The 1,153,433-nt window shown below is 34.9% G+C and overlaps 3 protein-coding genes and 1 pseudogene across 3 annotated transcripts; 2 read left to right on the forward strand and 2 right to left on the reverse strand.

Moving 5' to 3' along the window:
• Window positions 1-175,305: 175,305 nt before the first annotated feature.
• On the forward strand, window positions 175,306-196,082 carry LOC109434889 (UPF0711 protein C18orf21 homolog; annotated as a pseudogene).
• A 366,601-nt stretch (window positions 196,083-562,683) lies between these two features.
• TRIML1 (tripartite motif family like 1) lies at window positions 562,684-568,114 on the reverse strand. Its single transcript, XM_019712309.2, has 6 exons — window positions 567,689-568,114; window positions 567,347-567,442; window positions 566,122-566,352; window positions 565,068-565,090; window positions 564,785-564,882; window positions 562,684-563,234 (listed from the first exon to the last, which is right to left on the reverse strand). The coding sequence occupies exons 1-6, from the start codon at window positions 568,112-568,114 to the stop codon at window positions 562,684-562,686; spliced, it is 1,425 nt and encodes a 474-aa protein (XP_019567868.2).
• Window positions 568,115-594,097: 25,983 nt separating this feature from the next.
• Window positions 594,098-604,020, forward strand: TRIML2 (tripartite motif family like 2). The gene is made up of 7 exons (XM_019712308.2): window positions 594,098-594,286; window positions 594,553-594,648; window positions 596,633-596,824; window positions 597,932-598,072; window positions 599,143-599,165; window positions 599,335-599,435; window positions 603,040-604,020. Exons 1-7 carry the CDS (start codon window positions 594,098-594,100, stop codon window positions 603,624-603,626), a joined length of 1,329 nt encoding a protein of 442 aa, XP_019567867.2. The 3' UTR covers window positions 603,627-604,020.
• Window positions 604,021-685,893: 81,873 nt separating this feature from the next.
• Window positions 685,894-686,811, reverse strand: ZFP42 (ZFP42 zinc finger protein). Its single transcript, XM_019712310.2, has one exon. The coding sequence runs from the start codon at window positions 686,809-686,811 to the stop codon at window positions 685,894-685,896; it is 918 nt and encodes a 305-aa protein (XP_019567869.2).
• Between the last annotated feature and the right edge of the window lie 466,622 nt (window positions 686,812-1,153,433).

Consider the following 1,153,433-nt stretch of genomic DNA (forward strand, 5'->3'; position numbering starts at 1 on the left):
TCTCCATGAGTTGATTCCTTGTATATCACAAAATAATCTTGAATTTTAAATAGTGAAAATGATTTATTGAGTTTTGCCTGTATTATTATTGAGTATCGTGCATAAACCACTATTGACAATCCATTTAGAAACAAACAAAAAAACAAATATAAAAAGTTTTTAATTTTAACAAATGAATAATTCCGTTAAACACATATTATTTCATTTCTCATTTTGTTCAGAGGTATTGCTGTAAGTGCAGCTTTCTCAGATTGTGATAAAATAGTTATTTGAATTATTTCATTTCACTTTTCTAATTTACAATTAAGCCACATTGAAAGAATGTCTGGTAGAGTGGGTAGGCTGCTCAGATAAGCACTTTCTAGTGAACTATAAATTTTTGTTCTGTTAAAAGATTTTCCCATTTATCCTTCCCACTTCAAAGTGGCTACCAAATATACCTTAGAAAATCTATAGAGGAAAGAAGTTAGTTTCTATGTCTCCTAGTCTCAGAAGAGGGAGAAATAAAACCAAAACCCCTTAGAATTCCATTCAAAGTGACATTCTATGTTACCATTACATGTTAAAATTCCTCTTGCTAATATTGCTGAGAAAATCCTACTTTTTGCGTTGAATTTATAACTTCCTCTCAAAGAACACTATTTTATCACCTTAATTTTCTTCTCTAGGCCTTACTACTCTCTAACATTGCTAAAGTCAGCTCAGTTTATCTTACGGTGTTGGTGAATCCAAATACTACAGACTTTTTCTTCTACTTTTGAGGGAGGGGGACAAAGAAACAGTAGACACATATAATGGCTTCTTTAGCTCCCAGCTTAATATTACCTTCCCTGAACTACCTCTGTCCCTCAAGATAAGCCCTATGGAGCAATAACTTTATTGCAATGTTTTAACATATTAACTGTCCCCATAGACAGAAGAGTCCCAATAAAATGGTTATGACTATAATGAAGTATAGTCATGCTGAAAATCTGTGCTTCTTTGCTTCACACTATTAACATTTCCACTATCTATTGTTTTTTCTGATCCTGGATTTTATTCTGGCAATCCTGTACTTAATTTATAAAGAACTCATACAACTCAACACCAAAACAACAAACAATTCAATTGAAAAATGAGCAGAGGTCCTGAATAAACATTTCTCTAAAGAGGACATACAGATGGTCAATAGACACATGAAAAGATGCTCAATTCACTAGTCATCAGAGAAATGAAAATTAAAACCATAACGACATATTACCTTACACCTGTCAGAATGGCTATCATAAATAAATCAACAAACAACAAATGTTGGTGAGGATGTGAAGAAAAAGGAATTCTTGTGCACTATTGATGGGATTGCAAATTGGTGCAGCTACTGTGAAAAATGGTTTGGAGGTTCCTCAAAAAATTAAAAATAGAACACTAATTCAAAAAGAAGTATGGACTTCTATGTTCATTGCAGCATTATTTACAATAGCTAAGCTATGGAAGCAACCTAAGTGCCATCAATAGATAATTGGTTAAAGAAGAATTGGTACATATATACAATGGAATATTACTTGACCATGGAAAAGAATGAAATTTTACCATTTACTAAATAAAATAAGTCAGGCAGAAAAAGACAAATACCATATGAATTCACTTACATGGATTGTATACTGACAATCCTGTGCTTAATTTAAATGCAAAATATACTAAAATTAAATTTATGTCAAAACATGTTGTGATTATTTTATAAAATAATTCAATTATACTTTCCCAAATAAGCTAAAATGCACATTCATTTCCAAAAATATCTATTCTATGTCACCTAATTTTTTTCAATTTCAAATATTGAAAAACTATGTTAGATTTTTTTTTTTAAATAACAAGAATTTATAGCTCATCTGACTGTGTGGTCCTGGTAAAACTGAAATGATATGTCTAAGACTTGAGTTCTTCTATCTCTAATGTCTTGTCCTGTATTTGCTCTATTATCAGAGATCTTCCTCCTGTGATTCAGAGGCATTAGAATACATAGAAAAAAGAGAACAAAATTAATAATCGCTATAGTTAGGATTGCCAGGTAAAATACAGGATGTCCAACTAAACATCAATTTCAATTCCCCCAAATAATTTTTGGTATAAGTATGACCCAAATATTAGATGGTACATACTTATTCTAAACAATGTTTATATTTATATGAAATTCAAATTTAGCAGGCATCTTATATTTTATTTGCTAAATCTGACAACCCTATCTAAAGTAGAAAATTCAAATCAGTAGGCTGTTTGTTTGTTTTTAATGATTCTGAAACAGTTGATAAACTATGTAATAAAAAGTGTAACTTTTAATTTTAAACTATATACTAAAATAAATTTTACATGGATTACTAAGTTAAATGTAACAAATAAGACTATAATTAGAAAAATATATATGGGGAAATATATCTGACCTTGTACAGAGAAGAGCTTTACAGGAGCAAATCCATAAGAAATAAAATGCTTTATAAAGTGTAATAGAGAAATTAAAACAAAATCTCAATATAACAACCTAGCTCCTTCTTATATTAGTATAGGTTTATAATCATAATCTTTTCCTTGGGCCCAGGGGATCTTTTGAATGGTACGTCTTACTTTGCAAACAGGAAAAACATCAATCTTCAGTTTCTTTATGTCAACCTTGATACATTTCTACAATGCATGATTCAGTCAGAATTTTTATGCTTGTTTTATATTATTTTATAAGTATGTATTATTTATAATATGGTAAATAGTTTCCACCCTAGGATTAAAGATCCTTTGTTTAATGGAATTTAATTTTAAGATAAGAGTTACTGAGTCAGAATACACATTTGTCATACTTTAAGCACATCTCATTATAAATATATATACATATATAGTGATACTGCTACTATCTGATACTGATACTGATACTATATATGATATATATATCATATATACGGTCTAGATATGTATGATGTATATGACATATATATGATATATATATATAGAGAGAGAGAAATTAGATAGATAGATGATAGATAGATAGATAGGTAGATAGATAGATAGATAGATAGATAGATAGATAGATAGATAGATAGATAAACTGGGTAAAAAATGGGGATGGACTAGCTGGTAGGCAACACTTCCTTTAAATAGTAGTCTTCCCTGGTTCTCAAAAATAACTTATTTTGGAATTTGTTTTGAAATTGGTAAGCTAAATTTTAGTAAATACTACATTAAAATAATAATTATTGGGAATTCTCTTAGGGAAAGCTTTGGTGAGGATTGGGGAGAGAACAACAACAACAAAAAAACACCTTTGTGGGTAAATATGCATGGGAGTGGAGATATGAACGTTTCAGAAAGTTTTGCAAAGTTGTTTTGCCTAAGAAAATTTAAAATAAGTTATATTTATTCTGTATTCACCAAGCTCTATTTTCTATAAATGCTGTAAATTTAATGAACGTCCCTAAGGCTTCTCAAAGTCAGTTTTGACAATAGCTTGTATTATATAGTGTAAAGGCAGGCAGCAGTTGGGATAATATTATACCAAAAAATTAAATGTCAGTGAACACTAGCATTACAACATCAAAGCAGTAAGCCGAAAAACAATTGATGTGTTGCATACTAAGAAAGTGTATTTGCATCTTTTTTGTGTTTGTTAATATTTATCTTCCATGCAACCAAAGATAAAGTATTCTCCATGGAAAGTCCAATATATTTGTTTTTAATGTTCAATAAACCTTATTTATTTAGAATTCTGAGCTTTACGTGTTTTGGTTCCCCTAAGGCTTTATTATTCAGCCTCCAAGTTGTTTCATTATAATCCAAGGGCCGGTAGAAACAGGAAGTAGGGAACTTCCATCAAAATGATATATACTTAAGTATATATTACACATGCAGTTACACCAAAGCAAGTTAGTCACATATACCGTATATCCTCAATAATCTGAAGGATAATTAAGAAAGAAAGAAAGAAAGAAAGAAAGAAAGAAAGAAAGAAAGAAAGAAAGAAAGAAAGAAAGAAAGAAAGAAAGAAAGAGAGAGACAGAGAGAGAGAGAGAGAGAGAGAGAGAGAAAGGGAGAAAGGGAAACAGGATGCCAAATATTTACTATGTATCAATTGCTGTCTAGATATTTGCACTTTTCATACTTTTTCTCTAAGCTCTGTACTATCTTGCAAATTACATAGCGATAACTTTATTTAAAAAAGAAAAGTAGTTTTGAATAGTGATTTTCCCAATAAAGTGAGTGAAATAACTGAAATTTGATCCAGATAAAAGAAGAAAACTAATCAAAAGGAAAAAGAAGAGATAGAAGGAATCCTAAAGGTAAGAAAGATATCATTACTAGCTTCATAATTTGCTTCTACATCAATGCAGTAAATATATAAATGATGTATCAGCTATAAAATGGGAGGACAGGGATTCAATCAGTAGTCTTTATTGGGGGCACTGTATCCCCTGTAGGACAGGGGAGATTTTTAAAAATATAGATGTTTGTGGCTTCATAACAGGTTCCCTGTACCTGAGTGTGTGGGAGTAGCTGATGGACGTACACACTGTAAAACAGATAAATATTTTACTGATGTGTGACTCATACATAATAGCTCATAATGAAAAACACTGTATTCCATAATCTCTGCAGCCCTAGTTTTTCTCTAAAATGCATGTGAAATCTTGGTATTCCCAGACTTCACCACCTGTCTTAGGCAGATTTCCTAGAAGCAGAACCTGAGGTGGGGACTTATTTTAAACATATTACCTCGGGTGAGGTATGATGAAGATAGAGACAGCTCAAGAAAGAAAAACTGGAAAGAGTCTTACAGTTTTGTTTTCTTCACAGTTCCCTGGGGAGAACACAGCCATGCACGGCCTTGGGGGAAGCACCGGGGTCAGTCCTGAGGTAGGTAGAGAGCGAGTTGCAGTAGACAAGAGACTTGACTGTAGTATCTAGGAGAAGGAAAGGGCAAGGCAGGGTACGCCTACTTAGTGCTGACTAGTTTGACTAATTTCAGCTCAATCTGGGCAGGGATAGCAATCTCTAGTTGTCTGGTACCTGACTCTGGGGCAATTAGAGTGGGTGCATTGAGGTTTCGAGTTTCAGACCCCAGTGAAGGAGGTAGTGGGGATGTGGACTTAATCAGCTGCTCAAGAAGGGAAACTGACTGGCCTGTAGCCAGGGATTCAAAACTGTGTCAAGATAGCATTGAAAAAAAAAAAAAAAGCCTATAAAGCAAGGGGAGTGAAAGAAGTAGCATAAGGCAGGAGGATAAAAGCCAAACAAGAGCGTGGTCTCAGCTCACACCTAACTCCAGCTTGAACCCCCTAAGAAACTGAAGCACAGATTGAAGCAAGAGCGCTGGTCTTTCATACCCCATTGCAATCAGTTATTGGCCAAGGTTGACCACACCAGGTAACAGCAAGGTGGGTGTGTGGGTAAAGCATTAGTAGGTGAGATGGATCCCTTTGGGAAAATGGCAGATTTCTGGAGAAAGGACAGCTCTAAATTACCAGCCAACACTCACAGCAGATGGCACTAAAGAGCTTGGCCTGGCCCCCATAGTATGCACTAGCTAACCCTATTAATATAAAATTAGGTGACAATGTCTTCCAAATCCTAAATTGCAATATTAGTAGGAGGTGGACTTTGAGACTCGCTCTGCCTCTTCTCCCATTTTAAAACATCTCAGAGGCATTTATCCAGTCCAAACGTCTATAGATATCAGACACCTTAGGTTATTATGCCCTCCTAGCTATCAATCAATCTTCTAAGTTAGCCTTTTAGAGAGTAGCTTTTCCAACTTATATTATATCCCTCCTGAATAGCCCTCCCCCAAGTGCCTGGTATATGAATCTGTCACCTTCAGTACTAGTATCTTAGAGTCATAATGAGTCTGACACCTGTAGAAACTTTCTAATTCCTTCCAATATGCCTTTAAAATAATTTTGACTGCACAGTCTAATGAACATTTGATTATTCATATACTTATCTACCTCCTTTCACTCACAGATAACACTTTCTCTAATAAGATTCTATCGACTGTTTCTTCTGACTTATTTTGCTTAGCATAATAATCTCAAGTCAAGAACAATAAGATTTCACTCAGATGTGATATATAAAACTTAAAACAACAAAGGACCAAGACAAACAAATGAAGAAACAAAACCTCATAGACACAGACAATAGTTTAGTGCTTACCAGAGGGTAAGGGGGGAGGCGGGTAGTAGATGAGGGTAAGAGGGGTCAAATATATGGTGATAAAAGGAAAACTGACTCTGGGTAATGAACACACAATGTGATATATATAGATGATGTGTTACAGAATTGTACACCTGAAACCGATGTAACTTTACTAACAATTGTCATCCCAATAAACTTTAATTAAAAAAAAAAGATTCTATCTATCATGTATCTATCTGTCTGTCTGTCTGTCTGTCTGTCTGTCTGTCTGATCTCTAACTCTCCTCTCTTCCCTGTCTCACTCTCTCCACATATGCTCTTACAATCTTCCTATGGAAAATTAGGTGGATGTTCAACCTATATTTAAATGATCAATAGGAAGCTGTCAGCTTCTTTCTTGAAAATTCAGGAAAACTAAATCGTTAACTGACCAGGCACATCTGGAAACTAAAAATTAATAGTTTACTTTTAAATGGTAGTTCCTCAGTTTCTAATAGATATATGATAGATTAGATATATAGATATAAATAAATAGATTGATCTAATAGGTATTGCACTGTATCTGAGTTTACACATGTCTATGTAGTTATAAAATAGAGACTGTGAGTATTTCCCTACACAATGATGACTGGAAAAAAATAGTTATAACAGTAATACCACCATTACCTGAACATTCGTATAATTTATCTTTTTAGAAATGTTTTCACACTTAATTTATAAGTCATGCAAAAAAGTCAATCTCACTAATATATAAACATAAATGTTATTTCTTTTAATTATAAAGGAAATCATACAATGTAAATGAATAGAAATCTTGTCTCCTCCATTATTAATTTTCTTGGCATAGGAAATACTATTTTTATCACTGTATGATTTTGATTAAAGATGAGACTACCCCTTGTCTTAGATTACATAAAGCAAAAACTAGCAAAACTTGCCATTATATTGGTGAGTTTGTCAAGCTCTCATTGTGACATTGACATGTGTATCATGAAGAAATAAATCAAGCAGAGAAATATTAGTAAAGACAAAGAAAAATTGAAATTAAAATTTGCAAGCATGATCCACTTGATAGTTATCAACTCTTATGCAAAAAGAAAGGAAAGCTTTTTTCTTTTCTTGAAAACATGAAACATTTACTAAATATTAAGCAGAGATTTGGTCATAACAGAAGTCAACACATTTAATAGAATTTCTATAACACAGATCCCATTCTCAATTCTAAATCCAATTACTGCATTAAAATTCAGAAATTATATTAAAAATCAATAATTTAAAAATATGCATCTACATTTTTAGAAATTTAAAATGCACTCAAATGGATGTCATAAAGAAAATGTCGAAATAGAGATTGCAAGAAATTTTAACTGAAGTACCATGTAAATCCTAAATAATAAAGTGTATGGTTACAGTCAAATCTGTACTTGGAGGTAAATTTAATTTTTAGTTAAAAGAGTTAAATGACCAACTCAAAATATTAGAAAAACCATGGCAGAGTAAATCCAAGAATATTGAAAACAGGATATCATAGAAATAAGATAAAATTTAAAAAGGAAAAAGGAGTTAACTTTGTATCTTTAGAATTGCTTAAAAAATAGACAAACTTATAGAAAGACTGATCAAGAAAATAACGAAAAAAACATATCTTACATAGGATATAATATTATAAAAAGCATATTTATAAGCTATAAGAAAATGTGAAAGTAAGTGCCAATAAACTTGAAAACTTTTCTTGACAAAAACATTTTGTAGAAAACATCAATTTCTCTAATTGATTAAAAATGGGAAAAAATCCTATTAAGATGAATTAATGCTTAATATCCTATGCCATTGCAACTTTATAATAGAGATTTACATCAGTTAAAGAAACTATGATCTCTATATCTGAAAAACAGTGAAAAGATAGAGAATATTAAAGAGCAGAACTTATGAGACTAAAACAAACTCTCTGTTAAAACTGGGAGAAAACAATTTTTAAAAAGTTTACAAGTCTCATTTTACAGGTAAAATAATAAAATCACACTTAAATTACTAGAAAATATAATTCAGTAATGCATTAAAATACTTTGGTTAAGTAAATTATATCTCAGGAACATGGGAATGATACAACATCAGAAAAAAATATCGAAGAAATACTCCATATTAAACATTTGAATGAGGAAGAAAATCATATGATCATTTCAAAAGATGGAAATATACTTAGCTAACTAGGAAACAAAGGAAATTTCTAGGAAAGCTTTCCTATTTAATGCTGAAAAAGACTATCTCTTCTATTCAACATTGTTCAAGAGGTACTAGCCAATGTAATGTATGGATAGGGGAAGCATAATTATTGCAAAGGGAAAAACACCACTCTTTTGCAGATGATTTGATTTTTTTATACACATAATCAAATGAAATTTCCTATGTAGAAAAGTCAAATAGTTAAATAATTCTATATAAAATAATTAAATACGGAATAATTAAATCAAATAGACAAACTACTAAAAATCATAAAAATATATTGATAGATGTAAGATCAATATATGGGAATTAATAATTTTTCTATATACCACTAGAATATGATTAGAAAATGTATTGAGAAAACAACCTATTCATTATTAAAACAAATATTATAATATACCTCGGAATAAATCTAACACAAATGAACAAGATCTTAATGGAAATATTCCAAAGTATTATTGAGAACAATGAATAAGATCTGAAAAAGGTACAGATATATCGCTCTAAAGAACATAAGGGCTAAGATTGTAAAAATATCAGTCTTTATAATGTAATATAAAATTATACACACACAGACTCACACACATCAAGTTGATCTTAAAATCATACAAGGGTAGATGCTAAAACATAATCAAGGAAGTTTTTAGTATGTTCATTTTTCTACCCTAATGTTAAGACATTGAAATGCAGTGGTAATTACTTTAGGATGGTATTAGTACAAAGATAAGCAGCAAATGACCAATGGAACAAAAAGAACATTTATAGAAATATGACACAATAGAGATGGCATTGAAAATTGAGGAGGCAATTACTTTAGCATATTTAGATATGCTGAGAAAAATGAAATAAAACCAGGTTCTTATTTGTACTCTAAAAGTCAAACCAATTCCAGGTGGGTTAAAGACCCAAATGTGATATGTGACTTTACAAAAATTTTAGAAGAAAACATGGGATAATATCTTTGTAATCTTGGGTAGAAACTGATACTCCTAAAAAGATCTAGAAACTAAAAATCATGAGTAAAATTTGAAAGTTATTTTTTTAAAGAAAAATAAATATACTAAGATTAAAGCAACATTATTCCTCAGAAGATATTTGCAATTTTTACAGATAGTAAGTAATAGTACCCAGATAGAAAAATCTATGAAAACAGAAATCTGAAATGACATTTTACTTCATATCCCACAGGTAGGCAAATGTTGGTAATAAGAAATGATGGCAAGAATATGGAGAAATAGAAAATCTCAAAATGTTCGTAGGGTTATAAACTGGTACAAAACCTTAGAAGAGCAATTTGGTAACTTCTAGTAAAGGGAAGATGTCCATAATTTATAACCCAGTAGTTATCCAACAATTATATTTCCAGAATTATTCCTTAGAGGAACTCTAAATATTTCCAGAAGAACATTTATTGTAACATTGTAAAATTAAAAGTATCTTAATATACGTAACAGGAGAATGGGTAAATTGTGGATTGAATACAGTTAAGTGTTAAGACCAAAGTTGAAGAAAAACAATAAAAAAATTCCTTGAGTATTGATACATGTAGTAAAAATTTCTACTTTTTTTATGGATACAAATATACAAATTTAAAAAATAAGAATATGCATTGGAAAGGAGAACAAACCACCTTAGGTTATTAATTATTTATGAGGAAGGAGGAAATGTCATGTCATTCCCTTTTGTTATATAGCAATCATATGAGATATAGAATTAAGTTACTTGTGATCTTACTAATTCATTTATAGAAAGAATAATATCATATCTGCTTGAATGTAGAATGAATCAAGCCCTCTGATAAGTAATCAGGTTGATTTTTGGACATTTGATGGTCTGTGAAGATTTGGGGGGAGAGAAAATCCTATCATTCTACAGAGAAAATGTGTCTTTTTCAAGAAGGCAGGGCAAAGATTGTATTCTCTCCTTGCTTTCATAAGCATTAACAACAACAACAAAAATTATCTGGGTACCACTAAAGAACTCAAAAGACATTTACTTAGAACCTAATAGCACAATAAAAGTCATGGTAAAAGTTATATAAAACTTTTTTGAAGAAATTCATAAGTTATATTCTTCTCTTTACTCACTCTTCTAATAAGTCAATAGGATTTTTATCTATTATTGATTAGTAGCTTCAAAATGAGCAGTAATATGCCTTCCCATATTTTATTAATTCATTTCTTAAAGCAATCTTTTACCTCTTTGATCAAATTCTAGGAAATGGAGATGATGAATACATTTGCCATGCATCATCAGCAACTCAATTTTTACATTGTCAGGAACAAGCACCAACAATTACCTACATTTTCCAAAGTCCAAGGAACTGCATATAGACTTTTATAAAGATCGACAGAATGATCATGTTGTAAACCACTAGAGTGTAAAAGTACCCTTCAGTTTGGAGGAAAAATATTAAACTGCCCTTACTGGAGATTTTAAAAGCTATCTATAGTAAATCAAATGTCCATAGGATTGAAAGTACAAAATTTAGCTTTCAGGTTGACTTTTAGAGAAAAGAAAAGCATTAAATACCATTTGAGTGTAAATATTTTGCCCTTCATGTAATCTAAATGTGTTGAGGTAATGTACGTTTTGAGAAGAATATTTTATGTTTTATACTTTAGTGAACTGCATCTAATTTTCACATTGCAGGGACCAACTCACAGAAATCCAATACAGGACTTAAAACAAATAAGCAAAGTGTGTTGAGTCCAGCACGACCAGGGTTGTGCAGAGGGAGGAGGGCGGTGCAGGGTTAAGAAAAGACAATAATCATAAATAGAGTTAAGCGGGGCCAGGGGACTGGCAGCCTCATGGTCTGGGCTGGGGTGCCTAATCGGGCCTGCACATTAGCTTTTATTAGTTAGGTGGGAAAGCAAAGGAGATAAAACTTGTCAATCTCAAGATCTGTGAATTCCATACACCATAATAGGAAACTGATTCAAGACAATCACCCTTGCCTGCAGGCAACTGAACCATAAATCTCAGGATGTATGTACTTCCCCAAGGGACAAAACCTTTATGCATATGAATAGATGGAGAGCACATCATTGAATCACTTCCCTTGCTGGTTTTGGGAAGGAATGCAGCTTCTGAGGCAGAGGCTTTCCTTAGCCTGGGGAAGGTCCGGGGCTGTGCCCTCCTCTATGATCCCCAGGGGTTCTCCTGTTAGTCCCCATGTGACTGTGCCTGGCTTGAGTTGTTCCTTCCATGAGGAATCTCACTGGTCATTGGCTGACCAGCCATCTTTCTGGGACCGAACAGGGAGGCATAAGTGCAAACACAAAGGTTTAGCAAAGTCCCTGAAAGGATCCGTTTTACAGACTCTCCTTTCTTTGGGGGCAAGTACAAGGAAACAAATGGTTAGGCTGCTGCGTGGCGACAAAAGTGGTTTGTAATATTCTGTTTTAAAGAATGAAAGAGTCAGGGTAATTTGCTATTTCCAATTTCACCTCAAATATCAATTCTTCAGAGAAGCCTTTCCTACAATGATCGCTAGTCGCATGCTATACTTCTCCACTGTTGTATTTTTCACTGTAGCATTTTTCACACTAACCCCTTTGCTTCATATTTGTAGTGACAGTGTCTGTATTTACTTACCCTTGAAGTTTCAATTATTGCCTCCTACAAAGCTTGAAAAGGGCCAGACATTTTCTAAGCAATTTGCAAACATTAACTCATTTAATCATCATTAGAATCCTGTCAAGTAAGAATTATTATTTGTCTTCTTTTACAAATGAAGAAACAGAGGCAAAAGTGAAATAATTTCTCCCAGGTCATATATCCACTAAGTGGCAAACTCAGTATTTAAATTTAGGAAGAAACAACCAGTACAGAACTTACTCCCCTTGAGTAAAAAATAAACAAAAACAAATAGACAATAAAACCACTGACAACAACAACAAAAAAACAGACAACTTGACAAAATATATACAACAGTGTTTAGACATTGGACAATGAGCAATCCAGGGCTACTATCCCAAATAGAAGGAAAGCAAGCAAGGGTATCACAACCATCAACCAAGCTTTTATGTCAGGAAGCTATTTCCAGATTGTAGGACAGGAAAAGTCAATACAAAAAGAGTTCAGCAGTTTTGCTAAATTAAAGAGGCAAAGATCAGTGCTTAGAAGTCCCAGGTGGCTAAAAACTATGGGGCCTATTAACAGGAAAAAAAAAAAAAAAGAAGAAGGAAGCAAAGAGAGGAAGAGCTCCAGTTTTCTTGTGTGTGTCTTCCCAAGTGTTTGGTTGAATATCAGAATACCAATGTGTACTGGCATAGGATGAAACTATGAAGTTTGAAAAGAAATTCTAGCAGGAGAAAGTACAATTGCCAGGAAGTTAAAATTGAACCACTACAAAAACTCACAGAAGACTGGGAATCATTCAATTTTTTTATTTGTTTGTTTGTTTGTTTGTTTGTTTTTTAGTCTACTGGGATAGAGACACCTTGATGAATACCTCGGGCAGTAAATGGAGATGGAAGAGGCATCACATTTAAGCTGTGGAGTAAGTAGCCCTAGAGTAAAGGCTACTCCAACCTCACCCTTATATATAAAGGAGCACTAACACTCACACACACAAACCTAGAAAGAATCAAGTGTGAAAAACACATGATATACACATACTTTAACATAAGAAAAGAAATAATATTCTCAGATGAAATAGAAAAGATGGAAATGAAATAAAGAAAACTTTATTCATACTGTGTTCATACAAAATAAAAGAGCTCTCCACATTAAACATGAAAAAGATAAATGAATGAAATGGCAGGTAGCCATAACTATTAAAATAAATTTAAAAAGAAAAAGAAGAAGATAGTCAAAGAAAGAGAAAAAATCCATTCTGGGAAAGAGAGAAAATCAAGAGGAGGCATAAAAAATTCTTCTGTTGAGTGTTTTTTTTTTCCAGTTTAGATGAAATATAGGCAGATATAAATTCAGCCGAAAAAGGTATCAATGATATGATGATTAAAAAAAAAAAAGGTGAAAAGGGATGATTATAATGCGATGAAATGAGGAAGAAGAATAACATTATTACATTAACAATAAATACATAAGAATGAAGAGATAAATGTTTAAACAAAAAAATAGGAGTGGTTTGAGATAATGACAGTAAAAGTAAAGAACCAAGGTAGATAACAGACAATAGATAATGATGACAAAATAAAGTTTATTATAAAGCAATTAAAAGTTAATCCTAGAAAACAAATATATAGATAGTTAAAAATAGCCTTCAGAAAAATGCATTTTAAATGTATCATTTCAGATTGATTGAGGATCACAGATTATTTAGTGATTAATGAATGGGACTGGGATAATTGACTACCCATTTGGGAGAAAAAATAAAACTGAACTCTACCTCATTTTAACACAAATTAAAATATAGGTAATTCACTTAACTGAAACAATTGAAAATATGACAAACACACTGTTAATCTCCTTTATTTAAACAAATCCAAAATTATAAAAAGAAAACCTAAGAAAAATCAGAAACAAGCAGTTCTTAGGTAAATAGCATTTTTGTATACCATAACAGCAACAGTGTTTGCAAGTATGAAAGGAAACATCCAGGATCATTAATTTTGTGTATAGATTAGTTGGTGCAACTCTTTGGAGAGCATTTAGCAATATCCCTCAAAATTCTTTCCCATTGCCTTACCAATTACACCACTAGGAATTTATACTACAACATACCTAAAAGCTAAAATGTATATTCAGCAATGTTGATTTCAAGAATTTTCCATAGCACAAAGAAAAATCAAAGTAAGTTGGCAAAAGCAACATGATGGGCCATGCTCTAAACCGAGCTTCCACTTTGCTATTATGATCTGCCTCTGAATTACCTGCCTCTGGGAGTTAAGGGAGGTAGGAAACAGGGAAATGACATGGATGCGGAAAGAACTGTCATTAGTGCCCTGTGATGTTTGCAGCTGTGGTAATTGTTTCCATATAAAGACAGTTCTGCAGACTAGTTCTGAACACTTCTAATGGAAGCAGAGCCTCCAATCTGTTTAAGTCCTCCCACTGATGGTAGGAGCTATCTAAAATTCTTTAATGGATTACTATTTGACATAAAGTAATAAAATTGAATTCTGTTATTTGCCAACTAAGAACCTTGTGTGATACAGAAGATTATGCTTCATTTTGTTTGCGACTTTAAATTTTTATGTATTTTAAAAACCTACCATTATTATATTAACATTCAGTGGAACCCAAAGTTCAAAGCAAGTGGAGCATGAGCTTGCAGAAAGTGCTTAGAAAGACAGTGTCCCAAAAGAGTATCCTGGTGAGTAGCCTGCTTGGAGGAACTGAAAGATCCAAGATAAATCTCAAGTCCTTGAGATTCATATTGTTCAAATAGATGGGGAAAGAGATACTAGATATAGCATATTATCTACTATCGTAACACATAAGAGCTGTATATGTAGTAGACATGTGCATTCGGAACATTATTAGAGAAAGTGCACCTACTGTTCTAGGAAGACATCCATGAATTAATTTTGCTTTTTATTATACAATAAATGAATCTGATTAAGGTAAGATTAACCAAATTTAAAACTCCAGACATCTCCTAATTCTTGACTATTATTGAATGTTTCATGTAATATTGTTTTTGTTCTAATAAGTAGCATTTAATAATTGTAGATTATTTTGTTATATAAAAGCTTTCCAGAATTTCAGTGAGACATGTGAGAATTTTATTAGTTTAACTTAATGCTTTGTGATACAAAATGAGTGGTTCTGTATTTTTATAGAAAAAGTAACTTAAACTACTGGGGGTTTAAAACTTTATAATTGATATAGTCTGAAAGATACATAAGTTGAAAGTATTTTTGGAGCTAGACAATAATATTATTCTAGTTTCTATCTGCTATGATAGTAAGGAATCAATATTTCATCATGACCGGTTGAGCTAGCATCAATGATCCATAAATAGTTTAATCTGTAACCACTGCATATTTACTATACTACAGCTGTTTTTATTGAATTGCATTTCAGTAGCACCTCAGGTCAAAGATCATATAAATAAATGGTTAAAATATTTTTTTAAGGTCTATTATTTAACTTCCATATTATCAGTCTAACTAAATCAAACAGTAGATACCAAACATTCAGGACAATGTTTCTATTAATAAAAAAAAATTATAAACAGACCGGTGCTCAAGCATACATCAACAAACATTAAGAGTTCAATGTATTATTTGGAGAAAAGAAGTGAAACGATTTAATATGTATGAATTTTTGGCAAAACACAGAATCAATCTGGCCTGGGAATAATTAGAATCTCATTCTGAGAGACAATGAAGGACTATCATAAAGTATTTCTCTGATTTATAGCCATTTGCTCTGATGTGGGTAAAAGACATGACATAGAATATAACTATTTTTTAATACATTTTGAAATAAAGGCTCTTACTATCAAAATGTTGATTTTTTTATTCACTAGGTAATTACACCAAATTTCAACTTAAGATAACCTTAATTTTTTTAACTAAATTGTAAATTTGTTATAAGACAATTTCACTTTGCCTATATCTGTATCACTTTGATGTATTACTTTCTTACTTTAAGAAAGTAGGGAAAATTATTGGCCCTTTAACTAATGTTGCATTCAGGGTATTTGTATGAGTAATTAGGTTTTATTCTAGGGTCATAAAATTGAATAAAATAAAACCCTTGCTCCAAATTATTTTATTTCTAGCTATTAAAGCATTAAAAAGAATAAGCTTTTTTATTAAAAAGGAAATAAACTCTTGCACATAGTCATGAAATAACAAGTATGAAAAGGGTATAATGGGGTTGAAAGGAAATGAGTTCTAAATTCTACCAGAGAATAAGGGGTTGGGGATCAGAGGTGATGACCTTAAAGAAGTGACAGTAGAGTAATCTAAACTAAGAAGAAATAAACATACATATAAATTGAAACAGTGTTTTAAATACATAAGTCAGAAAAATGACTTTAAAAACCAGAAGAAAGATAAATCTGATTGACAATTTTTGACCATTTATAATATGCATATATATTGAAATTGCCTCACATGTCTAAATTCATGCACTTCTCATAATAGGCTTATAAAATAAGCAATATTATTATCCTTTTTTTTTTTTATTAGAGAACTGTGATAGAGAAAGATTAAGGAACTATGCAAGGTCATATAGCTAACAATTGATGGTGCTGCATTTCAAATTCAGATTCACTCCAATACTCCTTATAACCTCACTATATAACATATACAAAAATGCATGTATGCATACATACATACAAAAATAAATAAAACAAGTTAGAAAAGAGAAAAAAAGAAATGAAAAGAATTTGTTGCTTGTGGAAAAATTAATAATAAAATACATCTATCTAGAAAATAAAGAAAAGCACAATCATCCAACATTAAATAAAAGGAAAAAAAGATAAATCTGAAGCACTACTTTAAATTTTTAAAGAATACTATGTACAATAAAACTATTTTAAAATGTTAATGAAATAAATGAATTTATGTGCAATATAAATTGTTAAAAATAATTCAAGAAGCTTTAGAACACCTGAATAGATCAAAGACAAGGACGTAAACGGAAATGTGAATCAACGTATTACCTGAAAAGTTTCTGGGCTGAGCATTCTTTTAGGGATAATGAATTTTAAACTATTAAAAAACAAACACCTGCATTTTATAAACTATTCAAAACTAGAAAAGAAAGGAAATATTCTCAATTTAGTGTTTAAAACTAGTGTAATTTTGATAATGAAGCATGACAAGGAAGTGCACATGATAACATGTGATAAAGTAGGATTCATCTCATATCTTTCAGAATGGTTCCAAATTAAGATATCTTTTAACACAAACCATCTCAAGAGTAGGTCAAATGAGAGAAACTATGATTAGATAGATGACAAAAAAGCTTTTTTTAAGGGAAAAATGAACAATATTATGATTTAAATAATTTATAAACAAGTTATCAAAAGCATTTTTTAAATGATGAAGACTACCTCAAAACAAAAGCAAACATGAAACTTAGTAGTAAGCTAAAAGACATTTTTTTCAATGTCTGAAACAAGATCAGAATCTCCACCACCATCGTTGCAATTTAAAACAAGTCTAGAATTTCCAGCCAAATTTTTAAAATAAAAGTTAGAAGTTAAAATTGTAAATATTGGCCAGTGTTATAATGGCATAGTTGGAAAAACTAAGGAACCAACAATGAGAAACTGTTTATAACTCATAAGAAAGTGAAAAAGGTAAACACTTAAAAAAAATATGCAAAAAATTTAATCATTCCTTTCAACACAAGCAGATATTTGTTAAAGAAATGTAATAAAAAGGGATACTATGCAAATAATGACAAATATAAATACATATTTCTCTTTATTTTTCTTTTTAAAATATTGTTTAGTAGCAACTACAATGTTTCCCCAAAAATAAGACCTAGCCAGACAATCAGCTCTAATGCATGTTTTGGAGCAAAAATTAAGACCCAATCTTATAGTATATATTATTATATTATATTATATTATATTATATTATATTATATTATATTATATTATATTATATCGAATCTTATAGTAAACTAAGACCGGGTCTTATATTAATTTTTTCTCCAGAAAGATGCATTAGATCTGATTGTCCGGCTGGGTCTTATTTTGGGGGAAGCACGGTATGTTCGAAGCACTGTTATAGCTACAGCAACAGATATGAAGGGTAAAGTTCCTACCGTCAAGTAGTATATATTCTAGAACATGTTTGGGAAAGATAGTTAATATATGTATAAATATGCAATCTAATTTTAGGCAATACATATTACTTAGAAGAAAATCAAAGCAGATAATAGGGTGAAAAATAATAGCAGTAAGTTGTGTAGAGTTGGAGAAGTATTTATCTAGATTGGTCATGGAAGACCTCCTAAGGTGATGATATTATTTGTGCAGAAAAGAGAAGATCAGTTTTTTGTCTCAGTTTAAACTTAGATGAATATTTGATATCAAAGTAATAATGTTAGGTAAACTAATGAATATGGATCAGCAATTCAGTGGAAAGATTGAAACATCTTCAAAATGTAAATATTATATAAAACCATGGACAGGATAAACTTACTTAACTTGTACTTAAACATAATCTAAATAAAGAACATTAATGAATTGCAAGACAAATTGAAAAAAAAACTACTATAACATTAAGACATATCAGATTAGAATAATTAGAGATTAATTTGCTGTCCTAGATTTAAAAGTTGAAAACATATAGCTATTAAATTCCAGCAAAATAGTGAATATGTTACATACCACTGAAATTCCAATGAATTATTTTCAATATTATAAAATGTTTCTAAATTCACATGAAACAGCAGTGGACTAGAAAAAAAAGTTGAGTATACAGAATGAAGACAAATATCCTGTATGATATTTTAAATTATGATAGTTATAAAAGCATGTTCATGATGTAAAAATTAACATATTTGAAACACAGCAAAAAGTTGAGGAAGCGATCCAAGCAGGCATCGGTCATTTTGTATAAATGTGGTATTTTAAATGTATGTGTATATGATGAATCAACCAATAAACTGTTCTGGACAAATATCTTCATATTGCCCAATTAGTCAATATAATTTCAGATGGTTTTGCAAGTTAAATGTAAAAGCAAAACAATAAAAGTACTGAAAAAGATATGCCTAAGTGAACGTTTATTTGATCTTGGAAATGGAAAAGATTTCCCCTAAACATAAAAACAAAAGAAAGGAACAATCAAAATAAATACTGATGAATTTGCAAATCACACTTGAAATATTCTTTAAAGTACACAGTTAATTGGAAAAAAATTTCAATAGGTACTTCAGGAGTTTGACGAGCTTATAAAGAAAAACGCAAATGCACCAAAGAAAAATGATCAAAGGACATGAACAAACAATGCATAAAAATAGCCATGTGACCAATAAATGTTTAAAAATAAGCGTTTGATCTCTAAGACCGTTAAAGATGTAGAAATTTAAACAATTTATGGTTATTTATCTATCTAATTAGTAAAGATTTTAAACAATGAAGACATCCAAAGTTGGCAACATGAGAAGTGACAGGCATTTTCATACAGTTGTAAAGGAGTGTTATTTTTTCAATCTTTATAAGGGTAATTAATGTCAAGACTCTTGCTATTACATGTGCAGACCTTTTAATCCACTATTTCTACTTTCTGAAAGATATTAGGAAGAAATAGTCATAATTAAGAACAAAGATATTGCTGCAACAAGTTAGTTAAAAATAGATTGCTTGAATTAAGTAAGGGTACTTAGCAACTATTAAATATTAAGTTCTCAAAATTGAGTTTGAATTACAGAAATTGCTCAAGGTACATTACTGGGTGAATAAAATATACAACCCCTAGTTCATAATTAGATGTATAAATTTATAAAGGCATGAAAATATTTACTATATATCTCTTGTTGAGCTAATTAAGGAAGTCTTTATTTTATTCTTTTCAAAATTATTTTTCTAATACTTTACAATGACCATGCAATAATTTTATAATCATAAAAACGTTCTTTAAAAAAAAGTAAACCAAGGCTCACTTTATGTAAGATTACAACTGGCAATAGGGTTTTAAAATCCGCGTCAATAAAATAGTAATCTGCCTCCTGATTCTTATGGGGTTATTGTGAGAAACAAGAGAGATATAAAATATACATTCTTTTTTTATATACATTCTTTTAGGATACTAACTTGCCACTTAGGCATTTTATCAGTTGTTTTAAATCTTTCATGTGGGCACCATTATTGCACCAATTATAATTGGTGACCTGAAGAAATTAAAACACTTTCTTAAATAAGTAGTTTACTCCCAGAAGAAGCTGGCTCTCCATAGAGCTTTGGCGCTGTTTTAACTGCACATGTCAGCAAGACCACCCGTTTGTTTAAGGATTCAACAAGCAGGGCTTGGCAAGAAAGGTTCTGGTCTTCTTATTGAACTCAAGAGATACAAAACACTAGTGTTTATTATCATGGTCCACTAGACAAGAAAGTATTTTAGAGGCTCTCAGAGGCAACAGTGGGCCCAACTTGGTGCTCGAACACAGGGAAGAAGCAAAAGAGAATGAAACATTGGAGTTGTTTAGCAATGGACTGGTTTACTGAAGTTAGACTCAATAAAATTCTTTGGACCTGCTTTGGTGGGCAGACAAATTGTAGAACAGAGATTTGGTCTACTTTTGGTTACTAAAACAATTGCAAAGTGTTGCTTCTAGTGTCTGGCTACTTTCCAACAGGAACATGTGACATTTCTCATTACTCTAGAGGTTCAGATTGTTTCATGTAGGTTCTGTCCTGAACTGGACTGTAATGTTCATATAAAGTGTACAAGAGATGATGTATTTGCTCCACAAACAGAATTATTTGAGAACCATCATAAATGTTTCATTATGCTCAGTTTGCACATTAACAGCAGTAACTGTACTTTGCCCTGAAGGTTTCAGCAAAAAACAGAACTAGGAGTTTTGATGTATCCCTTCTATTGTAGTGAGTAACCTATTTGATTTACTGATCCACTGCTTGGGTTAATTTCTTTTCAAGTAAAATGTGCATAACAAAGACCATTCAAGATAAAAAGTAATGAAATACAGGAGCTTATTGTAAGAAAACCCAATATGAAAAAATAATTAAGAAATCACTATATTTCATTCACAAAATAGAGTTCGTTTAAAAAAATTAATGACATACATAATTAAGCACTCAGTTTTTCAGAACTGCTCATTCATTAATTCATTCATTCAACTAATATATGTCTTCCCTATTATGTCCCTATTTTCTGGACATTGTTCAGTGAAAGTTAATTTAGTAGCAAGTTAATTTGGGTGGTTCAATCTTAGCTCTCAAGAGCAAGTATTAGTTTTTTAAGATTCTTATTAAAATATAGCTAACATACAATATTATATTAGTTTCAGGTGTACACAATATTCAACATTTACATTCCTATAGAAGTGATCACCATGAGAAATCCAGCAACCGTCTGACACTGTACCATGCTATAACAATATTACTAACTATATTCTCTATGCTGGACATTACATTCCCATGACTTATTTGTTTTACACCTGGGAATTTGAACCTCTTATTGCCTTCATCGTTTTTCCTGACTACTCTAGTACCCAGCTGGTAGTATACATAGTTACTACCATATTATTGACTATATTCTCTACGCTTTACTTTACATCCCCGTGATTGTTTTATAACTACCAATTTGTAATTCTTCATCCTTTCACCTTTCTAACCCTGCCCCCAAGCCCTCACCCATCTATTATCCCAACAAATCTAGTACCCATCTGATACCTATGTATTAACTAGATTAATGCATAGTTAATAAAATGTTATTGATTATATTCCTTATGCTGTACCCTACATCACCATGACTATATTGTAACAACCAATTTGTATTTCTCAATCCCTTCCCCTTTTTCACCCACCCCGAATCCCCCTCCTATCTGGCAACCATCAAATTGTTCTCTGTATATAGATACACTATGAGTTTGTTTCTGTTTTGTTTGTTTATTTTGTCCTTTAGATTCCACTTAAAAGTGAAATCATATGACATTTGTCCTTCTCTGTCTGACTTACTGCACTGAGCTACAATACCTTCCAGGCCATCTATATTGCTGCAGATGGTAAAATTTCATTCTTTTTTTGTGGCTGAGTAATACTCCAATGTATATACATATCACCTCTTCTTTATCCATTCATCCATTCAGGGACAACCAGGTTACCTTAATATCTTTTCTATTGTAAATAATGCTACAATGCACATAGGGATGCACACTTCCCCTCAAAGTAGAGTTTTTGGTTTCTTTGGGTAAATACCCAGAAGTGGGATTACTGTGTCCTTTTTTTCTTGTAATATCCATTGTTTAAAAATCTATTTTGTGTGGTATAAGTATTGCTACCCTAGTTTTTTTGTTTGTTTGTTTCTTTGTTTCCAATTTTATAAAATATCTTTCATCCATTTACTTTCAGTCTGCCTATCTTTCGATCTGGAGTCTCCTGTGGGCAGTATATGTATGGGTCTTGATTTTTTATTCATTCAGCCCCCCTATATCTTTTGATAGGAGAAGTTAATCCATTTACATTGAAATTAATTGTTGAAAGATATGTAGTTATTGCCATTTTATTATACACATTTTTCAACTGTTTTTCCTTCTTAATGAAGTCCCTCTAACATTCCTTGTAATACTAGTTTGGTGATTATGAACTCCTTTAGATTTTTCTTGTCTGGAAATTTCCTTACATATCCTTCAATTCTACATGATAGCTTTGCTGCGTACAGTCATCTTGGTTGCAGGCCCTAGCTTTTCACGCTTTCAATACTTTGTGCCAATCCCTCCTGGCATGCAGACTTTCTGCTGAGACATCAGCCGAAAGTCTTATTGGGAGCTCCTTTGTAGGTAACTAACTGCTTTTTTCATGCTGCTTTTAAGAGTCTCTCTTTGTCTTTAACTTTTGGCATTTTAATTATGATGTGTCTTGTTGTGGGCCTCTGGTTTTGTTTGTGAGTTTCCTCACTCCCTGGGCTTGAATATCCATTTCATTCACCAGGTTAGGGAAGTTTTCCATCATTATTTCTTCAAATAGGTTTTCAATTTTTTGCTCTCTTTTCTTCTTCTGGTTCCCCTATGTTGTGAAGGTTGGTACTCTTGATATTGTCCCAAAGGGTCTTTAAACTTTCCTCTTTTTTTTTTATTCATTTTTCTTTTTGCTGTTCTGATTGGGTATTTTCTTCTACCTTTTCTTATAAATCACCAATTCAGTCCTCTGCTTCATCTACTCTACTGTTGATACCCTCTAATGTACTCTTCATTTCATTATTGTGTTATTTCTGACTGGTTCTTTTTTATATTTCCTACCTCAATTTTTATCTTTCCTATCTCTTTATTAAAGTTTTCCCTGAGATCATTGAGCAGCCTTATAATCAGTGTTTTGAACTCTGCATCTGGTAGATTGTTTGTCTCCATTTTGTTGAGGTTTTGTTGTTGTTTTGGGTTTTTGTTTTTTTTTTAGCTTTGTTCTGTTCTTTTATTTAGGACATGTTTCTTTGTCTCCCCATTTTGACTGCCTCCCTGTGTTTGTTTTAACATATTAGGTAGGTCTGCTATGTCTACCAGTCTTAGTGGCCTTATGTAGTAGGTGTCCTGTGGAGCCCAGTAACACAGTCTCCGTGATCACCAGAGCTGGGTGCTCCACGTGTGTCTGTTGTGTGGGTTGTGTGCCCTCCTGTTGTAGCTGAGTCTTGGTTGCTGTTTGCATGTCAATAGGAGGGATTGACCCTCAGGCTCATTTGTTGTGAGGACTGGCCATAACTATAGGGGAGGACTTGTGGGGCAGGTGCGATTTGCTTTAGCAGGGATCTGTTGTCTTCCCAGTCTGCTTTTTGGGTTTGTCATCCTTGGCATTGACCAGCTAGGTCTGTAGCAGCCACTGGGTGTGCCAGACCTAAGGCCTCCTGGGAGGGGACCCAGGGCACACCAAGTTCAGCCACACACTGCGCTGTGCCTGGGGCCATCTGGAATGAGCCACAAAGCAATCTGTGGATGGCCAATACCTATGCTGTGCTTAGAGGTTACTTGAGAGGCCCAGCCATGAACCAAGGCCTGCTGTTGCTAGTGCTGGGCTTAGGACTGTTCAGCCAGAGGTACAGGACATGCTGAAGCCAGATGATGCATGTTTGGGTTTTGTGAACCCTTGAGAGGTTAGATGAAAGTCTGCAGCATGAGCCAAGGCAGGAAGTTTATATGGAAAAGCCACTGAAAGTAGTTTGAGTGTGCATGAAAGTTGTGTGGGGTGGGGTCTCAGAATCACCAGGGTGGGCTGAATGAATGGTGTTAGCCAGGTTGCTGGATACTCAGATCGGTGTCCACCTGCATCTGCACGCTGAGAAGATAGAGCTCAACAAAGAAACAATGTCTCCTGCCATCTCTGTTCTGGAGAAAGCTGCCCCTCCAACCCTCAATCTGAAGCCAGACAACTCAATTCCTCCCTGTATGTCTCTGGTGCCTTTCGAGATTTCTGCCACAGCACTGGGACTCAGAAGAGTGAGTCAATCAGCAAGTAAGTGTATATGTAATCCCTTTAAGAGGAATGCCTGGAATTCCAGTAGCACTCCGTCTCAGTCTGCCACAATCTCCACTGCTTTGCACAACCAGAAATTATGGGCACTTTCTCTCCAGTCCTGGAACCCTGGGCTGGAGACCCTAGTGTGGGGCTAGGACCCCTCGCTTCTCCAGGGGGGACCTCCACAGCTGAAATATCCCTCCCAATTTTTAATGGTTACATGTCAGTGTGGGACCAGACTGTTCTGCATCTCCACCCCTCCTACCAGTCTCAAGGTGACTTCTTCTGTATGTTCTTTGTTGTAAGGTTTTAGTCCAATTAGACTTCAGATGATTCTCAATGATGGTTGTTCTGTAGATTAATTATAATTTTGATGTGGTTGTGAGAGGGTGCAAATCCCCTGTTTATCTACTCTACCATCTTTACTGGAAACACAAGAGCAAGTATCTCTTGGAGCAAGCAGTTAATTTTTCTGTTTGTTTGTTTTTGTTTTCAGTAAATTTTAGCATATGGCCAAGGAAGTATGTTTGTTTAATATTCAAAGTCATGAGTTTAAGGGAACATTTCAGAATTAGGCTACCAATTTGAATTTTTAAGAACTAAATGATCTGAAATAACTATAAGGAAAGTGAAGATAATAGCAATCAAAATGCTGGTAGCAACCTCCCTGCAGAATCAAATTTGTATATGCACACATATATAATATGATCATATCCATCAACGTTATGCATATTTGCAAGCTACGAATACTACATATTTATAAAATAAGTTAATGGTTTGCAAAAGCTTTATGATATGATGTGATATGTTACATATTTTTTAATATCAGAAATTTGTTTCTAAAGAAATATATTATCTGGTTCAAAATTTCAAAGATGAAGTCACAGAAGAGTTTCCCGGAGGTGAGTTTTTATAAAACATTTATATGACTTTATCTTTGTTTCATAAGTGCCTTTTAAGTTATTACTTAGAAAATCAAGTTTGAATATTTTCTATTCACTACTTAGTCCTATGCAACAGAGAAACTATTAGAAACAACTTGAAGGGTTAAATAGCAATATTTTAAAGAAATATCTACATGCCATTTCTCCACTGCTGTCATTTTTTTCTTTTACTTATTGCTCATTTTTGTTTAATGTTCCCTATTACACTATTTATTTTTTGAGATATGACTGACCTACACAAAAGGTTTACATCTTTAATGTATACATATTGATGAGTTTGAAGATAATATACACCCATGAAACTGTCACCATAAACAGTGCCATAAACATAATTATCATTTTAAATCATGCTTTTTTTGAGAATAAATACTGCTACTTTCAGACATCTGTCATTAATGAAACATATTTAAAAGTAGAATTTTGTTTAGGAGTTTCAAAATGTCATTGCAAAGACATGGGGCTTGAAATCAGGAAAGTCTGAATTTGGTTCTTGGATCTGTACAACTCTTGATAATTTACTTAACCTATTGAAGTCTCTGTTTTCTCTACTTTAAAGTGGGAACAATGACACCTCTCATGAGGTTGGTGTGGGGATTAAATGAAGTGATGAAAGGCAAATACTTAACATGTAATAAAGGTTATAGTTGAATTGAGTCCTCAATAATCCATATGTTGAAGTTCTAATCCCCAATACCTCAGAATTCGATCTTATTTGGTAATAAGGTCATTGCAGGTATAATAGTAAATTTAAGGTGAGGCCTTTAGGTTGGGCCTCATCCAATATGACTGGTGTTCTTACAATGGGAGAAATATCTATATAGAACACACATAGGAAGAATGCAATCTGAAGAAGAAGGCATGTGAAGATCAAAGTCATGCTTCCTGTAAACAAAGGAATGCCAAAGATTGCCAGTAAGCCACCAGAATCTCTTTCACAGCCCTCTGAAAAAACTAACCCTGTTGAAACCTTGACCTTGGACTTCCAGCCTCCAAAACTGTGAGACAATAAATTTCTGCTATTTAAGTGACCCAATCTTTGTTAGAGTAGTCCAACAAATTATATGTTGAAGTATCAGCAAATCTTCACCTCTTGTAGTAGTTTCACTACTGATCAGCAAATGATTCAAACTTTTGAGCTTCATAAAATATTATAGAATATCATTTAAATATTATTTCATGAAATCATTAGGGTAATTTATTACTAAACAATAAAATTTCTAATTGCTCCATGTTTCAACATTCACATATTAGTATGTCATTTATGTGTTATTCATAGATCAGAAGAGATGTCCTCATCATCAAATTTATGTAAAATGGCAAAGCTTTATTATTATGTTCTAATGGAAACTGAAATGATATTTTGTATTTTAAAAACAACTCATTAATTTAAATGAATATTTATAAAACAAAAGTTAATTGAATTAGTTTTATAAATATCTTGCAAAGTATAGATTTAAATATAAACATTTTTAAGTGATTACTGAGTAATTTCAAGACATATTCTTTGCTTGTTTTCTGTACATTCCTTTTGGAAAAATGTAATTTAAAAAGAGTGCATTCTATTTATTTTGCTAACCTTGAAACTGAAAAAACTCACATTTAAATTGCTGTATTGTGAAAACTAGAGGCCTTGGGGCTAGAGAAAGATCCCCCCCCAAAAAAAAATTAGAAAAAATTCAAGTACATATTGGCTATGCCAGCTGGGAAGTTTTCTTAATTGAATGGTGTTAGGCTATTTGGAAAGCGGCAGGGACATACTGTTAAATATATAAAAATCAACATCTTTCCAAGAGGGTAAAAATAAGAAAAGATACTGATTTTTTTTATTATATATTTTACTATAAGATGTTTTAAAGTAGCTGGAACATAGCATTTGTATGACCTGAATGCAGGGTAGAATGATAATTTTCTAGAGGACTCCTGATTGAAAATAACTTCTAAGAGTGAAATCAAGTCAGAACCTCAGCATTTTCTGCCATTACTACCTAATAGCATGAAAAACAAAACTCTCTCTCTCTCTCTCTCTCTCTCTCTCTCTCTCTCTCAATCCCTCAGGAGTTTAACACCTACCAAGAAATTCTCTCAGCCTTCATTTGAGTCAATGATGCAATCAGAAAGGATATTTGTAAGGATTTTCGTTGCTTTGGGGGGTACAGGAAGTAGCATTAAGAAAAGAAGCCCTCAGTGATGTAGTGATATAGTGATTTATAATGTGTACATATACACACACATTTGGTCATATATATATATATACATACACACATTTGGTCTTCATCCTCATTTCTGGCGCAGAGCTACTAAAACCTTTGGAATTTCCTATGTGATGAGAATGGCAATGGTGTCTTTTGTCATATCAATGAGGTGACTTTTGGAATACCCCTAGGTTACCTAAGAATGTAGATAGTCACCAGAGGAACCATCCCTGTTATTAGAGTGTTGGAACTTTCAGTCCCACCTTCACCCCACCTCAACATCCACAGAGGGGAGAGGGGTTAGAGATTGAATTAATTGCCAATGACCATGATTTCATCAATCTGACCTACAGAATGAAGCCTCCATAAAAACCCAAAAGGGAAGGGTGTGGAGAGTTCTGGGTTGATGAACCTGTGGAAGGGCTGGGAAAGTAGCTCTCCTGGAGAGTACATAGACGCTCTGCCCCCTTTCCTCATGCCTTACCCTATGCATCTCTTTCATCTGGCTGTTTCTGAATTATATGCTTTAAAATAAAAAAACAAATAAAGTAAATTAATTAAATAATTTAAAAAACACAGGTATTTCCAGTAAGTGAAATATTTCTCTGAGTTTTGTGAGCAGCTCTAGCAAATTAATTAAGCCAAAGAAGTGGATTGTGGGAAACTCTGATTTGCAGCTAGTTGGTCGGAAGCACAGATGACAACCTGGACTTATGACTAGCATCTGAGATTGGGGGTGACAGGGGGAGAGGTGCAGCAGTCTTATAAGATTGTGCCCTTAACCTATGGAACCTGATGTATCTCCAGCTAAATAGTGTCAGAATTGAGATAAATTCTCTGGCATCCTTTTGGTGTCCCAGAGTTGTTTGGTGGCATGGGGAAAGGCCCATAATTGGTTCCAGGAACCCCAAAAGACCCTCTTTCCTTTGAAAAATAAATACGAGGACACCAGAGACCCAATAACCATTCATTTATTCATTTAACAATATGCACTGAGACCTGATAGATGAAAGGCAAATAGTGAGATGCAGAGCACACTGTTATGAATAAATCAAATAAAGAGCTGCCTTCATGCCATTCATTATCTATTATGGGAGACAAGTATTAAAAATATTTATGTACTGCAAATTCTGAAATTCTCTGAAGGAAACAAAGCAGGTGCATTAATAGAGAATACTATTGAAGGAAGGGAAAGAGTTGTTTTGATTCTTGGTCAAGACTCTCAAAGGAAGAATAATTGAGATTGAGACTTGTCAGACAAAGAGAGATAAGATTTGCAAACAGCATGTGAACAACATTCTAAATCACTAATGAACATGTGCAGAAGCCCTAAAATGGGAAACCACTTTCTATATATTCTGGAAGAGAGCAATAGGTTGATGCTAGAGATATCGCAGGAACAGATCACAGAAGGCATTATGGGTCATAGTGAGAAGTCCTGGTTTTAATTTTGAAAAGCTTTGGAATGGTAATGGAAGTTTAGATTTATAGCAGGGAGAGTTTCAAGTATTTTTTGTTTGTTTGTTTGTTTTGTTTTTGTTCCTGTTTGGAGACTCTGTTAAAAGAAGATTTGAGATTCAATGGGAGACTAGTGAGCAGTCCACCACAGAATTGGAAGATAGATGATAATGGTTTAAACCAGGATGGTGAGGTAAAAATAAAAGAAATTGGTTACATTTAAGGTGTTATTGGAGGTGGAATCCACAGTACTTGAATTTGAACTGGTGGTTTGGAACTGGATATATATATATATATATATATATATATATATATATATATATATATCAGGAAGGAACATGAGTTAATATGAATGTTTTCACCTTACTAGTGTGTGTTCTCTACTTTTTAAAAATATATGATTAAAATGCTAGGGTGTTTCAGCTGGAATCTGAGTTGTGGTAGTCAGATAATGAAAGAATTTAAACCATTCCATTTGTCAATCAGCCACTGTGCTTGGAGCAAATACTTACAGTTTTTGTCTCTTCTCATTTTCACTACAATTTCTCACCAGAATTAAAAAAACTGAACTAATACAAAAGTGAAGTTGTAATCATTACCACCTTTGGTCTTGACAATTTTCAACTGCTTGTTAAAATTGTTAATTGTGTTTATACATCTTTGTTATTTTTATTTAGATGCATTTGAAATGTGTAAGAACAAGTCTTTTAAGCAAATTTAGTTATAAAAATAAATTTACCAAACTGTGCTTTGTAGAGCTTTAGTTCTTGAATCAAAATGTGAATAAAGGTTCAGTGGCCAAGTACCTATGTTTTTTTTTTTAATCATATGTAGAAAATTCATATCTTTCTTATATGGTTTATAACGCAGTTTAAAATTTTGTAAACTTAAGTAAAACAATCATAGCTAATAAAAATAAAAACAAAGCCATTATTGACAACCCTAAGTCCTGTTTTTCTGTGTTTAACCCAGAGTAGTGCTAATCTAGCTGCAAATGACCACCTGGGCTTCATTCTTTTTAATAGTTATGCCCTTTAAAAATGTATATTTTCACCTGTTATGTGGATGTTTGTTGGTTCCATCAGCAAGTTCTCTTTATTTGATCAGTTTATCAAGATATGAAATCTGCTTCTTACAACAAAAACCCTAACCCAATGCTTCCATCCTTTTTCGGGTTTTAGCCCTCACGGAAAATAACATAATTTCTTCATCATTCTGGTATATATAAATGAAGCTGGTCATATCTGTCTCTAGCTTCACAGTGTCTTACTCAGGCATCCCAAGGGCTAAATTATTCCAGTTCTCCTCACTCTCTTATAATCCATGGCATAATGTTACGAAGTATGGAAGCTCTGCCCTGATGAGTAGAATATTTCCTTGATTTACTCCAACAACAGTCCTGTATTAAATCTTTTAAATACTAATACATACAACATGGGACTAATATCCCAAGTGAGACCATTGCAAATACAGGTACAGGGATCCTGGGAAACAGCATAGGAGAAGCTCAGTGAACATAGAATCATCAATTTCCTCTTTGGTTTACTTGGACTCAAACAGACTTTGACCATTATCTATAACGGATTTATACAAAATATTGTGCAAAATAAATTTAAAATTTAAGGTGACTCATATGATACTCTACTTTGTTGAGAATGTAAGTACAAATGAAGATAGTGTTTTATGATTTGTGTTCTCACATTGACTTTCTGACGGCCTCGATTTTAAAATTTTCGTCAACCAGTGTTTAGGATATCTTTGCTTTCTATTTGTTTGTTTGTTTGTTTATTTTTCTATTTTTAAAAACTACTTTTCATCCACAAAATTGCTCTTGTGATTTTTTCACAGATATTTTAGATGAAAAGTTAAATCCTTCATTGATTACTTGGCAAATGCTTTTTCTTCTCTTTATTTCATTAATCAGAAGTTAGTAGGGCTCTGATGAGCTCATAGTAAAGATATTTGATCTTCATCAACTGTTTACCAAGAGTTAATTTCAAAGTAGCACAGGCTTTCTTTGGGATTCTGGCTCTGGCATGTACTACATGTGTGGTGATACGGATATATAAGTCAGAATTATTGTGACAATTACATAGAATAATATGTGTTAGAAGGCTGATTTAACACAAGTCATTCAACAAAACATAATGTAGAAAAACTACACCTACTACGTGCCTACTCTGGTGGTAACAATATTACAAAGATTAAAAAAAATAATAATAACCCCTTTGGTGACAAGGAAAAAATAGATTAAAGGAGAAAAAAGTCTAAAAGAGTATTGGACAAGAGATAATCAAGTCCAATAGAGAAATTTTTGTGGAATGGGAAGATAGGATTTACAAAATGGTATGAATGACTGGATGGTATGAGATAAAGAAACGGGATACAAAACAAATGATCCCAGAGTATGTCCAGAGGAACTTGGTGGGTGGTAATACCCCTTCTATGGTGAGTTGGAAACACCAGCTTTCATCACATTGTAGATAAGTTTTTACGGGAGCGTATATAATGATTTAATTCTGGACAGCAAGCAGCCATCTATAAATATCTGTCATTCACTGACCTTTATTAAAGCCCAAGTCCTACAAAACTATAACATCTTTTAGGTACCTGTATTTTTTGTTTTGTTCATGTTTATATATGAATTTGCTTATACTAGTTAGTAATATTAAGTGATCATATCAAGTGTGTGATGATGATCTATGTTTGAAGAATTAGAAAAATAATCCGTGATTTTATGGGGGAAGAAAGAGGAAAGAGAAGCATTTATTGACTATCTTATAAACTTGGAACTGTTGTCTACTCTTCAAGTAAAAAAAAAAATTCAATCATACAATCTTTATATTTAAAAACATAATATTGAAGAAAGTAGGATTTTAACTAGAGCTATTTTTTTGTGAAAGCTGGTGTGTATAAATATGCTAATACAAGTTAAAGGCATATTATTAGTCAAGAGTAAGTTGATTTCCATAAATATGTTTTTTATTATTGTTTCCAGATGATATAAGTAGATTTTCTTCTTTGAAATAATGTCTTATAAGACTAACTAACCAATAAGATTCAGTTTATTTTCTACTGTAGAAATTAGCAAAGAAATATCATTTAAATTATGTCCTACTCCTTCTGTTAATTCTAAGTCCATATTTCCTCTCATTTCTCTCTCTCTCTCTCTCTCTCTCTCTCTCTCTCTCTGTCTATCTCTTTCTATCTCTCCCTCTTTCTGTAAACTTCCCGCCAAAGTTCAGATAAAACAACTTAAATACAAAGAAAATACATCTCCTTTAATAAAGATAAGCCAAGATCACATACACAATTCCATTTCTCTCTAATACCTAGCCTTTCTTGTAACTTTTCCACTTAGAAAGGCATGTTCATTACTTTGAGATACTAAGGTAGCAATTAGTGCATCCTTGTAACACCTAAAATATTGTTGCAGAATAGTCCACCAAATAATAAGCATAAGAGATAATATAATGTGTTTTGCTCACTCTATTCCATGCACTATTCTAAGAACATGCTTTTTACTTTTGTTTTTGTCAGTCAGAACTTCCTTTTTTGAGAATCCAATCCACTATGGCAAGATAAGAAGAAAAAGATTTATTGTAGGTATTAAAGGATTGCAGAATTGTTAAAAGGACTGAAAGCACAGACATTAGGTTTGACTTTTGGGAACTCCCTAAACTTACCCCAGATCGGTATCTCCATAGGAACTGCTGCTCCTTCCCCTCTCAGAAGCCCCCTGCTGAACTCAGAACCTACTGCTTTAGTTGCCTGTGTTATCATCGGGCTGTATCTGACAGAATTTGTACCTGCAAAACGTGTAATCTGCAACCTACCTCTTTTCCCACATAGCTCAGTTTCAAATTCACATCCCACAAAATTCTATCTTGCGGTGCAAGAAGGATCACTAGGATGTCATTGGAATTGACGAAAAATGAACAACTTCTCAGTATCTGCTACGTGTTTATAAAATCACTTAATTATCATAACTACCGTAAGAGATAGATTCTAGTGGTATCCCCATTTTACAAATGAGGACAATGAGGTCAGACAGGTACACATCCTCGTGCAGGGTCTCACAACTAAAAGGAAGCAGAACCAGAATTTGAACCCAGACATACATATTGGCGCCTGAGTCTTTTCTCTGACCATCTTACTTTGCTGCCTTTCTAAGAGCTCACAAGGACATATGCCCTGTGCAACATAACTGCAGTATCTAAGGGGGTTTTATGTTTTGAAAGCTATTTCTAGGTTGTTTGTTTTTCCATGACTTTTGGCTATAATAACAGAGAGCACGTGGTAATGGAAGGAGAAGTGACAGTGAGTCTAGAAATCTGGATTTTAGTGCTAGATCTCTTCTGGCTATGACCTGGATTAGGTTAAATAAAATGTCTTGGCCTTACTTTCTCTATTAGGCAGTTGGGATAGACCAACATATTTCAAAGGGTTTTCTGTAAAATACTATTTTTGAAGGTACTACTCAGAAATTGGTTCTATGATCACATATAGGTGCGAAGGCTACACAAGAGACTATGTTCTTAGACATTCACAATGCATGAGCATTTTAAAGACTCTGAGAGTATAGCAAAAAAAAAAAAAAAATCAGTAGGTTACATGAATATCAGATGAAAATAAAGGGAGGGATGCAGCAGAGATTGAGGAATAAAATAAACCCAGGCAGTAGAATAAGAATGAGCTTCTATCTTCATCTTATACCTCTGATTTCTTCTGCATTCCTAGGCCTAGCATAATCTCTTATCTTAGTCCACATAGTTGAAAGCATGATTATTACATGTTCTTGTTCAATCTTCTGGAGAAACCCTCCACAAAATTTTTCTTGGCTCCAATGTAACATTTTTAGGGAGAAAACGAATTTGCCCAGCTTAAGTGAAGTATTCGTCACTGGGTATACTGTCTGTTACAAGATAAAATGCATTCATCTTATAAAAACATAGTGACTCCCATTGTAACATGTAAATGCAGCAAGAAAAAGCAAGGTGATTCCTGAAATGGGGGAATGAATTAAGCACAGAAAACTATTGCTATACGTATTTGGTGAATATAGGATTTTATTGACTGAATAGTCATATTTTAGTCATTGGAAGCAACTGTTAAGCCAATTCTGATCCAAATTCAAATTTGGGCCCAGGGATTTTTATATTTATAGTGAAGTTTAAATATGTAATCTTCATATTTAAAACATTTACCATGAACCAGTCTTGGAAACATTTACCATGAACCAGAGAAATAATGACTGGTCCACCTCTAGGTGTTGTTGTATAGCTTCCTTGATTGATCCCAAACCACGCTGTATGTAACAGAATGTTTGAGAAGTGCTTAACTCTAAAGATAATTAATTCTTTCCTCATGTCCTTATGTAAGTTTTGGGAACATTTGATCTAAAATTTTAACTTGATTTTCAAGGGAAGAGACAAAAATCTAATGGGTGTTTTATGAATCTATTGGAGACCAGTCGACCACTGTAGTGCCAATCTATTTTATCATTGATTTACCAGCAGGTTGGCTATCACAGAGGAAAACAAGATTTAACATAGGTCTTTCTTAAGGACAATAATTCAATGTTAGGCCAGTATATGTACTGAAATGATTTTTTTTTTTTTTTTCAGAAATACATTTTTTTCACATTCATATTATTTGTACTTACTCTAGGAAAGGAAAGAGTTTTCTTTAAAATTCAACTTGGTACCAATAATTCCATTAAGGGCATTTAATTAATTTCAGGTGACAGCTAAATTTGTCACATTACTAAAATAGCTAATGTTGCCATATTACACACATATTGTGCTTTCTGGGCAAGAAAATAAGAGCCATTCTGGAATGTTCAAGAGTGCCAATCCTCATTTCTCAGCTTTCCTGCAAGGATGATTTAGTGTAACACCAATATCCTGTGGATATGTGGGATTTCCTAGAAGACAAATGCTATCAAGCACATGTGTTATAGAGATTATCAAGGATTGCTTATTTCATAGCTTCTATAGCTCTTCTTAACCCACAACTGAAACATCTACTCCCCTTCACTCAAGCTTTACTCCTTACATTCCTCAAATTATCATGGCAATTTCAAAGGCACTAGATCAGGGACTTAGGACCAGGTAAACCTGATTAATATTCTGGTTTTGTTTTTAATTCAAGTGGGAATAGCTGGACTTTGGCTTTGCTTCTGAAACAAAACCTCCATTTAAAGTTATAGTTTTCAGTAAATAAATTCAATGGGCATTTGAGAAAAAATAATAAATAAAACAAAATTATAGTTTTCATAATCACTATAATAATAACACCAATGCATTCTTCCTATTTGCTAGATTTCATGTGTTTGTGTATACATTGTCTATATACAAATATTTTTAAAATTTAATCATCATAACCAGTGAGATATATGTTATTATTTCTACTTTAACACCCAGGAAATTGAGTTATAAAGTTAAATAACTTAGGCGGGGTGACTTGACGTAAGTGGCAAAGACAGATTGACACAAAATTCCATATTAAGGAATTGAAGGAGATAATACTCTTAAGCAGCTTTCAATAAATATTAGTGCTTGTTTTGTTATTTTTACTATGTAGGCTGTCTTCCTTTCTGGGTATTGTGCTTTGTTTCTGACCAAATAGATTTCCTAGAAGTCTACCTTTTATGAAACCTGTTTCTTCCTTACTTTTGCTAGCTGACCTTGTTTTAATGTATAAACTACAGTCCTGTCTCAGAGCCCCACCTACAGTTCCTGGGGTAACTACTTTCTTACATGATATTGTGTAAGAGCCAGACCTCTGAATTGATTAGTGTGGGGGCAGAGACCCAGAAAGTAGTTTCCAGGCTCTCGGCCTCACATAGACAGGTGCTGGCTCAGGTAGTAAATGGCCATCAACTGTGATTGCATGGCCATCAGCTGTGGCTAGTTGGCCGTCAGCTGTAACCAGTGAGCCATTGGCCACTAATATAACTGCTGTGGCTACGCTAGAAGGAGAAGAGAGAAAAAATAGGAGCTAGCAAGAAGATGGTGGCTGGGCTGGCAAGCGCAGATTGCAGTTAGGATGGCTGGTTGCGGACAGTGTGGATACAGCCTCCAGTGAGAGCACAGTGCCGCCAGCGAGAATATACTAGTATGACTCCCCTACCTATGGCTCCGTGGGTGTTCCTTTTTGGCCTCACCATGTCCTGCGTTCTTGTATGGGGAGCGGGAGCAGAGACCCCGCAGGCCTCCCTGCGTGACAATTAGTCTTCTTCCAAGGCTCACTTTACCTGTGAACACATCACTATTTACTCCTGCTTAGATTTCCATGAAGGTAAATACTTATTCTCTTTCTTGTCAGATTCCCTGGATACCTCCTCTAACACTACTCTCCTTGAGTCTGTCCACTAGGAGTAGAGCAAACTTCAAATTTACCATTTAAACTTTGAAACTTGACAGTGAAAGGGTGTGTTATTAATTAATTATTGTACAAGGTCTACAGACATATATTGGATCTGTCTTGAGAAAAATAGGATGCATGTTTATTCAACTTTTTCACTTTCTAACCCCCCAGAGTAGGGCTAAGTATAGGTCCTAGCTACTGACTCATTGACCGTTTTTAATAATCATTTTAAATTTTATAATACTAATTATAATAACTGCATTTACTTTCCTATATAAGACATATAAAGCATTATGCAAAGTCCTTTGTAAATAATTGATTTATCCTCACATAAATATCGGTGAGCACTCTAATTGTGACCAACTTTTTACATGTGAAAAAGTATTGCTTAGAGGTTATTTCTTTGGTTACAAGCTGTATGCCTACAATTTTTAGTGTCAATATTTAACAGATTTTGACAAAATTGACAATATTTTAGGTCTTGCTTATCTTATGAGACATATTTTCTCCATTTAGTGGAATGAATAAGATAGTCCCCATCTTACAGGACAATTGTACAACTTGCTTGCATAGACAGGAAAGTAGTCAAGTGTCCCCGAGTGTGTAGTAAATTCAGGTGGCAGACATTGTTTCCAAGAAAGAAGATTCAATAGACAATTTTATCCAGGATAGCAAAGAATGCCGTCGACCAGGAGGTCAGAGCCAGAAAAAAATTATGCTTGCTGTACCATAGGTAAACATCCCCAGAAAATATTTGGAGCCTGAGGGAAAAAGGAACAGGAACAACAGAAACCAAAAGAAAAAAAAGAAAAAAACAAACAAACAAAAAACTAATTCAATTGGGAAGCCCAGAAATATTAGCCAGAGCAGGAAAATTTTCCTTGATCATTATGCTAAATCAGACGTTTTGCTGCTCACCCCTAAGACCCATGGCCCAGAGCTCATTCCACAAATCTTACCACATAGCTTACTTGTCTTGGTCACACAAAAGCCTTCCTTTTTGACTACTTATGGATTCACACCTGCCAAAATATGACGCATAGATATTTACATGTAATTTCCTTTTCCTCTTAACATAGATGTTCATTTTTAAATATATTTACAAAAAGGAATGTGTTTAAAATAGTCTGACAATTGTGTTGCCAAGCATCATTAATGTGAGTCACCTCAATGCCATTTTATTATTCAGATTTGAGTAGTGTCCTGACCATTATATGGGAATGAGATTTATTTTTGCCATCACAATATATCCAGAGGGGTTTTCCACAGACAGTTTATATGACTAAACTCAACTCTTAAAACATGCCATAGCAAAATACATGCTTAAGTAAGAACATCAATATACCATGCATTCATTATTGAATGAGTATTCAGTGATAAATAAAAAAGATGGAAAATAAAGAGTTAGAGATAACATCTATTGTTATTTGGGCCAGTTTTCAAATGTCAGAGAATACCTACACCCTTCATCTTTTTGAAAAGCGTTAGACTTAATCCAGTACTTTCAAGCTGTCTTTCAGCATTTTTTTTTTTAAATCCATTTATGTCACTGCAAATTTTTTTTATCAATATATGTCATTTTTTTACTTTGGGAGTCCCTATCAACACTGTTTAAGAACTAAGTCTAAATAATAATTCATATTTCTGGAAGGTATATGAGAGCTGAAGCCTTGTATTATTTATGAAGGAAGTTTTCCTGGATAAATGCATATGATTCATGGTAAGTAGAGACTATTTTGATTATTAGTCAAAACAAACATGCTCACTAGAGAGCAGGGACTGTATCTTTAATTAGCTTTATACTTTATATATACAGCATCGGGAATAAATGGTACCAAAAATAATTTAAATCCTGAAGAAAATGTTTAGTACTTAATTATTGCCACTTGTGACTATACCAAAATACCTAAGCCCATTTCTAAGAAAATCTTCCCCCAGCCCCAGATGCGTTATTGTCCTCAGTTTCATTGACTGACTCTGGAGATGAGAAATGCAAAAGACTTTGCCCATAGTTGTACAATAACTAAATCCAGTTTTGTTTCAATGCATGTACAATGTTGTTCCTAAAATCTTCTTTTAAGTCAGTAAATGTTATGTGTTATCTATAAACAATTTATACTGTCAATTTTCCATTTTTAAAGTATGTTATTTTATTTCTCAACAAGATTCTAAGTTCCTGGAGAGAAAGCACTGCCTCCTTCTCATTTCAATATAGCTCCCTTAATACTTAGCACATCTTGAAAAAAAATAGATATTGATAATTGTAACATTTTATTTACTTATCAAATATTTATTGAGCACTTACCATGTGCCCACGCATGTTTCAGGTACTAGGAATGCAGCAGAGAATAAAATATGTTTTTGTGGAACTTACGATTGACAAATTTATTCATTTATTCAAAGATATTGAACACTGATTAGATACCAGGAACTGTGATACCACTGGGAATATAAGAGTGAAAATTTAGTCCATTTTCTACCTCAAGGAGCTTTTAGCATAGTTGGAGAATTAAAAATAGACCATTATACTTCAATTCTATATAGAAATAAACATAAGGGTTTAGAAAATACATGTGATAAGGACTGAATTCACATTTGGGCAGAGAGAGAGCATTAAAGAAATGCTTCCTGGAGGATATGTATTTAAGCAGACATAGGAAGTACTAGGTTGCTTTGAAGGTGGGGGCATTAGAGAGGGGGGAGGTGTGAGTTGAGAGTGGTGGGTAAGTCCAAGCTGATCCAATTGTGCAAAAGAGAATACTGAGAAATGGCATGACCCATTACTAGAAGTAAAAGTATTAAATATGGCTGGATAATAGAAAAAATACAAGCCCAGTGCAAATAAGATGCAGAAAGGAATGTGGAGGCCAGATCTCAAAGAGCTTTGTCTACCTGTGAAATACAGTGGTCGTTTTCTAGAGGTCAATTGGGAGCCATTACGATCAGTGTAAACTAAACTTTAGTAAACTGTAGTTTTAGGCTTAAATAAAAGTATAAGTTTTCTTGAATTCTATAAATATTTTTGAACAACACTTGTGTTTAAGGCATTATGCTCGACCTGTAGAGAACAGAAAAATAATATTATAAATCTTGTCCTCAGGAAATTTGCAGTTTCAAAACACCAAGAAAAAGACAAGTTCTCAAGGACAGGAAGAAATCATTATTTTGATGAAAAGAGGAACTTCAGGGTTATATTTGAATCAGGACTTGAAGGATGGGTTTTATTTCAACAAGGAGTATTAGAGTAGAGGAATAATCATGAACAATGGCAATAATGTGGAAAATTGTACAGGCAAGGTAATGAATCAGCCAGAAGTCAAGTGTTGGCTTGAGTGTATGAAGTATGATGAGGTTTGCTAGCTTTGAGGTTTTGTTTTTGCCGATCTTCTATCAAGAAGGCTCGGGCCTCAGACCTTCTCATAGTTGGTTTCTGGCTGTTATTCAGATCTTAGTTCAAATATATGCTCCAAAAAGAAGCTTTCCCAGGTAATCTATCTAAAATGGAAATATCTCTCCTCATTTATTCTCTATCACATCACCTTGTTTTGTTTATATTTGTTAACTTTTCTTTTATCAACCTCTCTTGTTTATAGTGTAAGGGGAATGAAAGTAGGAACCTGTACATATTTCTCTATTATAAGCTAAGCACATGTAATAGACCCTCCAGATCTATTTTCTGAATGAATTAAACAAATGACTAAGTTGATAAGATCAGAAAACAGTTTGGAGCAATAACATAGAAACCGTTCATGCCAGGCAGAGATGACTGCTAGGCAGTACCCATGGAGAGGTTTTTGCTGGGGGAATGGCTTGGCTGTTTCTGTTTCTCAACACTTGGAATCCATAAAGAGGTTGGCTTCAAGACTGGAAAAAGCAGGGAAAGAAAACATCCAGGAGCTACTGCAATAGCTGTGGCAAAAGAGAACAAGCTTCAGAGTGAGGGCCATGGCAGTAGAATTAGGAAGGAAGAGGCACAAGGCAGCTAAAATGACAAGATTTGGTAACTGAGTCAACATGCAGGCAAGGAAGAGTTCGAGAGGACTCTCCACTTTCTGGAGGGAATAAATGAGAATTAAATGATTCCAGGCCTATTTTGAGCTCATATAATGTTGGCAAAACATTCAGAACATAATATCCATTTGGAAAATCCACTGTTGAGTCCAGAAGAGAAATAGGGCTACAGACTAACATCTGACAACTGATTTATGGAGGTGTGTCTGCCAGGCTTCTCACCCATAGCCATTTTCCAGTATGACAGCCTCTCAAGAGTGGCCAAGGATTCCGCACAACTCATGAGTTTATTGCACTCATTATTATCTTCCTTATATCTTTTTTGCAACTGACACAAACATTTAAGCTACTTAAGCTCAAGATACATAATCTGATATCATGCTTTATAACCCCCTTTCCCTAGCAGCTCATTTTTCCTGATACACAGTCACGCTCAGCCTGGCACATTCCTATACAATTTCCCTCAGATCTCTCCTTGACACTGATGTATTTTGGTTCAGTTGTACTGCCTGAGATTTTATCTGACTTCTCCTTCTCACTGAAGACATTTCAATCTTCCCCTACTATAAAGCTTTTTCTGTCTTGTACTCCTTTCTACCCAAATATACTTCCTTTATCCCAAAATGTGTTATTTATTTATTTCTCTGTTCAAGCTGGATAATGGATTTATCTTTAAAAAAATAATAATAATCTTCTGCTATTTTGAAGAAAAAGATTAGTGTGGAAAACTAGTGGGACTTCAATGATATTTGTGGTCTGCAGTACCAGGAATTGAGAAGTGATCAAGTAGAATTATCTTAGCAGAGCATGTAGGATACAATCTCATTGCTGTGGATGAGAAGTTAAAATAATGTCTGCCTATTTTTAATGAGAGTTCATAATTTAATTATTTGGGATGTTTGGGATGGATGATATTTTTGTGAGACTCAGAAATATCTTCTGTGAAAAATTAGCAAGTCCATGATTAGAAATGGGTTAAGTTCATAAATTAGGATATGGAAACAGAAATGGAGGCGGCACAGAGATAGGAATAGAACCAGAATAGAATGGTGTCAGTGAATAAGGATAATGATGATAGATAATATTTATCATCCTTTACCATGGACCCGGCATAGATCTAACCATTTTATAGATATTATCCTATTTAAGACTCACTAACATCCCATTATTTTAATGTCCATCGGATAGTAAGAGGGTCAAAATGAGAGAGGTGAAATAACTTGTTCAATGTTACACGATTAGTACATAGATATGACTATTGGTCTGTAGGACTTCCAATTTCTAAGCCAGTAGGCTAAAGCAAAGGGGGAAAAATGTTTCAAGAAGGAATGGCAGGCAACTATTTTAAATGATGCAGATAATCAATGAAAATAACAATAGGAGAAAAGACCACTAGGCTTGATAATTGAAATGTCATTATTAATCTTTAAGAGAGCAATATTTTTGTATTCTACAAAAAGAAAATTATTTTTTTCTATAAATGAGACATTTTAGGAAAGTTAAAAAACAAAGTAATAGTGATCCAAGCAGTCAATTCAAATTCTCAATTGATTTTTTAACTCCAAATTTTCATTTATATATGAGTATGCAATATGCAAAAAAAATTACACATTGGTAAAGCTGTAGTTCATGAAAATCTTTTAGAGTACTTTGTTCTAATCTTAATGAAGAAAGAGAGAGAATGATTATATGGACTAGCCAATTTGAGTGGCATGCTAAAGGTTCAGTGTTCTGTGTAGAACAAAGTTTAAAAAGAATAAAAAGAATTTCTTTAAAAATACAAGTTAACACTGTGCAGAGGGTCCACCACTTTTCTCATTTCTAAGGTCAGAAGCTAAATTCAATTGTAATTTCAGATTCGGCAACAGGCTGACATTTAAGGTGAGCTGATATGGTCTCTGACTTGTCCTTTTATGTTTCTTAGTCTAAATGCTAATGCTTTAAATAATAAGAACTTGTCTTTTTTGTTAGAATTTTGTTACAATAGTTGTTTCTCAAAATGTGTGTGTGTGTGTTTGTGTGTTTGATCATGGATAACTTTTAAAAAGTAATATCTGTGTTTGACTTTAGTTTATATTTTTATAGCACATAGAGTAAGCTTATGTGTCACTGGATATATGTTTACATAAAATTCAATCTTATTTCTTTGGAGAAATGTGAGAGATTCATTGGGTCTTGAATATGCAAAATATGCTGGTTCCCCAAGAGAACAGTAATGGCAGGCAAATTGGGTTTTCTACTCTGGAATTCCCTACAGGCTCCTTCTATAATACACACAGTAAAATGGCTGCCTTAGAAAATTTTCTTGCTAAAATGCTTATTTCCACACTTAGTCACTTGTATGAAAGTCTGTCGTGAATTACGGAATATAGAAATGTAAAAGAATAGTCTAACCTGTAACTTTATATTTTGAAGATTTAGCCACATATATAAATGAATGTAGAAAGAGAAAATTGTTTTACCTGAGAATTAAAGTCATTGAAAAAGACAAGTGTGTGATAGTTTAAATATGGATATGTGCTTAGAATATTTTTAAGAAAATTCACTTTTTAGTGGCAACAAATAAGTTTTATTTAACTTGTATGAAACCCCGAAGAGCTAATGTGCATACCTTAAAACAACCCAGGACTCAATGGAATCAGAGGTAGGAGAATAAATAATAATTTTTTGTTTCTTTGTTCTTGATTGGTAGGTCAGGAGAGAAACAACACAATTGATTTTAAATGAGTATTGGCTTACATTATAGTCTAATCAATTGTACTAATAAATACAACTGAACTTCACATTGTATTCCATTGGGGCTCAATGTCAAATTTTTGAAAATATAGTAGTGCTCCCCCTCTTCCCCGCTCCTTATCTGCAGCTTTGCTTTCTGTGGTTTCAGTTACCCATGGGCAACCATGGTCCAAAAATATTAAATGGAAAATTCTACAAATAAACAATGAATATACTTTCAATTACATGCTGTTCTGAGGAGTTTGATGATATCTTGTGCCTTTCCACTGTGTCTTCCCCAAGATGTGATTCATGCCTTTGCCTGCTATGTCCCCGCTGTAGACTGTTACTGCCTGTTAGACATTTAGTAGTCATCTGGGTTATCAGATCCACTGTCACGGTATCTCAGTGCTTGTGTTCAAGTAGCCCTGATTTTACTTAATAAGGGCTCCCAAGTGCAAGTGTACTGATGCTGGCAGTTCAGATATGCCAAAGAGAAGCTGTAAATGTTACCATAGGTATGTATGCATAGGGAAAAAACATATATGTATAGAGTATATACATATAGAGTATATACATATAGAGTTCACTGTCTGAGGTTTCAGGCATACACTGGGGGTCCTTGAAAATGTCCCCCACGGATAAGGGGAGAGTAATGAATCCCTTGAATAGTCAGGAAGTGTGGATAACTGAAAGTACCATTTTAATGATTATTGTAAAATATTCATGTTTAGTTCCTATTTATTAACACCTCCAGGTTGCTTAGCTCAATGTTACATGATCAGCCTCAAAAGGAGAGGTGCTGCTTTACTTTAAATTATTTCTGTCTTTAAAAAAAGGAAAATATATTAATGATAATGGTATTATAATGGATTCTTCCTCAAGTTTAACTTTTACAAGTTATTATCCTATTTATTTTTCCAGGCATTTAATTCTTTTGTGCTTTTCCTTCCTGTCCCCTTTTTCCACAATATATATTTTCTTGCATTAATGTAGTCTGCAGCTTATCTACTGCAGCTTATCTAAAATAGCTTGCCCTTTATACCAATAAACCATAGATTCACAATCATAATATTTATTGTTCAGCAAGTTTATTCTGAAAAGTAATTTTATCATTAACTTGCATCAAATTCTGTACTTGATTTATGTTCTCTAAATGTTTTTACTTCAAAATTTCAAGAAGGTTTTCTCATGGTATTTTAATTGTTTCAGTTGAGTCCGGATCTCACCATTATCTCCTATAAATACTAAAAGTTTATCTTTAACAGTCAATCCAGCCACTGTGATTTCAGTTTGTATGATAAGAGTCAACAGACTTCGCTCTGTCTCTTTCATCTCTCCTGTAGTTTAGGCATAATGTTGTGTGCAGAACAACTATGTTTTTAAAGTTGTTGCATGCTAAACAAAGAAATTATTTTCAAACCCATGAGTTATTAACCAACTGCTCACTCTGTCCTTTTGGTACCCCAGTTCTGCTTAAACCACTTTCCTCTCAAAAATTCTGCTATAGAGTATGATGGTTTTAATTTCCCCTTCCAGGAATGTTATTGCAGTTTCTGTTTCTATGGCTTAACTAAAATGAATTTTGAAAGACTCATCCCATAAATGTCCTTTTCTAAATACTCTGGTTTTTATAACAGACATTGAGAAAGATAGGTAGTCAAGCCAAAGGGAATTGTCACTTGGATAAACACATGAGCTATGGTCTAAAACATTTCTCTGTTTAGAGATATTTGTGGTTTGTTCAGCCAATAAAAATTACTTATTACTATGAACTCAGAATATACATCACATTTGAAACTTTGAAAGTACTAATCATCCTTTAATCTGCTTCATCTAATATCCATGTCATAGCCAAGGAAGCTCAGTGCAGTCACCTTTGGGGAGAAGGGGCTCATTTTCAAAGTAGCGGAGTAAGATGATTTGGAGAGATAAGACATAATAGAGAATCTGATACTTTGTAAAATTCTATCTGGAACCAAATATTTTGAGATTTGTCTCTATATGGCAACACCTTTATTGGTTGTTGGATGTTATTAGGACAACACCATGGTCTGGAAAGAAAACTACACATTGCTAAGGAGCTGACGTTAGGGTGTGCAAGGGGGCACAATATGGAATAGTAGTAGCAGATCTTTCCACAAGATGGCGTTCATGATTTAATAGTTGGTTTTAATTAGCATGTTCAAAATTTGCAACGTCAACACTACCAAACACAGATACATGAATGCTGCATATATAAATACGATTACATTTTCTACCATACTTCTAATTTAGTATATTCTGAACAGACATACACATTTCTTCACCTCTATGACACTAAAACATTATGTTACAATATTTAGCAAGTATGTCATGAAGGCAGTATATATACACTCCTGCAGTTTCTTCTTCTTGGCTCCACACTATGTTTGGCAGGAACCACCAGCCCAACAAGAGAAATACAATGAATGGAAAATGGGTCACTGATTATAATTTTGAATGTGGAATGGGGAAAAAAAGAGACTAGATCCCCTAGCAATCAGAATATGAATCAAAGCAAGCCTAGGCAGGAGCCAGGCCCTTAGAATAGCGGGTGGTCTGTGTTGGGGGCTAAAAGTTGCTAAAGCTCACTTCTGAGCTCAGAGTCCTGGCTCTGACTATTAGTAAATAAGACTTGGAAGATGAAACATACAGTCAGCTGTTGAGGCCCTGCTCTTAGATCCTGAGTCTGGAATCACCAATGGTTTATTCCAAGTTGTCCTATAGTCTACCTCTGAATGACCAGACTGACACAAATATAGAAACAACTTGTGCCTACCAGTTGACATAAATCATCAGATCGGGTTGATCACTGAAGAAATTAATCAGGAGCTGATAGCAAATCTGAATACAATTGATTGGAATCCTGAATAAAATAAAAATATGGATCTAAATGATGTTCTATTGTGACAAATTAAGTAAATACTATGAAATTGTATCTCTGAATTTGACAAAATTTGGATATTTTCATATGTATTATTTCTTGAACTGTTATAAATTTTCTTTCAAATAAAATAATGGGACTGTATTAAATGACAGTATTCTTACAGCTTGAAATTCTCATTTGTATGTAGAAAAATGATGTTTTAAGAAATTTTATGTATGTTAGAATATAACCATCCTAATAAGTACTGTTTCACAGGTTGTGGATAGTTAATGTTGATGTTAATAATTTACATCGTTTACTCATAGTTCCAATCTCTAAAAGGGATTGGTTTTAGTAAATGTATATATTGCATATGTATATAAAAATGTAATCTATACAGCACCTTAAAACTGAAAATGGACTATTTTCTTTTGGAAAATTCCTCAAGAGATCGAGAAATTCATTGATCATAACTCTTTTGTACTTAATACTTGGCAGAGCCTATATGTTATATATCTATAAGATAACGCAATTACAAGGTATTTTCTTATCCTTATTAATTTGAATCAGAGAATCTCTCATGTTGAACAAAACTTACATCTCTTTTGCTGAAATTTAGGACCACTCCTTCTGAATTTTACATTCTAAACAAAACTACTTGTTGTCCTCCTTTCGCTTTAGTCTCTTGACTGAGCTCAGGCTTACTGACAGGATTTTATCCTAATCAGAGCTAAATAACATTAACCTTTGTATTCTAGTTCTTTAACATGTATGCCTGTTTGTTTAACGCTTCTCTGAGTCTCCTTATATTAGTATTTTTAATATAGAAGCATACACATATTAATACGGTTCTGACCAAAGCCAAAGGCAATAAAATGAATATATCACTTTTTATATAAATGGCCTAAACAGTCCTCTTTCCATAAACAGTCCTCTCCCATAAACACTCCTCTTTCCCTTCAAGTTCAGAATCATGAAAAGAATATCATCATTCACCTTAGAAAAATGCCTTAAATTCCCTCTTACCAACACTCAGATCTTTGGCTGCAATACTTTTTCATGCTATCTATATTCCCTTAATGTTTTTAAAATTATTCCCTTTTTCCCATTTTCACTATCACTGCCTTAATCAAGTCCCTCAACATCTCTTTCTGAATTTTTACAATAATCTTTCAAGTGTTTACAATAAGGTTTTCATTGTTAATCTTGGCCTAATCAGCTCCATTTTCTACAGAGGTACCAAAGTATCCTTTTTTTTCCAAAATAAAAATATGATCATATTACATTAAAATTCTTCAATAGAACCTGACTTATTTTTTATGTAAACTCCAAATGCTTTAGTGTGGAGTACAAGGCTATTCAATCATTTTAGAGCTTAATCCATCAACAATCATGCGCCCTCTGAGAAAGAAATGTCTGCAGTGCATTGACAATTCTACACCTCCAAGACTTTTTACAATAGGTGGTCTCATTTTTCACTGTGTGATTCTCTGTCAAACCAATAAACTAAATTAGTGTACACTAAACATCATTTGTGCTCATACTACCTGAACAATTATTTCATTTTATATGAGAAACACCTACATTCTTATTTACTTAATACTTTTGTTTGAATAGATTCACTCTTTTAAATTTAGTCTTACTCCAAACAGAATAAACTGAAACTATGCTTAAAATGGAATAGAAACTTCTTCTGGTCACGTTGAAGAAACTGGTACTGCACTGGATATACCTTTCTACCATAAACAACTGCAAAACTACACAAACTACTATGTGAACAAGTTTACTCCATACAGCCAACTGGCAAATCTGTGATCCCAGAGAGACAAATTTCAAATGAAATGAGACATACAATCACCCCCAGTTTCTGCCTAAAGACACTTTTTAGACCATAGTGCTGGGAGGGGAACCTCAAGCAGAGGAGAGCGATCCCACTGAATGAAAAAGACAGAGCTATGATTTCAGGGAGGCTGAGTCAGCTGCAATTTATAGGAAACTGTTGTGGAAAGGAAAAACATAAACAGCACAATTCCCAGAGTTCAAACGATGCCCCAGACTTGATATCTGACAAGCCATTTAGAGAAAACATGAATGCAACCGTTATGCCATACTGATATGTTTAAACTAAATCTTGAGAAAGGGTACTCTCAATGGACTATTGGATAATTAAAAAATTATCCTCGAAAGGACAAAACTGATCTTTCAGTTGCTTAACTAGAAACCAAACAGAGTTCAGAAGTATTTAAAGAATACAAAAACACAGATACTCAACAAGATAGTATTTATAATATCCAGAATCCAATTTCTTTTAAAAAAGTAACTAAATAGTCAAAGAAGCAGAAAAATGTGACTCAGAACTGATAGAAAAACAATTGATAGAAACATGGCATGCAATTAATTATAGAGAAGATAAAATTAGCAGCAAGGACTTTAAAACAGTTGTCATAAATATACTTAAAACTTCCCTCCTGCAATTACATACATAAGAGAGAAAAATCTTCAATTAACCATTAACTGATTTCTTCCTGAATACCACTTCTGGAGAAATTTTGATCCGCTCCTCTTGTGTTTGCCTCTGAAGACTAAGTGATAGCCAGTAGCTTCCTGGATAATTGCCAGGCAATGCAGCAGAGTTGGGGGTAAAAAGAGGGTCAGAATAGAGGAAAATAAAAGTTGAAACTCAATCAATGCTTTGTGGGGATACTGCCATGATTAGAACTCCCTGAGTATAAAAACACCTTTGAGAATAAAGAGAGGCCAAAACAAACAAACAAACAAACAAACAAACAAATCCCATAAATTTAATATGAAGAAAAAATAAGAAACAAATGAGTATCATATTTACAAATGAAAGAGTGTGTGTTTGGGAAACGAAGTAGATTTAAATCATTTTACTCTAGTAAAAAATATGTGATGTCATTGAAGTACAAAGTTTCTGCCTCCCCTATGATGTTTTCCTATTTTGGTACTTAGATATCTATTCATCTATAATTAACATATTCAAAAATAACAATAAATCATTACAGTTCTCTTTATCTTCCTGCTAGTACAAGTTTCCTTCTCTTAAAAAACTGCTACTGTATATATTTTAAATATTCCATAAGTTGAAAAATGTGTCATTATGTGTAATAGACTTAGGTATAACAACTGTAAAATATATTCTTCCTTTCTTAATATTGTACTCTTTTAAAAACTATTTATTGAGTGCTTAATATTGTCTAACACTGTTACAATTATTTGGGAAAGATTGGCAAAACTAATTATCTTACTGTGAAATAAAATTTGTTCTTATTGCCGTCTACTAGTATTTTAACATTCTTGAACACTTTTACATTATTTAATACAATGAGTTTCTATTATACTATAGACATAACCATATTTTTTGAAACAAATCTGAAAAGATGTATTTTTTATATAAAATTCTTATATGAATATCTCTCGAAGTCATTGACTAGGGAAATAGCAATATTTCCTCCTATGATTTTCCTAATATCAAAATAGAAATTTATTATGTGAATGCACTATTTGAAAAAGAAAAAAATATGTACTGATGCTAATTAATATTAATCTACAAAGGAAATGACTGATCTCTGAATCATTTTAATTGATTTTGTTTTTCATTGAAAGCCCTATAATGAAAAATACATATTTTTGCAGTCTGTACTGTAATTTCCCTAATTCAAAATTTCATTTTCTTAACATGAATAATTAATTTTAAGCACTCAATAAATTATTATTATATTATGAGGAGCATTTTTTCCAGTGAATCCTAAGCTTATTTAAAATTCTTCTCTGCCCAGACTTCTATATACTGAACTACTAGGGACATTTAAGGTCAAATCTAACACTTTGGGCATATTTTTATATCAAAACTGTCCAAAAAGTATAAATACTTATAAAGTAGAAGACATAAAAAGTAGAATCTTGGGGAGCAGAACAGAGTAGGTGAAAATTCTGAGAAGCAAAATACTTCTGCTTTTAGGTAAGCACCAAGAAATGTCAGTTAAGATAATTAAAGCAATAAAATTTCATTAAACTTCAAAGACCATCTTTTTGTAACCAATATTGTAAAGATAGCCATGTTTTGTTTTGTTTTTAGCAAACAGAAGCGTCTATTAAAAAAGGCCTGATGGGTTTTTGTCGTTTTGTTGTTGTGATGGTAAGATGCCTTAATAAATCTGTATACATTATCATTTTTGAAAAATGACCTAATTTCAAACTGAAAGGAACCATAAAACTCAAAGATTTAAGGAAAAAATGGATATTTAGAAAACATTGCTATGGTTTTCATTGAAGGCAAATACATAAAATAAATTGTTATATGTTCCCTATCTTGATTATAGTGGTGATTTCATGGGTGTATAAATATATTCAAATTTATCAAATTGTATACTTTAAATACATGTGATTTTTTTTATGTCAATTATATCTCAATAAAGGTACTAAAAAACAAAAAAGTAGGCACACTGGAGTCTACTTTGATATAAAACTGTCCTGAAGTCTTGTCCTTTGAATAGACCCTTTGGTGACTTTCAAATATAGAGACAAATATAATAAATAGATATTTACTAGAATAGGTAAAGGGGTTATTATATTATGAAAACAATTAAAAAGTAATTTCCATTAATGATCATGAAACACAGTCATTAATACTTACAGAACATAATTATCCCAATAGCTAACTTGTGCACTCCTAGTTATATTTGTTAGAATTTCATAATTTATCTTAGTAAACATACATTAGTGTCAAATCCAGTCTCATGAGTAGACCTCATAAAGTGAGGTGCTTTCTATTGGAACATTTTAATTAGAAACATGATGGACTACTTTTCCTTATGCCTGGTAGATGAAATAGAACTACAGTGTGTTAGGCTTTCTTTCTTTCTTTTTTCCTCTAGAGATTTTTAATATGAGTTTTTGAAAAAAAGTTTCTCATTTATTAAAGTTTAAAGCATGGCAATTGAAATAAATGAGTTTAAGAGTCTTACATTATCATTTCAATGAGAAGTGAAACAAACACTTAAAATTCTAGAGAATCAAACACATTTTGCTTTTTCCTCCCCCAGTAGGAGAAACAGTGGGTAACTGACTTAAAATAGCAGCTTTTTTTGTTACTTAAGATTATTAGTGCAGATAGACAGTAGACATTATCATGCTGCTAACATAATTACAGGTTGTATTCAATTTTAACTTGTCACTGATAACAGCCTTTTATTACATGGGTCAGTATTGAAAGGTATAAAAGATTTTCTCTCTCTGCTTTCAAAATTGTCAAATATGAGCTCCCTCCCCTCTGTCGGAACCAGTTGGGCTGTGAATCTGTGTCTGCAGTCCACAGTTCTCAGAACAGCAAATATTCTGTTCTTTTGATCTGACACTGCTACTGTTCCGCTTCTAGCACCAGGCAGGTGGGGGCAGGGTGAGCTCTGGGAGGTTAGGGAGGGGGCGGCTAGTCTCAGTGCCTAAGGCTTCTGTTCTCTGCTCAGCAGTGAGGGCTTAAACCACCATTTTCAGCCTTCTTCCCTCAGTCTTTTCTCCGAGGTCTCTTCCTTGATCGTTGGGTTCAGCTGTGTTATATGCTGACCCTCAGCCCTGTGGCCCATAAGTGGAGCCCTAGCAGTCCAAGCTCTTCCCTCTCCCGCAGCTGCGGTAGTTCCGGGATGCAGCAAGCTCGGAGCACTGAGCTAGGTCTGCATCCTGCACCCGTGCATGGCTCCATCTCTGTACTTCTCCCTTCCCTCCTCTCCCACTCGCGTGATTCGCCCACCTTTAGGTGAATTCAGTAGTGGGCCTCTTCGATTTGCCTGTCTGCTGTGCAGGGAGTCCTTTGTGGAGTTACAGTTAAAAAAAACACACAAAAAACAAAAACATAAAATTGTCAAATATATACACACAAAAAATACCAAGTGGGAAAAAATTATATTTATTGCTTTCTTTATATTTTCTCCCTTCCACCCCCGTCCCTCCCCAAACATTGAGAGCACACAAAAAAATATTATAGCTGTAAAAAATTTCTCAGAAAACTGGGAATAGAATTTCTCAGAATTAACCTTCCATGTAAAATGAAGGAGCGTAGTTATTTCAGGAAAATTATTTTAAGATTTTAAATTATCATTTTGATGATTTCCTACTTGGAAATTTAATGAGTTTGATGGATTGAGAATAATAGTGATTTTGTCCTGTAAGTAAAATAATAGATTTTTCAAGTTTAGGTTGAACTTGCTTTTGGTGGAGGGGTTCTGTGAGCATAGCCCTGATCTAAAAGAAGGAAACATACATTAATCTTGTGTATTTGCCCCAAGTATTTTTTCCCATTACTAAGATCAAATAAGAACTCAAGCACACAGCTTGTGACTTTGGATGGACTTGCTCTATTACCCAAATTAGTTCTCTTCATTTCCTTTGGTTCCATAGTTTAGATTAGCTCTAAGCACCACTGGAAACTTCTGTCAGCCTTGTGTTAATGTATTCTTCATAAGCAATTGAATAAGCCTGGCTCATATACTCCTAACAGGATCTCATTTTAGTGACCTTTGGAAACTAGAAAAGGTTTCCCAGGCCTAAGATAATTAGGAAACTTTCTTAAAATTGACTCAGAGTTTTGGCTTGCTCTGATCCAGACCCACCTTGGGGTGCTTCTTAGGCTGTAAAGAAAATCAGGATTCAATAATCAGAGCTACTATGTCACTTCCAATGAGAACACTTTAGATACTTGGCTTAGAAATGATGATGTCACTAATACTAGTATGATAAACAAGCTAAGAAGATGGTGGTTTTGTCATTCCTCTTATTTCCCTACCCATACTAAAGTGTTAAAATTAGCTTTTATGTTTTATTCAATTAAAAAAATACTAGCAGTAGGGCTCTTATTAAATGAAAGCCATAGTCATAACAGGTGAGAATATTTAATGTGTTTGTGAATGTAATTCACTGGATGAATTAGTAACAGAAACTAGCCTTAACATTACCTGAATCTCAACATATCCAAAATCCACTTTTATCTCAATTTGTCCCAAGACAACTCTGTTCTAATATTAGAAATGTCAACCCTCCGCATATCTTTAATTCAAACTCCAAGTCCTATATATTCTTTCTTGGTAACGTCATCTTCTGGGTAAAATAGTTAGGCATATAGCAATATCCCATAAGTATGAAAAAGTCTATATAAATAAAAAAGAAAAGTAGAGTTTTGGGGTAACAGAGTATCATATAAAACAACATTTGGTTAATTTGTTAAGGTTTATATTTTTCTCAGGATATGAAATCCTTAGAAGCCATGATGATAGCCAAAATTTTACCAACCAGCTGGTGCAACAAGGGCACTAAGAAAATCAGACTGGATTGATATGGCCCCATATCAGTGGTATGGTCAGCCAGGTTGGCTGAGTATCATTCCAACTTATTAATTAAATAATATATCACACCCTCCAATGAGGTTTTTAGTTTTTTTTTAAGTAGGCTACTAAATGTAAGCATCTTTCCTACTCCTGTTAATTGTAGTTAGTTTAATTAAATTATGTATTCAGTATACATTTTATATATTACATGATTAAGGCAAATAGAGGTGGCTTTCCTAAAGTCTTACAGGAATATGAGTGTATGTATGTACAAATGTATGTATATGTGTTAAGACAGGTGTGGTAATTGTCAGAATTCAGCATGGTGATAGGTTAATGAAGGAGATGTTGACAGGTAGGGTCTTCAAGTAAATACTTACAATATTTGCCACTACCTACTTCTCTAGTACATAACTATAAGTAAAGTATTTGAGCTTTGGTGATTCTGAGATTAAAACAATAACAATGATAACAGCTGTGAACGCTTTTTTTTTTATTCCATAATTGATTGCATGAGTAGATATGCAAAATGTAACACAGGGCAGCCACATTAGATTCTTTCAAACAAGGTGGAATATTAATAAATATATCAATAACAATAAATAAAATAGCTAAGAACTTGTTTACAAATAATTTTTATTACTACACTTTTTTTTCTATTTCCCTTAATTCATAAAAATCTACATTTCTCCTTTATAGCATTTGTTGGATTGAGAGTAAAAAATGTGCTAAAAAGAAAACAGGCGTATTTGTGGAAACATAAGATGAAACTTGTCAAGTGATTTTTTTTTTTTTTCAAAGAAATGTGAGTCACTTTTCAAGTGGCTAAGAAAATATAGGAGCAGATGCTGAAATAATAAACATCTTGTGTTATTTCACTTAGAGGAAGTCGTATAAATACCATCATAAAATAAAGAACTTGATGCACTCTGAGAAATATGCCATCGTCAAACAAATGCCTTTTTTATTGCTAGCAGGAAGAACACAGATGGCTCAGTCTGCTCATTTTAGTATTTATTAAAATAAATTTACTAAAGATCAGGTAGGTGCCTCATTATTTTCAAGATGCATTCAATGCTGTAGAAATATACTGATATCTCTTTTAGAAAAGCTGTCCGGGACCTATTTGACATTGTCATCTATTATGAAGATACTTGATGGAAAAATTATTTTTTCTCCAAGTAATCCTAATGATCAGTATGGTTAAAATAGTTTGACATTTTCAAATGGCACCAAGGTGAGAAGCAACAGAACAGGTTTAAGGAATAAGTCACCTCATCCATTCCTATTTTTATTATAAAAAAAGACAGGCATATATCTTACAATTTTCATCCCCACACTTCACTTTAAACTGAGTCACAGGCTGAAAGAGAATTGTTTTCAGTTTTTACAATAAAAACAGCTCTACGTAGAAAAGACACTTCCATGCTTTTCTAGCTTGTCATTGTTTCAGGATTTCTGTGACTAATTTTCTTTGTTAAAAAATTAAGACTCTGTTTATTTCCCTCATATTTTGTCAGTATGTTTCTCTCAATATTACATTATGTGATCTCATCTTTGATTTTGAATAAGTTATTATACTATATTTAAACTCTTGTCCTTCCTTATTTTTTAAAAATAAAAGGTGATGCCACTTTTAAAAATAAATATCTAAAAAAAATATATATATATATATATATATAAGCTGCATTGCTTCAAAGCTTTAATCCATAAACTTACCTACTTCTATCCTGGGAAAAAAATGCAGCTATAGTTTATACAACTATAGTTTATGCACTGTTGAATATAAGAATAGTTGAGTAAATAAATCACAAATGTATTTTGACTTGACGTTTTAGATAATTGCCTCTCTCCCCTATTTCCCTGAAGTGAATGTACATCAAAAGTAGATGCTGCATTTGATGCTCATGGGATTTGAAATGCAGTCGTCATCAAGAGAAAAAAATAAATTTCAAGTGCATATTAGTGAACATTTGCAATACAAATAATTCTGTATAATTAATTATCATTGGTTTAGTGGTTATTTTCTCAAGCCAAGAATTATATTTAGTCACTTGTACATTAATACCTACCTCAGATGTGTCTAAATTCAATTTCTTCTGGTCTATGAACTAGAAAAACCATTCTTAAACATGATTCTGAATATATGTAGTTTTTCTCTTCATTTCGTATATATACACACACACACATATATATATATACATACATACATGTATATACATTTTAAGAAAGGAAAAAACTATTAAAATTGTAATTCTTAATATTACTGATAACAACAGGTGAATACCAGTCACATTTGACTTCTGCAATTACATGAGGTGCTCAAAATGGTTACCATCAGCATCCAGACACTTCTGATTACGGTGAACTACTGCTTGAGCAACATTGACCAAAGTGTCCACTTGTATATGTTTTTTTGGCATCCCTGGTACATATGCACACACATATATACATACATGTATATGTGTGTGTATATATACACACACACACACATATATATATATATACACACACATATATACATATACATACATGTATATACATTTTAACAAAGGAAAAAACTATTAAAATTGTAATTCTTAATATTACTGATAACAACAGGTGAATACCAGTCACATTTGACTTCTGCAATTACATGAGGTGCTCAAAATGGTTACCATCAGCATCCAGACACTTCTGATTACGGCGAACTACTGCTTGAGCAACATTGACCAAAGTGTCCACTTGTATATTTTTTTTTGGCATCCCTGGTACATATGCACACACATATATACATACATGTATATGTGTGTGTATATATACACACACACACACACATATATATATATATATATATATATACACACATATATACATATATATGTATATATACTGAGCAATAGCACAATTTTGAAAGAATTATGATATAGAGTGGTGCTTATGATTACTAATATTATTTTAATCTGAAAGAACTTCACCACTAGCCTCAAGAACTTCTGAGATCAGTTCTTTTCCCTGTTGATAATACTATCAGATATATATTTGATGAATAACCCATAATATCTTTCCAATGGTGGTAGCACAGCTTTTGATGACAGAATGTATATTTAAAAAACATCTGTTCTAAGGTAGAATTTACGTTTTACAGAGCAAAGTTTTAATCCATTGTTAATTCAGAAACTCCCTATATAGCCTCTAGATTTAGAAATGCATGGCCATTAAAAAAGATTTAATGTAGCTTTGATATCTGCCCACTCTGGTCTTTATGTAGCTGCAGCTCCAATAGTATAATCTGTATAATGTAGCAGTATAAAGCTCATATTTGTTTTATAAAATAGTAATGTCATCCATTAGAGTTAAAAATAAAGACTTATTAAATTTACCTTCTCTAATTTTAAGTTCAAAAAGAAAACATAAGAAAGGCTCTTCTCTGGAAGACAAGGGTGGTATCCTTTTGAGGTCCCAAAAGTTTCTCTACAAGGAAAATGTCTTCATTGAATAGACAATTAAATGGTAATTTTCTTGTTCATTTGTATCCTACTAAGAGTTAAGATAATTATTTATAGAAGAAAATACTTTACTAAATTTATTTAACCAATAAATCAACAGATAACCAAGAGTGCTTAATAGTTAATAACAAAGTAGACCTAATTGTTTCAATGTACTGTACAACTCATTTCATTAAAATAAAGGTAGAAAGGGAAGTTTTACTCATAGTGTGCTTATTATTTTTAAAATAAGTTTCCAAATTTAAATAATTATAAAAGGAAGCATAAAAGCATTAAATAAAACTGAGAAAATAAAGACAAAAATTATCACCCAGATCTTATTTCCCTAAATGCCAAATAACATATGGCTAGGACTCTACAAGTTTGCATTGATATTAATTTTCAATTAGACTTGGACAATACATCTTTATTAGCACTGAGAACCACTTCTTTTTAAATTATCAATTTAATGGGTGTAATAAACAATCTTATCACATTTTCATTTATTTAGCAATGACTATGAGTGTGAGACACAGAGGATATGTAAGTTGAACACTTATTCTCATGAATCTTTAAATGTCCTTTACTCAAACTTAATTTTTCTTGATAAAAATTACTGCAAATGTTGTTATTTCGCTTGTTAAAAGTAATTCTTCATTTTGAGATAACTGTAAATTCACATAAGATTGTAAGAAATGAGATGGGCATCCAATCCACCCTATATCCAGTTTTCCCCAATGATAGCATCCTGCAAAACCAGATAATAGACATCCAGAATTTAAAATTGTGTTAATCTTTTCAAAGGACTAAGTTAGTTTTCATTGATTCTCTGTATTGTTTTATGAGTCTTTATTTCATTTATCTCTTCTATTTGTAATAGATCAAATCTGAAGTTAAGCCAGATAGATGTCTTACAGGAGTGAATGCTTAAACAAACATTAGTACAGCTATACAATAGAATACAAGTGCTGAAAGTCTAAAAACAAAAAAAAACAATCTGGATGGATATGAACAGAATTACTATTTTTTTTTAACCAATGAATAACAGATAACCAAGAGTACTTAACAACAAATAACAAAGAGGACCTAATAGTCTAGATAAAAAACAATTCCATCACCACCATAAGAATCCCTTATAATGCCCTTAAATAGCCACACCCACTTCCCTCCCACACCAACTCCCTTGCTAGTCTGTAGGAAATATTAATCTGTTCTATATTTCTATACTTTTGTTGTTCCAAGAATATGGTGTAAATGGAATCATATATTATGGAACATTTTGGGATTGGCTTTCTACCAAATATTTAAAGAAGAGTTAACAACAATCCTTCTCAAACTCCTCCAAAAAATTAAAAAGAAGGAAACAGTTTCCATTCACATTCTAACAGGTCAGCATTACCCTGATACCAAAGCCAGACAAAGACATCAGAAGAAAATTACAATATCCCTAATGAATACTGATGCAAAATTCCTCAACAAATTAAAAAAGAATTATACACGAGGGCCAAATGGGATTTATTATAGAAAAGCAATGTTAGTAAAGCATGCAAAAATCGATCAGTGTAATATGCAACATTTACAGAATGAAGGAATTGAAGTAAAATAGTGATTGTCATGCAGGGCAGCCTGCGGGGTCTCTGCTCCCGCTCCCCACATAAGAACGCAGGATGTAGCTAGGCCAAAAAGGAACACCCACGGAGCCATACCACTATAGTGATAGGGAGTCATACCACTATAGTCTCACTGGAGGCTGGATTCACACGACATGCAACCTGCTGACCACTTTTCTGTCAACCGACCGTCTACTCTCCTCGACTCCCCTCCCCAGCACAGCCGCGGCAGTTATATTAGAGGCCAATGGCTCAAGGGTTACAGCTGACGGCCATCTACTACCTGAGCCAGCACATTTCCACTTGAGTCCGAGAGCCTGGAAACTGCTCTCTGGGGCTCTGTCCCCACACTACACCCCTACAGGGTCTCGCCTCACAATCTACGAGACAGGCATCTTCCGCGAGGTTCCCTGTGCCATATTAGCCTATTGGCAGTTACGGAGGAAAAGAAACAGCAGTCTTAGGAACCAACAATGTCAAATCCCTTCCATCTGGGAGGATACATGCTAGCATTTGTCCTGGGAAAGGAGGGTCGCTGCCACTGGCACCTTTCCCGGTTTGTGGTACCAGACCTTTATGGCAGTGCTTGGAGTCCCTTGCATAGTTTCAACAGGTAACAGAACAGGGAACCCCATAATAGGCCATAGTGAGAGCACATAGGTTCCCCGCAAAATCATCCCGGTATCGGGACCTCCATATACTACAGTCACTTGCAGTGGCCACTCAACCACCACCCCTGGCATCACCTGCAAATCATGAGTCAAACTGGCCCCCCATGGGGCTATCAGACCCAACCACCGACAGTGGGAACTTTTGACCTGCCAGGGCCAAGTCCATTGCTATTGTTCCCCTGCTTTCAAGCATGTGGGTGCTGGCAACAAAATGTTTCCATTTCTGCCATAGCCTGGCTTTAACAGAGTCTCACGGGTGGTTAAACTTACAATTGAATGGGTGAGGCCGTTCGACGTAGCAGAGCTTCTACTGGTGCGGGCCCTCCCTTCCGTGGTCTCTCATTCAGGACTCTCAGGACGTCCCATAGACGTGAGGCCCAGTCACGCATCATGGGAGGGTGTTTTGACACCCAGAGACTTTGCTTTAAAAGACCATTATAGCGTTCAATCAGGCCAGCTGCTTGTGGGTTATACGGAGTATGAAACAGCTATTGCACGTCCATCCTGGCAGCCCAGCACTCCACTTCTTGCCCCGTAAAATGGGTACCCCTGTCACTTTCAATGACTTGGGGGTGACCATAGAGGGCGCACAGCTGTGTAAGAGTGACCACTGTATACAGCTGATCCACAGCCAGACAGGGCCAAGCAAACATCAACCCTGTAGCAGTGTCCACTGCTGAAAACGTGTATATCACATTGCGGGCCTTCGGCAGGGGTCCAATGTAATCCACTTGCCAGTGAGTGAGGGGCACCCTCCCTTGCGTAATCTGCTGTGTCTCCCAGGGGAGCCTCCGCCCTTGGGAGCTGTCCTGGGCACAGACGGCACAGTCATAGCAGGCATCTACTATCTCCTGCCATTTCAAAGGCAGACCCCAGCAACTGCTCACCTACCACATGGTTCGGCTTCCAGCGTGCTGCAATTTCCTATGCAGCCAATGGGCCACATCAGTGGCAGGAGCCCGTTCTAACCATCGGACCTGTGCTAGGGCATCTGCTTCATCATTACCCGGGGACACTAAGGGGGAGTGACCTGTGACATGCATTAGGGTCACCTCCTTTCTCTGCCCTAGATCCCAGAGGTCCTGCCACATGGCTTGACCCCACAGTGGACGCTGTCCTACCAACCAGTTTTGGTGTTTCCATGTAGGGAGCCACAACATTAGGCCCTAGAACACCACACAGCCACCAGCGAGACTATAGTGGTATGACTTCCCTATCTACGGCTCCGTGGATGTTCCTTTTTGGCCTCACCATGTTCTGCATTCTTATGTAGGGAGCGGGACCAGAGACCCTGCAAGTCGCCCCACACGACAGTGATAAAATATCAAAGTTATGTTATTGAAAATGTATGTAATTCCCTCAACTAAATGATACTAATGTCACGTCTCTGAACTGAATATATGGCCTCTAGAAACGTATAAAATTGCTTTACGTCTTTTTCCTAAATAAATAATTTTAAATAGAGGAAATAACGTATGCATATGTAACTATTTTATCATTTGAATATATATTTTCTCATAATATCAATCTTCTCTTCAAAAATAAAAATAATAATTTTAAATCAAATTGACAAATCATCTTTGTCCAAACTTTCATTTATCAATTATTAGCTAAGGGAGTTGTCTACAACTGGGTGGGCTTCTCAAGGTTAGCTGAGGAGTTTGGTTCTCAGGGCCACAAAGGACAGAGTATAAACAAATTTGTTAGCAAATTTACAGAAGAGGAGAGTAGGAAAAATCGAGAGGCAGAGCGAGAGGTGGTTTCTTAGCTTCTACCTATAGCATTGTGTAAGAACCATTGCAAACTTTGTAAACTAACTTCCAAAATAGAATATATAACATTTAACTGAAGGAATAGGTTATATGGCCTTTACCCTCAGATGCCTAAGAATTTGGTCTTTGATCAAATCCTTACTGCTAGACTAACTTGAGGAAAATTAAAGGAGAACACCCCATGCAAGATAAGTGACAATGCAGACAAGATCACCTATACCTAATCGCTGTGATTATTTCTCAAATAACAATTAACTGCAAGTTAATAGTCCTGCTGAGAATGTAGCTTCACCAGATAATAGAGTTCTTCACATACCCAGAGCTAATAGCCTCCTTGAACGGAAGTGTTCCACCCCTTTGTAATCTTATCTCCCATCGCCACACTTTTTCTAATGTGGAATTACTAAGATATTTAGAAGTTATGTCTGAGACCTCTGTTATGATATTTTCATTCATATTGTGTTTCCAGTCTTATATTCCTTTTTTATAGCTAAGTAAACTAGTGCTGGCTGGAGCCTATATTGTCTCATGACTTTCAGTGTCCATCTCTGCTCAAGACTTATCGCTTCTCTGCCCTCTGGCTAAAATCGTGTAAACCCAAGATCATGTCTACTGTGGGGACAGAACCCCAGAGAGCAGTTTCCAGGCTCTCCACCTCGCGTAGAAAGGTGCTGGCTCAGATAGTGGATGTCCATCAGCTGTAACCAGTTAGCCATTAGCCACTGATATAACTGCCGGAGCTAAACTAGCAAGTGCGGATTGCAGTTAGCAAGTGGGGTAGGTTGGTTGGCAGAGAAGCGATGTCAGATTGCAGATCGTGTGGCTCCTGCTTCCTGTGTCTCCAACCCAGCTGCCAGCGAGAATATAAAGGTATGACTGCCCTATCTGTGGCTCCGTTGAGTTGTATGAGTTCCTTATGTATTTTGGATATCAGCCCCTTATCAGAGGCACTGTTTGCAAAAATCTTCTCCCATTCAGTTGGTTGCCTCTTTATTTTGTCGATAGTGTGTTTTGCTGTGCAGAAGCTTTTAAGTTTGATATGGTCCCATTCATTTATTTTATCTGTTACTTCCCTAGCATTTGGAGTCAATTTCATAAAATGCTCTTTGAACCCAAGGTCCATAAGTTTAGTACCTATGTTTTCTTCTCTGCAGTTTATTGTTTCAGATCTTATGCTTAAGTCTTTGATCCATTTAGAATTAATTTTGGTACATGGTGACACATAGCAGTCTAGTTTCATTCTTTTGCATGTGGCTTTCCAATTCTGCCAGCACCATTTATTGAAGAGGCTGTCTTTTCTCCATTGTATGTTTTTTTCTTCTTTGTCAGAAGCTATCTGTCCATATTTATGTGGTTTTATTTCTGGGTTCTCAATTCTATTCCATTTGTCTCTGTGTCTGTCCTTCTGCCAATACCGTGCTGTTTTGATTATTGTTGCTTTGTAGTACAAGCTAAAGTCAGGGAGTATGATACCTCCATCATTGTTCTTTTTTCTTAGGATTGCTTTGGCTATTCAGGGTCTTTTGTGGTTCCAAACAAATCTGATGATTTTTTGTTCTATGTCTTTAAAGTATGCCCTTAGGATTTTGATGGGGATTGCGTTAAATCTGTATATTGTTTTGGGTAATATGGCCATTTTAACTATGTTGATTCTTTCAATCCTGAGCATGGAATGTCTTTCCATTTCTTTTTGTCTTCTTCAATTTCTTTTTAAAATGTCTTGTAGTTTTCAGAATATACGTCTTTCACATCCTTGGTTAGGTTTATTTCTAGGTATTTTATTCTTTTCGTTGCAATTGCAAAAGGAATGTTTTTTATTATTATTATTGTTTCTTTTTCTCAGATTTCATTGTTAGTATATAGAAATGCAATGGACTTTTGTACGTTGACTTTGTAGCCAGCAACTTTACTGTATTCGTTGATTGTTTCTAATAGCTTTTTGGTGGAGTCTTTAGGGGTTTCTATATATAGCATTATGTCATCTGCAAAGAGTGACAATTTAACTTCTTCATTTCCAATTTGGATGCATTTTGTTTCTTTGTCTTGCCTGATTGCTCCAGCGAGGACTTCTAACACTATGTTGAAAAGCAGAGGTGACAGGGGACAGCCCTGTCATATTCCTGAATGTAGAGCAAAGGGCTTCACTTTTCACCGTCAATTACGAGATTAGCTGAGGGTTTGTCATATATGGCCTTTATTATGTTAAACTATTTTCCTTCCATACCTATTTTATTAAGTGTTTTAATCATAAATGGATGTTGTATCTTTTCAAATGCTTTTTCTGCATTAATTGACGTAAACATATGATTTTTGTTCTTTATTTTGTTAATGTGATGTATCACATTGATGGATTTGCATATGTTGAACCATCCTTGTGCCCCTGGGATAAACTCCACTTGGTTGTAATGAATAACCTTTTTAATGCATTGTATTCGATTTGCTAGAATTTTGTTTAGGATTTTTGCATCTTTATTCATCAGAGATATTGGTCTGTAGTTTTCTCTTTTTGTGTTATCCTTGCCAGGTTTTGGTATCAGGGTAATGTGGCCCCATAAAATGAGGTCTGTCTCTTCAATTTTTTGGAAGAGTTTGAGGAGGACTGGTAGTAGATCCTCTTTGAAGGTTTGGTAGAATTCACTAGTGATGCCATCTGGTCCCGGATTTTTGCTTTTGGGAAGGTTTTGAATGACTGAGTCAATTTCGTTATTGGTGATCGGTCTATTTAGATTTTCCAATTCCTTGTGATTCAGCGTAGGAAGGCTATATGTTTCTAAGAACTTGTCTGTTTCTTCTAGGTTACTGAATTTGGTGGCATATAGTCCTTCATAGTATTCTTGGATGAGCCTTTGTATGTCTGTGGCATCTGTGATAACTTCCTCTTTTTCATTTCTGATTTTGTTTATTAGTGTCTTCTCTCTTTTTATCTTAGTGAGCCTAGCCAAGCGTTTGTCAATTTTTTTAATCTTTTCAAAGAACCAGCTCTTTGTCACATTAATTTTTCTATTGTCTTTTTGTTCTCTATTTCATTTAGTTCTGCTCTGATTTTTATTATTTCCTTTCTTCTGTTGACTTTGGGTTTCATTTGTTCTTCTTTTCTAGTTCTTTAAAGTGTAACATGAGGTTATGTATTTGGGATTTTTTCTGTTGCTTGAGATAGACCTGTAATGATATAAATTTCCCTCTTAAAACTGCTATCACTGCATCCCCAAAATCTTGGTAGGATGTATTTTCATTCTCATTTGTTTCTTTTGATCTCTCCTCTTATTTCTTCTTGGACACATTCTTTCTTTAAAAGTATGCTGTTTAATCTTCACGTATTTGTGGTTTTCCTGCTTTCTTTTTGCAGTTGATATCCAATTTTAAAGCTTTGTGATCAGAGAATATGCTTAGTATTTCAATCTTCTTAAATTTGTCGAGGCTAGTTTTATGTCCCAATATATCGTCTATCCTTGAGAATGTTCTATGTACACTAGAAAAAAATGTATAGTCTGATATTTTAGGGTGAAATGCTCTATAAATGTCAATTGTTTCTATTTCAGCCAATGTGTCACTTAGGGCTGCTATTTCTTTATTTATTTTCTGTTTGGATGATCTATCCATAGCTGTCAATGATGTGTTTAGGTCCCCTAGTATAATTGTATTTTGGTCAATTTCTCCCTTTAGTTCTGTTAGTAGTTGCTTGGTATATTTCGGTGCTCCCTTATTGGGGGCACAGATATTGATGACTGTTATGTCTTCTTATTGTGTAGTCCCTTTTACTATTATGAAATGTCCATCTTTGTCTCTTGTACCTTTTTTACCCTGAAGTCTGTTTCATCCGAGATCTTTATTGCCACACCTGATTTTCTCTGCATACCATTTGCTTGGAGTGTCAATTTTCACCCTTTACTTTGAGTCTATGTTTGTCCTTGTAGCTGACATGTGTCTCTTGGAGACAACATGTGGTTGGGTTTAGTTTTTTTTTATCCAATCTGCTACTCTGTGCCTTTTTATTGGTCAGTTCAGTCCATTTACATTCAAGGTGATTATTGATATGTGAGGATTTCCTGTCATTCTATCTTTAGTTTTCCGGTAAGGCTGTGTCTCCATTGTTTCTTTGTCTTTTTGTTGTTGTCTATTATTTCTGTATGGTGGTATTCTATGATTTTTCCCTGTTTCTTCTTTTATTACAGTACATATTTCAATTCAGGAATTTTTTTTTCTTTTTTTTGAGTGGTTACCATTAAGTTTATGTCAAAGAAAGTTTGAAATTTAGAGTATTCCATTTTCTTCAACAAGCTTACTTTCTCCATTCCCATATTCCAGTTCAGTATAGGCAATATTCTTTAAAAATAACTAAAATGTCTTTGGGAATCATTAAGATAGTATGAGGCATTGTTATTGAAATTAAAAAAGTCTATATTTTTGTAAATTCTTATTTTAAGGCCATTAATGTTATTTAAAGAAAAAAATAAATTTTAAAAATATTAATGTCATATGTAAACAAAGATAGTAAATTTTAGTCATAAATTTAGACTGTAAAAAAGGACAGTCTCTATTAGTGAAACTACTGAATGACGAGTTCTTCTTTAAAAAAATTAAATGGTTAAGACTTTTTAACATACATGTGGCATGAAACTACTTTAACAGATTGCTCTCCATTTCAAATTTAGGAATTATGCTTTACTAAACAAATAGAAGGATTTTTATTGAGGTATTGGTTGATTTTGTCATATATGAAAACTTTACACTACATAAGACAGGTTCTAAGAGATTATTATTGTAAATTTATAATTTAGAGAGAAATTTTAATAAAAAAATTAAATGTCAACCATAAACTAACATCTATTTAAATATTCATAATCAACAAATAGGACCTCAGAAACCAAAACGTTTTCTTAAGGGATTAATATGACTTTAGTAAACTGAAAAAATTAAAACTTTTTGCCTGTTTACCTTAAACTATGTTTACATAAGTATGGCATCATGAAAACCAAAGAGTAAGTATTTCAAACAATGTTGCCCCTGATGAACTTAATATTTAGCCTGCTACATGCATTCTAATTCTTTTTCCTGGAAAATAGCTGCAAGGTAAGTTAATTTTCATGCTGCTTTGAAGTTGGCAGGACCCCTTATTGTTACGTCAGAGTTGACAAGGAAGCCAATCAGAGCTTCAATTATAACATATTTTGTTATATTTAAAGTCTGACGCATAAATCAAAATATAGCTCATATATTTTGGATGTCAAAGTGTTGTAATATAAACCATTCTTTTTTTTATATATATAAGATTTTATTGGGGAAGGGGAACAGCACTTTATTGGGGAACAGTGTGTACTTCCAGGACTTTTTTCCAAGTCAAGTTGTTGTCCTTTCAATCTTAGTTGTGGAGGGTGCCGTTCAGCTTCAAGTTGTTGTCCTTTCAGTCTTAGTTGTGGAGGATGCAGCTCAGCTCCAGGTCTAGTTGCCGTTGCTAGTTGCAAGGGGCACAGCCCACCCTTCCTTGCGGTAGTCAAACAGGCAGCTTTGTGGTTGAGAAGACGTGCTCCAACCAACTGAGCCATCAGGGAGCTCAGCGGCAGCTCAGCTCAAGGTGCCGTGTTCGATCTTAGTTGCAGGGGGTGCTGCCCACCATCCCTTGCGGGACTTGAGGAATCGAAGTGGCAACCTTGTGGTTGAGAGCACACTGGCCCATGTGAGAATTGAACTGGCAGCCTTCGGAGTTAGGAGCACGGAGCTCCAACTGCCTGAGCCACAGGGCCGGCTCCTAAACGATTCTTAATAATCACAAATGTATTTTGGTCTTGTTAACAAAAATAGTCATTAATATATTAAAAACCCAAATAGACAGTTATCTATTTATAATTACAGAGAGCATCTAGGTACATATTGCTTGGATTTACTGTCTGAGGTATTTGGAATAGCTTCCCAAATTCTCAGCCTCTATGAACTCAGTTCTGTCTAATGTGTACAGTTCATCTTCTGTGTAACTGGGACACAGAAGAATAGAGGAGGGAGGCTTCTGTTTAAGACTAAACTTCTTATAGCTAAGGATGAAGAACTAAAAAAAGAGTTCCTTCAACCAATTATAACAAAGTGCTTTAGTTGAGCTTTATATTAGCATTTAAAGACTGGCTGTTTCCTGAGCTTGTGGCCAGTACCAATGCAATGTGTATACTTCCTTGTATTGGTATACATGGGGGTGGGGTGGGATAAGAAAACAGATATAATTTTGTTCAGGGATTATTGAAGGTATGAATAAAGTAAATATCAAGATGGTGATAGATCTGTTGCCCTGCATGGCCTAATATACTAACTTTGTGCTCCAGTAGAAAGAAGAGTTAGGACTGTATCTGACAGAACAGTTTTCATAAGAGCCATTGTGAAAATCTAACACATACAGTATAATGCTGCACTATTGTCTCACTGTTACACAGACCATGATGCCCTAGGCATTGGGTGTCAGCTTTGGCTGGGACAGCTGGATAGCATTTTTATTTAATGGATTGACATGCTATCTTTACAGAGAAGCATGAGCAAGCAAAAATAATTGTGGACGACTTTAAGGTAATGTGAAGTTTATCCATCATAAAAGGGCCAAGAAAAAATGTCTTACTGTGATCTCATTTGTACCCACTCTGGTAAAGATCAAGGACATTCAAGTTGCCCTTCTCTAACTGGCAACTTCTAATTGGACTTGAGGTGAAAATAGAATAGTTTTGTCTTTTCAGATTTTCCATTCACAATGTTTTGGGCTTCATACTTCCAAAACCAACTTGTGATCTTTCTCTCCAAACCTGCTCTTCTACTCTTCCCATCTTGATTTTAAAATGTTAACTCCAGCTTCCAAGTTGTTCAGACAAAAAAAAAAATTGTAGTCATCCTTGACCCCATACTTTTAAACTCCATATTCAATCCATTCTGTGAGCTATACAGTCTAAATACATGCAGAATCTGGTACCTTCTCAATAGACCAGAGTTGTCCACTGAAAATAAAATCCAAGCCATATATGCAATTTAAAATTTTCTAGTAGCCACATTAAAAAGAGAAAATAAATTGGTGAAATTAATTTTGATAATATATTTAATGTAAGTGAAAGTTACACTTTTTCGTGGAAGTTATTAATTTTTAAATGTTTTCATCGGCTTAGTTTTCTATGTACCTATCACTATTCATCTCGGAACTACTTTCACATCAAACCATTCTGAAATTTTAATTTCCATATCACAAATCTATTTTTTATTACCTGGTGACCTACTTTCTGCACACCCTGCTCTAATATAGACTAATTTACTATTCTAGTCTTCAGGCATGTTTCTCTGTTGGAGTTTCTCTTTCCTATAATCATTCTGAAGCATAGTCTATAATAGCATAGAGTTCTATGTATTTTAGCCATAGGATATTTGAAAATATTTCTACTCTATCAGCACTTTTAAATGATAGATAGTATGGGTATGGGATTTTACTTTAAAAAATACTTTTCCCTAGGTAATTAATGTTGGCTCCACCATTTTCTAGAATCTAATTATGCTGAGCAGAATTCTGATTCCACCGTGCATCCCATTCTTTTATGTGCTCCCCACCCATTCACCCTTTGTAAGCCTGTAGGACCTTAAATTTGTCTTAAATATTTTGAAATTTCATGATTTGTTTATGTGACAGTTTTTCTTTTATTGTCCTGGATGGACACTCTTTTGACCCTTTCAATCTGAAGATTTTCAGTTAACGGGAAATTTGATTATGTAGTTTCTTTGATAATTTCTATACACATTTCTTCCCTTTTTCTGTAACACATATCAGACAGATATTGCATCACTTGGATACTGATTTTCTTTAAAATAAAAATTGTTCATATCTTCATTTAAAAACACTTTATTGTTCTCTTTCCCTTTTTCTTGTCTTTCTATCCTCTTTTGTTTTGATGTTTTCTTCATCTTCTCTCTCTAGTTCCCTTTGTCTCTCTGTTTACAATTTGCACTGTCCATGCTGCCAACCTTCCTGAGCATCCAGGGCTTCTACGGAGTAGAAGGGCTCAGTCATTCTCAGTTCCATCCTTCAAAAAACAAACAAACAAATAAACAAACAAAAATGCTGTGACTTTTTGTCCTGTGCCAAAGAAGGAACGATTTTCCATATTCTGCCATTAGCTGTTTCCATATTCTGCCATTTTAATGAAACAGCTTCTTTGCTCTATCTCCTCTCATGTTACACGGCGTAGGTTAATAACTTTTTCTTCTTTTTCACTTATTTTCTAGAGATAGAGGCTATAAAATCACATTTATCTAAAAGTTCATTTTCAAAGTTTAGAGTTTATAACAAAAAACTAAGAAAAATATTATCTAATTTAATTTTTTAGAACATGAAAATAAACCAAGTGTTAAACTTTTCCTAAATAGACAAATATGCTAAGGATACACAAAGAACTTCACATTTTTATTTATATTTCTCAGGACAATTTTCACTGTATGGTGTTGTCATTTCTTGATACTACTTTTTATCCAACAGTCATCATAATTTTACCACAATTTTGTACATGTATGAATTCACATCAAAAGTTTAGGGACTTTTTAAATCATGACAGTCAGCAATATCTACCTGTTTTGACATACTCCTTTACCTACAGTTACCCCTTCCACTTTATCTAAGCCCTACTAACCTGTGGTAATAGATGATAAATATCTTTTAACAGACCATTGTATGCAAGGTAATGTACAAAAAGCTAATTACTTTTTAGGCACTTACAGTGTTCTTGGAAGTCATCATAATATGAAACAGCAGAGATTAGTGCAGAATATATAGTGTTAGAGCCAAACAAACCTAGGTTCTAAACTCTGCTAGAAATTAGACAAGACTGAAATCTCAGTTTTCTAATTTGTAAAGTAAGCATAGTAATTCCTACCTGACGAGACTGTACATGGATTAAATGAAATGACACATGGAAAATGCAGAGCATAATATATCCATTGTGTTTAACTATATTTACAGAAAATAAAAAATATCATTGGCATTATTTGATACAAGTGTATGGCTCTCTCACACAAAGTACAGATATAAGCATCCAGGGCATGATGGCTTTAAGAAGTTTCTAGGGACTCAGGCCTCTTTGTACTCACAGTCTGCCATCCTACATACAACTGTGAGGGTCATGGGTCAAGTTAGCAGCTCCAGCTTTTAAATCCACATTACTTAGATATATAAAGAGTGCACACCTGCTACATTTTGTTGAAGTTTTCCATAAGCTATCACCCAATACTTGAACATTTCATTGACCTGAGCTTAAATACATGATCACAACACAGGACAAGTAAGGGTGGGAAGTATACACTTTGTATGACTAGCTATATGCTTTAAAAATGAACAAACAAGATAAAAAGTCAGGAATCCATTAATTGGAAAAAGGGGAAGAATGGATGGACTATTAAGTAGAACAGTAGTCTCCACCACACACAGTGAATGACATATAATAACCAATCAATCAATGGCATTTTTACTGCTAAAGTGTCACAGGTTGCTTTTATGACCTCCTGGGAAATACTCTTTGGGGTTTTAGGGGTTACAAAAGAATACAGACAGCAATGGAAGAGCATACATAATATATACTATTATAGGGATCTAGTATCATTAGAGGTTTGAAATTGTTTTTTGTTATGTGTGTAAGCTGTATCTATAAAATTACATATGTAGTATGACATTATTACTTAATTCCAAATAGCATTAATAATGTTTTAATTATCATTTAATTCAAAATATAATTTCTACAATAATTTTTCCTTTGAAAGATAAGTTATTTAAAAGTGTTTTTCTTATTTCTAGACATACAGATATTTTTTACTTATTTTTTTAATTGATTTCTGTCTTAATATAAGGATTTCAAATACTAAAATCATCAAGACTTCCTTTGTTGCCCAGTGTATGATCAAACTTTGTAAATGTTCTCCATGAGCTTGCAAACATGTATTCTTTAATAATTATGTGCAATATTTTATACATATTAAGTTAACATTTTTGGTAATTTCTACAAATTCTCTTAGTGAATTTCTATATTTTTTGGTGATTTATTTTTGTCTATTTATTGTAACATTTACTAAGAGAGCCATATTAAAGTATTTCTTTCTGTATATTAGACTCTCATTTCAGTTTTTAATTTTTCACATGCGTTGCTCTGTTAAGTGCTTAAATTAAGTTGATAAAACTTAATGGTGAATTCAACCATGTAGCATTGTGAAATTTTTGTTGATTTTTGTAATACCTTTTCCTTAAAGTCTATATTGCCTGATGATATATTAACATTTCTACCAGTTTGATTTAGTAAGAATTTTACAAGTATATAGTTTCCATTTTTATAATCCCTTCTGTATCTTCCAATTTTAAATTTGACTCATAAAATATGCAATGTTGGATTATGGCTTATTTTTCTGTTTTGTTTTTAACATCACCTGGAAATATTATTCTTTTTGTTGAATTTGATACATTTAGATTTTATGTAGGTCGCTATGTATTTGGATTTCTATTTACCAATCTTTTTATTTCTATTTTTCATGCTTATTCTTTATTGCTTAGTTTTTCTTCCTTACCTTTTTTTGGGGTATGTTTTAGATTTTTTTTTTTGGGGGGGGCGTAGGGTCTTAAATTAGCTCAAGTATATAAAGCACTTAAACAAATGGAAGTGTTTTCTCATTATCATTAATGATTATCATTGATTATTTCTATATCCTATTCAGTATTTTCCCTCTACAAGTTTAGAAGTTAATTCCTCTATTTTTCAGACTCTTAGTGTCATACAAATAATTATAATTTGTCCACTTAATAAATTGTCAAGGTAATCAACATTTGCACTATTGTCCTAAACTTTAAAAAGCTTTTTAATGTTTTGAATTTATTCAACCTCTTCCCCATTAATATTCTATTGTTGACAAGTACTGTAATTCTGTTTTTTTCAATCCCACAAAACATTATTGTTTTGATTGTTGTTATCTATAGTCTAAAAATTTACCATATATTTTTCTGATTTTTCCCCACATGTTAAACATTTCTTTGTTCCTGAATATGAATAACATATTTATATTTTATCTTATCAATAAAGACATAAAGATAAAATGTAGAAAGAGATTATAGTTTGCTTAAAACTATTCTAGTGGTCTTTATTATGAGGCCCGCCGTACTAGAAAGCTGCGATACAGTGTGTGTCCTCAGGTACATTCTGTCTCTAGATTTGATTAAAACAAATATGATTTATTGCTTAACACAATGGTACTCTCAAGTTGGAATTTCTCTAAGAACCCACAAATCTATAAAGTCTGTTGCCTACCTGGACAACTTCAGCTGCATATCAAAATCATTGATTAGTTTCCATAGATTTGGTACCTCACTGTCATACATTTTAAGCTTTATTTTTATCCAAACTTGAAAAATATACTTCAAGGGCTAGTTGAAAATAAATGTTTTCATACATAGAGAACAAGTAATCATAATTATCATATGTCCTAAGTTATATGCACATTGTTAATTATATGTAAGAGCAATACAATTATCATATTCTAGAAATCGGTCTCTCTAGAATGATGATAAAATGTTGCTTAGTAGTAGCTAAAGAGGAACCCTCCTGGTCATGATTGGGTTAGTCTTACATCATTCTGCTTTTTATGCTATAATCTCTAAACTTTACTGTGAGTTATGAATATTTTTATCAAACTTACTTCCGTGAATCAGAATGAATTACTAATTGTTAACAGTTCTGTCCTCTGTCAAGAGTTCATCAAAGTTCATAATTTACATTAAGATGATCTATCTCAGATAATCTTAATCAACCTTATGAGTGCCCTATCCATGTGCATTTTTATCATTACACAACTCTGTATAGTACAGAGTATAGTAGTGAGAATGAGCATATGAAGAGGACATATAAATGTGCTCTAACTTGCAAATGTCTGTGAATAATGTCTTAAGTTTCAGAAAGAAATTTTGTAAAATTCTATAATTCAATGTGTAATAAAGAATATTTTCCATAGATCAGTAAGAACATTATTGGATAGGATCATATCTCAAAGAGGAGTGATAACTGGGTTATGGGTATGGACAGACTCATACCCATAATTATTAATTAAAGAGCCCATTGGGTAAATTCTAAAGGCAAAGTGTGATCCTGATGGGTTTATGGTCTGAGTTGTGGAACTATTAGCCAAGAAAAAAACATTTAATTCCAAATTTCTCAATCCAAAGACGTGGGTGATATTGGAGTCACTGGATCTGATGGAAAAGCATAACCTTAGTATAAGAATCCAAAGAAAGATAGATGGTGAGATCTACAACAGCATAAAGAGACTGTGTACACTGGACCATGTGAGAGGGAGAAAAGTGTGCAGTAGACATCAGACTTGTAGTAATGAACTGAACTATGCCCCTCTTTTTTTTTTTTTTTTTTTTTTTAAGAGGAACAAAGATTTTTATTAAAGCAAAAGTACAGCTCTCTTATGAGAGGGGACACCAAAACTGGGATGCCCCTATGACCCTCTTTTTATACACTACCCACAACTTCAGGTAGAGGGATACCCTAAATATTTGTGTACAGGCAATCTTCAGATTGAAACACTTATACTTTCTAAAGTAACCTTTGATTCTTTTGCCTGGATGTTTTGTCATGTCCTGCCCTAATAGAACTTAGCATAAATATGGTACAGTAGGGTGCAATGCATTTTTAAGAAAATAGACTTAAACCACTGGTTCAAATGTTAGCTCCACTATATGTCTGTGTGACCTTAGACACATTATTTAAACTCTCCAAGCTTTAGTTTTCCCATCCTGAAGATACTGATAACAATAGTATCTCTGACATAGGACTGTTGAAAGAAAAAATAATAATAATTCCAAAGAACAGTTTACAGAAATGCTTAGTAACTTATGCAAAGCATTTTAGCTACGTATTTTTCATGGTGGGAAATAATTTCCAGTCCTGCCTATTCTGGAGACATAGCATCTTCACCGTCTTTATCTCAAAAAGGGGAACAGAATCATTTGATATCATGATACTTCTTTGCATTTAAAATGTAATGAAATTATGATTATCAAATTTTTAAACTGATCAAGAGATGAGTCCAGTATTTCTTTAGTCTAAGATTTACAATTTAAACACTGGGTAAACTATACTTTATTACAGGGCAATTCAGAAATCTCACATAAATTAGATAATATTCAACATTTTGGATCTGTGATAATAAATGTTGGTTTTAATGTATAATCAAATCATAGAAAAAGTATTTTATTTATACTATATTTACTGTTAAGAGTATCTCCTATAGAAAACATTTTGAAAAAGCTCACTATTGTTTATCTTTCCATTTTATTATACTTTTATTATACAATATTTATCATCATAAATAATTATAACTCTAAAATTGATATTTTCTTTACATTTTACTTGCATGGATTGTTCTATAAATTTGTATATATGTGTATATATACAATATAATATTACAAATTAAGACACTTTTATGATTCATAATCCAGTTTATCAATGTTTTACTAAATGCTCCTGTTACAAATAATTAAAGTATTTTTCACTTTTGTTAGATCTTTTGAGAAGTTATCCATGCCCACAGATTTTCCTATCAAAAGAGAAATGCATAATAACCTGAAACAGTAAAAGTTGAAAGTTGAGTAAGTAATTCTGTACAGTCTGTTTAATGAAACAACAGTGAATTTTGAAAGTGAGATCATAGTTGTATCAGTTTTCTTTACTATTTTAAGCATGATTTAAATTATGGATTTGTGAATAAATTTTAAAGAAACCAAATCTATATAAATTATTAGATAATATGAAATTATATTGGTTGAATTCATAAACTTCACAGACCGAGACAAATATCCTTAAACCATTTATTTTAACAAGCATTGAATGTAGCAGGTCTGTACCATAACATGATACTCCAAATTAAACTTTTGCATCTCAAGTGACCTTTATAGCACTTTTACAGTTCATAAACTCTGTACAGTATTGCTCTGTGGAATCATTTTAATAAATCTTGATTCTGCTCTAAACATTAGCACACCTACTTGAAATGGTATTTTCAGTCCTAACAAATAAAAATGCAGGAATGCATCTCCTTTGCCATATGGGGTATTTGCCATAGAGTTCATGAAATACTAGACATAATTTCAGTAATGAGAAAAAGCACTACAAATTATCATTGCCATAAGGAAAACAATAAAACATGTGCTCATTATTTACGTATATTTAAAACAGGTTTAAGAGTAATAAAGGTTTGGCTACCATAAGGAAAAATGCATTTGTTAATGTTATGAAGATTTGAAATTACATGATAGAGAAAGAGAAGAATTTGTTAAGATATGAAAGTCTTTAACCCTTGTATCTTGTAAACTTTCTGTATTCGGAACATTAAAGTGTTCAGCATATTGGTTATGTTTGATTGGTGGGGTCTCGTTAAATCTATTCCTTCTGTCATTATCTGGCCCTCCTGGAATTTTAAGTTTGTGATTATATTTGGAGAAAATTTATGGAAATCTCTATGTTGGTCAAGTAGAGCATATTCTTTTATTTCTGAGCTCCTTGAAACCAGAAGAGCATTGATTGAAGGCAAATGAAAACGATGAAATTTAATTAACATAAATATTAGTTTTACCACTGTATTCATTATTACATTTTACAAGAATGTTAAAAAAAAGAAAAGTTGAAAAAAATTGAATTTTTAAAAAATCAAGAATATCAATAAATATTACTTGATCTTTTCAAACTATGCTGAAATTATCAACATGGAGAAAATAATGTTTAGAATGGACAAAAAGGGAAAAACAAAGAACTTGGATTATATATTTCCTTATCATTTCTTTTAGGCAGACCCTCTCCAATCCTTCCTATTTTCTTTCCCAAATCAATTAGAGAAAGTTTTGAACTTCTGCATATAGCTTCCATGTTCCTTAACCCATCCCATTTGCCCCTGTTCCTTCACCTTTTGACTGATATTCTAAGAAAATTCATAAAAATATAATAATTTTACTTGATTAATTTTCTCTTCAGGATTATCCATTCTGCTATTCACTCCATGTCTACTTGATGAGCTTTAAAAAAAAACAAAAATTTTAATTCCCAAAACATGGTTTTGTAGATTCTTTATTATAAGGCGATATATCCTGCTGCATATCTCTGGGGATACATGACACATTTGTATTTTTTCTCAAATATCTGTTGGCTTTATTTATTTCAATGTACATTAGTTCTTCTGTTAAGACTTGTATCTTATCTATATGGTATTGATTTTCTTCCAATGTTGGTGATTTGGGGTTCTCTGTTCATATTTGTATTTGAGATTCTTATTCACCTTCCTTTTATGTTTACTTATGTCTGAACTGGTAACTGAAAAATGCTACTAGGCTCCTATGTGAGACCCATCCTTTCCAGGATCAGCAATTACCTGGGAATTTTCCTGAATCTCTGGTCCAGTACCTGCATTTTTATTTTAACTTGGAGATAATTGCATCATTGTTTGGTACTTAGCATGAATGTTCTTGTAGGTGTCCACTTGTGTAAATTCCCATGTTTGTCAAAAGTCCTAGATGCTCTTAATTTAGCCTCCACTTAGTCATGATGAATTTCTCAGGGCACATGATACTTCTTTCATCTATTGACTCTGGACCTTAATCTTCCACATATCATCCCCATCTATAAAAACAGCCTTTTCCCACGTTTGTTGTAGACATTTATTTCTTTTGACTTTATTTCTCCGTAGATTAGATCCTTGTGTTTTTTTCTACCTTTCAAGTATCCTATAAATTTTTATGCTTTGGGACATGATGTCTTTTCTTCCCCACTTAGCATTGTATTTGTCACATTAAATGTTATTTTTTCTGCCACACCATGGAATTTGGGGCTGGGGGATTTATGTGCTGTCTTAGTCCAATGTATTGATTAGTTTATAAGCTATCTACTCAGGATGGTGATCTTCATATCACAAATTAGTATAACAACCTCTATCATGAAGTTTTATGATCAATGTGTCTTATCATTTACTCAATACCCTGGAAACCATGAAAAAGAAAATCAAAGCTCTTTGAGCACTGTGAGGAATGTTTAATATTGGACATTTTAATATCAGATCAAAAAGAAATCCCTACAGAAAAGGATATGTCCATTAAATACCATTCAGAATAACTTGCTTTTATTTTAAATTTATTTTTATTCATTCACAATCATCTGTCTGTATATTAGTCTTTAAGAAGTAGGCTTTTCTAAGAGGACATTGGGAACAGTTTCATTAGATAATATATTTTTTTGTTAGTGCCATTTAAAATGTTCTCCCAATGAAAGTGTATTGGACTCATTAAAATGTTACACCATCAAATTTGTAAGATTTACTGTGTCAAAATTAAAGTCTGCAGTGTTAAATTATTTAAATTCCTTTTCACTGTTAATCCAAGTGCTAGGTATAGCTAAAGATTGACTTCTGTCATGTAGAAATAGAAAGTTCAATGAAGTATGTGATTGTTTTAAGGATGGTTTTTGCCCTATGAGTAAAAGGTAAGCCTGATGATAGCCAAAATCAAAGTGGAGCAAATTATACTGGAACTGCTTCCAGTGAAACAATTCCTTTATTTATGTTGGTACAATGTCTGATCTTCCTTATTAGGCCACTACAAATCTAGGAAGATTTTTGAGACAGAACCACACATAATGTAGATTCATATTTTCTGTCTTTACTTCTAGAGACCCTGATTAATGGTACACAGTAACAGTATTGAAGCCTCTGCCTTCTCATTTCTGGACCCGTGTTCTCTAAGAAGGTGAAGGGCCAGAGCATAGATCATTTTAGCCATGCTTCCTTGTTCCAGATTAAGGGAGCATGGCGTGTCCACTCTTCTGAGATCCAGTTGGAAATTTTCTAATGAGTGAATATTTGTATAGTTGTGATAATGATGCCTGTTTCTTGAACATAGTACCTGGTTACATGATTTTCAGTTACTCTTCATGATCCAAGAATGAGAAGGAGACATATGGGCTGAGGTTTCTTGGATAACTGATAGCTAGCAATCAAGAGTGGGGTCCTGGGAGATACACCCTTATCCCCCAGTTTACATCATAAAAGGAAAGGTGTCTTGGTTCTCTGCACTCATCAAAGATTTTATTAGTATGTGAAGCTCGTAGATAGTTTTATTATATTGATTCACAGCTTTTCTGTTTCCATCTTCAATGTACAAAAGGTGTTCAGAGTTTCTTCATTTGATTTAATATCCAAATCAAAAAGAGAGAAGTTTCTATTCATTGTAACAGGAATAAACGCATAAGCCATAAACAAGTGAGCTAAAAATAGAATCAAGGTTTTTAAAGGTCAGTGCCTTAGGTGACTAACCTATTACTTCAGCTTGATGTAGGGCCAAAAATGTGATGACTGCATATTATATAAAGATCTGTTTCTAACTACACATGGAATGAAAAATCAAAATGGAGGGCAAATCACTTTTTAAACACTGCTGGTAGCTGATGTCCGAAGGAAAAGATAGCAAGATTATCTGTGAATGCACTTGCGTACTGTAGAGGATAAAACACTAAAGTAGTTCCGAATAATTGCAGTGCAACTACTGCTGAAATTAGTGGCTCCCAAACCTTGCTGCATGCTGCAATCACCTGGGCTCTTTAAAATATACTGATACCTGTAACCCACTCTACTACAATCTATTACAATCAGCTATTCTGATTTTTTTGGTATAGGATGTGATCTGAGCCTTAAGAATTTTAAATTCTAATGTGCAGCAAAGGTTGAGGATTACTGACTTAAGCCACTATTAACAAGTGAATTTTCAGCAATTCCACTTTCTCATTGGTAGACTACTAACAAAATTCTTCCCTTGTAGGGTTGTTGGGATGATTAAACAAAGAAACAATGTGAAAGCATTTTGGAAAGGGTTAAAGTGATATTTAAAGGTAAAGAAGCAGTTAGTGGTTTAAGAAGTTCTGGAAGGATTATTTACATTTTCTAGATAAGTTTGCAACTCTGGTGATGGTCAAATATTGTTCGCTTTAGGTTCCTTAAAAATTCAGAGTTCTGCCTATGCTTCAAAATGTGTTTCTCTTTATGTTACACTCATATGCTGACATTGAGTTATCACCTTATGATTAACACAGCATGGCACACCAGTACACAAGCAGGCTGGCAGTGAGAGGTTGGTCCACTTCTCTGTGAATCACTTTGAAGTCATTTAACTATGCTTCACTCATCTATAAAATAGAGAGAGTGATATGTGCCCTAACAATTTCCCAAGTATATGGGCAGAACCAAATGTGCTAATGGATGAAAGTCCTTGAAGAAGTAAACTCATATTAACCTTTTACAAAAATAAAAATAAGCAATAATTCCAATCAGAGATATAGGGAGCAGAGTGTTGTGAACAGAATATTAAAGAGGAAAATCAGTACCTTTCTCTTTCTGTTTTCTTTTCTTCTTAGAGATAGAGATCTAAAATAAATATGGCAAAATCTTACCATCGGTTAAACACACCAGCTATTTGTATAAGGCAGTTTTTATATTATTTCCTAAATTATTATGTCTTTAAAGTATCTTATAATTAAATTTTGAAAATTAAATTAAGTTGAAAATTAAAATATAAATTTCAGTATTATAATTGTTTGGTCTTTGACAAGTCACATAATCTTTCTAGATTTTTGCTTGTCATTTTATGAACAGATGTTCTTTACTGTCCCTTCTAAACTATAATGTTCAGATTCAAGTGACTAGTTGATAACCTGATGTGTAATAAAAAAATATTAAATAATTATGGTGATTGTAATAGATATATTTACACATTTTGATAAAAGAAAAATAGAGAATTTATCATGCAAGCCAGTTGAGAAATGAACTCAGAGGCATGGTAATCCATGATGAAATGGTCATATGCAATGGTCAGTCCTTTAGAAAACAGACATGATTCTAAAGGTAATGACAAGAGACAAATGACAAGAGACATTGAGCAATGTTTTATACATATATATAATATGATATATTATAGAATATAATATATAGGTAATGACAAGAGACATTCCCAATGTCTCTTGTCATTACCTATATATTATAATACATTATATAATATATATATTACAAATATATATAAATATATGTATATAATATCTCTGGGAAACCAAGGGTTAGTTAACAACCTCAGTCCCAAAAAGACCCTGGAGGCCATCAGTTACAATCCAGGATCGGTGGACTTCTAGTTCTCTGTGGGTGGGCATGTATAGTTAAAGGTAAAACATGCGTATGATAATAAGCATAAATATCTGTATGGTATATAATTTGGATATAAAAATCATTGATATATTCAGTCCCATTCTGTTCAACAGTGTTGCACATTCATGGCCTCAGTGTAAAGCCAAATCTCCTCATACAATGTCAAATTGTCAACATTTCTAAAGTTTAGCTTGTTTTTTTTTATTTTTTTCTAGACTTAATTCATAGATTTTATCTTTTAATAAGTGTTTCACTGTAATTGCCCCTGTTTGATTTCAATAAAGTAGAGGTCAAATTCTTCAACTAAGGATTTCTGATTTCATTTGCTATTTTAATTAATAATTCAATTAATTACTTTCAACTACTAACCGGGCCTGACCCTGCTTAGCTCTCAAGATCAGGTGAAATTGCGAAAGTTCAGGGTAGTATAGTATGGCTTTAGACATTTTTTTTTTTTTTTCTGGTAGGGAGTATGGAGGCCTGAAGGCATTTCATTTGTTATAATTTCTCCTTTTCTAGCACATGCCCAGAAAGCTTGACAGAGATGTGTTTATGTATGTACACACACACACACACACACACACACACACACACACACACACAAATATCCCAGTTTTTACATTAACAAAGCAAAAAAAAAAAAAAATGGTTTTAAAGTGCTTTGTTAATGTAAGGGCTGCATTTCTGTCTCATGCAAAAATGAATTCCGCTATTTCTGCCGATTTTAGTGGCATAATTTGGGTAGGACTCGGAAAAGCAATTCTTCTTTGTCACATGGTTGACAGAGGTCACTTGGGGATATTTTGCTGGTGCATATACTCTTCTGGAGGGTCCAGTACAACTTGGTTCACTTGTCAGCAATCAGGGTAGGCACTTGGAGGGCTGGGATCAGCTGGATTATTAGCCAGAGTAAGTACAGGTGACCCTTCCGAATGGCATTCCTTTGTCAGACTTACATGGAAGTTCAGGGTTCCCATGAGAAGTATTCCATGAGTTTCGTGTTTCTGTGTTTTACCAATAAATTTTGTACTTTCCCTGTTACTTTTATGATACATGTATTTTTAATTTTACTTTTCTTTGCATATGGTCTTAAGACTAAAATTTAATTTTTCCAGGTCATTTCAATTATAATTTTTCTTGACTTTCTACCTCTTTTACTCTCAAATATAGGCAAAAGAAAAATATTTGCTAAACAAATGTGGATTGTTCTTGAAACTTTCATTCACAGATGTGTTTTGTGAAATGTGTTTAAGCAGATATAAACTTCTATAATTGCCCTATTTGCATTCAGTGCCTAAGGTAGGCCTCCATTCAACAAACATTTTTAGGCTTAACCATACACGTAATTGATTGTGCAGTTAGGGGAATTCAAAGTGATGGAAGAAATGGTCTCTATACTTTGCAATTTATAATCTATTGTAAAAAGTCAGACAAATATGAAAAAAAAATAACAGAGGAAGTTTCCAGTAATAAAGAAAAATGTATAATCCATTTATAAGTGCTATAAAATACAAAACCAAATGATTAGTTTGTGTAGCAAGAGAGCAGGCAGGAATTTTTTGTGAGGCAGAGGACCATGAGCCAGTTATTGAAGTAATACTGGCTGTGAGTCATCAGGGAGGAGGATGTGGACAATTCCACAAGGAGCTGAAGGGAAAAGGGGATGTTTGGATTATGGCCAGAAATAGTATGATAATCATGATAAAAATAATGTGTCTAGAAGTGATAAGAATGAATAGCAGGAGGTTAGGGGGCTTATAAAGCAAAATATAAATGTTTGCTTCATTTTCATGGAAAATAAAATCATTTATTACCCATTCTTCCACCTTTACTTCAAAGATGAAACCACATCTATATTTATCTATCTATCTATCTATCTATCATCTATCTATCTATCTATCTATCTATCTATCTATCTATCTATCTGTCATCATCTATCTATGATCTATTTATTATCTGTCTATCATCTAAAGTTTAATTTTGCCTGTTTATTATTGCACTTGTGTTAATACTGATTTGACAATGGAGTTTGGTATGAAAGGTTTTATAACTGGGGGAAGTTGGAAGAGAGGTACAAAGGAACACTATACTATTTCTACAATTTATTGTGGGTCCAAAAGTACTTTAAAAAGTCATGCTTATTTTTTTTTTTTAATTTGCCTTTTTCTTGGGTATGGATATAGGTAACCAAAATACATGGGAAAGAAAATGAGAATAAAGATTATTCACTTACATAACAGTTCATAATTGAGAAGAATTTAATAAAAAGTTTGTTTTTGTGTTTTGTTTTGTTTTGAGGAAAAGGTTATAGTTTGTAAATATATTATCATGCCAGATAGATAACTAACTGCCTAAAGAATGCGCTGAAAATCTGTTAGTCTTGAAAAAGGCAATCCAAATCCATGTAGAAGAGAAATTTAAGTCAATGCAATATTTTACTAATATGATAAAAACATAGACTAGTATATTTTACCCATTGTTATTATTTTCTTTTTTCAGTATTTCATACAAAATCAGTATCTCCTATGTTGTTTGGTACCTAAAGGCTATACTGCAATATTTGGGAGATGCAATGTGTTTCATGATTTTATTTTTATGATTCTATAACTACACTTTGTGTTTTTATGAAACATGCTTATTTCTGCTTTCTTTGGCACTTTTTTATTTACATCATTACACAGTAACCAATCTTACTACATTTTAAATTTAGGGAACAGAATTTGATTTTTAGCAAAGGTGACATGTTTGTGACTTGCTTATTTGTTTTCTACCCAACTTGGCATTTTTTCAAGTCCTCAAATAATCACTTAGATTTTAAGAACTGAATTGAAGCAGTTCTTTAAGCACTTCTTATAATTAAACTTCTCTTGTGAGTGGCTATTAGAGTGTTTCACTAAAATTCTTATCATCTTTGCATCTCACAGCAACTTTTATCTGGAAATCTGCTAGTATTTTAGAAATCATTATTTCATTATCCACCATCATCAAAGCCTTTCTGAAGTGTTAGACAAATATTTCTCTCTTAAATCTTTCTTCATGTCCCAAGTGAAAAATTAAGACACAAAAATGAAAAGTGACTTCTCTGGAATAATTCTCACTTTTTGCAGGAGTATGCTGTTATGAGAGCATGATGGCCCTGTTAATCTATTTAAAAGAGAGAAAAAGGTATATAATGAATTTTGTGTGTCTTCTATCCAAAGACAACGATCATGAAAGAGTGTTTCAGGTGAAGAATAGTATTCTGTAGATGATCTGAGTAAACTTAATGTCCAAGAACAGTGAGCACTTTTTCTGTAAGCATCAAAGCAAAGGCATATATAGCTGGTCCTTACTGCATTTAATTAATGAATATTTATTTGAGCTAAGTATTGCTTTCTACCCTTGAGTTCTGCCCATTGTAGTTCTTGAATAATGTCTTTATTATAATGTCCATTTAGGATAAAACACACTTCTGAGAGTTTATTCATTCTTTAAACAACATTTACAGACTGTGTATTGTGTGCCAATCACTGTGTATCAGGGATACAACATCAAATACTTTAGAAGTTAAAAGTGTGAGATCTGGAATCTCATTTCTAGTGTTTAAATTCCACCTCTGCCACATACTCACAGTGTGGCCTTTGTTAATTTTTAAATTGTCTTTCAATTTATTCATCTGTAAAGAAGGTATAATAATAAGGATACTGTATTTACATGTGTGGATTAAATAAGGTTATACATGCTAACTAGTATCATTAACACACAATCTCACACTGAAGGTGACATTGTTAGTCTGGAGATAGAGAAAAATCAGTACTGTGATAATGTTATATACTAATGTTATACACACGATACAATGCTTATAAAAAGCATAGGTAAGTTCAGGCTGCAGAACAGAGAAGTCTTTGAGCTAACTGGACAGTAGAGCTGATTCGGAGAAAGGTAAGAGTTAGGTGAAATGATTCAAGAGCAAATGCAAGTGAATGCCAGGATCAGTATCTGTGAACACAGAAGGATGGAATCCTGCCAAAATTGTAAAGTTCCAGGTAGTTCTTTTATTGGAGAAAGCATATATATGGATGGAGTGGAAAAAAGATAGCACAAGAAAGGTATAACCAAATTGAGGCTGCTTTAGAAAGCAGGAAGATTATAAAGCAGGAAATGGACTGATACAAACTGTGATTTAGAAAAGTCAGTCTGTCAGCAGTACAGAGAATGGAAGGAGGGGAGACGCCACAGTGGATGAAGGACAACCTGTGGGTAGAATTTAGCAATGGTTTAGATCAGGGGTGTCAAAACTGCGGCCCGCAATCCATTGTTAATTGGCCCGCAGCAAATTCCAAAAATATATTTAGTTTACTTAAATAAACCAGGTGAGGCAATACGTACTTCACCTGAGTGAGTCGCCCATCTGTTTGTGTGTTTTACCGCATATGGCCCTTGGTAAAAAACGTTGAAAAAAGTTTGGACACTCCTGGTTTAGATGAATGGTTACAGTAATGGTTGCGTGGAAAGAACTTTCTGAAAGTTGCTAATATAGATGGGATGTGTGGAATTGAATATGTGATGATGGAGTCAAGAAAGGACTTGAAATATTGAACGTGAGAAATCTGTGAGATATGCAAATGAAGATGGCCTGGGGACAATTAGGTAAGGAGATCTAGAGTTCAGAAGAATATAGTATGCTAGAGGTAGAGATTTTGGAAATCTTAAGCAATTAAGTGGTAGTTGTGGTCAAGTGAAACCATAAGAAGGTTAAAGATAGAGCTCTGGTGAGCATTGATATTTCTAGGTAGAATTGAGAAGTCCAGTGATGTAAGAAGGGTCCAGAAAATATCAGCATCAGAATAGTTTGAAAGACATGATAAAAGTCATCAGTATTACATAAAGCCAAGAAGGTAACTATTCATTGTATTTGCCAATTTTGATGTGATTGACTATTAAGAGTAGTTCTCCTGATACGAGAAGGTAATTAGCAAACATATATTTTCTGTCAATGGATTAGTTCTAAAGCTTAATGTTTGTTCAAGGTTTGTTTGTTTTTTTAACCATGTATCTAGCCTACTTTACTGTTGTGTTTTCTAAAAAAAAAAAATGATTAATCCTCCTTCCCTAATGTGAAGTAAATCTCTTCTATAGTCTCAGCTTTGACTTATCACTGACCAGCAATGGCTCAAACAAAGTAGAATCTCTTGGATAAAAGTATGATTGAAATAAATTATAAAACATAAAATTTATGTACAAAATATGATAATAAGCTAGCACTTGGTCTTGGTTAATTTTGAAAAGCTACCTATTTCTCTGTTCTAGAATCCAGACCACAAGTTCAAGCTTTCTTATGCTACACCCAACAAAGATATAATTGTGAGTTTATTTCTTTCCCATGGAATGGAAGACTATGCGAAATTCTTAATTCTACACATCAGATTTATTCAAACTTGAATTGTTACTATGTTCAGTAGAATAATATTCTAATTCTTCCACCAAATATCCCTGAAATAAAGAACTCACCAGAGTGACATGAAAACATAGTGTTCTTTGAAAGATGATTGGCCCCATAGTGTAATGGTTAGCACTCTGGACTTTGAAAGATGATTGGATAAATGGAATAATACTCTGCCATAAGAAAAGATGAAATACTGGCATTTGCCACAACATGGATAGATCTTGAGATTATTATGCTAAGCAAACTGTCAGACAGAAAAAGTCAAGAACCGTATGACTTTACTCATATGTGGTATATAAAAACTGAAAGCAACAAAAAACTAAGACAAAGAAAAAAACAAAAACTCATAGACAGAGACAAGAGTTTAGTGGTTACCAGAGGGTGAGGGGGAAGGAAAGGTGGTAGAGGAGGGTAAAGGGCATCAAATACACAGTGATGGAAGGAGAACTGACTCTGGGTGGTGAGCACACAATGTGATATATAGATGATGTATTATAAAAATGTACACTTGAAACCTATGTCATTTTGCTATTGTCACCCCAAGAAATTTAATAAAAAATGTGTAAATAAACTACTGTCCACATATAGTGGACAAGATTAAAAAATAATAATAATTCCAACAAATACACCCTATCATTTATAATCTAAGGGCTGTTTTCCTAAATAGTGAAATTTAAATTTGAGTATAGAATTATTTTTAAAGGAAACCATTTGAATGCAGTTTTAGATATACAAACATTAAGAAAAAAATCTTTTAAAATAAAATATTGGAGAATTATTGCTCATAACAGCTTAATTTTTTTTTTTAAATCATGTGTTTTGTAGGAGGCAAAAACATGTCTTAACTGTAAGCGAGACGAAATATAACCAGCACCTTGATATGAGCATCTATGTTTCAGAGGTGAGGACAAGAAGTTAATGGAACTTTCATGTAGTAGGAGGTGTATTTTGAGGCTAGCATGAGGAACAAACACACATGCAACTCTTTTCACGAAACCTTGTGAGACTCCACGTATAGGCCTAGCTACTTTGGGGCCCAGCCACTCTCTGGCTGACCCAAAATTGGAAGTTAAGAGATGCTGCTTGGCATTCAACAAAGGGCATCCTAAGCGAGGTTCCCTCCTTGAGCTTCATGGTCAATTGTAGTATCAAAGGAATGAGGAGAGTAAGATAAGATAATGAAGTTTATCCAAACAAGAAAACACCACACCAAATGGGGAAGAGAATCAAGGCTCTTGGCCTTTTGATCTACTGAAATTTTGCAAGGAATAATTCTGTCCCTGAGGGTTAAGTTACAACAGTGTGGCAGTGACAACGGCCCTTATCTTGACTCACTCACCCCCTTCCTATATACCCCCACCCCGATAAAAGACCCCCTTTCACATGATCACAATGACTCATATCAGAGTTGACCTACAGATCTTGTCTCTTTCAATTCAATGCAGGTTTATTTGAGGGTTTTCTTGGCCTTTACCATCTACAGTGAGACCACATATCTTGGTCAACTCACAGTAAGGGTCCTCGATTTCTGCAGCAAGCAAGCAGGGCTGGGGTTCCATTGGAAGTCTGCTGGATTCCTTATGCCAACTGGCTTACCTCTAGCCAAAAATTCTGTATAATTAGTTAGATAAGCTATTACTAAATCCAAGGAAAGCTGCTGTTCACCCTCTTCCTCTAGAATACTTTGTCTTCTATTTTATATTACTAGGAGGAACACTGCACCACAGATACAATTTAAAAGCAAACAAACACCGACAAAATTCCAAAATACCATTGAGCTGTGTTGCTCCTCATGCAACGTTGGAGTACCAGGAAAACCAAACAGATGAAATCAAATTAATGAAATTGTCTTTGTCCTATATGAATATTGGTGACTTAGTCCTGGGAACACATACAAGGTAGCAGTTTTATATATGTATGCAAAAATTCATAGAGTATTCCAAAATATGTTTATGAACAAAAACGATTTTTAAAGAGATTTGTTTCTCTACCTGTCTTTAGATGACTGAGCATTGTGAATGGAATAATATGTGTACTGTTTGAACAGTCGCTAAGTGTCCCAAAAAGTTCTGAAATGATTTGGAGTAGGTGAAAAAAGTTTATTATAGAAATCCATTTGGGCTACTCTCCCCAAGAAGTGGCCCGTGGAAACTCAGAGAGACCAAAATTCTCCTGATAAATTATCCTATTATCAAAAATTCCCCCATTTGTAAAAATTCGTTTTGTTTTGTTTTTAAATAACAACATAAAGAAAATGTGAAGAGGGGACAAATAAGCAATATAAAATGCTGGAGTATTTGCTTCTTAAAGTGTTCATTAAGACTGCTTAATAGAAGTGCACCAGCTCACTTTTGAAGTTATTTAAGATGATACATTAGCAATGATTTATAGCAAATGTTTCATCCAATAAATTCTAAGTAATTGTGAAAAGATTTAATGAAGTGCCTGTTGGATATTAGAGTGCTCTGTGGGTTGTTTCAGTTTGCAACTCATGTTCTTATTTTAAAAGTGTTCAGTTCTCTCTACAGGTAAATGTAAGGCATCAATGATTGTCTATTTATAATTTCAATTAGTCGCTTTAAGCAAAGTCAAATTCACTAAAAATGTGCTAAAACTCAGCATGTATATTGAACCAGAATCCAGAAACTGAAAGTGGAATAAAATACATTTTTAAGAGATCCTTTGTTCTGTGATAATTCTACATGTCAATTCTCAAAAGAGAATCATATATATATTTTTTCCCAAAAATGTAATAATGATTTTTTTTTCTAGCAAAGATCAAGAAATCATCAATAAATACTAAAATGTAATAAATTTTAAATATATATAAGTATAAATAATGTACTGGGGGTGCCAAAGAAATGTATGCTAGTGGACACTGGTCAACGTTGCTCAAGCAGTAGTTCGCCATAATCAGAAGTGTCTGGACGCTGATGGTAACCACTTCGAGCACTTCTTGCAATTGTAGAAGTGAAACGTGACTTGTATTTCTTTTGTTATCGGTATATATTGAGTATTGCAATTTTAATACAGTTTTCCTTTCTTAAAATGTGTATACATTTTTTTGGCACCCTCTGTATATATACAATGTTCTTCATTCCTTGTATAAAGAGGTAGTTACTAAGATCCTCCATTTGATAGAAATGAGAGATATTGCTCTCCTTTAATATTTTATAATTTAATATTTAATCTTTTCTTTACTAATATTCTCCCTTATGATAGCAGTGATTGCTGGAGGATAGACCAGGTGAGTGAGCCTATTCTGTACTTTTCAAGAGCAGACTATGACATAGAGAAAATCCTGTTCTCCTTTTAAGATGAACAAATTAATATAAACCAATCATTTGAGTTCACTAACAGTTTTTTCAGCTCACTTCACACCTCTGGAACTCAAATGACCTCCATGTTTTACATGTGTTTTCCAGTATCAACGCTTGAGATAATTAGACACTTTATTTCCTGAAGAAGTAGCATGTCTTCATTTGAACCTGATGATTTTAGTCCACAAAATTCAGTCCCGCACCTCCCAAAAGACTTAGAGTATCATGTAAAGTGGAAGGATTTTGCTTGTAATTATTTGGAGAAAGCATATTTAGATTTTCAGCCATGTTAGGCTGATTTTCAGGCTAAAATATAACTTCTAAATATACTTTGAATTCTTTCCGCCTTTAGTTTACCTTTAGTTTTGGAATCATCTTTTGCCTCAACTTGCATTTCTATGACATTGAGTGCTAAACAACAAAATCTCCAACTCAGTGATAAACATGTAGTCCTAGGTTTATTCATAAACATAATTTAAGTACATTATTTCTTCTTACAAAATATTCTACATCTGGACTATGCTGAAAATTGTAACACAAATTTAATTATTTTTAGTGGAGACCAGTATGAAATTTCACTTTCATTTGGAAATTAATATGATATACTCTACTTTGTTGTTTACTTGTGTTAGATAATGTACAAAATCAGTTAATAAAAAGGTCCTTCATTCTAGTTGCAAACATCCAACTTAAATGCATAGTAATTATGCAAAAGATCATATATGAAGTTTAGCTGATCAGAAAAACAGTGAACACGTATTCACTTTTAATAGGTATAAAACCACAAGGATGTAGTTTTTGGCCTACAATTTAACAGCCAGTCACATTTCAAGATCGCGTAAAACTTGTTTGGAAGAATACATTCATTGAGTTTAAAAATATATTTAAACTAGTATGTTTTATTCCCCTAGGACACTCTCTCCCTATTTGTAGAACAGACACAAAGAGAACATTATTTTCTGTGGACTGCTAGCCTCTAGTTCAAGCTCTCTCAGTCTCAGGACTATTGAAATTTTGGACCAGATAATTCTTTGTTATGAGGGGATGTCCTGCATTGTAGGATGTTCAACATTATCCCTGTCCTCTATCTACTAGGGTCCAGTGACATCCTTCCCAAGTTCTGACAATCAAAAATATCTGCAGGTATTGACAAATGTACTCAGGTGAAGAAGGGGTCAAAGTAGTCTCAGTTGAGAATTACTCTTGCTTTACAGTTTTATATATACTCCCTTGAATATTTGCATTAAGATATTCCCAGCTACCTCTTCAATGTTGAATAGATATGTCTCTATCCTCCTCCCTCTGTCTATTTTAACTATATCAATTCTAGACTCAAGAAAGTTTATAGTCATCAGCCATGTTTGTAAAATTTTAAGGTATCCTGCTGAATTCATACCATGTGACTTCACAAGTTTGAGCCTTAACCATAAATGGTCTTCTATTTCTATTTATTTATTCATGTATTCATATGCCTACATAAATGTTTGAGTATTATATAAAGTGATAACATTAGCCCTTAATGGCTTATAAAACTCATTAATTTCTAGTTACATAGTTACGTTATTTTCTAATTGTAGAACTGTTTTTGTGGCAATATTTTATTTATTCAGGAAACTTGTATCAAACGTACTTTTTATCAATAATAGGTGATTTTTTTGGAAATGGATGAAAAATACATAGTTTCTGCCCTTATGGAACTCACTAACTCATGTTGGATACAATCATAAAAATGTCTTTATAGTTTTGTAATAAATTCCATTAAAAAATATTTGCAAGATGTTAATATTTACCATGCTGAATAAAGAAAACAAGCCCCAAATTTTAAAAATAGATTTTAATGGTCAATAGTAATTTCTAAATACTTAAGCTGAGAAATTCAAGCATAAATTTGCTTCTTTATCCTAAGCCAGGGGTGTCCAAACTGCGGCCCACGGGCCAACTGCGGCCCATGATCCATTGTTAATTGGCCCGCAGCAAATTCCAAGAATATATTTAGTTTACTTAAATAAACCAGATGAGGCAATACGTACTTCATCTCGAGTGAGTGGCCCGGCTGTTTGTGTATTTTACCGCATATGGCCCTTGGTGAAAAACGTTGAAAAAAGTTTGGACAACCCTGTGGACCTAAGCTATCATATTTGTGCTGCCTAGTAGTCCTCTAAAGAACCTGGCTAAAGGAAAGAAAGAAAAAAAAAGGTTTGTTATTATGGAACTCCTGAAAAACATTCCTGATTACATCAATGATAGTTCTGGGAGAAATGTCTCATGAAGTCACAGCAGGTTAAGTAACAGTTTATGCATAACATTTTTAAATTATTCTTCCTAAATAAGTATTTAAAATGTGTATATCTGTTTCCAGAGGTCCTCTTTCATTACTTTGTTATCTATTTTAAAGTACGTCAGACAGGAATTGTTTAAAGTGTAACAGAAAGGAGCACCGTTGTTGAATTAATGGTCAAGTTCAATGCATTAGACATAAATGCTAGCTCCATTAATTTCTTATGATGTTTTAACAAACAATTTTTATTACTTAGATTATCTGAATTATTACTTTACTATCACCTATCAAGTCATAAAAAGAACACTAAGAAGGACTTTATAGTGTAAAACCCCCCTCTTCTCTCTCCCTCCCCTCATCACGATGCTATTTATGACCTGAGGCTGAGCATTCATGTGGGCTGAAATGCCATCCACACACCAAGCCATCTGATTAAGCCGTCTTTGTCCCTTTTGTTATCACCCCTCATGTTATACCAACTCCAACAAACACAGTAAGATTTATAGTATATCTATATCATTTGCAATAATATGTATTTTATTTTTAAAGAACTGTCTTAAGCTTAAAAAAACTTTCCATTTTATTATTTAATAATGTGTAACTATAATTCTACTTGAAGTCTAAATTGGGTGAACATGATCAGCATTATAAAACATTGAAGCCGGATTCTTTGGGATTTCAAAAAATTAGCAAAATCTTGTTCAATGATAATATTTTTTCAATTGGAAAAACAGTCAATGTCACATTTAATCCTAAATCTGCAATATTACATTGATAAGAGTAAATTCAAAAGTAGTCTCAATTTCTTAAGAGAGAAGTGAGAGGGAGGTTGGATACAGGGAGACAAAAGAAGTATGTTCAGATTAAAAGTGATAATAGGTCAGTCTGACTGAGTTGCTGAACTCTGAAAGCAGAACGAGAGGCCAGAAGACAGTTCTTTGGCTATCAGAATATGGAACTATTTTTTATCTCATAGATAACAATTTTAAATTCCTCCAGTATCCTAGACATTCAAAAGGAGAGACATAATACGTACATCTAAAACTCTTTCAGATTATATAGTCTATTCTCAAAAGAACTTCAAGAATTAGGACAGAATTTTTAAAATGAGGTCATATGACTACATCTAAAGAAAAACTGCACAGGAAAATAAAATTTTTGTTGTCATTCTTTTCCCCTGAAGATGGTAGCTTACAAAATTCCCATTTATACTTACTCTGGGATTTTGTTTTTCATGTATATGTGCACGCATGCATGCATGTATATTTGTTAAATGAAACTAATTCATAGTAGATAAATCTTAAGAAGTAACAAAACTTTTATATCAATAGATTCTAAACAATGAGAGCCCACACAAGTTTGAATTTGATGCCTCATTAACAATATCCTGTAAGAAAGACTTATTTGGGGATGAGAAGGAGTCAGAAATATACTCACTCAACCAATATTTGAATGGGGATTATGTACCTTCTATGGATGCTCAAGGAATTGATCACCCAACAATACATATGATCACCATCCAGGGGTTGAAAGAAATGCATAGCTCTAGTGAATTCTAGTCATTAGCAAAAACTGGACAACTTTTATAATATTGCAAGAAGTAACCCATGGATGCACAGTAAATACTATTGTGTCCCATGTATGTCTTTTAAGTGCTAGACATACATTAATTGAGCCATATTAATGAATATGCTGGAAGAAATTTTGCAATTCATATCAAGGAAATATGAAAAAGCTGTTCTATATTCAATGTGATTTTTTAAAGATTTTTGAACATTATAAAAAGTAGTTTGAAAGCGTTCTAATTTTTGCTTTGAAAATCATTCTTAAGTGGGCAATGAGGACTAGGCAATTGAGGCAAAATAATAATCCCCCCAAATGTCCTAATGGCTGGAACGCTGGAATACATTACCTTACATGGACAAAATGTCTTTGCAGATGTGATTCATTTAAGGATTGGCGGTAGAAGATTCTTGGTTAATCAGGGTTGGTCCAATGTAATCCAAGGGTCCTTCAAAAGGAAGAGGAATGCAGAGGAGTCAGAAAAGTTGTGATAACTGAAGCAGAGATTATAGTAATGGGGGGGGCAGGAAGCAAGGAATGTGGGTAGCCTCTAAAAGCAGGATAAAACAAGGAAATGTACTCTCCTAAAGCTTCTAGAAGGAACGCAGCCCTGATGATCGACTTAGATATTGATCTCTACAGTGGTAAGATAATAAATTTGGATCCTTTTAAGCCACTACATTTATGGTAATTGGTTATAGTATCAATATGAAATTAATACAATGTAAAGACATTTATAGTATTTTAAAATTTTATCTATCTATGGAATAGTAAGGATGCATAGTTTTTGGACAGATTTTATAGGTGTTGGAGAGTATAATACAATATTAAGCATAGTTGAAAAAAATGCTAACAATTCATTTAAAAGTAAACCACTTTATTGTATGAACATGTTCAGTTATGAAAATAGAGAATTTTTTTTTTCTTTTTTAGTCTAGAGGTAAAAATTCTAAAATCTTAATTCAGTTGTTCTAAAATATTGAGACTACATCTCAAGAAGTATATAAATTAATATTCCTTTCAGGTTGATTTTCTGATAATTCATAGCAATGTAAAGATAATATGGACATCAAATGTTGACATACAACTAAGAAAATTAGATTTTTAACAGCAGACTTGCAAAACAGCAAAAGAAAATGTCAGGGATTTATCACTGTATCATGATATACATCGTACAATTATGTCATTTTAAAAGTGTGAGATAACTTTTTAATTAAATGAATCAAAATGAAAGCAAAGAAAAGACCAGAAAATATCTGGACAGTACTATTAAGTTATGTCTAAAGAGTTTGTAATATCTTGTGTAAATCACTTTCTGCTAATTGTATGTTATATTTCCCTCAGACCCATAAGTAACATTTCATCTCTGATGGCTTTGAGCTGCCTCACATTAATAGTCTTTTATTTTTTTGTCTTTGTGTTTTAAAGCTCTTGGCTGTTTTATATGGCTCCGAACAACAAATCCTTCCTTTGCTTCTTAAGTGTGAGAAGATAGTTAAATTGTTTCTTTAGGAGATAGTGGAAAAAGCTAAGGGTAATATTTAAGAGTCCTCTCTATCTCACAAATGTGTCTTATGGATCCTAAATTAAAAAAAAAAAAAATTATGCTCAAACACTATTTATGTATAAGTCACCAAAGAATCATTAACTTTTTCTCTTATTTTCTCCCTACTTTCCTCCCTTAACACACACTCAAAATACCTGGGCATCTGGAAATTCTAGGTAACCAAAAAAAAAAAAAAAAAAAGGAAGAAAAAAAAAATGGTTCTGCAGTGCAACCTAGGATACCAATGAAGATTGCGAAAAGCAGGGATTCTCAAACCTAAGAAGGTGACAAAAATGAACAAGAAAGAGAGAATAAGGAAAATATTCAAAACGGGTAAATGGGGATGGAAGAAATTATTATAAGCGGCTTGAATTTTAATTATCTGCTTTACCAGAAATATTCTAAAATTCCCTTCATCCTAATTTTTTTGTGGGGATTTTGTAAGAAACTGCTAACTGTAAAATCTACCCTAGTTTGCTTCCACCTGCCTAGAGACTATAGATTTTTTTCCTGTATATACAGATCATGTTTATCTGACACTTCCCAGCATCTTTTTCCAACAACACCCCCTGTCCTGAATTGTAAATAACAAAATGTGACCTTAAGTGGAGGAAAGTGTGTGGTTCCACATGCTTTGAGTTTAACATACACAACATCGGCAATACTTATCCAGGTACTGGCCTGACAGTGGATGTTCTGACTACTGAATTTCAAATATTTAGGTTGCTAATGATAAGACTAAAGCTAAGATAAATGTAGATACTCTGTGATAGTATTTTGTTTGTGTGAGAGTTACAGCTCCCACTAGGTATTAATCAATTGGCCTTAGTTCTCACTGTTCATTAATCAAGAGTCTGCTTTAGTTTCTTGAATTAGGAAGTGTTAGTCTTTCCGAGAAATTGCCCCATCAGCCTCAAGAGAGAGGCAGACAGAACCAGTTTTCCTCCCACTTATGTCTCTTGTAGGCCACACATTCTTAAAACCATTGCTGGGAAAATCTCTTAAACTTGTATTAAGAATCATATATATATATATATATATATATATATATATATATATATACACACACACACACACACACACACATATATATGTGTGTATATATATGTATATATATATATATATAATATTTATATCAAAAGTATGTCTTCAAATATAAAGAAGAATGAGTTCTTTTTCACAGAGGTACTATGCTGTTACCTTTTGCAAAGGGACAATCTGAGTAAAAACAGAGCGATGTTTCTGTAAGTTGCCTGGTTGCAATGGCATCTCTAGGACACATAACAATTAACTCTGCATTTCTTATGGAGCTGATTGTCTTATTGCTTTTTTAATAAGCCCTAATGATATTATCTTTCAAAAACATTTTTATAATACTTGAAAATCCCCCCCCTCAAAAAAAAGGTAATTTTTATGAATGTGTCATTTGGTTGAATTTTTATGTTTTTATAACTTCCAGAGTCAACAACTAAAAATTTTCTTCAATTATGCTTAAACTATTTTTAACTCTTACATTTTTAAATATCCTGCTGTAGTACAGGACTGAATATAAAAAGCCATAATAAACAATTACAGTTGTATTTGTAAAACATTCTTCACTCAGCAGGAAATTATTTAATCTAGTTTCATATACAAAATACTAACTTTAAAATGTTACTGATGAAAACAGTAACAGTTCTCTTATAGAGAAAATAATATATTTGTAAAGGTAATAATTCTGATACTGAAAGATAAAATTTCCAATAATTAGTATTTAATTAAATACTATTATAAATTAACTGTAAATTGGAAAAAAAATAATAGTATGTATAATACTGGTCACAAGTATGTTATTAATTACAAGTCACTGTTACTTTTAGTACAGTTTAGACATTCAGTACTCAAGATTTTGCTCTAATTGGGATTATCCAAAGGGTTCTTGCCTGAATGCAGTATGTGACTGAAGCATCCGTATGGAAGCCAGTTATGCAGTCATGCTGCCGTAGGGAGTTTTTGAAGGAACAGCAGGACTCTGGCAAGGAGCTGGAAGATACAAATTAAAAGCATAAAAGTATGTTAGGGAATTGAAACTCGATGTTCATAAGGCAGAGGTTAGGCAAACACTCACTGGCAAAGTTACAATAAGAGTTAAACACAAAAACACATTCTACAAATCTTGGTAATCAAAACCAGATCTGCACCTCTGCCATTTATTTGACCCCAATTCCACAGCACCTATAATTGAGCCCTTGTAAACTAGACATATGAAAGCTGCTAATTTATCCAAGGAATTTGAACTAAATGATGTTAACATTGTTGACAGGACTCTGTGGTTTCTGACCAAATGGAGAATATATTTGTTGTTTTATTTCTGTAAATTTTAAGTAGACATTTTTTTTCTTCACTGCTTTTCTTTATAGAAATTGGTAAAGGAATGATGATTTCTTAACCCTCATTACTGGGATTCAAAGGAGAGAAGTTTCCAGTAATTTGCATGAGTTTGAATCCTTCCTATAAATGCCTGTTTGCCCCATCTTCATCCCTGGGGAATAATTCTAAAATGTGAACCAGAAGACGGGTCTGTGGAGGCTATAGTAGACATAACCTCAGATTTTGACTAAACCTTCACAAAGCTGCACTTGCTAAAGAGCTTTGCCCTCTGAGGTTGTCAGAAAAATCTTACTTTAGCGCCTTAAAATGTCCTTGAGTCTAAGGCATCAGCTGGGCCTTCACGCAGGCTTCTTAAACTTGGATTTTGAATCTTCCTTAGCTCTGATAATGATGGAAAAGTATCCGTTGAAGGAAGAGTTATCTGTTTTTACCTCTGGATGGTCCTCAGTGGCTTTCCTAGGACCTGTCAGAAGAAAAAACTCAATGAATCTAAATGCAAGGCACTATCTGTGGAGGAGGACTAGCTATTGGAGATTTGAAGACATGGATCCTGAGAAAGCTGCAGGCTATGAAGTTAAAACTCAGTCTACACAAAGGAACTGAGCTTCAAATTTAATTCAGGAGCAATTTACAATTACATTGCTTCCTTATATCCTAACTTACCAACCAGGAAGTGTCTTAGTCAGCTCAGCTTCCTATATCTATAATAACACATTTATTTCTCTTAGTTTTGGAGACTGGGAAGTCCAAGACCAAGGAGCTGTCAGTTTCAGTTTCTTGTGAGGGCTCTCTTCCTGGCTCACAGATGGCTGCCTCTTCACTGTGCCCTCACATGGCAGGACAAGTGTACGCAAGTTCTCTGGTGTCTGTATAAGAGCACTAATTCCATCATGAAGGCCTCACCCTTATGACCTCTTCCAACTCGAATTATCTCCCAAAGATTACATCTCCAATACCATCACGTTGGGACTTTGGGCTTAAATAAGTTTAGGAAGAACACACTTAAGTTCTTAGCAAGAAGGCAGCTCAGATTTTAAAATTATGATGTCTAATTTCCATGGTGTTTTACTTACCAAACAGTCCAATACAGAGTTGAAAAAGAGAAGTGTGAACAGTTATATCAGGGAGAATCCCAAATGTAGCTCATGCCAGGGCATAATTTTAGTTAAAAGTTATGCGATGTTTAATAAAAACTGGTTTCAGTAAGCACAAAAAAGAATCAGGACTGGGGTTACTGTAACTCATTTTGACCTAGCCTATGAATAGAAAAACCCAGTCTATTTTTCATCAAGACAGCCCTTTAAAGAAAATACTTTGTGCTTATCACAAATTCCCATTAAGAGGGAAAAAGTGAAGATGCTTTGTATCATAGTCGTTCTCCACCTATCTTCAGAACAAGGGTCTTTAAAATTTAGGCTCTGCTATTTTTATAAAAACAGTCTGAAATTTATTTTGAAGTTTTACTATAATTGTTTTTAGCTCTCTGTGAGCCTTACAGGAAATGGGGGAATTTGCCACCTATATAACCAGACTAAACAACCAAGAAAGTTTCAGTCCAGACACTGTCCAGGCTACATGTTGGGGAAGCTGCAAAGATGAGTAAGAGGCAAGCAAACCCTGCCTTGTGCTCCCTCCTATAAGGAAAAAACAAAAAAGAAGAACAAAAAACAGAGAAGTACCCTCCCCCCCCCCCCCACACACACACACACTTTAGGAAGAGGACACCACAGGAGCCGGGATAGGATGTGGAAGTGTGTCAGTGCACTGTGTTTGAAAATGGTGATCAGACACTGTAGTTTTTAGCAGCTTCCTTTCCTGGACTAGTGGGAAAAAGAAATATAAAATATGAACAGGTTTCTAATATGTCTTTTTATTACATTTATTAGGGTGACATTGGTTAATAAAAATTGCATAGGGTTCAAGTGTACGATTCTATAATACATCATCTACATACTGTACTGTGTGTTCACTACCCAAAGTCATATCTTCTTCTGTCACAATACACTTCACCCTGCCTCTTACCCTCTGATAACCACTAAATTGTTGTCTGTGTCTATGAGTTTTTGATTGTTTGTTTGTCTTGCTTGGTTGTTGCTTTCAGTAATAATATATTTGAATAAATCCAAAGACACTTTAATAAGAAATTATTCCTTATAAAGTGTGTTAATTAAAGCAAGACATTTAAAATATATTTTTTTCTTTCAGTTAATCAGAATAAACACAACAGAGAACAGCCTACTTCAGGACTGGTAGATTATGTTGTTATTCAAAACAATAAGAAAAATATTTAAAAGAAAAGCTTTGTCTCTATCCCACAAGAAGCATATTGGGATATATATATATATATATATATATATATATATATATATATATATTTTCTTTTCAAATATCACTTACTACTTTATTAGCTATGAAACGTTGAAATATTTCAGAAATTTTGTAGGTGAAATGCCTAGCATGGTATTAGCACATAGTAGATAATCAGTTATTTTTATTTTTCCGTTATTGGGAAAACTATGAGGAGGGGGCAGGAAGGGAGACAAAGGAGGAAGAAAACGGTGGAAAAGGAGGTCAAGGTTCTTTATTACTACAACTATTTTCCCAGGCTGGCCCTTGCCTTGGAGTCAGGAGCTGACTCACAACTCTTATTTATCAGTTATAGCAGCCATGTCACTTACACAGCTGAGGCCTCGCCTTGAGAGACAGACACTCTAAATAAAAGTTTGAAACATAGACTTAAGGCTAATGAACTTATAACAACTCTAGAGGATGGATACACACACACACCAATCTACATCAATATGTCCATTTTATAATATCCAACCACTCAATAAATGTTGTATCTTTTGTACTTTTCATATAACTTTAAAAAAAAAAATTAGTAGGTCTATAGACTTCTTGGGAAAGAGAATCTAATTTTTCAATAGGCATCATAATTCGCTAAATCATTTTTCAAATTCATGTTGTTATTTAAATATGCATAGGAATTAGAGAGAGTTTCCATTCTGATGGTGAGGGGTAAACACATAAACTCACCATTCTAATCAATATTAGAATTTTTAATTCTTAAAATGCAAATGTATTATAGACCTTTTTGTTTTGATGGTATAATATTAATGCCACAAGAATTTTTGTGTTCTTTACTGAATGTAAACAATAAACTTAAAAATATAATAGCCCTCGCTGATAGCACAAAAAAGCATACTGTAGTACACTTTGTCTTTGACCTATGGATTACCACAATATTATGACCTTAGCTGAATAGTTATATCTGACTGTTCAGCAGAATAAACATATTTATTCTTAATAATATATATATACACACACACACACATATATGTATAATACATTTAATAATTACATTTTTCAGGGAGCTATAAACCAAACAAACATTTTCTTTGAAAACTTCTTTAAATAGAGGTGTGTGTCTATGTGAATGGGCATGCTTTTACAAGTTAAAAAATATATAACTGTATGGAATTTCTTTTCTTTATTATAGAGATAAAAGCATCCTAGATTTATTAGAGTCTCACCGTTATCCTGAAAAAAATTGAGCTTTTGAAATAAAAATGAATACCCAATAGACCTCAAATATGAAATTTTCTTTTAAAAATATATCACCCCTGATAAGGGGCTAATATCTAAAATATATAAAGAACTCGTATAATTCAACAACAACAAAAAATAGAATCCAGTGAAAAAATGTGTAGAAGACCTGAGCAGACACTTCTCCCAGGAAGACACATACACGGCCAACAGATAGATGAAAAGAAGTCCAACTTCACTAGCTATTACGGAAATTCAAATCAAAACCACAATGAGATACCACCACACATGTTAGAATGGCTGTTATCAACAAGAGAAATAGCAACAAGTGTTGGAGATGCTGTGGAGAAAAAGGAACCCTCATACACTGCTGGTAGGAATATCAATTGGAACAGCCACTATGGAAAAGAGTATAGAGGTTGCTCAAAAAAATTAAAAATAGAATTACCATACAACCTAGCAATCCATCTTCTGGATATCTACTCAAAAAATCTGAAAACGTTTATCTGTTCAGATGTATGTACCCCTATGTTTATTGCAGCATTGTTCACAGTGGCCTAAATATGGAAATAACTAAAGTGTCCTTTTATAGATGATTGTATAAAGATGTAGTACATATATACAATGGAATATTACTCTGCCATAAGAATAAATGAAATGCTGCCATTTTCAACAACATGGATGGATCTTGAGATTATTATACTAAGCAAAATAAGTCAGATAGAAAAAGTCGAGAACCACATGATTTTACTCGTATTGGGATATAAAACTGAAAAAAAACAAATGAGAAATACAAACAGACAAACAGAAACTCACAGGCACAGACAATAGTTTAGTGGTTACCAGAGAGTAAGGAGGGAAGGGAAAAAGTAAAAGAGAGTAAAAGGGGTCAAATATATGGTAATGGAAGGAGATTTGACTTTGGGTGGTGAGCACACAATACAATATATAGATGATGAATTATAAACTTGAAACCTATATAATTTTATTAACCAGTGTCACCCCAATAAATTTAATTAAAAAATGGAAAATGTATTCAATTTCTTTACTATTGAAGTTTAATAGCTATAACTAATATGCTCCCTTCTAAAGGACTATTTTCCCCAAAACATTTTGGTGTCATGTTACATTCTAAGTGAAAGGGCCCACCTAATTTACAGATGGACCAGATAGTATGTGAAGAAAATATGCGCTTCCCTTAAATTTAACATTTACTGTATAAAAGAACATGTCTGTTTATCAGACATTATAAGATGTGATTTGGTTCAAACTATGAGGAAAATCTTGAAATTCTGTTAAAATCAACATTAAAGTTTGTAAAGCAATTTGTGGTCTGCAGTAAAAAGTCCTGGGTTGATCTTCAAATAAGTAAGATGTTGCTCCTGAGGGCAAGAAATACAGGCTAATGTACAAATAATGTTGTTTTTCTTTATATTTCCCACAGGGTGCAAGTTTCAATAAATTACCTAGCCACTAGTATGAATCACAGGTACTGCAGAACTTGTATTTCTAATTTTTATTCATTAACTCATCTCTTTCTTAGCTTTGTTTTTCCAATACATGGATAGCTGGGGCAAGATATTATTTTAGTTTTTTGAAATGTGTATGGTTCTAGTCCATTCTCATAAGATGGAAGACTTGTACTCCCTCAGTTAGTCTCCCGGTTCAGCCAACACACTCCCTACTTAGTGTGTGCAATACTCAGAGAGCATGCTGGGGCTAGCATGGCTCATTATTGAGTTGTCCTATTAACTGCTTCTTTAAAATTGCTCCTGACTTTCTGAATAACAATCCTTTGACAGTTAGCATTTATTTTCCATGTGTAGTGCTTGCTTGTGCTACTATAAATTTTCTTTCATTCTTTCTTCATTTATTCACAAAGCTACACATCACCTAAAATAACATTAACAGACAAAGACTTAAGAGTGAACATCTCTGTATGTGATATGATAGCTGACAAGCTGGCTGACTAGATTTCTTCAGAGGCATGAACATCTCACTCTAATTCTAAAAATTTGTTTTAGCTAAACTACATAATGATGAGTTTAGGTTGAAAAAAACTTACTGATACTTCAAATCTATATTTCCTTATGTGGATTACTCACATTAAGACAAATAAGATGCCATTTGCCATTTTTAAAGAAAATAAGTGATGACATAATTCAAGTGGTTCTTTTAAATTTATATTTGTGAAATTTTAATCAATTGCTACTAAAAAGTAATGTTAAGATTTCAGTCTCATGAGGGATTTATTCATTGCATGAAGAAACCAGCTTTTACTGCGTCCTGATTAATTTCACCAATAGAATTTGAGGAATCCAGGTTTAAGAATTTTGATCATAATTCTCTATTGAATGAATCTGTTTGAGCTGTTTCTACTTTTTCAGGGCTCAGTTTCACATTCTTTAGCAAATAGCCCACTCTTATAGATGTGTCAGTTGGAACGTAAAAATGGTGTCCATTATCTTTTTTGCTAACATGTTATTACAGCATTTGAAACATTTGAAATAAGTCTCAGGCAACACACACACACTGTAGTTTACCCTCCCAGGAGCAGTGAGGCCACCTTTACAAAACATGAAGTCATGGATGATGTATGTACATAGATAATATACTATCTATACCCTGAAGGTTTGTACCCCAGAGTACCTGTCCATAGCACATGCTATATATATATATTGTTTGTTTGTTTGTTTGTTTTTCCCCCAGATGTAAGTAGCCTCTAGTAGTGGCTCCAAGTACTGCTTATTTGCAAGCCCCTCAATAGCATTCATACCTCTTGGAATTTTTATTTTTTTTTACTGAAGTGTTGGGAAATAGCATTCAACTAATCCCATTAAGTCTGACATTGATCTAGCTACCTAGGAAGCATGCTGGTTTCTTAGGAAATATGACGGTATAGCTGTACAGTATGGTGGATAAGAGTAAGGATATGGAACCAGATTCCCAGGTTTGAATCCTGACACCAATACTTGATGCTTAATTATGGAACAATAACTTAACCTCTCTGCGCCTTAGTTTTCTTACCTGTGAAATGGAGCTAGTACTGTTGCCTACACCAAAGAATTATTGAAGATATTAAATAAAATGCTCAAGCAGTGCATGGCACAGAGAAAGCATGCAATGTTAGATGCTATTGTTGCTATTTATATTATTTTGTTATTTTAATTATTATTAAAGGTAAAGTGACTTTCATTTCACAAATCCCTACAGTTTCATTTAAGCATCTTCATTTCAGTGCATGCTGACTCCCAAACCATGAAATCACAAGAGAAATTGGAATTCTGATACTAGCATTGATTTTGTGGTTATATTCTCAGACCTACAATGGCCTCTATCTATTCAAATTTTATTATTTCTAGCATATTTCCAAGGATGAGATCCTCATGTTTGAGGTATGTTCCTGGCTTAGTCTAAGGCAAAGCTTTTAATATGAGGTACAGCTGAATACTGTAGCTTAAACCTCAAATCCTAGATACTTGCCCCCCTAATGCAATCTTAATAAAACTAGCAGCTCACATGAACCAAACTTTGCAAAGCATTCATAAAGCATCACAGTCCAGTCAGTAAAAATGTGTTTGAAGAGGCATTCCAATACTTAAATTATACTTCTAGTAAAAGGTCAATAAGACTCTAAGTCAAAAGTCACAATAACATTTCTCAAAGTATTTTAGTTTTCTTCTAGCTATTCTTTCCCATTATGAACCTCCTACTCTTCACTTTCTCATTCCTTTCTAATATAGATCGACTTAGGTTCTCTTCCTAAGGAACCAGATTGATAACAATCTCCTCAATGAGAGAGAGAGAGAGAGAGAGAGAGAGAGAGAGAGAGAGAGAGAGAGAGAGAGAGAGATTTGTGCATATGAGAGCAAGCAGAGGGGATGAGAGGACAGGCATAGGACAGTCACAAATATGTTAATAAACTTGGTCTTGAAATAAACTTGGAAAATCATTAAACATAAAATATAAAACCAGAGAGCTTATGAATTGTAAATATCCATAAAATTGTTATTTTGAAACATAGGAAAGACTCAGTTATTCAAGATGTTTTGAGCATTTGTTATGTGTTAGAAATTAGAAAGATTTGGTCCCTTTTTTTCAATTAGGTCATAATACAATGGCATAAACACATAAGTAAAGCGACCTTATCATAATAGTAGAATTATGCATAGTGTGATATGAGAGTGTGAGCCTAATGAATGGCATTTAGAAGGGTCTGTTTATTTTAGTTAGAATGGCAGACAAGAGAGGCAAGTTTCCTTGAGGATGTAACTCTGAACGTAACCATCTTTGTTATCATTTCAGATTTTTATTACCTCGTGTTCTTAAATATACTATTTATTCCTACATGTTTGTTTGATTTGGTTTTTGTTGTTCTATTTCAGCTTTGGTGGTTTTTTTTTTTTTTTTTTTGGCATTAAATCTGTCATAGTATATTGATTGCTCACATGTTATTTTAAATTGTAATGAAATTATCTGAAAGAAGTGTCTCTTTCATAAGCATTATTTACATGATTGTCCAAATATATGATACTCTAGCACAAAATCATCACAAAAGTCATAATATAGACTAAATTGGCTTCTCTGGTTTGACATATACATCAAGTCATTATGTATGGCACTGTTTCTAATGACATTCAAAAACCTTCAACTTAGAAGAGAGTGGGTGAGACTCTAAATTTAGAATTATTTCTTAATGTCATGTTGCAAAATGCTAATTCCTCTGTATATGAAGCCTGTGTTTGCTTTACTTTCTGTTAAGTTTCTAACTTGCTAGTTTCATCCAAAATAAATGGTTGCATATTTTTTTTATATCTCCCATTTAATGGACTGAATTTTTTTTTTTAAGTATTTTATTCACTTGCTGGCTATTACTTAGTTGGATGCTGGATTTATTTTGTCCTCTATACCCTAAGTTGTCTCTTACACTGGTTTTAAGTTTATTTACTTACTCTGAACTGTGGATGGTGAGAGAAATGAATTGCTGCAGGTGAAATCTAATCACAGATAATACAACAACTGGTGCTAATAAAAATGGCCAAATAAGCCTCAAGCAAAATAAGACTCTAACCCCAGCAAAAATGGAACTTTAAAACATTCTTACTTTAATAGAAAAAAACTGATATAAATTCATTCAAAAAATATAGCAAAGAAAACCTGAAATATTTTCTAGAGAACTCAAAACAGGTAAAAGCAAATTCTTCAGCCAATATTTATGGTGTGATTCTTTAAAAAGTAACCAACTGAGCTTGCAAAGCAAGTATTGTAGTTTATAAAATTATTGCGATTTTTACACTTTTCCAAATTTTTAAAAATAAATATATAAGTAAATATGTAATTTCAAATTGTGATTAACATGAAAATTAAAAAAAAAAAAAAAAGTCCTTTAAAAAGTGTCATCTCATAAAGGTCTTCTCTGCCCACCCAGACAAAAATTTCATTTTTTTTGTCATGATCTCTCATATCAGTCTTTGTTTTTCATTTTGTAGTACATGTAACATTTATATTTATATGTTTGGAATTATGTGCATTTTATTCAGCTTTCAATGAATACCACCTAGAAAATGCCTAGCTCATACTAGGGGATCAATCAAAATTTACTGAAAGAATGAATAAATGTGTTACTAAATGAACATTGGGAACACTCAAAAGGTTGCATTATAGGGTCATATAAAAGATGAAAAATGAATATAGTGATTTTGGATTCTGAAAGGTTGGAGGAAATCAGTCAGAGGGCCTAGATTTCATAACACAGACATAGAGGGAATGGTAGACTTCAGTATTAGAAGACAAATCCTCAGTAAAACACATGAAATAACATGATTTGCAGATGAAGCAAAAGTATTTACTCTATGGAAATGAGTTTAGTACCACTGAGTAGTTGACAAGTCTTCTAGAGAAGAAAGGAAATTTTACTTGTATTAGGTATGCACTGTAAAACCTATAGCTTGATTTTAGGGATGACAATAAGCCTCACTTCAGGAGTAATTCCATAAAGAAATAAATAAATTCAATACCCAAAGTACTGAGAAATGCATATTTTTCTAAAGTTTTCATGTTGAAAAAAAAAATAAGAATGAAGCATATTGCACATATAACCACAAAACATCCCAAACCTGCCAAGTAGCCTTTTCTCTTATTTGTAAAATCTCACACTTTTAGAGCTGCCACAAATTTCTTTATCCTCTCTTCTGTATAAAAATATTTTTTTCTTCTTTGACCCTCACTCGAATCCTTTTATACTCTTCCTCTACTCTAATTTTCACTGTCAGACCTCTCTAATCCTTTTCTTCCTTTATTTTTTCTTTTCTTAAGGTGGAAAACATCAGCCATATTTTTACTGCTCTAATTTTCATCTGCACCCAACACCTGACTTAGAAAAAGTTTTCCTCAGAATTTATCTTTCTTAAAATACATCAGAAAAGGAAAAGGGAATTACAAATGGCTAGTAAAATACATGCTTTACCCCCACATTAGAAAATCATGTATACTAAACATAGTATCCTAGAGGGAATATCAGCAAGCTCACCCTGGAATCTCCAGTGGCTTAAAGTTCCATTGTGGGAAAATAAGGCACACGGATTCTTTGCATAAGGACCTCTATGCCTTCTTGGAGAATTTATAAAGAGAATGGTAGATGTGTGCCTAAGGTACACACACACACACACACACACACACACACACACACACAATAAAAAAAGCAAAAAGCTACCCTAACTTCTTGGAGAAAAATATGATTTGGTTAGGATAATTGTGGTTAGTTATTAGTTGGTTGTTAAAAAGGAGGATGAGTTTCGATTGTGACACTGAGTAGAGTCAAAAAGGTAAAAGAGAAACTGAACTGGCCATGCATTCTTGAGAAAGTTGGTTTAAATACTAGAAGGACCATGATACTCTTCAAGATCTTAATAAAGAACTGTATTCAATGCTGAGGAGACCCCACTCACTTGCATTAATGAGAATATGGAAAACTGCTAGAGGGGAGAAAGAACAGAAACTGTCTTAGTCCATTCAGGCTGCTCTACCAGAATATCACAGAATGAGTAGCTTATAAACAATAGGAACTTATTGCTTACAGTTCTGGGAGCTAGATGTTTGAGATCAGAGTGTCAGCATAGCTCGGTGAGGGCCCTCTCCCAGGTGGCAAACTTCTTGTTGTATCCTTATGTGCAGAAGGGGGTAAGGATCTCTCGGGAGCCTCTTTTATCAGGGTACTGATCCCATTCATGAGAGTGGGACTATCCTGCTAATAGCCCCATCTCCTAACCCATTACCTTGAGGGGTTAGGATTTCAACATAGGAATCTGGGGTGGAGACATAAACATTCAGACCATAGCAGCAGTTCACTGAAGGCACCACAGCTGGAAATTGGCAAAGCTGTCACCTGCGCCAACCAGGTAAGTCTGACAAAGTGTAAAAGACAGGCTCATTTTCATAACCCTTGAGATTTTTCCTTAATCTGGATTACTTTTTCCAAGGTCAATCTGATTTCTCAGTCAACAAGAGATCTCCTTTTCAAAAATTCTTAAGATCTGGCATAGCCAAGAATGTGGTATTTAGGGTGGTGGAAATCTCTCACAGCACTGTCAAAATTCACTAAATAAAATGTACATTGTTATTCAAATCCATTATACTAACATTATTTCCATACAGTGTTGCATTATTATTATTGAATTGAAAATAAAAGGATCCAAACATATTTTTTTATTTCTCCAAACATATCTGATTTTTCAAAGATCTTTAATTTTTCAGATTGTGTGAAAATGTATATAGTTTATATAGTCTTCTTCTGAAGTGGGCTTTTAAATTCATTGCAGACTGGGCATCATTTTTACTACCCCTATTTGAAATTATTTTAAAATAATAAATATGATTTAAATGGAAACCAAATGTACTTTTACAATTAAAAAGCTTTCAATGCAAACAGTTTGTGAAGTAAATTTTGCTTAAAAGTTCTCCTTCTATATAGTTCACCATCCCATATAAGGCAGAAGTTTAGAAAGCCGTAATAGGAATGAATTTTAAATATGATTTTCACATCAAAGGGATATGCTTAGGTCATTTTAAAAATTCACTAAAGCAGGTACTATCATTCCCTGAATATTTTGGTCATTCCTATATGCTCTTATTCATTTAATAAATATTTACTGCACACTGGTTATGAACCAGCTACTATTCAAGTAACTTGAGAAGCAGAACTTAATAATCAAAGCATTCTTGGGTATGAAATTTTAATTCATTATTTTCTCAAAACTCAAATTACATATAAGCATTAACTTTTATTCTATTATATTTAAAACATAGGTCAATTCATTTAAAAATACGTACATTTCTTCCAGAAGACTTATATTACATGAAATGTTATTCTCCTGTATTTGACTACCTTGTTAATTTTAATAAACTTTTAATTTGATGTCCATTAAGACATCAGGTGATCATTTTATGTATTAATGAAACTTGAGAGATACACAAACACACACACACACACACACACAAACACACACACACACAGGCGGGGCCAAAAAATGTATATTTTAGGAAAAAAAATAACTGGACTGGTGATGTCATAAAAATGGTGGCATGAGGTGAGCCTCTGGAAATTACCCCTGGAATTTACAACAAATTGAAAAACTGTAACTCCACAAAGGATTCCCTGCACAGCAGATAGGCAAGACTAGGAGGCACACTACTGAAAACACCTAAAGGTGGGCAAATTGCATGAGGGGGTGGAGGGGTGGGGAGTGGAGGGGATGAGGAGGGAAGTGAGAAGTGCAGAGAAGGAGCCTCTTGGGGGCAGGACGCAGACAGCTCAGTTCTCCAGAGCTTGTGGCATCCCGGTACTACCGCAGCTGTGGGAGAGGGAAGGACTTGGACTGCTCGGGCTCCATTTATGGCCCACAGGGCTGAGGGGACAGCATATAACATGGCTGAACCCAACGCTCATGGCAGAAACCTCGGAGAAAAGACTGAGGGAAGAAGGCTGAAAACAGTGGTTTAAGCCCTCACTGCCGAGTAGAGAACGGAAGCCTTAGGCACTGAGACAAGCCACACCCTCCCTTCCCTCCCAGAAGTTGCCCTGCCTCAATCTGCCCAGTGCTAGAAGCAGAACAGTAGCAGTGTCAGATCAAAAGAACAGAATATTTGCAGTTCTGAGAACTGTGGTCCACAGACATGGACTCGCCGCACAACTAGTTCCAGCAAAGGGGAGGGAGCTGTGGAAGCAGGACTGGCTGTGGTGGTGGTTGCCGCCATTAATCTGGCCACCTCTCACAACCCACCTGGCCCCTGTCCCCACATACCTGGGCAGATGTCTGCAGGAATAAACAGCTGCTGAATCACACAGGCTCTGAATCTGGGGAAGGAAGAGCTTTGGAACCTCAGAAGCTCCTCAAACCCCCCCACGGAGGTGGTGCCATATGACCAAGGCCAACTGTTCACAGAGGAGAAGTTCTGGGATTCCAGGGAATCCCCCCATTGTGTGAGAAACCGGAACAGTGCAGAGAAAACATAACACTACACTGTGAGAGAGAATAAAAGGCTTCATTCAGAGAGAAAATAAAACATTCTACCAACACCTACTGGAAAACAAAAGAAAGACCTTTTTCTATCAACCTGTAGCAGAACCCACTCTTGTAGACGTCTAAGAAGAGAAATAATAAATTATTAATGGCCATGAATAACAAAGGAAAAGAGACAACTCAGAAAGAAAATGAAAAGTCTCCAGAAAATGAACGTAAAGATATGGAAATATGTGACTTAAATAACAGAACTCAATATTGCAGTTCTCAAAAAAAACACAACGAGATGCAAGAAAACACAGATAGTTTAATGAACTCAGACAAAATAAAAGAACAAAATGAACATTTTACCAAAGAGATTGAAATTAAAAAAAAAAAAAAAAGAATTTCTAGAGATAAAGAACTCTATAAAAGAAATTAAGATTGAAATAGCCAACTTAGGTAGTAGAGTTGACCAGATGGAGGAAAGAATCAGTGACATCGAAGATAGAAACCTGGAAATGACATGGATGGAAGAAAAAAGAGACTTGAGACTTAAAAGAAATGAAAGAACTCTCCACAACTTTCTGACTCCATCAGAAAGAGCAATATAAGAATAATGGGCATACCAGAAGGAGAAGAAAGAGAGAAGGGAACAGAGAATATATTCAAACAAATTGTTGATGAGAACTTCCCAAACTTGTGGACAGAACTGGATCCTCAAATCCAAGAAGCGAATAGAACACCTAATTACCTCAATCCCAACAGGCCTTCTCCAAGGCATATTGTATTGAAGCTGTCTAAAATCAACGATGAAGAAAGAATCCTCACTGCAGCCAGGGAAAAGAAGATGGTAACCTACAAAGGAAAGCCCATTAGATTATCATCAGATTTTTCAGTAGAAACTCTACAAGCCAGGAGGGAGTGGAACCAAATATTCAAACTATCGAAAGAGAGAAGTTATGAGCCAAGAATAATATATCCAGCAAAGATATCCTTTAGATATGAAGGAGGAATAAAGACCTTTCCAGACATACAGAAGTTGAGGGGATTTTCTAACACACATTCTGCATTACAAGAAATACTAAAGGAGGCTATTTGACCACCATCAACAGGGACAATTTGTGGCACCCAAAACATAAAAAAAGGGGAGAGTAAAGGCCTGAACCAGAATATGGGAATGGAGAAAGTAAGCATGCTGAAGAAAATGGAATACTCTAAATATCAAACTTTCTTTTACATGAACTTAATGGTAACCACTCAAAAAAAATAAAAAAATCCAGAACTGAAATATATACTGTTATAAAAGAAGAAACAGACGGAAACATCATAGAATAACACCACACAGAAATAATAGACAACAACAAAAAGGCAAAGAAACCATGGAGACACAGCCGTACCAGAAAACTAAAGATAGAATGACAGGAAATCCTCACATATCAATAATCACCCTAAATGTAAATGGACTGAACTCACCAATAAAAAGGCACAGAGTAGCAGATTGGATCAAAAAACTAAACCCAACCATATGCTGTCTCCAAGAGACACATCTCAGCTACAAGGACAAGCAACTGAACTCACCAATAAAAAGGCACAGAGTAGCAGATTGGATCAAAAAACTAAACCCAACCATATGCTGTCTCCAAGAGACAATCTCAGCTACAAGGACAAGCATAGACTCAAAGTGAAAGGGTGGAAATTGACACTCCAAGCAAACGGTACCCAGAGAAAATCAGGTGTAGCCATACTGATATCAGATGAAACAGACTTCAGGGTGAAAAAGATAACAAGAGACAAAGATGGACATTTTCATAATGGTGAAGGGGACTATACAACAAGAAGACATAACAGTCATCAATATTTATGCCCCCAATCAGGGAGCACTGAAATATATCAAGCAACTACTAACAGAACTAAAGGGAGAAATTGACTAGAACACATTTATACTAGGGGACCTAAATACATCATTGACAGCTATGGATAGATCATCCAAACAGAAAATAAATAAAGAAATAGCAACTCTAAATGACACATTAGATGAAATGGACATAATTGACATTTATAGAGCACTTCACCCTAATACATCAGATGATACATTTTTTTCTAGTGTACATGGAACGTTCTCAAGGATAGACCATATATTGGGACATAAAACTAGCCTCAGCAAATTTAAGAAGATTGAAATCATACCAAGCATATTCTCTGATCACAAGTCTTTGAAATTGGATATCAACTGCAAAAAGAAAGCAGGAAAAACCACAAATATGTGGGGATTAAACAGCATACTTTTAAAGAAAGATGGGTCAAACAAGAAATAAGGGGAAAAAAATCAAGATACATAGAAACAAATGAGAATGAAAATACATCCTACCAAAATTTTGGAGATGCAGCAAAAGCAGTTGTAAGAGGGAAATTTATATCATTACAGGCCTATCTCAAGAAACAAGAATAATCCCAAATAAGTTACCTTACGTTACACCTTAAAGAACTAGAAAAAGAAGAACAAATGAAACCCAAGGTCAGCAGAAGAAAGGAAATAATAAAAAATCAAAGCAGAACTAAATGAAATAGAAAACAAAAATACAATAGAAAAAATTAACTTGACAAAGAGCGGGTTCTTTGAAAAGATTAACACGATTGACAAACCCTTGGCTAACTCACTAAGATAAAAAGAGAAAAGACACTAATAAACAAAATCAGAAATGAAAGAGGGGAAGTTATCACAGATGCCACAGAAATACAAAGGCTCATCCAAGAATACTATGAAGGAGTATATACCACCAAATTCAATAACCTAGAAGAAATGGACAAGTTCTTAGAAATATATACTCTTCTTAGGCTGAACCATGAAGAATTGGAAAATCTAAATAGACCGATCACCAGTAAGGAAATTGATTCAGTCATCCAAAACCTTCCAAAAAGCAAAAGTCCAGGACCAGATGGCTTCACTGGTAAAGTCTACCAAACCTTCAAAGAGGAACTAATACCTGTCTTCCTCAAACTCTTCCAAAAAACTGAAGAAGAGACAGTACTCCCTAACTCATTTTATGGGGCCAACATTACCCTGATACCAAAACCTGGTAAGGATAACACAAAAAAAGAAAACTACAGACCAATATCTCTGATGAATACAGATGCAAAAATCCTAAACAAAATTATAGCAAATCGAATGCAACAATACATTAAAAAGATTACTCATCACAACCAAGTGGGGTTTATCCCAGGGGCACAAAGATGGTTCAACATATGCAAATCCATCAATGCGATACATCACATAAACAAAATAAAAGACAAAAATCATATAATTATACCAATTGATGCATAAAAAGCATTTGGCAAGATACAACATCAATTTATGATTAAAATACTTAATTAAATAGGTATAGAAGGAAAATACCTTAACATAACAAAAAACATATATGAGAAACACTCAACTAATCTCATAATTAATGGTGAAAAACTGAAGCCCTTTGCTGTATGTTCAGGAACACGAGAGGGCTGTCCCCTGTCACCTCTGCTTTTCAACATAGTGTTAGAAGTGTTCACCAGAGCCATCAGGAAAGCCAAAAATATAAAAGGCATCCAAATTGGGAATGAAGAAGTTAAATTGTCACTCTTTGCAGATGACATTATACTATATATAGAAAATCCTAAAGACTCCACCAAAAGTCTATTAGAAACAATCAACAAATACACTATAGTTGCTGGCTACAAAATCAATGTAAAAAAGTCCATTCCATTCTTATATACTAACAATGAAATCTCAGAAAAATAAATACAAAAAAAAAAAAATTCCTTTTGCAATTGTAGCAAAAGAATAAAATACTTAGGAATAAACCTAACCAAGGATGTGAAAGACCTATATGCTGAAATCTATAAGATATTATTTAAAAGAAATTGAAGAAGACAAAGAAATGGAAAAACATTCCGTGCTCATGGATTGGAAGAATCGACATAGTTAAAATGGCCATATTACCCAAAGCGACATACAGATTTAATACAATCCCTTCAAAATCCCAATGGCGTTTTTTAAAGAAATAGAACAAAAAGTCATCAGATTTGTTTGGAACCACAAAAGACCCCGAATAGCCAAAGCAATCTTAAGAAAAAAGAACAATACTGGAGGTATCATACTCCCTTACTTTAGCTTGTACTACAGGGCTACAATAATCAAAACAACTTGGTATTGGCAGAAAACAGACACATAGACCAATGGAATAGAACTGAGAACCTAGACATAAAACCACATAAATATGGACAGATAATTTTTGACAAAGAAGCAAAAAACACACAATGGAGAAAAGGCAGCCTCTTCAATAAATGGTGCTGACAGAATTAAAAAGCCACAAGCAAAAGAATGAAACTGGACTGCTATCTGTCACCATGTACCAAAATTAATTCAAAATGAATCAAAGACTTAAACATAGGACCTGAAACAATAAACTGCATAGAAGAAAACATAAGTACCAAACTTATGGACCTTGGGTTAAAAGGGCATTTTATGAATTTAACTCCAAAGGCAAGGGAAGTAAAAGCTAAAATAAATGAATGGGACTATATCAAACTTAAAAGATTCTGCACAGCAAAAGAAACCATCGATAAAATAAAGAGGCAACCAACTGAACGGGAGAAGATTTTTGCAAACTTCTTCCATTCCGTTGGTTCGGAGAAGATTAGTCCCTCCATAAGGGGCTAACATCTAATATATACAAGGAACTCTTAAAACTCAACAACAACAAAAAAAGAAAAACACCCAATTGAAAAATGGGCAGAGGACCTGAAGAGACATTTCTCCAAAGAGGACAAACAAATGGCAAATAGACATATGAAAAAATGCTCAACATCACTAATCATCAGAGAAATGCAAATAAAAACCACAATGATATATCACCTCACCCTGGTTAGAATGGCTATCATCAACAAGACAAATATGAAAAAGTGTTGGAGAGGCTGTGGAGTAAAAGGAACCCTCATACACTGTTGGTGGGAATGCAGATTGGTGCAGCTGCTATTGAAAGCAGTGTGGAAGTTCCTCAAATAATTATGAATAGAATTACCATATGACCCAGCAATCCCTCTCCAGGGTATCTACCAAAAAAATCTGAGAAAATTTATCCATAATGTTCATTGCAGCTTTATTTACGGTGGCCAAGCCATGGAAACAACAAAAATGTCCTTCAATAGATGAATAGATAAAGAAGTTGTGGTATATATACACAATGGAATACTATTCAGCGGTAAGGAAAGATGAAATAGGACCATTTGTGACTAAATAAATGGGTCTTGAGATTATAATGCTAAGTTAAAAAAGTCAGACAGAAAAAGTAGAGAGCCATATGATTTCACTGATATGTTGTATATAAACCAAAAACAACAAAAGAACAAGACAAGCAAATGAGACACAAAAACTCATGGACACAGACAATGGTTTAGTGGTTACCATAGGGTAAGGGGGGAGGGGAGTGGTAAATGACGGTAAAGGGGATCAAATATATGGTGAAGGAAGGAGAACTGACTCTGGGTGGTGAACACACAATGTGATTTATAGAGGATGTAATACAGAATTGTATACCTGAAATTTATGTAACTTTACTAACAATTGTCACCCCAATAAACTTTAATTGAAAAAAAAAAACTGTATTAAAATTGTAATAATCAATATATGTACCGATAACTAAAGATGAATACGAGTCACATTTGACTTCTGGAATTACAAGAGGTGCTCAAATTGGTTACCATCAGTATAATTTTAATACAATTTCTTCCTTTCTTAAAATATGTACATATTTTTTGGCACCCTCTGTATGTAGTGTGTGTGTGTGTGTGTGTGTGTGTGTATATATATATATATATATATATATGGTAATACCTATGGTAATATATACATAATGCTATCATCCTAGTGGGTCACTCAATAAACAAACATTGTGGATGAGTTGTTTACATGATTACAAAACAACTACTTTAGTTAAATGCACCCAATTTGTATACAGCTTATATAATGTTTGTCAATATATTATTTTCTATAAACTTAACAAATCAGAATTTGATATATATTTATTTCAGAACTTTTTTATTTAGTTAAAATAACATTTATCTGTTTTAGTTTAATTTAATGTAAAAATCCATGAAAAACATTTCTGTTTTTCAAAAGTCAAATCACTCATTATTAATTGAAGTCAGATGCTTACTTGCTAAAATTATACTTTCAGTATATGAATGTAGAAGAAATTATAAAGTTTGAAGCTACATGGTTAGAAGTTCTCTAAAGTAACACTATGTGTAGTGTCAGATGTGTACTAGACTTACTGGGGTCAATACTTTGTAAGATATGTAAATGTATAATCACATTTTGTATACCTGAAACTAATATAATATTGTATGTCAACTGTAATTGAAAAATAAATACATAAAGATTCAAAAAAATTCTGTTTTTAAAAATAAATTATATGTAATCATATTAGCTCATTTACTTGGACTTTTACCATTACTCTAGAGAGAGATAAATAGCTTTTTATGAAATTCATTTTATTCTTTGCAATTTCAGGAATTTAGCAGTTAATGGAGTTTTAAAAGTATGTAGAGCCTGAGGTAAAACAGAAAGAATTTGTAGGTTAACCTTATTAGTAAAATTTTGATATAAGGTACTGTTTTCCAAAGTTACTCTTTCTTGTCATCATTATAGATGACTTTGCATATGATAACTTCTGAGTTTATTGTAATTACACATGTGCACAAAAATCATCTGTACATGGAGATTTAAATCATTTTTCAGCTATAAAAATGTTTAGGCTATATTTAAAAACAGAAAATTACTTGTGTAAATAATTCATTTTTTAATATTTCTTAAACTGTAATTTCATTACAGACTAGTTCATTTTTCACAAATATTTACATTTCAAGGAAAAACATGCAATTTTTATCTATTGTAATAATTAATATTTGAATAAGCAAAAATGTTTTTTTCTGTATGCTACCGTCTTTCTTACATGAGTCTAAATGATATTAAAATAAATGTCCCCAATGAGATTAAGCTATTGACCCTGGATTCTCACTAGTTGTCTTTCCATAACATAATATTTTTTTGTGTTTTTCAAAATTTATTGCCATGTACTTTAAAATTTAACTTTTGTGCTTTTATAATTCTAGTAATATGTCAAAGCAACTAGATGTCTGTCATCCAAAACGTGTTTGTATATACAGAATAAATTTATAAAGTTGCATGACATCTTTTGGATATTTTATTTAGATGACAAATGTGAAACTTGATATTTTTTAAGACTATTTTCCTTTCACAATTTAGTTGCTATGATATTTGGAGAAGTTGGCAGAGCATTCTCCATTGCAGGGAATATTATTCATGGTTTTTACTTTACATCCTAATTTGTAACCCTGCTCAATCAATCTGATTAAATTGATTCTATGTAAAGTTGTCTGTTAAAAGAACATCAAGCTAATTCTCCCTGGTGTCTAAGTAGTGGCAATTTAGATGTGTAAAGAAGTACATAATATCTTTCAAAGAAATAACTTACCACCAAGGAATGGCTTAAGGACAAAGAGTAGCAATGTGTAGTGACATTATATAACGAATAATTTACCCCTATTTACATACATATATGGTTAAAATAGAAATAGTTCACCAAATGGGAAAATTAATTGCCTGCATTCAAAGAACAAATTTAGATGATACTCCTTCGTGTTCAAAAATGTTCTTACCTAAATTGCCTTTATCATTGTGTATTATAGGTCCACCTGGCATTTATGGGCCAGAATATTCACATGCGATGAGGATATACACATTCAGCATTTGAACAGATATTGATTCCTAATATCCGGAGATACAAAGGCAATGGTGATGCCTCCTGAATTGCCAGCCTCAATAAGTCAACAACATGCTGTTCGTGTTATTAAAAGCACAACGGGACACTGTTGCCAAGACAGCATTCTCTTAACTCTTTCACCTCAGCTCAGCCTTACATTATTTCATTTGATCCTCATGCAACTTTGAGTTAAAGAAAAGCAAACTCCTTTTTAGAAAACACATTTTCTTCCTTGTTCTAAAATCTTTTTAAATCAAATTTATTATGGTGACATTGGTAAATAAAATTATATAGGTGTCAAATGTACAATTGTATATATGTCATCTATATATTGCATTGTATGTTTACCACCCAAGGTCAAACCTCCTTCTGTCATCTTATATTTGACCTTCTTTACCCTCTTTCACCACCCCTTCTTACTTTCTGTTAAGCACTAAACTGTTGTCTGTGTCTATGAATTTTTGTTAGTAAACACATTTTGACATAATCAAATTTTCAAGTCTTTCTTCACTGAGCAGCGTTAAAAAGTACTTTCCCTTAAAGGTTAATCTTTTCTTCATCAAGCCTCATTGAAAATAATTTACCTGAAAGGGTAAAATTTTAAGTTACACCTATCTAATCAGATTTTTACAAATAATCAGTTTTGCATGAAAACAGGCATATTGATTTTTCACAAATCTAGGACACTGCAATTCACCAAACAATATATTTTTAAAATGTTTCTTAACCATATTAAGAGACTTAAATGTCAGAATTGGCTCTTATTTTATTAATAATCCTTTACTGATTTTCTTTGATGAAGACTATGAGTTTTTTGCCCTTACTTTTGAACCATGTTATAGGAACACAGAACCTGACTTATTAGTTTACTCTTCTCAGAAGCAAATACCCAGCAGGGTGAGACTTGTAAGTAATTTATTGGGGGAAAGGTGTGAAAGATAAAGGAAGAGGGAGCAGGAGCAGGCAGAGAGAGCCATAGGACCAAGAAGTAGGTCTGGTACTTAGGGGAGTGAGAGGGGATGACTAATTAGGAATAGCCTCAACTGCAGAGTATTTCTAAAAAAAGTCACAACCAGACCAACAAGGGTTCCCCCAGCAAGGCCCATTGGAGAGCCGGTCCAGACCTGTCTGCGGTAGTACCCTCACTGTTTCAGTTGCTGCCAGGAGCAACCTGGGGAAAACATGGTTTCTAGGTGAAGGCAGTGATGGACCCAGAGAGGAAGCACTGGGGTTGCCAGCTGTACATCCTCCAGCAGGTTCTCTTGAAGGAGATTTGAAAGGCATACTTTCATGACTGTAATTCTTGAAAACAATATCAATGATATGCTATGTTAAGCATAATATCCCACTTCATTTGAGGTATTATATTGAATGTAGTAGCTATGGATATTGATTCTCACCAATGAGGTTTTTGCTGCTATTTGCTTGTGTATTTGTTTAGCAACATGACTAGACTATTTTAATGATGTCTATTTCATCAGCAGTGTGAACCCTCTGGTGTAAATCCTCAGAGAGCACAGCCTTATGCACGGTCACCCTGTGTAATGTGGGGGTCTCTTGTCCCGCTCCCCACATAAGAAGGCAGGATATGGTGAGGCCGAAAAGGAACACCAATGAAGCCATGGATAGGGGGTTCATACCATTATAGTCTCGCTGACGGCTGGGTTGGAGACACAGGAAGCAGGATCCACACGGTGAGCAATCTGCCATCCACGCTTGCTAACTGCACTTGCTAGCTACAATCCCCAGCCCACTTCTCTGCCAAACAACCAACCCCCTAGTATAGCCATGGCAGTTATATTAGTGGCTAATTGCTAACCAGTAACAGCTGATGGCCACCCAGCCACAGCGGATAACCATCTGATTACAGCTGATGGCCATCTAAGAACCGAGCCAGCACCTTTCCACGTGAGGCCGAGAGCCTAGAAACTGCTCTCTGGGACTCTGTCCCCACACCCTGGTATTACAGTGGTTTTAACAGGGTTCTTTTTGACTGTCTCTTTCCCTGATCTCTCTGTTTAGCCCTCTGCCTCTGTTAGTATCACACCCAGCCCTTAGGTTCCACTAATTTACGGCTGATGGCTCTGTTACTTTCCACAATGCTTTAGAGCATCCATTTTCCACCATCTGATTCTAATAAATTTGAGCCTATTTGCTAAGGCATTTTCTGAGATCAGCTTTGGAGGTTTGTTCTGACCCCAGGAGGGCTGGTTTTAGCAGTCTCATTCCATGGTACTCTACAGTAAACTTGCAGGTGAATTGTTTGTTTATTTGTTGGTTTATTTTGTTCTCATGGAGCTGCCAGATTTTTCTTAACTGCTTCCAGCCGAAATCTCTATTGTTTGCTCCAGCAAATTTAGGCTTGCATTTACCCACAGTATGTTCCACATAAAGCAAGTTTCTTAAAGGAGAGCTCCAGAGCTCTGTTTTATAGGCTGCCTCTTTCGTAGGGCAAAATCTTTCGATTCACTGTTCTGAAGCTGGGGTCAGGACAGTAATCTGCTTCTCTTGTAATAATACTTCTGCTGTTTGAGTGGGGCAAGCTTGCCTCTCCCAAAATTAAAATTCCATCCTATAACGGATAAGGGGCTAAAGCACTTGGGGCCCTAAAATTCTTGCCCTGCCAATACTGGAGTAGACTTTGCATCCTATGAATGGGGGTTAAGAGGAGGATGGGAATTGTGGGGACAGACCCCAGAGAGTAGTTTACAGGCTCTTGGCCTCACGTGGAAAAGTGCTGGCTTGGCTGTAGCTGATTGGCTCGGCTGTGGCCAGTTAGCCGATTGGCCGCTGGTATAACTGCTGTGGCTACGGAGGAGAGCCGAGGACTGCCGAGGACTGCCGAAGACTGCCGAGGACTGCCGAGGACTGCCGAGGACTGCCGAGGACTGCCGAGGACTGCCGAGGAGCTGAGCAGAGCCGAGGAGAGCGGAAGAGGAGAGCCGAGGAGAGCGGAAGAGAGGAGAGGAACAGAGTTGAGAGAGTGGAGGAGAGTCGTTGGTCGGTCGGTTGGCGGAGAGGCAGACGGCAGGTCGTGCATCCGGTGGGCCCAGCCTCCAGTGAGACTACTGTGGTATGACTCCCCTACCTATGGCTCCGTGGGTGTTCCTTTTCAGCCTCACCATATTCTGCGTTCTTGTGTGGGGAGCGGGAGCAGAGACCCCGCAGGCCGCCCCACCTGAAAAATGGCGCGGTGAGCAGGCCTCCGCGCATGACAAATGGTGCAGCGAGCAGGGTCTCCCGCACGACAGGAATCACTGCCATTTTGACTGCACTTATGTGGAATTTAGTTTCTGCACATAGAGCTGGGTAGGGTGTGGGGGTAGAAATGCTGGTGGCCTGCTCCTTCTGGGGAGATTCCAAAACCATAGGCTGAGAGCTAAGGGGAAAGGGAGCCCCACCTTTCCAGAGTAGATCTTCCATCATCTTGTTTTAAGAATGGGGTATGAAGAGGGAGAAGATCATGATTCAAATATAACAACCTCTGGCTGTTTTTACTGAGATTTAGTAGGTTTTTCTTGAGTAAATATTTCTTTTTAATTTGTTATATTATGTCTTTAGTACAATATTCAAAGGCTTTAAGTTCTTGATTTTTTTCCTAATAATTTGCACAAGTTATGGTTGTTTTCCTGCAGAGCAGTTCTCTGAAGCAACTCATGTTGCCATTTCAAAAGTCCTAGACATTCAGTGTCTTAAAACAACTTCCCAATGTAAGAAATTAAAAGGAGGAAAGTTTGCACAATGACTTTGGAAAGCAACAAGAATTTTGCCCACTGTCCAAGGGTATGATAGAGGGGATAAACTCAAAGAAATTAGTAAGTGACCCAAAATTCATCAAAATCTCACTCTTGTAGTGACTTCAGTGCTTCCTGTATAAGCAAAAACATCTGAGTTGTGTACAATACTTTGACCACCTAGACTCATGTAATTGCCACAAAACAAAAAATCAAGATGAATTTAAGATCATAACTTAAAAATTAAAATACCCTAGAGAGCTACATAAGAAACTAAGTTATTAAAACAATCTGAAAGAAAGATTTAAAACATGAGAAAGCAGAGAAATGTGATCACGGAGGAATAAAAGAGGATTTGAACTATATCTAATTTGTTTATTAAAAAATAACTGAAGCAAATATGTAAATGTTCACATTTGGTGAAATGTCTTGCTATGTGTGTCCTATACTCTCTATTTTTCTATTTGAAACATTTCATTTAAAAAAAGTTTCACAAACAATACACATGTCATTCTGATTTGCAACATTATTGTTTCTAAGTGTTTTATGCATAACTCATACATCTAACTATAGCCATTGGGTTAGAGGAAAAATATTTTTAATATGGAGAAAATAATTGGTCAGTTTCAATATTAACCTGCTAAGGACAAAAGAATGTGTAATACTATTCACTTTTTTCTCTGGAGAAAAAAACAATCACTTTAACTTTCTCTGGACAGATTTTAGATAATCTGAAAGCAGCCTTAACAATTCCCAGAAGATCTGACATTCTGTGACTTGGTATGATGAATATTGCCTTGATGCTAAATTCCTGGCAAAGTTATTGAGACAACACCTCAAATAAAACTCTCTTGCAGACAGCTGAAGACTTAATAAAATCACATAATGTATTCTGAGTTTAAAAAACAAAACCATGATTATGATTATAATAAATCTCAGTGGGGGAATTTGTGTTTAGCTATCCAAGATTTTTATTTCTGCTAGAATATTGCTTTTGAAAGAAGAATCCTGTTGCAATTGATATTACATTGAAAACTAGAGAAAGTGTTTCACTCAAAAATGCAACTCTAAAAAGATATCTCTGGACTTTTAGGATCTTGGTGATTTTATTCCTTCAGGAATACCTAAGCTCTTATTACTGAATTTCTGTAGCTTTTTGGGGATTGAGTTACTTTTGACTCAGTTGTGAAGGGTATGTTTAACCTTTGTAAAGTGGGAAGATTCGTTACCTAATTCACTCAATAGTCCCCAAGAAGAGTTTCGTTTTGAAGTTAAGATGTGATCTAATTTTCAAAGATAAACACTCACTTAAGACCATTCTCTCATCAAGTCAAATGAAGCATTCTCACAACATTCATTTCTAAGAGTAGAATGCTTATCTATCTAAGAATAGAAATTTAGATTCTAGATACAGGTCCTATGATATTAATACTTCTTCAAAGCCAGTCTACTAATACTAAAATCCAAGTTGACTAAAGTTCTATTAAATCCTACCTTAAATGACATGCCTAAAATGACAATGTTCTAATCCAGTCTTTTAAAAACTACATTTGAAATGACTTAAGACATCTACTAATTAAATTCCTGTATTTGGACATAGCATACAAGGAAAAAGCATCTTTTACCATGTTGTTGACATTGTTTTATTGTTTTTAAATAGGAACAAAATGAAGAAACCTCTGAAACATTTGAATAATTGCTGTCAGAAACAATTTATTGTCACTAAAATGAAATCATAACATTTTGTAAATATGCTCCCATAGTAATATATTAAGTAAGTCTATTAAAATTTTTTTCTATTGAACATATTGAAGCCATATTGTAGCATTAAAATCAGGCCTGTGTTCCATATCTGGCCTTTTCACTAACTATATGATTTTACTTAAACTACTCCCTTTTATATCCCTCAGTTTCCTGAACTGTAAAGTGTAAGTGGTAAAGGCATAGAATGAAGTGACATAGAGGAAGATTTTGAAATGTAGGCGATATTCCGTAAATAGCTACTATTTTTATTTAATTCACAGTTGACCTGATGCAAAATCCATCTTTAAAAAAATCTATATACAATATATAATATTAAATGTTTACTTTACATTAAGTTCCAGAAAAAGTAAATAGATGAAGGTTGTTTTATTTGTTTGATAAAATCATTTGAAGTCCTTTTTGGTAAGAAACTGGTTTTCAGTCACAGTTGTATCAACCCATCAAAAAAAAAGACAAATTCACTTATTCTTTTCTTTTCAGAGACAGTTTTGGAAACATGGAGGAAAAACTGAGGGTTGCTAGAGGGGCGGGGGGGTGGGGATAAGGGGAAGGTGAGAGGTTTAGAAAATAGTCGGTAACCACAAGATGGTCATGGGGTTTTGAAAATTAATTTGGGGAACGTACAGAGGGATAGTGGATGGGGGGAGGGAGGTTCACACAGTGTGAGGGATATAAATGATAAACGTCTAAGTTTTCCTTTGTCTTATGCACCTGAAACTAATAAAAAAAAAAAAAAAAGACAAATCTGCAGAAACTCAGTGATGCTTTTTTGATTAAATTTAAAACTATTTTAGGCTAACTATGCCAATATTATATTAAATGACAATGTTTTCCATGATTTCAAGCAAATTCTCACCTCAATTGTTTGACCATGGTTTTTATGTTTTTCCAAAGATACGTTTTGATCTATTTTAGGCTTCATCTAGGAAGAAGTGGATTGATCCAGAGTATTGCACAAGTCTCGATCTAAAATTTTTACAACATAAAGGGAAATTCTGCCAAAGGCTATTTCAAACATATGATATTTGAGAATCTGTCAAATAAACATTTTAATTAGCATTTTATGCATTCCCTGAGGTCTAGTCTTGTATTAAGACATCATGAACCGAAATATATGAATTATATTATGGTCAAAAAATTATGGTGCTCAAAAAATAGTGCCTTTACTGAGTTAAATTTAGAGTAATACCCAACACACAAATATTAGTGAAAGTGGCAATAAGAATGTTCAAGCGAACCATTTACTTTTAAATCCATAACATGTCAAGACTGTTTACTCTTTCCCGATATCTCAAATGTAAGTCCCTTCTTTACTATAAATTTCTCTTTAAATTCAATGGCAGTATAAAATGTTTGTTTCTTGCAATAAATTAATGTTTTCCCTCCTCTTTCTTCTTCTAACTCAAATTGTTTTTCCTTGTGTTGTAGGTTCCAGGAAAATGAGAGCTAATATCAATACCTGAAGTCCTCAACTCCATGCAGACTTCCAGGTAATAGTCATTTCTCTATTATTTTCCTTTTCTTTTTCCTAATTACTCTGTTTTCAATATTCCAATGTGTGCAGGTTGCCTTAAGACTTCTAAAGTAACATACGACATACCATCCACTAAAATTAATTGCAAAATTAAAAGTTCTTTCTACATAATGCGATTCTAGAAATGTTTCATTTCCTTCCTTCTTCTCAGTAACTTCTACTATGGTAGTCCAAGATAAATTTCTCTGCAATGTAGTTACAAATTTGCTTCACTGCAATCTAAAATTCTTTTCTCTCCCTGCTGTCATTACTTGATTTCACCTCATCACTTGAAAATACCTTTTCCCCTGGTTTTAATTTCTCCCATTTCTTATTACATGTCTGGTGATTCTAAAATAGCAAGTCTATGATTTCCAAAACTTTACAAATAGCTCTTTAGCTGAATGGTCTTTCCATGTATTTTCCTAAGAAATAGACAGATCTACCTACATTTGGAATCAAATCTCCTCCCTTTCCTTTCATTTAATTAAGGAATGCTAATATCAGAAACTAGTTTCCCCTCTTGTTCCCATCCCCTCATCTTCTATAAGACCTTGTGACAGTAGTTATCCCCTATGTGTCCAAATATGGCTTTCTTTGCTGTATAATTTTTACTCCCAGACATTCATTCAACAAATATTTTATGATAACCTACTTTATTCCAGACACTCTTAAAAGCAGTGGGAATACAACATGGAACCATGAAGAAAAGTTCCTTCTGCACCAAAAACCTTCATTCCAGTTGAGAGATGTAGATAACAAACAAATAAATGAATAGCAAGCTAATAAACAAAACCACGTGTACTCTGTTAAGTAATAATGCACACTACAGAGAAAAATAAAGCAGAGAATAGCGATAACGAGTGTCTGGAGTAGTTTGAAAATTTAAATAGTATAAACAGGAAAAGTCCTTCCCTGATAAAGTATTATTTGTGCAAACACCTGAAAGATGACAGGAAAGCACATACCAAGTAGAGAAAACAGCAAATGGGTAAACTTGCTATTTGTGTTTGAGGGGGAAAAAGGGAAGTCTGGTTTGGCTGGTACAAAGTTAATTAGGGAAATTAGTAGGAGACAGAGAAGCAGAGAGCCAGAATGGGCAGGGCCATGAAAGATAATATCATGACTTAGATTCATTCTCTGAATATGATGAAAATACATAGAAGAGTTTTGAACACAGAAGTGATGTGATTCACATTACATTTTAACAGGATCATCCTGTTTGTTCTACTGAGTATTAACTGAGGTGGAAAAAGGTAGGCATTAAATAAATATTCGTGAATATATCAAAAGTGACTGAATGAGTCTCTTATAACACTAACAGGAACATTACTGACATTGATGAGCAAATAGTATAGTGAAATTTTAATTAAACCATTACTGAGTTATAAGTTTTATCACACAGTAATGGTTGTCAGCATTAATCAGCATATCCAACATGTGTTATTAAGTTTCTCACAGTAATGTATAGAGATACTGGAATTTTAAAATATTTATTTTATTTATGTTATTTATAGCCATTTGCTTAATTTTAAGGTCTTTAAAATTATACTTTTTCCCTCTTCTACCACCCCCTCACCCTCTGGTAACCACTCAACTGTTGTCTGTGTCTATGAGTTTTTGTTTCTTCATTTGTTGCTTTCAGATTTATATCTCACATAAGATGAAATCATGTAGTTCTTGACTTTTTCTGTCTGACTTATTTCACTTAGCACTTTTTCCTTTAATTTTCTCCTTTAGCATATTCTCAAGATCTATCCATGTTGTCACAAGTGGCAGTATTGCATCTTTTCTTATGGCCGAGTAATAGTCCATTGTATATATGTAACGCATCTTCTTTATCTAATCATCTATCAAAAGACACTTTGTTGTTTCTAAGTCTTGTATACCATGAATTATATTGCAATAAACATAGGGGTACATATATCTTTACGGCTAAATGTCTTCAGATTTTTGTGGTAGATACCCAGAAAAGAGACTGCTGAGTTATATGATACTTGTACTCTTAATTTTTTGAGAAACCTCCACACTGTTTTCCATAGTGGTTGTACCAATTTACATTCCCACCAGCAGTGTATGAGGGTAAAATTTTCTATATTTAATAGTTGGTGGTCTACTATAAAAAGTAGTTTCCCCTTATTTGCCATTTACTTGTTTATTTATTCATTTATTTATATAAGCATGGACTGTGGATTCATATTTTATTTAAATGGTTACATTCCATTACTATTATTATTTATTTTTGTGTTCAACTTGTCAGATTCAGCCTGTGTAAGTCTTTAATCTGTGTAATTTTGACAGGCTCCTGTCATTTTTTGAATACGTCCTTACATTCTAGAATAATAAAATGTCCCTGGGTTATTTTGTACTTTCCTGCCCTATGCTTGGAATCAGCCCTTTCTTCAGGGATCCCAGATTTCTCTTGATAGAGAATATTCTTTATAAATAAAAATTTGAACAATAGGAGGGTTCACGTGTCTAAGCCCTCTGAGAGGAGAGAACTAGGAAATATATTTCTATATGCAACTTATGTATTTATTATTCTATCTATTAATCATCTATACAAACATATTGGAATATACATATCTATATATGTGAGTGTATAAATATATGTATATACAGAAAGTTCACAAATATATATATGTATAAAATATACTGTGCGTTTATATGTAAACATTGTATAATTTGAATTTTCTATTAATCAGTCCCTTTTATAACAGTGAAATATCTGATTCTCTTTATTCTTAGTGAATTTATTGACTTTTATAAGCCTGAATACATAGAAAGTAATTTCAGATATGCTAATAAAGACCACCATCAAAAGCAAACTTACTAACTAGAATCAACATTTGTTTAGAAGGTTTTTTGTTTTTTTTAAGTAAAATGCATCCAAAGTGAAAAGCAAAAGCCACAAATTTTAAGTGAACAATTCAATGACTTTTGGTGAAAAGTCAACATACCCATGTCAAGATACAGAATATTCTATCATCCAGATATTTCCCTCATGCCATTTCCCAGGCACACGCGCATGCATACGTATGTGTATATATATGTAATTACCTTCTAAGAGGTGGCATTTCCAGGGTTGCTGTTGAATATCCTGGGTGTTCAATGATGTCTTATACTTTGGCTGGTAAAAAACATGAGTATCTAAAGCCATGATTGCATAATTTATAAATTCAATATTTTTCAAGTTTAAGTTGAATTTTTATAATCAAATAGTACATAATGTTGAATTTTTATTCAGTTATTCTATAGAAGGCCAAGTTTCAGAATGTTCAAGTAAGCCAAGAAGATTATTTCTTAAGCTGGTTTGCAATGGTATTTAAACATACCTGGTTACATGAAGATATCTCACTATTTGCCAAAATGTAATTTCAATGGATGTAATTCTTTTACTTATTGCCTGAAGAAGAGTCTCTCTATAAAGCCGAGTTATAGAGCATGCTCTATGTTCTGCCTGTTATGCGAGATTGAAAACTATTGTATGTATATACCAATCCCTAATTTGGCTCCTGTGCCTTTGAGTACTGTAGGTGGTCTTAGAGTACTTGTCATTTTTCTTTTCATCAGACCCAAACCTAGAGTGTTGGTATGTAAGCATTGTTTTCAGTATCTGTCACTTTTTTAAGCACTTACGTTTCCTCCTTGACCCGCTGTCTTCTATTTGCCTAGTATGTTAATTCTGTAGCTGCTGTGAAGCCTCTTTTCTTCCCTGTTCAAAATGGTCCCACCCACATAAAACTTCACAGATCCATTTTTTGGGGAACATACTTAAAGTTACCGGTCAAATTATACAATTGGTCACTCAGGATAATGTGCTAATGTGTGGCCACCAAAGCTTTTTTGTTTTTTTTTTAAAAAGGTATTTTAAATATTTGGAATAAAAATTTTAATACAGGGTTATAGAAATTTTCAGAAACTGTTGGAAATGCATAGGGAAAAAAGTCACAAAGTCAGTCCTGGAAAATTCCAAACTGCTAGCCCTAAGGCACTAAAGTGGGTAATTCAGTCAGGGTGCTTGAAAGTCAGAGACAAGACCCTACGTCTGTCATCTGCTAATGTTCACTCATGTACCTGCAGATATCACCAAAAGTACTGATTTTGTTTTTTCGTTTCAGTTATCATATCCTAACCCACATGGCTGTGATCTAGATCTAATGGCACCACTCTTGGGAACAGAGTGTGAAAAGTGTAGTTGCAAAGCTTTCCTCTCTGTTGGCTATTCGAGGAGAGCTTAGAGGGCACAGATGCTACTGAGCAGCAGCAAGTATACCTCACCTGGTGGACTTTTCAGTACTTCTTCTCAAATAATATTCTCATTTGAAAGTAGTCTATTATTTTAATCCATGGAGATTCAGTCACGTAGTCTTGTAAACTCAGGAAATAATTGCCAAATATTGTCTCCTTAATGACTCAGATTGATAATTAACTAGGTTTTATCCTCCTTATCAAAACTCTGATTTCAAGGCACCTGTAGGACTTGCTGCCTTTATTTTGTATCAAAAGCTTGGTGGGCAGGTCTATTATTTAAATTTTGAATAATGAAAAATAATATTCCAAACTCTAAATGCTGTCTTTTCGGATGAATACTTGTTAGCAAAATTAGAGTAGAAAACACAAAATAACATTTTAAAAAGAGCTTCAAATTTAGGTGATTGCCATGGTTTAATTAAAGATGAGGCACATAAGGGTAAATTTACAAAATGTGCTAAGTGAAGAGATTGGTATATGAGTGGGAAAGACAGTGATGGACTCAGAATCATTACCATAATTTGTCTAAGTCCACGATGCAGTTTCTACTAAAGCAGTGGCACAATTAATGGATCTCCACAAGACCAGCAATCGGCCAAAGGACCAAGGTCAGTGTCATGTGGGAGACCCTGCTCTCTGCGTCATTTGTCATGAGGGAGACTGGTGGTACCCTAAGAAGCCCAGGATGTCTGGCTGTGCCCAGGACTGGTGGTGCCCTTAGAAACCCTCTGTGGGGACAGAGCCAGGAGTGCAATTTCCAGGTTCTCGGCCTCACATAGAAAGGTGCTGGCTCAGGAAGTAAATGGCCATCAACTGTGATTGGATGGCCATTAGCTGTGGCTAGTTGGCTGTCAGCTGTAACCAGTGAGCCATTGGCTACTAATATAACTGCTGTGGCTACGCTAACAGCAAAACTGGGGTTAGCAAGAAGATGGTCGCTGAGCTAGCAAGCGGATTGCAGAGTGGCAGAGTGAGGGTTGCAGATCATGTGGATCCTGCTTCCCATGTCTCCAAACCAGCCACCAGCGAGACTATAGTGGTGTGACTCCCCTCTTTATGTCTCCATGGGTGTTCCTTTTTGGCCTCACCCTATCCTGCGTTCTTATGTGGGGAGCGGGAGCAGAGACCCTGCATGACACCCTGCATGACAGTCAGTGATTCAGATGCTGGGAGATTTGTCAGCAAACTTTACAGATACTTTCACTAAATTGTAGAAGATCAGGGGTTCAGGAGCAGAAGTAACAAGTCTCTGGGTGAAGAGACGGAAGTTGCAGAATGAAAGACCTTGATATGATATATGGGAGAAGAAATGGGTGTTGGAAAATTCAAAAAAGAAACCTGAAATAAGTGATGAATTGGAGTAAATGCACCCATCTTATTTCTGAGAAAAGACATTATCAAAAACACCTTCAAGGGATGAAAATGAGACACAGCATGGCCTCAGCTGCAGAGAAATTGCATTTCTAAAGTCAGAGCAGGTTAGGAGGAAAGCTCCCTTGATGCGTAATCACTGAGCTGCAAATTCAGTCTCTGCTTAACAAAAGGATGGACTCCTCTCAAAATCCCATATGGGACGTGTAGAACTCTTGTTCAAAGAGCAATGATGGTGAGTGTGAGAGGCAGATGATTAGTACACATAATCCACACACAGGAGGAAAACTAAGATGTTAATTGTATAATGACAAAAAGCATGAAATTTAGGGGCAGATAGACCTGGATTCACAGCTGGTGTGTCTTAAGCAAGTAAATTAAACTTTTTGAGCTTCCGGATTATAACATCATTCACAGTTTTATTAAATTAAAAATGGCATGATATATGTGAAGCATTTACTGCAGTGCCTGGCACTCAGACAAAATTTAATAATTGTTAGCTTTTAATAACAATAACAGTATAATGACTTAGCTAAAATAATTGTTGAATCATTGAAATTATCATTTAGAATGAAAAATAGTTCATTTTTTAAATAAGTGAAACAAGAATGCATTGGTGAAGTTAATTATGAACAGTTGTTACCAATTATGGTTACTTTAAGCAGAAGAGTATTTATTAAAGGATATTAATGAGTTTTCATTAGAGTGAGCAATGCTAGCTGCTACAACAAACCCCATATCTAAAAGCAATAAAAAGTAAGTTTTCGCTAATATGAGTCTAATAGGGCCCTCGAGCTTATCTTATACCTTGCAGCTAAACCCTCTAGGACATGTGACCTGTTTGGCCACCACAAGGAAAATAAAGAATGCTGCAGGATTATTCTGGGTGCTCTGAAGTACCAGGCCTGTGAAGGGACTACATCAATTGGTCACACATTCCATTAGTCAGAATTGAATCTCATATCCACAACTGAAAACCAACGGAGATTGGGACATCTAGTCTTCTAGGATGAGGGAGGTATATTATAAATATGAGAGCCGCTGTTGTAGAATATCTGTGAGGGCAAGAGAGTGATACTGAGACTGAAACAATTTCTCATGGATAACTTTCTCATGGATTGACAATGTTGCCAGTGTTACTAAGCACTAATGATGCTAGGAACTTTGCACTCCTGAGAAACCAGTTGCCAATGCTACCTTATCTCCATAAAGATAAATTTCCACTCCCTTGTCTGCTCACTTACATTGGTCTCCTTCAAATCTAGATTTTTTTTTTTCCAGATGTAACAAAGTGACAGAAGTTAATTTCCATGACTAGATCACAGGCCCCAGTGAATCTGTGGATATGACTGGTATGGCTTTAACTTAGGAAGGTTGAATTTACAATGTGTAAAATTGTCGCATATTGCAAGGATGTTCAAAGATTTAAGTAGTTGCAAATTACAAATACCCACTAAAAATTGTTAAAGGGAATATTTTCTTACTCCTAAATGTTTCAATGTGTGCTTCCTTAAAAAAAGGGGGACATTCTATTACCTAAGCACAATACAATTACCGAAATGAGTAATTAACTTTGATACAATAGCATGATTTAATCTAAAGGCCTTATTTTGGTCTCTTCGATTTTCCCAGAAGTGTTCGTTTATAACAAAAGGAAATCCAATGTCATGTGTCGTCATGCCTCCATAGTCTCCCTTAATCTGAAATGATTCCTCAGCCCTCCTTTATGTTTATGACAATGATGTTTTGAAGAATAAAGACTAGGTATTTTGTAAAGTGTCCCTCAATGTTTCTAATAAAATGTATTGAGGTGGCTTTGGTTTGTATAATTATATAGGTGTGAAGTCTACATTTCTATAACATATCATCGATATATTGTACTATGTGTTCACCACCCAGTCAGTTCTCCTTCCATCACCATATATTTGACCCCCTTTTCCCTCTTCTATGATCCTTCTTTTCCCTTTACCCTCTGGTAACCACTAAACTGTTGTCTATGTTTATGAGTTTTTGTTTCTTTCTTTCTTTGTCTTGTTCCTTTGGTGCTTTCAGTTTTATATCCCACGTATGAGTGAAGTTATATGGTTCTTGATTTTTTCTGTCTGGCTTATTTTACTTAGCGTGACAATCTCAAGATCCATCCATGTTGTCACAAATGGCAGTATTTCATCTTTTCTTATGGCTGAGTAATATTCCATTGTATATACGTACCACATCTTCTTTATCCAATCATCTGTCAAAGAACACTTGGGCTGTTTCCATGTCTTGGACACCGTGAATAATGCTGCAATGAACATAGGGGTACATGTGTCTTTATGGATAAATGTTTTTTAGATTTTGGGGGTAGATACACAGAAGAGGGACTGTTGGGTTGTATGGTACTTCTAATCTTAATTTTTTGAGCAGCCTCCATACTGTTTTCTATGGTGGCTGTACTAATTTACATTTCTACCAGCAGTGTATAAGGGTTCCTTTTTCTCCACAGCCTCTCCAACACTTGTTATAACCTGTCTTGTTGAGAATAGCCATTCTAACAGGCATGAGGTGGTATATCTCACTGTGGTTTTGATTTTCATTTTCATAACAGCTAGTGATGTTGAGCATGTTTTCATATATCTGTTGGCTGTTTGTCAATTTGGGCTTACTTTATGTTTCTTCATGATTAGAAGTACAATATGCATGTTTGGGGGACAGGAATATCATTGAGTGATATAGTGCTTTTCTCAGTGCATCATATCAAGAGGCATATGGTATTTATTTGTCCCATTACTCATGATGTAAACTTTGATCACTTCATTAAGGTCATAGATATCTACGCGGTCTCATCACTGTAGTTACCGTTTTTGTTTTTTTTCCTTTGATGCTAGCAAGTATCTTGTGAGGAGATACTCTAAAATAATGTTAGAATTCTGTTATTCCTCAACCTTTCACCTGCTAGTTTCAGCATCCTTTGATGATTCTGGCATGAATCAATTTTTATTATGATAGTGGTCAAATGGTGATTTTCTAAAACCATCAATCCAAAATATGAAAAGACTTCAGGTGTTTGTGTGTCATTTCTGTGCCTGGGTCATATCAATCTTTTCTGTGTTGTTCTAGTTTTAGTATATGGACTTGTCACCAAAGCAAGTTCACTAAGAAACATATTTCAAAAAGAGAGAGGGAGTAGAATTCATAATCTCATAATCCTTACACAATTTTCATTTCCTTTCATGTTCTTCCAGTCTTCGTGTGCACATATACATAAATTATATGATCTGAGAACGTAAAATGCATACATTTTTCACTTCAGGATATTATCATATTTTTTTACAGAATTTTCAACATAGTTCTTCTATAATATTTTAAATATCTATTAGCATTCATTCTTCACCCTGTATTTCACAAGCTTTTCTTCTTTTAGATTCTTCAAAAATAATCCTCTCTCATGTATGTCTCATGGGCTACTCCTTGACCATGAAATGAACCCTAGCCCCCAAACTCTTAGTCTATATTTTAATGTAAACGATACTTTAATGAAACTTAAACTAAAACCATACCCTCCATTATGTCTTTCTGTACTTCTTCTTCAAGTAATTATCATAATTTACAAGTATATATTTCTTTAAATTATTTAAAAAAAAAAAAAAAAAAAAGTCTCTGACTAGACTGTATGTTCCCTGAAACAAAGGACGCTGGCACCGAAGACAATACGAACATCATTCCTCGATCCTGGTGAACACAGATGGAATGAGTGAGTGCCTTGCTGCTGAACATTTCAACTATAGAAGTCTATTTTGTATTGTATGTACTGATAAACATAGTCATGCATATTGCTCTTTTCAGTAATAACTTATTTCAAAACTTTAATTGAATCAATCTTAATGGGCCAATGCAATGGTACATTCACTTTGATCTTTGGTGCAATTTTGAGTTGCAACCAACACTTTAATAGTCATGATGCATGACAATTGTTAGTAAAATTAGTCTCCTTCCATCAGCTTATGCAACTTTATTAACAACTGTCACCCCAATAAACTTTAGTTTAAAAAAAAAAGAAAGAAAGAAAACCACACACACAAAAAAATAGTCATCCATGAAGGGCTTCTCGGCAGCATTGATTTCAACAAACCTCACTTTTATCTTGGATGCAAGCTCTTCTAATAGGATGATCAAATTAAACTCTCCTTTAGTTTAACTAATTAAAGATGCTGCCTCCCTAAATTCCTGTTCTTTATCATCTTTACAATCCTAGTTGCCATTATTTTTATCAGAAATAATCCACCTCTTATCAACCAACTGTCATTTTATTGTAGATTCTAGAACCTTGTTATGTTTCATCCTCAAAAATGACTGAGATCTAGAGCTATCTCCTCAGGAAATCTCTTTACAGTTAAGTATCTTCACAGCTATTCAGTCTTAGTGATGTTACAATTGTGACTCAGACAAATCAAGCAAACCTAAGATACCTGACTGAGAAGCCCACCCTCTTATTTCTCTTTAGAGGTTGCATAACTTGACTTCCCAAAACTATTTTCATTGAAATTAGCCTTCAGTGCATAATGTCCTTCAGCACTTTCACTCCAGATATATTTTTGTCTTCTGTGTTTTTTTTTACGTTGCCTCTTGGTGAATGTCATTTCTCTTATGGCACCTCCCAACACTGTGCACCAAAACTAGCATTCCTAAAGCCAAAAACCTTTAGGTACAAAACACCTACGTTTTCATTTACATGCTGAACCATAACTAAGGATTCTTCTACAACAGTGTCTTCTCTGCTAGTATTTTGCATGTGCAACTTCATTTGTAATAAAGACTAATATGTAACTAGTACTTATGGCTTCTCTCATCTCTTGAGCATAAACGATAAGGAATTTACTCAGATTCAAGCTTTACACATCAATTATTTTTTTCACAATGTTGTTCAGGGCACCCAAAATATAGCTTTAATTTTTTAAAGATGGCCACAACCTGTTTCATTGACTTATGATTGCTGTAACTATGTTAGATGAAGGAAAGGTACCCTGAAGAGAAGCTGTATTTTACTTATCTCTGTGTGGCTACACTAATCAAAGGGAGAAGGATTAACAGGAGCTTTTCTTAATGATTTTGAATTACTTAAGTCATAATTACATGATTTAAATATCTTGTGAACATTTTTATAAACTATTCTACCATCTCCATAGTATGGCTCCTGAAATACTTGAGTATGAGATTCACTGATTATGAACAAACACTCTGAAGATTTTATGTTAATTTGATTGTGTCATTTAATCCCATTGATTAGGGTTTTCTCCATTAATGTTTCTCCAAATCCATATCACTGAAAAGTGAAATTCAGTTTTACCAATACAAAAACATCATTTTTATTAATCAGTGATTTTAATTCTTACTTATAGTTATCATGAATCTTTAAATGATCTTATGTTTGCTGTAACTAGCAATATTTACAGGACTACCTTATGTAATTAATTTACATTTTTATTTTTTTTATTAAAGTTTATTGGGGTGACAGTTGTTAGTAAAGTTACATAGGTTTAAGGTGTACAATTCTGTAATACATCATCTATATAGCACATTGTGTACTCACCACCCAGAGTCAGTTCTCCTTCCGTCACCATATATTTGATCCCATTTACCCTCATCTATAACCCCACTGTCCCTTACCCTCTGGTAACTACTAACCTATTGTCTGTGTCTATGAGTTTTTGTTTCTTCATTTGTTTGTCTTGTTCCTTTGTTTACAGTTTTATATACCACATATCAATGAAATCACATGGTTCTCGACTTTTTCTGTTTGACTTATTTCGCTTAGCGTAATAATCTCAAGATCCATCTTTGTTGTCGCAAATAACACTATTTCATCTTATGGCAGAATATCTTTTTCAAGCTGAGAAGAATGATGTGATATTTCATTTCACAGTTACTCATTTTTTAAAAAATTACTTTAAATATTCTATTGTGGGCTAAAAACCGACTCCAAATATGGTAATAAATGAGCCTCAACACAATTAACTCAGTGTCTCTTTGAGCAGTCCACAAGTATATTGCTGCATGTTTACTTTATTTGTACATAGCAACACTATCTAGATTTTGTTTAAAAATTTATTTGAGCTTAGGTCTCTTGAAAGTTTTAAAAGCAAAGTTTTGGATGTGTAAGAAAAAGAGTAGCTTTGAACCAAGACATTTAATATTAATAACAACAGATCATTTCACTAATTAAGTATTCAAAATCATTTGAAGCTTTTTAGTTTCTGATGTTTATGTCATCTTTATTAATGCTCTGAAATAATTTCTTGAAACATAAACCTGGCAATTAATTAAGCAGCATAGTTTTCTTTAGGTTTTTTATTTTCTTATAAAACAAAACAAATACAATCAAAAGCTAAAACATTGATAACACTGTTTCAACAATAACAATAAACAATCATTGCTATGATTACAAATAATGAATAAGCTTTTAACGGAGAAGGAACTGTCATTATGTCGATATCATAAAAATCAAGTTCAGACTTTAGGTGACCGTCCATCTTTAATGTGTGTGTATTTTCTTATTAGGTTGAAAGTTGCAACTTAAGGAATAAGGCAGTTGCATAATTCAATTCTTTTATTTCCTTTAAAGGAAGTATTATGAGTATTAGTTTACATTTAGCAGACAGTCATAGAATATATGAAGTATAAAAATTTCTCTTTTTAGAACATAAGCATAATACAAAGATTCCTTACGCATGCTTTAATTTCAGACATTTATCTTTATTTCCCAAATTTGAAAGTCATTTTCTAAAGCATGAAAGCCTAAAAACATCTTTACTGAAGGATTTTTTAAAAGTTTTCAGGAATGTCTACAATAATTTTTTATCTACATTCATAAACCACTTGAGGATGTTTGGTTACTTGGGATTGTTTAATTTAAACTAGAGCACACAGCTAATCTCTTCAGGACATCTTGATGACCGTGTTGCAGAGGCCCTTGAATTAAAGCCAGTGTAAAATAGGATTGAGGCTAGGGATGGTGGCAGGGAAATCAAAGATATCACCTTGAGAATTTCTAATTGCTGTGTAAGCATCAAGGCAGAATAAAGTGTGCGTTAGGTAAAGTAGGGCCAAGATACACAATTGTATTTGTAGTGAGTGAAATGCAACTGTGAAGGCAAATCTGTTGATGCCTGAAAGACCACACATGGAGAGGTGGTGAACTTTTCAGAAGGCTTTGTTATTCCAGCTGTGCACTAAGAATAGTATAAACCCTTGCATGTATCAATTTACTTCATTAAGCCTGAAATTTCTAAACCATTAAATAGTTGATCTTCTTAATCCAGCAACTATGAGAGATCACTGTTCAGAAATCACTTGGATTATGCAATGCTGGTCTTAAACTGTATTAGGATCTATAAGGTTTTTGTTGACTAAGACAGTAAATGCGACATTAATTGTCTGAGTCACAACTGCCAGACTAAGGCAAACTGAAAGAGAGTTAGACCTTGTAAGTCACTAAAGTCAACCCAACTGTATAAAATCCTAGGTATCCTGGAAATGTGTACAATAGCTTATTCTTTAAAAGTAAAATTGCTTTTGAACACTTTCTTTCAATGAATCTCATATTAAAGCAAAAGGACATTGATTTTCTTCTTGTAGAAATAAATCTTGCAAATCTGAAGTTGGATAGACTCTGGTTTGCTTAACTAAGGTTGTTAGTACAAGCTCAGAATTCTTTATCCAATACCCTAGACATCAATGTCTTTTAGATTTCAGAGGTTTTCATATTTTAGGAAGGTATATATGATATATTAATACTTTGTATATATGATATATTAAGTTAAAAGGGTGTCTGAGACAACACCCTTTATTCAAATACATTAATATTTATACAGTGAAATGTATGAATATTCATAGTATGTGGGATAAAGACCAAAACTAGCTTAATGTTAGATTGGAATAGGTTTTGCTGCCACAATTTGCCACAAATTTATTAAGATATGTATGATTTAGAGAGTTTTTAGATATTGTAATTAGGTGCCTGTGATGGTTCACTTAGTCACTTAAGGGTCCAAAGTTTCTCCACTACCTATTTCTAAAGCAACACAGAGGGAATGTAATGTAACTTCATGAACATTGGAAAGATTCTTTGCAAAAGAAAATTCTTACCCTTGAGTGACAATGGAGATGGCTTAAAAAAATCAGTCATCTTTGGGAAAGATATAAGATTGATCTAAATTCTCTCCACAGTATAATTAACTAATACAAGATCATTTTGTGGAATGTTTTGATAATAGGGTCAGATGCTGTAAGGATACTAGAATGAAAAAAAAGTAAAGAAAAGTTTTCTTTAAAATTTAGAATACCCTAAGTTCCCCATCTCCTAGTCTGAACACATTCTCATATTTCTCCCTCCAATTTTTGCTTTATAAGTCCTGTCAAGGAATTTGAATTTTATCCTACTTGTAATGGAAATTCATGAAAAGCTTAAGCAGGAAAATGATCATATCATATTCACATTATACAAAATGCCCTGGCATCACCGTAGAGAAAAGAGGAAGACAAAGATTGGAGGGCGGGAAGCTAATTAAAAAAAAAAAATTGCAAAAACGTAAGTTTCAATGTTCTAAAATCACCAAATATCAAAATTCAAAAAAATATCTATGAAGCAAAACCGATACAATATAATGCTTGTTTGGATGTGGGGAATAACAGAGAGCCAAAAATTGCTCCAAGATTTCTCTTTGAATGATGATATTTTTCATTGAAATAGACCATAAAAGTGGAATAGTTCTATGTGTGGAGGGTTTAAGGGCAGAACTGACATAATGAGCTCATACTAACTTTGAGGTTTCTATGTGATACCCGAATGGAAATATCTAGACAGGTAGTGTTATGCTTGAAAGTTCAGGGGACATGTATAGGCTTAGTGATTTAAATATTTCTTAAGAATATATCGATGTTGAAGATAGCACAGAGGTCTATGAAGTGAGAAGTGAATCCTAAGACCACCATTAACTACAATTTTGTTTCAGGAAGAGACACCCGCAAAGCAGACTGGGGAAAAAAGTCAGATTTTTAGGAGGAAAACCAAAAATTCAGAGAAACTTGTATCCTAAAGTAACAGAATATTTCAAAAAGATCATATTGTTAGATGAAGAAATCAGTTGTTTGTAGAAAAGAGAAACAAACTTGTTTACTAGGTGTAATGGCAAGGAGGTCGCTAACAGCCACCATGTAGCGACAGCTTCATGGAGTCACAGAGCAGAAGACAGACTGCACAGGGTTGTGGAAGAGAGAATAAAACAATTTTGGTGTGAGGAGAAGAGAGGTAGAGTTGTAGCTATTTCAAAAAAGAAAACGTAACATGGAGAGACTTGAGCCTGTTATTAAAAAAAAAAAAAAAAAGATATATGGAGGAATATTGAAAACATTGGAGAGACAACGAGTAAAGTTGAACAAGGGAGGGAAGGCATTTAGGAAACTTTATAGGTTTGATTGCAAAGAGTTGTCAGTTTACAGCTTCTATTTTCCCCAAGAAATAGGAGCTGAGAGAAAAAGTGGTGGATGTATGAAGTTTGAGGTGACAAGAGGACATTTGAAATAGCAAAAGTGAAAAATAAGAGTGAATTGACTACAGAAACACAGGAAAATCTCAATATTACATTTTCAATGGAAGTTGCAGCTGAATTTATGGTGGCCTAGCATATCAATCTGCACAATTAATTTTTATTTAGCAGTACCACGAGAAAAGAATAAAGGTAATTGCTGTATGGGGGAGATGACAAGAGATGCCCAATATTCAAAACAAAAAAGTATATAGTGGAGAAATTTATATTGATTTTTATTGTTTTAAAATCCAGAAAATCTATTTGAAAAAATAATTTTATGGAAGTTAAGAATTGAGTAAGAATACATCATATTAAACTAACCTCTCTCTAGTAGGATTAGCAAACTGGTGGACGAGATAAATGCTCTAGATGCAACGTGTTCTGTAGGTGACAAGGCATTTATTTGCTAACCTTATATAAACTCCACAAGTAATTAGTCTGTTTTTTTGTTTGTTTGTTTGTTTTTATTGCTACAAAAACAACTGTGACCACTGTTGTCAGAGAGTAGGTCCAAAGTAAATATCTGTTGAATGAATTAGTGGATGACCTTGTGATCAAAGATGTGACTTAGACAATCATACAGCTTAATTCATACTAGGAGTGTTGACGATGGGATGAATGTTAAGCTGAAGCAAAATATCCAGTTGTGTGTCCTTTTTTATCTTGTCTAATACAATCTGGATGAGAAAAAGACAGCATGGTTATAAAGTTTTTATTTGATATATTATACAAATAAGATGACCTTACATGAGAATAAATAGAAAATGCTGCACTACCATTTAAATTTAACTACACAAGTATAGGGTGTAGGAGGTTAACAAACAAACAAACAAAAAATATTGTGATGTCAAAGGCATACCTGCAAAAAAAAATCCAATTATGATTTTATGCCAAAAAAAAAAATGATGCTCTAATGTGGCAATACTGTCCTGTGCATTGGTTGAGCACATTTGGAACACTATTCTCAGTTTTGTGTGACATTCTGGGAAATTAAATAGAGATTATCTTGAAGATGGTAACTAAAATCTCCAAACCTCTGAGGGAAATAGAGATGGTGAGCATGAAGAATGAGAGGCGTAGGGAGAAAATTATAGCATTGTCAAATATAACAAAAGAAAAGATCATTTTCTGGTGGATTGTAGAACTTCCCACTTATGGAGGAGGTTGGACTCACTGACCTTTAAGATACTGTCATATTCAGATTCTCTGCATCACTTGTCCTAAAGGAAACCTAGAGGGTTTTAAAGAAAAGATACAAGACTTAAAATAAACGTTTTTTGTTCTTTCTCACTAATAGGGTTATCACAAAAGCAATCAGTTCCTCTTCAATTGAGTCTTTTCAATAGAATATTTTAGTCCCTCAATCTTGTTGAGCCAATCTTTTTTCTTCTTATAAATATTTGTCTGCCTTGCAATTGAAAAAGCGTCACAGTTAACAGATCCAAATTCACTATGCATAATCTTGTCTTCCCTAGATTTATGGGATATGGATATTTTTCCAGAAGATAAATTTGCTTTCAACCACAGTATTTGATGAGGCACTATATTCTAGATTCTTCAGATATCTAAAATGAAAATGTAAGCTATATTTCTATCTGAATAAATTTGAAACTGTGACTAATTTATATATACAAACACACATACACACATGCACACACACACGCATAGATGGTGCCAAAAAAAAATGTATACACATTTTTAAAAAGGAAAAATCTATATTAATTGTAATACTCCATATATACTGATAACAAAAGATAAATACAAGTCATGTATTTGCACTGACTTCTGCAATTACAAGAGGTGCTCAACGTGGTTACCATCAATGTCCAGACACTTCTGATTACAGTGAACTACTTCTTGAGCACAAATAACATCTCTTAAAATGTATACATATTACTTGTATCCATCTTTTGTTATTGGTATGTATTGAGTATTACAATTTTAATATAGATTTTTTCCTTTCTTAAAATGCGTATATATATTTTTGTCTCTCTCTCTCTTTCTCTCTCTCTCTCTCTCTCTCTCTCTCTCTCTATATATATATATATATATCAATTCAACTCACAAAAATGGTGCAGATATTCAAGTTAGAATGAATATTATACTATCTGCCTGTGAAGCAAAATTATTGTGTTTATTTTAAATACTGTTTTATGGGTTTTTTTCATGTAAGTATATAACACAAAAATGAAATTAAGCCAGAGTTTATGCTTATGTCTGACAAGCATTTCTTTTTGATACCTATAATTTCATTAATAATATTAATATCAAATAAAATCCCCATAGATTCTTTGATACAGCATTCTGTCTAGCAAATTTTGGAAATGCTACATGCCTGAGCCCTGATGTCTGAAGAAGAAATGTCAATACTCCTTATGGTGTATGGTTTCCTAATGAGTTACTACAGTCCTTCATGCTGAATTCCAACACTCTTGATGTTTTTCCAAACAAATTATATAGTTTATACCTTTAAAGAGAAGATTCAGCTAACTAGAATTAATGTAAGAAAAATGGGTAATGTTATATTTACATATTTATAAGTATATGTTAATTTTTAAATGATTTTTATGATTCCCGGTGAGATTCTGATTATAGAATTGTGTCCTAAACCACTTAATCTGTTTGCACTATTTTAAGCTTAACTGTAAATACAATATGTATCTGACAACTACTGTCACATACCTGAATTCTGATATCTTAGATATAATATCAAGTAAAAATCCAGACTTAAATCTACTCTCAATATATACTGACTGCCTTAGTGTTTACACAACACTAAAATAACGTGGGCTTAGACCACTAAAATTAAATAAATTGCTGTTTTAAAATATTTCAAGTTAAATTGCATATATATATGTATATATACATATATATATACATACATACATATAGATACAATATATATATATATATATATATATATATATATATATATATATATATATATATATATATATATACAAGATTTCTAGATTGGTTTCTTCACTTTATGTTTGATTAGGCAAAACTTTTGACCTGTAATTTTCTTGGATCAGACAGAAAACTTTATGTTAGGACATTTGAAATTATCCATGAGAGGAAAACATTTTCTTAGTTTCATTACATATATATATATATATATATATATATATATTTCGGTCTGAAAAATTGAGAACCAAACACAAAATGAGTTTGGATGAACTTAAGAAGGGAAAATATAAACCATCATTGGAAAATAGTCTTATGGATTAATTTTACATATTATTTAACTTTCTAATGTCATTAAATTTGTCTTTTATATTTTAATTTCTCCTAAATGTATAATTACATAAGGACAGTAGCAAGTAAAATAAAAATTCACATAGAAAAATCAATGTAGTATTTTTCTCTAAATTTAGCTAGAAAAATTGTTCTGATTTCAAATATATTAGGTGGGTGCAAAACTAATTGTGGTTTTTGCATTTATTTTTAACCCTTTAAACCACAATTGCTGTTGCACCAACCTAGTAATTAACTGGGTAAATGTTGGTATTGTGAGAAGGAAAGCACTATAGCAGAAATAGGATTGGCTTAAAAGTCAAAACCGTTGAGCTCTCCTATGCCCTCCATTTTCTAGCTATAGTATCCTCAGTTAGTCTCTTACTTTAAGACTAAGACTCTTTCATCTCTATTGTGGACAATAGTATGTTCTTAGTTTATTTTTCAGGTTCTGTTATAGTAAAGTGGACTTATAAGACAACTACAATGCAAATAAAACATGTAGTGGAAATAAATGCTATTATGCTAAGCACCATCTTTCTGTGTATTTTTCGCCATTCTCTGTACTCTTAAAGAATGTTTTCTGAGAATATTTTGCTCCAGATTCCCTTTCTGTGTCAAAGGAAGTTTTTATAATATCTCTATAATATTCTTCTAAAATAATGCAGATAATAGAATGGAATTGCATAAAGCCCATAGATACAATATAATTTGGACAGCATTATAATTATTGAGTGTATTTTAAAATAAAGATTAAAATTAATTGCTTGTGGAAAGACATTTTTGTCTCTTCACTACTTTGTGTATCGTTAATGAATGACTGTGGTGTTGTTTGTGGAGCGACTTGTGCCAAGGCTAGTTGGATTTTGATAGAGCATTTTGTCTAGTAAACTTTGGCAGTGCTACAGTCCTGGGCCCTGGTGTTTGAGGGCGAAATGTCGGTACTTCTTATGCTGTGTGGTCTCCTACTGAGCTATTGCAGTCCTTCATGCTGAATTTCAATACTCTTGCTAACAGTCGGTTTTAACTTTTAGACAAAATTCATATTCTCTGCAACTCAATGGAATTATATACAAAAAATACGAGTAAGTCATAAAAAAATTTCTATGAATACTGGTTGGAGTGAAGGCTGAGGCTTCTGATTTCACTGAACCTCTTTGGAATCAACATTTACTAACTAATACACAGTATGGTCTAGTGGAAAATGTGCTGGATTTGGAGTTCAAACTTAGGTTTGGGGTAAACATTGTATATGTGCCATTTCAAGTAAGTCACATCTCTGCACCTCAAGCTTCTAATTTTAATGAGCATGTAGAACTCTATAATTTATAGGTTTCTTCTAAGACTATTGCTTCCATAATTCAAATATTCTAGATAAATCTTATCTTTGGAAAACATTTTGTTGAAATCAATGCAAGAAAATTTTTAAATATGCCAATTTCAACACATATGTTACAGGTTCTAGAATTGGCATTGAGTCACTGTTGGAAAGTGCTATTGTTTAGGTAGCCTCCTAAATTGAAATATGACTCTTTTATTACAATGTGTCATGCCAAAAAAAAGAAGAGTTATGCAAGGCTCTAGGCTGTATGATTATCACAGCTGTTGTTATAAGCATCTTAGAGGAAAATAGAGACTACGTAGATTTTGGTTTTCATGAAAAAAGAGTAATTTACTACTTGACTTACATACTTAATCATCGTGCTCAGCATGTAGCTTAAAATTTCACTATTCAGATCAATAAATGCTATAAAGTATTTACACAGAATTTAATATATTGCATTTTCAGTGTTTTGGAGTGAATATATATTTGTAAATATGGGGGTGCCAAAAAAGTGTATACAAGTGGACACTTTGGTCAGTGTTGCTCAAGCAGTAGTTCGCCATAATTAGAAGTGTCTGGGCACTGATGGTAACCACTTTGAGCACCTCTTGTAATTGTAGAAGTAAAACATGACTTATATTTATCTTTTGTTTTCAGTATATATTGACTATTACAATTTTAATAGAGTTTTCCTTTCTTTAAATGTTATACATTTTTCCCTCTGTATGTTCCTATGTAAACTGTTTAAAAAACAATTTCACGATATAAGAATATTCCCAAATTACTATTCTTTCATTAAATAAGAGCAGAAGAATATTTGATTGTCACTTTGATCATGATGCTATTTTTCTTTTTTTCTTTTTCCTTCATGGCTCTTTACACCTACCACACCATCTAAAGCAGGGGTGTCCAAACTGCGGCCCGCGGGCCAACTGCAGCCCATGATTCATTGTTAATTGGCCTGCAGCAAGTTCCAAAATTACATTTAGTTTACTTAAATAAACCAGGTGAGGCAATACATACTTTACCTCAAGTGAGTGGCCTAGCTATTTGTGTATTTTACCTCATATGGCCGTTGGTGAAAAACGTTGAAAAAAGTTTGGACACCCCTGATCTAAAGTCTTTGTTGATCTTTCTAGCTTTCAATTGTCTGGGCCTATTTAATCTACACAGTCTTTTTCTTACTGCCTACCTACCTCTACCTGTTCTTCTAGTCAATACTGTCTTCTCTTTTCTTTAGTTCTTTTCTAATTCTCATTTCCATCTTTTTGTCAAGAAAGAGCTTCCACTGCCTAAAATTACCTCCATCTTCTCTATTCCCACACAAACCACATTTATCTTTTTTCAGAGTAATCACTTTATTGTTGTTTTTTAATTACACATGCCCATTACAAAAAATTCAGGCAAATATGCAAGCACTAAAAATGCGATAAATTACTCTAGATCTTACCATTCACAAGTAATGAGTATCGACTTCCTGTGAACATTATGTTAGACATCTCTCTATGCATGCATATGTATATGCCAGCTGGATAAAAATGTCCTCAATAAAGATTCCACTGCAATTTAAAAAACTTACTAAAAGATTGACTCATTAGTTTTTCAGCCACATAGTTCAACTTTAGATATTACAGACTGTGTCAGTGTCTTTTAAGAAGCATGCTACACCTCCTCCAACCCACTCTAACCTTCCTTTCCTTCAAACTCTCATTGCTCTACAACAATGTCTACATGTTAGAACTTGTTGGGCTCTCATTTTTATGTTATTTATTTATTTATTTGTTTATTTTGAAATCAAACTAAATTCAAGCTCTCTTAAAGAGAGGGGCTTTGTCACATTTCTTTGTATATCTCTCAGTCTTTGCCTTGTTCTTGGCTGACAGTAATTTAGACACTCAATAAATATTTGTTTGCTGAGTAATTAATACAATTAAAAAGTATTTGTAATTTTTTTATTATATATTGATTTTTGTCTTCTCTACATCCCTTCTTCTCCTTTCCTTTGAGAATAGCCATTCAGTCCTTAATGGCCTAATTTGTTAGTATAATATAATCTCTCATGCCCAATAGTTGGTTCCAGAATGGGTATGTGAACTCAGCTGGTCTAATCATACTAATACTTAGGACCACCTTTGGTGATTAAAGAAAAGGAAGCTTGCTCTTCTCCTGAATGCCCTGGTATATGGGGATGAGGCTTGAAAGTACTACAGCCTTTTGTCACCACTAGGTAGGTCAGATTGAAGAAGATGCCAAACGAAAAATGTTTGGAACAAGAGAAAAGAGAAACTGAGCCACTGGAGAGCAGATTAATCCACACAGGAAGAGGAAATCCACACTATATTTGAATGAGTCAGTAAATTGTCTATGTTCTTATTAAGTCACATTGAGTTAATTCTTCATGTATTTGAAAATGGTTTCATCCTAATTCATACATGCAAATTAATATTTAGCAACAACATTGCATTAGATAATTCCTAGGAAGTATAATATAGGAAGCGCACATGCTGTAATTTATATTTGTTTAAGTATAAATTCTGACGGCCATACTAAGAAAGTACTATATAACTTATTCTAGTGGAAGTTTACCATGGTGCAATGACTTCAGAAAACTCAGTTTCGTAAAAAGTTAAATATGTATCTACTCTATGATCCTGCAATTCTGTACCTAGATACTGACTCCAAAGAAATTAAAACATAGGTCACCAAAAAGACTTGTTCAAGACTGTTTATAGCAGCCATATATATACATATATATATATGTTTTCTTTGAATGGAACTGACCAAATATCTAAATATCTAAAAATAATACAATAACTCTGAGAAATGACACAAGAATGCCTTTCAAAATATTTTGTTAAATTCATAATGTTAATTGAATGAAGGTAAAGATAAGCAAAACAAACATAAGGTGACAGAAATCAAAACCGGTTGCCTTTGGGTCATGAGAGTTGAAGACAGGGAATATAAAGGAACTTTTTGGGTGTTTTTTTAATCTTGATTGGAATGGTGGCTATGTGAGTTTATGTATTTATCAAAATTTGTTGAAAAGCACACTCAGGATCTATACATACAAGATGCACAAATTTTACCTTAATAAAAAAGATTTAAACAACTAACCTGTAAATGTAATGTTACTCTTTTCCCTAAAATGTATATGTACTGGCAATACTAATATGCTAAGTTTAGAAATAAAAGTATTCACTTTCATGAATCCAAAATTTTTTGTTCTTTAGCCTAAAATTTCAAATTAAAATAATATCATTACATGTCAATGTGCATTTTATTGTATCATTACTGGATTTAACATTTTTTTTCAGAAGTAGTGTTTTCAAAGGTATCAAAATATATTCAATTTAATAGGGCTTTTTATAAATATTATTATAAATGTAGAATAATAAAGTATCATTAAATATAATTATAAATATTATAACTACCATGAATATTATAAATGCTATAACAAACATTACTCATTTTTTTACTTAAATTATTATTTATATTGAAGTAGAACAGCACATATTATAATCTTTATATTTCTATGATTTTAAAATATTAATCTGACTAATAAAATGTACCTCACAATTACATTCCCTTTCAATAATGGTGTCATTATATTTTTTTTCAGTTTTATTTAAAGCCATCCACACTCTCAAATTGGTCCTCATTGTAATTTTGGCCAATACTTTAAATTTCAGGATACCTGATTGGGATAAAAGACAATGTTCCTTAAACTTATGAAACAAATTATTTTTTAGCAAAAAGAAAAATAATAATTTCACTTTACCAGCACCATGTTCTCATACATACTTTGCAGTTGCCCACAAATGAAATTTGGTTCGTAGAAATATTTATTGGGAAATACTGATTAACAGTTTGTAAATACAGCATAAGGTTTCAAGACATTTTTCATTCAATAAGCATAATTCTCATATCAACACATGTATAATTTGAGAGAGGAAGAACATTTATGGAATCATTTTGAGTATTATGATAATAAAATTACGATATTTATTTTATTGAAATTTCTTAATATATCATTATTTTAATTACACAGGTAATTTTAGCTGCACAATTCTGTATATACATACTATATAAATAAACTAAATTGTTAGGAGTGAAAATAACCCTTAAAAGCAGGTTATGATTGCAGTTGCAGTCTCTAAAAATTTATTAAGGTTTTTATTTAAATTTATTATTAAATAATAATCTGAGTTCTATGCCCTAGGATATTATGATCATTCTAAATTTCTTGTTTTTTACAAAGCATATCATAAATTGTCATAATTTCAAATAGATTCATTGTCATAACCATGAAAGTAAGCCATTTAACTTGAAGCAATAGATTTTGTCGTTTTTAAAGAAAATTCTCTTTAGCCTTAATACTGATATTACTATCCATTTTTCTTAACTAAAGAGCACTCAAAATTAATGCTAAAAAGCCTCCCAAAGTCAAATGTTTCAATGATTTCAGTATTGCCATATTTGGTGTGTTTTCTTTAATCTAAGTGACATGTTTTGCATAAGGTCTGTATTCGTGGACAGGACCAAAGTATGTTCCCTGTTTACATGTAAATTGCATATACATTTGATTTTCTACAGTTCTAGAAACCATTAACAACTTTTAATCCAGAGTATTGTATCTTGTTAGAAACTGACATTTCCAGTGAATAACTTTGTCTGAGAATTCAGTTTCTCATACTTTACCATGAAATAGCCCCAATCTGTATAAAATAACACTGACTCTTTGGAGAACATTATGCACTGTTAACTGAAAATATCTTCCCATTTTATTCTCACATCAAGTAATGTATGAAGGAAAGAAAACTGAAAATAAGGTATTAGGCATGAAATTCACATTTATTTGCAAATTTTTAATTTGCTTTTTAGTGTCAATGTGAATTAAATGATATGACTCTTATTACAGATATTACATTACCATTTGAGTGCACAGTTTTCCTGATAAACATTTAAAAGTATTACTAACGTTGATTAGTGGCTGAATGGGCTTCTTTAATGAACACAGGTTGTTGAGAGTTCAATCACAAATCTCATACAAGAGACAGCTCCTCAGGTGGCCAATGACCCACCCTTGAAACTCAGAGGGTCTGTTTCAGTATTTCCAAATATTTTTTTTAATTAAAATTTATTGGGCTGACAATGGTTAGTAAAATTACATAGGTTTCAAGTGTACAATTCCGTAATACAACATCTATATATCACATTGTGTGTTCACCACCCAGAATCAGTTCTCCTTCCATCACCATATACTTGATCCCCTTTACCTTCATCTACCATATCCCTCCCCCCTTAACCTCTGGTAACCACTAAACTATTGTCTGTGTCTATGAGTTTTTGTTTCTTTATTTGTTTGTCTTTTTCCTTTGTTGCTTTCAGTTTTATATCCCACATATCAGTGAAATCATATGGTTCTCGACTTTTTCTGTCTGACTTATTTCGCTCAGCATAATAATCTCAAGATCCATTCATGTTGTTACAAATGACACTATTTCATCTTATAGCAGAGCAGTATTCCATTGTGTATATATATATACCACAGCTTCTTTATCCAATCATCTTTCGAAAGACACTTGGTTGTTTCCACATCATGGCCACCGTAAATAAAGATGCAATGCCAAACATTTTATTCAAGGTGGTGGTGTCTTTAATGATGCTGTGTTTGTGACACACAGACACACACACACACGTAGACATACACACACAAAAGTGCCTTTCCAAATATCAGTGAAAGTTTTAACTTAATGATTTTTTTTCACTTGTATGCATACTGTAAAAAAGATGCTGAAAAACAAAAAAAGACACAGAGAGAAAGATTTCAATCAGTCTGTCCTTCAAGCCTCTCCTGAAAAATTAAAGGGATTGTGTCACATTAGTGGACGTTTGAATTTGACATCGTTCACTTTTCTAAGGATATTAATGTAAGATATGGTATTTTTATTTTTCCATAATTTGGGGGAAATTATTATTGTTTGAAAGTTCAATTATATTGTAGTTAATAGTGTTATTATAGCTGAATCATTGAAAGATTTCTAAGCAATGTAATATCTTGGAAATGAAAAAATATTAATGTTATGTAAATGTAGTGCTCATCAGGTAATAACTGTTATTAACTAACAGACCACTGACCATGAATATGCACAACTGTTTTCAGATATATTATGATATACAGGGAAACTATGGAGAATTTGGTTAAGAACATGAACTTTAAAATAAAACTGTCTAATTTTATGTTCTAAAAGTAATAATTCTTAGCTATGTAACTTTGATCAAGCACCTTATGCTCTCTGTGTCTCAATGTGTTCATCTATAAAATAAATAATTGTAGCCACCTCTTAAGGTTCTTATGAAGACTAAATCAAATGATAGGGGAATTATGACATAAAGTGCAGCACCCAGTGGATATAAATAAGTATTAAATAAATAGCATGTATTCTTATTCCTTGATACTTTAAAAGAGTAAACTTCTTATCCATTTATCTTGAAGGTTTTAGACATGTATTAAATAAATGGTTTGCATATTTTTATTCCTTAATACTTGAAAACAATAAATTTTATATCCATTCATCATTATAGTTTTTAGACAGATATATAGCTTAGATTAACTCTAATAACTTAGTCTAATAATTTATGTTCTTAAAAATTAAATTATGTTTTAGGAAGGAAACATTTATCCTTCTAAGATTCCTGGAAACATCTGTATAAGAAAAGTAAGACTAACTGTACCCTTTTTCTTTCTAATTTCTTCTTTCCCAGGACTACTGCTACACCATAAGTTATATATAAACTTAACTGTGTACCACTGCACTTTATCAGTATGTAAACATGTAGATGGATATTTAGGTGCTGTTTTGCTTAAAATATGAATTGAATTATTCAATTTATTTAATTTAATTTAAGTATTTAAAATAATCATTTATTTTATTTAATATTCACATTATTAAAAACATGAATTAAATTTTCTACATGTTTATGCAAATGCTGATAAAGTACAATGGTGTTAACTTTCTCTGTGTATACAGTCAAGTACTGAGAAGGACCAGTATCTTTAATAGATGATTTTTACGTTACATAGATTTATGTACCTTGAATGAATTTACTAAAATTTAGGTTTCCAAATATTTTGACTAAATGGAAGGTTATCATCATGAAAAGTGGTCCCAGAAGAGGTACCTCCAGAAGGAATTCTGTCCCTGAGGAAAATGACAGGTATCCTTCTTGGCATATCACCTGAGCTTGAAAGTGCTTGATAATAAAGGGTTTGCAGACCTTTAACAGTTCATTCTTCTGATGTTCCAATTAATCCTTCTTCCTTCCCTGAGGTCTGATTTCTGTTCAGCCAGTTGATAATTTAGTGCACTTGTCAAACATATTTTGCTGATTCTTAACATTCATCTTTACTTGAGGTTTCTCATCTTTTCCTCTGACCTTCATATTGACTACATAAGGCCCGATTTAGAACTAAAGACATCATTTCTCTGTGCTTCTCATCTTCAGTGGCTATATTTCTCAACTCTCTCAGCTATCAGCTCAATATTGTCTTTGCTGAAACAGACTTTATCAATGGTCATTACATATAATTCTTTCATTTCCTATACTCTGATCCCCCACGGACACTTTAAGGGTACCACCAGCATTACCATCAAAGGTGATTTCAATCTGAGGAATGCCATGTGGCTCCTAAGAAATGCCTGGGATGTCAAACTTTCCAAGTAAGTTTTTCCTGCATTGTTAACTCCCCATCTTTATAAACTCAAATTGTCATTAGAATGAGAAGTGAAAGCCTGAATCTCCTGTGTGGAAAGGGGGCATTATGCTTAATAAGAACACTTAGGTCTTTCTTACCAATTTTAATACCAAAGAAAAGATGAGTGACATTCAGAGACAAAAACCAAAAATCCTAACATTTTCTGATCTGTCTCCAGGCAATTTGGTTTCTTGGGCAGCTGCTCTATCAACAACAATTTTATTGGGGTGTATGCTTTTATTTAATTAATTGCCATTGAAGAAGTCCTGCAAAATTTTCTGAGACTTAGAAATACACATAAGGCTTTGACTATGACTTGTCAAACATAAAGCTTTTTTACTGGGACCAGGGTGACAGGTTTTATGTCTGCCTTCAAATCTTTAAAATGTGCATGAGTTATGTTGATTTTCTCATGCAAAAAATCTATCCCAGTACTGATCTGAGCATTAGTTGAATACTTTAGCATGTTTAAAGCTATACAGAAGAAAGAAGCAGTATTTTTGTCTCAGTGGTGTCCATTTACACTTGCCCTTGAACTTGGTAATGAAATAGTTAACCATTTGGTTGTATACTCACAAGTGTATGTAGTTGTAATCCTGATCTTAAATTTTCAGCCTTAACAGTAAGGGTGAACACATCAAGGTGTCACTTCCAGGTCAAAGATCAACACACTTTTTAGGCCTCAATATCTTGTCCAAACCATAAGTGACAGCAGTGACAGTTGGCTCATTGATGATTTCAGTCAAAATGAAACCAGAAACTATGCAGAGATCTTCATAATATTGGGACTCATTGAAGCAAGTGATTCTGCAATAATGATGATAGTCCACTGAAGTTTTCTTTATCTTTGTCAAAACTATGGAAGTTATCTCCTCTGGGGAAGTGCTTTAGTTCTTTCCTTGTCCTACACCTGGAATTGGTTATATTGCATATCATTCACCACCACAGATGACTAATGCTTTTTATTTGAATGGCAAATTACCTAAGCAAATCTATGCAGACCCGATCATATGCTTGATATCAGAATCTCTGTTGGTGGAGTCATTGCAACATGATTCCTTTCAGCAACACCAATAAATCATTCTGTGCCAGTGAGTCAATATGACTTAGAATTATCTTGTTTCCCTGCTCATTGGCAATGATATTCACTTTTCCATGTTGGAAAACAGCTCTCTGGAAATAGATGGTTCAAGATTGTTGTCAACAGCCAACATCTTTGACATATTTTCTAGGGAGGATAGATTTGGCTCACAGGAGAAAGATGTAGAGAAGACATTGAAGCTAATGTCATGTTCAATCCATTGAAGATATTTTTAAATACAAAATGGAAAAGAAATTCAAGAACAGTCTTTTCAAACTGTCATCAGATTCTTGAATCATACTGAACCCTACTTCATAGAAGATGCTAAGTGGAAAGAGCTGTTGTTTCTACTAGGCAGGGGAAGGAGACAGAGGTAAGAGTGCCAGCTACCCATACAGCCGGGGTGCAAAGAATCTAGGGGAAAGTCAAAAGTCAAGTCCCAATAGAACTTCAGGTCAAAATAAGAGGAGAAGAATACAAACATATCTTAAGTAAAATGAAACAAGCCAAGGGACAATGCTTGGTTACATTGGAAATGGGGAATCAAGGAATAAAAAGAGCAGGTCAAAAGCAGTAAAGGAAGAAACAGTGTGGACAAGTTTTATAAATGTGGAATTGTCATCTCTATGTGATTTTATATGCACCTGGAGTATAGTTGAATCTATGAATTGGACTCAATGACAGAGTTGTCATTCAATTGATAATTAGAAAAATCCGTTCCTGGCAATCAGTTTCCCTTTGAGGCATCCTATTCCATCCCACAACATTTCTCAAAGGACATGGATTAAATACCCTCATCAACCAGCTTGTAATTTTATAAATTTGAGTCTTTTTCTCAATATCCTTATATTGGAGAACCCAGAATTAAGCTACTGTAGAAATTTTCTGTCCAATGCATAGATAACCAGTCTCAACTAATTTCTGATTAACTTCTAATAAATTGTAACAAATATCAGGTATTTTATCAGTTACTTCACAACCTAGTACTCATGTTGAATTTCCTATCAATTCTGTGCTTATCTTTTTCATTTCTGATAAACTGTATATACTTAGTAGTTATAATCATAGTAGTAGTTGTAATCATGATATTATTTTTAATTTCTCTCTAGTTTTTTAGTTTTAATTTTACAAAATATATTTGGCATGCTCATTCCCTAGTGAATGAATAATTTTATGAAAGCACCTTCATGGTCATAAAAAAATAAAGTGGAAACCATTTTCATACTTCAAATTTAACAGATTCTTTGCTATTCTCCAAAAGCTGAGAGTGATATTTCCAAATGTATTGAATATGGAAACCTATATTATGAGAGCATCCAGTTGTACAAGTATATTTAGGAGGACATTCTGAGAAATTCTGTTCTATCCTATCAAGTATACTTTGAATTTGGATTATATCATTCAACATCTTTACATTCCACTCTAAATTTGTGTCAATGACTCATAAGCTTTCAATGCCTCTGGAACTCCTTCTGAATTGACAATAATTCTTGGGGAACTTGTTACTAATCTACCTGTTACTAACCTACTAATATCCACCTCATGTATTTTCCACAGGGTTATTATTAGTGACTCTATCAAATATCTTACATAAGCCCTGTGGATTATTCTAATATCCCTATCAGATAAAGAAATGCCACTGGTTTGATCAAATAATTCTCAGAATTATTCCAGAGGTTGAAGCTACCTAGGTTTTTATTCATTGAAATTACTTACAATCCTATCTTTTTCTAAAAATTCTTTGGTGCTGCATCTAATACTTAACTCTGAGTATTTAATTTATTTAGTTGATGCTTTGTGAGGATAGTGTGTGTTGGGGGGAAAAAAGCCACATATTCATTGACACCTTTCCCATTGAGAGGTTGGGAATCTATGCCTCCTGCCCTTGAATCTGAGTGGGCTGGCAATTGCTTTCACCAACAGAATAGAGCAGAAGTCAAATTAGGTCACTTCTGAGGGTGCTTTTAAAAGCCATGCAATTTCCTCCTGCTTCCCTTGGAATGCTCACTGTGAGGCAAATCAGTTGCTATATAACAAGTTCAACTGCCCTGAGATCAACAAGCTGGAGAGAACACATGTAAGTGGTTTGATTGAGACTCTCCATCTGGAATCAATATTCCAGCCACCTCACCAAGGCAGCAGACCTTTGAGTAAAGCCATCTTGGACATTCTAGACCAGTACATCCACCAGCTAAATACTGCTGAGTGGCCTCAGTTGAGGACATAGCAAAAGAAGCACCCCAGTCCGTGATGTACATAACCCATGTGAGATTATTAAAATGCTTGTTGTTTTAAGCTACTAAGTCTTGGAGTAATTTGGTATGTAGGAATAGTAACTGGAAGAAGGAAGATGTCATTATTCTCTTGTTTTAAAGTAGTGAATGTAGCAGTGAGTGCTCCATTTGGAAGCAGAATAGAAGTACTATTAATTGAAAAATGCTTTCCTTCCATCTAAATTCTTGTCTTTGTATACGATGTCACCATAGCAATTCTTCACTTTTATTTTGGTATATAATTTAGAAACTGAAAAATTCAATCAAACTGAATTTTTAAATTTCATGTATTTATTTACATTGCAAAGCATTATACCAAGAAACAATATTTTCAATTTTACAAATTTAATGAATCAAATATTAATACATTCTAGCATGGCTATCCTGTGTGAAAATAATAAAGTATTAACTGGCATATTACAGTTCTGAATATTTTAATTATTAATATTTATCAATCTTATAAAGTTGATTAAACTGAGATTTGAGAGGTTTGTTGTTTCTTCTTTTTTTCTTGTCAAGAAATTGGAACTTTACCCTAAACACTGCTTAAGTGAGTCACCTTGAAACGTAATTGAGTCACCTAGTCAAATACTCAGAGCTATTGCCTGGCAACTGAGATGTTTGTAACATGCGAGTATAAATGCAATCTGACAGCCTGATCCTCTTTTATGTCTATTGATAAACTTCATAGGCCATTGGGATATCAGAGCAGTATGTACACCAGTTAGGAGTTGAATTTAAAGCAAATATATTTAGATATATGTAGTAATTTGTAATTTGCAAAAAAAAAAAAGCGTATTTTTTCCTCCCTCAAAGTTTGGTTACTGGCCAGAAGGAAACAAGATAGCTCTACATATTAGTTACAAACTCAGAATGCTCAATATGACCTTATCCCAGACAACTTTTTCAAATTATCTGTTAGATTCATAAATTCTCACCTACTTGAAAGACTTGTTCCAGCAATTGTTCCTTCTCTTGAAATATAATCTTCCCCCTTTCTCCTGAATCGTTCTAACTAAGAATACAATGCAAGAAAATTCTCCCATTATAAAAATAAACACTCTCCTTTCCACATGTTCACTTGGCTACTTTCCATTCTTCTACTTCCCTTTAAAGCAACACTCTCTGCCTCAAACTCCTCTTGTTTTCTCTGAAGACTGCAATCAGCTGAGTATGTTCTCCACTCCACTGAAACTGCCATCAAGATCACCAATGACCTTCACATTGCCAAAGTCAGCTATCAGTTTTGTCTTCATCTTACTCTTCCTATCAGCGACATTTGATACAGTCAATTGCTTTTTCCTATTCTTTCTTTCCTTCTTTCTTTCCTTTTTTCTTTCTTTCTTTCTTTCTTTCTTTCTTTCTTTCTTTCTTTCTTTCTTTCTTTCTTTCTTTCTTTCTTTCTTTCTTTCTTTCTTTCTTTTCTTTCTTTCTTTCTTTCGCTCATATTTTTCTTCTTCTTTTTTTTGTTTTAACTTGCTTTTATAGAATCTACAACCTCTTGGTTTTCTTCCCACCTCTTTGACTACTTGTTTTCAGTCTCCTTTGCTGATTCATCTTCCCTCCCCTAAATTCTAACAGCTATATTTCTGTCCTCCAACATCTCCCCTTCTATATTGGCACTCACTTTTTAGGTGGTCCTGTGGCTTCTAATGTGACTTATGTATTGATGAATCCCCAATTTTATACTTTCAAACTGAATTTTTCCTATGAACTCCACAGTTGTATATCCAGTACATATTCAACATTTTAACTGGATGTCCTAAAGAATCTCAATCATTAACATGTCCAAAACTTAACTCTTGACTCTCTTGCCTTTGTTTTCTCCAATTTCTATACATCAGTAACTTGCATTTTATTAGAGAATGTTTATGTCAGAGTGCTATTCATGGAGTTGGAAAAATGTGAAGAACTGATGACATTTATCCTCTAAATGTCAATGTTCTATTCTATCAACAATTACCTGTTTGTATTGTAATTTCTAGTTTTCCTCTGTCTATAAGAAAAAAAAATACTCTAGTCTAAAAGACATTGCATGAATATACTATTTTATGAATTGTGGAAGACTTTTACATTTTATTTGATCCTCCCTAAAATATTAAAGTTTAGGAAAAAACAGATTTTTAAATTATTCTTATTTTTCAAAAATACTAGGAGACTAAGTAGTTACATTACTTACCCAGGGTCACTAGTATTGTGTCAGTGGAAAGACTAGAACCATTTTTCTTTAAATTCTAGTTCTATGCTTTTCCAATAATAAACAATTTTATCTATTTGACTTTTGAATTACCAATGCATAGGAATTTCAGGAGTTTTACAAAATTCTCATAAACTTTTGAATACCACATTCTCAAGTAGGTATTTCTCTACTTTTTAATTCTGTTGTGTAGATCTAGTTCTTGTATCTAAGCTGACTGCTTCAATTATTGGAGTATTATCTAATAACATGTAGAGTCATTACTCACTCACTGGATTGCTTTAAAAATTATTGGTTCTTGCTGAACATTTTCTTTTCTGAGTAAATGTTAGAATTAGCTTGTCAAGTTTCATAAAAAGTCCTGTTGGGACTCCAACTGGGTTTTTCACTGAATTTATGTTTTAATTTGTAGATATTTGACAGCTTCTTCGCAACCCGAAAATGGTCTGTTTCTCCATTTATTGAAGACTTTGGGTATGTCTTTTAGTAGTTTTTATAATTTTTGTAGTCTTTGTGGTATTTATGCTTTTCTTCAAATTGTCTGGCATATTTTATGTTAAGCTTAGTACCCCTTCCTTTTTTGGAGGGTGGGGGGAATTTTGATTGCTGAGGTGAATGGGGTTTTGTTTTATCACATTTTCCAATTAGTTTTGCTCTACCAGCAGAAATTATTAATTTGTACATGTTGATCTAATATCTGACCACTTTCCTAAACTGAAGTCTTAAAAGTTTTGTTAGTTAATTACCTTAAAAATTTTAGGTAAGCAATTTTAACACTACAAATATGGTTTTACCTCCTCCCTTGCTTTAATTTTTTATTTGTCTTATTGAATTGTCTTTATTGTCTAGTCCAGTGATATAGTACTAAGAGCATCTTTGTCTATCCCAAACTTTAATCGAAAACTTTAAAATATTTCATCATTATGTGTGATAGTCTGTGGGTTTCTGGTAGATAAAATTTATCAAGTTAAATACAATCCCTCTATGTCTTTCAATCTTTCTCTCATAATTTTCATGGCATTTTCATTATTATTTCATTCTAGGAGAATGCTTCAGCTCAATTTTGTAGCATATTAATTTCATTTTTCAAGTGTGTTTAATCTCCTCTTCTGCCCTGCTAATTTTGGTTTTAATTTTATAAATAATGGCTTTATCCAAGAAATCTTTATTCTTTTTTTAATAGCAATCTAATTTAATTTAAAATATGTATATTTCCTAGAATCTCAGCATGAATTCTAATTATACTTATACTAATAGCTTCATTTATGTGTGTTTTTTTCCTAATATTTTCTTTTGCTTTGGGTTCTTACTTTATACGAGTTTGGTGCTTTTATTTTGACAATTTCAGTTGTTGATAATTTCAGTTGTTTGATAATTTCAGTTGTTTGATAATTTCAGTTGTTTGATAATTTCAGTTGTTTGATAATTTCAGTTGTTGTTGTCTTTATCATTAAGTGCCTAAATGATAAATATTATTTCCTCCAATGAAATAAAATGTCTCTATGAGAGTGAATGCAGCTTTTTATGATGAGAGCATCCTTGATTGATTCTCTCAATATCAGTAGTGCATGCCCTCTCTGCTCTTTGTTTTGCTGAGTCAGCACAACTTCTCTGTGCTTTGTTGTTTTTCTTACTGAGAAAATGAAAAGAACACATATCTATTAATAAATATCTACTAACAAATAAGCAAAATAATGGAATATAATTAAGCACCCAATATATGAAAGAACAAGGAAAAGCTGAATTCTAGTCTTTTAAAACACAGGATCAACTGCATTATTGGGATAAATATTGAAAGTGTTTCTTCCATTTATAAAGTAGCATGAGTGCTATGACCGTGTGTGATACTGTGAAACAGCTTTCCAAACAGTCTCAGCTTTTCACACTATGGTCTTAAGGCTTACCATACAATAGCACTAGAGAAATTATGTGGTTTTGGTTATTAATTTGCTTTATTATGTTTTATTTTGGTGAACATCTATTACATGCTTACACTGTATCAAGCATTGTTTTAAATACCTTAACTTATTAACTTTTTTAATTTGTAAAATAACCATATAATGTAGGAACTATTATTGACTGTATCTTACAAATGAAGAAACTGAGGCAAAGAGGGATTATGTAACTTAACCACAGTCACATTTTTGTTAGTGACAGTATGGTGTTAGCCACTATATCATCTTATTTAGTTATTTTGTTACATGTATGTCTTCCCCCAAGACTCTGCCATATTTCAATGCATGATAGTAAATATTCTTTGAAAAAATGGCTACTTAGATGAGGAAACTGTGATAAAGATAATAGATTGATTGTGCACATTACCTTTGAACTCTCAGTGTCCCATTAAAATTATATGTAAGATGTAAAAACAAACAAAAACCTTATGAACAGAGAGAATGAGAGAATAGAAAATAAAATGTAAAAGATAAACATAACAGTTGCAAACAGTTAACTTTTTTGGCATGCCAGAAAAAGTTAGAAGCTGACATCCTGCAAGTGGGGAAAAGAGAAAGGGGAGATAGAAAATCAGGAAGCCAGCTAATGTCCATCACAGATCCCAAGTATATCTCAGGAAACAGAAGAACCAGCATCTTGGACACAGGATGGTTGATAGTTTGAAAAAATTGAATATATTGAAAACTTCTAGAAGTTAAACTTCTAGATTTCTAAGCCACCCTCACACTCAAAAAAACTAGCACTGAACAACATCTAGAGATGATTGGATAGTTATTCTCTTAAGGGTTTGAACCAGAGATATTTGAGATTGGGGGAGGATGTAGATAAATTCTCCCTGTGGTAAGTGAGTATCGGAAGACAGACTACCATCCCATCCTGGAGAAAAAGGATTTTCCTTTGGTAAATTAATCTGTCCAAGAGACAAAACAAAGAGATACTACCAGCGGTGGTCCCTCAAAAGTAATGGTTTAAACTTTGTCCAACTACTCTATAGGGAAGACAATCATTCTATGAGTCTCTCCTTTAGATAAATCCAGAAGTTCATATTTTATTTTTGTTATCTCATTCTTGAATATAAAGTGAGAACCAAGAAATGCCAGATTTTAAGGAAAGTTTCAAACATGAAAGATAGCGATCAAACCAAAACAAACAGAAAGCACTCGGTGAAAATTGTGATATTTCAAGGAGAAGCAATAAACTTAAAAATAGATAACTAATATATTCAGAGGCACTGAAAGAAAATATTGTGCCATGAAATTAAAACAAGAATTGGACTTTGTAAAAAAAGCATTTGTATAATTAGTTGTATATATTTTATATAGATTGTGCTAGCAGAAATATCAATAGAAGATTTAGATGATAAATTTAAGCAAAACTCACCAGAGTTGAACAGAAAGAAAATGAAATTTAAAAGTTTATTGAAGAGATAGGTAAATGGGAAGATCCATCCAAAGCATCAATACCCTAAAGCAGGAATTACCACAAGAAAGAATGGATTTTTAAAAAAGAAAGGTGATCTAACAGTGTGCTGCCTACAAGAAACATACTTTAGATTCAAAGAGACACATTGATTTAAAGTTAAAAAATGCAAAAATGTATAGCATGTAGACTGTATCCAAAAGAGATCTATTGTGATTATACTAATATAGACAAAATAACTTTAAAACAAAAATAATTACTAGAAATAAGAAAACCATATCAAATAGGAGGCAATCTATTGGATAACGTAATAATTAGAAATATAAACTTAACAATAGAGCCCCAAAGTATACAAATCCAAAATGACAGAATTGAAAGGAGAAATAGATAATTCAACAATAATAGAGGCTTCGATACTGCATTTTCAACAATGGATGGGACAGTTAGTTAGGACTTAAACCAGGAAATAGAAGTCATAAAAATAGTACAAACCAAATAAAGCTAACAGATATCTGTAGGAGACTATCTCTCAAAATAGCAGGACATCTATTTCTCTCAAGTGTTCAGGAAACATTCTGCAGTATAGGTTATATATTAGGCTGCTAAATAAGCTTCAATAAATTGAAAACATTTAAATCATACAGATATTGTTTTTTGACCATAATGTAATTTAATTAGAAATCAAACAGAAAAAAAAAATCAGGAAATTCACAAATATGTGGAAATTAAATAAGACATTTCTAATTAAACAATGGACCAAAGAAGAAATCACAAGAAAATTGCAAAATACTTTGGAATGACTAAAAGGGAAAACATACAATTCAAAACACATAGAATGCAGCAAAAATCATGCTTAGAGGGAAAGTAATAGTTAACACTTATGCTAAAAAGAAGAAACCCCTCAAATCAATCATCTAACCCTTCACTTTAAGAAACTAGAAGAAAAAAGAAAAAAAGTTAAATACAAAGCAAGCAGAAGAAAGGAAATAATAAATATTTGGAAATAAATTTAATAGAGAACAGAAAAACAACAGAGAAAAACAAAACCAAAATTGGGTCTTTGAAAAGATTGACAAGTTAACATAATTTGGGGTAGACTGATTAAGAGAATAAGAGAGAAGGCTCAAATTTCTAAATTCGGGAACGAAAAAGGAGACATTACTACTGACGTTACAAAAATGAAAAGGATCCTAAGGGAATAAAATAAACAACTGTGTATTAACCAAATAGACAATTTACATGAAATGGACAAATTCCTAGGAACATGCAAGCTACTGAAACTGAGTCAAGAAGAAATAGGTAATTTGAACAGACCTACAAACAAGTGATTGAATTAATAATTTAGGAATGTCCCACAAAAGTAAATACAGGACTGAATGGCTTCATTGATGAATTCTACAAAGCATTAAAAAAAAAATACGAATCCTCCACAAACTCTACCAAAATATAGAAGAGGAGGGAACACTTTCAAGTTATTTTCTGATGCTAGTATCACCCTAATACCAAAATTAGATAAAGACATCATAACAGAATAGAATTATAGAAAAATGTCCCTTATTAATATAGACACAAACTCCTCAACATAATACTAGCAAACTTATCAACAACATATATAATGACTACATAGATTATCCCAGTAATGTGACATTGGTTGAAGATTACATATTATCCAATGTAATGAACCATACTAATATTAATAAGAGAAGAGACACAAATGACATGGTTATCTCACTAGAGACAGGGCAGGTTTTGCAAAATGAGTGTTAATGGGTATGGGATTTCTTTTTTGGATAATGAAAATATTCTAAAATCAGATTATGCTGATAGTTGCACAACTCTTAAAAATTCATTCAGTTATATACATTACATAGGTAAAATTTATATTTGTAAATTACATCTCAATAAAGCTGTTTGTTTTAAATTTCAGGGGGAAAGTAAACTATGCTCTTATTTCACTGCTCATAAATTACTTTTATATTGTGGCACTTCTAGCTGATATGGCTATCAAGTTGCTATCAGCATTAACAGTTACATAAAGAGCCACACCTTCTCATAATAGAATGTTAACACCTTTTTTAAACATGAAATAAAATAGACTACTTCTTTATCACATTAGTGCTCTACATTAGTAATAGCACAGCCTTCTCAAAAATCATTTTCAGCATAGAATGGCTCACTGAGTGGTTACTGATTCAAATGGCTGTCTTTGATTTAACATACAAGCTTCCCTTTAAAATCCACTTTCAGATGTTTACAAGGCGTGAAATGTCTTTCACATTATCGTATTCTCCTTCATTAGGTGCAATTGAGAAAATGCAACACAGCATGCTAAATCATCAGGTTGTGCTGCATTTTCCTGGGTGACAATCCATGCTGTTGCCTTTGCTTATCGAAAGTCACTGAATGTGATGAAGAAAATCCTATTTCTTTTCCCCACGTAAAGCACAATTTGAAGAAGACTGAAATGTTGATACATAATGAATCATAATGCTGATTTGAGAAACTCTATCCTCACTATTGACCATTTGATACATCATAATATCAGCACATATTTATTGAGTGCTTACTACATACCAGGCACTACTCTAAATGTTTTAGGTATATTAACTGAATTATTTCTCACACAAAGTATGACTCAGTATTGTTGTCACCATTTTAGACGTGAGGAATTAGTGGCAGAGAGAGGTTGAGTAATTAGCTAAAAAAAGTTTGAAAATTGGATAATTATAGATGACATAGACATAGACATAGATACAGACATAGACAGACACAGCTATAGGTACAAATACAGCCATATTTTAAGCACCATACTAGTATAATTTCTGTTATGGTTGAAAATAATGTGTTTATTCCAAAACCCTGTTGCTTTTTGTACATTTATTCTACTATTGAACTTCCAGCTTTTTCTACATATGTTCAAGTCAATAGTTGTAAGTGTGTAAAGTTAAATTTTTCAAATGAAAAGATTCATTCGGCCATAAGAAAAGACGAAATACTGCCATTTGTGACAATTTGGATGGATCTTGATATTGTTATGCTATGCGAAAAAAAAATAAGACAGAAAAAGCTGAGAAACATGATTTCACTCAAACATGGAATATAAAACTGAAAGCAACAAATGAACAAGATAAACAAAGAAACAAAATTTCATAGACACAGACAACAGTTGAGTGGTTACCAGAGGGTAGGAGATGGTAGAAGATGGAAAAGGGGGTCAAATATATGGTGATGGAAGGAGAACTGACTCTGGGTGGTGAGCACACAATATGATATATAGATGATGTATTATAGAATTATACACTTGGAACCTTTAGAATTTTACTAACCAATGTCCCACCAATAAATTTAATAAAAACAAACAAACAAACTAATACTTATACATTTATTAGCATGTAAATGTGTTTTGGGGGTTTTGCAAACTACTAAACTACCTGAACTAAATTTCAATATGATTCTACAAACTAAAATACTATTCAAAAATGAAGATTAGACTTCATCTGAGCTACAAGAATTAACAAATAATTTGTTTTAAAAAGAAGTACTTATTCATGTTAATATTAATAAGGGACCAACTGTCAAATCACCATCCCTCAGAACTAAAAAGGAAAGTTTTCAAACAGCATAAGGAACTCCAATGCACTTTTTGTTATGTTTACATCTTCAATTTCATATTTTTAAAAAGATTTTCCTTTCAAGTCTAAAGGAATTCATTTTATCATAAAAATTATTACTTTAGAAAGAAAACTAAAAACTGTTAATGATAAATAATGTTGTAGTGGTAATTTGAATAATAAATAGTAATTGTGAAAACTGCATATGGATTTTAATATTTATCTTAATGTTTATTTTTTCTAAATCAATCCTTACATTTTTATTTTATACATAAATAGTTTTTTGCTATTGTTTACCCATTTCAGTAAAATCTAGCACTTTTATATAATTTATACCAAAGCAAAGCTCTATTCTCTAAGATCAGCTATGGAAAAAAAAAAATAGACACGCACATACAGAAGAAAGATTAGTGGCAATACTCTAAGAAGTGATATATATTATATATAATAAATATTATATGCATATATATCAAGTACTACAGAAGTTGTTGGATTTGTAAGATAGCAAGAGATAATAATTCAGGAAGAGGACAATATTGATTATGGTCCTGTAGACATAGACAAAAATAAGAGTCTGAAACACAATGTCTCGGAGTTCATTGATCTTAACGCATTAGTAAAAAAAAGACTTAAAAAAGAATTCCCACAACTGAAATGTCAACTTCCATATTATTCCTCAGTTTAAAATTAATAAGAAAATATTATTCCATTATCTGAATAAGGGTCTTAAAAGACTCTTTGTATGAATAACATCTCCCAAAACAATTTTTCAAGAACACAAACAGCAACAACAACAAATGAGTTATCCATTTCACAAAGACTGTACATCAGATAAGGGTAAGACTGATGATTTTGTGAATGCTTTCGGTTCACCCTGTTATTGGGACAAGTTTTATTTCAAAGAAAAGTGTGCTTTTGTTTTTCACCATCTGTCAAGAAAAAGTAAAGCTTTTCCTGTCTTATCTCTGAAATTCTTTTCATTAGCAGCAACTTTCAAACCTAAGCACTAGAATTCCATTTGTTCCACAGTAGACCTAAGAAGGTAGGAGCTTAAAATATGAAAAATATAAACAACATAAGATAATTCTAACAAATGAGATTTGAAGTTTTGTTTTGAAATAATCCATTTTAACCAAGTCATCTACATTTTTTCTCAAGTCAACCCACCATTTCTGAAATTAAAACTTTTCTCCTGATTATTTATGAGGTTGATATTAATTGATTTATTAGTTATTGGGAATTTGTACTTAAATAATTTTTAAGTGGTGATTGTCTTTACTTTAAGTCATTCCACTAATATCACACATCTTAGTAGTAAATTTTTGACCTTTCTGATCTGATGTAGGACATCTCAAATCACAACCCCTTCCCCGGTTCAGCTCCCCAGACATGATGGTTTGTGCTAAGGGGACTCGTTTTACCCAAAGGAAAACTCCCAGAGCACCTCTGAGATGTTAGGATTTGATGCCCAGTGTTTTATACTAGTCTTGTAATATCTTTTAAAACCACAATATCCAATACTCATCGGCTATGGTCACTGATATTTGGGCTATGTACAAAAAGTTAATCAAAAGGAAGAGACAAGAATGAAGCCAAAGAATGGAGAGTAGCAGAGAGCCCCTGGCTCCTCTGGTTCCTGATATCCAGCAACATCAACACTGTTCGTATACTTTGTTCCTTCTTCAAATTTGCTTATTATTTTACCAATAAAATTTCATTTTGTGTAAGCAAATGAAAGTTATCACATGTAAATAATTTTATTATAGAATCAGTAAATAGTTAGTTTACATGTAGAAAACTGTTATACTTTTGTGGTTTTAAAACTTTGAGGGATTATATTATCCGTCTAATATAAGTATTAAAGCATTGAAGTGTTTCCCTCTTATTTTCAATACAATTAACTTTAAGAATGGGATGCATTTTCAGAGAATCCACTCAATGATTAATTTAGATTGTGATTAATTCAGGTTAACAGGTAGTTACTTATCAGAGTAATTATTATATTCAATTTAATTACAGATAAAAATAAATGTAAACTTAGAAAGCTCTATCTTGTGTAAGCTATATGATATAATGAGCAACATGGAGAAATGGAGTGTAAAAATAATCATTCCATTAATAATAAAAATAGTCATTCTATTAATAATCAGACAATTCTATTATCAAAGTTAACTCATGGCTTCAGTATTTCAGAGAATGTGTTGTTTAATTTGCTAGGCTCAGTTGTAAATCAGCATAATCTGGGACTACGTAGATAGAGGAAGTTGCTTCTTGCCCTGATTTGATTTTTAATAGTGGAGCACATTGGCCAAGTTACTTAATCTTTTGTGTATCAGTATCCATATCTCTTAATCAAAAAGATTCTCTGGAGTAATTTCTAGAATATTTATCAAGTAACTTTGAGTATATTTAGAAAAAAATACTTTTCACTAGTTTTATATTAGCTGATTATCAGCTAAAATATTTTGGGATATGTCATTTGCTCACCACTGAGTGTATATCCAACTTTTTCTTTCTGGTTTTATTTTCCTTTGGACTTCTCTTTCTATCTTCAATGATATAAGCATCTGTAAAATGTCATGTCTTCACAAAGATGAATATATCTTTTAGAATTATCACTAGATTCGTTAATAAATAACTTAATCTATGGCTTCAGACAAGGGAATTATCAGTAAAAAACAAAATTAATAAAGTAATGTAAAGTGGAAAGATAATTATATATATATTAATATATATAATTTATATACATAAGTATAAATTATATATATATAACCCATTTAAATTAATATTGGTTATCTTGATCACAAAGTTCACTTTATGAGTTGGGCTCAGTAAATATCTTACTTAAGGTTGGGAACTTAAATGGACAAGTTCAAATGACATTCTGCCTTGGCTTCTTGGGGCTTTCTTTTGTGGTTTCTATACCTCTGGGAGAATATACTGAGCTGAAAGTTATCAAACCCAGTGCAATAAGATCTGGCTATAAAATGTTTGAAATTAACTTCTTTTGAGTTCTAAAGGACCAGGTCGGTAAAAAAGATTAAGATGTAGGAATAATAATCAATAGATTTTTAAATTTTATTTTACAGATACTTTCAAGCTTCCCAAAAATGGCTAAAATAGCTAAACCTAGAAAAATAAACCTAATCATACCCTAAAAACTACATTTCATGACATATTTCAAGTATTGCCTTATTAAGTGAGGTTAATTTTGAAAATTGCATCACAAAAATAACATTTATTGTATTTTGTTTATTTAGTATTAATCTGTTCTGCATTGACTTTTTAAAAATGACAGACTGTAAATTGTGTTATTATTTCTACAAGGGGCTTAGTAAGCTATGCTGTGATCTATGATGTTTTTAATAAGTCCTATTTAAACCTGTTAAAGTGTTTCAACATAAATAGTTTTAAAATATACAATATGGAAAATGACAATTTAACCTCAGATTAATAATGTAAATAAAACTCCTTTTATCTTTGTAAATACCTCAATCCTCAGTATCAAATACATCCTATGCAATAAAAAAATACATTACTTGAATAAATCTTTCAAAAATCAAGAATATTCTGCAACTTTGTAAGAATATAGCATCTGTGATACTCAATTCCAAAAGCTGGAGTACATTATGAGGGGAAGACAAATAAATGAAGAGGATATTCTGAAAACAGCTGATGTAATATAATACCTAAAATTGAACAGTTAAGACAATAAAATCCAGAGATGTAAAGGATCATGCATTAGCAGTGATGTGAAGACAGGAACATGAACTATGAAAGTCCAAAATAGCAAACCTGGGCTACAATGTAGTAGTGATTTCTCAAACAGCTTCAGTGAGATTGTAACATTTGGGTACAGCTCTTCTCTCCCAGCCTTGCCTTCTATGTAATTTGGTATATGATGCTTAGTAGCTAGAAGTTAATTTGGCTTGCCCTTCTTAGTTCGTTTAATAAAATGATGAGACAATTTGTTCATTTATTCATTCAATAAATATTTATTGAGAAACTACTAGGTTATACACACTTTAGTGGCGTTGGATATAACAAACTTCCTGCAGAAAAATAGAACATTTGTCAAAAGTGGAAAAAATTGCCTGATCCTAGGAGCCCTAAATAGTAGACAAATGCTAGAAAAAAAACAAAAAAATCACACAGTCTTTATAGATGAAGTGATTTCCTTTTTTCCCCCAAAATTAATTCAAAGAGGGTCTCTTTCCATAAATGTACAGTACCCTAACCAATCACAAATCGGGGATTATGAAGTGGAAGACTGGGCTAAATGACTGTTACCATTTTAAGAGCATATTTCTTCAGAAATGTATAGGTGTCATGGATTTATTATAGATGTGAGAGATCTTTACGTCAGTCTATACCAATGAACTCTAACCTCTTTTAAGACACTGAGGATCATTGAGGCAGAATTTGTTGCCTGGAATTGAAAATGATTTCTGACTTGCATGACTTTCTCACATAGCTACTATAAAATGGTCTCCAAAGCCATCTCTATATAAGTCAATGATTCTACGAGTATAGCATGAACAATGTTTAAAGGGTCAAATTTTCCCAACTATATATATGGCCTCTGTACTGCCTTTTGGCACTAAGGTCGCTGCAAAAGTGATCAAATTTTCCTCTTCAGTGTGCTAGGATACATTTCAGTACATTTTATCTCCAAGAATTCAATCAAGCAACAAGCCTTAGCTCTAGGTTTGGAGGAAAGGAAGGAAGGGAGGGAGGAAGGAAGGAAGGAAGGAAGGAAGGAAGGAAGGAAGGAAGGAAGGATTGAAGAGAATAGCACATAAGATCTAAGTTTTCCTGTTAAATAATGTGGAAGATGGTTCTAGAATTGAAATTTTATTAAAAATGTTAACTCATTATATCCAGGAATATAAGGAAAACAGTTTAGAAAATTTCTTAGCATTTACTCCAGTTTTAGGGCTTTATTTTGGATAACCTTGATTTATTTCCATAATTTTTAAGCCATGGTTTCCACATCTTCATTCATAGTGCACTACTAACAATGTTATATAAAAAACTTTTTTCCAATTTCTTCCTACCTAAAGTGTAGTTCCAAAAAAAATGCAGGATTTTCAGATAAACAATGGAAATTTAATCACCAGGCTATGTATGCTTTCATCGAGTGTATCAATTTTATCTGCTGGGAAATATAAGACATTAAAGTAAAATATTTATTCAAAATATTTTATATTAAAATAGAGAATAATATATTATCAATTATAATAAAAAAGCCATAATTCTATAGGAAAGTAAGCAAATGATATAAATATCAATTAAAAAGAAAAAAGTCTAATTTGTGTTACATTTTAAAAGGATATTCAAGTATAATTGTAAGTATCATCCTTATCTATTAAATTAGGCAACATTGAATAGAAAAATATCATCACCTACTTCTAATGAGGACAAAAAGCAGATTCTCTTTCCTGAGGAATGTGCATCATACCAGCTATTTTGGGATTCAATGAGGTAATGTCTACTAAAATTTAAAATACATATATCTTTTGATTTAACATCTTCACTCCTGGGAATCTATAACATAGGAATAAAGCACCATGTTTTAAGGATATGTGTACAAAAATACTTAATGCAGCATACTTTGTAGTGTTTTATATATTACATATTACATACATACATACATATATATTACATATATATATATATATATCATGAAATATTATACAACCACAAAAAGAATGAGTTACAGCTACACTAGTTGACAAAGAAGACTTTCCATAATGCATTGTCAAGTGAGAAGAACAAGAAGCAGAGAAGTCAGTAAAAAAAGCATGATCCCTTTTAAAAAGCAAATAGTGACAGTAAGTGTGTGTGTGTGTGTGTGTGTGTGTGTGTGTGTGTGTGTGTGTGTTTTGCTTTGCATTTGATTATACTGGAATGAAGAAAGACATAAACCGATCAGGTTAAGTTGGGAGCACTGGCTACCTGATAAATTTACTGCCTGAAGAGAAAAAGAAGAGAAAGAAAATGGGTATATAAAAAAGAATTTTAAAAAGGTAACACTGTTTACAAAGATAAATAAATGTACATGGAAGCAACACTATATATAATGTTATCTTCTGTGTCTAAAGTTTGCATTTATATGAATATTTTTGAAAAAAATAAAAATTAAGTAGTTTTAAGAATGAATAGCCACCAAAATGTTATCATTGACTTTAGATTATTTGTATTTCCTTACTTATTAAAAAAAAAAGAGACTTAATCTATAATTACATCAGAAATTGGAGATGATAAAATGAATTAAAATAATTACTTTTAAATTATAAAGAGGAGGGGAAGTTTAAACCCCATTGCTTTAGCTTCAGTAATTTTCAGATATCACTAAATCACCACAGAAAAATTAATTTTAAAATATGTGATGCATTTTAAATATACGTGCTATTTTTTTATAGCCTGGAGGTATTAAAAAATGGAGCCAAGGTAAGACATCTCAGATGCAAAAGCTTTGAATAGCTGGCTTAAATTTCTAGTCTCATAATATACTTCAGAAAAACACTCGGTGAAAGTATATAACTATAAAAGCTAAATAATGAGGCAATTTCTAAATTTACAAATACATTATGAAGGTTTCCTCACCCAATTTTTTTTTTTTTTTTATATCAGATATTTGAGGCTTGGGTGACACATAAAAACAAAACAAAACAAATAAACAAACAAGCAAACAAAAAGGGAAATCTTAATGGAAAAACTAAGACAAGAATCTTAATAGAAAAACTAGGAAACTATTGATCTCTATTAATTTCTTGATGGCTGTATATATTAAGAAAGGATCTTTTTAGATTGCATCCAACAAAATGTGGGTGCCACCTCATTTTAAGAAACTATTGTTGAACAGGAAGACTCTCCTCTTACTTTCAGTGTCACCATGTGCATTCTGGTGAACATACCCACATACCAGAAGGTGAAGCACCCCAAGTCTACAGGGACAGAAACTCCTACTTGCAAGACCCTTCCAGATCTTGCACTCTGTATCTCTTCATCTGGCTGTTCATGTGTATTCTTTATTATATCATAAAAAATGATGGCTAGAACGTGAGTCATTCTATCAAATTATCAAACTCAAGGTGAAGGTCATGGGAACCCTGGTGTATAGTTGGTCGGTCAGAAGTACAGGTGACAACGTGGGACTTGCGATTGGTATCTGAAGTGGGGGCAGTCTTTTAGGACTGACTGAACCCTGAACCTGTAGGATCTGATACAAACTACAAGTAGATAGTGTCAGCAATGAATTGAATTGTAGGACACCCAGCGGCTGTTGCAGGGTTGCTTGATGTGAGGAAAACCCACACATCTGGTGTCAGAAGAGTTGTGAGTGTGGTAGCAATAGGAGAGTAAAAGAAACACAAAGAGAGTTTTTTTGTTTGTTTTGTTTTCTTTTCTTTAATGGCATTACCAGTGTCCCCACCTCTGTGAAGGGTAAAAAGCAACTGTGTATCACATTTATTACTAATCATATGTGTAACTGCTATGCTATGCATGAGAGACTTGCTCTGAAGTCACTGAACTAACACCCCGAGTTGAAACCTGTGATGTGACCAGGTTGCCACTTTCTTGCTCCATGTAGAACAAAGGATAACAGAGGAAAGTAGGTTGACACAGCATACCATGGTGTCCTGAATATGAGCAACAATATGAAGTGACAAATAATTAGTCACTAATAATATTTAAAATGCCAAAATCTTCAAAAGCTTTGCTTTTAAAAACTATTCATTAAATACTTAAAAACAAGTCTCCCAGATGCTAATACCATATTTTATGCATGATTGAGGTAAAAAAAAAAAAAAAAAAAAAAGTGAGAATTGCTGATCCAGAGGAAAATAGATTCCATAACTTTTAAAACTGGCTTCTATGTAAGGCTTCTATTCTAAGTTGAGTTCTTCCCTCTGTTGTATATTGTGGTGGATGATAAAAGGAGCTCCTTTAAGAGGGACGAGGGGGGTCATGAGTATAATTTCTGTGCACCTGGGTACTGTCAAAAGGCTTCCCAGATAACACCAGACAGCGGCAGAATTCAGTGTGTGGCACTCTGGTTGTCCCGCTGATCAAACCCCGAAAGCTAATGGAGTGGAGTCCCTCGCGGAGGGGAACTAAGGGCAGGAAAGCAATTCTTAGGAGATGGACCCGCATGTGAAACGGTATGAAAGTGTAATTTCACATCATGTACTTAGAGAACTAGAAGCAATGAATACTTTGAATTGCGAGAGAATAAATGATGACAAAATGAGTTTTAAATGAGTACAGGAAGTAAAGAGGCATTTCCAACTGCATAGTAATAGACAGATGTTATACTTTTCTATTCCCACCCTTTTCTAAGAGCTACTGTGAAGAACAAATAAAAGAACAGATATAGATTACTTTGTAAACTTAAAATGTATTGTACCAATTATAATTATCATAACATACCTTGCACTTAGATTGTTTTAAACCAGAGAGAACTATAAAATGATAACCACATGATAATTTTCTTTCAATCCATATTATTGGAACTGTGTCTTTTTTGTTGAGATTATGTGTGAGTTCCTTTTTTACAGTAAATACAGTAAAACACATTTTAATGCCTATTAAAAACATTGTCTATTACTTGGCCATTGCCAATTAGACCATTGGTTTCCAACTAGGCTGAACAAAAATTATCTGGGAAGCTTTCTAAAATACAAATTTCTAAGCTTATCCCAAATGAGTAAATCAAAATATCTATGGTTAGTGCCTGGATATCTCTGAGTTTTTGCCAACTGCTCAGTTGAATTTGAGGATGTCCTCTTTGCACTGAGCTGGGGATTGTGTTTGTGAACCGATGAATAACAACATAGTGCAGGGTATATTATAGAGCTATTTGGGGCAGGAGGCAGTATTGCTGATATTTTCTGAAAACATGTGTTTCCATATCCTTAGGTATCTTCCTAGTTCTTGTCATTATCGCATAATATCTACTCTCTCCAGAAATAGTGCCATTGGCTCTGATGCTACATTTTTAAAATTCAAATCATCCTTTTCCTAACTGTTCAAGGTATTAAGCTCTTTTCATCATTATAAATAACTTACTTTAAGACTTGCATTATAAGCAAGGTTATAAAATAGTAACAGAGTAGAAAATAAGTAAAACAATTAGAAAAAGGGAAGTATGGCATCCATATTTAATATTATTTGAAGATAATATTGTTGTTTACTTTGAAAAACAAGCAAAAGCATTAATGGAAATGCTATCTGTAACTAAGAGAGAATATATTTTCTCTTAACATGACCCTGGACACCAAAACTGGATTTTATCACTATTTTACTTTTAAAACTTAGATTTTGGGATGTTCTAACATAAGGGAGAAATTGAGTAAAAATAAACACTTTTATCTGGCAAGCACTATGCCAACCGCTTGAGACTTGAGGAAATCAAACCTGAGATAGGTTAAGCAGTTTGCCAAAGGTCACCAAAGTAAGGGAGTGGCGGAGTCATGATTTGAACCCAGGTCTGACTGACTCCAAGGTCACACGGGAAGCAATTAATTACAAAAATTTGAGCTTTGTAGAAAGTAAGTTTTCATTTTTCAACTGCTTTTCTTATTAGTTTCAATTTTTTACAATGTGCTATTCAAACTAATATAATAGCTATTGTAAGGCCTAGTAAAAAATGAACAAAAATTTTATAAAACTGGGAAAATTCTTGTAATGCAAGTATAATCCCTGTCTCTGTCTAAAATTATAACCCAAGTGTCTGTCAATGGATGAATGAATAAAGAAATGTTAAATGACACTGGGTGGAGAACTCACAATTGGACATATAGCTGATGTATCACAGAATTGTACACCTGAAGCCTATGTAACTTTACTAACAATTGGCACCCCAACAAACTTTAATTTTTTGAAAAAAGGAAAGTAATGTTGTATATATACACAATGGAATATTATTCAGCCATGAGAAAGAAAGAATCCCTGCCATTTGCAACAACATGTATGAGACTTGAGAGCATTATGCTAAGTGAAATAATTCAGGCAGAGAAAGACAAATGCTATATGATCTCACTTAGAATCTAAAAAAGCAGAACTTGTAAAAAAAAAAAAGAGAGAGAGAGAGTGATGGTTTCTGGGTTGGGAGGGTGAGGGTTAATTGTGGAAATGTTTTAAGGGTACACTGCAACTAGTAGATAAATAAGTCCTGGAGATATAATACACAGCATAGTGATTATAGTAAATAGTACTGAGGGTTATCACTTTGTCAGGGGTGATGTCTGATCATTATGTTGTTTTGTACACTTGAAACTAATATAAAAAAACTAAATTAAATTTTAAAATAATATTGTATCACAAACTTCAAAGTTGTTAAGAGACAAGCTCTTCATTGTTCTTATTACAAAAAAGAAATAAGCACATGACATGATAGAGGTATTAGCTAACCCTACAGTGGTAAACACATTACAATATGAAAATGTATCAAATCAATACATTTTATACCTTAAATATACACAATGTTTTATTTCAATTATAGCACAGTTTAACAATTAAGGTGATTGCTATACTCCTTTTATTTTTAAAAAGGGAGTTTATTTTTCTCTTTATGGGAATAAGAAAGCAAATGAAAAGTGAGGCAATGACAGGCAACAGATAAATAGAGTGGGAGAAAAGAGAAATCAGAATGTTGAATTATATACAATACAATTCTATATTCCCCAAATAATACTTTTCAAAAAGTACACTAATTTCACTGAATGCTTGTTGAAAGTGGATTTTTTAATCAGTCAACATAAAACATTCTCATTAGTGTTGGATGGGATATAACAGAAGCAGCTACCCACAGACACAGGAGTTCAGTGAAATGGACCATAACAGCGTAAGTTCACGATAAATCACATAAATCAGGATGAGGGATAGGGTTTACACAGGGCTGTGGAATTGGATGTTTCAAGCTAAATTTACCTCTTCTCCAAAGGGCAGGGATTTAGCAGCTGACTGCTAGATTATATCCAAACAAATCAGAAAAAGATTCGCTTGATTGCTTTGTGATCAAATCTCAAACAACTGATTCAGTTAAACAAGAGGTTGTAACTTCAATTTCCTTTTTGAGTTAAATTTATGATTGCTCTTATTAGAAAACAAATGTTATAAACTGTCGGGACCACAGAAGATCATCAGTATTTTGCCCTTCTCAGTTAGCCAGAACTGAAAATAAAGTTGCAGCGTGGAAAACAATTCAACTTGAAAACCTTCAGAAGACCAGATGCAAGCGTTTAACATTTATGCTGCTGGAATTTGTGGTTGTCATTGTCACTCAGACAGGTCTCACTCACTGGCTGACACTGAGTTACAGAGCAATGAGGCTTGTAGCAAAAGGCAAATACAAGTTGTATTGGTACAAAGGGACTAACACTGAAAACTAATGACTTCTGTCCCTTTAAATTATGGCTGGCAAGCATTTGATATCGCAAGGTGGTCTCTGTCGAATTACCAGCCCATCAGCATCACCTCAGTTGCCATAGCATCAGCACTTTGTACTCTGCCCTTTAGCTTGGCCATTCTCTCTAGAGGTCTTTGAATCAAAACTAAGTTATAACTTCAAAATATTACACACAAGGTTTACAATGGATTGGAGATATCCTATCTTTTTCTGTTGGATTTTGTTTTTAGGTAAAATTTATGAAAATTTCTCAAAACCCATGGTAAATGTAAATTCCAGACTGGTCAGAGACCAAAATGGTATAAATGAAAGTTATACTTAGTACAGCTTCTGTCCCCATCCTCTGCCTTCTTCTTTCCAGGCATCCTATTTCTCACAATGATCTTCAGTGGTGACATGAAGTGACCACTGGATTACCTTGATTTCCATTCTCTTATGTTTTCCTGCTTCGTCCCCTAAGTTCCTTAACTTCCAATATAATTTGTTATTATATCCGTTATTGGGAGTTCTCATAGGTTACAGCTCTGCTAAACTGTTAAATATTTTTAAACGATATAGTCATGGCTAATGTTGATGTGATATCAATTTCTTTAAATAAACTAATTTAACTCAGCACTTAACCTTGACACGACTTTCACATTTAAAAGAAACCTTCCAAGTATTTACTCAAATGAACAAGGAAGCGGGAACTCTACCTTCATCCACATAGGAAAATAAAAAAAGTCCCATTTATATTAATGTCTATCTTATGACACCTGCCAGCAATCCTTCAGCTGCCCTCACTGGAATTTCTGAGCGTGCCCTTGCCTGTCATGTGTTCTCCGCAGAAGCCCCTTATGTCACTCTCCTGCTCTGGCTTTCTCTTTATGCTATCCACTTTTTGTGAAGGTGTTCAACAGACACAGCCTCAGGGATGTTTCTGTCTGCAGCGATCCTTGTGGGAATGCCGTGTGGATGCCCAGGGGACTACCTTCGGTGGCCATGATGCTGCCCCTCCCTGGACCTATCACTCCTCACCAGGGCCTGACCCAGCGCCACGTATAATGGTCTCGCAGTCGCCCACGAAAAGAGAGCCTTCTTCTTTAAGCCCTCAGCTCCCAGCTGCTTAAAAGCAACTGAAGTTAACAACAACAACAACAACAACAACAACAAACCAGCACATCTCCTCCTCAAAAACAAGCAAAGGTTTCAGACACCAAACAATCCCAATTCTAATGAGAAAATAAAAATTCTCTGAAGGAAACGAAATAAAAAGCAGTTCAACATAATACACAGATGCCACTTTCCCTTATTAGGTAGAACAGTTTTTTCCTTGGAACCTGAGTGTTTGGAAAGAAGCCTTTTGTGTTGTGGTCTGTAAAGCGTATTTGCATAACTGGAGATCTGCCCAGGGTGCAACTTTCCTCCACTGTATCAAAGACAGTCTTCAAACTGTACTGAACCCTTTGCTTCCAGTAAGACAGGACTCTGAATTTTTTTTTTTAACTTCCATTTTAATGTTTCAAAAGTGTTAATGTTGTTAAAGGATAAACTGAGGCATAGCAAACATTTTAAGTGTTCATTTAAACAAAACTCAATTTGAATCAGGAAGTGCCAAACCAGAAATTGTTTAGGAGCACACCACTGAAAGATTTGGGAGAGACATTTGTAGAGAAAAGGCAAAAGCAAAGTAAGGAAATTATTAATTGGCCACAGCTTAAAGCCTAGTTGGCTGTTTGTAGTCAGCTGTCCTTAGCATTTTGACTTCATAATCTTGAGAGATTTATTTACAAACCCAGATTTTGGATTCCTTGCTTAGCAACGTGGTGATGCACCCACCACGTCATGAAAGCCACATCAGTCTAATAGCCTCCAAGTTCAATTCATTTAACAAGGCCAAGTTTCGGTCAGGACTCAAGCTCAATGAACTAGGAGTGAACTTCTTTCACTTTTGGCAAAACCGGCAAGGATGAAACAGGTTGCCTAGAGATGAAGACCCAGTCTTGAGAGAACAGTGCAATGTATCGCATTAGGAGGACTCATTGCATGCTTTTGAGTCTACCCAACAAATGTGAAAGGCACATTCTGGACCACAGCTTGCTGATGAGAGCTGAGAACAGAGTTAGCTTTAACAATTTGAAAACAGAGGTCATTAGAGAATGTGCAATCTTTTTCCCTCTTCACATCCAAAAACAACCTTAGCATCCCTCCCTCCTTCTACCAGCTTCTCTCCGGCTGTTGCATAGGCTTTGGCAGCTCTAATACCTCCGTACTACTCTGTGGAGCCAAGAAAGCAGTGATACACACACACACACACACACACACACACACACACACACACACACACACGTAGCTCTAGAATTATTTTTTATTTTCCCTCAATACAGAATTAGTATTGTACAGATTACCGTCACTACAGACATGCTTGTTTTGATTTAATTCAGACCAATCTTGCCAAGAGATAACACATCCTACGGGCATGAAAACCTTGAAGGAATACAAAGTCTTAGCAAGTGAAAACATGGTGTCTGATACTAGAAGTCTAATAGGGTGGGGAGGTGCTATTAACAAAAATCGAAAGCAGCTGTTCCCTGAAAACTCTCTGGGACACTTGCCCCATAGACATCCTTCTTTGGGACCAATTTGACAGTGGAGAACAGGAAGAACGGCAGTGTCCTCCTCCACCATTCCTAAATACAAGGACACGTCACACCTTAAGCAGTTTGAGTCATGACTGAATTAGGCAATAGTAGTGTCTGTAAAAGGAAATGGTGGTGTTTGGTGCCGAATGGATGACTAGATGGGAGAAAAATACTGTATATCATGCGATCACTCACGTGACAGCTGGCCACACTTGCTTGAAGCATTCACCAAAACTCCCCAAACTGTGATTTCAAGGAAATGAAATCCAGTAATTGCCATGATTTCAATCCCATTGAATACCCACAGGCTGATGACTTCTTGGGAAGCTTACTCCATACGATTTTATGTGAAGTCTACATCCACATACTTCCCTATAAAAAAAAGCAAACCATCACTGCAATCAAGAGACAAACTCAAAATAACCATATAAAATAGAGGTAAATTTTCTTAAAACACTTTTTTACATTCATAAACACAAAGGCCTCAAGCAGAATAGAAAATCAATGTAAAGCTAGGAGGAGAATGCAAGTCTTCTGTTTTTGCAATCAAATAGTCTGCCCAGAGAACACTGCTTTAGGGAACATAAATAAAAAACAATGAAAACTATTCATCACACAGACACCGTTCCTCCATTACTCCTTATCAACAAAACTACATTGAACAGTGAACACAGGATTGTTTTCTCTGTCAGTAATCACACCAAAACCCACTAAGAAGAAAGAAGAAAATGTCATTAGATTTTAATCACATACCTGTGGCAAAGCTTCCAGAAAAATCTTTCCTAGTCTAAGATTCTTTGGGAAATGGAAAAAAAAAAGGAACATTGGAGAAAGAGAGATGATATCAAGTTAGGTAGGTTTGGCAAATATAAGAGTTTATCTGAGGAGGGAAAAAAGGAAAAAGTAGAAAAGAAGATCATAAGGAAAGAAATTGATCATGGCCTTACATTCATCAAATTGATTTTAAGTCATATTCTATCTAAACTGTCTATTGCAAACAAACAAATTTTAAAAAAGGAAAAACACCCAAAAGTTTTGATAAGAAAATGCTTCTCAGTATAGCAGAATGATATTTTTAATTGTCTCATTAAAACATAATGAACTAATGGGGTGGCCAGATGATGGCTCAGTTGGTTAGAACGTGAGCTCTTAACAACCGAGTTGCCAGTTCTATTCCCACATGAGCCAGTGAGCTGCGCTCTCCACACCTAGATTGAAGACAACGAGCTGCCGTTGAGCTGTCGGATGGGCAGCCAGATGGCTTAGTTGATTAGAGAGCGAGCTCTTAACAACAAGGTTGCCATTTCAATTTCTTCATGGGATGGTAGGTTGCGCCCCCTGCAACTAAAGATTGAAAACAGTGACTGGACTTGGAGCTGAGCTGCGCCCTCCACAACTAAACTTGACTTGGAGTTGATGGGACCTGGAGAAACACACCGTATCCCAACATTCCCCATGAAAAATTAATTAATTAGTTAATTAATTAATTACTTAATTAAAAATAAATGAACTAGTGAGGCAAGAGTTTGGGTTGTCTCCTGCCAGAGTCATCTGGATTTATAAAAGAGCAAAAGGTCTTTAAGTTTCTCCAGTGATCAACCAAGCACACATCTAATCACACCTCTATATAATTATAAATGAAATGGGTATTTTTTTGTGTGATAAAAACGTAACTCAAAACCTATTTACTCAGAAGCCCTAACTTATGAAAAAATAATGTTATTTTTCCTTAGAAGCTAAGCTTTAAAAGATATCTATAAAGAAATGTGCTGAAATTATTTGACTAAAATTGTATATGACATCAGTTTTGTGATGGACTGTTTTACCACGAAGATACCCTAATCCAATGGCAGGTTTACATGAACTTGACATGTACCCTTGTGTTGTTTATGCAAAGATGCTGAGCTCATCTAGTACTTGTCTGATATGCTCATCTAGTACTTGTCTGTTATACTCACCTAGTAATCATCTGATACAATGCAGTTCCTGGCCATTACTGATGACAAACATTTAAGGAGAAGATGAGTCCACTAAACACACTTGTTGTCCAGCATGAACACACCCTCAATCCTGGGGCTCTTCATCACTGACTCTCATTCCTCTGAACAGCTTTCACAGCACTTTAATACTGACTTCTTTTTTATACTATCAAAGTCTCTTTTATCTAAGGGAAAAAAAAGCCCACTTCCTTCTCCACTGGGAAAAATAAGGTCAGTAGGCAAGGCGCTCTCCCCTTAAGCTTCTTGGGGTTTCCGTACTTCCCCATTCCCACTCTATCTACAGAGGGGTTCATATTGTACCTTTCTCTCTGACATTTCTCTTCAGCCCTGGGAAACTGCTGTCAGCCATTTTCTGTTACACAAAATGGCAAACAAAGAAAATTATTAGTTCACCATTAGGGAGAAAAATGAAGCAGAGGTAAATAAATGAGCAGAAATGAGAAAAGAAAAAGAGTTCCCCAGTTCCTGATAACATTGCCTTTGTTCACAATGTCCAACTCATCTGTGGGATATTCTAGAATCCTTCCCTAAACATTTCATCTTTTGCTTACTTGGATTTCTGATGCATGACACAAAATGTCTTAACAAAGCCACCAGAAAAAAAAAAAAAAAATATTCTAAGTTTAGGAGATGGTATGGGTTGAATTTTGTTCCCTAAGAAGATACACTCAAGTCCTAATCTCCAGTAACTGTGCATGTGTTCTTATTTGGAAATAGGGTTTTTTCAGATGTTATGATGAGGTCGGGCCTAATCCAATGGCAGGTATCAGTCTAAGATGAGGGAAATTAGAACATAGACACACAGAGAGGAGAATGGCATGTAAAGACATAGGAAAGAGTCTCAGAGGGAAGATGGCAATGTGAAGACAGAGGCAGAGGTTGGAGGGATGCATCTACAAGCCAAGGATATCAGGCATCTGATAATGGCCAGCCATTATCCGAAACTGGGAGAGACGCCTGGAGCAGATTCCTCTCAGAGCCTCCAGAAGGAACTGACAGCACTGACACCCTGATTTTGGACATCTAGCCTCCAAAATGTGAGAGAATACATTTCTGCAGTTTAGCTACTCAATTTGTGGAACTCTGTTATAACAGTCAAAGGAAACTAATACAGGACAATATTATTCTGGGTTTAGAGCTGAAGATACTGAGGCTGAAAGTCAAAGTGACTGGCTTAAAACAAAGTCAAATATTTGTCAAGTAGAAGGCTATGTTCTGTGATATTTCTTTCATGCCATGCAACTATCACAACAGAAAAACTCTAATTGAATTTAAATATCTTATAGTATTCTATGATTGACCTCTTGCTTCTAGTAATGACTAGTATATCTTTATTTTAATTAATTGGTTTATAAAGAATCAGAGATAAAACACTATTAAAAGCAAAAATGTTAAGCAAAAAAAGCTGTAATGTAAAATGCTGTCACCATTACCTATGACATTTTGTGAAATCTCAAGTTAGTTCTTTGCAGTAACATTAAATGCACAATTGCCTAAGTTGTCACATTGTTAAGCCACTTAAAAAATATAACAGTTCTCACTGAATCTTTAAGGTTTTTGCACTCTGGCTGTCTGATAGATTTTGGATTTTATTAAAGAATCAAAGTTTTACTTTTTCATAAGAATACAGACACAGTGATAGCCATTATGAGGGATGCAAAGGGAGAGAACAATCATTTCGTGCATGTAGGTTATGTGCCAATCATTGTGATACACATTTTTTAAAATATCTTTACATCTTCTCTATGTAGTACATATTATTAGTCCTGCTTTAAAAAAGAAACTATGTCTCAGACAGCATGTATAATTGACCTTAAGTCTTTTGGTCATAAATGGAAGAGCTACGTGGGATATCTGTGATCATAACCAATATCCATTCCATTCTACTGAGTTAGCTTTGCACTTGCAATCAAGATGAGAACTTAAAAAAGGAAATCAAAGAAAATACAGGTTTAAGAAGAAAGAAGACATACCAGTGCAGAAACACAAGGAGGTGTCCTAGGAGTCTATTTTTTAAAGTTCCAGGAACATAGCAGATGAGGCAGGATTGATATTTAAAGAAAGGTGATGCCACAGCACAAGACCAGAGGAAAATCTGGGTCCTTCCCGATTGTGGAGTAAATCAATGAAAGAAACGTTATAGGGACAAGGAGGTGATTGCAAGATGATTTAATAAAGAGTTTTCTGCGACAGTTGTCTCCTTTCTCTCTGACAAAGGAATGGGTTGTAGCCATTGCTTTTGATCTCAAAAAGAAGACTATGACCTTCTCTCTAAAGAAATTAGGCTACCTGTCTAGGTAGCCTAATAGTATAGATAGTGGGACCCAGAAAGAAGCAGAGCCTGATAGAAAGAGCTCGCTCAAGTAGAAAGAGAGGGAAAAGCAAAAATTCCACCCCAGAACAAAGCTTCCTTACTTTGCAATATGGAAGTCCCCATATTGTCTACATGCTGTTGTCACCATGTGGTAACACAATCCCTTTTGGATTGAAGGACTCAGTCCCCCAGTGCTGGGAGTGTTACCCAAGGGTAGGCTTCAGTAATCTACACTTTTGGGGAATCACTTTAGGCTGAAGAAAGCTGCTCACCAAGGACATGTCCTTCTTCTTCCAGGAGCCTATCTCCTCAGAAGACTGGTCCATGAAAACATATAAAGACTCAACCTGTTGGGTCACCTCAGGACAATTGTGAAGGGCTTGTCCATTTTTAGAACACCTGTACGATTGGTAGAAGCTTTGTGTTGACTGCATTATGCCCCAACTTCTCTCTCTACTTCAACCTGTTTTCTTTTATTCCCAACAGGAGTTATTTTGAGAGCAATACCCAATAAACTTTGTCATGCTTACTTATGTCAACACTGTTCTCTGAGAAACCCAATAAATACCACTCTCTATCTACATGCCTTCCAGAAGATCTTCTGTGTCAATGTGTTCAATTTCCCTGGGTTTCCTGGCCATTTCTCACTCAAGGGAGAGGCCTATTAGAGAATTAAGGCTTCTCAAAGTGGAGGAAAGAAATATGAGAAACGTCACACTAACCATTTTCATTCATAGATGTACATGTACAACTATGAAAATTAACATATTTTTAGAGTTGCTTGCAAAAAAGCAACTCTATAAAACAATTATGAGAAACCACCAAACATTTAAAATATAATTCCTGATATTATAAAAGACATTTTGAATTTAAAGACTGAATTTTAAAAAGGAAACTTGACAAACCAAGCCTAGAAAAATAAAACCACAAATAACTGGAAAATATAGAAATATTGAGTTGTGGAAGTACAGGAAGTTGTCAAAGAGAAAATACACACAATGGAAGGAACAGACAACTAAAAGTTATAGACAAAATATTTTCCAAGCTGAAGAAAGACACACGTTTTCACTGAAGAAAAAAAAAAAAAAAGCCTCTAAAAAGACAAGAATGACTCCAGGAAATATCATGAACTTTCAATATTCTGATATGAAACAGAAAAGCATTAAGTCTTCAAAGAGAAAAAAAAGCTCTCCAGAAGAGCTGTCTGCTAGAAAGACTGGACAACAATGTGAGTAAGGAATGAACTTTTATTGCGTTAAGCCTCTGAGATTTGGGGTTTGTCTCTAATAACAGATAGTTAATAATAGCTAGTATTATCTTAACATAGTAAAGCTAGTAGCTGCTTTACTCAAATTTGATAAGTAAAGCAGTAGAGATTTAAGTAGGTTATTTAAAATAATAAAAACAAACAACTGTACAAATGTTACTACTAATAAAAACAGTGGTGATGATGATGATGATGATGATGATGATGATGATGATAATGGCAATACAATCCAAAGGCAGAGGAGAAGGACTGGGAGGTCCTACAAATGTGTTAAATTCCTCATCATCATAGTGGGGGGGATTGAAGGTGAAGAAATACTATATACATTTGACAAACTAGGAAACAGATTAAAAGATATAATTGATTCCATTACAGTAGTAACTACCATAAAATCTAAAAACTTAATACTATAGTCTATGAAGAGTACAACTGGCAGTAAAAGATAATTGCTTTCCATTTTACTCTCTTTTGTAAAGCCTAATATCCTTTTTACCACGTGCATGAATTACTTTTAAAATACAAACATGTTTATTCTATTTCTTTTAAAAAGTAAATTATGTACATCCTTTCAATGGAACACTATCCTGCATCCTGTAGATAAACTAAATGAAATAACACAGCATTTACGGCAATAGAAAGATAAACTTAATATATTGTTAAGAGTGAATTAAATAAACTGCCCAATGGGGTATATAAAATGAACCCAACTGAGTAAATAAATCTGTGCAAATAAACATACACACATATCAAAGAAGAGTAGAAAAGGAGAGAAGAAATGAAGAGAACGACAGAGAGAATGAGAGAGACTTCTTCATGGGAAGTAGCCTAGAAAGCACCAGCATCTCCCAGGAGAGAATGTTCCTGAAAGAAAGGGCAAGCTCAGCTGGCTCCCAGACAGCCACTAAAGATGGAAACCGTCAATGACTGCAATAGAGCAGGATTGTTGATTGTCTAAGGTTTCTAGAATAATGATCATTTAATCCTTGGGCTTGAAATTTCCTGGATGTGGGATTTAGTGTTAAATAAGTAAATTTCAAGTTTCCTGAAAGAAAATCATAAATTACTATTACACACTGACTAATTGAGTTAATCCAAAACACCATATGTTGTGGATCTCAAGGAAATGGCTTGCTGATATTTTCTGCAAGAGAAAAGCTGTATTTCAATGTACACCTTATTTTTAAATATGGTTGTTTGGAGTTTTATTTGAAATAGCATAACACAAGAATGTTTTTTAAATTCAATTTAAGTGGCCATATTGTAATTCAATTTTAAATTAATCATATCCAAATATTTTACCAAAAATATTCATTTTACTCTTCTGAATGCAATCTGGTTTCAGTTAGCCAAATTTCTCATCTTTCACCAAAAAGCATCCGACCTAGAATCTGGCAGCTACAACCAGATTGTGTTTTTCTTGTTGTTGTTGTTGTTGCTTTGTTTTATTTTGATATTTCCCCCCAGGGAAATTCTGAAAAGATGTGATGACGTTGTTCTTCAAAACATAATTGATATAGTTCTGACCAGTACATTGAAGCCAGATATACAATAGATCTAGTTTTATTTTCCTCTTACAGGCAACTAAAGGTTACTGACAAAAAGAAAAAAAATAGTGAGTGTTGAATAATGCTTTTTACTCAAGTGAGTCAATGTTTTAGGCTGTGAAATAGACTGTTTTTCAGCAGTAGTTCAGGAAAGCGTGCTGGGCAAGGACTGTGTATTCAGTGCACTCAGCAAGCAATTTTGAATCACTTAGCAGAGAAGATCATGCTTGGGACAATCATAAACCTGCAGAAGCCTGAGGTCATGTAGCAATTTCTAGTACGCAAATCCTCCATTACTCCAACATATGTCCACTGCCAGAAGGGTGGCAAAAGCTGTCATCAGCTTCTGTTATCATAGGGACACGCTGTCTACTAATTCACTGATTGAAAAATGAAGCAATAAACCAGATTAAAGGCAGTGTGTTGTTTGGGAGATGAACATAATGGGGTGCCAGTGTGGCCACAGTGTGTCTTGTACGGAGATGACACTGACAGCTGTGTGGTGAGCTGTGCTGCAAATGTCACATTTGTCATTTTGAGCAGTTCCATCCTGTCATTTCTGAGTCAGCCTTAACATCAAACAACAAAGCAGAGTCACCAACGAAGTTGTTCTGGAAGCCTGCTAATTCCCTGGCAATGGAATGATGCTGAGTGAAATTGATCCTGCTCAGCTCTGTGTGTGTCTGTGAGAGAAGACACGGTGTCATAGGTAGCTGACAAAAGTTTGAAAACAGAAGAGAATATGCAGCAGTGCTTCTGTGATAAAGTAGAACATCTACAATGACAAAAGGAGAAGAAATGGGAAACAGACACTAAGCACAGGCTCAGGAATGTGCAGTGACAGCTTTGGCTTCTGGAAAACGAAAGGGCAGATAGGTAAGCCTGGAGTGCAGAAATCAGAGGAGGAGATTTTTTAGGAATTTCAGCCCATTTATTCAGTTCTGGGGTTGACGTTCAGTAGATTCTTCCCCCCACTCCAATATATTTAACGTAGTTGATACCAAAGCCCTTCTCCCACTTTCTCACTCTTCAATAAAGAAATTTAAACTTATTTTAACTCAGCATTTGTCACATGCTTGCATTATATGCCTGACAATATGCAGGGGAGCATGAGAATGCAAAATAAGACTGACATGCTTTCTTTCTTAGGGACTCTAGTAATTTTGGAATGACATGATCCATGAAATATTTGGAGAAAGATAGAAGACAGAATATAATCAAGTGTCACCGAATGTATTAGAGGAAACAAGTGCCATGGCAGGTCAGGAAAGGTGAAGATCAGATCTTGGACCAGGTACAAAAGAGGGGATGAGGCAGGAAATGTACCATGAAAGAAGGAAAACATCTGGACAGAAAGGAAAGGCACACAATACATTTAGTAGGTGGGTGTTTTCATAGAAACTAGGATGTCCTGTATACCCCAGAGAGACAGAAAAATAGATGCTGCCCCTGCATACCTGGTCTCTGTGAATGATAATTGCAGTTCTTAAGGCTTGATGTACAGGGATCTGGCCACTGAAAAGTCTGCTGATCCCAAAGAATGTGGAATAGTGTAGAATGTGTAGTATGGAATGGTTTATCTTACAGATGAAAGAGCTGAGACAAAAATTCTGTAAATGGACCAACACTGTTTCGCCTTTCTCCCAATTTTAGGTACTAAGATTGTTGGTGAGAAATTGGGTGTCTTCCCTTAAATCCTGAATGAAATATTTTTTGGGACATTAGAAACCCAAAGAAAATATTGGTTGTGGAAAATTGAATCCAAAATTTATAATAAAATAGGGACAGCTTAATAAAAAAAAAGTTATCTTAATTATAAGCTCAGGCTTAAATAGCAGCAAGAAGGTTGTACAAACAAATATGACACCTCCCTCTACCTTAATTACAAGTAAGTGTGCACATCGTATCCCACAGCTGACACTTCTGTGCACCCTAAGATTAGCAAGCAATCAAAATCAGTCACCCTGTCTATTTCTAGTCCACAAAATTAATGAGGCCTTGAACCATCATTCCTATAAATATTTACCCTATAAAGAAAATGGTTTTATTGCTGATTTTTGAAATATTGGTTATATTATGACACTTGCTGATATGATAATGTAAGACAACTGTTGTTTTCCCACCATGAATAAAGTAGCTACAACTTCAAAAACCTTGGCAGTTTTCTTCTTTAACCTTTTGACTAGTTAACACATTAGCATGTAGAGATGAAACAACTGTAGATTCCAACCTTACAACAACCAAAACAAAAAAAGAAAAAAAAAAGCAGATAAACATCAAGTTAATAACTTTTCTGAACCCCACCAGAGAATTGAGCAGGGCAACCAACTGGATCAAAATCTGAGAAACAGTTGCCAGCAAGAATAGGTGAAATGCCAACATTACCTTACCAGGGCAAGATGCAGCCAGTAAGAAAAGTTCAGCTAAGGTGATTGACAAATTGATGAACAGAGGTTGAGACCCTGAGGGGGTCATATACAGTTCTTTGTAGAATTTTTCTACGTGAATCCTACTGGGCACTCAGAAATGTTGGGAGAATTCTGAGAAAGTTTCCCTTGTGTAGAACTGGGGAAAATAGTAGCTCAGGCAGGAGAAGTAAGGAATATTACCAAGATCTTTATCTCCTAGTTTCTTGGTGGAACAAAATCCTTAATCTGTGTATGGAGTGAGGGATGGGAGTGGGAGAAGGGCAGGATACATGAACACCCAGGCATATAGCTATGGGAGGAGCAGTGCACTGAGAAAGCCCCTTCCCTAGGGACCCAGGGGTATGCTGCCTGCCTAAGGCTGAGGATTATTCAGAACAACCCCCCCCCCCACACACACACACACACACACACGATGCCTAGGCAAGACACAGACTCTCTCTTAGGCTTAGCTCACAGGGAAAACCAAAAGCAGAAAAATGGAAAAGACATTGAAAAAAAGCCTTCTGTTAAACCAGCTCCCAACCTAAACACAATATATTTCTAGAGGAAGTTTAAATCTGTGGTGCCCTGAGGGTAACTACAGCACAACATCAAACCCAGATCAACTCTTAGTTAGATTAACTCAACTCTCCACACTAAAAGCCTACCAGAAGAAAAGGCATGCTCACTTCCACATGTAAAAAATATCTGCCTCAGTCTCTACATCCTAAAGGAGATGTCTGGCTTTTAACAACAAAAATTAGGAAGTATGCAAAAAGGCAAGATGAAACCACTCCCAGGGAAGTAAGCAATCATGAAACCAGACGCAGATATGCCCCAAGTGTTGGATATCTGACATGGAATTTAATAACCATGATTAATATATTAAAGGCACTAAAGGAAAAAGTATACAATATGCAAGACCAGATGGCAGTCTTAGCAGAGAAAAGAAAACTTTAATTTAAAATCAAATGGGAATACTAGAAATGAAAACCGTAATAACAGGGATAAAGAGTGAGAGGATTGTTAGTAGACTCCATATAGCTGAAGAAAATATTAGTGAACTTGAAAAGTCTATAGAAAATTCCCCAAACTTAAAAAGTATCCAAGGGCTGTGGAACAACACCAGTCTCGCTATGTGCAACTGAAAACACAGGAGAAATGAGAACCGGGCATGACAAATATTTGAAAAACTAAATATCTGTTGAAATTAAGTTGCAAGCCACTCCTTCTAAAGGCTGAATCTTCGTAGAAAACTTCTCTCCAAGTACATTATGTTGTAAATGATCTTATCTCTGTATATTCCTTTGACAAGTTATAAATAACATACAGACTAAACTACAGCTCTGGTTTTGGGGTTGCTACTCATCTCTCTCCATGCAGAACTTTTCATGGTGTTTGTCCAAGAACTTTAGTCCTGGGAAATAATCTATGAGAGAAATTATCAAAGACAAGGATGATAAACTTAAAAAAAAAAAGAAAAAGAAAAGCTCTACAGTAAAGTTCTACAATAAAGAAACATGCTTAATGTTTTTTAACCCAGTATTCTTAAAATTGTTTGACCAGATACCTCTTCTTTACACATAGTATTTATTGAAATTGTGTAAAATTAATATTAAAATGAATCAATTTGGGGTAATTTTAAACAAGAGCTTGGTTCTTCTCTATTTCCCCCATTTTCTTCAGGTTTTGGCCTATAAAGCCTTGTATGAACGGACCCTTAGCTCTTTCTCAAACTGCCATCTTCTATCGTTCTCCACCTCACTCACTGTATTTTAGTCACAGGCCTCTATTGGCCCTTAACGTTCTGAGTTCATTTTCTCCTTAAGGCTTTTGTACTTTCTGTTCTTTCTGCCCCAGATGCTTTTCTGTTACATATTTGTATGACTTAGTCTCTCATTTTATTCAAGTCTCTGGGAAACATCACCCATTTCAACATATGCTCATTAGCAACTTTTTCTAAATTAATATCTCCCTCCATCATTCCTTATCCCTTATTCTGCTTTATTGTTCTTCATAGCATTTATTACAATGTAACATGTTTTGCAGTCTTTGTTTCTCATTTGACTTCTGTAGAAGAATGTAGATTTAATAAGGTCAAAGACTTTGCCTCCTATTTTAATCACCACATCCTCATTGCCTGGAATGGTACCTGGTATGATTCTAGAATGGCAGGCACTCATAAAAATGTTTAAAAGAGTGAAAGATTAATGAATCAGCCTGAACCACCTCTATTAGGTTGCATTCTTCCTTGACCCATTCCTGATTATCCTAGCTAGCCTATAACATATCACAGGAGATACACTAATTGGGAAACGTTCTCTTAGCCTTAATTATTAAAAGATCAGTCATTATAGTGCAAAGACTCTCTGGCTTCAACAACTATAGTTTCTGTTACTCTAATTCGTTACTTCTTAACTGATCTTGCGTTCATTTGTGCAATGTAAGGCTATCTGAAATTATGTTCTGCTGATATCTTCCATAAAAGATCGAATGAGACTGATGTCAATGATGTTGTGTAGCTTTCCCTAACTTTCCCTAACTTTAAAAAAAAAAAAAAAAAAAGATTTCTAGTTATTCGTTCTCAAATTCCCAAGAGTGAGCAGCTGGAATAAATTTAGTCTGGTACCTTGCAACAAAATGCAAACTAACCGTAATGTTGCTATTAATTTATGTTGTTTTTATAACTACTACACGCAGAGGTAGACTCTGTCAGTTCCATTCAATGGTAGATATGAAAACACCAGAGAGCTCAAAGAAAATAAACACATACACACAAGCACACACCCAAGCCTCACTTCCAGGGATTTTGATTTAATTAGTGGGGGTGAATTTGGGATGGCCATTTTTAAAGCTCCATCCATTGATTCTAATGTGCAGCCAAGAATCCGGACCAATGGTCTAGCTCACGAACAAATTAAGACCATGTATCAGGAGGCTGAACTCAGGGAAGATGTGGATCAGGGAAGGCTGCAACTATGAAGACAAGCTGGAATGGGAGAGGAAGGTTTTAGGCAAGGCCAGGCAATAAAACAGTTGCCTATGAAGAGAATACTGACACACTAGTCAATTCTATATTGCTTTGGGTTATAGTTCTAAGACTCTGGGAAAACTGTTTCTTCTCAGGCTAGCAGACAGTGAACTATGGATGGGTCTCTTTAAGTCCTGAACACATTCAGTTTTTACCGCTGATTCTTAAATGAAAGCCTTGGTTTCTATGAGGATGCTGGCATCCTTCTCTTTCTTTGGAAAGCTTTCCATGGCTGTTTTGACATGGAGTTTCACAGTATGTTTATGACTTCAGGGACCTACGTGGCACCCCCAAGGGTGCTTCATATTGCACATCTGCTTGATCTCTAGGTTCCTCTATCTCTGGTGTTGGAGCAGACGGGTGATTCATGCTTCAGTTCCTGGCCTGTTCTGATCTCTAAGTTGTCTCAGCCCTAAACCATCTTGACTATAAATAATTTTAAGCTACCAGTAGAAATGCCTTCTTGTACATTTAAAACCTATGAACTTTTTTCTTTTTATTTAACTATACTATATATATTAGAATGTTTAATGTATATTAGATTATATATGCATATTATATGTAACCTAATACATATACTAAAATATATTAAAATATTTCTTCCCAAAAGTAAGGACCATATTTAATATATTATAGTATTGATGGAATCTAAAGTTATTGGCATGAATAAAAAATTAAATGTTTGTAAATACTTACATCTTATTAGCAAATTTCTATTAGGATACTACATTCTAACATGAATTCTCTGACACCAAATGGATGTTGTGCATTTCAATCCACTTGTTTATTTCTTCCTGATTCAAAATAAATTCATGTGTTGCATAGGTTTAAAGAAGGTAAATCTCTTAAGCTTTTATGAATTATTTATATTTTCTACAACTTAAGACAATTGGAAAACTAAATTTTTAAATGTTTTGATCTTATTTTTACATTTTCTCTTATTTAAGCAGTTGAATGATAATTTTGCATTCAAATTTTTCACATTTTATTATCAAGTTTTAGGGCAACATCTTATAATAAATAACTGTATACTACTCTTTAAAATAAAATATAAAAAGTAATATTGGAAAATTGGAAAAATTAAATGCATTAAACATGAACTCTCATTCTTGTATTCATTATTTTCCTCTTAAATTTTCTTCTTTTTACTGTGACTTCTGCACAAGAAATATTTGGTACAGATGGAAAAATAATGCAGAGCCAGAGATATAGAGAGAAAGATTTGTGACTAGGAGTGAGGGGGTAAAGCTAAAAATTACCATTTCAAATGGAATGATTATGAACTGGCTATTTAAAAAAATAGGGGGCAAAAAGGAGCTAATAGCCCTTTTTATTTTATTTTTTATTTTTATATATATTTTTTATTTTTTTGTTTGTTTTATTTGGGTGGGGATGGATGATTGTCAGGATCAGGTACAGGATTTGTTATAAACTGGAAGGTGGGATCTCATTTAAGACCACTTTATATCCATTGTATCTAGCATACAACCCAGCACATAATGCTTCATAAATGTTTGCTGAAGGAATAAACACAATGGAATGTATACATAAAGTATATAGAATAACCCATTAGCCTATTCTTTTAAATAAGCACACATAAACACTTGAGATACTAAGGAAGAATGCGCACACACACACACACACACACACCGTGGAGAAGTAAATGAAAACATTTGTTAGTGAATTTGAGCTGAGGATTAGAAACATTTTGAAATAGATTCTTTCCCAAATTACAAAATTGGGCTTTTAGAATAATGAGAGGCATCGTAGTGTGGTTTTAAATGTGAGTTTTGAAATCAAATATTCTGAGCATCTTAGCTGTGTGCCTCTGGGCAAGTTACATTTCTCAGCCTTAGTTAACCCATCTGTAAAACAATGTGGTATTGTGATAACCAGCATGAGGATTACTGATAATATAAAATGTATAGTTCATCCCTGGTACCTGTGAATGACAGCTAATTTGCTCTGAACGAATCTAGACCTCACAGTCTGGGGTATAAATGAGGAAGTAAAAGAAATGTTTAAGGAGAAGAAGATAGATTTTTACAAAGATTGCTATGGACTATGAATTGGACACCCTTTCATCTTTCTAAGCATGAAAACAAAGAATGGAGTTCATTTAAAATGATTTTTTACCTGTTAACCTTCTCTTTCTGAACCCCATGCCTTTGAGCCTGAACCACATAGGTTCTTGCTTCTCCAGGGTTACACAAGAAGATGCTAAAAAAGCACTCTGCTTTATAATCATCATGAATAAAAGGAAACTCCTTTATACTTCTGATTTTGTAGGGGAATCATGTCAAAATTATATAGGAGAGGTAGGAGGAAAATTCCCATGTCTAATCTACCATTTTCTGTACACTTTAATCCATGCAATAAAGAACATTTGAAACCATTTCTTTGTGTTTGTAATAGAAACATGAAATTATAGCCACCCATTTTTGCGGTTCAATAGTTCATTACCTATTTGTCTTTGCACTGAGCTACAAGGAACCTGGGATCCGTGAAATAGGTATATAGCTAAGTGGAATTTAAATAAGAGTGTTTGAAACAATATCTTTTGGCATTTCTTAAACTGTCAGATAATGTAACAAAGCAAATGAAAACATCCCTATAAATAGTCACAACCACTCATTTCAGGGGAAATGTCTGAAGGAGTAATTGTGGCTACTGATTTAATTTATTAATTAAAATAATCAATTAGTTCTTGAAATTATTTTTCAAAACAAACAAAATGTTTGGTTCTTGCTTTTAAAGTTAAATTTGTTCATAGCCTGACTCTTTGTAAAATATCTCAAAATTAAACAAAACATTTCTTAGGTTGAGTCCTTTTTTCCCAATCCTAGAAAGACTTAGTCTAGAGAAGCTTATGTGATTTAGCTTCCATGGTATTTGCCAAGTTAAGCTAATCTAAATGTAAAAGTTAGTAAGTATTCTAAGAAGCAAAGTGAACAAATCTGGGCTCAGACAGCCTATTAATTACTTTGCAGTTTATTCTCTTAGTTGTATTCAGCTAAAACCACCACGATCTTTGGCAGCACAAAAAGTGAAATTTCCTTTCCTTGACATAATCTTTCTTAAACTATTCTAACAACACGGTGTCATAGTCGGGGTGTTTTGGACAGTCTTCATGGATGTATAAGGTACATCTTCTCGGCTCAGATCAACAGCTTTGCACCTGCATTTATCCTTCTAAAGCTTAATAGTCACTTTCTATCTGTATGAATGGAAGGCACTGTGACTTTAGAAAGCAATAGCATAAAAAATATTAGCAAACTAAGTTCACTATGAAATTTAAATTTCAAAGTGCACAAAACTCTTGATGAGAATTTTAATTTCCTCCAAGAAGTATTAAAAAAAAAAAATGGTGCCATGTCTTCTGATTTCTTTTTTCTTTCTTCCTTCCTTCTTTTCTTTCTCTTTCTTTCTTTTTCTTTCTTTCTTTCTTTCTTTCTTTCTTTCTTTCTTTCTTTCTTTCTTTCTTTCTTTCTTTCTTTCTTTCTTTCTTTCTTCCTTCCTTCCTTCCTTCCTTCCTTCCTTCCTTCCTTCCTTCCTTCCTTCCTTCCTTCCTTCCTTTCTTTAAAATGTTGATATTTTTACATTGACATGAGTCTAATAAAATAATCTGCTGGAAAACTGGAATAAATTAGAAGTTGCTTGGATTTTGCCTTTCACTAAGAGAGATTTAACTCTGGCTAGATTGCAGACTATACTACTAGAAATGTTGAGACAAATTGACATAAGCGTCTTGCTCTAACTCTCGCACACCTTGCCACCTCACTTCTGGTTTCTTTTTCTTCAATGTTATAATTTTCTGACTTTCTGTACATTTTACTCACAATAAAATACAATGAGATAAATCAGGACTACAAAATGAGGCAGGAGAGGCCCGGGCGCTTTAATCACATATGGGGCAGGCTGATCTGGCAGAAACTGCTTGAGAATGGATTCGATCTTGGTTCTGTCATGTATCAGCTGCAAGGCTTTAAGCTAGTGACTTGAGTGCTTTTGTGGTCTCCTCTTCTGCCAACATGTGTAATAAGAATATAGAAATCAAATAGTTGCTCTGAAGATTAAATAGGATTTTAGCAATATTAACTATCATTTTTTTAATTGTTTGCCTAGGAACTGTATAAATCATTACATCAATTAATTTTCACAACATCCATGTGAGGTGAGTGTTATAATTACCCCAGTTTTACAGATAAAGCATTTGAGGCCTAGGGACCTTAAGAAACTAGACCAATATTACACAGCAAAGAAGAAACAGGGAACTGGCCATATTGGGAAGCCGGCTTTGGGAGGAATCTCCTTTCTCATGAGGTCTTAGCTGCACGGAAGGGACTCCAAGAGGCAGAAGCACTACCTGTGGCTGTCACCAGAAAACTAGAAGACAGCTTCCAGAGCCAGGCCTGCTATCACCTCTGAGCCTACAGTTCCTCACAAGATGATAACAGCACTTTTGAAGAAAGGCATCCATACTGTTTCCATTTGCTGATTTGGCATAACTTTTGAGTGTGCTTCAAATCCAAGCCCAAACTGACACCCAAAATAAGAAACCTCTTCATTGAGAAAGAAGAAATTATACACTCAGATTTAAAGCAAAAAAAAGTTGTGAAAAAGTACAAAGACTCCAAAAGTGTATTGTTGATTACTTGTGAAACATGTTACAGAACAATTAAACATCATGGTGACAGTAGAGGCTTTCTATCAGCATTAAAGAGCAAACTTACCACTCCTACAAGGAAACAAACTCAAGACACTAAGTTTTTAAATCTGTCTGGTGACAAAGGCAAGAGTCCAGCATTGATTTTCAGGACAATGTCTGAACAGTCAACACCCACTTGCTTCTCAAAGAATGTGAGCAAAACAAAAGAAACCCTTCTCTCAACTGAAAAGATTGCTTAGAGTGAATTCCAAAAGAATCAAAAGGCAGACTTGAATAATTTCTTATCTTCTCTTTAAAGGATGAACTATGGAAATTATACATATATATGTATATACATATATGTGTGTGTGTATATATATATATATGTGTGTATATATATATATTGCAATTTCTGAAACTAAAGTTAGAAGAAAAAAAGCTTTTCTTAAAACTTTTATTTATCCATTAAATACATGGAAACAAGAGCAACCTTTCTTGGCATCTTACAGTGTTTATGGAGAAACCACTTTATTAGAATGAAGTATTTATTCCATACTAAATAACTAAAATCTGCCTACCTCACAGGGTGGTTGTGAGGATCAAAAACACGTGAAATCTTCTTGTAAATAGCAAAGATATACGTGGACATTGAAAAAAGTAAAATTTAAGTTCTCTGACTTCATTACTGACACCTAGTCACATTCTGATCATCTCTCAGAATGAATGTAAATGAACCTGGATCAAAACTGATGTGAAATGCTTGTTTTCTTTTTTCTTGCACACCAGAATGCTTATAAATAGTTCTGGGAACTTTAGGATTTAACATAAGATTATTGTGGTCCCCACTCTCCTGGACCCAGCTCAATTCTAACTCCCTTTATTTTCCAGCTAAGGTGTTTTCAAGCTGCCCTAGGGGAGATAGTCATTCAAGAAAGGGATTTCATCAACTAATCCCCATTAAATTGTTAAAGGAGATCACTTTCAGGAAAATTTCCATTTTAAGAGGATGTAAGGATAGGGAAATGATAAGCCCAAGGGAAATAATTACAAATGCAATTTCAAAGTTCCCTTGAATTCCTTGGGAGGAAATGAGTAGCTTCTAAACATTCCTGAAAACAAAGTGTTTACCTGATCATCAGATGTACCCTGGGAGAGCCATGAGGTAGCTGCACTGTTTGTGAGTGAACTGGCCTCTTCAACTCTGGTTACTGGGTCTTCAGGCCATTGTGTGTTTACTTTTTAAGATGAAGCAAAAATTTGATCCATCCATGGAAAATGTAAAAAAAACAGGCACAAACCAACATAATTTTTTAAATAGTGTTTTTTTTTTCCCGTCTGTAACACAAATATCTCAAGTTACAAATAATATAAAACACATCTCTCTGCAAAAACTTGACAGTTTTAAAGGCTGCAATCATTTTTATACAAACCAGAGACCTGAGAATTTATGTAACGTGTCAGAATCGTGGCATTTTTAGTATTGTTTTTGTCTCTGAGTTAAGTACAGAGGGATATGTTATCAAAGACACTGCTTCCCTCTTGGATGACAATTTTAAAGACCAAACTATAAACCCTCATGAAACTTCATTTTCATTTTAACTTATTATTTATTGTTTCATTTTCAACCAAACTATTTTCAGGTTTTATTATTTAAATAATAATAATAATAATAATAACTTTACTGAAGTATAACTGATTCATAAAGAACTGCATGTTTCTTGTGTACCATTTGATGAATCTGGACTTATGCAAACACAATCAAGAGAATAGACACACAACACATCCCAAAGTTTCCTGTGCTCCTTTGTTTCTAATTTTTCTTCTTTGTGGTAACAACACTTAACATGAGATCTACCCTCAGCCAAAATCATTAGCTCTCAAAGATCAACTTTGTCACTTTGCACTGAGATCAGTACATGTTCAGCATAGTGTGGCTTTCACACATGCCTTCCTAGCTGCCATCATAAACCTCTGTGGTTAACCTGTGGCCATTTCCCAACCTAAATGCGACATACTTAAACTTAATTTGGAGCTTAAATTATACACTTCCACTCCCTCAGGCTTGACAGTCCCATCTCTTGGCTTTGAAGCAATTCACTCTTCTGGTGTGGTTTTTACCACAGTTTATAACCACTTTCCTTTGTTGACTTTAAAGCCTCTTCTCCTCTGCCCTAAAGCTTACTGTGTCCCGTAAATCTGTCCTAGCATTATTTTCTAATCATCTATTTTGGTCACATGTGGAGATAAGAAATAATTTTTGTTTATTCCTAAAGCTTCAATTACTATATATACATATATATATATATATATATATATATATATATGAGAATATATATATATATATGGGAATATATATATATATATGAGAAGTTCTTAACTTGATGTTTAGGGATGCCTTCATAAATCTGATAAAAATTAAGGGCTTTCCTCCAACAGCAAAAGCACATTGACACACAATTTTGAACTCAAAATCGGAAGGTTCTTAGACTTAATGAAATGCAAGACCACAAGGATAAGAACCTTTTATCTACATATTGATGAGAGAAAAATCTATATTTATAACTATCCTCAGATCTCTTCTCTGAGCTTTAATATAGTCATTTAGAGCTAGAAATTTTCCTATGAGCATTGCTTTAGCTAAAGCCCTTAATAAATTTTGTATTTGTTTTCATTCATCCAATGTATATTCTAATTTTATTTTTTTTAAATTTTTGTTGTACTTCTTCCTTAACTCATTGGTCATTTAGGAAGGTGTTGCTTAATTTCCACTCATGGGTGAATTTAAAAAAAATTTCTTTCTGTATTGATTTCTAATTAAATCGTATTACATTCCTGTTGGAGAACATACACTGTATGATTTCAATCTTTTTAAAATTACTGAAGCTTGGGCGGCTGGATTTCTCAGTGGTTAGAGTACAGTGCTCATAACACCAAGGTTGCTGTTTCGATTCCCACATGGGCTAGTGAGCTGTGCCCTCCACAACTAAATTGAAAACAACGATTTGACATGGAGCTGATGGGTCCCGGAAAAACACACTGTTCCCTAATATTCCCCCAATAAAAATTAAAAGAAGAAAGATTACTGAAGCTTGTTATATGGCCTAACAGATGGTCTGTCCTAGAGAATGTTCGACTTGCACTGTTTGAGAAGAATTTGTATTCTTCTGCTGTTGAGTGGAGTCTTTTATGGATGTCTGTTAGGTCTAATTAGTGTGCAGTGTTGTTCAAGTCTTCTATTTCCTTTTTGATATTTTTCCTAATTGTCTCATCCATTACTGAAATATGTATTAAAATCTCCCACTGTTTTTTTTTTTTTTTTTTCAATTCTGTCAGCTTTTGATTTATGTGTTCTGGGACAGGAATGTAAATTTACCATACTCACATTTGTGTTTTCCTAATGGATTGGCCTTTTATCATTGTAAAATGTCCTTTGTAATTTCTAGTTATAATTTATGCCTTAATGTCTATTTTGTGTAATATTAATATAGGCATTTCAGCTCTATTTTGGTTACTATTTGTATGGTATGTATTTTTTTACCCTTTTTCTTTCTATCTATTTTGGGTCTTTGATCTAAAGTATGTCTCTTGTAGACAGCACAATTGGATTTTTTTCCCCCCATTCTGCCAATGATTGCCTTTGAATTACAGTTTCTAATCCCTTTACAATAATATAATTCCTGATAAAGATTTATGTCTGCTATTTTACTATTTGTTTCCTATATGTCTTATGTCTTCCTTGAGCTTTAAGTCCTATACTTTGTGGCCCATAGGTCAGATTCACTTACATATCCCATAGAAAACATAAACCTGTTCAAAACTGAATCTATATGGGTCTTCATTAAATTCTATCTTCTGTGTTTTGTATCTCAAGGAAGACTAACAGCCAAGCCAAGTCATTATTCAATTATTTGAAATCTAATTATGTAATCTAATTGCTAATGATTACATTTCTATGTTCACTCACCTCATCTAATGACTCACAAATACCTACAAATCCTATTCCTTAAATGACCCTGAATTCATGTACTTTCTTGACCCCTATCCACACTCTATCCATCCAGGCCACCACCATAGCATACTGCTTGGTGTTCCTGTCTCTACCTTCCAGAATTCTCAATTCTGTAGCTAGACTGATATTGCTAAAAAGCAAATATTAATATAATCATATTAGCTTAAAAATTTCAGTGACTGCCATCATTCTAAATTTTACAGTCATTAGCATTTTTTACAAGACCCCCCCTCACTTAGTCCCTTCCTACCCCTCTATTGCCATCTCCCACACCTTAAACACCTAGCCCTTGAAAAGTCAGTCTTCTTTTCCATGATCTGATCACTTACGACTTTGTTAGAAACACATTTCTTTCCATTCTTTCCTTTAACTAACCAGTTCCTACCAGTGCTTAAAATCTATATCTAATAATTGCTCTGCACACACACAAAAAAAACAACAACAAAAAAACATTTTCTGATACCTCTATCTGAAATACCTTCTTCTATTTTGGATTATAGTATTCTTTGGAATCTCAGGTAGGTGCTGGGTTAGCCATCAATCTCTTTGCAAATAAAACTATCACACTAACAAAAATTATCTCCTCTGATCAAACTTTAGTAAGGTTTCTCTGATCTTTATACTCCACGAGACCCAACTTCAGGCTTCAGTCCCTGTCCTTGTACAGACCAGTTTCAGCAAGAACCCTGTAAAATCCATTTAGAGAGAATCCCAATCCTTGATACCTGGTCGTCTTGAATACCTGAACACATACATCATTTCCCACCACCCCCGGGATAATATCTGATTACCTAGGCCTGCCTTCAGTAAAAATCCTATTAGCCTACCCTCGTAGTAATTTTTTAATGAATTAGCCTGCCCTCTTAGTAATTTTTCATCCACTACCCACCCTCTCCCTGCCTCTCCTTAACTATAAATCCTCACATTTCCTTGTTGTACGTAGAGTTGAGCCCAATCTCTCTCTCCTAATATAGAACCCCATTGTAGCAATCCTTTTGAAAGAAGTCTTCCTTGCTATCTTTAACAAGAGTCAGAGTAATTATTTTTTTCTTTAACAGCATCTAATTAGCTTTATCATAAAATTACTAGAAAGTCAATATAGTCCATGAAAATCCCCTTAGGATTTAGACAGCAGACTAATTAATCTTTTATCACTCTAAATTTTATCAGCAACCTGATTCTTAAGATGAAATGGACAGCAAAAAACGATTTTATTATGAGACTAAATGAGAACTTGATGGTAAAACCCTGCCTTCCAATTGAAGTAGAAAGAACAATAAAGAACTTCCATATATTAGCAAGCTAATTAATAAACTGCTCTCTTTTGAAAATCTGCTTCTGACATTAATTACTTGAAAAGCCTTCTTTTAAGTTATTCAAATACAATGTATATGTATGGGAATCATTGCTAGTGAGGGGGAAGGGACATGATCAATCCTTTTGGGATTTGAACAAGACTGTCTCCTACACAGTGTGCAAAGTTAGTCTCTCTAAGGGAAAGAGGGTAAATTTGTTTGGAAAAGGGACCTCAAATTATGAGAGAGATTGTGACCTCTACTTTGTTTCCTTTTGAGATTCAATGAACTTCTCATTGAAGTCATGCCTGGGTTTGCCAAACTCTCTGCTTCTACTTGACACTTTTACCCAGGCAGAAAGCATGTATGGAACTATGTAGAGCTGGACTTTATTAGTGACCCCATGTAGTTGTTTCAGAAACATCATCAATAGTAGAGTGATAAGACACTAATGTTTGGAGACTTACAAGTCTGATTTCTTTCGGCTAAGTAAGCCCTAAAGATGTGGTGGTAAACGGGTAATATTCAAGGGAGGGAGGTAATTGGTCTATATTGCTATCTCCTTCTCTATCTTTACTTACATCTGAAATCATGTATAATATAATTCAGAAGGGTTTTAACTGATTAATTAGAAAAAAATAAAATTAAAATTTGCTGGGATGGTGAGATTACAAGTAATATGTTTGTGGCATTTTATTTTCTATAGTTCCCAAATATTCTACAGTGCGTGACTTCTGTATTTAGTATAAGATTGATTGAGCTAAAGAAAAAAAATACCATAAAATATTTAAACAACGAAATTAGCTAGCATGATCAAATAGATATCACACCCAATGGTTGCATTGTTTAATCACTCATGGATCACTTAAGAAACTTGACAAAAGATATTGTATAAACAAATTTTGCCAGAAGTCAATCAATTTCTATCTCTAACAACCAATGAAATTAGGTTAAGTTCTATAACAAAAAGATAATAACGTAGCCCACAAATTAAAAAAAAAAAAAAAATCATAATGAAAATTAGAAAATTAAAACTAGGTAATATATACAGTTATGTAAATATGTAATTCTAAATATAAAAACTCATGGCATGCAGCTAAAACTGTCCACAGAGAAATTTATGGCATCAATTGCATATTATCAAAGAAGAAATGCTGATAATTAATCAGCTAAACATGCAATTTAAGAAACATCAAAATAAGAGGATGGAAAAATATAACAAAAATCAATTAATAGGGGGGTGGGGAGTGGGAGATGAGGGTAAGGGGGATCAAATATATGGTGATGGAAGGAGAACTGACTCTGGGTGGTGAACACACAATGGGATTTATAGATGATGTAATACAGAAGTGTACAACTGAAATTTATGTAATTTTATTAACAATTGTCACCCCAATAAATTTAAAAAAAAATCAATTAATAATAATAATAATTGGTTCTATGCATAGATTAAAATATTAATATTTGTTGAAAGAACAAATAATTCATATTAGGAAAGACAAAGAGAAATTATTACATGTATGATATCATAATCAACTGACATCACCGATTTTATCCGAATAAATATGAGATTCTGATGAAATATACGTATATTTTTACAACAGATGACTTAAGAAGAATAAGATCTCTTGCCACTGATGGTTATACTAGTGAGTTATATCAGACACTTGAGGAACAGTATCTAGTCTTTAACCAATAAAGTATGAAAGATTGAAAAGAAATAGTCCTTCTTTAAATATGACATAACTGTCTGTGTAGAAAATCCAAAGGACACTATAGTAAACTTATTAAAGTGATAAGAATATTTAGAAAGGCTAATGAAAATAAATCAATATAAAAATGTATATTTATAAAGCAGTGAATAATATAGTCTTAAAAGATTTCATTTATGATAACATAAAAATATGTATTTAAAAACATCATGTGTACTACCTATAAAAATTTTAAACTTTTTAAAACATACTGAGAAGATCTATTCTAAATAAATGAGAATATATACCAGGTTCATGGTTTGAAAGATTAAATAAATAAATTTCAAATTTTCCAAAATGTTTCTATATATGTAGAATCAAAATCCAATTAGTTTTCAATGTAACTTGATAAGCAGAATGGATAAAGAATACAGAAATATAAACCTTCAAGAACATTCAAGACCCTATTGAAGAATGATAACAAGTTGGAAGGAATTGCTTTATTACATATTGATTTATTCTAAAGCAATAATAATATGGTAATGAAAAGTTAATAGTAGAAAAATGAAAGAAAATAAAAATAATTAATTGATACGGGCAAAATTTAGGACTGATATAGTTGTATAGATCCATAGACAAAGGATGGACTTTTCAATAAATGACAATGGGTTAATTAGTGAAGCACATAATTAGTGAGATAAAAGAAAAGGAAAGAAGGATAAGAGAGAGGAAGGGAAAAAGTGGGAGAGGAAGAGGGAAAAAGAAAACAGGACAGCAAGAAAGAGAGGAAGGAGGGAAAGAGGGTGAGAGGCAAGGAGGGAAGCAAGAAGGAAAGAGAAAGAGAGAGAGGGAGAATAGGAAAAAAAACGAAGTTGGATTTCTGCCTCATGCTACACACAAAAATCAACTTGAACTAGACTAAAGGAATAAAGGTGAAAATGTCTTTTGATCTTGAAGTAGAAAATGCTGTTAAGCATGACACAGCCATAAAGTAAATGATTGCATTTATTGTATTGTAGTAAGACTTTGTTTATTAAAGAATATCATAATATAAATTAAAAAACAATATGAAATTGGAAATATTATATTTATATTTGATATAATGCACAGGATTAATAGTAAAAATATAAAAAAGAAACTCAATCTAGAAGGAAAAGACAAAAAATATTAAAATGTGCAAAAGAAAAGAATATGAACAACACAGTGGAGAAAATAAAAGGATTATAAAAACAAAACAATGCCAACTCTTTAAGAAACTGGAAAATGTGAAATAAAACCACCATTACATAATCAATTAACTCATACTAGATGGCTCATAATCAATCTGAAGTAATTAGTTTGGCCATGTGCTTGAGGCAGAGAAAAGAAGAGGACCTTCCTCAAACACACATTCTCCCCAACAAGACAGCCTGTAAAATTTTAAAGCTGCATGAGTGAAAAGCTCAAGAGCTGAGTGAAAAATACCAACAAAGGCAATAATGAATATTCTGAAATCTTAGGGGACAGATAACTGCCAGGCTCTAAATAAAAAATTCATGAGGGCCACATTTAAAGAGTAGGAACAAACTAGAAATAGACTGACTAGTACTGAAATTGCAACCCAGTTCAGATTCAGCTCAATTTCTAATTATATTGTAGTGATCAACTTCTCACACTATCTGCATAACAAAGAAAAAGGAAGACCACTATGGGGAACATAAAATAATCTACATTTTTTTGTATACATGCTGTAAATATGAAATAAAAAACTACCAGTTACCATACATGTGAAGAGGTAAGAGAATATGACCAATAATTAAAAAACATAAATTGATATAAGCAATAGTCCCACAAGGGATTTTAATATTGGAGTTGCAACAAGGTATTTAAAATAACTATTTTAAATATGTTAAATAAAGTGGAGAAAATGAAATAAAGAAAGCAATCATAAATAATTATAATATATTAGTGAAACTGTAAGGAAGAAACAAACAGATATGCTAGATCCAAAAAATATATAAATAACTAATAGAAAGACAGTAAACCAGGTACAGAGATTGAATGCATTTAACAGCAGACTGAACATAGCAGAAGATTGAGATTAATAAATTCAAAAGCAGGTCAGTAGAAAATATCCAAACTAGGGTAGAGATCCAAGATGGCAGATTAGATAAATAATGTGCCAGCTTCCTTCTTCCATGAATACATTAAAATTACAACTAAATTATAAAACAATTAACCTGGAGAACCATCTGACATCTAGGTGAACAGAAGTTTTATTACTAAGGGTATAAAGAAGAAGCCACATCAAGACTGGTAGTAGGGGTGGAAACACAAAATAGGCTGGCCCCAAACCTCCATGTGGTAGTGGAGAGTCAGGAGGGATATCTCAGCTGCACAGGTTTCTTCCAGAGGATCAAAGGACCCCAGCCCCCTACTGGCCTCACTAGCCCAGATTAATGGTACTGGGAAGAGGAGCTCCCACAATATTTGGCTATGAAAAACGATGGGGATTCCAACCATCCGGGTGAAATGGAAGGCAGCAGGAAACCCAGACATCGTCTTAAATGGCCCACACATAGACTCTCTCACTTGCAGGCACTCATCTTGGGCTCCGGCGGAGGGACAATGACTCAGAGGTGGGGTGTGGGAGGCATGTGTGTGTGGGGAGTCAGACTGAGGTGTGTGGCTTTGAAGTGAAGGCTAGAAGACTGCTGCTATTTTCCCTGTGTGAGGTCCTTCTCCCATGAAGCTGGCAAGCAGGAGCCATCTATCCTGTGTTGAGCCCTTCCCCACAGGGACAAATCTGAATCTGATTGACCTGTGAGCTCCGCTCCTCCACCCTGGTGACTCCCCAAGATGCCACTCCACCCAACTCTCCCAATACCAGAGGCACTTTCTCTGTGAGCATCCAGCTCCACCCATATTGAACTCTTTATTGAAAAACTATCAGTCTCCAGAACCCAGGCAAGTGGCAGCTGGCCCCAGTGTGCTCTGAAACTTTTGATGAGTAGCTCCAGGCTTAGCACTGGCACCAAACATGAGTCTATATTAACCTGTTGACCCCAATTCTTCCCACTATAGTGACTCCCTGAGACCCTGCCTCACCTAGCACTATACCATATGAGGCTTTTTCAGGGGCTGAACTTTAAGGGAGTTGACAGGTGGCAGAAGGCCTCAGGGTGTCCTAGCTTTTGTGGAGCTACTCCAGGCTGGGTGCTAGTGGAAGCCATCCTCAATTCAGTGTGGCTTCTTGCATGTACCTCCAGGGTTAACAGAGGTAGCAAACAACCATAGATTGTTTCATAGCATCTACCAGGTAGTCCCTGGCTGGTCACAGGCAGTGGGTGATCTGGGCCTGAACTGAGGCCCCTCACGAGAGGCCCTAGAAACAATATAATTGGAGGTTAGCTTCAGAATACAGCAGATCACCACCCAATTAGCCCCACAGGTGGCACCCCGAAAGGGTGGTCTCAATAAGCACCAGAGCTCACTGGGGTAAATGGGGCAAGCCTCCTGCACAACAGCCTGCAAACTGTGGACATGGCCAAACACACAGTTAATCAGCCTGAGGGTCAATACCACCCACTGACATGCCAATAGCAATCAAGATTTAATTATAACAGGAGGGTACACACAACCCACACAAAGGACACTCCTGAAACATCCAGAGCAGGTAACCAGGAAGACTGTGCCAGGGCCCCAAAGGGTACCTACAACATAACTTCATCTGCCCAAGACTGGGACACATAGCACATCTTTCTAATACTTAGAAACACAAAGAGGCAACCAAAATGAGGAAACAAAGAAATGCGTCCCAAGTGAAAGAACAGAGAAGACTACAGAAACAGAACTGAACAAAATGGAGGCAAGCAATCTACCAGATACAGAGTTCAAAATAATGGTTATAGGGACATTCAAGGAACTTAGTGAGAACTTCAATAAAGAGATAGCAAGCATAAAAAAGGACACATAAATCATAAAAAAAGAACCAATCAGGAATGAAGAATACAATAACTGAAAAGAAGAATGCACTAGAAGGAATCACCAGCAGACTAGATGAAGCAGAGGATTGAATCAGCAATTTGGAAGACAAGGTAGCAGAAAACACCCAATCAGAACAGCAAAAAGAAAAAAACAAAACAAAAAAACAGAAATCCAAAAAAAATTAGGATAGTTTAAGAACCCTCTGGGACAACATCAAGCATAATAACATACACATCATAGGGGTACCAGAAGAAGAATAGAGAAAGCAAGGGATTGAGAACCTATTTGCAGAAATAATGACTGAAAACTTTCCTAACTCAATGAAGGAAATAAACATACAAGTCCAGGAAGTGCAGAGAGTCTCAAACAAGATGAACCCAAACAGGCCTACACCAAGACACATTATAATTAGAATGACATAGGTTAAAGACAAAGAGAGAATCCTAAAAGCAGCAAGAGAAAGACAATTAATTTCCTACAAGGGAGCCCCTATAAGACTGTCAGCTGATTTTTCCACAGAAATTTTGCAGGCCGGAAGGGATTGGCATAAAATATTTACAGTGATGAAAAGCAAGGGCCTCCAACCAAGATGACTAACCAGCAAAGCTGTCATTTAGAATCAAAAGACATATAAAGAGCTTCCAGAAAAGAAAAAGCTAAAGAAGTTTATCACCACTAAACCAGTATTACAAGGAATTTTAGAGGGACTTCTTTAAGATGGGAAAAAAATAAAATAAAAATTATGAATAATAAAATGGCAACAGATACGAATCTATCAACAATTACTTTTATTGTAAATGGATTAAATGCTCCACTCAACAGACATAGGGTGGCTGAATGGAAAAGAAAACAAAGCTCCTACATATGCTGCCCACAAGAAAATCACTTCAGATTGGAAGACACACTCAGATGAAATATAAAAGGATGGAAAAAGATACTTCATGAAAATAGAAACAAACAAACAAAAAACAAAAACAACAGCAACAAAAACGCTGAAGTAGCAATACTTATACCAGACAAAGTAGACTTTAAAACAAAGGCTATAACAAGAGACAAAAAAGGACTCAGTAATCCCACTTCAGGGTATTTATGTAAAAAAATCCAAATGTTATTTCCAGGGGACATGTGCCTCCATATGTTCATTGCAGCATTGTTTACAGTGGGCAAGAGGTGGAGGCAGATGGCGTCTATCAATTGAAGAACGGATAAAGAGGAGGTTACGTTATATATATATACACACAACCCACACAATGGAATATTACTTGGCTGTGGAAAAGAATGAGTTCTTGCCATCTGTGGCAGCATGGATGGATCTGAAGTGTAGCATGCTCAGTGGAGTGTAAGACAGAAAGATGGATGCAATGTGATTTCATTTATATGTGCAATCTAAAGAACAAAATAAACAAACAAAACAGAAACAAACTCATAGATACAGAGAACATATTGATGGTTGCCAGATGGAAGAGGGTTAGGGGGTGTAGGTGAAAAAAAGGGGAAGGAATTAAGAAGTACAAATAGATTTTTACACAGTAATCATGGGGATGTAGGGTATAGCCTAAGGAATATAGTCAATAATAATGTAATAACTATGTATGGTGTCAGATGGGTACTAGATTTGTTAGGGTAATAGATGGGAGGGTTGGGTGAAAAAGGTGAGGGGGTTAAGAAATAAAAACTGGTAGTTACAAAATAGTCATGAGGATGTAAAGTAAAGCATAGGGAATATAGTCAATGATATGGTAACAACTAAGTGTAGTGCCAGGTGAGTACTAGACTAGGCAGGGGAATCACTTCTTAAATTATATAAATATCTAAACATTATGCTGTACATCTGAAATTAATGTAAAATAATATTGAATGTCAACTGCAATTGGAAAAAAATTAAAGGGGAAAAAGGAGAAGGGGAATAAGAGGTCCAAATTTCTAGGTATAAAACAAATACAGCATGGTAATGTAATTTACAGCATAGGGAATATAGTCAATAATATTGTGATAGCATGGTACAGTGTCAGATAGTTATCTTGGTGGACTTATCATGGTGATCACTTTTTTAGGTATATAAATGTTGAATAACTATAGAGTACACATGAAATTAATATAATGTTGTATGTTTGCTATAGTTTAATAAAAATCTTAAAATTAACACAAGAAAATATCCCAACTAAATACAAAAAAAAAAAAAAAAGAAAGAAAGAAAAATAACTGAAAGGACAAAACCGAGCATAAGACATACTAGAACACATAGTTGAAATGTCTGATGCACTTATAATGGGAATTCTAAGAATGGAGGAGAAAGAAAATGAAAGAGACTGGGAGAGAAAGAAAATCAAAGTATTTGTAGATATAAAAGACTTAAAACTGAGGAAATAAATCAGTACATGAAGTTCAGCAACTCCCGAACAAGATAAATACAAATACAACCATACATGGGAATGTGAGAGTCAAACTGCAGTAATTCAAAAATAAAGAGAAATATGTTAAGGACATTCAAAGGAAAAAAGAAACATCATCATTAAAGGGGCAACAGTAAGATTGACAGCTGACTTTCAACAAATTATATAAGCCAGAAAGTAATGAAATGTACTGGCGGGGGAAATACACACACACACACACACACACACACACACACACACACACACACACACACACACACCTGGTTAAAATACCCATCAAAAACGAAGGCTTAATGAATTAGAAATTAAAAGTTGAGAGACTTTTACGATTAGAGCTAAATTTCTGAGAAATATTATAGAAAGTATGCCATACTAAAGGAAAATGATCCCAGATGGAAAGACACAACTCCAGAAATGAATGAAGAACACTCTAAGTAGGTGACTTTAAAAGAATATTGACTATAAATTGAGTTAAAGTGTTGTAAGATTCTTACATTCTTTGAGAATTGGTCAAAGTACATATTGTAGAGTAAACTATAAGTCAAAGATTCATGCTGTAAAGACCAATCACTAAACTTATAATGTGAAAAAAAAAATAACAAAACTAATAGAGATAAAATGGAATATTAAGTTGAATAGTTCAAAAACGGCAAGAACACTAGAATAAAGTAACAAGTAGTGGTTCAAATAAAAAATAAACAGAAATAATTTTCGTTTTCATAAAACCAACTCTATCAGCAATTGCATAAAGTATAAGGGGTCAAACATTCTAGTTGGAAGACAAACGTTTGTAAGATCGGATACAAAATATACCAATTATATGAGACATACTATAAACATATGGACACAAATTGAAAGCAAATTGTATAGAAAAAAGATGTTCTAACCAAATGAAAGCAGGTAACACTTAACATCATTTGGAGTAGGCTGTGAGGCAAAAAGTTTTAATAGAGACAAAGAGAGACATTTCATAATGAAGAGTAAAATGGATAAACTGTCGTACATTCATGGAATACTATGCAGTAATTAAAAAACAACAAGAACAACAAAAACTACTGCTTGAATGAATCTGATGCACATATTAAGTGAAAAAAATCCAGTTAAAAAGATTATATATTATACATAATATTATGTATAATAAGTTCAAGAATAGGCAAAACTTATTTATTCTGTATTAGAACAATTCCACAACTTTACCTGGGTGCTAGACCATAGCAGTGCATCTATGTATGTAAAGTTATTCTAACGGTTTTAGAATATGTCCATAAATTCTGACACCTCTTCTTTCTAGAGTTAGAGCCTAATTCCCTTCTTGAAGGTGGGCTGGACTTAGTGACTCACTTCTAATAAACAGAATAGAGGAAGTGACAGCGTGCAACTATGGGGATGAAGTCATAAAAAGGCTTTCTCCTCTCTTTTCCTCTCCATGGGTTTCCCAGTCAGGGAAAATGTACATTCTATGTGGTGAGAACACTCAAGCAGCTTTCTGGAGAAGACTACATAGCCAGGAACAGAGTTCTCCATTATATAGCCATGTGAGTGTCTTCTTGGAAGTGGTTAGTTCAGCCCCAGTCAAGCTATCAGGTAACTGCAGCCTGTGACAACCACCTGATTGCAAACCACAAAGGAGACCCTGAATCATAACCACCCAGCTGAGTTACTCTGAATCCCTGATCTAGAGAACTGTGGGATAATAAATGTTGTTTATTTTAAGTCATTAAGTTTTGAACTATCTTTTTTGTACAGATACGTGTAACTAATATAGTCATGGAGATATGTACCTAATATTTGTGCACTATTATGTATTATGTACCTTATATCTTACATATTAGTAAATAATTAAAATCAGCTGAAAACATAACCAGGAAGTTGACAAGGAAAATGAGTAATAAATATATGGAAAAATAGCCATCATTAGAAAAATTTTAAAATGCCATTCAAATATATTACACATTATTTCACATACATTTTTGGTAAATTATTAAAAAGGATAATAATATTCAGTGTTGTCATGGGTTGAAGAAAAATTTTATTTGTAAAACCTTCTGTAAGAGAATTTTGTATAAAAATTTTAAATAGATGTGCTCTTTAATTCAGTAATTACACTTCTATGCAAATAATCTAAGAAAATAATTTTACAAAGATATACATACAAGGAAACATTCTCATAGTGTTATTTATAATAGTAAAAACATAAAGCAATTTAAATGTCTAGTAGAGATGTATAGGTAAAATAAATTGTGACAATCCATAATATTTAGTCCTATATAACTATTATAAATGATGGGAGGAAATGCATCTAACTTAGAAAAATAGTTTTCTTAATAATACTGCTGTTCTTTTGTCTAGCTTTTAGTTGATTTACAGACAGAAACAGAAGGATTCTAAGAGAATTTCATGCAATTTTTTTTAAAGACAAGACAACCAAAGACCAAAGGTGAAGTTCCCATTCAGTACCGTAGGGCTTGTGAGGGAGTGAGCTGAGCCTGGAACCCGAGGCTGCTGGCTGTTGGTGTGGAGTTCTTTTCAGCACATCAAATTAGTGTTAACAGCAAACATTCTGGAAATTTGTTTTTAATGAAAATGGCCAGTTCGAGCTGCCAGATTGAAAACTACCTATTTGCTGTGTCTTAGGTGACAAAGGAAATACAATGGATAAGAAGAGCTATAGCTTGGTTATATTATCAGATAAACCATGTTCAAATTCTATTTTTGCCATTTACTACTTTTGTGACTTTGGCCAAATACCTTAATCTCTCTGAGGCTGTTTCCTTCACCTGTAAAAATAAGATAATAATAGACTCTTCTCAAAATTTGAGGAAGAAATAAAATGATTAACATGATATTTATAATGACCAGGCACCTACCAGATGATGAATCATTGCTAATTCCATTAATCATCATCGTGGATATGTTTTAAACAACTATTAACATTTCTCCAAGTTGCACAGCGTTATGTTGCTCAATAAATGTTGATTGAGAGGTCCCTCTAGGGTAATTATTATTTACTAATAGTTGCTTAATGATAGTTAGTTTTGAGAGTGTGCCTATTCTATTCAATTTTGGGCTTCCTTAGAGAAAATATGACAAAAACTTCTTTGGTACAAATTTATTTTTAGCTTTTCTGTATATGTATATTATGAAGATATACAGAGTTTGATATATTATTTGAAAAGCTTTCTATAGTTTTTAGGATAAAATTATATTGGTAATTTTAGGGGATAAAATAATCATTTTACTTTCAAAATGCAGCTGCCAATCACAACTCATAATGTTGTTTCTGGTAACAAACGAGTATATGCTTGAAGGGAATTGTACACATAATATGGCTTTTTTCTTCTCCTCCAGGATGTGGTTTTGCAAGTTGCAACAACCGTCTATAGAACCGAGTTTAGGCAGAGTCTATCTGTACTAAATTGAAATGATATGGAATTACTTTCAGCTGGTCAAGTCATTTTCAGTACACAAAACATCATTTCCAACTGGAAAGAAGTAGTAAATGAGCACCTTGCAAATGTTTGTAAACACAATCAACAATTCATTATGATATCAAATATCACAAAGTAGACAGGATCAAAAATAGACACAGGAGGTAATTACAGAAGTGAGCATCAGTTTGTTAAGTCCAAACTTATCTTCCCTCATGCCAATCTCCTTCCTGTTGCTTTTATCAAGAGTAAGTAAAAGGCACCATTCTTTCCTTTCTTCCTTTTCTTTCTAAATTGGATTACCAGTCACAGGATGCTGTCATGGAAAATAGAAAATGTTTGTTTATTTCCATGCTCGCATTCTTTACCTTCCTTTTGTATTTTGGTAAGAACAATAGAAGGGAAGTAAATAATTTTACTTTATCATGAGATTATAATTTTATATCATATTTCACTTATTTTATAAATTGAGCTTTTTCTGTATTGATTTTGAATACAAAATTACAATGTGCTCTTGTCTGCATTGAGTTTCTCAATTGTGTTGGTGTATTTTGTTTGCTTTTCATGAGGATTGGGAAGGAAGGGGGCATACATCTGTCCAGATATTTAAAGAGTTATTATTCCTTCTATGATTCCTCCCTGAATTATCAGGAAGTGTGTAAAACTTTTATTTATTTATTTTTTTGTCTTAGCTTAGCTTGGTCTATTTTTCCTATCTTCCCATGAATCCACTTATTGGTGATCTGGTCCTTTTTGTTAAACTAAGAGCTCTCATTGCTGGTTTCTCTGCATTGTAGATACATAATACATATCTATGCATGCTTCTGCTTATGTTGAAAAGGGGAAACTTAGTGGAACATTTTACCCACTAACTTAGAAATTGGCAATGTTAAAAAAAAATTGACGTATTTTTTTCTTTTATAAGATACCATTTATTTCCTTATTAAAATTATCAAAATTACTTAGGTCTTGTTTAATTTATCCCAAATTATTTCATGTTTCTGATGCTAGTATAAAAGTTCTTTTTAAATTCCAATTTTAACTTTTGTTTGCTAATATATATATATATATATATATATATATATATATATATATATATATTTATGAACTGACCTTATATCACATAACTTGCTAAAGTTACTTATTAGTTCTGGAGTTCTGGGTAGTTTATTTTTTTGTTTGTTTGTTTTTACTCCTTAGGATATTTTTAAACTTAATCACATAGTCTACAAATAAAAGTGACGTTTATTCTTTCCTTTCTGATGTGAGCACTTCATTTTTCTTTCTTGCTTTAACGCAGTGGCTAAAACATTCACTATAATGTTGAAAGAAATGGTAATGGCAAACATGCTTGCCTTGTTTCTGAACTGCAAGAGTTCTGTAGGTCCCATTTATCAGACTGAAAAAAATTCCATCTATGACTCATTTGCAGAGTTTTTAACTCAAAAATATTTAATTTTGTCATTCCATTTTCGGTAAGTGTTAAGATAGCCATATGATTTTGTGTTAATTTGCTAATATTTTGTGTATTATCTATTGCTGCATAATAATATTACCACAAATTTAGCAGCTAAAAGATAATGTACATAACTTCCAATTTCTGGTTCAGCATGTGAAGAGCTTAGAAGTCATCACTCCATCCTAACAAGTAAAAAAATAACCTGAAAGCAAACTGAAAATCAAGAACTCTTATTAGGTCTTACAGATAATTGAGGCCACAGGCAAACCACTAACCCCCAAATTGCAGAGATTGACAGGCTGATGTAGAGCATTCCAACCTACTGAGCAGAAACTCATGAGCAGGAATTCTGCAAGACTCAGGATGGGGTAAGGAAACCTAAACTATAATTGAAGTATTGCTAGAGGCTTGATGTGGACAATCTTAAAGTTAAAAACTCCAAGGATGGTGGAAGTCATAATGGGACCCCCACATTTTTGTGAGTTTTATCTCTAGAAGCTATACCATGTTCTGACAATGAAGATTGGAAATCATTCCCTCATGTTTCCAACAGCAAGAAGGAAAAAGTAACCATTTTGAAATAAACAAGAGCATTCTGTGATTCCTAACAAGGCCTGAACTCAAGAGACACTATTTTATCAGAGCCTAACCTATTGGGGTTTCATCAGAGCATAACCAACCTAGAATAAGAGAAATGCCCAACTCCAGCATCCTCTGGCCTGTCCCACTTAGGTAGGGAAAGCTGAGAAGCACTTGTGAAGCTCACCACCCAGGAAAATAGGCTCACTAAAAGACTGAGACCTAATCATAGGACTGTAGAATGCTTCCCCTGCCTCCATACCTTACCGCTACACCACTAAACTCCTATGGAGACAATCTATCAGATACAGAGTTCAAAACACTGGTTATAAGGATGCTCAATGATCTCAGGCAAAACTTCAACAAAGAGATAAGAAAAATAAAAATAGAGATAGAAAACATAAAAAAGAACGAGTCAGAAATAAAGAATACAATAACTAAAGTGAAGAATACATTAGAAGGAATCAACAGTAGATTAGATGAAGCAGAGGATCAAATCAGAGATTTAGAAAACACAGTAGCAGAAAACACCCACAAATAACAGCAAAAAGAAAAAATAATCCAAATAAATGAGGATAATTTAAGGCTCCTCTGAGACAACGTCAAGCATATGAACATCTGCATCATAGGGGTACAAAAAGGAGAAGATAGAGAGCAAGGAATTGAAAACTTATTTAAAACTTATAAATAATGATGGAGAACCTCTGTAACCTGGTGAAGCAAGTAAATATTCAAGCCCAGGAAGCACAGAGAGTCACAAACAAGATGAACCCAAAGACGCCCACACCAAGACACATCATAGGCCAACATCATATTTAAAATGCCAAAAGTTAAAGTCAAATAAATAATCTTGAAAACAGAAAGAGAAAAGCAGTTAGTTACCTATAAGGGAGCTCCCGTAGGACTAAGCTGATTTCTCAACAGAAACTTTGCAGGCCAGAAGGGATTAGCAGTAAATATTCAAAGTGATGAAAAGTAAGCACCTACAACCAAGATTATTGTACCCAGCAAAGATATCATTTAGAATGGAAGGACAAATAACAAGCTTCACAGATAAGAAAAAGCTAAAGGAGTTCATTACAATCAAATCAGTATTACAAGCAATCTTAGAGAAACCGCTTTAAGATGAAATATATATATATATATATATATATATATATATATATATATATAATATATATATATTTAAGATGAAATATATATAAATAATAAGATGGCAATAACTACATATCTATCAATAATTACTTTAAATGTAAATGGATTAAATGCTCTAATCAAAAGACATAGGGTGGCAGAAAGGATAGGAAAACAAGACCATACATATGCTACCTACAAGAGATTCACTTCAGATGAAAAGACACACAGAGACAGAAAATAAAGAAATGGGAAAAGATATTTCATGAAAATGGAAACAAACAAACAAACAATTAAAAAAAGCTGGAGTAGCGATACTTATACCAGACAAAATAGATTTTAAAGCAAAGCTTATAGCAAGAGACCAAAAAGGACGCCACAATCCCACTTCTAAGTATTTATCCAAAGAAATAAAAAAATACTACTTTGAAGGGATATTTGTATCCATACATTCATCATAGCATTATTTATGATAGCCAAGATATGAAGTCAACTTGTGTGTTCCTGAATGGATGCATGGATAAAGGGGAGGTGGCTCATATATACAATGGACTATTACTCAGCAATAAAAAAGAGTTAAATCTTGCCATCTTCACCAACATGGATGGACCTAACGGGTACTGTGCTGAGTGTAGTAAGTCAGACAAAGGAGAACAAATATCATATAATGTTACTTATACATGGAATCTAAATAACAACAACACCACCCCAACAACTACAACAAAAAATAAAACAGAAACATACAAATAGATATAGAGAACATTTTCATGGTTGCAAGATGGGAGGGGGTTGGAGTGGGTGAAAAGAGGGAAGGGATTAAGAAGTACAAATTGATTGTTACATAGTAGTCACAGGATGTAGGGTATAACATAAGGAGTATAGTCAATAATGATATAATATCTATGCATGGTGTCACATGGGTACTAGATTTATCAGGGTGATTGATGGGAGGGGATTGGGGGCAGGTGTAAAAGGTGAAAGGATTAAAAAGTACAAACTGGTAGTTACAAAATAGTCATGGAGATATAAAGTAAAGCATAAGGAATATAGGCAATGTTATGGTAATAACTACTCATATGTATTGTGCCAGGTGCATACTAGACTAGTCAGGGGATCACTACTTAAATTATATAAATGTTTATCCACTATGTTAGGCACCTGAAATTAATATAAAATAATATTGAATGTCAACTGTAATTGAAAATTTAAAAAGGGGTGGAAAGTATAGAGGGATAAGAATTCAAATATCCAGGTATAAAACAAGTAAGTCATGAGTATGTAATATACAGCAAAGGGAATATTGTCAATAATATTGTGATAATGTGGTACAGTGTCAGATGATTGCTGGACTTATTATGGTGATCACTTCTTTAGATATATAAATGTTGAATAACTATGTGTACACCTAAAACTAATATAATATTGTATGTTAGTTATATATTAATGAAAATATTAAAAAATTACAGGTAGATTTTGGCTCTACATAATAATAAGCAAATAATACAAGTTTTAGAAGATAATATGGAAGAATATCTTCATGACTTTGAAGTAGGGAAAGTCTTCTTAGGCAGGGCACAAAAAATAAACTGATAAATTTGATCACAACAATATTAAAATATTGTTACTCCTAAGCAACCATTAAAAGGATGAAAGTGAAGACAATAGAGGAGTGGTGATATTTCTAGGGGTGAGGTAGAAATCTTAGACAAGTGAGGTAAACGCAATTTCATATATTCTTTCCATGTTTCTAGTCATTTTTTCACAGAGAGCAATTCCCATAGTTTTTAATCCTTCATGGGCAGAAGTGGAAATCTCCACAATGTGTTTAGTTAATTCCAATATAATCTTATTTAATTTGTTTGCTTTGATATTTTCTGATGTGTTTGATTGCTTTTCCTCTAAATTGCTGCTTAGCATTCTTTTCAAAAGGTGGGAGTGTTTAGCAGAAAATACAGAACATGAAGTTTAGGTTCAAAATAGCATTTGGAAATAGCTGCCTGTGTGATCCACTTAAATTATTTAGCTAAATCGTTTCTCACTTTTCTGATAAAGATACTAATATCCCTTTTGCAGTTTTGCTGTCTGGATTGGAAATAATATTTTTTTAATACCTAAGGCTCAATAGTAAATGATATTTATTATTACTTACAAATTTTAACCAGTATTATATGCTTTTTTCAGTGTTGAACATTATGATGATAATAATGCAGCTTCTGCATATATATACGTGTATATATGTATATATATACGCATATATGTATATTTATATGTCTATATATATATGCAGAAGCTGCATTATTATCATCACCATGTTCAATACATATATGAACATTGAAATATATATATGTATGTGTGTATATCAACATATATCCATATCTAGAAGCTGCATTGTTATCATCTATATATAGATATATACAGATATATCTCTATATCTATCTATATATACATAATTTCAATGGGAACAAATTTAATAAGCTGAATATATAAAAAGGTGAATTTTACCACAAGATTCTTACAGAAAACATGGTAAGCCACTAACTGCTTTCAACATTATAATAATCAAAAAACTAATTTATATATAAATCTAAATTTTAAGGGGCAAAACGCTTATACTCTGGAATAGGGCAATGTCACTGGGCATTATAATCTTGCAATTTTAAACAATGAAGAAAGCTGTTTTAACAATCATCATGATGAGACAGTTTGTTTTGCTTATGAGAAAATATTTAGCATTTTCTTTCTCTCTTTCCCCTGTTAAGGTTGAGATGACAAAGTAATGCATCAGCATAATGTGTCAGTATAAATTAGATATGTTCCCAAATCTATTTATGTATTGTATTTATTATTATAACTGTATAATTATTATATAAATTAATGAGATATGAGTGTGAACATGGATATTTGTATTCATGACATTAATTGCCTTGTAAATACTACAAAGGTAAAACAAATATGATTGAATTCCGATAGGCCAGATTGAAGAATTAGTGTGGATAGAAATCATAAAAAAGTAAAGAAATGTTTTCTTCATCCAAACTGTGCTTTTAAGTTCTCACTGCTTTATTAAAAACCGGAAAAATTCTGGATGATACACTGTGCCTACCATTTATACAATAAAAATCGCACAGCCCCCTTTTCAGCAAACTCACACAAGAAAATTCTTGGCCCTAAAGTGAAAATTAAGGAATAAAAGTACTATCATACATCTTAAATTCCAATCAAATATCTAAGCTACATATATGTATATGCATATATATATATTTAAATTTTCACTTAAATTAAGCTTTTTAACAAAGCAATCAATTGTGGGGTGACTGGTTAGCTCAACTGGTTGGAACATGGTGCTAGTAATACCAAGGTTGGTGGTTCGATTCCTGCATGGGACACCGTGAGCTGTGCCCTCCCTAAAAAAAAAACAAAAAAAGCAATCAATTGCTCATTCTCACTGCATCAGACTGATGTTTTATACTGCAATGCTTTTAATGAAACATTCAACATATTTCTCTGTCCCTTCTTCATTTCTTACCCATTTTCTTGTTTTGTTATTGTACAGGTTTACATTCCTAACCTTCAATTCCCTTGGAGGGAAGCAACTCTCTTATCAAATTAGAGCTTTTACAGAATTTTGCATTTAAAAGATATCCAATAAATGATAAGTAAGTAGTAACTACTTGTAAGATGTCAGTCTCTTTAGTTAAGAAGAAGAAAAACAGAACTGTGAACATCCATTGTCCAATCCAAGTTTCTTAGAGTGTCGCAATCAATGAGTACACAAGGGCTCTCAAATGATATTCTAAGCATTAAAATAGATGTTTAAAGACACAACAAGTGATTCACACTACAGAAAGGATATGGGCAAATAGATCAATAATTATATAGTATGAACTTGGTGATTGAAAAACATATAGGTTGAAATGTACTACACTCATAAGCAAGACCTTTGATTAATTCATGTGAGGATCAGGGGAGATTTCCTAGCAGAATTAATGTGTAATCATATTTTGGGACAAATGATTTAAAGACATGGAATGTAAGGTATGGACACAGAAACAAGAGAGAAACAAGACATGGAAAAAAATAGAGCTGGAAAACAAGTGCATGTCATACTCGAAGAATTAAAAGTAGTTTAGTAAAATTATATCATGCACTACTTATCAAAACAACATCAGAAGCTAGATCAAGAATCACAAGATCTAGAGTTTTTAGATTATCCTAAAATAAAAATCCTTCTAAAAGTTTCAACAAATTTTTGTTTAAGAAAGATCACTTTATTCGGTAATTACAGGCTATGAGACTACAGTGCAGCATTGATATATGATACCCCATACCAGCTTTAATTGTCCTAGTTTAACACCACTCATTATGTTATTTTTGTGTGTATGTGTTTATAATGAAGTCGTGAAAGATAACCCTGCATCTTGTGCTACCTGAGAAGCTTTTTTCCCCAAGCGTATAGATATTCAAAGGAAATCTTTTATTTTTTTTTCTGGAAAAAACATTATATTTTAAAGTCAAAAATGAAGGAATTAGGAAAAGAAAAACAATAAATAACTTGTTTTACCCATTATGTAACAGGTATGGACCACATGCCCAAATGTAAAAATGTCAAACTATAAAACTCATGGAACATAACATTGAAGAAAGCCTACATGACATAGGTATGGTGATGACTTTTTAGATACAACAACAAAGTCATCACCCATAAAAGACATAACTGATAAGCTGGTCTTCATTAAAATTTAAAATTTCTGCACCTCAAAAGACAATGTCAGAAGAATTAAAAGACAAGCCACAGACTGGGTGGGAATATTTTCAAGACACATCTGACAAAGGACTGTTATTCAAAAACATACAAAGAACTCCTAACATTCAACAATAAGGAAACAAACAACCTTATTTAAAAAATGGGCCAAATACCTTAATAGACATCTCATGGAAGAAGATATACAGATGACAGCAAATATGCATATGAAATGAATATGCAAGTATGCATATGAAATATGCGATCTGGGACATGCAAATTAAAATAACAATGAGATACCTCTACACACCTATTAGAATACCCAAACCCAGAACACTGATAACACCAGTGCTGATGAGGATATAGGGCAACAGGAACTCATTCATTGTTGATAGGAATGCAAAACGGTACAGCCCCTTTGGAAGGCAGTTTGGTGATTTCTCAAAAAAAACATACTTTCATCATCTGACCCAATAATAGTACTCCTTGGTATTTACCCAAAGGAGTCAAAAATTTATTTTCACTAAATACCTGCACATGGATATTTAAAACAGCTTTATTCGCCTCAAAAAATTATGAATAGAATTACCATATCACCCAGCGATCCCTCTCCTGGGTACCCACCCAAAAAATCTGAAAACATTTATCCATAAAGACAAGTGTGCTCCAATGTTCATTGCAGTTTTATTTACTGTGGCCAGGACATGGAAACAACCAAAATGTCCTTTGATAGATGAATGAATAAAGAAGTCGTGGTATATATACACAATGGAATACTGTTTGGCGGTAAGAAAAGATGGAATAGGACCATTTGTGACAACATGGATGGATCTTGAGATTATAATGCTAAGCGAAATAAGTCAGACTGAAAAAGCAGAGAATCATATGATTTCACTAATATGTGGCATATAAACCAAAAACAACAAAAGAACAAGACAAACAAATGAGAAACAAAAAAACCTCATAGACACAGACAATAGTCTAGTGGTTACCAGAGGGTAAGAGAGGAGGTGGGTGGTAGATGAGGGCAAGGGGGATCAAATATATGGTGAAGGAAGGAGAGCTGACTCTGGGTGGTGAACACACAATGTGATTTATAGATGATGCATTACAGAATTGTACACCTGAAATTTATGTAACTTTACTAACAATTGTCACCCCAATAAACTTTAATTAAAAAAGAATACCAAAAACAAAACAAAACAAAACAGCTTTATTCATAATCACCCAAAGTTGGAAGCAACAAAGATGTCCTTCAGTAGGAGAATGAATAAATAAACTGTGGTATATCCAGACAACACAATATTATTTTAATGTTAAATATAGCATTTAATATTAAAATGCTGAAAAGACATGAGCTATTAAGCCATGAAAAGACATGAAGGAAACAAATGCGTACCACAAAGTGAAAGAAGCCAATCTGAAAAGGTTACATACTATATGATTTCAACTATATGACATTGTGGAAAAGGCAAAATTATGGAGATACTGAAAAATCAATAGTTGCCAGGGGTTGTGGCAGGAAGGATTGAATAGGTGGGGCAGAGTGGAATTTTAGAATAGTGCAAATACTCTGTATGACAGTATAATGATGAATATAGGTTATGATACTTTTGTGCAAACCCATGGAATGTACAACACCAAGTGTGAACCCTAGAGTAAACTATAGACTTTGGGTGATTATGATGTGTCAGTGTGGGCTCATCAGTTGTAACAAATATATCACTCTGGTGGGGTAATGATGGTAATGGGGGAAGTTACTTTAATTCCATTGTTATATGCAGCCTTAAAAGTCCATAGTCACATATTTGTGTTGCACTCTGTTCATACTTCATCCAGTCAATACACTTCTTTTTAATTCATCTATTGAGGTAATTATTTTTCTCATCTTTGGAAGACAAAACTTAACATATTACTTAAAATTTTTGAATTTTGGTGAAGTTCACTGAAAATGTCATGGCCCCACTCCCTCTTTGGTTTTATTTATTTTTGGCTATTTTTTATTTCAGATAGTTTAATTTGCTATTGAAAAAAAATACATATATCCAAAGTTAGATGTTTAACTTGATTCAATGTAAGTCAAGCATTTGATTTCAGCCTTAGGTCAAAAACTTGAGGAATGTAATCTAAGCAAGGCAGTCCTTTCTAGAGATCCTGATTCTTACCCAGAGACAACGAGTGACTTCAGAAAACTACATAAATCATAGATATCTCAAAAGTGAGATTTTTTCCTCAGCTAATATTACAGGTTGGAGAGAAATCTTGAATTGATCTCAATAATAAGATGCAAATTCCCAGAATTATCTTTCTTCAATTGTAAAATTTTGCTAGAGCATACCTATGGAATTGAATTATTCCATCTCAAGGTTTAATGTTCTAGCCACATAGTGAGGTTATGCATTCTCTGTTTATCCTTTCTTTGTAATCCATCCAATCTTATTATCACCTGTCTTTGTTTTGCCTCATGACTTGCTGTCTTAATTGATCCTTGGTTATTTTCTTTTAATAATTTATTTCTTCCCTTTCTCTGAACTCCAGTTCGCTTTAATCATGCTTAACAAGTAAATGAAATAACTTAATCAAAACTCTCATTTAGAATATTATATCTCAATTCATCTTTAATCAATTTTAAAAGGAAATTATAAATACCCTTGGATTCTTTAGTAAATTGTCCCAAGGTGGTATCTTCATTAGTCTATAATTTCAATTTCTCTTTAGTCATAACGGTTATTTTGTATATGAGAGGGAATTGTAAATCTGGTTACACTTAGGGGATTTCCGTACTCTGTGAAATTTGGATTAAACTTTATTTTGGCCCCAACTGTTATTTCAGCATAAATCAAATTCAAACAACTTGACCAAATCATTAAGACTGTTTATGCCCAGTGAAAAGGAACAACAAACTTACAAAAAAACTTAACCCAAATCACAATTATTTTCTTCAGTTGATATTAATGATTAAAATATTTTCCGGATTATGCAACTAATTGCTTTGATTTCTTCCTCACATGTTTCAGACCATATATATATACATACACACACACACACATATATATACATATATATATTTTTGAATTTTGGTGAAGTTCACTGAAAATGTCATGGCCCCACTCCCTCTTTCTTTATATATACATATATATATATATATATATATATATGTGTGTGTGTGTGTGTGTATGTATATATATATGGAAAATTAAAATGGATAAAAACTCTCTGGAAATGTTTTTTTATATCTCAGGCATTCCACAAATAGTGGCTTTAGATATTAAAGATAAAAGCTGTAGAGACTTTCAAAATTAATTCTTATTGTAGATAAACATCTGGTTATATTTATGTACTCAGAAGTGAATTTGTTTATTTGTAAATATAACCTGCCTCCTAAAATAAAATTACAATGAATAAAAAAATTGTATTCAAAATTTTACTTTTATATATTAGTACATCAAGGGTTAAACACAGAACAAAATAATAGCAAATAATAGAATCCACCTGGATTGACACTTCCTATTATAATCTAAATATACAGCATCATCAGGTGGTTGATAAGTCCACTTGTTCATGAGTCCGTGGGATACACATAAGTGATCCATGGTACATGTGATGAAAGGTACATCTTAATCTTAAATAAGATTCATCAGGAAACCACCACTGTTCTTATTTTATCAAATATTTTATTGATATTTTATAAAAATATTATTATTTTATCTAGTGTCTCTAAAATAATTGCATTTTGTTGTTTTGTTTGTAAGAAATATGTTTATAAACAGACATGCTTCAGTTAAAAAGGGGGAAAACCTAATACCAGTATATTTCACACTTCAGATCACACATAACCTATAATACTTGAGTGAATTGTGACCAACAATAAAATTAAATAGAATAGATTAGCAAAGGAAAGGAAATATCAAAGTACTTCATACGTGCTATTATCTTGTAACTCTTTCTCTTGAATTGTATATGTCTGTTTTTATGTGTCAGGATGTAAAATGTATCTCTTACTGTAGGTTGTGGTCAAAAAATTTGAAAGCCACTGCACTGCCTGAGGCAGCAAAATGGCTGAGACTAAAATAACAGTGTGATCACAAAATCTGTTGATGATAGGCAGACTTGACAAGCTTATGCTCTGGTGAGTGACTGTTACTATCTATAAACATTCATAAGTTAAAAGTTCTTAAGCAGAAGAATTTGTGCAACCCCAATGAGCCAGACTTCAACCGCTCTAATATGTGTCAGCAGAATTCTAACCCCTCTCTGGTATTTCAGCTTGTCCTCAATGTAAGAAACACAACAATCTGGTTGGGAATTTGAGAGACACTTTTATGAGATTCTTTTTCATCCTGTTTTATAACATGGATTTCCTTTTTCCCTCTCACTGACTCAGCAAGAAAATAATAGCCACTTTACTTTCTGTCTTCCTTGTTCCTCAAATAAAATTTCAGCCTCCATTAAGCCACCTTCCCATCATTGTCTGTTTTGACTTTTGATTTCCACTCTTACTGACCATCTATTTTCTAATAACATGGTCTCAAAAAAATGCATATCAGAGAGAGGCTTGATGGAAATGTACCTTTTAGCCACTCATCCCTTATGTCTAGTAGTGTATGCAGTATACTGCTTATTTAACTGCAACTAAAGCAATATCTTGTTGTGATCTTTGTATGCACAACTGTCAGCAGTTTAATTATTTTACTTGTGATCAGTGGTATTTATTATTGGTAATGGTGGGCCCAATTGAAAGTCTAATGTGGGCTTTAATGTGGATGACAAATGGGTTCCCCTCCTTTATTCTGAAAGCTGAGAGCGAATTTGCTTAAGTTTGGATGATGTAAGACTCTTAAGAAGTTTGTATAGTGAGAAGTTTCCCCATCTCCCTACCTGCCTTAATAGGAGCATCTTGTCAAAAATAGTGACAACATGTTTCCATCAATGCCTCATAAAACTGTGATACTGAGCTCATGCTTATTTGACTGTTACATAGGACATTAAATCCTGGTGAGTAATTGGTTTGGGTGACCAACGAGTCTGTCCTACCCTCTCCCTCCCTTCCCCTTGAATTTTGTTCTACTCAATCTTTCCCAACACCCCTTTTCCAGGTGTGATCATCAATGGACTAATAGATAATTCTATTTATATACAACAGAATTTTCACTTTTGGTCAAGTGGCTTTTCAACCTTTTATAGCTACATGGGCCGTTCATATCCATGTGTCCCCAACACTTTAATTTTTCTGCTGCTTGGGACTCACGGAGTCTGAAACATAGTCTCCCAGTTTGGAGATACTAAAATTTCTTAGGATGGCATTTTACAGCATCATCCCTTTATTATTAATCATCCAATATTGTCTACTCTTAACAACAGGTTTTTAAAGGCATTACTGGTTTATTAGATCTAAAAGTAGCCTGACTAATTTATACCCTTTAATACATAATAGGTATGCTTTAAACTTTCCATTTTTATAAGTAAGAAAATGTTGAGTATCAATATTTTCTACCTTTTTTCATAATTTCTTCACCTCCATGAAAAGATTTATGAAAGAGCCTACACACTGTGATAGATTAAATTGAAAAAAAATTAATTAAAATACACCCATTCTCACCAGTCTGCAAGAAACTATCATTTGAAATGGTATTCTTCCAGATCAGAGTGGCTACTGTCCTAATTTTAGACATAAGACAAATCTAATATTTTACCCACATCTATTGTTTTGGAAATCCAATAACTCACCCTGTCAAAACCACATCTAGTGTAATGTCATAATTATATTTTTGAAAGTTCAGAAGAAACCAGCAAAAAAAGAAAGAATCAAATGATTTCAGAATGCTTATTGATTTTCAAGGAATATTCATACTCTATATGACACATATCAATCACAAAATAATATTAGGCATAAAGTATAAATTATTTTTAAAATATTTTGTAAAATTAAAATACACTTTCCTACCAAGTAAATATTGCTAATATCTATTTCATGATTTATTTTATTAATTTACATACTAAAAATAACAATTGAACATAATAATATTATGTGCTTTTCTCATTTTACTTTATTTTATTGTGTGCAAGGTGCTAGTAATAAAAGAAATAATTATGACATGATTATTGTCTTTCTGGAGCTCACACCATCCTGCTGAAAGACACATTGGGGGGAGGGAACTAAATGGAAATAAGTGATTATTTTTCACACTAGAGAGACAAATGAAGTAGTATATACTTTAAGACAAAACTTCAATAGATCCAAGCTCCTCAATTCTTCTTCCACCCCAGGTTTTACCTCTGAAAATAGTTCTAGAACTACCTGGCTATATTTATAGTGGAGCTAGGCAATTACAAATGTTGTCCACATCAGGCCTGACCTCCATTATACAGGGTTGGGGGTTGGAGGTTGGGTGTTGGGGATCATATCAATGGGAGATTCATATTGCTAACCTCACTTTTATTCTGTTGATAACAAACAACTGCTCCCAGATGTTAAAACTTTCAATGTTCTGGCTTCCTTGGTTCACAGACATGCATGTTCCCCTAGGCACACTTCACTGTCTAGTCATGATGTGCCAAGGCTAGCAGTCACCTCTGCCTGTGTGCAGGGCTGGCTCACTGGCCTGGATTTGTTCAACTCACCCTGTGTGGTGAGTAATCTCGCATGGGCCTTCCTTCATTGAAAAACCATACAGTGATGAATTTAGAGTATATTGTCTAATACATGATAAAGGAAGGCAATGAGAAAAGGTACGGAATAACCGACTTTTCCTTCACTCTTTTTCTGCCATCCCTCTTGTACCATTGCAAAAGTTGTCTTTGGCATTTCCTCCAGAGGTACACAGGGGTTGAGATATAACACAGTAGTTAGAAATGGGGTCCTACTGGCTGTGGTGATGGTCACCGCCATTGCTCTGGGCCACCTCTCAAATCTCACCCCACACCTGGTCCCACCTATCTGGGCGGACCCCTGCAGGAGTAAACAGAACTACTGAAACATACAGGTTCTGAATCTGGTGCAGGAAAAGCTTTAGAACTTCAAAAACTCTCTGCATACCCACACGAACTATTAACAGAGGAGAAACCCCTCTCCCAGGGAATCCCCCCATTGTGTGAGAAGCTGGAATAGTGCAGAGAAAACATAGCATTACCGTGTGAGAGAGAAAAAAGGCGGCAGTAGGAGAGAAAATAAAACATTCTACCAACAAGTACTGGAGAACAAAAGGAAGACCTCTTCTTATTAACCTGTTGCAGAAGCCACTCCCATAGATGTTTAGGAAGACAAATAATAAATCAGTAATTGCTATGAATAACCAAGGCAACAAGGTAGCTCAGAAAGAAAGTGAAAAGTCTCCAGAAAAGGAACTTAAAGATATGGAAGTATGTGACTTAAATGACAGAGAATTCAAGATTGTAGTTCTGAAAAAACTCAACGAGAGGCAAGAAAATACAGACAGGCAGTTTAATGAACTCAGAAACACAATCAAAGAACAACATGAGCATTTTATGAAAAAGATTGAAATTTTAAAAAGAACCAAATAGAATTTCTGGAGATTAAGAACTCAATAGAAGAAATTAAGAATGAAATAACCAGCTTAGGTAGTAGAGTTGACCAGATGGAGGAAAGAATCAGTGACATCGAAGATAGAAACCTGGAAATGACACAGATGGAAGAAGAAAGAGACTTGAGACTTAAAAGAAATGAAAGAACTCTACAAGAACTTTCTGACTCCATCAGAAAGAGCAATATAAGAATAATGGGCATACCAGAAGAAGAAAGAGAGAAGGAACAGAGAATATATTCAAACAAATTGTCGATGAGAACTTCCCAAACTTGTGGACAGAACTGGATCCTCGAATCCAAGAAGCAAATAGAACACCTAATTACCTCAATCCCAACAGGCCTTCTCCAAGGCACATTGTATTGAAGCTGTCTAAAATCAACGACAAAGAAAGAATCCTCAAGGCAGCCAGGGAAAAGAAGACGGTAACCTACAAAGGAAAGCCCATTAGATTATCATCAGATTTTTCAGCAGAAACTCTACAAGCCAGGAGGAGGTGGAACCAAATATTCAAACTATTGAAAGAGAGAAATTATGAGCCAAGAATAATATATCCAGCAAAGATATCCTTTAGATATGAAGGAGGAATAAAGACCTTTCCAGACATACAGAAGCTGAGGGAATTTTCTAATACACGACCTGCACTACAAGAAATACTAAAGGAGGCTATTCGACCACCATCAACAGGGACAATTTGTGGCAACCAAAACATAAAAAGGGGGAGAGTAAAGGCCTGAACCGGAATATGGGAATGGAGAAAGTAAGCGTGCTGAAGAAAATGGAATACTCTAAATATCAAACTTTCTTTTACATAAACTTAAGGGTAACCACTAAAAAAAAAAAATCCAGAACTGAAATATATACTGTAATAAAAGAAGAAACAGAGGGAAACATCATAGAATACCACCACACAGAAATAATAGACAACAACAAAAAGGCAAAGAAACAATGGAGACACAGCCTTACCAGAAAACTAAAGATAGAATGACAGGAAATCCTCACATATCAATAATCACCCTAAATGTAAATGGACTGAACTCACCAATAAAAAGGCACAGAGTAGCAGATTGGATCAAAAAATTAACCCAACCATATGCTGTCTCCAAGAGACACATCTCAGCTACAAGGACAAGCACAGACTCAAAGTGAAAGGGTGGAAATTGACACTCCAAGCAAATGGTACCCAGAGAAAATCAGGTGTAGCCATAATGATATCAGATGAAACAGACTTCAGATGAAAGGGTGAAAAAGATAACAAGACACAAAGATGGACATTTCATAATGGTAAAGGGGACTATACAACAAGACGACATAACAGTCATCAATATTTATTCCCCGATCAAGGAGCACCGAAATATACCAAGCAACTACTAACAGAACTAAAGGGAGAAATTGACCAAAACACAATTATACTAGGGGACTTAAATACATCATTGACAGCTATGGATAGATCATCCAAACAGAAAATAAATAACGAAATAGCAGCCCTAAATGACACATTAGATGAAATGGACATAATTGACATATATAGAGCACTTCATCCTAAAACATCAGACTATACATTCTTTTCTAGTGTACATGGAACATTCTCAAGGATAGACCATATATTGGGACATAAAATCAGCCTCAGCAAATTTAAGAAGATTGAAATCATACCAAGCATATTCTCTGATCACAAGGCTTTGAAATTGGATATCAACTGCAAAAAGAAAGCAGGAAAAAACACAAATACATGGAGATTAAACAACATACTTTTAAAGAACGACTGGGTCAAAGAAGAAATTAGAGGAGAGATCAAAAGATATATAGAAACAAATGACAATGAAAATACATCCAACCAAAATTTTGGGATGCAGCAAAAGCAGTTTTAAGAGGAAATTTATATCATTACAGGCCTATCTCAAGAAACAAGAAAAATCCCAAATAAATAACCTCATGTTACACCTTAAAGAACTAGAAAAAGAAGAACAAGTGAAACCCAAGGTCAGCAGAAGAAAGGAAATAACAAAAATCAGAGCAGAACTAAATGAAATAGAGAACAAAAAGACAATAGAAAAAATTAATGTGACAAAGAACTGGTTCTTTGAAAAGATTAACAAAATTGACAAACCCTTGGCTAGACTCACTAAGATAAAAAGAGAGAAGACACTAATTAACAAAATCAGAAATGAAAAAGGGGAAGTTATCACGGACACCACAGAAATACAAAGGATCATCCAAGAATACTATGAAGGACTATATGCCACCAACTTCAATAACCTAGAAGAAATGGACAAGATCTTAGAAACTCATAGCCTTCCAAGGCTGAACCATGAAGAACTGGAAAATCTAAACATACTGATCACCAGTAATGTAATTGAATCAGTCATCCAAAACCTTCCCAAAAGCAAAAATCTGGGACCAGACGGCTTCACTAGTGAATTCTTCCAAACCTTCAAAGAGGATCTAATACCAATCCTGCTCAAACTCTTCCAAAAAATTGAAGAAGAGACAGTGCTCCCTAACTCATTTTATGAGGCCAACATTACCCTGATACCCAAACCTGGTAAGGACAACACAAAATAATAAAACTACAGACCGATATCTCTGATGAATACAGATGCAAAAATCCTAAATAAAATTCTAGCAAATCGAATACAACAATGCATTAAAAAGATTATTCATCACGACCAAGTGGGGTTTATCCCGGGGCTCAAGGAAGGCTCAACATCTGCAAATCCATCAATGTGATACATCACATAAACAAAATAAAGGACAAAAATCATATGATCATATCAATTGGTACAGAAAAAGCATTTGACAAGATCCAACATCCATTTATGATTAAAACACTTAATAAAATAGGTATAGAAGGAAAATACCTTAGTATAATAATGGTCATATATGACAAGCCCTCAGCTAATCTCATAATTAATGGTGAAAAACTGAAGCCTTTTGCTCTACATTCAGGAACACGACAGGGCTGTCCTCTATCACCTCTGCTTTTCAACATAGTGTTGGAAGTCCTTGCCAAAGCAAGCAGGCAAGAGCAAGAAAGAAAAGGCATCCAAATTGGGAGTGAAGAAGTTAAATTATCACTCTTTGCAGATGACATAATGCTATATATAGAAAACCCTAAAGACTCCACCAAAAAGCTGTTAGAAACAATCAATGAGTACAGTAACGTTGCTGGCTACAAAATCAACGTACAAAAGTCCATTGCATTCCTATATACTAACAATGAAATCTCAGAAAAAGAGCTACAAAAAACAATTCCTTTTGCAATTGCAGCAAAAAGAATAAAATACCTAGGAATAAACTTAACCAAGGATGTGAAAGACCTATATGCTGAAAACTATAAGACATTTTTGAAAGAAATTGAAGAAGACACAAAGAAATGGAAAGACATTCCGTGCTCATGGATTGGAAGAATCAACATAGTTAAAATGGCCATATTACCCAAAGCAATATACAGATTTAATGCAATCCCCATCAAAATCCCAATGGCATTTTTTAAAGAAATAGAACAAAAAATCATCAGATTTGTTTGGAACCACAAAAGACCCCGAATAGCCAAAGCAATCTTAAGAAAAAAGAACAATACTGGAGGTATCACATTCCCTGACTTTAGCTTGTACTACAGGGCTACAATAATCAAAACAGCATGGTATTGGCAGAAAAACAGACACATAGACCAATGGAATAGAATTGAGAACCCAGAAATAAAACCACATAAATATGGACAGATAATTTTTGACAAAGAAGGTAAAAACATACAATGGAGGAAAGACAGCTTCTTCAATAAATTGTGCTGGGAGATTTGGAATGCCACAGACAAAAGAATGAAACTGGACTGCTACTGCTATCTGTCACCATGTACCAAAATTAATTCAAAATGGATCAAAGACTTAAACATAAGACCTGACACAATAAACTGCATAGATGAAAACATAGATACTAAAGTTATGAACCTTGGGTTCAAAGAGCATTTTATGAATTTGACTCCAAAGGCAATCGAAGTAAAAGCTAAACAAATGGGACTATATGAAACTAAAAAGTTTCTGCACAGCAAAAGAAGTCATCGACAAAATAAAGAGGCAACCAACTGAATGGGAGAAGATTTTTGCAAACTGTGCCTCCGATAAGGGGCTAATATCCAAAATATACAATGAACTCATGAAACTCAACAACAACAAAACAAACAACCCTATTGAAAAATGGGCAGAGGACCTGAAGAGACATCTCTCCAAAGAGGACATACAAATAGACATATGAAAAACTGCTGAGCATCACTAATCATCTGAGAAATGCAAACAAAAACCACAATGATATATCACCTCACCCCAGTCAGAATGGCTATCATCAACAAGACAAATAGTAACAAGTGTTGGAGAAGCTGTGGAGAAAAAGGAACCCTCATACACTGTTGGTGGGAATGCAGACTGGTGCAGCCATTATGGAAGGCAGTGTGGAGGTTCCTCAAAAAACTACGAATAGAATTGCCATATGACCCAGCAATCCCTCTCCTGGGTATCTATCCAAAAAATCTGAAAACATTTATACATAAAGACACGTGTGCTCCAATTTTCATTGCAGCTTTGTTTACGGTGGCCAAGACATGGAAACAACAAAAATGCCCTTTGATAGATGAATGGATAAAGAAGTTGTGGTATATATACACAATGAAATACTATTCGGCAGTAAGGAAAAATGATATAGGAACATTTGTGACCACATAGATGGATCTTGAGAGTATGATGCTAAGTGAAATGAGTCAGACAGAAAAAGCAGAGAACCATATGATTTCATTGATATGTGATATATAAACCAAAAACAATAAAAGGACATGACAAACAAATGAGAAACAAAAAGTCATAGACACAGACAATAGTTTAGTGGTTACCAGAGGGTAAGGGGGCTGGGGGTAGGAGATGAGGGTAAGGGGGATCAAATATATGGTGATGGAAGGAGAACTGACTCTGGGTGGTGAACACACAATGAGATTTATAGGTTACGTAACACAGAATTGTACACCTGAAACCTATGTAATTTTACTAACAATTGTCACCCCAGTAAATTAAAAAAAAAAGAAAAAAGAAGTGGGGTTCTAGTTCAGATTTCACATATTAAAACCCTTAGCAAGTCTCTATTCTTCTATCGTGAGCCTGAAGCTGGGGACTTTCAAAACAAGATGTTCATTAGAAATCCTCTAACATTTCTACTTAAATCTGAGAAGATTCCAGATGCTATCTTAATACAACATTATTATCTTCCTTTCCAAGAGAATCAGGATAGACTTCAAACATACTATAAACCCAGAGTAAGACAATTTTCCTGTAAAGAACAAGTCAAATATTTTTATAAATGATAAAATATTTAATAAGATTCTATTTCCTAGGGAATTTTTTTGTTATTTCACTGTGAGTACTACATATCAAATATCTTAAGCAAACATACTGTCAGACTGTATAATAAAATATATATAATAAAATTATATTAATCTAAAATATTCTTATGCAAAGCCTGATAACTAACTTTTATAATTATGCACTGTAATACATTTAGCTATATTTTGAGTTCATTAAACAAAGTGAATCATTGTAACACTTTCATATGTAGGCACAGCAAATTGCATTATGTTGATAATACATGTATTTGGATAACTGATCTCTCATTGAAATTGAGTCATTTCAGTGGGGAGTTTCACCATAAATTTGGTATCAGTGACACTACGTCAATTGTATTGGGATGTATTATTCATAAACATTAAAGTTGAATACAACAGCTTCAACTTTTTGTCTTGTAGAAATGTTATCTAAGTATATTTTGCTGTATATAGAGAGACAAGTATCTTGCTGATTATTTTAAATGGCTGTCATTCTAAGAGCTACTCACAGAAGCTATTTATACTTTTGGACTGGGAATCATATCAGTCTTTGAACATATGGTTAACCTTAAAGTCTGCTTAGCATCTCTAAAAATAAAAGTTATTTGATAATTTATCATTTAAATTATAATTTATCAAAAATGTATGATCAAATAGAAGTACACATGTATATCAGCATACCTTTAAACAGCAGGCTTAGATCCAGCCAAGACATTATAAGAATCTGGATATTTCATGTTTGTTTTCCTAGTTCATCTTTCACTCAAACATCTTAAGTCTTATAGGAAATTTATAGAAATCGAAAATTCTGTATTCTTTTCCCATTACAAAAACATTTTCTGAAAGTGGACAACAGGAAAAAAATGCCCAGGAATCCATATTTTACTATAGATTTTAATCATATTTATTTTTTCCTTACTGTGCCCTAGATAGATATTGTTGAAATTTAGTGCAGAAATTCTACAAGTATTAAATACTCTTCTTTCCTTTCACTCTCCCTCTTTTCCGCTCTCCCTTCCTTTCTTCCTTTCTCTTCTTTTCCTTCCTTTCTTTTTTTTAAATACTATATATTCTAGCACATTATTAAATATTTTTAACCCTTAAGCTAGGAAATTTAAAGCCCTCACTTGACAAATTTCTAGCCCAAAGCAACAACTTTCTCTTGAGTTGAAAGTTTTATTTGTGACCATCTAAGGCAGTGTTTCCAAAAACTCCAGATTATAAAAATTACCTAGGGATATCATCAATACAGAGATATCCTGGATCAAAAAAAAGAAACTTTAAATAAACTCCCTAGATGATTTTTTTTATTACAAAATTTTGAGAAACACTAATCTAAACCCATCTCTCACTGGATGCTATTTCTTCTCATTGCAATTCTGACACATGGTCTTACAACAAACACCATCTACAGTACAGTAATAAATACTTAAGAAAAAGCCTATTTCACTGTTTGACAATGCTAATTATAAAAATACAGTCTTCTTGTATTATTCTTAAATATGTTTCCTGTTCTATAGGTTACAGTTTTATCATGGATACATATTGCTGTCATAAAAAAAATAGATGAATTACAGGAAAAATAACAAGTGCTCTAATATATATGATTTGACATGAGCAGGTTCCTGCCAGCAGGAAAGCAATGGAAATGGGATCAAGTCTTCCCAGCAAAAGAAATTAACCAACAGGAGCCTGACAACTGCAGGCTTATTCTAAGTGTGTAGTGGTATGTTTTGAAGGTTATTAAGAAGTAATGTCTTATTCATCTAGAAACTTAAATGTTTCTCCTTGAGAAAAATCTTTAAGAAAGTTACAAATTGTTGTTACAAGCAACAGGTGAATTGACAGAGAATGTTGCTACTATCATATGTTTTTAATCAGAAAACTTAGATTTAAATTCCAATTAAGACACACATTAATTTTTGTTACTTAAGGTAGATGATTTATCCCCTGTGAGAATTAGTTTTTCATGTATGATATATAATAAGGAAATTCTGACATGATTATAATAAAAATTAAAGGGGAAAATGATCCTAAATTGTGTAGTTCTATAAATATATAAAATATTAAGAAATTTCACTAAACTGGTAAATGAACTCTGACTCTGGTAGAATTCTGTCTTCAATTAATTGAAAGAAAAAAAAAGCTCAACAATTCATTGCCCCGCCTGTATCTAAAATTACATGTCTCTGGAATTCACTCCTAGAACACTTGAAATGTTATTTCACCATCAGCAGATTTATCTTTTGTTCCTGATTAGGTTTTACATATTAATTGGGATGTAAGAATAGAGATAAGGAAACCAGAGTGAGAAAAGACTGTCTTTTAAAAGCCAAGTCAGACATCCCTTCTTCACACTAGCCATTCAAGACAATGGAACTATAAGGAAAATGAATGCTTTTTGAATTTAAAAGGCAATGTAGGAAACTGAATGAATTAATGAAGCATCAGAAGTCAATCTTAAGTAGATTCTACTAAAGGTAATGTAATCAGGACACCTGTTTTATTATTTTATTGTACTTTTTGTGCTTTTATTGTATTGAACAAATCTTTTTTAGGAGACAAATTGAATGTTTAATTTCCTCTTTATGCACAATATATCTATGTATATATTCAGGACTGTACTTCAGTGTTTAAGTTTTTAATGGAAGAAAAAAGAAATGGGAACTACAAAAAAATTAAGCACTAGTTCTGACATCATTTAAGTGTTGATTCCTGATGAAGATACAACATCCAAGCATCTTTTAGCTTATCTTAAAATGAGGAAGTAGAGTCAATGATCACTGAAAGATGCATCTAGTTTCAACCTTGAAATGATTTGTATATGCAATTTTATCTAAGGAAAATATTTTAAAATATAAACAATTTGAACACTAAAGTAAAACCAAAGAAAGACACAAAATAAATATGGATATGAGTTCTTATGCTAAATATTCATTCAAGAAAATGGCAGAACAATAGCTTAGATAAAAGTTTTAATTTAATATTAGAAAAAAATGACATTAAATTTTTAAAAATGTTATTTCATTACCATTGTTCCAGATTAAATGTTTTTACTTTTGACCTAATCTCAACATTTTAAATTTAGTAAAATAGATAAATCGGATGGTGTTTTGAATCAATTTGGGCTTTTAAAATATTTTTAATATATATAAAAGAGAAGTTTAAACTCTACATTATGTATCTTATTTTTAAACATGTTATTTAATATTGGTGAGGGACCTGAAAAATATGAAGAGACTCAAATTAATTTTCCGAGCACTTTCTAGTTAAGGTTCCAGGAAAGGAAGAAGTGTGATTCAAAATTTAATGTACTTATTCAACAAATACTGAATGAGTTGCTCATACATTCCAGAGAAGAGTAATCCATAGCAGAATGTCTATGTAAGTGTTGTAAAAGAGATATGAAAATTTACTTCTGTAAGAAAATGGAATCAGATTAATTCCAACTATAAATTTCTGGAAAAGTTTTGAAAGGAAGTGACTTATGTATTTGTTCATCCCTGGGGAACTCAACAAAATCATACTCAACTGAGAATGTAAATGAAGAAATACAATGAGTTCATAGAGATATAGATCCTTTAGAGATCCTTAATTTTAGAGTCTATATGAATAATATAATTGAAATTTTCCAAATCAACTAGCTTACTAGAGATTCATTTCACAGCAACTCTGTATGTTTCAAAACTATTTCAATGTTTTGGTTAGAATGTAATATAAATGAAATTTTCGCAAGGAAAGTTTTGTGGAAGGGGTGGCAATTTTCTTAGTTATGAAATTATTATATTTTTATATTATTGATTAGGTTGGCTTTTCTGATTGTTTTTAAATTATCCACAAATGCCTTTATAAACATATAAACATATAAACTTCAAATTTTACTGAGCTATATGCTGTCCTGAATAAGTAAAATGGTGTATTTAACATTCAAACAATGGTTTTACAATGTCACTCCTCGTTATGTTAATTAAAGGCATTTTCCAACAAATTTGCCTCTATACTCTGTGAGAATGAGCTGATTGAAAGATATTGGAAGATTCATACTTGTAATTAATTTCTACGTCATTCAAAATTTTAATTCCATGAAATAAACTAAGAGTGTTTTTATTTTTAGCCTTCTTTTGCTCATAATTCAGCTACTACAGAAAATGGACGAAGACAAGATTTCATTTCTGTTTTCTTGTCACTGAACAGATATTGTTTCATTTTGGAGCTTTCCTAAATGAACTCTAGTTCTTCCAATCTATGTTTAGGTAATTTGCGGAGGCAGTATTTTACCTGTTATATAAAAAAAAAAGTTAGATGGGGTACTTATTTATATTTCAGTATATCACCTTTTAAGTTGATTGTGTCAATCTCCTTTCTTAAATTTCTGAGGCAGTCTCTGGTGACATTTCACTACTTAAAATCTCTATTTTTTTTTTTTTTTCTTGACTTCATGATTCATATAGCTCAAGTGTGACAACCCTAGATCCAAAAGTTAATTTCTGAAAGAGGGATTTACTTTTATATTCAGTGATTTAAAGATTTAATTTATTTGTGAACATTTATTGAGCACTTAATATACAGTGTAATTTTAACATGTTTCATCTCATTGTACTTTTCAGAAAATGATAGTCATATTTCTTCTTAAGTGTTTAAACTATTCTCACTTGTTGCTTAAATAGCAGGTCATAAAGAATTAATGGAAAATACAAGGAGATGAAAAGTATAATGAGTACAAAGAGAAAAGTAATTTTTGATCCTTTCCATTTTGAAATTCCCTAGGGGTAGTCTGTCACTGTGTTCAGTCATTTTTCTTCTAAAATGTCTCTCTGATATATCTTTTCTTCTCAATTCTGGCTAGTAAGACTGAAGCCTAGACAGATTTTCATCACTTTGTGCTTGAAATACTGCAACAGCTCTTTAACTGAGTAGCCTGCCTCTATTCATTCTTTCTTTAATTCACCCTTTCACTGTAATAATCTTTCTGAAATACCACTATTGTTATGTCACTCTTCTGCTCAGGAAACTCCTAGAATCTATTGCCTTCTTTATGAAGACCAAATTCTCCTACCTGGCATTAAAGGTCACTCATAATTTTGTGCTTTTCTACTAATGAGGCTTTATTTCCTACTTTTCCCCAGTCCACGTGCTCTGTTCCTGTCAGACTGGTGAATTCACTTCCATCCCAACACTCTCTGCTTCTTGTCAAGTAAGCTTTATGAATATAATCACCTGTTTCAGAATGTTTCTTTCCTCCCCGCGCCTATCCAACCATTGACCTGTTCTGCAAAGTCAAACTGAAACCCACTTCCTCTCACAGTTCTGACACATCCTGATGTCCTTTCGTTTTCTGAATTCCAATAACATTATTAATCAGAATCTAATGGTTTGTTACTCAATTTCTCATGAAGGGGCTCTAGAATCAAATTCAGATAACCTGATTACTTGTTTACAGTTCAGTGCTGAAACCATTTTCAACCTGCCCGTACTCACTCTATATTTAACTGGTATCAATCACAGTAATGGTTTGTGTTTCTTATTTTCTGTGCTACTCTGGAAGCCCCTGGGAAGCAAACAACTTGTTTTTGCCTCCTGTCCTCAGTGCAGCTGGAATCACAACTGACACACAGTGGCTTCTTTGTGCATGTTTACAGACTGAATGTCTGCCATGAAAACCTTCTGACCCAGGGATCATCTGTAAAATAGAAATAATTATACCTGCCCTGCTTAGCTCACAAGATCTTCTCGAGTAGAGAAAAAGGTGGGAAAATGCTTTGCAATTTCAAGCAGTACAGAAACGTTGTATGACTATATAATTCGGTACATAGTAATACTTTCCTCACTACACTCTTTGAATCTATCTAGAAACAGTCTTACTCATTTTGACACTTACATGCACACACTCAGCTGCTAACATACTTTTCAGTTATGACACAGTTTCAGTAAAATTTGCATATATTTGTTGGTTGATTATAAATAATATAATGTTAAAAGTCACCTGTTTTTATATTGTTAGTCTATCTAACTAGTTGTTTCCTATATTTGATGGTGTCTAAAAACCTTCATGGTGGCTGGAGAAATGTTGGAAGCTGTGTGTTGAGGATGGCAGAATCACCCACCAGCCCTGGACTGCTCCTCTCTGAATGTTCCATGAGAGGGAAATGCATTTTCCTTATATATTTTGTCTCTCTTCCTCACTGCAATTTAGCCTCCTCTAACCAAGTTTACTCTTACAAACAAAACCCTACTCCTGCCTTTCCTTAAAACAAAAGATTTTAGTTTGGGTGTTAGGGTAGATAATTCACTCAAGCTGTGCTTCAATAGGAACAATTAAGATTCTGTTTTTTTGCATCTTATCCAATGTGGAGAAATATATAAGTATCCAAAACCTTTGAAACAGAGGATAGCTAGTTAATGCTACTCCTTTTGTTGCTCCACACAGCTAACAATTATGCCTTTTTTATGCCTGATGTTAAGTGCCAAATTGAATTGCACAATATAAATTGATTATAATGGATTAAGGTAGCCTGACTTTAATTTCTCTGAGATGCAATCTATCTTCAACTGTAACCATCACCATGAAAGTTTTTCTTCAAAATTGACAATTTATGCTATATATCCCTTTGTGTATAAAAAATATTATGCAGAAAATACCATAATAATTGTTGGAAACCAAGGAATGAGAGGAGTCCTGAGCTTTGCATTTAGCTGAGTTTCCATGCATATGTAGTTCAGCCCTCTCCATGGGAAGAAAACCTTCTATGGCCATTGATGGCCTTATTGTCTTTTCTTCTATCTTTTTATCCTAAATACTGTTGTCCTCCAAGACCTTTCTATCTCTTAGTTTTCCAAAGGTACATTTTAGTTTACATTGATTCACATAGTATATACAACTGAGTGAATATTGAAGCAATTCATCCCTCCTTTCAGCCTCCTAGCAAAGTCTAACATACCTATGAGGGAATATTGCAGTATGTGAGAGTAGCTTCCACACACCTAGGTCTACACAATCCAACCAGAATGTTTTATAGATGTAGATACAAGTATAAAAATAAACACATACATAGGCAGGTAAATAGACAAGGAAAGAAATAAATGTATACTCCTTCATGTTACTTAAATGTATCACTAATATTGACTTGGGACTGGGATGCCTAAAATTTCAGATTTACCATGACTGTTGGGAATAAAATAATAGTTCATCTGGCAAAGTCTCATGCACTTAATTATTTGTAGAAATGTATTACATAGATTTTTTTTTTACATACATAATACTAATTTTAAGTCAGTACATTTACTTAGATATCTCATTTCTCAAACATTCTGGATCAATAAGAGCTTACTCTTTCACTCACTATGTGTCCTCGGTCAATAGTATTGATTTTAAACTCTGAAATTTCCCTCTCTGGCAGAACTAACTTACTTTCCACCCGTTCTATACCTTCATTAGCAACTAACTTGAACTTTGTTTTCACTGCGAGGTCTAATCCCTTGAACCGTCCTTATATTTGTGGTTCATCCACCTCTGTCTAACTTCATTTTTCTCCTTAACATGGATTATGAGACCATATATAGCCTCCTCAGTGGTTTTCTCATTAATATTGTAAAATCTCTCACCTGTTTGGCTTTTGCTACCTGCGTTCTAATAAACCCAACTCTGAGTGGTCCTTATAGTATTCCTTCACTCTTCTAGACTATTTCAGCCTTACTAGAGAAAGTAGGTAAACAGTGCTAGTTTCACTACAGATCCCTACTTCCCAATCCTACTTCTCTCCCACTACTGCTCAGGAGTGGTATTTGTTTCCTGATTCGATATTGCATCATCTTAAAAAGGGATTTCAACCCTTTCTTTATATTCTAACGTATTCCCTCCTTCTCAGGTTAAAGTCCTCATCTCCCACTTAACTGTGTTTATTAATACCACAGCAAATGATGTGTGGAGACTCTCCTGTATATAAAGACCTCACATCTATACCTGGCATCTTACTCTGCATTTCTGTCTCAAACAAAATAATAAAACAACCTAAATTCCTCCATTGTTTTAGTGCTGAACCATCTATCTAGGCTTTGACATTAATCTTTTCTTCCTTTCTTGAAAATACACTCCATTAAACACCATTTTCTATGCGCTTCCTTTTTTCCCCTTACATTTCCTCTGCCTACTAATATACTTAAATTTTTCCTTCTTTGAAAAGCTTTTACTCACACTGACAGTCTCTCAAGGTGTCACTTTGTCTTGTCCTCTTGCTACCAAACCTTTTGAAAGAGTAGCGGCAGTATTTGTCCTACAATTCCATATTTTTTTTCACTCCGGCAGAGGAACTTGCACTATAGATACTTGATAACCAACCCTTAAGACTTCTCCCAGCCTTCACATTCAGTGACTTATCTTTAGTAACCATCCCTTGTTTCATAAAACTTACCCTTGTTTCTGCATCGGACTTTTAACTCTGATCATCCTACTGATTGTTTCTACACAGAAAATGATAACTACAGTAAATGATATTCAATTTACAAGTTTAAAAGCTATTTTGGTTTAGATATTTTAATATGTTCTCTAACAACCATTATCTTCACTTAGTTCCCAACAGTAACCATTCTCCACTGGTTACCTCCTATGTTCTTTATTGTTGGGGGCTGCCACTAGGTGAAATGATCTTATTTTTTCATAATCCCAGGGGCCTATTTCTTAGCCTCCAAAAACCACATATTCACTTACTTGCTCATTACCTTTACTTAAATATTCTAAAATGACCAGCATAACTAAGGCTGTAAATGGCCCTTGTCTCCAAATTAGTTTCTTCTTCTTCTTCTTACTCTTTATTTTTAATTTTTATTTTTATTACTTTTTTTAGTTTTTATTCATAGTATAATATTCGCTATGTAATCACAATTTGAAATCTAAGCGAACTCCTTGATGCCGCTCTCTTCCTACTTTCCAACATTGGGTTTTAAATTCTCTGTTTTATTTTTTTGGTGACTTCCTTTTAAGCTTTCCCCTTTCCCATTCTCATTGTCATTTTATTTGATTTAATTATTATATTCCTTTACTTGGACTGTGGCTAAACTTCCTAACCAGTGTCCCTGCATTTAGCCATTCTCTTCTTCATGTATAACTTAAAAGTTCTTCTGTGGATTCCATATGGAGAACAAGCTATTTTTAAGATATGTTTAATTTTCTTAAAATCTGGAAGAAATTCAACATTCTACTTTGTTTCCTGTTATTTGTCTAAAGCATGCTGTAAATCTACAGCCTGTTACTCATTTTCTTTACATAAGTAACTGTGTCTATGGATATTTTATGCTACTGTTTGTTCTGCCTGAAATGCCCTCCTCTAAAACATCTATCTTTCAAAATCTTATGCATCCTTTACAATATATTTATACGCTAGCCTTTCAATAATGCTTACACTCAGTCAAAAGTTCTCTTTTGTTTTTTTAAAAAAAACTTGAAACATAATTGACATATAATATTGTATAAATTTAACATGTGCAATGTGTTGACTTAATACATTTATATGTTACAGTCTGATTACCACCATAGTCTTAGTTAACACCTCTACCAAATCACATAATTTAATTTATTTTTTGAGGTGAAAACAATGAAGATCTAGTCTCTTAGCAACTTTGAAGTTTATAGTACAGTATTGCTGTCTATAATCACTGTACTATGTATTAGACTTGCAAGACTTATTCATCTGTTAATTATAAGTCTGTAGCCTTAAATAACTTCTCCCCAATTCCCCCAGCCCCCAGCCCCTGGTAACCACCACTCTACTCTCTGTTTCTATGAGTTCAGCTTCTGTAGATTCCATATATAAGTGAGATCATATAGTATTGGTCTTTGTCTGTGTAATTTATTTCACTTAGAATAATGCCCTCAAGGTCCATTCATGTTGTTGTAAATGGCAGGATTTCCGTCTTTCTCATGGCTGAATGATATTCCATTGTGCATATATAACATCTTCTTTTATCCATACATTTCATGATGGACACTTAGCTTGTTTCTATATCTTCACTATTAAAAATAAAGCTGCAATAAACATGGGAATGCCTATATCCCTTTGATATCTTGTTTTCACTTCCTTTGGTTATAAACTCAGAAGTGGAATTACTGGATCATGTGGTAACACTATTTTTAATTTTTTGAGGAACCTTCATAGTGTTTCCATAGTGGTTGAATTTATATTCCCACCAATAGTACACAAGAGTTTCTTTTTCACCCCATCTTTGCCAACACTAGTTATTGCTTGCTTTTTTGATAGTAGCCATTCTAACAGGTATGAGGTGGTATCTCATTATGGTTCTGATTTGTGTTTCCCTGATGATTAGTGATGTTGAACATCTTTTCATATAACCATTGGCCATTTGAATGTCTTCTTTAGAAAAATGTCTATTTAGTGTCTCTGCCCATGATTTAATTAGATTTTGTTGTTGTTATTATTAAAAAGTTCCCTCTTCCTTCTGTAAACATCTATGTTAAATTTTTCATAATATTCTGCCTTATAATGATGCTTGTTTTATACAGGACTTGACTGCTATATCTTAAACTTGAATATAGAACCCTTGCCTCTTCATTATTGTATCCTCTGTTACTCCTAAAACACAAATGTAATCGGTATTTTTTCTCTATCTGTTCATGATACTTGTGGATGAATGATAAAAAAATACTTCAAGTTTTTGAAAATTGTTTAGAATGACCTTCTCATAGTATATTAAAATGTTCCTGTTTCACATTATTTGATGGTTTTTATCAAGAATAATCATCTCACAAAAACAAGTAAACAAAATAAAACTGCATAAATATATGAGTTGATGAATGTGTCAACTAGGTAGGGAAATGTTTTCATAATGTAAATGCATATCAAAGCACCACAATGTACACTTTAAATATCTTGCACTTTCCTATTTGTGTTATACCTTAATTAAGCTGATTTTTTAAAAAAGGATAATCATCAACATTCTATGTTTCTATTCCATTATATATATTTTTTAATTTATGCATAATTTTATAATTTGGTTTGCTTCTTTTCCAAAAAGAAAAATATTTGTAAGCCTATAAGACTTCTAAAATTTCTGTGATTCATTTACATTGCTTATATATTCTAAGGCATCTATACTATTTGATTCCAAAATATGTAGTGCCTTCTGGGTGAATTTTCATGAAAGAATTCAGGCAGCTGCATTTCTGTTTCCTCTCTGTGATGTAACTGTTTTTTGCCCATATTTTCCTTTTTTTCAAGAGAAACTCTATAGTATAACTCTTAATTTAAATAAAAATGATAAATATATATAGAAAGCATGGATAACATTATCATTTTCTTCCTCAGGAAAATACAAGTGTGAATAATTAAAGATGAATCTCTGTTAGTATCAGAACAACAGACCTACTTATTCAGGTTTTGGATAAAGTGAATCCCCATATTCTTACTATTGGGATCTCCCAAAATGAGTATAAATTACCTCTTGTAGAGGACTGCCACATATCTCCTGTTAAAACAATTTTTCTGAGCCTCAAGCCCTGTTGTGGGATTTCTTTAGTCCCTTTTGTCTTCTTTCTTATTTACTCACAAGGAGATTAGAAGCCAAAGGACTTGGTTTCTACCTGCACCTCCCTGCAGATATGTGATGAACTGAAGCTGACCTTCAAGCATAGCACACTCTTAATGAAAGTATCTACTTCTATTCAGTGTCAAGGATTGGCTTAAAAGGTTTTCTGGGCTAATAGATTGAATTATTCTTTAAGGCCAGAGGCCTGTGGTATGAGATTATACCTGATGAAAGGAAGAAATAAATTATTAAGAGGATATGAAGGTAATAAATCTTCCTTTATAAGGAATGCACACAGTGCTGTTTTATTGCTGAGAGTGAAACATTAATAGCAAGTTTTCTTAAAGGGGCACCCATATCTAACCGAGAACTCTCCATAATTATAAAAATGTGACAGTTAATGTTCATTGGTCTAATACTGCACATTTTGGTTAAATATTCCTTATGGTGCACCTCTTGGTGTTTTTTTATCAGGGACTTAATAACTTCAATGAGTATAAGAAAAACAATTGGGTATAGTCAAGAGTTTCAAAGTCAGTCCTTTAGAGTGTCTAACTTAATGAAAAATGCAATATCTTAAAATAGCTCTTTTATAGAGCTTAGCTTGATGTTGGAGAAGAAAATCAAGTCTATAAGATTCCCAAGAATAGAAACTTGTCCTTGTTGACAATGGTATTTCTAGCCCCTTGTTGGAATATAGTAGGTATGGCTAGAGATTTATTGAATAAATTGAGCTAAAAAAATCAATTCATAGTCAACTTTCATAAGTTGGATAAGTATCAGAAGTTGGATATGCTAGACATTACTGCAGTGTTTCCTAAACTGATTCACATGTCTAAACTCAGGGTAAGCTTTTATTGAAAGAGATTGATTTGTGTCCCTCTGATAAAGCTGTAAAAACACTGCTTTGGATTTCTATTTTTTTCAGTGAAATCCGAAGAGGTATGGCTTGTTTAAAGCTTACCGAACAGTCTGTGGAATCATACTTTCAACTCTTCATTTTATTTTATTAATGAGTGTACTGATACCAAGGAGTCTGAGATGGAAACAGTTGACCAAGAGGCCAAAAAGGCTTATAGAGACTGTAAGAGCAGAAACATGGTGTTGCTCCATACCCAAATTTTTAAATAAGATAAACCACTCTAAAACAAGTGTAATATATTTAATCAGCTCTGTATTGCTCATTTTTTCTCATAATGACTACTTAAGTGATATCAAGCATCGATTTACTTGTTAAATCTATAGCACCATCCTTTGTATCTGTATCTATAACTATACCTATGCATATGTCTATATTGCTTTGATAGTACCCGCAGAGTGTGTTTAGTTGAATAATCATGCACTGATACAACTTCAAACACAAGAGAAAGTAACTAATTCTGATTTAGATATGTACATCGTGTTCTTCCAAAAAAAGGCATTTGTAGAACCAAGAAGAGAATTGAGTGGGAAATCTGCTTTTAGTCAAAAGTCAAATAACTTCTTAATAACAATAAAAAAATAAATACAAAAACAATCTTTCAGGGTTTCTGAGCAATAGATGTTCATTACTTAAAATTCTAAATCACGTATTGGTAGGAGGTCTTGCAATATCTTTGCAGAAAACATTTATTTCTATATACATAACAAATGACAATGATTTAGAATCTATGAATTGAAAATATTTTAAAATTCTTTATATTTATTGACAATTTGGAGATATTAAATGCAGTAAAAATATTGTGACTAATCAAAAAGGGACAAATTTCCTTTCTCTTACTCATTATAAAATAAACTCACACATGAAATCAATTATAGTAATCACTAAAGATCTATGTCAAATAAATAAAATCTAAAATAAATAATAGTAGAGATGAAAATTAAGTTTAAATTCAACCTAGTCTGAGTAGGTATTAATTTTTATTTCTTTTTTGATTAAATAGGTTCATCCAAAGGTAGAAATCAGTCTGAAATTTCATTAATTTTATTGTCATAATCAGGCAAAACTTACATATATTCTAGGAAAAATATGTATGTTTGGATATTTTAATTTATAAATTCCAGTATTTTCTTTAATTTTGGATTTCTTTTTTATAAATTAATTATGTTTTTAAAGCAATGGACACTATACAGTAAGGCAAATTAGAAATCACATTATTAGCCCATCATTTTCGTAAAGCAACAAAACATTAAATTGTCAGTACTTTCAGATATGTTAAAAATCAAAATAATTCAATTTTCTGAAGAAAGTATTTGTTATTACACAGTACTATGAAATATGTTTGTATTTAGTCTAACTGTGATATTTTGAACTTTTAGGAGTGATTCATATAATGTGTGTAAGGGCATGAATAATTTTTAAGTTTCTTTGGGTTAGATTCAAAATACCAAGTGAATTAAAGCTCCTTCTTGAATATCCACAAAACTATTTTCTTCTGCTCTAGACTCTCATACAATGAGATCTAAAAGCCTTTCTGCATGACAGTTTCACTTCTAAAAAAAATCAGGAAGAAGTTCTACAGTTTGGATAATATTTTGGTAAATCAGAAAACTCTAGATGTCATAAATAGAGAGGGTGCCAAAAAGTGTATACACATTTTAAGAGACAAAAAAACTGTGTTAAAATTACTTTGATGGTAACCACTTTGAGCAACTTCTGCAATTGCAGAAGTCAAATGTGACTTGTATTCATCGTTTGTTATCGGTATATACTGAGCGTTACAATTTTAATACAGTTTTTTCCTTTCTTAAAACATGTATACATTTTTTGGCACCATCTGTATGTGACACAGATTCAGTAGTCCCAAAATACCAATGTAAAGGCTGGCTACTTCCAAATTACCTGAAAAGTTTTAAAAAACATTAGTTCATGAGCCCCACATTCTGAAAATAATCATCGTAAGGCCCAAGAATCCATATTTTAAAACAATATACAGGATGATTCTTATGTACTGCTAAAATTTGAAGTCCATGTTATATTTTCTAATTTGACAGGAATCAGGTGTAATAAATGTAGGAATGTAAAAAAAAAATAATAATAATCACCAAACAACTGTTCACCAACCCCTGGCCTCAATCATTCACACTTGATTCTTAGTAATCACTTTCTATGCTGACATCTCAAAAATATATTCACCATTATCATTTCTCATTGCACAACAGAAGCAGAGGCCTAGTCCCTAGATAAGCTCAATGAAAATACACCTAGAAAATACAAGGTCAGACAATTAAGTTCACAAACTCATCCTAAAATGAGTACTACATACCTCATTGCTGAATATCACTACAGTCACCTTCGAAGTATTCCCCCTGACACCAACACCTAGTCTACCCTTCAAAGAAATTTTGGAACTCTTTTTCTGGAATGACCATCAGAGCTGTTGTCGCATTACACTTGATGTCCTGAATGTCATAAAAATGTCTTCCTTCCAATATTTCCTTTATTTTCGAGTAAAGAAAGAAGTCATTGGGGTCCATATCAGGTGAGTAGGGAGGGTGATCCAATACAGTTATTTGTTTACTGGCTAAAAACTCCCTCATAGACATTGCCATGTGAGTTGGTGCATTGTCGTGATGCAAGAGACATAAATTGTTGGCGAAAAGTTCAGGCCATCTAACTTTTTCATGCAGCCTTTTCAGCATTTCTAAATAGTAAACTTGGTTAACTATTTGTCCATTTGGTACAAATTCATAATGAATAATCTCTCTGATATCAAAAAATGTTAGCAACATCATTGCAACAAGTTTGCAAACTTAATTTTCAGACCTCGCATATTAGAAGGAATATAATTTCTATAAGTCAATACCCCAGTGTGTCTCAATATTATATAGTTTCTGGCAAAGGGACATTTTCCTTTTTGTATTCCATTTGTACAGTTTAGTCTTGGATTGAAAGTTAATAAAAATTGCATTTCAAAAGGTGGATGCTGGCACTGACCAGCCTGGTTGACAGAATTAGAACTTTCTCAGTGATAGATTCCTGAGGAAAAGGTTTTTGGAGTGGATTGGAAATACTTGGGGGTTGGAGGGAAGGAAAAGGAAAAGGAAAAGAAGCAGGATCTTAAAGATGCATGCCATTGTGACATGAGCCAAATGTCCCTATTGGCTCCGATGGAATTTTGCTTTTTATTATTTCTATATGAATCTATCTTCTCTATTATTACAAATGAAGAAATTTATAGTATAACATTTATTTGAAAATTCAACTTAACCCCCCTAATTTATTGACTAGATAGTTACAGTAGAAAGACAAGCACATATTCAACTAATTAAAATACAAGGAAGGGTGTAATCTTCTAAAGGCTGCAATTCTGATGTATGTGATTGAAGATTTTATGTAGGAAGAAGCATTTGAGCTGAATGGGTGAAATTTTAATAGTTTGAATTAGGAAAAGGACAAAAAGCAGAGAAGTGGGGAAATGGGGTGTTTTAAGACTAAGTTGTTTTATATGCCAAAAACTGAATCGTAGTTTAGTAAGATCATGATGTGAAAAATGAGACCAGAAAGAGAATTATAGATCAACCAAAAGTTTGCATTTCATTCTGTAGGTCATGTTGAACCATGTGAACTGTCTACAGACTTGTGCTTTAGGAAAACTTGAGAGAGAACAGGAGTAACAGGAGTTAGAAAACCATTTAAAAATCAAATGCAGTAGTCTACTTAAGACTGCATACAACAAACCAACTAGAATCAACCATGAAATACATGTCAGTATCTATCAGTAAGTGTTTGAAAAAGAGCTGAGGAGGGTTTGAACTAAGACAGAAATAATGAGTGGAAAGAATGGAACATAGCTGTAAAGCATTGCAGAGATAGAGAAAAGAATAACATATTCAAAACTACCTTAATCTATCTTGTTTTAAAAAAGAAAAAAAAAAGAAAGTCTCCATCACCTTTCTTCACCTTCCCTCTTTTAACAGCTATGTTGAGATATAATTTACATACCATGAAGTTCACTCACATAAAGTATGCAATTCAATGCCTTTTAGTATACATACAGAGTTGTGCATTCATCACCATAATCTAATTTTAGAACATTTGTACCATCTTCCTCCCAAAAACTTGTAATCATTAGTAGACACTTCCTTTCCTCCTTCCCTTCTCCCAGACATAGGCGACCACACTAACATATTAATCATATTTCCTGCTGTATTTTCTATTGAGCTCTTAGTTACTAAGGGAAAGAGTCTTTTAATTAATAGATAATGCATAACGACAAACACTTGTTTATGTAAAACATTATTTTTAATTCATTATTTCTCAATTTCCAACCTCCCTCTCCTACTTTTCAACCCTGCCCCCCCTACACACACACACACTGGCTCACACACACACCACAACTATTTCCAGGGAAAAACATTCTTACATTTACTTCTGTTGTTCTTGTACAGACCAGAGAGCCCTGAATGTTTATGCCAATAAAGCGAACAATCTATGCTTTTAGGAATAAAATGATGCCACAAGCAGAAAGTTCCTCTTTCTCCATTTCTCTCCTTGGGGGTTGCAACCTCGAGTTCTGTAAGGAAGCAATAAAACACTACATGAATATGGCCAGTGCTGGTTCTGGGGGCCCTTGGTCCACACTATACTATGACACATACTAGAAATAGGCCTAGATGATTCAATCCAGACTAAGCCAAGCCTGGAATAAAGTACAAGTCTGCCTTCAAGAGTGTGATAGTGTTTCCACTCAAAATGACGGAGTAGGTAAATGCTGTCTTTGCCTCCTCCCATGACCAAATCAAAATTAAAACTAAACTACAGAACAACCATCATTGAGAATCCCTGAAGTCTAGCTGAACAGAAGTCCTACAACTAAGGATATACAGAAGTAGTCATGTCAAGACTGGTAGGAGGGGTGGAGACTTGGAGCAAGCTGGTCCCACATCTACATGTGGTGGTTAAACATCAGAAGGAATATCTTTGCTGCAGAGGTTCTCCCCCAGAGAATCAAGGGATCCCAGCAGCATACCAGGCTTACCAGCCATTCCATTGCTGGAAAGAGAAGACCCCATAATTTCTGGCTATGTAAACCAGAGGAGATTGTAGCTGAGTAAGATGAGAATGGCTGGAATCCCAAACATTCCTTTTAAAGGACGCTTACATGGCCTTACTCACTGACAGACTCACGTACTCTAAGCTCCAGTGCTGGGGCAGCAGTGCAAAAGGCACCAGGGACATATGGGGAGGAACTGAATTATCTGGCTTCAGTGCGAGGGCTGGAGGAGCAGCTTTCTCCCAGACAGAAGTCCTGTCAGAAGCCATTGCTCCTTTGCACTCCCGTCATCCAGCCCGCAAGTATCATATCTGAGTCTCCATCAAACTAGCTAACACATTTTGCCCCACCCTTGAGATTTCCTAAGACCCTGCCCCACCCAACCTACATGCCCACCCAACCCCTTTCCAGTGGCTTTTCCATACAAATGGGCTCTCTGGGTTCATGCTTCAGACTATCCTAAAACTTCTCAAAGGTTCACAAACCCCAAACAAGCAGTATCTGGCCTTGGCATAGCCCTTACCCCTTTGCTAAGCAGTCTTAAGACCTCCACTAATGGCAGCCAGCCAAGTTTGCAATGGATAGCCTCTTCCATCCACCTCCAAGATCATTGCAAGTGGCAACCATCTGTAGATCACTTTGTAGCTCATATCAAGTGACCTTCAGTAGGGCACGGGAAACAGCTGACCATAGTCTGCACCAGAGCTCCTCCCAAAGGTGCCAGAACCAACACACCTGGTGGCCAGCATCAGATCACACCACAGCACCACCTGAGGACTTCCACAAATAACACACTTGAAGGGTAGACTGGGCAGACACCATCGCCCTGCTAAAGCGAACCCTGTTCCATAAAGGTAGCTCCTGTACAATAGCTCCTCTACTAAAGTCAGAGCCAGTCATTACAACCAATCAGCCTGAGGGTCAATCCCTCCTACTGATGTGCCAACACAACCAAGGCTGAACTTCAACAGGAGGGTACACACAACCTACACAAGGGACATGCATAGAGCACACGGCTCAGGTGACCACTGAGATCATTTACAACATAAGTCCACTCTATCAAGACTGGGGGTCACAGCAGCTCTACCTAATACATAGATATAAACAGAGGAGTCAGTCCACAAGTCATTTACATGTTTCTTTGTCTCCTCATTTGAACTGACTCAACAAGTCATTTACAACATAAGTCCATTCTATCAAGACTGGGAGGCATAGCAGCTCTACTTAATATGTAGATATAAACGCAGGAGTCAGTCCAAATGAGGAGACAAAGAAACATTGCCCAAATAGAAGAACAGAACAAATCTCCATAAAAAGAACTAAACAAATGGAGACAAGTAATCTACTAGAAGTAGAGTTCAAAACACTTATAAGAATGCTTAATGATTTCCATGAGAAGTTCAACAAAGAGAAAGGAAACATAAAAATGGAGATAGAAAACAAAAAAGAACCACTCAGAAATTAAGAATACAGTAATTGAAATGAAAAATAGATTAGAGGAAATCAACAGTAGACTAAACAAAGCAGAGGTTCAAATCAGTGATTTAGAAGATAAAGTAGCAGGAGAAAAAACAATCAAAACAGCAAAAAGAAAAAAAAAAAGAATGAAAAAAATGATGATAGTTTAAGGGGCCTCTGCAAAAACAAGTATACTAGCATTTACATCATAGGGGTACCAGAAGGAGAAGAGAGAGAGCAAGGAATTGAAAACTTATTTGAAGAAGCAGTGACGGAAAACTTTCTTAACCAGGCAAGCAAAAAAAACATACAAGCCCATGAAGTTCAGAGTCCCAAACAAGATAACCCCAAAGAGGCCCACATCAAGACACATCATAATTAAAATATCAAAAGATAAAGACAGAATCTTAAAAGCAGCAAGAGGAAAGCAGTTAGTTACATACAAGGGAGCTCCCATAAAACTGTCAGCTGATTTCTCACAACACAACTTTCCAGGCAGAAGGCATTGGCATGAAACATTCAGAGTGATGAAAAACAAGGACCTACAACCAAGATTCCTCTAGCTAGTAAAGCTGTCATTTAGAATGGAAGGACAGATAAACAGCTTCCCAGACAAGAAAACTAAAGGAGTTCATCACCGCCAACCAGTATTACAAGAAATATTAAGGGACTTCTTGAAGAAGGAGGAGGAGGAAGAGGAGGAGGAGGAGGAGGAGGAGGAGGAGGAGGAGGGGAGGAGGAGGAGGAGGAGGAGGAGGAGGGGAGGAGGAGGGGAGGAGGAGGAGGAGGAGGAGGGAGGAGGAGGAGGAGGAGGGGGAGGGGGAGGAGGAGGAGGAGGAGGAGGAGGAGGAGGAGGAGGAGGAGGAGGAGGAGGAGGAGGAGGAGGAGGAGGAGGAGGAGGAGGAGGAGGAGGAGGAGGAGGAGGAGAAGGAGGAGGAGGAGGAGGAGGAGGAGGAGGAGGAGGAGGAGGAGGAGGAGGAGGAGGAGGAGGAGGAGGAGGAGGAGGAGGAGGAGGAGGAGGAGGAGGAGGAGGAGGAGGAGGAGGAGGAGGAGGAGGAGAAGAAGAAGAAGAAGAAGAAGAAGAAGAGGAGGAGGAGGAGGAGGAGGGGGAGGAGGAGGAAGGGCAAAAATACGAAAAGAAAATGCCAATAACTACATATCTCTCAATAATTACATTAAATATAAATACTTCAATCAAAGAACATAGGGTGGCTGGTTGGATAAGAAGACAACATACTCTGCCTACAAGAGACTCACTTCAGATCAAAAGACACACACAGACTGAAAATAAAGGGATGGAAAAAAGATATTTAATGAAAATGGAAACAGAAAAAAAATAAAGCTGGGATAGCAATAATTATACCTGACAAAATAGGCTTTAAAATACAGGCTATAACAAGAGACAAAGAAAGAACCAGTAATGCCACTTCTGGGTATTTATCCAAATAAACCCAAAACACTAATTCGAAAAGACATGCATCTATATGTTCATTGCAAAGTAATTTATAATAGCCAAGGTAAGTGTCTATCAATAGATGAAAAGATAAAGAAGTGGTATATATATATACATATATATATATATATATATACATATATATATATATATATATATATATATACCACTTCTTTATCTTTTCATCTATTGATAGACACTTACATATTCCATTACATATATATATATATATATATATACATATATATATATGTATATATATATATTCCATTACATATATATATATACATATATATATATGTATATATATATATGTAATGGAATATTATTCATTTATAAATATAGAATGAAATCTTGCCATCTGCAACAACATGGATGGACCTAAATGATATTTTCCTGAATGGAGTAAGTCAGATAGAGAAAGACAAATTCCATATGATCTCACTTATGTGTGGCACGTAAAGAATAAAAGCAAACAAACAAACAAAACCAGAAATAAGCTCAGATGCAGAGAATATTTTGATGGTTGCCAGATGAGAAGGGGGTTGAGGGGGTGGGTCTAAAAGATGAAGCCATTAAGGAGTACAGATTCGCAGTTACAAAATAGTCATGGGGTTGTAAAGTACAGCGTAGGGAATATAGTCAATACCATTGTAATAACTGTGCATGGTGTCAGATGGGTACTGGATTTATCAGGTCATCACTTCATAAATTATATAAATGTCTAGTCACTGTGTTGTACACCTGAAACTAACATAATATTGCATGTCAAATGTAATTGAAAAAAAAATTAAAGTGTGCTAACTTTTTTATAAGACTCTATCAAAACTCTCAGTTGAAATGGAGCATCCAAAGTTTTCATGCCAATTTTCCTCTCTTCTAAAGAAGATAAAAACTTCCAGGGGCTTTCTTACCTTTTCTAGCTACTACTTAATCATCAAATTTTATGGAGCTCAATAAATCTGGAAACATCTGTACTTATTTTATGATCATGATTGTGAGATAGAAAGATGATATTATAGACACCATTTTTAAAAATGAGAAAATCTCATAAGTGAGTCACTCAGCAACTTAGCAATAATTCTCTGCCATTTTCCATATGAATTTATCTGGTGACTTAAACTTTTCTCAATGCCCAAAGATTAGCTCTCAGGATTGTTTTGAGGATTAAGAAGGACAATGAATAGGGACATAATTTGTAAATGATAAAATGATACTTTGCGGAAATGTGGTATTTCTACATTAACTAGTCCAGACTGCCTTGGACTAACAGAAGAATTCATATTTAGTTCTTTGAATTTTCCTAGCGTCTATGAAGCTTTCTATTACACAGACCATTACATATCTGACTGGGCCAGTGGGCGGTTATTAGTCCTGGATGGTTTCTTCTGAGTCACACCACCAGCAAATTATAGTCATTACAGTCATTTGACACTTGGTTCCAGATTCTCTCCAGTTGAAGAAGTCACATGGCCCCAATGCTACTCACCCTTATTCTCTGTGTATGTATACGGTGAGCTGTCCCCACATGTGACCATCCTCTTATCTGTATTTCAGGGCTGAAGGATATTGAAGAAGATATTTTTATATTTCCTTGCTTTACTACATGGTTTCTTACAGGCCTCAAAATAAATGACTTAGTATTCACCCATCGTTTGTAATTATTAGTTGGTTAAAACACCTCTTTTGATGTTTAGCTTGCTTGCAAGTGAGGCACAGAACCATAGCAACTCCTTACATTAGCAATTTCAGGCCTCTCCAAAAATGTTTATCCAATAGTTGAATTGATTTAACTTCTTCCCAGGGTTTTAAAGCTGTGCTGTCAAGAAAATTTAGTCATATTCTCAAATGAATAAACTATCTGCAGAACTTCAGGTTTATAAGATGATGATATTTCATTTTGTAAAATGAATGTTTTTTGTTCTCTTAAAAAATAAGCTGGAAACTGTGCAAACTCTGTTACTTTTCTTCAACGATGGGAAAGATAAGTAATTTCTTTTATGAAAATAGAATCCATTAGATACAGAGCAAACCATAATTAAAAGCTTTTATAGATTTCACATATAAAGAAAAATTTTAAAAGCATCAATTGTATTGTAAACACAATTGCTTGATTTTAAGCCTACTCAAAGTCTCTAATATAATATTATTATATTAGAAGTTAAACAGTTGACTTACATTAATTAGTGTTTCTGTAAAGTTTTCTGAGGGAAAATAAAGGTAAATATAGCACCATAAGATTAAAGAAGCAGAGAAAAAATAATTTTTATGTTTATATTTGAATATGTGTCCAATTTGTGGTCATTATAAAATAATTAATCATTATCAAGAGAACCTATACACATATTTTACAAAACCTGTCTACCAGTTATATTCAATAGAACTCAGCTGCTCAGTCAACACCTATAGCTCATGAATATTAAAACTTTAAGCTGATCTACTGTAGTTTCTATTTTCCCCAGTAGATCTATGGTCTTCTTAGTATAGACACTACAAAAATTGTGGGGTTGAATACCATTTCCATTTAGGTTCATTAAGTCTGAAGAAGCATTTTCTCCCTAGGCATCACAGATAGGCAAAGGCAATCCTGTAAACACAAAGTGGATATGACTTTTGATAAATTGATTGCCTCTGTGAAAGTCAGGCCATCTGATTGAGCCCTTTAAACAAAGGTGGTCACTTCAAATGGAGGGATTTTTGAGATTGATTCCCAGCAACTTTCTCTCATGTTTTTAGGTGAAGGTGGAGAGGCAGGTAATCTTGCAGTTTACTGATAGCACAGGCAGCACACAGTTTCAAAATATTATGGACACTGTCTTATTTTGAGATTGTTGCCTCTTCGGGAATAAGAATGTTTTCTCTCGGTCTGCAATGCTATGTTTCCCAATGTCTATATTTTATAAAACAATTCATATTTCTTTGAATTCAGGTATATTGATAATATTCCTTACTGATTCTGCATTTTGGGAGTATATTGTCATATAATACCGGCTTCTTGTTGTGTTTTGAATTGATTAAACCATTTTTACCCTTGTTAATCTTGTATGCTTATTGTCTTTGAAATGTTTCTATGACTCCCTATCTATTTGATTTTGTTTTTGGATTGCCTCCTCTATATGGCTTCTTTGTAAGGCTGTGTGTGTTCTTATTTTTTTTTTTTTTTCCTATGGATTTATTCACCTATTTCTTTGATACCTGAAATTCCCTTTCCATTTACTTTGCCAATACAAATCTGCTCTCTTCAGGTCTACATCAGAATGCATGAGAGAAGTTCCCTTCTGCTAACCATATGCCATATTCAAAGTATTGGTTTTGTTTTGAAGCTCCTTTCAAGAAATCAGGATTTTAGAAATCAAGATTTGAACATTTATTTTCTTTCATAAACTAGAGCAGCACTGATGTAATCATGTGTCTCAAAACTTAGGTGAAATAGCACAGGTTTTTATTTCCTAAAGTTGATTAGAGAGAAATATTGAAAGAAATTATAGTTTACATTTTTCAATTATCCATGAATATTTACATTTTAGGTAATTTTTTAAAGAACTAATGAACAAAATTTACTAATTAGAAAGGAGTAATATGCAAGCCACTCATTTTATAATGAGCAAGTAAGCATATATTTATTCCAAATCTAATCTTTAGTCCTTGCTTACTCACAGAATAAAAACTCAAGCTTAATAGCATGTGTTTAGGAATAAACCAATCACCAGGAATACATCCAAAGGAAAGAGAGACATTAACTGTAGTGTCCCCAGCTTAAAGGGAAATTTTTGCTCTCTGTTTCTAATCCCAGATGATCTAGCCAACCTTCATTTCCAGGAAGAGATGGAAATAGCACTTGAAATAAGAAGAAATAAGAAACATCCTAATGCATTTATTGAAACACTGAAATTGTCAAAATTTGGTGATGATGACTTCGCAGGGACAGAGTCTGCTTGACAATAAAATCAGATATTATCTAGAAGACAAGTTTTCTTACAGTCATATTTTTATACTCATTCAACAGTAATTCACAAACAGCAGAGAATCTGCTTACATATTTCAAAATGTAACTATTTGCTGGTTGTTTTCTCTCTCTCTCTCTCTCTGTCTCTCTCTCTCTCTCTCTCTCTCTCTCTCACACACACACACACACACACACACACACACACACACACACAAACAGCAAGGTGAGGTCCTTATTTTCCAAAGGTTTACAGCTAAGGTATAATATCTATATGAATGTATGTGACCTGCTTTGATCAAAACTTATAAATTGTTAATCATGTAATAAAATCACAACTATTTTTAATACATTGTTTAAAAATACATTAACACTGCTTTCTTTCCTATCTTAACATCATTATGTAATTTTTTTTGGCATCTTGAGTTTTCTTAGTCTCTTTTTACAAAGAATTAAACCTATTGCAACTGGTTAGGTAACCCAACTCTCAGAAATATCTATCAAAGAATCAATGTCAACCTGGCAGGGAAATGCACAGAGGGTCTGTCCTTGACCCTCTCTGGTTGAATGTCTTTATTCAGGGCCCAGGTAAAGATAACAATGGTAAGATTGGGGCATTTGTAGTTGACAGAAATATGGAAATGTTGAGAAATGTCATCGATAGAATCAATATTCAAAAGATTCTCAAACTTAATATGTCAGATGTAACTAGGTAGAAAATATAACAGGGGTAAAATATTTGGTATTATTCTTACATCCAAAATATCAAGTTCAAGAGTTCAGCATAAAGGAATCCAGACTCAGCAAAAATACTCTATAAAGTGTTTTGATTATACATACATAAGCTCAATATGAGTGAATATTGTCATGTGGCTTTCCTAAAATACTGTGAGTGAGAAAGGAGAGGTGAAAGTATCTACTGGAATATTACTTTTTTAGTTTTCACTCTAAGCACCATCCTGGAAGAGTGGCATCAAGAAATTTTAAAAATTTAGGGTTAGTGTTAATGATGGAACGAGGACTTGAAACACATTTATATAAGGAATTTATAGTATTTAACATTGAGGAGAGGTGGCTAAAGAAAATAATGAATATTGTCTTAAAAATATTTTATAGATCCGTCAGGTAGAACAGTATAATTCTATTTGGAATTCTAAATCAAGATGGGGAGGTCCCAGGAATATTGATTTTAATGAGAGAGAGAGAGAGAGAGAGAGGAGAGAGAGAAAGAAAAAGAGAGAGAGAGAAAGATAATTCTTAGCTATGGAATTATGAAATGGACAACCTTGAGAGGTAAAATTTCACAGAAACTGTAGGAAGTCATGCAGAAGCTAATGTCCTCTAAAAAGGAGTGGTCAGAAAAAATTCAAGCATTAAATAGTGCTGAACTAGATAAAATGTAAACTCCAATCTAACACCGTGAAAAGTTGAAGTGGCTGACTGAGCAATAGCATCGGGGTAGGATGGTAGTGAGGGTGGTATTAAATAACATGCATTTAACACCATCTATTCCATTATTTTCCTCACATTTCCATAATCACTTTTAATAAAAGCAACAAAAAAAAGTTGTTGAAAACATCAATTGAGAAAAATAAACATTTTACTTTCAGATTTTTTCCAAGCCTTTCAGCTTACTTCAAAATATGTTGTCTATTACTTCTTAGATTTTGTTGATTTTTTTCAGTTGTTCAAACTGTAACTTCAAACAAATCTATAGTGTTTCATGTAAATTCAGAACTAGGCCACATAAAATGCATTATTGTTATCTATTTCTAGAACTTTCAGTGCAGCAACAGTGAAGTAGTGAATGCAAAGAACTAAACAGTTTACCTCCATACTGTTTTTGAAAACCCAATTTTAAAAATTTTATTCTGATTTCTAACAGAAACTGGACAAGTTTTGCAAAGTAACAAGGGAGTTAGGAAATTGCTTTCTGTGTAGTTAAAATAACAAAGTCATAAATGAGGAAAATTTACTAGCCAAATTATCTCTAGTCTATTACACTTTCTGCACATTAATTATCTATATATTTTTTATCCAATAAACTGAGTTATACCCCATTTTTCCTCCTGATTTCACTCAGTAATATATGATATTGTTTCTCTTCTGGCATTCATATTAATCTATTTAGGATGAGTGGTAAATAGATGGATGATAAATAGAATGTATGATTGACAGAATTAGACACACAGGCATCTAGACACTCCAATTGGAAAATATCTATCAGTTAGAGGTGTTTAAATTCTACCATTAGAAACTTATTTTGTGGTTTGAATAGGTTTCTGGATTTGGGAGCAATCTATCAAAATTTAAATACCTTTGGGGGCTGCTAGCATGTTAAGCTCTTATAAATTTAAACCCCAGGGAATATTATGAAGTCAGTAACATCAGTGAATCTCAGGGAACGGACAAAACACTGGTCATGAGAAGAGGGTAGGTGTCAGCTCAAGGTTCCTTGGTGTATGGAAAGCCTGGGCAACTAGAGGCTGAGGGTGAGTTGAAACCTACTACCCACAGCCAGTACTGAGGGAGATAATGGCTTCAACAGTTTAAAAGCAGAAAAACACCAGTAACAATGAGACATGCACGTAGGGAAGATAATTCAGAGAGTTCTGACTACAAGTGATGAGGATATTTTCCTTGGAAAGGAACTGGCTGGTAACAGGGATCAGAATAAAATCCCAATCTCATCAGGAGAAAATGAGACCTGGGTTATCCTTTGGGATGGAAGAAGCATACCGAAAATAAGGTGGAAGGGGGCCTAACCAAATTTGGCTCACTTCTGCAGAAAGTGGATTTCTTATTATCTATTGCAGTAATTGCACGAGAATCCCTATCTTCAGACCAACATCTAGTATGCTGTGATCCTCGATGAAATTCATTGTTCCCACTGACAGGCAAATTTTAATGATAGAGTTAAGGTCAAAATATCGTAATAACAAGGCTAAATATCTGTTCAGAGATTTAGACAAGCATATTTAAAAATTTTTGCCTGTTTTATCACTTTCATTATTTTGAACTTTTGTCAAAGGGGCATATTTTCCATAAGCAAATATAAAACTAATGTCTCCCAAATGTAATACTACTTTAAAATAAGTGAATGGTAAGGAATTCTTAAAGATGTCATTGATACATGAGTAAGAGTTGTCTGTTTCAATTACAATATTAATCACGTTATGAAATTATCCACGTACTGATATGTAACTTTGAAATAGGAGATGAAACATAAGGGGGAAACCTAGAAAGTGCAGATTTGTAGGTACACAAATTGGCATTTTGGCTGGTTACTGTGATTTGAATTCATTCCATTCAAATTCATGGGATCGTTGCTATATAATTAGGAAAGAATGATAACAGTACTGGGGAAGAGAAGGATAAAGTGGTATATGATGAGTTGTGTTTCCTTTGGGATGCTAATTGATAAACCAAAGAGAACATGTGTGAGAACTTGAGCACACAAAGACATCCTTCTGGGCCTGATGGGCAAAATGTGATGTATAGTTTGAATGGAAGCTTTCCTCTACAGCTCTGATTGCAAAACCCACTTGATGTTTAGTCTTTACTAGAGTAGCAGCTTCAGAAGTCATGCCTTTGAACCAGGACCCTAGAAGTCTATGCTGCAACTCTTATATTTGGAAGTATCAGACACTCCACACAACCTCGTTATCTATTATACACAACATCTAGCACCATCGGATTTTCTGGATCTTGTGGCACAAAAAGCAGAGTAGATTGTGCTAGAGAACGCTTTGTTTCTCTAGACCCCACTTAAAACTGCTAGCCTTTCAAGTTACACAAAATACAAAGAGCCCATCAAGATCTGGGTTTCTTTTTTAGTAATAGAAGGTGCAACATGCAATTTCTACCTCTTGGCATGCCCCAGTTCACTGGACCTCTAAAACCACCAGCAATTTGGCAAATCTCTGATACTCCATGAAGTTTAGCAGCCACCCTCCAGGATGCATGTATCTTAGTAGGGTATTTTGGTTATTCACACTCCATTTTATCAAGTCTAATTAAGATGATGTCATCATTCAGTGAACCAGCATCATGCTCTGACTAACACCCACATAACCAAAGTCTCTACAGGTTTTATTTGCTAGAGGACAGAATAGTTAACATAGTCCAGGAGCAAGACAGTGAATTTGTACTTCTCTCCTTATCATATAAAGGAAATTTGACTTTGAACCTCCTTGTCGATGTAAACACCCCTTTATTGAAACAGCTCTAGAGACTACTCGACCAAACAGTCCCTTCTATCCCTCGGAAATTTCCCCCATCATCAGTTCCAGAGCTTTTGCTTCCCACCTGATAAACTTCCTTAGCTTCTTTTTTCCATCTTCATGAAGTTCTACCTCTAAACTCATCTTCATCCCCAAACCACATTATCTTCTCCTTCTTTTAATTTCATATTGTATACTTAAAACTTATTCAATTCAGAGTTCAAGTCATTAAAAACAACATTTGTTTTGCTCTATCCTCTTTCTTTGAGAGAAGGGAAACATTAATTTTAAAACACTGCAAGGTTTTTTTCTAATGTAGTGAAGAAAATAAAGAAAAAAAGATGAATTTCCATATTATACATATTGAGCATTCCTATGCTGTCATTGTTGTTTAGACATTTTCTTTGAGGATGGGAAATTTTATAGACTAAGCATGTTCTAGGCTTTGGACTCAGCCTGGATTTGGATTAGAGCTCTTTTACAAACTTCCTAATAGCAAGTTATGTTACATAATATCCCTGTTGGGTTATTACAAAAATAAATGAGGTATATATGGACATGTATCACATGGTAATATTCCATGAATTAAGCTTCCATCCACTTATATATAAGATGATGCCATCATTCAGTGAACCGTCCCTAATGTATATTAGAACTAATGTCCAAAGTCATGCTGTTGTATATTTTTATAATAGAAAATACTATATTTTAGGGAAAAAAAGACTCATTTAATTCTTATATAACTACACATGCTATAAAGTTTAGTAATTTCAATCTGAAGTAGAGTCATAATCCACAATGTCTAGAAATGGCACCAAAGGATATATCTAGTGAATGTGCCTCCTGGGAGATCACCATATTGAGTATAGCTGTCACAATTTGGTAAAAAAAAAAAAAAATTAAAAATAAAAATAAAGAAAAAAATGAAAACACAGAAACCCTTTACTGTTCTTGAACAAGGAGAATTTAATCCTGGGAATTGGGTGCAAGGGTGATGGAAGAGCTGAGAAGCCAATCATGTGAGCATAAGGAGACCCAGAGGTCAGGAGCATCAGCAAGGCATTCTATTCCCTTCACTGGAGTCTCAAATGGAAGAGGCATTTTCCAGAGTCTAGGGCCAGGGATCATCTGATAGAAACTGAAACCACAGTAGACCTTTCTGGAGGAAGTCATAAACATGTAGCCACTATCAGAGCCTCTCCTTGAGGAAAGAGGAGAGGGGCAAATACCGGGAGTTCTTCCTTCAATCTCACTTCTCAGTGGTTGAAATTATATTTGAAGTCAACTGATATGATAGCCTGGGCAATGTGGCCTACAGGGGAAGGCATGAAACTAAACATGCTCCCAACCACAATCAAGAAATTCAAATCAGGTGGCAATTGTATAGAGAGTAGGTAAGTAGTTTCATGTCTACATGATGGATTTGGAAATGTACATGTGTGAAGACAGTGAAAATGTAGACCTAAAATCAATGACTAAATAGATACCTGAGATTAAAGTTGGGAGCTTGGGTGTAGCTAATGTTACGGTTTATGGTTTATTTATGTTTGTGTTATGTTTTGTTTTCTCAGAAATAAATACTAACATTCTTGAAATGTCACTATGTCCTAAATCACAGGGAAAATCAAATCAATCATTTTATATTTGAAAGTTGGCAGCTGGGGCACACACACACACACACACACACACACACACACAAGAAGCCTTCATTACCTACTTTATGAAATGGAGATCAAGCCTAAAAAGTATTTGGAACCATTGTGCTGTCATGAATGGCCACTGGAATAGATGGCATGGGTACATTTTTATTTTATATTTGCATATAACAAATATATCACACATTTATAAATATAATATTTCAGAATATTATTGATGGTTTTTTATTAAAAGTGAAAGCTAAGACCAAGGTACATATAGGGTGTTTTTTTATACCAGAGAATTTTTTTTAGGACTTCTTGTCTGGCATGGAAAGATCCATGCTTGTCCTTCCCCAGACAATTGAAGATTACAACAACACCTTTACATGTATGCAAAGTATTTATAGACACTACCTGACCTTTATTAAAATAATAAACTCTCAGCAGGCTTTGCTGAAATCTTTTAAACATTCTTTATTATCAATAATACCTTAGTTCATTTGGCCTCATCTTTTTTCACATTAAGTATTCAAAATATCAGTAATGACTACAGAGATTTAAAAATTTGCAAAAGCCAAAACTAAAACGTAGACAGTAAATTGGTGGAAAATACATTGGCTTGGCTGTGAAGGACATTGCCTGATTAAAAAAAAATGTGTGTCAAATAACAAGCATAAATATTACAAGTCATTTCCAAAGGACTCCTCTAGTTGTAAATAAAAGTTGATTTTGAGAAAGCCATCAATTCCATATTCATTCTGTTTAACGAAAAACAATGACAAACTACAAAAGGAAGAAAAGGAGTGGAAGACAAATGTAGGAATACAGAATAATGGTAACAAATAGAAAGAGGTAAAAAATATGACAGCTATTAATTCAACTATTTCAATAATCACTTTGAACATCAATGGTCCAGATGTACCAATAAGAAAACAGAGGTTGTCAGAGTGGATCAAAAACTAAGCCTCACTTATATGTTGTCTATAAGAAAATCACTTTAAATACAAAGATGTATGTGTGTGTATATGTATATGGAAAGTAAAGGAATGGAGGAAGACATCCCATGCTAACAACCGTCAGAAGAAAATAAATAAAGAAGCTATATTAACTTCAGACTGAGCTGACTTCAGAGACTTCAGAGCAAGAAAAGTTATTAGGGATAACGAGAAGCCTTTCGTGAAGACAAAGGGGTCAATTCTCCAGGAAGACATAATCCTAGCATGTGTGCAACTAACTTCAGAGCATCTAATATGTGATCAGGAACAAAGCAAGGGTGCCCCGTTTGACCTCTCCTTTTCAACATTACTCTGGACATCCTACCTAGGGCAATAAAATAATAAAATAAAATATATACTAGTTGGAAAGGAAGAAATAAACTATCTCTGTTCACAGACGGCATGATAGTCCACGTAGAAAATCCAAAGGAAGAGGAAAAAAGAGAGAGAGAAAAAAAAAGAAAAACTCCTGGAACTAATGAGTTATTATAAGCAAAGTTGTAAGATACAAAGTTTATGTACAAAATCAATGTCTAGTTTTATTCCCTTAAGTTCCTATTTACACAGCTATCATGATCTTTGTCACCAGTGATCTGTCACATCCCTCCTATGTTAAAGCCTCCTAATGGCTCAGCACTGCACAAATAAGACCGTCTACACCCGTAGGCATGGAAGTCAAGATCCTTTAGGTCTGGCTGTTACCTACAATTCCAATCTCCAACCTGTCACACAAATGAATTCTTCAACAAAACCAAACTACTGGAAATTTTCTTCACGTTCCCACTGTTTCAAACCTCTATTCTTTGCACGTGCTGTTTCTGACATTTGGAATGACTCATCCCTTTACATATCCTGCAGTGTCTCTGCAAAATTCATTCTTAAGAACCTAGTTTTGGTGTCAGTATTTTTGGCAACACTGCTCTTGAATACTCAAACTTTCTGTATCCACCACACACCACCGCTACCACTTGACTTCTCATTGCCTCTGTCCTTCTGCTGTATCTTGGACATAAAATAATTCTAGAACTATGGTTTCCCCCTGTTAATGTCCCTTATAATAATATTATGCCTGTACCTCAAGCAATATGTAATGAGGAGCCTACAGAGTTTATGCCTGAATAATACAACTACCAATCATAATAAAAAATGTTAGACATACAGGAATTTAAAGATCACTAATGTGATACCTTCATACTACAAATGAAGAAACTGATAACCACAAAGGTTAATGAGCCAAAGCTATCACAGCTAGTTTTTTTTGTGTGTGTGTGTTTTTGTTTTGTTTTGTTTTTTTATGGAGCTTTTGATAACCTCAACTCTCTCAACTATAGAGCTTTAGCCTGGGGTTCTGTGCAACGTTGGGAACTGCTTGCTTCATCTCCCATATTTACTCTCATGGATGATGACTTACACGGATAACTGATGGGTAGCTATGGATTCATTTATTTTATTTATACTAAGCACTCTATCGATATTTGTGAATGAATGAAACAATAGGCTTGAGTTTATAATTATCTAATTGATACTGTCAACAACTGTCCCTACACGTTTCATTCACTTACTGCTTCACTCATGAATTCTTTTGTCAAACACTTACTAACCACTTGTAATATGCCAAATACTATACTTTGCATTGAGAATGAAAAGACAAATAGAGAATATGGTCTTTGAATTCCAGAAAATCTCTAAGAAATAAAACACATAATCAGAATATTAAAGCAAGTTTAGAAAAACTATATTAAAAATGTGACTTAATTAAGAAAATGCATGATTTTGCTAGGAAAGAGCCACCATCTTTTTTAGAGAAAATTACATTTGAGCTATAGATTCATTCATTTATTCATTTATTGCCAAACACTAAGCTTGCTAATAACAATAAAAAAAGAGGAAGACAAAGGAATACATCATAAAATGCTCAATCAGTGTTATTCTAGTGACAATCAATCTCATTGATAATACTACTTTGTTTAGCATACTATAAATTAGAGTCAAGATAAATAAGTCAAAAATATTCTTATGCCCATAAAATTTACAATTATTTTAATTCTTAAAATATTGTCGGTGAACACACAATGGGATTTATAGATGATGTAATACAGAATTGTACACCTGAAATCTATGTAACTTTACTAACAATTGTCACCCCAATAAACTTTAATTTAAAAATATATATTGTCATGTCAGTGTAATCTTGAGAGTTTCAGCTTTAAAGTTTAATTTTAATTTTCTTTTGGTGATCTCTGAAATTGGAATAAGTCAAGAATTTATTTCTGATTCCCCCTCTATTGATATGAACAGCGCATTGATTTTACTTGCCTCAAGAATGTTGCTGTGATGAGTTTCTACAAAGAATAGTTTGGCACATTGAAATAAAATAAAAATTTTCTTCTGCTTTTATAATGGGACTATATTCTATTTCACAGTTTAACACATCTTAACAAACTTTTATTTCATTTGGCTTTTCATATTTGTTTTCTTGGTCTTTGTCTAAAGGTAAACATATACATGCGCAAGCACATTTTTATTGTTTATCCTAGTCCTCCAAACCCATGGATTTCTGGAAGTTTAAAAAAGAAATGATTATTGAATGTTGCCAGCTTGATTTCCAAATATAAAAGTTTACAGTGTGTTACATAAACATCTTAAAGTTCTGGCCATGCATTTTAATTTATCTTGTTTATGGTGAAGATCCTCCTATCACTTTCAATATTTTTCAACGGCCACTTTTAACATTTTGAACAAATCTGTCTCTTGTTTTTACTCCTGGAAGGGAAGCTTCTGTGGGATTTTTCTTTCTTTGATTTGAGGAGTATTTTTAAAAATTATGAAACATGTGTTTAATATGGAAATAAGAAAGTATAACCATCATTAGTTATACAAATAATTCACATCTATACACACACACATACACACATACACACGCACACAAACATGATTTCTTATAAATATTCCTTACAATGTTTAAAATATTGTATCATGGACTTGATTTATTACTTTTATTAGTATTGAATATATGCCTCACTATACCCTCACAAATCAGTTATTTATAAGAGGACACTGACATTAAATGAGTTACCCAAGGTCACATAGCTAGGTTAAACTAAAGTCACATAGCTAAACTAAATGACTTACCCAATGTCACATAGCATAGTTTGCTAAACTGAGTTGTAATAAAACAACATTTAGGCCATGTTATAGATTGTTTTTATATATGCAAATTTACTCCTTAGGCATGATCTTCTATTTTGTGATTAAATTTCCAAAGGGCATTTTTGACATTTACATTAGCTTAGTTCAAGTGGAAATTAATTTTCTCTTGACAAGTGTTGTGAGTTTAAAAATATCCCCTGTGCACAGAGTTGCTGAAAAGGTTATTTTTATTACAAATGTTCATGGCAGAGATAGCTAAGCTTTTAGTGTGCATACATCTCTTTATAGACATAGCACTCATGATAAACTAATGAGATCAGTTTTCTGTAGTGACTTTTGAAAACTAGTCTACAACTTTATGATTATGATCTTTGTCTCATAATTTATTTAAATATTATTTTGGCCTTTAACTTTTAACCTTGCTAGTGTCGTTACTGTGTTATACAATTTCATCTGAATAACCATACAAAATAAAATTAGAACTATTCAACTCTGAATTCATGTAACTAAAAGTAACTCTTCTCGTCTTTGTTACTATGATCAGTATTTTAAAACTCAAGCCAAGGTTTTTGATCAGCAGAGATCCAGTGGGCATGAACTGCACACTATTCCACAGCTGGAGGAAACCATCAGAATGCAGGAGACAGCACTTCTGCAGAATAAGTAAGTGTGGGACAAACAAAAAAAACTGAAGCATCTGGCAGGATATGTGACAGCTGGAAAATCCCCTAACCACACATTTTAAAGCCCTTAAGATGCTTTTGGTTTAATGCATACATATCAGTATTCTAATATTCACTAAAATAAAATGCAATTATGCATTACTGAATATAATTGATTTTATATCAGGATAATTTTGATTTATTTCTCTCAAAGAATTTCCTAGAACTCACATATATGCTAGTAGGAAGCTGGAAAATAATTTACATTTTTCTTTTTGGTGAAGATTTAAATGAATAAAACTTAAGAAAAATAACCCAAGGTCATCAAGAACTAATCGTTCCCCTTATTTTAACCTGAATTCTTCTCTCATTAAAACAAAAAAAAAGAACTTAATATTTAAGGAGTATTTCATCCTCATTCACAAAATAAATGTACGTCATTTTTTTCTTTATTTCTAGGGCACATTTGAATTTAGAAGGAGAAAAATATTTTAACTAAGTAATTAAATATGAGAATACACACACACACACACACACACACACACACACACACATATATATATATATATATATATATACATATATTTATATGTGTATACATGGACATATATGCATGTGCTTTTCTTCACTAAGTTAATTTATAGCTATTTTTTTAACAAGGAAAAAGAAATGATGTGTATATGTCTGTTAACCTTTTCAACAATTTGACAAATAAAAGGCTCCAAACACTAGCCTTTCACTTAAAAATTGTATTCATCATTTGCCCACCCAGATAAGAAAATTTCCATAAAAAAAGAAAAGAAAAATATCTTAGCAGATCCAACGTAATGCTTTGTTTGACATTAGGTGTTATATAAATCTGTACAAATGTGTGCAGCTGTTTTCCTTCAATAAATGGTAATATTTATTAGGGCACCTCCTGCAATTTCATGGCTACTGACTCCTGTTGCCATAAACCATTCAGAGAGAAAATGAAGGTCCAATAAGTGAGCACTACACGCTGGAAAGGTCATTCTAAAACTAAGGTAGCATAGACAATGGCCTTAGAGTTGAACTCTTAAGACCCAAACCAGCTCTAGTGAACCTGATTCCTACATTTTGTTACTCAACTTTGGTGACATTTTATGCTAGTTGAGTCATTTAATTTTGTTTTAAATTGTGTGCCTTTAGTATAACATGAAATACTAGTTCAGTATTGTTAATTCTATGATTTTCTTATTCTATTTCCCGTTTAGTGTCTATACAATCGCTATTATAGTCAGTTCTCTAAGATGCCGTGTTTTCTTCATTTTTATTAGGATAGGGTTATAAACTTGAGACTTCACTGAAAGAAATTCTTAAAACTTTTGTATTTTAAAGTTAAAAATAAGTAACTAAATAATGGGTAGCATACCAAGATAAAAAGAAAATAAAGGGATAATCATTGATACATAAATAACGTGTGTATACACCTATATGGGTAGATAATAGATGATAAAATGATATAGATAGATAGATAGATAGATAGATAGATAGATAGATAGATAGATAGATAGATAGATAGATATAGCCATAATATTACTAACACACCATTTTCTAGCCTGGGGTATATTTTCATAAGAAAATAGAACATATGAACCTAATTTTACTTATATAGCAATTTTTCACTTCATATTAGCCAAAGGTAGTGGGGTTTTTGGTAAAGATTTATCAATAGAAATTCATTAAACCAGTGTCAAGACATCTCCTTTCTTCATATGAGGAACTGAAATAATCCTTATACTTGAGATTTCTGTAGCCAAATCATTCCGTCTTCTATTTATGTATTAAATCAATATAACAGTTAGCTCGGTTCTATTTTATCTCACACAAAGCATTGGGAGAAAGGGTTTTTTCCTTAGATAAGATGGATCAGATTGATAATAATTTTTTAAAAATTTTATTATTAAACAATTGAGAGAAACATCTATTCTCTGTATTTAAATCATAAAAAAAGATCTCAGAAGATGATTACTCTCCAAGGTAGTGTATGCTTACAAAGCTTTTCAGAAGCATATGGACTGTCCCTTCATTCTCTGTAACTCCCAGATCTCTCAGTTCAGGTTCATGTATATAAAGAGATTAAAATGAAAGTGAGTACAAAATCCAAAACCAGACCAACAACATATTCAGTCACTTGGTTTGTAACGCAGGTAACACTATAGTTGAAAAGAGTCTTTTAAATAAGTAGTGCCAGTTAAATTACATATGAAAAAACAATGATTCTTGACCTCTATTTCACACACACAAAATAATTGTAGCTGGATTGCAGATCTAAATTTGAAATATAAAATAATAAAAATTCTGCTAGCAGTTTGTATGTCTTGGGAAAAATGTCTGTTCAGGTCCTTTGCGCTTTTTAAAATTGGATTATTTTTTGTTGTTGTTGAGTTGTATGAGTGCTATATATATATTGGATATTAGCTCCTTATTGAAGGTGTTGTTTGCAAATATCTTCTCCCATTTGGTTGGTTGACTTTTTGGTTTGTTGATGGTTTCTTCTGTTGTGCAGAAGCTTTTCAGTTTGATATAGTCCCATTCATTTATTTTAGCTTTTACTTCCTTTTCTTTGAGGTGAAATTCATAAAATCCTCTCTGAACTCCAGGTCCATTAGTTTAGTACCTATGTGTTCTTCTGTGTAATTTATTGTTTCAGGTCTTATATTTGGGTCTTTGGTCCATTTTGAGTTGATTTTGGTATATGGTGACAGAGAGCAGTCTAGTTTCATTTGGCCAAGAAATGTATGGAAAAAATGCTCAACTGCTCTAGCTATTAATATTAGGGAAATGCAAATCAAAACTACAATGAGATACCATCTCACACTTGTTTGAATGGCTATTATCAATAAGACAAGTAATAACAAGTGTTGGAGAGGGTGTGGAGAAAAAGGAACCCTCATACACTGCTGGTGGGGCTGTATATTGGACTAGCCACTTTGGAAAACAATATGGAGTTTCCTCAAAAAAATGAAGAATAGAATTATCATAAAACTCAGCAATCCCTCTCCTGGGTATCTACCCCCAAAATTAGAAAACATTTATCTGTAAAGATATATGTACCACTATGTTCATTACAACATTATTCACAGTGGCCAAGACATGAAAACAACCAAAGTATCCTTCGATAGATGATTGCATAAAGAGGATGTGGTGCATATACACAATGGAATATTACTCAGCCATAAGAAAAAATGAAATACTGCCATTTGCGACAACATGGATGGATCTTGAGATTATCACGCTAAGCAAAATAAATCAGACAAAAAAATGTCGAGAACCATATGACTTCGCTCATATGTGGGATATAAAACTGAAAACAACAAACAAATAAGACAAACAAACAAAAACTCATAGACACAGACAACAGTTTAGTCATTACCAGAGGGAAAGGGGAGCAGGGGGCTAGGAGGGGTCAAGGGGGTCAAATATATGGTGATGGAAGAACTGACTCTGGGTGGTGAACACACAATGCAATAGATAGATGAGGTATTATAGAACTGTACACTTGAAACCTATACAACTTTACTAACCATTGACACCCGAACAAATTTAATAAAAATTAAAAATTCTGGAAGAAAACATAGGAAAATATCTTCAGGGTCATGGATTTGCAACTATATAATTTGTGTAATCAACAGATAAATGGATCAATGTTTTCTTAAACCAAACTTCATTCACGTTGAAAGATATCAGAGACCAGCTACAGAATTTGGAAGAAAAAAAAAATTCCCACTTCATGGTGCACTCATAGCTAGATACCATATTTTCAATGTTACTTATAGATGGAAGAACTCTCTATGCCCATGAAAAAAGAATGATGAGCTAGAACAGATTAATGGGAGTAAGAAAGTCTTTTGGAAAACAGTAAATAAATAAGACTCTCTTTAATTATAAAGTGTCAATCCAATAACAAAGGCATCTTTATTGCTTTCAAAAAGACTAACATTACAGTAGGGCAAATTCTAGATCAGTTAAAGACAATGATAACAAACAAAACAAAACAAAACAAACAACCAAAAAAACCCACAGCAGAATGAGAATATCCTGTGTATCATATGGAGGAAATTGAAAACTAAATGTAGGGCACAAAAGAGGAGTGACCCCATTAGAGACTCCCTCAGGAGGGAAGGGGAAGCTGTCAGGAAGACACAGAATATCATGATAGTATCCATGGGGTGTCCCAGTACATGTGTGATATGTGAGACTTACTGTTTGAAAAATATTCTGCTGAAAAGGTCTGCATGCAAAGTCAAGTTTTGAAAGCACAATGAAATGATCTACGTGTTCAGAACTTAAAGGGTCATTTCAATTCATGAAAATGTGTTTCAACCTACCAAAAGGAAGGAAATATATCATTGATGTATTTAAGTGTCTTTAGAGATTAACTTCTTTAAATGCCAATAAAAAAATGGGTAGAGGATCCTGAGATTATAATGTTAAGTGAAATAAGTCAGACAGAAAAAGTTGAGAACCATATGATTTCAATGATATGTGGTATATAAAACTGAAAACAACAAAGGAACAAGACAAACAAATGAAGAAACAAAAACTTATAGACACAGACAATAGTTTAGTGATTATCAGAGGGTAGTGGGGGAGGGACGTTGGTAGATGAGGGCAAATGGGGTGAAATACATGGTGATGGAAGGAGAACTAACTCTGGGTGGTGAACACACAATGTGATATATAGATGATATATTACTGAATTGTACACCTGAAACCAATGTAACTTTACTAACAATTGTCATCCCAATAAGCTTTAATTTAAAAATACATTAATTAAATTAAAATAAATAAACTGAATAAGAAAAAAATAGGTAAAATAAATTTAGGCCACTGTGACCATTGAAATAAGTTTAATATAAATTTCTGAATACATTTTAGAAACTGGCAGAATAAAATTTAAAATAATTAAAATAGATATTATTTTACCTAATTTTTTTGTTTGTTTCATTTCTTTTTGTTGGGTAAAATATTAGACACTAACTGGATGGATTTAATAAGATTTTCTTACTCTAAACAACAGAGAAACTATAAGGAAAACAAATTACATACAGGCTCTTCATGTTTTGTGGATAAAGCATCTTCAAAATTTTATCTAAATTCAGTTTCTGGAAATACTTGAAATAGGGGAAAGTTTGCTTACTTCCAAAAATTACTAGATTTTTTTCTTCTTGACATTATTAGCAATAACTGCCCATTTACAATCCCCAACTTCTTTTTTTTCCCCCTTCAGGACTTCTTTTGCTCTAGTTTTATAATGTTACTCTTAAAATCTTTGTGTATCAACTAACATAGTTCTTGGCCTGGTAGTGAATTTATTTTCCTAATACAGTTGGCATGATTTGGGTAAGACACTACTTAAGTCTCCAACTGTGTTTTGAGTTGCACAGGAGTGTTGTCTTGTTTCTCCTGGTGTCCTAGCTCTGCTCACAAGGTAATATCCAGAGATACACTTTTTTTCTGAATACTTTAAAGCCAAGGGGATGACTGTTATCTAGCTCTCATTTGGTTGGAGGTCTAGTGTAGAACAAGGCTGAGCTTGTCACTGAATGAGTCAATGGGGCTGGAGCCCAGCATGAATCTTTGGATGGATATCCATGGAACATCCTTTCATATGCAATGCTCCACTTTCACTGGATAAAAATCCCTTGAGGGTTATGTAAGAATGAATGGAAAAAAAAATACACATTTCATCTTTATCAATCTTATCACACTAAATTTCAGATTCATCATTCTTTTCTGTTCCTAGTTCTCCTAAACATTAGTGACTATGAAAGTCAATTTGTTTTGCTTCTCTATTTACCAATGGAGGACAGTCCTTGGTGCCTCTTTTAAGAGTACATTAAATGGAATTATCTAGTTTCAAGTGAGGAAGACCTTAATTACTTTAGAAAGAAGATTCCTGAACGATATACCTTGAACCTACATCCAATTTGTTTTACTCAGACAACAACCCAGGAAAACATTCAGTGACAGAAATACAATGCATAATCTAATTTGGTATGCAATGAATATTTTCAGCGAGGCCAATTCCAACCTCCTAGAGAAAAGACTAATCTTCTTTTGTCACTGACACAGTAGGTCAATAACTATATTTACATTTCTCATGCGGTACCTGCCATGTTCTCCAAAAACAAAATTACCAGTACATATTTAATACTTATCATGCTTAAGATAGTAATATTACATTTCATTTATCTATTTCTGAAAGCTAGCACATAAGCTAAAGTATTTCTGTTATTTTCATTAATTAATTAAATTAGGCACAGAGAATTCAGGAATTAATCTCAACACAATATAAATTACAACCTGTGCTAAGACTAAGAAAATTTTATTGCAGCAATGCTTCAATAAAATTTGCAATTTAATGTGAAACTGTGATCTATACCCAAGTTTGCTATATGATATAAATGGAATTTGTTTTGTTTTGTTTGGTTTGGTTTGTTTTTCTGGCCATTATTACCATGCTTGTAGTTTTTGGTAAGAAGTTAAAATATTATATTTCTTTTTTATCTTTTATTTTTTCTATTAATTTTATTTACTCTTTCTGATTTAGTCTTATAAGCTGACTGGGATGATAGATAGCAATCGTGGTGTGTGTCTATGTGATTGCCAATGAGTGATTTTTCCTTCCTATGGGTGTTCAGCTTATTGTGTTTTATTTTAGGTTTTCTTTCTCCCTCGGGTAACATGCTGAGTGCACACTCTGACTCAGTCACTTTGAAGTCTACACATTCTCTTACAAAACTACATGTGTCTTCTTTCTGATTGAATCTTCCCTTCCCCAGTCTCCCAAAGATAATTTCACACATTTAATCAGAAGTCATAAACTGGCAGTCCATGAGCCAAATTCATTCAACAGATGTATTTCTATTACAATGACAGTTGTGTATTGTATTGTTTTGTTTTTACCTCTATTAATTTTATAAACTATTAACTGTGAAAATTTTTTCCATTCACATAGCTCTATCACCACATTTAATTATTAAAATACATGTTCTTGGGAACATATAAAACAGATTGCAATACATAAAAAAAGACAGTTATCCCAAAGTCACACAGAAAGGCATCCCTCTTATTTTAGACAGTCACAGTTTTTAAAAAGAAGTAGTTATGTTCACTTTCAAATTGCATATAATAAACTTCTTAGAGAAACTTACTACTTTTGCATTTTCTTTCTGTTTCTTCTAGGCAACCTCTTCTTTTCACTGGTTATCCACCTATTCTCTAGTGAGTATTTTTGTTTATTACCAATGGCTCACTTATTTGATCCCAAAGAAAGATTAAATTTAGTTGGGAAATTGAGTAGAGTTAAAAGCATGGCTACTAGCCACACCTTTAGAGACTTGACAGGCCTTGTGCTTACAAAACACTTATGGCCAAGAAGCAGGTAAACTACTCCATGGTCATCAGCTAAGAAAATACTACCTGATAAGACTCTTCTGTACTAGTAGTTAACCATCTTGATGTGGAGCTGAGGTAGAGTATCTATTAATGTAAGTGAATGTTACACTATAGTCTGTAATGTTACAGTGAAGCTCCGTAATATTTACAGTATTTAATCCTACACTGGGATATGAGATGAAATTGTAGATGCCACCCCCACTTCTCTCCCCCCTATCCCCCACACACACTTCACTCTCGTCCACCATCCTGCTGCCATGCTCCTGGGTTCCCCACCTCTGTTGGAAAGTCCTACCCAATAACTCTGATAAGCAATGCTATTTGCAATTACCCCTCAGTATTCAATATTTTTTCTAAATTATTTGGTTTTATTCTTTTTGTTGTTTAAATCTTATCTCTATTTGTAATAATAAAAATAAAAATACACAGTTTTCTGCATCTCTATTTAAGTGTCTCTAACATTTGGAATTTGTTTCATTCAAAACAATTAATTATATCAAAAGACATATAAAATATTTTTAGTGTCTTCTATGTTACTCCATGTGGAATAAATGTTCTAATTTTCCATTAACTTTCCACATTGTTTCAGGGACATCAGTGAAATTGAAATCTTAATTAAAAGTACCTCATTTAAGTAAATTGTAGGGATTAGTTTACCTTTTGGGTAGAATTACACATTGTAAGTAGCTTAATACAATTGATACAGACAGATAAATTAGACAACTAAATTAAAATTGTAAAATCTGCTTACTTTGCATATATAAATTCTGCTCCTTTTATTCTATGTTGAGAATTATTGATATGCTTCGACATGCTCTAAAGATTCATATTATGTCCTTGAACTTTAAATTATTGTTCATTTTTTACTAATTCATCTTCCAAGAGAACCACACTGCAAGAATATGTTGGGGTCTATACCGAAAGAGTTCTCCAAACTTTCCCAAATGTTCTTCCTCTGATTTAACTACAGAGATAGAGTTTCCTTAGAAGAAATGTGAGTATAGTGTACTTTTCTTTTAAAAAGAGAAAAGCTGTTGTCACAAAATAACAAAACCATGAATCTTTAGAATACCCCTTCAAAATATTACTGTTGGATATTTCTCATAGTACTTTTTAGATTAAATTTATGTATCATTAACATCTTATTAAAAAAGCATGCAGATCTTCATGCTGATATTCCCTAACAAATCACCCATATATACAGTTTAATGTCAACAGGAACATACATAAGACTTTTTAAAACATATGATATTTAATTATGAGGCTTTGAGTCCAAGGATGGAAATCATCTACCAGAAAACTGTATGATCTTAGTAAAGATAGGAGACCACAAATTTTTTTACACCATCTACTTTGTGATACTGCAGCCAGAATAAATATAAGAAAAGTATTTGAACAAATAGCATTCTAATTCTAAACCATGGTCAAAGGGATGTAACCTACATCTCCTACATCTTAACTATAGTTGGATCCTTAAGGGTAAGTAACTGTTTGATGACTTGGATGCTATCATTTTCTATCCTTCTTTATGTCAAAGACATGGCTTTATCATTCAGAACCAGGAATAGCCTTAGATGCAGTTAGGCCTGTTTTCCAATGCCTGTGCAGTTGAATATCAACCACGCAAAAAAGTAACATGGAATTTCTTAGATTACCTTGAAAATTTACATAGGAGATACTAAGTATTCCAAAAGGACAATTCATTCATCTGCTTGATAATACATTTTATGTATAACATACTATTAATTGACTTACAAGCTCAACTCAAAATATAATGCTATACTGAAGTTATACCTAGCCAGTAAAAAATAGCTATCGACAAACTTTCTAAAAACATACATTTTTAGGCAAAATTTTTTTTCATATTTTGGTAATCAAACAAAGCATTTGTTCAAAAACATTCACTTAATCGTTGAGAAAGTACCGAAGACAGGTCTATAGCCAACTCTGCAGAAATAGTATTACTCTCTTTGAGGAAGAGTATGTCAAGATTTTACATCTTAAATTACCAACAAACATTATAGACTCTTTGAACTTTATCACAATTCCATATTTGATATTTTTGCATTTTTTAATTGAAAGTGTAAAGGAGGCATTATCTTTTTAATAGTAAGTGACATAGCTAGATGATGCTACCTTGTCCCCCGAAGAAATATGTTTATTGATGCATTTTTCACTGTTTATTTTTCAACTTATATATAGGAGAAACATAAAAAATTACCCATTTGGAGATATTTATGAAAATTTAATTTTTAGAAGAAGTTAACTTATGCTATTTGTCATCCCTTATGTGGGTCCCACATCCTACTTAGAATTAATTGCTATGAAATCAATTTCTTTCATCTTAAAATAATGCTTATATATTTAAACATATTTCCTTTTCTGCTATAGCTCTTAGAAACTTTGAAGTTAAATGACATTAAGCTATAATAACTAAACCAAAAATAATAAACCTTCTGTTTCTCTTCTGATTAAAAATGGATTTTCCTATTTTTATTCATAAGATACATATTATTTCATGTATATTCTAACCTACCTTAACGTTTTTGAGAAGTGAGCCAAAAGAATGTAATTACATTTTGGTGTAATTCAATCCCCAAACATTTTGATATATTTTGATCAGAAAGTTTATGTGGTATAAACACCATAAATATGTACAAACATACATACATAAATAAATATAATTGTTTTCTGTAAGGGATATTTTTAAAAGAAGAGTTCAAATATTAGACTGATAATATATAGAAAGAAGGAAAAGTAGAGAGAGGGGAATTATGATGTAATTTTGTTAATCAGTAAAATATTGTTAATATGTTAATATGTGGAAATTTATTATACAATGATTATACATTTCAAGTCAATGGGGGAAGCTGGTTTACTTTATAAGATGGATTATAATAAATGAATAACCATCTGAAAAATAAAGTGAGATACAAATCACACAGTTTACACCAAAATAACTTACAGATATTAAATACAAAATATTAAACTAAATGGAACTGTGAAAAAACTTTCTACAGTGTTGGGTTGGTGAAGGCTTTTTTAAATGACAAAATGCTCAAAAATACATAACAAAAGATAAAATAAAACTTGGCAAAAATTATAATTCCTTTAACAGTTAAGGAGTCTGTATTCTTAAGATGTCTAGCATTCATGTGAGTCAGTTGGAAAAAGACCAATAGTCCAAATGAACAATTAGGAAGACGAGATGTATGTGGGGAACATCACAACCTCAGTTATACAAATTAAAACTCAGCTATATAACATATTATACCTATCACATTAGCATAGTTAAAATTTTTTTAATGATACAATGTGTTGGTGGAGGTTTGAGGATAACATGTATCCTCATGCACTGTTGGTAGAAATATATATTTATACAACCAGTACTAGAGGCCACTTGTCCATATTTCTCAAAATTGAAAACTCAATAAACTTTAATTTAAAAAAAAAGAAAGAAAATATATAATATATTTTACCTAATAATTCTACGTCTAGGAATTTATCCAATGTTACATACACTATCTAAAGAATGTGGACACAAGAATATTCATTTGGAAATAAATGTCCAACTGATCAAATCAATTATGATACGTTCCTACAGCCATTAAAATGAGTAAGATAAATCCTTCTGTGATGATGTGGAATGAAGAATGTGTGTGTGTGTGTGTGTGTGTGTGTGTGTGTGTGTGTGTGTGTAAACAAACTAGTCTTTGTGTGTGTGGCTAAGGGATGAGAAAGGTTGAACTTAGTATGTATAGGAGGTAATCATTTGTCTTAAAAAAGAGAAGACAGGAAAATGAAAAGAAATTGTTCTTGAACATCCTAGGAACATGTAATTATTTCACTGGGATTCTTCAGATGGAAGCAAAGACAAATGGGAGATACACTTTTCAATTTCTGCACTTGTGTAGCTTAAAATTTGTGCTATGTGTGTGTGTCTGTGTGTGTGTGTTTGTGTATGTGTGTTAACTTTAATAGTATTTTTATTTTTAGATATTTACTAAATGTTGTCTTTAGGAGTTTGAATTACATTATTCTTATTCTTCCAAATCTATTTTGTTTTGCACTAAAAGAAAATTTGAAAAATGCCCATGCTAACGAATCCTATATATCAAAAGGTATCAAAATGTTTTTACAGGATAGTAAAGCAGTTTTTTTTTTCTATAACATGATACCATGATTAACTCAGTAAAACACAAGATACAGGCTTCATGACCCCATTCTTCAATATAGGTCACATGACACCATTCTCCAACTTACTGCATGCATAACTATGCTGGGTCACTTAAGTACCATTTCCTCATTGTTAAATAGCCAACACTTGTTCTAACATGCAATATTGCAAGAGTTCAATGAGATAGTATATGTACAATTGTTTTGTAATCTTAAAAGGAATACAAATGAAAATTACTATAGAAAATAATTTTTTTTCCAGAGGAAACTTTAATAAAGCATGCATTTAGGTTAGATCATCAGCAAAATTATTGCAAATTTTCTTATTTTCTTACTTCTGCCTCTAGATACAGGTGTCCTCATGCTAGCCTTGTGGCAGTTGAAAGCTTTACTGTACCTACTTCTCTCCCTGTGTGGATCCTGAGAACTCTGCTAATGAATTAATTATGCCTTTGTTTTCTTTCAAATCACTCTAGACTGCCTCCTTCTGTATTAGTAAAAACATAATAGTTAATTTCTATACCTAAAGGAAATGCATATTTACATATTAATGATAGTGAACTTAAATCCCTTAATAAGACATTTATGGCTCTTTCTCTAATTATGTATGTCAGACTTTCAGGTCATCTATTTCAGGGCACAGTGGTATTAAGAAATAAAAAAAAGAGATGTGTGATTACCTTAGATAGCTTAAGAGGAACACTACTTGCATGAAAAAGTAGTTAAATTCTGGAATTGAAACAAATGTAGTTTTTTTTTTTTTTTGATAAAAATATTCTATATGAATGTCAAAATTTTTAAATGGAAATGCCCTAGCCTGATGAAAGATTGAAATAGTATCACTATTTAAATGCAACATAATTTTTAATTTCTTTATGAAAATCTCATTTTACTAGAAAAGGCACTGGAGCTATGAGAAAGCCACACACAGTCTTTAAATAAAATGATATCTAAATGATCTTGTATTACCCATTAGGAAAAGTTTTACATAAATTATGCTTTTTTTTAATGGAGCATATTATCAATTCCTCTCTACTTAATCACAAATTCTGCCATTTTCAAGCATTTTCTCATAATAATAGATCTTTCTGAGTAGAAGCAAGCATGTAATTGAAATGACAAAAGTAGAACTTTCTTTTGGTAGAAAGAAAAAAAATAATAGATCTAAAAACTGCTTACGTATGATTATTCAGGCACATTAATATTGGGGAATACTAAAACAAGTTTCCAATTTTCACTTTCCATGATTGGTAGCATTTATCTGATGAATGGATTTAAATTGGGCAGAATGATACTTGGTGAGGAGGTAGGTGACGATATTCAAAGGCAGGGCAACTTATCCTGGAGTGGGATCAATCCAAACTGGCTTCGAAGAACTGAAAGGCAGGAATGTTAAAATTCATAGTCCATCTCCTTCATATCCTCCTATGACATAAGTCGCATCCTAGTTATAGTCACTTATTTCTTTCATTCTTATATAGGCAATCCAACTACTTTTTATAATATCACATCAGAAAGTTCTAGAGAGCAGATGTAGTTAATGTGATTTCATTTCAGCAATTTGGAGACATAGCTATCGTTGCTCCTTGATGGACCCCAGGAATTAGAGGCAATGGAAGTTTAGTCATTATTTTTTCACTTATATGATGCTACATTGGAAGTATAATTTTACCCCAAAGGAAATGGATTGGGTCCTACAATAATGGCTGATCACTGCAGTTTAGATTATTGATTTCTGAGTCACAGATGGCTTGCTTACAAGACCACTGGGTCTTATTTTCTGTTATTTTTATCTTATCTAGTGTCTCAGGTTAGTCTAATCAACTCTGATCATCCATTTTCTGGTGATCCTTAGACTCATCAGCCATCTCATCATTAACGGCTTTTACATCTCTTAAACATAACATGAAAAATCAATAGTCACGTTGCTGTTCAACAAAATCAAACCATGCTATCTTTATTTTTGTTGTAATCTTTTGCTCTTCATGAAAGATGTCTTCAATTTGTAAATATCATTATTTCAGAGACCAGATCCTGAGTCACTAGGAGCCTGGCAAGATTCACCAATATAATGAGTTCCTTCCACAGACCAGCCCTGTTGGACACATACATGTTGTGAATTTAGATGCATAACATCAAGAAACTTGTACAACAATCCTATGCAGTATATATTATTAATACTATCAATTTACTCTGTGTCATAGACCTCAGTGTTGACTGTGAGAAGTACAAAAGGAATTTTAAATCCTAAAATCAAAGTGTCTATTATAAGTTCAGTACTTATTGTATATTGTTCTGTCTAAAGCAGTTATTCATCTTTTTTGAGTCATGAACCTTGAGAAGTTGATGAACTAACATTATCAGACTTCTAGTATCAGTGCTCATTACCTCAAGACTATAAAAATTGATAAATGTTCCCAAATATTTGAGGTTGATATTTGTATAACATTTCAGGGTTCCTAAGGTGGCCCTAGGTCCTTTTTCTTTCACTATGTATAAGCCTGAGTCCTATCAAAGCACTGAACTTTTACTTGTGTCTGTTTTTCTTATCAAGAGAACTATGCCTCGAACATCCTTTTGGCTCTAAAATTCTATGATGCCATGTGCATTTTCTTATTTGACCCAGTATCTTCCTGTCAATCGCGTCTCTCACTACCACTACTATTACTATAAACCTTACAAACAATAATTATTTTGCTATCTACATTTGACTTATGCTCTGTAATTTATAAATGATGACCCAGAAGCAAGCACTCATACAATTAGCATATTCAAACACATGCATGGCCAGGCTTACATACTGAGTGGTCACTTACCTTATTTAATTTAATAAACACATTTATCACCCCGGTAACCTTAAAGTTTAGTAATTTTTTTTTTCTTATTAAGTCTTGAATCCTGCTAAACTTTTATAAAATCGTTATTTAGCTACTGAATAAACCTAGCTATCACATCAGTATTCCTGTATCCACTATTTAATGTGTGTATATTCTGTATATGAATAGTAAAAAAATGATTTAAAAAACCTGAAAACTAAATTTATATTTAATTGTGAAAAATATACATCAGGTGAAAAATAAATCCTAACCCATAAAAAACTAAACAACTGCCAAAGAAACATAACAATACAGATAAAGGTAAAATATTCGTTATTCACTACTTCTAATCCCTGTCCACCCTAATGACAAGTAACAATTTGTTACTTGCAACCTCTAGAACTTCTTTTATGAATGTTCCTTTATAGTTTGAAGTAATTAGGAATATACAACGCTGTTTTCTGTGTAAATGTATGTAAGAGAATGTGGGTTTTAACATAAATAACATCAAATTATCCATGTTTTGCATCTGGATTTTTGCAATTATTATCACTCCATGTCAGTATCTGCCCCACCCCATCTAAATAGTATCCTATAGTACAGTTGATTGCAAGTTATTTGCTATCCTCCTACGAATGGCATATAGGGCACTCCGGGTCTACCTATGTGCAGTTGTAATGCACTTTTCTCTGGTGTACATACTGACAAATGGAATCCTGAGTCATTGAGCATATGTACATTGAATTTTCCTAAATTTAATTTCCTTTCTAAGAGGTGTACCAATTTTCATTTTTATCCCCAGTTTAGGGGTACCCATTTCTCCATACTCTCACTTGCATTTAAAATTATCAAACAATAATATTGGTCATTAGAGAGGGGAAACAAAAAAAAAGAAACTCTTGCTATTTTAACATGCTATTTCATAAAATTTTTTTCATAATTTTATATCCCATTGGATAAGTTTTTCTGTGAATTTGCTATTTGTATCTTTATCCATTTTCCCTTATTCAATATTTTGTCATTTTCTATGTGTATAAAAACCTATACACATTTTAAGAAAGAAAAAAGCTGTATTAAAATTGTAATACTCAATATATTGATAATGAAAGATGAATACAAGTCACTTTTTAAATTAGTTTCAGGTGCACAAAACAATGTAATAGTTAGACATTTATCATTTATATCCCTCACACAGTGTCAATGCCCCTCCCTCCACCACTATCCCTCTGACATCACACACAGCCATTACATTTGCACTGTTTCTATTCCTAATGCTGTACTCCACTCAATACAAGTCACTTTTGACTTCCACAATTACAAGAAGTTTTCAAAATGGGTACCATCAGCATAATTGTAATACAGTTTTTCCCTTTCTTAGAACGTATATACATTTTTTTGGCACTCTCTGTATGTGTGTGTATATATATGATATATATGTATATGATATATATATATATATATGTGTGTGTGTGTGTGTGTGTGTATGTATATACATATATATGTATATATGATCATGTATATATTACATATAAATTAGATATAGATATAGATGACATAGACATAGATAGACAGAGAGATTTTCTCCCAGTCTGAGTCTGTTACTTGTTAGTTTTCTTTATGCTATCATTTGTCATGCAGAAGATTGTACACTGATGGTGGGAATACAATTTGGTACATCCACTATGGAAACACAGTATAAAGTTTCTTCAAACAATTAAGAATGGAATTATCATACAACCCAGTAATCCCTTTTCTAGGTATCTACCCCAAAAATCTGAAAACATTTATCTGTAAAGATATATGTACCCCTGTGTTCATTGCAACATTATACATGACGACCAAGACATGGAAACAACAAAAGTATCCTTCTATAGATGATTGGATAAAGATGTCTTACATACAAACAATGAAATATTACTCAGCCATAAGAAAAAAAATGAAATACTGCCATTTACAACAACATGGATAGATCTTGAGATTATCATGCTAAGCAAAATGACTCAGAAATAGTTGAGAACTGTATGATTTTACTCATATGTGGCATATAAAACTGAAAGCAACAAATTATAAGACAAACAAACAAACAAAACCTCATAGACACAATGGTTTGGTGGTTACTAGAATGTAAGGGGGGAGATACGGTGGTAAAAGAAGGTAAAGGAGGTCAAATATATGGTAATGGAAGGAGAACTGATTCTGGTTGGTGAGCACACAATGCAATAGATAGATGGTGTATTATAGAAATGTACACTTGAAACCTATATAATTTTACTAACCAATGGCACCCCAATAAATTTAATTAAGATAAAAAAGAAGATTGTAAAAATGTTGAAAAGGCAGTTAACTTGTAGTGTGAGGACATGCAGTGAAACATAATTCTTGATAAAAATACAACATATGAAAAATCCAAGTGCCTGTCAAAACATTTCTTTAGCCTCAATATTGGTGATACTAGAAAGTTTCAGAAGGTAACTCCCATATATACCGCGGGTTGCCAAAAAAATGTATACAAGTGGACACTTTGATTAAAGTTGCTCAAGCAGTAGTTCACCATAATCAGAAGTGTCTGGACATTGATGGTAACCATTTTGAGCACCTCTTGTAATTGCAGAAGTCAAATGTGACTTGTATTCATCTTTTGTTATCGATATATATTGAGTATTACAGTTGCAATACAGTTTTCCTTTCTTAAAATGTGTATACATTTTTTTGGCACCCTCTGTATAAAAGTTACATACACATATTCTACTTTCTAAAGTTGTAATTTTTACAACCGCCTTCTTAAGTAGGTATTAACATTAACCCTATCTGAATAAAAACAAAAGAGGTTTGAACAATGTTGAATAATCAACACAGGGTCACATTTTAAAAAACTTTGTCCTCTACCTTTCATCAAGTCTCTGATTCCCCAACATTTTTCATTAAATAGTCATAGTCACATTCTGTTATTTTTAACTTAAAAAATCCTAAATGCAGGTGAATAGATTTTGACGGAAATACCGATTTCAAGAATTAATGGTAAGAGGGAATTTAAGTCTCGGGATGAGCATAACAGGTGGACAGACACAGGGTGTACATGAGAGCTTATGGTCACAGCTGGTGATTATTAGAAAAGTCCAGGAGAATGCAGAAAATGACTTTGGAGTGTTCACAGTGGTGTCTAAAACATAAGCAAGGATATAATTGTCAACAGAGGAAAGTTTGGATCAAAAGATGGAGGATGCAAATTGACAAGTGGGCCAGGTGAGAAGTGATGAGAACTTGAATTCAGATTGAAACAGTAGATGTACGAGGAGAGAATAGTTTCACTTATTAAGGCTGTACTTAGGTAACTAGAGGAATCTCCCTCTGCTCCTCCAGAGAGAGAGTGGGAGGGCAATGGGCCTTGGACAAGATGAAAAGAATAAGCAGGTGAGGTGGGGGATATTTCCATCAGCGTTCTTCATAAATGGGACACTGTAGCCTTTAAGAGGTTTGTTCATGTTTTGTTCATGTTGGACTCCTTTCCAAATCTCAAATTGGGAGGTGGTGGTGGTGGTGGTGGTGGTGGGCGGACACAAGACTTGAAGAAGAGAAAAACACACTGTTCTACAGGCATTAACTCAGGGACAGAAAGAGAACTTTGCAAATTATAAAGCAGTTAGTTTGGCACATGTTTTCCTACTTTTTTATTTGTTTAGACCAAAAGTCACAAAATTCATCATCATTACTAAATCCTCCTCAAAGAAATTTTTTGTTTGGCCTGCACAAGATTTAACATTTTTGAGCCAACATATAAGAAATTGTACATATGGCTTCCTGGCTTCTCTGTAAGAAGTGGAAGCTCTGGAAACCCCAATTCTCATTCACAAATAAGCAGCAAGCAGAGGAGAGGAAGGGTAGTGGCTCATTCTTGGATGTTTAGCTTTCAGGCCCTAACACTCCACCACACAGCTTGCTTCATACACATGGCCACTTTACTGAGATTTTCTTGTGTCTGTTTGCTTGTTTTTCATCTGTCTAACCTTGATTAACATCTGAGCTTGGGGACTCCTGGATAAGACAAAGACCAACATTCATCTTTGGGATATATACACACATATACAAAATAAATAAATAAATAAGTGAATAAATAAATAAATAAATTTCTGATTCAACAGTTACCAGTGAATAGACGATAAAGAAAAGAGTCTGCAACTTATCGTTACAGTGAAAGAAAAGCAGGCTTTAATTGCCTTTAATACCAACTGTAGATGCTTCTGTATGATTAGGGGTATCAAAGTCTTCTCCCCACACCACAAGTATTTGTAGAGACATGAAGGACGTAAGGTAACCCACCAGATGACCTATTAGAAGCCTTCCCCCACCGTCACCACCAGAAGCCTCCTAGAATAGTAACTCAAGCTGAGAGATACATGCTAAAGAAGTGAGGGATTTGTGTCTAAGTAAGTGTAGCCTTGATAGTAGGTAGGAGCTTGCCCAGATAGTGGCTGGAGATTCTGAAGCAGAAGTTAGAAAAAGGCACACCGGAAGGCAGGGGTCTGAGGATAGGAGCTGAGTGCATTCACCAGAAGAATCTGGAAGACTTTGATTTTGAGGTAGAAATATGAGGCACTGTGATAGCGAAGAGTGTCAGCCAGTGAGAACAGACATTCATTTGACTACGGAAAGCCTTCCCATACTCTATAAAAATTAACCCCAACTGATAATGTTTCTGGTCTTGCTGGCTCTCACTTTTGTCAGCATCTTGACCCAGTATTGTGGAGAGAAAACCAGTACTATTGTTACACACTGCATGCTATGCCAACTAATACGTTTTCAAGGGCACATTTTCCAATCTCTGAATTATGCTGGCACTTTATCACCCCTAATTCTCATTGAGTTTTTAACATTTTGTTTTTAATTACTATTTAGACAAAGGATAAACAGGAATTAAAGCACAATGCTGTAAACATTGCATCTAACAGCAACTCAAAGAAACAGTCAGTAACAGGAGGGTAGATTAAAACATCTATATATTTTTATTATTTGCATTTTAAACTATACATGTGATCTAAACCTTCCATTTGGATAATTCAGAATTATTTACATTTGGCTCTTGGAGTATTAAATATAATTTTTTTTGTGGCCCAAATGGTGTTAAGATGTGTATGAGGTATTAAAGCAGTAATATAATAAATTTAGGTAATTTGTATATTCAAAAAAGCTAGAATTACCAGTGAAAATTACAATGTAATCACAAGAATGTGTTACCAATGTGTGAGGCCAAATTTTATTGACAGACCTAGAAAATAGTTACAATAACAATGTAAATGTATACAATGAAAACATTGACCTTGTCTGAAAAATAGGGAGCATGTGTGGAACATATGTGTATGGGAAATGTGTAAGAAATATTAAGGGAGTTATTCTGACTACAAAACTTTAAAATATATAATTTTATGGATTCCTGTAGTTTATAGAAGCTCCATGGGTTCAGATAAAGTATTCATATAAAATTTGTTCTTTCTGTGATCATAAAAGCCTACTATTCCAGAATTTTTTTTGCTCATTTAGTTGGAATGAATTTTTTTAAGAATATGTGACTCCTAAAAAAGGTCACTCCTTACAATGAGTCATTATAGACTGTTTTGCACATTTTTTTCTAAAACACTTTGAAACTATTATTTTACTTTTATACATTTACACATGAGATACATAGTAGGATACGTATTATAATTTTACAGATATGAAAATCTGCCCTAAGAGGTTATGTGTCTTGCCAGAAGCACTGAAATCAGTATTAGAACCTCATTTTTCTCTTTACTAACCAAATAAATTTACTACTAGTTTACATTGCTTTCTGGAATAACAATCCCATCATACATAATGATTATGATATGATCATATTTCAGTTTAGGAAGGAAAATATATGTAATATGAATCATATGATGGTATTGTTATGAGTAGGCAATAGTTAGAATGGTTTAGGTTTTTATTTAATCACCTCTCTGTTCTTGCATTTCTGATGCGTGCCTCTTATACCTGTATGTCTCTTAAACAATCCATTTTTCAGATAACATGTCTGTTCTCACAAAACACATTTTAGAATTTCTTAGTCTCTATTTACCTCTCCCTTTGCTTTATCACTTTTGACATCAGCAAATTCAAATAGGTAAGTCTTTGTTTTTATTTATCTTTCAGCACAAAAAATGTAAATGTTTACATAAGTATGGACTATTATGTAAATTTGATTGGAAATAAATTTAGTCACAATTTGGAAGATAAAAATAAATGTTTTATCGGATCAAACAACCTAGGAACTTGTGATCTACAAGACGTATGTGCTTAAATGATAAATATGATATTGTTACAAATAATATAGCTATCAGTAGATGACCCCTCAGAATCAAAGACTATTTTAAAAGTAACATATGTAAACTCTATTAGAAAACAATAGTCATAACAGAATAGTTGATATATAAATGTATATTATGTGTATTTTTTTTTTCTATTCCACCACTACCACAGTGTAGGACTGTATCATTTCTTACCTGAACTGGTCTAACTCATTATTATTTCTCTCTAAAACGTTTGTATACTTGCGCCAAGATGGTCTTTCTAAATGAAATGTTACTATTTCACCTTCAGTTACATATCTCAACATCAGGATGAAGGCTAAACTCCATATTACATGCTGTGATATGACTTGTAAAGAATATGGCAGCCATCTTCAACCTATGGTTCCTTCTGACTGGAGCACCTTCTCTCTCCCAAGAACTTATGCTTCGTTAGCTCCTAGTTGGACGTCGCTTGATCTTCATCACCTTCCCTGAAAAATACAGCTGGATAAGGTGTGCCAGTGACATCCTGAATAAATCTCTGACAGTTGATCTCAATAATTGGAATGACGTGCTTAACTTTGTTGCCACTTGGCTGTAGTCTCCTAATGTGTACACGGTGACATTCATTCATAAATATATCCTAGGATCTGACAATTGTTTGTTAATAAATATAAGGTTAATGAATGAATGTCTGAAGTTAACATTTTATCTCACCTAAGCTATGAATAATGACTGTTCAGCATTGTGGATATTGCATATAGTAAATGTATGTCATTTCTGTCCAGTTAAATTTGTACATATTTGCACAAATCAAGTTGTAGCTTTATTGTGATTCTAAACTTTAGATCTATGCATATACTTTATATTTCCAGAGCTATTTCTGTTTGATTATGACATAGAAGATACTAAAACCAAAGGAAATATTATGTGAATTAATGATATAATACAGTATAACATAAGGCAATGTATTTTGAAACAGGCATTTATGGCTTAATAATAGCAGTTGTGATCAGCTGTGTGTCAGAGCTAATGTGAAGCTAGTATAATAATAGGCCCACTTCATAAAGAAGAATTGATAAAGAATTTTCATGAGTGATGATAAATTTGAGCTGGTTTTGTGTATACAAAACAAATTATTCAGGTGCACAGTGACTTTCCCAAAGAACACATTTCATGATCTTCAAGTTCACTGCTGGAGAGACTAAATAATAATCAGGTCATAAAGCCAGAGAAAGGCATTTAGATTGCCACATAGTTTGCCCTGAGAACTTGGAGAATTACAATAGAGGCTGAGCCTCTGTAATCCCTCTTGGATAATAATGGAAATAATTAGGAACGCTTCGCACAGTCGGTCTCTGTAAAAGTTTAGTGTCCTAAATGTGAAACAGCAAGAACATTGAAAGTTGTTTAATGGCTTTGTTGAACAGATTTAATCAAGCAAGTTTTACCCTCTGACACAAATCGGGTCTTGACTCATGAAAATTAAAGCTACTGTTGCAAAGAACATTCAAATTCTTGAGTACTTTTTACCTGCTTGAACAAACTGTATGGGAAAGTAATGATATACCTGCCTTAAGTTACTTGGTCTTTCAAATTTCATATTAATTTAGAAGCTAAGTGGAAATATTTTTAAAGTGAGCAAAAGGAAAATATTTCAAATGTGTATATTAATTTTATAACTTTTCCATAAATCAGTTATATAGTTGAGGCAAAATTTTAATTATATTTTTTAAAAACTAGGTAATCATAAAGTCAGAGGAAATTTGAACTGAAAGTCTGAATTTCTGAGACCTACCTCCACCGAATTAGAGCAGATCTTTAGGATTTTTTCAACTAAACATGCTTATAGAATTTCCATTTTATTATTCTACTCCAAAATAATTTTAAAGAACAAATAATTTGGAAGAACAAAATCAATCTGAGTTAATGTAGGGAAACCATCCATCTCAAAATTATGCTATCTGCTTTTTTTTAACAGTACTGGCAACTTTCAAAATGTATCTTGGTTTGTGAGCAAGACAGCAATAAAATCAATACCAACTAGTTCTTGAATAACTCAGACCAAATCAAGAAATCTTACAAAGTAAGAGCATCATATAACTGAAGCAGGGCCAGCTGTTAAGGGATCATTTCTGGGCAGCCTAGTTATTCTGGAACCTACTCAATTAGTATTTTGAAAAGGGTTAATATTTATGCTTCATTTTACACATTTAGGAGTTCAGATCTACCAAAAGAAAAAATTGTTAAAGCCTTAAGAGAACTACTCATTCAAACTAAACTATGCTAAAGACTTGATTACTAAAATTGGAGCTCTCTAATAAAATTGGATGATATGCAGTACATTCAGATTTATTAAAAATATTAAAAAGCTGTAGACATCAGTCACAAGAATTAACTTAAAATGGATTAAAGACCTGAAACAATAAAACCCTTAATAGAAAACAAAGGAAAAGAGCTCCTTAAAATGGGTCCTGGTGATTAGTATTCTTTTTTTATGATAACAAAGTCACAAGCAATCAAATAAAAAATAAGCAAGTGGGACTACATCAAAGTAAAAAGCTTCTGCACAGCAAAAAACCAAGATCAATAAAATGAAAAGGCAGTCTATGGAATGGAAGAAAATATTTCCAAATCATATATCTGATAAGGGGTTAGCCTCTAAAATACATAAAGAATTCATACAATCAATAGCAACTACTACTACTACTAATAATAATAATGATAATAATCCAATAAAAATAAGTTATGAACCCGAATAGACATTTTTCAGAAAAGATGTACAAATGGCCAACAGATACATGAGAAGATGTTCAATATCACTAATCATTATGAAAATGCAAATCAAAACCATAGTGAGATATCACCTCATGCCTGTCAGAAAGGCTATTATCAAAAAGACAAGAGAGAACAAGTACTGGTGAAGATGTGGAGAAAAGGCAACCCTTGTGCACTGTTGGTGGGATTCTAAATTGGTGTAGCCACTGGAAAACAGGTTCATCAAAAAATTAAAAATAGAACTACCACATGATCCAACAATCCCACTTCTGGGTATATGACCAAAAGAAATGCAATCACTATGTCAAAGAGATATCTGCACCCTCATGCTCATTGCAGCATTATTCATAATGGCCAACACATAGAAACAACCTAAGTGTCCATTAATGGAACAATGGATAAAGAAAATGTGGTATACTGTACACACATAGTGAAATATTACTCAGTCATAAAAAAAGAAATCTTGTCATTTAAGATAACATGGATGGATCTTGAGGGCATTATTCTCAGTGAAATAAGTCAGACAGAGAAAGACGAGTACTGTTATGATCTCACTTATATGTGGAACTTAAAAAAAACAGAAAAAAAACTCATAGAAAAATAGATCAGATTTGTGGTTACCAGAGGTGGGGGGGGGGAAGGTTGGGGGGAGAATTGGATGAAGGTGGTCAAAAGGTACAAATGTCTAGTTATAAGGTAAATACAGTACTAGGGATGTATCATAAAATATTATGGCTATAATTAACGCTGCTGTATGGGATATTGGAAAGATGCTAAAAGAATAGATACTAAAAGTTCTTGTCACAAGGGAAAAGCACTTTTTTCTTTTGTTTTTTCATCTTTATGAGATGATGGATGTTAACTACATTTATTGTGGTAATCATTTCACAATACTTGTAAGTCAAGTCATTATGCTGAACATCTTAAGCATATGCAGTGATGTATGTCAATTATATATTGATAAAACTAAATGAAAAAATAAGTTGTGAAAAATGATCTTTATATGTTCTCTAAAATAAGATGTCAATTTTGTAGAACCACAGCCGTAATTTTTCGCAAGGCACTGATTTAAAATATGGACATTGAGAATTATGTCTATGCTTTTCTGATAAAGAATAGCTTCTGGTCCATGAGCACATCCTTCTTTTCTTCTGAAAACTATACATAAAAAGATGAATAGCTGATCCTTAATGAACTGTGTGTGTGTGTGTGTGTGTGTGTGTGCACGTGCGCACATGCACACAAGTAAATTTTAGTAGCATCTATTGATGTTAGTTCCTAGGAGTAAGCAAACGCTGTAGGAATCAATAAGTGATACAATGGTGCCCCTGTCTGACATGGGACATCAATAGAAAGCTTATTGGATTAAGCAACTCTTTATGGAAATGCAAACACATATGATTGTAAATCTGCTGAGGGAAAGAAGAGTGAGAGTAGATATTGTTTTTGTCATATTTTCTGTATAAATTAATCAGTTCTCACTTTATATTTATAATGTTGCTAATGGTTTGGAGTAATATAGGTATTAAAATTCAAATAAAATATTTATTTCTTTTTTCCATTTGTTATTTTAACCAAGTAGCCCATTTATAGTGGTACCTTACTTTGCTGCCATTTGTTTGTTTATTTATTTATTGGGTGTTTACTTTGTACATGTTGCAGCCTATATATTTTACATGTACAACTGATTTAATCCACCAAAATCCCCAAAAAGGTGGATATGGTACTCCCTTACTTTATTGGTGAGGAAACTGAGGCACAGAGAAACTGAATAATTTCCCAAGGTCATAGAGCCGGTAGGTAGTAGCACTGGGTTTGAAATCCAGGAGTCCAGTTCTGCAGCACACTGGAACACTAAAGCTTTGATTAGTTTTCTTATGTCATTTTCCAGCAACTACAAATCAAATAAATTGGTGTGCTATCTAGGCAAACAATTTTGTTTTAATTAATTCCCTTAAATGTTGAAGCCTTGCAAAAATACAAGACCTTCAGTGGTTCACCTTGAAAACAGTTCAGTGTGTGCCGCTATCGCCTTCTGTTCTTTCAAGTACTGCTCCCAAGATCAGGTGTCCTGTGCATCTGCTGATGGGACGTGACTCAAAGCAGCTGCACCTTCCCTGGGCTTCTTTTCTTCTTCAGCTTGCTCTCACTGACAGGCTCACTGGCTTTGTGCTCCACCGCTGGGGCAGCAGCTCAAAAGGTGTGAGGGATATAAGGAGAGGAACTGAATTCTCAGGCTTCAGGGTGAGGAGGGCTGCAGGGACAGCTTTCTCCCACAGAAGTGCTGGCAGAAGCCATTGTGCCTTTGTCGAGCCCTCCTGACCCTGCCAGTGTGTGCAGACCGGCACCCTATCTCACTTTGCGGACTTCTTCGTGGCCTTTGTATAAATTTTATGTATTTCAGATATGCGGGTAACTAACTTTCAAGTGATACTTGATTAAAGTCTCTATGCTTGAATGTCTCTAGCAATAATTATTGTACTTATATTTTCGATAATATGTGATCCAGGAAATCCTAGTTATTGCGTTTCTCCAACATTATGAATAGATTTGTTTGAGATTGTCTTTCAGTCCCTTTTTAGAAATTGTCAATGTTTTATATTCCCTTCTTTTCTGATGCTATTAACTTTCAGAACAAGTTCAAATGTGTTTTTTTTTGTTTGTTTGTTTTTTGCTTTTGGATTGGAATCACTTGAACAAAAAGCAACACAAAGGAATTTCAGAAGCATGAAAAGACACCTTGAGGTCAAAATTATTCCTATCCCTGTGTTGTTTGACGCTACAGTAAACTTTCTTAACAGAGTTAAACTTTTACCATTGGGATGACTCTTTTGAACAAATAGGAGGTATTATCTCTAGAACTCTAATTTAAGAATTTAAGTATAATAGATAATATATGTAGGAATATCTGTATGAACCCTCAAACAAGATAGCCCGGTCCAATTGTGGGCAAGTCTAAGAATTAGAAAGCTTTTTGATATTTTGAACATACTCTTAAACTTTTCATTTTTCTTTCAGAAAACTCTTTTTCTCTATCTTTCTCCTCATTCTTCCTTCCCTTCTATCTTCTAATATCTTCGATTTTCATCTGCCCTTACTATTTTGATTGTCATTCAATGTCCTTTATAACACTCTCAACTGTTTTGAAACTTTGTGCTCTATGCACAGCCATCATTTTTCACTCACCAGTATTCATCCTCGTAAAATCTGGCTTGTTCTCCCCCTGATCTCCAAACACTATCCTCCAGAATCAGACTAAACTTCACATCTTACACAAAAATTAATTCAAAATAAATCATAGATCTACATGTAACATGTAAAACTATAAATGTTTTAGAAGAAAACCATTTTTAGAAGGAGACAATTTGTCGGGTTAAAATTAGACAAAGAGTTCTTCTTAAACATGACACCAAAGGCATGACCCATAAATGACAAAAAATATAGACCATCAAACTTAATTTTTTTACTCTGTGATTATAAGAGGATGAAAAGCTAGCCATTGGCTAGTAGAAATATTTTCATGTAAGTACCACACACTACTTACGCTACTGGAGCTCTAAAGGTGTGTCAGAAGTGGTATATGCACACAATGGAATACTACTCTGCCATAAGAAAAGGTTAAATAGTACCATTTGCAACAACATGGATGGATCTTGAGATTATGCTAAGCAAAACAACTCAAACAGGAAGAGTCGAGACCCATATGACTTCACTGATTTGTAGGATATAAAACTGAAAGCAACAAAGGAACAAGACAAAGAAAGAAACAAAAGTTCATAGAAACAGACAATAGTTTAGTGGTTACCAGAGGGTAAGTGGTGAGGGAGGTGGTAGATGAAGATAAAGGGGTCAAATACATGGTAATGGAAGGAGAACTGACTCTGGGTGATGAACACACAATGTGACATATAGATGATGTATTACAGAATTGTACACTTGAAACCAATGTAATTTTACTAACCATTGTCACTCCAATACACTTTAATTAAAAAAAAGAAGTGTTTTCAAGTCCTATATTTGAAAAAGAATCTGTATCCAGAATAGATAAAGAATTCTCTAAACTCAACAATAAAAACAACCAGAACAATTCAATTAGAAAATATGTAAAACATTTTAACCAAAGAGGGCATACAAGTGGCAAGTAAGCACATGAAAAAAAGATGTTTACCATCATTAGCCATTAGGGCAATGCAAATTAAGTCTACAATGAGATACCAATGCATACCTATTAAAAGGGCTAAAATTAAAATAATAAAAAAATACTAGAAAAGTATAGATAAATATACAGAGCAACTGGATTTCTCACACATTGTTGATGGAAATGTAAACTATCGTTGCCATTCTGAAAAGCAGTTTGGTGACAGTTGACAACAAACACAGTACAACCCAGTCCTCCTGGGTATTTATCCTAAAGACATGAAAACATGGTCACAGGGGAACACGCACACAAACATTCCCAGCCAGTTTATTTGTCGTAGCTAAAAGCTGGAAACCACCCCAAAGTCCTACAACTGGCAATAGATAAACAAACTGTGGTGCAATAAATACAAAGAAGCATACTATTGATATACACAGTGATTTACAAGGATTTCAAGGGCTTTATGCTGACTGCTAAAAGCCAATCTCAAAATGCTTCATACAATATGATTTCATTTACACAACATTCTTGAAATGACAAAATTATGCTATGGACAGCTAGCCAGTTGTAGCCAGAGGTTAGAGTTGGGGAGAAGGTGTGAATTAAGGGCCTAACACAAGGGAGTGTCTTTGTGATAATGAAACTGTTCTGTACCTTAATTATAATATAGACTGTGTAGTGATGGTTAAACACATTTATACTTGTGATAAAATTTCAAAGAACTGTATGCATAAAACTGAAAAGAGGGAAAAAAAGAAGAGTTTATTTAAAAGCTGTTGAAATCTATGCAAATCTGTATGTGATTAAGAAGCTTTCACAAATGTCAAATTCCTGGTTTTGACTATGTAGCGTAGTTCTGAAAGATGTGATTATTGGGTGGGTTAAATACACTGAAAGTTTACTATTTTGTAACTTCTAGAAGGCATTATATTTCAATATAAAAAAGTTGCAATTTAGAAAAGAAGAGGGCAATGGGTATTTAAGGACAATTAGGAGTCTGCCACACTCAATAAAGGATTTTAAGTGTCTTGAGGGACAGGGTCACACTTTTTTATTTTCATATTTCCATAACGCTTAGTACAGTAGCTCTTGGGAAATTACATTTAATAATATGTAAATCTAAGGGAAAAAACAGGTTATTTAAAATTAAATTGCCAACTAAATATCTTAGTAGGCTGCTAAATAGTCATTGTCATGTTATCATTTTTTCATTACTTTTTAGATTTAGGTCTTAAAATTATTAAAATTGACTAAAGCCAATATATTATATTGTTTTCGTTTCTGAATGAACTAATCCTTCTTTAAAGAATCAGTTCAAAACTTCAATATATATTAATTACTTGGATAATAAGACATCAAAATTTGAGCGGAATATTTTAGTTTCTAATTTATCATATTAGTGTGTACCGAGATTTTCAAAGAAAGACAGAAAAAAAAAATCCTTAATTTATATTTAATTCCATGTAAATTAATCTATGTAAACTTCTCTGAAATGAAGTATTTTTTCTTTTTTTATTTCCAGACCATCTGAACAATTGGGTGAATTTGGATATTAAATCCTGACCTTTGGTCCTTAGACATACTTCACATGCTTCAAATATGATTGATTGCTTGTTGAGTTCAATTATTCCTCCAATGCCTGTGGGATTCTTAAAAACCCTAACATTTGCAGGAAGTGACCTTTATCCTATTCCATCATGCAACTGCTGTCAGAGATGCTTCTGCTGCCCATTCTCTGTCATGCAGAGAGAGTTTATCCAGTTAAACCTCTGTTACTGGGCCAGTAAAATTGCAGAGCTTCATTTTTTAAGACCCTCATTGTGACATTGATGAAGATACTAGGTGACAATAACAAAGATAAATGTTAATGATTACCACATGAGATTTATAGATGCTCCAAGGCTTGCAGCAATGGAGACAGTTGGAAGCTATGTAAATACTACAAATCCTAAATTTCTGCCATGTTAAGAATAGACATTTGGATTGAAACCAGGAAAACTTTTAGTTGTCACACGTTTGGCATTAGACTGAAAATTCCTCCTGGTCATAAACTCTTTCAAATCCAGTGAATTGCTCCAGGAAGCTGGCACCTAGTTTGGGGGTTTGAATAGAATTAAACTGGTAAATCAGAATAATCAGAGAATTCTTAAGAGAAAAGGGGTTCACTGAGTTGTTGTTGTTGCCCAGATTATAAATTCTTCTTTTAGATAAAACTACTCAGTTCCAGTCAAGGTTAAAAAAAAAAAAAAAAAGAAAAGAAAAGAAAAAATAGCCCATGTGAATATGTACTGTATGTATGTATGTATGCATGTATTTATTTATTTTTAATCTCGATGCTTCTCTTTTCTGCTGCTGTTTTTCCTCAAGCATTTGTTGTTTGCTGGCTGGTTGTTCAGATTTACTCCTGAGCAATTAAAATGTGTAGTGTATGTAACTGGCATGGGTTTCCTTGGCAACTCTAGGTTGGCTTCCTCAAAGGACTTTCCCAGAAGGAGGCCTGGGCAGCAGCTCTCCTAAAATGAGCAGGGATAATCTCAGGGATCTCGCCTGTAAGGTGATTGAGTAAAGAGCAGACAGTCAGAATGCTGGGAGTCCATATAGTTTCTAATTTAAGGAAGATTTTCCTCTGAGGTAAAAGGCTTTAGTGTTTTTCATCTTTGAAAAGAGTTGCTTTTCACATTTTCCATTTGTTGTTGTTTTTTCACTCCCTGACTTTTGAGGAGGTGCAGCATCACCTAAAGCTCTCCTCTGGCTTTCTCTAGGAGCCTAATATTCACAGGCGTAACTTTGTCAGGTAGAGGATGTACTTTAGAAGACAATTCTCCAGACTTAATTCTGGGGAAAAAACCATTGAAGCACAGTGCTATTCTGAATCACTACCAACCTATTCTGTAATTTCTTTTCACAAATTATAATTATATTGTTTACAAACTATGAATATATCCCCATGCCATTGACTGTATTTTCTAAAAACCAGTTTAATAGTTTCATGGTGTTCTATTTAATGTAACTATCAAAAATTATTTGGTCAAGCACCTGTTAGTCAGGATTTAATTATTTGCAATTTTGTCATATATAGCATTGTAATGAATATTTTTATATAGAAGTAGTTGTGCATCTATAATTATTTCCCAGAAGTGGAATTGTGGTTACAAAGTGAGGGAACATTTTTAAATTATTTAATACATATTGACAAATTGTATCCTAGATAGTTTACACAGTGTTGCCCTCCCTTCAGCAGTATATGAAGTTCCCTCTTCTCCCTTCTCGCATATACTTTATTTTGGTTTTGATCTCTGCCAACTATATCTGTAAAAAAATAATATCACTTTATCTAGACTTTTTTAATTACTTATACAGTTGAGTTTGTTGTTTGTTTTTTTTGCATTTTTTAAATTTATTTTTTAAATTTATTGGGGTGACAACTGTTAGTAAAATTACATAGATTTCACGTGTATAATTCTGTATTACATCATCTATAAATCCCATTGTGTGTTCACCACCCAGAGTCAGTTCTCCTTCCATCACCATATATTCGATCCCCCTTACCCTCATCTCCCACCCCCACCCCCCTTACAAACAAATGAGAAACAGAAACTCATAGACACAGACAATAGTCTAGTGGTTCCCAAAGGGTAATTGGTTCCCAGAGGGTAAGAGTATTTTTGAAATTTAGATCACTAATAAATAATTAATAAATTGGCAATTACATTCTGTTTTTTCAATAGAGAAATTGTCTTTTTTATATTGATTTACAAGAGCTATTTAATGGTTAAGAATATTGACACTCTTGGTTTAGTTTATAGTAAATTTGTTTAGTCAAATCTATCTATTCTTTCCATTATGTTTAAAAAGACTAACCTTTAGTGATATAAGCTTAATATTATCTGATATTATACTTTATTTAAATATATTTAACTAGGTAAGCAATTCAGATTTTATTTCAGTTTAGTGTGTTGCATGTAGAAGAAAATATGATCTGTTTCTCTCTATCTACTTATCTCTATTTCTATTTTTAACTCTTTGGTCCAATTTCCTCTCACAGTTTATTAAATTTTCCATCATTTTTTCCACCTGTCAGAAATTTCACCTCTAGTAAAATCTATATTATACACTATACACAGAACACACATATATTTAAGTCTGTTTCTAGACTATGTCCTATGTTCCACTGAGCCACTTATTCTCCTACTAATGTCATATATTAAATGTTGTAGGTTTTAACCTGTTTTAATATCTGGCTGTACATTTTTCATTAATCATCTTTCTTACATTTTTCCTCTATAATTTTTAAACTGTTTTGACAACTTAAAAATTTAGTGTACACATTCATTAGAATAGCATAAATGTTTATTAATTAATTTGGTAATAATTGACATCTTTAAAATATTGCCTTACCACTTAGTATACTGTTATGTCTCTCAATTTCTTCACTCTTGTTTTCATATTTCCTGAGTGAGTTGAGTTAGGTTTTCAGTTTAAGTATATTCAGAAATGAGTTCATAGAATCAAACTGCTCTATTCATTCCCAACCAGCAGGGTAGCTAGAGCTGTAGGGCGTGGGTGACCACTCTCCTCAGCCTGAGGGCTGGGTTTTATTGTATTGGTACAGACTGACGATTATTTATCTGTTCTATTCCAAAGATATTTCCATAAATTACATTAAAGGAAACAACAAAAATAAACAAAAAAAACTAAACCACAAGGATAAAGAGACTTAGTTTTGAATGTTAACTTTTTATAGTGAGTTACGGCACCAGATTTAAGAAAATAGTAATTTTTATTTCTATTAGTGTGAATAAATGGTGAAATGTTCTTTAGATTAAAAATATAAAACCTAACCTAATATTTGATCACAAAACTTACTGCTTCATTTGAACTTCAATAAAGGAGGAGGTAGAAACAATTTGCAAATCTGGTTTTCCAATCATTAATAGGAAAACATACTATGGACATTTTATTTGGGAGGAATAACAACTGTGCATGGACTTGTCTTCACAAGGTATTTTCTGGAGAGAGTTCAGTTAGGTTTTCAGTTTAAGTATATTCAGCAATGAGTTCATAGAACCAAACCGCTCTCTTCATTCCCAATCAACAGAATAGCTACAGTTGTAGGGCATTAGCAACCTCTCTGCTCAGCATGAGTGCTTGGTTTAAATCCTTATTTTTATTATAATGGTACAGACTGTTACTTATCTGTTCTATTCCAAAGATGATTCCACTATTTCTTATAAACTATAAAATGCATCTAAAAACATGTTTAACTGTGGGGATACTATTCAGTGAAATAGGTTGTTTCTTTATTCACATTTAAACCATACACACTTTATTTTTTACAAAATGAAATAAAGTCTGAGAGCACTGGCTGTCGTAACTACCCATGGTCTAGTCAGAATTAACACTGGATGAAAATGCCAACACGTTATTCAATGGCATGTAGAATAAGACATATTACAAATTTATTTTACTTTGATGTAATCTATGATATACATTAGTGGATTTTAAAGTGGTTTCTTTGTTTTCAGTAGATAATTTTACATTTTTATAATGTCAGTAAAGCTCACGTAATTTTCACTGTCAAGAGGGTTTCACATAATTACCACTCAAGTGTTTCCAAATAAGCTCTTTTCATATATGTCGTAAGTTCTATATATACATTAGACTCTTCAAATTATTTGTTAAAATGACCTGTCCAATAATTTTTTTTTTAATTTAAATTATAATTAAAAAGCAAAGTGAGCTTCAGTAAAGGATACGCATTTTACTGGCCAGTGTTAAAAAAAAGAGGTGATGTAAGTTGCTGACCCTGTCCTATTAGTTAAATATAAAGAGATGTTAAGTAGCATCAAAAGGTAAAACCATCTCAGAGAAAGCCAAGGAAGATTTCTGATTTTCAGATGTGCTGTGTATTGGGATTCACACTGTGAGGAGTGTAATGAAATGACAGGAGTAGAGAATGATCCCTTTGTTTCTCTGCTGAAACGGTGTGTTCTTTATCATCATATAGGCTAAACTAATCAGTCATTTATTACATGGAAACCTATGATTTCTCATAGCTCCTTAAGTGTATTGAGAAATGCTCAACTGAATTTATTTAATTTATGGAAACCATCAACAACAGGGTTTTCACCCCCAGTGGTAAAAGGTAGCAAGAGAAATTGGAAAGTCAATGTGCAATGAGATTGTTGTGCCTTCAAAAGCGGTCAACACACATAAGAAAATATAGGGATGATGACATACTAGGAAAAAGGAATCGGTCACAGTGAAAAAAAACTTAGTCAAATTTCTCTTAAATTGCTCCTCCCTCTTTGCCCTTCCCCCACCCCAAACATAGGAAGAGGATCACATGGAATTAGCTCCACACACATCCTGCAGCCCCCACAGAGAAGGAGGGCAGACCAGCTAAAATTTTTGTGAATTTTTTGCACCTGTCCTAATTTCTCTTCTAAAGAATAATCTTCATTTCCTTTGCCATTGAAAGGTTAAAAGAAATTTAGCTTTAACAGCAAGCAAAAGTAGCGTTGAAAATGGGATTTGTGGTAAAGAAAAAGGGTGAAAAACCAGAAGGGATCTGGGGAGAGTGGGGAAGAATGAAACAGAATAAGAATGTACAAACCTTAAAATAAGAAAAACTCAAAATATAACAACTTTAATGTTAATGTCTGTTTAACAGTTCTCATGTTTTTTGTTATTTTATTTATTTGTACATTGTTGGCTTGCATTTGAATTCACTCTTAATTTCGGCTTCTAGCTCTTCTCAATTATACTTAGAGAGTCTTGTGGTTGGCAAACCACCTACCCTTACGTACTCCCACACATGTGTGGCCCACCTATGTGTCTACACAAATACTCAGAGGAAGAGAAAGAAGAACAACTGATGAAAAAAACAACAAGAACAACAATGAAACAGAAAATAGTAATTAGCAAAGTAGAAGTAAATAAAGAAGAAAAATGAAGTCTGTATGGAAGACAGACTGGATGGAGAGAATTACATGGGAGATTTATGGTGCCAATTCATCTTCCAATGACTGAACCATGGATTTGAACTCAGATTTCTGTCATTAAAGCCTATGCTCTATTAGTTGTAGTGCTCTGGTTTTACATTTAATGTTTGTCTCTTTATTTAGTAACTTTTATGCATGAAGTGCTCTTATGTTCTTTGAGAAAAGGAAAATTAATTAGGACCTATCCATGACTTCCAAGAGCTCAACTTGCTCTTCCTTGCAGACTGAACTTTATATAAAAGTGTTAAGGATGTGTTAATATCACTTTGCAAACATTTATTGAGTGCATTTTGTGTACTAGGTACTGTGTAGGAGAGTAGAAATTCAAAGTAGATGATAAATGATAGATAGATAGATAGATAGATAGATAGATAGATAGATAGATAGATACATACATACATACATACATACATAGATACATACATAGATACATACATAGATACATACATAGATACATACATAGATACATAGACAGATAGAATATAATTCTTGTCCTCAGATAATGTACAGTGCGTCTGAAGACTAGATCAGACAGTACGGCGAGGAATGAAAACTCATGGGGGTGAACCTAACTCAAACTGGGGTGGAGGGTGGGGAAACAGATGGGGTATAGCTATGGCTTTTTTTAGAGAAGTTTATCTGAGTTGATTCTGACAAGGTCAGTAGGGTGGTAACAGCATTGTGGTAAAAGAGGATGGAAATGACAAAATCATACAGAAAATACAGTACACTAGAGGCACTGAAAGGGATTTGGCACTGCTCGAGATAGTTCCACAAATGATTTGAGAAAGGAAAAGCCTTCTGGAAATGCAGGCAGGGGCCCTTGTAAGACATGCAAAGGGTTTGAGACTTAACTTCTAATTAATTAGGGAGCCAGTGAGGGCTTTTAAAAAGTTTAATTGTATGATCAGTGTTTACTGAAATTTACATCAAGCATCACTCTGACAGTAGTGAGACAGTGTCTGTCCAAAGGCTAAGACCAATTAGGAAGGCATGAGGAAAAGTTATAAACATCATCAGAGGCTGGGCAGGAGGTGATGAATACCTAAGTGTCTACCTTCTCTCACTTTATTTAATTTAATAGTCTGGCTGCAGACATCTTTTTTTTTTTAATTAAAATTTATCAGTGTGACAATGGTGAGTGAAATTATATAGGTTGCATGTATACAAGTGTGGGGACAGAGCCCCAGAGAGTAGTTTACAGGCTCTCGGCCTCATGTGGAAGGGTACTGGCTCGGGTGGTGAATGGCCGTCGGCTGTGGCTGATTGGCCGTCGGCTGTGGCCGGTTAGCCAATTGGCCGCTGGTATAACTGCTGCGGCTACAAAGGATTGCCGAGGATTGCCGAGGAGCCGAGCAGAGCGGAAGAGAGCGGAAGAGGAGGGCCGAGAGAGAGGAACAGAGGAGAGAGTGGAGGAGAGTCGTCGGTCGGTCGGTTGGCGGAAAGGGGACGGTAGGTCGGCGTCCAGTGGGCCCAGCCTCCAGTGAGACCATTGTGGTATGACTCCCCTACCTATGGCTCCGTGGGTGTTCCTTTTCGGCCTCACCATATCCTGCGTTCTTGTGTGGGGAGCGGGAGCAGAGACCCCGCAGGCCGCCCCGCCTGAAAGATGGCGCGGCGAGAAGGCCTCCGCGCACGACAAATGGCGCAGCGAGCAGTGTCTCCCGCACGACACAAGTCTGTAATACATCACCTATATATCACATTGTATAAACAGTTCACGTTCACAGAGCTACAGATAAGTATATGTTCAAAATCCAGTTGAGAAGTACCCCCCTTTTTTTTCTATTATCTCCTATGTAGTTTCTACATCTTTCCTCAGACCTTTGAATTGGCACTTGTCTGCCATGGGTTCCCAGTTTTGGCTTTGCCCTAGAGTCATTATCTTTTTTTTAATGAGTTATAGATGTACATAATCTCCAGCTAGTCCTTTCTTATACCATGTACCAGATTAGGAAGGAAACTATACGGGTAATTGAAGGAAGACAATATAAAATGATTTATTTAAAAAAGTTAGTTATTTGGATATAGATAGAGGGCTTGGTGAATGAAAGACAGGAATATTTATATGCAGTAAATAAGGAGTGATTTTGGAGAGTGGATTTTTCTGTAAATGAACTAGAGTTAGATTAAAAGAGAAATGAGGAAAGGAGGCATTGGGGCCTATTCTCTAGATTAGGTTGGCTGTACTGGTATGATACACAGACTGAAAGAGAAAATTTTTATAATTAATAGGAGACAATATCATTTACTGATTCAGAAAATATAGGAAGATGAGGAAGCATCATAAACCATTTTTCAATTTTGTATATGTTGAGATAGAAGTACCTTTGAGATACCTGATGGCAATTCCCCAAAAAGCAGTTAAATATCTGAAGCTATGGAAAGAGAGTTGGGAGTAATGAACACGTTAGCAATAGCTGAAACAGTAGCAATGGAGGAAATCGTTCAGATGAATTGCATAGAATAAGTAGAGGAAAAATTCCACACATGGACATCAAACTGTGAAAGTATGGGCAAAGGAAAGGGAGTATAGAAAATACTTTGAGAAGTCAAATAAGATGCAAGTATTCAAAGGGAAGAGTGACAAATAGGCCCAAATGCTGGTAGCATATAAACTGCTACATGTTCACTGGAATAGGTAGAAGTTATGAGGTTTGACAATTATGTTCTCAAGCTTGTTGCAACTTTTTTGAGATCAGAGAGATTACTCATTATGAATTTGTACCAACTGGACAAACAGTTAACCAGGTTTACTATTTGGAAGCACTGAAAAGGCTGCATGAAAAGTTAGATGACCTGAACTTTTCACCAACAATTCATGGCTCTTGCATCACGACAATGCAGCAGCTCACACGGCACTGTCTGTGAGGGAGTTTTTAGCCAGTAAACAAATAACTGTATTGGAACACCCTCCCTACTCACCTGATCTATCCCCAGTGACTTCTTTCTTTACCTGAAGATAAAGGAAATATTGAAAGAAAAACATTTTGATTCCATTTAGGATATCAAGGGTAATGTGACGACAGCTCTGATGGCCATTCCAGAAAAAGAGTTCGAAAATTGCTTTGAAGGGTGGAAGACGCTGGTGTCAGTGCATAGCTTCCCAAGAGGAGTACTTTGAAGGTGACCGTAGTGATATTCAGCAACGAGGTATGTAGCACTTTTTCTAGAATGAGTTCCCAAACTTAATTGCCCTACCTCATATACTGGTGATTTTGGAGAGGGGATTTTTCTGTAAGTGAACTGGAGTTAGATTAAAAGAGAAATGAGGAAAGGAGGCATTGCATGTTATTCTCTAGATTAGGTTGGCTGTATTGGTATGATACAAAGTCTGAAACAGAACATTTTTATAATTAAAGAATTATCTTGTTTCAAAATTGAGTAGACAAATCTAGCGAAGAGGGAGAAATTGAAGATTTAGAAGAAAGAGAAAAGAATGAAGGAGGCAATTTTACCGAGAAAGCAGGATAAACTATCCAGATTACAGGAATTGGGACTGACTGAGAATGAAGGGAAGAATGGCAACCTCTCTCAGGCCAGAGGAGAAATGTGACATTGATATATGGGAGAATGGAGGTAGAGTCTTACAGGACAAGGATTAACTATTTAGCAACATTGGGTGTCAGAACAAATGTTTTATCAGTTTTAAACATAAAATAAGTGGTAGTGATGAGAGGCATAACTTTAAAACATTTACTCATTCATACATTCATTCATTCATTCATTCAAGTAAATTCATTGAGTATCTACCATGTGCTAGACACTGTCCCAACCACTTGGATATAACAATTAAAAAGTTATCTATAAAATTAATGAGGAATTAATATTGAGGAGGAATACAACTTTTCAACAAGAAACAATTTGGTGTGATGATTATTCCAAAAGTGTGTTAAATCAGTCTCTATAACAATTTTAACAATAATTCACATATAATAAATTTGTCTTATATTGTTGCCAAAAGGAGAAGAGTTGGACACATACATTTCTACCTGCACTGAAGAAGCCCTGTGCATCAAATTCTCAAGTGCCATGTATAGTTACATACAGAGATATCTGAAATCATAGAAATATCTGAAATAACTGTTGGCCAAAAACTACTTTGATGAGAGAACAGATGGGTGGCAGCATGAAATTTCTATAAGCAGTTAGAAAAAACAGTCAATGTTAGCAAACAACGTCCCTGGTAACAAGTCTCAAATCCCCAAGAGGATATTTCCATTATGGGAGGGTAAACATTTGCCAGGAGTTGTGATTAGAGAAGCTTCTTCTAACTTCGTGGTACTCATTCTCTAGAGTATCTTCCAAAAAGCTTTTCACTTAGCTCATTGTTCGTATAAAACATTTCCTCTAGTCAGCCTTTATCAAAAAGTAAATGGCACTTACCTTACGGGTTGTTCATTTAGGGTATGTGTCCCAAATCACATACTATTCTTTCCAGATTCCTGAGGGAGGTAAGGGTGGGGAGGGAAATCCCTTACCTCCCTCAGGAATCTTTCCAAATTCCTGAGGGAGGTAAGGGATTTCCCTCCCCACCCTTACCTCCCTCAGGGAGGGAATTCTTAGAATATCCCTGAAAAATCAAACACTCTTTTTGTTTAGAAGTAAAATTTGAGTAATACATAATACAAAAGAGTAACACATAATTATTCCTGCATGTATTATATTTTCCTGTATGTAATTTGATCTATGTTAATGATCCCTGTATCAGTTTTCTATTGCTACCATAACAAATCACCATAACCTTGGTGGATTGAACCAACAAAATTTATTATCTTATATTCTGTAAATTAGAAGTCCAGAAAGGATTTCAGGGGGCTAAAATCAGTGTTAGTTGGGCTGAGTTCCCTTCTGGAGGCAATAAGAGAGGGTGCATTTCCTTGAGTTTTTCTAGCTTCTAGAAGTCCACCACCTTGGCTCCTGGCTCCTTTTCTCCACCTTCAAAGCCAGCCACATTGTATCTGTCTGACAATTCTCAAGTCATCACGAATCTCTTCGGGCCTCTGTATTCTGCCTTCTTATACTTTTTCAGGACTTTTGTGGTTGCATTGGGCCCACCTAAATAATCCAGGATAATGTCCCTATCTCAAGGTCTTTAACTTTAATTACATCTGAAAGTCCCTTCTGCCATGTAGCGTAACATATTCACAGGTTCCAGGGATTAGGATGTGGACATCTTTGGGGGACCATTATTCTACCTAGCACACACCCACTGCTTAATAAAAAGCTGATGACAGGAAAAATGCAAAAAAAGATAAAAATAATTCAGATAATTTTGATGATTTTAATGGAGTTTTAAATGCAGATGTATTTCAGTGAGATGAAACTGAATTTTATAGTCCATATGGCCGCAGCAGTACTCTGTTACCCTCATAGCAATAATAGGAACTAAAAACTTATAGAAAGACAATGTAGGAAATAGTGAGACACACCAGACGAAAAATTGAAAAATTTTTGAGATGATAGTGGCTCATTTTTACACGCTGAAATCTAGGAAAAGTCATAATTGTAAAAGGTATTTTTTTATATGGAAAATGGGAATATCAGGTACCATTATTGGCATGTACATAGATACTTTGTAAATACAATTTTTCACTCTGCTTACCTCAAAACATTATTGCAAAAATAAAAATTTCATGAGAAATCTGCATATGCAAGTTTTTGTAAATTATACAACACCATAAAACTATGAGGGATTTTTACAGGATTTTCAAAGCACTTCACATATATTACCATCAAATTAAAAACGTGTAATATATTGTTCATTTGTTGTTATTGTTTTTTGTTATTATCATAAGACCTTTTATTATTCTCTTTTTATTTTTCTTAGTCTTTAAATAAGAAGTGGGTTTTATTTTATAATTTTTTAAAACATTTTTTTAAAATTTTCAATTACAGTTGACATACAATATTATATTAGTTTCAGGTGTACAACATAGTGATTAAACATATTACTTGCGAAGTGATCAATCCCATAAATCTAGTACCCATCTGACACCACACATAGTTATTATAATACTATTGACTATATTCTCTATGCTTTACTTTACATCTCTGTGACTATTTTGTTAAGTACCAATTTGTACTTCTTAATCCCTTCACCTTTTTTATTCAGCCCTCACTCCCCTGTTATCTGGCAACCATCAGTTTGTTCTCTGTGTCTATGAGTCTGTCTCTGTTTTGTTTGTTTATTTTGTTCTTTAGTTCCACATACAAGTGAAATTATATGGCATTTGTCTTGCTCTGTCTGACTTACTCCACTCGGCACAATACCGTCTAGGTCCATCCATGTTGTTGCAGTTGGCAAGATTTCATTCTTTTTTATGGCTGAGTAATATTCCATTGCATACATGTACCACCTGTTCTTTATTTATTCATCCATTCATGGACATCCAGGTTGCCTCCAATCTTGGCTATTGTAAAAATGCTGCAATGAACATATGTCCCTTCATGCACACATCCCTTCAAAGTAGCATTTTGGGTTTCTTCAGATAAATACCCAGAAGTGGGATATTGGGTTCTTCTTTGTCTCTTGATTATGCCCTATATGCTCTGTATTACACCAGAGAAAAGATAATGGGTGCAGTGATTAGTATTCAGTAGTCACTGGAATTGGTCATCACAGCTTGCACAGTTGAAATGCTTGCATTATGACAGCATTTCCTCCTCTCTCTGCCCGCTAACATGGGGTTGGAAGGAGGAGGGAAACCTGCTGCATTAAGAAAGTGAAAACATTTACTGAAGCAGAGATTTTACCACACCCCACAAAGAAAAGTTGGTAGATTGAAAACAGACGACAGTGTCCACCTATGAGTTAGTATAGACCACCCCAATTAAATAGAGAAATATTTTAATGGCTATCCAAAATATACATATTATATCTAATGTGTCTATATGAATTTTGAGCAGTCTGCTACCCAGAAAACACTAAGGACTGCTTTGCACAGCACTGGAAATGACCCTGAATGCCAAAAATTTCCTTTAAACACCACAAGGCTATTTGATAAACAGTTCACCTGGAAAAAAAAATTCCCACAAGGTATCATAAATTGACTTTCTTAAACACACTACCCACAGATGAAGCAAAATAGTGGTTTAAGCCAGAGCTATTTATGCATTCCTTCACATAAAATTACATTCAAAAGTAGAATCTTGGGAATTAAATATTTATATAAAAATATGCAATTGTAAGTTGAAGTTTCTTTTCATTAAGTGAAAAATATGCATGTATTCAGAGAAAAAAGTGCATGAGAACCCCCAAAAAATGGCTGACATAGCATCCTAAATTTTTAAATTGAGTGTGGACAAACCAGTTAGGACAACTTTAAAATGGTAAATTTAAAATAAGTCCCACATTTAAAATGTAAGACTTGGAAATTTAGGGTCCTTCAAAAGAGCGGAAAAATGGATTTATTTAATCAGCATATTGGCTGCATTTGACTATTTTACAAAAATTCCTCAATCTTAGTAAGAACTGAGGTTGTCTTAAAACTAATTCTTTTAAATGTGTGTACAATTGTAATACTAACTAATATACAAAGATAGTTCGGGATTACTATTATTCTTCCACAGGTTCTAGTGCTGCATCAAAAGGATAACAATGTAGTACAGATTCTTTTACAATAATATTCTCTGAGTGACAGGATGAATATATGCATTTGTGGAATGGAAATATGAAAAGGCTCTGCCTAGAATTGTGAATGTGAAGGAACCTGCTTTCCCTGGGATATCCTCCAAAAAACTGGCTTAATGCTTGCAACAATGACACCCAAGTCTCAGCAAATATTCAGTAAATACTAAATGTATCAGCCACATTGGTCATTATGCCTTCCCAAAAGTTACCTGATTAATTTTTCTGAAATACACTTCAATATCAGTGTCATCTCTTGTCTTCAAAAGTGTGTGTATAAATTCATGGTATGCAAGAGGAACAAATATTTAGAGGTCCCAAGCAGGTTTATAAGTAAGCATGAGCTCTGGAAAGCTAAGACACAAAGTGTAAAGTCAATAAGATGTTGTGGTACAGACCAGAACAATTTAATGGGAAACATTCAATGCATCTTAGGTGCATACTGATTGTCAAATTCTCCTGTATGAAGTTTTATTATTTGTTATATAAAAACCAAGCTACACATTACATAGTAAGATAGCCCTCTAAGATTGAAATCATTATGGAAGGATATTTGATAATTTCAACGAACTGGATGTGTATTGATAGGCATGGAACACGTCGTGAAAGAAACAAAAATACGATTTTTAAGAACGATGGATTAAAAGAGTCCCTTTCCTTCAACAGCAATTTATGTCACCCAAAGGAAAATTTAAACTTAGCAGAATCTGCAATAGTACAGACCCAAGTCCTCGGGCATACATATGCAAAGTGTCTACCTTTGGAGACAAAAGAACTATGAAAGAAAGATGGAGTGGAGAATAAGAGAACTGAGGAGAGGTCCTGTCATGATTTTTTTATATTGGTCGATTGTCTTGTTTTATTTTGTTTTGTTTTAAAATAACTTCACAATAAATAACAGGGGAAATTTATATAACTTAGGATAAAACAGATAAAAATAATTTTTAAAATTAAATTTTGATGACAAATAGGTTTCCCATTTAATAGCAATGTATCCAATGTATTTTTTATATTCCATACATAAAAAAACAAGTATGCTTTATCCCTTAGAGGCAGAATTAATTTCTCTAATAATCACACCTACTTATAACTGGCATATATGACATAAAAGGATATAAGTAAAATTCACTCTTCACCATTAATGTGAATAGCTAAAGGGAAATACATTTAATATAAAAATACTTCCTTGTCATGATTTTTAAAAGCTTATCTCGTTAACTTGAGCACTAAAGAACAAAACAAAGAAACAAACAAAAAACTAAGTTTCAAATATGACATTAAATTCCAAGGAGAGTGAGATACCCCAAGATCTATTTTTGCGAATAGAATCTTTTAAGGCCTATTTCTATAACCTTTTCAATATGATTGATGATGTTTTAGAAAGAAACGTGTTATATAAATTTACTGAGAAAAATTATTCATATAAAAGTTATTTCATTCACACAATCCTTGATTCTGAAAACTGAAGTTACCTTTGAATAAAATAGAACCTTTGCCCTGGAACTACAGTTTTGCTACATTAACTTTGCATCATTACATTTTTCAAAATATTTAACCAGCAAAAATTAGAACTGACATTTTAGGAATTTAGATATAAAAATCATCTCATCACAAATGATTGGTGAGAGGGTCTCAGGATGGCCAAGTGTTCTAAGGAGCCAGACTCAAGCACCACCTCCCAAATTAGTGAGAATATAACTTATGTTATTTACTCCACAAGGTGATAGTCAGATATATGTGCAATTATATTTTAATGAGCATAATGGCTTATGACCCTGAGCATGTTTATGGCACAGAGCACAAACTATATAATGTAGCAGACCCAAATTCTTTTTCAGGCTATGTCCCTAATGAATCACACAGAATAAGTACTTCACCACTTCCACTTATTTTAAAGAACTTTACTTCTGTTCTTCTGCAGCAACCCAAGCCCAAAGTCACATTTAGATCATTTTATCACTTGCCGCGGTTTTGTCTCCTGTTACATTTGCCTTCAACTTTCATATGCCCATTTGTTCTCCACAGATTCACTTGGTCCTCCAGCCTCTTGCCTCCCTCCATTTTCTATCAAGCTGTAAAGCTTCTTTTGGATTCATCTGTTTCTCTAATCTACCAAGACTAATGAACCAGGTAGTATTTCATCCAAGCACAAACTAGAACTCTTCATCCTTAGTCCTTCACTGTACTTCTGAAATTCCCAGTTCTGGAGCCACCAAAGTTAAAAATGAGTATTATTTGAGTCATTCAGACCAGGATAATACCTGCCCTATTATTTATCAAAGTATTTTGCTGCCATTATCCTCAATTGATTCCATCATAGAATGGTGACTATAATTTACAGATTGCAAGAGATGTTGCAGAGATTAACTTTGATGCGATTGAGATTGCATAACAGTCTACAGTCTCTGACATACTGCAATTGCTCAATAAATGTTAGCACTTTCCTCTCTCTCTCTCTCTCTCTCTCTCTCTCTCTCTCTCTTTAATTCCCTGGATGGTAAACACCAGAAGAGCAAAGCACATATGCTATGACTAACATTGCTACTACAAATGCATTGCAGTTAGTCACAGCACCATTCTTGACATTGTTCAAAATAGGATGTTTATTTGATTAGCTACCTTCTCTGATGACCTTCTGATATCATAACAAAGCTCTTCTTTTTCCTATCTCTTACCCTTTGTCAGCATTCTGTACCCTCAGCAGACGATGATTCAGTTTCAATGCACTTATGCCTTTGAAAATGGCATTTTAAGGACCTATTTCATAAGGATACCTATTTCATAAGGATTATCAGGAGAATCTTCAATGCATCATGGTCTCTTCCTGCTCCCACACAAGGCCTTAGATTAACCATACAACGTTCTGGTGCTGGTGTCTTCTGAGGTCATAGGAAAGTGCCAACATTAAGGAATCTGTGTTTATTGAGACATATATTTTCATTTCTAATGATTGTGACAGTTCCTTTTTCAAATCAAAACAATTGAGTGTCTACGGTATTAGGAATTAGGCATCACATCTGAAGTTTAGATAATTTACAGAGTACTTACATATCCACGGTAGGTATGAATATAAATCTGCAGTGAGTCCTATATTTATATCTACAAGGTTTATTTATGGGTGTTAGAAACAAAGAACATTATATACATTTTTGGTCCTTAAAATGCCATTTTCAAAGGCATAAGTGCATTGAAACTGAATTTTGATTATAGACAAAAATTCTAGATTTTTGTTCCTTTAGAAGTTCATGTATGGTTGCATACCAACTGGAAACATTATGCAGAACTGGTACTGTAAATATAGCCTGGGGCCTGCTTATGGTCTTTTGACATGCTACCTTCTGTTATTCTGCTTAATTCATGATGCTGGAAGCTAACAGTGTTCAAAATGCACTTTTGAGGAATTAATGATCATGATGAAAAATTCAGCCCTTATTTTCAGCTGCATGGGTTGATATAAGCATGCATGGCTAAATGTAACAGAGCTGGGAGGAAAAATAATGCTTTGCCCTTAGGAATTTGACCCTCTTTGAACTTGACTCATGTTTTAGAGGGCTATGGACTTTTCCACCCCTGAAAGAGAAAGAAAGAATTCCAAATGATGGCTTCAGATGAAAAAACAGAAAAGCAGGCACTACTTGGGTCAACATTTTGAACGAGCACCTGTTTTCTTTTTTGATTTTGGAGAAACTCAGCATGTAATAAATTTACAAGCATAAGTTTTGTCATAATAATACATGAAGTGTGTATAACCAATTACCCAGTACATTCTATGTATGTCTCCTGCTATGGTTTCCTGTATCATCTAATCACAAAAAGACCAAGACTACGATGATTAAATAAGTAAATTACTGATGGCAGTGTTAGAAAATAAATCAACTATTTATTTATTATTATAAGTAATCATAAATCATGTCATTATTTTTCCTTTATATATACACACACATGCACATGAAAGTCAGACAATTAAGTTCTCAAACTTTCCACTATGTATGTGCAGGGCGGAAAGTTCATGAACTTAATTGTCTGACCTTTGTGTGTTTGTATGTGTGTGTGTACATCTCCTGGAAGAATAAGATATTGTTATTTATGCCGTCTCTCTGATATCCCCTATGTATGTAAAAACAATAAAAACAAGTACCAAACTATTTAGAAAACAACCTAGGAAACACAATGAAGAACACCTTCCAAATACAGGGATATCTGAGTCAAATTGAAGTACAAAGAGCAAAAACATTACCTTCCAGACCCTGAACATAGTATCAATTTTTCTGAGAATTACAATTTCCTGAGAACCTAAAGAAAAACACTCTAATTGGAAGAGCGAGATCAAGGAGCTTTTAGAATGCCATGGGAGAAGTGGAGAACATTTATTTTGAAAACTCACTTTAGATAGATGATAGATGATAGATAGATAGATAGATAGATAGATAGATAGATAGATAGATAGATAGATAGATAGATAGATAGATAGATAGATAGATAGATAGATAGATAGATAGATAGATGATAGATAGATAGATAGATAGATAGATAGATAGATAGATAGATAGATAGATAGATAGATAGATAGATAGATAGATAGATAGATAGATAGATAGAGAGAGAGAGAGAGAGAGAGAGAGAGAGAGAGAGAGAGAGAGAGCGCATTAGGATTTTAGGATTTCAGGGGAGACTCCATAGATCAGTATCATTATTTCCTTCAATAGAGTCCAACTGTAGAAGTCAAACACAGAGTATGAAAATTGCCTAGAAGTAAGATACAGAAAACATAAAAAAAAAAGTGCAACCATCTTTGCACTGACCACTGACCAGAAACAATTGAGCTGAGAAATTAAAAAAGAGAAAGAAAGAAAAGACAATTAAAGAGCTTCATTGAGAGCATACATACAACCTCTCTGAGAGTGATCTCCTGAGACTAAAGAAGGACACAAAACTCTGCAGTGAGAAACGTTCTGAGAAAACATACACAAATTGAAATGTCCTAAGTTACACCCACTTCCTACTAAAGTATCTGTATAGCAACAAAAAAAATTAAAGAATGTTTAAAAGTGTTAAATTGAAGAAAATGTGTATAACACATATGAACAAGACTGATATCCTGTATATACAAATTTCATGAAATTCAATAAGAAAAAAAATCAATTTTAAGCCTGACAAAGGACATAATAAGGCAAGACATAAATGGAAATAGAATATGAATATGAAACGATGAAAATTCCCATTCATAAATTGAGGTATGTTGATTTTAAAATTGTGATTAGCTTATTTAAGCGAACATTGGCGAAGAGTCAGAATTACGCTATATGACAATATTAAGAATGTTGCAGTAAAATGGATACTTCTGTATTATCCTATTGATGTTATTGTGTGGAAATGTAAATTGAAACAATGCCTTTGGTAAACAATTTGGTTATATCTTTTATCCAATGATTCATACCTAGTGGAACCTGGAGTTATCCTTGCAAAGAGACTTATTTTAAAAATTATGACGCATTCATACAATAATACATATAATGTATAAATTCATTGCAACAGAATATGCTTATATACTGTGAATAATTATTGATATCACCATGCCAAATGCATACAAAATAAAAATATGTACAATTTTAATGTAATTTTCTCACAAAGGAAACATTTAAGGAACATATTATTTTAAAAACTTACTTGTTCTTTTCTAGTTATCAGAAGTAACTAGCACAATCTGCTTTAATAAAGTAAGAGTTAATACCTCTCTTGAAATGTGTATAAAGTGATTCAGTGTAAATAAAGCACATAGTGTATATATAATATTGACTATTGAGCTAGATATATTATCAACATGATTTCTGAATGATTTTATTATTAGATCACTTCAATATCATTAAAGAGAATAATTAAAAAATAATGGAATTTATCTCAGTATCATTAAAGAGAGTTTTCCAGTTTAAATGACAGTCAATCTGGGGGCTCTGCCCATTTAATTTGTATTTTATTATATTTGCTTGATGGTCTTACAGTCTTCTCTATCTCATACTTAAATAATTTTATAAGTTGAAATACATCACGACTTTAGAGCAAATCTAAATATAAAAATATCTCATAGAGATATATAAGTTTAATTATTTTCCAAAGCAACTCAACATATTTTTTAGCAATTGGGTTTCTTCATTTTCAAAATATGTTGTGAATACATTTTTACTTTTAAAACTCCTAGAACTGCATACTTTAATTGTCTTTTTTCATCTACTTTGCTAATCATACCTTTAAAACAGAAATCATTTTTCTTCCTTCCCTAAGCTGCTTTACCATCTAGCCTGTTAGACCATTACAGTGGGCTTCTGCTGTCCAATTAATATAACTCATCAGACTCTCCATTTGGTTTCTGTTTTGTCAATTTTTGCACAATGAAGGGTCACTTAGTTTGGATTTCCTTATTTTAAATCATTAAATATCCACTTCAATATTTAAAGTCAGAATATTTTATGAATATTCATCAGAATGTTAACACACTTGAAAATTTAGACTAATTTTATGGAGTAGATTCATATTTGTCATAACAATAATTACAACATTTTCCTTCAAAATTAGAACTATATTTAAAAATCTCCATTGGGCAAATGTAGAAATTCAGGTAGGGAGCATTTAAATGCTCTGCTCAAGAATAGTTGGATAAGAGCAGAACTAATCCTGGAACACACAACGGAAAACCTGTTCTCCTGATTATCATCCAAAATTTCTTTCCATTATGTTATATTGCCGAAGATTCTGCAGTTGTGTTAATTATACCAGGAAAATTTAAGTTTGTTAAATTCTTTTCCCAAGACACACTTTTTCAGTGTTAAATTTGACCATTTGAATGAATTTTTATAAAAACACGATCAGGACACAACATTAAAAATTTAAATTGCTATATAAATGATATGAAGAGGATACATAAAGAACCAAGCTTCAATTGCAGTATTTCAGATCAACAGTTTTTACCATTTTAGTTCAACAAATGTTTAGTGAGTGCCTAATATGTACAAGGTTTTGATATATGGGCTATAGAGTGAGTCTGAAAGACATAAAATATAATCCCTGACTTCAAGGTACTAATCATCCAGATAAGCAAATAGGTTTCTATCGTTTTTTAAAACCTTGGGAAGAAAACTATTCTTCCCAAGGTGTGGTTTCATATAGGGATTAGATATTTTCTTTTCTTTTCTAGTTGTATAATGTAGATAGCATTGTATTTACAGTAGGAAAATACTGAGTTGAATAATGGCAATCTGTGATCTTAAGAAAATCATGTAACCTCTTTCATTTTCAGATCACCAATTGGTAGAACACTGATAATGCCTACCTTGAAAGGTTATGAAAATAAAATATTACATATAATCCCTGTGCAAACCACAATATGCTGCAAAAATGTATTAGCTCATGTAAGTTAGTGATATTTGCTTTTAAATTATAGAGACCTATTTGTAGTCAATTACAGCATGCTATTACCTGGGGCAAATGGGAAGGAATAATCATTACTGCACATCTATCAAGGGCCAGGTGGTGTGCCAGTGACTGTAAATACATAATCTCAATTACTCCTTATCATATCCTTACAAGGTAGCCATACTATAATATGAGAAACCCTAGTGTCAAAGTGACTAAGTGACATCCCTAAATGAACAACACTAGAAGCTAACAGAATCATTTTAATCATTGGTTCTTCCTAGCTTAAAAGGCTTCATTCTTTTCATAGCACCATACTGTCTCATCAATTTGTGTTTGCTAAATTTCTGAAAGTTAATAATTTAAAAAACTAAAATTGTGGTAAAATATGCATAACAAAAGTTATAAAAGTTAAGATCTTAACCATTTTTAAATGTACAGTTATGTTAAGTGCATTAACATTGTGGGCACCCATCACCAGCATCCCGTTACCAGAACTTTTTCATCATGCCAAATAGAAACTGTACTCATTAAACTCTCCATTTCCCCTTCCCACTAGGCCCCTGGAAAACACCATTCTACTTTCTGTTTCTATGAATTTATCTATTCTAGGTACATCATGTAAGTGGAATCATACAATATTGGTCCTTTTGTGATTGTTTTATTTCACTTAGCTTAATGTCCTCAAGGCTCATCTATGTTGTAGCATGTGTCAGAATTTCCTTCCTCCTGCAGGATGAATAATATTCCATTGTATGTGTACACCACATTTTGTTTATTCATTCATCAATCCAGTGAGATACCACCTCACACCCATTAGGGTGGTTACTATTAAAAAAAAAAGATAATAACAAGTGTTAGTGAGGATGTAGATAGATTGGAACTCTCATTTACTCTTGGTGGGAATGTAAAGTATAGCTATAAATGGTGGTTCCTCAAAATATTAAAATTAGAATTACCATATGATCCAGCTTTTCCACTTCTGAGTATATACCTAAAATAATGGAAAGCAGGGACTCAAAGAGATACTTGTGCACCCATGTTCATAGCAGCATTATTCACAATTGCGGAAAGGGAGGAGAAGCCCAAGTATCAATGGACTAATGAATAAATCAACAAAGTAAAACTATTTTTTTTCAAGATTTTTTGGTTATTTGAGGTCCTTTGAGTTTCTGTATACATTTGAGGATTAATTTTTATATTTCTTCAAAAAATCATTGAGATTTTGATATGAATTTCATTGAATCTGTGGGTGACTTTACATAGTATTAACATCCTTAGTATTAAGTATGCCAGTCCATAAACATGGGATGTCTTTCCATTTACTGGTGTCTTCTTTAATTTCTTTCAACATTTGGTAGTTTCAGTGTATAAGTCTGACCATTTTGGTTAGGTTTATTCCTGAGTATTTTTTTATGCTATCGTAAATGGAATTGTTTTGTTTTGTTTTTCTTTTCAAATACTTTATTTTTAAAGTAGAGAAATGCAACTGATTTTTGAGTGCTCATTTTGTATTCTGTAACTTTGCTTGAATTTATTCATTAGCTGTAACAGTGTTATCGTTACTGTACTTTTTAGAGTTTTCTACATATAAGATTATGTCACGTGTAAACAGAAATAAAATTACTCTTTCCTTCCAATTGAGATGACTTTATTTCTTTTTGTTGAATTAATTGCTGTGGCTAGGATTCCAATGCTGTGTTGAATAGAAGTGGTGAAAGAGACATCTTTGTCTTGTTTCTGATCTTTGTGGAAGAGCTTCTCTCTTTCACTTTGGATTGTGATGTTAGTTGTGGGTTTTTCATAGCTGACATTTATTATGTTGAAGTAGTTCTCTTCTATTCCATTTTTATTATGAAAGCATGTTGAATTTTGTCAAATGCTTTGTTTGCATCAATGAAAATGATGCTTTTTTTTGTTTGTTTGTTTGTTTGTTTCTCTTCACTCTGTGAATGTTGATTTTCGTATGTTGAACCATTCTTGGATTCCAGGAATAAAACTAAATTTGTTGTGGTGTATACATTTTTAAATGTGCTGTGGAATTCTGTTTGACAATATTTTGAGGGGAAAAATTTTACATTAACATTAATCATGGATATTGGTCCATAATTTTCTTTTCTTGTAGTGTCTTTGACTTTGCTGTTAGACATTTTTGAGACTAATATAATGAATTTGGTTGTATTCACTTCTGTTTAATTTTTTAGGAGAGTTTGAGGAGGACTGGTGTTAATTCTTCCTTAAATGTTTGGTAGAATTCAACAGTAAAGTCATCTGGACCTGGGCTTTTCTATGTCTGGAACTTTTTTTTAAAATCAGATTTAATCTCCTTATTGGTTATAAGTCTATACAGATTTTCTCTTTCTTTATGATTCAGTCTTGGTAGGTTTGTCCGTTTTATCTAGGTTGTCCAATTACTTGACGTACAACATACAATTTTTCATAGTACTCTCTTGTAATCCTTTTTATTTCTGTAAAATTAGTAGTAATGCTTCTCTTTTATTTCTCATTTTAGTTGTCTGAGTCTTCCTTATCTTTTTTTTAAATCAATCTACCTAAATGTTTGTCAATTTTGTTGATTTTTTTCAAAGAACCAACTTGTAATTTGACAGGTTCATTAATAATTACTTAAGTTTATTATTCTGTGTCTTTTATTTAAATCTGTTGTTTAAAATACATCAGTATAACAAAATTAAAATAAAAAGAAAGAATGGTGAAATAGATCTAATCACACCTCTAGTAAGTCACACACCCAGGAAGTAATACATGTTTTCTTGACTTAAATACTATTCTGTAACCCAATATGTAGTATATACTGTTTTCTAAACCTATTTTTTAATCTTCAACATAATACTGAATATAATTGCTGGCATGGTATGGTATAGCTGGGGCAAAAAGGAATTACCAAATAACCTTGATATGTAGATTTCAGAAAAGAGGAGGATCCCACAAGTTGGAAAGGAGTTCAGTGAAAGGCTGTTCCTAAATAAAAACTGAAATGTACACAAATGCATACACGGGAGGATGGGAAGGAGTGTTGATGGAACTAAGCTTGCTTCTGCCATTTTGAGGCTCAATTCTCAATAGCACTTTTTCTCAGCAATAACTGACTTATTTTTCTATAAAGCCAATTTGCTCTCCAGGTAAATTTCTCTTCAGGATTTTATAGACAACATTATCCAGGATAAAATGAGCAGTTACAGATTACATATTATATGGCAAAATCTGCAAAATACCTTTTAAAAATCAGGCAAGCCTCCATCTATCTGTGCCAAACCTGTCATTTACATAAGTATTTGTCAAAGGATTTCCAGACTGTTAGCATAGTTGGCAATAGTTTAATTAACACTGAAGCTTGTAAATCAAAGTGAAAACTTGCATATATCCTGTGAGACTTATGTTCCTCACTGCTAAGAATAATTGTCTCTGGAGAGGCCTGAAAATTGGAAACTAAGAGTGCAAATTTGGCTAATTTGACAATAGTTGTTACATCTAGTAATTATCTTTTTCTAAAAAAATATAACATATTTTATTATCTATAATTAGTTGACATAAATTTTATAGAATTGGAAATATTGATACTTTTCATTTCAAATCCTCCATGTTTAGACCATACTTATATTACCAGCAATTCTATTTAAAAATAAAACTTTTTTTCTGCTTTTTTATTCTCTCATAAAATTATATAATCATTTAATTAGGAGAGAGCTTAGTGGTCTCTTTTTTGCTTTAAGGAGATCTACTCTTTTTAATATTATCTCATTTAAAATGCTCTTTAGAAAAATGAAGGAAATATTCTAATATACATATATATGTATAAAATCTAATATACATGTAATGCAAAAATATAATATAATATATATATATATATATATATATATATATATATATATATATATATATTGAGAGAGAGAGAGAGAGCGCTCTTCAGTCAAAAAAATTGCAGTCTCTTTTTATTCTTTTTTTCTTTTTCAACCAGTGTTAAGCTACTCTAAGATCAGTTTTGTACATTGCTTCCTAGGCAGATATTTTTCCTTCCTACTATTTGAAATCATTTCTCTCTAGTTCTTTGATATTTACACAATATATGAGTGTACAGGCCCCATGTCACTTCTTTGTACCAACAGAGGGCACCAGTGCACATGATCTAGGGGTGTTCAGTCAATCCCAGAGCATGAAGTTAAATGCACTGGTGGAGCATATGAGGGAAATGGGCCTGTTCAAAGATCATCTTCCTCTTTAGTCCTGCTCTTTCTTTGGGTTCAGTAGGGCAACTGATGGTACCGCCATTCTCCCATTCACCAAAACTCAAGTTCAGTGTCACCTCTTCTCTCTTGGGCTGATAATCTGAATCTCAATGACTTGGATTTATCTAATATGGACTTCCTCTTTTGTATTCATGTGACCATTATCCTCAGCAGCCCTTGCTTGGCCTATTACAGACCTTAACAGTCCTCCTTGCTTAGGCTCCTGTGTCTAATGAATTCTTCACATCCTTAGTGTGGGCGCCACCTGTCCCTCAGTTGTTTGCCTTTATTCGTTTGCCTTGTTTCTTCTCCTTGGGGTGACATAGTATATTTATATTTTCAAATTAATTACCAACAGTTAAAAATCAAGAGGTTTGCATGAAATTCTAGATTTTTAACTTCTCAAAATAGAGAAGAACTGGCCATTGAAAGTAGACCTTTCTAGGTTGCAGATCTAAGAGACAGAAATAAAATTTTAGCTTTATTTTGAAAATCCCAGCTTGCCTGGAGACTAGAATCAGGCATCCTACCCCTTTTTAACCTGAATTAAACTTACCCCAAATTTAAGGCCACACCTCACTCTGAGATACAGCCTCTCAGGGGCAAGAGATACCTGTGTAGCTTATTGCATAGAGGAAGCAGGAGAGAAAAACTATTACATGAACATCAGGAAGATTGTGCCAAAGAAAAACAGGAAGGGGTTAAGGCAATATGTTATTTTCTCTATATAATCAATAATTTAAGTCATTCTTACTCCACAAGGTAAAGTAAGTAGGAAAGAAGATAATAATAGCCAGAAGAATTATTTTAGTGGACATTTCCTCACAGATCCATAACACTAAGCCCCTGCTAATAATCACCTAATAATCATCTCCTAATCACCTCTAATCACCTCCTAATAATCACCTTCTCCAAAGGCCTTCCTGAACCACTGTGTTGCCTCTGATCCCACCCAGTCCTCTCATGTAACCACTATAATTATCGTGCTCCTTTTATGTATTGATTGTCTCCTTCCATAGAATGAAAGAAGCAAATATATCTCACTTCTTAGAAAAGTGCCTGGTCCCTAAATTACTCATCAAAAAAAATGGTAGTGGAAAGAGTAAATTAGATAATCTGGAGAAAAAAGAAAGCCATGTCTGTCTTCCTAAACACACACGTACATACTGATATAAATTTGTTAAATTAGCCCTTCTGACGTGGAGCACAGGATGCAGGATGGTGAGCATGGCTCAACAAGGGACCACAAGAGGAGGTTATTACTCACAGGTTGTGGAGGAACCACAAGGGGCCACATGAGGAGTGAGCAGAGTGCAGACAGAGAGAGAAAGGCGGGACTTAGGGAACATGCCTTTATTAGGGTCAGTGGGTAGAGTGCTTTGAGGTTCCCGGGATAAGGCCAGATTGGTCAATTCAAACCAAAAGAGCAAGGTTTTGGTAAGTCACAAGGGGGTCTTATCTAAGGGGTGCATAAGGAATACAGGGGATGAGAGACAGGAGAGATGGTTGATCACAAGGGCAGTTAAGGAAGTCACATCAGGAACTTATATTTGCTTGTGACCCTGAGGGCTGCTAGGTAAGACATGTGATTGAGGAGCTAGTGTCAGTTTAAAATCCCTGCAGGCTGCTTGGACAAACAAAATGAATGCTGAGGCAGGAACACCATGGAGTAGCTTAGCTAAACTTCCAACACACACAGACACACAAAACTTACAGTTGCTTTGTATTATCTGTAGTATAACACTGAAAGTTCTAGCCTTATTTTCAATGCCTTGAAGTTTTATACGATCTGATTCAAATTTACCTCTCTAAGTTTCTTTTCAAATCATTCTGTTTACATACTCTGTGCTCCAGACACGAGAGTACTTTGTGAGATTACTTTCATTCCCTGAACTTATTTTCTTAAAATGCTCAAACAATCCACAAGTCATCCTTTGCTCATGCTCTCCCTGGCTCTATCTTTAGCTCCTTTTTTCCACATCACCTTGCAAGATCTATCTCAGGTGGCATGTTCTCTCTGAAGTTTCTGCCATCTGCCTTAGTCAGAATTAACCTCCCTCCTTTGATCTCCCAGGGCATAGTGCTCTGCCAGTATCATAGCATACATTTTAATCTTTGTTTCTTATACTTACTGCCTTACATTGCTCTTTCCTCTGCCTATTTGAAAACTCATTGAAGACAGAGACAGATTTTCATATCCATCATCCTCCTGATTTGTCTAAATGTCTTCCATATGGTGGCAGCATGCTAAACATTGGCTGCACTCAGGAACTACCATCTCTCACAGATACCCTTTGTGGCATGCTTCCCTGAGGGCTGATACAGCCAGGACCTCTGGAACAGGCTAAGCCTTTTACTTTTCCTCAAGACTCTTCATTCTGTTGTTCAAGTACTGAAGATAAACAGAGTCAGTTGGAGGCAATGCTGTTGTATGACTTTGTTATTCCCTCTTCTTCTGTATCCACTTTGGTCCGGGTTGGGGTGGGAGACAGAGTCTGAGATCACAGTTCACTTTCCATCTCAACTTTCATAAACCACAGGTCCCAGTGCCCAAAGAGTCTCCTCCTTTTCCCCACTAATTATTAACCAAGGTTTCACAGCAGAGTCTTCAGGGGGTGCCATCTGGACAGCTATAATTTTTCAGAGTTCCACTTTAACTGCACTTCTCTGAGTATCCAAATTCTCCTCCCAATGAGCATATTGTCCATCCTCTTTCCACCGGAACAAAGCCATCTACCTTGTGACACAGTGGCTGCCAGTCCTTTGGCACTAGGGAGGGGAGCAGGGAACTCCTGAGGGTGCTGCTCCACAATCCTCGGGTGTTGAGAGTGGTGGTGAATGAGATCACTGTGGAGACATGGGGGCAAGTTGGCGGATGAGAGACCTGCAGCTCTGGAATTTTACTTCTGGGCAATTGCAAGCAAGATGCGTGTGTGTGTGTGTGTGTGTGTGTGTGTGTGTGTGTGTTTGAAATAAAAGAAAAACAGAAAAATTAAATTATACTAGTGTCTCCAGCTGATTCTGAGACTGTGACTAGCCCAGTGATTATAAACAGAGTGTATCTAGCATGCATCTATTTATCAAACACACATGTATTGAATATCTATCCTCATGCAGCTCAGAGGCTTAAAGGCAGAAAAGCTGTATACTAAATAAATATAAATTGTGTTACAAGGACATGAAGAACCACCATGGGAACATTCATAGGAAGATACTGGTCTGCTCTGGGAGGGGGCACCTCTCCCAAAAAGGTGATGTTTAAGGTGAAACTTGCGGATAAGTTACTGTTAGTTCTATGGCAGTGAGGGTTAGAGGAGAGAATGACAGTGTACATCAAATCCCTGAGACAAGGGACAGTGTGAGGAAGCAGTAGAATTTCCTTATGACTGGAGCAGAAAATAAGAAGACTGATAAGATCAAAGTAGTGAGTAGGACCAGAACGTGGCAGCAGTTCTAGCATGAACTCAGTCTATACCCTCAGGGAGAATGAAGAGCGGATTTGCATTTTTAAATCTCAATCATTATGGCAAGGCAAGAAGACAAAACTGAAAATTATGGTCTGGGTGTTGCATAACAATGTAATGGCAGCATCTATGTGAACTGAGTACCATCCAAGTCTACTTTACCATGTTGTAACAATTATATGAGTACTTATAGTATCTGATGAACAGTACACTTATTTGACTGCAATACTATATTCTGCAAATGTGTGCTCAGTCTGCATACTAAATATAGCATGATATTAATAAAACTAGATGCGGATTATATTTTTCCAATTTTTTTCTCGTTTCCTCTAAAGATTATGATGCAGCTTCCCTTACCTGATTTATCTGCTCCTTTCATACAGATGAGAAATCCCTATTAACTACTTTGAGCCTATACATTATAATTATTTATAAACTTAAGGATCTCGTCCAAGTAACTCTTCTGGTCAGTTTAAGAGTCAAATAACAGCTATGGAAGAATTACTGATTGTAAAAAGAAATTATTTGACGCTCAAGAGAAAAGGAATGGTGGTCTCAACTCATTCTCATGATACAACATTTAAGAAAAAGTTGAGTGACTTTTCTGTTCAGTAAATTTCCATTTCTTCTCAATAGCTTACTATCAATAGCTAGCTGTCCACTTTCTACGGCCAAAGTTAATTTTGTCTGAGTTTTTCAATTAGGCAGAACAGACTTTAAGTCTAGAATAATTTAGTAGCAAGATCACTAATCCTCCCTTTAATGATAAGTAATATGAAGAAGATCAATTTATAGAAAGGAACACTTCAAACATTATGTGACAAATATCAAGGACTGATCTATATGATTTTTTAAGGAAGTCACTCTTGTTTTATTTTGCCTTGTAAATTGAAAGCCACTTTCAGGTCAGATTTTGTTAATAGAATTTTAAAGAGCACAAGTTTTATAGTAAATAGAAATTTCAGAAGAGGGAACAGAAACTTGCAATTATAAATAAATGTTCAGTAGTTCAATACCATCTGATATTTGAATTTTCTCAAGAGTAGTACATGAATTAATGGTTTATCCTGTGTTTAGACATTTGAAGTGTCAGGGGTCCCAGTAATTTCAGAAAAGGCCTCATGGAGATGACTACTATCTCCTCAGTTACCCTTGGGATCAAGTTGAACAAGGCCATTTCCTCTCTACTGAACAGTCTCATAACAAATGTTCCCCATTCTCCACCTGGTCTACATTTGACATGGTTCCTTGTATTTATTTCATCCTGGTTGTGCTCTTTTGAGTGAAAACTTCATCTTTTCCCTTCAGTTTCCTTGATTTTGCCAGGCTTGACTTTTAACTGTACACACAATTAACAAGATTTGAAAGGTCAATGGAAAACAGATCTTAGAGCACACTCTAAATGCCAGCACCCCAGGAAACCAGGTTTGGAATGTGCAGGGTCATCCCTGTAGCCTCTCTGACCTCAGTCAATTATTAGATGGCTTCCAAGAGTCCAAATGGCATTAATCAAACTGACAATAAGAAAATCCTGAATTTGTGTATACTGTTTTAAAAAATATATTTAAACATAAGACGTTTTGCTTTTGAAAACTTGACAATGTGAAAGCACCAATTTATTTTTCTGCTTTGTCAGGATATATAGTGATCACCAAGGAGACACTTGTTACAAAAGCTTTCCCAGAGCCCCACTTCCTCCTGGTCCTCTTCTCACCCTTACTCTTAAATCAATTAAAAATATAGGAAAGGGACCCAATGGAGGAGTAGATAAACACTGTTCCTGCTTCTGTGTGTGAACACATTAAACTGACAATTAAATTATAGGACAATCAACCTAGAGAACCATCTGAATGTAGCTGAACAGAAGTTTTATAACTAAGGATATAAAGAAGAAGCCACATCAAGACTGGTAGGAGGGGCGGACATGTGAAACAGACTGACCCCAAACCTCTGTGTGGTGGTTGAGAATCAGGAAGAATATCTTGGCTGCAGAGGTTCCCCCCAGAGGAGCAAGGAACACCGGCCCCATACCATATTCCCCAGCCTGGAGTACTGGTGCCAGGAAGTAGAGTCCCCACAAGATCTGGCTATGAAAAACAGTGGGGATTCCAACCATCTGGGTGGAATGGAAGGCTAGGAGATACCCAGACATGCTCTTAAAGATCCCTTAAGTTATGCACAGACTCACTCACTTGCAGGCACTTACCCTGGGCTCTGGCAGAGGGACAGTGACTCAAGGGGTGTCGGAGGCATACAGTGGGTAGATTGAGGTCTGTGGCTTTGGTGTAAGGGCCAGAGAACAGTTTTCATTTTCCCTGTGAGGGGGTCTACTCTTGTGCAGTCAGCAGGCAGGTGCCATCTTTCCTGTGTTAAGCCCTCCCCCACTTGGCCAAATCTGAATCTGATTGGTCTGGTGAGCTCTGCTGCTTTGTTGCCACAGACTTACTGGGACATCGCCCCACCCAATTTGCCCAACGCTGGAGGCCCTTTCTCCAACAGCAGCCAGTCCCGCCTCCTGGAAAACTATTCGTGACCACAGACCCCAGGCAGGCGGTAACTGGCCTCAGTGTAATTTGAGAGTTTTTCTGAGTAGCTACAGGTTCAGCACTGGCACCAAACCAGAATCTACATTAACCTGGTGACTAAAATTTTTCCCAATCTAGTGACTCCCTGAGGCCCTGCCTAACCCAACTTGCATACCCCAAAAGGCTTATCAGTGGCTAAACCTTAAGGGAGCTGGCAGGTGGGAAGAGGCCTTGGGGTGTGCTGGCTTTCTGTGGAGCTAGCCCAGGCACAGTACTGTCAGCATAAGTCCTCAGTTTGCAGTATGGCCTCTCCCAGACACCTCCAGGTTTAGCACAGGCAGTGAACAACCACAGAGTACATTGTAGCTCCTACTAGGTAGTCCCCGGCTGGTCACAGGCAGTGGGTGACTGGGCCCTGCACCAGAGCCCCTCCCAAGTGACTCTGGAACCAACATACTTGGAGATTGGCTTTAGACCACAGCAAAGCACCACCCAATTAGCCCCACAAGCAGCCCACCAAAAGGTCATCTCAATAAGCACCAGAGTCTGCTGGGGGTGGATCCTACTCAGTAGGAGAATCCCCCTGCACAGCAGCCTGTAAGCTAGAGACATGGCAAAGCCCCACAGCCAATCAGCCTGAGGGTCAATCCTATCCACTGACATGCCAATAGCAATCAAAGCTCACATATAACAGGAGGGCACATATAATTCGCACAAGGGACACTCCTGGAAGCACCGAGCAAAAGTAACCAGGAAGACTATGCCAGGCTCCACAGGGCACTTACTTCATAAGGCCACCTGGCCAAGACTGAGAGACATAGCAAATCTACCAAATACATAGAAACAAACACAGGTAGACAAGAGGAGGAAACAAAGAAATATAACCAAATAAAAGAACAGGAAAAACAGGATAAAAAATAAATGAAATGGAAGCAAGCAACCTACCAGATACAGAGTTCAGAACAATGGTTATAATAATGTTCAAGGAACTTAGTGAGAACTCAACATAGAGATAGGAAGCATAAAAAAGGACATAAAAAAAGAACCAGTCAGAAGTGAAGAATATAATAACTGAAATGAAGAATACATTACAGGGAATCAACAGTAGATTAGATGAAACAGAGAATCAAATCAATGATTTGGAAGACAAGATAATAGAAAACCCTCAATCAGAACTGCAGAAAGAAAAAAGAATCCAAAAACAAAGATAATTTAAAACAACATGAAGCATGACAACATTCACATCATTGGGGTACCAGAAGGAGGAGAGACAAAGCAAGGGATTGAGAACCTATCTGAAGAAACAATTACTAAAAACTTTCCTAACCTGGTGAAGGAAATAGACATCAAGCCCAGGAAGTGCAGAGAGTCCCAAACAAGATGAACCCAAGCACGCTGACACCAAGACACATTAAAATTAGAATGGCAAAGGCTGAAGACAAAGAGAGAATCCTAAAAGCAGCAACAGAGGGCAACTAATAAATTGTAAGGGAGCCTCCATAAAATTGTCAGATGACTTCTCAACAGAAACTTTGCAGGCCAGATGGGATTGTCACAAAATATTCAATATGATAAAAAGCAAGTGCCTACAACCAATGGTGCTCTACCCAGCAAGGACATCATTCAAGGTTGAAGGACAGATAAAGAGGTTTCCAGACAAGAAAAAGTTAAAAGAGTTCATCACCACCAAACCAGTATTACAAGAAATCTTAGAGGCAATTCTTTAAGATAGAAAAAAAAAAAAAAATCAAAATTATAAATAATAAAATTGCAATAGCTCCATATCGATCAACAATTAGTTTCAAAGAAATGGATTAATTGGTCCAACCAAAAGATATAGGAGGGCTGAATGAATAAGAAAACAAAACACTTACATATGCTGCCTACAAGGGACTCACTTCAGATTGTAAGATACACACAGATGGAAAGTACAGGGATGGAAAAAGTTATCTCATGAAAATTGAAAATGAAAAAAAAACAAAAAAAAAAAAAACTGGAGTAGCAATATTTATACCAGAATACCGGACAAAATAGACTTTAAAACGAAGCCTTTATCAAGAAATAAAGAAGGACTCAGCAATCTTACTTCTGAGAGTTTATCTGAAGAAACTCAAAATGCTACTTCCAGGGGATATATGCATCCATAGGTTCATTGCAGCATTGCTTACAATGGCCAAGATGTGGAGGCAGCCTGGGAGTCTGTTGATGGAAGAATGGATAAAGAGGAGGTGGTACATATATAAAGTGTAATATTGCTCAGCCATGGAAGAGAATGGGTTCTTGCCGTCTGTGGCAGCATGGAAGAACCTGGAGGGTATTATGCTGAGTGAATTGTGAAACAGAGAAAGACAGATGCAATGTGATTTCACTTACATATGGAATCTGGAGAACAAAATGAACAAACAAATAATACAGAAAGAAGCTCATAGATACAGAGAACATTTTAATGGTTGCCAGATAGGAAGGGGTCTTGGGGTGTGGGTGAAAAAGGTAAAGGGATTAAAATGTACAAATTGGTAGTTACAAAATAGTCATGGGGATATAAAATAAAGTACAGAGAATGTAGTCAATGATATGGTGATATCCATGCATAGTGCAGGATGATACTAGATTTGTCAGGGGGATCACTTTATAAATTATATAAACGTCTAACCACCACTCTGTACACCTTAAATTAATGTAAAATAATATTGAATGTCAACTGTAACTGAAAAATTTAACAAGGGAAGAAAAGGTTGAATTAAATAAGAAGTCTAAATTTCCAGGTATAAAACAAATAAGTCATGGGGATGTAATGTACAGCATGGGGAATATAGTCAGTAATATTGTGATAGCGTGGTACAGGGTCAGATGGTTGCTGGATTTATGGTGATTACTTCTTTAGGTATATAAATGTTGAATAACTATGGTGTACCCCTGAAACTAATATACTATTGTATGTTAGCTATATTTTAATTCAATGCTTCTAAAAAAATAACAAAGATAGGTAAGCTCTAGGCAAATGGTCTCTCAGATGAAGGCAAAGATTTCAAGGAGGCAGAGAAATAGTTGGATAACACTGTTACAAGAAGGTAGAATATATAGTGGGTGTTTTCTTGTACTGTGACTCCCAAGGGACACTTGATGTGTCCCTTGGGGCTTAAAACTACTAGTATCGATTAAATTCATCCTTCATACACCACAGTATCTTTAGCCTTATGTTGCTTCAAATTATACCTGAAAGTGGGAGGCATTCTACAGACATGTCTTTCTCTTTTTTAGAATCATGTAATGATTTAATGAGGCTCACTGAGTTACAAATGGGATGGAATATGTTCTTGTATACCCTTTTTATCTTTGATAAAATGATCTCATGAGGGTGTTGCTGTCAGTTTCATTTCCTTTGGGGAAATATAATGTCTTTCCATTGATCAGAATAGTTAATTTCAACCTTACTTTCTTTTTACTACTTTTCAAATTTATAACTTTACTGTTTTTTACTACTGGTTTTGGGCATTTTCTCAATATCCCCTTAAGCTAGTCTAATCCATTATAAATCCGGTACCATCAGTTCACTTATTAACTGTGATAAGTTTAATAGAAGCAATGTCTAATCTCAAAATCTGTTTAGCATTTTATGTTCAATGTATTCTACTACTCATGAAGTTACCAAGAAATAAGATTTTAAAAATCATTGTGAGATGACAGATACTCATCAAATATTTGATCATTGTTAAGGAGAAACAGAGGATTGATTTTTTTTCTCGTTTGAAAGCATTGACTTCAGGCTCATTTGTAATAAAATTATTTATCAAAGCAGGAAATTGCTTTTCTAAAATAATAACACTTATTTTCTAAAAATAGACGTATATAGTAGCACATAAGACACTAAGAATTTCCACTGCCATCCTAATTCTCCCTCTCCATTCTCCAAATCAGCTATTTCCCTGAAAGTTTTAAAATCAGCAAGCTGGATTTGACTGTCCTAGACTTATTTTTCTGTCTTTTCTGTAATTTCCTGAGGTTACTCTATATGTACCTAAACACCAATAATTGTCTTGAATAGACTGAAGCAAAATAAATGAGATGGCTAAAATTCATTTTTATCTCATAAATGTTACACCTTGTCGATTAAAATAAATATTTCTTTTCTGTGCCAAGAAAACATTTTCTGTTACATTCACAATCTGCTTCAACTGCCATTGGGTACAAGAAAAACCTCTAACAGATGGGAATCAGTAAATAGCAATTGCAAGTAGAACTGACTATCTGAATAACAAATGGAAGACATATTCTGTGAGTTACCTTGGCAGGCATACACGATTATGCAGACTTTTTGAGATCTTGTACTACTGATTTTGAGAATAAGATTGGGGCCTACACACACACACACACACACACACACACACACACCCTGTATGTAGATAGATAGATAGATAGATAGATAGATAGATAGATAGATAGATAGACAGATAGCTATAGATGATATAGATATAGATATAGATATATAAATATATGTTACACATGTCTTCATTCTTTATCTCACATGTCACACAGAACCAAGGTCGTCAAGACCTTTCTGTTCTCCCTAGAAATATTTGGGAGTAGTGAAATAGAGAAGTGAAAAGTGCTGACAAAAGAGGCATGAAATTGTTCATCCACAGGTGGGAGGCCAACACAGTCACCCTGGAGTTAAGGGTCACGATACCCTTCATTAACCTTTAACCTTACTTTGAATGAGATACAGAGAGACGTATTATTCAAGTGGGTAAATACGGTGATTATTCTCTTTCTAGAAGCACAAACTGCCATAGAATACCATGCCTAGAGAAAAGCTGAGATCACGGCCAGTGTAGAGAGGAAGTTGGCTCTCTTCACACCTGAAGCCGGAAAAGACCCACTTAAGTGAAGTCTCTGACCTCTTCCAAGGCAAAACAAACACAACTGCCTGTCTCTGCTTTCCACTTCCCACCCACACCTGCTTCTCACGTTGCTCCTTTGAAATGTCTCTTTCAAATCTGCCCAGCAGTTGTATAAAAATGTTAATGGTAAGAGCAGTGCGTGCCACCAAGACAGGTCTCAGGTGTGTGCTGGGATGGTAGGGAAAGAAGGAAACACATCTGTGGGTATGCTCTGTGACCTTTGTTTTTTCCCCCACTCAGTTTATGCTTGTGTATGAAAGACTGAAAGTTTTAGGAACAAAGCAAGCTTGTTATCCCTGCATGCACTAGTAACAACCTGAATTCATTCCTATCCTTTCAATTAGAGAGATACAGATCTGGGAGAAGGAACTTGGCAGGAGAAAGCAGGCTTAGAGGAAGGAGCATGTGTGGGCAGTTAAAATAAGCGTCTCTAGCTTCTGAAATGTCCCTCTGTTTCCCATGCCACAGATCACCTTATACCTTTCCTTCACCTTGCCTCCCACACGGTCCTGGAACAATGCAGCAGCTCAAAACATACTGTCAAGTTTACTTTTCTCCCAGAACCTCTTGCCTGTTCTCAGAAATAATACTATTAAACACACTGATATAAAACATATATATTCAAGTTACGCGTCTCCCATTATTTTCATTAGTATCTGAAACTCATTTAATATATTCCTATGAAGAATGGAATACAAGTTGAGATGAAATTTTCTCCAAGTGAGATCTGAAATATTATTATGGCTGTGAAAGATTTAAAAATTAGGCTTTATACTGATTGCTCTTCAATCGTTCAATCAACAAAAAGGTAAACTGGGGAGTATACTGAGTTTTCTTAACGTCAAATTAATGAAGCACATCAGAGTTTTTCTTTTTTTTTTTTTGCAACAGAATCTTTGAGTAATTATAATCATGACATGTGTGCATTCAAAATCATCATTAACATCACCATTATCATCATCATCAACACCAAAAAATAACTTTGTCATATTTTTCCAAGCACACTTGCCTATGCTAAGAGTTACACACATGAACGGAACAGGGCCCCTGATTTTCCCCACCAGCACCTTTGTGTTTTTCTTTAGGTTCTTTCTTTCATAAGTTTCCATTCATCCTTTCTAGGTTCCCACTCTCAGTGTTGTTTCCTGCCTCCCCAAATGACTTCTGTGTGCCTCTTACTGTCTTTCTGTGTCCCTCAATAGATAAAGCTAAACCACTCTGTGCCCCATATATTGTACTAAATGTAGAACCATGTTCAATTTCAGTCTACATATGGGCCAAGCAAACAGTTTTATGAATCTACTTATGTTCATATGGTATATTACTGCCAGCCACCTGGAAATCATCTGCTATCCTGATATACATATATATATATATATATATATATATATATATATACATAATATCCTCCCCACGTGCGTCATATGTACACACGCTCACATACCTCGTAAGCACACTTAATTGTAATCTCTAGGAAAAGCCTTAATTAGTGGAAATACAGACGTATTATGAAGACTGCATGTGTTGATTACACATAGACATGTACAGTTTTGTGATCTAACAGCATCCCTTTAATCAGTCAAGTGACAGAGCCTCTCCCCTCCCTTTTTCTTTCCTGAGTTTGCTGTTCAAGACCCAGTTGGCCCTGTTTCTAGTTGCAATCTGCCCAAAACCATTTTAGCTGAAAATTTCTTATGTATAAATTGATAAAGACAATGTGTTATTCCCCCATAAAAAATCCTGTTATATTTTAATGTGGGATTTCATTAAAAAACAAAACAAAACAAACAAAAAAAAAAAAACACAAAAAAAAACTTGAAACACCAAGGAGTGTCATTATGGTGGGGATCTTAGGTATCATTTTAACTTTCATCACGCCCGTCTCCAGTGAGGCCATGTGTCTGATCCTCCCCTGCCCCATTTGACAGTTACATCCCCTGAAACTTTACCTACCGAGTTCTCCTTCACTGAAATTTTCTTCATCCCTTTTCATCACAGGCAAAACTTGTTCTCTCGTTACCATAATACTTAGTAAAGATAAAACCTACTTATTACCATGTAATGTTGTTATAGTTTAATAAACATTTTACAACAATTTTTAAAGTACTATGTAAATATATAATATATAGATATAATTTAATAGTGAATATATATATTGTTAAATTATATATATTATTAAATTTTATATATATATATATATATATATATTTCCCTAGTGAATACACACCTAATAAATCTAACTGATTTGGGGGTGGATAGATACTTTCACACCTTCAAATCACACTACATAGTGTGATTACACCTATATGTGTAAGTTCTACACAGAAAGAACTAGCACTAAGAAGATAACACAATAAGTTCTAAGATGAAAATGCATAGCTACTTAATTATAATAGTGATATTCATATTCACTATATAATCTAAGAAAATTGGCATAACATAAATATAAGCCAGCAGATTCCAGGGCCCCACACTAGTTTTTATATATTGTCACCCTCCTGGAAACAGCGGAACATTTTATGAATAATGTAAAACTTTACCGTATTATTTTTAAGAGCAGGACATAGGAGTATCACACATTGCTGTGTCTACTTATGTCCAGTTAGGGAAATGAAAATAACTAGTTATTTCAAACGATTGGATTAAAACATTGGTTATAAAAGTGACAAAAATAGTAGCAAAAAAATAAATAAATAAAACAGAGGAGTGAAAACAAAGGACTGAGGGTCCCAGAGACTGGTAACTGCAGAACTTACTGTCATTAGCAACTCAGGATGACACTGCCATGACTGGGGCAGAAGAAACAGTAGGGAAATGGAATGAACCCAGTTCCAAATGGCTGTGCTGCTGCAGGTGTTGGATTCCTCCCACAGCCATAGCTGCAGGAAGCTGGGAGCCCACACTGCTGACACTGCAGGTGTCAGGACCCACGAGTACTGGGCTGATGAAGCTGCTGGAGCATCCACTGCTACTTATGTTGTTGGAACTGTGATGCTTCAGTAGGAACCCAGGCTTACACTTGCTTGTCCCTTGCCAAAGGCACTGTTACGAGTGGAACATTAGTGAAAAATACTGGTTTGTCCTTCCTTCTGCTATCCAGTCTCCTGTCACTGCCTCCCATTGTCAGCAACTTTCTAGAAATTTGCCCCAAGGGAGTCTGAAAAATGTAGTTTAAAGATATCCTGCTCACATGATGTAGAATAAAAGAGTTAACAATATCATAAAGTGTAAAATTAAGAACAATCAAAATTTAAAATTAAAGAAGGCCATAACACAAGAATGGAAGGAAAACAAAATAAGCAGATTTGGTTTACTTTATTTCTTGGCTTATGGCTACACATTTCTGTACACATGGTTAATCGCACTCTTTTTCCTCTTGATAGCAGTGAATAGTTAGATAAAATATGTCAGTCAAGGGAGTTAAAGAAATAAAATTAAGACTACTAGAAAGAGTATTAATATTTATTTGTATATGAAAATAAAGTGTTAAAACTAATTTTCATATTTGATTTGAACAAAAACAGCTTATTTGCAAGACACTGCAACATATTTCCAGATCTTGTCCAGGATTTGTAACATCTGTTTTACTGTTTAGAGATTTTATTTTGGTCATAGCATAAACCAACACCTAAAAAAAACTTTATATTGGAAAGCATAATAAAATAAATGCCCATTTTCTAAGTGTTCAAAGGCCTTAGATGTTTTTAGCAAAAATACAAAGAAGGAAAACTATAATAACAGAAATATGCTCATTTCACATATTTTGACGTCCACCTGTTTAAATGTTTTCAAAGCCATTAAATGCATCTGTTACTTTTTTTATCTGTGATAAACAAATTACATGAAAAAATAAATATATGTAAGTAAGCATGGACTTTCAGATACAAAATTGGGAAGATTCAAAAGATATCTAAGATTCAATAGTCAGTCCCTGTTTAAGAATTTGAAAGAAGTGGGTGGGCACAGCTGTGTAATCTTGGGTATTTTATCTCTCTATAAGCTTCATTTATATCATCTATACAATTCAGTTTTATCATTTAACTCTTATGAGTCTTGGGAGAAATTCCTAAGCCCAAGTAAAATAAGGGCAAGGCATATAAGTCATCCCTCAGTTAATAATGGCTAGTATCATAAGAAAAAATGCGTGAGTGTAGTTCTACATGCCTGCATCCACATATATTCCTTCTTTTGGTACATTTCATCTTGTGGATTTTCAATGGAGTGCAGTTTCTCTCACTAGGATGTTCAAAAGAGCACTAGGCATCAGACCTGTCTGTCAGGTATGTGGGTCAGAACTGGCTACTAGTTCTGGCCCAGTGACTGCCATCTACATCACCTTGAGCAAGTCAGATACACTTTGTCATTTCTCATATTCATAGTTAAGAGATGGTAGTAAGTGGTCAGAAAAGTGCCTTGTAGCTTTAAGGTCCTGGGAATCTTTGAAGCTGAATCCTAGACACCGTTATTTGCTTTATTTCTGTATGATTATTGTCTGCCTTCTACCTTGCAGGATATTTCACAATCAGGAACACGTAATTTCTTTTAAGGTGTAAAGCAAGACTCCTAAATGACATAATCACATCCTCAGCATTGATAAGCACCACCTTGATTCTCATGGTTTTACTTACGTGAGGAACTTACTATCACTGCATAGCCTACATGCAACTCTATGCTGTGGGAAGCTTCTATTCTTCACCTATGACATTCCTGAATGGTTCTCATCATTTCACTTTATCCCTTCTCCCCAAAATAACAACCTACGTCACTGAACATTAGTGAGAAATGGATGTTTTACTGAATATCTCTTGAAGAAACATGAGTAAGGGAAGGGCATGTCACAAATGGCACAGCAATTCACCTCCCTTCAAAAATAAAAATATCCATTAGATATTACATTAGTCTGCATCCTCTGAGAAGCAGACACTGGCACAGGATTAAACATGCAAAGATTTTATTAGGAAAAATTCCTGTGATAGAAAATAGTAAAGGAACCAGAGAAGTCTGAGAGGAAGCATCTTAAATGACTACCCAATCTATGAACGGTTCAGCAAGGCCATCGGGCAGTCCCCAAGCTAAAGTCAGCCCTGAGGAGCTCATGTGTACCAGGAACAAGTTACCTTAGTATCCCTGCTTCCCTCAGCCATTGGCTGGCAGCAGCCCAGGGGCATTGAGGCCACTGCACAAATAAGATGGAATTCAGAGCTCACCAGCCAGGCTCTAGGTCTGTAACCCTCTCTGTAGTTGGAGATCTGTGATCCATAGCCTCTTGGCCACTGCAGATATCTCTTCCCAGTCTCTTTGCTCCGGTATCCACTGCAAGGTCCCACTCACTGCCCAATGAACCTCACTTTGATCTAGTCTTTCAAACTTCCCTCACTTGAGAGCTCTCCACCTTCAGAGATTCCCCCCCCACCCCGTGTCTTCTACATGCTCATCTAAATTTGTAACTTTTCTATTCTACAGGCTTATCCAAATTTGCATCATCCATCACTATTTTCAGGTATGTTAAAAAACACGACTTTGTTTGCATTCAGGAAATTAAATATCCACTAGTTACCAGGACTCACCATCCATAAAAGGCAGTGAGTACAAAGATAACACAGAGCACAGAGAATGTTTCCTGCCACATTACAGCAGAGCTGTGCTGTCATCAGCCCCTCCTGTTTCATTTATTCTGCAGCACTCCATCATCTGGCTTCTATATGCACCAGTATACTGAAACTGCCCTCATAAAGTCATCAATGTCTTTTCAGCTGCCAAATCTATTGAATATTTCACAGTCGTTATTTTTCATTTTTATATACATTTGATATTATTGATCATTCATTTCTTAAAATTCTATTTTTCTTGGACCACTGTGATGCAATACTCGGCATATTCTTCTTGCATCTTTATGGTCATTCCTTTTGTCTTTTTCCTCATGCTTTTTGTTCATCCCTATTCCTTAAATTGGTGTGCCCCAGCCCTTCTGTTGTTTTTTTACTTTACATACTTTCTGCAGCAACTTTATTCTCTGCTGTGTCATAATTTTCATTTATTCATGTAATGTTGTATACAGAGGGTGCCAAAAAATATATACACATTTTAAGAAAGGAAAAATCTATATTAATTGTAATACTCAATATAAACCGATAACAAAAGATGAATCCAAGTCCTATTTGACTTCTGCAATTCCAAGAGGCGCTCAAAGTGGTTACTATCAGAGTCCAGACACTTCTGGTTTCAGCAAACTACTGCTTGAGCATAGATAACATCTCTTAAAATGGGTACACATATTTTGGAACCCCTAGTACATAAAGCTCCTAATATAGGCACCATGTACTATATGCTATGCCCTGAGAATAAAATGATGGAGCAAAAACTCTCTGCCTTAAAGAAATGTTTTGTCCAATAGGGGAAACGTAAAAGTAAATAGGCGATTGCAGGACAATGAGATGCTGCTGAAGACGGGAGTGCTCCTGGTTTAGGGCACATGTAAGAGGACAACTAACTTAGACTTGAGAAACTAGGGAAGCTTTTCGTAGGAAGACAATCACCAGTGTGCGATAACAACAATAAAAGGGGCTGTAGGGCATTCCAAACTAAGAAAGGGCCACACTGAGGAGCTAGAATTAGCTCAGTAGATCTGCAATATTAAAGGAAAGAACAAAGAAGAGGTTGAGTCAGAAAGTTGTAAAATAAAACTACTAAGATGAAGAGCCTTGTAGGCTATGTTGTAGTCTTCGGACCTCATGCTAAGAGCAGTGATGATCCACTGACAGGTTTCAAGTAAAATCATGATATAATTTCTTTAAAAGTTTTGAAGGCTCACGTTATACAAAGAATTGGTTAAAACTAGGATATCCTTGAAGTGAAAATAATAGGTAAGAAGTGCTCCAGTTCGGTTCAACAAAATATTATTTAAGCCTGCTTTGCCTCAAGCACTTAAAATGTTAAGTCAAGCTTAATGTGTATAATACCATCCCATTTAATCTAAGCCAAGAATCAAAGCAAAAAAAAAAATTAGAATTGTATATATGTGCATATTCGAATATATATTTAAAACGTATATATATATATATATATATATATATATATATATACATAAAATTTTATTATTTACTGAATTACTATAATCCAGTTACCAAAACCAGATATCCTTTACTCTTCTATTTTCCTCTCACCTCATATCCAATTATCCTGTCTGTTCTAACTCCAAAGTACACCTTGTGTAGATTCACTCTTTCCATCTCCACCATCTCCATCCCAGTCCACACTGCCATCATCTCTTGTCTAGCCTCTGGCAATTGCTTCCTAAATTGATCCCAGGTGTCCACTCCCCCACGGTGATCTATTCTCTACAAACCAGACAGAATAATTTTTATGTAATGAGAGTCAGACTATGTTATTCTGCACTTAAACTCCTTCAGTGACTTCTCATTGTATTTAATATAAAACAAAACTGTGACCCAAGTCCTAAAAGGTCCTCTGTAATCTGACCCTGCACACTTCTTCAATCTCCTTTCATGCTACTCTGCCCCACCCCTCACTATATTTAATCACATTGAAGTTCTGCACTTTGGAGAATAGCTTTTCTCACGTATTTTATTCTGCAAGCTACTTCTTTTCTGTGCACTTTTCACCTTCTCCGCGGTTACTGCCCTGGCCCATAACACCACCATTTCTTGCCTGGCTAGTCTAATAGCTTCTTATCTGGGCTTCTTGCTTCTACTCTGCCCCATAAAGCAGCCAAAGAGATCCTTTTAAAATGTAAATCAGACTGTGTTGCTCCCTTGTTGAAAATCCTTCAATAGCTTCTCATCGCATTTAAAATAAAATCCAATCAGCTGACCACAACGAAAGAAGCCTTACTTATACACCTAACTGGCCTCCTCTTGGACCTCATCTTCCTTCTACTTTCCAGCGTTCTCCCTCTACTCCAGCCACAGGGGCCTTCTCCCTAGTCCTCAACCACACACTTGCTGACTAACACCTGCTGTGTTGCCAGCCAGAGCCCTCTTTCTCCAGATACCTGTAGGGCTCTTGCCTTCACCTCAGTTCTCTATTCAAATAGCATCTCCCTAGAGAGGTCTTCCCCAGCCACCCCCATATTCTTATATTTTCCCCCATTCCTTTCTAGCCCCATATGTTATTTTATTGTTCTTTAAAAAGTTTTCACAATCTGATATTGTAGTAGCATATACCAGGTTTTCGGACAATTAAGTTTGTGAACTTTCCACCGTGTAAGTGCAGAGGGTGCCAAAAAATATATATACACATTTTAAGAAAGGGGAAAAAAAAACTGTATTAAAATTGTAATACTCCATATATACTGATAACAAAAGGTGAATGCAAGTCATATATATATATATATATATATATATATATATATATATATATATATATATATATATATATATTGGCACCCTGGTATATAGGTTTATTGCCTATATCCTTCTTAATAATGTAAGTTCCTTGAGCTTTGAATGCTTTTACTATTGTTTCCCCAATATTCAGAATAGGACCTGACATATAACAAGCATTCAGTAAATATTTGTTGAATTAAATAACTGAATTAGAGACTGAAGAGCCCTATTAATTCATACATTTAGAACATAAGCACTTATTAATTAAAATATGTTAAATAACTACTGAGAATTGTCTTGCCCAACATCTTAATAATACATCTAAACCATGCTCAAATGAGAGGAATCCAGTACAAAAATAAATTTTGTGGAAAAGGATTAGCAGATTTACTCTTTAACTAATAATAATAAACTGGGAATATTTAAAGTATAATAAACTACTTAGTATTGTTAAATGCTAAATTTTTAAAAAAATATATCAATGTTTTCCTTAGTGATATCTTTTAAATACTGTTCATATATTTTTCATAAATTAACTTCATAAACACAACCAGCTGAATATAACACAATTAAAATGTGGCTTCCAATATTTAAATGTTGACAGAAAGAAAAAGATGACTCTTTGCAAAGTTATTTTCAAAAAAGAGGATGACTCTCTCCAGAGTTATTCTCATAAAAGAATAAATATTGGGTGGATAAAATATTTCAAAAAATTTCTAATATAGGCTTTAAAAATAAGAAACTATATTTTACATCCATGGATTTCAATAGATTATTTTTCTTTAGAAAATAAAATCATCAAATTTCTGTGACTTCATTTAGTTTCAATAAAAGTATTTTATTTCATGGAATTACATTTTATAAGTTCATTCACAGTATATTAGCTAACTACAAACTGTACATATAAATTAAGATAGGTTTCAAATAAATCAGTGTTTTAAAAAAGCATGTTTCAATCATATATTAATTGTGTTATAAACTGAAATTTTCACTTTGTGAAAACAAAGATGTTGTTCTTTCTTAGAAAAACTAACTGACCATCATTTCAGGGTGGTAACTTAATCTGAAAATCAGATTCTATTAAAACGGTGTGAAAATATTACGATTTGTCACATTTAGTCAAGATAAGTTAACAGATCTAAAATACCCTCTAATCAGCAAATCAATAAAAATGCCTAAACATTTATTCAGTGTATTCAAAAGTATTTTCCTAAGGATCTTCTTTTCCTGAAGGACGGTTCCAGCTTCAAGAATCAAAAATGAACACAGTACAGAATATACTCTCAGAGCACACAAGGTGCTCCTGAACGACTGCAAGCAATGGCGTTGATTACAGATCTACAAATGCTGGTGTTTGGAACATGTTCTTCGAGCAACCATTTGAGGTCAGCACACCTTCTATGATATTCCCACTCATTGTTTAGTCAGCAAAAGTTAGTAGAAAAGCAAAACAAAACAAAACAAAAACAATTTTTCTCCAAAGGAGAAGTTAGGCATTTGTAAATGTAGATGGTTAAAAGTTTTTTCTCCGTAGCGGATAATCATATAGTTCCCAATAATCAAATCTATTTCTATTCATTCCTTAAGGTCAATCGTAAAAATGAACTGCCTCAGGGATTGACTAGTCATTAGATGTGAAGGAATAAACAGAATCTAGGGTGATACTCATACTTACAGCTTATATTTATAAATATGAGACTGAACAAGCTAATAACTAGAAAAAAAGGATGGATTATAATTGTCAAATTTACATGAATATGCACTGATGTGTTATAATTATTCTGTCTTTTAACAAAGCATTAAAATTACAAATGTTGATTTTATTATAATATTTTTCATGGTAATAAAATACCCAAATGATATCAAATCTAAATTAAATCTAATTCTAACATCCCAATATGATATTTATTCAGTTTTCCAGAAGCCAGATTTTCTTTCATAATTTTTAATTAAAAATTAAAGTATCTCACGCATCACAGACTGCTAGTACTAGGAATTTTTCTATTAAGGTATCCAACATTAGAGAAGCATTCACATGCCACTTTGTGGTAAGTATACAATGAAAATGTAAAGAAGTAAACACCTTCCTTAGTGCTATGTGTTCCCTTTATTTACTGAAAAAGAAAAAAAAAATACATGTGTTGATTGACCAGTTGTGTATGTAATTATGTCATTGAATTGATAGAAAACCAAGGATCTGTGAGAATCATCAGAGAAAGGAGATACAACTAGGGATAATGGCAAAAAAAGGTAAAACAGGAAAAAGCTGATGGTGGCAGCAGAGAGTATTGACATAAATGACACAAACTAATACCAAAGCTATTTTTGCACAGTTAAACTATTTTTCAAGAATGAGAACAAAATAAAGCAAATGAAGAGAAATTGGAAGAGTTTACTGTTAAATGACCCTCAATAAAATAACTTCTGCTTCAAAATGAAGGAAAATGGTCCCAGAAGGAAGGTCTGAAATCCATCAAGGAAGGGAGACTAAGGAATATAAGGATACAGCTAACGACACTTTGACTATATAAAATATTAAACAATATTTAATTTCTGGGTTATAAAATGACACTAGAAATTTGAAAAATAGAGCAATTGTAAATGTGCTCTGGGACAGGTTCCGGGAAATAAAGCCTTGGTCCTTGGATTTGGGGGTAAGAAAGTAAAGATTTTATTAACTTAAAGACATATATAGATGTTCAAATTGTAAGGGTAACTATTAAAATAATATAATATAAGACATAACTTCCAAATAGTAAAAGAGAAGAAAATTAAAAATGTTAATCACTTCCTCTAGAGCCAGAAGGGATGAGGATAAGGGGACAAGAAACATAGGAAAAGCAAGACATATAAAAGGTTCAATAATACTAGTAACTGAGTCTTATATAGTATTTTGTATTTGTCAATGTTGGAGACATGTTTAAATATACCAATTAATTTAATACTAAAAATAAATTATTATCCGTTTTACAAATACAAACCTTAGGCAGACAGACATTAAATGATTGTCCAAGAAAGGAGGCCAGATTTAAATTCAGGGAGTCTACCTCAAGAGTCAGTGGTTTTAAATACCACCAACACATATAAGTTAGAAATAAATATTATTATATCAAAAATTTAAATAAACATACTGAAGTTTCTCGTATTCTAGCAAAGATTTTCTTACAGGATTGGAGAAAACAATCCATCTATTTAGAAGAGACTTATCTACAACAACACAAGATCCATGTTGTTGCACATATCAATAATTTGTTTATCTTTATTGCTGAATACAGTGGTCTCCCCCTTATCCGTGGTTTTACTTTTTGCAGTTCCAGTCACCCACAGTCAACCATAGCCTGAAAATATTAAATGAAAAATGCCAGAAATAAATAATTCACAAGTTTTACATTGTTTGCCATTTAAGTAGTATAATAAATCTCCTGCAATCCTGCACAGGATGTGATGCATCCTTTTGACCAGAGTTTCCACCCTATAGACATTTCCTGCCCATTAGTTGCCTCGTAGCCATCTGGGTGATCAGATGACTGCCTGGGTATCACAGTGCTTGCATTCAAGTCAACCTTATTTTACTAATAATGGCGGCAAAGCATAAGAATAGTGATGCTAGTAATTCGGACATGTCAAAGAAAAGCTGAAAAGTGTTTCCTTTAAGTGAAAAGGTGTGTATCCATAAGAAAAATAATGACATTTTATATATACATTTATATATGATATACTGGGGATGCCAAAAAAAATGTACACAAGTGGACACTTTGGTCAATGTTACTCAAACAGTAGTTTGCCATAATCAGAAGTGTCAGGACACTAATGGTAACCACTTTGAGCATCTCTTGCAATTGCAGACGTCAGCCGTGACTTGCATTCATCTTTTGTTACCAGTATATATTAAGTATTACAATTTTAGTAGTTTTTTCCTTTCTTAAAATGTGTATACATTTTTTGGCACTCCTGGTATATATATATATATATATATATATATATATATATATATATATATACACACACACACACACATATATATACACACATATATAAGATATATATGAATACATATGTGTATATTACATATATATGAATATATATGTGTATATATTATATATGTACATATATATTCATATATATATATATATATATATATATATATATATATATATATATAAAGGAGTTGGTACTATCCTTGGTTTCAGGCATCCAGTGGGGGTCTTAGAAGGTACTTTCTGCTAATAATGGGGACTATATTGTATTTCATTGTATACATAGACTGTGAGTTGTTTTCCATGCCCATGATTTGGCAGCCATCAAATGGTCTCCTATTTGGGCTATTATGAATACAACTGCTGTGAATATTTCTGTACAGATGCTCCTTGACTTACGATGGGGTTATTTCCCAATAATGCCATTGTAAATTGAAAATACTGCTAAGTCAAAAATGCATTTAAACAGATGGCAAACAGACATATGAAAAAATGCTCAACTTCACTAATCATTAGAAACATAAAAATCACAATGAGATACCACCTCACCCCAGTCAGAATGGCTATCATCAATAAATCAACAAACAACAAGTGCTGGAGAGGATGTGGAGAAAAGGGAACCCTCGTGAACTGTTGGTGGGATTGCAGATTGGTGCAGCCACTATGAAAAACAGCATGGAAGTATCTCAAAACTCTCAAAATGGAACTACCTTATGTTCCAACAACTCCACTCCTAGGTATCTATCTGGAGAAATCTAAAACTCTAATTCAAAAAAATTATGCGCCCCGATGTTTATTGCAGCACTATACAAAAAAGCCAAGACATGGAAACAACAGAGTTGCCCATCAGTAGACGATTGGATTAAGAAACTGTGGTACATTTATACAATGGAGTATTATGCAGCCATAAAGAAGAGTGAAATCTTACCATTTGAAACAATATGGATGGACCTAGAGAACATTATGCTAAGTGAAATAAGTCAGACAAAAACAAATACCATATGATCTCACTTATATGTGGAATCTAAAGAAAAGAATAAATGAATGAACTAATCAGAAACAGTCTCAGAGACATAGAGGAAAACCTGAGGGTTGCTAGAGGGGAGGGGTGCGGGGATAAAGGGGAAGATGAGGGGATTAAAAAGCACAATCGGTAACCACAAGATTGCCACAGGGATTTGAAAATTAATTTGGGGAATGTAATCAATAATGTTGTAAAGATTTTGTAGGGTATCTGATGGTCACTTATCCCATTAGGGAGACAACCTCAGGGATGACGTAGATGCCTGATCACTGCACTGTACACCTAAAGCTGAAGCTGAACAATGATGAATGTCAAAGATATATATATATATATATATATATATATATACATATATATATGTATATATTTGTATATATGTATTTATGTGTGTGTATATATATATACACACATATATGTATTTATATATTATATATATATTTACACACATATACACACACGTATATATATATATGTGTGTGTGTATATGTATATATTTACAAGAAGTGGAGTTCAGCATTAGGAATATAGTGAAAATGTAATGGCTGTATGAGATGTCAGAGGGGTAGTAGATGGGGGAGGGGAGTTATCACTGTGTGAGGAATATAAATGATAAATGTCTATTACATTGGTTTGTACACCTGAAACTAATAAAAAATGCATTGAATACTACACTGTAGAGTACTGGTTGTTGAACATTGTGATCGAGTGTCTGACTGGGAGCTGCAGCTCATCGCTGTTGTCCAGGACGATGAGAGAGTATCGTGCAGCATGTCTCTAGCTTGGGAAAAGATAAATACTCGAAATTCAAAGTACTCAATGCAGATCACTTTCACACTATGGTAAAATCTGAAAATCGTAAGTCAAACCGTTTTAAGTCAGGGACCATCTGTGTATTTTTGTGGACATATGTTTTCATTTCTTTTGGGTAAATATTTAAAAGTAAGAAACTGCTAAACAGTTCTCCGAAGTGCTTACACCATTGAAGAAATCCATCAGCAGAATATAAGAATGCTGATTGCTGCACTTCCTTGCCAAATCTTCTTATTTTAGAATTTTTTATTTTAGTCAATTTAGTGTGTGTATTGATGTGTTATTGTGCATTTCTCTGATAACCAATAATGTCAAACATCTTATCATCTGCTTGTGGCTCATATATCGTGAAGTGCCTCAATCTTTGCCTATTCAATTTTTTTTCTCCTTCCTATTATTATTATTATTATTATTTAGTTGTAAAATGTTCTATAACTTTTGGATGCAAGCCCTTTATAAGATATATGTATTTCAAACATCGTCTTTCAGTGGATGGTTTGACTTTTCACTTCTTAACTGATTTTCAGAAGAGCTTATATTTAAAATTTTTCTCTGCACCTAAGAAGCCTATTATAACTAAAAAGTAAATTTTGCAAGACACACTTAACAGACTACAATACCAATATACAAAAATTAGTTTAATTTATATAAACTAGTAACAAATCATCAGGTTTTAACTATACCTTGTATAAAGCATACACAATTATAATATTTACAGATAAATTCAACAAAAGTTATGAAAAATGCTCACACTGGAAATTACAAACATTGCTGAGGGAAATTAAAGTTCTAAATAAGTGGTGAATTTTACCCTTGTTCATGGGTTGGAAAATTTAATATTTTTAAGAAGTTAATTTTCCTCAAATTGATCTATGGATTCAATGCAATTCTAATAAAATAACAGGGGAATTTTTGTGGAAATTGGCAAGGAGAATATAATATTTAAATTGGACTGCAAATAACCATAGAATAGTTAACATCATGCTTTCTAAAAAAAATATAAAAACTAAGAATTCCATGTTAATTAATTTTATTAATGAAAATCCATTCGGTATATCTACTGTGGAACAATATTCTTTGATTAAAATTATTATAGAAATTGTTTTATAGAAATTCTATGGAGTTATGTTCTTTAACAGGTGAAACACTAACTTGCATAGACGTTCAAGCAGCTGGTAACTGATTACTGCCTAAGTTATGAATGATTTTGCTGAAGCCAAATCACAGCAATAAAGTTATACTTTCTCTAAACTTTAAAATTTTGATTAACATAATTTGGTATTATATTATTTTCATTTTTTACTTTAGTTTCTGCTTAATAATATTTGTATTAAAACAGTACAATTTTATTATCAAAAATTATGTATAGCTCTGTAAAGCCAAATAAGAACTTTCTATTGTACACAGAGGAGCCCACGATGGGCTACCTGGGGTCCATATTTATTCAATACACTGATGCTGGGATCAGTGGATGGATGATTCAGAAGGGAAGGAAAAGAGACTAGAAGCAATGAGTACTTTTTCTTTGTTCAATATCATTGATCAAATAATCTGTCTGTGCCCATATAACAGGCCTGAAAAAATAGTGTAGTTTTATTAGTGGTAACTTTTCAGAATCAATAACTTTTCTAATGAATATAAGAAAAGATGGGTGCCTTGCAGTCCAAATTCATGCAGTTGGATTGCTTGTTGTAATCAAGCACTGGCATTAACATTCTGATGTGATAAGTGTTTAGTAATTTAGTCCTCAACTGCTTCTGGCATTTCAACTCTTTGTTGGCATATAAAGCAGAAATTTCTCCTGTAGTAAAAAGTAATTTATTGACTTTTTTTTTTTTTAATCACCTGCAATGAATAGGCTATTTGCTTTGAAACCCTTTCTATCCAAATGCTGCTGGACAGAAATTGGCTTTCAACAACCATAGCAAATTGAAATTCAATTCAGATCAATAGGACGTTTTATTCAATTTGGTCCTGGAATGGAAATAATCATCACATTTTATAATAAGCATGTCTAATTTCAATTTTCATATTATCTATTTGTTCTGTATAATCAAGCATAACTGCTGGCCTTGTTCCTTTGAGTTGACAAATGGATTCATAGACGTACATTTAGCAGGTAACTATTTTGGAGGTGGTGGGGGAAGATTGTGCCTAGACATAATAATGAAAATGTGATAAATGTCTACCTAGAACTTGTAGATGTTTCTAGGACTTCAAAACAACTGTATTTGCTCCTTGTTTACATAGGTAACAAAATATATGAATAACGATATATCATTTTATTTACATTACTAGTTTGCCTCTATGAAATATTTCCAACAGAAAAATATAGAATCCTATGAATAAAATTAAGTAGTTCTTCAATAAAATATCATATGATGGGCTATCACAGTTAAATAAACTGTGTCAGTTAGCTTTTTGCTGTGTAACAAACTATTCCAACCTCATTGATTTAATACATTTATTTAGATCATTATTCTATGAGTAGACAATTTGGGCTGGACTTTGCTGGTCAGTTCTCGTCTCAGGTAGACTCATCTGTGTACCTGTGATAACTTTGGTCAACTTGTGGGTCAGCTGAAAAAGACTGGCTTCTCAAATATCTGATGGATGATCACTTGTCGCCCAGGTCGTTGGGGGCAAATGTCTGTCATCCTCAAGAGGATTGGTCCAGGCTTTTTTGCTTAGTGGACTCAGGGCTCTAAGAGCAGCAATGAACAAACCTGAATGTGTAAGCTCTTTTCGAGTCTCTGCATGAATCATATTTGCTAATGCCCCATTTTCAAAGCAATCAGATATCCAGTCCTAGAGTCTGAATGAAAGGGCACCATCAAGTGCACGGACACAAGGAGGTGTGGAGAAATAGGAGCCATTGCTGCAATCAATCTACCACATGCCTTGCCTAAGACCTGGCCCGGGTCCCTGTTCTTTCTGTACTCCATCCTGCTTATCACTAATTGGATGCATCACTTTCTCATTTCTACTGAGCTGAGCTGCAGTTTTGAAGATTTAAATATCTATTTGCCTAATCCTTGAAAACAAGATAAAGTAGGAGCCTTTATGAAAATAAGGTATTTTAGTGACCTGGCTATAATTTAAAAGTTTCAAAACATTCCCAATATAATAATTTTGTGTTTTCAGTTTCTTTCTTTATAGCTATTTATTCTAATTCCAAATTTATGTTACTGTCCATGATTTTCTACTGTCATTCAACTGTCATTGAATACATTTGCAACACTCTAAAAAACATTTTTTTAAAGTGACCACCCTGTTGGAAATTGCAGTCCCAAACTCTGTAATTCCTATTCTCCTGACTTTTTCCTATATTCTTTCAATAACACATATTACCCTCTAAAATTTTCTGTAATTTATTTTATATTGTGTTTATTGTCTGTTTTCCCCGCATTGAGATGTACATTACTTATATATCCCATGGGATGAAGTCTGCCATCCTATTATAGGTGCTCAATAAATGTTTTTGGAATTAATTGCATTGTTGAACTCTGCCAGAATGCCACACACAGAACAGTGAACTCAACATTCACCTTGAAGTTTAATTTGGATTGGATAGAGTCAGGCTTGGTGACCCAAGGTCCCATGCAGATAGCTTTCTTCCTGTAGGGGAGTCTTGCTCAGTATGCTCTTCCCACACAAATATAAAAATAGGTAATTATATGAGTTCTAGAGGGTAAGGGAAATTCAGGGTGTGTGTGTGTGTATACACAGATATATACAAATGTCCTCTATAAATATGTTTTCTGCATATATAAACACACACACACACACACACACACACATATATATATAATGCAGAAAACATATTTTAGAATAAATTAATTCATCTTTTATTGTTTTATAGTTCACGTCTTCCTCCCATAAGGCCACATCCATGAAATAGCATAGAAAAATAATTAAATGTCTAATTTGTTTGAAACTGAGATGAGATCCAATAATTTGGAGAGTCCTTATGTGAGGTTCTGAGATAACAGCTTAGTATCGAGCCACTATCACAGATCATAGTGACTTAATACACAAATTCTAAATCTAAATGGCCTTGGATATAAGCCCTGTTCCTCCACTTCATAGTATGATCTGGGGCAAGTTTTTTTAAAAAAAAGTATTCCCCAAGTTCATAATATTGTTGTGAAAAGTGAATGAATACTTATATATAACACATTTAAAGCAGGGTCTACATGTATCCATAATGAAGGCTTAGGCGGCAAAGTAGATACTCTAGTCCAGCCACACAGCCCCTCCCTCTTAACTATGTGGCCCACCTCGCATGGTGCTGAAACCCTAGAAAATAGATCCTTTTGATAAAGAGATACATACTGTGGTTTAGTGTACTTAGGCTGACTGGAACCTACATATGCAGAGGGTGTCAAAAAATGTATATACATTTTAAGAAAGGAAAAATCTGTATTAAAATTGTAATACTCAATATATACAAAAAAAAAAAAAATGAATGTAAGTCATGTGTATACATTATTTTGGCACCCCCAGTATATGTAAAGGAGTTTGGAACTGGTGTAAGGGTGGACAGGAAGATTTGAAAAAGTCAAGAATGAAGAATACAGAAATAATATATAATATATGGAATGGCATTTGAATTCGATAAATTTTGACTTTTATTCAGAATCAGCTACTTAAAAAATATCTAATTTGGAAAGTAGAGTTCAATGTACTTACATATTTGTGTGTGTGTGTGTGTGTGTGTGTGTGTGTGTGTACTTCGGTTACACAGGGTGGTTTTGGAAGGGTATCATCCTTCAAAAGAAAAAAAAAAAAAGACTGATTAAAGCTAATCATAAAAACTTTGAGTTCAGAGTGTGATACAAAACGTGACTTTACTTTTTCTCTCAGGAAGACTTCCTACCAATAGAGTCCACCATGAATGAGACTGAGGAGTCTTGAAATACTCAAGCTGAAAATCCATTATTGATACTATTTTAATCAAATGTTTGTAAGTTATCTATTGCTTAAGCCTTCAAATAATATTTGTTTTAACAAAAATTGACTTTAACAAAAGCATTATGTGACTTGAAAGGCGACACTTTTAGTTTCTTTTCTTAAAGACCATTAAATTGAATAGCAAGTTTTGTTGAAAGAAAACATTGTCAAAATTGAGTTAACTATAAAAAAAAATGGCAAGTAAAAGTAATTCTGAAATTAATATTATGGAGACTCACAAAGTAAGAAACAAGTAAATGTACAGTGGTTACTAAACACATACAAAGTACGTGCAATTGTGTTCAGTTTCCTAATTTAATTTATGTTCAATTTCTTATTTGTTCCCACTTTTGCATAGAAACAACAAAATAAATCACAAGTATAAGCTAAGTTTATTTTGCCAGTGATGTTTGGCAAATAATTGCTTTAGTGATTATTGTGGCTGACCAATTTAATTAGATGTCAGAATCAACAAACCCCAGGCAAATGAGGTGAATTGCAACCATGTAAGCCTGACCCTTTACCCAAGGTGAAGAGACACTGAACTTGGGTGTTCATTGTTTTAACTTTCCATGATTTAAGAGTACCATTAGAGGGCTTGCTTTTCTCTATTTAAAATCTATAGTTCTGCAGTGTCGACAGATTGTGAATGACATTTGTGCCTTTTACAGATTTGGCTCTGAACTATTGGGTGTCTAGTTCAAGTCCATTTGGAACTTTCTCTTTTAGCACCACTCAGGACTAAGTGCTACCCAGATATTTGCCAGTATGATTACATTGGGATTGTACAGAGAAGTTAGAGCCTAGAAATATAATGGATGGGCTCTAGCTACAACCTATCTGATATAAGCACACAGTTCCAGATAGCACCAGGGTCAATAAGTCAGACTGATTAATGGGTGTGAGCAGCTCAGAAACAGTGGCAGTTCAAAGACAATAAATCTTCCACTCTAGCCAACATCTAGCCAGATCTTTTGAAGAAGACAGGGAGGCAAATATGTGGCATGGTGACCACAACTATGAAAAATATAACTGTCTAGACCTGTCTGGACAGATAAGTTGGACAACTCTGTCTTTGTACACTAGGTACAAGTATAGAAAATATCCAAGACTCCTAAAAGAAATCAGCAAAAACAGCACAGATATCAAATCAGAACAAGGAACACAGCAACTCTTCATTTTGGTAAACACAATTTAGTTATCTTAAGTAAAGATATTTTCAAATTTTAAATGTATTTTTAAAAACATGGACATGCCCAAGATAAATACAAGGGTTTAACAAAAACGTAGTATCAATTAATCTTATTTCAAAGAGCAGAATTTTCTTTGAGAAACTAAAAATCAAAAAAGAGTACTTTTAAATAAAAAAGGTATTTCTATTTAAAAATGTCAAATACAGGTTATATCCTAAAAGAAAATGAGTTAAACCTCTTTTAGTCCTGAAGGGGGGAATATTTTCCAGCGATGAGAGTCTTTTTTTAAAAAAAATGACTTAAATCTAATGTTCAAACACACACACACACACACACACACACACACACACACACACACACACACACCCTACAAATTGCTTTTATGTTGATCTTTGACTTCAAAAGCTGTGATTACCATGATGACCCATTTGGGAAAAGATCGTATTCAAATCCTCTGAACAAGGATTTACAGATTTCACTTAGCATCCTAAATATTGAAATCAGAAAATGCAAACTTTTAGTGAATATGATCTAGGTGACAAGCCAGAACACAATATTAAGGACTACACTGAAACACTTTAAGATTATATATATATATGAGTTGGTGCCTGGGAATATTAGAAAACAGGAAAACAGGAAGCCCTTGTTTCTGCCAAGTCTCTAGCCCTCCCCCCTCCTTACTAGACATAATGATGTGTCATGTGGTTAGTTGGAGCTGTAGATAAGTGATTTGTGGGGTCTCCCCTCAGATATGGAGAGTAAACAGGAAAAAAATACATGAGCTAATTCTTCTTAAAAATCTTATATTATTATTTTTTCTTTCTTAAAAACCAGAATAGCTGAAAAATATCTCAGCAGGACTCAGAGAGTCCTGAAGTCTTTCTCAGTGTCCTAGAAAAGTTTTTTTCAGAGTAAATGCGTGAAAGAAATACTGAATTACAGTATATAATCTGAGAACTTCCTGGCAAACTTTAACATCTACTCAGATGATAAAATGGTTATTATTTGTGGAGTGCTTATCTACCAGGAACGTAAGGACGTTTCTCATTTAATCCTTTCAATAACCCTTGGAGATAGGATCCTTGTCCTGCAGATAAAGGAGTAAAGAAAATTTTCTACTTTCCCAAGATTACACAGCTGGTGAGAGGTGGGACCCGTGTAAGCCTAATCTAACTTCAAAAAATAATGCTCTTGCTACAATAATGTACGATCTCCCAAGGCATTCTCTAGAAAGGGGTACTTATGGTGTGGGAAATATGCTGTAGCAAGCAATATTTCCAACTAAAATTTCCACAGCACTTGAAATTAATATTTTAAAATCAAGTCAGAAAAAAATTATTCCTGTACTTTCAGACCTACCATTGCCTTTCACCTTTAAAATAATTAGTAGACAGAGGGGCAGTGCTTTTGTTGGCCTCATTGAAGTTCCCATCTAAAGGTTGCAGAGAGAGTGTTCTAATATTGCAGACATAGGTGCCGTCAGGATCAGAAAGATGTGGAAGTGCCTTCCAGAATAGACTCACCACTGCAGAAAGCAGATTAAAGGCTAATCAGTGAAGGAGGACTTGGGGTTTTGTGACCAAAACAATTTATGTTTGAATTACCCACACTGGACAAAATGAACACAAGTAGAGAGAAAGGGGAAGCATGATGTGAGGTTAATAACCTCAACTTGGGATGTCTCCAACAAGAAAAGTTGAACAGATAGAATGAAGATGACAATAGGGAAGATCGCACTGGTGGATAATACCCAAAGAAACTGTGGTTTTTGAATTGGATTTCATTAATGGAAAGCAATAAAATAAGGCAGTGAAACGAAAGCTCTAGGAGGAAAAGACAAACTAGTAATGAGTAAATCCCCAAATCCTACTGATACCAAGACATTGCGTTTATCAGGCTAAGAGAAAAGTATATAAGGTAACAACTCTATAAGTTTATAACATTTATTTTCTTTGAAGCTGTCTGTTCTACACTACATCATCTGCAAAATCTCATGTCTACCATTGGAAATATAAATGTTAGTTCTGTATTGATTTGGGGGGATAACAATATACTCTAATAAAATGCAATGAGATAAGAAAAAATAAAACTCAAAAAACACTATAAATAAATAAATAAATATATATATATATATATATATATATATATATACATATATAGAGTATATATATATATATATACACACACATATATATATACTCTCTCTTAATGATGTAAGAAAACTTTATATATATGTGTGTGTATATATATTTATGTATATATATATATACATATATATATAAAGTTTTCTTACATCATTAAAGTCCAAAGCAATAAAAATTGCAGAATATCTTAAAAAGAACTCTAGCATAAACTACATATAAAAAAATCTATAAGATTCATGTAAATCTGCACTCAAGAACTTTCACAGCATAATGATATTAACCAGAAGAAATTATGTTTAAAATATCAACAAAATATACAAGAAAAATTAAAGTAGAACTCAGTGACTAAAATAAGATGGTGGTATTATTATTATATAACAATAAAATAAGTAAAAAATAATAAAATAAGTGAAACTTTTACCTACCTTATTCAAAACATCAGGAAAATAGAGAAAATATGTACTGAATACATGATGTAAGAAATAAGTGAAAGATGATCTGTGTGTAGAGAAATATGGAATAGATCACGTAGACTGCTGAATTTCATATAAGAAGCCGGGTGAGGCTTTGCATGATCTTCAGGCAACACAGCGTTGGGGTGGGAGTGGGGCTGTACCTGAGATAGGGATGGGTCATAGCTCCTAGACTACACAGTCTCAGAGGAATCCATGGGTTCCAGGGAGTGCAAATGTCCCTGTCTCGTGTCAGCAAGGCCTCAGATGTTAAAGCATCAGATACAGAATCTAGAACATAGTTAATGGCAGCCACAAGCCAAGAAACACCTGGAGCCAAGAGAAGCTGAAAAAGGCCATGGGGGATTCTCCCTGAGGGAGGCTGCCCTGCCAACACTTTGATTCAGATCTTTGGCCTGCAGAAGTGAGAGAATAGATTTCTGTTGCTTGAAGCCACCCAATGTGTGGTAGTTAATTACAGCTACCATAGGAAACAAATACACCTTCATTTCCCTGGACCACATCCTAGTTCTACTAGGGCCAAAGCACTACTGATACTTTGTGCAGGATAAGTCTGTTGTGGGGGCTGTCCTGTGCACTGTAAGATGTGTAGCAGCATCCCTGGCCTCTCCCCACTGAATACCAGTAGTAGCAAGTACCCTCTTCCCAAGTTGCACCAACCAAAAATGTGTCCAGGCATTGTTAAATGTTCCCTCGGTGGCAAAAATAGCCCATGGTTGAGAATCACTGTGTTAGGCTAGTGGTGTATAAATTTTTAGGTAAATGGACCAGTCACAGAAAAAAAGATAAATATTTATGGCCTGCATTTTAAATTAAAAAAAATAAAGAGTGCTTTATCAAGCTTTTAAAAAGAATATAAAAAGCAAATATGTATAAAGCTTAGAATACTAAATTTGTGAGTTTAGGAACATCAATGAGAAAATCTGTGTGAATTAACTAGAAAATCAGCTAGTCTTTAACATATGGTCATATTTGAAAAGGAGCAACATGTAGTGAGCATTTATTTGTTTATTTATCCATTCCAAAAATATTTATTCAGAGTCACATAAATGCCAGGACAGAGCTTGCTATACATATGACTAACGGACAAAGTTCTTGCCCTCAAGAAGGTGATAATATAATTATAATCTTGTATCTTCGAAATATACCACAGGCTATATTGTGCTGCAGGCAGCCCTGGAACTTCTACACTAGAAGTTCCTGTTTCTGGAACTTCCGATAGCAGAAGGATTTTCCTGTAGGAGGCAGTTGCAGGCCTCTTGTATTGCACCAGTCCTTGAACTTCAAAGAGAGGTCCACAAAGAAGCAATTTTATTTATTTATTTTTTTGAATAATTTATTTTTTTAAATTTATTGGGGTGACAATTGTTAGTAAAATTACATAGATTTCAGGTGTACAATTCTGTATTACATCATCTATAAATCCCATTGTGTGTTCACCACCCAGAGTCAGTACTCCTTCCATCACCATATATTTGATCCCCCTTACCCTCATCTCACATCCCCCAGCCCCCAAGAAGCAATTTTAACTCTTTGCTCTCTGTCCCCAATCTAAAACTTGCTAGAATGTACAAAAGTGCTTGTGTGCCATTGACTCCTAGGAACTCCTATTCCTTATGGTTGTTTTAGCAAAAAAACTTTAACTTTTCAGTGGGCAGAGATTGTACAACTAATAAAATGTAACACAATGATTATTGGAACTACTAAGCAAAAAACTATATATTTATTGATTAATTTCCTACAAATGCTTTCACTCAAATGAACCTTTTAGAGTCTAAACATAAAGCAATGCAATGTAATGCCTAAAACTGGACTCTGCTATTGAGCATTTTAGCAACTGACTCAAATCTCTATCAACAAATGATTATTTAATTTGTTTCCTGCACATACTGTTGGAAAGTCTAAATACCACATCAGTTATGGCATGGACATACTGATAATTTAACTTGTTTTATATAGGAATTTGGTTTATAGATAATAGGGAATATAAGTCATAATTTGATTATTTAGATCCATCTGTATATTTAGATCAGAAAACTCCTAGATACTAGAGAATGATTTAAGTCTCAGTTTTTTAGCCAACGGTGCAGTCACTGACATCATTTTTAAATTTTAAAATGCTATTGTTAAATTTTGACTAGTGGTGGCACTACAATTTTTAAACTTACATATTTTTAACCCAGGAAAATGGTGATAGTTTTCTGATATAGAAGATACAGAGATAGTGTGTGCCCCTTTTCTATTTACTGTTAGACAGATCTATAAAGTGCTGGTAATATTTTCAGGATATTATAGACAAAATACTCGATTAATTTAAGGTGTCATTGCTATCACTATGTAGGTTCATGAAATCGGCAGTCAACTCGCAAAGTCTGTAAATGATGAGTGACTCATTCGAAGTAGAGATTCGCCCTTCCAGGCAGTCACACTCCTATCCTGTTCTTGGCTTTTCATACTGGGTTAAATGTCAATCCTTTTCTGTTGAGGGTAAGGGTGTGATTAAAGAGCACTTGCCTCCATATTAGAAACTGGCCTTGACTACTGCAGCAGCACGTTGAAGGCTTTTATAAATAATTTATGACTCTCAGAGGTCTGGCTTTGGAAGATATTCACCTTTTCTCCGTCTGTGCACCACACCTCATTCATCAAAACCGAGACCAGCACATGCAGTTCTGCTTCAAGATGGGTAAAACTAGCTATAAAATAAATAAATAAGTCTGCCAGTATAGCTCTGCTTCTGCCCAAAGAGCATTTGCGGTGATTCTGGGAGCAATTTATTTTGACCATGAACCTTGACCAACTATGTCATAGAAAATAAAGGTTGAAATACCTTTGTATAAATGATGAATATGGCTATAAAAGGAAAAATCAAAGCTGGTTTTAGATATTGGCAAAACTGTCTAAGAACTTTAATTAGGACAATGTAGCCCAAATGACTGCATTAAAAAGTAATTTTTCAGAATGTTCTGTGTAACTTATGTTTTGCATGAGACTTGGCGGTGAAATTCCACTTATAGCAAATTGTCTCAAAGGAAAGTGCTGTTTCACTCACATGCATTGAATTTGCTTTCTAAATTACACAGAATTTTTTTTAATTGCCACCACATATATTGAGCAGAACCAAAACTTTTAACAGAACATAGATAGCAAACAGGAATTGTCTGTTTATATTTTATTCACAAATATTCCAAGTTTCTCATTTATATCATTTTGCTATTCATATAAAAGGTTAAGTGATAACACTTAACTCTTTTCTACAACTTGAAGTGAATGCTCTTAAGTTATAAGCTACTCCTTACATCTCTTTATTAGACCTTCTTAGTCTTTAAAGTAATAAATTATACCTTTAAACTTAATTTAATCAATGCTTTCTGCCCAAGGACATTGTAATATTTATTAGCAATTCAAAAATTCATTTTCTCCTAAAGAATTATTTGAAAATAATGCTCACACAACAAATATTATAAATTCCTTAATATATATAATAATTCACTATATTTGTAAAAGCATAGTTAAGAAATTTCTAAAAGTAGATTTAAAATATGAGTCATTTTTTATTTTTTCCAAAGAAAATTAACTTTCTTCATTGCAGGAAAATCAAAGTTGTGTCTACTTATGTATTTGCTTATTATGTGTGTAAAGCTTTTTTGAGTAACAATTGCAGGATAAGTAAAAATGAGTAAGATACAATTCATATTTTGAGAATGTTCACAATTTTTTAAGAAACAGATTATAAATTATAATATAATGTAATAAGATGACAAAATGAAAGTATGGGTAAAATTCTACCCAGTTAGGGACTGATTGATTCTGACTGAAGTTTAGAAAAATCTTTAGTAAAAGAGATATCATTTGAGGAAGGCCTTAACAAATAAGTCAGATTTCATACACAGAGAAATTAGGGATAAATGGAGGAGAGTATAGAGCTATTAATAATAAGGTATATTGTAGTGACTACAAATATATGATTCAAATTAATGTATGCTATAAAATTTTGACATTAGCTATCACAGGTAGAGGACAAAATAAGTTAGCTAAATTTTCAAAAAAATAGTGATAAAATTATTAAATTATTTCCATAGTGTTTTTCTTATTTATTTTGTTATTCCTTGATGGATTTAGTGGATTTCTTCCCATATCCCTTCATTCTTACCACATTAATGCCCACCTCTCTGACTTGCAAATACCAGTAAATGCATTTTCTGCTTGAGAGCTTTTTCTGACTCTGAAACCTTCTTGGCCACTTTCCCTCCAGACCTAAAATACTGGTGAATGAACATGCATAGGTGCAGCCTCATCCAATGGCTGATGGAAATAGGCGTATAAATATCACAACTCCCTTGAGCCTTGGGTGACATTATTCACATGTATATTTTACCCTGGCTCCTAGAGTTCTACATGAAGATTAAATTCCAGTTATCCACAGTGATAACTAGCTTGAAAATGAAGAGTTTTTGGCAGTTATTTCCTTCCCTATCTCACTTTTTTATTCTCTTGGGTTCACCAATAAAATAAACCATTTGCACTTGAGTGGTTGTTTTGGTCTCAGTCCCAAATTGAAATGTATATTGGGATAAAAGTACATGAAACAAAGTTAAATTACATGAGCGAGAAATAAACTTTATTTATAGTAAGCCACTATGAAACTATGACATCATTTGTTCCTAAAGAGTAACAGAGCCTGTACTGACTAAAAAATAATATATTAAAAAAAAAAAAAAAGTCATCCATAAAATTAGAATGAAAGATATAAATTACAAAGAAGGCGCTTGGAAAACAGGCTGTTGTGTTTCAGGGAAAAAATAATGTATTCACCAAGGAACACAGATTGGGTCAAAACATGAAAATTTGGGGGGAAAAATGACACAGGTTATATAGCAGAAAAACAACAAATTTTTAGATTGTGGATAAATTGAAAAGAAACAAATCTGTATAAAGATGAGTTCAATTTCTTAACACCCACATGTGTTTATTCACTGAATTTTCTGTCTTATTAAACATTGCCACTACTCTCCAGTCATCCAAACAAAATTTACACTTGTTTACTTCTACATCCCTTTACCCTCACCTCTCAGTTCCACTCTCCACCCTCATTCAATGGGCAGGTCTTGCCAATTCAACTTCGTAAACAGTTCTCAAATCCATCTTCTGCTTTTCATCTCCATGGCTGCTCTCAGAGTCAGATCCTCATTGTTTCATGGTTAGTCCATTGCAATGCCTTAGTTATCAGTCTGTCTTCCTTTCATTAGTCCTATTTACCTCAACTCTATCCTCCACACTGTGGGCTGAATGAGTGGTTAAAAAGGTAAATCTGATCATCTTGATCCCCCCTTTAGAAGCTGTAAACAATCTATATGTCCTTAAGGTGAGTGAAAAGACAATTGGGATATAGAAGAAAATATTAGAAACCCCACATATTTATATGTTGTCCTACAAAATAAAATGAATTACTAATATCCAATACATAGAGACAACAGAATATATATGAAATTTATAAATGCATATAGATATTTTAGAGGTGACTGTTCAAAAAAGTTTTACTAAAATGGATGTATAATCCAAAATGTCTGGAGGCAACTAGCATCAAAGATAAAATTTCAGTTCCTTAGCATGGCATATAAAGCAAGCTCCAGCTTCAATTTCCTATCTCTCCACACTATGAGCTTCACAAATTAGTAACACTGTTTTGCTTTGAGTTCCTTGATAATATATTGTGCTTTTTATGTTTCTTTATATATGATTACATTACCTTATGTCAGAAATATTTTTTTTTACTTGTATCCATACATCAAATTCAATCTTCTTCAAAACTGCATTCAATGACCATCTCCTTTAGGAACACTCTCCTGAACTCTCATAACAGGCTGAAATAAGTGCATGTCTGTGCTAACAAAATACCCTTTGAATATTTCTGTCATCACACGTATTCCATGCTATGAAAAATACTGCTTGTGTGCCACATATGTGTTTATGTATCTGTCTCTTCTACTCATTAGAAGCATTTTGGGATGAATAATAATATTTTTATTTATCTTTGGATTTCTAGAACTTAAGAGTATCTATGAGGAGATTGGAGCCCAGTAAATGTTTATTGAACTATTACACACTACAGGGACAGTAGTTAGGAATCTATCGTAAAAGTTCAGGTGGAAATATAAAGAAGAGAAACAAAAACCTATGTTCCTTGATTCTTCCATTTTGAGGCAGTATCAGTTATAAAGGATCTAATGTTTTACTCTATTTGTAATTTGATAAGTTACATTATTATTGTCTCATGAATACTGGCAGAAGACATAGACTCCTGGGTCAAAACAAAGGCATTTATGATTCACGGCATAGGAGGCAGGATAAGCTTCATGCTCACCCCTATACCCCATGCTTCCCCAAATACAATGAGAGTGATATGAAGCAGTCTAGGGGCATGGTACACATGCAGGAATTTCTTCATAGCTAAGGATCCCCAAGCTTAGGAAACCCCAATCTTTTATTATAGACTTTTCCCTGAAAGGCGGCATTATCTCAGTTTTCCTGGACAGCAGGCAAACTTGCCTTTTCTCCTAAAGAGAGACACTGTGTTTAACTGCCAAAGCTATTGACCATAGCACCTTCCTTGAAAAGATAGTTCAAAACAAAAGCTACTAGAAACTCTGCTCACATGACATTCAGAAGTCCCTGGGGCTGGTACACCCATGGGCCTGCTTCAGACCAAGCCAGAACATCACCCGGCTGCCTCCAAGGATGACATACTAAAAAGGCAGGCTGAGAAGGAACCAGAACCCTGCTAAAGTGAATACTGCTCTGTAGGGTCTGTCGCTGCAAAATAGCTACTCCACTATAGTCACGACCATTACTTACAACAAATCACCTCAAGGGTACCCTCCCCATTGACCTTGAAACAGCAACTAAGGCTCAACAACAAAAGAAGGGCACACACAACCCACACAAGGAACATACCTGGAGCATCCGACTCTGGTGACCAGGAGGACGGTGACACTGGGCCCCTCAGAACACCTACTACTCTACTAAGACAAGGAGGCATAGCAGCCCTGCCTAATACACAGAAATAAACACAGGGAAGCAGCCAAAACGGGAGACAAAGAAACATGTCTAAAATTAAAGAACAGAAAAAAATCTCCAGAAAATAATCTAAACAAAATAGAGGCAAGTCATCTAACAGACTCAGAGTTCAAAACAATGTTTATAAAGATGCTCAATGAACTCAGGGGAAGAGTAGATCAACTCAGTGAGAACTTTTAACAAAGATAGGAAACATTAAAAAAAAAAGTCAATAATGAAGAACACACAGAGGGAGTCAACAGTAGATTAGATGAAGCAGAAGATCAAATCAGCGATTTAGAACACAAGGTAGAAGATAACACCCAAACAGAACAACAAAAAGAAAATAAATGAATCTCTCCCCTGCCAAAAAAATAAAAAATAAAAATAGTTTATGGGTCCTCTGGGACAATATCAAGTGTATCAACAAATTCATCATATGGGTACCAGAAGGAGAAGAGAGGGAACAAGGAATTGAAAACTCATTTGAAGAAATAATGACAGAAAACTTGCCTAACTTGGTGAAGGAAATAGACATGCAAGGTCAGGAAGCACAGACACTCCCAAACAAGATGAACACCAAGACATATCATAACTAAAATGCCAAAAGTTAAAGACAAAAACAGAATCTTGAAAGCAGCAAGAGAAAATCAGTTAATTACCTACAAGGGAGCTCCCATAAGACTGTCGGCTGATTTCTTAATAGAAACTTTGCAGGCCAGAAGGGATTAGCATGAAATACTCAAAAAATGATGAAAAGTAAGGACCTACAACCATGGTTTCTCTACCTAGTAAAATCCTCCTTTAGAATGGAAGGACAGTTAAAGATTTCCCCAAGTGAGAAAAAGCTAAAGGAGTTCATTACCAGCAAACTAGTACTATAAGAAATGTTAAAGGGACTTCTTTAAGTAAAAGAAGAAGAAGAAGAAGAAGAAGAAGAAGAAGAAGAAGAAGAAGAAGGAGAAGAAGAAGAAGAAAGAGGAGGAGGAGGAGGAGGAGGAGGGACCAAAAATATGAATAATAACATGGCAATAACTACATATCTATCAATATTTACATTAAATATAAATGGATTAAATGTTCCTATCAAAAGACACTGGGTGGCTGAATGGATAAGTAAACAAGACCCTTATATCTGCTACCAACAAGAGGCTCACTCTAGATCAAAAGAGACACACAGACTGAAAGTAAAGGGATCAAAAAAGATATTTCATGAAAATAGAAACAAACCAAAAAGCTGGGGTATCAATACTTACACCAGACAAAACAGTTCTTAAAACAAAGACTATAGCAATAGACAAAGAAGGACCCAGTAATTCCACTTCTAGATATTTATCTGATGAAACCGAAACACTAATTCAAAAATACATATACATCTATATGTTCATTGCAGTGTCATTTGCAATAGCCAAGATATGGAGGCAACCGAGGCATCCATTAATGTAAGAATGAATAAAGAAGAGCTGGTACTTATATACCATGGAATATTACTCAGTCATAAAAAGAATAAAATTTTGCCAGATAAAATATGGATGGACCGAGAGGGTATTATACTGAGTGGAATAAGTCGGACAAAGAAAAATGCCATATGGTTTTACTTACATGTGGAATCTAAAAAATAATAAAAATTAAAAAAAACAGTCAAAACAGAAATGAACTCATACATACAGAGAACATTTTAATGGTTGCCAAATGGGAGAACAGGTGTGGGGGTGGTGAAAAAGGGGAACAGATTAAGAAGTACAAATTGGTAGTTACAAAATAGTCATGAGGATGTCAAGTATAGAAAAGGGTATATAATCAATAATATTGTAATAACTATGTCTGGTGTCAGAGGGGTACTAGATTGATCAGGGTGATCACTTCATAAGTTATATAAATGTTTAATCACTATGTTGTACACCGGAACCTAATATAATATTGTATGTTAACTGTAATTGAAAAAAAACATACATTTAAAAAAAATTTACCTGATACTTTTGACCCTACATGATTAAAATTTGTAAGTTTTCTTTCTTTCCTCTATCCCCTTATATAGTGCCCGGCACTTAAGTAGATGCTTAAACATTTGGTGAATAATGAATAAATACCTTAATTAAAAAGTGAAACAATGTGTTCCTCCCTATAATCCAAATCAACTTGACATTTTAAACATGAATTAATTTTATGCTTAGAAAATAATTATTGATGTTTCTTCTCCCTTCAAGCCAAGTTATTCAATACCCATAATATTTGTGCATGTATTTTCACCTGTGAGGGCAGAGATCTTTGTTTCTCCCAACATTCATAAACAAGAGGTTTTATTTTTCCTCTTTCTTGTCTTTTCTTTTTTTTTGTATGTATATTTAATTTTAAACTGTAAAACGAGATTTTATTTATCAAAATTGTATATAGATACACCCTACATCAGAAGTATGCTATCTATGATGAAATATTATGATTCTCACACTTTTGTATATATAGAAATCACCTGAAATGACAAAATGTAGATCCCCAAGCTTCTAAAGATTTAGCTTTTGGTGATCTTAAGTGACATTTATACTTTTAACAAAAATCTCACATGATTTTGAATTGCCATTTTGCTTTTAAGATTACAGGCACACTAGGAGATCCAAGATGGCAGAATAAACACTGTGCCTGCTTCTTTCCAAGAATAAATTAAAATTACAACCAAATTATAGAACAATCAATCTGCAAAACTATCTGAAGTCTGCCTAAAGTTTTATAACTAAGGATACAAAGAATAAGCCATGTTGAGACTGGTAAGGAGAGATGGAGACAAAGAAATGGCTAACCCCAAACCCCGTTTGGAGGTTGAGACTAGGAAGGAATATCTTGGCCATGGAAGTCCCCTTTTTAAGGAATGAGGGACCCCAGCTCCACACCAGCCTCCCCAGCCCAGAGTACTGGTATCAGGAAGAGGAGCCCCCACAAAATCTTGCTGTGAAAAACAATCAGGATTCTGACCATCTGTGTGGGACAGAAGGTGGAAGCAAACTCAGGAGTCCTCTTAAAGTGCCCATGCACAAACTCTCAATTCCAGACACTCAACTTGGGCTCCAGTGGAGGGACAGTAACTCCAGGCATGCCAGAGACATACCGGGGGCATTTCAAAGTTGTATTGCTTCAGGTTGAGGGCTGGAGGGCAGTCACCATTTCCCCATGAGGAGATTCTCCTCCCATGCAGTCGGCAGGTGGGTGCAATCTTTTCTGTGTTGAGCCCATCCCCACAGGGCCAAATCTGAATCTGATTGATCTGGTGAACTTCACTGCTCTGTCCTGCTGACTCAATGGGACACCACTCCACACAACTCCTGCAATGCTGGAGGCACTTTCTCTTTGAATAATGAGCCCTCCCACATTGCACTCTTTCTTGGAAAACTATCAGAGCCCTACAGACCCCAAGTGGACAGTGACTGGCTGGTGTGCTCTGAGATTTTTGCTGATTAGCTTCAGACTCAGCACTGGCACAAACCAAAATTTACATTAACCTGGTGACCACAACTCTTCACACTCTAGTGACTCCCTGACACCCTGCCTCACCCAACTTGTGTATCACATGAGACCTTATCAGTGGCTGAACCTTAGGGGAGTCAGCAGGTAGCAGCAGGCCTCAGGGTTTCCTGGCATTTGGCACTTGTGGCAGATGTCCTGGTACTTGTGGCAGATGTCCTGGTTCACAGTGGAAATGGTGGATGTTTGCTTCCTATGTTTCACCTGGCCACCAATGAAACTATATCTATGGCACCAATCTATGACACCGTTGATGTTCCTTTTAGGCCTCACCATCCTGCATTCTTATGCAGGGAGTGGGACCAGAGTCCCTGTGTGACAGCCCCACAAGTGGCACACCCAAAGGGTGGTCTCAACCAGTGCCAGAACCCACTGCAACAAATCCCACTCAGTGGTGTAAGCCCCCCCACACAGCAGCCTGTAAACTGTGGATGTGGTCAAACCCCACAGCCAATCAGGCTGAGGGTCAGATCTACCCAATGACATGCCAATAGCAACCAAAGGTCAACTATAACAGGGGGGCACATGCAACCCATATAAGGGTCACTTCTGGAGCATCCAATGCAGGTAACCAGGGAGAATATGCCATTGGGCCCCACAGGGCACCTACTGCATAAGGCCAGTGGCCCAAGGCTGGAGGACATAGCAGATCTACCTAATACATTGAAACAAACAGAGAGGCACCCACAATGAGAAAACAAAGAAATATGTCCCAAATGAAAGAACAGCAAAAGAATTAAACAAAATGGAGGCAAGCAAATTACTAGATACAGTGTTTAAAACAATGCTTATAAGCATGCTCAAGGAACTTAGTAAGAACTTCAACAAAGAGACAGAAGCATAAAAAAAGCACATAAAACTGAGCCGGCCCAGTTGCTCAGGTAGTTGGAGCACCAGACTCCTAACACCGAAGTTGCCAGTTTGATTCCCACATGGGCCAGGTAGCTGTACCCTCTACAGCTAAGATTGTGAATAACGGCTCTCCCTGGAGCTGGGCTGCCGTGAGCAGCCAGTGGTCAGCGTGAGCTACTGTGAGCTGCTGTGTGCTGCTGTGTGTTGCTTGGGCTATGGTGCTACCGTGTGCTGCTAGGAGTGGCCAGCAGACAGCATGGGCTGCTGTGTGCTGCCATGAGTGGACAGTGGCCAGCGCAAGTGGTTGGCAGCCAGTGAGAGCAGCCGTGAGGTGCTGTGAGTAGCCAACCAATGACCAGCGACAGACTGCCTCAGCTAGGAGGAAACACAAGGCTCATAATGCCAGCATGGTCCAGGGAGCTGTGTCCTACACAACTAGACTGAGAAACAACGACTTGAACCGGAGTGGAGCTGGGGGGGCCGGGGCGGGGAGGCGGAAGAAGGGGAAAAAGAAAAGGACATAAAACTATAAAAAAGAACCAGTCAGAAGTGAAGAATACAATAACTGAAATGAAGACCACACTAGAAGGAATCACCAGGAGACTAGATGAAGCAGAGATCGAATCAGCAGTTTGGAAGATAAGATAGCAGAAAACACCCAATCAGATCAGCAAAAAGTAAAAATGAATATAAATAAATAAATAAAGTGAGGATACTTTAATATACCTCTGCAACAACATCAAGCATAACAACATTCACATCATAGGGGTACCAGAACAAGAAGAGACAGAGTAAGGGATTGAGAACCTATTTGAAGAAATAATGACTGAAAACTTTCCTAACCTGGTGAAGGAAATAGACATACCACTCCAGAAAGCTCAAAGTCCCAAACAAGATGAACCCTAACAGGCTCATACCGAGGTACATTATAATTAGAATGACAAAATTTAAAGACAAAGAGAATCCTAAAAGCAACAAGAGAAAGGCAACTAGTAACTTATAAGGCAGCTCCCATAAGATTGGCTGATTTTTCAACAGGAACATTGCAGGCCAAAAGGAATTGGCAAAAAATATTCAACATAATGAAAAGCAAGGACCTACAATAAAGTTTACTCAACCCAGGAAAGCTATCATTTATAATTGAAGGACAGATAAAGAGCTTCCCAGAAAAGAAAAAGCTAAAGGAGGTCATCATCACCAAACTAGTTACAAGGAATGTGAGAGAGACTTCTTACAAAAAAAAAAAAAAAAATCAGAATTTTGAAAAATAAAATGGCAGTAGCTACATATCTATCAACAATTGCTTTCAATGTAAATGGATAAATGGATTAAATACTCCAATCAAAAAACATAGGAGGGCTGAATATATAAGGAAACAAAATTCTGATATATGCTGCCTATAAAAGACTCACTTCAGATTGAAAAACACACAGATTGAAAGACTGAAAGTAAAAGGATGGGAAAAGATATTTCATGAAAATGAAAATTAAAAAATCCATAGAAAGCTGGGTTAGCAATACTTATACCAGACAAAATAAACTTTAAAACAAAGGTTATAACAAGAGACAAAGAAGAACGAAGTAATCCAACTTCAAAGTATTTACCTGAAGAAGCCCAAATGCTATTTTTTGGGGACATAGGAATCCATATGTTCATTGCAGCATTGTTTACAAGGGCCAAGATGTGGAGGCAGCCTGGGTGTGTGTTGATGGAAGAATGGATAAAGAAGAGTTGGTACATATATAAAATGGAATATTACTCAGCCAGTGAAGAGAATGTGTTCTTGCCATCTGTGATGACATGGGTGGACCTGGGCAGTACTGTGCTGAGTGTAGTGTCACACAGAGAAACAGATGCGATGTGATTTTGCTTATATGTGGAATCTAAACAAAATAAACCAATAAAACAGAGACAAACTCATAGATACAAAGAACATATTAATGGTTGCCAGATAGGAAGGAGGTTGGGGTGAGTTTAAAACAGGAAGCGATCGATTGATCAAAATGGCGGCGTGAGGTGAGCCTCCATAAATCTCCCCTGGAATTTACAACTAATTGAACAACTATAACTCCACAAAGGACTCCCTGCACAGCAGACAGGTAAGACGAAGAGGCCCACTACTTAATTCACCTAAAGGTGGGCAAATCGCTTGAGCAGGGGAGGAGGGAAGGGAGAAGTGTGGAGATGGAGCCGCGGGGGCGCAGGACACAGACCTAGTTCAACATCTGCAAATCCATCAATGTGATACATCATAAACAAAATAAAGGACAAAAATCATATGATTATATCAATTGATGCAGAAAAAGCATTTGATAAGATACAACATCCATTTATGATTAAAACACTTAATAAAATAGATATAGAAGGAAAATACCTTAACATAATAACGACCATATATGACAAGCCCTCAGCTAATCTCATAATTAATGGTGAAAAAGTGAAGCCCTTTGCTCTACGTTCAGGAACACGACAGGGCTGTCCCCTATCACCTCTGCTTTTCAGCATAGTGTTGGAAGTCTTTGCCAGAGCTATCAGGCAAGAGAAAGAAATAAAAGGCATCCAAATTGGGAATGAAGAAGTTACATTATCCCTCTTTGCAGATGACATGATGCTATATATAGAAAACCCTAAAGACGCCACCAAAAAGCTATTAGAAACAATCAACAAATACAGTAAACTTGCTGGCTACAAAATCAACGTGCAAAAGTCCATTGCATTCCTATATACTAACAATGAAATCTCAGAAAAAGAAACACAAAAAACAATTCCTTTTGCAATTGCAGCAAAAAGAATAAAATACCTAGGAATAAACTTTACCAAGGATGTGAAAGAGTTATATGTTGAAAACTATAAGACATTTTTGAAAGAATTTGAAGATACAAAAAAATGGAAAGACATTCCATGCTCGTGGATTGGAAGAATCAACATAGTTAAAATGGCCATATTACCCAAAGCAATATACAGATTTAATGCAATCCCCATCAAAATCCCAATGGCATTTTTTAAAGAAATAGAACAAAAAATCATCCGATTTGTTTGGAACCACAAAAGACCCCGAATAGCCAAAGCAATCTTAAGAAAAAAGAACAATACTGGAGGTATCACACTCCCTGACTTGTACTACAGGGCTACAATAATCAAAACAGCATGATATTGGCAGAAAAACAGACTCATAGACCAATGGAATAGAATTGAGAACACAGAAATAAAACCACATAAATATGGACAGACAATTTTTGACAAAGAAGCTAAAAACATACAACGGAGGAAAGACAATAAATGGTGCTGGGAGAATTGGATAGCCACGTGCAAAAGAATGAAACTGGACTGCTATCTGTCACCATGTACCAAAATTAATTCAAAATGGATCAAAGACTTATGCATAAGACCTGACACAATAAACTGCATAAAACAAAACATAGGTACTAAACTTATGGACCTTGGGTTCACAGAGCATTTTATGAATTTGACTCCAAAGGCAATGGAAGTAAAAGCTAAAATAAATGAATGGGACTATATGAAATTTAAAAGCTTCTGCACAGCAAAAGAAACCATCGACATAATAAAGAGGCAACCAACTGAATGGGAGAAGATTTTTGCAAACAGTGCCTCTGATAAGGGGCTAATATCCAAAATATACAAGGAACTCATGCAACTCAACAACAAAAAAACAAACAACCCAATTGAAAAATGGGCAGAGGACCTGAAGAGACATCTCTCCAAAGAGGACATACAAATGGCAAATAGACATATGAAAAAATGTTCAACATCACTAATCATCAGAGAAATGCAAATAAAAACCACAATGAGATATCACCTCACCCCAGTCAGAATGGCTATCATCAACAAGACAAATAGTAACAAGTGTTGGAGAGGCTGTGGAGAAAAAGGAACCCTCATATACTATTGGTGGGAATGCAGACTGGTGCAGCCGTTGTGGAAGGCAGTGTGGAGGTTCCTCAAAAAATTACGAATAGAATTACCATATGACCCAGCAGTTCCTCTCCTGGGTATCTACCCAAAAAATCTGAAAACATTTATACATAAAGACACATGTGCTCCAATGTTCATTGCAGCTTTTTTTATAGTGGCCAAGACATGGAAACAACCAAAATGTCCTTCAATAGATAAATGGATAAAGAAGTTGTGGTATATGTACACAATGGAATACTATTCGGCGGTAAGAAAAGATGAAACAGAACCATTTGTGACAACATGGATGGATCTTGAGATTATAATGCTAAGCGAAATAAGTCAGACAGAAAAAGCAGAGAATCATATGATTTCACTGATGTGTGGTGTATAAACCGAAAACAACAAAAGAACAAGACAAACAAATGAGAAACAAAAACTCATAGACACAGACAATAGTGGTTACCAGAAGGTAAAGGGGTGGGGGTGGGAGATGAGGGTAAGGGGGATCAAATATATGGTGATGGAAGGAGAACTGACTCTGGGTGGTGAACATACAATGGGATTTATAGATGATGTAATACAGAATTGTACACCTGAAATCTATGTAATTTTACTAACAATTGTCACCCCAATAAATTAAAAAAACAACAACAAAATAACAGGAAGCGATTAAGTAGTACAAATTGATTGTTACACAGTAATCATGGGGATGTAGGGTGTAACATGAGGAATATAGTCAATAATATTGTAAGAACTATATAGAAGTATGGTGTTATATTTTTACTAGATTTGTTGGGGTGGTAGATGGTGGGGGTAGGGGGCAAACTAAAAAATGTGAAGGGAGTAAGAAGTACAAACTGATAGTTATGAAATAGTCATGGGGATGTCAAGTAAAGCATAGGAAATATAGTCAATAATATGGTAATGACTATGTATTGTGACAGATGAGTACTAGACTAGTCAGGGGGATCACTTGTTAAATTATACAAATGACTAACCTCTATGCTGTACACCTGATATTAATATAAAATCATACCAAATGTCAACTGTAATTGACAAATTAGAAAAAACGGAAGAAACGTTGAAGGGGAATACTAGGTCCAAATTTCCAGGTATAAAACAAATAAGTCAAGGAAGTATAATATACAATGTATGGAATATAGTCAATAATACTGTGAGAGCATAGTATGGTGTCAGACAGTTGCTGGACTTACGGTGATCACTTCTTTAGGTATATAAATGTTTAATAACTATGGTGTATACCTGAAACTAATATAGTATTGTATGTTAGCTATATTTTAATAAAAAATATTTTTAAAAATAAATTGAAAAAATAGATTACAGGCACACTTGTTACAAATTTTAAAATAATAATTTGCTGTGTTTTAGGTGAAATAACCCTAACAACTTTTTGTTTTGTTTTTCACAGAGGAGCTTTAAGTGGTAACACAGAAGCTAGAAGCCTCAGGGAGAAAGGATGGGATTAGTTAAAGCCATGTTGAAAGTGGAGTACTTTTGGTTCATATATTCAGGAAGAAATGTCCAGAAGTCAGCTTGAAGTGCTAGGCCAGGTCAAAGGATTGAGGTTCTTCTGGTCATTGAGATACAGAAGTTATGAGCATAGATGTCACAATGTAGCTGTAGTTACAGATAAGTGAAGAAAAGCAGATCCTTAGAGCACCACATGGAAGCAGAAATGTGAGGACACAGAGTCTATGATTGAGAAAGTGGAGTAACAAGGGAGACATAGGCTAAAATATGATAATATGGTGCCATAGAAGCCAAGACAGAAGGCTGCAATAAGTAGATGACAGTAATAAAATAAATAAAGAATGAAATACAATAAAATAAAATAAAAAGAAAGAAAAATGTCCTTCATATAATGTTTTCCATTCCAAGACCATGCTCTTTATACTCATAAACATATTTCAAAAACATAATTCCATATATATACATATATACATACATATATGTATGCAAAGGGTGCCAAAAAATCAAAAAATGTATACACATTTTAAGAAAGGAAAAACTGTATTAAAATTACGCTGATTGTAACCACTTTGAGCACGTCTTATAATTACAGAAGTCAAATGTGAATTGTATTCATCTTTCGTTATTAGTATATATTGATATTACAATTTTAATAGTTTTTTCCTTTCTTAAAATGTGTATACATTTTTTTGGTACCCTCGGTATATATGTATGTGTATATGTATGTATATATGTGTGTGTATACATATATGTATATATATTTAGAATTCCTATTTTACAGTTGAATAAAACAGAAGCAAGAAGAAAGATGAAATTAGTTGCCCAAGTACACCTAGGGTATATATGTATGAGCTAGGATATCGGTCCAGGCAGTCAGGATCCAGAGGCCATGTTCTAAGCCACCAATCTAGGATGAGAGCATAGAGCACATGCCCTTGTTTTCAGGGCAATAGGTGTGTACAAGCCAGACCAACATGTGATTTCTCTGAGACTAGATGGTAAGAGAGTGGAAGAAGTGCAGTTTGTGTATCACGAAGTTTGTAGCGAGGCAGAAAAGAGATGGTTGTAACAGTTTTAGGACCTGTATGCCTGAATAAGCTTAAAGACAAAGAAAAAGCAGCCAGTAGAGGGGAAAAAAAGGTAAGGTGCAAAAGAGGAAGGTCATAATTACACAAGGTTCTAAAGTGGTTAAAGGGGAAGAATTGGAAGCCATAGATAGAAGAATTACTCTTCAAATATAAGATCAACAACTCTTCCTCTATAATTGGTAAATAAAGAACATTCTCAAAATAAGTAAACATTTTAAAGTGGAAAGAAGAGATTTATTTCCTTTCTCGGTTAAAAGACACCCAACAACCAACGACAACAATATATGCCTTCATTCTTTTTGGTACAATTAGTTGTTTTTGTTTTGGTTTTTTGTCGTTAGTGGTGTTGTTGCTGATGTTGTTTCCTATCATATAGCTTAGGACCCTGGAAATGTTCATTCATCTTAGGTAATGGAATTTTAAACCAATCTTCCATTGGTACAATTTAATCATATAATTTCCCCCTAAAGTATCTTGTTGAATCAAGTAAGTTCTTATTTTCTTACTTTTTAAATGCACATATTTTCATTTCATGGTACTTTTCTCTTTATTTCATAAAAGTACTGTTTGAAAGTACTTTGAAATTCACCAACTGAACACTTTATATGGATCCAAGGTATGATAAAAGGTTCCCCTCCTTGTGTAATTGTGTGTCTACTTCTTTTTGATGTGCATATCATTCCTCACCATGAGGCTTACTCTTTCTTTCTTTTCCAGAAAGCTATTATTTTCTATTTGGTTCACTCTGTACTATAAATATTGCAAAAATAGTGATGCTATGGAAAGTGGTTCCCCAGTTGAAGCAAAGACATTAAAAATAAAATTTGCTGTGCATTCTTGGTTTTCCCTCTTGTGTGAATGATGGTTATGAAAATGTTGGAAAAAAGTCTACGCTCAGTACCACAGTAAAATGCAAATGATTCCTTTTACAAAAGAAAGATAGACTTACTGTATAATTTTCTTTGTTTTGACAGCCATTGGCACCATTAAATTGATAGTCCTGAAAGACCACTATTGTTTAAAAATAGAATTGTCAAGATCTTTGTTCCTGACTGGCGGTCAGAGTACATTAGAAGACCAGGAAAGACAGGGATTTTTTATTGCAAAAATGGCCCTTTGTAGTTATTTTGCTTTATGACATAAAACTACAAGAGTAATATTTGTAAGTATTTCCTGTAAAGAATGACATTGCAGGGACCATTATGATACTCAGATGCATGCAGGTGGATCAATCGTATTCCTTCTCTGAAGGAGCCTGTGTAGCCTCCCTTACCTCATGAGCGCTATCCTGGAATCCGCAGTTTCAGAGAAGAGTTGCCCTGAACAACCCTGTGCTTTCACAAAGCAGACATATGAGGGGATTAGGACTCAAACCTGGCACTGGAGCTCAGACAACTCAAAGCTGTCACAAATAGAACGCCCAGAGCAGGACAAAATGAAAAAGGAGAGGCAATGATGCAAACCAAGCAGACCCAGAATCATGGTAAACTGATAGAGAGGACTAGAATAGAATATTGAGACCTTGGGGGATTTAAAACAACCTCTGACCTCATGAGTAAGCCCTAGGGTAGATTTCTCTCCAGTATCTCTGGCTGATTTCGGGGACCTACTCTATGCACTAGGGCTCCCACCTGAGAAAGACAGCTGCGCACTGACCGGGGAACAAAAACAGAAGAATCAGAGCCTTTCATGTCAGACAATAAAACTGAAAGCTCTATGCACTTTGTGACTTTAGTGTTTCAAAGCACCAAAAACTCACCTGTTTGGTGACTTTGATCACCTCTGTGACTTTGGTGTTTCTCCTTTCATCAGATTTAGAGGAGTCAGATAGTAGTATCATGAAATGTGGGGCAGAAGAACAAAACAGATGTGGCAGACACTCACTGACAATGCACCCTTTGTAATGAAAGAAATAGATTCTTTCCTTGAATGCTTGGGGAAGGATATCTCAGGTGAGCGTTTGTTTGCTAGTTTGCTCATTTGATAACATTCATTGAACACGAAGAATTCAAGACGGGCTATCTTATAAGGTAGAGGAGTGGTTTAAAAATTGGCTAAGTGCAATTGAGCCCTCATTTCCTGAATATTTCTGAAAAGGAAAGAAATAGAGTGGAACACCTTGGAAGGGAGTCACTTGGTAGATGGGTGCCCAGGAGGAGAAAATGTGAAGAAATAGAGGCTATATTTTGTGGTAATTAATCTCTAGAGGATAAAAAGAGAATGTATTAAAAAATATATATATTTGGTTTGCTTTATTGTTATGATTAGTCATCTCTCTTTCTCTCCACCTTACTTTTTCAGGGTCCAATACCCTATAGCTAGAGTCTCTATTGTATTATATCTCTAGTCTCTCTCTCTCTCTCTCTCTCTCTCTCTCTCTCTGTTAATGTCTTGTTAATAATTTTTTAAAATAAGTTTTTCTTTCTATGTTACACTGGGAATTTTTTTTGTTTGTGAGACCTATATACTGTAAGTGTTCAGAGACGCTGAGAAGTCAGAGCAGTCACCCACAAACAGCAATTAGCTAGGGGATCGTCTGTGTAGGAGACATGGGGCCAGAAACCAGTAAGAAAAACAGCTGTACCAGACGGGAGGCAGGGTGTTCTGTTTCTGAATTCTAGATCCAGCCATCAGAGCCAGATTCAGTATTGCTCACTCATTCATTCATTCATTCATTCATTCATTCATTCATTCATTCAGGTCAACATACAGGTGAGCATATTAAGCCAATTCCACAAAGTGATATACTAGCGGCAAACTTTCTCCTTCCTTCCACTCTACAATATTTAAAAAGTTATAATGTGTATGTACTTGTAAAGATGCCTACATTTTAAGTCCAAATAACAGTGAAAGCACAGTTATTTTCCAATGAATTTTGTTTATTAGAAATGATATCCATTTTCATTCATTCATTCATCCATTCATTTATTCATTCACTCATAAAATATTTATTGAATGCCAACTATATTCCAGAAACTGTTGTAGAAGTTGGGAACAAAACCAACAAAATAGGCAAATAGGCTTTGGCTCATTTGACAACTAATTAAAAAACTCCTACAGCATTAACTTCTTCAATATTGCCTCCAATTTCTGATTGTACTGAAATCTACATTGCCACCAAAGTAAATTCCTTACGTTGCAGAATTTGCTGTGGTGGGCTGAAACATCATATCACTGCCCTGCATTATCCACATTCTAATCCCTGGACCCTACGACTATTACCTCATACGGTGTAAAGTGGAGTCAATTTCATTTTTAATGAGAGAGTCTGAATGTTCCTTTATATATTTTTTTTATTTATTTTTATTTTATTAGTTTCAGGTGCACAAGACAAAGCAATACTTAGACGTTTATCATTTATATCCCGCACACTGTGTGATCCCCCCTCCCCCCATCCACTATCCCTCTGACATCACACAGAGCCATTACATTTCCACTGTCTCTATTCCTAATGGTGCTGGTGGGAGAGTCAAACCACATGGTCCTCTTCTTGCACACAGGAATTTTCACTCAACCTTCCGAACCCCTCAACCCACAATTAAAACTCAGGACAATCTCTTTTCTCTGCTTCAGGCCATGTCAGACCTGATATGGAGGCCTACCTGCTCTCCCCAGAAAATTCAATTATGTAACAAGTAAACTTTTTCATACCTTTTTGGTTTGTGTGTGGCATCATCAGTCTTGAAATTAGAGCCAAACGTTATGGTGTCCATCTGCCTTTGAAGGTGACTATAACCTATGGGGGAGGGGAGGGAAAGGAATAAAAAAGTTTTTGCAGATGTTATTTAAGTTAAAGAATTTGAGATGGGGGGAGATTATCTGGATTATCCAGATGGGCCCTAAATGTAATCACTTGTATCCTTTTAAGAGGGAGACAGAGAGATATTTTACCGCACACAGAGGAGAAAATGATAAAAAGACAGAGCAGAGAAAGATTTGAAGGTCCACTTTAAAGTTTGGACTGATGTGGTCCTAGCCAAGAAATCCTGGAAGTCATCAGAAGCTGAAAGAGGCAAGAAACAGATTCTCTTCTGAGCCACTTGAGAGAGGATGGTCTTAGAGACACCTTGACTCTGGCCCAGTGATACTAATTTCAGACTTCTGGCTCAGGAACTGTGAGAAAATAAATCTCTTGTTTTAAGCCACCAAGTTAGTGATCATTTAGTTACCAGTGGTCCTAGGAAACATACACTCTCAGTTGATAATTTTCCCCCCTCTCATATCCTATGTACTGCTGGGTACCTCAAGACCATTTTCCCTGGTTCCTGCCTAAAAGCTAAAATTTCTTCAAAGCTTTTGACACGAGACTAGATTTTCTGTCACACTTCTTAGTCACTTACCATCCTCTTTATCATTTTGCCTCTGGTTTGCTATTTCTCTCACCATTACTGCTCTTGGTGATCTCTCTATCGATGTAGACAATCTTAGCAACATCCAGGACTCTCAACAAAAGTATTACATGTATTTATTCAATGTACTGTCCCGCCCTCCTAAATCACTTCATCCTCCTCAATTCCACTAATCTAGCCCTCTGCTTTATCTCTATATTCACATCCTAGACTTTTTGTGTGTGTGCTCCAAACTCATTCCATCTCCTGCATAATCTCACTATGAAGAATCCCACTCCATGAACATTCTCTTGCTATCTACCTCATCTGTTTGGTTCCCTCCTTTCAAATATTTTGGACCCACAAAACCATATTCCATTTATCCTACCATTCATGCTCTCAATTTTCTTGCAACCCAGCTTAAATGTCATAGCCATCATTTCAATCACTACCTTGCATTTATGCTCAATTCCCTTGCCTTTTTCATATGTCATATCTGTCTACCAAAGTCACAACCATGAATAAATATAACCTATGCCAATTACTTGTCAACACCCAAGGGAATGGAAATGAATAGAGAAAAACACTAAACATGCTGAGTTGTCTCACATTTAAATGCAAGGAAATACGTAAACTTCAAGTGAGCACTCAGGACTGCAAAACAATAGTATTACATTTATTTATTCAATTTACTGTTACTCCCTCCTAAATGACTTTCATAACTTCTCTAATCAAACATCCAACATGCTTACTCCACAGCTCTTTCCCTAATAATTATCTTGATCCTTATTAAACTGAGAAAATTAAAAGTAATCAGAAAAGAACATTAACAAATTTCCACTACCAAATAAACCAATTTAACTGCATCTGACCTATATACTCTGCTTAAAATAACTAAAATACCTTTGCTGTGTCTAAGGCTAAACTCACCTCACTTATGTTCTGGATCCCATTCCCTTTCATCTATTCATTAATTTTGCTTGGGCAGCTTTCCTTTTCTTTCCTGGACCACAAATATTGCTCTCTCTAACAGATCATTCATACAAGCATATAAGCATGGTGTAATATGACCCATTTTAAACAAAAACCTTTCCTGTGACAGGACAATAACAATTCCCCACTTCTTGTTCCCTGTTACAGCAGTTTCTTCAAAATAGTTTCTATGCTCATTGTCTCTACTTCCCTCTTCTCATTCTCTCTTTTATTCTTACCAATAAGGCTTCCGTCCAACATTGCACCACTAACCTCCACACTGCTGAATCCAATGATTCATTTGAGGTCATTATTCTTTAAATTTCTCATCAGTATTTAAAACAATTAACCATTCCCCTCTTCTTGAAAGTCCTTTCTTTCTCATATAATCCTAGACAGATATTTCTGAAATTTGCCCCCTCTTTTTCATCTGCATGGCTTGACCTCTGAGATCCTCAATTTTAATATATACTACTGATTTGTCCAATCTGGCTACTTCCATTGCATTGATAAATCCTTTTTCTGACTCCATTTTTCAGATGTTTTAAAGTACTTAGGACTCAAGAATTATCCTCTTTCTTTTTCCAACTCTATTCACCTCCTAGATAACCTTTATATCCTGTAAACCATCTATCCATCTATGGCACTTAATAACCAGAGCCCAACATTCAACCAGTGAACTGTATCTAACTGCCTAGTGTAACATCCATTTGGATGCTTAATAATCATCTCAGATTTAAAGTGTCTAAAACAGTTTTCTTCTCCCACCCCCCTGCTCCTTTTATCACTTTGCAACCCGTTTCTTCTACCTTTTCCATTTCAGGAATTGTCATACCCACACATCCAGGATCTCAAGCCAAAATATTTCTCACACCTGACATCTAATATTTTAGTAAATATTGTTGTGTCCTCCTCAAAATATATTAGCATTCTAACCAAATCTCACCACATCCACTACTACCACCCAAGTCCAAAGCACCCACATCGTGGTGGCCATGGCGGTGCCCTGATCAGATCTCTCTTCAAGAAACAGTGATTGATAGCCTCCAGCTGCCACCTTTTTCTGTCTTAAAGGCCACTCTTCCCCGAGGCTCTTCCAATGACTGGCTCAGTTGTAAGGGATAGGGGACTCGAACAGAGTACTTCCTACTGACATAGGATTCCTCTAAGAGCAGCTTCTACTAGGGAACTAACACTGTGCGGGCCCATGCCTTTTTAGACCCATGCTGTCGTCTAAGGTTGTCAGACCTTCCCTCTCCATTCACAGGTATCGCATCAGCATTGCTGTCTGAAGGCTTTCCCTGCTTACTTATGCTCCCTGTCCCTTTATCCTTCCTTCACAGTTATTTAGATAGATATTGCAACACCTAATCCTGCTTGTCATTTGCTTCTCAGAAGACCTGAACTGACACAAATATATTTCATAGGTAACCAATCCTAATATTTCTTCCTGTTCCTACCCTTGATCACCTATCGCAGCAAGTGGGGTCCTTTAAAACACTATGTTATTCCTTTGCTTAAAGCTCCCTTACTTAAAGCTCACTCTCCAGTGGTCTCTCATTGCTCTTAAAACCAAATGTAACCATGGACCTAAAACTTTATGGGCTCTGGTTACCTCTCCAAATTTCTCTTTTGCTCCTCTGCCCCTGATACATTGTTCTCTTTGCTGTTACTTGAGGTCACCTGGCATAGACCCACTTCAGAGTCTTTTCACACCTTTTTTTTCATGCAGAGGTCAAGAATGCTCTTCTCCCAGAGAGATGTCCACACGGATAATCCTTCACTTCATTTGAGTTCCTGTTCACAGTCTTCCCCTCAGGGAGACTTTCCCTGATCCCACCTCTGTCTAAAACAGGAAGTATTTTCTACAAATATTACTTCAAACAAAGCTTAAATGTAGTTAGGTGTCCAAATATGCAAGCAGTTTTTCAATCAAAGAATCCTCAAATAAACCCCAAATACATGTCAAATAAGAGGCAAGATAAAAGTACAGGTCTTTTGAGAGGACAAAATATTAGATATTAACACTATGTGGGACATATATTCTCCTGAGGGTGAAGATATACTTTCCTTTTCTTCAAATCATGAGAAGTTGAATATTATTTCCGTTAATCTATCAGTTATTTGGAAAATAAAATAAATGCATTGTGTAAATGGATATGAATAAACTGCAACAATTTGTGTTTTTTTAATATTCTGAGTATGTTTGCCATAGTTTGAATTTTAATAGCATGCCTGGTAGCTCTTTGAGAATGTTGTTAGAGAACAATGATTCTCAAAAGAGTGCGTATTATGAAGATAGCGATTTGATAAAGTGTTTATTATTTTGGTGGCTAAACTATAAGCATTAGTGTCTAAAGGTGATTTAAAAGTGTTTTTTTTTAAATGGTCAAAGCGTGATTTATTTCTAAGTGCCTTCTGTTATATTTATCTAATATTAATTATTTGAAAATTTAAAATCATATTATGAAAGTATTTACTTGACATATATTTTTAAGAGTCAAATTTCAATAGGCAGATTACCAAGAAAATATCCCAAGGCACTGAATCATCCTAGAAATGAATCCTTTTATAATCTAATATGTACACAGTAAATTCAAACATATGGAAAACACACTCAGATATAGAAAAGGAGATAGAGTTATTAGAGCTTTCTAGAAATAAGACTAGAAGTGATGCTTTACCTTAGTCCATTTTTTTATTTGACTAAATTTGCATTTTGACCTATTCTTTTTTTTTTTCTGAAGTAGACTTTATTTTTGAAAAGTGATATATATATATATATATATATATATATATATATATATATATATATATTTTTTTTTTTTTTAATTGGGCTCCATTTGTTTATACCAATCAACAATTATTTACTAAAAACTTCCTATTTGCCTCATTTTGTTTTCATTTGTAAAATGGATCTGTACCTTCCCCATGGAGTTATAGTGAGTATTAAATGAGATGATACAGGTAAAGCACTTGGAACAGCATCTTGGAACAGATATACATTAAGTGTTCAATAAATGTTAATTGCTACCCTGATTAATAAAAAAAAAAGAGAAAGAAAAGTGATATAATTTTTAAAACAAACTTTAGAGATAAACTGACCAAATCACCCCATTTTAAAATGAGTAATCTTAGGTCTAGGGAAATAGGTGCTTTGCTTAAACCCACAGATTTAATGGAAGTTAATCAAACAGCACTATTGAGAGGTTGAACTCTAGCGTAGTAATTCCAAGTTAAGGTTGTCATTACGCTATAATATTTTAATTTCATAATAGCTTTATAAAAGAATGATTCACTCAGTTTTTTTCCTCCAAATTTTTATAGAGCACCTGTCACACAAGACAAGATTTCTGCTTCAGTAAATTTGGGGTTTCGTTAAAACTATAAGACACATTTACTGAAACAACAAACAAAGTGATAGTATGTGACTATGTACAGAAATTATAACCTGGAAGTTATATGACTATTATTTTTGATATTTGAAATAGAGAAAAAATACAATGGCATATTATATTAGTAGTAATGAGAATAACCATGCAGAAACAAATGAAAATAACCATTTATTTTTGTAGGCTATCATAACAAATATCCTAGTATGAAAGTTAAAACTTCCTCTACTTAACATGCACTCTCATTAATATGCCACATACACACTCCTATCACTACCATAATTATATAAAGCGAGAAAATATATTATTTTTTCATGTTGCTTTCTATTGAGGTGCATTTGTACATCAGGGTATTGAGACCTCTTTCAAGTATTCCACTCTATAATTTCGTTACAATTTCCAGAAATGAAGAGAATTGTCGAGAACCTTTATCTAAAAAGATGATGATTTCTTTTTGAAATCACATACTTTTGGCATGGCGTCCTCTAATTGTTTTAATGTTTCCTTTGATGCCAGTTAATGTTCTTCCTTACACTGGATACAATAAATGTAGCTGAAAGATGAAGAGAACATAGCATTTTTCCTTGGAGTTCACAAAGTAGTAATTGGAAAAGTCATTTCACTGTATTTCTTTGTTGTTAATATTGTTTTAATGATGATGATAGCAATGATGATAATATGCTAAATAAACACAATAAAAATAGTCTACATTTAAAATATAAAGAAAAATGCTGGAGGCATAACACTTCCTGATTTCAAACTAAATTACAAAGCTATAGTAATTAAAAGAGTATGAGTATGATACTGGCATAGAAATAGACTCATAGACCAAAGGAATGGAATGGAAGATCCAGAAATAAATTAATGCATATACAGTCAACTAATCATTGGCAAGAGTGTGAAAAATACATGGAAAAAGGACAGTGTCTTTAATCAATGATGTTGGGATAACTGTATTTGCATCTACAAAAGAATAAAATTGAACCCTTATCTTATCCTTACCATACACAAACATCAGCTCAAAATGGATTTAAGACTTAAACACCTGAAACTATAAAACTCCTAAAATAAAATATATTTTTAAAAGGTCTTGCACATTGGTCTTAGCATTGACTTTTTTTTTTCTTGCATATGACACCAAAATCATAGATAACAAAAGCAAAAATAGATAAGCAATACTGTACCAAACTAAAAAGCTGTCGCATGGCAAAGGAACAATCAACAAAATGAAAAGACAACCTATGGAATGGGAAAAAAATATTTGCAAACCATCTACCTAATAAGGAGCTAATTTCCAATTTATATAAAAAACTCATACAATTCAATACAAAAATAAGTAACCCAACTTAAAATGGACAGACGATTTGAATAGATATTTCTCCAATGAAACCATACAAATGGCAAACAGATATATAAAAAGGTGCTCAGCATCAACAACCATCAGGGAAATACAAATCAAAACCACAATAACATCATCTCACTCTTGTTGGGTTGGTTTTATCAAAAAGACAAGAGATAACAAGTATTATTGAAAATATAGACAAAAGGGAATTCTTGTACACTGTTGGTGGCAATGTAAATTGATACAACCGCTATGCAAAACAGTATGAGTGTTCCTCAAAAAATTTAAAAAATAGAACTACCATATGATCCAACAATTTCACTTCTGGATATATATCCAAAAGAAATGAAATCAGTATCTCAAAAAAGTACGGCATTCCCATGTTTATTGAAGCATTATACATAATAGCCAAGATATAGAAACAGCCTAAGTGTCCATCAACAGATAAATGAATAAAGAAATGTGATATAGATGTAGATATAGGTACATATAAAATTAAGCCTTTTTTAAAAAGAAGAATATCCTGCAATTTGTGACAACATGGATAAATTTGGAAGACATGCAAAATTAAATAAGCCAGACAAATAATACACTTATATGTAGAAATTTAAAAAGTTGAAGTTAGAGAAAGTAGAATGGTGATTGATAGTGGTTACGGAGTGGGGGGAATGTGGACAGGTTGGCCAAAGGGTAAAAATTTTCAGTTATAAGTTCAGTAAGTTATAAAAATCTAATGGACATCATGGTAACTATAATTCATAATGTGTACTTCATAATAATTGTATACTTGAAAAATGCTGAGAGAGTAGATCTTAAGTGCTCTCATCACATGTACACACAAATGATAACTATGCAAGATGATGGATATGTTAATTATTTGATTGTGGTAATAATTATGTTATATTTATATCAAAACACCATATTTTACATTTCAAACATATATAATTTGTATTTGTCAATCATACCTCAATAAAGCTGGAAAAAAATAAGGAGAGAAAACTTAAAGTGTCAAAAAAATGTTTTGTAGTGATTTTTAAAAAGACAAAATGTGCCAGGTACACATGTTGATTATAAACTCATATGTATTCAACAATACAACTTCAAAATATATAAAGTAGAACTAATAGAAATAATAAGAAAATGACAAAAATCACCAGCAAAGTCCAAGACTCTCAGAAATTAACAGATGGAATATATATATATATACCGGGGGTGCCAAAAAATGTATATGCAAGACTTGTATTCATCTTTTGTTATAGGTATATATTGAGTATTACAATTTTAATACTGTTTTTTCCTTTCTTAAAATGTACATACATTTTTGGGCCAGATAGATAGATAGATAGATAGATAGATAGATAGATAGATAGATAGATATTAGTAAAGAAAGTAAATGACACCATTGTAACAGGACATCTAAATGGGGAAATTTCTGTCTCATTTTCCACTGAAGCCCCAAACAATAGCAAGGAGTTATTCTTCACAATCCAAAGTAAGGTGCTAGACTGCCTATAGAAGACCTTAGACTGCTTGAAGAAGACCTTATTGGCAACCTGGTTTATAGCCCTTTCTTAAATTTGAAAATCCATTAAAGTTAAAGGAACTGAGTTGGAGACTAGATAAGAGTATTTCTTTGGAAAAGTTGTCAGGGTTGCTTTCCTCTCATCCTTAGCTTTACTAGGGGTTTCAGAAAGACCTGTTGGAGAGTGTGTGATATGTGTTCCCTAAAGCTTATGTGACACTGAGAACTAGGTGTAACTTGTATAGATAAACGGCCTTGTCCAATTAAAAGAAATTCTGCCCCAAAGAGTCTGCAAAAATGATACGTTCTCAGGGAAAAGAAGCTGGAGATGAACCTTCTATTACAGAAGCTGCAGTGTAGCCATTAGCAGCCAACAGAATGAGAGGCAAGGACCGAGTAGAAGGTGCTGTGTTAGGGGGACAAGCAGGGGACTATGCATGAACCTGTGACAATAACTAGAGGATAGAGCTTTAAACCTGTGCACAGCCAGAATAAACTCACACCAGGTCATATAAATATCAAGCAGTAAGACCTGTCCCCCTTCTTACCTCTCCTTTCTCCACCCATTCCCTCCAACTTTGCTTTGAGAGAGAGTAAGAGGGTAGAAGATCTCACTGGGGAAATTATGGAAAGGATATGCCATTCTCATCCTACCGTGGACTTCAGATCTGAAGCAGAAGCTGGTACAGGTGAGAAGCTTTCATTTGGGAAGAATTTTCAGCACTGATTTTTATACTGGAATGCATCCCATTATTACTAAAACAAGACTTTCTATCTAAAAGTCACTGGGGAGTTTTTGGTAACTATGAGTAATCAGAGAAGTCATGTGAATGAAAATCCAAGGGACACAAGAAAAATGGCTGATTGAAGAGATTTAAGAAATAATGGAGTGGGAGGGAAGAATAAATTTGCTTTCCAGCTTCACCCTAAGGTCCTGCTTGTTCACTATAATGATTACACAATTACAAATTATATGTGTGTGTAGTTGTGTGTGTGTGTATGTGTGTGCATATGCACATGCATATGAACATTCTACGTGCAAATACTTTGTTTTTGTTTTTGGTTTTTTTTCTGTTCTAGGAAATATATAACCATGTATTAGCACAATACAAAAAAAAATCACAATGAACAAAAACTAGTCAGACAGATCATATTCAAGGAATTCAAAACAGTAAGATGATCTGTATCACTCTAGCTTTTGTGCATTATATATATATATATATATATATATATATATATATATATATATATATTTAAGACCACGTAGTCCCCCTGCCAAAAACCCTAAAAGGGAAAGAAAACAATCAAAGAACTCTTTTTGGGAATTCTCAAACATTCTTTTGAAAAAGCCTAACTCTGGAAAATTTTTGTAATCAATGGTTGTGCTGGTTCTAAATGTGAAATCCATCCTTATATCCATTGACAGATTCAGGCCAAATTTTATGAAAGATTGGGTGCTGAAGTTCACAAAGCATTGTCACTAAGACATATTGCTGAGAGTGAAAATGTTGGATAGAAGTTAATGGCAGAAGACTTGGGGGAGGAGGATAGATGGCCCTAATACTAGTCAGAGAAGTATGACCCCACAAGAGGTTGGGTGGCATTTGTCACAGAGCAGAGAACTGGAAGTTGAGTTGTATTTTTAGAAGTGAAAGGGAATGGTTGGATTTACGTTTTAGTCCTTTTGATCTCACTAAAGCTGATAGTCTGAGAGGCAAGAGCTTGTCCTGGGAGGAATGTCTGTTAGGATAGAAAAGATGTCTTGGTTAATTGAGGATTTTTGTGTGTGCTAACATGTACATATATTTGTATAGCCAGTCAGTGTTTCTCTTTTCTCATTTGTAGTGTATTTTCCCCTTTATCAAATATATTCTACAAGAGTTGCAGATTCACTTTTTTTCCATGAAAAATGAACATTGTTATATAATCAGTCACATTTTGTATTCTAACTTATCCAAGAAGCCACAGATTATAGAAATAGATACTCTATCAACTGACCCTAAATTTTCAGTTATGTTCGCAGATACATTGACAGAGTACCATCAACATGTACAGAAATTAAAACTACTTTTTTAAATGATCCAGATTTTCTTTAGATTTGATGAATATCTCTTACTGTTCTGAAGTACAAATACTCCAGAATCTATTCCTCAAATTTAATACTATAATTGTTTTTATGTTTTTTAACTAGTGCATATATGATAGCATCTATAAACTTAGAAACTGAAAAGAAAATAAAATAGATGAGGGGTTACAAAAAAGCAAGCAACCCTAATTGAAAATTAAACTTTCAATAAAAAGCGACTGGTAGGGGAGGCTATGTGTATGTGGGGAAAGGGTTTATGGAAACTCTCTGTAATTTCTACATTGCAGTGATCCTAAAATTGCTGTAAAATGTAGCATCAATTAAAAATACACTTAAAAGTTCTACTAGCATTTAAAGTCAAAACATAATGAATGATGTTCTCTAATTCTTAGATGATCATTATTGTTCACTGATTACCTGGGAGAAGAAGCACTAATTGTATATTTAAATGGTGCTCTCAGATTAATAAGGTAAAATTGTGTTGCATGGTTTAATTTAAAAAAATGCATTAAATCAGCAGACATATACAGAAGTCACAAAGAATGCTGAAATATATAATTTCCTTCAATATAGTAAATTCCTTCTTAATAATAAATAATAAGAGCTAAAATTTATAAAGTAGTTACTCTGAGATAAGTAGAATTATTATCCCTATTTTACTATGGAGGAAGCCCAGGGTTAGGAAAAGGATAAGTAAATGAACCACCCCAGGCCACATAAGTAGGGAACCTTAGAGAGTGCATTCAAACCCACTGTCTGTCTTTGGAGACTGTGCCCTTAAGCACTACAGATATGCTGTTACCTTTGCCAAAGAACAAATGTTGAAAAAGAAGTAATCAATTTTAAATTATAATTGGCTTATCTTATTATTGATAACTTTTGTTAACAAGAAAATGTTATTGGAATAGCTAATCCCAATGAATTCTTTATAAATAATTTCAAAATTAGTTATTTACAGACAGAATTTTCCAATAGCAATACTCTAAGGCTTTTTAAATTTGTTTTTGTTTTAAATCACTTTGTGTAATATATGAAAGATGATGTATGAGCTTCTTGCCTCTGTCGCAATTTATATATAAACTTAATCAGAAGAAAGGGGTGTATATACATCAAAAAATGGCTATGAAAATATTCCCTGAACAGTAAACTCAACTCCACTGAGTTTAATCATTGAAAAGAATTTTATTTTTACTTCAGAATATATAGAACCTTGAACTAAGAAAACCTGTGGTCTGCAAATCAGGATCCTTTTGAAACTACTTCTTCAGCAAATTGGTGACTAGGTGGTAATAGGATATGAGAGGAAATAAAGAAAAAGTATATTTGTGATGCTAACATTAAAAAAAAAGGGATGAGTGGTTAAAATAGGGTTGTGACATAAGCTGTATCTGCACATATTCCATTGAGTGGACAGTAGAATCTATTACACAGATAATCCAAGCTAAAATACCACTTTTCCTTCAATTATATGGATATTTCAAACAATGCACTTTCTTAGCTTAAAAATTTTGGCAATTGCTGATCTTTACTTTTTTACAGCCCTTCTGCACTCTTCTATTTGAAGAAATATAAGTGAGGAAAAATTCAAAACTCAAAAAATGTAATGGTACAGAATACCCACTCACACTAGCCTGTGTTTGGTGTTGCCTCTAGTTTAAGCGCATTTCTACACTTAACCTTACAACGGTAAGTTTTTGTAACAGTAGATTCAGCAGTAGCTGGTTCCCTATGGGAGTTGGAAAATCATAAAAGGCACATATGGTTGAAGAAAGTAGCCTCCAGATTTAGAAAAGTTATTCAAAGCTTCAGCATTGCCTGTCCAGGGTTCAGGGACCCTTCTGGTATTCCCTAAATATTGAACAGAAGGCAGACCAAGATTGAAAATGCTGAGTGCAATGAAAAAGATATAATAGATAGAGTGGACAGTAAGAAGAAAAGGAGAGCTTTCAGTCAGAGTGACCAGAATACTTATAAATAAGAAGACATATTATCTGTTTTATATCAGATAAATAGCATGTAGATAAAAGAGAATGAAAATATCTCAGAGATGGAAGTAGACAGAGTGTGAGCAAGGTGATGGGTGTCACAGAGCAGTGATCAGGTCTGTCTTGTCACATTGTGTTAAGACACTTAAAATATAACTTGAACTATAGGAAGTTTTCACTACACTTTTGTTGAATGAATGAGCATTACATACTATTCAGATTAGTTGCACTGCAGAAGGACATGGTAGGTGATAAGGCCACAAACATCATCTGGAGGCAGAATATTAAGGACTTCAATGTCAGGTTAAGGACTGTGAACTTTACTTAATAGGCAATGAGACATTATTGAGTTTTTGAGGACAGAAGCAACATAAATGGGATTGTGCTTTGAAAAAATTATCTGGTCACCATACATAAGATGAATTATAGGACAAAGAGAAAATTGAGGGTCTACAACAGAATTCAAGAAAATTTAAATGAGTATTTAAATGACGATAAACATTGTATACAGCAGGTCCTCAAATAATGCCATTTCATTCAACACTGTTTCGTTATAACATTGATGAAATGCCATAAGAAATTAACTCTTGTTTGTATTAATTAGCCTATCATAAACTTGGTTTTATCATACATCATTTCACGGAAAGTCTCAAAACCTATTGATGACATTAAGTGAGGACTTACTGTACATGGAGAGGAGAAAATAAATGCAAGAGATTTGACAGATATTGTAAACAATTCATAGTGATTCATTATAGAGAATAAGGGAAAGCAAACTGGTAAATTTTAGGGTTAAAGCTACTAATTTATATTAAAAAAAGAAAACATAGGAAGACAAAAAAGATTTGATACATGCATCTGCTTTAGTCTGAGGCAACCTACTGGAGATATAACAATAATAACACAGATGACAATAGTGATGATGATGATTATAGTAATAATAATGATAGCTAAAACTTTATGGTACTTAGCATGTTCTAATCCATGTACTAAATGCCCTACATATATTAACTCAGTTAGAACATGTGACTGAGCTCAATAGGTATGAATCTGGGTGAAAACAACACAAGAGAGATAGCTGAGGTCACAAGATTGACAAGAGAAAACTTTTTTGCACAGTAAGAAATGTCAGGCTTGCTGATAAGAGAGGAAAACAAGAGTTAAAGCAAACTCGAATGTCTAATCACCTGAAAAAGTTGCTATTGCTATTAATGGAAAAGGAAGTTTTTAAGGGAATTTTTGAGGAGAGAGAGAGGTCATTCATTCAGTTTTGCAATGGCAACCATGGAATGTTAATATAGCATAGAAGTAATATTCTGTAGTCAGAGGGACTTATATGGCCTGGATCATGGTTTAGAGATCAGGATTGAAATTGTGACTCCTAAAACGTAAATCAGAAGGTGAATACACATTTTGGAATTTACTTCTAATTTTTCAACAGCTACATATGTTTTCTTTCCAATTAGATTATAATCTCTATCAAGACACAGAAGCCATTTCTTTAGTATCTTCACAACTCTTCATGCAGTACTAGATAAACAGTTGTGCTAATACATGTTTTTAACATATTGCTTTAAGAACAAGCTTACATGATATTTTCACCAATTAATTAAAGCAAATATAGTGATTCAAATTCTGGTAAGGTAAATATCCAAACAAGTTAAACGTGTATTTTGTAATAAAAAGCACTGCATTTAAATCACTGACAATCCTGATAAACCCATGAAATTAGAAAGAACACCTGAGTCTCCACTGGTCTAAAACTTAGGGCCTCGTGGTACTTTAGTTTACAAACTGGATACTGGTGGAACCATCTGCTGTGTTATGTTCAAAAAGACAAAGTCCATGTTGGGCTATTTTTATGCAATGGAATTATTTCTTATAATGATATGTCAAAGATTCATATTTATAATCATCTTGGTTTCCAGTTTCAAAGAGAAGTTTAGTGACTCCATTCCAGTGGTTTATTTGAATGCAATAGTTCTAACATGATATATGATTTATCTGTGGTTTGCCATTTTCAATTTTAAAAAGATAAATTGCTAATTTGAAAAATATATGAATATGGAAAGGGAGAAGGTATTTTTGAGGATGCGAAAGAGAGTGTGTAAAATGAATAGCAAGAGAGGGGGTCAACACATAAGATAGCTCCAGGGACAGCTAGAATGTTCAAGAGGTCTTTGTTAATTATATATGAACGATGCACTGTGTTCCTTGACAAAAAACAACAACAAAACAAAATGATCTGTGTTCTAATTTAGCAAGTACTCTGACTCACCGGCTGCTATTCTACTAATTGACTAAAGTCCATTCAATATGAGGCAAGTGTTTCTAAAATATTTTTCCCCTCATTTTGGCTATCTTTAAGGAGCTCTGGAAGAAGCTCACAGATAAAGTAAAATGTGAATCACACCCGTTGATAAATGATTAGGAGGCTTTGGTTGAAAAATATTCTTCAAGCATTGATTTAATTAATCAGTTAGATTAATTAGAAGTATTTCACCAAAACTGGTGCTGAATTGAAGATCTCACTTAGCCATCCAAACAAAACATTTTCATTATTTAAAAACAGATGCAAAAAAATAAAAAATAAAAAAAAGATGTTTGTTGCAGCATAACACAGTTTAAATCACTTTCAGATAATACACCACTTGTTTAGATATTCTTTGCCAAAATAAGAATTCAGCTTAGTTGCCCTTAATGTTTTACCTCCCAAGACAAATCCTAAGAACTCATCCATCCACTTTCTTTTCATTCATGCACATATGTGTGTGTGTGTGTGTGTGTGTGTGTGTGTGTGTGTGTGTGTGTGTGGAGAGAGAGAGAGAGAGAGAGAGAGAGAGAGAGAGAGAGAGCCACCGAGCACTTTCTGTCCATTTTAATGTATTATTGAACAATTCTGAAGAAAATTCTATAAGGACAACAATTTACACCATAATAAATTATGGCTTCCAGCTTTAAATCTATTACATGTAACTCAGCAATATTTTACAGTAAAACAGCAAATACATAAACTGTTAATTATGGAAATTATCAAAGTTTAGAGTTTTAAAATCTCTGATTTTGAGGTTACCTGACCTTGTCTTAATATACTACTGCTTTATGGGGGCATTGATTGATTACATGGCCAACCCATAAATATACATAATAGTAATACTTATTAAAGAATCATTCTACAAACCTAGGACATAAAAATAAAATATTGCGGGAGTGACATCAGCAAGATCACTGAAAAAGATGCCCCCCTCCTTAACAATAATAATTTGGCATCCACCCACGGAGAAGATTGCCTGTGTGGGAACTGTGGGAGCCATTGTGATAACGCAGTGCTGTCTGAGAACTAGGAGAGCCATTTTGGGAAGGCAGGCTGGCATCCGGGCAGCTGACTCCGTGAACATGGTCCTAACTACAGATTTAGAAATTCCTTTGTATCCCTGAGAACTTGGCCACAGCCCCATTTGAATTTGATTCTATCATCAGCACTCTAAACAAAAGGACCCTGAAGGAGTCCCACCCACCTGTTCTTCTGGTAATAGGCATACAGACCTTGTCTCAGCTGTGGACCTTGAAGCGTTCTGTGAACTGGCTCCAGCTCCCCAGCCACAGCCCAAGGCTATGGGAGAACATTGAACGAGACAGTCATCCACGGACCAGAGAGTCTTTGGGGAAGTCCAGGAGTCCAGCAGAGAAGTTCCAGCACACTGTTGGTGGAAAAAAAAATCCAGATTGGAGAGGGTAAGAGGAAATATTTGACTTTACCACATCATCCTTACCCTAAGGAGGCACAGTTCAGTGCCGAGAGCCCTTCTTGGCCCGTGATTTCTCCAGTGGGGAAAAGTGAGAGCATATGAGTGAGCAACCAGCTTCCCTAGCTGTGCAGGACACTGCCAGAGAGGCCCATTTCTTTCATCTCATCTAGATACTGAGTCATGAGCTGCACAACCGGGAGGCAGTGAGGGGCTGGGAAAGCAGCAGCCTGGGCTCTGAACGGAATGTAGCAAGAGGATGTGGATCCACCTAATCACGTCAGGGACTCTATGGGGAGGCCTGCCCATGAGCCACGGGGATGCTTTGCATGCAGATCGCTCCAGCTGGCCCATGGGCATCCCAGCACTCCCCAGCTCACACACACACACACAAACACACACACACACACACACACACACACACCTCCACACTGTAGCTGACTCGCTGTGTGCTCCCACTGGGAGCAAGAGCAAGTGCAGAGCTCTACTGAGCATGCACAGAAAGCTAGTCTGACTCTGTGAGCCTGGAAGAGCCCACCCTCCTGACAGCAAAAGGGAGGTTGTCAGCAGAGGACCAGGCTCTGCAGTCCACTGAGATTGCTAAGATCTACCATAAGAACAGCACTTCTATCTGTGAAATCGTGAACAATTAAAAATAAATTCATTCTAGTTTTGCTGTTGTACCGCACACTACAAATGTCTCTCATCATGTAGGCATTGTATCATCTCACGTCATCCCAAGAACAATTGTGAAGTACAACACAATAAGATATTTTGAGAGAGAGAGACACCACATCCACACAACATTTACTATGGCATATTGCAATATATTGTTATCATTGTTCTATTTTTTTATTAATTATTGTTGTTAATCTCCTACTGTGCCTAATTTATAAATTAAACTTTATCATAGGATGTATGAATAGGAAAAATCACAGTATACGAGGTCTGACAATTAAGCTCATGAACTTGTTGCAACAATGTTACAAACCTTTTCTTGATATCAGAGGTATTATTCATTATGAATTTGTACCAACTGGACAAACAGTTAACCAAGTCACTATTTTGAAGTACTAAAAGGCTGCGTGAAAAGTTAGATGACTTGAATTTTTCGCCAAATATTCATGGCTCTTGCATCATGACAATGCTCCAGCTCACACAACATTGTCTGTGAGGGAGTTTTTAGCCAGTAAACAAATAATTGTATTGGAACACCCTCCCTACTCACCTCATCTGGCCCCCAATGACTTCTATCTTTACCTGAAGATAAAGGAACTATTGAAAGGAAGACATTTGGATGACATTCAGGACAATAAGAGTAATATGATGACAGCTCTGATGGTCATTCCATTAAAAGAGTTCCAAAATTGCTTTGAAGGGTGAACTAGGCACTGGCATCAATGCATAGCTTCCCAAGGAGAGTACTTCGAAGGTGACCACAGTGATATTCAGCAATAAGTTTTGTAGCATTTTTCCTAGGATGAGTTCGCAAATTTAATTGTCTGACCTCGTATATAGGATTTAGTACTATCTGTGGTTTTAGGCATCCACTGGAGGTCTTGGAATGTATTCCTCTATTGTATTTCTCTGAAGTAAGTCAGAAAAGACTGGAAGAGATGACTACTACTAAATTTAAATGTGAAGACAGCAATGCAAGATTTTAAGGAACATAAAAATAAAGTTAATTAAATTAAATTAAAAAAGAAAATCAAGAAAACGTGACACTACCAAAGGAAAACAATAATTTTTCAGTAACTTATTGCACCAGAATATATAAAGCAGCCCAACATCACATATGTTGGTATTCAAAATAATAATACGGTAGTAGCCAGGGGATCCAGGAATACCTGAATCACCTCTTTTCACAAGCTCCATAAAGCACGATTATATGCAAGGAAACATGGAAGGTGCCTAATAAACACAGGTTATTGTTAGATGAGCTTTGGCTAGCAGACTCCATTATAGAGAACTTTAATAAGCTGGGCTGGTCATAAACCCTTTATCTTAAACTCCTTAGGTCTAAATTATTTTTAACTGAAACAGAGCAATCCAAGTACATGAGTATATCAATTTCTTTTACCAGGTTATGGAATTTTTCTGTCATTATTTCTTCAAATATATTTTCAATTCCTTGCTCTCTCTCCTCTCCGTCCGGTACCCCTATCATGCAAATGTTGGTAATGTTGATGTTGTCATAGAGGCCCCTTAAACTCTCTTCAATTTTTTGGATTCTTTTTTCTTTTTGCTGTTCTGGTTGGGTGTTTTCTGCTTCCTTATCTTCTACATTGGTGGTTCAATCCTCTACTTCATCTAATCTACTGTTGATTCCCTGTAATATATTCTTCATTTCCATTATTGTATCCTTTATTTCTGACTGGTTATTTTTCATATTTTCTATCTCCAGTTTTATGTTTCCTATCTCTTTGTTAAAGTTCTCCCTGAGATCAATGAGCATTCTTATATCCAATATTTAGAACTCTGCATCTGGTAAATTGCTTATCTCCATTTTGTTCAGTTGTTTTTCTGGAGCTTTGTTCTATTCTTTTATTTGAGACATGTTTCTTTGTCTCCCCATTTTGGCTGCCTCCTTGTGTTTTTTGTTTGTTTGTTTGTTTGTTTGTTTGTTTAATGTATTAGGGCTGCTATGTCTTCCAGTATTAGTAGAGTGGCCTTATGTAGTAGAGGTGTTGTGGGGCTCGTTGGCACAATCTTTATGGTCACCTGAGCCATGCACTCCAGGTGTTTCCCTTGAGGGGGTTGTGTGTGCCCTCCTCTTGTAATTGAGCCTTGGTTGATAACTGCACATCAATATGAGGGACTGACCCTTGGGCTCACTGGTTTTGAGGACTGGCCTTGACTACAGTGGAAAGGTCATTGTGCAGGGGCTGACACTACTGAGCAGGATCTATCTCAGCAGGGCTTTGGTGCCAGCCCAATCTGCCCCTTGGGTGTGTCATCCTTGGAGGTGGCTGGGTGATGCTCCAGCTTGTTTTAAAGCTGGCCACTGTGGGCACCAGCCCCAGGACCACCTTGGAGGGGCTCCACTGTATGTCAAGTTCAGCCACAGCCCGTGCCCCACCTGGAGCCACCTAGTAGGAGCCATAAAGAAATCCACATATTGCTGCTGCCTGTGTTGTGCTCAGATGCACCTTGAGAGGCAAAGCTGCGAACCAAGACTGGCTGCACTAGTGCTGGCTTAGGGCTGCTCAGACAGAGGTACAGGATATGCTCAAGTCAGATGCTGCTTGTCTGGGTTCCGCGAACATTTGAGAGACCCTAGGAAAGTTTGCAGGGTGAGCTAAGGAAGGTGGTTTGTACAAAAAACCACCTGAAAGTTGGGTGGGGCGGGGTCTTGAATTGCCAGGGCATGGCAAACAAATTGAGAGACTCAGATATGGCTGGCACCTGTGTCTGCATTCCGGGAAGTGGGAGGGCTCAACGAAAGAGCAATAGCCTCTGCCAGCTCCCCACACAGGAGAAAGCTGCCTCTCCGGCTCCCGTCCCAAGCCAAATAAATCAGCTCCCCACCAGGTCCTGCAACCTTTCCTGCAGCTGCCCTAGCCATGGAGCTCAGCCCAAATGATTCTGAAGGTTGGTAAGTCGGTCCCTTTAAGAGGAGCACCTGTTTGTGTAGCCACCCTCGGTCTCACTCAGTAACAATCTTCACTGGTTTTCACAACCAAAAATGTGGGGATTTTTCTTCCTGGCACTGGAACCCTGAGCTGGGGTGGAGATGGGACCTTTCTCTCTCTGGCGGAGGGAGAACCTCCACAGCCAAGATATCCCTTCCAGTCTTTAGTGATCACACCCAGGTGTGGGACCAGCCCATTCCACATCTCTACCCCTCCTACCAGTCTTCAGTTGGCTTCTTCTTCACATCCTTAGTTGCAGGACTTCGGTTTAGCAAGATTTTAGGTGATTCTAAATGATGGTTGTTTTGTAGTTTAGCTGTAATTTTGATGTGGTAGTGAGAGACGGTAAGCAGAGCGTTTACCTATTGTGCCATCTTGGTGTCAGTCTTCACCCAAGATTTTTAAAAATGAGATTAATAAAGCTAGGACTCAGATCTAGTTTTGACCCCATGTGCAGTCTGTTTTACTGTATTGCCATGCCCTATATGGAAATCACTGAGTATATTAGGAATGCGTCAAGATTTGAGGGTTCTTGGGTTCTGCTGCAGTGCAATAGCTGATTTCTATGTATTCTCTAAAAATATGCTTTAAAAAAGTTAACTTGATGCCTGAACATTGCTATGACTAGGGAAAGTGACCCAGTATTCCTGGCATATAATTTATAGTACTGGCTTAAAAACTAATTTCACACTTTTCAATTTGACATGTCTTTTCAACTGAAATAGAATCTAACTGTGCAATAGGATAAAACCTTGAATAATAATTTTAAAAGTTCTGTTTAAATATTTTATAAAAAGTTGCACCTACAAGTTACCTACATTTAAGGTCCACTCATGTAAAGCTGCCTAATCTGAATTTAAATATAAAATGAAGATTAGCAGGCCATTTGGAGTTTGGAGTGACTATTTGATGCTCTTCTGCCAGATGCCATGAAATTAAAGCTACTCTATGATTCTGGGCTTCACAAGCTCATTATATTATAAGATTTGGGTCTTTCAAGGTTATCATTTCCATTATACAGAAGAATTTTCTCCTCCTGTGCTCTGACTGAATGTGAAATTCTTGTTCTTTGTATGTATGTCTGTTATAACTGGAAACTTATTGAAAAGCATCACTTGAATGATCTCTAGGCCATGTAGACATCCAATCAGTTGCAGATATGCATCTCTGCTTTAGTTATTCAGAGCTTTAAAAGCCTACTAACCATTGTCACCCCAATAAATATAATACAATAAATTAATAATAATACATTTTTAAAGCCATAGATTGATATTCAAGGCAACTGGTTTGAAACACAGGGTTGATTATTTTTTTTTCAGTCTGGTTCTATCAGACACAAGTCTCTACAAAAATGTGTTTAATAAAATCATATTTGTTAAAACTCTTAACAGTATAATGTGGATGTTTTTAAAAGTATTTACACTTAGGCCAAGAAAAATATTGATTATAAGTATCTCACTATTTCAGTGAGATGCTTAAAATTCAGATCAACTCATTGACCAGGGGAAAACATTGTTCCCTCTTGATAAAGTATTGACAGCATCATTTGCAAGTTATTCAAAGGTCTTAAAAACGCTTATCAATTTGGACTTTCCCAATCATCTGTCAAAAAAAAAACACTGGGGAAGTAATTCAGGAAATGAACCTAAATTTTTTATTTGACTTTACCCTGTATTCAAGCAGGAGAAATAGCAATGAAATAGCTTTAAGCTGCCCCTGGTTAGCTTAATTTACCACCTGGATATTAATTAGGGGAAAAGGAGGTGGGTTTTCAGAAAGAGTAGAAATTTGGAAATATGTATTAAAGTTGCTAACAGAAATTTCACATGTAGTTTGGTCATGTGTCATTCTTTTTGAGTCCTGAGTTTTATTTGTATAAAATCTATTTTGTTTTTTTGCTTATTTTAATGAAAGTTTTGGACAGAATTTCTTGCAAGATAGATCTTTGTAATTTCTGCTCAGAAAATGGCCAAATTGTGAGAATATATTATTCTTGTATCAAATTAATACATTTATTGAAAAGCAATAGTATTATTATTTTGGCCTCGATTATACCCATAAAGCAAGTCTCAATATAGTCCTTGACAACCTATGATAATAAGCGAAGAAAATACTCAATAAAGAATCTAGTGTAATGTATTTGAATAAGAGAGGCCTGGGTTCAAATTCAAATTCCAGATTTCTGTTTAATCTTAGTGAAAATAATTAAGCAATGTAAGCCTCAAGGATAAGTAACTCAGATAGTTTCAAGATGTAGTCGTTAGTCCCTTTCAGAAACCCCTGATTTTTATTTTATAGATGCCAAAATTAAGATGCAGTAGAAATCGAAATCAACCTCATTAAAATCATTCACTATTCAACTGTTGCCTTGTAAATGAGAGAGATGAGGGAGGGCTTTGCTAATCTGTGAGGTAGAGCTCAAATATAGTAGAAAACCAATTAGGAGTGTTGGCCAAGCATTGCTAACTGATATTGATTCAGACTTAGGAAGAAAGGACACCTGGACAAATAACCAGATATGAGAACAAAAACCATAGTATGAGAAATGAGAGGAGCAGAATTTTATAAATTGCTTTAAAAATTTTACTATGTGTATGGTTTTGCCTGTTCCCAGGAAAGGGAAATGGTGTTGGTGGGAGTGTAAAAATAACTATTTTAAAGTAAAACTGAGCCTTTTGTAGTACACACACACACACACACACACACACACACACACATACACACACATAAACACTCACAACGGTCACTGTGACCTGAGCTCACCAATTGCCTAAAAGAGGGATGAGCACTGAAAGCTGTGGGTTGACATATCTTTAGCAAAGTAGAAGAGAAAATATTCTGGGACAACGTATGCAATTTGAAAATGGCAGCTTTCCAGTTCACTGCCCCCAGTCCAACACATATTACAGGCCTAAATTATACCACCATTCCAAAAAGAACAGTATAGAGAAACTATGCAACTTGGAATTAATTCTTATAATATATTATATATTTGTTTCAGTATTGAAACTCAGAAGTACATGAAATATTACATTTCCTTGTTTTCTTTAAATTACTTTGATCTAGCTCCTAGTCTCCATACTGAAATGCTTGAGAAAATTCCAGTTCATTCTTAAGGCTCCTTGGTTAGACCAATGTTCTGAGCATTAGGGAGGCCCCTCTCACCCTCACACCTCAGTTCACATTGTTTAAGACTTAGATGTTTGCTGTCTTAGCCTTAGCAGTTCCTAAAGGGTGCTAGTTCTGTTATTTGTATGTATCTTCGGGAATTGAGAATTCCCAGACGTTCAAATCAGCCTTCCTAATAGCACCTAGTGGTCAAAGGCGTTCTTTTTGCATACAAAGAGTACTGATGTGATCATTTTGGAAAAGATCCCTGCTCTCTCCAGAAACCAACTATCTATTTCCTTTGAAGCCTCAGTCAAATATGACTTCTTATCCACATAAAGACTTACATATGAATGTTCATCACAACTTTATTCGGAATGAACATAAATTGGCAACAACCCTAATATTCATCAATCAATGAATGGATGAAAACTGGAGTATATCCATACAATGAAATACCACTAAACAATAAAAAAATAAACTAACAATAATATGCTACAGCATGGATAAGGCTCAAAATATGTATTCTGAATGAAAGAAGCCTGACTAAATTAGTATATACTATACGTACATGTAAAGAAGGAAGTGGTGGGAAAGATCAAGTGTGAGAGACTACCAGAGGCAAGAGGAAACTTTTGGGTTAATGGATATGTTCATTATGTTTATTGTTGTGATGGCTCCATGGGTGTATCTACATGTCAAAATGCGTCAAATTAGTGCAATTTAGGGCATGTCGACTATACAGCAAATAATTTTGTTTAGAACAAAACTAGTCATGGATAACAATAGTTAAGACAATTCTGAAGAAATAACATTTAAGAAATGCCATATACCAACATTTTATTTTCTCTGAATTGACCCTTGTGGAGAAGAGGGGGAAAAAATGGAATATAATATTGGATCTCATAGCTTATATTAAAATAATTCTCCTCTTTCTTTTCTTCCATGTGACTCCAAATCCATGTTCTTGCAATATGATATAACCTTCACATTTAGGTGTGTTTAACAGCAGTCAGCCATGAACCTAGAAAATAACTTGTATTTAAAATCCTGAACTATTAAGACTTTAATTTTTAAGGCTAAGAGCATTCAAGAAAAGATTTTGTGTTATATTTCATGAACCCACTGCATCCCCTCTTAGAGAAAATCAATACATTTTACAGAAGTCAGCCACACAAGCACTTCAAAATTATGGAGATAAGGAAAAAAAAATCTATATATCTCCTAAGTCTTCCTTCTCCATGGACTTGAAGGGCTACCTTATTGCTTAGCAAGAGAGAAATCACGGAGATCTGAACAGTAGCTAATACTGATGATGCGACGAGAGACGGTTTCTTTGGAAGAGAGAAAGTGGGTATCAAAAGCCTTAGGTATTAAAGAATGAAACGTGAGAGATATTATTTTTACTCAGCAAAGTTTATAATATTATTCAAATCAAAATAGTCTCCTAAAATCATATTCAATTCTGGATTTGTAAATACATTTTTAAACTTGCAAAGCAAAATAGATTTTTAAAAATATGTAGTTAATATAAATCGACATTCTCATTACCTATTGAATTTGAGTATTGCAAATACTTAAATAGCTTAGTAAAGAATATTTGCTTAGAAAGTAATTGAGGAAATCAGTTTTTTAATGAAAGTAATTAACATATTCACAGTGCTTCCATTTAATGTAATTGCTTAATATTAATGTGCAGCATAGATGGTTTAGTTAAATTAGTTTCAATTTTGTAGAGAGTATCAAAGCTTTCCAGTGAGATTAGATTTCATCAAATAACCTGCATTTCTAAATACATAAAGTGTTTAAGCATAGTGATTGGTCAAACATTTCAATATAATTGAAAATTATAGTAAAAGATCCTCTTATTGCCCTTTGTGGTCAAAATTAAATTTTTGAGTCATTATAATGCAAGTCTGCCTAAATTTTAGCAATATATGATCCATTACATTTTCACTTTGAGATGTGAATTAGTAATATTCAGCTTTTCCATAGATTCAGAACTGCTTTTAACAATAGTTTTGGTCCAACCGGCAGGATCTCTTGCTTCCTACTCTTGTGTAGAAAAAGGGTGGACTTCCACTAGGAGAAACATGAGTTTTCAACGTTCTTTACAATTCTTTTTATTTTAAGATTACATAGCAGGCATCTAGAGTTCATGAGTCTTTTTTTTTAATCAAAGAGAAATAAATACCTAGTCTCAAGGGAAGACTGGCATTATGTAACTATATAAGCCTACCGGAAGTGCCCGACAGAGAGCCTAGAAAGGACAGGCAAAGGCAATTGTTTTCATTCTTGCCACACAACAACCCAGGTGTTCTGCTGAGCTCCCATAGAGGATTCTTTTATAATACTTGTCTCTCCTTGAATTAAAGTTATTTGCATATTTGCACTCACAGGGTGATTTTTTTTTTCTTAGAATAAAGTACTTATTAAGAATGCGATATTTGGAGCCAGACAACTTATGTTCATCTCCTAGATCTTCCACTTGCTAATTCGGAGATCTGTGTAAGTTACTTAACATCTCTGTTCCTTCGCTTCCTCACCTGTAAAAGATTAATAATAATAACTACCTAATAAATATGTTAAAATGTAAAGGAATTAATACAAACAAGGTTCTTAAGGTACTACCTAGCACATACTGAACATTCAATGTTATTATCGTTATTACTAATGTGTAAGCTCTAAGTGCACAAATATTGATAACTATCTACTACAGTGTTTAATTCAGTGTCTTGTAACCAAGTAAATTAAATTACCTCCCTCTCCCTCCTCTTCCTAACTCTGATCCACACTTAGAAAGGCCCATCCTGATTCCACAGACATTAGAAACCCTCTCTTACATATTTCAATAATTTGGGATTTCTTATCACTCTTTACTTAATTAGATTTTTCATCTTATCTGCTTGTGTATAAACACCAGGAAGACTTTATCTATTGATTCACTGCTGTGTCATTAACAAATATTTTAGTCACTGATCTATGAGGGGTGCAGAATGAATATTTGTTGAATGAATGAATTTGAATACTAATGAAGGAGCACTGCCCTAGATGCCTAGATGCTAGTTGCTCACACTGATAATAAAATTTAAAATGACAAAAACAATGACTTGACATATTAGCAGAGTGAATTAAGAGTCAAAAAGTGGATATTTTCATATTTATATACTTAGCAGTGTTTACTACTAACAGGAATATTAGCCACTGTCACATCACTAAGTAACCATGTCATTTGTATCAATCAGGAATGCGTATAAATGAAAGCAGATAGAGCCATGAAACAAAAGCTCTAATCTCCATTGATTCTGTATTAAGGTCTTTTTCTTCAACTCTTAAAAAGCCCTTTCACTTTTTCCCTCACCCTGATTACACTTAAAAGATGACAATCAATCTTGCTCTGTGCTCTGTCTTGTATTTCAAACAGAAAGACTTCACTGCTCTTTGAAATCAGCTGTCCTTTGAAATTACCCCTCAACAATGCTGCTCTTGCCTTGAGAATGGCCTTCGGAATCCTTCTTCCTTTGTTAGTGATAATTCCTTATATGATGTGATTTTTCCCTAATACTAGCTAGGATTGTGGTCTGGGTATTTTAACATTTTGAAATTAAAACTATTCCCATGGGAGATTTATTTTCTCAACAGATATCTTTCTATGCAGTGGAAATACTTTTTTCCTTTGGAAAATGAAAATATGACCTTATAAAAGATCAAAGTCAACACCAAAATGCTAATTGCATAGATATTTCTCAGAGGAAATTGATAGAGTGATCATATTTTGTTAAAATAAGAGGTGCAAATAAGAAAGATATGTTAGTGAGTCCAAAATTAGAGATTATTGTGAATACTATTTAATAATGCAATATTAATTTAAAATATGTAATATATACAAGAATGTTACCTATTATAATTTTGTAAACAACACTGCATTGTATACATAAAATGACAATCTAATGAGAGTCTCTCAATAGCTTTAACTTGCTGCATCTCTGTGTATTTTATATTATACTGTTATTGATTTTGGTAATTGTGCCTTGATGACATTTAGCACAGAGCAATGCATTGTTATTCATTCTCCATTACTAACAACTCCTCATATATATGGTTTCTAGTCATCATTTCCTTTATTTTGTTCAGATCTATTTTTCAACAGAAGTGTTTATTTTTATTTTTATTTTTTAAAGACTTAATGGGGACTCAGGGGAATTCTTATCTGGGCAGTGGGGGCAGAATGATGGAAGTATCTAAAATTATTTTGGTGTAGTGCCTTACTCAGTTCTTTTTGATTGATCCACTCAGATTTTGAGATGGATAGAATATTTCAAATCTTATACTATTTTTATAAGAGACAACTCCTGCCACCATGTTTCTGCCCCTTTCTGTCTTTCTTTACATCCAATCGATATCTTCCACCCTAGAAATAATTCATTTTCAATTTGATCATTCATTAGGCCACTTTTACCAATAGAAGGCATAACTGGATGTTAAATTAGATCCTGGATCTCACCTACTATCTACCAGTTTGTGAGTCCATGTGGATATTAGACTTGCCACTTTCCAACACTGGCCTCTTAGGAATGAACTGTCAAGTAAGGGCTGCTCTTTAAAGACCAACCTGGAAATGTTCCTCCTCTTCCATTATTTTCCAGCTTCTATGTCTAAGGCCTGGAGGGCAAATCAGGCTAGAATTTACCTCCACCATCTAGTGTCTTAGATTTAAGGAGAGGAAAGATGAAGCATGGGTCCTCACTTGGGACTCATGGCCAAAGCCATTTTTCAAATGCAGTTTTAATCAGAAAGCCTTCCAAAAGGTCTGCTGAGTATTTGTTCAACCAGAAATAAATTGGTACTTGGTATCTCAATGAGTAGTGTTAATCTCTGTATGTGCACCTCCCTTGATATGAAACCTCAGAGGAAAGGAAAGGTGAGTGGCAGAATTCAGGGACACCCCCACCCCATCTATTCTCTAGAAGGTAAAATCAAGGTGCACATTAGGGGATGGCTGTATTTTAGAGCGGCTCCATTCACACACAATGGAGATCAATCTTATAACAATTCCACATTCTGCATTGTTAGGTCTGAATATGATTTAGTCTAAATTGGCTCAGAAACTGAGGAACTGTGAATATCCAGGTTATAGTTTAGTGCTTATAACCAAAATGAGCTGGTGAATAATAATAATGATAACATAAGTATACTGACAATTTCTAGTGTAAAATTTGCTTTCATGTAATTCTTAAAATACGTCTATTAGAAAGCAATTATTATTATTTCCAGTTTTTGCACTACAAAAACAACCTCAGGGAAATCATGTTTTCTCAAAGGCAAATTTGAAATTCATGTCTCACTTACTGTACTACTTTCTCTTTCAATCAGATATTCCCTTAGAAGATATATTCTTACTTCACCAGTGGTATTGAGACATGGAATTCTAACATGTTATGTATTCGTCTGTTTTCTACCCCAACCCTGGCCTCAAAAAACAAACAAAAAAACAAAAAACAAAAAAAAAAAACTTAGGAGAGAAAACAATTTCTTTAGATTCTATGACATAAAGAGGTGAGCGGTAAAAAACATGAAAGAACTGATGTGTTTTCGAAGTACATAAAAGATTGCAGAGAAAAAGAGGACCAGTTCCCTAGGACACACACTAAATACTTCACAATTTTGCCCTGTGCTAACATTGTCTATAGATGCTCTTCTATGAATTAGAATCCAATCACTTCAATTCCTTCCAGAGAAATCCTAATCAGAGCTGAACCATTAGCAGGAAATATTATAATAAAATTATTTGACTCCAGGCACTACTGATCTCTGAAATGCCCAACAAAATGGTCCCTGTTTGGCCCTTATCATTTTGGTCCCTAGTTTTTCAATCTGAGTCTTTTCTTTCTCTGTGTCCTTTGTACTATTGGTGTCCTCAGAGTTTCCCTTACTGTCTCTCCTCATTTTCCCTCTAGATATTCTCTAGCACATCTCTTCGGTATTCAAGTAAACTCAAATGAAATATATCTTTTTTCCATCTTCCCTCTAATTACTTTGCTGTACATTTTCTTAAATTCCCCTCTCCTGTCTGATGTAGACAAAAGAGGAAAAGGAAGGAAACGGCACAGCATTCTATTATAGACAGGAAAACAAACGAACAAAAAAAAAGTGATAATATTTGCCCCTGGCTACGCAGCAGTATATATTCTCCTCTTTCCCTATTAATAAAAAACAATGGCTCTGCCTCCTTGACATCTTGCCTCTCAGATTCCTTGATTTCTCACTGTGTTACAGCAGAAATGATCCTGAGAGAAGCTATTTGAATGATTTCTTAACATAGGATGGCAGCTATCTTTCTGGAGGAAAATGTCTTCCAGAACCTAAGACATAGTATCTGTGTAACATAGTAAATGTCTCTTGGAATTATAATATGGTTAATTGAAACACTAGAATACTCAAAAGCATCCTCTTTACCCGCAACATTCTTTTTTCCCCTCCCTTGCACACAGTGCCTAAGTCAGTGCAGTTTTCACAAGGGATATTCAATAAATATCATATTTGAAGGTCTGTGTGATCTTTGTTGAATGAGCAAAATATTGATTAAGGCCAAGTCATGAAAGATACATGCTTCACTGGTGAAAAAGTCAAAGACATTTTCTGCTAACCTCCCTCATAGACCGTTCCGGGTAATAATTTTTATTAAACAGTGTCACCAATAATCATTTCTAGCATTCAATGATACACAATATAATATCTAAGTTATCACCAGAATTTTACCCTTCCTTTGTTTTAAATGCTCAAACACTTGTGAATAAATGCATGAATAAAAATCAAACATAAAGTAATCCTTTATCATTTCTCCTATAACTGAGGGTAAGAAGGGAAAATGTGGTAACCTTTAACTCCTTAGGATTCCAGAGAGATCTCTTTGATATTAACCTTGAGAACATCTACAACAATGAGTGATATTTAAATAGTCTACTATCATTTTCAAAGCATTCTAATCGGTGTTTTTATTCTCACAATTCCCTTTTGTGAAACACAATAAGAATTATTAATGCCATTTTAAAGCTAAGGAAACTAACACTCAGACAGTTTACAGGACTTGCACAAGGACACATAGCTTTCAAGTGGTTGAGTTAGTATTTCTCAAAGCTATTTTTCACTTCCGATCCTGTGATCCTTCCACTGTATTACGTTGCCTACCTCAAAGGAAAGGATGATGAGTACCATAAATCTATACCATATTTGGACTGAAGAATATCATGGAATTAGTGGTTTATCTTAAGATTACCTGTATTTTTTTATGTGTAGACCACCTCACGTTTCAAATGCTATCTATCTCCTAGAATTCTGCACTCATGGTGCCCCAGGCTAAATCAGTTGTCCATTGCAAAGCTATTCCTATGCTCTCTACTCTGTGTGCCAGAAATTTTCCTCTTAATTCTGCCCCCATCAGTGCTATTCAGACTGAATTAGTCTTGGGTATGGAACACCAATTATTGTGCCTTAGACATTGCAGGCATACGTAAATATAGGTTGAATGGACTTGGGTTAACCCACTGCTTACAACATACTGCTGTCTCATAAAGAAACTATGAAAACAAATATACATTGTTTTGACTATTGCTTATTATACTGTTGCTCTTCTTTCCCCTGCCCCCACTCTCTAACACTACTAATCCATAAGGCACACTTCAACCAATGATGACCTAGTATGACAGTATCTCTCCCAGAAATACATCAGAAATCCCAGGGTCAAGTATGAAGTTTGAAAACATTTTCTTCTCCCAACTTGATATTTCTCCAAGGATAAAGGCTATTCCATCTCTGAAAACTCACTGGTTCCCCCACTCTTGGTATCACCATTGCATTTTAGCAAGAGTATTTAATGCCTTCACCCAAAGATGACTTCAGGTAGAGTTCTAGGCTAATTACAGGGTGTAACGGTGAGGTAGAAATATTTCTGCCAAGATGGATTTTCTATAGACATTACCACTTTAATCCTACTCTTTCCAGATTTACAACAACAGAACTACTGGATCAGGTCTTTCCTGTAGAAGTTTGTTTGACATGATATAGAAATTTGAGAAGACTAAAAAGGATTTCTATATAAAAAAATACAAACTTAATGGAGGAGGGAAGAAAAAATTAACTTTTATTGTGCATTTCCTCTATGTAAGGCAATCTGTATATATTAATTCTCATAAAATCCTAGAAGTCATTATTAGTATCCTTATTATGTAGGTAAAACAATTGAGCTTAGAGAGGTCAAATATTTCCTCCCATATTCATTAAACAGTACATTTATGTGTACACTATATTTTAACAGTACATTTTAACAAGCTCATTAAACAGGTGCTCTTTATGTACGTTATAAGTGATGGTGGCCAGATTTGAATCCTAAGCCCCAGATCCCTCACTATATCCTTCTAAATGTATAAATTGTGCTAGGCATGCTATTAGTAGATAGGGACAAAACTGTGTGGGACTCTTGCAACCCTACATACTAACTAGGTCATTGGCACGATTTTATAAGAAAAATAATATTTGTACTTCAATATCTAATCCGCTAAGATGGGATGAAAGATAAAGATACATTAAAGATTGTATATTGAGATCTACTCAGCTTACAGTGTATAGCACACACCTGAATGGAAAGTGAATGGAACGCAGAAAAACAGAGTAATTGTCTAAAACTTAAAAAAATGTTTAGATTGTAAAGGGCTATATATGGATAACCTTCAAGAATTTCTAGTCCAATATCTGAGCATGTAGTACAATAACCCTTATTTTCTAAACCAGGAATCGGAAAATTTGAAAAGTGAAATGATTTGCCTTAATGCACAGTTGTTACCTGCCACACACGTATATTTTTTTCAAAGCAGACTTCCCTGAGATGTCAAGGTGCCCTCCAATAATTGTGGGACCACCTTAGTAAGCTATCATTATGAAGATTAATTATTTGTTTAACACTGATGGGTCTGGCACTGTACCAGGCATAAAGAATATGTGCTCAGAGCTCAAGAGACTCACAATCTAAATTAGAAAGACAAATAGATGTTTTAAGAGCTCAAAGGTGATTAGACCTTTGAAATGTAAGCCACCATGTTCACATTTATTAAAAAAAATGTTATTCTCCCCTTTCGTTGCCTTAACAGCTCATAAATACCACTGAGATGGGGAAAATGACAATAAGAGCATTTGTGAAACTGCATGCAATTGCTTGAGAATATTATTCATTTTAGTGAGTTTATTACTGGACAGCTGTTTACAAATTTAGGAGCAGATTGTTCCATGGATGAATGACTTTTGTTTGAAGAAACAGGAACATGAGGGACCTTTGAGGTCCTTGATGATAATATTCATACTAACCAGTGTTCCATAGTTCCCCATAGGGAGCAGTTGGATTTTCCACACCAGTTGATTAGTGGTAAATGTTGTCTGAATTATCCTGACAATGTATGGGATAAAAAACATATCTTTAGGGACGCTGAAAGTCCAGGAATCCATATGGAGCCAGGAAAAAAAAAAATAGTTTTCAGACGTTAGTGTTGAAAGGCAGAATGGTTTAAAATTCCTGCAGGCTACTGTCTACTTGTCAAACAAGTTATATACATTTAGACCATATTATGACCCCCAAAAAAATGTCCCTGAAGAATCACTTTTTAAAAATCATCATAAGCACAGATTTTTAATCATCAGAACTGATTTCAAATCCTAACTCTGCCTATTATTTGTATGACTTGGGCAGATTGCATAAACTTGAGAATCATTGTCCCATTATGGAAAATAGGAATGATGATACCAATGTCTCAGAGTTATTTTTAGAATTAAATGAGTCATTTTTGTAAAAAAAAGCTAGTTGAGTACTTTGCACAACATGGGTGATCAATAAATAGTAGATACAGTTATTATTATTGCTGTTATTTTTCTCACTTATGCGCCTTAATCAGCTTAGGGATGCTCTCCACTCACAGAGAGTGAAAGCTGCAGTTCTTTGTAATATACCATGAAGTAAAGAGTGTTTCCTAGGTAATCAGATAGACTTAAGCCTTGAAAATGTATTTAATTTTGCAAGAGGTTTAAATTCACTGTGTCTCAGTTTTCTCATTGAAAAAAAAGGGAATAGTAAGGTATAACTCAGAAGGTAGTTGTGGAAAGTAAAATATTATACATGAGCAAAGGGTCTGGAACATCATAGGTATCCAAATCTATGTTAACTCACATATATATAGCTGAGTCTTAATAGATTACATTTTATTATCATTATTTCTCTATTTCATCCATGCCACTGTAAATCCTGGATAATCCCAGTGCCTGAGTAGTAAGTAAGTAGTAACTGAATGACTAAATGAGTGGATAACTGTATATTTCATTTACTCAAAAATAACCCCCAAAATCAAGTCAAATATATGCCACTGATGGAGACAGGGGTTATCTACAGTAGAAGGAACTTGAATCTCACTCCAGGCATGGGTGCTAAACTACAGAAACGTGTGGCTCACTCCACATACTAATAAGAAAAGAACTCTACAGAGCTTCGCTGCAACCCCAACAGTTTCAGAGTCTGTAGGTAGCTGTCACTAGTGACTGAGTCTTGACAGAAAATACTAAAGGTGGGAGGATAGAATAGGAATAGGAACACACTGGACTGCTACCAACAACAGAGCAAGGGATCCTGTGAGTCAAGTACATATTGTATAGCTAAGCTTGATTCATCCTGGAAAGATCTCCGTGATGGTTAATTTTATGTATCAACTTGACTGGATCACAAGGTGCCCAGATATTTGGCTAAACATTATTTCTGGGAATGCCTGTGAGGGTGTTTCCAGGTGAAATTAGCTGAATCAGTAGACTGAGTAAAGCAGAGGGCTGTCCCCAATGTGGGTGCGCATCATTCAATCTGTGAGGTCCTGAATAGGACAAAAAGACAGAGAAAGAGAGAATTTGCTGTATATGCCTGACTACTGGAGCTGAAACAAGGGTCTTCTGTTCTTGGACGGAGACTTATACCATCAGCTCTTTTAGTTCTGAGGCCTTCAGACTCGGACTGAACTGACTACACCATTGGATTTTCTGGGCCCAGCTTGCAGACAGCATATCATTGCACTGTCCAATCTCTGAAGTCATGTGAGCCAATCCTTATCTATGTATCTATGTATCTATGACCTATCATCTATCTATCGCCCCTATTAGTTCTCCAATTGGTTCTGTTTCTCTGGAGCACCATGATTAATACAATCCCACTCAAGGGAGTCACCTGTCAAGATGGGGAGACCTTTAGAATAGCAATTGAGATGGATTATTAAAGGGTAATATGGGAAGAGAATTCCTATGTCAGAGATCTAGACAGAATACCAAAGAACTCATAAGGGAACAATTAGGATGTCTGCCACAACAGAGAAAGGAAATGTTATAGGATGAGTTTGAGGGCATTGATAGAACAGTAAAACAAATGAAATGCATCTTCTGCTTTAGTTATGGCAAATAGCTTACAATCTTCTCCTTAGCGGTTCCTTCTTTCTTCCTGAACCCAGTAGTGTTTTGCTCAGTTGTCCTCAGGAGAGGGCAACTTATCTGAGATAAAATACATGTTAAGTAACGTAGAGCTCCTAGTAAAATTGAAGTACAATAACAGTAGAAGTAGTTGAAGGAAAAACTGCAAACTGGGTCAGAGAGAAAAACAATTCATTTGTGATTTGAAAGTGGGACTTATGGGATACAAACAAGGTACAGAGTTGAAAAGAGGCAATGGATAATTAGAGAGAGGTCAATTCTAGATCAGTGTTTGATAAAGGAAATTATCCCATTGTCTAGACTATTTCTCAAGAGAAGATAAAAAATGAAATATTGATTCTCTTAGTAAAAATATTCTGGATACCATTAGCCTGAAAGTTGATTTAAAACAAAACAAATACTTGCCTTTTAAAATTTAATTTACAATTTGCAAAGCACATTCTCATACATTATCTAATTCACTCTTAAAATAAATATGGAATAACCAGGAAAAGCCAGTGGAAGAAACCCTAGGGCAATCTTCTCTTGCCCAGAATAAAAGGGAGCTTCAGGGAATGTGGGTAGTGAGAATTCTCAAAGGGAGAGACAAAATGGAGTTCCTTTGGATGGGTCTCTTCACTGATGGCCTTGTAGATTCCACATGAAGAATATCTTTGAGGAGGCTGCATTCTACTCTTGACAGCTGTCCTACTTATGAGAATTCTCTAAGATTCTGGCCCTCTTTTGGCACAAGAAATGGCCCCCTGATAATAATATCACTAGTCTCATGATTTCTGAGTAGCCTGTTTCATGTCTACAGTAGCTCCTTTCAATTTAATGCCTTGGGTGGTTTCCCAAAATATGGTATTTAAATAGTATTAGTTTCTTGTACCAATTTACTCATTGATTAGACTTACCACAGGTAAGGAAATGAGAAACCATTATAGGCATATACAAACCTGACAGCTAGCTATTTGGACAGAACTTTGCACAGCAATCCGCTTTACTTCTAACACCCAGAAAACTGTAGCATATATGTCCACCATACATCTAGTACATCAGTGTTCAATTGCAACTTCCTTTATTAGAGAAGCTAATTACATCTTCTTACTAACCTCATATATTATATTTCTGCACTGTAGTTTTAAGAGATGAGTATCATTTTCTTTTCTCCTCCATATTTCACATGGGTTGTGGCCTTCAGATGTCTCTATTCTAAAATCTGTCCTCCTCTATTCCCCCTACAAAAAACTCTTTCTCTTATTCAACAATCCATTCTCACAGTCTTAGTCATAAGTAGTAACCACTCCTTCCCTGGATCCATTCTATCCCTGGAAGCTTCCTCTTTAAAAACTTTCCCTCATTTTCTCTGTCCTTGGGTGGCCCTATAGAGTCCTCAAACTTATATGCTGCTTGTTTTATTTTGTTGTTTTTTGCACCTAGGAGGAAACTTGAAACCAAAAAGTGACGTGTGATTAATCACATACACATTCATGCATGTCTTTTCTTTTCCTTAAAACATTCTTTCATGGAGCAAACACAGATTTTTAAATTGAAGGCACAATAGCAGCTTAATTGTCATTGTTCTTTCATTAAGAAAAAAACAGTATTGATTTTGTGCAGATCATTCTCAGTATAATGATATGAAGAGATAGAGATTAAAATGAATACAAAATAATTGCATTACAAGGAACTTATCATATGGGTTACAAATAAGAAAATTTCACAGTAAGTAAAATATAAACTGAATAGGATAAATCTTAGGAGAAGTCTAAAAAAGAGCCAATGGGAGGGCATATTCAGTAAAGTAGAACAAGGCTTTCTTTAAAAACAGGATGCATTTGAGATTTATTGAATGAGTAGTAAAGGACAGAGTGAGAAAGAGACTGAGAGAGGTTGATGAAGGCATTTCAGGGAGAAAGTAGAAGTGAAGAGAACAAATTAGGGTATACAGGTCTATTGGGAAACAGCAAATGACCAATTTTGGATAAATATTAAAATAATGGAATGACAGCATATAGCAGGAATGGTCATTAGAGCTATATCATGGAGAGCCAAGTGTGCATGGGCAAGGGGTTCATAATATTGATAATGGGTGATAGCCAATAATGAGGTTAGAACAGAAAAGAGGCAAGATCTAAATTTATCCATCAGCCTATTCAATTGAATACCATTACGAGGAAAGAATCATTATAAAAAAATTTTAACATTATTTTAAAATATATTCATTATTGGCATTCTTGGGAACTATAACATTGCATTTAACCAAATGTCCTGCTTATGTGTGTTACCAATTTATGATGCTATAGTATAGAAATAGTCATGTAACATAGCAAACTCACTGAATATAACATGACTTTTTCATGATTGAGAAAGAATTTCAGATACTTGCAGCATATCTGAGTCACTATTATGAACAGTGGTTATTTACAAGTTTATCAAGACTCTTAAATAAAGTAGTTTAGATAAATATCTACAGCAATCCTTTAGAGTTGATGATGATAGATGATGATGATAGATAGATAGATAGATAGATAGATAGATAGATAGATAGATAGATAGATAGATGATGGACAGACAGACAGATAGATAGATAAATTAACCAGTAACTGCAGAGCTGGGTCAAAGCTATAGACACAATTCAGTTATGCAAACATAAAATTTTAATTTTTCCATAACTGAAACTCAACTTACTCTGGTTCCACATAGCTTAGCTTCTGCTAATGCTGGAAAGACTTGAATCTTGCTACTTTGAAGTCACTCAGTCATTGCACTTTCTTAGGTAAATATTTATACAAATTTAATATTTCAGTCTCTCACAATTGAAAATTCAAACTTTGTGTCTGGACTGGTTTTCACTGTTAAAGATACTCCTCTCATCTTCTTTCCTAGAACTTGTGTGAAGGTAAAAAGATAATGAAGGACACACATAATGAGGAAGAGGATTCTGGTCTTTGGTTCATGCTGACCTTCCCGTCTCCCTCCCCCAGGTATCTAAGCTGCTTTTGAGGCTTTCTCTTTTAACATAAGTGAATCTGCTGCTTATGTCAGGGGTCATCACCCCTCTTGGCTCACTCACTGCTTCACTCACCACAGTTGCTACTGAGAGCTTAGTGGCAAAAGCCTCAGAGCACATGCCCATGCTGTTAAAGTCTTCACGATTTCCACTTCCTTCCTCCCCACCTCCAGCCAGGCAAGCCAGTGGGAGTGCTCTGGCACTATTTTAGCAATCCAGGCAACCTCTGCAATCTAGACCCACATCCACTAAATCTTCCTCCCAAGTTCCTTCTCCCATCTCAGGAAAACTTGTTATTTTCTTTGCTCTGTCATAGAAATCTGTCTTAATATCATATCCTGTATCCTTCCATAGTCTCTGATATATACCGAGAACTTGTTATTTTTAAACTTCCTAAACGTGACTCAGTATTTAATGGGAAACTTGGGATTCAGAAAACTCCATTTTTCTCAAGTGTTTGGCTCTTAACAACTGAAAGCCTGGCCGTCAAGACTGTTGTTTCTTCTCTGTTCCTTTTCAAAGTTTATCTAGAAAGTCAAAACTGAGGAATGATGGATGTATTCTTATAGAATTTTCTTTTCTTCCAAAGGAATAATATACAGAAAACTGTTGATAGTGTCTGATTAATGGGCTTAAAAGTAGAGGTAAGGGTACAGAACATAACATAGCAAACTTATGTGGGTATCATAACCCACCTATGGCTGTATTAGTCCGCTCAAACTACCATTACAAAACACCACAGACTGAGTGGCTTAAACAACAAAGATTATGTTCTCATAATTCTGAAGGCTAGAAGTCCAAGACCAAAGTGCCATTAGGGTTGGTTTCTGGGAAGGTATCTCTTCTAACTTGTAGATGGTCACTCCCTCACTCTCTCCTCACATGACCTTTCTTCTGTGCACACAAAGACTTCTGGTGTCTCTTCCTCACCGATGACATCATTTAACCTTCATTGCCTCTTTAGAGGCCCTATCTTCAAATACAATCACAGTGGGGAGTAGAGATTCAATACCTAATTTTAAGAGGGACACAACTCAGTCCATATAACGGATAATAACTTACCTAAATTAATTGTTCACAAGTAATTTGTGAGGGATCAATCATACTTGTATTTCTTCTAAAGAGCAAAAATTCTAACTCATTGAAGTGATTTAAAGATATCTGGAAGTGTCCCTCGCATACTCTTAATAATGTCTTAGCAGGGTCATTCCATGAACAGACTCAAAGTCATTAAGGAAAGAAGTAAGTGAGGGAGTTTAAGGAGAAAGAAGTACAGCGATTCATTTTCTCTCTGTCTTAGTCTGAATGAAGAAAGGAGAAAACACTGCTAAATGAATGGATAGTCATGCCAATGACAGTGATAGTGTAAAAGTTAGAGTTAATGATAAGTTATTTTAATAACCAAAAGATTTCAAAATAGAACAATTAAAAAAAAAAGATATCTTTCTCAGAAAATTGTCTAGCTCAGAATCCGATAAACTACAGTTCATAGGCCAAATCTGATCCATTGCCTGTTTTTGTGTGATCTGCAAACTAAGAATGATTTTTATATTTCTAAAACATTTTTAAAAATCAAAAGAAGGGTAACACTTTGTGACATGTGAAAATTATATGAAATTCAAATTTCAGTGTTCACATATAAAGTTTTATTGGGACACAACCATACACATTCATTTATGTAATATCTATGGCAGAGACAAAATGGTCCATGAAGCCTAAAATATTTATTCTCTGGCTCTTAACAAGAAAAGTTTACTGACCATTGGTCTTACCAATCCAGGCAGATAGAGCAGCTCTACCCTCTAAAGTCACCCAGGGGCACTAACTAAGAGCAGTACTGCCAACTTAAACACACGACCTAAGCTTGCTCTGGACACCAGGGTTTCCAGCTGGCAGGAAGTGTGAACACAGCACAATTACTTATATATATTCATTGAGGGAAATTTTCTGCAGGGTCTCTCCTAGTTGCAAGGGCCAGAAACAAATATAGTCTCTGGCTGGGAGACCATGTGCCCAATTTAAACTCTTTTTCTAATTGAAAATAAAGTTAACTAACTGCAGGTTTTTATATTGGTCATCTCAAGTATCCTTATTCTCAATTCTGACTTTGAACTTTTGTCTCCATACATTGCATTCATGTTCTCACAAAGCATGGGATAAAAAGAGACATACAATTTAAAAAAAAAAAGTGTTTTAATTGTTTATTTCCAAACATTACTGCATCTCTCTTTAAAATACTTTTATGAAGTTAACTGAGGTCAATATATCTTATAACCTGCATTCAGAAGCTTAAGAAACTAATTCTGAAAGCAAAGTTTTCTTTATTTTGATATATTAACTGATATCTCAAAGTTTTTTTAATTAATCCAGAACTTTCCTCCCTCCATCAGTTGCTTCCATGCAACTCTTCAATATGTATTCACTCTATAAAAAGACAAGCAAAGATTATTAAAGCAAAACTATTTTAATGAGTTTATGCCTCACAGGATTATGTATGATAAGAAGTGGATTCATTGTCTTTATTCCACTTCCAGGGCTGGCTGTAGGTTATATCGAATTGGAAACATTAATAATCTTACTTTTTTCTTGATAATTCTCATTAGGTATGCATAACTCAAACATATGTTTAAGTTTGGCTTAATAAAGACACTGAATAAAATAGTACAACAGAGAGTTGTATTCCCTTGCTACTGAGCTGTACAAAACCAAAATAAATGAAAACACATCTACCATTAAAACAAACCTTATAGCTATAATCAAGATTAAATTATTAATTTATATTTTGGATTACCTAGAGTGGTCATATTCCCCTGCATAAGCATTAGCTTTAGCTCCTTTGTGACTCTTGTTTCTGTCTTCTTGTAGAAGAGTCTGGGATTCATATATTTCAAGGTAGAAAGATGAGTGTCCACACTGATTGTAGCAATTAGGAAATAATACTCAGTTACCCCTTGCAATGGAAAGATCAACTGTAATGTTAATTATTTCAAATGCCCAGATCTAAAAATATAGGGCTCTGTGATTAAACACCTGAATACCAAAGTTAGAAAATAGAGATGGAACTATTATGTGGTAATGCAGGATGGAGTCCTAGAGATCCTCTCCTCCAGGGTTTGGCAAAGTGCAGCCTGCAGGTGAAATCCAACCTTAGCCATTTGTTTGCAGATTACCTTTGACTGTTTTTGCTCCAGAGTTGAGTAGTGGCAACAAAGACCAAGATTATATGGTCCACAAAGCTGAAAATATTTACCACCTGGCTATTTGCAGAAAATCTTTACCAACCACTGATTGACTCCAACTCTTCTCATTATGTAGCTATGGATATTGTGTTCAGGAGAGGTTAAGAGGCTGAAGTAAGAAATAGGTCCCACATCTCTTGTCTCAAAGACTAGAGCCTCAAAAAAAATCGAATGAAACTCCTTTATCTATTAATTCAATAAGTCTAAGCTTTTGTCTGCTCAGACCAATTACTCTCTGCCCCTGAAAATATGTCATGTACTTTTATGGTTATGTCACTGCTCATATTCTTCCGTCTATTTGGAATGTCATTTCTTCCTGCCTTGTATGTTTGGAAAACTCCTGCTTATTCTATAAGGCCCAAATCAGATGCCACATCATCTCAGTAGCTTCCCTTGATATCACTAATTAGAAATAATGGCTCTCATCTGTATTCTTTTTAAAAACATAGTATGTCAAACTGACACACTTAAGAAAGAATGGGCAATGCCATTTAATTGTACATCTACAAATAGTTTAAATGGTAAATCTTATGTTACATACATTTTACCACTATTTAGAAACAGGAATAATTAAAATAAAAAAAAGAAAGGAAAAAGAATGAGCCTTGTTCAGGTATCATTCTGGGATTCTGGTATGCACAATGTGGGACTCAGTTTTATACCAAATGTCATTAGTGTCTACCCTCTTCAGGAATTTTTCAGTAACATACCTGAATGTTGAATATGTTCTTTCTAACATACTTTCCTAATATTATGTTTATATAACATATAATATATAATATGTAATATATATTATAATATATAATAATATAATGTTATGTATTATATATATTATAATATATTATATTACATATATAATAGATATTATATTACATGTATAATAGAATATATATATATATATATATATATATATATATATATATATCAGAGGGTACCAAAAAATGTATACATATTTTAAGAAAGGAAAAACATTATTAAAATTATAATACAAAATGAATACAAGTCACGTCTCACTTCTGCAATTACAAGAGGTGCTCAAAGTGGTTACCATCAGCGTCCAGACATTTCTGATTACGGTGAACTACTGCTTGAGCAACGTTGACTAAAGTGTCCACTTGTATACATTTTTTTGGTACCCCTGGTGTGTGTGTGTGTGTGTGTGTGTGTGTGTGTGTGTGTGTGTGTGTGTAGGGAGAGAGAGAGAGAGAAATTATGTAAACCATTTTTCTGTTCTGGCATTCACTCTTTAGCAAGAATAAGCTATTAAATTATCTATTTGTCAGTCACTCTAAATTTTTACTTTCCACCATTATTCTAGTCTCATTTTATCACTGATCTTTTCTTGCATCCTGTGGTAGATGGACCCACACTCTCAAGCCTATGGTGAGGTAGGAATCACTGGCTTTCGAACTTAAGAGATTATACAGGAACCAAAGACTCCTCATTTTCTTTGTTTGCAGTTGAAAGTTCAGACTTAACAGAAAGAAATGATTGTTTTAATTATAAGACATGCAGCCCTGGCTGTTTCTGTCTTTATTGGAAAATGCACAGATTTGAAAAAGTTCAATGTATAATTCTTCTACATTTCTGTAAATGTCTGCTGACCTAGATGGAATATTTGTTTGCCTATATTAAATATCATATAAAAAAAGTTTATCGCTGACTGAGAATCCTGAACTCTGTTATTTCCTATGTTTCCTTTAATATTCTCTCCTGATAGCGCTAATGAGAGAAAAGGAAAAAGAAAGGAAATAGAAAGGGCCTCTGTGAGAATTCCTTGATTAATTGTTTCTCACCTGCCTTCAATAGAGTTATTTATATCCACATGATAGTAGTTGTCTGTTTAAGGACCTGCCTCCTCCTGCATCTTTAAGATACATTTGCTAAGACTCTAATTTATTCACCTTCAAACCATCACACCTAACAGACCAGACACAAAATAGGCAGACATTGAATATCTAATTGCATTATATATAGGGAAGAAAAAAGTGGACCGAATGTTACTTAAGATGTAGTCACACCTAAGAACTTGGTAAATTCAAACATTTGCACTTGAATCCCAAGCATCTAACCACCTGGCCATCTGGCCAAATTATGTCTTTAGGGAACATAAATAAAAAATACATAAGATAATTCAAAAGGTGAACTGAACAAACTTGTCAAACAAATGCTCAGTGTCACTATTGATCAAAGAAATGCAAATAAAATATTACCTTGCATGTGAATACTGCTTCCAGGCTAAGGTAATATAGGCATCTTAATGTATGTCTATTTAATGTAAGTTGGCTAAGCTTTTAGTTTTGTTTTGTTTTGTTTTTCTGTTTTTATTAAAATTTATTGGGGTGACAATGGTCAACAAAACTATATAAGTTTCAAGTGTACAATTCTATTAATACATCATCTATGTCTAGCACTAGGTGTTCACCACCCAGAGTCAATTCTCCTGCCATCACCATATATTTGACTTCCATTACCCTCTTCTACCATTGCCCCCTCCCCCTTTACTCTCTGGTAACCACTAAACTGTTGTCTGTGTCTATGAGTTTTTAGTTCTTTATTAGTTTATTTTGTTCCATTGTTGCCTTCAGTTTTATATCCCACATATGAATGAAGTCATATAGTTCTCTACTTTTTCTGTCTGACTTATTTAGAATAGCATAATAATCTCAAGATCCACCCATGTTGTCGCAAATAGCAGTATTTCATCTTTTCTTATGGAAGAGTAATATTCCATTGTGTATATATGACACATCTTTATTCAATCATCTATCGAAGGACACTTTGGTTGTTTCCACATCTTGGCCAACATAAATAATGCTGCAATGAACATTAGAAAAGCTATTTGCAAACAATGCCCACCCCCCAATAAGGAGGTAATATCCAAAATATATAAGGAACTTATACAACTCAACAACAAAAAGACAAACAATCCATTTAAAAAATGGGCAGAGTACATGAAGAGAAACGTTTCCCAACAAGACATTGAAACAGCCAATAGAGATATGAAAAAATATTCAACTTCACTAGCTATTAGTGAAATGCAAATCAAAACCACAATGAGATATCACCTCACACTGGTTAGAATGGTTAACATCAACAAGACAAATAATAACAACTTCACTAGCTATTCTGGCATTAACTACCATTCACTCTTTAGCAAGAATAAGCTGTGGAGAAAAAGGAACCCTCATACACTGTTGGTGGGAGTGTAAATTGGTACAGCCGCTATGGAAAACATTATGGAGGTTCCTCAAAAAAATCAAGAATAGAATTTCCATATAACCCAGCAATCCCTCTCTTGGGTATCTACCCAAAAAATCTGAAAACATTTATTCATAAAGATGTATGTACTCTGATATTTATTGTGGCTAAGCTATTTAAAAAAACAATTTGACTGTATCTATCTAAAGCCCTAAATATATGTATGTGTTTCAATCCAGGGATTTAAATTCTGAAAAATATATCTTAAAAAATAATATAATCTATGAAAAATTTTATGCTTAAGATGTTTAGCTTGGTCTTATTTATAATAGCAAAACTTGAAAGCCCAATAAATATAAAATTTTCCTCAATGGTTAAATAAATTATTGTACATTTACTCAATAACTTTTTATAATCTATTAAATGTATGCTTATAAATGGCTTAAAATAAATTGGAAACATGATTGAATATGTAGTAAAGTGAAAAAAACAATTTTGACCGTACATTTTGATCACAAATATCTAAAATAAGAAGACAAAACAAAAATAACATAAAGAACAAAATAGAATGAAAAGAAAGATAGAAAACACTGAAAAGAATGTCACAAAAATAGGAGGCTTTCTTGTGATTATTTAAATATTGTGATGCGTTTCCTTCTTTGTTCATTTTCAAATTTGTTTTAATCATCTATAACATATATAATGGAAAAACATAATTTTTAAAATATTGTCAAATTCTCACTCAAATTAATTACTGTAGTATCTTTAAGTGAGTAATGAGATTAGATTTTTAGTCATTTAACATTTTGCTCAACAAATATTCTGTTACCTGAGAGAACAACAAAACATTTTTATAAACATTTCTTCAGTTTGCCAAGGTTGCTGTTCGAGTTCTATTTGCTGTTATTTCTATATACTAATTATGTCAACTTGGAAATATTATATATGTGTATAGCCTTCCTGAACCTCAGTTTCATTATGTGTAAAATGGTAATAAGAACAACAACGAAAGTCTTTCATAGGGATTTTGTGAGTTATTAGACGAGATAAATACAATACTGACAGCTCGTTCTTAAAAATATGTTTGTTTGTTTGTTTGTTTTCCTACAATCTCTTTCAGATATCCGATAGCACTATCCACCATCATATTATTCATCTGAGCTGTCTAAAATACAGCCTCCTGGTTTTAATTGGAAAAAAACCCAACTACATTTCATGGAATGGTAAATTACATGTGCTTGAAATTGAGCATCAGTAAGAATATGAAAATAAGTTTTTTATCTAGTCTTATGGATATTAAATGCTTTTGGGAAAGGCTTTATTTTAGTTTCTGAAATGAAATCCTTACACCATCTGTAATAGAATCAAAATACTATTAAATGTGTTATAGTGTTTCAAGAATAATGGTGCAGGTACATTTTGGAAAAAATATGTCTTGTTAATATGCTAATTTCACAAGCATATTTCTACTTGACAACTGTTGGTTTTATTTTAATTAGAGTCATGCTTACATTCTAATATAAGAATTACCACTAAAAGCAATCTTAATTCCTATCAAGAATAATTTATTTTATTCTTTTTACTTTATTCTTGAATCTACACCCATTGCTAATTATCTTGTCTCTTTTAATTAGTAGCCTAAAGCAGTCTTCTTGTTTTCTACTCTTCTGTTATTTATATCAGTTATCTTTATTTCTTCTTCAGTTTCCCTTCATTTAAATTTTGATGTGATAAAACCAGAATAAAATAATAAAATAATTTTGTTGGTTTTTAAATAAAAATCCATTCAGTATTGTTTCCATTTATTTCTAAATAGTTGAAAGGTATGCAGCATAGAGCGTCACAATGGGAAAACTAAGGGATAAACAAACAAATCATCAGTGTGTTCTAGTTGGAAATGTTTATTTTTATCTACCCACATGGCCCTTCATAGTAATCAAGAAATTAATCTTAATTGTCCTGTATTTTGCCATCTTTTTATTTAATTTCAATTCAGGCCAGTTACATCACAGATGTGAAGTAAACCTTTTTGAAAAAGTATTCCTTCTTTTAAACCATTAGTGTACCATCATCATAATAAATGTTCACACTACATATACAGCTTGGCATACACAAATCTGAATTTTTATTGTAAATTAATGGCTGAATGGGTACAATTAAATGTCTCATGTATACATTTTTTCTTTGGTACTTTTTCTGTAAATGCATAGCATTTAATAAACTTCATCCTTAAAATTTGTTTCTGATATTGGTGACTACTTCAATAACTTGAAGCAATACTCAGTGACATAAATTGTATAAGATGTGTCTGGAAACAACTTACTGGGCCAATTTCCCAGTGAAAAAACAATCTAGTAACACAATGAGATCTGAGAATTAATTTATATGTCAAATATGTAAATTTTGTTGAAATCTCCACTCAAATGTATCACTTTGGAGGAAAATTTAACTGAAGTTTTAAGAGAGTTGGACGTTTTCGCAGTGCTGTTAAATGAAATAAATCGATAAAATGGAAATATTCAATGTCTCCCTATAAAGGGAATTTGTAAATTTAACACTATTCCCCAGTATAAGACATTTTATTTCATCACCTAATAGCAGCTGGTTGCATTGGAGTTTTGTCTACTTACTTATTGCTAACTAAGCTTACTGAAATACCTTCTGGTATTTTTTTTACAGGAGTATTTGTTTAGCACACAATAATATTTTATGCTTCCCAATCTCTCTTCCAACATTTAGGTCATTTTCTCTAATTTAATAGCCTTCTCTAGAATGCAGATGTGCTCAGAAGTGTAGATTAACTGAGAGCGGAATAATCATGTTCACCATACACAGAAAACCAGTGCCACACTTTTGCTTGACCAGCAGTTAAATTTCCCTAATTTGAAGTTGGTATTGGTCTTCATCAATGTGGGATTGTAAATCTTTTTTTTTTTACACACATTTCTCTTTTATATATCATAATTTAATGATCAAGTATGTACTTAGCTTCTAGGAGATCCTTTAAAAGATTGTGGTTTTAGTTGTTTGGGATATCAGAGACCCCTTTGAAAATCTAATGAAAGCTATGAAATGTCTTCCCAGGAAAATTAATGTGCATTCTCTCTCTCATACACACACACACACACACACACACACACACACACACACACACTATTTTGTAAGCTCATTTAGGAGGTTCACAAAATCTTTTGAAGCTTCTTGGTGGACTCCCCTCAACCAGAAGTACTCAGCAAAAATTTCCTTAGGAACTTTTTAAACTTCTTTTTCTTAAGTACCTTTCGATGATTCTGATTCTTCAAACCTGATCTTTGGTTATATGTCTCTGATCTTTGAACCTCCAAAAGATCTAGCTATTGGCCAGGATGTTTTCTAACTACCTCACTATGTTTTTCCACGTCCTTTTGTCTCTCCTGCCCCTTGTCTGTTCAACTGGGTTCTGAACCAGTTTTCCTAACTTTCTTCCTGCAAGCCCTGATCCTGGATTTCAGGTTAGCACTGAAGCTTTCTGTAACAAGCTGTTTCTGCTTTCTAGGAACCATTGATCCAGAATTCTTAATGAATTATAATTGATGCCCCAGCCTGATAACTTTTTCTTGCAAACGAAATACACAGAGGTCCCCATTATACAAACATTGCACATCTCAGCTAAAAGGAGAGACAGTTAAGTAATTTTTTAGGAAGTACATTCATTTGTGTGGTTAACATATAATTGATTCAGCAATTCATGTAAATGGAAGTTAGACAGCAATTCATAATAGAAATCTATATGTAATCTTCAAATAATTTGAAACAATTATTTTTCTACCGCCACGTCCTTTTTAAGTGAATGCCATACAAAAAATGGGATTGCTTTATGTGTTATTTTCTTTTATTTTTCCTATTGACCATTTGATATATTTTAATGAGTAAATGTACAAAATATAGACATCAAGGAAAATAGGAGAAAGAAAATTAAAAAGCTGTGATCACCTTTAATGGGAAAGTATTTTCTAATGGAGAGTTCATGATGGAGAAGTCTGTGCAGTTAAAAGCTCAATTACATGAAATACTTTAGTTATGTTTTTTATTCTTTTTTGAACAATCTTTTAACTATGTGTTCACCAGAGACCCTCACTGTATTTGATTTATAATTTTATTATTAAAATATATTTTCCATAGTCCTTATTGCTAATGTGCTATCTATGAAGCAAAGAACACACTAAATCTGAAAGGGTCAGTGGCGGGCTATGCCTTGGGTCATTGTTTGGCCATCAGGAGTCACCATGTCATGTGGTAAATATGACCCCCATCAAATGCTTCCATAGAATTTGTAGATTGTAGAAATAATTGACTTTGTTAATAAGTCCCTGGTTAAAATTTATTATGACATCATTTTTTTCTCTTTTGCATTAAAGTAGAACACTCAAACAAAAAGTCAAAGAGGAAGTCCAATTTCATATTAGTTAGAAATTCTTATTCAGAGAAACTGATATATTTAAGTTATTGCAAAAAAACTGGTAAAATATGGCTGGGCTTTACACATTTTAGGTAAAGTAACTTTTTGTTCAATTACATAGTTAATTAAGAAAGGGATTTATACCTGACATTTGTGTGTACATGAGATGTTTATTATTTTTAATAAACTTAATTAGTGAGAATTAGATTGCCACCAGCACTCATGATAAATAATTTTCACAAAGGCTTAAAGAGGAGTAGAGCTTATAATTGCACACCCTGGGGGCTGGTGGTGCGTATGTGCTGCCTAATTCCTCGCAGTGGGTGTCAAGTCGCCAAATATTTAACAATGTTATTAATGATAAAGACAGAAAACAGCAGCAGGTTAATGGTGTTTTCAGCCACTACCAAGTTAGAAGGCAATGAAACTCTAGTCAGAGAATAGGGGAAGAAAATTAAAAGGAATTGAAGAGTTTATGATAATTGAGAGGAAATAACTAAATGAGTTTCCATGGAAAATCAGGAGCTTACACTTCTGGGAGCATAAGGGAGAGCGAGGATGTAATCACCAGAAACCTAGCTATTCAGCAGCTGTGAAATGTGATGGTCAAATGCAAACTGAGGATTGTAACAGACACCAAGTTTTCAATTGTTTTGGCAGGCAACAAAGACCAAAGGTGATTGAAGCAGAATACCAGGAGATGTGTTTACACCCTGAATAAAGAAGTCAAGTACTGGTAAGGGAGTCTCTTGACTTGGAATTAAAAAGGTTTTCATGGATTGAGAAATAGAAGCTAAAAGTCTGAGAGTTAAATGATTAATTTCTATTATAATCAGAATTGAAATTGATAAATTAAATACCAGTAATCTAGGAATCTCCAATCTGCATCTCTTCAAATACCAAGGTCTGTTGATTCTATTCTCAAAATATCTCTCAGATCTACTATTCTTTAACTATTATGTCACCATCCTAATCCAAACCATGGACAAAGCAAAAGTCACATGTACAAAGCAATAGTCCCCCAAATGGTAGCCCCAAGTCAACTTTTGTCTTCCTTCAATTCATTCTCCAGGTGTTCACTACAGAGGGGTATGCTACAATACAGACTGGTACAACCAGAGCCTGCTGCTAACCAGAATACATTGCCTTTCTTTGACTTTTTTTTTAAATTAAATTTATGATTAATAAAATTACATAGGTTTTAAGTGTACAATTCTATAATACATCATATATATATATATATATATATATATATATATATATATATATATATTACATTGTGTGTTCATCACCCAGAATCAGTTCTCCTTCCATTAGCATATAGTTGACTTCCTTTACCCTCTTTTACCACCCACCCCCACCTTACCCTCTGATAACTACTAAACTGTTGTCTGTGTCTATGAGTTTTTGTTTCTTTATTGGTTTATCTTGTTCCTTTGTTGCTTGCAGTTTTATATTCCACATATGAGTGAAGTTTATGGTTCTCGACTTTTTCTGTCTGACTTATTTCATTTAGTGTAATAATCTAAAGGGCATCTGTCTCAAGACAATTTGCTTCCATCTGCCAAAACTTCATCATAAGGTACTTTATTAGATTAAGACATTTTATCACCATCTACCAGAAGAATCACAATAATAAATATATAAGTGTGAATAGCACTCACTTAAATGTAGTCCTCTTCTTTGTTGCATCACGTGTACAATCACATGTACAAATGTAGCAGCCCTGCACGTCACTACCATTATGACAACATTTAATGGCTTCCATTTCTTCCCCAACCTAAAGGCTTAGAAGCCTAACATTTCTATAAGGCTCTAGATCTGCTCTCTGCCTGTGCTTTTTCCGTGTGCCTGAGATGGTTCTTTCCACACCACCCCACATCCTTTTTGCTTTGCTCACTCCTTCTCCTTCCTTCATTTTCTCAGTATGAATAGGACTGGAGGGCCACCTGAGTCATCTTGTATCTTAGAGCATCACAGTCTTTTGTTCAGTGTTTCACTTTCATAGGCTGAAGGCTCCATGAGAGCAGAACACATGTCAGACCTTTTCAATGCCTCATAGTTCTTTGACACAGTGGTGTTCATATAGTAGGTGCTTAACACATATCTATTGGATGTAGAAATGAAAGTTGAGGATATAAAATAGTACTATATAATGATTAGGCATATATTAAATTATAACTACTAATGCCTTATTAGAAATTATTTTAAACAGAATAAAAATCAGAGGAAGAAACAACGTGAAATTAACACTTGGCAAACTATAATTGAGCTATATGATATGCTCTTGTCAATCTTGTTCCTGACTATGAATTCCAAATTTATTGCCTTCCTTAAATTGAATTCTATATCGTAAAATAGAAAAATTCTTCCTCACTTCTTAATGTACATTTTAGGTGCCTCGAAACTGAATTTATGTTTTATTTCTCTTGTTTTCCAATGTTTGTATTTAAAAAACAACTTGATAGTATTATAAATAAAAATTACTTGTAGGAAGTTTTAAAGAGGTACAAATTAACAGGTTGTATAGTCATTTCTGGAAGATTAGTATATAACTTTGAAAAAAAACAGTATTTGTGTGTGTGTGCATGTGTGTACGTGTTTTCCTGTAGAGATTTCAAATAATCATATAATTAGATATATATGTCCATTTTATCCTCAGAGATGAATAGTCAATAGGCTCAATTGACCTGGATAAATAATAATCCACTTTAACAAAAGTCATTTAAAAGATGAACATGACTTCTTCTCCTTGAAACTTTAGAAAATGCATAGTAGACAATGCATCAATAAAACAGACAATTGCCTACGTGTTGCACTGGTGACAAGAGGATAACCAGAAAGTCCTCATGATGTGGCCTAAAGAAAAAAATGTGTGTTTTTTTTTCCAAGTTGGAAAAAGACATAAAAAGGTACTATTGATTGAAACAGGTTAGAGGCATAAACCTGAAGCTCCAGAGAGTTTCTCCATGTTTGTAGCTTTGATAACAAATGCAAAGGAGAAGGTATCTGAAAAGAGGGAGAAAAGTGGGTATACGTTCCCTTTTTTTTTAATTGTTTTTTAATTGGAGAGTATTGGGGAACAGCGTGTTTTTCCAGGACCCATCAGCTCCAAGTCAAGTTGTTGTCCTTCAGTCTAGTTGTGGATGGTGCAGCTCAGCTCCAAGTCCAGTCGCTGTTTTCAATCTAGTTGTGGGGACACAGCCCACCATCCTATGTGGGAATTGAATCCACAATCTTGTTGTTAAGAGCTCGCACTCTAACCAACTGAACCATTCAGCTACCCCACTGGCAGCTCAATGGCAGCTCGTTGTCTTCAATCTAGTTATGGAGGGTGCAGCTCACTTGCTCATGTGGGAATTGAACTGGCAACCCTGTTGTTAAGAGCTCACGCTCTAACCAACTGAGCTATCCGGCCACCCCAAGAATGGGTATAAATTCCCTTCAGTTTTGATCAAGTTTGTCTTTGCTTCCATTCTTTACATCAAATGAAGTATTGAAACAAATGTAATATATGTGGAAGAGGTTTGGTGTCTAATCTTTTCTATGCTCTTCTACAGAAATATGGCCTGTTGATATGATTATGCTATTCAAAGCAACAAGTCAAATTATATCTATGCCTAGATATTTCTCCTACATACAAACAAAGTAACTAAGTATACAACATTAATTTTTATAGGCACTTTCCTCTGAAAATATAGACTATTGGAGAGATTAGGAAGCAAATAGATATTAATAAAAGATTAAAGAATCTTTTGGCAACCCTACCCATTGACCAGCACATCACCTGGCTTTATTCTGACTAGACCATTGTACACTTTTCAGCTCACCATAAATGTGACTCCCTCCATAGGATTAGGTGGAGAGTTGACTCTTCTTTGCTCAAAGTTATTTTAGGGACTTTATCTCCAACTTTTGTTTTCAAGAAATTCTCAAATCAGCTTGTAGGATGGCATAGGGCAGTCAAGTTTCAAGTTTTCAAATGCTTTTATAAGAACTATGGCTTTTTGTTCCCTTTAGAGTACTATTCTCCATAATAATTATTTAGTTTGATTAAAAAAATTATATATATATTTCAACTAAAGTTGACCTACAATATTAGTTTCAGGTGTACAAGAGTCATTAGACGTTTACATAACTTACAAAGTGATCACCCCAATAAATCTAGTACTCATCTAACACCACGTATAGTTATTACAATATTATTCACTACATTCACTATTACATCTCTGTGACTGTTTTGTAACTATCAATTTGTACTTCTAATCCCGTCACCTTTTTCACTCACCCTTCCAACCCCCCTCCCATCTGGTAACCATCAAAATGTTTGCTGTATCTATAAGTCTGTTTCTGTTTCATTTGCTCATTGATTTTTTTTTTTTAGATTTCACAAATAAATGAAATCATATGGCGTTTCTTTTTCTCTATTTGACTTACTTCACTCAGCACAATATCCTCTAGATCCACCCATGTTGTTACAGATAGTAAGATTTCATTCATTTTTATAGCTGAGCAATATTCCATTGTGTATATGAGTATAATGCCACCCCTTCTTTATACATTCTTCCATTGATAAACACCCAGGTTGCCTCCATATTTGGCTATTGTAAATAATGCTATAATGAAGATATGGATGCACGTGTTTCTTTGAAGTAGTGTTTTGAGTTTCTTTGGATGAATACTCAGAAGTGGGATTATGGGTCCTTCTCTATGATAGCCTTTGTTTTAAAGTATATTTTATCTGATATAAGTATTGTTACGTCAGCTCTTTTTTTCATTTCCATTTACATGAAATAACTTTTTTCCATCCCTATACTTTAAGTCTGTGTGTGTCTTTCAATCTGAAGTGAGTCTCTTGTAGGCAGCGTATGTTAAGATTTTGTTTTCTTACAAATTCAGCCACCCTATGTCCTTTGATTGGAGCATTTAATCAATTTTAATTGAGAGTAATATTGATAGATATATAGTTATTGCCATTTTGTTACTTATATTTTTGATCTTTTTATTTCTCTTCTTCTTAAAGAAGTCCCTCTAATATTTCTTGTGATACTTGTTTGGTGGTGATGAACTCGTTAGCTTTTTCTTGTCTGGGAAACTCTTTATGTGTCCTTCAATTCTAAATGATAGTTTTGCTGGGTAGACTAATGCTGATTGTAGCTCCTTGCTTTTCATGATTTTAAATATTCTTGCCAATCCCTTCTAGTCTGCAAAGTTTCTGTTCAGAAATCAGCTGACAGGATTATGGGAGCTCCCTTGTAGGTAACTAATGGACTTTCTCTTGCTGCTTTTAAGATTCTCTCTTTGTCTTCTTTAACTTTTCACATTTTAATTATGCCGTGACTTGGTGTGGGCCTCTTTGGGTTCATCTTCTTTGGGATTCTCTGCACTTCCTGAGCTTGAATGTTGATTTCCTTTGCCAGGTTAGGGAAGTTTTTTCCTCTTTATTTTTTCTAAGGTTTCAATTCCTTGCTCTCTCTCTTCTCTTTCTGGTATCCCTACTATGCAAATGTTGGGATGCTTTATATTGTCCCAGACACCCCTTAAACTATTCTCATTTTTTTGGATTTCTTTTTCTTTGCTATTCCAATTGGGTGTTTTCTGCTACCTTTACTTTTAAATCACTGTTAAATCCTCTGCTTTATCTAATCTACTGTTGATTCCCTCTACTGTATTTTAGTTATGGTATTCTTCATTTCTGACTGGTTCCTTTTCATGTTTTATGCCCATTTTTATGTTTTCTATCTCTCTATTGAAGTTCTCCCTGAGATCATTGAGCATCCTTATAACCAGGGTTTGGAACTCTGCATCTGGTCAATTGCTTATCTCCATTGTGGTTAGTTCTTTTTCTAGAGCTTTGTTTTATTCTTCTTTTTGGGCCATGTTTCTCTGTCTCCCCATTGTGGCTGCCTCCCTGTGTTTGTTTCTATGTATCAGGTAGAGCTGCTATGTCTCCTGGTCTTAGTAGAGTGGCCTTATGTAGTAGGTGTGCTGTGGGGTCCAATAGCACAGTCTCCCTGGTCACCTCACACAGGTGCTGCAAGTGCATCCCTTGTGTGGGTTGTGTTTGCCTTCCTGCTATAGTTGAGTCTTGGTTGCTATTTGCTTGTCAGTGGAGGGATTAATCTTCAGGCTGAGTGGTTGTGAGAACAGTGACTACAGTGGAGGAGCTGATGTGCAGGGGCTGACCCTGCAGAACAGGATTCTCTTTAGCAGGGCTATGGTACCTGCACAGTCTTCCCTTTGGGTGTGTCATTTTTAAAATGGTCTGGTGGTACTCCGGCTTGATCTGAAGCCGGCCACTGGGTGTGCTGGCCCTGGGGCCTCCTAGGAGAGGCCCTGCCTCAAGCCAAGTTCAGCCACAGCCTGGGCTGCCTGGCAAGATCCAGAAAGCAATCCCCATATGTCTTCCTCCTGGGCTTGGCTTGCAGAAGCCTCAGAGAAGCTAAGCTGCAAACCAAGGCTGGCTGTCTCTAGTATCAGGTTTGGAGCTACTTAGCAAGAAGTATGAGGCATGCTGAGGATAAGTGCTGCTTGTTTGAAGTTTGTGAACCTTTGAGAGTTTTTAGGCATGAGACAAGACAGGTTATTTGTATGGAAAAGCCACTGGAAGTGGCTTGGGTAGGCCTGAAAGTTGGGTGGGGAAAGGTCTTAGGGAATAACCAGGGCATGTTGAATGATATTAGCCAGGATAATGGAGAGACTCAGATAAGGTGGCTGCCTGCATCTGCACTCTGGGAGGGGGGAGTGTTAAAAAAATACAAACAAACAAACAAAAAAACAATGATGCCTGCCTTCTGTCTAGGAGAAAGTGATCTCTCGCCCTGAGTCTAGACAATTCAGTTCCTATGCATATGACACTGGTGCTTCTCCAGTTATTGCCCAGCGCTGGAGCACAGACCAAGTGACTCCATCAGTGAGTAAGTCCATGTGCAGGCCTATGTGCAGAACATCTGGGACTCCAGTAGCCCTCTGTCTCACTTAGCCACAATCTCTGCTAGTTTTCACAACCAGCAGTTGTGGGGACTTCTTTCCCTGGCACTAGAATCCTGGGTTGGGGAGCCTGGTGTGGCACTGGGACTGCTCACTCCTCTGGGAAGGACCTCCACAGCCAAGATATCCCTCCCAATTTTTAATTGCCACACAGGCATGTTGGACCAGCCCTTTCTGCATCACTGCCCCTTATACCAGTCTCAAAGTGACTCCTTCTGTGTATTCTTAGTTATAGGACTTCTGTTCAGTTAAGACTTCAGGCACTTCTCAAAAATGGTTGTTCTGTAGTTTAGTTGTAATATTGATGTGATTGTGAGAGAATATAAGAACAGCATTTACCTACTCTACCATCTTGACCAGAAACACTGACTTAGTCTCTTTTAATAGACTCAATATCTAAGACTCCAGAACAGTATTACCCCTAGTAGCAGAGACATTGAAGCATTTCAATGACATGGTTTAGGCAAAATTTCTTGAGATCCTTCAATGGACACAATAATTTTTCATAATCTCATGATGAACCTCTAAACTAAATGAAATCTAGTTTATTTCCTTAACTTACCCTCTGTTGTGGACTGAATGTTTTTGTCCTCCCAAACTCGTATGCTGAATCCCTAAGTGTGATAGTGTTTCAAGGTAAGTCTTTGGGAGATGGTTAGGTCTTGAGAGCAGAGCCTTCATGAATAGGATTTAGTGCCCTTATAAAAGAGGCCTGAGAAAACTCTCCTGTCCCTTTCTCTCTGTCTCTCATCAGACACCTAATTATCTGGCACCATGATCTTGAAATTCCCATTCTCCAGAATTGTGAGAAGTATATGTTTGTTGTTTAAGCCACCCAGTCTATGGTACTTTTGTTACAGCAGTCTGAATGGACCAAGATACCCTTCTATTTACAATAACGAGGCCCCTATCTAAGTCCCTATTTGTATAATTTTACAGTACAAATTCTTACCATCCTGAGTCTTGCTTTGTTTTCATTTTTCTTGCCAGAGATTGAACACCTGTTCTTTAATCCCTGGCCTCAAAATAAAGTGCCTTGGAGTTTAGAGGAATTAAGGAGAAGTTGGTAAAAGAGTGCAAACTTTAAGTTAGAAGATGAATAAGTTCTGGGGATCTAATGAACAGCTTGTGATTATAATTAACAATACTGTATTATATACTTTAAAGTTGCAGAGACACTAGATATTAAATGTTCTCACCATACAGAAAACACATACAGAAAAGAAATGGTAATTATGTGATGTAATGGAGGTGTTAGTGAACACTATGTTGGTAATTGTGTTGCAATATATAAGTGTTTCAAATCAACACATCATACCTTAAACTTATGCAATGTTATATGTCAATTATATTTCAGTTGAAAAGAAATGCCACACACACACACACACACACACACACACACACACAAATGTTCCTCAAGTGAGATATGGTCCCTTGTCATTTATCTTTTTGGGTTTCCATTTGTTGCCTATTCTTCACTCCCCTTTGTCCATCTTCATTTCCATATGGGACCTTCCTGGACTACTTGCCAAGATTCTCACTTACAGGTTATCAATATAGACGCTGAATTCTGTACTCCATCTAACTACAAAGACTCTGTTATCTCCAGCTGAACTTGGGCCTATTTAGACATTAGGGCTCAGCCCCTCCTCATAGGTGCTATTGTAAAACTATCAAATTCTATTTGCTTCCATATGGAGAGGCACTCTGTGTTGGATTCAAATCTTACCTTTGTTTTTCTGATTGGTATCCCTCCTGCCCATATGTTCTTCTCCTTTCCTTCGTCCCCTTCTCCACTGCCCCTCATCAATATCCTTATCCTTTTTTCACATAACTAATTTACTATTTTTTTTTTTTATCTGCTGGACACTGCACTACATGCTTCCCGTGAATTATCCCATCTAATTCTCAGGACAGCCATGGTGTATTTATCATTTTTACTCAAATTTTGAAGAAATAATGAAGTAAGGCTTACAATATTTATTGGCTTGCCTCATAATAAGGTGTGCAGCTGGGGGCTCAAAAGCAGATTTGGCTGATGCTGACACCCACATTTTAAATTACTAGACTAAAATGCTTTCCTACATCACTGGTGGTGAAGTTACTAACTCTCTTTGGAAAGATGCCTTCTTCTAGCTGAAGAGGTCCAGATTAAAGTCCAGCCAGGAAAGGGTCTTGGAGGTATGGTGGATCAGACACGTAACTAACTAAATCAAAAGAGAAACACACCTGGAAAAATCAACCAGAGAATCAGTCCCATCCAGAGAATTGCCCAAGCAGCAAGCGACAGTTCTCAAAAGCTTAATGGTCCAAAAGATAGCAATATCCCATTTTAAATACACTCAATGTATGATCCAAAGATGTGATTGGTCTATTTCACTTCTTGCACATGGGAGAGGAAAAAGGGAAAGCCAAATAGGGCTTATAGATATGCAATAAAAGTCACGGAGCCCAAGAGAAGTTGAGACCTACAGGTGCCATTTATTCCCAACTAACAAAGGGGCAGATGTGCTAGCTCTCTTAGGAAACCTTTCCAAATTCCTCTTTTATCTGTGACAAATGGTTACCTACCTCTGCTTAAATGCTTCTATTGAAGTGGAATTCAGTACCTGTTCTACTACTGAACAGAAAAGTTTATTAAAATATCCTTTAAGTTTAGTTATAATTTCATCAATTAGCATTATTTGTTTCTTCTGGAACACATTTTATTGGTGATTATCATTTTCCCTTGATCTAGACATTGTAATTCTTATAACGCAAGCTCTATTTGCTTTAATATTTTTTAGTAATCGTATCAATCTGTTAGCTTTATTATTATTATTATTATTATTATTAAGTTGTGGTTAACTGAACCCTTTGAATCCTTTCCAGATCATTTCCTACCATTTAATCATCAGTTTATTGTTTTCTGAAAGTAACTTTTAAATTAAATAAATATAAAACTATGATTATCCCTGTTATGTTAACATTTTCTCTTAGATTTACTCTGCATATCCATCTGAGATTATTGTTGTTATGGCTTTAATTGTGTCCTGCCCAAATTCATATGTTGAAGTCCTAGCCTCCAGTACCTTAGACAGTGACCTTGTTTGGAAACAAAGTCATTGTAGATATGATTAGTTAAATTAAAATGAGATTATCCTACACTACAGTAGACCCCTAATTCAATAAGACTGGTTTGCTTATAAAGGGGAAATTTGGACACAGAGAACACACAGAAATAATGTCATGTGAAAATGAATGCAGAGATCAGGGTGATGCTTCTACAAACCAAGAAACATCAAAATGGCCAGCAAACCACACACACACACACACACACACACACACACAAACAAACAAACAAAAAAACTAGAGCAGAGGCATGGAACAGATTCTTCCTCAGTAAAAACAAATTGTACCAACATACTGATCTCAAACTTCCAGCCTCCATTATTTAAGGCACTCATTTGGTGGTACTTTGTTATGTCAGCCTTAGCAAACTAATTAAATTGCTTATGCTTTTTTAAAAAATATTTTTATTATAATATAGCAAACATACAATATTATATTAGTTCAGGTGTATACTCAACAGAACCCACCTGGCACTATACATAGTTATTACAATATACTGATTATATTTTCTATGCTAAAAAAGTGATCACCATAATAAGCCCAGCAACCATCTGACACCATACCACGCTATCACAATATTACTGACTAAATTTCCTATGTTGTATATTACATCCCCAAGACTTATTTGTTTTACACCTGGACTTTGAACCTCTTATTTCCCTTTATCTTCCCCCCTTTTCAATCTGTCAAGTATAGTTGACATTCAATGTTATATTAATTTCAGGGGTACAGCGTAGTGGTTAGGCATTTATGTAATTTGCAAAGTGATCTCTCTGAGTAGTACCACCTGGCACTACACAGTTATTACCATATTATTGATTATATTCCATATGCTTTACTTTACACTCCCATGACTATTTTATAGCAACAAATTTGTATTTCTTAATCCCTTCACCTTTTTCACCCTGCCTGCAACCTCCCTCCCAACTATCACCCTGATATATCCGACACCATACATAATTATTACAATATTATTGACTGTATTTCTTATGCAAAACTATACATCCACATGACTACTGTGTAACTACCAATTTGTACTTTTTAATCCCTTCCCCTTTTTTATCCATCCCCAACCCCCCTACTATCTGGCAACCATCAAATCATTCTCTGTATCTCTGAGTTTGTTTCTGTTTCGATTGTCTATTTTGTTCTTTAGATTCCATTTATAAGTGAAATCATATGACATTTGTCTTTCACTGTCTGACTTAATACATAGCACAATACCCTCTAGGTACATCCATGTTGTCACAGATGGCAAGATTTCATTCTTTTTATGGCTGAGTAATATTCCACTGTATATATGTACCATCTCTTCTTTATCCATGCATATATTCGTCAACATGCATGTTGACTTCATATCTTGGTTTATATAAATAATATTGCAATGAACATATGGATGAGCACATCCCCTTGACTGAGAAACCCCCAGTGTTTTGGGTTTCTTCAAATGAATACTCAGAAGTGGGATTACTAGGTCTTTCTTCGTCTCTTGTTATGGTCTTAGTTTTAAACTCAATTTTGCCTGATATAAGTATTGCTACTCCATTTTTGTTTGCTACTATAGTCTTTGTTTGTTTGTTTGTTTCCATTTTCATGAAATATATTTTTTCATCCCTTCACTTTGAGTCTGTGTGTGTCTTTCGATCTGAAGTGAGTCTCTTGTAGGCAGCATATGTAAAGGTCTTGTTTTTTTATCCATCAGCCCCTTATCTTTTGATTGGAGCATTTAATCCATTTACATTGAAAGTAATTGTTGATAGGTGTGTAGTTACTGACATTTTATAATTTATATGTATATAATTCATATATATATAATATATTATTCACATATATATGAACAATATATGTGTATATATGTGTATATGCATATATGCATATATATTTGGCTTAAAGTAGTCCCTCTAACATTCTTTGTACAACTGGTTTGGTGGTAATGAACTCCTTTAGCTTTTTCTTGTCTGGGAAGCTCCTTATCTGTCCTTCAATTATAAATGATAAGTTTGCTGGGTAGAGTAATCTTGGTTGTAGATCATTTGCTTTTCATCATTTTGAATGTTTCCTGCCATCCCTTCTGGCCTGTAAATTTTCTGTTGAGAAATCAGCTGACAGTCTTATGGGAGCTTCCTTGTAGGTAACTAACTGCTTCTTTCTTTCTGGTTTTAAGATTCTTTCTTTGTCTCTAACCTTTGGAATTTTAATTACACGTGCCTTGATGTTTGTCTCTTTGGGATCATTTTGTTTGAGGCTCTCTGCATTTCCTGGGCTTGTATATCTGTTTCCTTTGCCACATTAGAGAAGTTTTCCATCATTATTTCTTCAAATAAATTTTCAATTCCTTGCTCTCTATCTTCTCCTTCTGTACCCCTATGATGAGTTTGTTGGTACACTTGATGTTGTCCCAGAGGCCCCTTAAACTTTCCTCATTTTTCTGGATACGCTTTTTCTTTTTGCTGTCCTGATTGACTATTTCCTTCTACCTTATCTTCTAAATCACTGATTCCATCATCTGCTTGATCTAATCTACTGTCAATTTCCTCTCATGCATTCTTCATTTCCATTATCATATTCTTTATTTCTGACTGTTCCTTTTTTATGTTTTCTATCTTCATTTTTATGTTTCATATCTCTTTTTTAAAGTTCTCCCTGAGAACATTGGGCATCTTTATAATTAATGTTTAGAATTCTGCATCTGATAGATTGCTTGTCTCCATTTTGTTTAGTTCTTTTTCTGGAGCTTTGTTCTGTTCTTTGATTTAAGACATGTTCTTTGTCTCCCTATTTTGGCTGCCTCCCTTTGTTTTTTTCTATGTATTATATGGGGCTACTATGTCTCCCAGTTTTAGTAGAGTGGCCTTGTGTAGCAGGTGTGCCATGGGGCTCAGTGGCACAGTCTTCTCAGTCACCTGGTTTGTGCACTCCAGGTATATCCCTTATGTGGGTCATGTGTGCCTTCCTGATGTAGTTGAGCCTTAGTTGCTGTTGGCCCATCATTGGGAGCATTTGACCCTCAGGCTCATTTGTTGTGAGGACTGTCCTTGACCCTACAGAGCAGGATCTGCCTCAGCAGGGCTCTGGTTTCTACCCAATCTGCCCCTTGGATGTGTGGTATGTTTTGAAAAAGACACTGGAATCAGCTGAGTGAGCTGAAAGTTGAGTGGGTGGGGTCTTGAATAACCAGGGTGTGGCAAATGAATGTTGTTAGGCAGCTTGATGGAGACTCAGATATACTGTCTACCTATGTCTGCACGCCAGGAAGGGGGAGGGCTCAACAAAGAAATAATGGTTTCTCCCAGCTCTTCCATCCTAAAGAAAGTTTCCCCTCCAGCCCTAGCCATGAAGCCAGACAACTCAGTTCCCCACCATATGTTCCTGTCACTTCTCCAGCTGCTGCCCCAGCGCTGGATCTCAGACCAGTGATTCGGTTGGTGAGTAAGTTTGTGCACAATTTCTTTAAGTGGAGCGCCTTGGACTCCAGCCACTGTTTGTTTCCCTCAGCCACAATCTGCCCTTGTTTTCTCAACCAGAAATTATGGGGACTTGTCTCCCTCATGCTGGAATCCTGGGCTGGGAGGTCTGAGGGTTTCTAGGATCCCTTGCTCCTTCATTGTGGACCTCCACAGCTGAGGTATCCTTCCTAGGTTTTAATGACCACACCTGGTTGTGAGACCAACACTTTCTACGTCTCTGTCCCTCCTACCAGTCTTGAAGTGGCTTCTTCTGTATGTCCTTATGTCATGCAGGAGACCCTGCTCACTGCGCCATGTGTCACACGGGATGGCCTGTGGGGTCTTTGGTACTGCTCCCCACATAAGAACGCAGGACATGGTGAGGCCAAAAAGGAGCACCCACGGAGCCATAGGTAGGGGAGCCATACCACTATATTCTCTCTGGTGGCTGGGTTGGAGATACAGGAAGCAGGAGCCACAGAATCCACAATCCACACTCCGCCACACTCTGCTGCTTGCTAGCTCAGCCACCATCTTCTTGCTAGCCCCCATTTTTCTGCTAGCGTAGCCACACCAGTTATATTAGTGGCCAATGGCTCACTGGTTACAGCTGATGGCCAACTAGCCACAGATGATGGCCATCCAATCATAGTTGATGGCCATTTACTGCCTGAGCCAGCACCTTTTCATGTGAGGCTGAGAGCCTGGAAACTGCACACCTGGTTCTGTCCCCACCGTCCTTCATTATAGAGCTTTGGTTCAGCAAGATTTCAGGCTACTCTCAATGGTGGTTATTTTGTAGATTAGTTTTAATTAGTTGTAAGTTTGATGTGGTCATGAGAGAAGGTAAGCACTGCTTTTACCAACCCCACCATCTTGTGTGGAACTCCCAGTTGCTTCTACTTTTCAATCTATCACTCAATCTAAACCATCTCAAAGGATTTCTACTGATAGTTCATTTCAGAAATATGTTAAAAGCTTAACATGGGCTGGCCCAGTGTCTCAGGTGGTTGTAGCTTCATGCTCATAATGCTGAGGTCGCTGGTTCAATTCCCATGTGAGCCAGTGAGCTGCGCCCTCTACAGCTAAGATTGTGGACAACAGCTCTCCCTGGAGCTGGGCTGCCGAGAGCAGTCGCAGGTTGGCATGAGCTGCCGTGGGCTGTTGTGTGCTGCCGTGGCTATTATGCGCCAACATGAATGGCCGGTGGCCAGCGTGAGTGGCCGGCAGCCATTGAGAGCTGCTGTGAGCGGCCAACGGGTGACCGACTGCCTCAGCTGGAGGGAGTGCAAGGCTCGTAATACCAACATGGGCCAGGGAGCTGTGTCCTACACTAGACTGAGAAACAACGGCTTTAACTGGGGTTGGGTGGAGGCGGAAGAAACGGGGAAATCTTAAAATGAGTTTTAAGCTGAATTGTAATGTCTCACTTTAAGTTTTTACTTATCTAGGCATCTTATCAGCATGCTCTACTCTCACTCCATCACTAGTTCACTTATTTTTGCCTGTTCTGATGTTGAAATTTTAGTAACATTTAAGAAGCCAAGAAATAAAAAGTAACTGATAAACTATGCTCTTAGAAAATGTTGCCAGCCTGGGCATTCAAGATTCCAGGAATTCTAAGGCTGATCCTGACAATAAAGAGATTGGATCCCAATCTATGTATTTATTTATTTATTTTTTTGTATTTCAGAAAACTTAGGTTCATATATATACATCCGTATTAAGAATGCACAAGTTAATTCAAGATATCAAGCACTTTCTCTGGGCTAAGTTTCAAATTTTATACCTGTAATAATATAACCACTTTTTCAGAATTTAAATTTTTCAAGGCATGACAAATGTGTGCATTATCCCATTTAAACATATGAACATATCCCAGGAGGTAATACTATTATTGTCCCCTCTTAGAGATGAATTCACCAAAGGTTAGAAAAGTAAATGAATTACTTTGCCCAAGATTGCATAGCTAGTAAGTGATTAAATGAGAATTCAACTTTAAATCTGTCTAACTGCAGCATGCAGTTTGTTAACTATACATATGCGTCTGTTAATTGAGAAAGAAAAAGACTCATTGCTTCAGCCACTTAATAGTTGCACAATGTTGAACAAACTAGTTAACCTTCATTTTCTCCTATATAAAATGAAAACAGGAGTGACACATTCTAAGATTGTTGTATGGATCAAAGGCAGTAATATGAAACTAAATATACAGAGTTCGTGGTGAATAGAAAACGATTACATATTTTTGTTACTTAGTAAATGCAGTTGATTCAGTAGATAAAATCTTTCATAACATCAGAAAAATAGGAAAATGTATGAAATATTTTGGGGAAATACATGTTCCTGAGTGCAATCTAAAAGTAGTAATTTAGCTTTCCAGCCATACCTTACTTTCTGTACTTAGACAAACATACTTCAAATACATGTCTGTTACCAAATTTAATGTTCAAAGGAAAAATATATACATGTGTGTATACACACACACACACACACACACACACACATATATAATTTTAGAAAAGGTCCTTGAATTTGTGGATTAAGAGGAGTCACACTGAGACAGTTAATCATGACATTTTTATAATGCATTGAGTCAGGACAATGATAGGAACCCAAGAAAACAGGTTGATACCTAGTGGAGAACTAGAATGAGGAATCATATCCTATTTACACATTGATCTTCTGCCATGAAAGATGCTAAAATCACCAAGTTTTAAATAAATTGAAATTTTCTTGCCGATGTGTACTTTTGTTTTGTTAAACTAGCAACTCTGTCAAACTGGCATTGCAGAAACTGATGTTATTTTGTATTTCATAGACAAGCTACAATTGTCAGGTATGTATTTTCATCTTTATAGTCATTGCCACAGTGCAGGGCTTGTCATAAACTCAACCTCATTCAATCATTCTAAAAGATCAAAGTGATCAGACTAAAGATATTATGGTCCAGACACTGGGTATATATAGTTTAATGATTAGAAGGAATTACTTTGTGACAGTGCAATTGATTTATCAGTTATTAACCTGGAAATAACCAACCTACCTAAAATTGTCAAGCGCTTATGATAATGTGTTTTCTTTTCTACATCTTGATTATTCCTTCAGTTGAACAAATATCACACAAAAATATATTCTCTCATCTTTTTACTTAATTGCTTACAAAAGATAAAAAAAAAATACTTAAAAAAGCTATCTTCTTTTGACTGACACACACGCGTGCATGCACACATGCTTACGCAAGGTCAGACAACTAAGTTCATGAACTCATCTTAGAAAAAATGTTACATACCTCATTGCTGAATATCATTATGGTCACCTTTGAAGTACTCCCCTTAGGAAGCTATGAACCGATTCCAGGGCCTAGTCTAACCAGAGCAATTTTTTTTTTTTCAACTAAATTTTATTGGTGTGACAATTGTTAGTAAAGTTACACAGGTTTCAGGTGTACAATTCTGTAATATATCATCTACATATCACATTGTGTGTTCACCACCCAGAGTCAGTTCTCCTTCCATCACCATATATTTGATCCCTTTTACCCTCATCTCTTACCCCCCCTCCCTCCTTACCTTCTGGTAACCACTAAATTGTGTCTATGAGTTATTGCTTCTTCATTGCTTGTCTTGTTCCTTTGTTGTTTCCAGTTTTATATCCCACATATCTGTGAAGACATATGGTCTCGACTTTTTCTGTCTGACTTATTTCATTTAGCATTATAATCTCAAGATCCATCCATGTTATCACAAATGGTCCTATTTCATCTTTTATTATGGCCGAATAGTATTCTGTTGTGTATATATACCACAACTTCTTTATCTACTCATCTATCGAAGGACACTTTGGTTGTTTCCGTGTCTTGGCCACTGCAAATAAAGCTGCAATGAACATCGGAGCACATACATCATTACAGATAAAGGTTTTCAGATTTTGGGGGTAGATACCCAGGAGAGGGATTGCTGAGTCATATGGTAATTCTACTCTTAATTTTTTGAGGAACCACCACACTGCCTTCCATAGTAGTTGCAGCAATCTGCATTTCCACCCACAGTGTGTGAAGCATTCCCACCACAGCCTCTCCAACATGTATTGTTTGTCTTGCTGATGATAGCCATTTTAACTGGTGTGAGATGATATCTCATTGTGGTTTTTATTTGCATTTCTCTGATGATTAGTGATGTTGAGCATTTTTTCATGTGTCTATTGGCCATTTGTATGTCCTCTTCGGAGAAATGACTCTTCAGGCCCTCTGACTGTTTTTTAATTGAATTGTTTGTCTTTTTGTTGTTGAGTTGTATGAGTTCCTTATATGTTTTGGATATTATCCCCTGATCGGAGGCACTGTTTGCAAAAATCTTCTCCCATTTAGTTGGTTGCCTTTTTATTCTGCTGATGGTTTCTTTTGCTGTGCAGAACCTTTTTAGTTTGATGTAGTCCCATTCATTTATTTTAGATTTTGCTTCCCTTGCCTTTGAAATCAAATTCATAAAATCCTTTTAGAACCCAAGTTCCATAAGTTTAGTACCTACATTTTCTTCTATGCAGTTTATTGTTTCAGGTCTTATGATTAGGTCTTTGATCCATTTTGAGTTAATTTTGGTACACAGTGACAGATAGCAGTCTAATTTCATTTTTTTGCATGTGGCTTTCCAACTCTGCCAGCACCATTTATTGAAGAAGCTGTCTTTTTCCTTTGTATGTTTTTGGCTTCTTGTGTCAAATTTTGTGTCAAAAATTATCTGTCCATATTTATGTGGGTTTATTTCTGGGTTCTCAATTCTATTCCATTGGTCTATGTGTCTGTTTTTCTGCCAATACCATACTGTTTTGATTACTGTTGCCCTGTAGTACAAGCTAAAGTCAGGGAGTGTGATACTTACTGCATTGTTCTTTTTTCTTAGGATTCCTTTGGCTATTCAGGGTCTTCTCTTGTTCCATACCAATCTGATGATATTTTGTTCTATTTCTTTAAAAAATTCCATTGGGATTTTGATGGAGATTGCATTAATCTGTATATTGCTTTGGGTAATACGGCCATTTTAACTCTGTTATTTCTTCCAATCTATGAGCACGGAATGTCTTTCCATTTCTTTGTGTCTTCTTCAATTTGTTTTAAAAATATACTTTTCAGTGCATAGTTCTTTCACATCCTTGGTTAAATTTATTCCCAAGTATTTTATTCTTTTTGTTGCAACTGCAAAAAGAATTGCTTGTTTGTTTGTTTTTATTATTATTATTATTTTGTCTGAGATTTCATTGGTAATATATAGGAATGCAATGGACTTTTGTACATTGATTTTGTAGCCGGCAACTTTATTGTATTCATTTATTATTTTTAATAGTTTTTCGGTGGAATCTTTAGGGTTTTCTGTATATAGCCTTGTGTCATCTGCAGAGTGACAATTTTATTTCTTCATTCCCTATTTGGATGCCTGTTATTTCTTTCTCTTGCCTGATTGCTCTATGTAGGATCCAATATTATGTTGAAGCAGAGGTGATAGGGGACAGCCCTGTTAGGTTCCTGAACGTAGAGCAAAGGGCTTCCGGTCTTCACCATTAATTATGATATTAGCTGTGATTTGTCATATATGGCCTTTACAATGTTAAGGTATTTTCTTTCTATACCCATTTTATTAGGTGTTTTAACCATAAATGGATGCTGTGTCTTGTCAAATGATTTTTCTGAATCTATTGATAAAATCATATGATTTTTGTCCTTTATTTTGTTTATGTGGTATGTCACATTGATTGATTTGTGTATGTTGAACCATCCTTCTGCTCCTGGGATGAACCCCACTTGGTCATGATGTTTAATCTTTTTAAGGCATTGTTGCATTAAATTTGCTAGATTTTTTTTTTTTTTTTTTTAGGTTTTATACATCTGCATTCATCAGAAATAGTGGTCTGTGTTTGTGTGTGTATTATCCTTACCAGGTTTTGGTATCAAGGTAATGTTGGCCTCATAAAATTAGTTAGGGAGTATTGTGTCTTCTACAGTTTTTTGGAAGAGTTTGAGTAGGACAGATATTAGACCCTCTTTGAATATTTGGTAGAATTGACTAGTGAAGTCATCTAGTCCTGGAGTTTTGCTTTTGGGAAGGTTTCGGATGACTGATTCAATTTCCTTACTGGTGATCAGTCTATTTATATTTTCCAATTCTTCATGATTCACCCTAGGAAGGCTATATGTTTCTAAGAACTTGCCCATTTCTTCTAGGTTATTGAATTTGGTGCCATATAGTCCTTCATAGTATTCTTGGATGAGTCTATTTCTGCGGCATTTGTGGTAACTTCCCCTCTTTCATTTTTGATTTTATTTTTGTCTTTTCTCTTTTTATCTTAGTGAGTCCAGCCAAGAGCTTTTCAATTTTAATAGTCTTTTCAAAGAACCAGCTCTTTGCTGCATTAATTTTTTTCTATTGTCTTTTTGTTCTCTATTTAATTTACTTCTGCTCTGAGTTTTATTATTTCCTTCCTTCTGCTGACCTTGGGTTTCATTTGTTCTTCTTTTTCTAGTTCTTTAAGGTGTAACATGAAGTTATTTATCTGGGATTTTTCTTCTTGTTTGAGTTAGGCCTGTGATTATATAAATTTCCCTCTTAAAACTGCTTTTGGTGCATCCCCAAAATTATGGTAGGGTGTATTTTCATTCTTGTTTATTTCTATGTATCTTTTGATCTCTCTTCTTATTTCTTCTTTGACCCAGTCATTCTTTAAAAGTATGTTGTTTTAACCTCCACATATTTGTGGTTTTCCCTGCTTTCTTTTTTCAGTTGATAGCCAACTTCAAAGCCTTATGATCAGAGAATATGCTTGGTATGATTTCAATCTTCTTAAATTTGCTGAGGCTAGTTTTATGTCCCAGTATATGGTCTGTCCTCGAGAATGTTCCATGTACACTAGAAAAGAATGTATCATCTGATGGTCTAGGATTAAGTGCTCTATAAATGTCAATTATGTCCATTACATCTAAACTGTCATTTAGGGCGGATATTTCTTTAGTTTCTGTTTGGATGATCTAGCCATAGCTGTCAATGATGCATTTAGGTCTCCTACTATAATTGTGCTTTGGTCAGTTTCTCTCTTTAGTTCTGTCAGTAGTTGCTTTGTATATTCCAGTGCTCCCTGATTGGGGGCACAAATATTGATGACTGCTATGTCTTATTGTTGTGTAGTTCCCTTTATCATTATGAAATGTCCATCTTTGTCTCTTGTTATCTTTTTCACCCTGAAGTCTGTTTCATCTGATATCAGTATGGATACACCTGATTTTCTCTGAATACCATTTGCTGGGAGTGTCAATTTCTACCCTTTCACTTTGAATCTATATTTGTCCTGGTAGCTGAGATATGTCTCATGGAGGCAGCATATGGTTGGGTTCAGTTTTTCTTTTTTTATCTAATCTGCTACTATGTACCTTGTTATTGGTGAGTTCAGTCCATTTGTATTTAGGGTGATTATTGATATATAAGCATTTCCTATGACTCTATCTTTGGTTTTCTGGTAGGATGGTGTCTTCATTGTTTCTCTGTCCTTTTGTTGCTGTCTATTATTTCACTGTGGTGATATGCTATGATGTTCCACTGTTTCTTCTTTTTTTGTGTGTTACATATTTCAGTTCTGGGTGTTTTTTGAGTGGTTACCATTAAGTTTATGTAAAAGAAAGTTTGATATTTAGAGTATTCCATTTTCTTCAGCACACTTCCTTTCTCCATTCTCTTTTGCCAGTTCAGACATTTACTCTCTCCTCTTTTATATTTTTGTTGTCACAAATTATCCATATTTATGCTATTTTTTCTGCACTGCAGTAGCAAGTTCTTTTTTCCTCTTTTTTTTTTCTTTTGAAGTTTTTTTTTTCCTTTACCCCATATGTTATATTTAAGTATATAGTGTCCTATTTGGTGTAGGTGTTGCTATTTCCTGCTTCTCTCTGTCTGCTCATAATACTGCTTATGGCTTTGTATTCTTTTGCCTTTTTGTTTCAGGTCAAATAGTGTGCTTCAGTATTTCTTGTAGTGCAGATCATGTGTTCGAAAATTGCCTCATCTTCTGTGTGTCTGGAAAGGTCTTTATTCCTCCTTCATATCTAAAACATATCTTTGCTGGATATATTATTCTTGACTAATAATTTCTCTCTTTCAATAGTTTGAATATTGGATTCTGTTCCCTTCTGGCTTATAGAGTTTCTGCTGAAAAATCTGATGATAATCTAATGGGCTTTCCTCTGTAGGTTACCGTCTTCTTTTCCCTCTCTGTCTTGAGGAATTCTTTCTTTGTTGTTAATTTTGGACAGCGTCAATACAATGTGCCTTGGAGAAGGCCTGTTGGGGTTGAGGTAATTAGGTGTTCTATTTGCTTTTTGGATTTGGAAACTCAGTTATTTTCACAAGTTTTGGAAATTCTCATTGACTATTTGTTTGGACGAACTCTCTGTTCCCTTCTCTCTTTCTTCTCCTTCTGGTATGCCCATTACTCTTATATTGCTCTTTCTGATGGAGTCAGAAAGTTCTTGTAGAGTTCTTTCATTTCTTTTAACTCTCAAGTCTCTTTCTTCTTCCATCTGTGTCATTTCTAGATTTCTATCCTCGATGTCACTGATTCTTTCCTCCATTTTGTCAGTTCTATTACCTAAGCTGTCTATTTCATTCTTCATTTCTTTTGAGTTCTTTCTCTCCAGGAATTCTATTTGGTTCTTTTTAAAAATTTCAGTCTCTTTGGTAAAATGTTCTGTTTGTTCTTTAATTGTGTTCCTGAGTTCATTCAAGTGCCTATCTGTGTTTTCTTGCATTTCATTGGGTTTTTAAGAACTACAATCTTGAATTGTCTGTCATTTAAGTCACATATTTCCATGTCTTTAAGTTCATTTTCTAGAGACTTTTCATTTTCTTTCTGAGCTGCCTTGTTACCTTGGTTATTCATGGCAATTAGTGAATTATTATTTATCTTCCTAGGCATCTGCAGGAGGGGGTTCTGTAACAAGTTGATAGGAAGAAGATTTTTTTTAGCTTTCCTGTAGGTGTTGCTGGAATGTTTTATTTTCTCTCCCACTGCAGCCTTTTATTCTCTCTCTCACTGCAGTGTTCTATTTTCTCTGCACTGTTCCATCTTCTCACACAATGGGATGGGGGGGTGTATTCCGTGGAATGGGGGCTTCTCCTCTGAGCAGGTCACCTGGGTCTCAGGGCACCGCCTCCATGGGGGGGATGTGGAGAGCTTCTGAAGTTCCAATGCTCTTCCTGCACCAGATTTAGAGCCTGTGTTTCTCAGTGGCTCTGTTTACCCCTGCAGGGATCTGCCCAGATAGGTGGGGGCTGGGGCAGAGTGGGTTGTGAGAGGTGCCTCTGAGCAATGGTGGCAACAGCACAGCCAATCTTGCACCCAAGTCTTCCTCCCCTTCCCTGGAACTAATTGGGCCATGAATCCGTGTCTGCAGGGCTGTAATTCTCAGAATTACAAATATTCTATTATTTTGATCTGACACTGCTACTGTTCAGTTTCTAGCACTGGAAAGGTGGGGGTGGGGTGAGCGCTGGGAGTGTTGGCTCCATGTCTATGTCTTCTGTCCTCTGCTTGGCAGTGAGGGCTTAAACCACTGTTCTCACCCTTCTTAAGTATTTGGACTCTAATGGTAACCACTTTGAGCACCTCTAGTAATTCAAGAAGTCAAATGTGACTCATATTCATCTTTTGTTATCGGCATATATTGAGTATTACAATTTTATTACAGTTTTCCTTTCTTAAAATATGTTCTTTTTCGGAGATATATATATATATATATATATATATATATATATATATATATATATATATATATATATATATACTTTTTAGCAACATGCTTCCTATAAAAGGAAGAATATTTGAAATTACTCTTTGGAAAATGTCTTGGATATTTCTTTCACCTGCTCCCTTTCCCCCCTCCCCACTGGGTAAAAATAAAAGTAGCATAACTGTGAGGCATAGTAAAAATTTAAAGAACAAATTTAAAGAATGAGCCTATTATCTTCAGGTTAGTGTTCTCAATAATTGCACTTAGTAGAGGCTGGAATAGCCTAATTGCACTTTCAGTTTTGCCCACATAAGTACCTTAAGTGAACTCAAATCTGGTATGTTTATAGCCCGAGCATCATCATTAAGCTAAAAATTGAACATTCTATCTTAATCTGAAAAATTCCAATTAAGCCCATTTGGAGCTTTTCACTGAATGCCAGCACTAATTTCTTTGTGTAAAAGATCAAGGGTGCCAGGATGTCACACCAGAGAGAGGCCAATAGTCAGCTCATTAACAAGATTGATGAACTATACAAACAGTTCTTACTAATGTGAGCATCTTGACTTGGACTAAAGTCGTATCCTATGAGACCAAATGGGAGATCTGGGAGGTCATTTCTCATTAAAAACAACTTTACATAGATGGTTCAAAATGGAATGACATGAAGAAGTAAACTTTGGGATGATGCCAAATCTTAAGAAAAGGACAAATATAGTAAGGCACTACTTTGTTTATATAGTTTATCTACTGGACTAAGCAATATCATACTAATAAAGCCCTTCTAACCTCTTTGGTTTCACCTTAATGGAAATGAAATATGACAGCTGATTGCTTTCATTTTCTTCCGACCTTTCTCTTTGTCATTAACTGTTGTCTCTAAAGCCAGAGTTAAAAATGGAACATAGCTCTTTCTAAGTTTTCTTAGTATGCTAAGTTTTTTCATCAGCAGTACAATAAGCACTAATTAGTATGTTCTGTATTTTCATATTCTTCAATGAATGTAGAATATGGGCCTTTTGAATAAATAAATTGGCCAGCAGTATTGTCAATGGTTAAACATAGTTACACAAAAGAGCTATGTGGACAAAAAAGCCAAACATTGTAAAAGTGTATTGTTTTGGCCACAAAGTTATCATGGAAGGAATTCATTGTTAGCCTAGTCAGGACCTTCCAGACTCACAGACTGGCCAATCCTTCCTTGATTCACATAGATGAAGGACTGGTCCAAAAACTAAATGTTTTTCAGGGAACATAGCATTGAATGAACTCTGTCAGACAGGCTAATTATAATGACTTACTAGAGTTAAACCAAGATGCAAATTTATCTATTTTTAGCTATTTGAACACATGTCCACACTGCATTGTAGTCAACCTACTGTGGAAATGGCATTAATCTTTGAGGTCTTCATTGGCCAACATGGGCCCCAAGCAAATGAAGGAAGATAGCCTTGAGAAATATTTAGTTGACGTTATAGTAAAATTTAAATTAAAAAAAAAAAAAATCACAACACTGAGGATATAGCCCTGCTGAAAACAATGCACCTTTTAAAAAAATTCTATGCCTGCCCTGAATAGAAATTAGTTAATCCTTCCTAAATCTGTGCTTTGTTCTTACCTTTTGCATTTAAACAGTGTCTCCTTGATAACAACTTTTTATTTTTATTTTTTTCTTCCCTCCCTTAAGGAAGATTACCATGAGCCTGACAGAGTTACAAAATATTCTTTTGACTCTGGTCATATTTTCATGACAAACTGTTTTAAAAAATTTAATTAGAATTAGGTATTTCCAATTAGTCAAAGATGAACAGACCTCTTAAAGTAAGTCACACTTCAGAAGTTAATCCCATCCATTTTGTATTATTTTTTCCTATTTTAATTTTACTTCCAAATTCTGGAGACATTTTAACTCATCTTTATGTAATGACTGGAAGGAGCATTATATATAAACTCTTTCATGGCATGGAAGGAGAAGTGACTTATAAACTTCCCCTTGCCCCTCCAATTAATGGCATAATTACAAGTCTGAAGCTTTATTAAAGGTAGAGAAAGGTGTATAGAAGAGAGTTAGCCATAATGCTAAAGGAGTGAGTAAGGAGTAAGATGTACTTTTGAATTAAAGAAAACATTCCTTATTCTAAAATTATACAAAGAGAAACAAATATCTGTTAGAAATGGAGATATACACATAAAGCTGTTCATTAATGAGTTGGTTTCCTTTGAGAGCTAAAATTAAAAGTGGCCTTAGGTAAACCCCAAAGTAGGCTGGGATTTAAGAAGGTGATAGAGTACCAAATTACTTTTCTACCTTCATGTCCTATCCATTTGTCTTTTACTCAGCCACATTTAAACACTCACCAGTCCATATTTTTTTTTCATAGAATACAACCTATGATAGTATTAGAGCACAAGGCTTTTTTGTGTTTTTTGTTTTTCTTTGTTTGGTTGGTTGTTTTAGCTATTTATTTATTTATTTATTTATTTATTTATTTATTTATTTATTTTTATAACAAACAGTGTTAAATCCTCTTTGTATCACTTACCACTTTTATGATTTTAGTCAGATTATTATAATTCTCTGAGTCTTATTTTTCCTGTGTACTTTTAAAACTGGATTAAATGACACCTAACTTAGATGTAACAAAATAGAAATCCCAGAAAAACACATCTAGATATTTAAAACATGCTAAAAATAAATTTAAAAGTTATTTAAAAAGAAAAAATAATGATAAACATATAAATGAAACAATTAGGATATAGATTAAAACCATACTCCAAAATCCATTTCTACTGGCTCTGGCTCATCTCCACCCTGTGGGGACTGGATGTGGGGAGCAAAGGATGGGAGCTCTTCTGCCATAGTTAGAGTTGTACTGGAAAGGAAAGATCATTCCAAGTTCCTGATGTCCCTGTCAGTACAAATTAATCCAACAATAAATTAATCCCACATCTATTCTAATATCACAGATGTTATTAAATGCTGAGTCTGATAATAATACATATGTTGTTAGATGCTTGTGAGATTGCAATGCCTATAAAAGCACCTACTCAGTATAGCCAGACGGACTTTGCAATAAGACAAACCTGAGTTTGAATCCTGACTACACCACTATTTAGTATGTGCCTTGGATAAGTTACACAGCCAGTTTAAGTCTCAGTTTTTCATCTATAAAATTTGATTAATCATGATTAATCTACCTGAAAGAGTTGCTCAGAGCATTTAATGAGGTAATCAGATAAAGAGTTTGGCACAGTGCTTGCCTCATGTTCCATATAAACTAGAAATGATTTTATTAGTTGTTTACTAATGGATGGTCATTATTACTATCATTATTTCATTACCTCATGCCTTCCCATATATAATATCCTCCTCCTTTCCTCTTTCTGTTGCACTCCTAGTAATTCTACAATGTTGCTAGTAGTAATAACTAGTAGTAATTCTACAATGTTACTAATTCAGTGTCTAACACAATACTTGATACTAAGGAGAAACTCAGTAATTTTTTTCAATTATAGCTGACATTCAATATTTTATATAAATTTTAGGTGTACAGCATAGTGGTTAGACATTTATATAATTTATAAAATGATCCCCGTGATTAGTACCCCTGATTGGTACTATACCAGTTATTGCAATATTATTACAATATTATATTACCTATGCTGTATTTTATATTCCCATGACTATTTTGTAACTACCACTTTGTACTTTTTAATTCTTTCACCATTATCACCAATCAACCAACTCCCCTTCCCTCTGGCAACCATCAGTTTGTTCTCTGTGTCTATGAATCTGTTTCTGGTTTGTTGTACTTATTTATTTATTTTTAAAATTATTCTTTAGATCCCATATATAAATGAGATTATATGGTATTTGTCTTTCTCAGTCTGACTTATTCACTTAGCATAATACCCTCTACTCATTAAATTTTTGATGGAAGAATAAATAAATGAAAAACCAAGTGAATTAATATCAGAGATTGAATAAGTTCTTAGTAGACATAAGTAGCTGCTAAAATTATTCTCATAAAGTATGGGTCAGCAAACATTTTTTATAAAAGGCTAGAGGGTAACTATTTTAAGCTTTGTGAACTATAGGGCTTCTGTAATAGCTGCCATTGTAGCATGAAGGCAGCCTTAGACCATACATAAGCAAATAAGTGTGGCTGTGCTCCAGTAAAACTTTATTTGTTGAACTGAAATTTGAATTTCATATAGTTTTCAAGTATCATAAGATTTATTCTTTTGAAAAAAATTTTCAACTGTTTAAAATGTAAAAATCAATTAAAAAGCACAAATTTCCAGTCATAAAAATAATCATGGTGAGGTAAAGTACAGCATAGGAAATATAAGCAATAATACTATAACAACTTTGTATGGTGTCATATGGGTACTAGACTTATTGGGGTCACAACTTCATAAGGTATATAAATGTCTAATCACTATGTCATACAGCTGAAACTAATATAATAGTGTATGTATGTCAACTGTAATTGAAAATTTGAAAAATAAAAAAAAAATGAAATAATAAAAGTGTAAAAAATCTGTCTTAGCTCATGGGCTACGGAAAAATAGGCAGAGGGCTGGATTTCAACTGTGGCCATAATTTGTCAATTGTTGAGCTAGAGAGATAACATGTAATCAAAACTGAGAGAAAACTCTGGCTTATTAGCACATGTTGTTTAGGCCCATCATAATGACAGAAAGAAGATGTCTTTGGAATGCCTGCATTTTCATGGAAAGCTAAACAAAACATGTCTTCAGGTTATATACAATTTGCACTCTCTGGATTAGATCCAGAGAGTATCTATTGGTATGTTAATTGTGATTAGATGCTTGTGAGATTGCAAAGCTTATAAAAGCACCTACTCAGTATAGCCAGACTTAGATTTTGTAAAAGTCCTCAATTTCTTCTTTGAGGCACCAATGTCTGGAAAATAACTTGTGTTTTAGAGCTTGAGTTTTAATCTCTTCTCTATTATCTATATAGCCTTGGACAAGCCACTCTAGGTCTTGGTTTTAGCATGTGGAAAATGACTATAATAATTCCTATTCTTCAGTGTTGCTATTATTATTAGAGAGTATATTAAGTGTCCTGCCATCTAATAGGTGCTCAAATTTTAGCAACAATTGTACTTTAATATTTAGTTTTTGGAAGCTATTACTTCTCAAATCAGTTCCATTTTCTCCTGCTATTTCCAAGCCATGTGGGAATTTTACTTCTGTACCTGGTGTTCTTATAGCCACAGATAACAGAATTAGCTGTGGAGACAGTTATACTTTTCTTGTTATTACTGCTAGAATAGGAAACTGAAAAAATTGGAAAGATAAATATTCACCGAACATCACCATCTTTCCACGACATCCCAAGAACACACAAATTATTGTATTATAATGTCTAAAATATAAACTTGGTAAGAGTAAGGATCTCATTTGCATTGTTCCATTCCCTGTCCTTAGCCTCTAAGACAGTACTTTGCACAAAACAGGGGCTGGAAAGCGATTTGCTCAATGAGTGAAGGCTCTAATCCAGAGAGTACAAATTGCATACAACCTGAAGACATGTTTTGTTTAGTTCACACAGTAATTCTCAAGTAATGAGAAATTCGTTGAAAAACCATGAAATTTATGTAAAAGGAATTTGAATTTTTATAAGCAATTAGGCCCTGCAAATTCATATGACACCATGATTTGAAGTTAATTGTGACTGTTTCTGATTAGAAGGGTCACACTTATCTCTAGGATTGTGGTAAAAACAAATCAAGCCTTTCTTTGTGTGGGGACTAGAGGGAGCAGAGAGGCTGTCACATTACAAACTGGAAAAAAAAAAAAAATGTGGCCCAACTCAAAGGGATGGAGAGTGAGAAGACAGACAAATTGCTGTTCTCCTCAAGTGTTGAGACCTGTGCCTCGCGCCCACACATTATGGAAGGTGGCAGGATCTCAGAAGACATACGCGTGCCGGAAACCTGGAACTGGTCCCAGAGTGCTCAGCATGGATAGCAGCCATTCGGTGAGCAGCCATTTAGTGAGGCCCCTGAGACAGTTCTTAACTCACCTGTACCAGAAGTGCCTGACAGATAATAAAGGTAATGCTAGTGACTGTAACAGATCCAATATGTGTGCAATGTGTGAGTGTGTATTTGCGTATGTTATTTCTCTATCAAAAATAAGTTTGAATATATTCCTATATATTCAAACAAATGTATTTCCCATATACCCAAACACAGTTGTAGTTTATTTCTTATTCACATCAAGTTCAGATAGCAGTTTGTGATGAAGCCGGTGGCTCTCCTTCAGGCTCCCAGTTACCTTTCTTCTTGGCCTCTACCATCTCCTATGTGGTCTTCTAAGTTTTCATATGAAACAAGTAAGTGGATGGCAAAGAATAATCAGAAATATATATAAGTTTTTTTGTTGTTGTTGTTGTTTGTTTTGTTGTTGTTGTTGGGTTCCCCAGGGGACAAACCTAAAGATGAAAATTTGCATGTAAGTGGTTTTCTGAGGAGCATTCTCAGTAACACCTGTATGGAAAGGAAGTAGGTAAAGGTAAAAGTGAACTGCAATGTCAAAGACACCTCACCTGACACCAAACAGAGGTCAGGAGCCAGGATGGTCCAGCTGAGCAATCCCATATTGGACTTCTGCCTTCAGAATGTACTAGATTGAACTTACTTTCCCTCTTTAAATAACTAGAAATTTACTCAAAATATATGAAACAGTAATTTTAAGACATTGGGCAATAGTCATAGTTTCAGTCATAATAATTTAAGACATTGGACAATGGCATATGACAGCAATGCTTTAATTTAAAAGTCATAATTTAATTTCAAATTTCAAAGCTGGAAAATGCCACCTAGAAAATCTATGTACAAGAAGAAGAAATAGATTTGGTAAATAGCTAGCTCGTGCCTCCCAGAAGACTGATACTTAACTGTCCTGACATACAGCAGGACAGAAAAGAGAGCACAACATTGTGAAAGATTGATAGAACTTCTAGAGACAGGATGACTACTGCTGAGTTTTGAGTTATTCAAATTGCAGTGATAAGCATATTCCTCAGTCTCAAAAACATCTTATAGTTGTAAAAAGAAAGGCCTTTGTTTTTTGTTTGTTTGTTTATTTATTTATTTTACTTTGTCTTGTCTTGTTTTGTTTTTAGTGGAAAACCAAGAGTCAGAGTGAGTTCAACATTTGTGTGAATTGTAGGGTGGAGATAAAAGAATAGCAGCAAAGAATCTAACAGAAATAAGAACTGGGTTCCAGAAAATTACTCTATAATCACCCCATTCACACACACACATGCACACATACACACATACACAACTACTCACATTCACAAATTCACAGGTGTTGAACTTTCCAAATGATATGAAATGGAGTTTTAAACTCATCTTCTCTAGATATTAATGAAAGTGGACTCTAAGCAACATGTAGTTTACAATTCTTTTATTCATATACTTATAACACACACACACAGACACAAAATAAGGTTTTCTTTCTGTTTTCTAAGTGTTCTTTGCCATGGTACTGACCTTTGGAACTAAGAAAATGAACTGACCCTCAAACAAAACAACTATTGGCAATATGCCTCAACAGCATAGTAAGAACTGAAATATACTATTTCTCTAGACCTCTTGATCTTAAGGTAATGAATGTAATTTTAACTATGTGGTATCTTCCCAATTCCCACTAATGGAACACCATCTAATGCTTCAGTTGCTGCAGTCAATCTCAGGCTTTTCTTGCACTTGAAATCCAACCAATACTGACTGTGTTACCTATTTCTGGAAGGATAGCTACAAGGAGATTAATTGTATAACATGGTTCATCACACCAATCATTAAGGAGCCAAATGACATTTTGACTGACAGTTGAGCAGTCACCATTGGGGACACTAGGGTCACAGTGTGTAGTGATCCATCAGCAGCGGAGGACCCATCTCTGTTGTACCCACACTATAGAAATAAGGCGCCAGACACAGAAAGCTTACAGAGTAGTGATTAAAGAGGAACTATTTAGGGCAGAACCCAGTCTCCCAATTAATGCCTGGTTCATATGATGTCTTTTGTCACAGTACTTCATTCTTTTGATTGACTACAAACCACCTTTGATTAACTATCAAAACTATCTTTAAGTAGAAGGTGATTTTGGTAATTATTTTTGCTTTCAGCAAACTCATAAAATGTGAAAGTCAACCCACAAGATCTGAAGAACGGGGAATGGATCACATTTTAAGGACGAGTTCTATTCTTTTCACAGAAAGGCATTGGATAGTAGAGGAGGACCATTGGAAAGATTTCTTTCTGAACCTCCAAATGGATTCAGCAATCCGCTTCAGGAATTTGGGGAATTGTTGAAGTGGGATGTTTATATTTTCAGCCCATGCCTAATTTCCTCACCTTTTCCTCTCCAGTGCCTCCCAGCTGGATTCTCTGAGACTATCCAGTCATAGGCTCGTGTCTGTGCTTCTTATGTAAAGCCTGAAAGAGATCGACAGTACTAAGGTCAGTAACCAATATTTATTGACTATTTATATGGATCAGGCTTTGTTCTAAGTGCTTTATATGCATTTGCTCATTTAAGAGCAACCCTATGAGAACACTGAGGCACAGAGGTATTAAGTAAATTACACAATGTATAACATGTCACAGACCCAGAAAAAGAACATCACAAACAATTTGGGACCAGAGCCAACATTCTTTTCATCTATATTATAGCTAAGATTCTTTCCCTACATTTTTTCCAATTAAAAAAAAAAAATCAATTACAGTTGACATACAGTATTAGTTTCAAGTGTATATATAGTGACCAGATATCCACATAACCTACAAAATAATCATCCCGATACATCTAGTACCAATCTGACACCATATGTAGTGATTACAATACCAGTGACTATATACTACCTTAGTTATAATTTATAACCCCACGACTATTTTGTAACTATTAATTTGCACTTCTTAATCCTTTCCTCATTTCACTCTTCCCCATAACCCCTCTCCCATCTGGCAACCATCAAAATGGTCTCTATATCTATGAATCTGTTTCTGTTCCATTTGTTCATTTATTTGTTTTTTTGGATTCCCCATACAAGTGAAACTGCATGGCACCTATCTTTCTCTGTCTGACTTGCTTTGCTTAGCATAAAACCTTCTAGGTCCATTAATGTAGTTACAGATGGCAAGATTTCATTTTTTTATGACAAATATTCCACTGTACATATATACTATTTCTTCATTATCTACATATTCATCTATTGATGGACACTTAGGTTTGTTCCATATTTTGGCTTTTGTAAATGATGCTACAATGAACATATAGATGGACATGTCCCTTTGAAGTAGCATTTTGTGTTTCTTCAGACAAATACCTAGAATTGGAATTACTGGGTCCTTTTTTGTCTCTTGTTATAGCCTTTGTTTTACAGTCTAATTTGTCTGGTATAAGTATTGCTACCCCACCTTTTTTTGTTTGTTTGTTTTTTCATTTTTATGAAATGCCTTTTTTTATCCCTTTACTTTTAATTTGTGTGTGTCTTTCAATCTAAAGTGAGTCTCTTGTTGGCAGGATATGTAAGGGTTTTGTTTTCTTTTCCATTCAGCCAGCCTATCTTTTGATTGGAACATTTAATCAATTTACATTGAAAGTAGTTGTTGATAAAAACAGAAATAGACTTATAGATACAGAAAATAAACTGATGGTTGCCAGTGGGGACAGGGTTTGGGAACTGGGTGAAAAAGGTAAAGGGATTAAGAAATAAAAAATTGATAGTTACAAAATAGTAATGGGGACATACAGTACAGCATAAAAAATATAGTCAATAATGTTGCAACACTGTGTATGACTAGGCGGGTACTAGACTAATTGTGATCACTGAATAAATTATATAAATATCTAACCACTATGCTGTATACCTGAAACTAAAATAAAATAATATTGAATGTCAACTGTAACTGAAATAAATAAATATTATAAGAAAAGAAAGTAATTGTTGATACAAATGTAATGATTGTCATTTTATTATTCATACTTTTGATCTTCTTTTTTCTTCTTCTTTTTCTTCAAGAAATCCCTTTAATGTTTCTTGTAATACTAGTTTGGTGGCAGTTAATTTCATTAGTTTGGTTGTTGTTGTTTTTGTTTGTTTGTTTTTGGTCAGGGTAGCTCTTTATCTGTCCTTAGATTCTAAAGCGTAGATTTACTGGGTAGAGTAATCTTGGCTGTAGGTCTTAGCTTTTCATCACTTTGAATATTTCCTGCCAATTCCTTCAGGCCTGCAAAGTTTCTGTTGAGAAATTAGTTGATAGTCTTATGGGAGCTCCTTTGTAGATAACTAGTAGGTAAATAACTGTCTTTCTCTTTCTACTTTTAAGATTCTCTCTTTATCTTTAAACTTTGGCATTTTAATTATGATGTGTCTTGCTGTGGACCTCTTCGGGTTCATCTGTTTGGGACTCTCTGCAACTCCTGGACTTGCATGTCAATTTCCTTTGCCAGGTTAGGGAAGTTTTTTGTCATTATTTCTTCAAATAGATTTTCAATTCCTTGCTCTCTATCTTCTTTTTCTTTGTATTCTTATAATGTCAATTTGGTATACTTGATGTTGCTCCAGAGGCCCCTTAAACTATTCTCATTGTTTTTTAATTTTTTATTTTATTTTATTTATGTATTTATGTATGTATGTATGTATGTATGTATGTATGTATGTATGTATGTATTTATTTATTTTAGGAGGGCAGAGTTCACAGTGGTCCATGCCAGGATTGAACCAGCAACCTTAGTGCTATTAGCACCATGTTCTAACCAACTGAGCTACCCGCCACACCCCCCATGGGTTCATTTTTTGTTTTTATTTTGTTGTTCTCTTTTCTGATTGGGTGTTTTCTGCTGTCCTGTATTGTAAATCACTGACTCAGTCCTCTGCTTCATCTAATCTACTGTTGATTCTTTCTAATCTATTCTTCATTTCAATTATGGTAATCTTTATTTCTGACTGGTTCTTTTTTATGTTTTCTATCTCTATTTTTATATTTCCTATCTCTTTGTTGAAGTTCTCTCTGAGATCATTAAGCATCCTTATAACCAATGTTTTGAATGCTGCATCTGGTCTATTACTTGTCTCCATTATGGTTAGTTCTTCTTCTGGAGCTTTGTTCTGTTCTTTATTTGAGACATGCTTCTTTCTCTCTTCATTTTGGCTGCCTCCTTGTGTTTGTTTCTATGTATTAGATAGAACTGCTATGCCTCCCAATCTTAATAGAATGGCCTTATGTAATAAGTTTCCTGTAGGGCCCAGTGGCACAGTCTCCCTGGTCACCTGAGCTGGGTGCTCCAGATGTGTCCCTTATGTGGGTTGTGTGTGCACTTCTATTGTAGTTGTGCCTTGGCTGCTGTTGGCACCTCAGTAGGAGGGATTAAACCTCAGGCAGATTTGTTGTGAGGACTGGCTCTGACTATAGTGGAGAAGCTGTTGTGCAGGGGCTCACCCTACAGAGCAAAATTCTCTTTAGCAGGTCTCTGGTGCCTGCCCAGTCTTCCTTTGGGTATTTCATTTGTGGAAGTGGTGGGTGCTGCTCTGGACTTGGCCACTGGGTGTGTTGGTTCTGGGGTCTTTTGGGACGGGCTTTGTTGCAGACCAAGTTAAGCCACTGTATATGCCCTGCCTGGGGCCACTTGGTATGAGCTACAAAGTGATCTGCAGATGGTTGCCACTTGTGCTGGACTTGGAGGTACCTGGGAGAGGCTAAGCTATGAACTGAGTCCCTCTGCCACTAGTGTCAGGCTTGGGACTGCTTAGTAAGAGATATGGAGCATTCCAAAGCCAGATGCTGCTTGTTTGGGATTTGTGAAGCTTTGAGAGATTTTAGGAAAGTTCATAGCATAAACAAAGGCAGGCATTTTTTTGTATAAAAGCCACTGTAAGCATCTTGGATGTTCCTGGTATGGGTGAGGCCAGGTCTCAGGGAATCACCAAGCTGGGGCAAAGGATGTTAGCCAGGTTGATGGAGACTCAGATATGGCACCTGGCTGTGTGTGCTGCATGGGTGAGGGAAGGTCTTAACAAAGGAACAAAGGGTTTTGCCAGCACTTCTGTCTGGGAGAAAGCTACTCATCCAGCCCTAGCTCTGAGCCCAGAGAATTCATTTTCTCCCCTGTGTGTCCTTGGTGCCTTTCAAGCTGCTGCCCTGTGCAGGAAATCTGAGTGAGTGAATCCATCAGCAAGTAAGTCTGTGTGAGGGCCCTCTACGAGGAACACCTGGGACTCCAGCTGCCCTCCATCTCATTCAGCCACAATCTCCTCTGGTTTTTCACAGCCAGAAGTCATGGGCACTATTCTCCCCAGCACTGGAACCCCAGGCTGGGGGAGGATGCCTTGCTCCTTCGGGGTGACCACTGCAGCTGATATATCCCTCCCAATTTTTGACTGCCACACGTAGGTGTGGGGCCAGCCTATTCTGCGTCTCTGCCCTTCCTATCATAATGGCTTCTTCTGTATATCCTTAATTGTAGGACTTCTGTTCAGGTAGACTTCAGGTGCTTCTCAAGGACAGATGTTCTTTAATTTAGTTATAATTTTGATGTGGTACTCTTTCTCTACTTTGAATTAAATCATTCTTCCAGGCCAAGGATTTAGTGCTTCTGCCATCACTGGAAAGTCCTTTGTTTCAACACCATTCACCAGTTATTGGTAATACCTTCTTTGCCCTCTATGCTCCATTCAAAACTATGGCCTAGTAGCCTTACATCCCAACACTCCCTCCCTAAAGGTGGACTCTATTTATAACATTGACAGGATGCTCTATAGGGTCACTGCACTCAACAACTCCAGAGAGACCAGTCACATATACTACAATGTTAATGGCACCCCCCGGGTCTATACAAAATTGCCACCGTGGACTAGGCTCATTTTACAAGATTCTTTCTTTATTACATTTGAATCCCTGCTTGCTGTTCTGTTCCTCCAACCACTCCACCTTAAGAACTGAATTTTTTCTTGAATGTTAATCTGTCATGTTGGACCTAATCCTAGTTATTTTCGTGACCTTTCCCCCAAAATGAGTTATTCTTCCTTGTGTTTGATCAAAACTTCCTCTTAATAGTGGTCATTATGAAGAAATGACCAAGAATTTAAATTTCTGACCAGCTCCCTATCACCCCCACAACACTGGTTTTATAAGGATCTGTTCCCAGAGGACACTCCTGGCAAAATAATACTTGTCATTATTAATTAGTTCTTTTGTCCTATATTTTTTAAATAGCTGCTTATGTCACAAGTTGGAATAAATAGTATAGAAACCTTAAACACCTCGTTTACTCTAAGTCTTTAAGCTACTCAGTCCATGTTTCCTTAACCATCTTCCCTCCCATGCCTTGTTTAATCTTTCACAGAACTAACACATGAAAGAAATTCACAGACCCATGTTACTGCATTCATTGTACAAAATAAAAGAGAACCCCAAAAATAAAACATATAATTATAAATATATTTAAAATATTTAATATCTGACTACTAAATTAATATTTCATTGTAAAAATTAATAAATACAGAAACTAAAAAATTAGTCATGTAGTCACTAATCTCAGTCACATCAGCTAATCTCAGTTGCTAATTAATGATTTTTCCTCTAATATCCCATAATTATATATATGTTTTTGCATCTGCATCATACCTGTGTGTGTTGCTTTACTAGTTTAAAGATTTTTGAGCAAAACAGGAATGTGATTATAGTTGTGCCTTCAGAAATTTATATTTAGTAGTTGCATATAAAACTGGATAGAGGGAGGAGAATCTGAAGTCCAGAAAAACCACATGAGAAAAAAACACAGGCATGAACAAATATTATTAATGCAGTAAAAATGAAAAGAAGGTTACAGTGAGAAGAAAACCTACATAAGCATTTCTCTGTCAGTCTCTCACGTAGAGCTTTGAAGGAAATCAAAGGGTAGCTGCCTCCAGATGTGTGATGGTTTCAAATATAATCATCACATTTTTTTGAAATTGTGAACTATCATAAATAGACATGCTATCATTTATTTGCCTTCAATTTTGGCACTCTGACTTCTGTCAATTTTCCCTAATTCTAGCAACTAGGGGAAAAAATCTTAAGGTACAAAATAGAATGAAATTTATGATACCAGTGTTAAGACTTTTAAGGTGGCCATCATTTTGACCACTGTATTTATTTTTGTGATTTTCTAGAAATATCACTAGAGAATATTCATAATTTTAAGCTCTCAAACATTAGATTGTGTGCTCGCTGACTTAGTTTGATATTTCTATAGGTGTGGCACATATACATTCTTTATTGTTTGACAAAAATTAAACATGACACTTTTTGATCCATTGTCAAATGGTGTATCTGATCACATTTCTAGATTAGGGGTCCAGAAAACATGATTCACTTTTGAAGGCTAAAATAATGCAGTGTCCACATTAGGAAACTACTAAATGCTTGACACATGAGTGTATTAGGTCAGGTAGTATCATAACTAAACATGAGCACCAATTTTAAAAAGATCTGTATAGAACAAAAAGCCATTAATAGAAAACATGATACATGTTTAAATCATGTTCCATTGAGATAACTCAATAGTTTTATTTGAAGTGTGGTATGAACCTCTCCAGAGTACAATTTTTCTTATGACTAATCAGATGATTGTTTAGAATTCTTTGGTGCTTCCTGAGCACAATGTGTGTGTATGGGTGTTGGGGGGATGGGAGGAGCATCAATTCATGTCTATAATTACCATTGTCTTCTTTCAATTGACTTACTCAAGTAACTGAATTAAGCTGATGGGTCTCTGGGGAAGTGATATATTCTCCCCATTTGCCACTGCCTTCTGATGCAGATAGGCAGAGAATTCCTGCTTGCTATAGACTCCTGAAAGATGAACTAAGAAAACCATGCAATCAATGAGCTAAATCTGGGGAGCAAGGACAAAAAATAGAAAATTACCAGAACATACATCTGCTCCTTCTTTTAGAAAATGAAGCAGAAAATTCTCCAACAAACCAATCAACAAGTTCCTGACCTCATTTAGAGCTGGCTATATTTAGCAGCTCCTTTTTTATATACCACAGCATTGGTTCCAGCCATTGCTTTTCCTGGCTTCAGCAAGTAGATTGCTTTTTATAAAATAATAAAAATAATATAATAATATTAGTAATAATAACTTTGCCATTCTAAAAACACTATGTCTGAGTTAATTTAAAGCTAAACATAAATACATGGATGGATTTTTTAAACTTTTGTCATAGGAAATAGTACCTCAACATGGAATCAGTTTTATTTGGCAAGTCAGATGAGTTAAATCATGATTTATCCTTTTGGTCTCAGCCCCTAGAATTTTTTTCATTCTCTTTTGCACTCAATGGCCTTCTTGTACGGTCCAGAAAACAAACAAACAGACAAACAAAAAACCTAACATATGTCTCATTAAGCTAAACACTTTTGTGTTTTCCTGCACAATTTGATACTTCTTGTTGTGGTTCATGAATAATCTTCACAAAATTGTTTGATTTTATTTAAAGAAAAATGTTATCTTAGAAAAGAAAAAAAATGTTGTTTACAATTTATTTAAATTTACTACTTATCTACAAAGTGTTAGCGTAAATGTTGGGAGTTATAGAAGGGGCTATATGGGTATATAAGATTAATAAGGTATGGATTTTTTAATCAGGGTTACAGATATCTACACTGAAGAACAAGGAACCAAGCCTACACAGATAATGAAAGGACTGAGTATAATCAGATTGTGGGGAAGACTGTCTCATTTACATAGTTTCAGGTTTTGATGTGGAAACGTTCTATTTTGGTAAGGAGGAGCCACTTTAACATTCTGTGATCCTGTCATTCTGTCCCAGAAGTATGGCAATGGTAACTTATCCCGAATACCCATATCAACCTAGGGACCGGTTAGTTGAAAAGAAAGGAGAAACTGTTTTTTATTTTGTTTAACTTTTTATTTTTTGTTGTGGTAAGAACACTTAACATAAGATCTACCCTCTTAACAGATTTTGAAGTGTGCAAAACAGTATTTTTATCTAATGGCACAATGTGCAACCTATCTCTAAAAGTTATTCATCTTATATTACGGAAACATTATACCCGTTGATTAGCAAGTCCCCATTTCTGCCTCTCCCTGGTCCCCTAGTAACCAACATTCTGCTTTCTGCTTCTATGAGTTTGACTTTTAGATACATCATATAAATGGAATCATGCAGTATTTATCCTGTGACTGGCTTATTTTGCTTAGCATAATGTCCTTAAGAATCATACATGTTATTTAGCATTGCAGAATTTTCTTTTCTTTCTTTCTTTTTTTTTAAGGCTGAAAATATTCCACCTATATACTACATTTTCTTCCTTCATTCATCTGCCGATGGAAATGTTTGTTGTTTCCATATCTTGGTCAGTGTTGCAGAACATAAAACACTATTATCTCTTCAAGATCTTATTTTCAATAATTTTGTTGTATAAATTCTCAAAAGTAGGATTGCTGAATCACATGGTATTTCTATTTTTAATTTTTGTGTAATTTATTGTAGCTTTGTAATATATTTTGAAATCAGGAAGGGAGATACCTCTAGGTCTATTATTTATTCTCAAGATCTGTTCGTCTATTTGGGGGTCTTTTATGATTCTATATGAATTTAGGAATCATTTTCTTTATTTCTGTAAAAAAACAAAAAACAAACAAAAGAAAAAAACACACCAATGGGATTTTGATAGAGATGCCTTGAATCTGTAGATCACTTTGAGTAGTGTGGACATTTTAACAATACTAAGTCTTCCAATCCATGAACACACAGTATCTTTCCATTTGTTTTTGTCTTCTTTAATTTCCTTCATTAATGTTTCATTGTTTTGAGGATGTTGGGTCTAGATTCATTAGAGATGTTGGCCTGTAGTTTTATTTTCTTGTGGTATCTTGGTCTGACTTTGGTATCAAAATAATTCTGGGTCTCATAAAATGTATTTGGAAGTCTTCTCTCCCCTTCAACGTTGTTGAAAGAGGTTGAGAATTGGCATTCATTCTTCTGTGAATGTTTGGTAGTATTCACCAATGAAGACATCTTCTCCTGTACTTTGCTTTTTTGGAAGATTTTTTAATTATTAATTCAATTATCCCACTGATTATGGATCTATTCATATTTCCTATTTCTTTATTCAGGTGGTTGTAGGTTTCTAAGAATTTATTCATTTATTCTGGATATCCAATCGACATACAGTTAGTCATAATAGTGTTTTATGATCTTTTTTATTTATATGGCATTAGTTGTAATGTCTTCTCTTTTATTTCTGATTGTATTTGAGTGTTCTCTTTTTTTTCCCTTATCTAGCTAACAGTTTTTTTTTCTTTTTTAAATTTTTTAAAATTTCATTTATTTCTGCTCTAGTATTTATTATTTCTTTCCTTATGGAATTAGCTTGTTCCTCTTTTCACAGTTCTTCGAATTGTTAAGTTAGCTTGCTATTTGAGATTTTTCTTCTTTTTTAAGTGTAGGCATTTCTCTCTATAAAGTTCCCTCTTAGTACTGCTTTTGCTGCATCCTGTAAGTTGTAGCACATTATGTCTTCATTTTCATTTATCTCAAGATAATTTCTAATTTCCCTTTTGATTTCTTCTATGATCCATTGGTTGCACAAGATTGTATTGTTTAATTTCCACATATTTGTGAATTTTCTGGTTTTTCTTCTATTAATTTCTAGTTCTATTCCACAGTAATTGGAAAAGATACTGTGTATAATTTCAATCATCTAGAGTTTACTGACTTGTTTTGTAACTTAACATGTGAGCTATCCTGGGGAATGTTCTGTGTTTGCTTGAGAATAATTTTGATTCTGTTGCTGTTGGGTGACATGTTATAGAACATGTCTGTTAGGTCTGTTAGGTCCATTCGGTCTTATTTTAGCATCATGGAAAGTAACCAGGTTCAAGTTTTCACTCAAATCCCATCTTATATCATCCTATTTAATGCAGCAACTTGCTTTCCTACACCTTCTCCCACACTCCACATGCCTCATATTCTACTCTACTTTTTAAAATAATATTTTTGACCTCTTATTGCATCATTTACTTATTCATTGTACATATTTTTATTACTTATTTTCCCCTTTAGAATATATACTAAACTAGGGCAAGGAATTTTAGCAGTTTTGTGCTTGCTGTAGAGTTGATACCCAGTAAACATTTGTGGAATAAATGAATGAACAAAGAACATTAATAATTTTAAATTATTATATATTTATAAGGCAATGACTCTAATGTTGAAATAAGAACTTAAATTGTATCTTCACCATTTTCCTACCTGGGTAAGATAATTAAATGTTCTGCATCTCAATTCGTTTCTTCTATAAATCATAGAAACTGATTCAATTAGTCATGAGGAATAAATGAAATAATCACATGAAACATACAGTTTCTTGCATTCTCAAAGAATATTACTTGTTTTTATTATGAGACTATAAACATGCTATGCTGAAGTTAAACTAAATCCACCTCATTTGGCAAAATAAGTAGCAAACTATATACTTTTTGTACAATTTCCAACTATCCAACTCAATCCAAATGTTGGAAAGTTACCCAAGGCCTAGAGAATAATTTTGATATTTAAGGATGCTACTTCTAGGTAAGAGCCAATGAACAGAGGTAGGGGAAGTGCCTGGAAAACATCAAGGAACATTTAAAGTTAAAGAATTGAAGATGCTGCCAAAAAGAGTTTAACTCTGTTATTACATCAGCTCAGACAAGATGGTTAATAGTGTTGCATATATATTGTTAAATGATACAATCACACTGACATTTAAAAATAATGTAATTTAGGGTAAATTACCAAGATTAAAATATTTATTTTTGCATATTTTAAAATGTCTCAATAAATAAAAGAGCAAAAAAATCATTTACCTGAACATTCAAACATTGTATAAATAACATGGTGGTCTAAATTTAAAAATTGATTTATTATATCCCAAATTATATGTATGAAAGTGTGTATGTTGGTATGTTGGTTGTATGTGTGTGTGTGTGTGGGGGGGGTAAATTTGGCTTGTGTTTAGCTACTGGTTGTTCAAGTAGTTTTATTCAGAAATAGAGAGATAATATAAGGTAATATAAGATAATATAAGATAATAAGGTAAAATAACATATGAGCTAAACCACAGATTTTTCACTATACCCAATCTTAATACAAGTTCTTATTTTGTTTTTTTATTTTTTAGTTGCCAAGTTAGAATTCACTAAAATGAGGTTAAAGGATGTCATCCAAATGAGTATAGTCATAAAGATGGCTAAAAATTTGTCACAGTGAGGTGATAAATAATCAATTGTCAAAGTATGTCTAGGAAGACAGAAAATGCATTATGATAATATTTATGGGCCTTTATTATAAGTGTAGTTTAAATTCATGAAAGCTAAGCAAACAACCAAAAATCAGATGAGAACAAAGGTACAGCCATAAACTGCATAGATTAGGTTTTGATTCTACACAATTATTTGTCTAAAATATTGTAGCTGAAATAGCCCTACTTAAAGATGCAACTGTCCTTTTGGATCCACATTTAACCAAATTCCAATAATAATTATGTTAATGAAATGTAGCAGGAGCAGAGATTTCACTTACTATAAAAAATATCAAGCAAGCATTTAACATTTTGCGTTTGAGATATTTTTCTGAAGGTGTTAAACAACTATCCAATTAATATGCATTTTACTTTAAGTGCCTCTGTCAATCACTGTGGTTCTATTCCAGAGCCAGCCAAAGATCTATGTTTCCTCAAAAGGTATAACTAATGTATAACTTTTTACTTTATATTCAAGTTAACAGCTACAGAGACACATGACAGGCACTCAACATTGACCTCATCATCATTTAAATGTAGACTTTGAGACAGTCTGCCCATTTCTAACTTTATTCATCAGAAATGTTTTGAAACCCATGAATTACCTTTTACGGCATAAATCATGTAGTTTTGGCACAGTCCAAACTACTTTTTGTCAAATTAAATTTCAGCCAACTCACATGACCAAATTGTGTCAATACTACTGGGAAATACTAGCTTTTTGTCTTTAGATTAAATTTTAAATTCTCAATACACTTTTTTCTTTAACCTTTGACTCAGGAGAGAAAAGCCTGGAGGCAATGCCAATTTGATTTAATATGGTGGTTCTTTGTTTAACTACATTTTACCAAGAGGAATAAAAATCTGTATTAGAATTTCACACACCATAATTTTTATACATCATTGATTTCATAGTTTTATTGAATAGTACTTACTCTTTCTCATTAAATAATTCTAGAACATACTGTATTTTAGATGTGGTGGTTTTTTGTTTTTGCTTTTGTTTTTTCTTTTACGATTAAATATGAATATCCATTAAAAATAATTTACTGCAAAAGATTTGGTCTCACTTTCAGGTAACATTTTTTTACTATAATTACCTTCCTTTTAATTTCAGAAATGTTTTTTACTCTATTGAACTGATTTTGTTTGTTTCTCCTTAATGAATTAATTGAAACTCTGTGGGTTTCATTAGTGAATAAGTATATGTAGCTATTTACATAAAGTATGTATCCAACTGACATTAAATATCCTACTTTAAAGTTTTTATTTTATTTTAATGAAAATTAACTATATGTATTTAGAATAATTTTAAAAAGAAAAGTCACATTCATGTTATGGAAGAATATTCACAATCCTGATAATTCTACAATGATTAAACATCCGAATTTGACATTTCCTCTTTCCCCAAATGGAACTACCACATGACCCTTTACTTTTAATGGCACAAAAATCTAACACAAACTCAACTACTACACCAGAAGAGAATGCTGTTTGCTCTAACTTTTCTGCAACACTGCCAGTTCAAGAAAAAAACATTACCTACTCTTCAATAAGTATTAAACAAAAACACTATGAGCCTGAATCACAAAAGAATGAAAGGGGAGGGCTATAATTATTTTTTACATGTACAACTCCTAAATTATATCCAGCCAATCCCGTTTTTATGTAGTTCTTATTAAGTTATATCTCATTAGATGGACTCCATCTCTTGTTTTGATTATCGTACCATGAAATAGTGAGCACAGTAGGACTGAGGAGTATGCCTGAAGCAGGCTATCCAGACATTTGCCAAGGATAATAATAAACCATCAATAGCATATTTATTTTTATTTATTTTCATGTAATGTGATCTTTCAGTTAGCTCCAAATTCACGTAGATAACCATCTAGTCCACATTTTATTATCTTGCCCAAAGCTCTCTCAAAAATGTCTTTCTCAGGCACATTAAAAAAATGTTCAACACCATTGATCATCAGTGAATTGCAAATCAAAAGCACAATGAAATATCACCTCATACCTGTTACCATATTTGCCATCAAGAATATAAGAGACAACAGGTGCTGGTGAAGATGTGATAAAAATGGAACACTTATAAACTGTTGGTAAAGTGTAAATTGGTTCAAATATTATGAAAAACAATATGGAGATTCCTCAAAGAATTAAAAATAAATCTGCCATATTATCCAGCATTTTTGCTTCTGGATACATACACTCAAAGGGAATGAAAACAAAATTTCAATGAGATATATGTCCTCCCATGTTTATCACAGCATTACTTACAATAGCCAAAATATGGAAATAATCTAAATGCCCACCAGCAGATGAATGGATGAACAAGATGTGGTATATATGCACAATGGAATATTATTCAGCCATGAGAAAGGAGGATATCTTGCTATGATGGATGGACCTTGAGAAAATTATGCTAAGTGAGATAAGTCAGACCGAAAAAGACAAGTACTGTATGATATCACTTATATGTGGAATCTAAAAAAAATCAAACCTATTAAAAAAAAAAGAAGAGTAAAATGGTGGTTATCAGGGGATAGTGGGTGAGAAGAAAAGATGGAATATAGACAATAATAGTGTACAATAATTATGTGATGTGATAAATATCACAACAGCTATCATATTACAATATATTATTGAATTTCAGATATAGCATGTTTATAGCATTTTCCAAGTCTTCCTGTTCAAAAGGACTATTTTAAAATGTATTGATAATTCAGTATTACTTTATCTTAGTTCATTCATCTTACCTCCTAATGATTACATTGACTTTCTGAGAGCTCAAAAGCCATTTTATGAAAATTCACTCTAGAACTGTATCATAACTTTAAACTCCATGAAATAGTGTTATATTTTGTAGAATATGTTACTTTTTAAAAAATCCTGCCCTTTCTTATTCTAATTATTTGCCATAATTCTATGTTTTTATGGCAAAAAGAAAGGAAAACTATACTACAATACATAAAGTTCAATGAAATCACTAAGTGTATGTCTTGGGATCCAGAAATTTCCAAAATGGGAAGTGACCTGAAGCAGACCAGAAACAAAAGGAAAAAAATAGAAGACTGTCAAATGTTGACATTTTTATGGTATACGTGATCAGCTCTGTATGCTACTTCTTCAGACTTTAATTGAATTAGAGTGTCACAATGCCTACATTCCAGTATACGCATGCTCTGAGAGTTTATACCATCAACATACACTCTATGCCACATACACTCCTCCATTTTTTTTCTTTATATATCCTGGAATAATTAAGTATAATGGGATTAAAATATTAGCCTATTGTGAAATGACTTAAAGAGTCGAAGAAATAGAGTCTATATCCATTTTTTGCTGTTACTGTTGTAATTATTGAGCACAAAACAGTTGAAAGAAACCAATATCAGAATTAGTATAGTTGCACTATACACATCTTTCTGGATATCATAGTATATAGGAATTAAGAACAAATATAAATAAGGCTCACCAATTTTATTCCACAAAGGCTATGACAGTCTTTTCCTAAAAATAAATCCCTATCCATGGAATTTACAATATTTTATTTTGGATATTTGGAATACTTAGACTTCGTCAGATAAAGCGTTTTCAAGGAGATGTGCATTAATGCAATATATATGTTCTTCCTGTATTTTAGCAGATTTCCCTATTTGAGAATATATTTTGGAAGCCTATTTGACATTGATAGCTTGTGTGTGCGTGTGTGTGTGTGTGTGTGTGTGTGTGTGTGCATAAAAGATCTATTTAACATACTATGTGGTTCTATTTCAAATGTATTAAATTATATAAAACTGGGGAAACTGATAATCATATTCATATACCCATGCTTTAACCCCTAAAGTACATATTTCTTTTATCCTTTTTTTTAAATTTCCATTCATATGTCTGTTTATTTATTGGCTTAAAAGTTGAGTGCCTACTATGTGAAATGTCTTCAGTTAGATTCTGAAGAATGCTAAGATTAAAAATTAACAATAATAATAATAATAATACACTATCCTTACTGCAACTGTTTCTAATTCTTTCAGAACTGATAGAGAAGCAAATATATAAACCAAAATTATCTCACAGTATGATAAAGGGAATGTATATGCCAGGTACAATGAAAGCAGAAAGGAAGGCATAGCTATGTTTGCAGGGAGAGGATGATTAGATGGGTGGGAAGAACTACTAACATTTGTTTATAGCATATCACTGCTCCTTCATGTTCATCATTCATGAACAATTGATTCCTTTACTACTACATAATCTATCATCTCCTAATTGATGTTGCAGACTTTTGTGTCATTTCTTAAATCAGTAGTACACATTGCCGTATTACTTATTAATGATTGCAAGGGGTACAGAAGTGCTTAACTGGCAATCTGGGTGTAACTTGAAAACTTGGAAAGTGTGTATGCCCAATTAATATTAATTAATGATAATAATTTCAGTGTACTTAAGACTGTGCTTTCTTGTGCAAATTAAAATGGTGTGATGAGAATAAACCCACAGTTGAGATTTTTTCAAAGAGTAAGATAGTTCTTCCTTTTATTCCTCTTAATCAGTTTTTTATGTGTACTTTTAAAAAGCACATTTTGATAACAACATGGACACAATACCTCCTGCCAATATTTTCTTTAGAATTTAGGGGAGGGCGGGGAAGAGGAGGAACTATTCCATCCCTAGAAGACTTACTGTGATGAAGTCCCGCTTAGTTCTCCTAATGGCAACATAATGAAGAATTCGACTCAATTCAATCAGCCTTATTTGTAGTCACACTCCTGAAATATTCTTGTGCATCCACCGCAGCGCATCATGTCATAAGAGAAAAAGGCTTTTTGATTGGATAAATCATGTGGCTCATGGTTATAATGTTATGCTTCTATAACTTAGGAATTTTCTTTTGCAGTACACGATAGTAAACACTCAAACATTATGATGTAGCCATTTTAGTCCTCAGCACAGGACAACTCAAGCTAACAAAAGCCATCATAACTCACAGGTATTATATCTTATTCATAAATTACTAGCAGCTATGGATGACAGTGAGAAACTGACCTGCATCTGTCCCCAAATTGCCATTCAGCTCTCAGAAAGTCTATGAGCAAAGAAGTAAAACATGATTTATGGTAAGTTGCAAGATACCATGCTTGCATATTGCTGTGTGTGGAGCAGAGATCAATTTATGGCCTACAAATTTGTCACAGGACACTGCATCTTCCAGTCTGCCACCTTCAAATTAAGTGTCATGATAAGAGAAAAATATGGCAATGCCTTGGGGGAAAAATACCACATTTTGATTAGGTTACGGAAATAGTGTGGGACAGTGAGAGATGGGAAACCATTTGGTCACAATATTCTGTCTAAGAACGAGGAGATTGAAACAGAAAAGCAAATGCAATAAAACAGGAGACCAGTAATCCTTACAACCAAAATGAAGATGGCATCTAGGATTATAGCATAGAAAAAACCTTTGCAGGCTGTCAACAAGGGGACTGTCCTTTCTCCAGTTTCCAACATTAGTTTCTCAACATTGTAAAGGAAACCAGCTTGTCAGCTGGTAGCTTTACCATTCAAATAAATTTGTACAGACACCACCATTCTGCAAACATCTACATGAAAACCTTCCTAATTTATGCACTTCTCTTTTATTTTATGGTTTTAAAGGTTAAGCAGATTAAGGACAGATGATCAAATAAGTGGTTGACAATTTTATTCCTTTCTCTATAAACAACTGTCAATTGTTCTTATTTTAAGGCTTAGACTTAAAATCTATCTTGGGCTAATGGGTAGGGCAATTACACAATTAAAACTCTGCTGAGTAATATAAACATGACTCTGCAGAGGCAGGTCTGCCTTTATAGGATTTTCCAGAAGCTTTGTGGATTAGATTTGCATTCATTCCAGTTGCTTACATCAATGCCTCAGGATAGAATCAGCAGATATGAGCTTGGCCTTCAGAGTCCTCCTGCTTTAGACAAAGAGCAAAACAGCTATGTTATGTATATCAATTAACTGTGGGTTTAAACTTGACAAATAAAAGTCCCTAGCTATTCTGTATGATGAAATCCCTTTTTGGCTTTTGCCCACATTTTCAAACTTAGCATGTCCATATCTGAATTTGTGATCTTTTTCTTAAACCTACTACTTCCACCTCAGTAAATGATTTTCATCATCCCAGTTGTTCATATCATATATCTGGGGATCTCTTTGACACCTTCTTCTCCATCACGTCCTATACCAAACACTTCCCCGAGTTTTATCAATTACACCTCCAAAATAAATTTCAAAGACATCCAACTCGTTCCATTACCACCATCCTCAGTGTAAGTTGCCTGCATCTCTTTCCACCATTATGGCAACAGCTTCTCAACTGGTCTCACCATCTCCACTCTATTCCAATGACCTTTTTGAAAAGAGGACCTAAATGTATTCCTCATGGTATGTAAAGCCCTTATGTTTTCCCATTTCAGATAAAGTCAAAGGCAGATCCTTAATGTGACATGCGAGGTTCCTCTATTTCTGGCTATTGCCTATCTCTTCAGCTAGAAGTCACATGATATCTTCCTTTTCTCTGGATACACTCAGGCACCCAGGTATCATTTCAATCCCCCATTTTCTGATGTTTACTTGTGCTATACTCTGTGTTCAGAATCTTTTCTCCCCACCCCATGCTCCTGAGTAATTAATCTTCATCCTTTGGGTGTCAATTCCTCAGGAGAGACAGTCCTTGATCCCTAATTCTGGTGAATCCTCCCTGTTATCTTTTCTTAGAGCATTCTACATTCTCATAACACTCATAATACATTGTAATTTTTTTGTGGTTTTTTTTTTATGTAATTTCAGTTTTGCTCACTCAGCTGTAGACGTGACTAAGTCAGACTCTTTTATTCACCGTGTGCCTCCTTCATGTAGCACAGCCCTTGACCCAGGATCTGCACTCATCAACATTTGTGGTGTTGCAGTTATGACTCTCACCATAAACTCAGATGTGTAAGACATGGCTGCATCTTTATTTCCTTTAATGAAAGTGAATCTCAATCCCAAGCCTCCTTTTCACTGACCTGGTAGAATATTTAAGTACAAACATTATTAGGACTCTTCCTCAAAGGTTCACATTGAAACTCAGAGGTGACCCCCAAATGGGAAAGGCCCATTATTCTTAAGCCTTATAGTTCACTGCTGACAATTGCATGGTTCAAGATCATGAGGATCCTTCTAGTTTCATGTCTCTCTCTGTCTCTGTGTCACGTGCAGCAGACGAGAATTTTCGTCATTGCTGAAAAGCTGCCCAGGGTTCAGTCTCCTTCAGCATATTTTCTTTCTGAGATCCTGTCACTTTTCCAAGGCACCACCTAAGAGCAAGGGGTAGGTCTCTCTGCTCACAAACCCATCTGTCTTTCCTATTGCAAGGGGGATCATTCTGCAGGCCCCCACCTCTTTTTCACAGCTCATCTCTCCTCTCCTCCTCTCTTCCTGTTGCCATTGAAGATATTCACTAGGCATACAGGATCTGAGCAGATGGCCCTCATCTTTAAAATTACCATGCTACCTACCTTGTGGGATGTTTAGCACATTAGTAAATATAAATGTCTTTGCAAAGAGACTGGTTCATAGTAAAAAGAAGAAATGTTAGTTTTTATCACAATGGTAGGGACAATACAGGTGACTTTTGCTTTTGACTCAGGAATGAAGACTTCACCTGCAGCAATGAAGTACAAAAGGGTTTGGTTTTAATCTTCACTCCCAGTCCATGTTCTAGAGAATAAGACTTGTTTGTCTTTTCCACCATTCTATCTCTGACACCTAGAATGATGTTGAGCCTTTAGCAAGGACTCTATAAATACTTGGTGAAGAGCTCATTAAAAATCACTGCCTAGGTTCGGTAATGCTACAAGGAAACAGGGAGCCACCAGGGCCCCCACAACAGGGAGAGTGATGTCTCGGTCCCAAATCCAGAGGCGTAGAGCCCTGCATTGACTGCCTACTGGCATGGGGCAGCCATAGCAGCAGAGCAGCGATTTTGCAAGACTCACAGGAGGCAAACGGAGAAGCTTGGACAGAGGGATCCAAAGGACCTGATATTCAGTAAATGTGGAATGAGTCCCTGAGAAATGGAAAGAGCCAAAGCTTCTTAAAGGGGCAGGCATATGTATGTCTGGCAATAATCAGGTGGGGGCTTGCGGCATTTCAGTGTCATCATGTGTTAGATGCTGAGGAGAATGGTATCCACCTCGTGCGGTTGCTGTGAGGCTTAAACAAGTGAGCTTATGTCAAAGCTCTTAGAAGAATGCCTGGTAACAGGTGTGTTAATTCATGGTGGGATCGGCCAAGGGTGGGTCCTGAGTTCAGGGAGCTAAGCGAACCTGTCTTATCAACCACTGATGCCTGCTTGGCACCTTACAAACTGCCTAACTCGAGCAGGTTTATTAATGAGCAGGAGAGGAGTAGGGTCAGGGACAGAAAACAGCTGTGTGAGCTGGCCCTTGAGGGGAAGTCCAAAGTACAAAGGAGGCAGCGGGTAAGTGGGGGCTTTCCAGGGACTGGGAACAATTTGAGCAAAGATAGGTGGCTGGAAACAGCACAGACTGGTCCTGAGAGCTTATATAATTCAGTGCAGCAGGAAAGTGAAAAGGATGGGTGCTGAGGCAGGTGCCAGGAGATGCCATGCACAGCTTTTTGTTGTTGTTGCTAAACGTGTAGTTTTCTCTGTCCAATTAATATATTAACCCTACTGAGAAAAAAAGAAAAATATTGTTAGGCAGTCAACCATGGATTTTCAGCATACATAATTATGTACCTCGGCTCTTTCTCATTTTGTCTTACTCTGATTGAACATTACCATCTACCAAACTGTTCATTTTTAAATATTCTTGTCTGTTTTGATGAGGTGCAGGTGATAAACCTGAATAGTGATGCCATATTCTTAATTAGAGAGAAACTCTGACATTTTCAAGGGAAACTGAAAACAACAAAAGAACAAGACAAATGAAGACACAAAAACTCATAGACACAGACAATAGTTTAGTGGTTACCAGAGGGTAAGGAGGGAGGCGGGTAGTAGATGAGGGTAAAAGGGATCAAATATATGGTGATGAGAGGAGAACTGACTATGGGTGGTGAACACAAAATGTGATATATAGATGATGTATTACAGAATTGTACACTGGAAACCTATGTAACTTTACTAACACTTGTCACCCCAATAAACTTAAATAAAAAATACAGTCAGATTTCAGGTTTGGCAGTCTGTCATCATCTTGAATACTAATTTTTTTTTGAAATATTTCTGTTTATTAAACAATAAGTAGGCACTAATAGTATATAAAATGAATAAAACTATTTTTAAAGTCTTTATGATACAATTTTTACAATTATCAACATAAAACTTTTTTTTATTTTCTATCTTACGTATCTTCTAAATCTTTTTCTCAAGCAAATAATTATTGCAAATTAAAAATTATTAGTGACTTGTTTCACCAAGAAATAGCTTTTTACCCTGCCAGCAGCATTTCTATATGTTCCTATTTGTTAGTAGTTTAAAATGCACTTGATTGAACTGGACAAGGGTACTTGTCATCACCGAAGTGCTTCAACTCCCCCCATCCCACATCGGCCCTGCCCAAACTTCCAAAGTACTCTGTGTGTATCTTTTTCATGGTATTTATCATTATGCATATTGTATTTGAGTTTATGTGTGTGGCTTATCTTCCCACTAAACTGTATGTTCTTTGAAGAAGATTCATGTCATATCAGGTATTCTGATGTCATACACAAAAACAACAGCACCACCACCAATAACAAACAACTCTTGAATGAATCGAAAGAAAAAATAAATGTTTTATAATCTCTTCCTAGAAATACATGACTAAAATTTAGAATGACCATTGTGATAGAATCTATAACAAATTCTATTTCAGGCATCCAAACATATACATTGACTATTTATAGAAAAATATAAATACAAAGAACACATATTTTTTACTGTGCCCTCTGAATATCTCTTTATTCTCATGTTCTAGTATCTTTCTTCATGATTTGAGTTTCAAAATAGGGTTTTAGAGAGACGGCCAATAAGAAAATAAGGTATAACTTTCCGTTTCATTTTCCCGCATCATTTACATTTTTAAAAACTTGACTAAGATAACTGATTTTTTTTTTAATAAACTATGTTTTCCCTTATTTATCCCCCTGGATGGGAAGTTTCTGCTAAACCAGGAAATGTATCTCCCTGCTTTGTTGCTTGTAGGTATGGCCATGTTACAGTGGCATGGGATAGCAGCTACATGTGTCACTGGATTTAATGACTATGTGCCTGTCCTTGATGTCTTCCCATTTTGCAACATAATGGGAGATGTATATTGAAGATGGCAGTGCTACAAGACAAAAGGAGCTTGGGTCCCTCTGTAAGTGCTTGCCATTTGATCAGAAATACGCATATTAGACTTTAGAACATTGGAGTCAGAAATAGCATTTATTATGATTACTAAGACTCGAGGTTTGTGACAACAACTAGCATTAATTGCCTAATATGCTGGGACACTTATGAGTTCATCCAAATGTCATAAATATCATACAGAAAGGGACTCAGTATGGCCTGGAGCAAATATTTGATTTGCTATGTTGCAAACTTTGGTTTGAAATTCTGCTTTAAAACACACGTAACCTTAGCTAAATTACTTAACCTTTCTTACTCCACTTCTCTAAGGAAGATACAGCAAAAAATAGAAAAAAAAATTGAGATTTCATATACATAGGAAATACAGGTAACCCCCATATAACATGGCACTTCTAGAACACAGTTTTGCTCTAACACAGTTCGTGAATTGGGGAAAACCCTCGTACAACATGGCATCCTAGAACATGGTTTCACTCTAACACAATTTGAGAATTAGAGAAATCCCTGAACAACATGGAGCGTAAAAGAGCTTTTAAGAGCAAAAAATATCTCATTCAAAATTAGGAAAATCCCTGAACAACACAGAATGTGATAAAAGCTTAGTAGTGATTACAAAGAAAACATTATTTACTGTGTTTCCCTGAAAATAAGACCGGGTCTTATATTAATTTTTGCTCCAAAAGATGCATTTTGGGCTTATGTTCAGGGGATGTCATCCTGAAAAAATCATTCTAGGTCTTATTTTCCTGTTAGGTTTTATTTTCAGGGAAACATGGTAATACATAGTACTATGTTATACTTTTGGTGAAAATTGCTTTAATAAAGATATTTCTCTTAGTTATAAAAGTATAACAGTATTTTTTTTTTTTTTTTTAATTTTTGGAACCTAACCCCCTTTTTTGTACTACCCTGTTTTCCCGAAAATGAGACCTAGCTGGACAATCTCCTAACGCATCTTTTGGAGCAAAAATTAATATAAGACCTGGTATTATATTATATTATATTATATTACATTATATTATATTATATTATACTACATTACATTACGTTACGTTACGTTACGTTACGTTACGTTACGTTACGTTACGTTATAAAGACCCGGTCTTTAGTAAAATAAGACTGGGTATTACATTAATTTTTGCTCCAAAAGACACATTAGAGCTGGTTGTACGGCTAGGTCTTATTTTCAGGGAAACACAGTAGTTCTTTATTTCCTATAACACGGATTCGCATAACATGCCCACGCCATTTTTTAGGAACCTAACAACCATGTTATGCGAAGGTTACCTGTATGTAAATAAGTTCCTCAGAAAGCACTTGTGTGGCTTTGTCTTATAATTATTATAAAATGAATAATCAATAAACAAGAACACTTGAATTTACAGAGTAGAAGAGAGTAGTAATAGTTTCAATCAACTGTAACATAGAATTATGGACACTCTTGGCCAAACAGCGTGAACAAATATTTCACTGTTAAAGCATTAAGGTTTTTTTTGGATGCTATTCCTCTGGACCTACTTTATTCATTCACCTATCTGTGAGTGATTGACTTTTAGAACTAGATTTACTGTGAATCTAATAAAGCTTAAGTATGAGGTCAATCTATTGCACAGTATACTTCCAAAGGCCAATTACAATTATAAACACATCACATTTTTTGTTGGATGGGAATCATGTAAAAACAATTTATCTGAAGTCTTAACTATTATAAAGCAAAAGTCTATAATAGTACTGCAAACAGCAAGTATAGCTGTGGGACTATATGAACAGTCACATGTTTTTCAGTTCCCAACATTCAGATCACAAATTAACCTAGCTGCTACTGAGACATGCAAAATTGTTACTGACACAGAAAAATGATTCTGAATCTTATAGTTCTTATAGGAAAGCAACTTCATAGAAGTTTTCCAAAATTTGACAATCCTAAAAGTTTCACATGGTATTACCAATAATAATTTATAAAGCTGAAAGAAATCTTTCTAAGACTCAAATTTTGGTTAATCATACAAGAAGCAAGACTTTTTTTTTCTATTTTCCCTATAGAAAATATTTTTAAATTTTCATTTGAAAATATAGATAGCATGTATACAGCCAAATACAGAAGAAAATGGGAGTCTAAAGGTGTCAGTAAATACATGTTAATTTTCTATATGACATGATACTTGTGATGTTTGTCAACTTTGAAAAAAATGTGTATATAGTGATTCCTTTTCTTATTCATGTATATAGTGTATACATGAGTGTCTATAGTGTATATAGTGATAAATGTATATAGTGATTCCTTTTCTTATTCAAACTAAATATTCAGTTTCATGTATAATTTGCAGTTAATTGTTCCTTAATGAAAATTTTTTGGTGTGACGTTAGTAAAGTTACATAGGTTTCACGTGTACAATTCTGTAATACATCACATTGTGTGTTCACCACCCAGAGTCAGTTCTCCTTCCATCACCATATATTTGATCCCCTTTTCCCTCCTCTACCACCCCACTCCCCCCTTACCCTCTGGCAATGACTAAACTGTTGTCTGTGTCTATGATTTTTGTTTCTTTACTTGTTTATCATGTTTCTTTGTTGTTTTCAGTTTTATAGCCCACATTTGAGTGAAGTCATATGGTTCTTGACTTTTTCTCTCTTTCTTTGCTTAGCATAATAATCTCAAGGCCCATCCATGTTGTCACAAATGGCAGTATTTCATCTCTTCTTATAGCCAAATAGTATTTCATTGTGTATATGAGTACTTAAAAATGGAGAGAAATTATTCAATATACGTTATAAGATACATGCAAAATCAAGGTTATAAGATATAAGACATACAAGATTCTACATACCCCTCTCATGATGTATGTTCAATGAAATATCAAACAGACAAAAAATAAACAAAGGTATTGAAACCTTTGGGACACAAGCTACTTAATATACTATTAAAGAACATAGAAAGCTTGAAGCTTCCATAAATACCAAAAAAGCTATATAACATTTGATTATACGTCCAGTAACCATAAAGAGAATAATCTTATTTTTGTAATCAGTATTTTGGGCCCTTATTTTTTTATATTACCCAATTTTTAGGAAATTATCTGGCAAGAAAGATTGAATGACTTAAAAAATAGCTGTAATGTATCAAATCTTGAGAAGGGTAATTACTGTTATCTTCAAGTGATTATTAATGAGAGGATACAAAATTTTAAAGTAGGGGAAATTCAATGTCCCCATCAACATCTGTCTTTTTATGCATACCTAAGTTATATTTGTCATAAAGAAGAATTTAAAAGTTAAAGGAAAGGTTAGCACTACAATTTCTTTTTCTGAGAGCTGAAATAATTGTGGAAGCATAACTATTGAGAAAAATATTGAGATCTAACAATGAATTCATGTTTTATCCTTTTCTAAAATGTAATGGAAAAATCTATTAATTTTATTTCATCGTGCAGTTATAAAGGCTATAACAACCTAGTAGAATTAATACACAGGGATCTTCTAGGGTCAGTGGCAATCGTATACCTACCTATGGGTTTTATCAGGTCTTCCGTTTCTAACTAAAAAACAAAAGCAAAAGCAGGGTTCCACTGTAGCCTGCATTTCATATGTAATATTATCAGAGCTAATGTCATCCCTGATATGTGATTTTTAAGTTCATTATTTTGAGTGGCACCTTGACATTCACTGCCATTGAATACCAACTAAGGTTATAAGTTCTAGCAAACAGTTTATATCAACCTTATTTGTTGCTTCCTAAAAAGCAGGTTCCAAGTGGACAGACATCATTAGGTACATTTTCTTCTTCTATAGCAAATAGCTTAAAAATATATATATTTTGTATGTTGTATATAATGAAGTAGTAAAATCAATGGAATGATTGGAAGCAAGGCAAATACATCAGACATCACCCATCAATTCCAACAGAAAGACAAGAGCAAAAGCACTCAATTTTTAGAATAGTTCATGTGTTATTAAAGTCATATGCAAATACTCTGACAATAGTAATATGCTCAATGCAATAAGAATGCTTCAACTATTACAAAAGAACTGTCATAACCTATCAAATTATTCATAAGTACTTATAGGTCAGGTTTAATTTGACATTAATATTTCATATTTGCCTAAGTAATTCTAACTAGTGAAGGCCAAACCATTCTAAAGTTTAATTATTAATTAAACAATTGATTAATGATTATAGACTGGAAAATTGTGACTTAATGTTTCAAAATTCATGTGTCTCATTGTGAAAATGACAATTTCTCATGATGGACTTTAGACTTTCCTACAGTGATGATTATAAAACTTATTAGCTAGTCTGATAATTACTGGGTTTCTATTATAAAGCATTCTGTCAAATTTCATTTACTTAAAATAAACATAACTAATGGAAGAATTTGTTTAATTTCAAATCTTCCCCAGAAATGATATTTTTCTGTAATGATTTAAACCAAGAAAATGTAGACCTGTGTGTCATAAGACACTCCCATCCTGAGAATTTGCTTGTGCCCTTCATAGTCATTAATTCTGTCATTATGATAGTTACTTAGGACTCTGCTCTGTCCCACGCATCACAGCCTGTAAATTCCTGAGTAGTGAGACAAACCTCCTGAAACATACAAAATGCTGAAGCATACAGTTAGTCTTAAGCCCTTACAACTTCATGCCCATTCTTCAGGCTCCTCATATTGGCACTCTTACCTCTGACAGCCAGAGATGCTCTCTTGGCTGCACCTGTTCAGGCTTCCTGTTTTTCTGACCTACAATATAAGCAATAAAGGATTTATTTCCAGAATAGATAAATAATTCCCAAAAATGATCAGAAAAATATAGACAACTTCATATATAATTAAGCAAAAAACATTAACTGATTAGTCACAAAAAAGGGATATCCAAATTGCAAGCAAGGAACGCTTTCTTGGAAGTAAAGAGGGAATGATTGACTATTTTACCAAGACAACTGGTATAAACTGGGACTGCTTTGGGCAAACTGCCAACAAATATGTGGAAAGACTCTCAACTTAATTTGGAATCAGTATGATGGTTAATTTTATGTGTCAATTTGACTAGGCTAAGGGATGCCCAATAGCTGGTAAAACATTATTTTGGGGTGTGTCTGTGTGAGTGTTTCTGGAAGAGATTAGTATTTGAATCAATAGAGTCAGTAGAGAAGATCTGCCCTCACCAATGTGGGCAAGTATCACTCAATCCATTGAGAGGAACTCTCTCTCATCTTGAGGTGGGACATCTTTCTCCTCCTGCCCTTGGACATCAGAGCTCCTTGTTCTCAGGCCTTCAGACTCAGACTGAATTATACCACCGGCTTTCCTCAGTCTCTAGCTTGCAGAGAGTAGATTGTGGAACTTCTCAGTCTCCATTATCACATAAACCAATTTCCATAATAAATCTCCTCTTATTAATCTGTATAACCTATTGGTTCTGCCTCTCTGGAGAACCCTGACTAATACAATCAGTAAAATATCAACCAATGCCACAATGAAATACCACTACCATAACAGGTAATTAAAAAAAAAAAATTATACCAAGGATTTTCCAGGATGTAATAGATGCAGCTGTCATGTGCTCCTGGAGGTGAACTAGTTGTTTATAAGTTGTTTATAATACTTTGAAAAACTGTTTGACACTATTCACCCAGGTAAAACATGCATTTTCTATGATTCACTGGTTTCATTCCTAGGGACATGTCTAACTGAGCTGTATACTAATGTGAACCAAAGACATGCAAAAAACTTTTTCTTTTTTCTTTTTTTAATTAAAGTTTATTGGGGTGACAATTGTTAGTAAAGTTACATAGATTTCAGGTGTACAATTGTGTCACACATTATCTATATCTCACATTGTGTGTTCACCACCCAGAGTCAGTTCTCTTTCCATCACCATATATTAAATCCCGTTTACCCTCTTCTAGAGCCCCCCTCCCGCCTTACCTTCTGGTAACCTCTGAACTATTGTCTATATGTCTATGAGTTCAAAAAAATTTTCTAACAGCATTATTCATACGAATCAAAAACTAGGAGAAAAACCTGTGTCTATCAACAGTAGTATCAATAAGTAAATTTTTGTATACTCATACAATAGAATATTATTCAATAATGAAAATGGACAGCTGCCAACAATAAACCTCAAAAACATGATATTAAGAAAAAGCAGCCAGACTGAAAAGAAAGCATGATGTTATATCCCTTCAATATAAAGTTCTGAAACAGCTGAAACTAATGTATGGTGTTAGTCCTCAGGATGGTGGTTGCCAGCAGGGAGGAGTGGGGTGTAAGGATGCCAAAAGCCTCTGAGGGGGATTTCAAAGAGGGCTCTGTTTCTTCTTCTGGTTGTTGGTTGTGTGATCATTTGCAATCAGTCAGCACACTGAAAATCTTAAGAAGTGTCCCTTTTGTTACGTATTTTGTACTTCAATAAAGGACTCATTAAAAATGTTTACTAATTGCATTAAATTCCTCTCCAGACAAAATGAAAGAAAATAATGGATAGTATATACACAAACCCCAGAAAAATTGATTAAATGTTCAAGAAAATCTCTCAGTGTAAACAATAATTCAAGTAGAAAAATTCCTCAGGGGCTTGGGTTCAGTTTAAATTATCTAGAAACTTGCTAAAAGTTTCCTTATATAGGCAGAGTCTTGGTTTTATGGGGAAAACAATCCATAAATGTGGATATAAAATAATTCCTAAAGATATTAAATGCACAATTTAGTATGAGAATGCTAATGTTCTAATTGATTAAGCATATGGATTGATACAATGAAAAAACAAATGTTTGGCAGGAATATGTTTATTAAAAAATATAAATCTCAATTATCCCCAAATTTTCTGTGTCTTTATTTGTATGAGAAATGGGAAAGGATCAGAAACAAAACTTGACCTTGTCATTGTAAATACCAGAGCTCTTTCACTTGTCAGTTCAGTTTTATTTATAACTGTCAACACTGCAAAGCCAGTCAATCCACATTCTTAGTCTGCTACAACACCACCAAGAAAAAAACAAAACCAAAAAAAACTAAAAAAAAAAAAAAAAACTGAACAAATGAAAATATCACAATGTTAAAACATAGTGGTTGATTATAAATGCCATGTAATAATGATATGTTGATACCTTTCTGAGCTGGTTGTTGTGACGACAGTGAACTACTGAGAAATTTTTAGATAGGGATATTAACATGAAAGTGAAAAAGTATTAACTGTTGAATGTCGTATTCCATAGTCAGATACTTTGACCCATGTTTGTTGAACAAATGCTGAATTCCAGTCCCATAGTTTTAGGTGAGAAGTCACTAATCTATTACTTTGGTTGAATTGACTTGTGAAATACCCATCTATGCATTTTTAGCATCAGATGTTATTTTAGAGCACTTCTAACTCAATCCCCAATACAAGACAGAATACAAACAGAAATCCTCAATAGGGGCTGAATCCTCAATGCCCATTCAGCCTTCATAATGCAGTCATAATTGGGTCCAGAGATTTCTTACTGGAGGTTCTGGTGTGTTGGTTGTTAGCCCATGGACTAGTTGTGACAACAGTAATCTAGAAAATTAAGAAAATATTCTGATACTTCAAATCGAAAGTTATTTTTTCTTAATTGGCTATAAGTTTCATTTAATGAAGCATTTTCTGTTGCCTATCATTGTCTTCATTTTTCTTTGGAGTTGGTTTTAGCAGGAAGTTTTCTCTCTTATATCTTTAAACCTAAGAGTCATACACATGTACTTAATGAGATAGCTGTGTTCATTTCTTTAAAAAAATAACACATACAAAAAAACTAATATATTTTTTTCTCTGACCACATGCATTATGTAAATATAATTTTGCTCTTGCTTCAAGGAATCTGAGAAAGGTATCCTGGGTATGATTAGATTGTAACATTTTTTAAATTATTAATATAAAGAGTATAAAACCAAATTATGTTAAGCTTGGTATTACCCTATGCAGTTCAGGTATTTAATGTTCCCCAGATAGTAATAAGCCTTTGTCAGCCAGACTTGGGACATACACTAACGAAGACTATTGTGCAATGGTCATGTTGCCATTAGGAAAGACATCATTCTGTGCCTGAGGACAGAACCCATACTCAGAACTGCAAGTGTCAACACTGAGGCAAGAGATGAGAACTTGGCAAGCAGTCCTTACACTGAGGTGAAAAAAGCTTCCTTCTTTTTTAGAGCCTATGCATCTCTTTTGACCTGAGTTCTAGAATCCAAGGTACAGCAATTCCTGTAACATTTCCAGTGGTGAACAGGAGCTGCTCTGACCAATGGAAATGAAGCAGGATAGGATTAAGGCTGAGAGCTGGCCTACATGGGCCTTCTGTGACTGTTCTGAGTCTTTTTGGTAGCTATAGATTATTCTCTGGGTGTAATTACTTTTTGTTACCCCAAATCTTGAGAAATTTTTATTTAACTATTTAATCTAGTCCCTATCATGCTGTGGGCAATTAGGGTAAAACATATCCCATTCTCCAGGCTGAATAGCAGAGAGCCCACAGTCTCTGTGGCAAAGGGGAAGGTCACAATGCCCCCGAAGCCACTACATTGCCAGTGTTACAGGCCGCTAAGTCAGCAGTCTGGGTGTTCGGTGAGAAGCATGGAGCGCTTGAGGAAATTGTTCCCAGGCAACACAAAGCAAGCCCTGGAGACTTCTTGGAAATAGCTGAGGGTCACTCTGAGAAGATGTAATTTCTAAAAATTAGGCTAGTGGGGCCTCATACTATCATTAAGTTGAATATTAAAAGTAAATGTGGCTTTAAATTTTTTTTTTTTTTTTTTTTTTAGTCACAAGCTGGTGAGGTCTGAGGCTTTAGGATTACAGTATATCGAAACATTACATTACAGTAGTTTAGAAACATCAAGGTAGCTGACGTACAAGCTTCTGTACACTGCATTTTGTTGTGAGTGTTTGGAGGTGTTATTTTTGGTATTTTGACTTTCTATTCTTATTCAATTTATTTTTTTTCTACTTTTCATGATTTAAGATTTTGTTGTATGTGTTCTTGTTACAAAATGCTTGTGTAGACAAAGGCAAAAATGAGGCAGGAAATTGTTAAAAATAACAACAAAAAATAAGCCCCCAAAAAAGTACTATTCTAGATTTTCATTTTAAATGCATTCATTAGCTTTTTAGCTGGCAATGTGACCTAAGGAAATACACTATATATCACTGTGGTTTAGTTTCTTTCTCTAAAAGATGAGGGAGTTGAGTTGGGAACTGTCTGAGGTCCCTTTCACCACTAGAATTCAACCATAAAATTTATGCTCGTGTAACTTCATATAACATCCTGAAAACATTTTCTATTAAGTGAAGGATTTCATTCTTAGAAAATTTATAACTAAAATATATTGATTGAAAATCTTAAGGGACTCTGCTATTCTTTTAAAATAACTAAATATGAATACTATGAATATTTTCTGAGAGAAATGTGAAAAGTTAGAAGTTTATAGTCATGGATGAAAAAGATAAAATAGGTTTCATGGTATATTTCACTTAGTTTAGTTTAGGAATCACACAGCAGTTCACAAGAGTTTAATATATAGGCTTTACGGATAAATAGCCTGTAGCTGTGAGGCAATGTACATGTAGACAGAAGAATTATACTTTCTTGGTTGAACTTGATAAAAATAATTTTTTATGTCTTCACACATAAAAAAGTCAAATGAAGAAGTAATGTAGCAAATTTAATCCAAAACCGAATAACATTTGCCTTATACTTTAGGCATGCATGGAGGTTTTATTGAGATATCAATACCATTATTTCTATTCACCCCTTCACTTTGATTTATGCATTATTTTGTTACTCATTTAATCAACAAACATGTATTGACCACTAATGTGTGCCTAGAAATCAATGTAAGGAAACAAGTGTAGACAAACTTCTCTTCAATCTAAATATTGCAGTATTCTTCAGTGATCGAGTGCAAAATGACGCTTATATATGGGCTTAATAAGGAAGTAACAAACAATTGGATTAGATTTCCCAATTAAACAGTGGGATTTGGAGCTATAGCTTATGAGGCTAATATTGATAATAACCATTACTCTAGTAGACAAGGTAATATTCCAGCCTGGTTGTAGCCTGCCTTTCTTATCTATCATGCAGAGCCTCCTGATAATAATCTTAGGATGCTTTCCAGCTTTCCCTGAGTAGAGATGTGAGACATGTATAAATTTAACCTTCGATGTTAAACCAAGAGTTTTTATTCCTCAGTGACAGGTGCTAAGTAGTTGCACAAAATGTTAAGTACTTACAAAAAGAAGATAAAAGGAAATCTTTGTATAGAAGAATCACCAAATTGAGATCACAGTCATTTGCACAGGCTACTCATTCTTCCCATTTTCTTTCTCTAATAATACTCCGCCAGCACTGCCTTTCTATAAGCTGAGATGTCATTTTGCTTGTTTCTTGAACCCACAATGGAATCATGAGGGTAGGAAATATCATATATAAATGAAGTCCACATTGGTCTTGATCTTTACGTCATTACTTTGGTAATTCCAGGTACTATGATTTCTGAAAGGAAGTTCTACTCTGTTTCCCTGAAAATAAGACCTGGCTGGACAATCAGTTCTAATGTGTCTTTTAAAGCAAAAATTAATATAAGACCCAGTATTATATTATATTATATTATATTATATTATATTATATTATATTATATTATATTATATTAAAGACCCAGTCTTATATTATAATAAAATAAGACCAGGTCTTATATTAATTTTTGCTCCAAAAGCTGCATTACAGCTGATTGTCCAGCTAGGCCTTATTTTCAGGGAAACACGGTAATATTAATGAAAACCTAGAACACTTACTATCAGTTATATATATTTTATTACACAAATATTCTTCAATTCAAGTAAGAAAATTATATAATGTGACCAAATGAAGGGTCATAACAGGTCATGAACTTAGAATTATAATAGGGCATTTTTGAGTATGCATAAGCCTAAGGTTTAAACTTTTTCCAGGCCAAGTTAGGTGTCATTCATACCATCACATCTGTCCACATTTTGATTTTAACTCTGCCAATAAGTTGATGTAGCAAACCTCCCCTTAGTTTTTTTTTTTCTTTGCTATGAAATTTATGCTGCTACCACTACCAATGGGAGAGAGGGAAGGTTTTGTATATGTGTTCCTTCACTAGACCATAAAGTTATTCATCACTGTGTTTCCTATTTTTGATACATACCTCTCACTCATTACTTCTCTAATCTAGCATTACCTAAATTTGGACTATACATCCATTTGGCTAAGGAGAGATTAATAGATTATGGTGACACCCAGGTTTGAGGAGCAAACTGAACAGCTTCTAAGTCTCCTAAAGTCATGTGTGTCCTTAATGTGTTTGCTAAAGATACTGGTGACCAATTATTGTCATATGGCTCAGATTAATTAGAGAGGAATTAGTATTGGAAGTCCAGGTAAAATGAGTTCTAAGCTATTTTCTGAAAAATATGCATTCAAGCATGGTAATTTTAATTTTTAAATCAGTATTCCTAGGGAAAAATGGCTGATTTTGAATATATTTTCAAATAAATAAATAAGATATGTAAGTAAACCTCTTCTCTAATCCAATCTGACCTAAGTTTGGACTGTGCATCCATTTGCCCAAGATAGGTAATGATTTACAGAAAATAGATAGGAAACATGGCTTCCCTGGTTTTATATTAAACATTTAAAGGAAGCTATGTTACTTTTTCCTCAATGCTGTCAATCAATCATTCAGGCTATGGCACAGATTAATAACTATTTTCCAAAATCTGTGTTTCCATGTTTCTTCATTTCTTTCTATGCAAGAAGCTAGACTACATTACCCTCCCTTGCTGGTAGGAGTTCTGGTCAGTGAAATTTGAGTGCAAATGTTCCACTTCCAGGCCTGGCCCATAAAACTCACATGCACTTTTCCATGTCATTTTCCACTTCCAGGCACCAGGAATTAAGGCAACTATGACAATCTTGGAAGCCATGTGTTAAACATAAAAGTTTCTTCCAAACTGTGTCCCTAAATAATTATATGAAAGATAGCCTCCCCATTGACTGTCACCCAATTAAGACTGTTCCATAAGCATTAAAAAAACTGCTATTATGTGGGGATGTGTGTGTGTGTGTGTGTGTGTGTGTGTGTGTGTGTGTGTGTCAGGAGCTAGCATTACACTTGCCATTATACACACACACACACACATACACACACACACACAAAATTGTGCATGGATCAGAAATATCTATACTTAAAACAGTATCTCCCAGTTACTCAAATTGTGCCCCTTATTGTGAATTTTATATATATATTATATATATATATATATAAAATATGTATATATAATATATAATATATACATATTATATATACATATTATATATATTATATATATTATATATATATATAATATATATATATATATATATATATAATTTACTCAGAAAAGCAATTATTTCAGCTTGTTACTATCTTTAAGAAAGCATGCCAAATGTTTGCATATGTTCAGGTGTAGCTAACAATATCATTGATTATTAAATATTGTATAGAGATCCAAAGAAAGGAAACGTTTAACAACATCTCTGTTCACTTGTCTACCATACTGCTAGGCGGAGGGAGAGATGGGGATGCTGGCAGTATTCTTTAGTGTTATATAGTTTTAGGAATAAAAAAATTTGTGGTATATTATAGCAACGTTAAAAAAACAAAACACTTAAACTGGAATTAATTTTATTGACGAGTAGAATCTCTCTGGAAATAAGGTTTATAATGGAATTATTGGCAGACTTTTAACCAAAATGACTCAAATGAAAAGATTGTAGCTATTTAAAATGAGTTTTTTGGTTTGGGATCTGTCAAAATAATAAATTGGCTGCTTTTTATTTGGTTGGTTGGCTGGTTTCTTCACTAATGCTTTATTAAATATTCAAAATCTGTAGTTCAAACTAATTTTCTATCACCTCGCCTAAGATTTTAAACATTCAATGTTGTTAATCTTTTGAAAGGGCATTTGTCACAGTAGATAAGCAAGCAATAAAGAAACATGCAAAAATGAGCTTCCTACTGAGTTATTTACTTGGAATAAGTGTATCCTATAAAACGCTTGACCTAAAGTATTTAACTATAACAACCCAAGAGAAAGTAAAACACGGGCTACACAGAGAGTTTATAAAAATTTCATATGAATGCTACAAAAAGAAAGAAAAACTCAGTGATAACCTGAAAGCTGTAAAGTCACACTATTAAAACAAAACAAAAAACTTGAAAAGATATTAAACCAAAGCTCCCGCAATTGTACTTATCTTGGAGAAATAAGCTTAAATACAATATAGTAGACTATTTTGTAATAGCATTTCCCAGCTTACAAACTTTACATCATTTTATTTGCACTCTATAGGTAAAACAGAAAGTAGTACTACTTTATGGATAAATAGAATAAACTATTTAATGAAAATACCATTTATGTAACAAAATAATAATTTTGAATGCTTCAGGTCACTTAACTTCTGATTCACTTAAGGGATGAAAATAAATGATGTTTTCTATTCTAAATTGCAAACTATAATTTTATGGTTCATTTAAACCACATACATATTTATAGGTTTTGAAGAGATTAAGGAAGTTAGTTAACTTCTAGCAATTTGTTCAACTAGAACCAAAGTCTTCTTTTAGGTTGTTAATCTAGCACTTTTACCCTAACAACCTGCAATGAGAAAACATTTTATCCTTTTAATGTACCACCTGAATTGGATTACTCATTAAAATTTCTATACTAATCAAATTATTGTGTTGAAGTGTCCGGTTAGCTCAGTTGGTTAGAGCGTGGTGCTAATAACACCAAGGTTGTTGGTTAGATCCTGGTTAGAGCTCCGCATGGGCCACTGTGAGCTGCACCCTCCTTAAAATAAATAAATAAATAAATAAATAAATAAATAAATAAATAAATAAATAACAATTATTGATTTAAAAAAATTATTGTGGTCACTTCACACATAGTGGTCTTTGAATTATGCTAGATGCTGGTGTTATAATGGAGTAGATGTCGCTCTTACTTACCCTCATTAGGTTGAGCGTCTAGGAGGGAAAGTGAACGTTTTCTAAACAAGATATTGGTGGAATCTATGTGACTAGGCAATAAGACAGACTTAATTTCTTTTATAGCATTTTCCATTTAGAATGTAAGTCCTTGTGATGTCCACCATTATTTTTCAAGTTTTGACTTGAAGGCTTGACATTTTAGGTTCGATTTTCTACAGACATCACAACTGAAATTGAGTAGTTAATACTCAAAATATTGTTTTATGGCTATGAGGACCAGCTAGTTTAACTCTGGGTGAGCTGAAAGAAATATGGTGCCTGTAGAGTAGGCACAAAGTTTATCTTTTCAATTAACATATACCCCCCTTTCTTTTTTTCTTTTAAATAAAGTGTATTGGGTGACTATTGTTAGTAAAGTTACATAGATTTCAGGTCTACACTTCGGTAATACATCATCTATATCTTACATTAGGTATTCACCACTCAGTGTCAGTTCTCCTTCTATCACCAAATATTTGACCCCATTTACCCTCTTCTAGAACCCCCCAACTCCCTTATCCTCTGGTAACTACTAAACTATTGTCTATGTCTATGAGTTTTTTTGTTCCTTCATTTGTTTGTCTTGTTCTTTTGCTATTGTCAGTTTTATATACCACATATCAGTGAAATCATATGGTTCTCTGCTTTTTCTGTCTAACTTATTTCGCTTAGCATTATAATCTCAAGATCCGTCCATGTTGTCGCAAATGGTACTATTTCATCTTTTCCTATGGTTGAAGCGTATTCTGTTGTGTATATATACCACAACTTCTTTATCTATTCATCAATCAAAGGGCACTTTGGTTGTTTCCGTGTCTTGGCCACTGCAAATAAAGCTTCAATGAACATCGGAGCACATATATCTTTACAGATAAATGTTTTCAGATTTTGGGGATAGATACCTAGGAGAGGGGTTGCTGGGTCATATGGTAATTCTATTCTTAATTTTTTGAGGAACCTCCACACTGCCTTCCATAGTAGTTGCAGCAATCTGCATTCCCACCAACAGTGTATGAGGCATTCCCACCATAGCCTCTCCAACACTTATTATTTGTCTTGCTAATGATATCCATTTTAACTGGTGTGAGGTGATATCTCATTGTGAGTTTTATTTGCATTTCTTTGATGATTAGTGACGTTGAGCATTTTTTCATATGTCTATTGGCCATGTGTATGTCCTCTTCGGAGAAATGTCTCTTCAGGTCCTCTGCCCATTTTTAAATTGGATTGTTTGTGTTTTTGTTGTTGAGTTATGTGGGTTCCTTATATACTTTGGATTAGCGCCTAATCAAAGGCATTGTTTGTAAAAATCTTCTCCCATTCATTTGGTTGCCTCTTTATTTGTCGATGGTTTCTTTTGCTGTGCAGAAGCTTTTAAGTTTGATATAGTCCCATTCATTTATTTTACCTTTTACTTCCCTGGCCTTTCAAGTCAAATTCATAAAGTGCTTTTTGAACCCAAGGTCCATAAGTTTAGCACCTATGTTTTCTTCTATGCAGTTTATTGTTGCAGGTCTTATGTTTAGGTCTTTGATCCATTTTGAATTAACTTTGGTACATGGTGACAGACAGCAGTCTAGTTTCATTCTTTTGCATGTGGCTTTGCAATTCTGCCAGCACCAGTTATTGAAGAGGCTATTTTTCTCCATTGTATACTTTTGCCTTCTTTGTCAAAAATTATCTGTTCATATTTATGTGGGTTTATTTCTGAGTTCTCAATTCTATTCCATTGGTCTCTGTGTCTGGTTTTCTGCCAATACCATGCTGTTTTGATTATTGTTGCCCTGTAGTACAAGCTGAAATCACGGAGTGTGATACCTCCAGTATTGTTCTTTTTTCTTAGGATGCTTTGGCTATTCGGGGTCTTTTGTGGTTCCATACAAGTGATGATTGTTTGTTCTATTTCTTTAAAAAATGCTATTGGGATTTTGATGGGGATTGCATTAAATCTGTATATTGCTTTGGGTAATATGGCCATTTTAACTATGGTGATTCTTCCAATCCATGAACATGGAATGTCTTTCCATTTCTTTACATCTTCTGCAATTTATTTTAAAATTGTCTTATAGTTTTCAGTATATAGGTCTTTCATATCCTTGGTTAAGTTTATTCCTAGGTATTTTATTAGTTTTGTTGTAATTGAAAAAGGAATTTTTTGTTTTGATTTGTTTTTTATTATTATTTTTTTGTCTAAGATTTCATTGTTAGTATATAGGAATGCAATGGAGTTTTGTATGTTTATTTTGTAGCCAGCAACTTGACTGTATCCATTTATTGTTTCTTATAGCTTTTTGGTGGATTCTTTAGAGTTTTCTATATATAGCATCATGTCATCTGCAAAGAGTGATACTTTTACTTCTTCATTCCCAATTTGGATGCCTTTTATTTCTTTCCCTTGCCTGATTGCTCTGGCTAGGACTTCCAATACTATGCTGAAAAAGAGAGGTGGTAGGGGACAGCCCTGTCATGTTCCCGAACGTAGAGCAAAGCGATTCAGTGTTTCACCATTATTTATGAGATTAGCTGAGGGTTTGTCATACATGGTCTTTATTAAGGTATTCTCCTTCTATACCCATTTTCTTAAGTGTTTTAATCATAAATAGATGTTGTATCTTGTCAAATGCTTTTTCTCCATCTATTTATATGATCATATGATTTTTGTCCTTTATATTGTTTATGTGGTGTATCACATTGATAGATTTGTGTATGTTGAACCATCCTTGTGCCCCTGGGATGAACCCCACTTGGTCATGATGTATAATCTTTTTAATTCATTGTTGCATTAACTTTTCTAGAATTTTGTTTAGGATTTTTGCATCTGTATTCACCAGAGATATTAGTCTAATTTTTGTTGTTGTTGTTATCCTTAGTAGGTTTTGATATCAGGGTAATGCAGCCTCATAAAATTAGTTAGGGAGTATTGTCTCTTCTTAAGTTTTTTGGAAGAGTTTGAGTAGGACAGGTATTAGATCTTTAAATGTTTGGTAGAATTCACTAGTGAAGCCATCTAGTCCTGGAGTTTTGCTTTTGGGAAGGTTTCAGATGACTGATTCAGTTTCCTTACTGGTGATCAGTCTATTTAGATTTTCGAATCTTTGTGATTCAGACTAGGAAGGCTATATGTTTCTAAGAACGTGCCCATTTCTTCTAGGTTATTGAATTTGGTGGCATATAGTCCTTCATAGTATTCTTGGATGATCCTTTGTATTTCTGTGGCATCCATGATAACTTCCCCTCTTTCATTTATGATTTTGTTTATTTGTGGCTTTGCTCTTTTTATCTTAAGGAGTCTAGCCAAGGGTTTATCAATTTTATTATTCTTTTCAAAGAACCAGCTCTTTGTTGCATTAATTTTTCTATTGTATTTTTGTTCTCTATTTCTAACCCCCGTTCAATAGAGAAGTGAATTTATCTTACCTTCCCCATCCCCTTACCATCCCATCATTTGCCTCTATATGAAGACTCAGTCCTGTCAGTATTCACTAATTTATTTAGTCTTTCATTCAACTAATACATACTGAGCACCTACTATGTGCTCAGTATGTCTGTTATGCGTGCTGAGGATAACAGTGACAGAACTGTAAACAAAAAAGATGAAAAATCCTGTCTTTGTGGAGCTTCATCCAGAGAATCAACAAGTCAGATTGGTAAAATATATACAGTAGTATTTTAGTGAAATTATTTGGTATTAGTGATAGGTGCCAAGAAGACCAAAGCATAAAGCAGAGATAGAAAATAGGAACTGTAGGATGTAGAAGGCAAGGCAAATGGGGATTTCAGATAGGGAGCAGAGAAGATCTCTGTGAGAGAGGCTTGATTTATACATGTTAGTGAAGACTTGAAATAAAGACTTGTGATGGTTAATTTTGTGTCAACTTGGCTGAGCTAAAGGATGACCAGATCGCTGGTAAAACATTTCTGGGTGCTTCTGTGAGAGTTTGAGGGTGTTTCTAGAAAAGATTAGCATTTACATTGGTGAGCTGAATACAGCAGATGGCCCACTCTAATGTGAGTGGGCATCATCCATTCTGCTAAGTGTGCGAATAGAACAGAAAAGCAGAGGAAGCGTGAATCGACTCTCTCAACTTGAGCTGAGACATCCATCCATCTTCTCCTATCCTCAGGCTTCAGTGCTCATGGTTCTTGGGTGCTCGGTCTCAGATCAAGACTATACAGTTTCTATAAATATAGATAGATGATAGATAGATAGATAGATAGATAGATAGATAGATAGATAGATACACTTGTAGATATAGGTATAGATATAGATATATAGGTATACATCCTATTGGGTCTGTTTCTCTGAGGAACTTTAATACACTAACTACACTACTAAATGGGTCCCACTGGGAACTCACCCTCTGTACCTGCACAGCTCCCCCTGTGCTCCAGAAGCTCCCTAGCTGTCTTTCCCTTGCAGGTCCTTTTATCCCTATGACTAGTGCTTGTAGCTCTTTTGCCCTGTGTCCCAGCTCTCTTCACTAACCTATGATAGTTAACAAGTAAAAAATAAGTGTTACAATACTCCAGGCACTATTCTTATACATGCTAGGTATATAACATATACTTAATCCTTACAACAACCATCTGAAGTAGCTCTATTAATATCCTCACTTTACAAAGGAAATAACTGAGATTAGATACCTCATGTAAGGTCATGCATCAAGGAGAGGGCTCAGCTGGCCTTGGAACCAGGAACCAGTCAGTGTGACAGGAACAAGTCAGTGTGACTCTGAATTCTGCTGTATTGCCTTTCCATCCAGGCATGATCCAGTGCAAGGGCCTGGTCTGCCCTTTATCCTTATTGCTGAATTGTGACATAATGTTTTTCCTAGCATCCTTCTCACTGTCTAGACCTGCAGTCCTGACTCAGACCAGTATCTTGCCCCATAAATATATGGTCTAGACAGGCAGCATGACCCTGTAGTCTAAACTGAAGGCTAAACTGGAGTCTAAGCTGCAGCAGCTCCCTGGTGACTGAATATCTCTTTCCAGTAGTTTCTGAAACATAGTAGACTATAGTGACCTTTGGACGCTAGAACTGGCCTGACTTTTTGCATTCCCTGAGCTCGACCTTAGAACTGGGTTCTATTTTTCTACCTAAGATTGTAAGAGAGCAGAATAGCAAAGGTGTGGTAGGATGTGCAAAGCTCTCTAAAATAGATCTAGGTGACCCAGGCAAATAATAAGAGCTAAAGCTATTTGAGCACTGTTTCTAGGCACCATTCTAAGTGCTTTACATGTATTATTAGGCTGGTGCAAAAGTAATTGTGGTTTAAAGGGTTGAAAATAAGTGCAAAAACCACAGTTACTTTTGACCAACCTAATAACTCTTTAAAGAGAGATATTGACCTTCCCCAGCCATCTTCACAGGGCTGATCCCAGGTCATAGCTTGCGAGAGCTTCCTTCCTTAAGGAGATTTTAAGTGGAGAAAGGAGAAGTCTGAGGCGCTTTCAGCTTCTTTGAAATTTGCATAAAGTTAAAAGAAGAAAAATAAATTAAAACACGGAGCAATGATGCTTGCTAAGTTCTGAAAAAAATCTTGAGACACACTGTCCCTTTGTTCTGGAAATACATTTGAACGAGTTATTTAGTTATGCGAATGTAAAGCAGCTGATATCTGTGGCTCCTAGGAGAAAAACTGCTCAGCACAAAAATGGGAAAGACGTCATCTATGTCCTAGGCTGAGCTGCATCTATGCAAGTTGCTACTGTTGTCGTTCTTGCTATTATTTGGAGGAAATGTATGTTAAGTATGAATTACGACTACTGTGTCCCTTGAAACTACTGATTGTTCAAGCTAAGAGTTGTTTTTGTAAGTGGATGCCAATAAAGCTGAAGCTAAAGACACTGCATGTGATAGGAACCGTTATGGGATTATGACTGTGATTGAGTAATGCTGGGTGTGTGCCCAGGTGACGGCATAGCACCCTGCAGGGCAGAGAGTCTCTCTGCCTACCACACAGGGAAGATGCCACCACACACCTGCGGTGACAAAACAAATGGCAGCTTTGGAAGCATAGGGAGACCCTGGAGAAACTTTGTCATGGGCCTTGCGGTCCTCAGGGGATGTGACAGTGGCAATGACCTTGTTCCTTCGGGCAGCTTTAGGGACAATGGGTAATGTCTGCATGCATCTGAAGCAGGGGAAAAAGACCCGTGATATTAACGATGCTGATGATACCATAAAGTCAAAATAGTTGGAAAATAATTTTGCTACTTTTTTTTGCAGATGTCAACTAAATAGTTAATGAGCTATAATATATAAAGAGCCCTAAAATTAATATGAAAAAGACAAGAAAAACCAAGAGCAAAATGGGCAAAGGATATGAGTAGAAAAGTCCTTAAAAGGCAATTCCAAATGGTCAGTAGGTATTTTAAAAGGTGCTTGAACCCACTAGTAGCCAAAAATGCAAATTAAATTTAATTAAAAATGAAATATTATTTTATAGACCTAAGGAACACAAAAATTTAGTGAAAACTTTAAACTTTCTGCAGAAAGCTGAAAGGACATTCTCATATAATGCTGGAGGAAATGTGCTGTTATCTCTATATCTGGCAGAATCTATTGAAATTTAAAGCATGTCCTTTCTCCTAGCAATGCTATTTCTAGAAATCTTTATCATAACAATGAGAACAACAGTTGACAAAGATATATGTACAAGGATGCTTATTGAAACATTGTTTATACTGACAAAAAGAGAGCGGGTGAACAATTTAAAAATGGGCAGAGGACATGAAGAGACATTTCTTTAAAGAGGACATACAGATGGTCAACAGACATATGAAAAAATGCTCAACTTCACTAATCTTTAGAGAAATGCAAATAAAAACCAAATGCAAATAAAAACCATTTCACTCCGGTCAAAATGGCTATTATCAATAAATCAACAAACAACAGGTGCTGGTGAGGATGTTCAGAAAAGGGAACCCTCGTGCACTCTTGGTGGGATTGCAGATTGGCGCAGCCATTATGGAAAACAGTATGGAGGTATCTCAAAACTGGAAATGGAACTATTACACCTTATGATCCAGCAATTCCACTCTTAGGTATCTATCCAGAGAAATTAAAAAAAAAAAAAAAAAAAAATATATATATATATATATATATATATATATATATATATATATATATATCCCCCTGTGTTTATTGCAGCACTATTCACAATAGCCAAGACGTGGAAACAAACAAAATGCCCATCAGTAGATGACTGGATTAAGAAATTGTGGTACATTTATACAATGGAGTATTACTCTGCCATAAAGAAGAAGGGAATCTTACCATTTGCAATGATATGGACGGACCTAGAGAACATTATGCTAAGTGAAATAAGTCAGACAGAGAAAGACAAATACCATATGATCTCATGTATATGTTGAACCTAAAGAATAGAATAAATGAGCAAACTAAACAGAAATAGTCTCAGAGATATAGAGGAAAAACTGATGGTTGCTAGTTGGGAGGAGGGTGGGGATGAGGGGGAAGGTGAGGGGATTAGACAGCACAAATTGGTAGTCACAATATTACCACAGGGATGCAAAAGAATTTGGGGAATATAATCAACAAAGTTGTAAAGATTTTATAGGGTGTCAGATGAACACTTGTCTTGTTAGGGAGACCAGTTCATGGACGGTGTAGATGCCTGACCACCACGCTGTACACCTGAAGCTGAAGCTGAATAATATTGAATGTCAGCTATCTTGTGACTATATATATATAATATAGTCACAGGATATGGAGTACAGCATAGGGAATAGAGTCAATGAAATTGTAACAGCTATATATGATGTCAGAGGGGTAATAGATTGGGGGAAGGGTTATCACTTTATGAGGGGTGTAAATGTCTATTACATTGTTTTGTACACCTGAAACTAATTTAAGAGAGAGAGAGAGAGAGAGAGAGAGAGAGAGAGAGAAAAGTGAACATGCACCAGTATGGGGAATAATTGAGTAAAGGATGTCAAACCTTAAATACATATAGTCAATAAAAAGAATAAATTTGTTTCTATACCCATTTACTTAGACTAATTTCCATTAATATTATTGAATTAAAAACTAGTGTTTAATACAAATTTCAAAACAATTAACAAAAATACTCTTTATGTACAAATATATGCATATACATTCATATATACAGATCATGGGTATTTAGAAAAGTAGAGAATAATACACATCTAGTTGTTACCATGAGTTATCCAGACAGTGGGTAGGGCTAGGGGAGGATAATACAACTAGAGGGAGAAAGATTGGGGGTTGGGTAGATGGACAAAGAAAAAAGGCTAGCATTGATATCACATCTGTTAAAATAGTATATTATGTCTGTGTTTATATTCATGAAAAATTATAAAAAAGAGATCTGACCATTTAAGTAAGCTCAATGCCTCTCTTTGAGAATTTGATGAAAAGAAAGTACCCAATTCCCGCAAAAATCCACATTTGCACATAGATACAAACATTTGCATGTAGTTTTAAGGGGATTACAAATGTCCTAAAACTCATCCATGGATACCAGACTAAAGCTGTCTCAATCAATGTGTGGAAGTGTGGGCCAGGAAACCTGGCCCAATCAAGTTTATTCCACCAGCATGACATCTGGAAAAATCAAATGGCATAGCTTTGGCCCAAATTTGACTGCTACAGTCAAGATAATTTTCCCGTTTAAATGTAGCCTGTGTGTATTCAGGAATTAGCTGGTTTGACCTGTTCCATTTGATCAGCATGTGTATCAGTCCCTCACAAATTATAATGTAGAGCCCATTTGTTTTTCTTTTTGGCAGAAGAATATTTGGGCTTGAATTTTTATAAAAGAAAAGTTTTACATTTCTGGGGAAAATCATTCTAGTGAACCAAATTAAATTAATCGATTCCTTGAGAGAATATATTTGCAAATGATATATCTGATAAGGGGTTGATATCTAAAATATATAAGAAACTCATGCAACTCAATAATAGAAGAATAAACAATCTGATTGAAAAATGCACAGAGAACATGAAAAGACATTTCTTCAAAGGAGACATACAGATGGCCAACAGACATAATGAAAAAATGCTCAGTATCACTCTTCATCAGGGAAATGCAAATGAAAACCAAAATAAGATACCACCTCACACGTCAGAATGGCTATTATCAACAAGTCAACAAATAACATGTGTTGGTGAGGATGTGGAGAAAAGGAAACGCTTGTGCACTATTGGTGGGACTACAAACTAGTTTAGACCCTATAGAAAATAGGATGAAGATTAGTCAAAAAAATAAAAATAGATATTACCATATGACCCAACAATTCCACTTCTGGGTATTTAACCAAAGGTGAAAAAAAAAAAAGACTAATTTGAAAAGATATATGCACCCCTGTGTTCATTACAGCATGATTTATAATAGCCAACATATGAAAACAACTTAGGTGTCCATCAACAGATAAATGGATAAACAGGGTGTGATATGTATTATATGTATTATATGTATTTTACATACATTTATATATGTATGTATTAAATATGTATTATACACATATCACATCTTTTATATATATGTATATATATATTATATAAATACACACACACACACAATGGAATCTTATGCAGCAATATAAAAGAATAAAATCTTGCCATTTGTGACCACATGTATAAATCTAAAGGGTATTGTGCTAAGTGAAATAAGTCAGGCAGAGAAAGACAAATACCATGTAGTTTCACTTATATGTGGAATCTACAAATGCAAAGCAAAACAAACATAAACAGACTCACAGAAACAGAGACCAAAGGGACGGTTATCAGAAGGGAGAAGGTGAGCGGATGGGTAAAACCAGGACAGGGAATATAGTCAATAATATTGTGATAAGTTTACACCATGACAGATGATTACTAGAATTAGTGGGGTGATCACATTGCAAGGTATAAAAATGTCAAATCACTATATTGCACACCTTAACCTAATTATTACCAATATAAGATTGTATGCTAACTATACTCAATAAAAAATAAATATAAAAAATAAAATAAATTAATCCATTTTCGGGGGCAACTTAAACATTGAACAAAATGTCCAGATAGAAAAGGGAAGAGAGTTAACTGGTTTGGAAATACAGAGACAATTGTAAAAGTTTTAGTGGAACTACACTTTGAAATCCAGTTCTGCCTTTTTCTAACATACAAGTCTTTCAGCTATAATATAGAAGTGTTTTTAAAAAGCAGAAAGTTTTTAGAAAAGACATCTTAAGAGGGGAATGCAGTTAAGACTTTCTTTCAATCACAGCCTGTCATGAGCATCAAGTATAATAACATGGGGTGCCAGGGCAAGTGGTTATATTTTTTCTTTCCATGCTTATTCAGTCCTGAGGGCACCCCTGATGAAAAGTTGCCAAGCTACACGGTGACTTGGAAATGGGCGATTATAGAAAAGGTACCAAATGAGTTCAAGAAACTCATTCATCTTATTGATTGTGCTTGCAATCTGGAGAGAATGCATTTACTTTGAGTACAATACAAATAAAGTTCTATATAGCACCTTTGACGCAAACACACCCTGAGGCTCTTTTCAGCAAGTACAAAATACTAAAGTGCACAAGTACACTGTCAGAGAAAACAAACCCATTCGAAAACAGAGAGCTAAAGTTTAGGTTGACATAATCCTTTAAATGTAGCCTTTTGTCTTCTAGGTTAAATCATATTCAAGAACCGGGGAAAATTATAGGTGCACAGTCAGGTTCTAGAGGGTTTCAACTTTCATTGGCATAAGGGTTGTACTGGACGATCACAGGAATACCCTCCAGATATTTTATTAGTGAGATTTTAAATCTGCATTTTGTAATAAGTATAGCTGTTCTGATCTAATATTGACTATCTTGATGTGCAAATTACTCTGGAAGTTATTTATACGAGCCTGTGTTATCTGGTTTGGCTCACTTCCTTGGTCAACTTAGCAAGATGAATAGCGAAGGTATGCTTCCTTTCCCTTGTGCCGCCATGGTCCAGCCGACCGTCACCCAGATGATGTTCTTTATATCTTCATAGCTGCTTACCAATTTGTAATGGCAAAACAGGAACCAGTGTTTTCTTATATTTCTATGCTACTGGAACCAATTAGGAAAACGTTCAGAAAGACACTATTTCTGAACAGTGATACAGTATATTTTCAACATTCTGCGGAGACACTGTTGAACTCCCTGTGGCTCCTCAAAAATGAAATTTGGTGTAAGACACACCGTTCACATTTCAGCATTCAGATAATGTCATAAATGTATTTGATTGTTAGGTAAAATCTACAGTTTTGTACCTGAGGCTGGTATCCTCCACTCATCAAACTACATTTTGCCAACCTTCCTTTTATATTGTGTTATTTGTATATAGCTAATAAAAAATGGACAATTGGTAAAAGTTTTTAATGGCTCTCCTTTACTCAGAATTATTTAATATTTTACTTGATTTGTTAATAATCACTCAAGTAATGAAGAAATCCATGTTTGTGCTACTTAGATTCTTTTAGGGGTGAACCTTCTGGTGAAGGCTATGAACGCTAACTTGTTCATGTTTAAGCAGTCTGGAACTTGAGAACACATAAGGGTGTTCCTAATAAGTGCATTCCTGATAGTAAGAGTGTTTATTGTGGGAATAAGCATTAGAAACAAATATCTATCTAAGATATAGTGATTTATTTGAATTCAAATATCTGTGGTAATAAAGGAAGTAAAGAATGAGTCCAAAAGGGTTCCATGCGCTGCCTGCAGATCATCACATCATTGATTTTATCTGTGATTTCAAGTAAATATTGGGTCATCTGATGGATTCCTGAGCCAGAAACTTGCTGCAGAAATACCTCTTCAAAAAGCACCACTTTTTGTTGCATCATCTGAGCCCAAAAAATCTGTGAATAGCATATTTGTATTAGTTTTCTATTGCTGTCTAACAAATTACTACAAACAGTAGCTTAAAATACAAGAAGTGTTTTTCCTCACAGTTTCTGTAGGTCAGAAGTCTGAACACAGTTTAGCTAGATTTTCTGCTCCAGATTTCATCTGACTGAAATGAATGTGTTGTCCAGGTATACTCACCTGGGTCTTGGGTCCTCTTCCAAGTTCACTGCTATTGTCAGGATTCATTTCTTATAGCTGTAAGACAGAGGTCCTATTTTCCTGCAGGCTGTCAACTGGGATGACTCTTAAATCCTAGAGGCTGTCTTCCCGCATGATTTGTTCTAAGAGCAGGTCACACTATGAACACTTGCTTTCTTCCAGGCCCATTGGAGCACATTTCTCTGACTTCCTCTCTGTGAACAGCCAAAGGAAATGCTCTTCTTTTACAAAGGATTCGTTTGATTAGATCAGGTCCACCCAGACTATCTTCCTATCTTAAGATCAACTAATTTAGAATCTTAAATATATCTGCACCTCCTTTCACATTAGCACCTAGATTAGTGTTTGAGTAAATAACTGGATGAAGATGTGTTTATATCAGATGCCAGGATCTTGGGGGCATCTTAGAATTCTGTCCTCCACAATATGTAAAAATCTCTTTACAAGCACTACCTCTGGAACAAAAAGCAAATAGAACACAAAATCCAGTCAAGGAAAGTCTACCTCTTGAGCATCCAATTTCAATTTGAAACATATGGATAATAACATCTGCCTTGAAAACTGTTGTGAGAGTTATAAAATGAGATAATGCAGAAGGATGGGCATTACACCTATGCATTATAGTAAAGTGGTTGGAGTAGACATGGTGACCATATAGCGGTAGGATGCACAAGTAACGGACACCTGTTGACAGCTTGCCACCCTCAGGTCCTTTGTATTGGAGGCCATAGGGAATAAAGATGGGAGCCAATGCAGGAACCCAACCATGTGGCTTAAGCCCAAGGGTCCACTGTGGACCATCTGTAGCCCAGAGCCCTGAACTCACCATCCAACAATTGCTAGAATTGGCCATATGCATCCCAGTATATTGCTCTCCCTTGACTGAAGGTCTTTCCTTGACATTTTTGCACAGCTGGCTCCTTCTCTTCCTTTATGTATGAGCTCAAACTAACTGTGACAGGGCCCTTCTTTAACATCACAGTCACATATTATCCCATTACCATAATTTATAGACCTCTAACTTTCTTACAACCTGAAATCTTCTTACATGTATCCATCTCTCCCAGCAGGATAATAAGCTCCATGAGAGAGATTTGCCTTTCTTTGCTTATTACTATGACAGAGAGCTCAATTAATGTTATTGAATAAATAAATGAATGAGTAATCTAGGGGTCACAACCTCCTACGAGCAGAAGCCACATCTGTTCACCCTTCTTCCTTGTGTGAAAAGTTGAAGTAACTTTGAAACTACCTGTGTTTACAGATTTCTTGTGAAATCATCAACATCCACTGTCCTGTCCTGGAAATATGGTAGCATCTAAATGAAAGTTGGGCAAGGTTTCCATCTTTACCTACAGCTTTACTGCCAAGGAGCTTGGTGCATTTTCTGAGGAGCCAGGCAATACCACATAAATCTAGGGAAAAAATACATACATAGTGTATAAACATAGACTTTGAGATCAGGCAGACTTAGGGTTGAATCCCAGTTTTACAACTTTCTCTAATTGTGTATACTTGAGCAAAATCTTTAACATATCTGAGCCTCAATAGCCTCTCATAGAAAAAAACGAGTGTACTAACATTAAAAGATGTCTACAGTATATGTATGTGAGTATGTGTAATAGGTTTCTAAAAGTAAATTTTTTGCTAGATACCAAGATGCAATCCTGTTGAAGTTCCAAAGTGATCTCGTGTCAACACATGCAGATTTTCAAAGGAAGTTTAAAGAATCATCTCCACAACTATTGAACTCCTCATTCAGATCAAGGACATGAAAAGAGGTCCAAGTAGTGAGGTAGGAGAATATCTGTGACAGTGTTTTTTTGGAGAGACCCATTGCTAAGTCTCAGTCCCCACTTCTTCCCTTTAGAGAATAGTTCTACCTCCTCCCTGCATCAGGCTTAGTGAGAATGGGCTGGCTCCAAAGAGGCTAAGAAAGAGCTTCTTGGGTGTTCTTTTTCATTCAGGAACTAGTGGCTGAGGGTCTGACTCTAGCCCAGGGAGTCTGGAAAATGAGAGCATGGCTGACAGTTGGTGATGGATCAGGAGAGGGTTTCTGTGCTGCTAACTCCTCAGTTTGTCAGGTATGACTTTAGGCCCCACTTTGCCATCCTCCCTCCCTAAGCTGCACCAGCTGAACCTTCAGTGAGCTAGCTGAAGGGAGCGGAAGAGAAGTACAAAGTGAAAAAATGTAGAATTGATCATCCAGAGCCGCCTTTCACTAAGCGTGACTCCAGCCCATAGCAGGCCTGATCTGGGGAGAAGAGAAGAAGCTTTATTACTAGGCATGTCTAGAGTTTTAATTTCCTTAAACTGAATGTTCTAGTAATGAATAGAGACCATATGGTAAGATTAGAATAAGAGGTAAAGTTTACAAACAATCTATGTACTGCCGTATTGTGTAATTTCTCAAGGAAAATGGACTTACTATTTTTATGACTATGAGGAGTTAAATTGTATAAGAAATGATACTACCAGTTTGGTACACACTCTATACGAAAATGCATGTACACTCCCTTTCCAACAATTCTTTTGACATAAGTGGCAACTGTAATGAAATATATATATACTTTGCATTGTCTGGAATAATCACAATTTCCAAGAGGAGTTACTTATTTGTCAGGAAAGATGATTACTCCCAGGAGACAGGGTATTCTCAATGTCAGTTCTGCAGGTATCAAAGAGACAGGACAGAGTAAAGGTTACCTAAATTGGCATTTAATACTCATAGGTTGTTAGAAACCTTTGAAAATACCGTTTCTGAGGTGTGCTGTGGAAAGAAAACAGATTGCAGGGAATTAAAAGAAAATGGAGAGGAAGAAATGGAGACAATGTTATTGACATGCTAGAAAAGAAAGGCAGAAAAATATGCTGATGTCTTTGGAGTAGGTCAGCAAGATAAAACAAGAGGGAATTGTTTGGGATGATGACCTGTGTGTAACTGAAAACCAAGAGGAAGAAACCAGGGACAAGAGAAAGATTTAAGATGCAAAAGAAAGAAGTAAGAAGAAATAGAGAGGTTTGAACAACATTTTATTTTCATAAGAGCTATTATTTATTTGATTTTGTACCAGCTAGATATTTCACCATCATTTATAAAAGACAACTCACAATAATCTTGTGAAATGGGTGTCATTATACCCATTTTAAAGATGAAAACCTAAAGCTTACAAGGTTACATTGTTGGCTCAAATTTACACCAGTTAAACAGGCTGTAAAATTTCTGCTCTTCCCACTACCCCACTCTGATTTTTAGTTTTTTTCTTTTTTCTTTTTTAAAGAAAGAGGACTAATCAAATAAATGTCAAAAAAAATACACTGAAATTAAGATAGGTGTAATTTAATAACCTCCTAATCAAATAATGTATAGTCTTCCTAATAAAGAAGTTAAGATAATTTTTCAAGAATATGGAAGAAACATGAGATTTTGCTTTTACTTTTCTTGCCTATGAAGTCAAATTCATAAAATCCTCTCTGAACACAAAGTCCGTAAGTTTAGTACCTATGCTTTCTTCTATGCAATTTATTGTTTCAGGTCTTATATTTAGGTCTTTGATCATTTTGAGTTAATTTTGGTACATGGTGACAGATAGCAGTCTAGTTTCATTGTTTTGCACATGGCTATCCAATTTTCCGAGCACCATTTATTGAAGAGGCTTTCTTTTCTCCATTGTATGTTTTTGGCTCCTTGGTCAAAAATTTTCTGCCATATATATGTGGGTTTATTTCTGGGTTCTCAATTCTATTCCATTGGTCTCTGTGTGTGTGTTTTTCTTCCAATATCATGCTGTTTTGATTATTCTCACTTTGTAGTACAAATTGAAATCAGGGAGTGTGACACCTCTGGCCTTTTTTTCTCTTTAAGATCACTTTGGCTATTCAGGGTCTTTTGTGATTCCACACAAATCAGATATGTTTTTGTTGTATTTCTTTAAAAAAACTGCCATTGGGATTTTGATGAGGATTTTGATGTGTATTGTTTTGGATAATATATCCATTTTAAAAGACACTTTTCCCAAGAAGACGAACAAACAGCCAACAGATATATGAAAAAAATGTTCAACTTCATTAGCTATTAGGGAAATGCAAATCAAAACCATAATGAGATAGCACCTCACACCTTTTAGAATGGCTGTCATCCACAAAGACAAATAATAATAAGTGTTGGAGAGGCTGTAAAGAAAAAGGAATCCTCATACCCTGCTGGTGGGAATGTAAATTGGTACAGTCACCATGGAAAACAGTATGGAGGTTCCTCAAAAAGTTAAGAATGGAATTACCATATGACCCAGCAATCCCTCTTCTGGATATCTATCCAAAAAATCTGAAAACACTTATATGTAAAGATATATGTACCCCAATATTAATTTTGGCATTACTCACAGTGTCCAAGACATGGAAACAACTGAAGTATCCTTCCATAGATAACTGGATAAAGAAAATGTGGTCGATACATTCAATGGAATATTATTTGGCCATGAGAAAAGATGAAATATTGCCATTTGCAACAACATGATGGATATTGAAATTATCATATTAAGTGAAATAAGTCAGACAGAAAAAAGACAAGAACCATATGACTTCACTCATACCTGTGATATAAAACATATGTGGGATATGAAAGCAACAGAGGAACAAGTCAAACAAATAAACAAAAACTCATAGACACAGACAATAGTTTACTGGTTACCAGAAGGTAAGGGGGAAAGGGAATGGTAGAAGAGGGTAAATGGGGTCAAATATATGGTGATGGAAGGAGAACTGACTCTGGGTGGTGAACACACAATGCAATATGTAGATGATGCATCATGAATGTACATCTTAAAATGAACATTTGAAACCTATGTAATTTTACCAATGTCACCCCAGTAAATTTAGTAAAAATAAATTTAAAAAAGCAGAAAGCTAATGAGAAGTAGACGTTTGGAATAATCAGTGTAGGAAAAATGCTAGGGAATCCGCAAAATATTCATAAAAATTGTGTGTTATCTCTGTTCCCCCCACCCCACCAACAAAAAGTGACTCTAAACTGCATTGTACATGAATTCCTGGGCAATCTCAATCACTTCAGTAGTCACTACATTTTAGTCACACGTATTGTTGATTTGATACTCAAAACATTTTTTTTTCTTCAAATTATGAAACTGCGATTCAGGGATTACAAAAATTAAGTGACATATGCCATTCAGTGGTACAAATCAAACCAAGTGAACCTGAGTTTCAGAATGTTTCTTTTGCAACCAACCCACACTACTTTCTTGTCTGGGAAAACTGATTTGTTTCTAAAAGTTACTTTGAAATTGCATGGGGCAAGAAGGCTGTCAAAACAGCTTTGTGTTTTGAGAGAATAAATGGTAGAACAAAATGAGATTGTTATTAACTTTAGAGTCCTTTTGTTAGCCTCATCTTTCTGAATGTGAGAGAAATGGGATGCTGGTAAAATGCTTTCTTTGCATTTTGCTGACCTAACAGAAGATTACTTTATTTAAATTATAGCTCATTTCATTGCCATGATGTTATATATTAGAAATTGATTACCCCAATTTCTTCTGTAATAGCTTCATTATACATGGGGGAGGAGCCTTTCTTTTATTTTTAAAATAAGAAATAATGAGTGTATGAAAGTGAAATCTTTATTGTCCCTGATTTAAAATAAAGCATACTGAGTATAATTATAGAATTAAATTGAATTTCAGAACAATTATTATTTTCTGAGTAAAATGAGATTGCTTACAAGTTTTTAAATCAAATATCAATTATTGTCAACTTTTTAAAGCATTATAAGTCTGACACCAATTTTAAGCAAATAGAAAGATAATTAGTCAGAAGAGCAAACTCTTCCTGGCCCGAAATCTTGTCAGTGATTTTACTACACCCCTGTTAAATGTGGAAAAGTTGTCTTTTACGATTTTTTGAAATAAGTTTAAACTTTTGGTAAAGTTAGATATTCAAGGTTTTTTCATATCTCAGATGATAAAATTTTGACTTGAACTCTTAAATAATAAACTTTAAGAAATACCCAATGGATGAGGGGAAGGAGGGAAACTGAAAATAGGAAAAGGAGGACATAAGTTAAATTTCCTGAGACTCAAGCACCCCACGTGGATCATGTTCTTGGATAGAAAGGAAAAATATCTTGAATATTTGGCTCCGAATAAGCTCTTCATTTTTTCCTCAGTCACTTCAAAGTTTATTTTGTAAATAAAGATTCACCTTCATACGTACTAAATTCTGAAAGCTTTGCAGTATGCTAATGAAAGGAGCTTGGACCTTCAGGACTGTGTTGAAGAACCTGTAGATGTCTTCTGTCTGTATGCCTATTAGCTCCAGGAGGTGTTCAGCAATATTAATATTTAGAAGACTTCAATGTATGCATCTTTGTTGGCTGAGAAACTCAGGCTGTCTGCTTATTACTGAGGTTTGATAACAGGACAGCCTTGAGGCTGACAAAGCTCTTACAGATCTATTCAAGGAAATAATGAAAACCAGGGGTTTTAAAAGGTGGAAATTAAAAATATGCAAGAGCTTCAGAAATCAAGTCAGGAAGAAGAATGAGCAGAGAATGCTACTAATCAGTTAGCTAAAAGGCATGTACAGTGATATAAATGACCAAATGTAAAAAACTGCTAAACCCATAAATGGTGGTAAATAGGCTACCTGCATGCTTTTGGCCCAAAAAAGCCCTGGTTTATGATTATTGTATAGTAACCCACATGGTTCAGCATTTGTCCTAATTTTTTTAATGAGGAATCATTATTAATAAATAGTTGCAATAAAATAAGCCAGAATGTTTTTGATGGACTTTCACTTTGTACTTCCAGCTTCTAATATGGTCTCATCTAGACTGTTTGAGGCACATGTACAGTGAACAGAATTCTCTCCTTAATGGGTAATTAAATCTGAAAGAGTGAAACCAATCTTTCCCCAATCTTTTCAAGGTGCACCATAACTAATTCCTCTCTCTCATGAGGAGCTTGTGGGTTCTATGATAAAATGGAATGTTCTCAGCAATCCTACTTCTGGGTAAATATCCAAAGGAATTGAAAAGAAAATATCAAAGAGATATCTGCACTCCCACGTTCATTGCAACATTATTCACATCACATACACACACACAATAGAATATTATTCAGCCATGATAAAAAGAAAATTCTGCCATTTGCAACAGCATGTATGGAACTTGAAGGCATTATGCTAAGTGAAATAATCCAGGCAGAGAAAGACAAACTTATATGTGGAATCTAAAAAACAAACAAACAAACAAACACACAAACAAAAACCTATCAAAACTCATAAAAACAGGGAGTGAAAAAGTGGTTGCCTGGGTTGGGGGTGGGGGTGAGGAAAATAGGAAGAGGTTGGTAAAAGGGTACCAACTTTCTACTAGAAGATGAATAAGGTCTCAGGATCTGATATAAAACATGGTGACTATAGTTGATAACACCGTATTATATAATTAAAATTTGCTAAGAGAGTAGAACTTAAATCTTGTCACCAAATGTTTTTATAAAAAGGTATATATGTGATAGATGTATTAACTAAATCGGTAGAATCTTTCATGATGTATATGTATACAAAATCATCACAACGTACACTTTAAATACCTTACAATTTTGTTTGTCAATTATACCTCACTAGAGCTGATGCTTTTTTTTTTTTTTTAATAAAATATTTTCCAACAACAGCAGCTATGGTCTGCCAACTCCTTCTAGTCTTAATGTCGAATATGTATTCAACATTGCTGCCCCCGCAGATCCCTTAGTGTACCAGACAAATTGTGTGGTAGCCTGTTCCCCAGCATATGAAATGCAAGGGCCACCAGATGGAATAGCTGTGTGGTCAATGAGAGTATGGAAAAGTATATGTTAAATGTACACAGCTTTATACACAAGGAAACAGAAGCTATGTAGTTTTGTCATAAAATATAGGTAGAATAGACCTAATTCTATCGACAAAGTTTTTTGTCAGTTGTTGAGTGGTGTAAATCTACAACTATTTACTACTGTATTGTTCAATAACACTTTTTTACTTAGCAGTAAGCCCAGATACCTAAAGAGCTAAAAGGAAAAGAAGAAACAATATTCATTTTTAATAAAAAAACAATTTCTGTTTCTCAAAAATTTTTGCTGTGTTTATTCACCCAAATATCTGTCATCATTTTTTATATACTATTAGGCCTGCAGTGATAGCATTGACCCCATGTAAAACTAAAGGATCAGTTGTGTTGAGGAAACATCAGTATCTACTTCAATAATTAGTATTTATTTTAAGAAGACTTTACTTAAACACAGTTTTAACATACCAGTTGCAGAAAACACATTCTAGTATCACCTCTTGAATCATGACTTTTCACTAACATCAAAACTGTTTAGATCTGTGCTGTCCAATAAGGTAGCCACTAGCTTCACTAGGTTATATTGTTTTAAATTAATATTAATTAAAATTAAAGTTTTATATGGTGATGGAAGGAGAACTGACTCTGGGTGGTGAACACACAATGGGATTTATAGATGATGTAATACAGAATTGTACACCTGAAATCTATGTAATTTCACTAACAATTGTCACCCCAATAAATTAAAAAAAATTAAAGTTTTAATTTCTCAATCACACTAGCCACACTTGAAAGGTTCAATAGTCGCTATGGCTTATGGCTGTAGCTACCACTTAGTGCAGATCTAGAATATTTTTATCATTGCAGAAAGTTCTATTGGACTGGTTTGGATTGTTAATTTCATTTATTTTCAACTCCAAGTATTCTTGCACACATATGAGAAGTGAAGCACTAGTTATTAATGCAATGTCTTCATTATTAGGAAAAAAAATCAAATAGTTAAATAATTTTAGATTACTTATTAACGTCATCAGATTCTTAAAAGAGAAAATCAACTAATGCCAATTAGGGTTTTTTAATAAATTAAATTGTTTCTTTATTTGTTTGTCTTGTTCTTTCATTGCTTCACTTTTATATCCCACATATGAGTGAAGTCATATGATTCTTGACTTTTTCTGTGTGATTTATTTCACTTAGCATAATAATCTCAAGGTCCATCCGTATTGTAACAAATGGCAGTATTTCATCTATTCTTATGTCAGAGAGTATTGTATTGTGTATATATACCACATCTTCTTTATCCTGACTTCAGCTTTTACTACAGGGCAACAATAATCAAAACAGCATGCTATTGGCAGAAAAACAGACACACTGACCAATGGAATAGAATTGAAAACCCAGAAATAAACCCACATAAATATGGACAGATAGTTTTTGACAAAGCAGCCAAAAAAATGCAATGGAGAAAAGAAAGCCTCTTCAATAAATGATGCTGGGAAAATTGGAAAGCCATGTGCAAAAGAATAAAACTAGACTGCTACCTGTCACTATGCACCAAAATTAACTCAAAATTGATCAAAGACCAAACATAAGACCTGAAAAAATAAACTGCATTATAGAAATCATAAGTACTAAACTTATAGATCTTGTATTCAAAGAGCATTTTATGAATTTGACCTCAAAGGCAAGGAAAGTAAAAGCTGAAATACACGAATCGGACTATATCAAAATAAAAATCTTCTACACATCAAAAGAAACCATCGATAAAACAAAGAGGCAACCAACTGAATAGGAGGAGATATTTGCGAACAAGGCCTCCAATAAGGGGCTAATATAAAAAATATGTAGGGTTTAATTTTTTAAACTCAACTTCTGGAGTTGCCATTCAGTTGAAGGTAAAATATGTCCAACATTACTGTAATACCTGTTATAAATTCAGTTTAAAAACTCAACAACAAAAATAAAATTCTATGGTTTTGTACTGATGATATAAAAACAAATTTTGGTGGAACACAGGACATGTTCTTACTAAACTAAGAACCATGTGATGTGCTATGTAATGAATAGGGTAGCCCAAACTTCTAATTTTGAAGTTTTAGCAAATTATAATCGATAGCAAAGTTTGCAATCAGGAAGTTATTGAAATTTATCCTTACAAAGTAAAGGAGAAACTGAACAAATTAATGAAATTTCAGATTATAAGATTTAATTTTGAAATTCTATAATTTAATTTTAAAATATTTCAATTGGTAGAAAGGACATTTGATGAAACTCCCTTTTTTAATTTCATAGATTTTTACTCTGCCATAAATAAAATGAAATTGAGACCTGTGATTCTGAAGTCTAAATTCGATGAAACATTCTAAAGAACCATAGGCAGCTTAAGTAATGAGTTTTGTTTTATAAAATATTTCGACATGTCAAAGTCCCATAGGGTTACAAAGACATTTCTTGTAAAATATTTGGCCTAAAATATTTACAATTTCAATTTTTCAGCTTTAGAAATCTTAAGTGGCAGTGTTTTTTCTACTTTATCAGTACTTCAACATCCATGGAGAAAGTATTTTCTCAATTGAAAATATTTTGGTTTAAAAGAACAGTTAATTGAAAGTGTCAGAATTAATACAAAATGCAAATTTAAAAATACAGTACACATTGTTATAAAAATTTAAAACAATAAAGCCACATTGAAAAATATCAGAAAACAAACAGTGATATATAAAATATATACAAATAAACAAAATAATACTATCTAATGACAGTATTAGAGATAGGGCTATCTTGATAATATATCAAGATAAGTACCCTACTTATGTTAAAATTTAATATTCTAATTATCTTGATAAATAATTTATTGTTAAATGATATTTTTTTTTATTTAAAACAAAAAAATTACATGTTTGGAGAGAACTATTTTGTAGGTTCACCATTATAATAGAACTAATTTTCATGTAATAGATAAACATTTCAAATAATTCTGTTTAGTGGCCACTTTCAAAATTGTCTTTGGATGATTACAATTTTCTTCTAGTGGTAAAGTATAAAGGGGTCAGAAAGATTTAAACATATTTATGTAATATACATGTCTATAGTTTATGAGCTTAAAATAGGATCACCCAGTCTGACGATTTATTTTCTCTTTGGGTAAATGTGTATCTTAATAAATTGTATCTACAATATTAAAATGCATATACACATATATGTATCTCATAAGAATATATACAAAAGTAAAACACTCAAAATCCAAACCACTCTTAATATATTTATCCTTAAATATGCATGTATTATACACATATAAACATGTATTTATACACACACACATAGTGCTACATATACTCATACATATCAAATATATATATTTTTATTTCAAACTGACCTTTTTTTCCGTCCATTATTGATTAATCACTGGGATTTTCCATCACTGCAAGACTGTGGTGTTACCTATCAGTATGTCATAAAAGTCGTTTTTGAAGTGCTTCCATGTTTTTTACTCAATGCTTCTTAGAGAAAATACAATGTAGTGATTAATATTATAAATTCTTCAAAGGAAAAATACACGTATATAATTTGATTTGAATTCCAGATGTGCTCCACCAGCTTAATGACCTTGGACAAATTTCTGTGTGTCAGTTTCTCATCTATAGAATGAAGAAAATATTGCTGACAATTTTATAGGAGAGGGTTAAAAGAGTGATGGGTTCATATAGGTAAAACACTTAGAACTGCACTTGGCACAAGTATGATATAAATTTTAAGTACTATTGTTTAAATAAACTTAATTGTTTATTAAGCACCTATTATATGCTGGACATCCTATAGGATCTAAATTTAAAACATGCATCGACTTCCATTCTAATAGAATTCTAATTTTTGATTACAGTATTTATAACTGTTGATAAAAACTATTGCTTTTCCCTCTCCTTTTACTGAAGGAAAGAAAAAAATAATAATTCAGAAGAATTCATAGAAAAATGATTTTAAAAATATTGCATACATTAAGCACAGTTCGACCAGGCATGCTTCTTTTTTTTTAATTAAAGTTTATTGGGGTGACAATGGTTAGTAAAATTATAAGTGTTTCAAGTGTACAATTCAGTAATATATCATCTATAAATCACATTGTGTGTTCACCACCCAGTTCTCCTTCCATCATCATATATTTGATCCACGCTTCTTATTTCATTGCTAGAATTTCTAACAAGAAACATTGGTAATCATGCGAAAACTTTATCTAGGGATAACCTGAGAAAGAGAGCTAACCTATATGTAGAAGATAATAGCTTCCATTTACTAAAAGCTGACTTTGTGCCAGGCACTATTCTAAGCACTTTGTGAACCTAATTCATTCTCACAACTCTAAGAGGTCTCTCTCTTAGATTGGGCTAGACTCCAGATGGAAATTGGTCTCCCTGGGTTCTCTCCTTTCAACAATTCACAGAGCAAACCAAATGTGGAACAAAGAGCTGAAGGCAGATTCTGCCTCCCAAAATGCCGTTGTTGTGTTTTTGTTATTTTTCTCTAGCTGAATAGCCACAGTGAAGGGGTGCTGCTGAGCTAGAAAGGAGGCAGGGGAACTCCTTGGTGGCAGAAGATCAGGTTCCAAAAGCAGAACTGTACCCACTGTTCCCAGGCTGTACCCATTCCTCTATCTTAACCCCTGCAGAAGAGTAGAGACACAGAAGGAATAAAAAAGAGCATTATCAGCAATTCAGTCACCTTGGGAGGGACTGCCCGGACAGCTTGATGGCTGTGACAGATTCCACTCCAGATGACAACCAGTCACACAGGCACAAATATGTCAATTAACCCATCTGGACTCACTGGGAATCTTCTTAGGCCATCGTCCTGTATTAGCTCATTGTTATGATCAAAATGTGCAGGACATACCATCTATGTTTGGTAAACGACCCGATTCCAGCTCTCCTTACCTCACCCTAGGAGTCCTTCTGTACCCTAGACTGCCCAAGCAGGAGGAAGAGTCTGGGTAGAGATAGCTTGAAGCCAATAGTAGCCCTTCTTCCCTTTCCTATCTGCTAATTTTTTAAATGAATATATTTTCCCAAGATTCAGATAGGGGTAATATTCATGTAATCGATCCATCAAGTCCACCAATAATCACACGAAAACCACTGAGTAATTTATGAATGTTAACATTGAGAGGTGATGCTTAGATGGTGGGTATTTATGAGATTCTTATGTTTTTCTGGCTCTTTTGGAAATTAACATTATTTTTACAACATATATTGTGAACTTTAATGTAGTGTGTGAATGTATAATCAAATAGAATAGGAGGCAGATTCAGTATATCTTCTAAAGTCTGTATTGAGTGAAAAATGCCAAATATTGTTCTCACTATTTTGATTAACAAATTCATTAAGAGTTGTACCTGAGGAAAATAAAATACAGTATGTGAATAAAAAAAAGTACATTGATATATTTGTAATAACTATTAAGGTGAGCTAGAATGGTATATGTTATGCCAGAAAACATGAAAAATGATCAAATGATATGAACAGATAGTTTATATACTAGGAAATGCAACATATAAACACATTTATGAAGAATTAAAGGGACATACAAATTAAAACGCATTTCCTTTTTAAATCTCTTCAATTAAGTTAAAATGGTTTTAAATGATATCTCTTGCTAGCAAGGGAATAAAGAAACAAGTACTCTCACGCATATCTGATTACAGTTTTAAATGCTCCAACACGTTAGGAAGGAAATTTGGCATTATATTTGGAGCCATAAAAATATTCATACTTTCTGTTCCAGAAACCCATTTATGTAAATATGTCTTAGGGAAATAATCTAAAACACTGAAAAAGTCATAAATTTGATTCAGCATTATTTATCATAGACCCCCAAAAGGGATAAATTAAATGCCCAATGATAAAGCAATAATCAAATTATAGTACATTCACTCAGTAAAATTTATGCATTCTAATATATTTAATAATTATAAATTCTTATGCAGCAATATGGAAAATGTTTATGGCATAATGAAAATAACAACCTCATATCTTATTGGAGCAACTGGTAAAAATAAAGATAAATAATGTATTTTTTTTTTTTTTAAGATTTTATTGGGGAAGGGGAACAGGACTTTATTGGGGAACACTGTGTACTTCCAGGATTTTTTTTTCAAGTCAAGTTGTTGTCCTTTCAATCTCAGTTGTGGAGGGTGCTGTTCAGCTTCAAGTTGTTGTCCTTTCAGTCTTAGTTGCAGGAGGCGCAGCCCACCATCCCTTGCAGGAGTCGAACCGGCAACCTTGTGGTTGAGAGCCCGCTGGGCCATGTGGGAATCGAACAGGCAGCTTTCGGAATTAGGAGCATGGAACTCCAACCCCCTGAGCCACTGGGCCAGCCCCAATAATGTAATGTTTTTAAAGGGTGCTTATTTGTACAATTCCACAAACATAAGTATGCATATGGGAAAACATGATAGAAATTTACCAAAAGGATCTCAGTAATTATTTTAGCATGATGGATTTGTTTTTTTATCTTTCTGTACAATTTTTGATGTGGTTATACTACTTTCTAAATATTAAATATAATTTGTAGAATTTTTAAATTAATTGTATGAATTTAAATAAGCACCAAATACTATACAGTGGGAAATTTAAAAGTACTTTTCTAAATAAAAACTTGGTCAAGAGAAAATTAAATGCATAATATACTGTTTAGAAAGCTGAAAATAAAAAATATTTCATATTAGTTTCCATGGGATCTAATCAAAACAGTGCTTAAAGTTATAGCTTTAAATTTAAGTGCTGTCTCTAAGAAAAAGTAAAGATAAGTTGAGTAAGTTATCAACTAAAGAATATTTTTAAACACAAACTGAAAGGGAGGAAGGAAGGAAGGAGAGAAAGATGCATTTATTATATCACTGTCAAAATTAATAGAAATTGAAATCTAAATCTAGGATCATATAGAAAAGAAAATACAATTTTAAAATAAAATGTTTATCCTCCTTAGGGCTAGCCAACATTATAAACTGGTGTACAAAGGGGTGTACAAAATTCTACTTCTGTCCCATATCTACATAAAACTTTGGAAAGGATTTTAAAATTTTCATCAAAATGTTCTGAAATGTTATTGGAAAACAAAATATTCTTTAATATAAAAATATTTCTTTAAATAAGGCAATTGAGGGAATTCTACCAGAGTATATTACACATCACCAATGAAAGCTATTTGATAAAACTATAATGGGATAGGACTACACACCCATTGGAATGTCTGAAGTTAAAACAATTGATGGTACCAAGCATTGCCATCTACAAGTGTGTGAAGGAATTGAAATTCTCATATGCTGCTGGTGGAAATGTATAATTGTAAAGAACTTTAGTAAACAGTTTGGCAATTTCTTTTAAAGTTAAACATACATCTACTATATGACTCAGACAATTTTAGGTATTTATCGAAGGAAAATAAAAGAATATGGCCATACAAAAAAGTTATACACACATAATTATAGCAAGATTATTTGTAGAGAAAGAAGAGCAGGAGGAGGAGATAAGAAAAGTCAATGTGATAACTTTCTACATGAAGCCTTTTTTTTTTAAGCTCTAAATCAGTTAATATTTGTGTGACGGCTATATTATGGTTCTAGGATTTGGGGAACACATGCAGGTCTTTTCCAGAGTGTGTGCCCACTAGGTGTCATAAATAAAACTATGCAAAACTTGATGTATGCACTGACGCTCTGTGACCTAAGCTTGGCTTTGTGCTCCTGGATTGGGTTTGTTTAGATGGGTTGTAAGCAGTGATGTTTGTTTGTTTGGGGTGATGTCAGTGAGACTGACTGAAAGGATAGAAGAATGGACTATCAGAGTAAAAAACATCAATCTGAAATGAAATCTTCCTTGAAGCTGCCCGAAGTAACTTATTCTGTCCTTTCAAGGGTGAGATGACTGATAGCAAAGTTACAAGTTCATGGATTCTTAAATAAATCTGCTCATGTGGTTCAAATATATGTTTTTCCACATATTCGTTCTGATACACAGAGACATGAGCCTGCTACTGACGCCTCTGCAGCATCAGTTCACCAACAACACATTTCTGTGTATTTGTTTTTCCTCTGTACCTATGTATAGCATATGAAATTACTTATTCCTTACAATATTCCAGAACTACATAGGAGCAACACAGAATGTGCAACAGAGCAAGACAATTGAAATATAAAATAAGTGACAAATATGAGGCCAATGCAAAGCAAAAGAAGTCAGATGGGCTGGGGTTGTGATTCAAGGCCAAGACAATGACTATGTCATTTATTGTCCCAACAGGGGATACTTTTTAAAGTGTATAGGGAGTGAGTCTATACCAATATAAATATGACTGGAAATAAATAAATGCGGGAGAAGAGACAAATCTCCCTTGCAAAAGAATTCCAAGTAATTTGTGGAGATGCTCTACCCTTAGGGTAGGCATTAATCACCATCCCATTGTGTCGGCTGCACATTGTGACTTCCTTCCAAAAAGTACAGTATGGAAAAGAGGTGGAAAAACTAACTGTACAATGGAGAAACCTAACCAACACTTCCACAGCCAGGTGATTAAGGTCAAAATCTACATGATAAAGTATACTGATACTATGTCCCTTGATATGATGTGATGAAAGTGACACTTTATCTCTGGGATTTTCTTCCCCAGAACCTGTAATCCCAGTCTAATCATGAGAAAAACGTCAGCTAAATTCCATTATTGGGGCATACCAAAGAATAATTGAGTATACTCCTAAAAACTGTCAAGGTTATCAAAATCAAGGAAAGTCATATAAACTGTCCCAGCCAAGAAGACCCTAAGGAGACATGGCAACTAAATGCAATGGAAGTTCTTGATTGAGATTCTGAAACAGATAAAGGACATTAGGTAAAACTAAGGAAATCTGAATAAATTGTAGACTTTAGTTAATAATAATATATCAAAATAGGTTCATTAATTGCAACAAATGTCCCTTACTAATTAAGATGTTAATTATAAGGGAAACTGGGTGTGAAGTATATGAGAACTCTATATACTATCTTCTCAATTTTTCTGTATATCTAAAACCATTCTCAAAATAAAATGTGCTATTAAGAAGTACAAGGATATTTCATATAGTATAATAATCTCAAGATCCATCTATGTTGTCGCAAATGGCACTATTTCATCTTTTCGAAATAAGTCAGACAAAAAGTCAAGAACCATATGATTTCACTGATATGTGGTATATAAAGCTGAAAACAAAAGAACAAAACAAACAAATGAAGAAACAAAAATTCATAGACGCAGACAATAGTTTAGTGGTTACCAGAGTGTAAGTAAGGAGGGGGATGGTAGACGAGGGTAAATGGGATAAAATATATGGTGATGGAAGGAGAACTGACTCTGGGTGGTGAACACACAATGTGATATATAGATGATGTATTACAGAATTGTACACCTTTAGTAACTTTACTAAAAATTGTCACCCCAACAAACTTTAACTAAAAATATGAAAAATAAAAAGAAGTACAAGGATAAGTCATCTGGGCAAAGAATGAAAAGGGTTCAAAATGAAATTTTACTGAAAGATCAGAAAGACTATAAGAGCACGATTTTCTTAGCCTGTACGTACATCACAAATATGCATCATTGGACTTCAGTCATCCATGATTTCTATAGAATTTCACTTGTATTTATTAACTAACCATTACTTGGTTTCTTTTAATGTAAATTGTTTTTATTATTTGTCTAGGTGATACAATAACACAATTCAAAAGTATAAAAATTGTGCACAGTAAAAAGTCTACCTCCCAGACTTAGCAACCAGTTGTTATCACTTTCTTGGGTATCCTACCAGAGATAGTTTGTATGTCTATCAAGAAAACATATGTGTGTGCATTTTCCTTTCTTCCATTTTTAGACAAATACCAACATATCACATATGCTGTTCTGTACTTTGCTTTTTCTATTCAGCAATAGATCTTAAAGATTTTTTTCATGTAAGTAATCAAAGAGATTTTTATTTTTTAAAAAAGTACAAGAAAAACTAATGATTGTGCTCAAACAAGAAGTAAAACTACTAGAACTGTAGTTGACAAACCAGAATGTATGGCACATTATAATAGAAGAATGAGGCATTATATGCTTGCTAGGGGTGAATTTAAGTTGATCACATACACTCTAGAAACTAGTATAAGCAAAAATAACTATTATCAATTATGTTGTTGCAGTAAGTGTCTATAGGAAAATATATATATATATATATATATATATATATACTTTAATAATCAGCTATTATGGGGATTAAATTTATATTCTCTTGTGAAAAATAAAGAGAAACAAATTCCTAGGTAAAAGAAAGACCTACTTCCAAGCAGAAAGTATCCTAAAAATAACTCTAGGCAGGCAGAGATTCTCCTTAAAGTTAGTATTTCCTTTCCCCCTTATAGTCCCGTGCTCCAGCATAATAAGCACACTAAAGATGTTCATTTGATTTATGATTTATGAGAGCAAACGTTTGTGTCCATTATGTTTACCACCTGTCCCCAGAGCTGAGACTGTAATTAGTTCCTTAAGATATTTTTGTTCAATGAATAAATGAATGAATTCATACAAGATAAAGGTAGAACAGTCAACAAATCAAGAAGGAAAAAGTGCAGTACAAGAGTGCTAAGACCACAAGTTGATATTGTGCAATGAGTTAAAAAGCCAGGGTCACCAACTTACCAGTTCACTTGGGTAAATTGCCTGAACTTGCTGAACCTCAGATTCCTCATGTGTAAAACTATATTAAAATACGTACTGTGGTAAAAGGTATATGCCATGTTGGGTTATTTTAAAGATGAAATACACATAGGCACATATACACATAAATACACAACACCTACATACACACACATATAAATATAGCGTATTGAAGTATATCAATATGTATATATTGTTTATATAACTACATGTATATGTGTATACACATACAGAATAACATGTTGTTTAATCTTTTAAATATTGGTTATGATTATAATTAATGATGAGGAGGATTAAAGAATTACCTCAACAGTGCCATGGAAATCAGGGAACCAGGCAGTATCAAGAAAAGTCAGTAAAAAGGAAATCTAATATAGCAAAATTAAACCAAAACATAACTATAATGGTAAATGAATAAACTCACCTATTAAAAGAAAAAGAAATATGTTCAGATTGTTAAAATAAATTAAAATAATTGTCTAATGCTATGCTGTCTAAAAGGAAGTGACTGAGCAAGATTGCATGTAAATGAATAGACAACGATATGCAGCAGACGATTAAGCACAGAAACAAATATGGGCTCAGTTATTAATATTGGACTATGTTGCATTCAAGGCAAATGAAAAGGGAAAGAGAAAGGGACTTTGTAATTAATTATAAAGAGTATCATTTACAGTGGAGAATATAACTCATGAATCTTTATATTTTAATTTCATAAATTAAACATACATTGCAGGAATCAATGGAATGTTCTCATGAGAGATTTTCACACACTCACCCAGTTCCATAATAAATAAAAGAGACGAGAAATAATGGATGCAAACTGATTAAATATTATAATGAAAAATACTGTTTATATTTGTATGTGTCAAGCTCTGTGAGCTGAAAACAAGTGTCTGTAGAACATTTATTTGAAAATGTATTTTATATCACAACAAAAATGACTTCAATAATTTCCAAAACATAAAAATCATATTATTTAATTATAATACAGAAAATATTAGAAGTATTATTTCTGTAAAATAAAGTAAACCATAACAAATACTTTAATGTTTTTTCCAAATACTTTAATGTTTTTTTAAAAAGTCACTCTTAAAGTTCTCGGTCAAAAGGAAATGAAAACTGAAGTAGAATATCTTTAAAATAGCTATAGCAAAAATGCTAACACTATGGAAAAATAAAGCTTTACTTACAAACAAATATACACCTTAATGGCTTGGATTACTAGAATAGAAAGAAATTAGTATAAAACAGTTATGTATTCAAAGCAAAAGTTAGAAAAGGAGAAACAAGATAAATCAGGCTTTCAGAAGAAAAAAATAATTTTAATTGGTAAATAATTGAAATCATAAAATTGATACAGCAAAAAGAACAAGGCTCTTTCAAAAATTTTTTATTTATTAACATATATTTTCATTTACTCCTTCAATTAATACCACCAATAAAATAGTTAAACTGTCTATATGAACAACGATTTTCATCCCGAAATTCTCATTTCCCTTTTTATACAATCCTTTGCCATTTGAAACATTTTGAATGATACTCAGACATTATTATATCTTTTTTAAACTTTTTTTATTAAAATACAGCTAACATACAATATTATATTAATTTTAGGTGTGCATCATAGTTATTCAACAGTACCCACCTAGCTCTATACAGTGTTATTACCACATTATTGATTTTATTCCCTGTGCTAAAGAAGTGATCACCATGATAAGTCCAGCAACCACCTGACACTGTACCACGCTATCACAATATTATTGATATTTCCCCCTCTTTTTAAAAATTTCAATTAGAATTGACATTCAATATTATTTTCTATTAATTTCAAGTGTACAGCATAGTGGTTAGACGTTTATATAATTTAGGAAGTGATCCCCCTAACTAGTACCACCTGGTACTATACATAGTTTTTACTATATGATTGATTATATAACTCAGATATGGTGGCCACCTGCGTCTGCATGCTGGGAAGGGGGAGGGCTCAGAATAGAAACAATGGGCTCTGCCAGCTCTTCCATCCAGGAAAGCTGCCTCTCCAGCCCCTGTCCCAAACCAGGCAATTCAGTCCCCCAGCATATGTTCCTGCCGCTTTTCCAGCTCCTGCCCCAGCGCTGGAGCTCAGAGCAAGTGATTCTGTTGATGGGTAAGTCTATGCATGATCCCTTTAAGAGAAGCACCTGGAATGCAGTTACCCTCCGTCTCACTCAGTCACAATCTCCACTGGTTTTCACAACCAGAAATTATGGGAACTTCTCTTCCGAGCACTGGAGACCTGGGCTGGGGTGGGACTGAAACCTCTCACTCCTCTGGTGGGTTGAGGAGAAACTCCACAACCAAAATATCCCTCCCGATCTTTAATGGTCACTCGCAGATGTGGGACCAGCCCATTCTGCATTTCTGGCCCGCGTACCAATCTGGAGATGGCTTCTTCTGCAGGTCTTTAGTTGTAGAACTTCAGTTCAGCAAGATTTTAGGCAACTCTCAATGATGGATGTTTTGTAGTTTAGTTGTAATTTTGATGTGATCATGAGAGAAGGTAAGCACAGCATTTACCCATCATGCCATCTGGGTATTCCTAGATGCTGCTATATCTTATTTAGTATTTATTCTCAGTATTCTGAATAAAAATGCACATACCATGAATGTACTTTTTCTTAGTGTAACTGAGTTCTTGGATGACAAGAAGAAAAAGGAAAAAAATAATAATAACAGGCTCTGCCCATGTTAAACAGGGACAGAATTTGTTGGGAGCATATCTGTAACTCTTTGGGCTCAAAGTGAAGGCTTAATAACCAGATTTCTTTATAAGAGGATGAATTTCCAAGCAATCTCAGGTATCTGAGCAGAAATAAGTAATTGAGTCTCATCAGATTGCCTAATCTGAAAGAAATACTCCCCAATTTTATTTTTCTTTTCCTGTTCTTGTACCATTCTATTCAAGATGCAATGACCTAGAAGATTTTAATCTCATTCCTTAGCTAGAGCACGGCGAAGCAATTGATTTTCGACATATCAGTAATGAACACAATGGAGAAAGATGTAATTCTTCACGAGATAATTCGGATGCTAGTTTTCAAAAAACCAAGACTGTATGTTGGTGAGGCCAACCAACTTTCAGCACATTCAGTGTCTCTTCTCATCTCTTCTTTTCTCTCTCTCTCTCTCTCTCTCTCTCTTTTTTCTTCTCTTCTCTTACCTTCTCATTCTATACACACTCTGGAAATCTCATTGCCTCCATGGCCTCAGTTATCTATATTCTGAAAATTCTCAAATCTGTAACTCAATTTCAGTCATTTTCCTCAATTTTTAGACCTTTACACTTAACTACCTACTACACACTTCTTCATAAATAAAACCAGGTCATCTCAAACACCGCCCATCCCACATTAAACTCATTTCTCATTCTACCACTCCATCCCAGAGCACTCCTTGGAATGGTCACAGTGATTGTGTGAGCAGTGATTATGGGAAAGAAATAACTCTATCTGAAGTTAAATTGTTGGTACAGATTTTGGGACGGTTTCAGATAAAGTAATACTTGAGGTGAGACAGTGAGATGAAAGGACAACAGGAAGTGACAAAATTTAGTCAAAGAAGTTTATGGAGGCAAGAGACGAGACATTGGAATGAATGAAGCTTTTTGAACAAATAGTACATGAGCAAAAAGACTGACATCAAAATATAACATGAACTAATTGGTAGCTCAATATAGAAAAAACATGGAATAAATGTGTGTGTGTGTGTGTGTGTGTGTGTAGATGGAAACAATAAGGCAAGGAGGTATAGTCTCTTAAAGATAAAGATTGATAAAGCATGAAGGTTAAGGAGACACCGAAAAGTATTAGGAAAGAAAATTATCTACAAGCCTTAATTTTCAAAAAAGTATCTAGAAATTGCATTGGAGAGAGATTGGAAGCAAGAAGTCCAATTAGAAAACTAGTGTAATAGTTCAGTTTACAAATGATGGTGGTTAGATCAAAGAGGTAACAGTGCAGACAAACAGAGAAGGAATTATTTTAAGAGCAACTTCAGAGACTAAATGTGCCAAATTTGGGAATGAATTGAATATAATCTGATAAAGGATTGTGGGTTTGGGGAACTGGATTGTTGGTCATGCCATTCATAAATATTGGAAATAAAGGAAGGAAAAGAGGTTTAGAGGGGGTAGTGGGAAAGACAAAAGGTTTATATTTTTAAATATTTATTTGGAGGTTCCTGTAGGGGAAGTCCAGCGGACTGCTGGATATGTAAGTTTGTGTTTTCGAGAGAGGGCTTAATTGGAGGTAATATTATAGAGTTAAAAGTTATGAACTTAAAGCCATAGAATTAAATCAGTCAAGGGAAGAGATGAGTGACTAAAACAAAAACTTGAAGAACAGTCAGAGGAAGAAGTATAGAAAGAAGATTGGGAAGCATGACCTGGGAGATTGGGAAAAAAAAAGACAGCAAGCATTGTCCAGGAATTCAAAAAAAGTTGAGATTTTAAAGTAAAGTGAAAGCAAGGCTTTTAGGGTTACACTCAGCAACAACTATGCTTCTCTTTTTTGGGGAAAGCAGATTCAGTGGTATGATGACGACAGTGTTCATGTTGGGATAGATTAGAGAGCACATGAAGGAGGTACAAAAAGTCACGGAAAAATTTTGGTTTTGATTTGGTTTAGGTTTTTCTGCAGTTGAAAAAGAAATATGTATGTTTAAATGCTGATGAGAAGTGGAGAATAAGGGTTAAAAAGACTACAGTTCCTAAATTAGTGGGAGGAGGTGGGATCCAGAACATAGATTAGGAAAATTGAATTACAAAGTATAGTCTTATATGTGATTTAAATGTAAGGAAAGAATGGACATGACTTCTGCTTTTGTGGGAGTTAGAGCTTCATGGACAATTCTTTCTTTGGTTCTGCAAGATTTTCTATAGCAAGTAAAAAGGGACAGAGTTTGGGGGTCGGGGTTTCAGGAGAGTGGAAATGTCTAACATGTCTCCTGGTGAGACTAAGATAAAAGTGGCTAACAGAAACAGTCAGGGACTTCTGATTATTGAGGTCAGATACCATGAATTTAGAGTGGCTTCAATCTCTAAAGTTGTGGAATTTTTTAAAGTGGCTCTAATTCTCCCATTTAAAAAGGCAGAAAAGATAGACATTTAAATGTTGACAGATTGAAATTTGGGCATGACAGAGTTTTGAGAAATAATAATACACAATTAGATATAATAAGTCTTCAAAGTGATATATCATAAACAGAGGTGTTTAGATTTAAGATTGCATTGTACAAAAATTTCTTATGACAAAGTCCAATGGGAGACAATCACTAAAATGAAATGTAAACCATGGTCTCTCAAGATAAGAAGGCCAAAGAACTTAGAAATTAAGGTTCTGGGTGTGTCAATCACAAGAACCCTTGGTTAATTTTACATGGAGCAGCAGGGTTCAGAGGGAGAAAAACGACCCTGATTTTTAAATTTCCAATGAATAATGTAAAATGGCAAGCAGCATGATGATGACAACAATGAGATAACTTAGAGAATGTCTAGCTGGAGGTGGCGGGCCTCAAAAAAAAACAAGGTTTCATGCCAGGTGGTGGAATAATTGAATGCAAGTGTCTGTTCTGACATTTTTATTTTTAAAGATTTTTATTAAAATGTAGCTAACATACAGTAACATCTTAGTTTCAGTTGTACATCAGTAATTCAACAGTACCTACTTGGTGATATACATAGTTATTGCCATATTATTGATTATATTCCCTATGCTTTACTTTACATCCATTATTTTGTAGCTTACCAATTTGTATTTCTTAATCCCTTCTCTTTTTTCACCTGGCCTCCAACTCTTTTCCCATCTATCACCCTAATAGGTCTAGTACCCATCTTCCACCATACATAGTTATTACAAATTACTGACTGTATTCCTTATGTTATACCCTATATCCCCATGACTATTGTGTAACAACCTATTTGTACTTCTTAATCCCTTTCCCCTTTTCACCCACCTCAACCCCCTAATATCTGGCAAACATCAAAATGTTCTCTGTACCTATGAGTCTGTTTCTATTTTGTTTGTTTATTTTGTTCTTTAGATTCCACTTGTAAGTGAAATAAAATGACATTTATCTTTCTCTGTCTGACTTACTACACGAACAGTATGCTTTAGGTCCATTCATGTTGTTGCAGATGTCAAGAGTTCATTCTTTTTTATGGCTTAGTAATATTCCATTGTATATACATACTGCCTCTTCTTTATCTATTCATCTAATCAGGGACACCTAGGTTGCTTCCACATCTTGGTTATTATAAACAATGCTGCAGTGAACATATGGAACATATGGATGAGCATGTCCCCTCAAAGTAGCATGTCTGGATTTCTTGAGATAAATACCCAGAAGTGAAATCTCTAGGTCCTTCTTTGTCTCTTGTTACAGCCTTTGTTTTAAAGTCTATTTTGTCAGGAATAAGTATTCCTACCCCACTTTTTTTGTTTGTTTCCATTTTCATGAAATACATATTGCCATCCCTTTACTTTCAGTCTGTGTATATCTTTTGATCTGAAGTGAGTCTCTTGTAAGGAGCATATGTAAGGGTTTTCTTTCTTTATTAATTTACCCCCCCATCTTTTGATTGGAGCATTAATCCACTGACATTGAAAGTAATTGTTGATAGTTATGTAGTTATTAACACTTTATTATTCATATTATTGATCTTTTGTTATTGTTGTTCTTAAAGAAGTCCTCCTAAGATTCCCTGTAATACTAATTTGGTGATGATACACTCCTTTAGCTTTTTCTTTTCTGGGAATCTCTTTATCTGTCCTTCAATTCTAAATGATAGCTTTGCTGGGTAGAGTCATCTTATTTAGAGGTCCTTTCTTTTCATTGCTTTGAATATTTCCTACCAATCCCTTATAGCCTGCACAGTTTCTGTTGAGAAATCAGCTGATAGTCTTATGGGAGTTCCTGTGTAGGTAACTAACTGCTTTTCTCTTGCTGCTTTTACGGTTCTCTCTTTGTCTTTAGCCTTTGGCATTTTAATTATGATGTGTATTGGTGTTGGCCTCTTTGGGTTCATCTTGTTTGGGACTCTATGCTTTCTGAGCTTGTATATCTATTTCCTTTGCCATATTAGGGAAGTTCTATGTCATTATTTCTTCAAAGAGGTTTTTAATACTTTGCTCTCTCTCTCTCTTCTCCTGGTACACCTATGATGTGAATCTTGTTATGTTTGACATCATCTCAGAGGCCCCTTAAACTATCCTCATTTTTTGGATTCTTTTTTTTTTTTTTCTTTTTGCTGTTCTGATTGGGTATTTTCAGCTACCTTATCTTATAAATCACTGATTCGATGCTCTGCTTCATCTAATCTAATGTTGATTCTCTTTAATGTAATCTTCAGTTCAGTTATGGTACTCTTTATTTCTGGTTGGTTCTTTTTTTATGTTTTCTACCTCCATTTTTATGTTTCCTATCTCTTTGTTGAAGTTCTTCCTGAGATCACTGAACATCCTTATAACGAGTCTTTGGAACTCTGTGTCTGGTAGATTGCTTATCTCCATTTTGTTTAGTTGTTTTACTAGAGCTTCATTCTGTACTTTTACTTGGGAAATGTTTCCTTATCTCCCAATTTTGGCTGCCTCTCTGTGTTTGTTGCTATGTACTAAGTAGAGCTGCTATGTCTCCTGGTCTTAGTAGGGTGGCCTTATGTAGTAGGTGTTCTGTAGGGCTCAATGGCTCAGTCTTCCTGAGCCATGCACTCCAGGTGTGTCCCTTGTGTGGGTTGTGTGGGCCTTTCTCTTGCAGTTGAACCTTGGTTGCTATTTGCACATCAAAAGGACAGATTGACCCTCAGGCTCATTGGTTTTGAGGACTGACCATGATTGCAGTGGAGTTGCTGTTGTGCAGGGTCTGACCCTACAGAGCAGGATCTGCCTCAGCAGGGCTTGGATACCTGACCAATCTGCCCCTTAGTTGTGTCACCTTGCAGGAAGCTGTGTGATGCTCCAGCTCATTTCAAAGCTCACCACTAGGTATGCCAGCCACAGGGCCACCTGGGAGGGGACCCACTGCAGGTCAAGTTCAGCCACATCCCATGCCCCACCCAGGGCCATCCGGCAGAAGACACAAAACAATCCACAGAAGGTAACCATGAAAATCAGGGCCAGCTGTCACTAGTGCCAGGCTGGGGCTGCTCAGTCAGAGGTGTGGAACATACTCAAGCCAAATGCTGCTTGTCTGGGTTCTTTGAACCTTTGAGAGATTTTAGGAAAATCTGCAGCCTGAGCCAAGGCAGGTGGTGTGTACGAAAAAGCCACTGGAAGTGGCTTGGGTGTGCCCAAAAGTTGGGTTGGGCAGGGTCTCAGAATCATCAGGACCTGGCAATTGAATGTTGTCAGCCAGCTTGATGGAGACTCAGGTATCATGGCAGCCTGCATCTGCACGCTGGGAAGAGGGAGGGCTCAACAAAGAAACAATGACTTTCACCAGCTCCACTGTCCAGGAGAAAGCTGCCTCTTCAGTCCTCGTCCTGAAGCCAGACAATTCAGTTCCCTTTGTATGTCTCTATTTCCTCTTCAGCTGCTGCCCCAGCACTGGAGCCCAGAGTCAGTGATTCCATCTGTGAGTAAGTCCATGTGTGGTCTCTTTAAGTGGAGCTTCTGGGACTCCAGCCACTCTCTATCTCACTCAGCCTCAATCTCAGCTGGTTTTCACCATAAGTTATGGAGTCTTCTCTCCATGACACTGGAACCCTGGCCTGGGGAGCCTGGTGTGGCACTGAGACCACTTGCTCGTTCAGGAAGGGAGGACTCCTCCACAGCTAAGATATCCCTCCTGATTTTTAATGTTCACATGCTGGTATGGAACCAGGCTGTTCTGTGTCTCTGCCCCTCCTACAAGATGGCTTCTTCTGTATGCCCTTAGTTGTAGGGCTTCAGTTCAGCTGTTCTGAAGTGTTTAGAATGTGCTGCCTCTGCCTGAATGGATTGTAGGAAAAATGTTATGTTCATTGAAAAATCCAAATTTCTACTAAAGTAAAATAGGAAAAAATAAAATAAAATAAAATAAAATAAAATAAAATAAAATAAAATTATATATATATATATATATAGTGTAGATTTCAAAAGTCTAAAGTAAATTTTGGATAAAGGAATGGATTATCTGGGGTCATAATAAAAATTTTTAGAAATAGTGGAAAGCTGTGTTAGGAGATATGAGATGAGCATGTCAGAATGAGAAGAGAGAAGTGGATACAGAAATAGAAGCATTAAAATCTTCAGAGGTTACCAAGAAGACCCAAGGATTTTAGAGTTAGTTAGTATATATGGACCCTATTTTTCAAATTGACTTATCCTAGAATATTCCTACTGTGAGTGCAAGGGTCAAGAGGTGGTAACTCAGGTATGCTTTGTACACATGTGGGGACAGAGCCAGGAGTGCAGTTTCCAGGCTCTTGGCCTCAGGTGGAAAGGTGCTGGCTCGGGTAGTAAATGGCCATCAACTGTGATTGGATGGCCATCAGCTGTGGCTAGTTGGCCATCAGCTGTTACCAGTGAGCCACTGGCCACTAATATAACTGCTATGGCTATGCTAGCAGAAAATGGAGGCTAGCAAGAAGATGGTGGCTGAGCTAGCAAGAGCGGATTGCAGTTAGCACAGCAGATTGCAGCTAGCAAGTGAGGTGGGTTGGCAGAGAAAAGTGGACGGCAGGTTGTGCATAGTGTGGCTCCTGCTTCCTGTGTCTCCAACCCAGCTGCCAGCAAAAATTGGGTAGTATGACTCCCCTATCTATGGCTCCGTGGGTGTTCCTTTTTGGCCTCACCATGTTCTGCATTCTTATGTGGGGAGCAGGAGCTGAGATCCTGCAGGATGCCCCACATGACAACACAGCATATACCTCTCTCCAAAATAAGCTTCCTCATCTCTCTGCTAGCAGAACCACTGTAAGGGAAAACCACGGATATGAAAAGAAAGGTATTCTGCAGAACTAAGGACTGATCTGAAGTCTAGGACAGTACCCTAATGAACTGAAATTCAAGACTTTCAGCTTTGGCAGAAAGCTTCCCCAAGATTGAAATACACAGCAGAAGTTTTCCTGAATATGTGGTCTTGAACGCCCAGCAGTTTCCCAGAATCTCAATTTACTTTATGCCCACAGTGCTCTGAGACTTAAAGGCAGTCAAGCAGAGTAATTAAAGCATGGATCTACTGCTCTCCTGACTTTGGACACTGATCTTACTACTCTCAGCTTTAGATATTTATCGGTAAAACAGATGTGCCTTCCTCATTAAGTTGTTGTGAGGATTAAACTAAATAGATCTAAAACACCTGGCAAAGTGGTGGACTAAAATATGTGTTCAATAAATGGTAGCTATTGTTATTTTTCCAGAATAATGTTCTGGCGAGAAGCACTCAGAGCTCTTCAGAGACTGAATTCATAGTCCCTAGCTTAAAGATGGTGGGGAAAGAAAGATCTAATTTTAGAATAGGTGTCTCACTTTGTTCCGTAAATTTTCCTAGTACTAAGCCAATATCCTCCTTGCCTGCTACCTGCCTTTAAAAACTGCAACCCAGTGGTTATTTGGACCTCAGCACTGGAAAATATATTTCTTAATTCCTGGGAGGGACCACACAGTACTATGTGTTTTAAGACCTTATAGGAAAATCTGGTACACAGCCAGGGTTTCAGACCACTGTAAAATGTAGACTATTCTAGAAAGTCACAAGTATCTTCATCAATGTAGACATTAGGTGAAAATGACATTCGTAGAGTACAAGTAATATCTCACAGATTTTACCACTAAATAAGGGAAAGTTTTGAGTAACCTCTAAATTATTTAGATCAGTTATTAGCCTTTACTTATAGCTTAGCATCAGGCCAGGTTTGTCTTATTCTTTAGTCATAGATCGTTTAAGATAATAAAGCTCTACTCCCTTACTTCACAATCCCACTCTTTCCCAATCTACTGTATATTCTTGCCACAATGCCTCTGCTTTTTCCTCTTTGATATTTTTCTCCAAAGCTAAAAATATGTTTTTAAATTCATTTTTAGTAGATATTATATCTACACAGTACACTATTCAAGAAGTCCAAATTACATACACTGAAAAGTTGATTTTCTTCTCTGCTCTGTCTCTCAGCCACCTACTTGGAAGCAAGCACTGAAACAGTTTCTGGTATATCTTTTCAGAAATGTTGTTTGAAAGTTTTTTCTTACACATAGAGTGCATTACATTTCTGCTTTGTATATATTTCACGTTACAATGGATATTGGAGAATTTTCTATATCAGTATATATAGATATTTATCATCCTTTATAATAGCTGCATACTCGCCAATGTTCGAATGGAACATTTTATTTAGCTGGTTCTCTTGTAAAAATTACTTTTTTCAAGCAATAGTAAGACTCAGATATTGGAAAACTTTGTTTAATTCTCCTGAATGGTGCTCTATCTAGAAGGGATTCAGCAGGCTAGTTGAACTCAGGGCTCTTCTTATTATGAAAGGGTCCTTATGTTCTCAGCTTACAAGTTTTAATTTTATATGGAACACATTATGTTCGTATTGATGCTGAAGAACCTGAAGTTTTAAGAAGGCCCCTAATTTACTGAATCTTATTAGACACATAGTGAGAAGCAGAATGATGTTCTCCCCAATGAGTGCAAGTAGAAAAAAAGGACAAAGTGGCTCTGAGAATAATACGAAGGAGACCACATGAGATGTTAGAGTGCAGATCCTGCATCACCTCTTTTCAAAGAGCTCTGAGAATCATAAAAATCATTGTTCTCTAGGAAACCTATCAGAAATTATTTGCTTATATTTTCTTCTAGGAACTATCCTAGCAGTTTTCATGATATATAAATACTATACTTAGGAGAAAAGATCTGCGACGGCAAATCTTTCTCTCTCTCTCTCTCTCTCTCTCTCTCTCTCTCTCTCTCTCTCTCTCTCTCGCTCTCTGGCAAACACACGCACCTACACACATACACACAGGCACACACATTTTTGGTGAGTATATGGAACCAGCAAGATCGAATCCTTTAAAGTAAACTAATTCACCTTTCTTTGTATTCTCTAACTATTAACAGATTATATACATTTGGGTATTTACTCTGTCATTGATAAGTATGGGGAAAGTGAAGTAGGGTAGGTTTAGATAGGGGGATTTTTTTTAAATTAAGAATGCTTGTATTGCATATGAAATGATGGGAGTCTGTAGTAAATGTAGCTAGTAGAACTTTATGAATCAGGACCACAAATTCTGGTGAGAATCTGCTAAAATTTAAGATTGGGATGACAGTTGAAACGATAACAATGGAAACCTGACTGAACATGCACCCTTCGTGCTTTGTATCCCAGCTGAATCTCCCTGCTATAAACATGGTTATGTGTCACCCATCCTCTAAAACAAAAAACTTCCTCCACTGTAATGTCTTTTTTCCTTCTCTAGCCAAGCTCATTTCAAAAGCAATAATTCTCATATATCGTGTCTACTTCCCCTTTCAGTCTCTACTCATCCCAATAAAAAGCTACATTTTCCTGTGCCACCCAAATGAAACTTGCTCTGCAAAAGACCAACAATGTTCAATCCAATATGTGTCTTTATTGTTGTTATTATTTAATATCTCTAAAAGCATTAATTTGTTCACTGCTCTCCTGCAAACTCTCTTCCTTTTAAATTCTGTGACATCATTCTGCCAGATTTCTTTTACTGACTTCTCTGACCCTTTCTTTTCAGTCTCTCCCATAGGCTTCTCTTTCTCCACTTGGCTCTAGGGTATTGGTGAGCTCCAGGAATCTGTCCTTGGCTTCTTCTCTCCACTCTACCCAGTTTTAGCTTCGAGTAGAGCACTTTCAGTTATGATCTCTTCACCTAAATCTTCATGCTAGCGAGCTTTGAGAGAGCCAAGGGAAACTTAAAGGTAGAAAGAAGGGAAGAACTGAGTGGTGTGTAGGGGGAGAGCAGAAGCAGCAAGGGAGACTGGAGCAGAAAAAAGGGAATGGGATGGCATATCACTTATCATTCTTAAAAATATGTAATGTATTATTTGTTAATATATTTTTTATTTCAGAACAAATTCAAGAATAGATTTATGAGTGCCTGTATTAGAAAAAAATGTATTAATGTGGAGAAAAAATGAGAATCATCAGACAAAATATTACAATTTTTTTCAGATGATATTATAACTTTCTCATCAATAAGTATCAATTTTTTAATAGTTTACTTTTAACTGCTAAAAAAAGTTCTGCCAGGGAAATGAACCTATACAAACCTACTGTTGCATAAGCAAAGTCAAAGCACCAATGGCAAACGGGAATAAAATATGCATAATATAAACAATTAGAAGAAAATTTCAATAGAAAAATGAGCAAGGGACATGGAAAATAATTTGCAATAAAGAAAAACAAACATTTTCTTTTAAACTAATGAAAATATGCTCAATGTTCCTCATTAAAAATAAATGTTACCTGAAACTACACTAAAATGCTATTTACTATTCTCAGCTGGACAAATTTTTAAATTTTTAGCTACATACTTAAAAGACATAATATGTCATTGGATAGATAATTTTTCATATATTCACAGCATAATGTTTCATGAAGCCAAAGAAAAATAAGACTTCATTTTATAATGGTAGTCTAACTACTTCATTCCTCTAAGATTACCACTGAAATGATACAAAACGATTTTTAAAAGATAAAATCTGACAAGAAAAAGTATCTAGAGAGAAAATGAAAAGCACCAAAATTCTAAAAGCGAAAGTGCTAGTGGTATTTAACTGAGCAAATCCAAAAGATAAATGCCACGGTAGAGGTGGAACAAGGCAAGAAGTAACTACATTGCAGACACACCAAGAAGACATTTTTGACTGGACATATCTCAGCAACTGGAATGAAATGTGGGTTTATATCCAAAAAGTTGGAAGTCTGTTTAACCAACAACCTCACCTTCTTAGCCAGCAGAAGGCTGGAAGTTTCCCCACTATAGAGGTAAAACAGTAGGTCACCCAGCTGAGGCCTGGCATATCTTCTCAGGTTAGAGAATTTCTCTTCTAATTTGCTAAGAGTTTTAGAATGCATAATTATGACTTTTACCAAGTCCTTTTTCTGTTTCTACTGAAAATATCATATATTTTTCCTTCTTTAATGTCTTAATGTGAGTCATTACATTAATCAATTTTCTAGTATTAAAACACCATCGCATCATTGGAATAAACTCCAAATGGTCATGATGAATGAACTTTTTTATATTCTGCTGAATTTGTCAATATTGTCCTTAGAATATTTTCATATATGTTCATGAACAAGGTTGCTCTTTTGAGATTTTGGTACTTGGAATTTATTGGGGAGCATTCCCTCTTTTTACTCTCTGGATGATTTTATAGGAGGCAGAAATTAGGATTCTGGTCCTCATGCTTTTGTTGTGGGACATTTTTTCATTGCTGATTAAATGTCTTTAATAATTATAAGACAACTTATTTTTCTTATTGCCTCTTAAATTCGCTTGATAAGTTACATAACTGCATTCACTCTGAAAACTTATTTGCATTATTATTTATTGTATCCTTTTCCATTTTCAAATTTCTGTTCAATCTTTATTTATTTAGGACATTTTTCTAATTAATTTTGCCACAGATTTGTTCATTTTTGTTTCTCTGGAATAGTAATGCATTCCAGCATGTGAATCTTCCTTTGGTATGAGAAGTTGCGAGTGTCTAGAGGATAATTTATTGACTTTCTTTCTCCACGCTTTCTTTAGAAGCATTCAGATTTGTCTTCACTGTGTAGGAATCTGGTGTTCAGTTTGGGAAACATTGCTTGATGAGCCTCTCTGCACTAGAAGAGCTATATTAACAGGAATGTCTCATCTACACTTGAGTCCACTGTCAAGTATTTGATAACTTCATTTGGCTCAATCGTGAAGAGAACTCTTAATCCAAAACTAGTCACTACTGAAGGCACCACCAAAGTCTTGGAAATTTTAGTTAGTTAAGTCTGGCAAGCATGTGATGTTCACATTGCCCAAGTCGTTTGTTTGTTGGTGGTTTTATTCAGGCAAGGAATCCACTGCAACAGCAATAACGTCACACTTACATCCTGCAATTCATTTGCTCCTATAGCTAAATACAACAATTTTTGTTGAATATGCAAATGTGAAATCCAAAGGATAGGAGAGAAGTAAAGAGGACCAGCAAAACTGTCCTCATAAAATTGTCAAAGCTTGGTTCTCAGAACTTCCCAGTGGAAATAACTGAGTGCTTGTAATGAGAAGGGAGCTGGGAGGTAGCAGGAAAATCAATTCTCACATAACAAGTGAGAAAATAGAACTGAAGGAGAGTTATGAGTGACTAGAAGGAGAGGGCTCTGTTTTCTCATCACTTTCTTGCTGCTTCTGAAGGAAGAAACTCCCCAAGAGCAGGCCAGAAAGACATCTGCATTTCTAGGAGTGGTCTCAGGTCTCACTGCATGGAAATCTTGTGACAGGCTTGAAGTTGGATCCTAAGCTCATTGATTTTCAAATCTTCTTTTCTAGTATATGGAGGTAAAATTATAAATTTTGCTCTGAGCACCAAATACATGCATTAATTACTTAGAAATATGGTTTGAAAAAACAATCCAAATGCATAACATTTTTTTCATCATATTTTATTACTGACTTATAACTTAATTGTACCCAGTCAGAAACCTGGCATCTGTGATACTGATATTTTTTTAATGTGTTAATGTTTGTTTTATGGCTAACTATGTGTCAATATATACAAATAACCTTTGTGCATTTGGGAAAAAAAGGCAGTACACTTCAAATGTATAAGGATATATGCATACCCCTTACATAAATATTAAGGTTTTTTCTTTAATGTTTCTACATTCTTACTGATCTTTTTTTTATAATTACTCTATCAGTTACTTAGTAAGTATACTAAAATCTCTGATTCTGAAGATAGATTTGTCAGTAACTCCTTATAGTTATATCAATTTTTGTTTCATATATTTTCAAGCTATTCTATTAGTTATGAACACATTTAGAATTATTATATCCTTCTGGTAAATTGAACCTATGAGTGACTCCCTATTTCCTCTGATAATGCTTTTTCCATAAAATACATTTTGTTGCTCTTATTATAACTACACATATTTCTCAGTTAGTTTTTACATGATGTATCTTTTCTATTCCTTTACTTTCATCCTTCTGTTATCCTTATGTTTTAAGTATGTCTTGTACAGTGTTGGATTTGTTGTATTATCCAGTGTGAAAACATCATTCTTTATTGGAAGAGATTGACTAATTTATATCAATTATTAGCATTGATATCGTTTTATACATTTATACCATCATATTTTCATTTTTTATTTGTCTTACTTTTTATATAAGTCTTATTTCTCCCTTCTTTCTTCTTCTGAAATAATTGAGTTTTTTTTCTCATTTTTCCCTCTACTAGTTAGAAGATATGCACTTTAACATTTTCATGGATCCCCCTGAAATTTTTGATATAAAAACTTTATGCCTCTCTCCACCTGAGAGCCACCCTATCGCACAACTCCAGGAGCCATGCACAGTAGCAAACTAACCCCACACCCTAACTTTTTAACAATAAAAGAACCTTAAAATTATTTAACCCCATTGACCCTCTCTTGGTTGACAAGCGATTTTTGCCCTATATTTTAGCTTTCTCTATATTTTTAACTGCTATATGTTACAAGTTTTATTATTGTTTTATCCATTCATATTTGTTACAATTTACTTCCTTTTTAAAATTTATTTTACATTTCATTCTGAATCTCAGACTTTTATTCTAATATTCTAGGAGTCCTTCCCCCCCTAAGTGTGTCCTTCAGGCAATAGTTTAGTGAGGAATTTTTTTTTTTTTTTTTTTGCTGTAAACACATTTTTTATGTTTGAAAAAATAGATTTTTTTGATGCTTTTTCCTGAGAATTTCACAATATACACAATGTTAAATTTACAGTTGTATTCTCTAAACACTTTAAGAATATAATTGTATGTTAACTATCTCCATTGTCACTGTTGAAGCCAGCTAAAAGTCTAATTGTTGTTCCTTTGTAGGTAATCTGTCTTTTTAACTGGCTGCTTTCATGATTTAATATTATTATTATTAGTCTTTATTTTTTAGAGCTCTTTTAGGTTTGTAAAAAAAATTGAGCAGAAAGTACAGAGAATTCCCATTTACCCTTCACCACCGCCAATGGCAACCTCAGTTTCTCCTGTTATTAACACCTTACATTTGTGAGGTGCACTTGTTATAATCCATGAGCCAACAATGATACATTATTATGAACTAAAGTCCATAATTTAGATTTGGGTTCATTCTTTGTGTTGTACATTCTATGCAGTTTGACAGATGTGTAATGGCATGCTTCCACCATTACAGTTTCATACACAGTAGCTTCACTGCCACAAACATCCTATGCTGCCTTCTTTCCTTCCCCTAATCCTTGGCAACCACAGTTCTTTTTACTGTCTCAATAGTTTTGACTTTTCCAGAATGTCATATAGTTGGAATAATACAGTATGCACAATTTTCAAATTGTCTACTTTCACATAATATGCATTTAAGTTTCCTCTATGTCTTTTTGTTACATGGTAGCTCATTTCTTTGTAGTGTTGAATAATATATTCCATTGCATGGATGTATCATAATTTGTTTATCCATTATCCATGAGTGACATCTTGGTGGCTTCCAAGTTTTGACAATTATGAACAAAGTTTCTACAAACATTATTGTGCAGGTTTTGGTGTGAACATAAGTTTTCAACTAATTTGGGTAAATACCAAGGAGAACAATTGTTGAATCACAGTGTAAATGTATGTATAGTTCTGTAAGAAACTGCCACAACTATCTTCCATTGTGACTATACCATCACTTTGCACTCTCACCATCAATGAATGAGGGTTCATGTTGCTCCACATTCTTGTCAGCATTCCGGTGTTGTCAGTGTTTAAGACGTTAACCATCCTATTAGGTATGTATTGGTATCTCATTGTTTTAATTGGCTATCCCCTGATTACATATGATGTTGATCATCTTTTCATATGCTGATTTGCTATCTTTTTTGGTGAAGTGTCTGTTCTTTCAAGATCTCTTACTGGTTTTGTTGTTCTCTGTTGTACTATATGTCCCTATCCTTTTTCATCCTTCTTTAGATTTATTACAATTCCTGAGTTTTGTGTCTTTCATTAATTCTGAAAAAGAAAAAAAATTATCAGCCATCATTTCTTTAAATATTTCTTTTCTCACATTTTTTCTGCAATCTACCTGTCAAACTCTGGTAAGATGTGTGTCAGATTTTTCCCATCACTTAACCTTTCCTATTTTCTATATGTTGGTTTATTTGTGTTATACTCTCTGTGATTTGTCAGATAAGCAATCCAGTCTACTACTTCTTTCCTCATTTCTCCCTAATCAGCTGTTTTAATCCTTCCACAATTTTTTTTTAATTTTAATTATTTTAGTCTTTATTTTTTTGTTTTTCTCGAAACTTTCTGGTAATCTTTGGAAATCTCTTCATTCTTACTAATATTTTTCATTTCTACTCTTATTCATTTGAACATATTAAGCATACCTCTTTAATATTCCATATTCACTAATTATAGTATCTAATGTCTTTTCAGGACTATTTCTGTTAGCAATTGCTCATGACCCCTTCTTGGGTGTTTTATGACTTCTTTTTATTAGCTCTGAGTTGTTGCCACTCTCTCTGTGAGGTGATTCTGAAGCCTGGTTTGAGGATTTATTCCTCCAAGGAGTATTGACTTTTGCTTTCCTTAATTACCTGTGGGAACTATAGAGTCTGTGCACTTTAAATTAAAATTCTCTGCCTGAGTTTTCAGACCATCTAAGCAATAGAAATTCAGACTCCAGACCCAGGTGAGAGCTAGTAAGAAGCCTTTTTTTAAGTTCCTCCCAAACCAACCCTGGGATAGAAAATAGTCCTTTCTGTTTTCCTCTGGCTCTATGAGAGGGATTTCCTCCCATCGTACAAGGAGCAGAGACTCTGCTGTCTTCTTCTGGAAGGGAAAGATCTGTCCTTGCATATCTGGTATCTTCAGGTACCGCCCGGCACTTCAACTGAGTTAGTTCCTGACCTCATTTGCTGCAGGGTTTTAGGATCATTGGCTCATCATAGAGCCAAAAAAAAAAAAAAAAAAAAAGAGGAGTCCGGGCTATTTACTTGTCATTATATATCTTCTTGTACTGGAATTTTGAATTATTCATCTGCATTATATACTATACATAAATATTTTTAAATAAAATTTCAAATAAATATTCTGAAGGTCATTTTAGTTCTATATTTAATAATCATAATAATTTTAAGCTATATTTGGGCATATTGTTTTTGTCTTCAGTTTGATCTCACAGTTTAAATGCAAATAAACCTTCTCAAACTAAAAAGAAAAAGTCCCATATTTAATTCACCTGAACAGAATGACTCCTCAAGATTGCATTTTATAAAGTGGGGGAAAGAGGCAAGGCTCCTTACCTCATTCTGTCATATTTATTATAGAAAGCAGGACCCAGAGGCTTTTTGATGTTGATAAAGGATTCCTAGAGAATAACTATAGTCATTATTAATCTGTTATGAAAATGACGTACTGTCTGTTTTGCAAACTTATTTACAAAAATCATCTTTTACCTACACAGGAAAATTGTGAATTCCATATATTGGGGGTGCCAAAAAATGTGTACAAGTGGACACTTTGGTCAACGTTGCTCAAGCAGTCGGTCACCGTAATCAGAAGTGTCTGGACTCTGATGGTCACCACTTTGAGCACCTCTTGTAATTGCAGAAGTCAAATGTGACTTGTATTCACATGTTGTTAATGGTATATGTTGAGTATTACAATTTTAGTACAGTTTTCCTTCCTTAAAATGTGTAGACAGTTTTTGGGGGTTTTTTTGCACCCTCTGTATTTTTGTCCAAGACTGTGATGACAGTTTGCCTGTGCTGGGTCCAGCTAGGTGTCCCACACTGATCTTCTCCCCTGTTGCCTGCCAGAGTTGTCCAACTCTTCCTTCAGGACAATTACTAATCTTGTAACTTTTAATATTTGCTTGTCCACTTGCTCAGTCTGGCCTTTCCGTCATTATCATATCAATCATTTCTATGGAAGGTTGTGTTTCCTTCCAACATGCTGTGAGCTGCTGTTGCCCTTGCCCTTTCTCTTCTGAACTCTCTAGTCTGCCGGGTCACTAGTAGTTCTTTCCTCTCTGTGTTACCAGTACTCTGTAGATTTGTAGCAGTGACAGGGGTTGGAATTGGGGTATATAATGCCGTTTAGTAGATTTGTAGCAGTGACAGGGATTGGAGATGGGGCACATAAAGTCTTTTGGCTGAAAATCATTTCCTGCAAGAAATTCCAGCCTCATTGCAGACCTCCTCTGGTACAACTAATCACAACCACCAAACATGGTTTTCTCTATCACTGTCCTAAACCTAACTTTTAGGCCACCAAATTAAGGCTCAAAAATATTTAAAGTTTAAATATATTAATTACATAATCCATCACTAATGCACATATTTTTATTTAAGAAACAATTCTTGTACTTCAAAGCCCTCTATTACAAACTTTATTATCATGCTCAAGGCAATACAGTTTATTAGGATAGAGCCCATTGTGAAACATTGACTTTTAGTCTCATCTACTCTCAGTTCATCGTTTGTGTTGGAGTTTTGTTTTGTTTTCTAGCATATAGGGGATGTTTTCTTCCACTGCTAGAATAACACCTCTACCCTCATCTCTTTAACTCTATGGCTACCTATAGTAACTACATAGCAATTAATGGAAGATTTAGGACAGTACGGTGAGGAACTGATGTCCATACCAGATTGACTCAAATGTAATTCACGAAGGAGATTGAGGGGGAGCTTCTGCTTCCTTCTCCAAGTGGCTTGTGCTTTGCTAAAGCAAAACATAAACCAAGCTCCAAGGGAGGTATACAAAGTTATTCACTCATAGATCTGGTGCATTTCAAAAGACCATTCCTGTGTATAAGTAAGTCCTATGTAATCTGTATTTTCTTGCACCAAACAAGGGAAGGAAACTTATGGACTTGGAAAGGAAAGTGTTCCCCTGGACCTTCCCTCTTTCTCTGCTCTGTCTCTCTCTAACTCCTTTCTTGTTCTATATCTACCAGTTTCACTCCCTACCTTTCCACCCTCTTTTCTCCCTATTAATAGGCTATCTCCTTCTTGTGTTTTGCAAACTTAAAAGTCTTAGTCCCATTCCTGATGCTAATAGCTAATGGCTACTTCTGTTGGGTCTGTTACTGCTCACTCTTACTGGACTGGGAGGGAATAGGCCCACTGGAGAGAGTGGAAGAGGAAAGAAAGGAAAAAGCTGCTCCTGGCAGCTCTGATCACTGGGAGCTGGCCCAGTGCTCACAGCTAGGCCTGCTGTTTTGTTGAACAGAAACAAGTTCACAGAACACTAACATCAGACAAGGCCACTAAGCAACTATGATGGAGGGAGACAAAAACAAGACCACTCCATAAACATGTCTGAGCACAGGTTAAAAATAACAACACTGTGCAAATGACAATAATGTCTAAACATCTCCTTCACCTGGTTAACATGAATGGCTTCTTCGTTACAAATTGCCACATAAAGTCCACTCCAGCCTTCCTGCCTCTTAGATAAATAATAATAATAATAATAATAATATAATTTATCATAGAATGGCACTATTTTCTGACAGCATCTGAGAAAAACCATGTCTTATGTATTTCTCACTGCAAATCACCAACCATAAGCCCAAACCCGCAGAAAGCCCCTTCTAACAGTCTCTGCCTGAGACATCCCATAGGTCCCCACAGTGAGGTCTCCTTGCCACCAGTACAAATAATCCCACCTTGTTGACTACAGGGTGTTCCAGGTGGCCTTTTGCTGGTTCTTCCACATTACTGGTTCTCCAACAGAAGTTCTCCCCCATTCAGCCTCTGTTATGAGGGCTGTGAGGCTTCCTTATAAAATCACGTAAGAAGCAAGTGCATCTCTAAGACAAGCTTCTATTTTCTTGGCGAACACAGTCTAGCTTTATATGAGGAAAGGATATTTTTCCTGTTAGTACAACACTGATCCTGCCCTTTGCGAATTAATAATCACAGTATTACTGTACTAGGAAATATTTAACTCTTTTCTGGCATGTTTTACATTATAATAGCTACTACATTGGCTATAAGAGCTGTTACATTGGCTATAACAGGCTCACTTAGAAATCCAAGAGCACTAATATGTACTTCTATGAATTAGATTCGAAAATCTCACCTATTTCCTACCAGTCCCTATCAGTGGAGGAGTTATCTTCCAGTACCTCTGACTACATCATAAAATTTTACACACTAGGGTCATTTTTCTAACAAGATTGCTTTCAAATGCTAGAGACTGACCAAAATCTCACTATAGTTTTCACCAATCTACAGAGTTACCTTCGTTCTAATATTGTTTCTATAGTTGCTATTCAAAGTCAGTCACCCCCAAGGCAGTGTTAGTATTATTTGAGAAGAACAAATAAAGATTTCCCAGCTGAAAAATTTCCTTTCCACTAAGTTGCCACTAGGGAGAGAAAGAAATTAACATTTATTGAGTTTCCTCTAAATGGGAAACACTCTCATGAAAATTTATCTCATTTAGTCCTCACAACATGCTGCAAGATGGGTGCTATTATCCAAATTTTGACACTTGAGGAAACTAAAAGTGATGGTTTTCTCTGCAGGGCTGACTCCGTCTTAGGTCTGTTATTCCTCCAGGACAGCCCAGTGGTGGACCCAATGTAGGCACTCAATAAAAGGTCAGTTGAATAAACAAGGCTTGGAAGGTTAAGAAAATTGTCTGAGGTCATAAGCTTTCTAAGAAGCAAAGTAAAGATTCACATCCCATTCTGATTCCAAATTCCTAACATTTATTAAGAGCCTAAATTACACCAGGTGCTAAGGCTGTGCTGTCTGCCAATTAAATCAACACCATTGTTTAACTATAAACATGGTAAATGAGTGAAATATTTGTAAGTACCCTGCAATTGAATTAGTACCTCAGAATAGTAAATATGCAGTAACATTATTTCCCTTTTCCTAATTGAATAAACCTACATTAGGTTTTTCTGGAGCCAATTCTATCTTGTATCATCCAGACCACAGGCATCACCAGTAGCTCACACTGTGCGACTAATTGGTGTCTGTGCATCTTCTTGACCTAAACCTACAGTGGGATTTCCTGAGATTGGATTCTGAATTTCTGACATGTACCCATCACTATGATATGTATTTTGAAAGAGAGATCAGAATAAAAGAAACATTTGTTTTACGTGCAGTGTGTACCCAGACCCTGGGCATCCAGCTAGAAAGTAAGGTCTTGAAATCCAGCCCATCTCTACCTGAATTTCATTATGTATCTTGTAAACAGTTAAAAAGTAAAACAAAGGTGAAGAGGTAGGGAGTGAAAAGATCAACATACAAGAGAAGATAAACCTTGTTTCTGGTTAAGTCAATGAATTCTAAATGCAGATTCAGGTGAAAAAAAAAGGAACAGAAAGAGAAGAAAAAGGAGGACACAGTGAATGAGAAGAAAAGCTTGCTTAACTTTTCACTACTGACTCCCTCACAGCCCAAAGATGCATGAACCCACTGAGCTCTGTCATCTTGTCCTTCCACTCAGCTTAAACAATTCTAAGATTTTTTTACATACAAATACTCACAGCACCTCTCCGTATTCCTAACACAATGAGCTTCTCAGGACTCACCCTCTAGTCATAGAAGGACACTAACCGAAGAAGAATGCATAAAATTGATCTCAATTCTAGTGAGCCCTATGAGTTTATTGAAAATCTTTCGTGCTTTCAAACAACATCATTATACTCATAACAAAAGATATTTTTCCAATGGTAACCAGAATGTGTCATTGGTAGAGTCAGTAGGGTGTGTCTGCCTGGACTGTGTCTCCTGTGCCATCGGCAGTGGCACTACTAGATGGTGTCAGCATTTCCAAGTGTCTTGCCCTGGTCCCCAGTGAGGTCTACCTCAGTTTCTGGAGCTAAGTTGGCACTCAGTGGACAGACGTGATTGTAATCCTTCTTCCAAGTAAGAATTAAAGGTCTTTCCCTCTCTTCCCCCTTTCCCTCTGCCTACACCTTTACTATGTATTTGCTTTCTATTGCTGCTATAACATATTACCACAGACCAAGTAGCTTCAAACAACACATATTTATCATCTTGCATTTCTGAACATCAGAAGTCCAAAATCAAGGTGTAGGAAAGCCTGAGTTCCTACTGGAAAATTTAGAGAAGAATCTGTTTCCTCGCCTTTTCCAGCCTCTGGAGGCTACCTACATTCCTTGACTTACAGTCCCTTCCTCCACCTTTAAATTCAAGAGAATACAGTCATGCTACACTTTACAGTGGGGATATGCTCTGAGAAATACGTCATTAGATGATTTCATCATTGTGTGAACATCATGGAGAGCACTTACACAAACCTAGATGGTTCAGCCTGCTAAATGCCTAGGCTATACGGTATAACCTACTGCTCCTAGGTTGCAAGCCTGTACAGCATGTCACTACCCTGTTTCCCCAAAAATAAGACCTAGCCAGACAATCAGCTCTAATGAGTCTTTTGGAGCAAAAATTAATATGACACGGTCTTATTTTACTATAATATAAGACCCGGTCTTATATAATATAATAAGACCCAGAGACGTGGTAAACAGGTGGTGTATGAAGCTACTGTCACCATAACATGGCATACTGTTTTGCAGCAAATTTTTTTGTAAGTAGAAAGAGCACACTCTATAATAACAATAGAAAGTATAGTATAATGAATACATAGACCAGTGACATGGTTGTTTATTGTCATTATCAAGTATTATGTACCATATAGAATTATATGTACTATACTTTTATATGACTGGCAGCTCAGTAGTTTTGTTTATACCAGTATCACCACAAACAGGTGAGTAATGTATTGAGCTATGATACTGCAATTGCTATGATGTCACTAAGTGATAGGGATTTTTCAGCTTCTTAATAATCTTAGGGAACCACCATAGAATATGTGGTCTGTCCTTGAATGAAACACTGTTATGTGGCACATGATTGTAGTACCTTTTCTCCCTTCTGACCTCTGCTTACATCCTTATATCTTATTCCCAACTCACCTAGGCCATCATCTCCATGTCTTCTCATGCCCAGTGACGCCCCACTGAATAGTTATTCCAAGCAGTTGTGGTGGGACACACAGAAGTGAGTACTGATCAATGTAATTCAGGCCACTTCAGCCAGACTGTAGGCTTTTTTCAGGCCTGAGGCTGACACTATTCCATTGTATAATCACAAGCTCTGTGGACAGACAGTAAGCTCTCAGTGGCCTGCAGTCCCTCTTTCAAGGCACGAGTTTAGAGGAAAGTCCTATTCTTTTTGCATAGAGGGGGACCTAGGGTCCTGAGTGCACAAGTTACTCTCTCCAAAGAAAGCCTCCGATTTCTAAATAAACCTCCAGCTACTTAACTCTGGCCCACCTAACGCAAGAGTAAATGGAAAAACAAAAACAAAAAACATTCTTTTGTAACTCTTTTGCCAGTTTAACCTAAGAAAAATCGAGGAGGTTGCCTCTTGAGCCTCAGTAAAATCCTGAAGAAAAGGAGTTTCATTTTAACATCCTGTCATATACAGTCAGTTTTGCTAGAATGCTACATATGTGTTCCTAAAAATCACCACATTATGCAAAATTGTGTAATAAAAACCATAGAGCTTACAGGTTTATGAACATAACACTTAAAAATTTTCTCAGTGACACACTAAAAAATAGGACCTAATAAATATAGGAGCACAGTTTTATACTTGTTAAATGGTTAAGAACTACATAAATGCTACCATAAATACGGCACTTTACCTTAAAAGAGATCTGAAGTTTGCTCATGGATATAGACATCAGAAAGATTGAAACTTGTGAGTGATTGTGAAGTGGTGAAGGGAGGGTAATCGGGAGGAATAGGAAAGGAGGAAAATCAGATGGAAAGTTGTAATGTCAAATGTGAATCGGTGTGACTCTTAACACATGCTGTGGGTTGAGACAGTAGGCAAGTATTGGAAATGGGTGGGGGTGTTGTGTATTCCTGTGTGGCTAGGTTGAGTTGAATGTAGTTTCCTGTGTCCATGTACTTTTTCTTGTGGATGAAAGCATGTGTAAGCAAATGTAAGTTCCCCATTATACTCAAATATTCTCTGATACACCAGTTGTGTTGGAACAAATTTGCATTTTCAAAACAAGCATTATTGCAAAATTGACTGTATTTTTTTATGAGTGTTCTAATCAGATCCTTCCAAGGAAGGATTGCCAAGGACAGTAGCTTATTAAGCTATTAATCATAGGTTGTTTGGGTTGTCAGTCATCTTTTGGCATTACTGAACAAATGGTGAGATGTAGAAGTCATTCCCCTACATTTAGGGGAAAATGAGGAAGAGAGTGTGATGATGTCTCGGAGATGCAGGAGAAAATTCAGGAAAGAAAGCAGTCTATCACAGTAAAAAGGGAAGTTCCACTAAATTTTTGGTCCAAGAAATTCCCACTACATACTCTATGATTCCAAGCATATGGCATTTTGGAAAAGGCAAAACTATGGAGATAGGAAAAAATTCAGTGGTTGCCAGGGTTTAGGAAGGGAGGGAAGGATGAGTAAGCAGAGCACAGGGAAATTTTACAGCAGTGAAACTGTTTTGTATACTACAACAATGGTAGATAATTGTCATACATTTGTGAAAACCCATAAAATGTGCAACACCGAGCGTGAACTCTAATGTAAACTGTGAACTTTGGGTGACAGTAATGTGTCAATGTATGTTCATCAGTTATAAGAAATGGATCACTCTGGCGGGGAAGGTTTACAGGAAGGGGGGCTGTGCATGTGTGGGCAGCAGACTGTATGTATATGGGAAATCTCTGTATTTTCCACTCAATTTTGCTGTGAATATAAAATGGCTCTAAACATTTATTTTTTTCTTTTTTTAATTCTCTTCTTTGATAAGAACTTTAATGTGGACATTATAAATATGTGTGAGGGCAAGCTCAACCCTGTTACTTGTTCTCAATAGAAAAGACTTATGCTTTTCTCAAGTGATATGGTTCCTTGCACAGCGATTTTCCAAACCTCACTTCTCAGTCATAGTAGCCTAAGAGAAGTTGAGAGCATCCACAGGAGGGGTACCAAATTCCCATTTCTTACACTGATTAGGTACAAGCACCTGTTGCGTGATGCTCCTTTGTCTGAACAAGTTTTTCTAGAGAATAAAGAAGTGGTAGCTACTGCATCCGCAGACTGTGACCACAGAGAAGCAAATGAGCACCCCAGTGTTAACAAGCCAGCATGAAAAGTCATCCAGTTGTGAGTTTCTCTTGCAGAAAGGAGGGGGAGAAGGAAAGGGTAGGGCAGCACTCGGAGGCTGAGGCCTAGTCTGGTTCCAACCTAATGGGAAGAGATCCTGGGGTAAAGCTAGGGATGTAAGTCAGTCCTAGATGAGAGAGCAAAGGTAGTTTTCACTACCTTCTCTTGCACTCATACCAGTTCCTCTAATGTCTTTTCCTCAACCTCTTAACAACTATAATGTCAATCTATTTTTTTCTAAAGGATGCACTTCAGAAATTTTGCCCAGGGAGCACAGGATCTTCCCCTACTTTCTGTGCTCCATCCGATCTGCTTCCCTACCATCATTTCCACTATCCCTAACCTTGTTGATGCTGGGCATGGAACTTGTTTTAGCTATTTATTCCTAGACTTCTGAGCCATTCTGCCGTTATTTCTGGTGCAGTTGTCACAAAATACATGTATATAGAGTTTCTGCATGACTCTGTAAAGTAAAATTATCTGCTATTTAATCCATGGTATTTTGTTATGTAGCACTTGGCCTTCTTTCTAACAACTACAACAGCCTATGCCTGTGATGAGATCACCAATTCAAAATCAGCATATGCTGACTTAATGAGGTTTCACTATTTCTATAGAAAAGGGAAAATTTGTCCACAAACTTTTGAGTAGGTTTCTTAGTTTAAATAAGATGCCCTTTCAGCTCATTGATTTTTTTTCTTCTCATCAAATCTTAATTAGCGTGTAAAATAATTGGCTTGTCAGCATTGGCCCAAATTGACAAAATTGTTTTCCTTTCCTTTGTTTCCAGTCATTTAATAGTAAGTTGCTTAACGGCTAACTTTCTCAGTGTTTTTTTTTTTCTTTTTTTCTCTCAGATAGAGTAAAGGAGTAGCAGCCATGAAGGCTGCCCCTGTATAGATCTCTGTAGAAGGAAAAAGCAAAAATAATCTTGAGTTTCTTTTTAAAAAAACCTTTATAAAGGGCACTAAAGGATGAACATGTACAAAATGTATTAATATAAACTCAGGGGATTACTTTTTCTATTGATTCATTTCTTATGATGCCCCAATTCCTAATCAGTTTGGCCTCAATCCACCAACTTTATTAATATTCTAGAGGTAAACATGCTACTCAAGATGTTGACAATCTATCCAATTCTACCAGATTCTGATGGACACCTCCACCCTCCAGGTATCAAGTCCCTAGCCATATTTCGAAAACTACTGGTTGTTTCAGGATCCAGAGTACTGATATTTGGTTGGAAATATCGATGATACTCTCTGGTTACTTAATAAACAAGAACATGAGATTTTACATAATCTCATGTAAATATGAGTCTGTGTTTTATGATTAAGTTTTGCTGTCATGTTAAGAGCTTACATTTTGTGCCCCAAAAAAGTAATTAATTTTATTCACCTGAGTGTTCACCTGAGTTGGTCAACCAAATGCCGAATGAAGAAAAAAAGGAAGGAGAGTCAAACATGGGAAGAAAAAAAAATTGAGCCTATTATAACATTTATTCCTTCCCACCTGTAATCTTTTTTTCTTTTAGAAATTATTTATGAATGAACTTAATGCAATAAAATAGTACAGTAGTCCCAGTATTCCAATGGCTTGTCTTGATGCAAATGCTGTTTCAATAGACATTATCTGAAATTCTTCTACCCTCCTGGTCTGTTGCTTTTTTAAGCTAAACTGAAGATTTCTGCTGAAGCTCAATACTTGCCCTATGTTCTTCTTGATCTTCAGTCTTTACTAGAATAAAATGATTGTGTTTTACAAGCTTAGTTATTGTGTATATGACAATAGCTGTAAAAATCCTTCTTCCAACCCCAACATGTCAGAAGAACTGATTTTCTGTTCCTAACAGCCAAGAGATTCACTCTTCTTTCTACATTCATGTACCACAGTGTCACTCAAACTAAAATGTTTGATTAAACAAACTGGCTCCTTCACATAACTAACTTCTATTGAAGAATAATACAGCCCAGTGGTTAAAAAAATAGGCTCTGGAGTTCATAGACCTGGGTAAATATCCAGTTCTTCCTCCTGACAGGTGTATGGAATTGGGCGATGTCTTTAACCTTTTAATAGTAGTGTACATGTTATGAGCAGTACTTGACCCTAATAGATGTTTAATAAATGTGAGAAATTACTTTCCATCTGGGATATATTATCCGAGAGGGTATAATCTTATTTCAGAGAAAATACATATGCATAGAAAACACTTCAAATTTCAGGTGTTCTCTTTGCCTGGATTTCTTAAACACACTGAAGAAAGTTGAAAGCAGTGTCTTAGCATATTTCAGTGGGCTTGCTATCTAAGCACTATGCTGGATGATTAGGTTCAGGTAGAAAGCCAGGGTACAGTCCCCAGAATGACAAGCTTCCAGGGGAAGGGGAAGAATCTGAACCCAAATACAGATATCGTCCACAAAGTGTAAGGTAACAGTGGTAGAGATGAGGAGAGGTGTATAAGATGGCATCTGATTTCTAACAGCAGAGTGCTCAGGGGATAGTAGGTATATCACATGTCTTCTATAGCTTGCTCTTTTCAAAAACTTATTATTAGCCTCTTCCTTATAGGCATTAATAAGAAAAATATTCAATTTATTTGTCCAACTCCTGAAGAGTTAATAAATACATAAATAAATACATGCTTTGTACATTTAGTATGTGAAGGATACGGTGAGATTCTGCAATGAAGGTATTGGTTAAAAATCACAGACTTGGAGCTAAATCACCTGGGTTCAAATACTATCTCTACTACTTGTTGTCTCTGTGAACCTGGTCAAGCTACGCAACCTCTCCACACTTCATTTTCTCACCAGGAAACGGGATAATAATGATACCTGTGTCTCAGGATTGTTGTGAGGATAAAATGAGTAAATGTATTTAAGCACTTAGAACAGTCCCAAGCAAAGCGAAAGTGCTATAAGGACTTGCTTCATCATTATAATCACTGTTATCTTTGTATTTAAACACAGTTATTTTCTCAAAGGAATTATCCTGCTAATAACAGCAGAAAACAATTAACATGTCAGTGATAGAGTGAAGAGCAATCCTCTCCTTGATGAGATTCTTTGTTAGATAAGGAAGCTTGCACTTTTTAGCGATTCGTATATCAGCTGTACCATGTGTGTACAGAAGATGAGTCATGAAGGGCAGCCAACTTTGGGCCATGAAAGATGGCATTCATAACCAGATTTCATTGCATCAATTTTTATTCTAAATTAGCTTACAAAGTATATGTGATAAAGTACTTTAAACCACATCAATTAATATCATTGACTATTTGATTCATAGCAAAGTCTTATTCCTACTAATATGTAGGCAGAAATCTCATTGCAAAGAGGAGGATGGAATGGCCCAAGAGATCAACATTGCTCTAATAACAGAAAAATGCAAAGCTTTCATTGGGTTGGTCAATTATTACTTTTATTTTCCTTCCCTTTGTACACATAATGCATATACTGTTCTATAGGCAAAGCTAAGTGGAAGCTGCCATCAGACCTTACCAGAGGAAACTGCCATCAGACCTTAAATAGAACCCAAAATGGAAGTCTTAGTTTGCAATATAGCATAGAAAGCGAATATATATATCTGTATCTGTATTAACTCTTTGACAAAAACTGAACTTAAATGCATAATTAGGCGTTTTCAAAGATCTTTTGGTGGATTTATGAAGTGACATAAAACAGGTAATACAGACCCTTTAACTCATTTTCCAAGAACTAACAGGAGTTTTCATTCCCTCGTCTTCCATCCTTAGAGGATAACTTGAGTCTGTAATATACACCCCAAGAGACACAAGTCTAAGAAGATACATGGAGAAAAGGCAGCCACTCCAATAAGCTTTTCTATCAGCTCAGAGGCTAGACGAATGGTCTTACTCCCAGACTCTCAATGCTCAGGGAGATAATAAAAAAATAACTAGAATAAGCTGGAGAAGGGGGAGTATAGTAAATGGGAAGATCAAACAACCCGCCAAAGGATTCTAGCTGATTTTTGCCATTTATACATGAAGGCCCTATATTTCCATATACATCAATTTGTCAAAAGAAGCTTAATCTCTCTCTCTCTCTCTCTCTCTCTCTCTCTCTCTTTCTCTCTCTCTCTCTCTCTCTCCCCCTCTCTCTCACACACAAACACACCACACACACACACACACGCACACGCCTGTTAGAATTAATCTGTGAGTTCATAAGGCTTGAAAAAAAGACTCAAGGGAGGAAAAAAAAAAAAAGGAGAGACCAAGTAGTGCAATTCTCAAAACATCCCTGTTTAAAAATAAAAACAGAGGCTTTAAAGGAGGAAGAACATCTTTACTGATCACAAGCCAAGCTTTGTGATCTGATATGTTACCCAGTGCTATCCAGGCTGCAGGAATTAAGAAAGAAAGAGTTAAGGGGACAGAGTAGATGGGTAAGGATTTGGGGGTATATATATACCAGGGATGCCAAAAAAATGTGTATACATTGTAAGAGATGTTATCTCTGCTCAAGCAGTAGTTTGCCATAATCAGAAGTGTATGGTTGCTGATGGTAACCACTTTGAGCACCTCTTGTAATTGCGTAAGTCAAACATGACTTGTATTCATCTTTTGTTATCGGTATATATTATAACAATTAATACAGTTTTTTTTTTCCTTTCTTAAAATGTGTATGTATATTTTTTGGTACCGTGTGTGTGTGTGTGTGTGTGTGTGTGTGTGTGTAAAACAAAATATTTGAGAAAAAGGAAAGCAAAATTCAAGAATTGCTTTTTGTAGTTAGCTTAAAAAATAAAAGATCCTAGAGATATTCAAGAGCAGCATGTAAGTGGTATAAATTCAGAAATAGAGAGGAAATTGAGAAAAGTTTGGCCTATGATGATAAATGAAGTAAGGAGAGTAAGATATATAGTTTAAGGAAAAAATAATTTCCATCCCAGTGAAAAATTTGTAGACCGGGGGCCTGGAAGCTAGGTCTGATTTGGAAGGTAGATGAGGCCACAAAGCCAGAAAAGGTGTGTTACCTCAATCTTTGGAGTTATTTCTTCTAAAAGCCAATATCCTAAGTTTCAATTCCTGAGGGCAATGACTTCAGTTTTGGCTGAGGATAATTTTCCTCCTGGAGAAAGCAATTTTATTTTGATGATCTTAGAGGGTCTCAAGACTTCTATCCTCTATATCAACATGTTCAAAACTGATTTTGTGTTTTCTCCTTGCATCTTTTATGTTAATCTGGGTACTCCCAGAAGCAGACTCCAGAGAGGATTAAATGTGCAAGAATTTTATGAGGTGAAATGCTGATGAGAGCAGTGGTGTGCTGATAACTGTTCAACAATGAGGTCTCTATAGGGAAAAGTCCTTATTTGTAATGTTTGTACATTGGTGATGTAACTACTGCCACCTTAGCCCATTTCAACGTGGTGTTCTGACCCCCAAGTTGAGAAGAGATACACAGTTCACTTGAGTCAGTCCCAGTCCAGTGGGCTCCAGCACACCACTCTTTGTAAGGGAAATGGAGGGAGCTGGCAAAGGCTGCAACCCAAGTGAAGTAGAGAGGGAGACAAGGTTGGATGGAAGTTTGGATGATTGCTCTGGCAAACATTTCCAACTTCACAAAAGAGACAACGTGCTTAACAGTTACTCTTTAAGATGTTTAATAAAATTTTAACTGAGTGTAACAGTTCTTTATATGTATGAAAGGAAAAAAAGGAGAAATATTACATTATTTTCTAGGATGGTACCCAGAGCTCAAACAAAAAAGAGATTTACACTTTAAATATAAAACTTAGAATATTGTATGCAATATAATGTTGTTCTCAACATTTATATTGCTTAAAACCAACTTTTGAATGATGATCATTGATACAAAAGGACTAGTTAAAAAAATCACTAGGATGTATGTAAAACAGCATAAATCCCTCAAGAAGGTCTCCTAGCTTCTTCTGTAGGAAAACAGACACGTGAAGGGATAATATCACTAAGCATTAATCTGGTCCTGTTCTGTGTGTTTTCTGCAGCTCTTTTTTTCTTTTTTCTTTTTCTTTTTTTTTTTTTTTAATTTTCATTGGGGAACAGTATGTTTTTTCAGGACCCATCAGCTCCAAGTCAAGCTGTTGTTTTCAATCTAGTTGTGAAGAGCACAGCTCACTAGCCCATGTGGAAATCAGACCGGCAAACTTGTTGTTCAAAGCTCGTGCTCTAACCAACTGAGCCAACCATCCGCCCTGCTCTGCAGCTCTTCTTACTCATCTTTCATGCCAGGGCCATTTCTCTCCCCAGTTGCAGAAACAGAACCCCTAATGAGACCCTCTTCTTGGGATTTACTGAGCCCTCTTTTCGTTTCTGAGCAACTAGAGAATTGGAAGACAAGGAGAACTGAGGGAAGGTAGAGTGGCATCTTGAAGGGGAGGGGCACAATTTGAAGAGTCAAGAAGGGGAGCACAAGAAGAGACTCTGAGGAGAAACTAAGCGCCCGTGGGACTACGCTCCTGACACCAAAGCTGTCCCACCATCACACAGACACACACACACACACACACACAAACACACACACACACACCACATGCTCACCCTCGTTACCTAGTGGATAATCTGCCTCTCCTGGGTGCCGTGGACATCTGATTCCCATCTGGATGGAGGGCAGGAGACTCAGCTACTCTGTGGAGAAAGGCTGTCCTCCCACCAAAAGGAAATCAAACAAAATTGGTGGAGGAAGAATTTCCCTTTGAACCAAAAACTTGTGGATCCACCATCACTTTTAAAAACACAAACCAGAAAGCAAATGCCAGCTTGGAATGCTGTGACTTATAATTCAGAGAGTTTACTGTTTGAATCATAAAGTGGAAGAAAAAGAGTCAATGAATCAAATAAAAGGCAATCTTTGAAATACTTGAGAATTTTCCGGAAAACTTCCCAGTAAATAAGGAGAGAGGATTAGAATTAGGAGCTCAAAAAGACCAGCAATGAGCTTTGAAGCCAATGCAAAACTGGAGACAGAGTTCCCATCAAGAATAGAAACCAGGACATGAGGGCAGGAATTAGAGTGAGAGAGGTGGTATTTTGAACTCAAATATAAATTCATGTTCAGGACCATGGGAAATGGAGCCACAGAAGGCAGCTTTCAAAAATGCAGAGAGTCCAGCTAATGTAGATGCTAAAGCTTAGTAAGGATCTATTAGTAATTGGCATCTATTGAGTAGTTGTGCCTTAAATTAGGTTATATCATTTGCTACAACAACCCATGAGGCAGGCATAATTTTCAACTGTCTTTTATTGATGAAAGAACTGAGACACAGAGAGATTAAGTACTTTGCCCAGAGCTGTACACTTGGTAAGTAGTGTAGCCTTTGCACTTCATCTTGCATCTGGTTAACCCAGAGGCAGATACACAGTGAAACTCATTAAAATTAAGTTTCAGACCCCTTATTTGTTTGAGACCCTCTAAGATCCTGATCTAATGTTATAATTTATAATTTTTTATTGCTTTTCTTAAAGAGGATTTTCCTCATTTGTGTAAGCCTCAGGCCTCACTAAACCTAGTTCTGTCCTTCTCGCTGTCAATAAGAAAGCTATAATGGACATCCCAGGTGGTGAGTGAGTAATACATCACACACACACACTCACACACACACACATACACACACACTGCGTAGATCTCCTGCTGTAGGGAGCGGGGACAGTGTTTTCCCACCTTCCCATGCCCTGCCATAGCACACATCTAGCATGGTTTTTATAAGGCAGTAAGTAAATAGAGGAGGAAGGGTTCACAGCTGGTGGTGACCACTCCAAGCCCCACCCAAAGTTTGATGGGATGAATATCTCAAGGCCCATCTAATCGACTTGAGCACAGCTGACTGAGGCACAGAGGTTGAATAAGGTTGCATTGCCATTCCTCTGGGTGCAACTTCCAAAAGAGCAGAGCTGATGGCCAGCAAAGTTTATACCATGTGCCAAGAACCCAGGCAAAGGTGTGAGATTGCCAAGATGGAGAAATAACAATGAAATTACCATTTTAAGAGTTTTTATTTTTATTTATCTCCTAATTATTATATTAATTTATTTTTTAATTAGGTAACGAGTGGCTCACAAGTGAGAAGGTCAAAAGGACTTCCATGAGAGATCAGAGACTGATCCATACAAGTTTTCTTTTTCTCCAACTGAATTTTGTGTTAAAATTTTTTCCCTAAAATAATAATACCTACCTTGGAAATATTTCAAAGATGTTGGCACCTGTGTTTTCTATATTCCGCCCAAGCATTCTATGGATTTTCTGTCCCCTTTCTGATGAATTGCGAAATAGAGTCTCTAAGATGAGGAAGGGGAGAGGAGAAGTAACAAAAATTCATCAGGCAGGTGGAGATATTGTTTTCATGTTCTCACGTAATCATCACAAGTAGGCATTTCTCACATTTTTTGAGAAGAGAAAACTAAGGCTCTGAGAGTTGAAATAACTTGTGAAAGTTGAAAGTTATGTTGTGGGGAAGTTAAGCGTTCAAACTAGGGGCTGTTTGATTTCAAAGCCCAAGCACTAATTTCCAATTCCTCCCAGGATAGACTTTTTTTTTGGAATAAATGCAATGCTTCTGACAAGACTGTAGGGCAAAGGAAAACTTGTTTTTTCACTTCTCCCGAAGCTATGAGTTTGCATCTTCAGTGTGGAAATGCCAGTGAATAAAACTTTTCAGACTTCCTGCAGTGCCCATAAAACTATTGTAGGGGGATGTACGACCTACAAACACATGCCTGCAGGATCCATAGGCATCCTTCCTACCTGTAGGAGATAGACTTGGAGAATGATTACAAATACACCCAAAGGTTTATGTATATGTGCATTTATCCCAGTGTCATTTTATAATAGCTACAAAAGGAAAACAATCTAAATGTCCCACAATAGGGGAATTATTAAATAAATTAAGGATGTGTAAAATAAAACATTACTCCTATTAAAAATCATATTTCCCAAGATGAGTACATTTAATGCACAATCCTATATTATTCCTGGATGCTGGAAGACTAAAGAACATTACAAGGCTAACTGGGACATTTTTAATATGGGCTATTTATTAAATATCATTAAATAATACCACTTATTGAATGTAAAATGTTGATATAAATATAATTTAACAAAAAGGTGCTAATTCTTAGAAGGTACATGTTTATATATTTAGGAATTTAAAAAGTCATTTTCAAGGATTATGTAGTGATAAAAAGGAAATTCACAATATAATTAATTTTCAAAACATACACTCATAGAAAAAAAAAATTAGGAAGATACACACCAAAACATAACTTTGGTTAGCTCTGTGTAGTGATATTATAATTTTTAGTTTATCCTTTATACATTTCAGCATTCTTCTATTTTCCTACTGTGGCCAACTATTATTTCCTTCCCACCCCTCCAAGGTATATGTAGGGAGAAATCCTGGACTACAGAAAGGTGTATTGGGTACATTCTTGAATTAAATTAGTGTAAGAGGGCCTTGAAAAGTAATCCAACATAAGACAAGGTGCCAAGACTCTGGAAGCATAATATGTCAAAGTTATGTCATGCAGGGAATGGATAATTAGAGCAGGAGGATAGATAAAGACCTCATCTGAAGAAGGAAGGGAGTTTTATCGGTAAATCAGATTTCAGGGCAAGATATGTATAACATTTTATTTTGAAGGCACTGTAAGACAAACAAAGACATTTCAAAAAACAAAGTAATCAAACTGCAATCCTGTGTGAAAGATCACTCTTGATGTCCTCTACCCTCAGGACTAGACATATTCTGTCTCTTCTGGCCAAATGTGCAGAGAGAGAGAGAGAGAGAGAAGGAAATGGCTATGATTCTGGGTTCTGTCTTGTTAATGTCCACTATAAGCAGCTACTTATGACTTGCTAACTCCTGGGGAAACTGTCCATTCAAAAAAGAATGGAAGATTTGGGAAGGAGAGAAAGAGTTAATGGGGGGTGGGGAAGAAGGGATAACTTGAGTAATGGTGGCATATTCTATCTCGGACACCATTCATATTTGAGAACATGACTTTGACAAATGTTCAAAAGCTGAGGCAGACAGACCCAGGCCCTTGAACAGTTTGCCAAGCAAGAAAGCACACTTCTCAATTTTCCATTCCGGCCAGTCTCACTCCCATCCTCATCACATCTGCTTCACTTGGAAACGTTGGGAGAAAAGTTTCTTGCAACCCTTTCATGGTTGTTTATGTAAACTCAGAAGAATAAGTATAGGGTAGATTTAATCTTCCCCACACACCCAATCAGTGGCAGGTCCAATGAAACCAATGGTGCAGCCAGGATCCATTCAGGATGATATTGCCAGAGGAAGGGGGGGCACTGTTTGTTTTGCTTGCTTGTTTGTTTGTTTTTGTTTTTTGGTTGTTGTTTTGACAATATTAACCACTTTAGGAAAAAGAGGGGGGTGGGGGGACGGAAGGAGCTCTCACCTATGTTGTATTTCAATTAAACGTGATGCACACTAATTTAAAATGTGTTACTTTTATATTTATTTACCAAAATTTAAAAAAAAAGTAATTGAGGATAATACATCCCAAATATACTTGGTGCTGGCTGTTTATGATTTGTTTCTTCACTTTTTGAAATAATAAATTAAGAAATTAATTTCAATAAAATAAAAAAGTGGGAAATAGAGCCATAGATTATCTAAATAAAATATGATTAGTTCTCTTCTACAGTTCTCTAAGTATGTGATATCAGGGTGAAAATGCAAATAGAAAATACAGAGAGCAGAAGAGGGCATTATCTTGGATCCCAAGTCTAGTTCATGTCTGCTGCCCTGCCTTTGAGGGCACAATATTAGAATATATAAGGTTGAAAAGGAAAGCAGATCTAGATTAATGAGAAGGGTGAATACAGTCCTTACGACAAATCTAGTTCCTTACTGACCTCTTCTGTGATTTTGTATGCTGGTTAACAGGTTCAATTACCAATTTTCCCCCAACTTAGTCTCTAATTTACAGACAAAAATCTGTGATGAACTTTTTCTTCATAATTATGCAGCCATGCATGAGGGTTACATGCTATCAGTTTTCCTGTCTGAGGCTGAAAGCACTGACACTCACTCACTTCTCTGAATGGTAAGAGGAGGTAAAAGGGTATACCCTCTGTGACTGGTGACATTCTGCAATGTGAGCAAGAAGGGAGACATGAAGAAAAAACAAAAACACTGCAGGGACAGAGTACTAAGAATGGGGAACATAGGTGCAGACCTCCAAAGGAAAGTGGCCTCAACCAACCAAAAGAAGCTCCACTCAGACTCCACCCTCTTCCTCACAAATCCTGGGATGCTGAGGTAGCAAGTAGACTTGATTTGGCCTTCCAGAGATTAAAAGCCATCTGCTCATAGCAGATAACAAAAACACAGAGAATAACCTTATATCAAACTCAATAAAGTCACTTGGCACCCACAGCCTTGATATTAAATAGAGACGTTGCTCTCATCTTTGACTATATTACCAAACAGAAGGTTGTGGCATCTTATGATTATGGTAACATGAATGATATGATAATATTCATACATATATTTGCAGTGTTCTGAACAATTAAGCCCTTCTCAGTACAAACCCTGCAGGTCCCAGGTGTTGGACAGGAGAACCCATACATCTGGCCCCATGGAGGGGTTATGATTGCCCCAGTGTGCAGAGCTCTGCACGTGGGATAAAGATACATTCAAGCAACAGTTTCTTAGAGTCAAATAAATAAATGCACTTTTAAAAAATGACATATATTTATAAAACTGGCCTATGACAGTGGGATTTGGGTTATCAGGGGCTAGGTCTAACTCTACTGTTTTAGTGATCAGCATATACATGGGGCAGTCTAGATAATGAATTTGGTTAAAGACACAGGATATGATTGGCTTTGTCCTATTGATGTTAAAAGTTGATTGTCCAATTTGGCTGTTCATTGCAGGCTCAAGTTAATGGAAACTCTTTAAGGGGGCTTTTCTTTCAGATCACCTGATATTAATAATGTCATGCATTAATCATCTTAATGAATAGTTATCTATTGGTTTTAGACGTCATCTACAGGGAAGGCTCAGGGGCATCTCCCTCAGACATAGCTATTCAGTGAGCAAATGGTAAGAGGGCCTGTGTTTGTCCCTTCATTTGGGAGGCAAGGAGAAAAGATGGGCCTGAGAGCCTCTTGGAAAGAGACTGGAGGGAAGCTATAGATGAGGGACTCTTCCATCACATTGTAGAATGCTATATGTCCAGCCTCATAGTCTAAGAACACACCAACCTTATGCACAGGCTCTCTGACATGTTGACCCTTTAAAGGGGATGAAACCCAAAGACTGTAATCATCTCCAATTTTTAAGCCTATAAGTGAGAAGAGGTCCCCAGCTGGCTTTGGGAGATTCCCCTTTCTGCTCACAGAGTCCTTACAGATGCCCACTTCCCACTCGGTCTTGTTGCCCACTTCCACCTCCCAGTAGTGTCTCCCGCAGGTGAAGCTCTGAGCACCTAACACGGTTGCAGACTGGTCAAATCTTTCTGGGTTGTCAGGTAACTGCTGTCGGATCCCTCCATATTTCACACTTTTCAGATCCTCAGACAAGACAAGATAGGCATTGGCTGTGGCTGGATCCAGAATTATATCTGCTGCAAGAAGAGAAAAGAATGAATCTTCCTTTACATTATTGAAAACCCTCTTATATGTGTAGAATTAAAATTAAATTCTTAATATTCGCTCCTACTTTTAAAAACATAATTTAGGTGAGCGTGGTGGGTGGGGATTTTTGTTTTGTTCAGAACAGAATCTCCTAACTCTTCTTTTAGTGTTTAAAACAAACAACAACAAAAACAAACAAACAAACAACAACAACAACAAACAGAGCAGAGAGGGTAAATCTCTGAAAGGAAACAGAAGAGAGTCACGTGGTGAGTGATGGTCAGCTTGTTTGAGTGGAAGAGAGGAATTTCTGGTAATGAAATGGAAATTGTTCTGTTCACAAGACAGTTTTAGGACTCAGAGCTATTTATCCACACAGGGAGTACCCTTTGTCATTTGTATTAGCTTCAGCCAACATGGGTTTTGGTTCTTCAGGTTGGGTGGGAAAGGAATATAAGCAGTTATCATTTGCTGAACTCTTACTTAGGCAACTAAGCATTTTCTGTACCTTACCCAAGCGTTATTAATTTATTTTCTATTGTTATTAAGAGAAAACTGAGGTTCATAAAGGTTAAGAAACTGGACCAAGATTACAAAATTACTAAGTGCTCGAATAGCAATTCCTCATCAGCATTTTTTCATTATGTCAAGCTTTACATGTAGCTTCCTATAAATGAGTGCAACGCCCGGTGACCTTTAGATGAAGCTCATTGTGAACTAATGAGAGACAGACACCCTCTCCCACCATCCTGAGAAGAGGTCACAGAAGAGACCTCCAGTTTTCACTGACTCTCCAGACAAAATTAGGTACCCCATCATACAATTGTATATTTTTATTTTTAAATCAAATCCTAATCATCACTACTCATCTGTGATTAATGTCTATCTTTCCAATTTCGCTGTAAGTTCTATAAAAGCAAAGGCAAGTCTGTCTTATTTGTCAGTGTAAGTATGCTCAGAGCCCAGCAGCCTAATACCAGGCACACAGTAGACACTTATCAAATATCTGTCCAGTCCAAAATTCATTAGGCCTTCCTCTAAAAGTCAGATTGTGGAGATACAAGTTGAGAATTTATGCTGACCTCCTTGTTCTTAGTTAGCCTAAATATCTGGAGTATTCTAAAAGGATAGTTATCTGTTCCCTCACTGGGATTCAAGAGTTTCTCAGCTTCTATCCTGACAAAAACAGAGGTAGAAATGCAGAAACACCGAGGAAGTGTGTGTGTGTATGTGCAAGGTGATTGAATGGTCAAAACAGAATGATGAAAAGAAACAAAGGACCAGGACTCCTTAGAAAACAAAGCTAGGCAAATATCAAACCAGCCTCACTGCCGCTATGTGCTCCAGCAGAGAGGTGGCCTGTGGCCTGCCTCCCCCGATGTTTCCTGCTGCCTCAGGATGCCTTCATGGAGATCCTGGCACCCAGATGGTGAATATTCTATTTTAGAAGAATCTGCCTAAGGGTTCAGTTGCATCCCTTAATACATACTGAAGTTAACTCTGGAAACCACCGGAGGTTTGACAAATCAGGCTGACTTACTGCTGAATTTTCTGAGCATCTCCCTCATTCCAGTGATACGGCACAGACTCAGTTCTGTGATGGTAGTCTCTGGACACTGAAGCAAGAGTGGCTCACTCCTACAAGAGAGCAGGGACAGTCGCTGTGTCTCCTCTGCACAGACCACATGGCCTGCTCCAACCTCAAAGCCCAGTTTATTTTGCCCCAGGAGCATGGACACTTTCATCTCCACTCTGTTCCCAACCTATTTCACCAGCACCACGTCCCTGTATCCAACATAACTGAACACAGGATGGACACCTACCTTTCCAGGGTTGCTTTCACATCCTAAGGGTATAAAAGAAAAAACGTTAGTATTTGTGCACTTTGATCACTAATGGACACTGAATTCATGTTGGATATAGTCCTTTTCAATTTTCACAGAATCTGCTTCCTTTGGCGCTAGAATACCTGGAGTGGGAGAGCATATGGTAGAAAAATAATCTCCTGCTTCTTCTAGGGGTGAATTCTTGTGGACATGAGATATTTCCCAAATGACTGGAGACTATTTTGTCCTTGTCTTTTTCTCATATCTTCACTTTGTCCAGAGAACCTGTGTCTGACAAAGGAGCCAAACTATTGGCTGCATTATCCAATGTCTCAGGGAGTCAGAGATAACCACAGGGCAGTGGCCAGGGAAAGCTGAGACTGAACCTGTGTGCAGTTGGAGTGGGTTATTGGGAAGGCACACAATTAAATAGTAGCATTCTGTGGAGCCAATCCAGGAAAGAGATCTGAAGCTGGAGTTTGCTCTCATAGCTTACGTTTGAGAAGGTTTGGACAATGCAGTAGTAGCCTAGGATGGCAGTAGAGCAGAGATGGTGACAGATGTGGGCTCTGCACATAAGATATCTGGGTTCAACCACCTACTACCTATTTGACAGGCAAATTACCTAACTTCCCTAGGTCTGAGTTATTGAATGAGTGCTACTATAAACCCATTTTATAGTTAACAATCTCCTATAGTATATGTCATCATAGTATTTAACTTCATCAGGACTTTGTGAACATGATATTTAATGCACCCAACATATAGTCAGTGCTCACTAAACTTAAAATGTTTGACAAAGCTGAGGCTGCAGAGAGGCAGGCGCAGAAGACATTGGAGTCATCATCAGCCTTGGTTTGAATAGGCATCCCTCTTTTCTTTCTTTGCCTCAACAAGACTTCATTTATACTATATAGAATGCTAGTTCTTTAGGAAAACTATTTCTGGACCAGAACTGAGTTTTTTAGGTAAATAAACAAAAATGTATTTTGTATGACTTGAAATATTATATCACTACATATTTTTTCATTGATTTCCCCAATATTCTTACCTCAAAAGATTCTATAATCGAATTCTGACATGTGGACTCTATCTGTCCAATCATTTTGCTTAAGCTTCTTACTTGCTGGGTCAGCTTGATCTCACTGTCCCTCAGTTTCTTCAGGTTCTCTCTTTCCTCTTTTTCCAGTAACTGGAGCTGCAGCTGCTCCTCCTCTTTCAGGAACTGGTGCATTTTTATGTATTCTGACACAACAACTTGCTTGCAAGTCTTTGTCTCTTCCTGCCATCACGAATACACACACACACACACACACACACACACACACACACACACACACACACACAAGCAATATATTAAAGTTAGTAACAGAAATGCCAATGTCGATTTTAATCCTTACACTATCCTCGAATTGCACCAATTCTTGAAACCCGAAACATAATGTATATATTATATTGACTAGCTGAGTGGATAATTTGATATTTTAGGTGTGTTTAGATAGATACAATAGTAAAGAAAACCAACATTTATATCCCAAGGAGGTTCTTTTTCTAGTTGGAACAAACAAAAATAAACAAAAAAATGTATGACAGATGGTGATCACTACCATTATAAAATATAACACAAAATAAGGACAAAAATTACTTTTAAAAGTGTCTGTTCATTTATTCCACAAATATTTGTTCAATGGATCATGGACTAGAAATAAAAATGTATACCACAAATACTCCAATTTAAGAACTCAAAGTTTACTGGAAGAATCAGATACACACATATCTTTTTTTAAATCTCAAAACATTTAGTTATTTGCTTTGATAGACAGCTCAAATTCAAACCTGGAACATTTGATCAGGTGTAATAATCCAAACTACGATTTTGCCTTTATTTCTCTCTCTTTTTTCTTTTTTTTAATTTCCATTATTTTTCCCCCAACACATTTGAGGTATTACTTTTTAAAATTGATTTTCATCCTATGTTATATGTCTATAATTATAACTTGTATTTTAAATAGTATAATCAGAATCAAAATAGAGGTGCCCCAAGAGGGGAAAAAAAAAAAAAAGGAAAAAGCCAACCTGGGGATGGAGAAACTGAGCTGAATCTTGAGATTCCAAGCTGGACAAGCTGAGGCGGGCAGCCCAAAGCAAGGATACTGCATATTGTAAGATTGGGACTGAAAAAATGTGTCATTTTCTCCTCGCATGTCACTAAGATCCCTTTGCTACCCCCCTTCATAAAATCATACACAAGATGCAAAAGTAAGACAGTTACTAACCTTACACAACATCACTCTCTCCTTCTCGTGGGTTAATATAACCTGAGTTTCCTTTTTCTTTTTACGCAAAAGATTAAGGATTTCCTGGAGTTTCTCCTGCGATAGAAAAAAACACTCTGTGGCAAATTAGCAGTTCACAAGGTCGTGAAATGGTCTTGAGGACCAATAACAACGAGATGATGGGGACTCTACAAAGAAAGGATAAAACAGAATCCATGACAAGTTTGTGGGCTGGTGCCTGAAGATCAGCACCTATGATCGTCACCAATAGGCAATGTTGTGAGAATTAAGTGATGGAAACTGATTTGTGTTCTGAGATTTATATTGAATAGTCAGTCTTACTTTGTGATGTTCCTCAGCCTCACTCGAGAGATACACTCTGTTTAATCCATGACACTGAGTTGAGAAATCGTTTATACCCTGCTCATCATCAGGGGACACCTGAGTAGCTTCCAGCATTCTCCCATAGGGGCCTTGTTTGCCCTCACTCTGCAGCACCTGGGATCTGAGTTGCTTGCCGATACCAGCCAGCCTCCCCAAACGCTCATTGGGCTGGAAATGAGGGGCCTCCAAGGTCCTCCAGCACTCAGGGCAAGATAAAGGACTGTTATGTTTCTTCCAGCTCCTCAGGAGACACACAAGACAAAAGCTGTGCCCACATTCAGTGGTCACTGGGCTGGTGAAATAGTCCAAGCAGATGAAACAGGTCAGTTCTTCCCTGAGATTCTCCATCAGATCTGCTGTAGACATTTTCTCTAAGAAGGACATCCGGACAAGGTCACACCACTATTCTGGAATTAATAAAGTCCTCTCTCAGATTTTATTGTTTTGAGTAACAAGTGAGTGATCAGTTGCTATCTTGTTAATACAAGAAACTCTTACTCTCCTGTGCCTGATTTCACCAGTTGACATACACTCTCCCAACACAAAGCCAATTATGACTTAATGTGGAACTCCTGTACACTGGGTTCATAATCAAGCCCAAACTTTTAAGGAATCTCTCACTGTCAAAGCCACATGCTGTAACTAATGATACTTGCTCCTAACAGAGTTCTCATTTTGAGAGTTGGTTATTGTATAGAAACAGTACCAAAAAAGCATTTAAGCACATGGGTTTTAGACTGGAAGTTTGGGTAATTTGGTGTAAGCCAGGGTAGAAATTTAAATTATGAAGATCTTTAGTAACATCTGAATTACATGTATGGTCCAAATCTTTTGAAAAACTCCACTAATGAAATCTAGTTGAGAAACTGAAAGAAGAAAACTCTTAATATATATGTCTTTTATCATTAGGCCCTTTTCTGTGCTTGACCAAAGTCGAAAATCTTTTTGCTCCTTTATTAGGTACTGTGTCCTTTCATTTTATTTACCCCAATAAAATGAGAACAATTTCACTGAGGATTCCCTAACTTTAGATGTACAATGGATTACCACTTATATTTATTGCTTTTCCCTGAAAAACATGGTATTCACCTCTCTGCCACCATAGGAAGCATCTAAAACATCATTTTTGTTGGAAGTTGCCTCAAGAGATTATTATACTATGGAGTGGATGGAAAGAATTATTTTAGTATAAATATAATTTTGCTCACTTATTTTCATTCTTTGAAAATATCTAGACTCAGCTTTCTTAGACCCCTATTTGTCTTACTAGGAAGAAATTAAATCTGCAGACATTATTTTTAGACCTATAAAAAAATAAATGTATAGCATGGTAACCAATGAGATTGGTGCCAAATCCTAGAAATGCACTGTGCCATATGCTCAAGAGTCAGTTCTTGTCTTGGCCCACCCTCCTTCACTGTATGCCAAAAGGTAACACCTTGAAAGCTCTTTCTCAGAGTTTAACCAGTTCCACCCTCCTACAAAGTTCATCATACCTTATTTCCATTTTTATGCTTTCACTCTTCAGCTTGATAACCTTCGATGAGTCTCCATTACCCATGTTATTTCATTAATTACGTTCTTTTATGGTTCCAACTAATCCTTCTTTCCAACTTATCTCCAACAGGATGTTGGGTGTTATCTTGAAATTTTGTTAAAAGTTTTCTGGACTGAAATGGTTCTTCCTCCACCTTCCTTCATCCTAGTTAAAACCCATTTTTCTTAAGTAATTAATTCCAACTATTTTAATTGTATGTCTTTTAGCATTTGTGAATTACTAGGATGATCATTTATGCTTAAAAAAACAGATTATGTGTGTGTGTGTGTGTGTGTGTGTGTGTGTATGTGTAGAAAGAGAGGTATCATCAGTTTGGGGTCATGAAACCTCTAATGCTTAGATAGTTTTCTAGGCTAGTAACTGGGGCAGAGCTTCAAAGTATTATTAGGAGTTAGTCTTAAATAAGAGTCTTGCAAAAAAAAAAAAAAAATCTATAACAACATTAACTGCCTTCATTGGAAAAAGGATTTATGAACTATCACCTACATTCAGTGTGTTATTCCCACACAAATCAAGAAGGAGTCTTTAACATTGACCAGGTTCATTAGAATAAACCTCACAGTAGAGTTATGATACATCACAGAAACTGTATTCCAATTTGGAATTGGTAAACTAGCATGTTCTAAGTTCAAGCCACACTGAGTTGTTCCATCCCACCTCTCTCTTCCAAATAAACTACTTTCATAAACTCCTTAATACAATTGCCATATTTATCAGTTATTAGAAAAAATCATTTCAAATAGCAAGGGCTCAATTTTTCTTAAATAAGTTGTAAATGAACAAATAGAGGAACCATATTATTATAGAACCATGGTCTTTTATTTAGCTGGAAGCCAAGAGATCATATATCCAACTGTGTTTCATAGATAATGAAGAAAAGTAAGACTTGAATAAACTGAATTGATCCCTTGAATACTTGCTTCCTATAAATGTCAAGTCAGAAATAGGAAACTGGGTCGCCTACCTCCCAGCCATTTTCTTTTGTCAACACACTGCACTGCATCTCACTTGTCTGTGATAGCGTGAAATTTTCCAGTTATCTCAATGAAATAAATACTGCTCAAGTGCTTTCGAAAGGAAATTGGACAACTCTCATTATGGTGTGACATTGTGACAGGTATCTGAAATACACTCACTATTGGGAATGCAGACTTCTTTACCATCTCTCTGAACATGTTGGCTAGGCTTACTTCATAAATGAAGAAATTCATAGAGTGGACCAGCCATCCCAAAATGCATTACACCAACCCTCAGGGCATTGCATTGCCACACATGATTTCTGAGATCAACAACTCAAACAGCTTCTTCTCTGCTGTCTCCTCAGGAGGTGATAATAGGGATACTTCAGGATGTCCACAGCCATAACTGTCACCCATATGCAATTAGGGTTGGAACACAAAGAAAAGAAAAACCTTACAGATATAGTGAGAGTTTATTTATTGGTGAAGGCAGTGGGGTTGAGGAGACTTATTTGAGAAACTATCTTGTTTGAAAGCCTGGTTTTAAAAATATGTCTGTCATTTCACGTCAGTGTGGAAACGATAGATTATCTAAAAAATTGTTTAGGACAAGTTGGATAGCCATCTGGAAAAAAAAAAGTTGGATCTCTACCTAACAAATTACACCAATGTGTATTCCAGATGTGTGTGTGTGTGTGTGTGTGTGTGTGTGTATTTTCCTTTCCCCACTCTAGTCATGAATTTACTCATGTTAGTTTCCTGTTTTTAACCTTATTTATATTTTATTTTTGTGTGTTTTTGTTCTATATAACCCCACATCTGTTTAGCAAGTAAGGACCATACACGATAAACATGTGGACAATTATTGTGTTACAAGAATGAAGCACATCATAAGAGGAGATAATTGGTAACATAGTAGAAATTTAAAATGGACTACTTACGAAGACTTTAAGGCATGCTTTAGATCTTAGACACCACTAAGGAAAATATTAATAAATTTAAACAACTAAAAATCAAAGACTTGTTGTACAGCAAAGGAAATAAATAACAAAATAAACTTGAAAAAAATCTAGTGGCAATTTAGGAAAGAGAACTTAGAACAAATATGTCCAGTACATAGTCTTACATAAATATAAGATACTTTAAAATAACATCTATTTGTATACGCTGACATGATATGACACTCATTAATTTGATATGGAGGGCCCAATACATGTTTGTCCCCCAAAATATTTTAAGTATAAATAATAAAAATTAGTTTATATGTGTACATGTATTTCTCCACACACACACACACACACACACACACACACACACACAAACACACAAATGAGTTTCTGCCATAGATGTTGATAATATATCTGTGTGCATGAAGGCATAAAAAACTAAAGAATTTCATGGATATGACACCAAAAGCACAGCCTACAAAAGTTAAAATAGACAAGTGGAAATGCATCAAACTAAAAAGCTTTTTCACAGCAAAGGCAAAAAAAAGTGAAAGGCAACCAGTGAAATGGGAGAAAATATGAAAACTGTATATCAGATAAATGGTTAATTTCTACAATATATAGCAGAATCACAATTCAAGAGTGAAAACAAAAAAAAGAAGAAAGAAAAAACTAATAACCCAATTAAATATGGGCTAAAAGATTTCAAGTCCAGATGATGGAGCAGATAAATGCTGTGTTTGCCTCCTCTCAGAACCACATCAAAATTACAACTAAACTACAGGACAACCACCCTTGAAAATCGCCTGAAGTCTAGCTGAACTAAAGCCCTATAACCAAGGGCATACAGAAGAAGCCAATTCAAAACTGGTAGGAGGGTTGGAGATGTGGAACAAGCTGGTCCTACACCTGCACGTGACCATTAAAAATTGGGAGGGATATCTTAGCTGAAGAGATCCCCCAAGGAGGAGTGAGAGATTCCAGCCCCATACCAAGCTTCCCAGCCCAGGGTTTCAGTGCCAGGGAAAGAAGTCCCTAGAACTGGCTCTGAAAACCAGCAGAGATTGTGGCTTAGAAAGACGGAGGGTGGCTGCATTACCAGGCTCTACTTTTAAAGTGCCCATACACAGACTCACTCACTCTGAGCTCCAGTGCTGGAGACACAGCTGGAAAGGCTCCAGGGGCTCATGGGGAGGAACTTAATTGTTTGGCTTCAGGGCAAGGACTAGAAGGACAGCTTTCTCCCAGACAGAGGAGCTGGCAAAAGCCATTGTTTCTTTGTTGAGCATGCCGATGCAGACAGCCACAGCATCTGAGTTTCCATGAAACTGGTTAACACCATTTTTTCACTCCACCCTGGTGATTCCCTGAGACCCTGACCCACTCAACTTTTAGACACACCCAAACCACTTCCAGTGGTTTTTCCATACAAACAGCTTATCTCAGCTTATGCTACACAGAATCCCCTAAAATCACTCAAAGGTTTATAAAACCCAAATAAGCAGCAGCTTGTTTCAGTGTGTCATGTATACTGAGCAGTCCTAAGCCTGGCAAAAGTGGCAGCTGTCCTCACTTTGTGGCTTAGTCTCTTGGGGCACCACTAAGCCCAGTGTGGGCAGCACCTAGCTGTGGATTGCTTTGTGGCTTATGCCAGGTGGCCTCGGTCAGGGCACAGACTGTGGCCTGCAGCAGATACCCTCCCAGGAGGCCTTGGTGCTGGCATTCCCAGTAGCCAGCTTAGGATTGAGACAGAGCATCACCCAGCTACCTCTAAAAACAACATACCTGAAGAGCAGACTGGGCAGGCACCAGAGCTCAGTTAAAGCAACTCCTGCTCTGTAGAATGTAGGATCAGCCCCTGCACAACAACTTCTCCACTATAGTCATGGATAGTCCTCACAACAAATCAGCTCCAGGGTCAGTCCTTCCCATTGACATGCAAACAGCAACCAAGCTTCAACTACAATGGGAGGGAACACACAAACCACACAAGGGACACACCTGGAAAAACCGGCTCTGGTGACCAGGGAGACTGGACCTCACAGGACACCTAGAACATAAGGCCACTCTACTAAGACCAGGAGGCACAACAGCCCTACCTAATACATAGAAACAAACACAGGGAGGAAGCCAAAATGAGAAGATAAAGAAACATGTCCCAAATAGAAGTACAGGACAAAGCTTTAGAAAAATAACTAAACAAAATGGGATCAAACAATCTACCAGATGCAGACTTCAAAACACTGTTATAAGGATGCTCAATGATCTCAAAGAGAACTTCGACAAAGAGATAGGAAACATAAAAATGAAGATTGAATACAATAACTGAAAAAAATACATTAGAGAGAATCAACAGTAGATTAGATGAAACAGAGGATTGAATCAGTGATTTAGAAGATAAGTTAGCAGAAAACACCCAAAGAGAACAGCAAAAAGAAAAAAAGAAAAAAAAAATCCAATAAATGAGAACAGTTTAAAGGTGTCTCTGGGGCAACATCAAGCATACTAACATTCACATCATAGTGTTACCAGAATGAGAAGAGAGAGAGAGCAAAAAACTGAAAACCTATTTTAAGAAATAATGATGGAAAAGTTCCCTAACCTGGTGAAGGAAATAGACATTCAAGCCCAGGAAACACTGCGAGTCCCAAATAAAACAAACTCAAGGAGGCCTACACCAAGACAGATTATGATTACAATGCCAAAGTTTAAAGACAAGGAAAAAAATCTTAAAAGCAGCAAGAGATAAACAGTTAGTACCTATAAGGGAGTTTCCATAAGACTGTCAGCTGATTTCTCAACAGGAACTTTGCAGGCCAGAAGGGATTGGCAGGAAATATTGAAAGTGATGAAAAGCAAGGATCTACAACCATGAGTACTCTACCCAGCAAAACTCATTTAGAATTGAAGGACAGATAAAAAGCTTCCAAGACAAGAAAAAGTTAAAAGAGCTCATCACCACAAAACCAGTATTATAAGGAATCTTAGAGAGACTTCTTTAAGGTGAAGGGAAAAAAAAAAAGGTAAAACCTATGAATAATAAGATAGTAATAACTACATATCTATCAATAGTACTTTAAATATAAATGGATTAAATGTTCCAATCAAAAGATAGGGTTGCTGAATGGATAAGTAAACAAGACCCTTACATATGCTGCCTACAAGAAACTCACTTCAGATCAAAAGACACACAAAGATTGACAGTAAAGGGATGGGAGAAAGATATTTCATGAAAAATGGAAACGAAACTAAACCAAAAAAAAACTGGGGTAGCAGTACTTACAGCAGATAAAATAAGACTTTAAAACAAAGGCTGTACCAAGAGACAAAGAAGGACCCAGTAAATCCACTTCTAGGCATTTATCTGAAGAAACCCAAAATGTTACTTTGAGGGGACACGTGCATCCATATGTTCATTAGAGCATGGTTTACAATCGCTAAAATGTGGAGGCACCTGGGTGTCTGTCAATGGATGAATCGATAAAAAGGAGGTGGTACATATATACAATGAAATATTGCTTGGCCAGGGAAGGGAATGAATTCTTGCCATTTGCAGTGGCATGGATGGACTTGGAGGGTATTGGGCTGAGTGTTGTAAGTTAGACAGAGGAAGACAGATGCAATGTGATTTCACTTTGGAATTTAAAGAACAAAGTAAATAAACAAAACAGAGACAATCTCATAGATACAGAGAATATTTTGATGGTTGCCAGATGGGAGGGGTGTTGGAAGGGTGGGCGAAAAAGGGGAAAGGATTAAGAGGTGCAAATTGGTTGTTATACAGTAATCATGAGGATGTAGGGTATAGTATAAGGAATATAGTCAATAATATTGTAGTAACTATATATGCTGCCAGATAGTTACTCAATTTATTGGGGTGATATATAGAAGGGCAGCTGGGGGCAGGATGAAAAAGCTGAAGGGATTAAGAAATACAAATCAGTAGTTACAAAATAGTCATGAGGATATAAATTAAAGCATAGGAAATACAGTCAATAATATAGTAAAAATTATATATACTGCCAGCTAGGTACAAGACCAGTCAGGGGCATCACTTCTGAAATTATATAAATGTCTAACCAATATGCTGTACAATTAATATAAAATAGTGTAAAATAATGTTGATATATTATAATATAAATTAATATAAAATAATATTGAATGTCAACTGTAATGGAAAATTTTAAAAGGGGGGAAAAGTTGAAGGGAAATAAGAGGTTCAAATTTCCAGGTATAAAACAAGTAAGTCATGGGGACGTAATGTACAGCATAGGGAATATAGTCAATAATATTGTGATAGCGTGGTACAGTGTCAGGTGGTTGCTGGACTTATCATGTTGATCACTTCTTTTGGTATATAACTGTTGAATAACTATGGCATTAAAAAAAAATTCTCTTAAAAAATCCCTTATATTGATAGTCTCAAGTCACCCCTACCTTGGTAGCATAAGAACTGTCAGAAGAACCAGCCCTATAAATTTTAAACACTTCCTCAGCTGGGATGCTGTTCTATTAAATAACAACAGTAAAATGTATTATGTCATAGCTTTTCTTTTATTACAAAACAAAACTCTTATATTCAGTATGTCTGTACTGTGCCTGAGTGGTATGAGCACTAAATAAATAACTTCTGAATGAATGGATAAATCAGAAAAAAAAAATTTTAATTGTTTTAAATATGGGCTAAAGATCTGAATGGACATTTCTCAAAAAAATTATATATATATGTATAATTTTTTCATATATATGCAACAACAATATTATTAAAAGATGCTTAATGTCACTAGTCATCAAGGAAATGCAAATCAAAATCACAATGACACATTACCCCATACCTGTCCGTGTGGCTATTATTAAAAAAAAAGAAAGGCAAGTGTTGGTTAGGATTTAGAGAAATTGGAACCTTTGTGCCATGTTGGTAGAAATGCAAAATGATGCAGCCACCATGGAAGAAGTATGGAGATTCCTTTAAAATTTGAAAATAGAATTACCATATGATCCAGCAATCCCACTTCTAAATATTTATCAAAAAAAAAAAAAAAAAAAATCAGGATCTCAAAGAGATATTCATTCTAATGTTCATTGCAGCACTACTAACAATAGCTAAGATGTGAGCACAACCAAAATGTCCATTGATGGATGAATGGGTAAAGAAAACATTGTGTATACACACAATGGAATATTATTTGTCCTTTAAAGGGATGGAAATCTTGCCATATGCAACAACATGGGTGAACCTGGAGGGTATTATGCTAAGGGAAATAATCTAGTTACAGGACAGATACTATATGTTCCACTTATATGAGGTATTTAAAATAATCAAACTCAGAGAATCAGAAAGAAGAATGGAGCTAGAAGGAGTAGGAAATGGGAAGCCTCTCTAATCAAAGGGCATAAAGTCTCAATTATACAAGATGAATAAATTCTAGAGATCTCCTGTACAACATTATGCCTATAGTTAACAATTGTAAATTTCAATTTGTATTAAGAGGGAAGATCTCATGTTAAGTGATCTTACCACGATAAAATAAATTTTAAAAAAATAAAGAATCAAAGAAAAAGTATTGAAAAATGCAACCCAACTGTCGTTTGTGTGGTGGTATTGGAACATTGGAAGGAATCACTTTTACTTCTTTATTATATAAAACTATAGTTTTGTTTTTTTTTAATATGTTTTCAGCATTTTCTAGTAAAGAAATATTTACTCAGGAATGGGGTAAGAGCAAAGAAATGTGAGATGCGACTTGCAGTAAACCAATTAATGATGTAATTTTCTTTAGGCTGAGGGGTAAAGTCATCTCAGATGATTGGTTTAGCTAAAATATAAGAAATAATTTTGATGGTTTTGTGATTTAATGCATTTTTATTTATTTACCTAATAGATACTGAGACTTTATTATACATAGAGCAATGAGCTCAGTGAGGAAAGTGATATAAGTATGTCTAAACATTCTTTTTCTTCTTTGGGAGCAGGAGATACGTGTGCAAAAAGAAAAGAAACAAACTGCAAAGCATTGAAAGATCCATGCCTTAAGAGTGGTAGAATTTAAATTTATTAACTGTTTTGGCATTTTAGTGGAGGGGATATTTCATTCTTTCAGGGAAAACTTCTTGGGAGAAATGGTATTTCCTCTGGTCCTTTAAGGCATGTTTCAAATGAAGGAATAGCTACTGTTTAGAAGTAAGAAAACACTTGAAATTTTTGAAGATAAAAATAAATGATCTGACAGTGGATCAAATATTACAATAAAAAAAGAACTAGATTGTAACATTCTTTTTATCTCAGAAATAGTAAAAGACCAGATCAGCTTGTAAATATTCCTCTTTATTATTCTTTATAGGTAGCATGTTGGTCCTACCAGCAACACCTGGAGGCCAGATCATTAAGAGAAGGGTCCAGGTGTTATAAATCCATGGAAATGGTTAAAAGTTGTAACCTAGCCACTCCTGTTGAGTTGCCGAAGTTGGTGTTTGAGTGTTGCCTTCCAGAGCTTTAGCAACTTACACATCTTGAGACGCTAAGGTGAGGTGTTTTGTTTGTTTGTTTTTCTGGAGAATAAATCCTTTATGGTTCATCCCTGTGCTTTAAGAAAAGCTAACCATTGAAAATGTACTTGTCCCGGGGTTTATGCTGGATGTACTTTGTCTCTTCAAGGGATTAAAAAGGAAACCCCAAAGGGAATTGTAGGAGTTGGGGAGGCTTAACAAAAACTTTTAAAAAGCAGTTCAAATATTGACAAATAAAAATAAAAAGGCATAGTCTAAATTTAGCACAGACTACTAAGGAAAAGCAGTTCACAGCCTAACTTCTTTCCATCCTTTCTAATGTGGAATGTGGAATTTGAGATTATTACAGATAAATAATTTGAAGTACTGCCATGTGGATAGGATTTAATGGCCGTGAGAATAATGCTAGATTAAGGAAAAAAAAGCTTAAGAGTGCAAATGTCACTTCCATCATTTAATTCTGCAGGAATTATTAAACATCTTTATATTCTAGGTGGAGTACTGCATCTAGTAGGTAAGAAAGATAAATTATCAGGCCACATTAGACTAGTATTTTATAGGTAAAGAAACAGATGCTTATGTGTATACATATTGCTTCCTCATCTTTTAATGGGAGGCACACTTTTTGCTTTCTCAAAGAAATCTTAATGCTTATTAGACTATATATCATCATAAAACAGTATCTTGGGGGGGGGGAACCCATGAAACTAACTAGTAGAAATGGAGAGCACTGGCTCTGTGCCAAACACATCCTAAACACCTTTATATATTTATTTACTCCTCCCAACAGCTCTATGAGGTAGGTATTATTTCTAGCCCCACTCACAGATGAGAAAACAAACTCTAGTTCTGAAACTTGCCCTCGATCCACAGAGGTGGCCTAACTTCAGAGTCCATGCTTTTACCCCCACAGCTCTGCTGACATTTCCACAGGCTTGAATGAGACATAGACGTTCGACTCAAGGTGTACACAATTGTGACCAAAAACAGGTTTGCTGGTGGTGTAAGGATCCAGTCAAGTCAAGCACTGAAGGTGGATGGGCTGAGTGTCCTCCCCTCCCCCAACTGTCCAATGGTAATTAGTGCCAGATACTGCCAGGTGGCGCTCCTCCCTTGTTTATGTATTGTTTGCAGCCACAGATGTTAAGGTCAGAAGAAAGCAATTCTAGGTAAATAAGTTTATGACACAGCTTTTTAAAAGAACCAGTGAAATCTCTTGAGAAAAAACAAATTGGCCTTTCTTCACAACCCTAACCCTTTCTTAGATATTGAGGTGCAAAGTCCTAAAATATACATCTGTTGGGCTAGGATATCAATACAGTGGGAGAGAACCCTGAAGAATGACGGTCCTAGGAATAGCTGGGGATTCCTTAATTGTAGGAATTCATGCCAATAACCAGGTACTGTGTAAATGTCCTTGGAAAAAGTTGTTGCAAGTATACGAACTAAGCTAAATGCCATGAGGAGCTGTGACATGAGGGGCCAGGCAATATTTCTGTGATCATGAGTGAGACTACAGGAAGCTAAAGAAAGATTTCAGGAATATCTGGGGAAGAGCACCGCCTACAGACTGATACCTTTGTAAGCCAAGCAACTGGGGACACAAAGCATATTTTGTGGTCAAAAGATGGGCTAGGACATTGAGGTGTCACATATGCTGCCTTCTACATGACCCACCATCACTCCTTTAAAACCCTTCCAGTCTCTTCGAGTTGTACTTCTCAAACTTGCATGTATCACCCGAGAAGTTCAATAGTTGAAGCTTATGGCCCCTCCAGATGATTCTGATGTACTCTGAAGTTTGGAAGCCACATGTTTAAGCATCACAATTGATATGACTCTCCAAATGATTCTAATATGCAATGAAGTTTCAGAACCACGACTTTAATGAACAAAACTATCCCACAAAGACTAGGTTTCAGGGCAGCTGCAGGCTGGTCGCTTGGTTGTGTTTTAACCCTGCCTCTTCCCAAAACTTGTCTTGTTAGAAACAAGAGTCTCCAGCATGAATTGGTGAATAACATTCCGGAGAGAGGGATAAAGCAGAGGACTTCAAGTTCCAGACAACTTCTTGATGGGCTATGAATGGTAAGTAAAAAGACAGCTTTGAGTGACTAAGGAAATGAAAGAATGAGATTTTGAGCTGGTGCTGAAGACAAATCTCTGATCTTGCAAAAGAACAGGTTAAAATGAGTGATTTTCTTTTCTTCTTTTATACTTCTCTGCCTTCCTGGAAAGGACAATGGCTGCCTCAGACCTACTAGATTTTATGGAAGAGCTGACTTGTTCTATCCGTTTACACTATTTGAACAAATCATTTGCAATCAGTTGTGGACACGAGTCTTCTTAGGAGCGCCTCTTAAGAAATTGGAAGGAAAGGCCCCGTTGCAGCACCTGCATTAAGTGCAAGGAGATCCAGATGTAACCAGCACCTGAGGATGATGGCCGAGACAGACAAGTCCCCACACCGCGGACTTAAAGACTAGTGTATGTGAGATACCCGAAGAAAAACTAAAGAGGTTCTGTGGGATAGATCAGATGACCCGTTGTGACATCAGTCTGCTGTCTTGGGAATAGGAGTCTGTATTTACCACTGAGAAGGCAAAAGGAATCTTCAAGGTAAGATTTTCTCTTTCACAATTTTAGGGGTTCATTCTCAATCATTCTTAATGCCTTGAGTCTTCAAAATGATACATATTTAGATCATTTTTCCATCCCTGACCTGTTGACATGGAGGCTTGGGAGCCCCACAGGCCCCAGAGACTGGGAATGGTTTTCACTTTACAACATATGCTTAAGTTTGTTATCACTTCTATTTTATAGATCTAGCATAGTAGCCTCCAAGAGGCGTTAATAGTGATCTTTCCTTTTCAGAACAAGATCCAAGAAATCCTGAATTTTGTTTGCAAGGCGTTAGTCTCTTGGATTTTAACATATGAAGTTTGGGCGTGGGGGATACAAGCATTCAGACTATAGCAATAGCTAAGACTTGGTGATTAACTGTGGAAATATGAAGATGACATTCAAAGGTGTCAGTACTAACACTGAATAGATGTACTTGCCTTTGACACAGGGAGAGGATATGGTTGTGTGTGTGTGTGTGTGTGTGTGTGTGTGTGTGTGTGTATGTGTATGTATGAGATGCTAATGAACTTCATTTTAGACATGTTGACTCTGAGGTGGCTGCATGATATTTGAATAGAAATTTCTAGCAATCAATATATACATAACTTATGAGTTTGAAGATCAGCAGAAAGATCTAAACTAAAGATAAAGGTGTAACATATACTGTAGACAGGAACCAAAGGCTCGGGAACAGATAACTGTCCAGGAAGAATATACAGAATGAAAAATGTCAGTTGGAATGGTCACAAAAGTAAGTGAAGTTCCAAGTTTAATTAGATATCAAATATCCTTGGGAATTGTCATATTAGGACTAGAAATTATAGGACTAGAAATAATGTTTCAATAATGCAAAGTAAATATAACACAAAATAAGGGAGTTGTGACAAGACAATCACATTGGTTCAACCATGACTTTTTTCCAGCACACTGAAGTTTTGCTCCAAGTAAGAGTAGCTGAAGAGGAAGTGCACTCACCCAGCCAAATGCAGCAAACCATCTATGTGGCAACCTCTCCACTCTCACGATGACCATTTACCTATACTCCTCTCTTTAAACAGATAATGTCTTAGAGATGCTTATTTTGTTGTCCCTCTGTGTTTTGCCCTTGCCACCCTAATCTGTCCCTTTCCTAACCTTCTACTATCAACTAATTTTCATTCCTAGGAAAAGCTGTTTCAATAGGCAACATTTTTGGTTTTTGTGAGGAGTTAGCATGTCTTTGACTCCACTGTATGGTCTTTTTTTTTTTTTTTTTTTTTTTTTAAGGGTTGTTAATATTTTTGTAAGGATCTGGTTCAAGTTGTGCAGAGACTGAGCATTCTGCTACCACTCCAACATGTATAGATGTTATTAGTGTGTGATTTGGCAGAGTGTGAGGTGCTTTGTTTCTTAGTAAAGTACATCACAGAGCAGAAATGCCTACATATAGAATGCATTGTTCCATCAAGTTCAACGTAGATTTAAATGAAAGACACTTAAATATGTTGAGAATATATTTAAAAATATAAAGAAAAAAGTCATGCAAAAATCTCCTAAGTGTTGTGTGTATGTTGTTGAGAAGGGAGGCATGCTTTAGGCTTCAGGAATAAAGAGCTAGAAAGGCTAAGGGGTCACTAATGCACTGACTAAAGTTCAGAGAGTCCTGCCAAGGTCTCTGAGAAGATCCCAGTGAGCATCCTGGCAGACATATGTGGTCATTATGCCACTTTAAAGAGGTTACAAAGGAACTGCAAAAAAAAAAAAAAAAAAAAAAAAAAAAAGAAAAGAAAAAGAAAGATGTCTGAAGGGGTAATTAAGAATCACTGTGTGTCCAATGGGATTTATAGATGATGTAATACAGAATTGTACACCTGAAATCTATGTAATTTTACTAACAATTGTCACCCCAATAAATTTAATTAAAAAAAAAAAAAAAAGAATCACTGTGTGTCAATTTCCTTGGTAGGTAAAGAGGAAACACCTTGGATACCTGCAGCCTCAGCATTCATACCCAACTGAAGTTTCCAGCCAAATGTAAACTCACATAACCAAAAAGCTAATTATTTCAAAGTGGGTTAGCACCTTTTAACTGAAGAAAGAAGTATAACCAAATTCTTAATATTTTGTTTTGAATATGTGACATCTATTCAGTTTCATTCATACTGTGTAGAAAAACATGGCTTATCATCACCATGTGTCTCCACCTTTAACCATACAATTAAGTCACTGATTTAGATTTGAGATTCTAAATAGAATCCAAATATACACAAAGAATTGTAACATTTGAGAACTTCACGTTCACTATTTTTATGAGCTTAATTTATCATAAGAATTTCATGCTTAAGGTTTTTTTAAATCAAACAATTGAAGTATTCAAAAATATTGACTATATTAAACTGATAATTATAGTCTGACTACATGAATGATTTAGCTTTATAAATGCGACCAAATGTAAGGCTTTTGGAATGGTAAAGTTTGCTAAAATTATATAACAAAACTAAAATTTAAACACATATTTATTTGAGTTTGGTTTTATAAATATAAAACATCCAATTAGTCTAAGCTCCCATCAGGTGTCCCCCATCCCAAATCATACATTATATAGGAAAGCCCATGCTGGAGCCATGGAAAACACTATGTGAAAACAGTAATACCTTAAAGCAGGGGTGTCCAAACTTTTTTCAACAGTTTTCACCAAGGGCCATATGCGGTAAAATACACAAACAGCCGGGCCACTCACTCGAGGTGAAGTATGTATTGCCTTACCTGGTTTATTTAAGTAAACTAGATATATTTTTGGAATTTGCTGCAGGCCAATTAACAATGGATCGTGGGCTGCAGTTGGCCCGCGGGCCACAGTTTGGACACCCCTGCCTTAAAGGTTTTGAAAGAATGAGACAAAGCACATTTAGGTGATAGGAAGAAAATGAAGGATGTGTTTGTTCCGTACTTGGTAATAGCTTTCCATTTAAACCAGCAATCATTTTAAATAAATCAAGCTTTAATTTAACTGTCCACAAATGATTACCTGAGAAATGAGTCTAAGATTAATGAAAAATATCTCGGAGTGAAGGGAATTTTTGCTTTTCCAGCACCTCCTCTACTTCCTGCCTGCTTAGCTTGAGCTTCCTCTGGGAAGCATTTCCAGACTGTTATTGGATAACTAAGTTCCTCCTCTCATATATTAGCCTCATAGTCCTTTATATCTCTCCTTTATGGACCTAGTATTGCAGTTTATTTCTTTGATTTTTAGTTAGTCTAATGCAAGACTAATAGTCTAAAGACCATTTCCTTCTGTCAGTGGTTTACAGACTCTTGACCATGGATCCACTGAAAGAAGTAGACTTTGACATAATTTGGGACACACAACTTATAAAACATGCTTAACTTTGCAATGAAAAGGGTGCTAAGTCTTTATTCTTTTAATTCTGGTAATGATGCACTAAACTAACATAAACTACAGGCTAGAAAAACTACCCCAAGACAGTAGAAAAAAATTTTTTTTTTTTTTTTTTTTTTAGCTCCATTGTATTCTAACAGTTCCAGTGTATGGAGGCAGATCTCAAATAATTGGTAGATAAGCAAATAGCTACAGGAGCTGTTCAATTTCTATCTCTATGTTGTGATTCTTTGTAAGACTCCCTTTGAAGAAGGATTTCACTTCTTAAAATGAACACCCACTGGTAAGAATATTGATTTGTTACTAGTCTTCATAAGACTGAGAATGGGACATGCCAATAATTTCAGCCAGCATGGAATCAGTTAACTAGGAACATAAAACTATGTATAAATGGGTAAGAAGTTAGATCAAAAACAAAAGTTATAATGCAAGAATATCTCAATATTGTAGGAGACTTCTCTAAAAGATACTTGCACAGAATCTGGTCAGAAAAAGCTGCTGAAATCAATAGCAATTCATACTTCTGAGTATGTTAAGACATTTAAGTCACTCTTATGAGAACAGGTATAGAGATAAGGAGGATGAATCCTTAGAAAATAAGAAGTAAGTTATATTCTCAATGATGTTTTGGTTCAGGGACGAGATGTTGCTCCCTTCTAGGGGAAGCATAAATTTTATCCTTCTATTTTGTCATGAAAAAAATCCCAACTGAGAATTTCCTTTTTTAGATTAAATTCTGTCAAAGCTATTCTAAGTTTCTTTTGAGACTATCATTCTGATTTACCAAAATAATATTGTTAGAACAGAATTCTTGATCTGTTCTCCATATCCAACATAAGATGTAGAAATTGCCTGAAAAAAATCGATAGCACTATTTGTTTCTCCCCACAGTCACCAAGTAACAGTTCACTGAAGTGCCTGTATTAGTTTTCTTTTGCTGTGTGACAAATTACCACAAATGTAGCAGCTTAAAACAACATCCATTTGTGAACTCACAACTCCATGGATCAAAAGTCTAGCATGCCATGCTGGATTCTCTGATTGGGATCTCATGAGGCTAAAACTAAGGTGTTGTCATGGATGTCCTCTCACCTGAGATTCAGGGTCTTCCAAGTTCATTCAGATTGTGGAAAGAATTTAGTTCCTTGAGGTTGTAAGAATGACGACCCTATTTTCTTATTGTCAGATGATGATTATTCTCAGCTCCTAGAGATTATTCTGATCCATGCCATATGTCCTCCATTCATCCCCCAAGCCATCAATCCCTCATATAGAATATTTCTCCCCACCAAGAACCTGGCCCTCTTTAAAGGCTCCCTTGATTAGGTCAGCAGTATCTAGGGTAAGCTCCTTCTCACGGTCAACTGACCTTAATTACCTACAAAATCCCTGCACATAAGCACCTAGGTTGGTGTTTGATTTAAAAACTGGGATAAGGTGTAGGGGCAGGGCCTTCTTAGTAGCCTTCTCAGAATTCTGTCTGTCAGTGTCCTTTCTATATCTTATGTTGGGTAGGGCTTACATGTTGAGTGAATTCAATGAGAGAGGAGAATAAGGAAACATATTTTCTTGGCATTGCCTACACAGAGTAACTGTTTTTGTTCATGGGCACAATTCCACAATTAACTTTCCCGAAGTTGTTTTGAGAGGCTTGATTATGCCACAAAAATGGTTAGAATGGAGGAGAGGATTTTCAGCTGAGGTTCAGCAGTGGTGAAATTGACCTATCTTAACAAGAACATTGACCTGGATTCTCCATAGTTCTATCACTTTGCTGTGTATTTCTCCAAACGTGGAGCAGTTAATAGAAAAAAACAAACAAACAAGACTTAATCCAATAGGACTAAGATGAAATGGGTGTTCCTGGTACATAATAGCCTAGATATAAATATTGGTTTCTTCCTACTCGCTATTTCTAGGAGTTGCCAGTTTTGAGAGAATTCTTTTGTTTTTCAGCTTACAGATACTCTACGCATTTTTTTAATTTTTTTTGTCCTTAAAGCTAAACAGTTTAGAAAGCAAAAGTAATCTGAATTCTTCTTCACCACTTTTCCTTGCCTAACGCTGTTTTCCTATAGCTTCCTCTCCTGTCCCCTAGCCCCTACCCTTCCTCAAAAACAAACAAAACCAGAATGATCACTGTAAATCCTATATTAAAATGTTTATATTAGGTCTTCCAGACCTTCACTTTGGAAAAAATCACTGTTAGAATTCAGCTTTGCTATGCATAATAGTAAAAACCAAGATAGCGGTTAAATTGGGTAGAAGGTCACAATAGAGCTTCTGCTATTATGTTCACATTGAAACCGGGCTCTGATCAAGTTGATTTATAAAGCTGCCTTTCCTCAATCAATAGTTTGGTCAATCCTTTACAGCTTTGATGCCAGTCTTTAAACAAGTGTACGTTCAGGTCTTAAAAGATGTCCTAATTATCAAATGACTTTCAGGTGGCAAACAGATTTTTGGTTGACATAGAGGCATAAAGATTCATATCATTTAGTGATAGTGAAGATCAAGTAGATTTTAATAGTTGATAATGTAGATTTATTATGGAGATAATTTCTCCTTTCCGAGGAAGGCCATTTATGATAATACATAGAGACCAGTGGTCCTCCAGTTTTAGTATAAAAATATCAGTTCCTTGAGGAATGTCTTAATTTCAATTAGTTACCACTATAATATGTATATTAAACAAAAGAAATGGGGCATAAAAAGGCTCTTTATTTCTCATTCTCCCTGTAACTCATCTGTGTCACCTCTACCAAAATTCTGGTCACACACTCCATCAGTTAGGAAGACGATGTTCTTGACTTTGTCAGAAAACATGACTGTGGAAGAGCAGAGGAAAGAAAAGATACTCATTTAGTGAGAAATTTCTTCTTGTTACCACCTTTCTCCTATGCATGTTTTATATAACCTCTCATTTAAAGCTCACACATACATGAAAGATGGTTACAGTTATTCCCATTTTGCTGATGACTGGTGATCAGTATTCAATGAGTCGGTGGAGGTCATGGCAATTAAGTATCCAATCTGGAACCAGAGCCCACTTTAGTCTAACTTCTTCAATTTGACATGTTGTTTTCTTAAAATGTGACCTTTGCAAAAATTTGGACTTCATTGGCTCAGTCATAACTGTTCCCAGCTAAAGCCATCCCATTGTTTTGGAGATGATATTCTGTTGTTAAAACAAAGAGGGCTTGTCTCTGTGTTGGAATAAATGAGGTAAGAGTGACTACTTACATTTCTGTTGAGTTCTTACCTAAGAGGATTATCTTCTTTAGACAAAGTAAAATCACACTGATATTGAAATGGGAATATTTTTCTGTGAGTCCCCAAATGATGTAAATGATGTTGGATCTGCTGGCAGTTTCTGCATGTGGGCTGGGATTGTGTCTCACGAAGCCGAAGGATGGACACACAGACCAGGGAGAGGGAACAAGTTGTAAAGGAAGATAGTTTATTAGAGGCAGAAGAGGTTGCAGCTCCCGAGTGGGAGGGGGTCCCGAATGGGGGTGCCCAGTGACTATGGCAAAAGCTCTTACTTTTATACCTTCCCTTGCCTGTTTGAGGAAGGGGGCTGGATCCTTCTAATTGAATTCATCTATCAGGATTCATCCTGTTTGCCCATCCTGACAGGATTAATGAACTAACCCATTCCTATCTATCAGATCTGCTCCTTTGTCCGGCTAGAAGGGATTTGAGATTATTTATTAACCTCAAAGCATATTCTCATGTCCCTGTCCCAGAGTGAAGGAGACATTCCAGGACCTGGAGTTTCAGGATATGGCTGATTTTTTGTTTATTCCACCAGGCCCCCCCCCCCCCATCTACCTACAATCATACTAACTAACCTGTCTCAATGTGTTGGATTTAGATAAGTATTGATCTACTCTTACAACAGCAAAAGGGCAATTGTACCATTACTGAAGTCAGCCATAAATCTTTATTCTTAAATATTAATGTTTTGAGCAAGGAAACAGTTGAAAATATATAGACTTCTGGATCTCTTAAAGTTGTAGCATGTAAACCAATGAAAGCTAAGACTTGCTTCTAATAGAACAACCTTGAAGAAAATGAGCCACAGAGGAGCTGGTCCTTCCTGAAGGATAATAACAATGAGGCTAGTCATGAGCCACAACCCCACTCTCCTCCTTTCTGAAATGGGATGTGGTGGTGGTCAGCTGCAGCGGAATGAGTGCAGAAGTAGCAAATACAACCTCATTTGGCACCAGCCATGTTCCTTACACCTGGAAGCAGACCTTACGCTACCATGAGGCCCATGGTGAAGGAATCTGTGGTTAACAAATGTGTTAGAACTGTTAAAAGTTCATGAAATAAGCTGTGACAACCCGGCTCATTGATTTTGTTCTTTGACAGTATGTGGGGGGTGGGGGCGAAACTACATTTCTTCAGTAATTTTTTTTAATTAAGAGTTTTCCTGTGTAAAAATACCTTAAAATGTTCTGTGCTCCCAAAAGGTATTACTCTAGGCCTATAAAAGTATCTCATGATAAATTGTAATGCAAACTTGAGGCATTTTCTTTCGTAAATTGGCAAAATATTTGGTTAACATTTAATAGAAATAAGGATGTATCATGAAATTTGGCTGTGATTCAAATCCCAGATCTGTAATTTGCTGTTCTGAGTCAACTATTTAACCTCTAAATCGTCAGCTTTATTAGCTGTAAAATGCATTCTGATACCATAAACCTCACAAGATTGTGGGATGGGCATAAATATATGGATATATATTTATATATATATATATATATAGAGAGAGAGAGAGAGAGAGAGAGAGAGAGAGAGCTTAGCACACCATACAGCACTATTTCTAGAATTAGGTTAAAATATTTAGTCTTCTAAAATTAATGCATTATTTATTTAAAATCTAGGATGGGCTTTGAGAGACTCCAAGATAAGGTAATTTTGCTTGATGTTTTAGTCAATTCAAAGATTATGAAGTTTTCCTGTCAAAATGAAATTATATGACTTATGAAAGCTCAGAATGGTGAAAATAAATGACTGAGTAATTGAAAAAACCTTTATAGAAGTTGACTGCATCAAGCCTTAGAAAGGAGGATTGGGTAGAGAAAATAGTAGAAGCAGAGACTGCCCTGGCTGAGGAGGGAAGCAGCACACAGAAATGAATATAGTCTACTTGAAAGAGATAGGATTTAGAAGAGGGAGTGGATGTGGAATGTTGTTTGAGATAAAGGGAAAGAATGTACTTAAGATTGCATAGGGTGGGACCAGGTTTTGGAAGATCAGATAGATCAGATAGCAAGTAGAATTTTTTCATTGTCCTGTCAGGAGAAAACAACGACAACAACATGTAAGTTTGATTAACAGATAATTAATTGCAATAAGAACCTTCCAGAGACAGAACTATGAAACTTGGGAAGCTGTACAAATTTCTTCTCCACTGAGGTCAACTATGAACTATCTGGGATTGACTCCTGCTGTCTCCTGACTTTCCATCTGTGACACATTCCTTAGTCAGGCAGTTATTTCCACTCTTGATTTTTTTAAATCTACAAAATAATGCAATGAGCACTTCCTTCAGCAGACAGTCTGGAAACAATGAAATCTAGCATTGTTCTCTAGTGAAACTATTTAATGGCTTAAGATAAAATGATATGGCTAAAGAGAAAGCACAAAGAGATTCTAGGGTAATAGCTTATAGAAGGATTTCTTCCCATGAAATTGTTAATATCTACAGTAGGTTCATTATTATTAAAAAAAAAAGAACTTATTAAAGAGCTACTATGTGGTAGGCTCCAGATAAGACCTTAGGTATATAAAAACAAAATACTCATCCAAAGAGATTGAAACTCCTGATTGCTTCCCATTCATAATTTTCTAGAAGCTCATTAAAATGTAAATTAAGGTGCTACTCTAGATCTGTCAAATCAGAGACTGTGGGGATGGGGCCGAAAAATCTGTTTAATAAACTCAGAACATTCTAATGTTCACTTAAGTTTGATAACCCCTGTCCTAGGTTTATTATATGGATATGATGTGAAACTTCATCGCTTTCCTACCTGATGATGAGAGGAGAAACTGAGGGAGAAACTGGACTGATAAAAAACCTTCAATCTCCATTGTTCTGTTTTCCCTAAAGGAAATACTCAAGATTACAAAGAAAGGTGAGCTTTTCTCTGAAGATCATTTCTTTAATCATGCTCTTCTTTAAATACCTAAACTTAATATTTATGGAAGCTTTAAATTATATAGATATGCAGTGCAACAGTATTAAAGAGTGGGTGAGAAAGCAAGGGCAAAGAAAATATTGGGATGGACAAGATATGGGTAGGTATGAGCTTAGCACATAGCATACTAGGGAGACAAATTGTTCTCCAATTTATTTTCTCTTGGTTTCCGTAAAAAAATATTTAATCTCTATTCTCTGTTCTTTGATTCCTCCTTAGTGCTGGTCTGATTAAAAATATTTATTAAACAACTAGTATGTCAGGTATAGACAGAACATCAAAGGAATTCAGTTTCTTGTGGATGGAGAGTGACAAGTAAATTTGTTCAGATAAATGCAATTAGATACACAGAAAATATGATGATGTGAATGGCAGAAACGTATTGGGTAGTTATAAAGAAGTTTCTCTGAGAAGTAATGTTTAAGCTGAGAGTTGAAAGAAAGTAGGAGCTAGAATGGCCAAAACTTGAAAGAAAAGCATTGCCAGCTGAGGAAGCTGAAAGGACACAGATGAATTTGTCATAATTGGAATTGATAATGGTTGGGGGACAGCTATGGGTGAGATCAGATGTAGGGCAGGGGGGTATCTGCCCTCTAATAGAACTCAGCCATTTGGATTTTATCCTAAATGCAATGCAGAATTATTTAAAACCTGATTTAGGTTTTAAAATAGTACTCTGATTATAGAGCAGAGAAGAGTTTTAGATGGGAATGGTGCAGGGCTAACTATAATTGAAATGATGGTGGTTTAAACTGTGCTTAATGAATTTGAAAGTGAGTTGGGAAGAAAGGTATTGGTTGAAATCCGAACAATGTTTTAGATATGTTAATCTGGGATGCTTATCATATATTTAATTGCAAATGAGTTGGAAGTTCAGTGTCTAGGTAGATTAGTAAATTGGAGAGTGGTACTTAAATTTTTGGAAATAAATGTGATTACCTAGGGAGACAGTGTAGAACTTGAATAAGAGACTAAAACTGACCCTTGGAGTACCCCAAAACTTAGAGGTTCAGGAGAATATGAAGCCAGAAAACGATGCTGAGAAACAGAGATGTCATATATGTGATCTTGATAGCAAAGAAAACATTCCAAAAGTAAGGTCATTGGTCAATTATGTTAACTGCTAAGAGCTCACGTAAAATAAAGCCAGCAGTGAGACTGAATTTGTAAACTTGTTCATTTGGATCAGTGAGACTTGATCCTTTTTTGTTTTTGTTCTAGTATTTGAGTAGTCTAGGGCTTGTTCATGAGGACAGACAAAGGAAGCTACAAGGAAGTTGAAGGACCCAAGCAGTAAAAAAAGAACTGGAGCAAATTCAGAGCCGAATTACAAGCAGAGAGAAAATATCTGCAATTTGTATAATAACAAGGGGATACTCTTTTCAATGTATAAGTATCTCTTAAAAATAAGAAAAAAAGACCAAAAACTAGTAGAAGAAAATGGGTAAAAGGCTTAAACATAGGCTCACGGAGAAAGAAATGAAAATGGCTCTTAAGCATTTGAAAATAATAGCTTTATTCATAAAAAAATACATGCAAACTGGAAATATATAAAGATAACACTTCTTACCTGCCAAGTGGGCACAAAGTTTGACACCTTTTTCATATAGAATCTTCTCTGAACAATTATTGAGAAGAATGGTATGATTTTACAATTCTGCAAATCTCTTCCTGATTTTGTAGAAAACAGCTGTTTTCTTATATCTGCGCCAGCATTCCAGCAATGCTATTTTAGGTGAAGTATACGAAGGAAATCTGTGCTCACACAATACATAGTTGGAAAAGTGGAGAGCATTATGACAGCTTTTTTAGATCATTGGTTTTTTTATCTGAAATCATATCAGTAAACATTTTGTCCTGTTACATTAAAATCCATTGGTTTGTTTTATACTTCAAATCTACTTTACCCTTGCAAATCTTATACAATTATGTATTAGTCTTTTAAAAAATAGTGGTTCACTAAATTAGCAGATTTTCCAAATGTTGACACATTTCATTAATATTACCACCAATTCCATCAGAAAAGACTAAATGTTGGGAAGCTGTCCAGCTAAGATAGTAGATACAAGTTTTCCAAAACTCCAATACTGGATAGAAGTTTTTCAAAACTAATTTTTGCTTAAAAGCTCAAGTTTTATCATTGGCAACTAATACTCAGTTGGTTTCCTTGAAATGACAAGGTCACTTTGCTGGTGTTTGAGAAAGTATCTTTTAAATCATTACATCTGAATAACCAGTTTGTTTCATTCATTCTTTCAAACTGAAAATGTTTCAGGTAAAAACATGTGAAGTGTGGCTTGCAGCTCAAACAATCATAGAAAATGTTTTTTCTTGAGACAACCATTTTTTTTTCCATATGCAGCATACATGCTTTATGCATACTCTCCATTTTGTCACCCACAATATTAAATAAATCCTGCACTCAAGGGTTGAGATTTAATATTCTTCTGCTTCATCAAGAAATAAGAATATTAAGTAAAACAGGCCTTTGAAAAAAATTGGAGTATGCTAATGTAGAGTTAAAAAACTACAATAAATAAGTACAGTTGTGTTTGGTGCTACTCCTTTGAATAATGATAGGACACCAGCAGTTTTATCTACCATTAGTTCAAATGTCAACACAGTGAAAAAGGCAAATCAAGTCTTGGGAACCACACTTTTTCAATTGCTGCTTTAATATGTACCTTAGCAAAATAACACACAAAAAAAGGCATCTATATAGGATTAATCAACTTCAGAATTATGAACATGTTTTACATGTCTTAAAAACTAAAAAAAATAATGAGGTATAATTGATGGCAAAACAAACAAAACAAAACAAAACAAAGCAAAAAACCTTTGGGTAGGCGTGAGTGCATGAAAGGTAGAAAAAGGTAGTAAAATCCAGAAATTGAAGTTTGGGAGTTCTGAGATCTGTCAGGTTGACCCGTTTCAGTAGATATTGTAAAAAAAAAAAAAAGAGAAAAAAAGAAAAAGAAAAACAACAACAGAAAAACAACAACAACAAAAAAAGAAACTGGCTAATAAGGTGGAATGAGGACAAATGTAAATATATAGGATTTTGAGAAATTAATACTTGGTGTCAGAGTGTCACCCAACAATGGCTAGAGATAGGGTTAGATGAGGAAACTAAGTCAACTAAGGCAGTTCTTTATTGGAGAAGGGTTTCCTGAATTCAGTAGGTAATATGTTTTAAGAATATAATTAAAATGTTTCTAGAGAAAAGGTAGACTTGTTTCTCAAAGGTAATCAGAGGATTATCTAGGAATAGGGATACACCGTAAAATTTTTTGTTCTATTTTCTTTAAAAAAAAAAAAAAAAGGAACATGCAGTTTCCCTTTAGCATTTGACAAAATTATTATCTATTTATTTTTGGGGTCACTTTATTTTTAACCAATGTCCTTTAAAGGCCAGTTCGCAAATGAGGCATACCTCCGGCTTTGGGCGCAAAATTTGAGATGCTTCACTCCCAAGCTCCTGCACAACTACGGAGCCAGAAAGTGAGTGCTGCCTTAAATTTGACACTCTAGCGCCTCTCTTATTTAAGGAAGCACTCTAAGAGGCCCTCCTGCAAGCATTGGGAGAGTGAGTGGTTCCTTAAATTTCCGGCCTGAATGCCTGACGCCATACTTTGCCTAACCCTAGTCCCGGAAGTTACCCCGATGCTTATTATAATGCACAGTGTCCTCTGCTGTGCGCCCTTTCTCTCCGTCCCTGTTTTTCTCTTTCTTTCTTTCCCTTTCTTTCGTTCTTTCTCTCCTTCTCTCCTTCTCTCCTTCTCCCCGTCCTCCCTTTCTCTCTCTCTCTCTCTCTCTCTCTCTCTCTCTCTCTCTCTCTCTCTCTTTTTCTTCTGACTACAGGGAAATGGTGTGTGATGTTCTCACTTGTAACTAATTTTTAGCCATTGCTCAAAATTCTCAGAAAACTTGAGAATGCCCTTCTAATCCTAGAACGGTGGTGTAACTCCTTAAATGTCCTTCCCCAAGCACGGGGATACTGAAGGGAAGGTGTACTCAATTTGAGTCCAGGATGCAATGACCTTCTAATATTGCCTGTGGACGCTGAGATTGACAAGTGGGTCTGCCCCAGAACACCGCCACTCTTTTCTTGTTCGGCAGAGTGCAGAGAAGTATTTCACATCGGAAACTGCCCACTCTTCAACTAAGGATACCCGCCGAGATGTCCAAAAGTACCAGCCCCCAGTTACAGCAACAAATCCCAGAAGATGCCTACTGTGAGAAACACCTGGAAACGCAACTGCTGTTCTGTGATGATGACCAAATCCGACTTTGCACCCAGTGCTTCCAGTCCCAGGAGCATGAGAATCACTCGGTGTATGGAGTACAAGAGGCTGCTGAGAATTATAGGGTAAGCTTCTTCCAGATCCCAGAGCGCTCTGGAACTCTGGCTGCCTCCTCTTATTAACTTAATTATTTGGGGGCAGATAATCTGATCCTCTAAGACCATTGCCCTTGTTTATCGAAAGATACTAGGTAAGTACCGTATTCAGACCTCCAACTCCATACTAAGAAAACATAGTCAGGGCTATTGGCCTTTCAGTTTTCTAAGGTTGGGAATCTAATTGTTCTAAAGCAATTACTTTACCTGTAATTCTGTGATCTATTTCTCCGCAGAAATTATTCCAGGAGCGATTGATTACATTGATGGAGAAACTTGAAATAGCTAAAAGCCTGTTAGCTGACGAGCAAGAAAGAATGGTGATGGTTCAGGTCAGTGCTTTTCTTAATTCTTAGGGGGAAATTACCTATAATGTTGGATACCAAATGATATAAACAAAGTCAAAAGACAAATGAAAAAGCAGGAAAAAAATATTTGAAATCCATGGGTAGGAAAAGTGTTAATTTCTTATGTGGCCTTGGATGCGTTACTTAACCTCTCACTTGGTTTCCTTAGCTTGGTTTCTTTTATACATTAATTTCTTAATGTATAAAGAGCACTTAAAAGTCAATAAGTGAAAGACTAGAAACTTAATGGAAAAATTATCAAAGAAATGAGAGTTCACAGAAAAGAAAATGCAAATATCTTTTGAACATACAAGAAGATCCTGCACTTTGCTCATGGTAGGAGAAATACAAAGTAATTGTATTAAATTTGTTAGTGAGATGGCATTTGTAACCCTTACTGGCAAAGATCAAAAAGATTGATAACAGTTTATAAAGGTATAACTGTGCTATAGGAGAATGAACACCTCATGTATTTTTGGTGGCAATATAAATCCTGAAACCATTTTAAATGGCAATTTGAAAATTACATTGAGGGCTTACCATCCATTATACACATGTTTCACTTCTGATGTCAAGCTCTATTCATATTTATCTCTATTTTGTGCCAGATATTCTAGATTTTGGATCTTCCCTTTATCAGTTTTTAAAGAAAATATCCAGTTGAAGATAGTGGGGGAGGAGAATTTCGTACCTGTAAAATTTTCAACTGATCCCTATTTTTCTTTAGCCCCAAGCACCATATATTCAACAAATATTGGTGTCCCACTATTTGCCAAGAACTAGATAGGCTAGGTGCTAGGGATTCGTAAGTGGGGATAAAAAAAAGAAAAATCTGCCCTTGTGCTACTGACTTTGTACTGGAGATAAACAAAACAAACAAAATGTATATAGTATATTACATGTTAAGTGCTATAAACTGTTTTTGAACAGCAGGAGTGATGGGGTATACTTTTAAATAAAGTGATAGGTACCTTGTCATTCAGAAAGTGTCATTTGAGAAAACGCAAAGAAGTGAGGAACTGAACCATGCAATCTTGGAAAGAATAGACTAGGCAGAGGGAAGGGCAAGTACAAAGGTCTCGAGATTGGTATTTACTTGGCTGGGACTGTGAAGGAAGTGGAGACAAGAAGATAAAGGGGCCAAATCATGTGGGCAGTAGACTTTGAAATAAGGAAACCACTGGAGAGTTTTGAACAGATGAGTGGCATCTCATTTCTATTTTCACAGAAACACTAATTGCTTAAGTGAGAACAGACTGTCGGAGGGTAAGAATGGAGGTGGGGAAATCTGAATGGGGATTGTTGTAGTAATCAAGGACAGGTGATGGTAAACTGGTGGGGTAGTAGTTGAGGGGGTAAGTGGTCAGGTTCTTGATTCCATTGAGTCTCATGAGTTTAAATATAATTACTAAGGTCATTATTCCCAATGTATATCTCTAGCTTAGCCTTCCAAATAATACTTTCATGTCTATCTTTCTACTGGAAATCTCTCTTCACATGGCTAATTGACTCATCAAAATCAGCATACCCAAAACTCAGCTCATACATTTCCCACCTCTGGAATCTATCCCTTTCATAGTTTCCTTTCCTGTGTTTTGACAACTCCATTCTTCCAGTTGCTTAAGGCTAAAAACCTTGGAGTAGCCCATTGAGTCCTCTCTTCTCATGACCCCTATTCAAAGCATCAGCAAATGTTGGTTATGCCTTTCAGTGTTTCTGGTTTCCTTCTCTTTGGTCACTGAGGATGTAGATTCCCCAGTTCTCTAAGTCAATTAATATTCCTTCTTTTGCGTTTCATGTTCTAATTTGTGCTGATGTCTTGGTTGATCTTGACTCTGAAATTTCCTTTGTCCTCACACTTTTTATTTCCTTGTCTTTATTTTGAAGTTAAAGATGGAAAGAGGTAAACATTTATGATCAATCTGTGGTGTTTAACCTGGAGTCTATTATATCTATATCTATGATGAAGGAAGAGGAGCAGAATTTTAAAGAGATGCTTGAGTCTGAAAATAAGATGATGTTTCGGTTGATGACTGAAGAGAATGAGATGAACTTCAAGAGCCTGCAAGGAGGTTGCATATTCAACCAGAACTTGAGAGAAGCCCCTCTGAGTCAAATGGTGGGGTTAGAAATAGAGAAGAAATCCCAGGAAGCGCTACAGGTGAGATGTTGAAAATAACATCCTTACAAAATTTGGGAAATGAGTGAAAGAGATGAATGTGTCAGTTCCAGAATAAGATATCCAGTGACAGTCACATATCTTTTTTTTTAAGAGGGTTTATATATTCACCTAGCAACTCTATTTCTGAGAATTTATTGCAAATGCACTTAATGCATATAAAAAGAAACATGGATAAGGGGCCACTGTAAAATTATTTTTGTCTAGAACCTGGTTTAGAGGTAGTCTTTGAAGTTGCATTAATGAAGTTCCTATCTGGGTTCTGCTATTTACTAACCTGTATGTGGCCTTGGATGCATTACTTAACCTCTCACTTGGGTTCCTTAGCTGTAAAGTGGAGATAATAATGGCCCCTGGTTCATAATACTATCGTGAGGATTGAGTGAGATAGTCTACATAAAGCTTGCTAGTGTTTGTCTGTATTGTGTACTAGGTAAGTATTAGGTATTATTACTGTAACATTTATTGATAGCAGGAGATTAGATATAAACTATATCCATCAATATGGGACTTATTATGCACATAAAATTGTTTTTCAGCATTTAGAAAAGATAGCATGGCTCTATGTGTATGAATAAGGAATGCTTTTCAAGAACATTATTTACTAAGGAAAAAGCAAGTTGTCAGATCAGCAATACAGGATAATATGCCATTATTTGTGTTCTTTAAGAAAAAACTAGCATGAACATGTACTGATGTGCCTAGGTAGAGCAAAAATTAAAAATATTGATATCAGTGGCTTAATTATTCTTGTTGATATTTAATTTTTGATTCAAATCTTTAATGAAGTAAAAAGGAAACTTTCAAAACAAAACTGCACAGTAAAAAATAAATGATATGTTTTAGGTCTTATTTGTTATCTGAATAAGCGAACTACATACACGCCATTCATGTCAACATAAATATATTGTGGCAAAGAATCAAGTTTCTGTTGAGCTGTCCTGCCTGACACAGGGATATCCTGGCGTTCTCTAATTCTGTCTGTTTTGGCGGTGTCAGGCAGTGAAGCGGGTTTTCGAAAAGATGGTTGAATTAGCAAGTAAGAGAAATTACCAGTTATTAAATAGTAATAAGGAAATGCTTCTGCAGAAACTGAACAATTTGGGGAGAGAGAACATGAATAAACTGAAGGAAAGTGAAATCAGGCTCTCTGAACATATCTGCAGCCTCGAAAAGATCACCACAGAACTAGAGAAGAAGTGTGGGGAATCCACCTTAGCATTGCTCCAGGTAAGATTCTAGGAAGAGCCTTCATTATAGTATATGAGACACGAGAAGTGGACTGGATCCATTAAGGGTCAGTTCCACAACACAATATCCATCCAATGATAGTCAACCATTCATGAAGTCTATATAGCTATTTGCCAATCACCAAAAGCATTATGAATTGTCATAAAACCATAGTATAGTATAGAGCTACCTCATGATACGAATTCTCACTTAGAACTATTAATAGTAAGTTTGAATTAAGATGTCTCTTATATGTAAATAATTGGTTAGTCAAACCATGGTACATCTATGCAATAGAATATTCTGTAACCGTAAAGAATGAAGAATCTCTCTGGGCACTAAAAAATTATCTTCAAGATATCTTAAATGAAAAAACACAGAATTGCTTTTTATTTGGTTTTATAGACTATACATCTAGACATACACTTGTTAACATTCAGACTGTCTCTGTCAAAATAAACACTCATTTTAGTGGTAACGTTGAGAAACAAGGGTGATATTTATTTGTATAGTGTTGTATATCATTAATTTCATATAGTAATGTGCATTACCTTTTCAACAAGTAAATTATCTTTTTAAGACTATCCATGTGCCTCTGCCAGGCCCATATTTGCAATGTGAGTACTCTTATTTGAGAAGCCCCTACATATAAACCCTTAGCTTCTGTTTTACAGTCAAGCCTAGTTCTAGATGGTGTGGATAGGTGTGACACAATTATGCTTAGCTCCTGACCTGGCTCCAATCACTCTCCCCAGCCTAGCAGGCCCCTTCATGTGTTTAACTCTTGCCACCCCAGTATAGAAAGCAAATAGATGGGCTGAATTGAAATGAAGAGTGTTCTGAATAAGATGGTTGAGGTGAGGTTCTATAGAAAATATTTCCATTGGAAAAATAATAATGACTTTAAACATTTTTCCAACTTTTCCTATTATTAAATTTGGTATCTGAGAACTAGCATCATGAAACTGAAGAAATTACATGGCAATCAAGTTTCATTATTAGAAGGTGTTTTCATGGGCACAACTCACAAATACCCACTAGTAACCGTGTCTCTTCTTTTCCCCCCATAGGATGCAAGATACTGTTTGCAACGGTAAGTTTTCATTTTAGAAACATTGGGTCAGAATCTATGTCTGATGTGTGAGCAGTAAAGCCAGTTAGAGATTGGGGTAGGGATAGGAGGTCATGTAATGAGATCATTCTCTAGGTAGAGGGGCCTGGGATCTGCCCACATAACTGAAATTGCCCTTTCTTTCTAGGAGTGGTGGGTCACTACTATTTGAATGTCTAGAGCCTGCCCAAATAACAGACTTGAGTTTATGCCAGATTCCAGGAATGAACAAAATGCTGAAAATGCTCCAAAGTAAGTTGACATACATCTGTGATTATATCCTACCATAAATAAAAGTAAATTCTGGAAAGCTTAAGGATATAAAAGATCGGAGAGTTTAATATGCTTAGATACAATAGATAATTATCAAGATAATAATTGCACGATCTCACGTTGAAAGGCTCTCCTGTGCAGATTCTTTGTCATTTTCCCTGACTGAAATGTAACTGCAGGCAGATTTCTCTGTTTACAAATTTTAAAACATCTTGAGGGAAAATGTCAATATGTGTAATGAAGGATTTTTATCTCCTACCACCATAGTTCTGCCTTTTCCAGAAAGTCCTGTCAATGAATTCATGCAGTATGTGGCTTTCTGAGTCTGGCTTCTTTCACTTAGTGTAAGGCATTTGAGGCACATCTTAGTTTGGTGCTGATACTGTGGTATCAGTAGATTGTATGTTTTTTTCATTGTGTGGTATTCTATTTATGAACATACCACAATTTATTCATCCTTTTGCAATTCCACGGACACTTGTTTCCAGCCTGATGCTATGAATATTTGCTTACAGATTTTTGTGTGTCCATAACTTCGTTTCTTTTAGTTGAATATCTATGCCATTTTGCATTTCCACCAAAAAGTATGATAAATTCAGTTGCTCTACATCCTTACCAACATTTGGTATTGTCATTTTTTAAATTTTTTATTAAAGCTAGCCTAATTAGGGATGTAGTAGTATATCACTTTGATTTTTAATTTCCGTTTCTGAAATGACTAATGATATTGAGCATATTTTCACTTGTTTACTTACACTTTACTATAGCTCTTTGAGGTATATCTATGAACATTTTCCCCATTTTAAAAATTGTTTTCTTGAGTTTTGTGATTTCTTTGTATTTTCTAATTACCAATCCTTTATCAGATATGTGTTTTGCAAACATTTCTCTCCATCTGTGGTTTATATTTTCATTTACCTAATAGTCTCTTTCAAAGAGCAGAAGTGTTAAATTTTTAAGTTCAGTTTATCAACTTTTTTCTTTTATGATTTGCGTTTTGTGCATCCTATCTGAGAAAACTTTTTCTATCCCAACAAAAATTTTCTCCTACAAGTTTTATAGTTTAGTTTTTATATTAGGTTTATTATCATTTAATGTTAATATTTCTATATAATTCAAGATGTGATACAGCTTCTCATTTTGTGTGTGTGTGTATGTGCGTATATATCCAGCTGTTCCAGCATCATTTGTTGAGAACATTATCCTCTATTAAAATTGACCTAGCACCTTTGTTGAAAATCAGTTGGCACATATGAGCAGGTCTATACAGACTCTAATAGAGCCATCAATCATTGTGTTTATCCTTTTGCTAATGCTGCACTGGTTTGATTGATTACACTATAGAAAGTCATAAAACTGGGCATTGTGAATTCTCCAAATTTTTTCTGTAAAAAATAATTTTGGCTACTCTATATCCTTTGATTTTCCATGTAAATTTTAAAAACAGCTTGTTGGCTTCTACAAAAAATCTGCTGTGGTTTTGATTGGTATTGACTGTATAGATCAATTTGGGGATAAAATGATATATCTTCATTTATTTAGGTGGTTTTTTATCTCTCTCATCAGTATTTTGTAATTTTCAGCAAACAAATATGCATATTTAAATGGATACGTAAGTATTTTATTTTTAGTGCTATTGTTAATGGTAATAAATAACTAATTTCTAATTTAAGTTTTATTTTTAGTTTATTGCTAGTATATAGAAATAATATAGATTTGTATACATTGACTTTGTATTTAAAGCGATGCTAAACTCACTTATTTGAACTGGCTTTCTTATAGATTCTTTGAGATTTTTTACAAAGATAAATTATGAATACAGTTAATACAGTTTTATTTATTTCTTTTCAATCTGTAAGCCATTTCTGTATTTTTCTCACCTTATTGTACTGGCTAGGACTTCCAATATGACAATGAATAGAAGTGGTGAGAAACATTTCCCTTGTTCTTGATCTAGGGAGAAAGAAAGCATTAAGTCTTTCACTTTTAAGTTTGATGTTAGCTGTGTCTTTCTCATCGTTGCCTTTCACCAAGTCGAAGTTCCCCTCTATTCCTGTTTTGAGAAGACTTTTTATCATGAATGGATGTTGTGTTCATTTCTAGATTATCTATTTGATTCTTTGTCAAGTCCACTTAGCCTTACTTTTCATTTTCCTATATCCTGTAGATATTTTTAAGTTTGTTTTCCTTTTTTTTTTCTTCAAACATAGTAAGTAAAAGTTATTTTAGAATCCATGCCTGATAATTCAAATACTATTTAGTTTCTTCAGATTTATTTCTGCTAGTCTCACTCAATAGTGCTTCCTTACTTTGTGAGGGTGTGGTTAATGATTTTCTTAAATGGGTAAGCTTTCCTTTTTTCCTTAGATATTAATTTTTAGAAATTCTTTGAGGCCAAGAATGAAGGTGTGCAGTCTTCCAGAAAGAATTTGCATTTGTTTCTGCCAGTCTTCTGGAAATACTAGGAGCCTGGGGCAACTTAAAACTTAAAATTCAAGGCTTGTGGCTTTTAAAACCACTCTGATAATGACAGGAATTGGGCTTCAAGTCTAGAGATTTAAATTCATTTGGCATTAAAACTTGCTATTGGATAAGATGTTAAAGTAAGAAATAAATAACCACTTCAGGTTTGTGGCTTAATCAACTAACACATTAGTGTGCTATTAACTAAAAAGTATAAAAGTGGAAAGGATACGTTTGGGAGTTCCATTTTGGACACAGTATGTTTGAAATAAATGCCTGTTCTGTGTTTAACTGGTATTTGGCAGCTTGTTTCTGAAATAAGTCATGAACATATAGAAGATATTTAAAATTGAGGCTAAATGAACTCACATAGTGGGGAGGAGTACACACAGTAAGAAGAAAGACTCAGTACTCAAGCCATGAGAAATCACAATATTTAGAGGTAGAAAAGAAAGAGATAGAGAAGGAACAGTCAGAGAGATGTGAAAACAAGTATCACCTTCAAGTATAAGAAATCACACTGAGCTTTCTTGTTCTCAGCTTGATTTTTCTGCAGGATTCTCACAGGTTTTCTAGCCTCTGCTGATATATTCTCATTTGATTTACTCACTGTCAAGAGTCTGCTGGCAACAGTTTCTAGGCATCCATCACACTCTGGTGATATTTAATATGAAGAGAGCAATTCAGTCATGGGAAGAACCATGAATGAACTGCTTTATTAGGAGACTCCAATGCTTCTGTCTGTTCCAGGCTTGGAGAAGATAGTCAGGGGCGTAGAGTTGGGTCCCAGGTGATGTCCGGCTAGGAATGGATACCAGGACATTTTTACAGCCTGCTAAAATTCCTTTCTGGTTTGAAAGGTACTTCTACATCTCGTAGTCCATTGTTTGTTTTGTTCTTCTTCCTCAGATACACTGCATCTTCTTCCATCTTATTGACTTCATTCCTCTGTGATATCCATTTCTTGAAACAAAATTTAGAAGTTCCTCATCCTAGATTCTCTTAGATTTCCTCTTCCATATCTGTCTGAGACTCCTGTCCACTGCATATTAGAAATCATCAGTCTCTAGCACTGGTTTTGGCGAACCCCTAGGTTAAATAAATTTCTCTCTCCCTGCAGGAACTATAACTTTGGATCCTAAAACAGCTCATCCCTGTCTTGTCTTATCTGAGGATCTGAGAAGTGTAAGACTCAGAGATGTTCAGCAGGATGTACCAGGCAACCCAGGGAGATTTGACTTCAGAGCCACTGTTTTGGGTGGGGAGAGTTTCACCTCCGGAAAGCACTACTGGGAGGTAGATGTACAAAAGACAACAAAGTGGCAGTTGGGTATATATGAAGACCCTGCTAGCAGAAAGTGTGATGTGCCCAAAGCTTCCATAGATAAAGTCTTACTCATGGGCTTCATGGTGGGAACCGACTGGACCTTCTGGGTCTTTCCGCCTTTAAAAAGGGTCTCCTTGGGAGAGCAGATGCACAAAGTTGGAGTTTTCCTAGACTATAAGAATCAGCAGATATCATTCTATGATGTGACAAAGAGACTCCTCATTTACAATTTCTCACATCTTGCCTTCCAAGGAGCCCTGAAGCCTATATTTTCTCTTTGTATCCCAAATGGGGGCACAAATTCAGACTCTCTTAGCATGTGCCTCCCGGATGTTTCTTCTTGTAATGGTAGTATTAGCCCTCAGTCTTCTTTGTTGTGAAATCTAAAACCACAAGATGCCAGAAAGTTAAGAGCATAACTTTGTAAAATAATTTATATTAAGTAATCCAATAAAAGATTTCTAGCCCTTGAGTTGGAACCCAGTGCAATACCCCCAGAGCCTTTGCATTCATGTGGCTTTCCATGCCTCTTTAGTGGAAGAGAGAGGCTACCTGTAAGCTGAGTCTTAACTGAAGGACCCCATCATAATTGGAACAACAAAAATATATGTAGCATAAGATTGGGAAATCGGAGAAGAAAGAGTCTGGGATCCTAAAGACTAGATTATGACTCTACAGCTATTTCTGAAAACAGAGTTAGGTATAATCAGGGCTTTAGATTTGGGAATATGATCATAGTTCCATGCAGGATGGAGACACCTTATACTGATCTTATTACTGGCATTGAGGCATCTTATTACTGACTTCATAACATTTATAGTTCCAAATAGAGGACAACTTAATTTCCCTGAATATTTTATCTGGGGGAGTGGTAGATGTTGAAAAAAAAAAAAAGAATAGTTTAAAATTATTCAAGTATTCTGATTTTTTTAGAAAAAAATACTAGATGTCTTAAAAGAAGTCTGATAGTGCAGTGCTTTGAAACATGTAAGTAATATTGTCTTGTATTAGCTCTCAGCTTTCTCTATTTCTCTACTGGTTAACGTTTTTCTACGGCCTTGTTCAGGCACGATCATACAATGCTGAGGAGAAGGTGGCATCATACTTATAGAGGAGTCACATTTTATGTGAAAGGCTTATCATACTTTATACACTTTAATATTTGTAACAGCCTGTGTGTATGTATTCATCTTATTACTCAAATGTAGAAACTGAGGCTCAGATGTGATTTAATTTTCCTAAACTCACGTAGCTTTTAAGTATTAGGTTGGTACAAAAGTAATTGTGTTTTTTGCAACTATTTTCAATTGCAATATCTAATAAGTAACAAGGATAAGGAATTAAATCTGGATCATCATATCAAAAATAAAGCTCTATCTTGAATACTATTGCATAGGAACCTATTATGTAAGCATGACTAGATAGGATAGTGGTCCAATTTTCTAACTTCCTATAGGAAGTGGAGGAAGCATATTATTTATACTTCTCTCTGTAGATATACTCTGTATGTGTTGTGGAGCCTATGTTCTTTAGGATGGATAAAAGGGCACAAAATGCAAATATAAGAAAATTGCTTCTGTTGTGGCCTGAGAAGGGATGTAAACCTTATTTGATTGACTATTTGGAATTATCAAAATTTTCTATTAAAACATCATCTGGATAATCTGTGTGTGTATGTGTATGTATGTGTGTCGGTGTAAGCTTAGAAAGTCTGCACATCTTTATACCCAATTACAAGAAGACATGGAGAAAGTAGCCCTTATCTGAGGTTAGGTGAGTTGGAAGTGAGATAACTATTTGAAACACTAAGATTAAGAACTCAGAGTGATGGCTTTCAAACCCTTTCCCCATTTCCTGAGGAAAAGAGAATGATTTATTATATAGAGAAATATGAGACTTTAGTAATAATTGTCTATATGATTCTGAATCTTCACCCTCATCTTGAATCAAATTTCTCCTGCTTCGGCAACTTGACTATTAAGAACTATTTTCCAAAACTTAAAAACTAAAAGAGAATACAGCATTTCCTTTCAATGTCACTCTGGGACCTTGTCTAATAAACACACAAAGATTATTTAAATTCTCTAGAAAATTGTACCTGTATTTGACTTTGGTATTTGCCATCTAATGAGAACCCACAGACTGAAGTTACCTCTTAACTTGAAGAATTATCTGATAGGAAAAAAAAAAAATCCCAAAGGCTTTGGTTTTATTCTCCTGTAGAGTATTAACCACTTTTGTATCTAACCTAGGCGATCTTATTTTAACATTCTTTTATAGTCCTAGTGATACGTATAAAGTGCTTATTCCTCTTGAAATCAACTTTACTCTCTGATTGGTTCCCTCACTAAGAACAACTCTTTTTTTCAAAGAGTTGAGCAAAATCTTTGACACGCGTATATTTATATCTGTATGAGGATCATGTTTTTCAGCCTTTGAAAATGCTTTGACACAGCCTACTTGACCTTCTGAATAAAGATGTCCAATATATTCTTACAGTTACAGACTTTGCACATGCAGTTCCCTGTACTTCAGCCAACACTTCCCGTTTTTTGTGTTTTTTTTTGCTAATTCTAGCTCATTCTTTAAATCTTAGCTTAAGTGTCACTCCTCAAAGAAGCTGTCTTTGGCGTGCTTCATAGGATTGAATCTAGTTACAGCTTCTTATTACACAAAGCATAGTTGCAATTTTATATTTGGGTGAGTATTTGATTGCCTTCCTCACTATAAATTCTATGAAAGTAAAGATTGTGCCTGTTTTTATTTATCCTTTTATCTCTTGGTGTTAAATAGTCATAAGCACATACTTTCAGTATGTGTTCATTAAAAATTTGAGGAAAAAAGCAATAAGTAGTGTGATAAATTATAGGACTGGGTGGGTGATGGTAGAGTTTCCCATTATTGGAAGGGAGATATACCTGTGTCAAAACTAAAAAGTGAGTGAAGAATATTCAGGTAGCATGGTTCTTGCTAGGACAGCTATAATGAAGTACCACAAACTGGGTGGCTTAAGCAACAGAAATGTATTGTCTCATTTCTGGAGGCTAGAAATGTGAAATCAAGGTATTTGCAGGGATGGTTCCTTCTGAAGACTGTTCCATGTCTCTGTCCTAACTTCTGGTGGTTTGATGGCAATCTTTGGTGTTCTTTGGCTTATTGCTATACCATTCCCTTGTCTACCCCCAGCTTCACTTGGCATTCTCCCTATGGCTCTGTCTCTTTACATGGAATTTATTTATTTTTTTATTTGGCACCACTAATATTGGATTAGTGGCCCACCCTTCAGTATGGGATCGTTTTTAACTTAATAATGATTTGATTTCCAAATAAGGTAACATTTTGAGGTTCTGGGAATTAGAATTTTAGCATATCTTTTTAATTTATTTTGATGTTAGGGATAGTGGGGACAATGACAATTAAACCTATAGCAAATGGGTTGGTGTGAAAATGGTGTTCCATGTTACATCAGCAGGTTTGCAAATTCTCTCTATGCTAAAATCACCTGAGGAGTTTTTAATATCCAAGCCACCTTCCCACACCAATTATGTCAAAATCTTGGCTTGGAACTCAGGCATCATTTTTCCAACCTTCCTGGATGATTACATTATATAACGAAGATTAAGAAAAAAAAATTGAAGCAGGAAACAGAAAACAAAAGTTAGTTTGGTCAGTGGCTATAGCCTTTTGTGTGGCTTGCCATTGAAGTCATAAGATGTATAAAGACTTGGGGATAGTGCTGGAAGGTGGACTGTTAGTTTGCAGATTAGGGTGAGTTTTGCATACTGCCAGTTATGAGCAAATGTGCTTGGTTCATATGACTGGGATTGCCAGTCAGACTGCTACTTTAGGAGGATGGCTGGGGTTAAAGTATAACTGGAAGTTTCATAGTCTCCGACATCTGGGCCAAGTAAGACCTAGGGTATCTTGGGCCATCAGAGGAGACTCCAGTGATTTGTAACATTTAGGATTATCCCACCAGACTGGGGAGATATCTCTACCCTTAAAACACTTTGCATATGGTAAGTTTTTGCCCAGGACACCTTTAAGTAAAAAGTCCAGTTTCACTCTATAATTGGGAATAGTGCTCTGTAAATGCATAGAGAAGTCAAACTGAGATTTTTTATAGCTGAACTACTGACACATGTCTGGATTATAAAGAATTAAGGGAGTCTAACAGCTCATACCAATCCAGACTCACTCATACCTTCAGTTGAGAATCAGGGCAGTCTGCCTGAAATAATCTATCTGGGGTGAAAAAGAAGGAAAGGTAAGGAACCTCATTGCAGTTCATTTCCTTGGTCTTGTACAAAGCAAGAAAAGGATAATGAGGAGACAAAGAATTCAAGGGTGATGAGGAAGTAATTTGAAGCTCTAATTTCTTGATTCCCTGTTTAGAATGTGATAAACATGATATATTGGTATATTAAAGTTAAAAAGCACATAGATGGGGAATGGGAAAAAAATGGAGAAGGTTGAATTTTAGTTTTGTCTTGACAATTTGGAAAGTTAGCATGAGACTTGAACATTGCTTGAAGAGAACCAATGTGAGATTGGAAATTTACCCCATGTGAGAAGAAGGCATTCTGTATAACAACAATAGATGAATGCTGTAGAATGATAAAAAAAAAAAAGGGGGGGGGGTGTTGAAATTAAATAACTTAAGTTTGTGCATATGTTGTCTGCAAAGTAAGGTTCTGAATGCTTTATATGTACTACCTCATTATCAAATTCTTTTAACTAAGAGATATATACTTTTATTGTTTTTTGAAGACAAACATATGCTAAACATCACCATTCAGTGATACAAACTCTTGAGAAAACGGGCTACTTATACTTTCCACCCACATGAATTGTATCTCCTGCAAGGTATTCAGTTAGATAATGAGGCCGACTGGAGGGGAAGGTGGGGGAAGTTGTGAAAGTAAAATTCACATTTTTCAAAAGAAACTGCTGATGGGGAGTTAATGTAAAATTATTTTATGAAATGTATTTATGTGTTTGTATAATAAACCATTTAGTTAAATAATTTAAAACTGTATTATGTGATTTTTTTTCCTAAATGAGTATTTTAATAAACTGTGTTCCTCCTACCGAACTCTGTAATCAGCTAAAGATTACCCTGTACTGTGTTTCTTGTTTTCAGATAGGAGAACTATGTGGTCATTCCAGATGCTTAAAGATACTAGTGGATTTTCTATTTGAAAGAGGGAGTGTATCTGAGGGTCTAAGTTTCTTTGTTGTAATCTCCTTAACTCTTTTGTTCTTTAGCTTGTGAAATTTCTAAAACTAAAAGCTGTGGATGTTAAGATTCAGAACTTCAAAGACAGTGAATTTTAGTCCAGGGACTATAAATATGAATTTCCTTTGAGAATATACCTATATTCATTTTGGTGTCAGATTGCTTGTTCTGGAGGGAAAGGCAGAGATTCTAGTTTCTTGGATTTATAGTAATTTGGGGAACTAGAAGAAGGAGGTGTGTGATATACTTCACCTCTTTAAGACCAAAGCCTCTTTTCGAAAACTTATGAAAAAGACATGTGACTATCCATCGAGAATGTCTTCCCTACTCCCAGTAAGAGCCAACTACATTTCCAAATGTGCCTCCCTCTTAGATAGCCTATGTTTTATATAAGCTTCACAAGTTCACTTTATTTCAATTTATTTTAGAATTATTGATTTCTTTATTTTGCTCTCATTCTATGTTCAATGTACCAGCAAGTATTGTTAGCTCTATCTTCAACATACATCCCAATCCAAAAGATTTTTATTTTACTATCTTCCCTCTTATCACACTAATCCAAACCACTGTCTTTCATTTAGACCACTGTGCTAGCCTTCTCACTGGTTTTATTTCCACTCTTATCTCCCTCAGTCCACTTTCCACAAAGAAAGGCCTTCCCTAAACATTCTGTCTAATCCTTATTGTCATTCTCTTAACTTTTACCCTATATTCTTTATATCATAAATCGTTACCTGAATTAATATTAAACTTATCTGTCTTTCCTCTCTGGAATGTAAATTCCATGATGGCAAGGGCTTTAAATAAATGATGAACAAGGCAACCAACAAATACTTATTAAGCAGTCAGTCTATGTCAGGTATTTCATGTAAGAACAAAACAAAGATCTCTGACATCAATGAGCATATGAGACAGTTTTGATCTTTGGGGAACAATTTTGTCTAAGGAACTCTAAGATGTTCTTTTATTTACTTTTTTTGTTGTTGTTGTTAAGATGATAGCTGCTAATGAAATAGACTTCTCTAGTATCACTGTATCATGATCCAGTGACCATCAAGTTTTGCCAAGAATGTCTCCTAAATATACAATTTAAAAGATTAGAATTGAATATTTTCTGACCCAAGAGCAGGTTAGCTTTCTAGCTTCGGTATAAAGCCTGAGATGTAGCCACAGGAGGTGGATGTGTAGCCAAATTCACTTGCTTCAAATAAAAGGGAAGACAATCCACTGTGTGAGGAGGGGTTAAACCTTTTCAATCAAGAACATGATCTTTGTTTACGAATCCTCAGCAGTTTATTCTAGTTGCATGGATGGACTACAGTAATACTCTCCTAGGAGCAAAGGTCACACAGAATGTCCGTCAAGGAAAAGGCCGTAGCTACTCAAGAGATAAAAATAGACCATTACAGGTTAAGATTGTGTACTAATTGGAAATCCCAAGACCAGGTTTCCCATTAGCTGCCCATGGTTGCTCTCGGAAATTTCCTTGTGGCTCTGACATGAGTATCAAAATCCCATAGTTCTTGAAAGTCCTGCTTTGGGTAATGGTTTCTCAGCCTTGAAGCATTTGCAGTTTCTTTTGGGTACATTTCTGTAAGTTAGAGTTCTTGTACTATTCTATCATTTGAAAAACTAGTTTCAAGAGAAGATACTTCCTAATATCATTAGGTGTCAAAAATATATGTATATTACTTATATGCATGAGGGAGCTAGTTGGAAACATGATAGATATTGTTCCCCCAGTGGAAGGTTAGTGGCCTATTCTTTTTGTTTGACAGTACAGCCATACTTTCGTAGAGTATACATGATAAATGTATACTTTCCCTTTGGGAAAGATGTCTTATTTACCTCTGTAAACACTGTGAATGTCCCACAGTAGCCACTCATTAAATATTTGGTGAATGGACTTCTTGTTAAAAGTAAACGGGCTTTTTCTTAATGTGTTGGTTGATGGTGAGATACTATACTGAAAAGGGAAAATAAGATAAGACTTGCATACTGGATAATGAGACTCAGGCCCCCACCCCTACTTGGCTTCTAGAATGCTGATAGTCACATTATCCTTTACCCCAAGGCAGACTATTAAACCAAAAGGAAGGTTGCCAAAAAGAAAAGACCTGGTATTTGGTGTCCCACATAGTTTCAAGTCACTTTTCAAGTACACTACTCATAGATAAAAATGGACAACAAAAATCATTAAAAAATAAAATATGAAGACCAACAGTAAGAAGTAGAATTTGGAGTAAAACTCCCAAACTATCATTGATATCCTTAGAGAGATGAAAAAATATCCTAGAAATACTGTGTATGTATGAACACAATTAAAAAAAAATGTTGGAAGAAAAGATGAAGGTAAATTAAATTTAAAACACTGGAGAATGAATAAATAGTAAACTATTTCCTTTAAACAACCAAGAATGTTTTAATGTCAGAAGTTGTCTGGAATAGCTGATTATTTCTATGACAATTATGAGGGATTTTTAAAAGTATATTAACTGAGGTGTTGTCAAGCTCTTTAGCTTTCATGAGAATATCTATATAATTCCAAAGAAAGATTAGAAAAAAAAAAAAAAGGAAACCTCATGAATTTAAGGAGAAAAATGAAAAGAAACAAGCCAGTAAGATGCAAGGCAATGAAGGCCCAGGGAGCTCCTCAGACAAGCTTTAATCCTGAATAAGTAAGGTGAAAATTTGATAAAAAATAAATCAATCAAAAATAAACTATCAATGCTGCAGGCTTGCAGAAGTTGGCACTTCTGGGAAACTAAATAAAATGAAAACAGTCTAATACTGAAAATTAGTCTTGTACGAACATACCTGAGGAAAAAGAAATCCCCCGAGATGTTCTAGCCGGGATTTGGTGCAGAGGCCCTATTTTGTGAGCGATTTTGTCTTTCAGCGATATTGTAGTGTTTCCCTGAACTTGTGTTTAACAAAAACTCTTTCTTCCAAGGCTAATGGTTTGCAAGCTTGACAGCTTCAAGCAAGTAGTAATCAATGGTTTGAATTGTGGATGGATATAAATTGTTTTGAATATTTCAAATTAATGAAATAAACTTATTAATTTTTAATGAATTAACATATTCCTTATTGATATTAAGTGTTATTAATACCAATAATTAGTATCTAATACATTTATCAACATGGGATCTGCCAGGCACCCAGAATAACAGAAGAGTAAGAACAATAAATCGAAGGGCTGACTGGGTTTTCTTTCCACCCAGGGTAAGGATGTGTTCTGCTGACACTTCCTATACCAGATAGGTCCCAATATCTGTAGAATTTCTATTACTGGAAATACTACATACATAAACTGTGTGTCTAATTATTTTAAACTAGTAATTAAGCATGATATAGAAAATATTTATGGTTCAGTTTAAAACTACACTTTTGGGATTCCTCATGATACTGACTTGTACAAAGCATGTCAACAGCAACTGGAAGACGCACCGAGATATTTGCTCTGGCTTTTGGAGCCACCTTACTCCAGTGAAGTTTCTCTACTATTTATAACAACAAATGGAGGATGTCATCTGACCTGACTGAGGGTTTATGCCTGTGTCCTTGTGCACAGGCACACCATTCCTGCTATTGGTAGGTACTGGAAATGCTATCCCTCGGCCATACTGCATTGAGTGACAAAACAGCACTGAACACCCTGAAACTTTGATAAATAGGGCAGGAAGACTGGAGGGAAATGAACCTGAGACTGATGTGTCCTTCACCGATCACAGATGGTGGTTATAGTTCTAGGCATCCAAACAAGAGCATCCCAAGTGTGGCTGGGAAGGGAGATTCTTATTCTCTCCTGTGTAGGACAACTGTCAAGTGACTACTCTGACTATAAGACTGCCAGAAAGCAAACTTGTGTTTATCAGATGTATTGCAGTAAGGGCAAACACACTTGACAGGCTCCAAGTAGGGTCACAAATGGGGAAATGAGTGAAGGATATTTGAATGGTTTTAGGGCCCATGTCAAATCATTTCTGAGGTGTGTTTTTTGCTGGGCAGAGAACTGATAGAGGCTGGGCTAAGTTCATGACATAGCATAGGCGTGGTGATCACAGTGAGGCAAGGGGCCTAAGCAAGTATTCAGCATGCTGCTGTTCTTCCTAATCAAGCTATTTTAAGTGGTTCAAAGTCATATCTTTCGTGAGTAAATTGCCTAAAGCAGTCGCTAAATTATTTTTATTTGGTCTTAGTATCATTTAACATCAGGGTAGGTCATTATGTTTTTAGTTCTCACAGAAAGTTTTCCTAATAGTTTCCAGGAGACTGCCTCTTAACTGGGTCATGTGCAGAAACAAAGCCTCTTACTGTGAGCATTTCTCTGAGGATCTGTGGGTAGGTAGAGAGATATAGTATAAAAATAGGATCATATTAGACATGCTACTCTTTACTTTTTTTCCTTTGTGTTACTTAGGTAGTTTAATTTGACAAAAAGCATTCTTTAGCCTCTTTCAATATCTGTTTCTCTCCAATCCAAGTCAGTAGACTTCTTTAATCTGAACCCTAGATAATTATTTTGCATTAGTTCCCCATATTCACTGCTGTGCTAGTGCCAACTGTTACGTTTTCAGGAATTGTGCCAGCCAGTTGTCACCACATCCGTAACATGAAGACAGTCATGGTGGATATATTTTCACCATGAACATCAGTGACTGCTACAAATTACGGCTCCCAGGCTCAGCTGGCTGTGAAATAATTACCAGCACACCACTGACTACGGGTGCTTCTCTTAAGAAAGTATTCAATTTCATAATTAATTTTTCAGAAAAAAAGTCAGCCTTATTAAACTTAAATATTCATTTGCTACAAGGAATACTATTTCCTTTAAGACCTCTAAGACTCTGAGAAAAATAATAAGTTATGAAAAACATAAAGGCATTTAAAACATAAAGCATTGTATTCTTTGATTCTTACACTGTGACCCATGCACTCCCTTCGTTTTTCTTTTCCATTAGCTGTTTTATTTTTTCAACATTTCATGAGCTGAGCCCTTGAGCAAGCTGGCTGGCTGGTGAAAAAAACTGACCATCTTGTGGATTATCTTGTCTATCTGATTATTAAAACTTCATCTGTAGTCAAGTTTTCTAAATGAGAATTTGTGTGATAACCATTCTCATCCTCTGAGTGCATTCTGTGTTGTATACCTGAGTACCCTTTGCCCAAACCATCTTTCCATCCATTAGTTTAATGTTTAAAGCATCTGAAAAGCATCTGAAAAAAATGTCTTATGGCCAGTATGTGCTCAGCATTGGCAGCTATCTGTATGCAATCAGAAAATTGTCAAATGATATATGAGGCACTTTCTTAGTTTCTTAGGAGTGCCTGCTCTAGCAGATTACTACAAACGGAGTGGAGTGGCTTAGCACAACAAATTTATTCTCTCACAGGTCTGAGGGCCAGAAGTCTGGACTCAAGGCATTGGTAAGGCTGTATTCCCTTTGAAGTCTCTAGGGAGAAAGGTCTTCTGGCCTCTTCCAGCTTCTGGTGGCTCCAGGTGATCTTCCCTTAGGGCTGCATCACTCTGTCTCCATCTTTGCATGCCTTCCTCCTCTTCTTATCTGTGTGTTCTTGTAAGGACGCTTGTCATTGGATTTAGTGCCCACAGGATAAAGCAAGATGATCTCATCTCGAGATCCTTAACCTAATTACATCTGCAAAGGCCCTTTTACCAAATAAGGTCGCATTCATAGGTTCTGCAAATTAGAGTCTCAACAGCTTTTTGAGGGCCACCATTCAACCCACTAACAGGAGCTAATGTTAGAAAAATGAACAAAACATTCACTGAGGTCACAAGAAGTTCACACTAGACAACCACATAACTAGAACATATAATCTTAAAGAACCATGTAGAAAGTATTAGAATACAGGAGGGATGTCTAACCTCACTGTAGTTGGGGTGGGGTGAGTTGCTGAAAAATCTTAGTGGGAGTCAAGTGACTTCTACGTAGGAGTTAAAATGAGTCTGAGTTATCTGAGGCAGTGCGGGTGACTTGGAAAAGATTATCTAGGAAAAAACAACAACAAAACAAAACACCATAAAGTCAGAGAAGAAAATTAGCTGGTTTGAGCAGGAAATTTACAAGGAGTTCAGTATTACTAGAATATTTAATTGCACATTGGTAGGTGGTAAGTGAAGGTGAGACAGGACATGATCAGGGCCTCTCAAATGTTAATGTGCAGTAAAATCATCTCTGGGTTTTTATGAAAATGCAGACTCTGACTAAAAATATATGAAATGGGCCTGAAATTCTGCATTTCTGAAGGTCCCAGGTTATGCTAATGACGCTTATCTAGAGACCACACTTGAATAGCACAGATTTAGACTAGTGAATTAAAATCCTACAGATGTAAGGAAGAAATGAATGAAGCAGGGCAGTGCTAGCTAAAGTGAACTGGAGCGCCTTTCCACTCCAAGAAAATGTTGCCAGATAGAAACAAAGCGGACATTACTGCCACATCTTCCCGTTATTTTCCAAAAGAAATAGAAATAAGTGTTTTTATTTGAAGTCATTCAAACAAGCAAAAATTCTAACAAGCAAAAATCTTTTTTAATGTGGGTCTACTAGTGTTTTGCCCCTGAAGACCTTTGAGATTCTTTTAGAAAGAGAGTTCTAGAGGCAGTGTTCAACCAAAAACCAATCTTGAGAAATAACCCTACATCTTGGAAGCTGAGATAAGGATGGCCTGAGGGCGCTGAGAGCTACTATTTCTACTTGGAACACCTAGGATTGTCCCACTGAAAAGGGCAGAATTAGCAAGTATTCTGAAGCAAATTCCAGTTGATGGAAATGATGACTTCAGTCTAAGGAGATGAAAAGACCTATGGACCTTAGGACTAATAAAGGGAAAAAAAGAAAAACAAACAAAAAACCCTTTTGAATTTTATTATGTGACTGTAGATAAATTAAACTGGAGTTTTAGTATGGCCAGTGTTTGGTAAAAAGGTAGTTTTCTCAAGGCTTCCTTCCCCAAAGTGTAATTTGGCTTTGGAAGACTCTTCACAAATGGTTTTTCTTAGGGATGATCATCAGTAGAGAAAGCACTCAAGAAGGGTTTGAATGTAAATCCTTCAAAAATCAAGAACTGACGTACCCAATTTTATTTTGAATCTGAATGCTCTCAACATAATAGACATGCATGTCTGACAAAAGAAAACCAAGCTTCACTTTTTTGGCTTAAAGGGGGAGCCATCCAGGGGCAGCTGATGCCATGCTATTGGCAGAATCAAATACCCATGTTTTTTTTCATGCCACGTTTCCATTCTCAGAAATAGAGACCTAGTAAATTGATACTCAAAGTTGCAAAGGAATATCAGGTTAAGTTGTCTGCTTGGTTCCAAAGTCTACTGCATCCTCTTCATTAACTATGAATCGTTGAATGAATTATATAACTGCTATTGTACCTCAATTTCCTCATCTATGAAATAGGGAATAATAGTCTCTAATTCATTGGGTTGTTCAGAAATATTAAGTGAGTCCATAACTCTTAAGCTCTTCATGCTTGACACGTAGCAAGCATGAAAAGCATAAAGGTTCCCTATGATTCTCCTGTTCACTAATAACATTGCTCCCATGGATAGGAAAACACAGACGGGTCCTGGTTTGATGGATACCAGCTGCTGATTGAGTATTGACCAGTTCCCTCCCCTTCCCCTGACTGGACCCTTTTCTAAGGTCAAAGGCTTACAGAGGACACCTATTTTATTTTCAGGAGATTGAGGATATTCAGGATAATCTTAATAAGAAATCTGAGGACTAGGGACTGATTCATAAGCAGTGGAGTTTCCCTCAGGAAGATTTGTGTCTGGTTTCTCCTTTTTCTCTGATGTCCAGGTTTACACAGAAAAAACTATAACCATACTTTGCATCTTCCTATACTTAGTCACATCAAAGAAGGATGATCTTCTACCATTGGAATATGTGTTCCTAGGAGATAATGTCTGTGTCCCAAAAAATACCCCAGTGCCTTATCTGGGAGGTACTCAGTAAAAATGTGTGGAATGAAGAATGATCTGTAGTTTCTCAAAACCCTTGTTTATTCAAGGTTTATTTCTGTTTATTCAGAATATAAAGTGCTTTATGATATGTATCATAAAATAGTATCTTCTATGGATATTATGAGAAAATCTTTTCACTTTCAGAAAGGAGTGAAAAAGTATAGAATGCTATTGAAAGTAAGACATCGGGAATGGTACTTGTTCTTGGAGAAGGAAGAGAAGAGATTATAGCATAAGCAATTTAATAAGAAAAAATAATGCCATGGACTACAGATCTTACTGCAAAAATATGGTTCATAGAAAGTGATGTAAAATTTCCAAAAGCTTTCCAAATTATGTTTATACAGTTATGCCAATTTTTGAAGATTTTTTAGTGGACATCCGTGATGATTCTATAATCATGAGACTAGTATAAAATAGGATAAAATATTCTCTTAGAATATTCAATATCGTTTAGTTGGAAATATCCAGACTACAAACAAATGTAAGACAGATGCAGATATTCTCCAGGACTGCGGTGGCTTCAGCTATATAAAATGAGAAATGTGGGGTTCTTAGAGGATGGTGATAATCAATAGACATGATTTCTGAAACTGTAAGGAAAAACAGTTTGAAAATTCTTTTTTGAAAAAATGACTTTCTTGTTTTAAGGTGGTGCGATGGATAGTCTGTAAAGGGGCCTCATAACTCTACCTCCTGGTATTCATGGCTATGTAATCCTCTCCCTTTGAATGTGGGTGGGACCTATGACTTGTTTCTAACCCATAAAATATAGCAAAGGTGACACGATATTGCATCTGTCATTGTGTGACATAAGATTGTAATATTGTCTTTCTGAAAGACTCCCTTGCTGGCTTTGATGAAGCAAGCTTCCATTTGGGGTGGTCCACATAGCAAGGAACCTTGGGCAGCCTCTGGTCAGCAGCCAGCAAAATAACTGAGTCCCTCAGTCTAAAAGCCAGCAAGGAACTGAACACTTCAAAGAACCAGAAGACCTTGGAAGTAAATCTTTCCCCAGTAAAGCTTTCAAAAGATAACTTAGCCCTGGCTGACATCTTGACTGTAGCCTTGCAGAGGACCCAGCTGAACCATTTCCAACTCCTGAACTGTGGGGTGTATGTTTTAAGGTGCTAAGTTTATGGTAATTTTGTTACATAGCAATACATAGATAACTACGATGGGCAGTATATTGTTATAATGGTTCTTAAAGACTATGATGATAAAAACATGTTGAAATAAACATGAAGATAAATAATAGTGGTGTCTTTTATACAAGAGCACTGCCCTTCCTACCAAAAACTCAGGCACAGCCCACTCAACCATACCACTAACCCCCAGTTTTAGGCTGAATTAGGGAACTTCAAGTTTTCTATATTAGATGAGGCTTCCAGCCAGATTTTCCTTTCTTTCTTTCTTTTTTTTTTTCCCTACCTCAACTTTTTATTTTGAAAAAAAATTACAGAAAAGTTGAAAACAAATTCCAATGAACATCCACATACCTTGATGTTTTGCCACATTTGGTTTATCTCTCTCTCCCCCAACTCAGAGGCACATGCACATTCTGGCTCTGGTTTTTGATTTGGCAAAACCCAAAAAGCTTTGTGTAATCCTTGGATGTCTGCATTCAAGGTATTCTTAGAGTGCCATGTTACAAAATAGTCTAGGTCAAGGTGTGGGAAAAGAACAGTTCTAACACCTCCTCCTTCTCACCTCCTCCCTCCCTGCAAGGAAGGAAGCAGTTAATTCATTGGAGAAGCTTGCATCTCCTCTGTCCTCCCAGAGAGGGTTTGGGACAGAGTTACGTGGTGCCAGTAAGCTGAGGCGGTATCTTTTTCTTAATTCACCAATATGCTGTGAACTAGGTCTCTAGCCTTTGTGGAATGGCCTGAGAAAGTAACTGAATGTTTTCCCTACACAAGAGGAAGGAACTGGTATATTAGCTCCCTTCAAATTGGTCAGGAGCGACTTCTAATGAGAACTTAGGAAAAACACTGGAAGTTCATGTTGTTAAAATGTCAGTGCACTGTTATTATGAAAATGGAGAAACATGAACTAACCCCCTTGAATTCTATCACACAAATACAAATATAATTATTTTGATATAGAGTATTTCTTATAATTTCTCTTTTCTCTGTTAAGGTTTTAATTTGTATGACTGAAATCATACTATGTATGATTATAAAATGCACTTAATTTGCTTTGATTACTAAATTACAAGGCTATGTGGAAACTTGTTTTTAAAATTTAATTTTTGTGTAGGTAATACTCATAATTCCCTACATCTACTTTTCCATCCAGACTCTCAAAGTCTGTAAATAAATAAGCATGTATATATTTCTTAACAAAGTAATTGTAGCATACATTTCTACATATTTCTTCATAAAATAATACTTCATAGGATTTCTTTTATCTATCTTTCTATCATTTTTCTTTATTCTGTCGTTACAACTACATGTGTATTCAAAAGCATATTACTATGTTTTATATACTAGGCTTCTTGTTAATAATTTGTTTTCAAATTTTCACTGTAACACGTGATGGTCCAATAAGTAGCCTCATATAATGTAATTTTATGTAATGTTCAATTATATATTTAGAGTGAGTTTCTTGTGAGCAGGAAATACAGTCACAAATTATGTGCCTTATAATTTTTATATATGTCATAGTTCTCTACAGAAATACCAACATACATTTTCACTCACAATTGTCTCTTTTCCTTTATCCTGGTCTATAGTGTTACAAAACCTTTTTTTAATGCATTTATTTTTTGGGGAAATATACGTACAGGACATATGTTTAGATAGGTAGGTAGACACATAGAGATAGATAGAGTTATGCATAAGTAGGTATGTGTATATATGTATACACACACACACACACACACACACACACACACACAGCAACTAAAGAATAAAACACCTGTGAACCCATCACCTGGAGAAAACAAATAAAATATTACTAGTATCTTAAAAGGTTTCCATGGGCTTCTCTTGATTGTTTCTCTCTTACTCCCCAAAATAATGACTATTTTGAATTTATACTTGTGTATATTTTTGTTGTCTTGTTTTATTTATAAAAGGTATCTCTGTGTTAAAGAAGTTACTCCTTTGTGATATTAGTTGCAGACTTTTCCCAGTTGTTTGTTTTGATGTTGCTTTTTGTAGCTTTGTAGTTGAATCTTCAGTAGTTTCTGAGTTTTGTGCTGTGTTTAGAAAAATCCTCCCCACGGTGACATTATTTTAAAGAAATCCCTTTTTATGATTAGTTTTCTTTTTCTCTTTTCAGTTGCTAACTTTGCATAGACCTTTTCGGATTTTTGAAATTAGTAATCATTCCTTAGAATACCACTCCCATCTAAGAATTACACTTGACATTGTTTGCAGCTGTACGTATATAAGGATACATGTGCATACAAAATTCATACTAATAGCCCCAATCCAAGTTTAGGACTACATATTTTTACTTAACTCTTTCATAGTGTACTCTTTCAAGATTTTGGTTTACAGCATCTTACATTTTCCCTTTTTCAGAATCTCCATCAGTAGAGTCCCATTGTTCAATAATTTAAAAACTAACCTAGTGGTTTCTGGTTTGCCTGATGTTATAGCTATGGATTTTGTAGAAAATAGTTACTATTATAACTCAGAATTTAAAGAATATCTGGCCTAAAAGTGCCCTGATGGATTTGAATATGCTGTTTTCATTTTTAAAAAGCGTTAATACCAGTTAATACAGAAAATTTGGATTGACTAACACAGCCTCTACCACCTGTAGATAAACCACTGCTGTTAACATTTTAATGCATTTCCTTTCAATTCATTCCTCTCTGAATGTATACACACTTTTATATTACAAATAAATTAGGATGGGAATATTTAGTATTTCATATCCTGCTGATTTCACATTATAATCTGATATAAATATCTTTGTGTCAATTCAAATCTGAAACATTTTAATAGCTATATGGCTACATCCTATAGGTTTATTGTAATTGAATTATCCAAGTTTTGATTGGATCCAATTAGGTTGTTCACAATTTTTTCACATATGATAGACAGCGCAACCTGGTTTCAGTCACATGTAGTTCTGTTATTTGGCATGGAGGCTCCAGTGAAATGCTTTTCAAATGGAAATGATGAATAAATAGATATTGGAAACCTTTTGGCACACCTGCAGAACAGAGTCAGACCACTTAAAAATAATCTAGCATTTATGATCAGTGGTAAAAAAAGCTCTTGCTTTAAAAAGTGTTCCTGCTTGATTGCTTGAGTAGTGTTAAAGGAACAAAGCTAGCTTGCAGAAGTCCATTATGCAAAATTGCTTGTGTTTGATGAAGAACAACTGAACTGACATTGGCTCAGAAACTACCCAGGCCTACAGTGAATGTGTGAAATCCAGTCCCTTCTGTATTGAAGTACAGCTCAGAGCTGTGCTTTCTAAACTGCACTTTTCAACACACCAGCCACTAGCCACCTGTGGCTATTTAAATTAATTACAATGAAGGGAAATAAAAAATTGAGTTCTTCAGCCAAACTGGCCACCTTGCAAGTACCCTAACTTGTGGCTAGTGGTGACCACATTGGATGGTGCGCCCATAGAACATGTCTATCATTGCAGGAAGCACTGTTCTGGAAAGTTAAACAGCATTTGGCAAAATATCCTGGGCCAGAGATTGGGTGGGGAGGATCCTATTTCAAGGCTATATTTGTAGTCCATTCAGAGACGGTGTTAGTAAAAAGGGAAAAAGAGATTGATATGAGATGATGTTTAATTATTGTAGGGTGTAAAACATGACGCTTTACCTTTTAACTTGGGAGACTGGGAGATAGAAATGTCATGGAAAGAAATATAAGACATATAAGAAGAAGCAGGTGTTGGAGGAAAGAGCCTCTGGGAATATGCTGTATTGACTATCACGTCCATCCAGACAAAGCAGATCAAAGCATCAGAGCTTAGAATGAACCTATAGTCATAACTGGATTTTGGAGACAGGTCAGACAACTATTTTCTCTTTGCGTATTTTTGCTTTTTGGTTTATTTTGAGGGATTGTTTATTTTTAATTTTTACTTTTATTTTAGTGACAGGGTGTGTACCAGCCGATTAGGAAGCTTACTTTAAAAAAAATATTGGTAAAATTTAAGTTGAGTAAACTGAATAAATATTAAATGTACAGCTCAATTAACTTTTACACTTTTATGGACCAGTGATTCTACCACTTAGGTTTTGATTTAAAAGATCTCATCACATTCCAAGTTCAGCAAGTGCACCTTCCTAGCGAAAAGTAACCTCTATTCTGACTTTTATTAAAATATTAATTTGTCTGTTCCTGAACTTCACATGAATAGGATTATAGAATATCAGTTGTGGGATTTTTCTATTCTGTTTTTTGTATCAGTTGTTTTATTATGGTTTGTATTGCTGTGTAGTACCTCATGGTATAAACAAATCACAATTTGTTTATCTATTCTCCTGTTAGTGGACATTGAATTGTTTCCAGTTTTTAGGTATTGTCAAGAATACTGGTATAAATCTTGTACACATTTTTTTGGTGGACACATGCATTGCTTTAACTTGGATATATTTCTAGAAGTGTAATTGCTGGGTGATACAGTTCTGGAACATGGGCAAATGATGCATCCAAAAGTTCATATATACCTACATCTTGGCATTTTATTGTTTCATGACATTGTAAGTATGTGCATACATGTGCATGCATGCAAAGGTCTATAGCATTTTGTAGATGTAACATTAGTAATAGCTAAATAAACTAATGGAATGGCAAAAATAATGTCACTTATTGAAAGGAAAAAAAGAAAACATAAATTAAAAAAAAAAAAAAAGTGCCAAGGAACTAACAAGAAATATGAAAGACTTATTGAGAAGTTAAAAGTAAAGTTTCTTTAAAGAACTTAAAAGTAGGAAGACACACTGTGCTTCTAAGTGGAACACTTAGAATTATCAAAATGCCAATTCTTGCCTAATTTCTAAAGTGATTCCAAATGTAGTCCTCTCAATATTTTCTTGGAATACAATGACTGGTTCTAAAGTGTATATAGAATAATGAATGTGTGAAAAGAGCCAATAAAATGCATCCTAAATAAAAAAAAATAAGATAGGGATTCCCAGTGAGATATAGACAATAAATTATTCAGTAGATAGTTTGGGACAGTTGGCTCTGAATTTAGGAATAAAATGCATATCCTTCCCTCAAACTCAATAATAAATTCCAGCTGGGTTAAAGACACAAGTGCAAACAAATTAATTCTGTGAGAGACCACAGAAAAAAAATAGCTGTGTAATTTTAGAATAGGGAAGGCTTTTCTAAGCATGCTATAAATCCTAGATACCATAAAATAAAGGCTGAAATATTTAAAACTACATAAAGTTAAAGACAAATGGCAAACTAGGGAAAACATTCTGCAACATATATGACAAAGTGTTCGTAGTCTTAATATAAAGAGCTCCAACAAATCAATAAAGAAAAGACAAAAGAGTCCAATAGAAAAATAAGTCAAGATCACTGAAAGGTATTTCACTGTTTTAAAGATAAACGTAGGCAATAAATATGCATTTACCTTCACTAATAATGCATGGGATACAAATGCAGACATTAAGAAGAGGATGATTTTTTTTCACATGTGCAAATATTTATAGAACCTTTTTGCCAAGGTTATAAGAAACAGACACTCTTATAATTGCTTGGAGATAGTGTATGTGAGGACAAGCTCTTTATAGGGCGACCTGAAAAACCCATTTAAATGCATTGGTTGGAAATCGATCAAATCCACTTCTAGGATTTACCCCATGAAAATAAGTGGACAGTTGCATAAATATGAATTATAAGACATTCATTGTAACATTGTTATAGAGGGGACAAGGTAAATAGAGAAAATGCTAAATATATTATGAAATGTTATTTAACTGTTAAACAGAAGATGGATGGATGGATGGATGGATGGATGGATGAATGGAAAAGATTCCTGAAATACATTTTTAGTGATAAAAGCAACTTTCAGGGAAATTTGTAGGTTTATATGTATTGCGAATTCTAGGCTAACCAGTTTACATAGATCATCTCATTTAATCATCAGAACACTGATTGTCTAGTATATCAAAACATTTATTACAAACGTCTTCTTAATAAGAACCTGCTTTAAATGCACAGTAACGTAACAGCGAAGGCTTTTGTGGAATAATTTCCTGCTTTTATTCTTCAGTGACTTTTCTGTTCTTAATGAATTGATATTCTTTTTAATTTTTTATTTTTATGGAAATTTTCAAGCATTGAAAGAAGAGAGAAAAATGAAATGAATCCTCATATACTGGCAACTTAACCTCAGTTAGTACCAGCTCATTGCTATTCTTGTTTCAGCTGTGTCTCCACCTAGTCCTGCCCTACTCGAGTACTCTGCACCAGATCCCTGATGTCACATCACTTCACCCACAAACATCTCAGTGAGACTCTCCAAAAAGACAAGCCAGCTCCCCTCCTTTTTTATGCCACTTTGCCCTTGAGGTAATAGCTCTATCCTTTTTTTTTTCTGTGCTTTCAAACTTCATGCATTTAACTGCTTCTTAGTGTTCTATAATATATATATATATATATATCACAGATTTTTTATAACCATTTTCTTATTAATGTGCATTTCAGTTGCTGTCAGGTTTTCACTGTAACAAACAGTGCTGCAGTAAATATCTTTGTGTCGTGTTTTTTCTTTTTTTTCCCCTGCATATATTTGAAAATCTCTTTCAGATAGATGACCAGATATGACAGGACATGTAGCAGATACCAAAAATTAAAAAAAATGAATTGCATATGATACTTCTATGTTCTTCTATGCTTCATGTGCTTGAAATCTGCTGGTAACCTTTTATCTGATTCTTCATATCTAAAAACCAAAGATATTCATAGTAAGGGTAATGCAAAATAAATCTATTTTGACATAACATTTCTTACCAATGAGATTGGCAAAAATCCAAAATTTTGACAACCTGCTCTAGTCAGGGCTGTGGAAACATTGGCACTCTTCTGTCATTGTTTGTGGGACTATGAAGTTATCTGTACCCAACCACCCTGGCTTTCTTTTTTATATCCTTCCTCAGGACCTTCCACCTGAAGTTTCCTTTGTGTAGTGCCCTGTTAACTTCTATTCATTAGAGTAAAATTTAACATCACCTCCTGAAGGAAGTCTTCTCTGATCTTACCTCCCACCCCTACTTGTTCTCCTGTCATAGTGCTCATTACAGCCTTTCACACCACCTCTCATAAATGGTGTGTATTCATCTACTATTTGTTTGCCCAACTCAAATTCAAAATTTATGAGGTCAGAAATATCAGTTATTATTTCCTCTAATATTTGGCACCTAGGTGTCATTGTATAGCAATTAAATAATTAAATTTTCAGTTTTGTGTGCCATTTAACCTCTGTCAGCCTCTGTTTATTCAAGAAAATATACATCTCTTTGGGAAATTTCTCCTATTAGACAGATACCATAAAGTACGTAATGTAATGCTTGATACAGGGAAAACCCTCAAAAAAAAAAGAAGCTAGTCTCATATTTAATTATCGTTATCATACCAATGCAGTGTGTAACTGGTTGGCATCTGAAAGATCAACATGTGCCAAACTTCATTCATCCCTATCTCTGCTTCACTCATGTTGCGATGGCTATGTTCTTTCTAAACTCTTATTTACTTAATGGTTTTCTCTATGATTGACTTCTTAAAATTAAATGTTTACCATAACCTCAGACTAAATTAATATTCACAAAATTATTACTTTTTATAATATATTTTCTGCAACAAATCATTATCCTATAAACTTTTGTGGTGATCAACTAAAATCATTATGAGAAGGTGCTACGTGACTCAATATTTGGAAAATGCTTAGATAGATAATCACCTGATGTTTATCATTTACCTTCGTCCCATATCTCAATTGAACCTATTAAAGTTATTTATCTTCGTGTTTATTTTCATCATTAACTGGAATCTCTAAGGACAAGGGTTGTGGCTGTAGATTGTATTGCCAGCGATTACCAAGATACTTTTATAGAACAGCAGATCAATAAATGTTTGCTAAATGAATTAAACAGCTTTTAAGTACCTACATTGATTAAGGAGTGTGCTAGGTATGTTGACAGAATTCAAAGAATAATCAGACACAGATTCCCAATCACGAAGATAATAAACTGCAGAAGAAATACTTTTACTTTTCTATACAAATGTGTATGTTATACATTTTTATATGTATATAAGCATATATAGTTAATTTCCATGAGTATTAATAACAGTTAAGATTTAAAACAACTTTCAGCTCAAAATTACATTCAAGTGATATCTTGAAAGACAAGAATGTGAATTATGAATATGTGTATATTAATGTGTGTGTTTTCTTGCATATAGGTTACATATAAATTTTGTATAAAATTCAAGAGTAAATGCAGTGACAGTTCTGGGTAAATGGGCATGATCCCTGTTAACAGTTTCTTCACTCCACCACCACCTGGAGATATTCTGTGCATATGGAATTAAGATTCCAATTTAAGATTTAAGGAAATGCTGTAGAAAGGCATTTCAAGAAGAGAGCATTGCAAATGCAAAGCCAACGAGGTTGGAAAGTGAGGAAATGTAATGACAAATTACAGTACATTATAAAAAAGTAAAAATCCATTGATAATATATAGAGTTCCTGACAATATATAAAAATGAAAATACAAATATCTTTAAACTGTGAGATTAGTAAAATACGTTTTATTTCATTTATACTTAAATAAAGAACATGAAAGTTACAATGTGTTAGCATTTTTCAGCTTTAAGTTGTAATGATCTAAAAATCTGATAACGTTGTGTTGGCTAGTGTGAAGGAAAATGGTGCTCTTATACATTGTTAATGGAAGTATAAATCAGTATAATGTCTCTGGAAGGGAATTTGCCAATATCCATTAAAATTTTAAAAGCATTCACTCTTTGATCCAGCAGTTCCACTTCTTGGATGTTATCCTTCAGATACTTGCACATATGAGCAATGGTATCCACACTAGGATATGTATCACAACATTTAAAATAACAAAATCCTGGTAGTCTAAATAGCCCTAATAACAGACTGGCCGAATAAATTGAGGACATTTTCATTCAAGGAATACTATGCCATTTTTATACAAAAGAGTTGACCAAAAATGACCCCCAAATTTAATAGATGCAAAAAGTAAGATACAACAATTGTGTATAGATTTTTCCTATTTGAAGGGAGAAAAAAAGGATGGCTATGGTGTGTACGTACACACATACATCCGCCTATCTACATAAATGCACACATGTTTATATGGGCTTATAATATCTCTGTAGAAATACAAAAGAAACTGGTAAAGTAATGATTACCTCTCGGGATAGAAACTGGGTATCTGGAGAGATAGAAGGAAAAACTACTTTATACTTTACACCCTTTTATAGCAGTTGAATTATATAATCATGAGTCAGCAAATATTTATTGAGTACCTCCTAAATACCTGTCACTTCTGTAGTTGCTGGAGATAAAGCACCTACTCTCATGGAGTTTACATTGTATATGTATGTTATAAAAAATAATAATAATAAAGCTCATAGGGAAATATAACTAATACAGTTAAATATAAGATTTTATGCCATTTCTATACATAGAGAATAATTGTTTTACACTTTGCTGTCTTTCAAATCTAAAATTTTCTTTTTATAATAAAACACGAGCATTAAAAAAATGTATTGTTCTTTCCACATCTATTTTAAGTGCAAGTAAAACTATGTATTCAAAACTATATTTACTAGATATTTTTTTAAAACTGGGCAGCCAAACCTTAAAGTTAAACTTAAAAGATAGAGATCAGATAAAGGAGGCTAGAGTTATACTAGATTTAGAAATTGAACAATGAAAGTCTCAAATTTAGTGGATTAATTCAATTATTATAGTGGATCTTTCAAAAGCTTCTGTGAACCTGAATGAACCAAGGTGACAGTATAAGTGAAGCAGGAGGAGTAAAGACAGGTAGCTCAATAGAATGGTCCAAACTGGGTTTTAAGGTTAAAGGGCAAGGTCTTGGTCATGATCCTAATGATCTGAGTCTCTTGTCTCTGAGGTCAATGTGGCAGAATGTGAGGGAGAGTCAACCTGGAGCTCAGTTTGGGATTTGTTCATTTCCAGAAGATTCCAAGACTCAGAAAGAGCTGAGAATGAGGAGCAAGGACTAGAGGGAAGCAGACAGGTTGGGGTTTGAAATTTAGTTTTTAGAGTTTTACTCAAACACCAGGAGACTATGGGATGACCAAGATCAGACCCAAAAAAGAAAGTTCACCAAGTGGGGCAAAGTTTACAAGAGGAGCCATGAAGATAGAAGGGGCGATACATGGATTAAGGGGGAAACACTGACTTGAGAGACAAAGCAACCAGGCAGATGGGTTTTATAAAGATAACGTAGTTAATGGCATCATTATGCTGGTGGGCAGGGGAGCCTGGACAGACAAAAGGAAAATCAGCCACTGGTTGCGACATCTGAGGCATTTGCTTTAGGGAGGCAAATTTCAGAAGAGTTTTGAGGCTAGAAAGGCATTTTGTTAGAAGTTAAATAAACAGTGAGCTGCAAGGGAAGACAGCAAGAAAGTAAAACAGAAATATAGACCATTACGAGGTCAAAATAAAAATGACCTAGGGATGTTTGATTCACATATTTTTTGCAGATCTGCTAATTAAGGCCATTAAAGCACCTTAATGTGAATGTGCTTTGTGGTGTATCAGGAGACTTACAATTGCTGGGATAATATTCCATACACTATACACTAGTACTGTATTTAATGGGATTGCACTCCTTGTTTGCTGATTGAATTAAATTCCTTTGTATTTTATTGAGCTATCTAATTGCTCCATTATCATTTCTGTGTGTTTCCCCAAGGACTAATTTCCTTATGATAGAATACAAGGAAATAGCCCACAGAGATAAAGTCAAAGTAGAAATGTATTTGTTTTTGTGTTAAAATTGCATTGGGTAGAGAGGTAAATTCTATTAAATTAAACCACAGAGAATTTACATGAGTGTGGATGGAGGGAATGTTTGTTAGGTGAATTTCCATTTGTATGCTGAAATCTGAGGAGGTGAGATGCACAGCAAAACTTCTTTAGGGAAGTGCCGTAAGGAGGCTTGAGTCATTACAGTGTGTTTGAACATCACAGTCCATGGAAAATTCGGGGGCACTCTGTGCCTGTGCAGTTGAGTTAATATAACAAAAGGAGGCTCTACATGTGTCTATTGCTAACTCAGCAATCATATCTACAAACAGGGAAGATGTCTGTTTGTCATATCCGGAAGTGGCCAGAAATTACTTAATTGTTTAGTTTTTAAAATACGAGGTTGGACAATTAAGTTCGTGAACTCATCCTAGAAAAAGTGCTACATATCTCATTGCTGAATGTCACTATGGTCACCTTTGAAGTACTCCCCTTGGGAAGCTATGCACCAATGCCAGCACCTAGTCCACCCTTCAAAGCAATTTTGGAACTCTTTTTCTGGAATGGCCATCAGAGCTGTTATCATATTACCGTTGATGTCCTGAATGTCATCAAAATGACTTCCTTTCAATATTTCCTTTATCTTTGGGTAAAGAAAGAATTCTTTGGGGACCAGATCAGGTGAGTAAGGAGGGTGTTCCAATACAGTTATTTGTTTACTGGCTAAAAACTCCCTCACAGACAGTGCCGTGTGAGCTGATGCATTGTCGTGATGCAAGAGCCATGAATTGTGGGCGAAAGTTCAGGTCATCTAACATTTTTGCGCAGCCTTTTCAGCACTTCCAAATAGTCAACTTGGTTAACTGTTTGTCCAGCTGGTACAAATTCATAACGGATAATCCCTTTGATACCAAATAAGGTTAGCAACGTCATAGCAACCGTTCGAGAACTTAATTGTCAGACTTCATATATAAACAAATCAACAATATTTGAATGTGGATGCAGGTTTTGCCAAATATATCAAGAATTACTTTTAAAAAAGATGCTTACTCCCATGTTCCTGACTTGAATGAATATTGACTTTCCTGTTTAAGAGACAGAGCCTTAAGTTAATTTGGGGAAGATGACCAAAAATCTAAAGGAAAAAAGAAATAAATCTCTCTTTCATTAAAGGTGAGGTGAACTCAATGTGAAAACCAAAAACAATCAGGAGCACTGGAAACTGTCAGCAGAACCACAGGCCCTGGTGTGTTCTCTTTTCACTTCCAGGAGTACATGACTCATTAAGTGCTTCCCCAGGAGAAGGGGACAAACCTGTGCTGGAAAACAGAAAGAGCGAGCAGGTCCTGCAGGCTAGCACAACAGGTCATTGACAAGAATGTACAAGCCGGAAAGGGTATTCTCCTGAAATTGAACAGTTATGTGTGTGTGTGTGTGTGTGTGTGTGTGTGTGTGTGTGTGTGTCTTTAAATTAGGGAATCTCCAAAATAGAATAAACCAGGGGAAAAAAATCAACATAAGAATGGTTTCTGTATATAATGTTTTTTGGAAAATGAGAACTTTTAGCCAGAGGTGGTTGTTAATAGTGATGGTTGTTATTCAATATAAATTATTCCTCTAAGAAAGTGCAATGCATTTTGTTATGATGGTTGGCTCATTTATTCTCCTTCTATTTGTCATGAGAATTTTTCCAAGTCTTTGTTTTGTTTGTTATTGTAATTTTTTTTTATCTTTTTGGATGCAAGTTTTCTGATTTATAAAATTTTCTGATTTCTGTGCTTCAGTTTTTCTGTAACAAGATCAGGTATCTTTGGTCAATCTTCAATTTTCAAGTTATATTTGTGTTTAGATAGATTGTTGAGAGAATGCATTAAGGTCAGCCCACTCAGACATAAACTTAGTACATCTTGTTTGCTTTTCTTACAGTGAATAAATAATACTGAACTCTGCAAAAGACTGTCTCTTATTCTTAAAAATTTGAGGAGTGTTAGACATAGAGACTTCATGCAAAAGTAATCCAGACAAATGTGGAGTCAGAAGTAGGTCTTAACCCAAATAAATCTTTATTCAAAGTGGTTAGTTTGAAAAATAAAATCGCTGTCTAACTTTGTCAAAGTTATTCTCTAACATTTTATTGTGAAAGTTTCTTGAGTATGTTTCCAGACATTCTCTAATCAATCAGTTATTATTTTTAAACATAAATGCAATTGCATTATATATAGGGTTCTGAAACCAGCCTTCCTCACTAAATAATCTTGCCCAACATTCTGTATGCATAGACAGAGATCTACTTAATTGCCTTTAATGGCTGTATTTTTTCAATATGTTCCACATTAAGTTGATCAAATCCCCTCTTGATGAACAGTTGGTTGTTCCTCCATTTTTGTGACTAAATACTCCTGTCTTGAATATCCTCCTGTATCACATTTATAAATTTTATAAGTGTTTGTAGAGTATTTCTAGATGTAGAATTGGTGGGGCAAAAGGCAAAAGCCAAAGTTTTAGACTCTAATTTTAAAAATGTGTCAATATTTCACTCTTACTTATACTTTTCTGATATTTAAGGGTGTATTTTCAAGAAGCTATTAAATATAGTTACTGAAATCAATAAAATCTCATTTGAAATTATTAGGTAATATCAATTTGTAAAAGAAACAAACATGAATTGTGTGAATACGGTAAAACATTTTAATGTATACATAGATGATGAAATTACATCTTAATTTAATAATAGGGTAATTATTTAATTTACTAGCAGGGCAACTAAATATTATGTACCTCCTAATTTGATGTAATATAAAGTATATTACAACTTATAAAATGCACTTTCCAAAAATACCCTGTAGCTAACAAAATTCCTATATCTCACTTGCACATTGCACAAAATATAGGTGATAAAGGAAATTAAATGATATCACAAGGAAACAATTGGACATATTGAGAAAGTGGAACATTATATCAACTTGACCAGTCTCTTCAATATGTCAATATAATTTTAAAACAAAGAGGTCCTGCTCTTTCACTAAAATATACCTAAGAGACATAGCAACTAAATGTGAAAGCTTATCATTTATGGTATTAGTCTCAACAAATGTCTTCTTGTGCCAGAAAACAAAGATGTGCTCAACAATAGGGACATGTGACAAGAATACAGAGTCAACTTGATAGCACTCCTGCTTGTAAAATATGGGAACATTTGAACATCCAAATGAATAATGACAGAAATGTATTAGAAAAAGTGAATAGAATAAATTCATGAGTCCATACTGACAGCGAGAGAGAGAGAGAGAGAGAGAGAGAGAGAGTAAAGTTCTTTTTTAAAGAAAAATTCCAACTGATAATTTTAAAAATTGCCACATAGTCATCACCATAATAATTGATTCTAATAACAATCATCAGTAAGCTAAAACTATTGGATAAAAGATTATTGGGGAACATGATTTTCACACAGTATCAAACTACCAAGGAAAAGATAGTTTATTAATTATAACGATTTAAAAAATTACTTTCAATGGTGAAATCTGAAAAACCATTTTAACCACGTAGTCAAATTAACATCCTCAATAATGGGACAAACTTGATGTAAGTTTCCTGATGTGACACACCAAGAAAGGGACCTCACCTGTGCCGTATTCCTGCCAGAAATGTTTGACCTGAATCTAATTATGAAGAACCATCAGAAAAATTCAAATTGAGGGACATTCTATAAAACAACTGCTCTTTAAAGATTAATGTCATAAAATACCAAAAAAGTAAAAGCTGGTAATTATTCTAGATTGAAGAGACTTATCAACTAAATGTAATGTGTGTGCCTTGATTAAATTTTGGGTTGGAGAAAACAACAGCAACAGCAAACCTAGCTACAGTAGGACAAATGGGGACATTTAAATGCGACAATATATTTAATAAGCGCATCACTGTTTATATTTCTTGAATGTGAAATTTGTAATGTGGTTATATAAGAAAATGTGCTGATCCTTGGGAAGTGCCTACTGAAGTATTTAGAGAACAGTGTCATGATGTCTGCAATGAACACTCAACTGGTTCACTCTTTCCCCTGTCGCTGCCAAAAGTGTGGGGATATATAGTAGTATACTCATATATGTGCCTTATATGTCAGTATATATGTGTTTGTGTATGTATGAGAGAGAGAATGAGCATGCAAATATAGCAAGACATTAACAATTAGTGAATCTATAAGAGAGGTGTATACCCTGTTTCCCTGAAAATAAGACCTAGCTGGACCATCAGCTCTAATGCGTCTTTTGGAGCAAAAATTAATGAAAAACCCAGTATTATATTATATTATATTATATTATATTATATTATATTATATTATATTATACTTACATTATATTATACTCAGTCTTATATTATAGTAAAATAAGACTGGGTCTTATATTAATTTTTGCTCCAAAAGACGCATTAGAGCTGATTGTCTGGCTAGGTCTTATTTTTGGAGAAACACGGTAAGTGTTTTAGTTTGCTAGGACTGCCGTAATGAAATACCATAGATTAGGAGGGTGACATAAACATCAAAGATTTATTTTCTCACACTTCTGGAGCCTGGAAGTCCAAGGTCAAGGTATCACCAGGGTTCTCTGAGGCCCCTTTCCTTGGCTTGCAGATAGCCACCTGGTTGCCTCTTCACATGGTCATCCGTGCACCCCTGGTGTCTCTGTGTGTCCAAATTTTCCCTTATAAGGACACCAGTTGGCATGGGTTAGGGCCCATTTTAACAGCCTCCTTTTAACTTAATCACTGATTTAAAGGTCCTATCTTCAAAAACAGTCATATTCTGAGGTACTGAGGTTAAGCCTTCAACATACAAAGTTTGGAGGGACGTGATTCAGCTCGTAGAAATGGGTATTCATTGGCTGTTATTGCAACTTTTCTATAGATTTAAACATTTTCAAAATAAAGTTGGGAGTAAAAATTAAGGCCCTGAATAGTTTCCATATACTTCTCTAAAATAAAATTACTGTGAAAATTAGAAGTATTTTGGTATGGGTTTGTAGCTAAATTACGTAGACAAGCCTTGTAAGATACTAAGAAGAATTTTTTTTCCCTTTTTTTTTTTGTTTTTTTTTTAAGAAAATCAACAGAAGCTGGACTGTGTTAGTCAAGTTCTATCTGTCAGCCCAGTCTGGAAAAGAACAATAATTCACACCGACAATCCTCCTATACCTCTGTCCCCTAAAGAAGAACATCCTAAAAAGTGAAGCAAAGTTTTAAAATTCAAAATAAAAACAAAATTCCCTCATTACATTTTCCCAAAAGGTCATTTCTTTATTAGCTTATGAAGTTTAATGTCTCATTGAGAAAGAATATTCTTAATGTGACACTGGTCAACAATACAATACTGCAAATTGTCATAATCACAGTCTTCAGATTTTAAAAATATTTCTAATTTGAGTTTTTTCTTATTAAAATTTAGCTATAAAGTAAATGAATATACTTGCATTCACATTTTGTTTCTAATTCCTCTGATATTTTTCAGCTCTAAAAATTGTTTCACCTCAGGCTGTGATTTGTCAGGTTTTATAACCTCTGAGTGTTGTCAGTGTTGCCTGTGTGTGGATGGGAAACCTCTAGGGAAAACACAGGTTCTGTAGAAAAGGCATTGGTGATTCAGGAAGTGCTGTTCAGTCTTCTGAGTGAGTATTGAACCAATGCCCCAGCACAAGAGGTGCTTTCTTTTTGAAAATGACGTAAAACAGAGGTCTTAACTTGAATATAAGACTCTTTCATTAAAAAAAAAAAAAAAAAAAAAGCCAGAGACCACCTCAGTTTCAGATTTCATGAGCAGTCTTAAAATTTTTTGAATGTATATACAAAAGTTTTAATACTTCAGAAGAGGCGAGGAATTTTATTGAGTTGCAAAGACATCTTTATTACCTTATTGCTTTTTCAAAAGGAAAGTATTATTTTCTGATTATAAGGTCAAACATTTTTCATTCAAATTTTTTCAGAAGTAAAAGTATAAATTAAATGGAAATTCACATATAATCCCACCGTCCAAAGACCAGACTTATTAGTATTTAATCTATGTGTTATTCTAAAGTCTAGTAAATAAAGAAAAAGAATAAAGCATTTATTCTGCCCCTTTTTCACATGAACTATAATTCAGGAAAACTGAAAATTCAATTTTTGATGTAGTTGTCAATCTTTATTATTCCTTGATTAAAATACTTAGTTATTTCCCTCTAGATACTACTTTAGCTGGCTGTGTCTCACAAATATTCGCACGGGATGTTTTTATTGTTGTTTAATTCTAAAGTCTTCAAAATTATTTTTGTTTTGCTCAGGAGCTTTTTAATATCATGCTGTTAATTTTCCAGACATCGTATTTTAAATCAAGCACCTGTTAATGATTTCAGCTTTATTGCTTTATCAGAAGATAATCTGTAGGATATTGATCTTCAGAATGTATTAAGGCTTTCTTTGTATCCTAGTACATGGTAATTTTTGTTTTACTATTCCATATATGCATGAAAATTAGTGTGTGTTTTCTTGTGTAGTGCATAGAAAATTCTTTCTATATATAATATTCAAACATTATTTTTAAGTGTTCTTTTTCAAATTTAGATTTACCTTGAAAATCAGACATATTCCACAAATCTAAGAAGTATGTTGGTTTTATATTTTCATAAAAGTGGATTCAGAAAAGTTTAAAAAAAAAATGTAACCCGCTTTTAGTATATAACCTATAGTATATAGAATTATTGTATAATCTATTGATATAGTTACCACCCAGGATAGGGTCAACATTCATAACTATTCTTCATCTATACTTCTTGTAGTCTCACTCTCTCTATTCTAGCTCATTAGTTTCCAGAGCTCTTCAGATCTCCAATTTATCACTCCCTAATGTCTAGAGAACACAGTGAATTCTAATCAGTTTTAACTCAGGTGGGGTAGGGAGAATCCTTCTTCCTTTCAGTTCAAGTAAATTTTATTTTAGTTAATAAACTTACAGAAAACATAGATACACCATAGGATGGAAATATTTGAATAGCTAGAATTCTGAAACAAAGTTAAGTTTTAAATCCATCACCCTTTCGATCCATTTAGTTTTACTTATAAACTACATAACTCAATATTGTTTAATTGTGATTAGTTATTGGGTAATTTTGGTTTTGGGATAGTAGAGACAGAGGTGGGAAAAAAAGTGTATAAGCCATTATTCTAAGATGTAGAACTATTTCCTTTAAGGTTTGTTCGGGTAGCACCTATTACTGTGACATGAAACATACTTTGAGTAACTGGGTACTAATGAATAGTGTAGTTCACACGAAGACCATAATTTCTGGTAATTATCTTCTAAGTTTACCAGAGTACAAGTAATTATCCTGTCCTTCCTTTTTTTGGGGGTGGAGGGCACATCTTTCTTCTGCCACTGATTTTTATAGGACTGATTTTCTCATTGCATCTTGAGTGTACTTCCCATTATGAGTTCTGCCTGTAGCATAAGAGACCTCTTTTCATGGTATTCAAACATTTGTGGTCAGTTGTTGATTCTGCGGCCAGTCAGCAGACTAGCTGGGGGCTACATTACTTCAGTGGCCTTACCCACCTGTCTGGGAGTATCTATACTGACAAGGGTAGCTCTGTTCTCCTCCCCTAGTCTCATCCTCCAGCAAGAAAATCTGACTTTGTTCACATGCCAGTAAGATTCCAGAAAAGAGTAAGAAAGCAAACCCCAACACACAAGTTCTTTTAGAGCCTCTGTATCATGTTTGCTAATTTCCCATTAGCAAAAGGCAGGTCACAAGAGGTCAAGCCCAGATTTAAGGGTAGAAAATGGTCTTTGCCTTTTGATGGAAGAACATGCAAAATAGCTTTACAAAGAGGCATGCATGATGAATGAAAATAATATGTAGCTATTTTTGCTGACTTAGCTTGAATACTCACAAAACCCCTGAGAAAATAAGAAAAATAAAGCTCAGGGAATTAAAGTTATTTATCTAAAATCAGACAATAATACCTAGGGGTGGCACTGGTGTCACACAATTTGTCAGTCTCCAAAGACTGTGGGTTTTTTGTTTGTTTTAACTTCATGCCACCAAACTACAGAGTTATAGTAGTAGGAGGGACCAACTATTCTCTTCCAGTCCACCACTATTATATATATATACACACACACACACACATATATATATTATATTATACACATACACATAAACAGTGAACATTTTTGCAGTATATAAAGATCTACACAAATACAATTTAGATTACCTGATATCTCCTTCCTTCTGAGATGTTTGCTGACCCCAAGCCCCTCACGTATACAAGTCCCGTGGGCTCTTCTGCACCCTGTTGTGTTCATCAAGTGCCTAAAAGAGGAGTTTGCCTAAAGATGTTCAATAAATATTGGTTGAATGAATGGTTAATAACTGTTAGCATTTACCTTCTTCATTTAAAGTTAAAATGGAAATATCTCAGATAAAAATGTTTAGATGTACCCAGTATTTTCCAATAAATATATACCAAGAGCCTTGTGATTATTTGTAAACTGAGATAGTAGTTCTTTAAATAAACTTTTATTTTAGAATAGCTTTAGCTTGAATGTTAATAGTGCAAAAGAGACAAAACTGTCATAGAGAAGAATTCCAAATAATTTATGTAAATTTTCTCCCTCCCCCTCAATGAAGCAGAGCTCAATTCCTTTTTCCCTTGAGTGTGGACTGTATTTAGAGACTTATTTTCAAAGACCAGAGTATGTGAAGAGGTGGGAGGAGTCAATTTACAGGGGAGAAACCTAATAAACACTTCTCGGCCAGGTGATCAAGGTTAACATCATTAGCCATGTCATATTGACAGCCTGTGATATGATGTGACAAGAATGGTACTTCATCTTTGTGATATTCTTCCCTAAGCCCATAAACCCCATCTAATCATGAGAAAAGTACCAAATTAGGATTAAGGGACTTCCTACAAAATACCTGGCTAGTACTATTCAAAACAATCAAGGTCATCATCTACAAGGAAACTCTGAGAAATTGTCACAGACCAGAGAAGGCTAAGAGGATATGAAAATTAAATGTAAACTGGTATCCTAATAGGACATTAGGGAAGAACTACTTGCCTTGTTCTGGCTACTTTAACAAATTACTGTAGACTAGGTAGCTTAAATAACATTTATTTCTCACATTTTTTGAGGCGAGGAATCTGAGGTTATGGTGCCAGAATGATCAGGTTTTTGGTGAAAGCCTGCTGCCTGGTTTACAGACAGCCACCTTCTTGCTGTGTTTTTACATGGTGGAGAAAGATCGTCTCTCTTATGTGTCTTACAAGGGCACTAATCCCAACTGAGGGCTCCACCTTCATGACCAAGTGACCTCCCAAAGGCCCCACCTCCAAATACCATCATATTGTAAGATGTTAGCAATAAAGAAAATTGAGTACAAGGTATATGAGGTATCTCTGTATTACTATTTCCAAGTTTTCTGTAAATCTAAAACTATTCTAAAATAAAAGCTTATTTAAATTTAAAGAACTACCTGAGTTTACAAATAATAAAGAATATATTCATTTTCAGTTCTGAAACAGTTCATTTTCTAAATATGTGAAAGGAAGTGATTATTCAAAGAATATATAGTGCCATAATTTTATTTACAAAGTGTGATATAAGCCTATGTTAAATTAATAAAAGTCATAGAAAACATTAGAGACTATAACCCATTTAGGAAAACAGACCAGAGTTGAAAATGCTGCCACACTTTTCAGTTATTGTGACTTTTCCAAGAGGTTATAAAACAATAAAGAATTATAAACCAATCTCCATCTCCCAAAGTTATGTGATCTAATAGGATACTGGGTGGCTGGGGGATTGGGATAAAAGACTTATTTTTCATCGTAAGTCATTTTGTATATTTCAAATTTTGTATCACGTGTATGCATGTATTACCTACTTTCAAAAAATTAACAGTTGGCTATTTGAAAATAACAAATATAGCTAAAACCCTGTATGTAGGTGAAAATCTCCCTCTCTCAGCCAAAATGACAAGATTGAGGCTGATAAGCTATATAGTCGGTGGCCAAGTAAATTAGGCCAGAAAGTAAAATGCCTTTTTATACATGGCAGAATTTCTAAAATGACACTAACTCAAAATTTGACTCCTGCCAAGTAATACAACCAGGGTTTAAAATAAACAAAACAAACAAACGCAAAATCTACAGTCTGGAAACTTTCTACGATGAAAATTAAATATTAAGGGGGAAAAGGCAATTTGATGGCATTAGCATGGTCCTTTAGCAATTAAGTAAAACTTTAAAATGTATTTTTATATCTCAAGACAGAACTTATCCAAAAATATCACCTTGCTGATGGTGGTCTTTGAATAGAAAGTTAGTGTGTATTTAGGCTTCATGTGCTTTATAATCGTAGGGTTTGGCAGATTTCATTAGCTTTTAAGCTAACCAGGAAAGTTATGGAATGGAAGATTTTCCAAATTATCCCAGGCATGATCTTATTTACACAAAGGCTTTCCAAGACCCTGCAGAAAATTTACTAATGTGTAAAGCTTCAGTTCTATTCTTGAGCAGAAGCTAACTGTATGGCTACTGTAAGTTCGTGTAATGATGCTAACAAGGAAAACTTTCATCTTTCATGACTATCGGAGGAAATGAAGAGACTCTTGTAGAAACCTGAACCCCTAAACTCCTGAGTCCTCAGAAGCTTTTAGCTTTTAAAGCTAAAAGATTCTGAGGACTCAGGAGTTTAGTGTGGGAATAGATTTTAGAAATCAATTTAGTCAAATCTCTTTATTTCACACATGAAAGATCTGTGAAATAGATTTATTTCACACAAAGGAGATTTAGTACACGCGCGTGCACACACACGATGCCAAAAAAATGTATACACATTTTAAGAAAGGAAAAAACTTAAAATTGTAATAATAAATACCAACAACAAAAGATGAATACATGTCATGTTTGACTTCTGCAGTTACCAGAGGTGCTCAAAGTGGTTACCATCAGCGTCCAGACACTTCTGATTACGGCAAACTACTGCTCGAGCAACATTGACCAAAGTGTCCACCTGTATACATTTTTTGGCACCCCCAGTATATGCCTATTGTTAAATACACATGTCATTCATTGCTATTCCCAGTACAGATCTTTACATAAAAATACTGGGGTAGAGAAGAGGTATGCAGAAAACAAAACAATTCAGTACAAATTAACTCATGGGAGGAATTTTGAGTCCTAAGAGAAAGGAACAGAAGTTAAACAAGGGAAAGAAAAGATGCCTGTCTAAATATTTCATAAAACAAGGCTCAACTCTTTGATTCCATGAAACATTCTCTCCCACTAGTTCACTCTTCATATGGGTCTTCATTCCCGTGAAGAATCCCTATTTGAAAGTTCATCATGGACTATACCTTTTTGACACATTTACTGATTCAAGCTAATTTTATCCATGCCTCCAACTTATATTAACACTGGCTGGGGAAGTCAAGTGTGGAAATCAGGGAAAGAATCTTGAAGCTGGGGCTTAGAGGATCAATAGCCAATTTTAGAGATAACGGCAATAAAGAAAGCTCTAATAAGAACCCAGGAAATACCAAATAATGTATTCGATAATTTAATAATTCTGAAAAGGCTAGTTTAAGAATATCTATTTACCAAATCCTATTTTTTCTGGTGCACTTGCCATACCTGGAATCATGTTTTTGTTTGCTTTAGTTAAAGAAATTCTTACCATCTATAAGTATTAACAGTATTTGTAAACCACTTGTCTCCAGTGCAGTCCTGCCACAGTCACCATTGATTATAGGCTCCTATTTTGATCCAGTATGCAGAAATATCCTTGGATTTTAATATTCAAAAACATAAATCATGCATTCTACTAATTCTGCTAATTAGATACACATATGAATGGTGGTTTCTGAATAGAATACTCTTACAAAGAGCCTTTGCCATATTTATTTAGGAGTTATTTTTCTTTTTAAGGAAAGTGATCTCTGGATTTTCTTGTTGCCCTTGCTCTTCAATAAAAGACAAATGCAACCAACAATTTCTTAGTAATTCCCTACTCTGATATCCTGCAGTGGGTACTTGACATTTTGATGTAGGGGTCTTGATATTGCAGTTTTTGTACTTCCATTTTGACTCAGACTGAAAAAAAAACAACATTACACTTTTCCCTCAACAGAAAAAGGTTTATTTTTTTCCTGTTTATAAAAATAAACAAAAATCTTGCAGTCAAAAATGGAGACGCAATTTCATCTTTTTTTAACTTTTTATTTTATATGTGTCCTGAAATGCTACTAAAAAACATAGTTATTTATAAAGAAAATGAGAGATTTCAAGGAATTTTTGAAAAGAGGATAACAATGTTTGACAGCTTGAATCTAGCACAGCATTATAAATAATTCTGTCTTCAGTGAGCTTACCGCGTAGTTGGAAAACAAATTCACACACATGAAGTATTTAAGATAATTCATAATTAAGAACAAAATTGTCTTGTAGGGACCAAGAATACTACTAATTCAAAGCATTTAGGGCCAGGGCAGAAAAGAGTGCTTCCTGGTGAAGTATCTTTTATGCCCGCCCCATCCCATTTGCTGTTTCATAGGTTTATAGCTCCAGAAAAATTACTGATCTGTTATTTCACCAAAAATACATGAGAGTGGTACAAAGAACAAAAAATTATTTAAAGATAAAAAAAAAAAAATTAAAGGAAAGATCATTTGGCATGAATGATTATAGTTTTGTTGGATTTGATGATTGTATGATTGCATTTAATTTTTTTTCCTTATCTGCTAGATGCATATTAAAATGTTTCCAGATGATATTTCAGAAATTAAGAAAAAAATACTCAGAACAGATTTTTGGTGCATTAGATGAAATAAAAGAGTAGAATGTTGACCATTAATGAAACTGGGTAATAGGTACAGGGAAGGTTACTGTTCTCTCTACTTTTCTGTATGTTTTAATTTCTCCATAGTAAAGAAAAAGAAAAAAAGAAAAAGAAAAAACATAACCTAGAGCAAATGTTACACTGAGATGCAAGGTTAAAGTTAGCAACAAAAATAAAATGTCCTCTGTCATTATTTCTCTGGTATCTCTAGACTTTAGCTGTGGAAGGAAGCCAATGGCCTGTGTTAATTCTGTTTCCCTACATATTATTTATGTATAAATATGTACATAGCAACAACATAACATGCGAGGAATTGTGGAGATTGCTAGTTGACAACCGAAATTCATTTTCTCTTTCTTCTATAGTGATAGAGACACTACGTTGCTGTTATATATGGCCATGCAACTAAGTACTTATAACTGGAATGAGAGAGAAACTTATAAATGTATGGCACTTGCAGGACTGAGTTTTCAGGCTTATTTTCCCCTGCCCACTGGCTGCAACAGAGAAATGGTGGCAACCTAGCCTTAGCCATGTAGATGAAAACAGAGGGGATGAAAGAACTAAAGAATGGAAGGGTCTGAATGACCACATGGAGCAGAACTGCCAGAATATTTTGGACTGCTCATATTGAGACTACAGAAAAGAGAAATAAAGTTTTATAATTTATTTAAACCAGTGAGGAAGTGTGGGGACAAATGTTATTTTTTGATATGAGTATTTTATATGTCTATCCTTATATAAAAATATATGTATCTAAACACATTTAAAAAAATAAGTCACTGCAATCTTTTATTTGGAAATATTTGGAAACAGTGTGTTTCTCCAGGGCCCATCAGCTCCAAGTCATTGTCCTTCAACCTAGTTGACCGACAACCTTGTTGTTGAGAACTGACTCTCTAACCAACTGAGCCATCTGGTCCCCTCTCTCAACGAGCCGCTCAGTGGCCGCTCATTGTCTTCCTTCTAGTTGTGGAGGGCGCAGCTCACTGGCCCATGTGGGAATCAATCGGGCAACCCTATTGTTCAGAGCTCATGCTCTAACCAACTGAGCCGCCCCGTACTCACTGCAATCTTTAATGTACAGGGAGCTATAACTATTTTATGTGTACATACCTACATATTTGAGTACTCATATATAAGAGAGTTTAAATATTAATATTTAAAGACCATAAATTGCAAATGTTATATGTTTGCCTCCATTTTCGCATTTTATACATTTTAATATATAGCCATTTTAAAAATGTCTCTTTGTGATAATATTTTGGTGCTATTATTTTGATGTTAATTGGATATAGTAAACTTTTGATCTTTCAACAAATAAATTAGTTTAGGAATCCAGTTACACATACTTTGTTTTAATAAATCTCATTTGAAGTTCTGAAGAAAGAGACAAGGTTTTTTGAGTAAAACCTTTTAAATTTTGTGAAGCATAGAGAAATATATACCAAGTTTATTCTTAGTAGATAATCACATTTAACTGACAAATGTTTGACAGAGCAGCTGCAAAGAATGAGGATACTTTCAAGAGACTAATAGGGGAAGAACTCCAAGATGCATCATTAAGTGAAAAAAGTAAGGTGAAGAACAGAGTACACTCAGCCCTCCATATCCCTGGGTTCCACATCTCTGATTCAGCCAACTGCGGATAGAATGTATTTCAAAAAAATGTTACGTTGTTGTTGACGTGTACTGTGTTGGTACTACGATGGTTGCATCTGTATTGAACATGTACAGACTTTTTTTTTATTCTGCCCTAAATAATAAAGTATGACAACTATTTACATAGCATTGACATTGTATCAGGTATTATAAATAATCTAGAGATGATTAAAATTAAAGCATACAGGAGGATGTCTGTAGGTGATATGAAAATACTATGCCATTATTTATGAAAGATATGAGAATCCTCGGATTTTGGTATTTGTGGGGGTCCTAGAACCAATCTGCCAATGATACTGAAGGACAACTATATAAAACATACTGTATTTGCATAAAAAAATGGGAAATATAATTTTTCTGGCTTTTGAATTCTATGAATAAATTATTAAATAGTTTTGTAAACACATTTAAATTTTTTAAAAAATTGTTCTAAGACATACCTATAAGAAGAAATATTTTAACAATAGGACTCATTTCAGGAATACCATATTTTGCCATGTATAATGTGCATTTTTTTGCCCAAATTTGTGAGGGAAAAATAAGGATGCACATTATGCATGAGTACTACTAATTCTGTGTCTATATAAAGGTTTTTAATTCTTTTATTTATGCTTATGAGTTGAAAGTGTAACTAGAAATTAATAATGATATCTGTATGCAAAATAATACTCTGGAATATGATAATCAGTTTTGTTGAACTTATAAGAAAATTGCGACATCAAAGAGTTGTTGGCCTCTTATGATGTGTAAATATTGTAAATTTGTTACTGGTACATAAAATTTCTCATACCTTATATCTGTTCTTGTGTTTTATAATTATTTGTTACATAAAATTTCTTGTACCGTAATATGTTAAAAAATAAATGCTAAAATTCCTTTATAATACAAAAAAACAAGCACCTAAGTGTAAACAAATAAAAATTTGAATTAAAAAATTAAAACAAGAGATTTTATTCCCCTGAAAGTTTGGGCCAAAAACATGGGTGCGTATTATACACAGGAGCACATTATACTTGGCAAAATATGGTAGTTACTAAATTCACTTTATTTTATCAGCAGGTAATCTTTTAAATAAAAAGTGAAAATTGAACCTTTAAAGAAATGAAAGATGGAGGGTGACAAGAAAAGAAACCTAACTTCATGGTAGTATCCTAGTAACCCTTTTTAAAAAGAATACTTCAGAAATTGCTTATTTTTAGCATATTCGCTTTCACTATTATATCAATGTTACATCTATCCACTCAGGCTTTTACATTATTGTTTATCACAGATGCATTTGCCCTCTAGCACTTTTTTAACCTCTTTGCAATTTCTGTTTTTACCATCCCTGTCTGTTTGCTCACTATCTAGCAGGGTTTGAAAGGAACAAGTTTCAGATATTTTTATGACACAAAGGCTCATCTATTAGGATATTTTTTAAGTCAAAGCCATTCTCTTTCCTGTCTTTCCTGGAAGAGACTAAGCAGGAAGCTTAAATCTATACAATTTTTCTGTTTTGTCACATCTTCCTAGAGAGACTTGTTCTCTCATTTGGAGTGTCCTCCTGACTTCTTAGATTATTAGACATAAGCATATTCAATTTAGAATCAAAGACACTTGAGAAAAGAATCACATTTTTTTTTTTATCTTTACAAATATGTCCTATCCATTTTCATTTAGCCCAATTCATGCAAGAAATAGCAGGGTTTTTACAGCACGTATTTTGAGACTTAACACTTTCTGTGACCATAGATTTTTCTGCCAGAAAGATTTTGTAATTTTTTTCTTTCCAAAAGAATTTGATTACTCAAATGATTACTCACTTGATATTTGTCAAATATTGTTACTTGGGCTTTGCTTCTAGATATTAACATTTTTTCTAATTTGCATTAATAAAAATAATTACTTATTTCTAACCAGTTGCGGTAAATAAAGAAGCCAATTTTCTCTTTAGCAATCTACACTTGGCTCAGTTAAGCTGATTGATTTGTATTGAAGAATTCTAAACTTGTTGAGTAATAACATTTTCAAAAAAGTTTTTCAGCAAGCCTCAAGAATGAAGATTATACTATCCAGCCAGTCTTCAGCATCAAAACTCAAATTTTGAAAATTTCACAGTTTTTAATTAATCACTAAGATGTATTTATTTTTACCTAAACATCTCCCATTTGAACTACTATAATAACTGCAACTGGTTTTATTGCCTCTAGCCTCTCTCCACCCAATTCATTCTTATCAATTTCATCTTTCTGAAAGTCTACTTCTATCATGTCGTCTAAACCTTTCAGTAAACCTTCATAACAATTTTAATAAGAGTTATTTTAAAAGATTGAGCTGGCAAAACAACATATCAACAAGCAGGGGTTGGTTAAATGAATGGAAATATTAATAGCTTTTATAGAACTAAAGACTAGTTTCTTTTCCTTTCTTCACCTGCCATCTGAGTTTTTTGGCAGAATAAACTATTTGCTCAATTTCATTGCAATGATTTTAAAACATGCCCTCAAATTTTTGACACCCCTACCTTCAAAACATGGAACCTAATTTCCTCTGCTTGATTGTGGGCCGGAACTAGTGGCTCTCCTCTGATTGATAGAATATAGGGGAACTTCCAAGTATAGGTCATAAAAGGAGAGCGTCCACTTGGCTCTTTCTCTTGGATTGCTCTAAGCGAAATCAGTCATCTTGTCATGAGGACCGTCAGCCAGCCCTGTGGAGAGGTCCCCATGTACAAAGGAATCAACTTGCCAGTACCAGCTTCCTAGCTTTGTGAGTGAGCCAACTTGGAAGCACATCCTCTAGCTTCAGAGCCGCATTCAGATGACATTAGCTTTCCAGTCTTGAGTCTCCCAGCTGAGGACCTAAATATTGTGGAGCAAAGCCAGGCTATCGCCATTGTACCATGTCTGAACTCTTGATCCACCAAACCTGTGAGATAATAAATTATTGTTATTATTTTAAACCAGTTAGTTTGGGTGCAATTTGTTATATAGCAGTAAATAACACATTCCTCAGGCTGTCGCTGTGCTAGACAGGACTCCAACATAATTAAGGTAATTTTTGCTTTCAGTGTATCTGGTCTTTTCCATAATCTACTTATCTATTTTTTTTCTATTTTTTTTCCTGCTGAAGGGCCTCTGGCTTTGGGCTTTGTTTTAACAGCCCTAGATAGCTAACTTAAAGCTCCTGGTTTTATCATTTTATTTTATAGCTTTTATATTTTATACATAGTTATTTTATATCTTTATATATATATATATATATATATATATATATATATATATGTATATATATTTTACAATGAAAACTTATTTTTAGAAAAAAGAAAATATAAGAATATTTCAAATTTTTATACAATATTATATTTCTTTTTTAAAATGTGCTATTTTTGTAAAGTTATGCATGCTCATTTTAAGAAATGTAAGTGTGAAAAGATAAACTTTTAAAAAGAATATATGAATATATTCATGACTCATACAAGTATAAAATAAAATGAGGGAAGTTTGTTTTAACCTATTAATTTATGAAGGAATCAATAAGATATTACAACCAGTTCAAAGGAGACTTCAGTACCACATATATATGTCAGATAAGGAATGTTGTAACTAATTTACAAAGAAATGAAAGAACTAGCAGAAGCAGAACTGGTGAATATCTATACCACAGTATTCGATTGCATTTCACCGGCCACAGTTTGTATTCCTATGCATGAGATTAATTTATGTTTCTATCATTTTTTTTATGACATTGCCACTTTTTAAAGAATTGAGGCCACTGCCTTGTAGGATATCCCCAAGTCTGCATTTGTCTAATTGTTTCCTCAGGATTAGATTCATAATAAACATTTTGATAAGATTATTTCCAGGTGATGTTGAGATTGAAGTCATTTTGTTGGACAGGTGCCTGGTATCCAGTTTTGCACTGTTACAGACAATGCTCCAATGACTAACTTTTCACACCTGTGTCTGGGATAGTAGTTCCGAACGTGAAGGAGCATAAGTATCAACCCGGATCAACCCGGAAGCTTATTGAAATTGCAGATTATCATAAATTGTAGATAACTCTAGATATTTTCATGTAATAAATCCTGGGTGAAGCCTAGGACTCTACATTTTTTTATTAATCCCCAAGATTTTTCAGTTCATGCTGGAGGAAAGAGCATATTTGAAAAACCACTAACTCAGAGAAAACTACCACAACTAGGCTTATGGAACAAAGCCTACACGCATTCTACATTTTAGTGTGCATTTCCAACCTATTTACAAGGCTCCCATTTCCCTAAACCACAATCAACTATGCATTTTGCTAATTTTTGCATTTATTTCGAATATACTACCTATTATTCCTTTGGAGTAACATTTTAAAATTTTAATTGATTTTTTCCAATTAAAAATTAATGCATGTACATAGAAGATTTATAAAATATTTTAACTCATTTTCACTTAACAAAAAAATAAAATGAATTGGAATGGCCTCACTAAAAGATTAAAATATGATTTTCTTTTTCCATAGCTTTCCCCTCAAAAGAAAGATTTTAAAACTTCCAGTGGGTTGCATTATTTATCAAACACTTAAAGCGCTTATGAGGTGCTAAGTACCATGCTAAGTGGTTTACAAAAATTGATTAATTTAATCATCCTAAAAACCTTGTAAGGCAGATATTATGATCATCCTTGTTTCCAGATAATGAAACTGAGATACAGAGTAGTGAAATAATTCCCTCAAAGCCTTGCGGATGGTTAAGTACGTGGTGGAGTCAGCAGGGATGGCAGGAAGGCAGAGTCTTTGCTGTGTATTAAAGGATTTCAAACTTGTCCATGTGTGTCTGATGACACGAATGAGTTGATGGGACCCTCACCCACAATATTTGCCTGAGTGTATTGGTATATCTCCTACTTTACGATGCAGGGAAGTGGTTTGAGCTCCCGTGAGAGATGCAGAATGGGATAGAGACTCCTGCAGCAGGAATAGATTCTACCATTTCTGTAAGAAACCAGTGTGGTTCTAACACTGAGGATCAAAGGGAGCCACTAACAGTTTCAGTATTGCAAAGGTTTTATACTTGAAGGGGGCTCAGCCTGGATAGGAAAGCACTCTTTCAGAGATGTGGCCACTGGGGAAGTGGTGTTTGCCCAGAAGACACAGGGAGGAAGAGGGCAATGCCCAGAGAGTATGGATTTGTGAGTCATTCTTGAACATAAAGAAAAAAGTCCGTGGGGATTTTCTGTTCAGTTAAGAAAGATTAGGCATATATCTACCCCCCCAAATTAAGTGATCCTTATTATATTACAATAGGACATCATATTCAGTGTTCAACCTAGTGTATAATATATCACAGAGTGTTATCTGTAAATATTTTATATCATGTCCTTAAAAATGTTAGTATTCAGTGTGTCAGATTTAAAAAAAAAAAAAAAGAAAGAAAAGAAAACAAACATCTGGTTTCTCAACAAGGAACTTCCAAAAGCACTTGGAGAAGAAGCTGTGCAGGTTTAGGTCCTGGTGAACAGGTTGAGGAGGCTGGGAAGATGAGCTGATAAAATGTAGCTATAAAAAGCGAGTGACCCTCATTTTACACACAGGCCAGAGGCTCCAGGATCAGTACAGCTGTGCCTTTTCCACCATGCAGTGAGTGCCAGAGGCATTGAAATGGTGCTATCCAAAACTGTATCTGACAAATGGAGTTGCGACAAAGGTGATTGGTGAAAATTCTAAAGTGTAGAACAGGTAGCAAAGCCAGTTTAGGAGCAAGCAGATGATTGTATCAGCAGTTCTCAAATTTAGTGTAGCAATACAGGGATTTGTTTTGTTCCACTGTGAGAGAGTTACTTTGCTATTAGCAATAAACTGGCAAAATGGTAAATTATGGTATACATAAATTACAGCAGTTATCCTTGTAGTACCTTATTGTCCTGAATTTGTTTAGTAGGAAATCGAAGTTTCGGCTAGTACGTATGCATGGGAAAAGGATAATCTTGTTTATATTATGTGGGTTTAGAGAACACCTTTTGATTCACAATCCCTCACCACCACGCCCCCAACATACTGCTACCTCTCTAAAACTTCCTACATATTGATTGTTTTTCTTTCACTTAAGATTATAGACTTAAACGTTTCAATGTGTTAAGTCAGGTAGGAGCTACAGAATTTCCACAAAATGAGTTGAAGTTTAATAGGTTATGAGCTAAGTTAAAATTTAATTAAAGAACAAAATATTACCAGGAGAGGAGAGGCCTTGGCAAGGTATGACACTGGGTAATTAACAAGCAGAAGGATTATTCTTGGGACTTTGAGAGTGATGGGAGTTGGAAGAACACTGGTAACTAAAGGATATCAGTAACCAACAACCTTTTGGCATCCAGAGTCATGGAATGGAACACAGCACTAGAATGAATTAAAGTCTTGGCTTTGAAATATGGCTTTGGAAAGCTTCATAACTTTCAATTTTCTCTTTCTTGGTTGATAAAATTGCATCATAGTAAATATTGTTAAGTCAAGCAACTCCTTCACTTCTGGTAGAAGTATAAATTGACATAGGCTTTCTGGATCTCAGTTGGCCAATATATGGGTTTATCAAATTAGTATCATCCTGGGATGCTAATTTCCCAGGAGGATGTACCATATTTTGCCTTTGCTACTAATTATTAAGGGTTCAATCTTCGTAAACTTTAATGTTAACTTATAGGTTTGTTTGTGGTAGAGATGCAAATGATTTTTGTCTAGTAAAAAAGATAACCTAAAGATTATGGCTTATTGATCTGTACGACACTAAACAGATTTTACAAATCTCTAATGTACCAATCTCACACTAATATTTCTTTTTTCTAAATTCCTATAAATACCAAGTTTCCTAAATTGTTTTGGAACTAGCTTAGTGATCTTATTCATTCCCTCATGAATGAGTTAAATTTTTGACAAATGTCCACTTTATATGTTTATGAAAGCTAGGTTTTTAACTTAACAATAGGTTTCTTGATAGTTGGGCATGAGTTTATTATGAATATTGTTTAATAAATAACAACAAAGTAAAAAGAAAAAATACTAATATAATGTGGTGTCATTTCTTCCAAACAAAGGGAAAAAAACAAACAAACTAGCATACTGGTATCTTTAAGAAAAAAAAAAAAAATCTTCACTCTCTCATGAATTTTGCATGTTTTTTTTCTATCCCTGAGTTGATGATATCCATATGTCCATAAAGCCAAGAGCAATGAATAAGCTAAACTTTCATGAATTACTAGTTCTGTTCCATCTCAATATCTGAATATTTATCCTTCATTTTTTCTCAATCTTGAAGAAATGTTTTTCATAAGAGATCACTATTCTTCTATTACAATGTGAACAATTTTATTAAGAAGTTGCAAATATTTTATCGACCAAAGACTAAGCATCATAAGATACTAATACAAGTTCTTGAATCCTTTAAATATAAAATAGCAGTCAAAGAATTTTATGCATCTGTGTATTTTCTCTAAGAGTTGCATATTAATTTATAGAGAATAAACAAATATAAATCTCAAATTGTAGTCTGCTTGGGCTGCCACAACAAGATACCATGTACAGTATGGCTTAAATAGCAGAAATTTATTTTCTTACAGTTCTGGAAACTGGAAATCCAAGATCAAGTTGCTGGCAAATTTGGTTTCTGGGATAGGTGTCTTTCTGGTTTGTAGACAGGTATCTTCTTGGTATGTCCTCAGATGGTCTTTACTGGATGTGAAAGAGAGAGAGCTCTCTGGTGTCTCTTTTTATAAGTACACTAATCCTATCAGGTCGAGCCTCCCACCCCATGACCTCATTTGCCCTTAATTACTTTCTTGGAGGCCCCATCTCTAAATACAGCCATATTTGGGGTTAGGACTTCAACATATGAATTTGGCGGGGGGTTGGGGGGGTGTACAAACACTCAGTCTGTAACACAAATATTTAAATAGGCTTTTGAATACCTGAAGTCTATTCTTTGGGGTTCTTGGTAATGGAGAAGAAACCCTAGAAACTCACTCTGAAACATAAGCAAGGTTTTATTAATTGTAGGAAGTACTAGGCTAAGGCAAGAGTATAGGTTTACATCATTTGCTCTTCTTCAACATCAAAATTAATGACATCACATTTATATCAATGGTTAGCAAATGATGGTGCACTTTTTTACATATGTAAGTTTTAAATCAAAGAGAAGATAATGTTTCATAAATACAGGGAGACTGATCTAGAATTTCTGAACTACTTTGTTAGGAGGTGAAATGAAGTGATTCAAGCATATTTCGTTTTCTCAACACAGTAAATATTTTCCTATGATCAATAAAAACTCATGATACAAACATGTACCTATTTTTCTTTACCTTGTGAAACAGATACTTAAACTTTGCTGTTGGCTTTGATATGGAGCAAAGCTTTGTTAAACAACACAATACCAGGGTAATATTCGTACTTACAGTGAAGCAATATTGAAACTAGCACCACACACAAAAAAACAATGAGTATGACATTTTGTTTTCTTTTTATGATAAAACAAATCTTTTTTGTACTCTCATTCAATGTTGGTATAAACAAATGAGCTTGACCTAAAGTACAGATGGGACTTGAAAATATAAATGCATAATATGAAAATCTAAATGATCTGCCCATTTTCTCTAATTTTTAAAAGTTCGATAAACAAACAAAAACAGAAATGGACAATCAAAAATGATTGACTATCTGGAAAAGATAACTATATTATAAAAGGCTTATTTTACTTTTAAAAAATTATTACCTGCTTTAACAAAAACATTAACCAAAGTGTTTCTTTACATTGCAATCCACTTAAAAATAAAATAATACATTATAATGATAAACATTTTAAATTAAACATACCAAAAATCAACCTACACACATATTTAAATGAAAGAAAGACAGCAGTGGGAGTTAGTAAGCACCAGATATTCAGTAGACTTGAACTTTAGAACATAGATAATTCAGTGCATAGATGAGATATAAAAGATAAAGGGAAGAATATCTTTGAGACTCAGAAAACTATTTTACTCTGAATGAATCTTAAAATCGGGAGCTTGGCAGAATCTCTGCATTCAAAACTATATCATCCTCATACAAATTATATACTATATATATATATATATATAATATATATCTCGACATCTAGCTCTCTGTATAGACATATATAGATATAGATATATCTATATATCTATCTATCTATCTATCTATCTATCTATCTATCTATCTATCTATCTATACAGAGAGAGAGAGAGAGAGAGAGAGAGAGAGAGAGAGAGAGAGAAAATTTGTATTTTTACCCTTAGCTGTTTTTTTTAATTAAGATTTTAGTTTTAGAGCACTTTGATGTTTGTAGCAAAACTGAGGGGAAGGAAGAGCTTTCCCATATGCCCCCTTGCCCCCACACATGCACAGCCTCCCTCACTATCAACATCTCCCACCAGAGGGGTGCATTTGTTACAATTGATAAACCTACATTGACACATCATAAGCACCCAAAGTCCATAGTTTATATTAGGGTTTGCTATTTATGTTATATATTGTGTGGGTTTGGATAAATGTATAGTGACATATGTTGATTATTAGGGTATCATACAGAATTTTTTTATTGCCCTAAAAATCCTCTGTGCTCTGCATATTCATTCATTCCCACCCCTATTCCCTGGCAACCACTGATCCTTTTACTGTCTACATAGTTTTGCTTTTCCCAGAATGCCATATCGTTGGAATCATATAGTATGTAACCTTTTCAGATTGGCTTCTTTCACTCAGTAATATTTAAGATACTTCCATGTATTTTTTATGACTAAATAGCACGTTTATTTTTAGCACCGAATAATGTTCCATTGTTTGGATGTACCACAGTTTATCTGTTTACCTACGGAAGGACATCTTGTCACTTCCAAGTTTTGTGAATTATAAACAAAGCTTTTATAAACATTCATATGCAGGTTTTTGTGTGAACATTGTTTTCAAGTCCTTTGAGTAAATACTAAGGAGCATAATAGCAGATTTGTATGGTAAAATTATGTTTAATTTAGAAGACCAAATTGTCTTCCAAAGTGATGGATACAACTTTGTATTCTTACCAGATATGAAAGAAAGTTCTTTTTGCTCCATATCCTCACCAACTTTTGGTGGTGTCGATATTCCAGATTTTGACCATTCTAATAGGCGTATAGTGAGTGGTATCTCATGTTTTAATTTTTATTTCCCCGATAGATGATGTGGGACATCTTCATATGCCCATTTGTACATCTTCTTTGGTAGTGTATCTTAAGGTCCTTGGCCCATTTTTAAATCTTTGGTTTGTTTTCTTATTGTTAAGTCTCAAGAGTTTTTTGTATATTTTGGATAACAGTCCTTTATCAAATGTGTCTTTTGCAAATATTTTCTCTCAGTCTGTGGCTTGTCTTCTCATTCTCTGATGTTGTCTTTCTTAGAGAAGTTTTTAATTTTCATGAAATCCAGCTTATATATTTTTCTATCATGGATTGTGTCTTTGGTTTTGTATCTAAAAGTCATTTCCACACTCAGGGTAATTTCAGTTTTTTCCTATGTTATTGTTTAAGAGGTTGATTTTGTGTTTTACATTTAGGTCTGTAATCCGTTTTGATTTAATTATTTTGAAGACTATAGAATCTGTGTCTAGATTCAGTTTTTGTATAAGTGGATGTCTAGTTATTCTAGCACTAGTTGTTGAAAAGACTGTCTTTGCTCCAATGTGTTGCCTTTGATCCTTTTTCAACTATCAGTTGGTTATATTTATGAGGGTCTATTTTGGCCTCTCTATTCTCTTCAATTGACCTATTTGCCTATTCTTTCTTCAATACCAAACCATCTTGATTATTGTAGCTTCATAGTAAATACTGATATTGGGAAGTGTCAGTTCTCCAACTTTGTTTTCTTTCAATATTGGGTTAGGTATTCTGGGTCTTTTGTCTCTCCATATAAACTTTAGAATCCATTTGTCAATACCTACAAAATAACTTGCTGGAATTTTGGTTGGTATTGCATTGAATCCATACATCAAGTTGGGAAGAACTGACATCTTGCCAATATTGAGTCTTTCTTCCACAAACATGGAATATCTCTCCATTTATTTAGTTCTTCTCTGATTCCATTCATCAGAGTATTACAATTTTACTCTTATAGATCTTGTACATATTTTGTAAGATTTATACCAAAAGTATTGTGTGGGTGGGACTTATGTAAATGGTATTGCGTTTTTGACTTCAAATTCCACTTGTTTATTGGTGGTATACAAAAAGGCAATTGACTTATATATTAACCTTATATCCTAAAACTTTGCTATAATTGTATATTTTTCTATATGTACTTATTTAATAGCAAACTTGTATACACATATAAAGAGGTGATCTATTAGCCATAGTAGAAGCAAATGCTTGAATTTTTAATGAATCCTAGCTTAGGACTTAACTTACATTGTGGAATGTATTTCATTATTGAAAATGGAGAGTATTATTTCTTCATTTGTATCATAACTCTGTAGTCATGTATAAAAAATCTGATCAAATGGAAAAGTGTCTTTTGTTCTTTATTATTATTAGGCTAATTTGTTTTTCATTGGATTTGAGCCAAACTATGGAATTTCAGGACAGCTGTGGCATATATATGAGAGAAAAATATGGGGAAAAGCATATTTGAAGTACTGTCAGGACATTTAGATTATATTCCCATGTTGGCATCTATCTGTATACCCATGAACAAATCCCTTTATCCTTCTGTGCTTTGTGGAGTGATAATGTGCAAAAGTAGACAAAAGGTCCTTTGTTATAGGTGCCATATGACACTATGCTAAAGATTATAATAAAGCTCACCATCACTAGAATTACAAATACCCCATTTACATATGAACATGGACAGTGAGATTTGCTTCTCTACAGGGTAGTCAAAGAATCTTTGTGAAGGGGTCATAATTTGAACTAATCTTTAAAAATGTGGATTTTGATAACTGATTTGCAATTTTATATATTAATGAATAAGATAATATATCATGACTTTGCGAGTAAAGTAAGGCCTTTTGTGTCCATTGAAATGAAAATGTAGTTGTATAGCTAGTTGTCTAACTAAATTTTTTATTACAAGGAAATTTTTCCAATTTCATGGTTCAGACTTCCCTATTATTAATAAACAAAAGTAATTGGGGTCACCTGCTATCCTTTGGTAATCCAGTTAATTCTCTTCCTGTCAAATATCTATTTTCTGTCTGGTACTTATCCGAAGAGACTTAAGGAAGTAGATATTGGTGTTTGTACTTCAAACTTGTCATTTTGATTAAATACAAATAATTTTCAGTTGACACATAAAGCAGAGACAAACTATTTGACTGCAAACATTTCTTCAGTGATTCTGTTTCGTTTAAAGATTAGTATCATTGTTTTGCATAGATTCTTAATCCTCTAAAATTGATACTAATAAAATAATAACAAACACACAGAGCACTGTTTTAAAAAAAAATACGTATTTGACTCTAATCACTCACAGATAGCCTGTGATTTAGGTACTGTCGTTATCTTCATTTTACTGATAAGAAGACCCAATAGTTGAGAAACTTGCCCAAGCCAGCCATTAAGAGGCAGAACTAGGATTTAAAATCATAGTCATGGACAAAAGCCTATTTATAGCTTTCCAGCTTCACTAATGAAATATCTATTGAGCCTCCATTTGAGAAGGCCGATGTTAAATTTGCAGAAATGCCATATTGTTTATAATTTTTAATGCAAAAAATAACTACAATATGATTTAAAATGAATACTCCTAGACTCTATGGAAATTATAGGGTGTATGGAATTTAAGGGTGTATAATGCTGCATATTGTATATCTTGATCTGTTTTGTGGATGAAAAAGGGGCCACATACTAAACGTGACAAACTCAGGGAAGGCCTGCATGGCAGGCCCTACAAACTCAGAGACTGAAAGTAACTACATAGGATGGTCTGAACATAAAAATTCCTAACTAAAAGTGGGTCATGGCCCATAGTTACACCCTTGGCCTAAAGCTTCCTTGTCAAAGGTCAATCTTTATCTAGTGAGCCTGAGTATTTTCTTTTTTTTTTTTTTTGCATCAAAGATAACATAACCTTTGAATGTCAGAGTAATTCCTTTTTCCTGACCCCTTGGGGCACAATGCACAGCACCAGAGCTCCAGACTACAGAACCCCTCATGGTTATCCTGTTTTCTGAATACCACCTCTATGTGTTGCAAAACGTTAATGATTAACTATCCTGTGCCCACCAATGTAAAAGAAATATGTTTCTCTCTGTTTTACTTTTCATCCAATCCCAGAGACTTTCCTGCTTTGCTTTCTTCTACCCCCTTAATCTACCACGGATGGATTTCATGTAATCCTCCTATGTGTGTTCCTTTGATTCTAACGTATGAAATAAGCTGCAAAACTGCCATTCTCCAGAGCATTTTCTTAACCCGTTGAGATTTTGCTTCCTGGCAATTGTGGTCAGTTTGGCTCAAAGAAACTCATTTAAGTTCTACACAGGTTTGGATGATTCTTACATAGTCGACAGTTTCATTATGTAGTGGGAGGTCAAAGGCACTTCGTTTCTTCAACCTTGTTTCTTTAACCGAGATATGGGCATACACTAATTATGATATCAAAAATTAAAGGTTGAATTATTTGCTCCCATAAGTATATTTCTAAATAAATAGAAAGTATTTTTTTTGTTGGTTTAGAAAAGAAAAACAAAAAACTTCACATTTGTGCAGCAACTTTAACTCAGATCCTCACATAGCATCCCATTTTATCGTTTACACAAGCAAAAAAAAAAGAAAGAGTTATTGTTTGTATTTTACAGATGAGGAAATGCAAACATGAAAATTAGGTGTGTTGTCCCAGCTCACATGGCTAGTTAGAGGGAAAAGCCAGTCAGGAACCCAGTACTTTGAACCCCCAGCCTTAGACTCAGTCTCTGAAGAAACTATTGTCCTTGTTGAATATCTTCCGTTGTGTCTTTTCTTTTAAGGCACGTTTTTAGAGGAATCCTTGACAATAGCCTTGATTGGCTATTTTTAGGAGTTTGGGACTAATTTAAAGTACATTCTTAATTGTTTATACACTTATTTGTATGTATTTGGGACTTTTTTGGTGAGAAGGAATAAGGGATACAGAGCTGTGTGCTTCATTCAAATTTCCTCATGGACAATGAATAATAATTATGTGTTTGCAAAATTAGTTCAACCAGTTTGAATGTTATACAGGCAGACAAGGACAAGGAGGTATTCCCCCCAACTCTGACAGGAAACTAATGACAAAAACGTTTAACCAAGGGAAACATAGCTCCAGAGTCAGTAAAGAAGTAAAGAGGTCTTTAGTTCAGAATAATTATCATTAATAAGTGATTAGAGTTTTTTTAAATGGGCTGATGGACTATTTGCATCTGAATCACCCAGGGGCATTTGTTCAGTTCCTGGGCTCCACCCCCAATTTATTGAATGAGAATCTCTGGGCTGGGACCAAGAATTTATAACATCACCTGACTTCAAGGGGAGCCAATGAAATAAAAATAGATAGGAGCGGAATATTTAGTTGTTTTCAAATGCTTAAAATTTTCAGTTTAAAAACTACTGTGGATGGAGAGGGAGCATAACTCCTAATTTTTTAGGCACAGAGTGACTTTCTTCTTAAAAGTACAGTATAGAAAAAGGTGAGTGTACAGTGAAGAAACCTGACAAACACTACCTCAGCCAAGTGATCAAGGCCAACATCAACCATGGTCATTCATAGTGGGTACTCTTGATACGAAGCGAACAGCAGTTTACGTTGCAGGTCTTCATCCCCCCAAAATATTACCCCAACCTAATCATGAGAAAAACTTCAGACAAATTCTAACAGAGGGACAGCCTACAAAATACAAAACGAGTACTCTGAAAACCTGTCAAAGTCCAAAGTCATCAAAAACGAGGAAAGTCTGAGAAACTTGTCAGAACCAAGGGGAACCCAAGGAGACATCTAGGGAAACCGAAGGACTAAATGTAATGTGCTATCATGGATGGGTTCCTACAACAGAGAAGGGACATTAGTTAAAAACTAAAATAATAATAATAATAATAATAATCTGAATAAATTATGTATCGATATTGGTTCATTAATTATAAAAATGTGCCATACTAATTAATGTAAGATGTTAATGGTAAGGGTAACTATGTGGATTTATAAGCGCTCTCTACTATTTCTCAATTTTTCTGTAAATGCAAAACTGTTCTAAAAAATAGTTATTAAAAATGCTCTGGTCTGCTTAGAGTAATTCAGGACAATTACAGTAAATGATAAATAAAACACAAACGTTATCTGGCACCAGTTTGTGCCATGGCCGGGCAGTTGTTGAAGGTAGGCTAGACTCTGGATCAGGAGCAATCAGAACTTGCAGACCGTTATCAAAGATGGGAAGATCCAACAGTTGACCAAGCACAGAGAGGTCTGTTTCCCCAAGACAAAGATCTTTAAACTAACTAAATTGTTTCTTTTAGGGGGAAAAAATTGAGAGCTCCTTTAAGTCAATGTTTCTTGAATCTGATTTTGAGAGAGAGGAGTTAACGTTCATTGAGGGCTTTACCAACTTCTGTTCTAAACATTTCATATGTGTTCACCCATTTCATACTCCCAATGGTTTCATGAGCTAGGCATTGGATTAACCCCATTTTACAAATGAAGAAAAGGAGGCTGACTGAGAAAGGTTAAGTGATTTGTAGGGCTCTCTACAAGCCAGAGAAATATCTGACCCAAGTCTGGCCTCGACTCCTGTACTGTATTGCTGCCAATTGCATTTTCCCAGTAAGAGTGGAGTCTCCAACTCACGTTGAGAGTGTCTGATGTCATTGGAGATATGTTTCTCCCTTCTTTCTTTTACTCATAGTTTATATCCAAACTATTAGGAAACCCTATGATTCCGCCTTCAAAGTAAATAAAGAATCTGACCACGTCTCATCATCCACTCCTCCACTACTGCACTGATCCAGCACCAATTAAAGCTTGCCTGTATTATTGTGCTGCAATGAGTTTTGACAAATATAAACAAGCATGTAACAATGAGAGTCCCAAAATAGAATTGTTCTATCAACCCCCAAACTTTCCTTAGATCCCTTTCAGTTAATGGTCCTATCAGCACCAACACTACCTGCTGGCAAGTGTTTGGCAACCTGTGCTCTGCTTTCTATCACTGTAGATTTGCCTTTTCTAGAATCCATTTTATTTAAATTGAATCATACAGTATATGCCTTTTTGTGTATGGCTCCTTTCACTTAGCAAATACTTTTGAGATTTTTGTATTATGTTAAATGTATCAGTAATTTTTGATTGCTCATAAATATACTATTGGATAAATATGCCACAATTTGTTTATCTATTCACCAGTTGATGGACATTTGGATTGTTTCAAGTTTGGGACAATTTTGAATATGGCTGCTATGAAGATTCAAGTACAAGTCTTTGTGTCAACATATGTTTTGTTTCAGTTGTTTAAATACCTACTAGTGTGTCTGCTGGGTCTTATATATAAGCGTATAGTAAATTTTTAAAGAAACCGCCCAGTTCTCAACCAACCATTTGGTTGCATCATTTTCCATTTCCACTGGCAATTTTTTAGGTTATTTCTCACTCCTGACAATGGTGGTATTGTTGGTCTTTTTCCATTCAACCATTGTAATAGAAGTGCAGTGAAATCCCATTATGATTTTAATTTGCATTTTCCCAATAACTTATGATGTTGTGTATATTTTAATGAATAGCCATTCATATAGTCTATTCATTGGTGAATTATCTATTCAAATATTTTGCCCAGTTTTAGTATATGTTTTGCCAAAGTGAGCACTTGCCCAGTTTTTAATTAGGCTGATTATTATTTTATTATGGAGTAACAAAAGTTATTTATGTATTCTGAAAATAAGTCCTTTGTCAGATATATGTTTTGCTTATATTTTCTCCCCATCTATGGCTTATCTTCTGGGATTTTATGCCTTTTGAATTTTAGTGAAATGCACTTTTCTTTCTTTTTTTTATGGTTTATATTTTGGAATCTTACTGAAGAAGTCTTTGTTATGAGGTAAATACTCCCTGGGTTGATTCATAGATTCAATAAAATCTAGATCAATATCCCAAGAGGATCTTTTGTACAATTTGAGAGGTTGATTCCAAAATATACATGCAAATACAAAGGATGCAGAATAGCAAAACAATTTTGAATAAGAGCAAAGTTAAGGCCTTAGATTACCTGAAGTCAAGATATGCTATAAAGATGGAGACATCAATATTGTATTGTGTTTGTATAAGAATAACATAGAAGTCAATGGAATAGAATAGAAGAGTCCAGAAACACACACACACACACACACACACACACACGCTCACGCACAATTGATTTTTCACCAAAGTACCAAGGTAAAGCAAAAAAGATAACCTTTTTAACAAATAGTGCTGAACAATTAGATATTCATAAGTTTCTAAATATATATATATATATATATATATATATATATATATATATATATATATACATACACTGTATTCTTTGCTAATAACACACAATTACCTCAAAATGGGTCATGGACCCAAATGTAAAAATAAAACTGCAAAATTTTTAGAAGAAAACATAGGGTAAAACAAATCTTTGTAAAAAGGGGAAGTTTTCTGATGGACACCACAGAAATACAAAGGATCATCTAAGAATACTCTGAAGGACTATATGCCACCAAATTCAATAACCTAGAAGAAATGGACAAGTTCTTAGAAACATATAGCCTTCCAAGGCTGAACCATGAAGAACTGGAAAATCTAAACAGACCGATCACCAGTAACGAAATTGAATCAGTCATCCAAAACCTTCCCAAAAGCAAAAGTCCAGAACCGGATGGCTTCACTAGTGAATTCTAACAAACTTTCAAAGAGGATCTAATACCAATCCTTCTCAAACTCTTCCAAAAAACTGAAGAAAAGACAGTATTCCCTAACTCATTTTATGAGGCCAACATTACCCTGGTACCAAAACCTAGTAAGGACAACACAATAAAAGAAAACTACAAACTAATATCTCTGATGAATACAGATGAAAAATCCTAAACAAAATTATAACAAATCAAATACAACAATGCATTAAAAAGATTATTCATCACGACCAAATGGTGTTTATCCCAGGGGCACAAGGATGGTTCAACATCTGCAAATCATCAATGTGATACATCACATAAACAAAATAAAGGACAAAAATCATATGATTATATCAATTGATGCAGAAAAAGCATTTGAAAAGATACAACATCCATTTATGATTAAAACACTTAATAAAATAGGTATAGAAGGAAAATACCTTAACATAATAAAGGCCATATATGACAAGTCCTCAGCTAATCTCACAATTAATGGTGAAAAACTGAAGCCCTTTGCTCTATATTCAGGGACACAACAGGGCTGTCCTCTATCACCTCTGCTTTTCAACATAGTGTTGGAAGTCCTTGTCAGAGCAATCAGGCAAGAGAAAGAAATAAAAGGCATCCGAATTGGGAATGAAGAAGTTAAAGAGTCACTCTTTGCAGATGACATAACACTATATATAGAAAACCCTAAAGATTCCACCAAAAAGCTATTAGAAACAATCAACGAATACAGTCAAGTTACTGGCTACAAAATCAAAGTACAAAAGTTCATTGCATTCCTATATACTAACAATGAAATCTCAGAAAAAGAAATACAAAAAAATAATTCCTTTTGCAATTGCAGCGAAAAGAATAAAATACCTAGGAATAAACTTAACCAAAGATGTGAAGGACCTATATATGCTGAAAACTATAAGACATTTTTGAAAGAAATTGAAGAAGACACAAAGAAATGGAAAGACATTCCGTGCTCATGGATTGGAAGAATCAACATAGTTAAAATGGCCATATTACCAAAGCAATATACAGATTTAATGCAATCCCCATCAAAATCCCAATGGCATTTTTTAAAGAAATAGAACAAAAAATCATCCGATTTGTTTGGAACCACCAAAGACCCTGAATAGCCAAAGCAATCTTAAGAAAAAAGAATAATACTGGAGGTATCACCCTCCCTGACTTTAGCTTGTACTACAGGGCTACAATAATCAAAACAGCATGGTATTGGCAGAAAAACAGATACATAGACCAATGGAATAGAATTGAGAACCCAGAAATAAAACCACATAAATATGGGCAGATAATTTTTGACAAAGAAGCTGAAAACATACAATGGAGGAAAGACAGCCTCTTCAATAAATGGTGCTGGGAGAATTGGATAGCCACGGGCAAAAGAATGAAACTGGACTGCCGTCTGTCACCATGTACCAAAATTAATTCAAAATGGATCAAAGACTTAAGCATAAGACCTGACACAATAAACTGCATAGAAGAAAACATAGGTACTAAACTTATGGACCTTGGGTTCAAAGAGCATTTTATGAATTTGACTCCAAAGGCAATGGAAGTAAAAGCTAAAATAAACGAATGGGACTATATGAAACTTAAAATATTCTGCACAGCGAAGGAAACCATCGACAAAATAAAGAGGCAACCAACTGAATGGGAGAAGATTTTTGCAAACAGTGCCTCTGATAAGGGGCTAATATCCAAAATATACAAGGAACTCATGAAACTCAACAACAACAAAATAAACAACCCAATTGAAAAATGGGCAGAGGACCTGAAGAGACATTTCTCCAAAGAGGACATCCAAATGGCAAATAGACATATGAAAAAATGCTCACCATCACTAATCATCAGAGAAATGCAAATAAAACCACAATCAGATATCACCTCACCCCAGTCAGAATGGCTATCATCAACAAGACAAATAGTAACAAGTGTTGGAGAGGCTGTGGAGAAAAAGGAACCCTCATACACTGTTGGTGGAAATGCAGATTGGTACAGCCGTTATGGAAGGCAGTGTGGAGGTTCCTCAAAAAATTATGAATAGAATTACCATATGACCCAGCAATCCCTCTCCTGGGTATCTACCCAAAAAATCTGAAAACATTTATACATAAAGACACGTGTGCTCCAATGTTCATTGCAGCTTTGTTTACGGTGGCCAAGACATGGAAACAACCAAAATGTCTTTCGATAGATGAATGGATAAAGAAGTTGTGGTATATATACACAATGGAATACTATTCAGTGGTAAGAAAAGATGATATAGGAACATTTGTGACCACATAGATGGATCTTGAGAGTATGATGCTAAGCGAAATAAGTCAGACAGAAAAAGCAGAGAACCATATGATTTCACTCATATGTGGTATATAAACCAAAAACAACAAAAGAACAAGACAAACAAATGAGAAACAAAAACTCATAGACACATACAATAATTTGGTGGTTACCAGAGGGTAAGGGGGTGGGGGGTGGGAGATGAGGGTAAGGGGGATCAAATATATGGTGATGGAAGGAGAACTGACTCTGGGTGGTGAACACACAATGGGATTTATACATGATGTAATACAGAATTGTACACCTGAAATCTATGTAATTTTACTAACACTTCTCACCCCAATAAATTTAAACAAAACAAAACAAAACAAAACAAACAAAAAATCTTTGTGTTCATAACTTAGACCAAGGCAGGAGTTGACAAACTATGGCCAGCAAGGAAAATGTGGCCTGCTGCCTTTTTCTATAAATAAAGTTTATATGTACACAATCAAGCTCATTATTTACATATAGCCCATGACATTCATGACTTTCATGCTACAGGAGCTGAATTTAACAGTTGCAGCAGAGATAGATCATTTGGATCATAAAATTTAAAATATTTACAACCTGCTCCTTTACAAAAAAAGGTTGCTGACCCCTGGGCCATAATATTTTAAATCGAAGCACAAAATTCCTCCAGAAAGACCATCCAACTGCCGACAATATCTTCCCTGATTCTCTCTGACATTTCACCACTCTGCCCACCCCCTACCCCAGAACTTTGTCCTCTTAGGCAGGGTTCCAAGCTTGCCTAGGGGTTTATCCAACCTAGCAAGCAGCTCTTGCTTTAGGGCCTTGGCCCTGGGTGTTTCTTGCCTCTAAACTACTCTTTCTACAGATATCCACTTGGCCCTTATCTACCTCAAGTCTCAGATCAAATGTCACTTTCTTTTTTTTTTTTTTAAATGAGGGCTGTAGCTACCACCATTTTACCTGTGTAACTCCTGCCTTCCCACTCCCCTATGATCTATTTCAAGCTAGTTCTGCTTTTTGTCTTTTCCCCCATTGCACATATCATCTTCTGAAGTTCATTTGGATTTGCTTTTGAAAAGTCATTCCCCAGCTCCCACCCTTCCAGACAGTACGCTCCACAATTGCAAGTATTGTTAGCTGATAAAGTACTGAGAGGACTTTTGATGTCAGCATTCTTCTTATATATTTTGATATATTTAGCCTTTATGAAGACATTTATCTAGTTCATACTGGCTACTTTGATCGAAAAGTGTTGTCCCCATATGTAATTATTTGGCTGACTAATAGCTACCATTTACTACACTCTTCCTAAGGGGTCAGATGTAGGTGGTTCTGTAGTTCAATGGATAACGCATTGGACCTCTAGTGACTAAGGGGCCAGGTGTAAAGACCTACATCATCTTATTCCAGCCTCACAATCACCCAGTGTCATACATTATTATTACAATATTACAGAAAAGAAAATTAGGTTTTGGGATGCTTGGTAATTTGATCAGGACCACATGATTCATTAAATTGCAGATAAGAGGTTCAAACCGGATTGTGGGTCGGATCACGTCCTTGACAGTGACAAGTTCTGTTCAGTATTTCACATTCCAGATAAATGAACCTCTAGATCGTAGTCCATAGGCACCACTGATATCAGAGGGCAGCCATCTGGATTTCAGGCAGAGTCTGATGGGAGCAACACAATTCTCTCTAAAATGTGTGCTAAGTAAGTCTTATTTGAAATTATCTAATGACTTCGGATTGATACCTGAAAAATTCATATATGAATTGTAATGGGTATACGAAATTAATGATATTACTATATTAATTAATTGTTAATTGCATTTGTCCAAAAATTTCTTTCTAAAACCCTTGAGGCCAGCGTGGTTCAGTATACTGAATTGTTTCTTAAGAACATAAAACAGTCCATACACCATGTATTGGTTCTTCCAAGGGAGATTTGGGACAGCATTTTATAATTGTAAAAATTTCAGTAGGAAAGTGTATTAATGTCCACACTTAATGGGTTAAAGAATGATTGTAGAAAACTTCACCCACCTTTTTCCACCAAATGATGTTAGAGGAGTTCTATTCCCAATTCTTTGGCCTGCCAGCTGCATTTCCTCAAGCAAATTATTAAACCATTTTGTGCCTCAGTTTTCCTTTCTGTGCAAATGGATGTTAATATGGTACCTACATGCTAGCATCATGAAGCTGTTTGACTTAGTATATGTAGAGATGTAAAAAATGGAATTTAGTAACTATGCACAGAAAGTGTTCAATAAATGTGACTAATATTACGTGTATTCTATGGTAGGAGCTGAGAATAGTCACCTGGTTTTTATTAAGTAAAAAAGATATAATATTCAGTTCTCTGTTATAATTACAAAATAAATTTAGCTTTTTGTGATGTGGAGCTCTTGTCTGTTGTATCTTAATTTATAATTAATTTATGGGATATTAAGAACAACTAACAGAGTGATTTTAGGATCAGTTTTTCTTTTAAAGCAATTTCCTGACTTCATTTTGATTCACAAATAAACCTCTGAATATGCTGTAGAACTGAGAAACCTGTTTCTCATTATCTAATCCCTGCCTGTGTTAATATAATCTATTCTCAGACCAAATTACCATCGGATTTGATGTTTCAACTTAGGCTAGTGACTTCTGGCCTGTACCAAAATAAACTGATAAAAGTAATTTCAGCATTTTAAAGATTAGACCATCCTGGATGCAGCAAAAATGTTCCTATCTTTTGATCCTAAAACGAATGAACGAAAATCAATGTAAACTTTCTCAAAACTTTCTCCAAGTGATAGGAGCGATTTTTGCGCCATGTTAACCAAGCTGTGGGTACAAAGAGTGCAGCCTTCAGAGCATTTTCCCTTCACTCTGCCAGCTGTTCCAGGTCCCAATTTTAATATGAAAATGCCTGCATAGCCTCAGGACTTTGAAAATGTTCTTGGACTATTTGGGCTTTTCCTTCACCACCCCAAAACACACACACACACACACACACACACACACACACACACACAGAACTCCTACTCATCTTTCATTTCTCAGCCTAATCCTAAATGCCATCTGTAGCCTCCCCTAACAGTGCAAGTCTGGTTTATACACGTCTCTTAGCACCCTGCACAGACTCAATCATACCACGCATTGGACATTGGGCACAGCATGTTATAATTGGCTATTCGCTCGTCTGTTTTGCCTAAATTGTAAGAGAAACCACATCTGTCTTGTTCTATATTTTATTCCCAATGCTTTAATGCAGTACCTGGCACATGGTAGTAATTATTTGTTAACTAAATTAACCTCTTAAAGATTCTCTTATATGAAAAAAAAAGTGTAGTACAACTGCTCTACAGAATTTTGATACTAAAATAAGATGCTAGGTATAAATATGCTTATGTGTCGCAATGCTTAGCAGATAATAGATATTCAGTAAATGTTAGTTGAATATGAAATCTGTATTTTTTCTGAGTCACAATATAACAGCTTTTTAATTTTGTTGTAGGTTCAGTTCAAATTGTGCATGTTATATCTACTAATATTCCTTTTGCCTTTTTCTCTTCATATGGTGAGTATATATTTATCTATATGCATATATATTTTTTTGATTGGAAAATATGCTGAAAAATTAAATGCTTTTTTTAGTGGTTTGGATAACTGACCTTTTAATTTTTGAATATCTCAAACTTTTTTGCAAATATATTTTGCTCAATAAAACCTCAAAACTCATTTTATGAAGTACATTTTCCATGATAGTCTAAGTAAATGTATTTTACAGAAAACTGAAGCCATACATTTCTGATTTGTTTACAATTAGAATACAATTTACATTCTTCTTCAAGAAGTGTCTTAATAGTCCAGTGTTATTATATGTATGTACAAAAATGCCTGTTTCTCATGACTGTATGCTCAAACTACTGGGTGAAAATTTACTAAAGAATGGGATATACACACAGTCTCTAAGTATCTTTCCCACAAATTACTTATGGATGACAAAGGAAAACAGTAAGTTTTCAGTGGAGAAACACAGGGGATACTACCTTAACTCAGTGCTCAAAAATAACTTTGCCTTGGAACAAACTGACATCATATACCTTTTGATATAATGCACAGTGAAGGCCACATCATTACTATGGTTATATTTCTGCGAAAAATGTACAACCTGAATCATAGCATAAGGAAACAACAGACAAACCCAATTTGATAGACATTCTACAAAATAAGTGGCCTGGCCTGTACTTTTCAAAAATGTCAAGGTCAAGAAACACAAAGAAAGGCTAAGAAACTTTTCTGTATTAAAGGAGACTAAAAGGTCATGACAATTGTCATGTAATATAATACATGATCTTGGATTGGAACCTCAGCCCAGGGAAGAGGGGAGGTGATAGCTATAAAGAACTTTACAGGGTAAATGGACAGAATTTGAAATAGAGATTATGGATGAGATAATTGTTTTATCAAAGTTAAATTCAATAATTGTACTGTGTTTATGTAAGTAAAGACCTCGTTCTTAGAAATACCCACTGAAATTTCAGGGATAAAGGGATATAATTTTTCTAATTTATTTTCAAATAGTAAGAGAAAAATGATAGCGAAGGGAAGAGAGACAGAGAGAAAATGATAGAGCAAAAATACCAAATGTAAAGGGTATTTGAAGGCTCCTTGTTCTAGTCTTGCAACTTTTCTGCGAGTTAATAATTATATCAAAATAAAACATTACCCCAAAATGCCCTTCTCTGAAATAAACTTCATGTGTTTGGGTGTTAGATATTCAAATATAATGGTTCAGTGGCCGATTATTCATTGGATACCTTGGAAAAGTTAAAGCTTCTGTCAGTTCCTGAATAATTTTAAAAATCTCAACGTAGTGGCTTAAAACAACCATTTATGGCTTTTTAGTTTTGATGATCCTGAGGGTGGACTGAGGTCAGCTGGGTGGTCTTTCTGCTCCACAATGCATAGGCTGAAGGCATTCATTCTGCTGCATTCAGCGGGTAGCTTGACTATGGCTGACACGTCCACCATGAACACTCATTCCCCAGGACTTCTCTTCATTCAGTAGTTTAGTCTGAGCTATTTTATAATGAGAAGCTGGCTCCAAGAGAGAAAAACAAAAAGTTGCCAGTTCTCTCAAGCCTGAACTCAGAAGTCCTATTATGTCTCTTCCGTGGTATTCTGTTGTTAGAAGCAAATCACAGTAGAGCCCACATTTTGGGGAGAGGAAATAGAATCTACTCTTGATTCTAGGAGTGGCTTGTGCTTAAAGAGGTGGAAAGAATTTTTGTCAGCCATATTGGAAGGCTATTTACCACAGAGCCAAAATAAACTTATTTAGATAACTTTTAATGTACTTATGTAAGAGTATAATTTAAGGATATTAGCATATGAAATAAATGTCCAAAGAATTTAAGTTTGAATGAAAACTAACGTAATTTGTGTATATTAATTCAGAGCTATCATTTATAATTGTGGATTAGATGTGGTCTAGTATAAATTATTTTTTCATTATAAAAGTGTCAGGTAGTGTGTTCTAACTTGAACCTCTCTTAGGATTTAAACTAGTTTGGTTCTTATCAGGCACTAGGAAGACGTTTGTATAGTGGGCTTTTGAGTAAGAGAGAAAAAGGAGTGTTTCTCTGGGCTTGGGGAAAGAATGGTATGAATGTTATGATCTCTGCCTCAGATATTGTCTCATTGCTCTGGCCCCATAGTCATGTGTTGAAGAATTCATTTGGTTTTCACGCATTCATTCATTCATTCAGTTTCCCTCAGAATCAGCCTATTGGAATTAGCCATATAACGCATGCCAGCATTGCTCCCATCCTAGTCAATGCAACAACTGATGAGAAATGTCCTGCTAAATCGTAATCATCCTGTCACAAGTTCTGTTGAAACCTGTAATTTTGTATAATGTTCTGCTCTCTTAACTCAGAATCATTGTATACAAACTGGTTGGGAACACCTTTCAAACATCTTGAATTCCATACAATAAGAGTACTGCAATTTTCTATCATTTAAATTTTCTATCAACAATAAATATTACAAAATGCTCATAAATGCCAAAGATGTGGGTGACATTTCCTTTTTCCTCTTTGGAGTCCTAATTTCCTTTGTGTTTTAATATCTATTTATTATAGAAAACTTTAAACACAAATATAGAAAAAAAAGTGTAACATTTCCTATGTACCTATTACCCAGCATCAATACGTATCAACATATGACAAATTGAATCTTATCTTTACCCCTTCACTCCCCTTTTACCCAGACACCTGTTGAAGTTTTTAAAAGCAAATTCCAGACATCATAATTGTATCTATAAACACATCAGTATGTATTATTAAGAAAAAAGGACTTTTAAAACATCACAACTGCAGTATTATTTTTGTACCTGGAACAATTATTAATAATTTCTTAACATCATGTAATGTCTAGTTAGTGTTAAAATTTCTCTGAAAATTTCAAGAATATCTTTATGGAGTTGGTGTGTTTCAATTATCTCCCCCGCACCTCCCATGATTGATGATTTGGCTTACTGGTCCTTGAATGTCTTCATGTGTCCTTCTAGTCCCAAGTTGATTTTTTTTTTTTCTTTTGAGAGAGGGATTTGGGGACAATAATTAGACGGAAAGGTTGTGAATCACTGCATAAAGTAGGAACTGTGTGGTGGTGATAACAGTACCAGAGGAACAAAATGGAAGGCAGTGTGTAATTGTGTTTGTGTGTGTGAGTGTGTGTGCGGGGAGGGTGACAATAAGTGAGAATGATAATCTAAAATCAGTCAGTCAAAAAGTCTTATATCAGCATCTATTGCACTCCCACCTGACTTCAAAAATTTTAGAGGTTTTTCTTGTGATTTTTTTTTATTATTATTGATCCTTCCATCTCCATATTTCTACCATCTCTGCATATCCATCTACTCTATTCTACTTCCAACTACAATCCTTGAGCTGTGCCCTGAATCCTAGCAGACAATTCTAAAATGTTGCAAAAAATCACCCAGAAAATATTATCATGGGATTTCTGTAACAAATAACTGGCTAGGCTTTTTAAATTGTCACATATCTCTTTATACCACATTTGAATCTGAATCAAATTTTGTTTCTGATTGAACAATCAAAGTTATAATTCTTATTTTTAAAATATATTAGACACACTTAAAGTATAGATTTTGATCTTCGAGATTCTGGAATGATTATTATATACGCCTCCTCTTTTCAGAAGAAATATGTCACTTAATAAGATTTACAGAGGATAGGTTCTCATATCTGCTGCATTCAATCTGTTTGATATGTTTATTTGAGTGAAGTATATGAAGAAAATCCAGATGCACACAAATATGTGTCGAGAAAGGGAGGATAATTTTAATAGCTATTTTAGATAATTGTCGATATTCTTTGAATCTACACCAAAACTTTGTAGGTGTAGTTTTTAAAAGATTATCTGTATTATGGAATCTGAAACTATGGCAATAGACTCTGTTCTTTGTTACATTAAACCGATGCATTTGATTAAATAATGTTCAATTTGAATGGATCTTTTTCTCATGGATAATTTTGTAATAGGATACACTGGCCATTTGAAAAAAATAGTGGTTCACTGAGTTATGCAGATCTTCCAAGAGTTGACACATTTTATTAGACAATATAAAAAATCAACATTTATGAAGAGCATCATTAATTTCATCAGAAAATCTTGAAGTATGGGAAGACTGTCAAGTTCACAGTGGTGGATACACTTTTCCCCAAATTCTGATTTTTTTGTGACACCTCAAATTTTGACAAAAAAATATGCAGCTGTTTTCCCTGAGATGACAGGTTTACTCCATTCATACTTGAGAATATGTCCACCATGTACCCAATTCTGAATAACCATTGCTTATCTCTCAGTTGTTTTTTCAAGTAAAATTTATGTTCCATAAGAAAACCAGCTAATTCAGCTCTCAAGTTTACTAATGCCAGAGATGTTTTTCTTCAAGACAACATTATACGTAGGTATGCAACAGCAATGCTTTATGCATACTTCTATTTCATCAGACACGATATTAAAATAATGTGCATGTGAGGGTTGAGATTTAATAAAATCGATTATTTTTACTGCTTCATCAAGATATTTTAATAAAATAGACTATTGTTTTCTTCAATATGTGTCAGAGAACACTATAATAACTATACTGCAGTTTGGTGCCACTGCCTTGATTTGTTCTTAAGTGCAAACTGGTTTATTCATTATTGTTTTTGCATTGTGATAGTAAATGTTGACATCGTGATAAAGGCAAATAACATAATGGGGTCCTCAGACCCAGACTCTGAGAACCACTGACCTAAAAAAATATTCACAACTTATACACAAGTCACATGCCAGGGTCTTCATTGTAGTATTTCTGATAATAACAAAACTTTGTAAATAATTTAAATATCCTTTAGTAAGAAATAATTAAATAAAATACAATGCATTTATTGAGGAATACTATGCAGCCATTAAAAAGAATGTGTAGACCTGTATGCACAGAGAATACTCTTCAGAATATAGTGATACCAGAGAAACATGGTCACATAGTATTCATATCATCTGACTTTTAAAAATCCAAATATATATAGACCCATATAACAAGATTTTTATGAGAAATAAGATCATACCATGCATGATGTATGTATGTATTGCAAACAGATATATACACACAAAGACACACACATAAGAATGCATAGAAGAAGAGGAAACATACTACACACTTCATAGTGATGATACATGAAGAAAGAAGTAGGGTAGTAGTAATCAGACTAACTCTTCAGTGTTTAGGTTCTGTTGTTTTTTTGTGCGTCATAATCATAAATTACATTCATTATTACATTTTAAATAAATGAAAAGTGAATGCTTAAAGATTTTTATACAAACTGTGAATTAAATTAGTTTACTGGAAGGAGTTTTAAGAATGAGATACTCTGGTAGCTCTTTTCCATTATACAAGAGTAGATGATGGAGGAATTAGAACCTAGTGAAACCTTATACAGATAATCCTTCAACACCCATGTATGAACCACTCTATCTTTACTTTGTTGTTTTGTTTTACAATGAGTAAAATATTCTTTTCTTTACATTTCTCTCTTTACATTTTTAAAGTTCTTAGGACATGAAAATGCACTCCATATCTCTCACTAGAGAATTTTGGTTCAATCTTTGTATAGTGTGTAAAGTTCTTCAGTGTCTATTTTGACTCAAGGGAGTTACTGGGGAAAGTTGTAGTATGGAAAAACCCAAAAGATAATGAAAGTCTATAAATAAAACAAATATTTTAAGCTATTTTGTGAAATCTGTGAGAAGACATCACATTATATCAACAGATTATAGTTTCTTTTTGTGGGCTATTTGTATGACAGTATTTGTAGTATTATATTTAATTTCAAGCTATTCATTAACAAATTGCCAAACAAAATGTTAGTAAGTTAATTTGTTCACTAGGTATGTATTTATTGTGAGCCTACTGTGTGCCAGGCTCTCTTCTTGATGCTTGGGATACAGTAAAAAAACAAAACAACGTTACCGAACTCATGTAGTATACAAAAGTGAAAAACATATTTTTGTCCTCATTGAGTTTACATTTCAGAGGAAAGAGATAAATAATAAACCAAATAAATAAGTAAAATATACTGTATGTTAGATGATGATGAGTGCTTTGGAGAAAAATAAAGCAGAAAGGGACATAAGGAGTCCTGGCAGAGGAAGGGCAGGTAGGAGTCCATTTTAAACAGAGTAATCAGATAAGACATTGCTGGAAAGATTCCATTTGAGCTTAAGGTCATGGGTGAGGCAGCCAGTAGGGTGGATATCTGAAAGAGTCTTCCAGGCAGAATTAATAGACAACAGTGAGTGCAAAGGCCCTGAAGTGGGAACATATCTATCAGGTCAATGTGGAATAAGGAGGTCAGAGTGGACAAAGAGGAGTCTGTCAGTGCACAAGTACCATGAGAAGAGAGTGGGAAGAGGGAGACGGGATGGATGGTACGGGCATGTTGAATGAGATGCATGTAAGGCATATAGCTGGAGATGATGAGTAGGCAGTATAAATTTAAGGAATTATATCACCCACGGAAGCTATTTAAAAGCCTGAAAGTAGATGAGATCACTGAAGAAGAGGAGTCCAAGAAGAGAATGTGTGAAGACTGAGTCCTAGGGCAGGGAACTGAGCAAAGGAGATGTGCGTGTTGTGACATTCACATCTTATAAAGGACTCCAGTCCATCTTTTAAGAAATCTCTTTACAGGAACTTTCTCTCTCACTTTGGAAAATTGAAAATATCACTTAAAGTTCATCATATACATATCCAAAGGATGATCAATCCACTTCTAATTATATGCAGAAGTAAGCACATTTTTCTCCAAAAGATAACAAAAGCATTGATAGCAGCACGAGGCATAACCTCAAACTGGACATTTCCCAGATGCCACCAACAGTAAAAAGAGCATTAGAGGTCAGTGGAGTGGTTACCTGTTGGGTAAGGATGGGTAATGTCTGGAAGAAGGCAAGTGGCGTGGGAGTGCTGTTACGATTTATACGTTCTTCTGTAACTAATACTTCAATAAAGGATTTGCATTAAAAAGAATATGATGAATAAATGAATAGTTCTTACTCTAAGAATACCTGTTACTTCCTGTCAATACACATCCTAGAAATGACCTTTCCGAAGTTCTTTCTTTTAACTTATAGTTAGTTCCTGCCTACCCACTACATGCTAAGGACTGCACTAGATGTAGGCAATACTGAAGTACACAAACATTTACTTTCTATTCATTCAGCTTGCAGTGTAGTTTATATGCTTTGAGCAAAAAGAATGTTACTGTCACCATTTCCAATACAAGCCTGTACCAGAATTCATTGAAATGCTCTGTGGCCCTTTTTTTTTTTTTTTTTTTTAATTCCTTTTTTCAATTCCTTGAGTATCCAGATAAAATTTTATATGTAAGAATTTCCTCCAAGTCTCTACAAGTTAAGAACATCAAATTTGACTACATTAAGATTCTATTTGACTATATTAAAATCCACCAAAGGATAGCACGTTATTGAGATATCATTTCTTCTGAGTTTTTCCCTTAATGAGTGAGTGATTTACAAAAATGCACGCTCTACATTTTCTTCCTTTAAGACTTATGTGAGACATTATTAGTTCTCCATATTTCTTTTGGAAGGACACAAAAGGGACATCATTATCTACTCCCCTCTCTTTCAATCTGAGAAGCATATGTCCAATTAAATCTAGTGCTTCCTCTTTATTGTTCAGCATGAATAATTAACTTTTCTAAGTGCTGACATCATGAATGTTTTGAATCCCCCTTTCTTCCAAGGGAAAAATAAAATGCAGAGCAGAACTGGTGCTTCTTTAGAGCTTTATTTTTAATCATTTTGAAAGATAGTTAATGAAATATGAGTTAAAATCTAAAATGTTGATTCTGAAAATTATCATTTTGTTTATTCTTTGGTGATCAGTTTTTATTATTAATGGCGACTTCTCTAAAGTAATGATGTTCTCTTAACACAATCATTTAGGACAATATGGTCACCAATCTACTTTCATTAGTCACATGGGAATATTGTAAATCAATTTATATGATCTTTGCAATTAAAATTTGCTGGATGCCAGCTGTGGTGATTTCTATTAATTATTATCCTTTTAAACTTTATTCTTTCTGTAAGTAAGGTATGCACTTTATGATTTTTTTTATAGTTTAAATTGTTCTCATCCTCCTACAGGTCTCCTACAAGAGTTTTGCCCCTCTAAGTTGATTTATAATGTAACCTTGAAACAAGGAGAAGCATTAGTCGACTGCTGTTTTAATAAATGGCTTGTCAGCTATTTTACAACTATGGTTATTTCATTGACTAGAGAAATTTCTAGATAGCAGGACTTTGAATTTTTAATTTAAATGTTTGGCTCAACATTCTTGATCATATCTATCTCTATGCAAATAAATATTTGACTGCTAGAGAGAAAGTAGCTTTGATCTGTTTTGATTTTGATTTTAAATATTTTGATTTTGTCGTAGACTTTCTAGTCAGTTAGGAAAGTTGAAACTGTAATTAAATAATTTTACTTTTAACCTGTTAAAATACTATTTATCTCTGTTTCATTTACTTATTTTGCAACATAGAGTTAAATTATCTTAAGAAATCAGTAAAATTTTGGAATTGAATTGTGTAATACTCTTAGCTTCCACAGTCAAATTTGATTAAGCTCACTTTTCACACTGACTTTTTTTTCCCCCAACATCCACAATTGCCATTTCAAAATTATTCTCATCTTAAAGAGAACTTATCATGTAGTCTATCCTTGCTTCTCTTCCTGCATTGTCCGGTACCAATCCCCTTACTGGCATCACCATCCAGCCACTCTACCAAGTTGAAAATCTGGGGTCCATTTTAAATATTTCTTCCTCCCATGCATCACCATGGACTGAACATGTTACCTAAATATTTCTTTATTCTTCTCTCTCTTCTTTCTTCCTGAATTTGCTGCTCTTTTGGATTCTCAATATTTCTTACTGCCAACTAACCTGTCTTTCTCCAGTCTTTTCCCCTGCTTCCAATTCATTTACATCTGTAGGTCACATGATTTTGTTCAATATAATGCAAATCTGAATTAATTGCTCTTCTGATTAAACTCACTGAGTGTTTTTTTTTAAAGACTGTATTCACCAAAATGGTTCCTTCTAGCTGGTGAAATTTTTAGTGTGTTTATCTTTTATTTATGCTTTATAATTTGCCACATTTATGAAAATGAGCTGTTTTTATAACAAAAACAGTAAGCATTAAAAAAAAAAGAAAGAAAAAGGAAAAGAAAAAACCTAGAATTCTACTTTCAGTGGCTTTAGATTCTATAAATAAGAAATTAAAGTTCCTAAGCATAGCGTAACAGTCCTTTTAATACAAGTCCCCACTCACCTCTCCAATTCATGATCTTGCAGTTCCTGCCTAACATTTTATTCCCTGCCTGCCCAATTCTGTCTCATGACTACATGTCTTAGCTCCCACTTTCCTCTAACGAATTCCACAAAGTACCCTGCATTATCTGCTTGAGCTGCCATAACAAAATACAACAGACAGGGAGGGTGGCTTAAACAACAAAAATGTATTTTCTCACATTCTGGAGGCTTAGAAGTACAAGATCCAGGTGATGGTAGGTTTGGTTTCTTCTGAGGCTTCTCTCTTGAGGATGGCTGTCTTCTCACCATGTCCTCACATGGCCTTTCCTCTGTGGGCTTGCATCCCTGGTGTCTCTTTGTGTGTCCACATTTCCTCTTCTTATAAAGACACCAGTCAGATTGCAATTGGGTCCACCCTAACCATATCATTTCTAACTGAATTACCTCTTTAAAGGCTCTATCTTATATTCTGAGGAAGTAGGAGTTAGAGATTCTAATATGATTTTTTACAGGGATACATTCAGTACCTAACATGTCATTTTATGCTTCCACAGCACTTCCTGTTTTCAAAGCACTTTGCAAATGTGAGTGTGTATTTTTATTATCTAAATCAAAGCTAAATTAACTACATATAATTACCTTGAAAGCCAAGGCCATGGTTTTAGCAATAGTGTCCTTAGTCATTAGTAATAGTAATAATAGCAATAATAACAATGTATAAGTTATCTTTCTCTTCTCTTTTACTATATTACCTTAAAACTGACTGTTTATCATCTGTCAACATCATTAAATTGGAATAGTCTTTTAGAACTAAAAAAGTTCTTAGAATTATATTCTAAGAAAGGAAAATTTTAAATGTCATCTTGCTATCTTGTCATTCAAGATGTCATTAGTTGTAGTACTGAGACTATTTCAGGTATCTCAGTTCTTGTAATGGATATACCTAGTGGCCTAAAGTGTCACCCAGTCTGGAGGTCCTCAAAGAGAGAAAATATTTTCCTAACACCAGAAAATATGTACTGTTGGACCTGAAATACATCTACAGAGCAGGCAGGAAAACCATCGTATAGGCTCCCCCTACTACAAAGCACGACAAAGGGAGCATTCATAGAGTTTCACCCTTTACTATCTCAGAAAGAAACTGAAAATCAAGAACTTGGTAAAAATTCTGAAAATGTATGAATACTCTTTGTATGTTATTTTTACTTTGTCCAAAAATATCCCACAAGAAAAAGAACTTTAACATTTGTAAGGAAAACTTTATGTGGGAAACACCTAGACCTCTATTATGCCATCAGATCTTTGTGATGATAGAATCCTAGGAGACTACTGTAGCTCTGCCTGGAAACTGAGGGGGGAGCTGGGCTGCTGAAAGAAAGATCCCTAAGTTGCCTTGTTCATTAATAACAGAAAATGTCCATGGAGCCTGGCTAGTGTAAGGAAGAAAAGGTGATCTGGGCTTTGTAAATATCAAACCTACTCATTTAAAGCTGTCCTTGGAAAACTTTCAAATGTATAAGCCACAGGGATTTTTGTTTTGTTTTTATGTGTGTTTTAATTTTAGTTAACAAATGAAACTACAAGATACTGACTTTAAATATTTTCGTCTTCAGCTCACTTTTCAAAAGTTAATAATATGTGCTCATTGAGGCAATATAAACGTGATCATTTGTATCACTTGGAATGTGCTTTACGATTATTAGAGCCTCAAGAGTCAAGGCCATGGCCTGACTCAGTCTACCCGCTAGAGGACATATCTAATGTTTGTTTCTTAGGCACTTTAGCCTAAGACTTTTTTCTCCATTGCCTCATTTATCTTTACAACATCTTTGATAGATATTATTCCTATTTTACAGAGGACTATAAAGAGAGAAGTGTTGTGATTTGTCCGAAATCACAGTTTCTATGTGATGGAACTGAGTTTCCATTGTTTGGCTGATTTCAAAGTCGAAGTTCTTAACCCTGGCTATCTAACCTCCTGGGTGCTTTATATATTGTGTTATTACTTTTGATAAAAATGACTGTAACATAGTACGACTATCTGAGTTTGCATAAGTGATTTTTAAAATAACATCTTTATTGAGATACAATTTGCATACCATAAAATTCACCCTTTTAAATATACAATTTTGTGGGTTTTAGTACATTCACATTGTTCTGCAACTATGAGCACTAATTATAGAATATTTTTATCACCCGAAAAAGAAAGCATTAGCAATCACTCCCTAGTCTCTCCATGCCCTAGTCCTAGGCAACCACTAATCTACTTTTAGTTTCTATGTGTTTGTCTGTTCTGTATATTTCAAATGGAATCATGCAATATGGGGACAGTTGGGTCTGACTTCTTTCTTTAACTTAGCATGTCTTCAGGGTTCATCCATGTTGTAACATGTATTAGTACTTCATTCCTTTTTATGGCTGGCATAATATTCTATTGTATGGATGTACCAAGTTTTGTTTATCCATTCGTCAGTTGGAGGACATATGGACTGTTTCCACTTTGGAGCTATAATGAATCATACCGTAATGAGCATTCGTGTACAAATTTTTGTGTGAACCTATTTTTTTTTGTGTGTGTGTGTGTGAACATCTCTCTTGGGTGTATATCTAGGAGTGAAATCTCTGGGTCTTATAACTGCTTACCATCTTGATGAGCTGATAAACTGTTTTCCAAAGTGGATGCACCATTTTACATTTCCCCTAGCAGGGACAGAGGTTTAAATTTCTTTACCTTCTAGCCAACATTTTTTTTTAAATTTTTTATTATAGTCATTCAAGTGAATGTGAAGTGGTATGATTGTTGTTTTAATTTGCATTTCCCTAATGACTAAAAATGTTGAGCACTTTTTCATATGCTTATTGCCCATTTATATGTCTTCTTTGGAGAAATGTCTATCAAGCCCTCTGCTGGTTTTTAAACTGGATTATTTGGCTTTTGGTTGTTGTGTGTCAATGATGTTAAGTTTAGCGCATCTCTCATTTTTTTGTGTGTTTTTTTTTAATTTTTACTACTGCTTGGAAATCCTTTTAGTTATGTCTAGTCAAACATTTATTCAAACAGGAATTAGTCATTTATTGTGTTCTATGCCTATGGTAAAAATATAAAGTTCAATAAGACTTTATTCATGCATAAGACATGTCATCTCCACAGATGCCTGTTTTCCTACTCCTCGATCCATCTTTTACACTGCATCCCAAATGATTTTCCTAAAAAGTGAATTTGATGTCACTTATTTGCTTAATCACTTCAACGTTTCCTTTATTGACTACAAGACAACCTTCTAATTCTTTAAAAATGGTTTATAAACCCTCCAGAATTTGTCCCTCAACAAACTCTATAAGATATCCGATATCTCCATGTGGGATAACTGTAGTGGTCTTTTAGTTAAATACCCCATCTAGATATACTGAGGTTAGTAGCTTGGGGAATAAGCGGGTCCTCAGCCACAAACCTAAATCAGGTCTCACGTGAAAACAAAAATCACTGGAGCTCTGGATCCTGAAAGTGATCCCTCTTAGCCTGTGACCTGAGAAAACAAGCTGTATCATGTTATGCTCTTGCCTTTAATGGGAACTTTAAATGTTCCAGCCTCACTCATTTTTACTGCTAAGTGATAAAGAGCTACGTGCTTATTCTTGGGTCAGTGTTAAAGTGGAGCGTGACCCTTTAAGGACAGTGGTGGGGGCAGGTAGAGATTTAAGTAATTAATGGAATTCTTCCCAGGGAGGTGACCCGCCCAGATGACAGAACCAGTTTGGTCAAGAGAAATTGTTCCTCCCAGGTGGAGATTCTCCCTCCACCAATCTTTAGAAAGACAGTTTTAGTTTTATTGAAGGCAGCTGCAGTTTCCTTAGACAGCTTACTGAATTGATCAGATTCTGCTGGTTTAGGAAGAGGAAACTCAGTACCTCACAGTTATTAACGCTCTTACTGAAAATAGATCTAGTATATAGATTTCAAAATATATTCAAGAATTCCTTTTGAACTTAGGCATAAACTAATTATGATAAAATCTATATGTATATGGATACACACACACACACACAGCACTCACACAAATATAAAGCAAAGATTAAAATTCAAATAAATCTGAAATGGAGTTTATGTTATCCATTGTTGAATAATGAATTAACCCCAAAATTCAAGGGGTTTAAAACAACCATTTTGTTTTTTCAGCTTTATTGAGGTATAATTGACAAAATTGTAAGATAATTAACTGTACATCATGATGATTTGATATTCATATTCATGTTTAAAGGATTCCTTCCCTCTGATTATATATCCATCACTATATATATATATATATATATATATATATATATATATATATATATATACATACATATATATGTAAAAATACTGGGGATGACAAAAATGTATACACATGACTTCATGTTTTGTTATCAGTATGTATTGAGTATTATAATTTTAATAGTTTTTTCCTTTCTTAAAATGTGTATAAATTTTTGGGGCATCCTCTGTATATGTATGTATGGTGTGTGTATATAGACATGTAGACATATTGACATATGTCTCTCTATATATATCCATCACCTCATTTATTTTTCTATATATAAATATATATCACCTCACATATTTGTGTGTGTGTATATATGTATATATATATGTTATATATATACATATATATTATATATATACATATATAATATATATACACATATATATACATATATATTATATATACATATATATATATACATATACATATACATATATATATATATATATATATATATATATATAAAGTCACAAATAGTGAGAATATTTAAGTTCTACTCTCTTAGCATTCTTTAATAGTATTATCAACTATAGTCACCATGTCAAAAAACAATTTATTTTGTTCATTTTGTGGATCTGAAATTTGGGAAAAGACCATCCTGCCCTACAATTTATTAGGCATCACCTGGGGTGATGGGCTGGATGAGTCTCCAAGATGGCTCCTTCTCAGGTCTGGCACCTCACTACTCTTTGCCTTGCTCTCTTCACACCTTATCCTACAGTATTTCTGCATGTGGCTTGGATTTGCCCAGGATGATGGTCTTATATCATCTTATTAAATAACAGTTGGTTTCTAAGAGAGCAAGGCAGTAGCTGCCCAGCTTTTTAAAAGATAGGCCTGGAATTGGCATAGCTATCATAGAATCATTTACACCATACTCTATTGATCAAAGTATTCACAAACCAGCAGAAACTCAAGGGGAAAGGAAACAGACCCTCAGCTCTCAATAGGAGGAATAGTAAAGAATTTGTAACCACCTTTAATCTGCCATAAGTATAATATTTATTAGGCATACATACTGATAACACAAAGATTTTTACCCACCCAGCCCCCCACACACAAATATTAGTATCATGCTGAGTCCCCAGGGGTTTACAAATGTATTGGTTGCCTTAGACAAAGATGAGATGCATTATACATATTGTGTATAACTTGAACAACTTTTTTATATATTTAATGGTCACAATAATCAAAATTCTCTAGTTTTATTACTTCTTTGATTTGTACACGTGTATTTTATGACGAACATTTTGAGTTACAGGAAGCATGTACTATGCTTTTTATGACACTTAGGAGTATTAAAAATAGTTTATTAATGCCTAGGGTATCATTCTATCCTACCTAATACCCTTGATTTACTGAAGTCACAAAAGTTATGTTGGCCTTCTTTATGGATATAACTTTAGCAACATAGTAAAGCGTGGCTTTGTACAGGTGTTTTCACACGTCCAGTCCACTGACATCTAACAAATTCAACCTTGGGGTCATAGAGATGAAGCAAAAGACCTAATAAAAACCACATGTTAACCATTAGTGTTCATTTACCAAATCCTACTTAAACTCTTGTACTCTCAAAGCTATTTCATCCAATTGCCTTTTAATTATAGTCTCTTGCTCAGAGTTGCAAATATAATGGCTTTTTAATATAACTTGCACTGTTCTGTGTTCAGTGTAGGATGTAATCATGCAATTTATTCAGTCAGAGCTAGTGCATTAGGTAATTAAAACATAAGCACACACAGATTTCTACACAGGCATATTCAGCAGGCAAGTAATACATGACCACAGTGCTTTTCGATAGAATTATTTTGGGGTAGAATAGGATAGAATCCTGTGTCCACCAATGTATGTTACAGCTAAGGTGAAATACAAAAATCAAAAGACTGTTTGGGAGATCTATGCGTGTATCACAGAGAACAAAATAAAAGATACTAATGTTAAGTAAGAATTTAAGCAGTTTGAGACATTAATAACCTACTCACATTGTATTAAAATTTCAATGCAATTAAGTTCTCCAATATCCAAGGTGTTAGGAGGGGAACAGACCCTCAGTCTCTTCTTTTAGAGGAAAAAAAAGGAAGGTAAAGATGTATGATAATTTTCACTATTAATAAAAATAGTGTAACAGTTTTAAAAACTCTCTTAAGTGTAATTACTTTTGGGAGTACAAGTTAATGTATGTATGAGTAATAAACACGTACTTCTGATTTTTTTTCTTTATATATTACATGTATTACTATAGTAAAGTTAGTCACATTTATTTCACAGTAGTCAGATTTTATGTATAAACAAGTAATGCTTTATTAGCAGTTTTTTGAATTATATATAATTTGATGACTATATTTTAAAAGCATAATATTAAATTATATTTCCCCATTTGTTCATTCCGTAATTTATTAACTGCCAACTAACTATGCTGTGTTAGTTGATAACAAGAAAGTAATGGGCTCTGTCTTAAGATTTTCAGTCTTTCGTGCAAACCATTTCTGTTACCTTCTGGCAATGGTTTGGCTATGTAAAAAAGGGGCATGGGCCATGAATCTAAATACCAGCATGAAAACAAAATATTTATTTATTCATTCATTAGGATTTGGGGTTTGTAAAATGCTAGCATCTGGAGGCATGTAAAACTCTAGATGGAATCATTTCCTTTGTCAGTTTTCTCTGGATATGTGTTCATGCACCTTTGTTCATTCTTCTTACTTAAAATACATATGTGGAAAGTATGTGTACATTTCTTTTTCAAAACAAAGATTTCAGCTGACATATCCTCATTACCTAATCTCCCTTTCTCCTTTCTGTTACATCCACATTCTTTCTTTCTCTTACATTCTGAAGTTTTAGGGTTCCTCTTTAGAAAAGAAAAACAAAGTATCTAGGAGGATAGCCAAGTAGCATCCTACTCCCAAGTCAGATTTGACTAAGCCCTGGAATCCAGATGCACAGCACTTTCTCAGATTGATGTTCCTTGTGCATTTAAGCTTTAGGGTTGTAAGCACTCAGCTTTTGGCCCCTTTGGCTCCAGAAACAGTGCTCTATAGAAATAGAGCAGCTTCCATAGAGGGGAAGTCAATTTTGGTCCTTCTCGATGTCCTGGGTCCTAGGTCTCAAGAGTTTACAGCCTAAACCCTGCCATTGATTTTTATCTCAACTTGACTGCTTTCTATTTAATCCCACCTTTTGCTTAGTCTTTATAGGTGCTGTCTTAATTCAACCCTGAAGCAGAAATCTAGAGAACCAAAGCAGACACTGCCATTGAAACAAAAACTAGACAAATATATGCTCCATCATCTTGATAAAATACCATATTCCCATCCTAAATTCTATACTTGTGTGTTTTATTTAGAGGAAATTCCAAACTTATGAATTATTTATCCAATGTTTAACATAAAGATTCAAGACCTACATTCCTATAGAAATAACATAAATGCCATACCAAATATATTATCAATAAAAAAAATTTAAAATTCCATAATAATCCATAGTAACAATTACTTCATTCTGAAGTCAAAATGTAAACCCTTGATTTTTTCTGTTTCTAAGTCATACATGTATTTGTATTTTGGCATTTCTATAATCAAGATTAATCTTAAAGTTTGTTTATAGTGATTTTTTTCCCCGTGAAAGCTGTTAAATTCATGGTACATTATCTCCACTGGTGTCTTAATTCTTAAAGCCAAAGAAATATATCCTATCTATATAATCAAATAATAATATATTGATTATTTATAATATATCAATATTATAAATAATCAGATATATTGACTGATATTGAAATAATCAGTCAATATATCTGATTATTTATAATATTGACTCTGGGGAAAAATGTATTCCAAGTTTAGTAACTGCATATTCTCTGCCCATTATAAGGTAATTCCAATGAGGTGTTCAGTTTATAATCATAAAAATAAGTTAATCCCTACATTAGAGCTATCGTTTTATTTTACCAGCTATCTGTGGACAATCAATTTGCCCCCTTATTCAGAATGGTTAACCACTTTCTCTAAATTTTCATCCACAGCATATAAATACACCAGATTCTGATCCATCTAATAGAAACAACGTCCTCCTATAATTCTATGGCTTCCCACTAGCTGTGGTCCTTTCCTTCGTTTTATAGCCAAGTTTCCTTTAAGGATATTTGCACATTTTCTATTGAATAGAGGTGTCATTTATGCAACTTGTTTCCTTTTAATGGACATTTAAGTTATGAATTTATTACTATTAAAATATGCTTGTTAATATCCTTGAATATTTTTGTACATCAGTGCAAATACTTCCATAGAATTGAATTCTAGAAATTATTGGGTCAACAGGAATGCATATTATGGATTGAACTGTGAACCCCCAGAACTTCATGTTGAAATCCTAACTCAGTACCTCAGAATGTGACCTTACTGGGAGATGGGGTCTTTATAGAAGTAATCAAGTTAAAATGAGGCTATTAGGGTGGGTTCTAATCCAATGATTGGTGTCCTTATAAGATCAAATCCGCACCTGGACATGCACAGAGGGAAGATGAGGTGATGATACAAGGAGAACACCATGTAAATATGAGGACAGTCATCTACAAACCAAGAAGAGAAGCCTGGAACAAATCCTCCCTTCATAACTCAGAAGGAACCAATCTTAATAATGCTTTGACTTTGTACTTCTAGCCTCCAGAATTATGAGACAATACATTTCTGTTGTTTAAGACACCTACTTGCTGGTATTGTTGTAACAGCCCTAAAAATCTGACATAGCACACTTGGAAAATACCCTCTAAAATGGTTATGACAATATATACCTTAACCAAAAGTGGAAGGGCAACTTTTTCCCCATGCCTCACCTATACTAAACTATCAATCTTTGCAGTTTTTACTCCTTTCAAAGACAAATAAATGGTATCTTTCTTTAATGCACACTTTGATTTTTCAATTCAGATTTAGCATATTTCTGGAGTTTTATTTCCTTTTATTTGAAAATATCTGAAATAATTAAAATGGATTGACACTAACATATTTACCACACACGCAGAGCTATATGATTTCAATAGTTTGACACAATAAAAAAAACAATTTAAAAATTTAACTTTTAAAAAAGTTTAACTACTCATTAACAACTTATTGTAAAAATTTCATTCTTACGATTATCACATGAGCACAAAGCATATTCCTAAAAGGCAAATGTTAAACAATTGGAAATGACAAATCTAAAAAACAAAATTAATTTCATATTTGTAGTACTGGCATGTGAAAATAGTCACATATCCAATAGTTCAGTTCGTAATGTATTAAGGATTATGCTTTTGAAGTAAATTCATTACTGACCTTCCTGTTGGAAGCATACTATAATTCTGTACACAATGTTTTTAAAATGGTACCACAACCTATAGGAGCATCTTAGTAACATTAAAAAATATGTTTTGTAGGGTGGCAACGTTGGTTCCAAAATTCTTTCCTAGAAACAATAATCAGTGAGTCATGTTTGTCCCCAGTCACTCTTTTGTTAATACTATCTTCTCTTTCACTGATTCTCTTCAGTCTTTGCATGAGTTAAGATGTGAGCTTTCAGGTTATTTGACTGAACAAACCTCTTGTGACAGCCTTCAAAGGGACACACAAAACGTTTCTCCCCAGTGTGGATGCGTACATGTGTACGCAAATTGAAGTCCAGGGAAAAGCGTTTTCCGCACCCTTCAAAAGTACACTGATAGAGCCTCTCGCCAGTATGAATTAGAAAATGTCTTTTTAGTTTTGAGCTCTCATGGAATGCTTTCCCACATTCTGCACACATGTGACCTCGGGGACCATGAATGCGGACATGCCTTCTCAGGGAATCTCTAGTCTTGAACTGTCTTGTGCATCCACTATGAGGACAAACATATTTTCCTGGAGCAGCATATTCTTTATTTTTGCTTGGCTTATTTCCAGCAAATTCTGTGACCTGTTTAGGGTCTGATGAGTTAGTGCTGGGTATTCCTTCAGGAGAAAGCTTCTTGCCTGTTGTGTACTCAGAATGCTCAGCAAGTAAATTCTCTCCAACAATGTGTGGAGGAAGTTCTTGTTTTGCTGCTTTTTCCATGCAGTGCAAGGAGCATTCAAGAACTGAGCTTGCTGTAAGAGCCTGTTGAGAAAGCTCTTGTTTTGATCCTTCTTTTAGGTTGTTGAAACGCTTAAGAAGTATGTCCTCTTCCAGGATGGGTTCAGAAAACTCACCTCTTATTATGCACTCTATGTAACAGTCAGGTGAGGAATTCTCTTCATCAGCCTGATGGCTAGTCTCCTGGCACCCATCTACATCATACAAGGTCCACATCTTGTCAAGACGTTCCTGCCGGGCTGGCGCTGGCTTGGCTGGATTTGGCTTATCCCCAGTGAGGGCTCTTCTCCCCAGGCCTTCCTGTCCATGAGTCTTTGCCCTTGTGTTCAGTTGCCGGTCCATGTCGTCCTGCCTGCTTCCTCCTTGAAGGTTTACACCAGGATGTATCAGTCACTTCCAGGTAGTAGTGATCTGGGTAAGTCTTCAGCAAGTACCTGCTTTGAGATAGTAATGATTAGGTCCAATATTAGAGCCTTTGTCAGGAAATGTCCTCAAAAAATGGCCTAGAACTGACTTCACTAATGAAATGGCTACATTCGCATCTTCTTTGACAAACTTCGTAAGAGAGTAAGAGACTGAGCTCTGACAGAAGACATGGGGCCATACCAGATCTGACTTGGGTATCCCAAGTTATGTGATGTCTCTAATTGATCAGCTAATGTTTATTGGGCACTATATGCTAGCCCTACTTTAGGCACCAGTAAGTAAACATATAAAATCAGTAATATGTTCTATGTTATAAGGTGATGTGCTATAGAATAAGCAGAGGGGCTGATAGAAAGTAGGAGATTGTAATTTTGAATAGGGTGTTCAGGCAAACCTTCACTGAGGTAGTGGCAGCTGACTAAAAACTTCAAGATAAGGGAGCAAGATATGACTATTTTCTTATATAGTACTGTTGTGAAATTCAAATCAAATAATGCATATAAAGTGCTTAACACAGTTCATGGCACAGAGCAAACACTGAACACCTATGGAAGCTAGTGTTATTTTATTAGCTTTGTATTCATTCTCCAAGTATAGGTGGAATCCTGCTATGTGCCAGGCACTATTCTAGACCAAGGATGGTAAATTTATTTCTGAAATGAGCCAGACTTAAGCTTTGTGGGAACTATGGTCTGTCACAACTATTTAACTCTGCCATGGTAGCACAGAAGCAGCCATATATAATACAGAAATGATGAGCATGACTGTGCTCCAAAAAAATAGGCAGAAGCTGGAATGAACCCATGGGCTGTAATTTGCTCACCTGTTTCAGAAGATGGGGATCCAGACAATAAAACATAATACATGCACTCCCATATCTTATGAATGGAAGTGACAATAAAAGCACAGGGTAGTTTGGACCTAAATGTTTTGTCATTAACATAGAAGGAACAATATAAAAGTTATGGTATAAATTTATTATATTCTTTCTAAGAGCATTTTGCTTAATGTTACAGTTGTGTGACTTATTAAAGATCTCTCAGTTTTATTGTCCTAAAGTCCTGCTGTAGGAACAAAAATTAAATGTGGTTTAGAAAGGGGCATATGTGAAAGTAGTGGAGTGAAAATTGACAGCTTGAAAATAATTTTAAAATAGCCACGTTTAAAAATACCACCTGAATGGATTCATGCCATTTACTTTCGGCAAAAAATACATAGAATAAAAGCAAAACATGCCTTTCAATTGCTGAGGGAAGAGTTTTAAATATCTTCTTAAACATTTATATATACATATATAAAAACGTAATAATATGTAATATATTTTATAAGTTATATATTTAATTATAAATAAAATAAATTATATATTTATATATAATATATAAATTATATATGTTGCTAAGGGAAGGGTTTTAAATTTATTTTTAAGCATGTGTGTATATCTATATAGTATACAAAGGATTAACAAGAAATTAAAATTTTTTCCCTTATCAATTGAAAATCATATTTTTTGTTTTATATACAGAAGGTGCCAAAAAATTGTATACGCATTTTAAGAAAGGAAAAAACTATCAAAATGGTAAATACTCAATATATATATACCAATAACAAAAGATGAATACAAGTCATGTGGGTAATTTTTGGCACCCCTAGAATTTTTTATATATTTCCAGAAGTAATGGCATTATTCTTTTGAGGTAGTATATTTTTTTTTAATTTTTCAGTTATTTGACATACAATATTATATTAGTTTCATGTATACAACATAGGGATTTATATACCTTATGGAGTGATGACCCTGTTAGCTCTAGTACCCACCTAATATTGAGGTGGTTTATTTATTTATTTATGTATTTATGTATTTATTTATTTTTGAGGTGGTATTTTAAAATGTGGCTATTTAAAAAAAATCAAGCTTTTATATGTGTTTCTATGTGTATTGATACACGTGTTATTATTTATTCTGTCCTTTAAAAAGGTGAAACAAACCAGAGACTGTGTCCAAGAATATTTGTCTAACAAAGTCTTGTTCTTGTAGATAAAAATAATTTTCAAGTCATTTTGTATTAATGAATATAGCACCTTTGGAGCAAAGTCACTAGCAATTAATCTAAAGTTTGAGTAGGACAGAGCACACCCTCCCCCCTCTATCGGACATCACTCTATTGAAAATAACTGCAATTTGATTTGATTTTGGTTTTTCTCTCCATATTTATCTCTTGCCATCTCCAGCTTTATTTCATTTTCAAAAATAATAAGCTCTCCTTCCAATAAAGTGCCATGTTCTTCCCTCTCGATAAAATACTATCCACCCCCACTCCCCCTTTTCCCTATCAGCATGCAGCACACACACACACACACACACACACACACACACACACACACACATTTCCCATCCCTACTTCAGGTCTCTGCTTAAATATCACTTCCTCAGGCAAGTTTCCCTTGATTCTTAGGCTCCATTAGGTCCCCAAGCTAAATGTTCCCCTCGCTCCCTATTTAATGCTTCCTATTTAACACTAATCAGAGCCCCTGATTATTTAAAGTCTGTCTTTTTTTTTTTTTTAATTTTTATTTATTTATTTATTTTTTTAATTAGTTTCAGGTGCACAATTACCTATCAGACTATCAGTCTATGAAAGCCAGATGTCCTTTTGTCTTATCCATATGTCCCAACACCTAGTACAGTTGTCTAATGAAATGAATTGATGAATATACATCAGTCACTGGTGATATCTGATATAGCAACCTTATAAAATTAATTTACCAAAAAATTATTTGGGACTTTAGACACACTTAATGTAGAAGTTTCAAAATGTTGGCTATCAGTGATGCTAAGGTATTATCTACAAAGACATCATCTATGAGATCAAGATTGAAAGAGAGGTATTTTCTTGATGAATTTAACAAGGTCCAAAAAAGCCCTTACCTTTCAAAGTTAGATTCTTATTTACCAGATCTCAGCATTATACAATTTCTCACACAATATGCAAGCTTGTGAGGGTGACGTATAAAATTGAAATGGTAATTTATTAATTTATTATGGAAGAGTTCCCATTTATATGACAAGTACATTGTCTGTTGGTGTAAATACCTACAAAAAAAAAGGTACCAGGTACCCCAGACAAGTGAAAAATACAAAGTCCCTGGTTTCCATGGAGTTTATCCATGTAACATAATGTAAATAAACAAAGTGTTTATAAGTGGTAAATAAACAAAATAGTTTTGGATTGAGAAAAAAAAATGTTATGAAATGAAACCAATATAAGAGGGAAAGTGGGGAAGGCCATCTTTAGAAAATCTCGAAAGGCCTCCAAGGAAGGGCCATTAGACTAAAACCTGAAAAAGAAGAAACATTATCAGAGAGTGGAAAGAGGTGGGAGAAGAAATGTTCTTTCCAGGCAACAGCATGAAGTACAAAGGGATTAGTGTGCTGGAGGACAAAGAAAGCCATGTTTATTACAAAATATGGCCAGCAAAGACGGAAGTGGTGGGAGGTTAAGGTTGAGGCGGGGGCAGAATCCTGAGGGCCAGGGGAGCCATTGCACACTGCATTCCCCAAACCAATGGGAACCATTACAAGGTTTACTTCAAATGAAAAAATAGTATGCTCTGGCATAGGTTAAAAAAATGAAAAGATTAGGGCTACTGTGTGGAGAGGGGATTAAGGGAGGGAAGAATGAAAGCAAAAAAATCTCTTAGGCTATTTAGTAATCTACGAAAAGAGTTGGGGGTGGGGGGCAAGGGGAATAGGGAAAATAGAGATAGAACCTTCCAAACTGGCTGGTGCATTGGATAAAGTGGGAAGTGAAACAGAAGAGTCAAGAATAAGTGGTCCTAGATTTTTTTGCTGGAGTAATTGGGTGAATGGTAGTTAGTATAAGACGGTCTTATTTTACTATAAGACCGGGTCTTTAATATAATGATATATGATATAATATATAATATAGCGTCTTATATTAATTTTTGCTCTAAAAGACGCATTAGAGCTGATTGTCTGGCTAGGTCTTATTTTCGGGGAAACGGCTAATTGAAGAAGGAAACAAAGTTGTGAAGACAGGCCTACTCTTTTGATAATAAATAATGCAAACACTTTAATACAAAATAGACCTAGGCAAATGTAATGCATTATATTTATATGAATTTTTTAAAACAAAATTAAAAATGCAACTTCAAAGCATTTTCAGCTAGGTGTCTGCTTTCTTTAAAGAATATTTACTTTCCTTCTTTATCTGTTTTAAAAGTTTGAGGCCAGTGGCCAAAGACAGCGTAGGTCAACACATTCTACACTCTCGTGTCCACTAGCCAAGGTCACTGCCCATCTGGTTCTAGGAAGATAAAACGCTTCCCATCTGTAGTTATCAAAACCTTTACCTTTTGACCGGGATCTACAGTTTAAGACACATTCTAAAAAGGGAACTCAATATACACATCTTCCCCCATATGTGAAGAAAGCAAGGTTCCATGAAGCAAGACTTACCCTTGCTGCCGCGAGTCACTCTGATATTTCCTACTCCATTTCCTTTCCAAGGTTGAGACGAAGAAACTGCTGCAACCCGCGCTCCCAACTGCAGTTAAAAGCACCCCAGCTTCACGTTCAGCCAGTTAGACCCACCCTCCTTTTGATGGACACATTCTAATTAGGCTACACCTACCTTACACGTCAGCACAGATTAGTTTGAATTTCCAAAGAAAGGCTCTATCAACCTCTAAAGGTAAAGGGTTCAGGTAGCCCGGGGAGTGGCAGAGGGAGTGGCTCTGCTCCGTCCCGGGTTGAGGTTTGGGGTCTTGGAGCTAGCCGGCGCGCGGTCTCCTTCAACTAAGAGCTGACCAGGGTAGGGGAGACTCCTCTGCAGTCACTGGGCCTCCGCCACGTGGACAAATCTCTTTGAATCCCAGTCGCCTAGCTTTCACATGTTGCAGGCACTCATTAAATGTCTATCGAACTAATAAACGTAGGCATAATCAAATTTAAGTAGTTATATATCATTGAAATGAAAATCAAGCGGTGCAGCTTTACCCCTTAGAAATAGAGGTTTCCTGGGAGGCACACCACACCTTTCCCTGCATGCTGTCTTTCCCTCCCCCACTCCCTTTCCCACCCTAGGCTCTGTTGCAGAAAAACTCCAATTACTGCTTTTTCTTTTTTCAGGTATTAATGTGACTTCATATCCGTAAAAATAACACAATCCACTTTGAAAGCATTGGTCGATCAGTGCTCATACGGTCTAGTGAAGTTTAACAGTTCATATAAGTACACAGAGCATTGAAACAAAAACTGAATCAATGTTTAAAATTAAAAGCCTCTTAAATTTGACTAGACACTTGCCTGCACTTCATAATATATATATGGAGTTCTTTCCACTCTTGTTTTTTTCTTTTTTTGGTTTGCTTTAGAATAAACCCTAGTTGTGAGATTGGAATGTTGGAATGTAAAAGATAATTTCCAATGGAGGAAATATTTAAACTATGTTTTAATGTATTATTCCCTGATCTGCCCTATAGGCATACCAGGTCCTCATCCATTTGAAATTGAAGTCAGATAAAGCTTCCCTAGTTCCTTAGAACATGTCATTGACAGGTGAGTTCCTGAAGGCAGAAATTGTAGCAAATGACTTCTCTCCTGCTAGCTGTGGTGCATTACTGTGGTCTCTAGAAACTGCATAGGCAGGTTCTTAGAGTAGGTCTGCACCACACATTGCGTGTGTGTGTGTGTGTGTGTGTGTGTGTGTGTGTGTGTGTGGTAAAAATGTTAATGTTTTGGGTTTCAATAAGAAATGTGACTTCAGTGAGCCAAAGAATCCTGAGCAGAGCATTCTTTCATCTGACTCACCAAACCACACCTCTGTTGTTATCACTCATTTTACCTTTGAGACAATGCATGCAATCAACTAGATTAATTTATAATCTCTTCTCCACCACTGATTCAGTCAGATCACTTGGTTAGTGTTAGTGTGACTGTCTGGATAGAAATTGGAGATATCTTTAGAAAATCTAAATTTTCATTTCACACTCCACATCTTAAATAAATTATTTTGCTCCCATTTGTTTTAGCTTTTCCTTTCCATGGCCCTGGAGAAGTAAACCAAAAGGAAGGAACTCATCTGTTGTCATACCAACCCAGCTCAAAGGAAACTGAATTTCTCTAAAGTGAACTAGGGAACCAATTAAACCGTGAAATAAAAGCGGGCTAACTTTTGAAATTGACACAAGGAGTAAATTTTTGGATTGCTGGAATTTTAGTCATAGTAATTCTTTTACCAATAACATCATAGCCAGTTTTTGAAAATTGTGCTTTGACAATTTATTTCAGTGCCACAAAACCAATATTTTCCTTTAAAAGCTTAGAATGTGAAAACTATAAATATGCTTTAATTCACTCTACACATATATGACTGTCCCCCCATATAGGCCACTGTTCTAGTCCTGGGCTTATGTAATTCAGGCCTCCCAGAATTTGCAAGCTGAAGTTCCCAGGCCAGAACTAGGGTGAGTCCAGAAACTCTGCTTTCCCACCGCAAAATTTAAGGAGCAACAACAAATTCAGTAATTAAGATGGATAGAAAGCGGCAGCTCTTGATTTTGTTTTGTTTTTGTTTTTTATTGTGGTATAATTGACATACAATATTATATTGGTTTCAGGTGTACAACGTCATGACTCAGTATTTGTATACATTGCACAGTAAAAAAAATCAGTAATTAAGATTAATAATATTTGTATGCCATATTAAAAAATAAAATTAGTGCAAAAATTTGTGATAAAGAAAATATCAAAAAAGTAATAAATATAGGTAACCAAATAATCACACTATGTAAATGTGAAAATGCAGCTATTATTAGGACAATGAATGGTAGACATTGAGAATTATGAGAGCCCATAATAGGAGACTATCATGGAATCCGGAAGTTCAGGGAAGGTTTCCCTAGAGCTGCTGGGATCTAAAAGGTAGAGTCAGCTCTGAGGGCACATCTTCCTGACAGTGGTGGGAACAGCTAAGAAAGGAGGTAGAGCAGGAGGTGATGTGCAGTGCCAGATTCCCCGGCCTTGTAGGTCATGGTAAGAAGTTAGATCTTCATACAAAGAGCAATTGGAGTGGAATATTACAAGAAAGCATGCTTCATATATAAATGTGTATTAACCTTAAACTCATAAACTATTGTTTCATTGTTGAAGGTTCAGTGTATCTCTATTTGATTTAGCTAATGTTGATTGACTAGTTTACATGCACTGATTCATTTTATTTTGAAATCAAATTTATAAAGTGATTAGTGCTATTATATGCTTTTATTTGTATTTTGAAATAATAATGTTGAGGCACAAAGGAAATTTATACACTGATAAGTAGCTAAACACAGTGTGGGGACAGAGTCCCAGAGAGCAGTTTCCAGGCTCTCGGGCTCACTTGGAAAGGTGCTGGCTAGGTTATTAGATGGCCGTCAACTGTAATCAAATGGCCATCTGCATAGCTGGGTGGCCATCAGCTGTTCCCGGTTAACCATTAGCCACTAATATAACTTCTGAGGCTACGCTAGGGGGTGGGTGGGTGGGTGGGTGGGTTGGGTGGTTGGTTGGTTGGTTGGTTGGTTGGTTGGTTGGGTTGGTTGGCAGAGAAGCGGCCGGCAGATTGCTCATCATGTGGAGCCTGCTTCTTGTATCTCCAACCCAGCCGCCAGCGAGAATATAGTGGTATGAACACCCCATCCATGGCTCCATTTGTGTTCCTTTTTGGCCTCGCCATATCCTGTGTTCTTATGCAGGGAGCGAGACCAGAGACCCTCCATGACACTCAGATTAGAACGCAAGTGTGCTTCATTCTTTGAGATATAGCATTTTACATTATATCATGATATTTTAGAAACTCCATGGGTATATCTTTCATAAAAAGTCTCTTGCATTATTATTTTCTGTAATTTATAATGCCTTTCCACATATTTAATCTCGATGGCAACCTTATGAGTTATTACTCATTTTATGAATGAGGAAATGGAAAGTGAATATGACAAATGCCATATTGAAAGCCATACAGGTATTACTTTATGGGCCCTGGACCAAATTTGAATTGCCCTTAGAAGTGCAATCTGTGAGCAGCATAGGGCATAACAGAAGGTAAGTGGATTTTCTGTAGGGTGCTCATCACATGTCTTCATTTCTGCTGGGGCTCTTGGCTTGGATGAATACAAAGACCAATGGCAGGGGTTCCTGGGTATATCTTTACTCCTTCCTATGAAGGGAGCCAAGAAACCACTGCCATGGTAGGATACTAAAAGTGTTTCTTGCTGGCTTAATCCAGGAGTTCTTTGGGGCTGGCGATGGGTCTCAGACATGCCTTGCTGGATAAGGCTCACAAGGATGGGGATTCTTCTTTCCCCAGTCCCTAGGGTTTCATCCAGAAAGGTCAGTCGTAAAATTCGAGAGAAAAGTATTTTAAGAAATTGTCATAGAAAAAAAGAAGTTCTCAACCCCAAGAGACAATAATTTCAACTCCAGTACCTGCATGGAACCATACTCTTGAATCCCCTTTTCCGAACTGTTTCCCTATGTGTAGCGCCATCCCCCAATTTCTTAACCAGTATCATAGTTTTACCCTCCGAGTCCCATCGGTTAAATCTCTTTAATGTTCCTAAATATTCTTGTCCTTTCTGTCTCTGTGCCTTGCATGTGTATCTTCTGCCTGGAATCCGTTTTACAGTTCCATTTCAGGATATTGGCTTGCTTTTTTTTTGTTGTTCATTTGATAACTTTCTCCTTACAGTATGTTCACAGAGAAAGTAAATTGTATATTTAAAATCCTCTCAATGTTACCACTTTTATTATTTCTAGTGACATCGAATGGCTTATACTTTCTCAAACAAAGGGGTCCCTGGACACTCGTACCATGTTAGATAATATCATCTGCAGTGAAACTGATGATTATGCCCAAATAAGTGGGATCAATAAAGCCTCTAAACAGCAATATGTCTACCCAGGTTGAATTTTGCTACCAAATGAGTTTTGGATAACTTTATTCAAAACAAAACAAAACAAACAAACAAAAACACTTTATTTTTTCCATGTTCTTTTTGGATTATAGAATTGCAGATAATGATTGTGGACCTACACCTGAAACTTCCTTGCTCTGGTCTCAGTCTATTCATTTCCCCAGTAAAATTGTCATCCTGGTTAAATGCAACTGGGCCTACTCTGAACTTGCATGTACGCACCTGAACAAAATGCACAACCGTGCTGATGGGTGTTGGGTGAAATCATGATCATTAACACCAAGTGGACGTTCAGTTACGTCAAGCAATAACGTAGTTCTCATCAAGGGTTAGTATCGCCCCCTAGAGGGCATTAGGTATTTTTGTGGAGATATTTTGGTCTCCCAATATACTCAGACTTGAACATTTACATATGGAAATATTATTTTATTATGAATTAGTTTTATTGTATTTATATTAGGGTGAAGGCATTATATGGATTTTAAAAATATGAGTGTAGGTAGGTTAAAGTAATTATTTTTACAATAGTAACAAGGGTGTTAAAATGTGCTTTATAAAAGAGGTTATTGGTTTAATAGGGTTGAGAACTGCACTAGTCAATTTATTTTTTCACGATTATTTGTTTGTTTATTTATATAACAGACTATTTTTTTAGAGCAGTTTTAGGGTCACAGCAAAATTGAGTGAAAGTATGGGGATTTCCCATATTCATCTTGCCCCCGGTTATCGTCCCCTATTATCAACAGCCCCCACCAGAGTGGTACATTTGTTATAACTGATGAATCTGCATTGGCACATCATTATCACTCAAGGCCCATAGTTTATATTACGGTTCACTCTGTGGATTTGGACAAATGTATAATGACATATCCACTGTTTTAGTATCATGTAATGTAGTTTCTCTGCCTTAAAATTCCTTTATGCTCTGCCTATTCATCCCTTTCTTCCCACATCTCATGATTATTTCACAATGTCCTCTCTTTCCTCAAACCTCTAATAACTTTTCCCCAGTCCTATCAGCTAACTTATTTCACTGAGAAATAAAAATAATTTGTGGACAATCTCTATTCATCCCACCATTCGACTCATTTGCATCTATGCCCAGGAACTCTGTATTCCTCCCTGGTCATAGGGTGAACTGTCTGTGCTTCCATCCAGGGTGTCCTCCTTATTTATCATTGGGTGCCATTTTCTCCTGACTACTCAAGGACATTGTTCAAATAATTATCCCCTCTATCCTTTATCTTCATTTTTTTTTTTCTCTCAACTCTGGATCATTCCCATTGCATTCAAGCACACTTGCTGTGATAATGAGAATTCTAAAAATAATTCCCTTGACTGCACCTCCCCGCAGGTTACTTTGCTTACCTGCCTTATTTCATTGTTCCCTTTCATAGATAACTCCTAAAGGATCCTCTTGTTTTGCTGCTCAAAGTACGTTCCATCAACAACATCACTATCACCTACAAGGTGGGAGAAATACAAACTCACAGGTCCCACTATGGACGTATTGAATTAGGTTGTATTTTAGCAGGATAGCCAGGATTCACAATGACATTAAAATTCGAGAAGCACTGATACGTAGTGCTTTTTTTTTTCCTTTTCTTTTTTAACTGGGGAATATTGGGGAACAGTGTGTTTTTCCAGGACCCATTAGCTCCATGTCAAGTTGTTGTTTTCAACGTAGTTGTGGGGGGGCGCAGCTCAGCTCCAGGTCAAGTCGTTTTCAGTCTAGTTGCAGAGGGCACAGCTCACTGGCCCATGTGGGAATCAAACTGGCAACCTTGGTGTTATGAGCACTGTGCTCTAACCATTGGGCAAACCAGCCACCCTGAAGTGCTGACTTTTAATTCTTCTTACTTTTTTCTCTTGAATCCACTTCAGTAAATCTTTCTTTTCTGCTCTCCACTGAAATAGCTCTTTTTGAGGTCACTAATTACCTTCAAAAATGCTAAAGTCAAAGGTCAATTTTCACTGCTCATCCTACTGAATCTCTGCAGCATTTGGCATGGTTGAAATCTCCATTTATTGTGCTTCCTTCTCTTCCAGACCATTAACATCTTTGTGCAGGGCTGTCAATCCTGAGTCTTTTTTCTTCCCTCCCCTTTTCCCTACCTGATCTCATCTAGTTCCATGGCCTTTAATACTCTCTATTGAAATGGTGCCTCCTATCCATATTTCAAGGCTTAAATTAAATGCTGACTTCTCACTGGACCATTTACAGATTCTCCAGCACAAATTAATTACCTTTTTTCAAAGTGATGATTCCTATCACTTTGTACTTCTAGTTTCTCACTTTTTCTAAAGTAAAATTTATAGTTTATTTATAAGCTCCTTGATGACAGGATCTATATCATAGTCATCTCTCTATACCCACATTTCATTATTTTATTTAAAAACAACTCTTTTTTTTTTTTTTTCTCATATAACAAGTGCCTAATAAGTGTTTATCAAAGTTTTTCTTCTCTTCCAGGAATGTGTGATGGGCTTAAATGTTCTATGTATAGCTTGTTCATGGATCATGGAAATCTGCACCTACACTCCACCCTTTGTCTTCAAGTCAATCCTCATGTAGGCACTCTTACATCAATCTTTTCTTGTAAAAAGTATCAAATGTAGGCAAGAGAAGAGATATTTGAACACCAACTGGATTTGCAAATTGGCCTTTTCAGACACACTCAGTAAAACCCATGGAACATAACTACTACTTGGAGGGACACAGTCTACAGAATAAATCATGGAAATTAGATCATTAAAATGCTCTTCTTTCAGATCTTTCCACGGTTGGCTTCTTCTCATCATTTGTAGCTTAGCTCTAGTTGGATCACCACAGAAAGGCTTTTCCTAATCATCCATTCTGAAGTAGTACTTTTCAGTCATGCTCTATCCTATTAGGTTGTTTGATTTTAGTCATGTACTTCTGACTATCTGAAATTATTTATATTTTTATGTTTTGTTGTCCATCTCCTATCCCTATGGAATGTGACTTTTATAACTGGAGGAACTTGGCTTGTCTGTGTTCTATAGTTATCAGTAAGTAGTACACAGAACAGTGCCTGGAACATGTTATGTGCTCAATAAACATTTGTTGAGTGAATGAATAAACACATCCTGAGGACACTGGAAAGCCCCTTTGATCCTGAACCCCATATGTAGAGAATTTAATTATAAATCTTATATTAATATAACTTGGTGATGAGGAGTTAAGGAGAAAGAAGAAGAATATTAACTACTTTGATGGGTTGCCAACAGCCTTTGAAAGACTTGGACAGAAGTCTTTCAAGTTTTGAAATGGCAAAGGCTTTAGAAAATACCTACTAAGCTAAGATGAAAATATTTTACTGAGGACTTTGAAGTAGGTATTCAACAAATATTCTCTGATGGACTGATTTGGCTATTTATTTGGCAAAAATGACACATAAATGGCAAGTATAATTTATCCTGCAGAGTCAGTGTTTGAAACCTCAAAACCCTGCAAAGGATTACAATAGAATATTTTAAACAAATATGTGATCTCAGATCAGCAGCATTGACTTCACCTGGAAACTTGTCAGGAATGAAAATTTTTAGGTCTCACTCCAGACCTACTGAAAGAGAATCTAAATTGTAACAAAATACCTAGGTTATTCATATGCATATTTAAATGTGAAGACCAGTGCAATAAAAATCATATCTAAGAATGCTTAAGCTGGATCCAATGAAGCTAAGAGCTCTTTCAATAACTAGATAAGGAGGGTAGGTATAGGGTAGAGATTGAAGCTGGGTAGGGGGTATCTGAACAGTGAGTTAAAGGAAGTAAGTTGTCCAAATAAGGATTAAGTGATATTCATTTTCACCTCATGGTCAAAATAAGCAACTTGAGTGAACACACACATCATTAAGTCTAGTGACGAGTCTAAAATAGCCCAGGTGTTTGGCATGACACAGAGAATGGAGGACAGATCTATTTTCTGACTTGATAATAATGAAACACTTTTTTTTTTTTCTATTGAGAGTTTTAACTCAGTACTTAATGATGCTTCATGAAATTCCTCAAGGCTTTTCAATACCTTTGAGGGAGAGGGTGAGTCAGAAGATGATAGATTTGGTTCTATGCAGTAGGTCAACTTTAGCCACAAAAGAAGAAGGAAGGAAACAGCTTGGAGAAATGGAGACAAAAGTTTGCCTGTGTTGAGCATGTATGGAATAAGGGTTTTTGAAGTAGATTCCTACATGTATTTATATATAAGGGATTTGCTTTTCCCCTTGTGATGAAGAACAAAAATCACTTTACAGATGTTATCCGGGCAAGAAGAAAATAACTGAATTTGTGTTCAAATAGACCTTTGAACTGGGCAGAGGACTCGTGTCCTAAAATTAAAATTCAAGAAGCACTAGATCTATGCTTATTTGCTTAGATCTGGGGAATTATGGTCATGTACTAATGCATTATATTGCCATGGCATCTTTACGAAGTCACTTTAAACTTTTCTATATTTTTTTTATTAGAGGTCATTTAGCCAATGTCTCTGCTCCTTGCAGCAATGGACTTAAATGGCTATAGAATAAAAAATGAATAATGAATGTTGCCCTCCCCTCTAAACATCCCAGATTGACCAAAAGGAGATAATCATTTTCTGCATGTCAAAGATTTTTCTGAAGCAGAGTTTGGAGAAATAGAGTTTCACACTCCATTTCCCAATATTACCCAATACCAGGTTTTCTAAGTAGTGAAATGTTTCTTTATTGTTTAGCACCCTCAGTGACTATAGTCAGTGAATCCTGATGGCTTTGAATCAAAAGATGGAGAATCACAAGTCAGGGAGGAACCTTCAAGGATCCATGTCTTTTGGAGACTTTTCACTTCAATCCACTACTGTCTTAATCTGTGCGCACTTTGGATGGAAGGGGAGAGAAGCTAGGAGAGTAGGGTGTACTGTTTGTGGGTATAATTGTGGTGCATTCTTTCTCTATAATCTTAATAAATCTTTACCTCTGACTTGTGGTATATATTAAATAGTTTAGCTTATTTAGTAATGGATGTTCTTTTTGTTAATTTGAATAATCCTATAGTATATATATATGTCAGTTGAAAAGCAAATTATAGTTGGTTTCCACTTTCATTAGATGCAATCCAGTGCAATGAATATAACATGGGTCACTGTAGGTCTTAGGCATCCGTAGTGTCAAAAGATTGTTTATGCTTAAATGAGTACATACATATATATTATTTTTTCTCCCTTTTGTATAAATAGGGACAGAAGCAATTTGTGATTACCTTTAGCCTATTCTTCACATTTGCATACCTTCTCTCTTGGTTCAACTTCAAGGTCTAACTGTGCAGCCTCTCAATTGTGAAGCAGTGTTAGACATAGAAGCTTTATTTAGTGTGACATTGAGCTTCTCCAGAGCTGTCTGGGTGAGAACACCCCCTCACTCCCACCCCTCTAGCTAAAATGATAATAAATGAGACAAAAAGCCATTTGCTGCTTATTTTCTGATGTCTTAAAATTGTTTATTAAAAATTATCACGAATTTATTTTCTAAAAGGTATAATACATGTTTAGGATACAAACAGTAAAAGGAAACAAGGAGAACCAGAAAAGGAAGTCTTTTTCTTACTCCTGACCTCTAGCCACCCAGTTCTCACCCCAAGAACAACTAATGTTACTTTGTTTTCTGAGGCTTTTGCAGTCCCTCATTGTCCAGAATTTCTTGCTTTGGCTTTTAAGAGGTAACTTATCCTAAGGTCAAGAAGCTGCATTAAATGGTTGTTTTTCAACAATTGATGTTTAATCCAGAAGTCTGGCTTCCCAAGTATAAACCTGGGAGATAATTCTTGCAATTTGGCTTTTTAGGAATAAAGGACACTCCAGAGACCTTGAGGTCACTGTTTGCTTCCATATAGTAGAATTACTACCGCTTGTATTGATTCAGCAAATATTCACTTCTAAAGTTCCTCTGTTTCTTATGGAGATAGTCATTCCGACACATAATTAGGAAAAATGGAGTTCATGATCTTGGTAACTCCATTTTCTTTCCCTTATATGGTCCCTTTAGTTTAGTAGTAAAAAAAATAGTACATTCATGAAACATCTCTCACTCTTCACAATGATGCCTAAATTTGTTTTTAGCTAGATCCTCTAAATATCTGATTCCAAAGTAGATTGGGTAGACAAAGAGAAACTAGAAGAATTTTTTTGAAGCTACATGATTAATGTGCTTTAAGAGATCAGAGTTTTAAATATTATCATTTATATAAAAATTAACAGTGATAAATTGTGTATAAACACAAAATTTACATGGATTTTTAAGATAAAATAGAAGCCTTCAAAGAAAAATTAAGCCTGTGATGGCATCTTTTTTTTCCACCACTAAAGGAAATCCTTGGAAAAGTTTGAAAAGCATTATAAATAAATAGATCTTTGTGGAAGTCGAATGATGAACTAAACTTGACATATACAAAATAAAGAGCAAAGAATAGGTGTTAAAATTGGAATGTGGGAGGTAAATAATTCTTCAACAGCTCAGTCAAATGAACACAATTTAATGATGTAACTCTCCATGATTGAAATAAGAAACCACTGACAGAACCCAATTGCACTAAGAATTTGTCCTATGTTAATAGGATTTTTTTATACATGGTGCAATGAGAATATTTTTTTCCTATAGTTCTAAAAGCAAAATAATTAAATTCTGTCACACAAATGTTGAATTTAAATATCATTATTATCCTTATAAACAGCATTTTAATAGATGCTAAAAGAAAGTAAGTTCCATTACTTACAGACAGCCAATTTGTCCATTTTTCTCAGAAAAAATAGATGGTAGTTAAAGAACAGTTATTAAAAGATGGTAGGAAAAAATGTCAAAAAAGAGTTAGTTTCTTTCCACAATGTGTGTTTACCTAAAATCCCATAATTTTCTTTTGGCATCATGACTGCTGTGAGCCTCCCACCCCTGATTCTAAGATTTTTTTTTTCTTTTGGTGATTTTATTTAAACTATTTTAGCATATTTTTAGTATATTGATTTATATGCTGTTGAATTATATGACTAAATGTATTTATTTATAATTAGTGTAGCGTGTGATATATATGTAAGTATAAGTTTACATTAATCTATACCTTAGGGGTGGCTGATTAGCTTTTGAACTGCCTCAATCAGTAATCCATGCTTGCGAGGTGGGCATGGCAAGTTTTCAAATGCTGATATCTAAATCTAAACCAGTGGGATTGTTAATTAATACAAGGAATATAGGGAAATTATTTCATTGGTGAAATGAGCAGTGTTCAAGATGTGGTAGGGTTGGTAAGAACGATTTTGCAGACTCTATTGCCCTTGCTCTATTGTCCTTGAACAAAGGAAGTATAAGTATCTTGTAAGACTGGAATCCCAATCTTGTCAGAGTAGTTCTTTAGGCCTAGGGCTCCCTTTGATCCTATGACCCCACCCTCACAGGTAATGACTGTGTAATCTGATATAACAAAGTTTGCCGAACCTGTATACAAAATATTGCATCTGCTTCGGAGTGAATCTTTTGCACAATATGCTTGTCAGTGCAACCAAGAACTGAAAGAGGAAAGAGCTGTTTTTCTGCCTGCTTGCTAATAGTTGTAGAGTTGACAGAATGAAGTCTGGGACTTGCTGTCCTGTAATATACCAGTTAGAAACTTGGTACTAAGGGGCAAAATGGATAGAACCACCTGAATCCAGCTATTTTCATCACCATATGCTGACAATTGTCCAATGCATTAATATTTTTTATATCAGTATTAAAAAATTCAGGGTGAAATAGCCAACCAAAGTTGGAGAGGATCTACTCTTCTATCTTGGTGAATGTTCCAAGTGCATTTGAAAAGAATGTGTATTTTACTGTTGGATGGAGTCTTCTGTAAAGGCCAGTTAGGACAGGTTGATAGAGGCTGCTCTTCAAGTCTTCTATATCCTCACTGATTTTCTGTCTGCTCTCTCAGTTACTGAGATAAGTGTTGCAGTCTCCAATAGCAACTGTGCATTTGTCTATTTCTCCTTTCATTTTTATCCGTTTTTGCTTGGTGTATTTTGAAGCTCAAAATTAGTCAGCACACATTTAGGGTTGTTACCTTGTCTTGATGAACTGACCTTTTTATAATTATATACTATCCCTTTTTATTCTTGGTAATATTACTTGTTCTAAAGTCTGCTTTGTCTGATATTAATACAGTTACTTTATTATGATTAATGTTCATATGAAATATTTGCTTTTCCCTTTTCGAAAGCCTTATAAACCATTAGATACTGTGTGGCAAATGAACATCTCTAATGGTAGAAAACGGGAAGTGTTTTAGAGGAATTTCAATCCCTGGTGCTTTACTGTGACTAAATTGCATATTATCTAATGAGAAATACATGACTTAGCAGAACCATTTTCGGAACTGTTTCAGAATCCAATTCTGAGATGTGTATTATAAGTCTGAATGTGAACCCTCTCGCTCCTCTAAATATAATGACTAGATATTAGAGACCTATGAAAAACAATACCTTTAAAATGCATCTCTTAAAAATAAGTAATTCATTCATTTGGGGTATTTTAAAAATGAAACATTATGTAAGATATAGAACATTTTTTACCAAACCTACAAAACACAATATTGATCCTCTTTGCTAAAACTATTGAATGGCCTTTTATATTCTTTTATATGTTCAATAATGTATCTGTCTAGTCTAATGAAATATTGTGCCTCAATTTGTTCAGGGATAATGGCACAATAAAATGTAGGCTTAAGCATGAAAACCTTGTCAATACAATTTACTATGTTTTTTGGGGGGAACTTTACAGTGCTACAAAAAATCATAACACATTATAAAGCTGTATCCACAAATCATCTAGCACATAACTCTCCTCCTTTCTATGCTAAACAAGTTATTAAAGAAAAAAATGCTAACACTAATTATGAGAAAATAATGTTTTATTTTTAGGATAATTGCTATCCCTTTGTTAATTAAAACATCTTTGCTTTCATTTTTGACAAAAGCAACATTTTGTTTTGTTTTACATGACAAAGTAAAACAAACATAATTATTGCCTTTTTCTTCCAAGTCCTTAAAGAGATTATATGTCATTCTCCACTTGGCAAATCTAGACTTGTAAATAAACAGCTGTTGATTTATTTCTTCTTCTCTAAGGAATTTTGATCTCAGTACTCAGAATTTTTCAATCTACTAGTAGAAGGCAACATAGGGAGATTAAAAAACACAAAATGCAAAACTATGTTGTAACAAGCATGTTTAAGATGAGATTCTTGAGGTGGACTTTGCTAGGCTTTGGAAAGGGGATAATGCGTATCTTTGATCTCTTTATTTCAAGCAGAGATTCACTAGGAAAAAACAAATAAACAAAAAAATCAATTGCTTTATAGGTTTGTCAGGAGCTTAGCTCTGTTAGGAAAGCTACAGTGGGAAAGTTCAGCTACGAGGTCATACAAAGGCAAAGATAAACTATTGAGGACTAGAAGCTGGTAGTGAACTAAAGATCCATAATGCTAATGAGGCATTGCAGGTTGAGTCTCTTGTAAGGCAGCCAAGTACCAGCAGGCCCAGAGTGCAGGGGAGAATTGACAGCTGCACTGGGAGAGGTCATTCCTAGATAGAATAAAACAACAAAGAATGCTATCGCTGGAAGGGAGAAGCAGTGTCTTAGAGTAAAAGATAGCACCTTGTTCATGAATTTAGAGGAGAGATTGTCTCATAAGGTAATTGCACTTTGCGTCACAGTGTTAATTGAGCAGAGAAGTTGAGACTACCAAGCAAATAGACAAAAAAGAAATTTGATATTAAATCTCAGTATAATCCACAAGCTATTGCACATGAAGTGTTTAAGCACTTAATATCCTGAGTTACTATTGCTGGAAGAATGTGTACTCAACACATCATGGTGTTTGACTCGATGTGCTGCAGGAAAGGGGATTCATTTTCAGTTCCAATTAATAGCAGAAAGTGACAATGAGTTGTAATATACCTCATGCATCACACCATTTCAACTTTCCAAAGATACTCATATCTATGGAAAGAACGCAGACAACAAGCATTCATGTCAAAGAGACAGAAAATGCAATAATCTACACCCAATGGCAGACACGTTAAAGAATATATTGCAGGAAAGATTTCTGCAGACGTCAATGGATCAAACCTCATAAACAGAGTCTATTTTGAGAAGTATTATAGGGCCAAAATGGTAACTCCTCAGCTAATACCTTAATTTATTGCTTCTAATTTGACTGTAGAATATGCATCCTTCCCCAGTGCTATCCCCCCGGAAGATTTTGCCCCCTGACAACAAAATAGCTTAATCAAAAATAGTATTGCATCCTATTAGTTATCTCAGTAATTGACTTACGGTATTTCTCTTCAAGATGAAGATTTGACATCTCTCTCCAAGTTTTTAATGATTCCTTTAAAAAGCACCAGTTTCATTTAAATTCCAGGAAGAAAAAAAACAACAAAATATTTCTTCTCTCAGGATTATTTTTACATAGATTAAGCTAATAATTTATAGTAAATTAGGGAACAAAGTATCATTTAGTGAACTGAAGCAGCAAAGCAATTCCCATGCTGGATACTTGCAAGGTTACCTTGAGAAAGTAGGGATAATATAAAGGGAATATATTATATTTAGCATTTTGCTGCCTTCAATGATGCCTCACTGATTTAAACTATGGAGCAAGAGGTTATTCAGAGTATGAAATATTTTAAAAAGAGAAATAATTAACATATTATTCTATTATGAGGGCTGCCTATTATATATTTTTGCAGTAAATTTTAAAGAGATTTGGGGTCAAATATTTTTCAGTTGTAGAATTTCATACAAAGATATATATTTATATTTTAGACATATTTTTACTGGTTTACATATTGCTGTACTTGATTTGCTATATATTTTTGTTACTGTTTTGTAGTTGGGGATTTTAATTCCATTTTTTAAATTAAATTTATTGGGGTGACAATGGTTGATAAAATTACATAAGTTTCCAGTGCACAATTCTAGAATACATCATCTATATAGTACATAGTGTGATTTTAATTCAATTTTATGACTAAAATTGACAAGTAATTTTTTTGAACTTTTCTTTTTGAGCTTTGCTATAGATTATATTAACTTTGTGATGGTCAGTTTTAAGTATCAATTTGGTTAGCCAATAGTCCCCAATTATTTAATCAAACACTGTACTGGATGTTGCTGTGAAGGTATTCTGTAAACGTGATTAAAATCCATAATCAGTTTTCTTTAACTAAGATTATCCTTAGTTATTTGAATGATTGGTAAATAAATCCTAAAAATATTTATTGAATGACTATCCTAGATTATCTCTGGTGAGTCTGATTTCCATCAATTGAAAGTCATTAAGAGCAGAATTGAGGCTTTCCTCAGAAAGTATAAATCCCATCTGTAGATGGCAGTTTCAGCCCATGCGCGTGAGTCTCAGCCACCTTTTTCTGATGTCTTGCCCTAATGGATTTCAGACATGACTTGCCAGTCTCCACAATCATCTAAGTCAATTCATTGCAATACCTCTGCTAACGGGAGTCTTGGTTCTTCTTGCCAGATGAAACGAAGAATCAAAGGTAAGCAAGCTGATTAATATGCGAGCAGGATTTATTAGTGATACATTCTCCGTTCTCAGGAATGGAAGGGGCCTCGCCAAGGTGGGACAGAGAGGCATAGGCTCCTGGTATCAATGATACATTCTTGGGGAAGAGACCAGGCCTAGCAGAGGTGGGGGAAAGGAGGAAGGGGAAGGGGAGGGGGAGGGGATGGGGAAGGGGAGGGGAGGGGGAGGGGGAGGGAGAGCAAACAAGCGCGTGGGCGAGAGAGCTGGTGCAAAAAAAAAAGTGCGAGAGAGCTCTTATCTGCAGGAGTTACGATTGCTGGGTGGGATGAGGGAGTTAGTATTGCTTTGGTGGGAAAAGGTGCTGCATGCTCTTCCACAGGAGGCCGTGACCTCCTAAGATGGTGGAAGTCTGTTAACTCAGATCCTTATTTTGTTCCAAGCCACCTCTTATCTGTTGTAAGAACCAATACCTGGCCAGAAGCAGTCAGTCAAAGCTAGTTATGAGCTTTTCCTATAGGCACTATGGACCCCCTTTCACCACCCCCCCCCCACATATTCTAACTTCTACTTAACACCTCTTACTGGTTCTGTTTCTCTAGTTGAACCCTGAATGATACAACCTTTATAAAATTAGTTTCAGAGTAACCCTTTATTTTTTTATACTCTGAAATAATTTAAGATTGTAATGTTCTATCATATAAAAGTTGGTACAACTTGCCTTTAAAACGTTTTGGGTATTGCAAATTTTACATCTGCTGAGATTAATACCCAAAATATCTAAAGAACTCCTGCAACTCAACAATAAAAAACCAAACAGCTTACAAAAAAATGGGAAAAGGACTTGAATAGACATTTTTCCAAAGTAGATATACAAATGGACAATAAGCACATGAAAAGATATTCAACACAACAGGGAAATGCAAGTCAGCAAGTCAAAAAAAGAAAGAAAGAAGAAAACGAAAGAAAGAAAAAGAAATCAGAAAATAACAAGTGTTGGCAAGGATGTAGAAAAATTGAAACCCTTGTGCACTATTAGTGGGAATGTAAAATGATGCAGCTGCTGTGGAAAATAGTATGATGATTCCTCAAAAGATTAAACAGATTAAAAAGTTGCTTGTTTTTTGTTTTTTGTTTTTCTTGAGCATGAGAAAGTATGCATAGATTTTTGTTTTTGTTTTCCTCCAGAGATAATAAATCCATATTGTCAAAATTAACCTCTTGATAAGGGGTTTCTCCCAATTGAGTTTAAATTCATTGGTTGTGGATACCGGCTATCTGACTCTACTGGCATCTAGGTAAAATTAAAACAAGGTTTTTCTTTCTTTCTTCCTTCAATTACTTTGCCAGATAGCTTTCCTTTGTGCCTCTATTGCTTCTGAGACCTTTGGCTTCCTGCTGGTTTAGTCATTTGGAAGCAACATCAGAAGACATTTCCTATTAGGCTTTTCTTTTCGAAAAAGTTACTCTAGATAGTGGTTGGTTTGTTGATTGGCTTTGATTGGTTTTCCAAATCAGGATGAAAGTGACACCCACTAACAGGTCTAGACAAAATTTGCATTTAATGAAAACATGGCTCCTTTCTTTTCCGTACAATTGATGTCATGCTATAAACAACACTTAGCATTTTGAATGGTGAAGACAAGTAAAAAATACAGACAAAACCAGAGAAAAATAAAATGTTTTAGAAGATGAAACCAGCGCTCATGTTGCCTGTCTAGAGAGGTCATGCATCTCATGCATCTATGAAGCCTGTGGAACACTTCATTCAAGAGAGTCAAGTAAGCCCCTCCAAAATCTTATATTATGGACTTTTTAGCAATAGTTTCAGTTGGAGTCCACTATTCCTAAATATCACTATGAATGACATGAAAAGTGAAACATAATACCTAATAATTCAGAATGACTGAAATGAGTTTTAATTATTGTCAATACCTTTTCTTGAAAAGCAGGGAAAATGTATGTTATATTTTAGATTAAAATAAATTAACCATCAAAAAGGTAAAAGTTTTAGGTTATGACACTTAATTTTTTAACTCCTAGGTACCTATCACATGATTGTTTCTTTAGCCTGATTGCTCTTCTAAGTGCATCAGATGCGAAAGTTTTACTAAACAGGACACTACTGACAAAAATTGTTTTTATAGAAATTCATTAAGAGTAAAATATGAGATAGCAGAAGATACTGTTCATTTGTTTGAGGGCTTTCTAGCTGTCCAACATATAATTGTGCTCTCAAGCCAATTCAAGTCTATTTATACCACGCTGGATAGTGGGTGGTTTCTTAGAGGCCCCCACAAAAGCTTGAAGCTCCTCCCTATCTTGAGGAAGAATAAGATGAACGTGAGGTCTGAACCAAGAATTCTGTTGGGTCTATGGTAGAACTTTCAGTATAACCAGTCAAGAAGGCTAAAGCTTTTCTTATGTTGGTGGGCTTCCTGCTTTGATCTCTTGTGTTCTGTCCTTTTCTGTCTATTGAACTTCCTGTGTGTGACACCATATTAAAAAAACCTGGATATCCTCATGCTTAGTTGCTCATCTCCTATCCTCTTAGAAGGCCAAGCAGCAACCTAGATGTGGCTCAAAGGAAAGGGGGAAGGAGATAAGGCGATGAAGCCCTATTCCTAGCTGAGAAAGGGCATTGTCCCTTGTTCATGCATGGCTTTCTAAGCTCATTGCTTGTAGGAGTTCTTTCCTTGGTCTCGACTTTGTATCCCTTGGGGACCTGTGCATGGCAGTGTTTTGGTGAGTGGTCTCCTCCCCGGAGCTGACACTAAGATTCTTATTTCTAAAGCAATAATACTGTTTTTACTGAGATATTCTGGAAAAAAAGCAAAAGTCAGTCTTTGCATAAGGGAGACTCTTTAAACATTTAACCTTAGGTAGTTTTCAGGTAGTTTCTTTGTTAATTCATATGCAATATGTCCCCAATGGTTTTTCAATACTAGTGGTATGACTAGATACTGAGTGTGGGCCCTAAGAACTGTAGCTCAAAAGCCTAGAGGAACTTGAAATAGTCATGCCTGACATTCACACATGCAGGCAGTGTCTTGTGTAAAAGTGATAAGGTTAAAGGAGGAGCATAGAATTATTTGAAGATATAGGTGAGGATTTAGTAGGCAGAGAGGACAACTATGCTGAGGAAAAATCTCAGCACTACTGTGTTAATAAATCTACTGACAAGCATATGTATGAAAGCAAAAGACTTGAATAATACTTATCAAGAGTTGAGTGTGGCAGGTGTACTAATGATATAACTAGAAGCTTTGGTGTTAGAAAGGCCTGAGTGGGAACATTGGCACAGACACCCCATTTCCACATTGGTAAACAGATGCCTACCTGGCCTAATTGTGGGAATTAAGTGACAGTTGTTTGTCATCCTTTCTTAAGATGTGACAAACCAATATTACTATTAATATAATTTTGGTACTTTTTCTTAATGTGAACAAATCCCATGAAAGCATGAGGTAAATGTTATGAGATGGTATATACATTATCTGAAAATAAGGGAAATATTAGTTGTTGAAAGGTATTCTTATCCAAAGGAAAAAGAACTATGAGAATTAAGTTTAGAATATGCAGTGAAAAGGGGTTATTTTCAAAAGGAATTATATATTTTTTTCTTTAATTCTTCCTCTCTCCCTTTCTCTCTCTCTCTCCCTCTCTCTCTCTCTCTCCTCAAAACTATTTAGGTATTGTTTAGTTTTCCATGTTACTGCAGAGTAACTGTACGCCTATAGACAGATAATCCTCAAAAGAGACACAAGTGTGGATGAAGTTAGGAAACAATAGAGATAATTTACAGAATACATTTGTAATACAGTTTTGGGGGTGATATATATCAGCTTCTGAACCTCATTCTTGATATAGTGTTGAAATCTATAATCATAATGACTACAGCTGTGAGCTAGGCATTGTACTAGACACTTTACATACATCATTTCATTCATTCTCTCAATGACACTGCAAGGGTGAGTTTCTCATTATGCAAATGAAGGACTGAAGTTCAAAGTTTAACTGCTAAATATTTTCTAGTTAGAAAATGATATTTCTGTGAATGATCCCAAATCTCCCTGATTGGCCAAAGCCAATATTCTTTTTATTACATTAGATTTGCTCTTCTGTTCTCATTCCTACCCTGCCATTCACTGTGCTCCCCCAGTTCCGCACCACAGGGATTCCCCATGCTCTTTGCCATCCTAAGGATTATTACCTTCTCTTATTCATGGTGTATTTGAAAGGTTCTGGTGCACTTGCCTTAATTTCACACCTCTCACTGCCCACGCACCTCTAACTCTAGAACCCACATTGCCCAGTGTTCCCTGCTCTCCCCTCAGAGCAAGTAATTTGTGCTGACTCAGAAGGTTACCAAGTTTTACTGCAGCAAGGAGAAATTGAGGCTGATGAGTGATGGTCTCTTTGAGGGAGACTCTGAGGTTTTTTTAATCCTTAATTTCTGATCTAGAGCTTTAGAAGTTAAATATGTTTTCTTCTTAAAGAGTTGTAGTTCAGCTGTAACAACATTTTCAGTTTCTAAGATTGCTAATATTTTCAATATCATGAAAGACAAAACTGTTTTGCTGGAAAATATGTTAATTACTTATATAGAGAAAGTGCTTTTGAAAAAAACAGATGGAGCCATATATAAATAATAAATTTAATACAAATAAAAATTGCTTTTTATCTCAGTGTGGCTATACCATTATATAACATTGCCTTAAACTAATATTGCTTTTCCATTTGCTATTACAGTAACTTCTTAACAGCTCTCTTTGCTTCCTCTATTTCCCCCTTTCCATAGTATTTTCTCGAGCACAAAAAGCCAGAGTCCACTTTTAAAATCTTAAATATGATTTTCTTACCCTCCTGCTTAAAATCCTTTGGTTGCATTTCATTATTCTTAGGATATGATCCAGTAGCTTTTGTTCCGGCCATTAAAAAGGCCATGAATTATCTCATTTCTTTCTATCGTGGTCTGGAGCATTGTCCAAACTTCTAGACTCTCAGTGTGTGTGTGTGTGTGTGTGTGTGCACGTGCATGTGTGTATTATATAATGTATTTTATATATATCCACATTATATATATATATGTGTATGTATATATATATATATATATATATATATTATATATATAATGAATGTCACAGATGAGATTTTTCTAGATCTTTTCTTTGATATTTGAGTTATACTTGCCATTTAAAAAGTTATTTAACAAATACGTATTCGTTCATCATCTTAATGTATGAGCTAAACACTATTTTCAATTTTCTCTACTTTAGAACTAGAAAAATGAGGCCTTACTGTTAAGTGACTTTCTTAAGGTCTCTAGTTGGTATATGACAAATTTGGAACTCAAACCGAGTTTTATTAGCTCTATACTCTAAAAATCAGTGACACATATTCATCAACTAATTTATATTTGTTAATTTCATGGATTGTACCCAAATTAGTAAAATATGTTTCTTGTCCTCAAGATACTTAGAATCTAGAAAAAGAGATACAACTAACTGTATGATGTGAAGTAGAATAAAATTAAGGCTACAATCTGGGGAAAAAGAAAAAACTGTGAGCATTATTAGGGGCTAACTTTGATATAAATAATTGGGGACAGCATAAAGGAAGATTTTCTTTTAATGTAACTTGTGCATCATGTTGTTGTATAAATGATGCAAGATAAAATGCATGAGTAGAGGACATACGTCAAGATGACATAAATTAAACAGGGTAAACAAATAAAAGTATGAGTTGGAAATATAAAACAAAGAGATAAATAATATAAAAACATGCATATAATAATGACTATATCATCCATGAGTGGGTCACAAACTGGCTTTCAACCTTTTATTAGCAGTAGCAAACTTGTAAATGGGAAATTGGTCAGTTACATGCCTCCTAGTGTCCACAGGATACAAAGAATCCCTGTTGCTCATGAGAAGTGGTATTCTTTTTGTTTTGTTGTTATTTGATTTTTAAAACAATTTTTAGAACAATAGTTTTTAAAAACTATTCCAAGCATTTTATTTTATTTTATTATTATTTTTAAATTTTTTATTGGGGAATATTGGGGAACATTGTGTTTTTCCAGGACCCATCAGCTCCATGTCAAGTTGTTGTTTTCTATCTAGTTGTGGGGGCGCACCTCAGCTCCAGGTCAAGTCGTCTTCAGTCTAGTTGTGGAGGGTACAGCTCACTGGCCCATTTGGGAATTGAACTGGTAACTTTGATGTTATGAGCACTGTGCCTCTAACCACTGAGCCAATCGGCTGTCCCAGCAAGTGTTTTATTTTATTTTTATTATTCTTTTTAATTAAAGTATAGTTAACATACAATATTATATTAGTTTCAGGTATACAACATAGTGGTTCAACATTTAAATACCTTACAAAGTGATTTTCCATGATAAGTCTGGTAACCATCCATCACTGCATGAAGTTACTATGATATTGACTATATTCCCTCTGCTATAAATTACATCCTGCAACTTACTCATTTTTAACTGGAAGCTTGTACCTCTTAAGTCTCACTGCTTTTTAAATCAAGAATTCGAAGTAATTATTTCTGGAAGTTTACCAGGAAGAGGAAATTGTGATATATGTTTTACATCCTTGAAAACAGCTTCACAGTTAGTGAAAGAGCCATAAAAAAGGAAGAATTTGACAGTGTTGTTTCTTTTAACAGCAAATAGTTTGATGGTTACATGTCAAAGCCTGAATGGTGACATGTCACAGACAGTTGAGATTAGGTTCCTAGTTCTCAGCTGACCTAGCTTAATCTCAGAGTGAATTTTAGGAAAAGCTGGGGAAATGTAAAGATTGCTTCATGAAAGTGGCATTTGAAACCTTACAAAAGCAGACTGAGGGAGCTATTTGAGCAAAGGTGAGTAAAAAGATTCTTTGGTTTAGAAAACATAAGTAGTTCAGTGTGGTGAGAGCAGTGGTTCTCAGCACAGACTGTACATAAGATTCTGGGAAGCTCCACTCCTAGAGATTCTGATTCATCAGTCTGAGTTGGGTCCTGGGCATCATTTTTGAAAGCTGTCCTGGTGATTCTAAAGTGCAGTCGGACTGGGAACACCGAACTAACACCTTGCTCCTCAAGTGTGGATCATGGACTGGTACGGGCTGGCTGGTCTGGCCTTGCAGGTTATGAGCTGTGAAAGGTAAATCGGGCCAGGTGTGGAGGGTGTTGACAATTGATCCTAGGAAATTAGCTCCTCAAGGCTCCTCAAGGGCAGGGACAGCCATTTAGTCAGCACCACAGCCTAACGGTTTTGTTAACGATGTTTATAAATTATAATGTTTGCCCCTTAGTGCTGGTATATTACCTCAACATTTTATGACATGGTATTTTAGTAACAACCAATTTCTCCATTTATTTATTTATTTATTTATTTATTTATTTATTTATTTATTTTTTAGGTATGGCAACTTGTCCTTTTAAAATGTACACTTTCTCCTCTATTGTTACTTTAAAAGGAGCTATTTATGGGTCTTGCTACTTATGGGTTTCTTCCCCTCCAGCCACACTAAGCCTTTTGTGTTATTCCATCAAGAATCTGATCAGCAACTTTAGTACACAGGTACACAAAATATGTCAGGTAAAACAATCACATGAAAATCTTGAATTCTTTTAACCATGTTTTGAAAAGAAATATGTCTAATAATAAATCATCCAGACACAACAGGAACACTCTCGGCAATTTTAGTGAAATTTGTGTCCCCTGAGTTTACTAATGAAAATGAATGGGGCAACTTCTATGTTCCCACAAACTTGCCAAGACCTTTGCTACTTCTCAATAGACAGCAGCTGTAATTGAATAGAATGCTGAGATTGATGTTAGGATTAAAGGTTGTGAGCTATGAAGACAGCTGAAAACTTAGATCCGTCAAGTTTATGAAAGGCAGGCTATTGAAATGGAATTTTGTGAGCTTTTTGTTTGTTGGTTTTGTTTATTGTGTGTCCAAGGCTAGTTATACTAATTAGATCAGATGGCATGAATGGAAAGTAAAGAAAAAGCCATTCAGGAAAAAATAATAAAATATCAGGGATTGCTTTGTTGGTTGATAACTAAGGGGAAGGAATAGAAAAGAGGTTTCATCCTTTAGCAAGACCTGTAAATATGCTATGTGGAAATGGAATTCTTCTGAGCAGAGGTCATCTTCAGTGCTTGTGCTGTGACTTTACCTTGGTCATTGAATTTGAGGACTAAAGATGAAGCAAAGTAAGCTCATAAAAGAATAAAATGTATTATATAAAGGATCAGAAAAAAAAATGAAATAGAATCAAAATCATCTATGAGTTCCACATTTGTCAAACATTTCTATGAGATGTCAGCAATCCCACAAAAGTAAGAAACTTATTTGCTGGAGCACCTCCAAAAGCAATGATAAAAACATCTAGTTATTTAGCAAGTGCATGTGAATTTTGAGAATTATTCTGTTATGGATAGAATTCTAGAGAATATTTTCAGATGGTAGTCTATTTTTCTTTTTTGCCCCAAATTTCTTTGCTGCTTCCCTCCATAGTATTTTGTTACGGGGAAAGAAGGATCGTCATACTATTGTCACACAACAGCATTTTAGCCCAGTTACATGGCACAACAAAAAGAAGTATTGAAGAGAGATAAATTACAGGTAAGATTCACTGGCTTCTTGTAAGGGGAATTCACTTATTTATTCAGTGAAGATTTGCTTAGTACCTCCTGTTGACCCCGCACTATGTTAGGTAACTAGTTGGAAAGCATAGTGTTCGGAGGGGACAAACAGAAGAAGTCATGAGAACCCAGAGAACCCTACCCCTGTCCTTGGATTAAAGATAGTTTTTTCAAAAGAAAGTGAAGTAAAAGCTTAGAATATGATCAAATGGCTGAGTAGGCATTAGTAGAGTTAAATGATTTAAGCAAAGAAAGTAGCATGTTTAAAAGCCCAAAGGCAAGAAAAAAAAAAAAAAAAAAAGGCAAGTTCAGGTATCGTTTAAGTACCTAGTGAGAGAGAATTGTATCAAAAGAGGAATCTAGATAATAAGTAGAAATGTGCTTAGGAAGGACTTTGTGAGCCTCTGTAAGGAGTCCTGGCTTCATCCTGATGCAGAAAGGTGCCAAGATAGGTTTTACACTTTCAAAGGTACATGTCACATTCAAAGGTTACTTTTGAAAGGCTACACTGACTGCAGTGGAGAAAACAAACTGGAGATATAAAGAATCTGCTTTATAACCTAATGGGACTTTTAGAATGACTATAGAATAGACAAGTAAATTTAAACATATAATCTGTCAAAGTGCAATATACTACCAATAATATGAATGTTCTTTTCTGTGTGTTGAAGAAACTAATCGTTGTGTGGGCCAGACAATAACGCACTATTTTAAAAATTGCAAGTTAGCAGCAGTCTGGTTTGAGAGAAGGAAAATTCATATATTCTTGGAATATTACTCATGTGCTGATATGTGATATTGTCTTAAATTTAGTGTGGGTTTTACTAAAAATCACAAGCCAACATTAATAAATACTTTTCAAAGTGGCCACTGTGTGTCAGGCACTGTTGTGAGCAATCAGGACACATCAGCAAATACCCCTGGCCCCATGGAACTTACATTCTAACGGAGTATTTATTCCCAATAAATAAAAATGATAAATATCATAAACAAGTAAATTATGTGATAAAATTTGAGATGATAAGTGCTATGGAAGAAAAAATAACAGAACATGGTAAGAGAAATTGGGAGTTTAGGATGAGTTGCAATTTTAAACAGGGTGGTCAGGTTGAGTCTCATTGAGATGGTGATATTTGAGCAAGAATTGGAAGGAAGTGAAGGAATTTGCTAAGTGGGTACTGGAGTAAGGGAGTTGTAGGCACTGCAAAAGTCTCAAAGGGGAGAATGTGCAGACCATGGAGAGGTTGAATAGTAGAAAATTAAGTCAGCTAGATACTGTGTTTCCCTGAAAATAAGACCTAACTGGAAAATAAGCCCTAGCATGATTTTTCAAAGGGACATCCCCTGAACATAAGCCCTAATGCGTCTTTTGGAGCAAAATTTAATATAAGACCCGGTCTTATTTTCAGGGACACACAATAATGGGGGAGAGAGAGTTTGTGGGGCTTTGTGAGAACTTTGGCTTTTATTCTGAGTGAAATAGATTATCTGACTTAGGTCTTAACTGGACTTTCTCTGGCTGCTATGTTGGAAACAGGCTGTAGGGGAATAAGGAAAGAAGCAATGATGGAAGCAGAAGTAATGGTGGTAGAAGTAAATGAAGTCAGATGTGGAATACATTTGGAGCTCCAGTTAAACAGGATTCCCTGATGGATTGCATGGGGAGTGTGAGAGAAACAGAGGAGTAATGGATGGCTCCAAGGACTTTTCGTCTGAGCAACTGAGAGGAATGGACTTATCAACTGAAATGGGAAGGGCTGCAGATGGAACATGTTTTTTGGAGAAAAGCTGGAACTAATTTTTGGACACTTTACATTTGAGATTTCTTTTAGACATCCTAATGGAAATGACAGTAGGAAGGTGACTATACAAAACTTTGAACAAAAATTATATCTGAAGATATGCATGTGTGAGTTGTTGGCATATAAGTGATATTGAAAGCCATAAATCTAAATCAATTATTCATTTATACATTATAAATTAACGTTAATAGGCTTTCATTCTAATTGGCCAAGTGATGTTAAATGTTAAAATTATGTAAAGTGCCAACTATATAGGGATTCTTTTTAATACAAAATATTAATACCTTGGCTTTGATTCTCTTAAATCTTTTAATCTAGTTCTTAATCTTCCTCATGTTGAATGATATCTCACTGAGGAGGATTTATTATCCCAATAAAGAAGGTTGTCTAGAATACAAGTTATATAAATTTGAACCTGATGAGATCTTAAGACAGGTAAATATATTTTCCATTTAATTTTAATTTTTTTTAAACTTGCTTCATTCTTTCATGTATAGGACCAAGTTTTTATGGCTATTTAAAATGGTAGCACATTTACTGGACTAGAAAATGCTGGAGAAAGTCAGGAATTCTCTTTTGGATATCACTGATTCAAGATGCCTATAAGTTATTTCAAGAAAGCAGTTGGATTTCAAGAACTCTGGATCTTGGAAGAGTGTTTCAGGATTAGATTAAAAATTTGATCAACATCTGCAGCTTATATAAGGTATTTAAAATGATGGGATTGAAGGAGGTTATCTGAGGGGAGTCTAAGGAGAAAGGAGGGCACGCATTTCATCTCTACAAAGTAAGGGTGTTCTAAGATTCAGAAAAAGAAACCATGTTTATGTTTCTGTGAACTGTAACTTAGAAGAACTGATTGGCTTGGTTGTCATGCCTAGTTTATCTTTTCAATGGAATTGCAACCTGAATTAATTATGTACTGATTTATATTGAATGCCTTGATTTCATTTTGACCCAGTTGTGTTTTTTTCATCATGACATAGGATGGACTGAAACTTGATAATTTGCTCTGGAAAGTGATTTTGATTTTCTCTGATAAAAAAAACAACAAAAAAAACACACACAAAAAAAAACCAACAACAACATTAACAAAAACCTTGAGATTCTAATATAGACTAACACAAATATTAGCTGCCTTCATCTCAAACACAAACTAAAAAGCCACACTTGTCTGATAGTTATATCTACTTTTTTCTTTCTTTTTTTCAATTTTTTGTTTGTTTGTTTAAGTGTGTTTTCCCAGGACCTATCAGCTCTAAGTGAAGTAGTTGTTTCAATCTAGTTGTGGAGGGCGTAGCTCACAGTGGCCCATGTGGGGATGGAACCAGCAACCTTGTTGTTAAGAGCACTGCGCTCTAACCAACTGAACTAGCCAGCCGCCCCCACATATCTATTTTTTTTCAATAAAAAATAATAACTTAGAAGTGAAGGAAACCTCAGGAGATCATTTTGAGTCATTTACATCTTGGTGGTTTGGTGTTGTTGGTACCTCCTTTGGGGCTGGAGAATAGGAGAGCATGAGAGGAGGTTAAATGAAAAGCTTCTATTTTGTTGTTATATAGCTTCATCATCATTATTATTATTATTATTGTTAATCACAAAATACCTGTCATAAGAGAGGCTTTCATTACAGAAATAAAAAAGAAAGAAAACATTTTTTATTCATCCCACACTTCACCTATGACCACTTGTATTAGTCACCTTTTATTGTAACAGAAATTCCTCATTGACTTCTTGTTCACATCACATGAGGCCAGAAGACTGCTGAGGTTCTGCTGGGCTCTGTGTGTTTTCTCATTTCAGGATTCAGACTGAAGAAGAAGCCCCTATTGTGAGGTTGGGGGTGGGGGGAGGACAGGGACAGAAAAGGAGGGAGCATTGAACATACAATCACATTTAGAACAAATAGGAACAATAATCCAATGGCAATGTTTGGTAAGATAGTCACTCAGACTTTTTCCACGTCAAAATATTTAATATGTGTTTAAAAATATAGAATTACGCTATAAAATACCAGCCAGATAACTCTGTCTTCTCAATTATCTTTTCTTGTCGCCTTTAGTGACTTAGTGTAGAGGCAGTTTCATGCTTAAATTCTTTTGAGATGATTTTGACAATAGCTATTCAAATCGTTCCAGATAGAATGACTATATAATCTATCAACCAAACTATCAACTTTTAGAGTAAAAAGTAAGGGTGGAGTGATATTAATTATTAATTCTTATACTGGACTGTCCTGAGGAAACCAGGTTATTCAGGCACTCTAGTTCTAGCGAATATTTTCAGATGGTAGTCTGTTTTTCTTTTCTGTCCCAAATTTAGTTCCTACTTTTCTCCATAGTATTTTGTTAATTTATAAAAAATAACCAAAAAAGGAGGGTTTTCTTTGTTTTATTAACTAATCCTCAAAATTCATATACAATTGGAAACATAAAGATCTATCAATCAGCTCTTTCATCTTCCATTTCTTCAGAATCGATCTGCTCTATCTATTCCATGCTACATTTTTGGTTCAGTTTATTACCTATACCTCATTACACATGTGAATAGCTATTTAATCTTGTATAAACACCCATATGGTGAGGTTTGATACCTGGCACATGAGATAAAGGAAAGTAATTACTATCTACAACTTAACATTTTCTCTTCTTGCCATTTAAAAGCTTTTTATAGAAATACTGCTAATCTGGGTGATTAAATAGCTAGATTCTCCATTCTTCTGATGTATTTTTATGGCCTGGACTTAACAAAACTTTAGGTTTTAAAAAGTTATAGTTTCAATCTTCTCTAAAACCTGAAGATAGTTTATCATACCCACACACACACAAAAATGAACTCACATAAAATGAAAAATGTGAAGTAAAATTATAGACTGAGCACTTCATTTTGTTAAATATAGACTCTGCTCACAAAAATGGGTATGCTAAAATGAAACATAAACTATTTTAAAAAATGGCCAAGTATTCTTCCTTACTTTTTTCCTTTAATAATGTTATTATACTAAAATATGTTTAAAATATCCTCTTTAATAATCATTTTGGAATACACTTAATGTGTATCAGAAGTTCAAAATTAGAGTGAAACTCTATTAAATATGGAGGTAAGGTGTCACAATCCTAATTCTGACATTGATGAGCTCTATGATCTTGAAAATAAAAATATAAAAATAATCACTTCCCTAAACATCTCCTGCTTGCCTCTTTGTATATGCTATTAATCTTCAAAACAGTCACATCAGATAGGAATTCATCATAATGAAGGGGCTTTAGTTATTGACAAGCTAGTTCACTGTGCATTTCTCCTCTCCCACCTCAGTCCTAGAGATGCTCTAGAAAACAGAGGGAGAGAGATTGATATGTCAGACGTAGATAACAATTATGGAAACTCCATGGGCAAAAGTTGTTTTTGGTTCTTGGTAAACTGTAGCTCCAAATAAAAGAGTACTGACATCAAAGATAAAGGACAGTGGAAGAAAATTTCCAGGATGACTGTCTGTCCTGTTTCTACTGCAGGACAGGAAAATGGCATCAGACTCAGTGATGACCAGCTGCTGTGTCCTTGTTGTGCTGGGAGCCAGCTGGCATGGGGAGAGGAGAGAGATGCTTGCTGCCACCTTAACTTGCTCTACTCCCCATCAGAAATTCTTTCCCTGCTCCTCCCACCCTTCTATAACCACAGGGTTCGGAGTCTCTAAGTATGAGCAGCAGTTTTTTCTGAAGAGGAATAAAGCTAAAGTGTCTCTCACATTTGGTTATGTATGCTGCTTGTCTCCCATTGGTATAGAAAGTACCAACTTTACTCAAGAAGATGTACTGATAGGAAATTAGAAATATTATTTTGCAAGTTAAAGAAAATATTGGTAATACATTGAATATTAGAAAATGAGATTGCACAAATGTATCTACAATAAACACCAGTGTGTACACATGATATGGTATAAGCACAGTAAAAGATTGTAAGGCGTATTCCAAACTGCTAACTTTCATAATCTCAGGGAAGAGGGTATGGCAGACTTGGCTTACTTTTCCATTTGAACTTCTGTATTAGTTGCCTTTCTTGAGCTGAGTATGTATTACAATAGAATAAAAAATTTTTAAAGAGGCAAAAATTGAAAAATGTATATTTTTATGTAACAGCTTTATTGAGATATAGTGCACATACCATATAATTCATCCACTTAATGTGTACAAATCAATGACTTTTAGGCTATTCAGAGATGTACAACCACGACCATAATCAGTTTTAGAAGATTTTCATCACCACACAAAAGAAACTCTGTATCCTTCGTCTACCATCTTGCTATCCTCCATTCGACCCTGCCATAGACAACGACTAACCTACTTTCTGTCTTTATAGATTTGCCTATTCTGGACAGTTCACATAAATGGAATTATATAATATGGGGTCCTTTGTGACTGGCTTCTTAACATTACATTTTCTAGGTCCATTCATGTTGTGGCATGTAACGATAGTATTTTTTTTATGGCTGAATAATATATTGTGCAGATGCACATTTTGTTTATCCATTCATCAGTTGAGGAGCATTGAGCTGTTTCCACTCTTTGGATATCATTATAATGCTGCTATGAGCATTTGTCTACAAGTATTTTGTGTGGACATACTATGTTTTCAGTTCTCTTGGGTAGATACCTAGGAATGGACTTGCTGAGTCATGTGGTAACTATAGTTAACATTTGAGGAACTGCTAGACTGTTTTCCAAAGTGGCTGCAGAATTTTATGTTCCCACCTTCAATGTATGAAAATTCAAATTCTCCATATCTTCTCTAACATTTGTTATTATCTGTATTTTTTATTATAACCGTTCTAGTGTGTGAAGTGGTATGTCAATGTGGTTTTAATTTGCATATCTAGTATCTGATACCTGATAACTAATGATCCCATTTTAATTTTAGTCAAATTTGGATATAATGTTTCGTATTATGGAAAATTCACATAAATTTTAGAGACTGAAAAATTTTATATTTGAGATAGCTGTTTTGGGTCACCATTCATGTCTCCTAGGGATATGCATTCACCATTCTTCACCATTGGGGTTACTGTAGTGGAAAACTGTGAGACACAATAAGTATATGAACTCCAATGGCAGCATATTACATATCCCAAGGTCCCATCAAAATATTTGTTTCCTACTCCAAAGTATGTATTGTCCTGTTTGTGTTAAAGAAATACTTTGCTCAAATTCTTTCTTCAAATTGGAATGTCCTTCCCTGCATTCCCACAGACGTGGATATCCTTTAAGGAGTCTGTGAAAATGAAGTACCAATGCTCTCATCTTCTTAGGTCTGACCTGCATTTTTTTCCTCAGAACTCTGACTATAGTTTACCTCTGCTTCTCCAAATGACGCTTAACCACTCTTCGTTTGGTTTCTTTTCTGTGTTTCTGATCATACTTAATTGCCACTAGAGAGATTGGCTCTTGGAGCTTGAAGGCAGACAGGTCCCGCATTTTTGTTTGTTTTCATTTTTGCATCCTCCACAGCATGTAGCCGAACAGATTAGGTGAACAAATGACTGAAATGTAAAGTGGTCTATTTTCAGTATTCTGATAAATGTCATTCATGGCAGTGGAGAATCCTAATACATACATTAAAATATATGATGATGTGATGAAATTTTCCTCTCCAAATAACCTGTGCAAAGTGTTCACAGTTTTATACCAACACTGATCTTTCATTCATCAGAAACTTAAGATTTATGCATGTAGCTTTAATAAATACCAGCAATAGCACACCGGGAAGAGGATGTTTTTCATCTACTACTAGCAAGAAGCAGAAAGGCATATGTTTATGTGGTATATGCAGGATATCCTTACTATTTGTGTTATTCCTGTAAGGAAAGGGCCATGGGGTTACTTCTTTTTTCTTTGAATGGCAACCGGATATCTATCATTATGCTAGAAACTGCTTTGCAGTCATAGTTAATGGTAAAGAAGAAGGAGCTTGAAGTTTTCTTTCTTTTCTTTACAAACATGTTTACTTTTTTCTCTTCTTTTAGTATCTCCTAATGCAACTCCATGCGTGCTCTCTTGACTCTGTAGTCTGTGATGCATTCCTCAGTATTAGCAAAGGGATTACTGATCATGGCATTTTCTTCATACTTAGAGTGTACAATGGGCCAAATATGTCCTTTGACAAGGGTGCCATGTCTTAAACACGTCATATTCAGAAGGTATTTTTGATAGTCACACATCTCTAGGATACTTTGTGCTTTCGTTGACATGCTTTTTTATTGACTTAAATGATTTATTCATCAGCTTTAGATTTTAAGGTTCTCAGTGAGAAATGCATTTTAGACTCCTTGTTTTAAGGAAAAAACAAAAAAACAAAAACAAACAAAAAAACAGTGTCTTTGCCATTGCAATGGTACCTATCATGTCTCAAACAAAATTTCTCCCTAAGTCATTTCACTTAGATTTATCCCCACATCGATGCAAGAGTTATCCCTATCATTATTGTTTGGAATCATCCTGACCACAACTTGGATCTAACTTTGACAATTAATTTAATTCTGTATACTGAATCTTGCAATTCAGGAAAGTAATTCTATCTCTTGAGTCAAAATTCTGTTCAGCCCTTTTCAACGTCATTATCAAACTTAACTGCTTTCCCATCTTCCCTGTCGTTGGCTCTTTTCCTACTGAAAACTTTATTTTCCTGTCTCACCCTTTTAGTGGGTAATTTGCATCCTCTATTAATTTTCCTGAGGCTAATTCATCTTGGGGCTTTTGGGCTTTCCATCTGCCAGGTCCATTTTTGCATGTTCTCTTGTAGTTTTCATGAATTTATCTAAATTTGAGCCCTTCCATCATCCTTCTATCTATCACAAACATCAAATGAGAGTAGACATATTCATCTGCTCTTACATTGATGCCAGGAAATTTTGTTGTAACTTGTTTAGCACTCACAAAATAATTTTGCATTTCTGTGTCACACCTCAAAACTTTCATGGGCTCCTTCCTCTAGTAAATAGAAATTACATATACTTTTTTGGTTATAATCTCTGGTGCCTTAAAGTAGTATTTCTACTGGATTAATAAACAATATCACAAAGGACATGCAATGGCAATAGGAGGATTTATTTTTTTTTCCATTTTTCATTTCTAAGGGAGCATTAGCAAATCATTTTACAGAAATCTTCTAGCAATCCTTTTGTTTCCCTGATCGTCTCAGTTGTCTTTTAAATTTTTTTTCCCAACCTCTTGTCACTGCACCTGACAGAGATTTAGCATTTATTGCTTCCATTTTACTTGGCCAACATTTGTTAAGCATCAACTAGCAGGAAAGACTTCAGAAGACAGTGAAAACATCTGCCCCTCCTTACCCTGCCCCCAAACAATATTTACTTCCTGTTGACCCCTTCTCAGGGTAGCCAGATTTACAAATAAAAACATAGGATGTCTAATTAAATTTGAATTTCAGATGAATGGCAATTTTTTTTAGTACAGTGTTTTCCAGATACTATTACATGATTATCTGAAGTTCAAAAACTGAGAATCTTTTATTTAATGTGGCAACCCTGCACCTTCATCTTCCTTCTCTATGACTCGAGTTCCGGCATGGTGAGCATCACAGCAATGTCCTTGGGATATAATTAGTACTAATCTATGCAATCCCTGCTCAGATAATCTAAGGGAAATTTAGCATTGAAGATTTTGTGATTGTGTATTAGTTTCCTAGGGCTTTAACAAAGTACCATAAACTGGGTGGCTTAGAACAACAGAAATTTATTATCTCATAGTTTTGGAAGCTAGAATTCCAAGAACAGGGTGCCTTTAGGAGTGTGCTTTTTCTGATGATGTTAGTGACAGATCTGTTGCAGGACTCTTTCCTAGCTTGTGTTGAGTTAGTTAACTCTAATCTTTACATGGAGTTCTCCCTGTGTTGTGCACATCTGTCTCTTCACATGGAATCCCTTTTCTATAAGGACAGCAGTTATTAGGGACCCATCCTCCTCCAGCATGACCTCATCTAAACTAATTACATCTGCAGTGATCCTATTTCCAAATAAGGTCACATTCTGAGGTTAGGACTTCAACACATCTTTTTGGGTGACATAATTTAATCCATAACAAATTAGGAGAGACTTTTCTAAACTCAATTTCAATATTATTCACACTGAGACAAGACAGCAGCCCAGGAGCCTAAATATGTCCATGTAAGTTAAAGATCTAAGCAAATAGGAATATTTTTGTGTAAAATCAAAATATGTTCTTGAAACTTGGAACACTTTAGTCAAGAATCTGGTTATGCTCTGTTTCAATTTTGTTGAATGAATGAGTGAGGAAAGGAAAGTTAAGAAGGGAGAGTGAAGGAAGGGAGGAAGGTAGGAAGGAAATGGTTATATTCTCTAGGGACGATAAGTTCAGTATTTTCTTCTTGAAATCATTCCTACCCAATTCCCTATAATTCTAGAACTCTTTATGCTTCTTCTGTCTAAATGAGCTAGTCCTGCTTCTAATACCATGAGGACCTACAGAAAGAACTGCCACCATTGTTCTCTACTAAACAAGCCACTGTTTTTCTGTAAGAACTAATCCTAAAAATAATATTTCTGTTTAGGAGTTAAGACAGCATTTATTTCAAGTCATTGTTTTGGCCTAATTCAAAAACTCTTTTCTTAGGAGATGTTTTATCAGTCAAAGACAGGAGAAGTTTTACAGTGGGTGGAAGTGGGCTTTGTGAACATGCTGTGTTTATAGTCTGACTAATGCTCTTTGCACACATCCCCAGAATCTGTTTGATTTCCTTTCCTTTTCCTTACTCGTTGAAACCTAAATATTTAATGTGTGAGATTCTGTTCAGATAAAAGTGGCTCAGTGCCAGCTCTGGGTTTGTGCTTTGCCTGAGGACATGAACGATTACAGGCTATGGAGTATTATGTATATCCAATGTCGTCAGTATAGCTGTAATAATCAATGAGGTTTTTTGTTTGTTTGTTTGTTTGTTTTATTCTCATACTTAAACCAGCATCTGCTCTACCCTCATAATAAAAATGAATGGGCTTTTTCCAACTGTATTTTATTATCTATTCGGCTTTGTGTTTGAAGATCAATATTGTTGCACACTTCATTGCATCTCTTCATTACCAATCAGTTTTCCCTGCAGGCTTTTTTTGAATTTGCTGGAATTAACTGCAATCAGGGCTTCTTATTCTTGTCTATAAAACCCACATTTAAATTAAAAATGAGTTTTCAAAAAATAGTTTACTACTTCTGGCTATGTTTTACTCACTATGAAAACAGACACATGAAAAAAAAGCAGTAAACAAACAAAAAAATAAAAATGAGAAAAATAGATCTCAGTGCATTTTATAAACATAAACATTTCATTACCTTATGGATATTTTATATTACGATGTGTGAAAGCTGGGTAAATGAAGATTGACATGGACCTAATATAACTGCATCCTGATATTGCTGCATGAGGAATTTCTGTAGGATTTATTAGCGTCAGCTTGTCATACTTTTATTTAACTTGAAAAAAAAAGAGGTGAAAGTAAGGAAATATTTAGTATCTATCTATAGTCTTTCCATTTTGGTCCACACTTCATATAGATACATAAAATGTGTTTCTTCCAATTTGAGTTTGACAGTAGGGAGTTTTACTATGAAACTCTATTTTAGAAGGTTTTGATTTCTAAATTTAAAATATCCCTTACACCTTTGTAGCATATAGACTCTTTCCTCTGCTGCTAATTAAGTTTTTTAGTTGCATCAGTGTCTAACCAATTACTATATATATATATATATATATATATATATATGTAAAACATAATTGGTTAGACATAATTGGTTAAACCAATTACGTTATATATATATATATATATATATATATATATATATATACACATATATATATGTATATATATAACGTAATTGGTTAGACACTGATCCAACTGAAAAACTCTCTCTCTCTCTCCTCTCTCTCTCTCTCTCTCTCTCTCTCTCTCTATATATATATATATATATATATATACACACACATATATATATATAATTTTACATTGGAAACATTTAGCTTTTTCAACATTTAATTTATCTGAATGTATTTATTTGACCATATGCCTTGCCTGTGGCCATCCATTATTCATTTCCAAACACTAATGTGAAACAAACATATTTCTTTTTTATTTAAATTTGATTCTAGGAGAAAATGTGCAAATTTTCTCCATATTTCAACATACATGTTAACCTTTACTTATAAATCAGAGACAGAAAAATATCAACTTCAGATAATCTTTTATAAGAAAGTAGAGGTTAGAAGAGAAAATCACATGTAAGCTTAACTAGGCGATTCACTGCCATAAACAATATAATGAAAACAAATTGTATTCATTAATATTTTGTGCCTTTTAATCCCCTTTGCTTTTCAATCTTAATCATAATAATAAATTACAACTGTTATAGTTTTGGTAATCCTTTAAAAGCTTTTGTCAAAAGCATGGTGTCAACCATTTTTTAGAAAAGGTCCTTAAAAAACAATTAGAATAACAATGGGACTGATAGTCATAGAATCAGGTAACATGCATCTCATGGAATTTATTCATAATCTTGGTATATAAGTATCTCACAGTTGTGTTGACGTGTGGTGGTGTCTTGCTGAGTGGCGTTCATTATTATTGTTGCGTGTTTTTGTGTGCCTTTGTGAGAATATCTGAGCTTGAATTAGAGCAATGGCAAACATTAAATTTCTTGTTAAACTTAGAAAGAATGGAAATGAAATCAGAGACTTGTTAGTCCAAGTTTATGGGGATAATACCATGAGGAAAATGGCAGTGTACAAATGGATTAAACATTTTTCTGAGGGAAGAGAACGTGTCACTGATGAAGAGAGGTTAGGGTGGATAGTAATGGGCAGAACTGACAAAAGCATTGCAAAAATCCATCTCATTGTGCGTCAAAATCATTGGCTGACTGTGAGAAGCATAGCAGACCAAGTAAACATAGATAGAGAAACAGAACAATCTTAACTGAAAAATCTTATGCAAAAATGGAGTATCCAGCTCACACGGCACTGTCTGTGAGGGACTTTTGAGCCAGTAAACAAACTGTATTGGAACACCCACCCTACTCGCCTAATCTGGCCTCCAATGACTTCTTTCTTTACCTGAAGATAAAGGAAATATTAAAAGGAAGACATTTTAATGACATTCAGGACATCAAAGGTAATACAATGACAGCTCTGATGGCCATTCCAGAAAAAGTTCCAAAATTGCTTTGAAGGGTGGACTGGACGCTGGTGTTGGTGCATAGCTTCCCAAGGGGAGTACTTCAAAGGTGACTATAGTGATATTCAGCAATGATGTATGTAGCACTTTTTGTAGGATGAGTTCATGAACTTAATTGTCAAACCTCATATCTATTTTTTTGCCTCTAAGTTTTGCAGCATCAAACATTGTCAATATCTAATGGTTGCTATAGAAGAGGTAACAAGAGGTAAGAGAACAAACATTGGGGGGATATAGTTTGATAAAAAGCTGACTGTTTTTGCTAAAGAACCCAATAGGCAAGTCATTCATTAATTCAATTATAAAGTTAGGCAGCATGACACGTTTCATGGTGGAGTTTTAATGGGAGTCTTCAGCCAAGAAAAGGTACATCGATAAGCCTGAAGGTATGTCACATTTTAAAAATTACTACTACTGTTGGTTGCCATTCTCCTTTACTGGGAGATTCTGAGTTATCTAAAAGACTATCATCATTATAACCCTATTTGGTTTGGAGTTTCTGGTAAAATAAATAAATAAATAAATAAAATAAAATAAAAGAGGGAGGAAGGAAAAACCTTTTATTATATTCTCATTTTATGATAGTTAAAGTAAATAAACTTAGTGTGTATCTGTACAGTTGTGGGTTTGGGCACTTAAAAATGCTTGACTATATCCCTACTTCATCCTCTCCACACCAGCAATGTTCTAGTTCAATCTCTTATCTTCTCTGTGGAAAATGCTTAACTTCTGGCTTATATTTCTTGCCAGCAATATTTCTTCCCAACAATTTACTGACAAAGTTCTAAAAGCATGTCTTTGTAAAGCTCTGTGTTATTTTGGGTTGTTACTGTTCTAATTTCGTTTCTCTTTTGCTCATTCTGTTTTAGCCATATGGGCTGCTCCTTGAACACACCAAGCAAACTCCTACCTCAGGGCCTTAACACTCACTATTCCTTCTGCAGAGAAAACTCTGCCCCCAGGTAAACACCTAACTTGCTGTCTCAATTTGTTTAGGGCCCTATTCAAAGTTACTTCATTAGAAAGAGATCTTCTCTGACTACCTTATACATCAAGGGTGAAAATTATGGCCCACAGGCCAAATTTGCCAGTAGCCCATTTTTGAATTTCCTGTGAGCTAAGAGTGGTGTTCATATTTTTAAATAATTTGAAAGTAAAAAAAAAAAAAAAAAGCAGAATAATAGTTTGTGGCACATGAAAATTATATGAAATTTAAATTTCAGTGTCCAGAAATGAAATATTCTTGGAACACAGTCATACTCATCCATTTACTTACTGTCTGTGGCTGGTTTGCACTACAATGACAGAATTGAGTAGTTGCAATACAGACTACATGGCCTGCAAAGCCTAATATATTTACTGTGTGGCCCTTTATAAAGAACTCTGTTGACCCCTGCTATATAATACAGAATATTGCATCTCCCACCCCAACCCATTCCTCTCTAACTCCTTTTCCCTGCTTTCTTTTCTTCATAGCATTTATCACCACACTATTAAGTAAATGTTTTTATTCAAAAATAGTATACAGAAAAATGAAAAGGTTATATAGGCTACCAGATATGCTGCCCAGATCAAGAAATAGAATATCACAGCTCCCACAAGACTTGCAGAAACCCCCCACTCATTGTAAACCCCCAATGTAACAGCTGTTCTGAAGTCACCATAGATGAATTTTGCCTCTGTATGATCTTTATATAAATGAGATCATACCATATATGACTTTTGTGTCTGGCATGTCTCACTCATTGTTACATTTATGAGATTTACCTATATATTTTTGTGTGGCAGTAGTTCATTCAATTTAATTGTTTATATTATTTCGTTATATAAATAAACCCCAGTTTTTGAAATTCCATTTTACTTTTGATGGACATTTTTATTGTATCCATTTTGAGCTATTACACATAGAGTGCTGCTATGAACATTCTAATGCACGTCTTCAGGTGCCCATATATATGCACTTCTATTGATCATATACCTACCAATAGAAGTGTTAAATTACAGGGTGTGCAAATCAGCTTCAGTAGATACTACCAACCAGTTTTTCCAAGTGATTGTACCAGTTTCTACTTTCACTAGAAATGTCTGAGTGTTCTAATTGCTCCACATGTTTTTCAACACTTAATATTTTCTTGTGTTTTTTTTTTTTTTAATTTTAGTCCCTCTATCTGATTTTTCTCACTAGAATGTGATGATCTTCGTGAAAGCAGGGACTGTATTTAACTAATTACCATACTCACAAATGCTTGAAACTGTAAATATTGAACTAATGTCGAATGAATGAATGAATGCTTGAATGGTAAGGCAGTGGAAAAAATGACAAACTTCATTTCAAGGCTGAAGCTCCTTTATCTGCTGGTGCTAGCTTACCCTACTCTGAATTGCCATAACATTTACCTGCATCTTTGTAGTGACATTTAAATATTTATACTATGAATTATATATTTTTAATGTACATTTCTTATTCCTCCTGTTAGAATCAGGATTTCTCAACCTTGACACTATTGACATTTTAGGCTGGATATTTCCTTTTTTTGTTGTTGTTGTTTTTGTTTGTTTGTTTTTAATTTATTGGGGGTGACAATTGTTAGTAAAATTACATAGATTTCAGGTGTACAATTCTGTAATACATCATCTATTAATCCCATGGTGTGTTCATCACCCAGAGTCAATTCTCCTCCCATCACCATATATTTGAGGCTGGATAGTTCTCAGTTGTGAAGAGCTGTCCTGTGCATTGTAAAATGTTTAGCAGAATCCCTGGCCTCTACCCAGTAGACGCTGGTAGCACCGCTTCCCCAAATGCACCCTGCACTACTCCCACAATAGTGACAACCAAAAATGTCTCCTGGGAGGCAAGTTCATTCCTGACTGAGAACTGTTGTGTTTAGATAATGAGCTGCATAAGAATGAATGTATCAACTTGCTCTCCTCCCACTTAGCAGTTTTATTCATACTAAATGCTTCAAATATTAAAGCTTTATTCAGTTTGCTCCTTGCTGTATATCACAATCACCTGGAAAGCTTTAAAGAAATGCAGGTTCCCAGAACCAATCCATGCCCTACTGAATCCAAGCCTCTGAGATAGCGTCAAGGGATCAGTGAGTTTAAAAGAGTTCCAGGTCATTCCAATGAGCAGCTTAGTCGAAGAAATACTACTTCTCATGCATGTATCATATTACTTAGTGGACAAATCATTCAAATTGAATGTCAGATCATGCTGCACATCTACACATAGATCCAAAGCTTCCCCCCTTTAATAAATATAGATACATGTTTCATCCTATTAATTTATTACCTGAAAAAATATATTCAATTCATGAATATTGTGTCGATATAGGCAATCTATAATACTTGCGTTTAAGAGTGCTTATTCTTAATAAGGTCTTTACTTTGTTTTGAAGCATCTCCGCCATTGCAATTATTTTTTATGCTTCCAGCTTTCTGTGAGAAATGCAATGAGAGAAGAATTTTGTTAATTATACTATCTTTACATTGCTCTATTCCCTATTGGGGGTAAACATCGTAATATTAATAGTAATCAGAACAGGTGGCAATGAAAAAGAAATAGGGACTTCTTGAGAAATTAAAGAAGGAACCAATTTGTTTGGTTCCTCTCTCCCTCTTAACTTTGAATTATAAAATTCAACAATATCTGAGGCACAAAAGAGATTGTATTTTGCAACTACATCTTTTTCAAGTGATCTATACATTGGACTGGTAAAATTACATGTTTATGCAATGGAAAGGCAATTTTTACATTTAGCTTTTAGTTTTTATTGATTCTGGGATAGTTTATTGTCAGGCTTCTGTATATCTCCTTAGCTTTACCAAATAAAAAGAAATACATTTTGACTTACTGTCACAAGCTACAATATTGATAATATAATGCAAATTTCCTAGTATAAAAACTCTGCAGCATCTGAAAGCAGTTACTGAAAGGTGAAGGAAAATAGCTGCTCATTTTCTATTTTCCTATCACCCCCAAATTTCCATTGTTTGGTTCCCCTCTTTAGGGGTTATTTCCACATACCCACAAAACAACTCAGAATTACGGGCCTCCTTTATTGTGCACATTTGATTTATTGTCAACTAAGTAAAATTTAAACCTATTATTGAAATATTTCAATTTTTAAAAAAGTATCCTTGCTATATGCTGCTAGTTCCATATCCAACATACATTTTCTCCTTTTTTCTTACAACTAGAATTTAATATTTTTCAGACTGGTAATGTAGAGCTAAAGTAAACAAACCCAAAACTTACATGTACCTTGGAGCTATAAGTGGCCATGTGACACAAATCTGACCAATAATATATAAGCGAAAGTCACCAAGTCAGGTTTTTAGGTGAGTTCTTGAAAGTGATACTTTCACTGGCATGACCTTTTTCCTCTTTGCCCTTCTTCTTCTTGCTAGCTTGAGAGTAAACAACCATCTTTCAACAATGAGGTGAAAAAAATCATGAGAACAAAAGACACATGATAATTCTAACTCAAAAAAGAGAGTGAAGAATGTGGGTCCCCGAAGCATCATGAGGCATTTGAACTAGCCTGCCTCGTTATATGAGAAAATAAAACTATTACCCGAGTCACTTTAAATGGTACTTTCTGTTATGGTCCGCTGAACCAATTCTTACCTGATAAAAACCAATCTTGTACCATAACAGTATGACAGGCCTCATTCTTGTGTCTCCTGTTTTTGTTTGTTTGTTTGTTTGTTGTAAACCTCCTTTCTCCTTATTATTGAACTTGAAGCAATTTTTATATTAATTCTATTCTTAGCATTGTTGCCAGAGTTGCTAATTGCACTGATTTGTAGTCCCTGCAAATTCCATTTTGGTCTCCCATTTTATTCTACATCCTTTGTTTCAGGAAGTTGGTTACATTTCAGAACGTTTCCATTATTTGCTCATACTTCGTCCTACAAAATTTGGTGATCCTTCACTGTCTGCTTATATTTAAGAGGGGAGCCCTACAAGACTGATTGGAAATTCTAGGCACGAACTTCACATCAACTTGGGCTTCACACTAGTTTAAAATAAGCTAGGTTATTTCTTTGGCAATCCCCCAATGTCAATATTTTTATGTCCTTTTTCTTGTTGTTGTTTTTTCTTCAAATTCCCCAGAAATAACCCTCTTATTTTCTGCATGGGAGATATAAGTCTGCTGCCCACATTTTAAGCACCTCAGAGAAAAAGATGAATGATCTCAATATTCATTATGTAAACTTTTACTTCTCTTTCTTCTAATATATTGCCCACCTCTTCTTGGTGCCTCCCATGAAGAGACCTTCTGTTTCCCCCATTCCAAAGAATAAACTGCAGTCTTCTCCACGGCTGGAGAAAAGGTAGTTGCCTAGCCTGCTGGATGGTGTTGGAGTGAAGATTGCGGGAGGGGAGTGTCTACCTGCTTTTTAAATAGATCATTCTATTACCTGAAACTTTTTGAATTTACAAATCACATTGATTCTTTGCTTTCCCCATTGCCAGCCTTGATTTAAGATTTCAAGGTCTTTTAGTCTGTTATTACTCCTTCATTTGCTTTCTACTTCCAATATTTTGTTGTTATTATCTTCTTGATATTTTTTTCCCAATGGGTTTATGCCTCAAATTAAAAAAAACAACAACAGCAGAACAACCAAGAGCCTTTATATTGCTTTGTGCACACCTGAGAGAAAGCAGAGGTTAATACTTATTCCTAATCTCTCATTTTTAACCAAGAAATTGTTCATCTTATACCTTCATTCCAAATGTTTATTAATATGACAGAAGTATTCATTGTACTGAATGCTGACATATTTAAAAACTGATGGTTAACGTTAGTGCATTTCTTTTGAGTCTATTTTTCCTATACATATAGTCAATGCCAGTTTAAATATATGTAATATTTAAATGTATGATGTACAACTTATGTATTATATAAATAAAAATATATGAAATAACACATATAAACATTCTTAGTACATGGATATTTAAGTAAATTATCATCAATTTTGTAGCCTGCTTTTTTTGTTTCTCATTATACCAAAGGCATTGACTCATAAAATAAGATTTTAATTGGAACATGATTTTTAATGGCTACCCAATATTCAATCTTATAAATTAAATTATTAGAAATATTTCTTTATTGTTGGACACTAAGATTGTTTTCTAGGATTTAGTCTGTGTTTGACTGGCATCTTACTCCCACTCTGTTCCTCTCCACAAGTGGTACACTTACTTTCATCAAACTCCAGGAAGAAGAATTTCTTGATCTCTGTTCATTGACAGAGGGGAGCTGCTAAATCAGCTCTGGAAGATCCTTCAAAACTACTCACAAAATCCTTCCTGAGGAGCAGAACAGCAGTTGCTAGAAACTCTCACAGTGTGGGGTTGTTGCTGCTATTGCTAGTACAACATTGTGTGTGTGTGTGTGTGTGTGTGTGTGTGTGTGTGTGTGTGTGTGTGTAATATGTGGTTGGGAAAGGACAATAAAAATCCCTTTCTTTTTTCTTTAATCCACACGGGCCACCCAGCATGCATGGTCTTTTACACTCTCCATGGGGTAGTGTGGCCAAGCTAACTGTTACATAAATACCAGTTTATGTGACATTCCTATAGCATACAAATTGCGATTTGTCTTCCCAGAACAGCTATGGGGTTTGAGATTGGACTGTCCATGAAGGTAAACCATTTACTTGTATATTGTCTTATTGACTGTGTTTCACTGGTTTTGATTGCATCCGAAATGTAAAACAGTGACGTCTAATTTTCTGAAAATCATGACTTCCTTTTCAAAACACGTGTCTGGTATGAAAAGGCTTATTTCCAGTAAGATTCCACATTCCATTTCCATGACTGCAAACACTAAAAACACTACATTGCACAATGGTGAGCATTTCTTGAGTCAGAAGACCAGTTTTGCTGCGTAGGCTTTGTTGAAACTTTGGGTCTAAGATCAAGTCGTTTAACCAGAATGACATTGTTTATTATCTTTTCTAAGTCTCACTTTCCTTGAATAAAAAATAAAATATCTCCCTCCTCTGTACCATCAGAGGATTGATAACAAGATCAAAAGAGATGATGTCAAGTTATCTATTATTTAGGGAAGTTGCAGAAGTCCAGAGTCCTGAGAATAGGAGTTAGCTCCTCATTTCTTAGCTTCAATGCTAATGTCCTCATAACAAACTCTTTTCCTCTGTGCTCTCATAGCATTTTCTTCAGGCACAGACAGACAAGATTATCTGATGATATATACCAGTAGTTATCTTTTCTTCTAGTGTCTAGACTGAGCTCCCCGAGGGTGGGGATTTTGTGTCTTAAGTCCCCACCATCTAGCAGAGTTCCTGATAGACCATGGATCTCAGTTAATGACTGTGAATTGGATCAAGTGGGAAGTGCTTTGAAAGGGACTTTATAAATATAAAACGCTTTGTAATAATGCTTTCTGTGCAGGGCTCTGCATTGTACACAGTTCTTCCTCGTGTATTATTCATTCTCTCTTATTTGAGATTCCCCACAATCCTGGAAAGCCAATAGTGATATCTTCATTTTGCAGAGAGGCTATAGAGTGAGATAGGTTTACGGGGAAGAAATAAACACTATTAGGTACCCCTTGCAGTTTATGTGAAGTTGTGAAGGGGAGTCCCTTGGTTACTGAGTGTGGGATAATTGCTCTCCCAGACTGTCAGTTTGACAAACTGGGGCACGTTCAGGACTCATTTCTTCAACACCACTGGATGTTTAATAATCATCCGATGTCTACTCATCTTTAAACATTAAAGTGTTTAATACAATCAGAGATATGAATTAAATAATTTAGCATTGTTCTTTGAGAAAAATGAAAGCCTTATTCTTTCATTATAATAAAGTGTTTTGATGTTTAGTTGTTTATAACTTGCTCTCTTTACATTTGTGGTTTCAACTTAATTTTGTAACTCATCCATAATCTTTTTACCTTTAAATGATCTTTCATCTTTCCTGGAAACAGCTGACAGTACTGTTTTTCAGTTCAGGACGTTTTCATAATTACATTTTAGCCTTGAGAAAAAATTGTACACCTCATCAAATCCTCTGGCTCTGCAAGGAAGTAACTTTAACAGTTCTGAATATCACTTGTTGCTTTTATAACTTAATTGTGAATTAGAAAAACACAACTGTTGTATGACTTCTGACATTGTTAAATTCTATTTAAGTTAAAGCATTTTATATAATGTTTTGATGTTACCAGTACGTCAGTAATATGGATTCTTGCAGGCATTCATTTCTAGTAAGAGGCCTTGACCTACTGGACCCATATCAATCAACACCAAATTAATCACTTTACACATCTGGTGCAAAACCATTCCTCAACATGACAACACATTGCTGGGTGTTTTGTTTTGTTTTGTTTTACAACAATCTTTTGTTTGTAAATTGAAGACATTTCAGTGATGTATTTTAGCTGGGCTATTCTCTCACACTTTGCATGTCCTGTGGATTTTATGAAGAGATGTAATTGGGGCTAGCTTAGGTAGAAGTGCCAAGTAGCTGCAATGATTCTTCCTTTTGGCAAATAAACAACCACAACTGATGGATATGGGAAAGTTTCTGTTAATTTTGGTATTCATCAAATTTCCTTCTCTTTGCAATAGTTGTATATTGGGTCGATTGTTGCATTAGTCTTGGTCATTTTTCCTTCATACAGGCAAAGGAGGATATTGTTGAATGTGTTAACAGAAGGAATTCTCACTTGTACAGTTACTTTTGTGAAGACATAGAGCTTACGAGGCTCTGCACTATCTGATATATGCCCAAATTTGTATTCTCAGCTCACGTTTCCTTATAAATCTTATGCTTCAGGCAAACTGGAATGCTAGCTATTCCACCAACATTTCAGGTACTAGCATACCCCTGTCTTTCCTCATTTTCTTCTCTTTGCAGAGATTTCTCTCCTAGCCTCATTTTTCAATGCCCAGTCCAAACATCAACTCGTCTTCATAGGTTATACTACTCTGTGCCCCCATACTTATCCCTTACCTCACCACTTCCAAGTAAAACAGATTTAAATGTTCCCTCATAATGGTAAATACAGTTTTAATATATTATGATTATTTGTTTTCACCATGTCTATTGTAACCATGTAGATTTCCCTCTAAGCATAGCATTGCTTTCTCTGCATCCCACAATTTTGGATATGTTTTCATTATTATGTTGTTTAAAATATTTTCTAATTCTCCTTGTAATTTCTTTTTTGTTTTTGAGTTATTTGTAATCACATTGCTTTATTTCCAACTCTTTGGGGGTTTTCAGATATCTTTCCATTATTGATTTCTAATTTAATTAATTTATAGTGAGAGAACCCATTCTGTCATGGTTTAAATTGTTTTAAATGTCTCAAGACTTATTTCATGGACCAGCATGTGATCTGTCTTTGTGACTATTCCATGTGACTTAAAAAGAGTGTGTAATACGCTGTTGCTCTGTGCTATATTCTATACATATCAAACGGGTTAGCTGATTAATAAAATTGCTCACATCTTCTATATCCTTGCTGATTTTCTCCCTGCTTTTATCAGTTGCTGAGAGAGGAGTATTAAAATACCCAAATATGAATATTATTCTTTCTTTTAGTCCTGTTTATGATGTATTTTGGAGTTCTGTTATTAGATGCATATACATTTTATCTTCTTGATGAATTGACTTTTGTATTGTGAAATGTTCCTACTCACCTCCTATTTTTTCCCTTTCTCTTTTCACCACTCTACCTTAAACCAGACCCTTACCTTCTCACTAAAATTATGGGACAACAGCCTCGTATTATCCCTGATTTTCATTTTGAAAATTCTAAGCACTGCTGCTTGAATGAATCTAGAAGATGTTCACATCATATTTTTTATCAACAAAGTTAGTGAGCAAAACCATTTATTGTTGAGAATGCTTTTGTTTTAATACATTATTATTTTATTAGAAAGAGTAAATTTCTTATAATTTAAATATAGAGAGATTAGGAAAATTTGAATTTCTGTTCATATTATTGAGAACAGATGTGCATTGATTCTCTTTCAAAAAATTGAGCGATTATGCTAACATATCTAATATTTGAATATTTGTCAGAGAATTATATTATTTAATTCTTAAAGAAAATTTTCATGTTTAAGCTATGTTTAGTATTATTTGTTTTAACTATAAAATATAATTAGTGTAATGTGCTTTCTATGAGAAAATATTATAATTCTTTTAACAAACTTTCTTTGAGAGCATAAATAAAATAATTGAAATAGTGAGCTCTAGGAAACTGAGCCCAGGAAGAGAAGTTTCTTTTTGTTTCCCTAAGAAAATAATCCTTACACTGAATAATATTTGACACAACACTGCAAAGTTTTGCTTTCCTTATCTCCTACATGTTTTATTTCTATTTTTAAAAAAGTAAATAAAGAGAGTAGCGCCAATTATCTCAACAAACCAATGAAAAAATTATCTTTCAAAATTGATTTTGGTGTCCAGAATAGGTAAATCCATTGAGACAGAAAGTTGATTAGTGATTGTCGTGGGCTGAGAGGAGGAGGAGTGAGAGTGACTGCTAATAAGTATAGGGTTTCTTTTTGGGGTGATGAAAATATTCTAGAACTGGAAAGTGGGGATGGTTATACCACTTTGTAAGTATATTAAAAAACACTGAATTATATACTTTAAAAGTGCAAATTTCATGTTTTGTAAATTTTATCTCAATTTTAAAACTTGGTTTTAGTATCAGAATAGTTAGATTATATTGATAAAACCACCTTAGGGTCTTAACAGATTGATAATCCATTCAGCAAAGGAGAACTGCTTCTCTAGGAACTCACATCTGGAGTATAATGTCACTGAGTAGGTTTAACAATCTTATAAGGAGTAAGAGTGCTTATTTGTTTACTGATATTTTTGACTCACAGCAGATACATTCAATGTCTTTATTTATCATGTTAGGATATGAATAAACAGTGAAAGAATTAGAATTATGAGTTTTTTATAAACGTAAGTATAATATTCATTGAAATTGAAGCTACTCGTATTTATAGCCTGGATGAAGTGGGTAACATTTATTTATTCTTTAGGAATTTCTCTAATAGGCTTAATCTCTGGAGACTGTTGTAAAATGGCGTATCTGGTCATTTTGAAGAAATATCCCTAAATAATTTTTTAATGATATTCATGTACTTTTGTGTAGCTGTTTTGATTCCATAAAACATTTTTTTCAAGTGACATCCTTTGAGATTTTGCTTTATATGAAAATTCTAGTTTATAAAAGAACACATTAGGGAGGTAAGTACTCATTTCATAAATGAGTATATATATATATATATATATATATATATATATATATACACACACACACGCATATACTGGGGGTGCCAAGAAAATGTATACAAGTGGACACTTTGGTCAACGTTACTCAAGCAGTAGTTCGCAGTAATCAGAAGTGTCTGGACGCTGATGGTAACCACTTTGAGCACCTCTTGTAATTGCAGAAGTCAAACGTGACTTGTATTCATCTTTTGTTATCGATATATATTGATTACAATTTTAATACAGTTTTCCTTTCTTAAAATGTGTATATATTTTTTGCACCCTGTGTGTGTGTATTTATTTATTCAGCTTCTCTAGGACATTTGAAACAATATGTCCTGTCTCTCCTCACAAGATTGATTCTTCAGAAACATATCTAGTGCACACAGAGGTGTGGAAGTGCCTAACCCTGGGGACTCTCATTCACACTGAAGAGAGCTGCTCTAAAATTCCATGGCCCACTCTACCATCCAAGGTAGACATAGTAACACTTCAAATGAAAGATATCAAACTTAGTACTTTTCCCTGAAAGTTATATTTTTGGGTTTGACAAATGAAGGGATCTCATAGCATATTGAAATTTGTTTCATAGCCCCCTACCCTCCTTGTACATCTCTGAATTAAAATTAAATAACCTTTCAAAATATAGTGTTGTTTTTGCAGGCATGGATAAAATCAACCATTATTCCTTTCTAATTTATGGTTGATGAGTTAAAATTTTAACAATTCAGCTATTTGCTACTAATATTTGGTGAGGCAAAAAGAACCTAATGTAAGTTTTTGATTCAGAGTTGAATTTTTCTGTGCACATTTAAAGTTTAAATAAAGACAAAAGGGGGGATTTGATATTTAAATAAAACAACTTTGGCATCCCAGCATACTTATTTCTTTCAATTAGAAAAACATTTACCTATAGAACATATTTAACTTTAGTGTGAAATATTAAAAATGTACATGGTAGACTTTCGGCAGTTGCACCTATTCAGAACAAAGATATAAGCTTGGACATAAACCAAGGAGAATTTCAAAGAATAAATTAAAAGTATTCCACAAAAATTTTTGCTGTAAAATAAATTTATTTATCACTTTATTATAAATTAAATTAGATTGCCAGTGATGTGACAGGTCTGGGGTACAGAGTAATGAACAAATAAATATAAACTTCAGAGAGAACTTAGGAAACTTCCCACAGGTTCTAGGAAAAGAGCCTATCGATTCTGAATTTTTTAAAAAAATTCATGTAATTGATTTAATAACATGATTTCTTTTAGTGCTATTTAATTATTTGTAGGCTACAGTGAATGGTAAATTGTACGTACAGTGCTCTGAATGGACAAAATGCTAGAAATTGACATTAAAAACTCTAGCAGTCTGGAACCACTTAATATAGGGATAACATTCATTTAGCCATTAATTTATTATATACGAATATTTTAGAAAAATATATTTGTCATCATGTTACTTAAGAACAAAGATCTAGTATAAACAAAGCATTATAATATGTTTTGAAAATGTTATCACTGAATATTTTATTTTTATTATGCAAATTCCAAATTTGATGACATTTACAATTTTAGATTTAGAGAAGAAATTATCAAAGAATTCCCTGCTTCTATGCTTTAAAATGTGTCATGACTCTTTAGAACTTTTTTCTTTTGACCTTTTCTCATTGCTGATTATATTTTTGTTTTTAGATTAAATCCCATACTATGAAATTTTCATAATGTTCTAGTTTGTTTAACCATAAATTATGTTGCTTTATAGATCATTATTTCTCTATTTTTCTGCATGCAGTATCTGCTTTGTACGTGTTTATAAATATCAAGTTTAGTGTATTTGCTATTTCAGGATTTTTATGTTGAATTCTTTGTATATAACTATTTTTATACCATCTCTTCTCCAAATTTCTTACTATTGTGCTCAGAATCCAAATGACTCTCAATAAATTATTGTTTACCAAGTGCAAGTTAGTCAAGACTAGGCCTTTTGAAAGTGAAATAAGTGTTCCACAAAAAGAAACCAACACATAAATAAATGCTGAGTACAGAGGAAATCTCTGAATTGTGAAAATGTGACACAGCAGGTGGTTTTTACCTTTTGACCTTCGATGATTCCAGTCACTGGAATTAACAGTTTGGTGTTTTGCTGAGTACAAAGCAATTTCTGTTGCAACTTTTTACATAGGGCCAAAGAGCAAACTAGAAAGCAGAAAGTGACTTTGTGTGATTTTTCTGAGCAGCACAAAGACATCATTGAATTGTTTCCCTTTGTACAGTATAGGAAATGTTTAGCTCCATTGTAACTCTTAAAATAAGCGTTTTAATTGTTCAGTCAGCAATAGAGGCTATTTGCCACACTTTTCCAGTGCTTCTTGCTTTATTTTAATAGGTAATACATGAGGATCTAGCAGCACTTTCCGCTTCAAAATTCAGAAGAGATTATTTCAATTTTTGAAGATGCAGTACAAATAGCTTCCCTGTAACCTTTGGGTATTAAAATTTTCAGTGACCTAGTGAAAAGAGATGTATTTATTTACATTTATTACTTCAATTTATAGGTTTATGTTTTATATTAGTTAATATTTAATTCACTGCTAACTATTGTGATAAAGAAAGAGTGAAAACTAGTGAAAGAGTCATACAAAAAAATGACCATAACATGCAGGAGGATGCAATTAGACACCTAATTTATGTGGCAGAGAAGTGAATGAATCAAGGACTCAAAGAAGAAGACCCTGTACAAGGCATGGAATAGTCAGCAAGATTTTGAAGGAATGGTGAGGCTTGAAATAGATGTTAATAGGTGGATATAGTTGAATAGAAAAGGAGGAGAGAGAGGAAAGTGACTTGTCCAGGCATATGGAAAGGAATTTCATTTGGACAAGGCCTTGGAGGTACCACCCTCTAAGTGGTACATGAACTTTCTTTATGTCTGTGATCATTTCTGCAGTTTTAGCTTAAAAATGAAACTTAGAGCCTCCCTTCAACTCCAATCAGTCAAAAAGTGCCACTGATTTCTCTTTTGAAACGTCACTCCTATCCATCCTCTCTTCCAATCCTGTGTTGACAATGTAGTTGTGGCTGTTTTCTCAAGCTTGGTTTATTCTAAGAGCTTCCTAAAACATCTTGCCTCTAGTACATTTCACCTCAAATCTATCCTGCATACTAGCATGCACCTAAGATAAATGATCTTAAAATGACTCTTTTCATCATATCATGAACCATAGTTTACAGAATTATCTTAAAAGCCTAGGCTGTCATTTGAGGCTCTCAGCATGCTGCAAAACTATAATTTCCCTATCACCTCCCCCACTTCCATCGGTATTGTCTTCCTTAGCAAGGCTAATCTATATTTTTCTTTAAACACGTCACGCCCATTCCAGACTTGGTGATTTTTCTCGTCCTATTCTTGAAACACACTCTAATCTCTTCTTCATCATGCTAAATAAATCACAATAATTTTTGAAGATACAATTATTTTTCTCCATTAAATCATTCAAAACCGTGCCACTTGTAGTGAATCTCGCTTCCCTGAAGTCCTACAATGCTATTTCATTGACATATATGGTACTTATATGTATTACACTGTCTTGTTAATAACTTTAATATTTACTTATCCTGTCTTTGAATAATTTTCTCAAAGATAAGTACTGAATATCAATAACATTTATTTGACTATTGCACAATATCTAACTAAACTCTGTACTTAGTAAGTACCTAATTAAATACTGGGTTAATCAAGTGGAAAATAAGACTAGATCTTCTAAGGTAGGACCAAATTTGAAGAGCTTGAAATTTCTTTTTATTACTGATACATGAACAAGTAGAAACCATTGATTTCTAAGTATTGACTATAGAATTCACAGAATAAATCTAAACCCTGAATCCCAAATGTACACAAAATGTCTAATTATTCATCATCTGAAATTAAACAAAATGTCTAATCATTCATCATCTGAAAGTGCAGATGTAGTCAGCCAGAAGTGGGAGAAAGAACTTTAATCCTTAGCATTAAAAAGAAGCAAACAAAAAGTATCTTTCATTATTATAGTCCTCCCTGCCCCCACGTCTTTTCCTATGACCTCTCAGAATAGGAGAGGATCTTAATGAAAAGAGTACTTACTTTCTTTCCACAGTCATTTTTTGGTAATGAGTATGCAATAATTTGGGTTTTCTTATTTTGTGAAGTTGTGTCTATAATTAATTCACTTATTTACTCATTCATCATTTATAGAGTATATGTTACAGTACCTGTTCCAGGCCAAGGTCTATGGACAAGGATGGAGATATAGGAGGGAAGAAACAGGGACATGATCCTTGTTCTTGTGGCTTATCACATGATAAGCAACGTTTAATCAATATGTGGTTGGTTATCATAATATCTAACTCATTTATACTTCTAAATATACAATCCACTGATGATAACGTTTATAATATCTTATAGAGGATGAACCAGAAATCACGAGAAATCAGAATTACAATATGGGAAAAAGTTACCAAAGAGTAAAATTATGTAATGGTTGCTTTCAGTAGGAGTCAATTTGTGTTCTTTTCCTTCCTTCTTAAATTCTATCAGTGTGTAATAAAATATTGAAATACTTGAAAGACTCTATGATGCTAAAGACTGGACCATATGGATATTGCTCTCTACTTTAGACAAAGTCCTGTCTTTAACATATTGACCCAATTTTAAGTATTTAAGTATGTGTATATTATATCTCCAAATAGATTATGCTTTTCTACAGTACGAACCATTCTTTCGCACCTTTATGTTAGGGTCTATATCAATCCCTCCTTCCTCTTTCCACCTATCCATCTTTTATGAAACCTCTTAGTCCCAACTCAAGCTCCAGTTTATCTGTGAAGCCTCTCTAATGCTTCCAGTACAAAAAAACTGCAATAGAGCACATTTCTGTGTGCTATTTTGTTCATTAATTGTGCCATGGCTATACTTTTTATAGCCAGTCAATTTGAAGGAGTTTTGTGGGAAGAGATTATTTTTTCTCCCCCCATTGGTTAAAAAAAAAAAAAAAAAATCCTCTTTGCCTAACACAGTTTTATTTACAGAATATGAAGTTAATACATATTTTATTCACAACTAATAGGAGTAATTTAATATAAGTAGCCTCATGATTACGCTCCTTCAAGTATGCTACAGGAGATAAAGCAAATGAAGCAAGTAAATGAGTGAGAATTGGAATGGATTTCTAATAATAACAATTGCTATTAATGGACAAGATTATTAATGGAAGGAATTTGTCTTTTTTTCTGGTACAGAGATAACCAAGGGCTTCAGTGAAAAGGGATAAAAATTTATTGTTTCGCTTTGATAAATTGAAGCCAATTGCCAAAGTCAGAGTTTCTAGAAAACCAATTTGGTTTAGAAATTATTTAAGTATTATTTTTCTGCCTTCATAAATCTCTGTAATCTCAAGAGGCACTTCCTTAATTATTTGGCTTTAATATGGAAATGTACTGAAATCCTTTTGTTAAAGGCTCCAGACCTTTTGTTACACAGCGAATCAATAATAACATGTACCAGCGATGAAGGTTACCTAGCAAACAAGGCTGACATTGAGATTTAATGGCACATGTTCAGATCTATCTGCCATGAATGTACCATTAAATTAATGCCCAACCATGCCAGATATAACAAATTAAAAATTAATTCGACAAGCTTTATAGAAGTTTAAAGTACAGCTGATTTAAACAAACAAGCAAACAAACAAACAAACAAAAAAAACAAAGACACTAGGCCAGAGCTTACAGTTTTCTTTACATAGCTCATTTGTGAACCTTTGAAGATAGTTTAAAGATATCTATTACTCCTGTCTTCTTTATTTCTTAACCATTTTAGGCATATATATATATATATATATATATATATATATATATATATATGTAGTTCAGTGTGAAGAAAAACTACCTTCTTACTGGGTTTTCAGAAATGTAAGTACCCATTTTCATCAAGGTAATTGAAAGATCTTATTTAAGGAGATATTTTTGTGGCTTCAGGCACTAAAAATAAGATTGGGCCCATTACAGTTCTAAATGCATTATGTGTATGCTAAATATAACGTCTTCAGAGTCTACGCATGCTCTGTCTGCAAACCCTACAGTAGGCTTCTGGTTTGCAATCATTTTACAGCATCTTAATTAGTATGATTTGTTGAAAGCCAAATCTTGGTTGTATTTATTTAGATGTCTATGTTTAGCAACCACCCAGTTGTGAACAAATGTAAATGAACCTTTGGTAAACTGTATGTAATATGGTCATTCATTTTGCATGTGCTCAAACCATTTGCAGCATCACTGCATGCATTATTTATATATCTCTCCTATGTCTTGCTGGTTTGAAATGAGCTCAGAGTCAACTGTTTACAGGCTAAATCTCTTAATATATGCTCTTGTAATAGAAAGGATAAAACAAACTGACAAGGTATTACTAAACAATAACCAGTGATAAGCTTCGATGATGACATGTATAGGGACAGCTTTCCTTTACTGCTGGTCATCTGTTCTTGGTATGGCTGTCACTAATGTCATGTATGCAGTCCATTGGTTTGTTTCCAAAACAAACTTACATTTGCAGTCGGTGGGGTATGCCTGTTTAGAGACCAGAGAGAGAGTTTCTATACCTGCATGAATGTTTCTGCTTAGCAGTCTACCCCTAAGACTTTGTTATAGCTCAACCACTTCTATGATGTAACCTATCACCATCAATTGCTCTGGTTCTGAGTCTAGTATTTATTTTTTATTTTTCCTTTTTCTTTTTTTTCTCACCAGAGGTTAATCATTTAACAAAGAATAATTATAAAATGCATGATCTCTTTTTGGTTAGTATTTTATTTTCATTCTCTGCTAAAATAATCTCTTTTTGGTTAGTATTTTATTCTCATTCTCTGTTATAAGAGTTTGTGTGTACATAGGTGTCTATATGTGTATATGGGTTCATGATCTCTTTTGGTTAGTATTTTATTCTTATTCTCTGTTGTAAGTGTTTGTGTGTACATAGGTGTCTATATGTGTATATGGGTTCATGTGTTTGAAATCTGAAACTGTCAGGGCTCACCTCAGTATGAAAGCTGTGTGTGTGTGTGTGTGTGTGTGTGTGTGTGTGTGTGTGTGTGTGTGTGTTTGCTAGTGGCAGTACTTTTTTGAAATGATCTGCTCTGGGTCAGTTGAATACATCTCGGTCTTTTGTAGGGATGGTGTTTTTTTTTTTACTCTCTCATTGTGCTCTTTCACCCCATCATAGGAATTTGGGAAAGTGGAAATGAGTTAAAGGTGTAAAAGAGACAGGGCGATGTCAGCAGGGGCCATTAGCAACAAAAGGCTGAACAACAGTTGTTCACAGTATTTTCCATTTAATCATAACTTGTAGACACTATAAAATGCAATAGAAATATAGATCTTAACAAGAAGTGGCTTCCAACTTTGTGAGTGTGTGTGTGTATACTTATCTCTTAGGGGTCAGTCGTTACGATTTGAATTAGTATATTTTCCTTTTAAATAATTTCCAATTATGGAAATTTGAATAGTGGCTTTTTCCTCTTTTATAGCCCCTATGTCCATTCTGAGCTTTTGTATACTGGCTTTTACGTACAAATAACTATGACATAGAATGTACCATTCTTACATCTCAGTACCAGAGATTTCTGAATTATAATTGTGTAATAATATATAAACTGTAGAAGGAATAATATACTACATATACTTAATTGTCATAGTTATGATAGGGACAAAAGTAGACTATCCCACAGACTAGTCTTTTGTTCCAAACATAAGAAAGAAATGACCTTAAAAGAATTCTAGAAATTATTTTACACTATAAACTTTTGAAAACGTCTAGTGGCTTATATCCATTGGTGTCTCTCATATCTCTTTATAGTCTCTTTAGCACAAAGCATAGTGCCTTGCTCAAAAAGAGTCAATGTTTGTAGTATGAATGAATAAATGATGGGATGGCTAGGTAAATTAATCCATGCATTTTGATCTTAGAAAAGGAGGGGTGTATATCCTATAAACAAACAGGATGGTAGTGGTTTTCCTAGGGTCAACTACTTTAATAAGCACAGTATGACCAGGTGGTCAGTCATTTTTCTCACTGTATGTCCTAAATTAATATTTTTTTATTAGAGATCTTTGGTTTCCACTCAGTGAATTTGTTTTAACTCTCCTTGCCCTCATTGTGTAAGAACCGTCTTCAGTGACATCCAGCTGTTCTTTGCCTAGAATTTGAGCACAGAAACAAATTACATGCTTAAAATGCATTAGAATGTTTCGCCACACATTGGCCTAGGATGAATTCCCTGCTAGGAGCAGACGGCTGTAATTAGAATGTGCTTCTATGGCAGGGAATTTGATTAAAGATGAGAATGTGTAAATTCTTCATGGGACGAAATTGTCTGATAAAATTAAAAATTACCTGTATTTCATGGATAGTCTCTCACTTCATATCCTACATAGTTGTAGCTAAACCTTATACTACAAAGGTACATTAATAAACATAAAAAAGTACATTTGTTAACAGAAAATAAATTTAAAATATTATAAAATCTTAGATTAAAAAATAAAGACAATGCTAAAAGATAGTGTTGAGAAGCAGCAATTTCTTAAGCATACACATATGGCGTACACATTATATAAAAGCACATCCTTTATAAATTTTTAAAAATTATGTGGATGGGAATAACATGTGACAACAGCAGTAGCAGAGCTGAGTAGAGCACATGGTGATGTGAAGTTATTTAAGTATATTCCAACTTACAAGAGGAAAAAAAATGTACCATACCTACAAATGACAAAAAGATGTATTCTCTTTTAAAGATGTATATTCTTTATATGCTAGCCCCAAATGTCTCTGACCTTCCCCTGGCCTCAATTGTAGGACCCCCAACTCCAACTTTTGTGTATACTGAAGAATTCAAGAGTTGGGGAAGTTCCCCAGAATTTCCATACCATAGCTTCCCCTGCAATTGAAGAGATTATAAATGGAGGAATTTTCTCTATTACTTAAATAGATACTTAAGACATTTAAAGCAGATCAGGAAATCCTTTAAGAACACTGGCACTTCAAGAATTTGGAGGGGGAAATAAAACCCTAAAACTGAAACTTAACAGCTTCTCTGTGGAATTTAAGAATTCTGCTTGTCATCAAGAACTACAGAGAATTTGACACCTTTTAGAAGCCTATAAACAAGGAATCCTATACACATGAAGCATGATGAGACTACACAGACTTTACAATACATTAAAGGAAAAACATCCATTGACACTGGTTCCAAATTGTAAAACCCTGACTCTTAATTGCTAATTAGTGGTGAGGGTGGAATAGGAATAAAGTGGAGGGGGAAGGTGTCAGGTATCCATTTTCTATGTCCTACTACCTGATGTACTGTCTCAATGACACCAGCTTTCTTCCATTGCTTTTTATTTTCCTGTTTCCCTTCAGTAGGAAATTAACTCAATGCAGTGGCTCTTTAGTGGAAGATGTTTGCTGCCCAGGGGACATTTGGTAATGTTTGGAGACATTCTTGTTCGTTAGACAATGAGTGTTTGTGTGGGTGTGCTACTGGCATCTAGTGGTAGAGGCCAGAGATGCTGCTCAATATCCTACAGGACAGCCCCCAAGCAGAAATAATCATCTGACCCACAATGTCAATAGTACCAATGGTTGAGGGAAGGGGGAAGACTTTGTTAGGCAGAAAGAGCAAAGAATCATAATTTGTACCTCTTTGTTGAAACTTGATCTTCTACCAACAGCATTTTTGTGTTTGTTGAAATCTGGGTGTTTTGTTTGTTTGTTTGTTTTTGTTTATTGGGGAGGGGGAACAGGACTTTATTAGGGAACAGTGTGTACTTCCAGGACTTTTTTCCAAGTCAAGTCGTTGTCCTTTCAATCTTAGTTGTGGAGGGCACAGCTCAGCTCCAGGTCCAGCTGCCAGTTGTTAATTGCAGGGGCACAGCCCACCATCCCTTGCTGGAGTCGAGGAGTCTAACCGGCAACCTGGTGGTTGAGAGCCCTCACTCCAACCAACTGAGCCATCTGGCCACCCAAGAGCTGAGCGGCACGCAGCTCATTGACTTCATTCTAGTTGCGGAGGGCGCAGCTCACTGGCCCATGTGGGAATCCAACCAGCATCTTTTGGTGTTAGGAGCAGGGATCTCCAACTGCCTGAGCCACTGGGCTGGCCCAGCTGGGTTTCTTTTGAAAGAAAGACTCTGAGATGGAAATTAGCAAGCAAGGTATTTATTAGAGAGTAATTTAGGGATTAACTCCCGTGGAAGGAAGGGAAGCAAGCAATATTGGTTAGAAGAAATTGAGTTGAAATGAAAAACTAACGAACGCCTTAGCCACACCCGTCAAGAGCTCTGAAGCTGGGTTGAACTTTCAGAGATGCTCCACGTGGTGAGCTTGCAGATCCTTCATCTCCACTATTGCTCAATCCTCAGATGTGGGCTGCCCTTGAGGGAGGCATGACTTGAGCAAAACAGTACTCTTCAGCTGAAGCAATCCCCAAAGAGTATTGGCAGCTGAAGACCACCTTTCAACAGCGCTCTCAATCACTGGGGAAATAAGTTCTTCCTGAAGTGGGAACCCAGTTTGGACATGCCAGTGTCCTCCACAGTTTCCTAAAGCCTCACAGTGAAGCTTGCAGCCTTTACTGTTTAGGTAGAGAGATAATCTAAGGCTTGGGGTGATCAGAGAGTGCTCCAAGGAGCTCAATTATAGACAGGATTTTGACAGATAAAAATGGATGATATACGAGGTTATCTCAGGCAGAGGAAAAAGCATAAACATGTGATTTAAACTAAGATGTGTGTGTTTTTTTTGGAATAACGTTGCGTCAGTAGAGAACTATCTTCTTTTCCACTTGACCTATCTATTTAATAAAATGAAACCTCCAGAATAAGTAGTTTGGCAGTGTTAAATACCTACTATAAAAAATAAATATTTCTTTCAGTTAAAAGCCTCTTTTCTTCATCATTATAGGGTTGTCCTTCAATGAGTGAGTATTTGTATTTTTTTTAAATCCTTCTAAATGTTTATGATAAGATATGGAACTTCAACTGGAGAGGAATTTATGAATATATATATATATATATATATATATATATATATATATATATATGTCTATATCTATATCTATATCTATCTATCTATCTATCTATCTATCTATATATATATATATATATATATTTTTTTTTTTTTTTTTTTTTCCTGGCACCTAAACACGTATCAGAACTCAGGCTCAGACAATTTTGGGATGGACCAAATCAGAATAGGTTACAGTCAGGAAATCAGGCAGATCTAAAGGATCAGAAGAATGGCAAATATTGCATATGGCAGTAGGACTTGGGGTTGGTGATTCAGTAAATCAGTATAAAGAGATATGTTCTAAACATTAGGTCTGAAAAGCAGGCATTAATCAATGCAGTAAATACATATGTGGTACAAGCACTATCAGTCCAAGATAGAAATGAAGTCTGAGTTCTGGAATAGCCATCCAACCTGTTATTGAAGGCTAGTAGATGGAGATTCCACAGCAGGAAGTCAATAAATATGCATGAGAAGCATTCATATTGAGAAGCTGTTGTTCAACTTAGGAGTCAAAAAAGTAGAACATTTGGTTAGTAGGCAAGAAGGAGGTGTGAGTATAGGAAATAAAGGACCAAATTAGCAGGTAAGTATCCAAGTATCATGAACATGGCTGGAACATAGTGAGCAAGAAAACAAGATATCAAACAAACAAACAAAAAATAGAGAACAAACTGGTTTATCAGCAAAATGAGATTTCAAGCATCCCGTCTGATTTAAGGCTGATACAATGGATGACTGATCTAGGGTCAGTATTGTGGCAGGTAGGCTCTAAGATGCCCCCAATCTCTGCCTCCTGGTATTGATGCCTCCTGATGTTATCCTCTTCCCTTAAGTGTGGGTGGGGACCTGTGACTTGTTTCAAACCAACAGAATACAGCAAAGGTAGTGGGATGTCATTTCCATAATTATATTACATAAGATTTTGATTTGTGTCTTTCTGTCATACTCTCTGTATTGAATGTCTTTCTTGCTGGTTCTAATAAAGTAAGCTGCCATATGAAAAGACCAATGTGGCAGGGAACCAAGAGCCAGCAAGGACCTGAGGCCTTCAGTCTGACAACCTGTAAGAATCTGAATCCTGCCAAAACCCATACAAACTTGAAAATGGATCTTTCCCAGGTAGAGCCTCAGATAAGACCCTCTCCCTGGTTGACACTGTGAAGACAAACCTTGAAAAGAGATGCTGAAGCAGAGGATGTAGCTAAGTGGCATCCAGATTTCTGACCACAGAAAATGGGATAATAATCGTGCATTGCTTTAAGCCACTAAGTTGTGGTAATGTATTATACAGCATTGAGTTGGTGGTGAGGCTAAGTGAATATTGGGTTGAATGGCCTTGAAGACAGAGGTTAATGAGAGGAGAAAACCAGAAACAGAGAATCAAGTGTATCTCTATATGATCAGTCACTGTCAGCAGTTACAAGAACAAGACATGACAATTCTCCACAACTTCTCTCTCCCCTCTTTTTTCTTGCTAGGATGGCAACATTTTGTTGTAAGACTATACATCAATGAATGGGTAACATACAAAGACCTAGCTCTCTTTTAAACAAATATCAGGTCGGTTCCACCGCTATTACATGGAAATAGAGTTTTGGATTAAATCCAATTGTGTGGAATCTAATTTTAATAGCTGGAACAAAAACAAAATTTCAAAGTGATGTTCAAAAACATGTTCAGTATTCTTAGTGAATTTAAAAATAAACTTTTTGTACGATGTTTAAAAGTCCTCATATTCTTGATTCCAGTTTTCTTCTTCCTCCTTTAATCTTTAATGGAATCAATGATTTTTCAGGTAGACACTTAGAAGGCAATGCGAAAAGTCTCAATCCCCAAAGAATATTATATTCTAATAGCTGAAGAGGGAGAAAAAAGTAAAATGTTTTTGCTTTCACTATAAAACAATACTATATTTTAGGAAATGAACAGAGCTGAGGAGTTTATTACACACAACCATGAGTGATGAAATCTAAATTATGTCCCCTGTTCTACACTGATTCATTTTGTAATCTTGGTAAATCTCTCCATTCTTTTGGTGTGTGTAGGTGTGTGTGTGTGCAGTTGTGTGTGTGTATTGTCCACAGCACTTTCAGAAATATAATGCTATATAATAGGAAAGATTTTTGAAAAAATTTTCAGTGTATTTTGCCATGTTTGACTACTTATTTGAAAAAAAAATAGATTGTAAGATCTAACATAAAATCAACAACAACCTTATAGGAAGTGCGATCAAACAATACCGTGAATGTTTAAATAAAAGAAATTATTACAGTAAAAGACACATTGCTGTTAATCCACCTCAAAATACTCCCCCTTGTTTCAAACACACTTGTCCAATTGTTCTGCCACTTTCTGAAGCAGTTCTGGAAGCTCTCTTTCCTGAGTGTCTTTAGTTGTGCTGTTGTGGCTGTCTCGGTGTCCTGAATCATTTTGACTTTGGGGAAGAGCCAGAAGTCTCACTGTGCCAGATCCGGTGAATAACGTGGAGGAGGATACACTATAATGTTTTCATTTGACAGAAATTTCTGTATTCCAGAAGCAATGTGTGACACAGTGTTTTGTCATGATGGAGGATGATTTACCGCACACTTTAAAACACACCTTCTCTCTCAGCCAGGGAAAAGAAGACGGTAACTTACAAAGGAAAGCCCATTAGATTATCATCAGATTTTTCAGCAGAAACTCTACAAGCCAGGAGGGAGTGGAACCAAATATTCAAACTATTGAAAGAGAGAAACCATGAGCCAAGAATAATATATCCAGCAAAGATATCCTTTAGATATGAAGGAGGAATAAAGACCTTTCCAGACATACAGAAGCTGAGGGAATTTTCTAATACACGACCTGCACTACAAGAAATACTAAAGGAGGCCATTCGACCACCATCAACAGGGACAATTTGTGGCAAACAAAACTCAAAAAGGGGGAGAGTAAAGGCCTGAACCGGAATATGGGAATGGAGAAAGTAAGCGTGCTGAAGAAAATGGAATACTCTAAATATCAAACTTTCTTTTACATAAACTTAAGGGTAACCACTCAAAATAAATCCAGAATTGAAATACATACTGAAATAAAAAAAGAAACAGAGGGAAACATCATAGAATACCACCACACAGAAATAATAGACAACAACAAAAAGGCAAAGAAACAATGGAGACACAACCTTACCAGAAAACTAAGGATAGAATGACAGGAAATCCTCACATATCAATAATTACTCTAAATGTAAATGGACTGAACTCACCAATAAAAAGGCACAGAGTAGCAGATTGGATCAAAAAACTAAACCCAACCATATGCTGTCTCCAAGAGACACATCTCAGCTACAAGGACAAGCATAGACTCAAAGTGAAAGGGTGGAAATTGACACTCCAAGCAAATGGTACCCAGAGAAAATCAGGTGTAGCCATAATGATATCAGATGAAACAGACTTCAAGGTGAAAAAGATAACAAGAGACAAAGATGGACATTTCATAATGGTGAAGGGATCTGTACAACAAGAAGACATAACAGTCATCAATATTTATGCCCCCAATCAGGGAGCACCGAAATACACCAAGCAACTTCTAACAGAACTAAAGGGAGAAATTGACCAAAACACAATTATACTAGGGGACTTAAATACATCATTGACAGCTATGGATAGATCATCCAAACAGAAAATAAATAACGAAATAGTAGCCCTAAATGACACATTAGATGAAATGGACATAATTGACATTTATAGAGCACTTCATCCTAAAACATCAGACTATACATTCTTTTCTAGTGTACATGGAACATTCTCAAGGATAGACCATATATTGGGACATAAAATCAGTCTCAACAAATTTAAGAAGATTGAAATCATACCATGCATATTCTCTGATCACAAGGCTTTGAAATTGGATATCAACTGTAAAAAGAAAGCAGGGAAAAACACAAATACATGGAGACTAAACAACATACTTTTAAAGAAGGACTGGGTCAAAGAAGAAATTAGAGGAGAGATCAAAAGATACATTGAAACAAATGACAATGAAAATACATCCTACCAAAATTTTTGGGATGCAGCGAAAGCAGTTTTAAGAGGAAATTTATCTCATTACAGGCCTATCTCAAGAAACAAGAAAACTCCCAAATAAATAACCTCATGTTACACCTTAAAGAACTAGAAAAAGAAGAACAAGTAAAACCCAAGGTCAGCAGAAGAAAGGAAATAACAAAAATTAGAGCAGAACTAAATGAAATAGAGAACAAAAAGACAATAGAAAAAATTAATATGACAAAGAGCTGGTTCTTTGAAAAGATTAACAAAATTGACAAACCCTTGGCTAGACTTACTAAGATAAAAGAGAGAAGACACTGATTAACAAAATCAGAAACGTAAAAGGGAAGTTATCACGGACACCACAGAAATACAAAGGATCATCCAAGAATACTATGAAGGACTATATGCCACCAAATTCAACAACCTAGAAGAAATGGACAAGTTCTTAGAAACATATAGCCTTCCAAGGCTGAACCATGAAGAACTGGAAAATCTAAACAGACCGATCACCAGTAACAAAATTGAATCAGTCATCCAAAACCTTCCCAAAAGCAAAAGTCCGGGACCAGATGGCTTCACTAGTGAATTCTACCAAACCTTCAAAGAGGATCTAATACCAATTCTGCACAAACTCTTCCAAAAAATTGAAGAAGAGACAGTACTCCCTAACTCATTTTATGAGGCCAACATTACCCTGATACCAAAACCTGGTAAGGACAGCACAAAAAAAGAAAACTACAGACCAATATCTCTAATGAATACCGATGCAAAAATCCTAAATAAAATTCTAGCAAATCGAATACAACAATGCATTAAAAAGATTATTCATCACGACCAAGTGGGGTTCATCCCAGGGGCACAAGGATGGTTCAACATATGCAAATCCATCAATGTGATACATCACATAAACAAAATAAAGGACAAAAATCATATGATTATATCAATTGATGCAGAAAAAGCATTTGACAAGATACAACATCCATTTATGATTAAAACACTTAATAAAATGGGTATAGAAGGAAAATACCTTAACATAATAAAGGCCATATATGACAAGCCCTCTGCTAATCTCATAATTAATGGAGAAAACTGAAGCCCTTTGCTCTACGTTCAGGAACACGACAGGGATGTCCCCTATCACCTCTGCTTTTCAACATAGTGTTGGAAGTCCTTGCCAGAGCAATCAGGCAAGAGAAAGAAATAAAAGGCATCCAAATTGGGAATGAAGAAGTTAAATTATCACTCTTTGCAGATGACATGATGCTATATATAGAAAACCCTAAAGACTCCACCAAAAAGCTATTAGAAACAATCAACGAATACAGTAAAGTTGCGGCTACAAAATCAACGCACAAAAGTCCATTGCCTTCCTATATACTAACAATGAAATCTCAGAAAAGAAATACAAAAACAATTCCTTTTGCAATTGCAGCAAAAAGAATAAAATACCTAGGAATAAACTTAACCAAGGATGTGAAAGACCTATATGCTGAAAACTATAAGACATTTTTGAAAGAAATTGAAGAAGACACAAAGAAATGGAAAGACATTCCGTGCTCATGGATTGGAAGAATCAACATAGTTAAAATGGCCATATTACCCAAAGCAATATACAGATTCAATGCAATCCCCATCAAAATCCCAATGGCATATTTTAAAGAAATAGAACAAAAAAATCATCAGATTTGTTTGGAACCACAAAAGACCCGAATAGCCAAAGCAATCTTAAGGAAAAAGAACAATAATGGAGGTATCACACTTCCTGACTTTGGCTTGTACTACAGGGCTACAATAATCAAAACAGCATGGTATTGGCAGAAAAACAGACACATAGACCAATGGAATAGAATTGAGAACCCAGAAATAAAACCACATAAATATGGACAGATAATTTTTGACAAAGAAGCTAAAACATACAATGGAGCAAAGACAGCCTCTTCAATAAATGGTGCTGGGAGAATTGGATAGCCACGTGCAAAAGAATGAAACTGGACTGCTATTTGTCACCATGTACCAAAGTTAATTCAAAATGGATCAAAGACTTAAGCATAAGACCTGACACAATAAACTGCATAGAAGAAAACATAGGTACTAAACTTATGGACCTTGGGTTCAAAGAGCATTTTATGAACTTGACTCCAAAGGCAATGGAAGTAAAAGCTAAAATAAACGAATGGGACTATATGAAACTTAAAAGCTTCTGCACAGCAAAAGAAACCATTGACAAAATAAAGAGGCCACCAACTGAATGGGAGAAGATTTTTGCAAACAGTGCCTCCGATAAGGGGCTAGTATCCAGAATATACAAGGAACTCATGCAACTCAACAACAAAAAAACAAACAACCCAATTGAAAAATGGGCAGAGGACTTGAAGAGACATTTCTCCAAAGAGGACATACAAATGGCAAATAGACATATAAAAAATGCTCAACATCACTAATCATCAGAGAAATGCAAATCAAAACCACAATGAGATATCACCTCACCCCAGTCAGAATGGCTATCATCAACAAGACAAACAATAACAAATGTTGGAGAGGCTGTGGAGAAAAAGGAACCCTCATACACTGTTGGTGGGAATGCAGACTGGTGCAGCCGTTATGGAAGGCAGTGTGGAGGTTTCTCAAAGAATTACGAATAGAATTGCCATATGACCCAGCAATCCTTCTTCTGGGTATCTACCCAAAAAATCTGAAAACATTTAGAGATAAAGACACGTGTGCTCCAATGTTCATTGCAGCTTTGTTTACGGTGGCCAAGACATGGAAACAACCAAAATGTCCTTCGATAGATGAATGGATAAAGAAGTTGTGGTATATATACACAATGGAATACTATTCGGCAGTAAGAAAAGATGATATAGGAACATTTGTGACAACATGGATGGATCTTGAGAGAGTAATGCTGAGCGAAACAAGTCAGACAGAAAAAGCAGAGAACCATGTGATTTCACTGATATGTGGTATATAAACCAAGAACAACAAAAGAACAAGACAAACAAATGAGAAACAGAAACTCATAGACACAGACAATAGTTTAGTGGTTGCCAGAGGGTAGGGGGGGGGGGGGGGGGGGGGGGGGAGATGAGGGTAAGGGGGATCGAATATATGGTGATGGAAAGAGAACTGACTCTGGGTGGTGAACACACAATGGGATTTATAGATGATGTAATACAGAATTGTACACCTGAAATCTATGTAATTTTACTAACAATTGTCACCCCAATAAATTTAATTAAAAAAAAAAAAAAAACACACCTTCTCTCAATCGTAGCTCACACCCTACTGTCTGCACTGAACAACTTGTCACACACTGTTACTAAGGTTTGATGAGCTACTTCTCATATTGAAGATCCCCACCTTTCCGTTGGATGGCACTCGGCAGCAGCATTCTCCGTATTTTGTGATCACAATGGAAAGGGTCAATGTCACACATTGCTTCTGGTACGGCAACTTCTGTCAAGTAACAACATTATGGAGTGTCCTCATCCACATTAGTCACTGGATCTGATACAGTGAGACTTCTGGCTCTTCCCCAGAGTCAAAATGACCACGAAAAGAAAACGTTTTGAATCGATTCGGGACATCGAGGCAGCCACGACAGAACAATTGAAGACACTCACAAAGAGGACTTCCATAACTGCTTCAGAAAGTGGTAAGAACAATGGAATAAGCGTGTTTGAAGCAAGGGAGAGTATTTTGAGGGGCATTAATGGCAATGTGTCTTTTAAAATTTAAATATTCATCGTACTTTTTTATCACATTTCGTGTATCATATTAGTTCCTTATTATAGAATTCTATATTTTTTCTATTTTAATAATTATTTTTGCATTTCCATGATCAAAAGCTAATTTGTTTCATTTAAAATTTAGTAAAAGAAGTGGAACATCTTTTGCAAAACAGGTGATAAAAGTCATGCAATGTATAATTGTGAATATTTAGAAAGGCCTAATAATTAGATTTTTTTCTATTTTGTAAAGATTTTTTCCAATTTAAAAATAAGTATCCTAATTACACATTTTATCACGTCTGTAACTTTTTGAAGTATTATAACCTGCATATATATATATATATATATATATATATATATATATATATATATATATCAAACAGGCACATTTTGTAGTATTGGTACATTTTTATATGGCTAGAGAAAAGGAAAAAGAAACTGCAACTAGAAAACCTAAATTAAAAATTGCCACTAAATCAAATCATAAATCATTTTTCACATAAAATAAAAACCCTTTCCTCCTCAACAAACTAAATCTGATAAGAAATCTATAGTGATAAATAGCTTCTTTTCAAAGTATAGTACAATTGGCATTCAATGTTTTTGGAAGTTAGTTATGAACAACTTTAAATAAAATGCTCCTATGACTTAGGATCTGGTAAAGACTATAAATGGAGCTTCGAAGGGAAAAATTCTCACAGACTGACAACTACAGAAGCACAATTTTGAGATTGTGTTTTCTTTAGAAGTAAGCTAATGTGTACAGCTATAAGCTTTGGGGGAAGGAAAATAGGAAGAAGAACTAGTTAAACATAAAAATTATTATTAGCAAAACCCCCAAAATGTCCTTGCTTTTTTAAATGTGAATGAACATTATTTTAAAATGACAACATTATTTTAGGGAATAATTTTACATAGGATAAAGTTATACATATTTTATACAGTTTTATTTATACATAGAAAATTTGTAACATAAAATATAAATAATTATATATAACGTATATTAACCTAAGAATAAAAAGGCATTTCAAAGTGAGAGGCAAGCAAGCATTAATTTGAGATCAGTAAGTATAACTATTCAGAAATCGTTAATTCAGGCAGAAGCCCAAGTAATGTTCCAAAAGCAATAGGTATTTATGAGAAAGGCATTTCTATCAGTGCAGATAATATTACATAGTGATGTTAATTCTAAACAATATTTTAAATTTTCAGTTCAGAAGTCACGATAACTTCTTTCTTTTTATCTTTGCAAACAGTTCCTTTGCAAGGCAGAGGGTTGGTTAGGAGCAGTTCAAATGTTATGTTGTCCTGTTTTAAATATTCCAAGTTTTGAGGTATAAGTCGTTCAAGGCAGTTCTTCTGGTCTAGGAGCTCTAGCTCCATTTTAAAGTAGTTCCATTTATATTATTGCTTACATTTATAAGCAATTATTATATATAATATAGAAACAAAATAAAATGTAGCAGAAATGACTGTATATTATACATATGTATATTTTTTAATACGTTTGATTTTCATTATCTGTGGCAGCTATGTTGCATAAAGTTTCCACCGACACTGAGTTAGCAAATGCTTGAACCATTGGTTCTAGGGATAATATACATATACATGTATACTTATCCTACACAGATTACTCGTACATACGAGTAGTATTAAATCTTGATACAGCTCATCCTGGTATATTTTCCTTTTCCAATTTCTAAAATGTTTTCTATTCTATTTTGCAAAAGAGAAAACGAGGTTCAAAAGTGTTAAATGACTTGCCTGAAGCAGCTGCAGTAACAGGTTCCAGTGTGGGGATTCAAACCCCAGTACAAATGTCCCCAAAGCTGAAGCTTCTTGCACTAAGATGTGCAGCACCACCCCCTACATCTTTGTCCTCAGGTCACATCAGCTGAAATGAGAAGGCAGAGGTAGTACCTTCAAGGACCTCATCTGGGAATGTGTGAGACGGGGCACTCAAACTTTTTCTTGCCCTATGTATCTTCATAAGTGACAAAGAATGAACCACAAGTATTGATTTTGAGTTTCCAAATAAATTTTAGTGAGTAGGCAAATTTGTAAATATGGAATCCGCAAAGAATGGAATGCACTGTAGTTAACCCAGGGATCTATTCACAAACTTTACCAACTAGAACAGCTCAGTCATGGACTAATCAGAATGGATGTCAGCTATACATAATTCATGTGGCTGAATTGGGCCATATTGGCTATTATCCCGAGTTACCCCAAACTCAGCTTTTTTTTTCTTTTTAAGCCAGTTTCTGTCTCATTAAATGTTTTTCCACAGTACATTAAAGTGGTTCCCATAACCAAGAAGTCCTTTCTAAAGTTATTCCAGAAGCACCCTCATAACCCCTACACATCACTCACGTTGTTCCTGCTACCCTGACTTCTCTAGTTATAACTCTCCTGCATCTTCATTAGCATTTTACCACAGAAGCATCCATTCCTACACACTATAATTAAGTTTTGCTTGTGTTCTTGACATTTTTAATAAGTGTTTTTAATACATTAATTTATAGTATGATATCTTATGTGCCTGGCTTCTTTGCTCAAAATTATTCTTGTGAGATTTACTTATATTTTTGTATATATTCATTTTCTTTGCTGTGTAGTATTATAATGTAAGGATGTATCACTATCTGTGTAGCTCTGTACTCTTGATGGTAATTCAGTTATCTTTAGCTACTGCCAATAATGCTGCTATAAACATTCCAGCAGATGTACTAGAATACATTTTCACTTAGTATTTACCGAAGAGGGAAATTTGGGGGCCATAGGGTGTGGATTATGTATCTTCTTCAATTTTAGTATATAATGTAAAGCTCTTTTTCAAAATGATTGTATCAATTTGCAGATCCAACCCAGTGAGTAAGAGTTCCTGTTGCTCTGTAATCTTACCAACAATTGCTACTATGCATTTTTAAAAAGATTTCTATTAAAAATATAGCTTATATACTATATTATATTAGTTTCTGGGGTACATCATAATTACTTAACATTTATACACCTAAAGAAGTGATCACCATAAGTCCATCATCCATCTAACACTCTACCATGCTATCACAATATTACTGACTATATTCCCTATACTGTACATTATATCCCCATCACTTATTTGTTTTATACTTGGAAATTTGGAATTCTTATTCCCCTTCAGCTCCCCCTCCTTCTTAAAGTTTTCAATTACAGTTGACATTCAATATTATTTTATATTAATTTTAGGTGTACAGTTTATGGTTAGACATTTATATAATTGAAGAAGTGATCCCCCTGACTAGTCTAGTACCCACCTGGCACTACACAGTTATTACCACATCATTGACTATATTCTCTATGCTTTACTTTACAGCCCAATGACTGTTTCGTAACTTACAATTCCTACTTTGTAATATCTTCACCTTTTTCACCCTGCCCTCCTCCCATTTATCACCCCAACAAATCTAGTACCCATCTGACACCATACATAGTTATTATAATACTGTTGACTATATTAGTTATGCCATACCCTACATCCCCATAACTGCTTTTTAAAAACCAACCTGGGTGGGGGGGTTATCACTCTGTAAGGAGTGTAAATGTTTAACTATTACATTGTTTTGTACACCTGAAACAAAACAAAACAAAGCGAAACTGTGTACTTCTTAATCTCTTCCCCCTTTTTTAATCCCACCTCCCAACCCATCTTTCAATTGTCAACCATCAAAATGTTTTCTGTATCTATGTGTCTGTTTCTGGTTTGTTGTTGTTTAGTTTGTTCTCTAGATTCCACATATAAGTGAAATCACATTGCAACTGTCTTTCTCTGTCTGTCACACTTAGTACACTGCCTTCCAGGTCCATCCATGCCACTGCAGATGGCAATAACTGATTCCCTTCCACTGCCAAGCAATATCCAATTGTATATACTCGTAGGTACCACCTACTGTTTATCCATGTTTTCATTGATACCAGGCTGCCTTCATATCTTAGCCATTATAAACAATGCTGAAATGAACATAAGGAAGAACAGGTTCCCTTGAAGCAGTACTTTGGGTTTGTTTGGATAAATACCCAGGGGTTCTTCTTTGTCTCTTGTTATAGCCTTTGTTTATAGCATATTTTCTCTGGTATAAGTATTGCTACTGCAGTTGTTTTCATTTCTATTTTCATGAAATAACTTTTTTCATCCCTTTACTTTCCACATGTGTGTATCTTACAATCTGAAGTGAGTCTCTTGTAGGCAGCATGTATAAAGGTTTTGATTTCTTATGCATTTAGCCCTCCTATGTCTTTTGATTGGAGAATTTGATTCATTTACATTGAGCATAATTGTTGATAGATATGTAGCTATTGCTATTTTATTATTCATAATTTTGATCTTTTTCTTTTTTCATCTTAAGGAAGTCCCTCTAACATTCCTTGTAACATTGGTTTGGTGGTGATGAACTCCTTTAGCTTTTTCTTGTCTGAGGAGCTCTTTATCTGTCCTTCGATTTTAAATGATAGCCTTGCTGGGTAGAGTGCCCTTGTTTGTAGATCCTTATTTTTCATCACGTTAAATATTTTGTGCCACTCCCCTCAGGCCTGCAAAGTTTCTGTTGAGAAATCAGCTGACAAATTATGGGAATTCCCTTATAAGTTACTAGTTGCCTTTCTCTTGCTGCTTTTAGGATTTTCTCTTTGTCTTTAGCATTTGCCATTTTAATTATAATGTGTCTTGGTGTTGGCCTGTTTGGGTTCATCTTGGTCGGGACTCTGCACTTCATGGACTTGTATGTCTGTTTGTTTCATCAGGTTAGGAAAGTTTTCAGTCATTATTTCTTCAAATAGGTTCTCAATCCTTGCTTTCTCTCTTCTCCTGTTACCCCTATGATTCAAATGTTGGTAAGCTTGCTGTTGTCCCAGCAGCCCCTTAAACTATCCTCATTTTTTTGGATTTTTTTTTTCTTTTTTCTTTTCTGATTGGGTGTTTTCTGATAACTTGTCTTCCAAATTGCTGATTCGATCCTCTGCTTCATCTAGTCTGCTGGTGAGTCTTTCTAGTGCATTCTTTATTTCAGTTATTGTATTCTTCACTTCTAGTTATTTTTTATGGTTTCTATGTCATTTTTTATGCTTGCTATCTCTTGTTGAAGTTCTCACTAAGATCCTTGATCATGCTTTTTTTTTTAAAGACTTTTTTATTGGGGAAGGGGAACAGGACTTTATTGGAGAATAGTGTGTACTTTCAGGACTTTTTTCTAAGTCAAGTTGTTGTCCTTTCCATCTTAGTTGTGGAGGGCACAGCTCAGCTCCAGGTCCAGTTGCTGTTGCTAGTTGCAGGGGTTGCAGACCACCATCCCTTGTGGGAGTCAAACCGGTGACCTTGTGTTTGAGAGGACATGCTCCAACCAACTGAGTCATCTGGGAGCTCAGCAGCAACTTAGCTCAAGGTGCCGTGTTCAGTGTTAGTTGCAGGGGGCACTGCCCACCATCCCTTGTGGGACTCGAGGAGTTGAACCGGCAACCTTGTGGTTGAGAGCCCACTGGCCCATGTGGGAATCGAACCGGCAGCCTTCAGAGTTAGGAGTACGGAGCTCCAACCGCCTGAGCCACTGGGCTCGCCCCTTGATCATCCTTATATACTGTTTTGAAGTCTGTTTCTGGTAGGTTGCTTGCCTCCATTTCCTTTAGTTCTTTTTCTGAAGTTTTCTCCTGTTGTTTCATTTAGGATCTATTTCTTTGTTTCCTCATTTTGGCTGCCTCTCTGTGTTTGTTTCTATGTATTAGGTAGATATTCTATGTCTCCCAGTATTGGCCGGGTAGCTTTATGTAGTAGGTGCCCGGTGGGGCCCTGGCATAGTCTCCCTGGTGACTTGCTCTGGGTGCTCCAGGAGTGTCCCTTGGGTAGGATGTGTATGCCCCTCTTTTATAGTTGAGCCATGATTGCTATTGGCATGTCAGTGTGTGGCATTGACTCTCCAGCTTATTGTCTGTGCAGTTTCGCCATTATACGGCTTACAGGCTGCTATGCATGGGGCTTATCCTACTGAGTGGGATTTGTCCCAATAAGCTCTGGTGCCTGTTGAGACTGTCCTTTGTGTTAGCTGGTTGTGGGGCTAATTGGGTGATCCTCTGTTGTGGTCTGAAGACAACCTCCAAGTATTTTGGTTCTGGGGGGCTCTTGGGAGGGATTCTGGAGCAGGCCCAGGTCAGCCACTGCTTGTGACCAGCTGGGGACTACCTGGTAGGAGCTACTATGCTATCCGCAGTTATTTGCTGCCTGTAGTAAAGTTGGAGGCATGTGGAAGAGGCCACGCTGTGAACTAAGGATGGTTGTCACCAGTACTGGGCCTAGAGTAGCTCTGCAAAAAGCCAGGATAACCTGAGGCCTGCTGCCACCTGCCAGCTGGGTGAGGCAGGGTCTCAGAGAGTAGCTAGCATGGGAAGCGTTGTCACCAGGTTAATGTAGACTGGTTTAGTGCCAGTGCTGAGCCTGGAGCTACTCAGCAAAAGTCTCAAAACACACTGAGGCCAGTTGCCGCCCACCTGGGGACCACAAACTCTGATAGTTTTCCAAGAAAGAGTACCATTTGGGCAAGGCTGTGTGCTCGGGAGAAAGTGCCTGTATTGGTGTGTGAGTTGGTGGGGCAGATTCCCAGAGGAGTCAGCAGGTGGAGCAGTAGAGCTCACTAGGCCAATCAAATTCAGATTTGGCCTGTTGGGGAGGACTCAACACGGAAAAATGGTATCCACCTGCTGTGTACATGGGAGAAGGACCCCACACACACACACAGGGAAAATGGCAACTGTCCTCCAGCCCTCTCTTTGAAGCTACACACCTTGGTCTGCCCCTCCCCCATGCCTGCAACGCTCCCTGAGTCTCTGCCCCACTGCCAGAGCCCAAGGTGAGTGTGTGTGAGTCTGTGCGCAGACCCTTTAAGTGGATGTCTGAGTTTCCTGCAGCCTTCTATCCCCACTGCCCCGATGTTTGGAATCCCCACTGATTTTCACAGCCAGATGTTGTGGGGGGTCCTCTTCCCTGCACCAGTACTCCAGACTGGAGGCACTGGTGTGGGGTTGCGGTCCCTCTTTCCTCCTGGGGGAAATCTCTGTGACTTAAATATTCTCCTATTCTCAACAGCCACACAGAGGTTTGGGTCTAGCCCTTTCCTTGTCTCCGCCCCTCCTACCAGTCTCAATGTGGCTTCTTTATATCCTTAATTATAAAACTTCTGTTCAGCTAGACTTCAGATGTTTCTCCAGGGTGATTGTTATATAATTTGGTTGTAATTTTGATGTGTTCACGGAAGCAAGGAGGCACAGTGTTTATCTATTCCACCATCTTGGATCGCTTTCTACTGCGTGTTTTTAATTTAGGAAATCTGAAGGTTGTGTTAGTGGTATCTCTTGTGGTTTTAGTTTTCTGATTCTGAGATTAAATTTTTAAAAATATGTTTATTGGTCAATTATAATATACTCTTCTGTAAGACTGTGCTCTTTTTTTTTTTTTTTTTTAATCAGTTTCTCAGTCGTTTTCCTTATTGCTTTGTATGAGTTCTCTGTCTTGCTCATCTGTGTTGTAAATGTTTCTCCCACCTGTGGCTCATTTTTTTTTTTTTTTTTAATTAACAGAAGTTCTTAAGGTTAATATAGCCCTATTGAGCAATATTTTATGTTAAGGTTTGTGATTTCTGTGTTTTATTTAAGAAATGTTTCCCTACTCCAAAGTCATAACGTTTCCAATTATATTATCTTCTTGAAGCTTCATAAATTAATTTCATTTTCAGCTTTATAATACACTTGGAATTAATTATTGTGTATGTTATAAAGTAGGAGTCAAATTTACTATACTTTTTTTCTATGCAAATATCCATTTGATCCAGCACCATGTTTTGAAAAGACCATCTTTTCCATACCGTTATTTTTATCATAAATCAGTGTGCATGTAATCCTGGGTCTGTTTATGAACTTTCTAGTGTTTTTATTTAATTGATCTCTCTCTCTCTTTCTCTCTCTCTCTTTTTTTTTTTTTTTTTTTAAATCCTAGTGCCAATATAATATGGAATCACTGTAGCTTTCTTTTGAGTCTTGATATTAGCCAGAGTGTAAGTTCTCCCATTTTGTTGTTTGTTTTCAGGAGTACCTTGACTATCTTTAGCTCCTTGCATTAACGTGTAAATACATTTTAGTATCTATCAATTAAGAAAAATAAGTGGGATATTTGTTAGATTGCATTGACTCTACAGTGCAATTTTAGGGAAAATAGACCTCTTTACTACACTGAGCCTTTAAATCTACAAATACGTTATATCCCTCTATTTGTTTAGGTTTTCTTAATTTGTCTCAAGAACATTTTATAGTAGTCCATGTAGAGGTCTTGCATATAAATTTTAAAATTTATTTCTATTTTTTGTTCTTCCATAAATAGCATTTTTCACTTTCTTTGCCTTAGAAAATATTTTTAATTTTTAAACTTTTGTCATAATATTTTAAAATTTGGATGTAATAGTATTTTTCAACAGTTACTATTTTCTTTGTTGCTAATATATTGATTTTGTATTTACTAATATTGCAATATTTACTAATTATTTATAATCATTTATAAAATACAAAATAAACTCAGGTATGTTTTCAAAGAGGTAGATCAAAACCTATCATAATTAGTATCATTTAAGCTTATTATTCCTTAAGTTGTCTGTGCCTACTTATTTAGGTTCTTACAGTTGTAATAAAAGTACATCTTTTGTATGAGCTCTGTATTTAGGCAGCTGCACTAAGATAAGACAGTTTGATCCATAGCTGGCTCCTCCTCAAAAAAGTAAAGGTTAGTAATGCCAATAAAAGCAATAAACAATTGTATACTCTTTTTGGCTGATTTCTCCATCAGGCTATTGAATGATAACAATTGGGATATAAACACATCAATATATTTTATGATCCCTCAATGAAATATGGACATTAGGGACCAATATGTATAAGTTTAAGAAAAAATCTGGCATGATTTTTGAAAAAGTAAAAGAATAAACTTAACAGAGTATTCAAACCTTAAGTATGCAACTCAATGATTTTTAGTATATATAAAATACATTATATATATATATATATATATATATATATATATATATCCATGTAGCGTCAACACAGATTAAAATAAAGAACATTTAGAAGACTACAGATGTTTTATTTATTTATTTATTTATTTATTTATTTAGTCTCTTTAGAATTAATACCAATTGTATCCCCTAGAGAATATCACTGTTCTGGATTCTATCTCTGCAAATTAATTTTTCTGCTCTTGAACTTTATATAAATGGAATTACATAGTATGTAGTATTTTGTGTGTTTCTTTTTTTTAGCTTTTTGTTACATTTGCACAATTCATCCTTGTTGCATATACAAGTAGTATTTTTAAGTGCTCTATAGTATTCTATTTTATGAAAACACCACCATCTATCCCTTTTATTATTGATAAACATTTGAATTGTTTCTAGATTTTGACTACTATGAACAATGATGCTATAAAATTTCTTGTCTTTTGGTGGGTGCATCAGTCACATCATTTTCATGAAATGATAATTTTGTTATTCCCTTTCTAATTATTTTCATGTCTCATTGCTTTGGATTCTTTATTCAATGTTGAATAGCAGCATAAAATAGTAGCTTTCAATGAGAGATAAAATATTATTCAAGGCAATGGCATTAAGCCAGGAGAGCATAACAAAAAATGTCAACTCCCTAAAGAAAACCTTAATAAGCTGTGTTTTAGAAATATTTAGTTGCCTTATAAATAATTCAAGTTAAGAATGTCTTCCATAAGCTATCTCTATAATAGTGGTCCACAAGGGAATAATACACCACCTCCAAATTGTCTTTAGATATTGACAACAAATTTGTCAGTTGGTAGGAGGAGTAACTAAAAGTAGGAAGATTCAAATTTAAGTTCTACTAACCAGCTGTATGTGACCTTGGACAAATTATTTAATTAAGCCTCAGTTCCCTCATATGTAAAATGATGGCAATAATAATGCCATAGTATTATTCTGAGAATTAGATAAGGTACTCTTAGCAAAAGATTTAACGGACTGTCCAATAAATGTCAGAAAATAATTCTGGCATTATATTTATATATAGTAATATCGCAGCTACGGAGTTAATGATATTGAAGGCCAGTTTCAATTTCACCATTTGCTCCTTGACATTGAAAATATAAAAATAAAGATTTCTTATATCATTTTTTTAAAGATTTTGAACTAAAATAAGATTTAAAAAATGTTGATTTTTTTTTATTCTGACAATGAGATTAAAGAAGCAATCTATCCTAAATCTCTTCTGAATATTTTTTTTCTTTTCTCTATTCAACCAATAGGAAGACATAAATATACTGTTTAGAGTTTTCTCTTCTAGAAATGCATAATTATAAAATACAACAATAAATAAAACATTGGTGTCTTTCCACTTAGAATGCAATTTTTAGGGAAAAAATGGAATCATTATGTAGTGTACTACAAGAAAATATTCGTGATTTGGAAGTAACTTCATGCATTTTAGAGTTACATGGAGCTATAGAGCTCACTGGGAGTTTCAAGCTAAGCTGGATTAGCTTTAGTTCACCTAAGCCGACATACACCCTACAATTCTGAAGGGCATAATTTGCTTACCGAGAGGTAAAATTTACTGATGAGTCAATAAGCTGGAAAAGTTACATTATATTGTTGCTGGAAAACTTTGAGTTGGACTCTGCTATCAAAAAATTCATGGAACTGTGTCTTTGGCAAGAATGAGGTCTGAGAAGTAGTACGTTATCATGGTATGTACTTGGAGAAGGTATATATAGATTGATGAGACAGGGTTTTCTCTTGAATGAGCCTTTCAAATGAGATCCATTGAATGGTTAGTTTGGGAATATAGTAAATTCAGTAAATCAATATACAGTACATTTAGTATACATTTATTATTATTTACATTGACATTTGCATGTCTCCACTTCTAGATGTCAGTTTTTAGGAGCTGGATCTTCATTATCTCTGCATCTTTAGTACGTAACACAGTGCCTGACACATAAAGACCCTCAAGAATGTTTTAGATCAGTGGTTTTTAGTTATTGGCAACTTTGCTCTCTGGGAAGATTTGGCAATTTCTGGAGACTTTATTTGCTTGTCACAACTGGTGGGCAGATAACGGCCAGGGATGCTATCAAACATCCTATAATGTGCAGGACAGCCTGCACAACAAAGAATTATCTGGCCCAAAATGTCAATTATTCTGAGGCTGAGAAACCTTGTTTTAGATGGATGAATAAACGCTTTATTGGCAAATGAACCCTTTGATATGAGATAACCTGGAATTTATATCACACATGCTTGCTGTTAAAATGTAATCCTAGTAATTAGCTAGAAAATATTCTATTTTCACATGATTTTGAAAAGGAGTGTAATATTATACTTCAGATTTATTGACATAATTGTGTTATAGAATTTAAAGTATGATTAAACTGTTATATATTTGAACTTAAATAGCATAGTAAAGACTTTTAATTTCATTACATTGAATTAATTTAATTGCATTGAATCCTGAGTCCTGGTATTGAATCAAGTATATATTATTTGTTTTGAAATAATAATTTGAAGCAAAAATCTCACAGAATTTGTCTGTCAGAGCATAAGTAGAATCTGTAGTATAGTAATTTCTTCATTGAATAAAATAAAATATGATGTAAAAGTGAAAAAAAAAAGAAAAAAAAAAAACTCATGAAAACTCCTGATGGAAACTTATGTCTTTAGGCATCAATCATACATAATGGGCTATAGGAAATGATAATAGCTGCCATTTAAAATTCAAAAATAAAAGCAGCCTTGAACTTGGTTTTTATCTTTTCTATTTTCATCTACTATATAAATCTGACAAGTTGATTGTTGCCAGTGATGTCTGAATTAAAAGGAAGATACTAGAGCACCTGGGATTTGGAGAACTCAATAGTAATGTTCTTCCTACTTGGAAAATGTGCACAGCAAGATTTTAACTTCAACTATCTTCTCTACTATCATCCAGATGAGTAGAAAACAATGCAGTACTCAAGATAAAGATGATGATGTTTCATTTTTTTATTACTTTTGGCCAATGAAAATGAAAGTGCGTACTGGATTTTGTCATGATGTATACAGATTAACTGTCAGAGTCATCCAGAACGTATGTTTTGGCATCCAGATTAAGAGTACACAGGGCCAAGAAGGATGAACTTTTCCATGAGTTTTTCCAAGTTTTTCCATGAACTGAACACCATGGACCAGTAAGCAGTGCCAGGGAGGACTCCGCTTCCATGGAGACAATAAAGATCATCCACTGCCAGCCACAGTTCAAACCCTTCTGCCCACTGCATCTTGGTATCAAAGTCACCAAGGAAGATACAACACAGTCAGGCACTAGATGGAACAACACTTTTGCTCACATAGAGAGGAAACAGAGCAAGATCAGCTCCAATAATGTGTGTATCTCCATCATCGCTAGCGGGGACCCCTGGCAGCGGACACAGGGTGACTGGCCTATGTGCACCTCTCTCTGACACAGCAGAAGGATTCTGACTACTCCACTATGGAATTTGAAACACTGAAAGGTGAGGGTATCCCTGAGGGCCATGGACACAGAACAAAGGAACACTCACTGAGCATGAAACAGGTAAAGGTATTCCCACACAAGGTAACAGCCTGGCACAGGCCATATGACCCTTTATCTCCTGGTAAGGAAATGTGTCAGGACCAAGATCCAGTCTCATGTGTCCAATTGGGGGTCAAAAGACTGTATGCCTTTCCCGATGCCAAATGAACACACAAAGTCCCCCCAGAAAACCAGAAACTCCTCTTAAATAAAATAAATGAGGTAATTCTTGGGAAAAACTATGCTACTTCAGCAATCTTGACAATATATGGTATTGAACTTACTTTGACTGCTCACAGTATTGGTGTCATAGCCAAAGCTACAAATACAGGGAAATCTGGAATCTGATGGTAAACTTGACAATTTGTAAGTATGGGTGGTATAGACTACTAAAATATATGCATACTCTTATACCTGTAAAGCAAGGAAGGCACTGCCTATGACTTCTAAAATAATTATAATTATATCTTCAAGTAGCAAGATAGCAACAGTTACTCTGTTTCCTAATGCCTGCTGCTGGCAGGGGTCCTTGAGTGCAACATACAATTGGATGTAGTATAGGGCTTGAGGCCATGAAGGATTAAACTTTGAAAATTTTATGAAGTAGGAAAGAAGTTCAAAAAACAATATCAAATTTTCTATATTATATACACTGTATTTGAAAAAGCATTTGACATCATAACTCTCTCTGGAATCTCGTTTGTACGTAATGCTGTGTAAATCTGGATATCTCTAGAAGTTTATTAAATTCACCAAACCTCTCAATCCCTAAAGGGAAGAAGCAGTTCTGTTTTTGTGCGGTTTTTCGTTTGTGTTTTTTTCTTTATTTTTGATAACTCAAATTGAAATATAAGAAGAAACTTAGAAACATATTTTAGAAGGTGCTTTGGTTTCTCTGAGTAGCTCTTTCAGCTCTGTAGTCGATAGAAATTATTTAAATCCCTGAGACATTTACCCCTAAAGTACCATAGACCCATGATTTCATTTGAGAGCAACATAAGACAACATTATGCATAAAAGCCTGATTAGGAAAGTGAAACCTCTCTTGTACACATTGCGTAACCAGTGAGACAGAAATGATATCCTAGCCTATGTCAAGGAAATGTATGTGAAGACACAAGTAAAAAAAATGAATAAATAAAAAATAAAAAATCCTCATTAAAGATTTCTGGCTAAAATATGATGCCCTTTACCCTCACTAAAGCATGGTGACAAATATATTAGATTCCAGATAAAAAATAAGAACTACAAATCTCTGGAGCTTGTAGATTGTTGTGTCTAACAATTCGTTTTTCTGTGCCAAAGAATGGAGAACCTATGCAAATACTGAGTAGCTTCATTAGAGTCCCCAACAACACAGTCCTAGATTACACGTCACTTGTGTTGAAGCTACAGTCTCCACACTGGTCTAGTTCCCAAATCTGCACTCTTCCCACATAACACTTTTCTTCTGAGTTTATCAGAAAAGATGTATGACTCTCCCAGCCAGGAGCTATTACTCAAATTACAAATCACTGGAACAAAACTAAATCGAAGATGCCTGCAAGATATTTTATTAAACCTCTTCATTTGCATACAAAAATGTCCCCCATATTTCCTTTGTATATAAAAACAAAACAGTGTGCTGGATCTGAACTTTGCAGAATAATCCTTTCCTTGTGAAGCTCACAGTATTTCTGAAGTAACACAGTGGACTCTACAGAAAATATTAGACTAATGAATCAGCTTTTCTAAAGGTAGGTATCCAAAATGTGAGACTTACATTTGGAACTGCTCCATAAAGTATATAATTGTTTACATATGAGAAGTTTGCTGATCACACCCAGGAGCAGACAAGACTGAAATTGCAATTATACGCAGCGTTGTTTTCTTACAGTTTCCTTAGTGGTCTATGCACCTAGATAAAAAGCAGTTGCTAAACAGAGATGATATTTCAATACATTCAAATGAATGACTAGCTTTGTAAGGTCTAAATATGTGATAATACATTAAGTTTTCATAAAAGGTAGTCTTTACAAAAAAAAAAAAGCAGCACTGTTTTTTGCTATTCTATTTTCATCCAAGTAAAATATAAAAGGTAGATCAATGTATACTGTTAAAATGATTGTTGTGATCCTATTTATAGACATAAAAGAGAATGCTATTAGCATTCTCTTTAGCAAAAAACACATTAGCTAAATGGAGTTTTTTTGTTTTTGTTTTTGGTTTGTTTTTCCCCACTATCACTATAAACATATTTTACAAGAACAGTTTTCCTGAGGCCTTTTTATGTATCATTTCATTTTTGGTAAATGCAATGAATATTATCATTTGATCACAGTTGTACCACTGATGTATTATGACCCATGAAAATTTCAAGACATATAACTAGAGATTTTGATGACATTGCTTCAATTACTATTAAACTGCTTTTAATTCATCTGTAAAGAACTGGCTCTATTGGTTGGGAAAACTGGAGTCAACAGAAAGGAATTAGAACATGTAATTATTATGTATAGGAGATTCCTCCACTAATTATATAAGGAGATTCTTTATAGGGTTGGAGAAAGTGAACAGGAAGCTTTTAGCACAGCAGTTGCTCAGTCAATGGTAGCTATTATTATGAGCTCACTTTATACATCAATCCATTCTTATCCATCAGATAAGATACTTTATTAGAACTAAGGAAGTGATGTTTTGATTAGAACCATGTTTCATCTATTCCCATAGTCTGTCTTTAATTGATGCCTCAAAGTATGTTTTATGAAACAACATTTTGGCTTCCATGAGAGACAAAAATGTGAAGGACAGTATTTAACTATATCCTCTATTTCTCATTATAAATCTCTACAGATTTATTATCCATTTATTTAATGAAATCCTCTCAAATATAATTATAATAGAATCAGTATCATTGTTTGTGTAATTAGTTATATATATTCTTACCTATATTTAAAATAGAAATGTGTATTATTCCAAAATTACTTATTTTCAAGTTATGAAAAATAGCTAAAAATTAGTCCAAGTTAAACCTATGCAATTCTCACAATATTTAGTCAACAAATAGCTTTTTCTACCTATATGAACAGAATATTTTGCTCATTGTTTCTGGGATACAAAAGGAATGATACATGCATCATATTCTTTATTTATGATGATAAGGCATGTTTACCAGAAAGATAAGCCATGTAAATAAACAACTTTAATACAAAGCACAACTCAGAAAAAATGCATAAAGTGTGAGTGTGTGCGTGTATGGTATGAAAACTTAAATGTACAGTTATGTTGACTCATGGAGATCTATTGAATTATGGACCAAAGAACTTCATGTTTATCCTATGGACACATATGCAAGTATGACTCCATGAGGGAGCCGATTTGGTGGCAAAGGAGAGAGATGGTTTTAGAATATTATGATATATACTGCTGTAAGGGAGCAGATTTTGCTACACCAAATTATGTCTCTTTGGCATAGGAATTATTTTGAACAAAAGGCATTCAAAACCCAGAGGTTCAGGAAAAGCTCTGCCTCCCCCTCAACTGCCTAAATTTACATTGGAAATAGGCCTGTACCAGGAAGAGAGCTATTACCACAGATACCTTTTTACTGAGAAACTTATCTGTGTAACAAGGCACTCTTTGATTTCCAAACATCTCCTCCAGCCTTCCTGTGAAAGGCCTTCTTCCCCTTTCTGGCCCCATACCCTTATCCCTTTCCTTAGTTCAGGATATTACATAAGCTTCAATTGCCTGGCTTCATTTTGGGTCTCATATTTTTATGGGGCTTCTTACATAAATAATTATATTTATTTTTCTCCTGTCATGCTCTCTTATGTCAATTTGATTATTAGACCAGCCAGAAAAACTAGAAGGGTAAAAGGAAATTTTTTCCACCCATTCACTGCCTACGCTTTCCTCATGTTCAACATTCTTATACTTAGGCCAATACTAAGGGAAGAGTAGCAAAATAAAAGAATACATTAAAAAGAATGCACATGTCAATCAAACATTTTACAAGAACAGGAAGTGCAAGTCTGCCATGCTTAATTTTTTTTAAATGATTTATCTTAGTAGACGTGATACCTAGTAAAAAATTAAGAAAGCACAGAAAAATATAAATAAGAAAATAGAACTTCATGACTCCACTCAGAAATAATAACTTCTGCATGTTTCTTCCAGATAATTTTTAAGGCATTTTAATACATACATACTATTTTTTTAAACAAACAAAAAAAGGGTCATAGTATTATAACTTTTGTAAACTGTTTGTTTTTTTCTGTTCACACTTTCCATTTCTTCACTGAAACAGTCTACAGTAGTCTTTGTACACTTTGTACACTTTCTTTAGGATAAAGAAAAGAGGCATATTTAACATTTCTGTAAATATATTCTAATCCAGAAAGGTTGTACCAACTTATATTTCCACCAAGTTTGCAAAATATATTTGACAGTTTTCATTCCCTCAGGTGTATGGAGAAATGAGTACATGCACAAAGATTGTAGATTTTTTAAAAATAATTTTAATTTGTTTCCATTTTGATAGAGAAATATAAAATTTTATTAATTTAAAATTAGTTTTTAAATTCTTAATCTTTTTTAAGAATTCGAAGATTTCTAAATAAATTTTGATTTTTTAAATGAAAATTGGCACTTCATTTTTCTGACATTCATGAAATTTTTTTTCATGAATTTAGTCCACTTGGTTTGATATATTGATAAATTTTAAGGGCTCTTTATAAACTTAAGATAATCACCCATTGTTAATTTTGCATTTTTTTGCTTATTCTTTGTGGATTTTCTTTTGCCTTATGAAAATTCTGTTTAATTTTCCATGTGGAAATCTAAAGTGCCACAACCATTTATTGAGAGACCATCATTTCCACACTCATTTGTAATACCACATCTGATAAATATTAAGTTTCCAAAATTACTTGTGTCTGTTTCTGGGTTCTTTATTCAGTTACATTGTTTTATTTGTTCATCCTGACATTGATACTATTTACTTACTGATTTGTTTTTTAGTAATACAAATCCCCCTATCTTGTTCTTCAGAGTTGTCTCAGTTATTTTTTGACCACTTCCTTTTCCCACTACATTTTAAGATTCCCAGTTGGAAATTGATTAAAATTTTACTAAAATTATGCATCAATTTGGAGTGAATTGACATCAACAATATTGATTTTTCCCAACCATCGATGTGACATATTCTCTGAAGTATTCAGATTTTTATTGAAAACATTTAAAAAGTGATCTCTGCATGCGATTGTACATTTTGTTACATTTCCTTTTATAGATCTTATGTTTGGTAGCTTCTGTGAATGTGATTTTTTTTCTATTTAATTTTCTAATTGATTTGCAGTGGTGTACTGGAACGGACAACATCTTGCAAGGGCCACCTGTGTGCATCTTTTCTCAGTCCCGCTTCAGTAACATCATGTTAGTAGCTTGAAATTAGCCATGGGGAGTAGTCGCATTATGGAAATCAGCAAACATTACACATCAGGTTACTTTCATTTTTCCTTTTCTCTCTTTTCCTCTTCCCTCCACCCCCTTCCTTCCCTTCCTTGTTCTTCCCTAAATGCTAGCACATAACTGGTTACAAGTACTCAATAGGAAAACTATGATCTGGTACGTTAATCTTGAATCACACAAATGTTCCAATATTTTATTAGTTCCCATTTGTCCATAGATTTTCTCAGATTTTATATATAGATGTCATTCATATAAACTGCAAATAACACTTTCTATCTCTTATTTTATAATTCTTATACGTCATTTATTTTTTCCTGTTTTATTCTGTTGTTTAGAACCTCTGGTACAATTCTGAGCAAAAGCGATGAAAGAGGATATTTTTGTCATGCCCCAAAAGTTCAATGAAACTGCTTCTAAAGTTTAACCATTGACTGTGATGTTTGTTGTAAGTTTGTGCAGCTAGCCATTCTTACCTATGATCTCCCCATTTCTGAAACCATTGGCTAATGCTTATTTCTCATTTTATGTGGCCAGTCAGGCACAATGAATACAGTTGACCTTTCCATGAAACCTTTCTTTGACATCAGAACACCAGACTTCCTTGTTTTTCTTTCTACATCTCCAGCTGTCCTCACTCTTCTTGCTGATTCTTCTTCATCTCCCTGACTTTGAAATGCTGGAGTTCTAGTAACCAGTTATTGGATTTTTTTCTCTCTTCTGTTTACACTCACTCCTGTCTTTGAATACTACTGTGTGTGTGTCTTATATTTTTAATGAGACTAAATTTATATCTCTAGTTTATTAAGTCATTCTGCGGTTTAGATTTATATATCTAATGTCTACTGATCACCTCTACTTAAATGTCTGTTGTATTTCAAACTGAATATCTGATATTTGTCAGCTGTACTCAACCAGACTTATTTTACCCGCATCTGTCATTTACCCAGGCCAAAACCTTTGATAACCTCTCTTTTACACTCCACAATTAGCATGTTGGGGAATCATGGCTGTTCTACTTAATTTATATAAATATTTATAAAATAACTTTCCACTACCTTCACTGCTACCACCCTGGCCTAAGGCACCATTTATTTTTTTTCCCTGTGTTGTTTTCACTACCCTCCTAGTTGGCCTTCCTGCTTTCAACCCTTTCTCCTTTCATACTGATGTAGGAATATTATTCTGTGAGCCCCCAAATGATGTAGGGGATTTTCTTTGTGAGTGAGTGCTGGGATTGTGTCTTGTGAAACTGAAGAATGGAAGCAATGACCAAGGAGAGGTGAGGAGTTGTAAAAGAGGATAGTTTATTAAAAGTAAAGAGTAAAGCGTTCCAACTCTTGGAAAGAAAGAGGGTCCTGAATGGGTTGCCCAGTGACTGAGGCAAAAGCTCTTACTTTTACACCTTCCTTTGCCTGCTTGGGGAAGGGGGTTGGAGCCTTCTAATGGAATTCATCTATCAGGTTTGCCTGTTTGCCCATCCTGAAGGGATTAATGAAATAACCCATTCCTATCTATCAGATCTACTCCTTTGTCTGACCAAAAGGGATTTGAGATCATTTATTAACCTCAAGGGATTTGGGATTTGAGATCATTTATTAACCTAATTCTCATATCTTTGTCCTGGAGGGAAGGAGACATTCCAGAACCTAGAGTTTCAGGATATGGCTGCTTTTGTTTATTCCACCAGGGACCTTCCTGTCTACCTAATGACATGCTAACTAAACTGTCTCAATATTACTTACTTAACAGCAGCCAAAACCAACTTTGTTACACAAAATAAAGATGTGGTGTATCACACCTCTCCTACTATGTTTAAAACTCACCAAAGTGTTCCCATCACTTTCATTTCACCGTGACCTTTAGGGCCCATCATGATTTGCTGCCATCTTCACCTCTCTGACCTCATCTCCTAGGACTCTCTCCAAGCTCTTGCCATACCAGCCACACAGGCCTTGTTCATTTGACAGGCCAGGTATGCCCCCACTTCTGGACTGGGCCCTTGCAATTTTCTCTGATTAGAGTGCTCTTCCCACAGATCGTGCAAGTCCCTATTCCCTTATTTCCTCTGAGGTTTACTCAAATGTCACTTTTTCACTGACTCCCACTCTCTCAGTGTCAAAGTTTAACTTACCCCTTCTACCATGACACTTTTCATCTATTCTCCCTGCATTATTTTTCTTTTTGGAGAGGATCACTACTTAATTTCCTTTTTATTTTACATATGCATTAATATCTTCCCTTACCTCCCCAAACTCCAATACAAGACAGGTTTTTTTGTTGTTGTTGTTTTTTCTTCTTCTTTTTAATCTGCTTTTGTTTATTTTAATGTCTCCAATGTCTAGTAAAGTGCTTAAGCACATAACAGGTTCTTGATAAATATTTGTACAGTAAATGAGTAGATCACTTAAAGTATATTAGTTTCCTTTTGCTGTTGTAACAAATTACCACAAACGCAGAGGCTTAAAACAACAGAGATTTGTTTTCTGACAGGCATGAAAGCCAGATTCTGAAATCAGTTTCACTGGGCTATGCAAAGTTGTAGTGCTAGTTTCTTGTGCAAGTTTTGAAGGGAAAAATCTGTTTTCTTGCCTTTTTCAGCTTCTAGTGGCCACCTATATTTGTTAGCTTATGGTTTCTTTCTCCATCTCCAAAGCACAGTACCCCAATCTTTGCCTCCATCACACATCTCTTTCTACTCTCTGACTCTTCCTGACTCCCTCTTATAAGGAACTCTGTAATTACATTGAGCCCACTTGAATAATCCAAGCTACTCTTCCCATTTTAACATCTTTAACTTAACCACACGGAAAAGTCTCTTTTGCCATATAAGGTAACACTCACTGGTTCCAGGGAATAGGGCGGGACATATAGGGGGAGGGGGCATTATTCAGCCTATTAGAGTATGAAAGCTCCCTTATATACAGGTTTGTTCATTTTTAAAAAAAATTATGAATAAGCATTGATTTTATTGAATACTTCGGTATCTATTGAGATAATTTATATATTTGTTCTGTAACTTCTTTAAAATATTTTTATCATGGTTAAAGTCATAGCACAACATTTAACATTTTAACCATTTCTATGTGTATACTTTAGCAGTGTTAATTATATTCACATTGTTTTGAAACTAATCTCCAGAATTTTTTTGTCTTGCAAAACTGAAACGCTATACTCACTAAACAACTCCCCATTTTTCCTCCCCTCAGTTCTTGATAACCACCAGTATAATTTCTTAATGTGGCATATGACATTAAAAGGTTTTTCTCTTGGGCTAGCATTTCATTTCTAGGGAAAATATGCCACTTGAGTATCATGTGTTATCTTTTTTTAATACATAACTGAATTTAATTTGTAAGAACTTTATTTAGAATTTTCTCAGTTATGTTTTAGTTGGTTAAAATTTTATTTTACTGTCCTGTTTTTACTATTAAATCTTTTTTGCCTGTGAAATCTTTTTTAGCTTTATTGAAGAATAATTGACAAACAAAATTATATATTTAAAGTCTACAGTGTAATGACTTGATATACGTATACATTGTGAAAGGAGTTGCACAGTCAAGTTAGCATATCCATCACCTCACTTATTTATCTTTGTTTTTTTTTTCTTTTACTGTCCCTGTCAGATTATACTATCCTTATAAAGCTAAGTTAATTTTGCCTCACAATGAGATAGGTAATTTTTCCTTTTTTCTTCCTCTGAAAAAGTTTGTATAAAATAGAAATTATTTATAACTTCATAAGACTAAATGTCTTTATTATGCTATTCAGGTTTTCTGTTTCTTCTTGAGTCAAATTTGACATAGTTTTTATTTGAAAATTATTCACTTAATCACGTTTTGAAATATTGGTTTAAAATTTTCAAATTATCTCATTATGAATTTTTAAATCTTAAAGTTATCTCCCTAAAAAAAAAAAATGCTAATGTTGTACATTGTCTTTTCTTATTTTGTTTTTCTCAGTTCTCTTAGCTTGTTGTCTAATATATGTATATGTATATGTAGATGTACATGTAAATGTAGATGTAGATGTGTATGTATGTGTATAATCTCCATATCCTATAACTTCTGTTTCTCTGTAGAACCCTGACTCTTCCTATTCCACAGTTTTATTTACAGAGCCACTAAATCCAATCTAATGGAGGCTACAAATTTTTACTGCCTAAGGAAATATTTAGCTATATGAAAGGAAAAGCAGTGCACAAGTGATTCAAGATAGACCAGTCCACACTTTTCCCCTGACACAGTGTTACCTTGGGTAATTGTTATACCAAAATCATTATGTCAAATGTACATTAAATGTTGACAACATTTCCAGCTGACTTTAATAAGGAAAATGGAAATTCTAGTAAAGCTACTGGAAATATCTGGAATACTATTAAAAAAAGAAAAGAAGAAGTTCAAAAGGAAGAAAGGTGGTGGTAGATGGGACTGTGTATTTACACAGAAAAGAACAAAGAAATGAGAGTGGTGAAATATGGTCAGAGATACAGGACTGGAGTTGGAATCATTCTAATAGACACATCGAGCCCAGGAGGAAGGGAGGATTGAAAATCAGAAATCTAAAGAGAGAGCTAAAATGAAAGGGAACCCATCTGAACTGATAAGGAGGTGAGAGAGCCCAGGGATCAGAGGTTGAGGGCCAACACATAGGTCCCAATTTGGGGGCAATCATGTGGGAGTACTAGGACAGTACAGATTACAAAGTCTGTGTTTTGAGAAGTGAGACAATAATGAGAAGAGCTGAGAGACATGGGAGAGTTTTCTCTGTGTTTGCTTGATTCCCTGGGGCGTGCCGGCCTTCTGTTTCAGCTCCAAGGATATTTTCATATTTACACTCAATACACCATCTGTTATTTTCCTGCGGCCTCATTATGACATCCTCCTACATGCTGGAGCTACTGAGATCTTTCTCTCACTGGGCACGAAAAGTGGGGATGAACAGAAGTCAGAGCTGCAGGCAATTACTCTCCTCACCCAACCTGTCTGATACCTTGGGTCACACTGGGTGATTATACTGCTCATGTCTTTAGCTGCTGGTCATTGGTGGCTGTTTCTGGCTTATACCTGGCCTGGTGAATGAGGGCTGCTTTGGAGTGGTTTATAAACAAATGCAGCAGGAGAAACTAGAGGAATGTGACAAACACCCTGCTCCAAGGGATAAGTGGGGACATGAAACCCAATTACATCTAAAGAGTTTGTATATTGCCTCACCCAAATTATTTAACTATAGGGAAAAAGACTAGGAAATTACTCCTGAGCTCCACTTTCTAAATAAAGAAATTCTTAAAAAAAAATGTCTCTGAACTAATTTTCCCAAGTCCATTTAAAGGTAAGTGTTTACATTCAAATGATAATTTTATGTAGGAGGGAGCAAGGGAGGGAAAGGATTGAAACATTAATGGTGACACAACTTCTAATTAGAGTGTAAGTGAAGCTTCTTTATGTATCTCTTTAGGTTAAAAGTTGTATTTTTTGTAGGGCTGGAAAAAGGATGTGTAAATCATAATAAACTAAGGGTTTCTAATCTCATGGCACTTGTTTTAATTCAGCGAACATGCAGCAGAGCTAAAATTTGTGGTGTTTAGTACAATGGCTTTTTCTTGGCTCTGCATCTGGCAGCCTCATGCTCCTTATCAAAGGCTTCCATCATGGTTTCTGTCAAAATGGCAACACTATTCTCTCTGAGAAGGATGGAGGAGGCAGGATGATCCAGATCCATAGACAAAAATACCTGGTCCTCATCCTGAGGAAATGCTGTTGAAGATTTGACTCAATTACTCAATGAATGCCACCCCACTCTACTGGAAGACAGCTACTAAGAAAGGTTTATGTAGATATCAAAAAGGAGGAAACATTATTTAAAGATAGAAATATATATACTGTATAACATAATGTATGCACATACATTTATATCTCTGTAATATACTCATACACTTATAAAATATACATTTTATATATAATATAGGTTAAAATCTCAAAAATATCCTTTTGAGATTTTTGACCTGTCTCTAACAAACAAGAAGCACAGTTCTGAGAGAACCACAACTAGAGGATAAACATTTAATCTTTGAAAGGTGTGATAAACTCTGGAGTATACTACAAAGAGATGACATTGTCACAAAATTCTCGCAGATTCCTATATTCTACCATAAACTATAATCAGTTCACTGAATTTTCTGGTTTTGATGTGAGGTAATTTTCTCTTAATGGTAGAATGAAATGTTAATCTCTGAAGACATCCATATCCCTTCAGAGTCACTGGTGTTGTTGGAGAATCCAAGACCGGAAAGAACCCACGCGGCACTCAGAGAGTTAGGAGAGTCAGCTTTATTACGTCGGCGTGCTCAGCAGGATCCTTCCCAAAAGACTGAGCCCCTAGCAAGGTTTTGAGCAGGTTTTTATAGGTTGGGGACTTTCTTGAGTCGGGGAAGGGGTAGGTGTCGTCTGGTGATTGGCTCAAGGTATGGCTTGGAGGGGGTTATGTGGAAATGGGCTGGGGCTTAGGCTGGGGACCTCTCTCTCCACTCCGGCCACCATTTTAGGTTGGTTCCACATGGCAGGGAACCATTTTAAGGTCAGTTTCCCCATCAGTGTCATTTGATTAGTTTTGTCTATCATATAGATTATGATTCCCATCTATTTACTACATTATATGTAATTGTTTTCTCATTCAAGCATTCTACAGTGCTTTTGTATACTGGAGACTTTCTAAAGCCCTAGAAAAGCAGCACATTTCCTTGAATAGAAAATTAGTTCTCTTTACTTTTCTCGCTGTTTAATTTCTTAGTTTCAGGTCAACAGAGAACAATAAAAAATAACCAGCAAACATATATATATATATATATATATATATATATATATATATATATATGGAATTAAACTACATTTTCAACAGACAGATGGTATTGTGAATCCTAATACTTTCTAGGTTGCCTTCTGTGTGGTATTGTAAAGAGCAAAATATTAAAAGAATCATTTTTACACTTTCCAGCAACATCAGCAAGGTGCGAAATAGTTCTTCCTTTCTGTCTGTTCAACATGTATCTGGTTAGTCTATTATACTATATAAAGGCTATGAAAAAAAAAGAGAGAGCATATTTCAAGTGTGTCTGTCACATCCCAGACTGGGAAAGGGTACTAGATTGTTTGCTTAAGGATATAATTTTGCCCTTTGTCTTAATTAGCAGTTGGGATATTGCAAGGCATAAAAATGGGGTGACATAGAAAAATAAATACTTGTTCACCTGCAGCCAACGGTGTCTAAAATTAAGTTATTTTCTCTTTCTGTAACTGACATATATTGATGCTAGAAAAAGAATGATCTGATTTAAAAATGTGAGAGAGAATGTATGAACCATAATTTTAGTCCTTTTTATAAGTAGGAAGATCTTTCTATAACCACCTAAGCATTCTTCACATTTTCATTAACAGTCTCAGTTTAACTGTGTGATCACTCAAAATTTATTTTAGAAAAAGCAAGTACTGCCTCTGATTTTTGAAAATCATAAGGCACTGCAGAAATATAGACAACATTGTTATTTTGGTTTTAATTATTAGTACTGGTGTTGAGATTTATGTCTAGAATCAGATTAGAGTCTGATGACATCTAAAAGGTTCCAAAACTGTGAAAAGTTTCATTCAATAATTTTCAAAACTGTGAAAAGTTTCATTCAGGTGGCATTTATTGAACATCTCTTTTCTATGGCAGGACTATTTGGTATTTATTTCTTAGTGGGGTTACCAGATTTATCCAAAAGAAAAATAAAAATAAAAATGAAGGAAAGCAATAAACAAAGCAGGATACCCAATTACTTTTGAATTTCAGATTAAACTGACTCATTTTATTATTATAATCATTTTTTATTCCAATATTATCCAAAAATCACATGGACATGCTTATACTAAAAATGACTTGTTCACTTGAAATTCATGTTAAGTTGAGCATCCTGAGTGTATCTGGCTGGCAGCCCTATTTCGAAGATAAAAAGTCTTAATCTCTGATGTTGAGGAACTTTCTGTCATGAGGAGTTCACTATGTAGATGTTACTGGTTGGAGCTACATTACAAGTGGAACAAAATGCTTTCTGAACACAGAGGAAAGTGTAAGCTAACTTGGTTACCCAGTCCTCTTTCTTTCCTCACTAGAAAAGTGCCTATAGGCTGCTGAAAAATATTTTGTTGTACGCTGAGGTCCTCCAATCCTACCTAAGACTGATTTTCCTCCCCAAACTTGCTCTTACTACAGTCAGGTTCTCAAAAATGGCACAGAATTGGAAGTGAATAAATAAATAATTTCATCTAATCTGAACATGCCTGTGGAAATCTCCCTCTCTTGGGTATGTGTAACTGGGATGCTTTTGAAGTTATATAATATCAAATACAGATTTTAAGTAATATATGTATAGTACAAAAGCAAAAAGTTCTAACTGACCTGGAAGTTGATAATGGTCACATCTTTTATTTCTTAACTCTAAGAAATGGATAGCACTGTTATAATTATATGTCTCTATTTTCTACCATCAAAACCCACATGCCCTCGCTGAGTCTCTATCCAAATGATGAATTTCTGTCATGAACTCATGAATTTCTGTCATGAATTGCCAGATTGCTGCCCCTCAGACTGAGCGGTGGAAGTAGTGTGGAACTAGATTCAGAATTTCTGAACTCCAGCCCTTGCTCTGCCTAATTTGCTACATGAATTGTTTCTAAATTATATAGTTGAAATAGATGCTTTCTAAAGATTTACAACTCTAGAAATTCATAGCTTTAGAATTAAGAACTGTAGATCTAACCCTCTTGTTTATCCTCAATTTAAAGCTGGGGTCCGAAACTCAAATGCATGCAGGGGTCAGTTTGGTAACTAAATGAGTGACAAGTCAGATGGAGCCCACTGGGACTTGGAGAAAACATGTAATTTTAGGCTAGTGGGGTATCTTCAGCTCCAGACAATGCTAATGAAAAGAGATTGAGGGCTATGGTGGCTAAATTAGGAAAAGTCAACAAAATATTTATAGAAGGTGAAAATGTGTGTTTTACATGCAATTTCCTGATTATTAGGTAGCAGTAATTAATGTAATATTAAAAAAAAAAAAAAAACTGAGAGAAAATATTCTGACTTATAGATGTGGTCTTTAGGCCTCTAGTTTGTTCCTGATACCTTTGTTTTTAAAATCACCTTATAAGTATTCTTGGAATGCCCATTTATCTTAAAAGCTGCCTATGAAGAGTTTTAAACAACTACAATTAATGCTTAATGTTCTCTATTTAAATGTAAATGCAAAAATGATAGAAAAACATGGATTCACATTTAGATCTTTAGTTTTGCCTGTATAGATAGAAAAGTTGAGTTAAATGATGCAGAATCAATTGCATCCATTTGTTCCATCTCAAACAAGGTAAGGGAGGAGGAAAAGGATAGTAGCTAATATATCTTCTACTCATACAGGAAACAAACAAACAAACAAACAAAAAGTTTAAAAATCTAATCCATAAATGTAGATAATTCTGAGAAATACATTATAAGAATGTTTTTAGCTTGTCTTTAACAGGGTTAGGTATGCATTTTGAGACTTGAATGCATTATTGGAAATGATTTCTCCAAGCAAATAAAGATTTCATATCCTAGAAAATTAACTTGCTAACCAGCATGTCAGATTAGATAGATGCAATATCATTTCTTAACATTCTAGGAAAAGTATTCCGATACTTAATGCAAACCCAAAGGACTGTTCATTGGTAAGATTGCCTGAGTGTTCTATTTTGAGATACAAATCAACCTAAAAACTTTCATTTATAATACTTTATTAAGTGCTCAAAAGTTGACAGAACTTTGCTTTATCAACTGTTAAAAAACTACTTTCATTTTGATTGGCCATCAATTATTTATAAATTGCTTGCTTTCTCCAAATAGTATTGCATATTTTTGTGATATTATTTAGATTTGTATACAAGGAAACAAACCAAAGAATTACACTGAAATGAATTTAATAGGAACAAGAAAAAGTATAAAACTTCTGGGACAATATGGAATTTTCAAAATTTGTGAGATATCAGAATTTGCAATTTGAGTCAAAGACACATTTATTCACTTCTTGGAGATAAGACAGTTTGTGCTCCTAGGATGAAATACAGGAAAACTCAGAGGTTGTGTGTTCTTTTTCCAGTGTTATTATTGATGACTTTGAACTTGTCAAATAATTTTCCTTTGCCTCAGTCTCTACCTTTTGTAAGTGATATAAATACATGAGCTTGCCTTAGGGTCAGAGCAGGACATTTTTGTTCTTCTACAGATTTCAAATAACCTCAAGTGACTCGTGAGGGAGACTATGGGCCTCATCAAGACATGGCTCTAATCTTACCTTTGTGTTAAGTCTGTACTAGACAGTAATGGATGGAAGTCAGATGAGGGTAGGGGGCGTGGTGCTGGCACTCCTGAAATTGGAAAGGTGAGCTAGGTCCCCACTATGAACAGAATAAGGTGACTAGGCCATTTCCACCTCTACTGCCTTGTGAGTTCACTCTCTCATGGAAAAACACAGATGCTTCCAGTCTTTGAACACAACTTACGACTGAGGCATATGTGTTCCCTTGTAATAGTACAAGGTAAACTGAACTGTATTATTTTTTCTTGGAAACCATGAGTCTATCTTGATATACTAATGCAGAAATCTTAATCAAATATATGAACACACACTCAAGTTAAGAGACATGCTCCCAGATTTTGAGAGAAACGGGGGTCGATGTTTCAACACTTAACGAATATCACCAAAACCTAGAAATCTTTAAACTAGATATTAATTATTTATTCAACGACTACTAAATGATTATTGCATTTGGGGTACTTTCTATACTTGACATACAGTCTTGAACAAAATAAGATGTGGTCTCTCTGGTCATGGAGCCTATATGTGATGCACTGCTAGCTTCAGAAGGAGAAAGTTAATCCTTGCCAACATCCGGAGAACAGTAGTCTTCACATAATGCGATTCTGAATTACATAGTAATAAATATAACAGTAGACATACAGAGAATGTTTTGTTTTATGTAACAGGGACATGTACTACAATTTATTATAGGCTCCATGAAAATATTTTTTGCTGAGATATTTCAAAAAGACAGTTTTAGGAATAAAATAGAAAAAAAGCAAAACAAAACAAAACAAAAAAGTGCATATATTTGCATGAACATTGCACATTCTTCATGGGAAATTAGAATTCTTGAAAGTGACCTCAGAAATGTAATTTCAAAGTTTTCTTTCCCCAATACTTTCTTATAAACCTGTTCATGATTTCCCAAGTATCCATACCAGAGATTTGGAATACATATTTAAAAGCTTTTCCTCATAAACCATATTAAAAAGATATAACGTTTACCTTTCATAAATGTTATAAATGTGCAAACCTGTTGAAATCTGAGCCCTGAGAAAGGGATAGCCAGAGTAATTACAGAGTGTCTAGTGCTGGGTAATGATGAAAGACAAAATTAGTGAGTCCCACATGTCCTCCTTCTTCTAAATCCGAGATAAAGGTGTGGTTCCACTTGTAAGCCTCTTCATGTCAAGAAAGAATAAAGGGCCTTCAATACATTGTTTGATAATTCAGGTTTTCACTGAAGTCTCAGTTCTGTTTTGATTTTCCTATCACGGTGGTTACAATAGTTAACAACAACAATATTAGTATCAGTTATCACACATTATTTCCTCGATGTATGCTGGTGACTTTGCTAAATACTTTTATCATTTTATTTAATTGATAGAAAAAAAATCCTATGAGGTAGGCAGTATAGCTATATTCCTTTTCAGATAAAAGCAACTGAAATTCACAGAAATGACCTGAACAAAGTCACAGAGTTCATAAGTACGCTACCCAAGTTTCCAACTAGACCAGCCTCATTCCAAATATTGGGATGTTCACCTCTACTTACCCTGCTGAGAAAAGCAATAGAGCAGTAATTAAAATAGAACAAACCATATGTGTAAGAAAAGCAAACTCAAACCATTTAGGTACAAATAGAGATGGGGTTAATATATATGGGAAGTGTCTATGTGAAAATATGATTATACATTTTTATATACACCATATGCATACAGAAATATAGATAGTAAATTAGGTTTCTTATTCTCACCTGCTTTATTGAAAGCAGCAGCTTAAAAAAGAAAGGAAAATCTAAATGATCAGCCAAGAAGTATTAGATAAGTGGATATGACTGGAATACTAAATCCTAGCCCCTTTCATACTGGTTGTTCAGTATCAGAATAAGCATGCCTGCCACTTGAACTGAGAGTTTCAAAATTTATGGGTACCAATCTGATTAATCTTAAAATAAAAGGAATCATAAAATCCACACATTATAAAGGATAGAGTTAAAATAAAAATTGCAAACTCTGGACTATTACATTACAACTTGATTTTTAGCCCTTTAAATCATTTTCCTTAGAAAGAAAATGACAATTTTCATAATTTAGGAACCAGTTGATTTTCTTTGGTAGCTCAGACTTACCAAAAGATATGTTCTTGTTTAAGTTATTAGAAAATGAAACAGAAATCACCAGGCTGAAAAGAGGTATAAGTGTACTAAAACAACATGGCTTTTGCATCTTCTTCCAGGGCTCCAAAACGTACAATTGCCTTTTTCTCCATCAACTCAGAAATTTGGCTCCAAGTTCCTCTACAATTTGACTTCACTTTACATGACTCACCTTCTTTGCTTTCAATCAAGCCAGCATTTTAATTCTGACACTATGTCTACAAATCTAATCCCTGCCTCACATTATTGCTTGTTTTAACACAGTGTTTATGTATATATACTATATCTTTTGTCCTATCCTTTATCTACTGAAGATTCACTTTAAGTCTTACCTGCTCCATAAGAAAGATTCTAAAGAGTTGTATTAAATGTATAATCCATTATACTTATAATTGTTAGCGTTAAGTATAGGATGTGTGTGTGTGTGTGTGTGTGTGTGTCTGCTTTATGTTTTAAAGGCACTTTGACAATATAAAAGCAAAAATGTGCAATTCCTTTAATCCACAATGACACTGTTAATTATATATATATATATATATATATATATATATATATATATATATATACACACACACACACACACACACACACACACATGCAAAAACTTGGAAAAAGACCTGAGAAGATCAAAAAAATTTTACTTCCATATAGGGAGGTAGATACATAGTTTGATAAAACTGGAAAATATTAATAAGTGATATTTGTTATAAGAACTTATAATGTTAACTTCTTTGTGTTTTTTTATCTAGTCTTCACAAAATTTTACCACAGTAAATGCTCTATTATCCCCATTTACAGATGAATGTGGATATATGTGGATATCTGCATACATGAATTACTCTTACAAAAGTATACAGAAGTCATTGGCAGAGGTTGCCTATGGGGAGTGCAATTGATATCGAGGGAGATGGTTTTCATTATGTGCCCTTCTATATTGATTTTTAAATAAATTATTTATATATATTTATATGTGTAATGACAGAGGAAAACGTCTGCTGTTTTTTTCCTTCTAGCTGGACAGTGAACCCTTTTAGGAAGAAATAGTGATCTATCAAATTATATTGATAAATTCAATAGATCTGCTGGTGCCCTTATTTTCATTAGAAACCAAAACACAAATGCACTTTTCACAATTATAAATTCTTAGAAAAATCGAACTCTGCTCTTTTATTTGGGGATATAATATTTTACTTATTTCATATTTATGGTGTTGTAAAATAACGCTACTACTTTTTAACAACCATAGGGAATTTCTTAGAATTTCATTCAAACTAGACAGTTTGTGAGAATATAAGTTCCTCTGAAGTGATTCAGCCATTGTTCAAACAATTTTTAAGAGGTTGTAAAGCATTATAAAATATATTTATATGTTTAGATTTTTAGATATTTGTACCTACTTACAACTATATATGAAAATATCAAATAGTTACTTGTATTAAAGTCATTTATGAAATAAAAATTCATGTAAAATAATTCAACACAGGGAATTTAATATGGAAAATTATTTTCAAAGGTGTTAGAAGACCTAAGGAGGCCCCAGGGGAAGAGGAGATTATCTCCTGTTGGAAGTTGGCATTATCACGAGGTTTGAGGTTCTAAGGAGGAGCCCGGAACTGGAGCTGCCAAGCTGAAGTTAGAGCCTACAGGTTATCTAGAGAGAACTTGAGCAATGAAAGAGAGTGTCAGATGTCAATGATGGCACCAAAGCAGAAAGAGAAGGAGAGGAATACCTTGCCTTCTCTCTTCTGCCTGGCAACTTTCTGCTAGTGCCTTCCCTTGGCTGATATGAGCCAGGAGTCAGTTTGCTAGGGATCTTGAGAAATGTAGTTTGCAGAGATCAGCTTGCTGTACCCATCCCACACAGAGCTGAGCAAGGGAGAGAAAAGAGTGATTTTGAGAGAAAACATATAAATAAACTGCATTGTATTGAGAACTTAGAGCGATATGCAGCAGCACCCTGCGCTTCTCCTCCCTTCTTAGTACCTTTCCTGCAGAGGCACTTTCAGCTTTTTGAACTGTTTCATATTAGTTTCATTTATATTTGTAAATAAAATTCTGTATTGTTCTGTGGTAATTTTTTAAGTTGAAACATTATATACAGAGGGTGCCAAAAAATGTAGACACATTTTAAGAAAGACAAACTGTATTAAAATTGTAATTCTCAATATGTACTAAGAACAAAAGATGAATACAAGTCACATTTGACTTCTCCAATTACAAGAGGTGCTCAAAGTGGTTACCATCAGCATAGTTTTAATACAGTTTTTTTTCCTTTCTTAAAATGTGCATACGTTTTTTGGCACCCTCTGTATTGATTTTCTATTATGATGTACATTTATTTAGTTCTCTTATTTACCACTCCATCATTTTTGAAATAGAATTATTGCAATAGATTACGTAATATCATTTGTAAGTGTAAATCAGAAAGCAGTGTTCGTATCATCATGTGATGTAAGTACAGTAAATTCTCACTGTCATTGATGGGTTCAAGGTCTTTAAAGAAACGGCCTATAATGAAGCCAAATTTACCATATATTAATATAAATAAGAGTTAAATTGCTATGGCATGTCATCAACGTTATAACGAAAAGATGCTAAGCAAAACAATGTTATTCGAGGACATGCTGTACTGCTCACTGCTGAGCCAAGAGTATTATGCTTACTGTTCTTGTATAGATACCTGTTTTGAAGAATAATCACTTGTTCTTTCACTTGCATAATTTCGCATTCTCATATCGCTAATTCTACTCTATGACCCACAGTATCATCTAAATTTCTATTTTTTTTAATTAGAAAAAACTCTTTTTGGAGTCTTTTTTCTCTTACTCTGACTTGGACGGTGTGTTCTCTAGTTTATTTACATGCTGTCATATGGGTTTTGTGTTAACTAATTTCCTAACTTGGGTGCACTGTATTTTAGAACCCTCTTCCTTTTTCATAGTAACTCTCTTTTCTTCTGTGGCATATCTTACAGGAAGTTTTAAAGAAAGGGTGCATAAGAAGCAGTGCACCTGCAGACAAAGTATAAAAAACCTCAAGTATGAAAATTATCTTTTCTGCCATTGTTCCATTGTTTTTTTAGCAAGAAAGTCTCCTGTTGATCAGTCTAATGTTCTTCAATTTTTGTTCTTTTTATTGTCATGTGTTCTCTCTTTCTGGAAAATGTTTTAAAATTTCTTCTTTATCACTTATGTAGGGATTGTTACTTTCTGGAATTCATTCTAGGGAATTCAGGGGGGAGTGAGGCTTTTCTTTCAGTGACCCCAAATGGCAAAATTATGAAGTCTTTTCTCTGGAGACTTTTAGTGTCTTCTGAGAAGAATTCTTTGATATCTTTCCTAGAGGGTAGATGTAGTCTCAAGTTGGGATATCTTCAATGGTGGCAAATCCTTATCTTTGTGGGGTAGATTTGTTTTTTGAAAACACCCAGAGGTTATTCAATAAAATGTAATAAATCAGGGAGACAATAATTAAACAAATAAAAAATAAGGTGTAATTATAAAACAATTAAACTGAATGTCTTTTGCAGTTCAAACCTACCTTTCTATAATCTGCTCTGTGGTGCTGGGATGGAAATTGCAAACTATATCAATGTCTTGCCATATGGCTTCTGCCAACAGAAGAGACCAGAGGGAGACAGGAAGGCAGGAGGAAGTGAGAACTTCAGCATTTCCCAGCAGCAACATTTGCTTTAGTTGTGGTTGATACAACCTTTGTTCTATACTCCCAGAACCATTCTCATCATTTCCAACTGAAATAGCAGCAACAGACAGACAGTACTGCCCCACCCCATGCAAATCTGAGTCCCAGCTCTCTGGGGTCCCTTCTCAGACTTGTGAGGTGGTACTCTATCAATAGTATCTGCGCTCCTCTCAGGGCCTGGGTCACAGCTCTGCTGGACACATTTTCCCAGATTCTAGCTTATGATGAGCCCATTCTCTTCCTCTTGTTCCAGTTCTGGAGGTGTTAACCTAAGTATCACCTTTCCCCCTTTTTGTCTTTCCAGGCCTCCAATAATTCACTCTGTTAAAATGCTGGAGCAGTTTCTCTTTTCATGACAAGGCTGTGACTGAAACACTCCTGAACTGACCTTGAAGCAAGTGCAAAAGACATTTAAAAAATGTTAGTAATGACAGCATTGCTTAAATATTGTATAGAAGAAAAAGAGTGTAGTGTTTTAAACTGCAGGCTTTGAAGTCCAGCAGAGCAAGTTTGCAGCTTGGTTCAGTTATGAGCTATGGTGTGAGCCTAATATCTCTGAACATCTGTTTCCACTTAGCTAAAATAGGAATAATTCCTATTTTCTTGGGTAGATATCGGCAGTAAATGAGATAATAGATATTAAGATATTAAACACTTAGAAGAGTGTTTGGCACATTATAAGTGTTCATTTAACACATTAGAAATACAGAAGAGTTGACTAAATTAAAGTAGATATGTGTGTTCACTTGCTTAAAAAGTCATCAATTTATGGTGTGTGTGTGTGTGTGTGTGTGTGTGTGTGTGTGTGTTTCCCTTTAAGGATTTAGAGTATCATATTGCTACTAGATATATTTTTTAAAAATATATTAATTTTTGGAAAATTTAGCATTAGCATTTAATTCTAAAAGATTTAATCTAGTGAAGGCTCATTCACATATGTGATAAGTTCCCATTTGCCACATACTTGCTTCCCATACTTGTCTTTTCCTATTTTTTATGTCAATAAATTCCCATTCTCTTTATTAATTTCCTTTTTTTCTACGTCAGGGATTTGTATTTCTTAAGCACTTTATCTGTGTCCAGCATTGAGTTAACAAGTATAAATCATGCTACTTATTGGTTACTTTATCTTTATAGTGTGCTAGATTTATTTCAAGTAATTCTTTTGTGCAATTCATTGAAATAAACCAGTGCTCCAAATCTCTTTCACATTTGATGCAATCATCCTTGACAGTCCCTAATGCATATTTTCTCACAGGAATGGATACATTACATCACTCAAATAATAATTTGAATTTTGGAGCATTTTATATTTTTTTAAGTTTTAAAAGTATATATTATGAGTCTCAATCCTCATAACCTATTCTGGAATTCTGTGCATTTTACAAATAAAGAAAGAGTGGTATTTTAAGTACAGTCCCTCCTCAAGGTGCGATGTATTTCCTGACAGAGTTGGGAAACACATCAAAGTCATCCTTCTCACCATGTAATGTCACTTAACTACCTGCTTCATGAACTCTTTTTAGGTTACACAAATGTGAGGCAACCCCCCTTGGCTATAACAACCATTGAGGAAATGATTGAACCAACATTTTATGTCCAATTTTTTTCCACTTATAAGGTAAGTTCTTCAAAGGACTCTGGTACATCTATTAATACTGTTATATCTTGTTCTCAGTCTGAGGGTTAAAGTTGGCAAAACATAGCATGTTTGAATCATCTGGGAAACTTTTTTTTTTATTCAGATGACTTTGAAAGAGTGTGTATGTGCGTGTGTCTGTGTGTGTTCATGCTGTGGTGTAGGCTGAGGGGCAAGAATGACGAAATTTCATAACCTCTGTGTTGATTGTTGCCAAATGAGCCCATGGAATTTCCTTACCTAAAAATATTTTAAAACTAGAATATTTCTCTGCCTAAAATGAGTTAAAGTATTTTTGATTAAAATTAGGAAAAATAGTTTATATAAAATAATTTCAGAAATACACACCCCTCCTAATGCTTAATCTGCTTTAATATTGCTCTCATATGAGGGCTTCAGAAGAAACTTCCAGGATCCCATGTTCGCTAAAATGATTTATTTTCTTAGTTAATTTTTATCAGTTCTTCAAAGAGCCAAGTTAACAACAAAATTAATAGGCTAGCACAATACCATTTGTTAGGCGGTGTGATATGTTAGAAATACCACTGAGTTGAAGATTAAGCAATTTAGGCTCTAGTCCCATCTCTGTTAGTGATTAGTTTTTTGGCCCTCAGAAGACCCTTGATTTCCAGTATCTCATTTATCATATCCATAAAATGAGGTGAATGACTGAAGTAGAGTCTACGGATTCTCCAACACTAATTCTCTAATTTCTAATTTGAAAAGAAATCTAGGTTTTCAACTACCAAATCAGTTCAAAGATATTCAAGGACATAACTATCAAAACCCTGTTAACACACACACACACACACACACACACACACACACACACACAGTGATTTTATGGTTTCGGGTAAGTGAGAAATGTAGATGATCATTTATTATCACATATATTATATACTATATAAAATATTATATAGCTCCATCTCTGTCCCTGTCTCTATCTCTATCGATCTCTATCTCTATATGTCTGTGTCTACACGCAGAATGGCCAAACAAATTAGCCAAAGTGCATTCCTTTGAAATCTAACAAACAGATGAGGGGTTTAATTTGCCCCCTTGTTCCACTGCCCTCAGAAAATGGACTCTATGTGCAGAGCTGTTATTCCTGGCTTTTGCTTACAAAGGAAAAAATGATTTATTTCATGTTTTGAGTTAAATGACTTTGGGATAAATGTATACATAGCTCCCTGTGTATATATGGTGTTATATGTCAGATGAACTGAGGACTTTCCAACATATGGAAAAATTGCTCAATATCATATTTGACTAGAAATGTCTCTTTTATTTACCCAGTGTGCATGATTAGATATACATTATACAAATACATAGAAAAATCTGTTAAATATATTTAAATATTTAATATAAATTTTAATTATTTATTTGCACTTAAAATTTATTCTGTTGAAAGTTAAATATGTAGTGCCTTTGTCAAAATTGATATAGTGTACTTTGTTCCACTCTGACTAATATCATCTTTCATGATAGAACTAACAGAGCAGAGCCACATCCAAAAAAAGAATAAGAAAATTTAGTTAGTGTGATCATCTGCATGATAGGAAACCAAAATTTTTATTCTGAATTATCCACACTTTTTATCTGAGCTTTATTTTGACACAAACATTTTTTAACATTCTCACAAGAAAGAATTGAAGACTCAGAAAGGGGTCAGAAAAGACATAAATTAGGATCAGTGGCCCCAATTTTGTCTATTCCCAACGGTTCATGTGGAATAATCCAAGGTGATGAACAGTAGAATTCAGTGGAGACCTCTGATGTCTTATGTACAGAACAAGATAAGACTTGCTGTAGACACCTGTGTTAGTTTATTTTTCAGGTTTTGATAGAACTATTTGACTTCAATGTCAAATCAGATGCATTTATGAACACTGTCTGTTTAGCTTGCTTCCAATCTATTTCCTATTATATCTTTCCTGGTCTAAAGTATACATGATTAAGAGTTTCAAGAAATGATGGGATAAATTGTTATACTTTTAAAATGCCTTATTTATTTACATTTGGAGATCTTAAAACTAGACATGTTAAAATAAGGCGTGCTTCTTGATATAGTTCTTTATGATAATTAGAGATATAATTGAAGTAATTTGCTGTTAAATACTCAAAAATTATAACTTAATTTTCTTTAAAAATATTAGTTCTGCGTACTATTTTATAATCATTCTTTAGTTTTATTTCTCTTTGTGGTACTTTGTCATGGTCTTGTCTCATATCATAGGGATTTAAAAATAACTTTTTACAGAATGTGAAAGTTAATTTCACAGAAAATACTTCTTGAGAAAAATCTATGTCCCATCAAATGACATGTATACTCCTGAATAATGACATCTTAATAATTTATTTCTAATCACAACATTTCAATGTTCTACTTAAGATTTTTTGGTAAATATTTTGTACTTAGATTAAAAACTTGATTTTTGCGAATAAATGTAAGCTAAAGGTCACAATCCTAAAGATATTAGGAAGCAGAGCATTGAGGCAAATGCAGTTTTAATTTCACCACCAGGACTTGAGTTTTTGGTTGTTCTGTTTTGCGCAAAGGATCAAAGTTTCCAAAGAAAGCAAGAAAAATAAGTTGAATTCTACTCAGTAGTATTAGAAATTGTTTATGGGAAATATTTCTGTCTCCAAATGTTGCAAAGGAAGGAGGAGGAGAAATAGAATCATGAAAAGATAACTTAGAAAATTTAATACAAGGAGGGTTTACTGAGAAAAATATGGGTGGAGAAGAAAGAGTGGGATTTTTAAAAAAATGTAAAGAAGTGACAGGAAGATGTTCAGGGAAGAATATAAACTTTAGGCCTGAGAAACTATTAATAAAGTACAATGAGAAATTTATAAAGAAGAACAATAAAATGTGCTTTATAGAAAGCAAGTTTCATATTCATTTGAATGATTGTGGAGGAGCACATGCTTCACCCTGCAGACCTTGGAGACATTCCTGCGCCCAAGAGCTCTGATGCTACACACACTATCTCCACTTGAGACTTGCTTTTATTACCATATATTTCATCCTTGCCTCCCAAGTTATTACCATGGTAATTGTTGAATTTCTCATTACGGAAAGCCAGCCTCTCATAAATATTATATGTGGCTATTATTGGCAGACACAGTGTCAGTTTTCTAAGAAATATGGAAATTCTGTAATTTCAGGTGATTCATTATTTATCTTTTTTATTATTTTAATGAATACAAGTGTCTCTTATTCATTAAAAATAGAACAACAAAAATATCCATCTAGCCATTATCCTCTTGATTGATCTGTCCCATTAAGTTAAAGATCCAAGCAGAGCACCTGAAAGCACCTTAATTCTTCTTCAAAGAACATCATCACACTAAAATTATTTGCTTCTGGATAACATTAATTTCGTTTTATGGATATGATTTTTTTCTGGACAGAATTTTTTTTTTTTTCCTGTGGTAGATTAACATTCCTTTTCATTTACTCAATTCAAGGAATTCTTAGTAATAAAGGAGAACTAAATAGCTTATATTAAACATCATTCATTTATTTGGAGGGAAGACAGTTCCAAGAAAATTTGGCAAGTAAATTCAGAGTAGTTATTTGATCTTATTGTAGGAGAGACAGCTAAAGTATTTTGTTTTATTTTCCAGTAATATATCGCTGTATGTTCCTTACACAATATGAAAGGCAATGAAATGATCACATAATTACTCATCATTATTTAGATGCCAGAAACTCCTGGGATTGACACCCATGCTCACTGTTTAGGGATCCTCCTGGCCTGATGTTGCCCCTTGGTGGCCCTTAGAACGACCGATCACTTCCAACTAAATGCAAATCACTCTCCATGGATTGCTATTTTGACAATTAAGAAACAAAACTTCTAAACGCAGTTTGGTGATGAGAAAACATTTCATGTGATTGTAAAGACAATACACAGTTTAAAAAAAAAAACAATCTTCATGAATCACTTCTGTAATTTTTCTTAGTTCCCATATGTACCAAATGTAAGGCAATTGTTTTTCCTCAGAATTATCCTTTAGAAGAGAGGACTATCTGTGTCCTTAAGAAGTCTCTCACATAATATGTCTTTCTCAATCATTTGGATTTGAACAACAAAGGTCAGGTTTGCCTAAAATGATTTCAAACTGTGCTAGGTTTTGATGTTTATAAAAATCACCTTACCTAATGAGAAAAAAGGAAGGAAAGAAATTTAAAACAGATTTTTAAATTATTCCTAGGGTTATGGTGTTCCACAATTGCAAGTGTTTAATCTGGTTGTCCATGAATCTTTTTACAGTCACTTGACAATAATTTGCACAACCCAAGGCTTTGTTGTTTTCATACAGATACTTTGTTTGGTCCCTGAGAATCTAGAAGTCCAGAGTGCTAACCCCCAGCATAAGAGTAGGACTATCTTTAACACGATTGCTGCCTGAGTTTCTTATTGTGTGTCTCTGCTCCTCAACCTCATTTTAGACACAGGGACATGATTTTCTTGTTCCATGCTTCTATCTTTGCACATACCTTTTTTTTTTCTCTCTCTCTCTCTCTCTAAATCTCCTTTGCATTTTAAAGGAACTTAGAAGTAAGAAAACACACGTTGTGGAAAAGATGAAATGCCGTGTTTCCCCAAAAATAAGACCTACGCCGATCTTATAGTAAAATAAGACTGGGTCTTATATTAATTTTTGCCCAAAAGACACATTAGAGCTGACTGTCCAGCTAGGTCTTATTTTTGGGGAAACATGGTAACACATCTAATCCCTGTGATGCTTGATGCTGAAGATAATGTTAAAGATGCTTGTGAAGAGTTAGAATGAGAGGGGAAAAAACAATGTTTCTAAAATAATCTTTAATTTTCCACAACAATGTTGTTCCATTTGGTAATCACTAGCCATATCAGTCCATTTAAATTTAGATTAATTAAAATTAAAGAAAATTAAAAATTCAGTTCCTTAGTTGACCCGTCACATTTCAAAGTGCCCAAATAGCCAGATGTGGCTAGTAGCAGCCATATTAGAGTAGATATAGAACATTTCTATCATTGAAGAAAATTCTACTGGGTGACACTGTACCAGAGGATAACATTTTAAATGTCTGGGTAATTAAAATAATTAATATTGTGCATAGGTACTCGACTGTTTCATTTATGTGCCTACATTTCAAGTTGATCAAAAACATTTTGGGCAAAAATGGGGAATTATCTTACATTTGAGGTCCTTTTTTATTTGTCACACATAGTAACATATTTAAGATATAAACTGATGAAAGTCAATGCCTTAAATGATCAGCAAAGTTTGTTAATTTTTTTTTACATATCTGATATTAACACCAAATTTTGAAAAGCAAGTATTAAATTTTCAGGTAGTGAATATAGGATTTCATCTTTAATGAAAGTTTCACAACTTTTGTAATCATCTTTGATTTCATTTCATCATGACATTTACTACCACAGGCTTCTGTTTTACAAAAGGGCCCAGGGGTACCAAATTGCATGTTATGTGGAAATGTAATATAGAATAGTAAAATTTCTACTTAAGGAAGAGTGAGAATTGTATTGCCTTTAAGATATTTTTTCCTGGACCTGATAAGCCATGCGTGTAGGATTAGTGGCTCTTCTACCAGCTGATACAGAGCACAGCCTCTATAATTGAGTCTTAATGGAATTTAGAAAAAAATATAGAAGACTGGTTTCTAAATGTAAAAATACAAACCTGTGCAGAGTTCTAATCAGAAGTCTAGGAGGATTTTTTTTTGCATATAAATTTTTTGGTTATATGAATTTCCTGAAGGAATATTAGCGAAAGCCTTTGGCTAGCGTTACTTGTTGCTTTAATATTTGTATGAAGAAGAAACATGATTAACTTGTCAGGGTTCTCACTGGCTACCTGCATTTGTGTCTCATCACTTCAGTTCTCTCCTTTATTTTCTGAATTTAGAAAGGATGAAATTTGCCCAGTAAAAGTCTTCAGAGATGAAGAGCCGTCATTGTGGAAGTCCTACACACCCCTCCCCGGGCTGCTGCCCAGAGATGTAGAAGGGAAGCTGAGGATGAAGTGACAGAACAAGAAAGTAGTACAGGTGCCAGGAGGGCATTCATTCTGAAGGAGGGGTACCCATATGTCAAATTCTAATTGAGCCCTAACCATTTTACTGTGCACTATGTAGGGGTCCAGCCTAAAATTATCAACAAACACATCAATTTCCGTGTCCCAGTGGAGTTAACTGTCAAGGGAAGGAGGAAGACAATGTAATCATCCCACAAACACAAGTAACATAACGTTTTCCATGACTTCTGTGTGTCAGCCATTGTTCTAGATTCTGGGATACAGCAATAAACAAGGCAGAAAGGACAGGATTCATTGGATTTGAAGAATCCATCCAACAAATGCCTGCAAACAACCAAAGAAATGAACAAATAGAATATAAACTTTGGAGAAGAGCTATGAAAGACTGATCTATAGACTGAGGAAAGGATGTAACAGAGGTTTCTGACTTGGTCTGAGGCTATCGGGGGTTTTTCTTGGTATAAGGAAGTAATATTGGAGTAGCACTCTGAATGCTAACTCTCAGTCAGCTGAAATGAGGAAGTGGGAAGGGAAGAAAGATCGAGAGGCAAATAACATCTTGGGTAGAGTGTACATCATGTGAAAAGTCCTCGAAAGGGTAGAACATAGCACAGGAGAAGATAAGAGAAATTCAGTGTGGCAAGAGAAGAAAAAAAACAGGAAGGGTGTGTGAAATGACACAAAGGAGAAAAGCACAGGGCAGATCACGTAGGGTCAGGAAGGCTACATTAAGGAGTTTGAGTTAGATTTTATTTTATGAGCAGTCAAGTTTTCAAGCAGTTCAGTGTGGGGAATAGTGGGGACAGGATGGAACATGAGTAGATGTGGGGAGATGAGTTAGGAGGTTTTGTGACACCACATGAGAAATACATTCTAACTCTTAGTGACAGATGGAAAAAGAAAAACTAAAAATCCATTCTTAGTGTTTCTGTAAGGTGAAAATAACAAAAAGTGGGCCAGATATACCAATCACAAAGTCCAGGAGAAAACTAAGGACACAAAGCTTTGGGACAATTCTGGAGGCAGAAGTGATGCTGAGGTGTGAGCTGGGGGAGGCCTGGGTGTATGTTTAGTATCTGTTTGCATCTTGCTAGGTAATATCAACTATATGCAAATTATCTCTGAATTTATGACTTTGAATTCTGCCATTCAATTAACTTAAATGTCCCACACATTGCTTCTGGGATAATTTTTGTCAGGGACTCATAGACAATTCAAATTTAGTATTTTCAAAGTCAAGTTCATTATTCTTCATCATTCTTTATCAGTTACTTCTTCTGTAGTCCCTCTCTTAATTAATAACTTCAACATCCATGCAATTACTTAAGCAAGAAATATTGTAGCTTCCCCAGTTTCCTTCTGCTTCATGCCTCAAACGCACACGTTCACACCCAACATTTAAGTCAGTGTTACTTGTTGCAATGTGTCTCAGTTCAGTCTTTTAGTGACTTCCATTTTGATGAGCTTTTTTTAAGTCTTGCTGAATGATCAAAATAAGTTCCTATTTTATTCATCTTTATCTGTTCCATTTCTGGTACATTCTCCTTCCTACTGGATGTATATATATGTGTATATACATACCTATATATACATATATATATACAATTTTTTAAATACACATCTGATATTCATTAATGTCACCATTTTGTCTACTATATAAAATCCAAGATGTGGCCTCCATCTACCTTTTCAACCTTTCATGCACTCTAAACTTGAGCCATGCCAGACTATTTTCCTTCTCTAAATATGTTATGCAATATCAGTCTCCATAATTATGTGATTAGTTAAAATAAATGCATCACAGTAGAATTAGTCCTCCTCTCCTTTATACTCCCGTATTCTCTTACACTACAACACCCTCAGAATTATTTTACAAGAGTGCTGTTTGTCATTTAGCTACAGAAACACACACTAATTGAAGGCAGAGCCAATGTGATCTCTCCCTCCTTATATCCTCAGATGCCTTCTGTAAAATTTACTATGGCAGTTTGCACACAGGAGGTGCACTGTGACTGTGCTTTATTAAATTGAATGTGGCCTTCTGTTTATCTAAAATATTCCACGTTTAGTCTCAGTTCTCACCTATTCTCCTCTATAGAGCTTCGTACTTCAAAACTCATGTGTACTGGCATAGAAAATAACTCACATGATATACACAAAGATTAACTGTGGTTAATTCTGAAGAGGAATGTTGGGTGGAAGGGTGCAGAGTGAAACTTAAACTGTTCACTCGATGATCTTCTGCACAATTAAAGCAAATGAAATTCCTCAGTCCCCAATACAAACCTAGTCATGCCTGTCTAAAGACTTGAAATACTTCAGTCTAACCTAAAGTTGACTCAAGAGTGCATTTCAAAAGTGGAGAATTATGCAATATAATTTTTTTAATCAAAAAGTTTCATCATGTCAAATTCTAAAGGAATAGCTGACATGAAAAGAGTTTGCATTTTTTCCTTGAATGTTTACATAAAAATATCATTCTGGACTTTAAAACACAAAAGAAGATAAAATTGAATGCATATAGCTTAACAATTGCTGTAATTAAAAAAAAATATTTAAAAAGATAAATGTTTGTTTTTTATAATTACATTATCACTTGAAAAAAACTTCTGTTTATATATATATATATATATATTTTTTTGTCTTTATAGCTCCCCCTAAGGCTGAGAAGAAACTTACTGTGTCAGTATATTTCTCCCAAGGTACATTGTATCATTTACGTCATAATTTAAAAAAACAGTTATTTAGAAAGACATATAATCGATTTATCCATAATTTAAAATGCATGAACAATAAGACTATGAAAGTGGTGTCACACACAACAGAGTTAATGAGCCATAAACTTACTGTGAATGAAAGTGCTGGCTTTGGATGGGTCTTATACATCTTTTGTAACTCCAGTTATTCCTTTTACCATTCTATAATTAGAGTTGATGAAATATAAATTATTCTTTTCATTTACTGTGCATATTGAAGAACTACATGTCATTAAATCCCTTGATATTTCACTATTTCACCAACAGTGATTGTGAGATATGAAAGATGATTGTAAGAGCAGCTCCTTCTCCTAAGTCAACACTAATCTTTTGAGAGCAAATATAGAAAGAAATAAGCTGGCAAATTAGGAAATTATCAATAAAGCTTTAGTCTTTTTCATTAGACATGCAACGTGTAGCCTAACTAAGCAAATATTATTTTCTTCTTCAGGAATAATATTATTCTATTATTTTAGACACACATAGAACATCAATTTTAGGATTTTTGTGGGGCTGAAAATTACTGGTAAGCTGATTTCTTTTAAATCCTAATGACAGCTAAGTTGAGGTTCTTGAAAGAAAATAGTTTTATTTAATTCCAAACTGGAAAAAAATATACTCTAGGCCCATTCTATCTTGTTATTCCTTATTTATTGTACTGTACTTTTCAGGTTTCTACATTTTTGCATTTGTGCACAGAATTTGTGTTTAATAAGTAACTTTCGGACTGAAAATTTCTGTATTAAACTAGAATCATTAGTGTAACAGTTTCAGATGATTACATAATACTAAATGTCAACAGTATTTGTTTTGGTAACCTGTTTTTTACCTCTGACTTAAACCATGAGTCAAAATGTTTATTACTACAAAATATGAAGTAAATGTCACTTTATTTTGAATAACGGTAAAAAAGATTTAATTGAACAGGAAAATCTGTGATTTTTCTTCACAGTGATTATTCCTTATTGTGATTTGTCATGCTCATACTTGATCTCAGCATAAAACATGACTTAAAGTGACTGGTTAGTATTTACTTTTCCTTTCTTGTTGAAAGAGTATTAATTCCATGATTGTTGTTTTTGTTTCTTCTTTTATATTTTTAAATTAAGGCATAGTTTACATACAGTCGCCACAACCAAGAAAATGGACATATTCATCTCATGTTTTGGAAGTGAAAAGACATGTAACATTTCAAATAGTGTTCCCCCTGCCACCCAGTTTTACTGAGAAATAATTAACATACATTACTGCATAAGTTTATGTATACATGGTTTGATTTACATATATTGTGAAATGATTGATGCAATAGGTTCAGCTAGCATTCATCATTACATAGATACAATATAAAGAAAAAAAGAAAAAATTTCCTTGTGATAAGAACTCTTAGGACTTCTCTCTTAACTATAGATCACACAGCAGTGTTAACTATAGTCATCATGTTGTACTTTACATCCCTAGCAATTTATCTTGTAACTGGAATTTTGTACTTTTTGATCACCTTTCTTCAATTCCTCCCCTCCCCACCACCTCTGTCTCGGGTAACCATGTTTAATCTCTTTTTCTATGACTTTTCTTTTTTTTAGATTTTACAAGTGAGATCATGTGGTATTCATCTTTCTCTGTCTGACTTAGTTCACTCTGCACAATGCCTTTATGGTCCATCCATGCTGTCACAAATAGTAAGATTTCTTCATTTTTTAATTTCTGAAATATATATATATATATATATATATATATATATATATATATATATATATTATTGTAAACAGCAGGTGATGTGGAGTAAAACATAATTGTAAATTTAATCCAAGGTAACCTGCCTGTCACCCTCTCATCCCTAACTCCAAGCCCACACTAATCTGTACCTCAAATATTTGAGGCACAGACCATCTGTTTATTTCTTAAAAATATAGACAGGCATTCTACTTAATGGCATCCTCACATGGAATACCACTTGGATATTAGTAGCGGGCAAAAATTTGAAGCCCATTAGGGAAAATAAAAATTTGATTGACAGTGGGAATGAGATAATATGTGTCATCTGTTCCTATCACATTGTTTTCCTTATGTAGAAACACAATTTAAGGACCAAAGAGTGTGTATGTCATTTTGGTTACCTGTCTTAAAAATTCCCCTTACTTTCAAGGGAAAATAACCAGGGGGTAAAGGGAGTACAACTACCTGGATGGAAAAACTCTACTTATAAGTGATTATTTCTTTATATAAATAATAGACAATTTCATATGTTTTATGATATAATGAGACCTTCACTGAGTCTAGAAATGGAAGACCTGCATCTAAATCATTTTTTACTGTCTGTGACCATGAGCAAGTCACATTTTTTTGCAGGGGTTCAGCTACTTCATTATAAAATGAGATGATGAACTAGATCAGGGTCAACAACTTTTTTGTAAGGCCTAGATAGTATACTTTTTTGCTTTGGGGTCCCTGTAGTCTCAATTACAACTACTTAACTCTGCCTTTGTAGTGTGAATGCAGCCATAGACAATACTTAAAGGAATGGGTGAATGAGCATGAAAGTAGCTGTGTTGTAATAAAATTTGATTTACCAAACCAGGAAGTGGGCAAAAATTTGCTGACTACTGAACTCGATAGATGATTTATAAAATTCTTTTCAGTTATAAATGCTGATTATTGCATTAAGAATGTGCTTACTCTCCAAGTATTGGAAGTTGTCATACAATTATATTACTGAAAGACACCCCAGAAGTGATTTAGTTCCTCTATTTACTCCAGTCAAGATTATACTTAAATCACCAGTGAAGATAGCTATCCAACTACCTGATCTAGTGAAAGGATAAATCTCCCTTTACATTCTCCATTCTTCTTCTTCTATTATTTTTTGTAAAGTCATTGTACAATAGGTGATATATGTGGGGCTAGTGTAAAATTTTGGTAATATCTTTAATGGTTTTAGCTTGAATATCTTGTCATTTTTTAAATTAACTTTACACATGGTAGAAGATAGAAGAATGATATATCTCTTTTTCATTATTCTTATAGCTTCAAACCTTAGAAAATCATTCTCTTCATAGATCTAAACATTATAAAATTTTTCTTCCATACAAAGAAACTGTCATAAATTATATTTTTAGATCTGGAATATAAATTTAGTAGATTAAGAATCACTGCTCCTCTGTCAGCCTTTCAAGCTTTTTACTCTGTTCATCGTTTTTATTTGTTATTTTATTAGCTTTATAAACAAAACATAAATAGTACCCAAGACATTGTAGTAATCAAAGATTTTATGCAGTAAAAACTGCTACAATAATCTACCATAAAAAAGTAACATTTGTGATCCTTGTTGCTTCATAGTGTAAAAAAAAAAAATCATTGCTATAAGTAATCTTAATCCAAAACAGAAAACAATGCAACTCAATTATATGATGTAAAATTTAAAGATAGCATTAAATTTTAGTTTTCCATTTTCTGCCTTGATATGCAAATAACTATTTAGCTATCGTTTGGAGGTGAATTGATTTCCATATTTTATATTTATATTTATTATATATTTTACTCTCAGATTAATTGAATAAATGCATACATGGGGATATGTTAAAATTCAAAGGGGACAAATATTCCTTAAGATTGGTTCAAATTTACCCCGAGGCCTACAATTATTTGCCTGAGCCATACTGAGACTGTGATAAAAAATAAAAAAAAGTTATTGACAGTCATTCCTGTTTTCAACTTTTAAAATCTTCCTTCAAAATTTCTGTTTCCTAAAGTCCAACTCAAAAATCACTAGCTTTCATTACCGAATCTTATGAAGCTTTGCTCAAAATTGACTAAATTCTGTCAGGGCGGGAAAGATGTTTATTTTATATTCTCTCATGTTGTGAGCACCCAGCAAAGTATGTAATGTAGTCCATAGAGGTGCTTTATAAAGCAGATTGGCTTGGCTTTATACTCACATAGCATTGTTTTCATCACCATCATCATCGTTATCATGCTTACTATGTCACATGTTATGCCTGTCATGTAAATCATTTACAATAACAAAAGAAAAACGACAGACTGTTTTTCTCCGAACTTTTAGTTGTGTCCAGGTTGTTAAAATTCACAGTAAAGTAATTATCAGAGCCAGGATTTGAACCTAGGTAGTCCAGCACCTCACTATAATATTGTCTTTCTCTGACATGTTCAACATGTAGCTGGCATCACACTATAAACCCAGAGATATCTTAATTAGCTCTATAGAAAAATATCTCTATGTTAGTTATTCAATTTAAAATCTCATGGTAGCCAGTTTCTACCATTGGTAAAGATTACTCTATGAAAAAATACCCTTTTTTCCCCACCCCCTAACCTCCTCCATCTTGACCCACTGACCCAGAACCATTATTAAAGGACAATCCTTTCCCCATTTTTCTCTTTTGTTATAAATACATGCATTCTATTCTGTTCTATTGATCTATTTAATCATTAGCCTATACCACAAAATACTAAGTTCTATAGTTATAATTGGCATTTCTATCCAGTAATGCAAATCTTCCAGCTATATTACTTTTTATTTGATTTTCTTGTCCATTCTTGACTCTTTGCATTTCCTTATAAATTCTAGCACTTGTTTGTTAATACACACAGACACACACACACACACACACACACACACACAGACACACACACACATTGCTAAGACGTAAATTCGGATTGTGTGTTATAGATCAGTTTGGGAGAACTGACAAAACGGGGCAAAAGATTTAACAGGCATTTAATGAAATAGAATATTTAAATGAACAATAAATGTATCAGTTCTTCATTAGTTATCAGAAAAAGTCAAATTAAAACCACAGTGAGATTTCACTACATACTCTCCAGAATGTGTAAAATGAAAAACACAGAAAACACCAAGTATTGGTAAGAAGGTAGAACAATTAGAGTTCTCAGAAAATGTCACTTAGAAAAACCATTTAGCAATATCTATTAAAAATGGCCATATGTATATGCCATGACCCAGCAGCTTCACATTTGAAATACACTCAACAGAAAATATGTTAACCCAATATATGTGTGTGTGTCTGTGTGTGCATGTATCCATATACATGAATGTTCACTGCAGCACTGTATCTAATAGGCCAAATATGAAAACTACTGGAATAGGAATATGACCTTGTGCAAGATACTTACCTCTCTATGCCTCCTGTTTTTCATCTGCAAAAGCAGGAATAATACTGGTACAGTATTATTATCATTATCATTATTAGGGTGGCTTTGAGGGTTAAACACGCTAATATATGCTATTAAACATGAATATGTTACTTAGAACCGTTGCTGGTATATAATAACTGATATATAAATACCTATTATGAAGATGAAACTCATAGTAACAAGAAAGATTCTAATGTCCCAGTGTCTTAAGTTCTTTCTGTGGCTGTAGCACGTTTTGCTTTTGCTCAAAGCTATTTGTGGAATACCGACAAAGAAGAAAAATCCATGTTTGTACTGCTTGTCTCGTCATCAATCAAAGAACACTCATTAATTGTCTCTCCACTGTGCCTGGCATCATCATTATCAAGTCAGACAACAGCATTTATTACCTGGTCCCTGTGTGCAGGTGCAGAAAAGAGTATTTATTAAATGTCCGTTTTCTCATTGTGTCAGGTTCTTTCCAAAGCTAGTCAAGAAGCAGAGTCCCTCTTCTAAAATAAAATCATGATTTACAGTTGTTAAGAATGAAGTTACTGTGGCTTTGAATAGCACCCTGCAGTGTGAATTCCAACTCGTAATTGATGACAGGCATATTCTTTCTATTACTTAGCACTTAGAATGATGCTTCTATAGACCAGTTAGCAGCATTATACTGCCCAGGTGTAATGCACTTGAGACTATGATATTGATTAGCTCAGTTAGTCTGTTCTCTGCAAACAGAAGTATCCACAGTCAAGTACCTTCTTATTAATAGCTGATGTTCTACTTCATCATGTTGAGAACCATTCAGTTAGAATAGATACTGTGCTGGCTAAGACGCAGATAGACGTGGAACGAGACATGCAAGGCAAAGATTTCTGAAAGGCTCTTTACAAGCAGTTCTGTATCTCAGGGTTTATTTCACTGGTTTTGTTAATACTAAGGTAGGGACCAGGGCTAGAGATCAAACAGTGTTCTCCATGACTTTGAATTGAACTCATTGACTGCAGATCTTTTATAAACATTGCAATAAGTAGGATCTTGATGAAGTTTCTGGATACAAAAGATTTGATTTCAGTTTAGGAGTAGCAGATAAGTTAGAAGAGTGCTTTCTAGTTATCTTTTTTTATGTGCAAGTTATGAAAACAGTGGAGTGGTAACTGCTTGCTTACTAATAAGGAGACATAAACCTTTAGGTGAGATTCTGTCTTTCAGACCAATATGTCATTTAATGTTTTTATTTTTTAATTTTTAAAATATGTTGATTTTTAAAATAATTATATTTGCATATAAGTATATTTTGAAATTATTAGTTCTGTCTTTCATCAGTGTTAAGCAAACTGATTAGTTAGGTCTAAAACTGAAATATTTGATTAGGATTCCAGAAATAATATTAATTTGTGATTTAAATACCTCTTCTTATTTATAATTCTCCTTCCATACGTCCTAATTTTCATGTTAAGAACCTCTCTGTTTTCAAAATATCTATTGAATTTATTCACCTACACTTTCCTTTATTCAACAAATATTTAATGTTCGACTATTGTATACCAGGCACTGTTGTAGGGACCAGGAGTTGAACACTGAGAAATGCATACCAGGCTTTGCTATCATAAAGTTTGCATGACCTTGAGGGGAGAGAAGCAATGGACAAGTAACCAAGTGCATGAACAAGATGATTTCATTTAGTGATTAATACCATGAAAATATTTTCTATAGCATCACTGAGGAGAAACGTCTGCACGGAGGCCCAAATAAGGACCCAGCTATGACTAGGTCGGGAGGAAGAGTTACTGTCATTGTTAGGGTCTACTTCATCCAAGAAATATTTGTTAAAGTTCACAATTAGAGGACAAAACTATATGACTGTATCCTGTACTTCCATAATTGTACAAGTTGATAAATAGAAAGTGTACACATATCCTTGTGTGTCTAAATGTGTGTGTGGCACAAAATCCTGAAACTCTTTAATTCCCACTGCATTAGTGAGCAATGTACTGAAGGGAGGGGAGGACAGCCCTGAATAATCTTCATTAGTCATGTCTTCCCACCAAAATCTGGTCTCTGAGTCATCACCATAGGTCTTTTATTTTGTCCTTTCTCCACATAGTTTCAACTGTCATCTTCATCTCCTCTCTTACACATCTTCCCTTTTCCTCACTTTTCATACTTCAAATGGCTCCAACTTTTATTATTTTAATCCTGTCCCAGCTTCTATCTCTACAGTTGTCTCTCCACACTTATCACAGGTGCTAACTAGACAAAGGGCCTCACGAAGATAGTAAAATGTATTAGAAAATAATTATTTTTCTATTATTTATTCATGTCATTATATTCAGAATCTCATCAGAAAAGGTTAGCATTGCTGTTTCATGAGATGTCCCTTATTGAAACTCAGAAGTCTCACTTACCTTTGGGAATGCAGAGAAAATCCTTAGCACTATTGTGTCACAGGCCAATGACTCATGACGCCAGTGATTCTTTACTCTTTAATTCTCGATAATGTCTGTGTATAGATTGGGAAGTGTGTGGTGTGTGTGTGTGTGTGTGTGTGTGTGTGTGTGTGTGTGTGTTTGCATGTGTGTGCATGTGGGCTCACATGCAAGTATACGCATGGATAGATGCTGGAAGAGAGGGTGAGTTGAAACAGTGTCCAGTGGTGGCTGGGCCAGTTAGGAAATTTCTTTATTAATATGGCGACTTGCATTAATTTACTTTGGTATGTTATATCATCCTTGCATTCCTGAGATAAACTCCACTTGAGCATGATGTATTATCTTTTTGTTCACGTTTTTGGATTTTACTTGCTAGTATTTTATTGAGGATTTTTGCCTCTATACTCATGAGAGATAATGATCTCTAGTTTTCTTTCTTGAAATATCTTTATCTCATTTTGGTATCAGGATAATGTTGGTCTCATAAAATGGGTTGGGAAGCATTTCCTCTTTTTATATTTTCTGAAAGAGTTTTTGTAAGACTGATAGTATGCCCTTCAAAAACATTTTGAAGAATTTATGAGTAGAGACACCTAGGCCCAGAGTGTTTGTTGTGTGAAGATTTTAATTGAAGATTTTGTTAAATTCATTTAACAAATATCAGGCTATTTATTTATTTATTTTTTTCTTGTATAGGTTTGGTCAGTGGTATTCTTCAAAGAATATGTCCATTTCAAATTGTCAAAGTTATAGTCATAACATTGCTCATAACACATCCTAGTAATCTTTTGATATCTATAGGCTCTGTCATGATGGCCTTTTTTTTATTCCTGGTATTGGTGATTTGGGTCTACTCACTTTCTGGAGTATTATATTTAGAGGTTTATACATTTTATCACTTATTTTGAAGAACTATTAGCTTTTGGTTTTATTGATTTGTATTTATTGTTTGTCCATTTTTAATTTATATAATCTCCAATTTTATTTTTATTTCCTTCCTTCTACTTACTTTGGGTATAACTGCTCTGATTTTTCTACCTTCTATGATGGAAGCTTTTAACATGGAAGCTTAGGTTATTGATTTTAGATCTTTCTTCTTTTTTAATATTGGCACTGTTATAATAATGTATAACAATACAGTATATATTACAATATAATAATAAATAATATAATAATGTATAATATAATAATAAAATGTATTATACACTTTTTAAACATTGTTTCATTATCATTCAGTTAAAAATGTTTTCTAATTTTTCTTGTATCCTCTACTTTGCCCATGAATTATTTAGAAGAGTATTAGTCAATTTCCAAATATTTGGGATTTCTAATTTAACCCTACTGTGGCTGGAGAACATGTGCTCTGTAGCATTTCAAAACCTTTAAACTGAGGCTTGTTTTATGGGTCAGCAATATCTTTCTTGGTACTGGACATTTGTCCTATAAATATCAATTATATCAAGTTGGTAGATAATGTGATTCAAATTTCTGTACTCTTTCTGAATATACTCTATTTGTTCTATTGATTATTAAGAGAGCAGTGTTAAAATCTAACTAAAATCTTGAATTTTTAAATTTGTCATCCCAATTTGTCTGTTTTGCTTGTATTTTAAACTGGCTTATTCATTGTATATGTATTTAGGATTTCAATATGTTCTTGATAGATTCAAGAGCATCAAGAAATGTCTCCCTTTATTCCTGGTAATATCTCTTGTCCTGACATATGCTTTGTTATCAACAGAATCAATTCAGTTTTCTTACTATTAGTATTAACATGGCATACATTTTCATGGCATACATTTCAATATACCTGTTTCTTTATATTTAAAACCTATTCCCTATAGACAACTATATTTGGCACTTATTTATTTTTCCTCAGTCAAAAATCTATGCATTTTTATTAATGTGTATAGACCATTTGCAGCAATTATCAACAAAGTTGTGTTTCAGTCTAACACTTACTCTCTGTTTTCTATTTGTAACACTGGCTTTTTGCTTCCTTTTCACTTACTTTCTTTTGAATTTATTGATTATTTCTTAATATTTTGCTTTATTTCAACAATTGAACTTATGTCTATTTTTATTTTTAGTCGGTGGTCTAGGGTTTACAATATTTAACTTACCACCCAGTATCCTTTAAAAGTACTATTCCCTTTCATGTGTATTTTGAGATGCTTATTGCCATATACTTCTCTTTACCCCTTCCATTCTCGATGAACTCAAGTTTTACTTCTATATACAGAAGGTGCAAAAAAAGTGCCGAAAAACATATACACATTTTAAGAAATGAAAAAAAAAAACTGTATTAAAATTGTAATACTCAATATATACTGTCAACAAAAGATGAATACAAGTCATATATATACATTTTTTTGGCATCCCCAGTACATGATTGTACTACTGTGATGGTTAATTGTATGTGTTAACTTGACTAGGCCACAGAATGCCCAGACATTTGGTCAAACATTATTCTGCATGCGTCTATGAGGACATTTTTGGAGGAGGTTAACTTTTAAATGGGTAGACTGAGTAAGGTAGGTCTACCTTTGTAATGTGGGTGGCCTCATCCAATTGGTTGAAAGCCTGAGTAGAACAAAAAGCCTGACCCTCTCTTGAGTAAGAGAGAAGTCTTCCTGTCTGATGGCCAAGAAATGTAGTGGTGGTGATGGGGATTGTTGAGAAGCTGAGATTACAGAGTTGTACAATGGCTAGACCATAAAGGGCATTCTAAGACATGTTAATGAGGTTATAGTTTATCCTGAGGACAATGGAAGCTTATCAAATGACTTTGAGCAAGGGAATTATGTCATCAGATTTATATTATTGAAAAAAAATAATCTGTCTCCAGTGTGGTGAATGGGTTGGGAAAAAAAAAATCAATGACAAGGAAATACGTAAAGAGGCAATAGCATTACTTTAAGTAAAATATATGACAGTCAGAAATACAATAATGGCAATGAGAACAGAAAGAAATGGAAGTAAATTAAAAAGATATTTAGAAGGAAGGAAAGATAAAATTATGTGATTGAATGTAAGGGGAGTGGTAATAAAAGAGAGGGACCAATCGAGTATATGATTTCTAGGTCTTTTGCCTGAACATATGGGGGCCACTCGTGAAACAAGGAAGACATAAAGATAGTCAAGTGTTGTTTTTATTGTTATTTGTTTCTGTTTTGTTTGGGGGGGGTAGGGAAAATTGAGCTAAATTTGACTGTCATTCCTTTATATACGTAGTTATTCAGCATTTAGCCAATAAATCAGCACCTATTATATGCCAAGCATCATGCAAGTCACTAGGGATATAATCATAAAATGGCAGGCAAGTTCTTGTTCCTGTGGAGTTTGCATACTACTCAGGGAGACAGAGAGAACAAGTTAATAAATGAAAAAAGATTTTTATAAAATATCAAGGTGGCATGCTGAGTTTGAGGTGCCTGTAGGACATTTACAGCAGTCTCCCCTTATTCATGGAGAGTACATTCCAAGACCTCCAGTGGATGCCTGAAACTGCAGATAGTACTAAACCCTATTTATACTATGTTTTTCCTATTTATACATACCTATGATAAAGTGTAACCTACTCTTTCTCTTTGGGGCCATTATTAAGTAAAATAAGAGTTACTTGAACACAGGTACTGTGATACTGTGACAGTTGATTTGATAACCAAGAAGTCCATTAAGTGACAAATGGGCAGGTAGAGTATACAGCATGGATATTCTGGACAAAGGAAGGATACATGTCCTGGACAGGATGGAGCGGGACGGTGAAAGATTTTATCACACTACTGAGAATGGCGTATGATTTAAAACCTATGAATTGTTTATTTCTGGAATTTTCTATTTAATATTTTCAGGCCACAGTTCACCACAGGTAAGTGAAACAGCAAAAGATGAAACCATGGATAAGGGGGGACTACTGTATATGAATAATGTACCCCAAAGTTTAAAAACATTTCCATTTTCCTTTTTTTGTTGTTAAAAGAATTCCCCCTTGTTAAAGTAGCTTTTCCTGTTCATTTGACCTAACTGCCTTCTTCTTTTATCCTTGAAATCCTTTCCAGTTACTTCAATCCACAGTGACTTCTCCCTTTCCTCTGCACTTCTATCATACTCATTATGTTTGCAGTGCATTTGGCACCTAATATTTGCCATTATATGACATGTTATAATAGGAGAGGCAGTAGAGCATAGTAAGTAAGAGCATGGGTCCAGGAGACAAACCGGTTGGGCTCGTGTCCCATCTCTACCATATCTTTACTGTTTGTCCTCAATTTTCTTTTTTCTAAAATGGGAATAATCAAAATAATTGTACCCATCCTATGGGGTTGTTGTAAGTATTAAATGAGTTAATATATGTGAGTGCTTAAACATATGCTTGGCATATAGTAATCATTATACATTTATATACTAGATTGTATTGTATATAAGCATTATATATAATTTGCTTTGTTATTATTATTATTATTGTTGCTGTTTTTATTATTATTATTATTATTACCACCATATACTGTTCACCTTAACTGAATGATAAGCTTCCGGGGACCTGGACATAGGCTTGATGTCTTTCTATATTCTATTTCTAACACTCAATGGATCATTGGTGAATATTTTTGATTGTGATATTTTCATTTTAAGAGCTGCTTTAATGAAAATATACATTATCACTATAGTATTTTTAGTGGGCATGTATTAATACTTTTGCCTTAAATCAATACAAGGTTTCTAAAATTTGTATCTTCAACCAAGAAATCATGAAAGAGATTTACCATATGGAAAAATAATTGCTTTTTCATATATATTTTATAAGTTGAATGGGAGAAGAGTTTAAAAAGTTGAAAACTCTCTTGTGCTTCCATGGTGATGCAGGTTTAGAGTCTGAAGATTTGGCAGGTATATAATTTATTGTAGCAAACTGAAATAATGTCACTTACCTTGCCTTTTTCCTTCTAACTCTAAATGGGGCCAGTGCTTATATAAATAATGATATGCAGCAGGGTTAAGGTTTTCAAAGGACATTATTTCAGTTTATATTTAACTTATTAAGGATCTGGAGAAAATTCCTTGGGCTAGTAATGATTAACCCACAGAGAAAGTTATAAGAAAAAGTTACTTTATCCTCCTTCTCTGCCAGTGTGTAAACAGAGCTTAGCAAATGACAAATGGCTGTAGTTCCCGCACTGTTTATGACTATATTAGTATTCTTTTTTTAAGCAGCTTTGTATAAAAGACAAAGTTAGTTCAATCAGTAGTATCTGAGACAGTTTTTCAGTAGATGGAAATACATCATGCACTCAAAAAAAGAGATAAATGCAAAAAATCTGAAGACTATGGAAAATGTACAATAGTATATAAATGGTCTGTTTTAGCCCAAGATTAAAAAAAACAAACAAAACAAAACAAAAAACCTTCAAGCAGAAACTCAGTACCCACTGATGTAGATAGAGCTTTCATTTCAGTTCAGAGATGGTATTTGGGGGACTTAAGTTTATATTTAGAACATTATACTTTATCTTTTTTAATGGAATCATTCTCAAAATGAGACGAATATATTTAAAACTTCATGTAGTCCTTTTTATTCTTTCTTCTTAAGACAAATTATATTTAGTGTATTTCAGCTCAGTGAATTTCAAATTTTATTTTATTTCATAAAAGTTAACTTTTGAAATTCAGCCCTACCTCACAAACCCTAAACAGATCTTTGCATAGAGATTTTTTTCTCACATTTTTAATAGAAACCTCATGATTGTTACTATTGCACCTCCTGAAACCAAACCCTGAGTCCTTTTGGTAATATGTTAAACAAAACGCAATGGCTTGAATTTTGATTTTCAAAATGATGTAATGAAGTACAATTATTTTACTTATATTACAATTATATGCAATGTGCATGCCTATTATATCTAGCTATTTACCCTTCCAAAGTGTGTGTCATATTATGTAGGATATTATACTGTGACATTAAAAGTGAAGTCTGACTGGACACTCAAGCTTACCTCTACGACATCCACGTGCATCAATATTTTTTTTTTCTTGTTTCCCATGAGCTGTCAAAACTTAGTGACCTACAGAGTTCATTAGGGGTATATTCCTTTTAGATAATCCCAAAGTTCCTGAAAAAATCTTCATGAGCATTATCATCGTCATCACCTTCATCATGTATGTTACTATATAACTTTTACAGGCTGTTGATGTAATGGATTACATTCATTAATTTTCAAATGTTGAACCAACCTTGTATACCTGAAATATTATTGTGTGTAATCCTTTTTATACATTGTTGGACTCAATTTCTAGTATTTTCCTGAGAATTCTTGCATGTATGTTCATGAGAAATGTTGCTACATATTATTTCTTTTTTTATAATATCTGTCTGGTTTTGGTGTTAGAATAATGCTACCCTCATAGCTTGATTTAGGAAGTATTCTCTCTGCTTCTATTTTCTGGACCAGATTGTAGAGAATTGGTATAATTTCTTTCTTAAATGTTTGACAGAAATCACTTGTGAAATCATCTGAGCCTGATACTTTCTGTTTTGAAGGTTATTAATTGTTTAATTTCTTTAAAAGATAGAGGCCTATTCAGATTATTTCTTGTTGTATGTGGTTTGGGAAATTGTATCACTCAAAGAATTGGCCATTTAATCTAAGTTATCAATTTTGTGGACATCGACTGTTTCATTATTATGTTATATTTGTCCTTTTATTATTGTTTTAAGGTCCGTGAGATCTGTAGTGATGGTCCCTCTTTCATTGCTGATATTAGTAATTTGTGTCTTGCTTCTACAACTTTGAAAGCTTCCTCTTTCCTAGGACATCATAATGCGTGATATATCTAGAGCCAGACAGAAACACAAGAGATTAATGTCATATGTTCCCATTGGGAGCACATGAGCACCATCTACGTCATTTTGCAGACAGAGACATTAAGGCCCAGAGAGGACTAGTGAGCAGCCCAAGTCTGCTAGCTGGTTATTAAAGAGCCCATATGAGACCTCAGCATGTGAGACCCCAAGTCTCACTCATCTCCCACCACTGCATGCTTCCTTTTGCTGTCTTCTAATGTTTCTAGCTTCACAATTCACATTCACATAATTTTGTTACCATATTTGGGAATGGAAAACCTGAATCACTGGACAACTGAGGGAGCCATTTTTGTATAACTAATTTTAAAGTTTCTAGTTCTCAGGCTATATCACGGTCCTTGCCAGACATGTGCAAAGTTTCTTGAATACTTGAATTGGAGGACACATTTTTCCCACGTCTATCCAGTAACCTTTGTGTATGCTCATTATGAAATCCATTTCATCCTTGTTCAATAAATGAAAGCAGGAAAAGATGTTGTCTAAAAATGAAAGGATTTAAGTTCATTACTTCATTATACCATTCCACAGATCAGTCATTTGCACTCACCATCACTAAACTAAGACTATTTTAAAAACCTGAATCCATAATTCCATTTATTCATTATTCTAGAATGCAGAGCAACATTATTTATTGCATAAAATACTTTATTTTCCATTTATTTCACTTTCATTTCTGTATACCAGCCCTGTAGAGAGGAGTGTGTGTGTGTGTGTGTGTGTGTGTGTGTGTGTGTGTGTGTTTTGTTGTTGCTATTGTGGTTGTTGTTGGCTGTGGACTTTATAGATTTTTTTGGTGAATTATGAGGAATTATGAGTTCATGCCTCCCAAGAGTTTTCTTGCTGTTCTACTCCATTTCTCATAGTTTCAGTTCTCTTTTCATAGTTAATTGTCTTATATTATTAAATAAATATAACTTGAAATCAGGCAAAAAAAGTACAAGTATTTTTAAAAAAGGTTATTTTTTTTCCAACAAGGGTATAAAGTTCTGCTTATACATCCTAAAGATTGAACATTAAGCTTGAATGACATTTCTTTTAGTAATAGGCAAAGAAAAAATGTATTTTGAGACTGAAATTATTAATAAAAAATGATTTTTAATATTACTTCATCAGCTGGGAGGTTTTAGAAGTCATATAGAGTGAACTATCTGATACTATTTTTCCAAGTTTGCACCATTCGGTGGGAATATTCTCAGTTGAGCAAACACATAATAATGACGCATAACATTTACTAAGCCCTTACTCTGTAGTAGAGACTGAGGAAAATGCTTCACTTATTGTTGCACTTTCACCATAAACAACAGACAGGAAAGCCAAAACTTAGCAAAGTCCAGTGAGGTATTCAAGTTCCCCACCTGGGAAGTGATGAAATGAGCTTCAAACTAAGTCTGTTGCATTCTAAAGCTAATTTAATTAACCGCTATTATATAATGCTTAATTTGAAGGAAGGAAACCCATCATATGAGAAAAACTACATGGAAAATAAATTTGGTGAACTGGAAATATATGTTACAAGGAATTTCTTGGACTGGCTGCAGGACTTCTCATTTACACTGAAAGGATTTTACAATTCACAGAAACAGGGTATGTTTTTGCAATTAGCCTTTTCCTGGAATTGTTCATATATTTTCCCAGATATCTCTTAAGTATAAAAATTTGTCTTTTTGTACCATGGAGGCAAAACATTAAATTAGGTGTATTTTTTTGAGAAAAAGAAATGTGTTTGTTTGATTTTTTAGTTATAAGTTCATATTCTCTAATTTTCTCAGAAAGTAGATTTTCCCTAATTGGATTTTATAAGGTAGTTGAATAAGGATATTGCAAATATTACCTGAGATTTCTTTAGATTATTAATTTTATTTATTTGGTTAATTCTTTCAGTCAACTTGAGTGAACTCCTATGTCATGTTAGAAGATATAGAGAGGAATAACAATCTAGCCTTTGCAGTAAAGTTCCTCATATTTAATATATAATAGAGTAACTAGTCAATTATTTATTCCCTTCATTAGAAACAAAAGAAAAGAAATTTCTCCAAATGTTTCATGTGCAAGTAATGCTTTTTAGGAAATTGCTAAGTACTCATAATCTCCATCACATGACTATAATTTAAAGATGTTCTTGTAAAATATTAACAGTTACTAATCCAACAATATGTGCAAAAAACACATAATTATCAAGAATATTCTTATGAGGTGAAGAAAATAACGTAGGAAACATTTACATTACAGTGTATTGTTGTGCTGAATTGGAAGTTCTTTGTTCACCCTTCCTCTCCCAGTCCCTATTGTAAATTATATACTTGTAGTGTCATCAGTAAATATAGCATTGAAAAACAAATAGGGATCCAAGAGAAAATAAGAATTTTGAATGACTCAGATAATAATTACAATACAGTGTGATAAATGTTATAATAGAGTTAAAACACGATAAGGACTGGGGTCATCACAGAAAATTTCCAGAAGATGATGCTTGAGATAAACACCTAAGTCTATGTAAGTAAGAGAGGGGCTAGTCCTTTCCAGAAGCATGTGTAAAGACACAGAGGTACTGCTGACTTGACTTTTATAGGCAGTGCCCTACACAAAGTCACCTAGTCAAGAAGTCCAGCTGAAATCCAATTGTATCCATATGGAATTTTAATGATCTATCTTTCACCACTGGTTGTCTACCATCTGATTTCTTTCTCCTCCCACTCTGTCCTCACTTTATGCCTTATTTCATATCATTTTTTATCTCTCTTCTTATTTATTTATCTACTTATTCATTTAAAAATATTTATTAAAATGTATTATATATTAGACCTAGGTACTGGCTGTGCTGGATGAAGTTTATCTTTTTTTAAAGATTTTTATTACAATATAGCTAACATACAATACTGTATTAGTTTCAGGTGTATACCAGTGATTCAACATTTATATACCTAAAGAAGTGATCACCATGATAAGTCCAGCAACCACCTGACACGGTACCACGCTATCACATTATTATTGATTGTATTTCCCATGCTGTACATTATATCCCCATGACTTATTTGTTTTATACCTGGAAATTTGGAACCCTTATTCCCCTTCCCCTTTCCCTTTCACCCCTTTCTAAGTTTATCAATTAGAATTGGCATTCAATATTATTTTATACTAATTTCAGGTGTACGGCATAGTGGTTAGACATTTATATAATTTAAGTGATCCCCCTGACTAGTCTAGTACCCAGCTAGCACTAGCAACTTATTATCATATTATTAACTATATTCCCTATGCTTTACTTTACATTCTCATGATTATTTTATAACTACAGATTTGTACTTTTTAATCTCTTCATCTTTTTCACCCTGCCCCTAACCCCCTCCCACCTATAACTCCAACAAATCTAGTACAAAACTGGCATCATACATAGTTATTGCAATATTATTGACTATATTCCTTATACTATACCCTACATCTCATAACTACTTTGTAACAACCAATTTGTATTTCTTGATCCTTTCCTTTTCTTTCACCCACACCTGCAACCCCCTCCCATTTGGTAACCGTCAAAATGTTTTCTGTATCTATGAGTTTGTTTGTTAACTTTGTTCTTAGATTCTACATATAAGCAAAATCACATTGCATCTGTCTTTCTCTGTCTGACATACTCCACTCAGCACAACACCCTCCAGGTCCAACTATGCCACCACACATGGCAAGAACTCATTCCCTTCCCTGGCCGAGCAATATGCTATTGTATATATGTACCTCCTCCTCTTTATCCATTTTTCTCTCAGCGGAAACCCACGTTGCCTCCACATCTTGGCTATTATAAACAATGTGCTATGAACATATGGATGCACAGTAGTAACATCCCTTCCTTGAGTAGAAACCCCTCAAAGTAGTGTTTTCAGTGTCTTCAGATAAGTACCCTGAAGTGGGAGTACTGGGTCCTTCATTGTCTCATCATACAGACTTAATTTTAAGTCTATCTTGTCTGGTATAAGTATTGCTACCCCAGCTTTTTTTTTTTTCTTTATTTCATTTTATTTTCATGAAATAACTTTTTACATCCCTTTACTTTCCATCTTTGTGCATTACTATCTGAAGTGAGTCTCTTGTAGGTAGTACATATAAGGGTTTTGTTTTCTTATGCATTCAGCCCTCCTATGTCTTTTGACGGGAGCATTTAATCCATTTACATCAGAAGTAATTATTAATAGATATGCAGCTATTGCCATTGTAGTATTTATAATTTTGATTTTTCCCCCTGTCTTAAAGAAGTCCCTCTAAGATTCCTTGTAACGCTGTTTTGGTGTTGGTGAATTCCTTTTGCTTATTCTTGTCTGGGAAGCTCTTTATCTGTCCTTTATTTTAAATGCTAGCCTTGCTGGGTAGAATAATCTTGGTTGTACGTCCTTGCTTTTCAACGCATTACGTATTTACTGCCAATCCCTTCTGGCCTAAAATGTTTCTGTTCAGAAATCAGCTGACAACCTTTTGGGAACTCCTGTATAAGTTGCTAGTTGCCTTTCTCTTGCTGCTTTTAGGATTCTTTCTTTGTCTTTAACCTTTGCCATTTTAATTATAATGTGTCTTGGTGTGGGCCAGTTTGGGTTCATCTTGTTTGGGACTCTGCAATTCTTGGACTTGTATGTCTATTTGCTTCACCAGGTTAGGAAAGTTTCTAGTCATTGTTTCTTCAAATAGGTTCTCAATCCCTTGCTTACTCTTTTCTGCTGGTACTCCTATGATTTAAATGGTGGTATTCTTGATGTTGTCCTAGAGGCCTGTTAAACTATCCTCATTTTTTTATTTTTATTATTTTTTTTCTTTTTGCTGTTCTGATTGGGTGTTTTCTGCTACCTGTGTCATATGGGGTCTCTGGTCCCGCTCCCTGCACAAGAACACAGGACATGGTGAGACTAAAAAGGAACACCAATGGAGCCATAGATAGGGGAGTCATACCACTATATTCTCACTGGCAGCTGGGTTGGAGACATAGGAAGCAGGAGCCACACAATCCTCAATCTGCCATCCACTTCTCTGCCAACCAACCTATCTCCTAGCATAGCCATGGCAGTTATATTAGTGGCTAATGGCTAGCTGGTTACAGCTGATGACCAACTAGTCACATCTGATGGCTATCTACTGCCCGAGTCAGCACCTTTCCACATGAGGCTGACAGCCTGAAAACTGCTCCCTGGGACTCTGTCCCCACACCTTGTCTTCCAAATTGCTGATTCAATCCTCTGCTTCATCTGGTCTACTGGTGACTCTTCTTGTGCATTCTTCATTTTAGTTATTGTATTCTTCACTTTTGACTAGTTTTTTTTTATGGTCTCTATGTCCTTTTTTTATTGCTGATATCTTTTTGTTGAAGTTCTCGCTAAGTTCCTTGATCATCCTTATAGTCATTGTTTTGAACTCTCTCTGTAGGTTCTTTGAATCAATTTCATTTAGTTCTTTTCTGGAGTTTTCTTATTTTTTCATTTGGGACATATTTCTTTGTTCCCTCATTTTGGCTACCTCTCTGTTTGTTGCTATGCATTAGGTAGATCTGTTACATTTCCCAGTCTTGGCCAGGTAGCCTTATATAGTAGGTGTCCTGTGGGACCTAGTGGCTCGTCCCCCTGGTCACTTGATATAGGTGCTACAGAAGTGTTCCTTGTCGGGGTTGCGTGTCCTCTCCTGGTATAATTGAGCCTTGATTGCTATTGGCATATCATTGGGTGGGATTGACCCTCAGGCTGACTGAATGTGGGGTTTGGCCACGTCCACAGCTTATGGGCGGCTGTGCAGCAGGCTTGCCGACAGAGTGGGATTAGCCCCAATGGACTCTTTTTCCTGTTGAGACCACTCTTTTTGTGTGTCACTTGTGGAGCTAATTGGTCAGTGCTCTGCTATGGTCTGAAGACAACCTCCAAGTATGTTGCCTCTGGGGCCTCTTGTGAGGGGCTCCGGTGCAGGCCCAGGTCACCCATTGACTGCTACTGGCCAGGGGCTATCTGGTAGGAGCTTCAAAATGATCCACTATTGTTTGCTTCCTATGCTAAACCTGGACGCACATGGGAGAGGCCATACTGTGAACCAAGGGAAGTTGCCACTAGTACCAGGACTGGGATAACTTTGCATATAGCCAGGATGCCCCAGGGCTGCCGTGTGATATGGCTCCTTTAAGTACAGCCACTGATAAAGCCTCGTGTGGTATGTGAGTTGAGTGAGGCAGGGTCTCAGGGAGTCAGTAGAGTAGGAAGAGTTGTGGTCACCAGCTTAATGTAGACTATGGTTTGGTGCCAGTGCTGAGCCTGGAGCTACTCAACAAAACTCTCAGAGCACACCAAGGCCACTCATTGCCCACCTGGTGCCTGCGGACTCTGATAGTTTTGAAGAAATAGTGCAATGTGGGGTAGGGTTGACTACTCACAGAAAAATGCCTCCAGCAGTGTGTGAGTTGGGTGAGCAGCTGGATTTCCAGCTGAGTCAGGAGGTGGAGCAGCAGAATGCACCAGGTTAATCTGATTCAGATTTGGCCTGTAGAGGCGGGTTCAACACAAGAAAGATGGCTTCCACCTGCTGGCTGCATGGGAGAAAGACCCCTCACCAGGAAAATGTCGACAGTCCTCCAGTCCTCCCTCTAAGCCACACACCTCTGTCTGCTGCCCGTATGTCTCCAAGGCCACCCTGAGTCACCATCCCTCTGCTGGAGCCCAAGGTGAGTGCTTTCAAGTGAGTGAGTCTGTGCTCAGTCTGGTTAAGGGACATCTGAGTTTCCCGTAGCATTCTGTCCCACCCAGGCTGTCAGAATTCTCACTATTTTTTACAGCCAGATGTTGTGGGGGTTCCTCTTCCCAGCACCAGTACTCTGAGCTGGGGTCCCTCACTCCTCTGGGGGGAACCTCTGCAGCCAAGTTATCTCTCTTGATTCTCAACCACCACAGGGAAGTTTGGGGCCTGTTCCAGGTCTCTGCCCCTCCTACCAGTCTCAACATTGTTTCTTCTTATATTTTTAGTTATATGAGTTCTAGTTAGGCTAGACTTCAGATGGTTCTCCAGGTTGATTGTTCTATAATTTAGTTGTAATTTTAATGTGTTCATGGAAGGACACAGGCACAGTGTTTATCTGCTCTGCTGTTTTGGCTCTCCTGAAGAATTCCATTTGATTTGCATCTTCAAAAGGACCTAGTACTTTGCTTTGTCATAGAACATGTTCAGAATGTACATTTGTTGAATGAATCTCTATTCTATGTAATGGACAAACTCTTTAGATTTAAATTGTAATTAATTGGATCAGTGTACATTTTTCGTGCATTTTAGGAAAACAATAGATCACATAGTTCCTGTGTTTTCTTTCAGTGCTATGTAAATCACAGATTGAGATTATGTTTATTGTTGTCTCTAATAAAAAAAAATGAGGAAAACATAAAGACCAAAGTGTCACCAATATAATAGAGAACTGTGGCACTAGAAAAGACAGGGTGTTTTGTTTTTTAGTCTTTCTGGGATAAGGATTTCATAATTTTAAGTCCATGAAGTATTACATTATCTTTTAAAAAAATCTTTGAATGATGTTGCTTTTAAGCAGTGGCAAAATATGTACTCACATATGTGCAATATACATATATTATCTTCTATTTTTTAGATTTTTATTGGGGAAGGGGAGCAGGACTTTATTGGGGAACAGTGTGTATTTCCAGGACTTTCTTCCAAGTCAAGTTGTTGTCCTTTCACTCTTAGTTGTGGAGCGCGCTGCACCTCAGCTCCAGGTCCAGTTGCCATTGCTAGTAGCAGGGGTTGCAGCCCACCATCCATCCCTTGAGGAAGTCGAACTGGCAACCTTCTGGTTGAGAGGACACGCTCCAACCAACTGAGCCATCCGGGAGCTCAGCGGCAGCTCAGCTCAAGTTGCTGTGTTCAATCTTAGTTGCAGGGGGCGGAGCCCACCATCCCTTGCGGGACTTGAGGAGTTGAACCGGCAACCTTGCGGTTGAGAGCCCACTGGCCCATGTGGGAATCGAACCGGCACCCTTCGGAGTTAGGAGCCTGGAGCTCCAACCACCTGAGCCACCAGGCCAGCTCCACATATAATCTTCTTAACTAATATACACACATATAATCTACTTAACTAATGATAGAACTAGTTAAAATATAAAAATGAAATTAGTAATTTATCTTGTACACTTATTTCTCTTGCTCAGTTTGTTATCTTTTAGGTCATGTTATTGATTTATTTGTTTACCCTTTAGTGTTCTGAGTTGGCCACTGAAGCGATTTTAAATTTAACTCAGTAAGACAGATTTAATGCTACAAAAGTTAATGATGCAAATATTTCCTGAATCATTTTCCATTGGGAATTCACTTTGCTTTATATCTGTAAGAACAGGCTCATAATAATGTGGATATTTAATCTTAATTATAGGTGATACTTAAAAAACCTACACATACTTCAGAATTTTATCAACACTGTACAAATCTCACAGGACCAGGTGATGAAATAACAAATGTAACACCCTCCAAAAGGATTCTGAAAATTAGCATTTAAAATAAAAGTCATGCCCAAGCCAATAGATAAATAGCTAAAGGAGCAGTTAATATTTCACATGGTTGCACAGCATAATTTCCGTGTTCTACCAAAAAACGTACACTTTGAGTTTTATCCCATCTGGCAATTAAAAATAGCACATTTAATTTTTGTAACTAAAACAAACTCCATATATTACCAAAAAGTTCTGAGAATTAAAACTAACGCTAAAGACATAAACACATTATTAATTTTTTTTCTCACATGGATAAAATAAGAAAATATTTCCTATGATGTAGCTATAGAAATTTTATATCTATCTCCACATATTGGTGGTCTTTTGGGTTTCCGGTGGGCTACTGGGTAAGAGCTCTGAGACAAATTCTGGTTTAGAGACAGTGACCTTTACAAAAACTGCCTTGACTTCCTCTAACAGATGAGTGTGGCCTAGGAAAGCAAGAATTAAGCCAATAGCCTAGAGAAGAAGGATGTTGCCTGTTCTGACTCTGGATCTGTGTGTTCTTGCTTCATTCAGGACCTTAGTACTATATCAAAAATCAGGTTTCTCACTAACACCTCTGACCTCCTTCTTCCTACCAGATTTTGTTCTCTATTTCAAGTATGTATACAGAGGAAGTTTTATCTAGAGGGCTTGCTTCATCAACTTATTCTCTTCTTGTCTCAAATCTACTTTAAATTTCTTAAACAGCTCCTCTCTAATTTGTAACAAACACTTGCCTTTTCATTTCCACATTCACTGTCCTATTTGGAGTTTTGTTCTAATCCTGGCCTTCTTAGATTATAGCAATAATTTGATTTTATTGATATGACTATAAGAGCAAGTCCTATTATTTACAAAATAAATGCATCGACTCCTTTTCTCAGTTTGCTGCTTTCCTTGTATTTGTCTGTAAACATAGTTTATCAAAACCTCCTAGGCACTGCTTCCTATTGAGGATAAGGAGGACACATGAGTGAACTGTGAAGAAGCCCATTTATCTGAGGACAAATGAGCAAGTACAGAATAGTGCATTAATTGAGGCATTGCCATGAAAAGAAATTATAAGGAGAGAAAGCTCAGTTTTATATTTTTCAACAGTTTTTGTCGTCTGAAAACATTCGTGTTTTCTGCACATGGTTATTCAAGCATGAACTTTTTAAAACAATGTTGACAACACAAAGACTTGAGATCTAGTCATTGTCTTCACTGCTCTTCCCTCAGTGCAAGCAGTGCCTCACAGTCCCTGGAATCATGGAGTTGTGCTATCAACATGAGGCCTGTAATCATGTCCTTGCATTTATACAACAATATAAAGTATTAACTTCCACTGAGGTCACTCATATATCCCTCTCCTGTGACAGGGAGTCCTTCCATTGTCATTAATAAAAACTGATAGACGCATCGAAACAGAGCTAGAATATGACATTGGAAGTCACTTTTGTTTTGCAGCAATGTCTATGGAACCAAAAATCCCTTCCATTTATTGCACATAAGAATTAAGAAGGACTTATTTCATGAGTCCTCTTTTTATGGGGCCCAAAGTTTATTAATATGCTGGAAAGAAAACTCCCCAAATGATAAACCTTTCTAATTAGAAGACGTTGCCTGGAGCACTGTGAGAGTGATAATCTGACCCATTTTTTGTTGCATTTAGTATTTATTTCTCAGACTAATTTCTAAATGTATATGCTTTGACTCTTTAATTTCTTATCCCAGAAGCATCAAAACCCCAAAATAGCATGTTTAAAAAAGTGTGACAGTAGAAGATTCTAACAAGTAGATTCTTCTCAAATGTTCTTCCAACATTTGGAGGTGGACATATCCCAAAGGTTGATGATTATGTGGATTTTAGTACATCTTTCACATAAAATAAACGGTCCGCCATTCTATAAAGTATGGCTATCTAGACTGCAACCACAGCATTCTGCTGTTAACACAGAGGTTGCTCTGAATTTTTTATGTAGGCTGCTTACCAACCTGCTATTAGAATTCTGGACTTAGATGAATGAATAGAAAGAAAACAGAAATTTCTTGTAATTTGGCTTTTGTATCTGCCACCACATTATAAAACTATTTATTTATTTATTTATTTATTTATTTATTTATTTATTTATTTTAATTTTATGGGGGAACAGTGTGTTTTTTCTGGACCCATCAGCTCCAAGTTAAGTCGTTGTTTTCAATCTAGTTGTGGAGGGTGAAGCTCACTGGCCCATGTGGGAACTGAACCTGCGACCTTGATGTTATGAGCACTGCACTCTAACCAACTGAGCCAACTGGCCACCTGTAAAACTATTTCTAAATGTTGTTAAACTGGAAAATATTTCAAAGCTCACCAAGAAGTCAAATAGTGGCAAACTATACTACATTAAATGATAAGCTATTCAGTATGTACTATTATTTTGTTATCTTGTTAGTGAGTCAAAAGTTTCTTGGAGAGCTACTAAGTTAGATTTGGTATTTTCTCCCCTCCTCTTCTACCCCCCCCCCTCCGGTTCAGGTCGTTGTTTCTCAGTCTAGTTGTGTAGGACACAGCTCCCTGGCCCATGTTGGTATTATTAGCCTTGCGCTCCCCCTGGCTGAGGCAGTTGGTCACCGGCTGCTCACAGCAGCCCAGCTCAGATGACAAAAACTGTTGAGAGCTGTTGTTCACAATCTTAGCTGTAGAGGGCGCAGCTCACTGGCGCATGTGGGAATCGAACCATTGACCTTGGCATTAGAAGCAGGGCACTCCAACCACCTGAGCCACCAGATCAGCCCCAGGATTTTCTTTAAAGGAGAATTAGTGAAAAAAATTTAAAAAGAGCATTCAAAGTTTCTTTAAAAACACACACATAAATACCCTGTTACATAATGACACAAAATCTGGGGTCTTAGAACCTTCTTTTTGTTACACCCTCTTTTTCTTACAGCAACAAAATTGTCCAGGGCTGTGGTCGTCTTAAGACACCACTGGAAACCTCTCTTGCACTGCAGGCCTGTTCTTCAAGAAAAGGCTCTCACATTAGCACTCACCAAAAAAGAAAAAAAAAAAAAGAAAAGAAAAACAGCTCTAAATAACTAGTCACACAGTATTAAATGACTCCTGATTTTCCCATTTAAAAAAAAAAAAAAAAAAAAAGGCGCGTTTACCTCTTTCATTGTAATGATAGAAAATGCTTCACTTCCTAAAGGACCAGAGGCCTGTTTGTTGCAGGCCATAAACCATTAGCTCTGTTCATGGGCTTAAAAATTGATGCTGGCCCTCGCTCAGGTAATAATGACCCTCCTGAACTCTAATCTGTGATGCACAGGTTCCAACTCTTGAATAGAGTCTATTACTGTCATCCTGGAAAGAAACTTAACCTGTAGACAGAAAAATGTAGTTCATTCTACTAGATTGTCCTTCTGACAGCTGGAATAATTATGTATGACCCAGTTTAAGAGCTAGTTGTGTTATTTTAAATAGTCACACTGATAACTGCTTTATAATTTGCTGGGTTTTGATATGTTATTGGTGCATAATAACTGTCCTCACTAAGTTTATCACTGCTTTACAGAGGCATGAATACATTTCAATTAGATTTGTATAAAATGCTGAATTGCAAATTCTTTTCAAATAGAATGAAACAGTCTATCATCTTAGTTCAACCTACTCAGATAATTTGATCCATTTGACTTAATACACATGTAAAACAAATTGCTCTAGTAAATTTGCATATAAAATAGCACCAGTCCTAAAGTCTCTAATATGAACAATTAGTTTCATGTTTTTATCTCACAGAAACACGGGTTTTCCACACAACAAAAAACAACCTTGTAAAGTTTATATTTCAAATTTATGTTAGGGAGGAAATGGTACATGACTCTAATAATCCTTCTCTACTTTGCAGTTCAATAATGAAAAGTTCCCTAGACCATTTCAAATGTATTCTAAAGATATTTACTTACATTCATTAAGTAAGTACAAGAAGTTTCTATAATTCTGAATTTAACTCATCATTCAGATTGAGCAAAAATTCTGCTGGCGATACCATTTAATCTTGGAAGGAAAAGCTTATCTTAATATGCAGGTCTGCACAAAGTATCTTTAAACACTGTAGAGTCCATGCATCTTTTATTGAAACAAACATATTAGAATTTGCTCTTAATGGACCCAGAAAATCACAAAGCCTGAATAGAGTTTATTTTTAAAAACATATTAGTATGGTAGTTTTTCTTTGACTAAAATGTGTTTAGAATATCAGAGTCATTGAAGAAAGAATATCATGTTTGGTTCTTCCAGCATGCCAATAACACAACCACCTATCTGTGAAGTTGATTACAGAAACCACAGTGGAATTTTATTACACCAAATTCATTATTACGTTTTCTAACCTGGAATATGGTACGGCATTTGTTGTGGCAGGATTTTTTTTCTTTCTTTTTTTTTTTTTTTTTTACTATCATTTACATGACTGTGGACAGCTCTGACATACTTCAGAAATTACTATTAGGAAATTGTTTTAATGTTTTATATGCCCCCCCTAAGAACACTTTCTTATTCTCCACAAGTCTTTACTCAACTAAGGCACATGGTCAAGAGCCAATAAATATTTACTGGTATTTATATAAATCTAATCAGGCTTGGGTATCACAGGGATGATTCCAAAATAGTATGGGGGATTCACACATCTTTTTCATATGCCAGATAGGACCAATCCAACAAAACTGCACTGGGATCTTGTTTAAGGACTTCTCTTGCTAGGTGGTAGAAATTCTATGATTTTGGTAGAGTGCAGTGCTCATCATGCACGGGGCACAGTGAGCAAAGTCCTGCTGTGATGATGCCTTGTAGCAGGTTTGTCACTTCAGATAAAAACCAGTGAGATTTTTCCACAGCAAATGTTTTTATTTGCTAGATTAAACTGAAAACCCATGATGATCAATCCCTTGTTAGATTGTATATGTTATTTGGAACACGACTTTTTTTTTTAAATCATTTCCAAGTTGTTATTATTTTTTTTTTAATTAAAGTTTATGGGGGTGACAATTGTTAGTAAAGTTACACAGATTTCAGGTGTACAATTCTGTAATACATCATCTAGATATCACACTGTGTGTTCTCCACGTAGAGTCAGTTCTCCTTCCACTACCATGTATTTGAACCTGTTTTCAAACACAACTTTAAGAGAAGCTTAAATATTTCTTATAGATAACAGCTGTCGATGATCTTCACATACTTTGACTCATTTGATTTCCTTTCCCCCAAGGTAACACACAGTTAAATAATATTTAATATCAGAAAGTGAAGCAAAATAGAATTTATGTTATTTTGCAATTTTTTTTTGAGACCAAATTTGTAGATCCACTTGGATTTTCACATGGTCTGGCAGGCACTTGACATATATTAGGACATAGATTAATTCCAGAGAGAACCAGGTAGGCCTTTGGGCAAAATTTTGGGTTCCCAACCCAACAAACTTGCCCAAAATATGTCCAAATACTAGGGCATTTTCTATAATAGAATAAGGGCATACTTCTAGAATAAGTATGGAAAACATGGAGTTAAATGAAGTTAAACAAATTTCATTGCAGGAGTTCTCAGAGCCTTTAATCCATGAATACGAATGCCAAATCTCTAAGGGTGGCACATGTTGTTCATCTGCTGGTGCTGCCCTCAATAGTCTTTTGACAATGCCAGTTTTCTTCCTAACCACTTGGCCATGCAGGCTTCCTTTTGGGTGAAGTTTCTCAGAGGGTAGCATTCCAATACACTGACTCCTGATCCTTAGCCACTCGCTTGCCTCTGTGAGTTTGCCAGTTTGCTAAGACCAATTTTTTTTTAATTTTTTTCCTTCTTCATGCTGTCTATACAGAATGGCCTAGTGACCATCTAGAGCTGATAACTTTTAAGCTAATTTAATTTTACTGCTGCTAATTCTCGTATTTGGCTGCTGTTCTCTGCAACTTCTGTTATCACTAAACTGTACAGAAAGAGAAACCCCTGAATTTTGCGAAAAAGAAGTGCTGATATATGCTAAATCCGACAATGATACAATCTACTGGATTTGATTAGCATTTCTAAGACTTGTATTTGCCTTTTAGTATTTCTCTAGTATAGCATCAGAAGAATTAGCATACCTAACAAATTCTTAGATGATAATGCAAGAAAATTATAATCACACATATCACCGATTTTGTTTATTTTTAAGCAAAATGAACATTTTAGGAAATAAACAAACACAGTTGATCTAAGGTCAAGGAAATGAGGGCCCTCCTTTTTTAAGTTGCAGTGATGCAGAGAGCCAGTATTTTCTGAACTTGAGGGGAAAAAAAACTAGAAAAGAAAGACTCTGGAAGGGACCTTGATGTTGCAGGAAATTGGTGAGGTGGATAAAAAAGAACAGCCTATTCATCATTATTTTTGAAGGTGATTATATTGGTGTCATCTAAAAAATTCAAGCTACACATCTTTAGAAGCTATCAGTGAAAGAAAACTTCATGGACCTTGCTAAGTACTCTCTTTACATTTACTTATAATTCTTAATAGATTAAAATGTAGGCTCATGATTTGATTATTTATTGTGAATATCTGCAATAAATATGACACATTTTTGTGATGACACATTCAAGAGATGTACTTGACCCTGACCTTGGTGGCCATGCTCATTGCTCATTAGAATTATCAGTGTAAACTGAATATTCAGGGGAAAAATAAAATTTGTTATAGTGCCACTTTAAAATTCCATTTTTCTTCCTAGCGAAGTTGGCCTTGAGCAGCCAATCTCTCCTGGCTTGTGATTTCCAATATATATGCAGTAAGAGCACTACTAAGTGTAAATTTTCTTTACATTTTGCCCTATTTCCCAGTTACATTGTCACATTGCTTTTGCTTGCAGTAGGTAGACTGTCCGTGCTCTAAATACACGACTCTGGATTTACTACCCAGCAGTGTTACGGGAACCCCGATTTTTTTTTGATTTTTTTTTTTGATTTTTTTTTGTCCGTCTGTTTGCACACACTAGCCCAAAGAAATGCATAAGTAGGGGTTTGCAGTACAAAAAGAATAATAATTTAATATTGAATTGGCCAATACAGAAGCAATGAGCTTACATCCTAAAGACCTATCTATTCAATGACATGTAGGTTGAAGATTATATCTAGCAAAATCACAAGACACCATGGGTTAGGGGATTCAGGGTTGTGCTGGGAACTGATTGGTTGGAAGTGAGGTAAGGGTGATCAATCATTTCTTTAGCTCTTGAGGACAGTTTCGAGGTCTGTTCCTGCATGGTTCTGTCTGGGCTCATGGGAAAGTAGCTAGGGCGTGTTCCACCTTAGCGCTCAGGAGCTGAAACATAACTTAGGTCAAGATGTTATCTTTAGCGTGCAGAGCCCCAGACCCTGTGACCGTTAGTCAGGTCTGGGCTACTGTCCTCTGCTGCCTCGGGAGTTGCTGATTATCTGGGGGAAAGGCTAAGTCTCTGAGGGATATATATATACACACACACATATATATATATACATATATACACATATATACACATATGTGTGTATATATATATATATATATATATATATATATATATATGTATATATATATATATATATATATATACAAGTATATATTTGTTAGCATACCTAACCAATTTTGAGATGATAATGCAAGGAAGCTATAATCACACGTGTGTGTGTGTAGAGAGAGAGAGATGATTCCTAGAGCTAGGATTTAAAACTAAATTTAATCAAAGTCATAAGGACCCTTGGTTTCAATAGTAAGAACTTTTCTAGGAATCCTAAAGATGAAATAATATACTCAAGTATAAAACAAGCCTCTATTTAAAGTCATAAGTCCAATTCTTTATTATTGTTTTATCATGACACCGCAAAAGGACACTTGCTGAATTAAAGAGCAGTGGAGGTAGAAAGAAGGAAATCAAATTGATTATTTCAGGATTATTTATTATCTGAGGTCACAGAGGTTATTATGACTGGGCCTGGGAACTTCTGGAAAGAATGAGTTTGATAATCTACCTCAAAGTCTAATCTAAATTTAACCAATCAGAATTCGAGACAGAGATGTATACTTGACATCAATGTGTGGAATACTGAGCAATTAGCCAACTGCACGGTGTTATGCTCACAATGACTTTCCCCCAAGAATTCTCAGGCAGCATATTGGGATCAATATTTATTGTCTTTTCTAGAGTGTGAATCCTTTGTTTCCAGGGTGGCCTTCATGGATGCTTTGATGAGTTGTTTCTGTTTTGACTCCAACAACACTGTGCATTTGAGCTTCCTTTTTTTCTTCTCTGTTAAAAAGAAAATAAACCCATCATTAACTGCCTTAAATGTAAATCTGCTATTGTTTCTATTCAACTGACCTAATAAAATGAATAGCAATGGGAAATTTTCTGATGGATGCTTTCTAAATGATTATTTTTAAATGCCTTTAAACTTATGCTGAATGGGTATGGCATGCTATCAAACAAACTCTTTTGCTATTTTTAGTGATTATGGATAGATAAGCTCAACAAAGAAAAAGAAAGTTATTTTTTCCTTAGTAATTTATAATAAAATAAAACCAGATTGTTTTGGCTGTTTTACTATCCATCTTTTTTTTTCTTTCTGTGTTGTCTAGAAACAAAATGAAACAGAATAAAAAGCCTTCCCCTCTATCTACATATTAACAATTTATCTTTACAGTTTCAGACTAGTTATTCTTTATGAGTTTTCCAAAATCTGTTGTCAATATGTATCATTTTTTGGCAGAGGAAAATTTACTAATAATTTTTTCTAACATACTTCTTTAATATTTATCCTCAACCTAATTACCAGAATTTTATTTTTTTTGGCAAAGAACCAATGCAGAAAAACACTAATATCAAAGTAACCTTTGTTTTGCTAGTCACATTTTAATTGGTAACTTCGAAGATATCTAAAATATTCATTGAGTGTAATTTGTAGGTTGGCTACACGTATGCAAGAAGGATTTACCAGTTTTCAAACTAGTTTGAAAACATCTGAAAACAGCATTGTTTTTACCAGATCACAAACACTACAAATTAATTCCTGTGAGCACAGAAGTAATAGGAAGGAATAAATGCTCCTGATGTAGGTTATCAGCAAACTCTGTTAACTCCACCTGGAGAACACTTCCCAAATCTACTGGACTTCACGTTTCCACTACTTTCCCCTTATTTCAAGGCATCCCATCTCTCTGTTCCACTACTGCAATTCCTGCTCTCTGGCTCCCTGATGTGACTTTCCCTGCCCCGATTCTATCAGAAACATAAATAAGATCCTATCACAGCCTGAGAAAACTCTCTCTTGATTTCCCTTTACACTTTAAATAAAACCAAAATCCTGAATTTGACCCACAGTCAAAACCACACCGCTATATTCCTGGAGAATAAATTTAGGATGACTTTGACAATGCTATATCCTCAGTGTTTAGACCAATGCCTTGTACCAGGATAAGTTTATTAGATTGAATCATTGTGACACAATAGAATGCTCCCTCCTTCTCGAACCCTCTCTTGGGAATACTCTACCTTTTCGTTGTTGTTCAGGGGAGGAAGTTCTTCTATTTCACTATCACGCTTTTCAATCTCCTTTGATAGTTACTCCTCTTTTCTCCAGCTTTTCATGTTGGCTTATGCCTGGGTTCAGAGGTTGACCTTTTTTTCTCTTTCCACTCACTCCCTGGCTGAACTCATCTAGTCTACTGGCTTTATAGACTGTCTGTGGTAGGCTGACTAATGGCTTCTTACAGCTGTCCACTTCTTAAGCCCGCAAATATCTAAAGATGTTGCCTTACGTGGTAAATAGGACTTATCATGTGTGATTAAGTTAAGGATCTTGACATGGGAAAATTATCTTGGATTATCCAGGTGGGCCCAACATAACCACAAAGACCCTTACAAGAGGGAGGCAAGAGTGTTCCAGACCAAAGGACTAGATGGAACCACAGCAGAGGTTAAACACTTTCAAGATGGAATAAAGGGCCATGAGCTGAAAGAGGCAAAGAAACAGATTGTTGTGAAGCCTCCAGAGGGAAAACAACCCTACCAACAACTTGATTTTTGTCCCATAAGAGTCATTTCATTGCTTTTTTTTTTTTTTAACCTCCAGAACTATAAGAAACAAATTTGTGTTGGCTTAAGCCACAGTTTGTGGTAATTTTTAAAGTGGCCATAGGAAACACATGCTGTTTATATTCAGATTTCTCCTAAATTTATATTTTGAGCCCAAATCTCACTCCTGACATAGAGATTCATATATCTAACAGCCTATGTAACTTCTTCACTCAGGTTTCCAAGAGACCCTTCTTACTCAATATGTCCAAAACTAAGCTCCTGATCGTTCTCCCCAAAGCTGCTCCTCGTGAGATTTACTCATCTCAGTTGATGTCAAATCCATTTTTCCTGTTCCTCAAGACAAAATGATGGACTCCCTCTCTTTCTTTCCCCCTCTTTATCTACTTTTTTTTTTTTTTTTTTTTAGAAAATCTTATATACTCTACCTTCAAATATATTCAGGGACTGAATAATTTATCAGTACTCCCAGTGTTACAACCTTGATTTAGCTATCCACGTATGTTGCCTAGATTCTTTCAGTTGCCTCTTGACAGTTTTCCAGTGCTTCTAGTCTTGCCTCACCAGAAGTTTCAATACAACAGCCAGAACAAGCCTTTAAAAATGCATCACAGATCATGTCACTCCTCCCCTTAAACTCTTAGTGGGTCCCCATTTCTCTTCAACTAAAAGTCCAAGGCACACAACGGTTTGCAAGATCCTTGATGATCAGCCCTGCCCATTTCTCCCAAATATTATCTTCCTTCTCTCCTCCTCATCCCATCTCTTCAGTGCACTATTCCTTCCGTTTCTTGAACAATCACGTTTCCTCCACAGGGTCTTTGCACTGGTGGTTGCCTCTGCTTATAATTCTTTCTCCCCTTCATGTTTCCTATGGCAAATCCTTCAATGTTTTTTCCAGTGTTGCTTTCTCAATACAGCCTAGCCTACCCGCACCATTGAATTTCAATTCAGACCATCCCTTCCCTATACCCTGTACCATTTTACTTATTTTACTATAAGACCAGGTCTATATAATACAATATAATATAATATAATATAATATAATATAATATAATACCCAGTCTTATTTTACTATAATATAAGACCAGGTCTTATATAATATAATTAATATAATATAATATAACATAATATAATACTGGGTCTTATATTAATTTTTGCTCCAAAAGACGTATTAGAGCTGATTATCTGGCTAGGTCTTGTTTTCGGGGAAACACGGTAGTATGCATTGATATTTTGTTGAAATAGCACATTTTATTTTTTAAATTGCAATTTTGGCTAGAAATATTCAAGCCAGTGCTATTAGATGTGTAAGAGTAAATATTCTGCCATAATAATTTACATGCTCTCAAAATCAGGTTGACTTGGTACTTTACTTAATAGGGACAGAAACAAGGTAGTCCCAGTTCTAAAACTTGTGAGAAAGACTGAATAACTGAAAATATAAAGAGTGTGCTTTCAGAGTATATGTTTCTTGCTGAACGTTATCCAGAAATAAGGAGCGAGACTAGACCAGATGATGCTTAAGGAGAATATTTTTCTAATCTCCTTTCTAGATGGGGACTATTTCAGTGTTGTGTAGGCATGCAAGCATAAGGCATCCAATATATCTACATTAAGAATTTCATGTAGTCATGAGACTTATGAGAAATCAGTTACTTCAGTTGCTGAGTTGTACTTCTTCAAAAGAACACTTATTTATATTTTAAAGAGTTATGAGATTTAAATTAGAAAATACCTGTAAACTAGCTAGCACATAGTATAAATGCAATAGGTGTTAGTATACTGCCCTGCCCTATTATTCATCAACATTTACAGTAACCTTAGGAAGGCTGTATAATATAATGTGGCAGAGCAGGTTCTGGAGTCTACATAACAGAACACAAGCATACCCAAATAATCAGAAACATAAATAACAACGAAAGAAACAAACTGGGTTTAAATCTAGAATCAAACAGCATTTTTGCCATTTTAGTCATTTAATTTCTCTGAGACATAATTTCTTCATCTATAAAATAGTAATAGTAAGTCTCAGTGCCCTCAAACCTAAGAGCACCAGGAAACCTGTAATTACAAAGTGGGTTTACTGGCGAGCTGCAATGAGGGAGAACACACACCATGGGGACTGTGAAGCACATCAGTAAGAGAATGTTAGAAAGAACTTATTGTAGGATTTGGGCTTTTATCAAGTGATTTTGAAGAGGGGACAAAGAAGGAATATTTTGTTCTGGATTCTATGCTTTTGGGAAGTAGAGGTATGATTTGGTATCCTAATAATTCTCATCTAGAATATAGAAGGAATGGAGGAAGCTAAAGCTATAATTGGTAAAAAAAACAGCAGCCATTCTTTTTAGCCATGTTAAGACGACGTTTGGTTATTTTTGTGGATTGGAAAATGATCTTGTTTTTGGCTGGGTTCAGACTTGATTATGGAGTGGTGATACTTTCATCCTTATCCACCCTGGTTATATTATATTGGATTGTATTATATAGACCTGGTCTTATGCCCTACCTAATAATCCTCTGTGAAATAGTTTATGTTCACCAGGAGAACATCAAGGCCTAGTTCATGGTTCCAGCCCAGCTCTCAGCTGTCAGGGACTGCTTTTCTCTTTTTCAATAGCCATAACCACTGAATGTTTTAATTAAAGAGAAAATCTACCTTAATAGCTTAAGATGGTGTGTGCCACATCAAAATATGTTACCTGTTTTTATTTTCATATGTACTCCAGCCTTTTTTTTTTTCTTTCCCCCAAGATAGTCCTGTTTTAAGATATTCTGCCTTGTTATATTTAGACTTGATTTCTGATGAGGAAAATAGGGACACATTTCCTACATTTTAAAGAAGCGCTCAAATGGGACAATGACATTTACTCTAGTTATTTGTATGCCTCCTGGTTTCCAGCTCAATTTAAAAGAAGCTGAGAAGATGATAATATCAGGAGGTCTCATAGTGCTTTTAAGTACAGAATTTAAATATTATTCTTGTAAATAATATGAGTTATGGGTAATCTCTGAATACATTATTTGGCAAATCAGTATTTAATAGAAGTTAAGAGCCTGGTCTCTGTCTAGAGGGAGTCAGCCTGGGTTTGAACACTGCCTTAATCTCCTACTGACTAAATAACTTCAGTATAAAGAAAAAACACACTTCTGTGTTTCTCCATTACTCATGTACTCCATACTTCTTACACAAGATGTGTAGGTTTTTCACACATCAAGCAATTCTCTGATACCAGCTGGGTGTCCTACAATTTAACTCTCTTTTGACACTATCTCCCTCAAGATACAGTCAGATCCCACAGGTTAAGGGCTCAGTCCCACAGGACTGTCCCCCATCTCCACTTCAGATGCCAATTGCAAGTCCCAGGTTGTCACCTGTACTTCTGATGAACAGCTGTAAATTAGGATTCTCATGACCTGCTCCTTAGGTTTGATGATTTCCTAGAATGGCTCACAGTACTTAGAAATACTTACATTTACCAGTTTATTATAAAAGGATATGATGAAAGATACAGCTAAACGCTGAGATGGAAGAGATGCATAGGGTGAAGTATGTGGGCAGGGGCACAAGCACGCATGCCATCCCTGGGTGCACTACTCTCCCAGCACCTCCATGGGTTCAACCGCCAGAAACTCCCCAAACCCCATACTTTTGGGACTTTTATGAAGGCGTCATCATGTTGGCATGATCCATCATTAACTCATTTCCAGCCCTTCTCCCTTCCCAGAATAAGGTGGCAGTGGAGCTGAAAGTTCCAAGTTTCTTTCGTTTTTTAATTAAAGTTTATTGGGGTGACAATTGTTAGTAAAGTTACATAGATTTCAGGTGTCCAATTGCCCCCCCCTTACCCTCTGGTAACCCATAAACTATTGTCTATGTCTATGAGTTTTTGTTCTTTCATTTGTTTGTCTTGTTCTTTTGTTGTTTTTATATACCACATATCAGTGAAATCATATGGTTCTCTACTTTTTCTGTCTGATTATTTAGCTTAGCATTATAATCTCAACATCCATCCATGTTGTCACAAATCTTTTCTTACCACCGAATAATATTCCATTATGTATATATACCACAACTTCTTTATCCATTCATCTATTGAAAACATTTTGGTTGTTTCCATGTCTTGGCCACCGTAAATAAAGCTGCAGTGAACATTGCAGCACACATGTCTTTATGGATAAATATTTTCAAATTTAGGGTGTAGATACCCAGGAAAGGGATTGCTGTGTCACATATAATTCTATTCTTAATTATTTCAGGAACCGCCACACTGCCTTCTATAATGGCTGCACCAGTCTGCATTCCCACCAACAGTGTATGAGGGTTCCTTTTTCTCCACAGCCTCTCCAACACTTGTTACTATTTGTCTTGTTGATGAAAGCCATTCTAACTGGGGTAAGGTGATATCTCATTGTGGTTTTTATTTCCATTTCTCTGATGATTAGTGATGTTGAGCATTTTTTCATATGTCTATTTGCCATTTGGATGTCCTCTTTGGAGAAATGTCTCTTCAGGTCCTCTGCTCATTTTTCAATTGGGTTGTTTGTGTTTTTGTTGTTGAGTTTCATGAGTTCCTTGCATATTTTGGATATTAGCCCCTTATCAGAGGCATTGTTTGCCAAAATATTCTATTCAGTTGGTTGGCTCTTTATTTTGTTGATGGTTTCTTTTGCTGTGCAGAAGCATTTAAGTTTCATATAGTCCCATTCATTTATTTTAGCTTTTACTTCCATTGCCTTTGGAGTCAAATTCATAAAATGCTCTTTGAACCCAAGGTCCATAAGTTTAGTACCTATGTTTTCTTCTACGCAGTTTATTGTTTCAGGTCTTATGCTTAGGTCTTTGATCCATTTTGAATTAATTTTGGTACATGGTGACAGATAGCAGTCCAGTTTCATTCTTTTGCCTGTGGCTTTCCAATTCTGCCAGCACCATTTATTGAAGATGCTGTCTTTTCTCCATTGTATGTTTTTTGCTTCTTTGTCAAAAATTATCTGTCCATAGTTATGTGGGTTTATTTCTGGGTTCTCAACTCTATACCATTGGCCTGCATCTCTGTTTTTCTGCCAATACCATGCTGTTTTGATTATTGTTTCCCTGTAGTGCAAACTAAAGTCAGGGAGTGTGATACCCCAGCATTGTTTATTTTTTTCTAAAAAATAAACTTTGGCTATCCCGGGTCTTTTATGGTTCTGTACAAATCTGATGATGTGTTCTGTTTCTTTAAAAAATGCCATTGGTATTTTGATGGGAATTGCATTAAATCTGTATATTGCTTTGGGTAATATGGCCATTTTAACTATATTGATTCTTCCAATCCATGAGCATGGAATGTCTTTCCATATTTTTGTGTCTTCAATTTCTTTTAAAAATGCCTTATAGTTTGCAGCATATAGGAATTTCACATCCTTGGTTAAGTTTATTCCTAGGTATTTTATTATTTTTGTTGCAATTGCAAAAGGAATTGTTGTTTTTTATTTCTTTTCCTGAGATTTCATTGTTAGTATATAGTATAGCAATGAACTTTTGTATGTTGATTTTGTAGCCAGCAACTTTACTGTATTTGTTTATTGTTTCTAATAGCTTTTTGGTGGATTCTTTAGGGTTTTCTATATACAGCATCATGTCATCTGCAAAGAGTGACAATTTAACTTCTTCATTCTCAATTTGGATGCCTTTTATTTCTTTCTCTTGCCTGAATGCTCTGGCAAGGACTTCCAACACTATGTTGAAAAGCAGAGGTGATAGGGGACAGCCTGTCGTGTTCCTGAACGTAGAGCAAAGGACTTCAGTTTTTCACCATTAATTATGATGTTTGCTGAGTGTTTGTCATATATGGCCTTTATTATGTTAAGGTATTTTCCTCCTATACCTATTTTATTAAGTGTTTTAATCATAAATGGATGTTGTGTCTTGTCAAACTCTTTTTCTGCATCAATTGATATCATTATGTGATTTTTGTCCTTTATTTTGTTTATGTGATGTATCACATTGATGGATTTGCATATGTTGAACCATCCTTGTGCCCCTGGGATGAACCCCACTTGGTTGTGATGAATAATCTTTCTAATGCATTGTTGTATTCGATTTGCTAGATTTTGTTGAGGATTTTTGCATCTGTATTCATCAGAGATATTGGTCTGTAGTTTTCTTTTTTTGTGTTATCCTTACCAGGTTTTGGTATCAGGGTAATGTTGGCCTCATAAAATGAGTTAGGGAGTATTGTCTTTTCTTCAATTTTTTGGAAGAGTTTGAGTAAGACAGGTATTAGTTCCTCTTTGAAGGTTTGGTAGAATTCACTAATGAAGCCATCTGTCCCTGGACTTTTGCTTTGGGGAAGGTTTTGCATGAATGATTGAATTTCCTTACTGGTGATCGGTCTATTCAAATTTTCCAATTCTTTGTGATTCATCCTAGGAAGGCTATATGTTTCTAAGAACTTGTCCATTTCTTCTAGGTTATTGAATTTGGTGGCATATAGTCCTTCATATGATTGTTGGAGGATCCTTTGTATTTCTGTGGCATCTGTGAAAACTTCCCCTCTTTCATTTCTGATTTTGTTTATTAGTGTCTTCTCTCTTTTTGTCTTAGTGAGCCTAGCCAAGGGTTTGTCAATTTTGTTCATCTTTTCAAAGGACCAGCTCTTTGTCACATTAATTTTCTTCTATTGTCTTTTTGTTCTCTATTTCATTTAGTTCTGCTCTGATTTTTATTATTTCCTTTCTTCTGCTGACCTTGCGTTTCATTTGTTCTTCTTTTTCTAGTTCTTTAAGGTGTAATGTAAGGTTATTTATTGAGGATTTTTCTTGTTTCTTGAGATAGGCCTGTAATGATACAAATTTCCCTCTTAAAACGACTTTTGCTGCATCCCCCAAATTTTGGTAGAATGTATTTTCATTCTCATTTGTTTCTGTATATCTTTTGATCTATCCTCTTATTTCTTCTTTGACCCGGTCCTTCTTTAAAGTATGTTGTTTAATTTCCACATATTTGTGGTTTTCCTGCTTTTTTTTCCCAGTTGATATCCAATTTTAAAGACTTGTGATCAGAGAATACGCTTGGTATGATATCAATCTTCTTAAACTTGCTGAGGCTAGTTTTATGTCCCAATACATGGTCTATCCTTGAGAATGTTCCCTGCACACTAGGAAACAATGTATAGTCTGATTTTCTAGGATGAAGTGCTCTATAAATGTCAATTATATCCATTTCATCTAATGTGTCATTTAGGGCTGCTATTTCTTTATTTATTTTCTGTTTGGATGATCTATCCATAGCTGTCACTGATGTATTTAGGTCCCCTCCTAGATTTGTGTTTTGGTTAATTTCTCCCTTTAGTTCTGTTAGTAGTTGCTTGGTATATTTTGATGCTCCCTGATTTGAGGCATAAATATGACTGTTATGTCTTCTTGTTTTGTAGTCCCCTTTATCATTATAAAATGTCCATCTTTGTCTCTTGTTAACTTTTTTATCCTGAAGTCTATTTTATCTGATATCACTATGACTACACCTGATTTTCTCTGGATACCATTTGCTTGGAATGTCAATTTCCACCCTTTCACTTTGAGTCTATGTTTGTCTGTGTAGCTGAGATGTGTCTCTTGGAGGCAGCATATGGTTGGGTTTAGTTCTTTTATCCTATCTGGTAGTCTGTGCCTTTTATTGGTGAGTTTAGTCCATCTACATTTAGGGTGATTATTGATATGTAAGGATTTCCTATCACTCTGTCTCTAGTTTTCTGGTAAGACTGTGTCTCCATTGTTTCTTTGTCTTTTTGTTGTTGTCTCTTATTTCTGTGTGGTGGTTTTCTATGATTTTTCCCTCTGTTTCTTCTTTTATTACAGTATATATTTCAGTTCTGGATATTTCTTGCATCGTTACCATTAAGTTTATGTAAGAGAAAGTTTCATATTTAGAGTATTCCATTTTCTTCAGCATGCTTACTTTCTCCATTCCCATATTTCAGTTCAGGCCTTTACTCTCTCCCCTTTTATGTTTTGGTTGTCACACATTATCCCTATTTATATTGGTCGAATAGCCTCCTTCAGTATTTCTTGTAGTGCAGGTTGTGTGTTAGAAAATCCCCTCAGCTTCTGTAGGTCTGGAAAGATCTTTATTCTTCCTTTATATCTAAAGGATATCTTTGCTGGATATGTTATTCTTGGCTCATAATCTCTCTCTTTCAATAGTTTGAATATTTGGTTCCACTCCTTCCTGGCTTGTAGACTTTCTGCTGAAAAATCTGATGATAATCTAATGGGCTTTCCTTTGTAGGTTACCATCTTCTTTACCCTGGCTGTCTTGAGGATTCTTTCTTTGTCGTTAATATTTGACAGCTTCAATACAATGTGCCTCAGAGAAGGCCTGTTGGGGTTGAGGTAATTTGGTGTTCTATTTTTTTCTTGTATTTGAGGATATAGTTCTTTCCACAAGTTTGGGAAGTTCTCATTGACTATTTGTTTGAATATACTCTCTGTTCTCTACTCTCTTTCTTCTCCTTCTGTATGCCCATTATTCTTATATTGCTCTTTCTGATGAAGTCAGAAAGTTCTTGTAGAGTTCTTTCATTTCTTTTAAGTCTCAAGTCTCTTTCTTCTTCCATCCATGTGATTTCAATATTTCTACCTTCTATGTCACTGATTCTTTCCTCCATCTGGTCAACTCTACTACCTTAGCTAGCTATTTCATTCTTAATTTCTTTTATTGTCTTCTTAATCTCCAGAAATTCTATTTGATTCTTTTTTAAAATTTCAATCTCTTTTGTAAAATGTTCATTTTATTCTTTGATTATGTTTCTGAGTTCATTAAACTTCCTGTCTGTGTTTTCTTGCATTTCATGGAGTGTTTTTAAGAACTGCAATCTTGAATTCTCTGTCATTTAAGTCACATATTTCCATATCTTTAAGTTAATTTTCTGGAGACTTTTTATTTTCTTTCTGAGCTGTCTTGTTACGTTGGTTATTCATGGCAATTACTGATTTATTATTTCTCTTCCTAGACATCTACAGGAGTGGATTCTGCAACAGGTTGATAGAAAAATGTCTTTCTTTTGTTTTCTAGTAGGTGTTGGTAGAATGGTTTATTTTCTTTCCAAATGCAGCCTTTTATTTTCTCTCACACTGTTGTGTTATATTTTCTCTACACTATCCTGGCTTCTCCCACAATGGGGGGATTCCCTGGAAGGCAGGCTTGTCCTCTGTGAACAGTTCACCTGGGTCACAGGGTGCTTCCTCCCTGGGGGATGTGGAGAGCTTCTGAAGTTCCAAAGCTCTTCCTGTACTGATTCAGAGCCGGTGTGTTTCAGAAGCTCTGTTTACTCCTGTAGGGTTCTACCCAGACAGGTGGGGACAGGGGCGGGCTGGGTTGTCAGAGGTGGCCAGAGCAATGGTGGCAACCACTACCACAGCCAGTCCTGATTCCGTGGATCCCTACCCTTTGCCGGAAGTAGTTGGGCTGCGAGTCCGTGTCTGTGGACCACAATTCTCAGAACTGCAAACATTCTGTTCTTTTGACCTGACACTGCTACTGTTCTGCTTCTAGCACTGGTCAGGTGGGGGCGGGGCAAACTCTGAGGGGTAGAGAGGGGGCGGCTAGTCTCAGTGCCTAAGGCTTCCGTTCTCTCCTTGGCAGTGAGAGTTTAAACCACCGTTTTCAGCCTTCTTCCTTCAGTCTTTGCTCTGAGGTCTCTGCCATGAGCATTGGGTTCAGCCATGTTATATGCTGTCCCCTCAGCCCTGTGGGCCATAAGCGGAGCCCTAGTAGTATGAGTTCTTCCCTCTCCCACAGCTGCGGTAGTTCCGGGAGGCAGCGAGCTCAGAGCACTGAACTAGGTCTGTGTCCTGAGCCCACTTAGCCCTGTCTCCACACTTCTCTCTTCCCTCCTCCCTATGCTTGGGCAATTTGCCCACCTTTAGATGTTTTCAGTAGTGCGCCTCTTAGTCTTGCCTGTGTGCTGCACAGGGAGTCCTTTGTGGAGTTATAGTTGTTAAATTTGTTGTAAATTCCAGGAGTGATTTCAAGAGGCTCACCTCACGCCACCGTTCTTATGACTCCGTCAATCAAAAGTTCCAAGTTTCCAATCATGGCTTGGTCTTTCTAGTGACCAGCCCCCATCCTGAAGTTATCCAGAAGCCCAACAAAAGTTGCCTCATTAGAATAAAATACATTCCTATCATCCAGGAAATTCCAAGGTATTTAGGAACTCTTTTGAGGAACAGGGATCAAAGATCGAATATTAGAACAAAGATGCACCTAGTGCTCATGTTACTTAGGAAATTACAAGGGTTTTAGGAACCGGGGCAGATATATATATATACACTTTTTCCCCATTATTTCGTACTAAGCAAATTTTGTTTTAACCTTCTGTGCCTCAATATCTCCATATCTAAAATGATTTAAAAATACCTTCCTCAAAGAGTCAGTGTGAGGATTACAGGAAATGAAACATTAAAATATTTAGAACAAGTGGCTGGGACATATTCATTAAGAATAATATACAATATATATTAACTAATTAGATTACACAGCCATTTAACTCCAGCCATTTCATGTAATGATGAAAGCACTTCAGATATTGTTTGTTGATTAAAACAACAGATATTTATTGCTTGCAATTCTGTGCAATAAACTGTATTAGATGTATAGAAATAGGTACAGAACCTGCCTTCAAGGAGCTTCCTATATAGCTTAGAAATGCATGAAAACAGAAATTCATAGACACAGACAATAGTTTAGTGGTTACCAGAGGGTAAGGGGACAGGGGTGGTGGTGGATGAGGGTAAAGGGGATCAAATATATGGTGATGGAAGGAAAACTGACTCTGGGTGGTGAAAACACAATGGGATTTATAGATGATGTAATACAGAATTGTACACCTGAAATCTAAGTTACTTTACTAACAATTGTCACCCCAATAAACTTTAATTAAAAAAACAGAAATGCATGAAAAGATGAACACCTAAGTAAGCCTATAAGAATTCAGTTCAAATGTCTGTCACTGACAATAGCAATTATAATACTTTTGAGGAAAGAGAATCATCTTCTAGTTAAAGAATACTGGCAAAATATAGTAGTATCGATGGTAGATGAGCTGAGGCTTGAAGGATTTATAGAATGTGAACATTCAGAGAGATGATGAAAGAGAGCTCTACGCAGTTGAAATCTCAGGGACAAATATATGAGAAATCAGATAATGAAAATTCCAACAACAACAACAATATAGCCACAAAAGCAAAATACAGCATGTACTGAACATAAAACCAAGGACCTTAAGTTCATTATCTTATTTAATCTTCTTTATAACTTTATAGAAAAGGTAAAATCATTATCCTCATTTAGTGAGGAGAACAAGGCTTAGACAGTTTAATTAATTTGCTTAAGGTTACTAAACTAGCAAGTACTGGCCTATGATTTTCCTCAGATCTACTAGACTCTAGGTTCCAAGCTCTTAACCTTACTGTCCTGTTTCCCCTTAAATAACCTTTATATACGTGATACCTTTTAAGATCCTCAATAACTCACCCAAATCAGTGTGACTGTAGTCAAGATTATGCAAAACATTTAATGTAATGTTAGGGAACTTTCATTTTCTCTTGTATAGAATGGTGAATCCTCTGCTATTTGGAACAGTGAAGTGGTGTATTTCTTTTTAATATGTTTTAATAAATAATTTTATTTTTTATTTGCACAAGTATCTTAAGATCCACCACCACCATATTCCCTATTATTTTACACAGCCAGACTGAATTTTTGTTTCTTATAAAGAAAAGAGCCTAACAAAGTCAGGGAAAGATTGTATTAGGAAAAAAAAAAAAAAATTTATTTCATTCGCATTTGTAGAAAAGCCAACTACAATCTTAGAGTCCATATCATGTATGTATACTTTTTTCAGAAGGTTATAAAGCATGTTTTTCTCAGGTTTCAAGACTCACATATAAAGAGCTCACATACCTGCACCATTGAGGGGAAAATGTACTTTAAATCATTAGATTTAGCTATGGTTATCAAGGAACAACACATCAAGAATTATGCTCTTTGGTTAATTGTTCACAAAACAAGAAAAGGGGTCAAAATTGCTTAATTAAAAAAAATAAGATGAAGTTTATTTCAACCAATAAATCCATCTGTGTTCAAGCAACCAGCTGCTCCCCTTCCATTTGTTACTTATTGAAATGTCCATAATTTATTCATCTCAGGATACACTTATACATCTGTGAAGTCATTTATTTTGGCTTATCTAATTGTCTTTGAAGTTAAATAAACCAATAAACAAGAGCAAAGATAAAACTCAAGGGAGAACTATGGATATCAGAAAAGTTATTGAGTAGAAAACAAATTCCAAAACTAAAGGACTTTGTCAGATGTTCATTAATTACCATTGCATGCCTTGTCAATCAGTCATGAATTTAAATCCTCTAAATTTACATTTGTGGCTCTTCAGATTATATTGCATTCACTTCCTGATAGGTTCTTTGCTATTTCAGTTATCTTTTAAAATGTCACAGAAGCAAAGGTCTTGAAAAATAACAGTATTCTCAATCTGCAATTCTTAGCTATCCAGCATTGTCTCAGGGTTTGAAGTTGAATTCCTTCAAAGGCTATTCTAGCTAGAGTTCAAATCTGCATTCTACACATGACATGTGTGGTTTGGCATTTGTTCTTTTAAGTTTTAAATAGGATCTCTTTAATTAACTTCTTGACTTCCCTCTTTCTGGAACATTTTCCTCTGTGAAACCCTTACCAGGCTTCTCAGCAACCAATGATGGAAGGAGCTACTGGGAAGGTACTGAGTGGCATTCCTGGGGGGAGGAGCCAAGACTGTGGCCATTCATGCTGGCTAATCTATTACCCTGATGGAAGGCACAGGCCTCAGGGAGAAAAGGCCTGAGTTTGAATCACTGCTTTGTCACAAATAGTGAGATCTTGGACAAGTTATTTTTGTCTGAGTTTTAGTTTCCTTATTTGAAATAATCCTACTTCATAAAATTGTTACGTATAACAATGAAAACATATTTTAATATATATTTTCAAAATGATTTGCCCTGTGACTGGCACCATAGCACATATTTAATAAAGGTGAGCTCTTATTTCAAAAGTGGATTCAAGCATCAGTAAATTATTGGGCTGAACAATTTTTAAGGTCCTGGGTTTATATACTATTTTTATTTTTTTAATACTTCTCTGTACCTAAGATTCTGCACCCAATTTCAATTTTGGGGATTTCTCCCATACCACAAAGCAATTTTCCAACACCAATTGGGTGTCCTACAACTAACTCGATTCTGACACTATTTACCTAGAAATAGAGTAAGACTCCAGATGTTAAGAGTTCAGTCCCACAAGACTGCCCCCAACTTCTGATGTCAATCACAAATCCAGTTGTCACGGGTTCTTCTGATCAACTGGCTACAACTCAGAGGTGCCCACCTCCTTGATTTGATTAATTTGCTAGAATGGTTCACAGATCTCAGTAAACCAGTTTACACACTGGATACCCAGTTTATTACAAAGGATATTAAAGGATATCAATCAACAACATGATGAAGAGATGCATAGAGTGAGATTCTGCACAAAGGAGCTTCTGTCCTCATGGAGTTTGGGGTTTGGCACAGTGGCACATGGAAATGTATGTTCTGGTTTACCAACCTGGAAGCTCTCTGAACCCTGTCCTTTTGGGTTTCTATGGAGGCTTCATTACATAGACATAGCTGATTAAATCACTGTCCATCGGCAACTGATTCAATCTCTGGACCCTCTCCCTTCCTGGGAAATCAGTTTGTGAGACTGAAAGTTCCAGCCATCTATTCCTGGTTGGTTCCCCTGGCAACCAACTCCCATTCATAGGTGCTTACCAGAAGTCACCTCATTCACATAACAAAAGACATCTTTATAGCTCATCTCTTAGGAAATTTTATAAGGTTTAAGAGCTCTGTGCCAGAAACAGGATGAAGACCAAATATGTATTTCCCATTGTAAATCACAATATCACAGTACCTCACATTTTGCAAGTAACTTATACAGCCCTTTCTTTTGTTATTTCTCTTTTCTGATGTTTCTTATCTTCACCTAGATAATATATTCCTTGATGGCAGGCACTGTGTCCTGTTCTTGTTATTTTCCCTGGAGTACTATGGAGCATAATTTCCTGTACAGATCAGATGTTCTACATCTTGTTTCTGTTGATGGCGCTGATTAAATATCTTTGAAAGGCTTCCTCCCTAACTTGTCAGTATTAATTAATTCAGATTACATGGATGTTTCCGTTATTTCTACAGAGTAAGATAGGTACTTTAGAATATGCAGAAGGGTTCTAAATGCCCTAAAGATTAGTTTTATTCCCAAGGAATAGTTTAGACACCAGAAACATCTGGATCATTAAATGGGTATTTACCCATTTTCTGCGTGGATTTGCTTAAAGATTCATAGAGTGACAGCTTTGCACCAAATTATACTTTAGTGGCTTCCAGCGCCTTTAACACTGGAGGAAAATCACTTTTGTGTGTGTGTGTTAAAGTACTCATAAAGGGTGGTCTCAGTATTTCTGTCTCAGAGGACAGAAAGAGGACCAATTGCAGAGTGCAGGTGGACCCAAACAAATGTACAGCATTACCAGGATCGGATAAGTTCCAAGCATCCCAATAATTGTCTTTTGCAGAGGTAGCTAGAGATAGAAACCTGCTCTTGAGAAATCTTTCTGAACCTGTGTTTTCATGGGGGAGGGGGAAAAACTTCATGCTCGAAGGGTTCCACATGGAGAAATCATCTCTTCCTTTTCCCGTGCTCCCCAGTGTTCAAGCAATGGTAAAAACAAAAAAATATCCAACTCATCAGCCAGAAGATCTTTCAATCCATGTTGAAACTTATATCTGCAGAACTTGCTTTAGATAATTCTACTGTGTGAGATTCAAAAAGTGTACCAACCCTGCTGTATTCGGAATTAGAAGATAGTTTTCTGCCTGGCCTCCTGAGATATGTTTTCCCTTACAAAGCTGCCATCCTATACCCTGAAAGGAAAGACTTGGGGCAGAAGGGATGGGAAATTTTCGCTTTCTGCTGATTTCCCCCTAGAGTTAGTAGTCCACTTCAAAATACAATCACTTTCTCTTATTATGTGCTCAAACAAATGCATGTACTCAGTGCAAACATCAAGCTAGAAGAAATCACTGGAAAGGTGTTACTGAGGTTGTTTGTACCATGTTTCCCCGAAAATAAGACCTAACCGTAAAATAAGCCCTAGCATGATTTTTCAGGAGGACATCCCCTGAACATAAGCCCTATGCATCTTTTGGTGCAAGAGTTAATATAAGACCCAGTCTTATTTTTGGGGAAACATGGTACATATTTACCTTGCCCAATCTTTTTATTCAATATTCATCTTTGAGTTTGCTTCTCTGCAGTGCTATCTACTTTCAGCACTGAATCCATTCAGAGTCTGCCCTTTCAGACACTCTAATTTTCCTGCATTTAACCTTTAAAAAATTGACAATTTTTCTCCTCTTTACAATTTTATGATTTTGGAGTCCATAGAAAGCAGAAAATAAAATGCCAGTTTTTACCTTCAAATTAAAAAATTTAAAAATCTGTAATGAGAATGGAAAACGATGTTGAATTGTCAAGATCTTCCACATTAAGGCATTGGATACTGAAATCAAAACACATCAAGTATTGGTCAGCTCATATTTATATTGAAGCATGTCCTTAAAACATTCTACCTAAATATTTTCTGCAAACTGCAAATACTACTTCTTTTGAAATCATCTTTCATAATGTACTATTTATATTTAGCCATTTTTTAGTGAATATTGACTTGCAGAAGAATAGCAGAAAATATAACAATAGCTAAATTTGTGATCTTTAAGGCATAAATTATTATTATTCATTATATTTGTTTAGAAATAATATAAAAGATTTTCACACAACTTATCAGTCTGTGAATATCGGGTTCAGACATGCAACAGCATGCTCTAGCTCAAGTAATAAAAACACATAAAGTAGAGTCACTGTGTTTGAACACATGGTCAGATATAATCTAACAATGGAAAATACATTTGAAATTGAAACTCCTGGAAAATTCTACCCTTTCTACAACATTCAGTTACGCCCCAAAATTCTCAGTGTGTGCAACTCTGTTTTAAAACAAGCCATGCATCCTAAATAGAAATCCTGTCCCAATGTTGGACGGTTAGACGAGGATGAAGGCTTTACATAGTAATACAGTGCTCGTAAGAGGCCTTGTTGGAAACTCTAGTCCACTAATTTTGTCAGATTTTAATAATCACAAACTGCAGGTTACCACTTCTCTTCTCATTTTTTATATTCTCAAAAATCATTATGAAGAAAGATAAACATAACTACTTTTATTAAATGTTAAAAATTACTGCAGTAGCAACCATGAGCATGTCCTATAGATCAAAATGTTAATAGAGGTTCTGCTGTGAAAGAAACTGTTTGCAAATATTGTTACTGCAAATTTTTCATATCACCGTGTTGACTTAATCTTCTTATGTCCATTTTGTTATTATTATTATTAGTGGTAGTAGTATTAGTAGTATTTGTTTTTGCAGTGTTTTGATCAGGCAAGGATTATTGGGGTTGGAGAAAGAAGGGACTTCTTGAAATGTGCTTTCTTGGTCCATGAGATTTGACTGTAGAATACATGTCCAACAAAAAGTCATATAGTGAAAGCAAGACTACCTTTTTATAACTTGTTGGTGCTCAGTTCTAACTTGATTCTTAGCAAGACAAGATTTGTCCAGTCTCTCTGTACAGGTATAGGGAAGTTTCTACAATATTTATGCTCACCAAGTTTTCCAATGATCAGTGCACATGGTAGTAAAATTTTAGTCAAGGTAGACATGTATGAAATTATAGATTAGTGTTTGACGGGTAATTGGAGACTATTTACAGACATGTGGATGCTCACTGGCACACGCACTATTGTATTAGCCCATCCAAGGCAGAAATCCATTAAGCATCATCTTTCCCAATGCTACTTCAACTCTCCTCCCCTCAAAAACTGCTCTGGGGAAAAATGATGTCCTGGGGTAAGAAAGCTGAGACATAGGAGCCTAGGAATCTAAAAAGACTTAAGTTATGGGTGGAAAATCAATTTGTTATGACACTATTTTGAGGAGGGATTTGAGATCAATTTAAACTAATGTTATATTGCTCCTGCCACTGTTTTTGTTCCAAGGATGGCTTTCTGCTAAGGAAAGAGACAAATATCTGAAACCTTCAATTATTCATGAATAAAAGCTCTCCTATTAGGCAGCGTTATCTAATCTTCCTTGGTGTCAATTTCTATTTTCTTTGTCCCTTGATGACATTTTTAATGAAACACCTGATTATGATATTATCCTTACTAAGAAGCCAGCTCCTTTATGCCTCAAAGAATTGAAGAAACTTAACGTTTCTTTTAGTCAGGCTATATAAATGGTCGAATAGAGAGCTTTTCATGACGGTGTAGGGGATGATGAGTAGGACCATTTAAAGGCAATTCCCCTGATCTCTCTTAGCAGAATATGGAAGGGAGTGATGCTCTAGAAAAATCTGCTGGCTTGGCAGAGGAACTGCTATTAAAATAAATTGGTTACCAAGTGTTTATTACATTTTATGTTTGCCTTTCATCATAATCCTTTATAATGTGTTTAAACAATTAATTGCCACAATATCCAACTTTCTGAGGCTTGGAAAGGGACCCTGAGTAGATTGAAAGAGCTATAAATCCCTATTTGGGGCAAGAGGGAGAAGAGGTTTTATGTTGTTGTTAATTAATCACATATTAATTTTGCAATTTTGCATTTATTGAGTGTTTCCACTTAATGTGAACAATTAAATGTAGTTAGAGAGACATATTAGACCACTATGGTCTTTTCATACACTGTATTCAAGAATCGAGGGCTGTTTCTTGTTGGGGGCAAAGGATTCTTTGGAACTTTCCTGGGTGGGGAAAGGGTAACTAAACATTTTCTTTTTCTGTTTGTTTGTTTGTTTGTTTGTTTTTTGTTTTTTTTTGTCTATTCAGAACTTTTATGTATTCTAACACTGAGTTAGTGGGTAATATTCAAGATATCTGACTCTGGCTCCCTATCCTTATTCTGCTTGATGTTTTTAGTAATTTAATTAAGCTAAAAATTCTGTTTCTCAAGCACATCCCACTCTGTTTTTGTCAATTGTAACGAAACACTTTATTTCATGGAGTTGTCACGTTTATTAGGTAGAAATTTTGTTATGTACTCATTTCACATATGAGGAAAATTTACATTTGAAGATTTAACTGGCTTACTCAAGATTACTCAGTTAGCAAAGAGCAGAGTTAGTGTTCCAACCCAAGTGTCTGACTCCAGAATTATTTTCTCTATCTGCTTATCATCTATCTATCTATCTATCTATCTATCTATCTATCTATCTATCTATCTATCATCTATCTATCTTACTATCATCTAACTACCTGTCTAATCAAAGTGTGAGGAGGCTTTCTTTCTATCTTATATATTAGAGGCTATTCTCAAATGTCTGGCAATCCTTGTTTCTTTGGTCACTAATCATATTTAATAGAGATATGCTAAAAACTTTTTAAAAAATGTCTGCACCTGTGTGGGCTTATTGGTTGATGGGCCTCCTCTTAGGTTGATGAGGAAATCATTCATTTTGTTTGTAGCTATTTAAATTCAATATCCATAATTTATTGATTTTTGTACCATTCTTTTGCCTCAGTGATATTATCTAGGATGCCAGTGTTAGGGTGCAAGTGCAGGGGGCAGGGCTGTCACTCTTCAGAACCGAGACATTAACATAATCCCTCTGTTTTTAGTACAGCACCTTGTACCTTGTACCCACAGGCAGCTTCTGCAAATGACCATCTTCAGAAAGTAAACCCTCACATCTGCCAAGGGTAAGAGAGGTCAATTACCTAAGTGTTTGGGGTTGGGTAGGGTATCTGTGCACCTTACCTGCTTCTAACACAAACTTCCATCTAATCCTCCTGCTGTCAGCTCGTCCTTACCAAATATTTGAGGGGGTATGACCTCCAACCCTAACCTGTTCATAGCATTCCAGTTCTGGCTATTTCTTCCTTTTAAAATGTCCTTCACTCAACTCCTACCAGTGTCACATGACCAAATGTCTTCTTCCTTCAAATCCACCGCGAAAGGGAAAACCTCTGTGAAATCTTTGTTGATTTCCTCAGTCAGATATTATGTTTTGTCACACTTTGTGTGAAATGTTATGTTCACGTTTTATGACACCCAACACCCAATAAACTTCGTTTCTTTTCAGAACTGAACCTGAAAACCATTCTTCTTCCTATTTCTTTCAGTACATTCAACTCATTGTGAGTAGCATCAACAATCGTCAGGTGATGGTCATGTTTCCTTTTCACCTCACATGATGTCCTTTTATTTTCATTCTTCCAACATATCTTTGTAGTTATTATTATCTTTGTTTGACAAGTGGAAAAAAAGAGAACTTGGACTAGTTTCTCCTGGTGAATGTGGTCTGTGAAACCATAGGTGTCCCCAAGATCTTTCTAGGAATCTCCGAGATCTTTGCAAGGTGTCTGTGAGGTCAAACTATTTTAATAATGAGATGTTGTTTACATTTTCACTCTCATTCCCCCACGAGTGTACAGTGGAGTTTCTAGAGGTTACATGATGAGGGATTATGTATCACTTGGACAATTAATGGAGTGAGGACTTGTGTATTCTTGTGTGTTAAATTAAAACTTCTCAGTATCAATTTTTAATAAGGTAAATATTGATAAAGGTAGTCTACATATGCAAAAGCACTTTGGAGTTCCTGAGAAAATTTTAAAAGTATAGAGGACCCCGAGATTAAAAAGTTTGAGAGTGGCTCCCTTAAAGAAATGTATGCCTTGTATTCCACAAGGAATACAACTCATTTCTCATAGGCATAAATTGGCAATACTGACATTCTGTATCTTCTCAGTGTACTGTGGCTCCCTGACATGGTATATCTTTGGATATCAGAATCTTCTCTGTTTTAATTGAGAAACTCAACTTTCCTGGAGGATCACCTTTATGTGTCCATCAGAACAGCCCCATTTTTATATTTGCCTTAAATAGTGAATAATTTTTGTATGAAGACTACAGATCTTTCTTTTATCTTTTGTATTCAATATTATCACAAAAATCCTGGAATTCTATTAACTTTGAGACACTTGATATTATTATAACCTCACTGGGTGGCCAATAACAATGCCTGTGCATGTATTTTTCCCTGAGGTCTATTGTTTATAGCTACTTTTACCAAACAAAGTGGCTTCCATAGAAGTTAATCTCTTTGGTATTTACAATATTGAAAAAAATCAAAATTTCTGAAAAGCCCAGATGTAAGAATTACTGAATCCTTTTAGGTTGCTGTCTGAGTTTGGTTATTGGAAGACTACCTAGAAAAGCTGCCAAAATTTGATACATTTGTGTGTGATATATACTAGAGAAAATTTTACAGAGCTTTTAATTTTTTTGTCTAAGATATTGGACTTTGATCTTAGTTGCTCTGAACCAAAAAAAATGTGTTTTTAGACAACTATGCTTTACTTTTTTGCAAATTATGAAGAAACTCTCCCTCTGGGTTTTAAATATATATATATATATATATATATATATATATATATATATATATATATATATGATAAGAATTATATATATGATAAGAATCACAATAAATGATTGATACTATATTAGAGAAATTATCAGTGATTCGATTTTGAAGCGATTGTCTTAAACTTCAAATTCATATGTAGACTCAAAATTTTGACTCAAAAAAGATTAAATTGCAGGTGTAAAAAATAAAATATGTAAAAGTTGATGATTTTTAGTATATCAAATTTCCTTAAATCAAATATCTGATAAGTGCTAGCACTTTCCAACATCTTGGCCATTTCATTTGCACCACATTTCCTGGAGTTTGTGAGTAATACTGATGGCTGCAGTTGAATCGATTGTGCTACAATCCACATTGATCATTAAGACAGCTGAAATGAGCAGATCAGCCATGGGGCAGTTTGTTTATTTTATGTGTATAGACATAGCTTTAATTCCCAATGCAGAAGTCTCAGAGAAATATTTGTATTACAAATATTTCTCCGACTGAGAGCACATTAAAGGGTCATTTTCTCCCAGGCTGGAGGGAACAAGAGCTCAGGGACATGGTCTTAGCATGTTGACACTGCATTTAAGGTTTGTAACAAAGTACCTTATTCTCCACTCTTCTGGTTAGAAACTGGGCTCTGGTAAATCTACAGCAGGAAATCATCTGCAGGTGTTTTTACAGTGAGGACCAAGTGGGCCTCTGTCTCTGAATGGGAATCAAATGCCCCTAGGCATTGTGATTACAATGCTTTCTGAATTTTTGCAATTTGCTCTCTCCACATCTGATTGCAGGCAAGGTCTGAATTACATAAGAGATGGATGCCTCAAAACAAACTCCCAGCTAAAATGTCTGACTCTCCCTAAGAGTTCTTGGAAGAGTACAGAGTCTAAAACTCGTGGCAACACACACTAGGTGTTGGTTTTGAGAAAACATTTGGGAATGAGGTAAACAACATTTACTCTCTGCATTCAAAATTTCTGAACTATTACGCAGGTGAAAGATGAAAGAATATTCACAAAGTATCTAGGAGAGAAATCCTATGTAATAAAATGACTATATCCCAAATTATAGCCTTAATCCACTAAACCATTTTTAAAAACCACTATAGAATCCAGTAACACCAAGGAATTTGGACAGGAAGGTTAGAGTTTATAAAAATGAAATTTGACTTTTATTTTGGTGAACAGCTAATATGGAATAATGTAATTATTTTTATGTGACCTTGATGTGCCACTATTTCTATGAAATCTATAGGTTAGGCAGTTATCTTCTTCCACCCTTTTATCTATAGATCTTCAGAAAAAATGACTTATTTCTAGATTGTCAGCTAGTACTTGTCTTCTCTGAATTTGTTTGGCCTAATGTTCCCTGGTTGTTCTTTTTATAGATGCTGAATTTTGATTTCCTTTTGCCTCTAATTAATACATAAGGGTTGCCTGGTATATTTATAATCTTAGCAAAGTGAAAAACACTATAAAGACTAATGAACAAAAGTAAATAATGAGTTTTCACTTTTGCCATGACTTTCTAAATAGAACGTTGAGTCACATTAGAAAAAATGTCTTAGAAAACTTCTATTTTTTGTGTGTGAATGGGAGTCCGCTCTATTCTTGGACATGTTAGGAGGTCTTTGAAGTTCTTTTGGAGCAGCCAGTCACCTGCAAGGATATTTTACTGAAGACTCAGGGTCATTTAGAATGATTTTCTTATTTTGGGCTCTATATCAGTATAAGTTCACCCTTATATGTTGATGTGATGTGTGAATCTATTTGACAAAAGTGTCAAGGCTTCAGAGGAAGTTTTTTGAAGACTGAAATCAAAGCTTCTCTGAAAAATAATTCAGTATTTGTCCTCAAAATAACCAAAAAATACAGTTGACCCTTGAACAGTGTGGGGTCAACCTCTCACTCCAACCACTCGCATAACTGAAAATTAGAGTATAACTTTTGATTCCCCAAAAACTTACTAATAGCCTTCTACTAATAGCAGAAGAAACCTTACTGATAACATAAACAGTTGATTACCATATATTTTGTATATATATATTACATATTGTATTACAATACTGGTAGAGAAAAGAAAATGTTATCAAGAAAATAAGGAAGGGAAATATATTTACAATATTTATTGAAAAAATCAGCATATAAGTGGACCTGTAAAGCTCAAACCTGTGTTGTTCAAGGGTCAACTAATTTTTATATTTTACATATGTTCAACTTATTTCCTATCTAATATGATTATTAACACATTAGGTATGTAGCAAATAGTGCATGGGAAATAGTAAGCCATCATTAAATTGAATGTGTTTTAAATATTCTGAGCATATATTCAGATACAGATAATGTGCACACCCATAAACACACATTTAGCTCTGAAGATTTGTCTTTTCACTCTATTGATTTGCTTCTCATTCAATGTAAATGATCCATCACTTATATATATTGTTTCCGATAAAATATACTTCATGCAATTAATGTCCCATATGCAAGACATATTTACTTACTTTATCTCAACCAATAACACAGAGGTGCTAGGGTTGGAGAGTGTGTTCAGGTATTGGGGGGTGTGTGTGTGTGTGTGTGTGTGTGTGTGTTTCACTTTGCTTTGATTTTCCTTTCCTGCATTTCCACCTACCTCTTTCTTCTATTCATGAAGATATCACAGTGTCACAGGTGAGGCCATGGTGAAAAGTGTAACTTCTTAGGGAAAACTAGAATCTTCAGATCAAATAGAAATACAAAAGAGAATTAGTTGATAAGAGAAGAGTAATATCTTGGAGGAGTAAGTAGAAGAGAAAGGCTGTTCCTCCACCACAAATTTGGAAGAAAAAGTGTACAGCAATAGAGGGAAAAAAAGAACAGGGATATATATTTTAAATTCCTCACATCAAAAGAGATCCAGCTTCGAGCTTGCATAGGAGAGTGGATACACAGAGCAAGTGGGCTGAGAGAAGTTCTAGTGGTCTCAAAACAATTTCCTTGTCCCCAGAGAGGCAGAGAATCAAACAAAACTGTGGTTCAGGATGGAACCCTGAGGAATGACTCAACAGCAACCTCAGGGGTCATCCAGGGTCTGATGATTTGGAAACAGCTTCTCTTCTCACCACCTCTAGTCCCCTGACAATTTTAAGACCCTGAAACTGTCTGTGGTACAGAACCAGGCTGAGTAAGAGCCCTTGACGTGGGGGAGGCGACATGTTCCACCGGACCCATGAAATAAGTGTTTAATGTCAGAAATGTGTCCAGATAAAAACACACAGTTAAACAATAAACACATTTATATTCTTATATTTTGAAATCTGTGGTTCTTATCTGGAGCAAATTCGAGAAGAAAAACCTGAAGTTCACAGAATTTAAATAATTTACTTAAGATCATTAAACTGGTAAACAGCAGAGCCAGGGTAAATACTCTCCAGTTCTGTATGACTTTGATGATCCACAATCCATTTACTGTATTTTCCTATAATCCAGGACTAGAGCAATAGTCTCAGATCATTAGATGGAAGCCACGTGCATGGACAGTCGTGGACAGTGGTGCTTTTGAACTGAGAGTGAATCTAGTTTAAAGGGGAGGAGTGAGCAGCCTGCAGACCGAAATTGAGTTCTCTGATTCAGTTTACAAGTAATAAAGCTGATGTTCTGAAGTCTGCTTGATTCCCTAGCTATTTCTCAACTGCATCAAAGTGTTTAGGGCAAAGTGATGTGATTAATATACCAGTACCCAAGCATTCACTAACTAGTACACACAGGCACAGTGTTTGGAAAGAGAATTAAAGACAGATTTATGGCTATAAAACTCTATTCTTACTATCATACCTCAGCCACGTAGTACAGAAAAATGTATATAACATCATATAACATTGATATATGTGGTAACGACCAGGCAAATTCAATGCCTTCAAGAAGCTTGTAATATAAGGCTATCACGTCTCCTTCAATGGAGTTCCAAAACACATACCCTTTTTTGCTTTATTACAAGCTCATTTTGTATTTCCATCCTCTCTGAATTTTTTGAAGCATATTTCTAGTTTATATTTTAGCAATTCTTTCCCTACAGAATGTCTAGTTTGCATTTTTTGAAGTTGTTTTTATTGTGGTTGATATTTATCTCTTAGCAACGTTTCTTTATGTTAATTTGACCTTTGCATTTGTCTTTACTCCATCTTCAACTTGAGTAGTCCCCATTTTGTTAATTTGATGGGGACAGTAAGTTTTTAACCTATGTCTATGGGGATGTGTTGGGTGTGATTTCAAATCTCATTCCAATTTCTGTCAGAGGCTCAAATAAGGAAGGATCGTTCTTTTGGGAAGTGGTGATTACACGGAGGATGGTGCAGTAAATGGGCATTATATTCTGCAATCTAGACTAGTTCAAATAAAAGTCAGGAAAATATTTTTCTATTGTTATATTTATTATAAAACATTACAGCACACATTCTAAAATTAATAATTGCCACCATAATATTTAATATTTATTGGGCTAGGAAACTTTCTAAGAGGTTTATTTGTATAAAAGTATATAATCTCCAGATTAACTCTCAATATCAGGTACTATTAGGACCCAATTTACAGATAAGAAAATTGAGACAGGGGTCACATACCTAGGAAATAGCAGCACCGGGTGTCCCCATTTTGTGTGTGTGTGTGTGTGTGTGTGTGTGTCTGTGTGTGTCTGTGTGTGTCTGTGTGTGTGTGTGGTTAAAACATGGTTAGAAAAATCCGTTGCCAAGTTTTAACGGAAATGTTATTTAAGAGTCAGATAAAAAGATTAATGTTTACGGGTGATTAAAGGTATGGGGTCATTTTTCTCCTCTCCAGACAAATTGCCCCATCCTTCATAGATAAGTATAAGGATACTTCCGACTCTCCCACTCTCCTAGGATGATGGCTCACTCACCTTGGATGTGACCAGAGTGAATGGGCTGACTCAAAGGCCATCACCTCTGTGACCCAGGTTCTCAGTCTTACTAGAAATTCATTCATCTCAGTTTCAAGGCATTAAATATAAATTGTTCCCTTTTGACTCCAGTTGACTCCCAGAGATTAATCTAACATTGGGCAGAATGCAGTTCAGATTGTTAGCTAAAGTAACTGTGAAATCTACTAGAAAGTTCGGTAACTTTAGAGTCCGATAATCTAGGGAGAAAATCTTAGCTCCACCATTAACAAGTTGAACAACCAGGAAAAATACCTTCCTCTCTGATGTTCAGTTTCTTCATTGATCATATAGGAACGTTTGCCTTTCAAAGTTTTGTGAGTGTTTAGAAACAGGGCATGGAAACACCCAGATACATAGGTTCTCAATATATTTTAACATAATTTCATCCAAAGAAAAAAAAACTCCCCACAAAAAAAAGAGAGGATCATTTATTGATACTTTACCCTGAATAACATTGCTTTCCAACAACAAAATATTTAGAAGATTTTTTTTTTTTCCCAGAGACCACAAAATAACTTATATATGGTGACCAAAAATTTAATTAAATACAATGGTCAATGCTAATTTTTGGTGACTGAAAGCTACATGTAATTCACACATCATGGTCAGTGTTAAAGAATTAAAGACACAGAGTTGCTTCAGAAGTCTTGCTCTGATAAAGTGGTTTCGTTCTGGGATTGCTTAGCTCTAAGGTTGCAAGAAGGTAGCAATGGGGTTGAGTGAGCTTGTTAGTCAGCTCTGGCTCCTATGACAAAATACCATGACTAGATGATTTGAACAACAGACATTTATTTTCTCACAATTCTGGAGGTTGGAAGTTGGAGATCAAGGTGCCAGCTTAATTAGGTTCTGGCGTGAGCTATTTTTCTGGCTTTCAGATAGCCACCTTTCTCACTTTGTACTCACAATGGCATTTCCTTGATGCATGTTCATGGAGAGAGAGAGAGAGAGAGAGAGAGAGAGAGAGAGAGAGAGAGATTGAGATTTCTTTTTATTCTTTTAAGGGAACTCTACCCATTTTTCTAATCTTATTTCTAATTCCGTTATGAGGTTCTCACTGTCATGACCTAATCGAAACCTAATTATTTCCCCCAAATCCCACCTTTAATACCATCACACTGCGGGTTAGGACTTCAACATATGAATTTGGGGGAGTGTGGAGCACAAACATTCAGTTCATAACAGAGCTATTTTAAACATTTCCAAGCAGTGAAATGGAATTTGTATATTTACTCTCTATAGAGCAACACAAGCTAATGCAATCCACAAAATTCTTTGCTATAATTTTACTAACTCTGTGTAGCAGCAAACAGTTGTCTTACCCTGGTTATGAATTTAGATTGATATGTCTGATTAATAAAATAGAAAAACATTACTTAATAAAATGCATTTTAATGGATAAAATATTTCAAAATACAGTGTTTTTGATGCTGGAAGGAAAAACAGAATAATTTCAGATCTAGTTGATAAAACCAATGGTAACATGGGTTTAAAGGAAAGAAAGCAGCATGTGACTAAGACATAGTGGCTATTTAATATCCTGGCAGGATGATCTTCTTGGCAGTGCTTAACCAGATAACCAGAAATTTTTCAATAAACATAAGGAATTGCTGAAATAATTAAAAAATTGATGTATAAAGTTTATGGTTCAAATAACCAGATAGCCATGGTAGGATATTCTCATCCTCTTAGACTTAAAATCAAATTTTGTAGTGTGATAGCCCCAGGGCATTCTGTTTTACTGCGGAGTTAAGCAATAGAAACGGAAAGGGAAATGCATGTAGGGCATGAAACCACAACAGGATGAGGACAGAGAGCAGCTGAGCACAGTGGCACACTGTCATTAATTAGTAAATATTTCCCTGAATGAATGAGCAAAGACATGTCAGATGAGACAATGATGATTGCAGCATACTAAGGTGTTGTAGCATGGACGAGTGAAAGAAGGACACCCTTGCAAGAGAGAAGAGTTGAAAAAGAAAAGAAAATCAAAGAAAGGACAACTGTCCCTAGAAGGTTTTTATACCAGAAAATCAAAGCACTAGTAAAATAATATCTTGTTGTCAAGTAAATGCATGTATCTCTGAGTTCCCAGCTACACATGTAAATAAAATAATAACCTCTCATGACAAAGTATTTGCAGGGTGTTTATCTAATTTGTCTTACTGCATTTGGAGAGGACTAAATATAACCACCCCAGAGTGATGAGACTCTGACTGACTTCCAAAGATTCTGAGGAAAAAAGGGTTTCTGCCACCAAGTCCCACATTCAATAACAGCTTTATTTATTAAGGCCTTACAGTTTACAAAGTGCTTTTCGTACATTTTCTCATTTGGATTTTCACAACTGGTGAGACCGGAAGCACACCCAATTTATTCCTGTTATAGGGAAATAAGGGGAGGCTCATCCAAAAACGTGCCCAAGATCAAGTTGCTGATTAAGAGGTGGAGTTGGGTCGTTAATATCGGTCTTCCAATTCCCATTTCTTTCAGCTGAATCACGTTGACTCTAGATAAATACCATCAGAAAGTATTTTTTGTTCCTAAACTAGATCTCTTATACAGTAATGAAGATTCAATTTTTCCTGATCTGTAAAAAATGAAGATAGAGAATATTATTCTCAGACATCTGAGATAGTGGTTAAATCAACTCTTTTTTTTTTTTTTAAAGGTTAAAATTATCCAGTATAATTGTGTTAACCTTTCTAGTTAGGCTATATTTTCTAACTCTTTAATCATCTTAGGTGGGTCTCATTTCACTGTCTAATTATTAGAATTTGTGGTAAGCAATGAGATAAAGTTACTGTACTGTTTCTTGCAAACACAATCTTTCACAATAAGATAATTATGAGTAGAAAAAATGAATAGTTAAGAACATAACAGCACTTATTTTCTATAAATAAATGAATAAAAGAACTGCTGACAGTAGATTATTAAAATTGTTCTTTCACAAAACAGTGCGGCAAATTAGAGGTGAATGGTAAAAAATGTGTTTAAATATAAATCAGCACCTACTATCTTAAAGAAATGTTATTGTTCTTATAATACTATCGTTTTAAATGCTAGTTCTTATTTTCGAATGTTAACATTAGAAACTTCATACCCTGGGATCACATCCTTAAACATCTTATAATATTTTGTGGTGATATGAAATAATATATATAAAAGCATTTCAGATATAACCCTATGGAGATACAAGTTAAGATCAATAATTGTAGAGTGACTGCTTTAGTTTTACACAGAAGACTTGCACATATAATATTTGTTTTCTTGCCCTATAAAGTAGGTATTACCTATAGTTTATAGCCAAATAAACTTGAGTGCTAAAGAAGTTAGGAATCACCTCCTCCAAATATCACACAACTCTTTTGCTGACCTCAGGGAACAGACTCAATCTTCTCATTTTAGATTTGGGACTTGTTCATTTTTTTCACTTTGCCTTTTCATCTGTTCTACATGATTCATACATCAATTTCTACCATCCATTCAAGCTAAAAATGTAGATGACATTCAACTTTTAAAGTTTTAGTCCCTTTTGTCTCCTCTGTACTGACAGAACGTACAGAATATCCTTAATAATAAGAAATCACCTTTTTTTATACACATTCAGAATATTAACATTTATCAACTCCCTACATGTTTCTATATGTGAGCTAACATTGTCATTCACATGTACACGTTGAATTTTATGCTTTTTAGAGGGAATATAGTTCACTGTTTATATTCAGTGCTGTAGCTTCCTTTGTCCAAAACACTGAACTTTTTTCTGACAACACATGGGGACAGAATGCTTCCTCACCCATCTGAAACTTAGATGGGATCCAAGCTTGCAATTCACACCACAGTTGGCAGAGATGCAGGAATTTATAATGACCATGAATGAATTCCCCAAGGGCTTATTTGTCCGTTTTGTACACCCATGCTCATAGAAGATTGTTTTAAGAAGGTGTCTTAGTTTTGGCTGCTGTAACAAAGTATCATAGACTGGGTGGCTTATAAACAACAGAATTTATTTTTCATAGCTCAGGAGGCTGGTTGCAGATGGCCAGTTTGTATCCTCACATGGGCAAGTAGAATGAGGAAGCAAGGTCTCTTATGACTCGTGTAAGGGCAGTAATCCATTTCATAAGGGACTCCATTCTCATGACCTCATCTAATTCTGATCACCTCCCAAAGGCCCCACCTCCTAATACCATCACACTAGGGTATAGGGTTTTAGCATATAAATTTTTGGGGGAGAGAGGGTGGGAACTTCTAGTCTATAACAGATGGGGTGGTAAAATAGTTTGTATTTTGAAATTGGTCAGGTATAGATTTGAGTCCCAGCTCTATTCTCTCACTGTGTGTAAATGATTTAACCACTTCAAAACTCCTAGGTATACTATGGAACTAATAGTTCTTTAACAGAACTCATGTGAAAATTTTAAAAGTATATATATATGGAAGCTAATTCATTCTATGCCTGACACATGGTAGGCATTTAGTAAATGGTGGCTATTATTACTTATAAGGATTGTAAGCTAAGTTTCAGATGGTAGAACATTTACTTCTTTTGGGAACAAATCACACAGAAGGTACACACATTAAAACTTAATGTGATAATGCTGAAGTTTAGAGATGACAGCAACCAAGATGAACAACCAAGTAAGGGTACACACACACACACACACACCGGGATTTCTGAAACATGAAAAGAGTTTGGGTAAACTCACAGAGACAAAAGCCATAACAGATGGGTGAGCCCCTGTTTTCCAGCGTATTCGAAGATCATACAAAGACCTACCAGGACCAAACTTCAGCTCTGGAAGGGAAAACTCAGTCTTCAGACAGTGGGGCTTTTAAGTTGCATGACTGAAAGAATACAAGCCCCTCATGTGGTGTGGTCATGGGCTAGGTTCCAAACCTTCCGGTCCCAGCAATATGATGTGGCAGAACCTTGGCTCTGTCCTTATGTCATCACCTCAGCACTCATCACTTGGTAAAATCAAGAGACTTGAGTCAAATCGGGGAGTTGCAGCTGTAAAATATGGCAGAAACTCCATCGGCGGCTCAGACTCGCTACCTCAGTATTTTTGGTTTGGGGAGCACCAGTCCAACTAAACTGCCACTTCCAATTTCTACCTTCTACCAGAAGTTGGTTTGATTGTTTTACACTCTCAGCTGTAGCTGGATTCTAGGGAGTTTTTCGTAGGCCGGCCTTAGAAGAATCAGTCTTGGATAAGTTATCCCTTACTTTTCAGTAGAGTAATAAAGAATCCTTTTTTTTCCCCCCATTTGATTTCTGAACTTTTTGAGAAACAAAAGAGCCAGGCAGTTGAAGATAAAAACAGCAGCCTTATTGCTGATAAATGCTACGGTGGAAATATGAGTAGGTGTGCAGCAACAGTGGGCTTCCTAATTCTGCACTCCAGAATCAGACAGACCAGCTATCAGGTCACAGGCATCTTTTATAAACCACGGGCCTTTCCTGGCAGCAGGGAAATATTTTCTAATAAAATTATCAAGTGACCAATTTGTCTGCAGAGGCAGATCCCAAAGGGTCACAGGAAATGACAAGTCACCCTCAATCCAATCATCATAAGCAAACTATGGTAGATACATACAACCCAGAGGAAGGGAGGAGTCAGGTTAGTGATTGAAGCTAAAACTGTTAAAATAAATGGCCCATGAAGAAGTAAATGCTGTGAGATTAAGTATCTTCTCTTAACCAATTCTGAAGAATCCAGGGAATGGTAATCAGTCCTGTTTCACATGAGAAAGGAGATGTGTCTAAAGTTTCCCATTAAATGGAAATCCTCATTTCACCTCCCATGTTAAGTATTATTATAATTTAAGATAACAGCTGTCCCAATGACAAAGCCATTTCCCGTGTAATGTCTCATTCAATCTTAAAACAAACATGGCGAGATAATAATCATAGTGTCTAGTACTCATTTAGCAGGTGAGCTAAATGACTTGCCTGGGATCAAACAGCTAGTAAATAGAAGACCTGACACTTAGATTTAAAAAATCATTTCATTGAAACTACAGGACCTGATCAGGTTTTCACAGCATGAAAGACAAATATAGGAGACTTTAAATCATTGCATTTCAGTGCAGTTATTTAAGAGGTTGCAGTGGCACAAATAATTTCAAAACCGTGGGTTTGATCTTGGCTACCTTTTGGTTGCTTAACTTTCATCAAAGATGAGTCTGATGGTCTGAATTTTCAATATGTAAAACAAAATTACATCACATTATTAGTGTCCAAAGAGAAAGTGGAATGTTTTCACTTCCCCATTATTCCTTAGCTCAACAATATTCAACAGGTTCCTTTCTTTTTTTTCCAAGTACTTAAACACACACACACACACACACACACACACACACACACACACACACACACAAAAAGACAAAAACACTTAATGTACTTATACCTCTAATTGTAACGTCCTTCTCTAAATTGAGAATTAATTTTTGTTTACATGTCTTTATTCCTTTAAAAACTAAGATTATATGGGTTCTGAGCCAGGACTTAGAATCCTGACATTAGATATACTGGCTGTGTTACTTTGGGGAAGTAAACACAATAGACTGAATATTTGTGTCCTATCCCCCAAATTTGTATGTTGAACTCCTAACCCCCAAAGTGATGGTATTAGGAGGTGGGCCTTTGGGAAATGATTAGGTCCTGAGTGTGTAACCTCTTGAATAGGATTAGTGCCCTTATAAAAGGGGCCAGAGAAATCTCCCTTGCCCTTTCTGCCATATAAGGACAAAGCAAATAGATGGTGTCCATCTAAGAGCCAGGAAGTAGGCCCTCATCAAACATTGAATCTGCTGGTGCCTTGTACTTGAATTTCCCCAGCCTGCAGAACTCTGAAAAACAAATTTCTGTTGTTGATGAGCCACCCAACCTACGGCATTTTGTTATAGCAGCCTGAATGGACTAAGACAGGGACCAAACATCTCTGTGCTTCAATTTCATCATCTGTAAAATGAAGATAATAGTAATAATAGTCCCTGCTTCATAAGGTGGTTGTGAGGACTACAGTAATAGGATATGTGAAGTGTGTAGAACAATGCCTAATGTAGCAAGCATTACATAATGATTAGTGATTAATGTGATTAATATACAGCATTTTTATAGTCTCCCGTCCTTTCTTTATAAAGAACACCCTCACCTCATTCTCCTTAACTTCTTATCCACCGCCCTACTCATATTTTACACGTTTACAACATACATCTTTTTCTATTTACAGAATAACTCTTTACCTTCTGCTGTCAAAAATGTTCCCTATAATGAATACATAAAGCTCCATCTCTGTGTCTTCTGTAATTGTCACTCAAATGTAGCTCTTCACTCTTCTCTCTGACCTTGAAGAATCTACATTCTGTTTGCTGAGTCTCTGATCATTTGGAAACTTTGCATTTTCTGACCTTTTCCAGCAGCTTAACTGAAATAATAATAATTAAAAAAAAAAAAAAAAGCCTCAACTCTATGCTTGCAGCCTTCTTATAAATTATAAGAGGGGATATCTCATAACATTGTACCACAAGGTAGCATGTATAATACAAGTATATGTAACGTAAGGCATCTGAGTGGCAGATAACCTGCATACACAGTGGGGCTGCAGGAGCTTAGGGGCTGTGAGGTCAGTATGGTCTGGGGCAGCTGGGAAAGTTGGCATGGAAGAAGTGGGCTAAGTGCTGGCCTTCACTTCTGGGGCTCGTTCCAGTCATACAGAAATGCACAAAGGAAAAGTAGATCAGGCTTGTAACGTTTGGAGGAAAATCTCAACTTAAATGTCCCACAGACAGTTCTACCCCTTTGACTTTAAACCTCCTTATTTCCTCAGCTTTCCTTCCCAAACAAATACCTACCCAACCTCGCAACATGCACAGGCACACACCCCGTTCTCCCAATCTTACTGCACCTCACCACTGTCTATTGGTTTTCAATCAAGAGACTGATAAATTATTTGTGCCTTTGCCCTCTTATAACTTTGGGTCTCTAATCGATCACAAAGTACTAAATATCTCTCAAATCTCTCCACTTCTTTCCATCACAAGGATCACTACCCAACTTCGCACTGTAATTTTGTGCCTGGATTATGGGAACAAGCTCCTAAGTGTTCTCCCTATAAATCTAGTGCCCACCCAGCAGCCAGAATGACATTTCTGAAATATACATCCAATTGCTCTTTCTGTACCAAAACAAAGTGGCTGCCTCTTTCAGGGGGTGTCTCACTGCAGTGAAATAATCACCACCTCTATGTCCAGCAATGACGGGTCCGCAGTGGCACTGACAATGGGCTCTGTAAATAGGGCCACTTCAGGTGAGCAGGAGTGCATTTCCATGGGGAAGCTGGAACAGAAGCCTCTGAGTGGATTTCTCTCTGAGCATCTTTTGTATTTTCCTAGAGATTCCCAGATACAGAGTAGGGGACAGAGAACATTTGAGGAGAGCATTGGCTGATGCTCTTTGGCTTAGCTAGTAAGGGCCACCGTGGTTTGGGTATTAAAGTGTCCTTATTTGCACTCACCAGCTGGATAAATGGGCTATACACAAATATATAATTAGTGATTCCGTACTTCTCTATGATTTATTTCTTCTTCATGGAATACTCTCCCATATCTGCCCCACTCATTAAGGTCCTGATTTTCCTACAATACCCAATTAGAAGATTTAAAAGGACATTTTCTCTGAGAGATCTTCCTGACCCCCGCACCCCTGGCAGGTTTAGGAACTCTTCTCTTTCCTAGTGCTCAGCTGCAACCTCTGTGACAGGGTCTTATCACAAAATGTTAATATGAATGTGTGCTCTCTGTATATCCCCACATCTGCTCACTCACAGATACCCCAAGGGCCACAGTCCAGAACATGGCAGCCACTGCAGAGCTGAAGCAAAGAAAGAGATGCTAGCCTAAGTGAGAGAGGGAAGGAGTGCTGTGAAAACTCATGGAATGAGGTTTCTCTGCTCCCCAGATTTGGTAAGCGTGTGTTTGTGAAAAAGGGTGAAAAGAAGGTAGATTGGAGAGAGGAGAATTGCCTTCCCAAGGGCCCAGAGCAGAGTATATGGGACCTTTAGAAGTTGTGTGGTAGCATAGGTGTGAGAGGAAACCTCTCCCATTCACCCCCACTCCACCAGGCAGGAACTGAACCACTTTAAGTTTTGCATTAAACAAGGTGAGCAAGAGGCACCTTGCTGTTTATTTTACACTTTACATATATGGTAATAGCTAAGCAGTAGTTTGGTGTCTACAGTCTCCCAAATATTATGCTATCTGTTTTACCAATCCTGTTTCATTTAACTTAATTTTCACAAAAAAGTTTCTAATGTAGGCCTTTTATCCACATTTTAGGGATAAAGAACTAAAGCTCATGGCAGTCAAATAACTTACTCAAGTGACATAAACGACAAATGGGCGTTCTGAAACTCTAACCCCCCAAGTCCAGACCTGCTCATTATGCTACTCTGCCCCTTGGCTTTTATTCTTTTTATATTGATTTTTAATTTTTTGTTTAATTTTTTGTGTGTTTTGTGGGAAACAGTCATGGCTTATTTATTTATATCCCCCAAACTTAGCAACATGACCCGAATTGTTTCTTGTGAAAGCAGCTACTTGTGTTTTTCTTTTCGATAAACATTTCAAAATTAATTAATTAATACATCTCAACTCATGGCTCATTTATATCCTGAGACCTTAAAAGACTTTTTTTCTTGTTCAATAACCAGAATTCCCTTTTCCACATGCTTATGAGTGTCAATGTAACTTCAAAAGGAATTTATTTTTTAAAGGAAGACTTTACAAATTAAGATATAGACATTTATTTATTTGTGAAAATTTAGAAACTCAGATAAGTAAAAAGGAAGAAAATAGAAAATATTGGTTAGCCATTTACTGAAATAAATATTACAATTTTGAAAAATGTGCTTAATTTACTTATCATTTATGTGTTTGTGTGTATTTACAAAATGCAATCACATTGTACATAGATTTTTAAAATCTACTACCAAATAATTTTACAGTATATCATTAGTTTTATATAACATCATTTTTAACGATTGGTTTTATACTCCGTTTTACAGATGCACCATAATTACCTAATCCTCTGTTGACTTCGGAAAGGGTTTCCAATTTTTTGCTATCATAAGCAATGCTTGATGATAACCTTTATAGCTTAATCTTTGCCTTCTCTCATGGTTGTTTTGTTCGGATTTGTTTAGTAAGTTCACATTTATATTTTAAGGCTTTCAACATAGATTGTCCAATTGTCCTCAAGAAATTTTTTACTAGTTAGTATTTATTGCCACCAGCGTATGAGGATGTGTATCTGTCCTCTCTATCTTCTATTCTGCAGGTAGCAATTCATGAGTTTGGTGAAAATCAGAATTTATCTCCTAGGAAAAACTATGTGTCCCATATAACCAATTGCTAAAGATGTATAAATCATGTCCCCATCAAATTCCTCTTTGCTTTTTTTCACCCCCAATAGTTGAAAGTGTCCTTTTTACTGACAAACCTCCATGCTCTTTTTTTAAAACATTTTTTTCATTAGCTTTCACTTATCTTTTGAATCTAAAAATCTTCCTGACACAGGAACAGAGGGATACATGATCAAAGAAAGGAAAAACACTGTCAGCATTTGTTTCCTTTTCATTTGGTAATTAAAGAGAGACATGTATAGAAATATGCATGTATAAAGCATAAATATGTATGTAAAAGCTTAAAGAATTGAAAGTTACATGGAAAAATATAATAATGAGTCAAGAATTATAAATGGAATCCATGGAAATGAAGGTGACTTGCATAGAGGGTGTGTATAATACATACTGATTACAGCTCCTGGCACACACTTCAAGGGCCACTGAGAAAGGAACTGGATTCTGAATGAGTTTATAGCATGAATGACATACAAACATTCACAGTGACAAGAAAAGAGAGAGAGAGAGTTCTATTCAGTGAGTGTGTGTGTGTGTGTGTGTGTGTGTGTGTGTGTGTGTGTTGGAGAGAGGGGATAGTGGAAAAGAGTGTAAAACAAAATCAATTAAGTATTTATTTTAAAATTTCAGGATTCCTTTCTTTTCCCAAAGGATCCGATTAAGGGAAAGAAGTTCAAATATAGAAGTGTTTCTAACAATTAAAGAATCGCCAGAACTCGGGTGAAGGATCCTATTACAAACATAAACTGTACTTAATACAAATGAAGGTGAAAAGGACAGATACATCACTAGTTAGCAGAAGGGTATCTTCTTGTGGTATTCTAGTAGAACTGACTAATATCTTCCATAATATATATTTCTATTTTAAAAATCCAAAGTTTTTGCACTGGAGTTCACTATTAAAATCTTCAAGGATCTTATATTTTTTGAATGAGGAAAATATTCAAAAATTTTAATCTGCAGTCCCTTTATAAAGGACGAGAATGGATACTTTTGAAGACTAATTCTCAATTCTAGAATTCTACATCCTCAGAGAAAAGAACAGCACATAATTCTAATTAGAAAATAAATGAGTATTTGACAAACACTCCTTTGTGCAACATAACCAATATGTCTAACAGTCTTAATCCTTATATATATGAACACTTCAAAGGTAGAATTAATCCTCAAAAAATATTAGTGGCATTAACCACTTTCCAAATGATCATTTCAAAGAAGAAGTCAAGCAAAAAATGACTTATGGTTAAAATGTATTATTTGATTCTAACTCTGTAAAAAATGGAATTGTAGCAATACTTTGCTATTAAGCAGCTGGTTCATTCAGGTCTCCTCATTACCCTACTCTCTTTGGCTCATGTTTGCTCCTCAATGACTATGTGAAGGCCTTGTATTATCCATAGAAGCTTTAGTCACTAGTTTAACTATATATACAGCAGACCCAGAGCTTTTTTTGCGGGAGATTCTGGCCTTCTCTGCATAGGTCTTATCTGAGTTTACCTCTTTGCAAAGAGCACATTTGTAGCCATGCAGGCTGTAGCTGGCCAGCTTCACTGGACACTGTTATTAAGCTCTGGAACATGGTCTCCCTATCTGTCCACAGAGAAGTGAAAAGCCACCTTTTTGGGCATGTTTCTTGATCAACCTCATTAATTCTCAGAAGAGAGTATTTACCATATTTTTCACTTGGTTCATTCCCCAAGATAGTTGACAGCATAGGTATATGCAATGCAGGTGTGAGACCGAGATAAAAATCTTGAATGATCTGCTATTCCTCTTAATGTAGAAAAGAACTCTGAAGAGCCAACAGAATCTACCTATAGTATGAGAAAACATATGAAAGAAAGCCAGAACAAATGAGATGTTCTAGAATTATAAAGATGACACTTTATTGATTTTGAGCCCCTTTGGATCATGATAAGAAAATTACCATGATCATAGGACATTGAGGAGAGAATAAATGGGAGAAAATACAATTAATACCCATAAATCACTTATTGAAGATTTTTAACAGGAATAGGAAAGTTAAAAAGACTGAAAGGTGCAATAGTTTCCTGGGATGATGTTTTTAAATTTGGGAATAATTTTGTGGTGTTATTTCACAGAAAGAAAGGAGAAAGAGAAATTGAAGATACTGAAAAGGGACAGAAAAGGCTGGATGAGTGAATGGATAGCAAAGCATCTTGGGCATTGAGAGGGAATGTCACTCTGAGCCCAGGCAGCATTCTGGGCCATGGAGAAGCATTTCCACCTCTCCTGTGGGGGGACATTTTTGGGTGGTGTCCAGATCCTGCTGAGCCAGTCTTCTCTAGCCCAAAATACATGTTATTAGTACTACACGGGGCCTCTACGAGCGTGTTGAAATCCAGGGCGATTTTCCCTGGTCCTTTGGTTTTCAGGGAGCACACAGAGCTACAAAGAGAACAGTGTCTCATGTCAGGTATGTTAATCATGTTGTACTAAAACATAAAAGAGATGTCGAAGGCTCTCATGCACGCAATGTGCTCATAACCCTTCTATCTCTTTCCTCAAAATACCACAAGGACCATATATTTCTACTTTACAGGTATCTCAGGCTACTCTCTAGGAATGTCTTTTTCCCTCCAGGACTGCCTTCCATGGTCCCTGTGCTTGTCCTGGCTCTGACTTGTGGAAAACATTCCTGGGAGAATGAAGGAAGCACATGTTGAGGTTTGCTATCGAACCTGCACTGCCAAGGATGCTTCCTGCTACAGCTCATAGGTCACAGTGCGAGGAAAAGTAACACTCGCTTTCAAAAGGCAAAGTTTCATTTCTGAGTAAATTTCCTACAGCTCAATAGAGCCTAGTACATAGCTAGTCATGTTTGGTCTTTTTCCCAGGTATAATTATTTCCAGCATTTTGAATGTATGAATCTTATAAAATGAATTTTCTTAAAAAAAAAAAAGAAAATTAACATGAGGCAGATGAGTGACAGTGAGGCAAATGGGCCTACTAGTTCAATCATTACAAAACGAAAGTGTTCTAAACTTGGTAAGACAGCTCATTTTGATTGTACGAGAGGACTGTGCTTTATAGGGAAAGGATTCCTGTTTATATTTAAAGGAAGCAAAGCTTATTCTAAGCTCTAAATTTCACAAATAAATGTATTGTTACATATAAACCTAGAGGAACCTCTGTGTTGTCACCATCATCATGGCAGAAGCAGAGTTCAGAAAAAAAATAAGTATGGTCACATCAAATAAAGCGTTTGGATGTCTTGGCAGAACAGAACCGTTGTCTAGGCATGAAAATGGCCTCTGCCTCCAGAACTATTACTAGAAACTTAGTTTACCAAGTATAATAAGCTAAAAGAGAGAAATGTGAAATCAAAAAGAAGAGTTACAAACAGTAAAATGCCCCATCCCAACATTCAAAGTATGAATTTTTTAGCCTTATATTACTTCCAAGAAAAAAATAAATGACACACGTAGTAGCCATTATTGTCAACTGCTTTCCAAAGCTATAGTGATAAACCTGACAAAGTTTTAAAAGTAGCATCTTGCTATGTTAGGATAGTTACAGCTATCACTGAGTGTCTATGATGGGCTAGACATTGTGCAAGCACTTGACGTCAATTAGCTCTAATTTTCACAATAACCTTAGAAATTAGAAACGATCAACCCATTTCATACATGAGGATCTGAGGTTCAGAGAAAAAACTATGATCAGATACTTTGAATGGAAGTGTCTGGACCCTAAAGACCACCATCTTTCCCATCTCTTGATGACTCTTTCTACTGTATGGTATTGCTGTTTGATGAAAGCTTAAGGAAAAGTTCACTTTGCAATATTCAAAGCAAAGTCAACCAATTGAATAGAAAATATCACTTTCTGTAACAATTTAAAAAATTATAAACAAAAGATGCATTTTGAAATTAAGTCAAATGTTGAAAATGGTATCGGTGTCTCCAAAAAAGCAATACACAGAAATGTTGGGGGTAGATCCTTGAACAGAGAGGGGTTAGCAGGACAGAATAACTCTGACCTCTTTCCTTTTGGCTCCCTCTTAACTCAAGCTTGAAGAGGCTTCTCTAGCAAATCACCTCTGCTGTATGTCTGATCTCAAGACCTATTAAATAAATATCTCTCCTAAGCAGAGCATATGAAGGTAAATCCCCCACAGCAAGGAGACAATACTGAAACATTCTACTGCCACGTTCACAGTCTTGCCTAGGCAAATAACCTTCCCCAAATTTCCTTTCCACTTTGTTCTTAAATATAAATGAACAAGTCCTCATGTTAAAGATTTTGCTGCCAAAACTATGATTTATCAAATTTAGCCTAAATGTGTTCTGGATCTTTAAAGAAAAAAAGTATTTGGACCCCTGTTCTAGATGGATTAGGTGATTTTAGATTGGATCATTCTTTTTATGTTGAATAATGTTAACATAAAAATAACTAAGTTGGAAAGGCAAGTTTTCCAGTATCCACAGGTATGGGCCAAAGACAATGAATGAGCTTATGTCTAGTACCTGTTTTCCATGGTGGAATCCCATTAAATGTATTGGCTGGCATTTCTGAACACACACATGTAGTTGTTTGCTAGTAGAAAATTAATGCTGACCAACTTTCAGAGTTCTTAACTCTGTCTGATCTTTGTGTTCCAAACATGAGATCATCTGATAAATTATTCTTTCCAGAATCAGACTGGCAGACTAACCCATCTATTTTCTTCCTCAGAAAAACAGGAAACAAAGACCAACTTGCTTCTTTCATTATTCACAAGTGAAACCTCACCAACTGCTCTATCAGACCCCTATGCCGAAAGTCCTAACACACTCTAAACTTAAATTCAGCATCAGGCCTGTGTGAACAAGCTTCAAAAGCAGCTTCCAACTTTACTGTCTTTTTAGGATTATAGCCCAGAAAGCCTCCAGGGACGTGATGGCTTCTCTTGAGAAAAGTCAGGCTTCGCTCTAAATGTGAATGATGTATAGAGAAACACCAAAGAACACTGATGTTTGAAGTTGCAGCCGAGCCTGCTCAAGCACTCTTCAGACAGCCCACAGGGTTTTCCATCTTGATTAATGCTACCAACAGGTCATTTCACAATAAGTCACGAGTCGGACTCACAGTGCTGTTATTTTCAACTACTTGTTCACTTGCTAAAACACAAGTAGGAACTCCACAAATAGAATTTCCTGAGGGCAAGCTAACAGATGCACTGAGGCAGCATGATGAGGTAAGAAAACTGTGGGCGCTGGGATCCAAGTGACCCAGGTTTAAACTCAGATTCTGCCATATCCTCATCAAGCTGGCAAGAGGCAGCTAACTGCTCTGAGTTTCAATGCCTCACCTGGAAAAGGGGGTGTTAATCTCAGGGTTGCTTAAGAATTAAATGTGAAAATATAGGTAACATACTTTGTTGCATATTGAGCAGATATGCAATGAACATTATTATTATTCTTTTATCATTATATTATTTCCATCCACTAGGATTCTAAACCTTTTTCATGTTTTGAGAGACATGCCACAACAGGCCCATAGAAACACTATACTCTTAAGAAAAAGTCAAGAAAACATGCACACATATACATAAACACATGCTACTTACTTGTTGCAACTTAAACATAACCTTGACATAATGGGGAAAAAATACCCACTCTGGTCTTATCATAATGTCATATTCTTTATCAGCAAAGTGAGAAGGTGAACCAAATGCTCTTGTAGGGCCATACAAATGTCCATTTCTGTGATATTCAGATGCTGATTCCTTTACAGGAATGTTTTTCTATAGCTCACTGGTTTCAATTACCCATTCTCCTTGTACCTTATTGGAAGTGGTACACAGTCCAAGATGCATTTATGTTTGGCTTGGGAGGTTATTTTGTGTTTTAACATTTATATAAAATGAGATTTTGGAAATGTGCTTTAGACAAAATGAAGTGTTGCTCTCAGGCATTTCCTCCTGCCTTCTGCTCAGCAAGGCCCCTGATTTCCTACCCCATGAGCAATGGTTAAATCACATCACATCTCTTCCCGATGACAAGGATTGGATTAAGACAGGCTTCTCTCCTGTACTCCCTTTCTCTCTCTCTTCCTCAGTGGATTTTCTCATCACTACTTCCCTCATTTGGAGAGGGTAATGAAGTACTTGGTTTAAATATATCCTGCTGATCTGTAGACTGCATGTCTGGAATGAAAACCAGAGATACTGAACGATATTAGCAATTAGCTGTTCTGTTCAATTATATCAGTGTGAACCATGAAAGATAACTGAAAGTTGATCAAGTTCTTTTCCAGAGTATGATTGTTATTTACACTTTGTGTTTTTTTTTGTCTTCTTATGGCTGATTTCCTGTATAGAACTGAAGTGGTGTCTCTGTTCTCCAGGGACTGCATGCTTTACTGTGTCTTTTTTTATATTGTGCTGCAAGCTATTATTATGAGCACAGTAATGAACAAAATAAATCTTCTTACTGTAGGCAGATAATCTCTACTCCACATGATAATTATCAGATCTCATGGGAATTTGTTTTTAAACTCACTTCATAATGATGGCTCTCTTCTCTGAAGATGCTTCATCACGTCTAATAGAATGTAATCACAAAGCATGGTGGGATGTGTAGTAGTTGTTTAAAATCCATCTCCTAAGAGGAAAGGAATGGGGAAAGTTAATTATATCTAATGGCCCTTGATCTCGCAAGAGGATAGTCTTTCGTACCTGACAGAAAACAGTGGTTTGAGAAGCCAGGAAATCTGATAAGTAGCTTAACTTTTTTGTAAAAGGTGAGTGGTCCACTTGTATTACATGTCAAGACTATTGTCTAAATGAGAAGCACTCATAATTGCATATTCCTTAAAGAAAAGCTGACAAGCAGAATAAGGATCAGGGCTAACACTATCAAAATAAAAGAGGAAGAAATCCTTTTGAATCCAAAATTATACAACAGTCCGCAAATATAGGTTTTTCATTTAATCATAGCAACTATCTTGAAGGTTTTACATATTGGCAAATATAGCAGATAATGAAATATTGATCCAAAAGAAGTTCAGGAAATACAGAGCTTAACTAAATTGTCTATTTTTCCATCAGATGGTACATTGATGTAGTAGGAGAAGGGGGGCAATCTATCGATCCATTCCCCAACTCTTTCTGACCCACACTGATAAAAGAAAAGGAAAAAAGCTGAATATATATATATATATAGTCTCTCTAAGCCCGGTTTGTATCTAATAAATAATCCTGCACTGAGAGAAGCACTTGGCCTCCTCAAATCTGATGTCATTGTCATGATATTCTGTCTTGTGATTCATTTTTAGTTTTATCACCACCACATGTAAGAAATAGCAGTTGAATCTTTCACCTAGAAGCAGACACTTACCATATGGTGCTAAATGAAGTGCAGTGGATTTTATCTTGATGGTAAGAGGCAGGAATGTAGATATTCTTTGTTAAGATGTATTCCTTTTCACTCATTTCAGAAATAAAGTGAGTTGGGGCCAGGCTGTAGTGGGAATTTTGCTTTTGAGGATAGGTGGATGACTTTATTTCTAATGCCCCAACCAATCTTAAGATTCTAAGTTGGATCCTGTGACAGTCAGCCATAAGAACAGTATCACAGTGAGCTGAGAAAGAGAAGTTCATTATCTCCGTGACTTATATTTCATTTTAACATATTTACTCACTTACTTGACAAATATCCTCTGTGCACCTATTATGTGCCAGGCACAGGGTCTAACATTGTGGGATCAAAAGATGAATTGGCCATGGTTTAATTGGAAGAATTAAATGAGCAAATCACACCTACACCAAAATGTAATAGGCCCTACAATGAACATACAGCCACAATGCTAAGAGATAATACAAGAGAACCTAAATTTTCAAGGAAATCTCCCTAAGATCAGAGGAGGCATTAACTTGATAAGTTGGAACAAGAGTTCATGCCTTATACCTCCAGGTGGAATGTATGGAGGCTTGATCTACATGACTCATTGGAGGGATTCAAAGTAGTTTGGTCTCTTGAGAGAAGAAATGACAAATGTTGAGAGTATCAGAAATAAGATTAGAAGAATAGAGGGCATCCAATCAGCAAAGGAACTTTTGTGCTAACCAAGGAGTTAGCACTTTATCATAAAAGAAAAACTTGGGGTGCCACTGAAGGACTTGAACCATGAAACTGACATGACCATATATGTAATTTAAATATGACAGCTGTGTGGAAGGTAAATGTGGGGGAACCAAGATCAGAGCAGGAAGAATACTTCAGAAAACATAGAATCCATGTAAACAATGATCACAGCCTGAATAAGAATCATTAAACTGAGGTCAGTAGTATGTGAGGTATTTTATAAACTTTATCTCATTTAAGCATCACAACAAACCTATGGAGTAGGTACTAGGTACCCATTTCAAAGACAAAGGAACTGAGATTCAGGGAAGGTAATTCCCTTGATTGAGATTGCACAGGTATTGGTAAACCAGAATTTGGATTCAGGATTGTTTGAATTCAGAATGCATGTACCAGGAGGCATCAGACAATACTTCTAAGGTCAATGGTCAGAGTAACTTAATGAGTAATTCTACTAGTTCCAAAAAGAATTTAGGTGCAGATACAGACTTTGGGGGAAATGAGGTATTTTGTGGATGTGCTGACTTTGAGCTGCTGGTTGGACATCTAAGGGAAGATGTCCACTGAGCAACTATATACTTATCTAGAGTTTAAGAGAATCTGGGCTGGAGACCCATCCACAAGCCAGTCACAGAAAGCCACACAAATAGCTAGTCACCCACAGAGAGGTGTAAAGTGAAAATAATAGTGGATCAAAACAAAGGAAACACTGAGGAAAAGTACTAAGCAGAAAAGAAGCCCATGAATGAAGTCAGAAGAATGTCCAGAAGGAGTCCAGTGTGAAGTCAATCCATCAATATTAATTATGCGTTTAATGTATACAGGTACTATGTTGGGCCCTGTAGCTGATGAAAGAAAATAGTAGGACATGAGGATTTTCCTTAAGGAATATGAAAATGTCAATGGGAAGAAAGTCACACACACACACACACACACACACACACACACACACACACACACAGTTAAAATTAATACAACAATTCACAAAACCACTAATCAAAGTAAGAAACAGTACCAGGCAGACATTTCCTATGAGTACTTTAGGAAACAAGGGCTTTAAATTAGGAGGATTAAAAAAAATCACTGCATGACTTGGCGGAATAAGAGCTCTATGGAAAAATACAGAACAGCATTTCAAATTTGACTGAGCATCAGACTCCACATGCATTTTGTTTAAATGCAGATTTATGGGCCCTGCCCTCAGTTGAGCTGAGGTTGGAACTGGACTCAGATATCTAAATTGTCAGCAAGGACCCCAGCTGATTCTGAAGCAGATGATCTATCAAATCCCAACTTGAGAAATACTACCTCAGAGAACGTTAAAGTGTAGCAGAGATGTGGAGTGGTGTGCGGTGTGTGTGTTCCGGGAAATGGGGGGTATTTAAATATACTAACAGACATTAATTACTATTTATAACAGCCCATGAAGTTACTCTAAACTATACAGGTGAAAATACAGGCAAAAAGTGGAAATTTAATCCAAGACTCTGACAATAAATTGAAATGCCTTTGCTTCGTATTATTTTTTAAATTTATTTCAAAATATTTTGTCAGTAGCCCATAGACTTTTATTTTTATTTGTTTCAAACTGAACTTTATTTTGAATTAAAAGTGAGAAAAAGGAAAGTGAAGTAAAAAGATTTATGATTGAATATTTTGATTTTTTCAACTGCTACATGTGAAACGCAGCTCCCTTAAAGCTTCATTCTACTGGGGTACACTCTGCCTATTCTATAACATGCTGGATTCATCCATTTCCACCTGCCTATAAGTCATCACTTCCTTCTGAGAGCCGTCACTGAGTGCTGGGAAAGTCCTACTCAGACTGTACTGTTGGGGCCGGTGGTGCTGGACATGCAAGGGTATAGGAAGAGAGATACAACTAATATAGAAGCAAATATGTATAAATACACACACACACACACACACACACACACACACACACGAGGTCAGACAATTAAGTTTGTGAGCTCATTCTAGAAAAAGTACTACATACCTCATTGCTAAATATTACTATGGCCACCTTCAAAGTACTCCCCTTGGGAAGCTATGCACTGATGCCAGCACTAGTCCACCCTTCAAAGCAATTTTGGAACTTGTTTTCTGTAATGGTCATCAGAGCTGTTGTCGTATTACACTTGATGTCTTCAATGTCGTCAAAATATCTTCCTTTCAATATTTCCTTTATCTTTGGGGAAAGAAATAAGTCATTGGGGGCCAGATCAGGCCAGACCAGGTGAGTAGGGAGGGTGTTCCAATACAGTTATTTATTTACTCGTTAAAAACTCCCTCACAAACAGTGCTGTGTGAGCTGGTGTATTGTCATGATGCAAGAGCCATGAATTGTTGGAGAAAAGTTCAGATCGTCTAACTGTTTCACATAGCCTTTTCAGCACTTACAAATAGTAAACTTGCTTAACTATCTGTCCATTTGGTACAAATTCAAAGTGAATAATCCTTCTTATATCAAAAAATTATATATATATATATAGTGCCAAAAAGTGTATACACATTTTAAGAAAGGAAAACTATATTAAAGTTGTAATACTCAATATATACCAATAACAAAAGATGAATACAAGTCACGTTTGACTCCTGCAATTACAAGAGGTGCTCAAAGTGGTTACCATCAGCGTCCAGACACTTCTGATATGAACTACTGTTTGAGCAACGCTGACCAAAGTGTCCACTTGTATGCATTTTTTTTTGGCACCCCCGGTATTTCATTAGATGGTTAGATGGCCATAGTAATTTAGAGAAAAATAATCTGGGGTAAGAAACAGGAAAAGTAGTTGTTTGAAGGTTGGAGTTGCCATTTTACAGGGCTGTCACGGAAGACCTCACCATTGAGGTAACATTTGAGTTGAGACCTGAATAAAGGGTAAAACAGCACCATTCAGGTGTGTGAGAGAAGAAAGTTCTAGGTGATGGCTGTACTATAAGTTTGGACTGTACCATCAACTTTGCTGTGATGCTGTGCTGGAGGGATATTTTTGCTGATAACTGTGGCAGCTATACATGTTTTCATAAATAATATTTGATATTATGTTGGATAAGATAACATACTCATCTTAAATACAATAACCATCCTCCAACCACCATATTTCCCATAGCAGCTTCATCCACACATTAGTTTTAGACAGACTTTATTGATGTGGAATGGAAGAGCAGGGCAAATCATACAAAGTGGTGAATAATATTTAAATTCACCTATCAAGTAATATTTTATAAACCTAGATTTTCCAGATTCCAACACTAAAGAGCACAAGGTTAAAACAAATTTGGTGTTCTCTGGGCAAGGCATCATGATGGGTTTTCCAGTTGCTCTGACTTTGTTTAACCAAGCCATTTCCATAAATTGATAATTTGTGTGAAGAAATTTAATGATATCAATCCCAATCTTGAGGAAAAATAACTAAACAACAAATTTGCTTTATTTTTCTCAGTCTCTATGGATACTGCATTTTGAAGTATCTGGCCTCAATTTGTACTCATAAGGAAAAGATAAAAGTTTGACAAATCTTTCTAGTTCCAAGTTCAGGCTGTACTAATCCAATGTTCATTTTCCTAGCTGCTTCTGATTGTCTTAAATCCATCCTGATTCATTTTCTTTCAAATACCTATTTGCTAATTTTCTGGGATATTTGACTTTAGTCTTTTTTGCATCTAGGTGAGTTTCTCAGCAAAACTTCTCTGTCTCCTAAGACAGAAAGAAGTCTCTTGCATGCACATCTTGTCCTAAAATAGAACACTTTCTGTCTTTTACCTCCCATTCAATGTCAAGTTTGTTCTCAAACTTACCAACACTTTTTAGGTAATACTCTGTTAAATTAGAAAATGACTATCGTCTCATAAAATTTTATGCATCCAGCAGAGATAGTAAATTTAGGCAATTAACAAAGAAGCTAACTTTTTGTGAGCTTAATGCTAAGACAGTCCCTAGTTCTGATAAACATATATACATGGACATTTCAACATCTTGATTTCAAATAGCTCATTAGTAAACAAGGTAGATATACATCATATAATTCATCTTCTAAAGGCCAAGCAAAGAAATAATTACAATTCCAGATCAGCAGCAGTAAACACTTCCTGTGGCCTTATTCCAATGCTAGCACTTCATTTTAATGATAACTGGTGCTCTGCTCTTCATTGTAAAATCCTTGAATGTACTTAACAGCTTGCTTTGAGTCTATTGAGTTTATGGGAATAACCAAATGAAGCCTGAAAATTTATTGTAAGTAAATTGTGCAGATTATGTGAGAGATTTGCATTCTAATTCAGGGATGAGCAGTAGCATGCAAAGTGTAAAGAGTGGAATTGTACAGTGTTTAATCAAGTACACTCATGTCTGTTATCACTCTTCATCATTGCCAAGTGTCTCCCCAAATTTAGTGTATTTCCCTTAATTCTTGATTAGCAGCTGTCAGAGCTCTCCGTAGAATATGAAAACCCTAATGTGATAATTCAGATAGAACTTTGCAGTTTGAAGAGCATTTTTCACATGTATCATCTTTTTAATGCTGCTAACAATACCAAGAAACAGGCATTATTATGGTTATTTCATGTATGAAGAACAGGAAGCTTAATTAAATTGACTCAAGATAGCTAGTTGAGTAAGGATGGTCTTCTTCCTCCCTATAAAATGCGTATTTGTTTGCATTTCATTTTATTTGGGTGTCTTGCATGCACTTCCCTTTCCTAATGGCTGGAGGTAAGAGTGGGCTATCACCATAGTGTGTGGTCCTGTAGGTCAGCGGGCCCCTGCCTTCCGCCGCAGAAATTGTAAAGGGTCAGATTTCTTTCTTCTCAATGCCTGGCAGCAAAGGTATACCTCCTTACCTGGGCTCAGTCAATTTAACTTCTAGAACTTTGACTCTTGAGAAAAGCATGCAAAGATAAAGGAATGATAAGAAACGTTTTAGGTATGTCTGGCAATTGTGGCATTTGCAAGTCCCAACAGTACACATGAAGGCCCGCATATTATAAATTAAATATTTAAAAGTTATAAATCAATCTAACAAACTGTTTGATAATATACATAATGTATTTCTATTCTAATATTGTAACAAATGTAATTTTCATAACAACCCAGGTGGTCAGGTTTGAATTGAGAATTCTTAGATCCCTTGGAGTTGTATGCTGGATTCTAGAAGCCTGAGGAGAGTGGACGTCCGGTGCTTGGCCCTATCCTGCTAGCCCTCTCTCTTTGTCTTTCTGCTCCTGGATCTATCCTGCTTTGTATGGAGTTTTGTGCTTATACCTGTGGACACCTTGACCTGCAGATTCGAGCTCCATCCATATCCCCCAATAGAAAGCTATACCCTGGCTATCCCTGTGTGTGGTTCTTGAGTGGATAGAGACTGTAAAGAGGCCTGCATAGGCTTTGGAAGTGAGTTCAGGGTTGTTTGTGCAAGGAAGTCTGGGATCTTATGTATCCAGGGCATGTTCAAGAAGAAAGAGCTTCAGCTCTAGGTAATTATGTTCACTTAGCTTTATAGACTTTTGCTTCATGGAAAAGTTCATATTCATACTAAGACCAAAGTGTTCCCTTTAAAACCAAGAGCTTAGGGCATGGGTCTTCTTGCCCGGTAGTACTGGGTGGTATATCCCAGCCAGGAATTTGTTGCTCCTTGGCTTCTAGAACCCCTTTGGTTCTTGCTGGTTTTCTAAGCAGGTCCTCTTATCGCATATTCATTCTCTGGACCCTCTGCATACTTCCAGTCCATTGCTTTGGCTCAAAATAGCCAAACTCATTTCCTGTTGCTTACAACTGGGAAGTTTGTTTCATACACACTGTCTGTCATTTTTTGCACAAGCTGAGGATGGTAGGGAGTTGGCAGTGACTAGATAATGATGGATGAAAGCAGCCTGAACAATGTTAAGTACCATCAGTCCATGATGAACATTCTCTATCCTCATGGGAAATAAAGGAAGTAGGACTGCTCCTCTCCCTTTCTATATATTCCATCAGGCTCACAATTTCTTATTGTCTTCTTTTCAGGGTAACCTGAGTTAACCCCTCAGGTGAAATATTTAGGGAGTGATACAGTCTTGTGCTGGTTTCTGTAATCACTAAAATGCTATTTAGTTATTTAAAAACAATTAAAATACCTTACAAATTACCAAATCAGCAGATATCCGTGATCAAAATGACTTGTAAATATAGATAAGCAAAAGGAAAGACTCACACCCGTAATCGTATGATCATACTGCTCAGAGATAACTACTATTTTTAAAAGGGCATTTTCTATGTATACCTTTATGAAAAAAAGAGATCATACTATACATCTCAATTTAAAACTGTTTTATTCACCAAACTCTGTATTGTAAGCATTTTCATTTCAATAGTTATTTCCATGAATTTTTAAATTGGGAAAATATTGTATCATTGAATGAAGCGAAGTTGTCTAACCTAATACTTATTATTGGATATTATGGTAGCCTTTAATGTTTACTACTAGACACTATATTATAAAACATCCTTGAAGTGAAATAATTATACATATCCTTATTTCTGAAGGATATATTTCTATAAGTGAAATATGCATTTCAAAGACTTTTCACAACTATAGTATTTTAATACTGGTTAAAACATTGTAATGCTGCAAGCAGCAATTGTTTTTGAACAGCATTCATGTAGCATATGTTTTCATTAAGAATTAGTAAAGTATGGTTAAAACCCAGTATTATTTAAATCCTTTGTATTAATTCAATGTGTTACATAAAATACACTTTAGCAAGATCTTCAAACAAATCTAAAGGAAATGAAGATTTTTTTTTCATTTAATAGTGACCCACTTTGCTATTTCTCTCTTAAAAAAACATAGCTCTATTGTGATATAATTCATATACCATATAATTCATCCATTTAAAGAGTACAATTCAATTGCTTTTAGCATATTCACAGTTGTACAACCATTACCACAATCAATTTTAGAAAACTGTCATCACCCTTTAAAAAAAACCTGCATGTTTTAGCCTTTATCTCCAACCCCCTGTCTTCCCCAATCCTAGGCAACCACTTACCTACTTTCTGACTCTATAGATTTGCCTTGATATAAATGAAATCACACAATATGCAGTCTTTTGTAATTAACTTCTTTCACTTAGCATCAGGTTTTTAAGGTTGTAATATGTATCGGTAGTTTGTTCTTTTTTATTGATGAATAATATTCCATAGTATGGATATAACTCATAGATTTGTCCGTTCATCAGATAAACATTTGGGCCGTTTCCACTTTGGGTAAATAATGCTTCTATGAACATTTGTGTACAAATGTTTGTGTGGACACATGTTTTCATGTCTCTTGGAGAGAAATATATATATATATATATATATATATATATATATATATATACATATATATATATATAGAGAGAGAGAGAGAGAGAGATTTATATATGTATATATATGTGTGTGTATATGTATGTATATATAATGTATATATTATATATTATAATAATACAATATATTATTATATGTATAATACAATTTTCATTATATATATTATATATGTATGTATATTATATACATATGTATATATTATGAAAATTGTATATAATATGAAAATTATGTATATTATGAAATTGCTTGATCGTATGATAACTCTATATTTAACCATGTGAGGAACTGCCAGATTCTGTTTTCCAAAGCAGTTGCATCATCTTACATTCCCAGCAGTGGTATATGAGGGTTGCAATTTTTCTGCATCCTTGTCAATACATGGTATTATCTGTCTTTTTGTTATAATTATCCTAGTGGGTGTGACGTGGTATCTCATTGTGGTTTTATTTTCATTTCCTCATAGCTAATGCAGTCTCTCTCTATTTTAAATAAGAATATTAGCTCTTAAAAAGAAGTCCAGAAATACTACAGATGAGATATTAACTTTGTTTCACAATGTTTTATGTTAATAAATAAGTTGATTTCCTTTAAAAAAAAATTAGTGAGATAATCCAACCATACCCATGGACCTATACTTGTAGTTTAAAAATAAATATTATGTTTCTAATAATAAGATTACGGTACAGCTAAGCATTATTGTACTTTCTTATAAATGTAGACATGAATTGTTAACTGTATGTGGTTTCTAAGAATTTATCATGTATGGTTTTATCACGCATCATGACTAAGCTTTGGTAATTTTCTATTAATGAAAAAGCACTAGGGATCTCTCAATTCAGAATGCTCTATTCTCTGATAGGAAAATTGATGAAATATACCTTTAAAAACAGATTTTAGAAGCTCAAGAACTTAGAATTATTATAGGTTTTATAGTCTGTGTGTCTTAAACTTTTTTATTAAAAAGATGAGTTTTTGCTGTTAATATTTGACTCAACTCATGGGAGGATGTCTGATGTGAAGCAATGGTGATGTAATGTTACATAAATACAACATGATGAACCATCTAATTGAATGTTGAAAGTTAAATCTTGCTGCAAGGAAAATAACTCTGTGACAATACTTTGAACGTTATATGTGAATAAATGTGCGGTTTTATTTTATGGTATAAAAATGGCATTCAAACCCTGAGGTAACAAACTTCGATACTCTAGAGACTTTGAGGAAAGGCTAAGAGGCTGAGTGGTGAATTTACTTTCAGTACAAAATCCACATGCATATATTGTAGGTCTCAAGTAGATTTGCAGAAAATCATGTTTTCAAATTGATAAAGGTGTGCAAACTCCTTTGAATCAAAAAAAAGAAAAATTCAGAGAGCAGTATCTGCGATGTAAGCTAGAACAGGTATTTCATCAGCAAACTCACAGATGGCTTACAGGGCTTCTAGAAGAATCAAGCTTTATATTGCTATATATTCTAAGAAAGAGTTTCAGTTCCCTATTGTATCAAGGACAAGACTGACTGAGATTCAGATCTAATCTTGTGACTTCTGGAGAATGAACTAAACAGATGACAGCCAGATTGAAAGATTCATCATAAATCTGAGAAAAGAAAAGCTATGAAGAAATGCTAAGATAGCTACTGGACTATTTTCCTTAGCTTTGACCTTTACTGCCTTAACTTGACCACTACCTGGTGGTATGACCTTGAGCAAATTGCTCCAGGCAAAACAGAGGTAGCTATATTCCAGGATTATTGTACAGATTTAATGGGATACTGTGTGTACAAGCAATTAACCAAGTACAACCTTCTCATTGTCTATCATATAATAGGTATCCCAAAACAATAATAAATTGAGTACTTAATTTATCTGGGCTAAGCACTTTTTAAATTTCTTACACCTACTGACTCATACATTCTTCACATCAACCCTAAAAAGAAGGTATAGTACTGTTTGTTTGTTTTTCACAAATGAGGCCCCAAAACTCAAGTACAGAAAGTTTCGATGACTTGCCTAAGGTCACACAGCTACTAAGTAGTGAGCCTAGGATATGAACCCAGGCAGTAATTGAAACATAATACTATTACTACTTTAGATATAACTTTAGAGTCATAACACAACATCTAGTATATTTTAATGAATAATTACTGTTTTACACCAAAAATTAAAATCACTTCCTTAAAAATTAGTTTGTGAATAACAATAAATGTAGGAAATAGAAATTTAGAAAACAGTGTTACATCATGGGTTTTGTAGTCATGTTTAATAAGATGACTTCATGAAATGACATAATTTGTTTTCCAACAGAATATTTTATCTATTCCCATAGGTCACTTAACATGATTAGTGTAGTGTTTGAGTCAACTAAATTATCTTGGACTTAACTCAGGGATTCTAAAGACAGGTAACTTCATGACTCTTAACAAATACATCATCTGAAAACCAACAGGAGTCAACACACCGCTATGTTATAATTAAAGGTGTTTGTCTTAACTCAATCACAAGATCTTTCAACCTCCCCTTAAGTATGTTAATCACCAGGACACTGCAGGTCAAGCCCACACCCTAAAATTGAGGCCCTCAGAGTGCACTCCAGATCAAATTCTAGACGCGCCTGGAGTGAGTTCCCTGATAAAAGAAAAGATGGCCGTTTTAAAGCAATCATTGACACTGAATCTGATTTAGGGCTCTGACTCTACAATCCTCTGTATGTGAAGAGCAAGTTGTCTTCCTCAGAGACAGGTGATTGATTCTGCTAAGGCCCTGAAAAATGCACTGTCTAATACAGCAACCACTAGTCACATGTGCCTATTGAGCACGGATATATGACTACCCATAATTAAAATGTGCTGTAAGAGTGAAATACACATCAAACAGAAAACTTAGTACCAAAAAAAAGAAAAGGAAAATATTTCATTTTTAAAATAATGAATACATGTTAAAGTGATAATATTTTAAATATATTTGGTTAAATGCAATATATTATTAAAATCAATTTCACGTTTCTAAGTTTATGACTGTGAACACTAGACAATTATAAATTATGTCATGACTTGTACTATGTTTCTAGGGGGCAGTGCTGCTGTAAGAAAAATGACAGGCAGATTCTGATGTTTTCTTGAAGATAGAAAACTGAAGTCTTCAGGTTAGTGGCTGGGGAGTCCACTCCTTGCCAGACAAACCTCAGGGGGAGAAGGAAGAGCCCTTCAGAGTAGGTCCATGCTCTCAGGAGAACCTTTGCACAAAAAAGGAAGGATTACTACTTGTGGAGTCAGGACATTTGGGTCAACTGAAGAATCTTTCAGGATTGAGACTTTGCATTTCCCAACTTCACGGTAGTCTCATAACCAGTCATTTTTGTGGGTTGGTCCTTGGGAAACACTCTGAGGCAGAGTTAGCTTGCAGGAAGATGGTTGGCAAATGCTCTCCAAATTAACACCATAGGGTAAGGAAAAAAATAAGATTAGGAAGAGGGAGATATTCCGCTTCCTCAGCTCACCCCATGAGGATCTCTGAAGTTGGGATGGCCCTTCAGAATTGTTGCAAGTTCAAGCAAAGGCACTGGAACGTCACACACCCGTATCAGCCAGTAAACATGTACAGGGTTCCCCCTGGAAGGTACTGTGATCTTGGTTGAGAGGCTTTTTTCAGCCAAGGGCTAATCTTGGAGAGTTGAGTGCTATGGGCAGGGATGGTGGGAATAATCCTTCAACCTGAAGGAGAAACTGGGCAGTACAGCCATGTCTACTGCAGTTCACTCCTTGCTATGCTTGTTCTACTTCTTTATGTAAGTTTGGGACAGCACCACCAAAGATTCCAGTGGGCTCCTTGGGGAAAATTACAGACTCCACCACGGTAGTTGGTCTCAAGAACACACCTGTTACTCAGTCTCTATGTTTTATCCACTCCAGATTTCCCTCATGCTCAGATATCACCTCCACTCTTCTAGATGCATCATCTGTGGTATGAGATTCTGGGCATTATACTTTCCACATGCTGTGGCTGCTGCACATGTCTTACTAACACAGTTGGTCAAGATATTCCAAAAGCGGATTGCCTGAGCACCGAGCATATGCCTCTGTCTTAGTTTGTTCAGGCTACTATAGCAAAACTACTATAGCAAGACTGGGTGGACTAAAAAACAAGCATGCATTTCTTACAGTTCAGGACGTTGGGAAGTCCAAGATCAAGGTGCCGGTGGATTTGGTATCTTGTTAAAATCCTCTTCCTGATTCACAGATGGATATTTTCTCACTGTGTCCTTACATGGTGGAGGCGTGAGGGAGCTCTCTTGAGTCCCTTTTATAAGAGCACTGATCCCTTTCAGGAAAGCTGCACCCTCATGACCTAATTCTTAAAGACCTCACCTCCAAATATAATCACATTGGGGGTTAGGATTTCAACATGTCAATTTTGGGGGGACACCGTGCTTTGAAGTGTCCCTGTAGTGGCAGCTTTACCTCCTAAAATGGAGGATCAGGGGCAATCAAGGTTCATTATTTCTATCAGGATGATAATTTATTTTTTGTTGTCTTCTGGTCTCTTGTCATAAGAGATTCAAAGTGCCCAGGCAACTAGCTACCATAGCTTTAAAGTTCACTGAGACTGATGACATGCCCATGCTAAAGTTCTTCCTCAAGGAACCAAGATCTTTAAACCGACAGCCCTCGGAGTTACAGGAACAAGGGGCACAATTCCTCACATGAGTCATTGGAAACGTTGGTAACTGGGACCACTTCTGCTTCTACCCTTTGGTTCCTCACCTACATATTCTACTTATTGGGGATTCAGAACCATAGGATGCCCACTGAGGTAGGGTATATGCTGTGTCCTGGAGGATGTTATCCCATTTTAACAGGGGAACATTCCTGAGCTTACACCTTCAATGTGTTTTAACAGGCTGTTTCATTACGCAGTCAGGTTGGCATGTTCTGAGTGGTGTGACATGTGATAGGAATGTAAATCTCAACATCACTGATGGATCCACTGATAGACCTGCTTTATTTTATATCGGGTCCCTTGGACTGACGTAATGACACATGAAATAACTATTGTTGAATGTAACACTCTATAAACTCACAGAAAGTGATGTTAGCTGAGACCTTGTGGGCAGGAAAATCAAATCCCTGTTCAGAATATATGTCTGTTACTGTTAAGATAAACCCCTGACCCTTCCAAAATAGAAGGAGCACACTGTGGTCCACTCATCATCAAGTGGCTAGCTGGTCTCCTAAAGGAATAATGTAATATTGAGGTCTAAGATTTAGTATTTGTTTCCGGTACTTTGATACTCAGTAGCAGCAGGAGCTAGGCCAACTCTAATGAGTGGGAGCTCATGGTGTTGACCCCAAGTACAGCCTCCATCCCCAATACCAAAGCTACTCACCTTATATGTCCATTGTATTATCACTGGCGTGGCCAAAGAGAGAAGTTGACTAACATCAACTGGCTGAGTCGTTCTATTTGGTTGTTTAGGGCCTCTCTCAAGATACATGCTTTTTGATAGGTGTGAGAATCCAGTTCAAAAATCTTCACACATTGTGCCCACTCCCATAGCTCCATCTCTATGCCACTACTCCATATATCCTTGTTTGTGATCTTCTAACCTCTCTCTCTCTAGGCCCCTGACTATCTCTCCAAGTTATTCATCACCACCCATCATTTGTATATATTGAAACCTGAGGCTATGTCTCTTTCTATATAAAGTAGATGAACAAGCATACTGCCTGTAGCTCTGTCCACTGAGATGATTTCCCCTTATAGCTGTCTCTGAAAGCCACCCTGAGTGGAAGAAGAGGCCAAGCTTCATCAACCAATCATTGGAGAAAAACTGACCCTAGAAAAGGATTGTGACACTGACAGAGACAGCTGTCCTCACCAACAGCTAATCCCCAGAGAGAGCTGACCATTGAGAGTGTTGTCAGCACATTCTAAGCATCTGAGGGGCTATGTCTTTTAAGACTGAAGAAGGACTTGGGCAGCGTTCACCATAGTCTATTTTACCTTTGGATACTCTAAGGATATAAGTCAGTATTACATTATTATCTTAAAACCTCAAATTGAGGATGAACATGGGAATCTACTATAGTGAAAAATAGGGAGATGGAAGAATATTTTGTACACTGTAAATTATTTGCATCCCTATTCATTTCCTCATCATTTTTCTTTAATTACATTTAAATTTATTTTTGGTTTTCTTTGAATATGTCAGATAGGGGTGACTTCCTAGCACCAAGTAATGGAGAGAAACATAAAGAATTGTGGCTTAAAACAGGTATGGGATAAAGTAGGCAGGTCAAGCACATAAGTAGCAGACAGGGACATTGTGGCATGTTTGGGGGCTACTGAGTGGATGGACCATTGCAGTTGAATCATTGTGCTTATGTAGACACAGTCACAGGTCTTTGGGTCATCTGTGTTCGGACTCCAGGATAGTGTGAAAGCCTCTTGCAGATCGATGAGGTCTCTTGGATTCCTGAGTTGCCATTAGTAAGTTCTGACTTTAGTGAGGTAAATAGTTATGCAACCGCCTGGATGAGTTATTGCAGCTGCAGAAGTATTTCTATTAACTTCCGTGAGTAATTTATGCAGTGAATGAATCTGGCTGGCTTTTATTAGAGTCCCAATCAAAATAGAAATTATAACTGTTGTTTTACAAAGCAAGTGTTCTAGAGTTTGAGAAACTGACATTATTTTACATGCATTTATATTAATTTCCTGAGTTTTACTCCTCATTTTAAAGACGGGGATTATTACTGTAACATCTTTTAGCAAAATAGCTTGGCAGATAAAGTTACTGAAGCTGAATAATGTTTCATCAGAGTCATTAAGTTTCTTTTGATACCACAGTGAAAGCAAAAGATACCACTATTCTTTCAGGAATTCTTTGTTCAGTAGGTTCTTCATATGAATAACACTAATGATTCCTCAAAGCTCCTTTGGTCTAAACTATCCAATACCCATTGTACTCTAAGGCAAAAGTTTTGGTAAGGGATGCAACAAACCCTAACCAGCATATTAGTAATAAAAGTGTCTGGAGGACTTTATTTGAAGTATAAAGGCAATAAGTCTACAATAATATGATTAAGAATAGATAGTGCTTTTTCTCTGTAAGAATTCTTATGATGGACATTTTAATTTTAGTATTACTGACAGCACCATTCTTAAAAAATACGAAAAGTATTTTAAAAGCATTAAAGTGTACCATTTTTATTTATATAGCATTAAAAATCTGTCATACAAATTCTAGTTATGAAAACAATGCAAGCTTAAAGTATTTTCCACTCTAAGAGCAAAGTCACAAATGGTCTTTTTAATCTAGTTAACACTGTATCCCATTGATCAAGCAAGAATGGATTTCCATTAACAACACAGTGTCCTTCAGGAAATATCCACAACTTACATTGAACTGGGAAAAGATTGAAACTGCTGTGACACAGCATATAACTGTTCCCTTCAGTTTTCTTGGAAGTATCTTTTGTTGATAATAGGCAATTATGTGGTCCTCCTGGGGAAAAAGCTGAGTTAGTAGAAAAATGATGAATGAAGATCTCAGTAAGAACTTGAACCAATACTTCTCAATGACTCCCACATTCTTACTACTTATAAGCATTGCATGATAATTGAAATAGACTTTCATAGTAAAAAAATACCAAAAACAAAAACCACAAAGATAATATAAAAATTTAGTTCATCCCTGGGTGATGAAAACTAGATAAGATTACACACATTAGTGGATACTCTAGTTAATATGCTATATTAAATATATAACTATAAATTTAATAAATGAAATTATATGCATATTGTTTGGCAATATTTTTTTTGACTATCTTGTTACATGGAAAATACCCAATAGGTACTGGGAATGTCACAATAAATAAGATTTATAAACAGAGTCACTGTCCTCACAGAGCTTGCATTCTAATGTGAATATAAAAGACCTATCGGGACTTGCTTATGTAGTGTTTCTCAAGGTAGAGGGAGGGATATTGCCTCGAAGGCACAACAGAATCATGAGGTCATTACAAATCTAACATATAGCTTTAAAGAAAGCAGGGACTCCTGTTAAAGATCTCAGTAACAATAAGTTAGAGAGAGGAGGATTTTTCAGATGTAGCAATTCAGAAAAATATGTTGAGTATCACTCAAATATAGTATAAAAATTGATATGACAGAAAACTTAAGAAAGTACATAAGAGGCACTTAGATCAGCTTTGAGCACCAAAAGAACGCATCTCAGAAAGAATGATATCTAAGGTCATTTATGAAAGATAGAGATAAGTACAATCAGTTAGGTCAGAGTGGGCATGAGAGGGGGAAGATGTCCAGAGTATTCTAGGCAGAACTAACAGTAAGTATAAAGTGTGTAAAGTGAGAAATAGCATATTATAGGAATTGAAAATAATTCAGAATAGTATGAGTATTGAGACCAAAGGTATTTCCATGGGAGACAAATGAAGTTAACAAAGTAAAAAAAAAAAAAAAAAAGAAGATGAGACATGAAAGAATTAAAAATCATCTTATCTAGCTTTTACTTTAGAGCCATGGGAAATACATGATTGATATTAAGCAAGAAAATGACATGATCATATTTGAATTTTACTTTTTTCATTTATTAAATGTATTGGGGTGGCATTGGTTAGTAAAATTATATAGGTTTCAAGTGTACATTTCTATAATACATCATCTATATATCACATTGTGTGCTAACCCAAAGTCAATTCTCCTTCCATCACCATATATTTGATCCCCTTTTAACTCTTCTAGCAAACCTCTTCCCCCTTACCCTCTGGTAACCACTAAACTGTTGTCTGTCTCTATGAGTTTTTCTTTCATTGTTTATCTTGTTTGTTGTTGCTTTCAGTTTTATATCCCACATTTGAGTGAAGTCATATGGTTCTTGACTTTTTCTGTCTTACTTATTTCATTTAGCATAATCATCTCAGGATCCATCCATGTTATCACAAATGGCGCTATTTCATCTTTTCTTATGTCAGAATAGTATTCCATTGTGTATGTATACCACATCTTTATCCAATCATCTATCGAAGGACACTTTGGTTGTTCCCATGTCTTGGCCACCATAAATAATGCTGCAATGGACATCAGGGCACATATATCTTCATGGACAAATGTTTTTAGATTTTTGGGGTATATACCCATGAGAGGGATTACTAGCTCATATATTCTTAACTCTTTCACTGTATTAGTTGATTTCAAGTTTGTTTATTTTTTTCAAAATGTGTCAAAAATCCACAAAAAAGGAAAGTTGATATTTTGACTATTTTATGCATTTAATAACATTTTGAGCTGCTTTGTACATAAATGACATTATTTTTATTTTAAACCTTTGTTATATGGTAATAAATTTACCATTATATGGAATTTTAGCAAAAAGTACTCAAAACATAGTAAGTGGCCTCAATTAGATTTACATATAGATAAATTAGAATCTAATGGCATTGATGACATAAAAAATTTATTATTACAAGATGTTACACAATAGAGCATACAAAACATCTTTGTTGTTGGTAGTGCAAGTTACAGGAAAATGTATCTGAGCATCGCAGCAAAAGAGTTAACTTTTTGAAGACCCTCCATACTGTTTTCCATAGCAGCTGTACCAATTTACATTCCCATCAACAAAGTACAGGGTGCCTTTTACTCCACAGCCTCTCCAATGCTTGTTACTATTTATTTGTCCTGTTGATGACGGCCATTCTAACAGGTGCGAAGTGGTATCTCATTGTGGTTTTAATTTGCATTTCCCAAATAGCTAGTGAAGTTGAGCATCTTTTCATATATCCGTTGGCCTTTTGTATGTCTTCTTGGGAGTCTCTGTTCAGGTCCTCTGCTGATTTTTTAATTGGGTTGTTTTTGTTGTTGTTGAGTTGTATGAGTTCTTTATATATTTTGTATATTAGCCCCTTATTGGAGGTGTTATTTATAAATATTTTCTCCCATTTGGATAGTTGCCTCTTTGTTTTGTTGATGGCTTCTTTTGCTGTGTAGAGCTTTTTAGTTTGATATAGTCCCACTTATTTATTTTTGCTTTTACTTCCCTTGCATTTAAGATTAAATTCATAAAATCCTCTTGGAACCTAAGGTCCCTAAGTTTAGTATCTATGCTTTGTTTTATGCAGTTTATTGTTTCAGGCATTACTGTGTTTCCCCAAAAATAAGACCTAGCCGGACCATCAGTTCTAATGCATCTTTTGGAGCAAAAATTAATAAAAGACCCAGTCTTATTTTCATATAATATAAGATGGGGTGTAATATAATATAATACCAGTATAATATAATATAATATAATATAATATAATATAATATAATATTATATAATATTATATTATATAATATAACACCGAATATAATATAATATAATATAATATAATATAATATAATATAATATAATATAATATAATACTGGGTCTTATATTAATTTTTGCTCCAAAAGACACATTAGATCTGAGTCTTATTTTGGGGGAAATAAAGTATGTTTAGGTCTTTGATCCATTTTAGGTTAATTTTAGTATATGGTGACAAATAGTAGTCTAGTTTCATTCTTTTGCACATGGCTTTCCAATTTTCCCAGCACCATTTATTGAAGAGGCTTTCTTTTCTCCATTGTATGTTTTTGGCTCCTTGGTCAAAAATTATCTGCATATATATGGGTTTATTTCTGGGTTTTCAATTCTATTGCATTTGTCTGTGTGTTCTTCTGTCAACACAGTTATTTTTGATATTGTTGCTTTGTAGTACAGATTGATGTCAGGTAGTGTGATGCTGCCAGCCTCGTTCCTTTTTGGTAGGATTGCTTCGGCTATTTGGGATCTTTTGCCATTCCATACAAATCTGATGATATTTTTTATTCTATTTCTTTTAAAACTGTCATTAGGTTTTGATGGAGATTGTATTAAATCTCTATGGTTCTTAGGGTAATATGACCATTTCTAGCTATGTTGATTCTTCCAATCCATGAAAACAGAATGTCTTTCCATTTCTTTGTGTCTTCAATTTTTTAAAATAATTTTACAATGATCAGTTGGATTACATTGTGGAAAATGGATGGGAGCAAGTCCAAGTTAAAAGCATGGAGGTATTTTGCAATGAGGCTATGAGAAATGACAACAGCATGACATGTGGTAATGCCAGCGAGGAGGAGGGGCAGGGGCTGATTTATCTAGTGATAAAAATGACAGGACCTTGTGGTTGTTGAAACGGGGCCTATTGGATGAGAAAAAGTAAAGAATGGGCCCTAGCCCTAGAAAAATCAAGTTTGAGTAACTGGGAGTCTGGGGTGACACTCACTGAAATAGGGAATACTGCGGAACAGCAAATGTAGAGGGGAAGGCAGTGAGGGATGCATTTGATTTAAACATGAGTGTGAGATATCTGAGAGATAACCCATGGAGCGCTGAGAAAACAGATGATTCTGAAGCTTAGGAAAAAAGAAATAGTTGCAAATAAAGATAGGAACATTGGAGTTAACTAATATACACAGTAATAAAAGCCAAATGACTGGATAATTACCCAGAGAGAATGTAAAGAATGGGAAAAGAATAGAGTTTAGTTGGGTTAGGACCCCGAAAGATACCAATATAGAAAGGGCAGAAGATACATCAACGAAATCTGAAATGGAACAACCCCCCCCCCCAAAAAAAAAAAAAAGGAAAAAGAAAAAGAAAACAGGAATAGTGCAGGTCAGAATGTGCAAGAAAGAAATATCATCACACCCATTTGATTTGATAATGCTTGTGGATAAGATAATAAATTTCTATAAATTTATTTTCTAAATCAGCTAATCTATTGAACAGTTAAAACTTAAAATGCAAAGGTCCTTTGTTTCTTAACTATAATTAACTTTCACAATATAAAAGATAGTCTCCAACTATTAAAATTAAGAACAATTTATGAAACATTTATTATCTTTGGCATACTTGGGCCAAAAGGGGAATATATAAACTAGTGGGAAATAGCCAATTGGGTTTAAATCAGTCACTCAAATATTCACTAAGCAAGTTCCATGAAGGGAAAATGATCTGAGTCATAAACAGTGAAGAGGCTGAGTCACGAACAGTAAATCAACTTGGCATATGGGTGACTGAATTTAAGAAAAGCTTACAAGTATAGTTTCTCTGCATAAATATCAGAATGTTTCTGCTTGGTATTTCTGCATCACAAAAAAAAGTACTAGACAGATTTTGTTCAAATGTTGGGGGATGTATTTGGAATCAGTTGATTTAAAACATAAACTACATGGCAGAGAGCAAGATCGAGTGGGGAAGAGGCCTCTGAGCAGAGGCTGGCAGTCAGCCCCAGGGTAGATGCAGTCATGGATTGCTGACTGAGCTGCATCAAGCCAGCCATGCCCAACTGTGACAGCATAGCTCTAGGTGAAGAAACACAAAGGATTGATTAATTTACTTATTAATGGTTAATGAATCTCCTGAGCAATGCAGAGTGGAACAGTAAGGACTGATAATTGAAAGTTATAGTAGGCTGAATTATTATGCTCTGTGAAAAATGCAGTAAAAATAAGATATATGCTGCCCTTCAAAAAATGATACAAGTGGGTGTTATTAATGATTAACTTTGGCTGTGCTGTCCATTATTGCCCCTTATATCGAGCTTGAGAGAGATTTTCTCTTCTCCACATATTGACTGAAGATTATTGACATCCAAAGTTAATTTTGATCAACATTCTAATTCAAATTTCTGGTTTTCTTCTCCTTAGGGAATCTTTTCACTGACTGTTCCATTCAGTAATATGTTTTGTCAGTTTCTTTGTCTATTCTGAAAATCTAAACCCAAGGAATCTGAATGTTAGTTTTCTTTAGCAGCATAAGTCCCATGCCAAATCTTTTATAATCCTCTCTATTCTTTCTCTTTTATTTGTATCTATGTTTTGTTTCTCTTCTTTTGAGAAGTCATTGATTTTTCCCATCATAAGTATAAATAAACTTGAGAACAATACAAATCCAGGTGTGTGTCTCCGTTGGCAACTTTTCCAAGTTAGTGAAATAAATATTCTTTTTATGAGATAGAAACTCTTACAGCAGAACATAAACTTGAACAAATAATCCAATAGCTTTGTTATGTATTTGATAGTGGTAGTTCACTAACATACTGGGAGATCTGTGCTTCAATACACAAAGCTATTTAGATTTGGCTTTGTCCAGTCTAAACTGTACTTAGTAAGTTCTGTTAGAAACTTTGATTTGTTGTTCTCTCTTCTTATAACACTTAGTTTTGACTCATAACACTTTGGTGTTTTTCAAAGTTGTTTTGAATATTCTAGGTTTTTAATTCTGCATACATTTTAGAATTAGCTTATCAATTTCTTTAAAAAAAAGCTTTCTGGGAATTTGATTGGCATTGAAATGAATCTATAGATGTATTTGATGTGAATTGACATTTAAATAATATTAAGTAATGGTCTCTAAACACAGTGAATCTTTTCATCTTTTTTTGCTGTTTGAATCTTTCATCAATATTTTGTAGTTTTGTGCATGCAATTCGTACACATATTTTGTTTTATTTATTCCTAAGTATTTGACGTTTTTGATGCTGTTATAAAAGGTATTCATTTAAAATTCAATTTTAAAGTGTGTATTCTAATGCATAGAAATACAGTTGATATTAGAATCCTTGTAGCCTGCGGTCTTGCTAAATTCATATATTAATTCTAATAGTTTCTTTTGTGGCTACTTTGTGATGTTTCGTGTACACAGTTACGCTGTCTGAGGATATAGGTCATTTTATACCTTCTTTTCCAATCTATGTACCTTTTATTTTTCGTCCTTGCCTGTTGCACATCAGCAATGTCTTGACTAGGAGTGGTGAGAGTGTATGTCCTTGGTTCCCAATTTAAGAAAGAAAGCATTTAATCTTTCAACATTAAGTATGATTCTAGGTGAGTCTTTTTTTTTTTCAAGTCAGGAATGGATATTGAATTTTGTCAAATGCTTTCCTTGCAATTCTTAAGAGGATCATATGGCTTTTCTTGTATTTCTGTTAATATGGTGAATTATATTCATTGGTTTTTAAATGTTTAAATGATCTCGCAATCCTGAAATAAACCTCACTTAGCTGTGATGTATTATCAATTTTCTATTTGTTTGGTTCATTTCCTAATGCATAGTTTGTTGAGAATTTTTGTGTCTATGTTCCTGAAAGATATTGGCCTGTAATTTTCTTATAATGTTTTTATATGTTTTCTGAATCAGAGAATATATTAAAAAATATTTTCCTCTTCTATTTTCTGAAATAATTTGTGTACAATTGATTTTGTATCTTCTGTAAATGCATTCACTTAATTTTATGTATTTTTTACATGTATTCACCAGGGAAGCCATACTAACCTGCTATTTTATTTTTGGAAAGATTTTTAACTACAGATTCAACTTAGTTGCTAGAAAGTTCAAGTTATCTGTTTCTTCTTGAGGAGCGTTGGTAGTTTGAAACTTTCAAGGAATCCATCCATTGTATCTAAATTAGTACAGTCCAATAAAAAGATAATATGATTCAAATATATAACTTAAAATTTTATTATAAACATACAATAAGAAAAAGGAATAGGGACAATTGATTGATGGATAATATATTTTATTTAACCCAATATATAAAAATATATTAATTTCATCATATCAATATAAAGTTATTATTGAGTGTTTTTTTACATTTTTATTCACTCTAAGTCTTTAAAATTATGTGTGCATGTTTAGACTTAAAGCACATTTCAATTCATACTAGCAATATTTTCTGTCCAATAGCTATCTGTGACTAGTAGCTATCACACTGGACAGCACAGATAAATTGTTGAAATGTTTAAATAAACTCGCTCATGATATGTGTTTGTAATTTCATTAATGACTTTAAGATTAGTAGTGATGTCCCTTATTCTTATCCTTAGTATTGCTAATTTACATTTTCACAGGGATGGGCATAAGATTTATAATGTTCTTCTACATGTGCTATTATAGATGTAATATTCTTGACCTTAATATCATCTTTGAAAATGTTAAATTGAGAATCATTTTAGCTTAACATTTTATGAGTTGGCATACTGTATTACTGCAAGATATATTTGATTTTTACCACAGTGCGAGAAACACATAGCATAAAACATAAAAACCTCCTTTAAAAGACATACTTCTTTTTTCTTATTTCATTTGTTTTAAAGCACATTTTCAATGTAGTTTTTTCATATAGTACAAGTTGTCTAGTTTATATCAAAAATAAATAAAAGAAATGGGTAAAATAAAAATTGGAAGCAAAGAGACAAAACTGACAATATTTGCATTCAATTTAATTTTTGAATAGGTAACCGAAGAGACTATTCAGATTAACTATTAAAACTTATACAAAAATTTGACATAGTTGCTAGATTATTATATAATTATATAAAATGATGTTATATATATGTTAAGTGCCTGTCATGATTAAAGGAGGATTTGCTCTTCTGGCCACAATGGAAAAATTAGGACTGGATTAACCCTCCCACCTGAAACCACTAGAAAACCATAAAAGTATATGTTTTGAAAAACATTTTCAGACTTTGGACAACAGGTAGCAAGGACAATGATCCCTGAGAAAAGAAACATAAACAAGGTAACTTGATAAAAGTCCCAGATTGATGCCTGGAGAGAGAGTCACAGCACCATGTAAGGAATGGGGACAAAACAGAGTCCAGTGGTTTTGCTGAGTTGAGGAGCAAGAGTTAGTGTGGAGGGCAGAGTGCTAGAAGAAGAATGAGCTACAAAGAGAGAGAACTCTGGTGATCTGCAGAAAGGTCACCTTGAGACTCCTACTAAGTATAGGGCTGCATATGCATTCATAGAAACCACACCAGTGAGGAAATGACCACCAAAAATGAGAAGCATAACAATCTGAGAACTCAGAAAGCGAAAATGGAAAAAACTTGCTAACTGGAAGGGCATCAGAGGGAATTTCATCAGTAATGGGGACAATTAGCTATAAACTAAAGGCTGCTCTGTCTGATACTTCCGTATTAAAGCTTAAAAGAAACACTCAAAAGGCTCAACTGATTATTAATTAAAAAAACTTAATTGTATCCTAGTATATAGCTCATAATATTTAAAATAATAAACATTTTTGCATTCCTTTATATTTTATATAATATAATCTCATCTCAAGTTAGAGTATAAAGTTAAAGATATATATTATAAACTCTGGAGCAACCAGTAATGTTATTAAAAAAAAACTATAACTGATAAGTAGATGGAGAAGAAATATGATTATAGAATGTAATCAATCCAAAATAGGCAAAGAAACGAAAAAATAAAAGAATAAGGAAAAAATGAGAAGTTGAAACAAATTATAAGATGGTAGGTTTAAATCTAATCATATTGTAACCATATTATATATAAATAGTCTAAATACTCCAATTACAAAGCAGAGCTTGTCAGGTTGGATAAAAAACAAGATTCAACTATATGCTATCAACAAGAAAGCTATTTTAGATATAAAAATGCAGATACAGTAAAACAAATGATGAAATATATGTACCACAGGTTAAAACTAAATGTTGGAAAAATACATAACATGCTAAAACTAGCCAAAAGAGAGTTGAGATAGTAACATTAATATCAGAAAAAATATATGTATAATTCAGGGCAAATAATATTACAAGGGATGAAGAGGTTGAACTGATAATAGTAAAGGAGTTAAATCATTGAGAGAACATAATTGCCAGTGCGTGTGCACCTGGTGATCAAGCTTCAATGTACACAGAATAGAAACTAGAAGAACTGAATTGATAAATATACATGGCCACAGTTATATTTTAAAAGTTCAAACCTTTCTCAATTATTGACAAACCAAGTAGAGAGTGAGACTATAGGAGAATTTAAAAACACTACTAAGCAACTTGATTTAATTGACATTTATAGAGCACTCCATCCAACAACAGAAGAATATGTATTCTTTTTAAGTGAATATAAGACATTTCCAAGATAAATCAAAAGCAGATGTCAATAAGTATTAAAAGACTAAAGGTATACAAATAATGATCCATTTCCCAAAATGAAATAAGTTAGAAATCAATATTTAAATATTTATACATATTTACAATCTAAACAATACACTTCTAAGTAACCCATGGGTCAAAAAAGAAATGACTAGAGAAATTAAATATTTTGAGCTGAATGACATTATATTATTTAATTATATCACATCATATCAAAATTTGAATAATACAACTAAAACAACGCTTAGGGAAAAACAAAATTAAATGCTTATATTAAAAAAAGAAAATTGTTAAATCAATAAGCTAAGTTTCCATCTTATTAAACAAATAAACAAAAGAGAGTAAAGCAAGTTAAGCCTAAAGTTAGTAGAATTAAAAAAAAAGCTGAAATGAAAGAAAAAAAAAAATCAGTAAAATATAAAACTGTTAAACCAGTAAAAAAAAAAAAAAAAAAAAAATCAATATAACCAAAAGTTGGTTATTTGAAAAGGTTAATAAAATTGGAAAATTTCTACCCAGGTTTATTAAAAAAAAAAAGATGAAAACATAAATTAGCAATACTGAGGATAAGGATAAGGGACATCATTACCAATCCTAAAGTCATTAATGGAATTACAAAAATTTATTATGAGCGAGTTTATTTAAAAATCTCAACAATTTATCTGTGCTGTCCAAGTGTGATAGCTACTAGTCATAGGTAGCTATTGGACAGAAAATATTGCTAGTATGAATTGAAATGTGCTTTAAGTGAAACATACACACATAATTTTGTGTGACTTAGAGTGAATAAAAATGTAAAAAAATCTCAATGATATTTATATTGATATGATGAAATTAATATATTTGTATATATTGGGTTAAATAAAATATATTATCTGTCAATCAATTTTCCCTATTCTTTTTTCTTATTGTATGTTTATAACAAAATTTTAAATTATATATTTGAATCATATTATTTTTTCTATTGGGGAATATTGGGGAACAATGTATTTCTCCAGGGCCCATCAGCTCCAAGTCATTGTCCTTCAATCTAGTTGTGGAGGACACAGCACAGCTCCACCTAGTACAGTTGCTGTTTTCAATCTTTAGTTGCTGGGGGCACAGCCCACCATCCCGTGTGGGAATTTAACCGGTAACCCTGCTGTTCAGAGCTTGTTCTCTAACCAGCTGAGCCATCCGGCTGCTCCATATTATTTTTCTATTGGACCGTACTGATTTAAAAGCAATGGATGGATTCCTTGAAAGTTTCAAACTAGCAAAGCTCCTTAAGAAGAAATAGATGTTATGAAGCTTACAAATTTGCCATTGCTCACTAAAAGCTTTTAGACTTGTATCCAACAGTGTCACATCCAAGGAATTACAGACAGATCTGCGTTTTGTAATTTCTCCTTGTGAAATCCTTATGCTTATAAATTTATCTAGTATAATGTTAAGTGAAAGCAAAAATAGCAAGTATCCTTGTTCTTATTTGTATGTTTTATGGAAATGCTCTTCCAACTTGTCAGCATTAAGCATGATATTTGCTAAAGTTTTTAGTAGAAACTTTTAATTAGGGGAAAAAAAAATATTTCTACTCCTGTATTGAAATTTTTTTTCATGTTCACTGCAAGAGTCATGGAAGAGTCATATAATGGCTTATACGCTTAAACTACATATAAGCCATGTCTAATAACAATTTAATGACATATATCACCAGGACATAACATTTAAGGTGTGTTTTCTTTTTACACATGAATAACCATCATGTTACTAGGCAACTAAAAGATTATGCTTCAAAGAATAAACATTCTTTTGAAAATAAATTTAATTTCATTTTAATCTGGAGATAGAAGATGCTGTCTGATCAGGATGATAAAAATTGTTTTGTAGGCTTTGAATAATTTCACTTGTAGTTATTAACATTTTAAATAATTTTAAAACATCATAGTTGTCTTTAAAATTGTAAATTTACTAACAAACCTATGATCAAGTCTTTGTAACAATTTTCTTCTTAAAGTTCCAGCTTTCTTCTGTGTATAATTAGCTGGTAATTCATATATAAAGAGTCTATCCAATTTATTTACATTTTTCTTCACATAACTTGGTATCTATGTTATCTATCATAACTTTTGCTTTCTTTAAAGAAATAAAAAATATTTAAATAATTTTAGAATTAAATAATTGATGTTATATGATTTTGAATAAACAAAGCTATGGAAATTAGTTATTGGTGGGATTTAAACTTTAAAAGTATCATTTAAAAAATAATGATGATTTACATTCTTCATCTTCAATGAAGAACATTTAAGCAGAAACTAAGAGAATTTGGATTAACAAAGAAGGAGAACTTCCTGACAAGACAAGTTTGATACTGAATTTCATCAGGGTCTCGCAAATGTACATTAATAGGTTAAGTATTTACATAACTTAGATGAATATCCAAATTTAAGACCACGCGGCAAAAGTATTACATTTAAATTTGTATGAATACTTACATAAATAGATGAAAATGTAAATTTGAAGCTTATGCCAGCTCGTTGAAATCTTTAAGAATTATTTTTAAATTTTAGAATTAAGACGGGCCCAAGATTATCTAGGCACTAAAATATAGAAAGAACTCCTACAAGCATTTAAGACATCATAAAACTCTCAGGGTTAGGTAAGGAAATCAAAGTTCAGGGAGTTGAAAAATTTTGTCCGAGATGGTTTATCTGGTTTCAAGCAAAATTTGCACTAAAATTGCACATTGCAATTTCTATCATTATTTTATATGTAATGAGAAGAGCTAACCAAGATAAATTTTTAGCTTTCATCCCTTATCAGTTTCATCAATATGCTCTCCTTCATTGAATTCCAAAAGAGCAACACAATTCTGGGTGCTATTAATGCAGTTAGTTCAGATCTCACTGTCAGTTCTGTCCCTTTAAACATTCAGCTCTGGATACAGTTGTGTGATTTAGAATGAGAGTATACTTCTGAAGACCAACTTCAGTCTGGATTTAATCTTAGGGATTTAATGGAATAAACCTATGGAATGTTTTGGGTATTCAAATGTTAGCATTAGAAAGCAGTATTTGTAGTGTCAGGTGGGAGCTTTTAGACAGAAACCACAGTTTTTCAATGTCCTTCGTTTGGCTTGATTTTAATTGTTTGTCTTGAATATTTATTTTCCAGGGATGCAAGGTATCTGGCATAATGTTCTTTAAGAAAGACAGGATTCAAACCTTATGGAAATACTAGTGGTTGAGAAATAAGACAATCTGAATTGACGTGAAGGTGGTGGCACAGCTGTTAGAGTGATGTTAACTATATTTAACGTAAGTGATATAGTGGGTTAAACAGAAAGGTGATGATGTTAGTTTCTATATGACTCCTTTACCAGTCACAGGCAAGTTGTTTCATTTGACAGTGGTTCGGCAATGTGTGATTCATTGCTTCCCAGACAGGAGAGGATGTAATTTTCTGGTCTTCATTACTGAGCTCAATAAGCAAATTGTATAGGAGGCCATGCATGTCTGAAGTAATGAAACCGAGTTGCCAGAATCTGCTTTCTCTAGTCTTTCTCTTTCTTCACAAAGGACCCCAAGAAAGCTGGGATTTAGAAATAAATAAATAAATAAAAACAAATCAGCTCTGTTAGTTATTTGCATTAGGTGAAGCATACTTCACACCACTTGAGTTGTATGAAAGAAAACTGCATAATAAGAAGCCATTACTTTTCTAAGGTCAAAAACAATGAATAAAGAAAGCAAAACAGAAAATGTACAAGATGTGAGACTAAACGTGTCTGTGTAGAGGGTTGAGTGCTGAGGATGGGAGGGGACAGAGGGAAGACATATTTTATTTAAATATGGCATAAACTGTGGGCTGAATTATTATGCTTAAATCCTATTTTGCAATCCAAGTCACCGTATGCTGACTATATTCCACTTTTTAGCTTCATAAATTACGCAGCAAAAATGCTTTGCACATAAATCATTATTTTGTTAAATTCAACTCCAAGTGGGTACATGTAACTTATTTTAAGTCCAATCTTACCTGTTTTTCCCCCTCAGGATGAATTCTTTATTTTTATCACTATCTATTTTTTAGTGCTTTAATTTCAGATTGGAGTGACCAGTTACTAGACATGTTTTCATGAACAGTTCTTAAGGAAATAAGAATTATTCTTCATTACAGTGCATTAAACATATTAATTCTCAAATGAGAAAATATTTTGAAAGTGGATTATGTTTCTTTCAAGCAACTTATTGATATTTCATGAATATAGATTTTAAAGCAATTATTAACACCATTTATTTCAATCACAAGATTTCGTCTAACATTATCTATTTATACAACAAAATGTAATTAGTTCAAATGCATATCGATGAGGGTCAGTGGTACAATTTTAATATTATTTTAATAGTGTGGAGAAAGAGGCTGTGTGACATATACATACTTTCTAAAGAGGAAATAACTCTGCCGAGGCCAAAATGTTGAGTGGAGGTTTGCACCTCAAATTTTCTTTATTTTTCCTCAAAAGATCCAGTGATGAGCACAAAGTGGATACATCGTAAACAAGGCAGTGATATGCATCAGATATGCATTTCCAATTAGAAGAGATGTTTGACATGACCTTGTCTGTCCATGTTCTCTTACTATTGAAGAAAGAAAGGTCTAGAGAAGTAAAATGATTGATTCCAGGTCACAAATCTGCTCTAGAACTCAGGTCCCCCTCCTTTTATTAGGAATAGCAGAACCTGAGGATTCAGATGAGCTGAATTGAAATGTTAGCTGTGAGAACTTAAGAGAACACAAGTTGCCTAACTTCTCTGGGCCAAATTTTCCTCATTAGTGACAAAGTATGGACATAGTAGTTCCTATATTTTACATTTGATGCAAGAATGAGAAATGTACATAAAATGCCTAACACGGGGACCAATGCATGTCACATGCTTCATAAGTGGCAGCTATGACTGCCCATAGGTTTGATATAAACTTGATTAAAGGAAAAGAAATTAACTACTTAGTGTAAAAGCATTAATTAAGGCTGGCTATTTTCCGGCTTTATTTGACAGATCAGCATATTAAGTAACTAAAATTACAATTCATTTTCTAATCTTTGTTTCCATGATATTGATTTAGTCTGAATACTTTTTGTCAGAGAATACAGATCAAAACAAGAAACTAAGTTAGGAATAATAGACAATGGGGGATAATTTTTGAACTAAGAGTGGCCAAAAACTATTTTAAAGTAGTAAAAAAAAATAAGGCAATATTTGTGCTCTCAAAATTGTGCTCTATTATATTTCTCTCAGGTATAACTGTGATATGTATAAAATACCTTGGGTTGTAACTACAGAATCGAGGCAGTTTTTAAATTTAACATGAAAATTCATTGTCCATCATTTGAGGGATATTATAATGATATGTAATTAATACAAAACATACATTGTTCTACCAGAGCTAGTGTTATAGGCACAAGGAAATAGTGTGAGGAAAAAGAATGAGGTTGTGGCTCTAGAGATGTATCAAATTTCAAAATTCTACCTAGGTGATCTTTGGAAATAGAAGTCGTCATGGAAATATAATAATAACTAATTCCATAGTTCAAATGATCAATTAAATTGAGGTCTAGGACATTTAGAACAAATTTACTAATCGATTTCCACACAAATTCTGTCAAAACTAGCATAGTTAGGTTTAGATGCTACCATGTCTCCTTATTTTAACTATAAGTGTTTAGAAGTATGTTCTCAGATAGAAAACTTGTAAGAAAATTTTTATCTTTCTATTAAATTTTCCGACTTCACTTAAAACAATATCATTTCCCTTGAATTTTGATCATATATTATATTTATGTAATAAAACTCTTCATAAATGGATAGCAATAAAGATATTGAAAATGATAGCAAAAGTTGATTCCTATATCAGATAACCTTCCAAAATTGTCAAGGCCTTTCTCTGTCAACCTTTATATAATTTTTGTTTATTTTGTATCTATTTATCTAGATGTTGGATTAATTAAATATATATATATTAATTCTAATATGTTTTCAGTAATAAATCTAAGTTGACATGCCCCCCAATTATCCAACATCCTTAAAAGTAATGCATTATGATTGTCCACTTACAATGCTTTAAAAACTTAAAAATATGACTTATTCAAATATAAAATTAATTTATATCTGAAATTTACTAAATCAAGAATGAGCAAACTAATGAAATATAAAGTGCTTCCAAGAGCATTTGAAAAACAGGTTATATATAAACATTATAAAATAAAGTTTCTTGGCATAAGATTCCAAGATTAGTACAAAACTGGTTACAGGGCAATTGAACTATAACCTTTGGAGATATCTTTTCCACCAAAAAGAAATATACCAAAGTAACATGTCATTCACAGAACCCGGAATCTTAATTAAATAAAATTAGTAAAATCAAAACAGGTACACTCTTCTAGAAAAGTAAATAATCCTTGTTTAAAACTGGGTGCTGTCTATTTTTTCACCTTTTTTTCCCTACTTTTACATAATTTTCCTTAATATAGTTCACATAAATCCTTTTATAAATCTTTTACATTTTTCTCCCATTATATATTGCTTTGCTATTACTTCCTTAACAAAGTTACCACAAACTCAAGAGCCTAAAATTACACAAATTTATTATCTTATAGTTTTGCAGTCGAAGAAGCTGATATGGGTCTCACCAAACTGAAATTAAAATGTTCCCAAGTTCTCTTCCTTGCTGGATTCCCTAGGATACAATCTCATTCAGTTCCTTGGCAAAGTTGAAATCATAATGGTTGTAGGACTAAGGCTCTCTGTCAGTTGAGGGCCATCTCTAGCTTCTAGAGGTTGTCACAGTCAATGGCTTGAGGACCCCTCCGTTCATTTTCAAAGCCAGAAATGGAGGATCAAATTATTTTCACGTTGCATCTTTCTGACACACTCTTCTATCTTCTTCTTCCACATTTGAGAACTCATGTAATTAGATTGAGCCCACCAAGGTGATCTAAAATAATCTCCCCATCTCAAAGTCTATACTCTTAATCACGTCTGCAACATTTTCTTAATTTTGTTGTTGTATTTTTCATTGCTAGATATAGCTATCCAATTGATTTTTATACCTTGATTTTGACTTTCAAGACCTTCTTAAACTCACTGATTAGCTTCAGATGTTTTTTTGTTTTGTTTTGTTTTGTTTTGTTTTGTTTTGTTTTGTTTTTAATGGGTTTCTCGGAATTCTCTACACATAATATCACTTACTCTTTAAATATGGATAATTTTACTTCTTAGTTTCCAATACGGCTGCAGTTAGCTAATTAATTGAATGATTAGTTGATTGCTTAGTTATTTGATTCTTTTTTTTTTTTTCCACCCTCAACATGCTAGAAAAGCCAATATAATTGTGAATAGAAATAGTGAACATGACATCCTTGCCTTGCTACTAATGTTAGGAGAAAATTGACGTGGGTGTCACTCCGTGCTCCAAATTGAGGGAACCCCTTTAACCACAGCAAAAATATTGCCATCCCCCACAGCTCGCTACATCCTGGGAGAAATGGGAGCAGTTGCAGGCCCAAGTGATATAGATGCCTACTGTTCTTACCAGAAATTCAGCAGTTTTTAAATCATCAATGCCTGTCAAATTTTTGTAAGACTTTGGTCAGTTTCTAGAACAGAAATGGATATTTTTGTCAATTTCGTTCATCTTTCTAGTTGCTTCTTTTAGAGGATTTCCTGATCTAATTCAGCCATAGTCCAAAGGCCCACATCCGTTTATATGTGTATATACCCAGGGTACCAAAAATATGTATATAAGTGGACACGTTGGTCAACGGTGCTCAAGCAGTAGTTCGTCATAATCAAAAGTGTCCGGACGCTGATGATAACCACGTTGAGCACCTCTTGTAATTGCAGAAGTCAAACGTGACTTGTATTCATTGTTTGTTATTGATATATATATATATATATATATATATATATATATATATATATATATATATATCAATAGAGAGAGAGAGAGAGAGAGAGAGAGCATTACAATCTTAATACAGTTTTTCTTTCTTAAAATGTGTATACATTTTTTTGGCACCATATACAATTCAAATACTAATTTATCACGACAGTATCTCTTTTGCTAAAAATTTATTAGCCAGAAAGATCGAGTAGATAGACATTTAGGAATTTAAGAGCTAACGAAGCAAGAATGTCGCAACTTTATTTTCAAGATGTAAAAAGAACACAAAATTGTAAAACTGCCAAGTGCTGACAAGAGTAGCAGTACATTATTACAAGTATGGACAGATAATTCATTTGATAGATTGAAACTGGAGACTAAGTAATTGGTGGCAAATTTTCTAAAGGATCATGTTTCTTCTAAATGTGAACTCTGCAGCCAAAGCACCTTTTTTGGTAGAACATAAATAAGTCAACCACTGGTACTGAATCCTTCAGCACCATGGTTACAAAGATGAATAAACCCCTGATATGGTGCATTTATCTGTCCTGTCACCATAACTAAATTTCCTCAATGACAATATTACTGCCACTCTCCTCTGACATCTTACATTGGAGACAGGAAGCCCACAAACAGAAGATCTATGAGTTTTGAAAGCATGCAAAGTGTGGGCTTGATCTCTGGAGTTATATCACTCTATTTTTCCATGACACATTTTGTAAACTAGTTTTAAATCATATTACCTTGTTTGTGAATCTGCTACAGTAATCAGCCCACGCATTTATTTTGAAAAAAAAAATTATCTGCTCAAAATAGCCTCTTCTATTTTCATAAAATAGTTCTTTTTCTTCCCTCTCCAGATCTTATATGCATTCACACACCTTCAAATGACCCTTTCCCTTATAATCTAGAATGTTAATGTTCTTATGTAAGGAAATAAATTGCACCAACCTACAGAGTTGAAGTGCCTTATGAAATTACCAAAACTATGTCTTAGTTCATTATCTCAGGATTAGTTGAGAGCATGTAAATAAAGAGGGTCTAGGCATAGAGTGCCTGAGGCAGATCAGGGCTCTGGAGAATGAACACTGAAAGTGAACCATGGAGAAATGAAGACAACAATTTTCTGAGAGAGAATTACTGGCAGTCATCCACTCATGTTGCACAGCAATATAGTCAGGAAATCTGGAAGACAAGATCTCCTCAGCTACAATTTTGCCTCATTAATTTTTCTTAGGAATTTATACACAGCTATATATTGTTGATTAAGTTTAAATAGTTTAAAAAGTAATTTTCAGTAGATTTTTTTAAATTTCAATCTACCTGTGCTTTATCTATGAATAAAATTCTTAGCTACCTGCTATGCTCTGCATCAGAGACACAACCTAATTATTTCTACATACTTCTCTCCAACTTCTGATGTTTCACTATTCTTTACTTAAGACTATCTTTAAGAGAGCACAGAGGGAAAAGGACTCACCCTCTCCCACCTCCAGGACTCAATCAAATTTTCACATCAATTAAGAAATTTGATAGCAGTTTTAACAGATTTTCCAATTATGAATACAAGGACTTTGTTAAAACAACTCCCTCTGTTTTCTCCAACCCTTTAGAAATTCTTCCCCAGAGTTATAGTCAATAGAAAGATGAGTAAACAATTCAACCACTGCCCATAGAGCAATCCTTTTCCTCTTCTCCGTCTCCGTCTCCGTCTCCGTCTCCGTCTCCGTCTCCGTCTCCGTCTCCGTCTCCGTCTCCGTCTCCGTCTCCGTCTCCGTCTCCGTCTCCGTCTCCTTCTTCTTTTTTTTGTAACAAACAAACCTAGAGATTTTAAGGGAAATAATTTATCTTCCCACCTAAAACAATAGATATAAAGTATTCTAGGGATATAACCACCACTAACTTTTCAGCTCACAAAAACAATCCCTTCTTCCTGCTGAAATAAATATCACATTTGTTTTTGCTAATTTCTTCATATGAAACCAGGAAAAAAGCTGTTATAAAGTAAACTTAAAATCAAATGCAGGGTATATTTTTATGTGATTTTGCAAACCTAAGAAGCAAAGAAATTAGAAATCTAAATTTTATAGAATTTGAATCTATTACGAGTTTGCAACAAAAATAATATATAGTGTTCAGTTTTTTTTAAATATTGTATTCTAAAATTTAACATGATTACCATTATATATATGATTTGGTAAATTTGAATGACATGTTAAAAAAATAACTTTCTAATTGAGGAAGAAGACTAACTTTTTATAATAAAATGTTTGAAGAAATGTTTGCATAAGTATGAAAATCTCAGAAAAATAAATTAAATTCTCAGAAGATGCCCTTTTTCAAGGACAATTAAGAGGCCTTAAATGTAGAAAATATAGTATTTATCAAATAGGTTTATAAAGATAGAAATTTATTTAAGACAAAATTAATACATACACATTTTAAAAGCACACATAGTCACATATTCACTTTCAATAGAAACTTTCCTTACCTTCTTGTTTTTCAGATGATATATTCTGTCTAGTCTTTAACTTTGAAACTTGCCCCTCCTTACACCTGCAATCATTTGTATAAGCCTCTTCCGAGCCAAGAGGGAAGGTGAGTAGCTGCCTTTATAGTAGAAGTCAGTGCTGCAGCCAATAGAAGAGTTAAACCCAGAAGCAAGGGCCATTCTCCCACTCTTTCATCTGTCATTCCCACTTTCTTCTGCACCACATGCTTCTTGATATCAGCCCAAGTGAAAATTCATCCAACTCTTAAGTTAACGTTTATCCTCTTGTGTGGTCATTGGCTATCTTGGTGTCAACTAATTTACTGTAAATACATGCCAACTACTAACAGAATACTTTCCTTCATTCGAACTCACTCTGAATCATTATACATATTTAATTTACTTTAAAGAATTCCAAGATCTGTGTATCAGAGTTTCACTTTTTTTTTTTTTCATTGTGAGTTGTTAGAGTAGAAATGTTACCGTACCAAATTAGACATCCAAGAAAGCATGATTCAGATTAATACACTGCAGAAAACCAGCTTTCTTGGCAATTTTTCTGGCTTTGCTGAAGAACTAACTGGGTGTCCTTGGGTGAGATATTTAAACATTTTCCCTAAGCTTCTTCAACTGAAAACTGGGATACTATAACATATAAACTTCTTTGGGCCAGTCACTATTTAATCATTTAACATATTTTATGTTAATTTAAAATATTAAGATGTATACAAATAGGAAACAAAAGGGGTGAGTTTTTAAAGTAAAGCAAACTCGTTTGCACAGAAATAGCATTTGACATAAAGCCAACGCTCCAGGAGAAAGAACCTTGATGGACTTAGTCACGTGCCCCTTGGTTAAGAAGTGTCTGCTGCCACAGGCTCATAATAAGCAAAGAAGTTACAGATGAGAGACATTTTAGGACTGGCTATATTTGTAAACAGATAGTTAAGGATTATATAATCCACATTGTTTCATGTTGGAGTAAATTCATAAAGCTAATTCATGGAAGAACAAATATTTCTGAATCATTGCTGATCTTTTTATCAGTTTGACCACATCAGAGAAAGAAAATGTCACCAAAGTAGAATGGCAGCCGGTTACATTCACAGGGAATGGTTCCTGGGCCACTTGGAAAAACTGAGAACCAGTTTCTTCTCTGTTTATTGTTCCAGTCCTGGGGTGCGGCAAAGGGAGGGAAAGGGGAGCTGATCTGTCTGCTCTCAAGCTTGTGAGGTAGAAAGGGGACTACTGAGAAAAGGCGAAGTGATTGTTGAGCCTCTGTGATCAGACTTTAAATCCAAATTTACTTTGCCTTTGGTGAAACCTTTCTTTAATAAGAACCATAAATGTAGTGGTTTTATGAGAAATTTTAAGAGATTACGTTCCAGTTTCTGAACACTGATGAATTCTAGTTGTCTACCGCAGGCCTCCACCAAGCCTAACTTGGGGCTGCACAGCAAATGCAGAGTGCACAAAATGAAATGGCAATTTAAACTCATAAACAACATGAGAAGGAAAGAAAACAAAACTTTAAAAAAGGATCTTTCTCTTTTAATACTGTCTTTTGGTTTCCAAGTATAGTTTCCTTCACTTATGTTTCCTTGATTGACCTATTTCCTTTGTGTTGACAAACAGGATGTTTGTCGAGACATGTTCCAGAGGCCTCTATAATCAAAGTCATACCTCCATGGGAAAGATTGTGCACAACAGATTGGTCATGTGAAAAGCACTGCCACCTACTGGTATTTATCTCAAACTGCAGTTCAGATTAGCACAGGCCCTGTGATTCTATGGAGATTAGCCTGGGAATTACAAGGGTAGACCATCCCAGAATGAATAAGAATTTTAGAGATTTTTCAATCACTGATTCAATCTACTGCCAGGCAGAAATGACTTGGTTAGTAAGTTCATAGAAAAAGCTACTATTCTCCATAAGTAGCGAATAGTTTACTAGACAGAACTCCATAGGAAGAAATACTATAAACAGCAGAAACTCTTAGCAAATGAGAGATGACCAGCTTTCTCTCTTTTGGCCTTGGTTTACAAAACAGTACAGTGGTTGATCATTAAAGACATAGCAACATTGATTCAAATATTTACTTAAAATCTATAAAGCTCTTTTCAGATCATTTCATACCCAGGTAGTAAAAAAAACAGCTTTGGAGGGGGTGAATGAATGTTCATCAGTTTAATAACTCAATTCTAGAAATTTCACTTCCAATTCCCTTATAGAACTTGCCTCTGATTACCAAGGAAGTATCATACTTCTACTTGATTTGCCAAAGTGTTATGTTCTGTCAACATATTGAATCTACTGCTCTTATTAGTTCTATCTCACTTTATACAAACAAAAGCACATTCTTTTATGCTTGATTTTCAAATTACATAAATAGAATGGGAATATATACCCTCACTCATAGATTTTTGGAGATCAGGTTAATAGATTATAGTCCGGTAGTAACATTTCTTGATATCCATGGTTGCTTTAAAATAAAATTATATTATTATTGAGTCCCGTAAAAACATTTAATCATAAAACAAAAAAGGGTTAAAGGATTATTTTAAATCTATTCTGTGTACAATGTATCACAGAGAAACAAGAATTGCACTTTTGCTCATCATTTATGTATTAACTCTTTTTTAAATTTTTAATTAATTAATTAACTATTTTTATTACTAGTTGCAGGTATATGAAACAATATACTGATTAGACATTTATACCTCTCACAAACTGATAATCCCAACTTGTCTACTACCCATCTGACACTGTACATAGCTATTATAATACCCTTGCCTATATCCCCTGTGCTGTGCTTTATATCCCGTGACAATACATATGTATATACATATAATTTATAGTTGACATTTAATATTATTTTATATTAGTTTCAGGTACACAACACAGTGGTTAGGCATTTACATAATTTATGAAGTAATCCCCTCGATTAGTCCACTACAAATTGGTAGTCACAAAATACTCACAGAGATGTAAAATACAGTATGGGGAATACAGTCAATAATGTCGTAAAAAGTATGTATGGTGTTAGATGGGTACTGTATTAACTCATTAAATAACCTTCCATTGGCACACTCTCCATTCTGATACAAGATTAGAAAAATACTGATGATTTAACTGTGAACATTTCTGGAGACTGAAATTGGACCAACTAATAAAAGTGTTAGTTACTATCATTTTTCACCGAACTGAAAGTGGTTAAATTACTTTCTATAAAACAGACTTGATAACTTCTTCAGTAAAAGACCAGCTTGTCAATACTGCTGCTGTGGTGTCAAAGCAGCTTTGGACAATATGTACGTGAATGGCTGTGGCTGGATTTGGAACCTGGGCCTAGTTTGTCAATCCCTGCTCTAGAATATATGAGGTCGGACAATTAAGTTCATGAACTCATCCTAGAAAAAGTGCTACATACCATAGAATATCACTATGCTCACCTTTGAAGTATTCCCCTTGGGAAGCTATACACTCATGCCAGTGCCTAGTCACCCTTCAAAGCAATTTTGGAACTCTTTTTCTGGAATGGCCATCAGAGCTGTTGTCGTATTACCCTTGATGTCCTGAATGTCATCAAAATGTCTTCCTTTCAATGTTTCCTTTATCTTCAGGTATTGAAAGAAGTCATTGGGGGCCAGATCAGGTGAGTAGGGAGGGTGTTCCAATACAGTTAAAAAATGGTAAAAAATAATGAAAGTACATACTATAAACTGATAACATAATAGGAAGGAAATTTGGGTCAGTTGACTAAGTAGTATTAAACTATGCACAAAATAACATAAAAATAAATGAAGGGTCATTTGTTTTCTAGAATAGCTAAGTTAATTAGCATTCCATAAATGAAAAGTGAATAAAGACTAGGACTAAGAACACTGAAATATTTATGGGTTACGTAGATTAATTAAATGAAGTAATGAGCCAAATTTAGGGACTCCTCTAATTTTGAAGTAAAGATCCCAAAATAGATGGCTGTAGTTTTTGTTGTTGTTGCTATATGATAAGTAGCTAGAATCTAAGAAATATTTTAGGAGCTATGAAAAACTGATTTTATTTCTTCACACAAATTAAAATCTAGCAAATTATTCTTTAAAACACCAGACTGGTTGATATTACATATATATATGATATATATCATATATAATATAATATATATATATCATATATTTATATTAGACAACTGATATATGTTGTCTAATGTTGTCTAATTATTAACATTTATGTTGGTAATATATAATATATATATATATATATATATATTAGACAACTGAAGAATGGCTAGCAATCATCTGCTATGAGGGGCAAGGGAGCAAAGTGACGAGAAATGTAACCATATAAAACACAAAATAAACAAATAAGAAATACAGGCATTCAAGGCACTCTGCCCAGTTATTGCTATTTGAGGAAATAAAATGCAATTTCCAAAAAAAGCAAGTAAAAAACTTGAGCGCAAAGGAATAACATATTAAGCAAAACTGTTGTAATAAAAAAAGTGAATTATTTTTTTCAAGTAAAAAGAGTCATTATATTTACCTAATGATTATTTCTCTTTTGAAAAAAAGGAAAACAAACAAATAAACAAAACTTTCTTTCATGGTTGCGGGTGCTTTTTTCTCTTGAAAGCAACATGGCAGACAATTTCTTTAATCAAAAACCTTAAACTGTACACAATACGGTCTGCAAGAAGGAGGTCATGCATCGTCAATGTTGAAAATTAACCTTGTGGGGAATTTTACCATTTCATGGTACAAGAAATAATTTAAAAATAACAGGCTCTGGGATTTCAAACTACAGAAAACTTGTAATACAGAATGAGCAGTTGTGTTTGCTGTAGACTTTCATATTTTATGAACCACTCATGCAATGTCATTTCTAAAGGCTACTGAAATCATTTCCTGGCAGAACTGTCTTACACTATGCCCCTTGGATACACTTTGATCCTACAAGCAAAATATTTTCTCTGTTGCCCAAATAATAAACTGCAAAACTCTGAATGCTGCGTGATTTATTTCAGATCTGTAAGCTGAAATTTATAATATTAAAAGCTGACATTGTCTAGCTACCTGAAATAATGCATTCACGTTTTTTAAAATTAAAGTTTATTGGGGTGACAATGGTTAGTAAAGTTTCATAGGTTTCAGGTGTACAATTCTGTAATACATCGTCTATATATCACATTGTGTGTTCACCACCCAGAGTCAGTTCTCCTTTCATCAGCATATATTTATTTTATCCCTTTTACTTTTCAAGAAAGAGAAGTCCTTGATATACCCAATGTCACATATGTAAAGCACTCATTCTCAAGCTAGCAAGTTATTATTAAGTATATATTTATATTTCTCACTGTGCCAGCACTTTAGGTAGAAGGTTACCACAAATATAGATCACAGCAGAGCATTTTAAGGAAGTATTTGGGGCTGCCATTTAAAGTCAATGGTATACCACAGAAATATGTGAATTCCTGTGGGAGCCCACCTTCAGCAGGGAAGTCTGTGGGTTTTGCAAATTCGGGAAATAGATAATTGACTTTGTTGGCATTTTTAGGCACTTACATCAGATGAAGCAAGAACAATTCAAATATCACTTAATTGAGAAGAATCAGGGACAGCGTATGTTGCTTTTCACCAGAATTGTCTAGGAAAAACAAGTTATTTCTGTCTTTGAACTTGTAACTCATTAAAATCATATATCACCAGAGTTGCTCCTAAATTGAAGAGTAGACAAATTTCAAATGGCTGTTTTGCCAAAATAAATGTTCGATGCTGAGTGTAACATCAAGGGCTTCAAAGTCTCCCTTTTCATCCTCAAATATTTTACTAAGTTTAGCTAGAGCACACCAGAAGCCTCAGGCATGGTTTGCTGGCATGTTAATTTTGTGGAAGGAACTGCTCTGTAACAAAAGAGCAGAAATGTTATTTAGCCCAAAGGGCAGCAGGTAGGAGCAGGACACCCCAGGAATGCAGTCGCAGAATTGGCAGAGTCAAGTTCTCAACAAGTCTAAAGAGACAAGTAAAGAGGCAAGGTGATAAAAAGGCGCATGCATGCATTGGCTTGAATCTTAGGATGTGTTCAACACAGGTGCATAGCATTCTCAGGAAAAGAGAAACAATATCCCCACAGCCCTTTTCCTCTGTTGTCAGAAATCCCTACTCTTCAGAAGCAAATAGTGATGTGTTCACACTGGAAAACTGGGCAACACTTTACAAGCAGCAAATTATTACCACTTCCTTTGGTGCTCATTATGCTAACATTACTCATTATAAATACTTTTGGTGTGACATTATTTCCTCTTCTTTGATCTCACAAGAAAACCCCAGGCAATCTGTCATTTGCCAAACAAACCAGTGAGGAGAACTGATTTATTTTTCCTCTTTCTGATTATTAGTGATTTTGAATGAAGACTCATCAAGTTTATGAAGAAAACAGTAGGCGTGATTAAAGTTTTACTGAACTATATTAAACCTTGACTCACAGTCCAATATTAGCTAAATCAAATCAACATTTGCATTCAGATTTACGTTCTGTCAAATGACAGTAGCATATGCACAAATAATTTAGAATTTCTTTCAGTAGCTGGTATATAAAATTATTTCTGTGTTTAACAGTGTTTATAATCTAGTTTAGGTGATCATTATAGTACTTTCCATATTACATTTTCTATTAAGTTCGACAATTTTCTCCTCTTCATTCCATATCCTGCTCTCATAATAAAATGACAAGTTCAAGGCATTAAATCTAGCTCATGGTGTTAAACAGTTTAAGGAATCCTAGTTTGAGAGATAAAGGACTAAGGCTGAGTCCTTAAAATAATAGTTTTATATCATGGTCCACTTATTTAAATTAGCTAAATTTTAAGCAAAGAAATGTTGACGTTTAAGCAACCTTACTCTTTCCAAAGAGTAATTCCTTTATTATATCTTACACAGACATCAGTAATTTCATGATGCTTTCATAATAAAGTATACTTTTCTCTTAGCAAAATTTGTTTATTATTGTTACCTGACTTTAAAGAACTGCCTGCTACTAATTGCTATAAATGCAGAATAAAGTTTTCTTGTTATTATTTAGCTGTAATGTTGATTAAGGTACTTATACATTTACATTATCTTCTATGTTGACGCCACATATTACTGTCAACAAAGAAGCATATGTTGTCCATTCTGTTTTGAATTTGTTGTTTTTAATAGAAAATCACTAACCAGAACTCTGCTTTAGTAGCCCTCACTATATGTATATTTTTTTCAGTTCTAAAGCTGTAGGTTGCTTTTTTAAAAAATTGAGAGATTTTACTCTGCATCAATAAAGTACTGAAGCAATGACAATATAAAATATGGATCAAAATATTGTGCATTCATGGATGTTAAACTATTACGTTTAAGCCTATATACCCCTGATATGAGTATTAAGCCATAAACGATTAGTTAAAATGTCTTTTATAACACTGCTTTGGTTATAAAGAAATCAAACAACATTAAAATGTATGCATGTGTTATTTCAATCTTTGTTTACATAATTATGCTCTTCTAAAACTTCTCAGGTTACAAAATTTTTCATTATTAACAAATTAAAGTTATTAACTTTTATGTATCCAAACCCATACAACATCTCAATAATATACTTAAAAAATGCCTTTGTTTATCTAAATATATCATCCCTGTTTATCTAACAGTCTGAAATATTGCTTACTTATTATGTAATACTGTTTATTTTGAATATTTTAACAAAATATTTTCCTTATTAAGAAAAGATTAAACTAATAGAACATAACATAGCATTAAAATATTTATAATGAACAGACTTAAACGAGTATGAAATATAAGTAACTACTTTTTCACAGCAGTCACTTCTCTAGGAAAAAATAAACAAACTTAATTCCAATTTAAAATGTATTAAACCTACATAGGTAAGTTAGGATCCCAAATGAAATACAAAAATACTGTTTTAAAATGTCATAATTCGATTGCTATGTATATTGCCAAAACTGTAGAAAGGATTTAGTAGCTCATGACAAAAGTGGAATAGTGCATTGCTATTCAAATTAAATATTTCTTTTCTGAAGGGCATACTAATTTTGTAAATAAAATTGAATTGCCATAATCTACTTACATATGCAGAAATGCTCTACCGAAATTTTACTTACCAGAAATCTTAAACTTCTTTACATTTTTTTATATCACTCTCTCTCCCCTTGATAGATGAGACAGTTTGGTTCCCGAGCTTCTCTGAACATGTTGTAATGCTTAGATTATAATAATAATAATCAGAACTGTAGGAAATAATTATTTTCTTTACCTCTTAAGTAATTTTACATTTCAAAGGCATCTTACAGGTCATGTAGGCCCATCAACTTCTTTTAGAATTCCTTTCTATGAGATTCTTAATATATAATCATCCAGCCTTGACTGGGATATTTCTAGTGGCTGGGACCTCACATGTCATTCACACCATAATTACTTATTCATTCTTTCATTATTCATTCATTTAACCAGTACATATTGAATATCTACTGTATACTTGCCAATAAACTTGACACTGAATAAACAAAGATGAATAAGCCTGGGAAAACATGGGCGCTATTGGAATGTTTTGCTTTGTTTTGTTTTCATTAAGTTTCTGTATCTCTTCTTGCCACTTCTGTCTTTTCCTAATTATAAAAATGGTAGTTGTGAAGAATAATTATAATATTTCTTTGTTAGGTATCTATTTGATAAAAAAGTAAAAAGTAAAAGTAAAAGAAAAACATTGTTTTCCAAGATATATTCCTACAAATATTTGTATGGTTATGGCATCCCTTTACTTTCTCTCAAAAAGCATGAACACAAACACAAATGCAAACACCTTACATTTCTAAGTTAAAAAGCTTTGCAATTTTCTTCATGTGACACAGTTCACCATATACTTGCCAGTTTTAAAATTACCTTTTATCTACAATGTCTCTAATATGTTTTTAAATATGCTAACCTGGATTAAAAATAGTAACTGAAACTCAATGTAGATATCCAGACGTAGACTAACCAAACAAGTGCCTCTATATCTTGTGTGTTTTGAACACTAATAACTTAGTTTATTTATTCATTTATTTTTTTAAACTTTTTTTTATTAGTTTCAGGTGCACAAAACGATGTAATAGTTAGACATTTATCATTTACACCCCTCACAAAGTGACAACCCCCTTCCCCCAACTCACTACCCCTCTGACATCACATATAGCCATTAACAATTCCATTGACTCCATTCCCTATGCTGCACCCCACACTGGATGTTATACTGTTGTTGTACGTAATAATAGTAACAACTAATGATTATTGAGTCCAGGCACTGTTCTAAGCACTTTATATGAACTAACTCATTTAAATCCTTTCTGTACAATGAGACTGATAGGTTTGTTCCCATTTTACAGATGAGGGAAATGAGACCCAGAGAGCTGGAAGAACTTGCCCAAAATCACAGTAGGTGGCAAGGTGGGTATAAATTCAGATAATGAGACCAACCCAGAGTCAACTTTCTGAACCAAGATACAACATTAAATGAGACATCTAATATATATATATTTCATATAGTGATTTTTTTCTTCTCCCAGGCTGGCTCCTATTTGTGCTTATGGTACTTTAAAAATATATATACAGAAATTTGTATTTTATGTAGCCAAGTTTGTCAGTCATTTCATTATTATTTTCTCCTTGTATTGCTTATAAGGCCTTGCACATTCTATAAATTCATTCCGTTTGTTTTTTTTCTGATAACATTATTTTTATTCAATTTGGAGTATATGATCTATAAATTTATTTTTACCCCACAAGATAATAACCAAGTTTTCAAACCCTATTTATTGAGTTTTCCCATTCATCTTTTTCCTACTACCTTGAAAGATTAATCTTATCATCCTCTAAGTGGGTTTGTAAACATAGAGCTGTTTCTTCATTTTCTATTTTGTTGTACTGATTGTTTCTTTCCTTTCTTGTAACAAAAATCACACTTAAAACACCAAATTAAGTATTAATTGAATCACTACCACAACTTATGGTATGTTTTCTATATATTTAAGAACCAGTTTCTTACCTTTACCTCCCAGCTCTGTCGTTCCTCAAAAAGTGCTTTGACTCTGTCTAATACATAGTGTGTATATTTGTCTATATTCCTGTGTCTATGTTTTCTAAACTTATTCTTCCGGATGAAACTTAGAATCTGTTTGTCAACTTTCTTGGGAAACATGCTAAATGTTCATTTTGATTGGATTGAATTGATTAATTTATGGAGAAGGGACGTCTCTGTTGTACTGAACTCATTTAGCCTGGCATAGGCTGTGGGTTCATTTTGTACACCTTCCTTTGTGCTCTTCAATACAATTTTATGGTTTTCTTTATATAAGACTCACACTTTTCTCAATTGTCCTAACTAACGTAATACATGTGTTACTAGTGTAATTGGGCATTTTTACTTACATTTTCAAATTGACTATTGCTGATTTTTTTAAATTGAAGTTTATTGGGGTGACAATTGTTAGTAAAGTTACATAGATTTCAGATGTACAATTCTGTAATACATCATCTATATATCACATTGTGTGTTCACCACACAGAGTCAGTTCTCCTTCCATCAGCATATATTTGACCCCATTTGCCCTCATCTAACATCCCCCTCCCCTCTTATCCTCTAGTAACCACTAAACTATTGTCTGTGTCTATGAGTTTTTGTTTCTTCATTTGTTTGTCTTGTTCTTTTGTTCTTTTCAGTTTTATATACCCCATATCAATGAAATCATATAGTTCTCAACTTTTTCTGTCTGACTTATTTTGCTTAGCGTAATAATCTCAAGATCTATCCATATTGCTGCAAATAGCACTATTTCAACTTTTCTTATGGCAGAATAGTATTCCATTGTGTATATATACCACAACTTTTTTATCCAATCATCTATTGAAAGGCACTTTGGTTGTTTCCATGTCTTGGCCACCATAAATAAAGCTACAATGAACATCAGAATGCATATATCTTTACGGATAAAGTTTTCAGATTTTTTGGGTAGGTACCCAGGCGAGGGATTGCTGGGTCGTATGGTAACTCTATTTTTAATTTTTTGAGGAACCTCCACACTGCCTTCCACAGCAGCTGCACCAGTCTGCATTCCCACCAACAGTGTACGAGGGATCCTTTTTTTCCACAGCCTCTCCAACACTTGTTATTATTTGTTTTGTTGATGATAGCCATTCTAACTGGTGTGATGTGATATCGCATTGTGGTTTTTATTTGCATTTCTCTGATGATTAGTGATGAGTAGTTTTTCATATGTCTATTGGCCATTTGTATGTCCTCTTTGGAGAAATGTCTATTCAGGGTGATGTTTTTTTTTATTTTTTATTTTTGTCTACTTTTATTTTATATGGTGAGCTGGCTGAAGTCACTTATCAGTTTGTCAATTGATTTTCTTGGCTTTTCTAGGTAGAGTTTCTTTTTTCTTTCCCAATAGTTCTATCATTTATGTATTTATTTTGTATTTTATTTGGCAGGACTTCCAATAGCATTGAATAGTAGCAGTGGTGATAAATAGTATTTATATCTTGTTGCTGGACTATTTAATAAGAATGCCTCTAATGTTTCCTGCCAAGTACGATGCAGGTTAAGTATTACTCTACCTACCCTTTGTCAAGAAGTTGTCTTCTACATTTTGTTTGCTAAGTTCTTTTATTTGTTTGCTGGTTGGTTTGTTTATTTATATTTGTATTCAGGAAAGAGAATGAATCCCTCCCACACAGTTTTATTGAGGTAGAATTGGCATATAACATTGTATTAATTTAAGATGTGTAACATAGGGTCGGCCAGATGGCTCAATTGGTTAGAGCACAAGCTCTGAATAGCCGGGTTGCCGGTTCAATTCCTGCATGGGATGGTGGGCTGCACCCCCTGCAACTAAGACTGAAAATGGTGACTGGAATTGTAGCTGAGCTACGCCCTCCACAACTAGATTGAAGAACAATGACTTGGAGCTGATGGGCTCTGAAGGAACACATTGTTCCCCAGTATTCCCCAATTGAAAAAAAAAGTATAATATAATGATTTGATATGTGTATATACTGCAAAATGGTTAGCACAGTAAGTTTAGTTAATATCATCCATTACCTCATATAGTTACATTTGTTGTTCTTGTGAGACAACTTTTAAGATCTACTCTCTTAGCAACTTTCAAATATATAATACAGTATTGTTAACAATAGTCACCATGCTGTACATTAGATCCCCAGGACTTATTAGTCTTGTAACTGGGAGTTTGTATCCTTTACCTACCTTCACCCATTCCTCTGGCCCCCCAGCCCCTGCCTCTGGTAACCACCAATCTGTTCTCTGTATCTATGAGTTAGGATTTTTTTTTTTTTTTAGATTCAACATGTAAGTGAGATCATAGTGTATTTGTCTATCTGTCTGAAGTGTTTCACTCAATATAATGCCCTCAAGGTCCATCCACATTGTCTTAAGTGGCAGAATTTCCTTTTTTATGACTGGATAATATTCCATTATCTATATCTATATCTATCTATATACCTCACATTTTCTTTATCCATTCATCTGTTCTTGACACTTAGGTTGTTTCTATTTCTTGGTTATTGTAAATAATGCTGCAATGAACATGGGAGTACAGATACCTCTTCAATATTATGATTTTGTTTCCTTTGGATATGTACTCAGAAGTAGAATTTCTGGATCATATGGTAGGTCTGTGTTTTTTAATGTTTAGAGGAAACTCCATACTGTTTTCCATAGTGGCTGCATCTATTTACATTACCACCAAGAGTACACAAGTGTTCAGGAGAGTGGATTTTGATAAAAGTCTCTAGAATTTTTATCTCTAGGACTCATAATGAATATGCCAGGTCAGAACGTGTAGTGAGTTTCCAAGAGATTAGGTAAAGAGGCAGAACCAGCATCAGGAATACTAGAGACAATGGAGAAGCTCATAGGATCCAAAAAACAACCAAGGCGAAAGAAACTGTACTTTATGTCTGACCTTTCTTTGATTACCCCTGAGAAAAATGGCAGATGCTATCTGTAAGGGGACTGCCGTCTTACAACCCAAACTCCATATCAGTAAAGTCAAAGACTCCATGATTGTATGCTAGCCTAGAAAGTTACAGAACCATGAACAGCTCTGAGCAGAAGAAAAATGCTCAATCTAAACAGCTCTTTGCAATCATTATGTATCGAATTTGATATTTCTTGTTTTTGCTATTTGCTTAAACTAAATGGATGAACTGCTGTAAATCACATCAGCCAAATTTCCTTCCACGCCAATTTGGCAGCTGTCATATAAACATGATTGCAGGCTTCATTTAGGTAGAAATATATTATTATCTAAGACCTAAATGTTTGGTAAATATCACTGATTTTGATAATATATTTTCTGCTTTATGATTTCTACAACTAAATATCTATGCCAGTGGGTATTGCTGTGAAAGAGCTTTCTAACCTTTTGTGTGTGTGTGTGTGTCTATCTTTATATATCCTCTCTGCAATTTTTGTATTGTTTTTCTGTGAGACTCCTATTTTTAATATTTGTGATGTTTTAATATGTTAATGTTTCCGTAAAAGTGCCTCTTGTTTAGATACAAAATATATCTTTACTTTTAGGCAAACACAAAGTTATGTGTAATAATCAGAACCAAAGCTATCCTTAAGAAAGCAGACTTTCCAATAGCTATAGATAAATGTTCTTGTTTGGCCTTATTTAGTGTTCTTTTACATTTAAGTTTCACTTTAGTTTGGGTTAGAAGCTATTCAATGTCCTATTGTGAAAAGAAGCCAATAATCCTAAGATTGCTAAAATTTATCAGAAGCATGTTACAGGAAAGGTGAAAAATTTCCAGTTTTATGCCCCATGTTTAACCTAAATTGTATCCATAAATACTATATATTTTACAAAAGAAAAGGAATTAGTTCTTGCCCGAGTAGAAATTCTTCCTAAGAATTCCATTGTCTTTTATTAAGTATTAAATACTAATGCCTTGGGAGAGAGGGAAACTGGATAGAGGTGATTTTATAAATATTTATGACTATCTCACTCCCTACAATACTCCTTTCCTTCCTTCTGATATAAATGGAACTGGAGAGCCTGGTGTGACACATGAAAAGCCTATAATCATAAAATGCCATTGGGATGAATTGGCAGCAAGTTAAATCAGTCCAGAGAGGAGAGATTATAAATGGTAAATACATGGGAGAATATTTTGTAATAATTAGAGATTCAACTTCAAAAAATTGGTATTATTTTATATCTATTAATTTTGCATATAAACTAATAATAAACAGAAGTGCTCATACCCCACTGGTAGTTACAAAGGTGGTACAATCTCTTTAGAGTTATTTGGTAATACAGGCCTACCTCAAATATATTTCAGGTTCAGTTTTAGATTGCCTCAGTAAAGTGAATATCGCAATAAAGTTAGTCATATGAATTTTCTGGTTTCCCTGTACCCATAAAAGTTATGTTTACTTTATTCTGTAGTCTATTAAGTGTGAAATAACATTATGTCTAAAAAAGGAATATGCACCTTACCAAAATGTGACACAAGGACATGAAGTGACCAAATGCTGTTGGAAAAAATGATGCTGATGGATTTGTTTGACTCAGGGTTGCCACAAACCTCCAATTTGTAAAAAAAAAAAAAAAAAAAAAATTCAATATCTGTGAAGTGCAGTGAAGCAAAGCACCATAAAACAAGGTATGCCTGTACATGTTAAGAGCAAAAATAATGAATACCAAGTTGGCCCTTAAACCTCACTTATGGGTATTTATTGTAAGTAAATAATTCAAAATATGAAAAATGTGTTACATAAATTACATTCATTTCAGTATCATTGATCATGATAAAACAATGAAGAAAAACCAGAGTGCTCATAAAAGGATTTAATTAAGTAAATTATGGCATCTACATAAAATCTTGAGCAATCTTATTTGTGAGAATGTACCCAAAGGAGGTGCACTAAAACAATGCAAATCTAATTGCAAAATAATCTTTATTATTGTCTAACTGCTACACTGGAGAGGTAAGACTTGTGGGATATAGCCAGCTATCAACTTAATGTCTACTCTGTGTTAAAACAATTCCGTGGGACTAATTCTCCCCTATTTCTTGGATGACAGTTACTCAGGTCCCGTGATTCTTCAGTCATTCTTAGAAAATGAAAAGTCCTACCAATACTTTACAAAAACAAATACAAATGATTTATCAATTAAATTTTAGAAATTAACTCGTGTATTCTAGTAATTACAATTTCATATTTGTCCAAAATTTTATTTATCTTGTCCCCAGTTTCAGTTCTGCAATGGAAAAGGGGAAACATGGTAGGTGTCTTCTCTCCTTTGCACACCTAGCTTTCCTCCCCATCCTGCACATACCACTTTTCATTTCATAAGAGGCACGCATAGCTTACTTGACTGATATTGTTGTGAGAAGGCAAAGACACTCCTTGGGCTCAGCAGGTATTCAAACTGACCCAAGACCCTCTTTACTGGATTTTGGTGAAGCATCTTTAATGACAGTTTGCAGGTGATTTTGCTAACCTCTGAGGAATCTGGCAGTCTTTCTCTTTTTGTGATTTATTTCAGGTAATCCTTATGCATCTTTTACCCAACAATGTAGTAACCTCTCCTTGCCAGTCCATAGACTCTTATATTTTCCATTATTCATGTCTGAGCCAGACCAGGCCGCTGGATCTCAAGGTCCAGGAAAGTCATGGCAAGCTCTTTGATCCCTTCTCATGGCTTGAAGTGGAGAGAAAACACTCTCAACCTTGTCCATGAAAAATGGGGAGATTTGATAGCTCATGATAACTCTTTCCAAAACTCTCTTTCTCTTCCCCTAGTCTCCCAAACCCTTTGGATGTTTTGCTTACAAGTCCTTCATAGTTTTTTGAACTTCATTTTGGAATATAATTTTTGGGACTTCAGGGAAATCAAGTCTAAAGTAGTCCCATTTCAAAATTCTGTACAAATTGCATTGTTTATTATAATCATAAAGCAGAAGCACTCTAAATATTAAACAATAGAGAAGTGGTTAAGTAATTATTATTTAATTTGAATACAATGCAGCCATTAAAGAAAACAAAACAACTTACCATGTGGGGACATGTTTGATTTAAAACCAGGTCTTTCTGGCTCCAAAGGTCTAGAAGTCAACAAAGCTGATTTGGTTCCCACTTTGTGTAGGAATTGGTAAAGGAATGGGCTCAGCCATTTACCTCTCTGTATGTGAGTCCTCATCCATAAAATAAAAATAGTTGGATTAGAAGATCCCTCAAGTTCCCTTCCACTTTATTCATTTTTAATTTTCACTTTTAGAAGCTTTGAACACCAGGAGTTACATGCAATTCATCAACTTTCAGAATGATTACTTATAGGCTATAGCATGTACTGTTAGGAAAAGTACACACCACGATGCTTAGAAACAATGCTTCCTGAAGGGTTAGCGATCTCGTGGCACTGTAGTAGGCGCAATATTGGGCGCCAAGAGCAAGCCTATATTTGGGAATTCAGGAATATTGGCTCTTAGCCCTCTCCAAGACATTTCTTTCAAGTGCATGGAGATGAATAAAGCAGAATGATCAAAGTGCTATCCTTAAAACTCTTTGTAGTATGATTGCAGCAAACTGTTCTGGTGGGAGCTTTCAGAGCCAGGTTTCTGTCATCTCTATTTTATAACATCCATGGATTGAGAATTCTTTGTAATTTTCACTTTTATGTATATTACAAGCAGCTACAGTGGGAGGAATATAAGCTTATTACAATTTGGAGAAAGACCTTTAAAGAATATATATATATATATATATATATATATATATATATATATATATATATATATTAATCCAAAGGCATTGCTGCATGAGGTATAGGATTACCAGTATAACTAGAATAAGTCAAAATGTTCTTGCATTGGTTTCATTTTTAGGAAATGTTAATTGCATGTTGCTTTCTGCTCTGTCTATATGATGGACTTCCTTAATTAGAATATGAGATTTGGTTTAAAGGTCCGACCTCAGTGTAATTAAAACATTGGGTAATTTACCATATTCCCTCAAATTTACACTCTGAAAATATTTCTGTAGCTGTATCTCCATGTTTTACCTCTTTTAATGAACATACTCATATGAGTTTTATATTTTTTCTTCCTTATGAAAGAAGAGTGTGGATCACTCATTGATGGGTTATTATAATAAGAAATGGACTTTTATGTTCTCAGTATACTGGGTGAACTACATCCACCAGAGAGGCTTGCAGTAGTCATTTAAAAATCCTGCTTGGGTCTGCCAGGTCAAGCTTGGTCAACAGGAGTCCCTTCTTTTGTCAAGAAGTAAAGTGTCATTTAACTGCAGGCATATTCCTAGTAAATTCCTGCGAACTTGTAGCTGTGGTAAAGTAATGCCCTAGGCTAGTGTTAAATATCAATTCCTACAGACAGTAGCAAAGGCTTATCTACTTGAGGAAAGAAGAAAAAGAAGGGGGGGGGGGGAAGAGAATAAACACGAAGCAAGTGCATATAAGATTAAAAACAGAAAACAAAAACAAAGATACTTAGATTCCAAGAGTAAAGGAGAAAGGAGGGGAGCAAGTAAGATTACAGACACTTATGAAATCAAATGAAGCACAAAATAACTGGGCAATGTAGTCTATAAAAGATCAGGTGACAGGAAATGAATTTTGTCTGGGCGGAGAAGTCAGTCATCAAGATGATCAATGGATTGCAGAAAATGGGGCTTTCTGATAACTTATCAAAGTCTCAGATATGTTTTGTCCTCACTCATTTGGCTTTACTTTCCTCGGGACCCAGCAGAAACAGGAGCATCCACACCTGGAACCCCTGATGGCAAACATGGATCTTTTATCTTCAGCCCCAATACTGCCTCCTTCTAGAGGGGTGTTGGTGCAATGGGGCACCCATTCCTACTTTGCAACTTACTCGGATTCAAGACAGGTTAGAACGCCCCACACAGTCAGTTTTATCACTGGTAGAATGGCAATAATAATAGATGCTTAATAATAGCCAGAATTAAATACGTTAATATATGTAAGCCCCCTTCACCATGCTAGAAGATCAATACATTCTTCTTTATAACTTGTTTCTTCTTTCAATAACAACAATACCTCTGTTCACTTTCAAGGTGATACTGATCTTTCCTTCTTTTGGGCATTTGTTTCCTATCAGCTTTACATGTCCCTTGACTCAACCATAGTAATGATGGCCAGTCTAGAAAATCAAGAAGCCCTGGCCTCTCCACACTCTTCTTTGTTGCAGGGACCACAAGATATTTTAACTACATTTATCACTTCATGAATTACATGCTTCTGTCACTTACTTTAAGTTTTCTCCATATATTTTAAAGTCGACAAGACACAATTATAATTTATGTAGTTAATGTGTATTTACCTTTCTATGTATTTGACACTCTTGTTTTGTTTTTCCTTTCTGTATTACAGCTTTCCAACTGGAATCATTTTTCTTTATCAGGAACATTTTCTTTCATGGCAAGCTGTCTGTTCTGTTTATCTGAAAAGTTTTTATTTTGCCTTCATTCCCATTGAAGGATTCTTGCTGGATATAGATTTGTGAGTTTTCTCTTAGTACTTTGAGAATATGATTCTACTATTTTCCAGCTTCCATTGTTTTCTATTGAGAAATCTGTTTTTAGTTTATGCAGCACTTTACATGTGATTTGTATATTATCTCTGGCTGCTTTTAACATTTTTTTTTTTTTTTTAATACTTGATGTTCTACAGTTTCAGTAAGATGCATTGAGATATAGATTTCTTATTTTGTTTGGGATTTTCTTGGGATTCTAGTATCTATGAATTGATGTATTTCATCGATTCTGGAAAATTCGTAGCAATTCACTTTTCAAATATTGTCTTTTTCTCCTTCCATTTTCTTAAACTATAGTACTGTGTTTTCCTATTGTTCCTTTGGTAATGTTTATTAAATAATACTTTATATTTGCTGGCTCCATTTTTTCACCAAATATTACTGTTTATTGCTCTATATCCTAAATTTTTCCTATCATACTAAAACTGATTTCTTCTAGTCATACTGTTTATTTCTGTTCACTAAATCCAAATGATTTACCTTGCTTCTCACTCTCCTTAATTTCTCTGTAAAATTCAAAAATATTTATAATCTTTTTCTTTCGTCTTAAAATTTCTCATTTTCCTAATTTTTGCTATTTTTCAATATCCTCTTTTCTCCTCTTCACTTCAAATCTGTAATGTATGGATGGTTTCTAGGAGTTTTTCCTCCAATTCATTTATTTCTTTCTGTCATTTTTCCCTCAGAGACCCAATTGCCTGTCCATCCATGGCTGTCATACCTCAATCCAGGGCTGATCGTCAGCTGGTGAGCATTGGATTGGCAGTATCAAGTGTTAATAGTTACTGTTCATTCAGACTTGTCAGCACGTTGCTCTACTGGTTGTTAAATATTTTTAATAACCACCCTAATTATTATCCCCAACTTTTACCTAACAAGTTCCAGCCCAATATTTTCCACTGCCTTGGGAATATTTACTTCGAATGTCTTAAACTCAGCATGCCTAAAACTAAAATCATTATCTCCACCACCCACTCATACCCCACTTCTCTCCCCAAATTTTCTTACTGATATCTACATATCTCTTAATAATAAGACTTAGTTTTTCTCAGTCCCCCAGGCATGAAATATCAGAAAAAAATTATATTTTCTCCTTTCTTTTATTCTAAAGTCTATTGACAGTTTATATTTTTTTTCTTTGTATATTTTTCTGATGTCTTTCCCTTTTCATTCTATTACCACTGGCATAACTGAATCCAAACATGTCATAACATGCAAACTTCTAACTGGTCCTCACTTTTATCTATCCAATGTGTCAGAGCCACATTAATATTAAAACAGCACCACTTTCACAACATCATTTCCTATTCACAAAAGCCACTGTAGCTTGGAGAAATACTTCTTAAATTATCTGTGTCGAAGGCTCAGTTTTGTTTTTTGTTTATAACTTCCAATTCACAAGAAACAGTACCTTTGTAAAATACAATAAAATGAATTATACAAGAATAAAAAGAGATACAAAATACAGCACAACTTTTTAAGTTACGTGTTTTAACAGATAAAAAACTACTCCATCAATGAAATCTTGCTATTAGCAACAACATGGATATACCTAGAGGGTATTATACTGAGTGAAATAAGTCAGAGAGAGAGAGAGAGAGAGAGAGAGAGAGAGAGAGAGAGAGAGAGAGAGAAGTGCCATGTGATTTCACGTCTACGTGGAATTTAAAAAATTAAACAAAACAAAACAGACTCATGAACACAGAGAACAAACTGATGATTGTCAGAGGGGAAGTGCATGGGGAGATGCATGGAGTAGGTAAAGAGGACTGAAAATACAAAATTCCAGTTATAAAATAAATAACTAACAGGGATTTAATGTAAAGCATAGAGAATATAGTCAATAATATTGCAATAGGTTGACAAATAATTACCAAACTTTGTGAGGATGATTTTGTAAGTTATAAATGTTGAATCACTATGTTGTAAACCTGAAACTAATATAATGTTGTATGTCAACTATATTTCAATAAAAAATTACTCCATCAAATTGCTATATATGTATTTTTCTCTCACTCTTAATTTATCATCATACAAGGTAACAGTTTGAAGACTAACACAGTCTGCAAACCACACATTGAGTGAACCACACTCTAATCACCATGACACTGATTCTCTACTGTGCCCAAACAATGGAATCAAAAGAGGAGTTTTAAAATATGCAGATGTCCATGCCCCTAAGAGCTAATGAGCAGAATCTCTGGGAGTGTTGCCAGGGCATGGGCATTTCAAAATAACTATAAAATTGATTCTGATACTCAGCCAGGGCTGAAAACTATTGGTTTATGGAGAAAAGTGCAAACTTTCAATTCTGTATAATCTGGCTCCAATCTACCCTTTAAATATTGTTAAAAATCACTTATTTCTTATATCTCATATTTCAGTGAGCCAGGGCATTTGGCCTTTCCAATATATGATCTGCTTTTTCCCCACCTCTGTTGTCTAGTCTCTACCTTTATTTCAGTCTGGAATGTCCTCTCTATCATCTCTACTTACCAATATCTAATCCATCCACAAGTGTCCATGTACTGAAAAATGATCCTCATTTGTGAAATCTTTACTAATTAATTATAAAGATTAATTTTGCCCCTATCCTAATGTCTTTGGGACTTGGTACTTATGATACTTATATTTTATTTATATTCTTGTTGTAGAGGCATTGTGGTATAGAGAAAAAAAAATATATTCAGGAGCACTGTATCTGAGTCCAGATTCCAACTCTTCCTAAACATGTGGTCTTAGGTAAAGCCAATAACTTCCCCAAACCTGCACATTGAGAATAAAAACCCCAACATTTATCACAAGATAGGTGTTAGGAAAAAAAGAAAGGAACGAATATACAAAATATATAAAATATACATAAACAAAATATACAAAAGAATGATAAGAACCCCTGGGAAACTGAAGGATATTTTGAATTGATGTGGGTGGGGAAAGTGAGTAGCTGAATTCTGGGATGAGGGATGACTGAAAGATTTAGCAAGAGAAAAAAAGAATGGGTTGTAGGAAGGCTTTCTGATTTTTTTTCTCTCAAAGTGGCAGAAATTAGCAACAACCCAGACTCTTATATATGTAGTGAAGTTATATTGAGGCAAATCAAAAGTCCTGCTGGGGTGAGGATTTTTTTTAAGTTATTGACTTAATTTCCCTTTCTTTAACCCATTTACTACCCTTAGGCCTGGTAGACTTAATCCTAGGGAGACTACCCTCTATCAGTGGAGCTTCATCTCAATGTTTAAAGCATGAACATGATCAGAGGGATTGTCTAGTGAATGAATGATCATTGATGTTAGTGATTTGATGCTTCAGCTCTCTGCACTTAATCTTATCACCATCTTTCCCTTAAATTTCCCCAAGATTGGCACAAAATATGGCCTGACTTTAGAATAGTTTACGCACATTACATGAGATTATAAGCCAAAATAAAAGAAACACAAAGAAATAGACACTATATACACTATAAATGAGAATTATTATTAGGGCAAGTAGGCCAAAATTTTTTTTAATTGAATGATATAGTTAATAAACTAAGATACTAGCAATATGAAAATAAATAAGGAACTTTAAGAGTGTAAGGGAAATATTAGATTAAAAAGATATAATGGCTGATATAAAGAACAGAATAGATGGGATTGTTTGATGAGTACAGCTGAAGCACAAATAAGTGAGCTTAAAGATCAGATTAAGAAATTATCTTAAGGAGAGCAGGCAAGAATAAAGACATAAAAATATATAAAAGAAAAGCTAAAAGATATAGAGAATAGGAAAAAAATACCAATATCTGTGGGAATCCCAAAAGGAGAGAAAAATGGGAATTATTAATAGGCATTTTTAAAAATTAAAAAAAAAAAAGTTGCAAGACTTCAAATTGATAAATTGATAGGGCTTATAAGAGGTCAGATGGAGAGAAAAAGAAAGCAGTCACACCTAGATATTATAATGAGAATGAAGAATTCAAAGGAAAAGGAAAATTGAAAGAATTTCAGCAAAAACAGTTCATCTGCAAAGAACAAAATACAGATTAGCAAACTGAAAATAAGGTAATGTAGTGTTATTTTTAAAGCATTAAAGAGAAAGAACCATGAACCTAAAATATAACTAGAGAAGTTGATGTCTAAAAATAAAGGCTTCACAAAAATATTCTCATATGTAAAATGTCACAGAATTTTTACCATTAAATGGCCCTCATTTAAAAAAACCCTTTGAAGAGAAAGGCTAGGAGATACTGAAAGAGAAATAGAAATTAAAGATGAAACAAATATCTTAGCTATACTTTATATTAGGTAAATAAAAGTAAGGACAGAGAAAAGGTATATTGACAACAATCCAAAACTAAAATTCTAGATTATAGTAGAATAGTGAGAGGCAAGACAAAAGAAATATGGGAAATGATTCCATTACAAATTTAGGAAATCGATATGGACAAAAAACGAGAGAGTGTGAGTCTTAAAATCAAGACCACAATCAAAATAAAAATAGAATGTGTAACTTTTAAACAAGAAGGATAAAATTCTATTCTAGTGAAAGGAGAGGAAGGTGGAAGGTATAAAGAAAGAAGAATAAATGAAAAATACAAGATGTCAGAAATAAGTCTTAATTTATCAATAATTACGAAAAATTACATTTAAATTGAAAATGTGAGCTAAGCAGAAATAAGATCTAATTTCATATTAATTATGCCATTTAGACCAAGACCAAGACCCCATAATTGGATGAAGAAATGTGTTGTCTAGAAGAGACAAATTAAAAAACCAAAATACTCAGAAAAATTGAAAATAAAAAGATGGAAAATATGTACCAAGCAAATATGAATAAAAAAAAAGCTGGGCGTTTTCTTACACAATTCACACATGGCTAACAGACAGAGGTCAACACTACAACCCAACTGGATCAAGAATCAGACACAGTAGAGATAGAAAATACTTTAGCAACATCCAAAGAAGATACATATGAGTCCAGATTGAGGCCCAAGGAACATCAACAGGGGCAGATTGCCATTTATGGAAGAGCCAGTGAACTTGACAAGACTCACACTGGTAGGAACCAGGTAGATTTGATGGACCACCTCTGAGAAGGAAATAGTGAGATCCATTTGTGGAATGATTATCACGGGGTCCGTGGGGCTCTGGACTGCTCTGAGATAATTTGCTACTGAATATCTACTGCCTATTAGAACTGAAGAGTAAGGATTTAAAAATATATGAAGTGTCTTAAGTAAAACAGACAAAGAAAGAGTGAGAAAAAAATATAGAGTGCTAAATAGGCAAAAGAAGAAAGGGAGAGAGGGAAGAATGGAGGAGAGAGGAAGGAAATAAAGAAAAGAATAGGTTATAATCAAGAATAAAATATGGTAAAATAAATAAAAGGCAATACCCCAAGGTTTTTTCTGACTGAAACAATTATGTGTTTTGCTTTGCCCATAAAATAGCACTCTCCCTGCTTCAGATAACAACCAGATTGTCTTGCCTGTAGTCCTAAATATTTGAATTTTTATTATTCTGTTTGTGGGTATACTTGAGATAATAGGAGACTCCACTGTAACTAAAACAGAACAAAAACAAAGCAGCATTTTTATTTTATTTTTATGATTAGATAACCAAATTTGCCATCACTTAGTTCCTCCCCTTTACTCAGTATAGCCTTTTTCCTACCTGTTCTGAAAGTTCCAAAGTGGTGTTTTGTTTGAGTACTCATTGCTTTCAAGAAGAATTGACGCTGGCCTCATTTTGTGATGGCATCTGTAGCTGACAGCCCAGAGAGAAGAAAATTCATAAGCTTTTTATTTTCTGAGCTACAACAGAGGAAAACCGATGTAAAGATTGACTCTACAATAGTTTCCTTCTAAAAGAGGGATTTATAGATCACAGGTTTTCTTCCTTCATTATAAGAAATTCCTATTTGAATGCTGAAGGCAGAAGTGCACTCTAAAATGAAACTTGAAAGATTAGTACAGGAAGTTTACCCACGTAAGATTGAAGATATCATATCATTTCTGTTATTATTTTAGCAGTATTTTAAATAAATCTTTCATTTGGTATGTGGAGAAGATGCAAATATTTATCTCACGTTGTGTTTTTGCAACCAATATGAATGACAAAATAAAGGACCCAATCTTGATCTGCCTGTTTTTCATCATTGCCTCTATTAATTGAGCTTTCCTCTTTTAACAGTTCATGAATGTTTTCAAACTGGTAAAACTGGACTCATTATTTTTATTACTGGGAATTTTCAATACTTAGTTTACTATTTTAAATTACGTAAGATAATCAGGTTGCTCTTTCACAGTAAAAACCTGAAAGTAAATTTAATTTCCGATGGTTTTAATTTTTTCATGGGAAGATGCTTCAGAAGGTTATCTCATGCATGGAGGTAGATATTAAATATGATATTTAATAAAGACAAATGGACACAAGAAAGGAGGTTTGTCGGTAATGCTTTGTTGGGCTCTGCCCTTTTTAAAATGAGTTAATGACTTTTGCTTCATGACCCATTTCTAATGATAGCTTGGTCTTTTCAAAAAGGACACCATTGTCATAGTTCAGAGGTATTACGCAGTCATACCATTGTGGCACATTAAAAGCAAGTTGATAAGACTTAAATGTTAAATACCTCACAGAATAAAAGGCCAGCAACTAGCTGAATAACAAAAGTATTTGCGACACAATGGATTATAAAGATGTAACTTGGTAAGAAATGTCTTGATGGTCAAACACTGTTTTAAAACATAGTTACAATAACTAGACAAGCATTATAAGTGCACAACTTTTCTAATTGAAAAATAATCTCATTGTAGATTATACGTTTTAATGCAAATTGTCTTTTATTTAAATAAGGCAGTACTTCTGTCTCTATTCACTCTGGAGCAACCATTTTGCTTCATTTGATTTTGCTTCACTTGAGTTTTAGGAAGAACTATGATTATTTCTCATTTGTAATTATAAAATATGCCTATGTGATCTAGGCTATAAGTCAAGTCAAGTTAATGAAATCATTTATTTCACTAGAGTTACTTTTTGGATCTGATAGACAAAGCACAGGTGTAAGAACCAAATCCTAAGTTATCCCCCCCCATCATTGAATTGGATCCATGAGTTATATCTCTAACCAAAGAGTTTCTCTTCAGAAACAACAAACAAAACAAACAAACAAAAAATTAATTCCCCATCAATTACAAAATAGTTAATTCAATTAAGCATATTTATTTAGTGTTTTCTTTAATGTACTGCTACATTGTGCATTGTTATAGAAAAGTATAGCATTTTCAAGTGGATAAAACAGACAAAATCTGTCCATGTGAACAGACAAAGGTCATAACGGAACAAAAATGCATACTCATCATAGAGCAAGAGAATGATTTTATAGGTGACTGTTAGTCAGGGATAACTTTCTACAGGAAGTGTTTTTGGGTGCTGGAAAATATTATTTACTTCTCATGTCTTACATTCACTTTTAATGGCTGATCATAGTAATCCCAAACTGAGTTGAGTTTCTAAAAAATATTTCAGGTATGATGCTAGTATAGAGTTAGAAAGGGTATACAAGCCAGTAATAACTGAAACATGACCTAGACACAAAGACTGTATCCATTATGTTTCATCTAGAGTCCCTTTGCATACTTCTAATCTGTCTTTGGACCTTAGTATGCACCTCTTTTAATTGGGAAAATTGGCGGTAGTATGTAGAAGACAATAGCAGATGGAAGGAACCAGAGATACAAAGAGCAATTTTGAGATCTCTACAAAACCCCTAGATGAGAGATTAAGAGTACTTGAATTTAGACATGGGAGTAAACAGTAGGGCAACCCGATGAGTTTTATGAAGAAGACTACTCAAACTTGGTGAAAAATTAGCTGTGAAGGGAGAATATTTGTTTATCACACAACCCTAGTTAGTCCAATGTGGGTAGGTATGGGAGTTCCTAAGGCATCAGGAACCTCAAACTCTTGTTGCTTCACTGCTGGAGACACATAGCTTCCACCTTGTAGTTCAGAGAGGGAACAGCACCATCTCTGTCATTGCATGTGCAATCCTACCAGCAGGAAAGGAAAACAGGAAGAGGCAGTATGCTCCTTTAAGACAAACAAACAAACAAACAAACAAAAAACAGGTTCTGGCATTATACACATTACTGCTGTTGACTTCAAGGGGAAAAATTTGATGTAATCTTTATTCTGAGTGACCACATGCCCATCTGGAATTCAGGGTTGTATTAATGAGGGAGAAGTAGAGAGCAGAAATTGAGAACAGTTTCCATTTGTAAAAAGAAAGAGGGTTCTCCCTATCCCCAGCCACCCAGGGGAGTAAAAGTATGAAATGAAACCCCGATGCTTTCTTTGTTTTGTTGGCCAAGAGTAGAAAGGTTGATAGATATAAATATAGCAAGGTATACACATTTACACATATATACAGGCATACATGTGTAGGGGTATGTGTAGGGGGAAATCATGTCTAGGAAAACCACCCTACACCCTATCCACATATCAATTTTAGTCACAATTTTTATAGAAAACTAAAAAGGAACGAGACATTTAGGTTGAGTTGAAAGGATCCCAAGACAGAGATAATTCCCAAACCAAATGGTGTTTTAAATTCGTTTTGATTTAAGACATCACGTTTCCTTTAATTTAGAGTAGAAATGGAAGGATTTGGGATGGAAAACAGAGCTACTGAGGCATTCCAATAAACATGAAGCGCTCATAAAAGATGTCATTTTAAGTAATATTATTTCAATCATTAAATTATTGTTGAAAATATTATGTTTCCTGATGATATATCTTAAAATTTGTTTGTTATATGCTTTTATATAATTTCACAGTTTCTATGCTGCTCTGATTATCATTTGAAAATGCAGTGATTTCATTTTCAAACCCACAATTAGTATACCAAACACTCCAGAAATAAAATAATAACCTGCCAATTTTCTCTTTGCAAAAATCAATTTCATACATATGAAAACACTGGAATAAACCAGACCTCTTCTCCATAGCTATATCCTGTTGTATATCCTACTGAGTGTCACAGTCCTAGAATTTTATGTCTTAGTTATTTTCTTTGTCTTTATTCAAACACAGTTATTGCTTTGTGCTATTTCCTGCCTGAGGAATCATGAAGTGTGAAAAAGAAAACAGATTGTGTGGATCTCTAACATGAAAACCTAGCACATTTGGGGAAGTAGCTAAGGCATGTAAGCCTTCGATATTTCAAGATAGGTGTGTTTGGAAAAGATAGTCAAACTTTAAAGTCCTTGGTGGCAAAGATAATAACCAGACAGGTCTCTTACAACATTTTTTAGGTGAGATAAGAACGTTAATGAGGTCAGAGAGCATTCAATAATGGCATAATAAGTCATGCAGATATTGGACTGAAGAAAAGATGAAAAGGAGTTTAAGAAAGGAAATAAGATTTTCACCTTTCAGTTTGAAAGGACTTCACCAATATTCACACTAGGGTTACTCATTTTAGACTAAAAGCTGGACAAATAGCATTCAATTCTGCAGCTTACACTCCTGGAGTACGGATATTAAAGTACTGACTTTTAAACGTCAGAAACTGCATATAAGTATGTGTTCTGCATCACTTAGGTACAAAAGGCCTCAGAAAATTTACGACATGTTCAGAGGAGGAAAGGAGAAGACATGCTTTGGCTTAGCGATCCACGTCTAACAACTCTAAAGCCGAACCGCTTTGTCAGCAAAGCACTGGTTCTTCATTCTCATCAAGACTGTGGTAGGTTCCAATAGATGTTGTTTTTAGGGATCGTAAGAACAGAAAATCACAATGTTTAGAATTTACTAAGTAGTCAATGAGATGGAGCAGGCATTTTATATTTGTCATTTCTAAAGGTTATTTGGGGAGTTCTTTTAGGATATGTCTAATTTTCATTTGAAAATTTTGGTCAGAAATTATGTTTCGTGCTTCAGGTATTTAGGCCTCTTGTACCTGTTTCCCAGAACCAGTTTTGTATGCAGATTATGAGTTCATGTATATGAAAACGTTTTACAAGCTAAGTGCTCCTGAAAGTGAGTTACTGCCATTTTAGCAGTAGATACTAAAGGAAGCCAGGCTTGGATAGTAAGAGGGCATAGGCTGAACCTTGCCTGCTTGTCCACAATTAAAAGTGTAGCACGACACATTCAGAGTCTAGACTTCCCTATCTTTAATATTTTTAAAAAAGATTGAATTAAAGATCTCCAAGGACTCTTTTCATCTTAAATATTCAGAAGTTACTACAGGTAAACACAGTGGGAGTGCAAATAGCAGTGAGGTGGAATCCTTCAAAAAATATAGCAAATTTAGCCATAACAAGAAATGAATTACTGATACATACGACAACAGGGGGGGAATGTCAAGAACATTTTGCTAAGTGAAGGAAACCAAACACAAAACACTACATTATTGCATAATTTTATTTATGTGAAATATCCAGAATAGGCAAATCTATTTTTTTTAATTATTCTAAAGATTTTCTTTCTAAGCATTGTATATACATTTATAAGGGCATATATGATATATTTTATGTACATGGATTAGGTAGCTGTTTAAGGACAAGTGCCTACAGGAAAAGTTTTCTGCAGGAGTAAAGTATGGAAAATACAGATCAATTCAGGAAACTAAAACTATACATGGATTCAAAGAATGGATGTAAGTTTTCATAACCAAGAACAATATCCTCATCTTCTAGTCCCTCTTAGGTGGTCACCATGGGGGCAGAAAACTTTAATCAAGGACAGACTGTGAAGGAGAGAAGGGACAAACAGCAGGCAAATAGGCACTTTGGTGCCTGGCTACGTGCTGCAGCATCGTAGCACCCAGAGTGGAGGCAACCTGGAGTAGACACGCCTGGTCACTGAATAGTGATGAGCCCCCTGCTGCTGACTTCTCCCCGGTGAATGCAATCCCCTTGCCTCACAGGAACATGAGAAAGATCCTCTGCTCCTTCCAACCTTAGATTCTTTTCAGTGGTTTCATGCAGGAGACAGGTACAGACCAGAGGTATAGAGAAGTTCTGAGCTGTGTGAGGCGTGCTTTTCTGCAGGTCCTTGGTGAACCCACTGAGCATTTTTCTCCTCAGCCACTTCCATTAGGTCCCCTTCTTTGCTAGTTTCACTGCGGTTCGCCTCTGCGTCTGCTTGCCTGGAGAACTTTGTCAGCAAACTCCATATACTCTGCTTAACTTCTTCACGTCTACCTTTTTTTTGAGTCTTGGCATAATGAATTTCAATTTTGTTTACCTTTTGAGGCTCAGCTACCAGATTTGTTCCCCATAAGGCGTGATGTCTAATCCTTGGACTTCAGACACGTCATCATTATCTTGTATAGTCTTAGGTGGATGGCAAGGATATGGTGTAAGATCAAAGGTCCCAACTGGTCTCACAAATAAGTCATCCAACTCTCATAATCACTGCCAGCAGCTTGTAATACAGAGGACAAAAGTTGGAAGTGCGATGAGGGTTGGTTTATCAGAGTCTTCAATTCCTTCATGATGCTCAGTCCCCTCCCCTAAGTGGAGGAAGCCAGACAAAAAACACTACATGATTGTACAATTCCATTTCTATGAAATGTCCAGAATAGGCAAATCTCTAGAGACAGAAAATAGATTAATGGTTTCCAAGGGCTGGGGGACTCAGGCTGGGGAAACTAGGGAGTAATGGCCAAAGGACGCAGAGTTTCTTTTTGGGATAATGAAAATATTCTAAAACTGATTGTAGTGATAAACGCACAATTCTATCTACTAAGAGACAGCCATTGAACTGTGTGCCTAAATGTGTGAATTGTATGGCACGTTATTTATATCTCAATGAAGTTGTTTTAAAAAAAAGCATGTGGCTATGGTGGGGCCAACGATAGACATTGAAAGTATTGCAATGTTTCTCTTTTCCTGTGATGTCAGTCTCCAGTTAAAATTACTTGATTGCCCTCATTAATAAAAGTGATGATTAACTTGGGAAATACAAGATATGAATAAATGTATCTCAGGTGCTATCTTACTGCTTCCTATAAACCTTTGACAGCTGCTTTATCTGCTATTAGTGTTACTATTTTTAGTAGCTCTCATTTGACAATGAAGTCTTTATTGCTGTGGCCTCTTACATTCCAACCTATACTTCTGTCTGCAGCCACTCCCAGCTGTCACAATTATGCAGCTGAACTTTGTCCTTAACAATAAACGCTGATCTGGAGAAAGAGTAACTCACAGCTAAGGAAGAGTAACACATGTATTTGCATAGCACATGCATCATCAAATTTCGCTCTTACAGTTCTCTGAAGTGATTAGAGGAGAAATAATTATCCCCAATTTACAGAAGAAGGAACCAAGGACCAGAGAAGTTAAATGTTTTGTCTAAAGTCAAACAGCTATTAAGTTGCAAATCCTGGATCAGAATGTAGTTCAATCTGATATCAAAAGCCATGCTGTTTCTTTCACACTGTGCTGACTCTGTTACCAAAATGAAAAACAGCCACCTTTTTTGGAACGCTCTGTACTTTTAAAATAGAGTTGTTATATAAAACCTCCTAGCAATAAAAATTGTCCAGAGAGCTTGGAGAGAAACTGAAACTTGAAAAATCCACCTAACAAAGATTTAGGAAAATACCTATTCAATTTTTAGTTTTACAAAAAGACTAATTACAGAGTGTTTTTAGAAAGGGAGTTCTTGTATGCATTTAAAATATGATTCAGCTTACAGAAATCAGAAGCCATTGATGTGTTGAAATATAAACCGAGAATCTAAATTTAAGTTCTAGCTCTTGCACTAATTACTTGAATAAATTGTGAAGCCCACAGGATTTTCAGTTTCCTCAATAATAAAACATGAGTTTAGAAATGATCTTTTATTCATTCATTCATCCATCCATTCACTCAATCAGTCAGTCATTCATTTATACATCAACTATATGTCCAGGTGTTTGTCTAAGTGATCTTCCATAGTGATGAAGACAGAACAAAACCTTGCTGTGATGGTCAACTGCTGATTTGCTCTCAGCTCCATTTCCAGCCTTCCCATTCTTTGTTGTTTGTGTCAGGAATCAACTTTTCCGTAGGCTCTTCTGCTCTCTGACTTCTGGGTAAGTTCAACCTATTATAGAAGGTATGGCAGAAGATTAAGGAGAAGGGGGTGTGAAAAAAACCAAAGTATTTCTTCCAATTTTACCCTTCTTTAGTGAATGCTATGCCTGCCAGGAAATCCCACCATGATTCTAATTCTACTTCTCAAAATACTAACTCATTCCACTGTCTCTATGCTTCCCACTATTGCTAATATCTCAATGCTTCATGGTCCTTTTTTATGATGAATAACCTATAGATCCAAGTAACTCTACTTGCAGGATAAACACTAAGAAAAACATGTCAATGTGCATAACAATAGGATTGCTGAAAACTAATTATAAAGAGAAATTCTTGAAAGCAGCCATAGATCAAAGAAAAACAAAGATGAGAAATACTACTGACATTTTATCAGAAATAATAAAAGTAAGACAACAAGACAGCTTTAAAGTACTGAAAAACAAGAGCAAATTCCTTCTCAACCTAGAATTCTACATCCAGTAAAAATAGCCTTCAAAATTGAAGGCAAACAAACACCTTTTCTAGAAAGAGCTCAGAGAATCAGCTACTACCTGACCAGCATACAAGAAATATTAAAGGAAGTTCTTCATGCTAAAGAAAAATCATGCTATATAAAAACTTGAATTTTTACAAAGGAATGAAGAACAAAAATTATATATATATATGTATATATATATGTATATATATATATATATAAGAGAGAGAGAGAGAGAGAGATGCAAATATATATGCAAATATATATGTATATATATGCAAATATAAAATACAGTTTTGTTTCTAAAATTTCTTTATAATAATGGATTTTTAAAGCAAAACAATAATAACATATTGTGGGCATTTATAAGTACAGAAAAAGTAAAATAAAGGTATGAAAACAGCCCTAATGATGTGGTGAGGTGGCAGGGTTGGTTGGAAATATAATGTGGTAAGGTTTTTGCATTGTATACAAAGTACTACAATATTATTTGAACTCAGACTGTGAGAATCTAAAGATACATGTTGTAAATTTTAGAGCAACCACCAAGAACAAACAAATTAAAAACTAAATAAAGCTTATAGTTATTAGGTTGGTCAAAAGTAATTGCAGTTTAAAGGGTTAAAAATAATTACAAAAACAGCAATTACTTTTTCACCAACCTAATAATAAACAGCAACAAAATTTTTAAAACTTGTATGATTCTACAATCAATATCTCAGCAACAAGTTTATTCTGTTTGCTAAAATACTCCTACTTAGGTATAATTTTTAAAAATGGTTACTTCTTGATTCTTCCATAAGTTAAATGCAAAATTATAAAGAACATACACATGTTTCTAATTTCAATTTGGGAAGCAAAACTAGAAGAAACATAAGTAAAAATTGGAGCAACTTCAATGCCCTTTAGGTAATTTACTCTCATGTCCTCAAAGAAGCCTGGTCACTTGACCATTTCAACTCTATTCATGGAAATGCTTCTTCAATTACATTATAACCTTGGGATTCCCAAGGTTATCATACATAGTACCTTGGGTTATCATACATAGTACTTGTATGATACTAAGATGTCAACACTAGATCTACTAGCTTTTTTAAGGTTTTTGATGTTCCCATGGTTATATACGTACAATATATAGGTGTTCTATTGTTAGATAGGTCTGATTAATTTCAAGTCTCAGAGTACTGTGTACACTGCATAATACAATTTTGACTTTCATCTGACACACCATCACAGGTTTGGAGAGTTTTCATGTTTTGCAGAAGAACTTAAGACCAGAAAAACCAAGAGAAACAAGGAAAAATATCAAAATTACCAATTGTTTGGCTGATATGAAAAAAAAAGTACAGAAATTTTTGTTAGAATTCTTATTTAATTCTTTTGTAGTTCTTATAAAGTTGAGGGATGCATATCCATCCAATGTGATTCCTTAATAAACAACAATAGTATCTCTATTAATCTTGGCATGTTTCATTCTGAAATTTCACTAAGACTTTTAAAAACATATTATTTCTTAAAGTCTTAGTGAACTGACTACAGTTTCAGATGCAACATCTCAAAATTTTTTACAGTATTTGACATTATTTATCATGTTTTCAAGAAGTTTGTGAATAGAAAAGGATTAACTTTGGTAACACAAAGCCTTTTCAAAATGAATCCTAGACCAATTGTCATACCAAGATGACTTCATTCATAGTAGAACAAGCACTTATTAAAAATTGCATTCATATTAAGTGCTATGAGAGGTACCTTCATACACTAAAGGCTTAGACCTACATATGTACATTAGAGTTTATATTCTAGTATATTTGAAAAATAATAGTCAAGGCAAAAACATGAGATATGGGGGATGAGAGAGAGAAAGAGATAGAGGTGACAGATTAATTAAAGTACGAAGTGATTACCAAAGTGATTGAAAAATAATCTTCCTTTCTTTTTTCAGCTTTCGGATTTGAGGTTTAAATCATTAAATTATCAAATAATATAGATTATTGTAATAAATTTAGTTTATCCTTTTGATATCTCCTCAGAGGGCTAACATGTTCATTGAAGTCTTAATACTGAGTGTTTTTGTCAACCTTGGCTCACAAATTTAGTTAAAGGGATACCAAGATGAAAAGAAAGGACAGTGAAAGAGACAGAAATGAAAGAAAAAACATAACTTGCTCTTTTGTCTCACCCATCAAACAAAACACAGATTTACATTGTTTTCTTAAGAGAAAAAATAATCACTGCATACTCTTAAAGCTCTTGATAATTTTCAGATGGTTGTGGTTAATTTTTCAAATATGAAATGAAAAGTGCTTATTTACATGCATGAAAAAGTGCTGAAGATATTGAATGGAGAAATGTATTTAATTTCAAATATATTTTCTTATAGGAAATAATTCAATGAGCAGAATAAATGTAATTAATATATCACTTGCAAAATCATAACAACAATTATATTGTTTCAGGGACTATTGAAATTGTAGAGGTTGTATTTTTATTACTGTGAAACAGGAAACTAATTTTTTTCTATTCTGTACTTGATTAATTAATTAATTCAGTTACACTCGTACTACATCTTGAGATTGAGCATGACTCATGTACAATTTTTTTTAAACAAAAGTACATCATATAATTTTATAAATGCTAAAAGCACAATTGTTTCTAAAGAGGCCCTAGTAATAGGAAAGACCACAATTTTGAGATTAGCTACTTTTATCAGTTACCTATTGTCACACAAAAAATTTTGTGTAACAAGCACCCAAACTCAATGGTTTCAAATCACAATCATTTATTATTTCTCACAAGTTTGCAGGGCTGTTGGATCTAGACAAGACAAGGAAAGGAAGTTCTAGTCAAATTCACATATATGTAGCCAGCGAGGCTTTGGCTATCTGGGTTATTTTGGAGTCCCTGAGTGGGTCTCTGTTTTATGTGTCTTTTATCTTCCTCCTGGGATCCAAGGGCTAGTTGGCCAGAAGAACAAAGGAGCAAGCAGAAACTTGCAAAGCTTCTTGAAACCCAGGTACATTATCAATCCATCTCATTCTAGTGGCTAGAGCCAGTCATATTTCTGAACTCAGAGTCATGTATTATGGAAGGAAATGCCAAATCACAGGGCAAAGATGGTGGATACAGGAAGGGTGAATAATTGAAATAGTTAATGAAATCTATTTAGTCTATGCTACAAATGGAAAGACCTGTAAGACACACTTAAGAGTGTGTCAACCATGAATAGTCCATTGAGACTAAGAGGATTTACTTCTCAAGTCTCTGTAACTAAATCCCAACATCTGAGGCCTTCACTGGGGATGTATTTGCTTTTTGGCTATTATTTTCAAGTGGCCTTTGGAAAATAGTGCCATGCCCTATAAGTGGACTGGTCACAGCATCGGATAGGACTGCAGCAAACACAATATTGGGGATGCCATTTGTGCATTGCATTTTGCCACTGTATCACTAATCCATGCATCTTGTATTCTAGTGCTTGTACTAGCTTCATTATTATAATGCTTTACTACATCTTTCTGTCTACCAATTCTGTTGTAAATAGAAAGTATGAAAATAATGTCATCTAAATAAAAGTTTATTTTATGGCCATTCCTACCTTTCCCTCCAACTCTTCTAGGAAACAATATTAAAGAAAAGAAATAAAGATATTTGGATAAGAAGACAACCAAGAAATGTTTTTTCTTTAATAGGGTTGGTTGAATGAAAGAACAAAGATATGGCAAAGGAAGGGAGGTTCCCAAAAGAACTACATTTTCATTTATATTTTTCACCATATTTACATTGTAATGCATATGTTATTTAAGTGCTCATTTTCCTTTGTGAAATTTAGATCTGTTACTTCATATGCTTCCAGAATAAATAGCAGTTATTATTATAAAAAGAATTCTAACTGCAAAGCCATCAGTATACTCTAGTTCTCTTATTCACAAACTCTGCTCTAATTGTGCCAATAAAACATTGTAAGATAAATCATCTTATGAAATATATTTTTCTTTTTAACCTATACTTTATTTTCTTCATTTTTTTCGACAAACAAAATCTAAAACTGTGCAAATAATATCTATTTTGGTGCTCACTACTGCTTTCTAGACTTTTAAATTAAAAATTCTGTACTATAATAATTTTCAATAGATGAAAATATTATCTCCTATGATAGCTAAACAGTTTTATATTTCATTAGTTTTCAAACATCCGGGAATGATTGTTAAGGTTATTTTTTTGATGAGGCAGTAGCATTTTTCAATTAATTTAGTATCATTCCTTTCGGTTATTTTTTCTTTTCTTTTTAATTTTTTTGATCATACATTTTAAAGTTATTGAGTAATACATATAGAGAAACCGGTGAATTAAAATGTTTCAGGTGAAGAAAATGTTAGCATTAAAAATATACTTATATATTTGTAATTTGCTCAAAATGTAGTCATTTCTGCTTAAAGCTGCAGGAAGTCATCTCTGAATAATAACTAATATTTGAACAGTCTATTACAGTTTTCAAAGCACTTCCAGCTCTATTTAGCTGTTTTTCAGAGAGGAGACTTGTTCAAAGTCAGTTTAGCAAATAAAATGCAGAGCCCATCCCCACATTTTTTTATTTTTAAACTTCATATCTCTAAAAACAGTCTACAATCTCCATAACCTTGCAAAATCTCTCCACTCCTTATCATTTTTTCTCAAAATTTACATAAGCTCAATTTATACCACATACATTGGCAAGATTGCTCTCAATTGTTATTTGGATGATACGTTCTGTTTTTACAACTAAATTGGGAAGGTTACTGCAGGTAGAGATCTCTTGTGCTGGCTGTTTCTTTAATATCTCGCTCCTGTACCCAGAAGCCCTTAACTTCTCCAGGCTTATCATTTGCTCCTTAACATTTGGTGATTGAATATAAAGGAATGTTTAGTCATTAGTGTCATTTATAGCCTTTCAAAATTTAAACTAATTTCAAGTTTCTTTGGTTTAATACACAGGACCTAAGTGCATGTGTGCATGTCCCTAAACCAAGGATTCTGTAGCAATAAATGGCATCGAGTTTCCAGAATAATGAATCAAGTTTCCAGAATAATGAAAGGAGTCTGATTGAATCAGGGTTTGCAGAATTTTGTTGATCCAAACTATCTTTCCTGCAACTCAGATTAATTTTCTCACTTTCCATTCAGTAAAGTTCCTAAACCTCCTTCTTAAAAAATAAATTTATGTTTTTCTGGTCTGAATGTTGAAAAGCTTCCAATAGTCCTGAAAGCACAGTATGTCATCTCCTGAAGTTTCAATGAACTTTTTTTTTTTCTTAATAGCTCAGTGAAACTGGAGAATAATTACTTTTTCAGTTAATGTTAAACTGATGGCATTTTTAAACAAAAAGCTGGCAGCAAATGTTATGTCAAGCGATAGTACTCGGAAGAGTGGTTTGGCCACTTTGCAACTCACCTCTGAAGCATCAGACTCCCTTTGTCGTGCCAAGTGCAGCATTAAGAAATAACACAATGGAAATGGAGGGGGATGCTGGGATGTTTTTGCTCTGGGCATAGAGTTCTATATCTCCACAAACTGCTACATGAGCCTCGCTTTCCAATCCTTTTTGTAACCAGGTAGTACTTTTGCAAAGACTTTTGCAAAGTACTTTGCAAAGACCCCAAAGTTCCATTTTCTCACAGTCTAAAAAAAATATGTGGATACCAAAAAGGTTAACACTAATAAGCCATTTAAATACTTTAACATTTCTCTGATTTGTTTAAAACTCGGAACAAATTCAGTCTTTTGTCACACCTTTTGAAATGCCATGAGAAGACAAAGAAAGTAATATATCTTGGTAGTGAGCCAAGCATCTGTGAATACCATACTGATAATTGAAATGAACTATTGCAGAGCCGGTCCATTCACATAATCATAACAGATATTTCAATCAATCATCTGAAAATATACTTTTTACGAGCAAAGCTCTGCCTTGGATACTGTAGGGAACCTCTGGTAAAGATGAAACAGTTGGGTTTTGACAGCTACATACGTAAGTAACTATATTTAAATACATAGTAGAAAGTATTAAGTTTATTAGTAGATGTACTGATAAAATGCTTCTATATGGACAAGAAGAAGGGACTGAGAGATGGTGAGGGAGGGGCAGGGACAGAGCCAGAGGCCTGGGTCAGAATTGGATGTGATGTGACCCGAGTCGGGGATTTTTACCAGAGATAGACACACAGGAGACAAGCTATCCAAAATGAGAGAGATCAATTCTAAACCACAAGCACAGGGTCAGGAATCAAGATTGGGGTCACAAAGTTGGAAGTTCAGAGCTGGGAAGATCAGAATGAGAACTGAGAGGATTAGAATGAAGGCAGTTGGAGAACAAGTAAAGGTGGATACGAGAGAAGAAACCACAAACACTGAGACGGGTTCGTGGGACACCTGATCTGTAGTGTTTGGCTTGGGCAAGCTCCTTTACGGGGCAGGAAAATCACATGGAGGAGCAAGAAAAGGTTACACCCAATATTGCTGGCACTGATGGGTTTTGTTTGTTTTTTTTATCTGTGTTTGGGTGTGTTTGAAGAAAAACTGGATATTTGGTGCTACAGGTCACAAATACCACCACATTTATGTGCAGAATAAAGCTGTGATCTAAAACACAGTTAACAAATGAATATAGCATCTAGAATCTAAGAATCACCTTAAGCCAAATTATCCACAATGGTTAAGTTGAGGTAATCAACTGGCTAATACAATTTTCTTTTCTAGTCCTACCTTTAACTGAGTAAATGCAATGGTAGTAAACATAGTTTCTCTAAATATATAAAAGAAGCAATGTGAAAATTGGCATACTTTGGCCTTGGTTCTGTTATTTTTGTTTAAAGGACTTCATTGTGGTATATTTTGCATATTATAAAGTTCACCCATTTCAGGTATACAATTCAGTGATATTTTGGTCACTTTAACAAGTGGGTCAGTTTTAGGGCATTCTGATGCCCCATCTAAGATTCTATTTTCAATTGCCTATTTTTAATCAATCCTTTTTCCCACACTCAGCCCCAAGCAACCACTAATCTAGCTTTATAAATTTTCTCCTTCTGGACATTTCATATAAATGGAATCCTAAGTCTATGGTCTCTTATGTCTGGCTTCTTTCACATAACATAATGTTTTTGAGGTGTATGTATGACGTAGCATGTGTCTGTAGTTTTTTTTTGTTTGTTTGTTTTTTTCATTATCCAGTAGTATTACATCATATGGATATACCACATTTTTTATCAGTTCACAATTTGACAAATATGTAGGTTCTTTTCAGGTTTTGGCTATTACTAAAAATGTTGCTGTGAACATTTATATCAGGTCTTTATGTGGACATATGTTTCATTTCTCTTGGATAGGTTCTTAGGAGTAGAATTGTTGGGTAATATGGTGGTTTTCTATTTAACATTTTGAGGAAATGCCTTTTTTTTTTTCCAAAGTGACTGCAGTGGTCCTGTTATCTTGATGTTGTTGATGAAGTCAAATCTGCTATTACTACTTCTACCTTATGTATATTTGATCTGTAAGCCATGATTTTGTCAAATTATATATATATATATATATATATATATATATATATATATATATATATTCATTCTTTCCATTAAATTCTCACAAAAATCCCAAGTGGTAGGCACCAATATTATTATTCTCATATATACTTTGGGTTCTTTCACTCTGTTCGTCACTTCATTGCTCCAACGTTAGTAGCCTGGTATTTAACAAGAATGCCTAGTGCATCAAAGGAGAAGGTCCCTATGGTCTAAAAGAGAACAGGGAAGTATCAATATTTGTTGATATTAGGAGTCTGAGTAATGTACACAATTCTAAAGTTATGTGTGGCTGAATTGAATGAGATGAGTGAAGAGGCACATTTCTTTCTTGGGTGGCCCATTTATGCAAGAAATGCAGGGCATATTAGGAGACGAGGAATCAGACTGGTAGTTGATAAGTATCTTGTGATTGGTACTGTCCCAAATTCCTTGTAACTCAAGCTTAGATCACATCAGCCCTGTAGAGTAAGTTGATGAATTCTTCTAGGGTATACAAGTAGACTAGTCCTATTTCTTGTTATATCCCTGATGACTGGATCATAATAGGGGCACAAGGTAAATTTGGTTGATCAAATGTGGCAACAAGTAAATATACACTTTCTAGAGATAGTCTCAGAGTTAGATCATGGTGAATATACCAAATAGAAGCAACAGCCAGGGGTATCCAAACCACAGGATTGCTACGTTATGGTTGCTAAAACTCTAAATCCATTTTAGAAAGTAGGCTCACCCCTGAGCTTTAAGTTAGCTATTATTTTTCCTCCCAAAACCAAACTAAATCTCTGGAGGTACTTTTATTGCACATGAACTTGGCCTTATATAAAAACTTAAGTTAAAGATGATCCAGTAATGTGAAACTTAAGGTACAGCAAACTTATCATGGGGGGCAAAAAGGGTACAATCCCACCTGTGTGTATTGTATTAAATGAAACAAAAGAGTATCTAGATAAAGTAAACATTTTTTTTTATGCCAGTTAAGATTAGGTGTTGATCCTAATAGTTTCTCCAATATTTACTTTTTATATTAAGCAGTTTTAACTTGGTAAATACTTAATAATTTTCTCTCTCTAATTGACTTTGAATGAAGGCAGATAAACAAAGGTAGAGAAATAATTAAGGCAAAGATGTTGATTGATTATGACATTGACATACATTTTGATTAAAGCTAGAATGAACACAGTGATGGAAAGATAGTGTATAACTGATATTTTCATACACTACTTCAGCACTTACTCAGGAAACAACTTGACAGCTACCATCAAAAACTTTAAAAATGCTTGTGCAGGAGGTAAGGGGAGAGGGGGGTGGGAGATGAGGGTAAGGGGGATCAAATATATGGTGATGGAAGGAGAACTGACTCTAGGTCGTGAACACACAATGGGATTTATAGATGATGTAATACAGATTGTACACCTGAAATCTATGTAATTTTACTAACAATTGTCACCCCAATAAACTTTAAAAAAGAAGGAAAAAAAAATGGTTGGGCCTTTTCTTGAAATTTACCCTAAGAATATAAAGATAAGTGTAACAAATATGGAAATACTAGGTGAAAAGCTATCTGAAGAAATATATTAGTCACAGGCTCTTCTTTTTATTTTTAAACACTAGAAAAAACTTATTTAGATAACAATAAAGGGTGATTTTATACATATATATGCATATATATATTTGTATACCAAATGGCCAATTTATTAGCATGTAAGATAGCATTGATAATGTTGATTGCAATTATGTAGCACACAGGCAAATGCTCATGATAAAGTTGTCCATAAAATTGATACAAAATATTATGTATATTTTAATACATTTATTTATTTTAAAAAAGGTATGGAGGAAAAAATCCTGGAAAAATTGTACCAAAATACTAACAGAATTAGAGTCCTGCAATTAAGGACACGTTCTCTTTTCTAGTTCCCAGTTTCTGTATATAGTTATGTTATATCAAGGAAAACAACAAGTAACAATGGAATCAATCATTAAACTTTTAGTTAAAAATAAATCCTTCATTTTCTTTTCTTAGGTGAAAGTAACATTGGTTGGTTATTAATCATGTACTATATAGGAGGCTTCCATACATCACATTATTCAATTTTATTACTATTTCACAGCACAGATACTACTCTTACCTTCATTTTATTGAGTTGGAAACTGTGGCTTGGAGCAGTGATTGTGTTAAGTAAGGATAAGTACAGATTGAGTGACATTCTTGTCCTGACCAATTCCCCACAGAGCATAACTTATTAGCCAATTCATTTGTTCACCTTAAAACTGGAACTGAGAATTGGGCAATAAACTTGAGACTTTTCAGATTGCGTGTCTGGAAGAAAAAGAAATGTCCTCCTTTTAGATTATGGTTTTGCATAAACAGAATTTTCATATGTCTGGCTGCATTTTTCACTGGTAGTCGGGACTTTTGGCACCATGAGGTCAGATGTGTGGGATCGGAAGTCAGGGGAAGCAAAAGTTTTTGGCATGTTTCCTCTTGACTAAGGTTGCTTTTCTACTCCCACTCTGAACCACAGTCTCATTCTTGCCTGATCTCAGGGATCACAGGGTTAGGTTTCTTGGGGACAGTGTAGCTGGCCATATTTGGTATTCCTGGACAACTTTTCTTCTTCCAAATAAGCGATTATTTAGAAACATGTAGTCTGTACACAAGGAAGGAGGAGTAACATTTCCTGCTAGTGAATTGTAAAGGCAAAGGACTACTGGAGCTCCTACCTTGAGTCAAAGGCTAGTGAGAGCCGGCTAGTATGACATCTTTCAAATGGGACTTTCAAGGAGTGGGTGGGTGGTATTTCCTTTCTCTTTCCTTAAAATCATCTGACTCATCCTGTCTGATCAGCTAAGGCAATCCTTTAAGAACAACTCTCAGAATTACAGTAACAGCCTTTGTCTAACACCAAAAAGATTTCCCTGAGCCAATGAGTTTGGCCTGGAGATGAGCCCAAAACAGTTTTACACTAGAGCAGTTGAATTTGTCTCAAAAAAATATTTGTTTGTACTGACTGTTTAGAATTTGAATGAAGCGTAGGAGGATCCAGCTGGTGGCTGTGAAGTGTGACAGTGTTTATTTCAATTAGATGGTTAAAAAGGGAATATCAATTCAGGGAAAGAACTGATTTTTTTTTTTTTTTGAAATGTCCACACTTTTAATCTCTGTGTGACTCTCCTACTCTCAGCTTCAGAATGGATTCGATATTTTGTTTTGGTTTGGAAACAAAACAAACCAAAAGACAAAGCCACGATAATGTCTCCCATTATCTTTCTATTACATAGTCCAGTGGCTAAGCGTGCTTAACAGAATTACAGGAAGAGAACAGTGCAGTGTCCATGCTGTTTGGAATAGTTTATAATAGAGGTCAAAAACACCTTGACATGTTCAGAATTGTCTAATTCAGAAAAATGAAAAACTGAGTAGATCTGGGTAGAATGATGCCCAGGACTGGTATTATCAGGTCACAGTGGAGGGCTCTATGGTGAGTGAAAACCAGCCTTCCTCTCACACGTGCTGCACTCAACCCTCTCCTTGAATTGCTGGAATTTCATCCACTAAAGGAGTTTTTGGCCTCAGTCTCCAAATTCACATATCCTGTGCTCCTACTGCCCCAAAGAAGAGCAATTTGCAACAATTTACCCAGTAATAAATAAATGATTCTATTGAGATTAAACAAATGGCTTTAATCACAGAATTTTTGTTGTATCCTTAATGAACATCGATTACCATCATGAGTATAATGATGTGATCTATTACGATACATTTTTAAGTAAACAGTGCTACACCTGCATGCAACCAGAGGAAGATTTGAAATCAATCCAGCAACAAGAGGTCTCTTTCTAACCTTCCATGTTCTTAACTACCATTTGTTTTGAAAGGGGTTTTAAATAAGCATTAAACATTTCACAAAACTTGCTTTCTGTGCTCAATAATTTAATTCTTGTTAGAACAGTTTTTCAGGCTAACTAAGATGAATTGTTTGTAATGAACAGAAACCTGGCATTCATAGATTGGCTTGAAGTCCGAATTCTAAATGACTAAAAGAATAGGATTCTTGAAATTAGAAATTCATGACTTATTCTGTAATTTTCTGGTCAAAGAAAATACATATTCATGATTCCGATTTCTACACATATTTAGGTTGTCTCCTAAAGCAATGCCAATATTTAAAACAAAACTTGCTTGCTAATTAAGGGTTAAAAATTTTTTTCAAAAGATCAGAAGTTCAATTTGAGTTCATCTTGAAAGATTAGATTTTTTTTCTCTGAAATGTATTGGCTGACTCCTTGGTTAAACAACATATTTTTCTGTTACATAAAGGCATAAGGTTGAACTAGATGCTCTTTTAAAACGCTTTCAGCTCTAAAATTCCATAATTCCCACTAGTTGGTCTTCATTCTCATGTACCCTCATCGCATTCTGAGTAACTATCATGCTCAGATTTACTATCTATGAAAATCCAGCCCAGTGGTTCTTATACCACATTATGAGCAAGAGGCACAGGGTGGGGGGAAGGTGTTAACATTCAGATTCCTTGGCCTTGACCCTGGTACTCAGGTTTAAAAGACCCAGGGTTGTTTTAGGAATCAATATGTTGGGAGACTACCTATGTTGAGTCTGTGGCAGATATGCTGAGGACCCATCTTTGTGGACCAAATGGTTTAGTTGGTTATTTACCAGTTTTATTTAATAACACACCATTGAATTGCAGAGTGTGCAAAAACCCAGAAGACTTTCTGCCAGTCACCATCTATTACAAGCAGACCAAGCAGTCAATATCAAGAAAGCCAATTTTTAAAGAATTTTGATTAATCAGGATGTCTTTTTCCTGAAATATTTTTTATAGGAATATAAAAGGGAGAGAATATTAAGGCAAGGAATACAACTTCAGTTCTAACTACCAGAAAATACTTTCTCAGTCTCCATCTGGAGAAAAATATGGTTCAAGATCTAAGATTCCATGTGGCTCATCCAGGTTTTAAATTAAGACGGCTGATGAATTGAATGCACTTTATTTTGAGCCATAAAAAATAAGCTAGATCATCTTGTTTACATCTCCTGACATCACATTCTAAAGCAGTTTAAGATTTCTGGAGTTGAGCTCCTTGGGTTTACTGCATGTCAGCACAATTCTTACTTCTCTGGCCCCTCAGAGAACTTAGTGAATTCAGCAGCCTACACATTCTTCTGTTCCTTGTCAGTGCACGTTGTCTCTGTGGCCACTTGGGTGCTGGTCTGCCCTTCACTGTCATCTACAGGAAATCCACTACCATCATCACTTTCCTGATTTTATAGACTTTTACTGAAGATGTGAAGGAGTCAGGGAAGGGCCATGTCCCCCTCAGTCTTCCGACTTCTTTTCTCATCTCTCCACTGTTTTCTCTCACTTTTTAAAAATTTTTTAAAGTATTAGAAATGGCTCCCTTGTTTCAAAAAGAACAGGTTCCCTGATATGCAACGTTCTTTAATCAAGATATGCTTTCTAGAAAACAACGGTACCAAATTTGGATGAGTATATTTCCTTCCCCACCTCACCTATAGGGCTCCTGACATGTTAATAGATAGTCCATATAAAAAGTTTAGAATGCTAGTTTATTAATTTCTTTTTATTTGAAAACTTTTCAAAACCTTTCTTGGGTTATTGAATTGTATACATTTCTATGGGTGTGGGGAGTGAGAGTATAATAATCGACTTTGGCCAGACATATGAAATATTTTTTTCATAGAACCCTTAGTAATATCTTGCAATATAGCAGTGTTTTGTGGAGCCATTTTAGAAACCATATCTTGGGAAAGATGGCGCTGATTTTCCATTATGTGCTGATGGAGAATGTGAACCAAAGAGGAAACAGGAGGCACAGCCTGGCCCCTTGGTCTGCACCTAAGTTTCAGTCAAAGGAACAGACTGTAAAATGGGACATTTTTACACACAAACTTTAAAACATAACAATTTTCTCATTGGGATCCTGTTTTTCAGTGGTTCCTGACTTTTGTGAATATAAGGGTTCTTCTTTCACATCAAAATTTTGAGTTTTCCCATGATTAAGTTATTATATTGTTATTTTCCTCTCTATGTATTGAGAAATACATTAGATACATATATATCACTATATAGTTATATAATGATAAAAAGCTACTATCAGAAAACAATAAGATGTAACTATATACCCATTAGAATGGCTAAAATCCAGAACACTGACAACAACAAATGCCAGTGATAACGTGGAACAACAAGAACTCTTGTTCATTGCTGGTGGGAATGCAAAATGGCATGATCCCTTTCAAAGAGAGTTGGGAGGTTTCTTACAAAATTAAACAGGCTCTTGCCATATGATCAAGTAATCACACTCCTTGTATTTATTCAAGTGAATTCAAAACTTACATTCACACAAAAACCTGTACACAATGTTTGTAGCAGCCTTATTCATAATTGCTAAAGCTTCATAGCAACCAAGATGTCCTTCAGTAGGTGAATAGGTAAATATCTGTGGTACATCCAGACAATGGAATATTATTCAGCATTAGAAAGAAATGAACTATCAAGATATGAAACTTAAAAACATGTTACTAAATGAGAGAAGCCAATCTGAAAACACCACATATTCTATGAGTCCATCTATATGGCATTCTGAAAAGGATAAAACTATGCAGACACTAAAAAGATCAATGGTTGCCTGGGGTTAGGACGGAGGGAGGGATAAATAGCACAGAGGACTTTTAGGACAATGAGACTATTCTGTTTGATATTATAATGATGGATACATGTGATTACACATTTGTCCAAAACCATAGAATGTACAACACCAAGAGTGAACCCTAATGTAACTATGAATTTGGTTGACGATGTGTCAATGTAAGTTCACCAATTGTAATGCTGGTGCAGGGAGGCTATGCATGTGTGGAGGCAAACGGTACATGGGAACTCTCTGCACTTGTTATGAACCTAAAACTGCTCCAAAAAAAAAAAATATAATATTAAATCGTTAAAAATATACTTACAATATGATCCAACAATCACATTCTTGGGCATTTATCCCAGAGAGATAAAAACGTATGTACGTAATACACACACACATACACAAGCTACTATGACCTTAGTAATCCATTTAAGTTAGTGTGCAGCCTATTAATCAGAATAGTGGTGTGTGACTAGTTTGAAAATAGTGTTTGACACAATTGTAGAATGATGGACCTTTTGGGAGTCATTTGGGACTGGCAGATTGAGAACTCTCGCTTATGGAAAAGTGGCCTAATTTGGAAATTTGGAAATTCTAACACAAAGTCTGCATTGCATGGGTTATTTGAGTTGCTGCACGCCTCTGCTGCTTGCCTACTGATATTTTCCAGCCAAACTCTTCAGTGTAGAAGAGTGATCACCAAAACTCAGCACAAATGTCAGCACCAAGAACATATAAAACATCCTTCTTGGACTTCCTGTTTTCAAAACAGGGTATGAAGTTAGGACCCAGGCCTTCCCTCAGGACCTCAGTCTATACTCACTTAGTCCCATGTGCTCTAAAACACAAACCATTTTGTCTAAGAAACTCTTTTTTATGACCTAACAATTTTTTTTGATATATTTTGTTGAGATATTTGGTACTTTGGAATTTACATCATTTATTTATAGTTATTAATAGATGTGTATCTACTTAATCATTTTGTGAACATTTAATTTAATGTGTATTAGCATGCATTTATTGTTCTCCTTCTTATCCTTGTAATAAAGATTTCCTTTGTTGAGTATCACTATATGCCAGGAAGCTATGTTGATAGTTTATGTATGTTATTAATGTATATATTATTTTAAAATCTCACAATAACCCTACAAAATAGATATTGCATCATTTTACAGATTAAGGGATTAAGATTATAGAACTCCAAGAAATCAAGAAATCTGATGATAGTAACATAATTTATAAGTAGCAGAACTATGATTTGAACCCAAGTGTACCCAATGTTTAAATGCTGGTAGCCGTGATGATGTGAAGATTGATTTTTGTAGTTTGAGACAAGTACTAATTCTTTCACATGTTTGTTTATCATAACACATAAAGATGAAAAGCCTCAACTCTAGCCTAAACTGCCAAGATTGAAATCCTGGTTACACAATTTACATGCTGTGTGATCCTGAGCAAACTACTGATATCTCTGAGCTTGCATTACGCATCTTAACACGGAATGATAGTAGACATATGTTATAAAAGTGTTGTGAGAATCAAATGGATTAAGATGTGTAAATATGTTTAGAACAGTGAACTGCACATACCAGTAAGCACTCACCCTATATTAGTTATTATTATTATTAAAGATTTAAAAATAAATATTTTAGGTGATATTGCTGCAACATTACTTATTATAGGATGTTTACAAGTATTCAGTGCCAAGGACCACTGCTAAAAAGTCTGATTACTCAATAATCTCCATTCAGTGTGGAGCTCACTGGAGCCACGAGGCCCCTGCCCATAACTGGTGTGATTGCATTCCTCCCTGAACACCTCTATCAGCGGCCTCAGATTACTGGCCAGCCACCACCTCCCTGATTGCAGAAATGGTACCCATTTGGAAAATGCTTAAAATGAAGGCTGTGGAGCCACAAATGTCTATTTTTGAAAATACTATGAAACATAAACTGCACAGCAGCCTGTTATTGCCAAGAATATAAGGTTATTCTTACCTGTTTATTTATAGTATTGGTGCCTGGGATCGCTTAGTGTCAGTGTTGATAAGGACTGAAGGTATTATAAAGCAGGATCAGAAGTGTATTTGAGCCCTGATATTCTATAAGAAAAATCTCTTAAAACCTCAAGGTTGTGCTATGTTAAGTTACATAGTTTGAAATTACATTAGTTGTAAAAACATCAACTTTGCTGACACCAGATACATTTCTCTCTGAGAGAAAGATTGAAAACAACATTACAAGGCAGTTAACCAGAGAGAGATGCTATATTTTTGCCACAACCTGATGTTCATTCACGAGACCTAATATGATTATAGTCTACATCTCACAGAAAAAAATATACTTATTTATACACATAAAAATATATAACTAGTGTGTGGCAGAATCTAGTACACGAACTCTTTCCTTCATTGAGCTTTTAAGATCAAAATTTACAATTCTAAAACTATGTTTTCAAACCATGACTGGATTTGTACTTTTCTTTGATCTTAAAATAATCTTTTTGTTTTTCTTACAGCAACAGGAAAACACACAGCTACTATTGAGCTCCACTCTGTATTCAAAGATGACTTTTAGACAGGCTACATTTAATATGACTGGAGTGAATAGCAGCATATGAAGTATATTTCATTTTATGTCAGTATTAGAAGCAATATGCATGAGAGAAATTAGGATCTTAGAAGTTATGACCCAGAATACCATTTTACAATTAACTTATATTTTATTTAAAAAGAATAGAAGTTGTACAAATAATTTGAAGAAAACATTCCAGGTACTTAAGTAAACAGTTGCCATGAACATACTTTAGTAATTTCATCCCTATGTATGGACAAAACAAATATGCCATGTGAAATGAAGTGTGTTTCATGATGAAAACAATAAAAGAAGATAAAGAATTCTTAAACTGAAAAACACAAGAACTTATCAGGTGAGGGTTTGCTAAAGATGAAAACAGAATGCTTCTCTTTTTGCTTCCAACCCCCTGAAGCGAGGCTTATATCAGAAAAGAAATGTGCATCTCATTAAAAATTGTCATCTTGAATACCTTGTAAATCTTTTATTTCCAACTCAAGAATATAATCCTCTTTCAACTTAACAGAGACAGAGTGGGTTTTCTCTTCTTACGACTCTGCTGTATCTTTAAAGTGTTTCATATTCCTTTTTGGTTTTTTTTTGGGGGACAATACATTTTTTAAAAGATTTTTATTGAAAATGTAACTAACATACAATATTATATTGGCTTCAGGGGTACACCATGCTTATTCAACATTTATATCACCTAAAGAAGTGATCGCCATGATAAGTCCAGCAACCATCTGACACTGTACCACATTATCACAATATTGACTATATTCCCCATGCTGTACATTACATCCCCATGACTTATTTGTTTTATACCTGGAAATTGGGACTTCTTATTCTCCTTCACATTCCCCCATTTTAAAAGAAATTTTCAATTAAATTTCACATTCCATATTATTTCATATTAATTTCAGGTGTACAGCATATTGGTTAGATAATTGGTTAGATATTGGTTATATAATTTAAGTGAGTCCCCTGACTAGTCTAGGACTGATCTGGCACTATACGTACTTATTACCATATCATTGACTATATTCCCTTTGCTTTACTTTATATCCCCATGATTATTCTAACCATCAGTTTATACTTAATCCCTTCACCTTTTTCACCCTGACCCCCAAACATCTCCAATCTATCATCCCAACAAATCTACTACCCATCTGACACCATACATAGTTATTACAATATTATGGACTATATTCCTTATTCTATACCTTGCATTCTCATAAATACTTTGCAGCAACAAACTTATACTTCTTAATCCCTCCCCCTTTTCCACCCACACCCCCAATTCCCTCCCGTCTGGCAACCATCAAAATGTTTTCTGTATCTATGAGTTTATTTCTATTTTGTTTGTTTATTTTGTTCTTTAGATTTCACATATAAGTGGAATCACATTGCATCTATCTTTCTCTGTGTGACATACTCCACTCAGTACAACACCCTCCAGATCCATCCAGATGGCAAAAAGCTATTCCATTCCCCAGCTGAGCAATACTTCATTTTATATATTTACCACCTTCTCTTTATCCATTCTTCCATAGATGGACACCCAGGCTGCCTCCACATCTTGGCCACTGTAAACAATGCTGCAATGAACATATGGATGCACACATCCCCTTGAAGTAGCATTTGGGGTTTCTTTGTATAAATACCCAGAATTCAGATTATTGAGTCCTCCTTTGTCTCTTTGTATAGCCTTTGTTTTGAAGTCTTTTGTCTAGTATAAGTACACCCAGCTTTTCAATGTTTTTTTCATTTCCATTTTCATGAAATATCTTCTCTCATCCCTTTATTTTCAGTCTGTATGTGTCTTTCAATCTGAAATGAGTCTCTTGTCGGCAGCATATGTAAGGGTTTTGTTTTCTTATGCATTCATCCTTCCTAGGTCTTTTGAGTGGAGCATTTAATCCATTTACATTGAAAGTAATTGTTGATAGATATGAAACTATTGCCATTTTCTTATTCATAATTTTGATTCCCCCCCCCCCAAACCCCCACATGCGTGTTTAAAGAAGTCCCTCTAACATTCCTTGTAACACTGTTTTGGTGGTGATGAACTTCTTTAGCGTTTTTTGGTCTGGGAAGGTCTTTATCTGTCCTTCAATTTTAAATGATAGCTATGCTGGGTAGAGTCATCTTGGTTGTAGGTCCTTGTTTTTCATCACGTTGAATATTTTGTGCCAATGCTTTCTGGCCCACAAAGTTTCTGTGGATAAATCAGCTGACAATCTTATGGGAGATCTCTTATAAGTTCCTAGTTTCCTTTCTCTTGCTGCCTTTAGGATTTTCTCTTTGTCTTTAACCTTTGCCATTTTAATTATAGTGTCTCTTGGTCTGGGTCTGTTTGGGTTCATCTTGTTTGGGATTCCCTGGGCTCTCTGGACTTGTATGTCTATTTCCTGTACCAGGTTAGGAAAATTTTCAGTCATTATTTCTTGAGAAACAGTTCTCAATTCCTTGCTTTCTCATGTCTCCTTCTGGTACCCCTATGATGTGAATATTGTTATGCTTGATTTTGTCCCAGAATTCTCTTAAACTGTCCTCATTTTTTTTTTCATTCCTTTTTCTTTTTGCTGTTCCAATTGGGTGTTTTCTGCTACTTTATCTTCAAAATCGCTGATCGATCTCCTGCTTCATCTAGTCTGCTATTGATTCTTTCTGGTGCATTCTTCATTTCAGTTATTGTATTCTTCACTTCTGACTGGTTCTTCTTTATGGTTTCTAGGTCCTTTTTTCTATGTCCTATGCTTGCTATCTCTCTGTTGAAATTCTCACTGAGTTCCTTAATCATCTTTATAATGATTATTTTGAACTCTGTGTCTGGCAGGTTGTTTGACTCCATTGTGGTTAGTTCTTTTTCTGGAGTTTTCTCCTGTTCTTTCATTTGAGACACATTTCTTGCTTCTTCATTTTAGATGCCTCTCTGTGCTTGTTTCTATGTATTAGGTAGATCTGCTATGTCTGCCAGTCTTGGCCAGATGGACATATGTAGTAGGCATCCTGTGGGGCCCTAGCACAGTCTCTCTGGTCACCTGCTCCAGAAGTGTCCCTTGTGTGGGTTTTGTGTGCTGTCTGGTTACAGTTGTACCTTGAGTGCCATTGGCATATCAGTGGGTAGGATTGACCCTCAGGCTGACTGGCTCTGAGGCTTGGCCATGTCTACAGCTTACAGGCTGCTATACGGGAGAGGGAGCTTACCCTTCTGCATGAGATTTGCCCCAGTAGACTCTGGTGCTTGTTGAGACTGTCCTTTGTGTGTGCCACTTGTGGGGCTCATTGGGCAATATTCTGCTGTGGTATGAAGCCAACCTCCAAGTAAGTATGTTGGTTCTGGGGCTTCTTGGGATGGGCTCTGGTGCAGGCCCAGGTCACCCACTGTCTGTGACCAGCTGAGGACTACCTAGTGGGAGCTACAAAGTGATCCAGTTTTTCGCTGCCTTTGATAAACCTGGAGGCACATGGGAGAGACCACACTGGGCAATGACTTCTGCTACCAGTACCAGGTCTAGGGTAACTCCACTAAAAGTCAAGACACCCAGAGGTCTGCTGTCACCTTCCAGCTCCTTTAAGTTTCAGCTGCTGATAAACCCTCATGTGGTATGCAAGTTGGGTGAGGCTGAATGTCAGGGAGTCACTACAGTGCGAAGAGTTGTAGTCACTAGGTTAATGTAGATTCTGGTTTGGTGCCAGTGCTGAGCCTGGAGTTACTCAGCAAAAGTCCAGAGCACACCAAGGCCAGTCACCGCCTGCCTGGGACCCCCAGAATGTGGTATTTTTCCAAAGAGTGAGATGCAGGCGGGGCTGGATGCTCAGTAGAAAGTGACTGGGCACTGGGGGAGTTAGGTGGGGCAGGGTCCCAGTGGAGCTCACCAGACCAATTCAGATTCAGATTTGGTCAAGTGGGGGAGGGTTCAACACAAGAATTGGTGCCTGCTTCCTGGCTGCACAAGAGGACCACACACCGGGAAAATTATGACTGTCCTCCAGCCCTCACCTCAAAACCACACACCTCAGTCTGCCCCCATATACCTCCGAAGCCCCCTGAGTCACCATTCCTCTGCTAGAGACCAGTGTGAGTACCTGCGAGTGAGTGCATCTGTGTGTGGTCCCTTTAAGAGGACAGCTTGGTTCCCCATAGCCTTCCATCCCACCTGGATGGTTGGAATCCCTAATGTTTTTCACACACAGATATTGTGAGGGCTCCTCTTCCCATCACCAGTACAATGGGTGGGGACCCTGGTGTGGGGCTTGGGTTTGTCCCTCCTCTGTGGGGAGTCTCTGTGGCTGAGATATCCTTCCTGATTCTCAACTGCCACACGGAAGTTTGGGTCAGCCCATATTGCTTCTCAGTCCCTCTTACCAGTCTGGATGTGGCTTCTTCTTTATCTTGTTAGTTATAAAACTTCTGTTCAGCTAGACTGCAGATGGTTCTGCAGATTGATTGTTCTACAATCTAGTTGTAATTTTAATGTGTTCATGGAAGGAGGCAGGCACAGTGTTTATCTATTCTGTCGTCTTGGATCTCCTCAAGTGTTTTATACTCTTACAAAGAAAAAACAATGGAAAATGTGTTTTTAAATGTAATAGGTGCTTCTTCAAAGAAATTAACATAATACATTTGGAAGTAGGATTATTGCAAAATGAAAATTTTAACTATTGAATTTTAAACTCACATAGGCAGATGAACATGGCTGGAGAATATGAATTTAAATAAATATTTTGTTATTACCTGTAGAATTTGTGGAAACTTCTGACTACAATCATTGAGTCATTTAGATAGAGTATTCTACTGGACTCTGAGTTAGTTAAATATGGAATGGTGAATTGTGATAAAAACAAAATAAGTACAATTTGTAAGTATACGTCATCAGTAATAAATGCATTATACAACAACAAAATGCTATAGGACAATTATTATAAAATATTGAGTAACAAATTCAGAAATTGTGGTTTATCTCTATGAAAAGAGTTGATTGGCTCAATTTGGTTCTTAGTGCTTATTCCAAGTATATCCGCCAAATAAAACAATTCACATAGGAGACACTCCAAAGTGGCCTGAAGAGAGTAATCAGTTGACTTATCTACTTTTTATTCACTCCCTCTAGAATATCTGGGAAAGTCTTGACAATTAGGCTTGCAAAAAACAAAAACAAAAACACATGTGGCCCATTTGGAGGCGTGAGAAAGACACTGACGACATAGAAAAGCATATTCCAATTTTTTCCTATGCCATATACGTTAGTAATTATTTGACAATCCATTTGGAACATTTCTTTTTTTAAATCCAGAATAGTGAATGAACTAATTAGTACCAGTCCACAAACTCTTTAGTACCATTTTTTTTGCCACTATGTAAATATAGAAATTGAAAGTTAGTGTGAAGAACCTGTTGCAGAAGTTTAACAGAATAATGTATGTTTTTATTGATTCTAATAAAAAAATTAGAGGGTATATTTCGTCTTTGTCTCTTTAATTTTATTTTTCGAGTAGTTCAATTTTTACTTTATATAACAAAGTATTGGTTCTGCAACAAACCAATGGTGGGGTGGGGCGGGAGAGACTGTCTCTTTGCCATAGGTAGTTGAGACACCTAAGCTTGGATTTCAGCTAAATGGAAGTTGACTGGATAGAGCAGGGTCAGCAAACTACAACCTGTGGTCCTGATCCAGTCCACCACGTCTTTTGTTTTGTTTATAAATTGACCACAAACAAATCTGTCTTTATAGCTTGATGTTTGCAATAAATTTGGTGAAAGAGGACACTAACTTGGAACTTTGAACCCAACTAAGCAAGATCTTATGACCCTCCAAAATAGAAAAAAAGGAAAAAGAATTTCATTCTTTTCATTAGTAGATTTATAATACCAAAAAAAGCATACTCGATGTTTATTATACTCTTAATTTCAACAATAAAAATTTGTGAAAATTTGTTTTCTCTCTTGTTATATATGAACATATATGATATACTTGATTTTTCCTCTTGGTCTACAAAGCCTAAGATACTTACAATATGGTTCTTTAAAGAAAAAGTTTGTAAACCATTGACATAGAGACATGACTATTCAACTCATCAGAGTTCTTACAGGTGCAAAAATATGTATGTTCTTTAAGCTCATACAATAAATATTTTACACATATACATAGCAATATAATTCAAATACACTCAGATACTATTGTAAGACAATATAAATTAAGTTTTCTAAATTTTTAACTTTTAAATTTTAGTTTCATGTATTTATGTACACATTTGTATTATAAAATAATATATAAAAATTATTTTTTTTAAATTCAGAAAAGTATAAAAAGAAAGCTAGAAGACTCCAATCTCTTTCCAAACCCAAGCCCACTCTCTAGAGATAAGTTGAACCTTTTTTTTTTAATTCTGTTGGTGGTTACTATCATAATTCTAAATAACATGTTTCTTTACAATTTATCCATTTTAGAAATAACCTCTTAATTTCCTTCTACACAAAAGGAGGGGTTTAGCTTCTTTAACATTAATCTTTTCTTCCCCCTTTCTTCTTAAATTAATAAAAGATATTATTTTAGTTTTTCTATTGATATCATTGTACTTTTAAATAATGCACATAAACGTTGTCTTTTTTCCACCCCCAGCAACTTTAAACATCTCCCAATGCTCCAGTTTTTCAAGGCATCTATTTTTCATTACACATCTCTTCCCCAAATCTTTCTCTCCTCTTTTGTCAGCTGTACCTTTATATTGGCAAAACTAATAACATTTGCATTCAGATCTGTAAATGTATTAAATCTTTTTCTAAGCCACTTTTAGCATTTGAAAATAAATATACAGTTTTTCATTTTCCTCCATATCCCTGATACAGGAATTGCTTCCAGGATAGGCTTACAATTCAAGCTAGCCCAGTAAGACTCAATTCTAGGAATTTTGTTTTAATTATTGGAAAACAGACATTTTCAATTGTCATAGACCTCACTTTCAAAAATTTCTTTAGTCTTTCTATCAAATGTTTATTGGGGCATTTGGATCTAGCCTTCATTTCTCTTGCTTTTTCTTTCTTATTATCACTTTGTCTTTTTATTCTGGGGAATTTCCTATACATTTTTTTTTTCCAGCTGAGTAATATGATCTTTAAGTCAGTGGATAGTTACCTGCAAACCTTAGTTTTAATTTTTGAGAACTATATTTTGTTCTCAGATGGCTTCTTTCTCATAGCAATATCTTCTTATTTTATGATTAAATGTGTTCTCAAATCCCTTAAGAAATTGCAATTGTTTACGTTCTTTCCTTATTTTTCACATCATTATTTCTGTTTCTCCCAGGATCAGTTAACCTCATTGTTTGTGGTGGTGCTTCTCTTTCATAATCCTGGTGTTCCACAATGTCTTGGTGCATCTGTGGAACCTAGATTATGGTGGGTTCTCCTATGACACCTTCTATCTAACATCTTCCTGGTCATGGAGCATCATAGGTAGGATTTACAGATGTGGGGCAAAGTCTAGGATGTGGAACAATGGGAAGTTTCCTTTCCTACAAAATGAAAGTTCCTTTAAAGCATCCATAAATCAGAGGGCATTTCTAAGACAGTGGGGACAGAGAAATTTCTCAATCAGACTTCACCTAGTCAGTGGTCTCCATTTGGATGTATTCCAGCAAAAAGAAGATGTGGGGAAAATATGAAGGTGTGATGAACATCCTAGTTGCTTGAGACATAATGACAACCCAGACACACTGACTTTCTAGATAGATTTACTACTCTGAATAGATTGGAATGACTGAGATCCACAGATTATCTTTGCCTACTGAGGGCACAGGGATCCAAATTACTCCAGGTAGGCTGATCCCACCCTACTGAGAGGTTCAGTATACCCAATGCTTATTAAAATGGCATTTCTCAACACAAAAGAAAGACAGACCACTTCAGACACACTGTGCACACACCAGACTCCTTGGAGGCCATGCCTCTACTACCCCCACCATCTTTATTGGGGAGGACATTGGACTGAGATCTCTAGGAGTCCCATGGATTATCTTTTATTGCTTCAATTTAAAATGTATTTAGAAACAGTTCCCTAAGTTTCAGCTTGGCAAGGATTTCATGTGCTCTCTCAAGCCAATGTGCATTTAAGCATTTAGTGAGCATGAGAAAGCCATGACAATTTAGAAATGTGGGCAATGACAGTTCCAAAGAATTATAGGCATTTATAAGGGGTACTTGATCTTTTTGAAATTAATCTAACAATTTCTACCAGCATATACGTTTTTAACATATGTCATGATTTTGACCCAACAAGACATTTAATAATTTTATACCCCTTATTCTTCTTAGTTTGCCATCAATCCTATAATACTTCAGCAGAATTTTCAAATTCCTTCCAAAACTTGTTTTAGTCATTGATTTACTGTTGCTCAACAAATACTGTGTTGAAAGAATAAAATGCTTAATTGCATTACTAATACAATATGTGAATAATTATATTAATATTATATAAATAACAATTAACAAATGTTAGATGAAAAATAATGGCCATGAGTTCTGAGGACTGTCCTGATTAAAGCGGCTGAAGTCACTGTTAAGGATGATTAATCTTTGTGAATTTTATCAATCTCAATTCACACTGTTAAAAAACTTATTAAAACCAATGTTGAAAAGTAATGTGTTTAAAGTAATCTGTATACTATTTAAAATGAAGTTAAAGAGAATGAGTTGAATAGATCATTCATCGTGTTCACTGTTACTTCTTACTCCATATTTAAAAACAGGAGATTTTTAGTTGAAGTCTTAAATACATATTGTATTAGACACCACTTGTTATCAAATGACTTTTGGTTTGAAAAAGCACGAACAGCTATACAACTCAACAAAAATGCATGTTATGCTTCTAACTTGATATGTAAAATCTGATACACTTATGATATCTATTTCCCATTTCTTTCTATATACGAAATGCCTTTTATCATTTTTATGATGCCTTGAATCTCTATAATTACTTCAAACTATTCTCATGAATCCAGTTATGGTTGTATTCTACTTACACACTAATTAGACTAAACCACACATTATGGCATATTATTTGAAATTATACATGCATATTGTTTCCTGGGATTGAATGACTTACTTCCATGACATTAAATTTGTTATAATCTAAGTTTTAAAAAGAGGGAAAGTTTTATTGACTAATTTTATTTATTTTGACAGATTGTCAAGTTATTAGCAGGTCACATAATGGCTCTAAGTATATAGTAGTCCAGAACTGTATAAATGTTTTTATTTTAAACATGTAATTTGTTTGATTTTTTATTGTAAAATTTATCTAGACAACTAAATGAAAAAATAAAATCAATACAATTTTCTGAATTTTGGGACTCTTTTATGGGTTTAAATTGAATGAATGTCTTTATAATGTACACAAATTAAATCTAAAAATAATGTTCTCATGATGTGACATGATCTTAAGTTGTATGATAATATTACACAAACTATACATTTTTCAATGAGCATTTAAAAACAATGAACATTTTAAAAACAGTTAGTAGGTTGGAAATTTGTCTCCAGAGAAATAAAAACATTTAATAAAGAACTCTATTGCTTAATTAGATCTCAGTTTAGTTTGACATTAAGGAGAAACCAGTAATATTCCAGACATAATTTTACTTTTGAAATCAGCATTTTTCATTACATTTTCGAGGTCGATGTTGTGACTTCCTTTAGCATTTATGAACAAAACAAGGTTGTTTTGGAACGGTATTATGGCTTATTTTCACACATTGAAAGAACTATAACTAAGGTAAAGTGAAATGTAAAATGCTATCAATAACCAATTTATTTTTTCACAATTCACTTATTATAGATGTAGTTGGGCTTTCAAAAGGAACTAAGCTCTCAATCAACCAACAGGCAGAGAACACAGTACTTAATAAGACTTGCATAATAAGTTAGGTATGCTTATCAAATTAGGACTGTCACATGGTAGGGGAAAAAGTTTGGCTAAAAATCAAACAGCATGTTACTGAAAGAGCTAGGATTATAAAAAGCAAACCCTAAATTTTTCCAGTGAGTTATTTAGAGCCTGTGTCACACTGTCTCCATATATCTAGAGGTAGCTCTGTTAGTCAGCAGGCAACTGAAACTGATTAAATTAAGCAGTAAACAAGAAAGTGAAAGGATATTGGAGAGTGCACAAAATCAAGGTGCAGTCTGTAAATTCAGGCTCCACATCCGGACAGGAACAAAAGGAGTTGCAAACACAGCCAAGGTCAAATTCTAGGAACATATTGGCTAAGATGGCTCTACAGAACATTTGCCAGTAGTCTCAGATTCTAGGGCTAATGCTGGAACTAAAAAAAATATAGAATAAAACAAATCAACTTTATTAAAGTCAAATTTACATAGAATTATATACACTCTTTAATGTACAGTTAAATAACTTATGATGTAGGTACACCTCTGTAATCACCATCCTGATCAAGACACAGAACATTTTCATGTTCCAGAACCTTCCTTTAACAGTCAATCCCCATTTCCACACCATTTCCAGCATAACTGATCTATTTCTATCTCTTGTGATTAATTTTGTCTGTTCTATAGGGTCACAGAAATGGAAGGATACACTACATAGTCTTTTGTATCTGGCTGTTTTCACTTAGCATAATATTTTGAGATTCATTTGTATTATTGTATTTTTAGTTAATTGTTCCTTTTTAGTGCTGAATAGTATTCTATTGTATAAATATATCAGTTAGCTTGTATACTCATGAGTTGATGAACTAGCCTTTAGGTTGGTTCTACCTGTGAACTATTAGGAATAATGCCACTATCAACATTCTCTTATAGACCTTTGTATGGACATATGTTTTTATTTATCTTGCATAAATATACAAAAGTGAAACACATGTTGTATGTGTTTGACTTTATATGAAAATGATAAACAGGTTTCAAAAGGCATTAATATCATTTCACAGTTCTGCTAGCAGTGTTCCCGTTCCAGTTTTCACCGATATTTCATATTGTCACTCTTTTTAAACTTTGTCCACTCTAGTGAGTGTTAAGTTGTACATTATTGTGGCTTTAGTTTGCATTTTACTGGTAACTAATGATATTGAGCATATTTTCACGTGTTTGTTTTATGTGTTCATGTTTCTTGGCCTTTGTACATCTTCTTTTTGTGGTGTATCTGTTTAAGCCTCTTGACTATTTTTTATTTGGGTTGTTTGTTTTATTATTGAGTTGTAAGAATTCTCTTTATATTTTGGACACTAGCAATTTGTCAGATACATGTTTGTAGATATTTCTCCCAGACTAGCTAGATGTTCTCATTTACGTTATGATGATTTTTAAAGAACAAAATTAATTTAATGTCTCTTTTATCATTTTATAAAAAATGGTTAGTGCTTTTTGTGTACTCTCAAAGGAATTTTTGCCTATATCAAGGTCATGACAATTTTCTTCTGTTCCTTTTTTAAAACTTTGTTATTTTTGTATTTACATTTAGATCTATGATCCATTTGAATTAATTTTTGTATTGGTGTGAGGTAGAGTTAGCGTTTCACTGCTCCTTCCCCTATCTGGGTGTCTAGTTTTTCCATATTTTTTTGAAACTAGTCTGTTATTCCCTTATTAAATTACTTTGAGGACTATATAAAAAATCAATTTCCCATATAAGTGTGGGGCTACTTTGGACTCTGTAGTGTATTTCACTGAATCTTATGCCAACACCAAATTTACCTGCTTACAGTAGCCCTGTAACAAGTTTTGAAATTAGATAATTTTCCAACTTTATTGTTGTTTTTCTTCCTTTTTTGTTTTGGTATGGTTGCTTTTTAGATCCTTTGATTTCATATAAAATTTAGGATCAGTTTGTTAATTTCAAAAAGTTTCCTGGGATTCTGATTAGAATTGCACTGAAATGTATAGATTTTTTGTGGATATGAACATCTTGTTAATATTGCACCTCTCCAGTATTTTATAGATACCAGTTGTTTTAGCAGCCTCAAACTTTGATTCCCACTTCTCAAATCAGGGGGCCCATCATTCTGTGTCTGGGTTCCAGCTCCTTGTTTGCAGTCAAGTAACTGGATGAAAGCTGGGGAGGCAGTGGGAGGTTATTGAGCTGGATACCCCTTCTCTCAGATATCACATTCTTTTGTTGCCTATTGTGCAATGCCTGAAAATCATTTCCTCATGTATTTTGTCCTGTGTGGGGGTTGTTCATAGAGACAGTTACTCCACCATGGCTGGAAGCAGAGTGCATACTCGTGCTTGAATCTTAATGTCAATCTTGTCAGTGGATTTTCGAAGCTGATTGCCATTAATACTGTAGCAAATGCGCCTTCATCTTTGGGCTTCAGTTTCTGCATCTGTAAAATATGGAAAATAAGAGTCTCTACCTCATAAAGTCATTGTACAGATTAAATGAGTAAAGCACTTAAAACATGTCCTGAAACATAAGTAGTATAGGGATATCAGCTATCATATTATTTTTTAATCACTCCCTTAAGATTCAAAAGTCTGAGAGAGAACCATGCAATTGGCAGAAACTAGTTCAGGTGCCCTGCATAATGCCCTAAACAGGGGGGTGTATATATAGTTTTTTTAAAAAACTCATATTCAGGGAGTCTCTTGAGAAAGGAAAGACTTGAGATGTTGTGTACCAGAAAATTGAAAAATGTCCTCTAGCATATTGAAGAAGTGGTTTGAACATAGTACTGTGGAAAGGCGAAATCAGTTAGAGTCCCTGTGAAGGTTTCTATTCAGCATTGTTTGCTGTCTAACCATAAGAAAATAATGCAACACTTATAATATACAGGAAAATGTACAATTAAAAAAACTCAAAGGCATTTTGCTACAATCTACCCTAGCAAGGCTATGATTTAGAATCAAAGAACAGATAAAGAGCTTCCCAGACAAGAAGAAGCTAAAGGAGTTCATTACCACTAAACCAGTATTATGAGAAATGTTAAAGGGACATCTTTAAGAAGAAAGAGGAAAAAAAATATGAATAATAAAATGGCAATAACTACATATCTATTAACAATTACTTTCAATATAAATGGGTTAAATGCTTCAATCAAAAGACATAGGAAGGATGAATGGATAAGAAAACAAAACCCTTGCATATGCTGACTATAGGACAAATCACTTCAGATTAAAACACACACACACATACTGAAAGTAAAGGGATGGAAAAATATATTTCATGAATATGGAAACAACAACAACAAAAAATGGGTAGCAATACTTATACTACACAAAATAGACTTTAAAACAAAGGCTATACCAAGAGACAAAGAAGGACCCAGTAATCTGACTTCTGGGTATTTATCCAAAGAAACCCAAAACACTACTTCAAGGGGACATGTGCATCCATATGTTCATTGCAGCATTGTACACAGTGGCCAAGATGTGGACAATGATGTCTGTTGATGGGGGAATGGATAAAGAGGAGGTGGTACATACTGGGGTTGCCAAACAAAAAAATGTACACATTTTAAGAGATGTTATCTATGTATCAGTTTTCAAAGTTGAATTGAATTATGATAGCAATGTGTAGTATGATGTTTGCTCAAAAGATGGTGTTAATCAAATGAATTCTAGCATCATTCATTGTATTCCAATTTGAATACATTTTTTTTTTCCTTTCTTAAAATGTGCATACAATTTTTGGCACCCTCTGTATATAGCATGAAATATTGCTTACCATGGAAGGGAATGGGTTCTTGCCATCTGCGGTGGTATGGATGGACCTGGAGGGTATTGTGCCGAGTGGAGTATGTCAGACAGAGAAAGACAGATGCAATGTGATTTTGCTTATTTGTGGAATCTAAAGAACACAATAAACATATCAACTAAATAGAAACAAACTTAGATACAGAGAAAATTTTGATAGTTACCAGGTGAGAGGGGGTTGGGGGTGGGTAAAGAGGGGAAGGGATTAAAAAGTACAAATTGGCTGTTACAGTAGTCATGTAGGGTATAGCATAAGGAACATAGTCAATGATATTATAATAACTATGCATGGTGTCAGATGGTGTGGGAACAGAGTCCCAGAGAGCAGTTTCCAGGCTCTCGGCCTCACACAGAAAGGTGCCAGCTCAGGTAGTAGATGGCCATCAGCTGTAACCAGTTAGCCATTAGCCACTGATACAACTGCCATGGCTGAGCAAGCAAGGGTGGTTTGCAGTTAGCACAGTGGGTTGCAGTTAGCAAGTAAGGTTGGTTGGCAGGCAGAAAAGTGGACCACGGATTGCGGATCGTGTGGATCCTACTTCCTGTGTTTAGCCCGGCTGCCAGCCAGACTGGGGTGAAGGAAGATCCCTTGTTGGGGTACTGGTGGATGCTTGCTTCCTCTGTCTCCAACCCAGCCACCAGCGAGAATATAGTGGTATGACTCCCCTATCTATGGCTCCGTGGGTGTTCCTTTTTGGCCTCACCATATCCTGCGTTCTTATGTGGGGAGCGGGACCAGAGACCCCCGCATGCCACTTCGAGTGACAAATGGCACAGAAAGCAGGGTACAGCACCAGCTAGAATGCCCAGAGGGGTAATGAAATAGTTTATATGTGTGAAAGCTCAGCTTCAGGAGGCCCATGAGGAAAGGCGCCGGGAACAGGAGGCACGGTCTGCCTGGGAGACTCGAATCTCCAGATGGCACACCACCTTCTTGGCCATAGAAGGTGTTGCCTTACTTTTGGTGATCTGCTGCTGCTGTAGGCTATGAGGCTTGTGGACATCTTGCACCAAGGCCACCAACCACTTGGACACCTGGCATGGCGAGCAAGATTCCAGCCAGGTAGGAATGGTGTCTGACTCTGTTCAGGAGGACATGTGGCCCCCACACAGTGTGTGGTACCCGGTAGCCACTGTTCTCAGAAGTTGGACCCCTGAGGAGGGGTGGGAGGACATGGATGACTCTCTGGCCAGCGTGGAGAGGGCGCTGCAGGTTGTGGCTGAGCGGTTGCCAGAGGAGAAGGGTACAGCTGGTCATGTGGGCTGGATGTTCCTTACTGCCTTGCGTCATAACATGGAGGATGCACTTAATGAAATAGCTCAGGTGCAGGGGAGGGAGGGGAGGCGCTAGAAGCTCAGGACCGCCAGTTGGAGGAGGTTCTCACTGCAGGTGCATCATAACTGGGAGGAAGCACTTGCTGGAATATCCCAGGTGTCCCGGTGGGAGGCGCTGGAAGGTCGGGTCCAACTGTTGGAGGATGAGTCCCAGGGTGGAGACTCTGGGGCAGAGGTGGAAGACGTGAGTGGAGACAATGTAGCTCCCAACCCCCACCCCCAGCCTATTATGAAGCAAAAGGTAAAACGTGAGCAACCTTTGGGCCCCGGGGGCATTGCTGCCGACAACCCAGCTGTGACTGAGTTCACAACCTAAATGCCTTACACTCCCACTGAGTTGCAGGAGCTGGGGAGGCAGTGCCAACAGAGCCCTGGAGAGCCAGTCTCGGCTTGGCTATTACGTTTATGGAATGAGGGAGCAGACAACATTCTCTGCTACCCAGGCGAGATGGAAAAGCTAGCCTTCGTGACAGTGCATCCGTTCCTGCAACAAAGGTTATAGAACTGCCATAGGTTGGCCCACGAACCCAGGCAAACATTCTCTAATGGAGTGGCTCACTGCTGCGGTACGCACAGTATGGGGACAGGCTGGTGAGCTGCCAGACACTGTGAATCAATGGCAGTCATATACTGAACTTACTCAAATGATCTGTGAAATGGGTATGTTCAAAATACCCATGCTATGTTCAACCCTAATATGTGGGGGCCGGATGACGAATATTTTACAACCAGCATGAGAGATCTGGTTTTGGATACTGCACCTGCAAGTGCTTTTGGATCCTTGGTTGCTGTTCTTACGCCCTATGTGGGGCGGCAGATCCATGAAGTTACTATTGCCATGGCCACCCTAGGAGATGTTGAAAGCCGGCGGCAAAGGAAGTTAAGACAGGAGGACTGAGAAGTCAAGACCTGGAAGGCCAAATCAAAAGTAAGGGGGTGAGGTTGCAGGCCTCAGAGAGTAACACACATGCTGATGTGGCATGATCTTGTGGCAGCAGGGGTTGATCAGGGAAGAAATAGACCGACAACCCAGTGCACTCTTGTTGGAACTTTGGGAACAGTTGCACCCAGAATTGCAATTCCGGTGAATCCTAAAGAAGTCCGGGAAAGTGACCCGTGTCCCTCCAGGACTTCATGCTGCCACGTGAGGCCTACTCCTTTCAACTTGATTAGGGGTGGGGCCAAGGTATCCAGTCAGAGGGGGCGAGCAGGGATCGGAGGCCCCACGTGCAACTGTCCATACATTGGTCCCCTTCTAATGTGTGGAGGATTTTTGCCCTAGTTGACACTGGCACAGACTGCAGTCTTGTTTATGGGAACCCAGAACTGTTCCCTGGACCAGCAATCTGCATTGATGGCTACGGGGGAAAGACTGTGACTGTGAAAGCTGTTTCCTTACCACTGGGTATAGGAAGGCTTCCCCCTCATACCTACAAGGTTTATGTCTCCCCCGTTCCAGAATATATTCTAGGAGTGGACGTGCTACATGGCCTCAGTTTATAGATGTCGGTAGGAGAGTTCCTTCTACGGATCTGGGTGGTGAAAGTGGTGATGCGTTGTCATGCTCACCACCCTCCTCAAGTGTTGCCACAGCCCTGGCGCGTGGTTACAGTGCGACAGTACCGCCTGCCAGGAGGGCAGGAGGAGATCGGTCGTACAATATTGGAATTGGAGAAGCCACATATTGTGAGGCCAACACACAGTCCCTTTAACTCCCCAGTATGGCCTGTCAAGAAGCCAGATGGGACCTGGCGAATGACTGTGGACTATAGGGAGTTAAATAAGGTGACGCCACCCTTGCACGCTGCAGTGCCTTCAATAAGCAATTTAATGGATTGTCTGACTATCCGCCTGGGGACATATCACTATGTAGTGGACTTGGCCAATGCTTTTTTCTGCATTGACATTGCACCCAAGTGTCAAGAGCAGTTTGCTTTTACTTGGGACAGGTGGCAGTGGACTTTTCAAGTCCTTCCGCAAGGATACTTGCACAGCCCCACTATCTGCCACGGGCTTGTGGCCCAGGATTTGGCACAGTGGGATCACCCATCCTCTGTGGCCTTGTTTCATTATGTTGATGATATTTTATTAACATCTGATTCTCTTTCAGATTTAGAGCAAGCAGCTCCTTCTCTTCTCTGCCATCTGAAGTCACGTGGCTGGGCGGTGAATGAAGAAAAGGTCCAAGGCCCTGGCTTATCCATCAGGTTTTTGGGTGTTGGGTGGTTGAGTAAGACAAAGGTCATACCTGAGGTGATTATTGATAAGATACAAGCCTTTCCCCGGCCGACCAAGGTCTCCCAACTGCAGACGTATTTGGGTCTGCTAGGATATTGGCGGGTGTTTGTACCCTATTTAGCACAAATGGCAAGGCTCTTGTATAACATGATAAAAACGGGGGCCTCATGGGATTGGACAGAGGCTGTAGAGCAAGGCTTTGTTGCCACAGAACGGGCAGTGCAGTAGGCACAGGCTCTGCAAGTAGTAGACCCTGGTCACCTGTTTGAATTTGATATTCAGGTAACCCAAGAGGGGTACGATTGGGGCCTCTGGCAATGGCAGAAGCCTCTTGGTCGCCAGTGGGATTTCAGTCCCAATTGTGGAAAGGAGCGGAAGTCCACTACTCTCTAATAGAGAAACAGCTGTCTGCTGTGTACGCAGCCCTAGTGGCCACAGAAGCCATCAGAGGAATGGCATGGGTGTTGGTTCGAACAACCTATCCGCCCAGGGATGGGTCCTTACATGGACCCAGGAACCCAAAATGGGGGTGGCACAGACCATCACCCTCACCAAGTGGGGTGCCTACTTGGAGCAACGTAGCACCCTTAGTTCAAGCCCTTTGAACACAGAGCTACTACAGGTCCTGGGGCCTGTAGAGCTTGTAGCCCAGGCTGAGCCAAGTGCTCTGCCTAGAGGGGAGGACTTGGAGTCCTTTCCTTACAAAGAAGAACAGCCCTCAGTACCTGAGGATGCCTGATATACTGATGGTTCTAGCCGGGAAGTTGCAGCCATTTAGGTGGCTATTGGTGTGCAGCCCAAAACAGACACCATTTGGTTTGATACTGGGACGGGCCAGAGTAGCCAGTGGACTGAGCTACGGGCTGTGTGGATGATAATCAGCCATGAGCCCTGGACCCTGGTTATTTGTACTGACAGCTGGGCAGTGTTCCGGGTCCTAATGTTGTGGCTCCCTACATGGAAACACCAAAACTGGTTGGTAGGACACCATCCACTGTGGGGTCAAGCCATGTGGCAGGACCTCTGGGACCTAGGACAGAGAAAGGAGGTGACCCTAATGCATGTCACAGGTCACTCCCCCTTAGTGTCCCCAGGTAATGATGAAGCAGATGCCCTAGCATGGGTCCAATGGTTAAAACAGTCCCCTGCAACTGATGTGGCCCATTGGCTACATAGGAAATTGCAGCACGCTAGAAGCTGAACCATGTGGCAGGTGAGCAGACCCTAGAATCTGCCTTTGAAATGGCAGGAGATAGCAGATGCCTGCTATGCCTGTGCCGTCTGTGCCCAGGACAGCCCCCAAAGGCGGAGACTCCCCTGGGAGACACAGCAGATTACGCGAGGGAGGGTGCCTCCCTCTCTGGCAAGTTGATTACATTGGACCCCTGCCTAATGCTTGCAATGCGATGTATGCATTCACAGCAGTGGACACTGCTACAGGGTTGATGTTTGCTTGGCTGTGTCCGGCTGTGGATCAACGGCATACAGTGGTCACTCTTAACAGCTGTGCACCCTCTATGGGTGCCCCCAAGTTATTGAAAGTGACAGGGTACCCATTTTATGGTACAAGAAGTGCAGTGCTGGGCTGCCAGGATGGACGTGCAATGGCTGTTTCATACCCGTACAATCCACAAGCAGCTGGCATGATTGAACGCTACAACGGCCTTTTGAAGGAAGGCCTCAGGGTGTCAAAACGCCCTCCCACGATGCGTGACTAGGCCTCGCGTCTATGGGATGTCTTGAGAATCCTGAATGAGAGACCATGGAAGGGAGGGCCCGCACCAGTAGAAGCTTTGCTACATCGAACGGCTGCTCCCATTCAGTTACAGATTACAAGTGAGACTCTGTTAAAGCCAGGCTATGGCAGAAATGGAAACATTTTGCTGCCAGCACCCACATGCTTGAAAGCAGGGAAACGGCAGAAATGGACTTGGCCCTGGCAGGTCAAAAGCCCCCACTGTCGGTGGTTGGGCCTGATAGCCCCATGGGAGGCTGGTTTGACCCATGATTTGCAAGTGACTCCAGGGGTGGCTGAGTGGTCACCGCAAGTGACTGTGGTATATGGAGGTCCCAATGCTGGGATGATTTTGCAGGGAACCTATGTGCTCTCACTGTGGCTTATTATGGAGTCCCCTGTTGAAACTATGCAAGGGACCCCAAGCACTGCCATTAAGGTCTGGTACCACAAATCGGGAAAGGTGCCAGTGGCAGCAACCCTCCTTTCCCAGGACAAAAAGCTAGCATGTATCCTCCCAAATGGAAAGGATTTGCCATTGTTAGTTCCTAAGACTGCTATTTCTTTCCGCCCATAGATGCCTAGAGGCTAATATGGCACAGGGCCCCTCGCAGAAGATGCTTGTTGCGTAGATTGTGAGGGGAGACCCTATAGGGGTGGAATGTGGGGACAGAGTCCCAGAGAGCAGTTTCCAGGCTCTCGGCCTCACGTGGAAAAGTGCTGGCTCGGGTAGTAGATGGCCATCAGCTGTAACCAGTTAGCCATTAGCTACTAATATAACTGCCATGGCTGAGCAAGCAAGGGCGGTTTGTAGTTAGCACGGTGGATTGCAGTTAGCACGTGAGGTTGGTTGGCAGGCAGAAAAGTGGATGGCGGATTGCAGATAGTGTGGCTCCTGCTTCCTGTGTCTCACCTGGTTGCCAGTGAGACGGGTGCAGGAAGACCCCTTGTTGGGGTACTGGTGGATGTTTGCTGCCTGTTTCCAACCCAGCCAACAGCAAGAATATAGTGGTATGACTCCCCTATCCCTGGCTCTGTTGGTGTTCTTTTTTGGCCTCACCATATCCTGCGTTCTTATGTGGGGAGCGGGACCAGAGACACTACATGCCACCCTGTGTGACAGATGGGTACTAGTTTTATCAGGGTGATATATGGGAGAGCAGTTGGGGGATCAGGATGAAAAATGTGAAGGGATTAAGAAGTACAAATTGGTAGTTACAAAATAGTCATAGAGATGTAAAGCATAGGGAATATAATCAAATAACTATAGTGTCAGGTGGGTACTAGACTAGTCAGAGGGATCATTTCCTAAATTATATAAATGTCTAACCTCTATGCTGTAAACCTGAAATTGATGTAAAATAATACTGAATGTCAATTGGAATGGAAAAGTGAAGAAGGGGGAAAGGAGAAAGGGGAATGAGAGGTTCAAAGTTCCAGGTATAAAATAACTAAGTCTTTGGGATGTAATATACAGCATAGGGAATATAGTCAATAATATGGTAACAACTATGTATAGTGCCAAGTGGGTACTAGACTACTCAGGGCGATCATTTCTTAAATTATATAAATGTCTAATCACTATGCTGTACACCTGAATCTAATATAAAATAATAATGTCTATTGTAGTTGAAATCTTTAAAAAGCAGACAGAAACATGAAGGGGAATAAGAGGTTCCAATTTCCAGATATAAAACAAGTCACGAATATGTAACATACAGCACAGGGAATATAGTCAATAATATTGTTATAGTGTGATATGGTGTCAGGTGGTTTCTGCACTTATGGTGATTACTTCTTTAGGTATATAAATGCTGAATAACCATAGGGTACACATGAAACTACTATAATATTGTATGGTAGCTATATTGTAATAAAAATCTAAAAGAAAACTAGAGAAAGAAAAAGAATATCAAAGCAGTCGGGTGGATTCAGAGAAACCATGTCAGGTTATTCCTATAGTTTTGATTTGTACTTTATTATTTGCAGGTATGTACAAGCTCTGATAATTAATTTCACTAACTCATCCTAGAAAAAGTGTTACATACCTCACTGCTGAATATCACCATGGTCACCTTTGAAGTACTCCCCTTGGGAAGCTATGCACTGATGCCAGCACCTAGTCCATTCTTCAGAGCAATTTTGGAACTCTTTTTCTGGAATGGCCATCAGAGCTGTCATCATATTTCCCTTGATGTCCTGAATGTCATCGAATGTCTTCCTTTCAACATTTTATTCATCTTCTGGTAAAGAAGGAAATCACTCGGGGCCAGATCAGGTGAGTAGGGAGGGTGTTCCAATACACTTATTTGTTTACTGGCTAAAAACTCCCTGTGCTTTTGTTCATCAGTGAGCTCCTTTGGGGCCATTTTTGCACACACCTTTCTCTTGCCAAGATTTTCAGTTAAGATTTTGCTAACTGTTTTTCTATCAATGTCTACTTGGTCTGCTGTGCTCTCACAGTCAGCTGATGATTTTGACACACAATTTGATGAATTTTTGTAATGTTTCCATCAGTTCTGCTAGTTACTGGCTGCCCTGACCTCTCTTCATCAGTGACACATTCTCTCTCTTCAGAAAACCGTTTAATCCATTTGTACACTGCCGTTTTCTTCATGGCATTATCCCCATAAACTTGGATTAACACGTCCCTGATTTCACTCCCACTCTTGCCAAGTTTAACAGGAAATTTAATGTTTGTTCATTACTCTAATTCAAGCTCAAAGTTTCTTGCAACGGCACAGAAAAACACACAACAATCATGAACGCCACTCCGCATGACACCGCCACACATCGACACAAACACAGCTGCGAGACACTGATATACCAAGGTTATGAAACATTACCGAGCTGTTTGTACAGTGCTGCCAACGTAAGCGCATGGTGGCAAGTTCGTAAACCTAATTGTCAGACCTTGTCTGTGCTAAGAGTGAGGGCTGAGTAGGAAGGAAGAGGAAGAAATAATGAAGGAGAGGAAAATGCACTTAGTTTTAAATGTATTGGACTTCTTCACCATAAGTAGATGAGCTCACCATTCTCTCTCAATTAAGATAGAAAGCTAGCTCTGAAAGACCTCATTAACAGAATTTTCACTGTTCTAAGTGAGCTCCCAGAGATACAAAAAGCCAGGATGAATCTCATAGTCTATTGCAAAAGCGAATAACCTCCCACTAGTAGATATTTGCCAGATTACATTGCTCAGAATCCCTTCACTTTTCATCTTATTAACTGTATCCCACTTGTATATACCTACTTGTACACAAAGCACAAGTATTTTGTGCAAGCTGACTGCCTGGCCCCCACTCCCCCCATCAGAATCAAAACAGTTCGAGAAAATGCATATTGTAGAGACATTTTCTGCAGACTTCTTGGAAAGTTTTGAATTTTTTTTTCAAGAAGTATACTGGAAGAAATCATCTTTCTTCCTACTGAATATAATTAAGTAAGCATGTCTCTCCTGCTAGCAGCTGGACTCCATCTTTTGACCAGAAGGAGAGGTTTAGATTAAAGCTAAAGCCAGTTTTGGATTAAAATAATACTGTAGAAGACAGAGAGATAACAGATGGAAAAAATGTCTTTGGTAATATCATCGTACCACTTGACCAAATCTTCTGAGACACTGATTTTCCCTCATTGTTTAAGACAATTTGAGTTTATCATTACATGCAAGAGATTCCTAAATAACACACTCTCGTAGAATGACAGCTTCTATTCACTCTGTATCTGAAAACATTTCTCAACAGAGAATTCCTATCTCCTTTTTTGTCATTATTTTAAAGAAAAAAACATGTAATGTGAAATCATAGCTCTTTGTCTACTCAAGTTCAAGTTTAGCTATTTTCTCACTATATAATGTAATTTCAGTTCTTTCAACTGGACCCCATAAATCTACTTGAAAGCTTTAGTTGTACCCTTTGTTTTTGAGATTTCTCTGATATAACTAGGCATGTCTTACTTAACACTGGTCATTTCTTCTCCCACTATCTCATTATAAATCGATCTCCCATCTCATACTCCTCTTTTAGCAAAGGTTCAATCTAAAATACAGAATGCTTAAGAGTGAATCAGATAGTTTACTAAAACTACCATTTATCTTAAAAGGATAAGGGACCTAAGGTCAAATGAAAGTCAGTTTCCATGATGGAAGAGATTAACATTAGAAAAAGAAAATTAAGAGCCTCTGCTAAATAGAAAAATGAAAGCAACCATTTTTATAGCTATTAACTATATAGATTAGAAGTACGATTTTGCCTGTTGGTTACTAATGAAATAAAATATATTAATTTACCAATTGATTGTATTTTTCAACTCTCAAGTCTTTTTTTAATTTTAGTCTCAAATCATATCTAAAATTTGAGTGTCTAAATGGAATTTGACACTTTTTGTTAGTGTCAAAATTTGTTTTTTGTACATTTTTGTTAAAAATGTGTTATGAAAAGTTTTGATAGAAGAATAGATCTGAAAATTTGTGCCCTAGACAAAGGCATAAACAATAATAATTGACTAGGAAACAAAATTATTAGCAATGCTTCCCTAAAGCATTGATTCATGGATTCATAGGGGTCTGTGAGAGTATTCTAGGATCTAGGAATTGATCCCTTATTTTACTAATGTTATAGTTATTTATGCTTACATTTCTATTATGAATATTTAATTTGTAAAATTGTGAAAAATAATAATCTTCCTTATTATACTTCATTAAAGGTAATTTTATGTCTTATCCATTCTTTTCCTAATTCATATTTTTCTCATTTTCCAGTAGAATCAGGAATAGGTGGGGAGAAGATGTCTGTAGATTGTCTAGCCCAATAAAATAAAACACTAGTGGAAAAAAGTTGAAGGTCCTTTGCGTTAGTAGTGGCCAATGTCTGCCTAAGTAAATGTAATGCCAGAAGGAAATTAGGACTGAGGTTTCAGCATGCTTCTATGATTTGGTGGCTATGTATTTGTGTGGATTTTGTATAACTTAGGCCAGAGAAAGGGACCATTTTATAAATGCTGTATTTCCCCGAAAATAAGACATAGCCAGATAATCAGCTGTAATGTGTCTTTTGGAGCAAAAATTAATAAAAGACCCAGTATTATATTATATAAGACCCGGTATTATATTATTATATTATATTATATTATATTATATTATATTATATTATATTATATTATATTATTATATTATATCTGGTATTATGTTATATTAATTATACCCCGTATTATATTATATTATATTATATTATATTATATTATATTATACCCAATCTTATAGTAAAATAAGACCGGTCTTATATTAATTTTTGCTCCAAAAGACGCATTAGAGCTGATTGTCTGGCTAGGTCTTATTTTCAGGGAAACACAGTATATAAGGAGGGCTTAAATACTAAAGGAAATAAAAGAAAATATTTGCTTTTTATGTATCTATTTTATGATTTCATCTCTATCTGTTAAAAGTTCTTTGGTACATAGAAAAAAATATTAAAAGGTGAGATATACTGATCTTAAATTTTAAAGTATACTTTATGTATGGCATTAGACATTTGTGTGATAATAACCAAAACTATCCATACAGATAAAAAAAAGCCCAAATTAAATAGAAAATATATGCTAAGTGTTCTTCCAGTTATATGGATGGATTTGTGTTAAACAACTACAGTTGCTCACCTATTGGTTCCTGACACATCACACACACACACACACACACACACACACACACACACACACACACATTTAGAGTAGGTGGTCAAAATGGTGGAAGGCTCTAGGAATAAGTGACCTAAAGACCAACAGAATTACCTCAGTGAGTTGAAGTAAATAAAATCAGCGGGCACCTCCTTTTGATTCAGTCATAGAGAAATGTATGCAAATATAATAAGGCATTCTCCAGCATAGAAATCTCATGTAGAAAAGCATTGTTCTTGTCCAATATAAGAGAATGGGTCCCCTTGTTCTCTTCTTTTCCTTCGATTCCTGTATTTTGCAATAAAAATAAAAGGATTAACCATGACCGATAGGAGGAGTTCATGTCACTAATAATAATGTGTATTATTATAAAATTATGCAACACATCATATGATGACAGATTTTTTTTAAAAAGAACAGTATTTTCAATCAAATTAAAATAATTTTTAATTAGAATATATTTATGATAGATGCCCTTTTCTGTCCATGTATATGCACCCAATCTTGGTTGACTTCATTGCTAGTAGTAAAAGCTTATGTATGCTCTTGAGGATTTCTTAACGCTGGCAAGGCTTTGGAAAAGAATGCATTAATGTTTGAAAGAGACAGTGGAGCTGACCTTGGGACGAAACTGAAAAATGTTACCCATAGCCAGACAGGAGCCCAAAAAAGTGAATGAAGAGTATAGCTTGATTGATGAGAATATGAGGAGGAAAAGTGAGGTAAAAATAGGGAAGGGTTTGTGAGAAAGCTTATTAGCAGAAACAAATTAAAATAAATCATTAGGTACCCAATGTGATTGTAAAGTAATGAGATAAATGTTCCTGTGTGGCCTATGAAAATACTTTCTTACATTAGAATCACACCATGCTCTGAAATCTGCTCATAGTTGTCTCATGCTGATCCCCATGGCAACAAATTTCCCATTAACCAAAATTTGAAAATATCGAAGTCCTAAATTATGAACTTCTCAAGGGCAAAATGGAGTTATTCATAATTGCATATCCAGTCCTTAAAACAGTGTGGAGCATGTAGTGGATATTTAATATGTATTTAGTGAACAAATATATGAATAAAAATAATTATTTTTAAACAGAAATTTAAAAATAATTGACATTATAATTAAAATTTAATATCTATAAGTTCTCTCGATTTTCCATTTCTTCCTGAATTTTAGCTGATTTATTCCACATGGTTTATTTATCTTACTTTAAAGCTATTTAATAAAGACAAGCATAATTTTAATAGTTTTTCAGAAAATATAAATAAAACTTTATCAATAATTATTGAGCTCCTGTCTTTCTTCCAACATTAAATATTACAGCAAAAAGGCCTTGACTTTGAATTCTTATTTCTGGGTTTAAATTTCATCACTTATGTCATCCTGGGCAGGTTACTTAACGTTTCCAAGACTTTAGATGGGTATAAAATAGCCTATAATTATTATTGTTAGGATTAAATTAAATAATAGATGACATGATATATAAATATCAATTTGTCTCTTTCTTCCCTTCGATTTTTGAAAGAATTGACTGATAGGCAAGACCTGGCTCCATAGTATTCTGAACAGAAAACTGTTTATATTTAGTAGGAAGTTGCTATATTTTTCTAATCTTTCTTTGAGGATGTGTCAAAAGCGCATTATTGTTTTTCCTTGTCATTTCCTATTGACCCTTCAATGCCCAACTCAAGTCCATCATTTTCCACAAAGAAGCCTTCATCATGGCCCCAGTCAAAGTCCTTTGTTTCCTGAACTCTGTGAGTTTGTATTCAGTTTGTTTTCAACCATATGCAGTGATATTTTTATTTAATTAATGCATGTATACTTACCACGTTTCCCCAAAAATAAGCCCTAGCTGGATAATCAGCTCTAATGCATCTTTTGGAGAAAAAATTAATGTAAGACCCGGTATTATATTATATTACATTAAATTCTATTATTATATTATTATAATATAATATAATATTACATTATATTAAAGATCTGGTATTATATTTATGTTCTATTACATATTATATTATATTATATTATATTATATTATATTATATTATATTATAGACCTGATCTTGTATTATAGTAAAATAAGATGGGGTCTTATATTAATTTTTGCTCCAAAAGACACAGTAGAGCTGATTGTCTGGCTAGCTCTTATTTTTAAGGAAACACGGTAATTTAAAATGCTTAACTACATAAATATTGTATTATCTTTATTCAGTGCTGTTTTTTAATCCATTTTAAAAATGTGCTAATTTAACCCATTATACTCAAGGTTTAGTTCTTCTCTAATAACAGAAAATAAGTGACCGTTAGACATTCCTTTTCTGTGAGTTGCCATTTAACTCTCTTTATTTTCTTTAATAATTAAAAAATGGTAATGTCACTATTAAATGACACTTAAGATAAAGACACCTAGGGATGTTACAAAAAAAAAAAATGAAATTAACATTAAGATATACAACTGACAGTATTGTAACATTTTCTCTGGGATTTGTTCTAATGATAAAAAAAATGTGTTCAAAAAGTATCATCATAGGCAAAGTCCAATTGAAAAGTTATCTTGCAAAGGAATAAGTGGTACTCTGAGCTATGAATGTATAGATTACTTAAACACTCACCTTAATATTTTGTCCTTGGCTGTTAAGTGAAACTCATGTATTAAGTTGCAATCATTCCAGGTTATTAGAGGATGTTGATTATTGCCTTCCTCAAGGAAAAGATTCGTGGGCAAATCTTCAATATCTGTCAATACTAGAGGTCAATCTGTATCAATATTAGAGAAGGACAAAAATAGACAAATTATAATTTTCTCCACAAAGTTAGAGATCAATAGTCATTGAAAGGTCAATTCTTATACCTATTTCTAGGCAAGATATAATTCTTTAAGAAAGCTACATGTGGTTATATCTATGTTATTACAATAACAATGTACTTTTTTAATAGACCTACAAAGATCTGTTGGCACTTCTGAAATTCACATCCCCCCAAATAATAAAAGACATAATTTTTGTTTTATTTATATATATATAATTACAGTATTATTATGAATATATATTGATTGTTATAGACAAAATAAAAACAAAAATCCTCATTAGCAACGTAATCATATATGTGTAAGTGTGTGTGAATTGCTAGTTAATGCAGTAATATCATCCTCTGTAGAGTTTGTGACATTCCTACGACAGTGGTTACTCTATTACAATAGGTTAAGAAAGAAAGAAAACAAGCCTCTGCCTTGTGAAATACAGTTACAAAAACATTTAAATGGAAACCAACTATGGCATAAGGGATTCTTCAACTGCCTTTCAAAGTAGTTAGTGTGCAGAATCGTACTGGCATTTCCATCTGCCATGAGTAAACCTTTTCTCTTCCAGCAGAAACTAGAGAAAAGGTCTAAACCAGAACACTTAATTGTCTCCCTGTCCTAGGAAATCCAGAAACTTAGAGATAAGGAATTTCTGCTCCAGGCTCCTGTTTCTCATCAGTGTGCTAAGTAATGCATTCCATTTTCAGTGGTAAATGGGGAGGAAGGGTAGAATACTGAGGGGAGGAGACAGGAATCATTCCTGCTCTTCCACATAGACCTTCCAAATGTTTGCTTTTATCATTTAGATCAAATGGCTAATTAATTATGCCTACATTCAAAAGTAAATATTAAAGCATATCCCAAAGTAAAAAATAAAATGGATTTTAGTTCATTTGGTGACTTAAATTATCTACTTGATTGCTTCCATCCATTATTGTGGATAACAGAGAAATGACAGAACTTCTTTCCTATGCAAAAACAATCAAATCAGGCTTTTCATCTACAAAAGTAGCTTGCAGTTACTGAATATGTTTAATGCTCACCATAAATGCTTCCTGAAAGTAGGTAGAGAATAAATAAGAATTCCTTGAGGTATTTAATGTATGGGGGAAAAGGAAATTAAATAGTACAATTATTCAAAATTATAAGAAAGAAAAACAATTTGTGGGAAACCCAAATTCTAACAGCCACAGGCTTGCTTTATTAAATAAACATAAGTTAGAGTTCTCTAAACAATAGTCTAGCCATAGTACCAGACCTTAGTTCCTCAATAGTTATGAAACATTTTCTAAGAAACCAATATAGACGTAGTCTATACACACACAAGAAAAAAAAAAGTCTTTAAAAAGATTCTGCTCTAAAAAACACTCATAGCATATTCTCGAAAGACCATCTTTTGCAAAGAAACAATGGAGACCAAGTCTTACCAGAAAACTAAAGATAGAATAACAGGAAATCCTCACACATTAATAATCACCCTAAATGTAAATAGACTGAACTCACCAATAAAAAGGCAAAGACTAGAAGATTGGATCAAAGAACTAAACCCAACCATATGCTGCCTCCAAGACACATCTCAGGTACAAGGACAAATGTAGACTCAAAGTGAAACGGTGGAAATTGACACTCCAAGCAAATGGTATCCAGAGAAAATCAGGTGTAGTCATACTGATATCAGATGAAACAGTCTTCAGCGTAAAAATGGTAACAAGAGACTAAGATGGATATTTCATAAATGGTAAAGGGGACTATACAACAAGAAGACATAACAGTCATCAATAATTATGCCCCCAATCAGGGAGCACCAAAATATACCAAGCAACTACTAAACAGAACTAAAGGGAGAAACTGACCAAAACACAGTTATAATAAGGGACCTAAATATATCATTGACAGCTATGGATAGACCATCCAAACAGAAAATAAATATCAGCTATAAATGACACATTAGATGAAATGGACATAATTGACATTTATAGAGCACTTCATCCTAAAACAACAGACTATACATTTTTTTTCTAGTGTATATGGAACATTCTCAAGGATAGACCATATATTGGGACATAAAACCAACCTCAGCAAGTTTAAGAAGATTGAAATCATACTAAGCATATTCTCTGATCACAAGTCTTTGAAATTGGATATAACTGCAAAAAGAAAGCAGGAAATACCACAAATATGTGGAAAATAAACAACATACTTTTAAAGAACGACCGTGTCAAAGTAGAAATAAGAGGAGAGATCAAAAGATACATAGAAACCAATGAGAATGAAACTGCATCCTACCAAAATTTAGGGGATGCAGCAAAAGCAGTTTTAAGAGGAAAATTTATATGATTACAGGCCTATCTCAAGAAATAAGAAAAATCTCAAATAAATAACCTCATGTTACACCTTAAAGAACTAGAAAAAAAAAAGAACAAATGAAACCCAAGCTCAACAGAAGAAAGCAAATAATAATAATCAGAGCAGAACTAAATGAAATAGAGAACAAAAAGACAAAGAAAAAATTAATGTGACAAAGAGCTGGTCCTTTGAAAAGATTAACAAAATTGACAAACCCATGGCTAGATTCACTAAGATAAAAAGAGAGAAGACATTAATAAACAAAATCAGAAATGAAAAAGGGAAAGTTATCACAGATGCCACAGAAATACAAAGGATCATCCAAGAATACTATGAAGGACTATATGCCACCAAATTCAATAACCTAGGAGAAATGGACAAATTCTTAGAAACATATAGCCTTCCTAGGATGAATCATGAAGAACTGGAAAATCTAAATAGACCGATCACCAGTAAGGAAATTGAATCAGTCATCCAAAACCTTCCCAAAAGCAAAAGTCTGGGACCAGATGGTTTCAATAGTGAATTCTTCCAAACCTTCAAAGAGGATCGAATACAAGTCCTGTTCAAACTCTTCCAAAACATTGAAGAAGAGACAGTATACCCTAACTCATTTTATGAGGCCAACATTACCCTGATACCAAAACCTGGTAAGGACAACACAAAAAAAGAAAACTACAGACCAATATCTCTGATGAATACAGATGCAAAAATCCTAAACAAAATTCTAGCAAATTGAATGCAACAATACATTAAAAAGATAATTCATCACGACCAAGTGGGGTTATCCCAGGGACACAAGGATGGTTCAACATCCGCAAATCCATCAATGTGATACATCACATAAACAAAATAAAGGACAAAAATCATATGATGATATCAATTCATGCAGAAAAAGCTTTTGACAAGATACAACATCCATGTATGATTAAAACACTTAATAAAATAGGTATAGAAGGAAAATACGTTAACATAATAAAGGCCATATATGATGAGCCCTCAGCTAATCTTATTCTTAATGGTGAAAAACTGAAGCCCTTTGCTCTATGTTCAGGAACACGACAGGGCTGTCCCCTATCACCTCTGCTTTTCAACATAGTGTCGGAAGCCCTAGCCAGAACAATCAGGCAAGAGAAAGAAATAAAAGGCATCCCAATTGCGAATGAAGAAGTTAAATTGTCACTCTTTGCGGATGACATGATACTGTATATAGAAAACCCTAAAGACTCCACTGAAAAGCTATTAGAAACAATTAACGAATACAGTAAAGTTGTCGGCTACAAAATCAACATACAAAAGTTCATTGCATTCCTACATACTAACGATGAAATCTCAAAAAAAGAAAAAAAAATCCTTTTGCAATTGTAACAAAAAGAATAAAATACCTAGGAATAAACTTAACCAAGGAAGTAAAAGATGTATAGTTTGAAAACTATAAGACATTTTTAAAAGAAATTGAAGAAGACACAAAGAAATTGAAAAACTTTTCGTGCTCATGGATTGGAAGAATCAACATAGTTAAAATGGCCATATTACCCAAAGCAATACACAAATTTAAAGCAATCCCTATCAAAATCGCAATGGCATTTTTTTAAAGAAATAGAACAAAAAATCATCAGATTTGTTTGGAACCATAAAAGATCCCAGACAGCCAAAGCAATCTTAAGAAAAAAGAACAATACTGGAGGTATCACACTCCCTGACTTTAGCTTGTACTACAGGGCAACAATAATCAAACAGCATGGTATTGGCAGAAAAACAGACACATAGACCAATGGAATAGAATTAAGAACCCAGAAATAAATCCACATAACTATGGACAGATAATTTTTGACAAAGAAGCAAAAAACATACAATGGAGAAAAGACAGCGTCTTTAATAAATGGTGCTGGCAGAATTGGAAAGCCATGTGCAAATGGATGAAACTGGACTGCTATCTGTCACCATGTACCAAAATTAATTCAAAATGGATCAAAGATAAGCATAAGACCTGAAACAATAAACTGCGTAGAAGAAAACATAGGTACTAAACTTATGGACCTTGGGTTCAAAAAGCATTTTATGAATTTGACTCCAAAGGCATGGGAATTAAAAGCTAAAATTATGAATGGGACTGTATCAAACTTAAAAGCTTCTGCACAGCAAAAGAAGCCATCAACAAAATAAAGAGGCAACCAACTTAATGGGAGAAGATTTTCGCAAACATTGCCTCCAATAAGGGGCTAATAACCAAAATATACAAGGAACTAATGCAACTCAATAACAAAAAAAGAAACAACCCAATTGAAAAATGGGCAGAGGACCTGGAGAGACATTTCTCCAAAGAAGACATAAAAATGGCAAATAGACATATGAAAAAATGCTCAACATCACTAATCATCAGAGAAATGCAAATCAAAACCACAATGAGATATCACCTCACCCCAGTCAGAATGGCTATCATCAACAAGACAAATAGTAACACATGTTGGAGAGGCTGTGGAGAAAAAGGAACCCTCATATACTGTTGGTGGGAATACAGACTGGTGCAGCCACTATGGAAGGCAGTGTGGAGGTTCCTCAAAAAATTAGGAATAGAATTACCATATGACCCAGCAATCCCTTTCCTGGGTATCTACCCAAAACATCTGAAAACATTTATCCATAAAGACACGTGTGCTCCAATGTTCATTGCAGCTTTGTTTGCGGTGGCCAAGACATGGAAACAACCAAAATGTCCTTCGATAGATGAATGGATAAAGAAGTTGTGGTATATATACCCAATAGAATACTATATAGGAACATTTGTGACAACATGGATGGATCTTGAGAGTATAATGCTAAGCGAAATAGGTCAGACAGAAAAAGCAGAGAACCATATGATTTCACTGATATGTGGTATATAAACCAAAAACAACAAAAGAACAAGACAAACAAATGAGAAACAAAAACTTGTAGACACAGACAATAGTTTAGTGGTTACCAGAGGGTAAGGGGGGTGGGGGGTGGGAGATGAGTGTAAGGGGGATCAAATATATGGTGATGGAAGGAGAACTGACTCTGGGTAGTGAACACACAATGGGATTTATAGATGATGTAATACAGATTTGTACACCTGAAATCTATGTAATTTTACTAACAATTGTCACCCCAATAAATTAAAAAAAAAAAAAAAGATCGTTAAAAAAAGAAAAAGAGAAAAACCATCTCTTTAGTAGGACCTGTAAAGAGAGCTACGAACCAATAGAGGCATAGCAATCGCATACTCCTTTAGGGACATTTCAGTTGTATGACAAAAGACTATGCTTTATCAACACACCTACTTGTACTTGAAGACTGACTTTCTAGCAAAAAAAAAAAAAAAAGTTGAGTAAAATTAAACATTAATTACAGTTTCAGTTAGCTTTCTCTCTCTGTCTCTCTGTCTCTGTTTATCCATCTCTCTCAATCTGAGACTGTATTTAGCATGTGTATCAAAAATACTGCAAAGACTAAGTCATGGATGTATTTTAAGTATTTCTTCCACATCTCTATATTAATATTTAAAAGACAAGCAAGCTATGTATTAAATTAAAGATGTCATGGGGAAAATCACCAAGACTTCTGCAGTTTCCTAGCAGTAGGTACTTACAGATCATTGACTCTACCACTCCTTGTTTTACAAGTGGGAACACAAGGCTCATAGAGAACAATCAGCCTGAGTTGTTCAATGCCACACAGCAAGATGGGCCCAGCCTAGAACACAGTCTGAGCTGCCAATAAAATTATCTCGAGGAGGATCTAAAACACTGGAAAAACAAATGTCCTGATCAAAAACCTACTTACTCTATTTTGTGGTTTCAGGTCTGTTGGCAATGCATTTTTGGGGGGTATCTTGAATATCAATTCATTTATGCATATATAAAATTTGTTTTTCTATCCTGACTTTCAACTATATTTTTAGTTTGTCAAATTCATGTGTGATGAGGAACACTATACTTGCTAACTCAAGACATCTCCAAATATCTACTGCAGAATATTATCAGTATAAGTGCCCTGGAGTTTGCTATTCCAAAGGTCAGGGTTGCATCTTGTTCATATTTGTATCCTAGTCACTAGCTGTATGCAGCTACTTAAATATAAATTAATTAAAAGCAAATAGCTAAAATTCGTTTTCTCAGTCATACTAGCTGAATTTCAAGTGTCCAATAGCTTGAAATAACTCAATAGCTCAAGTGTGGCTAGTGGTTACAAAACTGAATAGTGCCAGTATCACAGAAAATTCTATTGGACAATGCAGGTACAGCTGAGTACCAGTAATGGAAACAATATATTAGGGAAAGATAGAAGGGAGGGAGAGATGGAGGGAGACAGTTGATAGATTTATCAGATAGATAGATGGATGGATAGATGAATGGAGATAGGCAGGTAGATAGATAGATAGATAGATAGATAGATAGATAGATAGATAGATAGATAGATAGATATAAGGATGGAGGAAGGATGGAGGTGGTAAGAAGGAAAGAAAGCATAAAAAAAAAAGAGAAAAGAGGAAAGAGATAACCAGCTAATATTCTACAGTATTTTGGATATGTTTCTGCTGCTGAGTAACTGTGTAAGAAGTTGGCTCAACAATACTTTTCTAAGGCTTATCAAATGCCAATCCGAACCTCAGTGCAGTACAGAGGAGCCATAACTTACTACAGGCACCCCCCACCTCGCTTCATACAGCATACCTACTGTGAGGTAGATGCTTTGAAGCAGATAAAATATAGTGGCTTTCAAATTCTTCAGGCAAAAGGGAGACAAAAGCAGAAGTAGTGATAATTTAGGACATGGAGCCTCTGACATTTTTATTAGTGGCATAGGGATAAAAAAATGAATAAAAATTTATGTATATGTGTGGTTTAAATCCATATTTATAACTTTTTCTTGAAGATTGTATACTGCATTTTCACTGTGCTTATCGTTCTGTCATTGCCTATTTGTTTGAAAAATATTATTACATTATCCATAGAATTAATTTTAACATCTTACAAGCCATTTTACCAGAGATAATATGCACCTGTTATTAAGTGTCAAATATCATCAATGAGGATTATGATCCTTATCTAATGACTACACACAAGAACTTTTTTTCATTCCTTAGAGATATGTAAAGTGTAATTTAAGAAAAATAACCTATTAGGTTACACAATCCTTTCCCAGAGCTGAATATTTCTTCAAAGAATAGTCTCAGTGGCTTTTTGTGAACCCAGATGGAAATGCCCCATATCCTCAGGAAGCTACAGTATTTAGAATTCAAACTCAGAGTCATCGTAGATTCCTATGGTAGTGGAGTGGGGTTTTCCCATCATATAATAAAAAAGAACATACACTACCCAGAAGCAATAACACATAACAGGCTTTTATTAAGTATTCTACTAAATATATATTGACTTTTTGCTTTGAACCTAATAAATTTTTGTTATTCAAAACATTAAATCATTCGAATGCAAAGGCATCTTACCATTTCTTCAGGAATGATGGCACTCACAAGACCAATGGCCAATTTTAGAATGCAAGTTTCCATTAAGATATATCATAATCCTGAAATATTTTACAAACTCAACAATATGACCCACAAGGCAAATTACACCAATATTAGTGGGATGATATCATACTCAAGATCCATTCCCCCCGCTATCAAAGGATGCTCTCAATCCAAGGAAAGCTTCCACTGATCTCTTTTTCTAAGTAAAAATAAATAAATAAATAAATAAATAGATAGATAGACAGATATAGATATATATTTTATATATCTATATCTCTCTCTATATATATTTTATATATCTATATATCTATATATCTATCTATCTATCTATCTATCTATCTATCTATCTATCTATATATATATATATTAGTTTCTATAACATATGTTCCTCTCTGTATTTATACGTTAGAATTTTTTATCCAATTTTTAATTAACAAATATTTTGCTCTGCCAACTATATGCTAATTTTGGAGATGTAGCAATATATAACAAAGTTGTAGTTTCTGATTTTATGGAGCTTAGGGTTTAGTTGTAGATACAAACTTCCAATACATTCTTACATAAATATTTATTTCATCAAAATTATAATAGATTATATATATATATATATATATATAATCTAGTATAATTGTAAGTGCCATATATAATATATATATTAGATGTATAGATATATATAGATAATATATATATTAGATATATATTATCTATCTATCTATCTATCTGTCAATCATCTGTCTATCTATGTACAATTATTACCTGCAAGAAGAGTGTATAATAGGTTGACCAAACTTGTATGAGAGGTCAGAGATGGCTTCCAAAGCAAGTAGCATTTAAGCTTGTAGGTGTTTCTGGGTGAAAGACTAAGGGAAAGCATTCCTGGAAGAGGAAACAACATATGGCAAAGAGAGTCTAGCGTGTTCTGTGATCTCAAAAGGCATGTGTCTAGAACAAAGAAGAAAATACCAAACTGTGAGGCTGGAGAGGGAGGCAGAAACCGGCTAAGGCGATTGAGGAGGAGGAGGAGCTTGAGAGGAGGGAGGACACGTGAGTGTGCTGCTGTGGAGCACCGAGTAAATGCTTCTGAGATGTGCTGCCATGGAGCACCGAGTAAATGCTTCTGAGAGGTTCAGGGAGATGAGGATTCAAAGATGCCTGTGGAAGATGGCAAGTGACTTCAGAAAATGCAGTTTTGGTGTAGAGTGGGTGACTGTGGTAAGCCATAATGGTATGGGTTGGGAGTAAATGGGAGGTGGAGAAGAGGTGATGAAAACTGTAAATAATGTTTTTGAAAAATTTGGCTTTGCAAAATGGAGATAAAATAACAGTTTCAGGGAGTAATTTTACTTTTATTTTTAAGGATGGCAAATACAAAATTAGATTTAAATGCTGATGGGATAGGTCCAGTAAAGAGGGGAAGAATGCAGATAGAAAAAAATAAATAGGAAACCAAGGAAAATCAATAGCATAAGGAGACTACAGAAAGGATTGAATTTTGAATAATTATGTGTCTTCAAATATTATACATTTAATGAAAAAATATTCTACTCCATGCTCTTATGAAAATTCTTCTTGTAGTTCTCGCTCTTTTAATATATCATTGGAATTAAATTGTTTACTTCACATTGTCCTAAAACTATTCACAACACTCTTTACTATTAATTGCTTATATTAATCTAATATTGCCCAATTACTAATACATTTCTGGGATTATTGCTCATAACACTAACAAAATTTTGGTTTAATTGGCCATTTTCAATAGTATGTATCTATTCTTAGGCAGAACCTTGATCTTGGACTTAAAAAAAAATATTGTTATGCAACAGATTGAATCCTTTGTTTCTCTGACTAGACAAAGAGGAGAAATGAGTAAAGGAGGGTGGTACAGGGAAGATGGCAGCTCAATCCAACCACGAGTTGTATTTGCTGGGAACAGTGGACAGGTAAGGTTTGGAGCTGTGAGCAAATAAAGTCAAGGGCTCCTTGGTGCCTCTGGGCACACAGTTAAAGCAGGCTATTCCCCTCTGTGAGTTAAAGGAAAGCAGAAAATAACAGTGTCTGAGAGCTTTGGGTGGCAATCCAAAGGAGAGCTTAGCAAAGAGCTTTTTGAGCCGTAAAAGCAAAGATGGAGTCTGATCATTTGAATGACTCAGGAAGGTCATGTCACTCTTCCAGAAACATAAAGTCACAGTCCTGAATAGACGGTCAGAATCTACACCTGACATCAGAGGGTACTGGCCTTTGAATATGGGATACTCAAGAAAAAATAAATAACAGAATTCATATATATATATATATATATATATATATATATATATATATATATATATACATATATGCAATTAATATGCAGAATGTATCATTTAAAAGTATTTCATTAGCAAAAGCAGAAAAAGAAGAGGAAAATAAAAAGAGGAGGAGGAGAAAGAGGAAGAGGGAAGAGGCAGAGGGAGAGGAAGGAGAAAAACTGAGTAACTTTCATGAACAACATTAGGAAATGTTATGGAAAGATATTAAAGAAGATCTAAATATACGGAAAGATAAAACATCCTGGATAGAAAAATCTCTGAGAACATTTTGGAAATAAAGGTTGACTTGATATAAACCTTATGACCCAACAGTTCTATTCCTCTATATATATATACACAAAGAGACATCATCATTATCATCATCTTTGTTGTCATCCCAGTTAACATTTATTGAGTACTTACCATACAGATACGATTATCTCATTTATTAGGTTGCACCATATGAAAATGCTCATATTTGACTATTTTTGACCTACAAAAGTCACAATTGCATACACTTCAAACTAGTCCTCCTCTCAATATTCCTACAAAATAGGTAATATTATTTCCATTTTAAAATGGAAAACTGAGGCACAGAGAAATTAAATAACTTTGCCAAGGTTGCATCGCTACTAAGTGGACTGCCACATGTCAAATTCATGCAACCTGACAATGGAATTCATGTTCAAAACTGCTATGCCACAGTGCCTCTCAACTTGGAAAGAATGTCCACAGCAACCTACCTCAGGATAGCAAAAAAATGGAAAACAATATAAATGTCCCTTAATAGGGCAATAGATAAATAATTTGATATATATTCATAGAATACAAAATAGCAAAAATGAAGTTACTTATATCCACATTAATTGGAAAAAAAATAAAAGAGAGAGAGAGAGGTTCCTGGAAAATAAAGTAGTACTATTTGCATGAAGGTAAAAACATATAAAACAGTGTTATACATTGATGAGAGACAAAGATGCTTATGACATACAAGTAGAGATGTTTATGTGAATAACAAACACCAAATTAAATGATGATGTATACATGTGCAGAGGGGCGCCATTGGAGAAAGAAAGAGGAGGAGATATGAGCTGTGTTAGTAAGGTAGGGAGGTGGTGGGTACACGGTCTTATTCTCAAGGCAATTCTGGAGTCAGAGAGAAAGAAGAAGAAATATTCACAATAAGCAATGCTTAGTGAACAATATGAGGGATGAAAAAATCAGTAAGAGCATTTATGAAGTGGGGACAATAAAAAACGACATTAAATATCTCCACAATGTAAACAAAAAGTACATAATCCTATTTATGTAAAATTAGTCTACAGTTGCATATCTTTTCATAAGAGGAACATAAAATAGAGATGCCAAGATCTTAACAATGGTATCTCAGTATGATAAGATTTCGAAGTGATTTATATATTATTTCCATGTTGTGCAATTTTCAAGTGTTTTATGGTGTACTTGTATGCGATCAGAAAAGTATACAACATTGTATATAAAGAGAGAATTGCAATAGCTAAAAAGGAAGATAAGTGTGAACTAGATCTTGAAGTAAAGGAAACGCAAGTTTCTCTCTCATTTAGGGTGATAAACAAGCAGTCGGTATCCCCCACCCAGGTCACTCATCAGGTTCAAATTCCAGGTCGGGCAGGTCTATCTAATGACATATTGAACTAGACTCCTAGGAATAGTTGGGCTGGGACCCTAGCTTCTTTCAGGATGTGCCTATATCTTTGATAGGTAGGGAAGCCATTGTTTTTACCTAGAGAACTTAGGTATGGGGTCGGGAGGAGCAGCTTTGGTGACTGGGAAGAAGGGAGAAGTCTAAATTCTAAGTTAGGAATAGATTTGAGGAGGATAAATACCCAGGAGATAGATTATAGGAGTACAATGTGGGAGGAAGGATTGGGAGTTCTAAGTGGAGATAGAATTTAGGAGGATAACATGAGGCTCTATCCCTCCCTCGTGGGAAGGGGTCTGTTGCACACATGGCCTTGAAAGTGAATGAGCCTTGGATGACCCCAGAGAGAACCAGAACCTGGCGATGCTTTTTCATGAAGAGTTTAAATGAGCATGGAAGCAGAACTACCGCATTGCCTAGATGATGAAGTACAGGATATGTTAGAGAAAGAGGAAGCCATTCTTCTACTTGGACTCTCGAGATTCTTTGTGACCACAAGGATGGGATTTCATGAGCATCTGGAGTCAGCATCTTGCAGGGTCAATGACCTTCTCAAGAAGGGTAGATGAGAGGTAAAGCTGCCCCAGATGGCTTCCTGGGGAGCTAGAACAGAAGTGTAAGTAAAATGTAAGGAAGGATTGCCAACAGACCAGTTTAGGAGCTCTGAGAACTTCTAAAAATTACTTGGGGAAGCTAATTTCTGATAACAGGAAGATTGAACATTTATTCATTACAAGTGAATCTATCTCATCGTGTAAGACCATGATCAGAAGTAGGAATATGGGTTGAACTTATTTTATTAAATTTGTAGCTATAATGTTAGCAGTGTTTTTTCGTGTTGTGGATTACTTTTTAGAAAGTTCGTAAAAATTTCTAAGTTGACTTATTTATTTATTTATTTTTAATTATGGCGAGAGCAATAGAGTGTGTAGGACAATAAGAAATGGAGTGAAAAAAAAGAGAGAGAGAAGGAAAAGAAATGGAGAGGGAAAGAAAGAACTTCAGTTAGACACAAGCAGAGGGCATAGGAAAAGAGACAGACTCACAAGAGCTCTTCGATCTGTTTTTATAGAAGTAAACAATCCTTAATAGTAAAAACATAGAGCTGAAACTTTAGAGCTGAAAAGAGCCTTAGATTTCACAAATTCCAAAAAGCTCATTATACTGATTAGAAAATGCAGTCTAAAGATTTCCTTGGTAGACGAGAGTCAAAATGAACAGATTTCTGTTGAATGTCATGTGTTAACTTAAGGTTTAATATATGTATTGTTAGCATTTTCTGAATTACGTTTTCAGCAAATTAGTAGCAAATGAATCATCCATAATTACCTGTGTTGGATTAAAAGAGAGTGTTTTCCTACTTAAAACGTAGGCTGGGGTCAATTTTATGGCAACATTATTTATGTTTATGCATAAAGACATCTGGTGGCCTGAAATTTCCATTTCCATTCCTTTTATGTTTTCACAAGTTTGTACAAGTTGAACAGAAATGTCTGCTTCCTGCTAAATCCATTAGAAACTGATATAAGGGTGAGAAAAAAGGAAGTAATGGGAAAGGTAATGTATTAGAATTTAAAAGAATGTAGAATAACAAACCAGACTGTGGAAAACATGGGTGAAAAGAATTATCATCATCTTCAAAATGGAAAAGGTAAGGCACAAAAACTTAAATCAGACATGCGTTCTACTATTTAGGAATGTATGCCTCTCAGGTGGATGTGAAATGCTCTTATTGTAGTTTGCATTTGCATTTTTCTGATTGCTAATGAGGTTCAATGTGTTTTCATATGTTATGCATCAGTTCTGTTTCCTTTACAGAGAAATTCCTATTCATATCTTTTGCCAATTGTTACATTATTTGTCATTTTTTAATTTATTCATAAGAACAATTTATGTGCTTTTCATACCAAACCTTTGTGGGTTTTGTGTTTTGCAAACACACTCTTCCTATTTGAGGCTAGCCTATTCACTTTTTAATTGTTTTATTTTTTTGATAATCAGTTCTTTATTTTAACGTAGTGTTATTATCAATCTTTCTTTTATGGTTAGCTCTTTTATTTTTTAATGTCCTATCTTGAGGTAATTAAGATATTCCTTATATTTTCTTTCAAGAGCTTGTAGTTTTCCCTGAAATATTTAATTCTTTAATCTACTTTAAAGTTATATGTGTAAAGGATGTGAGGTTTAAATGCAATTTCCATTATTTTGTATCTGTGACTAAATGTGCTAGCACCATTTATAAACAGTCCCTTCTTTACTGTTGAGCTTTGAGCCCCACTCCATTATCAAATTTGTATATTTGTGGGTTTATTTCTGGAGTTTCTATTCTGTTTCCCTGGTCTATTTGTCTATCTGCAGACAAATCTGTGCTACCTTAATTACTTTTGCTTTACAATAAAATTCGAGATATCCAATAAAAAGGCCCTGCCTTGCTTGACCCATCACTATGTAAATTTCACAATCAGCTTGTCAAATTATATGAAAAATTCTTTGTTTTTTTGTTTTGTTTTGTTTTGGAATTGCACTGAATCTGTAGATGAATTTGGAGAGAATGGACATTTTTATGATATCGAGTCCTTTAATTCTGGTCTTAGTGTCTTATGGGAAAGACATTTTCTTAGGCCAATAACAATATTTTTTTTAAGATATTAAGAATAGTTTATATTTGAAGAAGATCTTAATATACCTGAATTTAAAACATGGTTAGCATTTATAATAAATCTGATGCTCTTCTCAAACACTGGAGGCCAAGGGGCAGTTTACAAAACTGAGACAGTCTATATAGCGCTTGTTACTTGAGGCACTTGTTCTTTATAAAACTTACTGAGTTATAAGAAGAGAAAAATCAGCTTTTGTAATTTTAAGAATTTAATTCACCTGCTTTGAGTTTATTGATACTAAAGTAATATAAAAGCATTTCTATAAGCTGCTAGAAGTTTAAGGTCATTTGACTTTAGTTGTCATTCCTGTATGGAATTACCTTTTTGTAAACTACTTTATTTTTTCATAGATAAATCCAATTTGAATAATAATCTCCTCAAGAGATTCTCTTATTTATGCATTTCTGAGTTTATGCGTTCCATCTCACAGAGCTCTTAACAAGCAACTGAGCTTAAAAGGGTCAAAACTATAGAAGCTTTTTTTCTCTTGAAATGTGGGGCTCAACATCACCTACAGATTTAAAACTGGTTCAACATTCTTATTTTTATTGTTCATATGTTTACACAAGTGAAGCTTCCTACGCCCTCTAAAGTAGGGGTGTCCAAACTTTTTTCAACGTTTTTCACCAAGGGCCCTATGCGGTAAAATACACAAACAGCCGGGCCACTCACTCAAGGTGAAGTACAGATTGCCTCACCTGGTTTATTTAAGTAAACTAAATATATTTTTGGAATTTGCTGCGTGCCAATTAACAATGGATCATGGGCCGCAGTTGGCCCGCGGGCTGCAGTTTGGACACCCCTGCTCTAAAGGATAGAAAGCAGCTCTTCCAGCCTGGGAGCTGTAGTTGGGTGGTCATGGAGTATGTGGACCAGGCTCCCTGTCATGGGTGCTAAATGGGTGCAGGGGACGTGGGCAACCTGGCTCAGTGGGCTGCACTGAAGGGAGTCCCTGCTCAGGTGAGGAAAAGACAACACAATGGGAAGAGAGTCAGACCTCCCCTCACACAGTGGACAAAGGCCGGAATTCTCTTACACGTCTGAAGGACAGAAACAAAAGTCAGCCGGCAGCATGAGTACTCAGGAATTGAAAGAGGAGGAAGGCCATGAGAGGCCTTTAAGCTTATCTTGAGGGGAAAGTACCCATTCCTGTTAGTGAAATGGAACCCTGTAAAACTCCAGTGCTCTGACTCTCAGTGAGAAAGAGAAAGGACTAGGAGATAGTAAGAACTGGGCAGAAGTTTTCGCCCCCTAAAAACACCTGCTCAGAACCCTGCGTCTTAGATCACACTAAGCCTTCCTTCCTTGTGCACACCTGAAATAAACTGCCATGTCCACACCCCAGGGACATGATCATATTTGCCAGTACGTATTTGTGTCAGTTCTTTTCATGGCTACTTGTGTGGCAGACATTACTTTCAATTAGTACCGTAATCATTTGCTATGTGTCTTATCTTCTCTAGTAGACTAAACATTCTCTCAGGACATGGTTCATGCCTCATACATGTGTTTCTTCCCCTGCACATAGAACACTGCTGTAGCTTGTGAGGAATCATGGCCAAGAGTCACACTGCTCTAAGTCTACACGCAGGTCTGGGAATTAATGCATCCTAAAGGAAGTGAGATAATGGCAACAAAAGTAGGGTTCAAAATAACACTGCCATTCTAAAGGAGAAAGGGTAGTTTTGTGGGTTTACCTTCAGATTGTCCTCTGACATAATGTATATGAAACCTACAGACAGAGTACGGCTATATAAAACAGAGGTGAACATAGCATATCTTTGTGCTGTCAAGGATATAAGACATTTCTGTCTGTCATGGTACACCAAGTGCTTCAGTGGATTGAAGTCCTTAGAGGACGCAGCATGATTTCATCCAGCACATTCAGAGCCCTGGTACTGTAATGACGGAGGCACACCAATCATCAGGGAGACCACCATTACCTGAGTCACTACCTTGAGAATGTAGTGACTTGGCACTGATGTCAGACCCATCACCAATTTCAGATGCCAACTGACCTCATGAGATGCTTTGTATTTTCTGGCACAGAAATTGCCTCAGTCATTGGAAAAAACTAAGAAAAATTGTTCATGAGCTTATTTGAAACATTTGTACTTAGATGTGGGAAAGTTTGAAGAGGACAGAGATTTCAGGGCTGCAGATCCCCAATGGTAAAAGGTGACTAAAAAGAAATACTGCCCATGGAATCCTAATATGTGGATGTAACTGGAAGAAAACTTTTTCACTTGTGCATTTTAGAGACATAAAAAATATTTGTTGATTAACAGACAATCTTCAAAATTATATTTCCACAGGAAACCAATTCAGAATTCTGAAAAAAAAAAAAAAAAAAACTATTGAAATACATAGCGATATAGAGAAAATGGAGAGTTTTATTTCTTGCAACATGTTTTCTCTACCTCTTTGATTATCTCTATCAATGTTGGATTTGGATTTTCAGAATTAGATTTATGGAGGCTCATGTTTTCTTTCTTGACTCTATGGCTACAATTTACCCAACAAGTATGGATCTTGACTTTTGACAATATAGATCTACCAGCTAGATATCCCCTGGCTAGAATAGCTAAGTCTGAGAAACTTTATCTTGTATTGCATTCAGTTAAGGTTTTTCTATGAAATATCATTATTTACTACAGAATTAAATACAAAATTGTAACCAATCTTAAATTATTTGCCATAAACAAATGCACAGACATAAGCTAAACTTAAAAAGAAAACATATTTAGGTTTAAGTTCATTATCTCTTTTGCAGTGAATGTGATGATTTCTATCACCATTTCATCCAACCCTCTCTTTCCTTAATAATAAATGAAAAACAGTTAACTTTTTTTCACTCTTCAAGCATCAACCATTCCAGATAACTGGCTTATCATAAAACTTCTTGAGTGCTCACAAATTTTGCCTACTTCAAAGAAGTGAGATTTCACAGCAATTTAATGATAGTTCATGGCCTTCTTTGATTTATCTGAAAGATGATTTTGGTTTACTCAACTGACACTCCCATTTAACCCTATTATATTCTATTTACAGCATCTCAGCAAAAGACCCAGTCTCTGCGCCTCCCTCTTACTTGCTTTTTACATTTGTTGTCTGCTTCTTTTCATTTTAGAACAAAACTGGAAATTTTTAAAAGCTTTCATTCCATCCCTAACAGAGTAGGCCCTCCTTGGTCAGTGACTATCTTACTTTTGATTGTCAAAACTTTGAGGGCAATAGCTAAATTTCATTTATCTCTGTACTGACAATTCAATAAATCCTAGTATACAATTAGCACTCAATATGCATTTGTTGATGAAGATTCGTGTCATAAATTTCACCCTTGAGAGTTCTCTGTACCTATTTTCTACTTTCCTTGGAAAACAAGTATTCACTTTAATTTTTATTTTACATGGACTCTGGTTCCCTTCAGTCTTATTATTTTATCTTTTTTTGTGCCTTAAACTTAAATATTTACAGCATGTCAAGATAACCTTAAGGGATCTGCTGATCTCAATTGCAGAAGTATAATATTATAGATTAATTTTGATATTTCAGATGATCGCTTAGCACTACAGTGATAATAATATTCAACACCTATTGTGTGTACTAAAATTTTATGCAATACATAAATCATAAAATGGTCATCTAGATGATTCAGAAAAAGCTCACATTAATTTTCAAAATATTTTATCAAACTTAAAGCACCAAATAATAAAAGAGTCCTACAGAGAACCCCCAGGCCCCTGTGCCATTTTTGAGAACCACTGCATTATGAAAACTTCACTTCTACTTATGTGTATTGCCAGCTAATTATCCAGAGAACACATCCAAGATCACAAAATGAATACTGGGGGTACTTGCTCACAGAGGAAATGTATACCACCCTCTCAATCAGATCTCACCAAAGAACAGCTTGACTGTGGATTGGGACTATACTGGAGAGAAACTAAATGGAGAGGAGGAATGAATGAATGAGAGAAGGGAAGCCATGGCAGCAAAGCAGAGAACTGAACTGGCTCTGGATAGGGGCTGAGCACATGTTCTCCTTCACACATTTATCAGAGATAGAATGCACTGTGGGCTCTATACGTCTGCCATGGTGTTTCTGTACCTTTCTGCTCAATCAGAAATTTCAATGATTAGTGTAAGAGTCTATTTCTCACTTTAGATAGGAACACTGTCTCCACAAATTCTCTAAAAATATCCATGTGTTACAAGATGGGGGCAGGGTGGGGGAAGCAGAACAAGCATTCTGTTTAATTTTCTACAGTAATTTGTTAGTATAGATTAACACCTCCTTTTAGCTGACAGTGATCTTCAGAAGTATGAGAAATTGAGGCTATGACATGTAACAGCTACAACAAATATAATAACACATACCATTTGTTAAAAGCTAAGTGTCATGGAATGTTCTATTTATTTTACATATATGATTTTTTTTAGCCCATAAAATAAATTAGGTGCTACTATAGCACTCTTTGTAGGGATGGGGAAATTGCCACACATCACATCTATTGATTTTTGCCATTTTGTTCATTTAGTCTTCTCCTTAATGAAACCTTTGGTCCTGACCAGGACTAAGGATAAAAACAGTCTCACTCAGAAAAAACACATTGGTAAGTTAGAAGTAAATTCTGAGCATATTTCTGAGCATACATTCTTAGTATTTTTAGTCAATTTGACCAAAATAAACATTCATGAAATGTATATTTTTTTAAGCTCAGACTTATATGCACTGGGCTAGGGGCTGAGAATAGACAGATGGAATATAAATTATAATTGAGAAATATATGTGAAAACCTCTTGTATATGAAAAGCAATCAATCTTCAAGGAGCCATCTTTTATGCAAAAGACATTCAGAAGCACCATCCCCCAAGCTTCTAATCTTTTCTTTCTAGCCCCATCAAAGAATTTACCAAGAAAAGCATTTTCCCTTCAAAATAGGTTCTTTCCATACCTTGCATCTGAAGACTGAAACTATTTATTGTCTGCCTTTTGATAAAACTGAGCAGAGAAGATTGCATTGTATTTAGATAGGACTTTCATTTGTCCACTCAAAAAATGGTATTGAGCATTTGCTCTCTGCCAGGCACTGTTAGGTGCTATTTAGATAGCATTGAATAAGAGATAAATTGTTCTGAGTCTCATAGACTTTACCGCCTAACGTGTGCTTTGGTGGGCAGTAAGTGAAACCACATCTGCTGAAAATCAGCAAAGCTATTTATTCAAATTTCCAGCAGTAGGGTGGCACACCTCCAGTGATTTATTGTGCAGAAATTCCCCTTGCTGTGCATGTTCCTGCAAAGTCTCATTAGGACCTTTAAACTAAAAATATCTGATCCAGCTAAATTTTGGAAAAGGAAACTCTATTATTTAAGGAATTCATTTTCAGCAGCTGAGTGCCTCAGGAAGTTAGTGATGCCTTATGGAGCTTTATGCCTCTAGTCCTCTCATTTGAAAGCAGCAGAGGTTGGATCAGTTCTCAGTTATTAACATCCAATGGCTGTTTGGGGACTTCTCAAGTATGTTGGACTCCTCCTCCAAAGTTCTAGGAAATGGAAAGATACTTATTTGAATTTAATTAACTCAGAGGAGATTCGGCCTAAAGGATAACAATTGAATATACTTAGTGCTGAATGTTCCAACATCTTCCCTAAAATTTTATGATGGATTTGTTGGACTACTGCTTTCTGGGAGTATGTGGAATAGAAGCCCCACCAGAAGAAAAGCCAAGGGCAGGAAGTGTCTGTCACCACCGCTCTCCACTGTGCCTGCGTTATGCTCTCACCTCTGCCTGTTCCTGGCTTATGCAGTACTCCCCTTGCAGAAAGTCCCCCTGTGATCCAGGGAAAAACTCCACCAAACACAGAGAAGAGAATGGCTACAAATGAGATATTCAATCTTTGCTTTTTGTTTGAGGCAACCTTTCTTCCTGTGTGTACACAAATGTCATTTTGCTAATTTAAAAGATACTTCCATTTTGATAAGAGACTTAAATAACTTCTTTTTTTCTACCCAAATTCACATCTAGACTGGAGAGATGCTGTATGTAGACACAATGTGATTTTGTAGATACTGTGAAAACCTGTAAAAGTAAATCATTTGCATATTCATTCATTCTCAATGATTCTCAGATATTTATTCCAGACATGCTATCTGTCAGGCATTGTTAGATATTGAAGGAATAACAATCAGCAAGACAGATAATTATTGCTCTTACAGAATTTTCAAACTCTCTTTACTCCTTTGTTTAACTAATATGTATCATGTGTTAGGTTGTATAAGGGACAGTGGAAGTTTCCAAAATAAATAAGGAATAGTTCTAAAGAAAAAGTTCAGGGTGCCCGAACTTGGACAACGGCAGTGGGACCACAGAAGGGAGGAAAAGTCTTCAAAAATAGTTTGGAGGTAGAATCAACATTGGATGATTCATAGTGGGAGAGGGGTGGTGTGTGGTGAGGTGGATACTGATATGGGAGAGGAATTAAAAGGATTTCAAAATTTCTACCAAAGCTGTTTGGGAGTATTGCTGGTGCCATTAAATCAAGTTAGAAAATGAAGGAGAACCAGGTGGAAGGTAGGTTTAGGGGAGAGAAAACAATAATACCAGTGGGAGGGTAAGGAAAGCACTGAATGTGGCTTGAGATACACTGAATTTGAAATGACACACCCATCCGTGTCCTTTGAGATTCAAATGAGAGACTATGAGTTTTTGTAATCTCAAGAAAGAACAGAACTGCAGTTATCTTCATTAGATAAACATGTCAGGTATTATTCATTTTTTTTTTTATTTTATTCTGGCTCTTGTTCCCAAAGGATTTGTGGTAGTTTAAAAAGCCATGCAGCATAAAGCAGCATAAAATGGAAATGAAGACATCAGGGCTGTGCTGGACATTTCTTGCCTATAAAATAAATCTCTCCAAGTAAAAACCATTTGTTTCTGCTTTTACATTCTCAAAGCTTCCTGGATTTCATCCTATCCAAAGTCTGGTTGTTTGACTTTTTCTTAATTTCTAATCTAGACCTTTAAATAAATCCCCCCCCCCCCGCCCTTAAATCAGCCAGAGTATGTTTTTCTGGTTTTCAACCAAAGAACCCGAACCTGATTTTAAAAAGTTTCCTAAAAGTGAGATATTGTGAACCGCAGTATTTCAGTTGTGTCATCAGCTGAGAAGAAGTAACCTGAGACACAACTGAGAACCCTCTCCCCAGCTGGGCAGTTGGAAATCCTGTGACATAGTAGCAAAGTGGTTGGTTAACTTCCATCTGTTGTGCCTTGGCAATCAGTCCACATATTTTCTAGGCTGGAGATTAGTAGAAAAATTACAGGATTTTGGAATGTGTTGACTAATTCTCCAACGTTCTATAAAAAGATACAAGCTTTATTTTAGGTACAACTTGATCATGTAAAAGCATAACGCAAAGCAAAATGAAACGTAAAAATATTTTGGTTTTATTTCCTTTTGTGTCTCAAAAAGCCCCTTTCTGGCCTGTGGCTGGAAACTTGTGATAGCTGAGACTGAGGTCTCGGAGGACATAAAGCTAGGCTGGTTGGGCTGAGCTCGGTAGATCTGTGCCTGCCGAGCAGTAAGAAATGGCATGAAGGATAAGATGGGACTTCAGGGAAGATAGATAGGTCAGGCCCACCCAAGTACCTCCTGGTAAAGGTCCTTCTCATAAAACGCCATGACTAAAATGAAGCTTGAGGACAAGGGACAGATAAATTTGGCATCCACCCTTGGGGCCTATGCTTTCACATTCTGGTAGAGGCCCAGATAAGCCCAATACTTGCTAAGGTGAGACAACACCAGATGAAGAATCCTATCCAATGCCACCTCAGCTGTAACAATGGAGGTAAATAAATAGAGAAGATCCTCACAGAGAGAAGAATTGGAACAGACAGTTTTGCTAACCAAGAAGCTCATTCTTCTCAAGGGCTCTGATTCTTATTTGCTCTGAGGCCATTACCATTCTGCTGTTTTCTTTGGCTCCTTTTCAATAGAGGAGGAAATATTTGTTGTGCTTTGCTTGTAATTATTTTATTTCCCCCACTGTACATTACAAGTTTTGGGGATGGTTAAATGTATTGCTTAAATATATCATTTAACCATAAATTGTTTCTCCAGTAACAGCTCATCTGGACTTAACCTGGAGAAATTCCTGTCACCCAAATATCCTGACCTTGGATCTAGAGTCAGTAATTGGACAATATTTTATGATTCCTTTCCTTGGGGAGGAAGTGAGTGGGTTTCAGATGTATAATTATGTGCATTAAATTTGGTATGGGCATTTTTGAAATTGTATGAAAAGAAGAATCAATGTACTTGTTGGAATGAGATGAGTGGACCATTGTGAACATCTGTTGTTTTTGCGTGTTTCATCAGTCAGTTTAGGCTAAGAATTACTTTGGTAACAAACCAGGTATTCAGTGGCTTACAAAAACAAAGGCTTATTTTTTGCTCACATTACATGTCCATATGTTAGTGAAACGGGGCCAGTTGGCACCCCCAGAGTAGAGGCCTCTCCATGTCCCCAGCCTCACCTTTCCTTGACCTACCTATAGCTTAACAATAGATCATGCCCCTGTGGCTTAAGCTCAGGATGTCCCCTGTCCCACCCTGTACCCTGTTTTAGAAAATTACCCTGAAATTTATTGTTAATACCCTTAATTGTGATCACAAGGTTATTGACCACAATTTCAATGGTCTACCAGGCTAATCCCATCATTGTTCCTGGGTTGCTGACTCCACCATAGAATCAAGTGGCTATAGGGAAGCCTCCACACAGACCCCTGGAACTCGCACGTAGCCTCTGGAGGAATGCACAGATTTTCTCTTAAAAACCCCAAGACGGTCTGAGAATATTAAGGCAGGTTTTGAGGTGTTAACCTGCTGCCTTCTCAGACCACTGGTGCTCTGATAATAAATGCTTATTCTATGACCTGACTTCTGTGTCGATGTATTGGCTGAGCAACGCAGGCAGCACAAGCCCTGGACTCATCTGGCTTCCGGTTTCATTAGCTCTGACTCTGCGCTCTGTTACCTTCATTCACTTCATGATACAGACTGATGGAGCTGCTCTTATCTGGGACACTGCAGTGGGAGGACAGGGCCTAACAGAGCACACCCAGGTCCTTAAAACTTCCACTTAGAAATGATACAGAGCATTTCTGCTCACACGCCATTTGCAAAAGCAAGTCACAAGCCAATACTGACAACAATAGGGTGGGGATGGATAATCTTTCTGAGAGGAAAGACATCCATCTTAAGGAAGGACTCTGAATATTTTTTTTTCCGTTTTCTGGTAGTAACAGACACCCAATTTTCTCTGGAAGAACAATCCCTAGCCAATTCTCAGCTAACACAAGTTTGCCAGAGTTGACTCAGGTACAGAGAGGCCATGAGAGCTAGGGTTAGCTAACCAGAGCTTTCCATTACTCTAGCCAAAGCAAGTCCAATGAAATTCAATTTATGGATGGAGAAATTCTTGTTACAATGGGAGTTACTAAGCAGATAGCCTGTAATCCTGGACTTACAAGGAGGCATCAAAGTGGAGAGAGAGACTGCCTAAGGATGAAATCATAATAGAAAATAAACCTGAGAGATGCAGTAGATAAACTGAGTACATGTCATTATTTGAATTCCTGTATCCCTGCCAGAAGGAAAAGATTTAAACCTGGAATTCTTAAATATGTAAGTGTGATGCAAGGTCTCAGCTCCCACTCCCTGCATAAGAACGCATGATATGGAGAGGCCAAAAAGGAAGAACAACGGAGACATAGATAAGGGAGTCATACCTCTATATTCTTGCTGGCAGCTGGGTTGGAGACACAGGAAGCAGGAGCTGCACTATCCACAATCTGCCATCCGCTTCTCTGCCAACCAACCAACCTACCAGAGTAACCATGGCAGTTATATTAGTGGCCAATGGCTAACCGGTAACAACTGATGGCCACCCAGCCACAGCGGATGGTCACCTGCTTACAGCTGATGTCTATCTAATAACCGAGCCAGCACCTTTCCCAGTGAGGCCAAGAGCCTGGAAACTGCTCTCTGGGACTCTGTCCCCACAGTAAGTCTGTAATTATTTTTTCTTAGACAATTTAGATTTCTGTTACTTGTAACTTAAAAATTTGTTACTTATAAAGTGGGGAGTTAGTGCCTAAAATGCATGCTATGTAAGTGATTCTTTATACTTTGCTATATAGGTGGACCACAATTTTGGTTACAAGTCCCTAGTTATCAACTCAAAGAGAAAAATCTGATTGGTACCCTAAACCATTGCTACACTATATTATGAGAAATTACCCAATATGTGTTAAAAATAATCAAACATTGGTAATTTTGAGATAGAAAAATTATAGGCAGTCAGGAAAATGGCCACGATGGAGAGGAATAAAGGTGGAGACCATAACAAAGCCAGAGGAAGTAACTTTTATGGCTGAATAGTAGATTCAGTATGCTGGACTCTCAAGAATAAGCCAGAGTAATTGGCTCATGTGTAGGGGGTTGGAGGTGGAGGTAAGGGCATCTGCCTTGTAACAAAGCCAAGCTAAAAAGCCTACGAAAGCCCAGGTACAGGGGAAGGGCCAATCAGCTTGTAGTTAACAATTTCAAACTTCACAATTGAAAAATGGGCAGAGGACCTGAAGAGACATTTCTCCAAAGAGGACATACAAATGGCAAATAAACATATAAAAAAAAATGCTCAACATCATTAATCATCAGAGAAATGCAAATAAAAACCACAATGAGATATCACCTCACCCCAGTCAGAATGGCTATCATCAACAAGACAAATAGTAACAAGTGTTGGAGAGGCTGTGGAGAGAAAAGAACCCTCATACACTGTTGGTGGGAATGCAGACTGGTGCAGCCGCTATGGAAGGCAGTGTGGATGGTCCTCAAAAAATTAGGAATAGAATCACCATATGACCCAGCAATCCCTCTCCTGGGTATCTACCCAAAAAATATGAAAACATGTATACAGAAAGACACGTTTGCTCCAATGTTCATTGCAGCTTTGTTTACGGTGGCCAAAACATGGAAACAACCAAATTTCCTTCGATAGATGAATGGATAAAGAAGTTGTGGTATATATACACAACGGAATACTATTCGGTGGTAAGAAAAGATGATATAAGAACATTTGTGACAAAATGGATGGATCCTGGGAGTATGATGCTAAGCGAAATAAGTCAGACAGAAAAAGCAGAGAATCATATGATCTCACTGATATGTGGTATATAAACCAAAAACAATAAAAGAACAAGACAAACAAATGAGAAACAAAAACTCATAGACACAGACAATAGTTTAGTAGTTACCAGAGGGTAGGGGGTGGGGAGTGGGTGATGAGGGTAAGGGGGATCAAATATATGGTGATGGAAGGAGAACTGACTCTAGGTGGTGAACACACAATGGGATTTATAGATGATGTAATACAGCATTGTACACCTGAAATCTATGTAATTTTACTATCAATTGTCACCCCAATAAATTTAAAAACAATAAACCAGGCCAAAACAAAACAAAACTGCAGAGCACATATGCAGTCTGAAGAGATAAGTTAATAGCCCCTTGTCAATCACAGGTGTCCAATCAAATGATCCCACACCTGGAGAGGAACAGCCCATCCCAGATAAAACCCACAGGCTCCTGCGAGCCAAGTCTTTTGAACTTTGCTTTTGCTGGGGGCCCTCTCCAAACCCTGTGGAGTACACTTTTTCTCCTAATAATGCCACCTTTGAGTTTTTGAGCATTCACCCCCTTTTTGCCTTACCTTTCCTTGGGGCTTGCCCCAAACTCTTTGGAGTATACTGTCCCTTTTAATAATGGCCATTGAGCCACTGCTTTTTGCCTGGGCCTTGCTTCTATTTCTTTGAAGTGTACTTTTTCTTCTAATAAACTGTTCTTTCACTACTTTACCTCGGTATCTCGTTCAGTTCTTTGCTCGAGAGACACCAAGAACCTCGTGTCATGCGGGGTGGCATGTAGGGTCTCTAGTCCCGCTCCCGACATAAGAACGCAGGATAGGGTGAGGCCAAAAAGGAACAGTCATGGAGCCATAGGTAGGAGAGTCATACCATTATACTCTTGCTGGCGGCTGGGTTGGAGACACAGGAAGCAGGAGCCCCACTGTCCGCAACCCGCTGTCCTAACTGCAATCCGCGCTTGCAGCCACCATCTTCTTGCTAGCCCCCATTTTCCTGCTAGCATAACCACAGCAGTTATATTAGTGGTCAATGGCTCACTGGTTACAGCTGACGGCCAACTAGCCACAGCTGATGGCCATCCAATCACAGTTGATGGCCATTTACTACCTGAGCCAGCACCTTTCCATGTGAGGCTGAGAGCCTGGAAACTGCACTCCTGGCTCTGTCCCCACACCTGGACACGGCGTCAAGGTGGGCCCATCCTCTGGCTAAGCTTCCCAGTGTTCCTCCCCGAGCCCTGGGTTCGATCCCCTGGTGTGGGGGCCAAGCCCAGACTTCTCACCAAGAAGGGCCCACTCTCTGGTAACAATTTCACAGGGTCCCAACTCTATGAAATTCACAATACTGCGTAATGAAAATGAACCATTTGCCTGGCAATCGCTGCTTTTCTGAGAGTAAATTTCTGCATGGCACATCGCTACTCAAACTATGATCCACAGTCCATCAACATTGACATTATTGGGAATTTGCTATAAATGTAAAATCTTAGGTCTCACCCAGACCTACTAAATCAGAATGTGGATTTTAACAATCCCCCCGGTAATTCGTTTTCAAGCCAAGATCTGAAAAGTATCTATATAGAGGACTATATATGATATGGTAAATATCTTCAAAAGTGTCCATATCATAAATGTATTAAAATATTTATAAGATTGTACAACATTTCTCATTATAAATTAATGGCATAATGTCAAGCAATTCTAGTAAGGGTGAAAAAATATAGTAGGAAAGGGCCTTTGGAAGCAGTTCAAATTATATGATCCAGGAATATATTATTGATGTGTTTCCAAAGACCAAAGCAACTGACATAATCAACAAACTAGTAACCGCCCAATTTTCCTCGATACCATAGTGATTTTTTATTTCTCTTGTTGCGTCTTCTGACTTTTCTTAGGGAACTTAACTTCACTGATTCACATAAAATATGGGGTCACCTTATGGCATAGTCCACTCCCCAGTCCAAATGTATCCCAATATAGGCTACAGTTGACTTCATCTGATAGCTACTGTCCACTTGCATTTACATATAGATGGACACCCTGGGTATGAGGCTGTGACCCTCAGGACAGCAGTAGTAATGTTACCTGGTGGCCTCAGTTCATCAGCGTGTGGACCCATCTGGGAAGATTCAGCCTGGCCAATACTGGGAATTGGGGACTGACTCATCTTTCATGCTTCCCCAGACCAGACTGACGGACATATCACAGCCCAGGTTTTGCCCTTCCTCCTACATCATTTTTTCCTCCCACCACCACCAGATAAAAATTTTCACCTTCTGAATTAATGAACAGTCTAGGCAAAGGACAGAGCCAATTTCATATTACGTTCAAATTCAGTTATCACCACGATGTATCATTTCAATGTAGAGAAAATGATTTCACTAAGGGGAAAACTAATCAGAGAGGGGCAGTTGATTTTATTAAGGCTAGTCCTTAATGCACAGTAGTCACTGCTGTGAGCCTCAGTGTGTCAGATCATACACTGTAAATGTTCTGCCTTCCTCCTCATCAGAAGCTGGAATATGCCCCTAACCCATGGAGAGCAGTATATGACAGAGCTAACCTGGCTTCATATGCAGTTCCCAGGCACCAGGCATCAAACAGAGGCATAAAGCATCTGGTGAAAATCATTTTAAAAATAATTAAAATTTTAAAGTCTCCCTGCTTTAGCTCCTGGGATAAATTTGCAGTTGGAGAGATCTTTAAATACAGACTTAAGCTTCTAATTAGTGAAGGTAATGTTTGGGTATATTTTATCCAACATAAGTAAACATTCTGAGGTCTTTCATTTGAAACCAACAAAATATTTTTTTTTTCATTTTTGTTGTTGCTTCTTCTGACTTTTGTTAGGGAATTAACTTCAGTATCTCTGCCATTTGAAGAGAAGGTGGCACTAGAGAAATTCTTTTTTTTTTTTTTTTTTTTTTTTTCTGAATTAGAATTTATTTCTCTGTTTGATTGGGACTAAACCATAGAATGAAAAATTGATAGTGTAGATCTATGTTCCTCACCATTAATAGGAATGAGTATTTTGGACGTGTGCTTAGACCCTTGTACCAATACAATAACTCAAAATCAGAAGGCCCAAAACCAAGAGCTTGACCAGTGTTTGTCTAGTCAATTTGATTCCTTTTGTATCCCCTCTGCATTCAAGATGCTAAATTAGGTGGTGTAGTGCTGTTGGGACAAAAGTATGGTAAAAGCATAAATGGATGAGTGTGCTAGCCAAAGATAGACAATGTTTGGTGTGATGTTAGCTTAATATTCTTTATTTTTTTGGTTGAATTTTTATTTATTTATTGGGGTGACAATTGTTAGTAAAATTTCACAGATTTCAGGTGTACAATTCTGTATTACATCAACTATAAATCCCATTGTGTGTTCACTACCCAGAGTCAGATTTCCTTCCATCACCATATATTTGATCCCCCTTACCTTCATCTCCGATTCCCCACTCCCCTTACCCTCTGGTAACCATTAAACTATTGTCTGTGTCTATGAGTTTTTGTTTCTCATTTGTTTGTCTTGTTATTTTATTGTTTTTGGTTTATATACCAAATATCAGTGAGATCATATGGTTCTCTGCTTTTTCTGTCTGACTTATTTCGCTTAGCATTATACTCTCAAGATCCATCCATGTTGTCACAAATGTTCCTATGTCATCTTTTCTTACCGCCGAATAGTATTCCACTGTGTATATATACCGCACCTTCTTTATCCATTCATCTATCGAAGGACAGTTTGGTTGTTTCCATATCTTGGTCACCGTAAACAAAGCTGCAATGAAAATTGGAGCACACGTGTCTTTATGGATTAACGTTTTCAGATTTTTTGGGTAGATACCCAGGAGAGGGATTGCTGGGTCATATGGTAATTCTATTCCTAATTTTTTTAGGAACCTCCACACTGCCTTCCATAACGGCTGCACCAGTCTGCATTCCCACCAACAGTGTATGAAGGTTCCTTTTTCTCCAAAGCCTCTCCAACAAATGTTACTATTTGTCTTCTTGATGAAGCCATTCTGACTGGGGTGAGGTGATATCTCATTGTGGTGTTTATTTGCATTTCTCTGATGATTAGTGATGTTGAACATTTTTTCATATGTCTATTTGCCATTTGTATGTCCTCTTTGGAGAAATGTCTCTTCATGTCCTCTGCCCATTTTTCAATTGGGTTGTTCCTTTTGTTGTTGTTGAGTTTCATGAGTTCATTGTATATTTTGGATATTAGCCCCTTATTGGAGGCAATGTTTGCAAAAATCTTCTCCCATTCAGTTGGTTGCCTCTTTATTTTGTCGATGGCTTCTTTTGCTGTGTAGAAGCTTTTAAGTTTCATATAGTCCCATTCGTTTATTTTAGCTTTTACTTCCCTTGCCTTTGGAGTCAAATTCATAAAATGCTCTTTGAACCCAAGGTCCATAAGTTTAGTACCTATGTTTTCTTCTATGCAGTTTATTCTGTCAGGTCTTATGCTTAAGTCTTTGATCCATTTTGAATTAATTTTGGTACATGGTGACAAATAGCAGTCCAGTTTCATTCTTTTGCACGTGGCTATCCAATTCTCCCAGCACAATTTATTGCAGAGGCTGTCTGTTCTCCATCGTATGCTTTTTGCTTCTTTGTCAAAAATTATCTGTCCATATTTATGTGGTTTTATTTCTGGGTTCTCAATTCTATTCCATTGGTCTATGTGTCTGTTTTTCTGCCAATACCATGCTGTTTTGATTATTGTAGCCCTGTAGTACAAGCTAAAGTCAGGGAGTGTGATACCTCCAGTATTGTTATTTTTTCTTAAGATTGCTTTGGCTATTTGAGGTCTTTTGTGGTTCCAAACAAATCTGATGATTTTTTGTTCTATTTCTTTAAAACATGCCATTGGGATTTTGATGGGGATTGCATTAAATCTGTATATTGCTTTGGGTAATATGGCCATTTTAACTATGTTGATTCTTCCAATCCATGAGCACGGAATGTCTTTCCATTTCTTTGTGTCTTCTTCAATTTCTTTCAAAAATGTCTTATAGTTTTCAGCATATAGGTCCTTCACATCCTTGGTTAAGTTTATTCCTAGGTATTTTATTCTTTTTGCTGCAATTGCAAAAGAATTGTTTTTTGTGTTTCTTTTTCTGAGATTTCATTGTTAGTATATAGGAATGCAATGGACTTTTGTATGTTGATTTTGTAGCCGGCAACTTTACTGTATTCGTTGATTGTTTCTAATAGCTTTTTGGTGGAGTCTTTAGGGTTTTCTATATATAGCATCATGTCATCTGCAAAGAGTGATAATTTAACTTCTTCATTCCCATTTGGATGCCTTTTATTTCTTTCTCTTGACTGATTGCTCTGGCAAGGACTTCCAACACTATGTTGAAAAGCAGAGGTGATAGGGGACAGCCCTGTCGTGTTCCTGAACGTAGAGCAAAGGGCTTCAGTTTTTCACCATTAATTATGAGATTAGCCGAGGGTTTGTCATATATGGCCTTTATTATGTTAAGGTATTTTCCTTCTATACCTATTTTATTAAGTGTTTTAATCATAAATGGATGTTGTATCTTGTCAAATGCTTTTTCTGCATGAATTGTTATAATCATTAGATTTTTGTGCTTTATTTTGTTTATGTGATGTATCACATTGATGGATTTGCAGATGTTGAACCATCCTTGTGTCCGGGGATGAACCCCACTTGGTCGTTATGAATAATCTTTTTAATGCATTGTTGTATTCAATTTGCTAGAATTTTGTTTAGGATTGTTGCATCTGTATTCGTCAGAGATATTGGTCTGTAGTTTTCTTTTTTTGTGTTGTCCTTACCAGGTTTTGGTATCAGGGTAATGTTGGCCTCATAAAATGAGTTAGGGAGTACTGTCTCTTCTTCAATTTTTTGGAAGAGTTTGAGCAGGATTGGTATTAGATCCTCTTTGAAGGTTTGGTAGAATTCACTAGTGAAGCCATCTGGTCCCGGACTTTTGCTTTTGGGAAGGTTTTGGATGACTGATTCAATTTCGTTACTGGTGATCAGTTTATTTAGATTATCCAGTTCTTCATGGTTCAGCCTAGGAAGGCTATATGTTTCTAAGAACTTGTCCATTTCTTCTAGATTATTGAATTTGGTGGCATATAGTCCTTCATAGTATTCTTGGATGATCCTTTGTATTTCTGTGTTGTACGTGATAACTTCCCCTTTTTCATTTCTGATTTTGTTAATTAGTGTCTTCTCTTTTTATCTTAGTGAGTCTAGCCAAGGGTTGGTCAATTTTGTTAATCTGTTTAAAGAACCAGCTCTTTGTCACATTAATTTTTTCTATTGTCTTTTTCTTCTCTATTTCATTTAGTTCTGCTCTGATTTTTGTTATTTCCATTCCTCTGCTGACCTTTGGTTTCACTTGTTTTTCTTTTTCTAGTTCTTTAAGGTGTAACATGAAGTTATTTATTTGGGATTTTTCTTGTTTCTTGAGATAGGCCTGTAGTGATATACATTTCTCTCTTAAAACTGCGATTGCGGCATCCCCAAATTTTTGGTAGGATGTAGTTTCATTGTTATTTGTTTCTATGTATCTTTTGATCTCTCCTCTAATTTCTTCTTTGACCCAGTCATTCTTTAAAAGTATGTTGTTTAATCTCCATGTACTTGTGTTTTTTCCTGCTTTCTTTTTGCAGTTGATATCCAATTTCAAACCCTTGTGATCAAAGAATATGCTTGGTATGATTTCAATCATCTAAAATTTGCTGAGGCTGATTTTACGTTCCCAATATATGGTCTATCCTTGAGAATGTTCCATGTACACTGGAAAAGAATGCATAGTCTGATATTTTAGGATGAAGTGCTCTATATATGTCAATTATGTCCATTTCATCTAATGTGTCATTTAGTGCTGTATTTCATTATTTTCTGTTCGGATGATCTATCCATCGCTGTCGATGATATATTTAAGTCCCCTAGTATAATTGTGTTGTGGTCAATTTCTCCCTTTAGTTCTGTTAGTAGTTGCTTGGTATATTTTGGTGCTCCCTGATTGGGGGCATACATATTGAGACTGTTATGTCTTCTTGTTGTATAGTTCCCTTTACCATTATGAAATGTCCATCTTTGTCTCTTGTTACCTTTTTCACCCTGAAGTCTGTTTCATCTGATATCAATATGGCTACACCTGATTTTCTCTGGGTACCATTTGCTTGGAGTGTCAATTTCCACCCCTTCACTTTGAGTCTATGCTTGTCCTTGTAGCTGAGATGTGTCTCTTGGAGGCAGCATATGGTTGGGTTTAGTTTTTGATCCAATCTGCTACTCTGTGCCTTTTTATTGGTGAGTTCAGTCCATTTACATTTAGGGTGATTTTTGATATATGAAGATTTCCTGTCATTCTATCTTTAGTTTTCTGGTAAGGCTGTGTTTCCATTGTTTCTTTGCCTTTTTGTTGTTGTCTATTATTTCAGTGTGGTGGTATTCTATAATGTTTCCCTCTGTTTCTTCCTTTATTACAGTATATATTTCAGTTCTGGATATTTTTTGAGTGTTACCCTTAAGTTTATGTAAAAGAAAGTTTGATATTTATAGTATTCCATTTTCTTCAGCAGGCTTACTTTCTCCATTCCCTAATTCCGGTTCAGGCCTTTACTCTCCCCTTTTTTATGTTTTGGTTGCCACAAATTGTCCCTGTTGATGGTGGTCGGATAGCCTCCTTTAGTATTTCTTGTAGTGCAGGTCGTATATTAGAACATTCCTCAGCTTCTGTATGTCTGGAAAGGTTTTTATTCCTCTTTCATATCTAAAGGATATCTTTGCTGGATATATTATTCTTGGCTCATAATTTCTCTCTTTCAATAGTTTGAATATTTGATTCCACTCCCTCCTGGCTTGTAAAGTTTCTGCTGAAAAAGCTGATGATAATCTAATCAGCTTTCCTTTGTATATCACCGTCTTCTTTTCCCTGACTGCCTTGAGGATTCTATCTATGTTGTTGATTTTAGACAGCTTCACTACAGTATGCCTTTGATATGGCCTGTTGGGATTGATGTATTTAGGTGTTCTAGTTCCTTCTTGCATTCGAGGGTCCAGTTCTGTCCACAAGTTTCGGAAGTTCTCATCGACAATTTGTTTGAATATATTCTCTGTTCTCTTCTCTCTTTCTTCTCTTTCTGGTATGCCCATTATTCTTATATTGCTCTTTCTAATGGAGTCAGAAAGTTCTTGTAGAGTTCGTTCATTTCTTTAAAATCTCAAGTCTCTCTCTTCTTCCATCCATGTCATTTCCAGGTTTCTATCTTCGATGTCACTGATTCTTTCCTCCATCTGGTCAACTCTACTACCTAAGCTGGCTATTTCATTCTTAATTTCTTCTCTTGAGTTCTTAATCTCCAGAAATTCTATTTGGTTCTTTTTTAAAATTTCAATCTCTTTCGTAAAATGCTCATGTTGTTCTTTGATTGTGTTTCTGAGTTCATTAAACTGCCTTTCTGTGTTTTCTTGCATCTCGTTGAGTTTTTTCAGAACTGAAATCTTGAATTCTCTGTCATTTAAGTCACATATTTCCATATCTTTAAGTTCCTTTTCTGGAGACTTTTCACTTTCTTTCTGAGCTGTTTTGTTGCCTTGGTTATTCATGGCAATTACTGATTTATTATTTCTCTTCCTAGACATCTACAGGAGTGGCTTCTGCAACAGGTTGATAGGAAGAAGTCTTTCTTTTGTTTTCCAGTACTTGTTGGTAGAATGTTTTATTTTCTCTCCGACGGCAGCCTTTTTTTCTCTCTCACATGGTAGTGCTATATTTTCTTTGCATTGTTCCAGCTTGTCACACAATGGGAGGGATTCCCCAAGAGACAGGCTTCTCCTCTGTTAATAGTTCACCTGGGTCACAGGGCGCAGTGTCCGTGTGGATATGCAGAGAGCTTTTGAAGTTCCAAAGCTCTTTCTGCACCACGTTCAGAGCCCATATGTTTCAGCAGTTATGTTTAGTCCTGCAGGGTTCTGCCCAGATAGGTGGGGTCAGGGGCAGAGAGAGTTGTGAGAGGTGGCCCAGAGCAATGGCAGTGACCACCATCACAGCTGGTCCTGCTTCCACAGCTCCCTCCCCTTTGCCGGAATTAGTTGGGCTGCGAATCTGTGTCTGCACTCCACAGTTCTCAGAACAGCAAATATTCTGTTCTTTTGATATGACGATGCTACTGTTCCGCTTCTAACACCAGGCAGGTTGGGGCGGGGCGAGCTTTGGGAGGGTAGGGAGGGGGCGGCTAGTCTCAGTGCCTAAGGCTTCCATTCTCCGCTGGGCAGTGAGGGCTTAAACTGCTGTTTTCAGCCTTCTTACGTCAGTCTTTTTTCTGAGGTCTCTGCCATAAGCGTTGGGTTCAGCCGTGTTATATGCTGTCCCCTCAGCCCTGTGGTCCATAAGCAGAGCCCTAGCAGTCCAAGTTCTTCCCTCTCCAGCAGCTGTGGTAGCTCCAGGATGCAGCGAGCTCGGAGCACTGAGCTAGGTCTGTGTCCTGCGCCCGCGCGGCTCCGTTTCTGTACTTCTCCCTTCTCACCTCCCCCACTCGTGCGATTCGCCCACCTTTAGGTGAATTTAGTAGTGGGCCTCTTTGTCTTGCCTGTCTGCTGTGCAGGGAGTCCTTTGTGGAGTTACAGTTGTTCAATTAGTTGTAAATTCCAGGTGAGATTTACAGAGGCTCACCTCACACTGCCATTTTGATGACATCTAATATTCTTAAAACTCATAAGTCACTTTGTGTTTACTTATATAATGAAGTAAAATTTTTCTTTATGATTAGTTTTAGCCAACATTTCTTTCAAACAATTGTAAATTCCATGACTGAGGGATTGGTCTGAAAAAAACGTTATGCATATTCTGTTCTAATTAATGTAACCATTTTGATAAGCTCATTTGAAGAAACAAAATACTTGAGGCAATGAGAGTCGGAATATACAAAATAAGAAGGGAGGCATGTGAGAAATGCTTTATAATTTATTGATATATAAATGCAGTAAGATTATCTTTTAGTAATCAAATACACATGGATTTTAATAGCATTTATTTTTTCTTGTTTTATCTCTATGAGTTTTGTTATTTCTCTTTTCTTGTAGAAAATACAGATCAAGTGGTCTAAAATAAGTAAACTGAAATGTCCAAAAATCAGTGCTCAGGGCATATCCTTAAATTTTAAGAAATAATTATTTTAATGCAACCAACATATTAAAAGAAACAAACATGAATCTTTATGTATTCAGAAAAATATCTATACTCATATCCTATTAAAATGCTATCTTTTCTTAGAACAAAGGATGCTGTATTAATCGTCTGTGTGTGTTTTATTAAACACTTACTATATGCCACTTACTTCTACCATATGTATTTCTTCCATTGCCTCAGTTAAATTTTATACCATCCATTAGACATTACTTTTCCTTTGAGGGGAGGTGTTGGGGAAAATTTTAATTGAGCAGGCAACCATGATGGTGTTATGTAATTTTCTAGATGGGAAAAGTAAAGAAAGGCTCCCACAGAAACAGATTAGGAAAAGTGAAACACAAAGAGATTCCAAGTGGAAAAATAGAGATTTGAATAGAGGACTCTGATATTTGATATTGAAGCCTTTTATCTCTACATAGAGTCTCTTAGTTTCATGAAAGCAAAGGATTGTGTGTGTTCGCCTTTACTTGTTTAATGCTAGCACAACATCTGATAAGTGTTCAATAAATCCTATTAATTTTATATTTTAAACTAATTTCCTTACTATTCCCTCTGCTTTTTTCAAACCATACTTCTGGCATATTTGGTCATTCCCTCATGTGGGCAATTATAATAATCTCTAAGGTAGTTTTCCAGTCTCTTATTTTTCACCTTCAGTCAATCCCACATATGATTCATCCCCTGCCTACTTCTTCAATACCTCCTCAGATTACAATGCGCACTTTAAATGGCCCATGAAGCTATTTACTGTTCTCTGTACAATCAATGCAAATTATATGACAATACTTGCAAATACCCCCTGTTCTCTTTGCTGAAATGACCCCGCTACCTAAAAAACAACAACAACAAAAAAACTAACTTATCCTTCAAGGCTAATTTCAAAGTTTTCTGTAGGGAATTATGAATCTACCCAGAATTAGTGGATTTCTTCTTTTTGTTCACATTGGGTCTTAAGTAAACATTGTTACAGAGGACGTTACATTGTGTTGTAATGATTTACCCTTATGTCTGTCGCCTCTACTAAACTGGAAGTTCCTGGAGGCAGGTACATTTTATTTGGAATTATATCTTTAGAACACCTGCACTTGGGCTCAACAAATGTTATTAAAGGAATTCTCATTGAACAAATGAATAGGTAATTCTCATTGAATTCTCATTGAGCAATAAAACAATAACAAGTGCCAAAAGGACATTGTTTTCCTTATTAGAAGTTATAATCTGTGACAAAGAAGCTTTTCTATAGACAGAGCATGAGTTTGCAGAGCCCTGAGTCTCTTGGCATGCTGGAGATTGCTGTATAACACCAAATACCTGGGGAAATTGTGAGCAGGATGACATATCAGCCTCTTACACTACCTAGAAATCCACACAGATTACCACCATATTGTCTAAAATCAACATCAAAACTTTGAGCAAGAATAATAGTTAGGTCAAGAGAACAGAATTCACATGGAAAAAATATGTAAAAATAATGACCTGCAAAGTGACAGCACTTCTCTCTAAGATATAATTGTTTCGGAAGGCCATTTCTTACTACTGGCAGGTCGAATAATCTTAGAATCAACAGATCAACGTTGGGTAGAATATTAGAACCCCTTGATTCCATGTTCCTATTTCTGGAAATATGTCGATCCAAATTAAACTCGAATACACCCAGTGATGGGAAGCTCATTGTTTTTGATAAAACATTTTAATTTTGGAATATTCATAGTGAGCTGAAATTTGTAATTTTATCTTTTATCGCTTGTGTAATTTTATCCATTGACCCTGGTTCGTTTTCCTGAAGTTATACCTAACTGTTTTTCTTTATGAAAATTTTCATGTATTTGAACACATCTATTTTTCTCAAGGCATCCATTTCCCAAGACTAGAAACATTCCACTTCATGTGATAATTCCATACGTGATGTAGATTTAAAGGCTTTCATTTCTCTGTGGTCATAGTCCAATGGACATGCTCCAATGTGTTACACAAGCATGGATACAGTACTACAGAGGCAGCCCCATGCACTGCTGTCTCTGCAGAGACCTCCCTCACTTTATGTGTATGATCACCAAGTAACTCATATATTAGGTTTTTAGATAATTAAAAACCTGTGTTTATTTCAGACTTGTGCTGTTGATTTTCAAAAACTTAAATGTTGGATTTTATGCATAGCTTTCCTAATTTCCTCTTGTTGATTTTGTTATCGTGCCAGCATATCAAGGTCTTTTAAATCTTTATTCTGTCACCAAGTATGTTAGTTTTCCTTTCTAAGCTTTGTGTCACCTCTAAGCCTGAGAGTAACAGAGAAATTGGCTGCTCTTTACATGACCAGAATGGTTTGTGTTCTGTTTTCCCAGCAGAAATATGTGTTTGGAAATTTGGTTAATGGCAAGTGGTAAGGCATATATTTAGAAAAGACAGTTTATTTCACCCTTGACAAATATAGATACTTGGAATTTTATCCGCAATGACTCACAGAAAGTGCAGAGGTTTCTCATCCTCTAACTGCCACATGGTGCTAGTTGTTGGCATATGGTGAAGTCAGGGCCTGAGAAACAGACAAAAGGATAGCAATGGCTGATTTATTTTTAACACCAGTTTCTTACCACATTGCAAGTTGAAATGTCACCTTAATTCCAGCTACCCAGTGTAGCTTATAATGTGCTTATAATAACCAAACTTTATGTCTCTGCTTGAATGACATCTTGCTAGAGAAGTTCCCCTTCACTACACTTTATAAATAGCCACATCTCTGCTTCTGAACTCCCTCTGACTCTTGTCCTGCTTCATTGTAGCCCATGGCTTTTATCACTATTTGACATACCACTGGTGTGTTGCTCCTTGATTGTCAGGCTCTCTCCACCCCCACGCCCACATGCAATAGACTATAAGCTCTATAGAAGCACAGTTCATATATATTACAGCGCGCTCACTGCTTTGGGCAGTACCAGGTGCTAGCACATGCTCTATTGGTATGAGTTCAATATATACTTTTTGAATAAATGAATAGATCTGATGTAAAATGGTGGTAAATTATGCTTGTATTTGGCTGGGAAAAGATTAAAAATATCGTGATTGATAGAAACAACTGAGGAAGTCGTGTTTACTTGATAGTCCCTACAGTGATAAGATTGATTGTACAAAGAATGTTGAGCTTCTCTAAAAGAACTTCATATGTATTTTTAGTGCATGCTGGTGTTATTTAATGATGTGTAGAAAAGACTTTATGAAAGACTAATAATAGAGACCTGGTACCAAATACCAAGTAATGGGCTAACTGCTTAACTTGCATTTTGTCATTAAACATCACAATATTCCCATAAAGTAGATATCATTGAGCATCTCATTTATGCAGAAACGGAGGTCAAAGGGCCTCAGACATTTGTCAACAGTCCACTGTGAAAGTACAGAGCTCAAAACCGTGTCCAGTAAAACTCCTCCCACCTTGCAACATTTACTCACAAGTAATAAGCAAAGAAACGAATGCTTCTTCCTTTCATGAAACTTTCCAGTACCGTCGGGACACAAGCTGGGGAATTTTACGTGCAGGTGAGGCTTCTGTGATACTGCTGGTCAGAGTTCCATAGTGAATATAACTGTATAATCAAGGTCGCTGTGCTTAGAAAAGTGACAACCAAAATGACATCTGGATATTTTCTATTCCCTGTTTTTCCTGGCAAATCAAATTTGCCAGGAAAATCAGGTGAAGACATGTTTTTGAAGCTGTCAGCATTCTTTACATCTGAAACAGTTGTGTGTTTTCTATCTCATTCATCACCCCCCAACAAAGATTGTATAATCCAAATGGGAAAGCTAAGAAAAGCTTATACTTCTCTCTTGCTGGCAATTTTGTTACATACGATAAACTACAAAGCTTGCTCTTCGGACCCTGTCTGAATTCTGAAACTCTCCCAGAAGCAATTTTCTCCCAGGGGTTACCAGGAGGAAGTAAAGGGATTGCCCATAAAGCAGACAGATATTACTGGGAAGGGACAGAAAACAGGAAAGTACTGTGACATAAGCCCTTTATAGAGCTATTCTTTCAGCTTCACCCAGGCCAAATTGTGTAATGTCGGCAATGGCTTTGAATATGTCAGCTTTTGGAAAGCATTAAAGAGAGATCCTCTAGGTTTTGCACTTCTAGTGCTTGGCGTAATTATTGATCCCACTTTCACACATTTTGTTGAAATGTATGTGGCCTGCCCTCCTATTAAGGTCATGTCTTTCTTATTTGGAAAATGCTCTTTCCTTACATATCCAAGCATCATGTGTTTCCTGTCAGCACCAATTACACAGAAAAAGAAAATGGATGAGAAGGAAGTAGGAAAAATTTGACACTCAGCAAGACCTCGCCAAGGTGCATTTCCTAACGCAATTTTCCAGCATTGCCCTTGGAGGTCCCTGCCCTATCAACAGTTCTGTGAAGGATGAGTGGGTTCTCAGAGCAGCTGCTGTACCTTCTCATCTCTTTCAACAGACTTTAGAGGACCTGATTTAAGAAAGCTTGGGTTTCCTCCCAGCAGACATCTCAGGCCCTGATCTTAATTATGACAGGAAATAGATCAAGGCTACTCTCCAAGAAGAGACCTGGTCTGGGCTAGTGCATTTGAAGAGTTTGTAACAAAGATGTTGAGCTGATTAACATACAGATAGAGCAGAAACAAAAAAATAAGACCCCCTCCTTTATGACACTTCATTTTCAGATCTCATCTGGTTTGGAGGCAGCCCATTTAGGAAACGGGTGGTAACCAATGCAGACCCATTCAGTTTCTACTCTTCTAAGTAGAGCTTGTAGAGAAAGGTGCCCAGAAATCCTACTTCCTAAATAGGCATGTCATGTTGAAAACTGTATAGGAGAACACAATCTTGCGTCAAGACACCACAGCCTTAATCACTACTCAAAGTCATCCCACAGAACCAGATTTCTGCAGGGTAAGGTCAGTGGGAGAAGATGTAATCACAGTCACTGGTCACTGAACATCGTTTTCCCTCCTTCACTGCAAGATGAAAAAAATCATCATAAGAACAGTTCTAGTGAACAGCCTGTTTAAACATAGTAACTGTAAAACTCTTTATAAATAAAAACATTATTAAGCGTCTACTCTGTCTGGGATATTGCACACACTTATACGAGTGATAAAAATGTGGAATAAGCACAGCACCGTCATCAAAATCTTGACTTTTTTTTTTTTTTTGTGGGGATGGCAGACATTGAAACCAGAATTGCCGAGTGATTTCTCCTCATGTCATGTCTCATCTGTGTTGGTGAACATCGTCCCTGCACCCTCAATTTTCTATGTGACAAGTCAAGCTCTTCGCCCAGCAAACAAGATCGCCGTGGTCTGTCTAGTCCAGCCCCCTCTCCAACAGCATCTTTCCCTTTGCCCTGCCTGGCACCCTATACTCCAGCGTCAACAAGCTGCCCATGCTTTCTTCAATGTTCCACAATATTTTTCATCTCAATTGCCCCCCTCATCTAGAATGCCTTTCCCTCATTGATCTTGAATATCTTCATATTTTTTTAAAGACTCAATATCAGCCTCCTTCTAGAAGTATTTTCTGAGTTTCTTACATAGACTTGAACATTCATTCTTCATATCCCTTTTGAATCATTACTTCTATCAGGGTTTGAAAGAAATGTATTGCAAATCACCATCTTTATACTAGAATGCGTGCTGCTTGAGAATAAATAACTTCTATTGTCTGTATCCTTAGCACAGGTCCCTGCACTATCACATAGCACTTAAAGATGCTGTTAGGTAGATTAATATTGAAAAAAGTAATGATGATGCAAAATGTATAACAATGCAAAAAATGAACACTACCATAGAAATGCAAGGCAGGTGTTAAATCTAGAAAGAGGCATCCATAACATGCTGGCGATTAGTGAAGTTTGGATTGGAGGTATGGATTTCAGCAGTGCTTGATGAACTGTTAGGATTCAGGAAGGGAGAAGTTTTTAGGATGAAATTCAACATAAAATAATACAGAGCTGTCTGAAACATTCAACTAAATAAAGGTCTACAAAAGAAGACAGGAAAAACAGAATGAGGCGGTTAATGGAGAGTTCAGTCTATCATGCAAAGATTGTGGTGTTTATTTAGAAGGCAACTGGGAGCTATTGATGGTTGATGAGAAAGAGAATTGCTTAGTATGATACTTGCTTTAGGAATATAATTATGCCAAAAGTGTGCAGGATGTTTTAGAATTCAGTGTCTTGGAAACCCAGGCAAGAAACTATTTCGAGAAGAATGCTGCCATTGTGAAATTGGATGAGAACTAAGAAAGGCCACTTGTAGGCATGGAAAAGTAGGAAGACAGAGAGCAGAAATAAAAATATTACTAGGGATATGTAAAAGAGACCAATGGGATTGAGACTGCAAATAATGTGGAAGGATTGACTTTGGAAGTTAGTGTAGATGCTTTCCTCTAACAACAGGAGAAGGAGGAGAAAAGAGTCGTAGATATACGACTCTCTGACAAAAAGCAGGGTAGAGAAGATTTAATATTGATAATTGAATATCAAATTAGGATATCTTTTACATTATCATTTAGGGAAAGGCAAGGTCTTGTTATGATTGTAAGGCGAGCGAGGGAAGTGGTTTGAGTTTGACTAGAGTGGGAAAGGTCCAGAACACTGCTGTGGGAAATACGAGAAGGAGTCTGTTAGGGAGCAGTAAGGAACTGACCAGACCACTGAAGTCTTGCCTGAAATAACATAGCATGAGTTTTTGTGGAGACAACCACCATGGTTCCAGTTATCTACAGCTGGCTAACAAACCATCCCAAATTCAGTGGCTTAAATCAATGGTTATTATTATGTTTGTTATCTCTGGGTCACAAATTAGGGCAGAGCATGCCTGGTAGTTTTTGTGCTCCACGTGGCACTGACTAGAGTCACTTGTTTATTTCGCTGGTGCCTGGTGGCATCAGGCAGGTCCAAAAAGGCTTCACTCTCATGTCTGGCACCTTGGCACCATGGCTGTAAACCTCACACCCCTGTCTCCCTGACAATGTACTCTTGGGACCTTTTCCACGGACTCTTCATCAGACTATCCAGACTTCTAACCCAATGGCTCGGGAAAGGACAGAGCTAGTCTCTGCAAGTCTGGGACTGGAAACCAGCCCAGAGCCACTTCCACAATTGTCTATTGGTCAAAGCAGAGAGAGCCAGCCCTATTTGAAGGGGAGGGGACCTGCACCCCACTTCATGCTGGAAGGAGTGCCAAAGCATTTTTGACTAACTTTTCTTTTTTCTTTCATAGCCTTGTCATCCTCTAACAGTGTATTTTCTACTTTCGGTCATTCCCCATGGGGATGTACGTCACATAGGGCAGAGAGTTGTGTCTGTTTTGTCCAAAGTGTCTGATATGTAGTAGACAATAAATATTTGTCACACAAATGATAGGAGCATGCAGACGGAAGAGTGGCTGACATGAAGTGCCCAGGGTTGTGGTCTTCTAGGAAGACAGGGAAGAATGACAAGCGAATAGAAGATAATGGTTCCCTCCACATACATGAGTGTTATAGCATTTCCCATCAGCAAAGAGGCTCAATACAGCTGCGGTTTTCACCTCCAGGGAGAAACCATACCAGCATCATCTCAGGACATGTGCTCCAAAGTGCTAGTGGACATATCTATGTTGATTCCAATTGGAAGCCCTCGTTCAATTAAAATTCTTGCACTGATGAGTTACTAATTAACCATCAAGTTTGGAAGAGTGTTCATGCACATTTCATAGGGTGGTTTGGAGGGTTGATGAATCCCTCCGACGCTGTGTGAGCAAATGCCTCAGGCTTGGAGAGGCTCTCTGGGTTTCATCAGTCTCTCAAAGGGAGATTTGACTCAAAAGTATTAAAAAGCACTGTCAAATAAACTAAATTTGGACTTTGCCTTTTCAATATGAAAGCTAAGTCTTTCAAATACTATGAAGAAAGAAAAATCATGTGGAACAGGAACAAAGGCACTTCCAACATAAACTACGCAACGTGTATAGCAAGCAAATTGATGCAATAATCTTAATGATTCCCCAGGAGCTATTAAGTTTGATTCGGTTAGCGGCATGGGAACCTGTGGGGATTTGCAGGTAAACTTATTCTACCTACAAAGAGAAGTCACAGCATCATGTCAAGCAGTCACTTAAAAAGAAAAAAAAAAAAAAAAGCATTTTTGGAGACTTAGGCTATAAAAAGGTAGGTTTCCCAATTAGTGCTTAAAAGCCTCTGATTATAATGTGGTATTTCTTTTAAAAATCCCTTAAGTATATGTTAACAATTGAACTTGAACTAAAATTGTAACTCCATTATTAGAAAATACTTTCATATAATTTTCTTTCCTCCTCCTTTATTACATTACTTCTAAAAATATGAAGTTTTATTTTAAAGTTTACAGTTCTAAAACTTTAACAATATACCAACATAATGTGAATATATATGGTCAAGAATTTAAAAAATTGCACGGTTAATAAATCCGGGAGGCTATAAAGGTATCAGGTAGATTACATCTAGAAACAAAACCTATGGGTAGAATAATAGCGGTTTAAAATTGTGCAGAAATATTAAAATGCAGATGACTTTTTAAAGTTTTGTTTGTTTTCTTATTTTTTAAGTGTAACTACCTAAAGGGTATCACTACTAGAATTTCTTGCCATGGTCTAAGTTTTAAGTAGTCTAAAGCTGACAGCTCGTCTCATTCCTAGCCAGATTCCCTCCTCAATCAAATGAACTTATGTCAAATAAATGACCATTGTGTGGGATCACCTTTGACTTCTTCTCAATCACATAGATAAGTACCCTCATCCTCCTCTCAGCTTGAACCTCCAATTTTAACACCTTCTGGATCATATAGTCCAGGTAGGAAATGCACAAATATTGAATAAACGCAAGTTTGAAATAAACACAGTTGGTACACTCTATATTCTGATTCATTCCTTATTCCCAATATATACCTCAAATCCTATCATTTCCCTCACTCTGCTCACAGGTCGAGGACCTTAATCTAGATCCTTGTGATTTCCCTCCAAGACAACACCTTTACCTCATGTTCCTGAGACTAAACTACTTTATTTTGTCTCCAAATGCTGCTGGGGGACAAAACTCTTCAAAACAGTCCATTTTTTTATTCAAGTACCAATCGATCAACCACGCTTCTTCTGTCTTTCACACGAATGCACAGGTTACAGTGGTTAGACAAGGGTTAGTGAGAATTAGGTTGCAATTTACACAACTTATGCTTGATTAGTTGATGCTAAGGATCTGAGAAAAGTATATGGGGATACTTTTTAGGTCTGGCTTAGGATCCAAGATTGAGGGGTCAGCTATGTTAATAGATAGCATTAGCAAAATGTTTGAAGACTATGTCTGAGACTGATATATAGCACAGATATTAAAGAATATTATACTTTCTGGATCACAGGAACTGTTTCCTGGTATAGGTTGCTCTGGATCTAAACATATGTACTGTGTGTGCAAATGGTAGAGAGACTTGAAGGGGAAACAGAATCCATGTCCTAGCTGGACATATTTGTATAAGCGTAAGAACTACAAGAAGAAAGTTTGCAAACTCTATAGTCAACTTTATTTTTACCAGTCACCGACATATGCTTTCTCATCTAACTGGGACAGGCTTTTATCCCTTGGCCCCCAAAATATTAAGCTTATCTTTATAATCTGTGTATCTGTTAATGCGATAACCATTCCTTTCAGATATTCTTTCATGTCTTCTCCACCTACCCAAATTCTTTCATTCTACTTTGTATTTTATTTTAAATGTTGCATAGATGGAACTGAGTTCCAATTCCAAATTATTCTATCTCTAACTTAGAATCCATCTCTAAGGTCTTCATGTTATACTGACTTATCTCCTTTCAGAAGTTCTTCACTAACAGTGAATAATGGTCATATCCTATATGCTTATTTTTGTAAATGAGTAGTAAAGAGAATGTCTTTAGCTTGTTTTCTGTCTTATATGCAGCCTACTAACATAGTGCTAAGAATAATAAATAACCTTTAGATGGTTGTCTTAATCTGAGCTTAATTTTTCCAAATTATTAAGCTTTGGAAAAAAAAAATATATATATATATACATATATATGTATATATATATATATATACATACATATACATATATATGTATATATATATTTAAGAAAGAGATAAATATTACAATCATAAAACCACAGAATTTAAGATCTGAGAGTGATGTTAAATATCATCACAATTCATGGAGGGAAAAATGATGTATATAAAAATTAGGTAATTCATACAAAACTAAGCCCTAAACTGGTTACAGATACAAAGCTAGAACTCAGGACTCCAGCTCCATTCTAATGTTCTTTGCTAAACTGGACTATATGAGTACATTCATCAAAAGCAAAATAGAATGAAAATATTTTAATTATGTTTGTCTTTTGAAATTATATTCAGGTATGCCTCCTTGTCAGGTGCAAGTAGTTTGTCTTCTTCTTTTGTTGTTTTTGGTTTATCTACCACATATCAGTGAAATCACATGGTTCTCTGCTGGGTGCAAGTAGTTTGAATATGACTCTGGCTGAAACTGTTGGTTGGCTATCTAACATCCATTCTCCCTTTTTCCTTCACTATTTTAATACACACACACACACACACACACAGAAAGATACATACAGAGGTATGGCTATGTGCCCAGTTAAGATCTAAAACCTCTCAACCCTTTTTGTGCTGAATGGCCCTTTGATATGTTTCTTCTCACTAATGATATATAACTGAAAGTCAGCTGAGAAGTGATTACTTTTCCAAATAAAAAGAGAACAAAACCCTTATGTGGACAAGGGTTTTTGGATCTTAATCCCTCTGCCTTTTTTGTGTCTGGAATGCAGACGTGATACTGGAAGAACAGTAGCCATCTCGTGATAGTGAGGAGGAAAGCAACAACCAATGCTAAGGAAGAGCATGGAGGAAGGACTCTAGGTACTTGTTAACCTTCGTGAGATTCTGACTCTGTCCTGGGTCAATGCCAGGCTTCTAAATGATAACTATAAATCCCTTACTTGTCAAGTCCACTAGTTATTAAGTTTTCTGTAACTTCTGTCTCAATAATACACTCCCCACAAAGATAGGATCACTGATATGTTAAAGTGCAGTGGACCCAGTGACTAATTTAGTCATATTACTTGACTAGCCACTTTTGCAATGACTTTGCTACAATGGAACTTTTCAGTACACAAAAGCATAACTGTTTTTTTGTTTGTTTGTTTGTTTTGTTTTTAAATGGCCTAAATATGCTAAACACTAGTCTAAGCCCTTTAACTATATTGCCTTATTTAATCATCACAATAATTATATGAGGGGTGCATGAGTATCCTTATTTATACAGATAAAGAATAAAATTGATACGTTAATTATCTTATTCATGGTCACATAGTAAGTGGTAGATGTTACCGTGATGCCAAAGACAGTGTTCTCTTCATCTCTCACACCGATAACAAACCATGTGAAGTGTTGCTCTGTAAGTCAATGCATCTAAAATTTAAGATACTTGACCAACAACATCATTTTCTTCTCCAGAAATATAACACTCAAGCTGTCATAAAAACATATAACCTGGGCAATGTACCTGTAATCCAGACAGAGAATAAAGTCATGCAATTCTGAAACTGCTAACTTAATAATTGTGTAGAGAATCCATTATAGAACTGATTGTATTTTTTGCTCTGGCTCCTGAACTTGGCTTTACATTGTGCTGGTAATGATTCCAGGTAGAGAGGCCTCAAACAAACAAAAATGTTACATTCCACATCTTGCAACACTTCCAGTCCAGCTCCACTTAAATGGAATAATTTCTAGACTTGCTTGTCTTTTACAAAAACATCATTTGTCAGATTCCAAATGATATAAACCCCTAAATCTTTCAGGTAACTTGTGATTTCTGATCCTTCATTCTCTAGGGATTATTTTCTTCATCATTTCCTCAGAAAACAAAGGCAAGCATAAAAAAAAAAGAAATGGGGTGTTTCTGGATAAAAGGATTAAATATGTGTGATAATAAAAGAAGATAATTGAATATTCACATCCTTTAAACTGCCACTAATTAGAACAACCTTTAAAAAGGTAATTATAAATCTAGTTGTATCTGCTCAATTGAGAAAAGTGGTATTTTGAAGACAACTGTAAATTCACTTTAAAGTAAAAAATATATTTCACTCTCTCATTAAAACTAGATAATTGAGACAAAATTATTTTCTGGTTTGAACTTTTTGTATATTTGCCACAATAAAGTGGAGAAACTTTATCATGGTTATGTAGATAACAGATTTAGATTCTTTATGTTCAGTGTTTTAGGTGAGAGTCAAAATAAAAATCCTCAAAATTTGTAGTGTCAGAAGAAAACTTCTGGAAAACTTAAGGACTATGAACCAAGTCTAATACCAATCAGATTGATGAGCTTATTTTTAATGTGCTATAAGAATCTCCACCAAGATCCCTTCAGCAGGTACTTTACCACCTTCACTGGATTTTTATATGTTCCCCATAATACCATTCCATTTGGCTGAACACATACTATTTTTTATGGAAGCTCCATAACCTCCAGTGAAATTGTTTTAGAGGTAATCCCTGCAAAGAAGAAAATCCTGTTGCTAAGAACCCTCATCACTATAGCAATCCATTCTTCTGTCAGGCAGATATGAGCTGTGAGACCTCAAGAGTTAACAGCTCAGTGGAGAGCCAATATTTAAAAATAAGAAAAAAAAATAAAAGAAAAATAGAAAACACACTATAACCACAGGTTAAATTGAGTGACACAAATGAGGAGTATGTTCAAACATCAATGGGAGAGAAAGGTCATTGCAGTCACAAACCCTGGGGACTATACATGCTGCCCTTTGAGTTCATTCATTCATCCATTCAATATTTACTGGGTGTTAGACTCTGAGAATATAGCACAGACTGTGACCTCAAGGAATTTGCAATCGAGTGGAGATCAGAAGAAAAACAATGTAAATGAATAGTTGTGATGCCCGAGATAAAAGCTATATTAGAGAAATGTATAGCTTCTATGTCTTAGAGAGAAGAGAGCTCTTAATGCATTGATGATATGGTGAAGAGAGTGCTGGGAATAAAAAAAAAAGTAATTTATTTAATTAAGAAAACATTAACTTCAGATATACACCCAGAAATAAGCTTGCTGGATCATATGACAATTCCATTTTTAATTTCTTGTGGAACCTCCATACCATTTTCTGTAGTGGCTATATCAATTTATATTGACACCAACGCAGCACAAGGTTTCTCTTTTCTCCATATCCTTTCTAAAACTTGTTATGTTTTGTCTTTTTGGTGATGGTCACTCTAATAGGTGTGAGGTGATAGCTCATTGTGGTTTAGATTTGCATTTCTCTTAAGATGGGCGATGAGCACCTTTTCATCTACCTGTTGGCCATTTGCATGTCTTCTTTGGGAAAATGTCTATTCAAGTACTCTGCCCATTTTTTCACAGAATTTCTTCCTTCCTTCCTTCCTTCCTTCCTTCCTTCCTTCCTTCCTTCCTTCCTTCCTTCCTTCCTTCCTTGTACTTTTTCTTTCTTTTCTTTTCTTTTTTTTTTCTTTTTTGTTATTGAGTTTTATAAGGAAATGGAAACAGGATCTCGAGGAAATAACCTGCACTTCCATTGCATCATTAGTCACAACAGCCAAGATATGGAAATTTATCCATGGATGAACCAATAAAGAAGGTGTGGTGTATATACATAATAGATTCAGTCATGAGAAAAAAGACAACCCTGCCATTTGAGATAACATAGATGGACCTTAAGAACATTAGACTAAGAGAAATAAGTCAGACAGAGAAAGACAAATACTGTATGACACCACTTATATGTGGTATCTGAAAAAGTCGAACACATAGGAACAGAGAGCAGGATGGTGGTTACCAGGGCTAGGAGGTTGAGGGAAATGGGGAGATGATGGTGAAAGGGTACAAACTTTCATGTATAAAACAAATAAGTTCTAGGTATCTAATGTCCAACAATGGTGATTTTAGTTAATAATACTGTATTATATACTTAAAAGTTACTAAGAGAGTGTGAACCGTTCTCACTACAAAAATAAATGGTAACTCTGCACTATACACCTGAAGCTGAAGCTGAACAATAATGAATGTCAACTACAAGTTTATATATTATGTATATAGTTACAAGAAGTGGAATACAGCATTAGGAATGTAGACAGTGGAAATGTAATGGCTGTGTGCGATGTCAGAGGGATAGTAGAGGGGGCAGGGGACTTGACACAGTGTGAGGGATATAAATGATAAATGTCTAACTATTACATTGTTTTGTGCACCTGAAACTAATAAAAAACAAACAAACAAACAAAAACCTTGTGAATCAATTAAAAACAATGTCAGGTCTCACATAAAAAAAAAAAAAAATGGTAACTATGTGACATGTAGGAGATGTTATCTAACTCTACAATGGTAATCATTTTGCAATTGATAAGCTTATCAAATTAACACATTTTATACCTTAAATTGATGCAATGTTATATGTCAATTACATCTCAATAAGCCTGGAGAAAAATTAAGAAATATATATTGAGCATCTAAATATATATTGAGTGAATTCTTATGTAGTTCAATGCAATATGTTAAATGCTATAATAAAGGTAAAGTCTTTGGGAGATAGACCCAAAACAAACAAACAAAAGGAACTTTTACTCTGCCTTTAGGATACAGGGTTTCAAGTGAAGTCTCCATAAGGGTGAAAACCACTGAATGAGTGCCCATTTTCGATAGAGAAATTAAAGAAGAGTATTTGAAAGCAAGCACAGCAACGTAAAAGAACTTCAACGGCTTGGGGAACAGAAGGCCACTCAGCCAAGACCAAAGAAGACGAGAGTAAAGGGGAGGAAGGGAGAGAAAGCAGATGAGGCGGGAAAATTAAATTGGGGTAAGGTAGTTAAGGCCTTGTAGGCCAGCTAATGAGAGAGCTATAAAAGTTGGCCACCAAGAGGTTGATATGAAATCTATGAAAATGCATGATATCCTCAAGGAAGAAAGTGAATATTAAAAAAGAAGAGCTAAGAGTAGAGAAAGACTAATCTGCTTTCTTTCATAAACTTTTTTAGGAAAGCCAGGAAGAATTGCCTACGTTAAGTGCTAATTTTACTAGTCTTCACCTATGACACAAATATTATTGACACACCATTAGTAGGTTCCAGGTTTAGTGGTTTTTCCAGCAGTAAGGATTATTTGCACAAAATGTCAAGGCTGCCTTTTTATCACATTTTCAAGTAGATTGGGAGTTATGAAGAGCTTTGTAGGCCTGGGTTTAGACAAAGAGAAAATTAGGAAGCAGGCAAAGTTGTTTTTTAGTTCCCACCAAATTTGCTAATATGGATGTGGAGGGGGGGGGGAGGACGAGAGAGAGAGAGAGAGAGAGAGAGAGAGAGAGAGAGAGAGAGGTTGAGAAAGAGATAACGTTCAGAAGAGAGAGGGCACAAAATGAATAACCTTTCTTTTGGATTACAAATATGTATATATTTCCAAAAAAATGAAACCTATTTCAAATTAAAATAGTTACAACTCAGTAAAATTTGATTTGGCAAGAAATATTAGAACACTAATAATTCCTTACAACTTCTTTTTTAAACCTCCTTAAATCTCTTTTGTTTGCAGGAAGAATTCATGACGTGCCAGCCTTGAATCTTCAGAGATTTAAGTTTTGTTCCTGGCTTTGGAAGGACAAACTCATTCTACTACTCCTGCTTGTAAGAAAAAGAGGACTCTTGTCAGAACATTTTGAATATAAGGCAATTATGAATGAACAGTAATTTCTGAGAACACAAATACACAACTGTGAGCTGATTTTATTCTTCTGAGATGTGCGTCAGAGGGAAACATTGAACATGGAAAGAGTTTGCTGAAATAATAATGAGCAAGTCCCTGTAAACAGCTACTTTGATCCTTTTAGACTGGCTGCTTGCCTAGGGGGTGACCCTGGGCAGTTTCAGAAGCAAAGAAAAAGATATTTGAGCCAAAAGGTGGTGAAGGGGACTGGAAGAGAGGGGAAGTAGTTATGCATTTCTCAGACAAAGTTGTGAACACTCAAGTGACCATGAACTGGTTGCATATATTTGTGTTTAATTTGAATATTCAGCAGTGGAACAATTGATCATAATAATATATGTGACATCTCAATTTAATTTTTATTTTTCATTGATAATTTTTGCAATATAATGTTATTTTCACCCACATTAATGAAAGTGACAATCTATCAGTTCTAAGAATGGGAATAAAAATATTTGGGCCCATATTCATCCTTAAATGAATTTATTAAAAAGCTCTTGATATTCCCTAGATATTCATGTCAGGGACAACTGATTTTAATTTGTCTTTTTGAAGTCTTCTCATAACATTCATTAAGAAATGCAGCACTATAAGAATTCATACATCGAGAATTTTATGCATGACAAGTTTCATGAAAAAAGACAAGTACTGCACGATTCTTGAAAGCATTTGCCACCAGATGATTGCAATTTGCTTACATTTGAAAAAAATAAAAGTATGTGTATTCGATTCAAATTTAAAATACTGTTGAAATCTTCAATGTGCCAAGACATTAAAGTCAGAAATGTAGAATGGTAGAAGACAGAAAAAAATCACTTTAAAATGCAATGTTTACCACTTTTTTGGGGGGAAAGCACATTCAATTTAATATAAATCAAAGTATTTGTGCTGTGACAATACTGATTATTTCCATTATTTCCATAACCACTAGATGGTTAGTAGTAGAAAGAGAATCGTGATGAGAAATGGATGAGAGAGTTGCAGTTTCCAGCAAATTTATAGTTCTACTGCACCTTAGCTATGACCTTCAAATGAGAAATCGTGTCACTTACTTTGAGATTCTTAGAAGTTGCATCATTAGAAATAATGTTATAGCATGTAGGATCCATATTGCATCTAGTCCCATTCCACGGGTGGGACCCCAATTTAGGTTCTTGCTATTTATTAAGGGGCACTGAAAATTCCCTGTTCTGCCAAGCCATGTCTTCCCAAAACATTGAACATATCTGAATTGCCCACTTCTCACTTCCAGTCTGTTAAGGATGGAACTGGGTCTCTACAAAAAATGTTGAAGTCATAATCCCCTGTACCTGTGAATGTAGCCTTGTTTGGAAATAGGGTACTTGCAGAGGATCAAATTAAGATGAGGTCACCAGGGTGAGCCCTAATCTAAAGTATTTGTTTCTTTATAGAAAGGGGGAATTTGGACATAGAAACAGACAGGGACCCATAGAGAATGGTATATGAAAATTAGAGTAAGGCTGTCACAAACGAAGGAACTCCAAGAAGCTAGGAGAAAAGCCTAGAACAGATTCTTCCCTAGCACCTTCAGAGGGGCACAAACCTGCCAACACCCTGATTTTGAATTTCTAGCCTACAGAACAGTGATAGTAAATTTCTGTTGTCTAAGCCACTTAATTTATGATACTTTGTTATGGCAATCCTAGCAAACTAACACACAGTACCCCATGTATTCCATTTTGCTGCTAATATTTACTTTCTATAGCTCTTTTTCTATAGTAATTTTATCATTTCCCCAGTGATGATGGGGCTACATTACCTCTAGTGGTTAGAGAGCATCAGATAAAGATTAGGTACTCATAAATAATTGTTGAAAAAATGATAAATGACCAAATTAATTACCAATAATGTTAGGAAAAATTACCTCATTCAAAACATTGAGAAAATATACCATCTGTCTTCAACCTGCTTTTCTAGTCTTATTAATTCCCATTCTCTTACATGTATCATACATTACAATGAAACTTGGCCCTTAGCTGTACTTTAAAAACACTGAGTTTATGCATTGAACCAGAATATTTTCATGTACTATGTGTCAATTTCTGTGAGGTCATTTTGTACTGTTCTCTTATCATCTGCTGGCCTCTCTTAAAGTTCAACTCGTCACAAACCCACACATCATTGGAAGCCCGTTAGTTACCCCACCTACTTTGTGAATCCCTTTGTGACTCAGGATCGGAATCCAAAGTTTTGTCTCTTCTCTCTGAACCCCAAACACTTCTGTGACTGGTTTTACGTCATTTATATTATATTCTTCCTTGAAATGTGGATATCTAGGGAATAATTTTACAAATACATAATCAATTATTTGAGGACTGGGATTGTATTTTACTCAAATGAGTATCGCACATAATATGAATGAAAGTAATACATAGTACATATATTGAGTCAAATACCTATATTGAATTAAATGAAATTATTATAAAATTAATGAGACATACCTAAATGTGATGCAAGGACAATCTTTGCCAATTCTGCAGGAAAAAGGAGATGTGATGACAGAGGCAGAAGTTGGAGTGATGAAAGCCAAACAATGAGGCATCTTATAGAAACCAGAAAAGGCAAGAAAATGGATTCTCCCCTGCAGCCTCCTGAAGGAAAGTAGGCTCCTGATTTTAGCCCTATAAACCTCCTTGCAAAATTATGGCTTCTGGGATTATCACAAAATTAATATGTGCTGTTTTAAACCACTAGATTTATGCTAATTTGTTACAGAAGCAATAGGAAATTAATAAAGAACTAGAAGTTTCACAATCAGATAAACCAGTATTTTCCACATAGCATTGTGAAATGCTAGGAGGAAAAAAGTACTGTAGATGATTACGTGGGCAAATGTGTCATATTCCTCTTGGAGATTTACACACTTGGAGATTCAAATTCAAATAATCACATTAGGCTCTAAGGATATTTAAAGTAAAGAATCTGTGTAAACTGATTGTCATGCAGGGTGTCATGCAGGGTCTCTAGTCCCGCTCCCGGCATAAGAATGCAGGACATGGTGAGGCCAAAAAGGAACACCCACAGAGCCATAGATAGGGGAGTCATACCACTATAGTCTCACTGGTGGCTGGGTTGGAGACACAGGAAGCAGGAGCCACACAATCCACAGCCCACCGTCCACTTGTCTCTGCCAACCAACCTCACTTGCTAACTGCAATCTGCCTCTCTGAAATCCGCAATCCACACTACGCTACGCCATGCCATGCCATGCCACACCACACCATGCTAGCTTATCCACAGCAGTTATATCAGTGGCTAATGGCTAACCGGTAACAGCCGATGGCCAACTAGTCACAGCCGATGACCATCTACTACCTGAGCCAGCATCGTTCCATGTGAGGCCGAGAGCCTGGAAACTGCTCTCTGGGGCTCTGTCCCCACACTGGTACTTAGCAAAAATATTTGATCATATAATCACTGCTCCCGCCCCCTCACACAAACACATATACAGACCACACATGACCTATTAACATCCCACAAGAACACATTTGGGAAATTCTGATGCAAGATCAATAGATTGTTAGGTGAGTGTTGCTAACTGCAGTATCACATCGGTATTTCTTTAGGATATACGCAAATACTATAATCTATAAAATAGAAATTTCTAGTTCTCAAATTTGAGCTAGTCTGGACTCATGTCACATTCATTGTGAACATACCTACCAAAGAGTAATAAAGAGCATGTGGTATGACATTCTAAATAGTAAAAGCATTTTGACATTCAAAACCTCAGCGCTTTTGATATTTAGAAATTTTAAGTAGTCAAATTTTAAATTGTTGCATTCTAGTGACAGGATCAAGAATTTCTTCTGTGATTTAGTCATCTATTTAGGGAGCTTCATAGATACTCATAAAGTGATTTCCTACACATGTCCTCCTTTTTATTTGCTAGTACGGAGTGGGAACAGACAAATGGAGATTAGGTGGGAGGAAACATGTCCCTAAGCGAGGGAAATTGAATGCTCCAGACTTTATGTTTAGCCTCATAAAGTCCTTTTTGCTACTTGGGATAGATTCTACCATTTTTTCCAAAGCTGAATTTTCTGATTCTAAATTATCAGGAACCACATCATGAAGGCAGAATTCTTTGGATCACCCAATGAAACTGTTACCCTATTTTTCTAAGACCTGTTAGCAGCAGATATATTATCTGCAATTCATGGTTGCTATACTATATGATTGTAGATTAATTCATTTATTTCATTTAACTGATATGTATTAACTGCTTGCTATTTGAAAGTTGCTAGGGCTACAGTGAGAAGAAAAAAATAAAACAAAAGACAAAGAATGCCCAACAAACCACTATGCTGGCTTTCATAAATCTTACAGTCTAGTGGGATGGAAGGGCAGATGTTAGTCTAAAATTCAATGAATAAATCTATTGGATGACCCATAGAATAAAGTGCTATACTGGTAACATAATTACAACAGCTTTCATTCAAGTATAAGATTGTCTCTAGAAGTCAGATTATACTCAGGATTAAAATCAAGCAGCTTTCTGTCAGAGAAAGTTTATTAATAGACATAACCTTGCTTATTTCAAAACAGGGGCACTCATTAGATTTCTGATCATAAAATTTATCAGATCTGATCACAGATTTTCAGAATTTATGTTTCAGAATAATTCACACTGGATTCATGAAAGGAGCAAATGTAACAAGGCATACCATACACTTCCGGGAAGTTACCAAATAGCACAATGCAGAATATTGACCGCAATTATCAGGGCTGAAATTAGGATGAGGAGAGTGAGGTAACAGCTTGGGTACAAAAAACTCAGCAGTCAAGATAAACAATACTGTAATGCCATATTTTACAAATCAAAATTAATTGCTAAAACGGATGATGAACAAAACCTTAAAATTTTAAGTAAAGATGGAATCATTATCACAGATATTTCCTTTTGCCTCAGACTCCAGTATGGATCAGCACACCATGGGTCATTACCTTCAGCAGGCCTGCTATGCTGTTTATTATTGGTTTGTCCATCCAGATTCGGTCTCCACCCTTCTCCAGACTGTTTTGTATCTCAGGAAGCTCATCAAGTCTCTCTTGCTCTCTGCTTTCTGATTGGGCTCAGTCAATGGAAAATTGAGCAGATTATCAGAGGACAGGAGAATGCTGAACTTGGATTATTACTTCCTGCTTCATTTCGTACAGAATAGTGGCAACTGCTATGCTCTTCTACCAGAAGCCACAGCTCCTCTTCAGCATTCCCTCCTGCAGCTACTACTCATTACCTTTGCTCCTTGAGCCCAGGAGTGGTGATGGCTTTCTGCAGTTGCCAGGAGGTTTCCACATCTCTCCTTGGTTCCCATAGCCTTGCCCACACCTCTGTAAATAGACTCTTTATTATCTCCACCAATTATCTTATTTGAATAGACTAAATGTTCTCTGCTGGAACCAAAAGCATTGGACTATGCTAGGTCTTCTGCAATGCCAAAATACAAACCATGACAAAGCAATGTCTTCATCAACATTCTGTGATTAAGAACTCAGTATAATTGGGCCTTGTCCCCAAAGCAATGACTCCTATGAAATCTCAAGTATGGTCTTGCCACTCTGCGCTCACAGGACATGCCCCAGTCCAAATACGGCAACTTGTTTGTTTCATGTATGGTGAAAGATGTTTGTTAAGACTAGACAAAATACTTGCATACTGAATGAAATTGAGAAAGTTTTGCAATATATTGAATGTAGATGGTAAGGAACATTTATTTAATAATTCATTCATCCAATCAAATTTTCCCTTAATTACTAGGCTAACTTGAACAAAAACTATTTTCTTTAGAACTGACCAGTTGAGGTCATTAGATCTATGATGTGTTTCTAGAATGGTCTCTGGGCTAAGCTGAACTCAGAGGAATGATCCATCTGACTGCATCCATTCACATCTTGAAAACCATGCATTTGTCACATTAATACCAACAAAAACAATGTTCAAAACAGCTGTGTAGACTGACATTAAATATTTGTCTAATAGCATCACTCTTTCTCATGGGGATCATAAAATTTGGTTAACTTAATTTCTTTATTTATCAAGTATGTGGTAATAACGCAGACATTATTACACTAACTTTTTGTGTTGCCTACATTTTAGTGAATGTTTCAACTTTTAATATTTTAAATATGCATTCACAATTGTAATTCTCTGTCATAAGAAAACAGGCCATTTTACAATAGACGATTAATACAAAAGTGAGTAATAGAAGACAAATATTTAGACATATTTATCAAAAGTATTAATTTTCATCAAAATAATAAGAGTAATAACCTACACTTATTCTTTATAATGAAAATTAATACATACCTATTTGCTTTTTTCAAGGCAGGGTATACTGTAACAGCAGTGTAAGGTCTACTTTTAATAGAAAGAATTGGCTGATGAATTAATGTAAAGTTCTTTGATATCCTAAAAAAAAACACCCTGTGCTATATAAATGGAAATCAGTACAAAAATCTGTGATATCCTGATTGTAAAATATATATTCTACTTATTCATATCCAGCCACATTTCTCTTCCCTCCCTTCTCATCTAATACAGCTCATGATATATCTGGTGTTTACATTGGGGAGGAGGGGGAAACATAACTTACTTATTCAGATGCTTATATTCTTCATTTCTTTTAACTATTGGAAATTTCAGAGCTTCATAAAAGTCACCAATGTTGTCATTAATTGTGTGTACACAAAACGGTGCACACATCATTTATAAAATCAAATGTACTGGGTCTTTTAATTTGGTCAAGATTTTATCTCCTCACATTTATATTATTGCTTGAGTTTTCCAGCTTTTTAATATAAATTCACATTAAATTTGAGCACTGAAACTTCAAAAGTATTCAAACAACTCAAATCCAAATTCTTCTCCAATAAAATCAATTAGAGGGCACAGGCCAAAAACTAGAGCAACACAGATATATTTCTGTTGAGACAGATCAGTCAGGATGCAATGAAATCAATCCAATTCTAGTAGCCACAGAAGCATTGCAATAAACGCAAACACTTTTTTTTTTTTTTGGTGTGTTCCTGGGCTTTCATTTGAAAAAGAAAAAGAAGTTTAATTAAATGTGGATTGAGACTCCCATGCACCAAATCAAACCTGTGCGATGATAGATGTAAGTAGCTTTCTAGCTCTAAGACTACACACTTAATCCACCTATATTTTTCAGCTGCCAGAAATTAAATAAATAAAGAAATCCCGGCACTTAACATTTACTTGATGCCTTGCTTTTTAAAGATTGAAATGGCATGTCAGAAGAAGGAAAACATAGCTTAAATATGTCATGGTTGAGAGACCTCCATCTACTCAGGTCTCCTCTCTCACCCTTCCCTGGGAGATTTGCAAAGACAATGGGCTCATGTTCATACCCACCGGTATCTGTATAATGGAGAGTCTCTTAGGCTATTACTTCACTGCCCATATGTTTTAAATGTAAATTAGAACACCTACTGAAATGGATTGAAAAGAAAATTCATAAGATCAATTTCACAGGCCAAAGGAGAGAAAACTAATAATATGGATATTCAACCAACAGAGCACATAAAATAGCAAGGATGTCAGGCAATTTGTCCCCAAATTACATATTCTGGATGACCTACAGTCTATTTGCATATGCCACCGTGCTGCTCTTGTAGTGTTTTGTTGTTTTTTTTCCTTCAGTGGTTTTAGGGCTTCGCTAAAATTCAGACCTGTGCAGTTTATGGAAAGGCTTCTATTATGTGCCTTCATTTAAAATTTTTATTACAACATCAAGTATTACAAGTAATCAGCTCAATATCATGCACTCATTGCAATCACTGTCAAACTCTGTGTATCAGAGTCCCCACCCTCTATGGCAGGAGTTCTTTGGTATGCCTCTGGAGGGAACAGAAAGATGCCTAATGAGAATGGCCAGGACACAAGTACCTTGTTTTGTTTTTGTTTTTTTTTATTCCCCCTGATCACATTCCCAGTAGCTCCATTTTTAAATATTAGATGTAAGGCATAGGCTTAATGATTCTATGCAGACATTTTGGAATTGTATGCATCTGGGTTTGAATCCTGATTTCCTGATGTACCTTTTGCCTGCCTCATGCTGGGCAAGTGACTTCACACCACTAAGCCTTTCTCACTTGTTAATAGAAAATGATGGTAATGGTATCTAATGCACAAGGCTGTTGTGAAGATTAAATTAAATCATACATGTAGATAGTCCAGTGCTATAGAAGGTAACTGTTTTCATAAGTAGCTTCATTTTTTTTTCTGTTTTGCATTTCTCTTTTGCGTCCAATCAACCCTCCACACTGTTCATTTCTCTCTCCTGCTTTCCCATCTGTGTCTTGCAGTCCACAGGACAAAAGAGCACAGGGTTCCTCCATGTCTAGTCTCAGTCATCCTTTCCAGCATTGGCTTTCATCAGTGCTCCTACAGACTCTGCTGTCCAGACCCACTGAACTTTTCACAGTCCACACTGCTGGGTGCCTCACCTAGATCCATGCCTTTGAACATGCTGCTTTCTCTACTGCAGGAATGAATCCTGGTTCACCTTTTAGGACTAAACTCAAGTGTCACCTCTTCTCCACACTAGGTTTCTTCTTTCTCTATATTCCTATTATACCTACATCACTGATCTCCTTATAGTGAAATTATTGCCTCCATGTTTGTGTATTCAACCAGATGACACCAATCAGAGACCAACTGCAAGCATCTCTGGATTTTTTGTTCTTTGAATTTTTCTGCTGTTGTCCTAATGCACCGACAATCATACCACCGGAGTTTGTATATGTTTGCTGAATAGTGGTCTGGGCACCTGTAAAACTGAAATGGGAAGCAATCATACCACTCAATTAAATTCAAGGTTGTACAACATGATGACTATAGTTAACAACACTGTATTGTATATTGGAAAGTTCATAAGTGAGTAGATCTTAAAAGTTCTCATCACAAGAAAACAAACTCTAACTGTGGTGATGGATGCTAACTAGACTTATTATGATGATCATTTTGAAATATAGACATATATTGAATCATATTGTAACACCTGAAACTGATAAAATGTTCTATGTCAATTATATCTCAAAAAAACAAACAAACAAACAAAAAGCTTGTTTGCCACTCCCCACCCCCCATTCAATGTATATTCACATGCCATGCATGAGTAAGACACTCCCTGCCTTCTAGAAACTAAATATCTTAGAGGAGAAATGAACATGTAAACAGATAATAGCAATAAAACATGCAGTGAGAGGAGTTATTATGGGAATTCAGAGAAGGATCACTTATTTCAATATAAAAAAGTTCAAAACGTCATTTTGAAAGAGTTGAAACCAATGCTTCAAAAGAACATCTCTAGAGTATAATTGTTATTGTTTATTTTCGAACTTTTAAGTATAGTAATTTCCAAACACTATCAGTGAGGATGCCTCTACTATAAACCTTTCTAGTTAACATAAGCAACTATATATAATTACTCCTGGGTAATAATCATAAATAATTCATATTAACATATTCTTAAAATTAAAATGACCCTAACTGCATCGTTGATTATTCAGAAGGCACTGTAGAATGCTGTGGTAACTCAAGGTCAGTGTAAAACTAACTCCTAATACATAAAGAAAATGGCTATTTGAACATTTTTCTAAATTATCTTTAAGTAGACATTTTCTGAAATATCTAGAATTTTGCCACCCAATATATAGGCCTACATAGTTGATACTCAAAAGGCCAGCTGCTATTATGAATAACATAATACACTTGTTCTCTATCTTCTTTTCCTTTTCTCCATGTTTAAGAATAAAACTCTATAGGACTAAATGCATGGGCATGAGAATTTCTGCCAAATTGCAGACTTTGTTAACCTTTTTCAAATACTTTTAAAATTTTTATTTAGTTGACACAGAATTAGTAGACTGAGAGATTCCAAATTAAGTACTCAGGTGGTGAATAAACTAGAATAAATAGCCATTAAGAACTGCACTTCAGTCTTTGTTCATGAAATTCTTGCTGGGTTAGCAATTCTGTGAGAACTCTTTCAAACTGAAATGTCATTCATATACAGAGAAGACTTAATTCCTTGTTATTTTTCTTAGCATTTTTTTTCAGTCTACCAAAACCGTTCAACAAATGTTTACCCTTTATCAAATCTTGGGAATTATATTTCTTTCCTGAAAATTTTGGGTATTACACAGAAATTCTTAGTCTACAACCAAGCTGTGAAACATTAAAACAGTAGCAACAATGTCTTTTATATTTTGGGATGTATGTATTATGGGTTATACATATTTCATTTTTGGATATATGTATTAGCCTTATGTATTGTGGATAAAGTATTCACAAAAATGAAAATGAGGCATGTGAAAAATAAAAGAAGGAAATTAATGATCACTATTATCAATTAATATCAATAAACTTGTTTCATTTTACTTGTCTTTTAGAGGATGGACATTGCTATGTCTCCCTATTGTACAAGAATCGTGGACATCTTCATGAGCATGTTTCAGGATTCATCAGGAATAAGAATTATATATATGATTACACAACAAATGAGGACATTTAGTATCACACAAAATGGATTTATTTCACTGAGTTACTGTCACCTCTTCCAAAAACAACAGCAGCCAGAGTGAAGCATGGACACAAACAAGCAGAGGGCACCCGCTTCTGCGGCTTTGTTCTGGGGACTCCTGGCAGACATGGGGCATCTGCAGCTCTCCGATTATAGCTACAGCTTCCAGAAGCAGCTGTAAATGGACGTATGTTTCAATTCTGAGTGAATACCAAAGAATGGTTCTAAAAGCACTCATTTTACAGTACACAGTCGGCTGACTAAAATCACAGCACTTTTTTTTTTATATTCTCATTTCATAAAAATTAAGACAATAGTGAAAAAATACACAGTAACAGGCTTTGATTCTTCCTTTGTATCTTAATCTGCTTCCGGAGAAGGGAGATGAAAGAAAGCTCTCTTTTGTGTGTGTTTATATTTTTGCTTGTTTGTTTTTATCCAATAACATAAAAGTAATTTAAGTTTTGCAAACATTTTTGTATAAGCAATGTATTCCCATAGATTAAAACCAAAATGACATATAAAAGATATATATGGGAATAACCACATTTTTTAGTTTCTTTTGTTTTTGTATTTTGTATTTGTGTAGATGTGCAACTATTTATACATTAATTACTTCCAATGTTAAGTAAATTACTTCCAATGTTAAGTTTTAAAAACGCTTGTCTTTAAAAATAAAACCTTTTAAATGATATAAGAAGACTTTAGACCAAAGGTGAAAAAGAGTTTAAATCCATTGCTCTAAAATCTTCAATGAATGTTAAAGCCACAAATTAAGGGATGATAGTTTCATGTTCATATTGCAAAATATTGTTAGTCCCATGCACAAAAGGTAAGCATGCATTTATATTTATATTTCAGTATAACAGCTGCTATCTCTAAATACAAAAGTCATTCAAAAACCAGTCACTGAACAATTAAAGATTTATTATTGAGATTATACTTTGCCTCATAATACTATATTATTCTTAATGACTTATGTTAACAGTTTTTTTCTTCCTTTTAAGTTAATAAATTCTTCCCTTCTATGTCTATTGGAAAAACATGGCAGAGTTGACAGTGTTTGGGATTTGCAGAAGTTTAGCTTACTGTAGCAATGAATTTTTTTTTTCTCAAAATTTTTAAAGTTATGTCATTTTCTGGGTATTCCTTTTGGTTATCTGAATCACTAGTTCTCCCTATAGAGGAAGTAGATTAAAACCAAGGACAGCCACATTATTCTCAAAGAGACTTCATGATATCCGTGCATAAACAGAGAAATCCAAATGAGAAAAGGCCCTTTTGGAATCCTTATCATTTTATTGGCAATTTAACCAAATGCAGAGAAATTAAGCAAAGTTGTCCATGTTTGTATAGCTGAGCCAGAATTTGATTTCAGGAATGTTGATTCTGACTGGTTCTCTTGATACTAAGAGACCCTGCTTTATCAGTAAACAAACCTGTGTATATGCAACTGTATTATGCACAGAAAGAGAAGAAGAAGAGGATATTTTTTTGTAAGGATAGTGAGTACACACTGAAAGTGTCAAATTTAGCCTAAAGTTAACTTTAATGCAAAATAACATATACATTTTCAAGGAATTTTAACAAAAGTGAATCATCAAGTTCCTGGCAATTGTTGTTATAATGGCACTGTTATGCTAAACATAGGATGAGGTCACATCTTGTGTGTTTTCTGGGTGGTCTCAGAGCAGGTAGAGCCATAGGAAAGAGCTAGGCAGCCAAGTCAGGCAATTTTGGCCTTTGGGTCTGGTAACTGAATGGTTACTTAGTTATTGTCCAGAAGGGAATCATTTCTGGGTGGGTAGAAGACATAATGGATTTGGATGGGTAAATTTATCCAATTAATAATTACTGAGCACCTACTATGTGCCATAGACTAGTCGATATTCTGGGAATATAATGGTCCTATCTTCTTGGGAGGAAGAACACAACTTTAATAGTATGTTGGAAGGTGATAAATACTATAAGGATGATAAGGAATGAATGAGGTTACAATTTAAAATAGATAGTCAGGGAAGTTGTTACAAATTGAATTGTGTTCTCTCCCAAATCCATGCATTAAAGTCCTAACTCTCAGTAACTTAAATATGACCTTATTTGGAGATAGGGTTTTTACAGAGGTAATCAAGTAAAATTAAGGTTGTTAGAATGGGCCCTAATCTACTATGACTTAAAAAGGGGAAATTTGGACACAGAAATACACAGAGGGAAGATGATGTGATGATACAGGGAAACACGAAGATAATATGAAGATGGTGATCTCCAAGGCAAGAAGAATGGCCTGCAATAGATTCTTCCCTCACAGCCCTCAGAAGGAACCAATCCTGCTGACAGCTTGATTTCAGACTTCAAGCTTCCAGAACTGTGAGATAATACATTTCTGTTGTTTAAATCACACATTTTGTGATACTTTGTTACAGAAGCCCTAGCAAACTAATATAGAAAGTTTCATTGTGAAGGCAGCACCTGAGTGAAGACTTGAAAGCTGGTAATGGAGCTATGGAGGGGACAGTGCTCCTATAGGAGGGGATAGCCAGAGAGCACTGCCAGTGCAAAGAACTCAGGTCAGAGGCATGCTCGCTCTGTTCCTGGAATAGCAGGAAGGCTAGTGTGGCTGGAGTGAGGGAGCAAATGGGACAGTAGTTGGAGATTAGGTCAGAGAGCTAAAGGGCGTTGGGGGAATCAAAGATCCTATAGGGCCCTTGTGGTGTTAGGATTTTAGCTTTCACAAGAGTGAGATAGGAAGCTACAGGAGGGTTTTGAGCAGAGGAGGGCTACAGTTTTTACTTAACAAGGTCATTTTTCCACAGTGTTGAAAACAAATTCTATAAGAACCAGGGCAGATGGAAGCAGGCGGACCATTCGGCAGGTGGTCACCGTACCCTCAGCAAGAGATAGTGCTAGCTTGCACCAGGTTAGCAAGCCTGAGAAATGGTTCTATTGCAGAAATATTTTGAAGGTAGAGAAAACAGGACTGCCTGATGGTTTGCACGTGCAGTGTGAGAGAACTAAGTAAAGAATAATTTGTATATTTTGGTCTGCGAAGTGAGAAGAATGGAATTGCCATCAACATTGGTGAGCATGACAGAGAAAAACAGGTATATGGGGAAAACTAGGAGTGTAATTTAATGTACTATTGCCATAATCATGCTTTGTTACAATACATTCTAAAATTGAATGGATTTAAAACATAGTCATATATTCATATATTCTTGCTCACTTGACTGAATTGGCTGGGTATCAGCTGATAGGAAATGAATTTGCCTGGGTGTGATTACAGGCTATTGGTTAGGTCACAATGGTTCCACTGTATCATCATCTTTGGACCAATCGGATAGTTGAAGCATGTTCTTGGTGGTAGTGTTGGGGAGAGAATACTCTCAATTTCTCTTAAAACCCAGGCCCAGAATGTGCACTTTGCCACTTCCTACCACATTTCGCTGATCAAAGCAAGTTATCTAGCCAAGTTCAAAATCAAGGAGCTATAGCTACATGGCCAAGAACAAGGGATATTATAGTGTGGAGTTCACAGGAGCAGACTAATAGAGATAGAAATTGACATATCAATTGTGTACAAATGATATTTAATGTTAAGGGATTAAATGAGATTATCAAAGGAGTGTGTGTGATAGAGAAGAGGTTCAGGATTTGAGTATATTGGAACTCAAAATTTATATAGTCAGGATAATCAGGAAAAACTCAAAACTGAGAATGAAAAGTTATTGCAAAAGAGGTCAGATGAAAACTCAGAAAATGTCATGTCCTGGAAGCCAAGCGAAGAAAGTATATTACGGGGGGGGGGGGGGGGGGGCGGGGGGGAGAGTGACTATGTCAAATATTGCATGTAAGATAAGAGTTGAGAATTGACTACTGGGTTTAGCTGTCTATGGGTTGTTGGTGACATTGATAAGAGTAGCAAGGCAAAGCTCTGATTAGAGTGATTTTAAGAGAATAGGAATCTAAGAGAGATTTGATACATTGAATACAAACATTTTCAAGGAATTTTACTATTAAGAGGAGCAAGGAAGTTGGGGGATTAGACAAAGGGCGAAGTGGGGTTAAGAGATATTTTGGGGGCAGAATAAAAGCATTTTTGTATAGAGATGAGAATGATACCAACTGCTTGCTTGCATATTTATTTATTTATTTCAGATTAATAGGAAGCAAAATCATCAAGTGAAAGTGAGTATACTGGGGAAATATTGCAGGTTTGCACGCAGAAGAATGAATGGACAAGGGGAAGGTCATTTGATCGCCTGGCTGCGTTAAATGCCAATTTAAGGTGAATGGTCATACATTTTATTCAATCGGCATGAATGTGTGCTTTAATGAGGTCCTGTTTGGCCTTGGGGGACAGATGTAGATTGTTCACAGGCACCTGTGTCTGGTGGGGAGAATGGAAAGATGGACATGATCAGTGTTGGTTTTGCTGGGGATGTAGGGTGAAAAAAGGGGAAGGGAATTGAAGATATGGGTAAGGGAGTGATGATGAAAGATGGTCATGAAATTTCAGCTGAGTAAAAAGGGGAATCAGAACAAGAAGGACTTAAGAGACAGTGAAAAGGTGAGTCTTTTCAATGAAATTCAGGTCCTGGTGGAGTAGAAGGATTGTGTTTTAGATAGAGTATGCTAAAGCAATAAGAGGTAATGCAGGGAGCATATGATACATGAAATTAAGATTATGAAGAGCTTGTAGTTGTAAAGACAAAGTCTAGGATGTGACGATGGAAAGGAGGACCCAAATTAGCGAGGAGGATAAGAGTATTTGAGGGGAAGTCAAAGTAGCCATATTAGGAGTGTTACCTATGAGGAGATTGAAATCACTAAGAAGGATGAATATATAGTGTTAGAAAAATGATTAGTAAACCAAGAGTAAAATTTTTCAGGAATGAGAGGAGCAAGCTGAAAATCAGTAACTACCGATGACTTGGAGTGGTAGTAGGTGGTCTGATGATGTTAGATTCCAAACCAGGAGGTTTTATGGAAGAAAAAGGGAAAATCATCTAGAAATAGCAAGGAAGAACAAGAGAGTCCAACCATAAGGACTATCAATATATTTGAAGTTGAAAAACAGCTGTCACTCAGAAGGGCTGCCGGAGGAGCAGAGAGCCAAGAGTCTAAGCACCATAGAGCAAATAAACTTTTTGCTGGCTCCACTTAGAACAGTCTGAAAACAAATTTTAAATTGACCTAGTCTTGGTCATACTTTCATCTCAGGCCAATTATTGTGTCCAGGATGGTAGGATATTGAAATTGGCAATATTTACCAGCACCACATTTCTCTTGAAAGAGTTAAACATTAAAACCATTAAAAAGAAAGGAAAGAGAGTAAAATGAAAGCAGGCCAAAGTAACAAGACACACAAGAGCTTCTTTTCAATACAAAATTTAAAATAATATAACAGTCTACAGTACTACAATAAATATAAAGATATTAATTACATCAAATTAGTAACAATACATAATTATGTTGCTTGGTAGTTTGGGGACAGGAAAGAAAGAAGGGAGCCAACATACCAAGAATATTGAAAACCCTGGCTCTAAAATCCATCAACCCTAAATGTTCCTTGAATTTCTCTTATTATTCTTTTCTAATTGACACACTGCTGTACTATCTTACTTTTAAATTGGCAGAGTTCATCACTTAGACATATTCTGAAAGGTGGCTCTTTTTTGATTATGGAAGTAGTAAGTTAGTTCAGAGGAAATATTTGCATAAAGTAAGCAGTTCGGCTTTTTAAAAATCTGTATAATTTAAGTGAAGCAGAGGTTAGCATCACTCAGTGGATGTTTGGGGAAAAAAAATAGTTAGGTTAGGTTATTGTCACGCTCCCTAAAGAACTAAGGTTCCAATTCTATTGTACAATTATTCAATTCCCCAGTTCACTTGAATATACACATTTAGCTTTTAATGATCAGCTTCTAGAATAGGAGAGGGGCAAATTGGAAGAGATAGAAAATCAAAGTGGTTGTCTATTAATGCAATTCACAATTCTAATACCTAGAGTGAACAGGACAGAGAAGAAAAAGGAAAGAAGTTAACGAAAGATGTCAGCTCCTTGACCTGGAACAGAAATCTCAGTATTCATCAAAGGCAAAGAACTATGCCACAGGAATCCCTTGCATATTTTTAAATGCCTTTAGCAGAAGTCTTCAATTTGAGTCTAGTCTTAATTCTAATTTAATTAGTTAATTCAGAGCAAGCCACTTTCCATCTTTGAACTTTGTGTATACATTTGAAAAATTATAAACTGACATAAACATTAATTAATGTTATTATTATGACACAATGTGGTGATATATGTGTACATGTTATATATGTACATATATACCGGGGTGCCAAAAACTATATATATATATATATATATATATATATATATATATATATATAAAACTTGTCTTCATATTTTGTTATCAGTATATACAAACTTCTTTTTTATTGGGGAATATTGGGGAACAGTGGGGGTGCAGCTCAGCTCCAAGTCCAGTTGCCGTTTTCAATCTTTAGCAGCAGGGGGCACGCAGCCCACCATACCATGCGGGAATTGAACCAGCAACCTTGTTGTTGGGAGCTCAGTTCTAACCAACTGAGCCATCCAACCACCCCCTCTGGGAGCTCAGCGGCAGCTCATTGTCTTCAACCTAGTTGTGGAGGGCGCAGCTCACTGGCCCATGTGGGAATTGTACCGGAAACCCTGGTGTTCAGAGCTTCTACTCTCACCAACTGAGCCATCCTGACTCCCATCAGTATATACTGAGTATTACAATTTTAATACAGTTTTTTCCTTTCTCAAAATGTGTGTACATTATTTTGGCACCCTCTGTATATACATGCATTTATCTATCTATCTATCTATCTATCTATCTATCTATACACACACAAACACACACACACACACACACACACACACATATATATATATATATATATATATATATATGTATATATATATATATATATATATACATATATATATATATATATTACATATGGGATAAGAGCTGGAGATTTTTATTTTATTTTATTTTATTTTATTTTGGGTCTATGCATTGCTTATAACTGTATAGCCTTAGGAAACATGGTTGGCCTCTCTGAACTCATTTTTCCTCATTTGTACCTTTGCAGAGTTGTTTTGAAGGTCACACACAGTTTTACATAGTTTCTGTCACATGCAGGTACTTAAAACTAGAAATTATCAGTATATTTATTCACACCTAGTTTCATATCCCTTGGCATGAAATGTTATCACAGATTTTAAGGCTCATAATTATCTAAACCTTCTGTTCTTTATTTTTAGTTCTAAAACCAAGAGGACTGATACCATATACATTTCTACTGTTGGGCTCTGAATCATTACTCCCTATACTGCGAGCACTGGATGCAACAGAGAGTTTGAACTTACTAGGAAAAATTGTGATTCAGAAGTAGAAATGAGTCATATTAAGTACTTCTCAGAAAAGTGTGTTATGAGAATGAATGGTTATACTCCTACAGCTATACATCACTAGGCTTGAGGGAACATGTTGTAACATCAGTGATTTTTCTAAGCAGACCTGGAGCTCCTGTCAAATGTGAAAGAGACCGTCTTTAACTCTTTTTACCACCATTTCTGACAGAAAAATGTGGAAGAACCTCAGGATCTTGTAAAAATTAAATTATATTGGCATAAGTACAGAAATTGGATGATAAGCAAATGCCCAGCTCATGATAGTACATTTAAATAAATGATAGTGGACTTAAAACAAATATAAATATTGTTATATTATTAAAGGATTTTATTTTGATGTAATTTTAATATAGTGTTGTGTTCATACTTTAATGAAATTTCCATTGCATTTTTGTGTAACATTTTTAGCATCTTTATTGTTATATAATTGACATACTACAAAATTAACCATTTGGAGTTTATAATTATATGATTTTTAGTATATTCACATAATGGTACAAGCATTACCCAATCTAAGTTTGAAACATTTTTATCAACTCAAAAATAAACCCCATATTCATTAGCATTCACTTCCTAATCCTACTACTCCTACTTCCCCCAGCCCCAGGCACTAGACTAATATACTTTCTGTCTTTATAGACTTGCCTGTTCCAAACATTTTGTATAAATAGATTCACACTATGTATGGTCCTTTGTAACTGGCTTCTTTCATATAATACAATATTTTCAACATTCATTCATATTGTAGCATGTATCAATACTTTAGTCTTTTTATTGTTAAATAAATCTATGTTACTATTTTATTATTAAATAACATTCTATTATATGGATATACTGTGTTTAACTTATCCATTAATTAGTTAAAGGACATCGGTACCATTTTACTTTTTGCTAGTTTGGATAATGCTACTATAAATATTCATGTACAAATTTTTGTATTGACATATATTTTCATTTTCTCAGGCATATACCTAGTATAGAAATGCTGGGTCATATGGTAACTCTGTTTAACATTTTGAGGAACTAACAAAATATCTCCAAAGTAGCTGCACCATTTTGTATTCTCACTGGCAATGAATGAGAATTCACACTTCTTCAAATCCTTGTCAAGATTTTATTGTCTGTCTCTTTAATTATAGCCATGTTAGGGGTGTGAATTAGTATTCACTATAGTTTTAAGTTGTATTTCCCTAATAAGTAATGATGTTGAGCATCTTTTTTATTTGTTTAATGCTTATTTATATATCTTCTTTGGAGGAATGTCTAATCAAGTTATTTCCCCATTTTTAAATTGAGTTGTCTTTTCATTATTGATTTGTAAGTGTTCTTTATATATGGTAGATTAATACAAATCCATTATTAGATACAAGATCTTGAAATATTTTCTCATTTTCTGGGTTATCTTTTCACTTTTATGTTGGTATCATAAACATTTTAATTTTAATGTAATCTAATTTACCTTTTTTGTTGTTTTTCCTTGTGTTTGTCGTATTATGTCTAAGAAACCACTGCATTAACCAAGGTACGAAGATTTACACCTAGTATGTTTTCCTCTAAGAGTTTTATACTAGCAGAGGAATGTATAAAAGCTCTCAAATTCTACATTTTTAATATACAGTATTTTGGTTTTAAAACATACTCCATTGTTGGTCAATGAAAAGGATCATATAATTGAACACCAAGAGGAAAAACTGACAATAGAAACAGACCTATAAGTAAGTAAAATATTAGAATCAGCAAACAAGAACAAAATAACTATTATTAATATTCAACTAAGATTTTCCTACACCACTGGATATTAAATCATGTATTTCCAAAAGTTCTATGGGTCAAAAGAAGAAATAAAAACAGAAATTAAACAATATTTATACTGAATACATAGCTCATTAAACTTGTGAGATGCAGCCAATGCAGAGTTTAGGAAGAAATTTACTATTTAAATGCATATATTAGAAAATAAATACTGAAATAAACACTGATCTAAACTTGATCTCAATAAGCTAGGAAAGGAAATCTATCCTATATAATACAGAATGAGCATATAAGTAAGATAAGAACAGAATCCAATAAAATAGAAAATAAATCTATAATAGAAAAAAATTACCAAGCCACAATTTGGTTCATTGAAAAATATTAATAAAAGTGATGAAGTGCTATAAAAAATTCAATGGGAAAAAGAAAATCCAAGTTACCAATATCAAGAAAGAAAAAGAGGACTTTAACATAGAAATTAGATTCAATAAAAGAGAATGAGACCATGTTATGAAAGAATTAGTCATTGATCTAATTAGAATGTAAATTGGGTCTTGTCATTTTTCTTTTCAAAAATCTTTCAAAATTTCCCATTGCCCTGAGGATGAATAAGGACAAGTATGATTGCTCTTTGTCTGTGTACTCAGTTCATCTACTGGTATGGACATGCTCTTCCATCTTTAAGCTGCAGCCATACTGGCTACTGGCTTTTTTCAGTTCTTCAGACATACAGAGCTCTAACCAGAAATTAGAGTTTTCACAAACACTGTTGACTCTGCCTTTGACTGGATTAGACAAAAAGAATCTATAGTAGGGCCTCTTATTTCTGAGAGCCCTTGAGAGTCTGTTTTGTTCTCTTGGTTTAACATGATATAATTTTCTGGGATATGATTTTGCAATGAACTCTGTAATTTATTTTTCTTGAATTATAAAACTATTACAGTGATTAAAATATAGTCAATAAATACAGAAAAGCAGAAAAGAGAAAAAATAATCCATAGTCCAATCTTCTAAAATAAAAGCATTATTAACATTCATTATGGAGTTGAGTTTTATATTGCATTTTTATATAATGCAATTTTAAGTAGTTTTCCACATTATTATACTTTTTATGTGTCCACAATATTCCATCATATAGATATACCAGAAGAAATAATATCCTTTCTTATGGAAAATTAAATTTTGATTATTTTCTATTTAAAATAATGCTTTGATCAACATTTTTTTCCATAAAGCATTTTCTGAATTTAGGATTATTTCCTGACACCATGTTTCCTAATAGTGTAACTATTAGGTCAAAAAATATGCACAATTTTGGATTGAGTACTACATAATGTCAAATTACTACCTTAAGGATAATGTTACTGCCCACTACATTAGAAGAGTATGACAGTGCTCATTCCTTTGAGCTCTTCCTAAGACTGGATTTTCTCAATTTTTCAAATATTTCTTAATTGGATAACAGAAACCACGTTTCATTTTAAATAATATATTTCTATTTTTTCATTACAAGTGCTTTCTATAGAGGTTCGTTGTTGAGGTTCATTTTTCTTGGTGTGTATACATATTTTTATGCATTTTTCTATTGCAAAACAAATGATTTTTAGTTAGCTTTTCAGACCACTTGAAATCATCAGCAGTTAAGTTAACATAGCCCACATCCATAGAATTGAAAAAGATGAATAAATGCCTGTAAGAAGAGAATGAGGTATTAGTTTCCAATGAAAAGTATTTGAATTGACCTTCAAAACATTCATCAAGTAGTTTATAGAAACTAACAATTCTTTAATTTTTTGTTCTTTATTACCCCTTATAAAGCTCTATATCAGACATACTTAAAAGAACAGAGTTCTTAGGGCATATCTTCTCTGTATTGGGAAGAGGTTGCTGATAAAATCATTAATTAGCAGCTTATCAAAATATCCATGTCATTATATATTGCAAAATGTCCATGGGCCAAATGTAAATTATTCATAAATTAACATAGGAATAGCAAAAGCTAGATCAGCAAGTTGAAGGTTATAGCTACCTAATAAACAAAAATGCTAATCAACTTGTAATTATTAAAAATGAATATAAACATATATAAGCATTTCTGAACAAAAAACACACATTATAATGTATCTTAATTAGCTTAATAAAATTTTCAAATTAAACTTATGAAATTGTTAAAGGTCAGTCACAATTCCTCTTTGATAATCAAATGTATTTTTCTAGTGAAACCTAAACAATGCAGCTTAAATTAAAAAAAAAAAAAAAAAATCAGTTAATTGTGTAAAATACCACAGGGAAAATCAAGAACAAGGATCATTGTCCTAAACCTCTAATCCCTATGAACTCTTTCTAAATTATGTCCTATTTGTATCATTTCTAAACACAATTACAATATTCAAAAACTTCATGTCAGATATATAGAGCACCACAAATGGCATTGGGGAAATCTCATAGAATGAATTTTCCATTAATAACAAATGGAACAAAGACAAATGCTAACTTACACCTAGTACTTAACAAACAACTGTATATATATGTCTGTAAAACAATATAGATGATTTGTCACTCTTGGTTAGTTACTTTCGGTTTCCATTCTGAATGACTTTTACTCGTATTCTTACATGATGAAAAATCTTAGGTTTTCTACTAAGTATAAAAACTTTATTATCACATGTAGTAGATCATTGCAAGTTATTAAATATCCATTGGATATATGTACATCTATACATACATATATCTAAAAATGCACACACACACACACAAACACACACACAGAGGGTGCCAAAAAATGTGTACACATTTTAAGAAAGGCAAAAACTGTATTAAAATTGTAATACAATGAATGAGGCTAGCATTCATTTGATTAATGCCATCTTTTGAGGAAATGTCATCCTACATATTGCTACTGTAATTCAATTCAACTTTGAAAAGTAATACGTAGACAACATCTCTTAAAATGTGTACATTTTTTGGCACCCCTGGTATATGTGCTTTAGCCCTTATGACAATATAGTATAAGGAAACTATTTTTATGAAACTACAGATAAAGAAACTGGGGCTTAGAGGGGTTGATAATTTCACCAAGATTCTATAACTAAAGACAAGTGTTGCTAGACGAGGCTCAGATTTCACAGCCTGTGGTTTTCAGCATCATATTATATTTATAATATTCAAGAGCATGGTCTTCAAGGACAAACCATTGACTCAAGTGCTGCTTTTTACTATTACAAGATTCAATATGTTTTGTTAATTACTCTCTTTATGAAGAAAGTAAAGAAATTAACCTGCTCTCCTCCAGAATCTTTTTGCTCTACAAAGCTGTTGCGCTCTTTCTACTGCTTTGCACTATGATTATTATTTTCTTCCTATTGTACAACCATCATTGGTCTGGTGCCCATCAGAAAGAGGGAGAGGCTTTGTGTTCAATTTTTAAAATAATTTTAATGGAATGTGAAGGAAAATGAGGAAAACTGGGAAAATGAAATACAAGGTAACGATGTCCTTATAATACTTCTACACAAAGCAGACAATGTTCAAAGATTTCAATAACCTGGTGATGAAATTGTGGTTCTAAGGGAACGAGTCAGTGCCCCAGAGTATTTTTCCGAGTTTTCATGAGCATTGACAATGTGAAAGCAATCTGCTTATCCCTCTGTTATTTGTATTGAAGAGAGCTTATTCAGCTACCAGGAAATGTGCTCAACCTTGCAATAGCTAAGACATAGAGAAGGCTGCAGACACTTTTGAGAAAAGGAAGAATCTATGGAGAAAAAGCAGAAGAGGAAGAAATCATGGGCTTCGAGAATATTACAAAGTAAGCAAGTCTTGTAAACAAGAAACACAGACAGACAGGGGGCGTTGAGAGAAATCAGCCTTTCCAGAAAGACCCGTGGCCCAGGATCATCAGGAGGGTCAGATGAGAACAAATCTGAGGCCCCTGATAGTGTGCAAAAGGCCTCGGGTCCAAGAGCGCCGACCCATACATTCACAGTCACTTTCAACAGACCAACACTAGCTGGACATGTGAGAGGCAAGCCAACAAGCTTTATGTTCAATTGTATGTTTTCAATTATGTGCTGCCAAGCGAGTAACTGCTTCCCGGCAGGGCTTGGGCAAGCCCAGAACCCACTGCCTGCTCCCTCCGTAACTATGATCAGACCAAAGTGAGTGTTACAAAGGACAAAGGTGAAGAGTGAGAGATTGTATCTTTAATGTTTTATAAAAATGTAACAATTATTCTTTTTCAGAGTGTTATAAACTCTATTCTTTTTAAAGTTTTATAAGCATGTAAACAATTATTCCAAAAAGCTGCTCCTTAAATTCATGACTATAGAGGAAAAAATGCTGTGTCTCACTTCCAGACCACCAAATGAACCACTTTATGTATGCAATTAGTAGTGTGTCTTTGGAAAACAAATCTTTTGCTTTTTCGTAAAATTTTCTGTAATATTTTCAATTACTCTCGAAATGTTTGATGTTTCAATAGTTACTTGTTATTGAAATCCCCAAATAGTTCTAAGATGGAGAAGATTCATGGGCCACTGAAAATTTCAAGATAGTGAAAATTGCTTTGGAAACTGTAAGACATTATGCAAAGTTATTATAATCAAAATCCTAGTAACAGACAAATACTCATATTTGTATTTGGGTCTTGTCTAAATAAATGCACAGCTGCATTGGGTTGTATTGAAAGTGAATAGTATAGAAACACCAACCCTACCCCTGAAATGAGGAAAAATATGAAGCCAAGTGTAATCTTCTTTCAAACCCTAATAGATGTTATGCTCTGTCTTGCTTCCAGGCATTTTCATATGTAATTTCCCCTGCTTGGACACCGCAACCCGCAACTTCTTTGCTTGGTTAACTTCTTTTCCTCAACTTAGGTGTCACTTGGGAATATGAGTTGATGAGATTCTTTCAGAACTTGAAGAGGAAACTGTATTTCAGTCTGGTTTGTCGTATGCACAGACAGCATAAAGATAGGCCATGTGCGAAGCTCTTCACAGAATAAACTCATTCAAATAAAGCATTCGCTCAAGACAGAAGTAACCATGAAAATGTCATCCTTGTCTCTTTCCTCACATTCCCTTTCCCACCCTCAGATTTACAAAACTTTTGTGGAGACCTGGTCACCTCCAGTGTTTGGAATGGGGCTTGAACCTATCTTATATAGATCCCTGGGAAACTTCAGCAGATGTATATAGGGAAGGCATGAGCACACCAGAAGGGTGCAATTTGCTGTCAGGAGGTTACTTGGCAGAGATGGAAAGGGAGAGAAGAAAAGGAATGATCAACTTCATTTAGGAGATGTTTCAGTACATACAGAGATGCCTGCATGCTGTTATGTGATTCACTGGTCTGTCCGATCCATCTACATCTCTGGGTCACAAACCCATCGTGCTTTATAGTTGTCAGGTCTGCTAAACTCCTAACACAAGCCTCTTTTATAGATGAAAGAGAAATTTATGGACAAAAGAACAAGTAACATGCCTGGAGATAGCATCATATAGCCCTAGCAATCTTTCTGGAAAATTCAGATCTATAAAAACCCTTTCACAATGTATCAACAAATACAGAACCAGCAATATTGCATCCAAATTGTTACAGGGCTCATATTCGAAAACTGTGGCACGTATAATCTGGTAAAAGTGTTGAACCTGTCTTGTATAATCTGGTAAAAGTGTTGAACCTGTCTTGTTTTCATTAGCCTTTGTTTAGAAACCACAAACAAGCTTTTGTTTTTCCACAAACACTGGTTAGAAAACATTTAACCAGTGTTTGTGGGGGAAAAAAGTCAGTAAATAAGTGCATTTAGTAGTTTCGTTCTCTCTCTGATAGTTTCTAAAGATTGCCTGCACCTTTGCAAGTGATTTATTGGTTCATAAAACCTTTTTTATTTTCTTTTTGCTAATTTTAAGAAATGTAATTTATTTAAACTGCAACATTTATCATAAAAGCTTGACTAAGAAAACTTGGTGGAGAAGCCAAAATATCATGATGTGTAGAAACGTATATGAACTAGTTCAGAAAAGCACATTTTGCAAAATCTGTTGAGATACCTGGTGGCAGCTTCCGACTGGAAATCCCTCCCTCTGTTGGAGGGCACTTAGAAAGGAGTGTAGGGGGAGGACTATGATGAAAACTCAACGAGGGTAGTGCCCATGGCTAATCAGTCATTAGTGAGTCTTCAGCTGGCAAAATGGACAAGCACTATTGATTTTTACAAAATATGAGACAGCAGAATTTAAGAAATTGCAACATTAAAAGAAAAGTTGGCTAAGGACTCTTACTCAACAGGTGGGGAGTGGTTGTGGTCTAGACCATGGCATTTGCTCTTTAAATCCCACAACTAAGGGAATTTTTGTAACAGTGTAAAATTAACCCATGCTATACTTATATTAACAGCACTCAACTAGAGCCCTGAGAAACACCCTTTGTAACCACAGCATTGACCTTTGCAAATAATGCTCACAATAAACATGTTTGTGCATGGGCTCTGAAGCCACTAAAGCAGAGTTTCAATTCTGGCCCCACTCCTCAGTAATTGAGTGACTCTGGAGATCAATTAACCTTTCTGTGCCTCTACTACTTCACCTATAATGTGGCTAATCATAGCATCTACCTCATCTATATGTGCAAGGATAATAATAGTATCTACTTCACAGAGTGGTTTTGAGGCTTAATATAATAAGTGTAAAACATTTAGGACAGTATATATTTAACACGTTCTTAATAATATTACTATTAATATCTTTTCAATGTCCTAGATTTACAAATAAGCAAGTTGAAGCTCAGAGAACGGATATATTATGTACATGCTGTAAGTTATGTCACCAGAAGGTGAAAAGGGCAGGGTATAAAATCCAGGTCTACGTGATTACAAAGAACATATTTTCCCCACATCATCATATTATAGGTCTGCAAGTAGGTCAAAATAAAAGAAGAAAATCCAGTGGTCATTGGTTTGATTAGATACGTGAACCGGGGGAAAGGAGGGCTGATATGTTAGAATGGTGAGTTTCAGACTGTGCAGTAAGTTATTTGAGTTGGTGATTTTGTCTAGGATATGATTGCAGAAATGACTTAAGCAAACAAAATAAAAGTAGTTGCATTTTGAAGTTATCCAAAATTGTGTCCTGGGACTATGCAATATAGGATTATAAACAAATCTCTAAATATTTTGCATCTTAATTTTCTAATTTTTAAAATAAAAAGAACAGACAAAAATCATCTCTTAGCCCCCTTTCACATTTAAATTTTTGATGCCGTTACCTACAATTAACATCAGATTTTTCTCTGATCTAACCTTCTGTCTTTCACATTTTAAATGAACACTTGCTACTTTATTCAATAATCACTTACTGAATTATTACTAAGCCTATAAACTACAATAACTATTATAAGAATTAAAGAGCTAAATTAGTGTTAATTCTGCTCTCAAGAAAACCACATTCCAGTAGGAAGAGTAGGGCATATGCACAAAACATTCAATACTCGCATAAGGCAGAGAGCAATTATTTCTCTTTGAACATGTAAGTAAAACGCTACTGAAATCCAGACATGAAAGATGTGGGGTTTGAGCAGTGTCTAGGATGTGAATGTGCAGAAAAAGAGGGGGAAGAGAGATATTTTGATCAAGCTTAGGGAACATGAAATACGTGAATCAAAACAGATATGCTGGAGTGTAGGGGTGTGAATGGAGAAGTTGAGGTTCAACTTCTCAATAGGTATGTGTTAGATAACCAGCGGTTGGGAGGGCAGGATAATTACCTAACAGTAGTCTGAAAGCAATAGGTAGCCATTGACAGTTTTACGGAGAAGATGACCAGATGAGAGCTGTATTTTAGAAGAATCTGACATCAAATGGTTTGGCTGGAGAAAGGAAACTGAAGGAAGGACAGCCAGTAAGGAATTGGCATTGTTTTCAATCTACATCACTGAATGGACAAATACATGTGGACCTGGTTCAGCCCTTGGCTAGCCCATTAATCTGCTTATTCAATAAATGAGTAATGGTTTAACATTGAAAAAAATGGGAAAATGCTCTGCTAACCCATACTAAATCCAATAGCCTTGATCTGACGAGGATTAAGGTAAACCTGTAAAAAATATAATAGTATTAGAGAGAGCAGATTAAAGAACAGGAATGTTTTTGTCCATACAACCAAAAATACAATCTAATACATTAAAAAGCCCATGATTCTTGCAGAATGGCCTGGTTTAATATTTATTTTCACTCATTCCCATATATGCAATCAAAGCTTCAATGTTTTTACATCTAAGCTGTGAAATATGATAGTCTGGTCAAACAATATTATAATTACACAGCCTCACAAACTTTACACAAATCTCTTAAAGAAAGAGTTTCCTACACAATCTGTTGTATAATCAATTGGTGAGCCCTTATCAAAATGTCTCCCCGGCTTCAGTTCAGTTTTGGGGGTGTATATGAAGGGTACAAATTAAGTAAAACTAGATGAGATGAGTCACTTAAGTATTAATTAGCACAAGTCTTCATCGATGGCTATATAGAAGCCTGGTAAATATAAGGGCCATATTTAATAGGTCTCCTCTCTGTAAACAGTTTACCTGGCATTATTAACCTGAGTAAAACGTCTTCTTTTCTATTTATCCTGGGAGACGTGGCAAATAATAACTTGCAAACTTGCACTAGAGCTTACAAAATTATCAGCTCTTATATAGTCAATTACTATTGCATTTTTTTCTCTGCCTTGATGTCTTAGTAGTTTCCATATCTTTTGTTATATGACCAACTTTCTTGGAAAGAGGCGGAGATATGTGCCTCAGCCTCTCCCTCAGAACCAAAGACTACACTGTCTCCCTTAAAGAAACGCTTCTCTCATCCCATCTTTACATGTCCTTTTATCTGAGTATAGCTCTTAACCAAAGAAAGGGAAGGTTACCTAAGTGGTTATTGTGGGATGTCTTAAACAGTTAGACCTAGGAGGAAATGCTTCTGGTGTTGGACAGTTTGCCAGTTTTGCTTCTTCATGTCTCATATACAGACCTGGAAGTATCCCAATAAAAGTAGAGGTAGGCTAGGTCTTCTTACCTGATTCAATTAATTCTTGCTAAACTGGTTATTTGAATAAGTTAGTAAATGGGAGTCATAAAATATAATACTTATATACCTTGATATTTTATCCATCTATATATTTAATTGGTAAGTTTTGATAGGAGGCCAGACTTATTTTTGAGTAGGATTTCACAGATTTGGGGGATACAAAATGAATTTTGTAATTACAAAGGTATAGTTAATCTCTATTAATTCACTGTCAACAAAACCATATTAACTATAAAAGTCTTTTACAAATCATTGTAAAACACATTAATTGTTTTAACTCTCGCCTTAACTTTTACAAAATGCTTGCTAAAAGAATTAGTTCAATTATCAAATAGAACTATATTAAATTCCATTTAATATTGAAAAAAAAAAAAAATACTGAAAAAGCAAACAGCCAGGTACTTCAGGTAAAAATCTGTAGAACCAGTTTTTACATGTTTGTGGAGAGGGCATCGAACACCATTTAAATTGAAATTTATAGAAACGATACTTTCTAGAATGCACTCAGTAAACGTACATCCAAGGCTTTTATTTCAAAGAATGATGCTCTAGCAACAGTTCATACATCCTAGATGGTCAGCCCTACACTTTGGCAGATAAGTGGTTTGACTAGAGCATCATTTGTAAAAACAGTCACCTCAGCAGCATAATGCTGCTAACATCCTCACACAGTGCTAATAAGGGGTTTCCACACTCGGAGAACAGGTCAGAATTTTAGGCAAACTCACGAATGAACAGAGAAAAGAGAGCAGGCACAGCAACAACAACAAATACAAAAAACAAACAACAAAAAAACTAAATCATATTTAACTGGGCCCTATCAGGCTTTTTTTAAAAAATAAAATTATGCTTCGTTTGAAAATTAGGGGAAAACACTTCATATTTCAAAATTTCAAAATAATGGAAAACTCATCCATATAGCTACTTCTTCTAAAATCACTACTTATGATGGTATAAAATTTAGCAATTATTTAAGCATCTTGCTTTTGGATATTGCCTCAGCGGCTGAGCTCTTGGTTTTGGCAGTAATGCACGTTTCACATTTTTGCATAATGCATCTTTACAATTTTAGAATTATGGTTTCTTTAGAATGAATTAGAACTTAATGACAACCATGCAGCAATATGAGTGCAGAATCCTACTGAACTTTCTCTTCCACATTAGGCTATTTCAGTTCTCTTGCCCACATATAATCAATAGCATATTTTAACAGTTTATGTTTTATAAGCCTTCAAACAAACGCTCATTCATTTTTATAGAAGCACCTCTCCCTTTTTGCACTCATATTTTATCACTTTATTAAGCGCCTGATTAAATATATAACTGTAATTATAAGTAAATCTGGCATAAACAGATTTGGGAAAAGATGTCACACTTTTGTTGAGATCTTTGGTTGGCCATCTTCCTTAATGGTATACATCCCAACACTTTCTGTCCTCATTTTCCACTTACTAAAATTTTCTCCATAGTACTCGTTACCTTCTAATATTGAATATATTTTACTCATTTATGTTGTATTATAATGCTTAGTGTTTATATGAGTAAAATGTCTGCTTTGTTTCACTTCTGACATTTCCGAGCCTAGACTAGTGCTCAGCACAGAATAATACTCTACATATTGTTAGGTGAATGACAGAAAGAATGAATGAGAATTTCAATAAAAATGTTTTATAAAGTCGTAATTTATGTGGATAGGAGTGTGAACATGTTTAAAAGCATTTGTGAAACTGTAGGCAGTTTAAAGATCAATATTTAGATTTACTAAAGATAGGAAAAATAAATTCATAAGACATAACATTATTTTACTTTGACAATTTAAAATTGTCATTTAATCATAGGAAAGAATTTAAAATGTTGAAACTCTGTCACCTAGTAACAGCATAAAGGAAAATGTATCTGTATATGTCTACATATAAATGACTATACACACATACACACACACATAAATTTTACATACACATATATGTCTACACACACATCTCTTTATGAGAATCTTAGCAAGTATATTGTCAGGTTTTGTTCAGCAAAAAACACCACAGTACTCTGTCCTTGTAGTGGTTTTATAATCTGCCAAACCAACTTCATCTAAGTCCGCTACAATCAAGGAACAGAGAATAGCTACAAAGGGACTGTATCAAGTAGTTTTTCAACTTAAAAGGTTGACTGGGAGGGATTACATCAACCTGTTCTTAAGGTCTTGAGAGGCTTAAGAGTTCAGGTTGATTAAATTACACAGCTGAAAGAAACATTTTCAAATCATGCTTGCTATATGAGTTTCTATGAGAAATGCAGAGACAAAAAATAAATAACCAAAGTCTTAACTTGGCCCAGAACAATGTCACATGGCTGCTAGGTTAGCAGACATGGAAAAATAATACCCACTGTGGCTATTTATAAGAAATATTCTGGTTTTCTGTTCTACATTTTTGCCATAATGACTCCTACTCATTTGGCAGGACAGATGCATCAAGGGTAATTTTAAGATCAATATTAAGGGGACGAATTTTCACTCACAAAACAATCCATCTGTGTCCACATCTGTCATATTAATGCATTACAAGGCTCTGAAGTAGAAAACCTGTATGTTTTGTTTTGTTTTGTTTCCATTTCTATTGGGTATGAGGCTAACAAATCTCAAAATTTGCAATTTATCTAATACCATAGTCCAAACCATGGCCTCTAACTCTAGCCACAGTATAGCTTTCTCCATAATTTTTCACGATCTTTAATTGTTCTGTACCAGGATCATTAGAAAATTCCTAAACTCATAGATAACTATCAGCTATATTACATTCTTAGTTGATTAGTTATATTTGGTAATCTGGCCAGAGGCACTCCTTAAAAACCATTTCTCCAGGCAGATATGTCAACAAATGAAGCTGTTCATTTAGGAGTTCAGCTGCTCATTTCATTGCTCTCATCCCCTTTACGTGGGTGGCAGCATTTTTTAAGGGACCACTTCCATGTGAAACAGTGGTAGAAGCTAAACAAATGGAATTGAAGTAAAACAATCAAAGTATGAGACGCATCACTGAAGCAGCAAGTGACTCTATTAAAGCTACAAACATGGTGCAGGGGTTGGGATTGGTGTGATGTGCTAGTAATGAGGTGGTTACTAAAGAGAGAATTTCTAGTGGGGAATGCATGTTGCAAGGAATCTGCCAATCCTTTGCAAATGAGTTAAGACTGATTTAATAGAATGAGTAATTTTTAGATGTCGACTGATAGTCCTGAAGCATCCAGGAAGACATCGTACTCATTCATTCTGTTGTATGCTCTGTTAATAACTGGTTAAGTGTAGGATCAATTCTCTTGAGAGAATGTACTCTAAATTATATTTACATTCCTAATTAGTTCTATTCTTTCCTATAACATGATTCTTCCAGGACAGTTCTTCTAATTGTTGAATCTTTAACATGCATTCATGGTTATTAGAGAAACCGTCTTTATTTAAAGTTATGGCCCTCATGTTGGAAGCATTTAATTTAAATATCAGTGAAAAATGCAGTTAATTGGTTTTTGGCTTAAGAGGAAATATGCTTTAAGACACGCTCAGAAGATGGGAATAATTACCCAAATCTATTTAATCAGTTTCTTTCTGGAAAGAGGTAAATGTTAAAGTTCAAAACAGAGAAGAAATGCAGAATCAAAGGAGGAAACTATTTCAGTTAAATAGCGATGAATACACATAGGAAATAGGTCTAAGCTGGAGAATAAATGACTGTAAATACAAATATCTAGAAAATGAAGTGGGCACTTGGGATGCAAAGTAAATGTTATATACAATAGAAACATATTTTTTTTAAAGTGTAATACACATTAATGAAAAATTTCAGATACTACATAAATGTATTTAAGGAAAGGAAGTCTTATTTCCCACATTTCATTTGAACTTCCTAGTAATAACATTTGTTAGCTGTGTATGTTTATTCCTTCCCCAAAATAGCCAAAGGTAGTACCTCATACTTCCATCTCTATTTTCATATCTACCTGTCTCTCTACTTACCTACCAACCTACCTACTGGCCTACCTAACTACCTATCTATCTTTTAATTTATCTATAGCTATAAACATCCATCTATTTATGTTTCCCTGTCTGTGGGTATATAGAGTCTTAACATAAATGAAATTATTAAGCACTCCATTCTGCAACTTTTCCTGTTGTTTTAAAATTAACAACATACTTGACATCTTTTCAGATTAGCAACCATAGTCTACCTCCTATTTTTCCCATTGCAAAATATTTCATTATATGAGGGTACAATTTTAAAAATTTAATCACTTCCTTAATGATGGACATTTAGATTACTTCAAGGTTTGTTGCAAACACATTTCCCTGGGCACATGTCTCTGTGATAGATTGAGATCATTTTAAAGGCTCCTAATAGGAGAAGTGAGCAAAGTTTTCAAGAAGAATATATAGTTAGAGAAGAAATGAGTAAACATGGTTTTAACCAGATGGAATATTGAATGCAATCAGAGTCAGAGACACACTGCATAGTAATATACACATATGAAAATCCTCGCAATGCTCAAATTATTTTTAAAGCTAAGAAATTAGTGAAAATTTTCCACATTTTAAAATTCACTTAACACTGATTATATAATTTAAATCATCATTCTGTATACTGGTAGTTGTTATATTTAAGTTTGAAAGACAGGCATTAATATAGAATAGAAGTAGTATTTTAGTCTTGGCAACAGTTTCCTTTTTCTTTTTTTAATCAGAGTTAGCAGTTGAGACTATCCAGGAACTAAATTGTGCACTAAATCATTCTCTACTTAACTGTTTGTCAGAGCTTCCCAAAGTACCAGTGATTCTTTTCCTCAAGCTTTATAATTCCTGCAGGCTTTAGGACAGAAAAATAATTCCGGTTTGGAAAAGCTAATTTATGATCCCTTCAAAGTCCATTGAGAGTCCACTCCAATTCTGTAAGGCCAGGATACAGCTAATGATCTCTCTCACAAGGATGATATAAAGACAATGGTTAAATTGTAATATTTATGCTAAATTTCGTATTAAAATGTGTAACAGTGACTTTCAACTATTTTAGTTATGAGCAAAACGATGAGGGTCAAAATGGAAAGAGAGATAAAAATCTATTATTACTTTTTTTTTTTTTTACATCTTTAAAATAATTCTTAAAAAGTTTTAGTCTTGTGAGTGTACTACCCTTGCGGCAGGCACATAATATTGAGGTGAGTGTCCCTCCATAGTTATGATGGTATGAAACTGTACCACTTTGCGCTGCCCAGATAAAGGACGGGTTTGAGCAGGGGAAAGGAACTGAGAAAATGTGAAAGAGGTCATTCAGACAAGAAATCGTTTACACAAGGTCAAACCAGAGGTTTACAAGCACTAAAAAGGTTGCTAAGGATTGGGAAGAGTTTTGCTTTATTATTAAGGATGGTGGATGCATCTAGATCAGTGCTTCTCAATCTGTCATTTGCACATGAATCACCTATGGATCTTATTAAGCTGCGGATTCTGATTCAGTAGTTCTGAATCTCTAACAAGCTCCCAGGTGATGCCACTGCTACCATACTTTTGAGTGGCAAGGCAGTCCCGGTAGTAATGGGAAGATTAATTGTGGAAATGGGTGACAAAGCTGATTGGAACTGGCAATAGATAGCAAGGGTGAATAACTTCATTTCCTTAGAGGGGCTAATGCACACGTATGGCTTCAAAGGACTACAAACATAGCTCTTGGAATGTGATGAAACATTTAGAAAATTCTGCTATTGTTGCAATGTCAATTTCAGTGGCTGAAAAACCATTTTTGGCAAACTTAGTGTTAGAAAATGAATTATGGATGGGCATCCAGTTCTCAGAAATCTATTTTGGTCTAGAGTTATGATTCCACTTCATTAGACTCTGGAGGATAGACAGGAAGTAAGTTCAAGGGAACCAAGAGGAAAGGGTCAAGGAAATGAGGAGAACTGGAAGAAAGTGACCTCAAAACATCAATAATCTACTGATCAATCATAAAAAACTGCTAGTGCCTCCTCAAGGGTAAAGGTTAATAACAACTTGTTAGCAAACAGATATCTGCTACATCTGCATACACAAATTAATTTCACTGAATTAAAAATAATTCATTTAACTATTCTCCTCAAGAATAATGTCAAATTACTGATTTAATGAAACCTTTCATTTTTAGAGCAGTTTTTAACCTCATTTTGGTAAAAGTCATATACTTCTAAGTATAGGATGACAGAAATCGTATCACATGGAGGTGTATTCCTCCATATTCTGTATGTCTTCTACAAATATTATAGCTAAATATGTCATAAAAACAGTGTCAAAAATACTCATTAATTTGACCTTTGAGACTTGAATTAAAATGGTCAATTTATTCCAGATCTTTAAACCACTTGTTTAGATAAATACAACCGATATGTTACAGTCATATTAAAGCAAATTATAATTAGAAGAATGAAAATTATTAGAAATTATAGGTAATCTCTTAAATTCTGAAGGCAGGGGGAAAAATCAAACTTTTAAAAATGTAATGTAAACATATTCCCTGATTATTTGAAGTTCTAAATGTGAATGGAGAAAAAAATATACATAGGGAAAAAAGATGGAATAACATGTTTAATTACAAAATCAAGAGTCAATGATTTACATTTTTTTCCTTTTCTGTTTATCAATACCATCATTTTCCAGAAGTGTAGCCAAAGCCTGTTATTTTATAATTGTTGAAAAAGCCTACTTTTTTTAACCTGAATAATATTCAAGGAGTTTAAAAAATGATTGCATTTGTTGAAGAGAATATAAAAATAAAGAAATGTATTGACTTCAAAATATTCTATTTCAAAACTTTCCCATTTTATATTCTTTTTTATTCATGTGCATTTTATAATTAACTTTCATGTTTTAACCAAAAGAATGGTATGTCCTTCAGCCTAACCTATGCTATTTTTACATATGAGTATACTCGGTGCTTTCCATATGTAATCACATTTTAAAAATTAGATTTAATATCTTAAACTTGGGTCAAGGTGTTGAGAGAGAAACATCAGGATTTGACTTTAAAGCAGTACCGCTTTTCTTACTTTCTGTCCCATCTCTAAATCAGTTTATTGTACTCAGACTCTTCTGGTAACTTAATTAAAATGGCTTACACCATCTCTAACCATGTTTAGCTCCTTTGAGAAGTTAAAACGTTGAAGCTGGGCAATATACCAAAAGCAGTTTAATTTTCTCCCCATTTCCTAACTGGATAGGAAGCAGTCAGTCAACAATATTTATTGGGTTCTGCCTGGGTGCTGTGAGTAGTGGAGTATATTATATGCAAAAGTGTTGAAACACCCTGGGAAATGTATCCAGTCTAGAAAAGATTTACCTCTCTATTTTACTAATACTCCTACAAAGGAAACAGTCCTTTTGATGTCAGTAAAAATTCAGATGAGATGAGAGGTGAGACACTGAATCAGAATCAACAGCTAATAAATAAATAAATAAATAGATAATTGTAAACACCCAATCATGATAAGGTTGAATAAAAAATAAAAGTAAGGGAATAAAAATTAATGTAACATAAAAATAAAAGTAAAAAAAATGAATAAACAAAATTTGCTCTATCTATCTGGAAATCCCAGTCAAGGAAGAAATAAAGATAGAGTAACTGTGTCAATTTATGCAAATTTTTGCTAAAGTTTTTGTCTATCTATCTATCATCTGTCTATCTATCTATCTATCTATCTATCTATCTATCTATCTATCTACCTACCTACCTATCATCTACCACCTTTCTATCATCATGTACCTATTGTTTAACTTTGATTCAAAATCAGAACTTAAATAAAATGTTAACTTACTCCCAACCTGATAACTGTTTTGTGGTTTATCTCAATATGGTAGCAATATAACATAAAGAAAATATTTTAATCTGCAGTTCCAAGAAGAGACAGATCAACACTATATGGTTCTGTTATCACCACACCTAAATGTTGGTATTTGTTTGAGTCATCACATTGGCTTGACAAAAAAAGAGAACATTTATTTTCCTTTTGTACATTTTCAAATAAAAATGTCCACAGTTGTCTTTGGTTCAGCTTATTTCATTTAGTTAAAAAACCAATAAACAAAAACAAACAACGAAATAATTCTTTTTTTTTAATGTATTGGGGTGACAATTGTTAGTAAAATTACATAGATTTCAGGTGTACACTTCTGCATTACATCATCTATAAATCCCACAGTGTGTTCACCACCCAGAGTCAGTTCTCCTTCCATCACTATATATTTCATCCCCCTTACCCTCATCTCTCACCCCCACCCCCCTTACCCTCTGGTAACCACTAAACTATTGTCTGTGTCTATGAGTTTTTGTTTCTCATTTGTTTGTCTTGTTCTTTTGTTGTTTTTGGTTTATATACCCATATCAGTGAAATCATATGGTTCTCTGCTTTTTCTGTCTGACTTATTTCGCTCAGCGTTACACTCTCAAGATCCATCCATGTTGTCACAAATGTAACTATGTCATCTTTTCTTACCGCCGAATAGTATGCCATTGTGTATATATACCACAACTTCTTTATCCATTCATCTATCGAAGGACATTTTGGTTGTTTCCATGTCTTGGCCACTGTAAACAAAGCTGCAATGAACATTGGAGCACACGTGTCTTTATGGATAAATGTTTTCAGATTTTTTGGGTAGATACCCAGGAGAGTGATTGCTGGGTCATATGGTAATTCTATTCGTAATTTTTTGAGGAACCTCCACACTGCCTTCCATAACGGCTGCACCAGTTTGCATTCCCACCAACAGTGTATGAGGGTTCCATTTTCTCCACAGCCTCTCCAACACGTGTTACTATTTGTCTTGTTGATGATAGCCATTCTGACTGGGGTGAGGTGATTTTTATTTCCATTTCTCTGATGATTAGTGATGTTGAGCATTTTTTCATATGTCTATTTGCCATTTGTATGTCCTCTTTGGAGAAATGTCTCTTCAGGTCCTCTGCCCATTTTTCAATTGGGTTCTTTGTGTTTTTTTTTCTGAGTTTCATGAGTTCCTTGTATATTTTGGATATTAGCCCCTTATCGGAGGCACTGTTTGCAAAAATCTTCTCCCATTCAGTTGGTTGCCTCTTTATTTTGTCGATGGCTTCTTTTGCTCTGCAGAAGCTTTTAAGTTTCATATAGTCCCATTCATTTATTTTAGCTTTTATTTCCCTTGCCTTTGGACTCAAATTCATAAAATGCTCTTTGAACCCAAGGTCCATAAGTTTAGTACCTATGTTTTCTTCTATGCAGTTTATTGTGTCAGGACTTATGCTTAAGTCTTTGATCCATTTTGAATTAATTTTGGTACATGGTGACAGATAGCAGTCCAGTTTAATTCTTTTGCACGTGGCTATCCAATTCTCCCAGCACCATTTATTGAAGAGGCTGTCATTTCTCCATTGTATGTTTTTTGCTTCTCTGTCAAAAATTATCTGTCCATATTTATGTGGTTTTATTTCTGGGTTCTCAATTCTATTCCATTGGTCTATGTGTCTGTTTTTCTGCCAATACCATGCTGTTTTGATTATTGTGGCCCTGTAGTACAGGCCAAAGTCAGGAAGTGTGATACCTCCATTATAGTTCTTTTTTCTTAAGATTGCTTTGGCTATTCGGGGTCTTTCGTGGTTCCAAACAAATCTGATGATTTTTTTGTTCTATTTCTTTAAAAAATGCCATTGGGATTTTGATGGGGATTGCATTAAATCTGTATATTGCTTTGGGTAATATGGACATTTTAACTATGTTGATTCTTCCAATCCATGAGCATGAAACATCTTTCCATTTCTTTATGACTTCTTCAATTACTTCTAAAAATGCCTTATAGTTTTCAGCATATAGGTCTTTCACATCCTTGGTTAACTTTATTCCTATGCATTTTATTCTTTTTGCTGCAATTGCAAAAGGAATTGTTTTTTTTGTATTTCTTTTTCTGAGATTTCATTGTTAGTATATAGGAATGCAAAGGACTTTTGTACTTTGATTTTGTAGCCGGCAACTTTACTGTAATTGTTGATTGTTTCTAATAGCTTTTTGTGGAGTCTTTAGAGTTTTCTATATATAGATAGCGTCATGTCATCTGCAAAGAGTGACAATTTAACTTCTTCATTCCCAATTTGGATTCCTTTTATTTCTTTCTCTTGCCTGATTGCTCTTGCAAGGACTTCCAACACTATGCTGAAAAGCAAAGGGGATAGGGGACAGCCCTGTCGTTTTCCTGAACGTAGAGCAAAGGGTTTCAATTTTTCACAATTAATTATGAGATTAGCTGAGGGCTTGTCATATATGGCCTTTATTATGTTAAGGTATTTTCCTTCTATACCTATTTTATTAAGTGTTTTCATCATAAATGGCTGTTGTATCTTGTCAAATACTTTTTCTGCATCAATTGATACAATCATATCATTTTTGTCCTTTATTTTGTTTATGTGATGTATCACATTGATGGAATTGCAGATGTTGAACAATCCTTGTGCCCCGGGGATGAACACCACTTGGTCATGATGAATAATCTTTTTAATGCATTGTTGTGTTCGATTTGCTAGAATTTTGTTTAGGTTTGTTGCATCTGTATTCATCGGAGATATTGGTCTGTAGTTTTCTTTTTTTTTGTTGTCCTTACCAGGTTTTGGTATCAGAGTAATGTTGGCCTCATAAAATGAGTTAGGGAGTACTGTCTCTTCAATTTTTGGAAGAGTTTGAGCAGGATTGGTATTAGATCCTCTTTGAAGGTTTGGTAGAATTCACTAGCGAAGCCATCTGGTCCCGGACTTTTGCTTTTGAGAAGGTTTTGGATGGCTGATTCAATTTCGTTACTGGTGATCGGTCTGTTTAGATTTTCCAGTTCTTTATGGTTCAGCCTTGGAAGGCTATATGTTTCTAAGAACTTGTCCATTTCTTCTAGGTTATTGAATTTGGTGGCATATACTCCTTCATAGTATTCTTGGATGATCCTTTGTATTTCTGTGGTGTCCGTGATAACTTCCCTTTTTTATTTCTGATTTTGTTAATTAGTGTCTTCTCTCTTTTTATCTTAGTGAGTCTAGCCAAGGGTTTGTCAATTTTGGTAATTCTTTCCAAAGGACCAGCTCTTTGTCACATTGATTTTTTCTATTGTCTTTTTGTTCTCTATTTCATTTAGTTCTGCTTGGATTTTTGTTATTTCCTTTCTTCTGCTGACCTTGGGTGTCATTTGTTATTGTTTTTCTAGTTCTTTAAGAAGTAATGCGAGCTTATTTATTTGGGATTTTCCTTGTTTCTTGAGATAGGCCTGTAATGATATAAATTTCCCTCTTAAAACTGCTTTCGCTGCATCCCCAAAATTTTGGTAGGATGTATTTTCATTGTCACTTGTTTCTATGTATCTTTTGATCTCTCCTCTAATTTCTTCTTTGACCCAGTCCTTCTTTAAAAGTATGTTGTTTAATGTCCATGTATTTGTGGATTTTCCTGCTTTCTTTTTGCAGTTGATATCCAATTTCAAAGCCTTGTGATCAGAGAATATGCTTGGTATGATTTCAATCTTCTTAAATTTGCTGAGGCTGATTTTATGTCCCAATATATGGTCTATCCTTGAGAATGTTCCATGTACACTAGAAAAGAATGTATAGTCTGATGTTTTAGGATGAAGTGCTCTATATATGTCAATTATGTCCATTTCATCTAATGTGTCATTTAGGGCTGCTATTTCGTTATTTATTTTCTGTTTGGATGATCTATCCATAGCTGTCAATGATGTATTTAAGTCCCCTAGTATAATTGTGTTTTGGTCAATTTCTCCCTTTAGTTCTGTTAGTAGTTGCTTGGTATATTTTGGTGCTCCCTGATTGGGGGCATAAATATTGATGACTGTTATGTCTTCTTGTTGTATAGTCCCCTTTACCATTATGAAATGTCCATCTTTGTCTCTTGTTACCTTTTTCACCCTGAAGTCTGTTTCATCTGATATCATTATGGCTACACCTGATTTTCTCTGGGTACCATTTGCTTGGAGTGTCAATTTCCACCCTTTCACTTTGAGTCTATGCTTGTCCTTGTAGCTGAGATGTGTCTCTTGGAGACAGCATATGGTTGGGTTTAGTTTTTTGATCCAATCTGCTACTCTGTGCCTTTTTATTGGTGAGTTCAGTCCATTTACATTTAGGGTGATTATTGATATGTGAGGATTTCCTGTCATTCTATCTTTAGTTTTCTGGTAAGGCTGTGTCTCCATTGTTTCTTTGCCTTTTTGTTGTTATCTATTATTTCTGTGTGGTGGTATTCTATGATGTTTCCCTGTTTCTTCTTTTATTACAGTATATATTTCAGTTCTGGATTTTTTTTGAGTGGTTACCCTTAAGTTTATGTAAAAGAAAGTTTGATATTTAGCGTATTCCATTTTCTTCAGCACACTTACTTTCTCCATTCCCATATTCCATTTCAGACCTTACTCTCCCCCTTTTTGAGTTTTGTTTGCCACGAATTGTCCCTGTTCATGGTGGTTGAATAGCCTCCTTTAGTATTTCTTGTATTTCAGGTCATGTATTAGAAAATTCCCTCACTTCTGTATTTCTGGAAAGGTCTTTATTCATCCTTCATATCTAAAGTATATATTTGCTGGATATATTATTCTTGGCTCATAATTTCTCTCTTTCAATAGTTTGAATATTTGGTTCCACTTCCTCCTGGCTTGTAGAGTTTCTATTGAAAAATCTGATGATAATCTAATGGGCTTTCCTTTGTAGGTTACCATTTTCTTTTCCCTGGCTGCCTTGATGATTCTTTCTTTGTCGTTGATTTTAGACAGCTTCAATACAATGTGCCTTGGAGAAGGCCTGTTGGGATTGAAGTAATTAGGTTTTCTATTTGCTTCTTGGATTCGAGGATCCAGTTCTGTCCACAAGTTTAGGAAGTTCTCATCGGCAATTTGTTTGAATATATTCTCTGTTCCCTACTCTCTTTCTTCTCCTTCTGGTATGCCCATTATTCTTATATTGCTCTTTCTCATGGAGTCAGAAAGTTCTTGTAGAGTTCTTTCATTTCTCTGAAGCCTCAAGTCTCTTTCTTCTTCCATCCATGTTATTTCCAGGTTTCTATCTTGGCAGTCACTGATTCTTTCCTCTATCAGGTGAACTCTACAACCTAAGCTGGCTTGTTCATTCTTAATTTCTTCTATTGAGTTCTCAATCTCCAGAAATTCTATTTGGTTCTTTTTTTTTATAATTTCAATTTCTTTTGTGAAATGCTCATGTTGTTCTTTGATTGTGTTTCTGAGTTCATTAAACTGCCTTTCTGTGTTTTCTTGCATCTTGTTGAGTTTTTTCAGAACTGCAATCTTGAATTCTCTGTCATTTAAGTCACATATTTCCATATCTTTAAGCTCCTTTTCTGGAGACTTTTCACTTTCTTTCTGAGCTGTGTTGTTGCCTTGGTTATTCATGGCAATTACTGATTTATTATTTCTCTTCCTAGACATCTACAGGAGTGGCTTCTGCAACAGGTTGATAGGAAGAGGTCTTTCTTTTGTTTTCCAGTACTTGTTGGTAGAATGTTTTATTATTTCTCTGACTGCAGCCTTTTTTTCTCTCTCACACGGTAGTATTATGTTTTCTTTGCATTATTCCAGCTTTTCACACAATGGGGGGAATTCCCTGGGAGACAGGCTTCTCCTCTGTTAATAGTTCGCCTGGGTCACAGGGCGCAGTGTCCATGTGGGTATGCGGAGAGCTTTTGAAGTTCCAAAGCTCTTCCTGCACCAGATTCAGAGCCCATATGTTTCAGCAGTTCTGTTTACTACTGCAGGGATCCGCCCAGATAGGTGGGGACAGGCGTGGGGTGAGTTGTGAGAGGTGGCCCAGAGCAATGGCGGTGACCACCACCACAGCTGGTCCTGCTTCCACAGCTCTCTCCCCTTTGCCGGAACTAGTTGGGCTGCGAATCTGTGTCTGCAGTCCACGGTTCTCAGAACAGCAAATATCCTGTTCTTTTCATATGACACTGCTACTGTTCCGCTTCTAGCACCGGGCAGGTGGGGGCAGGGCGAGCTCTGGGAGGGTAGGGCGGGGGCAGCTAGTCTCAGTGCCTAAGGCTTCCGTTCTCTGCTTGGCAGTGAGGGCTTAAACCACCGTTTTCAGCCTTCTTACATCAGTCTTTTCTCTGAGGTCTCTGCCGTGAGCGTTGGGTTCAGCCGTGTTATATGCTGCCACCTCAGCCCTGTGGGCCATTAGCAGAGCCCTAGCAGTCTGAGTTCTTCCCTCTCCCGCAGCTGCGGTAGTTCCGTGATGCAGCGAGCTTGGGGCACTGAGCTAGGTGCGTCCTGCACTGGTGCAGCTCCGTCTGCACACTTCTCCCTTCCCTACTTCCCCGCTTGCGCGATTCGCCCACCTTTAGGTGAATTCATTAGTGGGCCTCTTCTTCTTGCCTGTCTGCTGTGCAGGGATTCCTTTGTGGAGTTATAGTTGTTCGAATAGTTGTAAATTCCAGGGGAGCTTTACAGAGGCTCACCTCACACCACCATTTTGATGACGTTGACCTTGAAATAATTCTTAATTAAGAAATGTCACATTTGAAAAGCTGTTTATACTATACCTGACCATGCCAGAGATGTACAAAGAAATGACACTATAAATATTCTATATATCCTTTACAATTGGCTTATTGGTTTCTTTGACTTCATAAATCACATCACTGCAACACTAGAGAACAAATCTACTATCATAATCTATCTTCCATCTTGGAAGTCTATGTCTATTTCTAAATTTTTCACCACAGTAACATTACAAATGGTATCATCAGTAGGTAATTAACATAATAACAACAAATAAGCCTATGGTAGTGGTTTCAACTATGTTGTGACCACTTCCACATTTTCAGACTGACAAATACAAGTAGTGTCACCAATAACTTTTTAAAAAAAAAAGTGGTATAACCAAAGGCCCCATGTCTATCTACACAGTAAGTGAGAACCATCACTTTCCTTCTCTGTAGTGATAAGTATTCATCATAATCAATATTTATTGCTAAAACCACTGGAAAAAAATTAAGGTAAAAAATACAGATAATTTCAAGCTCTATGGTGTTTGTTTTGGAGGTTTGTCATTATTTTCTTAAAGCATACTATACAATGACTTAGAGTTTTTGAGGAGTTAGTCACCAAATTCTATTTTTATTTATTTATTATTCTTGAATTTGTACCTGGTATCCATGAAAGGAACAACACATAATTTAAATATATATATTTTAAATTTACTATCTCACTTAAAGAATTCTAGAATTCTACTTCCAGGGTCATGTTACACTGTCCATCTCACTTCTCTTTCTCCTTGTCTCTTCTTAGTTTTCTTTCTATGAATATGTATTAAAAGGAAATTTCCCTTTCCTTGTTTAGAGATGAGTAAGAACCAAAACAAAGAGTTACAATGAAATTCTAATTTATTTAACTGCGTTGTCAAAGAATGAGAGAAAGCCCTAGAGTAGATTTTCCTTAAAACACACACACACACACACACACACACACACACACACACACACACACAAACATACAGTGAACAAAGCCATTTTGATTTATTATTTTCCTTTAAAGGACAGGTGACATTTCCTGCAACATTGACTTCAGTTTATAATCCCCTTTTTGGCAAGCCAAAGAGAATTACAATTGGAAAGATTTTCACAGTCAGATGCTCCACTAGAATGAAATGCTGTAGAATGTTTCACTTCAGCTAAACCAGCAAAATCCTTCCATTGCCAATTTTTCTTTTATATTTTGAAGTTGGCCTCTCAGCACAGATTTGATTCACACCATTTAAAAATAAATCTGGCATCTAAAAAGCAGAAAATTCAGGCTGTGTTGTCACAGTATCAGTATTTTTATTTTTATGCCTGTAGACTACTTAGGTTTCTAAAGAGAGCTACAGTTCCTAATTCCATGGTAAAAGTGAAGGCTAATTTTATTGTATGTGTATACATAATTTTTATATTTACTAAAGAAGAAAAGTACCACATTTACACATAGCACATTAAACATTTTACAAGTGATTTAATTCCACGAAAAATATATATTTGTGCTAAGAGGTGATACCCTATGGCAACAATTGATTTTGAGATATACAGCTTAAATAAAAACTTGAATTCAATATCATTTTGTTCTCATTTTATCATAACAATTCCATCATTACTTGCTTAAAAATCAACTTAATAATCAATGGGATTTGTCTGGCAGACATGTGGTGTCTCGCCTCTAAAGATGAATCTTCATAATTCTGTCCATGCTCCTTGCACACACATGCTGCATCAAGAAGTGGAATTTCTGCTCTCTCCCTTGAATTCTGTGACTGTTTTGACCAAAGCAATGAAGAGGAAGTGATGGTCTGGGACTTCCGAGCCAGGCTTCAGAGTTTGATAATTTGATCTCCTTCCATCTCAGAACCTTGAACTACTATGTATGAAATCCAAACTACCCTGTGTGTACATATGAAAGTGTGTGTGTGTGTGTGTGTGTGTGTGTGTGTGAGAGAGAGAGAGAGAGAGAGAGAGAGAGAGAGAGAGAGAGAGAGAGACATTATGTGGAGAGGACCATGGAGGACAAGGCACCACAAAAAAAAAACAAGGCCACAATTGTCACAGCCAAGAGGAGCCAAAGGAGATATGACAACTAAATGTAATGTTATATCTTTGATGAGATCCTGGAACAGAAAATGACAGTAGGTACAGACTAAGGAAAATTGCAAAATAACAAAACAAACAAATCTCCTATGAACTTTAGTTAATAATTATGCATCGATATTGGTCCATTTGTTATAATAAGCATACCACCCTAATGTGGCAGTAATAGGGGAAACTGAGCGCAAGCTGTGTGGAAACTCTGTACTATCTTCTCCTGTTTTCTGTAAATATAACACTGTGTTTAAAAATAAATTCTATAAAAAAAAAAAAAAGGAAGCCATTGGGAGGAGCATTAGAGAGCAACTGCATGAGAAACTCCATTGAGGCAGCAGAGAAAGCACCCAACAGAGCCCCAGCCAACCCACAGAATCAAGAGCTAATGAAAGCTGTCTAAGCCTCTGTGCTGTGGGGTTGTTTGGTGGCTAAGCTGCAATAGGTAAGATAAACAGCATGCTACTTTAGCTTGGGTATGTCAGTGACACATGCCTATTTTACTATATTTAACTTTAAAAGATGAATAATTAAGAATTTGATTCCAGGTGTGGCCGGTTAGCTCAGTTGGCTAGAGTGTGGTGCTAATAACACCAAGGTTGCCGGTCCTATCCCCACATGGGACACCGTGAGCTGCACCCTCCTTAAAAAAATAAAACAAATAAAATAAAAGTATTATTTTTTAAAAAAAGAAAAAAAAAGAATTTCATTTCATTGAGAAGAATAGAGATGTGTGGAGAAGGGGCTACTTTCTGGGAAAGAGGATAGTTTAGTTTGAAATATGAACATATAGGTTCTGGGGTCAGAAACGGGTTCGTATGTTCTATTTACCTCCAATCAGCAGTGTGTAGTAGAAGTTACTTCTCACCAACTAGATTTTCCTCCTCTATCAGATGTCTTACCATGCTATGTCATAGAGTTAATGTGATAGTTACAAGAGATATGCATTGAGGCTTTTACAATTCCAGACACAAAGAACGTATATATTAAATGTTACCCATTAGCCGGTGCCCTAATCAGGCCACAATGTCAAGTTGTGTCTCTTCACCTTGTCCATGAGCTGCAGGAGAGGCCCTGGTCTCCACTGCTTAGTTAGTGTCCAATCTAGGTCCAGTCATGTTAAAAGCACATCTGAGCAAATATTAAACTCTCAGTTATTGAGTAATTAATGTATGTCAAGTGTTTTACATGTTATTTCGTCTTCATGACTACTATTCAAAATGGTTATTCTTAGTTTTTTTTTGTTTTGTTTTTTATCTTATAAGAACTCATGCCTTAAACTACTTAAGTTACCTGCCCAAGTTCAAATACAGAATAAATGGTAGAGCTGGGATCCAAACCCATGGTATCTGATTTCAAAGCCCACACACTAGAACGTGCTATTTTTTCATTTCTTCTACCTGAATGATTTAGCCCTTCTTTGTACTTATTAATTAAATACTGCCCTTAAATGTACTATTTTACCTTGAGATAGGAAATGTTGGGTTTGCTTTATGCTAAAGGAAGTGCTTCATATCTTTGGGTTACTAGGTTAACACTTTACAAGCTGTTAAAATTATTTTACTCATATGAAACAAGCTAGATATTAACCAGACTGATCTAGGTCAGAATTTTTTAAATTGCTTTACTGTGAAACCCTATTATAAAGGAAGAGCTGGAAATACATACATATATATATATATATATATATATATATATATATATATATATATATATAAAAAATTGAGAAGGCCTAGAAGTAGAATACTCAAGTAGTGGAAGGTAATATTTCTGTACTTGAAGGAAGAAAAATTCAGTACAGCTAGATAAAATTCAAGCAAAAATTCTCCCATAATTCAGCAGTGATTGAGCTAAAGAATAGATTTAGGTTCTGATGAAGGGCAATGAATGATAATAATAGAGATATGAGAAGAAAAAAATAAATAAGATAGGTGAAATACAATATGTTTTGCTAATATTGGCAATGTTCCCAAGAATGCAGCCCCAGGGGGAGAACCAAAGTCACATAACTAACCTCTGATCATAATCTATTAAGGGTAAATAAAGAAGAAACAGGAGAATTTCTATACAAATATTCCACAAAATAACATTTTTTTTAAAAAAGGCTTAAAGTTGATTATTTGAAAATACTCAGGATGCCAAGTCCATATAGTTCAAGAGCGGTATTTCTTGATGATGGAAAGTCGTTTGCCTCCTAATAAATATGGCATTCCTATTTTACTTGTATGGCTCTGTAAATGCTGCAGAAATCAGAACAGAGGAGGCAAAAGGAGATTGGAGTAAGCCTCCTATAAAGGAGAAAAAAATAATTTTCAAAAAAGCTTTTTATTCATGAGCAAAGAAATAAGTTATATCATTTCCTTCTAAGTAGATATTGAACATTGAATATCATATTTGCAGTTCCTTATAGCAAGATACACATCCTGCTTTATGCGGCTGTTGTTTAAATACTTGGTTTATTTACTTAGCTGTATAAACAAACAAAAAAACTTTGAGGTTTGCAATAGGTAGAATAATGCCTCTCCCAAAGATGTCCATGCCCCAATCCCTGGAACTTGTGACTATGTTACATCACGGGGCAAATGGGACTTTGCAAATGTGGGTAAGGATATAGTCCTTCAAATGGAGAGATTATCCTTGATTGTCTGTCTGAGTCCAATCTAATTGCATGAGTCCTTAAATACTGAGAACATTTCTGAGTCGATCAGAGAGATGTGATTTTAGAGAGACTCAGCCTGGAACTGCTGGCTTTGAAGATGACTGAAGGAGCCATGAGGCACGTGGTGGCCTCACTAGAACCTGAGAACGACCCTCAGTTTACAGCCAGCACACAAATGGGAACCTGAGTCCTACAACTGCAGGGAATTGAATTCTGCCAAGAGCCTGAAGGAGCAAGGAAACAGACTCCAGAAAGGAACTCAACATTGATGTTAGCCCAGTGGGAAGAGTAACAGACTTTGACCTACAGAACTGTAAGATAATAAATTTCTGTTGTTTTAAGATTCTAATTTGTGGTAATTTTGTTACAGCAGCAATAGAAACATTTACAAGGTTAACTATTTTATCTTGTCCCTCTTACATTTTACAGAGCACAGCACAGTGCCTTAATATTATATAAAATTAACCATATTATATAATAAATTGTATGTAATACGCATATATATATAAATAATTGCTGAAATTTATGATTTATTTTGTTGTCCTAAAAACATACACAAAGGGGCTTACCATTATCATTACCTATAGATAAGGAAACTAGGTTTAAAGAGAACAGAGGGTAATACTTAGGCATTTCAATTTCTTTTTAGAATTTTCAAAGCTATAGAAATAACTTGTGAAGGTGTCCATTATGATGGACCATTTTAAAGACCCTTCACATAATAGTTCAGCTAACCACCCACAGCTATATTAATTATATAGACATTGGTTATAAATATGGGCTTGAATTTTTTTTTCACCAATGTTAAATTTAAACAATAATTAATACAATTTATTTTAAAAGCTAAAAGCATTGATGTGGATACTCAAGAGACCAAGCTTAAGAAAGAAATCTAATTTTATATTGTTCACTCAGAACAGATCTTATTTGTCACCCAAAACACTTCCAACCCAATTAACATTTCCCTTTAAACTAAAAAAAATAATATCCATTCTGAATAAATGGACTTTAATAAGCTCTTACCCTTTACTTCTTGTGCTTTATACCTCCCCGTACACAAAGTATGTTATAAATATACTGTTTAAGGAAATAACCGAATGCAAGCAAGTTAATCATTTAGCAAAGAAGCTACAGGAATGCTTAAAGATGTTATCTATATGTCAGGACTGGTGTCTATCCAAAGCTAACAGATATTTAGAATGGAAGGAAACACAATTTTATCTAGTGAATGACTCTAATTTGCTTGTCTGGACCAAGAGAGCAACATCAGCAGAGAGGATCCAGGATAATAATGATAATGAGAAGGAGGAGGAAGAACAAGCCACCTCTAGGGGCTGCATTTTGCCCTCAGATTCTCTTTGAATTCCCGCTAAACACCGCAGGCATCTTTGCAACATTTTGTAAGGGTGGAAATTCAGGCTTTACAACGTCAGGTATCCTGTACAAGGACACAGATAAAGTATAGTCTCTAGATATGAAGCTATCTAAAATTAGCAAATTCTCTGTTTTATACATTTCTACTTTTCTTAGTTTCTCTCATTTGAAAAGAGTCTATCTATCATGAAGTTATTTTAGTTCTCCATCAAGGAGAAAAACGTCATTAATCCAATTAGTAAATGTATAAATAATACTATTTGTCTTATTTAGAAGTGGCATTGTTATGATACTTAAGTAAATTTTGGCCTTTGAAATATTTCCATTACTTCTTTGCTTGCAGTTGAGTCTTACATGTGCTGATTATGACTACTTTTGCAAAATATCTAATGTCTCACAAAATAAAAAACACCCGATGCTTTATTTCTAATATTTTCAAATCAAGATAATAATGGAACGAAATAAGGGCTACACGTATATATACAAATATAAAATATGTATCTGAATAATACATATCTGAAATTATCTAAGGTCTATATATATTTTGTATATATATATATATACACATTAAATATATATACATATATATAAAACCTTGATATATATGTATATATATATACACATATATATAAAACCTTGATATATATGTATATGTATATACATGATACATATACATATATATCAAGGTTATATATATATATATGTATATATATTACAGATATATATCAAAGCTATACGTATTTCATATATATATGTATGTATATATAGGATTGATGGATTGATGTATGTGATATATGAATTTCAAAAATTAAGTTCTCAATCAATTCACATTTTCAAGGTGCTTTTTAGTCCAGCGTTAAGCGATAGGGCCTGAAATAATGGGAGAGAGTATAAGTGCAAATATATATAGTTTCTAGAAGTTTTACCTGAGAAAGCTATGTTTAATATTTTCACTGTCCTAGAATCCATGATCACTACTAATCAATAATTTAATCACTGTGGTTACTCATTTTTCCCACTAATTCTTTAGATTCTTTCAAAGATTCATTTTGAAAAGCATGTTTTTATGGAGTGCTAGTATTCTACTCCAGGAGGAATACCCACATGGAAAACAAAGTGGACTTACAAAAACTACATTCAACTCAACTTTACCTCTTAATGTTATGATTTGATTTGAGAAAATAATAATACCCTCTTTAACATATATAAATCTGGAATCCAAGATATAAAAATCAGAATTCCAAGATGCCAGGAATCATTTTATTTCCAATTAATAAGATTTTGAAACAATTCTTTATACTTTTTTGTCTATAAAAAACAAATTATTTGTGAATGAAATCACAACAGTCTTTGTTGTGAGGCCACTATATTTTGTATAGGTATGAAAATATTCCAGAATTTTTTATAGAATAAAGACATCTAGAGTAATGTGTAATGACAGATATTTAAGGTGGAGTAAAATGTTTTATCCAGCACTTTAGCACATATAAAATTTTAAAAGACACAAGTTCTGCACACTGATAGTATAGTAAAAAGCAGTGTCCATCTTTTAATCTTTCACTCATTACAAAAATCACCTACTGACCACTAAAATTTGTTGATAAGATATATTTTATAAAGATAAGAAAATCTTGTCTTCGGGTAACATTTTTGTTGGTGAGATAAATTTTATTAAGAGATCGCCACTGCTCTATAAGTTTCATTACTCTATATCTTGCTGCAGCTTATAAGACTCTTTCCCATTGTATTAGTTTTCTAGGGCTGCCCTAATAAGTAACCACAAACTTGATGGCTTAAAACAACACAAATGTATTCTCTCACTGTTCAGGAGGACAGAAGTCCAAAATCAAGGTGTTTGCAAGGTTCGTTCCATTGGAGGCTCTGAGAGAGAATGTGATTTGTACCACTCTCCCAGCTTTTGGTGGTGGCTTGCAATCCTCAGTGTCCAGCGTCTTATAGATGTATTACTCCACTTTCTGTCTCCATCTACTTATCACCTTTTCTGTGTTGTGCGTTCTGCTCTTCTTATAAAGACACTTATCATTGAATTTAGGGGTTCATCTTAAATCCAGAATGATCTTGAGATCCTTAATTGCATCTACAAATGCTCTTTTTCCAAATATTGTCATCTTCACAAGTTCTGAGGGTTAGGACTTGGACATATCTTTTGGGAGGCAACTATTCAATCCACTATACTCATCTTTAAAATCGTATGGTTCTTTGTTCTATAGTGTACAACCAATCATTGGCCGTCAATGTTATACGTGTCCTGACTGAAGGAAGCAACAGAACACAGTGGCTAAAAGCATGGATTCCTGAGCCAAATTGCCTTTAAATCCTGTTCAAATACTGGTTCTGCTATTTCCCTAGCAGTGTAACATTAGATGAATTACTTAACTCTCTCTGCCTTGGTTTCCTTGCCTGTAAAATGTGCATAATAATAGTGCTTAACTCATATGTTTTCGTGTGTGTGTGTGTTAAATAAGTTAATATGTAGAAATACATACACAATAAGTACTTGCCAATAACCATTATGGAATACTTACTTTCTTTAGCAGACAATATTATTTTGAAGTGCAGTCTTATTCACGAGAATAGTCAGTGGGATTACTAGTTCTATAGAATTGCATTTAGATGGGAGAGATAAAATCCAGGATCTTAAGTCAATAACTTGACAAAATGGCAGGGATGACTTAAGTACAGTTATGTCCTGCTTAATGATGGTGATATGTTCTGAGAAATGCGTCGTTAGGCAATTTCATCATATGAACATCATGTAGTGTATTTACGCAAACTTAGATGGTATAAGACATATGGTATAGCATATATGTACATGTGCTCTGTCATTGACCATAACATTGTCATGCAGTGCATGACTTGATAGAGCATAGGGAAAGAAGGTTGCTTATGTCAGCTCTTCCCCTAGATAGAACCTTTTAGCCTTTGGGGCAGAGCAGGAGAAGCCAAGTCATGGGACAGAAAAATAGTTATTTCTGCTTACGTATGCTGTGCTAGAAGTAACAGTAGACATGCTAAGGCAGTGATTACAGAATAGAATAAAAGCTTGGGAGTGGAAATTTGTTAGTTATTCATAGAGGAGTGAATGAGAAAACCAAGGGGAAAAGCTTTGAAAGAGAAAACCTCAGAGAGCAACAGAAACTTTGAAAACAATCATTTGAGGAGAACAGAAGAGGAAGAGTTCCCACTAAGAAAGATAAGAAGAGGTGTAAGAATAAAGGTGAAAAGACAGAATTTGCAATCTCATAGAAATTAGGAGAAGGAATTTCATGAAAGAAATCAAAAAACCATATCAAATGCTTTAGCAAGGTCAAGGGTGCTGAAAAGACAATGGCCTTTTCTCAGTTTACATTTAGATAGTCATTATTCAATTTTAGATGAGTACAGGATTGCAAAAGGTTACACACTGTATGTGTTGAGGAATTGTAGCCAATAACTACTGAAGAAGCTTAGCAATAAACAAAATGATTTTAAAAAGTTTGGTAGCAGGATTTATCTTAAAGGCGAGGTTTTGAGCATATTTTAAGATAGTGAAGATGGCACTACAGATTGCAATGACCAAAAGGATAAAAGAGGGGACATAATGTTTATGATGGCTTAGAGAATGCAGGAGGAGAGGGACTGTAAGAAAGGAGTGAGGACCAGGACTGGAAATGATTTGGTCCAGTCACAGACAACAAGTTTTTCTAAGGCTTAGCAAAAGCATACTCCTACATTTGTTTCATTGCTTCAGCAAACATTTATTAAACACCTATTATGAGGGAAGTACTAAACAATAGATACTGGACAATAAAACAGACGAAAAACTTCTTCATAGACCTCACATTCTAGTTTTTATGTGAGCTGATCTAATGTGTAGAATAATCAAATAGCATTTGACATTTTACGGCACTGCTTAAACATTGAAGAAAGTTGAAGATGGTGTGACCTAGGGTTCAGCAGTTGGTTACAGCAGGTTAAAAGATCTTGTGTTGATAATCTAGAGTTCTAGCTGGAGCAGGGTTTCTCAGCCTCAACACAGTTGACATTTCAGCTGGATAATTCTTTGTGTGAGGGGCTGTCCTGTGTATTGTAGGATGTTTAGAAGCATCCCTGATGTCTCCCACTAGATGCTCCCCTCCCAATTGTAACAACCAAAAATGTCTCCAAACATTGGCAGATATTGCCTAGAGGGCAAAATCACCCCAAGTGAGAAGCACTGAGTTAGAGATATATCACAGATATGGCTGACAGAGGTTTGGATGTGGAGGGAAGAAGAAACTGACTGGAATTAGGTGAGAATAGAAGAGTGGAAGGAGAAGAGGCCATAATAATGGTGAAGGGCAGTATAAGTGAGGGGTTAGAAGAGTTGAAATTATAGAGGCATAATAAAATGAAAAGTAGTCTACAAAAATAAACTTTCATTAATTTTGAGAAATGAGGAAAAAATAAGTCAAAAGTAAAGCAAAGAGCTTTAGCTATTTCACGTGTATGCAACACTTCAAAAATGAGCAGTTTATAAAACCTCAACTTTTTTTAGGTTTGTTTCTGAAAACTTTCTAATGCTTTCAGTGCTCTCTGCATAATCATGACGGAAAACAGATATGGGACAAAATCAGAGTACAGAGGTTGGATAGTGACCTAAAGTTATGTGTTCCTTTTGTGTCCTGTCAATTTAGAGATCATCAGGACATTTCTGGTTTATTTTAATGTGTTCAAATGTAAAGTACAGCTACATTTGGGCCTGAAAATCCTGTGTTCTTACCACACTTGTAGTATACATGGACTGAAAATATCACACTTTTCCAAAAAGGTTTCAATGCCTAGATCCTTCCTGACTTTTACAGTCAACATACAAACTCCAGATAATATAGGTTTATGATGGAAATTCTGACAGGCTCTTAGGTCTACTTTCTAGCCCTGACTTGCAGCCTTGCATAATGTGCCACTGTTAGAGGTTATTCAGTATGATCTTCAAAAAGGAAGACAATGAGAAGGTAGGTCGGGGTGAATTCACACCATCAAAACACATTGTCTTGACATTTAAATTACTTTCATACAGTATTCTCTTGGTCCTAATACTAAGTGTATGTCAGGGTGTTTCTATTTTAAGTAAGTCACCTTCTCCAAGTGGGTATATAGAATCAATTAGAAAAATCCTTTTTAAAAATGTGTATGAAAGGGGGAGGAGAGTGGTAGATGAGGGTAAAAGGGGTCAAACGTATGGTGATGGAAGGAGAACTGACTCTGGGTGGTGAACATACAACATGATATATAGCTGATGCATTGAAGAATTGTACACTTGAAACCTATGTAATTTTACTACTCATTGTCACCCCAATCAATTTTAATTAAAACAAATATTGCAACAATTTCTTTTGACTAAATTTGCCTTTGAACACCTACATATTCCCGTTCCCAAAAGTCCACTGGAGTCACGATTATCTTGTTGCTTTCCTGACGTGTTCTTATCTGCATTTCATGTACAGGGAAGAAGCTTCATTCTGGCTTATACTTGGCATGAGTGTTCATACTTGTTTAGGTATAATTGCCTTGAACAGACCTTCATGAGTTGACAAAACCATGAGAATGGCAAAATCAAGAATATGTAATTTCATGAATGTGTTAGAGCAGGGGTTTCCAAACTGCGCCCCTCGGGCCAACTGTGGCCTGCAATCCATTTTTAATTGGCCCGCAGCAAATTCCAACAATATATTTAGTTTACTTAAATAAACCAGGTGAGGCAATGCATACTTAGTCTCGAGTGAGTGGCCCGACTGTTTGTGTATTTTACCGCATATGGCCCTTGGTAAAAAACGTTGAAAAAAGTTTGTACACCCTTGTGTTAGAGGAACACTTTGTTGCTTTCTTTTCTAGAGTTTGTGTTTTTGGTTTTTTTTAATATTTAAAAACTGGTTATAAGTACATACTGAAGTTTAACAAATAAATTCAATCAATTCTCAGTTTCACAACATTTCCATGATATAAAAATGTATTTGCTATTTGAACTTCAGAGCAGGCACCAAAACAATGATTACCAATTGTTAATCTTTTGGAGCTTTGCGTGAATGGCAGAAATGAGCATTAGAAGATAATAAATCAACAGAGAATGCCTTGTAACATAATTTCCCAAACTACTTAAGATCCTTTTTATAAAACATAAAAGACATAATTTCTATATACCCATAAATGATACTATAATCATTTTTCTAGTTTGTCTTTTTTGCCTATAAAGTTGTAAAGGAATCCACTTATTTTTCTATGAAATGACAGCAAAATCATTATTACTATAATGGATTTTACAGAAAAGATGCATATTAAAATAAACGAGAAACACTGAAACAGTTTTTTTTTTCAGCTAAATTCATTTTCCTTCCTTTTTACAGTGGTCATATGAAAAGAGAAAGATATTTAATATCTGTGGTGTGATATTTTCACTATTCAGAAGACACATCTTTCACGGACTAAATCTTTTCTTATCAAGTAAAATGTGCTATAGCCTCAATGCAGAGGTTTCTTTTCAACTATTTTTTGAAGTCCTTATGGTAGGATTTTGGAATTCTAAACACAAAAGCCTTTTTATAGACTCTATTCCTTTTTAAAACCACCTGTATTATTCTGAACATTGTATATATTGCTCATCATTTGTTTGCAGACCTTCTGGGCTTTTTCCCCAGTACTATACAAATTGGATCCCAAAAGACTTTTCTACTGAGTACCTCATTCATTACTACTTCTTCTATGTGTATCTAAAAGCGTGTTAATATTGGATAGTACTGAAAGATGGAGTGTGTGCCATGATTACATTGTATGAATACATTTTCAAGAAAAAAGATTCACTGCAATTTTTATGCCAACTGTATGCAAGCCAGAGTTGGGGATGCAGTGAAGTAGGGAGAGAATGTATCATGACTTTGATTTTTATGGACATTTTGTAATTGTTTTTGTTTTGTAATTGCTTTGTTTGTTTGAGTGCAGTTGCCAACCTTACTTAAAAATGATCTGCTCTATTTTAAGCAGCTGTTTCTATTAGTGATTTCTGGGACCTGTGTGTGTGTGTGTGTGTGTGTGTGTGTGTGTGTGTGTGTGGAGAGAGAGAGAGAGAGAGAGAGAGAGAGATGGCTCAGAGGCAAGGCACCAGAACTCTCCTCTATTTTCTATAACTTTTGTTTGTCACTTTATCCCAATCCATGCCATCCTTCTCTACAAGATCCCTGTTATTTTTATCACCAAAACTTCCAACATTTTAAGATGTTGCTATTTATACTCTGCAACTTATATCTTTAATATAATTTATTTCTATCACTTAATTCTAACATTATGAATCAGTTTAAGTCCATCATTATCATTAACAAGTTAAAGTCCGGGTAAATATTGCATTGAATGTTACAACCTCTTCGCGTATTACATCACTACTAAAAAAATTGACAGTCATATAATTTTTCAATAATTATGACCCAAATCCTTCTTTTCAAATTTCTTGTGATTAAAAACTGTTATTTTTCCACTTGCATATTTGTCTCCATTATCCCATGAGTAAATTTATTCTGTCTTTCTACCCATATTCTCTCTCTATTAATTGATCCTTCATATTATTTTCAGCATTCATATTTAATCCCCATTTATACTTCACTATTGTTTAATGAGTCATTTAAAGTTATTTTAGTGGGACGTAACAGAAATTTCACTCAAAATAACTCATACAGAAAAGTAACTTGATTGGCTCCTGCAACAAACATATCCTGTGATCGAACCGATTTCAGGTAAGAATTTATGCAGTGACTTTAACTAGCAACACACATAGCAGATGGCAGGGTGAGTGTGCAGGTAGCAAGTGTGGTCTTCCTATCAGGGAGGAGTAGGTTATCACTTACATTGTTTAGAAATATTGGCATACGATGATAACAAAAAGCAAACTTGGTTTATTTATTTATTTATTTTTGCTTTGGGGGATTCTTTTCTTGATATAATTCTCTTTTATTAATTAGGTAAATATTTACATAGATTCGAATTAAAGTATAAAGCAAGGTACCTTAAAAAATATTTCCATCCTTATCCTGAATACCCTGTTCCATTTGTTTCCCTTTAGGTAACCACTGTTTCTTTTTAAAAATATGAGTATATATATTATTAAATATATGCACACAGACATGTCCATCCATACACAGTGTGATCAGAAAATACTGTGAATGTCTAAATAAAAACAATTATTACAGTAAAAGACACATTGCCATTAATTACTGTAATAATTGTATATATAATAATTATATAATATATATATATAACACACACACACACACACACACACACACATATATATATTCACAGGATGTAGAGTCAGTGGAACTGTAACAGCTATATATGATGTCAGAGGGGTAATACATTGGAGGAGGGGGTTACCACTTTTTGGGGGTATAAATGTCTAACTATGGCATTGTTTGTACACCTGAAACTAATAATAATAATAATAATAATAATAATAATAATAAAATACTCACCCTTATTTTGAACACACTTATCCCATGGTTCTTGCCACTTCCTGAAGCAGTTCTGGAAGTTCTCTTTCGTGAGTGTCTTTAATTGCACTGTCATGACTGCCTCGATGTCCTGAATCATTCTGACTTTGGGGAAGAGCCAGACGTCGTACAATGTCAGATCTGGTGAATAAAGTGGATGAGAACACACAATAATGTTTTTAGTTGATAGAAATTATAGTACGAGAAGCGATGTGTGACACGGAGCCTTTCCGTTGTGATCAAAACATACAGTGAATGCTGCTGCCAAGTGCCATCCAAGGGAAAGTCAGGGATCTTCAACATGGGAAGTGGCTCGTTTAACCTTAGTAACAGTGTGTGACAGTTTCAACTTGTTTGGTTCAGTCAGTCAGGAGTGAACTACGGTTGAGAGAAGGTGTGTTTTAAAGTGTACCATAAACTATCATGACAATGCTCCGTGTCACACATTGCTTCTGGTATACGGCAATTTCTGTTAAATAAAAACCTTATGGTTTGTCCTCATTCACCTTATTTAACCAGATCTGGCACCATGCGACTTCTGGCTCTTCCTCCAAGTCAAAATGATTCAGGACATGGAGGCAGCCATGACAGTGCAACTAAAGACACTCACAAAAGAGGACTTCCAGAACTGCTTCAGAAAATGGCAGAACAATTAGGCAAGTGTGTTTGAAGTGAGGGGGAGTGTTTTGAGGGAGATTAATGGCAATGTGTCTTTTACTGTATTTTTTTTTTTTATTTAAGCATTCCCTGTATTGTATACATAGGGTGATTATATACGTAGGGTGCCAAAAAAATGTATGCACATGACGTGTATTCATCTTTTGTTATTGGTACATATTTATTATTACAATTTTAATATAGTTTTTTACTTTCTTAAAATGTGTATACTTTTATGGCACTCTCTGTATATATAATCATATGTGTCTATTGTAAAATTTTTAATCTTTCCTACAACAAAGGGAGCATACTATGATCACTGTTCTTCATCTTGTTGTTTCACATTATAGTCTAGTGATGTTACCATATTAGTGAATAGAGAGCATTCTCATTCCTTTTTTACAGCTGCAGTACACTGTACTTTATTGCAGAATGGTAACATATTGCTAGACATTTTCTTTTAAATAAATAGCTGAAATAATAAAATAAATTCTAGTTATAAAGTAACTTTAAATATTCTAGTAATGTATATAAATATATTCTTTTGGCCAGCCCCACAACAATGCCCTCTATGTGAGTTCATATTTGGAGAGTATTTCTACTCCACTATACTTCATATTAAGATTTTTTTTTTTTTCATATTAAGATTTTTTAAAAGCAATTCCTTCTTCTGAAATTTCCAGTCTAAACCCCAGAATGTAAGACAATTTGGGGAAGTTTTGCTTTTCTCCTACTCGCAAAGAATTTCCCCATTAATTGATATCTGATGTCTTAGTTCAAAAGAGATTACACCATATTTTTCTTCTTCAAAATCAAAAAGTTTGGTGAAGGGTATACAGCAGGACCTCAAATAATGTTGATTCTTTTAACATTGTTTCATTATACTGTTGACGGGATGCTATAGGAACTTAACTTTTGTTTACATCAATTAGCATGTAAAGGTAAAATCGGTTTTGTTATGTGTGCTTTCACTTCAAGTCAAAGAACCTATTGCCCACATTGAGTGAGGATTTACTGTATGTAGATATTTGACAAGTTTGTATTTGTTTAAGACTCTTGATGAATTAATGTCCAACTTCATGGTTCCTTCTTACCACATAAAATAATTTGTGGTTCTCTGGACATTCTGTTATCCTCTGCCTAAGATGTTCCCCTCCCACTGGTTAATTTGCCCTTTCATATTTACTTTATTGTCTCCTCTTCTGAATAACCTATTTTGATCTACCTCATTACAGACAAAATTAGTGGCTTCTCCTTTACACTCTAAAAGCATTGTGTGCATATCACTCTTCCCACATATCACCCTATGTTCCCCTTAGGGTCTGTTCCCCTCCTACTATCTGATAATAGAGTTGCCCTAGGACAGGGCTGTGTCACTCTTTTCAATAACTTCCAACACTTAACAGAATACCTAATGAAGTGGGCACATTAGAAAGTTGCACGTATGGGTGGTTAATTGTATCACATTCATTTTTATACTCTGACATGTAACACAATGCCTAAACATAATGGGATATAAGATATATTTCTTGAACTGAAAAGTTTAAACACTAAAGGGACATTAGCATCTATTTAGGCTCATTTAGCATTAATAACTCTATTTTTACTTAACGTTATAAAAAGAGACCTTACCAAAATTGCTCAATTATGGAAGATATGGAACAGAGTCTACGGGTTTGAAAATAGTCACAAAAATAACAGCACGTTACACAGAGATAATGAGATTTTGTTTATCTCTTTTTCCTAGCCTGCAGTTACAGTATTCTTTCTAGGTCATTCTGTCATGTTATTCTGAAACATTATTTCTCATTGAGTTCAATAAAATGCAGAAATTTCCCTTTGACTATAGGTAATTTTTTTTTTTTCTGAAAAAAAAAAAAGATAATAGGAGGGTGACTATGTTCTCAAATATTTATAAAATAAATACCATTGAGAAAATAAATACAAATTATTCTTGGTAGACTGAATACTTCTGGATTTTGAACATTTTAAATGTGATTTTCTTTGATCATTTTATAAGATTTCATTTCTTTTTTTTTTTTTTTTGCCAAATATTACATTACACACTCTGAAATACCCTCATGAAGGTTATTAAATTCTTGCATTAATTACCTGAACTTCAGAAAATAGCATTTGGTCTGTAAACTATGAAGAATAGAAATATATTGTCAGTAGCAGAATGTAGACTTTCCTATTTCAAAATTGGCTAGAATATGAATATTCTATATAGGAAAACATAGTACTCCACATAATAACTTCATGATGGAAGTGAGCTATGTAGTTTCTTCTGGAAGAACTGAGGTAAAGTCATTTGCCAAAAAGTAACTAAGACAACATTTTTTTCCCCAAAGAAACCCTTTTCATTTTGGTTTCTACCTACACACTCATCATAAATTCTCTATGAAAAAATGACTAATGAAAATAATAGTTCTTTGATATTAAGAAAAGTCAGTCTGTTGAGTCTGGTGTTTTCTTAGACTTTGAGGTAGTAAAAAAATAATCTTAACTCTCCACCTTGAATTAAGAATTAGCACTGCAACAATATTTTGTTGTTACCTTCTTTCTGGGAATGATTCTAAATTTTAGAGATAATTTCAGGAAATCCAAAAAAAATGATATGCCATTATAATTATATTAGCTACATATTTACAATAACACTGAAATAAAAATAATATTATTCAAATTACTACATACAATATTTTAATGCTGCTCTTTTGCTGAGGCTGGTTCATATTTTCTTATGAATATACTGGATATCTTCTGCTCCATATGTACCCTCCACCCAGCTCTACCTGCTCTCTGCCCCTAAGGGCCCAAATAATACTAAATAAATCAGTGTCTTACTTTCTGATTTCCAGTTGAGTGTACATGATGATAGACATGAGCAGGAAACCATGGCTGAGGAAAAGTGAGGTCAGACTCTTTATTCCTCTGGCTTTCTCACTGCTAGGTATTCTGAGCTGACTTTGTATGTCCAGGAAAGACCACAGCTCCTCTCAGTCTGCCCTCTCCATACAAGAGTCTCCTGATGTTGGTAACAACTTCCCCTCCTTGTCCCTTCAGGCCTAGCCCTGGGAATAAGTTTCTGTTACTACCCCCCTGTTTTTGCTTTCACTAAACTCTGCTTACAGCTTTGTAAACAGTTCTCTATTAAACTCTCCTAGGAATACCCATATTGAGTGAACTGTCTATTTCCAGACGGGACTCAGACTGATACATACACTATTTTTGCATATCTCCATTAATATTCAATCCTTTAATGGAGATTTATTACTTTTCATACATGTGGTATCTGAATAGATGCATAAAAGCAAATTTGCAGACATTCATGACATAGATAAAAAATGAAAAACAGCCATACAAGATGGACTATCTGTTCATAGACTTTGTAGTCTATAAACTTTATTCAGAAGCAGAATATCTTATTCAGAGTCACATTTCTCATTTTTAGCACATAATTATAATTAGCTTGTCTCTCTGTTTGCCCTGTCTGGGAAATTTTATGAACTACAAATTGGAATGCAAGAGCTTAAAAGCACACTAACAGCAAAATTTAATGACAGATGACAGTCAAACAACAAGAAAGGTAACAGAAAATATATAAGCCTCCCTCCCCCCCAAAACAAACAAACAAACAAACAAAAAAACACAGCTGTCTAGAGCAAAAGAAAGTAAACATTTCTAGAGTCCTTGATAGACCCTGGAAACAACACTGCACTGGCACCCAGAGAAATAACTCACGTTCATGTTGGTGATCTCGGGCTGCATTGTACTATGCCTAAAAACACAGTATTTTATGCCTAAGGCATAAAATAAATATTAGAAATACCCTGTCAATGATAATTGGATTTGTTAAACTTGCTTCTTAACTTTAAGTGGCATTATTTAATTATCTGGGGAAATAGATGAGTTTACATCAGAATTTTATACACACATGCATACATCTCATAAAGACCCAACAGTATGAATTTAACTCTATGCTATTTTAAATTATTTTTTAATGTATTACTTGTATCTATTTATTCACTCTATCTACTTCTATATTAGTTTTTACCTGTTTCAGTATACCTAAACATTATCTGTTCAACTGTCTGGTTTCTCAGTTTCTTGACTTCCTCTTCTCTAATACACGTGTCCTTAACCCTAAGTCAGCCAGGTGCTAGACCTTGCAATTACCAATAGGTACCAACCTATCACTGTTTCTATTTCATAAATTAACATTCTATGACCTTTACCTCCTCTTTTCAGCTCATTCAATCTATGACAACAATTCTAACAAAGCTAAATTCCATGATCAATCATTATAATCTCTCCCTTGAATACATGCTCAACTCCATTTTTCCTTTTCTCACCGTGGTGGGCTGAATAATGGCTCCAAAAAAGATGTCTGTATCCTAATCCCTGGACCCGTGGATGTTACCTCAAATGGTAAAAAAAAAAAAAAAAAAAAGAAAGGAACCTGGAGATGTGGTTAAATTAAGAATCTTGAGATGCAGAGCTTATCTTGGCTTTTCTATATGGCTTCCACATGCAATCACACGTGCCCTTAGAAGAAGGAGGCAGAGGGAGATTTGACACACCGAAAAGGAGAAGGCAATGTGACCACGATGGAAAAGCTCAGAGTGATGCAACCAAGTCAAGCCAAAGAATGCTGGCGGCCATCAGAACCTGGAAGAAGTAAGAAATGCATTTGCCTCTAAAGGGAGTGTGGCCCTACTAACACACTGATCTCAGCCCAGTGATACTGGTTTGGACTTCTAGCTTCCAGAACTGTGAGAGAATAAATGCCTGTTGTTTTCACATCACCATGTTAGTGGTAATTTGTTACAGTAGCCATAGGAAACTAATAATTCAGTTTTTAATACTTAAGATGAAACTGCAATCATGGTTAAATACAACCTCTGTTTATTCTATGTCTGTATCCATGAAACTGAATGTGATTGGGCAGAAATCACAACCATGTTGACCAGTCCTTCTTTAAATTCACACATGTTCAATTCATGACCACATTTATCAAGTGGGTCTTTGATGTTTCCAACAATCATATTATACTTGCTCATTTATTTAAACATCTAGATGACTACTGCATACTTTCTCCTTTCTCCTCAGTGCCAATTCTTCCTCCCGTCTGCACTCTCAGCTGATGATCTTGTTTCTTAACCACATTGAGAAAATTCAAACAACTAGAAGAAAGTGTCTACAGAATTTTATTATGACATCTGCTCACTTACTACCCACAAACTCTGTCTTCCTTGCTTGAAACTATAGAATATTTATGGTCCTATTTAAGTAGAACCTCTCCACTTTTGTATGAGAGCCCATCCTTGTTTGTCTATTTGAAGAAGAGAATTCTTTCTCTGTCCTATGTCACCAGCCTTCCCTTCTCTACCAAATCATTACCATTACCACTGTTATTTCACCAATCTTTAATATTCTTTATGCTCACTTATTATCATTTGCAGCATAACTACTCCAAAGTTGTTTATTTCCATTGTCTCAAGGTCCACTTTTCTTATTCTCTCTTAGCACATTTGAATCCAGCTTTCACTTCATTTATTCCTCTAACACTGTTTTGCCAAAGGCCAATAATGGCCTTTACATTACTAAATCCAATAGTCATGCTCATTTTTCATATTCCTCAACTTATCAGAAGTATTTGTATAGTATATCCTTTCTCCATAAACATCCCCCCCCCCCAACTTGGCTCCTAGAATATTACATTGTATTTGGTTTTCCTCCAATCTTATTCATTCTTCTTTCTGCTGCTTTATGATGAAATAAGTTCAGTCCTTGGTACTCTACTCACTTTCTTGATAATCTTTCCAGTCTCATGCCTTTAAATATCATCTATAAGTTACTTCCACAGTCAAGACCACTTTCCTGAAGTTTGATCTCACATATCCAACTTTTTTCTTGATACTTCATTTGCTTTACTAATAGATCTGCCAAACTGAACACTTCCTAAAACTAAAATCTTGGTCTCCACCTTCCACACACTTGATTAAATTACAGCCTTTCTTATCACAGTAGATGAAAAGTCCATCTATCCACTTATTGAAATCAAGAACACTGGAATAATCTTTGAATTCCCTTTCATATCCCACTTCTATTACATCACGGAATCACTTTGCCTTCAGAATATATACTAAATGTAGACCCTCACCACCCTCTTGCTACCTCCATTAAGCTATAATCATCTTTCCTTGACTATAAAGGTCTCCTAATAGGTCTCCATGCTTCTACCCATTTTTCCATAATATCTACTCAACACATGAGCGAATATTTCTTTTGAATGTAGGTCAGAGCACGTCAATCTGCTTAAAAGTCTTCTAATTTCCTTTGAAGTAAAAAAAAAGGCCCAAATCTTGCAATGGCCTACAAGTTCCTACATGATGAAGTCCCTGTTACCTCTCTGAACACATCTCCTAAAACTTCTCCTTTATACATTCTTTAGGCACACTGGTCCCTTTCTGTTCTTCAAATATGCCAGACACATTCCTGCCCTGGGGTCTTTGCACTGGTCTTTCCTTTTGCATATAACTCTCTCTAATTAACTCTCATGGCTAATTCCCCACACTCTTTAAGTGGTTTAACTTAAAATCCTTCTCAATAAGGCCTATCATGACCACTCCATAAAAATTGCACCATCATTAAACTCTTTAATTTTCTACGCACTGTTGTATTTTTTTTAATTCCCCAAAGAATTCACCACCTTCAAACATACTACACAATTTGCTTATTTTTATGGGTATACTTTATTGTCTGTCTCCTCCCTCTGGAATGTAAAATCTTCAAAGGTGATACCTTTGTTTTGTCCACTAATGTATTTTAAGCACTTAAAAACTGTCTGGCACATAGCAGGTACTAAAGTATTTATGAGATTGTAAGAGATAATTAAGAGTTGCTTAAGAGGTACAGAAATTTTGTCATGAGAGATATAATGAGTATAATTAATATTATAATTTTAATAATTCATGTCAATCTATGAAGCTAATATTAATTCTCATTTCTAAAATATGTTCATTTTGAACAAAAGCACCATCTTATCATAGTCTGATATTTTATTATGTTGGCTGGGAAAGTCACTGTTGTTGTTTTTTTGGAATTTCTGTCTTAAAATTACACTGAAAAAACAAAAACACAAACAATCTGACTAAAAAACGGAGAGGACCTGAATAGACATTTCTCCCAAAAAGACATACAAATGGCCAATAGACATATGAAAAAATGCTCAACATCACTAATCATCAGATAAATACAAATAAAAACCACAATGAGATATCACCTCACCCCAGTCAGAATGGCTATCATCAACAAGACAAATAATAACAAGTGTTGGAGAGGTTGTGGAGAAAAAGGAACCCTCATATACTGTTGGTGGGAATGCAGACTGGTGAAGCCGCTATGGAAGGCAGTGTGGAGGTTCCTCAAAATCTTAAGAATAGAATTACCATATGATCCAGCAATCCCTCTCCTGGGTATCTACCCCAAAAATCTGAAAACATTTATCTGTAAATTTATATCTGCTCCAACGTTCATTGCAGCTTTATTTACAGTGGCCAAGACATGGAAACAACCAAAGTGTCCTTCGATAGATGACTAGGTAAAGAAGTTGTAGTATATATACACAATGGAATACTATTTTCCCATAAGAAAAGATGAAATAGGACATTTGTGACCACATGGATGGATCTTGAGATTATTATGCTGAGCAAAATAAGTCAGACAGAAAAAGTTGAGAACCACATGATTTCATTTATATGTGGTATACAAAAGTAAAAATGACAAAAGAACAAGATAAACAGATGAAGAAACAAAAACTCATAGACACAGACAATAGTTTAGTGGTTACCAGAGGGTAAGCGGGGGTGGGGGTGGTAGATGAGGGTAAAGGGGATTAAATATATGGTGATGGAGAGAGAACTGACTCTGGGTGGTGAACCCACAATATGATATATATAGATGATGTATTACAGAATTGTACACCTGAAATCTATGTAACTTTACGAACAATTGTCACCCCAATAAATTTTAATTAAAAAAATAATTACACTGAAAAAAATGGAGCAATTACTCCTCTTCATCACAAAACATATAATTGCCATTCTTGAGTATTATATAATATTTATCAATTTGGTGCTATATATACTTTAATTTATACGAATAAGCTACATGATCTATAGAATCAGAAGGTTAAAGCAGAATAAAGAACTAATATATACTGAGTCTCTAGCACCTACATTTAAGACATGCATTCTTAATTCCACTATTAAAATCAGTTTGTTTCTCAGCACTATGCTAAGTAATTTACATATGCTGTTTCAGTTAATTATCTCAACAATTCTATCAAGTAGGTAAAATTATACACATTTTGTATGTGAGGAAACGAAGGTGAGAAGAACTGAAGTCATGTGCTTCAAGTAGCACTAATAGAAGATGTCAGAAGAGAGAATTGAACCTATGGGTCCATGACCTCAAAACCTATGTGATATATCCCATACTGTGAGAGTTGACTGTGCTAATTTATGTGGGAGGCTAGATCCAAATAACATTTTTAACTTAGGGGCACTCTTTTCCAACAATGCAAGTTCTCACAATGAAAGGAATTCAGTTCCATAGTTATGTGCCTAGTAGCTGGTTTTGATATCCACTCCAGAAACTCATGCATTCTGAACATAACTTGTTCTCAGCTTTTAAGATACCTTTGGCTGCTCTTCATCCTGAACTTTGGCTTAACTTTCATCACATGACATAATAAAGTGCAGATGTAAAAGACATGTTCTTCATCAGGGGATGTGAGGGGACCAACCACTAATGTTGACTCTTCCAAGGGGATGCAAAATGCACACACACACACACACACACACACACACACACACACACTCACACTTTCCTGAAAGGAGAGAAAAATTCATGTTATCTCTATGTAACGTTGAAATAAAAAGTAATGAAAAAGAAAACGTCTAGTCACATTCACAAAGCTGTTAGGCTTACGCTTAGGAATGAAACATTTAAATGATAGAAATCTGTGATTTACTCTATTGTGAAATGTCACTGAGGAGGTCTCTAAACAAATATATTTTGTGGTGGGTGAATTGTTATGAAAAATATGAGGGGAAATTCTTCCATTTTAAAATGCTGAGAGCAGCAGGATATGTAACCACTGGATGCATTTTCAAAACCTTAGAAGACCTACGGGATGGCAATCTGGTTCTGCTCAAATATAGTTCCCGGATTTTATCTGTAATTAGTTAAATGTGAGTAATTCCTGATGCATATTTACTCTGAAGTTAACAATGAAGGATTACATTTCAAAATAAAGCATTTTTCCCCAAAAAAATATCTGGTAACCATAAAAATATCTCTCTAAAATTATTCTTCAAAATAAATTTTAGTTATTCTCAGCAATAAGTGAAGGGATAAATTAAAATTGAATAAGAAAGAGAATAAGCTAAATAGTAAAAATGAAAAATGAAAGGCTATATTGGGGGTCTATTTATATTATTTAAAGCTATCATAACAGGCCTCAGACTTTTTGAAATATGTGTGATTTCTTAGGATTTATATTTCCTAATTAAAATTTTAAATCTGATAATCCATAAATGTCTACATTTTTGAGGTTTCTGTTGAGAGAATTTTCTCCAGTATTGTTCTGATCCCTTTTAAGACAGCTTTATTGAGATGTAGTTCACATACAACATTTCCATTTCAAATGTAAAATTAATGGTTTTTAATATGTTCACAGAGTTGGACATCCATCACCACAATCAATTTTAGAGTATTTTAATCAGCCATAAAAGGAACCCCATCGCCTTTAGCTATCACATCCTCCCCACCAAACCCATCATCACATTCCCTGCAGCCCTAAACGACCATCAATTTACCTTCTTTTTGTATAGATTTGTTGATTCTGGACATTTTATATAAATGTAATCATATATTGATATATTGTGTGGTATATTATGACTGGCTTTTCACTTAGCACAGGATTTTCAAGGTTCCTCTATGTTGTAACACATAACAGAATTAATTCTTTTTTGTTGCCAAATAATATTCCATTGAATAGATTTACTACATTTTATTTATCCATTTATCAGTTAAACAAAATTTGGAAAAAAAAAGAGAAAATTTTGGTTGTTCCCACTTTTTGCTATGATGGATAATGCTATTATGAATATCACGTACACATATTTGTATGGACATGTTTTTATTTTTCTTCAGTATAGACCCATGAGCAGTACTGCTGGGTCATGCAGTATCTTTATATTTAGACTTCTGTGGAATAGACAGACTCTTTTCCTAGTGGCTGCACAATTTTACATTCCGCAAGCAATGTATATGAGGGTTCCAATTTCTCCACATCCTTGTCAACCTTATCATCTGTCTTTTATTATAAACATTATAGTGAGTGTGGATAACATTTTATTGTGATTTTGACTTGCATTTTTCTGATAACTAATACTGTCAAACATCTTTTCATTTGTTTATTGGCCATTTGTGTACCTTCTTTGGGGAAATTTCTATTCATTTACCCATATTTTAATTGGATTGCCATTTTCTTATTGGGTTGTAAGAATTCTTTATATATTCTAGACATAAATACCTTACACATATAATTTGCAAATATTTTCTCCCATTCTGTGGGTTATCTTTTTACTTTGTTCAATGGTATCCATTGAAGCACAAAAGTATTTAATTTTGATGAAGCTCAGTTTATTTTTTGTTTTAGCACTTGTGCTTTGAGAAGGCTTTGTCTAACTCAAGGTCATGAAATTTACTTCCCTGCTTTTTTTTTTTTTTTTTCAGGAGTTTTATAGTTTTAGCTCTTACGTGTATGCCTATGATCCATTCTGAGTTATTTGTGTGTGTGATGAGAGAGAGAACTCCAACTTCATTATTTTGTATGTGGATACTTAGGTGTCTCCGCATTATTTGTTGAAAAGACAGTATTTCTACCAGTTGTCTTGATACCCTATATGGAAAGCAGCTGATCATAAATATGAGAGTTTATTTCTTGACTCTCAGTTCTATGCTGTTGGTCAATGTCTATACTTATGCCAGTGCCACAGTATTTTGATTGCTGTGGTTTTGTAGTAAATTATGAAATAAGGAATTATAAGCCCTCATTTTTTTTTTTTTTTGAAATTGTTTTGGCTATTATGTGTCTTTGCATTTCCACATGAATTTTAGGTTCAGTTTGTCAATTATTGCATTAAGTATGTAGATCAATTTTGGGGACTATGGCCACAATAACAAAATGAAGCCTTCCAATCTATGAACATGGGGTGTCTTTCCATTGATTTAGGTATACTTTAACTTCTTTAGATTATTTTTTGTAGTTTCAGAGTATAAATTTTGTACTTTTTTGTTAAATTTATTTCTAAGTATTTCACTTTTATCCCATTAGAAATGAAATTGTTTTCTTACTTTTATTTCAAAATGTTGATTGCTAATATACAGAAATACAATTTATTTTCCTGTATTTATCCTGTATATGCAAACTTGCTGAACTTATTAGTTTTAATAGTCCCCCCCCCCCCAAGTGGGATTCCTTCAGATTTTCTATATGCAAGATAATGTCATCAGCAGATAAAAATGTTTTTACTTCTTCCTTACCAATTTGGACATTTTTTTTTTCTTTTTCTTTTATTTCCTTGCCTAATTCCCCTGGCTAGAACCTCCAAGGAAATATTTAGGATAAGGAACAAGAGCAGATATCCTCATCTTGTTCCTGCTCTTAGAGGGAACACATTCTGTCTTTCACTATTTAGTAAATTGTTAGCTGTAACATAATTACATTTTAGTGACAGGATTTTAAGTTACTTCCTTGTGTAAATTTTATTCAGCAATTGTTACTTGAATTAAGTTAGTCAGTCTTTTGAAAATAGTTTATTTATCTCAGTGAGCATATATACAGATAGAGAAGCCTACTTGGATAGTTGGACAGAAAATGAAAGAGAAAATATGTATAGCTTTTAAATGACCTCAGTTCTTTACCCATCCCTGTTCCCAGGTCCTTTCATGAAGTAACTTTGGGCTATGGTTCCACTCTGACTCGGCTGAGCCTTGCAACTTGCTTTAGCCAATTAAATGTGAGTAAACATGGCACAGGAAAGGCTTGGAAAGTATTTACTTAATTAGGCTTGCTTGCTTTAGCTTTTCTGCAGTAATCTCAAGAACCGGGTATGATGAGTTGATGGAGAATGAAACACATGGAATAGAATGGTGTTGCCCCAGCCATACCAGCTGAAACCATTTCTATATCAACAACAGTAAACCAGTTCCCCAACATGTGAAACTCAGCCAAAATCAGCAGAGCTCTTAGCTAACCCACAGCCAACTACAGTGAGCCACTGAGATCAGCTGAGTCCAGCAAATCCCACTAATTTACAAGCTAAGCAAATATATATTTTTATATGCCACTGAGGTTGTTTGTTATATAGAATTATTATTGCAATAGTAATTCTTAGAAGACTCTACTATACATACTATTTTCTATTTTAAAAGTCTTAATATTATTCTAACAGAATGAATACATGACTAAATTTGAATAAATGTAAAATATGTAAATAAAAACTTCATAATTATAATCAATATAGCCATTAAAGAGTCTTCTAAATTTTTATGTAAACTTGTGAAATATATTAAGAATAAAATCACTTAAAATATTTTTGAATCTTATTCACTACTGACTGATAGAAACCTTGTCATAAAAAAATGAGGAAATTACATTTTTCAGTTTTTCAGTTTTGTTATTTATAGTAAAATCATAAATTTGTTGCATTTTGGTTTACAACCAAAGTATTCTTAGTTAGCTAGTCCTATTTCTTCTTCCTCTCTCTCTCTCTCTCTCTCTCTCTCTCTTTAGTGAAAGTATTGTTTACTTACCAGTCTTTTACGATAATTTCTTTTCTTTAATTCTTTATTTTCATTCATCTTTTGGTCTCTTAAGTTCTAAGCTCTTTCATATTTGAGAATGTCTGATATTGTCTTTATGTCTGAAATATAATTTAGGTAGGTGTAATATTTCTAATACTATATCCTTCCACATAAGACATGGGCTATGCCCCTGATGACTTTGAATCTTGTTTCATGCAGGTCAGAAAACAAACAAAAAAAATCCACCTACAAATTGCTTCCTTTTTCTGAAAAGTTCTTTGTTTATTATTTAATTTCAATTAATTGGCCAGAAAGTACATCAGTTTTTGTACCAATTTTTCCCAAAGCACTATGTGATGTTTTTGTTTGTTTGTTTTTCCGATTTAATCATTTCAAGTAAATTTACCCATATGTATCTTTGGATACATTTTTAAAGTTTATATGTTACATTCTTCATATTAGGGTCACCAATTAAACTTCTGTTTCAATGTCTTTGCCTTTGCCCTAAATATATAGTAAGCACTTTCTAACTGATTTAATGTATTTGTGTTTTTTTCCTTTTTTTTGGTAATTTAATCTGACCCATTTTACTTTTCTTCCTATTTTTAAGAAATAGTTTTGTTCTTCCTTGTTTTGTTATAACTTTACAATATTCCTCTTAATTTCACCTTTCAGATCACATTTGTCTTTTCTGAGATCCTGTTAAATATACTTTACCAGGAATTACTCTATTCACTGGGTATATTTTGTCTTCAACTTGAAAATCACTTAGTGTGAAGCCTCTGGGGTGTGTGTGTGTGCGCGTGTGTGTGTTTTCCTTAACTCTGTAGATATCCCCAGTGCCACCTATCCAAGAGTGGAGACGAGGTTAGGAGATAAACCACAGTTTTATGCTTCTTTGTCTTTCCTTTCTTTCATTTTATTTTTCCTTTTATTTTCTCTCTCTCCCATTCTCTCTCTGAAATTTATAGCCTGGAGTCATTATATTTTGTTTGTTTAATCCCTGCTAGTTTTTTGTTTGTTTGTTTGTTTTGTTTTGTTAATTAATTATTTATTAGAGTTGGGAAACTATGTGTCTATGATCATGGTGAGTTCTACCTGAAAGTTTGAAGTAAAGTTTTACAGTAGAACATTTGGGCTAGTATTCACAAAAATTGTTTAGATTAAAAAAACAATAACACACACACACAAGAATCAAACAAACAAAAAGCTGTTTTGTTTTGTTTTGTTTTTGTTTGTTTTCTCCAAGTAAAAGACAACCAAGGAGGAAGAATTCAGTAGCAGAATCCTTAACTAGTAGTTAGTAGACACAGGGCTCATCTGATTGTGCCACTGACTCTGCCATCATTTGACTTTGGACAGAGGTATCTATATTCTCCAAATCCTGTTGAAGCATCTATGATATTCCTAACATTGTATCACTGAGGGTTTATTTATGAGTAAAACAAATCCCTACCCTCAAGGAGCTTGCAATCCAAAGACATGTATCTCTATGAAACAGAAACTAAAATATAGAGTTTTCACTGTTTCCTAATCTGCTTAGAGCTCTTTTTCCCATTTTAAGATAAAAGGCTTACTTAAATGACTGAATGGAATATACCTTTAGCTCTAACATTCTTTGATTGTCAAGGACAAAAGTCATAAACTAGCAAGGTATATGATGAAAAAAGAAAGGTTTGTCATGACGAACTCGTTTATAGAAAACTAGGTTTGCACTTAAAACACTTTACAAGGAATGGGAAACCCATCAGCAAATTATATGTCTATACTTTCCAAAAACATTAAGCTCTTAAATTACTGAATAGGACAGTAGAAAATCTGATGTCCTTGGGCTCTATACTGTGTGGTTTCTTGGCAACTTAGATGAAGCAGCTTTCCATTACTTCGTCCATGTAATAAATTTTTCAGTTTATTTACTAACTTTGATACTGTGTTTCATAATTCTCACTTCTGTAATCATCGAGAGAAAATATTATAGTAGGTTAACATGACAGGTAGACAAATGGTGAAAGGGATTTTATTAAATCTCCTCCTAATTCAGGGACAAAAGAGCACATTAGAATCATCATATCTCTTCCCAAATTTTCTTGTGCCTGAATGGTTGAGCATTAAACTCCAGGAAGGTGAAAGGGTAGAGAATTTGATTGGGGCCCATTCTCTTCCCTGGACAAAAGATGCAGTTAGAAAAACAAAGGATATATTAAGGGTATTAAACACTCAGCAAGAATACGAGGAACCTGTTCAAACCTTGCTTCTGAAGCTTCTTCACCTTCAAATGATTTATTTATTCCACACACAGTGCATTAGAACTTCACTTAAAGATGAAGAGAAATAGCAAATAGCAGTGTCTTCCATCTATAACCAGAAAAAGTCCAAGCCTTTCAAAAGGTATTCAAAAAGAATAAAGTATTAGCTACATAGGCCTTGCTTCCCTATATCTCCAGTCCTACTCATATAAGTTAAACTCCAAGATGCTTTTCTACAAAAACTAATAACCAATTTATTCTTTTTTACAATAAAAAGATTTTTCTTGTAAAAAAATAACAAGGACAAAAATTGTTTACACACACAGTTTATTCACTATAATATTGCTAGCAGAAGACTGATAATAACTCAGATGCCAACCAAAAGAGACATTGTTAAATTATGGTATCATCATACAATGAAATTCTGTGCAACTGCTTCAAAAGTAAGGTTGAACCCTGTTACTGTGTGTGTGTGTGTGTGTGTGTGTGTGTGTGTGTGGTCAAGGTAAGTTTTCAGTTTCAATTTAAAGAACGTTTAAGACATTTGCTATTGTGAGCAAAGAAAATGTTTTATAGATGTCCTAAAGTAAAACATACAACCCCCCCTTATGACCGCTGAACTTTGAGCCAATATCTAAGTTCTGCATTAGAAAGTCCATTTCTTGGACGCCAGCTGGGTCTTTTTTCCAAACTTGTCTTTAGAGCACAGTAACCAGAGAAGTGATGTTGAGAGCTTCAGGAACCAGCATTTAATCTAAGTGCAGTCTCTGGAAATAAACTGGATTTAGATTTGATCCATTGCTGGGAGTTCCCAAGTAGACCCCACTGACTCTGAAACCTCTGGGACTGGCCCATATCTGCTTCAAATGTCTGCCAAACCACCAGCACCAGCACCACAGCTAATATCCATTGAGTTCTTATTTCTGTACCAGTTGCTTTATATTTATGAATTCATTTACTTTGCATAATTACCCCATAAGATAGGTGCTATTATTGTCCTCATTTTAAAGATACGATTTCAAGAAAGTAGGTGACTTATTCAGGACAACACACCCATTAAGATATCAAGCTAGAACTGAGGTCCAGGCAGTCTGACTTTAGAGACATTACTTTTGTTTACTATCCTAATGCTTTCTGAGGCTCAGTTTTATCCCATATTCTTACAAACACTATTCAAATGTGCTGTGGTTTAAATATTGGCCAGGTTACCACCCCAGCATAGTGTGGCAATGCAGCAAACCGGCACAGGAGTCTGGCTCAGAAATGCCTCTCACACTAGGTAGGATTATCTGGCTCATGTTCAATGGTTTTGTGTTGGGCTACTTTGCGATGCTTCATTGAGCATCACTAAATGATGGCACACAGACATGCACTCTGGGAACCTAACAACAACAACACACACCCACCTGCAAACATTCCAAAAGGCTCCGTGATTACTTTTTCTGCATCCTACCCGCTAGAGAAATAATTCATGCTCTCCTTGACTTTCTACTAAGACTCAACCTGTGCCTGTCTAAAGGTTGCCCATCCCACATGACCCAAAAGACACGCAAGCTTCCTTAATTTTCCTAAGTGGAGATAACATTTCCTACTGTATTTACATTGTAACATTTGTCATTCATTATCTTCCTCATCTATGAGCTATTTTATTTTCCTTATCTTTTTCCTCTAGCCATAAGGCACGTTTTTCATGCCAAATTCGATCTTCTGTGCTCCACAGTGCCTTTCCAACAGTAAAAGTTCAGCAAAAAAATGTATCTTTAAATAAATGAATGAAGAAGAAGTTGGGGTGTGCTGTGTTTCCATGATACAGGGCAATATCAGCACAGTTTGAGGAAGATATTAGTAGAAGGAAGCATTCATAGAGCAATTAGATAATTTGGCATGGCCTCCATATAGCAGTGCAGTTACTCAGAAAATGTGATGCTTATTTTCATGCAGCATTGCCAAATGTATTAGGCACTCCTCTAACAGATCTCTGTGGAGATTCAGTTATCACATTCCATTCTGATGGTGGTATATGGAGATGTGACTAATAAGATAAAAATAGCACGGAGTATTTAGGATAAAATGGCTGCCTTCACACGTGCATGTGCGTTGGGGTTTGCACAAGGAAACTACCACTGAGAGATGAGATTCCTGTACTCTACATTTCAATACACAGTTGCCAGACTTTCTTTCCTATCAAAGGCATAGGTAAATCCTACTTAGAGCATACGGTGGAATAATTCATTTAACTAGGATTTAAGGGACTTGACAATCCCTTTATCCTTTCCTTGGATTCCTTCATAGGTGTAGGAGATACATACTGGGCTGTTGCTTAGGACATCACCCTCTCAGGATTCATTCATCTCTGTCTAGTATCTGAATCTCAGCCTCCTTTTTCTGGACACTTGTATATATGTGTATATTTATAATAGGGGATATGCTCTTCTCACTCCTATCCAGGGCATATGCTTTCTGAGATTTAGGTACTAGAAGGGCACCTTTTTCATCAAATATCTGGAGTTATTTCCGGTTCCTGCACCAACCCTGACTGACAGATCCCCTCACCCCCATGCTTATGTAGCAAATACAATATCCAGCAACTTCTAGATCAATCTCTCCTGTAAGGCCTTCTGCAGGAGAGAGGCCTAGGCAATCTCAGCTCTCACTACCCTTCCTAGCCAGTACGTTCTCATCACACCATCCAGAATCTATCACTCTCTTCCATTTTTCTGTGCTTTGGACATGCCACTTACTCTTAATCATATCTCACTCCCTTCTTCTCACCTCTTCCCTGACTCCCTTTCTTGTACTCCAAGCTTAAATGTCTTTTTAAGCTTCCTTAAGACTTTAAAGCAAAGCCAACTACATACTTCTAATGCATCTGGTATACAGTTCTGTCACTGAATTTGTCACACCACACTGCAGGTCTGCATTTGGATTTCGAGCTCCTCTTCCCAACTGCTAGTTCCTTGAGCTCAGGCCCCTTGTACACCATTTGTTCTCAAATGTCTAAAAATTTGATAACAATTACTTAGTAAAATTTTGAATGAGTAAATCGAAATTATTTACGGCAAAATTATTAATTGACTTTATATTATTTCTGTCTCTTTTATACTTGATACACTTTGAAGCTGCATGTAAATAATAGCAGCCTATTAGATGGCAAACTTGTCCAGCAATGAATGAAGTAAAGCATTAAAACGTCCCACCCTCATAAACAGCATTTACACATGTTTTAGGATCATTTTCACGCTGATTTACCCCACTCGAGGCACATACATTTGAATATGGTCTGATTTATAGTATGAATTTCCAGAGAGAAGAAATTTAATTTGTTTAGCTTGTTTGATATAGATATTGTAAATGAGTTTTTCAAAAATATAATCAGAAGATAATTTAAATACTCATGCTAAGTGGGACATTTTCATCAGGGGCTTTTCCATCCTTGTTTGAACAGAGAAGTATTTATATTTGTTGCTTCATGTGTATGAAGAACAGGCAGTCGAAATTGTCTCCCACCACAAGGGGCAAACTTACAGTAGATGACTATTATAGTGCTTCTGAAAACTGGTGTTTCTTTTCATTGAGATTAATATTTGAATGTGGCACAGGAAATTTGTTACAGGACTTCTGTTAATACTGAAATGTGAAGCTAAATTTCTGTGTAATATTTTACTTTCTACTAACTTTCTCATTCTATCTGAACATTTGTTTCAAACACCAAGCATGCATTTATGGGAACGACAAAACAAGGAATGTATAAAAGTTTATTTGTCCTTGCTTAATAGAATTTGAGAGAGTTTTCTGACAGTATGTACTTTTCACATTAAAAACAATATGAACTTCTTGACTATTTCTTTTTATTAGGAGACTTGTTATTCCAAAGAAACATTAAAGTGATTTTTTTTAAGACTGAAAATTGTAACCACCACTTTATTCTTTTATGTTTTCTTTATATCACACCCAAAGTCAAAAGTCAGTAATGAGTGCAAAATATTTATTAGGAATGAAAGTATAAAATAGAGCCATAATAGAATACTGACAGATTTTATATTGTTTTCATAACCATTGCTAAGCTCCCTAAAGAACTATATATTCCCTTAAGGAAAAAACACACACCAAATGTGTTTTTGTAAATGTGTTGTTTTCACATGAAGCTCATTCCAAGCTGCTTTTACAAACTAGAATCTTTACATCTTTGAGAACGAAAATTGAAATTTGCCTAGTTATTGGACAATATGGATGGTGTTAGCATCAGCATGCACAAGGAATTTTGGTTCATTTATGTCAGCTAAAGATCTGTATCTGTAGGCTCCACTTTAGAGACGAGTTATATTCTATGGTTTTAATATTAAATCAATTGAAAATATTATTTTAAAATATATGTATTGAAATGGAAACATTTACGTGGTTCACCACTGTTGTAGCCACTCTGAAGGAATAAGATGAACACCCGCACAGAATGTGTTTGGACGTCAAGACTGATTACATCACACACACCAAGAGGATAGGAAAGGTTTATTTCTCACACGATGAGACATTTCTGGGACGGCAGGGAGAACTCCTCGAGTAGACCCAGAAATGGTTTGGAAAAGCAAGAAAGGAGCCTGTCCTGGGGTATTTATGTTGGTTAGAGGGTGGCGCTGGGGGGAGGCTTGCCTCATGTGGCACGAACTCCTTGTTGGTACCAGAGAGCACCCAGACATTCTTATCAGTTTGCTTAGATGCGGGACACAAGAGGAGGAGGGAAAGTTTAGTCTTAAAAGCTGTTTGCAGTCAGGTATCAAAAATCAAGTCAGAATCTTTCATATAATCATGCTTGGATTTTTCTCCATTTACTTAATAATGAGCTTCCTTGGGAAGTTAACGATGGTTTGTGTCATACAACCTGGCCAGCGTGACAGAATGAACAAGAGCCGTGGATATCGATGTGCTGAGCTGACATTCCAGTGTTGCTTGTTTTCTTTTCACAGGGCTACAATGAGGAATGAATGAGAATAAATGAATGCAAAATGCCTGGTGAACAATAGATGACTAATAACGGGAACCTTTATTATATTTTGCTAGTGGTTTTCTTAAACATTGAATCCTTTGGCATATATGCAAAATTTGGATGCCTGAGCTGCAGAGCAAATAAAAATAAAATGTAATTGTTGCAAAAAATAAAGCTGGATCCTAGTTAAGGGGTTAAGGATAGATTTTAATCAGTAATAACTATTATAATAGGGAAAAGAGTCCAGTGTGAACTGAACTCAACTTTAATTTGTACAAAGGTGACCGTGAGTTTTCAAAGGAAAATCAGGGACTAAGGAGGGATGATCAGAGCCTAGAGCAAAGTTGGAGAAGTGAAAAATTACAAAAAGCAGGAAGGAGATTTGTCCAAACGCATCTGGGTTTGCTAAGTGGCACTTGTGGGAGTTAGCCTCCTACTTTTCCATGGAGACTGGGAGACAGGGGGCCTATCTTCAGGTGTTACCAGAACAAACAGTAAATTCTTTAGGCAGCTTGAGTTTTCTCAGGCAGGCACTTTTTTTCTTTTCTTTTTCTTTCTTTCTTTTTTTTTTTTTTCAGTTTCAGGTGTACAAAATAATGTAATAGTTAGATGTTTATACCCCTCACAAAGTGAGAACCACCCTCCCACAACCTACTACCCCTCTGACATTGTTTATAGATGTTACAGTTCCACTGACTCTATTCCTTATGCTGTACTCCACATCCTGTGACTATTATAGTTAAACATTCATTATTATTCAGCTTCAGCTTCAGGTGTACAGTGCAGTGGTCAGGCATCTACACCATCCCTGAACTGGTCTCCCTAATAAGACAAGTGTCCATCGGATACCCTACACAATCTTTACCACATTATTGATTATATTCCCCAAAGCAGGAAGTTTTAAGGAGGGCTAACCATTATCAGAGGAAAGTGGCCTTGAGTTCTTAGGGACTATGTTAGTGTTTGGTTCAAGTCATTCTAGGACAAGGCTGAGAGCTAGTCAAGAAAGAGGGTTTAGAAGAGCCTGGCTAGAGTTTGGTCAAAAAGAAAATTTTTGTCACCTTAAAAAAGAATATTAGAGAAATAACTGGAAATTTTATATCAAATTTTAAAATTGCCAAAGTTGTTAACATAAATTTGGAAATTCTTAGTCATGTTGAAAGGTAAAAATCTCAGCATATGGAGTCACTCACATCAATATGAGACGGAAAAAATACATATTTTATTTATTTATTTATTTTTGGAGAAGAGTTTACAAAGGCAATTAAAAAATACTTTATTTTGAAATAATTATGGAGTCACAGGAATTTGCAAAGAAATGTACAGGAGGTCTTATGTACTCTTCACTCAGTCTCCCCCAATGGTAATATCTGACATATGCCATAATTGGTAGAACATTATCAAACCAGAAAATTGACATAATCCAGAGTTTATTCTGATTTTATGAGGTCTACTCTTACGTTGGAAAGTCAGGATTCTAATTCTATAGTGATATGGCTGCATATAAAATGCAGAAGGGAAAGACCCATTGGTCATGCCAAGCTTGGGACTCATGACTTGAGTTGCACTGTTTCCAGTGCCTTCAGTTCTGCCATTACTGTATGCCAGGATCAACCCTTTCATTCTTTTTTCTTGTGTTGCTTAATTTTTTATTTTGACATAATTTTAGACTCATGTAAAAGCTGAAAGAATTGTACAAAGAATTCCCATATAGCATTCATCCAGATTCCTCAAACATTATTACTTTACCACATTTGCTTTATCCATCTCTCTCTCTCTCTCTCTCTCTCTCTCTCTCTCTCTCACACACACACACACACACACACACATTTTTACCTGTTTTCTCCTAAATACTTCAGTATTTATTTCAAAGCAAGGACATTTTTTTTCTTACCACAATCCAATTGTCAAAATAGAAATTAACATTGACACAATATTATTATATATGATACAGACATTATTCAGATTTTGCAAATTGTCCCAAGAATGTCTTATAGAGTAAATGCATTCAGTTGTGGTGTTTTTTTAGTCTGTAATCTGGCACCATTCCTCAGTGTTCCTTTGTCTTCTACAACACTGATATTTTTGAAGAGTTTAGGCCTGTTATTTTGTAGACTATGAGTAATAGGTTTGTTATTTTGTAGACTATGAGTAATAGGTTTGTCTTCTATTTCCCCATGATTAGATTCAGGTTATGCATTTTTAGTCAAAAATAGCACCAAAATATCACATTACTATGTGGTATTTTTTTAGTCAAAAATTACCACCTCATATCAGGAGGTGGAAGAAGTTTATTTGTCCATTATTGGTTATATTAACTTTGGTCACTTGGTTTACACTAGACAGCTTTATCTAGTGTAAAGTTATTTTTTCTATTTGTATTTATTAAGCTTGTGAGACTGTAACCTTGTTCTCCCCCCTTCCGCCAATCCTTCAAGAGTCAACTCAAATATTGCTTTTTCTACCTTACATACTTTCCACTGCATTCTATATTACTAAGAACTTAACTTCATTATAATGTTCATTATATTGAAAAGTACTTATTTTTGTCTGTAGATTAGATATGTTTGTCATCAGGGACTTGATCTTCTTTATCACCGTATATTCTTAAAAAAAAACCAGTAGGTTCTCAATAATTATTAATTGAATAAGGGAGTAAATGGGCAAATGAATTCCGAGAGGCAGGATTAAGAGGTATTATCATCTCCATTTTATAAAGAAGAATACTGAAGGTCAGTACAGTATGATTAAATTATGACAGTAAGATCTTAACAATCTTAACATCGCTGTTCATTATATAACAATAAATATCACTGAGCTCATTTGAGTCCTTCAAGAGCCTACATTAATGTACTGCATCCCAGGAACAAAAAGAGAGGGCAAAATACTTTTTCATATCTAGGTTCACAATCCTAGATGAATTAGAAAACATTTCATGACTGCTGATAATACATAGGATGTCAGCTAGTGCAACAATAAGGCTACAAAACAAACCACTCACAACTTAGCCGACAAAAACAGCAATTGGTATCCTGCCACACATATGTGTGGGTTATCTGGGAATTAACTAATCTAGACTGAGCTCAGCTGGGCTGACTCCAAGCTTCAGGTTCGATCCAGTTATCCTCCATTTATCTTTCATTCTCCTTGAACCAGGAGGTTATGCAAGACCAGAAGAACAACAGGGGTTGGCCATAACAGGTAACATGCAATGCCTCCTAAGGCTGATGGGCAGAAGTAACACACTGTAACTACCATCTACTGACATTTGCCAAAGCCAATTACATGGCCAAGCCCCACCTCATTAGGTCAGCCAGACACACTCTGTCTCCAGTCAAATGGTGAAAGGTAAGGAGACAGAAGGGGCACAGAATTAAGAAGAGTAGTGGGAACGATAATTCATTTACCACAGGAATACAAATATAGGAAAGGATGTATACAAACTTTGATTCGAGGAGGGGCACAGCAAGAGTGCAAATCACGCGCGAGATTTTCTGACTGTCTGTGTGCCTGGGTGCCAGCATGTGTGTTTGCTTGGCATGGATTAGCTTTTCTGCTCTTTTCCCTGTGTTCTAGCCAAGTCCACATACTCACTTAGATCCAAAAACCCTGTTTTCCCTAGGGACTGCATATGTGTACAACCTAAGGCATTTAAACATTTTGATGTTCACCGTATGTCCATCCTAATCCACACAGTTCACAGTTGTGAGAATAAAAAGTCACACAAGAGAAAAAACTGTGAAAAGTCCCAAGCACTATACTAATTATTTTTAGTACTACTCTCTCACTATTAGGTCCAGATTATAAATTGTTCCCCAGGTGGCATGATGATTCCCATACTCAGAGCAGTAGAACTCACTCCATGAGCAGAGTCACATCAAGGTTTCTATTAGCTTTTACTGGACAGAAATAAATGAATTCTTCCATTTTTATAATGCCAAGAAGAAACACTAGAAAATGTTCTGTACATCAGGTAATTTGTCAGCAATTGAACAAGAAAAAGAAATGTGGAGAAAATTCAAAAGCAAAGCATTCTTTCCTAAAGTTTCAGTTTTCAACACATATTTAGAGCTGAATTTTTAAAATATATTTACCGAGCGCTATTTGAAAAAGGAAATATACCTCCAAACACAATGCAATCAAGTAAAAAGCATAATAAATTTAAGTGAAGTTCACTAAAGGTCTCTATCTGCAAAGAACAGATTAAAACAAAACAAAACAAAACAAAAAAACAAAAAACTTTTCCTCAGATATGTTTACCCTCCTTCCTTTATTCAAGCCTTAACTACAGAAGTCATGGTCTGCTTTTATGGTTCTATGGGTCTTTTTGGAAACATAAAGCAGAAATTTAAGTCTTTAATATGAGAATGTGAAATAATTGCCTTGTTTCGTCATCGAGTCATGGCAAGTCTTTACATCAAAATAAAAATACAACCAAAGAATCATTTTCCAGGTTTCTTTTACCAGGGGAAAAAATAAGAACTATTCTTAGTTTTAAGCAGAGAAAAGTGTAAATAAACTATTTACTTCAATAGATTTTTTTTAAGTACATAAGGGCCATAGGGAAGCTTCTATAGATCATAAACTCAAGAAAGACATTTACTATTTCCATAAATCTCATTTATTCCAAAACAAAAAAGTGCCCATTCACAGCCTTCAAATTAAAAACTTGTTTTCCAGAAATTCATAGACACAGACAATGGTTTGGTAGTTGCCAGAGGGTAAGGGGGGTGGGGGGTGGGGGGTGGGAGATGAGGGTGAGGGGGATCGAATATATGGTGATGAAAGGAGAACTGACTCTGGGTGATGAACACACAGTGGGATTTATAGATGATGTAATACAGAATTGTACACCTAAAATCTATGTAATTTTACTAACAATTGTCACCCCAATAAATTTAATAAAATAAAATTAAAACAAAACAAAAAACAACAAAAAAAAACAAAAAAAAACTTGTTTTCTGTATAGCCAACATTCCATTCTGTGTATCACCAATCATTTTCCTTTTTTTCTTTTTCAGTGAAATAACCACGTAAAAGATAACAGTTTCAGAGTTTCTAGGCAACTTCTCTGAATAGATTGGTCACTGGTAGAACTAAATTTGATATTCATAGACACTATTTCTGAAATAGCTTGCTTTCTTCTGTCATTCTCAAACTTAAATATTTTCAACAGGTACCATAGTATATGTTCAAAATTGGCTTGAAACATTCTCCCAGATTATATTTTGGTGATTTGCATTCTGCATCAAACATATCTCACACAAATATAATAGCAAATATAATGCCTACAGCATGTGAAGACTGCCCGTCCTCCTCTATTATATCTCAAACTTTTCACCTGTGTGAAAGTCAATACTAATACCAGTCATTTAAGCATATCGTATAGTTCTCCACCAGAGCCAAATAAATCTCTGGGGAAATGCAGAATGAACAACATTTCTGGTTCTCATTTGTAGAAAATAAAATACCTGAACTTCTAGAGCTGTACCTTAGATCTCAGGAAGTTGTCTCTCTCTTGGTCTTTTTAAGTTCCGTGTCATTTGCAGTGTGGGTTTTTCAGATGACAGCCTCTGCAGGAATAACAAGAATGTCATAAGGCTTTGAGAACTGCGTTTGCCTTGAGGCTTTATTCCTTCCTTCCTTCCTTTCTTCCTTCTTCCTTTCATCTCTCTTTCCCTCCCTACCTCTTTTGTTTTTTTCTTTTCCTCCAGAATTTAATTATGATACCTATTTACCAAACAACAAATTTGTTACATTCCTTGGTAAACTTATATTTTGCTTATAAAGAGATTTCAATTTTTTATCCTAGAATAAGCAAAAGAGAGGGAATTTTGAGAATTCAACTAAGTCACTTTCCAGGTCTGTATATCATGATTATATTTAGTCTGCTCTCATTGCCTTCTCTGTGTATCATCTTGCCATGCACTGCTTGTTTGCCGATATAATTCTCACAAAGTCAATATACATATATTTGGATTTCTCTGGTCCAGATATCTGATATTATAATGATGTTTTAAAAATGTAAAAACAGTAGATTGACTATCTCTTTTTACACATTACATAAAACACATTACATAAAATTTAAAATATACCATCTTAATCATTTTAAGTGTATACAGTTCGGTAGCATAAAATATATTCACATTGTTGTGAAACAGATATCTAGAACTTTTCATCTTGCAAATCTGAAACTCTATACCCATTAAACAATTTCTCTTTTCCATCTCCCTGCCTCCCTTGGTAATCACCATTCTATTTTTTGTTTCTATGAATCTGACTACTTCAGATACCTCACTTAAGTGGAATTATAAGCATTTGTCTTTTTGTGACTGTCTTATTTCACTTAGCATAATGTCTTCAAGGTTTACCCATGTTGTAGTGTGTACCCAAATTTCCTTCCTTTTTTAAGGCTGAATAATATTCCATTTATGTATATACAATATTGTGTTTACCCATTCCATGATGGACATTTGAATTGATTCCACTTCTTATCTATTGTGAATAACACTGTTATGAACATGGGTGTACCTAGATTGACTATTTATTGCAAAGAACAGAACTGTATGATAGAAACTCCAAAATGTTAAATCTAGGTGGTAACTTCTCAGTTTCTGCAATACACACAAGAGAAATATTTTGGACTAAAATACCCTGTCCTACAACTTATAATTGAGAGTAACAGATATAATTATATTAAAAATCTATAAATTAAAAATTAAAAGCTAATCTTCACTTTCTGGACTCACTCCACTCAGAGGGGGGTCTGCTTGTTCTTGGTGGCTTCCTGATAATGACTATTAATTGGTCATGGTGCTTTTTTTGTTCACAAATTATCAAGAGTCAATTTTCGAGCCTAGTTCTTTGTCCTGGTTCCTGAATTATGTGTAAAACTCTTCTTCCAATGATATCTGTGACCAGTGACTAAACTTAAGGAATGCAAAATAAAATGACAAAATGTTGAACTGAATATTATTCAAAGAGATGTTCACACCTGCTTTGGCAATATCATGGTAAGTGTTCATATAGTGATTATACTACTTGCCACCCTATGTTGAAATGATTTGTTTTCTTGTTGTTTTCCCCTTTAGACCAATGAGTTTCTTGGGAACAGATTCTATGCTTTATTTAGTTAGGTATCCCATGTGTAATGTCACCACTATTTGTCCACAAGTTATACTAATAACTACAAGATGAAAAATGTGAAAAAAGTTCAAAACCATTGAAGTTTTCAAAGGGTAGTGTCTGCACCATATTTAATTATTCATTGGTAGCAAACCACTTATGAGGAGGTTCTGATATACAATCTAGTCAGAAAATAGCAACAGATTCCACTCTAAATGAATTTGGCTTTTAAGACCAAAGAAGCAAATTCTTGACAGTGATTAAAAGAAAACTGCATATTATTAGCAAAAACAAATGGCCCTTGGGGCTCTTCAAATATTATTTGGACCCATATAAACAACATGTATACCTAATTATACCAAAGCATATAGTTTGTCAAGTAGATTAGATGCAAGAGAAAATATTACCAGGAAGCATGTCTTTTGATGTCTCATGATTCATTTTTATATCTCCTGAACCATAAATCATACAAATTAACTTATTGAGTATTTTCATTGGTATGAATCGTTAATAGAAAAAAAAGTTCTTTCCTTGACCCTGCCTTCGGTAATCATTCAGCACTATTAGAATCTCATTTACTCTCCCAGAGCAGCACCACCACTGGGGAGCCATACTATCTGACAGGAGAAAACCCTGTTTTTACTGGGAGGGCTATAACTACTGTGTCATAAATCAAGAAGCTCTAATGGGTTGGGGGAAGGGAAATTGCTGTAAGGAAACATAATTAAACTACTCTTTGAAGGCTGTGTGTGAAGGTAGCTAAATCCATTTATCCCTTCCATGAACTTCACTCCTATATGTGTTTGCTAAGGCTGCATCCGAAAACCAATTACAGATGTAGCTTCTGCAGTTGGCTTGCTATCACTGGGAGCTGCTAATGTCCTGTAAACACTATTCTGTTATCTCATTAATTGAGGAAACACAACTCAAAAGGGAAGTGTGTTTACTTTCAAGGTAATTAAAAAATATATCTGAAAGTCTGGGGACTCCATATCAACCTGCCTGCCTTTCAGAAAAAGTGAATAACCTCAAATTTCCATTTAACATTCAGCTAGATAAATTCTCACCAGGAAGCTCTTAAGGGATTGAGTTAAATATGTTAGATATAAGGTTTGTTCTGTAAGATTTATAATTTAAGGAAACATTGTCTCACACATAAAAGAACTATGTATATCATTAGACAAAGTAACTTCAATAAAAGCAGCCCAGGATGTGTTTTTGAACATAGAAATGAAGACTCAAACAGGATAAGAGGAAAGGGAATTAGTTGTCACCTGCAGTTCACTAGGAAATGCTTTGTGACCAGGTGCAATTCCGAAAGCTTTTTGAGCGATGAGGGTATTTGGATTGGTGGCTTCAATGTAATACATCATTTATTTTAGGGAAAAAGAATCCAAAGATACTAAAATTTTAGACTATGCAGAGAGAGTCTTCTAAAACAAAGATTCAAAAATACTCAATGAAATGTTTCCAAGAATAAATTAAGCCCTGATGCACTGCAATAATAGTTTACTTGAATGGTCTGAAATAGTGAATGTGCTTCCCCCAGCACCTAACCTGTGTGTGGAAAAGAAAAAAACAGTTGGGGGGATTATTAGTATATCAAAGTACTTCTGGTATAAATTACCAAGAGTCAAATGTTCAATCACTTGCCAACAGCGGAAATATAATATTTCATTACAGCTTAGTTTAACAGTCTTTTTAGGGTCTGCATTAGAATCCCAACTGTCTCCATATAAAGGACTTTCAAGGTCAATTTAGTTTAAAATCCCAATTCCATTAATGACTCTAAATGTGCAGGTCAATTTTAGTTTTCTCAAATCATTATTAATGAATTATTTATAAAAGCAAAGAATGTATTTACCCCCTCCTACCTCTCATATAATATGTACAAGAAGAATACCTGTAAAAGCAATAAAATAGGGAGAAATTGTGAATAAATAATTTTAGGTGGGTGTTCACTCTATGATTAACTTTGAAGGCATATCTTTAATGTTTTTTTCAAATACTTAGGAGATTTTAAAGTGTCATTCTCAGGCAATCAAAGCACACAAGAAACTAGCAAGAATTTAAAAACAAAATTGCAAAAATAAAAATGATCATTTAGCCTTCCTATAAATGTGGTAAATGAGTATTGTCAAGAGGAAATCTTGGCAGTAGCCCCTTTGCTAGCATGACTCAACCTAGCTTACAAGATGATGTTTTAGACTGTCATGACTTCACTGAATGGTAACAAAAACTACTTGGATAATTCTCTTCTCCTATGATATAATAACTTCAGTCAACTTTTGTAGTTACGTAAAAATTAAGAAGGCAGCAATATGGGGATTTGCCTAATTTTCTAGGATTTAATCTTTCTTTCTTGGCTCCTTTGCCTTGTCTCAGAAAATTTCATGGAGAATAATTATTCGATCCTTTTTAATTAAGCCAGGTTTTAGACCCAGTTAATAGAAAATATAGAAAATATCCCAACAAATCATGTACTGTATATTTGTATTTTTACAATTAATATTTCTACTTACATAAGGAAAAAAAAAAAAGGTAATTGAGAGAGAAATCAAGTGCATAAATGTGGAAGAAGACAGGGATCTAGCTGGGTTTCTGGAACAAAACCTTACCCTTTGATTTATTCCTCTGCTATGAATGCTTTGGCCTATCTCAGACCCCCCTTCTGAAGTACAAATTTGTCTATATGTGAATACATGAAAGCCTTTCATTCTGCACAGCATTTCTATGAAGAAGGCCTTACCTCATTTCAGTTTCAAACAGGGAGACCTAAACCCCAATTGAGCATGGAGATTTAAACCCTATCTTCTGATTTCCAAAACTGGGTTTTTGCCACTATACCTGCCTTAATGGGAATTATTTAAAGAAAGGGGAATTTCAGTGGAAGGATGGGCATGATGGATTTGGGCGTTCTGCTATCTTCTCCCATCAAATCAAAAACTACAGTCTTATTAATTCAATTAAAATTTGTAGTGCATATTATGGGGTACCAAAAAAAATGTATACACATATTTAGAAAGGAAAAAAATCTATTAGTATTGTAATATTCAGTATACACTGATAACAAAAGACGAATACAAGTCACGTCTGACTTCTGCAATTACAAGAGGTGCTCAAAGTGGTTACCATCAGTATCCAGAGACGTCTGATTACGCGAACTACTGCTTGAGCAACACTGACCAAACTATTTGTATACATTTTTTTGGCATCTCCCTGTGTGTGTGTGTGTGTGTGTGTGTGTGTGTGTGTGTGTGTGAAAGAAAAGATGAAAGGGAGTCACAAACAGATTTTCTTTGCTTCTGAAAAGAAAAAGAACTCTTCTTTTGGTATATGCTTCCTGTGTAAGTAGGCTTTGTATGGTAAAGTCTTCTCCATCCACAGACAATGATAAAACGCTGATGACAAAGGAAAGCCTGGGGAGAACGTGGGTCAGTTGAACAAACCCCAGGTAATCACTTAATCAGAACTGCAGAAGCAGGAGCCCACTGATGTTTAACATATGCTGGGAGGTAAGAAGCAATGACCTCTTGCTCCCTCCTCCTTCAGCCTTCAGGCCCTGTGTGCTTCTGTAATCTCCCTGGTAAATCTTCCTTCTCCTTTGTCTCCTCCAGCAACGCTCAAAAACCTGAAGTTCAACATATTTTAGAACTGACTCTTTGGATGGAGGATGGAGTTCATGACAAACAAAAAGAGAGTATTGTTCTTAGAGTACCTGGCCCTTCTGAGTTGTGGTGAAAGAATTCCCTGAGACATCAGAAGTAAGACAGGACAAGAAAATAACCCAAGGAAAAAAGTGAGAGAAGTACATTTAGTAGAAAAAACACATAACGCCCTAGGAAAAATAGAGTGCTGAGTAAACGTGTTCAGAAGGTAAAAAAAAAAGTTGGCAACCTACAGGCAGTAGGAGGAGTTTCCACCCACGTGTAAGAAAAAAAGATTTTCCTAGTTTTCAGAACTCTTCCAAATACACAGACAATGACCATTTATCTTTGTGTTTAAATCTATCCTTGGGCTTGCTTCTTGTTAACAGCACTTACATACAAATTTTCACATTTGAAAATTTATCCTGGTAACATTTACCATTTGCTAACTTTGTTTTCTTATCCTCACTGTATTATATTTTGAAACAAGTGGAGATTACATTATTACATATTCAGCATCACACTTTGTCTCTGAAATGTTGCAAATAGAGCTTGTAAATAGTCCTCTTTCATGTATGGAATGTAGGATGTCTTAGTTCCTTCAGGCTCCTATAACAAATTACTACAGACTGGGAAACTTATACACAACAGAAATTTACTTCTCACAGTGCTGAGGACTGGACCACTGAGGTCAGCGTGCCAGCATGGCTGAGCAAGAGCTCTCTCCTGGGTCGCACACCTCTCTGTGTCCTCACAGGACAGAAGGAGTGAGCTATCCTTCTGGAACCTCTTTTATAAAGTGACCAATTTCATTCATGAGGTTCTGTCCTCATGACCTAGTCACTTCCCAAAGGTCACACCTCCTAATACCATCACCTTGGGCATTAGACATTCAACATATGAATTTTGGAGATACGCCAACGTTCAGATCATAGCATAGAAGAGCTCAGAAAAGATTATTCACATCATGGATGATTTTTCATTCTGATAAATATCTCATATAACTTCATAAAAAATAGAATAAGGCACACAAAAAGAGAAAGGGCAGGGAATTCATGTTTGGGAACACAAAATAAGAAATGAGCTATTTGAAAATATCAAGAATTTTAACTAAATACTTTAAGTTCAACATAGAATTTATTAATGAATCTGCTCAGTTAGCAAGCTTCCATTGTGAGTTCCCACTAAGTGACAAACATTTTCCACTGTTTGGTGATTTAATTAAGTCTTCTCAAAATCTATATAAATTGAAAAATATTATTCTCATATGACAGCTGAAGAAATGAGTCTCTGGCAGATTCCCGAGCTCCTAATTAGAAGAGTCAAGTTTTGAATCCAGCATTGTCTGATTCCTATCTCTGCAGTTTTATACTTTGAGTTAGGTATCTAACTCAAAGATCTACTGGACTCAGAAAATATGAGGGGAAATTCAGAGTTGGGGGATACTCAAGTTGAGAGGGAGTGGGGTTTAACAGTGCTTTACCTACCTAATAATAATAGTATAAAAAAGTTTAATATTAAATGTGCTTCCAAAAAAGAACAGTAGGAAACAGATTTGCCTTGAAATTCACCAGTTTGTGACTGCATAATGATGTACTACTTCATTAATTTAATTGCTCTAATACAGACATGACTTGAAATAAATTTTACTTGCTGTTTAAAATTTATTTCTCAAATAAAAGTCTGTGTGTACCTCCTCTTTAAAATGAAAAATAAATGCTTTTATCCTTAGCAAAAAAGTGGCTTTACAAATAGGCAAATATACCAATGCTGTCCAGATTATTTTCCCCACTAATATCCTTTTTAACATGTCATAAGGAACAGTGGCTGCATTTGAGTCTGGCTTAATACCACAAGGAAATAAAATATCAAATGCCTGCAGTTTAAAATTTTTACATGGAACTTTCATTACAACCATTACACGGTACTAAAAGCCATGATAGACGTGTACCAGATGCGTAAACTTGAAACCTTGTATGTGTGCTGCTATTATCATTGCCCCGGGACATTCTGTGAATTTCAGATAGTGAACAAAGAATTGTTCCTGTATTAGAAATTCACAAATATTATTTCAAAGGCAGAGGGAAAAAGATGTGGATGAGAAGACAAACGTGTGATAAGAAAAGTACATCAATTCTTTGCAGAGCAAATCAGCTTTGGAAGAACAGTTGTTCTTTATATAAAACATGCCTCCTAAAGTAAAATTTAGATTTTATTTACACATTTGGCAACATTATTAAATTTCCATAAAATACGAAATTTGATGAACAATGGATTAGTCAGAAAGGTCCACTTGAATCAGATATGCTCTTTTGTTCAGATCCTCCACCCACATTTAATTTGCTCCTCTATCTAGACTCAAATATAATTTCAGTTGACTGAAGTAAGATAATATACAGATATGACGAGAAAGGAAAATTCCGCACAAATTACTACTTTAATTACACAAAGAAGGAGAAGACAATAAGATTTGTCTGCCAATAATAGTGTCAGAATGAAAGGAAAAGCACCTTATTATGATCACTAAAACACTTCTTCATTGTTCTTTTTGTAGAATTTTTTTAATAATAAAGAATCATATAAAGGCTTTGTATCTAAAATATATAAGGAACTCATATAACCCAATAGCAAAAAGACAAACAATTATATTTAAAAAATAGGGAGAAGACTTGAATAGACATTTCTCAAAAGAAGACACATATGGCTAACAAATACATTAAAAGGTGCTCAACATCACTAGTTATCAAGGAAATGCAAATCGAAAACCACAATGAGATATCACAACACACCTGCTAGAATGGCTATTGTCAAAAAGATAAGAGATAAGTGTAGGATGAAGATGTGAGGAAGTGTAGCCCACCTGGTACACTGTTGGTGGGAGGCAAATTGGTACAGTTTTCCACTATGGAAAACAATATGGAGTTTCCTCAAAAAATTAAAAATAGAACTACCATATGATCCTACAATCCCACTTCTGGGTATATATCCAAAAGAAATAAAATCATTATTTTGAAAGAATATCCACACCCCCATATGCATTGCAGCATTATTCAGAATAACCAAGACATGGAAACAACTTAAGTGTCCATCAACAAATGAATAAAGAAAAAAAAAAAAGAAAATAAAAAAAGAATATATATATATATATATATATATATATATATATATATTTCTTTTTTATATATAAAACATTTTCTTTAATATATATAATATATAAATGTATATATAATATACATTTATATATAATATATATATATATATATATATATATATATATATATATATATATATATATATATATATAAACAGAAGATGAATACAAGTCACACTTGACTTCTGCAATTACAAGCAGTGCTCAAAGTGGTTACCATCGGTGCCCACTTGAGCAAACTACTCAAAGTGGTTACCTTCAGTGCCCACTTGAGCAAATTACAGCAAACCACTGCTTGAGCAACATTGACCAAAGTGCCCACTTGTATACATTTTTTGGCACCCCCAGTGTGTGTGTGTCTGTATATATATATTTTTTTCAGCCAAATAAATAAATAAATGAGAGAGAGAATGAAACCTTGTTATTTGTGTATTTGTGACATTGATAGACCTTAAAGGCATTATGTTAAGTGAAATAAGTCAGAAAATGAAAGACAAATATTATATAATCTCACTTATGTGTGGAATCTAAAAACATCAAACTCATAAAAACAGAGAGTACAACGGTAATTTCCAGAGGCACTGAGTGGTGGGGGAAATAGGGAGATGTTGGTTCAAAGGTAGAAACTTCCCACTACAAGGTTCAAGGATATAAGTTACAGCATGGTGACTATAGTTAACAATAGTGTATTGTACACGCAAAAGTTGCTGAGAGTAGAGGTTTAATGTTGTCACTACTACATCAACAAAATGGTAATTGTTTGTGGTAAAGTATGTGTTATCTAACCTATTGTGGTAAATATTTCACAATACATAGATCTATTAAATGGTTACATTGTACAACTTAAAGTTATGCAATGTTATAGCTAATCAAGCAAACACATACATATATAATCTTTCCAAGCACCTCAAACTTAACATTTTTATTCAAGCTTTCATTATTTTTATGATAAAATACTGCAGTAAATTTCTAAATGGTCTTGTCACCACTATTCTCTCCTCACCTCCAATATATCCTCTATACTGCTTCTAGAATGTTCTTCCTAAAACAGAAAGCTAGACATATCACTCCACTATTCAAATTGAGGCAGATATCAAATCCTACTTAACTCCGTAATATGTCATACAAATATCTTCATAAACAGACTTCCTCACACCCTCCTAATTTCTATTATATGTACTCCTTGTCTTGTGGCCCCTCCCCTTCTCTCTGGTCACATTATTTTATTCCAAATGTAACCAAATCATGCCTTATACACCTCCTTTTCTTTAATATGCACTGCCTCTTTTTCCAAGATACCCCATTCCTGTGTCTCTACCTCAACTGGGAGAACGTTTGTCAACCTGAGGAACACCTATTCATCCCTCAACATACAGTTCAAATATCACCCTTCCTAGCCACTTATTACTCCTCCCGCTTGGCTTGCCACAAAGTTTTAATTGAAGTGATGATCCTGTAAGATGCCTTCCTGTTTCTTCCCTACTGTGATACCAAGATTATAACTTGTTTGTTTTGTCTTAGTAGTTGGCTGGAGCTGGCTAATACCAGTCTGTGAGAGATGAACACTAAATACTCAGCAATTTACAAACTGATTGTTAAAATTGTTAATAGTTTGAAATCGACCATGGTAGGAGTGTTTACACCACAAAACTGACAACCACACATAAGGACTCTTTTTCTTCAGAGAGGTGGTTTGTGAATGTAGTAGGTTCATCAGCATAATCTAGCCAAGTCCTTATTTATTCAATAGAATTGCTTGAGTTATTAATGTGACTTCAATTAGGTGAATATTATTTGGGCATGAATATAAATATGAATAAAATATAAACATAAATATGTACATATATAAATATAAAAATGAAACAAAATTAACTATAGGAACAATGGTGGAATTTTATATATTGTTATAATTTGAATTACAATCAGATTATAATAAACAAGTATGGATTTCCATTTTACAAGTACTTGGAGATTTTATTCCAAGACAACATGATCTGTATGGCTGGGTGATGAGTGGCTCAAATGCAGGGATGTTGACTTTTTTATCTTTATGTCATTACACATCATGCAGAATCTGGCTTGTGATTGATCCCCATTAAATTCTTATTAAGCAAATTTCCACATAACAATAGATTGTATTTCTGTATTGAAAGAGTTGGCTATTTTTATCCACTTATATAGAACCACTGCTAAAACTGTCAGCACCCATATGGTAAAATTTTTGTTCAGAAACAAAACTTAAGCTAATTTAATGCAAAAAAGAAATTTTCTGAAAAACACCTGAAAAACAATTGCTATTCCTCCTGAGATATTGATTTTTAAGAATATTACTGTATATTGATATTTTGTTTGCTTATATTTATAGTAACTGTAAATATATTTATGTATGTAGTAACTATAGTATATGTAATAATCATATTTATATATTTTATATATTAACTATTTATAAAATTTCTTTGTATATATACAGAGGGTGCCAAAAAAATGTGTACACATTTTAAGAAAGGAAAAACCTGTATTAAAATTGTAATACTCAATATATACTGTTAACAAAAGGTGAATACAAGCCATGTGTATACATTTTTTGGCACCCTCAGTATATACCTATATGTAAAACTACAATGTTATAAGTAACCACAGCTACTTACAGTATATTGGAAAAAATATTTATGTACAGGATAAACAAAATGTTTTCACTTATATACATGTTTAGGTTATTATTCATTTCATGTACAAGTTACATTACTGGTTATCAGTTTTCACAGCATTATCAGCAGAGGAGCTATGTAAAACAGTGGCTCTCACTGCATACATGATGAGACCCACAGAGGCATATGCAAACCAGCCAAAGATTAAGAACACCATTTCAGATAAACTTTGTCCAACACACTTATTTTACAGATGGGGAAGTAATGTCAAGAGAGGTTGATTTGATTTCTTCATCTTCAAAAAGTTGGCTAAGGGCATAGCCAGGGTTTTAATTCAGGTCATTGACTTTTAAGTTGACATGTTTAATAGTATATGAATTTTGGTGTGTGTGTGTATGTGTGTGTGTGTTTGCTATGGGGGAGACAAGAATGCTCTTCAGAAATTACTAAAAAATAAAGAACAACTAAAGAAAACTTTAAACTTAGGGGATCTGATTAGCAATCCAGTCATGAACTGGGTACCCACAGAGGGGTTATCACTATTTGAATGACAAGTGAGTTACAAACTCAATCCCACAATTCATATTCAAGTGACTGAATAATGACTTTCTGTGTGTGTGTGTGTGTGTGTGTGTGTGTGTGTGTGTGTGCATGTGTTCTTTATATATTGTGTTCTTTATCCCTTATTGTTTTGTTTGACCAATTTTGAACTTCTTACCATAACATAGCAAGATAACTTCCTGCATTGTTTCCTTATTTCTGATTTCATATTTCTGATTTTGCAAAGTAGAGGAAGATTATCAATAGTTTTATCAAACTACCATTAATACATAGTGAGGTTTAGAAAATAGTTCTCAACATATAAATGATTTTACTTATTTGATAATTGCTCCCTATTGGCTGTCCCATTTGCTACCTCTCTAATAGAAGAAATTTGAAAATCAATTTCAGCCAATTTATCTGATCATCTAAAACTCTTATGTAAGTGTGTTTTTCATACACCTTATGTTGGGCACAATATTTCCTCAAAAATCTCCCCTTGATTTTTCAGAAAGGTCAAGATATTCCTTATAATTTGGTTAAGTATGTCTCATGGCTTAAAATTTAAACTTATGGCCAAAGAATACAGATTCTCACTCACATAACATCCAAAGATCATGCTAGTGGATAACTTATTCCAAACAGTTACAGTCATTTGTCTTATGGAAATTTTTTGTAACAATTGTCTCAGTGGTATTAATTTCATATTTCAAGAGGTAAACTTGCTGGAATAAAGAAAAATATCTTTCAGTTCTTACTGAGGGCAGGACCATATCACCTTTCTCTTCAGCACTTAGCATAATACCATGTACAAATAAATCGTCAATACATGTGTATCAAGCTAAACTAGATAAAAAAAGATTCAAAACAAAAATCAACTCAGCGCTCCCAAAATATTCATATTTTTTTCAAAATGTCTTTCAGTTTGTACCCTTCATCATTATATTTTAATGAATATTTCTATAATGTTATTAATGTGAGAAATGTATATCTACTTATTAGCTTATTAGGTTATTTAAAATTAAAAACAAAAACAAATGATTTTTATGAAAATTAAAATAAAGCTTTATTTATTTATTTATTTATTTATTTATAACACGGAGACAATTTCTTCTTCCAACTACTTAATGTTTATTGACCCCAAAAATGTTTTTTGTACTAAAATGCTCTAGGAAAATAAATGAGGCACAATCACCCATTGATTATGAGTTCCTAACTGTGACCTACTGCTATGAGAAAGCACAGATGTACTGTTGTCCAGTACTGAGAGGCAGGGGAGCCTGGTGGGATTCTGACTTAATTTACTTCTTCCTTTTACTGTCGCTCTTGTGAAATTCTGGTGAAATAATGAGGACTGGAAATAAGTAGCCATCAAATGGCCACCATGAAAAACATCTATTTATTTTAATGGATTGTTAGTTGTTTCTATATCTCATGATAATTAAACAAAGATTAGTGATTACAAAAGTAAAAGATAAGTATAGAAGATAATTGAAATAAAATTATACAAAAAGTTTTTTGTTAGTTCATTAAAGTAAAATTTTATCAGGTACAATGAACTATTACCATTTAAATTCATAGAACAGATTAAGAAATTTTATATAGTTTTATGAAATCATCATCCTTTACTAATTATGTAGTTTAATATTGCAATCAACATCTTCAGTGATAATGAACTTCTTAAAACTTGACTCTAGAAATGTGCATAATAAAATGTTTTGAATACCCAATTGCACAAATATGATATATACTTTTAATTATATTTATCTCCTAATTTTTCCTTTATTGTTCCATTAGATGTATATTTGGTATTACTTTGGGGTGTATTTTCAAGTTTCATATGTCCAGCTATAGGTTTATACTGATTTTCTGATACAAATGAATATTTAATTCCCAGATATTTAGATGCATTGTATTATCATATAATTTACATTGTAATCGGACAACAAAATGTAATTAAATTGAACACAAGAATCAAGTGCCTATCTCTATCCCAGACAGATCATAATATTTTTAAAAGCTTATAAAAATGAGAATTTTAAATGTAATCTAGTAAAACAAAATTTTCTCATATGAGTATTAAAAATATCTAAGTGACAATTTATTTCACTACCTAAATAGGAATGACTATATACAAACTGATATAGCTGTATCTGATATGACTGATATGCAAATAGATGACAGATGATAGATAATAGATAGATAGATAGATAGACAGACAGACAGACAGACAGACAGACAGACAGACAGACAGGTGTCTGTCTAGATAGTTTTGTTAGTCAGCCTCATTTTGTCAAATCAGAGGTAGAAATCTAGAAATTCATCTATTTTCTGCTTTTTGCAAAGTGTTTTTGTTTTGCTTTGATTTGTATTTATATTAGTCTTACGATAAAAATAGTAGTAAACTGTGTGTATAGTAATGCTTTGGATAAATGATAATATCACATTCAACAAATATTTACTGAGCCCCAACCATACTCGGTTTCTAAACTAGACTTTGAGATACAGCCATGAACAAAATAAAGTTTTCTGCCTTCATAAACTATACTTTCATAAACCAAACTATATGTTGGTGGACAGGTAGGGAGGAAGGAGTTCAGACAATAAACAAAATAACTGACATATGTCATATTTTATGTTATCTAGTATTATGACAAATGCTGTGGGGAATAGGGGAAAGAGCGCGTTGGGAATGGGGCGGCAATTTTAATTTGTCTGGTCAAGAATGGCCTCACTGAGAAGTTGATGTATGGGTATCAATACAAAGGCGATCAGTCTTACGGATATGAATATGTTGAAAAAGACTGTAACAGGTAGAGGGTAAGTCAGAGCCAAGGCCCTGAGAAATGTGTCCAGCATGATTAAGGAATGGCTTCAGTATGACTGGTATCGAGAGAATGAGTGAGTAGCAGGGCAGGAGGGAATAACATCAAAGAAGTAACATGGGATTCAACCATGGTTGCCTTTTACTCTGAGATGTAAAACAAGGTGATGGCTGTGAGAAAAGAAGTGACATTACCCGTTCATTTTAACAGAGTCATTCTGGTCTTTGGTGATGAGACTAGATCAAAGGTGAATAGAAGCAGGAGAACATAAAAATAATACAGTGAAGAGATCATAGTGTCGTTAGGCCAGGGTACTACCACAGGAGTTGTTAAAATGGATAGATTTTGGATATATTTTGAAGACACAGCCAGCAGTTTTGCTGACGGACTAAATGTGTGAGAATTAGAGGAGAAAAAGAAAACTATGATTTTGGCCCCAACCTAGTAGAAAGATGGAATTGTTATAAACTGAGATAGGGAAGACTATAGGTAAATTATTTTTTGTTTGTTTTGACAGAGGGGGAGAATAACATTGAACCTCATTTTTGACATTTGAACTTGAGATGTCCATTAGTAAAGAGTTAAGAAATGTAGTTATATATATATGAATTATATATACCAAGGGTGCCAAAAAATGTATATAAGTGGACACTTTGGTCAGCGTTGCTCAAGCAGCAGTTCGCCATAATCAGAAGTGTCTGGACACTGATGGTAGTAACCACTTTGAGCACCTCTTGTAATTGCAGAAGTCAGACATGACTTATATTTATCTTTTGTTGTCGGTATATATTGAGTATTACAATTTTAATACAGTTTTCCTTTCTTAAAATGTCCATACATTTTTTTGGCATTTGTGTGTGTGTGTATGTGTGTGTGTATGTAATTTATATATATAATTTGGGGTGTCTCAGGAGAGGACAAAGCTGAAGACATAAACTTGGGAGTAGTCAGTGTATAGATTGTTTTAAAGGTATGAGACTGAATAAGATCTACACAGGAGAAAATATAGATAGTGAAGAAATTTAAGGACCCACACTGAGACAAAGCCTGGAAGATACAGAGGAACCAACAAAGGAGGCTGAGAAAGAGTGGCTAGTGAGGTGAAAAAAACAAAACAAAAAACAAACAAACAAAACAAGGAGAGGATGGGCCCTTGGAAGCTAAATAAGAGAAAGTGTTGTTTTAGCATGGAGGACATGCTCATCTCTATATATATATATAATGGTACCAATAGATCAGGTAAGATGGAGACTGCAAATTATAGAATATAGCAATAGCACAGTCATGGGTGAGCTTGAGAAAAACAGTTTTTGCACAGTAGTAAGGGTAAAAGCCTGACTGGACTGGATTGAAGAGAGAGGGGAGTAGAGAAATTGGAAAGGGGGAAAAGACACAACTTCTAAAGACCGTTGCTATTAAAAGTGTCAGATCAATTGAACCAAGAGAAGAAAATGGGGCTGAGAAAGGGTTTTGCTTTAATATGGGAGAAATAACAACATGTTTTCATGCTGATGGGAATGATCTGACAGACAAGGGGAGAAAAGATGATTCACAGGAATGAGGGGAGAATTGCTTAAACAGCAGCATGAGTGTTTCAGGAATAGAAATACGAGGAGAGCAGAGTACCGGAGAACAGATGTTGGGTGTATGTGTTGGGGGCATGAGTGCGTGTGTGTGTTGAAAAGAGCTTATGGAAGTCTCCCCTGGTGTCTTCTGCTTTATCAGTGGAATTTGAAGACAGGTCATTAGATGAATGTAAGGATGGGGTGGGGTTACTGGAGCCTTGATGAGTGAATGGAGGGGCATGAAATATCTAGTTGAGTGATGAAAGGCAATGTGCAGGGAAAATGTGTTATCTTTCCTGAACAGCATTAAAACCTGCTTTAAGTTAGTTGTTAGGAAATGAGCATGAAACTATCGGTTTAGCAAACCATATAACATACCTCTTGCCTTTGTAGCACATGATGTGTTTAACTAATTGGTCTGATTCCCAACCCTCCTGAGGAAGCCAAGAGGGTTAAGATGGCATTTAGGGGTTCCTCGGGTGCAATGCTGGTAAAGAAATTGTCTTATTATGAGTGGGTACTACCCAACTAAGAAAAACTCCATATTTGGTTCATGTAGGGGATTGAGATGTGGAGACTTCTAATTACTACAGTGGCTTTCTTCATTCATTCAACAAATAATCATTGAGGGCTCTAAGTACTACGAATATAGACATAAACAAAAAATGTGAGCGAGTTTACAACCAACATACTTTTAAACATTCTAAAGAATGTACAACTAGAAGAAGGAATAAGGTCTGGGACATAAGAGAACATGGTAAACAAGGACACTGGTAAAATTGTGCCAAAAAATCCATATGAAATAATAATAATAATAATGCTTAATTTGTGTAAGTAAATGAAACAATTGTAATTCTGCACAAGATCATATAAGAGAAGTCAATCTTCATTGATGTCATTGTTACCCTGTAGGTAGTGTTTCATGTGTCTTTCTCCTGTGTTACTTCTAAGTTTTTCTCTTTATTTTTACTTTTCAGAAATTTGACTAGGTATAATGTGCCTCATTTTCATTTTTATTTATTTATTTTTTCCAATATTGCTTGGAGATTGCTGAGTTTGTTGATTCCATATGTTTGGTTTTCATACATTTTTTGAAAATTTTGCGTATTCTTTATTTTTTCTGCCCAATTCTCTTTGTTCCTTTTGGAGCACAAATTACAAAGGACAACTTGATATTGTCCAAAAGGTCACTGAGATTCTGTTCATTTTTTTCTCAATCTTTTTTTTCCCCTCCTCCAGATTAAATACTTTCTATTGATTTATCTTCACATTCACTGACCCTTTCTTCTGCAATCACCAACTTACTGTTAAGCCCAGCCTGCAATTTTTTTCATTTCAGATGTACTTTTCAGTTCTAGAATTTTCATTTTATTACAGTTTCTATTCTGCTAAGGTTCCTTATCTGTTTATTCATCAAGACCACATTTCCCCTTTTAAGCCCCTTAAAAAATTCTAGTAGATGGTATACTATTTTGATCTGTCAATTTCAGATCAGGTCTTGGCTATCTTGAGACAAGTTTTTACTAATTTTTTTCTCTTGACTGTGGGTCTCACATTCTTGTTCTCTTCAGATGTTTATATATTTTAGTAGACATTGTGAATAATACATTTCAGTGACTCTGTATTCTGTTATCTTTCTTTGCATGCTGATTTTTGTTCTTGAAGACAGTTAATTTGGCTGGACAAGACTTGTCTCCTCTGCACTAGTACGTAGCAGCTAAAATCTGGACCTCCTAGATTCTCCCATCATATGCATAGTTCAGAGATCAGCCAAGTTTTTCTGTGTAGTTCATATGCAGATTTGGAAGCTTCTACCTTGGCTCCTCCCTTCTGAAAAGTTACACCTCATTCTGAAGCTCCTATAACAATCCCAAAGTCAGATTTTTAACTGATATCTGAGTTTTCAAATGTGTAAATTGTGGCTACCTGCGTAAACTACTCCATACAATGTGGACAAAGTAGCACCCTCAGGTAAAACCCACATGAATGCAAATATCACCCAGTACAGTCCTCATCTTTCAAGCATTGTTTTCACTCCATTATCTAATCAATATCGGTCACTCCCCAGTGACTTTAAATAGTCTTAAAATATTTTAAAGAGTGTTTTTTTTCTTTTCTCTTTGTAGGAGGCTATTCTGATAGTAGCTACTTTGCCATTAATCTATTAGTTGAATTTTTCCCTCAGTTTTTAGCTCAATGCATGGCACATATTAGGTACTCAAAATTTAAAAAATCACTTATGAGAGATGACTGTTTAAGAGATTTAGAATATATTGTTAGATATTGTCAGCCACCTTAAGCATTTTTTGAAAATGATAGTTAACTTCAATGTTATGTATTTTGGGTTTCAAGATAAGGTTATAGTTTGAAATAATTCTATGAGTAAAAGTAGAACAATATTTTGGATAACTTTAAACTTGAAGTGGATTTTGATAGAAAAAAGTCTAGCTTGGTTAAGTAAATAACCAGGTTATAAAGATTTCAGAGCGTTGGGGAGAATAACTGATATTCCAGATGCTCTTAAAATTTTGTCCAAGGAGTCCAGGAAAATTTAAGGAAAAGTGAGGGAGTCAGTTAATCTCCTTAACTATTTATGATAACATATAAGAAAAATACATTTTTAGGAACTAAAGTGAAGTATAATGGATAATTTTAGTAACAAGTTGCATAATATTTTCTAGTAAATGTTTTCATTTCATGTTGAAATAACTTAAAATTATAGATTATTAAATTTATTTATAATTCCTACATATAAACTCCGTACGTTTTCTGTGTGTAAATTATATCATCTTTGTATCTGTTCACACAAACCCTAAAGTCCTGCGATCCATCCCTGTTCAACCTAAAGATGAAGTAAACATGTTTACTGAAGTACCCTTAAAAACTATGAGTGATTTTTAAATTGTTACAGGACAGGTACTATCCCCAGATTTCACAATATGAAAGTTTTCATCCCATTCATAAAGTATTAAGATGCTTGGAGGGCAGTGTCAGATCCCAATACCAAATATTAGTTAGTGTAATGATGAGTCGGCGTCCTATTTTGAGGGCATAATTCTTAATCTCAAATTACGCCCAGGAATAAAATAGAAGCTCTTCCTAAAACCTGTTACAGCCAGACTTCTCAAACACCAGTCAGTTGTTGCCCCACCAATAGCCAAATGGTTTTTGCTACTTTGTTTTGCTAAGGTTTTGCAGGTCCACTTCTTCAGCATTGATTTGCCTGACTCAGCTCAAAGATGTACACAGCATCCCTCTCTGACAGCGGGGGGGGGGGGGGGGGGGGGGGGGAGTCAAGGACATCTTTCCCAGGAAGATAGAAGAACCAAAGATGATTCAAAATGCCCTTCATCACAACCTTCAGGCTATTTGCCATTGCTTCTACAAGACTGAACAGACACAGACAACCTGGGCACAGAAATAATGAAAATAACTTTCACTATGACACAGATAAAATATCTTCCCACAAGGGACAGTCACCAACACAGCAAAGTGTTTCCCTTTTGGCATAAAATTACTGAACTCTTATAATGTCATTTTACCCAGCTCATTCTGAAATCTCTTTGGGTAGCCACAAATCTGACAACCCTGTTTTTCTATACTTACTTTGGTTGCACTGATTTTTCGGAAGTTTGGACTTTTCTTATGGTGGCAGTGCAGATAAAGGGAAGTTACTGATGGAATACTGAAAATAGTAAAGGCACAGTTGTGTACATATTACTAAACCAAAATCAGGAAAGATCATTTAATGAAGAATTCTTATGCCATTTCTAAGTATGAAAATAAATTTTAGCAGATGAGGCTTGAGTATCAACATGTTGGGATTTCCAGGATAATATTAAGGTTTATGGGACCTTTAATATTCAGAAAACCCAGGGTCATCGGAGAATATTTTAGAGCATATGGTTGCTATGGATATAGTAAACACTGCCACAGTTTATTAGAGAATTGCTATGGGGTTTGTTCTTTACAACTTAAAAAGAACAGGGAGTCACACTAGTAAGACTCTGCTGTGACTGTTACAAAGCGCAAGGCCCAGAAGGATTCTTTTATACTCATTGTGGCACTATGAAACCACCTGGGGAGACTTGCTCAATAAATTATTTGTTCAAAACCAATAAAGCAAAGATTCTTTTGTATTATAGTCTATGAAAATAAAATAAACAAAGTAGCATACATTTAATTTGTGTTTCCTGTGTCCAGTCAGTGTTATCCCCAGATTGTGGTGTTTAAATGACATGGAAGAGAAAAATTCAAAAGAGTTCCATGAGCTCAAACAGCGGGCTCTAGAGCATAAAGCATTCCTAAGCGACTGGAGTGCTTACTTCTCATCATATCCAGGGTGCCAATTGACACCTCTTTGGTAATAAATCTTGGCTTTTGATTTTCAGGTCCTACAGGACAGGATAATTCTCTTTGTATGATTCCTAGAACAGCACCATGCTCATTTGAACATTTAATCAGTGCTATTTGATAATGAATCTAGGATTTTACAACAGAGAATCAAATTGATCCTGAGAGAAAAATATCTATCTCTTGAAGCTAAGTGCTTTCTTCTTAGTTGCTGAGTCTTATCTCCCCTAGCTCATCAACGTGAAACATCCTCAGGTAAAGAGCCACTTTCACTTACCTTGAACCTACTCAAGGTCAGGCTGAGAAATGACTAAAAATAGAACACAGATTACATGGTCCACTTCATTTAAAAACCTAGACAATTAACCAGTGATTTTTGAAGGGTCACCCATACTCGAGGCCATTTGGCAGGAAAGTCATGCTGCTCTCAAACTTCTCACATTGAGATGCACTCAAGGCCCAGCGGTCTTTAAAATGTCTTGAGAGACTATTGAAAAGATAATTCACCTCTAATATCTAGCACATAATTCCTTTAACTATGTGAGAGAATACAAAAAGCAGTACATATCTACCATTAGATTCACGTTTCCAAATCAAGAATCCTGACAAAGCTGTCAGGGTCCCAGGGCAGTAGCACAGCCCCAGTAGTTGGGGAATATCTATGAGCCCTAACGTCGGTTCTCGCCTATTCTTCATCTTCCTTGGTTCTTGCCTAGACCTGCTTTCAAATTCAACTAAATCTATGAGCTACAAATATCTTTCCAATATTTTCCTTTTGTCTGTAAATTAACCAGAGCCAGTGTCTGTTTGCTCATTTTTTTTTAATTTTTTTTACCTCACTAGTAAAAATGGGTGCTTTATCAATGTCTTCATCAACAAGTATTGTTGAATAAAGGGGAAAATTGGAATTATATTTATTATAAAATACTACTTTTGTTTAAAATATATTAATATATTAATTAAAATGTACATCAAACATTTAATTGGGTAAGATATCTTTGGAGACTAGATTTACAGTTATATTTAATTTATCTTCTTATATATTTCTGTGGTATTTTTCATTTTAACCAAAACCTATTACTATAACGTAAGACATAAAAATGATCATTACTAGAAAAGTTAATCAGAAAACTAGTATTTTTCACAATGCTCCTAATCTATAGACTTTTGCAGTTCTAACTATTAAATATGGTCATAGTTAGATGGAGAATGGTAGTGTATTAAATACTCATATCCCATGATGGAGAGGGAGGGGGCGTCACAGGTAACCATAGAAGTTGTGAACAGCTACTCAATTAAGAGCATCAGAATGAAAAATTTATCATGTTTTATATTTGTGTATGTATGAGTATGTTTGAGAGGAAAGAGGATAGCTAATAAATAAGTTGCCCCTAAAATTCAGGAGGAAAGGGACAGAGTGTATAAAATTCCATCAATGAAGTTTAAATACAAACATTCTACCAATAATTCCAAGACAACTGAAATATGCTTAACTAACACAGAGGCCCTGATCCATTCAGAATATGCAAGATAAAATGCTGTTTTGTAATCAAAATCCAAAGACTATATGATCTTCTCAAAAGGAAGAAAATTGTTTAATCTATTGAGATTTAAATATGTGAAAAACTAGAATATTATACATAAAAGTTATGCTGCAGCAACAACCTTCAAAGCTCAGTGGCTTACAATAGCAATGGTTTATTTCTAGTTCATGCTTTATGTCCACTGTGATTCAGCTAGGTTCCTCCCATGTCTTCTTTATTCCTAGGCTCAGAATGATGGAATTGTTTCTACCAGGAAAATATATGCCCTTGTGGCAGGGAGGGAAGAAATGACAAAACCCTCACTAGGTCTTAAAGCTTCCTCTTAGAAGTGACATGTATCAGTTCTAACCGTTTCCATAAGCCAAAATAAGTCATATGGCCAAGCCTAATTTTAATTCCTACCCAGGGATAGGTAGCAAGTATTTTAAAACAATAATACCTTTAACCACAAGGTATAATTATGAAATTCACCAGGAAAGAGAAAGAGTGAGGTAAACAGATTATTCCTGTTATTATGCTATGCAAATTATTAAAGCAATTTGAACACATGAAAAGTCTAGGCATTTATGTAATCATATCTTTTTAAATGATAGTATAATTAATACTGGAAAGGCATTATCTAGTTTTTGGAACTGTTTTAATTTTTATAATCTTAAATAAATCCTGATGTGTAAATTTTAAGCTTAGACTTTATTTAAAATTCTAAAGTAGTCTAGCTAAATAAATAATTTGTGCTGGGGGTAGGGGAGTAGAAACAAAGCTAGAGCAAAAAGAAATGTAGTTCTGTGGCTGAGAATCCCAATTCACCTAAAAAACTCGCCAACACTGAGCTCTACTAGATGTCAACAAGTACTTTTACCTACATATTTTTCACTAACTTTTCCTTAAAAATTCTTTGATTGGTAAATTTATTTTTATTTTCATTTTTGTCACTGAAAAAATATATTGAATTCGCCAGCTCTTCAGTGACAGAACTGAGACTTAAACCTGCCATAACTGACTTCAAGTCCATTGCTTTTATTCTATCAATTCACACATTTAAGGATCTATAAAGCTGTACATGAAATTTATAAGAGAGCACCAAAGCTTGGGATCAAACAGAGACATTCTCTAACATCTGGGCTGCAACATCCAGGGAAGATTTTGGCAGTAGATAATTTGGCAGCTGCCAGAGGGCTGCCATCTTCAGCTCAAGCAACTCACAGCTCCCTGCTCAGTGCCACCTGGCCTGTCTAGCTTTGTAAGGTTTCATGCTCTCCTATAAGAAAAAAACAAGTTTTCCCAGTACCCAAAAGCTCCAGGAGACAGGAACTCACAGTTTGGTTGAAAGAAGAAACTCCTGCAGGGCGTCAAGTACATCCACAGAATTCAAGCTCTGCGCTCTGAAATTCCTCCATGGTGTTGCCTCTTCCACAATAGGGAAAAGCCTTGACATAAGGTGTATGACAGCAGGTGGACTAATAGATTGTTGATTCAATAGCCCTGTTAACAGTAGGGCATATGATTTGGGGATTTTGTGTTTGATAGTTGTTTAGGTTCAATAATGGATGGGCATTTCATTCCTATCAAGTCCCATTTCTGACCACCAGAACCCATTTATTCACAGGATGACTAGCTGAAGCCATAGTCATTTCTGCCACCAAACAAAGCTAACTGGTGCCCACGGAGTGATTTCACTACTCATATGTACTGTATAAGTATAATTATATATACTGTATATAATCATATATATATATATATATATATATATATGCACACATATATATACTGTATATACTGTATAAGTATAATTCCTTAGGTGACCAGTGGTGATATTTATTTTTCACATTTTCCTTAAAATAAAAGGAGTCACTTTCTGTTTGAGACCTAACTAGGTCTCTCAAACTATAAGTCCTCTGTTCCAGGTTGGGTTTTCTAGGGAACAGACTTTTGATGGAGTTTAGGATGCAGGTTGTCTTTTTGTGTCTTTGGCATTAACACGCTAGAAAGGAAAGAAAGGGAAGGCAGCAGAGATTGGGGCTTGTGGCAGGGAATGAACTCTGGAGCTAACATGACCTATCAGAATCCTCCCATGTTGGGGCAAAATGGCCAGGCATTTATGTTATCATCTTCACTAGTCATTAGATGTGGGCTACCCTAGGAGGGACTAGACCTTGGGTGAGGTGGTTCTCTGAAGCTGAAGGAATACCTGAGCGAGGTTACAAATGGAGGCCGTTTCTGACTGGACTCTTAACATCTGGGACAACAACTCCTGCCTTAAAGGAATATCTGTACAGTGGATCTCCTTGTCCATTGGAGTCAACCCCTTGTGCCACTCAGAATCCTTTCTTTATATGTATTTAAGGAGCGCAACTAAGGTTACCAGTAGACATCTCTGTATAAAGAGAGCTTGACAGAGAATGGTTAGTGTCCCTGCCTCTACAACTGATACTGGCTCCACACCACCGCAGACAGCTTTTACTACAGTGGCAGTGGCACGTACTACCTGTTAAGGTAGGACTCGTGACCCTGTGTCCTTAGACAGGATCTTAGTTTATCAACAAAGAATTTACAGCAATGTACTCTAAAGACCATTGAGCTAGGTCTGGGAGGGCTGTAGCGCCCTCTGAATATGTAGCACTGAGGGGAAGCTCCTTTGTGCTGAAACAGGCCAGTGGCTGACTGACTGGGATATAATCTGTGTACTCAAAATTCAGGTGCTGTAACTGAGAGGAAATCTATTGCCAAGCCCCACAGATATTGCTTCTGTCAGAGAAAAAAAAATGTATATATATATTCCTTCTGAACCACATCTCCTTCCATTTCTTACAGTAAATTCAGCTCCATTCTAATCTTATGAGACCACCATCCTATATACAGTCCCTCAATAACCAAAACGTTATGAGGGGCATAATTGTGCCATGGTCAGGTGCTCTGTCTATATCAGTATTCAGTAATATGCCAGGAGCTGTTTTCCAAAAGGTATATAATTCTCCACTGCAGATAGCTTGGCCGTGTTCCAGATCCTCTGGAGACATGTGCTGTGATTCTCTCACGGGGGTTTGCCATAAATTCCACATGGCATCTTTTCCTACCACAGAAACCTCCACTATCATAGGGTCTGCTGAGTTGTGTGGTCCACGTGGCAGAGCTGCTTGCACCAGAGCCTGAACATGATATAGAATTATTTCTTGTTCTGGGTCCCACGCTAAGCTGACAGTCCTATTTGTCACTAAGTATAGGAGCCAGATCAGTA

The sequence above is a fragment of the Rhinolophus sinicus genome, linkage group LG04 (assembly GCF_036562045.2).
Source record: "Rhinolophus sinicus isolate RSC01 linkage group LG04, ASM3656204v1, whole genome shotgun sequence".
Taxonomy (NCBI): domain Eukaryota; kingdom Metazoa; phylum Chordata; class Mammalia; order Chiroptera; family Rhinolophidae; genus Rhinolophus; species Rhinolophus sinicus.

Bases quoted from the DNA above. Each gene is read 5' to 3' on its own strand.
- TRIML1 (XM_019712309.2), bottom strand. From the start codon at position 568,114: ATGTCCTTCTTAGAGAAAATGTCTACAGCAGATCTGATGGAGAATCTC. The intron at 566,353-567,346 runs GTTAGTAACTGT...TCGTGATGGCAG, and splicing joins AGAGAGTGATGTTGTGTAAG to GAAGAGACAAAGACTTGCAA. The intron at 565,091-566,121 runs GTAAGAATATTG...TTATACCCTTAG, and splicing joins CGATTATAGAATCTTTTGAG to GATGTGAAAGCAACCCTGGA.
- TRIML2 (XM_019712308.2), top strand. From the start codon at position 594,098: ATGTCCAAAAGTACCAGCCCCCAGTTACAGCAACAAATCCCAGAAGAT. The intron at 594,649-596,632 runs GTCAGTGCTTTT...TCTATGATGAAG, and splicing joins AAAGAATGGTGATGGTTCAG to GAAGAGGAGCAGAATTTTAA. The intron at 599,436-603,039 runs GTAAGTTGACAT...CTCTCCCTGCAG, and splicing joins AATGCTGAAAATGCTCCAAA to GAACTATAACTTTGGATCCT.
- ZFP42 (XM_019712310.2), bottom strand. From the start codon at position 686,811: ATGGACCGGCAACTGAACACAAGGGCAAAGACTCATGGACAGGAAGGC.